The sequence below is a fragment of the Ursus arctos genome, unplaced genomic scaffold (genome assembly GCF_023065955.2).
Source record: "Ursus arctos isolate Adak ecotype North America unplaced genomic scaffold, UrsArc2.0 scaffold_34, whole genome shotgun sequence".
NCBI classification, from domain to species: Eukaryota; Metazoa; Chordata; class Mammalia; order Carnivora; family Ursidae; genus Ursus; species Ursus arctos.
This window is the reverse complement of record NW_026623030.1, coordinates 16218674-17365338: the sequence shown is the minus strand read 5'-3', so window position 1 is coordinate 17365338 and position 1146665 is coordinate 16218674. Positions and strand designations below refer to the sequence as shown.

The following is a 1146665-nucleotide window of genomic DNA, read 5'->3' as shown; positions in this document are numbered from 1 at the left end:
CGTGGTTGGGTGTGGCAGGTGCTAATTAAGCAAAGCTGGGTCTTTCCCCCACCATTCCCGGCAGTTCCTTCTCTGGCAACGCTGTTGGAAATGTTACTTTGTGTAATCTCTGTGGAGGGGACAGTAGAGAGTAATTATTTTCTAACTTCAGGGTTTTAAAATTCAAGTTTTAAATAATTTGCAAAACAAAAGTTATATAAAGAAAACAACTACCCCACCGACTTCATTTTTTATTTTATTTTGTTTTTGCAATTTTTTTTTTTTAAGTAGCCTCCATGCCCTCCGTGGGGCTTTGAACTCACAACCCTGAGATCAAGAGTTGCTTGTTCTACCTACTGAACCAGTCGGGCACCCCCTACCCTGTTGACTTTATTTATTTATTTTAAAGGGTTTATTTATTTGTCAGATAGGGAGAGCGCAAGCAGGGGGAGCGGCAGGCAGAGGGAGAACAGGCTCTCCCCTGAGCAAGGAGCCCTATGCGGGGCTCGATCTCAGGACCCTGGCATCATGACCTGAGCTGAAGGCAGACGCTTAAGACTGAGCCACCCAGTTGTCCCTACCCTGTTGACTTTAAATGCAAGAAGGAACACATGCCTATGGTTAGACAAGGCACACAGCACCGGAAGAAGTGCCTTCCACCCTGACCTTCCTGGTGCTTCAGCAGCAGTCTGAAAAAAGACACAAATGTGAATATCCACATCAGCGTATATCTACATATTTTCTCTTTAGAAATTATGGTCTTGCTATACACACCAGCATACATTGTGATGCACTGTTTTCCCCCAAGTAATGCACCTTTGTGCAGTGTATCTTTAGTTAACAGGACCCTACGATTCATGTCGTCATTTTGAAAAAATACTCTATTTTCTGGATGTTCTGTAATTAACCAGTCTAGTCCCCTACTGTGATTAGATTACTCCTGGTTGTTTGCTATTATAAATGGTGCTTCTGTAAACATCTTTCTGTATGTATACATGCTTTTGCAGGCAATTTACTGGGGTAGATTTCTAGCATTGAAATAATCAGGTCAAAGGGTATATACATTTTCAATACTGATACTGACAAACCACCCTCCAAAAAGATCACATGATTATATTCAAGTCCATGGTATATGAAAGTATCTCTCCTCATACCCTTAAGCAGTTTTCTCAAACTTTAAACATTTTGACAATTTGATATTCGTTTTTAGAATCATTTACTCTTTTTTTCTCTAAACTCCTGTTTTCTTTGAGACTTACCTGCTGACCACAGTACTTTGTCAGTCACAGAGACTGAAAAATCAATGAGGAATTATGGTATGTTCGTTTCCTTGTCTAAAATAGGCTTAGACTCAAAAATGATTCAGAAAAAGGTCAACAACCCAACCAAAAAAGGTAGTGTATACGTAGTGTATACGCAAGAAGTTCACATGAAAGGAATACATAGGAAAAGATCTATTAAGAGGCGTAGAAACAAGGGGATAGCCTGTCTCACCTATTAAACCTGGAAGGTGAGGGGAACTTGCCCCAGGACACCGAGTTGGGAAGTGGGTGATCCAGATTCTGAAGCCAGCTTGTCTCAGAGCCCAGCTCATAACCACCACGCCTGCAGGTTCTCTTCGAGGCTCAGCCTCCTCCTGTGGAAAAGGAGTGGTGGCAGGGTGGGCAGGGGGAGGGGACCATCATTCTGCCTTATTTACCTCGCAGGGTCGTTGGAGAAAATGGTCTTTTGTTGAGATGAAGTGAATATGTGGAAATGATGAACTTGACCCGATTCACATGTAGGAATAACGTCTACAATTGACCAGCTTTCTTCAAGGTTGTTTCCTGTTTATAATGTTTACCAAAAGTGTGTCTATATCTCTGTAAGGGTTTAGCATGAAGAGATACGGGAGTCTTTAATTTGCTTTAGCAGCCCTGCCAGAGGCCAGTATTTCCAACAACCTTGGAACCTCGGAAGTGCTTATCATTCGGATTTCATGGCCAAACGTGTCATTGCTCTGGAAGCCCTAAATTAAACCCAATTAATAGAGACCAGATCTTGGGAACACAAGGTTGGTATCTAGATAATACTTACACGTGGCAGCCTGTGGCCGATATCCTCTCCTGGGTCAAGGAGCAAAGGACTTCTGTTCTTAAACTGGTGCTAAGTCAAACAGCCTCAGCATCCACTTAAAACCTGTCAGCTGTTTGACTTGCTCTGGGATGTAGACCAGATCCTTAAATGACCTATGAGGCTCTATAAGATGTGATTCCCCCCCACCCACCCCCCCGTCTGCCTCTAGCTTCCTGTGGTTGTCATTAAGCTCCAAACTTGCCGGCTGCCTCTCAGTTCCTTTACAACCCAGACTGCTCCTTTACAAATATTACCTAGAATCTTCCTCTTCCACTTTCTTTGAGCCATTATCCTTTAACTGGCCTTCAGGGAATCCGGACTAGGCTGGATTCTCCTGTACCACTCCATTGTAACACTACCATTTGTAATTTTAAAATCTGTAAACTTGTGTCATTTTTTTGTTTAATGTTTATCTCCTCCACTAGACTGGATCCTTCTTGAAGGCAGGGACAACCAGTGTCCTGCTCGTATCTCCAGAGTTGGACGTAAGAAATCTAATGACCATCAGTTGAATGAATCATTGTAAAGAGGTTCTTAAGTTTAGGGCATATGGATTTCTTTATAGCCATACACCATACCATAGAAGTTCCTTCTCTCCTTCCCCAAATGTGTACTTCTACAAAAATCTACAAAAATTCACATACAACTGAGTTTTTACAGAGCTCTCTAAAGCCCACTCATCAACCCCCTAACTCTGATGACCATGAACATCAGAAAGCTGATCTTAGACTGGTGTCCCTTCCACTCAGGAATCTGTATCTTTCGGATTATTATTTTTTAAAGATTTTATTTATTTATTTTAGAGCGGGGCTGGTTGGCGGGGACGGCAGAGAGAGGGAAGGAATCTCAAGCACTCTATGCTGAGCACAGAGCCCCATGCGGGGCTCAATCTCACAACCCTGAGATCATGACCTGAGCTGAAATTGATTTTTTTAAAAACATTTAAAATTGTAAATTGTATCTTCTTGATATTCCTTTGCTCATTATGAATGTCTTTTATTTTTGATAATGCTCTTAGTCTTGAAGTCTATTTTAGTTGATAGACCTCTTATGCCTACTTGCATGGCACTTTTTTTCCCATTTGTTTACTTTGAACTTATCTTTCTTTTTAGTTTGTCTCTTATAGGAAGCAAATAGTCCTTTTTAGAAATGCACTCTGTCTGTAAATATTTAATGTAATTATCCCTATGGTGGGATTTAGGTCTACCATTTATGTTTTCTGTTTGCTCCTCTTTTTCTTTATATCTCTGTTTTCCCTTTCTTACCTTCTTTTGAATTATTTAATATCCAATTTATCTATTGGATTTTGGCTATTACACCTCTTTGGGTTTTCTTTTTGTTTTTGGTAATTACTCTAGGAGTTACAATATACATACTTATTTTTTCAGTCTGCTTAGAATAAGAATTGTAAATTCCTCATGTAAAATGTAGAAGCACGGTCACCATATGGGTCCTTTAACCCCCAACCTTTGTTATAGTTGTCATATGCGTTGCATTTAAATACATCAAAACCCTCCCCAGACAATGTTATAATTTTTGCTTTTGATGAAAAATAAAAGAATATAGGAAAACGTTTTTTATATTTATCTAGATATTTACCATTTGTTGCTCTTCCTTCATTCCCAGAGATCCAAGTTTCCTTCTGGTATCATTTCCCTTCAGTATGAGGAACTTCCTTTAGCATTTCCTGTAGAATAGTTCTGACGATGACTTCTCTTAATTTTTCTTCATCTGAGGATGATTTTATTTCACCTCATTCCTCTGTGTAGGTGGCTTTTCCACAAGCCACCTGCTTTTATTTTTTCAGAGTTCTTAGATAGTTGCTTTTGCATTTCATCTAGTTTTTAGCTGTAATCAGTGGGAAAGACTTACATGTTTCTCTGCCAAACTAGAAGAAAAATGTATTTTTTATGTCATCATTTCTATGGCAAAATACATCACTAAATTAAAATCAGAGGGGGATATGGAGTTCTTACAGGATGCCCCAGAATATGCTTTTTCAACAGACACATAATAATTACAGGTGGTGGTAAATTGAAGAAATAATTTTTTTTACTCAACTAGAGATCACTGGTAAGTGTTCTCTGGTATTTCCTATGACTGTAATTGTTTCAGTTCCTTCGAACTCCAGGTGGTGCCCACCACTGGCATTGTCATGGCTTGCCTACTGTTGATTAACTTAGTCCCTTGATTTACTTGTTTCAGTGGACATTTAAACCATGAGCTCCAGCAGAGAAGTGACCGGATGCATCCTGTTTACTGCTACACCCCCCTGGCACACAGTAGCAAATATTTCTTGAATGAATGAGCAAAAGTATGCTGATCTTGGCACTTCAGATTCCTCCTTAGCCTTTCCTTTTTCCTTATAGCACTTATGACCATGTAAGACCATTTATTGTTTATAATTATTGTGTCATCATTTTCCTCCTACCCCTAATGTAAGCTCCAGTAGGGCAAGGATCTCTACCTCTTTAAGGTAATACGGATGCATCTTAAGCACCTGGCACTGCACCAGACTTAAAAGATACTGATTGAGTGAATAGTTTAAGCAGCCCTTACCAATACATACGACAAACCTGTAATAATTCTTTCCTTTTTAAACTCAGGGGAGATTACTATGTGCTGGAAGAATACAGGACACAGGCTCTTGGCTGCTGTCCTAGTACCTCTTTTGTACCTGTTCTTTTGCTGCCATTCTGGTTCCTGTCTATTCTCACTGCCTCCTCATGCAGGTACTAGGAGTTGGAAGACTCAGTCTGTACCAGGTGTTAGGAGCAGGGACTCACATTCCTTCTTTGCGGTAACTCTACCTTGGGGCACATCACTGACAAACTCGTGGAGGGGGAGCTTTTCTAAAGATCAGCACCTACAGTCTCACAGAAATAAAGCCCTTTCACAAGCTAGCTAGACATTTTTCACTACAGAGAGAGATGAAACAAACTGTAGGAAGTTTTTCTGTCTTACTGATGATTTAATGTTCTTCTGAATGGCCGTGTGACCTATGCTTAGGAGTGTGGGTTCTGAAATCAGACAGGTCTCGATTCAGACTCCACTGCCACCACTTACCCTGGTCTGAGCTTATTTCCTCATCTGTAAAATGCTTAATGTAGTGTCCCATCAAATAGTAATAAGCTTAAGCATGCAATACAGGTTATCTGTTTTTCATGGACAATTATGAGTATTCTTTCCAGCCCTTTCCAGTGTTATTTTTGGATGTACCTAATATAGAAACTTCAGTGAACTAAGCTGCTTAGGAAACTTGATAATTATTTTGTAATCTTTTGAGTATATCTTTCTGCTTTAGTCTATCACAGTGAACATGACTGGTCTTGATCGTCTGTGATGAATGAACATTCTATAGGATACAGGAATGATTTTTCAGGTCATCATGCTAAAGATAAATTCTCAATGTCCAGGACTAAGAACCCTGAAAAAGGAGATCTTACTGAAATTGTCTTGACCCCAAAAACCTATCTTAGGAGTTATATATTTTACCACTATATTGTTATGCACATAAAATTATTCTAATAAAAGCAGAATATGAGGGAATCTATCATTGCAGTGGGACCATTTCAAATACTTGGCCATAATCTCTCCTTAATAGCTTGCTTTTCTGTAAGGGTGTTTAACTTCTTAGCAGTGCATGTGCCTAAGTCCGACTGGCACATTGGGGCGTGTATGTGTGTGTGTATGTGTGCAGGTGTGCACACACATGCACATGTGCTGTTTTCTAAAGGGCAAACAGGTGCAACTGACCACTTTAAACAGTGGGACATTATCTTCAGCCCCGTAGAAGAACTTGGAAGACACAACTTTACCTGAAAATCTCGGATGGCTCTTCTTGGAACATCCAGGGCTGTGGAGGACGGTTTCTGAAGGGCAGGTCTCCCTCTGAATTATGAGCTGGTGAACCTAGAAGGGAAACTTCCTGCTACAATAACACAGCAAGGCGATGTGATGAACACTTTTATTTACAAATATAATTAAAAGCTCTGACAGTTATCATGCTCTTCCTTGGAACCTGAAAAATGTTTTTTTTTTTTTTTAAAGTGCATGCAAAAGAAGTAAAGCCTTTTTTTTTTCATCATTTTTTATTGTAAGAAAATACACAGTTTGAAAGTGTGAATAATGCAATATTTATGACCAAGATATGGGACTCAGGGAGGGGAAGGGAAATAAAGAAAAAGATCAAGATGATCTGATTGAGAGACAGTGTTGAACTCCAAATACTGAATTGGAAAAGGAGGGAGGTGGGGAGGAATAGGAGGAGGAAGTAAAAAAATTTGATCAGAGAAACAGTTAAAATACAATATGAAAATAAGTAATACCTCTCCTTAAATTCCTTCTATACACAAAATACACGATTTGCCAAAGCCCAATTTGTGCTACTGGGATTCTGTGAGCTCCTTAAGTGTATTCACATCCTCTGCAACAGCAGAAAATGATTATGATACAATCAGAATATGCTGAAGACAAGTTAAACTCTTGCCAGCAGGTTCTTAAAAATCACAAGATCTCTTCACCCCACCCACCCGCCCATCCCCAAAAAAGTAATAATATGTCACCACTGATATGTACATCACAATTAGTTTCTGTAAAATGTATCAAATTTTCAATCTTTAATAAAACTTTGTTTTTTTTTATTCCTGATGAATAAATACCAAAAAAATAAAATAAAATAAAATAATGCAGCAGCTAGTTAAGGTGTAAGGCTGCGGATATTGTGTCTCTCTCCCCCTTGGCATTTATTATTATTATTATTTTTTTTGCTTTACTTTCACAGATTGGTGGTAATGACTGATTGCTTACAGCAATATACATCCACTTTTTTTTGTTGTTGTTGTTGGTTTATTGTTTTGTTAAAACTGTCTCCAAAATTTTCACTGAAACATTTTGAATCACATCAATACTGTGACGTGTACTATGAATAGAAGAGATGGCCAGGTTTTGGCCAGCACTGAAAGTTGACACGGGGGGAGGAAGGGGCCCCTGATGGAGTAAGAATAAACAGGCACTAGTCCGACACGATGTCAGTAAGAGTAAGAGAGAGAGAGAGTGAGAGCAACGCCCGTTAAAATGGGGAATGTGGTTTTGCAGGGTCTGAAATTTTTTGTTTTCTTTTTCTTTCTTTTTTTTTTTTTTTTTGTAAATGGCAAAAAAATTTAATCTCATCTATAGTCCTCCTTAGGAAAATCTAATGTAACCAAATTCCCAAATCCCATTCTGAGGCTCTCCATGTCAAAAGTTTCAATCTCTCGCTCTTGCCTTTCCAATAGGTACTTTATTCTCTCGCTGCGTTCCTTCTGAAGGGCAGCCAGCTCTTCTTCAATCTGAAATAAGCACAATGAACAGTTCTTAATGGAAAAGATCTCCCTGCAGGCGCCTGCAAACACACACCGGTCATGTACATGCACACATATGATACTCAAACACACAGGAACTCAGAGTAAACTAGATTGGGAAAGGCTGGGAGAATCCTGGGATAAATGTTTTGTATCTCATCCATTATATTTAAAATTTGCTCACAAGAATAAAAATGTTTGGGGCCCACCTGGGGCTAGTACTACCATTCTAGCAAACCAAGCAGCCGGGCTGATCTAGGTCAGTGTCCTGTCTCAGCAGGAGATGGCTCAGGAGAAGCTAAAAGACACTCAAGCACAATTAGATAGTGCTGCTTTCCCATAGAGAGCCAAATGCCCCCTGGGTCATTAGCAATTTAGTTCTAGAACAGGAGCTGTGAAAATAGTCTCTTACGTTGGTCTCAGGGAAGTACCAGAAGAAAGTACAAATAACCGGTTAAGCAAATAAATGCTTAACAGCTTTGAGATGCTTTAGAAATCTTTTCTATTTCATATTCTTCAGTAATATTTAAAGCAATGAATAATTCTGATAACATTGATCATGCATGGCAATATCAGCCTCTCTCCATTTTAATTTTTTTAAAGAGCCCTGCTGGTGATTTCTTTTGGCTTAGAAATAGCTGAAAATAAAAACCAAATCTGCATCTGGCTTCCTCATACCATTTAGCAGCCGTGCTATCAGCTCATAGCACCTTTCGCGAATGTCTTATCAACTGCCCCATCACCCATGCCATTCTTCTGCCGTGAAGGTGTAGGCTTTCCTAGCAGAGTAACAGAAAGAGGCTGTGGGGTCAGATTTATGCGAGTAACTTAACCATTTGGAGCCTTAGTGTCCTGCCTGTGGAATGGAGATTATGCCTACCTCTTAGGGGTACTAGGAGGATAAAAGCAGATAATAAGTGAACAGTGCCTAGTTTAGGTACACAGGCAGGGCTCCGTAAATGGCAATTCCCTAGGCCATGGTCCATCCTCCACCCAACTGTACAGGACCCAGACTAACACTCTCATACCTTCTGCTCAAGATGTGCTCTGCGCAGAGACACCCTCTGCTCTAGCTTCTGGAGCTCACGTTCATGTTGTGCCTCTGTTTGCATCTTGATTTTGCTCTGGTAGGCATTGAGCAGCTCCATTTCCTGCTGGAGCTGTAGCCTCAAGGCCTGGCATTCCGCTTCTTGAGCCTCATCTAGCCGTAACTGCGGGCACAAAAGACACACACTGTAATTCACTCCTAGCTTACGGCACCTGGTGACTACTGGAAGAGGTTTCCTTGTTTGGACTGAAACAGGTCCCCTCAGAAAAAGATGCCCTGGGTACATTCAGAGTTAGGAATCAAAAATAGTACGTTCTGCCCCACGGGTTACAAAGATCTACAAACACATTCTTAAAACATTCTTTCTTAAGAAAACGAAAACATTCTTTTCTTAAGAAAAACTGGTTTTCTTAAAACCACACTAGCAGGAGTCAGGAAGGCTACATGCTCCGGTGATTAAACCTGTGGGTTTTGGAGATAGACTCCTGAGCTTGAAATCTAGGCTCCACAATTCACTCAGGTATGTCGCCTTGAGAAGTTACCCCTCCAGGTCTCATGCTTTTCCTCTCAAGAAAATAACAGTAATAGTTCCTACTGTCTAAGATTGGTATGAGGATTAAATGAAAGAATTCATATGAAATCCTAGGCATAGTTCTAGATGCATACCAAGTGTTCTGTAAATAGTAGCTGTTATTATTTTGGCTCTGACTAACCATTTCCATATGTATATATCTTTAACCCTAAAAACCACCACATATTTAGATATCCTTAGCTCTAAAAAAATGAGTCCAATCTCCATTACGCTTGAGGACTATCCCACAGTACAGTTATGCTCCTAGCAAGTAATGTTGGTTCCTATAGTTGGCTATACAAGTTATCTTGCTGGCCAACCAAAGTGGTTCAAAATCTCTTCCCCACAGAAGATTCCCTGGATGATCTTAAGGGACATATTCCGGTTTGAAGCAGTAAAGTCCAGATTATAACGCAGGTCGATAGAGTTCCTTGCTCCTTATGGCACCTGAACTTTGTATTTACACACCATGCTATTGATTCTCTATGAGGAATGGGCAAAGCCAGCCAATCTTTCAATGAGCATAATTGGAGGTTTGGGGCCATTCGTGGGACTCTGTTTTGTGGTTGATGATCCTCCTGTCCCAGGCTTTGTTTTGCCTAAATTTATCAGGCCCTCAGTTCAGCTGGGAACTAGGAGATTAGAATCCTTGAATTAGACAGTTCTGTCAACCCTGAGTTTATCCACATGTTTCCATACAGACACTTATTTTCCATTTTATGCTTTCTTCCCTAATCTGTACACTTTGTGACAATTAACAATATATCTCAATATCTTGATTAAGAAGCTTCTGGAAATGTTATTAGAATAGTTTTAGAAAGTTATCTGCACAGTGTATTCTTCAGGGCTTTTGGATAAATACATATGAACATGAAATAAATAACATAATCATAGTTCCAAAGCATTTTCTAGTAATTAATCCTACCCAGCTTTCACTAAAATCCACTGAAGAGGATACCTCTTTTCTCATTTTCCCAATGAGAAATGAAGGGAGAAGAGACACAAAAGTCACTACACAGCAGGAACAGCCTTATAGCTAAATGCCAAAGGGTTTACTGGCTCCCAGTAAGATTTATCAATTCCTTCTTGACATGGGAGTTTCCTTACCAATAAAGGGAATTAAAGTGTGTTCTTTTCTAATTGTCTTTGTTAATTGTTATGAGCCCTGGTCAAATGGGTGATAGAGGCTCATCCTCTAGGCAGCTTAGTCCATTGAAACATCTCTATGTTATTTCTGGCATTCTCTTATTAATGTCCGTTAACTATGTAATTTTGTACGAGCTCTGACTGTAAAAGTGCCAGTATAGAAATCAGAGAGGATATTCCACTATCTGCTATTCATCACCCCAAAGTTGCACATATCAAATCCATTAAAATGTTTTATAGGAGTGCAGGTAAATATCAGGTCTGTTTCCTAAAGTGGATTAACATGAAAGGATGTGATGGCAGCTGCATAACGTAGTATGGCCAGGCTTATGGGCTCCCCACGAAACGGGGTCAAATCCCAGCTTCATCACTACTTAGCTAATTACCATTATGTGAGCCTCTAAGCCAAGAGTTAGCACATTATGGCCCAAGGGCCAAATCTGGCCTGCTGCCTATTTTTGTCAATAAGGTTTTTTTGGAACACAGACGTGTTCATTCATTTACGTACCACCTAGGGCTGCTTTTGCTTGACAACAGCAGAGTTGAGTGCTGTGACAGCGACCCTGTGGTCCACAAAGCCTACAATATTTACTACCTGCCCCTCTACAGAAATAGTTTGCCAACTCTTGCTCTAAGCAAGTGGCTTTACTTCAATAAACTTCAATTTCCTTGCAGGTAAATTAGGGTTAAACCAATAACTACTTCAAAGGTCAAAGGGGTTGCACAAGAATGAAACAACACTTAAAACATACCCAAAACAGTGGCTGGCACATGGTAAGCAGTCACTAAAGGATAGTGGCATTTAACATACCTACTTTTATCTCCTTCCTGCCTCAGGAGAAAGGGTATTTCCCTCCTTTTATTCAAGGGCAATCCTGAAACTATATTCCTGATCCCATTCTGTCCATCTTACATAACAGGCATACATTGAGCACTTGCTGTGATGAGGAATTGTTGTAGATGCTGATGACACAAAGATGAACAAGACAAAAGTCCTATCAGCTTTGGTGTCCCTACCAACTCTCCCCTCTCCTTACCCTTAACCTCTCCTGTACTCCTCATTCCCACCTACCCCTTACTTATGTGGTAAGGTGTCTTTATCGTATCTGACTCGCAGCAGCATTTAATACTGTGGATTGCCCTTTCCTTCTCGAAATCTTTCTCTCGTCTTCTGAGATACCATACCCTCTTGGTTTTTCCCTCCCTCCTCTCCTTTCCAGCTACTCCCTACCTTCTTCCTCTAATTTCTCTTCCTGAGGAATCTCGTCTGTTCCCAAGGTTGCAAGTACCATCTATACATGGATGATTCCCACTTCTTCACCTCTATTTCAGACTTCCCTTTTGAGGCCCAGGCTAACATACCCAGTCTGCTAGAGACATCTTCACCTGGGTGGTGCCCAGGCCACTCAAGCTCAGCATGACTATTAGTTTATCATCATTCCCTTCCCTCTTCCCCAGGCTGCTCCACTTCCTTCTTTACAGTATAGGTAAGTAGCATCATCATCCACCGTTTTGTTAAAACTAGAGACTGGGAGTTAACCTTAATCCCTCATGCTTCACATTTACACTGTAACTAAATGCTTTCACTTCCACCTCCTGCCTATCTCTCAAATTTCATCACTTTCTCTTTCATCCCATCTGCCCCCTTCTGGTCTAGCCACCACTTGCTCCTGCCCAGGTAAAAGCAGCAAGCAGGATACTTTATACAGTATCTCCTGAGATCCATCTGACCATCTCCCAGGCTATTCTCCACCTGTCACTGGAGTGATCATTCAAAAATGCATATCTGATGTCGTCCCCCCCTCCCTTAATGCTCTTCAATGGCCTCCCAATGCTTTTAGGATCAAGAGCAAAATCCTTTAGAAAGCTTCCAAGCCCCTCCATGATCTGGCCTGTCTACCCCTCCAGTCTTATTCTCATTTGGTCTCTGTCTCGTTCTCTATATTCCAAATATAATGGACTCTGAGTTCATTAGAAGTGCCACTATTTCCCCTGTCTTTACCAATGCAGTTCCTTTGCCTAGAATGTGCTCCCTACACCTCAGCTTGTCTATGAGAGGCCTTTCCCGACTCTCCACACCAGCGTACTCTCTTGGTTACACTCTGTTGGCATGCTGCACTTCCTCTGCCATTACACAGAGTAGGCTTTTTCAATGTGTTTCCTCACTTTTCCATAAATTCCATGAAGACATGATCGATGACTGTCTTATTCACCACAGTACCCCAGGGTACCTGGGGCACAGTAGGGCACTCAATAAATACTTACTGGATGGATGAATGAATGAATGACTGAATGATTGAATAAATACACTGATTCCTACCCCTGACCTCATGTTTAAGCCTTTCCTCCAAAAACAGAAGTGCTCCTTCAACTGTCTCTTCCTCTAGCTACAGTTCTTTCACCTTTCCGTCACTGATGAGTGGCTGGGAAAAGGAATCTCGTGTACAGTTTCTACCTCACTTTATAGCGTATCGTAGTATTCACTACAATATCTTCCACTCCGACCAGTCCACTGATTGTCTGTGATAGTCACTGGACAAATTTCCTGCAAGGTCCAACTGGTCTCTCTGCCACATTTGAAATGATCACCTAGAAGCTTCTGTTCTGGTGTCCATGACATGCTCTCTTCAAGTCCCCTCCCACATTAATTATTTATCTCCTTTGTTCCGCTTCTCTTCCACCTTCAAATGGTGGCGTCCGCAGCTCTGTTCTTAGTCCCCTTCCTAATAAAATCTCCTGTCCCTAGAAGGCCTCAGGCATCCCCCATCTAACATGGATGTCTAGCTACCTGTCTTGTGTCCTAACATTCTCTTGAACTATAGATTTCCATCTCTGTACCTCTCTACCTGGATACCCACATAGCTCAGGTAGCATGTCTAAAACTTAGTCAATTATCTGCCAGGCATCCAAACTCACCCTTCCTTCTATTTTTTTTAAATCTTGGTAAAATGATGACCCATTCCACTGTTATCAAACCTACCTCCCAAATTAGTCCTGGAGCTCTATCTCTTCTAATTCCTAAATATTTCTCAAATCCTTCTCCCTCCTCACCATCTCTAGGAGCATGTTCTCAGTTCAGGGTTTCATTACTTTTTTTCCTGGGCTGTAATAGTTTCCTAACAGGTCTCTTTACCTACAGTTGCCAAATTATTGCCAGTATCTTTCTACATCACAAATCTGATTCTGTCACTTTTCTTTTTAAAACAAGCTTCAGCAGATCCCCATTGTTTATAGAATGATGTCCAAACTCCTGACTTTCGAGGGTCTGATCCCCAACTATCCACCTGGTTCCCTTTATACGCCTGCCATATCAACCACTCATTCCTCAAATGCACTGTCCTCTTTCAGGCCTTGCGTCTTTGCATTTACTATGTCCTCTGCTAGGAATAACTTTTTCCTCTTCTGCCTGTTTGACAAACTATTACTCTTTAAGACCCATTTCCTTGTGAAAGCTTCACTGAATCACAGGCAAGCTCCCACCCCTGGATTACCAAGACCTTGATGACCTCTCCATTTTCGGCTCCCATAAATCCTCCTGGAACTTTAGACTCACACCAAAGTTCTTTCAGGCCCCAAATACACACTTTCCATCTTTTGGACCCTTCCCCATGTAGGTCCCTTTCCATGGAGACTGTTTACTTCAGTACATTCCTTCAAACTTCTTGGCTCTTGCTGGGAAGCTTTCCCTAGACCAGATTAGATGCTCTTATACTTATCCTCCCATAGCACCCGCCAACCCTCACCGCCCACTTCAAAGCATTTATTATGCTTTTTTTTTTTTTTATTGCTTAGTTCTCTGACTTCCTTGCTTGGCTAACAAAAAGTGTGAAGATGGGGATCAATTGTTGCCCCTCTAGCTTATTACTCTATCTCTGAGCCCAGCAGAGTGCTGAACACAGATGCTTAGTAAAAGTTTATTGAATGAATGTGTCTGTGTGTCTTATTCATTTGTGCCTGACATTAGTTGCGCCATCTTTGTCGAACGAAAACATATTATATGCTGTATCTATCATATCTTGCCCTCAAAGTCCCTATGTGCCACGGGTCTGATTGAGCATGTTACTCCTTGAGTTCCATCTTATAAGACACACTCCAGCAAGTATCCACTTTGGCTTGGCTTTATTCAGCGTCGTCACTTCCTCAGTTCTTTGGTCAGAAAAACACCAATATCCTAAACTTGTGCAAGAATCATCTTGGGAACAAAAGGCTGGATCTTGAATTTTCTTGATTCCCAAAGCTCTTGAAGCTGTGGCACCGAACCTAACCACTTACCGCTTGAGAGGCCATCATTTCATTTATACTCTGTTCATACTGCTCTGCCAAAATGGCAAGTTTTCTTGTCTGCTCATCTTTCAGTGTCTTTAAGATTGTTTTGTGCTCATTCTTTGGAGTAACTTCCAACTGGTGATTCTTGAGTGCTTTATACTGTTTGGTCTGTACTTTGCAAGTGTCCTGAAACTGTTTTTTAATTTGCATTTCCATGGCCTGTGTAGAAAAAGTGACAAAAGGAAAATAAAGACACATTAGTAAATACAGAAAGCCTTCCATTCCAATAACAATACAGGTGCTGGGACCGGTTGTCTTTTGGTGCAGTGACCCACATTACCAGTCAGTAATAATGAAAATAATACAGACAAGAGTAAACTACCAATACTTTTGGTCCTATATTAAATAAATAGAAGTAATTTTGACTTTACGAACGGATTTTTAAAAATGAATTAGTACAAGGGGATCACAACGCTAAGCAGATTGCAGAATACTATGAAGCTTGGTTTGTTAAAGGTTATTCGTTATTTTAATGGCTTCCTAGTCAAAATCTTCAGTGTCTTCTATTGCTTGTTTTTTCCCCCATTTTTTGGGTCACCTCCCTCCCCACCGTGTTTCTAAGTGAAAAAGGGGATGGTGACATATAAGCGGGCTCTCCCAGCTCTGCGTTTCCTTGACAAATAACAAAGGAGAACATCTGGATAATACCTCACATCGTAACCCATTTCCACTGGATTTCAGCATAAGTGGAAAGGGAAAAGTGATTTTAGATTTCTTCGCCCATGAAGACGTTATACTTTCACGTAGCAATATCAAATATGCATTTTGGCAAGGAGGAGGTGGGCTGTATTATTTCAGTCCAGAAGGCACTCATTAGGTTGCCTCAGAGTTACATGCGCATTTCACTAACGCTTGGAGTTGTGATGACGGAGATCACTAATTAGACAGGTTAGGATTTGGCGAGACAGGAACATGGCCAGTGCATTTGAGGTTGGACTCATATCTGTGTCAACAAGGACAATGGTCCCCTTGACATACAGCGATGGCTTAGTCCATACAGCTAGTGAATTAGCAGTCAGCTAAAATTATCTAGAGGCAGTGAGGGCCAAAGGAATTCCAAATCTCTAGTGCAGGGATAAAAAATGTCTGGCACGTGTAGATTCACTCCTGCTTCCCATGCCCATGACAGATGTCACTAATAAATCATACTCTTCCCTACTAAGCTTGGATGTGGCTTTAGTCTTTCTCAATATAGACCTCCAGTCTAACTGTATCCTGGAGCACAAACAGGGGAACACTTCAGTTTCCTCTTACCTTTAAGTTTTTTGGCTGTTGCCGAAGTTCCATGACATGCTTTCTGTGCAGTTCCCTTTCTCGCCTCTTATTGTACTCCAGCTGGTTTTCCAGTTCAGTCTGGTGCTGTAGACGGATCAGATCCATGCGTAGCTTCTGTAACGTGTGCAGCTGCCTGTACTCTAGCTCTCGGGTGGACTCGTCGTGCCGGATTAGCATGGCATGCTCCATCTCCTTCTGGGTCCTCTTTTTATTTAGTTCCTGCATTCAGGAACAAAAGACAAATGGAGAGAGATGATTGGAGGTGAACTGGAAGGAATGCACAACTAAGTAAGAGATGGCAAGGAATGGCACTACTAACTGCCTCTTAATTAAACCCATTACTGCTTGGCAGCATGACTTAATGAGATTAGATTAACAATCCCTGGAGGTTTAGGTTCTGTTTGTGGGTCCATCACTTACAAGATGGGCAACTACACTATCTGTAGAATGGGATTAATTCTACCTGACCCCTTCTCACCTCATAGAGCTGCTGTGAACCCTACTTAGCTGAGGCCTTATGCACAGGTGTAAATAAATGTTTCTTCAGTTAGGCCAGGGGTTCTCAATATGGGCTGCCCATTAAAATCATGTGAGGAATCTTTTCAAACACAAGATACCCGAATCCTACAAACTGAAGTTCTGATAACTGTCCGGGGGCGAGGAGGGCGGCAAGAGAGGGGGGATACTCTGACATCACTATTTTTAAGGGTTCTTTAGGGGAATATAACATGTAGTCAGCGTTGAAAATCATTGACTTAAACTGCAATGCTTTTGGTTTTCTGGGAAAAACCCTGTTTTTGCATGTATTAGAAGTAGGCCAATTATCTGCTTTTTAAAATCTCAGAGTAAGGGCAGGCTGGGAAAAAGCAGATGAGATCTCTCCCCTTTCATTTTTTCAACTAGTCTGTCTGATCACTTCGAGATAGAATCATTCTGTTCTTTTCAGTTCTTCTCACGTCTGTCTTTCTTTTCCTTCTCTTTTTGTCTTGTCTGATTTGTCTTTAAGGGGGGAAAGAAAGAAAACTAAAAAAAAAAAAAAAAAATAGAGGTAGTTGGGTGAAATTTTTTCACTTGCCAGTTCAAGAATATTTCCTAAATGGCACCATATCCAAGATCTGAACCACGTGCTCTGGGTACATAAAAATGTTTACTCAGCTGTTCTCAACTTGCTAACACTCTAATAGGGAACTGTACTAGACATTTATTGAAGTACTATATGCTAGCTCACAGCTGACTGAATCAATCTATTTCTCCCCTGGGAATTTGGAATTGGGATTCAGAGACAGTTAATCTCTATGTGAGGCTGGAACTGAGGGGCATATAAAAACTACGTATGTGGTAGCCATCCACTGCTACATGGGTGGGCTAAGGATTAGAGAAAGCTGGGCTTCAGAACAAGAATGAAAAAGGGAGAAGACAGACATGCAGGGAATATGCTGATGGCCATGTTCATAACTGTTTCTAAGGTTTCCTGTAGGTCCAGCTGTATTATTGCTATTGTGTTTTGGGAAACATTCCTCTATTTCTGTAATAAATTCCCTGATTTGGGCTTAAACTAGCTCAGATAAACTTCAGTAACGTACAAACAAAAGAACCTTAATTAACACAAGGAAATAAGTTACATGTGTAAATTTTAAAAAAGAAAGAACAAGGTTGAAAGTGACAAGTGCTATAAAAGAGGTAAAAATTAATGCTGTAAGATTTCTGGAAAGGGTGATGTTACTACTAATTAAGAAGGTCAAGAAAGGGGTGCCTGGTGGCTCAGTCTGTTAAGCATGTGCCTTTGGCTCAGGCCCAGATCTCAGAGTCCTGTGATCGAGCCCCATGTATGGCTCCCTGCTCAGTGAGGAGTCTGCTTCTCCCTCTGCCTCTGCCTCTTGCCCCAGCTCATGTTCTCTCTGTCTCTTAAATAAGTTAATAAAATCTTAAAACAACAACAACAACAACAACAACAACAACAACAACAGAGGGTCAAGAAAAGAAGAAAGCTTGTGAGCTGGACTTTCAGTGAGAACAAAGGCCTCTCTTCTCTGATGACATCCACTATGGGAGAAAGTGCAAATCATTTATTTTCAGAGAAATATCAGTCACACTTGTATATGGGTGTTGTTGGGAATATCTTGCATACTTGGGCCTTCTATCCATTTGAAGAGAAGTCCTTTAAACAGCACAGCATCTGTTACTGAAGCAAAGTCACTAACCATTCATTCATTTATTCAACAAATACTTGTTGCACACTTCCTACATGTCAGGCACTGTTGTAGGCACTAGGGATAGAGCCATGAACAACTACAACCCCTCACGCAGCTAATTTTCTAGTGGGGAAATATCCAAAGTATAAATGCAATTTACATTTGTTTTAAGGAGAAAAGATCATCTAGAGCCCCTCCTTCCACTCCCTCTTGCATTTTGCTTTCTCTTGTTTCACTTTTCCTCTACCTTGACCATCTAATGTCTTCTTTTAAAAGTCACTAACTGGCCCCTAGGTGGCACCAAAGGATGGTGAGGCCTTCTCAGAGACTTAAGCTATTCTAGACCAAAGACGAAGAGAAAAGCCAAGGAAAGCCTTTAAATAGGTAAAGGTCCTGTTCCTGGATTACTATATCATTTTTAACCTTTGAGTACCAGGTCTCCCAATATTGGGCATTTATTCATTACACATTTTCCTAAACTGAGAAGTCCAAAGTGAGTCTGGGCTGCCCAGAGCCCTGAAACTTATGGGGGGAAAAAAGACACAAAGCAAACAACACTTTCAAAAGAAATCAAATACTTTCCTTTATGTTTAATAGGATGCTTCAGGATGCTGTCCACAGAATACCTGCATCAGAATCACCTGGGCTACAAGTGATTGGTTGTATTAACATGCCACCCAGCTAATTCTGATACATACTAAAGTTTGAGAATCAATAGAAAAATACTCAGGGTGTGAGTCAATCGTGTATGATGTTGGACAAGTCTTTTAATTTACATTTGAGTTTTCTCAGGTGTAAAGAGAGGATAACAGCACCTACACCACGGACTACCATTCTTGTGAAGATGAGGTGGAAGGCCAGGAGATAATGCTCCAGAACATATCAACATATCATTATTATTTTTCTGTATTCAGAAGTGAAAATCTGGCATATAATACCTTAAGTCTAGTTTTTCATGAATGATTTAAAAAGTGAGAGAAACAAGATGATGAAATTGTTTTTCTGTTATAAGTTGCTCCCTTTAGCTTTAATTCACGTATCTGAGTTGCTGGGGTGTAAGTTGATAAGCTGCCTATATTATTATTATTATTAGACTCCCTATGAGCCTATTGCTCTACCTACATAAAAATGTGTAACGTGCTTTCAGTTTTTAAAAGTGATTTCTTATATTTCACTCAGTCCCACTTGCAACCCTATGAAGCGGTCACACTGCAAGGACTTACCCGTTTTCCGTAGGATGGTAAGATGTTTGGGAATTGAGAGGCTAACCTAAGATCATACAACTTCTGTAAAGCAGAACTGAGTCTTAAAACTCAGGTTTGGGAATTTTCAACAGTTTCCATTAAAAGATGTCCCAATGAATAGTTTATATTTTCCTGTTTTATGCTCTTTCTCGGCCTGCAACACAATATTCTGAAGAATCCCTCTGCTCTGGCTGGACTTGGTGCAGTGGTTGCCCCGTCTGCACAAATGGCACAACGTGCAGTGCACCCTCATGCACGCCTTCAGCTTACACCAATTCATAAAACGAGCTGAACAAAAACTAAAGTGCAAGGAATGGAATAGGTGATTTTGCTCACCAGCGCACTCCACGTCTATATGCCCTGGAGGCCGCAGAAGATGAGGGCCGTGTGGGCTCCCTTTTCCCTCAGCTCACATCACACGCTGTGCACACCTCCCCAAAGCTGAGAGGGAGCTTAGTGTCGAAACCTATGTACTTTTCATACATTGTGACCCATGAACACATGACTTACTTTATAGGACTCTACCCCCCGAGTAAGATGTAAATCCAGGGTGTGTCCCATGATAAACCTTCCCAACCACGACTCAAATGCTACTGACTTTAAAAGCAGCTGATCTCGCTCAAATAAAAAATTGTGTCCTCATGCCCAGTGAGGTTGAGTAAGAACTAGAACTCAGACTTTTAAATGGAGATGTTGTTAGCCTATGACATTTAATGCTCTCTTAGTTTCAGTTCTTGGTTTCATAACTGGTTAGAAAATAGCCAGCATCTGAGTGCAATGATGACAGAGGAAAAGGCTCAACCCAGTCTATGGTGAGCCTTTTCAACATTTTCATTAACTAAAAGGATTGCTCATACTCAGTTTTGGCAAAGACACAGAAAAACAGGTACTCTTTGTGGGTGGGAGTATAAACCCATAGAGGGCAATTTGACAATATCTTTTAAAAATTTACATGTATATCCTGTGACCCAAAAATTCCAGTTCTGAGCATATATCCTCAAAATATTTGCATCTGTGTAAAAAGATCTGCGTACAAAGATGCTCTCTGTGGCACTAATACTGTAAAACATCAACAAAATATCCACTGAGAAGTACTTCATTAAATAATTTTATAGCCATACTCCCAAAATTCACTGTTAATGGTTAAACAGAACCAGACAGAGCTGTATGTCCTGGATGGTGAATGAGAAAAAGAGAAGAGTTACAAAACAGTACAGTGGACATTTTTGTAGGTTCAGTATCCATTTCCCCTTCTTTTGTTAACAGGCTCCTCTTTTTGCTTGAGAAACTCCTCCACCCTATCTGTAATCAGAGAGGATTGAGTAAGGGAGAAAGCGCATTGCCCAATCAAGGTCTCACTCCCCTAGGAATTTGAATCTTAAGCAGAAATGATACAAAGATTAAACACGGTTGGAGGAAATACATCCGAATGGCAATGCTCTGAGGAATTCCCATTAGCTCTTGCTCTCTAGGTCACAGAATTTGCTTTTCCAGCTTGGGTCTTCATCTTCTCCAGCTTGGTTCTTCAGCTCTGTCATCTACCCATATCCTTCCAATAAATTCCTTTCCATTCTTGGGCAGCCAGTGTTTGTTCCTATGGCTTGCAAATCAGATAAACCCACTGATACTAATGTATTCTTATTTTTGTAAAGTTAAAAGTTATATATAGCTGAATGTATGTATATATATATATAGAAGGAAAAGGAAATCTGGATGCCAAATTAATGTCAGTCAGGGTAGAGACTGGGTGGAATGGGATTATCAAGAACTTTCACTACCCAATTATATATTCTTGTGTGTCTGTCTTTGTTTAATGTTCTCATAAAAAAAAAAAACCTAGACTTTTCAGAAAAATACCCTTATAAGAGTTATTCTTCATTCAGTGGGTTAGAACCTGACACTAATGAAGTAAAAAATACAGTTTCTATCACTTTTGGGGAATAATTGTCTTCTATGGTTTTTATTGGCATTAATTGTTCCCTTAGCCTTAGACTTCTTCCAAATATGTGCTATCAGAATAAGAATAATAATTGCCAGATGAAAAGAATCCCAAATATCTTATTTCCAAATGGCTTTTGGACTTTTTCATTTGGACTTTTTTGCCTTCTAACAAATGACAACATGTCTAGTACAGAATTAATCGGTTTCTTACCGACAACCTCTCTCTAAGCTTCTGTTTCTGCCCAAATCTGCATGTAACCAAGTCTTGAACACCAGAAATAACTTTGATTCTACCCTCATCTTTCTCTCATATTCTGTGGTATGCCAAGTCCTGTTTATTTTATATTCAAATATGTTTCCAATTTGCCTCTGACAGCTGTCACCACCATCTTTGTCTATACTCTATTTCCTACCACCTGATTACTTTGCTTCTAGTTTCTTCCCCCAACCCAATGTTTCTCCACCCTTTTTTCTTCCCCCACATTTATTTATTTATTTATTTATTTATTTATTTATTCATTCATTCATTCATTCATCCATCCATCCATCCATCCATCCATCCATCCATCCATCCATCCTCAGGAGCCTTTCTAGACTTCCCCCTTCCCTGACCAACTCATCCATGAAATGTGAATACCACAGATACGGTGTATATCCATTCATGTACTGTGGCCCTTGAGGGGGCCTGAGCCTTCATCATATCTAAGACCCCTCCCCCACAAGAACCCATTTTCACTCTCCTGGGGGCAGTATCGCCCCCACCGAGAATGCATGCTTGAATCAATCTGTGCATCACTACCAACCAAAATGGGCTAATCTCTCTAAAGCAAAATTTTAGCCATATCACTCATTGCCTGGCTCAGAAATAAATGTTCAGCAGTTTCTCCCTCTTCCAGTGAGATGAGACAACACAGATAAAGCGCCTGAGCCTGGCTCATTACATGTGTTTGATAAATTTTAGTTTGCTCCATTCCTTCTCCTTCCCAGTTGAATACTGCTCTCCTAAGAGCTTATACTGTACCAATGCACACTCCCATTAAATGTATCTTTAGTGCTTGTTTCCCTCGTGCAGACTAACACTGGGTTATTTGCAAATTGATATTTTTACCAATGTGCTAGTTCAGTTATGAGGGTTTCTCTGATTACTCCAGGTCACAATGTTTTCCTACCGAACTTTGTATCTGTAACTGAGTCACATTCTGTGCTCCTCATCTCAGTGAATAATGTCTTATTCATCCAATTTCCCAAATTAGAAACTTTGAAGTCATTTTGGACTCCTCTCTCTTCTGAAATTCTGATGCCATTTGGTTGGAATTACTGTCAGTTCTGCTTCAGACCCAGTCTCTCCCCTTTGCCTCTTCCAGGCTGAACTACAGAAAGAATGTCCTAGCTGACTGCACTGTACTTTGCTTCTTGCTGCTGCAGCCTACCTTCACACTGATGCTCTACTTCTTTCAAAGAAAACTCTCTTCGACCCCCTGCTTAAAAACCTCCAGTGGCCATTGCAACTGCCTTCAGGCTAAAATTGAAATAACATGCCTTAACAAAAAAGGTCCTCTGCATTCCCTTTTTCTGACATTGCACTTTGTACACCCCAAACACTCAACTGCGCATTAGTCAGTGAGTCCTCCAAGCCCTTTCATGACTGTATGTCCAAGACACTTTATTTAAATGTCTATGGTACCTGACATGTTACAAGTGTGCTACATGTCTGTTTCTCCTCTTAGACTCAGGGCTGCTTGAAGGCAGGAAGTATAGCTCCTCCCTAGCCCTGGCATCTCCAGCACAGTGCCTGGCACTAAGGGGGCACTGGATGACTGAGCGACTTAATTGTGGAGCATCATTCTATTACTTAGTGTTTCATGTGCAGCCACAAAAACCCAAGTGTCTGACAAGCAGGCTGAAAGCAGAAATTCTCTATTCTACATCTTTTGATTCTCCACTGCATAATAAGGCTTATAATAGGTGCTCAAGAAAAGTCTATTACATTTATTTGGAAAATGTTGATTCCTTATTCTGTAAATGGGCTTTCTCTTTCTTCTCAGTGGTAAATTTGTTTCCTGGTTCCTTTTGTATACCCACTTTGTGTCAGGCACTGCACGGAAGACCATTAAGGTTAAGGACATAAGAATGGACAGAAGAGTCATGATCCTCACAAAGCTTTTTGTCCCATTAGTCAGTGATGATAGTTATGAATATAATAAATACCTCCCGAATGTTCTGCTGCTCCACCTCGTGCCGCTTGATCATTATTTTCCGCTTGAAGAAACGACAGTTTTTGTCGTAGTACAGTCTCTGCTGGGTGAGAAGGTGGGCTTCCTCTTCAGCCTGTGTGTGCTGCAAGTTCTCTTTATGCTTGGATATCCGCTCTTGCTTTTCTTTCTTGGGTGTGCTATGGTCCTCATTCATCTCCTTCACAAAAACAAAACAAAACAAAACAAAACAACATGCTGGTCTCATCAAGTAAAAGGAACTAATAGCTTATTGCAATGGTAGATTAAATTATTTGGAGAGCAATTGAAAATGTAAAGACAAAGACTTGGTGCTGCATATCCCTCTCCCCCAACTTTTGTTTATTGATTAACTGAGCAGTAAGTGATAGGGAGGCTTGTTAGTTTCCACATCTCTGGCTTTGCCCTCTTGGAAATAACTGGTTCACTCATTCAATCAACACACACTTACTGGTTCTAATCATGTGACAGGCACTGTGCAAGGCACAAGGATATAACGGTGAGCAAAAGAACACGATAACCACCATCATGGGGTTTCACAGTCTAGAAGCAATAATTAATCAAAGAACCGCAGAAATGAACTGAAAATTCCTGTGATAGCTGGTGTGAATGTGAAGTACTTGGTTCCACAAGGATGTTTAAAAGAACATATTTGATCTTGTTAACAACTAAGCTGAAGTTGGAAAAACCTGTAGGAGCTAACCAGTGAGAAAGGGGAGGGGAGAATACTCTGGGTAGAAGAAACAGCGTGCGCTAAACCCTTTGGGTGGGTTAACTGAAACATGGTGCAAACAAGGAACGGAGAGCAGGGTGGTGGTGCAGTGTGACACGAGATGAGGTGGGACCATCAGAAGCCTTATAGGCCAAGTTAAGGCCATTGATTTGTAGCACAGGAGACAAGGATTTTATACATGGGGGTGACACAATGAGATGCATGTCAAAAAGATGACTCTTGTTGCCTCATGGAAAACAGAGTGAAGGAGACAAGGCCGGGAGAAGTGGACAGATTTCACAGACAGAAGGTAACCCTGCAAATGTCACTAGTTTGAATTTCAGGAAACAATTCTTTATTTTCTATTAGAGGATAAATGAACCACCTGTATTTCCAAAAGGACAAAATTCATAATTATTCCAGACTAAATGGGTAAAGAGAAGAAAGCAGAGGCTCAGAACACTTAAGATGATGTTACTTTACTCTTCGGACAAAGTAAGAAGACCATTTTTAGAGAAAGCACAGTGCACTCTTTTTTGTTCATACTGAGAAGCTTGACCTATTATATTTGGTTAACTACTCAGTGAAAATCTCCTTTAAATGCTAATACTTATTTTCCTTAATGTTTTGTGATGTGGACATCACACATTAGATTATTTTTCCACTTAGCTAAGAAGTCCTTGTAAATCCACTTTCAACTTTCCTGTTCCAGTGAAGTCTTACGTGAAATATCAGAATCAACAAGAGAGAAAGCTGTTTCAAGCATGGAGTAAGCTGGGATCACAACAGGGAGGCTGGGTGACTCATCTCTTGATGCCATGACTTCACTACTAGGCTTGGCATTAACCACTACATTGCACATCGAAGCTCAAATGTGACCGTATAAACTCACCCCAAAATCAAGAATAAATTATTTCTGGACCGTCCACCAGCCTGTATTGCCCACATCTCCGTTGTCTATCAAACAGTGGGGATAATGGATATTGTTTTGTTACCCCAAGGGCAATACCTTTAAATATATCAATATCGAAATATACACGCCACCTTAAACAGTCAGAATGAAGCTTTACTTCATAAGGAGTAGTATTAGCTTTGCACAGAAAGGCTTACTGAGGCTATCTCAAACTGAGTTTAGGCTTGTTTTTCCTCATGAGCCTGTTGAAAGACTTATAAGTTTAGGCCTGTGGCTTCCTGCACTCATAAATCTGAGTACCAAAAATGCCTGAGGACTGAGTGGGGATTTTCAAATGCTGTTCTGTGAGACAATCTTCTACAGATTGAGTTCATGCAATCTCCAATACCTCGGTGTTAGAAAAGGTCAAAATCGTGGCTGCAGTCACAAAGTGTGGCCTACAGAGCACGAGTAAACATAAGGAGTTAGAAATAAGTATATAAGTGCATTTGAGAACATTTCAAAATTTCTCATTGAGAAATCAATGTTATCTCTGTGATCCAGCAATATCTATTATGACATAATAATTAGGCTCAAGCAATAATGCAGAGAAAATGGATAGAACAGGAACCTTCTTATTTGGGCTATTTCACCCTACAGCTTGGTTTTCTAGACCTTATAGTGTCAGAGATTTTTCCCATTTAGGCAGTGTGGATTAAATACAAATTTCTGTCAGTCCCAACAATCACCAGTGGCTCCTCTGGGCAGGACTAAAAATTCTGAGGCTCACCCCAACCCACTTGTTTTCACTTCCTAATTAAAAAAGAGTTGGAGAGGAACCTAGATAAGTTCCATATTATTAACTTAGAACATGAGCTCAAATAAATGATTTTACATACTGAAACCATGCCCCATATTGAATTTTATTAAACCTTAATACACCAGTAGTCTAGAAATAAGAAATCCTGGGGCGCCTGGGTGGCACAGTGGTTAAGCGTCTGCCTTCGGCTCAGGGCGTGATTCCGCCGTTATGGGATTGAGCCCCACATCAGGCTCCTCCGCTATGAGCCTGCTTCTTCCTCTCCCACTCCCCCTGCTTGTGTTCCCTCTCTCGCTGGCTGTCTCTAACTCTGTCCAATAAATAAATAGAATCTTAAAAAAATAAAAATAAAGAAGAAGAAATCCTAAGTCTTATGAGGAGGGAAGTCTAGGGAACTGCAGGTAGTTCACCTATAAGCACTGGTGGGAGAAGTGAAGAAATCTGAGCTTTCAGATCAAATTGCAGTTCATTAGGAGGGCTCTCCATGTCTACTGGAAGCCTTCAACCAAACTTTTAAGAATCGATCATTCATTCATCAGAGAGTCACATGTACCAGGCACAGGGATACAGTCATGGGCAGAAAAAAAAAAAAAGACATGGTCTCTGTTCGTATCACTTACTGGCTAGTAGGGTAAGTAACTCAAAATCACTTAAAAAAAAAGAGATAATTGAAAACTAGTGTTATGAAACCAGAGGCACCTGTCTTGGTTAAGGAAGTCAGTAAAGGCTTCCCTTGGGAAATGATGTTTAAATTAAGGTGTTTTGTGTGTGTGTGTGTGTGTTGTTGTTTTTTTTTTTTAAGTAGGCTCCATGCCCAATGTATGGCTTGAACTCATGACCCTGAGATCAAGAGTCACATGCTCTACCAATTGAGCCAGCCAGGCGGCCCAAGTCAAGGTATTAATAAACAATCCTAAGTCTTACAAGGAGGGGGAGTAACAATTAATAGCAGAGGGAGACCTTGGGGGTCGGGGGTGGGGCTGGTGAGAGCATCCTGGTGGAAAAAACAGTATGAAGAAACAGTCTTCAAAGGCGTTAGAGAAAAGTGAAATTCAATACATTTAAAGAACCAAAAGCTGACCATTGCGGCAGGAGCAGCAAAGAGTCAGGGGTGGGGTAAGCAGGTGGGGGAACAGTGGTGTGAGGTGAGACTGAAGTCAAGGCTGATAGTAGGTCACTTAGAGACTTCTAGTATTTTGATCTCTCCTAAGAGCAATGGGAAGCCAACAAATGTTAAAATCATGAGGTGATATGATGAGACTTTTGTGGGTTTTTTTTTTTTTTAAGATTTATTTATTTTTGAGAGAGAGAGCAAGCTCAGGGAGAGAGGCAGAGGAAGACTGACAGAATCCTTAAGCAGACTCTCCGCTGAGCACAGAGCCTGATGCAGGGCTCAATCCCAGGACCCTGAGATCATGACCCAAGCTGAAACCAAGAGCTGGATGCCCAACTGACTGAGCCACCCAGATGCCCTGAGACTTATGGTTTGAAAAGATCACTCTGGCTGAAGTTGCTGAAGAACAAACTGGAAGTAGGCAAGAATGGTTTAGAGTTAAATCAATGGTTCTTAAAATCTGATGCCTGAATCAGCAGTATCGGCATCACTTGGGAACTCGTTAGAAATGCACATTTCAAATTCCACCCAGACCCACCGAAACAGAAAATCAGAAAATCTAACTCTAGTGAGTTAGCAATCTATTTTAATAAGCACTTCAGGTGATACAAAATTTGAGAATCAATGGTTTAGACTATTGATTACAATGTAAGATTAATTAATTTTAAGTTCCAACCTTTTTTTTTTTTTAAAGGGATTTTATTTTTAAGTAATGCCTATGCCCAACATGGGGCTTGAACTTATAACCCAAGATCAAAAATTGCATGCTCCACCGACTGAGCCAGCCAGGCACCCCATAAATTCTAACCATTCGAAAGGCAACTTAGTGATGACAAATATTGGTACTCTTACCTCTTTTATTTTTTCCTTACAAATCTTATACTGCTTCTTCTGACTTTCTAAGAAAGTTGTCAAATCTTTCTTCTGCTGGGCCAAGATCTGTTGCTGGAACTTCTTCTCATCTGCTGCAGCTACCTTTGCCTGATAAAATGACATACAATCTAGGATAAATTGTTTTTCACACAGAATTCTGCTGTCTATATCCTCCAATGCATGAAAAGAGTCCATAAGTGTTGAATAATGTAGTGTGTTTTGAACAAATAATTAATAAAAAACAAAATAAGCAAATACCTGCTCTGCTTCTCTTGTATCTTAAAAAAATTTGAAATTTTTACCATTGAAAAGTACTTTCCAAATTATGGGAAAAATATCAAGGCAAGCCATAATGTGTTTTATTGAACACACAAAAAAAACATGGGATGAAAAGTGAACTAAGGATTATAATAAAAGATTTTTTTCATATTGATTAAATTATAAAATGGATAAAATTATAAAAATGGAAAAATAACCATGACTGGCCAGTTTTAGTCCCAGAACCTCACTCTAATTGATTAATAACATTTTGTTTTCTTAGGCACCTGCTACAATCCCCAACAGTCAGACACTGGGACATTTTGGAGGCTTCCAAATGGATAGAACACAGACGAAATAAAAGATAACCCAATAAACACTGGCTCCTGAAAGTGACCAAATCTAAGTTTCTTGGGACCATTAGATGCAGCACATATGTAAGATGAAGTGCTTCAGAGACAGGGAGGGAATTATGTTTCATGGTTCTCTTTATGTATCTTTTCACCTTTAGCTTCCATTATCAATACTTTTTCCATTAGGAAAAATTCTCTCTACATATTTACCAAATCAAATCCCCAAGAAAGAATCTGACTGGTTTATTTAATCAATATCATCCCTGTTTGGGCAGAGGTTTTCATGCCCGGCTGCCTCACAGCTTGATGGCTGTTGGGGGAATGCTTCATCTGCAGTTCTGATGTTCCCTTCCACGTGGTGAGAGAGCTTAATTACCGAAACACCCCTGGCACTCTGTCCCCAGTCACTCCATCCCCAGGGAGCACATGTTCACCCCTGCTTTCCCACACTATGTAAGTCTTACGGGGGGTGGCAGGGAAGGCAACTGGTTTAGCACTGCCAGAGCCTAGATAGGCAAGTCTGTTCAGTTTTGTACGGTATTATTAGCGTGTTTCCCTTCAGACATGAATTACTTCTCCCATCTAACCTTACCAGTAATAAAGGTAATATTTTAACCCACTGTCTGCCTTAGCCTCTCCTCTGTTTTAGAACCTAGATGGGGAAGAGAGATGTCTCCTAGAAGACACAAGCAACAGCCAGATTAATTACTCACTGCCATGGGTCAGGTGCCCATTCCCAGTCCAGTTAGTATAGGAAGGGACTATGACAACTGAAAAGGACTATTTGTAGAGCAGTTTTCTTTTGAAGAGGACTGTGGGTGTGGCAGGCACGGTAAAAGGTTTGAACTGTGCAAGTTTCCACAGGATAGAAGCATCTTGTTTCTTTTTATTTGCACCCAGACCCCCTCAAGGGACTGGCTCTCAGAATATATTTGAATAGACAAGAATGTAATATACACCTGCAGTAACTATTTTAACTTTTAATGGCGATTTTAAGTAGCTCCATAAGACCTAACCCCTCTCAACTACTGCCACCAAAGCAACATTATTCCTCTGTCACCAAAAAGCACAACACTCCTGCCTTTTGCTCACGTGATGCCACTGACTGAAACAGGCCTGGCTTGGGTACAGCACAAAGGCATGTGTGTGCACACTGACCTCCTTCTCTATGATAGCCACTTGCTTCTTGGCCAGCTTCTCCAGCTCGATGGACGAGTTGTTGGCATGCGTCTCCACCTCCTTCTGTAGCTTGAGGCGGTGCTCGTCCATCTCAGCCTTCAGCTTGTTCTCCAGGGCGATCAGCTGCTTCTGGTGCTGGCGCCGCATCCGCTTATAACCTGACATCTGTTCCCGCAACTCGTTCTCCTGCTCATGCTCATGGATCTGTCGTGTAACCTGATTGGGGTTGGGGAACAGAACTCAGGTAACCAGATTCATGGAAGACAAACTTTCAGGGAAAGTAGAGGAGCCCTCTGGCATAAGTCTATCTATCACTGCCACCATCAATTTACCTACAATTTGCTGAATGCTCACCTGTACCAGGCACTGTGCTGGGTGCTCTTTATATTCTTTAGCTCTAGTCCTAAAGACCATCTCATTCACTCATTTTATTCATTATTGAGGTAGGTGTTACCACCCCCATTTTATAGATGAAGAAATTGAGACTTGAGGGAATTAATTTACTCATTCAGCCAAACTATATATATTTACTTATTTTTGACATATCATTATATCTATTTTCTAGGTCACATAACTAATAAGGGGTAGAGCTGGGATTCAGACCCATTTCTAGTTCCAGAGCCATGCTATCTCCACTACCCCAGGATTTCTCAACGTCAACACTGTTGACAATGAGCCAGAAAATTCTTTTGTTTTGAAGGGCTGTCCTTGCATTGCAGGGTATTTAGCAGCATCGCTGGCCTACCCACTAGATGCCAGTACACCTCCCAAGTCAAGACAATCAGAAATGTCTGTAGACATTGGCAAATGTCCCTTAGGGGGCAAAATCCCTCTGGTTGAGAACCACTGCATTATATCATACTGCTTGTCTGTTTTTAAAGATCATGTCTCTAGGGGCGCCTGGGTGGCGCAGTCGTTAGGCATCTGCCTTCGGCTCAGGGCATGATCCCGGCATTCTGGGATCGAGCCCCACATCAGGCTCCTCCACTGGGAGCCTGCTTCTTCCTCTCCCACTCCCCCTGCTTGTGTTCCCTCTCTTGCTGGCTGTCTCTCTCTGTCAAATAAATAAATAAAATCTTTAAAAATAATAATAAAGATCATGTCTCTAGCAGTCATGGGAATTTTGAGTATCTTCCTAAAGTTGTTTGAACAAGATTTATTTCTGATTCTTAATATGAAGGGGGGCAGTGGGGGGTGATAGGAGGGAGTGAGAGAGAGAGAGAGTGATAGACAGATAGAGCACTCTCTTCTTTTAACTCCTCTGTCTCCCACCTCCCTCTCCTCACAGAAGAGATGTTAACAAACTATAATACATTTACTTGCTCTCCTCAAGAAGAGAAAGCATTTTTAGATGGCTACTTCTCTTAGTAATTTTTCTTTAACCCATTCTCAGGTAAATATCCAACAAACTCAAGATTATAAATATAAATTTTGGCATCTCTTTTTTCTATTAAACCTTTTCCGATTTTCCACTCCTTTCAGTTTTTCACCCCTCTTTATTTTCCTGTTAGATTCTCTGTTCACTTCATTCTCATCTTTCCTATTTTAGAAAAAAAATTGAGTAACAAAATTATAACTTTAGCTTTTTTTCACTAAGTAATTTAGTCACTCCTATCTACTATAAGCCAATTCTCCCCAAACTCACCCTCAAACAAGTTTTACTAGAAATTTTCATGTTGCTATAAATTCTCTTTACTATTTTCAGTTTATGGGTCAAAGTGCATTTTGTACAAAGAACAGTTTGTTTCTTTGCTCCTTTTAGAAGGTGTCCCTGCATACCAGACCGAGTCCTTACTATCAAGAGAGTGCTATTCTGTAACTGGATAGTATTATCAAAGTACACCATTAAACATTAGCCGAACTTTGAAACCTTTCCAGCTGAAACTAACACTAGGTTTCATATTCATTTCTCTTTTCTAAAGGACAATCCTCTTTAAAGTATGAAGAATAAGAGCAGAAGATATTTCAAGACCAAAAAAAGGACAGTATCACCAAAGGGGCACCTAACACTCTAAAGGAAATCTATTTTGTCATCACAATATCGTATTTCTTTTTAATGGACTTATTTCATGATAAGAGCAAAGAAAGAAGTCATTTGAAATACGTGTGTATATTTCACCTCATCATGCTTGTGCCTTTCTGAAGTTCAACTATAGGGGAAAACAGTTCCAATCAACAGAAAGGATACCATTTAGCCTTTTCTGAATTCACTTGTTTTTCACACAAATATGGCAAGAAAGTGTCCATTGTAGGGTAATGCATTTGAGATACGTTTTACCCCTGAACTTATTTTTTCTTACGTTAGTATTCCTTCTGTAATCAGATTTCCAAAGCTGAGACATGGCACACTCTAAAGCTATCACAACACATTTAAAGCTTGCCAGCAGAAGGTCTGACTAGCTTGTGGTCAAATATTCTCAGGATGGCCATTTCCCTAAACCAGGCACCTAAATGTAAAGCGGAAATGAGTTGTGTCAAGAACATTTCTCTCCTAACTGGTGGGTGAGTCTCTGTGAAAAGGCTGGTCCTACTGCATACCAGAGCACACAAGCATGTGGCAAAGACAAATTACAAAACTCAACATGCTATCATTGTATATCACTGAATTCCAGGAGAAACACTTTGCTTCTAATGCTTCCCATAATTTGGATAATCACCTTTGTAAACTCCTAATATCACCTTCAATTTGTTGCAATGAAACTTTCTGTTTCAGTGTTAATTGCCTTCTTAGGCACAGATAGAGATACGGCGTTGTAGAATTCCATACTCAAGCAAAGTAAACAAATTTAAATAAAAGTCTGGCCAGATGACTCATGTATGAAGTCTAACCAGAAAGACATAAAAATATTATCTACAGTTATGTACACCTGCATGTTTTAAGTTTATACTGTGTGTCTTATAAATACAGTATTTGGTCAAGAGAATAAAAAAATAGCTCATAATTTTAAATTTTATTATGCTTTATGATTTACGATGTATTTTCACATGCAATTTACCTCTTTAATTTTTATAAACCCTGGGATTTGAATTGAAGTCCTATGGTTCCTGAATTGGCTGAGGAAATTCACTCCACTAAGGCAGAATGAAACTTTCTGTATGGTGACTAACATAATAAAAAATTATTATAAAAAAAAAGAATGAAACTTTCTATTATTAAGTAATGGAGGGAATTAATGCCCCCCAAAAAATCAAAGTTGGAGAGAGTGGTGAGTCTAAGCTACAAACTGAATAAGTCTAAAAATGAAAGAAAATTATAGAAATGTAGTGACTGTAGTTTTCACAGTGGTAGTCTCAACAATGTGATCAGCTGGAAGTGGGCAGTAGCATCTTGCCACACCAGAAGGTTGCTTGGACACAAGTCCCATTTTGTCCCTTACTGTATTACTGACCTTCGGCAAATTATTTAACCTCCTGAAGGCTCTCAAGAGGAGCCACTGCTACGGTGAGATCACTGATGGTATAACTCTTGTGCCCAGCAAGGTGTCTGACACACAGGAGATGTTCAATATATGTTGATTTCCTTCCTTATCCTGCCAGCATCTGAGCAGTATGTCTCTCCCTCCACCAAGCATTTCTAGTGATATGGACATAGATCAGAAGGAGTGGATCCAAGAGAAAGGGCAAGTTTAACAATAAAACTGTACTTGTATCCAGGTTGTGGCTTATAAAGTAAGTATGTATAATTTCTGAATCTGAACTATTAACCATTTCACATACCTGGAGTAATATATAAAAGTTAAGAGCCATAAAGGATGACTGAACTTCTCCCAGAATGCTTCTACAGCCATTCCATTCTACCTTATTTAATTCTGGCAAAAATCTGCACCTATAACACATGACTACAACCAAAGTGTACTATCTGTCTACCAAGTGCAGAACACTGCACTAGAGGGCTAACAAGCAACTTACTGAACATAAAAGAGGAGCACAGTGGCTGATAATGTTACCCTCTTAAGAGATCAAAGCTAACTTATAAGATTAATTATGTGTAAGAATCAAAATAATGTGTATGATAAAACTGGCCACCTTAACTCTTAGAATAAATGAAATTTATAGTAAGTTCTTAGGAAGCATACAATGGGTCACGTTTTGACATTAGAAATTTCACATTCTATTCTTTAGAACACGTAGGGAACAATGTTTTAAGTTCACACCAAAAGTAATGATGGATAACAGGCAATTCTGCCTTATACAGAAAAACTGACAGGAAGCACTTAGAAATGTACACTTGCAAATCCAAATTCTCACGTGATAGCAGGACTGGAAGAGACTTCGTTCATTCATTTGTTCATTCATTAATTCAACATGTTTATTGAGAGAGTTTGGTCATGTGGGTTGGGCATAGACTGAGCAGCATAAGTGAAAAATGGTCTCAGTAATGATCCTAGTGAGATTAAGAAGCTAAGAAAAAGGAAAAAGGAGCTACAAAATATTCTGACAGGCATCCTCTGGTACACTATCCAGGAAGAGAACACATCTTCAAGCCCTTAGAAAGAGAATAGCGGGGCTCATGAGGGGTGAAACAGCATTTACAGCAGAGGCTCTAATATTTTTATGCTTGTCTATCAAACTCATTCAGGTATCCAACTTCACAATTAGCCGAAAATTAGGTTGCATTTTTAAAATCGACATGAAGACTCCATTTTTATATTAGCTTTCCTACTGAATCTGGTAAAAGCAAAATAAAAAAAAAATCCACATTTGCATGGATAGAACAATAATCATTTTTGTCTACATGCTTTCCTAGAGATTAGAAACTAGGAGTTTTATGCCCCTGTCCCTAATGTGTATTTTTTTAAAGTAGGCTCTACACCTAACATGGGGCTTGAACTCACAATCCCAAGATCAAGAGTCATATGCTGTACTGAATGAACCATCCAGGTACCCCCCCACACCCTCCCCAGGCCAATATGTACTCTAACATAAATTCACCTGAGTAGTAAAACCACTCATTCCAGTGAGAATTCCTTCATAAGGCCAAAAGCTGAATTGTCAGATATGACAGATAAGGGTTTGTGCTTTTTATATTAACATCTACCATGAGAACTACCATAGGATCCAGGACATTATGAAATTTTAAGAAATAATGTCAGATATTACAACAGCTGAAAACACTCTCATGGGTTACTAATCCAATTAAAATATTATGACCTCCATCTACCAACAATAAAAACTTAAGGGAGCCACATCTCAAAGGCCCAATAAGGCAGATAAATAATTCTGAAGAACTATATAAACAACTCCTTTCTCCAGATCATGAATCAGTCCAATATGAACTTTCTTATAGAAGAAGAAAAAGAAAGGATAAAATAAAAAAGGTTCCATGAAATGCCATTTTCCTAGTTTTTCAAAATAAGGTAAAAAATCGCTGCCCTTCTATGACTGTAATAAAAAAATACATAATTCTACATAATTCAAAAGTTTCCTCAGTTACCTCTGATATCAAGGTTCACAATCCTTGCTTTTGTTTGTTACAAATGTAATTGAGAAGCAGGCATATTAACATAAAAATCTGTTTTAAGGTGCCAAAATGGTAAAAACATCAAGCAGTAAAAGCCTGTAGCCCATGGGCTGCATACACTTGTCAATTATCCCATTAGAAAGCACAATGTAGAAAAAACATCAAGGGCAAACCCCACAGATTCAGGTCTCTTTTAGGTTTATGTATAAGAGGTAGGCTGATAAAACAAATTTAAGGAATTACAAAATTTTTTTGTCAGTTCGCAAGTCTAAAATATAATATGCTCATTTAAAAAATACATACTCAATACTTATTTATCTAATAATTGGAAAAAATTTCTAAATTCTTTTTTCTTTTGGGGGTTCACTTTTGAATCACTCTGTGGCTTGTTAGCCCTTCTATTTAGAAGACTGTAAAGAGTAAAACCAAAATAAATAAATCAATATAGTATTGCTACCAACTATGGGAAGTGAAAAGAGGTTTCAGCAATGACTTGATTATTCATTATACTGGACTTTCATTTTCCCATGATCTTGCTCCTACTTTTATGTCATTTAAGAACTTTAGTCCTTTTTCTTTGAGCTGAGATCCATGAAAAGCAATAAGATTCATGATATACTTTTAAAATTTAGATGCTTCTTTTTGATATTCCAGTGTTCTGATTGATATATTCCTATTGGACTACTGGAATTAGCCCCTCACACAGCATAGGTAGTAGAACTGTAATACTTGATAAGATACGTTAAAATATTCACACCAATAATTAGATTGTCCAAAGTGAGACATGGAACCATATAACAACATACCACTTCTCCCTTTTATTAATTCTTTTTTCTTAACAACCCCTAGATGCAAAAACCACTGACCTCTGATAAACTTCCATCAATACCAATATGACCCCCAAAGCATTACATCTGGAGAAGATTTTCCACATAAGACAGCTTATTTTATACTGGCTACTGCAACAGCCTATTAGCTACTGAGTTTTTAACTTGATACAGGGACGGGGAGCTTTTTAGCTAATTCAAAGTCCATGAGAGACTGATCTCAGATATTCTCTGGCTGGGCACCAGGAAGCCTGTAGGATTCAGAGGGGCTCCTAAGGACTTTGCCCACAGTCCTGAGGTGGCCTAGTAGGAAAGCAGCTTTCATCAACCACAGAGAAGACTGGGATGGCTGACAGGCACACGGAGTAGCCCTGGGTGAGTGTACAAATGCAAGCATGAGATCATTGTGAGATGGAGTAGTAACATCTTACTAGGAGGTAGGAGAGGTCATGAATATATGATGTGGGAATGAGGGTGTGGCAAGTGACAAAAGAAGAGAACCTGTCCCAGAGGGGGAATATCCATTTGGTATAATGTTTGTTTCACATTCAAAACCTGCTTCTGGTGCTCTGAGTCTCAGTGGCTGCTCACCATTTCTCCTCTCATTTCAACATGAACATGTCTGGATAAAGGTACAAGTCTCACAAGAGTCGGTGGTAAGTAAGAATATTACATAAATACCATATTTTTTTTGGTCAGGTATCATGATGTGAAGATATTTATTAATAATTTCATGGTGCTTTATTGAGACTCAAAGGCATGTTTTTTAAAGGTGCTTAGCAATCATTAGCAAATACATAGTGGACATTTTTAGATCTCCATTACACAGTATAGCATTCTTTTAAAATGAAAAATTGCCCATTAAGAGATGACAAGAAACTTCTATACAAAGGAACTTAAAGGTAGGCTTTATAAGCAGTCTCAATTAAATTGCTTGCTTTTAGATAGCAGCAGGCATAGCAATATGTAGGTGCTGTAACTTCCATTTTCCCCATATTTGTATTTTTAAAGATTATAATCCATTATTGATTCCAAAGATAATTGAAGCCTTTGAAAGACTTGAGAGATAAAAGTGGAAATCAGGTTTAAAAAATAGGACAAGAAAAATAATTTCTGGGTCGGCCTCGGATGATGTCATCATAGGTTCTAAATGTAATAGCCAGGCAGTGTACGCTAACTCTTCCTGCCCATGTGACCTCTAACATCAATCTGGGCAAAACAACGAATATTTCAATAATTTTTTGGCTGAGAAGTGAGATTCAGAAGCAAAAGATTAAAGAGAGTTTAGAGTGCCAAGGATGAAACGATGTGAGTGTGTGTGTGTGTGTGTGTGTGTGAGTATGGGAGCGCGCACGCGCACGCGTGGGGGGCCAAGGGGAGGAGGCATGAAAACTAACTCTTGCAGCACACACCCCTTTTGCTACTACAAGGGCATCCAGCAATCACATTTGCAATAGTAAAAATGCTGAAGGATCCTACAGTATCTTTTCTTCCACAACCATCCATATCCTTTCCTACAAAGCCCTTCTTGCTTTTATTGGTGCCAGGAAATTCTTCAGGGGTTAAATGGGGAAGTGCAGCCACTACCATTGTTGCAATAAATAAATGAATGAACCAGAACGAACCAGCAATTCATCCCTAGGAAGCTAGTATCTTATTTTCTACAATTACATACATTAGCTAGCAGTGATATATTTTTAAAAATTATGTTTTATCTTTTGATATGTGTGTATACATTACAAACACACATGCATTTATACAAAAAGAAGCACAGTGCCCTGCATACACATACATCAAATACCTTTAAAATTTTTTTTAGCATTATTATTTCAATGAAAAGACAAATAGCTTTAAAAAAATTGGATAGGTTAGCAACTTCATCTTAAAGGCCTTTTTATTTTGCACATATAGCATATATAAATACACACACACACACACACACAAAGGTTTTTTTTTTCCATGCTATAGACAATGCTAAAATATCTGAGATCAGGTTGCCATGCCAACAGATTTTTTCTAAAATGAATAAAATTATTAGGAGGGAGAAAACATTCTTGACTCCTTTCCTCCCATCCATGAAGCCGAGAGAGGCTCAGGGAGGGCGAGAGGCTGCCAGATGGGGAGGAGGGGAAGGAAGGGAAGGTGGGTAGAGGGGTGTTTGCTTACCAAAGATGCTGATTTGATCGTGGCAAAGCGCTCTCTGTTCCGGTAGTGGAGGGCCTGGCTCTGAACTGACTGGGTAGGCCGCGGCTCAGGCCTGGGATCGCCGTGGCCCGCCTCATCCCTTATGAATACATGATCCTGCAGAAATGGATAAAAACAAGGAGAAAGTCCAGCTGTGCTCTTTCCTCGCCGGCTGCCTCTCTCTCACCCCTCTTTCTGCACAAGCACTGCTGTTTGAAATGCATAGTTTAGCTCTCTGCTAGTCCCCGCAGCTCCCACGGTACAAAATGAATAAGCAACACATTGCAGCCTTCAGTTAGGAATGTCAGCTGATCGCTAGTGGGATGCCTTCTGAATCCCTGGCAGGCTTTTTCTTTACCTCCAGAATTACATATATGCAAAAGAAAAAAAGAATAGAAAAAACAATGCAATGTACAGACTCCTTAGAACAGTTTGCTTAAAACGCTGTAACCAAATAATTCCTTTAAAAATGTCATGTCCATGTCTAGCAAGGAGGATGCTGGTTGCTTTTAACATAAAAGCGAGCCTCCGCCTCATTCCCTTGAAAGATCTGCTTTCTCAATTTAATTTTATTTGAGATCTGTTCGGTAGGATCATCGTTCTGCCTAGAACCAGTGTAGGCTTGTGCTGAACTGCCTCTCTATCTTGTGCTGGGAAGCTTCGGCAGTCACTGAGGGATCCTGCTTTCCAGTCATGATCGTACACAGTTCTAGCACCTTCTCTCTACAGCTTCTGAAAGGATTTTTTTTTAGATTTAAAGAGACAGGCATGCAATTTTAACCAAATGATACTTTCACAAATTCTTCCTCAACTCAGTCTCGATATGGTCACTAGAGTGAGTAAGGCTGGGATTTAATGTCCTTGGCTGACTTAATCAAATCTGTGCTTCTTGATAGGCAGAGATGATTAATCTTGTTGTAACGCCCAGTGAAAAATAACATTCCCTGGAAGGGTAATAATGGATGTTTCTTAAATGCAATTTAAACGAGTTTTAAAGGGGAAAATGCTTTCAAAGGGTGATGCTTCTCTCTATAAAAGATGGAGTGGTCAGTCAGTTAAGTAGCTCTTAACCCTTCAGGAAAAAGATACTATAATAATAGCTCAAAAACATGTACAACCATGGGGGATTTTTAAATGGTATATGTTCAGGATGGGGAAGGAGAAATTAATTCCCTTATAGCCCTAGGGTTTTAGGACAAACCATTTGTGAGAAGTCAGTTTTGCATTTTGTCCATGACTATCTGAAAAAAATTTTTTTTAAATAATTGCTTGCTCTTTCAACAGAAAACAAAAATTGAAGAGGTTTAGAAACACAAAATTTTATTATATCATCTAAAATTTTTAAAAGTCAAGACACATATATTCTTGAGGGAAATTAAATTTTATATCCAGGTTTTTAGGTAAAAGTCAAGAGTCAAGATTAAATTTACCATTGGGCGGATTTTCTTTTTCCATTTATAAATTTAGAATGCTCCAGAATGGTAGGAAGATATCTATCATTCTATCCATATTTAGAGATTTTTTTCAATTTACTGTATTGAGTAATTGAGGTCTACTTTGTTTTTAAATAATGAAGGGACCTTTAACGCCATTGAGGACATATATGCCAAATGCAAGGATATTTTATTGCTGTGCTGTCTTATATGATAGCCAGTAGCCACATGGATATTTAAACAAAATGTAAAATTCAGTTTCCAAGTCACACCAGCTATGTTTTAAGGTAGCCACTAACTATGGCTACCATACCGAACAGTACAGATATAGATCCTTTCCATCACTGCAAGCAGTTCTACTAGATAGTACTATAGGTTAAAAATGTACCTTAATCCATATTTTTGAGATTAAAAAAAAACAACAACTTTGATAGGCCATTTAAAACTTCTATATTATTTCCCAGGAAATCTAACCTCTTATTTTATAGGGCAAAGAGAGGTCAGGTATGGGACTAGGATTTATGCACTAGGTTTAAGGTTCTAGAGAGGAAGGCACTGGGATCTACTGCCATTCACATCGCTGAATATTTATTAATAAGTTACACTTATCTCTGAAATTGATCTTTTTAAAAAGATTTTTTATTTTTATTTATTTATTTGAGAGAGAGAGCAGAGTGAGCGAAAACACAAGTGGGGGGGTAGAGGGAGAGGGAGAAGCTGACTCCCTGCTGAGCAGGGAGCCTGATGCTGGGCTCAATCCCAGGACCCTGAGATCATGACTTGAGCGGAAGGAAGACACTTAACTGACTGAGCCACCAGGCGCCCCTCTCCGAAACTGATCTTACCTAACGTTACAGTCCCAGAAAAACAAGAAGCTTCTAAATGACAGCAATCAGATGAGACAGACTGGTAGGGTCCTGTGGTTTTATAGGAGGCCTTGAGAAGTCAAAGTTTGGTGATTATTAATGAGCTAACATTAAGTACATTGAGAGGTAACAGCTCAGTTTCAAACTGTAATAATAACTTGATTTACAAAGATAACCAGCGGCACTAGAATCTACACTGTTCACTTAACAGAATAAAGTGAAACATATTCATGTACAAATATAATTTTAATATTATTAGTGTGTCTTCTCTCAGATAAAAATTAACACTTGTGGGCTAGGATCTTGCTTAGCAAATTAAAAGTCACATTATATTTGTTAAATTTTTAAATCAAGAATATTGGAATACACTGGAAAAGTTAAAATTCGAAATCAGTGATTTTGGTTAACACACAGCTAATTCAATAACCCAGTAAGGTTTATTTTAAAAATAATGCTATTTTATTATTTTTCCCCATCCCCTCAGACAAAAATACTACTACTTTAAAAGCTAATCTGAAGAATAGGTCCAAAACTTTAATCTACTTCAAATATAGTAAATAATGTTAACAGTATAATTCTTTATTCCAGCTTAAAAATTTTTCATTTTATAAAAGGAGTTTTCCACAGCAACTTCGTAACCTATCCCCACACTAAAAGTCTTCAAATATTATGCGAGAGCCCAAAAAATGAGGTAAAATTTTCGGCTAACAGTAGATATCCATTTTAAATGCACAGGAAAATGAATTTTAAAATATTCAATTCCAATGCAGAAAACAAGTTTAAAATTCTGAAGACAACTTAAACAATGAAGCAATTTTAAAATGAGGGAAATGTGACATGAGAAGTACAAACAAATTAAACTATCAACATTACTGGGTATATTGTCTGTTGGTTACACTGCCCCTTCAAATAGCAGTCCCTTTGAAAATGAGCACCATACTTGGCTCCCAGACTTTCTGAACTGAACTCATTTTAAGACTATAATGGCAGTTAGGCACTGATGCAAATTACTTACAAATAATGTGAGGGCCAACATCTTTGATGTTGAAGAATGATATTAGAAGATTAAGAACAAGTATTGGGGCGCCTGGCTGACTCAGTTGGCAGAGCATATGATTCTTGATCTTGGGGTTGTAAGTTTGAGCCCCACATTGGGGGTAGAGATTTCTTAAAATCTGTTCGGTTTTTTTTTAAAAGAACAAATATCATGTTCTAGTTAACCAAGACAAAATACACATCTTGTTTATAATTTATCTTTAAAACATTATCATCTGGGAATAAACAAAACAGCTCTTTTAAATATCAATACGGTTGAGGACCAGTTTTAAGTAAATCTATGTTAACCAGGTAAATTTATAATATTCTTTCACTGTAAAAAAAAATAATAAAACTTCTCAGATTAAAAAAGAAAAGAAGCTGTCGTAATTTTGGTCAAATCTTTAGCAAAAAAAATTGAACTTTTTATACAATATACTGAAGTACCTGAAGCCAGAAGCACAAACTTAACTGTTATACCCTGAACAGGGGGCTTTACTTTCATTTAAAGTTTTTTTTTCTAAGTATCTATTTATTTAGATTCTGAAATTAAGATTCATGGTGTAGTGGCTTGTTTCGAGTTTCCAGATTAACTTGAAATTACCCTGCAAACCACTCGTCTGGACAGTTATACTTTGGGTATATCTTTATCATACTATCATGTACTTACTTGTGCGTCTGTGCATGAGACTGTGAGCTTTCTGAAAACAGTAAACGTGGTTTGAAAAATCTGTCTCCCTAGCATCCACCTAGTGCTTGCTACTTAGTAGGCATTCAGTAAATGTTTGCTGAATAAATAAGTTCAAGAATATAGGTCTGAGAAGATTCTGGGAAAATGACGTTTTCTCTTATATTATTTAACAGAATTCAAATTTGTATTTCATAAAAACCTGCCACTCTGTACTCTAAGAAAGTCATAAAATCGTGACACACAAGCACACCTTTACTTGGGGGCAGGAAGAGGATCTAAAAATGGCTTTTTTTGGATGATGAGAAGCCTTTTTATAGACTCCCACACTTTTTATGCTGTGGAGAAGGGATCAACAAACCCACCATCTCTCTTTTGTTTTTGCTTATTTCAAAATTATTAAATTATTGCATAAGCAGTTGTTGCTATCGAAATCTGGGGCTAGAGGAAGGGAAGAAGATGGACAAGGCTATCTTTACTGGGGAGGAGAGCTACTAGGGAGAAAAAAATGACTAGAATGCAGAGGGTAAAGGCACTACCATAGACAGGTAGTTGTAGGACTGCTCTGTTCGAGAAACATTACCTTTATAAGTGTTAATTTACTTTTACTTTGCCAAATGTGAGTTGAAGAGTCAAAGAACCCGCCCCTCTCCTCAGCAAAAATAATAGGAAAGGGCACCGAAGCAAGTGAAAATTAAACTAGAACATCCTATCCCCTCAAGGACATCTCTTTTTATTTTCTCCCACAAAAATGGTGAAAGCTGTTCTTTTTTTAAAGAAGGGGGGGAGGGGAGACAACACTGACTAACAGGAAAAAGGCCAAATAAAGCTTTAGGAGTTAGGATAGAATGATTTTTAAAAATAATCTCTCAAAGGGGGCCATGATGACTAGAGTTCATTAGGTATGCCTAAAAGAACAAATTGATTAATGAACACTTTAATATATTAAATTCTTATGATATATATTAATAGAAGACAGCAGAAGGCAAAGATAACTGATTTTAGACTTAAACAAAATAAAAGTATACCTTTTCACTGGCAAATTAAAAGAACAGACTTTGTTGGTTGGAACGCTATTATAATCGGTTTGCTGCTGCTACATCCACAATGATTTTGAGGAGTAGGGCGGAGGCTCAGAAGGAGGTTGGTGACAGCAAAAAACCTAATCTGGAATAGGAGTTTGCTCTGGAGTCATTTGGGAAAAATCAAGAATTGAGGCGTATGTAGAGTTGTGTCCTATATAAGTTCACCTTCATTTTAGTTCACAAAACATTTATTGAGTGCTTACTATGTGACAGACACGATGCTGGGTGGTAGGAGAAGAGATGTTCTTGAGGAGCTAACAGTCTAGAGATATTCTCTAGATATTCTTGTTATTGGAAAAAGCAGTGTGGCAACATTAGCAAGGGGAAAAGTGCTTAAAGCGTATTTTGTCCGAACATACTTTTAGACTTATCAAGTCATTTTTACTCAAAAGGGAGATCAGATTAGGGTCCCTTCAAGGCCTGGGAAAGACCAAAATAGAGGCGAGGACTGGAGGAAAAAGAAGTAACCTGAAATTCTGATGCCAAAGGAAAATTTTCAGTGTCCCACTTTACATTTTTGGGGGTTTGATCTGCGTCCTATCTATGATTTGACTAATTTAGGATAATGTCTGCCTGATTGTAACAATCAAGATGGGGGGGGGCAAAAAAAATCCCTCACCTTATTCTTATAATTTGGTATTTATTAAGCATGTTCTTACTGTCTGGTGTATAATTATTGGAGATATGCTATTTAAGTTTTTCAAACCATAAAGACAATACTTAAGATTATTTAACCATTTTAATCCATATGTTCAATGAACCAAAATAGCATGATGTTTAGTCTCTGGCAATTAATTCATTCCTTGTGTTTTTTGTTTGTTCGTTCATTCATTCATTCCATAGTAATTTACTGAATGCCTGTGCTACGCCAGGCACTGTTCTAGGTGTTAAGATACAGTGTGGAACAAGGCAGGCATAGTCTTTTCTTTAATGAAATTTACATTCTACTAATGAAATAATAGATAAACAAATTAATATATAATATTAAATGGTGACAAGTATTAAAAAGAAAATAAAATAGGATAATGAGATAATGGGTAGAACACTGGTTGTAATATAATTTGGTGATATATAGGCCCTTCTAGGAATCTGGTCACAGACCCATGCAAAACGGGTAAGTGTTTTATAAAACAATATTGACCGCTTTCTTTCAAAAATAATCTTTGTGGTCACAAATTATAAATTATGTAGACTCAGAAATGCACCACCTAGAGCTACCTCTAAGAAAAGACTTGATGGCTGGCAATCCATTTACAGGCGGCCTTGGCTGCAGAGAGCAGCCTTGAGCAAGTTCACACCCTTCCCAGGTTGCTCATATTCAATGAGTGGTCTGGGTGAGAGTAACAAGGCCCAGCCGTTCTGGCTCAGTTTGGACAACTGTGAAGGGTCATTTTAGCCCCACAACTCCCCTAGGGGTTGGCTGAAGCTGTCCTGCACTTCAGCTTTGCCCTCTGCCCAGTGCTGCTTCCTTTTCTCTTCCACAGGTGTTGATCCCAAAGGAAACTCCTAAAAAACAAATTGTTGCTTGAAACTGTTTCGGCTCTGCTTCCCAGAGAGTCCAACTTGTGACCTAAATGTTACCTGTACCTACATGTAATACAGTGTCACTGCTATGCCATCTGCATGAAGAAGGAGGGACTGATCAGAACAGTGGCTTTTAGAAAAATCCCCCTTTTTAAGTGAAATCCAAACACATAATGTAAGAGAGAAAAGCCGGCCCTGTCCTGGGGGAGGTATGGATGAGGCTCGTTCCTGAGGCATCTCTCTACAAAACAGCTTGAAAGTCACATCACAGATCTGCTTCTCTAAAGATTACAGGAATAGAAATACAGAATTTTTTTTTTAAAGACTTTTTATTTATTTACTTCAGAGAGAGAGAAAGCACAGCAGGGGGAGGGATAGAGGGAGAGAGAGAACACACTCCCCACTGAGCAGGGAGCCGGATGCGGGGCTTGATCCCAGAACCCCGGCTGGGATCATGACCTGAGCCAAAGGCAGATGCTTAACCAACTGAGCCACTCAGGCGCCCCAGAAATACAGAATTTAAGAGCTGGAAGGGATCTCTGAAACCATACAGAACTCCTAATTTTACAGATGGAGAAATGGAGGCCCAGAGAGGTTTGTGACTTGTCTAAAGTAAAATAACACTAACAGTGGCAGACAGAAAGAACTATAAACTAGTTTCCTCATTCCTATGATCCATTACATAAAATTTTCTATCGAGGGCTTAAGATCCTATTTCATTTATGTTCCCAAGTGGAAAACTTTTAGGAAATCAAGCATACCAACAAATATAAAATTTCTGAATAATTTTTGTATTTCTGTTGTGTTTACAATGATAGACTTATAAGCCCAGGTATAGGATTTAAATGGGTCTCATGAAGAGATAGCATATTTAGTTTTCACATATAACATATTCTACTTTTACTGCCTGCTTATATTTTCCCCCTTTTTTATTGTGGTGAAATATATATAAATTAACCATCTTAATTATTTTTAAGTATACAGTTCAGGGCTATTAAATAGACTTATAATGTTGTGCAACCATCACCCCCATCCATTCCCCATAACTCTTTCATCTTGTAAAACTGAAACTTGTCCCCATTAAACAACTCTCCACTTCTTCCCTCTCCCCAGCCTCTGGCAGCCACCATGCTACTTTCTGTCCCTATGATTTTAGCTACTCTAAATACCTCATATAAGTGGAATCATACAGTATTTGTCTTTTTGTTACTGGCATATTCAGGATAATGTCCTCATGATTCACCCATGTTGTAGAATATGTCAGAATTTCTTTTCCTTTTTAAGGCTGAATAATATTCCACTGTATGTATATACCATATTTTGCTTATCCATTCATCCATCAATGGACATTTGGGTTCCTTCCAAATTTTAGCTATTATAAATAATGCTGTTATGAACATGGTCGTACAAATATTTTCTTGAGACCCTACTTTCAATTTTGGGGGGGTATATACCCAGAAGTGGAATTGCGGGATCATGTGGTAATTCTATTTTTAATTTTTTGAGGAACTACCATATTGTTTTCCACAGCAGCTATACCATTTTATGTTCTTATCAACAGTGCACAAGAGTTCCAATTTTTCCACATCCTTGCGAGCTCTTGTCATTTTTTTTTTTTTGATAGTAGCCATCCTAATGGGCATGAGGTGGTATCTTATTGTAGTTTTGATTTGCATTTCCTTAATGAGTAAAGATATTGAGCATCTTTTCATGTGCTTATTGGTTATTTGTTTATCTTCTTTGGAGAAATGTCTATTCAAGTCCTTTGCTCATTTTCGATTTGGGTTGGTCATTTTTTGCTTGTTGAGTTTTAGGAGCTCCCTCTCTATTCTGGATATCAATCCCTTACTAGATATGCAAATATTAGATATCCAAATATGATCTGCAAATATTTTGTCCCATTCTGTGGGTTCCTTTTTTACTCTGTTGATATTGTCTTTTGGTTAGCCTGCTTATATTTTCAGTTCAGTTAATTCATTCAGTTTTATTCACAAGTGTTTTTCAATTTTCTTTCATCACATTTCCTCTATATATTTATTTCATAATAAAACAGAAATACATTATATAACTTAAATTCTTCCTGACAAACATTTTGTATGGATCAAATACAATGACCATCTATTTCAGAATATAAATTAATATCTATTCTTTTTTTTTAAGATTTATTTTATTTTAGAGAGAGAGAGAGAAAACATGGGTACGGAGGGGCAGAGGGAGAGAGAAACTTCAGTGCTGAGTGGGAAGGCTGATGCAGGGTTTGATGTGGGGTTCGATCTCACAACCCTGAGATCATGAGCTGAGCTGAAACCAAGAGTCGGCTGCTTAACCAACTGTTCACCCAGGTGCCCCATAAATTAACATCTATTCTTAAGTGATTACACCATGAGAGCAAAAAAAAGTACTGAAAAACCTATATTATCACAAGACAGGTCTGTACTATCACACACCAAAATTAGAATTAAAATCTCCAGTGAGTTCAAGACTAGGGTTTTCCTTCTTGTTGACTGTGCCAGTAGTATCTTTCTTCTAATTCTGTTCTCATTTGAGGGTCCTGGAGTAAAAAGACTCAGTAGAATTCCTTTTCTTTTGATTGCTATACCCATGGAGCTCCAGAGGTAACAGAAGGAAAGAGCCAGATTTGTCAGCATTCATGATAGCTCCTTCCAAAAAGAGAGCCCAGCAAAACCTTCTTCTCCACCTTTCAAATACAGGATCACTTGCCCATGTTTAAAGAAGGCTGGCTGCCAACGCTGAACTCTGCAGATTTCTGCATCTGTGTGATATAACTCCTTTCCTCAAAATGCTTCCACGGCTTTCTGATAACTTGGTCCTTGCTGTCTCTCTAGACTCCATTCACTCTTCACACTGCTCACCAAGCTCTAACTTCTCTGACCTTTCCCCTCTTCCTTGAACATACAAAGCTCTTTTTGTCTCAGGGCCTTTGCGCTTGTTTTCTGACTCATCCCCATCTCTCACCCCAGGTTAGCTAACTTCTACTTATCTTTGAAGTTTTAGCTTAAATGTTACTTCACTGGGTAGGCTTTCCACTACTTCCTGACAGATTGAATCCTCCTTTTACCCAGAGCAGAAGCTTCATAATCATATGATATAGTTAACTGTACAATTATTTTCCTAATCTCCCCCACAGATAATAAGTTTCATGAAAGCGCTATGTGTGTTTTATTTCCTATGTATCCATAGTTCCTGGCATGTAGTAGAAGTCCTCACCAATTTTTGTTGAATAAATGAATAAGTTAATCCATTGAGAAAATAAATACGCATCCCTCCACTACTTATGACCAGGGACCAATATATTTTCTTCTGCCCTTCATCCTTACCTGTTCAATTTCCTTTTTGTCCCAAGGAAAATGCACCAATTGAAGTCTAAGTGAAAAAAATTCTTAAACATGCTCTATCACTGAAATTAGAACGTAATCATTGGCATTTATTAAAATAAGTACATATATACCTTACAAGGAAAAAGAAAAAGATTCTTTCATGTAATTCTACACTGTGGACTGCTTACCTAAAGTCACTCAAAACATTTTTGGGACTTCTTCCAAAGAATTATTGGTAAATCTGTCTAATACTCATCTTACAGAAAATGCTCTGCAAGAGACTTTAAGACTTTTTTTTTCTTTTTTTTTTTTCATGAAGTACTTCAACTTATGAACCATGATAGGCCTGTAGGAAAGGAGGATTTTTTTTTTTTTTAAGATTTATTTATTTGAGAGACAGAGAGAGGCAGGGGGAAGGAGAGGGAGAGAGGGTCTTAAGCAGACTCTGCACTGGGCACAGAGCCGGACGCAGGGCTCAATCCCACAACCCTGAGATCACCACCTGAGCCAAAACCAAGGTGGGACTCTTAACCGACGGCGCCACCCAGGCACCCCAGGAGGACCTTTAATTGGAAAACCAAAGTAAAAATAAAAAACGGGATCATTCATTCCAAAGTCAGAATATTTAAGCTGACAGAGCTAGTTTTAGAATTAGAAATAAATCTAAGAGCAACGGAAAAGAGTAGAAACTGTTTCTAAAACAAACGGTATCTTGGGAATATACATTAAGACACATACTTCGGAGAGCATACTTCTAAATGGACACAACCAACGGGTTATACTCAGGAAGCTGCTGAGATTAAAATATTAAAGTTATTGGTTTAGAGAGGATTTTATCAATTTCTTTGACTTGGAGATTTACAGATTTATTTATTTTTATTTACTGACGTTGGTAGACATCAGAACATCAGGAGAGGAAGATGAAGAAATCAGCCCAGCTATAGCTTTGCATAGTCTTTTGTTATTTTTACTGTAAGAGAACTATCAAGTGCTAGGTTTAGTCCCATATTGCAGTTGTAGAAAGGTACCACTGAAACGTCTGGATGCCAAGTGGCCTGAGCTGGCTTCACTACATTGACAAAGCCTAGAGCTGCGAAGGGTACCATGTAACCTACCTTCTTGGGCACAACAGAGGAACTGGAATTTACAGTGCTTTCGTCATCGTGCATCATGATAGGTTCAGAGCTGTTCTCATCCATGACCTCCTGCATGCTGTTCACACTGCTGCTCTGGCTGCCTGTGCTCACAGACATGCTTGGGATGGAATGGTTGCTGCCCAGGCTGTCCATTTCCCTGATCAGGCTGGTTCCATGTTCGCTGTCCTATAAAAATGGGGCATGGGGGTTAAAAAAGATGACTGGAGATAAAGTGCCAATCCATTGACTGAGCTATTAAGCACACTCAATTCTGCAGTGCCAAGTTGCTTTTCTGCCAAATCTGCAAAGATAAACTTTTTATGTAGTGACTCTACTACTCCCCCACCATTTTCAGACATCTCAAATTCACTTCTCTGCCTTCCTCAGGGGCCATTCTGGACATGGGTCATAAGGCTCCAAATGCTACTACCCCAGGGTTTTCCCCTGTCAAATGCAACTATCATATTACTGTATTGCTATTCAGTAAGCAGAAATCGGGCCAGGTTTGTAAGACACTTTCAGGAACATCAAGGTGCTAGAGAAAGATTGTAGGCAACTGAACAGGTAACCTCTGGGATATTTACAAATAGGGCAGCGGTCGTTTGAAACTAAAATAGAGTTAAAAGAGTTTTTCAGAGATTTGACAAGCAATATGTTCCTTTGCAAATCATTATCAAGTAACTTCATGTCTAAGCAGGGATATTAATTCTACTGTCCTGGACAGGTAATTAAATTCTGCCTCCCTCAAGCAATTCTATCATGCTTACCTCTGTAATCTTATTAAATATATCTGTTAAATAATACTGGTATTCATCACTGCTAGTCCAAACACTACTATTTGAGAAGTGGTAAAATAATCAGAATATGTAATTTACCCATCACAGTGGGATATCTTTTGATACAAGATTAAATAATATAATTAAAGCAACTTAGTTCAAAAAAAAATCCTATTTTCAAAGAACCATACTGTATGTATATAACTTTAATGAATTGTTACTTAGCCATGGCACTCTAAGGAATCATAGGTAATTTGGGTAATTTAAAATGGTAAACAATACGTTATATTTTTAACAGATTTATTTTCCCAATTAAAGGGGATTGTTTGTATATGTGCAATCAAGAGATTTTATAGTCCAATTCAGTTTTCTGAATTTCATTTTTATAATTATTGATAATTTTTTCTTTTATATAAAAAGGTAAAGTAAAATTCATTGTTCATTCCTTTCCTCTTTTTTATCTAGTTTTAGAGGAAGAGGAATCCTTTCTGTTATTCAAGGCTCTAATACTCTTACTCCTATCCCATGTACTTCCTGAGATCCTACTTCTTTAATGACATCTGTCTCATCTAATTTCAATACTTCCGTCCTGGCTTCTCCATTCTGCCTATAAATATGAAGAGACCTGCCCCATACTTATGGACCTCTCTCCATATTGTCCTTTGTCCCTTTTCCCTCTTAGCCAAATTAATGAATCTTAAAATAACCAGCTTTCACTGTCTCTACTTTCTCACTTCCCATTTATTCTACAAACCCACAGTTATCTATTATTCATCCTAACTACTCCTGTAAAGCTGCTTTTACAAAGGTCATCAAGAATGCCCTGCTTGTAAAACCCAGTTATTTTTTTATTTTTATTTTTTGTCCTTGTCTAACTTGACCTCTCTGTGGCATCTGATGATACTGGCTGCTTCGTCCTTGAAGTTGTGGACTGTTGAACATCTGTGATGTTTGTTTCTTAGGTCCTCATATGGCATGGCCCTCTCCCCTTTCTACATTCAACTCCTGATTCATTACCATTTTAATGCTCTTGACCCCCAGCCAACTACCCTTTACCCAGACCTCTTTCTTATGTTCTGGGTTTGAATTTTCCAACCAACTGCCAGACATCACCATTCAGGTGTCCCACATGGCATTACCCTTGCGTCAACCAATCCTTCTTAAGTTATTTGAATGAGAAAACAGAAAGTCACGTCTCCTTTGAAAACTCCATCTGTATACTATGTCGGCAGCATATGATGCCAGGACCTTAAACTCAACAGGCATCAAACTGAAATCATTGTAAACCTACTCTTTCTCCTTGGTTCTTTTTCTCTTTTCCCAGTATTGACATACCCTAGTCACCTGGGCTAAAATGCTCAGAGTCACCTTAAACTCCTCCTCACCTTGTCACTGTCACTTTCAATGAGAAGCACTATATTATCAAATCTACCTCTTCAGTGTTTCTCAAAAGTGTTCCTTTCCCCCCTTCCCCATTGACATTGCCCTTATTACCTCCTGCATGGACTATTATACAGAATGTGACACACTCCAGTCTGTCGTAATTCACTCTGTTGCCAGGATAATCTTGCTAAAGCACAGCACTTCCTGAGCCTAAATTGTCCTATGCCTGTCTCTCAGAAACCACCCACATCATGTCCCGCACACAAACGTCACTAATGCCCCCCAGCAGGCTTATTTTCTCCCCACTACGGACCCCTGCATGGTGACACACCTCGATAGCATTTTTCATATTTTGTCTTAAATAAAAGTTATTTTATGATTGTCTCTTTTGCAACTCTGCATAGTTTCTTGAGGCCCAAAGCACCAATTACATTTTTATTGCCAAAAGTGGATTTCATAGTGCCCAGTCCAGAACTTTCTCATGTGGTAGGCACGCCATCAGTGCCTACCAAATAAACTGAACCTACTTCTTCATCCTCCTGTGACTCATTCAAGGGTCCATTTCTTGTCTCTTGGAAAAGGATTTTTTTCATTTTTCGGTACTGTAGGTTATCTAATTCGCGAACAGCATCTTTCGTCCTCTGTATGAGGTCAATTAGGACACGTAGTGGCCGGTCTCGTCGAACAAAATCGTGCTGATTGAGGGAGGAGATAAAAAACAGAAACTGAAAATGAGAAAACAGATTTTGGGGGGCAAGATTTATATTATAAAAGTAAATAGACATAAAATAGGCCTATTGATTTTGCAGAAATAATAAGATACGACTCATTTCATATAGCCTCTCATTTTGTATAACTCTTATGAAGAGTTAACTATGCTTTTCTCTTCTTCCTCAAGCCCCATTTTGTGGACTTTGTCCTAGAGTTTACTTGAGAATTGCTGAGGTTTACTTTAACATATAAGTAATAATGACTACTAGCTTAGAGGCTTGTAACTTTCAAATCTGAAAGATTTGAATATATATAAGTAGAAGCAATGCAGAGTTATAGATATTATTGTTATAATCTGCCTCAATCCTCCTACACACCCTACATACCCTGTTGAAACAGACTTGTGTATATTTTGTTTTCTTGTGGTCACATTTAGTGCATGCTTGAAAATACAGCAGCTATTCAATTTGTTTAGAGGTCATAATTCTGGCAACTTCATTTTGCCTCTACAGAGCTGTACAATCAGAAATAAGGGAAAACGGCCTTTGAAGAGTGAAAGTAACTGCCCCAAAAAGTCCATAAACTTTTCCTGGTATAAACGGCCCTCACTTTCAATATTATCAGTGATCTTTACCCATATTCTGGTTTCCTGATTTCTTAGCCTATATCAGTTTAGAAAGGGAATAAAAGTGGGACAATAAAGGATGGAGAGCTATTAGAATTAGGGTTATTTGTTGTAAAAAGAACTGTCCTTTGAAAGTTCTCAGGCAGCATGAGAGTCAAGAGAAAGAGAGAAAATCCATGACTAACACACCTACCAACCAACCAACCAACCAACCAACCAACCAACCAACATAAAAATGAACAAAGGTTTGTGGGCTATTTTGCAAAGGGGAAAATGCTCCTCATGCAGTCCTTTTATACTCCAAGAGTTGGTGAAACACTACTGCTTCTGAGCCATCAGGAAGTGAAATTATGTTCATTATGCTTTAAGAAGGCAGAGAAGTACATCATGTATTTTGACAAGATTACACAGAAAATGATCAAAAGTGGGAGGAGGAAGTTTTTTTTTTTTTAAAGGAAAAGTTTGTTATGTGAAAAATTCACTTACGTGAAATTATAATTTAAAGATATTGGGGAAATGGGATATAATGTGGTAGGCCTTGGATGATGGAATGGATTTCATTTCTTCGTAAGTTAAACAGCTATAAAAGAGGAATAGGGCCACTGTGAGAAAAACATGTACATGTCTTGTGGTTCTTCACCCTGACTTTGCTGTCAGGGGAATTGTGGCTTTTGCTCCTGCTTTTATAAAATATCTCTTCCTCTGCAGAGTCCTTTCTGAAAATGAAACACTATTCCCGGAAGTGAGTGCAGCCTGCATATTTCCAGATGAGCACGAAAGGAAGAAAGTAAATTATTTTGCTTCTCCAGTACTTGTGACTATATAAGAGCCAACTGGTTTTCAGTGAACTTCAAACCATAACTTAGGATCAGTGAATTTTAAGAGCAGGAATAGCTCTTAGAAATTCTTTTATTTTCAAGGTGTGGAAATTCAGGCACAGGAGGTTAAGTGATTTACACAGCTAAATACTGGAAGAGCTATGCTTGTAACCCATGTTTCCTCATTTGGTGTTTGTTTTCTGGTGGTCTACCACCACTGTTATCTTTCTAAGACATAGATTTGATTGTGTCACTCATTGTGAAAGACACTGGTGTCCCATTCATCCCCCATTCCAACTTCTTTTCCTTGCCTTCATTTATGTAAGCTCTCGAAAGTAAAAAGAGTTGAACTTTTGTAGTTACAGATAACAGTATGACTGAGCTCTGGTGAATGAGATACTATAGAGGCAGAAGTCCCTGAGGAAAGTTTTGTTTTCTAGAATAAAAAGGCAAAACACCTGAAGAAAAGGTGTTTTCCACTGCCCTTTCCTCCTTTTTCCCTCTTGGGTCAAAGACTTGAGTCCTGGAGATGCAGGAGCCATTTTGTGACCAAGAAGATAAAAGCTACATACTGAGGATAATAAAGTAGGAAGATAGAAGGAGACTGGATCCATGATGACATTGTTGAGCTGCCTATTGTTCTGGACTTTTATAACATCTCCTTTCTCAATGCCCTGGACTTCTTATTGCACAAGATAATTAAAATCTTACCTGTTTAAGCCTTCTAAAACTGATTCACTCAACATCTTAAACACATGCCTCCATGATGACGTCTGGCCTTTTACAGCCAGGTTCATGGTTTTATTTCTAGGTTTAAATCCAGTCACTCCTAGTCGTCTTTCCCATCCAACCCATATAGTACATTCTACATAGTTCTTGACTCATGCCATGTGTTACACACCTACATGCCTTTGCTTATGTTCTTTCTGCTTGCAACCCCATCTCTTCCCTGTTCTCCAAAGCCAATTACTCTCAAAACCCTTACAAGTAAAAGGTCCCCAAATCCTTTTAGAATAATGGTTTTATTGTTCTTGAAAGTATATTTCCTTGAAACATTTAAATAATACAGAAAAATGCATAAAAGAAAGTAAATCATTCCAAGTTCCACCATCCAGAAGTAAATATTATTAAATTGAAGAACATCATTTCAGACATTCTCTCTTAGGATAATGGATACCTAGAAATAATTCTACATGGAAAAATTATACATGGTAATTCTAAGAAAGTCTATTAAATTAAGGTATACTTAAATGTAGCAGAATTAGAAGACAATAAAGTAAAGCTTAACTTTAGTTATAATTTCTTCACCAAGAGTTACCAGTTCTTAAAAGACCCTCTAACGTTAACCAAAAAAAAAAAAAAAAAAAAAAGACAAAGATTGGAGTTACTTTTTTTTAAAACTATGCATTTCAACTTAAGATTTATTATTGACCATCTAATCTGAAAAACAGGAAAATTAGTACACTTATCTTTCTTTCCTACCCCTGGGTTGTTCTAGTTACATTAGTATTTTTACATTGTCAATGTTTATAGCACTTAGATTCTGCTCTTTAACCATATAAATGATTTTACCTTGACTCTGTATTTAAATGGATTCAATGTGAAGGTGACATTTTAAAATGTCAGGAAGAAAATGTGAAGAAAAGATGAATTACCTAAAAATATTTGGGAACACGATAGCCAACTGGGAGGAAACAAGTTGACTTCTTTATAACAAATTTTTGCATGACCTCTCAAAAGAAGCCCAGAATAAAGACCATTGAAAGAGAAATAGGGAAAAAATATTTGCTAGATCTACTACAAAATAATAAGAAAAAAAAAAAAAACAGACAAATGGGCAAAGATTACAAAGAGTTTACAAAAAAGGAAACCAATGGCTTTTCAACCTATAAAAGATGCTCAGCTTAGCTCATAATAAGAAATACAGATTCACTGACCTGAAAGCCAAGATCAAAAAGTGTTGGTCCTCATACCTTGTTAGTGGGACTATAAATTGGTGCAACATTTCTGGAGGATGATTTTGTCAGTATCTATTTAAATTTAAAATCTATATTCCCTGTGATTAGCAATTTCCCTTGCAGGATTTTATTCTTTAGATATCCATCCATATACAGGTATAAAACGACACATATACAGAAACTCACTGCAGTAGTTTGTATACCAAAACTGCAAGCACCATAAATAAGTTGGTTAAAACAAGTACGGTCATCCTGAAAATGTTACAGATTCATTTATAAGAATGAGGTAGCTCTGAGGCGCCTGGGTGGCACAGCGGTTAAGCGTCTGCCTTCGGCTCAGGGCATGATCCTGGCGTTATGGGATCGAGCCCCACATCAGGCTCCTCCGCTATGAGCCTGCTTCTCCCTCTCCCACTCCCCCTGTTTGTGTTCCCTCTCTCGCTGGCTGTCTCTATCTCTGTCGAATAAATAAATAAAATCTTTAAAAAAAAAAAAAAGAATGAGGTAGCTCTGCATGTAGTCACACAAAGCATTAGCAAACGTACTATGAAGTAAAACAAGCAAACAAACAAATAAGGCAGAATAGTGTTTACAGTTCGCTCCCATTGGTGCAAAAATAAATCAGAATATTTGCTTTCATATGCATAGAGTTTCTCTAGAAAAACATGCACAAAATTGGTGACAGTGGTTGCTAACTCTAGAGAGGGTCCTAGAATAGGAAGGAGATTTACTTTTAATACTCTGTCTTTTGAAATTTGTATTACCCATTCAACATGAAGAATGTAGTCTCTTTAACCAAGCAAAAATATATATATAACAATTTTTGGGGTCAATTTAAATTTGGTGTTTGCCACCAGTCCTTTTAACAGTTTCTTCAGTTCCTAATTCACTCTTTCTTCCTTCCCTCCATCTCTTTTTCTTTCTTGTTTTATCACTAGATTGACTGGATTTTGCTACTGAGCAATTTTTTAAGAAGCTATTAGGAAATAAAAATCGACTAAATTTGTGAGGCTTGAAAATGTCAGCTGCCTTTATAACTAAAGAGCACCTTAGCTAGGTCAAAGATCCACCCGAAAATACTTTTTTCTCCAGTCTACTTGTATGAATCTTTCTTTATCCTTGGAGTTCAGGAACTTCGTCAGGTTACTGAAGATCAGTTCCATGGTGTCTGTTTTCAGGGCTTTGCTTAAAAGTCATCTTCCCAGAAAGCCTTCCCTAACTCATCTAACACATCAGCTCCTGGGGCACCCGGCTGGCTTTGTTGGGAGGATGTGCAACTCTCGATCTCGGGATTATGAGTTTGAACCCCACGCTGGGGGTAGAGTTTACTTAAAAAAACAAACAAACAAACAAACAAAAAAACCCTGAATCTCAGCTCCTGTCACTCTTCATCCCTGTCCCTGCTTTATTTTTCTGTGAAGAATTTACTACGGAGGTGCCTGTGGCTCGGTGAAGCATCTGCCTTTGGCTCAGGTCATGATCCCAGGGTCCTAGGATCAAGCCCCACATCAGACTCTGCTCAGCGGGGAGCCTGCTTCACCCTCCCCCTCTGCCGCTTCCCCTGTTTGTGCTCTCTCTCTCTTTCTGTCAAATAAATAAATAAATAAAATCTTTAAAAAAAAAAAAAGAATTTACTACGAACTGATAGCATATATTTACTTGTGTGTTTAGTGCTTGGAACAGTGCTTGGCACACAGTAGACAATCAGTAAATATTTGCTGAATAAATGGTGGGCTCATGTCATTTGGCCCACCAAATCAGATTAAGACTAAATCAAGTCAAACAAAGATCCAAACGTTCATTTCCAATAAAGTTTTCTTCAGGTACATCGTTAGACATCTTCTGCTAGATGTGTTTTGCTTTCTTCTTCAGGAATAACAGGTCGGTGTATAGATGTGTCATCTTCATTATGATCACCTTTACAATTTTTCCTCTTGCATTCAACTTTGCTTTATTTCCTTACAACTTTCTGTTACTGGAAATACCCTACATGGATTGGTTTGTTACACTAGTTTGTTGCTTATGATTTTGTGTTTTAATTTTTCGCTTCCATTTCTTTTCTTACCTCTGCCTGCTTGCTTTTTCTATTCCTTTGGTGCCCTAAAATTCATCTTTGAATCCTTGTCTTATCTTCTTCTTTGAGGTGCCTTTCCCCCTTAATTTTAATATAGCCCCAAATTATCTCTTTCCCTTTATGGTAGTGCTTTCTACCTCCCCCCAACATTTAAAAAATTTTTCACCTACTTCAAAGTAATAAAGCTATTACTTTATCTTGGGTTATCTGGTGCTTTGTTCTGGTTGTCATTTTTCCCTACAGAAATGTGGTGCTGTCACTGAGGCATACAGAGTAGAGTTCATGTCTAGAACATGCAATGGCCTTATGTCAAGGGGAATTAGACAGAGTCCTTTGCCTTGTTGCTTCAGCCACCATATTCCTGTGGGCTGCTATTTACAAGAAGAAAAAACTTAATTTTCCATGGAAAAACTTGCTAGATTCACACCTACCTCTTTAGGAACACTTAAAGCCAGAAAACAGAATAATGTTTACAGAATTCTCAGAAAAAGAAAATGTAAACCAAGAAGTTGTGGCCTAGACTAGGTGCTTTTCAATTATAAAGGCAGTTGGAGGTCTTGAACTTTCAAATTTAGGCAATAAAATCTTTCTGAGTTTTTCTTAAAATCAACCAATCAACAAAAAAAAGAGTTAAAAATATACGTACAGAAAGAGGTTAAGTAAATCTGGACTAGTTTGTGCCAAATAAAACACATTTATATTGTAAAAGTCTCCACATACTTCACTGATACTGATGGAACGTACATATAAAGTTTATAATAAAATGTTACATGAAGAGATGCCCAAAAACGCAATGTTTAAATCAAATGAATGGAGTTATTAATGTGATACTCTCGTCACCAACATTTCTGATGTAATGCGATGTAAATGTATGCTTTATATACTTATTGTACCTCTTCACTGCCTGATGATTTGGCAACAACCTAACTGAAAATCCCCGAGTTGGCATGTGAACCACTGGCCGACTGTCCTGAAAGCACTGTATTGAAGTTCATGCAGATATTAGTCATAGGAACATCACAATGATGACCACAGCAAAGAGAAATACCTGTTGTCATAGGCAGAAAGAGGGAGGGGAAAAAGAGAAGATGGAAAAGATGGCGAAAAAACTGTCCACATGGAATATATAGCACCATCCATTGTGGTAATCTTTCTATTTCTATGCCTAGCTATTATCTCTGGATAAATGACAAGGCAGCACGTTCTAATCCAGTTTGTTGCGATGAGCTGCCACAGAAATGATTTACTATACTCTACTACAACATGACTTTAAATCCCCCTCCTCAAATATAAATTTGAAAAATCACCCGTAATAGCTCCGCTGACGTTGGCCTTTCCTGAGGTATTTTCTGCAAGCAGTAATCAACAAATCTCCGAAAGGAGTCTGTCCTATACGTGCAAATACACAGAAAGAAAATAAAATCAGTGTCTGTGGAATACATTAAGTACTTAAAATAATTCTCATTCAAGGGAAAGTTTTACATTTTAAGATATTTTTAATAAAATATATGGAATATTAGGAGAAGTGACTCATTCTCAAGTTTATGGTATCTAGAAATTAATATTTGGATAACGAAGTAGAGAGTTTCAAGTTAGTCAACACATAAGCATATCTTAACATATAAGCAAGGTCAAATCATAATTTATGTCAGAAAATGAAAAGCATTATTATTTTTATATATAATAGTTTTATACACATTTTTCTTTCCAAAGAGAACAACCCTCCTACGTCTCAAGCCTATATTCTTCACGGCCAGTTGGTAACTTCTCCATCACCCACCACGTATAAGCAGGTAGTAAAATTTGAAGCGTAAGGGAAGAGAACATAGAAACATGGTTTCTGGATGAAAAAAAACTTCCTTCTTTTGAGAATTCTGTGCTGTCCACTCTTGTTTAAAATTGCCCTTCTTCTATAACTTTTGTGGCCCAAATAGTTATCAAAATGTTATAATTTTCTGTAAGGAACGATAGGTCTTCTGAATAGATAGTGCCTGTTCTCTGTCAACATTCTTAAATTTACATATAATAAAAGAAATGACAACTGGAAAAACAATGACATCAGAGAAGGTACTTTATCTCTGCCAAGAAGTGATAAGAGCTGAGATGATCAATACAAGACTGTCAGGATTTAAGAGACGAGACTTATTAGGAAGATAGCAGGGCATGTTCCCTGTAGAATTTCAGTTCCTACACACACATTAAGAACACAGTACAAGTGACAGTGAGGGCAGAAATAAATAAAAATGTGTGTGTGTGCATAGCCAGTTCACGCCTATAAAGCACCACTGTCACTTACTATAACATACAATGAAGGAATGTATGGTTTCTAGGTTAGATATTTAAAATGTGATTCAATGAAAGGGCCAAATACATACGGTGATTCCCTTAGAGATTTAAAATGAGAGTGGAGTCTTACCATTCATTAGACTGCAGCGTTGGGGAGTCATTCTGGGCAATGTGGTATAAGGCACTCATTGCGTTCATGTTGAAAAGGGGGGGCTTCCGTTCCGCTGAAGGAAAAGAAACACGATAAAGCAGTTCTTGAAAGAAATCAGGCAGAGAAATAAGGATCTGTGAGCAAAGCTTTGCCGCTAAATCAATGGCTCGTTACTGTCATCATGCCACGTAATCTACTTATTTTAATCTCTAAGGTCAGCCCAGTATAGCCATTCAGAAGAAGCTGCTGGTCATCTTAATGTACATTGGCAAAGCTCCTAACAGATCCATTTCAAAAGACTCAAAGAAAAAAAAAATTTTTTTTTCACCTATCTTCAAATGCTGGTCTTTGCTTGTGTTCCCACAATAGGTATGAACATCTTTGTGTGTATGTGTTTTAATGTAAACATATGTATTCATTGAAAAAAATCCATAAGGCACAGAAAAATAGAATGAGAAAAATTATTATAGAATGGAACGTCTTCAACATGACTAACATAGCAAGGGAGATAGAGTAATTCAATTCAATAAACACTGGCTGAAGGCTCCTCCAGGCCAAATGAATGGTACAGGTGGTAGTGGAGGGGAAAGGAGTGGGGGGGAGGATAAATCACAATCAAGGCTTGGTACAGCCCCTTTTAAAGAGAAACTCAGTGAAATTAGGTATTTCTTAATAGATTTATTCCATTCCAGCCAATCATGGTCTCTTTTTTGGAATTTCTATAGCTCTATTTTAGTATACTGCTTATTTGGCATGTGCTCTTCTATTCCACTTACATAAATATACACTCTTTTCTCTCAAAAGAAATCATTAGCTCTGTGAGTAAGATCTTACAATTCTAATACTCTTATGCTTTTATTCCTCAGGAAATATATAAGATGTTATTCACATGTTAAGTGCATGATTTGTTGACCAAAGGAAAGAAACAAGGTTCTAGTTCTGAGTACAGTTAATTTTATATTATTTACTAGTTATTAATGCCCTAGAAGATAAATCACTATCTCATTCTACCACTACCACACTTATCCTAATGGATTCTTTACACAGTCCCACCTTGTAATTCATAATCTAATTCTCAGGTTTTATCAAACATCTTGGTTTTCAAGCACTTTTAAAATGGTGAATTTGGCTTATTCTATGAAGTAATACAAAAGACATTTTCACTCTCAGAAGGATGAACTTGTGAAAAGCCAGGGTGAGAAAACAAAAGAAAACAAAAACCCCCCAAAACTTGGAACGAACCATTTTAAGAGTAGTGAACTTTAAGTCACTGCCAGTATCCCAGCAGAAGATAACTATGGTTCTTCATCCATGATGCTTTGGAAGGGCCTCTTAGTCTCGACTAAACGTTCTCTGATACTTTTAAAATGTACAGTCTACCATTCTATAAATAGTTTTTATTAGCCTCTCAACAGAATGCTATATACTCATGAAATATCTACCAGTATTATAGGGGCATGGACTGTTCACAAGTGGAAATTTGAAAGTTGTAGTGTGGAAAAATGGATTTATATCTGTTTCAAATGCAGAAGAGTTCCAGATTAGGGTCAGGTAGGTTTGTTTGTTTGTTTGTTTATTTATTTATTTATTATTTTGCAGGAGGTACACTCTGGAGAGTTTCTAGAGGTTGGCCTTCTGACAACTTCAAGTATTTGAAGCCCATGCGGAACTAGGAACTCATCATGTCACCATCAATGGTTTCCCATTATTCTTAGAACAAAGTCCAGATATTAAACATAGCCTATTTGTTTTTATTAACATGACCCTGGTGACCTCTAGCATTTTGTTCTGAGAAGCAACGCATCCCCCCCCTTCTCAAGTCATCTTTTGCTTCACTGAGAGAACCAACTTCAGAGCCTTTCACACATACTGCTTCCTCTGTCTGGACTCCCCTCTCACTTTCATTCCCTAAACTTTATCTGGTTAATTCTTGCCAACCTTTCAGGTTTCACCTGAAATATAATTGCATTTTTGCATTCATTTCATAAATATTTATTTAAGGCTTATTATATGCTTATTAAACACTTCCTTAGGGAAGCCTTCTCTGACTTCTCAGACTAGGTCCTATTAGATTTTGTCACTGCAAATTATGTTTTTCCTTTCTACTACCTACCGCAACATAATTAATTATTTGTGTAATTCTTTACATAGTGTGTGTCCTCTTTGCTAAACCTCATGAGGGCAAGGACAATGCCTATTATGTTCATCTTTGCATTCCCACTGCTGAGCATAGCACCTGGTATGTATTTTTCGTGGTCCAATAACTGTAAAATAAATGAAGGTAAGGCAAATTAAGGCAAAGAGGAAACTCTGTCAACAAACAATCTAGCGTAGAAGAAATCACAAAAATGACTGAGAAGTGACCAAGTCTTGGGGCTTACATCAGATTCTATGTGATGGCTTCATTCCCTGCCAGAAGGATAGGAACCCTCTCACTTATTGGCAAAAGGTATAAAATTCAAGCTGCTCAGAAGAACACTGAATTGCAAAGGAGAAACAACCAGGAAGGGGGACTAAAGAAAGAAGAGAACAGGAATTTGGAAAAAGGATGAAGGAACAAAAAGCAACAGCAAAACCCGATTCAGTAGTGACAAGAAGGGCGGTAGCTCGGATCTGAAGCAGGAATGGTGAGGCTGTAAGTAGCCAACACTCTGCTGTGAACAAGACGACAAGCAGCCACACGATGGTAGAATAGCTGTAGTAGAGAAGCACGTGACTGAAGGTGTTCTGAACAGCACATGGCTCTATGGTCTGAGAAGCATTTGCTAACTATTAATTTCAGACGGCCTCAGCTACATAAATCCTCTGAGCCATGGTGACAGCACTCATTGCTAAGCCAGCATACCATAGAGCAAGGGTTGGGAAACTATGGCCTGTGGGCCAAATTCACCTAGAAGTCTGTTTTTATAAAGTTTTATTGAATTACAGCCACGTTTATTTATTAACATATTGTCTATGGCTGTTTTCATGCTATCACAGCAGAGCTGAATAGTTATGAGAGAATCTATGGCCTGCAAAGCCCAAAACACTTATTATATGGTGCTTTACAGAAAGTTTGTCAACCCTTCCTGTAGAATACAGTCTGCATACAATCTTCCACAGAAGCAGCAAAATAGGAACTAGGAGTGATTTGAAGCCACCTTGAGATATGTAATTCAGATTTTCTCAAAAGAAAGGAAAAAGGTGGGAGCATTAAAAAGCCGAATTCAAATTAAAAGGAATAAAGGAATTTCTAGTTAAAGACAATGACCAAGTGTTTGTGGCAACAGATTTCTTATGAACAAATGTGGCTTAAAACCATAATAATTAGCGATAACAATAATTAGTACCATGTACTGAATTCGTACTACAGGTCAGGCACTCACCACGCAGGATTCTGAGACTAGTTCGGCAAGAAGAGCGTTATTATTCCAAGCATTATTTCCGAACTAAAGAAACTGAGGTGCAGCTGGCCTAAATAATGAAACTAAGGTACATGATAAATGGCTAAATTGGGATTTCAACCCATCTTGTAAGAATCCAAAAAATGTGTTCTTTTCACTAGGTCTCAACAACCCTGTGCATCTTTGATAGCTTGTACTGTTATTTTTTTTTTTTTTAAAGGGGGGCACCTGGCAGGCTTGGTCAGTAGAATGTGTGACTTTTGATTTCAGGGTGGTGAGTTTGAGCCCCACATTGGGTGTGGAGATTACTAAAACAATAAACTTAAATAAATAAATAAACTTAAAAAAAAAAAGAAAAAAGAAAAATCATTAGGAGTTTTAAGAAGAGTAAATATACCTAGCCTCTTCCTAACAGCCATCACAACATCACAACATTCATTTGTTATCAACAATGAGTGGGTAATGTGGGAGATGAAAATTCCAGGCAAAAAACCTACACGACGGCGACTTTTATGTTTTTGTGTGTTTGTGATTTTTTTTTTTTCCTGAAGAGTTTATTTCTGAGCACAATAAATTCCCTGACAATGCTAATGGACCATTTGCCAGCTTCTATCATGACCTTTGCAGGTGAACTAAGTGTTGTAGGTTAAACAAATGAACATCATATTAACTTCTCTTGAAATAATCTTGGAAAATAAAATATTTGCTGACTGGACAATTTCAGTGTCCAAAGATTTCAGAGGATTCATGCATTTAATTAGTTCTTTCAGTGGAAAATTAATTTAGCAAAAGATAATTTGTGGAACAGGCTTCACCACTCAGGAACTATAGAGCTTGATCCAGGAAAGAATGACAGTGCCAGTAACATTATCATCTTCCTCCTTTGTGATGTTACCTTAGCAAGGAAAGGGGATAACACTATCCACAACTTTCAAGGTAATTTTGACATTAAAAGTACAATTTAAAGTATATCAAACATATAGAAAACTTAGAAAAATCATTGTTTAGGGCTTTATATGCAGTAGGTTATTCGTTTTTCATGTAAAAAAATACCCTTCTTTTATATGTCCATTTACAAGATTAATGCTAGGGAGATAGAGATATAAAGAAAAGCTGTCAGGGACGCCTGGGTAGCACAGTTGTTAAAGCATCTGCCTTCGGCTCAGGGAGTGATCCCGGTGTGCCGGGATCGAGTCCCACATCGGGCTCCTCTGCTATGAGCCTGCTTCTTCCTCTCCCACTCCCCCTGCTGTGTTCCCTCTCTCGCTGGCTGTCTCTCTGTCACATAAATAAATAAAATCTTTAAAAAAAAAAAAAAGAAAAGCTGTCAAAAAGTTGTATGGTCTATTGCATTAGCAATATAATACATTCTGAATAATTCTTGATAAGTGAAATGTCCTTGGTAACAATTTTACTTAATGAATATTAACTGAGCATATACTACATCTTTCTCTGAACCTAAGATGCCAGTGACTTTAAAACGTACCACTACTAAGATGCACCACTATTTTATGTATAATTGGAGAAAAATGCTGTCAATTATAATTATAAAATGCTGTTGCCTGTAAAATACCCCCCAGTTTGAAAGAGATGTTAAAATGTAAATTAACATTTTAGATGAAATATGATATGTATCAGGATTGTGTTGTTAATGGCTAACATTTACTATGTAGGGATTATAATAATAACCACTTTATTTTTTTATTTTTTTTTTTTTAAAGATTTTTTTTTTTATTTATTTATGTGACAGAGAGACAGCCAGCGAGAGAGGGAACACAAGCAGGGGGAGTGGGAGAGGAAGAAGCAGGCTCCCAGCAGAGGAGCCCGATGTGGGACTCGATCCCGGAACGCCGGGATCACGCCCTGAGCCGAAGGCAGACGCTTAACGACTGCGCTACCCAGGCGCCCCAGTAATAACCACTTTAAATCCATATTTTCATTTAATCCAGACAATCCAATCCTGGTAAGGTAGGGATTCTTACTATGCAAATTTCATGGAGAGTTCAAATAATTTGACGAAAGTCACACAACCAAGAAATGGCAGAGCTGTAATGAGAATTCAAGTTTGACCATAGAGTCTATGTTTGTAAGTATAATTCAATAGTATCATCTGTCAATTTGCAGGAATAGCCATTGTGGAGGATAAGACAATTCAGGAGATGGCTATTTTGTTCTTTAATTCAGTAAATCATTATATAAAAGACAATCTAAGCTAGGCTGATACAGAGACCATGTTTTCATACATACTTTAATTCATTTTTATTAAAAATAAAACAAAAAATTAAGCATATACCAGGGCCTCTCTCAATAGAGGAAGTTCTAAAAGTATCTCTTGGGATAAGTACCTATTTCACCCAGTGTGAATCGTTATTTGAAACTTCAGTCATTACTACTGTATCTACACAGTACAAGTGATGTGATGGTGATCTTGAATCATCATAAAAAGGTACATGTTGTTTGCTCTATTTAAGAACATTGGAAAGGGTAGAATCCACGTTACATTTAGAAAGATTATGGTAAGAAAAAAACTTGTTAAAACAATGGGTGGATACTAATAAGCCATAAAGTTCAATTTGGGTAGTACGTCCTTTTAAATTTTCTTAACAGATGAGCTGCTGCTATGGTATCAGTGTTATAATTTTGGTTCATTTTAGAATATAAATGACAAGGGGCACCTGGGTGGCTCAGTTGTTAAGCATCTCTCAGGGCGTGATCCCAGGGTCCTGGGATCGAGCCCTGCATTGGGTTCCCTGCTCCACTGGGAACCTGCTTCTTCCTCTCCCACTCCCCTGCTTGTGTTCCCTCTCTCACTGTGTCTCTCTCTCTGTCAAATAAATAAATAAAATCTTAAAAAAAAAGAATATAAATGACAAAAATTGGAATAATCCTACATACAAATGCAATTAACTGTTATTGAGCCTTTGTTCTGTGCCAGGCATTATGTTAAACACTTTACATATGTTATCTTATTGAAGTCTGACAATATCTAGGGTATACGTATTGTTATTTTACTTAAGTGAGAAAAGTGAGGATCAAGCAAGCTGAGAAAGTTGTCCAAACTCTCAGAGTCAGGATGAACATGTTACACAACTCTGAAAGGTGTCATTCACATGCTAGACTATGTGGATGCCTGCTGGTGTTAGTGCAGCCATTTGGGGTGGTACTGCTAGCTAAGTGTTGGTAAAGCCAAAATTCAAATCCAGGGTGTCTAATTTTAAAATGTATTCCAAGTTGCTAACTCTATGCTAGGCAGAGGGCGGGTTTTTTTTTTTTTAAACCATAGGTATGTACATTTATTTCTCATTTTTAAAAGTCAAATTCTTTGGGGTGCCTGGGTGGCTCAGTTGGTTAAGCATCCGACTCTTGGTTTCAGATGGGGATATGATCTCAGGGTCATGGGATCAAGCCCCACGACAGGTTCCGTGCTGGGTGCGGTTTCTGCTTGAAATCCTCTGCCTCTCCCTCTCCCTTTGCCCTTTCCCCCCCTCAAGTAAATAAAATCTTTTTAGAAAATTAAATTCTTAAATATTTCATATGTAAAAATTTACAGATTATGATACCTACCATTTAATCAGTATTTTGCCATATTTGTTTCAGAACTTTTTTCTTCTAAAAAACATAATAGACATAACTTTATTCTTCTTCCTCTCTCCAGAGAATGTTCTATGTTGAAATTACATCTTTTACATCTATGTTCTTATGCTTTAAAAAATACATATGCGTATATACTCATATATATACTAACATACACAGACTCATTAACAATATGAAGAAGTGTTTATAAAACTTTCATAATTGGCATCATACTGTACCTTTACTTTTATAACTTTCTTTGTTCATTAAATTTTCAATGTTATGATTTTTTTAAATTTAAATTTAATGTTAAATTAGTTAACCTACAGTACAATATGGGTTTCTGGAGTAGAATTCAGTGATTCATCACTTACATGTAACACCCAGTACTCATCACAAAAAGTACCCTCCTTAAACTTCTTCATCCATCTATTCCATCTACCCTCCTTCCTCCATCAGCAATCAGTTTGTTTTCTATCATTAAGAGTCTCTTATGATTTATATCCCTTTCTCCCTTTTTTCTGCCCCCCTTCCCATATGTTCATCTGTTTTCTTAAATTCCGCATGATTGAGATCATACGGTATTTGTCTTTCTCTGACTTATTTCACTTAGCATAATACTCTCTAGCTCCATCCACATTATTGCAAATGGCAAGATTTCATTCTTTTTGATGGCTGAGTAACATTCCATTGTATATATACCACATTAGTCAATGGACGTTTGGGCTCTCTCCATAGTTTGGTTATTGTTGATAATGCTGCTATAAACATTGGGGTGCACGTACCAGTTTGAATCTGTATTTTCATATCCTTTGGGTAAATACCTAGTACTGCAATTGCTGGGTCATAGGGCAGTTCTATTTTTAACTTTTGGAGGAACCTCCACACTATTTTCCAGAGTGGCTGTACTATTGGTGGAAGTTTGCATTCCCACCAACAGTGCAAGAGGGTTCTCCTTTTTCCACAGCCTCACCAACACCTATTGTTTCTTGTGTTAATTTTAGCCATTCTGATAGGTCTGAGGTGGTATCTCATGGTGGTTTTGATCTGTACTTCCCTGATGATGAGTGATGTTGAATATCTTCTCATGTGTCTGTTATTCATCTGGATGTCTTCTTTGGAAAAATGCCTGTTCATGTCTTCTGCCCATTTCTTGATTGGATTGTTCGTTCTTTGGGTGTTGAGTTTGATAAGCTCTTTATAGATTTTGGATACTAACACTTTATCTGATGTCATTTGCAAATATCTTCCCCCTTTCTGTAGGCTGCCTTTTAGTTTTGTTGATTGTTTCCTTCACAGTGCAGAAGCTTTTTATCTTGATGAAGCCCCAGAGTTCATTTTTGCTTTTGTTTCCCTTGCCTCCGGCAACGTGTCTAGTAAGAAGTTGCTACAGCAGAGGTCATAGAGGTTTCTGCCTGTGTTCTCTTCTAGGATTTTGGTGGTTTCCTGTCTCATAGATCTTTCATCCATTTTGAACTTATTTTTGTGTATGGTGTAAGAAAGTGGTCCAGTTTCTTTCTTTTGCATGTTGTCCAATTTTCCCAACACCACTTGTTGAAGAGACCGTCTTTTTTTCCACTGAATAGTCTTTCCTGCTTTCTTGAAGATTAGTTGACCATATAGTTGTGGGTCCAATTCTGGATTCTCTATTCTGTTCCACTGATGTGTGTCTATTTTTGTGCCAGTACCATACTGTCTTGATGACTACAGCTTTGTAATATAGCTTGAAATCTGGAATTGCAATGCCTCCAGTTTTTTCTTTTTCAGGATTGATTTGGCTATTCGGGGTCTTTTGTGGTTCCATGCAAATTTTAGGATTGTTTGTTCTAGCTCTGTGAAGAATGCTGGTGCTATTTTGATAGGGATTGCATTAAATGTGTAGATAGCTTTGGGTAGTATAGACATTTTAACAACATTTGTTCTTCCAATCCCGAGCGTGGAAAGCTTTCACATTTCTTTGTATCCTCTTCAATTTCTTTCATAAGTGTTCTATAGTTTTCAGAGTACAGATCCTTTATCTCTTTAGTTAGGTTTATTTCTAGGTATCTTATTGTTTTTGGTGCAATTGCAAATGGGATCAATGCCTTGATTTCTTTTTCCCGTGCTTCATTATTGGTATATAGAAATGCAACAGATTTTTGCACATTGATTTCATATCCTGCAACTTTGCTGAATTCATGAATTAGTTTTAGCAATTTTTTGGTGGAGTCTTTCAGGTTTTCTACAAAGAGTATCATGTCATCTGCAAATAGTGGAGGTTTGACTTCTTCCTTGCTGATTTGGATGCCTTTTATTTCTTTTTGTTGTCTGACTGCTGAGGCTAAGACTTCCAGTACTATGTTAAATAGTAGTGGTGAGAGTGGACATCCCTGTCTTGTTCCTGACTATATGAGAAAGGCTCTCAGTTCTTCCCCATTGAGGAGGATATTAACTGTGGGTCTTCAGCACCTGGCCTTTATGATGTTGGGGTATGTTCCATCTATCCTTACTTTGTTGAGGGTTTTTAGTAAGAAAGGATGCCATATTTTGTCAAATGCTTTTTCTGCATCAGTGTTATGATTTTTGAGATTTGTCCATGTTGATACATGTAGATCCAGTTCATCCTTCACTGTGTTACAGTATTCTGTAATTAATTTATCCATTCCTCCTTGGATAAGAATTTAGGTTGTTTCAACCTTTTCTAGTTTCTACACATTTTCAGTGTACATGCATAAATATTTATTTAAGGAATATACTTAGAAGTGAAATTTCGGGTCACTGAGACTACTCATCAACTTTACTAGATGTTGCCAATTTACACTCCAAAGTTGTTATACTAGTTTATATTTCTGCCAATAGTGAATGAGTTCCTGTTTCCTTAGTAGTTTCCCAAAATTTATTTATTATCCTCAGACTTACGAACTTTTGCCAGTCTGATAAATGTGAAAAGGTTTTTGTTTGTTTTGTTTTTTAAAGTAGGCTCCATGCCCAGCATGGAACCCGACGCAGGGTTTGAGCTCCTGACCCTGATATCAAGATCTGAGCTGAGATCAAGAGTTGCTTAACTGACTGAGCCACCCAGGTGCCCCAATGTGAAAAGGTCTTAATTTGCATTTCCCTTATTACTAATGAGCCTGAGTATCTTTGAATGTTTGATGTCCATTTAGGTTTCTTTTTCAATGAACTTGTTGATTATATTCTTTGCCCATGCTTCTATTGGATGTTTGTCTTTTTATTTTTGATAAGAAACGTGGTAAATCATAAGAGGTCTTTAAAAATTCTGGGCCAATACTCTTGTTGGTTAGATATGTTGGAACTACTTTCAAGAGGCTTGTCTTTTAATTTTTGTATTTTACATAGCTTTATATTTTAAAGTACTAAAAGTTATCATATTTGTCAATGCTTCCAAAATATTTTTAGAAAAGTTCTTCCCACACCCATAAAGGTATATACTCCTATAATAATAAAAGTAACAATAATTACATTTATATAGTGCTTATTATATGGCATGCCATATTTTAAGTATTTCATATATATATTATTTTTTTTTTTGAGTACAGTTGACATAGGATGTTACACTAGTTTCAGGAGTACAACACAGTGATTCAACAACTCTATACATTCTGCTATGCTCACTGCAAGTGTAGCTACTATCTGTCACCATGCAATGCTACTGTAATACCATTGACTATATTCCCCATGCCTGTGACTTTTATTCCTGTGACTTAGTCATTCCATAACTGAAAGCCTATTATCTCCCACTCACCCTCACCCATTTTGCCCATCCCCCCTCCCCCGGGCAATCATCTGTTTGTTCATTGTATTTATGGGTCTGATTCTGCTATTTGTTTATTCATTTATTTGTTTTTTAGATTCCACATATAAGTGAAATCATACTGTATTTGTCTTTCTCTGTCTCACTAATTTCATGTAGCATAATACCCTCTAGGTCCACTCATGTTGTTACAAATGGCAAGATTTCATTCTTTTTTATGGCTGAGTAATACTTCTGTGTGTGTGTGTGTGTGTGTGTGTGTGTGTGTATACCACATCTTCTTTATCCATTCACTTTTGGTGGGAATGTAAATTGGTACAGTGACTGTGAAAAACAGTATGGAGTCTCCTCAAAAAATTAAAAATAGAAAAGACCATATGATCCAAAAATTTTACTCCTGGGTATTTACCCAAAGAAAATGAAAACACTAATTCAAAAAGACATATGCACTCCCATGTTTATTGCAGCATTATTTACAATAGCCAAGATATGGAACCAGCCCAAGTATCCATCGATAAATATTTATATATATTATTCATTAATCTTCATAATAATAGCACCTACTTTGTAGCACTGTTATCTCTACTTTGCAGATGCAGAAACTGAGTCATAAGAGGGCTTCTCCTAAAAGTTTTAAAGTTTTGCTTTTTACTTTTGGGTATTTAACCATTCTGGAATTTTATTTTTTTATATGGCATAAGCTAGGATCCAGTTATAGTTTTTCTCATACATTAACAAATTGCCTCATATTATTTATCAAATGGGCCAACCTTTTCCCACTGATTTGTAATGCTTTCCTGTCTTATACCAAAATCTGACTTACACATGAGTCCATTTTATAGTCTGTTCTATTGGATACTTCCCTACATCAATACTGTATGATTTAATTATGATGGTATGGATTTTGGTACAGTGATTTTTCTGTTCAACTTCTACTTTTTGAAAATTGTCTGGAGTAGTTTTGGCCTTCTGACTTTTAGGACTACCTTGTAAAGTTGTACATAGTATTGTTTGAAATGCACCATATGTCCTTTTTAAAGTATGCAAACATTTCTGCTGAGTCTCCCCCACCCATAACCAGTGTGAATAAATTAGATTAATTTCCTTTGCAGTGAAAGAGAGAATGATACAATTTTAGAATATAAAAAAGAGGGGCACCTCTGTGGCTCAGTTGGCTAAGCGTCTGCCTTCAGCTCAGGTCACGATCTCAGGGTCCTGGGATAGAGCCCTGCATCAGGCTCCCTGCTCAGCGGGGACTCTGCTTCTCCCTCTGCCCCTCCCCCTTCTCATGCTCTCTCTCTCTCACTCAAACAAATAAATAAAATCTTAAAAAAAAAAAAAAGAATATAGAAAAGAAATCTACCCCCTCAATATCCTTTAACAGAGGACCAGTCAAAAAATTATGGTATATCTATAATACTGGAGGAGTAAGATGATGCTAGTAAAAAAAAAAAAAAAAAGAAAGAAAAAAAAGAAAAAGAGGTCTAAGTTACTAATATAAAACAGATCTCTAAGATATTGTTAAGTGAAAAATCAATATACAGAACCACTTGTATATGTTAACTTGGGTGAGAAAAGAAATGTAATACATGTATATTCATATTTGTTTGTATATGTCTAAAGAAGCTCTGGAAGGATATATAAGAAATTATTAACAGTGGTGCCCTGTATGTACTGGCAGGGGTAGGAAAGGAAATGGGTAAATAGGGCCAGAGGTCTGAGAAGTTCTTTCATTGCATGTCTTTTTATATTTTTTGGTTTACAAACCATATGAATATTACTTACTTTTAAAAATTAAATATTAAATATTCTAACTCTCCTCCCCGAATTGTTTTTTAAAAAGTAGTATCTCCTTAAAGTTAAAAACAAAGACGACGACAAGTCATCTATTTTTATCATATGTTTCTTTGTTCAAGGAAGGAGTCAGTGAAACAATTGGAAATGTAACACAAAGTATCCCAAGTTGCCTTTACAAGCCAAACATTTTAGGAAAAAGAAAACTATAGTCTGAGAATCAACCTGGAGCTCAGAAATTCTTACAGGATCAATCTGGATACCAGAGTAGAGGAAATTAACCCAAAAAACTAGATGAAGAAATTTTAAAAAACCGATTAAAAAACTAAATGTATTTATATAAATTTTAAATAAAAATCTAGATAAAGGCAGTGTTGGAGCTGGCTCTCAGTGGCTTTGGAACGTCAACTGTGTATCCCTTTCTCCAACTCCACAGTAATCCTATCCGCCTCACCACCTGAGAATCATTGGTTAAATCTGCTAGTATAGCCCTGGATAAAGGTGACTTTAGGATACATTAAAGTTCAAAATACACAACCAGAGAATCCAGAATCTGCGGTATGTTAGATAATTTTATGTAAATGCAACAATGTTTGGGGAACAACTTTAAAGCAGAGGGCATCTTCTAACAAGAATGGGTCAAATACAGTTTTTACAGTCAGATCTTGGATAAGCCTACTATTACCTTTTCAGATTTCCCTTATACACATTGAAATTAAATTACTCCTGGGAATAAAGGACATAAGTTATCATTCATGATATGGAGAATGGATGCTTTTCAACTTACTATTGTGTATTCTCACATTTGTTATTTGCTATATCTGCTCGGACTCTTTTAAATTAATAACTTGAAAACCTAGCAAAGAAAGTAATCTTCTGATGTTATATAAAAGCATAGAAAAAAATATAATATATTCACACTGCCTGGCCCACATATAGCAGTGACCCATTAAATAATAGCAGGATGAATGAATTAACAATCATAGTCAGGAGTGATTCTCAAAAGTACAATAAAAACAACACTTTCACTCACCCAATTCAATACACGTGATTCCAAGTGACCAAATATCAACTTTCCCATCATACTGTCCTTCATCCATAGCTAAGATCACCTCTGGAGCCATCCTGCCAAACGTAATGTACAACATTCGAGTTGCAAATTAAAAACAAAGTTCATCTAATGAAGTGATTTGGTAAAATAGCTGTTTAGGTACAGTGTGAAATTTTGTCTGATAAAGATATTATTTCTTTACACAAGTCATTTGGAAAAACACTGTTCAAAATAAAAACATTATACTCAAGGAGCTACATGAAACAACACATTATTTTCAATAACTCCTGGTTCCACCATTACCCATCAGTTTTACCGTGGCTAAATTACTTAACCTCTCTGCATATCAGTTTTTCCATCTGTAATGTGGAGAAAATTCTAATAGCTACCTCAGAGAGATGTGTAAAGGATTCATATGTATGAAATACTTAAATAACAATAGACAACATGAAAAATACTTATGGAACTATTTAAAGCAATATAATTAGATATTTCAAAGATATTACAACTTAAAAAATAAACAAACAGGCTATGGTAATGGATATTGTTTGTCCAGAATGGATTTCCATAGGAGGGCAGGGGCCTTATCAGTTTAATATGGTTTTTTAATATGCTTAGTAAATGCTATTTGATGATCATCGACAAAAAGGAAATTCAAATACTAGCTGATTTTTTTAGTAGGTAAGTAATTATCTAGGAATATAAGTCGTTGTCCAAGGTACAATGAAATTCCAATTTATCTATGAAAGGAAGAAAAGGCATCTTGAATAGATGGGGTGAAATTTTCAGTCAGAGTGAAAAACTAAGAAAAGTCTCAGAGAACTCAAAAAGAAAAAAAGAAAAAAGAACCTGGATTTCTTTCATTGAAAGGTAATATTTATGCTTGTTGACTACTGAGAGAAGGTTACAGAAACTACCTTGTCCTTGCCTGGAGATTCTGCCTCAAGAGAAAGTTTCAGAAGAAACTTCAAATGAAATCTAAAACCTGAGCTTGGTCAGTGAGTTGATAATCCTGCTCAGCTTACACACAGTGACATCAGCCGTATTTGAACAGTTTAAAGTCACTGGAAATTTTATACTAAGTCAGAGTGTTTCTTTTTTTGCCAGTGGGTTTTCTATCCTTTAATGAAATCTCATTTGAGGCACATGGTGAGACACTGTCAAAACAAAACAAAACAAAACAAAACAAAACAAAACAAAACAAAAGCAATGCTTTGAGCCCATCTTGTTCATGTATGCATATTTTAAAATTCTAGTTTTTAAATCCTACATACCAGTAAGGTGTGCCCACAAAGGAGTTGGCAGGAGAAGCCATTGAGGCAGATCCGAAATCAGCTAGTTTCACCTGACCTGGCTCTGTTAGAAGAATATTTCCTGCTTTAATATCCCTGTAGGAAAAAATAAGAGGGTTAGAAAATTACTTTTCAACTTTGATTATGGAATAGGTCAGAGCATGCAATTAATAAGACAAAAAGTTTATTAAAAAAAACCCTTGCTCAGATAGCCAGAAGGGGATTTAGTAATTACGGCATGTTATAAGGGGGCCCAGATTCCTGGGTGTACTTACAGGTAGGTCAAAGTAATTACTAAAAGGTAGAGCTTTCTTTAGAGGGAAGGAATACAACAAAAAAAAGGCAGACAGACGTGACCAACAAGGAAACCTATTCAGTTGCTACACTTAAAAAAGCATATTCTCAGATGCTAAATCCAGTCATTAAAAGTATCCCTTATGCTGGGAAAACTGGTGCCATTTGTAACTGCCTTTTTTTTCTTTCCCAAATTACATAACATTTTTGGAGTCCAAACAAACCTTCAATAACTGTATTATCTACCTACCAATAAACCTCAACTACACACATACCTTTTCTTTCTTGCCTGTGACCCTTTCTCTCTGCCTTAATTGTAACTGCAACTCTAAGGCATTTGAGGGTACATGTTATATAGAAGGTGTTATTTTAAAAATAACACTGTACAATAAAAAGAAGACCCTGAAAGATCAAAACAAACAAGGATTAGGGATTAGGAAATTGCATTTCTATTGTATTACTACAAAGAATCGAAAGTGGTTACTACTAAAGCTATTAGATATTTTATGCAGCAGAAAGTTTTTAAAGTATTATTTAAAAATATTTATTGTTGAGGATGACAATTTAGAATGAAAAGATGTGGATGTATTCTTGATTCTCTTCAAAAAAAGCATGAGGTGTAATGAGTACTAGGAACCAAGACTTATAAATTGATGGGCCATGGAAAGACAAAGCAGAGAGAATGAGGAAAACTTAGGTTGAAAATGAGAAGGTTCAAATGTTTCCAAAACAATGTCTCCAAAACTCTTGAAAATTCAGCTTCTTTACTCAAGATGACATTAGGCACTAGCAGAGAGAACTAAAAAAAACATTTATTTCTCTAACAACAGAAAAATATCTCTCTCTATTACCTTCGATTAGAACATTGACTTGTCAAATCAAAATAATAAATCTGAGACACGGTATTTATTTTTAAATAGGGAGCACACTTTAAAAGCTTTGTTTTTTCAACTTCTTTTATATCCTAAAGAAGATAAAGTATAATATAGAATATAAAATATTAAATTACTGCACAGATTTTGTTAACAAAGGCACAAAAAAAAATGAACCATGGCTTCAAACAGGAACCAGCAAAATCATATATAAACAAGTTGGCATTCGGTAAGGACATTTTGGTATCCAGAAAAGTACTATAAAAATTTTTTTTGTCAAACCCATAGACATTGTGGTTAAATCCATTTTATCAACATTTATTGGATATGGTTAGGTTCATTCTTTGTCTTTATAAATAAGTCAAATTCATGGCAGGAATTTTGGTCTGCCTATCTCGAGGAAGTTCTGCTTTTGTCGAACTAGTAACTGCTAATGGCTACTCGAGGATGATTAAAACAGAAGCAAAAGGGGAACCAATGATGTAATAGTTTCATTTCTTCCTAGTAAATGTCAAAAGTTTTTTCTTTTGTTTTTGAGCCATCTGAGATCCTTTATATCTACCCCTTATTGCACTACTTCTGCCACCAGTCATGAAAGTAACTGTACTAGAAGTTCTTTACTGACAGAAGGAAGAATCAGGAACAACATCTTCATTTAGGAGAAGTTAGTGTATAGGAAGTAGATTGGAGGGAGGGCAGTGGAGTTGTGGTAGAGAAAATAAAAGGTAGAGGAAAGCCTTGGATTAGGAGTTAGGAAATCTGAGCCTCAATCTTTATTATGTAAAACCTGTGAAACGATTGGCAATTATTTAAATCTTTCAGAGTCCCAGTTTCTTCACCTGCCAAGATAAATACAATAATATCTTCCTAAATATCTATGTGGACTATAGAAATGCACAATATTTTAAAGTGATGAAATAGCACATATTTATATAAGATTGACTTGTTATTTGCAACAGGAAAAAGGAGAAGAAACTCAGCTAGGAAATAAATATATGCAAGGAAGGCTGATTTTCTTTTCTTCTTGGACTTGTATCAAAAGGCTGCTGGGCCCTTCCTCAAATTTTCCTGCAACATCCTGCCTAGAGAACAGTTACCTATAGAACAGAGGTGATGCAAGTGTTTGTGTACATCTGGGACAGACCAAGAGACAGAATTCTGTCTAAATTCTGACAACTTTTCTTCTTACATCCAGCAGCAGCAATGTCTTTGCTTCCTATAAATCCACAGGCACCCTAAAAAGTGTGGCATGCACTAATTTTCAAGATTCCTTGGATAGTCCCGTAACTGACATGTAACTGGTCTCCAATCTTACCTGTGAATCAGTGCATGAGAATGCAGGTAGGCCAGCCCCTGCAAGGCACCGTGAGTAATGGCAGCAATTTCCACTTCTTGAAGTGGTTTTTTGTGAACTGAGGAAGGAAAAAAAATTCAGAAGTAGTATTCAGTTGCATTCTTCTTAATATCTTATACAGTTATACCAAACTGAATTACATACTCTCAAACGACAATTTGGGAACACATTCACCATATTTCCTACAGAATTGCAATAAATAATCAGATAACAGGAAACTCAAGTACAAAAACAAACAAACAGACTCCTTAAAACAAAATAAAACAAAGCCTGATAGTCACTGTAATGACTCGTTAATTGACTTGTCAGTTGCAAGTCAAAGCCACCACTGATTCCAATTGGCCAGGTCCAAATTTACCAGTCCTTTCTGACATTTTAAATGCCTAGAATGTTTTAGGTTGTATTATTCTCCTCTCCACAGAGCATCTATAATTACCTCTTCTAACTACAGGTTTTCATTATTTGTGCAAGCAGCTAATAAGCAATTTCTATTCAGAGATCAAGGATGATACAAGAAAGTTTTTTTTTAATGTAAATTTTTAACCCAGTCTCTGATTATAATAGGATTTGCAGAAGAGAACTGAGTCAGTCAAGATATTTGAAAGGGTTAAATATCAATATAATTTGATACCATCTACCTCTCTTTCATGCATACATACGAATTTGACGTTTTTGGCTACATACATTAGATCACATTAGCTGAACATTTTAGTAAGTACCTGCCCCGGATGGGCATTGCACTGAACAGCAGGAGGGCTGCTAATCATTCCCGAGACACTTTTAGCCTCTGCAGAGATAAAGTTCTCACAGTTCATCCACACAGCCCTTAGGTCTGAGTCAGCATCCATTTGCTTTGCCCAAACTGCACTTTAATATAGGAGTAGATACTATTCTGGTCAAGGCAGAACAAAAGGAGGGGATAGTGCTTTTATTCTTACCTTCTAACAAATCAGAGGCTGAGCCTAAGCAATATTCCATCACCAACTGTAATAGATTAAAATAATAACCAGAATAATTACAGTTAATAAGAAACTGCTAAAACCAACCAACTAACCAAGGAATTAAGAATGCTAGGAGAGTGAGTATTCTTTTTTCTTTCTTTTAAAGATTTTATTTATTTACTTGAAAGAGAGAGAGAGAGCATAAGCGGTGGGAAGGGCAGAGGAAGAGGGAGAAGCAGACCCTCTGCTGAGAAGAGACTCGATCCCAGGATCCTGGGATCATGACCTGAGCCGAAGGCAGCCACTTAACCACCTCAGCCACCCAGGTGTCCCATATGTCATATATTATTATGTATAATGAGTTATGTATTTACATCTAAACTATTAAAATTTGTTATATATTTATATATGTAATTAAATAACTATATATGTTAAAATTATTCCAATACCAGAATGATTTAAAACATAAGAAACATAGAAGTTTAAAGTTCTGAAATTTTGTTATAGTTTTCTGCTTGACATTAAAATAAACAGATTCAGAAACATTAATTTTATTTACTTATTAATAGAAGTGTAATTGATGTACAATATTATGTTGACTTCAGGTATACTTCATAGTGACTCAACAATTATCCATTATGAAATGCTCACCACCCTAAGTGTGGTTACCACCTGTCACCATATGAAGTTATTACAATATTACTGACTATATCCCTATGCTGTACTTTTCATCTTCGTTATTTTATAACTGGAAGTTTGTACCTCTTATTCCCCTTTACCTGTTTCACCCATTCCCCTATCCCTGTCCCATCTGGCCAGTAACAGTTTGTTCTCTGTGTTCAGGAGTCTGTTCCCAGTTTTTTGCTTGTTCGTTTGTTTTTTTAGATTCCACATATAAGTGAAATCATATGGTATTTGTCTTTCTCTGTCCAATTTATTTCACTTAGCATAATACCCTCTAGGTCCATCCATATTGTCACAAATGGCAAGATTTCATTCTTTTTTATGGCTGAATATTCCATTGTATACGTACACCACATCTTCATCCATTCATCTATCAATATCACTTAGGATGCTTCCATACTTGACTATTGTAAATATGCTGCAATAAACACAGGGGTACATATATCTTTTCAAACATGCTTTTTGTTTTCTTTGTGTAAATACCAAGTAGTGGAACTACTAGATCATATGGTACTTCTATTCTTGATTTTTTGAGGAAACTCCATACTGTTTTCCACAGCAGCTGCACCAATTTACATTCCCACCAACAATGTGCAAGATTCCCTTTTCTCTACATCCTCACCAACAGTTGTTTTTTGTCTTTTTGATAGTAGACATTCTAACTGGTGTGAGGTATAATTTTACCTCACACCAGTGAGGTAATGAGAGATTCCGCATTCAATCAATATTATAATGAACATTAGCCTTTTATGGGCACTACTTTTTTTTCTGCTTTGAGGTATAATGACAAACACTGTTTCTTTCTTTTTTTTTTTTTTAATAAAGACTTTATATATTTATTTGAGAGAGAGAGAGAGAGAGAGAGAGAAAAATAGCAAGAGCAGGGAGGAGAGAGAGAAGCAGGCACCCTGATGATCAGGGAGCCCGATGCAGGGCTTGGTCCCAGGACCCTATGATCATGACCTGAGCCGAAGGCAGAAGCCCAACTGACTGAGCCACCCAGGCACCCCTAACAAACACTGTTTCTTTAACCATTTTGATAGAAATGTTTCTTAAACAACTAAGTAAATTAATATGCACATATAACTTCCTTTAGCTGAGTATATGGAATATGAACATAGAAATTTAAAACCGAATGGAGAGAATATGTTTACAGTTATGGTTGCATTTAAAAAAATTTTTATGTTAATGTATATTTTTATCATGTATATTTGTTTCCTTATTATTCCATAGCACAAGGACACCTGAGCTGTGGCTGGTTGTTTGCTCCTCACATTAAACAGCTCTAGTTGCTCTACCTTTTTTTTTTTTTTTTTTAAGATTTATTTATTTATTTGAGAGACAGAGAGAGACTGAGCCAGCGTGGGGAGGGGGAGTGGCAGAGGGAGAGGGTGAGAGAAACTCAAGCCAACTCTGTGCTAAGTGCAGAGCCCAATGTGGGGCTCAATCTCACCACCCTGAGATCATGACCTGAGTCGACATCAAGAGGCGGATTTTCCGCTGACTGTGCTACCCAGGTGCCCCTCTACTTCTAAATTATAGGTCTGCTTTCTAACTTCCCTGATTTCTTCCTTCTGGTCAAATTAGTCTTGTGGCTGTTTGTATGTATGCCTCCAGCAGTTTAGTTCCTATGAGCTCCTTCTATTTAGCCTATCAAATCTGTTGTGGACAGAGACCCATTAACCAAGCTTGTTAGCATTCTATGTAATCTAAGAGTAAACAGGCTTTAAATAAGAGCCCAGAGGATTTTCTGAAGACTCCAAACGCATGGTATTTAGCACTTGATTTTGTAACATTTATCCTGCATGCTTAAAATCCCTTTCTTGACTCCTTTACGATAGCTGAGATTGCCAGAGAACTGATTTCCAGATAATGAGATACTCCTCTAATTAATTTCTTCTGCTCAGAACAGAAGTAATGACTATAGATATCTTAAAAGCTGCTTGAAAAGAAATATTTATGTTCAAGTATATTGTTTGATAGTCTATCTGGGAACAAAAATTCCATTTCCTAACTGGAGATGACATACAGGAAAACACTTATACACGGTAAATTCTCAATAAATGAATCTCAATAAATGATAGTTAGATTGGACTTTAAAATGGAGTGTAAGTGGGAACCTGGCTCAGTCGTTAAGCATTTGCCTTCAGCTCAGGGCCTGATCCCAGGGTCCCGGGATTGAGGGCCGCATCGGGCTCCCTGCTCTACTGGGAGCCTGCTTCTTCCTCTCCCACTCCCCCTGCTTGTGTTCCCTCTCTCGCTGGCTGTCTCTCTCTCTGTCAAATAAATTAATTAATAAAGTCTTTCAAAAAAAATAAATAAATTGGAGTGTAAGTTCTGATAAAGTACGAAGTATAGCATTTTCATGTACTAAACAGTACCTAAGGTGTGAACCTAAAAACAGAAACACAATCATGTAAAAATATACTAAAAAGATAAGAGTGGAACAAAAGACTTTTTGGAGGGGGTGTTGGGAGCAGAGGGAGAGGTAGAGAGAGAATCCCAAGCAGGCTTCACACCCAGCGCAGAGTATGATGCAGGGCTTGTTCTCACAACCCTGAGATCACAACCTGAGCCAAAATCAAGAGCTGGACACTTACCCAACTGAGCCACCCAGGCACCCAAGACTGTTTTCATTTTAATCACGTGCTAAGCCCTGTCTGATAAAACTTAGACCATGATGGTAATACCAAGCATAATCCCAAATTTGAGGGGAATTGGAGTGGGGGATGAGAAATGACAACAACAAAAATTCTAGGATGAGAATAAAAGGCTCTGCCTTTTACTTTTGCAAATAAATCATTATAAAATGGTACTAACTTTTCACTATCTGTTTGTTGATTGTTTATAGAATAAAATTTCCCATAGGCTAGATATAATATTTAATCTTATAGAATGTATAACATATGGCACACTCTGAGGTATTAACAAATGTTAAATACTGATAACAAAAGTCAAATGGGACAGAAATGGGACTGATAATTTCACAGATCAAAGAGATAACAGAAAAAAATAGAAAAAAATTTTAATTGGAAATAAATGATAATATAGGTCCTTTGACTTACCCAAGCAGTGTGCTCTTTCAAGTAACAACCTTTATACTCAATGGTATTAGGATGCTTTAATTGTTGTAAAAATTTGACTTCCTTGAGAATATCTTGCCATTTCTATTGAAGTCATAAAGAAAATGGTATGATTTTAGGCTGGAAATAGTATTTTATTATCAAGTATACATATATGATATTCTTTTCATTATTTTAAATGGACAAAGTGAAAGTTTAAGAAATGAAGCTGTTTAAACTTGTGTTACTTCTTTAATTTTAGTACATGTAAATGTAAATCAATTATCGGATATATTATAATAAATCTATTATACTAACTTATGTTCCATTCCACAAATTAGTTGAAGTAGAATATTAAGAATATTATACACTCCACAAAAAGGAATAAAAAAAACTATGATAAATGTTTAAAGAACTTTGTTTCTGCCATCAATTTCATACTAACTGGTTTATGTCAGTTTAGGTATACAACTGTCTTTAACATACCTCATGTGTCTGCTTCCCACTGTAGGACATTTTCTTAACTGCCACCACCTCATTGGTGTGAGCATTTGTGGCCTGTGTTGAGATAGCAGCAGAAAAAAAAAAAAAATGGAATGATGTTTCAGCCACTTGAACTTAAATATTCAACTAGAGACTTTAAATAACATTCTCACACTTCATTATCACAGTTTAAAGATGCTGCAACTTCTGAAAGACCGGATAGACATTTCCGCCCCACTGTAAAGTACAGCTTCTTTTGATCCCTATTCATATACATGCAAAGACCATAATATTAAAAAGGATTAGGGTTTAAAAAAATATATACAATCAAACAAAAACAAGTCAAATTTCCAAAACGTCCATACTGGCTTCACCATGTAAGATGTCCATCGATGGAGAACCAGTTAGATAATGTGGTACAATCATATGATGAAATAAGCAGTAAAAGAATGAGGTAATATATATGAATATATAGTAATATGGAAAGACACAAAAAATATAATGACAAAAAACAAGCTGCATATTATCTTACTTTTGCAAAATAGTACTAATGTGAGTGCATGGGTAGAAAGAATATGAGAGAATTTATAGCAGAATATATATCAGTGATAGTCCCTGGAGCAGTGCTGTCCAACAGAATTTTCTGTCTTGATGGAAATGCTTTATATCTACAGCGTATGTGATAGCATGTGAAATGTGGCTACAGTTACTGAGGAAATGGAGTTTACATTTTAATTAATTTAAATCTAAATAGTGGCTACTGCACTGAACAATGCAGCAGAAGGTAAGATTAATTTTAAGAGGGACTTTCACTTCCAAAGGTACTTATATTTTATAGTAAGAATGTATTACATATATACACACATCCGTGTGTGTATTCATCTACAAAGACTGCCTTGTCTCATAATTATCTCTATATAGCTTTTCCATACCCCAAATACAATTCACTGAAAGCACATATGAAAATAACAAATAACTCAAGTAATCGTCTTCCTCCAAATTTACTTAAGAGATTTAAAACTAGATAATTTTCTAAAAATTTTTGGAAAAATATATATGTCATTAAAAGATTATTTAATTTTGGCTTTCTTCTAATAACAGAGCTCTGCATCAGTGCCATAATCCTGATGTTAGTAAGCTATTTTGACTTTATGATATTATTATTGTAAAGAACTAAGGCTATAGCAGTGGTTCTGAGGTAAAAGATTGGAATTCACTTACCAATAAAATCAGGTCACCAATTTTAGAGAAAAATGTATAATCACTTTCTTAAATACACTTAAAGAAACTTCTCAGATAAAAAATGAATTTATTTCTAATTAAAAAATTATTTTTTATTTTATTTTTTCCAATTAAAAACTTTTTGAATTAAAAAATGAACAATAACTTATTGATATAAAAAATTCAACCTACAGAGTCTTACTGAATGACAAAAGAGCAAAAGAACACTTACTGAAAAAAAATTTTTTTACAAGTGCTAAAGAAAGGCAAAAGTACCTATTATAAAAATAAGGTATCTACTAGAGTTTTCAAATCAGCAGGCCTCTACAAAGGCATTTTTTAGATATTTTGTTCATTTAGAAGGTACAGATGGACTTTTATTAAATACAAAAATCTCTCAAATTTTTCTGGCTTTTAAAATTTAATGCTAAGACTGCTTATATGACAGCAACAAAGACAAGTTGATGTGAATTCAGTACTATAATAAAGGTTAGAGTGATTATATCTGAAAAGCAGATATTTTGGGGATGAATCTATGTACTGTGCAGCTTCAGCAGCCTTAGCAAGCTTTAGGAAATACTCATGCAATGAGGAGTTTTAACTTGTAAAGGGATTTTTAAAAAACAAATCCTTCACCTTTATAAAAAGAAAAAAAAGGCCCATACAAATGGAATCAGATGGTATTGTCTAATTGCTTATTAAGGTTATTTATAATCAATGCTTATTTGGAACCAGAGACTTGAAAAAAATAATAAAAATACTGGGGCGCTTGGGTGGTTCAGTCTGTTCAGTGTCTGAATATTTCGGCTCAGGTCATGATCTCAGAATAAGATCTCAGAGTCTTGAGACAGAGCCCTGTGTCTGGCTCTGTGCTCAGTGGGGAGTCAGCTTGAGATTCTCTGTCTCCTTCTTTCTCTGCCCCTACCCCCGTGCATGCTGTCTAAAAACAAACAAATCTTTAAAATATTATATATAATAAATATATGTATATATTTCTTTATATTTACGGAGTAATCTTACTCAGGACTTGGTAAGTATACTTGCTCACAAGTATACCTGTACTCAATATTTGCCTACTGGAGCACAAACTCAATATTTGAAAAATATTTTCATGTTGATTTTTCTTAGATGTGAAATTTATTTTTTAAGTTTTTATTTAAATTCCAGTTAGTTAATATACAATGTAATATTAGTTTCAGGTGTACAATTTAGTGATTCAACAACTCCATACATCACCCAGTGCTTACCACAAGTGCACTCCTTAATCCCCGTCACTTGTTTCACCCATTCCCCCCGCTCCCCTCTGGTAACCATCAGCCTATTCTCTAACTTGAGAGTCTGTTTAGATATGCAATTTTAAATGCAATTTTATATTGGTTAAAATTCAGAACTGAAACTTAAAAAAAATTAACGTTTTAATACAGAGAAAGGAAACTATCAGTGGGGTCTCAGCTTTCCAGTACTTCAAACCATATTATGATTATAACCTCTACATGTTTCAAGTGTTATTCTTGAAACTTACATTCATAATTAACACTTCCAATAGTCTTAATGATCTCAGTGACTTCTAAGCTAGATCATTGATTCAAAAAAATATTTACAGTACTATGTGTTTCTGATATTTTCTTAACCATTTCCAGCTACATTTAGATTACTGTCCACTTGTTGCTAATTTATAGAGAAATATAAAAATTAAAAATAAGCTTTTCTTTTTGCCTTATTATTAAGTCTCAACTAAAAGGTAATAATTATACCCAGAAGAATGGAACTAAATTATTAGCTTTAGGTGGAATATAGAAGATATGCGAAGTTTAACAAGGCAACAGTAGAAATGTAGAAACTTCTTGGTTGTGTTTGAGTGAATACAAAAATGAACATGGTTGGCCCTTTTCTATTTTCCTTTAATACAGAGTTTCTTACTATCTCATTTGTTAATGCTGCTAATTTCTGAATTACTTATATAAATCTAAACACACAGAGGTATTTCATCAACAGCTTCCGTTTTTTCTAAATATACTCTCAGCTGATTGATTCTATGAGAGCTGAGCCAGCTTATAGTTCACTTTAAACATATTTCCTGCCATCATTCTGTGTAAAAGCTGTAAACTACAAAAGCCTAACAGAATTACAGTGCTTGGGTATAAAAATGTTGGTTGCTAGAATCTAGTCTTAATGCCTTGCTAGCATGACTAGGATTCATGAAAAGTACTAATTAACAGTACCCCAAGTTCTCTGAGTTCTTTATAATTCACTCCTTCATTCAACAAATACTTATTAGGTATTCAAAAAGTGTCAGGTATTGGGCTAAGAATTGTGAGTAAATATGTCCAGTACCTATCTCTTGTCTATCGGCACAGACAGTAACAAAAATATCATAACCAACAAACATAAAATTGCAATTGTGACAGGTGCTATAAAGAAGAGTATGTGTTACTTGGAGAAACAAAAACGGGCGATGGGCAGGTCAGGCAAGGCTTCCCTGAAGAAATGAGGCTTCAGGTGACAGCTAAAAGAGGAACAGGAGGTAAGAAGGTGAAGGTAAAAGGGGAAACATTCCAGAAACAACAGTTAATGCAAAAATCCCATGACAATAGTCAAAAGAAAGCTATTATATATATTCTTTTAAAACATGTATATTTTATTTTATTTTTAATTAGTTAAAAGATTTCTAATCTTTTTTTTATAATAGTATTTTTTTATATTATGTTAATCACCATACAGTACATCCCTGGTTTTTGATGTAAAGTTCGATGATTCATTAGTTGCGTATAACACCCAGTGCACCATGCAATACGTGCCCTCCTTACTACCCATCACCAGCCTATCCCATTCCCCCACTCCCCTCGCCTCTGAAGCCCTCAGTTTGTTTCTCAGAGTCCATAGTCTCTCATGTTTCATTCCCCCTTCTGATTACCCCCCCTTTCTTTATCCCTTTCTTCTCCTACTGATCTTCCTAGTTCTTATGTTCCATAGATGAGAGAAACCATATGATAATTGTCTTTCTCTGCTTGACTTAAGGAAAGCTATTATATTACAGCTAGGGCAATGAGAATAAGAGGGAATATAGCTTCAGTACAAAAAGGGACACATCGTGGAAGACCTTATAGGCTGGATACAGTAAGGGTTTTTTGTTTGTTTGTTTGCTTTTATAATAATATTTTTTTATTATATTATGTTAGTCACCATACGGTACATCCCTGAAGTAAGGGTTTTGATCAGATTTACTTCTTTTTCCCCCAAGCTCACTGTAGTGCAGCCAACAGACTGAAGAGAGACCGCAGTGGATGCACAAAGATGGTTTAGGGGGCTATTGCAGTTGTCCAAGGAAGAGATGATAGTCTTCTTGGTTATCATGGTATGAGTAACAAGAGGAAGAATCTTAACAGTGAGGGAGGAACTACACATAAATATTACTGTGGCCAATGAGAAATCCATTTTTAAGGTATTACCTGTGTCACCATTATAGATAAAAGGTTCAAGCTTTTCTAGGTTTTACAGTAAAGTGTAAGTTAATTCCCCTTTAATCTGTTTTTTAGTGCCTTATGGGTTTATATGGGCCTGTACTACTCATTTTGTACACAGGCAATACTATATAGTTAATGATTACATTTTCAAAGCCACCCGGATATCCTTATGATTTCTCTAGTCTATCATATCAACAAAGAACATATATTTAGTGCCTACAGTAAACAGGGCAGCGGGCTAGTCTTTAGATTTGTAAAGAAATACTAGAAACGGTCATCATTTTCAAAAGGCATATACTCCAGTTAAATAGACAGGACTTAGCCCAAACAGCAAATAAATCATTAGGTCTTCTTCAGCCTACTACAAAGCAGGTCTCATTTTGTCCTTAGTCCAAAGGCTTGTAAGTAAGTTTCAAAACATGCTTGGTTTACTGTAGTCAAAAGGAGAAGTTTGAGAGGGGTCTAGCTGCTTTTTTATTTTATTTATTTATTTTTAATTTAAATTCAAGTCAGTTAACATATAGTGTGTTATTAGTTTCAGCAGAATTTAGTGATTCATCAGTTGCATATAACACCCAGTGCTCATTACATCTAGCTACTTTTTAAAATACAAAAGTCAGATAGAGATTGGAACTACCTTCTGACTGGCCAAGAGAGATTCTGAGAGGATGAATGAGTTATAAAGAGAAGGAAAGTAAGAAAAGATGACTGAGGAAAGTATCTCGGAGCAAAACAAATAGGTCACAAACAAATACATACAGGATGTTTCTATTTTTAAAAAGTTCAAAACCAGGCAAAACCAAATTATATTGTTAGGGGTGCAGAAGAAAGTGAGTTACCTATGGGAAAAAAAACTAGAAAATAATCACCATAAAATTCAAAATAGACATAATGTAAGAAGGGTTTCTGGGGTGCTGGCAATGTTCTATTTCTTGGCCTGGCTGGTGTTTATGAAGGGATCTACCTTTAATTGTTCTTTAAATTACATATCAAAATATATGGGCATGTATTTATGCACACTTCCATATGTGCATTTATAATTTAAAAATCCTTCTTGCGGTGCCTGGCTAGTTCAGTTGGTAGAATGTGCCACTCTTGATCTCAGGGTTGTGAGTTTGAGCCCCAAGTTGGGGGCAGTGATTACTAAAAAAAAATAAATAAAAAAACTTAAGAAAAAAAGAAAAAGCATCCTTGTGAATGAGGAAGACAGGACTTTGGGCTTTAAATACTATTCTAAGCCCAAAGACTAACAGAGCAGTGTTGACTAGAAAATTAGCACCCTTTTCGGCCATGGAAGGTCACTTAATGATAAAATGTACTTGAGTGGAAGCCAAATATTAAATGGGGGCAAAGGAGAAGTGGTGGTAGTGCTGAGTACAGACACAAAGGCATGATAAAGAGTTCGGGGAAAACAAAGGCTGAAGATTTGGTTAGAAACAAAAAGATGAGTTAAAATGCAATTAATAAAATCTTATTTGGAAGGACAACTGAAGATAAGCCCTACCCAGATGCCAAAACATAAAGAATCAATTAAAAGTCAAATACTGTTTGATTAAGAAAAAAAATTATTCGGTAACAGGTTTAGAGGAGAAATAAGTAATAAGTAGTACTTAAATATCACCTGCTTTCATGGACTAGGTCTCTTAAGTATTTGTGACTTTGATGAGGCAAACTTCTAAGGTTATATAAATAAATTAAAAACTACATTTTCTGTAATGAACTTCAGGTGAATGAGCTATGGTAACATTTCAGTCACTTCTCATTCTTCTCATCAAAAGAAAATCACAGTCTTAGAATTTGAACTGACTCTAAGGGGCTAAGCCTTACACCCTTTAACTAAATACTGACTTGACATGAATGTTACTAAAAATCTTTGTTGGTCCACCTGAGTAGCCATCGGTTCATCCATCCATCTGTCCATCATTTATTGAGTTCCTACTATTATCAGACATTATACAGGTTACTGGGGATATAGCGATGGATAAGATAGGCATAACCCCTGACCTCATGGCATTAATGTAGGAGAAGGGACATACAGGAGTCAAAAAATCTCACACATAATTATGGAATTACAACCATGATGAATGCAACAACATGCAAGCATAAGGTGCTATGAGGTCATAAAGAAAGTCTTAATTTAGTGCTGGACAGTTGAACAGAAAGGCAATCCTGTGGTCGTAACACTTAAACTGAAATCTGTAGGGTAAGGAGGAGTCAGGCAGGGATGGGGATGCAATGTGCAGAGTTTTCTAGGTGGGAGGAATAGCATATATAAAGGCCCTGAGGTGGAAAAGGACTTGGCATATAGAGGAAATGCATAGGGCCAAAACTCAAGCTTATAACATTTTTTGGACTACTTGATAGCAAGAGTCAGGTGACAGAGATTCCACTGACTTTATTTTTTATTTTATTTTTTTTAAAGATTTTATTTATTTATTTGACAGAGAGACAGCCAGCGAGAGAGGGAACACAGCAGAGGAGTGGGAGAGGAAGAAGCAGGCTCCCAACGGAGGAGCCCGATGTGGGACTCGATCCCGGAACGTCGGGATCACGCCCTGAGCTGAAGGCAGACGCTTAACGACTGCGCCACCCAGACGCCCCTCCACTGACTTTAATAATGCCTAGAATTCTAGGACTGGCTTTTCAGCAATGAGTATTTACCTCTGGTGTAGACATTTAATTCGTAGAATAAACACTAAAAGCTAGCATATTTTACAAGTAATAGAATGTGTAGAATTCAAACTCCCCTAATTTAATCTATCTAAACAAGTCTAAAATTACTTACAAAATAAACTGCTCCAAAACTTCCATGTCCGATTTCGTGCAAATCAATAAAAAGTTCTTCAGGATCATCTTTGTAGAAGAGATCGGCAATCTCTGGGTCCTTTGGCACCCCTTTACGCATGATGACCAGTATTTGCAAACGTTTTGCTTTTGATATCCCAGTCAGCCTTATCTCTCATTTACAAATATTTTGGGGGGCAAGTATTTAGTACCTGTAAAAAAATAAGGTTTGACATTAACTTATTTCTAAAACATCTTGGTTGGTGGCAATACAAATTAATATTAAAAGCACCTTGGTTTTACAAACTTCAAAATAAAAAGACAAATAACCCAAAAGAAAAATGGGCAAAGGATCTGACTAGACATTTCTCCAAAGATACACAAGGGGCCGTTAACACGTGAAAAGATGCTCCACATTATTAGTCATTAGAGAAATAAACATTAAAACCACAGTAATATACCATTTTATATCCACTAGGATGACTACTATCAAAAAGTCAAATAACAACTGGCAAGGATGTGGAGAAAGCAGAACACTCCAAAACTGCTGGTGGTAATATAAAGTGGTGCACCATTTTGGGAAACAGACTGGCAGTTCATCAAAAACTTAAAAATCAAGTTACCATTTGAGCCAGAAATTCTACTCCTTGGTATAGACCCAAGAGGAATAAAAACATATGTCCACACAAATACTTGTATGGATGGTTATTGACAGCAGCATGATTCATAGTAGCCAGAGGTGGAAACAACCCAAATGGTGAATATTCATTCCATTTGGTGAATGAATAAACAAAATGTGGTACATCTGTACAATGAAATATTATTCTGGCATAAAAAGGAATGAAGTACCATATAGCTACAACATGGGCGAAACTTGTAATCACGATGCGAAGTTAAAGAAGCCAGTCATAAAAGACGACATATTGAATAATTCCATTTATATAATACACCCAGAATAACTAAATCTATGGAGACAGAAAGCAGATTATTGGTTGCCTACAGCTGGAGGAAGGATAGCTTTGGCGGTGACAGCTAAAAGGCATGGGCTTTCTTTTCAGAGTGATGAAAATGTTCTAAAACTGATTGTGGTGATGGCTGCACAAGGGTCATATACCAAAAACCACTGAGCTGTGCACTTTGAATGAGTTATATCTCAATAAATCTGCTTTAAAAGCATTTTGGTCTAATTAACATTGAAATAATAACAACTAGGATTTATTAAGCACTACTATGTGTCAGGCAACACTAAATTCCATATATGTATATATTCTTTTCTTTAATCCCTAACCAGCTTTGTAATGTAGGACTTTATTATTTTGATTTTATACAACAAACTAGAACTGAGAGGCAAAACTATTCCCCTGTAATCAGGCAGCTACTATTTGTCAGAACTGGGGCCCAAACCCAGATCTAACTGTAAAGCCCATGCTCTTAATATACAATATATACATATAGAGTAGGTAATTAGATAACAAACTGCTATAATTTGGAGATTATGCTAACATTCACTTAAAGAGGCAGATTATTCTGCTGCTATACAAAATACTCTGAGTTTAAAGTTTCTTTTTTTTTTTTTTAAAGATTTTATTTATTTATTCGACAGAGATAGAGACAGCCAGGGAGAGAGGGAACACAAGCAGGGGGAGTGGGAGAGGAAGAAGCAGGCTCATAGAGGAGGAGCCTGATGTGGGGCTCGATCCTATAACGCCGGGATCACGCCCTGAGCCGAAGGCAAACACTTAACCGCTGTGCCACCCAGGCGCCCCTAAAGTTTCTATTAATAAAAGGACATTACTTTGACAAGCTTATATGTTGATTATTAATAGTTACATTTAATTGATATAGATTATTTTTTATTTTTTGAAAAATACTGAAATACTAACTTTCATCTATATATATATTTTTTACTGTAAATACTCCTCCACCATGAGAATCAATCATTCCAACATTGAACATATCACAGGATAGTTTGTGTTTCTTCCTTGATCCATTAGATAGCTATGTAGAAATTTAGTTATTGGCCAATAAAATTGTGTTTTTAAAAATGTGAGCCAATAGGCTTCATTCAAGGAGAAGAGAAAACAGCGTAGTTAATAAAGAAGTACAAGTAGTCAGTGCTAAGAAGCACTTTTCTCTTGTGACATGTACATACTTCACATGGTTAGTCTAGTTAAATCATTAGCATAGGTAGGTCAGCAGCCTAACTACCCATCTATCCAGGCAACTCTTTCTTTAACTCAACAAATATTTATTGAGTACCTACTATTTGTCAGGCACGTATTGGGTGTTGGTTGGTCCCAGGTACAATGGGATGTAGTCCCTGTCCTTAAAGGGCTAGAGTCCGATGGGGGAATAAACATTAATAATAAACTATAATGATAGAAATAACAAAATGGTTATAAATAATGTTATGATGAAAAAGTATAAATTTAATAGAAGATATAATAGGGTGACCCAGTCACCCTATTGAAAAAGCATGACTTTTTAGGAAAATTAAAAGTAGTTCATTCAATATGGATGTATGGAAGAGTTAGAAAGAGAAAATATAAAGCTGGCGTTAAGCCAAAGAAGATCATAACAGGCATTTTAGACCATATTAAGAAACTTGGACTTTATCCTCAGGGTAGTGGGGAGCCATCAAAGGTTTCAAACAGGAAAAAGGGATTCCCCTGCAACACTGCACTTGTAATCCTGGGCACTCACCCTGACAATCTATGAACACTGATAACCATAAAGTCAATATATCAATACTACTGAAAAAAAGTAACTTAAATTTGGTTGTCAGTCAAGTGACTAAAAGTACTCAACTAACATTCAAAAAGTGCTGTTGTCTTCATTACTTATGTTTGAGAACAGAAAAGAGAAACAATGCATTAAATCAAAGATATCCCTTTTCAAGAGTACGCCAAAAAAAAAAAAAAAAAGAGCAATTTATGAGACTGTCTTTAAGAAAAACAAAAAGATCTGGGAACTAAATTTATGAGAACTAAAATCTTTCCAATCATCAAAATGTAATCTAAACTTTTAAATATTTTGTCTTCAGTGTGAATAAAGCTAAGTACTACGGATAATCATTTGGAAGAAACACATTTTTTGTATCATTATGTCATACTCTAGACTAAAATGATTCTCAAAAGAAATAAATATTTAAATATAAAAGAAATGACACCATAAAAACTTCTAAAATAAATTTCAGGTGAATCTTTAATTACTAAGCAAGACACCAGAGGCAAAAGTCATAAACCAAAATCACTAAGTTTGACTATATATAATTAATAACTTCCATATCTTAAAAAATTATAATGGATGGACTTCTGCTTCCAGCCAAGATGGAGTAACAGGGACAAGATTTATTAGCTGCGACCAGAAACAACTAACATCACAAGAAAACAGACCAAAATTCTTCATAAATATAGATGCACAAACGGGTAACAAAATTACAGCAAATAAAATCCAATAATATATAAAATGGATAATACATCATGAGTAGATGGAATTTATCCCAGGAAAGCAGGTTGGTTTAACACTCAAAAATCAAGCAATGTAATTCACCAAATCAACAATCTGATAAAAAGCTGAATGATCATCTCTAAAATGCAGAAAAATCATTTGACAAAATCCAAAATTCAAACCTGATAAAAATTCGGAGCCAACTCAGAATAGAAGGTGATATCCCCAACCTGATAAAAGAAATCTATGAAATATTTATAGCTAATATCAAAAGTAATATCAAAAGACCAAATGATCTCCTAAGATCAGGAATGAGGCAAGGAAGTCTGATGTCAGCCCTTCTCTTCAACATTGTGCTGGATGGTCTATAAGTGCAATAAAGCGAGAAAAAAAGAAATTAAAGACATCAAGATTGGAAAGGAAGAAGTTAGACTTTTACTGACAAACAACATAATCACCTATGCAGAAAATTTAATGCAATCTATAAAAAGCTACTAGAATTAATAACTGAGTTAATCAAAGTGGCAGAACACAAGATCAAGATCAATACAAAACTCAATTATATTTTTACATATGAACGAATGGAAATAAAAATTTTAAAACATCACAATAGCATAAAAATAGGAAATACTTAGGGATAAATCTGACAAAGAATGTGCAAGACCTTGGGGCGCCTGGGTGGCGCAGTCATTAAGCGACTGCCTTCGGCTCAGGGCGTGATCCCAGCGTTATGGGATTGAGCCCCACATCAGGCTCCTCCGCTATGAGCCTGCTTCTTCCTCTCCCACTCCCCCTGCTTGTGTTTCCTCTCTCGCTGGCTGTCTCTATCTCTGTCGAATAAATAAATAAAATCTTTAAAATAAAAAAATAAAAAAAAAGAATGTGCAAGACCTGTATACTGAGAATTATAAAATAATGGTGAAAAAAATTAAAGACAGAATGAAGAGAGATAACTGTGGTTATAGGTCAGAAGAATCAATACTGGTTTTTCTTTAGGAAAAAGAAATTGAGAAGCTGATTCTAAAATACATATGAAGAAGAGAGAGGAGTCCAAAATGGCGGAGGAGTAGGAGACCTTAGTTTCGTCTGGTCCCAGGAATTCAGCTAGATAGGTACCAAATCATTCTGAAAACCTGAGAACTCAACTGGAGATGTAAGAAAAGAATAGCTGCAACTCCACAAATAGAAAAGCAACCACTTTCTGTAAGGTTGAAGGTGTGGAGAAGTGAATCCGAGGGGATATGTGGAAAGATAAACAGCCAGGGGGAGGGAGCCTCTGTAAGCCTGCTATCAGAAAGTGATACAGCAGCGGAGCACAAAATCAGAACTTTTAGAAAATCAGAACCCTGCTCCAGTGAGGGACGTCTCACCTGAAAGGTGCTCACATTGCTAAGTGAAGGATGAACCTTAGTTGGGACAGTGTGGTCTCAGGATCCACAGCGTCACAGGAAGACCGGGGATGCCTGAGAGAGGCAGAGTTCCCAGGCACTGGAGCAGAGATGCCGGCTATAATCAGCAAGTGGGTTCTCAGCTTGGGGTTGCCATAAACCACGAACCACGGCACAATCGGGCAACCGCTTCCCCAGCCGAGGCCCAGCAAGTGGCATAACCGGTGAGACCCCTCCCAATTCCCTGGGAGAGGCGTAGTGCAGGAGCACCCCGCAGGAGCCTGCAGGGTTTAGAGACTCAAAATGGGGTTCTGTGCCTGAGATAGAAACCCTCGGTCGTGGGCTGGGTGATCATGGAGTATGGCCAGAGACCGGGGCGACAGGAGGGACTGACTACTTTTCTTTGAGGACGCACTGAGGAGTGGGGCCCCAAGCTTTAGACCCTGGGCAGGAGATTGGGAGGCTGCCATTTTCATTCTCATCCTCTGAAGCTGCACAAAAAGCCTTCAGGGAACAAAAGCCACAGAGAGCAAACCCAAGATTGCTTAGTCTGGACCCCTGACTAGGGTGGTGCAATTCCGCCTGGGGCAAAGACACTGAGAATCCGTGCAACAGGCCCCTCCCCCAGAAGATCAGCAAGAACATCCAGCCAAGACCAGTTTACTGATCAAAGAGAACTACAAAACCCCTGCGCTAGGGGAATACAGCACACAGAATTCATGGCTTTTTTACCCATGATTCTTTAGTCTTTCACTTTTAATTTAAAAAATTTTTTCCTTAACTTTTTCAACCAATTTCCTATTTTATCAACTCCTTTCTAAAATCTTTTCATTTTTATAGTTACATTCTATCCCTTCATTGTATTTAATTTTATTTTCGTATATATGTAAGTTTTTCTTTCTTTAAAATTTTGGGATGCAGTTTCTTATAGCATAACAAAATATACTCAAAATCTAGTATGTGGCTCTGTTCTAGTCACCTGTCTGATCATATGCTCTCTCTTTTTTTTCCTTCCTTTTTTTTGGTTTTGTTTTGCTTTTTTGTTATAGTCTTTTAAAATTTTCATCTTTACAGTTACATTCTATCCTTTCAATGCATTTAATTCTATTTTTGCATATACATAAGTTTTTCTTCCATTACAATTTTGAGATGTAGTTTCTTATAACAAACCCATCAAAATACACTTAGGAGATAGTGTATTGCTCTGTTCTGTTCACCTGTCTGTTTATATCCCTTCCTTTGCTGCTGCTGCTGCTGTTGTTGTTGTTGTCTATATCTTCTTTTTTTTCTCATCTTAATTTTCATTTTTATAGTTACATTCTATCCTTTCACTGTATTTAATTTTATTTTTGTACATACGTTAAGTTTTTCTTTCTTTACAATTTTGCGATCTAGTTTTCTAACAAACAGACCAAAACACACACAGGATCTAGTGTATTCCTCTCTTCTGTTCACCTGTCTGATTATATTATTGTTTTTGTTTGTTTTTCATTTTAATTTAATTTTAATTTTTTTTTCTCGGTTTCGGGTCTCTTCTGATTTGTTTAGTACATATTTCCCTAGTGTTGTTGTTGCCATTTTAGTATTTTGTTCTCTTGTTCATCTCTTCTTCTCTGGTCAGAATGACAAGATGGAAAAACTCACCTCAAAAAAGAGAACAAGAGGCAGTACTAACTGCCAGGGACCTAATCAGTATGGACATAAGATGTTGGAACCAGAATTCAGAATAACGATTATAAAGACAGTAGTTGGGCTGGAAAAAAAGCATAGAAGACTCCAGAGAGGGACTAAAATCTAACCAAGTCAAAATCAAAACGACTATTAATGAGATGCAATCAAAAATGGAGGCCCTAACTGCTAGGATAAATGGGGCAGAAGAGAGAATTAGTGATAGAGAAGAGAAAATGATGGAGAATAAAGAAGCTGAGAAAAAGAGATAAACAACAACTGGATTACGAGGGGAGAATTCGAGAGATAAGTGATATCATACAGCAAAACAATATTAGAATAAATGGGATCCCAGAAGAAGAGGAAAGAGAGAGGGGGTCAGAAGGTATACCAGAGCTAATTATAGCGGAGAACTTTCCTAATCTGGGGAAGGAAACAGAAATCCAAGTCCAGGAGGCACAGAGAACCGCCACCCCCTCCCCCGCTTTAAAATCAATAAAAATAGGCCAACACCCTGACATATAATGGTGAAACTTGCAAATCTCAGAGACAAAGAGAAAATCCTGAAAGCAGCTTAGGACAAGAGGTCTACACCTACAAGGGTGGAAACATTAGATTGGCAGCAGACCTATCCACAGAGACCTGGCAGGCCAGAAAGGACTGGCATGATACATTCAGGGTGCTAAATGAGAAAAACATGCAGCTGAGAATACTTTATCCAGCTAGGATGTCATTCAAAATAAAAGGAGTGATAAAAAGCATCCAGGACAAACAGAACCTAAAAGAATTTGTGATCACCAAACCAGCCCTACAAGAAATATTAAAAGGGATCCTTTAAGCAAAGAGAGAGGCCACAAGTAACACAGACCAGAAAGGAACAGAGACTATATACAGAAACAGTCACTTTACAGGTAATACAATGGCACTAAATTCGTATCTTTCAAGGGATGTCCAGTATCACCACTGCTATTCAACATAGTACTAGAAGTCCTAGCCTCAGCAATCAGACAATAAAAAGAAATAAAAGGCATCCGAAATGGCAAAGAAGTCAAACTCTCACTCTTTGAAGATGACATGATATTCTATGTGGAAAACCCAAAAGACTCCACCCCAAAATTGTTAGAACTCATTAAGGAATTCATCAAAGTGGCAGGATATAAAATCAATGCACAGAAATCAATTGCATTTCTATACACTAACAATGAGACAGAAGAAAGAGAAATTAAGGAGTCGATCCCATCTACAATTGCACCCAAAGCCATAAGATACCTAGGAATAAATCTAACCAAAGAGGCAAAGGATCTGTACTCAGAAAACTACAGAACACTCAAGAAAGAAATTGAGGAAGACACAACAAAATGGAAAAACGTTCCTTACTCATGGATTGGAAGAACAAATATTGCTAAAATGTCTATGCTACCTAGAGTAACCTACACATTTGAGGCAATCCCTGTCAAAATACCAACCACTTTTTTCACAGAGCTGGAACAAATAATCCTAAAATTTGTATGGAACCAGAAGACCCCGAATAGCCAGAGGAATGTTGAAAAAGAAAACCAAAATTGGTGCCATCACAATTCTGGACTTCAAGCTCTATTCCAAAACTTGTAATCATCACGACAGTATGGTATTGGTACAAAAACAGACACATAGATCAATGGAACAGATTAGAGAATCCAGAAATAGACCCTCACCTCTATGGTCAACTAATCTTTGACAAAGCAGGATCAAGAATATCCAATGGAAAAAAAGTCTCTTCAACAAATGATGTTGGGAAAATTGGACAGCCACATGTAGAAGAATGAAACTGTAACATTTCCTTACACCATACACAAAGATAAACTCAAAATGGATGAAAAACCTAAATGTTGAGACAGGAACCTATCGAAGTCCTAGAGAAGAACACAGGCAGCAACCTCTCTGACCTCAGCTGCAGCAACTTCTTGCTGGACAGGTCTCCAAAAGCAAGGGAAACAAAGGCAAAAATAAACTATTGGGACTTTATCAAGATAAAAAGCTTTTGCACAGCAAAGGAAATAGTCAAAAAAACCAAAGACAACTGAGAGAATGGGAGAAGATATTTGGAAATGACATATCAGATAAAGGGCTAGTATCCAAAAGTCTATAAAGAACTTATCAAACTCAATACTCAAAGAACAAAAATCCAATCAAGAAATGGGCAGAGGATATGAACAGACATCTCTCCAAAGAAGACATACAAATGGCCAAAGGACACATGAAAAAATGCTCAACATCACTCAGCACCAGGGAAATACAAATCAAAACTACAATGAGATACCATCTCACACCAGTCAGAATGGCTAAAATTAACAAGTCAGGAAATGACAGATGTTGGCAAGGATGTGGAGAAAGGGGAACCCTCTTACACTGCTGGTGGGAATGCAAGCTGGTGCAGGCACTCTAGAAAACAGTCTGGAGGTTCCTCAAAAAGTTGAAAATAGAGCCATTCCACTTTTAGGTATTTACCCAAGAAAAATGAAAGCATATGTCCATTCAAAGCCCTGTACACAAATGTTCATGGCAGCCTTATTTTTAATAGCCCAAACTGGAAACAACCCAAATGCCCATCAACAAAGAAAACAGATAAACGATCTGTGGTACATGCAGACAATGGAATGCATTTCAGCAATAAAATGAACTACCGACACATGCTACAACATGGATGAATCTCAAAATAATTACGTTGAGTGAAAAGAAGACAGACCCCTGCCAAAAAAAGAGTACATACTTTATGATTTCATTTCCATAAAATTCTAGAAAATGCAAACTGAAGTAATAGAAAGTACATCAGTGGTTGCCTGGGGATTGGGCTGAGTGAGAAGAGGTGGGATGGAGGGATTAAAAAGGGGTATCAAGAAGCTTTTGGGAATGCCAGATGTGTTTACTATCTTCACAAATATATATTATGGCAAAACATATTCACTAAATATATTCAGATTATTGTATGTCAGTTACACATCAATAAGGTTGTTTTAAAATGATGCAATAAACAAAACTGAAAGGCAAATAAAGTAGGAATGATGCAAAATACGTGCTCATTGAAAATTATTCTTATCAGACAGGTGACCATAAAACACTGATGAAACAGACTGAAGATGACACAAACAAATGGAAAGATATTCTATACCCATGGGTTGGAAGATGTCCATACTACCCAAAGCAATCTAATGCAATCCCTATCAAAATATCAGCAACAGGGGTGCCTGGGTGGCTCAGTTGGTTAAGCATCTGCCTTCGGCTCAGGTCATGATCCCAGGGTCCTGGGATCAAACCCCACGTGGGGCTCCCTGCTCAGCAGGGAACCTGCTTTTCCCTTTCCCTCTGCCACTCCCCCTGCTTGTGATTTTCTCTCAAATAAAAATTAAAAAAAAAAAAAATACCAACAACATTTTTCACAGAACTAGAACAAATAATACTAAAATTTGTATGGAATCACAAAAGACCCTGAATAGCCAAAACAATTTCACAAAAGAAGAACAAAGCTGAAGGTATCATAATCTCAGATTTCAAGATACACTACACAAAGCTGTAGTAATCAAAACTGAATGGTACTGGCACAATAATAGATACACAGATCAATAAAACAGGACAGAGAGTCCAGGAATAAACCCACACTTATATGGCCAATTAATCTACAACAAAAGAGGCTTGGATACACAATGGGGAAAAGACAGTCTCTTCAACCAACAGTGTTGGGAAAACTAGTCAGCCACATGTGAAAGAATGAAACTGGACCACTTGCACACCACACACAGAAATACACCACACACAGAAATAAACTCAAAATGGATTAAAGACCTAAAGGTGAGACTCCAAACCATAAGCTCTTAGAAGAAAACATAGGTAATACTTCCTTTGACATTCAGTCATAAAAACATTTTTCTCAATATGTCTCCTCAGGTAAGAAAAACAAAAGCAAAATTAAACTATTGGCACTACACCAAAATAAAAAGCTTTTGCACAGAGAAGGAAACCAGCAACAAAACGACAAGGCCGCCTATTGAATGGAAGAAGATATTTATGATGATGTATCTGATAAGGGGTTAATATCCAAAATATATAAAGAACTTACAGGACTCAACACCCTTAAAACCCAAATAATATGATTAAAAATGAACGGAGAACCTGAATCAACATTTTTCCAAAGAAGACATATAGACGGCTAACAGAAACATGAAAAAAATGCTCAATATCACTCATCATCAAGGAAAGGTCAATCAAAAACACAACAAGATCTCACCTTACACTTGTCAGAATGGCTAAAATAAAAAACACGAGAAATAACAAGTATTGGTGAGGATGTGGATAACCCTCATGCATTGTTGGTAGGAATGAAAATTGGTGCAGCCATTGTGGAAAACAGTATAGAGGTTCCTCAAGAAACTCAAAACAGAATTACCATATATTCCAGTAATTTCATTCCAGAGAAAATTAAAACACTAATTTGAAAAGATATATGAGTCCCTATGTTTATTGTAATGTTATTTACAATAGCTAAGATATGGAGCAACTGAAGTATCCATCCATGGATAAATGGATAAAAAGAAAATGTGGTGTGTACACACACACACACACACACACACACACACACACACACGATGGAATGTTACTCAGCCATAAAAAAGAATGAGATCTTGCCATTCACAACAACATGGATGGACCTAGAGGGTATAATGCTAAACAAAGTAAGTCAGAGAAAGACGAAATACCATATGATTTCACTCATATGTGGAATTTAAGAAACAAATGAAGAAAGAAAAAAAAGAGACAAAAACATTTTTTTAAAAGATTTTATTTATTTATTTGAGAAGAAGGGCGGGGGAGAGTGAGCTTGTGTGTGCACCAGCAGGGGTGGGGAGGCACAGAGGGAGAGGGAGAGAAGCAGACTCCCTGAGAATCAGAGAGCCCAACACGGGGCTTGATCCCAGGACCCTGAAATCATGACCTGAGCTGAAGGCAGATGCTTAACTGATTGAGCCACCCAGGTGCCCCCCAAAAAACATTTTTTTAAAAAAGATTTTATTTATTTATTTGACAAAGAGAGACAGTCAGCGAGAGAGGGAATACAAGCAGGGGGAGTGGGAGAGGAAGAAGCAGGCTTCTAACAGAGGAGCCCGATGTGGGGCTCGATCCCAGAACGCCGGGATCACGCCCTGAGCTGAAGGCAAGACGCTTAACGACTGAGCCACCCACGCGCCCCCCCAAAAACATTCTTAAATACAAAGAACAAACTGGTAGCTATTGCCATAGGCGAGGTGGGTGGGTGCAGGGGTGAAACAGATAAAGGGGGAGGGTTAAGAGTACACTTATCTTGATGAGCACTGAGTAATGTAGAGAATGGTTCAATCATTATATTGTACACCTGAAACTAATATAACACTGTATGTTGATTATACTTCAATAAAAACATTATACCTCAGACAGGGGAACACATAAATATACATACATCTGCCCATACAGTCAAAGGACACGTATAGGAAAAAGAAAATAGCAGTGGCTATTAAGGATATGAAACATATATAGTTTCACTACTAATCAAAGAAGTAAAAACTAAAATAATAAGACACCTCATTTCACCTACCAAAATGACAAAGTAATAGAGAAAAGATACAGTTTTTGGTAAGGGCATAAGGAAACCATCGTTTTTATACATGCTGGAAGAACAGAATGGGTACATTCTCTGACAAGGTAATATCCTTCTAGGAATTTATATAAGGCTATGTCTTTTTTCTTTTGTTTTAGCAAAAGAGGCAGGATGTAAGTAGGTAGAACATAAAGAGGAATGAGACCATGAAGATGGAAACAGGGCCTCTTTCATCTCCAAGTTTGGATTCCTTTACAGGCTTGTTTTATCTGAAGTAGGTATTGTGATTTCAGGTAATTTTAGATTTCCTTCTTTTTGCTTATATGTATTTTCTAAATTTTCTGCAAAGCCTATTACTTCTATAATTAGAGGAAAAGTGATGTAAAAAATTTTATGCTACTTTCAAGTCTAATTATAAAGCACTACAACAAAGAAGGCAATACATATTTGCAGAAAATAATTTGGTAATAGGAATCAAGAAACTTTATAGGTAAGCTCATTTCTTTTAAACAAGTATTTCTCCAAATCATAAGCTATGACTGAAAATAATGAAAACCTATAAGGAAAGAATTTGAAACTAAAAAATTTTTATAAAAGAATTTTTATCCCAATTTTATTAATATTTTCACTTTCCCCTTTTTTTTTTACAAATATGTATATAAATTAATTATAGAAAAACCAGAAGACACAATCTCTGCCCATTTTATAGGAGAAAGCTATGTCATGGATCTATGGACAATACCTTTTCGTAAATGGCACAAAATATACTGTATTGCTCAGATTCATCTTAGCAGCTAACTCTTTGTCTTCTTAAAACTTTAGTCTTTTGCATTTATGGTGCACCTATGGAAAAAGAAGAATGAAATATATAATTATAAAAGCAAAACTAAAGAAGCCATAATTGATCATATGGTAGCTTTAAAATTTTACACATGTAGTATTACGAAGTTAAAACTTTTATCTTCATCTGTTTGTGAATGACAAATGCAAAACGTAAGATTTGCACATCAAAGACTCGGGCTACATTTTCACAAGCTATACTGGGAAAACAAAAGTGTCCTTAGATTTCAGAATCTATATTGAGACTACCATTAGTCTGAATCCAGGGAAACTCAATAGAGTCTACCAGTAGGCAGGACTAATCTGCAGTACATGGTGATGTTACTGATCAGCTGTCAGTAAGGCTTATATTCTGAATTGCTTTTCCAATCAGCATGATGATTTACATTGGCTCATCTATCTCCCCATTCCTAGGCTCTCCTATAACCAGTCTTCTTTATTATCTGTTAAAGAAGTACATGCCCAATGTAGAAAATCTGGGAACCTAATACTATTATGAAGAAAAATCTTTATAATCCTACCTAGGACAAAGTTCATTAACAATTTGGCATACTTTTCTCCATGCTCATATTTATTTTGATATATACAGCTGAGATCATTTATACATATAATTTCATAGTCTACCTCTTTTATCTAATTCTAGATTACAAGCATTTTTCTCATGTTATCACTGTTCACAGAGCTCATTCTAATGACTGCTCAGTGTGTATCTCCCAATGTATATCTTCCTTTTTTTTTTTTAAAGATTTTATTTATTTATTTAACAGGGAGAGAGACAGCCAGCGAGAGAGGGAACACAAGCAGGGGGAGTGGGAGAGGAAGAAGCAGGCTTCCAGCGGAGCAAGGAGCCCGATGTGGGTCTCGATCCCAGGACCCTGGGATCATGCCCTGAGCAGAAGGCAGACACTTAGTGACTGAGCCATCCAGGTGCCCCTCCCAATGTATATCTTCCTATTCATTCACAACTCCTCCACAATTAGAAACCAAGGTTGTATTTAACTCTTTATTGAACTATTAAATATTACTGTGTTTTGAAGATCTTTGTGCATATTACTCATCTACATTTTAGGGTTTTCTTTGGAATGGATTTCTAGAACTAGAGTTATTCAGTCAAAGAATATAACAATTTAAAACATATAATATGCATATTGAAATAATTTTTAGATAACCTGACTGCTTTGGAGATGAAGGCCTTTTGGGGAGGGGAACTAGAAAAAAGGTATTGACCTCTACTTTCATATTTTTCCTGTCGAGGGTATCCCAAACTCCTCTCATGTCTATACATATAAACTAATCTTTCTCATTATTTTTATATTCCCTCTGATTCTATGGCTATGAAATGTTACATTAAGTGGTAGCTATTATTGCCCGAATTCTGTATCACATTTTACCTAACCATCAACTATCAAACCAACCAATAACTGCCATGTCTGCATATCTATCCTGCTAATCTAGCCTGACTATAGCTTCAATAAACTAAAAAATTCCTTGAACACTAGTTGCAAGATTTCTAAGAAAGCAACTTAAAATAAGGCATTTACTAACACCTTCATGTCCTAATTTCAAATGCAAGCGGAACTATTCACTGCATTTGGACATGCTATGAACATGCATGCTCAGTATTTTCTTTCTCTAAATACTTCTTCATTTTTACATAATTTTCTTAAAACATGTTCTCTACAGTTGTATAGCTCTATATAGCTCTATAAATATTCTAAAATAAACTCTATGACTTCTAGGAATTACGTTTTCTTGGTTTTATCTTTTTTTTTTTTCCCTGCTGGAAGATAGCACGTGTTATTGAGGCAAAAAGTATATTCTGACGTTTATCCATTACACCTAAGGGATGTTCTCAGCTTTCTTCCATTCCACAAGCTCCTTTCTTTCTTTATAAATGTCTCTTGAATTCCATAAAACTGTCTTTTCCTGTTTTCCAAATTATTCCTCCTACAGTTTCTTTTCTTCTGATTTCTAAATGAAAGTTCCTCCAAGTATTTGCCTGAAGCCGTGTGTGTGACAGCAAGCTGCTCTCCTAACTTCTATCCATTCAGTGGTTTCCAGTAACGCTTAAGGCTTTACACTGTGCTGACATCCTTTCCAAGCCCAGCCCCATTCATTCAGATATCTTTTTGGGTTCTCCTCTTACTTATACCTTACATTAACTTTGACCTTTCCCCTGCCCTTGTCTCAATTAATTCACAATTTCGAAGAAATACAAATATTTCTTTGTATCTGTTTCTCTGTTTTTTTCCACTTAGGTTTATCTCTTTCTTCTACTTCTACTTGGTCAGACTCTAGTCTATCTTTACTGGACTTCACCTTCTTTTTTTTTTTTTGATACTATATTTATTTGAGAGAGAGAGAGAAAGAGAGAACAAGTCGGGGAGAGAGGCAGAGGGAGAGAAGCAGACTTCCTGCTGAGCAGGGAGCCCAACACGGGGCTTGATCCCAGGCCTCCAAGGATCATGACCTGAGCTGAAGGCAGATGCTTAACCGACTGAGCCACCAGGTGCTCCTGGAATTCATCTTAAAAACACTATTATTATAATCATCTTCCTGGAGCAAAGGTGAGATATCAAATCTTTGCTCAAAATCCTTCAATGTATAGCCAGTATAAAGAATAGCTTTATCTAACTAACATTCAAAACTGGCCTCAAATCACTACTCTAACCAAAATTCTTCAGCTCTATAATCAGGAAAAATGAAAATTTCTGGTGTAAGACCTACCATTTCCCCCTTTTGCTTCAGTTTTAAATACATATATATTAGTACTCTAACTGCATGACAAGGGCTTCTTCAGAGGAGGATACGTGTCTAAACCTATGTTTTGATTAATCAATTCTACCTCATGACATCTTTTTCTAAAAAGTGTTTTCTGGTTTTTTTTTTTTAAGACATAATTCACATACCATACAACTCACCCATATAAAGGGATAATTCAATGGGGTATTTTTTTTAAAGATTTTATTTATTTATTTGACAGAGAAAGAGAGCATGAGCAGGGGGGAGAGGCGGAGGGAGAGGGAGAAGCAGGCCTCCTGCTCAGTGCAGAGCCCTACATGGGGCTCTGAGCCAAAGGCAGATGCTTAACCAACTGAGGCACCCAGGCATCCCCATAATTCAATGGTTTTTAGCATATTCACCGGTATGCGCAGTCATCACCATGGTCAATTTTAGAATATTTTTATCACCACAAAAAGGGGGAGATACCCTTCAGCTATTACCCTAACCTTTAGCTATTACCCTAACCTTTAGCTATTACCCTACCACCTTTCCATTCCTAAGCAACCACTAGTCTACTTTCTGTCTCTATAGATTTCCCTGTTCTGGACCTTTCCTTTGAATGGTCTTTATGACTGGCTTCCTTCACTTGGCATGCTGTTTTGAAGGTTTATTCATGTGGTAGCATGAATTAGTATTTAATTTCTTTTATTGCTGAATAATACTCCATTATATAAATATACCACATATTGTTTATCCACTCATAAGCTGATGGACATTTGGGGTTGTTTCTACCTTTTGGCTACTATGAACAATGGTATTATAATTGCTTGTGTACGATTTTTTGTGTAGACATATATTTTCATTTCTTTTGATTATATACCTAAGAGTCAAATTGCTGGGCCCTGTGACATCTTTATATAGCAGGTACTCAATAAAAATCTGCTGAAATTTCTTTCCCTTTTCCATCCTAACCTTACTCTCAAAGTGATCTCTAAATTCATCATTCCCTCAAAACATGAACAAGCACATTTTTCCTCCAAGAGGATTGCATTTTAAGAATTAACTGAAGATGAAATGATATGCATGGAATTATTTTTTCCCTCTTCCTTGACCTCCTGCAACCTCAGGGACTACATTTATAGTGAGAACTGAGAACTGTGCCAAGAATGCAGTATTTCTAGTCTTAGGCCCTTGGGCCAACTGAACAATCCAGCCAGCTTAGAGCAGATTTCATCAGAGATCTGCAACTGGAATAATTTTCTTCACTCTTTAAGAAATGGAAATCTTTCAACAACGATAATCAAATTATTTTTCACAGACATCCTAACTTAATATAAGGAAGAACATTTGACAGAGAGTAAAAATACAAATATTTTTCATAATTTCCCTTTTCCCAGAAACTTTCAAGAAAGATGATTCATGGAAGATCTTAGCTGACTTTCAATGTTGTAGTCACACTACTTCAACAATAAACCTGAAGCCAACTAGTTTGAAAAACCCCAATATTTCAGCATTAGGGAGTAAGAATCACAATGTTTCATATTGGAAAGATTTTAAAGCTCAGACATTTCAACTTTTTTTTTTTAACTGAATCTCAGAAAAGTTAAGTGTCAAGTCACACCTATGTGGTAGCGTTACCCCAAATTAAAATCTAGGTCTTCTGATTTCCCACTCAGAAAACTTCCTTCTGAATCAAGCTGCCTAAGTCAGACTTCAAAACACCAAAAAGTTTTGGAGGGTGATCAAGAAAAGTTTAATCAAACATAAAATTGGACTTCTCTGTTATTATTGCTCCAAAATATTTCATAACACTTGAGTATGTAGTGGTAGATTCAGTTCTTATGTAGTCTGAGGCGTAAACAAATTTGGGGATCTATTTAAGAAATTTTTACAAAATTCCCACACAGAAATAAGTATTAGGGCCTCAGAAGGGGCTGGTGCAGGGGCACCTGAGTGGCTCAGTCGGTTGAGTGTCTGCCTTCAGCTCAGGTCATGATCTCTGGGTCCTGGGATCGAGTTCTACATCAGGCTCCTTGCTCAGCAGGGTGTCTGCTTCTCCCTCTGCCTTGGCCTCTCCCCCTGCTTGTGATCTGTCTCTCTCTCTCTCAGATGAATAAATAAAATCTTTAAAAACAAAGGGGGGGGGGCTGGTGCAAACAAGAGCCTCTGAAACTTAAACGTCACTGTAAATTAGCCCATGTAAATTCCTATTATCTCATTCATTATCTTGCTTCCAGAGGGTAGAGGCAGGCAAAATCTTCATTTTACAACAATGAAAAATGAAGTACAAATAGGTGACAGGACTTTTTCAGAGTTAGAACTAGTCCAGTTTTTCTCCCTACTATGAGACAACTTCCCATAGAGACTTGAAGAGAATTGCTTTTAAAGAACAGAAAACTGTTTTGGTTAGTTGCTGCTACTGTTTGCCACTACCTGTTATTCTGAAGTGAGAAACCATTTTTATGGCACTTTCATTTTGAAAATAATACTAGATGTTAGTTGCTTTTTATGCCACTCTGTAGCCCACTGTGATCATATAGCACTGGAGAACTGGAAAGAGGCCTTAAAGCCATCTAATTTCTACTCAGCAAATAATGCAAAAGTGGCTGGGGTTTATTGATTACCCTAACAATGGTAACTTTTAGTCAACTCCTGGGTCAACTGATGTTAAATATTATGAAGAAGACTCTACCGAGTCACCCTTTAAGACTTCATGTGTGGGGCACCTGGGTGGCTCAGGCAGTTAAGCACCCGGTTCTTGAGTTCCACTCAGGTCGTGATTTCAGGGTTGTGAGATTCAGCCCCGCATTGGGCTCCTTGCTCAATGTGGAGTCTGCTTGAGATTCTCTCTCCCTCCCTCTCCGCCAACTCGTGTACGCACTCTCTCTCTCAAAATAAACGAAATCTTAAAAAAGCCTTTATGTGTGCTAAAAAGTAAATATATCTATTATTTTTGTTTCTTAATGGATATTATTTTCCCACTCCATTAAAAAAATATGGTTAGGTTGAGAGTTGGGGAAATTTATGAAATCCAAAGGAGCTTCTCCTTTAACACTGAAAATTTTTGTTCTGATACTCTGATATGAGGCTAGCAACTTAAAATCAACGATGCATCAATTTGGGGGAAAAAATGGTACTGAACGTACGTTAAGACCAGTACAAAAATGGTGCTGATGTGTCTACACAAATCCCAAACTAGACACACCTGGGTGGCTCAGTCGGTTAAGCATCAGCCTTCGACTCAGGTCATGATCCCAGGGTCCTGGGATTGAGTTCCACATCGGGCTCCTTGCCCAGCGGGGAGTTTGCTTCTCCCTCTGCTTGCCACTCTCCCATTTGTGCTTTCTCTCTCTGACAAATAAATAAGATCTTAAAAAAAAAAAAAGATTTAAGCAGGCTTTGAAGTCATATCGTACCCAAGCACTTCATATAGTGCAAATTATCCTTGGAAATCCAGTATACAGTTGACCTCTGAACAACGCAGGAGTCAGGGGCACTGACCCCCAGTGTAGTAAAAAAATCTGTGTATAGCTTTTGACTCCCCCAAAACTTAACTACTAATAGCCTACTGTTGAGTAGAAGCTTTACTGATAACAAAACAGTCTATTTTGTATGTATATATACTATATACTATATTCTCACAATAAAGTAAGTTAAAGAAAAAATGTTAAGAAATTCATAATGAGGGGCACCTGGGTGGCACAGCAGTTAAGCGTCTGCCTTTGGATCAGGGCGTGATCCTGGCGTTCTGGGATCGAGCCCCACGTCAGGCTCCTCTGCTGGGAGCCTGCTTCTTCCTCTCCCACTCCCCCTGCTTGTGTTCCCTCTCTGGCTGGCTGTCTCTATCTCTGTCGAATAAATAAATAAAAATATAAAAAAAAAAAAAGAAATTCATAATGAGAAGAAAATACATTTATAATGCTCTGCTGTATTTATTGAAAAAAATCTGCATATAAGTGGACCCATGCAGCTCAAACCTATGTTGTTCAAGGGTCAACTGTACGTGGTTTTGTTTGTAAAACCCTTTAAATCAATTTTCATGCACAGTTAAGTGTAGGAGCCACTGAGCTAGTCTAAAGGAGAAAAAGAAAAGTCTATCTATAAAAATAATTCTTAAAATTTTTTTTAATTTTTAAATTTTTTCTAGATGTTTGATTTTTAATTTATTTTAATTCCAGTATAGTTAATACAAGGTGCTATATTAGTTTCAGTATAAAAATAATTCTTACCCTTTTCTGTGACATTGACTTCTTTGGCAGTGTAGTGAAGCCTATGGACACCTTCTCAGGTAATGTTTTAAATGAAAAAAATTAACTACTTGGAATTACAAAGGAAAGCAGTTATATTGAAATAAAGTTATAAAAATATTTTTTAAAATTTGTGATATAGTAATATGTATGTTTCTTTATTAATTCATTTAGTAATGAGAGCTAGTAGGCAGTCTAATAACTACAATAATTTCAAAGAGCAATGAACATAAATAATATTTTGAGATTTCTATAACTAATGTATTATAAAATATCAATCTATTGGGGACTGATGACAAAGTCTCATATTGTTAATACATGTGTGGTTTGTTGCCAACATTACTAAAATAGAGATTAGTAAAAAAAAAAACAAAAAACAACAAAAAACCAAATGTGTTTTCTAACACATTCTTTGATGTACAGAAATTTGGGCATTCAATCCATTCTCTCTTCAAGATAACCAGTATAAATGGGTATTGCTGAGGAATTCTAAAGAGTTCCTGCCTGTCTGCAGAGCTTAATCCATTCTGTTTCCTATCAAGCTTCCATAAGTTCTATTAATAGAAATTAATAGAATGTTGTGCAGATTAAATGAGAGAACATATGTCAAACATGTAGTAGACGCAGGAAGATTTGCCAGATGTCAATGTAGTTCTTACTTGATCACATTCATATAGCATGCACTGTTATTTCAAAAGTTGTAGGGAATAACTTGGCATTTCCTACTGTGGTTTCATTAAACAGCTCTCACTCCTATACCTTTTGGCATCAGTAGTCCGATTTCTATAGAATTTCGTCTTTTGTTTTGGGAGTTAGTTGAAATGCATGTACGATGACGATCCACTGTAAGTACCAAAGGTAACAGCCGTTATCAGGTTTTTGGTTGCAAATGATAGAAATCAACCCTGGCTAACTTAGGCCAGACATTTGTTTATAGGTGTTATATTGTGATTTGTAATAAGAAATACATATTTGGTTTTCATATGGTATAGAAATCCTAAAAACCTTAGAATTTCCCAAGTGATAAGAACAATAAAGGTAGAGTTTTTTGTTATTCCTAAGAAGTCCTTTTCAACCATACCTGAGTTTCTGTTAATGAGGTGGCTTTTGGAAAGCCCCTATTCATGGGGGCTGGTTGTCAGGGAAACCAACCCTGATTAGAGGGTGGGAATGTTAAGCCACACCTCCTGACCTCTGGGAGGAGAGATAAAGCATTCAATCATCAATGGCATATGATTTAATCAATCATGCTTATATAACGAAGCCTCCATAAAAACCCAAAAGGATGGAGTCTGGAGAGCTTCCAGGTTGGTGAACGCATCCACATCTGGGAGAGCAGCATACCCCATTTCCATAGGGACAGAAGTTCCTGCACAGGGGACCCTTCCAGACCTCACCCTATATACCTCTTCATCTGGCTGTTCATCTGTATCCTTTATAATATTCTTTACAATAAACTTTGAAACAAGTAAATGTTTCTGTGAGCTCTGTGAGCCACTCTAACAAATTAACTGAACCTGAGGAGGGGGTTATGGGAACCTCTAATATGTAGCTCACAGTCAGAAGCACAGGCAACAACTTGGACTTGCAGCAGGCATCTTAAGTGGGAGGTATGGGAGGCAGCCTTGTGGGACTGAGCCCTTAACCTTTGGGGTCTGAAGCTACCTCCAGATAGATAGTGTCAGAATTGAGTTAATTGTTCGGTGGTTTTGGAAAACACACATCAGAGTAGGGTATCTCACAGAATGAACCAGAAAACTCAGAAAATGGGCAGGCCCTTAAAAGGGCAAATGCACATTCAAAATCGTGCCACAGTAAATGTCTGAGATGCCACTGCCACTTGCTTTTGCTCTACTGGACTCTTAACCGCTTCACAACTGCCACAAACTGTCTCTGTTGTGCCCTGAGTTATCAAGATTCACAGTCCTGGGTGGGAGCATCTGATTGACCAAGGTCACATGTCCACATGTCAGCCACCAGGCAACTGAGAAAGAAATATCTACCTATACTTCTTCCATATCCATAGCAGAAGGGGTAACATGGTCCCTCTTCTATTCAAAACAGGATAATCAAGCAATGGGCAACTCACACTGTATCCACTCATTTATGATCCAAAACCACATCACAACTCAGAAGCTAAGTGATAAACTTGTATTTGTAGCATACCACGATCTAATTCTGTCTCCTTAATCGATTTCTTCTAACCTAAGTTTTATCTGTTTAAACTTCTTCTGTATCTATAAAATCTTATTCTCATGAGTTTAGTAAGAGGTGTAGTGACCCTGAAGTAGTGCTCAACCATTCATTCATTTATTCAACATTTATTAGATATCCATTATGCTTAAGACATCATGCTAGGTGTTGAAAAATATGCAATGCAGAAACTAATTATCTAGAACCAGTGAATGTTGAAGGTAATGTGGAAGTTCAAACGAGGGAAAGAGAACTTCCAATTCTTTAAGGAACAGGGGATGGGGATGGGCTGGTGATTGATGGGTTCATGGAAGAGATGACATTTGGACTGCTCTGCAAAGAACAGGTAGAATTTTCAGGAAATGCTGTGAGCATATGATGGGAGGTTGCAGCATTTTAGGAAATGGCAAGTAACTTCAGTTCTGCAGATTTGGGACAAGAATCCTTTGGAAACAAAGGTGGAAGAGTCTATTGGGTCTAGATTTTCAAGGATCTTGAATATCATGCAAAGGATTTTATGCCTTTTTTTATAAATGAAAAAACATTTTAAATTAGATTCAAGCTTCAAGAATAATACTTTAGTGGTCTGGCAGTAATATATAGGCTGAATTGGGAAGATTTTGTTTAAAAACATTATGTACACATCATAGAAAAAAACTGATAGAATATAGACCAAAATGTTAATAGTGCTTATCTCTGGGTATTGGGAATATAAGCATTTTCTGTTTTCTTCCTTCCTTTCTTTCTTTCTTTCTTTCTTTCTTTCTTTCTTTCTTTCTTTTTTTGATTTTATTTGTTTGACACACAGAGAGAGATAATGAGAGAGAGAGCATAATCAGGGCGAAGGGGAGAAGCAGGCTCCCTACTGAGCAAGTAGCCCAATGCAGGACTAGATCCCAGGACTCTGGGATCCTGACCTGAGCTGAAGGCAGCCGCTTAACTGACTGAGTCACCCAGGTGCCCCAGCATTTTCTGTTTTCTATTTACCTTTCTGTATTTTCTCTATTTTCTCCATTGAACATATATCACTTTGTAATGAAAAAAGTAAGTAAAAAATATTTTCAAAAGACTGAATTAGAATAGAAGGAGACTAGATCAGGGAGGTCAGGTTGGGGCTACCAAAGTAGAAAGAATAATACTCTTAACCTAGAATGTTGGTAATAAAATTGAAAGCCAAAGGCAGATACCATGACTCTGGATGCAAGAATAACACTGCTTAGAGTCAGAAACTGACTGGCTGAATAGCCTGGAAAAGACATGGGAGTCAAAGTTAAGCTCTGAGGCCCTAAGAACAAGTGACAGAGGAGATAACTGTTCTGTGAACAAATATAAGGAATTAGTAGAAGGAACAAGTTCAATGGTAGAAAGATGAGTGTTTTCTTGCCAAATTGACTTTTAAGTGCTAGATAGGCATCCAGGGAGAGATATACAGCAAGTAGTAAGAAATGAAGGTTGGAACTCAGGAGAAATGACAGCTAGACATTCAGAGCTGGAATTATTTGTATAAGGTAATTAAGAAACTCAAGGAGGAACTATGGTAACTCAGGTAAAGAATAGAGAGAAAAAAGAAGACTGAGAATAAAATCCTGGGGAAATATTTTGAAGTTGAATTCTTAGTGAATGCTAGCTAAGTGCTAAAGTCAACATTATATTTCTATAATTAGGCATTCTCTCTACTTTAGTCCATTCAATCAAAAGGTTAAAATGACTTCCCTAAGTACAAATTGAGATGAATAGTCAAAAGAATACTATCAGAAATAAAATTTATTTTCTTATATGACTGGCTTTTGCTTCGCATCAATTATGAAAAAAAAGAAGTCCCCTGTCTTTGGAATTGTATTTTTAAAAAAGAATATATGTGCAGTATAGCAATAAAGTAAACCAACTGATCTTTTAATTGTTAATATATATGTATTTTAATATATTTTTACATTTTTTTGTAATCAGAATTTTAGATTTAGAATGTATCTAATATGGGCTCAAGGAGGTTAACTCGCTTTTAAGTATTTTAATATTAATGACTTGGTACTCGTGCCATTATAGTCTAGATTGAATTCCTGATCAAAGAATACTTGACAATCACGATGGGGAGCAGCATCATGGTACAGCGGAAGAGCTCTGAACTGGAAGACAGAAATCATAGATCCTAGTCCCATACTGGTCCCTAAATGGCTCAGTGGCCCTCGATCAAGTTATTCAATTTCTCTAAGCCTCAGTTTTCTGGTCTTGGGGCTAGTTAAGACAATTTCTAAGTTCTATTCCAACCCTAAAATTCTATGATTTTGGCAAGTTGCTCCATTTAAAATCTTATATACAGATTCACACACACACAAATGCCCTGAGTTCAATATAACTAAAATTCCCAGCAATCTTCACTTTAATTGTTCCCGAGTCAAAAGAAAAACCCAAGATGTAAACACCTTTAGTCTCTGCAAATTTTACCTGCCACTGATCACCAAATACATGAAGGCACCGCGAGAGCCCTATATTTATAACTTTTGACTCCCTGCTACAGGATTACAATGCCAGACACTGAAGATAATAGAACATGCAGAAATAAGAGCTTTGAAAATAAATCTTCTTACAGCTAATGAAGGATTATCTGGCATACAATTTTTCTAAAATGTCACAGCTATTAGCAAGTCTTTTTGTGTTTGTTTGGAACTATTTCTCTCCTGTCTCCACTTCATTGCCCTGAAAATAAAAGTTTTTCTTAAGTACAATCAGATTTAGGGACCCTAAAACCTCAAAATTAAATTGTATATACTTCTATTTACTTCTTTGGGAAAGGCCTCTGCTATGAACTGAATTGTATCTTTCTCCTGCCCCCAAATTCGTATTTTGAAATTCCAACCTCTGAAATGACTGTATATGAAGATAGGGCTTTGGGGAGGTAACTATTGTTAAATGAAGTCATAAGGGTGGGACCCTAATTCAATGGGATTGGTAGCTTTATAAGAAAAGAGAAAGATCTCAATCTTTTCACTCTCTCCCTCTCTCCCCCCACATCTCTCACTCCCTCCCTATCTCCCTCTCTCTCTCTCTCTCTCTCTCTCCTCCTCCTTCCCTCCCTCTCTTATATTGGCAAAGAGGAAAGGCCATCTGAATACAGTCGAGAAAGTGGCCATTCTGCAAGCCAGGAAGAGAGATTTCATCAGAAACTGAATCTATTGGCACCTTAATCTTAGACTTCCCAGACTCCAGAACTGAGAGAAAATTAATTTCTGTTGTTTAAGCTACTCAGTCTGTGGTATTTTGTTACAGCGGCAGGAGGGGACTCAGAGAGCCTCCTTAAGAAATTTCTGGACTAAGATTTGGATAATATTTAAATGATAACTAAATTAATAGTGAAAATGTTTTCTTTTCCTGGTAGCTAGAGAAACTGATTGTTTGATAATCCTTTTCCTTTCAAAAATACATCTTGATAATCAAACAACTGGGGAGAAATACTATTCTTTGAACTAGAAGAAAAAGTTTACAAAGATTTCATTTTAATAATAATGTAAAAACATACACAAATGCACTAATTAAGTACACATACTTGATTAAGTCTAAAATCTTGACCTAAAATCTCCTTCCAAAGACTCTTAACATTTATTTGATCTTTCAACAATACTGCCTCTGAATATGAACATTGAATGTTAAGTTCCACAAGCTATAAGTGATTACAAGTATTTTCTCGTTCAGGTATTTAAAGCAATTTCTTCATGATTGAGTGATTTACTTGAAATTTAGAAAGTGAATGAACTCTATGAGCTCTCTATATACCACCTGATTTAAAAAACTCTCTAAAGCTGTTGATGAATGGAATCCATCTCCTACACTACTGCCAGGCATTATCAACCTGAAAGTAAAATCTGACCATGCCACTCTCCCGCTTAAAACCTTTTAATCCCGTCATGTACAGAATATAAAATCCAAGCTCCTTGTAGATAGATGGCAAATGAAATCCTCTGTGATCTGCCCCTTGTCTGCTCGTGAACCTTGTCCTTAGTAACTCCGGGGCTTCACACTGGACGCCCTGGCTATTTCAAACTACTTCCTTGGGATGTCAAGTACCTGTTGGCACTCTGTTTCTTTTCCTTTTTCCTAGATAACTAGAATTCATTCAAGAATCTGCTCAGATAGTAGCACTTCAGGGAAACTTTCCTGATTCTCCCCTAAGCTGGGGTGTTTTTTTTCCCCCCACAGAAGGATGCTGTAAACATTTCTTGTATACCTGGTATAGACACAAGATTTAGATCATCTTAGGTAAATGTCTGCTAGACGTTACTATAAACTGCTAGAGGGCAGGGATCATATTTAAGTGACCAGTGTCTAACATACTGGCTGGTCCACTGTATGCGGCCAAAATATGCTGCTGAATTACACTAATTCATATATCAAATGTATTATAACATTTTTAAAGGAATATTATAGCAAATATTTTTGTTAAGCAAATAATCATCACTCCTTACTGTGTTTTTTAAATTAATATTTCTATTGGATGCTTTACCTAGAATGAACCTGATCTTTATTGTATTTTATTGTATTGAAATTTGGTATTTTATTGAACTACATGGTACCCAACTATTAATAATTTCAGAATTATCAGTACTCTCAACTTACTTGTTCAAGAACAAAAACAGAGAGCTGTTTTAATGGATATCTTAAAAAACTGGCAGTTGATATCATCCTATTTTAACAACTAGAAAATCCTTCAGAGTCCAAGTCCGTATGTATTCATTTTACAAAAGTGAAAACAACATTAAACAAAAACTTAACCCTACTATGCAATAGTTTTTTCTCATGCACAGTCATAATACATGATATCCTTCCATTAAGTAGTTTAGAATCCATTACTTAGGCCTGCCTTCAGTCAGCAAGTCCAATATATCGTTTATATTGGTTGACAGGACATCATTCAGTCTTTTATTAAGATTTTTGAATATTCATTCATTGTCACTTTTGATAAAGAGGGAACTAATTTTAGAACAAATATAATAGAGAAAATCAACAAACATTTATTTTAGACTACTACGGGCACTAAAGATAGAAAGAGGAGTTACCTTTGTTAATAGGGCCTGGTTTAATATAATCAACAACACCATCAGCAAACTAACATTTATTCAATGTTCAGTATGTGCCAGGCACTGTACATTACCTCATTTAAGCCTTAACACAACACTAAGAAAGAGTTACTATTATATATCTCATTTTACAGATAAAAATCTGAGGTCAAACTTCACAGACCTACTGTATGGTAGAGCTGGGATTCAAATCTAGACTGTCTAACCTCAAGCCCACTCTCTTAACCACTATAGCAGTTTTCAGTTAAATCACTGTATGAGAGATTTCAGAAATTAATGACTTGATAAACATAAAGGATTCCATCTAGCCTACAATATTCCTGAATGTTAACTGCTTAATTATTTTGATTTGTTTTACCCAAGGCCAAGCCAGAAGATCAAGACCCTCCCATCTAAAACTTTTTCACTTTGTGCTTTAAAAAAAGTCAATGTCATACCTGAAAATTTCTGTTCAGTAAAAAGTAATGTGCCTTTTAAAGGCAAGAGAAGCCTGAGTATCTGAAATCTTCTGAGGTAATTCTGTCCTGGGACTTTCAGAGACGCATTTATACCCCAGAAAGTTAGCATTTAAAACTTGAAACTCTTGCCTAATTTCCAATGTTGAAAGGGTAACTCAGCACTCTTAGTCACTTTTAATTTTGCTTTGCCACTGGCAGGTAGGGCAAGCACCCATACACGTTGGCAGAATACATGTTAGAGCAGTTTCCTCCTGTTGAGAGTTGCCTTATTCTGCTTCAACAATTCTCTCCCATAGGACTGCCTCAAAGTGTATGAATCTCTATCTATTCAAGTAAACACTGAAATCCAATATTAAACTTCTTTTTAAAAGTAAACATTCCTATAACAACTGACTTGGGTTATCTCCATGTCCTTAAGTTAACTTTGAGGGGTGGAGAAAGTGTAACAGGAACTGAACTTAATATTCAGAAGAATGTTAGCAATACACAGGAAAGTTTTATCCTTTAGCTGTTTTAGATGTAGAAGGAGAGATGAGTCACATGAGCAAATGATGGCACCTATAGTAGATTCAATTGTCTCCTAAATTTTCTTGTTTCCAACCTCTCTCATACATAGTCCGAAATGTCATTTTCCTGAGACAGAGAGCTCTAATAGTTATCACCCTGCTATTCAAATATCTTTGATGAAGACATCCAAACTCCACAGAAAGATACTCAAGGTTGCTATGGTATGGTCCCAATGCAAGTCTGCTAGCTACCTAGTCATTTCTTAAATGTGCTAGATACTTTCAGTCTCAGCACTGCTCGCACCCTTTACTTACAGTAGAATATCTTGTTTCTTTACAAGTCAAAATCCTATCGCTTCTCTAAGACCCAGTTAAATTCCACCTCTCTTCCTTACCTCTGACAGTTAAAATTCAAAATTACCATAGCACTTTATTTGTACTCTTACTGTAACATGTGTCATCTACAGCGGATATTAAATTCACGGTTTACTGTGAGCATACTTGTTTCCTCACCTGGAAAGTAAGTTCCTTCATCTTTTCCTCCATACAGAAGTGAGCCTTCTCTTCTTCTGCTCTTTAGCAGCAGTGTCATTTTTAAATATGTGCATTTAGACAGGCTGACTTGAACTACGGTTTCAATTTAATTCATAACACACTAAATAGTATTTATTTAGTGCGTGAACAAGTACCAGTCTAAGCATTTGGAGAAACAAAACAAAACTCCCTAACTTATGGAGCTTAAATTTTAGTGGCGAGAAATGGACAATAACAATAAACATAGTAAAGTAAGTTACTACATTAAAAGAACGATGAGTGCTTTGGAAGAAGACAAAAGTAGAGCAGGATGGGAATCAGGAATGCCAGGGGTATCTCTGCTCAGATGTGACCACCTCAGAGGGCCCTCCCAAAGCATCCTTATTAAAGTGCTTTTTTTTCTCTCTCAGTGACTATCATCATTCTATTCTCTCTACATCATAGCACTTCAACTTATCTGAAATTATTTGTGTGCATTGTTATCGTTTCTTTCCTGTTCTGTTCACTGCTATATTCTCTCATACATAACAGACACTCAACAAACATTTGTTAGAAGAATACAAGGAGATACCCAAATTTTATTTATATATATATATATAAATAAAAAAATTATATATATTTTTTTATTTTTTATATTTTATTTTTTATATTTTATTTTTATATATTAATTTTATATTATATATACATATATAAATATATTATATATATATTTTTTAAACATTTTTTTATTTAGGAGGCAGGGAGGGACAGAGGAAGAGAATCTCAAGCAGACTCCATGCTGAGCAGAGCCCCATATGGAGCTCAATCTCATGACTCCAAAATTATGACCTGAACCGAAATCAAGAGTCACTCACTTAACCAACTGAGCCACCTGGGCGCCCCTCAAATTATATTCTTGTACTAGAATCAATCACATGGTAGAAAGTGATCTACTAAATCCTACTAAGAATCCAAAAGAACTAGTGTCTATTCAGATAAAGCACATGTTTAAAGTATAACAAAAATGTAATAATATTTGGGAATGTGGATAACACGCTTGATAATGGATATAAGCCCAAATATAAGGTGGTTTTTATTTTAACCCAAACTATTTCTCAGAAACCGGGAGTTCCTCCATGTTTTAACCCTTCCTTACAAAGCCTTTCAAATTCCAAAGTACTTTCACAATTTCTTTTGAACAGTAAGTTATTAATTGGTAAAGACATTAGTCTGAAATGACCCAATTAATGCTACTTTTACACGCTCACAGAGGTCACTAAAAATAAAAGGGAAATCTAGCTACTACTCTTGAGATTTTCAGCTCCAAATTGCAAGTCCTAGGTCAAACTTTGATGGACATTCACCACTTGGGTATCTTGTTAAAATGCAGATTCTGAGTGTCGGTAGGACTGAGGCCAGGGAATCTGTATTTCTAACAAGCTTCCAGGCCATCATTATGGCTGGTCCATGGACTATGCTTTGAATTGCAAGGCACCAAATAAAGTTGTAAAAACAAAGCTCTTCTATCACTATATTTTTATGATTTAACAATGTATATTTATTTTCACAGGGAAGGAAAAGACCATGATAGGCAGGTGAAAGCTGCAAAGGGGATGTGAGCTTTTCATAAAGCTGTTCCTACTAATTTCTCTTCATCCACCCCTTTCCCCCACAAATTCAATCCCATTTTTACAAAACCAGATCTTTTTTCAAGGCAACACCTTTAATCAGAACTATTCAACTAATCAACTATTTAAACTTAATCAAATAATAAAGGAAAAACACATTTAAAAACTCCATTTTTTTCCTACCTTCCAACGCTCCAAAAAATTTCATTTTAATCAGTGTACATGGAAGTGTTAAAGTTAGAAAGGGAGCACTAATTTTGGTAGTTTAATTTGGAAGATTTTACTATTCAAAAATGGTTTTCTCTTTTAAAACCTTGCCATCTCTCAGTAGGTCATTAGTCCATATGACAACTTTTAAATACATCAGTTATACTGGCCCTAGCTTTTTTTTAAAGACCAAGTAGTTAAAAATATAAGATTAAATTGAAAGGATAATTGTGCTTAAAAAAGTTAAACAAAAAAAATAGAAGTCCTCAAATACATAAAACATTAAAATCTTCTAAAACCTTTGAAGAATATTCATTTATTTCGGCATTGTTTTTCTCCTTCACATAGGTAAACTTCTCTCAACTTAATAGAAACACTTAGACTCATATGACCTTTTGCCTTTCACAGCTATCTTGAGATCAGAATATGGTACCCATTAAAAAAAAAAGATAATAGCTCTATTGTATAGCAAATCAAAAAAGGTACAAAATGTGTTTTGAGGTGCTTTTTATAGGTCTAAGGTATTTAGGGTTTCTCACAATTTTGTGAACTATTATTAACACAGTTTTCTTTGTGTTCAGCTTAAATTACTAAAGTTTTTTTTTTTATTTTTTTTAGTGTTTATTCTTCAAGGCTGGCAGCTAGGGCTAAAAACAGTTATGATATAAATGTATTCCTCCTGCAAGTCTCTGTTGAGGGAGTCAAGCTGATTTGATAGAGCTCGACTGGGGGCAGTGGATATTTTTTGCTTTCTTCTCCATCCATCCTCTTACCCCTGTAATTAAAGCCTAGTATGTACAAATCAAGCAGGATTGCTGGGCAAGAGCCATTTCACGAGGGTATGAACTGGTTCTGTGCTAGTTAGTTCTAGAATATCAGCAGGGAAACATCATCAAAGGAAATCAAGGCGATTCCTTTGCTGATAAGGAAATTGTAAAGAATCTCTTTAGAACTAGAAACAGCAAGCTCAGTAATGCAAATGCGCTCATGTTCATCTGAACAACAATCTCCCCATTTACTATTTAGCAAAGATTGAAAGAGCAGGACCAAAAGCTCAAAAGATGGAAGGTGTAAAAGAAAGTCTCTTTTCTGCGCATTTTGGCAGGCATAATACTGAATTTGCATCTGTCTGAGTGGTAACTTCCAAAAGTCTGAGTAAGTAAATGTGAGCTGAATTTCAAGTGATAAAGGAGATAATTCTCAGAGACTGCGTTTGTGTGTCGGGGTGGGGGCTGAGTACCAAAGAGGCGAGGATTAATCATAATGAAGCCAGCTCTCAAACTTAAGACTCACTCTAAGTAAAGATGAGCCCAGAGCCAGTCTTCTAAATAACCTCCCGACATTAAATATACACGCACTGAAAAAGCTTTAGTATACCGAAGGATATTTTGCCAAGTGCTTTTTTCTTCCTAAATTTCTGCTATTCTTTCTGTTCCTCAACAATTATATGTGTCCTCATTCTCTGCTCATCTTTTTCCTTTTTAAGGACCGCCCCCTTCCTCTTTTTCACCTCCTTCCTACAGTCAGAAATGACCACATCCAGTTCCCCTTCCAGTATGGATGTTTTAGTCAGTTTCACATTTTTGTTTCCTCTCCACTAGTATGAATACCAGGCAGGGTTTCCTTGGCACTTGATGAATGTTAGATATATAGTGCCATAAGTAGAAGCAAATGTCATCATCAGGCAGGCTTGATTAAAGCGGCAAAGAGGTGGAGACATCAAAGCAAAATAGCTGATGGAAGCTGAAAAAACCAAAATTCTAGCACCTAGCAAAGTGCCTGGTATAGAAGGAACTTAATAATAATACATTTCCTTTAATGTTCTGTAGAAGTTTTAAGGACCTTTCTTACCACACCTAACCTTCTACTTTGTAACTAGACTCCTCCCCAAAGCAAGAAGCATTCATGAAATTCTTCATGATTCAGCGAAGATGCTTTCTTTTTCATTTCGATTTGCAGTTATTAAAGCCTGAAGCTGTGGTCAGAATATGTCAGAGTTCAAAGCATGACAAGAATGGGTACATCAAAAGTAAGAAAGTCTGGAGACGATATTTATTTCTTCTCAGACTATCTAATTTCCTTTAACTTTCATAGAATTACATAACATATGGACAAAATGCCTCTTTTAAAATTTTTGTGTGCTTTCTGATGTTTTTCTAGAGGATGTCTTTTGTCACTGTCTCTATTCAATCATATCTAAGCAAACGAAAGAAAAACATGGCTTTCTGTACAGATTAAGGAAGGAACCTAGAGTAACCTACGTCATTTTTCCAGTTATGTGAGATTCTGGAAAAACAGTTTCCAATAAATATAAAATTTCCAACAGCTCTTAGTTTTTTTCATGGTACGTTTCTAAAATGACAGAACAATAAGTAAGTTATTAACGAAAGGGAAGTGATGAAGCCGCTTCTCAGATCGACTTTGCTATCTGTAGCAGACACGTGTAAGGATTAGTCATGTATTTGTGTATCCCTTGGGAATTAACATGGTGTCAGCTGATGTGGATTAGGATAAGGAAATGGAAAAGAGAAGTTAAAGATGGTCTTAAGTCTGAGTGATTAGGATGATGAGAATGTCACTGACTAAATCACTAAAAAGGGACTACCATCTGAGGTCACACTGATGAGGTCTGTTTTAAACAGTTTGAGTTCAACATAATAGCAAGACAGCCCAGTGCAAGCAGTGGGGAGAAATGGGATAGAACATTAGTTCTTAAAGGCATCCATTTTGATGTCACTAGCATACAGCTGCTAACTAAAATTGGGAGAATGGGTAGACTCTATTAAGGGAAAGCCGAATGTAAAGAAAGGGCAGAGAGCTAATATTCAAGTCCTCTAAAACAATCTCAAATTAGTTTACTTAGTGGCCTCACCACATACTAGCTAATTTTGTGAGGTGGATAAGTCATGTAAGAGTTCTAAGTCTCATTTTCCTCAACTATAAAGGAGAAATAACTTCCATATTAAGTGGGTGTGAGAGATAAGTGACACAACGAATATAAAGCCTTTAGCACAATGACTAAGATACAAGTTCTTAAACATGTTTGAGGTCAGAAAGAGGAAGAAGAACCATGCAAAGAGACAGAGAAGTGATAGGTTTATGCATTCATTCATACATAAAACAAATTCAAAATACACTGAGTATCTACAATGCATAAAATGTTCGGCTGGAATAGAACCAAGATAGTGTAAAGTCATGTTCAGTTCAGATGCCATCAACACTTGTTGGGGACTTTCTTGTGTCAGGCATTATGATATGCTTTCATTTATCTCACTTAAGGGATATAATGAGAGGTGGGAGATTCTCGGAAAGGATTAAGTGTTAAATAAAGTTAAATAAGATTTAGAAAAGATGATTAAAGTTGGCAAAATGGACCTCCTGGTGATCTTTGAGAAAACTGTTGCAGTTGGCTGGAATGGGGTTGGGTTGAGACAGTGGTAGGGAGTGAAGGAAATGAAAGCAGGGGGAAAATAGTTTATAAGCACAGCAGAGTAAAACAAAATAGAGACTAGGCCAGGAACAGGTTTTTACAAATAAGTAAAGATCTATGCTTGCCTACAGCTAAGAGGGAAGGGGTCACTGGGGAGGAAGAGACACGGACAGCTAATACTTAGTCATTTTTTTAAAACTGTGGCAAAGTGAGAAATATTTAGATACACTTGGAAAAGAAAACATCTTCTGCACACTAGTCACTCAATGAATGAACAATGCCAACAATTCAATGCCAATACCTCGATCAACTTTGTTTTATAGAGACTTGGCAAGAGGCAGACAGATTTTTCTTAACAACGATTACTTCTCAAGATTTTAAGAGGACAGAGCAAAATTTTTTCTACAAGTGCAAATCCCATTATCAGAAATATCATTCCATAATAGTATTCTTCAGAACTGCATACAGTGTGTGCGGAGATCTCAGGGGAGGATGAGTGGAACTGTGTTCCACTATCAAGGATAATATCTTTAAGGCCATCACCCAATTTTTCCAGTATCAGGAAAGAGTAAAACTGAGGGCTTCAGAGGGGAGGGGGGTGGGGGATTGGGATAGGCCGATGATGGGTATTAAGGAGGGCACATATTGCATAGAGTACCGGGTGTTATACACAAATAATGAATCATGGAACACTACATCAGAAACTAAGGATATACTGTATGGTGACTAACATAACATAATAAAAAATTATTATTAAAAAAAAAAAGGAAAGGGATAAACAAAGCACCTGACACCATTCTCATTTCCTTCACTGAATTCCTTTCACTTCTTCCTTCACTAGGGAGAAGTTTGGCCCTGTTTCAACTTCAGCTTCTACAGACTAATACAAGTTTAATAAAAGATATATTACAGCCCCTAAATACCCTTCTTAAAAAGGCAACCTCCCCCGCCCCCCTTCCCTGTCCATCTTCTCTGCTTTGTTATTCTATAGCATTTATTACCTTCTAAAATACTATGTACTATGCATAATTTGTATATTTTCTATCTCCCCTTCTAGAATGTAACCTCTATAAGGGCAGGTTTTTTAGCCTGCTTTGTTCACTACTGCATTTCCAGTGCCTGAAACAATGTTTGACAGATAGTAATTCTGCAAAAAATAGGTGATGAAAGACTGAATCAATCAATTCCATTACAAAATGATGTAAAAATTTTCTTTCTGCACTGACTTCTATGTATCACCTTCCTTTGTTAATATTACTTTATAGATCTCATATTATTTCATATGAAATGGTTTCTCTCAATTAGACTAACTTTCTGGAAGATGCTCTACATATTATTTCTTAATTAATTCTTTATTTCTTTCATATTTTAAATGCTAGCTAATAAAAAAAAGTATGGTTAACTCTTCTTTATGTTCCTGGTCCCACTCTTCCCTTCTGCCTCCTCATGTCAACTCCACTTTGCTAAAGAGAGTTTGGCCCTGTTTCAGTGAAGTCATTCTCCACACTACTTTGATACGAGGTGATTGAATAGACTGCTGTTTTAAGTTCTTGAAATGGCAAGCAGTGTTTTTCAAACGAAATTCTTTTATGAGTTCCAATGCAATAAAATAGTTCAGTGATTCAACGGACTGAATTACATTTCATTCACTTTGAGGGAAATTCTACTAAAGAGAACTTACTTCTTATTTTTACTCTCCAGAAATTTCGCATTTCGTGATATTTCTCATACTGAACACTAGAACCCTTAAAGTTCTCAGGGAATGGACATGGACTGTTTAGACTACAAAATATACTAAGCAAAAAAGAGGTCTTTACTACCTGGTCTTGAACTATTAATTGCCTCCTCCTAGACTTCTTGGTATGACCGTTGATTATTTCTTCATAAGCCAGCTTAAGAAAATTATCATTTATGTTTACAAGTAAGAAACTCCCTAAATATTCTTCAATGAGTTTGCATGGTTGTAATGTTCTCTAAAAATGAATATAATCTGAAATTAAGACAATGTTAAAATAAGGTTGTGATAAATACCACTGTTGCTTTAAGGGTTTTGATTTTTAAGTCACGTAAGTACAACCTGTATTTCAGTTTGTTCTAATTTGTGGCATTTTTAGCAATTTGTGTAGTGAATCTTGATGTGTAATAAATTTAGGAAAACTGTTCTTATAGGGGCTTCAAGAATTTCCACTATATATTATAAAATTATGGCCATTTCCTCCTTATTTTCAGTTGATATGAGAAATAAGTTGCATATGGCAAACCAGAAAGAACATCACGCTTGGAATCAGAAAGGCATGTATTTAATCCTACTCTTCCGCTTACTACTACAGTCTTCAGCCTGCTACTTGGAAAGGCAACCACAGTTAAAATTATGGGGTTTGGATTAAAGCAGGACTACATTCAAGCCCCAGTCTGTCCCTAAGTAGCCATATGATCACCGGCAAATATAAAAACTCTCCAAGGTTCAGTTTCCTCATCTGTAAAACGAACATAATCAATGTATTCAACTTCTAGAACTGTTTACTGGAGGAATTTAATAAGATAGTGCATGTAAACTGATAAAGAAGGTGGATGGCACAGAACACACACTCAATAAACTTCATCTATTACTACTAATAAATGAAATACTTAAATGTGAAGTCTGTGTAGTGCATATCTATAAATTACAAAGTACTTACCTGTTAATTTTTTACTATTCTATTTATGTCCAAAAAATGGGCTCGACTGGCATTTGATTATTCCCTCCTACTGCTCTGGATATAGTAATAACATTCATTACTATATTAGAACTAAGAATAAGATCAGCCTTCTTTCTTTACTGCTGCTTAAGTTTTATTACAGGAACCACTTTTAAGATATATTCAAGAGGACATCATATTTTCATAAAATAATAATGGACACTTTTTAAGTATCCTGTGTCATTGTTTGAACTAGATTCATGTTTTATTCTTTGCCAATAACTTTAATTATATCAATACTTTCTCTAAATTCTTCATCTTAATTTATCCTGAAGGATTGTGAATGGAATGACATTTTTCATTATCCATACATGTTTCTCTCAAGTCCATGAGTCTAAAATTAACATCTATTTGTCCTTTTTTAGTGGACACTAATGATTCATTTATTTTATTTTATTTTATTTTATTTTATTTTATTTTATTTTATTTTATTTTTTTTTAAAGATTTTGTTTATTTATTTGACAGAGAGAGACAACCAGTGAGAGAGCAGGGGGAGTGGAAGAGGAAGAAGCAGGCTCCCAGCAGAGGAGCCTGATGTGGGGCTCAATCCCAGAACGCCAGGATCACGCCCTGAGCCGAAGGCAGACGCTTAACGACTGCGCCACCCAGGCGCCCCATGATTCATTTTAGAAATACTATTATTTATGCCTAGAATAACCAAGTCACAACGGTTGGCTCCATCTCTAAAAGGTAATCATTTTTACATGCTGTACTTTGGACTTCAGTCATTTGATTGTAAACTAGATACACTTAACATTATACATTTGCTCTCAGTTTGTTCTAGATCAGTGCTTCAAATAGAATGTTTAATCATGATGGAAATAGTGTATCTTTGCATTGTCCAATAGGGTAGCCACTAACCACATGTGGTTATTAAGCACTTGAAATGTGACTAGTGTCACTGAGGAACTGAATTTCCAATTTTGTTAAATTTTAAGCAGCTACATGCCTAGCAACTACTATGCTGGACAGCACAGTTCTAGATAGTTTTAAAAAACATTGGTAATTATGATGAAAATGAATAATAATGATTCTTATAACTAAATTATAAAAGTTGTATCATTGCCTCAGGAATTGCTGACACATCTCTTGACTAATTGAGCAAGAAGTATTGAGGTTTCGGCACTGTTTTACCACTTTATGAATCAACCTTCCACCAGCCTCTCCCTCCCCCTTCCTGCCATCATTGGTGGCCTCACACTCTCTCTTTGAAGTCATCTGTAGAACAAAAAGCTAAGATCTAAAATCTAACTAGAAGTCTAAGTCTAAGGAGGCTCCTATGGGAATTCAATTGTTTTTGGTGGCCTAACCTCTGAAGGATGGAAGTATTGCCACTGATGCCACCTCTTCTTCTAATACCTTCTCCTCAGGCTGCTTACATTTAGTTAGCTCCCGGACCAGCTGTCTAGTTTTAAACAGGAGTGAAAGACAACCACAATAGGAAACAGGAACTGTTGCGTTGAGTTATCGCGTAGCAATGGGAAGGATGAGAGTGTGTATGAATATGTGTTTTCACAGGGTCTAGGAGAGCAGCTATAGCTCCTCCTTCCTTCTTCTTCCCATTAGACAAATTTCCAAGCGCTCAATAGTAGAGTCCCGACACTAGCTAGAGGTAATGGTTCCTCCCTAAACTGTTAATGAAGTTCAGGGACTTCTTGCCTTAAATGATTTCCAAAATGCTGAACTCTCTATCCAAGGAAATGATACCTTATTACTCAAACACTACAAATGTTAGGCTGCATACTGCTCCAGTGAATAGTTTTAAGACTGGTTACCATCTTCACTGGTCATAGTATAAAAGAGTTTGTCACTACAGGGTAGAAGTTGGTACTTGTTCTCCACAGCTGCCTAAAAGAGGCTTCTGGAATCAGATTTGGTCTCCTTTACATTTTAACAAACAACAACATTAAGGCTTACATTTGTATAAAGTGCTTTCACATAACTAATCACATTTAATAATGTTAACATCCTGGTAAGAGAGAAAGATCAGTTGCTATTACTCTGATTTTTTTATTAGTATCTGATTTTTCATGTTTTCTAGTATACCAACACTTCTACGTGGCAAGGGTGCTACCCAAAAAATGGCTCTGGGAAAAGTGGACACTGTAAAAAAAAAAAAAAAAAAAGTCTATAATCTACTTCCTCATAAGGAAGTAGTATTTGGATTTTTTTTTTTTTTTTAAGATCTTATTTATTCATTTGACAGAGACAGCCAGAGAGAGAGGGAACACAAGCAGGGGGAGTGGGAGAGGAAGAAGCAGGCTCCCAGCAGAGGAGCCTGATGTGGGGCTCGATCCCAGAACACTGGGATCACGCCCTAAGCCGAAGGCAGACGCTTAACAACTACGCCACCCAGGCGCCCCATGGATGTTCTTAATTGAGCTCTCAAATTTAATTCCTGAAACTTTTCCTTTCCCTTCCTTGTATATTGTTTTAAATATGAAAATTATCCATAGTTTTGCTCAGATTTCTATTGTCTATTTAATATATATCTATTTGATATAATCTGTTAATTGTTTATAATCACCCTTCTATTGTGCTGTTACTAGTCACACAAATAGGCTTGCCACATCTGCTTAGTGAAGTTGGTAGCTCTTTTCTCCTAGTATAGGAGAGAGCATGGAGCAGGGATTTAAAGTATGGGACAGAAAGGAGTCAAGAATGTGTAAACTCTGCAACAAAAATAACCTTAATATATTCTGAATTTAGAGTTGTAGGGCAGTGGGAAGACTAATTGCATTCATATAACATTTCACGACTACATTATTTCCTCAGTCCATCTGTAAATAATAGCTAATGGCTATATCCACAAAATGTGTATAGATATTCACAGATTGTCTATAACCTTACTTTTTCTTATAAGTCCTTCATGGATATTTATTCAGGAACTTTTTAAATACAATTAATGAACTGTGTCCAGAAGAGATTTGTATTGGCCCTTTCTGCAAATTAATGCAATAAAATTGCAAATTCATTGTCTCGGTAAAAGTAAAGACCGAAGAACTCACAAATAAGTTTGTTATAAGGATTTTCATCAGTAAGCGGGGAAAACTCTTGCTAGCCTAAAACATGGCTTTGGACTCTTTCCCACAGGAATCCTACAAGACCAAAGAGAATTCATCTTGTTTAGAGATGAATAATTATAAAAAGGAAATAGTATCAGGTCTACCTAAAGATATCGTAAAAACAAAAACAAAGAAAACCATATGGAAATAGGGAAAAGAAATGGCAGGTGAAGAGCTCTCTTCAGAAAAAAAAAAATGTCATACATCAGATGGAAGTTATGTCGGAACATACAGACAATGAATTAAAAAAAGAACTCGATGAAGTAGTTGATACACAAAACAGGAGCTCATAGGAGGAATACAAGAAGTTAATGGAAGATATGGTGAGCCAAAAGGGAATGAAACATGAATTGGCAGAAGTCAAGAGAGATGTGGGTAAAAATCAAATCACTACTGAAATGAAGCCTCCACTGGAAGTAGGACAAAGAAGAACCTGTAGTGTTGAAGAAAGCATGGTAACAGACATGGAGTATAGAATTGAGAAAAATAACAAAAGGGCTCTGAGCAAGTTAAAAAAAATTAGGGAAAATTATAGATACGAAAGATGAACATATTCATAATCAGCATCCTTGAAGAAGATAATGGAAATAAAATTAAATTTGAAAATTATTATAATTTTTAAAACTTCCAGGTATAAAAAAGAGAAAGCTGCAGTTAGAAAGGACACACAGTAGACCAGAGAAAATGATCATAGAATAACTAAACACTGAGACAAGTCCTAATTAAGCTACTAAATTCTAAAAACTAAAAATATTCCTCAGGCAATCAGGCAAAAAATGGCTCAAGAACAAATCTGAGAATATTTGCTACTTGGAGACTACCATAACTTCAATGTTCTTTTGCTTGGGTTACTGACTCAAAAATTAAGTAATCAACAAAATAGTTTTTCACGTTTCAACAAGAAACATAAGACAAAAATCATAGCTATAGAAATTTAAGACAGATGAGCTGGCTAAAACTGTGAAAGCTAAGTGATTCCCCCGTGTTAAGGATTACAACTTTGAGAAAATCTAGTAACTTAATTTATAATTTAACATTTATTAGGACTAATTAAAGAAATATAGTTAAATTATGGGGCGCCTGGGTAGCGCAGTCATTAAGCGTCTGCCTCCGGCTCAGGGCGTGATCCCGGTGTTCCGGGATGGAGTCCCATATCGGGCTCCTCTGCTGGGAGCCTGCTTCTTCCTCTCCAGCTCCCCCTGCTTGTGTTCCCTCTCTTGCTGTCTGCCTCTCTGTCACATAAATAAATAAAATCTTAAAAAAAAAAAAAAAAAGAAATATAGTTAAATTATATAAACAATTGTGATTTTAAAAATAAACAACACTACCATAATTATGGATTATGGTTGATATAGTTGCCCACGTTTCTAGAATCTGCAACCAGTCATGCCTTGGACAGTTTCAATAAAGATATTTTTCTTGGGAGTAGGGAACTGGATAGTACTGAGGGACCAGCTTCTTAAAATAATTTATTTGTTATAGGTTGATTACTAATATCCAATTCAATAGGCATCACAATTTACAAATGTTTGATAATTGAATTATTCATAAAATCCACAAGACAGCTTCTGTGTCATCTGTAAGATGAAGAATGAAAGCAAAGCTAAAGGAAATGAATTGCCCAAAGTTGCATACTGAATCAACAGAAGAAGAGTATCACTTCTATCTCAATTTTTTTGTTTGTCTCTAACAGCTTTTGTCACAACCTTGCACTCTCACATTATTTTTGGCTACTGAGTAACACTGATCTTAACCAGAGACCCGTAGTATCATGATCTAGCACAACAAAATCATAATGAGAGTGTTGAAAGGCTGTGGAGGAAAAAGTACATTTGGGGAAACACAACAGATGTGAATTCCATCAATCAAAAGTGCTTATCTGCTGAGGCTCTTTTTCTGCTGAGCCTTGTATTAAAAACTGGAGTGAAAATGAAACTGACAAAAAAAAAAAAATCCCTATCATTAAAGAGAGGAAAAAATGCAGAAAAGAGGCTGAACAGCTATTTAAAACATATTAAAAGCAAACAAAATGAAATCTGTAAAAAATGAGTTTCAAACCTATATAAAAAGACAGCCAACCAACTAGAGGTAATACTGGATCCTAGCAGAAAGGTCAGGCAAGACACTACAGAAAAAAGGTGTCTTCATCTATATGACAAAGAAAGGCTGTCTCTTAGAACTTCACCCAAGACTTGTGCACTCTAACATTTGAAAGATTATTGTTAATAGTAACCCCATTATAAGTTTGAATCAGATATTTCAGTAGTAAACTTATACACAATAGCAATGTCTAAACTCCTCAGTAATCAGATGCTAAAAATTTAGAGAAATGAAAACCAAACCTTTTACATTAAAGGAAACCCAGGACAACTTCTTATGAAGAACTCAAACTGGAATAAGTAATTGCAGCTCTACCTTATTTGGTGACTTAGCTAAAGAAGTTATTTACTATCATTGCTCTTGAAGTTGTCTCTTTCCCCTTTTGCAAAATATTTGATAAAATGTTCTCCTTTCCAAGACTTTACGTTTGCCTTCCTTTTTCCTGGAGTAGTAAAATGAATGATATTGCTAGCAGAGAAAACAAAGCCTAGCATGGTAGTCCAGGTCCTCCCAAGCCCACAAAATGCAAATCTTTTAGCAGTGACATTTTAATTTCCATCACAGTACACATCATGTATATATCTTTTAGAGTAATAACTGTGTATTTGCCTAGGATTTCCTGAGATTAATGTTACAGGAAGTCTCCAACTTGCAAAAGGGTTGGGTTCCAAATGTTCACTTCCAAGTTAGTTATCTATCAGTAACTGAGTATGTTTTTATGTACAAATCAAAGTTTCATATAGAATTTTGGCTTTTAGATTAGTCTGCAAATTATATTACTATAATCCAAATCTAATACCTCATTTTGCACTTAAAAATATCTTTAAAAAGTACTGCTGAAATACAACTAATTATGCAAATCAGAGAACATTTAATTGAATAATAATTTTAAAACTATATCTTGAATTAAGAACGAGTACATAAAAATGACAGAGATTTGAGGATATTCTGAATTGAACTTTTGGATTACTTAAGGACGTTAGGGACTGCTGACATTAGTTCTTTATTGGATCTAATTTCATTTAAAAATGTATGGCTCTTCTGTCTCTCGATATACAATATATCATCGGCACGAAAACCACAGAACATCAAGTTGGAAAAGACTTCAGAGATCATATTCAATCTGACCTTAATTTGGAGATGGAGAAACTGAGACTCAGATAGATAGAAAAACTTAATACAAGTTATTCAACCAATTAGTTCTAGAGCTGAAACCCCATCCTAATTTTCATCCATTTTCTTTTTCATTATAACAATGCTTACCAGTCATGATTAACACATTTTTGCTCACAAAATAAAAAAGAAACCTTACTATAACCATTTTATTAATGAAATTTAGGAGTATCTAGTAAATTTGGGGATGTGCATACTACATGACCCCACAGGGGTACATAATTATTCATTAAGGCATTGTAATGGTAAAAAATAATAAACATCTATCAAAAGGGAAAAGGATAGTTGTGGTATAATCACCTGATATAAATGCCACACCATAATTTAAATCAGAGAACTTAATCTAAATTGATTAATAAGGATAAATGTCAAAAACACAATGGAGGAAAAACCAAGTTGAAGGATATATTGAAATTTACTTAAAATCGCAACACAAAAACATTCATATTGTTTGTAGAAGCACATATATGAGTACAAATGGGAAGGGCTGGAATATACACTAACTTCAGAAGAGTAGGTGAATCTAGGATGGATGGTAGGAATGGGACTAGGAAGGGGTACAAAGGAGACTTCAATTATATAATACTGTATTTCTTTAAAAAAATTAATTCTGAGAGATAGGTTCATAGCTGTTAATTATATTTTGCATGTTTGAAATATTTTAACTTTTTATTTTTTTAAAGATTTTATTTATTTGTCAGAGAGAGAGACAGCACAAGCAGGGAGAGCAGCAGGCAGAGGAAGAAGCAGACTCCCTGCTGAGCAAGGAGCCCGATGAGGGACTCAATCCCAGCACCCTGGAATCGTGACCTGAGCTGAAGGCAGACGCTTAACCAACTGAGCCACCCAGGCGTCCCTGAAATATTTTAACTTTTTAAAAAAGAAAATAATCCTCCCCCCCACCCTGGATCTAAACACGGAGGAAACTAGATTGAACAGTTTATTTGAGAGTCTGGGGAAAGAGTGAATATGCGCCATGTATATGCACATGAGAGAAAAAACTTGTTTGGGCTAAAACTAACTAAATTGTAAGTATAAATCACAATGGAAAATTGATAGAAGAAAAAGTAAATAAAGGAGATTGAGAATTTTGGATTGGATAATTCTGCAAGTTCACCAGGAGCTGGGGGTATTGATACAAGAAAGTTAGGTTGCTGCTGGGATATTTTTAGGATGGTGCAGTGAAAGGCAGGTTATTATGAGGTTTTGATATTAACAAGGACACTTGCAAAGACTGCACAGGGATGGGATATCATGTATATGTGACTTAGAGACTGATTCTTATTTGACTTCTTAGATATCTCCTCAAATTATTCTTAATGCTAATGGGTGACTCTGCCTTCCTTTTTTCCTCCTTGAAATGTAATTGACATAACATTGTGTAAGTTTAAGGTGTATAACATGATGATTTGATACATGAATATGTTGTGAAATAATTGCCACAACAAGGTTTAGTGAATCACAGATCTGTCACCTCACCTAACTTTTATGTATTGAGAACAGCTAAGATCTACTCTTTTAGCAACTTTCATGTATATAATACGGGATTGTTGATTATAGTTACCATGTTGAATATTAGATACCCAGAATTTATTCATCTTATAACTAGAAGTTTGTACCCTTTGACCAACATCTCCCTATTTCCCTTATCTCTCAGCCCCTGGTTAACACCATTTTACTGTTTCTATGAGTTTGGGTTTTTTTGTTGTTGTTTTTTTTTTTTTTTTTTTTTTTAAAGATTCCACTGTAAGTGAGATCACACAGTATTTGTCTTTCTCTTTTCACTAAGCATAATGCCCTCAAGGTCCGTCCATGTTGTTGCAAATGGCAGGATTTCCTTCTTTTTTTACAGCTAATATTGTGTGTGTGTGTGTGTGTGTGTGTGTCTATTTGTCTGTCTCACATTCTCTTTATCCATTCATCTAACAATGGACATTTAGGTTGTTTCCATGCCTTGCCTATTGCAGAATAGGCATTCTACATGCGGGGTTCAGATGACTGCCTTCTTGATAGACTCATGTAGTATATGGCTGATTATGGATTTGCCCATATAATCTTACATGCCCATATAAATCTCAATGTTTTAACTTCTCCTTTAATCTTCCCTTTAACTATGGCATACCTGCTACTCAAAAGAATCTGATTAAATGCACTAGTTTACTTGTTGTCCTTCAGAAATTCTATGTTTATTACAAGTGTTCCTTTTTAGAAAATAGAAACGGTTCACCAACCAAAAAAACAAAACCAAAAAACAAAACATAAAACTGAGGAGCTCCTACTCATTTGACATAAATTACGTTTTTTGATCTTACTCAGAAAAGATATGATGTTTTAAACAATTCTGCCTCGGGGTACCTGAGTGGCTCAGTCGGTTAAGTGTCTGACTCTGGTTTCAGCTCAAGTCATGATCTCATGGGTTGTGGGACTGAGTCCCATGTTGGGCTTCTTACTTAGCAGGGAGTCTGCTTGAAAGATTCTCTCCCTCTGTCCCTCCCCCTACTTTCTCTCAAAATAAATAAATAAATCTTTTTAAAAAATTCTGCCTCGATGATGTGATCTTATCTCTAGAAAACTCCAAAGAACACAAAAAACCTGTTAGTGTTAATAAACAGATGCAGCAAATCTGCAGGATACAAATCAACACACAAAATCAGTTGTATTTCTATGCACTAGCAATGAATAACATGAAAACGAATTTAAGCAATTACATTTACAGTACCATTAAAAAGAATAAAATACTTAGGGATAAATTTGATCAAGGAGGCAGAAGACTTGTACACCGAAAGCTAAACGAGTGTTGAAAGAAATTTAAAAAGACCTAAAGAAATGGAAAAGCACCCTGTGTTCAAGAACTAGAAGACTTAATATCATCAAGATGACAATGCTACCCAAAGCAATACACAAATTCAATGCAATTCCTATCAAAATCCCAATGGTGTTTTGTGCAGAAGTGGGAAAACCCATCCTAAAATTTCTATGGAATTTCAAGGGACCCGTAGTAGCCAAAATAACTTTGAAGAAAAAGAACATAGTTAGAAGACTTATATTTCCTGATTTCAAAACTTACTACAAAGCTACAGTAATCAAACCAGTGTGGTGCCAGCCTAACAACAGACATATACAGGCCAATGGAATAGATTTGAGAGCATAGAAATATTTTCAACAAGAGTGCCAAAACAATACGATGGAGGAAAGACAGTTTTTTAAAAAAAATAGTGCCGAGACAACTGTATATCCACATGGAAAAGAATGAAGTTGGACCCTTATCTTATACCATATACAAAGATTAATTCAAAATAGATCCAAGCTCTAAATTTAAGGGCTAAAAGTATAATAAAGAAAATATAGGGGCAATCTGTATTGCCTTGGATTTGGCAAAGGTTTCTTAAATACAACACCCAAAGCACAAGCAATGAAAAGAAAAAATAGATTGAATGGACTTCATTAAAATTAAAAATGTATGTGCAAAGGATACAATTAATATTGAAAAGATGACCCACAGAATGGAAGAAAATATTGGCAAGTTATATATCTGATAAAGGTTTAATGTCTAGAATATATAAAGAATTTCTACAACTCAACGAAAAAAAAATCTAATTTTAAAATGGGCAAAGGACTTGAATAGACAATTGTCCAAAGAAGACATACAAATGGCCAATAAACACTTGAAAAAATGCTCCACACTATTACTTATTAGGGAAATGTAAATGAAAGCCACAGTGAGATACCACTTCATACCCATTAGGGTGGCTTAATTTAAAAAATGGGAAAAAATAAGTGTTGGTGAGGCTGTGAAGACTTTGGAACTCCCTTACATTGCTGGCGGGAATGTAAAATGGTACAGTCACATGGAAAACAATTTGGTGGTTCCTCAAAAAGTTAACACAGATTACCATTTGTTCCAGCAACTCTACGTGTAAGTAGAGTTCGGTAAACCAAAAGAATTGAAAACAGGGACCAAACAGATACTTGCATACCAATGTTTATAACAGTATTATGCACAATAGCTAAAAAGGTGGAAACAACCTAAGTGTCCATCAGCAGATGAATGGATAAACAAACTATGGTAGACTACATACAATAGAACATAATTCAGCCATAAAAAGGAATTAATTTTTAGTATATGCTACAGCATGGATAAAAAATTGAAATAAGCCAGACACAAAAGGACAAATATTATATGATTCCACTTGTATGAAATAATCTAGAATAGGCAAATTCATAGTGACAAAGTAGATGAGAGGTTACTAGGGGCTGGGCAAAGATAGGGGAATGGAGATTAGTGCTTTATGGGTGGGTACACAGTTTCTGTCTGGGATGACAAAAAAGTTCTGGAAACACATGTGGTGATGTACCCATAATTATTTCCTTAGGATAAATTTCTATAAGTGCAACTGATTTGTCAAAAGGTATGTAATAATTAAGACAACATTAACATTCCTTTTTTTTTTTTTAAGATTTTTTAAAGATTTTTTAAGATTTGGGGCGCCTGGGTGGCTCAGTCGTTAAGCGTCTGCCTTCGGCTCAGGGCGTGATCCTGGCATTCTGGGATTGAGCTCCACATCAGGCTCCTCTGCTGAGAGCCTGCTTCTTCCTCTCCCACTCCCCCTGCTTGTGTTCCCTCTCTCACTGGCTGTCTCTCTCTGTCAAATAAATAAATAAAATCTTTAAAAAAAAAAAGATTTTTTTAAGATTTATTTATTTGAGAGAGAGCACATAAGTGAGCACGAGCGGGAGGGAGGGGCAGAGGGAGAGGGAGAGGGAGAAGGAGACTCCTGCCAAGTAGGGAGCCCAATGTGGAGCTCGATCCCAGGACCCCGAGATCGTGACCTGAGTCAAAGGCAGACGCTTACCAGATTCAGCCACCCAGGCACCCCTCTAATTTACATTTCCATATTATTAATAAGGTTTAATAATTTTTCACTTATTATGAACCATTTGTACTGTCTTTTAATCACATGTCCTAATAAATGTAGGACCAGAGGTCTAGTGAAATCTTGAGATTTAATAAAGGTTCATGATTTAATTATATTTTGAGAAATAGGATTACATGTATTTCAACCATTACTTCTTAAAGCTGATGCTGCTAGCACATCCATAATGAAACAAGATAGCACATCCTGGAATGCCAGGATACCCTAAGGGATTTACATCCTCTTTTTCTGTTCCTCTTGTTACAATATGTATTTTAGCCTAGTAGATGAGAGATCTGTTTTGGCACAAGCCCAACAATAAACAGCATTTTGCTACCATTTCATATATACTTTGTTTCATATACTGGATTAATCAACCCATTCTCCTCCCCCCACTCCTCTGCAATCTGTTGACAGCCCAAGGCAAGTTAAGTTTATTGTCATGACTGACATTTTATAAACAACATAATTAGTTATAGTTATGATCAAGTGGGTACTCACTGGCCAACCATACTAGACTGTAAGCTCACTGCTACAAGGGCTGTTTTATTATTAAAGAAACAAAAAACAAAAAACAGAAAGGACTTCTGGTTAGTACATGGCTTTAAAGTAAAAGGGCCCTTACCCTGATGCAAGTTCATGAAAAAAGAGGGTCCCTAAACTGGAATATTTTAGAGTCAGAGTAGACGAACTGAAAATGAATCACACTGCTATTTATAATGATAATTACAGTATGGTTTGTAATAGAAAACATTCGGAAAAACCCAAATGTCCATCAAAGAGGAATTGGTACAATTACACTCTTACTATGTAGCTTATACAACCAGAAGCAAATTTATAGGAAAGCAGATTTATATACTAAAATATCAAGTAAATAGTAATATCTATAATATGATTACATTTAAAAATAACATTAAGAATATGAATAATGTTAAGAAGGATAAAGAGAAATTTAGAAAACTGTCTCAAACTGTTTACAGTGATTATAACTGTTGGGGGAAAGGCTGGTATGATTGGGGACTCTTATTTGACTGGGGATATCTACTTTCTATACTGTGCATTACAGTATCTAACAGAAGCATATTTTTAATTAAAAATATTTAAAATGATAAACTCTGATAATTTTAAACTATAATAATTTTAAAGTAATTTTGTCTTTGACGCATAGTTAAAACATGTGCTAAATTAGGGGGTGCCTGGATGGCTCAGGCAATTAAGCATCTGACTCTTAATTTTGGCTCAAGTCAGGATCTCGGGGTCCTGAGATCCAGCCCTGAGTGGGGATCCATGCTCACTGGGGAGTCTGCTTGTGGATTTTCTCTCCCTCTTCCTCTGCCCCCCAATTTTCTAAAATAAATAAATAAATCTTAAAAAAAAAAAGAAACTAAGTTAGATCACAAGATATTTAAAAAAATGATAATTTAAAATTCTAGAAAAATAATTTTTGTACCGTCAACCTACATTTGTACTAGGTAAATAATTTCTATCTTCTTTGTTGTTTCACTTACCTAATTAAGATAGCAAGACTGCTTTTTTTTTTTCTTTAAGATTTTATTTATTTGCCAGAGGTACAGAGAGAGACAGAGAGAGCGCATAAGTAGGGGGAAGAGCAGGCAGAGGAAGAAGCAGGCTGCCTGCTGAGCAAGGAGCCTGATGCGGAACTCGATCCCAGGACCCTGGGATGATGACCTGGGCCAACGGCAGACGTTTAGCCAACTGAGCCACCCGAGCCACCCAGGCATCCCAGCAAAATTGCTCTTAATCAGTGATGACTTTAGAGGATACATCTTCAAAATTTTATAATGAGTATGTATTATATTTTTAATTTTTTATAAAGAAAATAGGGTGGAAAAGATCCCACTCACAACTATATTTACAATAACCAAAAAAAAAAATCCAGGAATAAATGTAAGTAATGTACAGGAACTAGATGGAAAAAAAACATAAAATGCTACTAAGAGATATAATAAAAAATCTAAATAAATGAAAGACATATCTTTTTCTTTGATGGTAAGATTTAGTTTGAAAAGATTATTTCTCCTTAATCTACATATTACATGAAATTCCAACAGATTTCCCTTTTAAATGGTTTAAAATTTGATCTAGAACAGGGGTCAGCCAACTTTTTCTATAAAGTATCTGTAATATTTTAGGCTCTGTGGCATACGGTCTCTGATGTAATTACTCAATTCTGTCTTGTAGTGTGAAAGCAGCCATGGATAATAAATGAGCACATGTTCCAATAAAACTTTATTGGACACTGAGCTTTGAGTTTCATGTCAAGAAATTATTTTCATTTTTCCCCCAACTATTAAAAAATTTAAAAACCATTCTTCATTCTCAGTTTGTTTGTTTATTTATTTTATTTTAAGATTTTATTTATTTATTTGACAGAGAGAGAGAGAGAGAGAGACAGCCAGCGAGAGAGGGAACACAAGCAGGGGGAGTGGGAGAGGGAGAAGCAGGTTCCCAGTGGAGCAGGGAGCCCAATGCGGGGCTTGATCCCAGGACCCGGGATCACGCCCTGAGCCAAAGGCAGATGCTTATTGACTGAGCCACCCACATGCCCCTCATTCTCAGTTTACACAAAAACAAGCAGCAGGGCAGATTCAGTCTGTGGGCTATCATTTGCAAACTCCTAATCTAGAAAAATAAACAACTAATAAATAGCCAGGGAATTCAGGAAGAAAAAAGAGTAATGAAGAAGGAGGACTTGTTCTATCAGCTATTAAAACAAATTACAAAACTACAACAAATCAAATATTGAGATCTAGCACTGGAATAGGACAGCAAGGTCAATGAAACTGATCAAGGGTCTCAAAAACAGAACCAAATACATATGGGTATTTAATAATATATGATACAGTTGGCATTTCAAATCAGTGTGGGAAGATGGATTACTTTTTCAATAAAATGAAAAAAGAACAAGTGACTAGTCATTCAAAGTAAAAAAACAACAACAAAAAAGTAAACCTCTACCTCATTCATTACACCAAGATAATTTAGACATGTACATGGAAAAAATAAAACCATTAAACCACTAAAATTATGGGTGAATATTTGTATGATCTCAGATTTTAAGTGTGACACAAATTATAGAAACTCAGAGAAACACTTATTAATTTTGCTACATAAAAATGTAAATCTCCAGGACGATGTTGAAGGGAACTCTCAGGATAACTGTATACTAAGGAATAACCAGTCCATACTGGAGTAGAAGGATAGAGGGATCCTGTATGGAAGTCTTCAAGAAAAAGATGAAATTGATAGTTTATATATATATATATATATATAATGGATCTATTGAGACATTATTTGAAATTTCGGCATAAAATATGTGAATTAATAAACATTAACAAAAGAAAAATAAAATATTTACTCTAGGGAAAACAAAATGTTATACAGAGAAAGTAAATTTACACAGAGTACATGAAAAATCACAGCAGCAGGGGTGCCTGGCTGGTTCACTCAGTAGAGCATGCAACTTCTGATCTCAGTGTCTTGAGTTCAAGCCCCACATTGGGTGGAAAGATTACTTTTAAAAAAATTGTAGCTGTGACTAATATACACAGTAATGGAAGCATTATATATTGAGCTAACCAAAAATTATGACATAACTATATCTAGAAGATGAGGGTAAAATGTGTGTATGCATAAGAAAGCTAAATTCTCATATTTCACTTAAAACTAAAAGTCTGAGATGGCAGTATAAATATATTCTTTTGGGGCGCATGGGTGGCTCAGTCGGTTAAACATCTGCCTTCGGCTCAGCTCATGATCTCAGGGTCCTAGGATTGAGCCTCACGTTAGGCTCCCTGCTCAGTGGGGAGCCTGCTTCTCCCTCTCCCTCTGCCCCTCACTGACTCACTCTCTCCATTTCTCTCTCAAATGAATAAATAAATCTCTAAAAAATATATATATTCTTCAGGGGTGCCTAGGTGGCTCAGTCATTAAGCGTCTGCCTTCAGCTCAGGGCGTGATCCCAGGGTCCTGGGATTGAGCCCCACGTCGGGCTCCCTGCTCTACTGGGAGCCTGCTTCTTCCTCTCCCACTCCCCCTGCTTGTGTTCCCTCTCTCGCTGGCTGTCTCTCTCTCTGTCAAATAAATAAAATCTTAAAAAAATATATACAGATAGATAGATATACTGATCTATCTATATATATATATTCTTCAGAAATATGGAGAAGAAAAATCAGAGAAAACCCCTATGAAACTTTAAAGTGGTTGCTTCTGGGAAGCAGGATTTGGAAGAGGGAGTGGAGATGTGAGGCAGGAGACAAAAATTTTTCATTACAAGCTTTGAAGAAAATTTTTATTTTAACCTATATAAATGTTAATTCTTGATAAAAATAATATTACATAAAGATCATTGCTTCTTTGCCATAAAATACTAGTAAGAGACAGAAAGACAATAAATGGGGAAAATACTTGTTTCATATACTACAAAGATAACCGTTTTCTATAATGTATAAAGAACAGCTACAAATCAAAAAGAAAAAGTGAGAAACGACAAAAGGAGGTGACTAGCCAATTTACAGAATTATAGATGGCTGATGAACAGGTGAAAAGCTTTTTCAACCACAGTGATAATCAAAGAAATGTAAATTAAATTATATTAATTGATTCATACCAGGGCAGCACGTTAGAAGCGGTAGTGTACGTTAGTGTGTTAGAAGGGGAAAACAGGCAACATATCAGACCCTGTGGGTGGGTGGTTGTACAAGTCGGTATAACAAGAGAACTTCACTGGTGGCCAAGCTGGCGATGTCTATCAAATTTTAGAATGGGGATATCTTGTCATCCCAGCAATTCTGCTTCTAGGCATTTGCTCTATTGAAATACACAAGTGGAACAGGAATATTCAATATAGTAAGGTAATGCAAACAACTTTTACTTTCATCAGAAACATTTATTATATAAACTAAGGCAGAACAGAAGTACATATGACTAATATTATATAAATATAAGAAGTATATATGAAGTATGTATGTACTGATCTTATATAAATATATTAAGTGAGAAAAGCATGTTACACAACAGTGCATATAATAAAATCCCACTTTTATTAAAGAAATACATGCATATAATTATGGGTGGGCTTATGGATGCCTGTAGGAAAAATTCCAGAAAAATATACACCAGATCACTATCAATAAATGTCAGTGGTAGTGTCACTAGGGAGGAATTTCACTTTCAACTTTTGTTGTGCTCACTTGTAACAGAAAAGAAAATACTCTGAATTAAAACAATCAAACATACATCTTTAGGGTATCCAGCACTGTGTCAGTCAGTTTGGATGAATTAACCATAATTTTAACAGGAACCTCTCCATATCACTTCATTTTTATAATCATGGACATAACTCTACTGAAATTATTAGTTATGATAAAAAATTACACTTAGATTTCACTAGAGTTCATATTAGGCAGTTTATTATTTCTATTTACAGTCTTCAGCCCACCAACTGCTGTCAAAACATTCAAGAGCCTTTATTATAAGAGTAATATATCTCCAACATTCCAGCAGTATAAAGGGGTGAAGAGGGGATAGCCTCTCTATTCTCACTCCTCAAAGGTAATTACTCCTAAGAAACTATTGTGTATTCTTTTTTTTTTTTTTAAGATTTATGTATTTATTTATTTGAGAGAGAGAGAGAGAGAGAGAGCACAAGCAGGAGGGGCACGGAGAGGAAGAGAGAATCTCAAGCAGACTCCACACTGAGCACAGAGCCTGACATAGGGCTTGCTCTCAGGACCCTGAGATCACGACCTGAGCAGAAACCAGGAGTTGGACGCTTCACTGACTGGGCCACCCAGGCACCCCCTATTGTGTTCTTTAAAAATTCATCTGTTAAGTATGCATAGAGATCATACCCTTTTTATTACACAGATGGAGTCATACTATAATACCAATCTGCAACTTGCTGACATACATCTTCACATACCAGCCTACATTATTACGTGGTGACTGTAAAATATTCCTTACTGGTATTTCATATTTAAAAGACAAAGTGATCAAAAACATCAAGCAAGCATAACAGCTAATTCCATCCCTGCATTGGCTTTAACAACGCTCCCTATTGATTCCACCCTACCACCATCTACCCACAACACGCATATTTAGTGCGAGAGGTTTTATGTGCACACTGTGTTAATTAATTCCCAAAGAATCCTAAGAGGTAGGCACTATTATCCCAATTTCACAGATGAGGAAGCTGAGGTTCTGGAAAAGTTAAGAACCAGGACTAGAGAAAGTTCATTTGACAATTTTCTAATCATAGCATGAAAGCTCAAGTCTAAACAAGTTTGAGCCACTTGTTCATATACCGTAAGCATATACCACTTTGAAAGAAAAGCACTCATTTATGTTGAAAAGTAATAGCAAAGGAAAATGTTCAAAAACATTCATATAAATGCTATGCTAAGCTATTCTGACCTTGTGCCAAAAATAATAAAATCAATCTGTGTCAGACAAAGAGTTAAGTTCATTCAATATTATCAAGTCCTTGGAGACTGGTTCTCAAACTCAAGTTTCCTTTCTGGCAGAAGACGAACTTTTATAAAAATCCTAAAACATAATGTTCATAAATAAACCTCAGGAATATTGGCATTTAGAGTTTCCATTTTATGTCTTCCCGAATAAAGATCTACGTAAAGGTCACAAACACCACCCTTTTCAACTTCTATTGCTAGATTAAAATTTGAAAAGTCCATTTGTTCTTTATGGATTAATTTTAGACCCACTTTTCCTGAAATAGTGACAATGTTATATAAAACCGACTGCAAAGTTGTGATTTTCCTAATCCGAACAGATTTTGCTCATTTTCAGAAAGCATATTGTATTTAGACAGTAAGTTCTACTTTGTAAATTGGCCATTTACATTCTACCACAGAATTCACACAAAGAACTAAGATCTCCACTATAATGTTCCTTCATTCACGAATTTATTCAATAAATTGTGAGCTCCTAAAATGACCAGTTTGTGCTAGGTACTAGACAGAAATATGATTGACAAAAACCCTACTTTCAGGGAGGTTGCAGCCTATAGAAGAAACAATTTAATGCTCTACCCACTTGTATGGGAATGGAGGGCCCAACTCCACTCCCACTCAACTTCAAAGCTCTGCACTAGAGTATAGCAAACGATGTAGCTTACTATTAAAAAACAAACAAACAAACAAACAAATCTAGCTATTTCAGAAAAATCGCATTAAGGGGTAACATGTGACACTAATTATTTCTTCTGGGCAGATGAGTTACAATTTTTTCTCCAAGGGAAACTGGAGATCTCTTACTAAGGAACCCATTTTGCAAGTCCCTAATTTAAAATGTAACCAAGTAGGGGGGCCTGGGTGGCTCAGTCAGTTAAGGGTCCAACTCTGGATTTTGGCTCAGGTCATGATCTCAAGGTGGTGAGACAGAGCCCCACATTGGGCGCCGTGCTCAGCGTGGAGTGTGCTTGTCCATCTTCCCCTGCTCCTCCCCCCCACTCTCTCTCTCAAATGAATAAATAAAATCTTTCAAAAATAAATAAATAAAATGTAACCAAATAATTGAAACTTTCCACTTATATAACGAAGTGTAGTACTAATCAAGATAACAAACATCTTGGCATAAGGGATTTATAATGGTTTTTAAATATGAAAGAAGCATGAAATTAAATAACCATTTTTCCTGTAATTTTACTCATTTATTCAGCAAATACTTATTTAATATCTATTATGTGCCAGGCTTCATGCCAGGTAGTAAAGATATAATCATGAACATGTTAAAAATCTCTGTCCTCAAGGAGATGATATTTGGTGAGAAAGTACAGGCAATAGGGGCGCCTGGGTGGCTCAGTCGTTAAGCGTCTGCCTTCGGCTCAGGCTGTGATCCTGGCGTTCAGGGATCGAGCCCCGCATCGGGCTCCTATGCTGGGAGCCTGCTTCTTCCTCTCCCACTCCCCCTGCTTGTGTCCCCTCTCTCGCCGGCTATCTCTCTCTGTCAAATAAATAAATTAAATCTTAAAAAAAAGAAAAGTACAGGCAATAATAGAACAGTGTAGCACACATAAAGGCTATCTAACCTAGTCTCTTGAGAAAGAGGGTAAGGGAGTCCCAGAGAAACCAGAAAGTATCTGAGGTGGGAGTAGTTAACACAAAGGCCTGGAGGCAAGAGAGCATGACAGAGTTAATGACTAATAAACACAATCAATAGACTAGATAACAGAATATAGATGCTTGAGCCTTGAAATATCCTTTAAACACTATGTGATATTTCCTGAAAGAAGTGATGTGGTAGCCCCTTCTACTAAGAAAGGTGGTTTGGATCTTGGGATTTGGATTATTTTCTCCAGAGCAAACATGGGAACACACCAGGACTCTGTGTCCTGAAAGATTTGAATTTCAAAACAATTGAAACTGATTTTCAACCTTTTAAAACCCAGCAAAATACCAAAAATACATAATTTCTTTAAGAGTATAATTATGAAAAGTAAAATGGAGAAAAAGAAGATAAGGTATTGAGAATAAACATTGGCCAGAACCATGAATAGCAAAAAGACTACATTCTATACCATGAGTCATTTTTCTGTATGTTCCATACTTATAAGGGTTGGAGAAACAAGGTTTTTATATCAAGATAAAAAGCTAGCTATATCCTATGACTTTGGCTTACACGAGGAAGAAGGTCATTCTCTGCCCACTTTATTTTATTATTATCATTTTTAAAGATTTTATTTATTTATTTGAGAGAGAGAGAGCACAGGGTGGGGGGTGGGTAGGAAGAGGGGCGGAGGGAGAGGGAGAAGCAGACTCCCCTCTGAGCAGGGAGACCAATGCAGGGCTTGATCCCAGGACCCTGAGGAGATCATGACCTGGGCCAAACGTAGACACTTAACCAACTGAGCCACCCAGGTACTCCACTCTGCCCATTTTAAACAGGAGTACTGTTACTTAACCACTGCAGAACTAAATAAAAACCAAAAGACATGTAAACACAAATATCTCCTCAATTTTGAGATTTTCCATATGGATCCAAGATGACTTCTCTGACATGATATCGGTAAAAACTTAATCGGGATTTGCATAAAGCAGTTATATAACACTAATTACGCCATGACTTTAAAATGGAACTCTGGTATGTGGCCGACCAGGAAGGCAGAACAGTAAGTTATTTGCGTTTTGATTCTCATAGACAATGACAGAAGAACAGCAATACACTATCAATGTTCATCATTAAGTTAGAACTGTCTGTCAACAACACCACAAAAAAATATTTGCAGATCTTCAATATTCAGGGGGGAAAATACATTAGTGGGTTCAGTGGTGTGTGCTTTCTACAAAATGACAAAAGTCCTAAAATAAAACCTGAACTCTCATTTCCTGTCTTTTTTTCTTTTAAGAGAAATTATATCCAGAGATGTCAGTATGGGAAACAAAAAACAAAGCCCTTACTATAAAAAGTAAAAATGAAAGTTGAGAAAATAAACGTAAAGATTATATTCAAGTCTATGAATGAAATTGTTTCAAAGTGGTTTGCTTAAGTTATACTAGAATAGTGAGGTCTGATAAGTCGTTATCCACTTCTTTTGTCTGCAAAGAATAGCTACATGTATTTCTATAATGCCAATATAAACGTATCTGTTGGTGGTAGAAAAAATGGTACCATTGCTGAATGAATTTTAAATTATGCCAAAGCAGTTCTGTGTAATTTTAGGCAGGCAGTGTTCACATTCTTGACCCAACTTCATAATCATAACTCAGGCCCTAGGCACCCTCTAGATAGTTCAGATACCGTCTGTGTATATCTGGCCCCGGTTGATAGTAGGGCAAAGAGGAAGCTATCACAAAGAGGAAGTATACTGCACTGCAGCTCCTTCGGATTACAAAAGAAGGCAGTTGCTAATTAAACTTTAAATGTGTTCACTGATAATAAGCAAAAAAAGAAAAAGAAACCAAGAGGGGGGGTAAAAAAGGAGGCCAAAACAAGCAAAGAGGGAACAAGGAAAGGAAAGAAGGTAAAAAAAGAAAAGAAAGAAAAACAAAGGGAAAAAGGAAGGAAGAAAGACCCAGAAATGGGTAGAAAGGTGCAGAAGGTAATCATGGTGAACAACGATCCTTTGGTTTGACAGTACTCATTTATCTTTACGAGGTTCATAAGCCTGAAACTTCCATAAACCTTATGAAAATATGAGACATCTGTTTCCTTTGGTGTGAAGAATAAGAATATGGAACTTATCTGGGCCTAACTGCCACCTATCAAAAACAATGAAAAGACAAATAAGCAACATAAAACTCTAGCTATGGCAGACACAGGTCAGAGTCTCATTTTATATTGGGGGGGATTTCTTGAAACATACATACAGATAATTAGTGTTTTTTAAGAGGGGGTAATTACTAAAGAATATAAATGTAACTTGGACCTCAATTCCATTTCCTCTAGAACAAAGTCTATAATCACATTTAACCTTTGATTTTTGAACTGATGTAAAGAGGGAATGAAGAAGTAGACAACATGGGCTCCCAGAAAATGGTTGTACCACACTAAATTAGAAAGCAAAGAGCTTGGTTCTGCCCTGGCCACACCATTTGCTAGCTTTGTGACTTTGGGCCAGTCATTCACTCCAAAATAAGAATAATATCATCTAACCTTACGATAGTCTTGGGGATCAAATAAAATAATGCATATAAAGGTATTACACACCGCTATAAAATATGATGTACTACAAGTAAAAACCTTTCGAAACCTATAAAAGTATGACTGTTATCACATTACAAATAAATAAATTTATTTTTAACACCTATGATACCTATGAATAGGATAAAAAATTAGGGAAAAATCTAGTGTTTATACTAATTATTTTTTAGGAACTAAGGATAGTTTTTCCTTATGTGCTTTCTTCATGTCATCTAGTACCCACCCCACTATCCGGCCTTCAGTTTCTATAATTTGGTTTTATTTTCTCACACTTGGGTTATATACAAAGCTATCTTTTCTTTTCCTTTTTTTAAAAATTTTTTATTACATTATGTTAGTCACCACACAGTACACATCATTAGTTTTTGATGTAGTGTTCCATGATTCATTGTTTGCGTATAACACCCAGTGCTCCATGCAATACGTGCCCTCCTTAATATCCATCACTGGCCTAGCCCAATCCCCCACCCCCCTCCCCTCTGAAACCCTCAGTTTGTTTCCCAGAGTCCATAGTTTCTCATGGTTCATTCCCCCTTCTGTTTACCCCCCCCTTCATTCTTCCCTTCCTTCTCCTAACAATCTCCCTGCTATTCCTTATGTTCCAAAGCTATCTTTTCTAAGATATTCTTCTCTTGCTCCCATTTTTTCTCTATTAATAAAACTATCGTGTAGGATTCTCTCTCTTTTCCTTGTTTTTTTAAAATGAATTACTTTTTAAAAATACCAATAGAAAATTATCTCCTCTCTTTGTAGGCCAACTAACATCTCAGCAGCACCTATCTATCTTGTACCTCTTTTCCAGTATAAGTCTATAGTTAGATCAGAATAAAGAAAGTGCCTTCGTTAAACAATTTTTTTACTGCATTCTTTCCTTAGGATACACAGAAAGAAACTATGCTGTTGTCCTGTCATTAAATCAGTTAGTCATTCCCCACTGCTTGGTGGCATCATTTTCCATAAGGAGAACTGCACAGTCTCTAACACAATGATGTGGGTAGGTGGTAGAATTAGATCATGTAATCACCAAGCAGTTTTTAAATTTAAATTAAACATTTGAAATCATGTAAAAGTAGACTAAATTCTCATTTGTCCTAATCCAAAATAAGATTTTTAAAAAACTGAATTCTATTTTTATAAAATGGAGAAAAATACTAAATCAAGTAATATTACAGACTTACAGATTATGTCACTTAATCATCACAGATTTAGCCCAAGCTCCCATTCTGTACTATGCATTAAAAATGATATTCAGGGGCTCACACCTGTGAAGGTCCTGGAAGCATCTCCAACTTTCGTGATACCCATTATGCTGGCCAGCCTGTTCCACCTCAGCTTAAAGAGAAAGAAGTGAGAGACCTGAAGAACCTCATGTTTGTTACAATAAAAACTGGAAAATGGTGGTTATCTTAGGATAAGGAAATGTTTGGTAAATTCAGCATCTTCTATGGTGTTTAAAAAAAATCTATACTTTGTAATATATACATCATCAGAAATTCAGTTATGTTCAGTATTGCTTTAGTGCTGTTTATACAATATTTCTCTTTAAAAATACAGGTAGAGGTTTCTGGTTCTGGGACAAGAGATGGCCCATTTCTCCCCGTTCTTCCCCTCTAAATACAACTATACAATCTGGAAATAATTCAGTAGACAATCATAAAGGACCCTGAACAGTAGAAACAAGAAGGCAGACTGGCTAGGGATTTCAGGACTTAAGGAGGATTCCAACTGTTACCATGAGGTTGTGTTTTATCTCCCTTATATCCCAGACTGGGCATGGGGAAAGTCTGCACACTGAACCAACAACAGGCATACAAAATCAAAACCAAGACAAAACAAAACAAAAAACAACAACAAAAAACCCCTGTTCTCTCTGGACAAAGGATTGGGAAAGGGGAAGCATATCAGGGACTTAACAGGGAGATCCATATCCAGTGGCAGCGGTGGGACAACTCTGCCACGTTAGTGGCAAGACTGGAACCCAAGCAGGCTGATTCATTCTTGTCTCACAACCGGCGGCAGCAGGCATGCATCTCTATCCATTCTAGTGACCCCAGGAGGCCTGATGTCTTTCAGCCTCTACCCACTGGCAGAGAACCACCCAACAACCAGTGGCTCCTGGCCACCTACTCAGAGGCAAAAGACAATCCAGGTCAGGCATCTCCCGGACTTTCACCCAAGAGCCCAAAGCAAACCAGGCCTGGAGTCTCCCACCCTCTACCAAGTAGCAGAGAGCTACCTAAATCCCTTGGCTCCTGGCCTTCCATCAACAGGAGAATGTGGCCAGGGTAGGTGTTTCCCTCTCCCAAAAGCACCATCAGAGACAGAGTGGTACCAGCAGGGATCCAGGGGGGAGCTCAAGTGGAGCCAAAAGAGTGACATGGTCCGAGATAACGCTGAAAGGACAATTATCACTGAAACTACCACCCACATGGGGGGAATGGGTGAAAGAGGTGAAGGAGATTAAGAGTATACTTATCTTGAAGAGCACTGAGTAATATATAGAATTGTTGAAACACTGTATTATATACCTGAAATGAATATAACACTGTTAACTACACAAGAATTAAATTTTATTTATTTATTTATTTATGGAGAGCGTGCATGCATGTGTGTGAGTGAGCAGTGGGAGAGGCAGAGAATCCCAAGCAACTCCCAGCTGAGCATGGAGCCCCACATAGGGCTCAATTGTATGACCCTGAGATCATGACCTGAGCCAAAATCAAGAGTTGGATGCTTAACCAACTGAGCCACTCAGGCTCCCCTACACTGGAATTAAAGTTAAAAAAACAAACTACCACCCACAAAAGTAGGACAGAACCTACACATTGAACCTAAACAGGGCAACTGGCCTGGTAAAATAGAAGATTTAAATAGGATCCGTAGTTCCAAACATAATATCCACAATGTTCAGCATACAATAAAAAAATCACTTGTCATACCATGAGCCAGGAAAATCACAACTTGAATGGGAAAAGACAACCAACTGATGCCAGTACTAAGATGAATCAGAAGTTGGAATTATCTGACAAAGGTTTTAAAGTAGCCACCATAAAAGACAGAGATTGACAGAGTGGATAAAAATACACGACCCAACAATATGATGATTATAAGAAACTCAATTCAAATATAACATCATAGGCAGGATGAAAGTAAAAGCACAGAAGAAGATATATCATGCTATCTTGACTCAAAAAACACAGGAGTAGCTATATTAGTATCAGATAAAGCAGACTTCAGAGAAAAGAAAATTACTAGGTACAAAGAAGGACATTACATAGCAATACAAGGATGAATCCACCAAAAAAAGAGCAATCCTAAATGGGCTTCACCAAACAACAGCTTTAAAATAAACAAAAGATGTTTAACATCATTAGCCATCGGGGAAATTCAAATCAAAACCACATTGAGATACCACCTTACACCAGTTAGAATGGCAAAAATTGACAAAGCAAGAAACAACAAATGTTGGAGAGGATGTGGAGAAAGGGGAACCCTCTTACACTGTTGGTGGGAATGCAAGTTGGTATAGCCACTTTGGAAAACAGTGTGGAGCTTCCTTAAAAGTAGAGCTACCCTATGACCCAGCAATTGCACTACTGGGTATTTACCACAAAGATACAGACATAGTGAAAAGAAGGGCCATATGCACCCCAATGTTCATAGCAGCAATGTCCACAATAGCCAAACTGTGGAAGGAGACGAGATGCCCTTCAACAGACGAATGGATAAAGAAGATGTGGTCCATATATACAATGGAATATTACTCAGCCATCAGAAAGAATGATTACCCAACATTTGCATCAACATGGTTGGGACTGGAGGAGATTATGCTAAGTGAAATAAGTCAAGCAGAGAAAGACAATTATCATATGGTTTCACTCATTTGTGGAACATAAGGAATAGCAGGGAGATTGTTAGAAGGAAGTGGGGGGGGGTGGTAAACAGAGGGGGAGATGAACCACGAGAGACTATGGACTCCGGGAAACAAACTGAGGGTTCTGGGGGTGGGGTGGGGGTATGGGCTACCCCGGTGAAGGGCATTAAGGAGGGCATGTATTGCATGGAGCACTGGGTGTTACACGCAAACAATGAATCATGGAACACTACATCAAAAACTAATGATGTACTGTATGGTGACTAACATATCATAATAAAAAAAAACCCCAAAACAAAAATTCATAAAGCTGTAAGGAGAAACAGACAAACCTACAGTTATAATTGGGGACTTTAACACCCTACTCTCAGTCATTGATAGAACTACTAAACAGAAAATTAGCAAAGATAAAAAAGAATTGAAGAATACCATCAACCAACATAATCAAATTGACATTTATAGAACACTCCACCCAACAACAGCAGAATACACATTCCTTTCAAGTGCTCATGGAACATTCACCATATCTGGGACAGAAAACAAACTGCAACAAATCTAAAATAGCTAAAATCATATACAGTATGTTTTGTGACCATAATGAAATCAAACTAGAAATAATAACAGAAAGACAACAGGGAAATCTTCAAACATTTGGAAATCAATGCCACATTTCTAAACAACGCATGGCTTTTTATTACTCAAAGGAAATAAAAAATACAAACACCTGAATGAAAATGAAAACACAGCGTATCAAAATTTGTGGGATGCAACTAAAGGAGCGCTCTGAGGGAAACTGTATTTTTTTTTTTTTTAAAGTAGGCTCCATACCCAGCATGGAACCCAATGCAGGGCTTGAACTCAGGATTCTGAGATGAAGACCTGAGCTGAGATCAAGAGTCGGACACTTAACCGACTGAGCCACCCAGGCACCCCTGATGGAAACTTATAATATTAAATGCTTATATTATCAGAGAGGAAAAATCTGGAAGTAGTGATCCAAGTTTCTACCTTAAGAACCTAGAAAAACATTAGTAAAATAAACCTTAGGAGGCAGAAAGAAGGAAATAATAAGAGAAATTTATGAAATTGAAAATGGAAAAATAAGAAAAATCAGTGGAATTTAAAGCTGATTTTTGGAAAGAAATCAGTAAGATTGATAAATCTCTAGCAAGACTAACAAAAAAAGAAGACAGATCAATTACTTATATTGTACATGAGACAGGAGGTATTATAACATCCTGCAGTCATTAAAAGGATAATAAGGGAATACTATGGACAACTTTATGTTCACAAATTGGCAACTTAGACAAAATGGACCAATTTCTCCAAAACCACAAACCATTAAAAATCCACCAACATTAGACTATAACTTGAATAGTTCTATAACCATGGGGAAAAAAATCAGCTTTGTAATGTCAAGGCTCCTGAAAAAGAAATCCCTGTCCCCAGATGGCTTAATTGGAAAAATTTACCAAATATTTAAAGAATTAACACCAGTTTTACATAATCTCTTCCAGAAAACAGAAGAGGAGAGAATTCTTCCCAACTCATTTTATGAGGCTATTATCACCATGACACCAAAACCAGACAAAGGCAGTGCAAAAAAACCAAACCAAAACAAAAAACCCCAAAAAACTATAAACCAGTATCTCTTATGAACTTAGACACAAAAATCCTCAACAAAACAGGGGCACCTCGCTGGCTCAGTCAGTGGAGCACATGACTCTTCATCTTGTGCTTGTGAGTTTGAGCCCCATGCTGGGTGCAGAGATTACTTAAAAAGGTTAATAAAATTATGAAATGTATTCATAAAATTTTTAAAAAAATCCTCAATGAAATATTAGCAAATTAAGTATATAATTCTTTTTATACATTGTTAGACTTATTATTTATATTATTATTATTATTTAAGATATTCAAGGTTGATGCAACATTTGAATATAATCTACCTTATGGACAGGCTAAAGAAAAATCCTATGATCATATATATCAATTGCTGCAGAAAAAGCACCTGTCAATATCCAACACTTCTTTATGACTTAAAAAAACCCCAAACCCTTAGAAAGTTAGGAATGGAGAACTACTTTAACTTGGTAAAGAGCATCTACCAAAATATATATTATGCTTAATAGTGGAAGACTGGATGGATGTCTTCTTTAGGGTCCTTCCCTAGGATCAGGAACAAGACAAGGATGACTGCTCTTGCCACTTCTATTCAACATTGTATTGAAGGTTCTAGCCAAGGCGCCTAAGCAAGAAAAAGAGAGGAAGGCATACAGCTTTGAAAGGGAGAAATAAAATTGTCACTATTGACAGAAACATGATTGTCAATATGGAAAATCTCAAGGAATCTACAAAAATACAAAACTAAGAAGTGAGTTGAGCCAGGTCACAAAGATATGAGATCAGTCCATAAAAACCAGTTTCTATATACTAATACTAAACATGGGGAAACAGACATTAAAAACAGTATCATTTATAATCACTTCAAAGAAAATGAAATATTTAGGTATAAACTTGGCACACATGTAAAGAATCTGCATGCTCACAATTACAAAATGCTTATAAGAGAAATCAAAGATCTAAGTAAACAAAGAGACATACCATGTTCACAGATCAGAAGACTTAACATAGAAAAGATGTCAATTCTTTCCAAATTGATGTATAGTTTTAATGCAATTTCTATCAGAATCCCAGCAAAGTTTTTTGTAGGCATAGGCAAACCTATTCTAAAACTTATATGAAAAGGCAAAAGAACTAGAATAGCTGAACAATCTTGAAGAAGAATAAATGTCACTTTATTCAATATTAAGGCTTAGTATATAACTACAGTAATCAAGACAATTTGGTAGTGGTGGAGAGACAGACACATACATCAATTGAACAGAAAAGAGAACCCAGAATTATACACACGCAAATATGCTCAAGTGATTTTTGACAAAGGTGCAAAAGTAATTCAACGAAGGAAGAATACCTTTTCGACAAACGGTACTGAAGCAACTTGGATATCCATAGGCTAAACCTCGTACCTTATACAAAAGTTAACTCAAAATGGATTACAGATTCAAATGTAGACACAAAACTGTAAAATGTTAGATAAGAAGCATAGGTGAATATCTTCGGGATCTAGCAATAGGCAGAGTTCTTAGATTTGACACCAAAAGCACGACCCATACATTGAACAATTGATAAATTGTACCTAACCAAAATTTAAAACCTTTCTTTTGCAAAAGATCCCATTAAAAGGATGAAAAGACAAGCTACGGAGTGAGAAAAAAAATGTTTGCAAAGCATGCATTCAATAAGATCAGTATGCAGAATATATTGAGAACTGTCAAAACTCAACAGTAAAAAAAAAAAAAAAAAAAAAAAAAAAAAAAAAGGCCAAAAACGCAATTAGAAAACGGGCAAAAGAAAAAGAGAAATTCCACTGAAGAGGATATATGAATGGCAAACAAGCACATGAAAAGATGCTCAACTTTATCAGCTATCAGGGAAATGCAAATAAAACCACAATGAGGTGTTACTACATACCTATCAGAATGGCTAAGATAAAAAAAAATAGTGATATAACCAAATGCTGGTGAGAATATGGAGAAACTGGATCTCTCCTATGTTGCTTTCTTATATTTTCAACGGTATAATCCTCTAGAAAACAGTGTGGAGCTTTCTTATAAAACTAAACATTACCATATGACCCAGCAATTGCATTCCTGGGTATTTATCCCAGAGAAATGGAAATTTGTGTGGAATTTATACACAAATGTTCACAGCAGCATTATTTGTAATAGCCAAAAACTGCAAACAATCCAGATGTCCTTCAACCAATAAATGATAAACTGTAATACATCCATACTACGGAATACTATTTAGGAATAAAAGGGAATGAACCAGTGATACACCTAACAACTTCAAGAATGCCCAGAGAATTATACTAAGTGGAAAAAAGGCCAATCTACAAAGGTTACATACTATAGGATTTCATTTGTATGACTTTCTTGAAATGATGCAGAACAGGTTAGTGGTTGCCAGGGTTTAAGGATAGGGGCTGGGGAGATGGGGATGGGAGCAGGTGTGGTGATGTAGCCTTGTGGTGATAGAATTGTTTTCTATCTTGACTGTGGCGGTGTATACACAAACCTACACATGTGAAAAATTGCATGGATCTAAATACACACACATATACATACGCAGACAGACAAGTACCAGTATATGGGGAAATCTGGACAATATCAATATCCTAGTTGTATTACACTACTACAGTTCTGTAAGGCATTATCTTTGCAGGAGACTAGGTAAAGGGTATGTGAAGTATAGTATCTCTATTTCTTACAACTGTGTCAATCTATAAAATTTCAAAATAAAGTTTAATCTAATAAATCTGTGTAGTTATACAAGCATCACTCACCTCTTTAAGCATTTATTGAGCTGATTCTTCGTGTGAAGTGTTAGCTTTTGCGCTGGTGGGTAGAGGTGGGAAACCAGGGTGGGCAATCTACAAAGGGGTATTGAATAGAAACCCCGTCTTCACTGATATCACAGCTGTAAATTCATAATGTGTATATGCTTTTTTTTTTTTTTAAATGTATGTGTCCTCCACTAGAGACAGTCACTATTTAAATTACCACTCTATCTCCAGTGCCACAACAATGTCTGGGGCATAGTAACTTCTCAATTAATATTTGAAAGAATGATTGAATGAAACAATCAATCCATAGAAAGGGTGATAAACACCACCAAGTGGTTAGAATATAGTACAAAAAATAGTGACATGATGAAAAGCGCTTATGAAAACAAAAGACGGAATAGTAAGTGTTGTCTGGGGGAATTGAGGGAAGGCGTCTTTCATCTGGGTCTTACAAGATGAGATGGAGGAAGGAAAAACCATTCTAAGCAGAGGGAACAGAGCATTCAAAAGCACAATTGTATCAGAAAAGCATAGGATTCCCTGGCACCAGCGAAGACTTCATTGTGCTTGAACTTCGAGTTCTCTCCTGGGAGAGGCCAAAAAAGGGATGAAGCTCGCAGTCTGACTGTGGGTGCTACACGAAGGCAGTCTGGATTTTGCATGAACAGTGTGGGTGACACTGGAGTTTTTGAAGTCAGTGAATGATGGTCAGATTTCTCTTCAACAAAGTTAACTCTGGTGGCAGTGAGGAGGACACACAGCATGGAGAGGAGAGGAGAGGACGGGAGGGGAGGGGAGGGGAGGGGAGGGGAGGGGAGAGGAGAGGAGAGAAAGAGAGGCTGAGAAACTAAGACAAGGGCTTGAAGTGAATGAAAATTCTCAGTTCTTCATAATATTCAATTTACCAAAAAACTCAATTCCCAAATGTACTGCATTTGTGAAGTCTTCATAACTATTGGCCTGAATGGTCTATACCATTGTTATCTTTAAATATGTGTAATGAATTATATCATAGGGCTGTGAAGTAGAGACATTTATTGAGAATTTTAGTTTTCTACAGATTCTTCCAATACAATCAATCATGGCCTTTAGTTTATTTGAAATTCCCCTTTTCCCCAATTTCTAAAATTTTGAAATACTAAGCTATTCTTTGTATTTCACAAAATCTTGCATGCTGTGGTCAGTTTATTAATATTTTGACCATCAAAAATGATTATTTCCACACACTATTCATACTATAGAGAAATGGCACTTACTCCTTTTAAAACACAAAGTGACTATTTTAGCAATAAGTTAGAGCTTCGTTAACTAAAATATTGATCTTTGTAGAGAATAAATTATAAATCTGAATTATGGAGATAACTATAAGTACTTTCCAAACATTTCGGTGCATACATATATTTGTGATAAAATTAGATACAACTGAATGGAATGTAATGATTATTATCTAATGATAACTTGGCTGCCTCTACCCCAACTCCCAAAAAAGGAGAGAACTCTCCACCAGGTTGGAGAGGGAAGAAGAGCAAAGGAGTTAAATTTCTCTGGGCACAATGAAGTGACTTTCTTCCCCCTGCTCTTTTTCTACCATGTGACAATTTTAACAGCTCTTTGCTAACAGCAAAGAGAGGATCAGGAATCTGGACTATGAGAAGAGAATGGCAAGGTGTGGAATTTTTTGAAAAAAAAAAAAAAAGCATTACCTACATTTTACAAGGAATAAAGGCATTTCAAATAGTTTTGTACAGAAAACTTCATAGATGTGTATTAAATTTTTTTTTTAATTTTTTTTTCATGGAAAATGTCAAACATAAAGTTGAGCTATGTCATGCCCGGCTTTAAATTATCAACTCATGGTCCAGTCCACTTCCCCAATCTACTCTCCATTATTTTGAAGCAAACCCTAGATATGCCATTTCTTTTTTCTTTCTTTTTTTTTTTTTAAGATTTTATTTATTTATTTGACAGAGAGATAGAGACAGCCAGCGAGAGAGGGAACACAAGCTGGGGAGTGGGAGAGGAAGAAGCAGGCTCCCAGTGGAGGAGCCTGATGTGGGGCTCGAATCACGCCCTTAGCCGAAGGGAGATGCTTAAGGACTGATCCACCCAGGTGCCCCTAGATATGCCATTTCATCCATAAACATTTTAGACTGTACATCTAAAAAATCCCTTCTTTTAAAAACATAATAACTATACCATAAGTATACCTAACATTTCACAATAAAATATTAATGTCATCAAATACAAAGGAAATCTTAAATTTCCCAAATGCCTCATATTTTTTTTTGTTCTACTATCTTTATATGAGTCTAAATTAGGTAAAAATATTTTGGTTAGTTTATCGTCCAAATTTTATTTTAAGAGCAATAATACATCTTAAATAATTTTAATTAGCTCAGAAGTTTTAACTAATTTAAATAATTAAATCTAATATAAAAGGAGTGAGTAATCAGACGGCCACTCCGTTGATATGTGTGCTACGAATGTATGGGGCATATGGTCCAACTAAGCAAACTTAGGGGGAAAAAAAATAAGGGGAAGGGTTGATTTCATTTTTACCTGTTTTCAAAATATTTCCTTCTTTGCTTAGTTTTAACTACAAAACTGCCTATTATAATGGTTTTAATAAGATTTTTATCAAGGAAGTCCACTAAAGCCTGCTAACAAAAGTCTTTTGTAATCCCTCACTTGCTTGTTTTAACATTTTCACTGTCTTACTTTAGCCAGACTTCCTCCTTCATTTGAAATTAGCTTGAAATCAGAGGATTTCAGAGTTGGGAGGGACCATGCGGCTTCCTCATCTCAGAGAATATTTAGCTTTGATGTTATTATAATATTGGTGCTTCCAGTGAAAAGCTAGCTTAAGGAATCAATCCGCTGATAGTTACAGACTATGTCCTAATTTGTTAACAGACACTACTACGCAAATACGATCAGTAAAGTTTTATTAGTACAAAATAACTTTGAATTTTATCCTTTTTAAAGCTTGGTAAAGAATATTTTCTGCAATGTTTTGTAAAAGATCTTGTTATACAAGTAGGAAGTAAGCACATTTAGTTCAAGATTTGAAATAATAAAGGTTAGAAACTTATCATCCCCAGAAGTCTGCAGAAATCAACATAGTAAATGTCAGACTCTTCACTCAGGTAATGCAACGAAGAGTTATAAACTTGTGTGCTGTTAGTAAATAAAATATGTAATACAATATAAAATATCAGATGGTACTCTGTTGTGAGACATTGTAAACCTCAGTCAGAAATTAGGTCTTCAAAAATGTGGATATCAGGTTCTATTCATATTTCTCAGGTTTTAAATACACACACACACGCACACACACACATACACACACACACACTGGTCCCTTCCACAGATATTGGTAGAATCTAGATAGCACTTCTCTGTGAAGTAAATTCATTAATCAAAAGCACAAATTTGTCATGGAAATTCAGGAGTCTCCGTACACTCCATATATGTGACACTTTACATTAAACCTAGGACTTAGAATACACAAAAAAATCATTGTAAATACTTATTAAGTGTTTGGCATATTCAGGGAACTGCATTAGGTGCATTAGCAAACTGCAGAATAAAGTGTCAGAATGATACCAAATTAAACCACCAATACATTTAATTTAAAGGAAGTACTTAAAGGGAGCAATTCAGAGATGGCAATTTTGGAGTTTTAGTGTTTTCTTTTAAACTCAGATTCTTTAAAAATTCCGTAGAACTTAATTTTTCCGAGTTCTACAACTTAAGAAATCCTGTAGACACTTACAAATTTAGAACAGTGACAACGGACTGACTTTTGATTCTGGTCATTTTTATTTTTTATATTGACCACACTCATTTCCCCCCAGAGTCCCTAATGTACTAATTGCCCTTTATCCTGTATACATCCCTAATTTTCTTTTCTGTTTTGCCAGAATACAAAAACTCAAGCTCTTGATTCTTTTAAAACAAAGTGAAAGCAGGTGTCATAGTAAATATAATCCACTAGATTTGGGTAAGGCAATTATAGAGTTGATTTGTTCAGTTATTATATAAAAGTGCAGGTGTAAATCTCTGCTGATATATAGAGCAGACGGAACACCACATTCTAACACAATCATCCATCTTACCTGGCTCACAAGGGAGAAGTGGTGTTCACATCAACAATACCTATTCATCTGTTGACAACGATGGAACATCCATCTAAGAAATGTGGTATCAGCAACTATCGCTTTACGATATGTTCAGTAAAATGAAAGATATGTGGCAATTAGAACTTTTTGCTCTCACTCCTGTTTTTTATCCCTTGCATGCATCTCTCCTCTGTCAATACATATTAGAAACTAGTGGAATTCAGCTAAAGTCTCCTTAACTGCAACAGAAATCATGCTCTATTAATAATACTATTAACAATATTAAAGCTTTTTAAATGACAATAGTTTACTCTCCCATAATTAACAATACTCTATCTAGCAAGGCTATTTCTCTTTCTGCCATGCTTTTTGAAAATCTGGAGGCCCCTGTTAGAGTTCCACACTTTATTTTTGTTTTTTGGGTTTTTTTTTTTTTAGTCATTTATTGAATCATTTGGTTCACTTCAAGTCTTCCAGTTAACTTCTCATTAATACCCAGGCTCTCCTTCACCTTGTCAAAGACAATTACAACTTTATTTTGTTTTTCTAAGATGCTAGCCAGTTAAGGATCACTTAGCAAATTTTATAAACTTAGTCTACTCAGTCACCTAACCATTAAATAAAATGTTAAAAACCAAGCCTACTGAACCGACTGAAAACCTTCTACACTTGCATTCATATTTACTGTACTGATATAAATTTGAAGTAAAAGTTTTAGTATAATGGTAATGAAAATATTTTTTAGGGTCAGATCAGGATACAATTTTTTTAAAGATTTTATTCATTCATTTGAGAGAAAGAGAGGGAGGGAGGAAGAGAGTGCACAAGCAGGGGGAGAGGCAGAGGGAGAGGGAGAAGCAGACTCCCTGCTAAGCAGGAGCCTGATGTGGGACTCGATCTTCCTGGGATCATGACCTGAGCCAAATGCAGACACTTAACCATCTGAGCCACCCAGGCGCCCAAGATACAATTTTTTTAAAAAATACAAAATAGAATAAATTAAGGAGGCTGAAATATAGCTGTAACAATAATGGGCACAAAATATTCATTAATTAAATGACTGTAGTAATTGGTTATTTTGGACAAATCCAAAGTCTTTCCCATCTTAATGATGACCTTGGCTTATAACCAAGAGGTTTGAATGCAAAAACTGAACAAAAATTCCTGAGTAGGCAGGAATATAAGAGGAAGGAAGGCTGGTGATAGTCTAAGGGAAGAAGGGGAGCTGGAGTTCCTCTGGAGCAGATGAAGGCCAAGGAAAAAGCCATGTGTTTACGGAGATAAGTATGCATCTTTTCAAACCGTTGTTGGTCGACAGAACTGTGAGACACATTAGCTTGTGCTTCTAGTGGGTGGGGAAAGGACATTTCTTAAGCAATTGAAGCCTTTGTTGGGACACACAGCATAATAATGCTATTCCCCCACCCTTTTTGAAAACAAAACAAAATATAATCTTGGAAACCAGGTTCTTATAGTGCATCTGCTGTAGAATCTTCTATGACTGTAAAGAAAACTAGCGTTATACTGGAGATGAATAACTAAGGAGCTATTCAGGATAATTTGTAAGAATAAAAACTAACAAAAACAAAATCCACCTTGAATATCCATAAAACGATGCTGGTTTAAAATGATGTGGAAGCAGTACATTTAGGCATAGAAATATGAGTATTTGCTTAGATGGTATAATGATAAACTGCTGAAGTTAAAAAACAGCTTATTAAACAATATAATAATGCAATATAACCTCTTTAATCATTATTATTATTTTTTAAAGATTTTATTTTGGAGTAATCTCTATACCCAATGTGGGGCTCGAATTCACAGCCCCAAGTTCAAGAGTCACATGTTCTACCAACTGAGCCAGCCAGGTGCCCCCCTAATCACTACTTTAAAAAATACATTTTTAAATAAGTCTGGAAGACTATATGTCAAAATATTGAAGTACAGAAGATAACTTTTATTTTCTAATTACTCATCTATATTTTCTGTTTGTTAAAATGAAAAGCATAGGTTATTTATATAGTTGTTAAAAATTACCTAAGAGTTATCTTGGGTCAAGGACTTCCCACCATTTTGTGGAGAATGGGAGAAAACATTAAAGGGAGCAAGGGAGTATTTGCTTCCATTTCTACACATTTACCAACAAGTGTTCTTGCTGGGAACTCCAAACTTCAGGACTCATAGGCAACTGATTTTGTAACATCTTACAACAGGGACATCTATTCATCATTCTTACTGGTTTTTTTTTCATCATTATTACTTTTAACTATATAAATATTGTGCAGATTACAAAGTCTCCACAGTGCCTGCTACACTATAATGGATCACTAAAAAATTTCTGTTCTATAGAAAGCACAATAACATTAGTTTGGAGAATCTTTTAGAGAAACAAATGTTTATATAAAAAAATTCAAACAGGATTATGAACTAACTTTTAAACAAAATGCTGTACTTGCGTTGTCAATATTATTAGCACTCAAAATACACACCTTGAATAATTAGCAGAAAAATGGACTCAACAAGCATAACTGGTAGTCTATGTGTTGTATCACATAGACTTGCTATGCTTTGGGGAGGAAAATGCATTTAAAAGCATCAGCAAAGATGTTTAGTACACAGCTAAAAGAATGAAGATTTATACAGGATGGAAAGACAGAATTTAATCCTTCTACATATGCCTGAGATAATTCAAGATATTTTCTAGATTTCATTTATTTGAGAGAGAGAGAGAGCAAGAAAGACCACAAGTGGAAGTAGCAGACTCCCCACTGAGCTGGGAGTCCTAGCCTAGAGGCTCCATCCCAGGACCCTGGGATCATGACCCACTGAGCCATCTAGGCTGGTGCCCCTCTAATTCTAACTGTTCTATCTATAGCACTACTAATAAGCAATAATACTATAAATTCTACTTTGAGGCTATTCGATGTAAGCTTCCTCAATTTTTTCTCCATTCCATCTTAAAATTTCTCTATATACTCAATCAACTTCATCCTTTAGTCCTTCCTTTTACAGGTTAAACACCTCACCCCCAACAGCACCAAAGAAACTACCTTTTAATTTTATATCCTACTACCTTCTCATTTCATTAATCTACTCCTTTCGCTTTTCTTAAATCTTCCATTGCTCTCCGCAGTCTCCTTTTGGCCTACAATATGCTCAAGGTATCATTTACCGCGATGAGGAGAGGGAAATTTCCTAGGGACTCACTAGCTCTAACGTCCTGATCTCCAAATCCAAGAGGACCCTTCTCGGGTCATACCCTTCTACAACCTTTATGGAACATCTTGTTTCTTGGCTTGTGTGGCACCCTCCTCTGAGAAGTTCCTTTCCAACCCACCTCTCTCGACTTGTCCTCTTTCGCTTACCTCTTAACACAAGGATCTATACTGGTCCCCTTCTCTTTTCTCTGCACGTTCTCTTATTGATCTGATTCACTCTTATGCTTTTATCTATCTCGTTCAACCTGCCAATGTCCTCAATAAATCTCTCACAAGCTGCTTTTCTTCTTTGCATTGAGGCTGTACTACTTCCAGAACCTCATTACCAGTCCAAGTCCTCATCCCCAATCTCTTGCTTTAAGTTGCCTTACCAACAGCTGATGGAGTCATCTTTCAGAGGCTCTGATTGCATCAGTCTCTTCTATTCAAGCACTTCAAATGGCTCCCCAGTACCTACTGTTCAAAGTTCAAACCTCTTGGTACAGGGTTCAAGGGCCTTTGGTTTGTCACTGTCCCTAGGTTTCCTATATTTTATTCACAATGTCTGAACTAGGCTAAAAAATACAGATTATGCCCCAGCAAACCTGCTGAAAAGCTACCCAGTGTTCAAGACTCCTCCAATTCTATCTCCAAGTTACCCCATCTCCCTGGGGCAGAAGTAATCTCTTCCTTCCTCATGTATAGAAAGTACTTTACTTCTTGTGGCATTGATGCCATTCTCCCTTACTTTGGAAGAACATGGACATTTCTTGATTCCATTAATTGAATATGACTAGCGGTAAAAGAGATACCATAGACTTACTTGTACTTCACAGTATCTGGAATGTACCAGGCAGTGTTGAACTCAGATTACATTCACTTAGAATTAGAGACTTCTTGTTCAGGATCTGAGCTAAAGTTTGCCTCTGCTTTACTTCTGAAGAACAGATGTGGGAAACAAAGCAGCTAAAGAAACTATTTTGTGTGTACGTGTGTATGAGACAGTTGTGAAGAAAGGACTCAAAAATAATTTCAAAGCACTTCCATTTGAATTATTTTACAAAAATAATTATGAGAAATTCTCCTAGGTATATATCCAAGAGAATTGAAAACATATTCACACAAAAACTTGCATATGAATGTTCACAGTAGCATTATTCATAATAGACAAGAACTGGGAACAACTCAAAAGTCCATCAACTGAAGAATGAATACACTGTCCCCTATTGATCTAATGGAATAGAAGTCATCCATAAAAATGAAGCACTGACACATGCCATAGCATGGATGACCCTTGAAAACATTATGCTAAGTGGAGAAGTCTGACAACAATTCACTTCCATTTATATTAAGTATCCAGAGTGGGCAAACCCATAGAGACAGAAAGTTAGTGGTTGCCAAGGGATGGGCGTAATTGAGATGGGATGCTGACAGGTACAGGGTTTCTTTTTGGAGTGATGGAAATATTCTGGAATTAGACAGTGATGATGGTTGCATAACATTGTGGATACAATAAAAACTTGAATTGTACACTTTTAAATGACAAACTTTATGTTATGTGAATTTTATCTTAACTGGAAACAGGAAAAAGTATGAGTTTTATTCCCTAAATAACTCAATTTGGATTTGTGGTCTAAAGGAAAAGAGGTCTAACCTTTAAATCAGAAAGTCTGGGTTTAAGTAATTTCTGCCACTTCCTTACTAGCTGTGTGATCTTAAGTACATCACTTAATTTCTCTCAGCCTCAATCCTCAATAGTCTCATCCATAAAGTGAGAACAATAGTTCTCACAAAGTTGTGAGACTCATGAAATAATATGAAATCATTACATAAATTCTAAAGCCCTGTATAAATGAAAAACCTTATCATTATTTTGGGAAACGATTTTTTAAAAATCCTAAACTGTATGGAATAGTCCATAATTTCAAATTTTTTTTTATCACTGGCATGTTATCTAACCAGCTTTTATTGTAATATAGGAATGGCATCTTGGACTTATAGCAGTTGTTCTGTGGACACTAAAAATACAACACTCTACAGAGTTATTTAACCTTAATCTTCGCAGTGAAAGGTAGTATCTAAAACCAAGCATTGACACAAAAATCTAAAGCATTAACTAGACATTTCCAAATATTCACTTTTATGAATGTAAAACGTTTTGTATTTTAAAAGTTTTCATTTGGGTGTCCTTTATGTTCTATGGCATTAATACAAAGGAAGGCATACACTAGAAAAAAAAAAAAAGTGGGCATGTAAATTGGTGCAGCCACTATGGAAAACATGGAGCTTCCTCAAAAGAGCTACCATAGGATCCAGAAATATCTAAAGGAAATGAAATCACTATCTTGAAAAGGTATCTGCACTCCCATGTTCATTGCAGCATTACTTATAATAGCCAAGGTACAGAAATAATCAAAGTGTTCATCAGTGAATGAATGGATAAAGAAAATGTAGTATCTGTATATAATGGATTATTATTCAGCCACAGAAAAGAAGGAAATCCTGCTATTTGTGACAACATGCATGAACCTTTAGGGCAATATGCTAAGTGAATTAAGTCAGACAGAAAAAAAAAAAACTGAATGATTTCACTTATATGTGGAATTTAAAAAAAACTGAACTCAGATACAGAGGACAGATTGGTGGTTACCAGAGGCAGGGGGTGGAGAGTGGGGGGAAATGCGTGAAGGTGATCAAAAGGTAAAAACTTAGTTATAAGATAAATAAGTTCTGGGGATGTAATGTACAGCATGGTGATAATACTTAACAACACTGAATTGTTTATTTGAAAGATGCTAAGAGTAAATCTTAAACATTCTCATCACAATGGAAAAAGCTTTGTTAACTATATGAGGTGATTGATGTCAACTAAATTTATTGTGGTGATCATTTCACAATATAGACATAAATCATTATGTTGTACACCTTGGACTAATAGAATGCTGTAGGTCGATTATACCTCAATAAAACTGGAAAAATAATGATGGGGAGTTTTCTTTAAATTTTTTTCATTTGTTTGTCCTGTATGCTCTTTGGCATCAATACAAAAAGCATGTATTATTTCAAAAGACAGGAAACTGAGGGGCGCCTGGGTGGCTCAGTCAGTTAAGTGTCTGCCTTCGGCTCAGGTCATGATCCCAGGGTCCTGAGATCGAGCCCCACATAGGGCTTCCTGCTCGGTGGGAAGCCTGCTTCTTCCTCTCCCACTCCCCTTGCTTGTGTTCCCTCTCTTGCTGTCTCTTTCTGTCAAATAAATAAATAAAATCTTAAAAAAAAGGGGGGGGGGCACCTGGGTGGCTCAGTCATTAAGCGTCTGCCTTCGGCTCAGGGCGTGATCCCAGCGGTCTGGGATTGAGCCCCACATCAGGATCCTCTGCTGGGAGCCTGCTTCTTCCTCTCCCACTCCCCCTGCCTGTGTTCTCTCTCTCGCTGGCTGCGTCTCTGTCAAATAAATAAATAAAATCTTAAAAAAAAAAAAAAAAGACAGGAAACTGACTGAAAATTAAAGCCATACGCATCCACTTGAAGTAACAAATATTCTTATGTTTAAGCTTTTGAGTATATATTTTGTTTTCCGTAATAGAATTCCTTAACAGTTTTTTGGGGGAAGGGATCATATGTAGTTAACTTTGATGTCCCTTCATAGAGCCTAACATTATACACAGTAGGCATTTACACTTAGGTTACTTAAAGAACTGGATAAGAATATTTCTTGATTACACAAAATTTATTGATCATATTTAATTTATAGTGACAGGATGGAAAGTTGTTAATATCAAAACTAAATTTCTCTGAGAGCAGTTGACTATCTCATTCCTTAATAAAGGAAACAAACTCACCTGTATATATGAATATCCATATAGATATACACACATATACAGTTTCTCATAAAGAAAAGCAAGCATGTCAATCTATAATCAGTTACAAAATTGTCTTCATTTGCCTCCCGTTTTTCTGTAAATGAGGTGACAGACCTGACCCAAATTGGAGAAACATTCAGGTCTCTTCAATATTACTAGGCTTGTTGACTTGATTTTAGATAGGCAGAATGAAATAGACTTCTTTTCTTTTCTTTTCCTTCAAATCAAGGTCAGGTGCCTCAGCATCTGCCAGGAACTGTGAAAGACTGAAATGTAAGATATGGTCCTTGCACTCAAAATGCTTACATCATTAGTGAAGATAAAACTGGATGATTTAAGATACTATGCACATTTTTGTTCACTGGTTTGCTAGTTTAAAAATCTGGGATTTTGCTGCAAAATTGATTTTACTTCCAATAGGAAGGAAATTTTACACAGGATCTTGAAGAAAAGGTAAAATTTGAATAGGCAGAGAGAAGGGAGGAGGGCTTTTTTTGGGGGGGGGGGTAGCACAGGGAGAGAGAGAGAGACTCTCTCAGTGCAGAGCCCAATGAAGGGCTCAATCTCAGGATCCTGAGATCATGACCTAAGCCGAAATCAAGAGCTGGACACTTAACTGACTGAGACACCCAGCCCCCCCCCCACCCCAGGGAGGAGGGCTTTTTGAATAAAGGAGATATAGTACCAGGGGCACAGACTTAAACAAGTATGGCGTGTGGCAGAGATAGACTGACCTCAATAGAGAAGAAAGAACAGGCCAAAGAACATGGGAAATGAAGCTGGATGAATAGTGTGGGACAGATTAGAAAGGACGTTGAAAGTCAGGCAGAAGAGGTTAGATTTAATGTGGTGGAAACATGGAACCAGTGAAGCTTTCTGAAAAGGGGAGGAGTAGCATTTAAAGAAGTTTAATCAGGAGGAGTTGGAAAAAGACAGAAATGAAGGAAGGCAACTGAGGTAATCCAGGAATGAGGCCATAAGGGTCTGAGTAAGACAGGTGCACAGAGATATAGTGTATTCTATCGGCAACATGCTGAGCCTGGAGACTGTAAAACTAGGGGGTATCAGAAGCGAGAATGAGACACAGACTAATGCAAAGGCTGCCTACCAGGTAAAGGGCTTATACTACAGATTAAGACCCAGAAATTTCCAACAGTAAGAATATATTCACAAAGCTTAAATGTTTTTCAAATACTCTATAAGTAGTTTCATTGCTTTGCTCGAGGAATTTACTGCAGATGCCCCCAGATTTCACATCTGCTTTGTTAACACAGCCCCATGAAAATCCGCTTATGTAAAAATTAGTTGTTTTTCAATATTTAACAAAGTTAACTGACCCATTACAGGATATCAACCCCTGAGACTAAGATGGTGAAAACAAAAAACACTCTTCTTTATACTCAAATGTACATTCTTTCTTGTCACAAAGCCAGTGAGCTGTAAGTGGTAGACATGTTCATCCGATATGCTCTTGTTAATTATTAGATCACATTGCCAACCTCAAACATACGTGACCGAAGCCAAAAGTAACAGGTATAAGGAACCTGGACATGTTACTCACTGTGTACAAGAGTTAGGAAAGAACATCTAAGAACTGTCAGTGATACAAATGGACAGATTCCCTCACTCACTTCTAACCTTCCCTTATACTCAAAACAATGCACTCTAGTCCTGAAGGAGAATGGGACACTGCTATGAAATGGAAGTTAATTGTCCCCTCTTTTAGTAGGACACTTACATTACTATATGATGGTACTATATGATAGCATCTCAATATCTTCTCAATTTGGTTACATTTTTGACAAATGCTATCACTGAGATCAGCCAGGTCACGACTGACTAGGCTGGCTGGGGGTGACATCAAAATGCTTTTAAAAGTACTTTCTTAATAGAATATCCAGTGACCGGATCAACCTATTTAACTTCTGCCAGTGACCCTGAAACAGAAACTAAACTTTGAGAGGTACTTCTCAGTACATAAAATATATTCATAAGAAGACACCTCTAAAAATAACTCTCCACTGTAATTCCCTCTTTTTGCATCTGGGCAAAGATGTCATATTTCCTCTACAAAGCTTCCTTGTACGTTGAAACAGCAGGAATTTCAAAGTGAACCAATACAAGTGAGAACTACAATCTCCTTCAAAAGACACACTATTTTTATTAGTATTTTATAGAAATTGCCTAAATATGATGGGACACTTTACATATTAACTCTGTAACACTTTTAGCTAGAAAGTAAAGCAGTTGTGGTTTACAGCTCTGTGCACCCCTCCCCTTTTTTGCTGCTAACACATGGCCTTCCACAAGATGGTCAGTGTGATCTTTGCAGAGTATGCAGGGAATACGACCAAGCTAAAGGACAGAACATTAAGCACATGTCAAGTGAGCCAGAAATTCAAAACTTGTCATCTGCGTGTGAAACCAGCAAACAGTTATAAATGGTTACAAATTAATATGTACAAATTAATAGGATGCAGTTAGTAACTTCCACTTTTCCAACTAGTGGCCTTTTGGCAGGCAGCCATATAATCTGCAATAATCTGTCACTACTGTGAAGCCCCACCTACTTCCTCTAACCCATCCCCACCCAAGATATGATTGGGTTACTTGTGGAGCGCTGATATAACAATCATAAAAGGCCTCCCTAGCTATTAAAAATGAAATTAACATAATTTGTACTTTTAAGTGTTTAATAATCATGAATCTTAAGCACACTGTGACATCATATTTCAAAGAGTACTTGAAAGTTTTAATTTTCATTTTTACATATCAGAAGAATAGAGTCCCCAAATCACTAATATCCACTGCAATGCTTCTTGAATGAAAATGCATCCTATGTACGATTGTAGGACTTTAATTTACACATTTAACATGTAAAGTATTAGGAGTTTGGAAGTCAGGATTATACACATTTCATTTCAACCATTGTTCTAAGAGCGTAGTGAAAGTGGTAAAGAAGGTATTAAGGCGCCTTTCTTGGTTAATAAAATACTTTGCATTAATTTTTCAACATACAAACCATGAGCTGGTGAGCAACTTATTTACTTTCTTACTTCATCTAATTTCATTTTATGGATGAGAGTCGTGTCATAAATTACCTCATGGCTAAGATATTTTATTTTTATACTTTAATAAATAACTAACCCTATGTACCAAAAACAAAAAAAAAATTACAAAACAAGATAAGCATGATCGAATCTTCTGACTTTTCTGTCTCTAAATTTGGCATTACGTTTGAGAAATTGCTGCTTTCTATCCTATTTTCCCTTGCTAGAAAAGAAGAAAAATAGGACATGGCCTTGATATTTTTTAAAATCTCTAGGATGAATAATGTGCCATTTTGAGTAGCTTCATTTTGAAATACTGTTTTACAGGAATATCAATCATAAGCACAAACTACATCCATTTAATAAAAATAGCCTTCAGTATATTTAAAATTTTTGTTTAACAGACTCTTCTGACAAGATTTTCATGTTTTATTTGCAGCTCAGTATTTAGCTTACTTACCCAGAAAAAAGGGGAAAAAAAAACCAAACAATTTCTGAAAAAAAGTTCTAATATTTATTTGTATAATCTCAAACTACAAACTAAAATAAATAGAGCATAGGAATCCAGTGATTTTTGAGGTTGATTACTCTCAGCTGGACTTTGAGCTAAGGCCATAAATATTCACATAAAATTCAACAAAGAGTTTATTAGCAATGTTTAGACATGAACCATATTTATAATAAAATGCTAAGTGTAAAACAAAATACCAAGCTTAGTCCAGTAGATCTTCTCAAATGCATGTCCTACATCTCCAATCCAACATACTAAAAACTTTAAAAATTCTCCAGCAGTAAGATTGCCCCAGAGACAACTTTCTTTAAAAAACTGCCTCTTGTTCATTAGGAAAGATAAAACTGAGCTCAACTTAAGTTGTAAGAACAACGCCACGCTATCAGCACCTTCATTCCGAGAAAGGAAGTTATTATAGATACAGTTTTATAAATGAGGCTTCAAGAGAGTACTTCCTGGTCAGAGAGTTAACGTTAACAGCATTACATTACTGTATACAGCTTTACAGTTTGACATTTTGGAAAGAATTTTCTAAAAACTTTAACTGAATTTTTTCCCTTAGTCCCTATAAAACAGGAAAACTTGTCAAGCTAAACAAATCTATGAAATTCTATCACTACCTACTGTAATGGTATCATGTAAAGCTCACAACTGCTTATTACCATTGATAATAATATCAGTTTAAGTTGTAATTAATTTACCCTTACGTACCCTCCATTCCCCTTCTCCCTGCACGCTAGAGTGAGGTTTCAGGGGACACAACATTAGAAGGTAAAGAAAGAACTTACTTAAAGAAGAACAACTCACCAATTCCTTGATAAATGAAGAAAATGGAAATAACCGTTCACATTTTAATTCTCAAATCTGAAGTTCATTTTCTTTTAAACATATATATATTAAAAAAAAAAAAAAACAACTTGAAGAAACGTTGTACAATCCTAACAAGGAACTGCAGATAAAACAGCGTGACCTGGGCGCTGCACATTACTATGGGTATTGCAAGCTGAACGTATTTCCTGTTAGGACGCCCATTGGTTCCCACAGGTGCAAGTGCCTTTGGGTGTTGCCGATTTACTCTTCCTTTTGTAAGCGAAGCACTAAAGGAGATTTCAGGTTGGCACAATCAATGCTAAGAACTATTAGGGTAGAACTATCTTGGGCTAATTCAAGGGCCTCCCAAACTAGCTTGACTGTGAACTGACAATTACCTAATTCAACAGGGCTGGAGAAAAATTATTTCAACAGACTTTAACTATTTTTGTAAGATGTACTGTTATAAAGAATTATGTTACTTCACTCAACAAATATGTAAATTGCTCTCTCTGAACAAAGCACTGTTCTAGGCACCAGGAATACAGTAATGAACAAGAAAAAGTCCTTGTGGTCATTCACACACTATCTAGTAGACTTTTGACAATTTCACATAATGGTAAGAAAACTTCCAAAAGGCAGTGACTAAAAAAAATTGCATGGAAATTTGGAAAGTCAAATGTAGTGCTCATTACTAAAAAACTGTTAATTAAGGCCACCACCTTAAACCTAAAAGAGCTTTTCCAGAACATAGTATATAAAAGTAGGATTCTTTATATTTTCAATGTTTCAAAAAAGCCAGGTTGGAGGCAATGGCATATGTTCCAGCAGGGAAAAGGAAAAACTTCTTACCATGAGTCACCAGTGACTAAGTTCTTTTAACTCAGGCTTAAAACACATTTCAAACCCAATTACTTGTACATGCAGAAAACTGATAACCCCAAATTAATATCAGAAGCTTGATCTGACCAATTTTCAGGGTTAATATTATCACCAAAGAAAAACAAGTGAAGGGCTTTTAACGGGATAATGTCCCTGTACTGAATTTTATTAAAATTTTGGTCTTATTAGCCTTTAATGCCTAAGAGCTATGCCATCAGGCTTCTATTAGATTTTGTTACAATGAACACAGTTTTCTTAGATTTTAGCCAGACTGAGACATAATCATGGATGTATGGTTTGGTGGCAGAACAGCTTTTGTTTATAATCAATAAAACAAAAATGTAGTAAATTCAAGGCAGCTCAAAGACAAATGTAAAACCCAGAGAGAGTAAAATATACAGATAAACTCTGTTCTTCCAAGCTATACCTTACTTCCTTAGGATTTTACTTCCTATCCTTAAAATAACAAAACTTTCTTTTTAGCCAACAAATTGGAGGAATTCCCAAAGACAAATTGATCTAGTCATTCAGTAAGTGTTTACTGAGCACCTACTACATGGTAGGCACTGTTTTATGGGTTGGGATACAGCAATGAATAAAACAAAAATCTCTGCTTTCATAGACTACATTCCAGTATAGACATATAAGATAAATAAATAAAATATTTGATAGGTCAGAAGGTAGTAAGCACTGTGGAGAAGAATACATATGGAAGGTAGGAATAACACTTAGTTTACCTGCTCACAGCTGCAAATTGTTTACATCACAAAGTAAGGAATTTGCTTTGGAAGAGTGGAGTATTAGATCTCTCCCAGACTCTTCCTCTGACCAAGTGAACAACCACCTTCTGTTGCAAATGAAAGGAATCTTATTTTATTTGTTGCTAATACCCAGAAAAAAGTTTGGAAACGTCCAAAGACCTGAAGTTAGAACCCATTCCTTACAGATAAGAACATCACCTAAGGAAACAAAAATAACAAATCCCAAACACTCAGAGTCAAAATTCACTTTAGGGAATATTATCAAGCCAAATATGAACATACAAGTTTCCAAATGCTTGCTAGCACTGACATTGAATTTACCAACTGCCAGGGTCAGAAGGGAATTTTTCACTTAAGAATTATCTCTGTTATCTTCCCTGGCAACAATAATTAAATTTAAATCTGATTTTTGAACCTAAATTAAGTATTTAAATTTAATACAATTCAACAAATATTTATTGAGCAGATACTAGGTGCAAGGTACTTGGTTGGATGTGTATGACACTGTCCTTTTAAAATCAAGAAGATGGACATTTAGGAAAGACAAGTACAAACCCTATAACGTAAAATCAGAGAGAATGTTAATGTAATAAGAAAACATACAAAGTACTTAAGGAATTCAAGGGAAAGAGAAGCAAGGAGGATGATCAGGAAAGGCCTCATGGAAGATGATGGCGTGAGAGGTAGGTCTGAGAAAGGAGAAATAGAAGGCATTCTAGGGAAAAGAACCGGCAGGAAAAAAGACCTGAAGATAGCAAATCAGTAAGTACTCAGCCAGTAAGTAGGCTGGTCTGGCTGGGGCACAGGAATACACACACACACACACACACACACACACACACATCACGGAGCATTAGGAACCTAAAAACAGTTTGATAAATCTGTACTGAATTCAGTAGGCCATGGGGAATTATTAAAGTCTTGAACATGTGAGTGACAAAATCAGAGCTGTACTTTAGGGAGAGTAAGACAGAAGCAATGTATATAGGAAGTATGAAAAAGAAAAGGAGACCGGAAGATCATCACAGTAGTCCTTTCCTAGCACCTTATCAAGGCCCTTGTTTGCTCCTTCTTGGACCATTGAGAGGAATGAAGTGGAAAGTGTAGTGAGTTGAAAAACCAGCTCTAGGTCACAGGGGTCAAATTTACCATTGTCTGACCTTGGGAAGTCACTTACCCTCACTGTCTCAATTTCCCTATATGTGAATCGATTAATTATTCTTTTTGGAGTCAGGAGCCATGGGATTTAGCAATTGATGAGATATGGGGAATAGAGCAAAAACAACAATAAAAAATTGTTTCAAGTGATTAAAATAATAAGCAGCTACGATTTATTAAACACTTTCATGTTCAAGTCACTTTGCTCAGCACTTTACATAAACTGCTTCATTTATTCGTTATAAGAATCCTGTGAGGTATGTATTCTTATTTGACGGATGAGAGAATTGAGAGCTTTAAGACTTAAGTAATTTACCCAGGGTAAACCAGCTGGCATAATGACAAAGCCAAAGTAGATGCCTAGGTCTGAGTGTAAGGTCTTTTCTCCTTCCACTGTATCATACTGTTTCTTATATGACAGATGAATAATGCTAATATTAGCTCATGTGTTCTAACTGAATCCTTGTCTCTTTTGGTGTATAAGAAACAGTGTGAACGTAAATAGAATCTACAATTTGCTCATCATTAATTCATTCACTCATTTAATTCACATTTATGGAATATCTTCGTACTTTGTGCCTGGTACTAAACTTGCCATGGGGAATGCAAAGATGAATACCACCCAGCTCTGCCTCGAAGTGCTCACAGAATAGTAAAAGACCAGCAAACACATGTAAACAAGGAACTGGAATACAATGACAGAAGAGAAATTTTACACAAGAGACAACAGAAACATAAAGGTACATGAAGCATAACATTGTAACTTTGTATCTCTGCTATTAATTCTTGACCTAGATCATTTAAAAAGTATATGTGGTTTCTGGAAATAGTTGTGTGTTCACGCACACACTCTTCAAAAAGTAAAGGCTAATGTTCACAACAGAATGGAAAATTGGCCACAATCTACGATTCTGTTCTGTGTCTCTACTGCCAAGACTAATTAGGTTGTTAGTTTATGTAAGAAAACATTCTGCCTTGATTAGTGCCATCTATTGTAATGGGTAAATAAAATCTATTTGAATTGTCATAACTTTTGATTGTTGTGGACACAAGCCTGTGTCATTAGACAGAGCTGAAACATATAAAAATAAATATATAGTGCCCAGAGTCCTAATTTGATCTGGAAATAAAGGGTTATCCCATTGTCCATCAGAAATAATGGATGGAAGAAAAACTGAAGGCTTCCAATTGGCACTTTGATAATTGACTAAAATATTAAGTGTAACAAAATGTATATTGTGGGGTTGAATTTGCTATCCATCATTTCACTGAGGCTAGAAGGTAAGTGGAAGGGGCCCAAAGACTAGACTCCAGCATGTAAATTCTCAGTGTTAGTACCTAAAGCCACTTGCGCCACACCTCTTTGTTTAAGGGGAGTAGGTTTTCCTAGGCATAAAGTGTCTTTTCCAAGGCAAAATCTCTTTTTCACCCACTCTGGGGATGAAATATGTGTACGTGTGGGATAGCCGACAATGGTTAGGAGGCTGATCTGTGTTAAGAAATCAAGAAACGGACCCTTAAGTCATTCTGTTTTAAAATGGAAATAATTTAGATTCAGTGTCTCTAACAAATCTCAGGTCAAACAGAAAAAAAAATATATTAGGTTGATTTATAAAATATTTCGGTAAATTTAATAACATATAGCTGGAATGATCAATTTAATTCCTGCTGGTTATCCTAAAAATTCTAAAAAGCTGTTGCTTTTAATTTGATGCCTGTAGCTTAGAAATGAGTTAGATCACATTTTGGCCCATAAACTCAGTGTATCTAATCTATAAGGACAGCTAGACTGATAGATACCACTTGCGTTTTGGTGGTGTTGTTGTTCTGTTTTATTTTTACTCAGTCTGCGTTTAAGAAACAGTAACAAACTTTTAACATTAATAACACAAATAACGAAGCAATCAATTAAATGGATGATAAAGCTAAATAATCACAGCCTAAACTCCCTATGCTGAACTGCAACTGTACAATATCTTACAACTCAAAACTACGAATTCAAAACTGTCCTCATTGGTTGAAAGAATCATTGAAGATGAGCTCACTGAACTCATTGAAGACTGAAAAGAAGTCTTCCCCTAGGAGAGTCACAAAACACTTTTGGGTGGAAGCTTTCTGTCTATCTGTCCGTCTACTTTCTTTTTGGGGGGAGGGAAGAAAAAGACTGGAGGAAAAGATTGTGAAAGAAAAAGGATTTTCACGGAGGCTCTAAAATAAAAGTACCAATAGTTTTCATTCATTCTTCTATACTTCTGAAACCAACAAATACACACACTGGCAAGCAATGAGAACTTTATTCAGGTTGGCTTAAACATTAAACCAAATTAGATATCAAGGTAGACTCTGAGATGACAATGGTTTGACTGTATATGACTCAAGTGGTAAAGAAAGGGCAAAATGGTTTATTGTACTTACAGGGTAGTGCTTGTATCCTGCTAAATCAAGAGTAAGACTAGTTTAAGAACTCCAAACCAAAAGGACTTGCATTCTGTTGTTGCTATTACCATTCATATGAAGGTGGAAAGCTCCTTCTTAATTTCTTGTTTTCAGCATATTTTTTAATTGAAAAGAAATAGTTTAAATGAGCACAGCATAACGACTTGACATATTTACAGTTTCTCATGGTGTACTTTTGTGAAATAAATGAAAATAAATTCCTACACAATTCCCACCCTCCTACCCACCCACTCATCACCCCAAGGAATAAAAAGTCACTCTAGGCCCTTCCTATCACTAAAAATTCTATTACAATGAATCTCTCTTCATCATCTCTGGATCAATACCATAACGTAATGTGGTTGAAATGACTGCTTTAGTCATCACTCCGGAGAGTATCAGAACACTTTCTTTTCTTATAAGGAATTAAAATTAATGTTTTGTCTTAAGAAACTACCATTTGTACCAGTCAGAAATGACCTAACAAGTATGATCAAAGAGCTTATCTACTCAAACATTTCTATTACTTTGTAGAATTATTGGTACTGAGATTCCCAATCATTCCACAGACCATTTCTTAAGTTACGTGCACTACATAACGAATATATGCCCTTTGTAAATAACCTCTTGAATCAACTGACTTTGTTTTTTACTTGACTTCGACCTAGAGTTCTGGAAAAATAAATTTAGCATTAAAAAACATACTTAATACATCTTCAATAAATCATAGTGTCATATTTTAAATTTGCATTTGCTGTTGTTGCTCTTATCTCCTTAACTGTTATTTCTTAGGGGAGGACTTCTAGTCGGTGGAATTTTCATAACCATATCCAGCTCCACGCTCTCTGAAGTCATATAAGAACTGCTCTGTAGCAGGTAATATCAAATAAAATCCCCAAATGACACGTGTCCTCTACTTACTATCACCCTGATGAAAATGACTTCAATAATGTTTGTCTTGGATTTAAATAGGCAGTTCTACCTAAGCTTTCTCCATTACGTCTTTGGGGCGGGGGGGGGGGGGGCACAGCATTTCTTTCTTCCCCTTTGTTGAAGCTGACCATTACTACACAAGGGCAAAAGCTTCTAATAATACATATTCTAAACCGGAAACAAAGAAGATATCTAAGTAACTGTGAAATGATAATGACATTCCCCATTATTTTTCCCAAACCATCATTGTCTAAGTTCGCTTCTATAAAAAAGAAACTAGTCTCTCAAAGAGAAGAGGTGAGGAGGAGCAACACACAGAGAAAAAGGTTAAAAAAATTCAAATGCAAAACTGCTGGGTACAACTGTAACAAAGCATGTACATTCAAGAGAACATTTGAAAGGTACTCAGGGCAGTATTAACATATCCTAAGTCCTGTGAACAACTAGCCTGGTCATTAGTCTAATTTTCACACCCATCAAAGTAGGAGGCCTACCCCCCAATTCCCACCCCCCTCTGGCTTTCCACTATTTGTTTCAGCATTTTAATAGACACTCACTTGCCTCCTACCAGGGCACAGTGTCTGGTTTAAATAGGCTTATCTCTTTCCTTAGCTTGTCCTGGAATTATGCCTAAAGCTCAGCCCTGGTAGCTTTGAGGATGAGAAATTATTGGAAAGTGCTATCAGTTAGTCACTCCAATAACTGCCTTTCAAAATTTAGTTTGACCTCCCAACTATCTCCAACACATCAAAGTTAAACAGTCAAACTTAGTGTATAGTTCCTTTGAATCTGTATTGTAAACATTGATACCAAAGTGCTGCCAAATCTAAAAACCTTTCTTAACTCCCTGAGCTGAAGTGAAAAATACAGGGTCTATCACCATCAACATCCCAATTAATCCAAAACATGGGTCTCCAAAAGGATCCCTTTCCCTTTCTATCAGCTTCTGGTGGCTTGGAAAAGCCCTCTCCAACTTTTCCCGTTCTCGTTAAGGTATTAATGCCCAGAAGCCCCTCAATTTCAAGGCATCCATGTCAAACTCTGAGAAACACATCAAAAGCCAGGGGCCAGTGAGGAGAGAGGTCGGGCATTGGGTCTCTGGCTCTTGCCAAGATCTCTGCGCTTCTGCCAGACCCTCCAGCACTTGCGTTCTACTTAGGAGAGGTTTCATTACATAATCCCTGCTCCACGGAGTCACCCACAGAGTCACGGGGGCTCGGGCTGTCCCATATCTCACACACCACCTTTGGGGAGATTGGCTGACTGCAGACCCTGGGAGCAGCACGCCTCCTCCCCTCGCTGTGCGCTGCCTGCAGTTCCGACTCGCCCCGCGCGGAGACCCCGACCCAGGCTCGCTCCCCCCTTCCACGTTCACTCGCGCGCTCCGAAGCCCGTCTCCGGGTCGCCCTCACACCCGCTCTCCCGACCCCTCTCAGGAGTGTCCCCCCATCAGACCTGCTGTCCCAAGTCCTCTCTGGGTCCCCTCACTTCATGCTCGCTGTCCTAAGCCTTCTCGGGGACTCCCCCTAAAGCCTCTGTCCCGGCTCCTCTCGGGAGATCCCTCAATCAGATCTACTGTCCTAAGCCCTCTCGGGTCCCCTCCCTCCACACTCGCTGTCCCAAGCCCTCTCGGGGTCCCCTCTCTTCAGAGCCACTGTCTCGGCCCCTCTCAGGGTTCCTTCCCTTCATACCCGCTGTCCCAAGCCCTCTCGGGTCCCCTTCCTTCACACTCGCTGTCCCAAGCCCTATCGGGGTCCCCTCTCTTCACGCCCGCTGTCCCAAGCCCTCTCGGGGACTCACGTAGAACCGCTGTCCCAAGCCCTCGGGGGCGGGGAGGGTCTCCTCTCTTCACTCTCGCTGCCCCAAGCCCTCTCGGGGACTCCCCCTAGACGCGCTGTCCCAAGCCCCGCTATCCCGGCCCCTCTCGGGGTCTTCTCTCCCCAGTACGGACAAAACCGCTCCCGGACTCCCGTCACTCGAGTCTTCCTCGACCTCACTCCGCCCAGGGTCCTCTTCCCTCGGCTCACTCTGTCACCGTCCCGCGCCCCGGTGCTCTCACCTCAGACCTGCTGTCACCACCCCCGGGCCCGGCGTCTCCGCCGCCGCTTCCTCTCCCACACTTGTTCCCGAGTCGCTCTTCTGCCGCTTGTCCCCCGGAGGATCCCCGGGTCGGGTCGCTGAGTGTCGGGTCCGGCCACGCGGAGCCTCCGCCCGCGGTCTCGGTGTCGGGTCCTACTCTCTCACGCAGTACCCTGCCGCCGTCGCCGCCGTCGCCGCCGAGCGCCACACGGACCCTCCCGCCGCCGCTGCTGCTGCTGTCCGAGGTGCGGCTCCTGCCAGGGGTGGCCAATCGCACCCGACTGCGCCGAGCGCGCTCCGCCCCGCGGTCTCAGTTCGCCCGCCCCCTGCCCCGACCACGCCCCCAGCTCGGCTCCGATAGGCTCTCTACTGACCTCCCCTGACCGCGGGGCCAGGCCTGGGGCCGGATATAGGTACTTGATTGGAGGTGCCTGGGAAGCCGAGCCGTCGATGGCGCCTGAGGATTGGTGGAGTTGCCGGTGGGCGGGACGGGGCGGGGCGGCGTTTCCTCAGACGCGGAAGACCCTGCAACTTCAGTTACCCCGCGGGCCCGCCTGGGGTGCGGTCTGCGATGTTTGTACTGTGCTGGGGTCAAAGTTCATGGCACTCCTCTGCGCCTTTACTTTTCTTGGGAGCCTCCCAGAGGCCAAGGCCCCCTGGGACTCTGGGGGGACCACCGTGTGAGAGCTTTTGAGGAGGGCCCCACTCTTCCATTCTTGCTCAGTTCCCAAGTAATAATGCATGAATTAGTATAGCATGTAATCACTCCGGACTTGTAAATATTTCCTGGATTTAAGTTCTTTCATATCTTTGGCAAGGGAGTTGCCCTTGCATTGCGTTCGACAGACGTCAGTTTAATGCTGTTGGGGGGGGGGGATCTTTATACTTAGAGATGTATACTGCGAGCAAGTAATGCATTTAACACCGAACGGGGCTCATTTTGGTAGGAACCAGGACAGAACTTTAGAAATAATCAGTTTGTGGGTTTTGATAATCATTTTGACAGGAGGAACAGGAACTGTGTGGTAGGCTTCAGCGCACTTAGTCAGCATATTCGTTTTTTTTTTTTTTTTTTTTTCAGGGCCGATGTTTTAATGATTCTGTGAGAACTAATGGCCAAAGTGCAACCCGTGATAATCAGAGACTCCTCTTCGTCTGCCGGGGGTAAAAGTGCATCGTGTTACTCAGAGCCATTCTTTATATTTTTTGAAGCTGAATATGTTGATTAAGTCAATACCAGAAACTGAAAACTGCTACTCTTACTCATAAACCCCAAAGCTGATGGACTTTGACAATTCAGCATTTTATGAAGAAATTGTTTCCTTTCAGGCACACAATTTGATCCTATGCCTTGTTAGATGTATACAGGACTTGGTTCTCAGAAAACTCTCCATCATTAACTCTTGCGTTGACTCCTGCTGACAAAATTTGTGGTCTAAACACTGCCTAGTCTTTTAAAATGATACTCCATTCCAATTACTATGTTCCCTGTTAAATTTGGGTGTCAGGGTATGCAGAGAGGGCCTGTGGAAATGAGACTGGCAGGACTTCGAGTTCTGAAGTAGGTGCCTCCCTAGCAGTGTTGACTGTGTGGCATTTTGGAAAGGGACGAGGAGAGATTTCAAGGTAATTCTGGGGGGACTTGATTTTCACAGGCCTAGAGAGACTCTCCAAAATTATAATATATATATGTATATATATGTATATATTTTAAGATTTTATTTATTTTAGAGGGGGCAGGAAAGGGGGAGAGGGAGAGAATCCCCAGCAAACGCCCTCCTGAGCACAGAGCTGAAACCAAGAGTCGGGTGCTTAATCGACTGAGCCACCCAGGAGCCCCGAAAATTATGATATTCAACAACTATAAAGGTTAGGTAAGACTAAAGGCTTGACAGAACTTTTTTGACTAGTTCCTCCTTCTCTTAAAGGGCATATATTAGTTAAGAGCTCATCCTACCAAATAATGCAATTGGGAATATGAATTGAAGAAATGGAGTTTTCACTACCAGTGTTCAGTTGTGTCTATTCATATAAAAAAAATAAATGCATGACCATTAACAGATGTTATTTGCAATCAAGGAGAAAGAAAACATAAGCAAGATACAAATTTCATGTCTTGAAAAAACCAATTAGCAATGAAGTCAAATCTTTTTTTTTTTTTTTTGATTCATTATATCAATGAACTCTAATTTCTAAAATGTTGGTGCTTTTTCTGGTCTACGATTATTGCTTCTGATGGAAACCCAAGTTGCTCAATATAGCTGATTACAAATAATTTAGATGTGATCTGAAATAAAAATAGAAATGACTTCATCCTTTGGGCAAGAGGCAGTTCTAAAATCCTAGTTTAAATACAGATGGTGGATCTACAGTGAGCCTGAGAATGACTCTTATTTAGAAGGAACTTCAGAAGATCTCTGAACTCAAGGAAAGACATTGCAGCAGTCCATTTTGGAAATTGCTGAGTTTTTTTGGGTGGAAAAATCTCCCACAAAAAGCCAAGATTTTCATTAAGACAAGGTAGAAAATAAGAATTGTTGAAGTAAATGGGATCAGAATAAATTTTTGTCATGCTGACAAGACTCCGGGGTCCCATTCAGAGATGAATTTGGTCACAAAGGATCTGAGAATCAGGATACTGGGGTCACCCTGGCTTTTAGATCTGTGTTCAACCTTACTATTTATAAGTTACTTATTCTACGGAGACTTGGGTGCAACATAAAGGGGACAGGGTTACTTTGGACAAATAAACATACTGGGCTCTTTCCTTATCCCTTTTCTTGCTACCCGCAACTAGACAAGGGACATCCTAAATTTGTTCATTAAGCAAAGCTTATAACACAGTGTCTCCTACTCAGAAAGAATCACACGAATTAATTCACACAGGTATTCAGCTCTATTGTTTTCTAAGTTTTCACACAGCACCTTCCTTATGTCAGCTTAATTAACTTCCTGCAGGCAAAATGTTCCGCTTGCTCAGTTGAGAGTTGTTAGTAAGTTATCAGATGGGGAAAAGCACCTTTTAAAAAATTAATATTCTAAGAAATATGAGGCAGCAGTAATGTACAACACTTGGGTGTGATCGTGGAAACAAGGCAGCCTGGACGCTACCATTTTTTAGGTAAATGTTCTTTTCTCATCTGTAAAATCGGGAGAATACCTTATTGAGTACACCTACACAAACAGAAAGGACTGTGACAGACTGGGAAAACACCCTTTTGCTGTCCCCAAGATGGAATTATCAGCATCCTTGTCTTTTAGTTCTCAATAAAGCTCCAATTAGGGGAGGAGCTAGGCTCTGGGAGATGATCACGAAAATTCTAGATGTCAACGTTTCCCAGCCTATAAAGGGGATGGTTCATGTCGTTCACCTATTTCAATGAGACCACCTTCAATCCTTCTGCCTCTCTCAGGTCGCTAATGACCCTCACTTTAGTTTTGGCTCCTTGCGCCGCCTGGCGGCTGTTTTCAGAAGTCGCCTGCGAGCTTCGGGGTCCTAGCCGCGGCCAGTCCTGTCCAAGGATTTGCCTAATTCTAGAAAAATTGTCTCCGCCCCTCCCCACTACCCGTTGAGGATTTTAAAGAAGGCGATGAAAGGGCCGAGGTTAAGACGAAGGGGGCGTCCGGCGGCCTCTCCATCCCCTCAAGGATGACGGAGTCAGGCGGTCCTCGGGCAGCTCGCGACCCGGAAGTCGCCGCCGGCGCGAGGCCCCCGTTGCCGAGCGCGGGCGCGCGGGGCGGAGCTTGGCGGAGACGGGGAAGGGGTCGCCGCGGCTCCCGCGGCTCCCGCTCCTCGAGTTGGCGGCTCCCTCGGGGGCTGCTAGGCGGGCGTCGAGTCCGCAGAGCGCGCGGCCGCGGTCGCTGGGTGACACGCTCAGCCGCGGCCAGAGGCGACATGAGTGCCGCGGGGCTGTTGGCTCCGGCTCCGGCCCCGGCTGGAGCACCGCCGGCACCGGAGTACTACCCGGAGGAGGACGAAGAGCTGGAGAGCGCCGAGGACGACGAGCGTAGCTGCCGGGGCCGCGAGTCGGATGAAGGTGCATGCTCTGGCTGGCCCGGCAGCCCGGGGCAGGGGTGGGAACCGCTGAGGGAGTGAGTGGGCTGCACGGAGCGGGGCGGGGCGACCTCCCGGGCTGGGGGAGGCTGAAGGGGCCGCTGGGAGGAGCGCGGCTCCAGGAAGTTACCCCCACCTGCGCTGGGCCCGGGGCCGCTGTGGGGACGTCGTACCCTAACAGTTACGTGAAGGAGGGATTCGGGAGCTGCTGTCTGAGCCGGAGGTCCTTTTAAGATTCTGTCCCTCTCCCCTCAACCGTCTCTGGCGAACCTCAGGTCTTTCCTGGTTGGAATGAGAAAGCCTTCCATTGAGTGTCTTGAGTACCCCTCCCCTTTTTAGTTCTGGAGAGGATCAGAGCAAAGCCCAGTTTGGCTTCCAGGTTCCCAAGTTACTCCCCACGATCCTTCACCCCGGGGAAATGCTTTAGCCAGCCCTACTTGAGCAGTGCAGTTCAGGTTGCTTAAAAGAACGAGACCTGGAATCAGCCAGATCTAGGTCTAAATTTGGCTCACTGAACCCAGAGTTGTGATCTTAGACAAGTTAGTTAAGCTTGCGAGGCTCAGTTTCCCCGTCCGTAATGGGGCTTCCTAGCGTAGGTGTGAGGATTAAATGAGATGTGCATAAAGTACTTGGCCTGGTACTCAGTGGATGTTTTCATAAAACTGGGGAAGCAGTTACAGGGGAAGATAGGGATTTGCTTAATGGTGCCCAGGTGTTGTGTTTTCAATTCCACGTTCTTTGCGTTATCATTACTGCTTCTCAGAGCCCAGCTTTTCAAACTGGCAGTTTGGCAAGTGTGAGGAAGACTGTTTTGGAGGGATTGAGGCAGGAGCTACTGGAGAAGGAGAGAGGTGAAAAAAACATGAAAGGACACAGGAAAAGAAAGAGGAGATAGAGACCAGTATATGGGTGGAATATTCCTGGCACAAAATAGAGCAAAAGGTTGGCCTGGTTGCTGGAATGAGGAATATGTTTTATTCATCTCAGTTCCCCACGTGCCAAGTACAGTGGCTGGCATATGACAGGGATTCAGTGAAGGTCCCTTGACTGAAAGGAGAAGGCTTTGTGAAGATTTGGACCTGCAGGAGCCTTTAAAAAGGCACTGACATGTGCAGATAATAAAGTTGAAGGGACTAGTTGCGTTTGGTTAAACTACATTAGAAGACGGGGCTTAACCAGGGATTTTGAATGTGAAACACTTGTAACTGCTCTTAATGCCCATAAGGGGGAGCGACGAAGCCAAAATTGATTTTTATCCCTGCTCAAGTAGGGCTGTTGAAATTATGTAGACACTCCACTATTTACTTACTTTAAGAACAATGTTTAAAATGTTCTGAAACACTTTCTGTTTGATCATCTTGTCCCTTTCTTCTCCCTTTAGTTGTAACTTTGAAAACACTTCAGTTATTATTTTTAAATATTCAGCTATTGGTTTGGATCCTCCTTTGTACATATGTGATGTAAAATCTGTTCAAACTGGGCATAGAACAGAAGAGAATGGACGTCCTAGGTCATTTTGGAGAAGTGAGCAAGGCCTGGCTGCCTCTAGTTGTCCTGTCTGACGCTCACAGCTCCGTTTCCTGAACTGCCAGTGTGGCTTCTGCAGAAGTAACAGCCTTGACCATGACTGCCTACCTCTCACGCACCCTGTTCTCTGGTTGCACTTCAGATGAACACAGCTCTTTGCATAAGTCTGGTCATGTCTAAGTTGGAAATGGCATTTTCTTTCCTAAAGTAACTATGTAATATTTTTTACTGATGGCTTTCCACAGGCCTCCATTCATTTTAGAGAAGTTTAAGTGTTGCTTCATCACGTGATACCAACTTTATGAATTACAATTTTAACAAACCTTTCTTCCCTGATTTTACTTAGACACTGAAGATGCTAGTGAAACTGACCTGGCAAAGCATGATGAAGAAGACTATGTAGAAATGAAGGAACAGTGAGTATGATTCTTACCTTTCTTGTTTGGAATACAGAGTTGACAAGGAAATCTTGATAGTGACCTTATGTGTATGGTTTTGACCATAGAGCTTCCAAAGTCCATGTGTATGTGTGCAGTTTCCCCCTTGAAATTTGTCATGTGTAATTGGTCTTCTTGTTAAAAGAATATTTTGAGGGTTGGCTAGGAAGAACCTTGAGGGAAATGATCCCAGGGAAATAAGGCCACATATCAAGAGAAGACTGTTTCCCACTTCTTCGGGTTTTTTTTTTTTTTTTAATTTTTTATTATATTATGTTAGTCACCATACAGTACACCCCCGGTTTCCGATGTAAGGCTCGATGATTCATTAGTTGTGTATAACACCCAGTGCACCATGCAATACGTGCCCTCCTTACTACCCATCACCAGCCTATCCCATTCCCCCACCCCCCTCCCCTCTGAGGCCCTCAGTTGTTTTTGTTTTTTTTTAAACGTGAAAACTACTACTCAGGGTAAAGGGTGTGTTGTAGCTATTTGGTTCTCAGATGGGGTGACCCCACCAAGAGCTGATGGTGTGCTGGCTGCCTGGGAAGCTCAGAGAGAGCTGGACTGGAGAGCAGTCCTCCTGTCTCCTGCTCTAGTGCCCTTTCCACTCGTCACATATCCCTGCTCAAGCCTTCTCTAAATGTGCCCAGAGAAACGAAAACCACTTGCTTTTATTGTAAACACAGATGCAAGATTGTATAAAATAGATCCCAAAAGTATTGTTGAATGTATTTTGAGGATCTTGATTTGACTTTAAATTCTTTTATCTTTAAACTAGATGATCCACATTCCTTTTTTTATAGGTCTTATTTGCAAATGGTTCGTGACCATCCTCTGAATTCTGCTATCCTTTTTAAGCTTTGGAACCCGAAGGGGTAATTCAGCTAAATCCCACCAATGCTGAATAGAGAAAGATTACCTTAATAATTCATGTGATTTTTCTCACAGCTTCATGCCTGAAACTGTGCTTCCTTTTATTTTTATTCTCTTCAGGCTTTTTCCTGATATACCTTGAACAATTTCCACATACCTTTCTGTTTTCCGAATCTGAATTTGTTTCGCTTGTTTATTTTTTCAATCTGTTAATATTCCCTTTCAAAGACAGACTCAGAAGTCAAAGGCGTTGTTTACCACATTCAATGTGGTGGAAAATTGAATACACTGGGTTCCAAATACTTATTGTGTGCAGTTTGTATACATCTCTTTCCTCTGTTTGGCATGTTTAAGCATTCTTTTGAGATCGTATTTTAATTGAACATGCCCCTAGAAAAATTTTTGATTAAAATTGAATGCCTTGTTTGACTCAAGGTGAGTGTTGAGAGTACATTAGAATTCTCGTTGATCTTTTAATCAGACCTCCTGTGTAATTCCCAGATTCTGCCTACTCTTTCATCTGTGTAAATAGTTGGGATGTATTTACAGCCCTTATTTTGAGCAGTCAAAAAGCTATTGTGCCTGTTACTTGTTGGACAGAGTTCATTCAGATTGCAAATCTTGTTTTTGTCACTGTAAAATTGGGGGTGTTTTTCAGGTAGAAGCAACAACACTGTTGAAATAAGATTTACTTGTGGAATCCACCATTCAAACAAACTTGCCAGAGTGTATAATGACTTACAATCCATTTAGTATGTGTATCTGTGGGGAGGGGGACAATCTAGGCACTTTTGCTTTTTGTGTGCTGTGTGTTCTTATCCAGCTGGGGCTGCAAATAAATCCTGCGTTTTAACTTTTGTTACTGAATAACTATTATTTCTCTGATCCTAAAAGAGTAGTTCTTTTAAAAAATGGCATGAAGGTTTATTAACTTGGTGCTTACACAGCTATGCTGTCTACATAAAAAAACGTGCCAAAGGCATAATCTTACTCCTTCGGAACTTACAATCTAATTGTAGAGTTGATACAAGAGCTGCTGTGTTTAATGCCTTTGCTACATTTTCGTGTGTTATTTATGCTTCTAAATCCATAAGGAAATGGCATCACACTTTCAGTTTTTCTTTGTGTTTTATTGCCTGTTTATCATTGTCACTTATTTATTAAAATCTGCGTGTCTTCATATTTGTAGATTTCAGACTGATTATCTCTAAAGGTGGGATAACACAGGAGAATCTACAGAATTGGGATATGATTCAAGAACACAGAATCCTTGTCCCTTTCTGATCCCTTTAGCTGCTGGTACATTTTAAACCAGTTGGCAGACTTCAGTTTTCTCTGTCTCCTAAAAGACATTAATGACATTCCCATAACAACCCAGGTAATTCCTGTGTGCAGATTAGTTTAGAATTGAGTATTCAACGTTTCTGTCTTTCAGTGTGGCTTTCGTTGTTTTTCTTTACAGGATGTATCAGGATAAACTGGCTTCTCTCAAGAGACAGTTGCAACAACTGCAGGAAGGTAGGTGTGTGGTTTAACCCTTCATTTCGAAATATACTTGGTATTGCAAGCCTTTGAAATCTGAGCATTTCACTCCCCTGTGGGAGTGATTTAAAATTTGGTCTGATTTCAGCTGTCCAGTATGCATTTTCCTATCTTCTGCTGTCAGTAAAGTGGTGATTTTCAAACATTTTTGAACCCTCACTTATGGCCTTCTGAAGAGCATGAGCTGAAAACCACTGTGAGCCCCTAAAGCTAGACTTTTTTAGAAGAGACGTTGTTGCCAAAGAATACATGAAATTGTACCATTCTTTCTAAACTAAATGTTGATGAACTGTGGGTTATCCTTAATTGTGTTCTCTGTTGTTTGCTTGGTAAATTAAAAGTGGATTCTATCTTGTCCGATGCTGTTTCCTGCTAAAGGCAGTTCAGCCTGGGGTTAAGAGTATTGGCTCTCGAGTGCCATCACGGGCTTGAATCATAACTGTACTATTTTCTGAAAATTTGACCTTGGGCACATCACTTCATCTTGCTTAAATTTGTTTTCCAGTCTTTGAAATGCAGAAAGTGGAAGCCATGTGATTGCCCCTGAGGGGTGTCTAGCACTGTGGGATGCACTGGGAGCTCAAGGACAGCTGTGGCCAGCAACTCTTGGGCTTATTTTTGCAGAGCCCCCTCATCAGTGGAACAGCTTTTCCACTAGGTCCTTATTTTGCTTGAACTAGCCCGTCTGACACTGATTTCTGCTAAATAGTGAAAAAAGGTTCCCATGAGTTGCATTCACACATCTTTGTTTTATTTCTATTTTTTTTTCTTTCTTTCCACGATAATGGAAGTGTTGCCAGAGAAAGAAATGCATTCCACTCTAGCAAGTGTATATGGCATATCTGGCACAGCTGAATGAGGGATTTTGAAAAAGATGCCATTAATATACCTTACTAATACGTTATGATCAGGAAACACTTTGCACACTAATTGTGACCCTCATAATTCGCTGCTTTTGGGGAAAGCAATGACATGAGTAGACATTTGGTGAAAATCTATACCTGAGCTGTTCAGAATTGTCACTGGCTGTGCATATCTATTTAAATTTAATTAAATATTAATAATTCAGTTCCTCAGTTGCACTTGCTCCATTTCAGGTGCTCAGTAGCTACGTATGACTAGTGGCTCCCATGTTGGACAGTGAAACCTAGGACATTTTCACTGTTGCAGAGATCTGGGCCTTACTGAGAATGAGCTTTTCTCAGAAACGGGAGGCCCGTTGACTCAAACTGGAGCAGCAGGTGATCAGAATCACTTGAGGAGGCCTGTGCCTTTCTACTCCCCGTCACTTGCTAGAGAGTCTTAATCCACTAGGTGGGGGGATTTCTGCTCTGGGCCTTGGTTGAGAACCAGAGTCCAGTTAGCTCTGTTTGCTCGTGCCTTTCCCTGGTTTGTGTTTTATTTACTCTGATGGTATTGAAATAGTTCCTGCTGGTGCTAAACAATTTTAGGAACTGAAATGTAGAGCGGATTGATCTTCAAAGTAACGTTTTATTTTGTAAATCTCAAAATCAGGTACATTACAGGAATATCAGAAGAGGATGAAAAAACTAGATCAGCAGTACAAAGAGAGGATCCGAAATGCAGGTGAGGCTCTGTCTTAGGTGGGAGTAAATGATCTTTAGGTGTTCTTGCTTTTGCTGGTCATCAATGTAATGTGGCCGTAAGAGGTGTCATCTAAATTGCAGTGCATATATTCTCAGATATGGAGGAGGGAAAAGTTTAGGGAAGAGAGGCTCCAAAGCCACAGTTGTATAAAACTGACTCATCTTTTTTCCAGTGGCCTGTGAATGATCTTTAGTTGAGCTTACTAGTTGTGGCTCCGTGCAGTTATGCTCCCTGGTGCCCCCAGGGTAAGCAGTCTTGCGCATTCTTTCTCGCATGTGCATGGCTGCCTGAATGGACCATCAGAGGAGCTACAAAGGGAAAGAATTGTAGCTTGTTTCACTCTTGCTTGAAGTTTGTTCTTGAATCCTCTGCTCAGGGAGGAAGAGGTGTTCTCTTGTTTTTCCCCTTGAGTGTTATAAGCATTTAGGGGAAGAGGATGCTTTGGTTTGTTGTACACAGTAAATGTATCCTGAGTAAGAATTTGTCGAGCACCTGCTACATCCAAGCTCTGAGCAACATGAAATAGTGGAACACACTGTCCTTGACTTAAGCAAATGTGCGATTTCATTGATAAAAGACATCCAAACGCGGAAAAAGTTAAGGAACATTCTGAGGTAAATAATCATGCAAAAAGTAAGATGTGATGATTGTTCGAAGTGTATTAACACAGATTACTGGACTTACAGGAAATGTTTCGTAACTGTTCGATTTGGAAGCTCCTTGTCAGCCAGCATTTTGAGCGCTGGCATGGTGCCTGTTCCTGCAGTGGTCAAAGTAATGCTGGGTTTTCAGATGAGGTCTGGGGGCCACTGCTCAGGCTGCTGTCCTCTCGGTTTCTGATCCGGTGTCTTCCCAGCTCCTGTTGGTGGAACTTTTCCCTCCTCTGGGCAGTAGATGTCCTGTGTACACCAACAAGTAGAAAGGGAGCTGAAGGGCGTGGGAGGCCCTGGGAAGATGGAAGTAATAGTCATTAGCCTTCTGCCCACCCACATCCCGCCTGCCCCTGAGTTTACCCCCACTGCGATGTGAGTTCCTGAGGCACTCCTTGGGACGTCTGTGAAATCCCCTGCCTTCTTCCCAGTGTTCCCCTCTAGCAGGGAAAGGAGGTGCACTGTGGAGGGGTGAGGTCCTAGGTTTAGATCTTCTCTCTGCACCTTAGATCTTGTGCCTGTAAGCAGGTTTTGCTCTTGGAGCCTCAAGTTCCCCATCTGCAGGGGGGAGTACGAATACCTCACAGAACTGGTTTAAGATGCAGGTAAGGAAATCTAATTGACATGAGCCATTTTTCTGCAGCTAGAACTGCAGCATGAGTATTGCGTGGTTTTCCTTAGTTCTGCTCTCTTTCCTGTCCTCACGTGTTCTTTCAGAAACGTTGCTCTCCCCTGCCCCCCAGGTACGAATGCAGAACAACTCCTAAGTCAGTCCCAGCTTGAGCCTTAAAGAGCACATTCTTGCAGAGCTAACCCACCTGTTCTGGTTGTGTTGGTGCCTGGCTGTTGTAACTCAATAACTAGCAGCTCTGAGAACTGATTGCCAGTTTGACTTGGTGCAGGGGTGATTTCTGAGAATGGCACAGTCAATGCGTCAAGTTCGTTTGTGCATCTAAGGCACTCATAGGAGTGAGCGTGTTGGCCTGGATGTGCCTGGGCTCATGTGCTCAGCCATTCTCAAGGCAAGAGTGATCAGGGCTTCTGGGGGGTTGGGGGGGTGTTAGAAAATAATGAATGGCTTGTTCTTTTCTCAGTTAAATTTTCTTTTCTTTTCTTTTCTTTTCTTTTTTTAAGTAGGCTCCATGCCTAACGTGGGGCTTGAACTCAAAACCCCAAGATTAAGAGTCCTATGTTCCACTGATGAGCCAGCCAGGCACCCCTCCTCAGTTAAATTTTCTTATTCAACATCTGTTAATTGAGATCTGAATTCTTAATCTGAAGTCCTGAAACTCAGAATTTTATGAAATTATATGTGGATGTGCGTATATGCTGTTTTAGAGGGAAAGAGATCCATAGGCTTTATCACATTTGTGAAGGATACCATGGTAAAATGTAAACAGCGCCTCCTGGAGTTGTTGGTTCACCAGCAATCTTTGTGACGTAGGCAGCAGCCCCACTGTCACCCAGGAAAGATGAGATGCCATGGACCTGTTTTGTTCAAAGGGCTGGCTCTATAGAGAGGCTTATAATCTAGTGGTGGGGGGAGCTGCTGGGTAAACAGTTGTTAATTGCCTGCACAGGGTGGGTGATAAATAAGCTGTTGACTGCTCACCAGTGGATACTTGGATGTGTCTGAGAGGCGGTTGGTGAGTGAAGGGTCCTTAGGAAAGGCTATTTTAGATCTGAAGCTTGGAATTGCAGTCAGACCCAGAGGGCGTTGCCATGGAGGTGCAGCCATCTGTGGGGTCTTGGTGGCTTGTGAAGAATGCCCTGGGGGGGGCTCAGAACCTCTGCCCTCTGAGTTCTCCAGGAATATCCTTCCTTGCCACACACAGTCCTTCACACATGCTTTAAAAACATCAATGTTGACTCTGCTTCTGGAGTAGTTGCGTTGTTCCTTCTGGACTCATCCTACGCTGTAGAACTGTTGGAGGGTATGTACTGAGTGAAAGAAGGGATAACTTTCAGTTTTATTTTGCCAGGGTAGTTTGGTTTCTGCTGCTTGCTTTTGCCCTTGGGCAGAACTGCCGGAAGTGATTCTATTCAGGGCCAAATTTTAACTAGACATGAGTGCTTCTTCCATCCTTCCCTTTCATGTATATCAACACTTTACTGATGGAAACATTTGCTCTGTGTAACCATGCTTTCAGAAAGTAATTACTGCCTCTAAATGAGTCCTACCATCACTGTCGAGAAAGGTGACACAGCCTAGCGAATCTAATTGCATGTTTTATCTCTTTCAGAACTCTTCCTCCAGCTGGAAGTAAGTACCTTGGATCTTCTGGGTTTGCAGGCCCTTTCTGAGGCTGGAATCTTCCTCTCCCAATCCAGAGAATCTTTTCTTTTGTCACCAAATGGACAGTTAAGAAGCCCCCAGCTGCAAGCCTTCATCACTGTTCTGTTTGACTAAAGGACATTTTGGGTCTTAATTTAGAAATTGCCATCTCTTCATTTGTAGAGTGGGCAGCCTCAGATTATCACAGGGGACTAGGGGATACTCACCCCTCACTGCTTTCTTGTTGACTTCTATCTCACGTTAAAGCCATCTGGGAGTGTCTCTGAATTATAACGGTCTAGTGATTTGTTATGTTGGTCCTTGACACAGCCCAGTCTCTGAATTGGCTCAGTGGTTCAGTTTTATAGCCAAAGCTGTCTTGGTCAGTAGGAAAGACAGATATAACATTTTTCCTTTCCTTCAGCGGACATCTGAGTGTTGTTTCTTTTTGAAGCACAGTGCTGTGGTACAGAGATGGGAGCCTGAATCTTGGATGATGATCGCTTCCTGGGGTGGCTAGTGTGTATGTGTGGGGGGAGTCCTGCCTTTATCAGAGCCACACACGAGCGTGAGAAGGTCATGCTTTAACAGAGCACGTTATCAGAAACCGTTTTACCACTGAAGTCAGTGCAACACATAGAGTCACAGCCCGCAGGATTATGTGATCCACAGCTGTAGCCCACCGTAAGCTCCCTTGTTCTTCACTTAATACGATGGTCAGATTTAAAAAAGGAACACCTTTTTATTTAGCATTATTTCAATGTTCGAGTACTTGAGGGTTCAGGTACCTAATAGATGACCTTCTGCTCTAGTTGATCTTTATCAACAAATACAGTAACTTGGGTCATCTCAACTCAGTATTTTGTAATTGCAATTAATTTTGAATGTAGGTATTTCATCCGGAATGTACTATTTTCCTTCGAAATTGGGGCTTTAAAAGAGTTTGTCTTTGAGAATCTTAAGTTTCATTTTAGCATGGAAGCCGTGCAGTGTAAGAGGTGGAAGAGAGGAAATACTGAGTAGCAAGGCGGGTATGCTTGTAAAAACAAGCAGAAGTCCTATGGTTCAATTTTATGCATTCGTTGGGAAACTTGCTCCCAGACATCCCGTTACTGTCAGTGCGCATGTGAGTGCCGCTATCCCACATTTCTCATAAAGGTGTTTTCTGGGCTCTTGAGTGTAGAGCCAAACTTGCAGTTGGAGCCCTGGCTGCGAGGGTCTTAATGGAGCCTTAGCCTGTGTTTTCTCCTTTCCTCAGACTGAACAGGTGGAGAGAAACTACATTAAAGAAAAGAAGGCAGCGGTGAAAGAATTTGAAGACAAGAAGGTAGAGCTGAAAGAGAACCTGATCGCTGAGCTAGAAGAGAAGAAGAAAATGATCGAAAATGAAAAGCTGACGATGGAGCTGACAGGAGGTATGAAAGCCCCCCAGAGCAGGGTCCCGGGAGCCCTGGGCAGGACCTCCTCTCTCTTACCTCAGTTCCTTGTCCAAGCAGAGCCAGCTGGAAGGAGGGTGGGCTTTGACACGAAGGCTCAGAGTTCTTGCTCTGTCTGGTATTGGCTGTGTGACTTTGGTCAAGCCACTGAACATCTCTGAGCCTTTTTCCCCCCTCTATAAAATAGGGCTGATCAGACCTTGTCTTACAGGATTGTGGTCAGAGATGTGAGTGCCTGGCACAGTGCCCTGCGTGTAACAGGTGTTCAGTAAATGGTAGACCTTTAGTCCTGGCTGCAGCTGCTGGCTTATGCTTTATTTCATTTAGTTCCTGGGTCAGCTGCCATTCATGGATGACTTACCCAAGTCCCTCTGTGGTGGTGGGAATCTCTCTGCTTCTTTTTCAGTCTGCCTTAATTATAGAAAAGGCATTGTCTTCCTTTGACCTAGATATGAGAACAAAGGCGTTTGACTATATCATCTATGCTCTTAGATCCCTTCCCCAGGTGTTACTGTGAACATTTCAGACAGTAGGTACAAATTTGGCAGGAGTAAGCTAAACTGAACTAGTTTCCTGTAAAGGTAGTAAAGTTACATTAGACTCTGTGCCAGTCCCTCCCTTGCCTTCTAGTTTTTAGTAATCCGCATACGGGAACTCAGCAGGATGTAGGCAAGTTTAAGGGAGAAGCAATATGGGCTGACTGTTCTGTTGCCATATGTAGACTGATGAATCCTAGAAGGATACAGAGCGGGAAGTGGCTTGAACTAGATATTTTGGAACTTGGCAAAATTTCTGTCAGCGAATATTGCAAGACAAGTCAGTGGTGAGTTTGTCACCTGGATGTGTAAGCGCATGCCTTCTGCACACCCCCGGATTTCCCTCTTATCATGTACAGGAGGTGCTGGAGCTCTGGCATATCTAATTTTAGTAGAGGTCCATGAGAGATGCATTGTTTTCACGTGAAGTTCCTGGGGGTGGACTTTAAAAGTAACAGTTAAATGGTATTTCCTCTTCGGTATTTCTGGTGCTGTGACCCAACATGGGCCTTTGGTTAACGTAAACTTCTAGCCCAATCCCCATGATAGACCTATGAGAATGTGGTGTGTTTGAAGTGGGGGATCTGATTCTTGAAAATCTCTCTTCTGATATCTCTCTTTTTGAAAGACTTGGCAGAAGGAATTAATTCCTTGAAGGCCTCTGAAAGCGGCTCAGAAATGTTTTTTTGGTGAGAGTGGATGCTAAAATAGCGTTTTCAGACAGCACCATCTTGTTCTTGTGGCCACGCTTTGTTGATTAGACTGCTAGCACTGTGCTGCCTTGTTCGGTACCAGTCTGCCGGCCTGCTTTCTGACCTGTACACCGTTTTCTTTGATGGTGGCTGTTTCTGGCATTGATGCCTCATCGCTCTCTGCTAGAGCCACCAGATGTTCAGGAGTCTTCATTAGGCTAGTGGGAAATATTGTCCGTTTATAGCTGCTCCCTTTCCATCTGCAGGGAGGGATATCATCACCTTACCTGTGATTTGGCATCCTGATTATTGACAAGCAATAGACATTGTTTGGCCAGGCCGCTTTGCAGCCTGAATCTTAACTGGGACAGGAGGCATCCCCAGTGACTAGAGGCTGAGCCTGCCAGGGTAGAAAAGACAAATAAATGCAGGGAAGTCATTTGTAACGCAGTAAAATAGATTATACAAGTGCTTAAAGCTAGCCATGGGCATTAAAGGTACCGATGTCCTTCCTCAAGCCATTTGGTACCCTTGGTATGGAAAGCTGTGCCAAGGTAATGATAGAATGTCGGAAGAAAAGGCAGTGGAGCTAGAAGGATAATTAGCGTTTCCACAGATGGTGCTGCTATGGTCCTGGATTAAAGGCCTGATTTCATTCCTCTCATTGAGTGACTTATTTCACCTTTGTGGATTGATGCCCAATATCTGCTCTGCCCGGAAAAGATATTTCTTAAAATCTCCTCTTCTGGTTCAACGTGAAGATCTCTTGAAAAACAACATTGGAATTAGAGGCCAATGGGACACTCAGACCAAATAACCCGTTGGGAATGAGAAGATCAAGTGACCTGCTTTGTCCGAGCGGGACTGAAAGCATTTGCAGACACTGTGGGAGTTATTGGGAGGTTCTCTCCACTGCCCACACCGCTTGAGAAGAACTTAGGACAATGGGTTATGCAGGTAGAAAGGTGTACTGTCGGTAAGGAGACCAGGATGAATTACTGATCAGTGCTCCCCCAGCTTGGGTGTGTGCGGGAGTCAGCTGGGGGTCTCGATGACGTGCAGCTTCTGCTTCAGTGGGTCTGGGGTGGAGCCTGTGATGTTGCATTTCTAACCACCTCCCAGGGGCTGCCGATGCTGTTGGCTGGACCACACTTTGAGTAGTGAGGGTGGAGGTGGAATGACCTGAGTGTGAGTTTTCTCTGCAGTTGAGGCCACGGTGATAAGTAACCCAGATAATCAATGAGAACTTAATGTGTGGGAGCTTTATCATTTTTCATCCATTTGTCCTCTCCCTGTCTTGAGGATACTTGCCTCTTCTCTTTTGTCTCAGCAGTCCACCAACCACTACTTCATTTTCTTTTGTAAATTTTGCCTCACCGGCGCATCTTCCAAGCCTCAGGCCCCTGTGGCAGCTACTGTGAGTTTCCTTTAGAAGATAAGTGGATTCATAGCTGGAGCCATGAGTATTTATAATATTAAAATCAAAATTATAATATCAAAATATAATGCTAAAGGACTGTTTCCTGAGTACTTACATCGAGCCAGGTATTACATAAAAATGTTAGAACTGCCTCGTTAGGCTGATAGATGTGGATGAATCCTGGCGCTGTCATGAACTTGGTTCTATGGTGGGGTTTTCTCATTTAGGAGGGAGATGGTAAAATCTACTTTGGAGGTTTGGTGCAAAGATGGGGTGAGACAGTGCCTATAAAGTGCTTGAAAGAGCCGCTGGCACACACAGTAAGCACTGAGGGATTGGGAAGTTGTGATGTCCTTTGACTTGACGTGGCACAGCAGCCTCAGAGGAACGGAGGCATTTGCTCAAAGTGCCTCAGCGTGATAGTGTGTAAGGCAGAATTGGTCTTAACCACCACATGATGCTATCTATCATGGAAATTCTGTGGATTCGTGTGGTACTGAGTGATTCATAAAATGAGGCTAATAGGTAAGGTGTGTGTCCTCAAGGAGCTTATATTTTGGTCGTTACGTGACTGGCACAGCCTCTTTATCTTGCCCAGTGTAAGGCGGTGTCCACAGAGCGTGCTCCTAAATGAAGGTGAAGATTTCTCAGCTTGTTTTTACTGATTGTAAAACCTTGCCGAGGTCTCTGTGGTTGTACTGATGCAGGCATGGTTTCCCACAACGAGGAGCAGGTGCCAGTGAGCAGGAACCTTGGAAGTCCAGGCAAGGAGAGGAGGCCCCACACAAGTGTCTGGGTGGGGAGAAGGAAAGAGGTGACCTGGATTTTGGGTGGAGCGGGCTTTTCACTAGATGGTCTTTGCTGGTGCTGCCCTTGTGGAATCCAGGTGTTCCAGAGTACAGAGGAGGTTCACTCTCTCAGCACCATCCTTATTCTCTGGACAGCTTTTTGCCTGAGGGAGCTGGGGCCCTTGGTTCCTACCCTGGTTGGTCACTGAAGACCTGACCTTCCTTCTTCTCTCACCTCCCCCAATGCACCTCCCACAGGCACCCGCAGTGTCCATTCCTGATGCTGATGAGCCTGCCAACCCATTAGAGAGGGGCATGGGTGTCCTGGGCTTTGCTCTGGGCCTCTAGGCTCGCCCCGTGTTGTACTGCTCCTGGTTTGGGGGTCATTGCCAATCTGCTACAGTGGTCACTCTGCAGTGGCTTTTTTTTTTTTTTTTTTTTTTTTTATGAGAGTGCAAACCAGTGTTGGGGGGTAGGGGAGGAGCAGAGGGAGAGAAACTTAAGCAGACTCCCGCTGAGCACGGAGCGCAGCTCAGGGCTCTGATCTCATGACCTGAGCTGAAACCCAGAGTCAGATGCTCAACTGACCTAGCCACCCAGGCGCCCCAACATTCTTTTTCTTAAGGATGCTCCTTTGAGTCACTGCAACTGATATTTTCTCAGTAGCTAAACAAGTATGGGTTGGTCTGAGTAAAGTACGTTCATATGAAGCTTTTACTGCATTTGTGTTGGAGTGAATGACTAGGCCCAGAGAAGTGTGGAACCCAAGGCCAGCAGGGAAGTGCTAATTGTATGGTAATTGCAGGTAATTAATGTTATCAGGAATATGTCTCCATAGGGACGGTGCTGTAGTGGCTCTGCCCAGCACGGATTGAGCCTGCACTCCCATTTCTTAGCCAGCATGCCCAGTGCTACCTGGAGAGTGCCTGTGTCTGTCGGGTGTGGCCGTTCCTGCTGGCATTCCCCGGGAGCAGAGCAGGAGGATTTGTGCTCTTGTCACATACACGAGGTGGTTCGGAAAGGAGCGCTCGTTCAGTGTTTCTGTTTCCTGTCCCATCCCTCGTACCACCTCCCCCCCCGCCCCCCCGCCCCCGGCCACTGGTGTGTTTGGTGTTCGGTTGGATCGCAGATACTATCCCCACAGAAGCAAACCCATGAAGGGTTCTAGGTTTTCTGAGAGGCTTTCTGATTTAAGTCCGAGTTGTGTTGGGCTCGTCTGCAAGGCAGACTGATTTCCCACTCGAGTGCCTTCTACAGGGGTGCCATGCTCCAAGGTCTGGGTGTCACCTCCGGAAGTTTGTTTTTTGTGCTGGACCCAGACTGAGCCCCTTGGGACTCTCGCTGGCCAAACTCCAAGGACCCTGATGTTATAAACTCGGACTTCCAGCCTCTTGCTTCTCACGAGGCGTGGAACTTCTAGGTGGATTCAGACCCACGTAGTCAGATATCCTTTCCCTCTGTGAAAAATCGACATCAGGAGGTTGGAGCAAAGGGAGTGGAGTAGGTAATCTGCTGTGTAGTTTTGGGGCTGTGATGTTTACATGTTGGTCTTCCCCACGAGTCCCATCTTCCACCTGGACCACTGGCCAGGCCTGTTCCCCACTCCTTCTCTCCTGGATGGTGGTGGGGACAGGCCAGTACATTTCAGAGGCATTTTCAGAACACCTTCCTTCTGCTGAAGTCGTCTTTTGGATGAAAATTTATTAGGTTATTGTGGTGACTAGGCTAATAAAATAGATCGATTTTCACTATTTCATAAGAAGAATTCGATTGTATTTTCTGATCTATGAGTGATGCAGCTACGACTTTCTGAGCTTATTGGCCATGATTAGACTGGGTTATTCCCACATTCTCTCAGCTGTGCCTTTACTTGGCTTACTTCCATTACGTATTGCCCACCCGCCCCACCTGCCTTACTTGGCAGCCCAGACGACAGTGCACACTGGGCCATTGTCTTTGGTGGACAGAACATTCCGTGATGTTCACATGCTAGGTGCTCTTTCTCTAGCAGTCTTTGGGTTGGGTGAACTCCCTTCACATCTTGTTTTCCGAATTAGGCGTGAATGTTGCAAAGCCTCACAGCTGACATTGGTTGTTGTTGAAGATGTAACTTCATTCAGCTGTTTGCACCTTGACTTGTTAAAAAGATATTTGTATAGTGTTTACCTGGCTGCAGATGCGATAATAAAAACTAGCATCGATTGAACTCTTGCTCACCCAGCGCTGTGTTTAGGGCTTTACTGGTATCATCTCCTGTAACCCTCCCAGCATCCTGTGGGGGAAGTATTACGATAATTCCATTTTATAGATGAAAGTTGAGACAGAGTGTTTAGGTAGCCCGCCTTAGGTCACAGCTGCAGTAGGGATTCACACCTGGTGGCCAGTAAGTCACTGGAGAAGCACACCAGCTCCGCAGAGGGTGAGCCATTTCTCTCTCTCTTTTTTTAAAGATTTTATTTATTTATATGAAAGAGAGACATGGTGAGCCATTTCTTGTAGAGAGGATGATTGACCCCCCCCCCCTTTTTCTCAGGGGCAAGTGTGTTTGTCCTCCTTCCTTTTGCCTCCACCCACTCCATGTACATCTTTCCAAATACTCATTAGGTCTGTGGTTCTTATCCCTTTCCCTCCATGTATAGGGGGAAAATCAGTGTTGCTCATTTCCCTTCTTAAGAACAACACGCAGAAGTATTTTGTGACTTTGTACATGATTATTATTTACTCGCAGATCATGCGTGTTGCTGTGTTAGAAGGGCTACACTTGAATTCTGTAAGGCTGTCCTGTCTGCTGTGCTGATAGTATGCATGGTCATGAATGAACGACCTCGTCAGGCTTGATCTCATCTAGTTGTTCCGAAGGAAACTGTGGAGCCCCTACTGTATGCCCGAACTATTGTGAGGTGCCGGGGTGGAATTCAGGAGTCTCTGGGGAGGATGTCCCATACAGTGTGGTGCTTGCTGGCCGAGGTTTGTACAGAGGTTTGCTCTGGTTGCTCGGGAGATGGTGTGACTCTGAAAACCATCATGGGATGGGGAGTGTTGAGCTGACTCTCAGGGGTGTTGTGTAGGAGTATGCCGGGCAGAAAAGAGGGGACCAGGCAGAGGGGACGGCATGTAAAGGCTTGAGGGTGTAGTAAGGCAGGTGACTTTGGGTGAGAGACTTAGCCAAAAGCTCTCACACAGTGTGTGTGTGAATGAAGAAGGGGTAAGACCAGAAAAAAGACACTTGGCCTTTTTTCTGTGGAGTGTGGCAAGCCATAAAAATATTGAATAAGAAAGGGATGATCTGATTTGTGCGTTAGGAAGATCGCTCTGAGGGAGGTGAGAATAGGATGATGGGTGGAGTTGAGAGGTGGTTTAATGGCAAAATTGCCTGTGATCTGGTGAATATGATGTTTGGGGGAAGGAAGATAAGTCACAATGACGTTCTGTTCTGACTGGGGAAGATGGACAGTTGTAATGCCCCCGAGACACAGGAGAGGAAGCAGCCGTGGGAGGTGAGACACGAAGTAAGGTCACTTGGGTCATTGAGAGTGGATGGTGTCGATGGGCATACGTTGCCATTCAGAAGGTTGGGGGAGCTGGCATTGATGATGGAGGCTCACTGGGACACGCAGAAAACCGACTGGACTGCGGTGGTCACCAGCAGAAAGGAGCCCAAGGAGGCAGATGAGGAGAGTAGAGACCTGTGTGGTGGTGGCTAGGGGAGGAGAGATTTAAGGCTAGGAGAGTCAGCAACAGTGTCAGACTGCGGAGAGAAGTCAAGAAGAATGAAAGGGACATTATTATGAGTCTTCGTTAGCTCATTCTTGATAGTCAAGTAGCTATAAGAGGTTATAAAACAAAATGAAAGTCCAGGTTTGTGAATGAACACGTCCTATAAAGAGGGTGGCACTGAGGCCAGTGGCCTCTCAGAGTCTTGTGCATGAGTGCACTTCAGTTCTCCCTCTCTCCATGGGAGTAGCAGGAATTAGTTGAACTAGATGATCCAAAGAGCCTACCTTCTGATCCCAAGAGCCTACCACTCTGTGGCTTCTGAATTTGAGGGAAGAGGAGGAAAGTTCTAGTTTTCGGGATGCTGGAGAGATGCTCCCACAGGTAGACTGCACATGGCTGGGCTGCATTTCTGAGAGGCGCATGCGCTTAGGCCAGACAGTCTGGGTCTTCTAAACACAGTCCCCTCCCCCCAACATCTGATATGGGTGTTGTGCTTGGTCCATGAATGAACCGAATGTCCCCAATAAGACAGTTCTGATTGGGTGGCTGTGGGGCAGATATTCTTATAGTACAGCGATTCTTACTTCAAGTGGGAGTTGGATAGATTTACCCATTCAATTCTTGCCACAGATTCTATGGAAGTGAAACCCATCATGACCAGAAAGTTGCGGAGGCGACCAAATGATCCTGTCCCCATCCCAGACAAGAGGAGAAAACCCGCTCCTGATATCCATTTGCATCAAGCCTTAATTGCTTTTTTTCTTAAGACTATTGAATCCTTTGCTTATTCGTTTGCTAGACTATACATGGCCATTGTCCTATAGAAATTATATGTGATTGGCAGGCATGTGTATTTATCCCTGGGCTAGGGAATAGCCAGTTTTTAAAAAAAGATTTATTTATTTGAGAGAGAGCAAGCTCAAGCACAAGCAGGAGGGGCAGAGGGTGAGGGAGAGAGAATCCCAATCAGGCTCCATGCTAAGCACAGAGCCCAGTGTGGGGCTCTTTCCCATGACTCCGATATCAGACCTGAGCCCAAACCAAGAGTTGGCTGTTTAACCGACTGAGCCACCCAGGCGCCCTGGGAATGGCCATTTTATTGAGTCCTCAACTGCTGCTGCTTCTAGTGAGAGGAATTTGTAGAGAGCAGTTATTTGGAAAGGAACTTTGTGCCGGAAGTTCAACCTGGTTTTAACATTTGGAGATTCAAGGGTGACCTCAGATTTCACGTGCCTTAATTTTTCTACTTGTAAAATGAGGCCAGTAATATGTGCCTTTTGTACCTCTATTATCTGTATCCTGAAAACAGTGGAACGCAAGTTGTTAAATGAGATTTCAGTCACATAAAAAAGCCCTTTAATCATAAAAGTGGGAGGGGGTGAGGGCGCACACAGCAAAATTCTGTTTCTGTCCTCTTGAGAAGAGGATAAATAGCCATTTATACAATATGACTCAATTGTCTGCCATCATGAAAGGGTTTAACTTCAGGTTCCTTTGTCTTTGCAACTGGGGGTTTAAGTTATGTGGGAAGAATAAGCCCACATCTGTGTGTGTGTGTGTGTGTGTGTGTGTGTGTGCGCGCGCGCACGATCGCACAGGGCTTCAGATCTTTGGAACAGAAAAGCACTTCATAAATTGAGGAGGAAGTTCTTGTACTGTGTCCTGTGCTCTCATTCTTGGAGTAACTGAATGACTTAGAGATGTTTGAAAGAAATTTGTGAGTTCTTTTACGTACCTGGGCACCATGACATTTAATAGGATCAGCAACTTCAAGAGGGGAATGTTTGTAGAAACAGCATCCGACAGAGTCCCACTATAAATCCTAAAATGCTGCTACCGTTTTGTTGATTTCTGCTTGCTTGGAAACCATGCTTCTCAGACACGTTCCTTTAACTCTCGACACCTCAGCTAAACTATTTGTTAACAGATGAACAGATCATGGAGGATCTGAGAACGTTAAATAAGGTACAGTTTGATTTTTTTGCTTTATTTGAAAGCTTAGGCTTGTGTTGTTCACATTACATGTTCAGTCGTTTTTGATACCTTTGTCACTTTACGTTGTATCTAAAATGATCTGCTCTAAGATTTCTTGTTGTTCTTCCTACAGCTTAAGTCACCGAAGAGACCAGGTGAGCGCACAGTGTTGCTGGCATTTGTGCAATCTTTTTTATCATGTTTTGGGAAAAGCATGCTTATACCTGACGGGATTGTTGCAATTTTCAAAAATAAAATGTCCATCATTTGCCTAAGAGTAGTCATCATGAAAACTGAAGGGAGCTTTAAGTGCCCGCTCCCCTGATTTTTTTTTTTTTTTTTTTAACCCTGTTACGTTTAAAGTTATGTTTTCCTTGATTTCTTGTAAAAGAGACATTTGATGCTAGGCTGGTAAAGGTTTCCTTCTGTGTAGGCATCAGGCATAAGATTTAGGTCCTCTTCCATTTCTGGAAATGAAACTGGAAGGATTTTTCAGTATTTGTAGAGTTAAGTGCTGGGCACTGCTGTTCCAGTGGTGCTTCATGGCCTGGCTCTGGTGAGGGACTCCCAGTCCCAGCTTACATAAGAGGCCAGCCCAGTGTTCGCGGCGGTTCCTTCCAGAGTGGCACTTGAGAGTCCGTGCTAGGCTGCAGAATAGAATTCTGGACAGGCAAGGCATTGTTACGTTTTAAGCACCATGATTACTCACATGTCTGTCCACTCACCAAGCCTGGTGGAAGGAAACAAGATTCTTTTTTCTCTAAACAATTTCCTTCTGAGAGTCACCGTGGTCCACAGAGACGTGCCGTGTTTCTGAAGGCATGATGGGGAGGGGGTTATGGAAGTGTGTGAATTTAGATCCTTTGAACCCACTGTAGTTATTAGCACTGTCTTGGCTTGACTCTGTGCATACATGATAGCCTGCTCTACCTAGTGATAAATAGTTCTAGAAATGACTTCGGATTTAAAATTCTAAAGAGATTTTCCTAATTCCTGCCCTTCTAGGCTTCCGATGGTCACTTGGGCAAATGACTTAGCCTGCCTGCATCCCTGGTTTCTCCTCTGTTCAGTGAGGTTAATCTTTGCCTTGCCTACCTCACAGGGTTGCTTTGAGCAAGTTAGGTGTAATATACAAGAATTTTGTTGAATTCTCGTTTTTACACCCCTAAGGACTGAATGATCATGATTATTGCTGCTCGTTAATAGCATTTCAGTTAAAGCATGTTGTTGGATCCATGTGCTTGTTACACGCTTAGTCACTGAAATATTTTTGGTTCCTCCAGCGTCCCCGTCCTCTCCTGAACACTTGCCTGCCACACCCGCAGAGTCTCCAGCCCAGAGGTTTGAAGCTCGGATAGAAGACGGGAAATTGTACTATGATAAAAGATGGTATGTTATGGAAAATCACAGATTATTCATTAAGAGTCTTCAAAGAACCCCTTGGAAAGAAGGCTGGGGCTCTATCTCATTGTTCCCGAGTATGGCTCCTGCTTAGCTTACATAGTACTGAAGCGGAATAACATTTCAGAGTGCGTCAGGCCTGGGACGCCTGGCTGGCTCAGTCACTGGAGCATGCAGCTGTTGATCTCGGGGTCAAGAGTTCGAGCTCCATGTTGGGCATAGAGCTTGCTTTTTAAAAAATAAAAATAAAAAAGTGTGTCAGGAGTCATTTGATCAATACTACTCATTTGATCTCTGAAGGCAGTGTTTCCTGAAAACGTGTTCTGATGGGAGCCCTCCTTCTCTCTCTCTCAGCTGCTGGCATCCTACTAGAATTTGTAGGCTTCTATCTTTGGTGATTCCCCTGTAGACTGAGGCCAGGGCTTATGTCCCTCTCTACCTTCTCTTAACTCTTCCCTTGTGCACTAAAATTTAATAGGTGTTCTGTGGAAAAAAGCATTTTGTAGTCAGATGAGTCTGGGGGATGACCATGTTAGTTAAATTAAATGGTTTTCTTCACTGTAGGTGCTCTTTGGGTTCTCTGATAGGCTCATGTGTGCTGTGAATTTCTGAGATGTTATCAAGTATTATTTATTTGACCCAGTGTACCCTTTTTTCATTCATCATCCTACTATATGAGGGTTCCAGGAAACATACGTGGGGGAATTGAATCCTAAAACATTATCAGTTTATGTTAAAGACAGTTTTTTCTTTAATTGGTATTTGTATAATTTTATTTTTTAGATGCATGTGAGTATATAGGTATGTTACATTAGCTTTTTTAATGTGCCAGAAAATGTTTGAGAATAAAGACAGTTTAAAATCTTCAGACCACCAGCATTTCCATCAGAAAGGAAATTGTAAAGCAGTGTGAGAAGACTTATAAACTCATTCACTTATTCGTTCAACAGACATTTACTATCGGCACTGTAGCCCCAGATTCTGCTAGGCGTTAAGCCACCCTGGGTCCTACCTCCTTGTGACAGCTCCTTTAATTCTGACATATTCTTTTATTCATTGTCCATATGCAGGCATACTCAGTTTAAGTCATGGTGGACACATTTGCATTCTGGATTTCCACTTGTTTGTATGGAGAATGTTTATCTGAGGTTATTTAATGCTGTGTAATTATCATTTATGATGGCTCTCATTTTTAATGATCTTTTGAGTTTGAATGTATTAACCCAAAGTTCCAAAGTTAGAGTAATGGTTATTTTGAATTGTTTGAGCTTTGTTAAAGAAGAAAAATCCCAAGATTAATTGATTACCTTAAAATATTATCCTTCTGAAGTTGGCAGAAATGCTTAGAAATCTAGTCATTCCTGAAATAAATCCATTCCACCAAAATATTAGGTTACAGTGAGTTAATAAGCGGGTGGTGAAGGCCGCCTCTGTGAGCCTGATCTTAGTGACTTCTGCCCCTCTCATCTGACTATTTGGCTTTCTTCAAAAAGGCCAGTTAGTGTATCTTAACATTGCTTATCAGAACATATTGCCACTAGGTGGCAGGCCCTAACAGCTCAACACACTGAGGGGGCAAAATAAGATGAAAAATGTTTCTAATAATGAAAGCCAAATAACCTTTAAAGATCAAGCCCGCACATAAGAGCCGTCTTCAAAAACGATGAGATTTATCACTAACATTTTTACGGATCTATGAATCTTAAAGCTATGTGATATTTTAAATGGTGTTCATTTTGTAATTGCGTTGCTTCAGATCTTCTTTCTAAGGCTTAGTTTTTAGACTTTGAGACTTGTCTTTAGGGTGAAAATGCAGTAAGATAAAATTCTTGTTTTCCTAAAGAAGGGATCCACGATTCCTGGTGTTTCATAATGTAAATAGGGTGGTCACGTTTGCTGTGCTAGACCTGAGCATTTTGAGTGAATTTCGCTGTCTTTCTCACAGGGCTGCAGAAATTTTGAAAGGAAGGTCTCTGGGAGGATTTTCCTTTTTCGGTGAATTTTAAGTTGCGTATTATTAAATATGGAGACTGTTGTTTTCATCTGTATTCTGTATTTTTCCTTTTAGCTTTGGCAGTCAGTTGATGACACATTTGTGGGAAGGTGGGTCTCTCCTTTCCCTGCCACATTTGGAAAGTGTTCATGGGGTTCCTGGCCCACGCCCTGACCAGTGCATAGCTGGCCTCATCTCTCACCAGTCTCAACTTGATGTTTAGCCTTTGTGTCCTGTCAGTTAGGAGGCTTTCATTCTTCTCTTTTGCCAGTCACAGCCTGTGGCTGGGAGGGCGAGTGAACCGCTCTATGCTCTTTCCAGTGGTGTGGAGTATTTGGGTACAACGGTAGTTCTGGCAAACGTGTTTCATTGAGTTTTAAATGACTTCAGCAAAATGAGTGTGATTCAGGCTTCCCATCTTGGCATGAACACTTACCAAGCTACATTTTATTTTGAAAGATAAGCATTTTCGCTTTGCCTTGGTCTAGTAGTGCTTTTAAGGCATTTTATGCCCTGCTGTTAGGTTTTCCTCACATTTTGATTTGGACTAATGACCCTTCTTAGAAAGTACCACAAAAGTAGCTGGTATTTTAAAATAACTACTGATGGTGCCGGTGATCTCTCCCCACTTTAAATCTCGGGCTGCTAATGTGACTGAGAAAGACTGTTAAGATGGTGAATATTTACAACTGGTATTGGGACTCCTTGAGGTTCCAGAGCTGTAACATGGTATTCAGGTTTTTTGGGAAATGAAACGTTAATATCAGGATTCCCAGTAGGATACAAAATTAAATTAATTCTACCCCTCCTTTTTGACCCACCTTTCGAAGAAATTGCTTTCTTCCATAATAGTACTGTTGATTCTAGTTCATTGGGTTTAATAGTAGAAGCAAAGCTCTAAGAGCTCATTTGTTGGGATTCCCAGGTCAGGATTTCCATTAGTAATAAAGTAATAAAGTCAGTTTGACTTTTGGGGCTTGTTCTCTGAGGCTATTAAACTATTTTTTTTTATCTGAGTTGCAGCTTATAAAATGAGTTAATTGGCAAAAAAGTGATAAACTACATTTTTAGCTCTATTGTTGCTGCTTTTTAACAGTTTTTATGTCTATATTTATTTTGAATTCTCTCCTCCTCTTTTATTAGTCTTTAGAAATTAAAAAGTAAATTTGTATGTTAAGGTTGTCCTATACTTTTTAGTTTCATCTTGAAAATATGAACACTAATTTCTGAGGATTTTTTTTTCCCCAGAGAATTCAGATGGTTGAATAGATTTGATATCCAGGGATAACAGTTCCTCAAGACTGTGTTGTGGTGTGTGAGACTCTGGTTCAGGAGGGTCTGAGAATCCGTTGGCTTGGAAGTGGGTTATTTTGGGAAACACGCTGGCCAGCTCTGCTGTGGAGCAGATGGTGACCAATGGTGGACATTCAAGCCACCACCATTTGGTGACCCCAAAGCAGGCAGATTTGGGAGGTGGCCAGATGCTCAAGTCCCAGACCACCTCTTGGCCGGGGGGGTGGGGGTGGGTGGGTGGGTAACAGACCAGATCTCATTGTTTACTTCCGGTATTCATTTTAAAGCCAGTCAGAGGTGTTGGGGTTTGGATTCTGCACACATTTGAAGGAAAATGCGGCACATCTCATGAGAATTGTTTGACTAGTCTCCCAGAGTTAGCTGTTGTCTTTGAAGACATTAAGTCGTTAATTTTAGCATCAAGTTTTGTTTTTACCCATCTTTGTTATTTAGGTATTTTCCAGACCAGGATTTACTTAATTTTTAATGACTAATACCTGCTTATTTCAGAAAGAAGAAGAAAAAAGAAAGCATGTGATAAAAAGAATACCATTCTTAATTTACATTTCATATTTCTATAAAGTTGTAATACACTTTTTATTATACATCTTAACTATGTAACTTTAACCAATTTTTTCTGTGTGCGTATGATACACATAACATGCATATGTGTTTTTATAAGAAAGGAACGTGATGGACATAGATTTCCCCCCTCCACTTAGCAGTATATTGAGCATGTTTCCACACTAGTAACATACTCCTTCACCACACTGTGACCTTTCTTTATTAAAGTATTTAGGAAATAGTATCAGAATGACTTGAGGCCAGGTACATGCTTTGTGTCTTTATTTCTTTAATAACTCACGATCCCCATAGAATAACTTCAAATGTTCTCCCGCTCTGTAATTTTACTCTAACCATCACTTCAGATGTTACTATTCACATAGGAAAGTTGGCTTAGATGTGGGAGGGAAACTGGAATTTTTGAGTCACGCTGTGAACTAATTCAGCCTTTCCTCATGTACTGTATACTTCAGACCTTGTGATATTACATATTTAGCATAATGAAGGTCCCCTGACCCAGTTTACCAACTGATCTCTGGCCAAAAGCAACTTTAAAGCTGAGTCTAAACCAATCTCGCTGTTCTAATTGCATTTATGATTCGATTTCTTTTAACAGTGTTTTCAGGAAGTAAATTGAGTTGGAAACCTGAGTTTTCAGCTCCTAAGTAGCAGGTTAAAGAGTGCTTAGAACCTGGATTGGAAAAAGCTCATTGTGGGAGTAAAGTACATCTCTTTACTGTGATATCCTGGCAGTAGATTATTTCATTATACCAGCAAAATAGTCTGCCTTTTCCCCCCACAGAAGTAATGATAAAATGCAGTACTTTGCTGGGAGATGCATTTTGGTAGAATTTACATGAGTTAGTGGGTCTGTTTAGCCTGATCTTTGCAGCCAGAATGAACCAGAGGTTATGTTCCTGACTGACAGGGCTGGCCCCAGTCAGGGCTGCCAGCAGCAGCCTGGTGCATGTTTCCAGCTCTTATAATCCAGCAGCTGTTCCTTCATCCTGTGGCAGCTGCTGTTGTCTCATTTGGGCTTTGGCCCTGACTTCCTCACTTTCATCCTCGGCCTTATCCCTGAACTTGTAGAAGTTGAAGGTGGTCCTATGCTACAGGGTGAGAGGATGGCTACTGGGGCTGAAATGGAGTATCTCTGTGGTCTACTCCATGCAAGGCAACTCTCCTGATGGACCAGGCCACATCAGATCCCCTGTGGTGCACACCCTGACACTCAGAATGTGTGATTACTCAGTATTCTTCACGGCTGCTGTATTTGAAGCTGTGTGATCTCAGAGACCTTGTTCCTGTTCACTGTCCACCTCCAACCTCCAGCATCCTCAGTGCTACACAGGAAGTGATTAATGAGTATTTGCTGAATGAGTGACCAAAGAAAGAGTTGAATTTGGCCTGCCTTCTTGTGGATGACTTAAATTGGACATATTGAAAATAAAATAACAGATTGTTGAGTGTTTTGGGATGGGTGGAAAGTGGGAATAGGTTATATTTTTTGACTGAATTGGGGTATATAGTCCAAATAAAAAGTAAATATGAAGTTAGCTTCCCAGCCTTTCCCTTGCCTCCTTTTTCCCTCTGCAGAAGGATCAAGGAGTATAAGTTTTAGATTAGGAGAAGATTAGGAGGCCATCTGATGTAATACAAGGATGGAGGCCTTCAAATTAAACCTGAAATCCAGACTCTTCCTCAAATGTAAATTAAGACTTTTAATTATATTTTTTGTTGTGGTGTTTTCTTTCTTCCCTTTTTTCCTTTCTTTTTTAAAATTGGTGCCTTTAACAATACTGTGTTATTGACTTAAAATTTGTTAAGAACATAGCCCTTATGCAAAGTGTTCTTTCTACAAAAGAAAAAATAACAGCAACAAATAATTCTGATGAAGAGGGCAGGAGGAGACTTTGGGAATAGATGGATATGTTCATGGTGGTGATGATTTCACGGGTATGTGTACCTATCCCCAGACTCATCGAGTTATAAACAGTAAATATGTATGGCTTTTTTTTTTTTTTTAATGTTAGTCTTATCTCAATAAAGTGGTTAAAAACATACTACATAAACTTGTGTCTTGTTTCTGGCAGGTACCACAAGAGTCAGGCCATCTATCTGGAGTCAAAGGACAACCAGAAACTGAGCTGTGTGATCAGCTCTGTCGGAGCCAATGAGGTAGGGGCCGAACTCCCTCCCCCCTCAGGAGAGCAAAGTGTGACAAACCTGCAGTACAGGTGTTACCAAGAACGGACAGTGGAATCGTGTGTCATGTGTGGGTTAGGATCTCAGTCAGCACTTCCCGACAGAAATTGCATGGAGACAAAATATCCCCGGAAATCCCTTACTTTGCTTGACTAACAACAGGATATGGATTTGTATATTCCTGATGGTATTGGTGAACTCCACATACAGTCATTGAGTTGGGAACCACTGAGGGAGACTACAGGAAAGAACAGAAGGCAAGTCTGTGTGATACCTGTGTGTTCAGATCCTGCTTTGTAAGGTAACCGTGCACCGACCACGGAACTTGCTTGTGGAGCATACTCCATCTTCCTTATTTCTCTAGAGCTTTCGTGTGTACTAAAAGATTTGTTTTGCGCCGTGAAGATTTAATGAAGCACCTGGCCCAGGGTCTGGCGCACAGTAAGTGCTCAGTAAATGGATGCTGGCCAGGTCTGAGCTACACACTGCTCCTTGCCTGTTCTCTTTACAATCTGACACGTCTTGTTGTGCCTCTTCAACAGTGAGCTGCCAGGCTCTGGCCCTCAGATATTGGTTTCCTTGAGTCTCTCCTGTAGGATAGTGACTGGTTCTAAAGTCAGCTCAGAGGGTTATGCTCCAGGATAGGATGACTGGCGAGTGAGTTCTACGATGGGCCCTTCTTCATTAGGGGGATGTCGGCAATGTGTAACTTGTATTGTTAGTAGTTTTAAAAAGTGTAAAACTTTAATAGCTAGATTGGCTTGATCTTTTATCAGTCCACAAATGTCTGCCAAGAAATTGATTTTTATGTGTCTACCCTCTGTAACTTATTCGTGCCAGTGCACAGTAAATCTAATGAAACTGGATTATGAAATAACTTAAGCCTCTTCCATTCTCCTAGCTTCCTGAATTGAAAATGCCCTCAAATGTGACTAGTTTGCAAAATGATTGTTTACTCCGAAGTTAGGGAGAGCCTTCCGGATATGAATGTCCTTTCTCTCTGGGCTTGGGGTCTGTGAGTCAGCCCAGCCAAGCCAGAACCAGAACAGGGGATCTGATGGAGAGACATGCTGTTTGTCAGCAAGAGGTGTTATGACTTCACAGCAGAGCCTTTGTGCCTGGCCACATGGCCTCCTAGGATTCAAACCTAACTTCACAACCAGTGCCTCATCCTCCTTGGTGACACTTCAAGATTTTTCAGGAAAAATAGAAATGCAAGATATATTTTTTTCTCTTTTGAAGATTGTCATCTTTTGACATAATAGAGTGTCAAGGAGGTCTGACAAGAAAATGGTGACACTGAGACATGTCACCTGGAGGGGAGAAGCCTCTGTGTATCAGAGCCATGCAACTCTGGTAATGGGAAAACATTTCTCACTTCTTGGAAGGATTCTAGCTGATTTTTCAGGTCAAATTCTAAGTGACACTGGAGCTAGTTGGCCTTGGCATAACCTGACATCAGTCACATTTGTTGAGTGAGTCTGAGCCTGTTGGTGACTCCCTGTTTCAGCCTTTCTTGGGGTCATTTTTCAGTTTAAAGTGCTTCTGCAAGGTCCTTAGAGGCTCAGCTTCCTGTGAGGTCTTTAACTTTATTTTTAACCAGTGTATTTGAATTTAAAGTCTCTCTCTTGCTAAATAACCACATTAAAGGAGTTGAAATGAGACTGAGAACAAACACTTTTAAAACCTGAAAACTGGATGGGGGAGGGAGAAGATAGGTCCGTAGACTTCTGCTTGCATGTGTGGGTGGGATGCAGAACTTAATCATGCTTTTGGCCCCATCTGATTGCACATTAATTAAGCGGATGAGGAACAGGTGAGAGGAAGAGTCAGGGCTGGGTGAGTGGACAGGAGCAAGCAAGGGGTTTTGACAGCAGGCACCAGAATTCACATCGGACAAGTTGACTCAGCCTTCTTCTTCTATAAAATGGGGGTGAGGATAGTGCTTCGTAGGGTTGTTCTAAAGATGAAATAGCTCAGGTGTGTCAGGTGACTGAGGAGGTAGCTTTCTTCCCAGTCCTGGCCACAGGGATGACACTTACTGAGTGCCCTCGTCTGCTCTGGCGGTCTCCCTGCTGCCAGAGCTCATTCTCCATTCTACGCAAGAATGCATCTGCCCTGTGAAATGTCAGACCTCTGATACCATCTGTGGGAAAAGGATATGGTCAGGAGGGAAGGGCTGTCTTAAGCGAATTTAGCCTTCTGATGATCCTAATTGGGCCTTAGCTCACTCATGGGCTTTTTTTTTTTTTTTCCTTGTTATTTTTTCCTTCTTTTTCTGCCATGACCATTAGCCTTAATTGCCAGGAAACCAGAGTAGTGAAAGACTATGATATGGAAGTCCCTTGGGGCAAGGAAAATATTTCCAAATTTGATTGAAAGTTTATATTCATGAATATATGTATTTTGAATGTTGATAATGCTGTAATCAAACCAAATCAAAAAAAGTCCTTAAGATCAAGGCAAAAATAGAACCTGAGATCACTGTGCTTTCCATTTTCTTAATTAGAGGTGTGAGAGAGGGAGAAGGAAGGAGAAAGGAGGTCCAGGGCTGACGCCTGCTCTACACCAGAGGTTTCCTGTAGGGGGGCCCGCAGCCTGGCAGAAGGAGGTTGCCAGTTTTCCGCCCACACCTCATTCATGCAGGTGTTTTGATGCTCTGGAAGATTGGCTCCGCAGTGTTCACTGTAGCCGCTCTCATCTTGTTCCCTTTCCTTCTCTCCTGCAGATCTGGGTGAGGAAGACAAGTGACAGCACCAAGATGAGGATCTACTTGGGCCAACTTCAGCGCGGACTCTTTGTGATCCGCCGGAGGTCAGCGGCTTGACTTTCTACAGTGTTCTTCTTCCCTTGACCTTTTTTCTGGAGTGGTTTTTGGTTTTGTTTTCTTCCAAATAGAAAGTTTTTAACCTGGGAATTGCTCCTTGGCCTTGGAAACTGGGGAGCGCTGTTGTGGATTCTGCGAGGTGCTGTGGTGGCAGCCACTCAGTCTTCGCGTTGCTCCTTCCTGCCTCGACCTCTTCCAGCCAGCCGTCACCAAGAACTCTTGCTTTGGGGAGTGTCGCAAGTTCGATTTACTCATTTCTTCATTTTTTTTTTTGCCTATACTTTGTCTTTTTTTTTTTTTTTTAAGCTTCCTTTGAGTTTGAAGGGACTTTTTTTTTTTTTTTTAATTGTCTTTAGGTCTTTCTACCAGGAAGGGATACACTCTCCATTGCATTTTCATGTTTTGAATATGATTAGTGGATCACGTAGCTCTTTCCCTTGTTGAGCCCAATTCACTGTTTCCCCAGAAGCTTGGGGCAGAGGTCCTAGCAGAAGGAGATTAATTCTCCTGGCTCTCAGCCTTCTCTGAGAAATAAATGCCTTGTGTAACATCTGGCGTATGCCATCCATTCCACTGGCTGAGCGACAGAAAAATTTGCCTGGGTGGCTACGTGCACTGAAGTAAATGGGGTTGGGGGAGGGGGCATCTCATGCTCCGAAATGTGCTGAAGGTAGCACATTTTAAGTGTTATTTAATGCAAGTGGTTTATCAGACACATTTGTTCTAGCTCAAGCCGGAACAAGTGGTCATGTCAGAAGTTTTTATTTCTAATTCATTTCTGTTCCCTGCTCTTAAGGAGATGAAGTGGTACTGGTGCTGGCCGATTATCTGGGTTATCTGTTGTAGGTGGGGAGGGGAGACTGACCGGGCGGTCATCAGTGATCTGTAGACTGTCACTCATAACTCCACTTGCGCTCTTGTCGCCGGGGCTGTTACTGCACACGGACTGTTTCGAGCCCATAGAGCCTTGTTGGAGCCCCCAGCCTCCAGGAGGTCTGGCCCAGGCTGAAGACAAAGGAAGCTCTGCTGTGGCCACCACCGAACAAGGGAGTCCTGGGGAAACAGCCTTCCCCGTGCTCCCTGCCTCCTGCCCCTCCTTTCCAGCCTTGGAGAGATGATTTGCTGGCAGATGGGGTTTTCTGTATTCTAGTTGCCACCGTAGGATATTTAAAGAATTTGGGGTTAGAGCAACTGTGTTAGCATCTCTGTGGGAAATCAGTAGACCTTACACATCCTAAGAAATCTTTGTATGTCATGCCCTTGGTCTCAGGTGATTCTCTTTGTGTCGTCTCTTGATGTATACACCCAAAGCAAGTTGGGGGGCCATGACGACAAGCGAATCACCTTCTTGTAAGTCCTGGCTTCAACAGAGACCAAACCTTACTGACTCAGAGTAAAGACTTGTACAGATCTGTTTTAGTTTTAATTTATAACCCACTCCCCCCCACCCCCGGTGTTGGAGTCTCCTTTAGAGAATAGGGTAAATGATGCTTGTTTATTTAGAGTTGCCTGGGTGTTCTGTGCTTCTTCTCTGCCCGCAGCCCCCACTATGATGATTACTGGAGTGAACCAAGTCCACAGTAAACAGGGCCTTCATCTTTTGCTTCTTCGTGACAGCCTTTGCTCTATGAGAGGGCCTCTGTTGCTTGAATTGTCGCTGTGGTGTGTGTAATGTGCCATAATAGCAGGTGGCTGTATGTTCTCCGCTAGTACCCTGTGATGGAAATTTAGTTACAGTATGTGTGGTCATCACAGTTTTGTTTTTATTTTTTATTTTTGAGTGATTGTCTTATTTAGCTTCCTAGCAGTACACCAAAGTTTGTTGGTCTTTTTTTTTTTTTTTCTTTTGGAAAGGCTCGTGTTGATAACTACTGGGGATTCAGCATCACAGCAACAAGTTGCCTTTGTTTCTGGCCTGCTCTGGTGGCACCTCTGTGCTTTTGTGAAGTTACTCTTCATGTGAAGACCAGAGTATGGGCACTTTGGCCTCTTCTCTTCTGTAAATTTTAGGGTGATGAGGCCATGCTCTGCCTCGGCCACATCGCTGCCTTCTGTTCCTCAGTATCCTCTCAGTCCCTAATCATGACTGTGGGAATGAGGGCAAGTGGGGAGTAGACTTGAGACACAGCACAGTAAGTTGTACTCGTAATCTCAGAAGCTGGAGTTTTTTATTTTCTCACCCCAGAGATGAAAAGCCAGCTGTTCAACCCCTCTGGCAGGCCCCTGCGGTGACCAGGGGTAGCAGAGCCCCCTTGTTAGGAGTTGGAGGTGCTTTTGTGATGGACAAACACAGATTTTGATATTCCTGGACTAACAAGGGGGTGGCTTTTAGCCCAGGTGGCCATTCTTATTCCAGAAAGTCTTTCTCTCTCACCAGACAGTAGGGTACCACGTGCATCCCCAAATTCAAACTGTTTCTTGCAGGTAATACTTTGAAAAAGGTTGGTCTAGACCACTGTTATGAAGAACCTGTACATGGTGTTAATCTGATCAAGAACTTGCACTTGGGTTATTCTGATCAAGAACCTATATGTGTGTTTTGTTGGAGGCACCTGCCTCAGTATTATACACAGTGTTTGCTATGGCTATGTCCCAATATTTATTTTACCTCTGCTTGGGGGCTTTGTGTTGCCTTCCCTACCCTCTGCCTCCCTCTCTTCCAAAGCCAGTGTCCTCTTGAACAATTTCCAGATTTCTGTAGCCATACCAAAGCCAGGATGTTTTCATTCGTTTGGATACCAGTATTTATGGATATCTCACTACCTAACTTAATTTTTTTTAAAAACTCCGAACTGAGTCCAGTATAAGATCCCAGAGGCTGATCTGCAAATCAAGCTACTTGTATTTGTGTGTGAGACCCTGTGTTCAGGATTGGGTGACTTTTCTAAGAGAAATATTGGGGGCGGGGTGGGGTTGGTTGCATTTTTTTTTTTAACCTAACTTGGGGGTGGGGGAAATCCTGTTTTTTTACAGTATTTTTGTTTTTCTATTAACATTTCCTTTTAGCCTTGAATTTTTACTAAATCTCCTCCTGACTTAAAAATCTTGTTTCTAATCTGAGAATTTGAAATCTCGATATTTAATGTTACACCAATTTTTCCAAAGAGTTCAAACCAATTTAATACCAGTACATGGTAAAAATTTGCAGCCATTTCAAGCAGCTGGTAGGCTTTTTATATATCATTATTAACTGGTATCATTAAATGTTCTGAGAGGTGACTGTAAAATGTAAAAAGTATAGGGTTTTGTTTTTTTTTTAAATAACAATAAACTTTCAAAGACAAAACCAGCATGTAGTCTGTGTTATATCCATTGACTTGATAAATGATTGAAATTTATTTTAGGCTCCCCCCCCCCCCCCCCGGCAGCAATTGTGGGGAAAGGAAATTGGGAAAGAGGGAGGGATATGCTAGATACTTGCTTGGTATGAGGAGAAAGATATGGAATGATGTCAAAGACAGGCTTTCAGTTTTGTAAAGAGCAGTCTAGGAGTGTTGACCCATAAATGTGGTGTACTCTTTCCTTGTTGGAGAAGATAAAACCATCTCATTAAAAACAGAGTCAATAACCTTGACCTTAGATAAGAAAAACCTTAGGGTAGACTTGTGTGATTGAGGAGGAGGTTGTCGTTTGGTACTCTAGAGCACTGCTTCCCAATTTTACCAAAACAAAAAAAGCTGTATTTCTACAGCTCCCTGGTGGGTACTGAGGCGGCTGCTCACTGCCACAGGTGGTTGACCTGGCGTGCTCACGACCCAAGTGTGGCATGCCCACCGTGAAGGGCTGCTCTGTGCTTTGGGTGTTGGAGAAGGGCAGTTACTATTTTTAACTTTTTTTTATTGTAACCTACCATTTGTACAGAAGAGTATTCAAATCTTCATTGTAGAAATTGAGTTTCCTCAAAGTGAACGCGTCCCCGTCATCTAGATTATAAAGAGCATGACCAGCACCCACACCCCCCCAGCAGGCTTCCTTCCGGTTGCTACTCCTCACTAGGGTAATGGCTAGACTGATCAGTTTCCTGTGTTTTAATCACCTTAACCTTCAAGCTCTTGAGCTGCTGCGTCCTTTCATAGTTGTTTGGAAGAGCCAAGTGCTGGTGGAGGAGGCTAGGAGCTGGCCAGGGATGTGAGAGCTGGTAGCAGAGGATGTGGTGAAATGGGGGAGGGGAAAACCCTTCAAGTTAATCCTGTCCCCCTCCCGCTTGTCACCAAGGTGAATGGGGCTTGCCCTTCATGTTAATATCCCCTTCCCGTGAGTTCTTTGTGTGTGTCAGGCACTATACTAAACCCTTCAAGGCAGATGTTCTCTCATTTAATCCTTGTAATGATCCAAGTACTAATACTCCCAATATATTTATTAATATAATTTGTTTATATATGTTATATTGTTGATGTATTTGTTAACACAGTCATTCTAAGACTTAATTCTCCCATGAAACCCAGAGCTCAGCATTGTGCCTGGTCATAGGAAGTGCTCGGTAAATGTTGTCCAATAACATTGTAAAATGATGTGCGGAGACAGGCGGACTGGTGAATAATAAGAGCTCCAACCCTAGGCGCTGTGCCCTTCTCTTTTATTGTCTCATCCAAACCTCATAACAACCCTGGAGAGAAGACACTGTTGTTACCACCAGTTTTCAGAGAAGGAAACAGATTCCTTTAATCACAGGGGATGGTTCAGTAATTTCTCCAAGGTCACACGCTGAGTTGCAGAGTCCCAAATCTTTCACATTCCAAGCCAGGGTTCCTAACCACTGCACCGTGCAGTCTGTTCCCAGCCCCCTCTGTTAAAGTTGCATTCAGTGTTTCCACCTTTCTGCAGCCCTTCCCTGGGAATTTGTTTTTATCTGCTCTCACCTCTTAACATACAGAGTCAGCAAATTTTAGAGGTAAAAACACTATTATTTGCTAGGACCCTATCCCCTGCTAGATAACTTGGGGCTTCTCCCTTGGTAATGGAGCCGAGAGAGTCCCAGTTGCTCGCCAAGAGGCTGCTTTCCTCTGAAACGGTGCAGGCACGAGTGCCACAGTTCTAAAACCAAGGAACCATTTAGAATGTAAAGAGTGCGCTGTCTTGATGGAGCTGACTTTATCTAATAAGCAACATGAGAGCCTTTGGAGGAAAACATGTGTCTTTTTTCTTTTTTTTTTTTTCCTCCAGATCACTTTCTTCTTCCTGCCTGCCTTGTCATCTCTAAGGAGGGGTAGGAGCCATTGAACTGGTTTCTAAAAATGTAGATGGAGAGCAGGACATCCTACATGTGGCTGCTCTCTGGATGTCGGTGGACCTTTTCATGTCATGTCTTGCTGTAGAGTCACTGAATGACAGAACACACCAGTTCAATGTCACCCGCTTTAAACTGCCTGCTCAGCTCCAACCCGCAACCGTATAACAACCAAACCCAGGAGAGAGGCAGTCTGTGGAGAGAGGCAGGAATGAAAGCAATTTCTAGTCTCTTTCACTAGTGTTAGAGACGCCCCAAATCCATCTTGGGTAAAGCTGAGCACTTTTCCTGCTTTTATAAAGGAAACGGTAGATGGAATGCATTAGAAACATGGGCACCAGCTTACTCTCTTTGGACATAATAACGTGGTGAGAAATATATTAGCTTTAGGAATTTTAGTGTTTGCCAGACTAGATATTTTTGTGAATATCTATGGTTATTAAGACTAAAAGATATGTATGTTTAGGAGGATCCCTGGGGGAATGAGGGTGATAAGATACAGCATAGGTACCTAGATACTTAATCCGTTTACCCATTTTCCCTAATCTGTGTTTGCTCAATTCTCTGAAAGATACAGATCTATAAAATAACAAAATTCACTTTACTGATACGGGAAGACCAATAATCAGAATCTGAAAGATTTTCTCCCCTGTTTCTCAGAAGCTGGAGACTCAGCAGATGCTCCCCGTCTGTTGGCGTCACCTGGCTGTTGTGAATGGGTGTGGGGTCAAAGTAGGCAATATTCCAGAGCCCTCTCGGAAAGCAGTGCCCATGGGGAATAAGCAGGTACTGAAGTGGGAGGACAGTGGCCTCAGTTGGCAAATCCCTGCAGATAGTCAAGAATCATTTTATTTCAACATTGATTCTTTTAATAAGTCTTTGAGTTTTTGCTAAGATGCAATGTGGCATAGTGGCAGTGTGGTGAAGCAAAAGCTTTGGAATCGGTATTTAAATCCAGCTTTGCTGCTTCAATTAACTAGCTGCTGTGTGACTTTAGGCAACTTAATCTCTCTTAACTTCAGTTTCCTCATCTGTTCAATCATCCACCCCAGTGTGTGATTTTGAGGATTCTGATATTAACGCATAGAGCACTTACTATGTGCTAAGCGTTTTACCCATGTTAACTTACTGAATTCCTTAGAATAATCCTTATAAATCCTGTGAGGTAGTTACTATTACAATCCTCACTTTGTAGTTGAGGGAATCAAGAAACAGAGAGGTTAAGTAACTTGCCCGAAGTCACACAGCTAGTAAATGGTAAGCCAGGATGCTGAGCCCAGTTTCTCTGGAGTCCCTGTTCTCATTCACCATACTGTGCTTTGAAGGGTATGTAACACAGGACTGGACTGAGGGAGTGCCCAGTCTCTGGGGACTGTCCCTTCCATTGTCAGTGCTGCTGCCATCTGTCTGTTCTCTGTCCTTGGATGCTAATCTGCCAAATCCTGAGAGACCAGAATGATTTCGGGAAGCTAGTTTAGCACCAACAAACTACGAAGGTAAAGCTGCCAGCTCTAGAGATCATGCTAAGCATCTGCTTCTACAGATGGGCTGGAGTGCCCAGTGTGTTGGGTTGAGAAAGATTCGGAAGCCCAAGTTGGGTAGAATGGGAGGAGTGGCCTAATCAGTTAGCTTTGTCTGCCATGCACAAGGGAGCCCATTTACCTGCCATCGCTGATTTAGTTTGACCCCTTAATTTTGAAATTGAAAACTGCCAAGGCCCAGAGGTGGTAAATGATGTGCTTAAGTTCATATGGACAGCTCTAGACAGAGAGGTGACGAGGGTCCTATATTCGTAATCCTGGCGTGGCCACTCCTTAACCCAGGGACATTTACTTAGTGTCTGTGTGCTTCAGTGTTCAGGCACACTCATCCCAGTGTGCCTGGGATTTTTCTGATTTTAGCTTTGATAGTCTTGCATCCCAGGAAGCATCTCAGACCCAGGCACACTGAGACAGTTGGTCACCCAGCTCCGTTTCCTTCTCTGTGAAGTGGGGGCGAGAGTTGCCCTTTTGCTGGGGAGTTGCTGATTCCATGGATTAACTGAGTTCTTCGGATAAAGCACTTGCAAGTAGTGTTTGGGACATAGTAAATCCTCAATACAGGTTGGTGTATGGTGGTTCTTGTTTTCATTATCATTGGAGCAGAGGGTTCCCGCTGCAGAATGGGTTCTTTCACTGGAACTTCACTGTCATCCCAAACATGACGGGATCTTACCATGATCATCTGGTCACCTGGAGTCCGTTGTTTGGGATGTTTCATCTTCTAGTTGAAATAGTTAATAATCATGAGCTTGAGGATTGACGTAGTTACCGCATTCAGTCCACATGGCGTTTATTGAGTAGTATTCTAGGTTCTTTTGGGGGATTCAGAGAGGAGTAAAAGCATGGTTCCTTCCCTCTGGGACACTGAGGATGGACAGGCATGCTTGTCAGTCATTCTAGTTCCATGGAACTCGCCTCCATTTGGGGTGTGGAGAAAGTGGGACAGAGGGCATAATAGCTGCTGATATGTATGGAGCAGGTGGCTAAGCGCTTCCCATGCATTATCCCTATTTCTGTGTCCTCTGGATTTGTTGTTACACCTCTGGGGTTTACAGACTGGGAAACTGAGGTTTAGAAAGATTAAGAAACTTGTCTTCAGTTCACCCAGCTCCATTCCAGAGCAGGCCAATGCTGACCCAAAGTCTACATTCTTATGAGCCATGAGTGCTTTACAATTTCTTCTGAAAGAAAAGAAAATTCAAGTTTGGCCCGAAAGCTGAGGCAGTCCTTGAGCAGTGTCCGTGGCTGGGAACGGGAATTGCATACGGGGAAAGTGGGTTGAGTAAAAGCAGAGGTGGAGGGTGGGGCATGTTTAAAAAGTCAAATAAGAGTGTGTGTGCTCAACAATAAATCTGGATGAATGAGCTTTGAACTTTAAAATCCGTTTAAAATCCGTTTGCTCCCCAGCCCCGTATCTTTTTGTCCTTCCACACTTTGGGTTCACCTTCCTTTCCTTTCTGCTTCTGTCCTTTTCTCCCTTCCCAGGCCCACCCCATTCTCTCGTCCTCCCCCTTTTATATCGCCAGTGCGGTGGCTCGTGGCAGTTTTAGAGTGACGCTTTCCAATTTCACACTTACATGCTCCCGAAAGTATTCATAAACTAACTCGTATGTAAAACCAATAAAGGGCAACAGCACACATTCCTGTTAGACAGTAATTTTGTTTGACTCCCTTTCTTCTGTTTTGATCACTCCTCTTCCTGCAAACATGGCGCTCTGACTTTATCAGAGTGGAAGTTTCAGGAATCCAAGCATGATGGCGCTCTCATCAGCATGTGAGTAATAGGAACGCATCAGAGCTCACGCTTATCAAGCACTTACCATGTGCCTGGACAAGTGGTAAGTACTTTTCATACATTACCTTTATTTAACACCATCAACACCCGTGTGAGGTGTGTCTTGATTCCCATTTTAGCAGATGGGGAGATTGAGACCCGGAGGAGAAAAAGCTTCACCTCTGCACCACATTCATACATCTCCTTTTCCTGTCGGCTTCTCCCATCATCACAGAGACTGCCACTTAGTCGTCCTCTGAGCCAATACCCCTCTGTTTTCCACACCTGGAGAAAGACACTGAGAAGGGCAGCAACTTGCCAAAGATCACACCGCTGATTAATGGTAGAGAAGAAACTAAATCCAGGTCTTGCAACTCTTCATCCAACAGTTGAGGGAAGAGCCAGGCTGAGGCCGAAGGGCATGGATATAAGATTTGGGTTTGAATTTTAGCTCTGTGGGTTTACAAGCTGTGTGATCTTAGGCAAGTTATGTAACCCATCTGGTCTCCAGTTTAGAAAGTGGGGATGATAATGACAGCCACCTCAGCAGTTCATTGTGAGGATTAAATGAAGTCATGCAAGCAAAGCAGCCTCAACAATGACCCTCATGCTCAAAACTAGCCTGGGTCACCCTAGCACCATAGAAAAATACATCCCCCAATGCCAGCTGCCCATGTTAGGGGCCATTGTTATTTCCGGAGTTGTCTGCCCCACCTGCCCCACCTGCTCCTGTCCCAGCATGCCTTGAGGCTAAGCCCACAGCAACCTTCCAAGGGTACCCCTGCCACTAGCCACAAACCTTGAAATTCAAGACAAGCAGATGTCCCAGCATCTGTTCTCCACCTTATTAACGCCTCACTAGAGAAGAGTTTGAAATCCTGCCCTCCACCCCCACTGGCTGTGTTTGAGAAATCCACTGGCCTGTGAGGGAGGACAGGGACTTGGTCTCCCCCCCTCCCCCCCACCGCAGATCCCTAGGGATTTGCATACTGTAGGCACACTTTAAATGCTTATTGAATGAACGACTGACTGTTGTCTCCTTATTTCTCAGTGAAGCATATTAATCTCTAAGATCAAACTAGTAACATATGCAGCTTAGAAATTAAAGGATTCTACAAAGTTGGCCACAAAATACAGTAGTCTCTTATTTTCTACCCCATTTCCCCTCCCAGAAGCAACCATTGCACCTCTTTTAGCTGATTATTTTGGTATTTCACTTCTATCTCTGCTTATTACTAATGCTGGATATTTCAGTTCTGTGCATTCTCTATTAAATTCTGACCATGGCAGCCCACCCCTCCTCCCCTAATATAGTTATTTCATAATTTTGATTAGGTAAATATTCAGTGTTTACATTATTACGGCTCTGTAAACTCTAGTCACAGCTGAGCCCTGTTGTAAAGTATGATTGCTTTTTTTTTTTTTTTCCTTCCTTGACAGCGTTCCCCCCAGGAGTTAATAATTGCCTTGTATTCTGTTGTATGCTTGGTTTCCTAGGTGCTTATTAGGAATTCAACCTCAAAGCCTTCACCAAGTGTTTAAATTCCCTTTAAGACATTCAGATACTCAAGGTAGATTTCATCACCTGGAAAAAGCTTCCCACCCCAGGGACTGGTTGCCCACCTTGGACTGGCTCCCCCGCCCCCCGACCTGGTCTGGCATATAGCTATCCCTGTGGAGTCTTCCTTCACCACCATCCTGGGGCTCCCCTTTGTCACTCTTTGCGTTTGGATCTCTCATTCTCATTTCCTTTGTCTTCCTTTTTCTCTACTTTACTCCCCCATTTTGGCAAAATGCATCTTGCAGTAACTTACCAAGCATGATTAAAAACGCTTTCATTCTGTTCTCTTACTTCATTGATGGTTTGGCTGGTATAACTACATTTTTAATTCCTAGAATTTAAGCCCATACATTTCCAGAATTGAAAAGGCCCACAGAGCACTTAGCACTTAACTATATTTCAGCCAGCCCCTCCCTTCCTCAACCTTTGTTTCAGGAGGTTCCATGTGCTGCTAAATTCATTATTCTCAGGTTTCTCCGCTGTCAGTTTTAAGATTCAGGTTTTGTTTTGTTTTAATTTACTTTCCAGCTTCTAAAATTTGGTTGTTTACTCTCCAGTGTTTTCCATTCTGGTGGGTTTAATTCTAGCTTGGGAATCATTTTCCTTCAAGATTTCGAAGGTATTGTTTATTGCTGTCTGGCTTCCCATGTTGTCCTGGAGAAGTCAGAAGCCATTCTGATGATTTATTCTTTGATCTTTTCCCCCCAGCTTCGTTGAGCTATAATTGACATACCATTGTGTCGGTTTAGGGCGTACAACGTGATTTGATGTACGTGTATGTTGTAAAGTGATTACCACAATAAGGTTAGTTAACCTGTCCATCACCTCAATAGGTGTACCATTTTTTGTGTGTATGTGGTGAGAACTTTTAAGATGTACTCTCCTAGCATCTTTCAAGTATACAGTATAGTATTTATTAACTATGGTTACTATACTGTCCATTACATCCCCAGGATTTATCTGTAATTGGAAGTTTGTACCCCTTGGCCACCTTCACTCTTTCCCTCCACCCTCTACCCCACTCCTGCCTCCAAAAACTACCAATCTACTCTCTCTTCCTAGGAGTTTGATTTTTTTTAGGTTCCACGTATAAGTGAGATTATATAGTATTTTTCTTTCTTGGACTTACTTCACTTATCATACTGCCCTCAGGGTTCATCCATATTGTTGCAAATGGTAAGATTTCCTTCCTTTTTTATGGCTGAATAATATTTCATTGTGTATATATACCACATTTTTTTAAATTATTTTTCTTTTTTAAAAATTTTTATTAAGTTATGTTAGTCACCATACAGTTCATCATTAGTTTTTGATGTAGTGTTCCATGATTCATTGTTTGCATATAACACCCAGTGCTCCATGCAATACGTGCCCTCCTTAATACCCATCCCCGGCCTAGCCCAGTCCCCATCCCTCTCCCCTCTGAAAGCCTCAGTTTGTTTCCCAGAGTCCATAGTCTCTCGTATACCACATTTTTTAAATCCATTCATTCATCACCACTTAGGTCGCTTCCATGTCTTGGCCATTATGAATAAGGCTGTGGTGACATGGGGGTACAGATATGTCTTTGAGACAATGATTTCATCTCCTTTGGATATATACCCAGAAGTAGGATTGCTGGATCACATGGTAGTTCTAATTTTTATTTTTTGAGGAGCCTTCATACTGTTTTCCATAGTGGCTGCGCCAATTTCCATTCCCACCAACAGTGCCAAAGGGTTGCCAAAAGAGTTCCCTTTTCTCCATATGTTCGCCTGTACTTTTCATCTCTTGTCTTTTTGATTATTCATTTTAATAGGTATGAGGTGATATCTCATTGTGGTTTCGATTTTCGTTTCCTTGATTAGTGATGGTGAGCAGCTTTCCTTGTACCCATTGGCCATTTGTGTATCCTTGGTGATCTGACTTTTTAACATCTCTGGAAGCTTGTAAGATCTGTGGTATTTTGAAAATTCATGATGATAAGCCTTACAGTGGGCCTGTTGTGCTAAGCAGTTAGCTTTTTCAGTTCAGGAAACTTACGTCCTTGAACTCTGAGAATTAAAATACACACACACACACACACACACACACACACACACACACACTTTTCATGGATATAGTAACCAGCTTCCAAGATGATGCCCACGATCCTTGCCTCCTGACAGTCATACACCCTGTACAATTCACTGTCATTATTGGACCAGGGTTGGTCTCTGTGACCAGATGCATGCAACAGAAGTGATAGTAATTCATTTCTGAGATTAGAGTATAAAAGACACAGTCACTTCTGTTTGGTTATGCTCTTTCTCTTGGATCACTTGCTTTGGGGGAAAGACAGCTACCATGTGAACAGCTGTATGGGGAAGCCCATGTGACAAGGATCTGAGGCCTCCTGCCAACAGCCAGCTAGCCACTGAAGCTTCTGCCAATAGCCATGTGAGTTAATCACTTTGGAAGAAATCCTCCAGCCCCAGTCTAGTCTTCAGATGAGACTATAATCCCCCAGACTGCTTGACTGCAACTTCTTGGGGACCCTGAGCCAGAACCACCCAACTAAGCTGCTTCCGGGGATTCCTGACCCTAAGAAACTGGGTAAGAGAATAAATGTCAGAAACTGCTGAGTATTTGGAATAATTTGTTATGCAGCAATAGATAACTAATGGATGATTTTTATTTTTTCCACTCTATTTTCTCTATTCATGCATTCAGGGATTTCTGTTACTTGGATAATAGATTTCCTACAACAGTCTTCAGCTTTTCTTGTGTTTCCTGTTTTCTCTTTGTCTTTTTACTTTCTGTTTTGGGAGATTTCTTTATCTTCTAACCTTTCTATTGAGTTTTACTTTGCTTTTTCATTAAAAAAAATTTTTTTTAACTATTTTAGTTTTCTGTTTTTGTACCCTTTCTTCTTTTTAAAGAGTAGTACCCATTTCTAGAGTTCTTTCATCCAGAAACCTTTTGCTTTCTCTAGAGAAAAAAATCTCTGGTCTTTTGCCAGGTTGGTCTCTTTGCAATTTTGCTGCATGAAGTAGGGAAGCAGATCTGTGGGACTGGCAGCTCACCCCTTCCTTCCTTCCTTCCTTCCTTCCTTCCTTCCTTCCTTCCTTCCTTCCTTCCTTCCTTCCTTCCTTTTTCCTTCATCCTCCTTTCCTCCTCCTTCTTCCTCCTCCTCCTTTCCTCCTCCTCCTCCTTTTTTTTCTTTAAGTTTTCATTTAAATTCTAGTTAGTAACAGTGTAATGTTAGTTAGGTGTGCAATTTAGTGATTCAACACTTCATACATTACCTGGTGTTCATCGTGACAAGTGCACTCCTTAATCCCCATTGCCTATTTCCTCCATCCCTCAACCCACCTCCCCTGTGGTAACCATCACTTTGTACTCTGTAGTTGAGAGTCTGTTTCTTGGTTTGCCTCTCTCTGTCTTTCTGCCCCCCCCCCACATGCTTGTTTGTTTTGTTCCTTAAATTCCACATATGAATGAAATCATATAGTATTTGTCTTTCTGACTGACTTATTTTGCTTAGCATAATACTCTCTAGCTCCGTCCATGTCATTGCAAGTGGCAAGATTTCATTCTTTTTGATGGCTGAGTAATACTCCATTGTATCTGTGTACTATGTCTTCTTTATTCATTCATCAGTCAGTGGACACTAGGGCTGTTTCCATAGTTTGGCTATTGTAGATAATGCTGCTATAAACATCTGGGTGCATGTATCCCTTTGGATTAGTATTTTTGTATCCTTGGGTAAATACCTAGTAGTGTGATTGCTGGAAACTCACAACTTCTTAAACTGAATTCCAACCAGTCTCACTGCCTTAACCCTCATTTCTAGAGGTACCTTCATTTCTGATTGGGTGCTGCTAATCTAGGAGTCTTGGCTTTCCCCACTGTTAGCTTAAGATTTTGTTGTGTTTTTTTTTTTTTTCCTTCATCTACATTCAGCTTCTATAATTTGTTTTTTTCCTCGCCTATTGTCTCCATTCTGGTGGGTTTAAGTCCTTAAAACAGAGCAAAACAAAACACCTTTGTGTTTTTTGTTTCAGTGGGATTTCATGGAAGAAAGAACAGATATATGTATTTAACCAACTCTCTTACCATCCACCCTCATGCCTTGCCTGCCCCCACCTGTCTTTGGGACCTTCTGTGACTTATTCAGCGTCCTAAAAATAATGAAGGGGACACTGGCTAGCTCACAGTCACTGTGGTTCTGAGGTTATAATCTATGAACAACTGCAGTGGGAACATTAGTAGGTCATTTCCAAATAATCAGTACATTCTTATTTATCGCAAAGCTGCTGGTTTGTGTCTGAAGACCTGTCAGTGGCCTCTAACTGCAGACTTTGACTTCAGAACTGAGTGTCAGGATTTAAGAGGAAGAATTTACATACATGCACCTTGAAGGTCCGAATGTGTGTATGTAATACAGTGCCTCTGGGTTTATATGCATATGTGTGCCTCCTTGCCAACCAAAACCCACCTTTGGACTGTGGGTGAGTTGAGAAGCATGAAAAATGTTTAGCCTAAAGTATGTTTAAATATTCATGACATCTTCAAAGCTGTTGGGAAAGACTAAGCCACCTGGAACACAGCTGTGATAGCACAATAAGGCATCTTGAAAAATCACATAGTGTCATGCAGGGCAGGGAAGAATATTCAGGTGACCTAGCCCAGGCCCCTGCTGCCCACCGTAATAAAACTATTTTGGATATGTCCATTATTAGCAAGATCAGATTAATACTTAGAGTGTAGTACTATCTTGCCAGCTTAAAGATGATTATGTTTTGGGTTATATAACTTATTTGGGATAGCAAATTCTATTTATTTACTACCTGTCCTTTCTCATGGGCTAGGGTTTTCAAGATGGCAGTTACGTGGCACACTCATGACTGCTTTCCTCTTGTATGCAGTGAAGACATTACTAATCAGTCTTGGCCCTCATTCTCTTTAGGCCCAGATGTGAGGATTCAGGATCATTTCTACACAGTGGTCCTTGTAGCTACTAGCCATTGACTGGGGATGGGGTGTAGTGGCAGGCTCGCCAGATGAAACAAGTAAGCCATTTCTGGGTGGTCTTTTCTCACCAATCTCAGATGAATCTGGGCATGGTCCCTCCAGAGCAGACTAGGATAGAACTTTCCCTTTCCTGGGCTTAAAATCACTTTAGCAATTTTGCTTTTGTTTTTGGGATCTCACCTACCATGATCATCCTGAGTTTCAATTTTAATTCCAAGGGTTGAAGCACTTGTGCACTCAGTTTCTTCGACTGAATAGCACACTTTATCCTATCACACGCCACCATCTTTTTATTCTAAACCCCAGGACCGATAGGCCAAATCCAGCCTGCCACCTGGTTTTGTAAATAAAGTTTTGTTGGAACACAGCCACACCTGTGAGTTTTATGTCCTATCCATGATTGCTTTAGCACTAAAAGGGCAGAGTTGAGTAGTTGCTGTGGTGACTGTCTGACCTACAAAGCCAAAAATATTTACTATCTTGCCTTTTACAAAAAAAACTTTCCTGGCCTGGTTGTAAATGACCACACAGGCTTCTTTTGGCTCTCAGCTATTACCTAATATTTTCTCCATGGTGTATTCAACTCTTTTACAAACCCACTTAATTATGGTGTCATCCAGCCCACATTTATCTGTTGTATTCACGAGGCTCTCCTGAGCAATGTCAAGTGCTCACTGCTCTTCAGATATGCTGATAGTAACACTTCCTACTATTTGTTGAGCGCTTACTATAGCCCAGGCAGTGCTAAGCACTCTACATAAATTGAGTGAACAAAAGTAAGCAAATGGCATGGCATAATGCATTGCACAGGGCAGGTGCTCAATTATTTTTAATTTTTACAACAGCCCTATGTAGGTAGCTTACTTAGGGTAACCAGGCTGGTTAAGTGGCAGAACTAGACTCCAACTCAATATGGACTGATTCCACAAGTTGTGACCTTTCCATTAAACCTTGTTGTCCCTTTCTATTACATTTTTCCTGACTTGCCAGTCTGGAAATCTATCAAGTAATTAGAATAATGGGCACTGTATATATAAAATGCATAGACGTGGATAGTGTGGTGTATTATCTCAGATCCTCCTAACAAACAGGCAGGTTGGATATTACTCCCATTTTACAGTTGAAGAAACCGAGTCTGAGAGAATGTCACACAGATAGTAAGCTGTTTGTTGGCACAGTTCTAGGTTAGTATGAATTAAGATCTTTACACCGAATCGCTATGGTATACAACTATAGTATGTGGCTGTTCAGTAGTTTCTACAATACGTATTTATAGAGCACTCACTCTAAACCAGGTACTGTGCTCAACCCATAATACATTTCTTTATACAATGAATTCCTCTTCTGAGTGTGCACAAACTGATTGTCTAATGTTTGTTTTTAATTTAAGTGTATTTGATAACAGATATTTGGGGTTGCATTCTCAACTCTCCTAAAAAAAATTGAAATCTGAGATTTTTTTTTTTTTGTACTTTGATTTCCCCATCTGTGAAATGGGAAAGAAAATATCTGGTTGTTTTGTTTTGTTTTGTTTTGTTTTATCTTCCAATTTTCTTTTTCTAAAATTTCCAGCAAGAGAGTTGGCATTGAACAGAGATGGCAAAGAGGGAGTCTGTGGGTAGAATCCAGCCTTTTGGCTTTTACACAGTGCATTGTAAGAAATTGAGTTAATTAAAAAAATTTTTAGATTAAGAAATTTCAAGCTTCTCCTAAATAATGAGATAACTTTACAAGACAGAGTTTGTTGTCTCACATGGACACATGGCTGGAGCTGAGTAGAAGCTTCTCCCTTTAGACAGAACACATGCTCTCCTGGTAATCAGTCCCCATCATGCTATTGTTTTCCCAACACTGAAGGCATGTCAGTTACTGTTTAAAATGTCCCATTTTAGGGGTGCTTGGGTGGCCCAGTTAAGCATTCTCCTCTTGATTTTGGCTCAGGTCATTATCTTAGGGTTGTGAGATCGAGCCCTGGAGTCTGTTTGTCCCTCTCCCTCCCCCACTGCCCTTCCTCTTGCTCGTGTGCTCTCTTTCTCTAAAATAAATAGCTTTTTTTTTTTTTTAAGGTCCCATTTTAATCATTTACTTTGCCCTCTGAGCTTTGTAGACTGTTGAATTTGGAATTTCATTCAGTCAAGCAGGCGAGATTTCAGCTGGGTATAAGAAAGAATATCATCTACAAGGTGAAATGTGTTTTAGAAGCTTGATAGAACTGAATCGATAGAAAACCTTCACTTCCTGATTGTATTTTGAAGGAATTTATTTTTAAATCTGAACAGGACATTAGCTATTTTTAATCTACACACATATGTGAGTGTAGTCTGTGATGTCTATATACTCATTAAGGGCAAAATACTACCTTTGTAAAGTTATGGGGGAACCATAATTATGTTCAGATCCCAGCTACCGGTACGGAGAAGCCGCTGGTACCTTGGACAGCGCCAGTCCGTGTCTTTGGCGCAAGTTCCTTCTGCTGGGGAAATACTGTACTTAGCTAACTTTTAAATACCAACTAACTCTGGACTCTTAACTTTTTAAATGATTTCACTCCTATAAAGGGAAATAATAAATAAGAGAATGGGTAACTACCAAAATATCTGTTCTTCAGGACAGTTTAATTATTTCCTTTCTATAGTTTTTTGATTTATTTACTGCTTATTTTAAAGGTCTGAATGGTGACAGGGTTTTGTTTTGTTTTGTTTTGTTTTGTTTCCTCCGTATTAAAAGTTAAAAAAACATTTGCTCTTTGTTTTCTGCACTGCTGTTTCAGTAGTGTATGGAACATAATGAGTGGTCAATAATGCTCAAAGAGTGAATGTGTACTTCTCCTATGGTGACATTTATAGTTGCTCATCTCAGTTACAAAAGGCATTGGTGCTCATAGGAAAGAGGTAGAGTGTTTGATCCCTTTCTGGAAAGTATGGTTTTTTTTATGCTTTCTGAAATAGGCTACATTACCTCCCCCTGCCAGCTTCGTTCACCAGAATGAGTGATATAAGAGAATCAGATCCTAGCATCTTCCCCACTCCCAACACACACACACACACACATACACACACACACACACACTGCAATTCAAAGTGTACTTCCCACAAAATACACAGCACATGTCATCAGCACCAAAGTCATTCCTTGAGTCTAGGTCCTTGCTCAAACTTCACATTTCACAACTCATTTTCTGGCAGTAAACTGGCAGCACTTAGATCTTGTGAGGCCAAGCAGAAATCTCCTTCCCCAACCACACTACTCCATATTAATATCATTTCTCCTTCAAGCTCTTAGCACTTCCTCTCTGTACTACTCACTTGGCAGGTAATCATGCACATCTCTTGTTCTGTTATTTAAATCTGGTATTTAACCTTTCCTGTGTTGGTTTCTTTACCTCTCTTCTGGATCATATGCAAATCAAGTATAAGGAAAGGTACATATTAGTGTGGTTCCCTGTGCATAGCAAATCTGTTTCTTACTTTATCCCAGAAGTAGGCTTTGAGACAAATTTGGGTCCAGTTAGGTGATCCCTTGTAAGTAGGTGAGGGAGTAGGAAAGTGAGATAGGCAAAGGAAGAAAGGCAAAATGGTGTGGTAGAGAGTGGGTTACCCCACTGGGCAACTGCACCATACTGCTGGAGACCTTCTCACATAATGTGATCCAGCAGAGATACAATGTAAGCCACAAATGCCAGCCCCATGTATAATTTCAAATTCTCTAGTAGCCACATTAAGAAGAGAAACTGATGAAATTAATATATTTCATTTAACCCAGTGTATCCAAAATAGCACTTCAGTATGTAATCAGTGTAAAGAATTACGTGTTGGTTGATTGAAAATCTCTGGATTCTGGCCATGGCAGCCTTTTCACCTTAGTTTTGCTGTCAGCATTAAGGACTGTCGTATGTGGTTGTACAGGTTGAGCACTGCATAACTCTAGGGGGCACCACCCACCTAGGCTTCCCTACCCTGCAATATGAATGGCACCCTTAAAGTTGTTCAATGCCCAACCTGCATAACTCCTTATGTGAGGGCTGTCAGCCTGTTACCTCTTGACCATAACTATGCTCATCACTTTGGGGAAAAGAATATAAGATTGTTAGAGCAGACATATTCACTTGGGCTTAGCTACAAAATTCTGTCCTTTAAGGGTCACTAAACATTTCAAGCACCTGACACTGTTTCCTTGCAAACCAGCATCATGACTAATCAGCAGAAGCCAGCACCTCCAGAGCCCTGCAATCACTCTGAAGGAGCCAGCTTCACACCCACCGCTAATTTTAGCATGCAGTCTGCAGAGGTACCAATGAGTCTCTTTGCCAAGCACTCTTACAGACATGGCTTGGAAGTAAATCACCCAGACTGTGTCTGGGAGGTGGGAAAGAGCAAAGTCTGTGGCCCAGAGCTTCCTCCCCAGCTGTAGGCTTCCCCACTCCCTCTTGCCCCGACTTCCCTTTCTCTGCTGGGTTTCCTCCCCTCAGTTACCCACAAGGTGTCTGGCTGCAGGTCTCCGAGCTCTAGATGCCAGAGTTGGTTGCTCAGTCACAGAGGGGCTCTGAGCTAATTTCAGTCCTCCCTTTCATTTGTTCCTCTGTGGTGGGCAACAGGCCATACAAAGAGAATCAAATTGGTCTGATTGGTAGCATCTAGGAAAAAAAAATAGTCAAAGCAGTGTGCAGGAAGGAAGTCATGGAATTAGTTGAATACAGAATTGGAAAGCCACTCAGAAGTCAAGCATTCCAGCCATTTCCTGGTACAGATGATGAGCGGGGGAATCGGAGAGGTTGAGGAGATCCTTCAGGGTCACACAGTAGGTAAGGTGCCAGAGGATTAGCTTCCTGTGAAGAGACTGTGTCTTATTTACCTCCCCAGTGCATTGCATCTGGCACATGGTTAGCATTTGACAAATGTTTGTGGAATGAATTAGTGCATTTTGATAATATCCAGATTACTAGAGGCCAAAAATACGTACATTTTCCCCCACGTATCTATGTAGTGCATGCTTTTGATGTTTGCGAATCCAGCATCCGTTACCCTTCCTGCTTAGAGTACCTCTGTCTGCTGTGCTGGTGGAGCCGTGTGATCCAAGGGTGGCCAGTCAGAGCTTTCTATTCCCCGAGCCACAGTGATTTGTTCAGTGATCCACATGTGATCCAAGGCAGATCAATCAGCCTGTGAGGACTCAGTTCTGGGGCTTTGTTTTGGCCTCTCATTAAGAGAACGGGAGAGCCAGCTTGAGAATGAAGCCCAGACAGAGGAAATTGGTGGGAGCTGGAGAGAGCAACACCAAGTTTTGGCGATAGCATTTAACCACCAGTATCCATGTGTATCTGAAGCCAGTGTCCATCCCATCCCTTCTTTTTAAAAAACCAGTTAGGTTTTTATCATTTGCATCTGAAACCAAATGACAAGTAAACTAGCGTTGGAGCACCAGTGAAAGAAGCTACAGATTACTTACTACCTTCATTATCTCCTAGTATTGGGATATTCACCCTCATATAAGCTCAGGGAGGATAATCTCCCACCAGCTTTACGGGATAAACTTTGATTAGCCTAAACTTAATGTAGTGATTTTATTTTTTGGCCAATGATTACTTTAGGCATGAGCAGGTGATACAACTCTGGTGAATGAGACCCAGAGGGAAATTTGCTGTCTGGATGCTGGGATAGGTTTTCCTCTTGGGTGTGTGGGGATGTGATGACTGGATCTGCAGCAATCAGCGAGAGGCCACGAGGAGACAAATCTGAGGATAGGAGCTGGCAGGCCATGGGTGGTAAAGCAGAGATGTAAAAAGCCTGTGTCCTTGGTGATATTATTGAACTACTAAACTTCATTAGTTCCAGACTTTTAAAAGGGTGAGATGTATTATTTTTAAACCACTTTTCATTTGCCATCGTTACAAAACCAACTTGACTGAAGTGTTTTTAAAATGTGTTTTTAAGTAGAAAAGAGAAGTGAGAACTTCAGATGAAATCTTACAGGGAAGATCAATATGTAAAATAATTTTATGGGAAGTTATGACAGCTAAAAATGTTTCCAGACATTGTCAAATGTTTCTTAGGCCAGCAGAGTTGTCCCTGGTGGAGTGAGAACCGCTAAACTTAGCGTCACTTGCTTCTCGGCCGTTTTAGAACCGTAAGTGTGCTGTGTTGTCGGGACAGTACTGAGATGTTCTTAAAAACAAAGACTTATAGAAAATAACAGGACATGGAGAGGATGTGGAGAAATTGGAGCTCTTGCACGTGGCTGTGGGGAATGAAACACGGTGCAGCCACTGTGGAAGACAGTTAGATGTTTCTTTACCAAGTTAAACATAGAGGGTCACCTGGGTAGCTCAGTTGGTTAAGCATCTGCCTTCAGCTCAGGTCATGATCCCGGGGTCCTTGGATTGAGTCCCGCATCGGGCTCCCTGCTTATCGGGGAGCCTGCTTCTCCCTCTCCCTGTGTGCGTGCTCTCACTGTCTCAAATAAATTTTAAAAAAATCTTTAAAAAAATAAATAAATTAAAAGAAAAAGTTAAACCTAGAATTACCCTATGATTTAGCTGTTCCATTCCTAGGTAGGTCCCCCAAAATGTTGAAAGCAGGGACTCAAACAGATCTTTCTGTTCTAATGTTCATAACATTATTTGCTGTAAGTAAAAGTTGGAAGCTACCCAGGCGTCCACTGACAGATGAATGGATAAGCAAAATGTGGCATAGCCATACAATAGAATAGTACTCAGCTCTAAAAGGGGTGAAGTTCCGACACAGGCTACAATAAGTGAATTTCAGTGTGAACCTTGAAAACCTTAGGCTAAGTGAAAGAAGCCAGACACAAAAGGACGAATATTACACAATTCCATTTACGGCAGCCTCCCCTCAGTCGCAGTTTTGCTTTCTGTGGTTTCAGTTACCCGCGGCCGACCGTGGCCTAGAAGCAGGAACTCCTCCTCCCGTATCGTCAGGTCAGTGAAGCCTGACGCTTGTCACCATGCCTAGGTCACGCACCTCACACCATCTTGTCCTGCAGGCATGTTATCCTCTGAGACCATCCCAGGAACAAGGGTGAGTTCAGTCCAGTCACATAGTTCGAGAGAGAGAGACCACATTCAGAGGACTCTTTATTACAGCATATTGTTATAATTGTTCTATTTTATTATCAGTTGTTATGGTTAATCTCTTACTATGCCTGATTTATAAATTAAGCTTTATCATAGGTATGTATGTACAGGAAAAAACATATATAGAGTCTGGTAATATCTGTGGTTTCAGGCATCCCCTGGGGGTCTTGGAACATATCCCCCATGGATAAGGGGGGACTACTATATATGAAATACTTAGAACAGGCAAATTCATAGAGACAGAAAGTAGAGTAAAGGTTAGCAGGGCCTGGGAGAATCCCGGGGAGTTATTGCTTAATGGGTACAGAGATTCCATTTGGGCTGATGAAAAATTTTGAAAGTAGGTAGTGGTGTTGGTTGCACAGCATTGCAAATGTAAAATAAATGCCATCAGATTGCATGCTTAAATCTGGTTAAAATAGCAAATTTTATGTTTTCTATATATATTTGTTTTATAAAACATATAAAAATACAAATATTAAAATTTGTTTTATTTTATGCATGCAACTATAATACATTCCTACAATAAAAAAATTATTTTTTCTTAAAACCCAAATGAGTTAAAGTCATCCACTTTTGTCAAGTTCTGTAGTGTTTGGTGCAGAGCGTCACCAGGATGCTCTGGTACGTGATAGAACACTTGGGGGAACAGGGTAGATGGGACTTGGGGACTGCTGCTGGCTGCTGGCCATCAGGACTGGAGTCTGTGGCCTCCCGAGACATCCATGCCGTAGTCAGAGGTTCTGTCGAGCATTTGCCGTGTGTCGGGCACCGTGGGAAGACTTTACATGGATCACCTCATTGAACTCTTGGGACAGCTCCATAAAGGAGGTGCTCATATTGCCCCATTCTATGTGTGAGTAAGCTGAGGCCCAGAAAAAGGGGTAGAGCCAGTATTCACACAAACCCAGGGAGTTGGGACCGTATGAGTCCCATGCTTTAAGCCACTGGACTCTGTTTTCTGCTGCCCAAATGCCTCTTTTGGATTAAAAAGCCCATTTTGAATAAAATGAAGCTGTTAGTGGCTTCCAAGCAGCTGTGGTCTTTCTGACTTCACGGTTTTGTTTTGTTTTATTTATTATTTTTTAAAATCACATTCCACAGAAGGATGTGTTTTCTTCTGAACAAAGTCTGTTAGGAGGAAGGCCAAAGTATGTGGGCTTTCCAGCGAGTGGGCTACGGTGCTCCCGAGATGTGAAGTTACTGTTTCCTGCTGGGCTTTCGATGGCAATATCTAAATTTTCCTGTCTATCTTTCAGCCTTATTGAGCGTAGATTATGGCACTTGATGGTTTAATCTGTGTAATCTCTAGACAAAACATGTCTCCACTTGCCTGCCAGGAAAATGTTAATTAATTCTGCTTCTGGATCTAGAGAGGTAAATGAAGTAAGTGAAAATGCACTGTGTGTGTGTGTGTGTGTGTGTGTGCACGCGTGCGCGGTCTCGCACATGTGTATTGTTACTTAAGGATCTGTGTGAAAAGAAGCAAGTGAGCCTTAAATCTAGAGATTTTAAGTGGAAGATTCTTGAGTTTCCTTTAAGGCTTATAACCCTCCTTTCCCTGACATTGTATGTAAAACTTTGTGTCTGTGGTGTGATTATGTTTTTGGAGGGTGCACAATATAGTGTTCATCAGAATCTCGTAGCGGTTTTGGAGAATGTCAGTCTGTAATTTTGTGATGCCTGTTACTTGGCACGTCTTTCTTTTTGAAGAGCTACAATCATCTTAGGTATGAGAGGTACTTGATATTTAAGAAGCACCTTTATTTAGGTAAGGGGCTGGACGCAGAAAACAGCAGTGGGAATTATTATTTCGAGCTTGTTAAGTTTGAAGCTTGGAAAAAAAAAAAACCCAGCCAGATTGAAATAAACTTTGGCAAAAGGAGCCCGAGGACACCAATCTGCTCCTTTAACCATCAACTCCTCCTTCCTGTTCCTTCCCGGCCTTCTGTTCTGCTGCTCTAGCCCCTGCCCACCTTCTGTGCTGCAGGCCTGGAACCAGCATGGGGAATGGAAAGACCAGACATTTTCACTTTATTCAGCCTGTGTCTGGCACATAGTAGGAATTCAACAAATGGTAGCTTAAAAAAGCACACCCATCCAGATCTTTGTGAAACGGTAATTTGTTTGAGACATAGAATAAGGAGAGATTCCTGTTCTCTTACAACCTAGGATGGAGCCCATAGACAGGCTCAGAGATTAGGCATTCATGGCAAATGGGAGGCCATCTGAATGTGAGTTTCTGGACTTAAAAACGAAACCAAACATACTTTGCTGAGTATTGATCACATGCCATCTTCCGTATATGGTCCTTCATGTACGTTGTCTCCATGAGGCATCACAGCAGTCCCAGAACTTGGTACTCTCAAAACTGTGTTAGAGAATATAGTTCTTTGAGAGAACTGAGAAGTTAGGATTTTGAGGCCTGCTGTTTGCCTGATGCCGTGCCCTTCAGGTGAACCTAGCATTTCCTCATTTGACCAGGAAAGACTTGTTATGGGAGAAAGACCATGAACTGAATGTTAGCAAATGGGGTGGTATATTCAGTGGATGTGTCTGTCTGTAATTCACTTGGGGTTGAGCAATCTTTCTCAAACGTCACTGCATATACAAATCACTTAGGAATCTTGTTAAAATAGAGATTCTGATTCAGCAGTTGGGTGAAGCCAGGGTGGAGCCTGAGCTCACATTTCTTTCTTTCTTTTTTTTTTTTTTTAAAGATTTTATTTATTTATTTGACAGAGATAGAGACAGCCAGCGAGAGAGGGAACACAAGCAGGGGGAGTGAGAGAGGAAGAAGCAGGCTCATAGCAGAGGAGCCCGATGTGGGGCTCGATCCCATAACGCCGGGATCACGCCCTGAGCCGAAGGCAGACGCTTAACCGCTGTGCCACCCAGGCGCCCCCTGAGCTCACATTTCTAACCAGTTCCCAGGTGTTGCTTGCTGCTGCTGATCTCAGACACTTTGTGTAGCCAGGGGATACAGTATTAGGTTTATAAAGGACTTGCTCATACGTGATCTGATTTGCTCCTCACCCAAGCCCTGTGAGGTAGCCATTATTAGTTCTACCTTTGAGATGAGAAAACAGAGTCTGATTAGAAACAGCTACCATTTTCAAGGGTGAGGCATTTCTAGGGACACAATAGCAAATAAGACAGATACAGCTCTTATTTAAAGAAATTGAAAATCCATGAAGGAAGACTCTGCATAATTAAATTTGAAAAGTTCTGCGTGCCTCAGTGAATGTTTGTAAGATGGATGAATGGCTTGAGCTCTGGGTGTTGTCATTTACCACAGGAGGAAGAGACACGGGCTTGGGGCAGGGGAAGATGATGTATTCTTTCCTGGTGTAGCTATCTGGTAGGCAGTTCTGGGTCTGGAGTTGAGGAAAGGTATCCAGGGTGAGGAGAGTTGAAAGTTTGAGAACCATCAGTGCAAAGGTGGTGATTGAAGTTACAGAAGATTAGATTCAGGATACAGAAGAATGTGATGGAGAAGACTTTAAAGAGTAAAGAGTCTAGAACAGGCTCCTCGCTTAGGAATGTGTCTGGCCAGCAGTTATGGGTTGACAGAGGAAGAAGAGCCCATGAAAAAGACCAAGAAGCATCTGCCAGGGAGGTAGGAGGGAAGGCACAGAAGCCAAGGACAGAGAGACCTTCAAGGAAGTGGTTCGTCACGGATGATGGGATGAGCCAGTATCATGTGCATGCTGATGTCATGTACTGAGGAGGACACAACATCTCTGCTGTGATAGTTAAAAATCCACTGATGAGGAAACACCAGACAAACCCAGACTGAGGGATGTTCTATGAACTGGGCTGTACTTTACACAAATACTTGCATCCTGAAAGACTAAGGCAGATTAAGGAACTGTTCCAGATAAAAGGAGACTAAAAAGACATGACAACTAAATGCAATATGTGGTTTTAGATTTGATCTTAGATCAGAAAAAAGTCACTCAAAAACATTATAGGCACAACTTAGAAATTTTTATTGCATTTTTAAAAGATTTATTTATTTTAGAGTGAGAGAGCGCATGTGAGGGCACAAGTGGGGGAAGGGGCAGAGGGAGATAATCTTCAAACAGACTCCCTGCTGAGCACAGAACCCGGTATGGGTCTCTGTCTCCCAACCCATGAGATCATGACCTGGGCTGAAACCAAGAGCTGGATGCTTAACTGACTGAGCCACCCAGGCACCCCAATTTACAAAATTTAAAATAAGCTCTTAGATAAGAGTTGCTATGGACTGAATGTTTGAGTCCCCCCTGAATTCACATGTTAAGTCCTAACACCCAATGTGATGGTATTTGGAGGCAGGGCCTTTGGGAGGTGATTAGGTCATGAAGGTGGAACCCTCATGAATGCAATTGGTGCCCTTATAAAGGAGACTCCAGAGACCTCCCTTGCCCCCATCCCTCATGTGAGGACATGGTAAGAAGACAGCAATCAAGAACCAGGAAGTGGCTCTTCCCAGACACTGGATTTGCAGGTGCCTTGATCTTGGACTTCCTAGTATCCAGAATGATGAGGAATAAATTTCTATTGTTTGTAAGCCACCCGGACTATGGTATTCTGTTAGAGCAGCCTGAACAGACTTAAGACAGTAGTGTTGCATCAATGTTATTTCTGCAGAATCTGATAATTGTGCTATGATGATATAACAGAAAGATCTGTGCTCTTAGGAAACATGAAGTATTTAGGAGTATTGTTATATTTACAACTTACATTTCCATGGCCCAGAAAATAAGAAGGCAAAAAAATATAAGACAAAAAAAAAGATTAATCAGAGAATCTGGGTGAACAAGACATGGATATTCACTATATTATTCTTACAACTTTTCTATAGAAACATTTCAAATTAAAATGTAAAAGAAGAAAGGAGTAGAATGCATATTGAGTTCTGTGGAGAGATCAGGAAACATAAAGGTCAAAGGTGACCCTTGGATTTAGCCACATGGACTTAACCTTGAATTCATGGCACTTAAATTCTAGAAGGAAAGTCATAAATGAATATATAATTACAAATTGGAATAAGGATTGGAAAAAAAGAACAGTGTGTGATGTGAGGAAATCACATGCATGTAATTAGTGCTTTGGTCAAACCAAGATACAAAGAAGAGTCACCAGAGGGAGAGGTGAGGTCCAGGTGGACACAGGAATCAAGGAACGTTTGGGAGAGGTTACATTTGCACAGGATATGGAATGGTGGGCAGGGGGTCCCAGGGAGGTGGAGTATGCATGTTCTATGTAGGGGGAGCAAGGATGGGCACTGAGAAATCTGGTGTGTCTAGGGCATGGAGTGTGGGGGAGGGGGGTGGGTGGTGGAAGAGGCAACTGAGAAGGCAGGTAGGGGGTAGATTTAGAAGAACCTTGTTTTCCAGGCTGAGCACCGTGACCTTTGCCTGGAGAGGTTACTCCTCTCAGCCAAAAGATGGCTTCCGAAGCTTCTCTCTGCATAGGGAATGTTTTACTAAATGCTCCCAGGTACTCAAGCCAGAAGCCAGTGTACCTTTCTTGCCACCCACCTCCTTCAGCCCCCACACCCAAATGTCAGCAAAGCCTGTCAGTTGTACCTTCTAAAGTGTCTGTTCACGGTTCTCCGCCTCTGCTGCTATCACCTAAGTGATAGTGCTTTCACTTTGGTCTATCACCCGAGATAGTCCAAAGACTATCATCGCTCTCCTAGCTGAACCCCCTGCTGCAGTGCCCCTCCATTCATTGGACAACACAATATTTAACCATGTGTCTAAGCATGTCACTACCTCCTCCCCCTTCTCCAAAATTATTAAAGTCAAGATCCTAAACATGGCCTGTTGGGTCCTATATGTTCTGGCTTCTTCCCCCTCTCCAGTTCTACCTTGTCCCATCCTTCCTTGTCTTGACTCAGCTCCAAACACTTAAGTTTTTTGGGTTTTCAATTCATTGTTGGGGCAAGGCTCTATTCTGACTCTGGTCTTTGCTCTTTCTTTCTTTTCCCCCTGCCTGGACCTCTCTCTTCTTTACCCTGATCCTTTAACTGGTTACCCCTTGTTATTACTTTGTTAGGGCTGCCATGACAAAGTACCTCAGCTTGGGTGACTTAAACAACAAATTAATTTTCTTACAGTTCTAGAAGTGTGAGATCAAGGTGTCAACAGGGTTGGTTTCTTCCAAGTCTTTGGCTTGTAGATGGCTTTCTGCGTGTGTCCTCATGTGGTCTTCCCTCTGAGTGTGTGTCCATCTAAATTTCCTTTTATGAGGACACAGCCCTCTTGGATTAGGGCCCATCCTAATAACCTCACTTTAACTACCTTTTTCAAGACCCTGTCTCCATATAGTCACATTCTTAGGTCTTGGGTGAAGTTCGGGCTTCAAAATATGAGCTTTGGGGAGACACAATTCAGCCCATAACTACTCTTCTCGATGCTTAGATTGGAGGCTAAACATCACTTCCTGAGGAACTCCATTCCAAATTAGATTCCCTGTTTTCTTGTATATAGCACCCAGTTTGTTTTTCCCCTCTAATAACCATTCCATTTTGTAGTTGCATGTTCATTTATGGGTCTCCACCTAGAATTTAAGTGCCATGAATTCAAGGTCCATACGTTTTCTGGTCACTGCTATATCCCCGGTGTCTAGCACAGTCTCTGGCCCATAGTAAGCAGTCAGTGCAAATTTGTTGAATGAGTGTATTAATGAAAAGTCCAGAGACCACACAGGATCTAGCGAGTCTGTGTCTAGTTAAACTGAGACCAAAACCATTGAAAAGAGAGATGATTCTTACCCATGTTTAAATATGTGCAGGACAAGTGATTTCACACCAGCCCTTGGCACCCCCCACTGCAGTCTTTTGGCATGAAATGTGCAAACGGTGGCTGGAAATCGATTCCAGCTCAGAGGTAGGCAGCTGGGGAGAACACATTTATAAAATTATTGCTGATATGTGCTGTGACATAGCCCAGCATGACACCACAGGCCAGTGTATGACCAAAACTAATGACATTGGGCTTTTTGCTTAAAAGATAAGAAAATTCAGCCTTAAGTAGGAACTCAGAACAAATTGCATTCTTGTTCAGTTGTTTTAGCTGTTTGGATTTAGACTTGATTTGAATTGGTTTTCTAGGCGGATCCATTTAATAAATTTAATATTTGGTAAAGTTTAGTGCATCAGTGCAGTTTTCCTCTAGCTTCTGGTTCACAGTCTGGAAGATCACTGAGTCTCAGGCATTCTCAGACAAGATCATAAATTCTAAGAATTGTCTTGATAGAAGGTTCTAGAGTATTCTTTTATTCGGTCCTCTGTGGGCAAAAGGTGGTTTGATTTGTCCAGGGCAGACTGTTCATTTATTTTTATTTATTTAGTAAACATGTGTTGAGTGTTTACTCTGTGCTAAGCACCATGGGTTAACAAAGAAGAATAAGATCTAATATCCACTCAAAAAGTTGCTCCTTGAGGGCAAGGGCCAAATCTTGATCTTGTTTTCTCTTTCGTGGTGCCTGGTTCACTGCATGGTGACATTTGTCATTTTTTGGTGCCCAGTGTCAGAATCTCCATCCTATCTTTTGAAAATTTCCCATTACATGAGTCTTAGTAGGGGGCAGGGCCCTTCTCCCACTAGAGGAACTCCAAAGATGAGGTCATTGTTGTCCCAGTGTCCTTTGCAGCTCACATGTGAGATGTGACCCGGACTTGGCCAATCGGATGCACTCGTGCAAGACTTAGAAATGGGAGCGGTGTTGTGTAGAAGTAGGGCCAGTGCAGGATTTTGGAGATGGCAGGAGCAACAGTGGGCTTCTGGAGGCCAGTGATGGTGCCAAGGTCAGTGCTCAGTGCCCAGCACAGGAGGGGCAGAGGTCTGAGCTGTAGCCTGCCCCTGTTCAGGGGCTGCTGCAGTCCTTTCCTCTCTGATTGGCTGTTATAACCCGGGTTTGGCAGTGGTCATGGCTGCTGGCCAGCCTACCTTTCTTCCTGTCCATGTGCAGGCCTGGCTCTCCAGGCTTCCTGGTGGTTCCATGAGCTCCCAGAATGCTTAAAGAAGCCAGAGTTGGTTTCTGTTGCTTACAACTAGGAAACCTGACTTGCGTAACTCTTGCTCCACTAACCCAAAACAGCAGTAACTTCCTCACTTTTCCATAATTCACTTTAATTTTTATTCTGAGCTCTCCATTATATTGGATGGCAGAAACTTCATCTTAGTCAATTCAGGATCCCTTCTCCCCACCCATCTTTCTTTAAGATAACATCTAAAAGTAATCTTTAATATTATAAAAGCACAGAAAGGTGAAAAATAGAGAAAAATGCCACAGATAATCCCAGCTACTCTATTCAACAACTGTTACTTGTACCTTCATCTTCTTTATGTGTGATAATGCAGACCATTCTCTGTGCTGCTTAAAACATTTTAAATCTATGTTATTGGATCAGCATTTTTCCTTGTGATTTCTAGCATTTATAATTATTAATTCTATTATAAAGACTTATTTTAAAAGTTTACGTGTTATTAAAAAATTAAAGCCATAGGAGAGCTGAAACAATAGTACCATGAACACCTGCGTACCTGCCCCTTCTGGATCAATTGTTAACATTTTGCCAGATTTGCTTTCTCTCTCTTGTGGACCTGTATGTTTTGCTGCTGAATTATTTGAAAATAAGTTGCAGAGGGGTGCCTGGGTGGCGCAGTCGTTAAGCGTCTGCCTTGGGCTCAGGGCGTGATCCCAGTGTTCTGGGATCGAGCCCCACATCAGGCTCCTCTGCTGGTAGCCTGCTTCTTCCTCTCCCACTCCCCCTGCTTGTGTTCCCTCTCTCGCTGGCTGTCTCTCTCTGTCAAATAAATAAATAAAATCTTAAAAAAAAAAAGCTGCAGAAATTAGGGAATTTCATCTCTTAGTAGTTCAGCATGCATTTTCTAATGTAAAAGGACTTTCTCTGTTATAGTTGTAATACCATTATCACAGTTAAGAAAATTAACAATAATTTCATAGTATCATCTAAAATCTAGTCCATATTCAAAATTCCCCAATTGTCCCAACAATGTCTCTTATAGCTGGATTCTGAGAGCATCTTTCTTTTTTAAGTTTCCAGAGGCTTAAATAATATCTGATTATTGGAGGTTATCAGGGGCTGAGGCATGCAGTCTGGGAGGAACTTGGTAAGACTATTTCATGTGCCTGGATCCTCACCATGTCCCCTCTTGGGTTCTTGCTGGTTTCTTGGGTAAACCACTCAGAGCACAGATCCCCAGTACTCTGATTTCCTACTGAGGGGGTCTCTCTTATAGTGCCCCCTAGTGGGGCTCGGCGGGGCAGGTGCTCCCCAATGCCCAAACTCTCTCCTCTGCTTTTCTCTCCTCCTGTTGGAGGCAGGAAACCCTGGTCGGCCTCTTTGTGTTTATTTTTCCTTAGTCCCAAGTCCCTTCAAGGTTCAGGCTTTTGAAATTTAAAAGCCTTTTTTTTTTTTTTTCCTGTTTTCATGGTCTGACCATGGTCTGACCCCTTGAATAGAGAATGGTCATGGGATAACAGGACATACTGGCGGAAGGAGAAAAGAACATCGGTTAATATTTCAAAATATTACCCTGGTTTATTTGTTCTGTGCAGACATTAGCACATGTATTTGGCCATTATGCCCCAGGAGGGCCATATGGTTGTTAAAACATTAAGATACTTCTGACCTAGACCACTAATCCCATCATCCTACAAGACAAGTTTTGCTGGTGTGTATTTTCTTCATGTTTCTCCTATGTGTATTTTTAGATCTTTATGAATATAATTACTGTGGCGATAAACTAATACCATACAGTGATAAACAGCCACTGTCTTGAGCCCCGCATCCCCAAGGCCATCCAGCCCCTCCCCCCAGGACACTTCAGACCTTTGGCAGTCACTGGGTGAATGCCCAGAAGAGCAGGGCACCTTCAGGACCCTTTCTGAATCCCTTCTGATGGGTCAGTAGGGAGAGTTCCCGCCGGTTTTGAATATTCCCATGGAGAAAATATAAATCGGATCATATCACTTTCCTACTTAAAGCCCTTCATTGGCTCCCGTTTCACTCAGAATTAAGTTCCAGCTGCTTCACAGGGCACACAGGCATTATAAGGTATGGCTCTTGCTTTCCTCATTAGCTTCTGCTCTTAGAGTTTCCCCACCTGCTTCCTGTCCTGCCTCCTGCTGCTCACGTCCTCGCCGAACTGAACCCATTTATTCCTTAAAGATCCCACACGCTTTTTGGACTCTGGGTCTTCTTGCAGTTCCCTCTGCCTGGAGTTGCCTCACTAATGACTGCCAACCTTTAGGTCTTAGGTTAAAATGTCCTTTTTTTCTGGGAAGTGGTCCATGAACCTTCCTGGTCCAGTCTTAGGCTCCCTGTAGCTCTTTGAACTTCTTTTATTGTAGAACTTATAACAATTTCTTATTATTTCTGCTATCTTTTCACTAGGACTCTGAGTTCCAGAAGGTTAGCATCCATGCTTACGCTGCTCACGATTTTACCCCAACTGCCTCGCCTTGTACTAAATATACATTGGAAGAAATAATAAAGTTTACATATGCATTCATAAACGTGTATATGTATCTTTGTTTACTCACACACATACAAGTATGAGAGAGTGAACAGATGGGAATCAGAAAGGGGATAATAAGGCTAAAAATGTAATGATATCACTGCAAGGGTACAAATGGGAACACTGGTGTTTGTGTGTAGATAACTCAAAATCTAGTAGCCTGGTGAAAGGAAGTTAGAGCTGATACGGACTGGGGCAGGAGATTGTTTTACCAATAATTCATATTGTAGGTGCATCATTATGGCATCTTAAGGCCTCTTAGAAATAAAAGTCTAGTGGGGTGCCTGGGGGGCTCAGTCAGTTCAGCATCCAACTCTTGGTTTTGGCTCAGGTCATGATCTCAGGGTCATAAGATCGAGCCCCATGGGCTCCTGCTCAGCAGGGAGTCTGCTTGAGATTCTCCCTCTCTCCTCCTCCCTCTGCCCCTCCCCCTGCTTACACGCTCACCCTCTTTCTCTTTCTTTCTCTCTCAAAATAAGTAAGTAAGTAAGTAAATAAATAAATCCTTAAAAAAAGAAATAAGGGGCACCTGGGTGGCTCAGTGGTTGAGAGTCTGTCTTTGGCTGGGGTAGTATACCTGGAGTCCTGGGATCCAGCCCCACGTTGTGCTCCCTGCCCAGTGGGGAGTTTGCTTCTCCCTCTCCCTCTGCCCCTCCTCCTGCTCATGCTCTCTCTCTCTCTCATAAATAAAATCTTTAAAAATAAATAAAAAAGAAATAAAAGTCTAGAGAAAACTTGGGTTGCCTATATCTTTACAGTGTGGAGGAAGCAAGAAATTAAATGTGGGCAATCTGCCCTCCATGCTTATGAGCTCATTAACAGAGCAAAGAGAATCCTTTCTTGTCACTATTGGGAAGCAAGGCATTCAAGATTAATGTTTGATCCTATGGCCGTTAGGAACATAATAATGAGGCTGAACCCCAAAACGTTTTTCCATCTGACAGTGCTTCCTGCTTACCATAGACACTCGCTCCTCACCCTGCCAAGTTGCATCTGTTTCATAAACGTTGGTCGGCCTGTCATGAGTAATGGCTGCTCAGTCACTTAGGGGACAAATGTTCCATTTGTGCTGAAGTCATGGGGAGTCTACATGGAGGTGTTATCTGCTTCCAGCCAGCTAATGAGGTAGTCACCGGAGGTGGAGCTAGTCCAGGCAAGGTGTCCCAGGAAAGGCAGTGACTGACTCGCCAGGGCTTGACATAAAAGTTTGCTTCTCAAGGAGCTAGTTTTCATTTGTGCCATAATGTATGGAAAGGCTTGTTCATTTATTCACTTGTTTGCTCTTTTACCCCCTACTGTCATGATTGCAAGCCTAAATTCCAACAAGGAATGAGCGTGATGTGTGATGAGTTATGAATGGAGAGAGGGGAATGTCCAACTGGAGTCAGTGTCCCATCTGAAGGAGGCAGGTGCTTTTCAGCTCTGGCCAGTTGTTTCTCTGGCATAGATTTGTGATCTGTTTTTGTTCTTTATTTTTTTTTAAGATTTTGTATATTTGTCAGAGAGAGAGCGTTCGCACACAAGCAAGGGGAGCGGCAGGCAGAGGGAGAAGCAGGCTCCCCACTGAGTAAGGAACCCCATGCGGGACTCAATCCGAAGACTCTGGGATCATGACATGAGCCGAAGGCAGATGCTTAACCGGCTGAGCCACCCAGGCGTCCCTCTGGGATAGATTTGTAATACTGCTTTGCAGGCATTCCATTTTCCCTCCTTCAGAGGCCCTTCCTTCAAGGGGATTATATATCCCCTCCCTGTTGACTGGCTTTGGCCAAGGAAACGTGGGTGGAAGAGGCATGTGTCACTTCCAGGTGAAAGCCATAAGCTTGGTTTGTTGTGTCTCCTTTTCCTTCGGCCACCGTGACTGTCAGTGTTTCAGATGGAGCTCAGGGAGAGACAGGGAGCAGAGCCACAGCCTACCCGCGATGGACATGGAGTATGAGTAAGAAAGTAGTCAAAGATTTAGGCCTTATTCCTGTAGCATTGCTCACCTATCCTGACTATGTATGTAGTATTCCAGATCTTTGGATTTTTGTTTCTTTTTCTGAGAGAAGCCATAAATCCAGGTTTTTTGTGAAATATGTATATTTTAATTTTTATAATGAACCAATTATATATATAACATATAACATAATATATATATAAATTATATTTATAACATACAACGAATTATATATATATACACAAAATTCAGAAGGCGGGCCAAAAAACATCTGTGGACAATTGGTTTCATACCTCTAGGCAAGACACAAGGTACATCATGGTGTACAAAACAGACATGCTCCTTAGCTTATAGGGCTTACAAGAAATTAATGCTAGACAAATAATAATAATAATAATTAGTATTATTATTATTGAGTTGTCCTTGTGATAAACACTAAAAGAGAAGTACAGGGTGAAGTGAGAGCTGAGGGGAATTAATCTAGACGCGGGTCAGGAAAGGCTTCACTAGGAAGTGAGAAGGACTTGGCCAGTTCAAGGGCATAGCATGGGGTCTGGGAACAGGTGTGAATGGCTTGGGGACAGGCCCTGAGTGGGGAAGTAGGGACTCTGACCCTAACCCTAACTCAGAAGTTGAGGAGCTGAAAGAATTTCAGTATAGTTCGAGCTCCATTTGGCAAGTTCAAGTGGTGAGAGAGTCCTAGTAGGCCATAAAGAATAATTTTGGCTTTAGCCCGAGGGTAATAGGGAGCCATTGAGTGATTCTTAGGAAGGCATGGTCATATTCTGAGGTTGTGGAAAAATGACATTTAATCATTTTTTTATTGGTTTATTTGACATATCTTTGAGTATCCACTCTGTGGCAGGCATTGTGTTAAGCCCAGGAAATGGAAAAATAAATTCTGTCCTCAAGGAGCTTGTAGCTTAACTTAATAAGGTTGATGACACATAGACACAACTGTAAGTAAAAGTAGACAGTGGTATGTCATCATCCATTCATTCACTTATTTATTCACAACAGACATTTATTGAGCACTTAAACATACGTGCTGGGCACTTTTTATACATGTTGGGTGTATAGTGAGCAAGACATTATGGATCTTACAGTTTAAGTCACTTCGGAGGGCAAAGTTTCTTTATTTTTAAAATGGAAAAGTATTTGTATCACAACAAAATTGTTATGATGTTTACATGAGAGAAAGTGCTTAGCATAATGTCTGGAAGATAAGTGGTCTATAAAAGACAGCTACTTACTGCGATTATTATTATTATTATTATTATTATTATTAACCTCATGGAAGGGAAGAATTCCTGGGATCAATATGATTAGAGGTATTAGATGTACAAGGGGTAGCCAGAGAAAAATGTGGCTCCAGAGAGGCTGAAACTAATTAGAACTGGCAGGTGTGTGTGTGTGTGTGTGCACGCACCTGCACACGCCTGCATGTTGGAGGGTCATAGTGGCACACCTCTCACAAGTAGAATATTAAGACTATGATTGACAGGTCATATGACCTTCCCTGAGCTAGGAGAGGAAAGGAGAATCTGGGGAATGAGGCTGAAAGGTAAAGCTGATGCACAGAGAGATGTATAGAGAACACAGGAAGTAGATGTGCTAGTCCTTTCCTGCCTGATTCAGGATGTGTGGTCATTTGGAGTGCACAACCATTGGCAGGATGACCATAATCCTTTCTGAATAAATTAAGAGAATAAATAAAACATTTCCAAGGCACCTGTCACTTCAGCTAAGGCCCTGCAACATTAAACTAAGGCAGATGGGTACACTAAGGTTGAGTTAAAAGGCACTCTGCATTGGAAGTAGGGGTGTTAGGTGATGGGGCAGCCATTTTGACATTGAATGAATCTTTCTAAGTGCTTGGTAATAATACGGTGATAGATGCTACATAAAGATGCTATTTTGGAGCACCTGGGTTGCTCTGTCGGTTAAGCCTCTGACTGTTGATTTTGGCTCAGGTCATGATCTCAGGGATCGAGCCCCACATTGGGATCTACACTCAGTGTGAAATGTGCCTGAGATTCTCTCTTTCCCTCTCCCTCTACCCACCCCCATCTCTCCCCCAACTCTCTCTCTTTCTAAAAATAAGTAAATCTAAAAAAAGTTATACGCAAATAATGAATCATGGAACATTACATCAAAAACTAAGGATATATTGTATGGTCACTAACATAACATAATAAAAAATTATAAAAAAATTTAAAAAGTTTTAAAGATGCTATAAGCCAGATTATGTCATGTGTATGTACATGTCTATTTTGCTGAAACATACAGAGCAGCACTGTCCAACAGGCATATAATAACAACCAAATATATAATTAACATTTTTCTAGTAGCCACATTGTAACAGTAAAAAGAAACATGGGAAATTAATTTTAGTATTTTATTTAACATAATATATCCAAAGGCAAATGTTATATTTAAACGTGTAATCAATATAACAATTATTTATTAGATATTTTGCATTCTTTTTTCATCTTTCATAGTCTGAAATTCAGTGTGCATTTTATACTTAACAACATATGTCTGTTTTGACCAACCACATGTGCTAATGGCTACCAGTATTGGGCAGCACAGAATACAGAACAGTGACTTTCAAATGTTTTTGACCAGAGTAAGAAACACACACACACACACACACACACACACACACACACAGATGAAGCAAAACTTTTATGAAATAATACTCACATTATGAAACTTGCACTCTGCTATTTCCTATTCCGTTCTATTCAATTTTTTAAAAAATGCTGGTCATGACCCACTAAATCGATTTTATGACCACCTGTGGGTGGAGGCCTGCAGTTTGAAAACCACCGATATGGAAAGCACGTGAGGTTACATCTTGAATGGGAGGTTAGAGGTGTAGGTTCTGGTGTTAGTGCTTCAGGCAAAAATCTAGTATGGCCCAAATTACCTTAAATTGCCCTGGGTCTTTAGAAGGGCAAAAGGCAAGAATTAACTTATCTTGTTTCTCTTTGCATTTTGATTGTGACCTTCGATTCTCTGGGGCACTGGAGCCAAATTCTAGTGTGATTGGTTTTAAGAGCCGCAGGATAAATTTTTCTCTCTTTCTCATAATTGAATTCAGATAAGGTAAATGTGTGTGTTGCCAACACCCTGGATACAATAGATGTTCAGTTGATTTACATATATCTTATTTTCCTATAGGCGTAAAGTCTTACAGGATCCAAGAAATGGCCTTGGGATGAGAGCCATGAACCACCCTGAAATTATATGCAACTTAAAGATGTTGCGTCTTGTCTTGCAAAGGATCTTTGTTCCAACAAAAGCTAAGAAAATACATTGGTCTAGTGTGCTTATAATAATGTGGGGTAGACTTTCCTCTAGCTTCTAGGTTCTGCAGCTGGGCTGTGCAAATTAGACCAAAAAAACCAGATTAACGGGAGAAGAGATATACACATTTTATTTGGTATTTATATATATTTTTACATGTACAGAGACCTGAGGCCTTCTTAGAAAAGAAAGGAAGACCCAAAGAGGTGATTAGAACTGGGGGGCTTATATACCATCTTAACAAAAGAAAGTACATTTGTGGAGAAGTGACAGAGCAGAGGAGAAGGGGTTTGGGCTTTTAGGTGTAGTAAATTGTGGAAAGGGAAATATATGGGGGAAACTAACTAAAGATAGGAGTTACTTTAGTAAAGTTTGTACTACAGGCCCATTTCGGTGCTCAAGTTGGGTTTCCAGTGATAAGGCTTGATAATGGTTTTCTCTCCTGGTGCAGAAGGGAGGGGAAAACCCTCACAGAGGCAAATTTATGTCCTACTCTTAGGTAGAGAGGGGGAGAACGAAGAGCTCTTTGTGTCTGCTCCTTCTTAATTACCTTTACCTCCAAACAAGCCTCATGCGAAAGTGGCATATTGTGATCGCCTTCAGTGCACATAGGGATAGCTCACTAATCTTGTAATCTTAATGATCTGAATCAATCCTGCGAATCCAAAGGGAGTTAAGAAAAGTCTCTGAGGATGCAAAATAAATGTCTGGACGCTGCCTGGAACCCGTATCTGAATCATGTGCATCCTTTGAAAGCAGTGCTAAAACGCCTCTGAGGCAAAAACTGGATGGAAATGAGTGCGGGCAGGCTCCCTGGCAGTGGGAGACAAGTTTGAGGACCGTCTGAGGAAAAGGGAGAAGACAGATGCTACAGGAACAGGCCACACCTGACCTGACCACACCTAATTCTTTGCAGACATCCCGGGGCGCCTCCAAAGGTGGGAGACCGGTGGCCCCCCGCGGCTCCCACGCTCATTCTCCCAGGTGCCTCTCCTCTCCTGGTCACAGCTGATTGGACTGGAGGTGGTCAGTTGACTGTAGTTCAGCCAATCAGCCTTTGTTTCCTGAAAATTTGCATACGGAGAACTAGAAGGCAGCCACGTTGGGTGCTGGAGCTCTTAAAGGGTGTGGGCGTGTATGAGAGCTAGGCCTGGTGTCGTGGCCAGCTAACACCCAGATAGACAAGTTATGGGGAAGCAGGACGGGGAGACTTACAGAGGAAGGTGATTTGCAGAGCAATTTAAGAAGTAGAAAGAAGCCAAGAGGCGGGAGTACCGCGGGCCAGCAACTTCTGGGTCATGTGAGGGTAGTCCAGTGGTTTTCAATAGGAAGAGATTTTTATACCCAGCACCACCCCCCAAAAGGGGTATTGGGCAGTGTCTGGAGATGTTTTTGATAGTCACAGCTGGGTGAGGGGAATGCTATCGGTTTTTAGTGGGTAGGGGCCAGAGGGATGCCGCTTAAATATTCTCTAATTCCCAGAACAGCCCCCACAACAAAGAATGATCTAGCCCCAAATGTCAGTAATGCCCATGGTAGCAGTATTTTTTCTGTCTGGGTCCTTAAAATAAATTCCACCTTATTTAAACTATATTGAATATATCCTGTCCCCCCTCCACTTCTGTCTCTCTAATAATAATACTAGCTAATGTTTGTTGAGTGCTTACTATATGCTAGTCTCACATTAAGCACTTTCTTGACATTAACACATTTAATCTTCCAAACCAACCTTATTAGTCGGGAACTATTATTAACTCATTTTATAGATGGAAAAACTGAGGCTTAACTCAGTTAACTTGCCCCAGACAAGAGTCAAGGGCATGAATCCAGAAAGCCTGGTCTCAGAGCTTAGGCTCTTAATTATTATGCATAGAGACTAAGGCCAAAAAGCTATAAAAGCAGCCACAGGAGCTCAAAAGGCACAGTAGCTTTGGGAGGGGAGCATTTAATTTAGGAGCAAAAATGCAACGTGCTCAATAGCAACAGAAGATAATACCATATTAGAGTCCAGTAATCATAGTAATGAACATTTTCAAGTGTTTATTGTGTTCAGTACTTCTCTGCTTTGCAAATGTTGGCTTATGAGGCCACTTTAATTATTATCATCCCTATTTTATAGATGAGGAAATGATGGTACAGTGTAGTGAAGTAAATGTCACAGAACTAGTAAATGGCAGCTAAAATTCTATCCCAGATGCTCTGGCTCGAAAGTCTGTGCATTTTCTAACATACTAGGCTATTTCTCAGTAAAAGCAAAAAGAAACATTTACAGTATCAAACATAAGTCAAGGCCCTTGTATTTTAAAAGATGCAAATTAAAAGAAGGGGCATGGGGAAGGAGAGAACAATGTGAGTTGAGATTTTAACGTATGAATATGCAGGTTCAAATTCAGGGGGTCCATTATTTGCTGCTGTGACTGGGATGGGGGACTGGCATGGATGCCTTGGATGCTTGACTTAAGCCTGAAATGGCAAAGTGGACCTAAAGTGAATTGAAGTCCATGGTGAAAGTCTGAGGCTTGTTCTGCTGGTCCAGGAGAGCCAAAAGTTTGGGGCAAAGGAATGAAGATTATGGTTAGGCAGGTTAGAAAGAATGCCCTGTGGCAGTGCAGAGCATAGCATACATTGGAACAGTGAGGAAGTGGAGTCAGGGAGACCTGCCACATGAGACTGATCTTGACCAGAGAGCAGGGCATACTGAGGATTTGAGAAATGGTTCAGAGCTAGAAAGGTTAGACTCAGCAAATGGCTGGACTTAGGACTGAGAAAGGGAGGAGGTAAAAATGACAGTAAGATCCTAGATGGGGATTTGGTGGTTGGTCAATCTGGAAAAGGAAAATAGCAAATGGGACCCCCCCAAAAATGTATTTTTTTAAAAGTAAAAGCAATACTGGGTGCCTGGCTGGCTCAGTCGGTAGAGCGTGAGATTCTTGATCTTGGGGTTTTGAGTTTGAGTCCCACATTGGGTATAGAGATTACTTAAAAATAAAATCTTTAAAAAAAAAAGTGAAAGCAATACAACATGACTTTTGAACATGGTAGATGGAGTAAAATTCTCTAATCCTAACCCCTAGATATAATCCATTTTTATTTATGGTATAAAAATATGTTTTTATAAATGTGTGTGTGTATATGTATGTATTAATCTTGAATTATATTATTCTGCATTTTTCCCCACAATATATTATGTGCTTCTTTCCAAACCAATTCATGTACGTTTACAACATTATTAATGGCTACCTAATATTCCACTGTCTGGGTATATTAAGATTCATTTAGCCAGCTGACTATTGATGGAAATTTGGGTTGTTTCCAGTTTTCTGTTTGTTTGTATGTTTGTTATTACCAGCAAAGCAATGGATGTCTTTGTATATCTTTGAATTTTTGTGCAATAAATTTTTCATAGAATTGCTGGGTCAAAGGTTGAGCACATTTAAAATTTTGATAAATTCTTCCAAATTGTCAGATAGCCAGGTTTTTAGGAGAGGTTAATGAGTTTTGGTTTGGTCAAATTAAGGTCAGAGTGCCAAAGGCCAAAGATCACTGTGGATGCCCCCAAATCATTAGTAACCCAGGTTAGGACTCTGAACAAAAGTGACAACTAGAGATATGCCAGAGGCAGAGCTATGAGAATTTTAAGCCTCCTAATGATGTAAGATAATAAACTATGCTTCAAATCTAAGTATATACTAGACACATTAATTATAAAAGGTTCTCAATGTACTGTGAAAGTATATATACAGCATAAGAAAACATAATTCCATCTTAAATTTACCATAAAACTAATACATTAACTATGATAAATGTTAATTAAACATCCAAATGATGATATTTCTTTCCTCTTTATTTAAATTTAGAAATGCTTTTGGAAGAAGGTGGTTTGGATCCCTCGGATCTCTTAAAAAGCATTCACCAAATGTCAGTGCCCTTCTGCTAAAACCACTAGAAACATACTTGCAGTTGAACAAGTTGGTTGAGATTATTCTTCATTTCAGCACTGGGGGGAAATGTGCAATGGGAGCTGCGGGGCGTCTTGGTAGGAGGGTATTAGGAGGGACTTAGTATAGGATGTGGACCCAGGTTGGACGATTTGGGGAAGGGTTTAAGGAACTGGGGCTTTGCTCTGGGTTGGGTACCTGCAGGAAGTGGGAGTGATTCTGTGATTGGGCGTGTTAATAAATCCGAAAGGAGAATAGACCAGAGTGACATCCAGTTGACTTGATAAATCGGTAAAGAAGCAGCAGGCCCTCATGTTGGACAGGATGGGGGAATTTTGGTGTTTTGGCGGTTTGGACAGTGTTCCTGTTTGGTCTCAGTTGTGTTGTCTTGCTGTATTGTGGTCTCAGAGAGGCTTTGTCTGATGTTGGTGTTCTGTGTGGTTGTTTCTTTTTAAAGAAGAACACGAAGCCCTAGCTGTGAGGGCCAGCAGATTACCTCTTTGCAAGACCAAGGCCACGCTGATAGTAAGTACCAGGTCAGCTCATGGATTGTCAGGGTGGCAGCTTCTTTTTTTTTTTTTTTTTTTTTTTTATCCTTCTCAGGAGGAAGTTTCCACTGTCTTTGCCTGGCTAATCCCTACTGATCCTTCAGATCTCAGCTTAGACCTCATTTCTAAGGATAGTCTTTCCTGATCCACCTCTCCGCCCTGAAAAGAAATAGGTCAGGTCTTCCTGTTACACTGTCCTCAGCAACGTGTGCTGCTCCTTTGCAGCACTCCTCACAAGTGTCATTGCTTAATTGTGCCACAAATTATTTAGTAACTATGTCACCAGCTCACCTATAAACACGAGCGAGAGTAGAGATCATGTTTGTCTTGTTTCTCCCAGTAACGTCAGTGGCTTAGAGAGCGACGCCACTCGGTAGGTGCTCAACACTAGTATTCGATGAGCAAATATTGAATGAATATGAGACAGTGAGCTGCCTATGTGTGTGGATTATACCTCCCTCATCTCTGTATCCCAGGGCCGATAACTGCATTTAGCAAATAGTAGACTCTCAATGAATTTTTGTGTAATGAGTTGCGATGGTTAATTTCACGTGTCAACTTGACTGGGCCACAGGATGCCCAGATAGCTGATTAAATATTATTTCTGGTTATGTCTGTGAGGGTGTTTCTGGAAGAGATTAGCATTTGAATTTGTGAACTCAGTAAAGCAGATGGCCCTAATTTGTTGAGGACCTAAGTAGAACAAAAGGGTGGAAGAAGTTTGAATGAACTGGGTCTGACTGTTTGAGCTACTTCTGCCCTTGGCCCTCCTGGTTTGGGCCTTCAGACCTAGACAGGAATGAACACCATTAACACTTTGGCTCTGGGGTCTTGAACTACATGGCTGATTTTCCTGGGTCTCCACATTACAGAAGCCAGGTTGTGGGACTTCTCAGCTTTGATAATTACATGAGCCAATACCTTATAGTAAATCTCTTCATGTAGAAGAGATCTGTATCTCCTATCGGTTCTGTCTGGAGAACTCTAATACATGGGCTAATGGCCTAATTCTTTTCCATTCATTTCATTCTGTGCAAGAAATCATTCCAGTGGCTTCAGAGTTATCCCAAATAACTGAGTATGTTCAATGCAAATGTAGTTGATGGCTCAAGTGTGTGGAGTGGTTAGCTGAAAACCATTCCGTAAAATATTTGACCCGAATTTTCTCCTCTTTGCGTCACACACCTTTTTTAATCTATCAGAAGCTCTGCATAGTCTCAGATCAAATAAAGGCCCTCAAGAAACCAGTGATGGCTATCAGAGCTCTGCACACTTCATTGGAAAGCCATAAACACAATTACTAGATCATTAAGGATTGTAAAACAGAAGCTTTGAAACAACATGCACAGAATTGCCTAGTTGGGCATGAACAGTGTCCTGCACATGCCAATGCCTCCCTGTTGGAAGCCACCTAGGAAAAGACAGAAGATTGTGAGCAGAAATGTCTTAGAGGCATAAGGAAATCTGCTAAGGAAGACCTGGGTTCTACTCACAACTCTGATGCCCCTCGGGTGATACATTAATTGAACTCTGAGAGCCTCTGTTTCCTCTCCTGTAAAACAGGTTACTTAAGGACTGATTTCATTAATGCCTTAATTCTTTACCCCTTCTGTTAGGTTCCTAGCGCTGCCTTAACAAATTCTTTACCCCTTCTGTTAGGTTCCTAGCGCTGCCCATACATTGGGCAGCTTAAACAGCAGAAATTTATTATAGTCTTACAGTTCTGGAGGCTAGAAGCCCAAGATCAAGGTGCCGGTAGTGTTGGTTCTTTCTCAGGACTAATCGGCAGGAGGGGCAAAGGGGATGAATCCACTCCATGCTTCTCTCCTTGGCTTATAGGTGGCCGTTTCTTCCCTTGTGTCTTCACATTGTCTTCCCTCTGGGTTTCTGTGTCCAGATTTCCCCTTCTTATAAGGCCACTAGTCAGATTGGATTAGGACCCACTCTAATGACCTTGTTTTAACTTGATTACCTCTGTAAAGACCCTATCTCCAGATAATGTCACATTCTGGGATACCAGGGGTTATGACGTCAACATATGAATCTTGGGGAGACAGTTCAACTCATAATACCCCTCCTATACCCACAGCCTTACCAGTTCCTCTCATAAAAGAGGTAGAGTCCATTTACCTGTCCTTTGAATCTATGCTAGCCACATGCCTTAGATTGGCCAATGGGATATTAGCAGAGGTAATGCAAGCAGAGGTCTGAAAAAATATGCATTTCTACTTTTGCTCTAGGTTTTCTGCGATCGCCATGGAAGTATTCCCAGGCTAGCCTTCTGTGTTGTGGAGCCAAGTCTTCCCAGGCATTTCAGCTGAGGCCATCTTAGATCAGCTAACAGCCAGCCAAATCCCAGACATGAAAGTGAGTCCAGCCAAGATCAGCAGAGCACTTAGATAACTGGCAATTAACCACAGACATGTGAGCGAGACAGCAAAATCAGATGAGCCCAGGCCAGGTCAGCTGAACCCCGTATTAATGTTTATTACCATATGCCCTGGAGTTTTTGTGGTTGTTTGTTATGCAGCATTATTGGGAGAATATATGACTGATACAGGATTAGTAACATCTACTCACTGAATTGTGAGGACCTATGAGAAAGTACGTAGTGTTAAATGAATTGTAGCCATGGTATTTTACAACCTCTTGAGTATTATGTGGAAGTAAAGAGTTACCAATATACATTAACATGCTGTGTAATAATAGTGTAAGAGGTTTGGAATGAATAAAGCTAATGAATTGGGCACGGGATATAAACCATAAATATGCGTATAAACTTACACACATAAATCAGTCATGATATTATATGATGTCTGCTCTGTGTGGATTCTTAGAGACCACCTCTGAGAAAAATAAGGCTCAGAGAATCAAAATGACTTATTCCAGGTCACATAGCTAGTAAGTGGCAGAGCTTTCTCTGGAATGTGAGATATTTATGATTTGCCTACCATGGGATAATATGGTATTTTCATAACTCCTCCTAAGGAAGCTGTTGGCTTTAAAAAATGAACAGAGATGATCACTTTATTTCTGGAAATCTTCTTTTTTTTTTTTTTTTTTTAAGATTTTATTTATTTATTTGACAGAGAGAGACAGCCAGCGAGAGAGGGAACACAGGCAGGGGGAGTGGGAGAGAAAGAAGCAGGCTCCCAGCGGAGGAGCCTGATGTGGGACTCGATCCCAGAGCACTGGGATCACACCCTGAGCCGAAGGCAGATGCTTAACGACTGCGCCACCCAGGCGCCCCTATTTCTGGAAATCTTCTTTCTTGATTTGAAGTTTGAAGTTGGGGCAGAAAAAACTAAACAGTCACCTATTCATTTGTCCACCCATCTATCTACATATCCAACCATCCATCCATCCACTCATTCAACAAATAATGATTGAGGGCGTACTGTGCATCAGGCACTGTACTAGGCACTGTATGTACTCTACTTCCATCTGCTTTCCTTTCTCCTGCTTTTCCATTCTCTTTCTCATCAGTGCCTTCTCTTTCATTCTGCTCTGTAAATGTTGGCAAGAATGGATAAAAAATGTCTTACGTGTTAGAGCAAGTGTGTATAAGATTGATGCCGATGGTTTTAGTTCCGTTGCAGTGTTAACTGCTGTGAGCACACCTTGACACACCTCAGTTTTGTTTTGTTTTATTTCGTGGTTTGGAAAGACCATGCAGTGTGGCGGTTGAGAGCATGCCGATGAGCACAAATACTCCACAGCCCCTTTCCCAACACTCTGACTGGAAGCTGGAAATGACATGTTTCTGAAGTTGATAGGTCTTTCCAATCATTGTCTGTCCATTTATTCCATTCTTTTTGGCACTTTTTATCACCCACCAGGTCAGGCTCTATATCACTGCCCGGAACCTATGGGTGGACATGAGTTGTGCAGCAGTGCACAATTACGTAGAACTTCTTATATGCCAGCATGGTTCTTCATACTGTCCGTACTTGTTTGGGCTCCACGACAACCCTGTAAGGTATGTACTAGTATTCCTCTTTTTATAGATGATGAAACTGAGGCACAGGAGGGGCGGGGTTTACCCAGAGTCACATGGATGCATGAAAGGTAAGTGACAGAGCTCTGACCTCTAGATCCAGAGTCTGTCTTCCATATTGCCTCTCTAAAACCTCTGCTGGCATTATCACTGAAGGCCATATCCTCCTCTGGACCACTGTTGGTGGTCTGCACTGCCACCACTGTGGAGCATGCCAAGTGGTGATGCCAGTGGGCGTGCAAAAGACAGTGCTTTTTTTCAGAGTAAAGCTGCTACGTATTTCAGCCTAGACTGTGAAACCAGATCCCCTCTACTCATGGACTCACCTATCAATCCCACAGTCTTTCAAGTCTTACCTTTCTTCTGAAACCAACCCTCAGCAGAACATGAATTAGTGCCCATCTTCAGAATAGAAGACAGCAGGGAGAGGAGGTAGAAAGGCATCTCATTTAAGCTTCAGTCGCTATCTGTGAGATGGGAATTTGTTAAATGAATAGTGTAACATTAGGCTCTGACTTTTATTGAGTACTTAGTATGTGTAAGTATTGTGCTAAATGCTTTGTCATTTGCACACTCTCATTTAATCCTTAAAGCAGCATTATGAACAGGGCTGGCCCAGAGCAGTTCAGTAACTTGTCCAAAGTCACACAGCTAATAAGTAGGAAGCAGAGCCTGGATTCAAAGTCAGGCTGTAGAACATCAAAGATTTCACTCTAATACAATACCAGTAGTTCTCACAGGGGCAATACTGCCCTCTAGGACTCTCTCCAGAAGTCTGTGGGCACAATTTTCATAGTTACACTGATGGGGAGTTACAAAATCATGAGGGCATGATTTGCTTTAGGGGATCAGGTGAGCTGGACATTCATCAATGTGGAGGACCTGTCCTTTTTCCTGCCAGACCTTCATGTAGGTGAAAAACTCATATATTGTCACCTGAGCCTGTTTTACATATAAACGTAGAATACATTTTGCATTTTTAAAAAATTTTAAGTAAAGTCTGTGCCACACATGGGGCTCAAACTCATGACCCTGAGTTGAAGAGTCACATGCTCCACTGACTGAGCCAGCCAGGGCACCCTGTTTTCCATGGTTTTAGCATACTCTGATTTTTCTAGGAATGCAATTTACAGTGTGCAACAAGGGATGGTTGTAGTTTATTTTGCTGAAAACTTTATTCATAGTTGTATACTGCCTCAGAAAAATCATATCAACAATGGCAATACCGTTCAAATTATTTGAGGAGCCCACACCACACCCCTGACTCGACTTGCATTTGTAGCTATTATGTGTAGTGGTTCTTGGTTTATGTGCCAACATCAGACTACCTTATCGTGTCTTCTAGAATTCACATATGAAATTGATTTTTGAAAATTATACATGTATAGGTTGTATTATCTCTGAATTTCGTTTCAGGATAGTAAAGGGCACGTTATAATATATTTGTTGCAAAAGGGTGGGTAGAATGGATCATTGCTCCCAATTCTTCATTCTCTTTCTTTTCTTTCTTTTCTTTCTTTTTTTTTAAAGATTTTATTTATTTATTTGACAGAGATAGAGACAGCCAGGGGGAGCCGAAGGCAGACGCTTAACCGCTGTGCCACCCAGGCGCCCCCATTCTCTTTCTAAATGGCATTACACATCAGTACCTTTTGCCATGTGACTTTGCAGTACCTCCCACTAGAGTGGATAGAGAATATTTCTATGCCTCATTAGTTTGGGGCTTAGCCATGAGAGTTGCTTTGGCTAATGAAATGTGGACAGAAATGCAAATGTGCCAGTCTTGAGTCTGGTCCTCAAAGGCATCATGTGTTTTCACTGCTTCTCTTGATCTCCTGCCTTTTACTATGAGCAAATCATGCTTCACATGGCCACCACTCTGTAGAGAATGGGGAAACCTTTAGAACAGATCTGAACCCAACCTGAAGCCTGGAGCCAGGCTCATAGAACCCCAGGTGAGCTCAGCAGAACCACAGCTGACCACAGACTCATAAGTTAAATAATATACATATTTTTTTCTTGTAACCCATTGAAATTTTTAAATTTTTTTTTTTAAAGATTTTATTTTTTATTTATTTGACAGAGATAGAGACAGCCAGTGAGAGAGGGAACACAAGCAGGGGGAGTGGGAGAGGAAGAAGCAGGCCCCCAGCGGAGGAGCCTGACGTGGAGCTCGATCCCATAACGCCGGGATCACGCCCTGAGCTGAAGGCAGACGCTCAACCGCTGTGCCACCCAGGCGCCCCCCATTGAAATTTTTAAATTGCACATTACACGGCAGAAACTGACTCATACAAGGAGGTGTTGGCTCTGCTAAGATTGGTAAGCAGTGCATTCTGATATTCCTCCTGTAAGCAAAGCAGTTAGCTCCGGAACGCTTTTTAAATAGGAGTTCTATTAGCATCGAAGAATGGCTAAATGATACCCTGATACCGTGTTAAAGGGGATTACAGATACTCGGCTTTCAAATCCTTAGGTTAGGAGCTCTGTAGTTACTCTTAAACACTCCGACCACCAGGGTAAGATGCTGGTGCTTTGGAAGGGTATAAATTCATAGAACGAGCAGGTCAGAGATAATTGACGAGTTCTCTTTTTTAAAAGGGAATCTGGCACCATGGAAACGACAAGTATGTTCAGGTTTGTGACTGTGGATTATAATTACCAAGTTATTAACCAGAGCATTATGTGAAAGATTGATGGTTCTTGCTCAGTGTAATGTGTCCTTTAAATGCTAAATAATAAGTTAAATGCAAGGAATAAATAAGTTCGATGGCTTATTTATGGGGTAATTATGAGATATTTTCAGCCCATAAACTAGGGCATCTGTAGAAACCCAATGCTATGGAGGAGAAAGAGCCCTGAATTAGAAATCAGGAGACCTGGATTCTCTGCCACCTGCCAGTTAGTGACCTTGAACGGGTTATGTCATTGCTTTGAGCTCTAGTTTCTTCATTTGGGAAATTGGGGTGGGGGGCGTGCATAAAAATACCCATCTCATAGGTGGTTGTGAAGAGTCATTGTCAAAGACATGATTATATAAGGTGCTGAGCACAGCGCCTGTCACATAATAAGTGGTTACAAATGTTAGCTATCATTTTATCATCATATATGAGATAAGAGATTTGGCCCTTTTAGAAAGAGATTTCCTATTTTATGTTTTCCGTCAATAAGTAATTGGTACGATTTGCTGTAGACCCTCAGTGGATTCTTATTTAAAAAACACCCTTTAATTGTCCTTCCCTGCTTATAAAATTATCAGAAACTTGGGTAAATACAGGTAAGAACAAAGAAGAAAATATATATCATCCATCTAACCCACCATCTAAATATAACCACTGTTAACATTTTAATGTAGACTCCTAGTCTTTTTTTTTTCACCCATGTATAGAATTCCCTTTTTAAATCTGAAATTGGAATCATGCTGTACATGCTGATTTGCCACCTGCTTTTGAGATGTTTCCAATGTCATTAAATATTCTCCTAAAACACACTTTTTAATGGCTGCAGAGTAGGGCGTTCTTGAGGAACATTGTCTAAGTGGAAGAGTTATTCACAGAAGCCTACTTAGCGCATTCACTTAAATTATACTTTCAGACTTTCTGAAATCTTCGTTTCAAATTGGTCTAAAATGGGCCGGGGCTTGGCTTTAAAATTCCTCTCCACCGCCTCCTTCCTCCCCTAGCTGCCCCCAGGTTCTCTGTCAAGTAGTTAATGATGGTACTAGGCACTTATTCAGTAGGGGAGCTCTCAGTTTAAAGGGTCTCCATGGTGAGCCATTTTGTAAAAAAGGAAGAATGTCATTCAAATAACCACCCTCTCATTTCTCTGTTCAGTTGAGCTTTTATTTTTATTTTATTTTTTTTTAATTGTGTTCTCGCTTAGAGTAAGGTCCATCTTACAGGTAAGAATTTCCCCACTAACCTTCTGAAACTACCTTACTTGGTGCCAAGGAGCACTTTTTCTCTGCATAACAAAAAGAAATCCTTCTTTCTGTCCCCTGTACCTCCCACAATCTTTTGGATGGTTTGTCGTCTCCTCCTGGTAGTATTCAGGTTGAGCCTTAGGGACTTGTATATAAACATTTACAAAATTAATAGCTATGTACTTATTTTAATGTGGCTTAGACATATATATCACATGATATGTAATATATCAATATATGATATGTATTGTATATGTATGTATCTTGCGAATCAACCTTGAGATTTCATGAATATTACTGCTTAAGGGTCAGGCAGAATTTATTTACGGACAAAATTCATTTATGTGAAAATAACATGGCAAAAAGTCAGAGATGGTATATGGGGACTTTGACCACTTTGGTGATTGTCATGTTGCCACTAGTGTCTGGTACTTGGCATTGGGTAAACGTTGTCCCAGTTCAAGCCACCATCATCTTCCTGGACTTCTAAAGCCCTCCTAACAGATTTCTCTGCTTTCACTCTTGTCCTCCTCTGACCCATTCTCTACACAACAGCCAAAGTGATTTCTTCTCAAAACAAATTACTCTCCTTATTAATGCTTGTTGTGGGCTTCCCATTGTTCTTAAAAGTCAAAAATTTTTAACATTTGATTCTCACAACAAGGCTAAGATAGGTGTTAATATCCTTCTTTCACAGGTGAGGGAACTAGAGTTCAGAAAGAGTAAATGACTGGGTCAAGGTCACATAGCTAGGAAGTGGGGGAGGAAGGACCCAAATCTAGGTCTTCTGATTCTAGGTTTCTGTTTAAGTCCTCTCTTGATGCAGGTGATGATAAGATGTCCTTTGCTCAGCCAGTTAGAAGAAGGCAGGTATATCGATTAGTAGTGTCTGATTGGAAGTCAGAGAAGAAACACAACTCAGACTGGCTTAAGCAAAGAAGGGATTTTATTGCCTCAGGTAACTGAAAAGTCCAGAGGTAGGTCAGGGCAAGTCTGGATTCAGGAGCCTAAATGATATCATCAGGGGGCATCTCTTCTTTTTCTCCATCTTTGTGTTCTGTTTTCTTTGAGTTGATCCCATTTACAAGCAAGTTTTCCCTTTATGGTCTTCCAATGACTGTTGGCAGTTCCCAGGAATACATCCCTCCCTGCCTACACACAACGGGGGAAGTAGACAGTCTTTGTGCCAGCTTTCCAGCAAAAGTCTCATTACATCTCAGAGGCTCTCATTGGCTCACACGATTATCCCTGAACCAATCATTTTAACCAGAGGATTTAATGTTTATTTTTTATTTATTTTATTTATATTTTAAGATTTTATTTATTTGAGAGGGAGAGAGAGCATGAGCTAGGGGAGGGGCAGAGGGAGAGGAAGAGGAACAAGCAGACTCTCTGCTGAGCATGGAGCTAGACACAGGGCTTGATCCCAGGACCCTGATATCATGACCCGAGCCGAAGTCAGATGCTTAACTGACTGAGCCACCCAGGTGCCCCAGGATTTAATGTTTAATGTGCTGATTCAATTGGACCTGGGTCCTATGTTCTGACCCTGGGCTGGGGATGGAGCCCCACGTGTAGCACACTGAATGAGACTGGAAAGGTGGTGTTCGCCAGAGATAACTCAGAATACTTCATCAGGAGAAGAGTGAATGGATGCAAGTTGGCAAAATCTACAGAGGTCTGACACTTTGGTCCTACCTAGACATAGGACCTTGAGCATTAGTGTGTAAAATTCAAAGACTTGTTTAGGAGAGGGGAGAAGTGAGTGGGTTTTGTACATTTGTACATTTGGAGGGTGGGCACATGGGATGATGAGTGGCCCATGGGGTAATGGTAGTTCTGGTCCTGGCCAGAAGCAAAGCTTAGCTCCCCACTCAGCCACTGTTTCTTTTAAGGCCCCTGTAGTGGTCAGATCCCGTGTGCATGGGCTCAGGGTAAGTGCAAACAACAGTTCAGATTTAGAGGAGTGGGAGCAGGCTGGTATTCCATTTCATTTCTAGAGATCCTATTTTCCTTCTTTAAAATGAACGTTTATTGCTCTTCCCTAATTACAAAAATAAAACACGTTCATAAAAAGGGAAATAAAGAAAATACTTGGTAGGTACACAATAATTATGAGGTAACTAAAGGAATAAAAATAAATATCCATAATCTTGTAACTCAGAGGTAACCTCTTTAGCATTTTTTCTGACCTTTTTCCATGCATGTGAATATATTGGTTGCATGTAGGGCACATGCATACACACAAATATTTTTTATTTTTATTTTTTATTTAAAGACTTTATTTGAGACAGACAGAGAGAGCATGCATGCAAGGGTAGGGAGGAGAGGGGAAGGGAGAGAGAATCCTCAGGCGGACTCCCCGCTGAGCAGGAAGCCCAATGCCGGGCTAGATCTCACAACCCTGAGATCATGACCTGAGTGGAAACCAAGAGTTGGAGGCTTAACCGACTGAGCCACCCAGGTGCCCCCTCAACACAAATATTTTAAACAAAGATTTGGATCTTATATGAAGTACTCTTTAGAATTTTTTCCATTTAATTATTTTTCCATTTTATATTTAAGTTCTTATGTATTCTTTAAAATAGTCTATAGTTAAAAAGGGGTATTCAAATCAATAGTGAAATATACTAGCCACTCCTCTTCCATTCCCTAAAGGTAGTTGTTGTTAGTGATCTTAACATATTCTTACAGACCTTTTTCCATGTGCACCCACATCAAGCATACACCCAGGTTTGTTCATTTCCTTTTCTTCCCTCCCTCTCTCCCTTCCACAAATATTTTCCAAGTGCCAGTCTTGGCCATACGTGGTACCAGGACATTAAGTGATTGTTTCTAGGAATTTCCAGTAGACAGAGTTATTAAGTATATACTTAAAAAACACAAAACACATGATAAATTCATATTGATGCTTCCTATTCAAATCATGGCTGTAGGGTTTTTTTTTTTTTTTTTAAAGATTTTATTTATTTATTTGACAGGATAGAGACAGCCAGCGAGAGAGGGAACACAGGCAGGGGGAGTGGGAGAGGAAGAAGCAGGCTCATAGCGGAGGAGCCTGACATGGGGCTCGATCCCAGAACGCCGGGATCACGCCCTGAGCCGAAGGCAGACGCTTAACCGCTGTGCCACCCAGGCGCCCCTGTAGGGTTTTTTTTTTTTTTAAAGATTTTATTTATTTATTTGACAGAGATAAAGACAGCCAGCGAGAGAGGGAACACAAGCAGGGGGAGTGGGAGAGGAAGAAGCAGGCTCCCAGTGGAGGAGCCTGACGTGGGGCTCCATCCCAGAACGCCAGGATCACGCCCTGAGCCGAAGGCAGACGCCCAACCACTGTGCCACCCAGGCGCCCCTGTTGTTTTGTTTTTTTTTTTTAAGATTTTCTTTATTTGTGAGAGAGAGAGAAAGAGAGAGCACGAGCAGGGAGAGGGGCAGAGGGACAAGCAGACTCCCTGCTGAGCGGGTAGCCCGATGCTATGGGGCTCAATCCCAGGACCCCGAGATCATGACCTGAGCTGAACAAAGTTAGACACTTATCCGACTGAGTCACCCAGACGCTCCTATAGGGTTTATTTTTAAGACTTATTTTAGTAGAGTAGTTTTAGGTTTACCACAAAATTGAGAGAGACATATAGAGGTTTCTCATAAGTGCTTCCATACATGCATGGCCAGCACCCCCCTCAGCTCCCATTATCAACATCACTTACCAGAATGGTAGAATTTTTTTTTTAACCAAAGATGAATTTACATTGACATATCATAATTACCCAAAGTCAATACTTTACCTTAGGGTACATTTTTGATGTTGTACATTCTATGGGCTTTGATACGTATATAAGGACATATATCTGTCATTATAATATATAGAGTATTTTCTCTGCCTTAAAGAATCCTCTGTGCTCCACTTATATTCATTTCTCCCCACGTGCCCCCCCCAGACCTCTGGCTGCCACCACTTTTTATTGCTTCTTCTTGCTTAGTTTTGCCTTTTCTGGAATGTCATATGGTTGGAATTACACAGTGTGTAGCCTTTTCAGATTGGCTTCTTTTACTTAGCAATATGCATTTAAAGTTCTCCATGTCTTTTCATGGCTTGATAGCTAATTTCTCTTTAGTGCTAAATAGTATTCCTTTGTGTGGATGGACCATTGACCTACTGAAGGACATCTTGGTTGTGTCCGGGTTTTGGCAATTACAAGGAAAGCTTCTGTAAACAGCCACGTACAGTTTTTGTGTGAACATAAGTTTTCAGCTCCTGTGGGTAAATACCAAGGACTGTGATTGCTGGATCGTATGGTAAGAGCATATTTAGTTTTGTAAGAAATAGGGTTTTTATTTAACCTCAACACTCTTAACTCTATTTCCTTCCCCCAATGCTGAGAATCTCGTTCCCAAAGATACCACCATAATTATTTTTTTGCCTCAAAATCCTTCAATACACACACACCAGTCTGGAAATAATAATATCATTATTTACACCATCAATTTGATTAATACAAATAGTTTAGGATTTTTTTTTTAATTGAGGTGAAACACATAACATAAAAATCACCTTTTTAGCCATTTTATTTTATTTTTTTGCATTTCTTTTTTACCCACTTTAAAATGTGTGATTCAGTGGATTTAAGTATGTTCACAATGTTGTGCAACTATCACCACTATTTAAATGCAAAGCACTTTCATCATCCCAATAAGAAATCCTATACCCATTCAGCAGTGACTTCTTATTCTCTCTCCTGCCCATCTCTGCATGCACACCCCCCCCCCCCATGGCAGTCATTAATCTACTTCCTGTCTCTATGGAGTTGCCTGTTCTGGACATTTCCTGTAAAAAGAATCATGCATTATGTGGCCTTTTGTGCCTAGCTTCTTTCCCTTAGCATATTTTCAAGCTCATTTATGTTGTGGCATGTATCAGTACTGGACTCATTTTGTGGCTGAATATTCCATTGCATGGATAGACCGTATTTGCTTATCTGCTCATCCATTGATGGACACTTGGGTTGATTCCATAGTTGGCTGTTATGAATAATGCTGCTGTGAACATTCTTGTACACATTTTGTTTGAACATTTTGTCTTCAATTCTTGTGGATATGTTGTGGGGTTTTTTTTTGTTTTTTTTTTTGTTTTTTTTTTTTGCATTTCTTTTTTTTTTTTCTTTTCTATTCTTGGGGTATACTCCATGAGGGGCATCTAGTCAGATTTTATATTTTAAAGTTACTTGAAAAAATTCTTCTCTGTGTGGTTATAATACTAAGTGAATACATATTTAGTTTCATTTATTTTATTTTACTTTGAATTTTTAGGAATTGCTTTTAAATTTAATTCTGTTTGAAGGTCAGTTTAGGATAGAAATTCTTGGCCCACATTTTCTTTCCTTGAAGATCTTAAATGTGATTCTTTGTTTCTTCTAGCATAAAGTGCTGCTGTTAAAAAGCCTAATGACAATCTGATTTTATTTATCCTATAAGTGACTTGATCTTTTTGGCTTGGTGCCCAGAATATAATCTTTTTTTTTTTTTCTTTTCGCTTTTAAGTAATTTTCCTGGATCTGTTTCAGTGTTGGGCATTTTAAGTTGATTTTCTTGAGTTATGATTCTGTTTTTTTCTCTTCCGTTGCTTTGGATTTCTTTCTAAGGGACTTGTATGAATATTCTGTAGCTATTACTTTCTTAATTTCTTTTAGCCCATTTTGCCATATCGGGTTACAGTATTTTTTTTTTTCCTTCTGTTTTTGGTGGGCATGTATTTCTGGCATGTTTTCCTTGTCTGTAAATTCTCTGTTTTTTTATAATTTTGACTGGTATTTGACAGTGATACTTTTTTTTACTTACTTTTTAAGTGAAATGAGTTTTCCTATATTTCCTTTTAGAAAAATCAAGCTAGGATAGCTTTTCCAGCTTCCTGTTTCTAGAGCTCCCATCTTTAGTTGTTCTCATTATGTGATAAAAATATGGCCCCATGCTTTGAAATGTGCTTTCTCTACCCTCCATTTCTGCTTACATGTGGGCATTCTCTTTCCTTTGCCCCTGTTGTCCCTCCCCTGTTTGGATTCTACTTTTAGCAATTTCTCCTCAATTCAGGCTTTGCCCTGGTAGAGAGTGTTTGTTTGCTTTGAGACCAGTATCTAAACCTTCTTCATCTCATGTTGGTCTCCTGCACTCACTTGAGTTAGAACCTGCAGACTCCTTCCTAGTTCCAGCTGATGTTCTCAGGTCAGCCTGCCTTGCTTCCCTGTGAATGTTGGTTTGGGGGTCTCAGAAGGACCCCTTTTCCTTCCCTCTGTTTCATCTTGCAAAGATGCTGACATCATGTGGGTCCAATAGCTGCTGATGGTTTGTCCCCACCCACTCATAATTTGGGATTTGTGGGGCTCTCTGTCACCTAGTTTTGTTGTAGATCTTGTCTGGTTTTGCTCTGTGTTTTGGATCATGCCTAGAGGCAGAGCCTGAAATAGGGACTCTAGTACATTGATTGATTAACTGGGGGAAGTGCTCTCAGAAGAAAAGGAAGGAGAGAAGCAGGAGACAGCATAGAAAGGAGTAAGCAAAGATGGGATCTCAGCTGAAGAAGAGCATCAGCCTGATCCCATGGCATATTCTGGGGTATGACTCACACAACAGAGGTTGTGCTACCTTAAGTAAGTGGGATCACCTTTCTACCCCTCTTGTCAGCCAGTTATTGGCTGTGGGTAGCCTCTGAGAGGTGCAACTTCCGGGACAAAGGGCTCCCATTGGATCCAGAGAAGGGGGCAGCTGTGAGCTGTTAGTATGGGGGGTGGGTACCTCAGCCCAATAAAGGGATTCTGGGGGGCACCATTAGCATCCCCTACCTCTCCCAGCTACTCTCTCTGTTTTTATAGGGAAACTTGGGGCAGTTCTAAAACCATGTCACTGTCTTTGTCACCTTCCTAGAATCCGAGTTATCCTTTATATATGTAGTCTTTCTTCTTCCAGCACGCACCTGATCCCTTCTTTACACAGAGCCCCTGTCTGAAAGAAACAATCCTACAATAATAAATTAAGGGTTATATAAAGATTTCTCTGAGGCAAGACTTTATGTCTTTTTAGTTCTGAATCCCTAGTGCCTTGAAAAGTGCATATGGTGGGTATTATGAGTTTCTTGGATGAGTTTGACATGGTAGGGGGTACATAGAGGAAAGAAATACACTGCCTGTGGACTTGTTCTTTCCTGACCTTGGAGGAAATCGCTGGCAGGTCCCATGGCTTTGGGGAACCATTCAGTTACAAGGACAGGCTCCTTGTAGTAACTCCAAAGCCTTGTCTCTTTTCTAACTTAAAGCTCCTCCTTCTCCCTTTGAAGGAGCAGAGCTGGGGGAGGGCGCATGGGCTGACTTCACTAGTTCTACAGTCTGTTTTCTTTGTGGCAGTCTGTGGTTTCTGCTCCCCCCACCCCGAGGTTGGAGGAGAGTGAGTAGAAGGAGAGATTGGGATAGGGGATGGGACAGCAGTGAAGAAGTTGTCATGTAGCTGATGCCGTTGCAATTTGAGATTGCTATCCTCTGGGCAGAGTGGAAGTCAAAGCTTACTCTCCCATGAGGTGCTTTTGTGGGTTCCCAGGAGAGCCTGCCCCTTGGGTCTCTGACTATAGACTCTGCTTCTAACCCTCTAGCTATGCATTGGTCTGTGCATATCTCTACATTTTAGGATGATGCCAACCAGCTTCCTTCTGTGGGAACCATATTAATGTCCAGGAAGTTCATTCCTTTGACTCCCCCTGCCAGTGGAGGGGAAGCTTTATTCCGTTCCCCAATATGGAAAACTCCAAACACAGCCTCTTGTCCTGTTGGACTTTTGTTGAGAACCCAACACCATGCCCTGAGTTCACCAGACTTCAGGAGACACATATCGAGCTCTCTGAGGCCTCCTGTGTTTGGCTTGAGATGAGAGGACATACTCCTCAGTCCCTGTTGTGAAGTGGTGCGGTGCAGGGGAGAAGCACAGCCCTCCAACAAATACCCATCGCCAAATCCCCAGTCCAACTCCTTCAAACCCCAACCTCATACTTGTAGCCCGGAGATGTGGGATGGGTGAATGCCTGCCAATCCAGTTTAATAGTCCCTTGGCATGTCCTATACAGGCAGGATGGTACCTTAATTTAGGATATCAGGGTGTTGGTCCAACTTCAAGAAAGGAAATTATTTTAATATCCTGTTCTATAGCTGTTCAATAAATACTTCTTTGGTGGCTTACTTGTGCAGGATTATGGTTTTGTTTTTACCTGAGAGAAGCAGGAGAGTTTCTGAGTTAATGAGTTAATGAGTACAGGAGTTAATGAGTACAGAGTTTCTGTTTGGGCTAATAAATTACTAGTTTTAGAAATGGGTGGTATGCTTGTGTCCACCCATTCCCCCAAATCCATATGTTGAAGTCCTAATGCCCAATGTGATGGTATGAGGAAGTGGGGCCTTTGGGTGGTAAGCAGGTCATGAGGGTTGAGCCCTCATGAATGGGATTACTGTCCTTAGAAGAGAGGTCCCAGAGAGCTTGCTAGCCCCTTCCCACCATGTGAGGATACCACAGTGAGGCTGAAACCTGGAAGAGGTTCTCTTACCAGAACATAATTATGTTGGTGCCTTGATCTTGGACTCCCCAGCCTTAGAACTGTGAGAAATAAATTTATGTTGTTTATAAGCCACCTTATCTATAATAGCTTGTTATAGCAGCAGCGTCAATGAATTAAGACAGTGCAGTTGGTTACACAACATTGTGAGTGCACTTAATGCCACCTAACTGTACACCTGAATATGATTAAAATGGTAAATTTTATGTTATATATGTTTTACCATGATAAAAAAAATTTTCCTCTTGACCTACGTACCTTACCGCCCCTGGAAAGCACTGGTTTGAGATGAGGTGAGTAATTCAAGAGGGAATCCAAGGTGGCATGATCAGCCAGATTGGCATGATGGAGTGACGCTGTCTTCCATATAGGAAGGAGAATAGCCATGTCCAGGATCTGGTCCAACAAGAGACCATTGCAGAGTGACCCAGTATTGCCAGTCATAGCATGACATTCCATTTTCTCATTGGGATGTCAAGCAACAGGGTCAACCGACACCCATCCCATTGAAGAACAGCCTCTTCTACCACCATCCTGCATTGAGATGTGAATGTCAGACAAGATGTTTCCCTGGACTGCTTGATGTCTCCAGGTGTTATGGGCTGAATTGTGTACCCCCCATCTCCCCAAATTCATAGGTTAAAGTTGTAACTCCCAGTACCTCAGAATGTGACTATGTTTGGAGATAGGGTCTTTCAGGAGGTAATTGAGGTTAAGTGAGGTCATCGGGGTGGGCCTTAATCCAATGTGACTGGTATGTTTATTTATAAAAAGAGATTAGGGCACAGACACGTATAAAGAGAAGACCTTGATTTTGGACTTTTAGCCTCCAGAATTGTGAAAAAATAAATTTCCCTTGTTTAAGCCACCCAGTCTGTGGTACTTTGTGATGGTAACCCTAGCAGACTAGTATGCTGGGTAACTTAAATAATTTACAGCCTAAAGGAAGTTTCTCTGGAATTCTTGAATATTATTTAAAAAGAGGTCGTCAGGTCTCAAGTGGGTAATATTTATCACAAAAGAATATGTTGCTCCTGGGAGAATTTCAAGGAAAGATTGGGAAGGTACAGATTTGGGTGAGGCTTTCTTTTAAATTGAATTACTATATTTCACCTACCCTGGCCATGAACATGGTCATGTGTGTGAGTCTGTGTGTATATTTTCAAGACACGGGGAAAGAAGGGGCTGAAGAAGAAGAAAAAAGAACAGACCAGACTCTTCTGTCCATGGTTGCCTTTAATAAGGAAGAGTGACCCAACTGGGATTTTTTATGACTGAATGTCTGTTTGAACTCAACTGGACAGGAATCATCTTTCAAAGCCATTCTGAGTTGCCTTTAACTCTCTCTCTGGAATAGCAACCGCATCAGCAGGAGCTTTTGCAGCTCAGACCAACTCTGTTTCCTTGACAATAAGATCATCCTATGTAGACCCAGGTACTGCTAACCAAGTTAGGTACAGAATAATTTAAAGCCTCAGCATTCTGGATTTGGAAATCAGCTGAAGGAATGACAGTTAAGGGCTGATTTATGCCTTATTTGTCTTGAAGCGGTAAAGGAAAGAATAATTGAGCACATGAGTCTTGGACAAAATTGGTATAAAAGCATATTGGAAAGGATTGTTATATTTCCTGAATCTCGGGATGTTACAGGCTCTGCCTTCATTACCCGGACAGTAGTTTATTTTTTATTTACTTACTTACTTTTAATTTTTATTTTTTTTAGAGAGGGAGAGAGGGCAGGGGAAGGGCAGAGGGGGAGAGAGAGAGAGAGAGAGAGAGAGAGCGAGCACGCGAGCAAGCATCCTCATGCCCAGCACAGAGCCAGACACAGGGCTCAATCTCACAACCCTGAGATCATGACCTGAGCCGAAATCAAGAGTCTGACACTTAACCGACTGAGCCACCTAGGCGCCCCTACCTGACGATATTTTAATATTCATTCTGGTAACTGTTAGTAAAAATGTTTATTCTATGTCTAAAATGCTTCACGCAAGTATATTAGGAACCATTCATAACCAACCCATCCAGGTACCCGCCCACCCATGCATCAGTTCACGCACCTGTCCATTCACCCATATACCTACTCATTTACCCATCCACCTATCTGTCCACTCGCCTGTCCATCCACATGCCCATCCATCCATCCATCACCCATACACCCACCCACCTAATCACCCACCTTCCTAATATTTCTCTGATCTAGTAACTTTTCTCCATCCCATTTTTCTTCCCTGCATGTCTGCAGTAGCCCCCTCCCTGGTCTCCTTTCCTCCAGCCTGTCCCATCTTGCATCTTTTGTCCACATTGTACAGCTTGAATGATTTCTCTACACTTCCATTTCCTCATTTGTAATTATTGTACATGGGTTATTGTACATGAGATCATCATTTACTCATCCAACAGCAATGTATTGAGCTCCTACTTCAGGGGTCAGTCTCCATTATAGGCACTGGGGAGAGAGCAGCAAACAAGACAAACAGGTCTTGCCCTCAGGGAGCTTTTGTTCTACGGGCAAGACAGGTGGTAACCACATAACGCACGGTGCAATTTCAGATAGCGACGTGTTTAGAAGAAAAACAGTGATGTACATAAAGGGCTTAGCACCATGTCTAGCACATATAGATGTTAAATTAATGGTAGTTGTCATTAACAGTTATTAATATTATCAGTCTCTCTAAAGCCTTTCGATACTAATTATGATCATCGAGCATTTATTGAGCATTTAATATGAAGCCAGCTATTATGCTGAGCCCTTTAATGGTGGATAGGAAGTGAATATGATTAATTTCCTTATTTTAGATGTGAAAACTGAGGCACAATCCCTCATTGTTTTCGAGGAAATGTCCAAACTCCTTATTTGGGTACTCAAGGCCTTTCCAGCCTCATGTCTTGCTGACCTTGTTGTCTCCTGCCTTTTTACCTTCATTCCTCAAAGCTCAGTCCATGCTCACCTCCACTGGGAAGTTTTCCTTGACCGCAGTCCTCCCCATTCCCTGGCGCGCCCCCCCCCAAGGCAGGGTCATGAGCTTTGCCCCTGTGTCCCCACCGTTTTCCATCATGGTTCTCATCATGCGGGACTGCAGCTGTCCACTTTGTGTCTGCTGCCTCTGAGAGAATGCGAGTTCTATGAGGGGGAGATGGGGTCTTGGCTTTTCTCTTTAACCCCAGCATCCAGTCCAGTGGTGGGCACATAATAAGTGCTCAATATATGAATCCCTGTTTTAATCGTTTCTCTCTGGGGGAAAAGCTTCTTCTCTGAGAGGTTGTGTAGCTCAGAGAGGAGTTGCCTTGGGACCCAGTGTGGGTTAGAAACCCCGGGAAAGCGTGACTCAGCTAGTTACTCATTTCCCTTTGCCCCCACTGGATGGTACAAACAAGATAGAAGGCTGGTAGGAAAATGTTTTGCAGACAAACAAGGTCCAAACAGAGCTGGTTTGTAGCGTTGATAAAAGCATATTTATTTAGGTCTGAATTTAATGTCCTGGCTTGACATGTTTGCCACAGGAAAAAACCCCAGATTTTTCAGAATCTGAATCTGGAAGCCAGGAATAGATTAGAGGATGAAAGAAAAAGGGCTTCTTGACCTTTTTAAATAACAACTTCCCTACAACAATCAAGTATGCCGAGAGCATAGCTTTTGTAACTAAATTGTCTAGTTTAAATTCCCTTTATGCCGCTTACCGGTGTGAGACCCTGAGCACAGTTTTAACTACTCTGTGGTCCTCAGTGTTACCATCTATAAAATGAGGAGATAAAAGTTCTTGGTTCATATGCTTGTTATGAGGATTAAATTAGAAAATACTGTATGTGAAGTGCCTGGTAATACTTGTTTCTTTGTACTTACTTTAATGTGGCTATTAGAAACTTCCAAATTGCAAGAGTGGCTTCTGCTCTAATTACACTGGGCAGTGTTGTTCAAGACTGGTTGCTGTGAGCATACAGACTGTACTTTCCTAATCTCTGTGCAGTCTACGCTTAGTCAGGACATGTGTGCTGAATATGTTCTTGATGAAATGTTTGGCTTCACTGTGATCTTACTTGTAGTTTGTTTAACTCAGAATCATCATTTGATTCATTTTTTGCCTTGATTGTGGTTCAGATGGGGGGTACTCCTTTTCCCATGCCTCAGCCTCGGGAGGGTGGGTTGGAAACCGCAGAAGCAAAAAAGTTCGCACCACCACTCTCCACCCCATCAGGCCGGCCCAGAAACCCAGATGGTGGCCCCCAGAGGGACACCTCCAGGACAGATTTGCATCCAGGAGGTGAATGGTCTGGCTTCAGGAAAGAGAATCTATTCCAGAGGAAGTTAGAGAGTAGATTCTGTTCCAGAGAGGAGTGTTGCCCCAGGCACTTCCAGAAAAAACTGGAGAAGCAGCAGATGGGGAATGAATATTGGGCATGATATGACGGTTCTCATTCAATTAAAATAGCAAATGGGAAAGTAATAGGAACAGGGTGTTTAGTGGTGGGCTTCAGATGAAGACCAGGCTGAGTGAGCAGAAGATCAAAGCAACATTATTATCTCATGTGGGAAAGACATGGCCATGAATTTTTTTTCCACTTAAGAAAGTTTTTTCCCTTCTTAGTCTTTTGTAGGAGTTGATATTGACTTATATTTGACATGTCTAGTAACCATTTATAGTTGCTATTAAAAGAAACTTTTAAAATAACTATGAAAAGTCAGGTACCATTTTCCCTCCTGGGTTTCTTAGTTTTTAAGTCCTGAATGTTCTGTCAGCCCTCTGGGTCTGCCCAATTGCCTGCCAGGCAGGTCAGGAATCCCTGGGTGACTGGGATGGAAGGAGCTAGGAGGAGCCAGTCAACTCAAGGGCAAATATATACCTGACCCTGAGGCAATGAGGGGTGGGTCCTGGAAACAGTGTGCAGTGACTCAAGGGGCCTCGTCTTTCTCAGGAATCCTTTGGTTCCAAGGATCGGAAACCCAATTAGATTTGTTGAGGGAAAAGGACTTATTGGGCAGACTTTGTGAAATCTCATAGGACCCCAGGGCATTAGGGAGCAGGATTGTTGTCAGGCCTCCATTTTGTTAGAGATGGTTCTCTCATCTCTTCCATGATTCTTTCTGCTGAGTAATTTCCTCTCCTAGGAGTACTGCAGTCTGTTTAACTCAGTAATTTCCTCTCCTGCATTTTCCTCTCTCTTGATTTCAGCATGGCTTTGGCCTGCCATAGAGCCCACACCAGGCCTGACTCAGGCGTTGTGGGCTCAGACCCCACCAATCCCTGATGATCATATCTGTTTGTGGTAGGAACTGAATAAAGGAAAATCTTGATTTTTTTTTTTTTTTTTTTTTTTTTTTTTTGGTGGTGGAGGTGGTGGTGGGGATTGGATGTTTTACCACCTCTCACCAACTTAACAATTGTGTAAGACCTATGTTCCTAGTTTTTAATAGTTTTTAATATAAATCTTTTATGTGGAAATAAATTTTTGTTGGGAAAGCCCCAGCTGAGAGCTATGCCCTATGGTGTGTAACCTCTAAAAATAGACTCATCTTGGTAGTGGTTACTGTTTATTACTTCCCAATATAAATTTTTCTCCTTAACAGAACCCTAATTTTGTTTATATAGTCTTCCAACGACAGCTTTAAGAGTAGACCTAGATCAGGGATCAGCAAACTTTTCCAGAAAAAGGCCAAAGAGTAAATACTTTAAGCTTTTGGTGGTGAGAGGGGTTGAATATGGGTTCTGTCACAACTAGTTGTGTGACAACTGTGTTGTAGTGTAAAACCAACCATAGACAATATGTAAATGAATGAGTGTGGCTGTGTTCCAATAAAACTTTATTTATAAAATCAGTCAGTGAGCCAAACTGTGGCTTGCCAACCCTGATCTAGATTACTCTAGGGCAGGATTTCTCAATCTCAGCGCTATCGACATTTTGGACCAGGTAATTCTTTGTTGTCAGGGACTGTTTTGTGCATTATAGTATGTTTAGCAGCACTCCTAACTTCTACCCACTAGACACCAGTAGCCTCTCACCCCCAGTGTGACAGCTAAAAATGTTTTGGAGCATTGCCAAATGTCCCTGGGGCATTTCCCTGGTGACTGTTATTGGTTTGGGGTAGTCATATGAACTTGATCTATTCCAAGTGGTAAAGGGCTTATAGTCCACAGTTTGGAGAGGTTCTGTGTCCCTCCCGTGAGACTTACACAAGAAAGTGTCAGCACCAAGTGCTACCCACAACCGTCTTACAACCACGGCAGGCATCAGACTCTGGATGGAATCTGCCCTGTGGATGGCAGAGCTTGGGGACAAGAATTTAAGACCTCTTTGAGCAGCTGAATCAACCAGACCTGAAACCCTCCTTACATATGGACTTCCTGATGGATAAGATGACACATTTCCTTATTGTTTTAGATGGAGTTTGTCAGGCATATTCAAGGAGGTAATTTGCCAATGTGCACAGAAAGATTTCAATGTGTTAACCTCTAGTATCCCTGTGTTTGTGTGTGATGGCTGGATGTCAGTCATGCAGCCCACAGGACGGCAGGGGCTGTGATTAGTGTCAACTTAGTATCGCCGTGTTTCCTTTTGGCTCCACACAGGCCTTGGAGCATTATCTTAATACCCGGCCCCCTGCAAACATGGCTTCTTTCTGGCTGTACTGTGGTGGGAGTTCTCTGTGAACTTGTTCAGCAGTGTGGGTCTTTTAGAGGAGCTTAGGCTGCCTGATAGGTTATAGAGAATTTTTTAGCGGTATCTTCCTGGGAAGGAGATTTGATCAGAAAACAGTGGCAGTGTTTGGCCTGATACATGGGCGTCAGGTCCCGAATTGCAAACACAGTGGCTACGAAGATAACAGGAAACCAATTTCTCTCAATTCAAATCACAGTTCCTCTTGGGATCATGCCCTTACTGCTTTCAAGTCTCCCTTGTCTTCTCACCCCACCCCCTCCCAGCCTTCCCCTCCAGTTCTTGGCTGCTACTGAGGTGGTAAAAATGCACGTAGAACGACATCCATAAAAAGACTTCTAAGAAGGTTTTCACGGCAAGCTATTGAGTGATGTTGAAAAGGCTCCTGGACTTAGGCTGAGAGGCCCTGGCTTCAGAATTTGGTTCTGAGCTTGCAGGTCATTTCACTTTGCTGAGCCTCAGTTTACTCATCTGTGGGAATGGGTAGAGTCGTATGTACCCATCTACTGAATGAGATAATGTTCGTGGAAGAGTTTAATGAGGGAGGAAATCAGTGGAGAGCTACTTGAACAGAACAGGGGTGTGATCAGTGGATACTTCAGGCCTACATTCTTCTCCCTTTCTGTTTGGTGGTATCTATCATTCAGTTGCGGTTGAGGTTTCCTGAGTCTGGGCTGAGATTAATGGGATGTACAGAAGTGGGGTGTTTGTGGGATATTGGCGAAGACATGGCTCTAGGCAGTGGTCTCAGGGCCAGGTGGCAGGGGCACCTCTAGGCATCTTCCCAGGCCTCACAGACAACTATTGGCAGCCCCGGGGTCCTCAGGGCCCACAAGAAGGAGAAAATACCGCCAGCTGGTCCTCTAAATGGGAAGCAAAGGGATGGGAGTTGGCTTTATAATCTGCCAGTCCTGAGTTTGAACCCTCCTCTGCCATTGATTCGCCGTGTAAGCCTTGGGAAAATTAGTTAACCTCTCTATGTTCCATCACTAAAATGGTGATAATGATAGGCCTTTCATCATGGTATTTGAGAGAATTGCGTAAAGTATATGCCTGGTCCATAAGGAGTGTGCAAAAATTGCCAGCTTTGGTTTTTACTTTTATTATTTGAAAGCTTCCTCCTTTTAGATTTCCTAAAATGCCCCAAGGGCTTATTATGGAATGTGGTTGTTAGGGTGAAGGGGGGAAAGAGTGGTAAAGATGTTGACTTGAGGACAAACTATCTGGATAAAACTGTAAAAGCTGCCAGGCTCTGGCCACGTTTGCTACATTTCATCACCTGCTCCTGAAAGCCAGCTCGGGTCCTTCCACCTCCTTCAGCCTTTACACTCAGCCCATCGCTAAGTTCTGCTGTTGGTTTTCCCCCAAACGTATCCTGAATGAGGCCTGTTTCTCCATCTCCCTTGCTTCCAGCCCTGCTGGAGCCACCATGGTCTCTCGTCTAAACCCTGGCAGCGGCTTCCTTGCTGGTCTTGGCTTCTGTCTTCCCGCCACCCACTCTCCCCACAACAGCTGGAGGGGAGGTTTGAAAATGTAAATCAGAGCACATCTCCAGCTCCTTGAAACCCTCCAGTGACTTCCCACTGCACCTAGAATAACAGCCAACATTTCCCATGGTCTGGTGGAAAATGTTCTCGAACCACCCCCTTGCGGTGGCTCAATTTTTCTCATTTTTCAGGTCTTCATTTATAAGTTGTCTCTGACCTGCTTAAGTTGGGTGCTTCTCGTCCTCTGTCTCCACAGTTACAGCTGGTAATGACAGACCTATTTGTGTGCTTTTTCATGCAGTACCTGCCCTTCCTATTGTACTGTAAGGAACGCAGGGGTGGTGTCTGTCTTGTTTACCACTCTGTCCTTGTACCTGGTGCGTAGTAGGTACTTCATAATATCTGGTCTGGTGAATGAATGCCATCAGGCCAGTGATGCTGTTTGTCTTTCTTCACGTCACGCCTTCTGAGGGGGGGCAGCTGTGTATACAGGTGCTGTGGAGTGCTTAATAATTGGCTTCTCTCTCCATATGGTAAGAGGCAAAAGAGCTTAGTGGTTAAATATGTGCACTCTGATAGCCAGACTCTCCGGGTTCAAATCCCAGCTCTGCCCCTTGTTACCTGTGTGCCCTCTAGCAAGTTACTTAGCCTCTCTTTGACTTGGTTTCTCCCTTTGTCAAATAGGGATTTATCAGTATCTGCCTATGAGGGCGAATTAAGATGATGTTTGTGAAACCACTGGCAAGTGTCTGCCCCGTTGTATGTGCTGAGCCATGGTGGCTGTGATTATCCAGTTTGCATGTGTTGACATTTCCCTTTCTGTGTGAGTTTTACCCCTTCTCTTTCTAATTTTTTGAAGTCAAAGCACTATTTATTTGACTCCACTTTGAGCATCTATTTCCTGTTCTACTCTGGGCATCAGAAATGATCCCACAGATACAGTTCCTGTTCTCATAGGGCTTACATATCAGCAGGGAATACAGGCTTTGAACAAATAATTATAGGTGAGATGAGTGAAATGAAAAAGAAATAGTGTGCAGGGAGAATAAATTCCAGGGGAATGAAAACTCTTGTGTGTGTGCGGGGGGTTGGGGTCAAAGAAGTTCTACTCAAGAATGTAGATCTACGCTGAAGATAGAGCTAAAGATCTACCCAGGAGATAGAAGGGGCTATAAGGGTGGGGTGGGGCAAGGGGAGAGTATGCCAAGCAGAGGGAACAGCTTGTGCAAAGGTCCTGAGGCTGCAGAGAATAGGGCACATTCATTACTAATATGTGCAAATAAGTACATAGTTGGAAAACCTGGTTATGGAAAACAATTGTTTTTTCAGTGATCTCCCCAAAGAAGACCCAGAGATAAAGATTTGAATATAAGAACTTTATCTGGGGGGTGATTCTGAATGGAGAGGTGAGACTGGGAAAGGATGCAAAATCAAAGTTACTACTATGGGCAGGTGGGGAACTGTGGGGGCCAGTGTCAAACATGCATCTCAGTTGTCCCACCCAATGGATGATGGAGCTGGGGTATTTATACATCACCTTCCATTAGTCATTGTTGGAGGGCTGCTCTCAGTGGGGGTTGGGGGGCATTAATTCCCTGGCACTTCCGTCCTGCCATGTGTATGAGCAAAAGTGGATTCCAGTCACCAGAGAAAGCTGTCAAGCAAATGAGAGCAGGTGCTGGCTCTATTGGAAGCTGGGCCAGTATGGTAAAAGGTGAGGGGACCTGGCAGGGAACCAGTGCATCTGCTATACACCCCAAGCCCCTTTAATGCTTGAAGCTTTTGGGGTCAGCATGTGAAGCCCCTTATGAGCTACTGAGAAAGATTTTGGACTCTCCTTTGGGGAGCCACTGTTGGCTTTTAAGCTAAAGTGAGGCTTAATCAGACCTACGACTTAGATGATTGTGGTCCTTGGGTGGAGAATGAACTGTTGTGGCGAAGGAGCAGAGAGAGAATTTGGGAGGCAGTCATGGCTCTCTGGGCAAGAGATGATGGTGGCTTAGAGCAGGTGGGGTGGGGCTAGAGAGGGTTAGGAGCCGGAATAGACCAGATTGAGTTAGAGTCTGCATCCGAGGAAGGTGGCAGCCCTTTTCCATAATATCTTCCTTATGCTAAATTAGATGCAGGTGTCTCTGAGACTTGGCAAGTGGGGCTGTAATTTTCCCATGCCCCCCACCCTCCAACCCCTTACCTGATAAAGCTCCGTCATCTGCTGCAGTCCCGCTGCCCACTTTTCACAGCACTTTCCAGACTGCTGGGGCCAGCATAAAATAAAAAGCCCCTATTTCCCACCTTGCCAGCTTCCCTTCTGCCTTGCCCACCCTGCTGTGCCTAGCAAGGCTTGGCTCCAGTACCAGCTTCTGAACCAGCATTATTGTCAAGGAATGTGGAAGCAGCCAGGCCAGGGAGCAAGGGGCGGGGATGAGCATCCCATTTGCCATCTGTGGCTCAAGTGAGAGCCATGTTGATGAGATCCAGGACCATCCCTGTGTGATCTGGAGAAATGCATTTCAGCTGAGCTGGCAAGGGGGATGTCATCTCTGGGCTCATGTGGGTGTCCTGTGGGGTCACTGTGTTCTCCGAGTGTGGGGCTGGAATGAGGGGTCTAGAGGTCTGCTTTGTCCCCAACCCAAGTTCCTCTGCCGGGTCCTGCTGGGCACGAAATGCTGCCATGCTGTTCTTGCAGCTCTAGAATGGTGCCAGCCCTGGCCAGACATATCCTCGTTAAAAATCACTCGATTACCATTCGACCATAAACACTTTATATTAAGATTTCCCTAATTTAAAGATACCTTAAGGGTCATTCATTTAACAAATCTTGATTTCTGGAAAATTTCTCTTCTCTTCTGAGTAAAGCCCACCCCCACCCCAATTCCACACTCCAATCACAAGGGCGCCAAGAGAGCTGTTGTTACTGCAATGAGCCTCGCCTTTGGCCTTAGATGCATAGACCCCAGACCCACACTGGGCCCCTTAGAATGGTCCCCTGGGGGTCTGGCCTGAGAATAGAGAGGGAAAGGCAGTCCCTTGTACCTGAAACTGTAATGTATGGAAAATGGTGAATGGCTGGTTTTTGCCCAAGAAGACTGGGAGAGATAGCAATCTGTTTCAGGAGGAGGGGAAGAGAGAGAGAGAGAGAGAGAGAGAGAGAGAAAGCAATCTGTTTCGGGAGGAGAGAGAGAGAGGGAGAGAGAGAAAGAAGACACCTAGATTGCTAATTCTTCCTGGTCTGGCTATTTCCTATTCTTTTAGTTCCATGAAACCCCCCAATATTCTTATAATAAATTTGCCCTTTTCGCTTATGCTTGGTTAAGGTGAGTGTCTTTTATGTGGACAAGAGGGGGAAAATATCTCTGCCCACAGACTGGCAACGTTTTGGAACCCTTTAAAGAGTTAAAGAGAAAGTTCGTCTCAACTCCTGGTCCCAGAAATGTTTAGAGCCACCCTGGAAAGAGACCCTGTGCCCATGAGCAGCTCCTCCCCACTCATCCCTGCAGCATGCCCGCCCCAGGCCCTGGTAGCTGCTCATCTCCTCTCTGTATCTGTAGATTTGCCTACTCTGGCATTTCTTATAAACGAAATTGTACACTGTGTGGCCTTTTGTGTCTGCCTTCTTTCCCTTAGCATCACGTGTTCAAGGTTCATCTGTGTTAGAGCACGTGTTAGTGCTTTGTTCCATTTGTGGCTGAATCCTATTTCGCTGAATAGGGAGACTGCATTTTGTTTATCCATTCATCAGATGATGGACGTCTGAGTTGTTTCTTCTTTTTGGTTATTGTGACTAGTGTTGCTATGAACACTTAAAATAGCAGGTCAGAGCATGTCACTCCTATGCTGACTCCCTCATGTCTTCCAAGCTTAGAATAAACTCACAAGCTTTCACCATGGCCCAGAGGGCCCCACCTGACCTAGCTCCTGCCTCCCTCTCTGACTCCTCTCTTCTCTTTGCTATTCCTTGAACACACCAAGATGGGAATGATCTCTCCCTAGGTATTCCCAGGACTCTCTCCTTTACTTTGCTGACGTCTCTAATCACATATATCACTTCCTCAGAGAGGCCTCCTCGTCCATCACTCCTGACCTTGCTATATTCTTCTTCATAGGGTTTCCTATAAGTGACGTTGTATTACTTATGTGCTTGCCTTTTTGTGTTTTTTCCCCCCTAAAATGTAAATTCTATGATAGGTGGGACCTTTTTCACTGCTGTATCCTCTGTACTTGGCACATAGTAGGAACTCAACCAGTATTTGTCAAATGAGAGAATGAATAAATGAATGAATGAATGAATGAATGAATGAATGAAAAGACAGGACCTTGCAGATGACATATGAGAAACTGAGGCCCAGGGAGGGGCAGGGCCTGGCTGAGTTTACATGGCCAACTTGCTGTCCTAATTCCAGTCCTGTATTTGCTCTTCCAGACTCCCCTTCCCTCAGATATTTGGATGCTGGTAGTTTATGCTAATTCCAGTCACCCCTACTTGGGACTACTTCCTGCTAAACCAGTTAGCAAATTGGAATCTCAAATTGTTCAAATTGGGTACCTCTCACAATTTCTTTACCTCTCCATCTGCCCCTCCCATCATTTCCCAACACACATCCTACCTTTCCACCCTTCTGAGGTATTTGCAGGTTCTCAAACACTGGATGTTCCCTCATGCCTCCATACCTTTGCCCATGCTGTTCCCTCTGTCTGGACACTCTCCTCACAACCACCTTCTATAGGTGGCCAACTCAGACTCATTTTCATGACTCAGATGGCCTTCTATACCTTTAGGAAGACTTTCCTACCATGCTCTTCCAGCCGGACTGAACAGGAAGCCTCTCCACTGCATACCGAACACCCTGTTATAACCACATCACTCTACTGAGATTGACCAGGTCTCCTCTCTATTGTAGACCCTGAGTCTACAATGACAGGGTCATGCCTTTCAAACTGAGACTTTGGAGCACGTGGGTGGCTCAGTCAATTAAGCATCTGCCTTCAGCTCAGGTCATGATCCTGGGGACCTGGGATTGAGCCCCGCGTCTGGGCTTCCTGCTTGGCAGGGAGCCTGCTTCTTCCTCTCCTTCTGCCTGCCACTCCCCCTACTTGTGGTCTCTCTCTCTCTCTCTCTCTCTCTCTGTCAAATAAGGAAATAAAATCTTCAAACAACAACGACAACAACAACAGCAGCAGCAACAACAACAACTTTATCCCCAACCTCCTGCATAGGGTCTGGCACAGTGAAGGCACTCAGCAGCTGTGGGCTTATGTGAGTTTCTTTGTTTTTTGATCAAAGGAAGAGAAGTGGATGCAGCAGAGACCCATAGCCCTCCAACCTTCCAGTGTGCTCCAGCCAATTGTTGACTGCCACAATCCATGTCTGTTCCAGAATGGCCAGGATTCAAACTGCCTGTGAGAGGTAGGCCAGAGGGTAAACATTAACACCTTGTGCTTCAAGAGCAGCCCTCAACCAATGACTCTTGGGAGTTGATGTATAAATACCCCAGCTGTCTCTCTCCTTGGGCGTATTATTTCATCTGAGACCTGAACGATGAATAGGAGGGAAAAGATGTGTTTTGCACCTGTCCTCAGGGTCTCCTCATGGAGAAACAATGGGATTAGGCTCCTCTTGCCCTCTGTGGTAGCCCGCTGTTTCCTCGCTTCTATACTGGTGTTTCCTCCACTTCATAAATGTACCGCTTTCACTCGATTTCTTGTCCAGTCTAGTAGAATGGTCAGAATGCCGACACCCCAGCCAAAGGCCCCAGCATGGGTGTGTTCCTTTTTTCCTCAGGACCATGATGACACCAGCCTGAATGTATCGGCCAACCAAATGAGCTCATAAATGCCAATTAGTTACATTGATGAGCAATGTTTATGGGTTCCTGCAGATCAATTCATAAATATTATAAATTGCAACAATTTCTAAATAATGCCCTGTGACTAATGGCTCTGGTTGTAGTGGATTTTATCACTTTGTTGAGTACCTAATCGTCCTCAGCATCACTGAATGTTTTTGTGACCTGCAACAACATGACAATGACTCAGAGTCCAGCAGCTCCAAGGTCAAAGAGATTGACTTTCTAGCTTCTGTTCTAGGTGACAGTGATCCTGGTATTTTAATTTTTAGTGGTCTAATCTTTTGTGCATGTGCGTGTGTGTGTGTGTGTGTGCATTTGGTGGTGGAAAGCTGTCCTTTTCCACTGACTTAGGAAATATCATGTATTCTGGCTTTTACCTATTGTTTCAGAGGCTCATTCATTCATTCAACAGATATTTATTTATGGAGCTCTTTCTGTGTGCCCAACACTGTGTGAATGCTGGGAATATAGTGGTGTGTTGGCCAGGATAGGCAAGGTTGTGCTGTTACAAGTTAGCTTTGAAATCCCAGGAGCTTAAAATGACAAAGGTGTTTTTCCTCATTCATGCTACACATTCACTGTAGATCAACAGAAGACAGTCCTCCATGTAGTCACTTAGGGATCCAGGCTAATGGAATCTTGCCAATCACTGCATAGGGGAATTGACAACTGGAGAGTTACCGTGCCAGCTTTTCTATGTGTTAGCCCAGAAGTGACATGTATCACTTCTGTACTCAGCTTATGGGCCAAAATTAGTCACATGGCCCTAGTTAATAGCAAAGGAGGCTGGGAAATGTGGAGGGAGCACATGGAATATTTGGTGTGCTTAACTCTCCCTAGAGAGCTTGTGTTGTAGCTTGGATTGTAGGAGAAGGTTGGGGTCAAACAAATTATTACATAAATAATTGTTTAACAGTAAGTGGGGTGAAGGCTACAAAGGAGAATTTGAGATGCTATGAGCGTGTAAAATAGGAGACCTGATGCCTTCTAAATGGTCTGGGATGGCTTCCCAAGGAAGGGGTGTTTCAGCTGAGATCTGAAAGGTGGATAGGTGCTGGTCAGAGGGAGTGAGGCACCCAGCTGTCTCACAAGAGAGATGACTTCAGGCTCTACCCTCAAAGAACTTACAGTGTAGGTTGGGAGATAAGAAATATATAGAAATAATGATAATATCAGTTAGCTGCCAATGGCAGCCTACATCATTGGACATATGCTGTGTTAAGTGCTTTCTGTGCATTATTTCTTTTAATCTGCCCTTGCAATAGGTTTAGAAACACACTGCCCAGCATGTGTTTGCATAGGACTTGAACTTGTGTGTGCACCTGAAGTTCATGCTCTTTACCACTGTGTGCCACTCCCACCAGGGTGATTGCCTGGCAACTGACCAGTTTAGCTCAGTGCTCAGTGACTGATGGGGTATAAGTCACCGAATCTCCCCAGACCTCAGTTCATCATGAAGATGAGAGCATTTGGCTAGATCAGAGCTTTTCAAACATATTTTAATGTAGTGGAATATTTTTAAAAATGCAAGCCAATATATAAAACAGGTAGAAGAGGTTAGTAACCTGGGGAGGATCCCTAAACCTTACCCTAACATCTTCCCATCTTCTTTATCAGTCCCTGGGGCCCCACTGAGGGTCCTGGCATGTGGTAAGTGCTCAGTGAACTACTGAACCATCTAAAGTTACTTCCAGCCCTCAAGTCTGCTGAGTGTTCCCAGTATCACAATTAGCTGTGGCTATTTGATTATAACAACAGACTCCCTTCTTGTCCATTGTGGTAGGTAGAATAATGACCTTCTACCAACCTCCCACCACCACTCAAGGATATCCACATCCTAATCCCAGAAACCTGTAAATGTTACCTTAGATGGCAAAACAGACTTTGCAGGTAAGGTAGAGTTAAGGATCTTGCAAATGGAGGATTGTACTGGATCATCTGGGTGGACCCAATATAACCTCAGTGGTCCTTGTAAGAGGGGACAGGTAAATCAGAGAAGGTGATGTGGAGTTGGAAGTAAAGGTCAGAGAGAGAGAAAGAGAGAGAGGTTTGAAGATGCTACACTGCTATTTTTGAAGATGGAAAAAGGGGCCACAAACCAAGGAATGTGGGCTGTTTGCTCCAGAAGGAACAAAGCTCTGCTGACTCCTTGAATTAAGTCCTGTAAGACTCATTTTGTACTTCTGACCTCCACAACTGTCAGATAACACATTTGAGTTGTTTTAAGCCCCTAAGTGTATGATAATTTGTTACAGCAGCAACAGGAGACTCATACATTCCCCTGAGACAAGAATCTAACCCACACTGCAAGTTGCTTCTGTCTGTGTTAAGAGCCAGCCGATTAATTGTAACTACCACGTGCCAGCCACTATGCTTTGTGCTTTATGTCTCTTATGTAATTCTCCAAGCAGCCCTGTGAGTAGAGACTGTCATGTCCCTTTAGTAAAGATGAGAAAACCGGGGCTCTAAAGATGAGAAAAGTTCAGGGTCACACAGGTGAGCATCTTTCCAACCATCACCTTGAACTCTATCGGGTAAATTGATTATCTTTGTTTAATTAAGTTTTTTTTGTTCTTTCGTTTGGAACATATTCCTCCATTTCTTCATTTTGTTTGACTCTCTGTGTTGTGGCTATGCATTAGATAAAACAGCCACCTCTCCCAGTCTTGAAGGAGTGGCCTTGTATAGGATATGAACCTTCTCGTTCAACCCTGCCCTAGCTCTCAGTTATTTCTCAAACCTGTGTGACTGTCCAAGTAGCCTGTTTTATTTTTATGGCTCCCAGTAGTCGAGGGTGTGCCAAGACATGTCAGTGTCCCAAAGGGCAGGATCTCAGTCTGCACCTGGACTCAGGCTGATTAGAAGTCAGACCATCAGGCAGCAGCTCTTAAGGTATGCAAATGTATACAGTCCTGGTAAGCCCCGCGAGCCACTAGAACCAGGCAATGTAGAGGTGTCCCTTAGCAATACATGCAAAAATTGGGGCACCACACAAGGGTGTAAAATGCCTTTCCAGGAGATACCAGCTAGTGGAGCAAGGCAGGGAGACACAGATTGTGTCCATCAGCCTGTGTTCCCTGAGAGCTCCTCCACAGGCCCCTCGCTATGTGCCAGACCAGTATCCTGCCCCTCAGGCTGAAGCTCCTGCGCAAGCAAATAGGCCTCTTTCTCAGAAAGACTGGGGGTGTGTTTGTTTGCTTTCTGTGCAGTGCTCTGGGGGAGGTAGCCTGCCGAGGAATGTCTCTGATTGTTACAGTCTTGTGGGACCTAGGCTGGCAAACTCCTCTGGCCTCTAGAGCCAGGTGATAAAGAGGTGTCCCTTGGGCAGGCACAAATACCAGGGCACTGGATGCACGTAAAAGCTCTGTCTGGGAGCTGTTGGTGCTCTGGAGCATGGCAGGGCAGAGCTGAAGATGGTACCCACCAGCCAGCAGGTCTGTGCAAAATCAGACACCTGCCCTTCAGGCTGCCACTTGGAGATGAGCAAATGAGCCTCATTCAGAAAAAGTCTGGGCACCTCTCCATCAGCTTCCTGTGCACTGGGCCTGGGGTGGTGGGTCCACCAGCCCGTTCTCAGATCCCTGTAGTCTTGTGGATCTAAGGGATGTCAGCTTTCAAAGCTAGATGTTTTGGGGGCTTGGCCCTCAACTGGAAGTCAAAGTTGGGGTGCCTGACATGTGCTTCAAACCCTTTGCTTCTCAGGGAGCAGCTCTGGGTTTTGAGTCCCCTCCTGATTAAGGATTGCTGTGCCGGCGATGGGGTTTGTGGCGACATTGGGTCCCAGCCTCTCCGCCTGGATGAAGGTCTTCTCTTGTTTGAAGATGAATAGGTTTTTCCTACAAGTGGACCCACCTGTCCTGTGTTCTTCAACACACCTCTAGGCACTGCCTTCCAAGGTCTTATCCCAGAATTCATCCTGTGTCCTGGCTCCTCTTCATAGATTCTTTGTCTATAATCTTGTTCAGGTATATATATCCTTTAAAAAAGAAGGATCCTTTCTGTGAAATTTGCTCTCCTCTTTGGCTACTTTATTCCCATGTTTCTTGTCTTCTTAAAAAATATCTGTAGCCTCCATTTCACTGCCCACTCAACTCCCCCCTACCCCGCCCCGGTAAATTTGCATCCGCACCTCACCCTACCCACATTATTCTGTTGCTTCCAAACTTTCAAAGGCCACCGAAGATCTTGCAAATGCAACTCTCCATTCTCCTCCTTGCTTCTCAATTTCCTTCACTCCTGCAGCACGTTCTGTCTTTTCCTTTGCAAAAATCTTTCCCTGCTTTTCATGACACTGTTCTGCCGTCTTTATAAACTTTATTCATTTTTCTCCTTCAAAACTCACTTCTTCTAGGCCCCTGGGTGGCTCAGTTGATTAAGTGTCTGCCGTCAGCTCAGGTCATGATCCTGGAGTCCCAGGATCGAGTCCCTCAAGGGGCTCCCCGCTGAGTGGGGAGTCTGCTTCTCCCTCTGACCCTCCCCCCTCTCCTGCTTTCTCTCTCACTCTCTCTCAAATAAATAAATAAATAAATAAATAAATAAATAAATAAAATCTTAAAAAAAAAACCAAAACAACCCTCATTTCTTCCTCTCTGCCAAGAACAAGTGCTCTTCATGGGTTCATGCTTATTACTCTTCTTGCTGGCTACACCTTTGCTTCTGAAGCCTGGCTGTACCTTAGACTCACCTGGGGAGTTTCAAAAAAATACTGATGCCCCTAGTTTTAGGGCAGGGAAACTCTTCTGTGTGAGACTACAATGGTGGATATGTGGCTTTCCTTTTTTACTGAAGTATAATTGACATACTATATTATATTAGTTTCAGGCATACAACATAGTGATTTGATATTTATATGCAGTATGAAATGATCACCATGGTAAGTATAGTTGCCATCTGTCACCTTACGAAGTTTTTACAATATTGCTGTGTTCCCTACGCTGCACATTACATCCCCATGTCTTATTTACTTTATAACTGGAAGATTGTACCTCTAATTTCTTTCATCTGTTTGTCCATCCCTCCACCCCGCTCCCCTTCGGCAGCCATCAGTTTGTTCTCTGTATCTCTGAATCTGTTTCTGTTTTGTTTTGTTTGTTCCTTTGTTTTGCTTTGTAGATTCCACATATGAGTGAAGTCATGCAGTAATTGTCTTTCTCCCTCTGACTATTTCACTTAGCATCATACCAGCTGTATCCATCCATAGTACTCATTTTATGACTCAGTAATATTCCATTGTGTGTATATATGTATAGACATACTACATCTTTATCCATTCATCTATCGATGGACACTCAAGTTGCTGCCGTATCTTGCCTCTTGTAAATAACGCTGTGATGAGCACAGGGGTGCGTATGTCTTTTCAAATTGGTGTTTTCTTTTTCTTCAGATAAATACCCAGAAGTGGAATTGCTGGATCGTATGGTGATTCTATTCTATTTTTAAAGGAACCTCCATACTGCTTTCCATAATGGCTGTGCCAATTCACATTCCTGCGGACAGTGCACGAGGGGTCCCTTTTCGCTATATCCTCGCCAACAGTTGTTATTTCTTATCTTTTGATAATAGCCACCCTGACAGGTGTGAGGTGATATCTCATTGTGGTTTTGATTTGCACTTCCCTGATGGTGAGTGATGATGGACATGTTTTCATGTGCCTCTTGGTCATCTATATGTTGTTTTTGAAAAAATATCTATTCAGGTCCTCTGCCCGTTTTTAATTGGATTGGTTTTTTTTGATATTGAGTTGTATGAGTTCTTTATATATTTTGGATGTTAACCCCTTACTGGATATATCATTTACAAATATCTTCTCTGATTTCAGAAGGTTGCCTTTTCATTTTGTTGATGGTTTCCTTTGCTGCGCAAAAGTGTTTTAGTTCGATGTGGTCCCATTTTTTTCTTATTAATTAAATAAATAATTATTTTTAAAAAGTAGGCGCCATATTCAATGTGGGGCTTGAACTCACGACCCCAAGATTAAGAGTCACGTGCTCTATGGAGTGAGCCAGCCAGTCGCCTGGCTGTGCTCCCATTTAAAAATTTTTACTTTTGTTGTTCTTACCTGGAGAGATAGATTTAAAAAAATATTGCTAAGGCTGATGTCAAAGAGCTTACTGCCTATGTTTTCTCCTAGGAGTTTTATAGTTTCAGGTCTCACATCTAGGTCTTTAATCCATTTTGAGTTTATTTCTGTGTATGGTATAAGAAAGTGGTCAGTTTCATTCTTTTGCACATAGCTGACCAGTTTTCCCAATACCATTTGTTGAAGAGACTGTCTTTTCCCGATTGTACATTCTTGTCTCCCTAGTCATAGGTTAATTGACAATATAAGCATGGGTTTATTTCTGGGCTCTCTATTATGTTCCACTGATCTGTATGTCTGCTATTATACCAGGACCATATGGTTTTTTGTTTGTGTTTTTGTTTTGGACCATACTGTTTTGATTACCATAGCTTTGGAGTATAGTTGGAAATCTGGGAGTGTGATGCCTTCAGCTTTGTTCTTTCTCAGCATTGCTTTGGCTGTTTGGGGCCTTTTGTGGTTCCATACAAATTTTAGGATTATTTGTTTTAGTTCTGTGAAAAATGCTATTGGTATTTTGATAGGGATTGCATTGAATCTGAGGTACATGTCTTTATACATTTGTCAAAACCATAGAATGTGCAATACCAAGAGTGAACCCTAATGGAAACTATGTACTTTGGGTGATAATGATATGTCAGTGTTGGTTCCCTGACTGTCACAAATATACCACTCTAATGGGGGCTGTTGATGGTAGCAGGGGCTCTGTGTGTGTGTGGGGGGGCATATGTGGAAACTCTCTGTACTTTTTGCTTACTTTTGCTTGTGAACCTGAAACTGTTCTTTTAAAAAAATCTATTATTTAAAAAATGCTGATGCACAGGCCGTACGACCAGAAGTTTTGACTGACTTGACACAGTTGATGCTAAGATGCAAGGTTGAGAAATGCCAGGCAGGACTCTCTTCCTGAGGATTTTTCTCTCTGTGTAGCTCCACTGATCACTTGAAGGAAATCCCCAAATTTAAGTTTCCAACCCCTGCTCTTTTCCCTGATTCCTAGGTCTCTAACCTTCAATTGTATGGATGTGTGAGATCCTGTCAAACTCAACGTTCTTTTTCATTTTCCAGATTCCTCTTGTGTCGTCCCATTTTTTGATTGGCACACCCATCATTGGCCTGGCTGTTCAGGTTCTGTAAACCTCAGAACCCCAGCAACAGGGACTCTGTGAGTTCCGGTCTCCAGCTACTCCCCAGGCAGAACCCCCTCACCCTCCCTTCCTGCCTCTGTGTGAACCTTTCTAGCCACGGAAGCTCAATCCTTGGCTAGGATCATGTCCTTTTCAAAAACACCTTTATTTTTTATTACACAGCTGATACATGTGGATTGTAGGGAAAAAAATATTGGAAAGCATAAAGGCGAAAATAAAAACCACCCATAATACTATCACCCACCAACTACTATTAATGTTTAAGTATATAAAAATAAAAATAAAGAAAAAAGGTTACATTGTGAAGTTTGCCATTTTTCACTTACCATGACATCATAAATATTCCCCTATCATAAGTACCCTTTCAAACCATTTAAAATAATTTTTATATATTATTTTGTCTGCGAAAGTATTACATGTTCATTGTCCAAAAGTCAACCAGGGGGATGTCCGTGGAATAGGAAATAAAGGTGTCTCCACTTCCTCCTGCTGGATTATCCAAACAGCAGTCTAAAGGGGTGCGGGTGGGGGGGTCCTCCCATTTTTCTTCTTGTTGAGACAGATAATTTGATAATTTCAAAGAAAGCATTTGCTGGCATTCTTTATGCTTATTTTCTGGATTTTTAAAAACTGAATTATATAATTTTCCCAGAGCTCAGGGCTTTTAGAAGTTTTAAGCTGGCTCTTTAGGGCTACTGCTCCCACCTCCCTGGGGCTATCTACATGTAATAATTCTGACGATACATTTTTAAAGGCCAAGGCAACCTTTCTATTTTAAGGGCTGTCCTGAAGATTGGAAAGCTCTTCTTTGTGTTGTGTTGAAAACTGCTTCTTGTTCCTTTTACTCTTGGCCCCAGGGTTTCTTTATGGAGCTAGTGAAAACAAAACAAAAGAAACAAAAAGACAAAACAAAAACGAACAAAAACCCAAACAGTCAGCTCCCACTCTCTTTCTGACTTGAATCCTTGCCACCCTGTCCACGGAGAACTGATTCTTGTCTGCCTTTGGAGACAGGATAAGGTTAAGAACACGGGTCCAGAGTCAAAGCTCGTGGGCTCCTGCAACGGGCTTGTTAATTCTCCATGAGTCTCCGTGTGCTCACCTGCAAAATGGGGATACTACCGCAACCTACCTTATTGGGTTGCTGTGGGGATTCAGTGAGTAATATGTGTGAAGCCCTTACACCAGGCCGAGCATGTACTGCCATCAGGAATCCACAGGGTCTGGATTCTTCAAAGGGAAGGACAAGGTGGTGAGATAGTCAGACTCTGAGCCTGGAAAACTCGTTGCCTGCAGGGACCCTGTTTTTGTTTGCATCTTCAACTTAGAATTCATTTTGGTGATTAACATTGTGTGTCTCCCTATGGCTGCAGGGCCCAGAACTTGAAATTTTGAGATTGGTGGGAAGAACACAGGGGACAGTCAGGGGGCCAAGGAGAAGGAAGGCGCGTGGCCAGGGGGTAGAATGCTGTGAGAAAAAGCAAGCGATCCAGACCTGACGGTTGCTGGCCCCAGTGCTTTGTAGCTGAGTGAACTTGGACAAGCCCTTTAAACCTCAATTTTCTCATCTGCAAAATGGGTTCATTAATGTGTGATGAGGAATAATAATACACCTTACCTCACTGATTCAGTTCTTATTTGGTGCCCACCCACCTTCACTCCTTTAAAACTCATAACAACCCCAGGAGGCAAGAATTTAAAAAAAAAGTTTATTTGAATTCAATTTAGTTAACACATAGTGTATTGTTAGTTTCAGGGGTAGAATTTAGTGATTCATCAATTGCATATAACAGCCAGTGCTCATTACTTCAAGTGCCCTCCATAATGCCCATCACCCACTTACCCCATGCCCCCACCCCTACCCCCTCCAGGCACCTTCAGTTATTTTCCTGTAGTTGAGTCTCTTATGGTTTGCCTCCTTCTCTTTTAATCTCATTTTATTTTTCCATGTTCATCTGTTTTGTTTCATAAATTCCACATGTGAATGAAATCATATGGTATTTGTCTTTCTCTGAGTATTTCACTTAGCATAATACCCTCTAGTTCCATCCACATCGTTGCAAATGGCAAAATTTCATTCTTTCTGATGGCTGCATAGTATTCCATTGTATGTATATACCACATCTTCCTTATCCATTCCTCTGTCGATGGACATCTAGGTTCTTTCCATATTTTGGCTCTTGTGGACATGGATGCTATAAGCATAGGGGTGCAGGTGCCCCTTCGAATCACTATGTTTGTATCCTTTGGATAAATACTTGGAAGTGCAGTTGCTGGGTTGTACGGTAGCTCTATTGTTAACGTACCAGCTTGCATTCCCACCAACAGTGTAAGAAGGTTCTCCTTTCCCCATAAGGCAAGAATTTAACATCCTTATTCTACTGATGAAGACACTGAGGCAGAGTTGCTTTCTCAACCTGACACACTTAGAAAGTGGCAGGGCTGGGATTGGAATCCAGACAGGCTCCAGAGTCTGGGCTCAATGATCTCGTTGTGCTGATAAAGCAAATGGTCCTAAACCCACCCCTTACTGAGCTTCTTGCTTGCTGCCACTTTCTCTCCTTTAATGCTCATAACGTCCTTGGTTAAATAACTGGCCCCCCAAAGTGACCCTGTAGGCGTGCAGGGACTCTTCCCATGGGTGGAAGAGCAGGGGTCCCCATCCCTGCCTGCACACTGGATTCAGGCAGGGGACTTGGGAAAAATGATGATGCCCAGATCCACACCAGAGGCTTCTCATTTCTTTAGTCTGGGCTGGGGGCCCTGCATGGGGAATTTTTGAAGTACCCTGGGTGATTCTAGTGTGCAGGTAGGGTTGAGAACCATGGAGTAGAGGGGTTTTGTCTTTCTCCAGGCATGGTTCTGAACCTCAGCTGCACATTTGAACCATCTGGGAGCTTCTATATTCTGAGCTCATTGGTTTGAGCGTCATGCATTGAGCTCATTAATGCTTATCAAATCTTACTAGGTGCCAGCCACTGCACTCACTCACTGAAGCCTTGCGTGATCAGCTTGTCCTGGTTTGCTGGCGATTTTCCAATCCAAGAGCTCCCACGGGTCAGATGTGAGCAAACCAGGAGGCTTGGTCACCTTATTTAATCCTTCTCTAAACCCACATTTCTTACTGACCTCATTCACTTATTTCACAACAAATCTCTGAGAAAGGTTCTACTGTTAAACCCATGTTGCAGATGAAGAAACTGAGGCACAGAGAGAATTGGTCACACAGTTAGCAGACCTTGGCTACAGAATACCATCATGACCAGCATTTCATTGTCTCTCAGGACAAGCCGTAAAGTTTGGTTCCACTTTGCAGACAGGGAAAGTGAGTTTCATGGAGGGTAAAGACACTCCACAGTTCGTGGCCACCGTGTTAGATGGGAGGTCGGATCCTCCGTTGCACGGCTTCTGTTGGGTTGCGTGTGAGGATGAAGAACACCCCCTTGAAGGGCCTTAGGTTCATCGGCTCTGACACTCTTTGCATCTGTCAGCAGATCTTGGGCCTCCCGGCCTCCCCTCCTGCGTGTGCAGAGCGTGGACTCCTTTCCCCCATGGGCCGCGGGGGCTATGAGCGGAAAAGGCCAAGATGATTACTGGCAGTTGGGTGCTGTTCATTTAGAACATCTGCCCTCAGGTCCCCAAGGCCAGCTCCATCAAAGGGTACACACCTGTGCCAGGCCCCGCCAGACACCGAAAACAGCCTCTTTCCTCTGGGGAGAGATCTGGGAAGGGCTGATCAGGCTGCTGAAATGTCACCTGAGGTGCAGAGTGCTGGGGGACACGCAGGCAGAGAGGCAGGCTTGTACAAGGGATTGTTTTAGCAGAAGCTGGAGTTCTGGGGATAAGTGCGGAGAGAAGTGTGAGATATGAGTGGCCCGGTTTCTCTACTGAAGGAAGCCAGATTTCTTCTCCCTCCAGAACAGGGAGCAGTTGAGTGGTTCGGGGAGAGGGTTCAGGGTGCTTCCTGCCCTGCAGCAGCTTGGCAGCCTCTTTTGCAGGAAGATTTGCAAATTTGAAGCCTCGATGCAGGGATTCTCCTAGTACATGAGCTGATTCTAAGAGGTACAGGGACACACTTAAACATGTTCGTTGTTATGTAATTATATTAATATAATTAGAAGAATATAACAAGACACTAAAATAGAAGTTCAAGAGGGCAGGGACTTTGTTTTGTTCATGGCTGTAGACTCAGGATCTGGGACAGCTTCTGGCCTGTAGTTGGTGCCCAATGAATGAATGAATGACTCTCCCAGCACATGTATGGTTTTATCGGAACATGGAACTGGAACTTAGGCTTATAGGATGGATAGGATTTAGTTAGGAAGAAATAGGTGAGATTGGGGGGAGGGGACGATCCAGGTGGGGCTAAGAGGATGAAAAAGGCCCACAGCAGGATAAGCTCACACCTATTAAAGCTTGCTCTACACCAGGCACTCTGTGAAGCGCCTTCACTTATGAACTAATTAAACTCTCATAACAATCCTCAGAATATCTCCACTTTGCAGACAGGGAAACTGAGGCCCAGAGCCGTGAAATATCTTGCACAAGGACAGGCTGCAGCCCTGGCCTGTCTTGGCTGTTTACAAGAGTCCTGCAAGGCCACAGGCTCTCGGGCCCATCTGGAGGTCTGCAGCCGGTGGAGCGCGTGTCCCAGCCTGCAGGAGGCCCGCTGCTGCCTCAGCCCGGGTGGCAAGGGCCTGGCGTCCTTTCTGCTCTTGGCCCGAGGGAACCCGCTCATCCCACACCAGACCTGCTCTCTTTTTAACCCAGCTGCTGTTTTCACAGATTTCCATTTTTAGCTCCCCGGACTGGAACGCAGTGTTCAATGCACTGTAAACCTCAATGTCAGTTTGATTATAAGAGAGGCGTGTGTGGGCTCCGGCTCTCTCGTTTCCGTGTGTAATAATAACCCTCCGGATCTCTCGCCCCTTTTCTTCCAAGTCCCTCAAAGCGTTTCATAGGTAGTGTCCCATTTAAGCCGCCAGTTCCCTAGGGAGGCAGCTAGAGGCTGTTACGTGAAACAGCTTTGGCAATATTCAGTTCTTTTCATCTGGAAAGGGTTCTAGTCATCGCTGTCTTAAATTCCCAGTGGAATAAGGAAAATGCTAAGGGGAGGGGTGGTTGGTGTTTAATGAATGCCTCCTATATGCAACTTATCAACCCTGGGAGGTGCATCTGTGAATTGCCCATTTTTATGGATGAGAGAAATGGCTCAGAGAGGCCAAGTGACTTGCTCAAGGTCACACAGCTAATAATTGGCAGATTATGGATTTAACCCCAGATTTACCTCCAAGGCCTTTGGTTTTTCCATTGCATCATTAAGTGAGATGTGGAAATAAAGGCATAGTCAGATCTTAATTGTCTTGGCTCCCACACCAAGCCAGCAACCCCTCTCCCCCAACCTTAGAGCTCCAAGTGAGGAAGCTATAGGTTGGAAGGATTATTTCTCATCAGTCATGACCATCTCTCACCTTCTTAAAAATATTGAAAGTAGGAAGGTACATTGTTTCTCCTTCCATTCTCATTCACTCACTCACTCATTTATGCATGCATGCAGCAAGCATTTACTGTTCCCTTTTCTTTGAGCATGAGTAGGATGAGATACAGTCCCACCGAGTCTCTTTTCCCTGGGGTCTTAATTTCTGCTAAAGGCGTGATCTGGAACAAGTGACTTCATCTCCCTGAGCCTCAGTGTCCTCACCTGAAGAATAGGGATATAATGGTTCTTATTTCATAGGGGTTGTATGGGGAGCCAACAGCATTTGAGAGTCAAGGAGTGGCTCAGCCTCCAGGGTAGACATGCAGGCCCTGAGGGGAGTGTTTGGGGAGATGTTTTGGGGACAGAAAAACGTGCGTAGTTCATGTTATGGGCATGGTTTTATGAACATGGTGACCTCCACTGTTAGGCAGCCCAAACTACTACATCCGTGTGCCACACACTGGCTGTTTTGGGAGAGGTTGGAAAGCCAAGCTTATTCAAACCGAAAAGCATTGATTGAACACTTACTTGGTAGAGGGGCTGTGGGGAATTGGATTCAAGTCCCAGCTCTGCCACGTGACGGTTGTGTGACTTTGGGACAGCTGATGCATCTCTCTGGACTTCAGTTTTTGCTTCTGTAAATGGGAAATGATAATGTATACAGCGTTCTTGTGAGGATGAGAAATGATTTGTAGAAAGCATTTAGCATAGTGCCTGGCACCTGTTGGTACCCAGTAAATAGATGTTATTACTAATGCTGATGGGTGCTGATTGAGATTCTGCAGCATCAAAAAACTTAAAATCCATGTATTAGGTCTTTAGCTGTAGCCGGATCCAGGTGCTCTTATGATGTCATGCCCTGATCCCATTCCAGACACCCTCAGCTCTGCTTTCATTCATGTTGGCCTTGCTTTCAGGAAGTTCCTCTCCTCCTGGTGGCAAGTTGATCCCTGGTAGCTCAAGATTTATATGCTACCCACAAATCCAATGGAGCAGGATCTTCTTTTTCCCTATAGCTATAGCAAAGCCCATGGCCTTGAATCCTATTGAATCAACTTGGGTTATGTCCCATCCTGAACCAATCATTGAGGTTATGGTGGACGAAGTAAGTTGATTGTCCAGGTCTGAGGCATGTCCCTCAGTCATGCTGGGGGATTGGGGTCATCAGCTTTAGACAAACCACAGGGAGTAAGAGTGGGAGAGGGCAGTTCTTCTAAGGGAATGCGTGCTGAAGAGGTGTGTTAGGCTGGGTTCTCCCAGGAGCGGACCAGAGACAAGGATTTGTGTGCAAGTAGTTGATTAGGAGATGCATATGGGAGAAACTGGTAAGGGAGCAGGGGCAGCAGGCTAAGGAAAGGGGAGGGAGGCTAATAAGGGTGTGACTTCAGGTGAAGTGCCAGCCTTAGATCCTGTGAGGAGCTCTGGAGTATAATTTATGCCTCAAGGGTATGTTCTACGTCTGGGCGCCTGGGTGTCTCAGTCGGTGAAGCATCTGCCTTCGGCTCAGGTCATGATCCCGGAGTCCTGGTATTGAGCCCCGACTTGGGCTCCCTGCTCAGTGGGGAGCCTGCTTCTCCCTCTGCCCCTCACCCTGCTCATGCTCACTCTCTCTCTCTCAAATAAATAAATGAAATCTTAAAAAAAGAAAAGAAAAGAATATGTCCTACCTCAAGACACAGGAACTGACCATATGTACCCATGAACCAGTCATTGGTATTGGGGTTTCCCTGGGTGAGTTCACAGGGACTCCAGTACTTCAAGGACAGTGCTCTAGAGAAGGTCACAGGCGTGAGGCTTTGGCAGCAATGCACACAGAAGCTCAGGGGTGTAAAAGGGATGCAGAGGGTCTGGTGTCCATGATGGTGGGGACAGTCCACAGCTGTCTGCAATGGAAGGAGATGAAGGAAGAGTGAAGGAGGGGAGGCAAGGGAGGGAATGGGCACCAATGAGAAGATGAGGCAGATGAGAGGGTCTCTTATCCTGGTCTGCGTCAAGGAGGAGAAACCAAGAAGCCAGCGCCCCGGCTCCGCTGTCTTTCTGGCACGCTGTCGCTGATGGTAGCCATCCTCACAGGGTCCCTCACAGTCCTCAGCAACATGCCATGAACTCGCTGTGCAGAAATGAGCGACGATGTGATTCAGCAAAGAATGCAAGAAGCAGAGAAGCCAGAGGGGTTGTCTCAGTCCCCCGCTAGATGGATGAGGTTGGCATGAGGTCACTGGGCCCAGGGAGCCTGGGGTACCCGCCCATGCCAAGGCTAAACCTCCAGCAGCTGGAGGTCTGGGGGTTCAGAAGTCCCTTGGGCTCATTTAGCCTTTCACTGTCTCCTTCCTACCCACCTCTCACCCCTCCAAAGGCCTCTCTGTCTATCGGGAGCAGCTACCCCCCTCACTGCACCAACTTTCAGCTGTCACCTTCTTCCCCAAGCCATCTGGCACTGGAGCTTTCTGCAGAGGGAGCCGAGAGGCAGTGAGGGAGAAGTAAGTGGATGTGCCAGGCCAAGTCATTAGCTCCATCCTCAGGGTCATGGTTGCTGCTCTGCTAATTATTTTGATGGTGATGAGGTGGCTCAGGCTGGAGGTGACAAAGAGACTCATTTATTGAGCACTTGCTATGTGCCAGGTTCAGTGCTAAGTGCCCCACAGCACGATCTCATGTCATCACATCCAATAGCCATAGGAACTGGCATACTAGGACTCTCCTAGTTGTGAGTAATAGAAACCCAGGCCAATCTGGCTCGAGGGGAGAAGAGACTTTTTGGCTCACAAAAGGGCAAAGTTGAGGGGAATTAGGCACAGCTGGATCTAGGAGTTTAAATAATGTCATCAGTCTCTTTCCACCATTCCACTGCGCCCTCTTCCATGCTGGCTTCTCCCTCTTCCATGCTGGCTTTGCCCCCAGGCAGCTCCTCTGTTCTCTGCCATTCAGTGATGACAAGTTAGCCACTAGCGGTGATGGGGTGCCAGTCACCAGCTCAGCAAACCCATTGGGAAGAGTCGGTCTCCTTTCCAGTGGTTCATACATACCATAATGGAGTCTCATTGGACAAAGTTGGGTCTTATGTTAATTTCTGAACCAATCACTGTGGCTGGGGGTGGAATACTCTGATGGACCTATTCCCATTTCCTCAGTGTGACAGTGTGCATCTCAGAATGATGACCTCAGCCATAAAATGAGGATAATAGTGTCTGTCTGTGGTGTGTAGAAGTCCTCAGCACAGCCCCGGGCCCACGGTAGACTCTCGGTAGGTGGTGGCTGTCAGGGCAGGGGCGTGTTATTCCATCGACTCTGCATAAGGAAGTGGATACTGCATAAGGAAGTAAGTCAGGCACCAGGCAAAGAAAATTCAAACCGGAGCAGAGAGGGGAGGCTTGAGGAAATGGCTCAGCTGATGCAGTGCCAGGACCTCATGAAAAGCAATGCATCAGAAATGCTTTGGTTACTCGAGTGAAAAAATCAAATTAAACTTTGCATCCAAGAGTAGGGCTGCTGTAGCCAGGAAACAATGTCAGCTTCACTGAAAAGGGCTGTGGCTCTTTTAGCCGGAGGAAAGCCAGGAGCTGCCAGAGAGCCAGCGTGTTACCTTCTCCTGGGGCTGGTCTCTCTCCAGGACGAGGTGTTTCAGCATCTCAGGTGGTTCCCTGAGAGCAGCTGTCCCTGCTCCCTCTCTGGGTGAAGCCCCCATTCTTCCAGAAGAGGGCCTTGTTTATACCAGGCTTCCTTCCCTACCCAGAGAAAGCCAGGAGGGATGGAAAAGGAGGGAGTGGCAGGAAAGCAGCAAAGGAGGGCTGAGATTTTTTTTTTTTTAAAGATTTTATATATTTGAGAGAGAGAGAACACAAATGGAGGGGGATGCAGAGGGAGAGGGAGAAGCAAACTCCCTGCTGAGCAGGGAGCCCAACACGGGAGTCGATCCCAGGACCCTGAGATCATGACCTGAGCCGAAAGCAGATGCTTCACTGACTGAACCACCCAGGCGCTCCGGGCTGTGATTTTTTTAGAAAATGAAAATAAAAATTTGGGGCTGCAGGATGCTCTGGTCAAATGGAATCTTACTATGAACTCTAACAGGGAGGGTGGATCTATCAAGGAGACCCATAGTGTAAACACTCTGGATAGGATTTTTGCAATATTTAGTAAAGCTCAATAGACACGGGCACATTCCGTGATCCAGCAATTCCACTTGTTGTTATATCCCTAGAGAACCAGTTCCCCGACTTCGGTGGGCAGATGGAACACCGGGGACCTTATTAAAATGCAGATTCTTTTTTTTTTTTATAATGATTTTTTATTATATTATTTTAATCACCATACAGTACATCCCCGGTTTCCGATGTAAGGCTCGATGATTCATTAGTTGTGTATAACACCCAGTGCACCATGCAATACGTGCCCTCCTTACTACCCATCACCAGCCTATCCCATTCCCCCACCCCCCTCCCCTCTGTGGCCCTCAGTTTGTTTCTCATAGTCCATAGTCTCTCATGTTTCATTCCCCCTTCTGGTTACCCCCCCTAAAATGCAGATTCTGATTCAGTAGGTCCTGTAGGGGCCTGAGGTTCTGTATTTCTGGCTAGCTCCTGCGTGATGCTTGGACCACAGTTTGACTAGCAAGGCCCGAGGGAACTGTTTCCTAAACTTTCTTGGGCTCTGACTGCCAATAAGATATAAATTCTAGATGGCAACCCACAAGGCACTTATCTATAATTGAAACAAAAGTTTTATGAAGCAATACTTACCCTTGCTATACGATGCACTCCTAGTCTTTTCTCTTCCCTTTTGTCAAAAACAAAAACAGAAAAACACTGCATTGACCGCAAAGCCACTGAAATGATTTCATTATTCACCAGCCGGTCTCACGCCACACTTTGAGAAACAGACCCCTGGAGAAATTCTTATACACGCAGACCAGGAAACAGGAAGGCTCGCTGATGCATTGTCCGTAATAACAACCACAAAAAATTGGAAAAAAAAAAAAAGCCCCAAAAGAAAACAAAAGAAAAAAACAACATCATCAACCCCGAAAGTTCTATCCGCAGGAGACTGTATCAGGACATTTGTGATAATATGCACAGAGTAGAACCATGAAAATAAGTGAATTTGAAACACATGCATCAGCATGTATCTCAAAACCAAAAGTCCAGTAAAAATACAAGCTGAGGCAGGACCCATGTTCTTGGATACCATTTTTATGCAGTTTAGAAACAGGCAAAAGAATTCTATTTGTTAGGAAGTCATACATATGTAGTAAAGGTATAAAAGCTCATAAGGGAATGATTAACACCAAATTCAGGAGAGTGATAGCCTCTTGGGGAAGAGAGCGGGCAGGGATGGGGGTGCCTTTGGGGCTTCATTAGTATATGTAAAGCTTCATTTCCCAAGATGGTTGATGAGTCCATGGTGCTCATTATATTAGTCTCTCCTTTTTTTTTTTTTTTTTTTTTACAGGCTTAAGGCATTCCATAATAATTAAAATTTTTAAAAAGAAAGAAAAAGAAAAGGGGGGGTGCTGGAGTTTAAATTCATAGGGGGTTGTATTAGTTTCCTGGGGCTTCCAATAACAAATTATTTAAAACTCGGTGGCTTAAAACCACCGAGTCGAATTTATTCTTGCAAGGTTCTGAAGACCAAAAGTGTGAAACCAAGATGTCCGTAGAGTTTGTCTCTCTGGAGGCTCTAAGGGAGGATATGTTCTGTGCCTCTCTCCTAGCTCTTGATAACCACTGGCAACCCTTGGCATGACTTTGCGGTGGGGCTTCCTATTGCACTGTCTGCCTCTGCCTTCACATGGCCTTCTGTCTGTGCCTCATATTTCCTTCTCCTTTCTGTCTCTCTTTTTTAAAAGGTTTATTTATTTATTTTAGACAGAGAGTGAGTGTGAGGGAGCAGATGTACCTGCATGTGTGGGGGGGGGAGGGGCAGAGGGAGAGGAAGAGAATCTCAGGTAGACTCCCTGCTGAGCATGGGACGTGGATGTGGGGCTTGATCCCAGGATCCTGAGATCACGACCTGAGCTGAAACCAAGAGTGCCGGACGCTTAACCGACTGAGCCACCCAGGCACCCCCCTTCTCCTTTCTCTTATAAGAATACCAGTCATTGGATTTAGGGCTCACTGTAAATGCAGGATGATCTCATCTGGAGATCCTTAACTCAATTACTTCTGCAAAGACCCTACTTCCAAATAAATTCATTGGTATCAGGGGCTAGGATTGGGCATATCTTTTTTGGAGCCAAATTCAACCCATTATAAGAATGTAGAGCCCTGCCCATTCAACCCTTTCCTCTTGAATTTTATTATGATGATAGTGCTTATTGCAGGGCTTTTCTATCTCAGTTAACATTTGGGTTAGAAAAGGCCTGGGGGGCTCTTCTGTGCTTTGATGTTTAGTAGCACCCTTGGTCTCTATCCATTAGGTGCCAATTGTTGCTCCAGACATTGCTTAATGTTTCCTGGGGGTAGGGTTGCAAGATAAAACATAAGGCCCCAGTTAAATATGAATTTCAGATAAACAATAAAGTTTAGTATAAGAATATCCCAAATACTGCATGGGACATACTTATATTAAAAGTTTATTATTGTTGGGGTGCCTGGGTGGCTCAGTTGGTTGAGTGTCCGTCCAACTCTTGATTTTGGTTCAGGTCATGATCTCAGGGTCCTGAAATCGAGTCCCTCATCAGGCTCTGTGTTTAGCTTAATATTATTCTCTCTCCCTCTCTCTACCCCTCCCCCCTCTAAAAATTATTATTGCTTATACTGGGCAATCCTGTTCTACCCCCACTCCCCACCAGATCAGGCAACCCTAACTAGGGAAAAAAATTACCCCTGGTTTAGAAAAACTAATTGAAGACTGGCATTACAAATTCACAGTCATCGAGTGCTTCTCTATGCCCACCACTGTGCTAAGCCATATTCATGAATTGCATTTACTCCTCAAAGTAACCCAGCCAATAAGTAGAGGGTTCGGTTTTGAACCCAGGTCCACGTTTTCATGGACACTGTGAGTTGGGTAGGAGGGTGGCTGCTTGGCAGACTGTGAACGCCTCATGTGCTTAGGGGAAACTGTGGCTGATGTCTAGACCATCCCGGTGACAGAACTGGGTTAGTGACAACAAGACCTGCAGAATAGGCTGGCCAGAGGAGAAGATGGCAGGCTACAGGAGGATGGGCTCTAACGGACGATCCTGGGATGTGGGGTCATTTGCCAAGAAGAGAAGCGGTGGAGCAGCTGGCTGGGGCAGGACAGTCACAATAGGTAGCAGACCTGGGCTTGAATGTCGGTTTCACCACCAGGTGTGGCCTTGAGTAGATGCTGTAGAGACATTTTTTCTGCACTTGGTGTATGCTGGGTACTGCTCCTAGTGCCAGCCCTCCACGATCTCATTGAACCCTCAAATGACTCTCGTAGGGCAGGTCTTCTCACAGATGAGGATGTTGAGGCTTAAGGCAGATGAGGCAACGTGCCCCATATCGTGAGCTAGTGAGGGACAGAGCTGGGACTCCCACCAGGGACAGCTGGACTCCAGCGGTTTTCCATTAATATCTCCTCAAGGCTGAGCTTCCTCCTCTCCCCAGTGGAAGTCCCATTCCCAGCATCTTATTGTCGATTTTAGGATGAAATGACTTGTGGGCCTAAAGCACTTAGCGTAGGGCCTGGCATACGGGAACCAGCAGCGATCGTTACTAAGGCAGGGGAGTGAGGCCTGAAGCAGGGATCCCTCCTGCCCTCCTACAGGCTCTGGGTGTTTAGCAGGGATTGTGTCTCACTCATGTATGTTCATTTCATTTTAAAATCAACCTACAGTGAGCACTTACTATGTGCCAGGCACTGTTCTAGGCCCTAAACATGCAGCTAAGACTAAGACAAAATCTTTGCCCTCAGAGTCCAGCATTTCCCCACCAAGCCCAGAGCCCATAGTAGGCCCTCAAGAAATGGCTGCTGAATGAATGACTATATGAATGAGTGAATGAATGACTACATGAATGAATGAATGACTACATGAATGAATGAATGGAGAGAGCAAGGGAGTCCTGCTTTCTTAATGCTGTCATCAATTCTGCCACAACTGCCATGGCTAATCTTGGGGTAATGGATTAGCACTGTCTTCTAATAAAGGTGGTTTCATCCATCTGAAGGATCGGGATAATAATATATTCTTTGCAAAGCTGTTGGGTGGCTTAATTAGCTAATATTTATAAAGTGCCTCCAAAGCCACAGATAAAAGCAAGGTAAAAACACCTTGTGCGATTGCTATTAATAATTTACTGTCCCCCTGCACCGGGCCTTTCAGATGTGTTTCTTGAAACAAGAAGAGGTAGGGCCTAGTTTTGGGTTAGACCCTAGATGAAGATCAGCTACTCTTTCATTAGGCCAAAACAAGCCCTTTTTCCTCTTCGTGGAGTCTCACCATTTTCGTCATACTCAGGTGAGCTGCCTTGTTTGGGGAACATCTGTTGTTGAGACAATAACTTTCTCTCTTTGTAGCTATCATTTCATGTGGGTATGTCCAACTGAGTCTTCCCAGGGCCTCACCTGGGCCCTATATAATAGTTAAAGGGGCACAAGAGCACTTGCATAACTAATTGATGATTTGCATATAATTTGAATAACCTCTTGGGTCTGTGAAGTTATTACCTGATTTAATTTCCAAAAGCTTTGTCATTTCTGTTCATATAATCATAAAAATGGAGAAGATTTCAGACCCTACAAGGGACTTGTTTCCCCCGAGTCCTTTGAGGGGTGGAAGGGAGGGACATTTGTTGAGCATCTACTATGTGCTTACAAATTCATTTAATCTTTGGAATCACCTAAGGAACTAAAAAACTGATGCCTGGTTTCCACCCTGAGAGATTATGATATAATTGGGAGTAACCTTTGGGGGACAGCCTTGCTGTCAGTAGCTTTGAATCCTCCCCAGGTGATTCTAAGATGCTGCAAAGACAGAACTACTTGTTTAATCTTTATTTAAAAAACAACAACAACAACAACAACCCATGAACCACCCCCTCCCCCAACCCCACCACCACCATGTTAAAGATGTGGGAACTGAGGCTTGGGGCATTAGGGGAAGGACACTCATCATATTACTAATGTTCACAGCTGACCATTTTGGTACTTAGTATGTACCAGCCTCTGTGCTGAGCACGTTGATGTGTGTGTGTGTCTTTTTAAATTCTTGCAATGACTCGTTGAAGCAGGGGTTAATAATAGCCCTTTTTTATAGATGAACCAACTGAGTCTCAAAAAGTATGTCATCTTCCCAAGGTCCCCAAACTAGCAGGAGATCATCCACGGAGGAGACGTGAGTGTGCTTGGATTAGGATTAGACTCTGTCAGGACCTGAATTTCGATTCCAACCTCTGGTTTATGCAGGATCCAATTTGTATGTTCCTTGAGGATCCTGTCTTTGTCTTCTTCTGTGTTCCTCTGGGCTTAGCACAGTGCTGGGCTCTTAAAGGCACCTGGAGAATATTGAGAGTCGTCATGCAGCAGCAGTTAGGGCCAAGGAGTGGGCTTTCCAGGCATTAAGGAGTAAGAGTCTTTGACCTGGTAAACCAGTTCTTCCTCCCTTCCTCCTCCTCTCCGGTATTTTTTGAGGTCTGTGCTGAAGACACAAGACAGACAAGTTCTGTTATGTAGCAATCATCATTTGTCAGCCGATATTGGAGCTTTGAATTAAGCAGCAGAAGGTGGGCTGTGCTTTTTTCTCCCTGTAAAATGATGTGAGAAAATAGTTTCAGCACACCAAAGGAAAGAATGGTGACTGGTTTTTTTATTTTATTTATTTTGGAGGATTTTTTTTTCCCCCTCATCTGGAAAGTGGTAAGAGGAAAGAAATTTTATCACATTCATCCAGCCCGGCGTGCCCCTGAATAGTGAGTCATTTGGTGCCATGCTATTCAAATATACATTCATTCATTCATTCAGTGCTTTTTGAGCTCCTGCCATTTGCCTGGCACTGTTCTAGCTGATGGAGATATGTTATAAAATGAGGTAGAGTCCCTTTATCCATGGTGACCTGAATGATGAGAAAAAGTAAGTCCTGTGTAGATCTTGAGGAATAGTGTGGTGAGCAGAGGGAACAGTAAGTGTGGAACCCTGAGATGTGAATGACTTGGTGGATTTAAGGAACAGTTGGACAGAGTGTGGCTCAGAGTGGACAAAGTGCCGGAGAAGGCATGGGGTCGGCAGGTGGCCAGATCACACAATGCCCTGTAGCCATGATAAGGCATTTAAATATTACTCTGCATGAGATAGGAAGCCATTGGGTGGTTTTGAGCAGGGAAGTGACACAATCCAACTTACATGTCCTAAGGATCACTCTGGATGCTGTTGTGGAAACAGACTGTAGGGAGGAGTGGAAGCCTGGAGTAGAGTTAGGAGGTGTGGAAACAGTCTGGGTGAAAGATGATAGTGGTTTGAACCAGGGGGTAGCAATGGAGGCAGTTATAATTGGTTGCATTTGGCATTTATTTTAAAAGTTGAGCCTTCGGGACTTGCTGATTAACTCACTGTGTTGGATGAAGAAAGGAGAGAGGAATCAAGGTTGACCCTGCTTTTTTGACCTGAATGAATTAAGGTCCTATCTTCTGAGATGGAAAAAACTGAAGGAGAAGTCCATAGTCAACTAAATTTGAAAAACATCAACCATTATATTTTCTTTTTAGCAAATTCAGTAAATTCACAGTAGCGTATTAAAGGTTCTGAGATGGCCTGCAATAAAGACATCTGCTTAACTTTGGTTAACCTAGAATTTCCCAGCTTACTTGATCATGTAATTTTGTCTGTTGTCACATCACACAACATGTGGTAAGATTCTTCAGACTTTCCCTGAATAACACCAGAGTGTAGAATCTTCTCTGTGTGTGTGTGTGTGCCCAGGTTGCGGAAGTGATTTGCACCTGTGCAGTGTTCTAGATTCTGATGGATGTGCTGTGTGCTTCTGTTCTGTTCACCTTCAAATACTTCACCACCATCCTCGTCCATTTAACTAGCATTCGTGCTTCCAGTCCAACCGAACCACGTCTCCACACCAAATCAGAGAGTGCCACTCCCCTGCCTAAAACTTTAAATGACTTCCCATTGCCTTTAGGATGGATACCAAATGCTTTACTATGGCTTTGCCACATGCTTCGCAATATGACCTTCCATCTATCTGCCCGGCCACCTTTTCACCCTGGCTAAGCTGAACTTTTTAAAGCATCCTTGCTCTCTCTCACCCCTGTGCTTTTATAAATGTTCTTCCACCTACCTGGAATACTCTCCAAGTTCCTTTTACCCAGCTTTTGGGTGTTATCTTGGATAGCACCCCTCTAGGAGCTATCTCCTGCCTTCTCATGCTTGAGTTCAGCATCTCTTCTCTGTGCTCATGGTTGGCCTAGGTTGCCCTACTGAGCTTTATTGAGGCGTAATTGACAAATAGAAATTCTATATATTTAAGATGTACAACTTGATGTTTTGGTATACATATATGTTGTGAAATTATCAGTACAATCAGGCTTATGTCTAGGCACTAGATATTTTGGATATGACACCAAAGCAAAGGCACAAAACAAAAGCCAAAACAGGCAAGTGGGATTGCATCAAGCTAGAAAGCATCTGGATGGCAAAGGAAACAGCAGCGTGAAAAGGTAACCTATGGAATGGTAGAAAATATTTGCAAACCATATATCTGATAAGGAGTTCATATTCCAACATATATGAGGAACTCCTACAACTCAGTAGCAAAAAACCAAGTAAACTAATAAAAAAAATGGACAAAGGACCTGAATAGATATCTCTCAAAAGAAAACCTACATATGGCCAACAGGTATGTGAAAAAGTGCTCACCATCACCAACCATTAGTGCAACGCACATCAAAACCACAATGAGATATCACCTAATACATGTTAGGATATCTATGATTAAAAAGACTAAAGATGACAAGTGTTGGGGAGCATGTGGAGAAAAGGGAACCTTTTTTTGTACAATGTTGGTATGGAATGTACATTGGTGCAGCCACTATGGAAAACAGTATGGAGGTTCCTCAAAAAATAAAAAACAGAACTACCTTACGATCCAGCAGTCCCACTTCTGGGTATGACTCTAGCTCTTCATAGCATTTATCACATGATATTTTTATTTGCTCTCTTTCCCACCACTAAGGGTTGAGTTACATGAAGGCTTGGCCAGTTATCTTATTTCCCATTATAATCCTAGTGCCTAGCACAATGCCCAACACAGAGTACTAAATGCACAGGAAATCATTATCGGGATGAATGAGTAGCTGAGTGAGGCTGGAGGTCATGGACAATACCTAAGACTTTGATTTACTTCTGCAAACCTTTGCTAGGAATTCAAAGATTCCCAGGAACCTAGGAACTAAAAACCAGGAGCATAGTTCTTGTGTGGAAAGACAGTGCTGGAATGGAGATTTTATGGGAAGATGGAAGAGGGAGCAATTAAGTTGGCCCAGAGCTGGAGACTGAAGAAACTATAGGAGAAAAAGTAATAGTTAACTTGGACCTTCAGGGGCAACTAAGAATTTGCCAGCCAGGAATGTAAGGATGGGGGAGTGGAGGGAGGATGCTTGGGGCAGAATAAGAATGTGAAGATGAGGCTGGGGGTGGCACATTTGGGACCAGTGAGTTGTATGCCTGCAGGGTTGAGATGGAGTCCATATCAGGATGCTTTGGCCTTCGAGTAGAAGAAAGCCCTACCAGAAGTGGTTTAAATATCAGGAAAAAATTACGTTGCGTCTTGAGATGTCAGGAGGGAGGTGGCTCCAGGGCAGCTAATTTGGCAGCTCAGTGTCACCAAGGAGTCGTTTTTCCCATATTCCCACATTGTCATTCCAGTGAATGAATTTGAGGCTGTGTTCTCCTCTGTTGATTGAAATCTCTGTTTTTAATCATAGATATCCTAACAGTGAGGGAATGATTTCCCGGATGCCCCATCCCAGGTCCCATTGGCCAGGCCTGTGTCACATGTCTAAGCCTGAGCAAGTTCCTGGAGAGGAATGTGTGCCCACCACAACTGATGTAGGTCAAGCAAGATTTACATGTGCACCTGGGACCAAGGAGGGGCATGTGGCTGCTCAATAGAGGAGCAAAATCAGGCTTCTTTTTAACAAGAAATGGGAGGGCAATGGGTCAGGCAGCCAGTTCTGGCCACCGTGGAGACCTGCAGCACCTGTGCTCTGTCCAAAGTCTCTGCTACCACTGGCTCCAGCCCAGTGTTGCCACAAGGGTGGGGGCCTAGTGTTGCCAGACCTTGCAATTAAAAATAAAATCCAGAACTGGAGATTTTTTAAAAAATTATTTGTTTTGGCAGGGTGGAGGGCGTGGGAGGCAGAGGGAGAGGGAGAGAATCCTCAAGCAGACTCCCTGCCAAGCCTGGAGCCTGATGCAGGGCTCGATCCCAGGACTCTGAGATCATGACCTGAGCTGAAATCAAGAGTTGGACGCTTAACTGACTGAGGCACCCAGGTGTTCCAAGAACTCGAGATTTTTATGTGAAATCTTGTGATCTCTAACTTTTGGCAACTCATATAAATTAAAAAGCAACCTTAGGGGCGCCTGGGTGGCACAGCGGTTAAGCGTCTGCCTTCAGCTCAGGGCGTGATCCCAGCGTTCTGGGATCGAGTCCCACATCGGGCTCCTCCGCTATGAGCCTGCTTCTTCCTCTCCCACTCCCCCTGCTTGTGTTCCCTCTCTTGCTGGCTGTCTCTATCTCTGTCAAATAAATAAATAAAATCTTAAAAAAAAAAAAGCAACCTTAGTTCAAATAAAATTTCTGTGGGTTTATCAGACATATACAGATTCTAAAGGGAAAAGCCCCTTCACCACCATGCTAATTTTCTCCCGTTCTCCAGAAATGAACACTGTTAGCACTGTATGTATCATTCTGGATCTTTCATTTTTCATTTTTTTTAAGTAATGTCAACACCCACCGTGGGCCTCAAACTCACAACCTTGAGACCAAGAGTCGCTTGCTCTCCCAACTGAGCCAACTAGGCGCCCCTGGATCTTTCATTTTTCTATGAACTTATGTATACTAAGTACACTTATACAGTTTTGTTTTTTGTTTTTGTTTTGTTTTTGGTGTATGCACATGTTGTGTTTAACCTCAGGGGGATTTTATTATGCATATTGCTTTATGGCAAGCTCTTTTCAGTGAACAAGAGGTCTCAGAGATCCTTCCACATCAGCGCACAGATCTGTGAATGATATATGAGAGAGAGAGAGAAAGATTTGTGTCAGGCATGACTGTTTAGAAAATGCTATTCCATACCATAGCCATGCAAGTAACATTCCTTGGCACTCCAGTGCGAAAATCCCTTCAAGGGAATTCTTTTGTTTTCAGCCTGGGTGGTGGCTTTGTCCATCAACTTGGGTGATAAGAATTTACAAGCCCCACAATCCTTTTCTTGTTTGTTGCAAAATTGGGTGAGCCTCCAGGGAGATTCTTGGGAGGTTTGGAGGCCATAGGGGAGGTCGTATGTGTTATTGCGCATCTGCTTAATCGTCTTGGGGGCATGATGAGCGGCAGGCAGCTGGGCCTGCAGCTGCTTTACCTTCAGCGTCTCCCACTCCTGTGTGTTCAGGTGTATGTGCTCAGGTGTGCAGGTGTGTGTGTTCAGCGCTATGACTAAGGGCCCAGCTTCCTCAGGATACTCACACCAGTAATACCACAGGTACCAGGAACCTTCATGGGTTTCAGTCGGCCTTCATGGTGTTCCGGCATGTTCTTAGATCCCTGTTCTCTTTCTGCCTGCCTTCCTGAGGACTTCAAGCTCCAGCATGAGGCATGAAGACCATAGCCTTACGGCAGCTGCCTGATTAGCCCTCACTGTTGCATGAAGCTAATTCCTTGCAACAAATCCCTTTGTTTTGCATATATTTACATATAATAACTACATGTGCAAAGTATATGTTATTATGTATATTTAAAATATATGTTATATATATGCATATTTTGTAAATATGTGAAAATTGATCCAGCTATCATCTCATAGTGGTTTTGCTTCTCTGGTTGAACCCTAGTTGACATCAGAATAATAACAGCAACTATAACAAGAAACACTTATGGGGTGTTTTTTAAGTGTCAGCACTGTGCAAAGTACACTATGTATATTGTCTTACTTAATCCTCACAATAACTCTGCAAGCAAGGGCTGTCATTCCCATTTTACATGCAAAGAGAATGGGTCTAGCAAAGTCACTGCCATCCTAGAGCTCCAGAGTGGCAGAGCCTGAGGCTAATCTGGGTTTGTCTGACTCCAAAGCCTGGGCTTGAAACCATTGCACCATACTGCTTCCCTTTAAAACAAATTCTAGCCAGACTTCACATTAGAAATACAGTTTATGGGCATTCTGAGGCGTGAACATTGGGGCACCCCTCCAACTGCAGAGGAAGAGGAGAGTGTGCTTGCTTTGGAAACAGGATGTGCCTCGAAGGTCCTGATGTCTTTGAGAGTCTGGTTTAGAGGCAAGTGTGATGTTCTCGCCCACTTATAAAACAGGCCCCCTGCTCTCCTTCTGGAAGCCACTCATGTTCTTTGAACAAAGTATGGTATGTGTACCTCTGGTTATGCACAGGCTGACTTTAGATATCACTGAACACTATATAACAGTTGAATCACATATTCTCCTTTCAAATGATTTGTCTACTGATTATAGAGGCGAGAAAGTATTAGCACAGTGCTAATATGTTTCTAACACCTCTCTAACATCGGCTGGTCTACCTTTGAACAAGAAAAAAAAAAAAAACAGGGCATAGCCTGATAGTCTCCAGTGGGCAACTGTACCTACAGAGAATTTAGTAGCATTGGGTACATTGTTTATTTTTTTTGTAGTTACCTTCTAAGAATGACAAGGAATAGTGGTTTTTTTTTTTTTTTTTTTTTAAGATTTTATTTATTTATTTGACAGAGGTAGAGACAGCCAGCGAGAGAGGGAACACAAGCAGGGGGAGTGGGAGAGGAAGAAGCAGGCTCATAGCGGAAGAGCCTGATGTGGGGCTCGATCCCAGATTGCCAGGATCACGCCCTGAGCCGAAGGCAGACGCTTAACCGCTGTGCCACCCAGGCGCCCCAGGAATAGTGGTTTTTTAATGTCATATGCTAGAATTTGTAAGTTAGAATTTTACTAAAAAGATGTGAGTCAGTTTAAAGAAATACTGTAATAGTGCCTGTGGTTTTAGTGAAAATTGTCAAGGTGGTAAAAAGACTGAAGTCTGTGAAGCAGTGGTTAGATCAACATGGGAGAACCAACCAAGTGATACTACTTTCATTGTTCTCGTCCTGTTGATATGTCTTGGCCCATTCGAAACCCATCAGAGTAGTTGCTCAATAAGTATTTGTTGAATGAATAAATGAGCCCTTCAAGAAGTCTTCTCAGCCCCTTCCAGCTAGAATCCTCCCATCTGGAAACTCACAGCACTTACTGGGCTAGCACTCATTCCATAAACATTTTTTGGACACCTACAGTGTGCCTGGTACCAAAAATGCCACAGCCGAACAAGATGCCAAATATTGGGCAATTTAACGAGTATATCCTGTGATGATGCTTATATAAATTATTATAAAATTTGCATGGTAATACATACTTTTCATGTGCAGGCTCTGTTTTCCATATTAACTCTAACCGTAAAGCCAGGATCCAAATGACATATTGAGAATGTTAGGGAAAATAGAATGAAAAACGAAAAGCAAAACAAAAATGAAATGGTGGTACAGCTAGACCCATACTGGCCAAGACAGTGGCCCCTAGTCACGTGTGGCAGTTAAACATATGACATGTAGCTAGTGTCAGTGGAGATGTGCCTTGACTGTAGATTGCACACTGGGTTTCAAAGGCAGTATGAATAAAAGAATGTAGGAGATCTCGTTTATACTTCTCTATGCTGTAATGTGTTGTAATTATATTTGGGTTGTATCGGGGTAAATGAAATATATTATTAAAATGAATCCCAACAATTTCTTTTTACTTCTTTAACATGGCCAGTAGAAAATTTAAAATTCGGGATGTGGCTCACATTCTCTTTCTATTGGACAGTGACAGTAGCTAGACTGTAAGACCCAAAAGGCTAGACACCTTGTCTTCTTGTTTCACTACTGTGTTTCCAGCATCTAGCACAATGCCTGGACATAGCAAGTGTTCAGTAAGCCTTTATTAAACCACATTGGACTGTGGAGTAATGCAACGGTGCGATATTGTGATTTATAATAACAGACAGATATTTGGTCTCAGTCCCAGTTCCCAGCCCTGAGCTCCTAAAAACCCTTGCAATTTCCTAAGCGATGAGAGCCATTAAGGTGTCTTTTGTTATGTTAATAGGTGACTTTTGGACCCCACCTCTCTGGGTGGGAGCTGGTTGCCAGGAGAACCAACCTGATGATTTAGAGGGTCAGAACTTTCAGTACCAACCCTCCTTCCTACTCCCACTTCTGAGCTTGGGAGAGGAGGGGAGCAGGAGGTTGAATCAATTGCCAATGGCAGTGATTTAATCAATCATGCCCATGTAATTAAGCCTACTTAAAGACTCAGAGGACAGGGCTCAGAGAACTTCTGGGTTGGTGAACACGTGGATATTTGTGGAGAATGGTGTCCTTTTAAAGGGCGTGGAAGCTCCAAGGCCTCTTCCCATACCTTGTCCTATGCATTCTATCCTTTTATAATAAGGTGGTGATCCAGGAAGTAAAATGTTTCTCCGAGTTCTGTGAGCTGCCCTGGCAAATTAGTTGAACTTCTGATTTATAGCCAGTGGGTGGGAAGTACAGGTAACAATCTGGGCTAGTGACTGGTGTCGGAAGTGGTTGGGGGCAGTGAACCTTTAACCTGTGAAACCAATTATTATCTCCAGATAGATAGTGTCAGAATTGAGCTGAATTATTGGATGTGTTGTTGGTTGTGGGTGGGTGGGGGATGCCTCCCTCCACACACGGTGGAATTGGAGTCCTTTTAGAAGACAGAGAGGCTTCTTCAACAATTGGTTCAGTATACAACTAGCATTGCTATTTTTCACACTTAACTGATTTTTTCCCGCAAATCTTTAAGAACTCTTACTTTTTTTTAAAAGTGTCTCAGGTAATGATTTAATTTAGATTTAACAAGCCAGTTATTGCAGGTCAATTAAGTGCCACTTTATGATTTAAAACCTATTTATTCAGATTAACAACCATTAAATGGTTTTATCACACCTCTTTTGGTTAATACTACTTAAAACTATTTTCAGTCATTTAAAACATCATTTCACATCCATGGACACTTAAAATAAATCTTTTAAAGTCAAGATGATATCTTTAAAAAAAATCTCTGTGGTCATTTGTAACCTGATTTATTATAGAAGAATGCACAGATATAATTTACTAAGAAGCAAAATAACCAAACTATAGGTAAAGGTTCTATAGACTATATAAGGTGACCAGAAGGTAGACAGAGTTGACTGAGCAGTGAGCTTATATTTAAGTATTAGTATTTTTTAAATAACAGCTTTATTGAGCACCCTTTGAAAAAAAGATTATTTATTTACTTATTAGAGAGAGAAGGGGAGGTGTAGGAGGGACAGAGGGAGAGGGAGAGGCAGAGAATCCCAAGCAGACTCTGCGCTAAGTGCAGAGCCTGATGTGGGGCTCAATCTCACGACCCATGAGATCATGACCTGAGCCGAAATCATGAGCCGGGTTCCTAACTGACTCAGCCACCCAAGCACCCCTAATTGAGCACCTTTTTAAAGTATACAATTCAGTAGTTTTTAGTATGTTATCGAGTTATGAAACCATTACCATTTTAAATTCCGGAACATTTCTTTCATTCTAAAAAGGAAATCCCATACCTATTAGCAGAAAATCTTAATTCCAGTCTGTCTCCATGCCCTGGCAACCACTAGTTGACCTTCTGTCTCTATGGATTTGCCTGTTCTGGACATTTCATATAGGCGGAACTATACAATATGTGACAGTTTGTGTCTGGCTTCTTCACCTGGCATAATGCATAATGTTGTAAGATGGGTCAGTATTTCTTTTTTTTTTTTCTTTTTCTTTTTTTTTTTTTAGAGCAAGCACACGTGGGGAGGAGGGGCAGAGGAAGAGGGAGAGAGAATCTAAAGCAGGTTCTACGATCAGCGCAGAGCCTGACATGGGGCTCGATCTCAGGACCCCAAGACCATAATGTGAGCCAAAATCAAGAGTTGGAAGCTTAACTGACTGAGCCACCCAAGCACCCCCATTTTATTTCTGAATAATCTTCCATTGTGTGGATATACCACATCCACTCATCAGCTAATGAACATTTGGGTTATGGAAAAGTAATACTTTTTAAAAATTACACACTTTATAACAAAAATTTCACATGATGTATATGTGTACTAATAATGATACTAGTATTTGTTGAGCACTTATTACGTACCAGGTGTTCTAAATGCTTGTATGTTTTAGCATATTTAATGTTCACAACAACCCTAGGAGGGGAGGATGGTCACCATGACTTCCATTATTCTTATGGGGAAATTGGGAAATGGGAAGATTAAGTTACCTATCACAGGATAAACAGCTAGTATGTTATTCAAACCCAGGAATTCTGGCTTGCAAAACCCTGCACTTTACTTTTCATTAACAAAATTATTATACAAAGAACTGTCTTGGGGGATGGGTATACAATTCTGTGAATGTTAAAACATATAAATTTGTGTTACTACCACCGCCACAGTCAGATAAGGAACTCTCCCATAATCCCAAAATACTCTTGTGTGTCCCATCCTGACCCATTCTAACTGTTGGAGGAGGAGACGGCTAGTTGACCTGAGAACTAGATCCCGGCAGTTGGAGGCTCTTTACTCCTCTTCTGTCTTTGGAATGTAGGTCCCGCCCACCATTCCCACAGTGGGAGCCATTTTCAAGCACACAGCCTTGGAGTAAGCTGGTGCTGAGACTACATGGACCAAATCTGTCACTGACTCTCATAGTGAAGACCTCTATATAAACGTTTAAGGTTTTGACGGGTAGTGTAGGTATCTCCTTGGCTTGCGGCCACTCAAAACAAGCCTCTTAAGTAAGTTACCTCATTTGTTAAACCAGCCACCTACCAATCTGGAGCGGCCTGCCTCTTTCTTCAGCCTCTCCTTGCCCCACGTGTCCAGGGACCAGTTTGCAAACCAAAACTAACCCCATGGCGACCATTGATCTCTTCTCCAACCTATGGTTTTTTTGTTTTTTTCAATGACTGTCATGTAAATGGAATCATATAGTAGGTAACTAGTGAGACTGGCTTATTTCACGCAACATAATGCCTTTTAGATTGATGCAAGTTGTTACAGGTGATAACAGTTCATTCCTTTTTATTGCCGAGTAGGGTTCAGTTGTATGTCTGTGCCAGTTTGTTTATCCAGCCACTGAAAAAATCATTTTAACTGAGGTGTGACATTCAAACAGAAAGTGCACAAATATATGGATACCGACAGGTGAATTCACGAATGCACCCATATAATCACCACCCAGGTTAAGAACTAGAATCTTGCCAGTGCCCTAGATATGCCTTTGTGCCCTCTTCCAGGTAACCTTACTTCTGTTTTTACTTCTATCTCCATAGGCTACTTTGGCCTGTTTTTGAACTTTATACATAGGGACTCATATAAAATTTGCTTTTTTAAAAAAGATTTTATTTCTTTATTTCCTTATTTGGGAAAGAGAGACAGAGCACAAGCAGGGGGGAGGGGCAGAGGGAGAAGCAGGATCCCCACTGAGCAGGGAGCCCAATTCAGGGTTCCATCCCAGGACCCTGAGATCATGACCTGAGCCGAAATCCAGAGTTGGATGCTTAACCGACTGAACCACCCAGGCTCCCCAAATCTAATTTATGAATCATTTAAATTGGAAAGTGCTTTATAGGCCCTGTGGAAAAAAATCTTTGCCTATTCTAGGTTTGTCTTTCAGAAAAGCTTTTTTGTTGTACCTCTACATTTAAGTCTACCATCCACCTGGAATTTATTTCTGTATATAGTGTGAAGCAAGATTCATTTTTTTTTCCCATGTGGATTTCCACTGACTGAGCCCCAGTTTTCAAAAATAATGTTTTTCCCTATTGCACTCCAATAGTGTCTGTCATAAATCAAGTAACAGTACATTGTAGGTCTGTTTCTGGACTCTTTATTCTCTTCCACTGATCCATTTGTCCCACTTTGCAACATTACCCCCCGTTCTTAATTACTGTCGCTTTTTCATAATTCATTTTTTAAAGTTTTTATTTATTTAAGTAATCTCTACACCCAACGTGGGGCTTGAACTCACAAGCCGGAGATCAAGAGTCACATTTTCTTCCGACTGAGCCAGCCAGGAGCCCCTATCATAATTCCTAATGTCTGGAAGTGCGAATCTTCCAATCTTGATATCATCAAGATTGTCATGGATATTCTCAGCCCTTGTTATTTCCATATAAATTATAGAATTAGCATATCAATTCCAGCAAAAAAAGAAACCCGTTGGGATTTTGATTGGGGTTTTGTTAAAATTTGTAGCTTAATTTAGGGAGAATAACTTTACAATATTGAGTCTTCCAATCCATGAACGTTATTTATTCCTGCATTTATTTAGGTCTCGTATCAGTCAGGGTTCAGTGAAGAGACAGAAACCAGACCAGTAATTTGAACAGGGAAAATTTCACATGAAAATATGTTAGCTAGTTCAACTAGTAAAAAGGTGGATAGCTATTTCAAAGGATAGAACATGATTCTAAGGGGTACAGAGGAGCAACTGGAGAAGGCAGTGAATAAGTGAAGATACTTGGAAACTTAGGACTCTCTCCTCACTGCCAAGGCTGGAATTCAGACCTCTTTGGAGGTGTGGCTGCCATAGAAACGTCTGGTCTACTGGTGATGGTGAACGGGAGGGGTGGGCTACAACTGACCTGCAGAAATGGTCTTAGTGGGCGGAGGGGAGGAGGAGGAGGAGGGCATGGGCTGAACGGTTGGTCTGCAGGACTTCTGATGTGGTGGGTAGAAGTGGTAATAATGGGCATCCTTAACTCATTCCAGCCTGAGAGAGGAAATGTTCAATATGTCACCACTACGTATGACGGCTCTAGTTATTTTGTAGCTACTCTTTATCAGAACTGTCTTAGTGTGCTGAGATTAACCATGAATGAGTATTTGACTCTTTTCAAATGCTTTTCCACATCTATTGAGATGAATCCTTTTTTTTTTTTTTTTTTTGGTCCTTTGTTTGATTAATATGGAGAATTTTAGTGATTTCTTTTCAGACACAAAACAAACTTTGTACTCTTGGAGTGAACCAGAGTTGGTCATGATATAGCACCCTTTTTATGGAAGTATACATTTGATTTCATAATATTTTGTTTGGGAATTTTGTATCTGGGTCTATGAAAGTGTGGACTGTAATTTTCTTTTCTCGTAATTTACTCGTCAAGTTTTGGTATCTGGGTGTTTGTATCAAGGTCATGCTGACCTCAAAAACTGAATCAAGAAATGTTTCATCTTTTTATATTTCCTAGTAGAGATTTTGTGAGGTCAATATTACATCTTTTTTAAATGCTTGGAAGAATTCACCAGTGAAGGTATCTGGGCCTGGGGATTTCTTTGTGGGAATGTTGATTACAGATTTGGTTTCTTTAATAGATATAGAAGTATTCAGATGTTTTATTTCTCCTTGTGTCAATTTTGGTAAGGTGTGTTCATCTCATCTAAATTGTCAAATTCTGGGGCACCTGGGTGAGCAGATCATGATCTCAGGTACTGGGATGGGCCCTGCTTCAAGCTGCATACTCAGTGGGGAGCTGCTTGTGGATTCTCTCTCTCCCTCTCCCTCTGCCCTTCCCACCCACTTGTGCTCTCTCTCTCTCAAAATAAAATATAAAGGTCTTAAAAAAATTGTCAAATTTTTTTGATATAATGTTGTTTATATTATTCTATCATTACTATTAAAGATAATACTATCTTTTCCATGCCTGTAGGATCTTGCTTTGACACTTACCAATTTTTATTAGCCTTTTTGGAGAACCAGTTTTGAGTTTTGTTGATTTTCTGTATTGTAAGTTTTCTTTTAATTTAATTGATTTTTTTTAATCTTATTTTCTTCCTTCTAGGTTCTTTGAGTTTGATTTGTTGTTCTTTTTTTTTTTTCTTAAGATTTTATTCATTTATTTGACAGAGAGACAGCCAGTGAGAGAGGGAACACAAGCAGGGGGAGTGGGAGAGGAAGAAGCAGGCTCTCAGCAGAGGAGCCTGATGCGTGGGGCTTGATCCCAGGGACTTGGGATCACGCCCTGAGCCAAAGGCAGACGCTTAACGACTGAGCCACCCAGGTGCCCCTGATTTGTTGTTCTTTTATTAACTTCTTGAGATGGATATATATATTATTGATTTCCATCTTCATTTCTTTTCTGGTATATCCATTTAAAGCTCTAAGTTTTTGTTTAACAAGAGTGTTAGCTACTTACCATACTTTCTCCTGTCTTATTTGTATTATCATTCAGCTAAAAATATTCCTAATTTCCTTTGTGATTTTTTCTTTTTTTGTGTAATTTTTTTAAAAGATTTGTTTATTTTTTAGAGAGAAAGAGGGCAAGCAAGCATGTGCAGGGGGAAGGAACCGAGGGAGAGGGAGAATCTCAAGCAGACTCCCTGCTGAGCATGGAGCTCAACTTGGGGCTTCATCTCACAACCCTGAGATCATGACCTGAGCCAAAATCAAGAGTCAGAGGCTTCACTGACTGAGTCACCCAGGCACCCCTGTGACTTTTTTCCCCCTAATTTCCAAGCAGGTTTTAAGAGATTTTTAAGTTACCATGATTGATTCCTGCCATAATTGCGCTGTAGTAAGAATATATATTCTGGATAATATTCATCTTTGCAATTTGTTTACATTTGTTTTATGACCCAGTGTTCCAGTCATTTTGGGTCAGTGTTCCACGTGCACTTGAAGGGATGTGTATTCTTTTATCATTGGGTGCATTGGATGTTTTCCACTGACTTATCCCCTGTTTCATTAATCTTTTTTTTTAAAGCTATGTCCAATCTCTTGCTAAAGAGTCCAATGTCAGACAAGTCAAATTCATTAATCATGTTGCTTAGATCTTTATACTCCTACGGTTTTTTTTTTCTTTTGTCTCCTTGTTTTATTAGCTCCTGAGAGAGGTTGTTAAAATATTCCACTACTCTTACGGATTTGTCTACTTTTCTTTTTAGATTTTTGATTTGTATATTTTGAAAGTATGATATTACGTGCCTATGAATATAAAATTGTCTCTTCCTGGTGGATTAACCTTTTTATTGGAATTTTCCTCTTTATGTCTAGTTACGTGTCTTGCCTTCAAGTTTACTTGGTTTGATATTAGTATAACTGCAGTGCCTTTCTTTTGGTTAGTGTTTTATTTTATTTCCTTCCTTTTACTTTCAACCTTTTTGTGTCCTTATGTTTAGGGTGTATCTCATATGAGCATATAACTGTTTTGTGCTGGTATAGTCTGATAAGCTGGGTCTGTTCATTAGAGTATTTGGTCTATTTACATGTAATGTAATTACTAATACGTTTGGTTTTATACCCACAATACTACTATTCTTTCTATTTGTTCTACTTCCCCCCTTTCTTCCTTTCCTGACTTAATTTGGACCAGTCAAAAAAACTTTTAAATTAAACCAGTTTTTCTTTCATTAACTTGTTACTTATGCCTTCTTTTAGTAGTTACCCTGGAAATTAAGACATCCCTCCTTTGTTTATTGGAGTCTAATATAAATGAGTATTTTCACCACTTTCCAGACAATTCTAGGGCCTATTACAGTCTAATTTATCTTCCTTGCGCATTTTGTGTTTTTAATTGTATTCACTTAAATGTACATGTATTTAAAACCCCACAGGAAATTATTGCTAATGTTTTCAATATTCATTTAGATTCACTCATACATTTATTTTTTTTTCTGTTGCTCTTCAATCTTTCTGTCTGGGATTGTTTTCCTTTTGTCTATAGAACTCCCTTTAGTTATTTCTTTTAGTCAGACCTGCTGGTGACAAATTCTCTCAGTTTTAATTGGTTTGAAAATATCTTTATTTTACTTTCGTCCTTGAAGGTTATTTTCATTATGTGTAGAATTCTAACTTGGACATCACCTCCTTTCATTGCCTTTTTGCTTCGGTCACATCTGTTGAGAGGTCAGCTCTCATATAGTGGCTTTGATCCTAAACTGCATGCCTCATACAGCACAAATGTGGGGAAACAGGTACAGTGTTTTTGAATCACTTCTCGTTATCTCCTTTCCTTGGGAGGACTATTTTGGACCTTCAACTCCTAGCTGTTTTGACATCCCCAAATACTAATTTTTGTCTCCCGCCCGCATGAAGCATCCTAACCACTCTGATGACTTCTCTGTCTTTTATTTTTTATTTTCATTTTTTTGAGATAGAGAGAGCAAGTGTGCATGAGCTGTGGGTGGTGGGGGGCAGAGGGAGAGGGAGAGAGAATCTTAAGCAGACTCCATGCCAGCACGGTGCCCAGTGCAGGGCTGGGTCTCACAACCTTGAGATCATGACCTGAGCTGAAGTCCCGAGTCAGACACTTAGCCAAGTGAGCCACCCAGGCACCCGCTTCTCTTCCTCTTAGCAGCTACCCTCTGCTCTGCCTCTGAGCTTCTCACCCCATGGTGCTTAAGAGTCATCAGTGTCCCCAGGGAAAAAGCGATGTGCACAACGTCAGGCTCATCTCACCGAACTTCCCTTCTTTCCAGGATTTTTGTACTGTAAGTCCTGGAGGTACCCCCGGGGACTTCAAATACAATTTTTGTGTGTTTGTGCCCCATCAGCTTTTCTAGTTACACGGGGTGGGAACATTGGCCTCAGCAGTGGCTCCATCACAGCTGCACTTGGAAGTTCCATAATTGGTTTCTTCTTCTGAACGCTTTCTCTGAAACACTTTGCATTTTATTTATGCTTCTGGTCCCTTGAGGTTTCTGTTTTCTGCATGTTGCCTCTAGGGCTGCTGGTCCTGCAACATGGGCTGCGTGGTCATTGTCACTGGTGGCTCCAGTGGTTGTGCGTCATGGTGGCCCTGAAGTTCACCCCAGAAGACCCAGCATGGTCTGGGCCCTGGCTTATCTCTCTCAGTGCCACTTCCACCCAGAATGGGCGAGGGAGACGGATCTTCTTCAGGGAGAGGCCTTTCTTAACGCCTCAGCCAGGTGGTCTTAGCGAACTCTCGTTCATGCCTACATCCTTTCTTTCTAGCGCTCTTCACAAATGTAATTTTCCACTGATTTGTGGAATTGGCTGAGTAGTTTATCTTTTCCCCTCCAGAATGTGGTCTGGGCCATGAAGACAGTGACCTTGTCTGTCTCATTTACACAATATCACCAGTGTCCACCACTGTGCCCAGTACACGTTTACTGAATTAATTTCAGGCTTGTGATGATAGGAGATGAGAACGAGGTGGGGAGAACTAACATTCATTACAGTTTTGCTATTTATCATCTTATTCAGTTTTTTTAAAGATTTTATTTATTTGTCAGAGAGAGAGAGAGCAAGCGTGCACACAAGCAGGGGGAGTGGGAGAGGGAGAAGCACTTCCTTCTGAGCAGGAAGCCCAATGCAGGACTCAGTCCCAGGACCCTGGAATCATGATCTGATCTGAAGGCAGATGCTTCACCGACTGAGCCACCCAGACTCCCTCATCTTATTTAGTTTTGACCTCACCTCCTGGAGGCAGGCAGTGTTGCTGTTTTGCATAGAGTAAACCATGGCTCAGAGAAATCCCGTTATTTTTCTAACGTCACGCCTTCGCTAAGTACCTGATACAGAATTCAGTCCCAGGCCTCACTGGTTCAAAAGGAACGCCAGCTCTGGATTGTTAAATGCTTCTCGGCCTTCCATGCTTTTTGTATTTCTCTATTGGCTTTTCATTCTTTGTCTGATACTCCTAGAATGCTAGGTTACGTCAAGGGCTTTTTCTGAAAATATAGGAAAAGCTAAAGAAGAGAAGCTGAAAATTTCTTTCTGTTACTTCAAAAACAGAATGGCATGCCTTCTATACTTCCACGGGAAGATTATGTGGGTCAATCTAGACTGACCTATAAACTTACATCCCTCAAATGGCCTAGTCAAGGGGGAAACATTAATTTGTTTAACTTCAGTTACAAACAGGTATCTAGAGTCATAGCAATAACTATTGTTTATTGAGCACCTACTGTGTGCCATACATGAAAATGGGCACAACCCCTACCTTCTCTTCAGTTACCAAAATGCCCCTGGAAAAGTATTCATTATTATTTTCATTGTACAGATTTGGAAACTGAGACTCAGAGAAGTAAAGAAACTTGCCTTAGGAAGTTTTAGATCCAGAATTTGAACTCCTTTATGGACTTCTGTAGAGACTGCTTATCATTACATACACTGATCAATGCATGGAGCCTGGAAAACAGAAGGAGCTTAATAAATGTTGTTTGCTTTTTCCAGATTAGTGATGCTGTGGTGAGTTTTCCAGGAAAAGATCACAAAGTACTGAAATGAAGCTTCTTTGTGTCTCCATGGTATCTCCAAATTGACCCCTTGGAAAGCCCCAAAGGTTCTGAGTCACGACAGTTTCCAAGTGTCAGGTAAGGAACATATTAGTCTCAACTGCAGGCTGTACTCTGCTATTTGCTCCAAATATTTTCTGGTTGCAAATGTTATTGATCTGACAGTTTATTTCCCGAGACGCATTAGTTCAAACTGATGTGATATGAAAGTCTCATCCTAAGGAAATTGGCCTTGTGAATGGCTGTCCCCTGGGAAGAGCATGCTGCACTTATGACTTTACTAATATGATGAAGAAGCTGCAAATACAATTAGTGGGCCTGGCTGGTGATTTTCCAATAATGATGTTTGGGGTATATTATTGGTTTAGCTGTAATTGAGCTTAAGATGATCTGAAAATCTCTAAACTGTGTGAAAGTCATTCACAGCTTTGGCTCAGTGTGATGTTCATGAACGAGAGTGGGTATGGTGGGGAACTGATGACACTTGGATGTGCTGAGCCTGGGGGATGTGTCCCTGGACAGCTGTGCCTTGTCTTTCAAATTCTGTTTCCTTTCACCCTATCACTATTAAGGTGATGATTTCTTCATAATCTTCTGCCTGCTCCCAAGTCTCATCACCATCCTTATCATTTGAAACTCACTACCTGTTGTCTAGCTCTCTTCTCATGCAAGTATCATCTGCCTGGTGCACGTTACAGTCATCTTTATTAGAATAGTTAATGCTAGCTACCATGGTAGACAAGACCTGAAATCTCAGTGGTTGAGCATCACAAAAGTGTATTTCTTGGTCATGTAGGTTGGCAAAGGGTCTCCTCCATCTGGTGACTCAGGAATCTGGGTTCCTTCCATTCATCATCTCAACATAAGTTTGTTGGGAGACCATTCTGCCTGGATTTCTTGGGTTCTTTTATGGTCTTTGTTTAGAGATGATTGAATGGCAAAGTGAAGGTAGAGAACCTCTCTCTCCCTGGAGACATTCCAAGGTGATGAAGTTCCATTCTCTTCCTGGAGGAGATTGGCTCACATTTGGAGGCAGTAGACCTGGAGGTGGCCCCCATGTCCCAGAGACATGTACTTCCTCTCCAGGGTAAGGAGTCAGCTCTCTCCAGGGGGAGGACAGGCAGGTTACCAGCAGCTTGGTAGAAACTCAGAGTCTCGCAAGTCCAGGGTTCTTCTCCATTGGTGCAATAATCCACATAATAATCTACATAGAACAAGGTCACACTCTGTTCACCCCATGCTGTTTATCCAGTGTCATAAATACACATTCTTCTCTTTTCCCATCCAAACCCCTTTCACAAGGGGTTGTGATGGATGCCAAGCAGAGCAGTTCCATGTTGCAACAGAAAATTATAATGCAGTCGATGGGTAAAGAAATGGCCAGTTACAGGTCCACCAGTGGTGAAGGGATACACCTGAAAGTTTCTTCTTTGAGTTATTATACGGTGTTAAAATTAATACTTGGCCACTATATGATTATCAGTGTGTGAGTGCAAATATAATACTATGATGAATCCATTATTTAAAGGATGTCTATATTGAACGATAAAATGCAAAAGATTCCTTAGTAAGCCCGTTCAAGTCTACATGAGTGCCCATTTCATGCTGGGCACAAGGGCTACATTGCATCTGAACAAAACAATATTGCTGCCTTCAAGAAGTCTATTGTTTAGTGAAGAACTCCTTGTCTTCACTATTGTGCGGAGTCAACCCGTCTTACGTTAGGTTAGGTTAAAGGAATGTTATTAAATCTACCTTGATTCCTGCATTATAGGGTTATGGTTACCCACCTAATTTGTTCTATAAATATTCCTTCCACTTTCCAGCTCTGTTCCTCGATCCTCTCCCTTTCTATTCCCTGGGATCTACAAGCTCCTTAATAATTAAGTAAGGGCTTTCCCTGTCAAAACTTCTTTGGTTGCAAGTGACAGAAACTCCCACCTAGCTCCCACTGGCTCCCAATGGGCTCAAATGGATTTTAATGGATTCTGTAAGTGAACTGTCAAAGGAAGCTTCAGGCTCAGCAGGATCCAGGGGCTCAGATGATGACTTCAGGACTCAGTCTTTCTCTTTCCATTTCTCTTTTATATTTTCTTCTATATTGACCTTTTCCACATGGTGACAGCAACAGCTCTATTCCACGTTATCTTTGCATCACACATCTTGCAGATGAAGAAATTCCCTGTACTTATGTTTAAAACAATGGATTGAGGCGCGCCTGGGTGGCACAGCGGTTAAGCGTCTGCCTTCGGCTCAGGGCGTGATCCTGGCGTTATGGGATCGAGCCCCACATCAGGCTCCTCCGCTATGAGCCTGCCTCTTCCTCTCCCACTCCCCCTGCTGTGTTCCCTCTCTCGCTGGCTGTCTCTATCTCTGTCAAATAAATAAATAAAATCTTTAAAAAAACAAAACAAAACAATGGAGTGAATCAATCACTCTGACTAGGGGGAGAGGAATGTTTTGGCCGGATTTAGGTCAGGTTGTTATGGGCCAAATTGTGACTCCCCCAAATTCATATGTAGAAATCCTAACCCCGAAGACCTCATAATGTGAGTGTATTTGGCGATAGGGTCTTTACGGAGATAGTTAAGTTTAAATGAGGTCTTATGGGTTGGGTGATTGGAGTCCTCATAAGAAGAGGAGATTAGGACACAAACGCACACAGAGGGAAGACCGTGTGAGGACACAGGGAGAGGAAGGATATCTGCAAGTCTGGGAGAATGACCTCAGGAGAAATGAGCCCTGCCAATGCCTTGACCTTAGACTTCTAGCCTCCAGAACTGTGAGAAAATGTTTGTTGTTTAAGCCACCCAGTCTGTGTAGCGTTAGCAAAGTAATACACAGGTTCAGCCTTGGAATCAAGGTGGATTTATTCAGTACCCCTTGAACCACCCTAGAGAGGAGGAGTGGTTACTCAGAGGACACCCAAGGAACTGTTACTGCAGGAAAGAATAATGGACACTTGGTAGGAAGAAAAAGAGATTGTCTAGCACTGGGTCAGATTCATAACAATTTTTGGACATTTGTGATGCCTTAGAAACACCTTATCAAAACACTTAACAACCCCATAAGGTGGGTACTATTATTTTCCTCATTTTACAGAAGAGAAAACTGAGGCCCACACAGGTTAAGTGATTTACCCAAAAACACACAATCAGCAAGTCGCAGAATCAGAATTGATATCCACACTTGTCTATTGGCAGAACCTCAGCTTTTTATCACTGTGCCCTTTGGAGAGCCAGTGACAGCTAGATTCTCCTGCTTTTCTAGTCCAAGACTGAAAAGCTCTGACTTGAGGCAGGGGAAGGAAGTATGTTAATATGTTAATTAAGGAAAATTCACAGTCTGCAGAATTCACGAGTCCATTTTCTGAACTATTTCTGATGTGGGCGAGCCTTTGACCCATTCAAGTTAATTAACATTGCGGAACATGAAGTAATTGCTGTTGTTCCTCAAAATTGGGGGCAGGAAAATATCCAGCGGCCTGTACCTACCCCAACCCTGACTCCTGAGCTAAGGATGGGAACGCCAGAGCCTCAGCAAGAAGACACAGTGGAGAAATTCCTCAGTTCATCTGCTCCTTCCACTCCTGTGTGTTTACAGTGTGTTCTATTCCGCGATTAGCTAGGCAAGCACCGTCTCTGTCTGAATCGGGGGCGTGAAGTCTACAGCTAAGTAAGAGATCTGTCCTGAATCTTATAAATAGGATTTCTAGTTTGAAATGCAGGCTGATATTTGAATGTTTTATTAGGAAACAAATTCAGAGGATGTCAGACCGATACATGGTCATCGTATTTTTTTTCCAAGTGGTTCTGATATTTCTGTGGAAACCATCTGGTAGACCCTACTTGTAAATCCTGCTGGTCTTTGTTAGGTCTCAGTGGTTGCAAGAAAGGGCAGTCCATGCGAGCCAGTTCACAAACAGAATTCGGGGGTCTTTGTTACCTAGTATTTATCATCTGTTTATTTATCATCCATGATGTGATGAAGTTGTGTAGAAAAGCAAAAATTTGTCATTAAAATGTTTCTCATTAATTATACAACTTCAGTTATTAAAGCTTTTACCGATTCCATCATGTGCCCTAACTTGAGTCCTTTCCTGCCATGTCAACTTCCTTGGGGTTCCGAACGTCTCTCCGAAGGACACCCTGAATTGTGAATGCCCATCACATGTCCTCAAATGGCTTGCTGGTTCTTACAACCAACAAATCCTGTCGAAGAGAATCAGTCTTTCACCGACTGTCTGACCCTGGTGCATACGCAGTATAATGCAGCGGCAATTGGTCAATTGAAAATCTTGCACAAGATGCAGGATTCCAGGAAGCAGATGAAAGTGGTGTTGAAACCTGCTTAAAGAACAGAAAAATCACAGACAATCAAAGAGAATCAGGTGGCTTTAGAACAATATTCAGCTGGACATCACAGGGTCAGCCACACCAGCTGTTGTGGTCACTGCTCTGGTCGATTGGTGCCTGTATCACGCTGGTTATTCAATATTTTGAACATCGTATCAATGTAAAAAAAAAAAAAGAGTTAATGTTTGAAGAAAAAAAATGACAAGGAAAGTGACACGGTGAGCACTTCAAAAGAGAAAGATTTAAATATCAAAAGATTCTAGTGGGCCTTAGGAAAAATTGGTGAAGCCCTTGAATATTTTTTAAATGACCTCTTTGCTATCATGCTGTGGAAACCAAACCTGAAGTGAAGGATTTTGTCACAAAAATTACACCCCCCCCAAAAAAATTCACTACTTAATTCATTTTTCGTTCTTCATAAGAATTCATGCATAGTTGAAACGGTAACCTGAATTTTGTTATGATGATACGCTCAGTTTCATTTTTCAAGATAAAGTTCCAAATCAAACCCCTTCTCTCCCCCATGATTTGCTATGAAAATTTGGGCTCAGTATTAAGTGAGTCATTCTAAATGTCTTCTACTGGGACCGATTTTCCTCTCAGGGAGGTGGGGAGTGAGGGCGTCCCTCCTGCCTTTTCTCATGGAGCTGCATAGTCTTTCCTTCTACTTCTTGCCATGACAGCTCCATTTCCTTGCTTGTCGTCACATCTGTGTTTCCTGCTCACTTGTGGTGTACCTGGTGAGTTAGCCATGTTTTATAAACCATGCGTCTTCCCTCCCCAGACATAGGTTGTTAGACCAATGGTAGCTCATGACCAGGGGCAGCTATGCCATAACCTGGCTAAGGGCCTCAGGAATCTCTAAGGAATACGGTCAGATTTAGTAGGATACCACGATGACCTGATAGTAAATTGACACAACATAGAGAGAGTCTCCTAGGTCTTGATGGGCCAAATGCAAGCTTCAGGAACAAGAGTGAGTAATCCAGCAGGACCAAGGTGATAGCTCAGGCTCCAGAGTCCTTACCCAGTGCTCTTCTAACATGTCATCTATGGTGGGCAGCTATTCATCCTTCTCCTGGTGACAGCACCCCAGATTTTCTCAATCCATACAATTTGGGTGGAACTGATCCTATCAGAGCTAGAGCCGTCATGTGATCCAGGCCCGGCCAGTCAGCTTATTATGTGCCCTTGGCCATAAGGATTGGTTAAGGGATTGGGCATATTGCTCAACTCAGGCCAGGAGAAGGACCTCTGTTTCAAGAGTTAGGGAAAGCGAACCCAGCAGATGTGCACCTGTAGCTGCTTGCAGGCATCTTGTTGAGAAATGAAGCAATGTGCTGGAGATGAGGACCAAGAGGCGGGAGAAAATAGGAGTTGCTGGGTCCTGCCATACCTGAATGTGGCAAGACTCCCTCAGACTCCAGCCAGCATTGCTCCTGTTTGCTAAGCTAGTTCAAATCAAGCTTTAGGTCACTTGTTACCAAAAAAGCCATAACTGACACAACATGCTTATTTGATTAGGATAACAATAATCCCTCTTAACCATTTCGAGGTGCTTTTCCAGCTTTCATCTCATCAGATTCTTTCAACAACCCTGGGATACACAGGGGGAGGGTCTTGATGAAGGTTGCTGCCAGGTATAGGGAGCAACAAGGTGTTTTCTCAAGCACTTGGAAAGCATAGGGAGTGAAGTTTGCCTTCTGAGAGTTACACCATGAGGTCAATACATTATAGATCAAAGCAGAGCAATGCAAAGTCACCTTAAAGAGACAGGATGGCGAGGGCTGCAAGACTTGTCTGTCATGTGATTGAACGTATTACCATATTTAAAGAAAAGCTGTATCCATCAGGATCTGCCACAGAAGCCTGGAGGACAGAGAGTTGCAAATGCCAACCTCAACTGCAGCCACTACAACTCACTTCGGTGGAGAGGGAGTCTTGATCTTTGACTATGTCTTGTTCCAGCAGCAAGGCTCGATGTAGAGAACTGCTATCCACTATGAGCTGTGGAAAAGCGGATTGATAAGTGGCTCATTTAGAGGTGGCTGAGACTTTCTTGACATCCTCCCATTAAGAGGCAGGGTCTCTTTCCCTTCCACCTGAATCCAGGCTCACCCTGTGACTTATCTCAAAAAAAAGAGAATGAAGTAGAAGTGGGACTGTGTCATTTCCAAGGCTTAACTGCAGAAGATCTGCAACTTCTACTTTTGCACACCTGGAAGATTCCTTTTTGGAACCCAGCTGCCAAGCCCTGTGGAGAAAGGCTGAGCTGTCAGCCAACTGCCAGTCATGCGAGTGAGCTCCTTTGAGCATCCCTCCCCCTTGAGCCTCCAGATGTCCCAGTCAACCCCAAATGGGGCAGAATAACCACCCCTCTGAGCCCAGTCAACTCACAGAATCATGAGAGGTGATAAATGGTGGTTGTGTTAAGCCACTAAGTTTTGGGACGATTTGGAATAGCGCAAGAGATAACTGAAACAGTAATGGCTTAAGCAAGAAAGGCATTTAATGTACTTCTCAAATGGAAATTCTGGATGTAGGAAGCTTCAGTTCTGGAGCAGTAGGTCAACAATGTTATCAGTGAGCTCATGCTCCGTCTTCCTTTCTATTCCATAATCCTTAGCAAGTTGGCTTTTCATCTTCCTCATGGTTGTAAGATGGCTGCTGCAGCTCCAAGTATCACATCCACACTTAAAGCAAAAAGAAGGGGAAAGAGTTAGTACCTGTGAGTTCTTCTCTTGCCTCTGCAACTTTCACCAAGAAGCCAGGTATCTTCCCAGAAGCCCCTCAGATGACTTACCATTAGGTCTCATTGGCCAGAGATGACTACCCTTAGTTCCAAGGAGAGTGAATGTATGCTCATCTAATCTCTATAGTGTGAAGCAGCCATGAGAAAGGAGGTTGACAGTGGCTTTTTGGAAGCAACAAAAAATCTCTACCACAAGATGGATGCAGATATTATTGCCAGTTGACTTGTGATAGTTATGATTCTATCTGAAAAAAAATGCTTGTTCCCAGCCATTTCAGTTTATTGCCACTAAACTTTAAATGAATGCATCCATCTCTCCGTGTCCCAATTTAATACATCAAGAAACTATATTATTATTCATTTCCTAGGCTGGTCTTCTAACCGGGAGAGAAAGTACTGGTATAGATTTTCTGAACCAATCTCTGCAATAGTAACCTCTCTTTGCAAATAAATAAATTCTCATCTGGATTATACATCAGTCTCAAAGTGTGGCTAATGTGAGTCTAACCTTGAAGGATGGTACCTCTCTCAGTGTGTTGAGAGAGCCAGGTTTCCATTGTTTGTAAGGATCTGGGTACAATCACTTAACCTTCATGCTAACATATGAATCTCTTTGGGAGACAGCTTGCTGGTTCTTTCTTCTGGTGGAGACACAACAGGTGACTGAGCAAAGACATCTGGAATTACTATAGAGGTGAGATTGAATATGGCCGAGTGGCAATTTGTTCTGCTCCCTGTAGGAATACAGAAACCCTGGTGACTTCAGGCTGATGGAGCTGTTGAGCTCGCCACCCAGGTTTTATGAGTCTATCATGAGTTAAAACAATCTGTCTCATTAACCTCGAAAGGTCAGTGTAATGGTTAAGAGTATCATCAGCTCAGATGTGTCCACTGGCTCTACTGCATATGGACTGGGTGACCTTGAGCAGATGTCTTCCCCCTTTGAGCCTCAGTTTCTTCATCTGTAAAATGGAGACAATATTCAGGCCTCTACCTTGCAAGGCTGCCATAAGAATTGACAGGTGTGATGTATGCAGAGTGCTTGGCACAGTGTCTGGCTGGACGTGGTACTCACTGAGTAATATCTCTACAGACCTTCTGTCCGAACTGGAGGTTAGAAAACCTGGTTACCCACACCTACGCTGTCTGCATCCTTACAGGCCCTGCCTATATACCCAGTAATGGTTCAAGGAGTGACAGTGGTGCCCAAAACACCACCGTTGCATTGAGCGGGACAAAGAGAAGAAATGCAAGACATGCTCCCTAGGCTCAGAGAAGTTCTAACATGGTTGGAGAGGCAATATATAAAAACACGAAATGGTTAAGGAACCAGGAGCAACATGTCAAGATGAGGGGGTAGCCCTGAGTGCAGTAAGGGCTGAATCTGTCTCATGCATCCTGTCCTGGCGAAGTGGGAATAGCGGTGGACTTGGAGTCAGACAGCCCTCCCTGGACACCGCCCACCCCAGGCTGGGTTAGAGACCACCCACTGCCCCAGGATACCAGCCGTGTTCACCCCTGAAATGTAATTGTTCACTTGTCAGTCTCTCCTATTAAATGGGGAGCGATGGAGGGCATTCATTCATTCATTAATTAATTGAGCAGATATTTACTGGGTATCTGCTATGTGCTAAGTACTGTTCCAGGAAAGGAGAACAAGACAGCCATTGCCTATATCCTTGAAAACCTCATGGAAAGTTGCACGAAAGACAACAAACAAGTAAATATGTAGTTGTGCACAATGTTGGGTGGTGGTAAGCGCTGGGAAAAAATATAAAGCAGGATATGGAGGTGTGCCACCCATGTCCCCCATCAAGGAAGGACTTGCTGTCCGGCTGTGGGGAGGGTGGTCAGCAGACAGCCCCCACCTGTTCCTCCTCAGGGTTTGCTTGAGTTGGAGAGAGCCACCTTGCCCAAGCTCACACCTTTCCCAGGGCAACCTGCATCCGGTGCCTATGTGAGGGCGGATGCCAAAGCCCAGCCATGTCAGCCTGACAGCAGACAGCTGGTGGGCGACGCTTGCTCTCAGAGCTTGTCGCTAGGGTGGATGAAGCTATGTTGAACTGATGTCAGAGTGTATCTTCCATCTTTTGTCCACACTTGCTTTCCCCTCTACATGCCACACTCCATCTCTGTGCTGGCTTTAGGAAAATCCCACATGCGACAAGGTGATGGAGCGTCGTGGCACGGAGGGGCTTGCGGATTTGGATAAGGTGGTTGCGGAAGTCCTGTCTGAGAAGGTGACATTTGAGCAGAGGCCAGGAGATGAAGGGTCAGCTATGGAGAGATCTGGAGGAACAGTGTTCCAGGCAGAAGGAATAGCAAGTACAGAAGCCCTGAGATAAGAATGTACCTGGCATGTTTGAGCATCATCTTCGAGGCAGGCTTGTGGGCTGAAGCCCAGGGATCAGGATGGCTATTGGAAATGCAGACGGAAAGGCAGTCTGCAGGCCCGTGTGCACGGGCAGCTCTGCTGAGAATCCCTGCTGCCAGCACATAGTAGCCACTGAACGTCTATCGAACCCAACTGGCTTGTCATTCTAGCTCCTCTCCTCTCTCCACATGTGACCTTGGACACGTAGTTACTTGACCTTTCAGTGCCTCAGTGTCCCTGCCTGTAATCAGTGGCAAAGGTGAGACCCTCGAGCTCTGGTTTAGAGCTTTTGTCACCATACCATTTTCTCTTCTTGCAACCTCTTCCTCCTGCTTCTCTCTTCCTCCAGGGATTTGGAGCACACCTGGTCCCACCTCCAGCTTCTCAGCAGATGGTTCCCACTAGAAGGGCGGTTGTTCTTGGCAGCTCATCCCCAGATCCCAGAACCCCTGGGCTGAGAAGCAGCCACACTGGGGTGGTGGGTGGGGGAGGTGGCAGAGTCGAGAGAAAGAGAGAGAGAGAGTTAGATTTTGCTCCTCTGATAATAAATAAACCTGATTAAGGCATCCCCACACCCATAGGGCAGGGGGCTCCTTGGGTGGGCCTTATTGCTTTGATAAAAACCGCAATATCTGAAAATTGTCTCCAGCACCCGAGAACTCCCATTTTATGACTTGCACGTGCCTGGGATAAATTGCTTTTGCTGCTTCGTTATATATAATTCAGGTCCTTATGGATGCTGGTGGGATGCATAGCGCTCTCCTGTAATGATTTATTCATTTGGGGGAAGCAGAGTGTACCCACTGGGCTCTGCCCAGCCTGTCTGACAGCTCAAAGGGTTGGCGCTGCAGGCACATGTTGGATTCGGCTTGAGAGAGAGGAGCTGGTGTGGGCTGTTTAGCTTTCCTGGAAAGCAGACCTGGCTGGGTAAGGACCACTTGTCAACAAGTGTGAAACTTCTCTAAGGCAGTCACTGGCTGAGCTAGGGGCTTGGCAGGGGTAATTTCAGGCATCCTCACCGCCTTGGGGATGTAGGGGGCTTTACAGATGAGGAAATGAGGTCAGAGACGTTATGCGACTTGCCCAAGGTCACCTGACCAAGCAGCAAAGGGCTTTTCCTAGCAGATGGGTCAGCCTTCATTTCGCGCATGTGCACCTGAGTCAGGTGCTTCACACCCAGGGAGTCACATCCTCTGCATGCCCACCTGTGAGATACAAGTGATTTACTTCCCCATTTTACAGACGGGGAGCGGACTGACTAGGTTTACCCTCTAGAAATCAAATGTCTGGGATTTTAACGTAGGTCAGCAGTCATTCATTCATTCATTCATTCACCCCTCTGTGCCTCATCTGTCAACTGGGGAGATTGTTAAGTTCTGACCTTGTGGGGTCGTTGTAAGGATTAAACGAAGGATGAGCAGAATGAGTTATCACACATAAAGCACACAGAACAAGGTCTGGCCCACAGACAAATGTGCAGTCAATTTTAGCTGCAATGGTAACTATCTTATCATCACTTATTCTTTCATTCCACAAATATTTTGAAGTAGCCTACCATGTGCAGGAACTCTCCTAGGTACCCTGCACGCATGAGCTTGTTTTCAATCTCAGCACTACCTTACCCTCATCTCACAGATGGGGGAACACCTTAGGGAGATGAACAAATTGGTGGTGGTCCCCAGGTAGGAGGTGAGTGAGTTTTATTTTCCAAAGCATTCATTCGTTCGTGCATCGTACTTGGGCTAGGCACTTCATATATTTCTGTTGACTTACAAGCATGAATGAGTACAAGGGTGGATAAGCTTGGTTCCTGGCCTCAAGACACTTACAGTCTTTTGTGTGGGATACAGGCAAGCAGGCAGGAAATGATTTTATTTCATGAAATCTAAGATGCACATTTTTTCCCATGTTAACCTGTCTGAGATCTGGATGGATCTTACAATCAATGGTCTAAAATCACCATTGACCAGCAGCAGTGAGGGTGAGGTGAGCCTTGCCTGGAGTGGGGCTGTATCTTTTAGGAATTCTTGTATCTCTAATGTTCTTAATGGCACAGAGGATGATGTCTTGTACGAAAACCTGGACACTAGCACCCATGATTTAAAAAATGATTTAGAGGGCCTGAACTTTGTAGTGAAGACATTTTTTTGGAATGTCTTAGCCAATATATTTTGCTTCTATTTTTTTTAAGTATGTGTCAGCATGATATGTGATAAAACACTGATGTCTTAATAAGTCTAAAAGCACTCTTTAGGGGCGCCTGGGTGGCACAGCGGTTAAGCGTCTGCCTTCGGCTCAGGGCGTGATTCCGGCGTTACGGGATCGAGCCCCACATCAGGCTCCTCCGCTAGGAGCCTGCTTCTTCCTCTCCCACTCCCCCTGCTTGTGTTCCCTCTCTCGCTGGCTGTTTCTATCTCTGTCAAATAAATAAATAAAAAAATCTTTAAAAAAAAAAATAAAATAAAAGCACTTTTTAAATAAGTAGAAATAAACATTCTCGGTGATAAGAAAGCACTGTGACTCCTAAGCATATACTCAAGAGAAATGAAAACCAGGTCTGCATAGAAACATGAACACAAATGCTTATAGCAGCATTATTCTCAGTCGCCAAAAGGTGGAAACAACCCAAATGTCCCCCACTGATGAATGGATAAATCAAATGTGCTCTCTCCCTACGATGGAATATTATTTCACCCATAAAAAGGAATAAAGTACTGATATATACTACAATGTGGGTGACCCTCGAAAATGTTATGCTAAGTGAAAGAAGCCAGACACATAAGCTCTCATATTATATGATTTCTCTCATATCAAAAAAAAAAAAAAATCCAGAATAGGGAAATCTGTGGAGACAGAAAGTAGGTGAGTGGTTGCTTATGACTGGGTAGGGGTGAAGGGGTAGGGGCAACGGGGTACTAGCTAATGGGTACAGGGTTTCCTTTAGAGGTGATAAAAACCAGCTAAAATGGACTGTGGATGGTCGCACAAGTCTGTGACTATATGAAAATGCATTGAATTGTACACTTTCAGTTGGCAACTTGTATGGTGTGCAAATTCTATCTTAGTAAAGCTGTTAATTTTAAAAAGGGAAAAGCATGTGCCAGAGTCTTTCTGAGGGTCGTACACAATATGGCGGTGGCTTAGATTTGAAGAAATTTGGTAAAACATAACGTGGTCAGTATTGTGTCGGGGGTAAAGATGCGGCTGTGGAATTGTACCCGGGCCCAGTCGGGGGAGCAGAGAAGGTCTCCTGGAGGTGGTGACGGTGGCAAGGCCAGTGCCGAGCCTGTGAGGATAACTAGGGGAGTGGAGTGGGAGTGATCCGGGCAGAGGAAACAGCACATGCAAAGGCTGGGAGTGAGACTGTCCTTTACTTCAGGGATGTGACCTCTTCTCAGAGTAGATGGCTGCCCCTGGACCTGGGAGAGTCCTAAAGATGAGGAAGTTGTGGTCTGTGCTTTCCAGGAGCCTGTGTCCCGGCAGTGAGGCTGGAGCACGCACACCCACTCTCCCAGGTCACCCTCAATCGATGGCACAGCCACGTGCTCGGGGAAGAGTAGAGACAAGGTGGCTGGAGAGTCACACCTGGCTGAGATTTCAGAAGCAGGAGGAGTTGTCAGAGGCCGACTGTTTCCACATTGCTGGTGGGATAGTAAATGATACAGCCTTTCCAGAGGGCAGTTCATTTGGTAAGTGCATACCTTTCCACCCAGCTGTCTCACTACTAAGCATTTATCCTGAGGAAATGGTCACGCTGACCCCCAGTTAGCTAGCTAGTCACAAGGATGTTCTCAAATCCAGCTTTATAAAAAATAGCAAAACACAGACTCCATCTGGATTGTCGATGAGGGGCCCCTCTGCTCAAGACATTCGAGCACCTTCGACAGGTGGGATCCCGAGGCGAGCAGACGTGCTGGTAAAGGACAGGCCTGGATGTCAGATGCACCTGCGTGGAAGCCAGGGCTGTGTCCTGACCTTGGGCAGAGCTTCAGTTTCCTTGTGTGTAAAGTGGGGATGATGATAATAGAACTCACCTCTTAGGTGAGGATGAAAGGCTCAAAAACGTGAGAAGCACTTAGAATGGTGCTCAGCGAATGAATTCTGGCATTATCGATCATTATGTTATTATGGAGCTAATAAAACAGATGTACTTGAAGTCTATTAAATGACACTGGAAGATAGTTAAGATCAGTTATTAAGTGAAAAAAGGCAGTTGAGAAGGGACTCCGTGTGTGTGTGTGCGTGTGTGTGTGTGTGCACTCATGCATGTGTGTATAATATATATGTATGTGTATGTATGTATTTTTTTCTTGTTGCTTTTTAAAAGTTTCCTAAAATTTTAAAAGAGACGTCAAAGACACATATCTAACTGCATGAAAGTAAAGTACCTCCCAGCCCATCATCCCACCGGCACGTGGGAACCCTTTCTAGACGCTTCCCCAGGCAGCAGGGCTCCAACCTACAGTCCTTTCGCTGTGACATGGAAGGAACGCAGTGCAGTCTGCCGGGTCTAAAAATAGGCAGAAGGAGCCGAGTCTGCCTCTGCTGCTGCAGCTCTAACACTTCTGAGGTAGCTCTGTGGTCGACAGAGATCAAATGTTGCTTAAAACCAGTCACGGCTTTTCTCCCCCCCAGCAGCTTGAGACTTCCCAGTTCAGCTGGCAGGGGTGGGAGAGCTGGAGCTCACCATTTTGGACCTCTTGCCAGACATTTCCAGTACTCTTGGGGAATCCTGTCCCTTGCGGCTGTGGGTGCCACGGAGTCACTGCTCATTTGGCTGACAGCCTCCGCTCTGGGAGAGAGGGCTGCTCGTAAGTCATGCAACAGAGCTGTCAGGGGCCCCAGGAGGCCAGTTTCACGTCCAGAACACCTGTTGAGTTCATTCTCTGCCGCCAGCCTGAGCCACTCTATCAGTTTCTTCTCTCTCTGTGTGTGTGTGCGCATGCATGCAAGAGATTTATGTATTTATTAGGGCTAAATTTTGGGCATTACTGAAATATTTCGTGTGGATTTGTGGCTTGGAGAGAATAGAATGGAACTGGGAGTCGGGAGACTTGGATTCTGCTCTATATTAGTTGATGAACATTTTTTTTTTTGTTTTTAAATATCTTTTTTTTAAAGACCTTAGTTATCCATTTTAGAAAGAGAGAGTGTGGGGTAGGGGGAGGGGCAGAGGGAGAGGGAGAGAGAGTCCCAAGCAGACTCTGCACTGAGCCTGATGCAGGGCTCGATCCCACAACCCTGAGATCACAACCTGAGCCAAAACCAAGAGTCAGACACTTAACCAGCTGCGCCACCCAGGTGTTCCTAAATGTCTTTTAAAATTGAGTTCTAACACATAATAGAGAGCGTAGATCATAAGTGCGCAGCTTGATGGATTTTACATTCCAACACATTTATATAACCACCACATAGATCAGGATAGACAGCATTTCGCCCACCCCAGCTGGCTCTCTCATGCTCCCTCCCATTCAGTATCATCCCAGGGGTGGCCACTCCCCAGTCCCCTTCACTACAGGTTAATCCTGCCCGTATTGACTTCCTACAAATGAAGTCAAACAGAATGTACAATTCTGTCTGGCTTCCCAGCATCATGTTTGGGAGATCCATGCGTGTTCTTGTAGGTAGCACTAGGTCTTCTTTTTTCGCCACTCTGTACTACTCCACCATATAAATGTCCTGCATTTGTTCCTATGTTCTTCTGTGGACGGGCATGTGGCTTGTTTCCAGCTTGTGGCTGTTATGGATAATGCCGGTATGGGCGTTCCTATACACATCTTTTGGTGGACATGAGCCCTTATGTCTACCATCATTTCTTGAATTAACAACTACAGGAGTCTCATTACTGATAACCCAGCTTCCACTCTTCCCCCTGTTTAATCTACACTCTATAGAGCAGTCAGAGTGATCGTAAATAAGATTGTGCGACTCGACTACTTAAGCCTCCAAAGGCTTCCAGTGCACTTAGAACAAACAGACTCTTTATTCTGGCCTGTAAAAACACTACACGATCTGGCTCCTATCTGCCATTCTTGATATTCTGGAACCAGTCTTCCTCTCCCTGGGCTTCAGTCACCCTGGCCTTCTCTCTGTCCCTTGAATGTGCCAAACCCTGCATGGGCCTTGGCACTAGCTATTCCCTCTTTCTGGAATTTCCTCCCAGAAGCCATCCCCTAAGATTGATCCATTCTTCTCACTCATGTCTCCTTTTCTGAGAGGGCTTCCCTGACTGTCACAGAGCCCCCATATCCGTTTGTTGTTCTTGGTAGTGTTTTCCACCCTTGAATCCGCTTGTCTTCCCGTCTCCATGAGGGCAGGGAACCTGTCCAAGTTCTTGACTAGCCCAGCACCTAGCATGTCATACATGCTCGTTTGATAGCAGTGAACATTTGTGCCGTGAATGAATGAAGGTACCAGCCATAGACACCCAGATCCTTTTTTAAAGGGAGGTGGTGTAGCTTAGTTTGGACAGCCTTGGAGCTTGGTGATCAGACTTCCCGAGTTTGAGGCAAGGCTTCACCTCTTACAAGCTGTGTGATCCTAATCATCCCCAACTCCCCATGCCTCAGTTTCCCCATCAGACCGTGGGGATCATAGGTTGTTGCTGGGACCTGGGACCTAACCGCTGTCATTTACAGAACGGCTGTTTTATCATTTTCGGGGCAGCCATGGTATCCCTGTTTTATAGACATGGAGTGAAAACTTTTATTGAGTGTAGAAAATAAGGTCCAGAGACTGCTCAGATCACACAGGTACCAAGTGGTAGCCCTGGGACTTGAGTCCAGGTCTGGCTCTACTCCACACCCCTTGCAGACTCCTCTGGAAAGCACGTGTTATGGGAATGACATTGCTCTGGTCAGGTTGGGTGGCACCCAGACTGTTTATATAATAACAGAATCCCACCACCATGTCTGTAGCTCTTGCAGGTGTATAAAACAGGTCTGCTTGGTTAGTTCACTTGGTTTTCACAGAGAGGACCTGGGAAACAGGGCCCAGAGGGATTCCTTTACTTTGCAGGTGAGTGACTTGGGGCTCTGGCACTCACCCTGAGTCACTCTCTATCCCCCAGGCCTGCTGCTATCACTGTTGCCAATAACGTTGATGACCTGGGATACTCTGGTGGGGCTAGCCAGTGGATAGGTATGTCCACATCTATTACCTGCTCGTCCCCCAGACTTGGGGCTTTTGCATTCTTTAAATCTGCTCACTTAAAAACCAAAGCTGAAAACATAAAACATTGACCTAACCCTAAGCAACAGTATCAGTGAACTCATGGTTAGATATTCAGTCAACGAACATTTATTGAGCACCTGCTATATACTAGGCACTATTTTGGACACTGGGAGTACACCAAAAGAGAAAACCCCTGATCTCATAGTGACAGGAGACACACAATTAATGGATTAATAAATTTATGTGATGTCAGGTGGTGATATGTGATTTGAAGTAAAATAAAGCAGAGGAAGGTGCTAGAGATCAACAAAGGAATAAATATATATGTATACACGTAAATATGCACGTAAAATCAATACATATCTATTAGAATAGAAGTGTCCTGATTCATGTACCATCTAGATGTGTCTAATACCATCAGGTCTGTGCAAAATACATACTGCCTTTCGGAAAACCTTCAGACGGCCCCAGGAGGAAGGTGGATCAGCGGGGACTGCCTCTTTTTTACTGAGGCAGATTCTGAAGCTCTGAGAGGTGCAGTGACCTGCCCAGGCTCCCACAGCCAGAACGTGGTGGACTAAGGCCTCTGGTTCCATTTCTTTCCTCCGTCATTTTCCCAGTTGGATACAGATCGTACCCTGAGAAAGACTTTGAACCTGCATCACATCTCATTTCTCTGAGGGCCTGCACCACTCATCCACACCTGACCAGGTGCTCAGCCCCACCAGGCGTGGGCCAGGGGTGCCTCTAGCATCCTCAGAGAGCGGGATCGCCCTGTTGCCTTTGCTTCCCTGCGCAGGCTGAGTCACTGCCAGAGATAAACCGGCCGGTACTTCAGGTGGGGAGATAGCATCTCTCTAGCCATTTCTCCAAAATAAGCTTCTAGTCATTGAAGGTGGCGCAGAGCTTATCTCCTTCTGCAGATGTGCCTCCCTGCTTCCCAGCCCCCCTCACTGTTGTGTTCCCCACAGGCCAAGATTCCACCCACCTGCTCAAGAATTAAAACAGGGCCCCCGCACTCTCTGAATAGGCATTTGTAATGTGCTGTGTCTTCAGGGATGTGGTCTTACTTGATGTCAGAAGGTAGTCTTCTGATGGGAGGTGTCCAGGGATGATCTTTATGCTCAGATTTCAGTTGGGAAATGTGAAGCTCGGAAAGGTGAAGTGACTTGCCCAAAGTTATACAGAATAGCTGGAGAATGGGCTTGAATTAAGGTAGGCAGGCTAAGCAGGGATCAAGAGGCCCGAGGGAGACTCAGGTATGAATTTTGACTACTTTGCTAAGTAGTCAAAATTATTGCTCTTGAAACAGTGACTTCATTTTTTTGCACCTCTTGCATCACCCTTGACATGAGAATAACAGAAGTTGCTACAACACAGGGTTATTGGGAGGTTTAAAAGAGCATATTCATACTGAAAGCATACTCAGTGCAGACTTCGGCACATAGTAGCTGTTCAGTAAATAGGGTCATTACGGTTGCTGTTCCCTGGAGAAAAAATTCCAGTTTCCCTCCTGGCCTAGGAAAAGCCTGAGGTAAATTTGGCAGGCAGGGTTACCAAGACAGGACATGCGGCACGTTCATTTCTTGGTGCTCAAAGGGTGGTCTGTGTACCAGCAGCAGCATTACTGGGAGCTTCTTAGAAATGCAGTCCCAGGTCCTCCCCAGACCTGCTGAACCAGAACCTGCATTTTAACAAGACTCCCGGAGGGTCCGTGGGCACCTTACATGCGCGTCTAGGTCCACAGCAGGTCAACCTGCCCTGTGCGTCAGCGTCACCCGGGGGAGTTATAAAAAACTTGAGATGGGTGGGCCCCTCCCCCACAGATTTTGATCCAGTGGTTTGGGCTAGAGTCTGGGTATCAGTTTTTGGCTGGGGAGGGGGTTAGGGGTGAACTTTCTTTTCTTTATTTTATTTTGGAGAGGGACCATGTTATTTTCTTTTTCTTTCGCTAAATTTTACAAGAGTTATGTACTGAGCATATATTACTTATATGGTCAGAGAAACATGTTATTTTGAAAATAAGGTAGTCATTCTGCCACTTTCTGTCCAATGGTACAAAAATGTACATATATTTGCCATATGGCAAGATATTTGTTGTATCATCTCAGTGGGAGGAATATGAGTCTTCTTTTTTTTCTTTTATTGAAGTATAATTAACGTACAGTGTTATATTAGTTTCAGGTGTACAATATAATGATTCGACAATTCTATACATTACTCAGTGTTCGCCACGGTAAATGTAGGTACCATCTGTCACGAAACAATGTTATTACAGTCTTACTGACTATATTCCCTATGCTGCACTTTTCATCTCCGTGACTTATTTATTTTGTACCTAGAAGTTTGTACCTCTTAATCCCTTTGGGCATCATTATTTTATTTTATTTTATTTTATTTTATTTTATTTTATTTTATATTTTTAAAGATTTTATTTATTTATATTTGAGAGGAGAGAGAGAGCAAGAGCAAGAGTGAGAGAGAGAGAGAGAGAGCATGAGCAGGGAGAGAAACAGAGGGAGAGGGAGAGGGAGAGAGAATTTGAAGCAGACTCCATGCTGAGCATCAGTGAGGGGCTCAATCCCATGACCTCAAGATTATGACCTGAGCTGAAACCAGGAGTCAGATGCTTAACTGACTGTGCCACCCAGGCATCCCATGGGATCATTATTTTAAAAAACCTCTCAGTTGACTCTGACGCATAGCAAGAGTTGGGACTCCCGAGTGTGGTGGGAGCTGGCTTGCTTTGGGTTCGGACAGAATCAAGTTTGGAACTAAGGCCTTTCCACTTTCTAGCTGTGTGACCTTAGGCAAGTTGCTTAACTTCCCTGATTCAGTTTCTTCATTGTAACATGAGAGGAAGAATCATCTCCTTCCTCTCTGGGGTTATATGAGGATGAAATTAAACCGATCATGTACGATAGCCTGGCAACAAGGTATGACGAAGCATGAATGTACTTACTCTCTTCTGGGATCCCCACTGTGCCAGCCCCAGACCTGGTATACTGTTATTGCTATCAATATTAATATGATTAGTAGTAGTGGTATTGTCTTCAAATATGAAGGACTAGGAGCTCACTGGGGCATAGCAGGAAATATCTGTGGGTGAATTGAGAAAGCAGCCCCAGCAAGGTCAGGGAGATAACAGTCCTTGCTACCATTTAAAGTGCTAACCATACACTGGTCACTGTGTAAGCATTTTATAAAAGAATTTTTTTTTTAAATTTTATTTATTTGTGACAGAGAGACAGCCAGCGAGAGAGGGAACACAGCAGGGGGAGTGGGAGAGGAAGAAGCAGGCTCATAGCGGAGGAGCCCGATGTGGGACTCGATCCCGGAACGCCAGGATCATGCCCTGAGCTGAAGGCAGCCGCCTAACAACTGCGCCACCCAGGTTCCCCTATAAAAGAATTTTTAAAAATTAAAGTTATACACATACTTAATCAGTGTCTCAGTGGGAGAGAGGAGGTGATTTTGCCCCAAGCAAACATTTGGAAGTGTCTGGAGACCTTTTTGGTTATCACAACCAGTGTGGGTAGATGGGGTGGTAAGTTTGCTACTGGTGCCTGGTAGGTTGGGGCCAGGGATGCTGATAAAACACCCCACAGTGCACACAACACCTCCCAGCGCAAAGTGTTATCTGGTCCCAAACATCAGTGGTGTTGCGGTTAAGAAAACCTCGTTTAGGGGCGCCTGGGTGGCTCAGTCGTTAAGCGTCTGCCTTCGGCTCAGGGCGTGATCCCAGCGTTCTGGGATCGAGCCCCACATCAGGCTCCTCTGCTGGGAGCCTGCTTCTTCCTCTCCTACTCCCCCTGCTTGTGTTCCCTCTCTCACTGTCAAATAAATAAATAAATAAATAATCTTTAAAAAAAAAAAAAAGAAAACCTCGTTTAGATTCAAAGAGTTTTGCAAAGCATGTTGTACAAAATAGCAGTCCCTCTGCCCCTCTCTCCCCTCTCCCTCCCCAGAAGCCACCACCTTTGCCCTTTGGTGGGTTATTTTGTCTACCTACAGATCTCTAAATAGCCTGCTGATGTTGTACCTTTTTGCTGACTCCATGCCAGACTCTATCCCTTGGCTTCTCTCCACAGAAAGTGAAGACTTAGCTTTCTTTCCTTCCTGCACAACCACCTGCATCCGCCTACTCCCTGCCCCTTCCCCAGAGCCTTTGTAATTCCTGTTGGATCAATATTCAGTGTTTGTATTACCCTAACTGTAAATGGGGTGCACTGCTGACTCTGCAGCCAACTCAGATTGCTTTCCCCTTTTGCAACACCTTTCCTTCTCTCTCAGGTTAATAATTGCCTCGTTTTCCCCTTGGCTTTGTTATCAGTGTGCTTGCCCCAAACTCAACCCCCAACTCTTTGCCAGTTGTCTAAATCTCCTTTCAAGATATTCAGACCCATCAGGGAGGAGCTCTTTCACGTTTACCTCTCAGAGGGAGTCTCTCCCAGATCAGGCTGAGTATTTCTGCAGGAATTGCTTTGTGGAAGACTCACCACAGCCCTGTGAAGTAGGTACTATCATCATTTGACATCTGGGGAAAGTGGCTCCCAGAGAGGTCATTTGGGTGCCTAAGATCACGCAGCAGTGTGTGGAGGACCTGACCACAGGAGTGCACGACCAGATCCCATGGCTCTGGGATTCCTCACATCCCGGAAGGTCACTCTGGGAGAAAGCCCTTTGAAATGCCTCCTGTAACGGGACTGTATGCTGCCTCCATTCATTTCGATGTCTGCAGCACTGCTCACAAGGCCGGGCATGGGGCAGGACTCCGAGGATTGTTTGTCGAATGAATAAGTAAAGAATTTCTAGAGGCAGTGGTAGGAGGGCCCAGTGCGCCTGGCAAGGTTTGGTTGGGGAAGGGTAACTGTGGGCTATTCACTCAGCCTGTCTAAGCCTCAGTCTCCTCCTCTGGAAAATGGAGCTGAGAATACAGGCTTCACGGGGCTATTTGCAGGCAGCCAGAGGAAGCGGGTCCACTGTAGATGCTCAGGAACCCATAAGACTCGATCCAAGCAATGCGCAGACACAGCAGTCACTGTGTGGGGAGCAGATTTCTGCAAAATTCCTCCCTCCCTTCCCCTCCCCTCCCTTCCCCTGCCTTCCCTACCCTTCCTTCCCTTCACTTCCCCTCCCCTCCCTCCCTCCTTCCTTCCTCTCTTCCTTCCAAGTGAAACACGGCATAGTTAATTTAGAAGGGAGAAAGAAATGCCTTGTAGTTGAGAAAAAGTCCAAGCTAGTTTTAATATGATAAAATATTTATATTAATGTGTCATAAAAATTGATTCACCCTTCTCTTGCCTGGTATCATTAATGGGTAGATATGTAACATCTTATTTTCTTGCCTTCTTTCTCTCTGTCTCTCTTCCAGCAGTGCACAGTTTCAAACGACTGGGAGGAAACCATTTTTCATGAGGAAAAATAATAATAATAGTAATAGGTATTTATTTAGTGCTGTCCATGTGCCCGGCACTACTGCAAGCCCTTACACATTTTCACTCATTTGATTCTTACACAACCCTAGCCGGTGTGTACTCTCCTTAATCCTGTTTAACAGAAGAGGGGACTGAGGCACATACTGGTCACTGGTGCAGACCTGTCCGTTCTGACGTCAAAGCCCTGCCTCTCTGTGCGGCACCACCCCAGCCTGGCAGGTCTCAAGTAGAGGCAGTATCCCCAGGCTTTTTACTGGGGAAAGCCCCAAATCAGACAGTCCCCGACTTGCCATGGTTCGATTTAGGATTTTTCAGCTTTACGATGGTGCAAAGGCAATACCCATTCAGTTGAAACCAGACTTTGAATTTTGAATTTGGCTCCTTTCCTGGGCTGGCGATACGCGATACTCTATGCCGTCATGCTGCCGGGCAGCGGCAGCCAGCCACGGCTCCCCGGCAGCCCCGCGATCACGAGGGAAACGACCGATGACACTTGCAGCCGTTCTCTCACTTTCAGTACAGCGTTCAGTCAGTTACGTGAGCTAGTCAACACTTTATTATGAAACAGGGTTTGTGTGGGATGATATTGCCCAACTGTAGGCTAATGTCAGTGTTCCGAGCATGTGTAAGGTAGGCGAGGCTAAGCTGTGATGTTCAGTAGGGGAGGTGTATGAAAGGCACTTCTGATTTAAAATATTTTCACCTTATGATGGCTTCATCAGGATGTAATCCCATCATACGTCCAGGAAGATCTATATTCAAAGTCTTTTCTGTTCGCAGTAAATAGATGTGGCCATCACTCTGGATTTCTGCAGGCCCGACTTTAGGTAATAATGTAGGGTTTCTAGGCAGATGTGGAGAAATGTTGGAATTCCACTTCCGGCAGGCGTTCAGGTCCTGGTAATGCAGTGCCTGGCTCCCAGCAGTGGCAGAGAGAGGAGCCTCCTGAGGAGGGGGTGGGAGTGCCTGTCCCAGTAAGCCCCGTTTTGCATCTTAGGACCACAGGGACTTTCTCGCTCCTGACCTTTCCTCCCTGGCATTTCCTTCTTTGCCCTGCAGCTCTGGTGTCACCTGTGCCTAACCATGAGGTGCGCTGTGCCCCAAGCTTTTCAGAGTCGGGTTCTTGTGGAGAAGAGCATGTGATGGGGCTCCCAGACCACAGGTGCTCCGAGGGCCGGCACACACACAGACACACACGCACAGACACACAGATATACATACATTCATAGACCCACAGTAAGACACACACACAGACATACGGAGAGACATATACACAAAGACACACACAGACATGAACACACACACACACATGCAGGCACACACACATGCAGACATACGTATGGACAGCCCTCTGTCACTCTTCCATTCGTTGTTTCTTTATTACAACACCCCTGGTGTCTGGTCCCGGCACATAGTAGGTGTCCAACAAATGCCTATTGGATGAATAGTGCACAAATGATTCATTATTCTCTCCTTGCTCCTTTCCTGAGTATTTTGGTGTTTGGTGTTTTGGCTGGCTTGGAGACACCTGGAAAAGAGAACTAGAAGCAAATCTGCTCCTGCCAACTTCTACCTCATTCCTCACAATCCTCTGGTGTGTCCATTTCCACTTTCAGTGGTTTTTAATTTTTTGCAAGCCATTGAATTCTTTGAGGATCTGATGAAGGTCACAGACCCACTTCTCTAGTATGTAGACATTGCACATTCAGACGATATTCTGGCTATAATTTCTGGGGCTCCCTCTATCCCATTCATGAATCTCTAAGGAGTGCATAGGGCCCCTGTGAAGGATCTTGGCATTATAGGGCTAGGGAGACCTGGGGCCCAAGGGGACGTGCTTTGCCTGGGGTCATGAATGATAGAGTTGGAACCAACCCGGATGTCTGGGTCTCAAGCTTAGGGGACCCTCTCACCATCCTGTGCTGATGAATGAATACCATGTAATTAGTTGATACAGTAAACAATTAAATCAGACATTCTTCTCGGTCTTCTTCATCCATCAAACCCTCAGCACTGGCAGCTCTGTCAGGCGCTCAAATGCCAGTGGTTTCTGGAGTACAGCATCCTTCCTTGTACTTTGCTATTTTCCTGATGATTATAAATGAGACTGATTACAGCAGAGTCCTGTTGGCTGTTCCATTGAGTGTCTGTCTGCCACATCACTGAGAAAGCTCATCCTCAAGCTTGCAAACTGGGATCAGGAGAGCACCCCAATAAAGACGATTCGTCCCAACTGTTGTGACCTGCCATGTTCTGAACTCTGGGACGGGGACGTGCTGTCAGCTCATTCTTCAGCGTTTTATCTGTCCTTTAATGGCTCTGTCACTTCCCCCAATTTCCCACGCTGGACCCTAGGACATGACCTGAGAGATCCTTCTCCTCATCCCCCTCTGTCTGATCTGTCATCAAGACTTGTCCAATCTAGCCACTCCTGCCATCTTTGCTGCCATCACTTTTACCAGCCAGGCCACTCTTAATTGTAACCTGGGGAATGGCCACAACTGCCCCTGGATGGGTGACCTGCTGAGATATTAGCTAGGGACAGCTTTTCTTTTAGCCTTTGCCATCCTCTGTTCGGGCCAGAACTGTGGTGTGTTAGTCAGGACAGGCAGTGCTATGCTGCTGTAACAGAAAACCGGTGGGTTCAAAACAGAAACCTACTTTGCATTTATGCAAAGTTGGCTGCAGGTTTGGTGATGCTCAGGGGCCGCCGTCCTCCCGGCGTCTATGAGCTAGGGATCTTCCATATCAACACAAGCAGACATGCCTCTGTGATTGCTGCGGGAGGAGAGCTGCTCAGCAGCTCCCACCTGCTTTCTCCAGCAGTGCCGGCTGTCACTCCTGCTCACATTTTACTAGCCACAGGCACTTGTAGGACTGCGTTTAATTCACAGCAGCAGGGGGACAATGAAAGAAGAGGAACTGGAGCGTGAGCAGCACTCCCACCCTTTCCCATCCTTACCCCCGGGGGTGGGTGGTGAAATGGGAGCTGATAATAAGGGTGATGACGGATCACCTCTGGAATCCAAATTTGGATCTGGCTGTGAGACAGAAAGATTCAGGAAATCAACGTCAGCCAGATCCAGTTCCCCTCCTGCCACCTTGAGGTGAGTTTGAAGAGGAGGAAGAGAATTTTACCTAAGTACACTCACTCCACCTCCTTGGGTCGAATCCTTGGGATGACTCTCAAAGTACAGGGATCCAAGTGTCAAGGGACACCAGTGTCTTGTTTGGCCTGCTGCTCCTCCGATAATGAGCACTTTGTTCTCTTCAGTGGCAAGAGAGCTAAAGGTCAGGGGTGGCTGGGAGCAGTGCTGGGCAGAGGGAAGTTGGCCAAAAGCAGGGGGTTGTGTGTAGCCTTGGGAAAGGGGGGTGGGAAGGGAGTCAGCCAGGGGAGGGAGGGAGGGAGGGCAGGGCAGGGCCCAGGATGATGTGACTTGTGCAGCAGAGGATGTATTGATGAGCTGAACAGCTGAGGACCAGAAGAGGCTGCAGGGCCAAAGGTCAGCGCAGGACTAAAGGTGAATTCAAGGACTGGCAGTGGCAAGTTACATCCAGGACAGAAACAGGTACTGGGCAGAGGCAAATGCAGATCATATGGAACAGCCTCTTCCCCACCGAAACCACCCAGGGCTGCAATATGCATAAGCTCCCTGGCATGTGACAGGGAGGAGGAGGGCAAGGAGGAGGATGAGGAGGAGGGAGGAGAGTAAACACTCAAATATATATGAGTAGTAACCTGCAGGTTTAGTCAGGAGTCCTGAGACTGTTTTCTACATGAGGTTGAACAGAGGCCAGGTGTCAAACCCAATCAGGTTCTAGAAAATAAAGTTGTTCTCTCCTTGGACACCTGAGCCTGTTTTGGGGACCTCATTCATTGACACCAGTGCCACTCAAAACTGTCATCGAGGTACTAGTGATAGTCAGCAAACTGTTACTGGTTCACAATGAGTAAGTCAAGAAATGGGGAATGGTTTATAACTTTTATATCCATTTGATATTGCTGTGACATCCAAGTGAATTTTTGTTGTATTTTACAAAAGCGTAGGTTTATGATGGATTAGGGGAAAAGTGATTGTTCCCTGCAGATATCTGCAAAGCACTGTTTGGGGTTCCTAAATGGCTTTTCTTATTCTACATAGGTCCCTTCCTAATCTGTTTTCCTCAGTGTTCTTCCTAGAATGCAAGCAGGATCCTGACATGCCTTTGTCTACAATCTTCCATTGATTTTCGCAAGCTCTTTTGCATAAAGACCAACTTCTTTACAAAGCCTTCGAGGCTGTGCTTCTTTGGGTCCCTGCTTGTCCCCCCCCCCCCAGCCGCCTCCTGTCTGCTCCCACATTCTTCTCTGCTTCCTGGCCATACTTCCTTTTACAGATCCCCATTCGTGAGGACCAAGCTCCTTCTGACCTCAGGGCCTTTGCTTGTGCTGTGTTCTCCACCTGGCATGCTTTTCCCTCCATCTTGGTGAAGTTGACTCCTATTCTGCCTTCAGATCACAGCTCAAGGGGGGTAATCAGAAGGGGGAATGAAACATGAAAGACTATGGATTATGAGAAACAAACTGAGGGCTACAGAGGGGAGGGGGGTGGGGGAATGGGATAGACCGGTGATGGGTAGTAAGGAGGGCACATATTGCATGGTGCACTGGGTGTTATACACAACTAATGAATCATCGAGCCTTACATCGAAAACCGGGGATGTACTGTATGGTGACTAACATAATATAATAAAAAATCATTATTAAAAAATAAAAAAAAAAAAAAGAATAATCATCTCCACAGAGAGGCCTTCTCTACCCCTGGACTAGTTGAAGCCCTGCTTCTTGCCTTAGTACCACCACCTGCTTACTTGAATGTACCTGTAACTTGTTCTTTGCCTGCCTTCCCATAGTCCGTGAACTCCCAAGAGGGCAAAGAGCTCACCTTTGTTGACCACCCTATTCCACAGGCATAGCTCAGCTCTAGGTCCTCAATAAATACTTCTTGAATGAATGAGTGAATGAATGAATGAATGGATGCAACTTCCAGAACTTGTGGGAAAGGCCTTTGAGATTGTGAAGTGTGTCCTTTGGGTGCCGGTCCTTTATTTCATAAAGCAGTTTCCGTGCCTCCTTCCTTTGCCCAGAACCTGGCAGCCTGTCCTGAGCTCCTGCTGATAAATCATTTTATTGGCACAGCTGGACAGGAAAGGACAGAGTGAGTAATGGGAGTTGGGCACCGTGTCGTGGACAAAGGCCTGAGTTGACATGGTAACAACAGGCAGACCGATGTGGCCTGGACAATAGTCTGGGCCCTGGATACGTCTGAGAACAGGCCCTGGGCCATTTTTCCTCTGTGCTGGGGAGCGTGAAAAGGCTGGGTAAGGGAAGTGTGGAGGGGCTGTGGACCCCTGCTTTTCCCTGTTGCAGGATGGGCTGGAAGCCCTACGTTTTGGGACACGAGAATACCTTTTAATATCCATATTTTGATGTATTAAATATATTTATGTGCTATGAATTAAAATATTATTTTAGATTTTAGATGGCACCATATTTTTAAATGGCAAAAGTAATTCAGTGCTTTTAACAGGATCCATAATGGGTGGCTGTGTGTGTAGCGGTTAGACATGGAGGATTAGGAACCTGGCTGGGTTCAAAACCTGGCTCCATCCTCTCTCAGTTTGGGGAACACGGACAAGTCACCTAATCTCTGTGTGCTTTGTTTCCTCGTAGGCAAACTGGGGATAAAGATGGCACCTACTCGGGGTTTCAAGGAGGGTTGCATGAGACGATACATGTCAGGCACTTGGCGTATAGTAAACAGTAATGTCTGGTTTTGTAAGAACAGCCAAACAATTTAGAAGTGAATAAAGCACAAGTCAAGTCTGTATTTCCCAGCCCGTTTTCCAGATGTAAATTCACCTAGCAGTGTCTGCCCAGGTATTTAAACCTCTGCAAACATATATAGGTCAGGACTGGGATGAAGGTGAGGCAAGCCAGGTGTTGGGGCACACAGGATAAAGATATGCTCACTCCCAGGCCCCAGGCCTGCATTTGCACAGACCTGAGAGTGAGCGCATCCTAAAATGTCACACCCTAGTGCCTCACTTGCCTCACCCTAGCCAGGCCCTGACGCAGGTAATGGGACACTTCTGCTTTTGATAATGGCGGACAAGGTAATTTGGACCAGTTCCCTCACTAGGCAGATATATATATATATACATGCACACACATATACACATGTAAGAACACACACACACACACACACACTGCTTCAAGGTGTTACAGAGCTAAGACACAGTAAAAATAAACCAGAGTCTGGGGAGGCTAGAGGTCTGGGGAGAGGACCAGTATCTGGCAGTTCCAGGTGTGATGAGCGGTAAAGAGGCTACATGGGAATTTTAGCAGCATCATAGGGTCAAGGCACGGGGATTGGAATTCCACACTTGTCCAGGGAAGGAACCCTCCCTACTTTTGGTTGGAATCCCAAAGGGCTGCATCCTACGGGTAAAGGTGAAATGGAAGTAGATAGGCTCTTGGAGGGACTGTAGTTCAGCAGCCACTCATCTCAGTCCCTGTGTTTGTATCGAGGTGACCCAGACTGCTAGGTCCTGTGGGGACCCAGAAGAAGCAAATATAAATTATCCCTGGAGAAAAATAACATCGTCCTAAAGCCTCAGATTATTTCTACAAACAGGTTCACAAATGCAATGTCTGGCATGCAGTAAAACCAAAATGCACGTGCAGAGATGAGCAAACTAAATAACAACTACAGAAATAGCAAATGGAACAGACCCCCAGAACCTCCAAGTATTGAAGTTATCAGACAGACTTGAGAATAGCTCTGCTTACTATGCACATGATGAGTCGGAAGAAAATACTGTGAATCAAGAATAAAAAGACAAAAGGATGGTGAGTGCAGGAGAGAAGGAAGGTGAGAAAGTCTAACTGGAGTCCCAAGGACAGAGAAAGAGAATGTGGCAGGAGATATTTGTAGAGAGAGTGACTAAGACTTTCCCCCAAACCGATGAAAGGTATCAAGCCGTCGTAAGATGCCCTATAGACCCTAAGCAGGATAAATATAAAAAAATCAATATTGAGGCACAGTCCAGAAAATTTATAGGAAGTCAAAGCACAGAAAAATCTCTCCTTCCTTGACCTCACGGTGGGCAAAAAATCCCCCCATCACCTCACACCATAGGGAGGGCTGGGGGTCACCTGTCATTGCTTACTATGCTGTGGCTGTCTTCTTTTATAGACTGGGAGAGTTGGGGGATTGTGGGGTCAGGTTGTGCTTCTCTCAGTGAGTCTCTCAGGTGGGTGTCTGACCTCAAAGTTCAGTGGCTCATTTTAAAGCATGGAGGTTCTCAAGATCTCTTTGGTATCAGCTGTAATCCCAGCCACCATTTTGGATCATTTTTTCATTAATTCAGTACATATTTATGGATGACCTACTATGTGCGAGGTTCTAGACGTACATCAGCAAACAAAACAGACCAAAATCTTTGTCTTCATGGCGCTTACATTCTAATGAGGTTAGACAACAATAAGCACAAGAAATAAGCTGTTCTGTATTTTGGATGATTATCAGGGCTGGAGGGAAAAGTAAGCAAAGAAGGGAGTGTTGCGATTTTATTGTACTGAGAAGATGACATTTGAGCAAGGATCTGAAGGAGGTGAGGGAATGAGCTGGACAGACATCTGGGGGAAGATTGCAGCTCCTGCACTTTGTTCTAAGTGTATAGTTTAATTAAATATACAAATCACAGATGAATATAAGAGTTAAAAGAAAGTTGTTTCCATGAACACTATGTTAAATGCTTTGAAAAGGCCTGAAAAGTTGAGTTGCAAAGAAATGCTGTCAAACCAGGGGATGAAAACTAAGAGATTAGCAAAAATTAAAAAAAAAAAAAAAAGGGAAAATCATGAAAATCTGGAAGTGTGCAGCACTCAATTTACTTCACATGTGCCTTCTTTAAAGTCCACTACCCCAACAGATTGGAATTGGATATCAAAGGTAATGTATTATGGTTGTGATTTATGCCAAAAAAAGAGAAGGAAATTCCATTAAGGCTCCTGCACTCCAAGATAAGACCTTCTCTCCTACTTCAAAAGATTGGTGAACAAATGGCATTGCTTTTTTTGAGGTTAAACTAAAACATTTAAGGTATGAATGCATTATGTTTTATGATTCTTCACTTTGGTTTTCTTGAATAACCCACCAACTACCATTTCTGATATTGGAAGCAAGCCAGTTTGTTGAACATCAGTGAGCAGAAAGCTTTTTTTCTGAAAACCAATATGTCCAATTGGCATTCCCCCTGCTTGCTTTCCAGTTCTTTTTTGGAGATCACTGCAGAGAACAGGCAGGAGAGCAAGGGAAACTATGAGAAAAAGGAGAGGGTGTGAAGTCATTGAACCAAATTTGGGAGACCTAGCCTGGGTTCAGATCATAACTTACCCTGAGAACTTGGGCAAGCCATTTTATCTCATAGAACCTCTCTCTCCAGGCACCTCGGTGGTTCAGTTGGTTAAGTGTCTGCCTTCGGCTCAGGTCATGATTCCTGGGATCGAAGCCCCGATTCAGGCTGCCTGCTCAGAGGGGAGTCTGGTTCTCCCTCTCCCTCTGCCCCCTTCCCCCCAGCTCATGCTCTCTCTCTCTTGCTCTGCTCTTTCCGTCTCTCCCAAATAAATAAATAAATCTTTAAAAAAAGAACCTCTCTCTTTATCGGTGACATGGGAACAATAATAGACCCTACCTTATAGAGTTCTTGTAACGATTAAATGAGATGGTGTGTTCTGGGTACTTCATACACTGCTTGGCATATTGGAAGTGTTCAAGAGAGAGGTGACTATAATGATTTTACTATGGGCATGCATTGAAACTCAAATTGCTATAACTGCATTTGGTGGCAGTTCAGTTCTCACAGAACCTGGAGTAGACAAACTGGAGCAGACTCAAAGGGGAAGAGGGTCCTCCACCCCAGGAGTAGAATAAGCTTCGGGAGGAGACAGGGAGGCATTGACTTCAGTGGTGGATGTAATGGTGGTCCCTGGGCTCTGAGAGTCCCAGGTGGTATTCAGCCAGAAGATCCTCATTTTGAACAATGGAAGGTCAGCCCCAAACTTTGTAAATCCTGGATGGGATTGGAACTTGGTGAGCAGAAGGCCCCCAGCACCAGGACTTTGCAGGTGGACCTGGGAAGTTGGCACCGTCTCTAGATGTACCGTTTTAGATTTTGAAAGGTGGATAGAGAGATCGGGTTTATGATGTTGAGCTTTTGGGTGCATCCCCTCTGGGTCCTCGAACTCCCCTGTGGTCTGTCATCATCATGGGATGTTATCTTCATAGGATGCCCTCTTACTTAGCATTTCCCAGACTTGGTTCTGCAGAGTTCCTTGAGATGCTAATGCATATTCTGTCTTAAAAGGTTACTGTACCATATAAATCTGGGAAATATACCATGTTATAGTAGTGATGGCAAATGGCTCATATTTCTTGTGTGCCAGGAACCCTACTAAATATTTTCCAGAGTTTGTCTCACTTAATTGTCTCAATGTGCCAATAATGTAGGTAGTTATAATCCCTACTTCACATGTGAGCAAATGGAATGTGAAGAAGTGATATTCAGAGAGACTAGTTAATTTACCCAAGGTTGCAAAGCAGGTGAATGGAAGAACAAGTATTTGAACCCAGGTCTTTTGACCCCAAAGTTGCTGTTCTTAACTTAAGAGAATTAAGAGGTTTTTTTTTCGGATCTTTAACTTACAGTGGGTGATCAGGGAATGTATCCAATATTTCATCTAGGAATATTTTGAGCAGAGCTGAGGACTTTGTTTTTCAGACTCAGAAGAATGATATATAGGTAAATGCAAAGCATTTAGAGGTATCTTATGTCTATTTGAAAGAACAGCTGTTTCCATCTTCTGAGTCAACCTGTGCCCTCTCTTCAATATTCAGTTCACAGTTAGCATACAAAAGGTTCTGAAAGTCCTGCAGTAAAGAAACCTCTTTATCTTTCTTTAACCCAGTTTGTCCCACCCTATTTTTCCTCTAGAATCCTTTCTTTTCTTCCTGTTTTCTTTCAGAACATACATTAACATCCATAGGAAGAGTATACCATGAAACACAGTTTGAGTAATTCCCCTTGTAGGAGAGCCATTTAAGGCTATGTGTAATTTATTCCCCAAATGGGTTAAAAAAAAAAAAAAAAAAAAAAAAACCCAAACCACCCCATTTCATCATGCATCCTCCGCTGTAGGGAATAGGGCAAGAGTTCTTTCTTTATATAAAGGGCAACATAAAATAAACCCAGACGTACCCAGTATAATCTAAAAGATATTGTTCTAAGGATTAGCTACTTGGAATTTCACAACAGGGAGGGCTTTGGAAGGAAATGGCAAATCATGATTTATTGATGTACCCTAAAATTTTCAATGTGTCATAAAGGGAAACTTGACAAGAGGGAACCTCTTAAGAGTCTTGGATGACATTTGCCTGAAATTGGCTTATGGTATTTTCATATCTCCTTTGCAGACCTAGCCCTGGATGACTACATGAGTAATATCTTCCTTTTGAAAGCTTTTCATTCTTTATATCGTTTTCTTAGTCCTGGGCAAGATTGCATAGGGGGCTGTATTCATTTCTAATCCCTGGAAAAGAAAGCAGGTCTCTTCCTGAGACTCCAGCCTCTGTGAAGCATGCACGATAATGATAGTGTCAAATGGTTATACAGACTTTAAATAGCTATCAATGTAAATATAAAACTGTAAGGCACATGAATAAAAGCTCTTTGAATGCTCCAGATGGGAAGGGAAGCTTCAGTGAACTTTTGCAAGTACTCAAAAGATACAACCAGAATAAATGGATTTATTGGGAAGCAGTGTGGCAGGAGTACTGGCTGATCACCAAATTCGTTTCCTTTCTTTCTAGGCACAGATAGACCACTTTTCCCAGCCTCCCTTGCTCTAGGCATCACCATGTGACAAGGTGTAGCCAGTGGAATGTACACAGACATGATGTGGCCTGCCCCCTACGGGCCCATTAATACCTCCCACCCACAATCCTTCTTGTTCTTTTCCCACTTGGTAACCTTGGAGGCCATTTTATTTTTGAAGATGGTGAAACCAGGAGGTAGAAAGTTCTGGGTTCCTCAGTTACTGTTTGGCAAGAGCTACCCTACTATTTGGGAAAACTGCTTTAGAATATCACACGAGTGAAAAATATAAACTTCTACTATGTTTGAGCTAAGACAACTTTTGGGTGTGGTTTGCTGTTGTTGCTGGAAGTCTGGACAGGGAGTTCGCACTTGGTGGTGGTTGCTTGTAGTCCGTGCTGGGAGAGCACATTTGGTAGTTGAAAGACATGAGCTGTAGAATGAGACACATGTGGGATAAAGTCTTGCCTCTGCCATTTACCCAGTTGTTTGATCTTGGGCAGCTCAATCTCCATCAACCTTAGTGTTTTTCCTTTAGAAAATGGAAATAATATTTACCTTGCAGGCTTGTTTTGAAAGCTAAAGAAAACACATTTAATGTGTCTGGCACAGTGATGGGCACATAGTACGTGCTCATTCAATGGAAGCCGTTATTGACTTTTTCAGTCACTTTTAAAAAAAGATTTATTTTTATTTGAGAGGGAGAGAAAGGGGGAGAATGAGCAGGAGGGAGAGGGAGACAAGCAGACTCCCCACTGAGCAGGGAGGCTGAAACGGGGCTCAATCCCAGGGAGATGAAATTAAGAGTCGGATGCTTAACCAACTGAGCCACCCAGGCGCCCCTCCGATCACTTTTTAAAGAATTCTCTTCTCCTGATTGGACTCTTCGCTCCTTGATAGTGAGGACAGGAGGAACGGGAGCTAACGGTGCTGGAGGCACTGAGGATGGTATAGGAACCAGTTATGCAGGCCACACCCCGGATGGTGCAGAAGCAGGTTGGGGGAGAGGGGGAAGGCAGAAGAGGTGTGAGGTGCCACCAGCGAGGCTGGAAGTGGATAAAAGCCCGAGGGCAGAGAAAGAGGACTCCCGGTTCTAAAGCTCATCAGCTTGGACAGATGAGCAGATGCCTGTTTTTTTTCCACCAACAAATGAAAATAGGCAGTCTGTGTTGGGCCAGAGACGACTGGGAACTTCTCCGAAACAAAAGGTGTTTTGGCACCTGCTTGGGAATATTCCTTGAAGTCCCCATCCTGAGGTAGACTAACCAGAGACAATTGGCTCTGATTATCATAACCATTAACACAAGAAATGAATGAAGGAGAAGTCCCCACCAAAAATGAGGTAACTTGGGTCTATTAGGAGGAGGAACAGTGAGAGAAAGTCATCATCCCCCTTTGTCAGGGGTGGCCTGTGTTTCCTCCAGCAACCTGGGTTTATTAGGAGGAGGCCTGTTTAGACAATTATCATCCAATATATCAGGAGGGGGTTTACTAGCCTGGTTAGTGGCCAAACACATTCTGCAAGAGGCTCTTAGGTCGGGCTCCTGATTTAGGGCCATGAAGACCTAACCATAGGGTACCTCCATCCATTTGCCCTGCAGAAGAGATCTAACTGATAGATCATATTGAAGCTTAACATCCCATTATTGGGACATTTTTCCTCGACTCCTAAGGAGTACTGAGGCCATTCAGTGTTACAGAAGATCAGTCTTTTCTTAAATCTTAAGATCCAATTTGTTTCCAGTGGGTTAAAAGGCACCCCAAGGGAGATTCCTTGGGGACTGAGAGAAAGAGATCCCATGTTCCTAGAAAAGTAGAGAAGGTCCATTAACAAGAAAGTTCCTAGAAAAGTAGAGAAGGTCTGGGTGGCGTCCCTTGCAGGATGTCAGAAGTTCCTAGTGTCAAAACGACTCAAGGCGTCTCTCAAATGTAATCGCTGTGAACCCTGCCTTGCTCTGTAGGAGGGATGCTGGCATTGCTCCCCTGCTACCCCCGTCCCCACACCCCTGCATTATAGACTACAAATAGGTGCCAGTGACTGGACCTATACCGTGCCATGCCGAATATGCCATTTTTAACCCATGGAAAATACTAGAAAAGTTTTACAGGGGGAAATTACTCAATGTTGTAATTTAAGTTGTTAGTAGGGGACATTGACAAAGAAGAGTAAAGTTAGAAATCCATCATGGTCTAAGTGACATTCTAACACGTGTAGTCTTTTACAGCTGACTTCCCTAGGAAAGGGTCCCGGGTTGGGTTTTAATTCAGTCAGGTACTGGTTTTGGCTGGCTCCAAGCAGAGATCTCACAGCTAGAAGTGGCTAGACCAGAGATGTGGAGGGGATCACATTAGACCAATGAGGAGGAAACCTTACACAGGAGTCTTAAGATTGGCAGCTGTCCTAGTGACTTAAGTGGCTATCCCATGTCCAAGACAGAGAGCCAGCTTTGTATAAGGACAGAAGCAAAGAAAGGGCATCAAGTTTCTGGGTCTTTTTTTTTTCTTTTTAAAGACTTTATTTATATATTTGAGAGAGAGAGAGAGAGAGCGCATGAGCTTGGGAGGGTGCATAGGGAGAGGGAGAAGCAGTCTCCCCACTGAGCAGGGAGCCTGATGTGGGGCTCGATCCCAGGACCCCGAGATCATGACCTGAGCTGAAGGCAGGGACCCAACCAACTGACTGAGCCACCCGGGAGCCCCAGGGTTTTACCATTCTGGCCAGAGTACCTGTTTCCAGCCAAGGACAGGCTTGTATTCCTCCCCATAGAGTAGCCACGGACTAGAGGATTGCTGCCCGAGCAACTGGCATGAAAGTATTCCAATAAGACTATACTCCTTGAAAAGCCCCCAAAATGAAAGTAAAGGAAGAGGACAGGAAGTACTCGCCAAGTTGTACCTAGGCTCAGAGTCCAAATGAGAATACTCAGGCCCCACATTGAGTGCCCAAAAAATAGTGACCCCCTTCCACATAGCTCCATCTTCAAATAAACTAAACAAAAATACCAAAAAAAAAACAAAAACAAAAACAAAAAAACACCTGAGTGAGGAAAAATTTGCCCCTGTCTTGTTTTCAGTTCACCACAGTTGTGATTAAATAGTTATTTGGAATAATGATCAATTTGATCTCTCTCTCCCTTTCCATGCTCCTTGAGGGTGGGTGTGATGTTTGATTTTTGCCTCCTGTGTGCCCAGCTTAACACAAAGCATCACAAAGAATGGTGGTTCAGTAAGTACTTGAATGCATGAATTGATAAGGATATGAATCCTCTACTTGTAAATCTTTGCATGGCTCCATAAACACTTACCCCACAGGTAGGCAGAGAAGAAACCCTGCAAGACCAGCCATCTCAAAGATGTCTGTATCACTGGCCTGCCTGAAATGATTCTATCAGAGTCATTCCTGGGATCTTGAGTAGAAGTAATAAGCTGGTGGTCCCTGTACCAAATCCCGCTCATCAATGTATTTTGTTGATTCTGTGCTCTGTTTTAAAAGTTTAATTTATGGGGCGCCTGGGTGGCACAGCGGTTGGGCGTCTGCCTTCGGCTCAGGGCGTGATCCCGGTGTGATGGGATCGAGCCCCACATCAGGCTCTTCTGCTGTGAGCCTGCTTCTTCCTCTCCCACTCCCCCTGCTTGTGTTCCCTCTCTCGCTGGCTGTCTCTATCTCTGTCAAATAAATAAATAAAATCTTAAAAAAAAAAAGTTTAATTTATGACCAACGTTTAAAACTTGGGAGATCCCACATAAAAAGCCACAGTTTCTGCTTCTGTTGAAACAAATCAGAAGTCACACAACTCTGGGCTTGCTTCTGGCAAGAGGTGGCGGGAGTTGGATGACAATGCCCTCACGTAGGTCACGTGCCCTCCAGTTCACTCTAGCGGGCCCACTCTTGCTCTCATTCATGTTACCAGCCTGGCCCTTGAGTTTTCAATCTCCTCTTATTGTTCCTTGGTCCATTTGTTCATTCACCAGATACTTAGATGTTCTTGAAAATGGGGATCCAAAAAAAATTATGCATATTTCCTGATATCACGGAGTATATGGAGTGAGTATTAAGGGACATAAACATAGAGTCAGTTCTTTAAAAATATGAATTAGTTGATAACCTAGTATAATTGTAGTGGGTTAGTGTTCCCCCCAGAATTTTATCTACTCAGAGCCTCATAATGTGACCTTATTTAGAAATAGGGTCTTTGTAGATACAATTAGTGATTTTTACATCTCTTATTTCTGAGGTTCATCATATCTTTGTGAAGTAGGTAGGATCATCCTACCCACTCCAAAGCAAGGAGACTGATGCTCTAAAGGGTTAACCAACTTGTCCAAAGTCAATCTTTTTTTTTTTCAAAGTCTATCTTTTGCCTTCATATATGATACTCTTGCTACCATATGTCACTGACTAGGTCTCTCTTGTTCACTGCCGTATGTTTAACCATAGTGCCTGGCACAGAGTAGTTGCTCAATTAATACTTTGTGAACAGAATGAAACAAAGGACCTGAAAGCAAGATATTGCTGCAATGGGGCAGAAGATGGGGAAAGTCCTTCCTAATGGGGTGAGTCTGGGATGGCCCCCAGCACAATGCCCAAGGCATAGTAGGTGCTCAAGAAATACTTGGTAAACACTGAATGAATGAATATGATTTGGGAAAGCATTGGGTGTTTCATGTGCGGAGTTTTTGGAAAGAAACTGCTAGACATATAGTCTGCTTCCCAGCTCGACTGGACCATACCTTTTCTACTCTACCACTCCCCAGATCAGAGAACTTGGTCAAATCAGATTGTGCTGACTTCATCCCTGCCTGGCTTTCTGCCCACTCCCTGACACCTGTGTTGTGTTAAAAATAGATATTGGTTTGTAAATGTTAGACAGCTGGCTCTGCATGAGGCTGGCAGCTGGGGGCTAACAGGGCTGAGTTCTGTAGCGTTTGAGTTGTCCTGTGGGACTTGAATCCCCATGGAGGCACCTCTGTGGGCTTCTGATTGTGAAGTGCAGAGTCCTGCAGTGCTCTATTAGCTGCAATTTCCCCCGGAAACATGAAAGAGTGTTGGAGGGATGGGTGTCAACTTCATTTCATTATTTAGTTTTGCTCTAAAATGGGCCTTTCTCAGGTAACATACATCAGGAGGCCTTCTCATGCTGCTACTTGGATGATGCTTCATATTTTGTTGAGCAGATACTCCCTCGGTGCCAAAAGTCCCTCGCCTGATTAATAACATCGCCTTCAACCCGACTCTGTGTGCCTTTTGTGTCTCTCCGGGTCCCCTGTGGAGCTGCCTGGCTGGCTTCTCACCACGAGGACAGCTGACACAGAGTGACTTCATTTCATATTTCAAGGTCACTCCCTCTTTGTTACCCCCACTCACCCACCCACCCCCACACATACATACACCACCTAGAGTGGTTCATTTGAAGCAACCTCAAGATATAGCCTGCTGGCTGAAGAACTCAAAAGACTCCTCCAGAGGTAGCCTACACACCAGCTTCTAAAGATACCCAAACCTCCTGCAAGAACTGACACTGGCTCTAAGAGTATGACCTACAGAAGGTGTGAGAGGGGGATGGGACTGGAGTTCCAGGCAGAGAGGGACGATTAAGAGCATGGAGTCACACATGCTTGGGTTTGCTTGTCCTAAATGCATCACCTTGGTCTCTGAGCCTCAAGTTCCTTGTCCACCAAATGGGGATAATAAGTACCAAGTCGTAAAGTTGCATTGGAAAGTAAATGAAATCAAGTGGGTCTAGTGCTTTGCATATAGTAACCATTCAATAAATATTAGCTCTATTATTATTACTCATAAAAATAATGATGAAGCCATTTCCCCAAACAGTAGGCTAGGGGAAGCATTGAAAATGGGGATGGTACTGTGGATGTTACACTTGGCTCACAGTCTTGGAGGAAGAGTTATGCCCAGCAATCAGGTCAGCAGGCTATACAAGAAGTTAGAGATTTGGGGTGTATGAGTCAGTGTTCAAATCAGGAGAACAGAAACCTTCTGAGGTTTTAATACCAAAAGAACTTAATGTAGGGAATAGATTGCACAGATGAGCAAAGAACAGAAAAGCTTAAGGAAGTGAAATGGTGAAGCAACTCAGAAATTGGAAATAGCAGGAAGCTGCTTCTGTCCCAGGCCCGAGGGACACAGATAGGATGGTGTGACCAGGAGCTGGGGTCACCCTTTGCAAGCTGGAACCACAGAAAGCCTTCTAGCAGGAGCTAGACTTACAGAAGCGACATGGCTGCTACTAGAGATGCTGCCTGAGGCTGCGAAGAAGGGAGGGAAAGACTGACTTCTCTCTTACTGTTACCCTCCACTCTCTTACCTGGGCCTTTCACTGGCCAATCCCAGAATCCAGCCAGCAATGGGTTCTGAGAAATGTAGTCCACAGAGGTCTCAGCCGCCAGTGATAGAAAGGTGAGCAGAAGACAGGGGATGGGGTGGGACAAATAGGTCCAGGTTTGAAGAGGTTGAAGTATGGTTGCCAGATCAAACACAGGGTTCCCAGTTAAATTTGAATTTCAGATAAACAATTATTTTATTTTTTAGAAGAAGTATGGCAAAATGAAATCGTTATTGTTCATTTTGACATGCTAAAAAATTTCATTGCTTGTCTGAATTTCATATGTAACTGGATATCTTGTGTTTCATTTATTACATGTGGTTACCCTAGGTTAAAGCCATTTTGGACTCACCGAGGGTCCTGATTCTCAGACCAAATTAGGTAGGTGACAGGTTAGGAAGAGGAAGGAGAGAAGAATGGGGAGATACCAAGTAGCCGATGGATTAATGCTGCCGCTGCTTGTCTTAAAGGGATCCATTCAGTTATGCATTCAGTTGTCTATCTATCCATCCTTCCTACGTCCGTCCATTACCCATTCATTCATTCCCTACTTACTAAACACCCTCTCTGTGCCTGGCATTATGTTGGGCATTGGGAATATATTAGCGCGGAGACGGATAGTTCCTTCTTTTGGGCAGCTGACATGCCAGATGAGAATACAGATTTTTAAATCATAAAGCACATGAAAAAGTATCTGTTAACAGTTTTAACCAAGTCTATGAAAGGTTATATAGAAAGCCTGGACAATCAGGGAAGGCTTTCTTGAGGAAGTGTCATTCAAACTGAGACATGGGGGATTAGTAGGTATTATTTACTTAAGTGAAGGCAGAATTGCGGGTAAGTGTGCCTAAATGAGAGGACAGCATAGACAAAGTTGGGAAGGAGTTTGGTGTGTTTGGGGGCTAAGAGAAGGTCCATGTGGGTCCAATGTGGGGAGCAAAGTGAAAGTGGCACAGATGAGGCTGTGAAGGTTGAGAAGTTGAGGGCTGCTGTGTACAGTCAGACAGGTTGTACAGGGCACAGCCCTATCAGAGTCTAGAGAATCATGGGCCCTAAAGTCCTTCAGGATGGCCATATATGGTATTTCCCAGCCAGAAAATGCAGGAACTTAAGAGCCGTGGTAAGGAGTTTAGACATATTTGTTAGAGCCATGGGGTGGTATGACTAGACTTACATTTGAGAAGGATCCTTTCTTTGCTAGGTGGAAAGTGGATGGTAGCGGGCCTAGAAGAGACTGGGATAGACCTTACAAATATATCTCTACATTTGTAGTCATCAAAGTGAGCAGTCATGGTGGTTTGAACTGGAATATTTGTGATGAAGGGAAGGGGGGTAGGCAGATTAGAGAGATTTTCAAATGAGTGGAGGGATGCTGCTTAGACACAGAGTGGATGTGGGGGTCATGAGCAAGGGAGATATCTCTTAAGTTTCTGGTTTGGGAAGTTGGGTGGATAGATCGGTGTTTGTTCTGTGGGATGGTGAACCCAGCTACTATGAAATCATTAGAGAAATAAAACATAGCATCAAAGAATGTCTTTAGTGAAAATTAAATAAATTCAGCCAAATCTGCCTTATACTTCATCTTACACTAAACTAGAATAAGTTGCTTAATTTTTTTTTTTTTTTTTTTTTTTGCCAAAAGATTTTCTCGATATTCTGAATTGTTCCTCTCTGGTTGTGTGCTTTTTCCCTCCCTATCTTAGGGAAGTATAGTCCTACCACATGACCAATTTTTACTGTATACAAAAACAAGATAAATACACTAAAATATTGTTGCATTTCATTGTTTCTGAAAAAGACATTAAATAACATTGTGTCATCTTAGAAATTGGGGTGCATCTGGGAATCATTGGCATCTTACAATCACTGCCAGTCGGACAGACATTTTTTATGTGGTTGTCATTGTCTTGAGTATTTGCCCACTTGGTTCTTATTCCTCGTGGCCGGAATGGATCACTTGGCTCCAGAATGCTTTAGTCACCCAACCATTAAGGACCATTGAAGGAAGGACTATAAATTCTGGTTGTTGTCTAAAAACCTACTGCTACTCCTGGTAAGAAACTTTCAGCATCCAAATTTGCAGGCCGGGGTCATCAGCTTGGAGGAAAACTCTGGAGACAATAGTGGGACACCCCAAAGAAAAACCATATCGCCAATGCAGTGGTATGACGAATGTCATTGTGTGAAAAAAGAAATGGGCATCTTTGTGAGTCAAAAGTGACTCAGAAGAACTGGATTCTTTTTTTTTTTTTTTTTAAGATTTATGTATTTATTTGAGAGAGAGAGAAAGAGAGAGAGAGAGCACAAAGGGAGGGGCAGAGGGAGAGGGAGAGAATCCTTAGGCAGATTTCCCACTGAGTGTGGAGCCTGACATGGTGCTGGATGCTGGGCTTGATCCCAGGAGCCCGAGATCATGACCTGAGCTGAAACCAAGAGTTGGACACTTAACTGACTGAGCCACCCAGGCACCCCCAGAAGAATTGGATTCTGAACATAGGAGTCTTAGGAACGCCCTACCAATTTCTTTTGTTTATGTTTTCCCTTTTTTATGAGTGCATAAGAATAATATGTAATAAAAGTCTGAATAAATAAATCTAAAATAGCTCTTTAAGTAGGTATGAAATAAAAATTATAAGTGATAAGAAAGCTTTGTGCCCTAGTTTAATTGCTGGTGTTTTTTCTTTCTTAGGACCACATAAAATAGTGTGAGTCAAGGATGAGTCTCACAAGTACATTGTTGAATGATAGAAGTCATAAACAAAAGAATATATAATGTATGACACTACTTACATAAAGTTCAAAAGAGCCAGGCAAAACCAAGATATAGGGTTATAAGTCAAGGCAGTTGTTACCTTTGAGAGGATAGAGGGAACATAACAATGGGGGGGGGGCTTCTGAAAGGCTGGCATCATTCTATTTCTTGACCCAGCTAGCGGTCACACAGGTGTTTGCTTTGTGATTACTCACTGAGCTATGCATTTCTGTCTATACACTTTTCTCTCTCTATGCTATGCTTCAATAAAATTTTTAAATATCTGTCTTATAATTGCTAGCATCTTGGATTTGATGAAATGCAGAAATATTGGTGTGTGTGTATATTTTCTCTTTTTCCTAGTGTGTATGCTTTTTTAATTAGTCAGAGGCATCTATCTCACCTTGACAAGAATTAGGGTGGATATAGCAGGAAGATAATAACACATTTGGGGGGGGGGATGTTACAAAATAGGCTTTTGATAGTCCAAAGGGAGGAGAGGAGCAGGGCACAGAGTTCATGCCATCACTGCACATGTGACATAGAATGGAGAATGAGCTGCAAAAAATCCATACTACGCACCAGAGATGAAAGTCACCGTGCTGGAGGGAAGTGCACATGGCAGTGGGCATGGAAGAGGCACTGAGGAGAGAATTACACCTGGCAGAAACCATGTGTAACAGAATTGAGTTCACGTGAAGACAGAGCCAAGCACTCTCTGCGACCAGTGCCAGGATTGGTATATAAAAGCCTGGAAGGAGTTACGATGTTTATTCCTAGGTCCTTGTATCACATGTATTTAAAAAATTATGCTTCCTGGTATTTTTGAAATCTTCCACAATTCACATAGATGATGCTTATATTCAGAAAAAAGTTATTTTTAATTAAACAAGAATCTCTGCCCACCCCCCATCTCCACCATGTTTATGGTCCTGGTGCCTAGTGGTGCCTGTGGATGCTCTTACCATCCAGAGAATGTATTTATAACATCTTAAATCCTCTACCCTGCGTGCAGTATTCTCAACACTGAAGGCAGGGCAGGCACCCGTAGCTTCCAGCTGAGAGAGCTATATGTAGACCCATCATTCTGAGTGGTCCAAGCTTTCAGTTGCCCAAACTCCCACTTGGTGCCTTTTGTCTTCTGTAGCCTAAGTACAGAACTTTGGACAGATGCAATCTGTTGGAGGCAAACATGAATTTGGTTTAAAATGCTCCTTTTTTTTGCCAGTGGCAGCAGCTTTTCTTTCAACTGCTACCCAATGGAGCGTATCACCATATGGCACCCATCTCCATCCCTCTGTGAGTGCCCTGAGGACACTTAGATGTATAGAAAAATAAAACATAGTTCATGCCCTCAGGGAGCTTAGTCTCCTAGAGGAAGCAGATTATATACATCTAGTCAGAATACAGTGTGATGATTATTATGACAGAGGAGTGGAGGGAACATATTTTTCTCCCTCTACTTCCATCTTCCTGTGGCATATACCAAGGAGATAGATATCTTTGAGCATAATAATGACTAGGGGATGAGATGGTAGAGGATGTTAGTCTTGGCAGTGTGATAGATCTGATTACTTTTTGATAATCCACTGTGAGGGAGGCCAGGCTGAGTACATCCAAAGGATCTGGGCCCCTTCTTCATGCCACAATCTCCAACCCAACAGCGGAACAAAATGAGGATCCAAATGGCTGAAAAATTGCACTGAAAACTAAGCATAAGAAGATTGAGCAATGGCTTGAATAAGCTAAGGGTCAAGGAGGGAGGGAAAGTAGAGAATGAGGGTCCAAGTGGAGGAGGCTTCCAAATTAGTAATTCCTCATGGGATATTATTCCTTGGGTGGGGGGAATCCTTGGACCTACTGGAATAGCTTGTAGGTATTGACAGAGTGTTATAATAGAATAAGGAAACAATTTCAAAATCTTTATCCTCTTTGGAGTCTATAGGGATTGGAATAGACCACCCAAATCCCAATAAGGGACTGTTTATAGTCTTTTGGAATTTGGGGGATTGATGGGCTATGCTTACTTGTTTATGGGCTTTATAACTACACCCTTCTGGATAAAGAACATAATTATAGTGCTATAGTAAATAATTTTCTCCAGCTGTATTTCAACATATAGATGAAGCATTTACCTTGTTCAAGGTGCTGTCCTAGGTGCTGGCAGTGAAGCTGGGAACAAAATCTCTTGGGCTTATACTCTGTGGGGGGAGACATAATCTTATGGCAACACAGAGGAGAAAGTGATTATTAGTGCCTGAGAGAGGAGAAGACAGCAAGGCTTTCCACCTGGTAAACATTTGAGCTAGATCTTGGAGGATGAGTAGAAGGCATTGCCATAGGAGAAGGTGCCAGAAGACAGGGTGAGGGCAAAGGCTTAGGGACATGTTGTCGGGTATGTCTAGAGACTGTGGGTGGTTGAGTATGGGCAGACATGAAGAGACTGATAATTGGTTATACATGGGCTGAATTGGGCCACCAGTCATGTTTGGTTGGGTGAGCACAGATTCCGAATTTAAATGTCTTTAGAGGGGCGTGACTCCCTCTTCACTCAGTCCCTACCTCTTCCTTGTTTTCCTCATACCTGGCCCTCTGAACCATGTCTCTCACATACATTTGCAAGTCATTGGCTAGAATTATTTTTTAAAATTTATTTTAAAATTAAAATAAAAAATTAAGTATAACCTAAGTATAGCAAAAAGCACAAATCATAAGCATGTGTGGTGCAATGAATGTTTGCAACCTGAACATCTCCATGTAACCAGAACCCAGATCAAGAGATGGATCATTGCAATGCTCATCAATATCCACCATCACTCTTTTTGGTCACTGCCATCCCCAGGAGTATCTACTCCCTGTCTTCTAACCAAACAGATTATTTTGCTTGTTTTTGAACTTTATATAAATTGGATCATACACTAGTATCCTTGTGTCTGGTTTATTTCACTCAACATTTGTCATATTCATCCACGTTGCTGCCTATAGTTTCTGAAGAAACTCATTATCTCATTATCACACTCCATTGTATGATCATACCCCAATATATTTATCCATTCTAGCATTGATGGGGATCTCAGTAGTTTCCAGTTTGGGGCCATTGTGAATAGTGATGCAATGAACCTTTCTATACATGTCTTTTAGTGAATATCTGTGTGTATTTCTGCTGAGCATATACCTAGGAATGGGATTTCTAGCTTGTCGTGTATGTATATTTAATGTTAGTAGACACCGCCAAATAGTTTTTCAAAGTACTTGTACGAATTTACGTTTCCACCATCAATGGATGAGAGCTTTGGCTCCTCCACATTTTTGCCTTGGCTAGAGGCTCAATTGCATTGCAGAGAATGGACAGTCACAAAACTGGAGAAACTGTCAGCAATAAGATGTTGCAAGATTTTAAGAGAAAGTGGTAGAGCATTTCATTATTTATTCATTCACTCTTTAAACAAATATTTGATGAAGATTTGGTACATATCTGATGCTATGCTATACTAGACTCAGAATACATCTGTGAAAGGATGGACAGAATTTCTGTCCTCATGGAGTTTATCATCTACTGGAAAAAGAAGCATCTATTGTCAGAAGAATTGTAGTACCAATTCCAAGCCCTTATTTTTCAATTTCCATCCCATTTCTGGCCTGCAGATGGATTTCCTTTAGGCCCTGTCCAATGTCTTTCAGGCCATGTCTGCTGGGCCCCAGTTAACTCGATTAGCTTCCTTGGGGATTATTGATTGCTTGGACATCTAGATGCATTCAGATTCCAAAACTCCAATGTCACTTCTGGAGGTCAGTTAGTGTGGGGACTGGATCTTTGCGGCTTGGAAATGACTCATCATCTGCTCTTTTCTTGCTGCGGGTGGCTGTAAAAGAGGAGGTCTGCACCTCAGCCACTGCAGTGTCCTCATTAAATCTGCACTTCTCCTCCTTGATTAACCAAACCATTCTCTTCTGTAGGAACCTCTATTCCTTCACACACCTCACTTCCGTAATTGGAAGTTGTAAAAGCCTTTCCTTATTTGAATCATTGTGTCCTTCCGCTTCCGAGGCCAAATGTCAGTTTTCTCGTAATACCCAGGCATGAAGAGTAATGATACAATAGGCAGAAGGGTAGATCAGACAGCAAAGACTTCCTTGGTGAAGAGGTTGTCTGTATTGCTTCAAAGTGATTATTGGGGGGCACCTGGGTGACTCAGTTGGTTAAGTGTCCAACTCTTGATTTTGGCTCAGGTCCTGATCTCAGGGTTGTGAGCTTGATCCCCATGTCATGCTCCATGCTGAATGTAGAGCCTGCTTAAGATTCTCTCTCTCTCCCCTTCCTCTGCCCCTCCCCCTTCTCACATGTTCTCTCTCTCTCAAAACAAACAAACAAAAAAGTGATTGTTGGAACTGGACCAAATTGGGAAGGATATAGGGCATCATGCATTGTGGGTTTGGGGCAAATTTGGCTCCACATTTATTCCCCCACAATTTATTGAGTAACTACCTTGTGTCAAACATTTGTGCTGGGCACTGACAACATATTGGTGAACAAGTCATGGTCTCTGCCCTTGCAAAGCTCTGTCTAGTGAGGGAGACAGATATGTCAACCAAAATGCAGTATATAAATACTACCAATGGAGAAGTTCAGCATGCTGTGGTTGTAAGGAGGAGATTGTAAGGAGGGGATTGTACCCACTCCGTGGTAGAACGAAGGCTTCCTGGGAGAAGCACCACAAGACTGAGACCTGATGGAGCTATAGGAGTGGGCAAAAGTGAAGAATATTACAAGCAAGGGACACACCACATGCAAAGGCGTGAAAGGAAGAGAACATGATGAATCAGAGGGACGTAAATGAGTGTAGTCTAACTGGGTAGGTCGTAGAAGGTAAAGTAAGGCAAGGTCATGCTTTAGAGGTGGGCCTTTTAGGCCAGAGTGAGAAATTTGGACTTTTTCTTAGAGATGGAAGCAGGATGGGCTTTCAAGCAGAAGACAGTGACATGTTTAATTTCCTACTTTAGGGAGATCACTCTAATTGCAGTTTGGCAAAAGGATGATTCTGCGATAATTGGGCAGTTGAGAAGAGGGTTAGAGCTGTCTTGTATGGCAGAAAAACCCTTTTAGGATTGTTTTTGGTTAACCATTTGGTGCTTTAGCAGATACTCTTGGTGCCTACCCATATGCCGATGACACCATTTTATCCATACTCGGCCCAAGGCTCCCAAAGGGCTGCACAGTGACTCTGCCTGATGACTTTCTCTGGTAACTGGAGCCCCGTGAGCCTGTGTCCAGGACGTTAATGCTCCATGGGATTAGCTCTCAACCAGTGACTGATGTGACTTGGTAGAGAAATACCCCCAGCGCCCTTGCTGTCCTAGGTGGGATAATCTGATTGCCCACCGTGGTAACCTCTTCAATAACATACTGTTTATTGACTTATTTCCTTTCATTGTCTCGCTCACTCCCGCCCCTGCCCCACTGTATTGGACACTGGTACAACATGCAGATGTGTCCCTTGATTGAAAGACTTGTTGCCCCAGTTTCCAGGAGTGCTGTTGGCAGATGACCTTCAACTGTCAGTCCCTTTAGGGATCATCTGGCTGCAGACAGCTGCCTTGCCCAAGGATGCACCTGGTTCTGGGGAAGCCCACACCCAATGACTGCTTTGTGTGCCGTTATAAAGGCTTAGCCATCCTAGCTAAGTTTTGGGCTACTCATAAGGGTCGTTCGAGCTTCAGAGCTCTTTGTAGGGTTGGCTCAGGTGTTGCTGGGCCTGCATGCTGGCTCACCTCCTCCTGCTTCCCATCTCTGATTCCTTCCCCTTCTTTTGTAGGTGTTGATTCCAAGGGCATTCCTTAATAAACATCTTCCATGCTAACTCCATCTCAGAGTCCACTTTCTGGGGAACTCAACCAGCGACACCTACTTTCCTGGGATCACCTCTCAGACTCCTTGAATCATTGCCTTTCTGGCTTTTTCTGGGAGAACCAAACCCAAGACCATACGAGATCTTGCTAATAAGCTGGGTAAACAAAGTTGGCTCGGTCTGAGTTCCAGGGCAGAAGGGAAAAGACAGGAAAACCCAGGGGCTTTGGAAGAAAATGATTCAGGATAGGGGATATTTGTTTGGATATTGACACAAACTCTGTAACAACTGTTTCCCCCTAGACTTGGTTGTTGGAATCTCTAAAACCATTCGTACATAAATAAATCTTTCTGCATCCTCTCTAAAGTACACTAAAGTTTGTAGAGTTGCCCCTGTGGGAAGCTATCATGCTTTATTTTGTAGTGTCTACCCTTATAACTTCCATTTAGAGGCTCATCTTTGAAACCTCTGTGTGTTTTCTCTGTCCACAGCTTTGTTCTGGATAGTCACCAGCTTCTTGTACCCCAGTGTTGCCTACTCTGGGGCGAGGCTACTGCTGCGACTGTTGATGCCACCCCCCAGTAGCCCCCTCAGTCCATCTGGACTCATCTGCAGCTGGGGACAGTTTCCACCTGTATCTCCCTTTTCTGCCCGAGGGCTTCCTCTGGTACCAGGGAGAACAGTGTCAGATCTTAATACCCAAGGCAAAACCCTCAACTACTGCAGCATAAATATCATCAAATAAATGGTCCAGCCTCCTCATCCTCCAGAAGGACCATTTACAAGTGTGTTTCACATGATTTCTCATAAGACTTTTTTTTCTTTTAAAGATTTTATTTACTTATTCGAGAGAGAGAGAGGGAGCATGAGCAGGGCGAAGGGCAGAGGAGAGGGACAAGCAGACTCCCTGCTAAGTGGGGAGCCCGATGTAGGACTCAATCCCAAGACCTTGAGATCACAACCTGAGCTAAAGTCAGATGCTTAATCGACTGAGCCACCCAGGCGCCTCTCATAATAAGACTTCTAACAGACTGAGTCCTTATTGCCCATGGTGGTATTCAGCTCATCAGCGTGCTTTGTTGGCTCTTACCCTTCTCTGGCTCACGTTTCCCAGTTCCTCACTTGTGCTTCCTGGGGTCATCTTCCAAATAAACTACCTGCATGCAAGTCCAGTACCTGATTTTGGAGAAACTCAAACTCAGACAACTGCCTATCTGTAAAGTGGAATTCATCAACCTCACATAAACTCAATTTTTTAGAAAAGATTTATTTATTTATTTTAGAGAAAGAGAGATAGAGTGCAGGGAGAGGGGCAGAGAGAGAGGGAGAGAGAGAAACTTAAGCAGACTCCATTTTGAGTGCAGAGCCCAGCATGGGGCTCGACCTCACTACCCTGAGATCAGGACCTGAGCCAAAATCAAGAGTTAGATGCTCAACCAACTGTGCTATTCTACTATTTATTTATATATAAATATATATAATATATAAATAGATATTATATAAATATATAATATATATTATATAAATATACATATTTATTTTAAAGATTTTATATATATTTTATTTTAAAGATTTTATATATTTATTTTAAAGATTTTATATATATTTTATATAAATATATATATTATATATTATATAAATATACATATTTATTTTAAAGATTTTATTTATTTGAGAGACAGAGTAAGAGAGAGCACAAGTGGGCAGAGAGGCAGAGAGAGAGGGAGAAGCAGGCTCCCCGCTGAGCCAGGAGCCCAATGCAGGACTCGATCCTAGGACTCTGAGATCCTGACCTGAGCTAAAGTCAGATGCTTAACCCAATGAGCCACCCAGGTGCCCCTAATCTCTATTTTTTTTAGTTAATCGACCCCAAACATATTTTCCAAATTTAGTGAAAACCTGCCCTTTTTTTTTTTTTTGTATAATGTGGTAAGTAAACAGAAAAAAAAAAAAAACCTTAATTTTACTTCTATAGTTAAAAAAAAAAAAGACTCTGTATGTGAAACTAAGTCCTTCTCTGAATCAGAAGTCTAGTCTTTGGACTGGACATTTGGGCCCACGAATACCTCCTTCTGCCCACAGACCCATTTTCCAGTCCAGGAGAAAAGAATCGAGTTTTGGAGTTTATTCCTTGTCTTGCTCATATTGACAAGGAAGTGTCTGGCCATGACTGAGTTTGGAAGGAAGTATGTGCAGAAAATCATCAGCTTTTCTTTTCCTGTGCACTTTGTGGGCCTACTTTTTCATTCCACGTCACAAATTTGGGAAGGCCCATCTGCCTGTTTGATTAATGAGCCCTCTCTGCAAAAGCAACAGAGATAAATGTCCTCTAGGAACCCAGCAAAGAGAAATGAAGAAATAGGATGGCTAATTTTCAGCCATTATTTTGGAGTTTGAACTCCTTCCCCGCATCAATTTAGCTATTATTTCAAAAACTAATTAATCTTCACTCAGGCAGCTCCAAGGGACCCGTGTTTAGATAATTAACAACCCGTGGATTATGAAAAGTCTCACTTGCAAATTTGGCTACAGCATTTGGGTAGAAGAACACTTTTAGTATTATTCCATTTAAACCCTCTTCCATCCATCCTTCATTTCCTGACAATTAAGAGCAAATAATTAACCATGATGGATTTTGCTTGCCTACTTGCTACTCAAATAATGTTCTCCCTTCCTCTTTGTTCTTAAACCACCACCATCTGAGCCTTTTTGACCAGCTTTGTAGATAATTGTGTTGAACCAGGTAACAGTAGGCTCCATTCGCAATTAACACGCATCAAGAACATTTGGATTTTGCCTTGGATGGGGAGTGGGAGGAAATTCCCAGGGCTCCATCAGAAAAGCAGCTTGTAATTTCTCCTTGGCCCTCAAAGTACAGCACTCAGGTATAACTCTATTTGTAAAATGTTTTCTCTGCCAAGTGAGGAGGAATTTAGGCTAGACATTAGGGATGATTTTGGGACTAAAAAGGCTGAGCAAGTTACCAAAAGAAATGTTGTTTTCTATGAAATTTCAAAACCACCCCCTCCCGGAAATGTTCATTCAATAAACCGGGTGCCTACCTTGTGCCAGGTAAAATTACATCTGGAGAAACAGAATAATATGGAAGCATTTAATAGGAGGATGTGACTTATAGTGGAAATGGTGGTAATAGGTTGGAAAGGCTTCCCTGAGCAAGGAGCATTTGAGCTGAGATATGAAGCATGAGTAGATGTGAACTCTTGCAGGAAGAACGTTGTTTCCAGAGAGAACAGCATGTACAAAACCTCTGCAGTTTTAAAAGCACTTGATGGACAGAAATCTGAAGAAAAAAAATCAAATGGATTGGGAATATATTTTATTTTTTATAAATAAGATATGTTTTATTTTCAAAACTTATATAGGCTTTTCCTCACTTGAAAATTAATATCAAAAAATTAAAAGCTAATAAAGTTGGGGGTGGGGGGTGGAGTGGAACACAATTACGCAAAATTCAACTGCCTAAACCCCTCTCTGGAACTGCAGAATCATAGATCTCTAGAGGTCAGCTGGACCCAGAAACTGAAGATCAGAGAGGGTAAGTGACTTGTTGTTGTTGTTGTTGTTGTTTTTCAGAGATTTCATTTATTTATTTGAGAGAGTGAGCGAGCGAGAGCACAAGCAGAGAGAAAGGGAGAAGTAGACTCCCCGCTGAGCCGAGAGCCCAACATGGAGCTCAATCTCGGGACCCTGAGATCAGGACCTGAGTGGAAGGCAGACGCTTAACTGACTGAGCCCCCCAGGTACCCAGGTAAGTGACTTGTTAAAGGCACACAGCTAATTAGGGGCAGGTATCCTACCAGGAGTATACCTGTCATTGGGGGTGCTCATGAAGGTTTTAGGAGGTACATCTACAAATATTTTTTTTGAATAGTCAACATTTAATTAAATGTATCAGGAAAAATATAACTGGTTCATCAAACTTTTGATCTCCTGGACGGTATTGTTTAGAATGAAGTTGTGTGGGGAAAAGTGAGTTGGTTTAAACAAAAGCTTAATAATATTACAGTTGATACACAAATATGGCAAAACCCGTGAGCAGTAAAGTAAGCAAATGGATGACAGATGGGAATGCGTGCTCCACACCAGGCTATTCAGAATACTTGAGGGTAAATTAATTAGGGACAAGAGAGAGATTCCAGCTAACTTCAGGAAGTCCCTTTCAGGACTTCTGATTCCAAAACACTTAGGTCTCTTTCCACCTTGTTCCATTCTTTGGTTTCCTCTCCATGAAAATATCCCCTTGGTTCATCTCTCTTTAGACTACGGGGGAAGAAAGTAAAAGGTCACTGACTTCATGTAATCCTAAAAATAATAGCCATGAATATAATGCCGGTTATGGCAAGTGAGAGATTTGTGAAGGGGGCTATCAACACCTTTCTGAGACTGGGCAGTTAATGAATGTGAACTTTGGAAGCAGATTAAGGCACTGTAGCAGATAAACCTTTTAGCAGGAAGATTATACTGATTAAGAAGCCCATAATTTCCTTGGCTCCCCTTTTCTCCAGGTTGTTTCTTCAGGAAAATTGGCTGCCTCTCCTCATGAGCTCTGGGGTTGAGCTTGGAGGATGGTGTGGAAGGCAGACACAGGAAGAATACTTGTGCATTCGTGGGCACAGGTTTCTGCTGAAAAGTGTTTCTGAGAGCAGGTGTTGTCAGGGCTGATTTATCCATTGACACAGTAGGTACAGTACCTAGGGCCCACAAAAATGTTTTAATTTCATTTAAAGTCAGAAGAAAGGCATGAATATTATCCAGCCAGGGTTACATTTGTCTTTATACCAACACAGTCATAAAATATGATTTTAAATCTATATATTTTTTTGGGGGAAGGGATTCTTAAAGACAAAAGTGCCTAAAACCCATGAAAGTCATAATGTGGCCCTGGGTATGGTGGACATCTTTATTTTTGTCTGCTCACCATCATCCCCCCTCTCCCCCCATCTTCTGGTCGCAGAACCTGATGGAAACTATTTCTATATTCTCAGTCCTGTGAGATTCAGATGGGTTTTTGTCAATCTTAGTGCCAGAAGTGGTCATGTGATTCAGGCCCAGCCAATCAGAAGCCCACATCCCTTGTGCTTGGTTCAAGATGAGTCAGTGACCTAAGTGGGGCCAATCAGGGCCAACAAGACTCAATTAACTGTGAGAAGCAAGGAATAGAATGCAGGCTGGAGGTGCTGGTCACCATCTTTACCACTATCTGGGGAGAGTTGGGAAAGAAGCTGTAAGTAGAACAGCTGTTGGGTCTCCAGCAGTAGGAGTTTGGGGTCTTTAACTTAAGGGCTGGGACACCTCCCCACACGAGTCTCTCTCTGGAGAGGATCTGATTGGTTCATCCTCAGTCAGGTGTCCACCTCTGGTCCAATCAGCTGTGGCTCAGGGGTGGGGTGGCAAAGTTCTACAAACATGATTGTCAAGACTCAGTGACCTATGGGAGTCTTGGGCTCAGGAGACAGTGTCAAGTATAGGTTATTAGCTAGAAAGTTTTTTTTCAGGTTAGGAAGCTACAGAATGTTAGGTGATATGGCTTGGCTTCTGATTTTGAGTGGGAGACTTTAAGAAGCTTTGATCTAGTTCAGAATTTCTTGATTCCTGAGGAATTTGTGTGATAACCAGTGTCAGTGGGGATAGTCGAAAGGATATTATGGTCAAATGTATTTGGGAAATAACAGCTTAAATAACGTCATTTGAACTTCTTTCCTGCAGGACTCTGTAGATCTTTAATATGTTCATGTGCATAATGAATCTCCAGGGGAGGAGGAAACTGAAGGTCCAGTATTTCTTAAACTTGTATGACCACCAAACTAGGGATTTCAAAGAATTCCTAGCTTTGAAGAAAACTACTCTTTTGAGGAATACAGTTTAAGAAATACTGGTCAAGGGGCGCCTGGGTAGCTCAGTTGGGTGAGCATCCCACTCTTGGTTTTGGCTCAGGTCATGATTTCGGGGTCCTGGGATGGAGCCTCCGTCTGGCTTCATGCTCAGTGGGGAGTCTGCTTCTCTCTGTCTCTCCCTCTGCTCCTCCCCCTGCTTGTGCTCTCTCTCTCTAAAATAAATAAGTCTTAAAAAAGGGAAATACTGGTCAAGTTTATTAACCTTGAGAGCATTACATGTTATAAAGGAAAAACATTGAAAAATCTAAGACCTAAAAAAGTCCCTTTTTATGAGGATGCACCCAGATTCTAACAAGTTCGGTTTTTTGTTGTTGTTGTTTTTACTGAGAGATGCGGAATCAGCTCCATCAATATTAAAAATAATAAAAAGCAACATTACCTAATGCGAATTCTAAGCCCTAGGAAACTCTGCTAAGGGATTTATGTGTACTGTCTCATTTAATCCTCACCACAATAAAGGAGGTAGGTGCCATGATTAGTCCCATTTTATAGCTGAGAAAACTGAGGCACGGAGAGATAAAGTGGAGGTAGAATCTGAAGCCAGGTAGTCTGATTCCAGCGTCCTGCCCCCAACGCATTCTAATGCTAAAATAATTTGCATATTATATTGGGCAAGTCTCTGCTCATATTGAATCTCAGTTTCTTGATCTGTAAATTGAGTGCATCAGGCTTTTATAGCTTTTTTTTTTTTTAAGATTTTGTTTATTTATTTGAGAGAGAGAGCATGAGCAGGGGGAGGGATAAAGGAAGAGGGAGAAACAGGCTCCCCGCTGAGCAGGGAGCCCAGCTCAGGACTTAATTCCAGCTGGAATCATGACCTGAGCCAAAGGCAGACGCTTAACCCACTGAGCCGCCCAGGTGCCCACTGCGCCAGACTTTTAAGGCAATCTGGCTCTGTGTAGATTTTCCATGATTGCATGATTCGATATCTGTAACCCCACTTTGAGGAAAGTGGCCATCAATAAAATGGTTTTCCTTGCTGCAAGTGATTAAGACATGGAGGACAGTGGAGGTAGAACTGGGTAACTTCAGACAATTGCTTACGAGCAGGGTCAACAGCCCTGAATGTAGGTTTCACCGCTGCAAAATGACACGCTGGCGAGGTAAGAATCTGTGAAAATGAGGCCTTGGGAGAGGTCTCTATTGATTGCCAGTCTAAATTTAGCTAAGATATCAGATGCCCGGACAGACATCAATGGCTACAGTAGAAGCCCCAGCTTCTTTCCTGGCACTCGGCAGATGGGTGTTTGAGCCAGTCTCAGCAGTTCACTGGTTTGCCATCCATCAACCTGTGGCAGGTGGGCCTTGAGTCATCTCACGTTCTTCTGGCTCTGCATTGCTCACATGGGACAGATGTCATGTTCCAGAATTGATGTTTCCTTCCAATGGAAGAGGACAGGATGGAAGAGGCTGTTAAGCAAACCCTTGATACTGTGTATCTCTAGACCACTTTATGCCTTCCATCTCAGAGGGAGCTATTTCCCAAGGTTAAGATAATAATCCTAACCATTCACTGAACCCCAGGTAGGTGCCAGAAACATAAGATGTTGTTGCCATTTTACAGATGGAGAAACAGGAATAAAAATCTACCACATTATGGAACACTTGCTAAATGTTGTTAGTCCGCTAAGCTTATATGTACCTTAAATGCACATGTCCCCCCATCCCCTGCACACAATCGTATGAACTCCTACTGATATATTTTACTATGTTGTATGTTCTTGTTGAATTAAAATAATTTAGATAGTGAGAAATACTTCCATTATGAATCTCATTTTATGTGATGAAACCGAGGCAAATAGTACAAAGCTCTTAATGGAAGTACTAGAATTTAACCCAGGTGGTCTGACCATACCTAAGATGACCGTATAATCTACCATCTAAAAAAGCATTTTTATTGAGGTATAATTGACATACAATACTCTGTCAGTTTCCTGTGTACAACATAGTGATTTGACATTGGCTGTAGATTGCAAACTGATCACCGTAAGTCTAGTTACCATCTGTCACCATACGAAGTTAATACAATATTATTGACTGTATTCCCCAAGCTGTACATGATATCACCGTGACTTATGTATTTTATAACTGTAAAATAGCATTCTTTTGAGGGTGAAATGGGTGCTATTAATAATAAGTCCAGAATGGGAAGTGTGAATCAGGACAGTCCCATGTAAACCAGAATATGTGTTCACTTTAGCTGTAAGGACCTCCATGAAATAGTAAAATTAAATAATGTGTTTAAAGCATTTAAATACCCTCATGCCTGAAACACAGTACGTACTCCATATATTTTAGCTGCATTATTCTTAACCCATCGTGAAGGTCATTGTGAGGAGGATGGCCGTATTTCAGGTTAAAGAAATGGCTGTCTTAACTCCACCCTGTGTTTTGTTTTGTTTTTGTTTTTCCTGGTTAATAGTGCCAAGAAGAGGCAGTGTTATGCCTTGGATCGTGGAAGGGATCCTGGAGAAATTGACCTCACGTTGACTTGAAGGTGGCTGGAAGGGTGCTCTCTGAGGTCCTGAAGGGTATTTTGTAACTATCTCATTTGTAACCAGAAGGGCATTTTGAGACACTTGGGTGTGTTTTGTGGTAGATGAATAGATGGTCTGTGTTCAATGAGTATCATGGCCCTGCAATTGAAAAATGAACTGAAATATTAATAGGTCTTACCAACTGCTGGGTGATTGCAGAGTTGAAAAGGCACCGGAAGCCTGTGGGACAGAATTGCTATGTGCTAGAAAAGAAATGATAGGAAAGGAAAAGTGCTGTGGGCTGGGGAGGGTGGCTGCCCAAATTGAGCAGAGCTATTATTTGAGGACAAGGACCACACATTCTGTATGCTGTTAGGAGAATTGTGCCTTCTTAGGATTATCAATAAGCTGCTTGTGTCTGTGCTTAGGAAATTCACCAGAGACCGGGTTGAATTAGATGGTAGTCACAGGTAAAATAATGAAGTAGGAATGGTGTAGTTTTAGCACCCTCTTCACATCCTTCATATCATCCCCACAACTTGGATACAAGAACATAGCTCCATGTCTTGGAAACTGCTATCTGGACTTGCCCACTACAGCTCCGTATTCTGTGGAAGGACCTGTATAGTTAGGAATATATTTAGCTGCAAGTAAAACTCATCTGTAGTAGCTTCTAACAAGGGGTCAGGAAGTCAGTGGTTACTGGTGTTGGTCCAGTGAGTGGCTTGGGAATGTCAGGACCAGTGTACCTGTTTTTTCTTCAGCCTTTCCTTTATGTTAGTTGTCTTAAGATCATGTGGTAGCTGCTTTAGTTTCAGACATTACATATTTGTTCAAGACGGGAAGAAGGTGGGCAGGGGAAAAGGCAAAGGCACCACACCAGCTGCTTCTGTCTCCTCTAAATGGGAAAGTAGATGCTTTCTTGAGACTGCTCCCTTGGCAGATTTTGCATACCTTTGTTCCCTGTACCTGGGTCACATAACCGTCCTTAGCTGCAAGAGAGGTAGGAAGAAGGAACAGGATTGTCAAGATCAACTTAGATCAATGACAGCCCGTGGTCTGGAGTTGGCACTTTATTTTTCCAAATGAAATTTGGTTTTGTTATCAAGAAAGAGGGGAATAGATATTGCTGAGGCAATGAGCGGTGTCTTCCATTGTCCTTTTTCTTTACAATCAGAGCTAGTAGTCTGGGGAAACTGATTTCTATTATGTTTTTATACCTTTAAGAGTCTTGAACTGTGCTTATAGCTTCTTAGAAAATGTTTAAATGGATAAATGACTAGTGTATTTCTGCTGAATTATAAAACAGGCCAAGTAGTCTCATTTTCTGTTAATATATTTTGGTTTGGGGCTAGGAGTTTTATAAAAACACACCACAATTTGAAGATGTGGTTCTGATAATGAGAATTTCAGTTAACAGCAGGTCAGCAAGGGCATATCTCATTTTCATAGAGCATTCGAGTGTGCAGTAGTATCCCTTGGTGAAGACTTTCGTTGCTTTTCAGTTTTGTGAGGAGAGTCCTAATATATCAGCCCTGGAAGAAGTCTTTGATGATGATAATCAATAGGTAGAATTTTTGAACACTTACCACCTGCTAGGCACTCTGCTAGGCTTTATTTGTATAAGACTTTATTTATTTGAGAGAGAGAGAGAGAGCGTGCGCATGAGCAGAGCTATTATTGATGAGGGAGAGGGAGGGGCAGAGGCAGAGGGAGAAGCAGACTCCCCACTGAGCAGGGAACCCACCGCGGGGCTCAATCCCAGGACCCTGGATCATGACCTGAGCCGAAGGCAGTCTCTTAATGGACTGAGCCATCCAGGTGCCCCTCTACTTGGACTTTAAAATTATCAATTCATTTCATCCTTGTGATGAGCCTATGAGGTAGATACTATTAGAATCCCTAGTTCACAGAGGTGGAAATTAAGACCCAGAGAGATTTAGTAACCCATCTAAGTTTATAAATATTGCAAGTGGGGGAGCTTGGATTCAGATCCAGACTGCCTGGTTGCAGAGCACATGCTCATATTCCTTGGGCAAAGTGGCCTCTCAGGTAATAATAGCTGTCCTTGGTTGAGAGTCTATTTTTGCATCTACGATATAGCATACATTTACATAAGCATGTTACTTTCTCATTTGACTTTCACAACAACCAAGTAAGGCAACTACAATTCTTATCCTAATTTTACAGCGAAAGAAACAAAGCAGAGAGGATAAGGGACTTGGCCCTGTATTAGTTTATGTAGGGTGAACTCTGGCTTATCTGGGCCCTGAACTCAGGATCTTTGCTTGTGTTGTTCTGTATTTCTTGAGATCAGTATTTTAAAGATTCATTTATTTATTCAAGAGAGAGAGAGAGACAGTGGGGAGGGGCAGAGGGAGAGGAGGAGAGAGTCCCAAGCCGACTCTGTACCCAGAGCAGGGCTCGATTTCAAGACACCGAGATGATCATGACCTGAGCTGAAACCAAGAGTTGGACGCTTAACCAACTGCGCCACCCAGGCACTCGGAGATCAGTCTTTTGAAATCCCTCGTTCTAGAGATGAGATTCAACAGAAACAGGATGAGGAAAGGTCATTGAGGGTGGCTAGATGTTCAGAAGTCTGTGAGGTAAGGGTCATTATCTTTGTTTCACATGTATTTATTATGTTCGTGCTAAAATGCTGTACCCAAGAGGCCCCCATAATAGAGTGGCTTAAACAAGATAGAAGCTTATTTCTCCCTCGTGTACTGGTGGAGGTTGGTGGTTTGAAGCTGGCTTCCATTATTGAATTCAACGCAGCTGCTCACTTGCAACTTCTTAGCCAGCAGAAAAGAGAAGAGGAATGTGGAGGGAAAACAGCTTGCTTTTAGGGGCGCAATATGGAACTTCCACATACCATGCAGTTTCTCCTACTTACATTTCATTGATCAGAATGTGGTCACATGTCATTAGCAGCAAGGCAGGCTGGGAAGTATCTAGATGGGTGGCCATATGCTCTGGGAAGGGAAGGCGGGAGTGATGGGTATTGACTGGGGGCCAGTCGGCAGTCTGTGCCGCATCAAAAGTGAGGAAGTGGAGGCTCAGAAGGATCAATACTTGCCCAGTGCCACATAGTGGCAAACATGGAACGTGCACATTTTGAGGAAGGTTAGATGTGGGAGAAGCCTCAGGATGTGGGAAAACAGGTTGGCAGGTCAGGGAGTGGTGCAGAGAAAGCACATTGCAAAGCCCTGAGTGGCAGAAACAGGCCACAGTGAAAGACTCAGGAACCTGCAAGAGCCAATCATAGAGGTTCGTCGAGTGGCTAGCTGGGTGCACGTGAATTCATGCTTGTGATTGGATGGCGTGATTTGAGGCACCAACAGAGGCAGAACTTCAGGATTGCTATACTCTTAGGGAACACCATTTCTAAACAGCGGGATTGGAAGCGTGGAGCCCCAGAGTTACGTAACATGTGGGCTCTGCCAGGAAGGGCCTTCTCCTACTGCACTGTCATCAGTCAGATTCCTTGGGGAAGCGGATTTCGAGATGGGGACTGGCATGCAGGGGAGTTGTTCAGGAGAGCTTTTGGGATCAATACCTATGGGGGGGAAGAGAAGGAAGAGGGATTGAAAAGAGGAGAAAATTGAGTTGTAGTTGCCTCTCAGCAGAAACCTCAGCCAACCCTAGGGAGAGTTCTGAAGAGGGAGTGATCTTCCCAACTTGTCTCTGAAGTTGTCCCAGCAAGAAGGCTATGTCTGCATACCCACTGTTAATTAGTAATTGGGTGCCAGTTGCCTGGGAAAGTCGGCATGACCTTGAGCATGACCTTAGAGGAGGCAGCTCTCTCCGGCTGAGGCAATCCCTGAAAGGGGCTGATTGCAAAGGGCTCTCCTAAAAGCACTTCAGGAGTTGAGCTGTTACACCCTTCATTTCTGAAGGGGGATCTTGGCAGCACCTCGCAGCATCCGCCGTATTCCTCAGTCAACACACTGCCTACTGTTCCTTTATCAGAGTGTGTTTTGAAGAGCTCCCTTTTTCAAATCTCAGATATCCTTGGATTGGTGGGGAGGGGATATCTACGGTTTAGATTTCATTATGAGCTAATTAACAATTGGTTTAACTCCCAGCCCCTACCGCAGGTCTGTGAATAGCATCGGGGAACATTGAAGGGACAGGTCACACTTAGAGTGGGTGGGACAAGTGACAGGAGGTCTACAGAAAGCAGGAGGGGAAGCTGAAAGGGAGTCAAAGCCAAGTTCCTCCTCCCCTCCCCTAGTTCAAAGCAGATTCTGCCTCAGGTGGGGATCAGATCACGGGGAGAATGGGGGCACCGCGTGGTTCTGAAGTCAGACTTTGCCAACTCACAATTTTACCCAAAGCCAAGCCTGCCCCAGACATTCCCTCTTTCTTTTCTTTGAATTTCTAATTCAATCTTTACCAAGATGGCCACCTGTTCAGGAGAATGAAAGATCACAGTTTGATCTGGTTCAGAGTTTGATTTTTTTTTCTCTCTCTCTCAGCATAACAGCTCACACATCTATGGGCTACAGCTAAAAAGTGATTTTTAAAGACTTCTCATTGGCAAAGAAATCAATGGAAAGAAATCTCTTCCCCCCTTCCATTCTGATTTTAATTATTTTTCCTTTCTAGTCCCCTGCTAGGAAAGTGTTGTCTGAGGCCATCTATCATACTTTGTCAGAAAGTTGTGTTGTTAAGGATGGGGGTCCTGCTGGCTCAACTGAGGAGCTGGTGAGATTTCCCCACAGTCTTGGCAATTAACTCAGCTCGAGGAAGGGGTGGAATCAAAAGAATTCCATCAGAAAGATGGAATCCCAAGGCAAAGTCATCTTTCAAGGGCAGGGTTATTGCAAAAATATCTTCTTGGCAGCCTTCAAGAAGCAAGTTTCAGAGAGGGTAGGGTTAGCGAAAGGGGCAGGTCATAGAGGGAGGATGACCTTTCAAAAAGATACAGAAGGAAAGGACTTGGGGCGTCCCAGATGCTCTCATCCAGGCTCCTCTGTTGCTCAAAGGTTGTGTCACCTTAGGTAAGTTGGCTACCTCTCTGAGCCTCAGTTTCCTCATCTCTGAAATGGGTGAATACTCTCTACATGTTTTAGTGAGATAAGGCAGTGGGAGAACTGGGAGGGAACATAAGCCAGTGTAAATAAAAGAGACTTTAACTTAATTGTAGTAAGAACACATAACATGAGAGATACTCTCTTAAGTTGTTATGTGCACACTACAGTATCGTTCCTGCAGGCACAGTATCGTATAGCGGATTTCTAGAGCTCGTACTCCTCTTCCGTAACTGAAACTATCCTCATTGAACAGCAGCTCCTCATTTTCTTCTTCCGCAGTCCCTGGCAACCATCGTTCAACTCTTTGTTTCTATTAGTTTGACTATTTTCATACTTCATATAAGTGAAATCATGCAGTATTTGTCCTTCTGTGACTGGCTTATTTCTTAGCATAATGTCCTTTGGGTTCTCCATGTTCTTGCATATGGCAAGATTTCCTTCTTTAAAAAGACTGAATAAGACTCCATTGTGTGTGTGTGTGTGTGTGTGTGTGTGTGTATACACAACATTTTCTTTATCTATAGCAAAACAAAATAAAAAAACCAAAAGCCAAAACCAAAAAACCCAAAACCAAAACCAAAACGCTGATTGAAAGATGGGCAAAGGATTTAAATAAATTTTCTTGAAAGAAGAAATATAAATGGCCAAGCAGAATATTAAAACATTCTCAGCATTGCTAATCACCAGGGAAATGCAAAACAAAACCATAATGACCTATCACCTCACACCCGTCAGGATGGCTGCTGTCAAAAAGACAAAAGATACCACGTGTTGATGAGAATGTGGAGAGAAGGGAACCCTTGTACATTGATAAGAGTGTAAAATGGTACAGCTACTATGGAAAACAGTATGGAGGTTACTCAAAAACTAAATAGAATTACCGTGTGATTCAGCATTCCCATTCTGGGAATAAAAGGGGCTTAATCAAAAAGTCCCTGGAACTAGAATGGAAAGTTACCAGAATCTAAAATAGCTCTAATGACCTCTTTTCCTTTGCTAACTCATGGTCTCTATCTTTACTTTGGGACTGTTCTACTCTCCTTTCCACAGACCTACCTCATCTGTAACTCAGTTTCTGCTTACCAAAATACCAGCTGGGACAAGACTTTTAAGGCGGCTCCATCCCCACTCTGCCTGATGAACTTTCACCCTCCATTCCCATGAGCAGATATCTCCTCCTGTTTCTTAGTGCACATTCCTGTGAGAGAGAATCTGTTTGGTTCAGCTCATCTTCATGCACTAGGACTTGGGATGGCTGCCTTGAGGTCAGGTGATTAAACCGAAGCCAGTCAGCTGTCCGTGAAAGGGTGGGCTCACATTACATCACATAGAAGCTTATTGCCTAAGGAATTTGTACAATTGTGAGTGAATGGTTGAACTCGACCACAGTGTTTGTGGTATTCTCTGGTGCTGCCCCCACCACCTTTCTCAGAACCACCTCCTGTGAGTGACCACAGGAAGAAAACAGTCAGAGCTGCCCAAGTCAGCAGATTCACACAGAAAGTCCAAATGAGTTCAAGGTGGATATGAAGGTAGGTCAGTGTCTTAATACAGGGCTCCTGGCTTGGCTTTCTTTAGCTCTAATCTGATTAAGGGGGAGATAACTAATTAAGGTCGAAAGTTTTCCTTGAAGGGTGGAGGCTGGGGTGGGCGTGGGATGTATATAATAGCTAAGTATGGCAGATCATATTTTCCAAAGATGGCCACAACAGTACCTCCAATCCCACATGCATATTTGGAGCCTTGCTACTACCCATCAAGAGTCCATGCCACTTTCCCTCCAGCCATGTGACCACCTTGAGCAATGGAATATCATGGAAATTGTGTTCTGTGACGTTACAGGCTAGTTCACAAAAATGCTATGCTCCTCCTCCTTGTTCTCTTAGGATATGCACTTTGGGGATGGCCACCATGTTGTGAGGAAGGCCCAGCAGCCTCTGGTGGGAAACCAAGGTCTTCAGCTCATAGCTTTGGCTGAATTCCTGGCTTCAAACCAGCACTGATGAGCTGGCATGTAAAGGAGCTATCTTGAAAATAGATCTTCCAGCTCCCAGTTGAGCTGCCTCACCTAATGCTGCTCAGAGCAGAGAATAATCATGTCTGCCAAGCCCTCTCCAAATTGCAGATTTGTGAGCAAAATAAATGACTGTGGTTGTTTTTGGCCACTCGGGTTTGGGATGTTTTGTTAGACAGCAACAAATGGCAGATACAGTACTGAATGGACACTCTTATGAACGTTCCTAGTTTTGTGTGTGAATGGGGAGTAAAGAGGGTTGAAAATGGGCAAGCGGAGGTCATTGGCTGCAGAGGGAGGGGGATACCCCAACTCTTATGCTCACTGAGCACTTCCTCTGCATCAGACTCTGAGCTAAGGGCTTTAAACTAACTCCTTATACTTTCCTGAGAGGTGGGGAATATTATTGTCATCATTTGACAGCCGAGGAAACTGGTATCTGGAGAGTTTTAGTCTCTCCCATGGTTATGAAGCCAGTATGTTGTAGAGCTCACATTTGAACCCTGGTTTGATATCAGACTAATTCATTCTTGACCAGAGAACAAGAATCAGGGCTAAGATCGGAGATAAGCCTATTCTTAACAGATGTATAACTATTCAGTGGGGAAATTTTTCTTGTCGCCTTTGTGATTCATCATGAATTTCATAGGTCTTTCTAATATGTATTTAGCGCTTACCCTGTGTCAGCCACTGTTCTAAGCCCCTTACACATTGCATTTAACCCTTACCATAACCCTCATTTTTCAGATAAAGAACCTGAGGTTCTCAGGGGTTAAACACTTGTTCAAGGTCACATAAGTAGTCAATGGCAGGGCTGAGTCTGACACCAATTCCCTGTCTGTTAACTACTTCTGCTCCTTAATTTTATGAGTGAGGATGGGAAGATGAAGGAAGGAGCAGGGAGAGGAGGGAAAGAGTTGGAAACAGGAGGGAAGGGGAAAATCCTAAGGTGAGGCACAGAGGAGTGAAGGAGATAGAGACAAGGCAGGTGGGTTTTGTAGGTGACAAAACCAGTCATTTCCAGATGGAGACATCTCGGTGGGGGAGGGGGACAAAGCTGTCAAGGCATTGTGAGGAAGACACCAAGTCTGGCGTGGTGGAGGGGGACCCTGGCAGGCTGACTATAGAGCCTGCCTCTTACAGAGCTATTCTTCTTCCAATAATGTCATAGAAATATATAGAGTGAAGGAGGAGAGTGCGTTGGAATGAAATACTGTATAATTCATTTGTCTTCTTTACTGGGGAAATCTCCCTATAATTTATCAGTAGGAAAGGTTTAAGTGAGTTTTGTAGTTCTTTTTATATGCCTTTAAGAGGCTGGCTCCACTTTGCCAATGGGGGCTTTTTCATCATTCCCTGAACCACAAATGGGGATCATGCTTTACAAAAAGGAGAGAGTTCTAAGGAAAACAAGCAAGCAAGAATTTTTGCAACCAAAAGCTACATGCCCAAATGCGAAGAGAATGCAAATTGTGACCCAGAATGTAAATTTCCTTCTCTCTACCCTACACAGTATGAACATGAACACATACACACATACACACAGCCTAACACTTGTGTATAGCTATGCACACAATCCCACATAGTCATACACACACACATTATACATGCATAGTCATGCACAGACACACACACACACAGACACACACCACTATGATTCCCTGAGCACTGGGTTTAGGTAGCTCCTAAACCCAACTCTGTTGAGTTCCTGAGGCTAGTGGACCTGAGTTCAAATTCTGTTTCTGCCCCCTGCTGGCTTTGTATCTTTGATGAGGTCACTTCACTCTCTGTGCCTCTGTTTCTTCATATATAAAATGGACATGATATGTCAGTTCATAGAGTAGCTGTAGATAATTCAGTGATTTATTGCTGGTGTAGTGCTTAGAAAAGTATCTGGCAGATAGTGGCTCTCTGTAGATGTTGGTGATTATTGTTGCTGTGAATTGGGTAGATTTCACTATGATCAGTATTGTCATCATCTGTCGTCATCAAAACCTCCCTTTTCTTGAACGCTGATGTGCTAGGCCCTGTGTCAAGAGGATTACTTGTATTATCTTAATGCTCAAAATAGCTGCATGAAGTAGGTACTATTTTTTTTTTTAAGATGTATGTATGTATGTACTTGACACAGAGAGCACGCACAAGCAGGGGGAGCAGGAAAGGGAGAAGCAGGCTCCCTGCTGAGCAGGGAGCCCAGTGTGGGGCTCCATCCCAGAACCCATAACAGACTGAACCACCCAGGCACCCCAGAGTAGATACTATTTTGACAAAGAAGGAAATTGAAGCCTGGAAAGTTTCAGTAACTTGCCTGGGGTCACACATATGGGAAATGGCCAAACCAGAACTTGAACTTAGGTCTGCATAATTCCAAGCCCTAGTTGTTAACTATATTCAATGTATGATCTCCCTTAGGGGAGAGGGAGTGGAGGGGGAAGGAGAGAGGGAGAGAGAGAAAGGACAAACCAGTGGGATGCTGGGGCCCAGAAGAAAGCAGCCCAGACCATGGAGGAGAGAAAGAAGTGCATTAGCCATATTCTATGCAGCAGATAGATCTGGACTGAAAAGTGTGGGTCCATAGGGTAGGCTAATAATTTTGCACCCTTCAAACTGGTGTTCTTTAAATATTTGCTTGGCTTTAATTTGGAGGAGGTCCTGAGCCTGGTGCAGGGCAAAGGCCTCTGCTCTGCTGATCCAGGCACTTAGCTCCAGCTCCAGGCTTGCATTTCCTATTCAGGAAAACAAAAGCCCTGCAGTTAAAGAGATCAACCCTCAGAGGAGGGCAGTTGGAAAGCATTTGCTGTTACTCAAGCACGCCTCTTGGGGAGATCTCACTGTCTTCCCCAGTAACTTATCAAAGTTTACTTTCCAACTGCACACAGTACTATCCCTAAGAGGAGTTCTGGTAAACACAATTTTCTTCATCTTGTTCCCTTTCTAGTGATGTTTTAGAGTCCCATATAGACTGGAGCCCTGGGCTGCTGCCTGGCTGCCCTACTCATTAATCAGGTCTAGGAGGAGGGAAGATGGGGGAAGCCGTTCGATTGGCTGTTGCTGATAACCTTGGGCAGAGCATGTCAGTGGGGAGGTGGGGGAGGATGCTAGATTAAGCAAAGAGTCAATGCGTGCTGAGGATGTGGAATCAGTGAGTGTGAAGAGGTGCTTTTGAGAGGTTTGATAGATTGAGGAGACAGCCGTGTGAAGGGAAATGGCTCTCATTTTTCTCCAGTTATGGGGAAGATCTGAGGATGTGGCTCAGCAGAGGGAAAGGGTCGGTTGGGCAGGGAGACTTCTTTGTAAAAGAGAAGGAGCCATTGATGGGTAAAGAATGTCAGGAGGAGACAGGAGTGAGAAGGATCCAGAGGGGCTGGAAGCTTGGGCTTTGGAGTTGGACATACTCAGATCTGAATCCTGGCTCTAACTCTCTAGCTGTGCATCCTTAAGCGAACTGCTTAACCTTTGTGGGCCTTGGTTTTCTCAGCTCCAGAATGGGGATAATAATGCTTACTTCATAGAGTTGTTCTAAGGGATAAATAGGATAATGTTTATAGAGTGCTTAGCAGAGTGCACTTAGTAATACTCAGTGACTGCCGCTACAGTGAAAAACAAAATCAGAGGCGAGGCCAGGGGAAGATCTGGTGACATTTAGAAATGGAACAGATGGTAAGTGCTTGATAAGTTTTACTCCTGGGAAGTTTAAGAAATTTCCTGGCCAGTAAAATTTGAAGGAAATTTTTCTGGGTGCAGGGGCTTCTGGGAAAGGTTTTTCTCCTTTATGAAAAGAGAGTTGAGAAGATAAAGGCCTCTTTTGAATACCTTTGGGTGCTGTTGTATGAGTTGTGATGCCTGGAGCTGTGGCAGCCATTTTGCCACCTGGGGGGAGGTGAGGGAGTGTTAAGCCTGAGACTGAAGGTCAACAGGAAGACGGTGGAGTAGAAAGGTGGAAAGAAGTCTATGACAGAGAGTCACCCAGTGTTGGGGAGTAGGGGGGGAAAAGAAGGAAAGGGAGGAAAGAAGGGAGGGAGGAAAGAAAAAGAATGTTCTTGACATTGTTGAGCTGCTGAACAAATTAGTTTAAGTTCCTTATTGTTTAAGCAAGCTCTTTTTAGTTGGATATTTTGTTAACCATAGTCAAATGTATTGTGAATGATAACGTGTCCCTGGAAGAGAGCGTGGCATTTGCAAAACTAAGGAGGCTGGAGGCACATGCTCAGGGAACTGTAAATAGTTTGGCTGCAGGATAGGGTGGGAGGCAGGAAAGAGAATTCTGAGAAGAGAAGAAGAAATACAATCACGGAAGTGAAAAACAGTGCAGTGTAAACGGAATGTTCCCAAACACTTAAAATATGAAATGTCTTGATGCTGAAGTACAAAGTAAAACCCATGAACTAGCGAGTGACGGGGTGGAGATACTTGCAGGCGACAGATCACAGCTGGTTTTGAACACCTTGCTGGATGGATATGTTGGTTCAGTGGAGAGCCACTGAGCAATTTTCATCATTAGGGGCTTTTGTGAGCATCAAGGAGTAGAGGAGTGAGGAGGGAAGACTGACCTCTTACCACTTTTTATTGTCTGTTCCAGTGGCACCTGTTCCTTGTTCTTCCTTTAGGATGAAATTTTTACTTCTATTTACTTATTTCTCTCATTCAGTCTAGGTCACAGATTTCAGGATACATAGGGGCCCTGGTTTTATTCTGAGGATAGACCAGAACATGTGTTAATCTTCAGCAGTGTGATATTTCTCATGTACTTTCATTTAGCGGCCTTGTCTCTTATTAAATCTAATTAGTTTCTCTGCTGCTAAGAGATCGAGGGCCTCCTCAAAATGAAAATGTAGGCCGAGTCAGATTTAGCAAAGGACCTTGTCTAGGGTTTTCAGTCACCCTTTCCAGAGGTCCTTAGCTTTTGGACTCAAGCTTGCTGCCCCCCTCCCACCCATTGTCAATTCTTTCAAGGATGATAGCTGATGAAGTCGTAGAATATAGGTGAGGTTCAGTGAAGTCCGGAGCCTACGACCAAGAAAGAATTCTTGAGGCGTCTTTGGTGCAGAATTGGTGGTTTATTAAAGCACGGGGACAGGACCCTTGGGCAGAAAGAGCTGCTGCCCCGGGTTGTGAGAGGTGGCTGATTATATACTGTGGGGTTGGGGGAGGTGAGGAAAAAGGGAGGCTGAGAAAGCACTTTCATATGTCAAAGAAGACTCCCAGGACACTGGAGGCCCCACCACCGTCAAGCCAAGGCTGTCCATACTATCACTGTGTCCTTATCAATGAGCTGCAGTTACTTTCATATTTCAAAGAAAACTCGCAGGATATTGGAGGCCCCACTATTGTCAAGCCAAGGCTGTTTACACTATCACTGTGTCCCTATCAATGAGCTGCAGGTCCTTTCGTTAGTTTTAGGGCAGCCAGGAGTGCCAAGGAATGTTGCATACATGGTTGGGGGGGTTGCAGGGTGTCAGCTTCTGCTTTGTCTTCAGCCGGCCTTCTATTCCCTCATCAATAGCCATTTTGGAAGTTGAAGGATCTTGGAATGTATTACAGCCCCACCATTTTACGATTGAGGAAACCGAGTCCCAGTGAGGACAAATGACTTGTCCAATGTCACACAGCAAATCGGGTCAGAGGTAGAACTAGAGCACAGGTCTTCTGACTCCCAATCTATTGCCTTTATGGCTGTATCGAAGTGAATATCAACTATAGACCTGTAGACTTTTGAATGCCATCAGTCCATGAAAATATTCACCAGTGGTTTGTCTTCTTAAAACATCGATCCCCATATAGAAATCTTCACTCAACGCTAGTCTGTCCCCACTGTCTAGTCAGTGTCTCAGTCAGCCTCTTCCCCAATGATCTGATGTTGTAAACATCCAGTGGTGTTAAGAAAATATAATGCAAACTGACTGCAAAGTAAAACTGCGAATCTTGCATATAATGTGGGATTTCATGAAGCTGATGACGGTGATGCCTGGTGAGCTGCTCACATCTCATCCAAAGCCCTTGACAGCTGAGCACCTGGCCAAGTTAGGCAATTAAAAAAGACAAAAGTCTGCAAGGAGGACCCCAGAATGGGGGCTGCAAAGGGGAGGGAGAGGAAGAGCACAGGATTAAAAGAGATTTCTGGTAAAATTGATGTAGCTCATCTTCACAAATTTGCTGTGAAAGTCCAGCATGAGGTGAAGCATCTCTGTGTTATGCTGGGATGTGATGTGGCTGGAAGAATTATGCTCTGTACCAAATAAATCAATAATACATACTTGGTTTTAAGGACAAGCACATGGAAGAAAGCATCTTAATTACAACTTCAGTTTGTTTTCATATGAGGTAAAAACATATTTTCATAATGTTAAGTTTGATTTTAAAGATAAAGTCCCAATCAAATCCTTATTTCCCCACTATTTTTATCAGGATTTTATTCAGCTGCAATAGCATAAACCTGACTATGGTGATTTAATTTCTTTTTTTTTTTAAATAACATGAAGTTGAGGAAAGGTGGTTTCTGGCTCTAGTGCATTGGCTCAAAAATTTTAGAATGATGCCTTTGTAATTTTCTTGTATTTTCCCTCAAGGTTACAAGATGGCTGTTGCTGTTCCAGCCTTCACATCTGCACTCAATTCAAGAAGGGAGTGGGGAGATGGCTGTGCTAGTCTTCTCTGACTCTGTATTAAATCAGAAAATCAAAGGCTCTCCCAGAAGCCTCACTAAATATTTCTGCTTATATTTTATAGGCCATTATCTCTCCTAGCTTCAAGGGCATCTGGAAATTTAGTATTTGGTTTTCCAACCTTCCAGTAGTGGGAGGTGGCAAGGGATAAAGATATTGTGAATGACCAGTGTCTATTACAATGTTTCAAGTGGACTTTAAGAAACTTTAATATTAATTTTCTGAGATAGTAAAATTCACCTGTACCTAGAAATTTACCTTCAAGGCCCAAGAAACTTCCAGAGATCAGACTTTGGCACATCTTTTAGCAGAATCTGAAGCTGAAATGGAAATTGCCTTGGGCAATGTCAACTTGATATGATTCTTGCTTTTAGAAACAGCAACAACCGTGATGTACAAGTGGTTTACTTTCCATGTGTAGTATCTCATTTGACTCATATACCAACCCCCATGAGGTACATAAAGCAGATGCTGTGATATTTCACATTTCACAAATGAAGACACTGAGGCTCAGAGAGATGAAGCAACTTGTCCAAGGCAACCCAGCTGGAGAGAGTGGTAAAGTTGAGATTTGAACCTGGGTTTGGGCTGACACCAGATTTCTTGCTCTTTCCATTATGCTGAAATGCCACATACCGACATGTCCCAAAGCATGTCCCATAGAAATAGAGTTAAAGGATTTCAAAAAAGGTGGGATGTAACATATGTTCAAGTAAATTTGCAACCTTCTGTGGTAAACAGAGTTAGACAGAGGCTTCTGGGATGTTACATTGTAATTCTCCAAGGACAGTCTAGGATCTGCATCCTTCCTTCAATTACTCAATTGTGGAAACTTTTAAGTACAACATCCCATAGGACCATCCATTCATTTGTTAATCTAACAAAAATTATTGAGCTCCGACCATATTGCAGGCACTTTTCCAGCTCTTGGGGAACATTGGTGATCAAGATAGACCTGGTCCCTGCCCCCACAGAGCAACCAGGACAACTTGCAGACCATGTCTCTCAATATGCTTTGGAGAAAACTGTGATCCTTAGTTGGGTTCACCTATTCCCAGAGAGGAGGTATCCCAAGAGCAGCCAATGACTAATTCAGGTCTTAGTCTTGGCCCCATTTGATTTGCTGCCTGAAGTCTGCCTATTGGCTTTCCAGGTATGAAAGGGGATATTTCCTTCCTTTCTTATCCCACATGGGAGGAGAGATAGGTGAACTAACAGAGGCAGAATGTTCTAGAAAGATGATAACTAGGGGAAAAGTGGTTGACCAGATATTCTGGTAATGCTTCTGTCTCAGGCTTAGAGCCTATGATGGCAGGTGCCCAAAGATCCTCAACTTTGTCACAGGGGGATTGGCTGTTCCCCTGCTCTCTACTCATTGTCCCACCTCCTCCCCTATTGCTTCCCTTTTCTCTTGTTGGCTTTGAGTTGTTTGTTTTCCCTGATGACAGCTGACCTCTCTGTTTTCAATCCATTTCTAGAGTGAGAGAATGGCTATAAAATATTAAATCCTAGTAAATATTAATGCCCCATCACTGTCACATTAATTCAGCCTTGTGAATTGAGAGGTCAGGATTGGGTTGATGAGTAAGTTTTACCATGTTTACCCATTACCACCACTGCTGTCACCCCCACCACCCATACTACCACCACGGCCACAATTGCCACTACCAGCAACTTTCTAAGGTCTTCTAGTAGCCAAGAAACCATCCCTTTGGGAGCCGTAGGGACTTCTCACTCTGCTTACTCTCTTCATCAACTACTTCCTAAGGCTCAGAAGGCATACCCATACCCAGTAGGGCTATTAAATTTTAAAGATCTGTTGCTGAAAGGGGCATCTTGAAGACCCCAAGGCAGATTCTAATCAGGATGGTGAAACCTGTCACATCTCTCTACTTCATCCTTATTTCTCAACACTGTCCACATGGTCAACATAATTTCTAATAATAATGGTGTGATGAATTGGTAAACTTAAAAACCATTTTCCTCAGTGTTGAGAGAAGTTGCTACATTTCCAGCTGCTTTTATTTGTAGAGGTGGAGACTTTGCTTGAGTGTGTTATGTAGACGCAAAGCAAGTAAGGACTCATTGCTCCAGGGGAAGAACACTAGCAGATATGTTTCAGGATAGATAAAGCCTTTTCTCCCTATATTCCTTATTTTATGGACCTTGGTGGCTTATGTGGAGGAATTAGATCAATTTGCATAGGGAAGCTCATGGGTTCTAGGGGGAAGACAGATTGAGGTTCATATTATTAGAACATCTTTGATGGACTAGGAAAACCTTAATAAAGTCAGCTGAGTGGACTCTGGGGCTCTGACGGGAAACTCATGAGAAAGGGAGGGAAGAAGCTGGAATGGTGACTTGGTTTTCTACTTCAGGGCCCAGGTCTTCTTAGGAAATATTATAGTATATGGATAATGTTGTCATACCTTCTGACCTAGCTGTCTTGGCACTGGGGGTGTGCTGCAGGACTTCTGTGTGCTTTTGCATGTGTGTATTTAAAGCAGTTTTGTGATTAATATCCTTAATGTGTATCTATGGATACAAAATATCCTCTAACATGTATATCTATGTGTGCAAGTGTTTCTTTGTAATTCAAGAGATGGGCATGCTAGGTCAAAGGATGTATCAGTCAGCATAGATAGGTTATGCAGCAGTAACAAACAACTCTAAAAATCTTACAACAACAAAGGGCTATTTTCTTCTCATCCTGTGTATCTAGCTGAGTTATGCTTATGTCTTCTTACTCTGGGACCAGTTTCAGACATTGATGGTCACCAGGGAAGAAGAAGAGTTCCCTGGGTGTTACACTGACAATTCAGTGCTCTGGCCCAGAAGTGGTACTCATCACTTTTTTGTTTTTACAACTCATGAGCCAGAACCAGTCACATGGACCATGACTCAGTAGAGGATAACTAGAAGACCGTGAAGTTCAGTTCTACTGCAGATCTGGAAGGTAGAAAGCCAGAAACACTGAACAGCGTTAGTGACTATTTCAAGTGGTGTGAACATTTTTTTAAAGCTTCTGATGCATATTGCCAGATTATCCTCCAGAATGGGGTGTCAGTTTATCCTCTTACCTGTGAAACTGACCAGGACTTGTTTGAATAACATGCCATGCTCCACGGCATGGATGTATCATAAGTTATTTCATCAATCCCCTGCCAATGAGCCCTAATCTTTTCTACTACAATGATGTGATGAACATTGTTGTACACACATGTATTTGTCCCCTTATTTCTTAAGAATAAATTCTGTTGAATCAAAGCGTGTGAACACTCTTAAGACTTTTGATACAAACTCTCATATTGCTCTCTCAAAATGTCGTGCCTTTTTATATTCCTGCTGTCAGAATAGAGGAGTACCTGTTTCATTGATTTGGAGAGAATGATAGTAACAGTTGTGAGTGTCTTCCAAGTTTCTTGATTCCAAATCTCCAAGTCCAGATGCTCCTGACCTTGGGTGGTTAGAGGCTGAGTTCAGACGTTTAGATTTGCATCAGGTGAGGAATGAAGAGAGAGAGAGATTATCTGCAAGAGCCATTTCCAGGCTGGACAGGCATTGAGTGTTCTAACTTGCTTTTGTCTTAAGGTAGAGTGTCTGCCTGCAAGGTTTACCTTGAAACCTTGTGTCACATCAGCCAAACTAATGGATGAGGCACACCGGATGATAGAAAAACTAATGGGGCACTTGTTCGACACACTACATCAGCAGACTGCTCAGCTTTCTCTGTGACAGTGGCCAAGTCAGCCCCACCCTACTGATCACAGCATAAGGGGAGAGGGCAGCTGGCAAATTGAAGCCATTAATGGAGTAACTGGGGAAGGACACATGAAGGGGAGAGAGAGAACAGGGACTGGTAGATGCATTATCTGACGATGGATTTATCACTTTGGGGAAAGTTAAAGAGATACATGCATCGAGACAGATCTGAGTTTGCTGTTTGAGACAATAGTGAAAATATAAAGTGTGGGGAGAAGGGAGGCATGCATCGCTCTGCCTTAAAGATTCACGACACATTTGGGAGAGGATGAATTCTCAGATTATAATGTTACTGTTTCTCTCTCATGTTCTTTTTGTTTCCACAATACTGATGTTTACTAAGGAGGGAAGAAGAGAAAGCAAGGAAAATTTTAAGTAGAGGTTACTATAAAGCCTCCATTCTAAGCTTTAGTATAGTCCTGCACGTGCTGGCATGCATGCATAAATGTGCACACATAGGTACACACTCATCCTTTGTACCTCTCCCTAGCCCTATATTAATTAGGATGTTTTGACTGAATAGAATAAACCTAGCTCAAAGTGACTTAAGTAATAAGGATATTTATTATGAGTAGGGAGTCCATATCATTTATCATTCAAGCCAGGAAACTATTGTTCTGTACAAATGCTGAAGCAAGACAGTCCCCTGGCACGAATGCAAAGTGGAATAGTTCCAGGAAAACCAGGATTGTTATGAACTGAATGTTTGTGTCCCCTCCCCCAACCAATCCATAGGTTGAAATTTAATCCCCAATGTGATGGTATTTGGAGGTCGGGCTTTGGGGAAGTAATTAGGTCATGATGGTGGAGCCTTTATGAATGGGATTAGTGCTGCTGTAAGAAGAGGCCAAAGAACTAGCTAGCCCAGGTGAGGATGCAAGGAGAAGTCAGTTTTCTGGAGAAGTCAATCTTCCTGGCAGAAGATATTGCTCACCAGAACCTGACAATGTTGGCATTCGGACCTCGACTTCCAGCCTCCAGAACTGTTTAAGCCACTCAGTCTATGGCAATTTCTGATATCAGCCCAAGCTGATGAAGACAAGGTTGTATGATCACCAGAATTATCCTACATATCCAGATATCTTTAGACAGGACAGCTCTAGAGTCAATTTCAAGGATCAAAGACATCGAGGCTCTCAAAGTCTCAATGGGTAGCTTTTGCCCTTATATTTTTCCCTTTGAGCTCAGAGATGGCTGCAGCAGCTCCAAGCATCAAAACATCAACATTCTCAAAGGCATTGACTTTGTAAGAACAAGGAGTGCATTTCCCAGAGCCCCCAGAAGACTTGCCATCATGGCCACTGGTGGGAATCATGTTGCATGTCCATGCTCCAACCAGTCACTGAAGGGGCAGTGGAATTACTATGGTTGGTTTTGACCGGTCAGGACTCACCCCTCCCTTGGATCTGAGAGGAGTACAGTCCAACTTCAAGCACTTAGCTGTTAGGAGAGTAAATAAAATCAGAGTTCTGCTGGGAAGGAGGAAAAGGGTGGGTGATTTTTGGGTAGGCAATCAAGAGGGCCTGCCACTCACCCACTCTGGCCAGATCTCCTTTGTGGGGTCAGTTGAGAAGCAGAGCAGGGAGGCAGACATAGGTAATCAATGGAATGCATAAGCCATTTGTAAATAACCAAGGCCTTTGAGTATCTGTGCATGTAATGATTTAATGTTACAAAGAACCTTTGTTGCTTTCATGTCCCTAGCTCCCCACAATAATCCTGTGAGATTGGCAGCACAGATAGTAGGGTCCTCATTTCTCAGCAGCGTGCAGGGTCCAGAGGCTGGTATGTCAATGGCTGTATGCAATGGGGAGGAAAAGTGGGGCTCAGAGTAGTTGGTAACTTGCTATTGATCCCAAAGCTGCAGTCCTGTCCAGGAAAGGATTAGAACTCGGTTCTATCTGACTCCACTGTCCATTATCAAACTATGCTATGCTGATCTCAAAAGTCAAGTCATTTTTTTTTTTTTTTTGGTGGGGGCAGGGAGAAGGATACAGGAAGTAAATTGGGACAAATATCATTTATAATTGGGTTGGGAAGATGAGACTTGTTGGGGTTGTGTGCCATACTTGGAACTCTGTATTTTTTCTCTCCCGTGTAAGACAGGACATTGGAATATATGTGCCAGAAAATGTTATTATTAGAGAGATGACTTGAATCTACTCTAATTAATTTTTTTCAAGGATTGAAGAAAGGAATAGAAGAAAAGAGGGGAGAAAATAATCAGACTTTCATATTTTTTAAACTGTTGTTAATAACTTTCAACCACAGTGGGGCTATTTTGGCCACATTTCATTATCAGTTTCTATACATTAGAGTGTGCCAACCTACCTTGTTGGGAACTGGTGCTCTACGAGTCACCAGTGGGTGGAACAGAAGGAAGGGGGTGGGAGGAAGTGCAGGAAATCTCAGTTCTTTCAAAAATACCCCATCTTGGACAGCACTGGATATGTGGGGGACAGTCAACTGCCACCCACCATCTCTCTTTCTCTTCTTCCATGCCCTACCTCTACCCCATTTTTCTTCTTCTAATTAAACCTATTCAGGACCCATTTCTAACAAGGGGCTGATGTGAGTGCTTGTTGATGAATTCATTTTCAACATGTCTGGAGTCGGGAGGCAGCTGAGCGCAGAGCAGCTCAAATATGAGCAGTCCTGGCTAATTAGGTTCCCGGCTGCCTTTTTCTTGTACCCACCGCCCTTACCAGTCTGCCGCCCTGTCACGCCCTCTGTTGGATTTCATTCTGTTGCTTGTCTCAGTTAATTTGCAGATCTCGCGCAGAACTACACCATCTTCCACATTTATTAAGGCTTTCTCCATTGGGGCTGATAATGTCAGAAATAATTAGCAAATCCGTCATCCCCTGGGGGTATCTTCTCAGTGGGTGACCTTGTTGTGGTCAGGGAGGGTGGACACTGTGAAAGGTACATTTATTAATGTGTGGGGGCACTTTTGACAGACCAAATGACTGGAGGAGGGGTGTTAGCATCTAGTTGAGGGGGCCAAAAATGCTAAACTTCTTGCAAAGTCAGTCCTGCGCAATGAAGAATTCTCAGCTATATGCCAATGGAGACCCACTGAAAAGCATTGCAAAGTACAGAGCAAGAGAGATTTTTAGCTTTAGTTGCTCCCCTTAAAGAGGCTTCTGATGGAGGTGTGGGGGTGGGGGAAAGGGAGTTCTACTCTCCATCTGAAGGCGCTTTGGGAACTTTTGGTTCATTCTGTTTCCGTTTCATCTCTGAGCCTCCAGGACCCCACAAAATACCAGGCTCATAGTTGCTCAGTCATGCAATGTTTGTTGGTTTGATTTGTTTGTGTCATTTCCTAACCACAGACTGGTCCCTGGCTTCAGTGAATTTTAACTGAATGTCTACTGTATCATTGGGAAGATGGAAATCACAGTAGGTGGTTTGTTTTTTTTTTTAAAGATTTTATTTATTCATTCGACAGAGATAGAGACAGCCAGCGAGAGAGGGAACACAAGCAGGGGGAGTGGGAGAGAAAGAAGCAGGCTCATAGCGGAAGAGCCTGATGTGGGGCTCGATCCCATAATGCCGGGATCACGCCCTGAGCCGAAGGCAGACGCCCAACCGCTGTGCCACCCAGGCGCCCCACAGTAGGTGTTTTAATAGCAAGAGTTTAATATAGCGAATTGGATGGACAGCTTGTGAAGGATGGAAAAGCAACAACAGAACTACGAGATGGTCCAGGTGTGGTGACGAGGGAAGCAGCTACTGCCCCTACAGCGGGGGAATAAAGGGAAGTGTATGTGCTTATAAAAACCTAGAAGCTGGGGACTCCTGGGTGGCTCAGTCGGTTAAGTGTCTGACTCTCGGCTCAGATCAGGGGATGGAGCCCTGTGTTGGGTTCCCTGCTCAGCTCAGAGTCTGCTTGAGATTCTCTCTCTGCTCACCAATCCCCTGGATTGCTCACTTGTTCTCTAAATTAATTAATTAATTAATTAATTAATTTAAAAAAACCCAAGAAGCTGGATGAGCACCAGGTGTTATATGTAAGTATTGGATCACTAAGTTGTACACCTGAAACTAATATTACACTGTATGTTAACTAACTGGAATTTTTAAAAAATTTAAAAACCAACAAAACAGAAAAATCTAGAAGCTTGGATAAGAAGCCCATGCATCTGGGGCTTAGACCTGTGCTAAGGGGACATCCCCGGTTGCTGCTGGTACCTGTGAAAGGCCACCTGTAGGCTGATGGGGAGTGCTGAAAGCAACTGGAGACTAGAACACTTGCCAAAGTGGGGTGGGGGTGGGGGTGGGGGTGGGGGTGGGATGAGGGGTTTGGGAGGTATTGCTTTGCTAGGGAGATGCTTAAAGGGACAGGATACAAAGAGGAAGAAGGAGTCAGTCCTTTCCCCCTCCTCCAGCCTTCATGCCCCCCCCCCCAAGCCATTGATAGAACTGATAAAGAAATCAAGCTGGCAAAGGAGAAAAGTAGTTTCCAGGTGCAGCGGTAGCAGAGGGTAGAATACTGAAGGGTGGGTGTAGAGCTGAGGGACAAGAGCTGAAGAGAATCAAACCTGTTATGTACCAGGTTCCATGTTAGGTTTTAGGAACCTAGAGGGGAGCAAAACAGACAGTCCAGGCTCAGCATTTTCAGACCAGCATTTACAGTCCCAGGACATTAACTACACACACAGTTAGTTACCATTATAATACATACATATTTTTAAAAGATTTTATTTATTTATTTATTAGAGAGAGAGAGAGAGAGCAAGCGTGAGTGGGGGTGGGGGGAGGGGCAGAGGGAGAGGGACAAGCAGACTCCCCACTGAGCAGGGAGCCCATAGCAGGGCTCTAACCCAGGACCCCAGGATCATGACCTGAGCTGAATGCAGGCACTTAACCAACTGAGCCACCCAGGCACCCCACTATTATAATACCTATTTTTAAAGCACAAGCATAGGGCATGGGGAGGGCAGATAATAGGGGACGTGAGCTTGCTTGGGGCTGAGATGCCTCTCCTGAGGAAGAGTCACTTAAGATGTAGCCTGAGAGGTGAGGAGGAGAACTTAGCATAGTGAAAAGCAAGAGCAGAGGAACCAGCATGAGCAAAGGCTCAGAGGTGAGAGAATTTGGAGCATTTGGGGAACTGAAAGGAACAGAGCATGTGAGGGGTACCTGTGTTGTTTAGGGCTCCAGTCACTTTCCTTCTCCTTCCCCCCCTAATTCCTCCCCCCTTATCTCCCCTACCTCTCCCCCTACCCTTCCCTTGGTCCTCCTTTTCCTCAGGTCTCCCTTCTAGCTCCAGGACAGACACTGAGCCCTTCCCTCCTGAACTAAACCTTGACCTCCCCTACCACTTAGTTCTTCATCCATTCTTTCTGCCTCTTGGCTTACTGGCTCCTACCGTATGGTCCTTGTATTTGATAAATGACTTTCTAGGTGTTACCACTTCTCCCAACCCCCCCCCTTCTCTTTGCTGATCTCAGAGCAGTTACTCAATAGGTGATTGATTTAACCTCACTTATAATACAAATTGCAATTCAACTATCCTTGAAACATCATTTCTCATCTCTCAAATTGAAAGATATGTAAAAAATGACAGCATCCAGTAAAGGTACAAATGTGGAGAAGTGGGCAGTCTTATACAGCCATGCAGGAGGGTAAATTCACACAAATTTTATAGAAAGGAAATTGATAAAATGCATCAAAGGCCATAGATATAGGCAAAGCCCCCAACAGTGAAATTTCACTTAATGGGAATCTATTCTAAGGAAATGATCACAAATACACTCGAAGATACAGCTCTGAAGATGTTCACAGCAGCATTTTTTATAATACCGAACTAGCTAAATGTTTAACAATCAGGAGTTAGGACTGGGTAAACAAAGTGTGGCATACACATGTAATGGCTTTTGTTGGAGACTTCAAGGTGATGTTCTAGAAGAATATTTAATGTTCAGAAAATACTTTTATCATGTATTTTTGTGTGAAATGAGAAAATTTTAGAACAAGATCATAATGTAAGAAATTATCTATTGAAAAAATATGTATGTGTATATGATATGTATGTGTGATATATAGCCTATGTATGTGTACGTGATATGCACACATATATGCACATGAGATATGTTTGACACATACGCACATGGCATGTGTATCACATGTACATGCACACAGAAGATATGCACGTATATGAATAGGAGTATTAACATGTATATGAATACATGTTCACACTATACATTCATGTATATGATGCATACATGTGATGTATATATGTCATGTGCCACACATATATGTATATGTTATTGTGTGTGTAAGCGTATGTTTGTATGTATGTATGTATGTATGTATGTGTGCATAGCACCTGGGAAGTAAATGCCAGAGTAGTGAGGGTGAATATTTCTTAATAATAGGATTAAGGGTGGCTTGTCTCTTCTGTGTTTTGCTTATCTGCATTTTTTTCAGTTTCATACCATGTATGTGTATTGACTAAGAAGAAAGAAAAACGGCATAGTATTTGAACAAAACAGATATTAGAGAAGGAAACAAACCAGCCAACCACGTCCCTGCTGCCCTTGGGGCCACATTCCCTGGATTCAGTTTGGCTCAGGATTCTACCCTAGTTTGATTTGTGAAGATTAATTTGACACCCATGGGCGTTGGACATGCCTCGTCCACAGGACACTGAGCAATAACAGAGCCCTCTTTTATAGATGAGAAATGGTTTGCAGGGTTGGCAGGAGTGCCCATCTCATAGTCTCTTGTAAGACTCAAAACCTAGGATAAGTGCCTAGCCCAGGGCCTGGCAGAGAGTAGGTTCTCAGAACATAGGAGGCCTTTTCTTCTTCCCTAGCAGTGGCTCATGTCTGGGTTCTGGTCTGAGTCTGGGTATATTCTCATATCGACTTTGTCTCTTTTTATATCAGCCATCCCTGAAGCTTATTCATGACTACTCTTGATGTCTCTATACTGCTGGGAGTCTGGGGAGCACAGAACTGTCCAAATCTTTGAGACACCTAGGTTGTGTAGTTGATGGGGTCTGACAACCCTTCATCAACTTACTGATAACTTACTCTGTGCTGGGACCTGTGTGGGGCCCTTGTGTGCAAACATAGACCTTGCCCTCTGAGAACTAATAGTCTTCCCCTTGGTGATGCTGAGGCACTAAGATTTTGACGGGGAGAGGGGGTCTGGCTTGCTTCTTGCTCTCTCTGCAGTTTCTAGAACAGAGCCTAATACATAGTAGGGGCTCACTATTTTGAATAAAACAACGGGGGCCGAAGAAGGAGGAAGGGGCAAAGGAGGAAAGCTAAGAAGTGTCAGAAGAGTGGCTCTTCCGAATTCCTCTTGAACAGAAGGTGCCGGATAGGGTGCACAGCCGAGCATCTTCTGTGACACGTGTCCTCATGCGTGGCCTAGCCTCCAGGAGACAGTCTCAAACTCTGGACAGCTCTGTACTGGAGCCAGTTTTGCCACTATTTGGGTAGACAGAAACAAACAAACAAACCTAGTTTCTGCTTCCAGAAGAGAGGTTAGTGATTCCCCCAGAAACTCAGACAGACTTGAATCCAAATTCTCGTTCTGCAACTTGTCAACTTCACCTTTTTTCTGGAGAAACCGTTGAATTGAGTTTTCTGGAGCCTTTGTTCCCTTGGACAGAAGGGAGGACTGTGTCTTCAGTGGGGCTGCTGTGAGGCTGAATGTGATGATGTGAGTGTGGATGAAGAGGGAAGCTTCCACCTTTGTGGGGGTTCTTGGTCCCTGAAATATTCAAGCTCACCTTTTATCCTCGACTCTCTTTAGATTGGGCCTTAGCCTCCACTGTCCTAAGGGAAAAAAGGAATACAGTGATATCTGTCGCTTTGGAAGTCCAGAAGGCTAAGGTCTTGACAGGAACAGAAGTTTGGGAAGATTTCCTGGGGAGCCATTTATCCCCAAACTCCCTGCACCCCATAGAGGGAGGGAGGGAGGGAGGGAGGAGAGGTAAACACTGACATGCATGTGGGACACTGAGCAGCGCCTCCCCCAGGGTGAAGCTCCACAACGGTGTTAGGGGGCAGGACCCCACCATGAGTTGTAGATTCTGTGGGTGTCTCATTGCCCTGGTGAAGCCTGGCTGTCTGGGTTCAAATACCAGCTCCACTTTTTTTTCTTTTTTAAAGATTTTATTTATTTATTTGACAGAGAGGCAGCGAGAGAGGGAACACAAGCAGGGGGAGTGGGAGAGGGAGAAGCAGGCTTCCCACTGAACAGGGAGCCCGATGCGGGGCTCGATCCCAGAACGCTGGGATCATGACCTGAGCTGAAGACAGACGCTTAACGACTGAGCCACCCAGGCGCCCCTACCAGCTCCACTTCTTAATGGCTGCGTGATCTGACACAGGGGACTTACACTTCTGAACTTCAGTTTCTCTATCTATGATAGCGGGTTAATAGTGAATCCTAACTTGCATAGGGGGTGTTGTTGTGGGGGTGATGAAGCAGATCATGAAAAGTGCTTGGAACAGTGCCTGAGAAAGGCTCAGTGTGTTGTAGGAAGGAAGGAAGGAAGGAAGGAAGGGGGAGGGAGGGGTGAGTGAAGGGTGGGGAGGGAGGTGGCAGGTCTCATGGAGGTGGCAAGAGAGCACCCAGTGCCCTCATGGCATCGTGGTGTACTAGCTGGAGAGCGCATAGACATGGTGGGCGGTCTGGCCGGGCATATGAAGTCCAGAGAGAGAGTGTCTTGCCAATGGCCTTGGAATGTCATGATCCCTGGCCCCCCTAAGTGGGACTTGGAGATGAGGAGGAAGGGAGGGAGAGAATGAGACAGGAGTTGTGCAAGGCTTTCCCTGACCTGGACACAGGGACCTGTAGCAAAGGATGTGAGGACCAGATGAGGTGTGTCCCATCCTAGGGGTCAGCTGGTGTGGAAAATGACACTGTGGTGTGGGTTACATCTCAGTGGATGCCGTAGAGGACAAGGACAGATGAAAATACAGACCCAGTCACCCCTGCCCAGTGATGGCTTGGGAACATTTGCACAGCCCCTGGAATCTGGCCTCTTCCCCAGTGAGAAGAGCAGCATGAGAAAATCTAAAATCTGACTTGGTTTAACCTGAAACAATAAGAAAAATAAAAATCACTAAAATGACCGTGTTTCGCTGGAAGTGACAAGATTAAGTGTTCTGCTTCAGAGAGTTTGGGAGGGCTTAAGATGGAACTTCACTTCAGTGGGAGAACACATTCACATCCACGAGCACAGAAGCTAACATGTTTTCACTCCTGAGAAGATGCTGGGGGACTCATAGATGTTTGCAAAGGGCTTGGCACGTGCTCAGTGCTCCACAAATGGGCCATAAATACGTAAGTAATACCGTAGAACAGTCTGCCTATGGCAAAGGCTGGCAGGTCCAGCTGACAGAAGGGACGGGGCTGGGAATCAGACTCTGTTCTCTCCCTCCTTCCTCTGGACCAGTCCCATCATTGGGCCACACCTCCTCCTTGACAAGCCCTGAGAGCGGAGCGCAGAAAAGGCAGTGGACTCGGAGTGCAGGCCATCCCACAAATACTTCCAGTGGGAAGAGAGATTTATGGTGTTATAAATGCCAGCGGCAGGCCCAGTTTGTGTTAATAGCCTTATTAGTTGCTGTAAAATCCAGATCTCCACACTGTTTAACAGCTGCAGTTCTGCTCAGCAGCATTAATTCAATAAATCGAGGCCTCTTGACATAAATCTTAAAGCCCCTGGAACCTGATTAGGAAATCCCTCCTGATGGGTTAGAGATGGACAGATGGAGCTTTTAGCAGGAACGGTGAGTCTCATGACACCAGCTGTCTCCCGAGGCTGTCACCGTGGGTCATTTCCTGTCCCTGATCGCGATGTGCTCAACCTTGACCTTGAACATGGAGTGGCTGAGAGGGATTGCTGACCATCTATGGAAGGTAAACTCAGAGCCCCAGTTAGCCCAGACAGTGCCTTTGTTCAGATTAGAAAAAGATGCCCCCTTCAGGTGGCTGCAGCCTCACAGGTGCATGGCTTGCCAGGGGAGTGACACCTTTGCTCTGCTCAGAAAAAGGCCAGAGGGCCGCAGGCTGCATTCCAGCCCCCACCTTCACCCTCAGTGGGAGCCCTTGTGCACCAAAGAGCCCACACAACAAGGTGGCCTGGATGAACTTATAAAATTCAACTATATCCAAAGAAGGGAGAGCCTATAATTGAAAGACCTAGAAATTAGAAAGTTAAAGACAAGCAAAGCAAAATAATTTATTGTTAGGGCTGTGTGTGTGTGTGTGTGTGTGTGTGTGTGTGTGTATGTGTGTGTGTGTGTGTGTGTGTGTGTGTATGAAAAAAATGAAAGAAAAAATCAATGGGATGATTAATCCAACATTTTGTATCATGGTTACCTTTAAGAAAAAGGCAGGAAATGGGTTGGAATGGGAAGGAGCATATGGTTAGATGAACTGGTTGCTAACATTTAGGTTCTTGGTTTGGGCGGTGAGTTCATAGATGTTCATTATATTATTTAACAAGTATTAATAAAGGGGTAATCATTAGCTGGTGATTAATCTGATTCTGTGTACCTGGGAAGGGGAGGCAGGCGCAAGAAGGAAACTAGAGAGGCTAGAGACTAGATCTGATGTTGTCCCCATTTCCCTGGCTGCCTCGCTTACTCCTAATGACAACCCATACAAACTCACACCTTCACCCATCACCCTGTTTAGTCCTCATAACCACCAAACGTGCTCACAGAGTCCTGGGGTCAACCTGGCTCAACCACTTAAAAGCTGTGTGATCCTGGGCGAGTTACCTAATTACTTTGTGCTTCAGTTTCCTCAACTGTGAATTTTTTTTTTTTTTTTTTTTTTTTTGAGAGAGAGCGAGCGAGTAAGCAGGAAGGGGCAGAGGGAGAGAGAGAATCTTAAGCAGGCTCTATGCCCAGCATGGAGCCCGACTCGGGGCTCAATCTCATGATCCTAAGATCATGACCTCAGCCGAAATCAAGAGTCAGATTCTCAACTGACTGAGTCCCTCAGGTGCCCTGAAAAGTGTGCTTTTTATAATCTAAATTTCTCAGTTGTCTCTTCAGAGTCTTAAGAGTGATTGGCATAGATAAATTGGGACAGACTTTTGAAGCTCTTTGAATGGATGAGGTCTCCAAAGAAAACACCTCAAGATTTCACAGGACTACAGTTTCAACATCTAGAGTTAAAGACAAGATGGAAAAAGAGCTGTTAGTTTAAGCATAGAGCAATGATATGTCAATAATTATTTTTCAGTTCTTTTTCAAAATTTTTTTTGCTCAAATACTGCCAACTCCATTTAAAAATGTTCTTACCTTATTTCTTTGATTATAAGGAGGATGTTTTCACATGTTAATGTATTTTGTTAAAGATTTATTTATTTTGAGAGAGAGAGTGTGTGGACGTGCAAGCGGAGGTAGGGGCAGAGGGAGAGGAACTCAAAAAGACTCCCTGTTGAGCGCCTAGCCCATGGGGCTCCATCCTAGGACTCTGAGATCATGACCTGAGCCGATATCAAGAGTCAAACGCTTAACAGATGGAACCACCCAGGTGCCCCTCATCTGTGAATTTTTTTTTTTTTTAATAACTGAACTGAAAAGATCAAAACAAAATTAGGGTGAGTTTTGGGCATAAATATAGGCAGCAAAACCAAAGTACAGATAGCTAGGAGTAGCTAACTACTTTGTAGGCTATAAGGATTAAATGAGATGTTGCTTTTGGACCCATGTTTGACACATGGTAAGTATTCAGTAAATGTTAGTGATCAGAACATCATTATGCCCATTTTACAGATGAGGAAGAAAGATGCTTTGAAAGGTTAAGTAACTTGCCCAACACTGCACAGTTGACACCATATGGCCATTCCCCCCCCCCTTTATATCCAGTCTATTCAGTTTCTAGCTTATATACAAATTACTTAATTATTGAGTATGAGCTACAAGATGTGCTGGGTTCTCAGGTGCAGAAATGAAAGGATAATGCGCTTAATCCTTACCCTTAAGGATCCTCCAGGCTTTGAGGTTTGGGTGTTGTTGAGGGCCTGAGGGGTGCTTCCGAGGATGTAGGATTCCCCAAGAGATAGGAGAGGAGTGGCCTGTCCTATAGGCACTGGCTGCCTTGAATTCTTTACCATCAGATACCCTTGTCCTGGGGGCAAATCTGTCCTTGCTTGCCCTCATGACTAAGCTGCAGGCCTGGGAAAAGGATGGGGTTCCAGAAGCCCTTAGGAAGACAAGAACTGATTCCTCTGCTGCATATGCATGGTTTACAGGCATAAGAATGGAGACCTGGCTTCCCAGATGTTTCAAGCAATCCCAAGTGTACTGAGAGTTCACAGTGTCCCCTCCAACTCAACATATCCCAGACGGCAACCTTTCCCATTGGTTTCCTTAGGGAAGCACCACCCTAGTCCTCCATGGTGGCCCCAAAGAAAATCAGCAAACCTTTTATGTAGAGAAAAGGGTGGCTGGACCTTGTAGGTAGAGTTGCATGCGTTTCACCTTCTCCTGAAGGATCTCTCCCTAAATACTGCTGTCCTCCCATGTAATCAGCCATGGTGCAAGGGCAGCCCAGCAGAGTGGTCGGGAGTCAAACACAACGTGATCCCAGTGTGGCCTGGCCATTCTTTAGCTGCATGACGTAGAGCAGTCACTTGATCTCTCTGAGTCTGTTTCCTCGTCTGTAAAATGGAGAGAACGAAAGAACTTCCTCATGGTGTTGTTCAGAACAGTGAGTGAGTCAGTGCCGTGGGATGCTGAATAATGACCCCGGGAGATGCTCACACCCGAATCCCCAAAACGTGTGATTGTCACTTTATATGGCAAAAGGGTCTCTGAAGATGTAATTGAGTTTAGGATCTTGAGGTGGGGAGATGGTCTTGGATTATCCAGGCAAATCTAATCATAATCACAAGTGGCTTTAAAAAGGGGAGGCAGAGGGAGCTCTGAGTACAGAGGAGGAAGCCGGGATGTTATGGTGGAAGAAAGAGGTTGCGATGATGTAAGGAGGGGCCAAGAGCCAAGGGTGCAGCCAGTTTCCAGGAGCTATGGAAGGCAAGGAAGAGGACTCTCTCCTAGAGTCTCCAGACAGAGCCAGAATTGCTAATGCCCTGAGTTGAGCACGGTGAGACTGGTTTGGATCTCTGGCCTCCAGAACTCTAAGAGGATAAATTTGCTTGGTTCTAAGCCACCAAATCTGTGGTCATTTGTTACAACCACCTCGGGAAATTCATACAGGCGGCTGGCACACTTCCAGGCATGTATTTAACACGGAATGAAGAGTCGTAAGTTCGTTGTAATTTTTGAAAGATAAGGGCACCCATAGCTCCTTTCATAGAAAAAAGTCCAGATTATCCAAAGGAGCCAGTGATTGGGTAAATGTAGGAGAAGGGAGGAGAGAAAGCCTGGTACCGAGGTCTAGTCATCTCTTGCCAGGTGGAAATTCACCCTTCCCTGGCCGCCTTGAGAGATGGCTTGGCTTTACGAAGGGAAGTGGTGGATTTGCTTAGAGTATCCCTGTCTTGCTCAATTGTATTATTAACAAATACTTGATGAGCTGCTGCCATCGGCCAGGCCCTGGAGAGAGAGTGCCAAACAACACACAGTTCAGCTCTTTTCCTCCTGATGCTAAGGTCTATGTGGATAGTGTGGGGGTGGGGGTGGGGTAAACGAGCAACCATCAAAATAATAAAGTAGATACCATGGCAGAAGAAATTGGGAGAGTCATTTTATCAGTTATCCATTGCTGCATAACAAAGCATTCTAAAACACAGTGGCTTAAAACAGTGTGTGTTTCACAACTGTATGGGTTAGGAATTCAGGGAGGGCTTCAGGGTTTGACTGTCCAGGGATGTGCTAGAGCCCTTCTTCTCATGGCGTTGGTTCTCACGCACAGTCTGGGACCCTGGTTCTCCTCCCCGTGGTGTCTCTCTCTCTTTCCTGGACTTCCTGAGTGAAGGCTGAAGAGGCTTTGTTACTTCTTTTCTTTCTTTCTTTCTTTTTTTTTTTAAGATTTTATTTATTTATTCGACAGAGACAGAGACAGCCAGCGAGAGAGGGAACACAAGCAGGGGGAGTGGGAGAGGAAGAAGCAGGCTCATAGCGGAAGAGCCTGATGTGGGGCTCAATCCCAGAACGCTGAGATCACGCCCTGGCCGAAGGCAGACGCTTAACCGCTGTGCCACCCAGGCGCCCCAGCTTTGTTACTTCTTAAGGTCTGGAATCTGAAGCCCTAGAAAGTCACTTTTTTTTTTTTTAAAGATTTTATTTATTTATTCGACAGAGAGAGAGACAGCCAGCGAGAGAGGGAACACAGCAGGGGGAGTGGGAGAGGAAGAAGCAGGCTCATAGTGGAGGAGCCTGACATGGGGCTCGATCCCATAATGCCGGGATCACGCCCTGAGCCGAAGGCAGACGCTTAACTGCTGTGCCACCCAGGCGCCCCCCTAGAAAGTCACTTCTGTTGCACTCCATTGGGTAAAGCTAGTCAACAGCCAGCCTGACTCAGGTGGGGAAACATTACGCCTCACGTTGGGAGATGGAGCACTGTGGGTGCATATGGCGATGGAGGAATTGTTGGTGCCATTTTTGCACCCTCTGTCACAAGCGTCTCATCCATTCTTGAGGGGTGGTGGTCAGGGAAGGCTTCCTGGAATAGGCAACATCTAACTGGACACCTACAGTTTAAGTAGGAGTAGGTTAGAGACCATGGAATATGGAGCACAGTGGAATAGCATGTGTGAAGGCACAGAGGTAAAAGGGAACTTGGGAACTTTGAGAGAATGAAGTTCAGCAAGGAAGGGAATGGGAGGGGTAGGAAATGAGGCTGGAGAGGTGGGCAGGGACCGCTAATGAAGGGCCTTGTAGACATAGTGCTTTGTCCTGAGGACAGTGAGGTGCATTTGGAGGAGTGTGAATGTGGGAGTGAGAGGACCTGAATTAAGTTTTAAGAAGGTCCCTCTGGCTGCTCTAAGGAAACTAGGTTGCAGAAAGCCAGAATGAATGTTCTGAGGTCAGTAAGAAGGCTATAGAGTTGTCTAAGCAAGAGGTGGTGGTGGTTATAGTGGGGATAGAGGGATGTGGATGGTTGGGGGAGGTTTTTAGAAGGTCAGCATCATGGCAGGATAGGCCAGGACATCCATCCAATGCCCCTTGGCTCGAACTAAAAAGAGTTGCCTTCTCCCTTGTACTCTGGTCTAATCATTCCCCACACGTGCTAAAACCTCCTTCTGTCCCTTCTCTTTCCTTTCTATGGCAATCACCCACCCTCCCCACCCTATGGTGGATGGTTCCAACACTCTATGAATTAGTCTCCCTATCTTCTGGGTCTCCCCCTTCCAATCCATCTTGCATACTGTCACTAAACTGAGTATCCTAAAATACAGCTTTACATCATCTCAGCTCTCTTTGGAAAACAACAGAACCTCACCACGGCTCCTAATCCTTCCAGGAGAAAATAACAAGTCTTTCAGGTTATGGTTATGGTTATTCCTCAGTGTGGCCTTCTAAAATGTATCCCCTACTGTTGTTCAATGCTATTCCACCTGCTAGATATAAAAATCTTGCCAGCGGTTAGGGAATTCTTCCACATCAATGATAATAGTGACAATGGCGAGGTATGGCCATAGTTATCCAAATTCATTGTTTGCCTTTTGACTGGGTGAGGTGCATGTGGAGATGTGCTTTTCAGATCCCCCTTCAAGGGAGGACATGCCGCCCCGCTGTGGGGAGTGTGGTCAGCAGATGGCTTCCAGCTGTCAGCTCCTTTGACAGCTGCAGAGAGCTCCCTCGCCCAAGGTCACGGCCTCCCAGAGCAGTCAACATCCCGTAAGGGAGCAAGACAGGGCAGGAGGCTTGGCTGTTTGGACTCAGCCATTCTCTGCCTGGTTGACTGGCTTCATGGGGCTGCCCTGCAGTTTAGACTGCTTCTTCTTACTTCCCTTCAATATTTTTTGGATCCCTTTATTTAAATATCCTGTGCAAACCACATAATTTACCTATTTAAAGTATACAGTTCATTTTTAGCGTATTCACAGAAATGTGAATCACAATTTTAGAACATTTTCATCACCCCAAAGGAAACCTCATACCCATTGGCTTTCACACATCATTTCCTCCCAGCCTTCCAGCTCCAGGCAAGCACGAGTCTACTTTTTATTTCTAAAAAAATGCCGATTCTGGACACTTCAGATACGTGGAACCATTCAGTCTTTTGTATCGGACTTATTTTATTTGTTTCCAGTGTTTATTTATACTGTAGCATGTGTCAGGAGCTCATTCCTTTTCATTGTCAAATACTATTCTGTCGGATGATTGTGCCACGTCTTACTCGCCGATTCATCAGTTGATGCACATGTGGGTCGTTTCCACATTTTTGGCTATTATAAATAAGGCTGCTGCGAACAGTCACGTACAAGTTTTTGTGTAGACATATGTTCCTAACAAACACTTTGCAACCCAAACTCTATCTTATAGTGTCTCTTCCAAAAACTCCGACCTGTGACACACCTGGCCATCTCCCCTTCAGGAATTCATCCTCCAGATACACCTGCCCAGTGCAAATGACCAGTGTACCACATGATTTACAGAGGCAGTATTTGTATTGACAAAATGTTGGAAACAACAGGATTAAAAGATGATTAGCTGAGAGTGATCAGAGAGGTGAAGCGACCAGTTAAGTAACACAGCAAGTGAGTATGTAGGGTTTGAACCCAGGCCCTTGTCTCCATAATGTCCTTGTTCTGCTGCCTTCCCTCTCTCCCATCTGGATTCTGTGTGGACTTTGTACATGTCACCCACAAACTGGCTGCCTTCAGTCTAGAAATAGCTTGCCTCCATGTATGTGTTTCGATTGGACAGTACCAGTGTGCAATGTTTAAAAATCTGGAGACTGCACATGAAAATGCAGGTCATGAGTTTGTTTTTGGAAACAAAAGGGTGCAATCTGCCAACATTGGACTTGACATCTCCTTGGCAAAGCTGGCTGATGCTGAGAAGTATCCGTGTCTTTTATCCGTGTCCGGCTCTCAGTTCCCACCTCTCCCTTGCGTGCACAGCCGGCCTGTTTCACTCACTTCAGTTCCCTGCCTGGCTGCTCCGTGCATTTAGGTTTGAGACCTTTGCAACTTTAGGGTTTTACTCATTTGGGGTATGTGCTGTTCTGAGAGGCCAGCTCTGGCTGGTGACCCAGCCTTCATGCTAAGAAACCCAGCTCCTAAGTTTTCCCTTTGCTGATTATCTTTCTTCTTTCTTTCTTTCTTTTCTTCTTTCTTTCTTTCTTTCTTTCTGCTGGGAGAGGAGGAGGGTATGAGGGGGAGAAAGAGAGAGAAGGAGATGGTGTTTTATTTAGTCAGGTTGGGCTTCCATAAAAAATACTATAGACTGGGTGGCTTAAACAACAGAAATTTATTTTCTTATCGTTTTGGAGGCTGAAAGTCCAAGATCAAGATCCTGGCAGGGTTTTGTTGCTGGTGAGAACTCTCTTCTTGCCTAGCAGACAGATGCCTTCCTGTTGTATCTCTTCTTCTCTTTATAAGGGCATCAGCCCTATCAAATTAGGGTCTGACCCTTACGATCTCACATAACCTTCATCATCTTCTTACTGGCCCTAGCTCCAAATACAGTCATATTGGGGATTAGGGCTTTATCATATGATTTTTGGAGAGGACACAAACATTCGATCCATAACAGAGAAATGATCCTTTTGGTTCCTATAGCAAAGCAATGTGTAGTTGCAGGTGATTCCTGCAACCCAGCTAATTCCTTGCCTACGGATTCTGTGACACCCTGGTATGCTTCCTCGTAACACTCCTTTGTTCTTAAGCTAGCTTCAGTGGGTTCCTGTCACTTGCTCCCGAGGCTGACAAGTACTATGAATGAAGGGTGCTAATGCATGGACCCAGGAATCAGTTGACTTCGCCACTCAGTTCTTCCCTACCCACAGCCAGTGACTTAGACTCCAGGATCCTTACTTGCCTTTTCTGTAAAGTACAGATGAAATAGTACCTCATAGGCTGGGTTATTGTGAGGATTTAATGATGATGTATGTAAAGTCTCAGCAGAGTACCTAGTACACAGTAAGTCCTAAATAGATGATTGCCTTTATAATCAGGATAATTATTGTTTCTCTTGTTCAGTGGGCCAGCTGGGCCAGGTAATTTCCAAGATTTCTTCCAGTCTTGATGTTCTTATCCCTGGGTTTTAACTCAGCCTCAGAAGGGGGTTTGTGGAGTGTCTACCGTGCTCCTGAAATTGTATCTAACATTTGGTGCAAAGGTATTTTCTTCCAGCTAGAGGGGTCCAGGGTTTTCCTTCAGATTCTTAAAGGGGTCTGTGACCACCCCTCCCCCACATAGTTATAGGTCACTCCTCTAAAATGTAAGGAGTCCACATATGTCAGGGTAACCCTGAGAAAGCAGAGTTGGATCTTCCTGGTTGATACTAAGTTGATACTAGGTTGATACTAAGACAGATTTTAGTTCAGAGGCTTAATATTCCTTCCAAAAGCTCAGCACTCTATGATCCATAATCAACTTTATCAAAGCAATTTAGCAGGGACATAGCTATCTCCTCATAGCATGCAGCCCCACAAAGGAATAAAAATTTGATGGGAGGGGCGAGAACTCTGGTGCCCTTGGGAAAGGTCGACTTGTGTGAACAAGCCTTGAGTGTGAGCCAATGAAGTGAGGTGCCTGGAACATTCCAGAATGAGGTCACAGGCTTAACCTCTTGTCAAGATTCACGTGGGATTGCAGGGACATTTGCTAATAACCCTGAGCCTGGAAATTGTGGGCAAAGGTTATCATGGCCCAGAGTTATGTTCTAAACATACAGTTAAAATCAGGTTACACCACTCCACAAAAATCTCTCTGGCTGCCTCTTTTTAAGGCCATATTTCTCAAACTGGGGGACCTGTAGCCCTGAAGATGGGTAACAATGAACCAAGAGAGGCAGAAAACCACACACACACACACATTTAAACAAATATTTTTGTTTGTAGTTATATGAACAGATAATTAAAATACACATGCATGGGGGCACTTGGGTGGCTCAGTTGCTTAAGCATCCGACTCTTGGTTTCAGCTCAGGTCATGATCTCAGGGTTGTGGGATCGAACTCGGTGTCAGGCTCCATGCTCAGTGCAGAGTCTGCTAGAGATTGTCTCCCTCTCCCTCTGCCTTTCCTCCCACTCATGTGTTCGCTCTTTCTCTCTCTAAAAATAAATAAATAAAATCTTCAAAAAAGCCCACATGCAGGTACACAAGCTAAGACAAATGTTGCTGGGGAGATCTTGCGGTTGAGTTCATGAGCTCAGGACTTCAGCATGGATAACCACTGAGTTTGTTCTCTGTTTTTATAGATACTTCAGTGAAAAAATTGGAGATGCCCTCAACTTCATAGCAGAGTATAAAAGGCTGTTCACAATTTGACCCAAATTACAAGAAGCATGATGCCCTCAAGCAGCTATAGGCTTGTAGTCTACTGGCTGAGTCGTACAGTTAAAGCGAATGTTGTTCCCCAGTGGTTTCAATTAAAGTCCCAGGGTTGGTGTGCATTGACATTAATTAGGTCATGTGCACATCCCAAAACGAATTCTGTGATTTTGATTGGCCAAGCATGGATGTGGGGGGGGGTCATCAGCCCCATCTGAACATCAAGGGCTGAGAACACGTGCGTGCGCGTGTGCGTGTGCGTGTGTGTGTGTGGGGGGGTCCTTAAAGAAAATCATGGTACTGTTCTTGGAAGAGGGTATGAATGCTGGGCAGGCCAAACCACAAATGAAACCAAACCTCATTTACTGTATGAGGTCTGCTTGACCTAGAAGCCCAGAATGAATGAATGAATGAATGAATGAATTTCTATCTTCCTTCCTTCTTTCCTTCCTCCCTTCCTTCCTTCCTCTCTCTCTCTCTTTCTTTTTCTTTTTTTAAAAGGTTTTTATTTATTTGAGAGAGACAGGGAGAGAGCAAGCACAAGTGGGGGAGAGGGGCAAAGGGAGAGGGTGAGGCAGACCCACTGCTGAGCAGGAAGCCCAACACAGGGCTTGATCCCAGAACCCCAAGATCATGACCTGAGCCAAAGGCAGACACTTAACCGACTGAGCCACTCAGGCACCCCTCATACTTTCTTTCTCTACACTCTTCTTGTCCCTTTCATGAGGCAAGAGCTGAGGTCAGAAAAGGGAAGGGCCTTCCTCAAAGGGACACATCACTTTAGCAGCAGAGATGGGTTTGGAGCTCTGGTGTCCTGATACTTGGTCAAGGCTACATTCTGTGTTGGGCAGAAGCCCGAGGAGCTGATTTGCTCGGTGAGTGTGGGGAATGGTCATGGTGCATGCCATCATAATCCTATTTATTACCTTGTAGATGTTAGGAATAACAAGGAGATGAACAGCAGGGAAAACTGATTGGTTGGCTAATGCTGGGCAGCAGCCTTAACCCAACAAGTGGGGCTGTTAATGTGCCTTTGCAGGTGGGTGTAGGATGTCTGCTTCTTGAATGGATGAGAAGCTCCTGGAAAACTTGTGAGTCTGGCACAGTACTTCTATAGACATCCTTTTTCCCTTGTTCTAATGTGGCTTTGCCCTGGGGACACGGCTTCCCCCAGAGTCCTCTCAGGTGGTGGCTGTTTTTTTTGCACATGCTTCCTATGCCTGGAATTCTCCTGGAAGGGAGGTAGGCATCCTCCTTGCTCATGCATGCTGCTTCCCAGTCCTTCTCCCCCTCCTCCCTGCCCAAGCTCTGGATCTCCTGTCCTCTCTCCATCGCTTGCTACCCCCCTTGTTGTAATTATCTCCCTCACTGGCCCTACCCCTCATTGCTTGATGGTTTAATGGCCTATTCACCATCAACACTTGCATGTCTAGTAAGCAATTCAGGTTGACCACGTTCAAAACCGAGCTCCTGATCTTTATCTTCCACCCACTTCATAGCCACTCCTCCCCCAACGTAATCCATCTCGGGTGAACGGCAACTCTACCCTCTAGTGAGTAGGAAGAAAATCCCCAAATCCTTTCCTCTCACGCCCCATCAGCAAATCCCATGGGTTCCATGGTGATACAATGGCATACTACAGAGCAATAAAAAAGAACAAAGTATGAATACATGCAACAATGTGGGTGAACCTCACAGACATAATGACATGTGAGAGAAGCCCAACGTGAACGAGTTCTGTGTGTTTGAGGTTCAAAAACATCTAAAACCTGGGGCGCCTGGGTGGCACAGCAGTTAAGCGTCTGCCTTCGGCTCAGGGCGTGATCCCGGCGTTATGGGATCGAGCCCCACATCAGGCTCCTCCGCTATGAGCCTGCTTCTTCCTCTGCCACTCCCCCTGCTTGTGTTCCCTCTCTCACTGGCTGTCTCTATCTCTGTCAAATAAATAAATAAAATCTTTAAAAAAAAACATCTAAAACCTATAGGATTCAAACTATAAAAGTATTTTCAAGAATCTATATCTAAATGTGTAAAAGTCAAAATAGTTACCTTTGTGTGGGCATTGCCTTTGAGTGGGTACAACGAACCCTTCTGGGCTGCGGAACGTGTCCTAGAAGGTTCTCTGCATGGTTCACAGGTGGTGAATACAAATGTAAAAATGCATTGAGCTGTATGTCAGAGGTTACATATTTTACTGTACGTACATTATACTCCAGTAAGAAATTAAAAAATATGTATGTATTCAGAATCTGGGCTTAGCCCTTAAATCATCCTGTATGACCTTCCGGGTGTCTTTTTCCTGTTGCAGCGACTTGAAGGAGGCTTCTTCTCTTTTATTCATCCTCCACATTTGAAACATAAGTAAGTCTTATCAGCTCTCCTGTCAGAAACATCTAGAATGTGTTCCCTTTGTTCAGTCTTCACTTCTCTTCTCTAGTGCAAGTCATCATCTGTCGCTGAACAATGAAATAGCTTTGTTCCTTTTGATGACTGCCTTGTAGTCCTCATACACTGGATGTCATGAACTGAATGGTGGCCCAGATATGTACATGTCCTAATCCCTGGAACCTTATCTTTGTCTCCTTGGGCTGCCGTAACGGAACACCACAGACAGGTGGCTTAAACCTCAGAAATTTGTTTCTCACCATTTTCAAAGCTGGGAAGTCTAAAATCAAGGTGCTAGCAAGGTAGGTTTCATTCTGAGGGCTCCTCTCTTGGTTATAGGCAGCTGTTCTTTGCTGTGTGTTCACGTGACTTCTTCTTTGCGTGCACTTGCAGCGGGGAGAGGGTGAGCAAGCTTTCTGGTGTCTCTATCCCATCATGAGGGCTCTACCTTCATCTACCACTAGTTACCTCCCACAGGCCCCATCTGCAAATACCATCACACACTGTAGGGGAGGGGGGTGGCTAGGGTTTCACATATGGATTTGTGGGGGGTAGGAGCATGACCTTCAGTCCATAACAAACCTATAAATGTCACCTTATTTGGAAAAAAGGGTCTTGTTGATGTGATTAAATTAAGAGCCTTGCAATGTGGAGATCATCCTGAATTATCCTTGGGCCCTCCATGCGATCACATGCATCCTTGTAAGAGGGAGGCTGGAGGAGGTTTGATGCACAGACAGACAGATACAGGGAAGGCACACGGGAGATGAAGCAGAGAGAGATGTGGTCACTAGCCAAGGAATGCTGATGGCCACCAGAAGCTGGAGGAGGCAAGGGATGGATTCCCCCCGAGAGCCTATGGAGGGGAGCCTGGACCTGAGCACTCCTCATCGCAGGCTTCTGGCCTCCAGCTGTGAGCGAATGCATTTCCATTGTTTTTAGGCACCTGCTTTGTGGTCGTTTGTTACAGCAGCCCTGAGAAGTGAATGCACTGTACTGCAATTTGTATGACCATCCCCGGTTGATGGACATTTAGGTTAATGTAGGGTTTCTCTATTTCAAACCACATTGCAGCGAATGTTCTTGTGTGTTGTCCTCCTACAGGTGCACAAACTTTTCTATTGGAGAAATGCCTGGAAATACAGTTACTAAGAATTAATGGGCATGAGAAGTTAAAATTTTAAGTGCAAGGAGCCTGGGCTCTTTAAAATAATCGCTCCTATGCTATGCACTTTACATATATACTGGTTATTTTTACTGTGTACTCCTCTTACTGATCAGGAAACTGAGGCCCAGAGAGGTTAAATCTTTGCCTGAAGTTATGCATTTGGGAAATGGCTATGTTAGGATATAAATCCTGTCTCTCTGACCTTTTTATTGAAGATGAATATAAATTACTTGGCACCCTGTTTGGTACTGACTCAGTATTGACTGGATTTTTTTCCAGGTATGTTATGAAAGTGGTATCACATATGATGAAATCAATAGAATTTATTGAGCACTTACTATGGCCAACACGTAGGGCATGATGCTGGAGGGTACATCCACGATTAAACCCAATATGATCGCTGCCCTCCCAGAGCTTATACTCCATCAGAGGAGACAGATTTTGGTCTAATATTCCAAATGTGAGGAGTATATGGGGGAGAAGTGCCAAACTGAGAAGGCACTTTGGGGGTAGGGAAACTTGTCACCCCTTGTCCCTCGTAGGTGAGACAGTTTGGCTCTCCCCACTGGCTTCTAGCAATCCCCAAACATCCACATTCAGGAGAACAGAACTGAGATGGTGATTTGTCACTATCAGGCCTTGGGGGCCTTTCCTGGGGTCTAAATCAAATTCAGAAGCTGAAGAGCCAGCCCTGAGTTTAGTGTGGATTTTACAGGTCAGTGAGGCTGAACAGCAGCTCCCCAGCTGGTGATAAATGTGTTGAGATCTCTCTCTGGCTCTGCCAAGGCCACTGTCAACTCAGTGTCTTCATTTCCCCAGACTGTTATGGAGAGGCTGCAAACAGTCCTCAAGCTGCATTCCTATCATCCGCCAGGGGTCTTTAGGAGAACTCTGGTGGGCTGGGCTCCCACTTCTGGTCTGGGGCCAGGGTAATCAGGGGCATCCTCTATCCTGGGAAGTGGCTGTAGTAGGAGGAGGTGAGGGCGAGCCCCTAAGGATGGGGACCGTGTATTACCATTCGTGCCAAGAATTGTGCCTGGCACAAATAAGTATCCGTCAAATGACCTAATTAGCAAAGGGAAGATGCCTTCTGTAACAAAGGAGAAACATTTGTGAATGTATGACTATTATATTCTCCCCATCCCTCATTCCCTTGGGATGATTTCTGGCATTGGTATCATTCCCTGTCTCCCTCCCCCAGGCTCAAATGCCGAATGTGCTCATGCATGGATGAAGAACCGGAGAAGTGATGGTGGGATTTTCTTCGGAAAAGATGGGCTTGTCAGGGTGGAAAAAGAGCAGAGTCCTATGAGAGGAGAGGGGATGTGGTGGGTAGGGAGTTTTGGAGGTATGGAGGAATCCTTGGTAGTGAGAAATGTGTGGACGAGGTATGGGGGAGAGCTGGAGTGTCAGACAAAAGGGTCCTTTCAAGAGTATTTCAGTGGATCATGAATTGGATCCTCATTACTTCTGACCACGAGATGCAAGAATACTGGCCTGGCACGCTTGTGTTTGCGGGGCTGAGTGTCTTTGACTTCCGTAGCGCTCCAGGTATGGTCATGAGGGAACCTGTTTGATGAGGGTTACGTGCATACACTCAGGTCAGTTCTGGGTTTCTTGTAACAGTTGGCCTTGACCGTTCTAAGACCTCCCCCCCACCCCCACCCCCGTAATTGTTGGTTGTCTTCAGTCTTTTGCCCAATAATTTAAATTGCTAACAAATAGCAGGAGGCTTGTTAGTGCTCATGACAATATAGCAAGGTAGATATTATTATTATTATTATTATTATTATTATTATTATTTTCAGAGGACAAAACTGATGAGAGGCTAAGCATCTTGCCCAGGGCCACAGAGGTAGTAGATGATTCCAGAACCAGAGCTCTCCACCTCTTCTGTGTCGCTGTCTGTGCTCTTGATTCGCACGCTGCCATGGGAGCTTAGTGTTCTGTCATGAGGTGAGAAGACAAATTCCCTGTCCTTTCTACACTTGAGTTGAGATTTTACATCACTATTTCTTAAAGCTCTTTTTCTCCCCAGGGCACGCGCACACACGCACACACATCTGTCCTGTCATTGGGTTATGCTTAGTTCCAGCTGTTGCATGTTCCCTAAACCTCCTGCTTCCCTCTGCCCTTCAGACTTCATTGCAGAGTCTCCTCTGGGCCAGTCTCTGTTACCCTTTATGATGAAATTTCTCTCAGGACCTGAGCCATCCCTCCTCAGAACTGGGTTTCCGGTACCTGCTCCCCTTTGTCTGTTTCCCTGCCAGACAGTGTTCGAACACATGTAAATCCCAACTACAGAGAGGATTCAAGGTTTTCTTTCCCTCCCATCTTATTTATTAGTTGGAGGTAAATAAATACTTGGGGGAACGAGCATTACTCATCTCCACAGGCAGAAGTCTGTAAATCCCAGTCCTGACCCTGCTGGGTTCCCCCTGAGATTTTAAATAAGTTATATGTCACACTCTAAGAAGCCTACAAGTGGAGTTATTAATAATGCATGTATTTTTGTAAATAACAACTAGGATCAATGTGGATGTTGGAGGGAGAGCTCCAGGCTTCATAAACAGAAGCTGTGGTAGACACTTGTGTACCCGATATCGAAACCCCCTTCCTTCTGGATAGTGGAGCATTTGTTTTAAGCAGGCAGTGGTATACCTAGTTCTAGGCTATGAACCAGGATGAGTTAAAGCCAGTTAGGACACGCTTGTTCCTTACTTTGCCGGCGTCCCTTGTAGGTAGAAGTGATACAGATCAGGTCCGTGGGGCCTAAATGGGAGTATGCTGTGCATGCTCCTGGGAACAAGGGAATCTCCCGATAAAAAGGGAAGACACCCACCTGGCACCGTCTCTCCTCTCTTTTTTCTGCTTGGATGCAGCATCTGCCCATGCAGTCGTCACGCTCAAACCATGAAGGGAAAAGCATAGGGATAAGCACTGATGCGCAGAGAATGGCCAGTGGACCTGGGTCTCTGTTGAGTGAACTAATAGCAGCCACCTACTTGGGTATCTTGTTGAGAGATACCCCCTCCCCTTTCTTTTTTGGTCAAAGCCACTGTTAAGATTTTCTGTTACTTGCAGCCAAATGCATTCGGAGCTGACGCAGAAGTGATTTCTTCATCTTTCTTGTTAACAAATAATAAATGCTCATTTTAGAAAAAAATTTTTCAAATGGGTAAGCAAAAAAAAAAAAGATCTGCAGTCACCACTGATATTCTTCTCTAAATTTTCTATGACTAAAAAATATTTAGCAAACATTTACTGAGTGTGCATATAATGACAAGCACATGTTAAGTATTTTACTTCCTTTATTCCATTTTATTTTCAAAACTATTAGGTATGAATCATTACAATTCAGAAAAAAATACACACCTGTCCCTCTAAATGTCCCCTCTCCCTATTAAAGTTAACCGTTGTTATTGATTTGTTCTTATGATACCAGATATTTTTCCTATGCAATTACATACACACTGAGAAGGTTTTGCATTTTGCATAATAATTAGATCATAACAGGCATGTAGTCCTTTCACTTGCTTTTTGTGCTTAATAATTTATCTTGGAGATTTTTTCTGTAGCAGTTCAAACAGATCTATCTCAAAATTCTCCACAGCTGTGTAGTAGCTAAGGCAGCTCTTTCTAAGCATCAGAACTGCCCAAAGATGGAGTGGGCTGTAAGGCCTATGATCTCCCTGTTCCTGGAGGAACCAAGTAGAACCATGCCAACCACTTGGAGTGAGAGGTTGCGTCATAAGTTGGACTGTGGTGGCCTTTAAGGGACATACTTACCTGAGGTCTTATGACTCTCTGGGTGGACAATCTGTATTTAGTGGCAAGGAAAGAGGTTTTTTAGTTTTGGGGTATCAAAGAATAGTGGTTAAAAGCACAAGTTGCTAGGTATGTGACCTTGAGTAAGTCATTTTACTTCTGTGAGCCTCACATGCTTAGGTTACTTCATAAGCAAAATAGGGCATCGGGTACCCTTGATTCATATTCATCATCGGGTACCCTTGGCCGCATATTAGAATCACCTGGGAGGCTTTTTCATCTGCGTCCAACAAATGGATCAGCTGAAAACGAATCTTTGCAAATGGGGTCTGGGCATCGGTAACCAGGAGAGAAAACCCCACAGGTGATTCTAGTACAAAGTTAGAGTTGAAAGCCATTGATCTAGTGTGTAGGTCACCTGGAGGTCATACTTAATGTCATCAGAAACCTCAAAGATAAGCACTATCCATGTCACAGACAAGAAGACTGAGGCATGGAGAAATGAATTGACTTGGTTCCAGAGGTGAAGGCAAGATTCCCACCCAAATCTGGGTTTTTTATCGATTATGAGAATTACAAGCCATCCTTGGAATCACCTGGAGAACTTTTACAAATCCTGATGCCCTGGCCATATCTCAGACCAATGGAGTGAGACCCATTCATGAATACTTTCTACAATGTACAAGTGATTCTTAATGTGTAATCAAGGTTGACAGTCTCTGGTGTAGACACAGTGAATAAAGCACTTCTCCTACTCCTTCAATGACAAGTGAGTGACCCCCACTATTAGTGTTGTTTGTCTTATAGAGAGGAAACACAGCCATCGTGGTTGATTGTATGAGCTTTGGAATCAACCAGACTTGGCTGGGATTGCTCTGAGATTATTCTGGTACTTTTGAGCAGAAAGGCCTGTCTGGGCAAGGGCTGGTCTCTGAGCCCCAGCTGCATGGTCTATAAAGTGGGGATAAAAATATATGCCTCCAAACATAGTGATTGCAGCAATTAGACAAAAGAATATTTGAAATGCACTGTGCGCAGGGTCAGGCAAACAGTGGGCACTAAAATGCAATTGGCAGTAATTACTGTAATTAATAAGAGTCGAGCCAAATCGATTCATTTTTCCAAGACTTGGTTTTTTCATCTGTGACATGGACCCTGTTTATCTGAGAGACTTCCTGTGAAATGAAGTGTGTAATGTACAGAACACTGCACAAAGTATATGTTTAATAAATGACCACTTGAATGGTTGCACACACCCTGCAGAGGCTCGTGCACGCATCCCTCTGGTTTCCCCATCAAATACATCTAGTTTTAAAGCTGAGATCATAGTCAGGCTATATTTTAACCAAAAGATGTGATTATTTGGCCTAAATAGTGTTTATAGAAATATATGTATATTTAATAAACTTCATTTGTAGAGGAGTTTTAGGTTCACCAACAAAATTGAGTAGAAAGTACAGAGAATTCCTATAGACCCCCGATCCCATTCCTGCAGAGCCTCCCCCTCTTCATCAGCAGCCCCACCAGTGGGGTACACTTTTTACAATCGATGAACCTGTTATCACCCAAAGACTAGAGTTTACTTTCAAGTTCACTCTTGGTGTAGTACATTCTCTGAGTTTGGACAAATGTGTAATGACATGTATCCACCATTATAGTATCGTACAGAATTGTTTCCCTGCCCTAGAAATCCTCAGTGCTCTGGTTCTTCGTCCCCTCTTCATCCAGATCTGTGACACCGCTGATGTTTTTACTGTGATTCTATGTTTAAAATCCGGTGCCATTTCTCTAAAAATCAGGAGCCGGCATGTATATTTCTGGATGCCCAGTTTCTCTTGAAATGTGGAGCGATCAGATAGTCATTATGCCAAAATCCACAGGGCATACTTTCTAAAACTCAATAGTAGCATTTAGATGACATCAGTCCTCAGTCAGACTCAATACCCCTTTTCATAAAAGAAAAAAAAATTTTATAACACGCTCTTTACTATCCAGAAATGAATTTCACAGATAATAGAATATATACACATAACTTCAAGAAATCAATATAATGTCCTAACAACATTGTAACTGAGAATAAAGTGAAAGGAGTCTGTAATAAGATAGTATATATTTCAATATGTAAATGCTTAGATATGACTCTACTATAAAACATAATGATATAGCCAGATAATTGCTTCTATATATAATCACTGTGACTGTCACAGCTACACAGGCACACTTTCACAGATGTGTGGTGTCACCTACAAAAAAATGCCACGCACGGCACTGCCGCCCACGACCCAGTTTCCCGAAACGGTGCACTTTGGTAAAGTTGTGAGCAAAAGCAAAGAACAGCCTTTGCTCAGTTTCCCTGGTAGTTCTATTCCTTTCAAATTCAACGACTGCTTGAACCACACAGGAAATAATGTTTTGTTTACATGTACAAAGATGTTAGAGTTTGGCTCACATGATGATGTTTCTTTTTCATGGAGTGTCTTACTGTAAGGAGTGTCCTGTAAGGCAGGAAGGGCATTTGTGTGAATAGCTATATATCCTAAGCCTGGTGGCAATCTAAAACACATGCCCCTACCAGCACCACATTTCCAGATATTTCTCTAGGGGGCAGCATCACCCCCACTGAGAACTTATCCTTCAGGACAAAGGGTGCTTTTGGGCTCGGAGCTGCTTAACCAGGGGTTACATTTCCACTTATCAAGTGCTTACGGTGGGGGTAGGAGAGCTGTGTGTTGTTTGCTTTTGTTTTGTTTTGTTTTAAGATTTTATTTGTTTATTTGACAGAGATAGAGACAGCGAGAGAAGGAACACAAGCAGGGGGAGTGGGAAAGGAAGAAGCAGGCTCCCAGCGGAGTAGGGAGCCCGGTGCGGGGCGGTGTGGGGCTCGATCCCAGAACCCTGGGATCACGCCCTGAGCCGAAGGCAGATGCTTAACGACTGAGCCACCGAGGTGCCCCTGCTTTTGTTTTTAATGATGAAAGGCATTTCACAGGGTGGGAAGAACTTTTGTCCTCTGGAGTTAACCGAGGGAGCAGGGATTTATTATCCTAAGCAAGGAAAGTCATAATAATAAAAGATCTGTTAAAAAGAGCAATTATTTACACAACAAATATTTATTCATGATTGCTGCGAAGACTCTTTCTCTTAATTTTTAATGATATGTAATTGACATAATGATCTTGTGTAAGTTTAAGGTGTGGATTTGATACATTTATATATGTCTCCCCCCCGACCCTGCTCTACCTGGTTCTCCCATAACATTTCTCACCTTCTAAAATACTAGATAATGTACTTATTATGAGAATTATTGTGTCTCCTTCCTGATATGTAAGCAGCTCAGGGACAGGATTCTTCCACTGTCTTGCTCATCAACATGCTCCACATGCCTAGGATGGTGCCCGGCACGTGTGGGAGTTGCTTCATAAATGTTTATTGGATGAATGAGTAAATTTCCCGTAATTCTCCCCTCACCCTACTGGTGAAGCTGTTATAACTTCCGCTGTACAGTTGAGGGAACTGAGGGTCAGACATGTACAGAGGTCTGTCTGAATCACACGGTGAGTGGTCGAGCAGCGTTTGGGCCTAGTCTCCTGACTCTCCTGCGCTCCTTGTTTAATTGTGGTGCCTTGCTGGGGTGATTATGAGCGCAGGAGCTGGAGTCAAACTGCTGGGGATCAAGGCCTGGGTCGGACTGGTCCAAGCTGAGTGGTTATTTACTCTGCATGACTTATATGATTGCTTTAGGCCTGTTACTACCTAAAAAATAAAATAAGACTAACTCATCAAACATGAAATGATCATAACTCAGGAGTCCCATTAACTCCTTCCTCTCCCTTAACTCAGCATCAAATACGAGGTCAGGTCTTGACCGTTACACCTTCAGAGTATGCCAGAACACCTCTCCGTCTTCTCCTTGAACACTCTAGTCTAAGCTATGAGCATCTCTTGCCTGGACTATTATAGTAGCCTCCCAGCGGGCCTCTGCTTCCACTTCTTGCCTATGAATTATCCTCTACATACCATCCAGAGTTCTCTTTTTTTATAAATCAGATCATGTTATTCCCATGCTTAACACCCTTCATTACCTTTGCCTGAGCCTTAAGATAAAATCTGGCCTCCTTATTTGCCCTACACAGCACTGCATGTGCTGGGGCCTACTGTTCTTCCTGGCCTCACTGCTTTTCTCCCTCCCTCAATACACACTGGTTCCTCTGGCATCTGCCACTGTCTATGACCCACCAGAATTTTCTGCCACAGGGCCTTTGCACGTGCTGCTCCCTCTATCCAGAATACTCTTTGCTTGTCATTTATATCTTGGTTCAAATGCAACCTCCTTAGAAGACTTGGGCAACACAATAAAGCTTGGTGATGGTGGTGGGCATCATAGCAGGTGATGGGACTGCCCCCTTCACCTTCCTCTGCCACTTTTTAAGCATCTCAGATCTACCCAGTGTCTCCTTACCATGTGTAGAGTCCCATCCAACTGGGGCATTAGACCTTGGCCACGTGACAGATTTAGCTCCACATCTGCCTGCAGATGAAACTGCTCCCTCTCTTCCCTCCCAGAGAGTTTGTCTTGTTTCGCTGATGTTCTGCTCAGCAGTTGTCCTTTCATACCTGTTCAATGAGAAGGCGGTTGAGCATGGCATTTCCCTTTTCAGTGAGTCTAGTCTAGGGCAGGTAAGGTAGAGCTTGGTGCCCCTCACAGGGGTCTCTGGCAGAGATTCAAGTGAAGGGGGTTCCCTGGGGTTAGGGATCACCAAAAACCTGATGGAGCCCAGCAATGGACTTTGCTTCAGGTCAGGTCATCTAGACAGAGAAAGCTTCCCCTGCCTCATCATTTCCAGCAGCTCCCCCAGATGTGTCCTGGTTCTCAGCTGCTCTACATTCAATGCTGTGTATTCTGCTTGGGAGGCTTCCCCTTTTAGCCACCTGGAAAATGTCTTCACAGGCTCCAAGGTTCAGCTCAAAAGTCACCTCCTCCTGGAAGCCTTCCAGGGCCTGCAATTGCATTCCTATATGCACTTCCTTAGTTCTTTCTATGTGCTTTTGCTATTCTAACATTTCATCTTATTACGGTATAGGTTGTTTTCAGCCAGTGACTCAGTCCTCCCATTTATTCTTTTATTCATTCATCACACTTACACTGAACATGTGTTATGTACCAGGCAATGTTCTAGAACAATGTTTCTCAACAGTGTTTTTGGAGAACAGCCTACTTCAGAATCAATTGCACCCCGTAACACGTTCTTCCTTGCTCTAACTGCACTTGTAACACACTCCTCCTTGCTCCCTGCTTCAGCTGTACAAGTCACCCTTCAGTCCCTGCTACTTCTGTGCTCCCTCCCGCCACAGGGCCTTTACGTATGCTGTTCCCTCTCCTTGAAATGGCTTTCCCTCCATTCTTTATGTTGGTAATCATTATTATTAGTTATACCCTAGCTCGGTCATCACCTCCTCAGAGAAATCTTCCCTGACCTCCTTCCTGGGTCAGTTCCTCCTGTGTAGGCCCTCTGAGCACGAATATCACTCCTTCTAAGCACATGTATGCCCACAATTACACATGTGCATGACTCTTAGATTCATAGCTGCATCCCTTGCTAAACCAAACTCTGTGAGGTCAGAGGCCAAGTCTGTCTTGCCCTTCACTGTGTTCTAAACACCTTAGTGCGTGGCACAATAAATATGTGGGGAATGAAGAAATGAGCAATAGAAACCCTCTTGACTTCTCTGTGCCTACAGCACATTCGCGTGTGTGTGTGTGTGTGTGTGTGTGTGTGTGTGTGTGTGTGTGACAAAATTAAGCCATTGGAAGTGATGGAAGGTCTACAGAAGACAAAGGGCTTGACCTTTTCCCCTCTCCCCCAAGGCTAAGGGTACCATGACCCCTAATAATATGACAGTATGAATGGCATAGGGCCCAGGACTGGAGGGCAAACAACCTAGATTCCAATCTGGTCTCTGCACTTGTTAGCTGTATGGTATTGGGCAAATAATTTTATGCTGTGAGCCTTAGTTAGTATTTTCATCTGCAGAATGGGTTGATGATACCTACTTCACAGGGTCATTGGATTAATTAATACATGCTAATGTTTATAAAGCATTAACCACATGCTCATCTCATCCTTACAATAACCCTTCAAAAAAGGTACTATTAATACTATCATCCCTGTTTTACAGAGCAGTGAGTGGTAGAGCCAGGGTTTAAGGCAGTCTGGCTCCAGAGCCTGTGTGTTTAATCACTGAGCTGTACTATCAGGTGGCCTCAGCCTGTCTCATTTTGTCCAGCCGAGTACTTAGCACAGCACCTGGCACTTATAAGCACTCACTAAATGTGGTTTTCCCTTCTCATTGTCTCCTTGGCTTGAATTGGGGGTGAGAGAGGACCGCTCAGGCATTGATTCATGGCCTGGCTCAGTCCAGGAGATAAGGTAAAGGACTGAGCAGTGAACCTCAGCCTTTGAGATGCTTGGCACGCTCCTGTCAGCCTCTCGGCCCCACATCGAAAGGCATTTTGACAAGCATCTTTATTACCAACATGAAAGAGACCCTTTTGCGTCTGGAGATTGGCGCTCAGAGCCTGGAGTGGAACGTTTAACCCTTGCTCTTTCAGCACTTCTGTGATCTTTTTCACATTTTCCATCACCTCAGCAGATCTTTATTTAGCAACTACTGCATGCACAGCACAATGCTAGGCATCATGGGGGATGTCCAAGAAATGGGAAGTGCAGCCCCTGCCCACCAGGAGAGCACAGTCGCTCAGGGTGGGCTCTGGATTCAGGTAGGCCTGGTGACTTCAGATGCGTGACTTAACCTCACAAAACCTCAGCTTCCTCATCTGTAAAATAAAGATGGTAGCAGTACCTTCTTCAGAGCCATGTTAGATGTTAACACATATACAGTGCTCAATATAAAAAGTGACCGAAAGGAATTGCTAAATAAGCGTTAGCCATTAGTGATGGTAATGATAAGGAGGATGGTGATGATGGTAATGGTGATGAAGAAGGTGATTAGGATGATGATGAGGACGGTGATCATCGTGATGGTTATGATAGTGATGGTGGTGATGGTGGGGGTGATGGTAATGAGGAGGAGGAGGGTAGTGACCGTGGTAGTTATGATAATGGTAGTGATGATGACAGTGGTGATGACGAAGGTGATGAGGATGATGAGGATGGCGAGGATGGTGGTGGTGATTGTGATAGCGATGACGATGATGGAGATGATGATGGTGGTGACAGTGATGATGAGGATGGTGATGAGGACGATGATGAGGATTGTGGTGATCATGATTGTTATGACAGTGACAGTGATGATAGCGATGAAGATAGTGATGCTGATGACGATGGGGGTGATGATGAGGGTGGTGATGCTGATGATAGTGATAGTATAGTGATGGTGACGGTGATGATGAGGATGTGGATGGGTGATTTGATGGTGGTGGTGGAGATGATTTTTGATGATGCAGCAAAGACCCTGAGTAAATCCACAATTTGTTAATACCAGATTTTCGAAAAACCTTCGGTGAGTTCAGACAGACCTGAGTTTGAATCTAATCTCCACCATGTTTTCAGCTGCGTGACCTTGTTAACCTCTCTGAGCTTTAAGTGCTCCCTGTATAAAATTGCAATGATTGTTCCTAACTCACTGAGATGTCGTGCATCCAGATGATGATGTGAGAGAGCACCAACCAGAGTGGCTGGTACCCAATAGATGCTCATTAAATGGTATTTTTTTGTCCCCTTCCTTTCCTTCTTCATAGAATCCCTCATGAAATCCTAGGGAATAGCATATTCCCAAGAAAAGAGTTTTGAACCTGAAATCTCTGCTTTCACCTCAAAACTCTTCTCTCACCTCAAAACTCTTCTCTCCAAATGAGAGAGATCTCAGACTAGCTTAAGGGAAAAGTGGGGTTTGTTGGAAGTGGCAGTGCTGTTCTCAGGGAACAGATGGAACCAGGCCTTCCAGGACCCTGGAACCATGAACCAGGAAAGGTCTAAAACTAAAGCAAATTCTCTCCTTCTCTCCCCCCAGTAGCCAGACCTAGAGAGACTTTTCTCCACAGACTCTTTCCCTGCTTCCTTGGTCTCATGGTGGAAGATAGCATCCTCCTGGCTCCTGAATTTATGTCTTCAGTTGAAACAGCCAGCAAGTCTGACTGGCTCCTTTACATCCACTCTAGGTTCCTGGGAGGGAGAATCTGATTGGTCCAGTTTGGGCAAGCTTTCCTTCATGATCCAACCACCATTGGCTGGGAACTGGAAGGGGCGTGGTTCCAGATGGTATAAATGTGGCTTCTAAGGATTAACCAGGATGTGGAGTGAAGGATATTTTTAGAGAAGAAGGATGAACACTAGACAAGTTGCCTACTACAGCCCGGCTAAGATTTACCACACACTTCCCATGTATTGATATCCTCCTACTAGTCCTCTGAATTAGGTCCTGCTTTTATCCCCATTTAAAAAATGGAAAGACTAAGGCTCAGAGTCACCCAGCAATACAGCTAAAGTTACACAGGAGGAAGTGGCAGGGTCTTTGCCTAGTCTTCCCTTATGCTACTGTGTTCCCCGGGAGCCGCTTCCAGATCGATGTGCTCTTGCTCTTTGAATCTTGGAGGACAAGAGGCTCCATCCCTTGGTGAAACGCTGACTGCCTGATGATGATTCTTATAAAGTTAGAGCACCTGAGTTTTGATCACTCAGCATTAGTTATGCTGGTCATATCCCGTATTCCAGAACTGTGTTGAGAAATGCAATTTGTAGCATCCCAGGTGGAAAATTTCTGATTCTCTCTGACGGAGGATGCCAAGGAGAATTGGTCTCTATCCTGGTGGAAACATAAACATCAATTCTGAAAATGAAGGGGGGAAAATGAGGTCCTGGAAATTGATGGAAAGCTGGCTGTTTGGCATCTTGAAATTAACCAGGACTCTCCCTGTTGCTGGTTTCTTGAGCTCTGTTATGGGTTTCTGAGACACATTTTTTTAATCCTCTTGTCATTTCATTTGACCTGGAAAAGAATATAGATTGTTAGGTGCTCGGGCTGTAGAATTTACACAGAGGGAGAATTGACCCTGTGGGGGCTGATGAGTCCGTTCACTCACTGACCGCACAGTTTCATGTGCAGATGATGGACGTGTCCGGGACATTGGCTAGCACATAGCATGGACTCAGTATATGTATGTTCTCTTCCTTTGCTTTCCTTCAGAGCAAATCTCATGCTGACTTGGGGAGGTTATTTGTTGCTACTGCCACAGCAGAGGGTGCTGTAAATGCAGTTGGTGCAAACTGAAGAGAGGTCATTCTAGGAAGGAGGAAGTAGTATAGTATAATGAAATATTGCACTGCATGGTCAATATGTTGATAGCTAATGTCTCCCGGGGCACATTCTTCCAGATTCTCAGCAACCAGGTATTAGACACCTATGTACTTGACCCTGGGCTAATATGCTAGTAAGGGTGTAATAAACCAAATTCTTCTCTCCCTCCACCAGGTATAGTGAAATAGAGCCTTCAGTTTATAAGGCTAATGGAGACAAGGTTAATAAAAGCTGTAACATAATAGCTATTGTTTATCAGGCACTCACCATGTGCCAAGCATTGTGCTAAATGCTTTTGTATATTATCTCACTTAAGCCATTCTCCAACCCCAGAAAGTTAGTATTTTACAGAAGAGGAAACCGAGGTTTAGAAAAAGAGGTTAAATAAATACATTTTTGAATGGCAGTATGGGGATTTATGGCTTCAAAGTCCATGGGTGAAGTGGCTTGGACAAGTATTTTAGGCAGTAGAGAGCTGTGAATAGAGGGAATGAGGAGAGTTCCTGTTCTTTCATCTTGGTGCCTTAAGTGCCCAGATATTTAAGGTTAAACTATGTGCCTCTGGGCAAGCTGATTTAGGGTGCTGTAAGGGAGTATCAGGTCTGTAAGAGCATATGCAAAGCAGGGAAGCAAGGGGACACACACACACACACACACACACACCCCTTTCTTAGGTCCCTCAGAGTAAGAGGAACCTTTGAAACGAAATATGGTCTTATACCCTCCTATCCCCCAATCCATATGGTCTGCTGAACCCCCATCCCCCACATTTGCACATGGAATAGATATTAAAGAGCCTAAAGAATGCTTCACATTCATCTGGATATTAGTTACCTGTTTATTTATACCAAGCTTATTCCCCAAAATACTGAAGGAGGCTTATAAGGATGTGCAAAAAGCAGCAGAATAAAATAAATGAAAATTAAGATAAATAAGACAAAAGAGGGAAACAATCCAGAAAAATTAGATGAATTCAGGGAAAAGACTAGTGCATGAATTACAAGGCATGTTGTGCTTTCCTGGTCTGGAAACTTCCTGCAGCCATTGCAAAGAGGGAAATATGTCAGTTACAGAATGCACAAGGGTCATTAGGCAGAAGAAAATCTGGTGGCTCAAGAGAGACACATCTATTACTGATTCAAAGATCAAGGAGGCATTCCCCCCCCCCTCCCAGAGCCTCATAGAGAAGACACAATGTAAAATAATGAACAATACCCTCAACAATGTTCTTACAGTAAATACAGTTTCATTTGACTGCTTCAGTATTATGTCCCACCAAAGGGCAATTCAGAAAAGTAAGAGGGTCCTAGAGAGAGGAGGCAATATGATAAGATGCAAGTTGTCTGCTCCATGATGACACAGGATGCTATTAAGATCATGTTGTTAGGGACATAAGAAGGCACTAGCTAAGGAGATTAATATAATCATGAAGACTATGCAGGTAGTGTGAACATCGAGGTCAGGGTTGGAAAGTGGGTTTAATCTTGCATGGCACCTCCAATCAATTAGTAGTGACTTGATTCAATCAGTGGGATGAGAAGCTGTGTCTGGGGTGAAAGTGTGCTGTAATTGATTAGTGATGTATGCTACGAGTGAGGTGCATCATTTATGCTGGGAATTTGTTGTTGGCATTTATGCTGGGACTGTCATTGATGCTTGTTACAGATCCTAGCTCTGAAGGAGGTCACAGGTCACCCTAGGCACCAATGCCCATTGCTTCATAAAGAGTTTTGTTCCTAATTGACCCCATGCAGATGGGTATCCTTATTTTGATATTCTTCCTAAATGAGCCAAATGTGGTGTTCCCTGAAGCACTGGAGAAGAGTCAATAAATCCATTCTTGTGTGTACATCCCATTTTGCCTTCAGTTGTCTGGAACCACAGGAAAAATCTCAAGTCACTGAACTTTATCCTGTCATAACACAGAGCTGGGAGAAGGGTAGTTAGCAGAGCGCTTTGGGCAAGGGAAGTGGCTTGAAGAGAGCTGGGTTTCTGGGGCTCTGATGTCTCCAAATTGGAAGGAACCCTTCATTCTCCAGGGTTTTAATCCCAGCCACAGCAACTTCCTGTTGTAGGGACTGCCTCTGGAATGTTCACCATCACAGATGATCAGAATTGTGCAGTCATCATGACTGACAGGAAGGACCCCTGGCTTTCTCAAATCATCTCCCGCAGCAACAGAACGAGCAAGGGGAGGAGCAGAGGCAGAGGGAGAATCAGACTCCCCGAGGAGCAGGGAGCCCGATGCGGGACTCGATTCCAGGATCTGGGTCATGACCTGAGCTGAAGGCAGATGCTTAACCCACTAAGCCACCCAGGTGTCCCAGCAATCCTGTTCCTAAAACGGGGTGCAGGTGAAAGCATCCTGACTATTCACATGCCTACCTGAACTTCTCTTGCCCAGCTAATTTCTCTTTGCCTTATAAGACTCAGGTCCACCCCTTCCCTGACCCTTCTTGACCTTCTTCACCCCCAGGAAGACAAGAGCCCCTTTTTGTGGGCTTTCACAGCCCCTATGCTCACTTCTCTTATAATATCTATCACAGTACATTAGCACCTCAGTTCTTTTCTGTAGAAATCCAGGGTTGAAGGGAACAATAGTCATTATTATATGGTATCATAATTGGAAGATTAGTTATCTGTACAATCTTATCTGTCCCATAGAATGGGTCCTGTCTTTTTCATCTTTGTCCCAAAGCCCACTGGCTGGTACATGGAAGGATCTTAGAATGTCTTTCAAATCAAAGGGTGGATGAAAACGGTGCTTACACTAACTTCTCCCACAACCAAGACACACACTTTCTCTGTTGTTGTCCATGACACCTGGAAGGAAAGAAAGGGCCAGGGTTCCTGATGGCTGAACTAAAGTTACTATCTTCCTACCTCTGGACTTCTTAGAATATGATTAGAACAAATGCACATTCATCTACTGTTACTTGCAGCCAGATACATTCTGAGCTAAAATAGAAGTGTGTTCTTTTCCTTTCTTATATGTGATTAATAAATGTTCACCACAGGAATATTAAAAAAAAAACAAACCCAACCCATAGCCGTGTGAACGAGTCTGTAGACTTAAAGTGATTGCAGTTGAGACAGTTGCCTGTCCTCACTAAATCTGGCCTCTCAGCCAATTATGTATGGCAGGAAGAAGATCTCTGGGCCCAGGCTGAGAGGTCAAGTGGAGAGTTGAAGAGAGGGACCCCGGAGTGAGACAAATGGGGTCTAATTCCTGACTCTACCACATGCATTTGGGCAAATGGCTTACCTTCTCTTACCTTCTCTTTCCTGTCAAATGGCGATCCCAATGGTGCGTACTTCACAGAGGTCAGTGGAATAATGAAGTAATATGGTGCATGTAAAACTCCGGGCCCATAGTCAGGAGGAAATAAATATTTGCTCTTGTTATTAACGATTGCTGTGCGTCTGATAATGAGATAAGTGCTGTAAGATAGTTTCTTGAACAAAGGTTTCTCTTGGGAGACGCTGCACGCTGTATCCCTCTCTTGGAGATTCACAATGGCCCTTGAAGGCTCTGATTGCTCCTGGAGTAAATTTGTTTCTCTAGCTGTTGAAGTATGTATCACATTTAAAGTTTAAAGAAACAGTGTTGTAAAAGATGGTCTAGATCCTTGCTACGTCAAATAGCATCAACATCACATGGGAGCTTGTTAGAAATGCAGAGTCTCGGGCCCTACGCAAGACCTACAGAATCAGAATCACCTTTTCACAAGATCTCTAGGGGGCTACATGAAGCATGTGAGCCAGAATGTCAGCTCTCAAGGGGGCTCCAAGATCTCAGAAACCTGAAGCCAGTAAAGCATGATATTCAAAGAGGAGGCTAGATTCTTTGCTGTAGACTGTGAATGTCCTGGGGGATATAGAGATGGGAAAAAGAATACGTAGCTTACAAAGGCCTAGGAGGGCTTCCTGGAGGTCAGCATAAAGCTGAAAATCTGGTGAATAAAACAGGGATGGTGAGAACGGGTGCAGGGGAGGGCACTGTGAGTTTGAAGAGGAATACAAAGAAAGGCTGGTCCATTGTAGACTCAAAGGCTTGGAGAGGTTCACCCTGACCTCCGCTCCCTGGAGAGGGGGCTCTCCTCTGGCCTATCAACCAGTTAGCTAACTTAGGACCATCCTATGTTGGCCCTTTTGGTCTTAGAGGCTCTTCCAGGCATGTCCAGAGCTGCAAAGGTTGTAGCTACAAAACCTCCATTTTGGCTGAGAGCAGAAAGTCCTTTGGTGCCAAGATACTCCTGGTCCTGGGCTGAGAAGCCTCTTTCTCCAGGTCTGTGCTGTTACAGGCACCAGTGTGCAATTTGCATCATAATAACATTTACCATTTATTGAGCACCTGCTGGGTGCTGGCACTTTTCACGTATTCTCTCTCATCTGCACAATGACTGTGTAAGTCTTACTTATTCCTAAGTGCAGCTCACGGAAAGCTTAGCCTTTAAGCTTCCCAGACCCTCTGACCAATGCTGAGGAAGATGGGACAAAGTTCCTTCATTTGGGGCATCCCTGGCTCTCTCTTGGTAATGCTGAAGTCCCAGTTCTTCAGATCTCTCCAAAGCAGTGTCCCCTTCTAACATTGTCTGAGGTTCTGCGGTGATGACACTTGGGATTGATTTGTCCTGGTGCTTTCTATTACCCTCATCCCTACTTTATTCTGGGTAAAAGAATAGTGAGGCCAGGGACATTGTGGGTTTTTATTGGCCCCCTAAAAGTCATTAATTTGCGTCTGTTTATTAGGAACTGGGTACTAAGAATCCCTTTAAAGGATTATTTGCAAGGGCTGTTTTCATTAGCATGCTGGTTTTAGGCTTCTGTTAAATAATGCCCTGGCGAGTGAGTTGGAGGGAGACATCATTGTGTACTGGAAAACACGTTAATCAAGGGTATTGGCGCAGACAGAGTTGGATTAAGAAGCAGGTAATCAGGGAAGTGGTCCAGTCTCAAGAGTGGCTAAAACATCACTGGACAGAGAATAAGACGGAGAAAATTGTGTTGGCCAGAACATCTCTGAGAAAGATTCCAGCACATGGTTGGAAGGAATACCTGGCCAAGTTGCTTTGATGGGGATTGGGGGCATACAGCCATAGCAGTAGAAACTCACTCAGTTGCCTTCTGGGTAAGTGGGGGTCTCATTACCTGGTGGAACTTTGCCTAGTGGAGCTGAGTTCCCTGAACAATAGGGAAGAGGATTCAGTGACATAAACAGGGCTCTTAATAAACTTGCTCACTCATTTATTCATTGCATTAATCATTCATTCAGTCATGTATTCAGTAAGTCTTAATCTGGCTCCTACTTTGAGCCATATACTATTGTAGGTGCTGGGGATAAAAAATAACCATAGCAGATAGGTTCTGGTCTCTCAGGAACATTCTACTGGGGATGGAGACAGACGATAAACAAATACATGAGCACTTTTGTAATTTCAGGTTTTACTAAGAGGTGGGCTGGCCAAAGGCAATGGCCTATGAGATGAGCTGGCTTTTTACGGAGACTTCAAACAGATAAAGATGAGTCTCTGCACCAATCAGGTCATTTCTCTTGGGAAGTTGGTCAGCAGGGAGCTGCAGGGGGAAAAAAAAAAATCCCATCCCTCTCCTGTCTAGTCTACCGTGGTCCATTAAAATAACAACTTCCACCATTTTGGAAGTACCAGAGAGAGCTTCAGCCCATCTGCTCCCTCCCTTTCTCACTCTACCCAGTGGGAGTGAGTAGTGGATAGGTCTCAGTGTGGCCTGCTCAGCTGCTGCTTCACGTTCTGGTTTCAGAGTTGCCCTGCTGGAAGGCTCTTGCTTGGCATAGTGCAATGACCCGTTCGCCATCCCTCCAGGGTCTCTTCTTGCTCAGCTGGTGCGGGGTGGGTTGGCAGGGGGATGCCCATACTCTGCTCTGGGAAGCTCCACCGTCTACACTTGGTGGGGAAGGAGTAGAATTCCTGCCTCTCGTTACAGGTCTATGCTGTGCTCTCCAGCCCAGCTTTACCACCTCTGAGGCTGGTACTTTCACTGATTCCTGTGACTCTTTCTTATTTGGATCAAAGCCATCAGGGGGAAGAGATGTGACTGGAAAGAAACTAGGAGACCTCAATGGAACCAGATAGTTGGACAAAGAGAGCCAAGATAGATAGATAGATAGATAGATGAGTTAGGGTAGTGATAAATCTCTAGAGGGAAGATATTATAACATTCTGCAGTGCGGGGGGGGGGGGTGACAAGTAACCCAATTGCTAGGACTGTTCTTGGAATGGGAACTACCTCACATTCCCCAGTTCTGCTCCTGTCTTGGTACGGTCTGCCAAGCTGGTTGCTCCATAGTTCCCCGGATATGCCTGTCTTTGTTCCTGTAGGCACGTCCTGGAAACAAGCTACCTTACTTGTGTTAGCTTGAGTGAGTTTTTGGCAACCAGAGGAACCTAACGTGGAATGAAAATATATAGCCCTCTTCATCCCTAGAGACTCAATGTGCTTCAACCGGCAAATATTTTTTGAGGCCCTAGCATATGCCAGGTCCTCTGCTAGACCTTGAGAAGAAAAGACCTAATATTTATAGTATTTTCTGTGTGTTAGGCACTTTTCCAAGCACAGCGTTCCTCATCTCATCCTCAATCCCATAAATAAAATTATTCCCATTTACAGACGAAGAAACTGAGGCACAGAGAGTTTAAGTAACACACTCAAGCTCTTGCAGCCAGCAGGGGCAATGCATCTTCATTTGGATTGCCCCCAGAGAAGCCCCTAAGACAGGATTTAAGTGCAAGTAGGGAAGCAAAGGTGAGGGAGTGGGGACAGCCTACTGAAGATGTATTATCATGTACGGTTGTGTGTATCAACGAGGCTGGGCTAAGGGATGCCCAGACAGAGGCTTAAAACATTAGTTCTGGCTGTGTCTGTGAGGGTGTTTCCAGAAAAGATTAGCATTTGAATGGATAGACCGAGTAAAGATGTGCCCACCAGTGTGCTGTGGGCACCACCCAATCCTTTGAGGATGTAAATGGTACAAAACAGTGGAGGAAGGGCAGATTTGCGGCCTTTGTGCCTGAGCTGGAACATCCAGCTTCTCCTGCCCTTGGACATTGGCACTCCTGGTTCTTGGACTTTTGGACTCAAACTGAATTACACCATTGGCTCTCCTGGATCTCCAGCTTGTAGATAGCAGATGGTGGGACTTCTCAGCCTCCATAATCACATGAGCTGATTCCTATAATAAATATCCTCATATAGATGTAGACAGAGATTAATGGAGATCTATATCTGTATCTGTAGACTATTTCTATCTCTATCTATCTATAGACATGGATACATAGATCTATCTGTTCCATTGGCTCTGTTTCCCTGGGGAACTCCTGGTACACCAAGGCAGCAACCCCTGTGGGCAAGTGGGGCTTGATCCCTCTGAGGAAGCTCTGGGAGCTGGCAGAACACTTATCAGAAATCTCCCATCAGGGGGTTGAGAGAATTAGGGATCTCTGTACTCTGTACTCACTTCTGGCAGGCATTGGTTGAGTGCTGCTCCTGGGTGGGGGCGTGAGGGGTCAGGAGGGCCCCCTCCTGTTTGTTCACTGGCACTTCTTGCCGGCCCTACAGGTAGCAAAGCATACTGTGATGAGGCAAAGGCCCTCAAGGGAAGACATGCAGGTGTTGGCAGAAGGAAGTCATAAAGGCAGGAATGGGGGCGGGGAGTGGGACAGCAGTGGACCTAGAATTTGCACCCTGGTGGCCTGGCACGAGATCTGCACCCTTGACCACTCTGCTTTGTGAATAACGTTCTGTACTTATCCTGAGGAGCTCACTGTTGGGGAGCCAGGTAGGAACCCAGCACCCTTCTTGCAAGGTGGTTGATTCAGACTTTGACGGAGTGGGAGGGAAAACTGGGCAGGAGGAAGGGGAAGCTGGGGGAATCAGGGTAGGGGCTCCAGAAGGCTGGGGATGAACAGGATGGGCTAGGAAGTGAGAAAGGTGCAGAGAAAAATATCCCAGCTGCAGCAGAAAGGTAAGAAGGCGTGGCAGTATTTGGGGAGCAGGGTATGCCCGGAGCTGGGAAGAACAGAGAGGTGAGGTTGAAATGCAGGTTCGCACCAGAGTGGACAGATGAACAGCCCCAGTAGCAGCGCTAAGTATATTCCCTGAGGACTCACTCTGTGCCAGCATTTTCAGGTAGATAATCTAACTTAATCCTCCCCACCTCCCACTGCGGCTCATTCTTTAATTCCCATTTGGTGGAACTGGAAGGTGAGGCTCAGCAGGAGATTGGGTGATTTCTGAGGTCCCACAGCCAACAGGTGGCACTGTGACAGCTGGAGCCCAGATGGGCGGACCTGTGAGCCCCCTTTCTTACTCTTAACCATGGTGATGCTCCCTTGAAGGGCCGTATAGTTCACAAAAGAGATCTGAACATGACTTTTAGGGCAGGGGACTGATTGAAGAGACTTTTTTTTTCCAGAGGTGGAGGCAACAAGACATTGTGACCCACTAAATGTGGGGAGAGGATGGGTGATTGACCGGGTCTAGAGGCATTTTCAGCACAGAGAGGGGAAGAGAATGTGGGGTGTCGAATTAGACCCACCTGTAATATTGGTGTTTATTTGTTTTTCCATTCTGTCTTGACCCTATAGCCCTGGCTATAGGCTGGTCAGTTTTTCTTCTTGAGCAGATAATTAAGTTCACACTCCACCTAGTTCCCTTATCGGGCTTCACACCCATGGGTCACCCAGTCAAGCCAGGGCCAGGTACCAGACAACTTGGGACAGCCTTGATGCCCCAGAGCCACCCACAAATTATTCAAATTAGCCAACCCACAGGGAGCCCAAGAAACCAAGATAGCCCCATTCTGCTTGCCATACGGAAGCTGTCCCTACAACAGCTCCAGCTCGCTGTTGCCATGTCCCTGGGCACGACACTTCTGTGGCCCTAAATGGTGGCCTCCTCCCATTGGGAGCGGTACCAAAGACCTCTGCCTGTCATCTATCCAAGTGTCAGTATGTTGTGTCCTGCCAGTGAGAGAATGGTGGGATCTTCTATAACTCTCCCTGGGCTTGAATCTCTGGTTCTGCCACTCAATCACTGAGTGATCCTGGGAAAATCGCCTCACCTCACTGAACCTCAGTGTTCTCATCCATGAAATGGGGTCAATAATCTATGTCGTAAGTGGGCTGAGGAGAGGAGTAGATGAACTAATGCAGACAGTCTCTGGCATCTATTAACTCCTTTCAAACGGCCATTTGGGCATGAGAAAGCGGGTCTGAGGAAGTGTTTGGGGCAGGGAGTTTGGTGTGTGGGCGGGGAGACTTCCCAATGACCTGGAAATCTTGGAATAAAAAGATTATCTATTTCAACTACCAGGAAGACCCTGCACTTCCTGCCTTGTAAATACCAGCAAACGAGATTGTCTGGAGGGTGGGGGATGTCTTGGGAGGCTCAGGGGAGATGCTTAGATAAACAAATAAGCTATTTGTGCTATGTGTGTCCATGGCTTTCTTGGCACCTGCACACCCCTTAGCCTACAAATTCCAGAACACAATTAAGTGTGCCTGTTCAACTTCAGAGAAGCTTATGCTACAGGACAGGAAGCACAACACCCCACACAGCCGTTGAGGGGGGGGAGAGACTGCATATATGAGCCTGGAGCCCCCTCCACCCCCACCCCACTGTCTCTTTCCCCCACGCAAGCTGTAGCAGGAGAGCCCCATGAGACCATCAAAATGAAAAACACCAGTCTGTTTTCCACGCATGGGGGGATGTCAATGCGTCCGGAATCAGCTATTTTGCAACCTGTTTGTCCAGATCTTATATCTAAATTATGTTCCTCAAAATTTAATAAATGAGGTTTAATAGAATGCACTCAGGCGGCACTGATGAAATCTGTCGCGGAAAATATTACAATTTCATTGTTTTTATATAACCTCCTCGGAACCCGCTTCTTATTATGTCTGCGCCTCCCCCTTTCCTTCCCATTTCCAGGTTTTTAAGTTTTTAGCTTAGCTGTGGAGTCCGGGGAGGCCCCTGGAGAGTGATTCCCTCTCCCTCTCTCTCTCCTCCATTACTCACAGCGAGGAGGGGCTGGATGGCTCCGTCTAACCCTTGCCAGGAGTAAACGAAGTTGTAAACAGTTGTTTTTAAAAATAGTTGGTTTCAGGTGAAAAATCTCTGTATTCAATTTCTCCTGTACCTAGAAAGCCACAGGAGCGCATTTCCTCCAGGGAAAGACATTGGGTATTTCAGCATTGGTATGCAGCCGGTCACCAATGTCTTGGCACTCCCATGCTGGAAGGGAGAGATGAGATTATCTCCCTCAGCCACAGAGAGCCACCTGCTCTGTGCTGGGCACTGTGCTAACAGCTTTACCTGATATTGAATCCTTATGCCAACCCTCTGAAGTAGGTCATCTCATTGTCATCAGTTACTGAAGAAGAAATTGGGGCTCAGAGAGGTTTAGTTACTTGCTCAAATCACACAGCACCAAGGGGTGGAGGCAGGATTTTAACCGAACTCAGTCTGAATTATTCAAAGCCTTAGCTCCCTTACAACATTGCCTTCTACTGTCTCATTTTGCAGAGAGGGAAACAGGCTCAGGAGGGTGAAGCATGGGTTGTGATTAAGAGCCTAGGTTCTAGAGGTCAAATTTACCCTATATCTATCACCTTGAGCACATTACCCTCTCTGATTCTCAGTGTTTACATTTGTGAAATGGGTTGTTGGGAGGAAGTGGAGAAAATTGATGTAATGTGCTTACATGCATGGCACGGAGAAGATGCTCAGTAAATATTTATTTTGGAAAGTGATGACTGGCTCAAGGTCGGTTAGCATGGCATGTGCCTGCAAGTAACTGAAGACGTGAAATATCTGTCAGGCGTTTTATTTGGTCCATGAAACAGGAGGCTTGCTGTCAGACGCTTAAGATTTTTTTTTTTTTTTTTAAGATTGTATTCATTTATTTGACAGAGAGACAGCCAGCGAGAGAGGGAACACAAGCAGGGGGAGTGGGAGAGGAAGAAGCAGGCTCCCAGTGGAGGAGGCTGATGCGGGGCTGGATCCCAGATGACTGAGCCATCCAGGCGCCCCAGGGCCTTAAGATTTTATCTGTAAACACATCTTCTGGGACCCAGGCTCCCTCTATCTTCCCGCTCTGCCATTTGCTGTCCCATGGTGTGGCTTTCTTCCTCATGGTTGCATAATGGCTGCTCCTGCACCTTCTAAGCATCTTGTCTGTGATCCAGGCAATAGGGGAAACAGAGGCCCCAAGAGGAGAGCTGATAGACTCATTGTCCCAGGGACACAAGTGAGAGCGGGAGCCAGTTTCCTGACTTCCAGTCCAGCCTTTCTGTGGTGCCAAGCGATCTTGCCAATGAGGATTTTATGTTTACATAAATTGAAAGCCTCTGGTTTTAAACTCCAGACCTTATCTTCAAAGAAATAGGCCAGAGGATGTGACAGAGGCTGGAGGACAAAGTCATCCCAGGGCCAGTGCCGGCCTCAGGCAGAATCATTAGATAACCCTTCTCTGTCTTCCTGGTATTCATACCCAGAGCTCTGTGGTGCCCCCTTAATGCCCCAGACCATCCTCCGCCCCCACCCCCTCGCTAGGGCCCCACAACCCGATCAAGTGTCATCCATTTCCATCCTGAGTCCTCATCCTGTGGAACTTTGCCTGCTGCTTTCCAAGGGGACACTCTTGTCACAAGGTATCCTCAGTCCCGCACCCCCCGTGGGCATCAGTGACATTGAATGAATCACTAAATGAGCTCATTTGATAAATGAACTTTGCAAATCCACATGAAGGGCTCTCCTCTGAAAGAGCATTTTAACAGGGGCCTCCTGCCGACAGTTCCTTCATTCAAGAACTAAGTCTTCTAAGGAAGGTTCTGATTCGGTGACAGGTGCCTGGGGTGGGAGAGATATTTGGGGAAGCTTCTTGGGATTTTCAGAGTCTCCTGTCTCCTGGTGAACTGTTACTTGTTGCCCTCTTCTGGCTGGGAGGTTGGGGCAGGATGCATAGAGGCTTGCTCCCCAAGGGGCACCTGATCTGAAAAGGGGTCTCAGGGATAGGGTGGAGCTAGAGGTATTGCCTCAAATGGTCTCCAGGGCAGTGTGGGACCAAGGCAGGATGGTGCAAGGGTGGATGAGAAGCTGGGAGCCTTGAACGGAGGCTGCAGCCACACTGAGCACCAGGCAGGGGGAAGGGTTGAGGTATGAACTGATGTGGTTATGTCTCCCAGGATGGTAGTGTGTCTTTCCTTCAGTCCCTCCCCCCCAGCACATGGGAGGATTGTTACCGGCACACCCCTGTCCCCCCATGTGCTGAGCCACCTCTCGCGGGAGTCCTATCACGAGGATCTGGGACATTGGGTGGAGTAGGATCTTTAAAATTTTTCGCCGTATGTTTCTTAGTGTAGCAGTTACCAGCGAGGGCTCTAGAATCCCCTCCCTTGGCTCCAGTCCCCTTTATACCACTTACTGCCTAGGGGACAGTTAAAAAGATAATTTCATCTGATTGTTGTAGGTTTTGGATAAGATAATATACAACTTGTAGCACTTGATACATATCAAGTGTTTGTATTAGGTTCGTTAGTAAAGCAGCTAGCAGTGCCCTCTTACCTCACACAAGGTATATCATGCCATCAACTGCTTTCCCCTCTATTCACACCTACTGATTTGCACTGGAGGCTTCTAGAAAAAAATAATTCCATCAGCCCCAATGTCTGGTGTTCAGACACAGCAAGACTGCACATATGATACCATAGAGGGGGGAGAGGAAGCTCAATGAGGATAGACTGTAAAGTGACAAAGAGGTCTCTGTTCCAGTGAATCCGCCGGTAGGGAAAAAATTCAATGGGCATAGTGACCCAGTCCCAACCCGAAATCCTGGGAGTTGGAGGAAAGAGTAGTTCTGGGAAAAAAAAAATAAAAAACCACAAAAAAACCAAGTGTGCTCTTCCTTTTGTCATCCTAAACTTGGCACTGTTGAGAGAAAAAGGCTGTGTAATAATGTGAAGTGGGGCTGTGGTCCCAAGTGCGGGGTCCCCCCATGTGGCAGGGTTTGGGGTAAGTTCTGCACAGTAATTCCTGCCAGGCATGGGAGCCCCAAGTCTCCCAGCTGGAAACAGTGCCGAGGTGGCAGTGGGACAGACTGCAGCTGCCCGGAGTACCAAATACGAATGAGCTGTCACCCCCTGGGGACTCCCCAGCTGCTAGATTGGGGCAGGAGCCTTGAAGAAGGTTGAGGGTCTTCCTCTTGCCAGGGGAAGGGGCTGCGGAGCTGGAGAACCTCAGGTCCGCCCTCCCGCGTGACCCTGTTTGTACACACCAGCTGGAGAGTCTTGGTGATGCTCAGGTTACCCCCACACCACGCAGGATATCATTACATGCTAACTTAACACAGAACAGCCTGAGCGGAGAAATACCAGGGGGATTTATAGCAAAGGAGTCACGGGGACAGAGGCGGGCTCAGCCTTGCTGCCTGAGGACACCAGGAGATGGATTATGGCTCTAAAACATTGCAACAACGCCCAGCTGTGCGGTCCCTTTACTTCTCTTTCTTCCTTGCTTGAAACTGCCTTTTCAGACCTCACTGTCAAGTCCCTTCCCCTGCCATTGCTCTGCAGGAAATCACAGCCCTCATCCAGCACGGGTGTTCCGTCTCTCGCCGGTCCTTAGCTGCTTAGAATGTGAACAGAAAGGGAAAATGCAATTAAAAAAAAAAAAATACATGGCTGTAACTGATTTATTAATAGCCCATAATGCTGGTAATAGGCAATCTATAAGTCTGTTCTTAAGAATTTATAGGGCAAATATTCCAGCACCATATTAAAGACACCACTCATAAATGCCTGCAAGCCTCAATCTATTAACTTAGGTGGTGGGAGAATACCATTATCTGTAGGAAAACAGAGATCCAGCCCCCAGCTTTGATTTCCTCAGATGCTCCAAAAAGCGCACAGTAAGTAAGCAAATTGTGTGACAGGCCGCAGGCAAAAGTATCCTGTGCATAGAAATCAGATGTTGGCTTTCTTAATATGTGTGCTTTTCAGAAAGAGCCTGGGCTTGGGGGAGTGCAGGAGTGGGGCAGTCATGAAGAGGGGCGCTGGAGAGAAGCAGAGGCTGGGACTCAGATGAGGCATTGGGGCCTTTTCCTTTTTTCTTTATTCACCAAGACTTCAAATAATTCTGCATATAAAAGTAAAACATGCTCACTGTTGAATATTTGACAAATATTGTCAAGTGTTAAAAAATAGGGGAAAAATGACCCATCATTCAACCACAGATGACCTCCTTTTAAATCACCGTTCCTTACAGAAGGGTGGAGAGATCACTTGCATCCCAATTCCTAGGGATGGGAGCCGGGGCCTCATTAAAAGTAATTTCCAGGCCCCGCCCAACTTACTGACTCAGGAAGGTGTGGAGGTGGGGCTTTGGCATCTGTACTGCTAGTGGGCTCTCCAGGTGATTGTGAGTGAGGCACACTGAGGCTTGGGAACCTCGGTCTTTTTAAGTGATTATAACCTGAGTACAGTTACCAAATGGCAACTCCTGAATTAGTGAAATCAGAATACCCTGGGGTATTCTGCACTATTCACCATCACCAATAGGTGAGAACAATCCGAATGTCCACCAGCTGATGAATTGATAAACAAGATGTGGTCTGTCCACGCAATGCATTATTATTTGGTCATGAAAAGGAATGAAGCACTCATTTGTGCTACCATGTGGATGAACATTGAAAACATTATGTGAAGTGAAAGGAGACAGACACAAAAGGATGAGTGTCGTAGGTTGCATTTATACAAAACAACCAGAGCGGGCAGATCCATAGAATCAGAAAGCTAGGGGCTGGGGGGGAGGGGGAAATGGGATATGGGTTTCCTTTTAAAGGGTAAGGAGTTTCCTTTTGGGGTGATGAATATACTTTGGCACTAAATAGAGGTGGTGGTTGCATAATACGGTGGACGTGCTAAGTGCCACTGAACTGTACACTTTAAAATGGTCAATTTCATGTTATGTGAATCTTACTTCAATAAAAAACAATCACTTGAGGAAATGAAAAAAAAATTCAGATTTCCGGGCTCTGTCCCTGGAGATTCCGCTTTCATGTATCTGGGGCAGAGCCCAGGCTTCTGAATTGTAAAAGGAGATGGCAGCAGGTCCTTCTAATGTAAGACCAGGCTTGGGTGCGCCGGGCTCAGCTAGAATGATAGCCATACAGGTCCAGAATGAGGACGGCACCTCTCCAAAATGGCAGCCACCTGCAAACCATAGTCTCCCTTTTTGCTTCCTTGCCTGTTACCTAGGTTTGTGGTATGGACTAAATGTTTGTGTCCCCCACCCAAATTAATATATTGAAGCTTTAACCCCCAATGTGGCGGTATTTGGAGATATGGCCCTAGGTAGGTAATTAGGTTTAGGTGAGATCTTGAGGGCGGGGCCTCCATAATGGGATCACTGTACCCTTAGAAGATGTGGAAGAGGCAGGAGTTCATTCTCTGTGCTATCGGAGGAGCCGGTATGAAGGCAGGCCATTGGTAAGCCAGGAAGAGAGTCCTCACCAGGGACCGAATCTACTGATGCCTTGATCTTAGACTTCCCAGCCTCCAGAACTGTGAGGAATGAATGTCTGTTGTTGAAGCCACCCAGCCCATGGTATTTGTCAAAGCAGCCCAAGGAGGCTAAGAGGTTTTTTTTTTTTTTTTTGAAGATGTTATTTATTTTGAAGAAAGAGGGTGCATGTGTGTGTGGGCAGGGGTGCAAGGGGTGGAACAGAGGGAGAGGGAAGGGAAAGGATCTCAAGCAGACTCCCCGCTGAGCACAGAGCCCGATGCAGGGCTTGATCTCACGACCCTGAGGTCATGACCTGAGCTGAAACCAAGAGTCAGATGTTTAACCAATGGAGTCACCCAGGTATCCCAAGCTTAGAGTTTTTTAAGGCTTGACGTTCCAACTTCCACACCCCCTGCCTGGAGTGCCCTCCTTCTTCTCGACGTGTCCAGATTTACTCTAAACCTCAGCTCAAGTTCTTACTGCGAGGACGTCTGGAGCAGCCTCTTTACTTGCCCAGGGCTCAGGCATTTCCTGACCACCCTCAGAATTTAGCAAATTGTGTTAAGTCTTGACTACACTTGCTTTTGCTGCTTCTTGATCTGGTTCTGGCTAAGTTTTCTGCGTAAGTTTTCATCCTATGCTACTTTCACTTTTGATCATTCTTTAAAAATATTACTTTCACACTTTATTTGGGGTTAAAATTCATCTGTTTCCCTCACTCAACTCTGAGCTTCTCTAGGGTAGGGTCCCTGCCTTGTTCACCCAAGGGTCCCGTGTGGAGCCCCCACATATCCCAGTGACCCCTTCTACATAAAGCTCTCATGCCCAGTCAGTCAGTTGATCACTCCCCCACTCCTGTGGTAATAACAGTGATAAAAAACAAGAGTATTAACAGTGCGGTTTACTGAGCACGCATGTCCCAAGTTTTGTGTCAGTTCTACACACAAAACTTCTCGGATCCTCAAGATGAGCTTACAAAGATATTCTTACAGTAAGGAAACCAAAGCCTAGGAAGCAATTTTCTCCAAGTCTAAGAGAGCAAAATCAGAAATGAGCAGAGCTCAAACTTGAACTCAGTTTTGACTCCGAGTCTGTTTCTAACCGCCAGCCGCTCATTGCTTCCCATGGTCATTCCTTGTGCCTCAGTTGGGGCCCTTAGCACTACTTGCCTTGAAGGCTATGGTTTCTCCAGCCAGCCAGCCAGCCAGCCAGCCAGCCAGCCAGCCAGCAAACTTTGCAGGGCACTGAGTAAAGTGTTTGAGACTCAGAGGAGAATGATTGAGATGAAATCCCTGCCTATATTTGAGATTGATTTCTGTTATTAGTTCCTACACCTGTTTTTCATGACCAGCACCCACTTTACTTCACCGGTCACTTCTGTCATTGGGGTAACCTCTCCCCACTGGAGACAGTAGGGTGGGGCCATAAATGGAGGCTCTGCTCTACCCTGGCCAGGGGTGAAATTGTGCCCTTAGCAAGGCCAGTCCATCACCCGCTCCCTGGAACTTGATTCTGAGCAGAGAGACAAGGCGACTGAAAGGTCAAGGCTCTATTTTCATCCCAGTAGTGGATTCATGCCCAGATTCTACTCCTTGGCTCCCTGGAGCATCTTTAGTTCATTCTCCAGGCCCAGTCCAATCTCACATTGATTTCTTGAGTTCTGACATCGTTCCAATAAACTCCCTTGTTGCTTAAGTTAGCCAGAGGCTGTCTCTGTCCCTCACGACCAGTGAACCCTGACCTATACAAAGAAGTAGTGTGTCAACTAGGTGCACATGGAAGAGGCACCCAATTCAGTTTGAAGGGGTCAGGGAGCATCTTGGGACAGGTAACATCTGCACTGAATCTTGGAGGATGAACAGGAAGGAGTGAGATATAGAAGGGGATGGGGCCAGGGTGCAAGGCAGAGGAAAAAGTATGCTCACAAATACTGACGATCCGCAGCTCTTATCAAGCACTTTCTCACGTAGCTCCCACAATGACCGCTGAGGCTGGTTCTGCTCCCATTTTATAGTTGAGGCTCAGAGAGACAGTGTGCTTTGCTCATGGCCACCCAGCTAGTGAATGGTAGAGATGGGATTTGAACCTAGAACTTTCTAAAGGCCTGGTTTCACAGTAGGGGGGAGTTAATGGCCAGTCCCCAGACAGCCTGTCAAGAGGCCATTTTTTTCCTGGACTGTTGGCCTCATTCCTCCTGGGGCAGTGGCCTTCTGGTCATGTGATTCTCATCTCTGGCAATTTCTGGGTCTTCCTAGGGGAGACCTGCTCTGCATACATGTGATTCTAATGGCTGAGATGTTTCTGTTCTCTGCTGAAAGAGTCATCACTTACTTCTTTTCAGAAGTGTGGGCAATTAGAGGAGCCAGGCATCAGGCCCTTGCTAATTGCCTTTGTCTGTGGATCTGATGCAGCCTCCCCTGTGGCCAGGGCGGCAGGGCATTGGCCTCTGGGAGAATGTGAAGTTGCTGCCAAGAACAGAGAGAGTATGGAATGCAGCTAAGGGCAGGGCCAAGGAAGGGAAGGAGGGTTTCTGCGTGTGTGTGTGTGTGTGTGTGTGTGTGTGTGTGTGTGAGAGAGAGAGAGAGAGAGAGAGAGAGAGAGATGGAGGATGGATATGGGGGATTTCACGGCCTGAATTAATCTCTCCTCCTCCCAGCTCCTTCCTTCCTTCCCAATCCTTATCCAATTTCTTCATTTATTTTTCTCCTTTCTTATACAAATATCACAAGCTCTTTTTTTGGGGGGGAATATTCAATTAGGAAAACAGGCCAAAAAAATGGGGCCCAAATTCACTACCCCAGACCAGCCATGGTACCAGAACAATTTGTGATCACCTAATTTTATATACTCTTTTGTCATCTGCCTTTAAAAAACCCAAACAACTACCTAGGCAATACATTGTAAATATTTCTATGGCAGGAATTTTTGTTGGCCACATAGTATTTATTTATTTTTACAAATGTTTGTTGAGTGCCTAAGTGTTTTATATGTTGAGGATGTATCAGTGACCAAAAGGGCAAAAATCCCTGCCCTCAACTAAAACCCAGCGTTGTCACTGGGGCCCACCAGCCCCACCACGATCTGTCCCTTATGTTTATCCAGTAGTGACTTTCTCCCTCAGTTCTGCTTGAGAGCAGTTGGAGGAAGAACGACATCACCTGTTTGGATTGACCAATAAGCCAGGAGCCAGGGACCATTTGAATCCTTCTCTTTCCTTTCTAGTCTAGCTCGACTTTGACTCAAACAAAGAAATTTGGGATCCAACACGGAATTGCAAAATGGACATGATTCTTGTCCTCAGGGAGCTCATAGACATTTAGACAGCTCTAAAATCTTCCCATTATTAACATGCTGCAGGGAAGGCTAGAGGGTCATGTTGGTAGGAGGTGCTGTTGGCCTGGGGAGATGTGGGAAGGTGGGGGACATGTGACTCTAGGCTAGGGAAACAGCCAGGGACAGTTCTCCCAGTGGAAAGAAAGCTGGACTTGGCTGCTTGTTCAGCCCCTAATCCTGATGAACTGGGAGCACATTGAGCAAAGCATTCTACCTTCCTGACTGCCTGCCAAGCCTCCCCTGTAAAACGGGAATGCTGACACCAAGTGTACTTATCAGGATAACTTCCTCCAAGTGGGAGGGACTTGCGCTCTGGATGACTGCTTCCCATTTAGGGGGATTTCATGCCTTTCCCCCATCATCGGGTTTGTTCGAGTTATCATTTATTGAGCACCTACTAAGCACCTGGCATTGTTCCAGACACTTTACGTCAGCTGTCTAATTCAATCCTGTGAGGTAGGAATGATTACATGTCTTCCTTTAAAGATAGGAAATACAAACCTCAGAGTTTGAATAACACACCCAAGGTCACACAGCCAAGAAAGGGCAAAGCCAGAATACCTACACAGGTCTGCTGAGTGCAGAGCAGGTGTGCTTTCTTTTTTGCTGGATCTACTGAAATAACCAGTTCCTTTTATTTGACAACTCTCTCAGGATGAGGTACAAAACTCTTCAGAAAGAGCTTAGCATTGCAAAACCAAGCATCCTGGAATGAAACAGTAAAAAAGAAAACACATTTCAAAAGAACATAACAAGGTTTTTAAAAAATGTGTCTCTTTTCATTGTTTTTCTTTTTTCCTCATTATGAAAGCAATTCATATTCACTGTGGAAATTTGGAAAATACAGAAAAGTATAAAGAAGAAAATAAAAATCATCCTAATCTTATTACAGAAAGAAAATTGCTGTTAACATTTGTTTTATATCCTCCCAGTATTTTTTCATATGCCTAAATGTACATATATATATTTTAACATAATTGGGATTGTCCTGCCAAATTGCTTTCCAGAAAGGTTGAGCTAATTTACAGTCCCACCAACAGTGTTTGAGAGTGCTTTCTTCAATCTGGCCAGTATAGAGGTTTTTCTTTTTTGTCTTTTTTTGTGTTAAACCTAATTTAATAGGTTTAAAAGGCAGTATCTTGTTTCTTCTTGCATTTCTTTGATTACTGAAATGGCTGAGTTTAAAAAAAAAGAACTCATAAGCTTATTAGACACATATATTTATTCTGAGAATTGTTTTTCACATCTTTTTTTTCACTTTCTTTCATTGGAGCTTCTAGTTTTATATTTCTTATTGATTTGTAAGAACTCTTTATATATGACAGTTTTAAGACTTGTCTGGGGATAAGTGGAGGCAGGCATACTTTCCTCTTGGGCTTCTACATTTATTATAATTTCTTTCTAAGAAGTTGGCTGTTTGGCTTCCTAATTTGGCTTGTGATTTTGGAGGAGCAGGAAAACATTTAAGTTTTTTTTTTTTTTTTTAATCGTGGTCAAATACATCATTATTTTCCTTATGATATAGTTTAAAAAGATGGATTTAAGACTTTACCCTATCACTGTAGATCATTCACTAGTCCTAGTTTCTCTAGCATAGTGGTCATCAAACATAACAGCAAATCAGGATTGCCTGGGGTTTTGTTTTTGTTTTTAATTCTCAATGCCTAAGCCACACCCCAAACCAATTAAATCAAAATCTTAGAGCAGGCGTTGAACCTGATTGTCAGCTCTTTAAAATCTTTCCAGTTGCGTGCAAAGGGCAGCCACACTTAAGGACCACTGCTTTATCATTTTTCCCACAATGGGTAGGGTCTAACGACTCCCCGCATGTACTGAACACACAATACCAAAATGGACCTCTTCCTTCTTGGAGCAGAAAATAGGGTGTGGTGAAGCCAGGCAGATCTTGGGGGATGGGAAGAGGACTATATGCTTTGGGGGGAGGTGCATATACTCTTCAGAAAGGCTGAGGAGAGAGGCTGTCATCTACATCATTTGGAGAGGAAAAGGAAATGCAGAGGGAGGAAAAAGCAGTTCAGAGGCCTGGTTTTATTATCTCCATTTTACTCATGAAGAAACTGAGCACCAGAGAGGTTAAGCCAGTTGTCCAAGGTCACCCGGCAATTTGTAGGCCAAGTCACAGGTTCCCATTTTTGAGACATGAGGAGGGACAGCACTGGTTATCGTGCCATCCATCTGTCCTTGGGAGGGGACTTGATGGGAGTCCTTCCTTCCAGGGTCTTGTCTGCATTTTGAACAACTGGAGATGCGGGATAAGTCGGATCTCCTTTGTCATTTTTTACATAGGGTGGGGAAGTTCATGAAAACAGCTGAAATCAGTATGCTGTTTTTTGTTACTTTTGTCTAGGATTGCCCCAGCCACCAATCCTTCCTGATGAGCCAAGTAGTTGGAAGTTGGGTGTGGACTGTTGTGTTCCATTTTTTTTAAGGATGTGGATGTCTATAGCCAGGTTAGCAGAGATGAAGGTGACCTTCCTGAGGTCTTACAGAATCTCAAGCACGATGTCCTGTCAGTTGGAGGCCGAATTGGAGCTTGTTTGGACACATGCACTGTAATAAGACTTGACTCAATCTTCACAACAGCTGTAAGAAGCAGCTGAAGTAGCAGAAGTAAAATGTATTCCCATTTTACAGATAAGGAAACTGAGGCACAGCGTAAGCCACACAAAGCTCAAGGTCACACGTGCTGGCATAGAGTGGAATAATCTGCCTCTCGCCCCCCAACAGCAGCAGACCCCCAAACTGCATATCTGTCACCACCGTTTCCCCCTTTTCATCACCTTTCTACCACCCTCCCCTTGGGAGACCTGCCTCTCCAAGCCTGTTCCTCATCAGAGGGTGACAGTGTTTCTCTCCAGAGCTGCTCTTGGCTTGTAATTACTAATCAGATGTAGGCAATCAGGCTGCATTTCCATCCCCCCGTTTTCCTCCCCTCCTCCCCTCAAGGGACACCTTTCTGGGGGGAAGGTGACTCCTTCAGGAATTCAGATTAACATCAACAACAGGGGTGGGGTGGGGGAGAGGATGAAGAAAGGCATCAAACTCGTTTGCAAATTGCAAATGACAAGGCATCTTCTGCGATGGTTTGCTCTCTGCTATTTTAAGGGGCCTCATTTAGCATAATATTTGCATCGTTTGTGTCTTACCCGATAATTAGGAGTAGAGACAAATTCTTCTTGTTCTCAGACTAAGGGCATTGGGGCGGAGAATTAAGGAAGCTCTGGAGATGGCATGAGGCAGTAAAGCCTTTAAAAGTTATTCCCTACAGCCCCCCCGCATCCCCACCCACTATCTTGCTAAAGTTCCCTGAACACTGGACTTCTGAACTGGGGTCATTGTTTATTGTGTGGCTCCAGGGAGCCTATGACCTCCCTGAAACTCTAAGCAGAATTCAGTGTTTATGAAATTGTTTGCGATTTTTTCCCCTTTACAGCAGGGTGGTACCTAGCTTCCCTCAGTCCCAATTATCTGTAACTTTCAAATTAGGAATGATTAGGAGTGGGCATTAGTTTGGCTTCCCTATCATCCACCCGCCCTTCTTTGGGTTCCAGCATCTTGATTTTCCTTTGGGAAACCAACTCTCCTCCATCCTCATTCCACGTTAGGGCGGTCCGGTAGAGCTTCCCGTGACAATGCAAATGTACCATACAGTCCATTTCTCTACTCAAGAAGGCTAAGGACCTATATGCTGGCTGAGCAGTCATGAGGGTCCCTGGTGGTCCACATCTTGGCCTGATTTCTCTCCAAGCCTGACAAATTCTTCCTCCCCTTCTGATTGACTTGTCTTTCTGATGGCTATTGCAGTAATGAGTCAGTGGCTGAGTATATTTAAATGCAAAATACCATTATCCTTCATTAAAAGGCCTGTCACCACTGGCCTTCCTGGGAGAGAGTGATTATGCTATTAAGGGCCCCTTGACATATGGCCCAGGAATGACCAGCCCATCCCAGGCCTCCTGCCTCCCTTCCTGGGATGATCATCTTCCGACTCAGCTGCTTATGTTGATGAGGGCAAGGCAAAGCCCTCTGAAGCCAAACTTATGGTGTGGGGGAGGACACCAAGGACTAGGATGCTGCTGCCTCATTTTCACCAGCCTGCAAGGTGCCTGGGAAGTATCCTGTTGCCTTCTAGAGAAGACCCATTTCCTATCTCTCTCATCATTAGATCCTCAAGCCTGACTTGAAAATTTTGTTCTCTTTCAGTATCCTTTTAGAAAATGTGACTCCCTTTAAATTGTCCAACATTGGATTTTTAAAGGTCTAACCGGTGCCTAGGTTGGCAGTTGACAGTAGTTAAGAGCACAGGCTTTGGAGTTGGGCATATCCTTGCTTACGGTTCTGCCACTTATTCACTGCGTGAGAGTGGACAAGTTACTTAACCTCTCTAAGCCCCGTTTTGTTAATTTCAAATGGGGATAAGTAGTGTGGCAGACACTGTTGCTTCCCTAGCCAATAGCATGCCTCATTTTTTTTTTCTTATGCCCACCTCCCACTCTAGAGCTTAAAAAAGCCAGATACTTTCATAGCCTCCTTTGCAGTGAAGGGTGACCATGTGACTTGAGTTTTGGCCAATGAGATAAAAGGGAAGTCGGTGTAGAGGATTCTGGGACTGATTTTCTCCAGTAAAAAGGAGAGCAGTACCTGAAAATAGACTCCCGTTCCCTTTCCTCCTTTCTGCTTTAAATGTTTTTGCGTGGGGTTATGATGTCTGGAACCATAGTCGCCATCTTGTGACCATGAGGCAACAGACCTGTGAATGAAAAAACAGTACTCCAAGGATGATGGAAGAAAAGGATATAAGAGCCCACATTCTTGGTAATATCCTTGAGATGCTGAATCAACAGTGGGATGTCCAATTTCCTTGTTAAGAATGTTCTTATTGCTTAAGCCATTGGTAGTCATTTACTGGCAGCCTAAAGGATTTATAAATGATACATCAAGCCCAGGCTCACAGGTTGTTGTGAGGAATAAATAAGATAGGGTGTGGAGAGTTCCCTGCATAGTCCCAGGAACATGATGAGCATAAACAAAATAGCATTTATGATTGACAGGAATAACTATACCCAAAGATCCACAGGTGAGATTTGAGGAAGCATTGGGAAATCTGTGATGTGTAAAATTTGGCCCTTCCTTCCTATCTGGGTGGATATTGGAATCATAAAAGGTTAGCACGAGAAGGGAATCTTTGATCTTAAATTCAGCTTAACCTCTTTCATTTTAAAGATAGGGCATTGGTTCTCAGAATGGTGAAGAAACCATCCCCAGGTCACATAACAAGTTAGTGGCAAATTATGGCAAAAGCAGGGCTAGAGCTTAACGTTTCTTGGACTTAAAGGCTGAAGTTCTTTCATTCACACGCAATTGCTGTCCATTCTTATTTCAACAAGCTCAAAGGTTGTTGTGGGGGAGGGGAGAATAAAATGAGACATCACATAGGGAATAATCTTGAAAATTTTGGGAAGAACTCCACATGAGAAGTTATGATTCTTAGTGCATATGGTTGAGTGTTTTGCTACTTTGTCAAATGGGCAGATGAACCTATATTCATTGGTTCACTGACCCATTGATTGATTCATTTATTCAAGAAATAGTTACTGAGTGCCTATTATCATCTAGATACTGGGTAGATTTTGTTTGACATTAGTGGAAATGAGTTGGGGCAAAGGATGCTAAGTGAAACTCCTTACCTCCCCTCCCAGAGCAAAGCCCTGTAGTTTGCTGAATTAAATTATCACATGCGATGATTGACTTAGGATCCTCTTGTCGCAGTAGATTCTTTTCTGTTCGGACACTCAAAGATGTGCTGAAAACCTGATGATATCATTGCTGGGATCACATTTTTGGGGACATGTCTTGAGAAAGTCTTGTTACTTCGTTTCTTGGTGACTTAGTAGTAGTTTTGGGGATGTTCATACTGATTTACTGGCCGCTTCCTTTGCAGGGTGAGGGGCTACATTGGGATGGGGCTGGCCTCAGGCCTGGAATTTTCTTGCAGGGAGGGAAGAGGTCTGAGACTGGAGATGGGTAACTTTAGGCTGAGAGCAGATGGCAGTGGGTGAAGTGTGGATAGAGTTATAAGAACCTAGTCTTTCGGGTGAGAGAGTGCTCTTAACTACTGTGGACAATTGGAACTCAGCTCACTGGGGACTCCTGGGAGAGCTATCCCACTTAAGAAGTTAAGAAGCTGGGATTTTCATTTTCCAGCTACCACCCATCCCTGGGTAAGTACCATTATTGGGGCATTAACTCCCAGAATTCCTAGTACATCCTGAGTGGGTCAGGAGAAGACAGCCTTCGGGTAGAGACTTGCAGGAGAAAACTCTCAAACATATGTTGGAACGATGAATGCCAAGGGGATACGGACAGGTCAATCTAAATTCAGAGTCATGTTCTACTGCTTATGACTAGCTATGTATTCTTGAGCAAATCATCTAACCCTCCGACTATTCAGAGTGTAGTCCGTGGGAGCATGGGCATGACCTGGGAGCTTTTAGAAATGCAGATTTTCAGGTCCCATCCCAGATGTATTAATTACCTGTTACTACATAACAAATAACCCAGAAACTTAGCAGTTTCCACAACATACATATGATGTCTTGGCTAGAGTCTGCTTGCTTTTATGACATGCATGGGGGATGCTGCTTTGTGGTTAAGGAGAAGGGAGATTTGTAGCCAGAGAAGGTTGGGGAGGGAAGAATGGAGTAGTAAGTGTAGTCAAGTGTCTCTCTCTCCCATTACCCACACCCACCTCCACACCTAGTTAATGGCCTCATTTTGAGCTCCAATGAAGTTAGCAGTTAAGATGAAAAGTCAAAGCTGTCAGGTTCAAGACATATGAGAGATTCTGGACCTAAGCAGGGCTTCTTAGGGATGAGGTAGGAGCCCAACTTAAGGAAAACTCCATCTCCACAGTTCTGTCTGAGGTCTCAGTGCTGCTCTGGCCCTTGGAGGCTCATGGTGGCTTCTAGTGGATGTATCCAGGGGCAGGAGCTTTGAGCAGCTATGAGACCCAGCTTTCTGCTCTCTGCCCCTCCTCCAGTCAATGGCTCAGGACCTATGTCAGCACATGAGGGCTCTGAGTTTTAACTGCTCACTAATTTATAGCACTATTTTAAGCCCCTTAGGTGTATGAAGACATTCAATTCTACAATAACCTCATGATATAGGTTTATATTAATATCTTCATATTTTATATAAGGAAAGCAAAGTTCACAGTGGTTAAGTAACTTGCGCAAGGTCACACAACGAGGGAGTAGCAGAGTCAAGCTGTCAGTGTGACCTCAGGTTTACTCATGAGCTGCAGTTCTGACACAGGTTGCACACCTGTAGATTGTCAAGCACTTGATGATTATAGGTCAGGGTTGATGTTGGTTTTTATGTTTTTGCCACAGTTACCTTTGTTCCTTCTAGCCATTTTTTGTCATACAAATTTTTACGCTTCTGTTGACTCATTTATTCAGTAAGTGTTTATTGAGTGTTTACTATGTGCCAGGCATTATATAAAGGACCAGGGAAACAGAAGGAAGTGAAACACACAAAATCTCTGTCTCTGTGGTATTTATGTGCTAGTTGTCCAATAATGGACAAGTGTGTTATCCAGTATATTAGAAAGTGGCAAATGCTATAGAAAAAATAGATCAGGGTAAAAGTGATTGGTAGTGTATGTTGCAATTTTAAATAAGGTGGTAGGAGGTGAGGGAATGAGCCAGGCAGCTACCGGGAGGAAGAGCATTCCCGTCAGAGGGAACAGCCCATGCAAAGCAGACGGCCAGAGTATGCTGGGAGCATTTTAAGAACAGCAAGGAGATCAGTTTGACTGGAACAGGGTAAGCAAGGGGAGAGTAAAAAGAGATGTGCCCACAGAGTGGCTGAGCCAAACAGGTAGGGCCATGTGGAGACTCTGGCTGTTACTTTAAGTGATTTGAGGAACCATTGGAGGGTTGTGAAAAGGGGAATGACTCAAGTCAATTTGATTCTAAAGGAGCACAACAATGTAATGAGGTTATTGTATTGAGAATGGGCTATAGCAGGATGAGTATACAGTCAGGGAGACTAATGAGAAGGCTCCTGCAGTAATCCAGGTAAGACACAGTATGGGGATCTTGGGCCAGGTGAGGTGGTGAGGAGTGATCAGATTCTGGATACAGACACTAGGTTTTCAGCAAACATGAGATTGAGGATTTATGTGCCCCACACTTCACAGCTGCTCGAGTCATGGGGGCTTGTGTAACTGGGAATCTTTGGTTCTGAAAGCAGCTAAGACCCTTGACTCCTTCATGGGGCTGCACATATCAGACATGTCAGCATCAGGAGTTATTGCTGGCAACATCTTTTGTCTCTCCAGCAGGGAGATCAGCGGAAGCTTTTATCTTAATTAGGTTACACAGGGCGCCATCATCCATCCGTCTTCCCCAATTAACTTGGGGGAGAATATGAGGGTGATGGTGGAAGGGAAGACAGCCCCAAGCTGATAAATATGAATCAGAACAGACTAGTTGGAGTGTCTGAGGACTCATCAGAAAGGAGGAGGGAGAGGAGTAGTATTTGTCAAAGATGTTTTAGTGGAGAGAAAGTGCAGAAGGCTGTTGTGTGGTAGGAGATTGATTTAGGATTTGCCCCAGGGGGCTAAGCCTGCCTTAATGGGAGAACTCCACCTGCATCTTCCAGACTTGGGACATTGTTGATGTCACTAGGCTGGTTAGAGTAATCAAGATTCTGGAAACTCTACTGATGGCTGCAGTAGGAGTGGCTTGTGTAAGCTGCCACCACTGGATGTGACATGATGTCTCATCCTGGCTGTACATTAGATTCAGCAGTAGAGAGAAGGAAGGGATGGAGCTCCCAGAGAAGGAACAGTGGGTCTCTGTCCGAGGTGCTGAATTCTCCAAGCACTGCTTTCTTCATTCAAATGTTAACATATTTATTGAGCACCTATCACATCCCAGGTCCTGTTATAGAGTCAAACATACAACAAGGAACAAAACTGACAAAGATAGCTGCCCTCTTGGAGCTTGTGTTCTAGTGAGTGGAGTTAGACAAGTTAAAAAAAAAAGACAAATTCTATATTAGGTGAAACTGCTTTGGAAAAAATAAAGTGGGGAAGTGGAACGGGGGTGTGCAGAATTTTCACTGCAGCTGTAAATAGGGTGGTCAGCTAAGGCCTTGAATAAACACTTGAAAGAAATGAGTGAGTGAGCTATTCATATTTGCCTATAGTTTCACACTAACCAAGTGGTATTGTTCATATTTCCCATCAAATTTCTGTTCTTTCTCATATCAGTGCTTTTGCTTATGATGTTCATTCTTCCTGGAATTCTCTTCATTCCAACACCCATCACTACTGTGTTCAAATCCTACCCTTTTTAAGAAGACTGTATATAATTATTACCTCCCTTAGGAAGCCTACCAGGGTTGTCCATTGACAGGGAGTGATCTCTCTTCTCTACTAACCTTTACAACACCTGAAATATATTGCTCTCTGATTCTTTCTATTTTTTATGGTGTTTCAGTGACTTTTTAGGTCCCCAGTTTGGCTCTTCCACTACTTTGGGAGTTATGCAAGGATAGGGACTGTGCAGCCATGGTTAAGATCACAGTGTCTGGAATCAAAAGGCCTGCATTCACATCCCAGTTCCCCTGCTTGTTATCTGTAAGGCTTTGGGCAATTGAGGTTTTGGGCAAGTTACTTCACCAGTGTGGATTTCAGTTTACTCATCTGTAACATGGAGGTAATAATATTACCTGACTTGGGGGTTGTTGTGATAAATTAAGCATTAGTAAATATATGACATTTAGCAAGATGCCTGGAATATGGTTATCATTCACGTAATGGTAACCAGCATTAGAATTAATTATCCTTATTTCCCCTGTGCCTATCATAGATACTGGCGTAAAGTTTGAGAATGAATGCATCTCTTTGTCAGTCTCTCTCAAAGAGTGATCCCTTGTGCCCTGTATGAGAATCAAGCAAGGGAGCTTATTAAAGTACAAATTCCTGGGCTCTCGAGGCCCCCTGAATTAAGAAGGCAGGGACCCAGGAATCTGATTTTTAAATAATGCCTTGGGTGATTCATGTACACAATAATTAGTTATGGCATTATTTTTTTTGGAATAACATACACACTGACTAATTTAATATATGTAATATAAATATGAAATATCTAAATGAAATAAATAGCTTAGGAGATTGCTTGGCACACAGTGAGTCTTTGCTATTATTTTCTGTTTGTGAGCAACCTCTGTGAATAGTCAGTTCATATGAATTTGACCAGAGGGCTCCTGAGCTTGCTTCAGAGGCCTCCTTGCCTTACAGTCTTGTTTTGCTCTGTGTGCACAGCTGTTCCAAAGACATGAACCTCAAACAGAGAGGGAACGAACCCAAAATGAGCCTCAAGCACTTGCCCTGCTGTTGCGACTGCTGGTAGAAAAATAGCATCATCTCTGCTCTTTAAAGAATTCCTCCGGCAGATGTGCACACAGCTGTTTCACCTAACTTCCTGCAGGCAGAGAGCAGGCGGATACTGACGAGAGTTCAGGAAACCATGCTATAACCAGCTCATGCAAATAAGACCCACAGTACCTTCCCCTCCTTCTTACTAGTCTCCCCTCCTCCTTCCCCTTCTGTCCAAGGAGGCTATGGGGTGGGAGATATCTCTTAGTTCTGCTGCTTCTAGAAGAGGAGCTTGAGGGGGAGAAGCCCCAAGAGGGGGGAACTGCCAGAGGGAAAAGGAGATGGAGAAGAGGATGTCTGGGTGGCTGCCAGGATGCAGCCAGGTGTCTTTGTTGAGTTTAATCCCAGCAATACTGTCTTGCTGGGTGACCTTGGGCAAGTCACTTGCCTTCTCAGATTCTTATCCCAAGCCAAACAGCACATTACAGTGGAGTAAGCATGAGCATTGGAGCCCAAGTTATGTAGGTCAGAATCCTGGCTCTGCCTGTACCAGCCATGTGACCTTGGGTAAGTCTGTTTACCCTTTTGCATTTTTAGTTTTCTCTTAAGAGAGAGAGGTTTGGGAATATTTGTCCTGTGTGCCCAATAGGTTTACCATAAGGATGAAACAGCTCAGGAGGCATCAGAGTCTATCCTAAAATGTGAAATGCTAGACATATGTGAGGTGTCATTCATTCCATCTATGGAAACTTGACTCCCTCATCTTCCCAAGTTCAGCGTAACATTGCACTGGACCAGAAAATTTAAGACAAACCTCCAGGAGAGGGGTTGCCTTGCCAAGGGTGCTGCCTGCATGATGATCAAGTTCCAACATGCAGCACTCCACTTGCTCACGTAGCTCTGGGCATTGGCAGAAGGCAAGGGCATGCCTCTCGCCCATCATGTCAAGGCTCTCTGTTGGAAGCATTTGGAGTAGAGGCAGCTTAGAGCCATGGTTAAGCACGAGAGGCATAAAATGGGTCTAGTTTCAGATTTCAGGTCTTACACTTACCAGCTGTGTGACTTTGGGGAAATCACTTAACCTCTCTGAACCCCAGCTTCCTCCATATTTAAGTGGGGGATAATCATTACTATCTCACAGAGTCAGTGAGGATTAAAAGGGATAAAGTGTAAAGTACTTTGCTCAATGCCTAGTACATAAGAAGTGCTTAATGATCAAATTCTAGCTCTTATTTATTAATTTTTTTAGTCTGAGGGAAGGACAGCTTTCTCAGGTTTGCCAAGTGATCACACACGCACTGAGGCAGAGGGTGTATCAGCTAGAAGGGTGAGGTGTGTTGCAAAGGGCCCCAGATTTGGGATCACCACGACTGGAGTTGAAACCTGCTGGACTGTGTGACTTTACATGTGTCCTTTCCTTCCTCTGAATTTTAATTTTCTTATCTGTAAAAAAGGGGAAGCGGCCTTTATCTGTCAGCCTCACAGGATTGTGACGAGGCCCAGATGAGTGAATGCAGGAGAAAATACCGTGTCCATCGGAAAGTGCTAGGTGGCTGAAAAGAGGGAGCTTTGATGGGTGGGAGCTGGGTACCATCCCAGCACCATTGGCTGTTTCCTCTTCACCATTCTGAAGCTCACTGTGAACCAGGCAGACTAGGCCAGATGGAACTTGGCTTGTCACAGTCCGAATAACCCAGAAATAGACTGCCCTAGCCACCAAGTGCCACTCTTCTGTGATGGCATCACATGGGGCATCACCAACCGTGGGCAATTCCTTAAAGCTCCTCCCACTAACAATTTATCTGAGTAGCTGAGCCAAGACAATCCAGCTTCTCAAGAACAAATTACAATCTGGCTTCCCTCCCCCCCCAAAAAAAAACACCCCCTCAATACTCAGAGCCCCATGAGGAAATAAACCTGGGAGTTTGAAGGACATCCAATAAAAGGCTACTCACAGGGGAGTGGGCAAGGTTAGGAGGACGGATGAGGACGCTGAGACACCCAGAGATGCTGAGACTTGCCAGAGTTGGAAGCAGTTACCCTTGGCTTGAATATACAAGCAGAGGAGTGGGCTTCCAGAACCTGGTAAGAGGTGGAGCAGGGGAGGGGGCTAGAAGAAGCTGTGATCATGGAAGAAGTCGGCCACAGCCAGAAGTGCAGCACTGAGGTGGGGAGCGACTGGGAGAGGCAATGGGAGAAATACCTTCAACTCTTTCTTCTTGCTGTCTAACCTCTCCCAATGCCTCCCTTTGACCAGACCCACTGGGAAGCTAGAGGTCAGGGGCCCACTGAAGCCATCCATACAGGTCAGCCTCTGGAGGCATAGAGCAGTGTAGAGAATGGCAGAGTGGTTCTGGTTGTGTGGGGGAGGGGAGTGGGTGTATCACAAGCAGAGAATAACCAGCCCACTTTCACATGGTCCTTCTTGGTTGCCCTTTTGGACTCCCAGACTCTTAGCGAAAGGCATTGTCTCCACTCGTCTGTAGCCCTTTTCAGAGCAGCATTGTCTCGCGTGAGATCAGGACCTCTACCGAGGGGGCTGATACAGAAGGAATTGAAAAGTTCAGAGACAGGCCAGGATGGCAAAGGCAAAATATCAGAAGAGCTAGAGTCGAAATGCTCCAGCTATAGGCTGGGTGGTGAGCTCCATGAAAGCAAGGCCAGTGAACACAGAAGTCCCAACTCTCCCAGCAATGGTTCTAACTTTCCTATTTTCATGCAGCTTGAGGGGTAGCTAATTTTCTTAGCTATAGCATAGCAGTTAAGAGCGTGGCTTTAGAGTCAGACAAACCTGGCCTTTCCACTCCCAGCTATTTAGACTTGGACATGTTTGTTAACCTCTCTGGTTCTCTCATCCATAAAATAGGAATAAATCTACTTCATAGAGTTGGTATGAAGGTTGAGTGAGAGGCTGAAAGCAAAGGATCCAACCATGCAGGAGACCGTCGGGATAGGATAGCAAGAACATTCTCCTGTCACTGGCATATGACCTTCCCTGGCTGGGGTGCAGCCTCTTCTCAGCCTCTGCCTCAGCATCCATCCCTCCATCAGATGCTCACTGCTGGCCCTGTGCCCCCCCGGAAGGGCTGCTGTCTGGCTGAGGCTGCAGAGCACTGGGCGGGAGAGGCTGGGGAATGCAAATGTGGTCTTATCTGAGCGCGTGCAGCTGCTCCCTTCCTTGAGTCCCTCGCCAGGAACAAGGGCAGGCTCTGGGCCCCCTAGGGTGCCCCAGGCTTCTTCTGGCCCTGCTGAGTCTACACTATCAGCAACAATAATAATATCCCACGATACCTCAGGCTTTCCAATTTGCAATGCGCTTTGACTTTCTTGCTTTCATTGTACCCTCGCTATGACCCTGGATTACTGTTACCCACCACATTGCACAGAGGGGGAAAACCAAGGCTTAGAAGGGTCAGGAGACTTGCCCAAGGTCATATGACTAATTGGTGGTGGAATGGGGGAGGAGAACCCATGCAGTTTGACACCAGAATTTAGGGTTCATCGTATTAGTGAGGGTGCTACTGGTTGCAAGTAATAGAAAATCTTGACTCAATGTACTTAAGCAAGAAAGACTTCCATAATGTTCCCTAACGCATCCTGGAGGACATCTGGTTCTGTGGTGAGTTAATTGGCATTTCAACAATGTCATCTCACCTGGATTCTTTTCATCTCTAAGCTCATGGAATTGCCCTCAGCCTGACTCCTCTCAAAGCCACAGAATGGCTGCTGTGGTTCCAGGTGTCACATCTAGATATAACATCCAGGGAATAGAAGAGGACTTCTCTTAATGATGATAGGAAACCTTCTCTCTGGAAAGTGTAAACTGTAGTGGGTGGTCACCCTATCTCCAGGGCCAGAAAGCTTTGGTTACCAATTCTGGCCACGCGGCCCTGAACAAGGTTTCCCAAGCGCCATCCTTTTTCAGTAAAGGGTGCCTAATAATGGTGTATGTCTCTAGACTCTAGTGAAGATTATAGAGAAAACAGTGCCAAAGCACCTAGCACAGTGCCTAGTGCCTAGTACGTGCTCATAAAAACCAGCTAGTATTATGTAAGTGTTAAGTTTACTCATCTTGGGAGTTAAGGAGTTTGTGAAAGGTCCCTTTCAGCCTATAGAGTCTATGAATCCTGTCTGACCCTGGGGACCCTGGCTTTGCATTTAGCCCTGTGGCCAGCCTAAATCTCCTTGTTTCCTTGGAAGAAGAACTCCAGAAGGAACGTTTTCAGGTGGCTGTAATGTACAGCCCTATCTCTGCGAAACTATTGCACAGTGTAGGTGCCATGCAGAAAATCCAGCCCCGATTCCCTTCTGCCTGGTCATCACTATCTGAAGCTGGTGCAAAGGGGCCTAGAGACCACAGTCTTCCTCAGACAGCAGCAGAGAGCTGGTGGCATTTCCTTTCTCCCTGAGGGGTCTGGGGACAGCAAGGGACACTGAGGAGTCAACTGAGCCTACCCTGTGGCTGGTAAGTGGCTCAGGCAGTTGTCAGCATGGAGTGGGCCCAAGAGTGGCAGACTGGTAAGACCGTCATCAGCTGAGGCTTCCAGTATCATGGATCCAAGCAGGAAATGTCTGTGGCATGTCAGCTCAGCAAGGAAGCGCCATCAGTCCCCAGGCCAAGGTCCAGTTCACATCCCAACTCTGCAGATCTGACCTGTGTGATCACACCCCGCACGCCATCTTGTACAGCCTCAGTCTTCCCACCTGTAGCAGTGGTTCAAAGTATGGATTCTGGATGTTGCCTCTGTCCAAATCCCAGCCCTGCCACTTAATGTGTGACCTTTGGCTTCAGACTTAATCCATCTGGGCTGCATCTTTAAAACAGAGATACAGAGCCAGGATAATCTCCCCATCTCCAAGGCCTTAACTTAATCATGCCCACAAAGTCCCTTTTGCCATACAGGGTGACACAGTCAAAGATTCTAGGGATTAGGACATGGGCATCTTGGGGGTGGGGTGTCATTATTCTGCCTATAATAATACTGTCTGATGCCATTTATATGAAGTGCCAAACTGGCTAATCTAATCTAAGCTGGATAACAGTTGGCCTCAGAGAGGGACTTGTGAGGGCCTCTGATCTGGGTGCAGGTGACACAGTTGTGAGCACATTGCAAAAATTCACTAACGTATGCATTTATCATAGGTGCACTTTTCTGAATAAAATAATTAGAAAGAAAAAAACTCTGCAATCCAAATGGTAACAATTTCATTAGGAGGTTGGGGGGTTAAGTGTGGTATAACTTATTAAACGCTTATTCTTAGGACAAGGGACGGAGGGCATAATAATATAATGATGCATATGTTATATTTTAGTATAATGACAAATTCTTGTAAGGAATGGAGGGCATTACCAAGTGCATAGCTTATTCTTTCAGCAAACATTTGTGTGTGTGTGTGTGTGTGTGTGTGTGTGTGTGTATGTGTGGAAAAATAGCTCATGCACTAAAAATTACATAGGATACATTTGCACAATTCAGAGGTTTACAGGAATTCCATTATCAAAGACACTTTAAAAGAAGAATGAATTTCTCTTTTCCTTAAAATGGTTTTATTTGTATATGTTTATATGGCAACAAGACAAAAGTGGTGAGAAACAGCTGAATGAACATGTGGTTTTAACAATGTTACATAATAAAAGAGAAGGAACAGGGGGGGAAAAATAGGATAATGCATGCGACAGAGAAAAAGTCCAGGTCCTTTAGGTATTTAAAGAAAATCTATAAATGTTGACGCTCGTGCAGTGAGGAATTGGGGCCGGTTATCATGTGTGTTCAGTGACAAGCACTTTGCAAAACTACCTTCTGTGTCAGTTGTTATCTTCGAAAGCATCCTACAAGGGAGGTATTCTAGCATGCCGGTTTCGCAGATGAGGGGCTGGCGCTTCAGAGAGGGGAGGCCGCTTCCCCAGGGTCTTGCAGCTAAACACCAGCAGTGCTGGTGTTGGAACCTCAATCTGGTTGACTCCCAAACTCTCTGTGCTCACCTGCCCTGCCGCTCTGGTCCCCACACCAGGCCTCCCACCTGGCCTCCTTTGTCAAGTAGAAATGTGGTAATTGGGCATTGAGGGTGATCCAGAGCCTAAATCCTTCTGTTCTCAGCCCAGGCCTAGGTCCCACCAGATGCTGATTTATCAAGGCTCCAGGCATCCCTCCCTGTCTGTCTGGGCTGTGATTTCTCAGAGTTTTGTGAGAGCCTCTGGCGAGGGGCATCCATGTGCCTGTCGGGGCTCCGCTGGCTGCTCTCTGTGTGTGGAAAATCTGCTGTTTGACTTTCTGTTCGTGCTCGACAAGCAGGGGCAGATGCAGGGGCTCTATTTTATTTTTAGCCAGTGTGAGAGCTGGGAGTTGAGCAGTGGGCTTCTGAGGGGTGGGGATTGGGTGCTGAGGGGCCTGTGGGGAAGAAGCCTCTCTGTCTCTACAGCTGTTCAGAAGAGGGACACCCTATGCCCATGGTAGTTATGGCAGGCGACCTTCCTCAAGTGCAGGGGCTGTGGTCCAGAGTGCGGCTTGGGCATCAGGAATTTTTTTAAAAGCTCCCCAGGAAATTCTGATGGGTAGCCACAGTTGAAAACCACTGGTCTAGGGGAATGGCACAAGCAAGGGGCAAATGAGGCCGCACAGAGGCCGGTGGTGGCACAGAATCTCCTTCCCAGGGGCCTGGTTCCCAATCAGCCAGCGCTTCATCCTTTCTTTTCCTCCTCCCCTTCCCCTCCCTTTGTTAATTGCCAACCATAACGCAGGGTCATCTTCATTATCATTCTCATTGCTGGCTTTGCCTTCCTGGAGCACTTACCAGTCTCCACGCAGTGCGAGCTTTGAATATATCATCTCCTTTTATCCTCAGAAAGTCCCGTGTTAGCCACTATTATCACCCGCATTTTGCTGAAGACAATAATGGAGTCTCAGAGAGGTTAAGTAACGTATCCAAGGTCACACAGCTGATGGAGACAGGCAAGGAATTCAAATTTTGTCCTTCATTTTCTTCTCTTCTTCCTATTTTCTTTCTTCTTTCCTTCAAATTGCCTCCCCGTGGTCCTTCTCATTTTCTTCCCTTCTTTCTCTCTTCCCCTTTACTCTTCCCCTTTCTTGCCATTTTCTTTCCTTCTTTCAATTTATGTGAATTGTAAAAGCTCAGTGGGCAATACAGAGGAGATAAAACTCATGTACTCAAGATATTTTTAATCCTGCCGTGGAAGCAACACCTGCATTTGTTCATGCATTCATTTATTCACCTTTCTTCAGCACCTGGGATGTGCCAGACACTGTCCGACATGCTAGGGCTCCAGAAATAAACAGAAATCTCTGCCTCACAGACCTTACATAGCCATGGGAAATACCACTGTCTTAGTCTGCTTGGGCTACCATAACAAGGACCATGGATGGGTGACTTCAACAACTGATATCTTCTCACTGTTGTGGATCCTGGAAGTCTGGGATTAGGGTGTCAGCAAGGTTGGTTTCTGGTTAAGGCTCTCTTCCTGGCTTGTAGGTGATCAGCATCTTGCAGGGTACTCATGGGGGTGGGGTGGAAAACATACTCTCTGGTATCTCTCCTTATAAGGGAATTCATCCCATTACGAGGGCCCCTTCCTCATGACCTCATCTCAACCTGCCAAAGGCCCCACCTCCAAATACCATCACACTGAGGGGTTAGGGCTTCGACATAGGAATTTTGGAGGGACATAATTCAGTCCATAGCAACCATGTAGCAGTATGAGACTGTATTATAACAGCTGCCACAGTATAGCAACGAGGACCAGACAAGGGACATAGAGAGTGAGCTGAAGGTGCTCAAAGGAAGAAAACTTGGGGACAGAGGGGGCGGTTTGGGGCAAAAAGTGAAGTCAGTCTGTCAAATAGGCAGTCTCTCTGTCCATTTGGTGCTCGTGCATCTTTTTCCACTCTCAACATTATCAGAAATTGGAATCATGGCTACGTTGGGTACAAAATCTTAGCCTACTTCCTAGGATCTTCCTAGGGAGGGTTCTTGTGACCCTCAGAGTCAAGAGTCTTAGTCTTTTGAGATCTAGGCTTGTGAGAACACTTTTTGGTAGCCTAAAGAATTTTTGAAAAGATTTTATTTATTTATTTATTTATTTATTCATTCATTCATTCATTCATTTAGAGAGAGAGAGAGAGCAGGGGGAGGGGCAGAGGGAGTGGGAGATCCCAAGCAGACTCCATGCTGAGTGCAGAGCCTGACGCAGGGCCCACCCCATGACCCTGAGATCATGACCTGAGCTGAAATCAAGAGTTGGACGCTTAATGGACTGAGCCACCCAGGTGGCCCCAGTAGCTCAGAGAATTTCTATGGAAGACCCTGGACTGATTGAACTACTTCAGCTTTTTTTTTTTAACAGACAAGGAAGCTGAAGTGGGACCAAAAAGCATATATAAATGCCCATGTGTTCATTTTCGTGTGGAGGTGTGTGGGCATGTGGATATGAGTGGCGTGTGGAGCCTCTTGAGTGATACCTTGAGTGATATGGGAGCATTATGTGTGCCTTTGTGTGGGAATATCTTAGACGTGTGTGTGTGCACTTATCTATAAGTCTGTATGTGGATCTGTGTGTGGAAGTGTGTGTGGGCACCCGTGTGTGTGCAGATCACGGAAGTGTTTGTGTCTGACCATGTCTATGGGTAAGTTTAAATGAGAGGAAACATGGGTGCCTACAGGTACATGGGAACAAAACTCAATGCATGGGAGAAGATATCTGAAGTGTTAGTATTTTTTCATATGAATTAATCAGCTACTGCCACAGTAATGCTGTGGACTGAACTAAGGCAAACTCAGTGCCTTACAACACCTTGCGTCTATTCCAGGAATTGGAAAACTTTCTCTGTAAAGGGACAGATGGTATATATTTTTGGCTTTGTTGACCATACAGTGTCTGTTGCAACTGTTCAACTCTACCTTTGTAGAGCGAAAGCAGCATAGATAATACATAAATGAGCGGGCATGGCTGTGTTCTAATAAACCTTTATTTGCACAAACAGGCATAGGTCTGATTTGGCCCCGGGCTACAGTTTTCCAACCGTTAGTGTAGTCTAAGATGTAGAGGTCTGTGGGCCAACTACGGTGTGGCTGATCTAGACTGGACTCAGCTGGGTAGCTCGACTTTGGAATACGGATCCAGCTGGGCCGAGCTACCAGTGCACATGAAGTTCTTATCCGCTCCATGTCCGTTGTCATCATCATGCTCTGTTCCTGCCAGATCCCTGGAGACCAAGAGAACAAGCCAAGGCTCACAAGCACATCCAAACCTTTCTGTTCACATCTGCTAACATTATGTGGGCCAAAGTAAATCATGTGGCCAAGTCCACCATCATTGGGTGGGGAAAGAAACTAAGTCCACAGTAAGAGGAAGTCGTATGACAAAGGGCTAGGATGTACGGTTTTAATGCAAGGAGGGTGTGGAGAATTTCACACACTGATTTGAGATACTGCAACATGTGTGGAGGCCGTGTGTGAGACCATGTGACAGTACACGTGGAAGGGGGTGCTTCATGTATGAGGGGGCCTTGGGATGAATTTGTGGCTACCTGTGTAAGAAGTTATGGGGGGGGGCTTTAGAAGATGGGAAGTGTGTGAGAAACAGTGTACGTGTGTGAATCCTTGTGGGTCTATGTATATGTGTGTGTCTAGGTGTGTATGCTTGGCTCTGCACCCAGGGCATCTCTGGGTGCACATATGTGGGGCGATGAGTATGGGTGTGGGTTTCGTGTGTCAGGGTGCCTCTGAGTGTAGATGCATGGCTATGAAACTGTCTCTGTGCATATGTGTGTGGGCTGCTGTGTGTGGGGGGGTATACGTACTGGGGGGGTGTTTGTCGGGGGTGCACGTGAGAGCATTGCATGCTGCTCAGGAGTGCATAGGCATACACTGGTGAGGGGGGAGAGTAAAGGCAGAGATAGGAGGAGAGATGGCACACACTCCCCTTCCCCTGGCACCGTCTCAAAACCATTCCAGTCTCGCAATGTGGGTTCTTTGTAGCGAAGATTAATTTTCTTATTTAGCATTTATGTGGCAGTTTGGATCTGCAAAGTGCTTTACAATCAGTTTTATTAGTTGTGCTTGTCTGTTATATATCGCAGCTGTACCCAGAGAGTCTCTTTAGGGAGGTGAGCTGAGCAAGGCAAACTTTACCCTCCTCCTCAAGCTTTGCCAGTTTCCCAGGACAGTGTCTGCCCTCCTGTGTTAAAGGGGGTTGTTGGTGGTGCTGCTGCTGTGGGGAGGGGTGCTCCTTTGGGGCTGCCCCCAAAGGTTTTCCCCTCTCCCATGAGAAATCAGTGAATCTAATCACAAGAGTCTTTGTCTGGCTCAGTTCATTTACTTGCCTGGGCTAGTGGCTATGAGGGCCTGTTTGCAAGACTGGCTTAAAACTCCTTTCATTTCTTGCGATAATGCATTTGTTCTTTGTATTTGCCATTTGCACGTTGTCCCTTGTAGGATGGCTACTAGCCCATCTTAGTGTGAGTTCTCCCTCCTCAAAGAAGACCTGAAACAAGGACTTAGGTGAGTGAATGCAAGAGCGAGATAGGGAATGGAGAAAAGCCAAGGAGAGGTGTGTTACTGAGGAAATTACTGCTGTGGGCCAGTGGAGCTTCATTCTACGGGATAACCATACCTCTGAACCACAGAGAACTAAGGAACTGGGGTATTTACCCACTCCCACACCGGATTGGTTAAGAGTTGCCCCTCGGCCCGCTGTGGGTTAACTCCCTTACACATTTGGGTTGAGTCTGTCTAAGGCCAACCAAGGTCCTCTGCTGCTGGAAGAAGTCCCCAAGTTGAGGACAGACTGACATAGACCCTCAAGGTGGGAAGCTCGCACATGGGAAACTTATTGGCTGCATCTGTGGGTGAATTCGGGGGGCGGGGTAGGGGGGCAAAGGCATATGGGATTGGGATCAGGCATCTGCTACACTTCCCCGGACTCTAGTGAAACCTTTATTTCAAGGTCACCAGTGACCTTGAAGGTTATAAATTCCATTAGCAAGTTCTTGGCTCATTGTCCATGTCCCCTGTAGCAGTTGGCTGTCCTATGATTCTGTACTGTCCAGGTTTCTCTCTTTCCCCAACTCCTCCAAATCTCTCCTGCTCCTTCTCTGTTTCTCTCTCTTTCCTTCTCCCAAATGTGGATATTTCCCCAGGATCTTTGTCTTCTTCCTGGCCCATACACAGGCTTACTAATGTCATGTGGCAGGCCATATTGGAAAGTGTGGCCTCCACTTCTCTATCCAAGTCCTGGCCCTGTGTTTCCAACCACCCCATTGAAATATTCATTTGAGAATCACTTCATCAACTCAAACTCAGCATTGCAAATCTAACTCAACATCTTTTACCTCCTGTTCCGATGAGCTGCGTTCTTGCTTCTCACGTTTGCCTCAGGACTAGCCACAGTGGCATCATCAGAGAGCTTGTGGATACTGAATCTCAAGTCCTGCCACTGATTCAGACCAGATGAGTCAGGATGTGCATTTTTAACAAGCCCCGGGTGACTTGTGTGCCCATGAATGTTTGATGAGCATTGGTCTATCCTATTGATTCTCTGGATTTCAATTAATGGCACTAGCATTTTACCAGTTACCCAGTCTTAAAACTGCAGTTATTTGAATCCTAGGAATAAAGATCCAATAGACTTCTCAAAACCAGGGTTTCTATGGGACTGAGGTCTCAATTAAACAAGTGATCATAATAATGTAACTGATATTAATAGAGTTCAGTTGAATAAGTCTGTGACAATAATATTAATACCTATAATTTCACTTCAATAAATATTTATGGAGCTCTTGCTCAACTGACTGGCTCCGTGGTAAACTGTGATGATGTAACATTGAACTGGGCTCAGTCCTTACTGAAGGCCTTCGTCCTTCAGAGGAAGGAGACAAAAGTAGGAACCAAATGATAGAAGATGTCTTGGCAACCAAAAGAGGGATCCTAACACAACCTGGGGGTTAGAAAAGTCCTCTTGAAGAAGAGACATCCGGGGGGAAGGAACCTGATGGATGAACAGACCCAGCCAGTGAAGGCAGGAAAATAAAGGGGGTCTGCAGAGTAATGGCTTATGCACACACTGTCAGCGAAGGAGACTAGGATGCATTTGGGGACTCTGCCCTATTACTAGGTTTGGAAATTGCAGGATAATCACTTCACCCTTTCTGCCTCTTTTGCCTCAACTTAAAAATGGGAAGAACACATTCTACTTTCTCAGGGTCACTGTAAAAATTAAATAATAATAAGTAGATTCCAGAACCAATAACTACTTGGTCTTCATAAATTTGATTGAATATAAATTGTCAGCAACCAGAGCTTGGACTTTAATTACAGAAAAAAATAATCATGGTGTAGCATGTGGAATGGTGTGCCACTCCCCACCCCACAGATAGGTCCTCATCAAATTCTTGGAACCAGTGAATGTGACTTTGGGGAAAAAAGAAGGTCTTTGCGAAGTGTAAATAAGGATCTCGAGATGAGATCATCCTGGATTTTCTGGGTGGGCCCTAGATCTAACCACCAGTGTCCCTAGAAGACACAGAACAGGGGAGAAGGCTATGTGAAGATGGAATGATACAGCCACAGCCAAGGAATGTCTGTTGCCACCAGAAGATGAAAGAGGCAAGGAAGGATTCTTCCCTAGAGCCTTTGGAGGATGGCCCCACTGACACCTTGATTTTTGATCTCTGTGATAATTTGTCATAACAGTCACAGGCAACTAAAACGCATGGTTACCAATTTGTGAACATTCTCTACATGTCAGGTGTGAATTCCTCCTCATCGATCCTTTGAAGTGATGCCTTGATTCCTGTTTTCTGCGTAAGGAGTACAAAGGCTCATGCAGGTGAAGCAAGTCTTGTTAGCTCATTCATTCACTAAATAGCGACTGATTTCTTCACTGACCGGGTGCTGTGCTGAGCTCTGGGGGGTGGGGGGGCGGGGTGCAGAGTGATGAGCAAAGTACCTGCCTTTGCCGAGGTCACAGGGCTTATAAATCCAGAGGAGAAATAATCATCTGTACTGACTTGAATAGTGTCTCCCCCACTCCGTCCCCTCCACAAAAAAATTCATGTTCACCTTGAACCTCAGAATGTGACCTTATTTGGAAATAGTTTCTTTGCAGATACAGTCAAGTTACGATGAGGACATTCTGGATTAGGATGGGCCCTAATCCAATGACTGTTGTCCTTATGGGAGAAATTTGGACAGAGAAACACATGGAGACTGCCATGTAACAGTGGTCCCAGAGATCAGAGTCATGTGTCTAGAAGCCAAGGAATGGCAAGGAATGCTGGCAGCCACCAGAAGCCAGGAAGAGGCAAGAATTCTCCCTAGAGCCTTTAGAGAGCATAGCCTTGCTGGCACCTAGATTTCAAATTCCTGCCCTCCACAACTGTGAAACAGTAAATGTCTGTTGTTTGAAGCTACCCAGTTTGTAGTAATTTGCTACAGTAGCCCTAGGAAACTAATATGTCACTCAAGAAATATATATATATTATATATATATATATAATATATAATATATATATATAAATATATATAATATATATAATATATAATATATAATATAAATATATAATATATATAAATATATATATATAATTGCACACATGTACAACACAACATAGGGAGCTGTGGTAGCCAGTGGAGGGGGTGCAGAAGGCTTCACCCCAAAGGTATGCTGAAGCTGGCGTCTGAAGGTAGGGTAGGAGTTGAGTGTGCAAAGAGAAGGAAGATCTGGGCTGGAGGGAACAGAATGTGCACTGGTTCTGTGGCTTGAAGATGACCTAGGTAGGCACTGGAGGAATGGACAGAAGGAAGGTCAGAGCCCAGAGGGGCACACAGCCCACAGTGGGACAGCTGGGGCCACTGCCCTCCTTGGCCCTCTGGCCATGGCTTCTCTTCCAGGGGCTGTTGGGTCAGTATGTCTGAGTCCAGGTACCCTCCCCTCCCCTCTCCTCTCCCCTTTCCCACCACCAGCCCATTGTGCCAGAGTCAGAGCACTGAGTTTGGAGATTTCTGTGTCCTTGAGCTCAGCATGGCAGGGGCGCCAAGGAAGCACAAAGACGCTTTGTGCGGTAGCACCCAACAGCTTCTGGGCCCGGGAGCCGGCTGCGCGGAGAATGGGCCGCAGACAAAGGCATCACCGCCTGAGTACCTGTAATTGGAGCATCCACGTGCAATGTAAGGGACAAAAGGGAGAGGAATGGCCGCGTCTTAGCCTGCCCGTTGCTATGGTTTCAATGGGGCTGCCTGGGAGGCCCGTTACCAGGCAACAGGAGAGGGACCAAGACAAAGGGAGCTGGTGTGAGGGAGAGGATTGGGGCAGGTGTGAGTGTGTGGGGTGAGGTGGGGAGGAGGCAGAAGGAGAAGATGCGGGAGAGATGGAGGCAAACACATAGGACAGAGGGAGACTGGAGAGAGGGGGAGCCAGACAGAGACAAGAGAGAGACGAAGTGAGGTGGGGAAGGGAGAAGCAGAGAGATGCAGTGCAGAGAAAGAGAGAGACATTAAAACAGAGGTAGAGACAGAGAAAAAGAGAGATATTCATCCAGCAATGAGCACCTGCTATATGCCAGGCCCTGTGCAAGACGGATGCCATCCTACCCTTGGAGCTCACAGATATAGAGGGAGAAATGGATGCTTTAGTGGAACCAGAGGGAGATGATTTCTTCTCCCTTGGAGTGGCTGGGGGATGCTCTCCAGCCTGGTGCCTCTTCGAAGCTGGTGACCTCTGGGTAGGACATTTGCACCCCTCATTCCCAGGTGGCTTCATTCCCAGGAGGCTGTTTGTACCAAGTGACTCTTGTTCCAGTAACACTCAGGCTCTCCCTAGTAGCTCTCCCTTTGGTCCCCCATCATAATGCCCAAATCTCCTGCCATTAGGGTGACCCGGGACAGGTTACTTCATTTAATAATTATGTAGCTACGAAATACTTATACAGACCCTACTCATTTGATCCTGTGTGGTAGAAGGATCATCACTACACCACTTTACAGGAGTGGGAAGTGAGGTTTGAAGGGATAAAATGCTTTGCTGGAGGTCTCGTGGTCACTAGTGGCCAAGCCACTAACATCTTCTGATTCCCAGCCCAATGTTCTTCCTTCTGCTTACATCTCCATCTGGGTCAAGGCTTGTGTGTTTGCAAGGAACGGAAGCCTACACAAATGTACTCCTCTAGTAAGGGGAGATTAATTGGAAGGACAGTAAAGATGCTCCTGAGATCCAAAGTCAGGACTCAGAGCTGGCTCTTCAAGAGACTTCATCCAGGCGCTGAACAGAGATCTGAAACCAAGAAGACCAGTCTTTCTCTCTCTCTCTCTTTCCAAAACCACCTAGAGACCCCTCTTTGCTTTTCTCTGCACACTGGCTCAGTTTACAGGATTAAAAAATGTGAAAAACCACCCCCAATGAAATCCTTTCTTTGTCGATTCAAATTCTCAAGAGAGAAGCTGGTTGAGTCACTTAAATCAAGCATACAGCCCAGACCTAGTCAAATGTGGGCAGCAGGGAGGTTTCTAGCATAAAACATGACAGGGGGTATGGATAAGACAGGCACCCTGAATTATCTGCATAAACACACTTCCATCATGGGAATACCAAGATTAGCCTTGTCTGCCTTCCAGGGCTGTTGTAGAAAGCTCATCCTTACTGAAGAAGTTTGCAAACTATCAAGTGTCACAAAAGGGCCACCAGCTGTTATTTAAGTGGAAGGGGGTATCTTTGAGGCAACACACCCACCCCTTACCTCCTTTGCCAAGATCACAGCCCTGAGCCAAGAGGCAGCATGCAAAAAATGGGTATTGATTAGGGAATGCAGGAGGATAGGAAGAGTTCAGAAGATGGGAGAGGATGGGGGTGTCAAGATGTGTACTATGGTGGAGTGAGGATGAGGAGGGAGATGCCATTCATTCATTGACTTATTTACTCATTTATTTAATAAGCCCTGTCGGCCTACAGTGTGCCAGGAGCTATGCCAGGTGATGGAGACACAGTGGTGAAAATGACATAGCCTCTGTTTTCCAGGGATGCACGGCGGGGTTGGGTGATGGGCACATAGCCTACCAGTTAGTAAGTATCTTGAACTGTGCTGTAAGGAGAGGCAGTGGGAAGGCGTGACTTAACTCAGCCAGAAGCACCAAGGAAGGCCAGGTCCAGGTGAATCCAGAAGGGCATTTGAAGGATGAGTAGGATTTTGGAGAGGTGGACAGGGGTGGCATTAGAGTGGGTGGTGAGCAGAGGCATTCTGGAAGAGAAGCAGATGCATGACTGAACATGGAGAAGGGTAAGATGGGGGTACACGGAGGGTGGTAGGAGTGGTGGGAGCAATGGCCAATAAGAGTGGAGATCATTAATGAGCTAAAATATTTGAACTCTATGCTAAGGACCCTGGGAAGCCATTGAAAGGTTTCAAGAGGGCTGCCACTTCAGATTTGTCTTCCAGAAAGATCTCTCTGGCTGTAGTGTGGAGTAGATTGAATGGGGAAGAGGCAGGGAGGCCCCGAAGGAGAGTGTCTCCCATGATGGTGGGGGGATTCTGGGCAGTGCCTCTCAAATTTTAATGTTGTGACATCCTTCCCAGGGAAGTTGGCTAAAAATACTGACCACGGGGCCCTGCCCACCAGAGATGGATTTAATCTGAGATGGGGCCCGAGAATCTGCATTTTTAAGCAGTAACCTGGGTGATAGGTAAAAATGGTCCCCAGACCACTCTTTAAGACACTTTGGTCTCAGGGGCAGGAACGTACAGACACAAATCAGGAAGTACCTTAGAAATGTCTTGACAGCTACCACTCTAAAACCAAAGACTATTTCATGGCTGTCATGGGTTTTCAGGAGAGTGAAAGGTTATAATTGGTTCATCCTTATTATTTTATATGTATATCATGCCACACATTCAACTGCCAACATCTATTGCTTGCAAACAGGGACCATGGGATGAAACTTTGATCATTCTCATCCTCCCCATTTTTATCTGCCTTCCTATAGATAGCCTTGATGTGGTGGGGGTGGTGAAGGGAAAGTTCCTTTATTGAATACTTTCTGCAGTTTTGCAAGGTCATGGACCTGGCTTGGCATTCCAGCTGCCCCTCTTATAAGCTGTGTGATTTTTGGGTGAGAGACTTTACCTCTCTGAGCCTCAGTTTCTTCTGTGACAAAGAGGCTAATTAGATCTTCCTTCATAGGCATTGAGGTGAGGATTAAATGAAAGAACCGAATTAGTTGTTTCTACCATTATGAATTTATAGACCTTTAACATATTTGATGAACTTAGCTCCATTGCATCATTATTATTGATGCTCAAATTATCTCATCTTTGGGTAGTGGGAGACTATTCAGGTCTCTTGAGTCCTTTGGAAATGACCCTAATATATCAACAGCTTTTTTTACCCTTTGGTATGAAAACGCTTTGCGGCTCATCTTGTATATTTTCTGCCCAAGGCCAGGAAGCAGCCATTTCTCCAAGGAGTTTAGATTTCTTTGAATAGGAAAATGATATTTAAGACCATAGTCTAGGTGCTAGAAGTGCTCATTGCTCCTGGGTTAGCAACTGTTTCTACGCATTTTAAAAGAGCAGTTAGGAAGTGCATGTTTTTTAGGAGAAACTGTATCATGAGTTCATACTGCTATTTCTGATTCAAACTGAGGGTGCATTGTGTTTTATTTTGATTTTATATTTGTATCTCTTTTAAACTGAAAGCGTTGACTCCTCTAACAACACGAAATAAGTTGCATATTTGCTTTATTTTATAATACAAATATATTGTTTCAGAAGTCTAACAGCAATGGTTGGCAGTTATTATGATTATCCAGAAATGTTTATTTTAAGAAAATTACCAGGGGCTCACTCTTTGCCAGGCACTTAATCTCAAAATGAGCCATAGAGGGAGGTGGGATGATTATCCTCATTTTTCTCATGAGGAGTTTGAGGCTCAAGGGGTCACAGGCAGAAGTCAGTAAGTGATGAAGGCAGTGCCTGAACCCCCAAGTCTCTGATTCCATCTTTCCATTGCTTTGAGTTTCATTTTTTTCCCTTGCCTTTTGAAATGAATAATGTGCCTGCTCTCCATTTGCATTGGCCACCTGGGTATTTAATACTCCTAAAGATGACTTGACACTTGTTATTTGGCAATGCACAGGTGAGAGCAAGAGAGCGAGAGAGAGAGGCAAGCAGTTTACTAGTCCAGTGTTATTACTAGAGTAGAAAGCTTCTTGAGAAATGTGTTGGTTCATACTTTCAAAGTGACAGATTATTGCTTTCAGTTTTATTAGCTGATGGGTTCTGTTGTTTAAAAGTGTTGAGTATTTCTCTTCTGCTGCCAGACCATTTTAAGTGGAGCAAGCAAATGGGAGGGGTTGTGAGGGCCTTGAGAAAGATATTATCAGGCACAGGCTTGAACCCTCCCCCCAGGGAAGCTTTAAAGGGGTCACTGGCTCCCCACCTTTAGGTGGTGGCTCAAGCAGGTCTTCCGAAGTGGAGTATCTGCCTAGGCAAGCAGGAGCCAACCTCAAGGACCAGTTTCTTTTGGAAGCTTTCCTGGATCATACTGGCCTGCAGTCCTGGTCCCTGCAAAATTTGTATCTATCTGGAAACTTCAGAATGTGACCTTATTTGGAATTAGGGTCTTTGCACATGTCATTAGTTCAATAAGAGCATACTGGATTAGGTGGGGCCCTAAATCCAGTGAGTGGTGTCCTTGCAAGAAGAGGAGAAGAGACACAGGGAAGGAGACCATGTGAAGACAGAACAGAAGTTGGAGTGATGTGGCGATAAGCCAGGGGCAGCCAGGGAACCCCTGGGGCACCAGAAGCTGAAAGGGACAAGTGAGGAATCTCCCTTGGTAGCTTTGAGGGACTGTGGCCCTCGATTTCAGATTTCCAGCCTTCAGAGCTGCGAGAGAATAAATTTCTGTTCTGAGCCACCAGCTGGTGGTAATCAGTTATAACAGTCCTACATGCAGCACTGAGCTCCACACTGGGGAGGCAGGGACAGCTGGGCAGTCTGCAGAGGATCAGGAAGGATGGTAAGGGTTAACCTGGTGTCAGTGGAGGGTGGGAGGGGACAAAAGAGATTCTAGGTGGTGGGACAGCGGGGCAAGTCTGGGAGAAGAGAAACAGCATACGGTAGACAGGGAGCTGCATGCTAGCGCAGCATTTCTTGAATGATGCGAAGACGACTGTGACATGAACTGGGAAGGTGGGAGGGGGCCAGGTCCCTCAGGGTCTTGTTGGCCACCTGAGAAATTTCAAGGCTGCCGTTTGAGGCCTAAACAGCAGAGAGACACAGCAGTAACAAATTGTCAGCCTGAAGAGGTCTGGAGGTTCTAGACGGTGAGCTTGCAAGATGGACTTCTACCCAAATTGGAATCCAGTCCAGCACCTTCAGGAGACATGACATTTCCTCCCCGAGTGGGGCCCTGCCTCTGGGCCACCCCCAAGCCAACCTTGCATGGAGGTCAATGAGGTGTTAATGGAGCCAAGGGTGCCTCCAGCTCCTGGCTCAACTCGATCAGACTCTGCCTGGAAGTCCATCCAGTCTGCAGCCCCCAACCTTTATTTTGTCATTTCAGAAGGTTCTGCTTTAATAAATCTTCCTAGCCAAGAAAGCCAAGGAGGGGCCTCCCCAGTGGAGGTCCCTACTGTTGCCTTGTCAGGAGACATGGAGGGAGGCATAGAGCTGGAGATAATTGCTCAGTCTCCAAAGAGGCCAGGGGATCTTCCTGGTTCTGCTTTAATTTAATCCTCCAAGACCTGTAGGACACACATGGAATAGTCCTGAAATCCCTTCTTCTCCGGGGAGGAAGGATGGGGAGGACAGAAAGAGGGAGGGCTGGTCCAGTCCATTGGTCTGGCTTTCTGTCCATAATCTTTAGCTCCAACATTGCCCCTCCCTCAACCATCTTCCTTTTTCTCTCTAGCTCCTTAGTGGGTCCCCCACCCATCTCCCTCTCAATCCTATCCAGACACTGGTCCAAGGGAAAGGACCTGGAATTTTCATGGCAGGTGACAGAGATTCTCTCCTTGACCAGACTCTGTTCAAGCTCCTCTGAACTCTCTTCTCAGGTAGGCCCTGGCTTTTGGATTTCTGTGTTCTTTTCCACATTTAGCAAGAACCCTGCTCTGTGGGTTTAGCCATCCTTGGTCTCAGATCAGATCACCCTGGCTTATCTGATTGGGTGCCTCATCCTCCACCATCCCCCAGGTGGTGTCTCATCATCATGGCTTGCCTCCAGCAAGAATTCTAATCGGTAGGTTTAGCCAGAATCCCGCTCTTAGTACTTTTGCCTGCACCAAGCTGCTCCTTGGCTAGAAAGTCCTACTTTTTCTTGTATTAACCCCACTCTGTATTCCCTACTGTAAAATCCCACTGCAGTGGTCCCTATACCTATGGCAATAGTCCCTCCCACTGCCGAATAAAGTCTGCCTTACCATTCCTTTTTTTTTTTTTTTAAGATTTTATTTATTTATTTGACAGAGACAGCGAGTGAGGGAACACAAGCAAGTGGAGTGTGAGAGGGAGAAGCAGGCTTCCCGCTGAGCAGGAATCCCAATGTGGGGCTCAATCCCAGGACCCTGGGATCAGGCCCTGGGCCAAAGGCAGACACTTAACAACTGAGCCACCCAGGTGCCCCTGCCTTACCATTCTTTAACAAATATCAGGAATCATTTTTTCTTTAACACAGGTCGAGGATATTTGTTGAATAGATACTATATAGCTCAACAGAGCTTAGGCCAAGGAGGCTGTGGAGTTAGGATGGTTAGGTTCACATCCCAGCTCTGCCACTTTCTAGCTGTGTGGCCTTGGGTGTGTGTCCAACCTCTCTGTGCCTCAGTTGTCTACTCTGTCAAGTGGGGACAAATACCTACTTCCTGCAGCTGTTGTGATAGGAGCAGGCCTGTAAGGAGCTTAGAGCCTTGCATATCTTAAATGCCAAATACATGTTAATTAGCCTTAATGAGGGTGACTGCTTTTCTTTCTGATAATGAAGGTGGTTGAATGAATCAGCACTTAGAGATAAACAGACCTAGTCTTGAATTCCCAGGTGGCTGCTTACTAGCTCAGTGACCCAAGGTTAGCTAATTTGACTCTTCAAGCCTCAGTTTCTTATCTTTACAATGGAAACAACCATACCTGTCCAAGCCGTGCAGGTGAGGATGAGAGAGAATGTTTACAAGCACCTCGCTACTTAGCAGGGGCTCAGTAACAGGTTGGCCCCACCACTTATTGTGACCCGGGCAAATGCTTTCTTTCCTGCCTTCGTACTATTGGACCCTAATAGTACCCATCTCATAAGCTTGCTGTGAGGATTAAAGGATTTATTTTAAGCAAAGCTCTCAGAATATTATCTGGCACTGTTAAATATTATAATTATTGTTCCTATTCTTCGTCTTCTTCCCTGTAGTCATAAACGTTAATGGCTACCATTTATTAAGCCCTTACTAGGTGCCAGCATTGCGCATGACAGCCCTATGAAATAGGAGCTCTTACCAGCTCCACTTCACAGAAGAACAAACCGAGGCCTAGAGAGGTAAGATTACTTGCCCAAGCCCACCCCACCTGTAAGTGGCAGACGTACTGTCAGTGTTGTCCCAAGAATGAATACGATAGTCTGGATATGCGGGAACAGCCACCAGAACCCAACACGACAGTCATCCTTATGGTTCCTTCCTCGCTTCCCAGGCTGCCCTCCCCCCGGGGTAGAACCAGGCTGTGGGTAAAGGCTGGTTAGGATGATGGATGAGCAGAGACAGCTCCTGCTGCGGTGTAAACACAGAGAAATATAGGTCAGTTCCGGCAGCCAGCACCCCCTCCATGTGTTTTACCCCAAAGCCAATCTTGTCAACTTGATCTTCTGCCCTGAACTTCAGCTGTCCTCGGGATGTTCTTGTGTTTCATGAATTATGCAGACTTAACAAAATGTGTGCTCCACAGATTAAAAACTCTATTCTCCTGACTGGAAGGCCTTTCTTTCCTCCACCAGAGTTTTTTTTTTTTCCTTCTTGTTCTCACAGCCTGTTTTTTAGCTACCCCATAGAGCACCTTCTCTCTTCTTCCTCTTAACGGTTCAACTTGCCATGCCCTTGCTTTGTGCTAGTCTCACTACAGATTCTTTGTTATGGGCTAAAAACACTTATGGGAATCCCAAGGGGTCCTGGGAGAGCTCCTGGGAATTGCCGTGGGCAAGTTTAGTGGATTAGAATTCAAATCAAAACCACATTGAGAGACCACCTTACGCCAGTTAGAATGGCAAAAATTAACAAGGCAGGAAACAACAAATGTTGGTAAGGATGTGGAGAAAGAGGAACCCTCTTACGCTGCTGGTGGGAATGCAGGCTGGTACAGCCACTTTGGAAAACAGTTTGGATGTTCCTCAAAAAGTTAAAAATAGAGCCACCCTATGACCAAGCAATCACACTCCTGGGTATTTACCCCCAAAATACAGATGTAGTGAAAAGAAGGGGTACCCGCACCCCAATGTTCATAGCAGCAATGTCCACAATACCCAAACTAGAAGGAGCCAAGATGCCCTTCAACAGATGGGTGGATAAAGAAAATGTGGTCCATATATACAATGGAATATTACTCAGCCATCAGAAAGGATGAATGAATACCCAGCATTTGCATGGACATGGATGGAACTGGAGGGAATTATGCTAAGTGAAATAAGTCAAGCAGAGAAAAACAATTACCATATGGTTTCACTCATATGTGGAACATAAGGAATAGCACAGAAGACATTAAGGGAAGGAAGGGAAAACTGAAGGCAGGAAAATCAGGGGGGGAGATGAACCATGAGAGACTGTGGACTCCGGGAAACAATCTGAGGGTTTCAGAGGGGAGGGGGGTGGGGGGATGTAGTAGCCGGGTGATGGGTGTTAAGGAGAGCACGTGTTGTAATGAGTACTGGGTATTATACGCAAATAATGAATCATTGAACACCACATCAAAAAAAAAAAAGAACTCAGCATGACTGACTCAGATAATATGGGGCAATCTGTGTGTAGCGGTAAATTGGCTCTTCCGTTACAAAAAAAAAAAACAAAAAAAAAACCCTGATTTGTAGTATTTGCCAATTTCCATGGTGTAAATCCTCCCATCATGGTGGATTTCAGTGTGACCAGTGTAACCTCACTGGATGTGAATGTGGGAAGAGATGCCCAGAATCCGCTCTCACAAGCTGGTACAAGTTGGCTCTGGTACACTGCTAGTTCAGTTCCCATGAGTGGTGGAGGCAGTTATTATTTGTGGTCTAGGTTTGGGCCCCTTTTGGGCTGTGTGAAGTTGAGCAATGCACTTAACTAACCTCTCAGAGTCCCAGTTTCCTCTGCTGTGAATGGGTATGCAAGAGGAATTCTTCGGGGAGTTGTGATCAGCGGTAAATGAGTTAGAGTAGGTAAAGTGGTTAGCACTTCATTGGACACACAGAGCTCAATGAGTGATAGCTACACTGCATCAGATTGGGAAGGGCCTGTGTCAGTCAAGATGGGCTAGGTGTTGCCATAGTAACAGATAACCCCAAGTATGCAGAGTCCTAGCATAGCCAGACTTCAATTCCCATTCATGTTAGCATAACAAAGGCCTATTGGCCTGGAGATCTTTGCTTGTCCTAACTTTTCAGAAAAGCAAGTTAATGGAGGTCCATGTTGATACGTGTTCATGAGCACCACAGCATGAAGAAGAGAAACGTGCTGAATTGCATGCTCTCTTTTAAACCTTTTGCCCAGAAGTGGCACACATCACTTCCACTCATATTTTAACTAAAGCAAGCAAATACCTAATTCAGGAGGGTGGAGAAAAATAATCCTACTATGGGCCTAGAAAGACCCAAAGTCCTTGGTAAGCAGCCTTAAAGATGATCATAATCTTCTTAGATATCATTTTCGCTAATGGCTCTGAACTTTTTTTTCATTAAACAGCCATTGTTAAAACTGAGCGGAGAGTGTGGGGGACGTCCAGCCCTCACAGTATACCAGCTGGGGGAACTTGGGCAAGTTATTGAACCTCTTTGCCTTGAGTTTTCTCATCTGTCAAGTGGGGAAAATAGATCCTTCATCTCCTAGAGTTGTAGTGAGAGTTACCTGTGTTAATATCCATAGTCACCATAAGAATTGTGTCGGGTGTAGACCGCCATTATTATTCACCCACAGCAATCCTATCAGGTTGGTACAATGACCATCTCTTTTTGCAGATGAGGACACCAAGGCTCCAGGGAGTGATTTCACTTGTCCAGGGTCACACGGTTGGGACTTACCAGCATCAGGATTGGAGTTCATACCTGTCTGACACCCAACACTCCACTTTTGAGGGTTCTAGCACTTTTCTGAAAGGGAGCCACCAGCCCCTTCCCTACCTGTTGTATCTAGACCCAGAGGGATGTTGTTGGCTTGGTCTTGGGGTTCTTCTGCAGACCTGGACCATGGTGGCTGAACAAAGCAGAAAGTAAACACTCATTATAATGCGAACACACACACATGGGGTTCTTGCCTTGCTTGAAGTAAACATCTCAATTAACACAGAAGACCTTCCTCTTTCCATAGCTGCAGGCGAGTTCATCTTTTGGATCAATTAAATTGTTGACAGTCAGCATAGGAGGCTACATACAAATCAATAGCCAAGGTGCCTTTTGGTGCAGGTCTGCACGCGTTCCAATGGAGCTGTGTGAGCCGGGGATGGGCTACAGTCAGGCTCAAATATTTCGAAGCGATCCTTGGTGAGAAATACATTTTATATCACAACCAGTGCATGGCACAGATGCACATACACACGCATGTGCATGCACACATGCTCGCAAACACACAACTATTATACTGGGATATTTTCCATTCTATTCCAATCTGTTTAATTCCACTCCGGAAAAAAAATGCTCGTTTCAACCTGCTTAATTAATATATCACCATGAGTGGGATACAGCCCACATTTTGAAAAATGTTGGACTAGGCTGTGGTCACCCAACTCGTGTGTTGGGACACTTGGATGGTGCCCTTGATGTGTTAACAGGGGGTTAAGGGCAGGTCTGCCCACAGGAGTGAGACAGACCCTAGCACTAAGTATTCTTAACATCTTACTGCAGTTCACAAGCGCCGCCTTCCTTGCTGAGGCTGTCCCACCATTGTCCTTCTCACTAACCTCACCACGGCTACATTGCCTTCTTTGCTCTTTGTGGTATGTCAAGCCTCAAGCATATCTCCATCTTAAAGCCTTGACACTCAGCTGATCCTACTGCTCTGAGCTTCTCCCTCCTGGGCCCAGCTTGTTTCAGCTCTGTCTGATTATCAGAAAAACTTTCCCTGGCCCACCCCCTTTAAATGGCAGCCTCCCCCCATTTTCTGCTTTGTTTTTCTTATTTACACTTACCACTACTTAATATGGATGTATTTATTGTCAACTTCTCTCCACTCAAAAGTAAGTTGCATCAGGGCAGAAAATTTGTTTAGTTCATTGTATCTCAGCATTTAGAGAAGTGCCTGGTGCATAGTAAGTACCTCATAAGCTTTTTCCAGACGGCACGGTGCACAGCACAAAACACACACTTCAGAAATATTAATGCTTATTTTATCTTCTAGGTTCCTTTTTTTTGTATATCCCTCAAAAAATTTTAATAACAGCTATATTGAAAAGTCACATAGCACACAACTCACCCATCTAAAGTGTATAATTAGTTTTTAGTATATTCAGGGATGTGTGCAAACATACTATAGTCAACATTAGAACATTTTTATCACCTTAAGAAATCTCATACTCTTTAGCTATCACCTCCCCAGCCTCCCACCTCCCCAGCTGTAAGCAACTACTACTCTGCTCTTTATCTCTACAGATTTGCCTATTCTGGTCATTTATATAAAGAGAATCACCTTTTCATGTGTCTGTTGGCCAACTGGATGTCTTTGGAGAAATGTCTGTTCATGTCTTCTGCCCATTTTTAATTGGATTACTTGTTTTTCGGGTGTTGAGTTCTATAAGTTCTTTATATATTTTGGATACTAATCCTTTATCGAATGTCATTTGCAAATATCTTCTCCCATTCCGTAGGTTGCCTTTTAGTTGTATTGATTGTTTCCTTCACTGTGCAAAAGCATTTTATTTTGAGGTAGTCTCAATAGTTTATTTTTGCTTTTATTTCTCTTGCATCAGGAGACATATCTAGAAAAAAGTTGCTATGGCTGATGTGTTCTTCTCTAGGAATTTTATAGTTTCAGGTCTCACATTTAGGTGTTTCATCCATTTTAAATTTGTTTGTGTATATGGTGTCAGAAAGTGGTCCAGTTTCTTTCTTCTGCATGTTGCTGTCCAGTTTTCCCAGCACTATTTGTTGAAGAGACTGTCTTTTCCCCCACTGGAAATTGTTTCCTGCTTTGTTGAAGATTGACCATATAGTTGTGTGTTCATTTCTGGGTTTTCTGTTCTGTGCTATGTGTCTGTTTTTGAGCAAGTACCATACTGTTTTGATTACCACAGCTTTGTAATATAGCTTGAAATCTGGAATTGTGATGCCTCCAGCTTTGCTTTTCTTTTTCAAGATTACTTTGGCTTTTCAGGTTCTTTTGTGATTCCATACAAATTTCAGGATTGTTTGCTCTATATTTTTAGTTGAAAGTTCTTTTTCAGATATAGGATTTGCAATTTTTTTTTCATTCTGTAGTTTGTTTTTTCACTTTCACAAAGGTTTTGAATTTGATGAGGTTCTGTTTATTTAGTTTTTCCTTTGTTGCTTGCACTTTGGGCATCATATCTAAAAGTCCATTGCCAAATTCAAGGTCGTAAAGACTTACCCCTGTGTTTTCATAGTATTAGCTCTTAGATGTAGATCTTTGGTCCATTTTGCATGTATTTTTGTGTATGGTGTGAGGGAACTCACACTCATTCTTTTGTATGTGACTACCCAGTTGTCCAAGCACTATTTGTTGAAAAGACTATTTGTTGTTGTTTGCTCACTTAACCAGTTGAGTGACTGGCTGGATTATTTCAATGAAGTCTGTTCCCCTCCCTGTTGCTGTGAATGGTGTTGATTCTCAGAGAGGGCAGCCTGGGATAAGCCTAGAGTGACTCTAGAATGACAGTGCTTTTGACAGAGCTCTCTTTGATGTTGCTTTCCCTGACCACACGAAATCTTAAATTCCATTCATCGTTCTATTTATCAATCTTCAACAATGCCCTGGGGCATAAATTGCTCCACAAACTGATACCATAAACCTGGACTTTTTTGAAGGGATGCTTCCTGAGGTCAGTGTTTGAGATCTATAATGACAAAATCCTCCACTTGTCTTTTTCTTTTTTCTCTCTGGAAAACTAGTTGGCCCACAGGTTAGCCTGTATCTCCAATGAATCGAATAATAACCCAGTGAAGCCCAGTAGCCCTTCACCACCTGTACTGTTTTTTGAAAACACCCTTAGGCTTGAACTTCACACTCTGTTGTAAATGGACTTGATTGCTTTGGGAAGAGATTAAGACCCCTTTTGCTCTGGTCTACTTCTCTCCCCCAGATAAGACCTCTGATCCAGAAACTATGATACTGGGGGTAGACAGTGGGACACTTCTCTCTGAGTGACACCCCTGTTTCAGGAGAGGGGTGCTCTGGAGGTCCCAGGTCTCCTTGGCTTGCCTGTCCCACTGTGGCACCCCCTCCCCCCCACATGACATGTGCTCAGGACCCCAGTATTCTCAGCAGTGCTATGCTCTGTCTCACCAGCAGGAGCCTCTGTCTCACCAGCAGGGCTGGGCAGAAGAAGGAATCCCCCACCTCTCAGTTGCACTTCACTAGAACCTAGCCTCAACAATACGTAGCTGGGGCCAGATGAGAAATGCTGATGTCCTGCTCCTTCTAGGAAGATAGCCCTCTGACTGGGAGCTGGGAAGAGAAGAAACCCTGTGTTCTTGACTGTTCCAGTCTGGAGTGGAATTTTCATCTTACTGAGCTGAGTGAAGGGAGCAAGGGCATGAGTCTAAGTTCAAATACCACTGACTCACTTTTCTTACTTAGTGTTAGCAGAATTTCTCGAATAACTGTTTCTTTGTTTGGTGTATGGACCATTTCCAGAGGCTTAAATTTAAAAAAAATAATAATTTTCACAAATTTTTCGAGGAATGGGTCCACAGAGCTGCTCACACTGTCACGCTAGAATTGGAATCCTCTAGGTTAACCTTAAACCTTGCTTCATTCTGCCTAAAATTCTCTCCTTCCCCAGCCAACTAGAAAACTCTCATCATTTTCCAAGTCTGTTTAATATGTCCTTTTCTCTCCCACCCTCCTCTTCTTTATCATTCTCTTGTTGTGTTATTATTACAACTGTCTGCCATATCGTGTGTCTTGTATTGCTTGTCTCATCTGTGACTTCTTCACTAGACTCTTCTCCTCAACGGCATATACTGTTCATCACTGCAGTCATTCCTGGCATGGGGGTTGGCATGTACTATGTACTCAACTAATGAATATTAAAAATTTTTTCATATGGTTTTTGTGTTGGCCACTTCCTTGGCATTTCTTTTGTATATATGCATGTGTATGTGTATCTGTGTGCTTGTGCATCTGCAGTCCATGAAAACAGTCATTAACAAAAACAGTTGTCATTTATATGATGCAGGTGCTTTTCTAAGCATTCTTTACATGTATTCATTCATAATGTAATCCTCACCGTAACCCTATTATATATATCATTCATTATGCTTAACCCTATTATGCCTCATTTACACTGAGAAAATTGAGACATAGAGGTTTTAAGTCATTTGACCATGGTTACATCTAATAAGCTATAGGGCCAGTATTTGAGTCCAAGCAATCTGACCCCAAAACTGTTGATAAATTGTCTAAAATGTATACCAGGTGCATAATGAGTGCTCAGTGAAGAGAAATTAGTTAGTGCAGGGATCAACAAATACAACTGATCGTTGCTTTCCTCCTTAAATGAAATCTGAGACAACGCCTTAAAGTATCATCTGCCTGCTACCTGACTGATCACCTTCCTCCTAAGAAGACAGGCACCAGGCCAGTCCAGCCTCATCTTGCACCAGTAAACCCAAATGCAGGCCCTTCTAAGGCCAGTAATCACCCTAATGTTTACCGGCACTTGCACCCTTTTAATTTTTAAAGGTAGTTTCATTTTTACTGCTCTGCCATCTTTATGGAGAGCACTCACTGCCGTGGCTTTGCATCCATTTCCTATTGACACATTTGCATATATATCGAATCCTCTCACAGGTGGGCTCCAGTGATGTCCCACTTCCTTTAATGAGGGTGATGGGTTCTTCTCATTTGGGAAACCACTGTTACCTTGTGAGCTGGTTGGGGCCCAGGGCACTTTCCTGACAAAGTCACAAGTGTTACTGTTGTCAGTTCTCAGCTACCTGCAGGATGGTCCACTTCATGGATAATGGTTGGAATCATGATCAACAAACCATCCCAGTATTTTGGTATTTATTTTATATGTTGCTAAAGTACTGGTAGTTTATTTTTTTAAATGTGAGATACAGTTGCCATCTTTATATATTTTTTTAATTGAGGGATAACATAATTAGAATGTACAAGTCTTAAACATATAATCGCTCTCCAGTGAAGATATAGAAGATTCACAACATCCCGGGAGGCCCCTTCATGCCTCTTTCCCAGTCAACACTCAGATCAGAAGTGATCACTTCTTTGGACTTCCATCACTACAGATTTATTTTACATGTTTTTGAACTTCATAGAAAACAGAATTGGACTATATGTATTCTATTGTGTCTGTCTTCTCTTGGTCATTGTTATGTCAACGAGAGTCATCATTTGGTTGAATGAAGCAGAACTTTGTCCCTTCTTACTACTGTATCGTGTTCCATTGTATGGATGTACACAGTTTATTTACCTGTTCACCACTAAGAGACACCTGGGCTGTTTCCAATTTTTGGTTTTTATAAATGAAACATGTGCAAGTCTTCGTGTGAACATACATTTTCACTTTTTTTGGGTAAATTGCTTAAAATTAATTTCCTTGGGTTATAGGATAGATGTTTAATTTTATAAAGCACTTCTAGCTCTTTCTTCAAAATGGTTGTATATTTTTATATCTCCATTTGGAATGTTTGAAACTTTTGGTTGTTCTACATCTTAGCCAGCATTTTATTTGGGCTAGATTTTTAGAAACCATTTTGATGGACATACAGTGTTTCTTTCAATCTGGTTTTAATTTGCATTTCCCTGATGACTAGTAGCATTGGATACAGTTTCATGTACTAATTCGTTATTTGTGTACCTTCCTTTGTGGAGGGTCTTTTCAAGATTTCTGGACATTTTTATTAGACTATTTTTCTTTTTATTTTTGAGTTGTAGGAGTTTCTTTCATAACCTGGAAACAAGTACTTTATCAGATACATGTATTATGACTATTTTCTTCCAGTTTATGGCTTTCCTATTAATTTCCTTAATGGTGTCTTTTGAATGAACAGAAGTTTAAAATTTTTATGGCATCCAATTTATGAATTTTTAAAAATTTTATGGTTAGTGCTTTCTGTGTCCTAAGAAAGTTTACTTATTACAACATGTTCTCCCGTGTTTCCTTCTAGAAGCTTTATAGTTTTAACTCTTATGTTTATATCTATGAGTCATCTTGAATTAATTTTTGGTATGTGTAATATAGGGATTGAGATTCACTTTTTTTGTATGAGTATCTAGTTATTCTAGCACCATTTGTCAAAAAGACTCCTTTTTCCATAGAAGTGCTTTGGTGTTTTTATAGAGAAACAATTGAGTATAACATATGCATCTATTTCTAGAATCTTTATTCCATGCCAGTGATATATATACCTCTTTTTATATCACTCTAGCACACTATCTTGATTTCTGTTATTTTACAGTAATCAGGTAATATAAGTTCTTTAAGATTGTCTTGGCTTTCCTAGGTTGTCTTGTGTCCTCTCAAAATTGATATGTTGAAGTCCTAACCTGCAGTACCTCAGAATGTGACTTTATGTGGAGATAGGGTCTTTATAGAGGTTTTCAAGTTAAAATGAATTGTGTAGTTTGGGTCCTAAACCACTATGACTGGCATCCTTTTAAAAAGTGGAAATTTGGACACAGACATACACATGGGGAGAACATGTGAATATAAATGCAGATATCAGGGTGATGTTTTTACAAACCAAGGAACATCAAGGATTGCTAGCAAACTGTCAGAAGCTAGTGCAGACATGTGGAACAGATTTTCTCTTGCAGCTCTCATGAGGAACCAGTCCTAGCAACATCTCAGTCTTGGACTTCTAACTTCTAGAACCGTGAGACAATAAATTTTATTGTTTAAGCCACTCTTTGTGATGTTTTGTTATGGCAGCCCTAAGCAAACTATACATAGGTCTTTTGCTTTTTCCTGAAATTTTAGAATTAGTTCGTTAACTTTTTCAGTCTGATATTTTGATTGGGATTGCATTCAGTTTGGGGGAGAATGGGCATCTTCACAACACTGAGTCTTCTGATTCATGAACATGGTATGTCATTCCATTCATTCAGGTCTTTAATTTCTTTTAGTATTCTTCTTTGGTTTTCAGTATACAAATCTTGTACTTTTTCATTAAATTTATTTCTAATTATTGTATCTTTGCTGATGCTTTTGTAAGTTCTGTTTTTCTAACTTTGTTTTTTTTTTTTTTTTTTTTAATGCTGCTAGTAGAAATGAAACTTATGGGGGACCTGGGTGGCTAAGTTGGTTGAGCATCTACCTTTGGCTCAGGTCTTGATCCCAGGTTCCTAGGATACAGCCCTGCTTTGGACTCCTTGCTCAGCGAGGAGCCTGCTTCTCCCTGTCCCTCTGCCTGCTGCTCCCCCTGCTTGTTCTCTCTCACTCTCTGACAAATAAATAAATAAGACCTTAAAAAAAAAAAGAAATGAAACTTATTTAAATTACATATTGACTTGCATTTCATGACTTTGCTAAATTCACTTATTCTAGTAGATTGTGTGTGTGTGTGTGTGTGTGTGTGTGTGTGTGAATTCATTAGGATTTTCTACATACACAAGCATGTTGTCAGTCATAACTAATTTGTTCAAAGTAGTTTGCAGTAGGGTATAGCAGTGACTTTTTCTATGACCTTGGTCAGGCATCTAATGTCTCTGAACTTTTAGTGGTTCTCGTTATAGAGCGAGATTGTTATATGGACTTGTCTTTGAGATTCCTTTCAGATCTAAGATGATAAGGGACCTGGCTCTGTCATTTGCATATTTTTTGACCCTGGGCAAAATACTACATCTCTATGAGTCTCAGTTTGTTCATTTGTAAAATGGCATAATAATAAGAAGAAAATATGTCATGTCATAAAGTAGTTATGAGGAATCAAAGAAATAAAGCATGTGAAGTGTCTATCGGGCACTTAGAAGACTGCAGGCACTCAGTAACTGTTAAATGTCATGGTATAATAAAATATATATTTGGTCTTTGTCGCTGGGTCCTGGTACAGAGCTTCTAAAACCCTTGGAATTTCTAAAACACCTGATAGGAGTGCCTTTTGTTATTCATAACTTTGTTCCCCTTTCTAGACACTTGAGTTTATGATGATGAGGTGACTCAGCGGGGAGCACCTAGATAGCCTCAGGATGGAACTGATAACTTTTCAGCTTCCCCCCTCTCTGGGAAGGGGAGGAGGGCTGGAGAGTAGGTTACAAATGCTCTTGAACAAGATTTGGAGAGTTTCCAAGTTGGTGAACACATCTACATGCTGGGAAGGTGGGACATCCCGACCCCATGAACACAGAGGCTCCTGTGCTCCTTCTGAACCTTGCCCTAAGTACCTCTTCATCTGGATGTTTATTTGTATCTTTATAATAGACTGTGGTCATAAGTATAGCACTCTCCTGAGTTCTGTGAGCCATTCTAGGAAATTATCAAACCCAAGGAGAGAGTCATGGGAGCCCTTAAATTTGTAGTTGGCTGGACAGAAGTGTGGGTAGCATTTGTGGCTGGTGGCTAAAGTGGGTGCAATTTTGTGGGATGAGTCCTTACTTGTGGGATCTGCGTTAACTCTGGGTAGTGTCGGAGTTGAATGGTTGGATGCCTAGGTGGTGTCAGAGAATTGGAGAATTGGTTGTTGGTGTTGGAAAAAGACACCACACCTACTAATAATGGTGATGCTGTTAATAATGATAATAATTATAGCACTGTAGTGCTTCCCAGGTCGCAAAGGACTTTTAGATTTTATATCTCATTTGGTTACCAAAAGGGCCCATTGGCTAGGTAGAGCTGAGATTATTAACCTCACTATATTGATGAGTAATGAGAAGCTTAGAGAAGTTAAGTGACATGTCTAGAGCCACTCAGCATGTGGGAGACAGAGATGTGACCTGGTTTTCTGACCTTGAATCTTGTATTTCCACAAATAAGGACAGATTGGGCCAGGGAAGTTTTGTAGAAACCAGTCCCAGCACCTAGGGACACCATTACCAAGCGTATTCTGAGGGGGGTGTGTGTGTGTGTGCGGCTTCCCTAAAGTCCCCAGATTAGGACAATATTTCTTAAACTGAAGTGTGCCCCAGAATCCCCAGAGAAGCATGTAAAAATACAGGTTCTTGCGCCCCACACTCATAGGTTTGATTCGTAGCTCTGGAAGGGCCCAACAGATAAGGATTTTTAGCAGTAGCCCAAGTAACTCTGCTGTAGTTCTTCTACCAACCAAAACCCTTGTTTGAAGCAGTGGTTCTCAAGCCAGGCTCTGCCTGAGAGTCACCTGGGAAGTTATTAAAACTTACGGTGCCCAGGCCCTCCCTGGGGCTACAGAGTCAGAATCTCTGGCAAGTGCAAAGAGCTGTTCCAGACAAACTGACCCATAGGGTTACCTGCTCATTCCAGTCCTCTGCATCCTTCCCTTTCCTTCTCTTTCCACTTTGTGTACCTCTTGTTTGGTGTCTCTGTGATTTATTTTGTTTCAATCTTCTGTGTTTCTCTGCATCTCTGGCTTTCTGTGTTTGTCCTTCTTTAGTCCGTCTGTGTCTCAGAAACACACTCTCTCTCTCTTTCTCTCTCTCTCATCTCTATTTTGTGTTGTCTCTTTGGATGAATGTCTCCGAGACTCTGCCTCCTTGTGCCTCTCTTTCATCTCTCCCTTTTCTTGGATCTGTTGCGGTGTGTGTCTCTGTGAGTTTATGCCTCTGATTGTTTTCTGTCCTGGCTCTTGTTCTGATTGTGGGTCTTTTGTTTCTCCGGTCCTGCCCACTGTGCACCTCTGTGTGCATCCGAGCCTCCGTGTGTGTGTATGTACTTCCATTATTTGCTCTCCATCTATAGTCCTTTTCTTCTTCTCTCTCCTTCCCACCTCCCAGCCTCTGTGCTCCACAGCTTTATGTGAAATCCAGAGAGACTCTTCTATGGAGAAGTCTGAAATACCCTGGGCCAGGCCCCAGGCCCTGCAAACCTCAGAATGTTCACTCTAATCAGGAGCCCCATCTGGACCTGTCCCACTAACCTACAGGGCTTATCTGGGACCCTCAGCCTCCTGTGCTGCCAGAGATAAGGTGCCCTTTGTGGCAATTGCCTTGGACATGACCCTGAAAAAGACTAGATAAGTAGCATGGCCTTTGGGATCCTGGAGCGCCCTCCACTTCCCTCCAGGCTGAAAACTGACCTTCCTATCACTGACCCTAAGTATGCCAGAATACTCTCAGGGCCTTTATGGCTGATCCGGACAACGCTTAGGAGATCAGACTTTTTCTTTGAAGTAATATTGTTAATTCATCATTCATTAAATAATTTATTTACCTAGTATTTATTAAACACTGTGTACCAGATTTTGTGCCGAGAGTATAGCAGTGAAGATAGCAGGTGTAATATTATAAATCTGAGCTCTCATAGTAACTATTGTAACATGGATTGAGCACCTATTGTGTTCCAGGAACTTAATTTATATAAGGAACTTTATATCTGAATTTCTTGCAGGGAGAGAACTGCCCCTTTAATGCAAAATACTTTAATTATCTGCTCATAATCTTTATTGCTATTAATTAATTGTAGCTATTAATACACTGGACATTTAAGTCTTCTGTATTCAGTGGTCATATTTAAAATGTTTAACAAATGACCAGTTGACCAATGAAAACATTTGCCCCACTCCTCACTTCTATTGCAATTAGTTGCATAAACATCAAATCTTCTGTCATTCATTCATTCATTTTTTTGCGAAGTCATTCATTTCTTCTTTCTTTCAGCATATTGTGAAGGGCTCACCGGATATCATGTACTGTGTTAAGAACTGGGGATGCAACAAATAAAAGGACATCATAAGGAACTCAGAGGAGGGGGATAGATAAAGACATTGACCAAGTTCATGGAACATGACCAAGGAAAAGTCAGGAGTGTATACCTGGAAGTCTAATCTAGTCAGAGCAATCAGGGAGGGCTTTGTGGGGAAGAGACTTTAACACTAAGACTTAAACAGTGAGCAGAGGTTAGCCAGATGAGGTCTCTTTCTTGCCAATTTTTCATGTTCTGTAGGACAAAACATGGTGCCCTGGGGACGCCTCAGTGGCTCAGTCGTTAAGCGTCTGCCTTCGGCTCAGGGCGTGATCCCAGGGTCCTGAGATGGAGCCCCGAGTCAGGCTCCCTGCTCCACTGGGAGCCTGCTTCTTCCTCTCCCACTCCCCCTGCTTGTGTTCCCTCTCTCACTGGCTGCCTCTCTCTCTGTCAAATAAATAAATAAAATCTTAAAAAAACAAAACAAAACAAAACAAAACATGGTGCCCTGAGCATAGCAGGGCTCCTCCAAATCGTTAGGTAAATAAAACACGATGACTCTGAAAGCAGTTTTCTGGCTGGGTGTTAAGTGGCTAAGGAAGCTGCAATGAAGATACATTGTCTTTTCCAGAAACGCTTCCTGTTAGCACATCTTTTGTCATTGCATGCACTGAGCACCTGGCCAAGAATCAAAGGCAGCTTTCTCCAAAATTCATGGTGACATCAGAGCTTTCAACAAACTCCCTGCTCACTCTCCCAGACCAAGAAGACAAATTAAAGCCCGGGAAAGTAGGCCTAGGACACAAAACTTGTTGAGAGAGAACAGTATTAGGTCCTAGTTCTCCAACTTGTACCTGTAGGGGCCATGTTTCTAGAGCTGTGGTCTGTGTTTCTAGAGCTTCTTCTGCTCTTTTAGAAGAAACCAGAAATCTGAATTTTCATGTAAAACCTTCTGATTTTTATGTTGGAATCTAACTTAAAACTTAAAAAAAAAAAAGTTATTACATACAGCAAACCAAACATCAATGTGCTGCTGTCTTAGTCTGTTCCAGCTGCCATAACAAAAATACAATAGATGGTTAAGATGAAACAACATTTATTTGTCATGGTCCTGGAGGCTGGGAAGTCCAAAATCAAGGTGCTGGCAAATTTGGTGTCTGGTGAGATCAGCTTCTTGGTTCATAGATGGTTGACTTCTCCCCATGTTGTCACATGGGGGAAGGGCTGAGGGAAATCTTTGGGGTCCCTTTAATAAGGGCAGTAATCCTCTTCATGGGGGCTCTACCCTCAGGAGCTAATCACCTCCCAAAGGCCTCACCTCCTAATACCATTACATTGGGGGTTAGGATTTCAAAGCATATGAATTTTGGGGTGACAAACATTTAGCTCCTAACCGCTGCCATTCCTGGTTTAGAAGCGGTTTCCTCAAAATGAGAAGGAATGAGAGGGCCTTCTGTCTACCACGCAGCAGTGTCGCTGAGAACATCGTACTGCGTGTTCTGCGGATCTGCACTGTGATATTCATCGCATGAATATCTCTATTATCCTATTTAATCTTTGTAACACCCTCATGGGGCTAGTATTATCATCTCTTTTGAGCAAGATTGCCAAATTAAGTCTGTGGGGACCCAATATTAACCATAAGGAAGCTTAATATTCAAACAGAACTGAACTAAGAAGAGGAGAAAGTGGTTGAATCAGAGACCTGATTTTGGAAGATATCCCCTCCCCCAGGTGCTAAGGGCCTTGGATAGCCAGATGTTTGTCTAAAAACTGTCATTTTGTTGGTTGGATGTTTTCACTAATTGCTCTAAATACTGCTGCTCTTTTCTGCAACTTTCTGCTTAAGAGAGTTTTAACATGTTGGTATGGGAACCTGCTCCCTGTTATGTAAAATGTATGTAACCCACAAAGTGATTTACCATTAATTAATGTCATGTCTGTGGTATTCAAGATCCACTCAGCTAAGCAACACTGTTAGACTTCCAGTTTCTGATTTTCCCCTGCCTCTAAAATAGTTCAGTCCTTTTATTTGCCTATTGGAGTTGCATCTTAGGAAAGACATTCAGAAAACACTTCCTTTTGCATCAACTTCTAGAATTTTTGCCATTGATGTGAGCATCCTGTAACCCTAGAGTATTAGGGCCCCTGTACCAGGGAGGATTTCACTAGGGGAACTCCCAAGGCCCCTCTGAGTATCTCCAAGTGGGATTTAGTGAGGTCGTGGGTCTTCAAACCAACCCTGTGAAGAGATTGTCTGTTCTAACATGTGAACCCAATAACAATCAAATAAAAGAGCCTATCTATCTCAGAGTCTCTGGGAGGCCAGACACTGAATGGAGTAGCCATGTTGCTTAGCAGAGTGACTCTTAAATTCTGGCATGCATGAAGCCATCAAGTTGCTTTTTTGTAGATTCTTGACCCCCAGCCTGCATTCTGATTCACTGGGAGTATCTGTCATCGCAAAAGTCTAAGGTATTGTAGCAAGAGGCCAAATAATAACAAGGCTTAGAGAACACAGAACTTATTTCTCCCACACACATTACAATCCAAGGTGAATGTTTCTTATTGGTGCATATACCTATTTCAGGAGATGTGGCAGCAAATGAGGTTGATGACCCCTCCTCTTGAATCTGCACAGTCTCAGTGACTGTTTTGACCAACAGAATGTTGTGGAAGTGACACTGTGCTAGTTTTGGGGCACAGCCCCTTAGAGACTATAGGCTTCCACTTTGTACTCTTGGAACCCAACTACCATGCTGTGTGGGAGCCCAGAAGCCTGGGAAGCAGCACTTGTAGAGAAGAGCTAGGGTTCCTGGTAGTCAGCCCCAGCTAGGCTTTCAGCTGAAAGCTGGAATCAACTTTCCCACCACGGGCATGCGTCATAAACAGAAGTGAATCCTTTAGTCCAGTGGTGCCATCCCCATCAATCCCTGCCCAAATTGTAGCTTCATGTGCCCAATAAATGACTGATTGTCTGAAGTGACTAAGATTAGGGTAGTTGGAGAGACTCAGGTTTCTCCCATCACGAAGCACCTCTGACTTCTGTAAACTTGTCATCACCTGCTCAGTCAAGATTGAGTTCCTACCATGTCCAGGTTCCAATCAGTGGGAGCGGCTGGAGAAGATGCGTCTGTTTCTTACTCCCCTTGACTTGGGGCTGGCACCTGTTACTTCTGCTCACGTTGCACTGGCCAGAACTTGTTACACGACTGCATCTAATTACAAAAAGGACAGGGAAATAGAGTCTCTAGCTCTGCAGCCATATTCTCAGCCACTAAGAAGAAAGATGAGAATGGATTCTGTTGGAAGTCTCGCAGTTTGGACTGGGGCACAGAGACCCACATTCTGCAATTCCCGCCCCCAGGTGATTTTGATGTTGGTGGTCCAAGTATAGCAGGGAAGGGTATGAGTTTGAAACTCAGTGAGATACGAGTTTAAAACTAAATTCAACCATTTGCCAGCTGGGTGACACCTCTGAGTTTCAGTTTCCTTGTGTATATAAAAATGCAGAAAATAGTAATTCTAACCTCAGGGGGTAGTTGTGCAGATTTGATAACGGCCTCATGAAAAGTGTGAACATAGAACTTGGTGCACAGCAAGATCTAGAAACTAAAAAGAGAAGGAAAGAAAAAAAAAGAAAGCTTTCATTGTTAACTGAATCAAATGTTCCTTTCTCTTTTAAAACCAGCATATCAATGCTCAGTCATTCTACTTAAAATATCTCTTTTTACACCCCCCCATCAACCATAGTGTTATCCCTAGTGTTAACCCATTTTATAGACAAGGAAACCGAGACTCAGACAAGTTAAGTAAGGAGGCCAAAAACATTGAATTAGTAAGTGCTGGTGTCAAAATGTGAGCCGAGATTTATTTTTGGTGGAGTTTGATTACAAACACTATATGTTTTAAAAAGTAAAGAGCTGTTGATGGTTTCAGGGCAAGGAAGTGACATATCAGAGCTCTGTTGTAGACAGATAAATCTGAAAGAGTTGCCATGAGCTGTGTGGAACTGGGGAGAACTAGAGATAGGAGGACCAGGTTTAGGAATGAGGTGAGCAGGTTCTCAGCTAGGCTAACTGAAATGTAAGCCTCAGCACATTCCTGCCCCATCCTCTGCACTTACTTCTAAGGAGGAAATCCCAAATATAGTAATTTCATTCTTCACTTAAGCATGCCTCTGCAAAACCAACTAGCCAACTCTTCCACTCATGCTGGATGTGGCTTACAATGTTTAGCCTGGGTTCCAGCCCCTGATAGGAGCTTTTTGTGTGCCTCAGTCTACCCATTTGGCAAATGGGGATTACAATGCTAACCATAGCTATTTCATAAAGATTCTGTAAGGAAAGGCTTGGGAATATATTTTGTAAAGTTGAAGTCATCAAATTGTTATTAAGGTTTACTGTAAATTGAACAAAACAATACAGTAGGAAACATTGGCTTAAACATTTCTTGATTAATTCTTTGTGTCTTGATTTTGTAAATTAAAGAATTTAGATATTAAAGGATGAGGTAGTGGAGAGAGATTAGGAGGTATATTTTCTTGTGTTGTGGTTTCCATGGTGACAGACTTGCAGGCATCAACCACTGGCTGCAATATAGGTAAATAAGAAAATGATTGCAAAGCATTTTGCACAGTGCCTGGCACACAGTCAACAATCACTATATATGACTTTAGAGTTACTGCCTCTATTAAGTAGCCTAGATGTAGATGCTTCCCATGAAGAGCATGATGGGAAATTCCCCCCTCCTTTGGAATGCTTCAGCCTGAACATTCTGAGATGTTTAAAAGGTTCTAAGGCTGTGAAACTTCAAGGGAGAAAACTTAGTCAAGGAGTTTGATTTATGGGTTTTCTTATTCTGAACCACCTGCACAGTGAGGCTTCACCTACCCAAGTTCCTTTGTATCTTGTTTAAGACATCTTTGCCTACCTCAAACTCAAGATATTCTCCTGTATTGTCTTCTAGAAGGCTTATCATTTTTTTTCCTTTCACATTTAGATCTACAGTCCACTGGAATTGATTTTTGTGTATAGTATGAGGTAGAGAGAAAGATTCAGATTTTCCTGTATGGCTGGCCAATTGACCAAGCACCGTTTAGTGAAAAAGCCATTGTTTCTCCATTGCTCTTCAGTGGCACCTTTGTTATAAATCAAGTGTCTTTACATGTGTGGATTTGTTTCGGAGTTCTCACTGCTATTTCACTGGTCTATTTATCTTTCTTGTATCAAAGCATGCTCCCTTAGTTACTCTGGCTTTATAATAACTCCCGATATCCAGTAGTGAAAATCATCTTTGTTCTTCTTTGTGATAATCTTGACTCTTTGATTTTCCATGCATATTTTAGAATTACCTTATAAATTTCCACCCAAACAAAAACTTGCTGGGATTTTGATCGAGATTACAGTCTCTAGATCGATTTGAGGAGAAATGACATCCTTACAATATTGACTTATTTCTTCACAATAGCCCTATGAGATAGATTCTGTTGTTATCAGGCACACCCTCTGTTTGTAGGTGGGGCACCTACAGGAATGTGAATGAATTCAGTAGCCTACCTGAGTGGGGGGCGGGGGAGAGGGCATGGTCTGCCCCATCCAGAAGGTGTATTGTATCATTGACATTGTTTGGAATTACTGCCTTGTGGTAATAAGTAAAGCAGAGTGATTGAAGTCAGTTTTATTATATTGCTTTTAAATTCTCTATTAATCATGCATTCTCTTACTCTTTGCATCAGAAGCAGACTACTCCCACTGCCCTTGGCATGCCACTGACCTAATCCCACCAATTTGATTCACCTATGCAAAAATTCAGTTTGGCGATAGGCGATGCTGGCCAGCAGGTACAGGTGGAATCTGTCTTTGAGTGAGCGTGGCAGACACACCGCACCCAGCCTTTTAGGGACAACTGTCACAGAGGGTGGTGTTTCAAACCCAGAGTGACTGATATTAGCTGAGATGTCTGTGACAAGTAGTGGTAGCAGTCATCTTTGCTGAAGGGATATAGATTGGGTTTCATTCCTGGCAATATACTCCTTGATCATGATTCTTTGACCCTTATTGGGGATGCCAGGAACTTCTTGATATTTTTATTATTATTTTCCTTATTATTATGTTCATTAGCCACTGTATTAGTTTATGATGTAGGGCTCAATGATTCATCATCAGTTACGTATAACACTCAGTGCACATCACAACACGTGCCCTCCTTTATACCCATCACCCTGTTACCCCCTCCCCCCGCCCCCCTCCCTTCTGAGACCCTCAGTTTGTTTCCCGGGGTCCATAGTCTCTCATGGTTCATCTCCCTCTCTGATTTCTCCCCCTTCAGATTTCCCTCCCTTCCCCTGTAGTCCTCCATACTATTGCTTTTATTAAAACTTTTTCTTCTCTTAAACTTGGCAGGGGTGCTTTGATTATTTGCAACTAAAGGTCCTGATGGGTAGAGTTGTGATTGTTATTATTATTAGTCGTGCCTCCTCTGTCCAGTTTATGCACTGCCATCTTTCCATGCTGCATGCTAGCCCAGACTTCCAAATTCCAAGTCTTGCCCAGCCCACAGAGGCAAGACACCTGCTTGTCCAAAGCCAAGGATCAGACAAATACCAATTAGGACTTACATTGTCAAGCTGGAGAGTAATGAATGGTGTCTCTGTTTGTAGTGGCCCTGCATTAGGAATGACTCCACATGTCGGGGAACCCTCCAACTCCCTTCCATTTGGCAAGAGTTAAATGACATCATGTAGAAGGAGCCAGCATGCTGCTGGCTGGAGGACCAATAAATCACGCTGTGGATGTAGGGAAACAGCTAGGCCTTCCCCAGAAAGGCTTCCTCGTCCAAGGTACCATTAGTAACGCCGCTATTTGCAATCATAATAAAAATAAAAGTAATAGGAAAACCACGTTGAGGCAATTCCACTGCCTACTGGATTTTTAATTTTCTTGAGGATGCCAGAGGCAATCTTGAGCCCATTATGTCTAAATGAGGCACATTGTAAAAGGCTTACCAAGTCCAAACTGCTTTTATAGCCATTAATTAGCCAGACTCCTAAAGAGGCCCATAAGATTAAGCTTGGGTATGGTCTCTGGTCTTTAGAAGAGGGTTGGAGTAGGCAGAGAAGTAAGATACCATTGGTCCCATCATGGCTCTTCTGCTCTTCTCTCTCATCTCAGTTCTAACAGATGTTGGCTTTTTGGAGGAAGTGGAAAGGGAGGCTACTACATAACCAAGAACCTAATGAGAGTGTTCCAGACTTCTCTGCAAGGCTGTGGACAGCTTGAGCGCAGGGACTGCTGGTGTCTTTATTTTCTATACCCACGGTGTCTTGCGCACAGCCAGTGTAAGGAGCCAGCCTTCTTGGTGGCAAGGGACAGAAACCTGGCTCTGCTTTCTTCAACGAAAGGAGAATATATTAGAAGGATGTGGGGGTACATAGAATGAATAATGGGCTAGAGGATCAGGCTTGCAAGGGAATAAGCACCGGGGACTATAGCAAACATCCAACAGTAGAAATCCGTTCATAACTTCAACCATGTCTATGTCCTTCAGTCATGGGCTCAAGATTCCAAACCCCAAGAAGACATGTGGCCAGAGGGACCCGATTCACTCTCCCCTTACACCTTCCATAGTGATTAGGGGCACTCATCCCAGAACTGCTCTCAGTGGGAATTTGATGGGGAAAAAATGCAAATCAGTGTGTCAACGGGAGGAGGTGTCGTATACCAGATAGCTCCCAGTGACAGATGCCTCTGGTCTGATATAGTAAGTAAATGTTACATGTTGAACTGAATTTGCTACCCTTCCTCCTTTGGATAGACTGAAAGACCTCCCCAAGAAAGAAGAAATAGGAAACTGTGATCACCACTCAAAGCATGGACCAGACAGAGGCTTATGATATACCAGAACTATACTAAGCATTGCCTATACGTTATCCCCACAACCTGTGAGGTAGGAACCGTTAACATCCCCATCTTACAGATGAAGAAAACAAGGCTCACAAAGGTGAAATCACTTGCCCAAGCACACACACCGATTCAGACTTAGATTTCTTTTTCTTTCTCTCTCTCTCTCTTTCTCTTTCTCTTTTTTTCATTTTTTCCCTCCCTCCCTTTCTTCCTTCCTTCCTTTTCCTTCTTTTTCTTCCTTCCTTTCTTTCTTTCTTTCTTTCTTTCTTTCTTTCTTTCTTTCTTTCTTTCTTCTTTTCTTTCTTCCTTTCTTTCTTTCTTTTCTTTCTTTCTTTTCTCTCTTTCTTTTCTCTTTCTTTCTTTCTTTCTTTCTTTCTTTCTTTCTTTCTTTCTTCCTCCCTCCCTCCCTCTCTCCCCCTCTCTCTCTCTTTCTTTCTTTCCTTCTTTCTTTCTTTCTTTCTTTCTTTCTTTCTTTCTTTCTTTCTTTCTTTCTTTCTTTCTTTCTTTCTTTCTTTCTCAAACCTACATGTTTTTAGACTCCAAAATCCACTCTCTGAGCCATACCAAGTACTTCTTCCTCCCACTTCTAGTTTGCCATAGGGCACATCATAAAAAGACAAAAGGGCCTCCAGGACTACAAACTTGGTTGAGACCTAGCAATGTATGAACATATCTAACTGTAGTGATACAGTGCTCTCCGAACGGAACAATGAGCCTGGGAAACAGGAAGGGGAGAGTGAGAGGCAGGTGTTGGCCAAGTCCATTCAATGCTGTTCAGGGAATGGGAGGCCACAGGCCACAAAGCTGAGCCTCTGGCTGGCAGGTACATATTTGGGTGTATCATTTTGCAACTTTTTTTTTAAATTCAAAGAGAAAAATACATTTTTAAAATTCCTTGAAAAGCAATATAACTTTTGGAGCTAGATGGCTTGAGTTTAAACGCCTTGTGCACTTGGGTGATCCTGGCCAGGTTATTTAACATTTCGGCACCTTAGCTGCCCTGTGAGAATAATCAGAGAATCGTTTCAAGGACTATTGTAAGGATTCAAAGATTCAATGTGTGTGAGGCACTTGGAAGCATTTCTGGAACATCTCAACTCCTGGATAGGTGAGTGTGGATAGTGTTGTCTCTCCTGCTTAGGGCATAACCCCTCTCAGAGCCTTCTGCGGTGTGACTGTTCCCCTGGAGATGGATATTAGATCATTTCCCACCTTTTGGTTATTACAAGCAATCTCTGTTGAAATCTCCTTGTGCATATTACATTCATTTGCATTCTTCTCTAGGGCAGATGGCAGGAAGAGGTAGATCTGTATCCTAGGGCACGTGCATTTTTTTAGGCGGAATCAGCGCTACCAAATAACCCTCCCAAGTGGCTGAACTGAGGTGCACCCATCGGCAGTTTGTGATGATCTAGGTTGAAACTGCCTTTTTCCAGAAACCCAGCCTCTCTCCCACTCAGGAAGCCACATCTGTTTTCAGAGCTGCGCTGGCATGTCTGGCTGCTCCCCTCTTCCTGATTCCAGCTTTGTGTCTCCAAGCAGTTCCTTGCTATTGTTGTCTTTGCTGACTCTTAGTTAACGTGGCCAAGTGCTTCTGCAATCCCGGGTAGTAATGGCAGACAAAGCACAGAATGGGACGTGGAATTGAAGGTGCTGAACGTAGCTTTTGTCAGGACACCTCGGCGTGATTCCAGCCTTAAATGGAGCACTCTGCGCTCAGCTTAAATTGCCTCAATTGTACCTGGCGGGCTGGGTGTGACGGGCAGACAGGCTGCCTTCCCTGGCTTTTTGGAAACAGGACACCAGCTCACTAGGGGGGGAAATGGATTTTAAACCCAGTGTGGGCTTCAAACAGTGCTCTCCTTTCAGAACTTTTGGATTTGCAAAGGGCCTTTTCTAGTAATCTCAGGGAGGTAACTTCCCAACATAAAGCAAAAGGGCATTTGGTCATTTAGAGCCTAAATGGATCATCATAAAATCCACTTTATTTATTTACTATTATTGTTTTGGGGGTATAATATTTGCAAAGCAGAGCTTGAAGGCTTCTCCAAAAATCCAAATAAACATCTTAACAGCTCCCTGGAGAAGATGAATTTAAAGCTACCTTATATTTTCTCATTTCTTCTGGAAGTTTGTCCCCCACCCATCTTCGCGATTATTGCATTTGGTCAACTATCTGCCGGGGTAACTATTTGCTCAATTCGCTTTCTCTGACTGGGGAAAAAAGGGGTTTGAAATAAATGTCTGCAGTGGTGCTTTGCATTCAGAGGCTAATGAGATGGTGAGGCAGAGTGTTGGACACTAAATGTTTACATTAAAATGGAAATATGTAATCGATTTTTCAAATAGGGTCTCCTGTTCCCTTTTAAAACACATTTCACAGGACTAAAACAAAATGAAAAAAATCACCGTCTTTAAGTAATATTGGCTGAGGCAGCAGCTTCTGGTGAGCTACAGCCTAAACCAAGTATAGAGATAATTGTTTCCAATAATGCATCAGTACACCATTGTCTTTGTTATAATAAAAAGGGAGAATTTATTTCTTAGCAAGGCATGAGATTATTATCATTTTAGGTACTTTTTCTAATGGCAGTGATTCCTCAGAAAAGTAATACCATATCTTATCTTTAGCAGACAAATTTTTTAGAAGTTGATGTTTCAAAATGAATAAAGTTGAAGTTCTATCCGTCTGTTCACTTGATCATTGCTAGTTGGCTTGAGAAAAAGTGGGTTACGTGCTAGTGTTTTGGAGTCTGAGAGATGTGGGTTGGAATCCAAGCTCTGCCATTGACCCGCTGTGCAGCTGAGGGTCCCTGTGAGTCTGATTTCACATCAGAAATGCTGCCCAGGCCGAAAGTAGGGCTGAGTTACCAGAAAATGTGGAGAAAACCTACTTTAGATCGTAACTCGAAGTATCTTCCTATGACGGGGATAACATATTAATAGTAAGATTAACTCATATTTTTTGAGTGCTTATTATATGCCAGGCACTATTTAAGAGTTTGTTTGCATTAACAACGTAATTCTCCTAATTGCTTTATGAGGTAGATACTATTACTAAGTAGGTACTAATATTCTGACAGTTTTAAAGATATGGGTTAATTTATTCAACAAATATTTTTTGGATGCATTTGTATTTCTCGGTAAAATAGGATTAGTTGATTTATCCGTGACATGTTTATTGTGTGTCTACTGTGTACCAGGCAGTGTGCTTGCTATGTTCTAGAGCCGTGTTGGTGATTAGAATTGCCACTGTCCTTGTATTTATGGAAGTTAGAGTCCAGGGAGGGAGCCCACCATCAAATAATCTCAAAACTTAGGTACACTGCTACAAAGCGAACAAACTGTCGAGGACAGGACTTGCTCCCATGAGAGCGTCCACAAAACGATCTGCTCTGTGCTTGGGAAAGTGACCTGCACTGTAATCTGAAGAAGGGGTTGGAGTTAAGTGAGGAGGAGAACGAGGGGCTGGGTGTGTTCCAGGCAGAGGCAGCAGCCCTTCAACAGCCCTGGAGTGGGAGGAACGTGTCAGATGAGTGAGCCCCCCTTTACCCATTTCCATCTGTCTCTCTGGTTCTGGAAAGTGATAAGGATCGGGGCATTTTTCCAGCACTTGGATTCCAGCACTTGGCCAAGTTTTTAATTAAGTGGGTTGCTGTGCTTTGTGGGGGAAGAGGAGAGGTTTGCTATAGCAGCTGGATCAGGAGCATAATAACCCTTGCTCTTGTTAGAAAACTTTTCTCTGGGGGGCCTGGCTGGTCTTTTTATGTATCTCTAGAAGCTGTGAAACTCAAGTCAGAATGAAGCGAAGGAGAAACCACTTTGGATAAAGCCTAAAGAACGAATATGGCAGGCCTTGGACCACTGGTGACCTAGAAAGCCTTGAAGGCAGTTGTCGTCTCAACCCTTGTGGAACAGTCTCGCAACACAGTTCAGGAATGATTGAGACAGGACCACGTGACTGTCTGACAGGTGTCCTGGGATCTTATTGTGCCGTATCAGACGTGGGCAGGAGCACCTCCTAATTGCAGTTCCTCTCACAGGTGGCGAGTATGTATGCATATGCTAATGAATTAAAGTCTGCCAAGCGTTTTAAACCTCTTGAAACAAAATGGAATAGAAGTGTGAGAAAGGAAAGAAGGAAGGGGAAGTAAACAGAAGGGGGAATGAACCATGAGAGACTATGGACTCTGGGAAACAAACTGAGGGCTTAAGAGGGGAGGGGGGTGGGGGATTGGGCTAGGCCGGTGATGGGTAGTAAGGAGGGCACGTATTGCATGTTGCACTGGGTGTTATACGCAAGTAATGAATCATGGAACTTTACATCAAAAACTTGGGATGTACTGTATGTATAAAAAAGAAAAAAAGAAGAAGAAGTGTGAGATTTTGTAATTGTGATTGTTACTGATACTCTGCTTCTCAGCAGAGCCAGAGAATAGTCTCGTTAAAATGCCCTGTGTTCTGTCAGTAAGACCAGAACGTGTGTTGGGATGTTGCCAGTCACAGAGGCCTTTCTTGGTGGAATGTGCTGTGGGTGGGTGGGCGTGTGTGCGCATGTGTGCACGCCCGTGTGCATACATAAAGGAGAATTGATCTGATTTGTAGAGAGATCTCAGAAATTGCCATTGGAGACTATTTAATTGAGAAGTCTCCTTTCATTGAGGAATAAACATGAAATTGTTTTACTTTTCTGAGGAACTACTCTGAGGCCAGTCTCTGTTAACACCTCCCACCCACATCCCACCTTCCTGCTACCTGATAAGTCAGTTGGATTCCATAACTTGTCAGTCCCCGTGGGCTATTAAAAAAGCCTGGACCACCAGGCCATTTTTCAACTTCGATCTTAGATTTCGTTCAAAGCTTTTCCTTCTGTTTCCTGGCCTTGGCTGTGCTTAGGCCTGCTTCCTCCCTGCATTCCACACTTTCCTGCCCCTTTTCTGCTGGTTGAAGTGGGAAAGAGAGAGAGAAGAGGAGGTTTCTTTTATTTTGCTTAATAGACTTTTTTTTTTTTTTTGGAGCCCTTTTAGGTTTATAGCAAAATGGAGCAGAAAGGAGAGAGAGTTCCCATATACCCCTGCCCCCACACCTGCACAGCCTCCCTCACTATCAACATCCCTGGCCAGAGTGATATATTTGTTATAATTGATGAACCTACATTGACGCATCGTTATAACCCAAAGTCCATGATTTCACTCTTGGTGATGTACATGCTGTGTGCTTGGAAAAATGTATAATGATATGTATCCACCATTACAGTATCATACAGAACACTTTCCCTGTCCTGGAAATCCCCTATGCTCTGCCTATTCATCCCTTCCTCCACTCAACCCCTGTAAACTACTGATCTTTTTACTGTCTCCATAGTTTTGTCTTTTCCATAATGTCACATAGTTGGAATCATACAGCATGTAGCCTTTTCCAGTTGGCTTTTTTAGTTAGTAAGATGCATTTAATGTTCCTCTATGTCTTTTCATGTTTATAGGCATCCTAGTGAAGATATCAAGTAGGCAGTTGGTCATAGAACCGTAGGACTTGGGAGAGGCCATGTAGCTCACAGAGTAGTGGGGGATACTGGTAGATAAATAGGCAGTCTATTCCAAAGCAACGTGTAAATGTGGCCATAGAGTGAGTGCAGTGAGCTGTAGATGCCCCAAAAAAGGAACACAGATTTGTGGTGTTGGGCAATGCTATTGGAGTAGGTGATTTTTAAGCTGTGACCTAAAGATCAAGTAGGACAAGCCAAGTGAGAATAGGGGGAGAACATATTTTAGGCAAAGGGAACATCCTATGCAAAGGAATGAGGGAGTTTGTTGCCATGTTGAAACTGAAAGTAGGTCCGTTTCACTCAAAGAAGACAGTGGTCAGGGGGAAGGGTGGAGAAAGAAACATGGAGTGGTCAGGCTATGCAAGGCCGTGGGGGCCATGTTAAGGAATTTGGACTATTTCATGAACATACAAGGGTATCACTGAAGATTTTCAGGCAGGGTGCTGATATGATCAGATTTAACAGATGCTTCTCCCCTAGAGAGACCTTCCCCCCACCCCCAGAAATGTTTTGAGCCAAGTTCTGTGAGTGGATGTCCCTTGGGCCACCCCAAGCCTGCCTTCTTGTCCATCCCCATTAGTTTCATTCCCACTCTCATCAGGCATGACACATCTAAGTAGGTCAGGTCAGGCAGAGAAGCTCCCTAGGGACTTTGTCTTCTAATGACCAGGCCCAGACTCAGGGAGAAATAATCTGCATGGACAGCTTGGCTTCTTGCACTGAACAGAGGGCACCCAGGAGAAAGGTAGACTGGGTGCTTCCCAGGGCAACCTGAACAGAGTGGATTTCTCTTTCTTGTGATCCATGAGTTTTCTCAAAAAGCTTCAGACTTTGGTGGGTAAGACTGATTAAAATCTGAGGGTCCAGTTTGGTGCTGATGAAGGTGATTTATACCCTGGACAGCTCTTTATCTCCAGGTTCCTAGCTTATGCCAAATACTGGAGCATGTGGGCATTTAAAATGCATGTGTATGCAATTTTTGGCAAAATCCTTGGACAATTTCCCTGTGGCTTTGGAAGTAGGATAAATCTGAATGTTGTAGACAGAGCAACTGACTGAGCCTCAGGCTCATGTATTTGATCTGTCATTTACTGTAAGACCTGGGGCATGCCAATTGTCCTATCTAAGCTTTAAGTTTCTTCACCTTTTAAATGAATGCATTAAATTTGACAACTCAGATGAAATGTATACATTCTTTGAAGAATATAACTTACTAAAATTAACAGAAGAAGAAATAGAAAATCTAAATAGCCCTGTATCTATTTAAGACATTGAATTCACAGTTTAAAACTTCTCCTTGCCTTCCCTCCTCTACAACTACAGGCCCATTTTATCAAATATTTAAGGATGAAATATGCTAAGATTACACAAACCCTTTCAGAAAATAAAGAAGAGAATTGTTTCCAATTTGCATCATTAGGCCAACGTAACTCTGTAAGAAAATCTGATGAGGACATTATAAAAAAAGAAAATGATAGACCAATATCTTTCATTAACATAGACACAAAATTTCTTAGCAAAATATTATCAAGTAGAATTCAACAGTACATACGTTGGCATTCCACTCTCCCATATCAAATCCTTTGCAGACATTACTAACTGATCTCTTTTTCAGCTGAAGCATTCTGAGCCTACCTCTTCACGCAGCCACTACCAATGAATTAAAGTTGGCCTGTGAGAAGCAATCTATTTTACATCAGTGAACTGAATGGATACTACCAATATAAGGCTGAGATACTAATAGTTCTATTATCCTTTTAAAATGTTGAGGTCATTTTACAGGCATTTCCTTCAGTGTGGGACAATGTACTCCAAACTGGGCATGAAAGACAAGGGTCAGTCATTTTGAGCATTCCACACAAAGGAAGAAGTCATAAATATTCAATGCCTGCAATCATAACCTTGTTTTTCTCATTTACTGCTATATCATCAGCCCCCAAGGACAAAGGCTGGTACACAATAACATACAAGACTGTTTGTTGAATGAATGAATGAATGAATGAATGAATGAATTCTGAGGGAAGCAGATAAGTGGTTTTATCTTCCTCGAGTTGTTATGGCTACTGCCATCGAATCAAGGATAACCAGTCACAAATGATGAGATCTAAAACTGTTGAATGAATGATTGAATTTTGAGGGAGGCAGATAAGTGGTTCTATTTTTGTAGTGTTGTTATGGTTACTGCAATTTAGTCAAGGATAACCAGCCACAAATGATGAAGCCAGGGATTGGGGTCCAAGTCAAAGGTTGCAATGTCAGGGTTGAGTATCTGTATTCTGATGATTCTTATATTAATAACTTCAGCCTCGCCTCTCCTCTGAATCACAGACATGTATATCCAGCTGCCTTCTTGATATTTTTACCTGGCTGCTTCGAAGACAACTTAAGCTGATATTCTATTATAGAATGTATTGTCTTCCTGCCCCCAAACCTGGTCCTTCTCTGGTGTTTCCTATTTCAGTGAACACCAGGACCATCCATCTGGTTATATAGGCTAGAAATTTAAAAAACAGTCTGAATACCTTTCCCTTCCTCACATCCCACATCCTAATTAGCTCTCAGATATATTCAGTCTTCTCTGTCTTCCCCACCACCACCCTAGCTGAGTCTCCACCATCTCTCACCTGGACGATGGTAACAGTCAGCTTACAGGTCTCCCTGGATCACCTCTATACCCCCTCTATGCCCTTCTCCACATTGCAGCTTGAATGATCTGTTCAAAATGTAAAGTGGATAATTCATTCCCTGCTTAAAACCCATTGGTGGCTTCTCATTACTCATAAGAGAAAAACCAAACTCCATAAATAGTCTACATACTAAGCCCTGGGTGGTCTGGTCCCTGATGTCCTCTTAAGCTACATCATACACCACTCACCCCTTACTTTCTGTGTGTTCATTCTACTGACCTTTTAGTCCCCCCACCACAAATGCTGCTTTCTATGTCTATGCCTAAAACTCCCTTGTCCTCTTTATCTAGTTAACTCCTACACATCCTTCAGAATTCTTGTCACTTCATGTAAAAGACTCCCCTAATCTCTCTTAGAGAATAAACTCTTGGAGAATCTGGTCCATTCTTTCATTTGTCTTAGTTTGTCATGAAATACTCGTTAGTGTGATTATTTGATTAATGTCTGCCTCTCCAAGTAAACTATAAAATCCTTTTGAGCAGGAGTTGTATTAATGTTTACTTTTGTTTTATCCCCAGGGACCAGCACAGTGTCTGACACTCAATAGACGTTCAATAAATCTCTGATGAAGATGAATGAATGAATGAATGAATGAATGAATGAATAAATAAATGAGCCTAGTTGCCTCTTGTGGTAGATTAGGGTTTCTCAATCTCAGCACTATTGACATTTGGGGTGGGATAATTCTTTGTTGTGGGGGACTCTCCTATGTACTGTAGGATGTTAAGCAGTGTTCTTGGCCTCTGTGGACTAAATGCCGGTCGCATCTCCTCTATTGTGACAGCCAAAAATGCCCATAGGCATTGCCAAATGTTCCCTGGGGAACAAAATTGAGAACCATGGTGTTAGATTATATTAAGTATTCAAATATTTGCATGGCACTGGGGCAATATAATTCTTTGTTGTCCCGTGCATTGTAGGATATTTAGCAGTATCTCTGGCCTCTACTCACTAGATGCTAGAGTCCTTATCTAGTTGATAGACTCATCTCTACATCTCTTTCCTGTGGCCCTTCCAGTGGGATGAGTACCCTCCCTGCCCTACTGATATCATACTTGGCCATGTGACTTTCTTTGGCCAATGAAATTTCAGCAGATGTGAATGTCATGCCTGAGAAGAAATTTTAAGATCCAACATTGATTCCACTTACTCTTTTCCTTCTAACTCATGACTGAGAATGGGGCTGCCCTTCATTTGGTTCTGGAATAAAGGAGATATTGGCAGAGCTAAAACCAATTTGCAGATGACATGTATATCAGTAACAAATGAATGTCTGTTGTAAGCCACTGCCATTTTGGACTTGCTTAGTGAAAGCTGACTGTTAAAACTCTGAAGTGGTTTGGCCAACAAGGACTCATTATTGGATGGCAATTAATCCAGTTGTATTCTCTATTTTAGGACATATGAGGAGTAGGTGAACGAAAGAAAGATCACTCAGATTCATACTTTAGATGTATTTATTAGGTTTCTATGAGGTTTCAGGAGTTCTGGACCCAGCATAATTGCTGAGATAATTTTGTCTTATTTCACACACCCTCATGTATCCTTTCAATAATCTCTGTTACCAAACCTAACTCTTGTGGGGTTTTTTTGGTTTTGTTTTTTGTTTTTTGTTTTTTGGGTTTTTTTGGTAACCCAAAGGAGCACACTGAAGGAAGAATATAAGCACTGTTTAGGCAGGGACAAAATCTATTTTATTCACTGAGATATATTTCCCCTGCATCACTATACTGTTGACTGGAATAGTTACTCATTCAATGTTTGTTGAGTGAGTGATTGACCAGTAGGAGTTGCAAATACTCCACAGGCTCTCCTACATTTCCCAGTTTTCCTTCCTTGCAGTTAGGCTGTGGCCAATGGCCTATGAGCATAAGCAACATGTCACTTCTGGTCTGAGAAAGTTAGGAATGGGGGAGATCTCCACTCTTCATCTCTTCCATTTGCAGGGCAGGAAACAAAGATCCTCTGAGATGGCAGAGCTGAAGAGGCAAACATCTTGGGCCCCTTGGCACCAGGGGAACTTATCAGGGAGAGCTCATGACTCATTTCCAAATTCTCATGAAGGAGAAATAACCTCTGTTGTCTTAATCGAGCAGTTCTCAACCGGGAGTGATTTTGTTCCCTGGGGTACATTTGGCAATGTCTGGAGACATTTTTGTCACCAGTAGGGAAATGCTACTGGCATGTAGTGGGTAGAGACCAGAGACGCTGCTGAACATCCTACAATGCACAGGATAACTAAGAATTATCTAGCTCAAAGTATCAATAGTGCCAAGATTGCAAAACCTTTTTCTAAGGCACTGAGATCTTGGATTTATGTTAGTGCAGCATCACGGGTCCTTTCTTCACTTATACAAAGAATAATTGAAATATTTTACACATCTCACTTTTTAACTAGCAGGAGCTCTGTACTTTCCTTAGAGCTGGAGCCTTGGAGAGCTCAATAAAGGAATTCTAAATGAGTTGAATAAAGTAAATAACTCCATGAAGAGCCAGCACATTTTCTGTGTGGAAGCAGATAAGTGGAGGAAACTGCAAAGTCCAAATGTAGAGAGTTAGTGCCATAGGACCATTAAGAGTAGAGATTGCCATAGTATGGTCCATCAACCAAATCTGGCCCTCTGCCTATTTGTGTAAATAAAGTTTTATTGGAACACAGCCATGCACATTTGTTTATGTACTGTCTATGGCTGCTTTTGCACTGCAAGGACAGAGGTGATAATTGCAACAGAGATGGTATGGCCTATAAAACCTAGAATATTTCCTATTTGGTTCTTTACAGAAGGTTTGCTGACTCCTGTTAAGAGCATAGGTTTGAGTCTCATCTCCAACACTTACTAGCTGTGTGACCTTGAGAAAGTCGTGTCACTTCTCTGAGTTTTACTTTTTCATCGATCAAATGGAGAGAGTAATAAGACCAGTCTCATATGGCTGTTTAAGGATTTAGTGAGCTCAAATGCTTTGCACATTGCCTGGCACATGGAATATGCTTAATAAATGGTAGTAATTATTAATGAGTTAGTACTATGAACAGTGAATAATAATAATAAAACAAAACCTCCTTTTGTGCCTTGGGCAGAAGTAGATACTTCCCCAAGACCTGGCAGTAAGTTTTCTTCCTTCGTCACAGACGCTCTGGCAGCCCATAAGGAAACATGTTTATCTTGAAAGCACCTGGCAGAGGCGTCATGGATGGAGCTGAGCTGCTAGAAAGACCCCATTTCTCAAACCCAGCTTTCTACATGGAATTATTCAAAGGGAACCCTTATCAAGCAGCCTTCCAGCTCCGGTGTCATCCATCTTCTAAAGGTAATTCAATAGCCCTTGGTAGCTGATGATTTATGGGGCGGGTGGCCACGGGGAGGTTGCTCTTTGTATTACAGCCTGTTTTTATCAATGACCAGCAACCTGCTATCTGGGGCCAGAAGCAACAGGCTCTTTGTTTAATCCTATTAAGCAGGTCTTGGCTACAGCCAGCTCTGGGCTAGCAGAGGGCTGCTGGCCACTGGGCAGATGAAGGATTTGGATCATTCTAAATTGAGAACACCAGTTGTTAAAGTAAGACTACTATGTCTTAATAGTAGTAGAGTTCTGTCTCCCATACAAACCAGCTTTAAGCCTCCAAATGTCATTTGATTAATGCTACGGTCCTGGGAGGGAAATTGTCATCCTTGCTTTACAGATGCAATGTTGAAGCTGGGAGGTGGTTACTCATCTCGTGCCTAGATTAAGATTACCGAGGCAAGTGCTCCTATTCTAATGGGATGCATGTGTTCCTGGCGAGGAAGCCTAGGGTGTGGGCTCACCCCTATGTACTCGTCCTAGTGTTTGTCTCATTCCTGCCTTATTCTGAACATGAGGATAGGACCTTGCTCTCTTGTTCATAATTTCATTCTTAGGACCTGGCAGCAAGCCTAGCACATAGTAGGTGCTTAATAAATATATTTAAAGAGCTAATGATGCCCGGGCCTTTACATGTGTGTTTCCACTTCCTGAAACATTCTCTTCATCCTCCTTGCCTAGTTAACTCCCACTTGTCTTTAAGGTCACATCTCAGACGTCATCTTGTGCCAGTTGGTGTCTAATCAGGAAAAAGAAATTATATTCATTAATTTAACTGAGAGAATTTAATAGGGAGTTGTTTAAGTACTTATTGAAACAGGGAAAAGGGAAAAGGAGTACACTGAGTTTGCAAAGATAGTAACTGAAGTGCAGCCAAAGCAAAGTTATCCACTGCTGCATAACAAAGTAGCCCACAACTTAGTAGCTGAAAACAACAATTCATTATCTCATATTTTCCGTGGGTCAGGAATCTGGACATGGCTTAGCTGGATCTTCTGCCTCAAGTTTCTCACAAGACACCAATAAAGGTGGCAGCTAAGGCTGGGGTCTCATCCGAAGGCATGACTGTAGAAAGATGTGCTTCCATTCTCACTCAAGTGGTTGTTGCCAGGATTTGGTTCCTCATGGACTGTTGGGCTGATGCCCTCAGTTTATCTCTGTCTGTTGGCTGGAGACCTTCTTCAGTTCCTTGCCACATGGGCCTCTCTGTAGGGCAATTCACAACATGGCAGCTGGCTTCATCACAGCAAGTGAGCAGGACAGAACACCCACACTGGAGGCCATGGTCTTATTATTTAATCTGTCAAGTGACATTCCATCACCTCTGCTGTTTTCTAGTAGAAATGAGTCAGTAAGTCCATCCTACACTCCAGGGGAAGGGATCACACTAGGGTACGAATATCAGGAGCAATGCCAGAGACTGCCCCTCACAGGCAGAAAGAAGCTAATACCACAGGGCTGGAGGGACAAAGGGAAGAGTTTGGGGCTTTAGAATCTAGATGTTTGTAGGAAGGTCCCCAGGGGGCTGAGATTGCTTCTGAGAGGGTGGCCTGTGCAGCTGATTGTGGTGACTCCGATGGGACACAGTGAAGCTGTTTCTAGGAGTACAAGAAAAAAAAACCACACACACATGGAAACAGGAGCTAGCTGCTGTTTCTGGAACCAACTGGTACTGCTCAGGTTTGGGGGGAACCATGAGCCCCAACAGAAATGGGATATAGACTGGAAGGATGGAAGGAACAATCCCTTTTAACTCTGTTACGGGTTGAATCGCCACTCCCATTCATATGATAAGATCCTGACTCCTAGGACCTCAGAATATGTGACTTTATTTTGCAAATAGGGTCACTGCAGACCTAATTAGTTAAGATGAGGTCATACTGAAGTAGGATGGGCCCTTTATCCAATATGACTGGTATCCTTATAAAGAGAGGAAATTTGAACACGGGTACAGTCACACAGTCCATGAGAACATAAAGGCAGAGATTCCTACTAGAAGCTAAAGGATGACAGTGATGGCCAGCAAACCTCCAGAAGCTAGGAGAGAGGCATGGAACACATTTTCCTTCACCACCCTCGGAAGGAACCAACCCTGCTGACACTTTGATCTTGGACTTCTAGGCACCGAAAGTGTGAGATGATGAGTTGTGTTGTTTAAGCCACCCATGGTACTTTCATGGCACTTGGTTACAGCAACCCTTGGAAACTAGTGTAGCCTCCTCCAGCCTTGCTGTCTTGTCTGGCATCATCCATCTTGCAGAACCTACCAAGGATGCAGGCATCAAAGCTGGGATGTAGTTGCGGAAGGGTGGGTGATGGGAATGGCCAGCACATACCTCTTAGGGGGAAGCTTTCAGTGACCCCAGCACGCAGGTCCTGGCTGGTCTCCTGCCCTCCGTGTGTCCCCTCAGTCCTCTGAACTACCTTCCAGCATATCTACCACCCTCTTGTACTGATTATTTGTCTGTATTTTTCTCTGGACATGAACTTCATGAGGGCAGGCCCCCTGTTCTGTGTTCTGCACTGTATCACCTGTGCCACTAGGGACAGCTGTCCTATCATACATATAATCTCATTTAATCCTCAAAATCACCCTGCAATGCAGATATTTCTACCTCCATTTTGCTAATGATGTAGACTAAGGATCAGAGAGCTAAAATGGCAGAGCTGGGGCTTGGATCTCCTTCTTACTTTCTTACTCCATTTCCCCCCGGAGTTCTAAAGCCACCGTGCGTTAAAGATTTATAGTGGACCAGGAACCAGGTTAAATGCTGTCTGCATATCTTTCTCTATCTCCATATTTATATTAGCTACCTTATCATTTAATCCTCATTTCATAGAGTAAGTAGTGCAGATGGAGAGCTAGAAACCAAACAGAATATTCTGGTTAAACCTAATTCCACTGTGCAGCCAGACAGTTGAAAATCAACCAGTGTCCCTCCACTAAAAGCAGATTAATAGGTTGTTGATACATCTAATGGTTTGTTTAATTGATGGCTTTTGCCATTATTAGGGGAGAGTTTAGAGGGGTTTTTTATGATTATAAGACCCACATCAATTAGCCTTGGAAACAAGAATGTAAATATAAAATGTTATTTGTTCTGTTGCCAAGCAAAATAAGCACCTATACTGGGAGCCAGAGATTTAAGAATTTATTCAGCAAATATTTGAGCATGTATTATGTGCTTGGCAGTGTTCTTGCAGTCGTATGAGCTGTATATAACAGTATAAGATGCATTTCCTGTCTCTGGGGACCTTGCCATGTAGTTAAGGAAAGAAGATATGCACACATGAGATGTTAATTAACAAAACAAGGCCATAGGGGTAAATAGCAAATTAATGGAACGGACAATAGGAAAATCATGCTCATGGGAATTCAGAGGCTGGAGTGATAATGATGATGGTAATGAAGAAATTTGCTACCATTTTATTGAGCATTCATCACATTCCAGGCACAGTGCTAAGTGTTTGTGTGTGTTAGCATGTTACAGATGAGGAAACTGAGCCTTGAAGAAGTTGAATGACTTGCATGAGGTCGCACAGCCAGTGAATGATACAGCAAGAATTTGATCCTGGGTTATCTTACACAGGAAGGAGTTCTTATTACCTGCCATTCTATATTCTTTTCTTTTCTTTTTTTTAAGATTTATTTATTTATTTGAGAGAGAGAGAGAACGAGTGGAAGGGAAAGAGAATCCCAAGCAGACTCTGTGCAGAGTGCAGAGCCCAATGCGGGGCTCAATCTCATGACCCTGAGATCAGGACCTGAGCTGAAACCAAGAGTCAGATGTTCAACCCACTGAGCCACCCGCGTGCCCCCTGCCATTCTATATTCTGAGAGTGGATTGTACTCTGTATGTCCACAGAAAGCAGTGACTGTATGGAAGGTTGGAGAAATGTATGGAAATCTTAAGAGTTGATGACATTTAAGCTGGGTTTTGAAGCATGAATAAGAGTTCAATAGTTGGAGAAAGAGAGAAGGAATTCCAGGCAGAAGGAATAACCTATGCAAAGCAAGTAGGTTTGTTCCTTATTTTCTTTCCTCTGCCTCTAGCTATGCTCATAACACTACTATTTTTTTTAACTTTTTGGCAGTGGCCAGTATAAGTCACCCTCAGTCTCGAATGCCTCTTCTTTCAGGGAAGGGTTTGGAGTTTCAGAACATTTACCCTTTGACTCTGCTGGTACTGAGTCTTGATTCTTTGGGAGACAGAAGCCTCTGTGATTCTACAGCAGACCCAGATCTCGTCAGTTATTTTGAGCACTTGGAAGAAAAGGCGGTGGGACATCCTTTCTCTTCTTAGCACACACACCTATTAGGAACGCTAGGAACATGTTGTTGTGTGAACAATCCTTGGGAGGGCTCAAGTGCTTATTGCCAATTTTAAAAAGGCATTCTGAGAGAAAACTAACACAGATGGAAATAAATTGAATTTTCTGCCCCAGAAGATCTCGAGCAATGAAACCCATGTAATTGACCACCAGTTTTCAGAAGGGGACAGATCTGAGAAGTGAGAAGGGAGGAGGAGGGGGGAGGCGTAGTTCAGAGGAACATTTAAAATGGAGGAAAAGATTATTTTGTAGGATGAGGGATGCCATCCCCTGAAAGATCTGTGTTCCTTCCATGAGGCCAGAAGAAATGTGTGTAGGATGCCATACATAATAACATCTCAGAGCTTCAGTTTTCCCATCTGTTAAATGGGGCTCATGATACTGAACCAGGATTATTGCCAATAACCCTCTCACCCACCTTCACAAGCCTCATGCTGTTGCCCAGTCATTTCCAGCTTCTTCTTATTTTCTCATGCAATGGTGTCATCATCTACACAGTGGTCCAGGCTGAAATCCTAGGAGTAGTTTTTTATCCCTCTCTTTCTTTCCCTGACCCCTAACGATCAAATCTACCAGCAAGTCTGGTTTATTCTGTATTCAAAATATGCCCCAGTCTGGTCACCTTTCATCCTTTCCTTTGCTACCATCCCTGTCCAATCTCTACCTCAACCCTCACCCAGGTTACAACATCCTTATCACAGGTCTCCCTGTTCCAAATCTTGCTCACCAGAGCAAATTGTGTCTAGCATAGTGGCTGACACATAATGGGCTCTCAGTAAATTCTTGTTGAATGGATGGATAGGGAATTAGGAGGTTCCCTTTAGACAATAAACAAATTTTCATGCATTCCCAAAATAACAATATTTTGGCATATTTTGTTTGAGAAACTATTTGTTGACCAAGTGCATCTATGAATTCAGTAATGCTTTTGAATCAAAAGATCTACAGACTTGAAAAGTAGTTGTGCTAGGGATGAGATGTTGGCAAATGGGCTCGAAAATTGGCAGATATCATGCAATACCTCTTGAGCCCTCTAGGAAGTGGTAGCTCACAGGTTGGAATTTACTGTGTACTCTGGTTAAACTAGGTCTTTGCTTATTTTACAGCGTGACTCATTCTGGGATTCTGTTCCCATTCCTGTGCCTCTGTTCTTGCTGTGTCCTCCACTCGGAATGCCCTTTTGAATCTATCTCAAACTCTGGGTATACAAAGCCCATCCATCTTTAAAGTCTCAGCCCAAATGTCAACTCCTTTGAAGCCTTTCTTGGTTTTGCCCAAGTGAGAAGGCATCTTGCCCTCCTTGCTGAGCTCCCGTTGAGCTTTATCTTATTGCCTTTATTTATAGCCATGGGTGCCCAGTTTAGAGATTTCATGAACCAATAATATTTTTAAAAGGGAGGGGCAACAGTTGACTTCGCCAAAAAGATCTTGAAACAAACAAATTTTATCAACACCGTCATTTCATAAAAGAAACTTTTTAAACACAAAAAGAGAAAAAAAGAAGGAAGGGAGGGAGGAAGGGAGAGAGGGAGGAAGGGCATTATTTCAACATAAGGAATCATTTTAACAATAAAATAAATTTTGTCCTATAAAAATTCATACAAGTGTGGTTTTTATTTTTCTCTTGTTTCTGAGTCCTAGTAAAGAATTCATCACAGATAAGCCCTGGACTAGAGAGGGGTATTTAGAAACTTTGTCTTCTAATTCTTCATATCCCTATCTCATTACCACTTCTAACCTCAGCTTTTCATGGGCAGGGAATGTGTCTGATTCAGCACTATATCCCCAATAAAGCCTGGCTCATGGTAACTGATGTAAGGCTAATTGATTGAACATCATGAAGGGCAGAGACGCTGCTCTTTCTCTCAGAATAGTTTTGGCTCCTGATCATTTGGCCCCTGTGGTTGGTTAAAGAATGCCCTTGCAGTAGAATTACCCTTTCTGGAAAGCAAGGGCAATGTAGAACCCCTTGGAGTTTTGTCTGCTAACTCATCACTGAATGTACTCATTTAGCCTTCCAGGAATACATTGCCCATCCAGAGTAGGGAGAAGAGGCTATGATGTTCCTGATTTGCAATATCATAGTGGGTGCTCAATAAATAAACATTTGATAGATCGCTGTGGGTCTTGAACTCTATGATGTTGACTATTGTGGTTCTGGGAGCTTTTCTAACAGAAAACATGAGTCCTGCCGTGCTTGGCTCTGTATTCCAAAGTACAGGTGCTCCTTTAAGCAATGGTAGGATGTAATGGAGACCAAAGGTGACTGGATTCTGGGTTCTTTCCAGTCATAGAACAGAGGGAGGTCTTGTGGCTTACTCTATGCTTCTTTTGATCATCATTCTTTTGAGAGCCCCTGGGAGAACTGGGCCAATAACAAACAGCACCTTCCTGGGTCAAGGCACTAACCACAGACACCCCAGGAATTTAGGAGACAGAGCTGTTCCAAGGAGGCTGAATGCCTAGTACCCAGACTCTCTGTCTGTGGAATAATGAATTCTCTTTTGATCATCTGCTGTGTAAATCACTGACGATGGGGAGTTAATCATGCATAGGAAATGAATCTTTTCTCTGAGTTAATGAGCAGAAAGCTCAGAGCAACATCTGTTTATTCCCTCTACTTTCAAATCTCTGGCAGTTTGAACAATTAATTGTACCCAATAATGTCTCTTTGTTTTTAGACATTAGGGGAAAAAAACCCAGTTCTCCCCAAAACACATATACCACTGGGTAGTGGGTAAAGAGGCATCTATGCAGCTTCTTTACCCACTTACAAGTGATGTTCTAAGAATCAAAGGGTATATATAAGTGGGGAGGGGGGAAAGGGAGGAAAGAAGAAGGGAAGAGAAGAGGTGAGGACAGGGGAGAATCAGGAGGAAAGAATAATTTTGGCTTCTGTTTTTGTGAGCACTACATAATGTGTCAGGCAGTGTATCAATTGCTGCACTTATAGGATCTCGTTACATCATTCTATTGTAATTACAGGCAGAGGTTTTATTTTTCCCATTTTATAGAGGAGAACAAAAGGTTCAGAGAGGTTAAGTCACTTGTGCATGCCACCCGGCTAGGAAGCAGCTAGGGACGGACTAAAGCTCAGGTTGACCTAACTCTAAGGCTCAACACTTGCCCTTTCCTTTTGGGGGAACCTCACTCACTTTGAAGCACCCCCATCCTAATGCCCCTCCCTGATGCCTCTTGAACAGCCCGCAGGCAGAGGCTTTGAGGCTAACTCAGCTGCCTAGGTGTCCATCTCGGCTGTGCCACTACGTGATGGGCAAGTGCTTTCACTTCTCGGAGCTTCAGTTTCCTCCTCTATCAACTGGGAATAATTACAGTGCCTTCGCCTATATTTTTGCAAGGATTAAATAAAATGATATACAGAGAGGACACAGAGCCCTCTATCAGTTATGTTCATATTACTGTCCTTTATGGGGCACTTTCTATGTGCCAGGCACTTTGCTGAACATGTTATGTACTCTATGCATCCTCACATCTCACATTCAACCCAGAACGTAGATATTAATAATCAGTCTATCATTTGGCAGATATTTACTGAGCATCTCCTTGTGCAGGCATGTCTTGGTGCTGGGGCTGGAACCTAGTTGGGAAGAGAAGCACTGAGTAGCAATTATACAATAAATGATAAGTTATGGAGGGTAAGTATAGAGTGCTATAAGAATGTATAGTGAGGGATCAAGGACATGACCGATTTTTGGAGAAGGGGGTCTCAGAGACGTCTGTTTGGAGAAAATAACATTTCAATGAAGCTCAGAATGACTAAGAGGAAGTCAAATCAAGGAAAAAGATGAAGGGAGAACATTCTGAGCAGAGAATGAGATCGTGCTGTTCTTAACCAGGATCTTTCATGTTTTAATCTTAGAAGCCATCAAATGTGGGCTCCTTTCAGATCAGTGGCAGACTGTTGGAGCTGAGGGAAGGGGAAGTTGAGGCAGGGGTCTTTCCTATTCAGATTGTTTGGCATATTTTCATGCAAATCACAATGATGTCCTTAGTTGATTTCATTCAATGAATATTCTACTCTCACCAGACCCTAGACAGTCCAAGCTGGAAGGAAACTTTGAGGTCATCTGGGGCTCAGAGATTGCAAATTGCAAAAAGACTGTACTAAGGGGGGGGGGCAGCTTTTATCGACTGGTAATGTCTGCTTACAGTTCTCTGTTGGAAAGAGACCCAATTAGTGGCAAATAATGGTGAGATTGATTAGTGATGTCTGTTTCAGGCATGGAATTAGGAACTTAGGGAAGGTGTGTGAGTAGGGGTCAGAAAAGCTATACACAGTTGGCATCTGAACTCCTCTTAGAGGGAAAACTGTCTTTGTCTTAGGATGCATTTTTTTTTAAAGATTTTATTTAAATATTTGACAGAGAGACAGCCAGCGAGAGAGGGGACACAAGCAGGGGGAGTGGGAGAGGAAGAAGCAGGCTCCCAGCGGAGGAGCCTGATGTGGGGCTCGATCCCAGAATGCTGGGATCACGCCCTGAGCCAAAGGCAGACACTTAATGACTGCGCTACCCAGGCACCCCAGGATGCATTTTTATAGGCTGTTTTAGGTATTAAAGATGCGGCCCGAAGAATATAAGCTGTAAGAAAACAGCAGAACGAAGAGAGAACGAAATTGTTCTGCATAAGTAATATGAATTCAAGGTTGCAGATGAGCCAGATGGGGGTGAGGAGCTTGTAGGAGAGGGGAGACTGAGCCACATGACAGGTAACTGAATCCCAAAGGCCAGAGAAGACAACATGGAGACTTCCTGATGGTAGAGTGGCCTAAGATTTCAAAGATCAGTATACCTCATTTCAGTTTTTTTGAAGATCTTTATTTATTTATTTATTTATTTATTTATTTATTTGAGAGAGAGAGTGAGATCTGGGGCGGGGTGCAGAGGGAGAGGAGAGAGAGCAGACTCTGCACTAAGCAGAGAGCCCTACGTGGGGCCCAGTCTCACGACTCCAAGATCATGACCCGAGCTGAAATGAAGAGTTGGCTGCTTAACTGAGTCACTCAGGCGCCCCACCTCATTTCCAATTTTAAGTAGTTTGCTTCACTGCAATGTACAGTTTGTCAACCCAAACGGACAATAAATGTCTGTTTCATGTACTGAGGCTTCTGTTGGTGGCATTTGGGGGCGAGTGGAGGAATGGGGGCCGTGTCCAGGATGAGATGATGTAATATAAGAAAAGAGGAGAACACTGGGAATGCTGAACAGATGATCCAGAAACTGAACCAACTCAGCAAAATAGAGAAGCCAGAGACAGAGAAATGCAAGCCCTCTGCCCTGCCCCCCCCCACCACCCACCCCAAAGATCCCTGGACCAAGAAGGAAGCGGAGGCTGTTGCTATACATGGGATAAAGGTCTGGGCTAATTTCTTTTGGGTTTCAGAGAATGGGATATATGTGAGATATATACCTATTTCCCTATTCTAGTCTGTCCTCCTAATTTTACAGATGGGGAAACTGAGGCCCCTATAGGGGGAAAGAGCCTAATGGAGGTCTCATTCAGTGGCTGCCCAATGAGCCTTCTTTTTGGAGACTGTGGTACGAGACACCAGGCAAGGGTAATGAGCCAGGGCTTGGTGTCTGCCATCATCCTTGGTCTGCAGCACTCAGCTCAGTTTGGGCGAAATATCACAGACTGTCAGATGCATTTTTATTTTTAAAGGGAAAATGATCAGAACTTAAATGAAGGCTGTTTAGTCATATGCATGTGTGCATGTATTGGGGTGTTTGGGCAGGTTATGGGGTGCAGTTTCGAATCTGGACCTGACCTGAAGGGGAAAGGGAAAGGGAGAGGGTTTTGCTTGGTTCTGTCTCCCACTTTGAGGTCCTGCTGTACCCTCCTCCTTGGAGGGCTCATTTTAGTAGAAAGTCATGAAACTCAGGTCTTGCACATAAGTGGTGGGTGGTCACTTAGCTAATAATGGTAATCTAGGGGAGCCAGAAGGGCTGCCTGTTGAAGAACTGGTTTCTCCCTTTGTCTCCCTATAGTGCTTAACATTTCCACCATGAATCACCTCTTTGGGATGAAACATGAATATGCCAATGTCTTTGCCAAGAAGGGAGCAAACTCTGTAATGCTCACCAATGCCCTAGAAAGGAGCCACCGGTAATAAGCCCTCAGAACGTACTACTGCATGCCAAACAGTTGTGTGTAGACGTTGTTACTTGTGCCCCATCACACTTCTGTATCAAGAACAACAGTTGATGCTCCCATTTTTCAGAAGAATAAACTGAGCCTGAGAGATTTTGACTTAGCTGGGCAACTAAGGAGCAGAGGGTGAGAATTCAGGGCTCAACATAATGACCCTCAGAGTCTTAGATGATTAGTTGCTTTACTTCTGAATAGGGTACATTAAAAAAAATTTTTTTTAAGATTTATTTATTTGAGAGAGAGAGAGCACGAGTGGGAGGGGTAGAGGGAGAGGGAGAGAGAATCTGAAGCAGACTCCACATTGAGCATGGAACCTGACACAGGGCTTGATCTCATGACCCTGAGATCACCACCTGAGCTGAAACCAAGAGTCAGCCACTCAACCGGCTGAGCCACCCAGGCGCCCTAGATTTAAAAAATTAGATTTTGATTGTACAGTGATAAATTGTCATTGTGGAAAAGTTAGAAAATGGAAAAGAGCCAGAGAGGAAACTAAACTCTAGCCATAATCCCACAAGGCGAAGATGGTCTCATTTTCAATTTTGGGTTTATTCTTCTTCTTTTCCACTATCATTATGGGTTTTTCACAAAAATGGGATGAAAATACATAAAATTCTGTGACGTGAATGCATCATTATTTATTTAACAAGCTCCCTGATAGTAAGCATTTATTGAGCTTATTGGTTGAAAAGTGAGATGCCAGGATGATAGACTGTATGATCATGAATAAAGCATGGTTCTTATAATCCAGATTAATATACTGCTGAGCAAGGTAGGGGCAGACAGTTCACCTATTTGCTCAAAAACTAGATTGTTGCCTACTGTGTTGCAGGCACTGACCATGGCCTGAGATACAGCTGAGATCAGGATGGAAACGGTCTCCCGAAGCTCAGGGACAGATAATCTACAAGTACATGTGTGAATAGGTGTGTGTGTGTGTGTATAGTATAATGAGACAGTGAAGGTGGTATGAAGGACAAGGCTGGGTCAGTACAGAGAGTAGGAGTCATGGGATGGTATTTTAAATCCCCTCTGAAGGTGTGACATTTGAGCAAAGACCTGAAGTAGGGAGTGAACTATGTGAATGTCTGAGTGAAAAATGGACCAGCAGCAAGTTCAAAGGCAGGGAGGTAGGAAGGAGCTTAGTGTTAGAGACAGAAACACTTGAGAGGGGGCACCTGGGTGGCTCAGTCATTAAGCATCTGCCTTCGACTCAACTCAGGGCGTGATCCCAGGGTCCTGGGATCCCACATCGGGCTTCCTGCTCCACTGGGAGCCTCCTTCTTCCTCTCCCACTCCCCCTGCTTGTGTTCCCTCTCTCGCTGGCTGTCTCTCTCTCTCTCAAATAAATAAATAAAATCCTAAAAAAAAAAAAAAAGAAAGAAAGACTTGAGAGCATTGTAAGCAGGAAGAATGTGAGGAAATGCGGTTGAAGAGGTAGCTGGGGACCAAATCATGCAGACCCTTAAAGGCCACGAGGGCGGGGGAGGGGGATGTCTGGATGGTGGGTGGTGAGCTTTGCGAGGTCTTCAGCAGACAAGTGATGTAAGCTGATGTGTATTTTTCGAGCTTCCCTTTGGCCTCTGTACAGAGACTGACTATGGTTTGGGGGGGCAAGAAGAAAAGTCAGAAGATCGGTTTGGAGGGTGTTGTAATTATCCAGGAGAGGCGTGATGGTGGCTGGGACTGTAGAGGGGTCAGAGGGACTGTAAGAAGGGGTCAGATTTGAGATATGTTGTGAAGCTTGAGCTCTCTGGACTTGCTGTAGAATTGGCTCTGGGAATAACAGAAGGGATGTGGTCAGGGATACCTGAGCAACTGGGCAAATGGTGGTACCAACGGAGGTGGGGAGGACTGTGGGGGTACAGTGGAGGAGAGTTAGAGGTTTGGTTTGGGATATATTAAATTGAAGATCCCTGTTAGAGTCCGAAGTGGCAGTCCAAACCACACAGGTAGATATACCAGCCTGGAGGTCAGGGGATGAGTTGAAGTGGAAGACACAAATTTCAGAATCACCCATGCATAGGTGCATGAAAGCCATGGGACTGGATGGCAAAATGGCTCTTTGGTGAGGGACTGAGAGAAGGGTCGCTTGAGTTCCCCTGGGGCTGGGGATGGTGGAAATAGGAGGACCACCTTCATTTAATTTGCGGTGCTACCGAAGGCTGGATCTATGCTCCCAATGGTGGCAGGATGGGTCTTGATGAGAAAGTGGTCCCAAATTTACCTTTAAAGAAAGGGGGAAGTGGGGAGCATAGAACCTTAAAAAGAGGTTCTAAGACCCCAGGGAACAAGGCAGAAAGGAAGGCAGGTCAGGAAGGAGAGTGGGAGAAGAGGAGAGACTCAAATTTGTGGGTAAATGCCAAGTTCTAGAAGCCCCCACTGTGATCCTCCCTCCTTCCCTTCTTCATCCCGGAATGTTTGTGTGCGTGCATCTCTCCATCCACCATCCATTTCTCAATTCAGTTAGTGAGTCAATAACTCTTATTAAGTCCTTGCTTTTTGGCAGGTATTGGGCTTGGTGTCAAGGACATAAAGAAAATAAGAAGCTGTTACTTGGTGGGGGAAGTGGAAAGCACAAGAATTCTGTGATCGGCTCTGGACAGGGAGTGACGTCTTCATCCGTAATTTGCCAAAGCCAGTCAGGCCACAGACTAGTTGCATGGCGATTGCTTGAGGCCCTCGTAAGAATACATATTCCTGAACCCGCCTCAGAATCAAAATCTTCCAGGGAGTATGTTTTGAATAGGTCTCCAGGTGATTCTGATGTGCAGCCAGGTCTGGGCATTCAGCTGACTGAGGTTCGAGTCAGATGGAAAGTGGGAATCATTTTAAAATAATTCCACTCTACAGCATTGTTGGGATTAAATGCGATCACACCAGAGAAGGTTCTTGGCACAGCAGTGTTTCCTTAGCGAGGCCTTCTGGACATGCCTGTGTGGTCTAAGGCCAAAGGGTCCAGCAGCATCTTGGCGGACCCCAGGCCCACCCCAGATGTCTTGAATCAGAATGTCCTGGGTGATTCTCATGCACATTAACATTGGCTGGTAGAAGGGGTACGCAGACAGGCCAGCCTGTCACTGAGGCAGTCACACCTGGGAGCAGAGCATCTCTATTAAGGAGCATTAATGAAACGTAAAAATGATTTCCTCGGTGTAATTATATCATGCTGCTTTGGAGTTGTAACCCTGGGCCGCTCTGTTTGCGGGTGGTTTAGTGCCCATTACACAGCACCGCAAGGTATGTTGGGAAAGCAGGGGTGATAGAGAGGGAGTCGGGACACTGGCTCCTGGGCCAGTGTCAGCCTGGCCAAAGTCAGCCTGTGCTTAAGATGGGCCATACCAGTGGTCCTGTCTGTTTCTGGAGCCACTGCTGCCCTTCCCCAAGGCCGACTACTCCTCCATAACACAGCGAGTGCCACACGGCGCGGAGCTATGCTGCCCAGAATGGGAGCTGGCTGCAGGGGAGTCCCTGCATCTTAGTACTTCTTGAATTCGAATGTGCACACGAATCGTCTAGGGATCATGTGAAAATGCATATTCAAATTCAGCAGGTCTGGAGTGGGCCAGAGATCGGCCCATTTCTAGCAAGCTCCCTGGTAATGCTGATGCTGCAGGTCTGAGGACCACACTTTTATTAGGAAGACTCCAGTACTACTCAGTGGTTCTCAAAGAATATCAATGATTCCTCTCACCCAAGATGAATTAAATCAGAATTTCTGGAGGTAGAATCTGGGCATCACTATTTTTCAGAAGCTTGTTAGTTTGTAGTCAGGGTTGAGAACTGCTTTAGGAGACACTTCTCTCTCCCCTTTCTTCCTCCCTCCCTCCCTCTCTCTCTCTTCCTCTCTTCCTTTCCCTTCTCTTCCCCATCTTTTTTTTATGTGGGGGGGGCAGTGAGGGGAGATTAGGTGGGATCCAGAGGAGACAGCCAAATTGAGAAAGAGCCGTCTGCTCCAGTGAAGAGAATGAGGAAGGCTATTGGCAGGAAGGATATTCTCTTTAAACAGAATCCTCTAGCTAGAAGAATCTTTCCAGGAGTTTTGCTCAAATCATGCCTGTGCCAATGACACCATGCTGTACTCTTACTCCTTTTTCCATTCATGAGAATTCTAACTCTCCTGTTGCTCATGTCTAAAGGGGGACAGCTGGTGTAGACATCCCTTGGCGTGCTCCACCTCCATCTTGTTCACTTCCAGGGCTTGCTGAGCCTGTGCAGTGGGAATTGGAGGTCAGAGGGAGGAGGCACCTGTAAGAGTTGGGACTCCAAGTGCCAGAATAGAAACACAAGTCAGACAGAATTAGGCAAAGAATGATGTTTATTTATTCATATAACTGAAACATTGGTTGTTTCAGTGGATCCATGGATTCAGGAGACATCCTCTAGAGTCTCTTTGTCTCTTTCCTCTCCCCCATCTCAGCTCTTACTTCCTCCATGTGGCCTTCATTCTCAGGCAGGTTCCCCCTTATGATGACAAGAAGGCCACCAGCAGGCTTACATCCCATCCTTTCAACAAATCCATTAAAAAAAAAAAAAAAAAAAAAGGAAAGGAGGTACTCTCTCTTACCCATATTTCCCAAGAAGTCAAAGAATGGAGCCCCCTTAGTCCTGATTGAGCCATAGCTCCATCATTTAGTCAATCAGTAACAACAGGACGATGTGAACAGCCAGTCCTTGGCCATCCCCAGTCTCAGAGCCCAGTGTGGAGTCAGCCCCACCCAAACTAGAAGGAGGCCCGGGTGCTGGGCAGACACAACAGGACGTCCACTGCGGCATCCCAAATACCTGTCACCCACATTCCTGGGGTGGCCTGGCCTTCTCTTCAGAGCCTCTTCTTCAGAGTTTATTGTGCAGTAGGCTCTTGACAACTTTGTTCTCTGGAGAGCACAGCAGAGAGACTGATTTCCAGCAGGTGTGGAATTGAATAGGTGGTAGGAGGGGAAGCAGAGCCCATGTTGACAGGTTTTTTCCTTCCTGTCCTGTGACCCCACATTCCGTGTTAAAAGGGACTTGTGTTCACCCTCTCTTTGGGAGAGGGGCAGGGGAGGAGGCTAGAGGCTAGAGAGCCCAGTTGGTAGCTGATTTTCCGCTGGTAATTCTCGAAGGGAATCCACTCCTCATTTTTTGCAGAGTGGAGTCTTATCCATGGGCACTACATGATTGAAATGGTACAAGGCTGGGAGGAAGCCCCATGACGTTTGTGAAAGGTTGTAAATTCAGAGCACATCACTCGCCGCTTAAAATCCTCCAGCAACTTCTTTCTGCCTCTTAAGATAGCATCTCATCTCCTAACACATGCTAACCTGGCCCGTGTCTCCACCCCAGGGTGATTTTGTGACACTTTTTACCTGGATCAAAGTGCCGCAGCCCCACAGGCCTTTGTTCTGTTCCTCGGGACCTCTCTGCCTCCAGCCTTGGATTCTCCCCTTCCCCTCACCTGAAGCCTCACCCCTACCTCACTCGTCCTGCTTTACGCTTAATCTTTTAAGTCCCCATTAAAATGGCACCTATCAGGCTGCCTGGGTGGCTCAGTCAGTTAAGCATCTGCCTTACTCTCAGGTCATGATCCCAGGGTCCTGGAATCGAGCCCTGCGTCTCTGCTTAGCAGGGAGTCTGCTTCTCCCTCTCCCTCTCCCTCTGCCTCTCCCCCCAACTTGTGCTCTCTCTCGCTTACTCTCTTTCTCAAATAAATAAATAAAATCTTTTTAAAAAATGGCCACCTGCTATCCCCAGTCTAAATTAGGCTAGCCATCATAGTTCTCTGTTCCTTTTTATACAACACATGTAATTGACGTGTGTTTCTTGGACTGTGTATGTCACTTCCATGGAGCCCATTTGATTCTAGATTCCACGTAGTTGGGGACCCTCTCTGATTTTGTTCATCACTGTGTCTCTAGGGCTGACACTGGTACATAGTAGGTGCTCAGTAAATAATTGTTGGATGAATGAATTAGTTTTCTGAGGTTCCCTGAGTCCCTCAGTCTTGGGTACGTATAAAAGTCAACTGGGAAATCATATTAAAAATACAGGTTTCCTCAACCTTCCTTTGGTCTTTAGGTTCTAGATGTGTGGTTGGATCCTGGGAAAACCACTAGGAAATTCAGAAATTTGCCGGGATTGTCGATGGACAGGGTGCCCAGAATCTTTTGTTTTAATTTGGTTTCTGGCGAATCACAGTAGACTGGAAGACTCATGGCCAAATGTATTATAAGTTGAATGCGGAAGGAGGGAGAGAAATGTATTGTTCCTGGGAATGCAGAGTTGTGGCTTCCCTCAATGCAAGCACAACACCAGCCAAGGAGATGCAGTTCGATTTGAGTTAATACTAAACGGCTTGTAGTGTTTGTTTCTCTTTTCTGTCTTGATGACAGTTGGGTGATTTCCACACACTGTTCAGACAACCGGTGGATCCATACTGTTCTTTTGCCAGATCTGTCACATATCTGACAGAATCCCCCGCCTCTGGGCCCAGACGCTAAGCTCAGAGTCTAACGTAGCTCCTCCTCCCTGCTGCTTAGAATATTCTCAACCCCTCTGTCCACTTGCTGACACATGTTAGCATCCTTCAGCTCCGTGTACGTGGATAACTGAAAGCCCACTGGCTTTCTGTGCTGACAGTAGCGTGAATTATCTTGTTCTTTCTCGACAGGTCCGTTTTGTAACTCACTTCTGGGGAAAAAAAAACCACAACTAAAAAGCCCAAACCCACCCTTAAACTCGGTTCTTGGACTGCCAGCTTCCAGAGCTCAGTCACTGTGTCTTCTGTTTCTCCACTATTATGCCCTGTAGAACCAAGCACACATTCGCTGATGTGAATCATTTATGATGGTTTGTTACTATTAATAATGATGAAATACGTTACTCTTAAAATCGTCCCGTACAGCATTTTCACAGCACTTTGAAGTTTACTAACGCTTTCCTTCCTTATGTCATGTAATTCTAATGTGTCGTTTTTGACTAGTGACTGATAACTAGAATCACCTTGGGTGTATTTCAAGTGTACACACTCCTGGGACCTACTCCAGACCAGCTCTAAGTAGTGAGTACTATGTCCATGGTAGATGTGGCCAATTTTATACCCATTTTACAGAGGAGGATCCCTGTAGCTGCTGAAAGGGGAACTAAGAGTTCATACCCTGTCTTCTATGCCTCTAGTCTGGGCTTTTCCCACTTCACAAAGCTAATTCTTCATGCCAATCCTTCTCCGGACTTAAAACCAGGTCAGTGAATGCTCATCTCAGGTTTTGTTTTTTTGTTTTTTTGTTTTTTTGTTTTTTTTTTTTGTTTTTTTTTTTTTTTTTGCCTTGAGAGGGAGAAAGGATCAACTCTTTACCCACAGCCCAGCTTTTCTTCCCTCCTGCAGCCCTTCCTAGTTCTCTCTTTCCAGACCCAGGCCCCATGGCCATTTTTCAGAAATGTCATCTTACTTAGGCAACACACTCAGGCCCTAAAACAGGGTGATTTGGGATTCCTGTCTCATCCCCATCTGTCTGCAGAGTCTGAGCAGATACCAGAACAGACTCATCTAATTAGTGGCCTCTCCTCCTCTGGGGCTCGTGGCTACTGGTGCATGGCTTCCACATTTCCCAGGCAGAGACGAGACACCTCATCAGATAGGCCAGTGGTGAAGGCTTCCCCACAGGAGGCTGAGAGGAAAGGGATTTTCTAGCTTCTGGAGCAGGGATGCAGGTTCCTGGGCAATGGGGACCCAGAACTGGAGTATCCATGGATGTGGTTGTTGAGAAGAACATCACCTCACCACTCTGAACCTCGCTGTCCTTATCCATAAAATGGAATGATAATCACACCCACCTCACAGGCTTGTTGGGAGTATGTCTACAAAGGGATGATCTCAAGGTCACCTGACCTCTACCCCATTCCTCACCCTTGCTTTTCCTTCCCTCTCTCCAAACTCTTCAGTGATTTGGTTGGAGGGCGATTATAGTAGCAATTAGGAGCATGCACACTGAAGTTTCCTGCTTGGTATTAATCCTGGTCCTGCCTTTATCCACTCTGCTACCTTGAGCAAATCTCTCTCTAAGCTCAGTTTCCTCTTCTGTAAATTACAGGTGATAATCCTGGACCTGCCTTGTATGTTTGTTGGGATTGTAAAGTGGGGTCAATTATGTTGGAACATAGTAAGTTCTCAATAAATATCCAGTATTATCATGAAGCAAGCATGGGGATTGATTCCTAGTCCATCTCAATGTTCCCCTTTTTCATATGGAGAAAGCAGTTTTTTCTGCCAGGACCCTCATTATCCATGTGGTTTTACAACTTCAGGACTCAGCTCCTGGGGACCCTTCTCTGCAAGGCTTTCCCCGAGACTTCTCCGTATGCTTTCCCCTCACCACCCAGAGCTTCCTCCACCCATAGCTCTTTGCACATGACTCTGTTGGACTTGGATTCCTTGGGGAAGGTGCCTGTGTTCATAGTTATGTTTCTAGTACCTGGGACAGCAACATACTATTTGGAACTTTGTTTTTGTTGAATGAGGACACCAGAGACCTTAAAGCAGTGTTTCTCAAAACTTTTCTGACCATTTTACATTGAAACCTGGTGACGGACGTGTGCACACACACCATAGGAACCCCGGTTCATATTTGTTTGATATTTGCTTCGTATTTCACTATTCATAATGTACTCTGATGATTTCTCTTCTCTCTCGCTCCTCCCTTCATTTATTTTGTTTCTAAAATTTTGCCTATGATCTAAATTTTCATTTCAGAACTAACTGTTCTGGGTTGAGAAGCTGTTTCTTATAATGCTAAGAGCATGGACGGTTGGGAACAAATGCATCAGGGATTCCAAATCCACGACTAACTGGTTGTGTACAATGGGAATGTCACCTTACTGTGCTAAGTTAAGCCTCAAGTTCTTCATCCATAAAATGGAGTGAATAGTTTCACCTACTTCTTGGGTTCCTTGTGATCTTTTATTTTTTTTTTAAAGATTTTATTTATTTATTTATTTGAGAGAGAGAGAGAGACAGCCAGCGAGAGAGGGAATACAAGCAGGGGGAGTGGGAGAGGAAGAAGCAGGCTCCCAGCGTAGGAGCCTGATGTGGGGCTTGATCCCAGAACACTGGGATCACGCCCTGAGCCGAAGGCAGATGCTTAATGACTGAGCCACCCAGGCGCCCCCCCCCGCTTGTGATATTTAATGAGAAAATAAAGGTAAAGGATTAAACACTGAAGCTGGCATCTAGTAAGTGCTTAACAAATGATGTTGTTGTTATTGTTGTTTATCAGAACCACTCTTGAAATCCTTATGACTTTACCCTTGTCCCTCTCAATCCTCCTAAGTCTGCTTATCCTCTTGATCTTTTTGCTCAGTCCTGTTTTCCTCTCCAAGGCCTACCTCACTGATGGTAAACTCCAGGAGCATCAGAATGAGCCACAGTGTTGTACCCTGACTCCAAAGCATGTGGAGAGGGTGATTTGATGGGAGACAGCAGCAGTCCCATCACTTTGACACAAGGGAAAAAGGAAATATCCCGTGGATGGAATCTTCTGTCTCTCTTATCCCTTCTTAATTGCTACAGTTAATCCATTCCCTTTTCCAGCAACTTGACAGAGCCCAGTAATTTCCCTTCCACCCTCTTTATCCCCAGCCATTTCCACGTGCAGGACCCTGGCCAATAGGAAGGAGAGGGTGGAGATTGTTCTATAAATTAAAGTTACACCAGGAATGTAGTCACCTGTCTCTAGGACTCAAGTTGTTTGGCCATCCGCCTAAGCCCCACAATCATTGTCAGAGAATAAGTCACCAAAGTAATTCAACAGCCCTCCGATTCTGCCCTGCTCTACTGCCCCTTGGCCTGAAGATCCCCTCATTCACAAACCAGTGGTTCTTGAGGGAACGGAGCAAGGCCAAACGGCTAAATTTCCTTCATGGAGGACGGACCTGCACCATGACTGCATTCATGCGGTACCTCTTAGCACAGTGCTTGAATTTGGAGAACCTGGTTCTCACACAAACTTTGCCACCAACCAGCTATGTGACCTTGATTAAGTAGCTGCACTTCTCCCTTCCTCCATTTGCTCATTAGTACAATGGGTGTGTTAATAATATTTTAAAATACTACCTATTTGTTATGAGAGGAAATGAAGTTATGCAAGTTAAGTACCCAACACTCTAAGTCCTTAAAAAATTTCATGATCATCGTCCTCATTGTTGGTGCTGCTGCTGTTGTTTTAACTGATGATAATCACAAATGAACCCTTTAGCTTCTGAATTAGATGCAGAATATCTTTCACATGAAGAGGGCTTGAGCTACCACATGCTCTTGATAAGAGAGAGCCAGTTGTTCTTGTGGATGGGCAGCCTTGTTACCTCCTAGCAGAAGGCTGTAGACGCACTGATGGGTGCTTGGGTTTAGGCAGGAAGAAGGAAGCAGTTCTTTCATTCTGGGTACCAGGTGGTTCCTAACACCTGTTGAACTGGGCTGGAATGGAAATTATGATTCAGAGAAAAAATACAGACACTTATTTCCTTTTTCTCGTATGGCCTCAAACATTTATCCCCTCAAAGTACACTGATTTCATTGCTGTCTTGCCTCCTTCCTTTGCATTATGAGCTTCTAAGGCCAATTCTTATTCTACCCCAGCATCCAGCACAGTGTTTAGCACTTAGCAGAGCTCTGTGTTTCATGGCTGAATCTCTGACCCCCTGATTATCTGCCATTTGCTTTCTCTCCTCCCCCACTGCCCCCAACTCAGCCATATTTTTATTTAAATAATTAAAGAGCAGAACTTTAGCAAGCTCTATAGCTATGCCATTCTCTCTCTGTGTCCCTCCATTCCCTCCCTACCTCCCCTCTCCTCCTCCTTTTCTTCCTCCTCGTCTTCTTCCTTCTTGCCTCTGTCTCTCTCTCTCTCTGTGTTTCTCTGTCTTTAATGCCTATTTTCAGCAAATTCGGACATGGGGTGGTCCTCTTATCTTCTAGGACAGTCTTATCAAAGTAGGGCCAATTTAGATGTTCTAAGGGTCTAAGAGGAGAAATCTTCAAGACAAATTATTCATGCTAAGCTTGTTGGAATCTTCAGATACCAATGGTCAAACTTTGCCCTGTGTGGTTCCATCATAAACTTTGAAGGAAAGAATCTCATTTCCTCATCTTGGTTAGCAGTGAAAGGACCAGGATGGGAAAATACAGCAGAAAGAAAGACAGCAATTTGAACACCCACATAATTGCCACTCAGGGCAAGAAATAAAACATTGTCAAACTCCAGGAGCTCCCTATATGTACCTCCCTCCTCCCTAGCATTAACTACTATGTTGTCTTTTATTGACACCACTTTACTGTTTCTCCTTAGAGTCTCACCATTTGTGTTTGCATCCCTAAACAATGTAGTGTAAGTTCACCTGTTTCTGAGCTTTATATGATAGACTCGTCCTCTATGTATTCTTTTCTTCTCTCACTTAATGTTACATTTGGAAGATTCATCCATGTTGTTGCATGTGGTACAAGTCTGTTCACTTGCAGTGCTGCATAATTTATTGTATGAATATACACAATGCATTTTCTGTTCTTCTGTTGATGGGCAGTGTCATGATTTCTTTAAGGTTGTTACTGACATTTCCTATTATAGATAATGATATGATAAATGTCTTTACAGACACGCATAACAATTTGCCCAGCACAAATTCCTAAACGTAGAATTTTTGGATCAAAGACTATGGCTCCTTTTTAAGCTTCCTTCAGAAGGGCTGTACCAATTTGCACTTCTACCAGCGGAGCACATTCCTGTCTGTGTCCTCACACTCTTGCCAATGCGAGCTCATTTGCATTTGTTTTAGTCATGCCCATTTGATAGGGAAAAGATATTTTTCTCAAGATTGTAGGAATTTCCATTTCTTTGAGTATAGTGACACGAGGCATCCCACCTCCTTTATGGGTTTGGGGGGCTTTTTTTTTTTTTTCTCTTTTGCTCTTTGTATTTATTCTCTTGTGCATTGCTTTTTTGATAGCCCTTCCCATTTTTTTAAAAAAATTGGTATGTGTGGATTTTAATAACAGTTCACACTAGGGTTCAGCCCTGGTGAAGTGTCAATTAGACACATTCCAAGTTGGAGCTCAGGGTAAATGGGGGAGAGGGAAGGGACTTCTTAGTGCCCCTAGATCTCAAGTGGATCTGCCAAGCAGAGAGTAATTTGGTAGCTTATTGTTCACAAACCAAAGAGGACAGTTGTGCATTCAGCCCCATGCTGGGGAGAAAACAATGCTTCCTGGACCCGAGGCCAGTCGAGAACAAGGGATCCTGCTCTAATTGAATCTGCCTTCTACCTCATTTGTGCCCAAGGACTCTCTTTATGACTGCCTGGGCTCCGGTAGAGAGATGGGGGATGTGGAAAAGGAGGTAATATGTGTAACTTGGCTTGGAGCTTAGGATTTGTATTACCAGCAACCCAACCTGAATTTACACTTCTTTCTTTTGTTCTCCCCATCCTACTCCTTTCTTCAGCAAACATTTATTAAGCTCCTACTATGGGCCAGGTGTGTTAGAGGTCCTCCACCTCCCTAGCCCTGCGTGGTCTCCCATCTCAGCCATTGGCAACTTCGCCTTCTCAGTCCAAGTGGAGAAGCTGGAAGTTACCTGTGCTTCTACTCTTTCTGGAGCATGTCACAGCCTCTCCACCAGCAAATTCTTTCATTTCTACATTCAACGTACATCCAGAATCTGGAAAATAATCCAAATGTCCATCAACAGGTAAATGGATAAACCAACTATGGTATCTCCATACAGTGGAAGACTATTCAAGAAGAGACAGGAACAAGCTATTGGTGTATGCAACATGAATGAATTTCAAAACAGTTACACCAAGTGAAAGAAGCCAAAAGTAAAATAGTAACCATATGATGCCATTTATACACAATTCCAGAAAATTCATGCTGATCTTTAGTGCCAGAAAGCTCATTAGTGGTTGCCTGGGGATGGGAAGAGGCAGGAGAGATTGCCAAGGGGGAATGAAGAGACTTTTTGGAAAGTTGTATTTTCAAGTACATACAGTTGATTGTATATCAATCCCACCCCAATAAAAAGCATGGAAAGCAGATCCAGAATCAGCCCACTTCTCACCATCACTTCAGCTGAACCACTATCAGCACTCACCTGGTTAGTTGAGGCAGCTGCGTAACGTGCCCTCTGGCACCTGTCCTTACTTCTTTGCACTCTTCTTAATGTTGAGTCTACCGTGATGCTTTTCAAAGGAAAATGAGGTCATTTTCCTCCTTTATTTAAAACCATCCCATGTCTTCGCATCGCTCCGAGAGCACTTATCACTGTCTGACATAATGTGTACTTTACAAGCTTATTGTCTGTCCTCCCACCATGGTGACATAATCTCCAACAGAGCAGGTCCATTTATCTTCACTGCTGTATCCCTAATGTCTAGAGCAGTATGTGTCACATAGGTGATCAATAGATATTTGTGGAATGAATCAGTGGGTATGGTAGCAGACTCAAAGAGTTCCCAGACGACTGAGGGAGACATACAGAAATACGGTTAAAATATAGGGCAATAGATGGTATGATAAATGGAGGCCTCTAAACTGTCTTGGGGTGAAGTCAAGGATGGCTTCTTGGAGGAAGTGGCATCTAAACTGGGACCTAAGAGGTACATAAGATGTCATGGGAAAGAAGACACAATTCCTGCCTTCATGGAATTCTGTTGGGTGAGCAAATATAGAGGCATATATCACACCATGTGATTAGCATGGGGGGTGAGAAGCAGAGATGTGGGAGCCTCACCCAGCCTGGGGGAAGGTCTGGCAACACAGACAAAGTTTCTCATAGTGAAGCACTTCCTGGTTGGGTTGTATCTACATCCTTTTACCCAGTCTCCAGAAACCCACATTTGGGGAGACTGCTGTCTGGGTACAGACTATGGCCATAGGACCAAGGAATTGATCCAAGATTTGGGAGATACCCGGTCATCACATTTCCCCGTCATGCTTGCTTCCTTTTTATATAAATCGTATGCACCAGCGTACATCTGGGCAAGTCGTTCCCCATCGTTCCTATGTATTAGGATTGCCCACATGATTGGGTTCTACCTCAGACTGATCGAATCTAAATCTCTGGGGGAGTAGCTTAAACATGCATATTTTTAAAAAACCTCCCTGTTTCTTGCCTTGTCAATTTTTGCCATTCTAACTGGCGTAAGGTGATATCTCAATGTGGTTTTGATTTGAATTTCCCTGATGGCTAATGATTTTGAACATTTTTTCATGTGTCTGTTAGCCATTTGTGTGTCTTCATTGGAAAGGTGTCTGTTCATATCTTCTGCTCATTTTCTGATTTCATTATTTGTTTCTCGTGTATTGAGTTTGAGAAGCTCTTTGTAGATCTTGGATACTGGTCTTTTATCTGTAGTGTCATTTGCAACAATCTTCTCCCATTCCGCGGGCTGCCTCTTAGTTTTTTTGACTGTTTCCTTGGCTGTGCAGAAGCTTTTTGTCTTGATGAAGTCCCACAAGTTCGTTTTTTCTTTTGTTTCTCTTGCCTTTGGAGATGTGTCATGAAAAAGTTGCTGTGGCCGATGTCAAAGAGGTTACGACCTATATTCTCCTCTGTGATTTTGATGGATTCCTGTCTCATATCGAGGTCTTTCATCCATTTGGAGTTTATCTTTGTGTATGGTGTGAGAGAGTGGTCAGGTTTAATTCTTTTGCATATAGCTGTCCACTTTTCCCAGCACCATTTATTGAAGAGACTGTCTTTTTTCCACTGGATGTTTTTTCCTGCTTTGTCAAAGATTAGTTGCCCAAAGAGCCGAGGGTCCTTTTCCGGGGTCTCTATTCTGTTCCATTGGTCTATGTGTCTGTGTTTGTGCCAGTACCATGCTGTGTTTGTGATCACAGCTTTGTAGTATAGCTTGAAATCAGGCAACATGATGCCCCCAGCTTTGTTTTTCCTTTTCAACACTTCCTTGGTGATTCGGGGCCTTTTCTGGTTCCACACAAATTTAAGGGCTGTTTGTTCCAGCTCTTTGAAAAATGTCATTGGTATTTTGATCAGGATGGCATTGAAAGTGTAGATTGCTCTGGGTAGTGTAGACATTTTACTATGTTTATTCTTCTAATCAATGAGTATGGAATGTTTTTCCATCTTTTTGTGTCTTCTTCAATATCTTTCAAGAGTGATCTGTAGTTTCTAGAATATAGATCCTTTACCTCTCTGGTTAAGCTAATTCCGAGATATCGTATGATTTTTGGTGCTATTGTAAATGGAATCAATTCCCTAATTCCTCTTTCTTCAGTCTCATTGTGTATAGAAATGCAACTGATTTCTGAGCATTGATTTTGTATCCCGCCACATTACTGCGTTGCTCTATAACTTCTAGTAGTTTGGGGGTGGAGTCTTTTGGGTTTTCCATATAGAGTATCATGTCATCTGCGAAGAGAGACAATTTGATTTCTTCTTTGCCGATTCGAATACCTTTTATCCCTTTTTGTTGTCTGATTGCTGTTGCAAGGACTTCTAGTACTATGTTGAATAATAATGGCGAGAGTGGGCATCCTTGTTGTGTTCCTGATCTTAAGGGAAAGGCTTTCAGCTTTTCCCCATTAAGAATGATATTCACCGTAGGCTTTTCGTAGATGGTTTTTATGAATTTGAGGAATGTACCCTCTATCCCTACACTCTGAAGGGTTTTAATCAGGAAAGGATGCTGTATTTTGTCAAATGCTAGACAGGATGTGGAGAAAGGAGATCCCTCTTACACTGTTGGTGGGAAAGTTTGATTGGCTTTAACTCCTGTCAGGTGTTCACTCCTGGGCCAATCAACTGGAGCGAGGAGCAGGGGGCTGGGATCACGTGGCCTGCTGCTCTAAAGCTCTAAGTTGGTGCAGCCACTTTGGAAAGCAGTGTGGAGATCCCTTAAAAAGTTAAAAATAGAGCTACCCTATGATCCAGCAATTGCACTAGTGGGTATTTACCCCAAAGATACAGATGTAGTGAAGAGAAGGGCCATATGCACCCCAATGTTCATAGCAGCATTGTCCACAATAGCTAAATTGTGGAAGGAGCCAAGATGCCCTTCAACAGATGAATGGATTAAGAAGATGTGGTCCATATATGCAATGGAATATTACTCAGCCATCAGAAAGAACAATTACCCAACATTTGCAGCAACATGGACGGGACTGGAGGAGATTATGCTAAGTGAAATAAGTCAAGCAGAGAAAGACAATTATCATATGGTTTCTCATTTATGGAGCATAAGAAATAGCAGGGAGATTGGTAGAAGAAGGAAGGGAAGAATGAAGGGGAGGGTAAACAGAAGGGGGAATGAACCACAAGAGACTATGAACTCTGGGAAACAAACTGAGGGCTTCAGCGGTGGGGGGGATTGGGATAGGCTGGTGATGGGTATTAAGGAGGGCACATATTGCATGGAGCACTGGGTGTTATATGCAAATAATGAATCATGGAACACTACATCAAAAACTAAGGATGTACTGTATGGTGACTAACATAACAGAATAAAAAATTATTGTTAAAAAAAATAAAAATAAAAACCCTCCCTGTGCAGCTAGAGACCTGGAAATGACAGATGTGATTCAAGGGTCAGGACAGTTGTCCTATTTGGAGTCTAGTCGTTTGTTCGGTGTTTCATTTCATTCCTACTGCAGGGCCTTTGCACTTTCCTTTCCCTTTCCCTGGAAAGTGTTTTCCTTAGGTTTTTGCACAGCTACTTCTCATTCTGTAAGCCTCCATGAAAATGTTGGTTCTTCAGAGGGTCTCTCTCTGACCCTCTCCTCTCTCCATCTAAAATAGTTTTCATCCACTCTCTCCACCCTGGCTGTTAGCTCTCTGTCACATCATGTGATTGATTTCCTTCACAGAACTTATCACAACTTGAAATGATCTTATTTACTGTTGTATCCCTGACATTAAAGAAATGAACCATTTCAGTAAAGAGTGAAAAGATCTGACATGTGTAAGGCACAGTGTCTTGCATATTGCAAAGATTAGGAAATGTTACCATTATTGTGAATAAATTAATTATTTGGGGTAATACACAAGGCCTATGATGAAAAGGATTAGCTCTCTGGCAGCATAGGAAATGTTGTGAACTTCTTTCTCTCTCTTTTTTTTTTTATTATTAATCAGCTAGATGCTAAGCTCTTTGAAGGCAGGGGCTGTGTCCCATTCATCATTGTAGTTTAGAACTTAACACGTGCGTGGCTGTGTTAAGAAGATTTTCTGATTTAGAGACTGTTTGCACACAACAGAATCTCACTCAAGCTAGTGTAAGCAGAAAAATGAATTTATTGGAAGGATAAATTGTCCCAGAGAACCCAAGGGTGGGAAAGAAAGTTGAGCCAGCAAGGAACTTGAACCCTGGAAAAGAAAGGGACCAGGAACTGGCAGTTTCTCTCTGTGTCTCCCCAAGGAGGTATGATGTCTCTTTTTTTTTTCATTGCAGACTGACTTTCTCTTCTTAGTTGGCATATGGATGTCCCCAGCCCAGGTTTTATAAAGCTTTCCACCTTTTTTTAAAAGATTTTATTTTTTTGTTTATTTGAGAAAGAGAGGGAGGGAGCACATAAGCAGGGGGAGTGGCAGGCAGGGGGAGAGGTAGAAGCTGGCTCCCTGCCGAGCAGGGAGACCAATGCAGGGCTCAATCCCAGGACCCTGGGATCATGACCTGAGCCTGAAGGACACGCTTAACCAACTGAGCCACCCAGGTGCCTCAGGCTTTCCACATTGAACCTCACACAGAGCTTGAATAACAGCTCCATTCTGAATCCCCAGGGAAGAGAAAGTTTGATTGGCTTTAACTCCTGTCAGGTGTTCACTCCTGGGCCAATCAACTGGAGCGAGGAGCAGGGGCCTGGGATCACGTGGCCTGCTGCTCTAAAGATTGGGAGTAGCTCTTTGCAATAAGACGGGCTTAGCTCCGTTTCTCCCCTGAAAACAGAGCTTGAGAGGATGGCTTGCATGCAGGTAGTTTGGTTGGGGAGAGATGCCAGGGAAGAGGAGAGGGAGGACTTGGAAGAGCAAAATAGGAGGAGGAGAGAGAGCCAGTCCACACGTGTTATTGAGCTGACATGGGCGAGGGAAGCTCATACTCAACAGAGTTCTTCTGAGGCCTGTGTAGAATGCACCTCAGAAATGCCCTCCTGAGAACAGAAGATGGAAGGCCTTATCCACCGGCTCCTGTCCTCCACTGGTCAAGGGTTGCCCCCAGGGTGTTAACCCCAGCTCATCTCCAGTTTTGTGCATATGCCAGAATGGCTCTCAAGCCCTGGACAGAAAGCAGGAGGTACACAGGGCAGCAAGGGGCTAGCAGAATACCCCTGTGAGCCGGTGATTTGCTGCAGCAGTGACTGGAGCCAGAAAGGTGAGCCAAGAGGATGTGAGCAGCTCATGGGAGGTGTGACCAGGTTGTCTAAGAAGAGAGGGTAAGTGTGGGTGGAAATAATTTATACCTTTAGTATCTGCCCAATGAATGTTTTCTGAATGAATAATGAAATGCAAAATGAAAGAAAGGTTCTTGGAAGCAGCAAGATGTTAGGGGCCCCTTTGGTGTTGCAAGCTCAGTGTGGGAAGCGTGTCAGTAATGACCATCTCTTCTCAAGTATTTTTCTACTGAGGACTATATTTTATTGATAAGTCTGTGATGTCATAAGGAAGGTAGAAGATATTTCCCCTACTTGGGAATGAAGAACAGACCCGGAGGTGCTGAGCACTTCGGTACACAATGTCAATGTCAGGGCAAAGTTTCCATTTTCTGTCTGCTTTACTCTGCCCCAAGTTATATGGCTGTCATTACACCTACAAAACATGTGCGAAGTACCAGCTTCACCTCCGTTTGCGCCCTCCCTCCTCTGTGTATAATTCAGCGTGGTGAATACAGTGGTTGTTAAGACCTAAAGCAGTTCCTAATTTTGTTTCATTATGAGTATGAATGCAGCCCTCAGGACCCATCCCCACGGCCTTAACTAAACTTGGTCTTTTCAAGCTAGGAATTGACAAGATAAAGATCTGAATGGAGACTGCAGTTGGCTGAGGGCTGGGCTGACTCAGCCCCGATAAACCTGCAGTCAAGAAATCAATAGAGCTTTTTCAGAGTTGCCATTATCCAACAAGGAAAAAAAAATTCAAAAATAAATTGCGGGCTGGCATAAAATCAGATTAAGCAGATAACAGGTTTTGCTGACTTTAGGGCCGTGGTGGGGATGGCACCAGAGGGAGAGAATTAGTGGTTTAATGAGCTCGAGTTCTCGCCGGCCTTGTGCTATGCAAGTGTTTACTGGGAACAAGAGAGGGAGGACAAAGGTGAGAAAACAGATTCTAGCTTCTGTTTGAATTTCCCCCAAAGCTGACCCAGCCCTGCCATCTAGGGCTCACTCACTGATTTTGGTGGCGGACCTGCAGAGCCTTTGACAGCTCCAGGCTTGACGTGATGGGTTTTAGCTGGGCTTCGCCATGCCATATAGCATTGAGCGAGTTAGTTCACCTGCCCACGGGCCCCGGTTTTCTTGACTTGAATCGGGCTGCCCATGGGCTGAGGCTGGGGCAGAGTTGTTCCCCAAGGGCAACTTTTTGGATGTTCAGAAAATGAGAGCATGGTGGTTGGATAAGAACAAACTGCAGTGGGCACCAGTTACAAATCCAGCTCTATCTTTCTGCCTCGACTCCGGCATTTCCAGAATCCTTAAAAATGCCCCTGCAGAGGTCCTCTGTGGATGAAGTTCAGGTAAGTCCACCCAGAGCCAGGTGGCCTAATTGAATCGGAGAACAGGGGCAGGTGCAAGCTGGAGTTTACCCTCACGGGGTTCTCACCTGCCTCTCTGCTCCTTCAGGCTCTACTCTCTGCTTGCTTTCAGAGCCAGGTCGTCTTCTTACCTGCCTTAAGCCACCTCTTTGACCTTCATCTCTTGCCTGTTCATACTACCATTATTCACCAGACCCTCCTGCCTGACCCCTTTTAGTACCTCCCTTCCGATTTGTCCAGTCTTGTTAATAATGGTATTCTAATTGTTGGCCAGGATATGGTTGCCCCCACCCCCACACCCACCCAGTCAATATGGGCTGCTTCATAGAGGCTGGGGATCTAGTCTAAGATATGCTCCCCCTTGTCACCAGCTGAAGCTCTTGTGGGTGGGTGTGGCTGCTTTTCACGGAGGGCCCCGCTCAGTGGGGCCATGTGAATATCCCACTCTAGAACTGTTCAGCGCACAAGCCCAGTAAGTACGTGCAGCAGCTCTGCCTTTAGCAGCCGAGCATGAAGAAGCTGCTTTTTACAATGTTTGTTAGTCATGGTGAGACATTTCCAAGTACAAGGAGTCCTGAGGTCAGGTCTTGCCCAATTCTGATGTTTTAGAATGCAGGAACCCCTCACTTACTGTGGTGGCTTTGTAAAGTGTCAACTTGGTGGGGCTAAACTACATTTCCCAGAATCCCCTCCCCACTATGTTTCCAGATCCACAAGCGAGATTTCTCTGAGAGATTTGAAAGGTAGTAGAGAGATTTGCAAGCTGGTAGTGAGGCTGTAACCATTTTGTGTTTTGTTCTGTAGGGCAAGTAAGGCACTTTGTAGCTCACACCTGTGGTCTTGGGTCCACGTCACTGATGTGGGGTTACACTCCCATGGGTCCTCTTTCAGCTTCATTGACTCCTGGGCCAGGTGTATGTTTGGTCCCTTGGCGAAGGGTGCCAACTTCTCCTCGAAGACACCCACACCATCAAGGTCAGAGGCAGAAAGAACTGGCATGGGTTCGAGTCTGTGTGCTGGTGGGTTCCAGTGTGTGCTCGTGGATTCCAGCTTGTCCTTGCTCTCCCCCAACTTCATATCTGTCTGCCCTTCTGGACTGCCTGACCTGCAGATTTCAAACTTGAGCATCAAATGCAAAGACGACAACCTTGCAAAGACTGTTTAATCAATCCTAGTTGAGGAAGGGCACGTGCCTGAGACACATTCTTTAACGTATATACCCCTCCCAGGGGGCCTGCTTCTTTGCTTGAACCCAGACTGATAGACCTGCCATGGCAGTTACATTCCTGAAAGATACAGGCGTGGGGTCTTATTTGGGGTTCCCCCAAAGCAGAACTCACTGTAAGTACCTGGGGCAGGTGGTTTATCTGGGAGCTGATCCCAGAAAACAAAAGTGAAGAAGCAGGGAGAGTGAAATCAGGAACAGGTGAAAAGCCTGTAGGCAGTCGGGCTCAGCTCCACGGTGGCCTCTGAGAAGCGTGCCGACGGCCTCCCAGAAGTCTCTGCGTGAAGCATGGGGGCAGGAAAGCGAGGTATTTACCTACGGGCTCTCGGGCTCTCGTAGTGCATTTGCAGGTTGCCCTGAGGGTGTTAACTGCCCCACGCTTCTGGGATTCACCTGTCTAAGGCTGAGCAGGTTCTTGCAGCATCAGAGAAAGCACTGAGGCAGAGACGCAGAGAAGCTTCTGGGTTCTAGGCAGGTGCTTGAAGCTGGGTGGTGTTAAGGGGTGTTAAGTGGGCTGCTGAGGCCGCACTCAAGAATGAGCTGTGGGGCTGTGGCTTGGGCGTTAGAAGCATGTGTTGTCACCGGCAGAGCCACTGTTTGCGAGACCAAGTCTCATAGATGCTAGTGGGTCAGCAGGAAACAATTAAAATGTCATTAAAGGTATATTTAGGGATGCCTGGGTGGCTCAGTTGTTAAACGTCTGCCTTCGGCTCAGGTTATGATCCCAGGGTCCAGGGATTGAGGCCTGCGTCGGGAAAGAAGGCCCTGCTTCTCCCTTTCCCTCTGCCCCTGCTTGTGTTCCCTCTCTAGCTCTCTCTCTCTGTCAAATAAATAAATAAAAAGTATATTTAAAAGCCAAAATAAAAGCCCTAGAGATTTCTAATGTTGAAGACCTATGTAACACACACACACACACACACACACATTTCCCCAACTCTTTCTACTACCTCTTTACCTCCTAAATTACTTTCTTCCATTGTTCAGGAAAAAAAAAAAAATTGTTTTCTGCAGTCCTGTGCTCTGCCGAGGTGGCTGCTTCTCAAGCTTTCCAAAAAGCCCTTACCAGCAATCCAAGTGAGGCCTGTTAAGGAGCGCAAGGGCGCCTGGCTGGCTCAGTCCGTTGGGCATCTGACTCTTGGTTTCAGCTCTGGTCATGATCTCGGGGTCATGGGATCAAGCCCCATGTAGGGCTCTGAGTTCATCAGGGAGTCCCCTTGGGATTCTCTCTCTCCCTCTCCATCTGCTCCTCCTCGACTTCTCTTTCTCTCTCTCAAATAATCAATACATAGCTCTTTTTTAAAAAGAGCTCATCCACGGCTCTTTTAAAATGAAAATAACCTGGGGGTGCCTGGCTAGCTCAGTCGGTAGAGCAGCCGACTCTTGATTTCAGGGTCATGAGTTCAAGCCCCATTTTGGGCATGGAGCCTACTTAAAAAAATAAAAATAAATGAAAGTAACCCTTCATGTTAAAAAAAATAATAAAACCTTGGCATACACCAGTGAAAACATGGTAGCTCAGCATTTTGGGGGCCCTCGGTAATCTGATGATTATCGTGAGAGGTAGTTAAGGGTCGTGGTTAAGTGCATGGGCTTTGCGGTCAGACCAACTGGGGTCCCACCCTGACTCTGCCTTTCACTAGGTCCGTGCCGTCGGGCAGGCAACCTAACCTCTCTGAGCCTCTGTGTTCCTGACTGTAAAATGGGACTAGTAGCAGCACTTGTGTGGGTTGTTGAGAGGATACAATAAGATCATGAGCCGTGGAGAATGTTGGACAGAAAGTAGAAGTAACTGACGACAGTGATGAAGAAGTGCCCCAGCTTGGGCCCGTGTGAGCTTAGGTCATTCTTCAGCTACCTGATCTCTGACAGCTTAGCAACCTTTCCCCCCCACTGGCAGGTAGACAGGAGCAGAGGGCTTCCAATGCTGTTTTTCTGGCTTGCTGTTGTTTCTTATACAAGCCGGTGTTTTATTGATTCACCGTTGATCTTTGCATGGGGCCAGGGAAATTCTCGGGCCGTGAAGACAAAGGCGGCATTTTCCAGCCCAGGGGTCCCTGGTGGGTGTCAGGAGCATCACCTGCAGGCTCGAATGACTGGCCTCTGCCCTGCTTGGGACAACTTCTTAATCAGAACCAGCCCCCTCCCCCTCTGCCCCTTTATTGCTTCCATCTGCCCTTCCCCCGCTGGCTCCGTTTGACCTTTAATAAGCACCGCTTCTGTGCAGAGCTGCCGATGACTTACTGCCGCGTGAGCAGCTCCCCAGGGCAGGCTGCCTCCCCAGCCCCTGGCCGCACCGCAGCTTGTAAGGGAAAATTACATTTTGATCTACATTCCCCATTTCTATTCTCTGTCACCTGGCTTTGGAGACAAAAGGAAGAAAACAATGTTTTCTCGCCCACCCCCCCCCCCACCCTCGTCTCCCCCTAGATTATGCCTTGTGTCCTTTGCTCTCTTTCTTTCCTCTTTCCTGATTCTGTCCTGACGGTCAGCTGGGGAGGATAAAACAGCCTGGCCAGAAGCGCTCACCTAGGTCATCCACCTCTAGACCCCTGAGTCACCAAAGCCCCAGAAGTCAGGGCAGGATAGCACCTGGAAGTCAGCAGATGGGCTTCGAGAAGAATCAAAGACAGCCATCCTTCCTCAGGCCTTTCGTGACTGTCCCAGATGTGGCAAGGCCCTCCTTGTAAATTGCTCTCACCACATCCTGTACCCCTTCTTTCACCTCCCCCCTTTTGCAATTGAGATAAAATTCACATGGCACAAAACTCATTCTTTCAACCATTTTAAAGTATGCAATGCAGTGGTTTTTAGTATATTCACAGTGTGATGTAACCATTTCCAGTATCCAGTTCAGAACATTCTCATCACCCCAAAAAGAAACTGTGCCCATTAAGCAGGCAGTCCCCATTCTCTTCTCCCTTTTGTGACTGACTTCTTTCATTTAGCATAATGTTTGCAAGGCTCATCCACATTGTAGCAAGTGGCAGCACTTTATTCTTTTTTATGGCCAAATAATATTGTGTTGTATCAGAATACCACATTTTGTTTATCCATTCATCCACTGATGGCCATTTGGGTTGTTCTCAGTTTTAGGCAACTACGAATAATGCTGCTGTGGACATTTGTGTACAAACTTTAGTTCGAACGTACATTTTTCAGTTTTCTGGGGTGTAAAGCTAGGAATGAAATTGCTGAGTCATATGGAAGTTCTTTAACTTTGTAAGGAATAGCAAAACTGTGTTCCAGAATGGCTGCACCATTTTACATTCTCATCAGCAATGCACAAGCATTTCAATTTTTCCGCATCCTTTCCAACACTTGATAATTTCCATTTTTATATCCTAGTGGTATCTCTCCTGGTTTTGATTTGCATTTCCCTAATGACTGATGATACGGAGCATCTTCCCATGTGCTTGTTGGCCAGTTGTATATGTTCTTTGGAGAAATGTCTAAGCAATTCCTTTGGTCACTTTTAAATTGGTGCTTTTGTTTTTGCTGGTGTTGTTGAGTTGTAGAAGTTCTTTATATATTTAGATACTAGACCCTTATCAGATTTGTCAATGATGATCTGCAGATATTTCTACCATTCTATGGGTTTCAATCACTGTAACTTTGTAGTAAGTTTTGAAATCAGGAAGTGAGAGGCCTCCAACTTTGTTCTACTTTTTCAAGATTGGTTTACTTAGTCTTTGTTCCAAAGACCCCTGTTGGACTTATGGAGACTTTATTAGATCTGTGTTGGGATCTAATGCCTCTTCCTGCCCAGTCTAGCTTCCTCCCTGTCCCCTTCACATGTGTAACTCCCCAGTAACCTGTTTGCATTCCTAACTCTGCTCTGGTGTCTGATTCCTGGGGAATCCCATTTGCAGAAACTCCTAGTGTCTGGGACATTGGTCAGCACATCATTGGAGTCCTAGAAACGTTTCCAAACAAACAGAAGAAAGACATTCTTGATTTGGGCACACGAGAAGATTCCAATCTTATTATTGCCATCAAGGTATAATTTCTCATTATTGATCCACGTAGCATAGTGGCCAAGGAGAAATTAATGGGGCATTGCCCTTTTAAGGAGTTTAGGTCAAATGGAGCCTGTTGGTGGCAGATCAGTCAGAGTGGTAAAAGAGCCTAGAATTGTGTCGCCTTTGGAAAAGAATATTACTTTGGAAGAAGAGAACTCCTCAGGGTAGACCAGAGTGGCCAGAGAAGGGTGAGAAAATAGGTAAGTAATAGGAAATGAGGCTAGAGAGCTGACTTCAAATATTTGGAAAGTACAAACCTTTTCTCTGCTGTTCTTCAAGGAAAAACGTGGATGCTAATTCCTTCTCATCCTCCAGCTCTCAGCTTAAATGTCACTTTTTCCGGGAAACCTTCTCTGAACCTCCTCCTGTCTACCCCCAGGACTGGATAAGGTCATCATGCATTCTTGTCTCACTGTTCCCTCCTCCTTTGGAACCTCTGGTGAAGGCAGTTTCTGGTTTGATTCAGTTCCTGGTGTTTCCTCCACACCAAGAAGAGCTCCAGGCTCCTGGGAGGTGCCTACTTTGCTGAATCAAAGAAGAAACAAATGAGCCAGTAGGTGGAAGTTAAAAAAGAGATGTAGATTCCATGAAATCATTACACACTGTTGAGCCATGTCCCGCAGTGCTGGCTTCACAGAATAGGGACACGAATCCAAGTCCTTTGCCTTTGGGTCGCGTGAGTTTCTATGACACCAAAACTTCCTTGAGGCTGTGACTTCAACCCTCCTGCTTCTCTCTGGATATTCCTCTACTAAAAGGGACTTGTTGTTGAATTGTTCTCTGAAGGGGAACATCATGGAGTAGAATTGGTTTTCCATCTGCTGTGAAAACAAATACAAGTCCAGATATTTAGGAGATGCCCAGAAGACTAGAGTTTTGGCTCCACTCAAGTGCTCAGGTATTTATTAACTTATTAACACTTACCATTTCTTAATCACATGCTAATAAGCACATGACCCTGGATCACATACATGACATATGAATCGCAGATCCTCAAAATAGCTCTGGCTAGGTGAGGATTGTTATCTCCCAAACATGAAAACTCCCTGGTTTTCCCCAGCCACCTTGGAATTCAGAGCTAATGTCCAGCTTCTAATGGAGCCAATCTAGGCATATAACCAGCTTGGTGGGGGTGGAAGCAGCAGACTGGCTCCAGACAAAAAAGCTGAGTATCTTCTCACATCGTTCATTGTGACCCAGAAGATTCTGATAAACAGCCCAAGAAACCAGATGTGACATTTATGTTTGACTTAGTCCTGCAACCATGTAATACCCAGAAAGCTCCAACAAGCAAAGGTAAGGGTTTAATTTTATTATCCAGTTTTTTTGTTTTTTTTTTTTTTTTTTACGGGCTTGAATAAAGGGGAGTGACATTCAGAAGTACCTCCTAAATCATCGGAGAGAGATTCAATTATGTTTGCTGTCATTTGTGTTAACTGTACTTTGAAGAATGCTAATTTTCAAAAAATTGGTTACCTATGATTAAAAAAAAAAAAAAAGTCTCTCCCCAATCAAGCAAGCATTAGTTCCCTGAAAATTTCAGTGGTGGGAAAAATCAAACCCTTGAAGCTTAGGATCTTCTCTGGGAAATTGGGTTATGTTGTGTCAGGTTACAAGTGAAAGTGTGGGAGTCCTGATAAATTTTCTTTTACGTAAAATTAAGCCAAGGTGGCATCTAAATAAACCATCACAGACAGGTTATGCATATTAAATTATTGATAATGGATCAGGTATAATTAATCTTCATGCATCCTCCTTAGCTCCTTGGAAATGCGCGAACATGCCTTTTCAAATTTCCAGGCAGTCGGTCGGAATGGTGGGCATGAGTGTTGTTCTTAAGGAAATCCAGCCTCTGCGCAGAGGCATGTTTAAATCGCAGGTCAGACTAGGTGCTCTAGTTAGGTTCCCTTTGATTGGAGTCAACAGAAAACCCCTCCAGCCAGCTCAAGGACAGTCGAGGTTCAGCAGTGAGACACAGAAAGGTCTCGCGGAAATCGGGAGAAAGCAGCCCAGTGGGCCTCAGGAAGGGCAGGGAGAATGCCCGGGACTAAGTGGATGATGGTTGCGAATAGATTTCTCCAGTCACTTGCTGTGTGACCTCGGCTGAGTTACTTCACTTCTCTGTGGCTCTGTCTTAACGGGGCGATACTGCATGTACGTCTGTGCCAAGTATTAAATGGGTTCATGATTGTGCCACGTTCAGCACATGCTCGCTGCTCAATAAATCTAAGCTCTTATTGTTACTATTAATACTATTATATTTTTCTGCATGATTTTGGTGCAACTGTCCCATCCTCCTTTGTTTCTGTATGGCTTCAGTCTTTTTTTTTTTTTTTTTTAAGATTTTATTTATTCATTTGAGAGAGAGCAAGAGCACACAAGTGGGGGGGAGGGGCAGAGGGAGAGGGACAAGCAGACTCCCACCCGAGCTGGGAGCCTGATGCAGGCTTGATCCCAGGACCCCAAGATCATAACCTGAGCTGAGGCAGTCGCTTAACCGACTGAGCCACCCAGGCACCCCTGGCTTCAGTCTTCACAGCGGCCCCTGAGTCACTATGATCTTCCAGGTTCTAGTGCCTGTAACTCCCTAGAAAGTATCTTCTCCTTCTCTTGGTTCAAGTCGCGAAGTGGGAGAATCTGATTGTCTCATCCCACTCAGATCAGAGGCTCCTGCCAGCCCATGGCTGGGGTCCCTCTGGGTCAGAGACCCTCCCTGCTCCCCATGGCAGGTAACGGGGTCCATGAAGCAGGGCTGTGGGTGAGGAGTCTGCCGTTAGGGGGTGAGTGTCAGGTATCTGGAGCTTGCTTAGAAGCGCAAGATGACTTCTGGCTGGGCAGGAAGAAGCACCCTGCAGTGGCTGTAGGGACAGGACCGTGTGGGGGGCAGTGGTTACCAGGGTAAACTCGAACTATCATGGTGGCTGCCCTGTGCTGAGAGAGAGAATAGAAAGGGGTGTGTGTGTGTGCGCCTTCTGGGAGAGAGAAAGCAAGAGCCATTTAGGTGAAGGATATTTGGGTGTTCCGTAAATGATTCTTTTTACTGCAGATTATTAAGGAATTTAAAAAAAAATTTCTAGAGTTATTTATTTATTTATTTTATTTTTTTTTAAAGTTCCATGATTCATTACTTGCATATAACACCCAGTGCACCATGCAATACATGCCCTCCTTAATACCCATCACCAGCCTATCCCATTCCCCCACCCCCCCTCCCCTCTGAAGCCCTCAGTTTGTTTCCCAGAGTCCATAGTCTCTCATGGTTCATTCCCCCTTCTGTTTAACCCCCCCTTTCTTCTTCCCTTTCTTCTCCTACCAATCTTCCTACTTCTTATGTTCCATAAATGAGTGAAACCATATGATAATTGTCTTTCTTTGCTTGACTTATTTCGCTTAGCATTATCTCCTCCAGTGCCGTCCATGTTGCAGCAAATGTTGAGAAATCATTCTTTTTGGTGGCTGAGTAATATTCCATTATATATATGGACCACATCTTCTTAATCCAGTCATCTTTTGAAGGGCATCTCGGCTCCTTCCACGATTTAGCTATTGTGGACAGTGCTGCTATGAACATTGGGGTGCATATGGCCCTTTTCTTCAGTACGTCTGTATCTTTGGGGTAAATACGCAGTAGTGCAATTCCTGGATCATAGGGTAGCTCAATTTTTTTGAATTAAAAAAATGAAATCACAGCCAAGACATTTGCCAATAAAGCCGATATGTTCACTGTAAATACGTAAATACACAAAATGAGGGGTAAGCAAGCAAGCTCAGGACTCAGCAAATCCCAGACCTGCTCACCTACTCTGTGAGTGATTTTTTGGTAAAGCTCCACTTCCACATCTGTGAACTGGCCCCATAATATTTAGGAGTTTTATTCACTGGTACATATGCTGACCAGGACAGACAGTCTGCTGGCTGGCAGTGGGGTGGCTGCACCAGTTACTTGCAGCGAGCGTTCCCTAGGACTGGTTCTTGGTACCAAGCACATAGAGGACGCCACATTCATGGATGTTGGTTTTCGTACCATCATCATGTTGATTATCTTCAGCTTCACTCCGGAGCCCCATGGGTCTCCCCACCCTAGGAACATGTAAAAACTGAGACTTCAGGAAACAGCTAGATTGGGGAACAGGCAAGTGGCCGCAGCATTGGGTGTTTTTAGCACCTGGGGGAACAGTGCCATCCCAGTGTGAGGTAGATAAGAGATTTTTGTAGGGTCTTGGGCTGGGGCAAAGCATGCTTCCCTGGCTCAGAGGGGATTAGCTGTGTTTGCAAACTACACACAGGTGCAGCCTAAGAGAGGGAAGGAGGCTCCAGGCTGCAGGGAGCTGGGTCTTGGACCTGTGTCCCTGGGCTGCATGGAGGGGGTGTTCAGGGTATGCGGACAGGGGCACATTCTTGGGTGAGCCCCCAGGCATAAGTGGACTGGGTTCAGCAGGGTGTCTAAACATGCCAGTGCTGTTAATAATCTTATGCTTCTAGTCCTTCAGCCATTGCCGTGGCATCCCTCACAATAAGTTTGGCAAACATTTCTTTAAACCACAGTTGGAGAGATGGACATGTGGGGGTGGATGGAGTCAGTGGATGGATAGAGGTGTGAACTGTGAAAGAATGAGAAAATCACTGAAAAATGCACAGATAAATGGATGAATATTTGTTTCCCCTCCCACCTTTATTGAGATATAATTGACATGTAATATTGTCTAAGTTCAAGGTGCACAGTATGATGATTTGATACATCTGTATATTATAAAATTATCATAGTAAGGTTAGTTAGCACATCCTTCATTTAATATTATTACATTTTTCCTTTTTTTGGTTGTTGTGATGATGAGAACATTTAAGATGTACTCTCTTAGCAACTTTCAGGTGTATAATATGGTATTATTCATTACAGTCAGGTTGCTGTGCTTTGGATTCCCTAGAACTTTCTCACCTTATAGCCGGAAGTTTGTATCCTTTGACCAACATCTCCCCATTTTCCCCACCTGCAGCTCATTGCAGCCACCAATCTACTCTTTGTTTCTGAGTTTGGCTTGTTTAGATTCCACATTAAAGTGACATCATACAGTATTTGTCTTTTTCCATCTGACTTATATCAGTATAATGCCCTCAAGATCCATCCGTTGTTACAAATGGCCAGATTTCCTTCCTTCCTTCCTTCCTTCCTTCCTTCCTTCCTTCCTTCCTTCCTTCCTTTCTTTCTTTCTTTCTTTCTTTCTTTTTTTTGTGGCTGAATAAGATTCCATCCTATATCTATGCTACATTTTTTTCCTTTTGCTTTTTCTTTTTTGAGAGAGAGCACGAGCAGGGGAGTGGGGGTAGGGGCAGAGGGAGAGGGAGAGAGAAAGAAGCTCAAGCAGGCGCCACGCTAGGCGTGGAGCCTATCTCGGGTCCAGCCCCACAATCCTGAGATCATGACCTGAGCCAAAACCAAGAGTCAGACGCTCAGCCAACTGAGCCACCCAGGCACCCTACATTTTCTTTATCTGTTTATCCATCAACAGACACTTAGGGAGTTTCCATGTCTTGGCTATTGTGAATAATGCTGCAGTGAAAACGAGGGGTGCAGATATCTCTTCAAGATAGTGATTTTATTTCCTCGAGATACATACCCAGATATGGGATTGCTGGATCATATGGTAGTTCTGTTTTTAATTTTTTGAAGAACCTCCCTATTGTTTTCCCCAGTGGCTGAACCAATTTCCATTCCCACCAACAGTGCACGAGGTTCCTTTTCTCTAATCCTTGCCAGCATTTGTTATCTCTTGTCTTTTTGATAATAGCTATTCTAACAGGTGTGAAGTGACATCTCATTGTAGTTTTGATTTGCATTTCCCTGGATGATTGGTGTTGTTGAGCACATTTTCATGTACTTGTTGGGCGTTTGTATGTCTTCTTTGTAAAAATGTCTATTCAGGTCTTCTGCCCATTTTAATCAGATGATGATGATTATTATTATTTGCCATTATTATTATATTGCCATTATATATTTTGACATTAACTCCTCATCAGATATATGGTTTGCAAATATTTTCTCCCATTGTGTAGGTTGCCTTTCCATTTTGTTTGTTCTTGCTGTGAGAATCTTTTAAGTTTGTTGTGGTCCCACTTACTGTTGCCATGCTTTTGGTGTCCTATCCAAAAAACTCTTGCCAAGACTAATGTCAAGGGACTTTTCCCTTATGTCTTCTCCTAGGAGTTTTATGATTCCAATTCCTTTACCTTTAAGTCCTTAATCCATTTTGAGTTAATTTTTGTTGAGTGGTGTAACAGATTCATTCTTTTGCATGTGAATATGCAGTTTTCCTAGCACCATTTATTGAAGAGACTATCCTTTCCTCACTGAGTATTCTTGGCTTCCTTGTCAAATATTAGTGGACTGTGTTAGTTTATTTCTGGGCTCTTCATTCTGTTCCATTGGCCTATGTCTGTTTTTATGCCAGTACCATGCTGTTTTGATTACTACACCTTTGTAATTACAGTTTGAACTCAAGAAGTATGAAGCTTTGTTCTTAAGATTGTTTTGGCTATTTGGAGTCTTTTGTGGTTCCATATAAATTTTAGGATTTTTTTTTTTTTTGCGTCTGTGAAAAATTCTATTGGAATTTTGATAGGAGTTGCATTGAATCTATAGATGGCTTTGGGTAGATGGACGTATTAATATTAACTCTGTGGATGAATAGTTGAGTGAATAAATGAAAGACTTAATAGAATGATTTAAGGAATTAATTGATGAATAATAGGAAATAACTTTTCTTGAGGGCTTTCTAAGTAGGAGATATCTGCTAAGCACCTTACTTACACTTAATTCTCGTTTGATTCTTGTAACAACCCTATAAGATAGATGTCATTGTCATTCCCATTTTATGTATGAGAAATGGAGGCATACAGAAGTCATACAACTTCCCCAAGGTCCCACACCCAGGAAGCGATGTAGCCAGCATACCCATGAATGCTTCAATCTCTGCCTTTAACTACTGTGGTATACCAAGTACCAGAAATGTGTCAACTGGGGCGCCTGGGTGGCACAGCAGTTAAGCGTCTGCCTTCGGCTCAGGGCGTGATCCTGGCGTTATGGGATCGAGCCCCACATCAGGCTCCTCCGCTATGAGCCTGCTTCTTCCTCTCCCACTCCCCCCTGCTTGTGTTCTCTCTCTCGCTGGCTGTCTCTATCTCTGTCAAATAAATAAATAAAATCTTTAAAAAAAGAAAAAAAGAAATGTGTCAACTTATTTTACTCCATAGGCAATGTTGGTCCCAGCACCTTAAGTCAGCTTAGAGACTCACTCATTCACTCTAAAGATAAATAATGAGCACCAACTATGTTGCAGGCACTGTTCTAGGCACCGAAAATACATTAATGAACAAGCAGCCCCTGCTTCACTATACGTAGCTTTTGCTTTAGTAGGGAAGACTGACAATAAACAAATGCATGTATACTCCCATGTAGAAGTAAATGGTGTGAAGAAAAACAAAACATGTAAGGGGTCATAGAGTGATGGAGGGTGGTGGTGCAGAGGGGAGCTCATTTAGATAAGGTGGTCAGGGAAGACCTTTCAGAGGAGGTACAAAGACCTGCCTCATGAATAGTGTATTATGCAGAGATTAGGGGGAGAGTCTTCCTGGCAGAGGGAACAGCAAGTGCAAAGATCCTGAGGCAGGCATGAGCATTGCAAGTTGGAAGACTAGCAAGGAACCCAGCCTGGTCGGACTAGTGTGAGCAAAGGGGGAGAGTGATAGGAGAGGCAGTCAGAGAGGGAGACAGCTGCCAGATGTTTTATCCTGGACTTTGCAAGCCAGGATAAAAGGAATGGATTTGTTTTAAGGAAGAAAGTGTGTCTGAGTTGCATTTTAAAATGTCACTCTAGCTGCTGTGGGTTGCTCCATCACTCTTGTCTCCAACCCAGTGAAACAATTTGGTCAGTTAGCATAAAAATGAAATATGGTTGTTTGTCCTCCTTTGAGTGGTCCCAACTATCATCCCCTCTTCTCCTCTTCCTTCCTCCTTGGGAACTCATGTGTCATTGGCACTGCCCACTGTTGGCACCAGGACATTTGCTGAAAGTATCCATGCTTCTCGTGCTCTCTTTTGTCCTGGGGACCCTTGCCATGGCTGCTCATCCTGAAGCCCCACCCAACAGAAAAGAAAAATGACAACAGTGTATATGTCTACCAGTAGGGATTGGGTAAGCAAATCCATTCACTGTAACATTTTGGCCATCAGAAATGATGTTGGGTAGAAGTAATTGCTGATGTTATACCAATAATAATGATAGCAAGGCAAACATCTATTATGCAACAGGCTCAAGTGTTAATAACTTACATATTTTACTTCATTTAATTTTCTCGACATAGAGATTGATTCCACTCCCCCCTGCCCCAGTTTGTAGATGAGGAAATTAAGGTTTAAGCATTTTGCCAAAAGAACTACATAGTATGTGGTTCAGCAAGAGTAAAATGCAGGTCTCTCTGATTACAAAGTCTATGTTTTTAACTGATGCCATCTGCCTCCCATTGGAATATAATCGTGTTGCATTGCTAAGTGAAGAAGGCTGGCTATTAAATCTAAGTGCAGCCTCCAGCCCATCTTTTTCAGTACCAAAAGGGCATGCAGCTAAATATTAAAAGTTGTTATCTCTGGGTGGTTAATTATGGGAGATTTTTGCATGTGTTTATGATTTTTGTAATTGGAGTTAAACAAAAGCAATAAAAGGTCTCCATGTGTTTTTCCTCCCCTACTCAGCTCCTGTCTTCCTCCCCTGTGGTTCCCAGACCAGGTTCTCTATGGATATGAAGCTACCATGGCCTCTTTCCCTTGGCCTCTTCCCCTTGGCCTCCTACTTGCAATTTCAGTGCAGTCCTCTAGATTGCTTCAAATTTTGCTAGCATTCTAGATGCTGAGTTAGTTGTGGTTTTTTTCACCTTAGCTAGAGGCTTAAATCATACATTTGCAACAGATCCAGGTCCCTAACATCTCCGCCATTTAGGGTGTGGACCTGGTAATGACCTCAGCTCCTGGGGTGAGGTCACAGGTCTTTGGTGATCAGAAGAACACTTAATCTGCTCAGTGAGGGGCTGGACCTGTAGAAGAAGGGAATGAGTGAGGCTCTGCTGCCAACACTGAGACTAGAAATCACCCATGTCCTTGAACACCATCTCGGGGGATGAAGATGTCTGTCTTGTGTTTGGAGGTAATTTCAGTAGGAGATAACTCCCGGGGACTCTGCTATTCATGTGTGCGTGCATTCATTCATAAAGGCAATATTTATTGAGCACTGACTCCAGCACTGTGCTACACGCTGGGAACCCCGATGTCAGGATGAGACCATCCCCGCCTTGGTGGCGTTCACGAGGTGGAGTCTACAAGGAAGACAAACACTGAGCAAATGCTCAAATGTTTAAATGTGGCAGAAGGTGGAAAAGCAGGATGCTATGGAGAAATATAGGAAGGAAGCTAGCTGAGCCTGAGAATTCAGGAAAGGCCACCCTAGAAAGTAATGTGCAAGTGAGGGGGGACGCATCCCCAGGAACTTACCAGGCAAGGAAGGAGGAAGAAGAAAGGGTGTTTCAGGATGAGAGGGTGCAGATAGAAAGAACTGAAAGTGGGGGAGAGCAGGGAACTTCTGTCACCCTGAAGAAGGTATGATGCACAGATGCAAGACATAAAGGAGCACTTGATTGTCCAGAGGGGGAGCTTGGAAACCAGAGGCTCCAGTAAACCACCTCACAACATTGATTGTTGTCCTAGGGATGATGAGAAAAAAGCTGTTGAGAAATTTAACTGGGAACAAAGGTTTTATTTTTAAGTGACGTCACCAAGGCAAGGCAGTTCACTGAGAGTGAAGTTGTTCCTTGGAGTAGAGGACACTTTTGTGCCAACACATCGTTCTTTTGTTCAATTTATGCGGTGTCTAACGATGTGGCAGGCACAGCCCTGGATGTTGGGGAATGCAGGAGAACAAAGTTGTCTAGCCTCATGGAGTTTACAGTCTAGTGGAGAGAGAAAGGCAATAAACAAAAGAACAAATAGGGAGATAGTATAATATTGGGTATCACTAAGAGTCATGAAGAAAGGCAAAGGCAAGGAAGGGGATGTGGAAGCCCAGGGAGGAAGATGAGGCCACGCTAGTCCCAGTAGGTGGTCAGAGAAGTCCTTTGGAAGTTGATACTGGAACAGGGAACAAGAGGAAGGGAGAGAGCAGGCTGGCCCTCTGAATCACCAAACCTGACGGGGTCTCCCCTCCATGGACTTTTCGGGTGGCCAGATAGGGTTGGAAGGCAAGTGAGGCTTTCAAACAGTAAGGAAGGTTGGCTGCCTTGGTCAGTTGGACCCATGACCTTGGACCTTTGACCTCTGATGTTTTAACCTTCCCTGTCTAGCTGACCACAAATAAAATGTCCAGCCACACAGTTCACATTCCAGTGATGAGCTAAACCCCAATAATCATGTAACCTGCTTTAACTTCATCTCCGATCCCTGGGTTACTCTGCTGGATGCATGTGCTTATTGACCTTTTTATTTAAAAACAGAGATGCGCCTGATCAAACGCAGGGCTGCCAGAGCACGCTGTGGCATTGTGTGGCCAAGATGGAAATCTCCTGGTAATAGAACAGGCATCTATTAGGAAGCCAAGTCCAGTGCTTTGCTCATTAATCAGAGTCTCCTGATAAAGTCTGCTGCAGCCAGAGTGGTGGTGTGTTCTTTCTTTCCTTGAAGAGATATAAAACAGTATCATTGTCTTTATCGATCTCTCCTCCTATTATTATCAGAACATACTCTTTCAAAGTCACCTCCTATAGCCCCCCTCACACACCTTGTCCTGTAGTCTTACATTCAAAGGGGCGTTGGCAAATGGTCGGTAAGACTGAAGGTTCCATATCTTCTGTTTGAATCATAGCTCTTCGACCTATAGGCTGAGCGACATCAGGCAAGTCATGCGACCTCCCTGAACCTCAATATTCCTAACCATAAATTGAGGATAATCATGCCTACCACTTTGTATAGTTGAAATGATTAAATGAAAGGGTGAGCTTGGTGCTTTTGGAAATAGTTTCCAAAATGTAGCTCATAAGAATGACTTAGGGAGTCGGTTAGAATGTAGATTCATCAGCCTTACCAACAGAGATTCTGACCCAGTAGGTAGAGATGGTGATTCCCAGGTGGTTTTGCGTAAATGGTTCCTTAGGAACCATTTGGAGAAACACTGCTCTTTATTTGTGTTTTGCTGAAATTTTTCTCTTGTTTCCTAAGCCTGTTTTATGCAATGTCCTGGCAGTCTGGATTTTGCCTCTGCTTTAAGACCTGTGTCAGATGTCTCTTCTTCCATAATATCTTTCCTAATTTCCCCAGGTCTGATGGCATTTCTCTTTCTTCTGATTGCCCACACAATGTTTTCTCCTCTGCATTATGGTATCTAGTGTATAGGTTATAGACTAAATAATACAGATGAAATGTTGTCTTCTAGAACCATGGGAGTAATGTAGAGACACTACTTGTAAATTATACACTATTATTTTCATGGTAATGAAGGTAACATGTTATATCATAATAGAGATAGGTAGTATGCTTTATAGATGTCTTCATTCATCTACTCACCTACATTTTAAGCATCTACTATGTGCCAGGCACTGTGCTAGCTAGTGGAGATAGCACCGTGAGAAAGATAAACAGGACGTCTAGACTCTTTTGTCTCTTCTTCCCAAGACTAAGCTCCACCCCCCACTCCCCCCACCACCACAGTAATCCAATCACCATTGAGAAGAATGACATCAAGGCTTCTAACGCACACAGGCTAAAGCAAAGGCCACCCTCACCATCTCTGTATGATCCAACTTATACCTGTGGCTGATGATCAAACACTTTCTCCTTGAAATTGACCTAAGTCTGGGGATTTTCCTTCTTTAGCAGCCAAGTCATTACCCACTCCCCCTGGGTTTGTGCATCTGTCACATTTGCAGCAGCTGGACTAACATCTTTGCGGTTTTGCCATATATTCATCTCTTCTAGCTAATTTCCTTTAGATTTGATTGCTTTTTGAAAATTCAGTTTCCAAGCGAGGAAGCCTTATGGATTCCTCAGTGATTTGCAATATACACACTTCCATTAATCCATCCATTCATTCACCAACAAGAATCTATTTTACACCTACTCATGCCCTAGGAGATGTACTGGCTTAAGCCTCGCCTGTATAGGTGCTCAATAAATGTTGGTGGAGTTGGTGTTCTACTGGCATATACTCTCTCTGTTTGTGGTTCTGGGACTTTGTCCTTACTGGGTGGTGGGTGTCTTAATGTCGTTAATCTAGTCATTTCTGTCATCCAAGTCGATGCCAATCGTGCATTGACCGGCTTTGATGCAAAGCCATCAAGCACATTAGAGCTCTATTACCTTCAGTGCTCCAGGACGTGTTGCGCAAGACCAAAACATTGACATGCCAAAACAGGGAGAAAGGAATGCTGATTTTTAGGTTTGCAATAAAACTCCCATCAATCATACCACCAAGACTCGCAGCAACTGAACTAATATCTGAGCTGTAAGATTGCACTTTCTCTGACTTCCCTGTCAATAGGAAATGTGTGTGCATAGCAAATTACCAGCTGATAAAAATACTAAAAGACAAGGGGGAAGGAACATAAACAAGGACACAGAAACATCCTGTCAACCTGCCCAAAGGATGCTAATTATGTTTAGGTCAGTATTGGGTATCAGATATGTACTAGGTCCATATCCGATCTTCATCTTGTTTGGACTAGTTCCCAGGCAATCGACACTCTCCAAGAATGGAACAGGTGAAGTATCATTGTATCATTGATGATGCCATCCTTAATGTGATCATTGTCACTATCATCATAGCAAACACTCATGTACCTTGAAGACTATATATGTGTATTTTTTTCTCTTTAATTCCTTATAACAAGTCTGTAGAGGAGGTACTATTATTATCCCCATGTTATAGATGAAAAACTGAAACACAAAGGATAAGTAACTTTCCCAAGTAAGTTACAGGACTGAGATTTGAGGCCTGTTCTGTTCTTGGATACCTAAGGCAGGTGAACTGCCAGTTGGGGTCATTTGCTCACTAGAAAATACACAAGCGGATAGATTCAAGGGCCATTTGCTTCAGTCAGTTGAATTGGTGAGACCAAAGCTGGTAATTGATTGATCTGGGGATGTTGCCCTGAACCAAACCGGTAGTCAGATCCTCTCTTGTTGCTCAGCTCTCTGGAAGCTGAAAGAATACTGAACTGACCCATGAGTCAGAGAAGAGATGAATATATGGCAAAACCCCAAAGATGTTAGTCCAGCTGCTGCAAATGTGACAGATGCACAAACCCAGGGGGAGTGGGTAATGACTTGGCTGCTAAAGAAGGAAAATCCCCAGACTTAGGTCAATTTCAAGGAGAAAGTGTTTGATCATCATCTGACTCATAGGTTAACATCCCCATAAGTTCTGAGGACCAGCAAACACCAGCTCGCGCCCTCAAGAAGTTCATAGTCTGGTAGTGAGGAGAGGGAATAGAAACAGACTATGGGAGGGGGTCTGCCTCTACCCTCCACAAGTTCTGTGGGAGATAGAGGAGGAACCCCAAACCTGTTCTTAGCAGGATTAGAAAAAAATTCTCGGGGTAATCTCACTCAACAGGTTGGACACCTGTTTTCTTGCCAGTTGCACATTCATTAATTGCTTCTTTTTATAAAGCAGTCAGGGAAAGCTTCAGAACTCCAAGAAACAGAAATCAATCAGTACAGTACAGCTTCTTTTTTTTTTTTTTCAAGAAACCCCTTTACTGTCTAGTCAAGGTACCGTAAAGAAATAATTGGAAATTACCCCATTGGTTTTTGAACTCTGCTCATGAGGCTCTTCCTTAATTGATTTCAAAGCTCTAACTGCAATGAAAGCACCTGCATCTCCCCTCTTCTTCCTCAGTCTTAGGGTAAGAGGACAGAACAAGATTCGTCCTTGACCACTGCCTGTTCACTACTTCACTGTTCTTCCTTAGGAGGAGTGACCTGCCCTCCAATTTGTACCCAGAGTTATTGACAGTGATGACATCCAATTACAACTTTTGTATTTACATCTGGACACTGAGGGGGCAGGCTTCCTATATACTGTGTTAGAAATAACTAGTAAGCATGCAAAATTTTTTATGACCTAAAGGTCATAAAAAGATAAATTTAAAGGTCATGGTTTTGTTTCTTCCCTTGTTGTAACTCACAGAAATTAACTCATGGGCATGGCCCAAGCCTTATAGTACTATGATCCTCAAGTGACAGTTTATCCAGTTCTGTATCTTCAAGGGAAGGAAGCAATGACACATAGGAAATGCCCAGGAATTCTCCACGTGCTGAAGCATGACCATCCAAGAGTCCCCTGACACAAGTTCTAGGAGAAGAGGATGTCTCAGCTAAGACATGAAGGATGAGGAGGAGTTATCTAGGAAAGATGAGTGGAAGAATGAGTTATCTAAGAAGAGAGAAGGAGCACAAAGGTCCCAGATAGAGACAATTTGCCTGTACAAAACCAGAGAGAGGAATTACCCCAGCCTTCCCCATGGTGGAACAATGGCTGGAAGGTAAGGTATAAGAAGGGGAGAGTTAGGAAATGGGGTTGTTGAGGGTAAGCAGGGGCCAGAAGATGGAGAAGTAGCCTTGTTATAATAATTCTGACAATGGGTCTTGTAATAATAATTCTGACAGTGTCAAGAGTTGCGGAATTAGAGATTGATTTGAGGAGAAAAGATTTCTGTTTAGGAAAACACTTCAAGCATTTCTCCTTATGTGTTTAACTTCCCATTTTGTGACCAGTTTATGACTGATACCTTCATGTCAAAGACAGCCGTATCTCAGCCACTCTTGTTACAGACCAGTGTTTCCATGGGTATACTAACAAATGCAGTTTTATCTACAACTCCAAGCCTTCTACATCACTGATGCCCTTTCCATCTTTCCCATCATCAGTGTCCTGTCATCAGTAACCCATTCTACTTGAATTTCGTTTTGGTCCAAGAACTTCCCATACACTCCCTCCTTTATTCTTGCATGGAATCCCAGTCGTGTTTGTCCACTGAGAGAGGCATTTCCTCAAAAGTCCTTTGGGTTGGAGCAGGTGTGGCAGGAGTATATTAAGAGCATATATGCCATTAAGAGAACATGTGGATCCTACCCTCAAGCCACCATTTATACTCTCATGTGCTGGAGCCCATGTCTAGACCCACATAGACTTTCCTCTGGGTCTCACTTTGGTTCCCCCTTAGATTGCAAGGGAATGAGGGAAATGTCCCTCCCCAAGAGGTAAGAAGTAATATCTGCTCTCCAATTTCATGAAAAGAAGAAAGAGTGGGTGGAAGGGCAACTTGCCAACCTTGGCCTGGCTAATCCAGATCAACCCTCCCCTTCTTTGGTGATAAAGTGAGGGAAGGGAAAGCTCTATGAGTATGGTGAACACAACTAAAATATACTTCTGCTTGTGGTTCTTTCTCTTATTACCCAAGATTTCTTATCAATCAACCATACTGCAAACACCATGAGAAGAAACCAGTTCAGTAAATTGTGCCTTTACTGGGATAATAGAAGCCCCATACATCATGCTCAGGTGGCTTTGGTAGGACAAGGGCTTATCTTTTCATTGGTCCTTGAGTGACTGAACACTTGGCCGCTTTTTTTTTTAAATATTTTTTTTTATTATATTATGTTAGTCACCATACAGTACACCCCTAGTTTTTGATGTAAAGTTCCGTGATTCATTAGTTGCGTATAGCACCCAGTGCACCATGCAATACATGCCCTCCTTACTACCCATCACCAGCCTATCCCATTACCCCACCCCCCTCCCCTCTGAAGCCCTCAGTTTGTTTCCTGGAGTCCATAGTCTCTCATGGTTCATTCCCCCTTCTGTTTACCCCCCCTTTCTTCTTCCCTTTCTTCTCCTACCGATCTTCCTACTTCTTATGTTCCATAAATGAGTGAAACCATATGATAATTGTCTTTCTCTGCTTGACTTATTTCGCTTAGCATTATCTCCTCCAGTGCCGTCCATGTTGCAGCAAATGTTGAGAAATCATTCTTTTTGATGGCTGAGTAATATTCCATTGTATATATGGACCACATTGGCCTCTTTAAGAAAGAATTGCTATTGTCTGGGCCCTTGGGAAGGACTTTTCACCTGAAGCAAAATTCTTACCATATTCTACAGAGCCAAATAACAATACTCCTTTCAATTTTGGGTTGTGATTAGTTGAAGCATTTCTGGGGTAGTCAGGGGAGACGTGTGTGATGAAGATGGACATGGTACGTTATAACACATATGGACTTCATATCAGTTAGTTTTACTGCACAACAAACCACCTAAAACATCAGTGACTTCAAGTGATAAATATTTATATTTGTTAGTCTGTGGGTAAGCTGCGCAGTTCTAGTCTAGGACAAGAGGGGCTGATCTCAGGTGGGTTTATTCATCAGCATATGGTCAGATGGTGCAGATGGTGGTTGGCTGTAGGTTTGCTAGTCTAGGAGGCCTCATTCACATATCTGGAAATTAGCTGGTTATTGGATGGAGTAACTGATGGGTGGTCCCTGGGCCACGTATCTTTCATCATCCAGTAGAGTAACCTAAGCTTGTTATGAGAGAGAAAGTGAAGTGCACAAGATCTCTTGAGCCCTAACCTTGGAACCAGCACATGCTCACTTCTGCTGCATTCAATTAGCCAAAGCACATCACAAGACCATCCAATATCAAGGATTGGGAAGTGTCTGCCTCTCAGTGATAGGAGTTGCAAAGCCATATTGCAAGGGGCATGGATACAGGGAGGGATGAAGAATTGTGGATGATTTTGCAATTGATCTACCACACACAGACCTTTAGGAAGCAAAAGGTTTCTGAGAGACATAAAAGCTGTGAAGGGAGTTTTATAACCTGTGTAACTGACCTCATGGATTTTTGACAGATCTATCACATTTCTGAAAGTTACAAGAGATTTTGTTCACCTGTGAGAAGGAAGAGTAGGAGAGTAGAGCACATCCTCCCTCCCTACCTCTTCCACCTTTCCAGTGCTGTAATGCCAATCCCTGCCCCAGACATTTAATCCTTGGTTAGCTATACCTGTGTGTGTGTGTGTGTGTGTGTGTGTGTGTGTGTGTGTGTGTGTGTGTTTAATTTTCCCTGGGAATTCATTTGTGAGTTTTCACTGAAGCCTGGGATGAAGGCAGTTTCTCCAGTTGGGATTTTCAGTGGCTTCCAGCATGTGCCCAGGGGCACTTACAAACGCAAGTAGCCCTACCTGTGTTTGACAAGTCAATGGGATGAAGTCAACCAGATGGAAGGAAGATGTGGGAATGTGTATGAGGCAGCAGAGAAACAAACCCAGACTCTAGCTCTGCTTCCTGATGCTGCCAGCTGCTCATCCCCCTTCCAGATGGATGAATCAGAGCCTTTCCAGAGAGCTCAGTTCAGGCCTGCCATTGCCACGCAGGTATTTAATATGGGAAAATTTTAATCACGTTTGTTTTCCCATGTTTCGCCCTAACGACAAATCATTTTTAATGGGAGACTAGGGGGAGGAAAAAAAGATGTAGCAAATCTTGGCTGACAGTTTTATCACCAGTCTCAGATCTCTGGTCCCAGGGCTGAATTTGCCACCAACTGCAAATCATCCTGAGTGAGTAAGATGCACAGGAAATGGGGAGAGGGACCAATCTAAGGTTCTCCTGGAGGGCCAGTAGTACTCCCTGCCTCCCATTTGTCCACCCCCCCCCCAGTAAGAATTTTGAGCTATCTACTGTGTTCCATGTGTTTCCACATTGTAATCGTCTCCATAACCCTGTAGGGTATGAATTGCTCTCCCATTTTGGCATATATAGAAATTGACTCTGAAGCCCCTGGTGACCGTCCAAGTTCACCTATCTAGTAAGTCATGGAGCAGGGGACTGACTGACTTAAGAGCCCCTGCCATTCCCTGTGGCAACACACTGCCTTTCTTTACAAATAACAAGACATTTCAAATTTCTTGATAGTTATAATTTCTAAGCTTTAAGAGATCCAAAATTGATTTCCCTTGGACAAGTCTATTTTTCTAAAGTATACCTACATATATGGTGAGACTTCCCTCAGCATGGATAAATATGCCATTCAGGGTCCCATGTGTGGATCCTGGCAGGGTCAAACATTGGACTCAGGTCTCCTGGTTACATGTCCATGTTACATGTTTCCTCCATTGTAACATACACGCTATGGTTCGATGTCTTCCTTATGTAAGGCAGAACACTATGAACCTTTGCTCAGACCAAGACCATCACCTGAAGTATGTTGATCTTTGTGGTTAGAAAGACCATTGTCCCTTGGACAAGTCTATTTTTCTAAAGTATGCTTACATATATGGTGAGACCATTGGTTTTAGGACTCCAAAGGGGTCTTCATAAGATGGAATCATGGTGGTGAATCATGTAACTATTTTATTTTTTATTTACGCTTACCTCTTTAATTACACTAATGCTATTTGACTACATCTGTGGTATTTTAAAGCAGTTCCGAGATATGACATTATTTCACTCAAAAGTATTACTTCCAACAGATGAAGACTTTTGAAACATTTTTTCATAATCACATGGTTTATTGTATGTGTAGTTTATTCATCTGTGAAATGGCATGAAAACCCCTGAAAGTTCACTAAAGGGGAATAAATGAAATATCACAGCCAATGATGTAAGTGACGAGCCAGGAAATATTACTGTGAAAATCAAGGGATAGGAGAGTTTCAGGCAGAAGACAGGTAGTCAAAAGCATCAAATATTACTGAGGGGTCAAATAGAACAAAGTCTGAACAGTAACTGAACTTGGCATTGGGAGGTCTTCAAGGCTCTCTAGAGCTATCTCAGTGGAACTGTAGGAGTGGAAGCCAGATGGTAAAGGAAGTAAGATGTGGCTAATAGAGCATGTAGGGGCGCCTGGGTGGCACAGTGGTTAAGCATCTGCCTTCGGCTCAGGGCGTGGTCCCGGCGTTATGGGATCGAGCCCCACATCAGGCTCTTCCGCTGTGAGCCTGCTTCTTCCTCTCCCACTCCCCCTGCTTGTGTTCCCTCTCTCGCTGGCTGTCTCTATCTCTGTCAAATAAATAAATAAAATCTTTAAAAAAAAAAAAGAGCATGTAGACTATATTTTCTAGAAGCTTTACTGAGAAGTAGAAGCTCAGGGGATGCTTCTATCCTTGGGAGAAGCTAGGATTGAATGGAGGTGCTCTTTAGGATGGGAAATTTCTTACAAACAAGGATCTAGTTAAAAGGGTGAGCTTGAATATATACAAGAGAGAAGAGACAATTGACAAACAAGATCTTACTGAAGAAGCAAGAGTTGGGGTCAACAGCATAAGGGAAGGGGTTGACTTTAGAAAGAAGGGAGAGCCCTCCAATCATCTGATACATATTTACTGAGCTCTTCTTCTGTGCCAGATATTGTACAGGGTCCTGAGGGATGTAATGGGAAACAAGGCTTGGTCTTCTCTTCAAGATTTTTCCAGTCTACTGGTTGCTAAGATCCAACTAAGCAGGTAGTTATCGGTGTTGTGATACATGGTCTCTCCAAGCCAGTTGTTTAGAGAGGGTCAGAGAAGAATTCTCAAAGGAAAAACACTGGGTGTTATATGTAACTAATGAATCATGGAACTTTACATCAAAAACCAGGGATGTACTGTATGGTGACTAACATAATATAATAAAAAAAAGAAAAGAAAAACCCTGAACAAAGATGTGGAAACTGAGTACAAGTTAGCTGGGTGAAGGGGATGGGGACAGGGTGTTCTTGGAAGAAGGAACAATGTGTGCAAAAGTCTGGAGGTCAAAGCAAACATGGTCTATCTTTTACCCACTGGAGGAACAGACATACGTAAGGATGGGGTAAAGATGCAGGTAAATTTGGAAGTGGAAGCCAGAGTTGCCAAAATGTGTATTGAAGGGCTTGCTTTCTTGGAGTCTGGGAATGCTGATGGAGGTGATGGAGACATTGAGTAAGGGCTATGAGACTGGAGATGAGATAAGCTGATTTATTATGTGTTTGAAGGGCAGGCATTGACTTCTACCTGGTAGCAGGTGTGTCTGCTTTGCACCTCCGCTGTCCTCACTAAGTGCAGGTTATCCTCCCCTTTCCCCTGGACCACAGACACAGCCCCCTCTTTGGCCTCTGCCCATCCACTCTGTTTTCCTGTTCCTTCTTTGTGCATCAGCCTTCTAAACAGATCACATAACCACCCTGCTTAAGCCCGCTGAAAGCTTCCCATTGCACATAGAAAAAGAACTTGAGGTCCTTTGCCACATCCTACAAAGTCCTTTGTGACTTCTCTAAACAAATCTCTATGCTCATCTTGAGTCTCCTCTCCTCTCTGCTCTAGCTGCTCTGCCTTCTTTCAGCCCTTCCTCAGATCTGCCATGCTTCCTCTTCCTCCCAGCCTTTGCATATATGGCCTCCTGTGGCTGGATCATTGTTCTGTCTGTCCCCGCTCCCAGCCCCTCTCTCTACCCCCAGCCTAGTGAACCCCACATGACTCACTCTTTAGACCTTAGCTCAATCATCAGCACCTCCAGGAAGCTCTCCCTGACCTCAGAGAATAGGTCACATCTCCCTCTTTACAGCATTCAGAACATTATAAGCTTCTTTAATGTAGGCGCTTAGTGTGGGAGCAATTTTACGTTTGATTGCCTAATTTTTTGACATTCTGCTCAACCATTACTATAAGCTCCATGAAAGCAAAAATGGTGCCTGTCTTTCCCCCTCACCATTATGACTGTGGGGTCTAGCACAGCATCTGACACACCATAGGCACTCAATAAATACTTTATGAATGAATGAATGAATACATGGGTATTCGTATGCCTTAAAAAACCATTGCACCTGAGCAAATCCATATAGAGCTGTTGATTCAATCCAGTTTCATCTGAGCATGAGCAACCTTTTTCTCCCATCATGTCCATATGATTATTTTCATATTTTTTTACAACTACGCCAACTCCCTGCATGCTCACGCGTGTATATCAGTGTGTGCAACCCCAGTAAATGCAGCGTTTGGACAAGAGACAGCAAACACGCTGTCATCAAATCCATGCCTGCGACCAGGAGGTGAAGCAACCCTCATTGCTTTACCACACATGTTTATTGATGATGCAGATTAAACTTTAATCATATTGCACAGTTTCAATTTCCAATTGAAATTGAAAGTCTGAGCCACGTATGGGTTTTTATTACTTTCCACTTACGCCGCTGATGGAAGCGATCGGAGGGGAGCCATCTTCTCGGGCCTCAGGTGGGGCGTCTGGGCCATAAATCAAATTAATGCTGTGATATAGTGAGGTGGTAATGCACAGTAGGAGATGAGAGAGGTTAGGAGCAATTTAGCAGGTGTGGGGTTCATCACGGGGGCCGGATGGTACCTGATGGGAGGGGGCTCCAGAGTGGAGAGAGGGGCTTCTGCCGCCAGTTATCTTTCTGGCACGTACCAGAGGCAGGCGTGTTTATAAGCAATGGAAAATGCTATTCAACTGTGCTATTACAAACAGCTACTGTAGCAAAGGCTCCTCCTGAGGAAGGATGTGGCTTTTGCCACGTGAGTGTTTTAACATGTGAATCCCTAAGGGCAGCAGACGCTGCTAAAAGGGACAACTGTCGGCATTTATCTCACATTAGACCAGAGGGAATTTTTGTAAATGTCTTTAGTATTGCTGTAATGACACCTGTTGCCAGAAATTGCGGGTATCAGTAACCTCGCAAACGCTAATGCCCATGATTCGTGATTGAGCTTTTCTTCTCTATTTGGAAGATTGTCCATCTGTTTGGGGTAGATGGCAGTGACTAGGAAGTTGTCTTAGGTATCAGGCTGGTAGTGGACCAAGAAGTAGAAGTTAAGCCTTCAAGGCCCAGTTGCAGAATAATAACAACAATAAGTGGCATTTATTGAGCAATGACTGTGCTGCTCTCTGTGTGCTGAGCACTGACCTAGTTTGCATATCAGTTGTATGAAGTCGGTACCGTTAATAATGAATATGTGTAAAGGACTCATTCAGCACATGGTATTTTATAAGCACCCAATATATATTAGCTATTTGTTGTTATTCTTTTGTACACTTGGGGGAATGAAGATCCAGAAACGGGAAATGACCTAGCCAAGGTCACAGAGCTAGGAAGTGGCACAGCCGTGATTTGACATCGATATGTCTGACTTCAGTGCTGGATTATTAGCCACTATGTACAGCTGCCCCTCATCTACAAACCCCGCTCTGAAGAATAGATCTGTGAAAAAACCCACCTGTGTTGTGTGTGTGTTGGGGGGGGTGGGGTTCAAGTCTGAGTTCATAACTAGGGAATTCAGTGTATGTGAATCGACTGAAGAATTTCAGAGCTCACAAGAAATTGGAGGGCTAGGTAAATAGCTGGCTGGCCAGATCATTTACAAGACATGCACTTAGTGGTAGCTTTTGAGATGCAAGTACGAAGAGATGTAGCCCTGTCCTCCGGAGTCTTAGTCTATAGGGAAATCTACTGTTTCATACGGGTTTTGCCTGGCACCAAAGTTGGCTCCACTGCAAACCCTTGGTGTGCTCAGATTCCTTTCCCAACATGGGAACTTACATGAGGAAGGCATCCTGGCTTCCTGACATGCATCCTTTGCCCTGTGTGGCTTCATTTTTGCTCAGCTGCATGAAAAACACTGTAGGGGAGGCTGCCGGAATTCCATCTCGTACATCTTTAAAGACCTGGCTTTCTTCCTTCACCTAAGATAAATGCTTAACTCAGTACTGGAAAATCCCCATGCCACTAGCAGGTAGAGGAGGGAAAATCTGAGCTAAACCATCTAAAATCCCAGCAGGATAAAGAAAGATAATAGCTCCACTGGCTTGCATTTTTGAGATCATGGTTCCTGTTGTGTGCTGGGTATTTCACTGGGTATATCACATATAGTACAACAACCCTTCAAAGGATGTGGTATAATCCCCTTTTATAGGGGAAAAAAGAGGCTCTGAGAGGTAAAGACACCTGCACATAATCACACAGCTAGACTCTCTAGGCACAAGTATACATGTCTGATGCCAAACTGTATGCTGTTCTAACTGTGCAGCATTGCCTCCCCTTGTTATTGCTAATTTCTACTTCTTCTACCTTTTGGAATAAGTAATACCTGCAAATGTTATAAAATCCAAAGGTGCAGCGGTGTACAGAGCCAAACTCCTTTCTACCTCTGTCTCCTGGTCCCAAAGTTTGAAGTGAACATCCCCCAGAGAGGAAGAGATGAGAGGTCCATGGACCTTGCCCTCAAGGAGTTTCTAGGCGAGCAGAGTAGTGGAAAGGCACTTCAGAGGCAAACTTAACTGGACAAAGCAGAACAGCATGACAGTTCCTTCCAAGATGGAAACAAATGCTTTGGGAGAATAGCTGGAATATTTCCAGATACTGGAAAGGAAAACTACTGGATACCTGCACGGATGAGGCATTATGTGACCTGTCGTTTGAAGTATGTGATGTGCATAAGAGACTAGAGAGGAAGACTTGAGAATAATGTCATCAAGTTTATGGGTTTTCTGCCCCAGAGTCTCCCCAAAGGCTGTTCTCAGTTCCTGGAGCAGGATTCCTTCCCCTTTTACCCAGCCAATTCCTTTTTATCCTTTCAATTCCAGCTGGTCTGTCACAACCTTAAGGAAACGTTTCTTAACAAGCCACACTTAGGTTAGACACCCCTCTTACTTGGATGTCTGTCCTCCTCCAGACTGGATGTCCCATGCTAGCAGGGACTGTGTCTGACTTGGTCAACGCTGCATCTCAAAGCACACAGATGAAAAATAGTGAATATTGTCTGGATTCAGTCCTTACTCTGGCCCTCACTAGCTAAATGACATTGAGCAAGTGACTTAAACTCTCAGTGTTATATTTATGCCTTATAATAATAGCCAACACTTTTTTATGCCATGCTCCAATCTAAGAGCTTTTGCATGTAATAACTCATCTAATATACATAGCAGCCTTATCAAGGTAGCACCAGTATCCCCATTTTACAGATGAGGATACCGAGACCCGGTCTGGAAGGCCAACTTCTAAGGTAGTCTTTAGTGATCTCTATCTCCTGGAATTCATGCGTTTGTGTTATTCCCTCCCCCTGAGAGTGGACTAGATTAATGACTTGCTTCTAAATAATAGAATATGGCAAAGATGATGGGATGCCATTTCCCTGGTTGGGTTACAAAAAATTGAGACCTCCACTTTGCTAGAAGACTGTTTCAGTTGCCTTCCCAGATTGCAGGCCTTGGTGAAGCAGACTGCCGTATTAGAACTGAGACCAACAGTCCAACAAGCACTCAAGGAATTGAATCCTGCCAAGGCTGAATGAACTTGGAAGCAAATACTACCCCAGTCATAACTGATGACCGAAGCCCTGGCTGACACCTTGATTATAGCCTAGTGAGAGACCCTGAATAAGAGGACTCAGCTAGGCCATACCCCAAACTATGAGATCATAAGTGAGTGTTGTTTTAAGCCACTAAGTTGTTGGGTTATTTGTTATACAGCAATAGATGACTAATACAACCAGAAAGTTTAAGTCACTTGCATAAGATCACATAGCTGGTAAGTAGAGGACCTGAGTCTGAACTCAGGGAATCAGGCTCTGGAGTTCATACTCTTAAGCACTGTAATCTCCTGCCTTACTGTAATACGGGGATACTTCTTGTACCTACTTCGGAAGTGTTCTCCAGATTAAATGCTACCAGTGAATGTAAAATGCTTAGCTGAGCACATGGCACATAGTAAGGGCTTAATAAATGTCAACTATAATTATCTTTATTGTTATTTGGTACCTTCCAGACACAAGCAAGGAAAAGGGTCAGTCCCATAAACATGAAGCCTGAAAAGATGCTCATAGTAGCCTTAAAGAGAGTAGCTCTTTGCCTTAATTAAGAACTATCCCAAGGAGGGTATTTAATAAAACATTCATGAGCCACCACTGCTGGGGAGCTTGAAATGGCAGCCCCCAGGTCACCCATGACTGCAGGCAGATGCACCTCGCTAGCCTCTCCCCCTCCTTTATAGAGTCTCCATGGAAGTTCTGAGAGCAAGGAGGGAAGGGATTGTCTGAAACTAAGCTGTCGTGATAGTTGGACAGGAACAGCTTTGAGAATTCTAAACAACACTTCCAGGAAACCATTTTCCTCAAGAGTTAGGGTACTGTGAGCAGAATTTGTCTGAGCTTTTAGAGGCAGCTTCCCTCCACATTTTTTCAGGGAGGCACAGGGCAGAGGATGTTTCTGAAGGCTCTGTCCTGGGCAAACAGCCGCCATTATTCTGTGCCCTTCAGCCCTTCCTACAGCTCAGAATCAGGGAATTGCTTATATAGAAGACAGGGGTGCCACGTCCATGACTTGGTGACCCAGCAGAAGTGGATTGGACATGTGTCTAACTCAGGAGTCTTTCATCCCCCTAATCATTGTGGACTCTGTTGGTAGAAAAGTCATAACATTCTCCACAAGAAGGCTTACTATTCAAACAGAATTGGAATGCATTCTTCTGAAGGACAGGAAAATGTGAAATAAATTCTGGCTTTCTCTTTATCTACCCCACCAGTAATTTGCATAAAGCTAAATTGTCTGTGTTTATACAACAGCCTTTATGAGCTTTCCTCAGTTAATTTTTAGTGTATCTATCATCTCTGATTCTGTATTTTTGCCTCTTCTGATACAGACTGAGTTTTCTTCTTGGTGTGTATACATACTCTAAATAATTTAAGATTCTTTATATGTGACTACTGGCCTTTAGGAAAACACATGTAGCATGTGGATCCAAGAAATTCAGGATATTTGAAGACACCGATGACTAGTCTGTTAGTAGCATAACTTGAAATGTCAAAACTTATATCCAAAAAAGTCAGTGCCTGAATTCTTCCCTTACTGTTATTGCTTCTAGTTTTTCATTATAGAGTGTGGGTTGTTATGGTGATGGGCAGCTGGGATGTTGAGAGTCTCTTCGAGAAAATATATTATCTATGTGAAATGATCCATTTCTAAGTCGGGTTAGGGATGGCAAATTGTCTCTCCTGTGGTCCACTCAGTCAAGCATCATAAGGTTAATAAAATATCTAAATGTTACTTGATTCACACAGCTTTGTCTTCTTTAAAGGTCTCAGGACTCTTAGCAGGTCATAGCTGTGGGAGGGGGAGGGTCCTTCAAGCACACAGGGTTTAGTAGGGGTTGGCAGACTATGGTCCACAGTCAACCCAACCAAATGCAATCTCAGCCACTTTTTTTGTAAATAAAGTTTTATTGGAATACCGTCATGCCTGTTTGTGAGCATAGTGTCTAAGGTTGCTCTTGTGCTCTGACAGCAGAGTTGAGTAGTCATGATAGTGACTGAAAATGGCCAGCAAAGCCTAAAATATTTACTGTCTGGCTCTTGAAGGAAAAGTTTGCCAATCCCTTGTGGGGTCATGGCTATGAGAGAAGCAGGATCCTGTTGCAATAGAAATCTAGAGAGGTGATGATTTCAGGAGACCTGAGCTAATATCTCATCCCCTTGACTGACTAGCTGGGTGAACTTGAATACACCTGCACCCTCTCTTGGTCTGTCTCCTCATTTGTAAAATGCAGATATCTCTGTCCACAGCTGGCCGCCGCCTCTAGGGCAGGGCCCATCATTCTTTTTTTTTTTTTTTTAAGATTTTATTTATTTGAGGTAGAGAGCACGCATGAGCAGGGGGGAGGGGCAGAAGGAGGGGGAAAAGCAGACTCCCTCCCCCTCCCCGAGCAGGGAGCCCAATGCGGGGCTCAATCCCAGGACCCTGAGATCATGGCCCGAGCTGAATGCAGATGCTCAACCAACCGAGCCACCCAGGCGCCCCAGGGCCCATCATTCTTTGGCCTTTCTTTCCTTCCTCCCTTCACTCTCAGAAGAGCACCGGTGATATATGCAGTGGGGGCTGAACAAATGCTTGTTGAATGAATGTGTGTCCAACATTATTATCTCAGAGAGTTGTCATAAGGCTCAAATGGGATAATAGTGCACACAGTCTGAGAAATATAACATGCTTCAGGCACAAGACGTTATTTTAGACAGATCTGTTTCTGGCTAGAATGCGAGGGGCCAGAGAAAATTGGGATTGACTCCTTTGTTCTTCACCTCAGTCTTTGTGTACTGGATTCCCTTTGTTTCAGTTTGGTTCTTTCGGTTACAGGAAACAGACTCTTTCAAGTTACCTCCAAAAACAGAGGTGTATTGTTAGGATAGCTGTGAACCTTAATTAGAACCAGAAAGCTGTCAGGACCTGCGGCTGCTATAGGAACTAGTCTCTCTGATTCTCTCTCTCTCTCTCTCTCTCTCTCTCTCTCTCATCCTCTCTCTGTTCTAATCATTTGTTCAATCTCCTTTTTCTCTGTTGGCTAGTTTCCTCCATTCTTCATCTTTTCTGCTCTCGCAACAGTTTGGATTATTAATGGTTTGTCTTTCATATCTCAAGGTGTATTTTCATCCTCAGATGCTGTGCCATCTCGGTCTTCCCAGCTTTATAATTTTGTCTGATTGGCCAAATGTACCTTTTCATCCCAGGTCACAGGAGCCATAAGGCATTGGCCATGTTTTGGATCCACCGTTCTTGGGTCACATAGCGTGCACACGGCCCAATTAGCTGGCATTTGGGAGGAGGTCATTGGAAGCGACAGAGGATGTGGAGGCAGACACTGAATGACATTCCAAATGTGACCCTCTCTTTGCTTCTCCTTCCTTGTATAGACTCTGTCTGATACTCGATTCCATAAACTAGCTTAATACTACCCGTGTGGCCCATGACTGGTGGCAGTTAAAGGTGGAAGGGCAATTTCCCAAGCCTCCCGTGTATTTGCTGACATACGGACCATTGGACAGCTGTGACATTTTCAGATGTGGTGTCCCCACAATGTATGTCCTTGAGGTTTTCCTCCTGTGAAGGCTACGAGGTTGGACCATTATGTAGAGATAAGGTGAGGATCCCATGGCTGGACACCTGGACCCTCTGGAAAATGAGACTTGAGAAACTGGGATTGAGGAGGACTTGTATCAGGAAAGCCTTTTAAGTCCTATTAGTCACCCAGAATCCCTCTCTCCCTAGCTGAGGCTAAATTGATTAGTATCTGTTAATTTACTTAAGATTAAAGCAAAGCACAATAGGCAAAAGAAAAAAAAAAGATTGTCTTAGAAGACTTCTATTGGCTTCTTACCACCACTTGTTACCCTCATGATTCTACCCTATTATTTCTCCTCCTCCTTTCTTTCACTTTCACTAGACATTGAATTCATTAGGGTTATTTTCCTCGGAAGAAGCTAACTAATACACATGATAAATTAGCTGTGTAACTGGATGAGAGCCCTCATCTGGGCTTCCTCTTATTCTCACCACTTGTTCTGCAGGCCAAAAATGCTAGTTAGAGATCTTGGATTAAAAGATGTTAAAACAGACTCGGGCTAATTGAAGCAGAAAACAAATTTATTAGAAGGCTGTTGGATCCCAGAATCAATGAGAAGGCTGGGGAACCCAGTTCCGAAAGGGAAAGTAATGCTCTGGTATCTGGGTGGGATGAAGTGGACAGTGTCTTTGAAAATGTGTCGCTCTGGAAGAAGTGATGTCATCCACTTTGTCTCCATATGGCTGTCAATATCCAAAGTCATAGCAGAAAGGGCTGATCTGTTACACTTGAGTCACATACCCGTGGATGGGAGGTAAAGTGCCTTGGCTTTTGGTATTAAAACTACACACAGTGGACTAATGAATCGTTGAACACAACAACAAAAACTTATGATGTACTATATGCTGGCTAAGTGAACGTTAAAAAAAACCAAAAAACTGGGGCGCCTGGGTGGCACAGCGGTTAAGCGTCTGCCTTCAGCTCAGGGCGTGGTCCTGGCGTTATGGGATCGAGCCCCACATCAGGCTCTTCCGCTATGAGCCTGCTTCTTCCTCTCCCACTCCCCCTGCTTGTGTTCCCTCTCTCACTGGCTGTCTCTATCTCTGTCGAATAAATAAATAAAATCTTTAAAAACAAAAAAACAAAAAAAACTACACACAATGAGTGAGAGGAAATTCTTCCAAAGGAAATTAAGGAGCTCATAATAAAGCTACAGGGAATGGATCCTGGGCTACCAAAAGCCCACAAATGTCCTTTACTCCAAAGAGAGACTATGACAGTAGGGATCTTTAAAAATGGAGGAGAGGAGGACCCTTTGGGCAGAAGGTTGCCTCATTCAGATCACATCTTACCAGAATCAGATCGTATTTTGTCAGACACTTCACACATTGTGAGAACGGAGTGGTGTCCTTTGCTCCTAAGACAGTTTCTGTTCACTGAAGCCAGACCAGCATGTAATCGGAGCAGATAGACATCTACAAGCTGTGATTTGATGAGTTCTTGGAAGCCTCCCCTCCCAACACTCTCCGTTTAGCCCCCAGCCACTTCTTGATGCCTGAAATCACACTGTGCTTGAGCAATCTCTTTGGATTCAGTATGGTTATCTCCAATCCCCCTGTTCAACTGGCAAATGACTCTAAAAAGGGCAGCATCTTGAATCCTTAACATCTGAGATTGAACAAATATTTCATTCATTTACATTAAATCAATTCAAGACAACAAACGCTGAGCACCTATTGTCTGCCAAAAAACGATGTCGTATGTTAGCATATCATGGTGAATAAGACAGAAGCAATCGCTAAACTCTTGGACCTTCTAGACCAGCGAGAAGGACAGGTACATTAAAATTCAATGATGACAAAGTGATTTTGAGAGTAATAAGGCCCTGGGGGAAGAAGGAGAGCAGGTACAGAACAGGGAAAGTGTGGGAAGAAAAGCTGAGCTCTGTGACTTCTTTGGAGTGTGGGACAGTTCTTCCAGAACCTGTCTTCTGCTGTTGGCTCTCCAGGTCGTGTGGGCTGCTTTTCATCTTCCCCTTCTGTCAGAGCTGAGTGCAAGGATCCCAACAGAGAGTGTGGACTTGAGACCTGCAATTAGCACCTCTGGCAGATCCACGTGTTTGAAGACAAGGTAAGAAAATCCTTGGTCTCTCCTGAGGCCACCAACCAGCATGGGTTGAGGTGACCCAGGCTGCTTTACCAAGCTGTTTGCGCCATATATTACAGTAAAATATTATGTTAGTGTTCTTTGTCTTTCTACCAGGTCATTAATTCTCATTACTTTGTCATCTAAACATTTTTGCATGAATATCAGACAACTGAGTTTTGGGGCGAGTGGCTTCAAAGAATGAATCTGTCAAGGCTATGATATACGAGTTTAAATCTTTTATTGCCTGTAATTTTTCTTTTATTTTAAGGGGTCTATTTCCCCTTTTTGTATTCCTCCAAGTATGAGGCTAATGTGGTTACAATAACGAAATTAGCTCATCACTTACTAACTGTTAATTTAATTTTTAATTGTCCATTAAATCAGGCGCTGGGCTGTTTATATTTTAATTTTTAATGTCAGAGAGTTAAATTGCTTTCCAAATGAAGGTTAACAAGGGAGGGCTTTTTCTGACTCTGGAAACAAGCGAAATCATGTGGCATCACAAACGTGATGCTGCTGTTTGGAGTAGGGACAAAGCCTGAAGAATTAAGATAATCATAAGTATTTATTGAGTACTTGCTATGTGCTAGACTCTGTACTAAGTGTTTAGATGCATTATCTCATTGATTCCATAAAAAATTCTATGTTATAGTTCTATTCTTATTTCCATTTTACATATGACAGAGGTGAGGCTCAGAGAGGGCAAGACATGAGCTTAAAGCTCCACAGCTTGTAACTGGCTGAGCCTAGGATGGAACCGAAGTCCCCCCTGGCATCAATCCTGGCACTCTGAACTGAAATGCTATACTGCCTTGTTTGACGATGTTGCTCCAAAGAGGTACTGGGGAAAGACACGAGAGTAGGAAGACAGTGTAGTATAATGAGAAGGATCAGGCCATGGAGGGGCACTAACAGATTCCCCAAAATTAAGATTCAGAATTCTTGGACATGGTAATGTAATAGGTCCCTCTGGACTCTTGCGTTCTCAAATGCTGTGACATTTCACCCGCAGCTAAGTGCTGTTAGTCACTGAGGTTCTCATGGCCAGAGGAGAGGTTGGAGCTGTGGGCATGCCTTCTGCCAAAAACACGGAGAGGTCAGGGTGATGCCCCTTCTTGGGTCCTTTCTCTGTCCTTTATAGGCAAGAAAGAATAATAGAAAATGAGATGTTGTGTCTTAGCTAGTTGGGCAAACAGCGTTTGTGTGTGTGTGTGTGTGTGTGTGTGTGTGTATGCATGTACTTGTGTGTTTGTGTGCACATGTACATGTGCATGTGTGTACCTGTGTATGCACGTGCATGTATGTACCTGTGTGCATGCATGTACTTATGTGTGCACACGTATATGTGTGCATACATATGCTTATGTGAGTGTGCATGCATGTACTCATGTTTGCACATGTACACGTGTGCGTGTACATGTGTGCGAGTGTGCATACATGTACTTTGCATGCATGTGTATATGTGTGCATGTGCTTGTGTGAACATGTGTGCATATACTTGTGTGTTTGTGCGTGCATGTACATGTGTGAGTGTGCTTGTGTGAGTGCATGCATGTACTTGAGTGTTTGTGTGTACATATGTATGAGTGTGCATGCATATACTTGTGTCTGCATGTGCACAAATGTGTGCCTGCATGTGCTTGTGAGCGTGCATGCATGTACTTGTGTGTGTGTGTGTGTGTGTGTACATGTGTATGAGTGTTCATGCATGTGCTTGTGTGTGCGTGTGTGTGTGTGTGTGTGTGCGGTTGCTCAGCAGTAACTAAGGAATCTGGAAAGCAGGGGGAGTATACTGCAGAAGAGCCAGTGGGGATAAAAGCCATGGCAGTTGCTGAAATTACTTATTTTGAGAGTATCTCTAAACATCCGTTGCGGTAGCAACACTTGAGGCTCTCCTCACCTAACTCCTAACTGGAGATAAGATGATAGGTAACTGAGAACTAAGTAGCTCCTTCCTTCCTCCCTTATTCCTCTTTCCCTGCCTCTCATGCTCCCTCCCTTCCTCCCTCCCCCCCCCCCAATTTCCTTCCTTCTCTCTGACAAACATTTACTAGAATTCTCTGATTCAGACGCTGCATTAGGTCCTATGGAGACAGTACTACAAAGAGTGGCTCTCTTCCTGCACATTGAGAGGTCATGGTCTGGAAGTTTCCCAGGGACATGAAATGTGGGAAAAGTGCCTTGCATTCACCCTCTACTTTGGGAGGTGGAATCCTCCCCCTCTCATTCTGAGTGGAGTCAAACTGGAAGAGAAACTATGCCATTGCCAGACACATTTGATCCATTTCAGTTTGTGCCAGGATCTGCTTCTTCCATGACACCCAGAAGCATCGTCACATAGAGGTAAAGAGTATGGACTCTGGAGGCAGACTTCTGGGGTCCAAATCCTGCCTTCTCTGTGTCTAGCTTCTAGACCTTGGACAAGTCACCTAACCCCCTTGTGCTTCAGTTTCCTCATCTGTAAAATAGGGATAATAAGGTTTCTACTTCAGAGAATTGCTGCCAGCATTAAATAAGAATATTTACAAAGTGCTTAGGGAAGTGTCTGTTTAAGGTTTGTTTATTAAGTAGATAAAACTTCCATTGCATATCCCTACATAGCTCCTGGACTAATAACCAGGGCCAGAGTTAGCTGATTACCTCTTGGACTTTGTTGTATGTGATCCTGGGGCTCTAATAGTAAGGAAGTGGGACATGCAAGTTCACTTAAATCTTTCTCTCCTCCCTCCCCATGAGCAGACTCCAGTCACCACCAACCTTTACTTTGTAACAGGGTTGCCCAAGGACATTTGTTTTGTAGAATTCTTGGAAACCTTGCTGGATAGTCAGATTGCCTGGGTGACATGGACAATTTCTTTATATGCTTGATACCTGTAGCCCAGATTTTAGCTCCTGAGAATTAAATGTTTATGTACTGAACTGTGTTCCTAAGGAACAAATTGTGTATGTGTAGAATGTAAACATGTTTAAACAGGAATATTAGCTTGGTAGTAAGCCTGCCTGGGTCTACAGATGTCCCTCTTTTTCCTAAGAAGAACATAGAGCAAGATTCCAAAAGAATGAAAGGCCTGAGTAGAGCTAACATTCTGATCCTGTGCCCCCCAGAGCACTTCCAGACCCATCCATGGGCTTCTGGAAAACAATTGAGCCCTAAAAGGAAACAAGAGGAACAGTCAATGGGGCTTGGTGGTACTGGATAAATTCCCACTGTGATTAAATTTCATATTTTACCCTGGGCTGGGATGGTTTCCAGAGACCAGTTTATGAAAACAGCTATATTGAGCCAACTGTGTTTTCCTAAATAACTGTGAAATTTAGAACCCTTTTCTGACTTGGCAGCGGCTCAGGGAGGAAAGGGCTCTCATCAGTGAAAGACACACCAGCTTGGAGTGTGGTACTACCCAGTTTCCCAGATTACTCTAGGAGATGTGCAGAAGCAGACCTTGTTTTTAACCAGAATGATGTAGTAAAATGACATGGTTTGGGGGGTGAGACATCCTGAGATTTAGTCCTAGCTCTGCTATTTATTAGGTGAATGCCTTTGGAAAGTCATGGATCTTTTTACACCTTTGATCCTTTGTCTGTAAAGTGGGTGTGTTAGTCAGTTGTTAGTTATGCTGTGGTAACAAATAGTCCCCCAAATCTTGGTGACTTATGGCAACAGAGGTTTATTTCTCATTCATATTGCTGTTGTGGTCAGCTCCCAGCTATGGTACTATGGATCTTCTCCATGTAGATTCTTCATTCTGAGCTCCAAAATGAAGAATCATCCACTTCCCATCTTGGTTTTGTGCCTAAGAGATAAGGAGTGATGGTATAGAGTAATACAATGTCTCTTAAGCTTTTGTTCATATGTCCCCTATATTCACTTTTGCTCACATTCCATTTACCATGGGGGCAGGGACATTATACTTCTCCCACAGAGAGGCAGAGCCATCGGATGGTGGCTAGCAGGGTCATATAACCCTCTTACAGGGAGGGCAGCAAATAATTTGGAACCAGAATATAGCCGACCACAATGAGATAATAATATTCTCTTCTTCACAGGGTAGTTAGGAAGCCCAAATGAAATTATACACATGATAGTTTATTACAAACTATTAAGTTCTGTGTTCATGCTAATTATTACTCTTTAATGCCAAATTCTCTATGGGTCTCATAAAGGTTGAGTGGAGACATATTTTGTGCATATCTCTATTTGTTTGGAAATCTGTTTGTCTTCCAATATATTCCCCATGTGCTTTGAGGGCTATCCTGATGATTGCGATATCAATTTCTCTCCATCCAGCCCTTCTTATAGAACCCTAGAATCCAAAGAGTTTAGTTAGTTTTATGTGCACCTGAATGTCCAGCCCAGTATTTCAGAAACTCATGATAAAGAATTGTGGCATTGCCTGGCTTTGTGTCATTAAGAATGACAGATTCTCCTGAATGGAGCTGGGCTTTTGTCAGATGAGATATGACCCTTCATCGTCCACTATTCATTGATTGACTCTATTCTTACTGCTGGAGAAGACATTTACAGAATCACATCAGAGACTGGCAAAAATCTCCATGGACAATTGATTAGGAGACTGGAGACCTGGAATCTTGAGAAGGGGACTGAGAAACATGAAAATGCCGGGAAAAATCTGTTAGATTTATCATAAGCCTTCACTAGTTAATTAATTGACTCAATAAATTATATTGAGTGCCTACTATATGCTAAAACTTGGTATTCCAATAATTTGCTCATTCATTTGTTTATTCATTTATTTGATGAGTATTTACTGGGCATCTATGCGCCATGCACTGTTTTAGGCACTGGGAATATATCCGTGAACAGAACACTCAAAATTCTTTGCCATTAAGGAGCTTATCTTTTAGGGATGGGGAACTATTCAGGAGACACACAATAAATTAAATAAGCAAGTAAAATAGATGGTATGATGGTATAAAATTAAGAAAATAAGTAAAGAGGATAGAGACTGTTGAAGAAGGGGATGTTTTGAACAGAATATCTGGGAAAGCCTGACTGAGATAGTGACATCAGAGAAAAGACCCGAAGGAGGGTGAGGGACCAAGACTTGTGCAAGAAGAGTCTATGCAGAGGGTATAATAAATGTATGCTCTGTGAGGCGGGAGCATGCCTGGTGTGCTTGAGGGAATGCCTGAAGACCACTTGGGGCTGGTGTGGCCTGAGGGGGGAGGAGAAGAATGGAAGATGATATCAGGTAGGAACACGGGCCAAATCATGTAGGGTCTTGTAGGCCATTGTAGGGATTTGATTTTTTTTTTCCCTGAGTGAATGAGCAGCTCAATTTAAGGTTTTGAGAGGAGGACCAATAAGAACTGAGTGGCAGTTTTTCAGGGTTCATTGTGACTGCAGTTTTGACAATGGACAACCACCTAGAAGGTGTTTAGGACAGAATTAAGGGAGACCTGGTAGAAGGCTAATGCAACAATGTAAGTGAGAAATGGTAGGGGCTCAGACCAAGGTGGTATGTGGTAGTGATAACAGGTGGTTGGATTTAGGATATATTAATACATTTTAAAGGTCAAGCTGACAGTATTTGCATATGAATTGGGTACGAGGTATGAGAGAAAGAAGACAAGGCCCTTGCTCTCATGGGGTAATAGACATCCAAGCATATGATTATAAAGCCTATGGAGGTTGTGGTGACAGGGGTACACACGAGTCCTTCTAGGGTGCCTGGGATAGAAGTAATGAGATAGCTTAGTTGAATTTTAAAGGATGGGTGGGATTTTTCCAAGAGAAAAAGAGGTTCTCAGAGAAAGAGAAGCCATCCTGTGTTGGTGGAGGGCAAATTGTGAAGAGTGGTGAGAGATGAGACTGGAACATTGTCAGAAGCCAAGCTTTGGAGGGTCTTGTAGGCTAACTTGAGTGATACACCTTGGTTTCTGCAACAAGTGACATTGTCGGCTTTGGGCTCCTCCATGCAGGGTACTCTGTGCAGTGTGAAGAGTTCATGGGAGGTGGAGGCAGACTTGGAGGCAGGTGTGAATTTAGGTGGGTCTTGAAAGGAGAGGGGATGAGTTGTGATTCAAGAAAGCTGAATTAGATTGACAGACTCTGACTGCCTGATCACAGTCACAGTTCTGAGGAGCATGGCAGTTACGAAGCATTGCTCCAAAGACTGTTCCTACTGGTTGTACCACTTCCTTCCGTATGATATAGGCTTTCTCCCCTTTTCCAGAACCTGCAGGGAGGTTTTGTGGCATTTGGGTAAATGTTGGAGGAAGGCGACCATTTTAGAGGGCAAGGGACAGAAATCCAATTTAAGGTGCAAAAGCATGTAGCATAGAAGGATACTGGGGAAACCCAGATTCATATTTTCCTCTGGTTACCTGCAGTAGCCGCCCCCCCCCCCCCCCCCCCGCCCAAAATCAACTACCTTCAAATATGTCTCTAAAAAATACAAGATAAGATACTGGTTTGCTGTATCTGGGTCACATGACCACCCCTAGGCCAATTACAGTGTATAGGAAAATACAGAACCTGATTGGCTCAGCCTGGGTCATATGATAACCCATATGGAGGAGTGGGTTGGAGGAAGCTGGAGGAAGTGGTTGAAGAACTTTCCTGGGCAGGCACTAAGCAACAGTGTTCATAGTCCATTGTTTTGTGCTGGAAACTCTCTGGAGAGGTGTTGGAGAAGAGGTGGCATGTAAGTCAGGAGTCCAGCGTAGCTCCGGTGTTCTTAAACTCCATCTCTTGCCTGACCATACAGGCTGCTTTAGAATCCCACAGCTATCATTTGCCTCCAGATTAAACCATGGGCTCACAAACAGAAGAATTTTCTTAGGCAGGGCTCAGTGTCAGGATAACCTGCCCTTCTCAAACTTGGCCTCTTCCCAAACTCAGCATAAACATCTCCTGTCTCCTCCTCTGTGTAGTGTTTTTGTCATGACCAAGGTAGGATGATGCAGTCTCACTGTGTTCTGTGGCAGTTTATTCATACCTCTGTTATATCTAGAATATTGCCCAGCTGCTTACTGTCTGTCTCAGATCTTTGCTTCCCAGACTGTGAACTTAGGGAAGACAATGACTGGATCTCATTCATCTTTGTATCCAAATTTCCTGAACAGTAACAGGCACATAACTGATACTGAAAAATAGTAGCTCAAAATGGTGTTTCTTTTTCCTCTGATGAGACTGAGTTTGTATAAAGTCAGCATTTCTTTTTTTTTTTAAGATTTTATTTATTTATTTGATAGAGACAGCGAGAGAGAGGGAACACAAGGAAGGGGAGTGTGAGAGGGAGAAGCAGGCTTCCTGCCGAGCAGGGAGCCCGATGCGGGGCTTGATCCCAGGACCTGAGCCGAAGGCAGACGCTTAACGGCTGAGCCACCCAGGTTCCCCTAAAGTCAGCGTTTCTTAAAGAATACTAGCCCAGTAAGGTGAAATGCTAAATATTCAGAGCGGATACATAGTCTTTTATCTTCATTGCAACTCTTTTTGGGGAAATGCCTTTCCTCTCTCCCATGCTTAGTTTATTTCCACCTGTCCATTCAGACTACTTCCTACCCCAGGTCACAGCAATTGAATCAGACATCAGTCCATGACCCAAAAAAGGCAGATTGTGGAAAAACATTTTTTTTCCTTGGTAAGCTTGAGACTTCCATGGAGCAATATTGCTTTCAAATGCAGAAGCCTAAGAATGAAGCCGAACAGAGAAGAGATGTTCAAATAGATAAACAGAAAATACAGGAAAAAGAAAAAGGGAGAGAGGGACTGAAGGAGGGAAGGAGGGAGAGAGAGAAAAAGGGAGAGAGAGGGAGAGAGAAAGAGATTAGGTGGCATAATTTGAACCTCCGGATCCAGTTATCCTAAAGTATATACAATTCTAGGAGTTAGAGATCTTGAACCAATAAATTCTCTTTGTACTTTAGCTAAATTCAGTTGGGCTTCTACCATTTGCAGCTCAAACTGTTAAGATTAATACAGTATTACATCTGCCTTTTAGAAAGGTACAAATCCTTTTGGAACACAAAAGACTCTGACAAGTCCTGCAGGAAAAAAATGTTTCACTTTGTTTAACCAAGTCTCTCCCAACCTTATTTGATCCTTTTTCCTAAGAACAAATATTAATATCTGTAGGCCTACTGTTTTCTACACTTCGTGAAATATAGAACTGAAACATTTGCTAATTAGGCTAAGAGAGCATACATTTAATAAGGCAAAACAAATTAATTAGTGTGCACAGGGATTGGATCCATGACTTAGGTCAGCCTAATGGGGAGAAAGCTAATACACTGAGTTAGGGGATTTCTCTGGCCCCAGAAGTCTTTGCAGCACTTAAGTTAATAATACTAGCAGTAGAGTAATAGTAGTATTAGCACTACTACTACTAGTAATTAAGACAACTAGTATCGGTCAAGCGCTTACTGTGTGCCAGGAACATTGCAGAAGCTCAGAGAAGGTGAGTATCTTATTCACAGTGACAAAGCCAAGAGGCGGAGGAATCGATATTTGAACCCAGGTCTGGCTGACATTGAGACCCAAGCTCTTTGCCACTAAATGTTCATCCTTGAAAACTTGAAAATAAATCATCTGACTAGATCCATTGGCTATTTCTGATAACTACTGACACATTTACATTTTCACCAAGGAATCCAGTCATAGAACCTTCTCACATTTTTACAAGCACATTTTCCCCTACACCCTGGCTGAAGCCACTCATGTGGATTATAAATATGGGCGATTATCATTATATTGTCATCTGTCTCAGTGCTCTTTTAATGGGCCCAGTGTTTGCAGTTCCATAGAGGTATTGTCCAAAACAGAAATTTTGAAGAAAAAAAAATCCAGTACCATCTGCACACTGCTATTTGGAGGGTGTGATTATGATGTGAACACAGCGACTGATAGAGCTGCATTTCTTGTCTTAGGTAGATGCTGACCATTTCCACCCAACTTGGGACGATTCTGAAGGGCCGTTCTAGCTTCAGAGCATAGAAAGGATTAGCCATGGCTGTCTTGGGGGATGCCTCACCCAATCCTGTTTTGGTTTCCTCCCTTCCCTAGGTGTCGATCCCCAGGTCCCCTTAATAAGCCTCTTGTACAGAGAACCTGTGACATACACTTGCATTATAAATATCAAATTCTCAGATTCAGATCTTCATTCTCCCCTAGAAAGTCTTGCCTGACTACCTTATGCCATTGTATTACACCCCAGTCTGCTCCCTCGAGTCCTTGTGTATAACTCAGTTAGAACATGCATCATATTGTACTGGGTTATTTACTTTTATATTTGTCTGTCTTTCACTAGACTGTGGGCAGCTTAAGGACAAGGTTGTGTTTTATTTGTATTTGTTCCTCCTGCTCCATTCATAGCTCAGGGTCCTATGCACGTAATAGTTGCATAGTAAATGTTTGCCAGATGACCCGGACCTCTTCAAGTATATAAACACTTTAAAAGAAGGGTGTTTTTTTTTTTTAAATGACTGAAACCAGCTTGAGGGGATTAAAAAATGTATTAACTCACAGAAATAAAAAAAATTTAGGTGAAAATAACTTTAAGAATGGCCGGATGGAGAGGTCCAAGTGAAATGATGTCTACTCAGTTTTTCCATCTCTCAGCCGTGTTTTGCCCTCTGTCGCCTTCTTTCTCAGGTGGGCTCTCCAAAATGGCTGCTGTGAGTGTACATCCCACCCGATAAGCAAACCCAAGGGGAAGAAAATGAATTTCCCTTGATGGTCCCAGTAAAAACCCAGAGCTGAATCTCACTGGACCACCCTGGCTTATGTGCCCATCTCTGAACCAATCATTGTGGCCAGAAGACTTGGTGACATATGGGTCTCGTGCTCATCCTTTGAAGGCAAAGGGTATCAGTCCCACCAGGATCAGACAGCCTGAGGATTGGCGAGGGGTGGATTACTGAAGGAAATTACTGATGTTCTTACCAGAAGAAGGGGAATGGATCGGTCAGGCCAAACAAAAGATGTCCATGGTGCATGTTAGGATTCCATGTTGGGGATATTAGCAAAGGAAAGTGGGGGGGGGGGGTCTGACCCATTGAGGAAAAATGCTGTAGGCAAACAGCAGATCCTAGAAGCCAGGTAAATGAGAGTGACTCTTCACTTTGTACAATCAGGAAGTTTGTCCTTTCTTCCTTTTGTATAGTGCTCTATTACGTTTTAGTGTTTGCCTCCCAATTATCAGATGCACATCTATACATGAAGCCGTGTATGCCTGTGCCATGAGAAAGTACGCAAGATATTAAATGAAATTGCTTTTAAAATAGAGAAGCAGTCCCATAGCTACACCCATGTCTCTTTGTTTCCTGTCTGGCTTATCCGAAGGGCTAAACTGGAAACACACAAAGCCCCCATTACCCCAGGTGGATGCAGAATGAGTGACTCCATCACCACAAAATATTTGTGAGATTAACCAAGAGGATTTCTGTGATCAGAGTTTGGGAACACTGAACTCAACAATTTTCAATGGATGTCTTTCCCGCAAGACTTCTCAAACTTTAATGTGCGAATGATCATTGAGATTTTCCATGAGAGGAAACAGATGGCAAAATTTCCTGACTCTTCCACACTAAACCCTTTTTTGGGACGTGCATATCACAGGGCTAATATTACAAAGAAAACATTTTGGATTGTCTCCACGATACCACATTTTCAAAATTGTAATAATAGAATTTGATTATTACATAGAGCTGTCAAAAATGAAATTGATTCATATTTCTATGGGGCAGACCATTGCACATTGGTATAGCTGTTCAATAGCTTCTCTATCTTAAAAGGAATTTCACTGGGTTCTTGTGGACATAAACATCACCTCAGAAGGTCACAAATCCCTTTTCCCCACCAAATCCCTTATCCAGGAACATGACATTAAATCCCTTTGCCATCACACAACCTTGTTAAGTTCCTGTGTCCCTTCAATCATCCTTTCAATCCCAGGCCACTGGTACTTTCATTCTTTGCACTTTCCATGCCTGTTCTTGCCTCCAGGCCTTTGCTATGGCAGTTTCCCCTGCCTGAAGTGCCTTCCTCTGCAGCCTCTTATATGGCCTCCAACTGTCTACAGTCTGCTAGGCTCTCTTCCCCAACGCTGGGTCCTCCTTGCCAGCTCATGGTTGTGTTTAGGAAGTCAAAGCTGTTGGGGAGAGAGGAAGAGTATCTAGCTCTGTGTGTGTGTGTGTGTGTGTGTGTGTGTGTGTGTGTGTGTGTGTGTGTGTTGGGAGGGTCAGTGTTTGGGACTCAGTGGTAGAGAAATCCAGTTGTAGAAAAGTCATGGAGGAGATGTTCACGGGGCCCTCCTCTATGGTCTAGGGACCCACTGAAATAGCCTAGAAAAGGAAGGAGCTATAAGAAGAATGAGCAGGGAGCTGCAGAGAACTCAAGTCTTATTCTTCTTTTGCCACTTCTTGGATCCGCGATTTTGGGTGAATCACTTTCCTCTCTGTGCCTCAGTTTCTTCCTCACTAAAAGGATAGGATTGGGATAGACTGACTCGTTGTTCCCATACCTCGCTGATCACTGGAGTCACATGGAAAGCTGGTTAAAAACAGTTTTGTGGGCTCCAGTCTCTGGAGAAAGGTTCACAACTTTAGGTGATGCCTGGGAATATGAATTTTAGCAAGCTCATCCAGGTGTGGGAAACACTGGGCTAGATGATTTATAAGACCTTTTTCCAAAACAAAGGATTGATAAATATTTTATCCTTCTTGGAGTAGTGGAAGTCTCTCTCCACACCCTCCCTACTACTGTGGTTCTGATGGGACTGTCAATCTCAGGACTCCATCCAAGACTCAAGTCTATCCAGTCATAGGACCACAGCCCTCTGGTCACTGAGACGGACCTGTGAAAGTCATGTGATCAAGCCAAGGCAATCAGAGCTCTTTTCTGGGACATCTTGCTTAGAGCTGGGGGAGACATAGTCTATTCTCTTGGGTCATGGAACTCGGAAGGTCCTTATCCAGGACTGCCATATGCTCTGCCTTGTGGAGAAGACCTGTCTGTTGCAGGAGAGTGTGATGGTGGGTAGAAAAAGCTGGAATGAGATGGACAGAGTCAGACAATCCCACTGGCCTCCAGTTTCTCTGGTCCCAGGAGCTGCCCTCTGTCTGTTCTGTGAACAAACCCATGCTCTGTGAACCAGGGAAGCCCCCTTTTGAATAACCCTGCTGAAGTTGGTCTCTGTCACTTTCAACTGAGAGAATCCTATGGTACATTCCGGATTCAAACCTAGGTCTGTCTCCAGCGTCTGTGTTCCTTCTAACCTCTGTTCAACCTTGTCTTCTTCAATGGGGGCAAACATAGCTTTTCTCATTAATGCTCCTCTGCTCCCTGCAGAAAACCCCTGCTCCTCCACCAGCTCCAACAGTTTTGAAAGCTTAACCCTCCTGCATGAATCTCACTGTGCTCTTTTCTTCCTCCTTTCTGTTCCGGTGCTTCTTTTTGCACAACTCATTTGCTAATGATCATTTACTGCCCTGGACCATAATTTTTCATGTCTGTATTAAGCCTTTGTAACTTTTTTGTTCTATCTCCTCAATTAAATTACAAGCTCCTGGAGGGCAGAGGACCTAAGTTATATTTTTAAACACAGATTCTTCACCACTGTGGGCATGGAGATGATCAAGAAGTGACTCCAGTTTTGTTCATTTGTAAGTGGAGAAGCTAGGATTCACACCCAGGAAGGGTGGCTCCAGAGCCCAGGCTTTTAGGTACTATGTCCTCCAAAGCCACAGATGTTGATGGCCTGGGGACTCGAAGGAGAGGACACCCAAAGGATCCTGCCTGTTCATTTGGGTTGATTTGGAGGAAGTCACTTCCCTCTGCAAAAGCAGCCCAATCTGCCCAGCAGCAGGCAGGATTCCCAAAGGAAACAGAAGCCTCCTTTATAAATCTAACAGACATGATGTAAGTGCAAGTCGTTAACCTTGATTCCCTTGCCTCACTTCCTTAGAGCGCTGGGAATGATGGAAGCTGCCCTCCCAAGATCCAGAGCTCAGGCTCCCAAGTGATGTGAGACTCACAGCTCTCCAGAGCCACAGCCTGGGGAAAATCCTTCTGCCTCTGCCCTAGCTACGGATGCGCCCTCACCCCAAGGGGCTGTACCTCCTATGGGGAGAGTCAGAACCAGAGACCCACGGGAAACCCAGGATCTGGTCCCTGCCCTCAGAGAGTCTGGAATTTATTTGAGGACACGGCTCACGTCCACACATAAAAACCAGTTTGGAATATTTATGAGGCTGTCCAGCATCCCGTGTAAACAAACAGTGCATGCTGTGTACTGATAGAGACAGGCTGTCTTGGAGCAGGAAGGGCCCTTGCAAATTATCTAGTCCAGGGGTCAGTGAATGGTGGCTCATGAGCTGAATTGGCTTGTAGATTCGTGTGCTTGACTCAGACAGTGTTTTGTGTTGCTTTTATTTCATTTGAGCCAACTTTTAAATGTGGGGATGATTCATATAAAATACAGGTCTGGGCTTCTGTTAAAGGAGTAGGTGATCTGGCAGCCCTGGGCTTTTATTTCCTACATGGCAACACCTGGATAGAGCTAAGAAAAGAGAAAGCTTTCTCTCTCAAGAAAGGACATACGATTTTCAATTGGCCAGAGTTCTCCTCAGTTCCTATTGCCTCCCCTACGTCAAGGACCAGTGTCATTTGCTCTGTATTTTGCACATGTGCTCTTGTTTTCCTTAGAGTGGAAAAATCACTCTTTATTGACCTGCTTTTCTCATTTAAATCATCTGCCTTGTGCATTAAGCTTCTGAACATGTGATCCTTGATTTCCTCTAAACTCTACAGTTAATGAAATTCAGACTCAGAAGAAAAGATTGAAGCCTGGCAGCACAGAACCATCGCTGGGCTCAGCCCTAGTCAGGAGGACTGGAGGCCTGGGTCTCAAACCCATCACTGGCACCTGTTGACTCTATATTCCTGGGAAGGTTGCGTCTTCTGAGCCTCAGTTGGCCCATCCATAAAATAGGCATAAGAATAACCGTCCTACGGGCTTATTGTGAGGATGAAAAGAGATAACTCCAGCATTTTGTAGACTTTATGAAGCACAGGGAACCATAATAACACCTCTGTTTATACAGTGCTCTGAACACTCCAGTCTTCATAGTATGTATTTAATCTGGGCTTCACAGCCCCTGCTGTTGGCTTACTTAAATCTTTGCAGTGCTGGAAAGAACCTTCAGCTTTTTAGACTTTTATTTCCCTCGTCTCTCCTCTGTTTAGCTTGGGTAACAGAAAGGTTACATTCTTTTTTTTTTTTTTTTTTTTTTTTTTTTTAGAGAGAGAGAGAGAGAGAACACACAAGCAGGCGGGGAGGGAAAGAGGGAGAGAGAGAATCCCAAGAAGGCTCCATGTCCGGCACAGAGCCCAACACAGGGCTCAGTCCCACAACCCTGAGATCATGACCTGAGCCAAAATCAAGAGTTGGAGGCTTAACCAGCTGAGCCACCCAGGCAGTCCGAAAGGTTGTATTCTTGGCCCTGCATCATCTGTGCTTGAAGTAGTTTATTGATCTATCTTCCAGTGTGTATTTTTATGGACATACCGCCCTGAGTCTGAATCAGAGCAAAGAGCAAATAATTCCTTTTCATGGCCAAAAATAACCATAATGACTAATATTTCCTGAGCTATTATTTTGGGCCAGGTACTGTGCAAGGCAGATTCTTCACATGCATTTCAAGTTCATGGTGGCCCTCTATAAGGTGAGTGTACTAGGTGTCCACTGCTATGTAACAAACCACACCAAAACTTCACATCTTAAGATAGCAATAAACATTTACTATAGTGTCTGATGTCAGGAATTTGGGAGTGATTTGGCTGAGTGGTTCTAGTTCAAGGTGTCCCATTAGGTTATAGTCTTATCTGAAGGTTTGATTGAGGCTGGAGGATCCTCTGCTAAGGTGTTTCAGTCACATGGCTGGCAAGTTGATGTTGGCTAGTCTCAGGAAGTCTTGTTCCTTTCCATGAGGACCTCTCTGCATACAGCTCTCTCTGCATATCTTCATGCCATGATGGCTGGCTTCCCCCAGACTGACTGATCCAAAAAAGAGCAAATCTCTAAGGCAGAGGCTGCAGTGTCCTTTATGGCAGGCTCAGAAGCAATGTGCCATCATCTCAGCAATATCTTAGTGATTGTGTGGGTCAGTCCTATTAATATTCAATGGGGGCTACATATGAACTTGAATAGCAGGAGCAAGGGTGTTTGGGGGCCATCTTGGAGGCTGGCTAGCACAGCAAGGGGTCTTATCATTCCCATATTAAAAACAGCAACCAAGGCTTGGAAGGATTGCGTAACTTGTCTAAGATTACATAGACAGTAATAGACAGTATTGGCAGATCTGGGATTCACACTGAGATTTGTTTATTTATAAATATGCAAATATATACTCTCAACCAACAGCCATACCACATCCCAAATATTTTTAAAACTGGAAAGCGCTCTGCAAACCCATTCTGTTAGTTGATAGGGTGTTCTAGGAATAGGTATAATTTTGCTGATGAGAAAGAGATCATTCATTCGCTCATTCATCCATTTGTTTATGTGTCTAACAAATATTCGTGGAATATTTGCCAACTTGCTCCATGGATGTCTGTTAAATAGATAACAAATGACTTGGCCAAAATCACACAGTTAATAAATGCAGAGCAGGATACAAACCCAGGTCTGTATGACTCCTAGTACAGTGATCTTTCCACCATCTGTAAGGTTGTTTTGAATTTATTTTATGTGTCTCAGAGCATCTTGATGAGGCCCAGAGAAATGAAGTGACTCTCGACAGCTGGAGACGGCACCAGCGTCCTCCCTCTAAATAGGTCTGAGCCTTGGAGCAGACAAGCATTCAGACCTGCAAGAAAGATTCAGCTGGAGTCATGACGTGTATCTTATAGAGTTTATGATTATGGGCATCAGGTCTCCGCCCCCAAAATGTTCCAGACTCTAATCAAAAATATTGTTGTAGATGGCCAACAAGCACACGAAAAGATGCTCAACATTACTCATCACTAGGAAAATCAAAGTCAGAAACCACAATGAGCTACCACTTCACATCCATTGGGATAGCTATGATGAGAAAACCAAAATAACGAGTGTTGATGAAGATGTAGGGAAATTAGAACCCTTGTGCACTGTTGATGGGAATATAAAATGGTGCAGCTGCTAATGAAAACAGTAAGGCAGTTCCTGAAAAAATTAAAAATAAAATTACCATGTGATTCAGCAATTCTACACCTAGATATATACTCCAAAGAATTGAAAGCAGGACTCAAAGAGCTATTTGTACAACCATGTTCACAACATTATGCAGAATATTTAAAATGGAGAAGAAACCCAACTGTGAATCAATAGATGAGTGGATAAACAAATGTGTAGTGAATACATACCATGGAATATTACTCAGCCTTGAAGAGGAAGGAAATTCTGGCACCTGCTACTATATGGATGAAACTTAAAGACATTATTCTAAGTGAAATAAGCCTATCACAAAAGGATAAATACTGTATGACCCCACTTATATGAAGTGCCTACATAGTCAAATTTGTAGAGATGGAAAGTAGAATGGTGGTTAAGAAGTGGTGGGGAGTTGTTTAATGGGGACAGAGTTTAGGTATGCAAGGAGAAAAGCATTCGAGAGATGGATGGTGTGATGGTTGTACAACAGTGTGAATGTATGGAATACCACTGAACCGTCACTTAAGAATGATTATGCTGGTGAATCTTATGTTATATATATTTTACTACACCTTAAAAAAATATTGTTGTGTAATTACACCTTGAAGACAACCCCAATGACAGCTCATCTTATGGAAGAAGAAACAGATTCCAAGATGCTAAGTCAGTTGCTCAGAATCACATAGCTGAGAAGAGGCAGAGCTGGAGGATTTCAACCCAAATCCTTTCCATTAAAATACTCAGCCTCTTTTTCTCCTGCTCCTGGATTTGCTGCCCTAGGGAGGCCTGCTAACCATTTCAGCATTGCTGGACAGCAATTTGTCAGTCAGTGAGTGCTTGGGGGGGGGGGTGGCAGTTGGCTTTCATGGTCTAAGATCAGGCTGGGGAGAAGGAAGAGGCACTGGACACCTTGACTGGGGACAGCTGGAATCAGAGCAGCACGTCTGCTGTGAGCTCATTCCTTTGAAAACACTTCGGGTGGGCCTTGGCTGCACAGCTGGGATAATTGGCTAGCCCAGGAACACCAAGAAAGACATTTATAGGTCCAACTGCTGTCGTTGGATATTTTCCTGTACCAGCTGGGCCAAATATCCTCAGCTTTTGAAAACCTTAACATACTGGGACCCGTTTTTATTTAGCTCACAGGTGGGAGGGGTTGCTGAGCATCACCACGGCATGAGGAAAGGGAGTGGGAGCTGACTGGGGGCTGTCCCCTCTTCCCTCCCTTGCCTTCCAAGCTTTGTGCTTGTATTTTCCACCTGCAGCCCCTTGCTGGGAAAAGTGACACTTTGATTCAGAACAAGTGAAAAGGAGGCTACGCTTGGCTTAATGAGAAGTGACCAGGGAACACGCTGGATTAACCAAGGGAGACTGTAAAGTGCTGGGTAAATATCAGCTGCTGGACCGCTGGGGGGTGGGAAGGCATTTGAGCTGGCCTGGAAGCAGCCACAGCTCCCGGAGGTGAGACTGAGCCGGCAGCTTTGCAACCCACTGAAACGTGGGACTTGCTGGTTGAGACAGACGAGCTGGTTCTGAAAAGAGCTTCCAGGCCTTTCTGGGCCTGGCAGCAGGTTCTTACTGGTTACAATTCTGACACCAATTCGAACATGTGGGTTTTTCCCCACACCACACTAGCAAGTCTCTCCAACACCAGCTGGGTGTCTGAGAATTCAACTCAATTCTGGCACCATCTACCTGGAGGTAACATCAGACCCCACAGGTTAATGGCTCAGTGATACAAGACTTCCCCACCCCCAACCTCAGATGCCAGCTGCAAGTCTAGGTTGTCACCTGTGCTTCTGGCTGACTGGCTACAGATGGGAAGTTCGAAGGACGCCCCCCGCCCCGGGTTCAATTAAATTGCTAGAGCAGCTCACAGAACTTAGAGTAACATTTTACTTACTGGATTACCAGTTTATTATCGAAGGATGTAACTCAGGAACAGCCAGATGGAAGAGATGCCTATGGGAAAAAGGTGAGAAGCTTCCATGTTCCCCCCAGGGAGGCCACCCTTCCCCGAATCTATATGTTTACCAACCTAGAAGCTCCTGGAACCTGTCCTTTTGGGTTTTCATGGAGGCCTCATTACATAGGCAGAATTGATTAACTCATTAGCCATTGGTGACTGAACTCAATCTCCAGCCCTTCTCCCCTCCCCAGATGGGTAGGACTGAAAGTTTCAACCCTCCAACCACATGGTTTGCTCCTCTGGCCACTAGTCCCCATCCTTGGGTAACCTAGGGGCTTTCCAAACATTTTCAGAATGTTTTCTCATTAACGTAACAAGACACAGTCATCTTTCATCACTTTGAAAATTCCAAGGGGTTTATGAGCTCTGTGCCAGGAATGAGGACAAAGACCAAAAATATATTTTTTATTATAAATCCCAGGATCATGCTCGTCATCCCTTATCATCAGGGAAATGCAAATCTATCAGAATGACTAAAAGCAGCACAAGAAGCCACAGGTGTTGGCGAGGATGAGGAGAAAGGGGAACCCTCTTGCACTGTTGGTGGGAATGCCAACTGGTGCAGACACTTTGGAAGACAGTATGGAGGTTCCTCAAAAAGTTAAACAGAACTACCTTATGATCCAGCAATCACACTACTGGGTGTTTACTGAAAGAATACAAGAACACTAATTCAAAGGGATGCATGCAGCCCTGTGTTTATAACAGCATTATCTACAATAGCCAAGATCTGGCAGCATCCCAAATGTCCATCGACTGATGAATGGATAAAAAAGATGTGGTCTATATATACAATGGAATATTATCCAGCCATGAAAAAGAATGAACTCTTGCCATTTGCAGTGATGTAGATGGAGCTAGAGAGCATAATGCTAAGTGAAATAAGTCAGAGAAAGACGAATGCCGTTATGATTTCACTCATACGAGGAATTTAAAAAACAAACAAGGAAAGGAGGAAAAATAAGAGAAAGACAAAGCAAGAAACCGAGAACACATGGATGGTTACGAAAAGGGAGGTGGGGGGATGGGTGAACTGGGTGATGGGGGTGAAGGAGGGCACTTGTTAGGATGAGCACAGGGTGTTGTATGAAAGTGTTGAATTACTATATTGTATCACTATATTGCACACCTGAAACTAATGTAACACTGAGTGTTAACTAACAAATTAAAATAAAAACTTTTTAAAAAATCACGGTATCACACTGGCTTACAAGGGTGGGAGCCCTGGTCAAGGAAGAAAAAAAGAAAACTTTATTTATGGAAAACTTACCAGAATTTCCTGACTCAGCAGAGCCAGGACTCACACTGAGTGATTTCATATGCAGGTGGCTAGAAGCACTGGAGCTATACTTGTCCACCTTTGGACCCTGCTTCTGTCCCTTGATAGCTAATTGAACTTGGATTTGCCTCTTGACCTTTCTGAGCTTCGTGTTCATCATGTATAAAAGGGATTAATGACACCTATCTGATGGGTTTGTTGTGGGAACTAGAGAGGATTAGGCCTGTGTCTGGCACAGAGTCAGCACCCAGTACATGGAATTTGTTAATGTCATCACCACTGCTATCATCTCCAGGGGTCATCATCCCAATGTTTATGAGAAACAATCCATCACTGATGGATCTGGAGAGAAGCGCAGAGGGCGGATAACTTTCAATATTGGTTATCTTTCTTTCCTCTTACAGCAGGAGCCAGCAAACGTTTTTCTATAAATATTTTTGGCTTTGCCAGCCAGGTAGAGTCTGTAGCAACTACTTAACTCAAAAGCATCCACAAGCACTGTGTCAACAAGTGGGCATAGCTGGACGCCATAGGCTGGATTTAGACCCTAGCCATCCTTTGCCACCTGCTCTGTGACAACACCTTGACTCTTCCTTGTGACTTGATCACTTTTCATCTTGTGTTATATAGCTCATGGTGAATGTGCTTGATCTTTCTATCTGAATATAAGTTCCTTGAAGTCAGGATGCATTCCAGAGTTGCTCTTGTATATCCTCAGTTTCCTCGAAACGGGGGACTCATTGGATAAGCATCATGGGATGCGTCAGGGGATGCATGGCATAACACACCATGGGATGCAGAGCAGTGCAGTGGAATGGTTAAGAGCACAGTGTTCAAAGTCATAAATGCCTGGGTTCAAAGTCTGATGACCATAGTCGTGTGATTTCCCTTCTCTGAATCTCAGTTTTGCAACTGTAAGAGTGGAGGTACGTGGAGTGCCCATTTCATTAGGTTGCTGGAAGGATTGAATAATGACAGTGCTTGGCAAGTAGCAAACACTGAATAAGTGTTAGCAGAAGGGGAAGATCCCTTAACTAGAACCAAGACAGACCAGGTACTCAATGAGTATTTGTGGAATGCCATTCATGAAGCCTGAGGGAAAATCTCTTTCTTTCTCTGGGCTTCAGTTTCCTTCTCCGCACAATGGCAATAAGAAAATGTGTTTCGATGATGTCATGAGAACCCCTTGGTAGATCATGCAGCTCCTCTCACAATCGGGCTGTTTCTACAAGTAGCATCTTCAGTACCCTTCTCCTCCTCCTCCTCATCTCCTCAATAGCCCCTCAGCCCTCAGCTCTCCCTCCCCTAATCCTTTTAGACAGGGTTTATCAGCTTTGGCACTATTGACATCTGGGGTGGTTCTCTGTTATGAAAGTCTTGGCCTGTGCATTGCAGATGTGCAGCTCCTGTCCATTAGATGCCAGATGCTCCCCTCACCCCCTATCAGTTGTGACAACCACAAATGTCTGGAGACATTGTCACATGTCCCCCTGAGGGCCAAATTATCCCCTGGTTAAAAACCATTGCATTAGAACAAGACTAACACATGTAGCAAGGCAAAATTTTGGAGGAGGATAAAGTCTGGGGCAGTGTCTGGGGCATTCTGTGCTGCAGGAGATGCGTGGGGAAATGATTACTCTCTCTGCAGAGATTCCAGCATCATGAAGTGCGACCTTGGACAAGTGACTTAGCCTCTATGACTCCTGGTTTCCTCCTAAACTAGGGTAAAAATTCCTACACCCACAGGGTTGTGGGGAAGGCTCAGTGGAGTCATAGAGACAAATTGCCAAGCACGCAGTAAGCACTAAACAAATCATAACTATTCTTTTTACTGCGTTTTTTGGTGGTAATTGATAATATATTAAAATTCCCTTCTGCCTCTGGAATTTCGAGTTTCTCTTCAACAATCATAGCACAGTTTGCAACCTGGAATGACTGGACTAGATCTGATCTTCAGACATGTTGTATTAGACCTGCAATGTGATTTAGAAACGTTTGAATCCATAGCTTATATGTAAATGTCAGGCGATTTCACCTCAAGTTCCAGACTGGGGGCTTTTCCCGGGGACGAGGATCATCAGCTGGGGCTGGAGACCCACATGGCAGCTGGTAGCTGGAGCTCCTGGCCACCACTGCCCTTAGGTGGGGAGCATGCTCTTCTGTCCCCGTAACACCTCACCAAACTCATTTCGGCTTACTTAATGGTGTTTTCCTCTTGGTACCTGCAGGTGTTTGAGTTGGCAACTCCTGTATCTGGAATTCTTTTTCCAGACCTTTAGAGTTGATGATTTTTATCCAGGTGTTTCAGTCCAGGACACCCAACCTCCTTCCAGCCTGAGAGGGTGAGCCACTTATGACTCACGCTGTCTAATTGCAGTGTCCCTTTGACCATCTCACTCTTGACAAGGAGTCAGGCAGGACTGTCTCCAAACCGTCATCTCAATTTGGGGTGCCGTGCAGGTCTGAGGCTCCAGGACCCCGATCCTGTCATCTCTTCCCATTCTCCTGACCCACGTCCTCCCCGAGTCCAGTCTCCCCCAGCGAAACCAGAACTGGCAGCTTCTCAACAACCATTTATCAGAAGCGAGGAAATAACAGCTTTTAAACACAGTTCTTATGCTTGAAGACTGTGATCAGATTCCGAACCATTTCCAGAAGTGCCCCTTGGGGGCCGGGGAAGACGTGGTTTCCATGATAACAACTCCTTGCTGGCTCCTGTCTCCAGTTCCTCAGAAGGGAAGGCGGATCTTACCTCCCAACTGGAGGTAATTTAAATACAAAAACCCGCCAGGAATGACATCTATAGAAACACCGGCACCCCCTTGATGGGGACGTGTAATTAAATGTGTTGTCAGTGACTGCAGCTATAATGGAGAGCCTGTGGCACCCTCACCTCCAGATACCCCTTCCGGTTTGCCCAGGCCAACTGAAGGGACAGGGGGAACGATGAATGGGGAGGAACACAGTTCTTTCCTGACAGGGTAAGAGCTTCTCCCTCAGAATCTCTTGGGTCTTAAGCACTTTCCTGAGAGCGATAAAACACTAAGTAGACAAAAGAGAAACCAGAAAATTAAACTAGGAAAGGCTGGGGTGGTCGGGAAGATGCTTCATAGATATACAACTATAATATATGCAAATTACTTAGAGTTCTCTGGTATCAAGAAAGCACTCCATATTAGTGATAATATTTATTATTATCTGATTGGCTCTGCTCCAGAGGCAGCAGTGATAACTGGAGCAAACATCTATGGAGTACTTACTCTGATTTATGTCCATGCTCTTAAGTCTCACAACAGTCACACCTGGGAATTGTTATTGCCCTTTAAAGAGAAACTGAGGCTGTGACCAGTTAAATAGTGTGCCCCCAGGCCACACAGCCCACCAGTGGTAGAGCGTGGACCCAAGCCCAGGTCTGTCTGACTCCACAGTCTGTAATTACATCTACCACACAACACTGCGCTCCGTTATTTGAGTCTGGGTAGAGAACAGTGTTTAGGTCTCTCTGGAAGGGGATAGGAACTGTGAACTTCTAGAGGCAACAGATATAGCTACCTTATCTATCATTTTATCCCCAGTGCCTAGTGTCACCTCAGAAATATAATAGGCACCCAACAAATATTTGTTGGATTAATGAGAGGGCAAAGATTACTGCAAATGGATATATCTCTATCGGTAGACTTTTAGGCAAGGCAAAGAGGTATGTTTGTATGTTTAATTTTCCTTCTCTGTCTCTGAATCGTGAGCACCTGCTTCTATGATGGCGTCTGTGCTAGTTAGCCAGAGCTGCTGGAGCAGAACATCACAGACTGGGTGGCTTACATAACAGGACATGTTTTCCCAGTTCTGGAGGCTAGAAGTCTGAGACCAAGGTCAGCAAATTTGGTTTCTTCTGAGACCTCCCTCCTTGGCTTGCAGAGGACTGCTTTCTCATGCTGTGGTCACATGGTCATCTCTCTGTGCTTGCATGTGTCCTAATTTCCTCTTCTGATAAGGACAGGGGTGGTATTGAATTAGGGCCTGCCCTGACAACCCCATTGTATCCTAATCCCTTCTCTTAAGGTCCTATCTCTAAATACAGTCACATTCTGAAGCCCTGGGGGTTAGAACTTCAACATATGAATTTGAAAGAAGACATAATTCATTCCATAATAGTGTCGGTTTTGTTCATTTTCATATCTGCAGAACTTCACAGGGGGTCTAGCACTCAGCTAAGTAGATTGTCTAAAGGAAGGAAGGAAGAAAAGACTAATATATGGAAGGAGGGATAGTGGGATGAGGGGATGGCTGGCTGGATGGATGATGGGTAAGTGGGTGGCTAAATGGGTGGGTGGATGGATGGATGGACAATGGGTAGGTTGTTGGCTAAATGGGTGGGTGAGTGGGTGGGTGGATGATGGGTAGATAGATAGATGTATAGATGATGTGTGAGTAGATGGCAAATGGGTGGATGGGTGGATGATGGGTGGGTGGATGGACAGAGCTCAGGTGTGATGCTTCACCATGAGGGGATGCCTCCTGCCGATATCTGACCACTAGACAGGGACTTGTGCTTGTGTAACATCATCTTATATCCAAATTTAAATCATGTTTCTACGAAAGGTCTCTGCCTTATTGTCTTCTCAGTGCTTATCACCATCTTACAAGCTAAGTATTTTGCTTATACATTTTGTTTATTGCCTACCTCTCCCAACTAGATCCATGAGGATAGAGGGTTTTCTCTGTCTTGTTTACCGTTCTGTTCTTGGCGCCTAGAACAAAGCTGGCACATGGTAGGTGTTCAGGAAATATGTGGTGACTAAATAAATAAATAAATGAGTTAATCTCCTCCCTTGGCCCCTGTGTAGATACCTTAAGATCCAGCAGAAAACTGGCTCTCTTCCTCTGAGAAGCCTTCCCTGACTGTTCAAATTTTCAGTGATCTTCATGCTTCTCCAGAGGTGGGAGGTGGTGTGTTAGATTATTCTCACCAGCTGCAGACTGTGCTTCCTCAGCATTAATATGCTTTGATTAAGTGAATCATATAAGGTAGATCAGCTTGTAGCTCTACAAAATACAGTTCCCCAGTCCCACCCCCAAATGAACTGAATTCCACTGTCTGGGTGTGAGGTCCAGGAATCAGCATTTCAACATCCCTCTTCCAGCATATTCTGAATTACAATGGTCCTTGAATCAACTTTGAAAAGCTGGGCAAAGTTAAACACTGGGAACCTGAGGTCGTAACTGCTTGGGAATGTAGTCCAGTGTCCTGCCTTTCTTTATTTCTTGCAGACAGTTAGCTGTTAATTTTCCCTCCATCTGTCTTAAAGGGACTTGCTTTTCTTCTGACAGACGTGTATAAACTATGCCACATGGAAATCTTCTCTGATTATAGTTGCTGGACGTGGTGGAGGGACATGAACCCCAACAGCTGTGATGAAGCCCAGACCCTTTGGTGTTTCTTGTCACAGGTCCTGAGTGCTCTCAAGAAGTGGGCAGGAGAACTGGTTCTCAGGGCAGAGGTGGCAGATCCAAGGGCAAAGGTCGGGGGCCAACTGATTTATCTCCTTGCTTTTATTCACACATCCCTCCATAACCTCTCAACTCCCACCCTATGTCCATGATTTACAAAGTGGGTGGTCATGGTATTATGTTGGAGGGAAGCTAAAGCTGTAGGGGATTAAGGAAAGAGGGTTTTCCCCCCCTTGTTAGGCCTTAGATATGTTTGGAAACTGACTAGGAGCTCTTATTACCCTCCTGCCCCTCCTCCTTCCTCTCTTTCTCCTCTTCCTCTTTCTCTTCTGTCTCCTCTTTCTCCATTTCCCCATCCTCCCTCATTTCCTTCCAACAGCTACCATCTATTGGGCACTTACCATAAGCCTGGCTCTATGTCAAGTGTCTTACTAGTAGCATTCCATAGAGTCCTTGCAACAACACTCTGGGTTACATTCTATTACCTTCTCCACTTAGGAGGAAGCTGAGGCTCTCAGAGGTAAAGTCACTTGCCCAAGGTCACACAGCTTGTTCCAAGGCAGAAATGGGATTCAAACTCAGGTTGTCTGATGCCATACAAAGCCCATGCCTAGAACCATGACACAAGGACAAACAAACCCAAATGCCTGCCTGGGATGTTTAGACCATAGGGAGTGGTGGGGAGTGTGGCAAATTGAAGAGGCCTTGTGCCAAATAGAGGAGGCTGCTGCTACTCGTCTCCATCTGAATGTTGTCAAGTGGGGTCTTCCAATTTCTCAAGAGAAGCTGGAAATGCAAATCTTGATGTGAAATCTTTTGACTGTTAAATGTCAGCAACTAATTATGTTTCCATTGTGTGAGTCAAACATACCTCCAGGTTGAATTGAGCCTGTGGATCACTAACCTGTGACTTTTGCTTGAAACAGTAGAGTGCAGCCCCTGTGGGCACAGAGCATCATGACATCCATCCATTGACGCTGGATGCTGAGTCAGACGGATCTTTGTCTTATGTATTAGTCCATGACTCAAAGAACTTGGCTACTATGAATGGGAAGGTCCAGATAACCCCAAATAACATGTTGTAGCGCTGCATCATTCACTATAGTAGCCACTAGTCACATGTGGCTGTTTATATTTATTCTTTTTAAGATTTATTTATCTATTTATTTGAGAGAGAGAGAGTGAGAGAGAGAGAAAGCACGAGTGAGGGATGAGCAGAGGGAGAGGGAGAAACAGACTCCACTGAGCAGGGAGCCCATCGTGGGGCTCGATCCCAGGACTCTAGGATCGTGACCTGAACCGAAGGCAGACGCTTAACTGACTGAGCTACCCAGGCGCCCCTGTGGCTGTTTATATTTAAATTACTAAAGTTAGATAAAATTAAAAATTCAGTTCCCTAGTCACAGGAGCCACATTTCATAGTTTTATAATAGTTTGATAGCTACTATATCCGAGAGCACACATATAGAATATTTTCATCATCACAGAACATTCTACAGGACAGCACTATTGACAGTCAGACTTTGGGCCTGCCTCTTTTCTCTGACCCCTTCCTCGTTCTGTTCCCTAATCCCCTCGGGAAATCCCTGCTGGTGACAAGAGAGCCTATCTGGATGAAGAAAAGAAAATCATTTTGTCCTTGTTAATGAGAGAAAGCTACTTCATCAGCTCACCTTCCTCTCAATAAACATGGACATCATTAATGTCCTTCTGGAAACTTTTGCCTACCTCTGATTGGTTCAGAAAAAGTAATTATTGGAAAGTATTTCAGAACAGACAGAGGAGCAGCAAGCCCTGGAAAGAGACGTTTTGAGGGCTCACCGTGCCAGCAGTCTACCCCAGGGAACCCCCTTTCCCCCATCCCAGTGCAGTCTTCTGCTTCTGCAAGGCCTTTATTGGAGCAAGTTAGTCCCAACTAGTCCTTGCTCAGTAATGGGAAAGAAAATTAAATGGGGGCTTTCGAATGCATCAAGGAGGAAAGAGTTCTCGGTGCAAATGTAGGACAGCTAATAAAAGAAGACAAGCTTGAAATTAATGATGATTCAAAAATGCCAGAGTTACCAAGTTGTTTTATTTTTTTAAGGATTCAATGAGAAAGACAAAGTAGAGAAACTGAAACATTTACCAGTCATGAAGGAATTGCTAGAATAGTTATCAGCCAAGGAGTAATTAGAAAAGACTTGGATATGTCGAAGCAATGTGCAGGGTTGGCAGAGGGGAAGGCATGGGTATAAAGCGAGTCTGCCAAATTGCTCCATGATTCAGGACCTGGGTGGGTGGGGAACAAGAATATCAGGGAGAAGAAAGCCAAAGGAAGAGCTATCTTTGCAGAAAGGATAGCCATCTGGAATTGTGACAAGGAAACTTAATGAAGGGTTGGGATAAGCAACATCAAGAGAGAGGAGTGAACATTTTCAAGGTGGTATCAGACTAATTGCAAAAGACAGGGAAGAGTCAGTGCCAGCTTTATTACTGATTAAAAGAACTCTTTTGGAGGACATAGCTTGCTAACACTCTTTGAATTGAACTTACCCCCAACCCCAATATCAGACAAACTGATAGGACAAAGCCTTCTCTGCTAAGGCCAGAATGTAGTTTCTATAGGTAGGCAGATCCCAGAAGAGAATACTGAGCTGAGCATGTTCCGTTCCTTCTTCCAGATGTACCAATCAGGTGGGTCAAGAGCCAGGAGTGTCACTTTACTGGAGGTCCCCTTATAGGGAAACATGAAGAGTAGGGAATAAATGTTCCCTCTTCCATAACCCCACATACCACCCCCAACAATATCACACTGTCAGAAGAAAATGGCAGATTGGTTTTAAGGATATGAGATATTCAGAATTGCAGAGTTATCAGAATCTGAGGAAGGTGTCTGGGGCCACCTGGTCTCTCCCACTCTCCTCTTCAGGTTCCTCATTACTGGATTTTTACATGGATAGACTTAACTGAGGCCCATCAACTTCATGGCATCCTTTCTCCTTCACTGCTTCTGCTTTCTGTGGGTTATCACATTGGTCTGATGAGTTAGGTGGCATTTTCATCTCCCCATTTTACTGATGTGAAAACTGAGGCTCAGGGGATGTTCAATACCTTGTCCAAGGTCACTCAGCTAATAGGTGGGGAAGCCGGGATTTGGACCTAAGCCTGTGCCATACTCACTGCCCTCTATTACTGCCCCAGGACGGACAAGGAACCTGACTGATCCAGCCTTATCTCTTTGTTTGCATACCAGGCTGTGAGAAGAGTGTGTGGGTCCACAGGCATTTAAAGACTTGTCCTTTCCAGCAGAAATGGACGTTTCTCCCTCTTAAGTCACCTGTTACAAATGTGACATGGGCAGCTAGAGTCAGGCACATCAATATTCAAAGCCCAGCTTAGCCACTAACTTGCTCTGTGACCTTGAGCAAGGTGCTAATACTCCCTGAGCCTCAGTTTCCCCACATGTCAATGGAGAGTTTCCATTTCACAGAATGTGACAAGAATTCAATGAGATGCTGAGTATTAAAACCTAACGGAGTGAGCCCTGAATAAAGGCACATTGTTCTTTTTGTTATAGAGGAATCAGAATAGGAAATACTGAACTTTTCTTTTTTTTTTTTCTTTTTATCCGCCATGACAAACCTCATGCTGCTCCATCTTTGTCCACAGTGTTCCTTTGCCTGGAATGCTCTTCCCTCCCCTTGACCCGACTCCCTCAATTTTGTGACCTCCCACTTGTGCTCCAAGACCTGGCTCAACACTCACCTTTGTGGAGCCTTCTCAGATTCAAGCATAATGAGCTGCTGACTCTACAAATCTCTACTAAATCTCTACTTACTTTCTCTATTAAAACTCTTAAAAATGATAAGCTATGGGGCGCCTGGGTGGCACAGCAGTGAAGCGTCTGCCTTCGGCTCAGGGTGTGATCCCGGCGTTATGGGATCGAGCCCCACATCAGGCTCCTCCGCTATGAGCCTGCTTCTTCCTCTCCCACTCCCCCTGCTTGTGTTCCCTCTCTCGCTGGCTATCTCTATCTCTGTCGAATAAATAAATAAAATCTTAAAAAAAAATGATAAGCTATGACTCTTCAGATGACTTGTCTCTCTCCCCAACTCCCAACAAGGCTGGAGATTTTTAAAACTAGAGAACCATGCCTGAGTCATCAAAATGTCCCCTCATTTAACAAGAACACTATGTTAAATGCCCAAGAAATGTTGGAGCAAATGAATATTTAGTGTATTTGTTATTTATTGCACTGAACAATTCAATCTCTTGAAACAACATACTTACTCTCTCACAGTTTCTGTGGATCAGGAGTCTGGGCATGGGTTAGCTGGGTCTTCTGGCCCCAGGTCTCTCCCAGGACTGCAATCAAGGCATGGCCCAGGGCTGCAGTCATCTCAAGGCTCAACTGGGAAGGATCCACTTCCAAGTCTGCTCATGTCGTTGTTGGCAGGATTCAGTTCCTTGCGGATTGTTGGACCTCACTTCTTTCTGAGCTGTTGGCTAGAGGCCTTCTTTGATTCTCGGCCATATGGGCCTCTCCATAGAGCATCTCACAACATGCAACTGCCTTCATCAGAGTGAGCAAGAGAGAGGACAAGAAAGAGTGCCAGCAAGAGAGCGCTAACAAGAGAGAGTCACAGTCCCCTGTAATCTAATCATGGAAGTGACATACCATTACCCTTGCTGTGTTGTGTTCATTAGAAGCAAGTCACTAGGCATAGCCCACACCAAGGAGAGGGGATTACACAAGGCTGTCAGTGTCAGGAGGCAGAGATCATTGGGAGCCACGTCAGCAGCTGCCTACCACACTTAAAAATGCAGAGGGGAGCAGAGGGAAGGGAAGAGAAAGAAATGCCAAAAGGAGTGAATGAGTAGGAAATCGGGAAGAATAAATAAGAAAGAAGAGAAAGGAAGAGGAGAGAAGGGGATCAGTAATCAAACACTGATTGGATGTTTACTTGTTCCCAGTAAAGTGACACAAGAGGCACATGTGTACTGTAACATGGCTGCGCCCTATGGGTGTCTGTCAATTTGGGGAGATGAAACACCCACATGGGGGGTGGATATATAGCAACTTGGCATCATCTATGGGGTGGGCTGCATGATGCAGCAGACCCCAGTTGTTAAGGGATTGAGATGAAGGTGAGCTCATTGGGTCTGGTGTCCTGGGAAAGGTGACATTGGAGGTGGGTTTGCAACATGGCGGATTTGGGAAGAGGAAATGGCACACTATGGGGGTGAGGAATGGTATGGGGGAAAGCTCAGAGGTGGGAGACTTCTTAAGTAAAAGGAACTCTAAAATACCTGCCCTGGAGGATTCCAGGAGGGCCTTAGTGGGAGATGAGGTTGTGGAAGCCGATGATAACCAGGTCTTGGAGGGTCCTGAGAGCCCACAGGAGCATTTTGGGTCCCATTTGGTGGACCACTAGGAGTCCTTGAAGGTGGGTGAGTGGAGGCAGTATTAAGTAAGGGTAAGTACAGAAGTCTGGAACTGGAAACACTGGGAGATACTCCTTGGGCAAGTGACTCAAGCTCTCTGAGCCTCAGTTTCTTCATCTGTAACATGATTCCATTTAAATGGACTAACACTCTAAAGTGCCTAGCACAATGCCTGTCATATGATGAGATTTAACAAGTAGTTAAATAGTTGCTGCTACTACTACTACTAGTAGTAGTAGTAGTAGTAGTAGTAGTAGCAGTAGTAGTAGTAGTATCATTATTATTATTATCTCAGAGTTGCATGTGGGGGGCATGATTACTCTGAGAAATGGAGGAATTAAAAATGTCAACGTCTTCCTCTTAGTGGCAGAGCATTCCTCTGGGCCTTTTCGCTCTTCTCTTCCTGGTTGTGGAGCATGACAGATGAGCAATGGGGACTTAAAAGTGACAGATGTGCGCATCTAGGATGGGACAAAAAGGGGAGGGACGGAGGGAGGCAGGACTGAGGAGTGATCTAACAATGCCTGGAATCATGGTCAATGGCACTACAGAGATTTAAGGAACTATCTTTACAGAAATGTAACTCTGGGGCCAGGGCAAGGGCAAGTTCCCAGAATTTGCCTGGGGCACTGACAACAGTCAGTCTCATTCAGAGGGAGGGGTCGGACTTGGGTCCCAAAGACGGGAGGGTCCTTGGAGTTCAATGGGATGGACATCCTTCCTTGTACTGCATTGTTACTCTTTGAAGGAGTTTGTTGACCTGAGCCATTGGGGGAGGAAAGATTGGGAGGGCCTCAGACTCAAAGTCAGTTAGGATCCTGAACTCTGGGATGGTGGGGTTTTGTCCTAGGGAAGTGGGGGAAGTTTGTTTGCTTTTTCTCACCTGTCCTTTTCCTCCCCCAGACTCTGTTAAGTTTTTATTCAGATAAAATGCACCTCCCTGGCCATCTCCCGCTGTAGTCTTTCCTTTCCACTTCTTCCCATCAAAGCTCACCAGTCACAAGTTGCAGTCCTTTGAGTTCTTTTTACTCTCTTATCTCATTAAAGTCGTGGTTCTCAGAATTTGAATTGCAAGTACTAGTGCATTTTCAGTATTGAAACTTCCTTGTTGAGATCAGATCTAGATAGAGATCCAGAGATATGAACATATCTCACCATGGAAGTTGTTCACTCTCTATTTTGTCAAATACTTTTTAAAACTTATTCCATAAATGACAAGTTGTGGGGGTTTTTTCCTCCAAAGGAGAAAGGATAGACTCAAATAAAAGGCAGTTTCTTAAATGGAATAATTTTAGCTTTTTGAGAAACTTCCCCTCTAGTGATTGTGTGTGTGTGTGTGTGTGTGTGTGTGTACACACTATACTACCATTTGGAAACTAAAGTCATAGGCAATTCATGCTAAGATGTTAATGGCTTGATAACATGTTCATTCAGGAAGTACCAAGTTCCTCCTATGTGTTAAGCCCTGTACTAAATGCTAGACCTGTGGAGATGAAGGAAACTTGGTATCTGAGCCAGAAAACTCAGTCTTGATGAGGAAAACATTTGGGAACAGTGAAGCTGATTTCAGTACGATATCTGAGAATGACAGGGACATTTCTAGAAGTTTAGAGAAAATGCTATGGGTGTGCCAAGGAGAAGCATGGAGAAAGCTTCCCAGGGGAGGAGGGAGTGGGCGAAGGGCATTCCAGGCAGAAGGGAACAGCTGCGGAGAGGTAGAAAGGCAAGATGGTAAGAGCTGCGTTTATGGCGCTACAGGGGCCCAGGTGCTTTAATGGCACCTCATTTCAGTCTCCACAACAACTTGTAAGGGGGATATTATGATTCTTATTTTGCTATAAAGAAAGGAGGCTCAGTTGGGAAAGTCACTTGCTAGAGATCACGTAGGGAGAGTCAGCATGGGGTTTGAATCAAGCCCTGCCTGACTCCAAACCCATGGATATAACCACCCCAGAAACTTCCTCAGGAAGTCTTCAGTGTCTCCCTGCCCTTGTCCATATTCCTGATACTACTCACAAGGAAACGAGACAAGAAAGGCATGCTGGGGTTAACTTGTCGGTAGGTGAGCTTGCCAAATAAAATACAAGATGCCCTGTTAAATTTGAATAGCAAATAGGGAAACTTTTTTTTTTCTTAAAGATTTTATTTATTTATTTGACAGAGATAGAGACAGCCAGCGAGAGAGGAAACACAAGCAGGGGGAGTGGGAGAGGGAGAAGCAGGCTCCCAGAGGAGGAGCCTGATGTGGGGCTCGATCCCATAACGCCGGGATCACGCCCTGAGCCGGAGGCAGATGCTTAACCGCTGTACCACCCAGGCGCCCAAGAAAACTTTTTTTTTTAAGTATAAGTATGTCCCAAATATTACATGGGACATACTTATACTTAAGAAATTCATTGTTCATTTGAAATTTAAATTCAACAGGGTGTCTTGTATTTTTATTTGAATCACTGTCCACCTTATCGACAGACCAACACATTTCTGTTTTTCTTCTGCCTGGAACTTTGAGATCCTAAGAGTGATTTGAGTAAAAATTTCCTGCATCCCATGATAACTCAGGTTCTCCCACTGCCACGTTGAAATTGGATTTTGGTGAAGCAAGATGGATTTAGGTGAGCCCCCTTCAGCCCCCAAACCTTTCTTGGCAATCTGTTGGTTTCACTCAAGGATATGATTTGTTGTATGAAGAGTGTCATGGAACAGACTGGTTTCAAGTGATGTGATGCCCTAGAAAGGGATCTGGGGGTAGAAGAGTTCTAGACCTTTACAGTTTTGGATTCCACAATCCCCTGGGGGCTCTTTGGGGCCTCCCACCCCATCCTCATTTTCTCTCCTATTCTAGGCAGCTGCACCTCAGCTTTTGCTTCCCGTCTCAAGAATCTCTTTGTAGGCATTGGTGCACCTAACCAGTGGGAGCTGGGAGGGGAGTACACTTTCAGAGCACTTAACAGCGACAAGAGCTTTCCTTTCTTCTCTTCTCCCTGCTATTTGACAAACAAGAGGGTTGTTTAATCACAGAAAGCAGACTAGAGTGGAGTTTTTATCTTGAGCCATTCACTAAAAGGATCAAATTTGGGTTGCCTTTGAAGAAATGACAAAAAGAGTGGCTTCCTTCCCTTCTTCTTTCCTGTTCTATCAGCTAAAAAAAAAAAAAAAAAAAAAATCGACAGTTTGAAGGGAAAATGCTTACCGCATGGAAAAGGCAGAGAAAGTTCCCTGTTGGTTAAAGATGCATAATCAAACCTTTTGGGCTAATGAAACCTAATGCTGTCTTACAGAGTTTCTTTCTTTTTTGTTCTGCCATTCATCTGCAAATCCTCTGACCTAGAGCTTCACATTTTTGCCCTCTGTCTTGGTAGGGCTGCGGAGAACTTGGGATCTGGTAGTTACATTAATCCTCAAATTGCTAGGAAGTGTGGGTTCGTGTATGGGGAGAAGGCAATATAGAGGCAAACACTTTGCTTACTAATTACCTCATTTAATGCTCCCAACCATCCTATCAGATAAATACTGTTCCACCCGCTTTACAGATAAGGAAACTGAGGCTCCTGGAAGCTCTGGCTAGGTGATGGAAGATGAAGGTTTGGGGAGTCATGGTCATTGGGTGGGAGTTGGAACACACAGGTTCATGCTGCTAATTGACACCCACTGAAAGACTGTTGACTCACCCTCCTTGCTCTTTGCCTTCAGGATTACTCACCCCTACTCTAATAATATGAAACCCAAAGCTGCTATTGTAATGTAGGTATTTTTCTTCTCCTCTTCACATGGGATAATGTAGAACAAATGATAGTCTTCCCACTTTCCTGACAGCTCAGAAGGAATAAGCCAAATAAGGGCAGCTCGCTCATTAGGAAACAAATATGAGGATTTTCCAGATAAAGGCATGAGTGACATGCTGGTGCTGGTCAATGATGGGGTTTGCTGACCACTTTGGAAGGGTCTCCGGATTCTAGCCCATAGACTACATCTGTTCACTAAGTGATTAAAAGCATCGATATGAAGCCACTAGGGCAGGCTTCAGAAATCTGCCTGGTATGGTCAATTCTCTGCTGCAATTTTTTTCCACCACGCAGTGGGCAATGATTTGGTTCTCAAGGGTCAGAGCTTAAAATGCACAATGAAGATTTGGAGGGGGGTTAGGGTTAGGCCTGAGAGAGGAAAGAATTCGGGTAGTAATGATCAGTTATGTTAATCCGCTCATTCATTCATTCATTCATTCAGATATTTATGCCATTATTCAGTAATATTTATTGAGTCCCCACTATGTGCCAAGACCTGTTGAGAGTGTTGACACTACAGCTGCAAACACAACAGGTGATATCTTCCAACAAAAGTGTGTATCTTGTAGATGGGAGGGATGCAGACAGCTCTGAGTGATGAATTACGTTATTCATTATGTAATTAAATGTGTGGCAACTGTTTCAGAGGAGTTATGAGTGTGTATAATGGGAGGGGGCTGACTTCATGGGGGAAGTCAAGCTAGTCTTCTCCAGGGAGGGGAGATTTTGAGTTGAAATCTGAAGGATGAGTAAGAATTAACTAGGTGAGCTGTGGGTGGCAGCAGGGGTGAGAAAGAGTGTCCCAGGCAGAGAGAGTTGATGTGCAAAGATTTAAAGGGGAAGGAAAGGACAGGGTGGTAGGCTCTTCCTCTATCACTGAATTCTCCGTCCCAGGGTTTGTGACATTCCCTTGCCTGCACAGAGCAAGCGCTAACCAACGGGAGGCTTGGATCCCATCGACAGCTCTTTTTTATCTGGAGATCTGGAATCCATTGGAGAATCTGATGGAAACCCAATAGCTTTATCCGAGGGTAATGCACACAGACACATAAACACAAACTTTACAGAGAGCTTCAGGGATTTTGTTGACCCCACAGACTTCTGGTTTCAAAAGGAAGTACAGATACCTTAGTGTGGCGTTCTAGTCCTCTCTGCAGCTCTAGACTCTTCTCTGGCTTCCCAGCCCCGGTACCCATAAAACGAGCTACTTCTGGGAAGAGGCTCTGTTCTCCCCTACCCACCTGCTTCAGCCTAGGCTCTCCCCTCTGCCTGGGACCCTCTCCGCTCCCACCTCCTCTCCTGGATAACTCTTCTTTATCTTTCACGACTCAGCCATTGCTTCCTCTAGGAATCTTTCTGTAACTCCCTCGGGCTGAGCTGAGGACTCCTCTCAAAACTTTCCCCATTGGAATGTCAATCATTCTGAATTTTGGATGTTTCCTGTTTAATGGTTTGGCCCGCTTCTACTGGATTGTGAGCACTGGATTGTGTGTCCCCTTGAGGGCAGGAGCTGTGGTTATAGTTAGACACCCCCCCCCCCCAGTGCCTAGTACAGCGCCGTGCATTAGTAGATGCTCAGTAAGTAGTTCCTGGATAAATTACTACCGTGCCTTAACCTGTCCCCAGAAGTTCACTTCCTAGCCTTGTAGCTTTGATTCCTGCGTGACCCGAACCTCCATGCATAAACATAGACTCCAGCTGACTTTCAGGCAGGGGACTCTGGTTCACAATTATTATACTCTGTCCTTCCAACTCCCATCTCTCTGAGCAACAGGAGCCACTCTTAAGAGTTACTTCAAATAAACTCCACACTGAAGCAACAGACCTCTGCTTCTTCTAGGAGACTGTAGATTTATTCCTACCACTGGGTCACTCCCCATGACTCCAGAACCCACTAAATATCATTATTACTTCTGAGCTGACATTTACCAAAGCACTTACCGTGGGTGAGACCAGGCCTGGACTAGACTTTTTTAAACCTTGCTGGTCAAAGTTCTGTAGACCAGCATCCATGGCATCACCTGGGGGCTGCTTAGAAATGCAGAATCTCTGGCCCTACGTCTGACTAGTGAATCAGAATCTGAATTTTAATAAGATTTCTAGGTGATTCTGAAAAGTACTGGAACACAGTTTTTAAATTTTGGATTAGAATCACCTGGGGAGCTTAAAAAAAAAAAAAAAGACTGGGCAGCATCTCAGACTAACTGAATGAGACTCTTTGGAAGTGGGGCCCAAGCATCAGGAGTTTTAAGAAGTGTCTTAGGTGATTCTAATGTGTAGACAGGGTCTAACATCACTGGGGTTAGAAGGGTCATCAATTTCCAAGAGGTAGGTACTATTATCGCCCCACTTTACAGATGTGTAAACTGAGGCTCGCAGAGCGGTTATCTCTTACAGAAGTCACAGAGTTGGTAGGTGGAAGAGCCAGGAATTTATATCCAGGTCTTTAGGCTCTGTCCCCAACTTGCACTTAATGAAGAAGCTTTTCTATTTCTTGCTGTACTAATGTGTGAGTTTGTCTCATGGGTGGGGACCTTTCCCCCCCAAATTTGGCTTTTAATTTAGGAGTGAGCCTTTCTTTTATAGAACTAGCCCAGAGTTTTAAAGCCAGGATGTTCCCATCAGTTCTCTTCGCTTCCTAACTTTTCCCCCAAATGTAAGAGCTTACCCCTGAGTACTTGAGGAAAACTGTTTTAATTTTTCTTCATTCCTGGCCTTCCTTCTTCCACAATGTACTGCTTACCCAGACCCTTAGGCCTGCAGTTGCAGACTCTTGACTGTATGTGCCTTTGGCCCAATATTAGAAAAGCAGACTGCCAAAGGGTGGACTCTTATGCCAGGGGACACCCAACCCCTGTCACTCTCCTTAATGGTTTCTGTGGTTTTTCCCCTGCCTTGGTTAATGCCCAGTGTCTGGGGCTGGTAGAGAGTTCAACTCTTAACACCTCCTCAATGCTGTATGGCCTGAGACAGATCCTGAACCAGCTCCAGCCGTATAAAATGAGGGGTAGGTCCTTAAAAAAATTAAACATAGAATTACCATGAGACTTTAGCAATCGCAGCAACTGCCTAACTCTGATCCTAGGCACATACCCAAAATGACTCAAGTAGGGGCTCAAGCAGATGTGTGTGTACCAACATTCATAATGGCATTATCCACAGTAGCCAAAAGGTAGAAAGAACCCAAGCATCCATGGACAGGTGAATGGATAAACAAAAGGTAGTATATACATACAATGGAATATTATTCTGTCCTAAATGATTTCTGACATGTGCTATACCACGTGGACGAACTTCAAAAATATTATGCCAAATGAAATAAGCCTGGCAGAAAAAGAAATAGTGGATGATCCCACTTATATGAGGTATCTAGAATAGGCCAATTCATAGGGAGAAAATAGGTTATTAGAGGTTATCAGGGGCTGGGAGAATGGGAGAGAGGGAGTTAGTGTTTAATGGGTACAGAGTTTCTGTTTGGAATGATGCAAACGTTTTGGAGATGGCTGATGGTTATACAACATCGGGAATGTACTTAATGCTGCTGAGTTGTATACCTAAAAATGGTTAAAATAGTAAATTTTAGGCTATGTATGTTTTATCATAATACAAAATTTTAAAAAGTGGGGAAGGGGGATTGGAAAGATGGATCTGTAAAGGTTTTGATTCTGTGAACTGAACTTTGACTTTCCAGGCTGGGTAAGAAGCCACTGGTTTTACCATTTATTTTAAATATGCACACTGAGTCCACATTCCAACCTCCTTTTGGGGCTGGCTGTATAGCATCTAGGGCAGTGTTCCAGGTGCTTCATCCTGGTCTGATGTGGGTCTCTTCCACTAGTCTGTGGCAAAAGGAGTAAAAAAAACCACTGTGGACGATATTGTGTGTTTTTCAACAAGGGAGATTTATCAATTCAGGAGTAAATTCTTTATTCTGAGATCATGTTTTCCTCTCTCCTACATTTTGGACATTGTGAAATGATCATACTTATTTACACTGACCCCCCCCCCAAAATGACAGTTTTGTTTATTTATTTATTTATTTTGTTTGTTTATACTTTCAAAGTTATATTTGTTTGCGGAAACCCAACATCTAGGAATACTCACTTCTAACTTGGAAGAGGGCAGTAGTCTGGGTGGGATGGATGGACAAAGGGACAGATGGCTCAATGGCACCTGGAGCCGTGGTTGAGAAGGGATACTCATCTGTGGTCTTAGAGTTCATGAGGATCCCCTCCTCCCCTCACACCTGCCTTCCTGCTCCCACCCACCTTCTTCATTATTCCCCTTCTCCACTTTTTTTTTTTTTTTTTTTTTTTTTTTCCTAGCTCACTTAACCCGCCTGGGCTCCTTGCTTTCAACTGGCTTATTTTGGCATCTGACTCTATTCTGGGTTTTTTTGGGGTTTTTTTGTTTTTGTTTTTGTTTTTCTGTATTACTTCCTCACTTCTCCTCTTTACCTTACCTTATGATGCTGAAGAAAATGAAACACCCCTCCTCTTTCTGGAAGCTGTCACAGGTAAACCCACCTGGACCAGCATTCCTTTCCTCTGAGCTCCCTCAGTGTCTGTGTACTTTGATTACCATTGAGAGAATTTCACGGTGGGGGTTGTTCTGGGCTTTGTGTGTCTTTCGTTCTCTGAGTTTAGTTACTGAAAGCACCTGCTATGTGCTGGGCACTGCATGAGGTGGGGGTGAGGCAGGGCAGAGGGCACAGGAGTGAACAAGGCAGACTGGTTTCCTTCTTTCTGGAGCTATGTTTCAGTAGAGGAAGCCAGGGAAAAAAACACGTAATAAACAAGATGATTGCAGGTGGAGATAAGAGCTGTAAGAAAATAAAACAAGCTGATTGGGGAAATAAGAGGAGAACTGTTTATTGTGTGGTCAGAGGAAACTCACATTTGAACTGAAATCTGAATAAGGAGTTAGTTATTTTAAAAACCTAGGGGTAGAATGTTCCAGGCAAATGGACGAGCAAACAAAGGTTTAGAAGTAGTAACCAGCTCAGTTTGGAGGAACGCTTACAAAGGTCAAAGTCCTGTCCTGCTCTTCTTAAGGTTCCTCAAAAGCTCCTTATTACCCTCAAGATAAAACCTTGATCCTATAAGGCTTCTTGTGACCTGGCCCCACCCTCCTCTCCAGCCATACTCTGATCACTCCTGCACAAAATCTCGTTTTCAGTGTTTCTCAAACGTGAACTTGAATCAGTCCCCTGGAGGGCTTGTCAAAACGGAGCTCTCTGGGTCCCACCTCTTAGAATGTGCAGTTTAGTAAGTCTTGGGTGGAGCCTGAGAATTTGCATTTCTGTCAAGTTCCCGGGAGATGCTGGTGCTGCTGGTCTGCCCTTTGCTTTGAGAACCACTGCTGTCCTCTAAGCTCTGTCTGATTGCTGGGTCTTCTACAGAAGAGTCCTCTCCCTGGGGTGTTCTTTCCCTCTCCCTGCCTCCTGGGTCTGGATATCTCAAACTTCTGGTCTCGTTTTTCCCAGATTGCATCAACACAGAGAAAAGAGCTCCTTCTCTGTGCACCCTCAGCCCTCCGAGTCTAGCCCATAATACCGCTGACCACACCACACAGTCACAGCTGTCATAGTTTACTTGTCTGTCCCCCACCCTGGATGGGGAGCCTGTCAAAGGCAGAGATTTTCTTCTTGTTGAAATCTCAGCATTTGGTACAATCTCTGGCATGTAGCCTGTGCCCAATAAACTTTATAAATGTGTTATAACAATGAGAAGAGTCACGTGACTTGAATCACTTTGCTAGGAGTCAGCCACGGTCTCCGTGGTTTGGGGCCAGAGCCACATTAAATGGTCCATTTAATATTAACTCTGGCTCCCTTCAGCTCATGTAGAAAGCCACAGAACTGTCTTTCCAGGTCAATACCATCTCCCTTCCTTATTTCTAAGTTTCTGAAAGCAGGGAGTCTGGCTTTTGTTTCTGAGTTCCACCCCTCTTCATCTCTCAGGAGATCCTGTCCACCCCCCAGATCACCTGGCTTTGGTCTGGTCAGCACCGTGTTCTTTGTGTTTCTTGAACACGGGTTCTCAAGAATCTTCAGGGCCTCTGACTCAGCAAGACACTAGTGAGTGGAGTGGCTAAGAGTCCTGCCACTCAGCCGGAAAGCACATTAGACATTTAATATTGAAGTACTTTTATTCACCTCAGTAAATGGCTGCTCCTCAGATCCCCCTCCAGGGCCCACTCTTTGCACTGTCCTGGCCACCAGAGCCATATCCTTGGTACCCAGACTGCCCTGTACCTAACATCCATCCGGTTAGCCCCACGCTGTCCCAGTAAAGTATATTGAATAGCACCCCCGGTTAGGAGCATGGGCTTTCGGATTGGAAAAACCAGGATCTCAATCCCAGTCCTTCTCCTTACTATCACCTGTGTATCCTCGGGCAAGGTGCGTATCCTTTCGAGCCTTACTCTCCTCCTACGGGAAAGGTGGATTACAAGAATAGCTTCCCTCTTGGATTGCTATGAGGAGGGAATGAGATGATGTGTTGATTGATTGATTAATTAATTAATGCTTAATGCACAGCAAGGCAGATAGTAATTGCTCAACAAATGCTAATTCTGCTATTATTAAAATTATTATTGGGCGCCTGACTGGTTCAGTCAGTTACACGTCTGCCTTCAGCTCAGGTTGTGATCTCAGGGGTCCTATGTCAGGCTCCCTGCTCAGCAGAGAACCTGCTTCCCCCTCTCCTCATGCCACTCCCCCTGATGTGCTCTCTTTCTCTAATAAATAAATAAAATCTTTAAGAAAAAAATTCTCGTTATGGATAGTCTAAGCAAAGAAAAACATAAAGAGATTATAGAAGGCTCCTCCTCCCCTGGGGGGGGGGTGGTGCTGAGAGATGCTTAAGCCTGGGAGCTGCCACAGGGTTCCAGTAGGAAATGTGTGTGCATGAAGAAGCCTGGATGGGATGCAATTAGGAGCAGTGGGGTCTATGGCAAAAACGAGAGCATTTGCCTTTGACCTGTTGTTATTCCAGTTCTCTATTTTTACATACCTTGTGAATGTCAAATAGAACACGTCTGTAGGGGCGCCTGGGTGGCGCAGTCGTTAAGCGTCTGCCTTCGGCTCAGGGCGTGATCCCGTCGTTTTGGGATCGAGCCCCACGTCAGGCTCCTCCGCTGTGAGCCTGCTTCTTCCTCTCCCACTCCCTCTGCTTGTGTTCCCTCTCTCCCTGGCTGTCTCTCTCTCTGTCAAATAAATAAATAAAATCTTTAAAAAAAAAAAAAAAAAGAACGCGTCTGTAGGCCAGGTTCATTCTGTGGTCTGCCAGTTTGAGACCACCAAGGGCCCAACCCCTAAACTTCACAGATGGGAAAACTGAGGCTAGAGTTAGGCATAGAGATGCTCGGGTTGGGAGAGGACAGGAATCCTGGCCCTCCAAGCCCTTTGTGCCTTGCCCAACCTCATGTGAAGGTCCCTTGAAGGATATGGACAGGGCTGGGAGTGATAAGCCTGTAACCAAATAATAAACCTAGGAAATTCTCCATAAAGTCTAGTGGGGAGCGATTTTTTTTTTTTTAAAGATTTTATTTATTTATTCGACAGAGACAGAGACAGCCAGCGAGAGAGGGAACACAAGCACGGGGAGTGGGAGAGGAAGAAGCAGGCTCATAGCGGAGGAGCCTGATGTGGGGCTCGATCCCAGAACGCCGGGATCACGCCCTGAGCCGAAGGCAAACGCTTAACCGCTATGCCACCCAGGCGCCCCTGCAATTTTTTTTTTTTTAAATAGCATTTATCACTTTTCTAAAAACAAAATTCTAGGGCACATCTATTCAGTCAAGCTCCCTTCCCCCCTCCCAAACAAAGAGTAAAAGGGAAATGTATGCTAGCCATTCTGCCTGTGTACTCTCAGCCCAGTCCCTTCACTTTCCACAGAGCCTGCTTCAGAGCATCACTGCAAGAGGAAAATGTGAAAATGTTCATACAGTGCTTGTCCAGAGAGAAAAGATTAAACAGTCCAGAAGTTATTCTGGGCTTTTGGGTTGGCAGGAGCTTGTGTAGGACCCGGCCTGCCTGTAAGGCAAACTGAATTTCCAGGAGGAAAATGATGCATTAAGAACCGTGGTCACATCACTACACTGACTATCGATTTGTTTGGTAATTATTTCTGCAACATCCAATCCAGGGGCAAAGTGGGAGGGAGGGTGCTCCTGCAGAGAGGGGTCCCCAAAGCCCCTGGCTACAGAAGATGCCTGGCTTCTGCTCTGCCTCCAGATCTGCATGGACAGGAGCATATGAACAGACTTGCTTTTCTCTTTCTTGTTCTTTTTTTTTTTTCTCCCCCCCCCAAACCAAAGGTCAGTTGCCTTTGTCTTCTGCTTCAATACATTCCAAGAGAGAATTCTGTATTCCTTTCAGTAGAAAAGAAGTAAGAGACAAAACAAAAGTGAGCCACATTCAGAAGTTACAGCCTATCTTTAAAAGCAGAAGGTACGAGAAGCAGTATAACACACCACATACACTAAGTAAGGTGGGCCATGGCAGATGGAAGACTGCTTTTAGATGCTTTTAGATTTAGATGCAAAACTGGGTTCTTTTAGGCAAGTTCTCTTTCCAGCTTTCTGTTTAGGAGAGCATGGATTTGTATGTCTGCATACAAATCTAAATATTACAGCAGCTTAGTGTAGTAGATGTGAGGCCCACAGTGCGTACGTGACTAGTACGTGTCGCTTGTTAGTAAAGGACTATGCTACGGACCTCTGCACAAAAGGTTGTTGAATCTGATGCTGGCCATGCCCCTTTCCTGGCCTGGAAAAGGCAGGGTCAGGCCATAGCACAGAGAAACAATACAATGTGCCCTCAATGTTAGTAATTTAAATACAACTTTAGAATTTCTGTAGCATCTTTGCCTCACCTGTGCTCTTATGATTTGCACTTTTAAAAAATGAAATAACTTTGAATGAGGAATATCATCTTAAGTGGAAGGATAAAGCATAAAATGTTTTACAATTATATATGGAGAGGGAGAAGGGGGTAGATAGGACAGGGGTGTCCAGACTTGTCCAAATATAGCTTTTTGGCACTTTTGACTTTAGAACCATGTGAATATTTGACATAATTTTTAAAAAACAAAGTTATGTTAAGAAGTAATTCTTAAAAATCAAAAGTAAAAGTAAATAAATAAAACTTAATGTGATTCTATTCCAATTGGTTTTAATACACAGCAAGTTGAGGTTAAAAGAATCTTAAACTGATTTCAGTAATCCTATTATGGGTGGTAGTGTAAGTCTGGGTGTTCTGAAATAGGCATGTGTGGTATTGTGGGATAAAGGAAATGAGAAATTACGTTGCTAAACTTGGATTTTTGGCGTGTCAACAAGGAAATACAAATGTAAGATTTATGATTTATAAGAAAAACCTTCAGCTTTTATTTGAGCTAGAGATGTCAGTAGAGGGGCGCCTGGGTGGCACAGCGGTTAAGCATCTGCCTTCAGCTCAGGGCGTGATCCTGGCGTTCTGGGATCGAGCCCCACATCAGGCTCCTCTGCTATGAGACTGCTTCTTCCTCTCCCACTCCCCCTGCTTGTGTTCCCTCTCTCGCTGGCTGTCTCTATCTCTGTCGAATAAATAAATAAAATCTTAAAAAAAAAAAAAGAAAAAAAGAAATGTCAGTAGAAACTTGATACATTTTTTGTCTAAAAATCAAGTTTCCTAGGTCTCTATGCTAAAAGGTCCTAGGAACAATGACTGACTAACCCAGTAAAGATGAGTAACCCTGGCACCCACGGAAAGGACCCAGTGCTGTTTGGAGAAATGGCTGATTCTAGGTCTGGACAGCTTAGCTTGGAACATCTTGATATATCAGAAAGTAACAAAGCCATCAAAGGCTTCTAGGATCATAGCAAAGGACTCAGGAACCAATTGAATAAACTCGCCTGACCAAAGTTGAGACAATTATAGCATTATTAAGGATACTAATAGCAATTAATTGAAACATGCTAAGTATATTTATGAAACATGCTAAGTAATCTGCAAGTTCATCCTAAGGATTAAAAAAAAATAATCACTCAGTAATACCTCATAAGGATGTTAGTACACCAACCCAGTATTTTTGAGCTAGTAAAGAAAGGGAAAGGATCAAGTACTTATTCTGCCTTTTCTATACAGTGGTACCCTGAGTTGCTCAACTAGTTAATGAGGGGATACTTCTGTATGGAACTATTTTAGCTAATACCTGAAAAATAAAGGCTAGAACACCGCCATTTTGCAACCTCTAATAAATTAATAAATTAGGCAAAGATCTTTAGTGTCGGTTAGCATGACAAGAAAAGAGAAAAAATCACACAGTATTAACCTGGTGGAATTTCTTCTCAACATAAATCTGATTAAACTTCTAGGTCCTACCATCACCTTAACAGGAAATAGAGGGCACAGAGAAACGTTATCAATGCTACAGGCACGCAATCAGGAACACACAGATTAGGAGAAAGTTTGCTAGACACAGAGCCAAGTTTCTTATCAAAAATAAAGAAGAAAGAATGACGGAAGGTGCATATGTAGGAGGGGGTGGATTTACAGATGAAAGGATACTTAGGGTGCATCCACCAACCACAATGAATGGGCCTTATTTGAATCTCAGTTCCAACAAACAAACCAATAAACAAACACTGAAAGAGGATTGTGGGAAAAGTGGACATTGACTGGATATTTGCAGATATTACGGAATTGTTAATTTTGTCTGATGTGATGATGATATTGCAGTTATGCTAAAAAAAAAAAAAAGGCAATTCGTATCTTTTAGAGATCCATCCTGTAGTATTTCCAACTGGAATAGTACAATGTCTTGGATATGCTTCAAAATGCTTTAGAAGTATGGAAAGTGGGTCAGAGTAGGATAAAAAAATCAACTATGTATTGATAATCATTGAAATTTGAAATGCATACAGGGGCTCATTATGCTAGCTCCTTTACTTTTGTGTATGTTTGAAGTATTTTCTATAATGACAAGTTTTTGAAAAGTGACTCACCTCTTTACCTAACAAATTAACTTGGAGAGGACACTTAAGAAATGAAAAACCAGTATCACATGACCATAGTGGAAAGTAACTATAAAATAAATTCAATGAGGGGCGCCTGGGTGGCACAGCGGTGAAGCGTCTGCCTTCGGCTCAGGGCGTGATCCCGGCGTTCTGGGATCGAGCCCCACATCAGGCTCCTCCGCTATGAGCCTGCTTCTTCCTCTCCCACTCCCCCTGCCTGTGTTCCCTCTCTTGCTGGCTGTCTCTATCTCTGTCAAATAAATAAATAAAATCTTAAAAATAAATAAATAAATAAATAAATAAATAAATAAATAAATTCAATGAAAGCAAAGCTATTATTCTCATTGTCCAAGCTTCAGAATCTGAAGTCATTTTTTTCATTGTTGAAAACTAAGTGCTAAGAGATGTGTTCAAGACATTTTAAGAAAATCAAGGTATGGAGATTTACTTCTGGAAGTAATCTAATGGCTAGGAAGAAAATTGATTGAGAAAGGGAATACTTTCTCACCAAATATGACCACACACTCCAATGTTATTCAATGCTCTCTCTGCCTGGATACCACCTAACACTTTTCTAGGGAGTACCACCCGTGTTCCAAGGAACACCACTTTGAGAAATAATGGTATAATATCATTGGCTTTTAAAATTGGGCAGAATAATTGCATAGAGGCCACTCTTCCATCGCTATGTTCTCTGGTCTTCAGCCTCTTCCTTGAGTATACTCAACTCTTTTTCATTGTGACGTCATTGCACATACTGAATCTTCTCACCACTCTAAGACTCAGTTTTTAAATCTGCAAAATTCGGACAATGGTGGTTCATTGCTCATAGGTTGTTGCAAGGATTAAATGAGGTAACGGTATATCAAAGGGGGGCTCCTGGGTGGCTCAGTCGTTAAGCGTCTGCCTTCGGCTCAGGGCGTGATCCTGGAGTCCTGGGATCGAGCCCCACATCAGGCTCCTCCGCTGGGAGCCTGCTTCTTCCTCTCCCACTCCCCCTGCCTGTGTTTCCTCTCTCGCTGGCTGTCTCTCTCTCTGTTAAATGAATAAATAAAATCTTAAAAAAAATTGTATGTCAAAGGTTTAGCACAAGTGGTGATTATAACATCAAGCATAGTGACATATACATGATAAGTACAACTATTATTATCTGGGACAGCAGTGAAAAAAAGGATTTCTGGTTTATCTATGTTAGTCCAGGGGCATTGGAAGCAGTGTATATCTATGTACTAGAAGAGAAATGGACAATTAACAGTGAAGGTGGGATTCAGATTAGACACAATGTGGGACTTTCAAGGGGTGAGGATTAGTAAACCCTAGTAGTGCATCATTTTTTCCTCCCCTAAAGTCTATATGAAGAAATACAGAATCTTGGAATTTGAATAGTTTAGCACAAAGTTTAAAGGCACAAGGACAGATGAATTGATCTCATTATCATATTTCCCATTATCTCAGAAATTATTTGAATCATTCACTGTTCATTGGACATCTGGAAATGGGTACAGACTGTCAAGTACCCTGATGTCCCTTGATACTGGTGGATAATAATCAATTTCATTGTACTCAGGGAAGTCATGGGGCACAGAGAGAGTAAGGCTTTTCCCCAAAGTAACACAGTAACATCAGTGGGGTGGGATTTGAACTGCTTCAGGATGAGGGGAGCTATTTCTCTGAGCTGGAGGTGCTGCCTCCTCAGATCACTAGGAGGAAGGATACATAAGAATCTCTTTAGCTCATGCTCTGAGTGCCTGGATTTGCACCTCCTAGAATCACTTCTCCCTGGTCTCCCTTCTTTCTAATGAAAGAACAATACCAGTCAAGCAAAGAAGCATCCTCTAGATGTGGATGGCAAATTGATTTTATCTGAAATGCCAACTTCAGCCAGTTACAGGTAGCTCTTTAAAGAATGTGTTGAGAAGGATTCCAAGGTCTTGTCCCAGCAAGAGTGCCGTGATGGACTAGTGGACTGCTGATGGATGTCGGCCACCAGCAGACCACAGAGGACGGGCAGCAATTGCACGACATATTTGTATTCACTAACCAGCATATTGATAGGTCACAATTTATGAGGTGGACTGTTTGCACCTGGGAAAACAGAGTAATTCCCTGAGGGAATGAGAACAAGATGGTTATATTTTGATCAACTGATGGAAGAACTGGGGCTTATGTCATGTTGGAGAAGCCAGACCTACGGTCGTAAGTCACATGCAGCACAATTGCTGCCTCTCTCTGTGCTATGCTGGAGGCAAGTATCACTAATCCATCATAGCAGTCTTTCTGGGACAGGACTTCAGAATCTTTCTCAACACATTCTTTAGGTAGCCACTACTGATTGGTTGGTGTCGCATTCCAGATTTGATAAGGTGGAAAGGAGACAGATGTTAGGCAGTGGGGCCCCAGAAGGTGAATTAGACTGTGTACTCCTTCCGGGAAGGGACCGTACCTTGTTTATCATTAAACCCTCCATGCCCGTGATTGTACCTAACCAAGTTGAGGCATCGATGAATGATTATTGAACCAAATAAGGACTTAAGATGCCAACAGCTGATGATTCCAGCAGCAGCACAGCAGCAATAATATCTACCATTTAATGGGCATTTACTATGACCCAGACACCATGCTAAATCCTTTACAGGGAATATTTGATCTAATCCTCACTACCACCGTAGGAAATGTGCATTAATATCTCCATTTTGCAGATGCGAAAGCTGAGGCAGAGATTTATAACTAGCCCTAGGCCATCCAGCTCAAAAGTGGCGGAGCTGGGCTTCATACCCTAGTTCTGTCCGACTGCAGAGGCTGTGCTCTTAACAATGCCATAATAACTTCCTTTTTAGTAAACTATGTTCCAAACACCATTCTATGCCCCGGACATGCATCCAGTCCTTTAATCCTTACATTTAAACACACGATATTTACTCTCTATAGAATCTTCATATTACTGATATGGAAACAAGCACAGACATATGAAGTTACTCCTCTGTGATCATGTATTTAGGAAAGGGCAGAAGCAGGATTTGAACCCAAGTACCCTGGCTTTGACGCCCAGAATTTATCACCCAAGACTCCCCATTTAGGAGCCTCACCACCATCACTCTATACATGGTTCATTGATATCTGGTAGTTTTTACACAGTTCTACCCGAGAATGCCTGGTATCCCAAGGACCCCCATCCCCCAAGCAAAAACAGAAACTATTTTTCGCAGACTTCTTTGAGCCCTACAGAGTCACCTTGAGTAAGTCACTTGACCATCCCACACCTCACCTTCCTCACCTTTAAAAAGGAGTAAGAGCAGCTACCCCTCCTACCTCTTGCTACAGTTCCAGGGTCAAAAGAGGCAATGTTATGCAAATGACACTTTATCAACATTCTGGGAACTTAGAACGGGAACAGGCTGAGAGATGTTGATTGATCTTGTGGGGGTAGGATCCCAGCTACATCTCCCCTGCAAGTGACTCAGTTCAGACCCCAAATGTCATGACTAAAGATGGTTTTAAATATCCCAGGCTGCTTAAGGGGCCATCTCTCAGTGGCATTTAAGATGACAGTCACCTTCAGGGTGAGCTGTTGGGCCTGAGAGTGATAGCAGAGTGGGGGATTTGGGCTGGAGGGTAGGCAGGAGACAGGCAGAACCTACTCTCTACTTTCCTCCTCCTCCAAGCTCCCAGCACCGACCCCACCTCCTGGCCGCAGCAACCCACTTCAAGAAGCCGGCAAATGCATCTCTAGTTGTCGACCAGAAGGGGTCACTGCAGAGCGAGCAGCGCTCTCAGTCACTCTCCTAAGCGGGCGCACAAATATCCAAATACACACATATTCAAAGCTACTTACGTTTCGGCATCCATACTCTGTTTCTCTAGGGTTCTGTCTTCCTTCTCCTCCCCCATCTTATTCTCTTTGCCTTACTTCTCCCCTTTATCTCCCATGCCCTTCAAAGAATTTCTGAAGTTCACATTGCTACCCAGGTCTCTTGGTCCCTGTCCCTATCAGCATCCGCAAGAAGTGTGGGTTTATTCTGGCTATGGCCCAGACCTGGTGCTAGGTGCTTGGAGGCCTTTAAGAGTTGGCAAGGCTTCCTTCCAGGAATTTGCAACCTGGGGAGTGGGAGTAGTAACTCTTTGGAGATTAAAGGGCACCGAGAGAGAGAGAGAGAGAGAGAGAGAGAGAGAGAGAGAGATAGATGCTTGGAGGGGTCCTACTACTGTCTCTTTTTCTTAATGAAAAGCCTGGGGGTGAAACTAGAGAAATTCTGCCCAGACCTTGTGCCTCTAAGGGTTTATTTGTGATTCTGAACTCTCACTTTCTGGGATTAGGGTTGAAGTGGGAGTGGGTAGAAGATGGGGAGAGAGACCTGAAAGTAACTATCCCCCTGTAATCCTGATTTCCCCCTCAAATCCCTCTCCCTAAGCGCTTTACTTTTCCAAAAGGGACTCCTCTCCTGAGACAAGCTGTGTTCATTTCTTAACCACTTTTCTGTGGTTGTGGCTGAATTCCCCAGGAGTGGATGCGCTGGGGTGGGGTGGGGGGCACTCTTTCCTTTGGATGGGTTTGGCAGCAAGGACACTGGGCTGGCTGGCTGTGAGGCACAAAAGAAATCTTCCTTACAGCGCCGCAAGCACAGATGTAACGGTGCGCCCTTCTGCGGGCGGGGACCTGGCTTGGCAGATGGCGAAAAGCCGAATTGGTGACGGATTGTCCATCAAATGGCACTTTCTGGGTGGTGGGGAGCTCGTGGCACCCAGGAGCAAAGAGGAATGCAAGGGACCCCCTTTGCTGGCCTAGGCAGTCCCTCCCAGAAGTGAGGGGGTCAGGTTGGCTTGGGCGGGTAGGTTAAGTTTTTTGTTTTGTTTTGTTTTTACTCCCCACCCCCATAGAAAATCCTCTAGGAGACTTGCGAAGGGGGCTAAGAAGGGAGGTGGCGGGGCCCAGAGGGCACAAAAAAGAGATGGGGGAAGGGGGGAAGGCCTGCTATGGCTGGGGCGGTGAGCAGGCTGGGAAAGGATCTCCTGCCTGGTTCAGTTCGGGGTGCCGGGATTGCTTCTTTGAGGGGTCAGCGCTGCAACTCTGTCGCCGCGGGGCCCTGGTGACAGGCACACGCCCCGCCCTTTCTCCTCCCAAGACCTGCGGGCTTTTGTTATGCAGATGGCGGCAGGAGGCTGTGCCGGAGGAGGAGGGAGTTGGTGGGGAGGAGGAGAGACGGAGAGGGGGGAGAAAGTGCAGCTCGCGCGACCAGCCTCCTCTTCCAACGTCACATTGTGCGAGAGACAAAACCCGGGCGCGCCTGAGCTCACACGCGCACGCACACACAGACGACCCCGTCGCCTCTTCTCTCCTGGCGCTGCCGAGAAAGCCAGCCCTCCCTTCCCTTCCTGGGGCGCAGAGGCTTAGCAAGCTCAGACCTCAGCCCAGAGACAACACAGAAGGCGAAGAAAGGCGGTGGATCAGCCTTCTTTCTCCCCTGCCTGCCCGGGCTGAGGCTCCCCATCCCCCGCCCTGAACCCCCGATCTCTCCCACCCCACCCCTCTGGGTTTCACACGGACTGAGCCCAGAGCCGGGTGTGCCCCCATTTGGAATCCACGTTTCAGCACTTCGGACAGCGCCCGGGCGCCCCGGGCCCCTTTGGGTTGGCTATGGCGAGCGTTCAGCAAGGCGAGAAGCAGCTTTTTGAGAAGTTCTGGCGAGGAACCTTTAAAGCTGTGGCCACCCCGCGTCCCGAGAGCATCATTGTCGCCAGTATCACGGCCCGGAAGCCGCTGCCAAGGTAATGACCTCCTTCTTAGCAAGGGAGACCCTGATGGTCCTTCTTTCCTGGCCTGTGTGCCCCAGAGCCCTAAGGGTTGGATGCAGGCAGCTGGGCCAGGGCGCCTGTCTTTTCCCGTCGCTATTCAGTGTCTCCCGCTGGAACATGGGAACTAATTGCCTGTGTGAGGTGGAAGCTGGCAAGAAGGGACAGGGAGTCTTTAGGGGGAGCAACACTCAGTGGTCTGCTGACCTGGCAGCTGCTATTTGAGAGGTTTTGCTTTCTTGGGGTGGGCGCTGTAGGTGAGATAGGACTTGACTAAGAAACTTTTCTTGGTATCAGAGCTCAGACGACAGGGGGGCAAAGGAATGGTGGATTTGGGGTGGTTGGCGGTGTTGTACTAGAAGAGAAGATGAGGGTTGAACCAGCTCAAGCAGTGTTCAGAGGTAACGGCACATTTCTATACTCAGCTCAGAAACTAGCGAGCTCTGAACATTTTGACAAAAGCCCATATGCTGTTCCCTCAAATATACCCTAAACAGCACCCTCCTCCACGCCTTTCTGGCTGCCACGGCTGCTGAATTCTCTCTTCTTTAGCATCCAAACCCAGTACTCTGAGCTCAAGAGTCAGGGAGGAGCCTTCCAAGATCGTGAAAATGATCTTGGAAGAGTTTTATTTGGTTTTTCAAAAAGGATCTGATTGCTTTGAACTCAAGGTTGAAAACAGACCTGTAGATGGAGAAAATAGTGTGATGGGGAAGAATAAGGGAAGAAGAGAAAGAAAGGCAGAAAGGAGGAGTAGAGGAGGTGGGGTGAAATGGAAAGGAGGCTGGGGAGAACATTCCAAGACAGAGAAAACCCAATTCTTTTCATAAAGCATTCAATTTAGAGGAGTTTGAGAATGAAAGAAAGAGGGCTGTGCCCTCTGTCAGGGAAAATCAAGGCAGTATGAAAACTCATCTTTTGCTTGTGTTGGATGAGTGGCTTGGTTGGAGAAAAAGAAAGAAGTGGACCAGGAGAGACCACTTGGAGGATTTATTAATCCTGGCAGGCTCCATTAGAGAGTAGATTGAAAACATGTCTATGAAAGTGATTCAGACAGAACGCCTGTTCTGGAACCACAGGATCTGAACTTTCCAGTGGGTGTGGGGTGGGTGACGGGGAATCCTATCTAAAGAATCAAACTCAGGCTGGAGAACTTTTCAGAGTCTGATAGAAGCCTAGCTCATACAGGTCTTTAGAGAAGTGGGTACCCCATTTTGGGAATGGGTTTACTCAAAGCAGGATGTGGTAGGTTTCAAGCAGCCAGCAGCAGCCAGTATTTGCAGATGGGAGGGAGGGGACACCTTGTGACACAGGCTGGAGAAGGGAAATAAGAACACCAAATGCCATCCAAAACTGGTGTTTCTCCGCTTGGAAAAAGGTTCTTTGTAGAGAGTTTTGACATCAGCAGTTTTATCTTCCTGGGTTCCAGCCATCCATTCTGCCTTTGGAGTGAACCTGCTGTTGGCAGATCAGGTGCCGTGTGGGCCAAAGAATATGCCCTTGTAGAAGAAACTAACGACAATTTCATTGAAAACTACAAGTGTGACATTTGGTCCAGAGTCTGCCATATATTTCAGGGATGCAGGAAGAGGAGGGTAGATCCCTGGTGGTATTTGAATACAGAAAGTGCCTTAAGTCCATCTGACTTGGTACCTTCACCCTTTGCCTGTCTGTTACTAGCATGCCCTTTTCTTGGTCATATTCTCAATCATATGGATTGCCTGAAGTCCTAACCCTCATGCTTTCTGTAGCATGGTACAAATCCCAACATAATGCATCTGAGACTCTTAACAATAGCCAACCTTCCTCCCCCAGGTGTCATTTCCCTCTAGGTGTCTTTTAACGTCCTGGGTCTCCTTACCCCTGGAAACCCCTCCTGGGGTGAAAGTCTGAGTCATAAACCCCTAATTTATGTCATGTTGGAAGAATCTTCTTTGATACTTCTGTAACAGGTGTGGCCTCTCTGTAGAATAGATTCCAGTTTTATAGCTGTTACTCCTGGTTTGGAGTAGGAAGTGAGTGGGGAGCATTTGTATTCAAGTCTTCAGGGAAGGCTGGTTTTGAGTCATCTTTCAACAGAGAGTCTGTAAAACCCAAATCATCCCCATCCTCATCCAAGCCAGCCACATCCAGTGAGGTCAGTTTCTGAATCCTTTCTAATGTTGTGTGCTTACTTAACAGTGAAAGTACCGTGTTTCCAAAGCTGAGTTCTCAGGAAAGAAAGGCACAGAGACACTGGCATAGCATCAGCTAAGCCCCAGTGGCTTCCTCTAGAGGCAGTCTAGGGACTTGGTCTCATCAGAAATGTCATTTAGTTCCATGAGTCAAGACCAGCACACAGTCAGCAGATCTGTAGGGAGATGGGGAGGGGTTGGATGAAACACCAGCCAGTTCTGTTGGTTATACACTTAATACATGTTTATAGATGAGGGCTACCCCTCCTCTGAATGAACTTCCCCAGGATATTTTAAGTCTATCTCCGAAGATAATTTAGTTCCAGGATAGAAGCTTACATTCAATTGGTTGATTTCATCGCACTATGCATATATCATACAATCCCACTCCAAGCAAAACCTCCCCTCGTCCTCCCCGCCTGCCTTCCTCTTCCCCTCCATGAGGCATACTTGATGAGGCAATAGCTTTATGTGTATCAAATTGCAAGCAGATGTCTGACTCAAATGTCAGAACGGTATAGCAGAGTGGGAGGCAGTATATCATAGTGGTTAAGAGCTCAGATTTGAGTTTCAGACAAACCTGGATTCTTGTTCCAGCTCTACCATTTAGCTGAGTGCCTAGACAAGAAGCTTTACCTTGCTGAGCCTGTTTTGTCAGCTTGAAATAGAAATAATAATAGTAGCCATCTCAGACATTGAATTATGAGGACTGAGTCAGGTAAAACACTTCCCACAGTGTGTGGTCCAGAGTGATTGCTTAATAGACATCGCTTCTAAAACAAGCAGCTCAGTTTATAGTGGCCAAAGGAAATCAACATTTCCTTCCAGTATTGTGCTCTTCATGCCTACCCATTTCTCCCCCAAATGATGCGGGCAGTGAACATTGTGGGATTTCAGCTGCTGACAGGCCATGCGTTGAGATGGAATTAACACACAGGAGGTGTGGTGGGTGTGGTCCCATAATTCTCTTCCCTGAGGGAAGGTTAGCTGCTTTCTGATATGACCTTTTTAGTTAAGGGTTGGAGGGCTGGTGAAGAATTATCTAGATTCAGAATGGATTGGTATAACATCCTCACAGAGTGTTCTTTTCATTTGTGTAGAGATGACCAGGTACTGCCAGTCTAAAGAAGAGTCAAACTCCTTGAAAATTAGTTTGAATCCCTAGTTCCATCAAACCTAGAGTGACTGTATAATTTATCATTCATATCAAGAGTGACAGGTTTGCTGTGAGTAGTTATTCCAGGATGGAAGATGTAACGGGGACTATCCTGGGCCACCCGGGATATAGGGTGGCCATAGTGAAGCCTCACCCTATATGAGCTGAAAGACAGCACGAATCAATAAGATAGTTGGAGAGTAAGAGACCCCTCTTTTGTCCCCACCGAGAAGTACAGTCATTTTCCTGGCATTAGTTAATTCTCTTTTTTAATTGTTTGGTCCAGAAAAGTTTGTACCTAAAAAGTTAATGCTCAAAGTGGAAAACTTAAGTGTCTGAGTCCAGACCCAACTGTAATAATCATGTCACCGGAATAGTAGCTGAGGACCTAATGAACATGTAAAAACCATTTGAAATTAGCATAGCAATTGTTTGTGGATGCAGGAGTGTTTGTAAAGGGCTAGAAAGGCGGCCCTCTTAAATAGAATAAGCAGTTCCCTTTACAATTCTTTTGGCAAGCTATTAATTTTCTTCGAAAATCCTCTCTATGCAGAATAGTCCAGAAGCAGACTTCAGCTCAGGTCTGTCCAAAGGATCATAAATTCCAAACTATTGGAGATTTTACTGCATAAAGGGAAAGATGGCCAAATTGTAAGGCAGGAAAAATGCCTTTGAACCATTTAATTCCAGACTCCCCTTTGTGCCAAGAGATCAGTTAGCACATTTGTGCTGACTCTGTCCTCAGGAGCAGAGTGAGGGGCAGCTGGGAGGTGATTTCCTGACAGCCTGTGGTTAAAAACCAAGGTACTGAGGGGCATGGAGAATGCTTGCCCTGGCGATGAATGATCGTTTTTCTCTGGAAAGGGAGTGTTATTGTCTGGGTCAAACCTTTCTCCTTCTGAAAGGTGAAATTTGCTGAATGGTGTACAGGAGTCAGTGGGGGGGCACTATTTCTGACACGGCTGTTTTCACTTGGCAACTGTGCTGTCTTAGAGACTCGGGCTGCAGTAGACGTTGAATGAAAGTTGGATGCATTAATTGAATGAGTACACGCGGTCCAAATCCAGTGGCAGATTCGCTGTCTCCCAGGCCACCCCCATTCCTGACAAGCTGGGGATTCTTGATCAACACCGCCTAAGAGACACGCAGTCTGCAGATAGATTTAACTTGCGCTAGTGTCAGAACGAAGCTCTTGGGATATAGACGTCCGTCTGGCTGGGCAAGTAGACATGTCGGCTGGTGTGGGTACAGGAGGTTGGATGAAGTGCCACCAGGAAGTGCTTTCCAGGCTCGTGTGAGCCTCTGTGAACTCCCCCCCCGCCAGGCCACCAGAAAAAAATGGGAGGGGGAGGAACACCCCTAAAAGCCTAACTCCTGTGATGAGAAAAGAAGCCTGGGTCACACGCCTCCTGCTTTCGTGAGCACCTCAGGCATGTTGCCGGGGCACAATAATTTTTAAAACTACCCTTTCTTCCAGAGTGGCTGGATTTACCTTCCTATGAGGTGGAAGGGCTTGCAGGGGCTTAACAGAACCAGAGTTTCTAAATTGCTCATTACTAAGACTTTCTCTGAGGTGTGAGAGAACACTTCTGAGGGGGAGAAAGTGGAATGCTGAAGAACTTAGGCTCTGAAGTCAGATCTGCTGAGGCTGAAACCTCGCTGTGCTACTTTCCTACTTTTGGACTCTGCAAATCACTTCGCCCTCTCTGTGCCTCAGCTTGCCCACTTGTGGGAGACTGAGCTCACGGGGTTGTAGTGAGGAATAGATGAGGTAATTCATATGAAGAACATGGCACAGTGCCTGGAACAGACCAAGAGCTCCATCAACAGTGCTCTTGTTACCATGACTTGAGTTACCTAATGAGATGTCGGGAGAGAGTGCCACACCCTCCGCACCTAGGCTGAGTGGGTTCCTTGGCGGTGATGGTCAGGGTTCCTTGGCCTCGCCACCCGACCACCCCAGTGCTCTGTGTTCATTTTTGAATGTGGTTTTGGCATTCCCTAAAGAGCCACTGGAGATGTGTAGAGCTGTTCAAAAAAGTCTGACAGACCTGATGGCAAGCTAATCAAAACCCATGTTTCCTTTTACTATTTGCAGATGCTACGTGACTTTTGGCAAGAACTTGACCTTCTCGATCTTGGTTTCCTCATCCATAAAATGGGGCTAATAATAGCAGCCCCCTCCAAGAGCTGTTGAGAATACTGAATGGGCTCATTTATGGAAAGTGCTGTTTGGCACAGAGGAAGGGGCTCCATCAATGTTAGCTCTTACTATTAATAATAAATTATAGTTTTTATTATTACTACATGCCAGGCCCATCAAGGAGGAAAAGATGAATGAAATGCATTCTTTCTCTGGGAGGGCCTCAGAGTTTAGTGGCAAAGGTGGACACAGGCACGAGTCGGAACGACATGAGGCAGACTGTCCTAAGTACTGTAATATGGGGAGGAACAAAGAAAAGGGGATGTGGAAAACCAGAGGAGGGAGGCATCCTCCATGAGGCGTGGAGTCCCTTGCTCATAGCCACACAGTTATCCTTAGTGGTCTCATCTGTGAAATGGGAATGATTCTTGTATTTTATCAATTTTACCTGCAAATGCAAAGAATGATCAGAATGAATAAGGTCTTTGTTGCCAGTAGAGTCTCAAAAGAGATCTTTTTTTTTTTTCCTCCCCAGAAGAAAAAACAACTTAAACTTTCTGGAGGGAATGTCATCTGCAGGGGGGCTCAGAGTAAGTGCTAATAAAGGGGGATTGTGGAAAGGAACTGCCCTTATTGTGTAAAATTTCCAACTCCTCTGTTATTGGCTCAAGGGTGTAGACTCTGGTGTGGACCATTAGGTTTCTCATCCTTCATGGTCTAGCTCTGGCTAAAACAAAATCCTGTCTGCATTCCTTGAGCAGCCACCAATGGTGGGGGGGATTGGAGCGAGCCCACACGTGTCAAAGAGAAAGTAAGCCACAGGGAATGAATCACAAAAGGGAAGAAGCCACATGTGGCTAAAAAAATAAAATCATGCTTTCATTCATTGAACAATTTTATTGAGCTCCTATTTGATATAGCAGTGAACAGTACCAAGCCCCTGATCTCATGCAGGAGAAAGGTGATAAATGAAGAAACAAGGTAATAAATGAAGAAATCCTAGAAGGTCAGGTTACAATAAGCTCTCTAAAGAAGAATAAAGCAGGGGAAAGGGATAGAGGGTGAGGATGGGGGCTGCTTTGTTGAATGGAGTCGTCAGGGACCTGGATGAAAGGAGGGAGCAAGCCATGAGGATAACCGAGGGGAAAGGGCTTTTGAGACAGAGGGAACAGCAAGTGCAAAGGCCCTGAGGTGGAAGCAGGCTTGGTGGTTTTAAAGATAGCAAGGAAGTCAGTGTGGCTGGAGCAGAGTGAGTGAGGGGACGACTAACAGGGGATGACTCCCTAGATAGAGTAGAGGCAGGAAATATTTCAAGCAATTAACATAGTAAGCCAGTTAAGGACTTCCCAGGTCCTTGGCTCCTAGTCTGGGAGCAGGGAGGGGGTCAGAGGGGGGCTCCTGCCCTCTCAGTCAGGGTCCTAGGTCTGATCTGCTTCTATTGGCTCCTCTCCCTGTCTCAAATGCTGCCAGGATGATTTTGAATAGCGGTGTTAGAAGCTTAGCTGGGCCCCTGCATGTGTTATGGACAAGCATGAAATTTACAATCTCTCTGATTGTGATCAATCAGATTAGGAAATTGAAAAACACACTGTTTAGACTTCCAAATAGCAATGGCAAATCTTGTTCCCATGACGGAGAGGGTTTGGTCTATCTCTCATATCTATCCATGCAGATCTAGACTATTCTTCTCACCCAGCCGCCCCCCCCTTCACAGTGCACCTTTGAAGCTACAGTCTGCTTACTCTTCATGCCTCTCTCTCTCTCTCTCTCTCGCACTCTCACTCTCTCTCTCTCCCCCTCTCCCTCCCTCCCCCATCTTCATTGGAGATTTTGTTGAGGGAGCTCCCATATGCCACAGCCTGTGTGCGGAGCTCCGTGAAATAAAACACGAATTAAGATGTCATAGAGACAAAGCCAAACCAAATACAGAACAATGCTGAACCCTAAAACAGTCATTAAGTAATTCACGTCTACATGTGTCTGTTCAAAACAAATATTAAGATCCTCTGGACGCAAATGTTTCTCATCAGGAGAATCCCCTCATTGCCGGATTCCCTGGGCTTACATCCCGCTGACAGCTTCGCTGAGCAGAAGCAGCAGTGGATCACTGTTCTCTGGCTTCGTTAAAAGTTAAGCTTACGCAAGTGAGCTGGAATTTTATAAGACAGTTGCCACTTCTTTGGGGAGAGAGATGCCATCTGGGCCTGAAGCGTGTGTCTTCATGGTGTGTGTGCACACTCACGGTGCCAAGGGGATGCCGAGCTCCTTCTGTCATTATGTGCCCAGCCCTGTGCTAGTAGCAAGCATGTTTTATCCGTTGCCTAATTCCATTTCCACAATAACTCTGGGAGAGAGGTATTTAAAAGACTGTTTTATAGACAAGAAACCGAGGCTCAGAGGGTGGAAGTGACCTGCTCAAGGACACCTGGCTGGTAAGAGAATTGGGATAAGAAGCCAGAGCTCTTGACTGATATGTGTCAAGTCTCGTACACTTTGCAGGGAAGGAACGACTGAGACCAGGGAGATGGTGAGGTGTGTCTTGTCCAAGGCCAAATAGTTCATAAGAGGTGGAAACTAGCATCCAAACTCGAGTCTGCCTGATGGCAACTACAAGTCTTCTACCTGCTATATCTCCTGTCACTGTGGTTTGGCTTTTAAGGTTGTGGGTGTTTTTGTCTCATTTTGCTTGTCTTGATTTATGTCCCGTCAGCTTAAGCAATGGCTATTGTTATAATCCCAACTCACACCATACTCTGTAACACTGCCTTTCTCTGTCCTTCCCCTCCTTGCCCATTCTCCACATCGAGCCAGAAGAACCTCTTCGAAAGGCAAATCAGCCCATACACACCCCCTCCACCCATCTAAGCCCTCCATCTCTGTCCTTTGGTTTGCAGAATACAGAGCTGACCCCCTGAAAAGGCCTAAAGACTCTCGGTCCAGAGTGTCTGTTTAGCCACCTCCCCAAGATTGTTTCTGAAATGCTGCTTCTCACTCCCTCTGTCCGGCCACACCCCTCTCCTTTCAGTCATTCAAATTTTCCATGCCCTTTCTGCCACCGGGCCTTTGCACATGATGCCAGGAAAGCTCTCCCTCTCCCCTGGTGCCTAATTTATACCTACTGCACTCTCAGAGCTCAGCTCAAATGTCATTTCCTCAGGGATTCCTTCCACAATGCTGCAGACTAAGTCACACCTTGAATTACAGACTTTCTATCATGGCAGGTACCTCTCTTGGCTCTCAACACACTTGTGATTTTGTATTGATTTGTGAGACCTGTATTAAAGTGTACCTCTCCTAAGAGACTGAAAGCATCATGGGGACGGGGACTATGTCTGTATGCTCCTTGGTGTATCTCTTTCACCTGATATACAGCAAGGGGCCAAACAGGTGTTGGTTGAATGCATGAATTGTAACACTTTCTCCTCATCAAGTCGCTGGCACACCGAATAGTCTGAAGCATATGGAAATGCCACTATTAAAAAAACAGCAGTGTTAATTCCTTTAATTTTCAAGAGAAACATTTGAACTGCTGGGGGCATGGGGGTGGGAAGGGGGGACCACGTCTGTCTCATTCCTTGCTGTATCTCAGCACCTAGGACAGTGGACCGTGGTTGGGGATCTTTACATGTTTGTTGAATGAATAAATAATGAAGTCATGCAGGAATATGCACATGGTACTGATGAGGAAACGTGGAGACTTACACAGGTACAGCATCAGAATTGTAGAGCTAAAGGGATTTTTGAGATCATCCAATCTCTTTGTACATGGGGAGGTCTGAGGGGTATGTTTTACAGTACGTGAAATGATGTATTGGAACCACAGTGTTCATGTATAATTCATAAATACACATAAATGGGGGTTTCATTCTCAAAATTTCTTAGATATAAGTTCGAAAGATCTTTAGGACTCCCTGCTCCAGTTCAGATCCCCATTTTGCAGATGGGGAGGCTGAGACCCACAAAGGGGGAGGGGTTGCCCAATGTTCATAGCCTGAGTCAGCCTAGGTTCGGTGAAGTGGTGTTCGTCCAATGTCATGTTTGTGTTTGAACTTCCCTGCTGTGATCAGGTGGCCAGATGCTGCCCTCTCTTGCCACCCTACCCCCTGTGGGGAGATATGGCATCCTGCCCCCATAAAGACCTCCTGTGGCCTATGCTGCCCGAAGCCTGGTCTGGGGATCCTAATGAGAGGTCTGCCTGCATCCAGCCTGTGCCTAGCAGAGCAGGTGAGCAGCTCTGGCTGTTTCTTGGATCATGTTTCAGAGCTTCCAGCTGATAAGGAGGCTTTTGTTTGGCGGCCTCCCTTCCACAGGCAGGTGGCAGGTGATTCTGGGGCTCAGCCCCCTCCCATAGGGGTAGGTGTCTGGTCAGTGGTGCAGGATGGACACAGGGCCACTGTTTACCATGTGGATAGTTGTTTCCGGCAGGAACCCATCATTGTTACAACACCTTCCATTGGTCAGCCCCTTACAAACCAGCATCACCTTGCTGTGGCATTTAGCTTGCAGTCAGGATGGGAGGGTCAGAGGGGACCTTTGAGGAACTCACATTCAGCCTTTCGTTATAGATGGGGAGACTGAGGCACAGAAGGAGCAAAGGGCACTCCATGGAGCATTAGAAGGTTAATGCCAGAGTGATAACTGAAATGTGGGCCCACTTGACACCTAGTCCTAAGATACCACACCACGCAGAGTTCCTCGGGGAAGAAGGCAGAAAAACGAATTTCTTCCCATTTTACAAATAGAACGAGTGAGGCTCAGAGGTGTGAAATCACTTAAAGTCACATCATGAAATCATGCTACATCCTAATCTTTGTTTTCTCATTTGGTCCTCACAAGAGTAAGTGCCCATTGTATGTCCATCTTGCAGATGAAGAAACTGAGGCTTAAGGTCTTAAGATCCAGAATAAACCCCGGGTCTCTTGACCCCCTCCCACTGTGGGACAACATCTCTGACCCCAAGAGCTTGTGCACCCAGCATGGACCCAAATTCATTCTTATCAGAAACAAAGAGTCATGATTGCCAGGATCCCTTTTTTAATTTGTCCAAAGGAATTTTACATCTCCCTTCTGATTGTTCATTCATACCTTCATCCAATACAGAACTTCTATCGGCAAAGCATAATAATGAATACAATTTTCTCTTACTGTCAAGTTGTTTACATTTTAGTAGGGGAGACATGTCTGTAACCAGCAATTAGCAGGGAAGGAAGGAGTTAATATCATCAAAAAGTGAATCAAAGTCTGAGCAGAGAGGGTGCCCTGGTGGCTCAGTTGGTTAAACGTCTGCCTTTGGCTCAGGTCATGATCCCAGGGTCCTAGGATTGAGCCCCATGTCAGCTCTCTGCTCAGCAGAGAGTCTGCTTCTCCCTCTCCCTCTGCTGCTCCCCCTACTTGTGCTCTCCATCTCTCTGTCAACTAAATAAATAAAATCTTTAAAAAAGAAAAAGTTTGAGCAGATAAAGTGACTTGCCCAAGGTCATACAAGTTAGTTGTGATGCCATGCAATTTTAGATCCCTCCTATTCATAAACCAAGCTCTATGCTAGGCAGTTTGTAGATACTATTCACTATATCCTCACCCCAACCCTATGCAGGAGACACCATTGTCCCTATTTTGAAGGTGTTTGAAGTGAGGCTCGAAGGTTTTAAGCAACTCAGCCAAGGTTCTCACCTTGTAAGGGTCAGAGTTAGGATCACAGCCTAGATGTGCTGCTCCAGACTTTTCTCTTACCCAACACTTTCTTCCCCAGGCATGATACAAAGCACAAAATGTCACTGGTGAGGCCTAGCTATTCTCCTACTTTTAAATTTCTAGATGATCACTCTAGTGGAGGCTCACCCCAAGACTGGGCTCAGGCAGAGGGAGAAGGGACTGCCCAGCAGGGAGGCTGACCTCACGGGGCTCAGGGCGTGGTGAGGGCTTGCCCTGTGGTATTGATGGTCTCCTCCCACACTGGGCTATTACTCAGAAGGAGAATCAGCCAGCAGGAAGTGCCTTTCATGCTAGAAGTGCTCTTCCCAGCAAGAGGATTATCGAACCATCCATGAAGAGGGATAACCCTTCAAGACAAGGAGACAAGAGATATTGGTAGTTAACCATATGTTTTCTTGACCAGAGCTAAACTCAGAGATGGCAGTGCAGAGGACCACAGGCTGAATCACTGGTGTTGAGGAAGAGGGTGGGATAATAGATATTTGGTAAGCACCAGGATTTCATACTTCTTTGCACTAACTTGGGGAGTGATTAAAAACAGCCTTATAATTAAGTGAGAACACAGAGGTTCTCTCCAGAGAGGTTATTTTACTTGTCCAAGTTTGCCCAGCTTGGCAGAGCTCGGACCATTGGCCATCAGTTCACGCATATTACCATGGAGACATCCATCATTCCTGCCCCACCCCACCTTTCTGGTCTTGTGGATCCCCCCCTCTCCACTCTGTCTCCCTTCTCCCTAGCCTGGAAGCAATCTCTTTCTACTCTGGAGAAATCTTTCTTTCTTTGTGTCTCTTCAAGACTCCCTCCTAAGTCTATAAATCCCCTTCCCCTGCAGGCTTTGACTTTTCCAAAAAGAAAAAGCTGAAAACACCCATATTCTTCCTGTTTTCAGCCCTGACACATGCCTGCCCTGAGGCAAAGAGGGTAGAACCCATGATCTGCTTAAATGTTATATTAAAAAAAAAAAAACAGCAAAAAACAAAAATCAAAAAGGGAAAATGCAGGGAGGAAAAAACACATAGGTCAGTGTCTCAAACTATTATCTCATTTCACCTCTCCTTAAACCCCGTAAGCTTTTGAGCTGGTACTATTATTATGTCCAATTAACAAGTGAGGAAGCTGAAGTTCAGGAGGATTATGTGACTTCTCCAAGGTAACACAGCCAGAAAGTAGATCCAGAATTCAAAGTCCAGCTTGTAAAGCTCCAGTAGTCAAGATTTTAACCACCATGTCCCACTACTCACTGCCTGTGAGGAAAAAAATATATATATCAAGATTGTCCAGGGATGAGGAGTGACTTCCCCAAGATCATTCAGCAGAATGGGAGCCCAGCTGGCTGATCACAGGCGCATCAATGTGTACCTACATTTAGTGGGCGTCCCCTGCATGCGTCTGACCTATGCTCATGCTCTTCAGTCTCTACGGAGAATATACTCAACTGAACCCTAGAATAAAGTTTCAGAGAGGAAAGGGACATTCCTTGGAGTGTCAGCCTAACTATAGACCTATGCACCTGAGTGGGTAAGGACGGGATGGTTGAAAAGTTCCATAGAAAGCGTCAACAGCTTCAACCAATTGGTAGTAGCCTGAAGCACTGTGTTGAGATGGCTTCTGGGGATGTGGCTAAGATTAGTAGCAAAGAGTGTTTTGATCGATTAGTGATGTCTGTCATTGGCGCAGGAAAGGGAGGTGGCAGTATGCATGCTATATATTTATCCTTCCCAGAATGGGAATGCTACAGCTCTGGGAAGGAGCCGGTCAAGTATCAACCGTTGAACACTTACTATGCTGTTGGTGCCATGCTTTTTGCGTTCTATGTTCCAATTACTGTTGATCACAGGGCACCCTCCCTCTCCCATTTTACAAATGAGAACACAGAACCTCAGAAAGGTGAAGTCAGTTTCCCAAGGCTAAAGAAGCTAGTCAGTGGCTAACCAGCTCTGATAACTACTGGTAAATACATAAGCCATTAGGTTGATGAATAGAATATCAACAGATGGGCAATCCCAGAACATGTTAATTAGTGTGGAAATGTATATATTTGGCCAGAGGGCTTTGTCTTATTTATCTGCATACACTTGGCAACTAGCACAGGGTGCAGGACGCAGCCGAAACCCATTGCATATTTACTTGGAACTAGGAACAGTGCCTGTGCTGGATGCCCTAAGAGGGACGGTTCAGAGAAGAAAGAGATTTCGCTGTGCATCTGATGACAGGGAAGACAGGCTCAAGGGCCAGCCTGCCCACTGCTGATTCCCAAGACGCCAAGCTAAGCGGACACATTTCATGATCTCTTCAGGCAAGTCAGGGAGCTGAAGCAGGACGAGGAGGAGGAAACGGGTGTCCTGCACCAAAGGAGCTATTTCTGGCTTTGTGTTCCACGGCAGGAGGCTGGGAGGCTGCAAGAGCCAGATCTGCTGCTGGGGCTTACTCAGAGTCAGGACAATGCCAGCTGCTTCTTGCCCGGAGCACCCGACTGCCATGCAGGTGGGGGAAGGTGGTGGGGAGGGGTGTCCTGGTGGAGCCCAGTCCTCTCCCGCCACATCTTTTCCCAGCTGTGTCCAGCCCCTGTGAAGTTTAGGGGTGATTTATCTGCAGAGTTGGTGTGTTTCAAATTACGAAAGCATTGTGAGATGGGTAGAATGATTTTCTTTTTCTGTTTCACAGATGAGAAAACTAAGACTAATCGAGTTATTTATAATAACAGCAGCCACAACTACAACAGTATAAGTCAGACATTATGCTAAAGCATTTCATATGTGCTAACTCACGGAAGCTTCATGATGCCCTATGAGACAGGGAATATTCATGTCCCTGTTTTGCAGATGAGGAAACTTGAGGTTTAGAGAGGTCAAAAGTTCATTAGACCCAGTCCCATCTGGTTCCAGTCCTGTCTGATCCTAGTCCCATCAGATCCAGTCCCATCTGATTTCAGAGCCTGTGCCCTCAGCCTCCATGCTATACTGCCCGCCTCTGGACCAACTCACTTATTATTTAATAATTTTCATTCGTATAGTGTTTTATGTTTTCCAAATATTTTATGGATATTTGTGCTTTTGAGCTGTGCTCTCACCTATAAGGTAGGTGGAGGAGATATTCTTTTTGCTTCCCATTCTCTGACATATCAGAGATGGTGCCTAGGGTTGGAAAGGTGCTTCTGCTCTGCTCTGTGCTTTGTACAGGACATATGACATATATGATACTTCAGATAGTACAGCAAAGTAAGCCCTGCGCTGTACTGTATTTCCCTTCCCCAAGCCTCAGTTTTATCATCTCTAAAATGGGGCAATGACTTTCTTCCAAGGTTACTGTGAATATTGGTGATGATAAACTGAAAGAGCCTAACATACCTGGCACATCAAAGAAGAACCCAGTTCTCCATGGAGTCTACCATTTTATAGGTGTGAGCAAATACTTCCCTTGCTGCTTCTCTTTAAGGACAGGGATGAACAATTACCAGGTGACTGGCTGGAGTTAGCCTGGTCATCTGTAACTGAGAAGTCGCACCAAGTTTATTCTTAGCATCCTCTTCTCTGTCCTGTACAACTGGTCATTGGAAAGAAAGGGACTCAGACCCAGGAGCCGTGAAATCTCCACTCTATTTAACCCTGGTGGACCCTGCATTTCTGGTGATGGGTGCTCTACTCAAGACCGTGGTGGCGTTGGTTTCCACTTGGGCAAAGCCAGACCAGAGCTTTAGCCAGCATTGGGTTAAACTGTTTCTAGGTGCAAAAGGCATCTCTGAAAAAGTAGAGGCAAAAAGAACACAGAAAATGTATTTACCATTGGAACATAGATTTTGTGATTACAAGTCGTCTAGCTGTGCACAGCCCTATCCTTGAGCTGTAATTATACTTGTTCTGAGTTTTCTCAAGAAACAGCTAGAGATGGAGGCATTTCGCCAGAGCCTAACCTAAGCGAAAGCTTAGCACTGTCTGTAGTCATGGGATTGACCATTGGAACCTAGGAGGCAGTGCCACTGGAGAGATGGGGACTTCCTTCCACACACACCCCTTCCTTCTTATGAATCCCTCAGACCACCGTAGTCAATTCCTAGCACTCCTTTCTCCAAGGAACATATTCTCTGACCAGAAGAGAATGTCTACTGGCTGATGCCATTTGGACTCAAAGAATAAGCAGAATCGATGTCACCTTGGATGTTTCAAGGTCATTAAATGAGAAAGGCGTAGTCAGGGTAGGCAAGAATGACAGCTAAACCCCGGGATCTCAGTGGCTTAATATGATCCAGTCATGTCCTGCTCCTGTCTTAGTCCTCTGTGGGTTGAAGAAGGGCTTTGCTTCATGTAGCTCTACAGGGACCTACCTTCATGACATGGTTTCAGGGTCATAAGGCATGATCCGGGTGAAAGATGAAGAGAATGAACCAAGGTAGAGAAGTCCCACTTGCTCTTAACTGCTTTGACCTGGAAGTGACCCCACACTTTTATTTACATTCCATTGCTGGAAGCTAGTCACAAGATCCCATCTAGGTGCAAGAGAACTGGGAAGTATAATCTAGTAGTGTCTGCATAGAAAGGGGTGGGAGTTTGGTGCCATCCTCTCCCCTGTATTGGGATTGCCTATCATTCCCAGAATCACATACTAGTGTGAGCATCTGAGGACTGTCTGATAAGTTTTTTTTCTCCATAGGAGAGGAAGAGGGAAGGAAAAAAAAGAAGTTACCATTCGTTGAGCATTTACTTTGGTCCAGGAACTATGCCAATCTCTTCATACGCATTGGTGTGCTTAATGTATTAACTCTGTCAAGTATAGATTTTTGCTCCCATTTTATAGACAAGGAGAGCCCCAGAGAGGGGAAGTAATTGTTTATGATCACACAGCTAGAAATTTCTGGTGCTAGGATGTGAATATTGGTCTTAACCAGTAGACCACACTGCCTTGGTGAAGTGCACCGTTCAAAGTGTTTCGGGGAGGATTAAACATGATGATAGACAAAGCAATTAGCCAGGGCATGGCCTACCATTAACACTTATTTAATGTTGGTTACAAAGAAGAAAACAAGAAAAGAACTTAGCTGCCTGAAAGTTCCTCTTTGATCTTTGGGAAGTCATCTCCCCTGATTGTTTTTTCCTTTGCAGATTGGTATTCCATCTCTTCACGCGAACATTCAGGAACCTATTTATTGAGTGTATTTTATGTGACGGACCTGGTGCTGGGTGCTTGGGAAGTGCAATGAACTAGACATAGTCTCTGCTCTCAAGGAGCAGGGCTGGAGGTTGTGGTGGATTCATTGTCCCCAGATTCTTAGAGATTCTCGGAAAGGACACCATGGTTGTCAGAAAAATGGGGTCTGATTGGCCAGTGGGTTCGGATGGAAACCCAGTTGATTAGAAGAGTACATTTCCCATTCATGGGGCAAACCAAGTAAGAAGGCGGGTATAAGGGACTGTCATTTTTTTTTTTTTTTAAGATTTATTTAGAGAGACATCTGGGTGGCTCAGTCAGTTAAGCATCTGCCTTCGGCTCAGGTCATGATCCCAGGGTCCTGGGATCGGGTCCTGCTTTGGGCTCCTTGCTCAGTGGGGAATCCGCTTTTCCCTCTGCCTGCCATTCCTCCTGCTTCTCTCCTCCTGTTCTCTCCCCTCCCGCCTCTCTCTCTGACAAATAAATAAAAGATTATTTATTTATTTATTTAGAGAGAGAGAGAGAGAGCCAATGTGGAGGGATGGGGCAGAGGGAGAGGAAGAGAGAGTCTTAAGCAGACTCCCTGCTGAGCACAGAGCCTGGTGTGTGGCTCAATCCCAGGACCCTGAGATCATGACCTGAGCCAAAAGCAAGAGTCAGATGTTCAACAAGCTGCGCCACCCAGGCGCCCCTGTCATGTTTTTTTATTTAGGCCTTTCCAGAACATTTTTCCTTTCCTTGATAGTGACAGAACCTTACTTCCATGCCAGTCAGGGCCACAATAGATACAATTATATTTCTCAATTACCCTAGACATTCTAATGGGTGCAGGGCTAGCATATGATACTAGGAGAGCCAGTCTCAGCCCTTCTCCAGGATCAAGGGCAAGGGGGGGACTCTCATTGGGATCTGGTGGTGAGAAAAGCCAAGCTGGACAGGAGTAGTAATAGTAACACCCAGCATTTACTGAATGTTTACCCCAGTGCTAGGCACTGTTCTAGGCATTGTATATGAACTAGGTTGCTTAATCGTCACAAACAGCCTATAAGGTGGGTACATTTTCATCCTCCTCCTTTTACAGTTGAGAAGCCTGGAGCACAGAGAAGTGACAGCATTCATTCAAGGTCACACAGCTTGTAAGAAATGGAGTGGGAATTTGAACCCCAGGCCCTGTGCTCATAACCACTCTACCATATTGCTGTATTATCTCCATATAGTTCTCTCTGGGGCCCAGGGAGGAAAAGCGTGTGGGAAAGCTTTGCTAGGCTTAGGGGACAACCTGGTCAAGGAGCAGGGGTAAGTGGTTTGAACCCGTTCACAGGGGCTGCACTCCCCTGCCTCCCCTTATTCTCAAGAACTGTGTCATCCAATCAGACCCCAAACTGCATGGCTCTGTACTCTCCTTGTCTCCAGCTGTCCTGAGCCCCGGTCCCCAGGGTTCTATGGCATCCTTGATTCCCGATGCTCTCGGGGGACATGCTGCAGAAGATTAAAGTCAGCTGTTGTGTAGATCACTGAGTATCAAAAATGAGGGCAATTATATATACATTTTGGTTCCTATTTCCCCTACTTGCTCTCCCCCAAATTTTGATATTTAAGCAGGCAAGCTGGTAAAGGTTACAAGGGGAGGTCACCAACTAAAAGTGAGATATCTCTAGTGCATGGATATCTAGATGTGGCTAAGATACCACTCCCAGCATGGCTCCAATAGGAAGTCCGTTTAATGGGCAGTAGAAAGATGGGAGGGACACAGGAAGGTCCCTGTCCTCCCATATCTCCATGGGACCTTTGGACCTGTCAACCACATACCCCAAAGTCCTCCTAAACAAACCATCCTAGAGAAAATGCTGAATTACCTTTCTATTCTATGTATGACGGTATTACAAAATCGTCATAGGAAGAGGCGATCAGAATATTTAGTCCAAAAGTCTAAGGAATAAAGTATGATAGAGGTATTTCAGAATGTTAATTAATAAAAAAATCATGTTATGGTCTGGATTGGAGATGTTGGTTAATTAATAAAAAAATTGTGTTATGGTCTGGATTGGGGATGTTGGGTTTTCCTGACTTGTAAATTTTTGTCATATGTTGTCCTCTTATTCCAAATAAATAGTCAAGGATCTAACTTTATTTTTTGAGATTTCATATTCTTTTTCTTAAAAAGGAGCTCCCAAACTGTATAAGCTTCAGGTCCCACATGCCTGGTTATGCCCCCGGTTCTAAACTTCCCAAACCATAGGGTTCTGTGGTTTTTATGCTCCAGGGATCCACGGTTTGTCATCAGCTGAGCTGATGGGGTGATTCCTGCCTCCTAGGACACAGTGTCCTTTAGGACCTTGGGTTCCTAGACTTCACAATCCTAGAAGCTCCCCCTGTGTGCCTCAAATATTTGTGGACCAGGTTGACGAGTTCCAGGGGCTTCGGCAAAGCACTGCAGTTTCAAGGGCAGCTGCTTCCGATGGAGGAGGGGCAAAGAGGCAGAGAGCTCTCACAGGAGGCCAGCTTTTCTTTGGATTTCTACGTTCATGAAGGTTTCTCTGTTTTCCATCCTGTGGCTGACAGAGCTGATGAGAGAACTAGGTAGGTCAGGGTCAGGAGGGGCTCCAGCCGCCTTATTTACAGGCCAGGAAATGGGCCAGAGTGTGGCAGCCTACTCAGCAAGTCAGCCAACAGCCAGGACTCGAACCCTGGGAAGAGACTCCCTTTCCTCCCCACCCTGCTCCCCCAGCCTCTGCCAAAAGGAGAAGGAGCATGGAGAAGGCTTTTGCTTCCTGCTGGGGAAGAAGTGGAGACAATTTCCAGAGCCTGGAAAATAAGAACATCCCGGTTCCCACCAAGCCACAGCTCTCTTTGAGGAGCTATTTTCCTTTGGTCCATTGGCAGCACCCCAGGCTCCCCCCCACCTCCATTGTGATTTCAGTGTATTTCAGGGGCACCCAACTGGTTTACCCAGAGAGGATGGCGAGCATTGCTCAGCAGCATCGCCGTCCCTGTGGTTGCTGAGTCCAATGTCTGCAGTTGCAGAGAAGCCTGATTTGAGAGAAACAGCGTAAAAGTTGTACAACAGGCTTGGTCCTGGGTGCAGAAGCCCCAAACCCTAGCTGCCTCTAGTGGAAAGGGGAAGGGACAGCTGGGACCAGCCGGCAGACCAGTCTGGAGCTCTCAGGCAAACCTCTGGGTGGTGGTGGGGAGCTTAACGCTTTCCTGGCCTGAGCCTAGAGAAGCTGGATCTTAGTCTCTCCCAGCTGAGGGGGCTCCATTGTACAGATGGAGAAACAGAGACACTTAGGAGCCGTTCTGAGAGAAGTGGAAAATAGTCCCCAGGAGACTGTAGTACGGGGATTGCCAAACCTGGCTGCCCAGTGGAATCCCCTGGGGCTCTTTAAAAAATACGATGCCTGGGCCCCACGTCCAAACATTCTGATTTAATTGATTCGAGGTGATATCTGGGCATCAGGATTTTTAAAACGCTCTTTAGGGGATTCTAATGTGCAATGATGATTGGGAACTGCTAATGCAGTTGTGAAGGACCAGAGAGATCTATATTTGAATCTTAGCCTCCACTATTTTATAACTGTGTCCTTGAGCAAGTGATTTCACTCGTGTACCTAAGTGTCCTTCATCTGTAAATTGGAGCTCATATATCTACCCCATATAGGGTCAAAGTGGGAATTAAATGAGAATATACATTAAGTGCTTAACGCAGTGCCTATCATCTTGTAAGTGATCAACACTTGTTGGTTTTATTATTGTCATTATTGTTGAGATTGTATTACTAACTATATCTCATCATTGCAAGCCCCCACGTTGGGAAATGGAGGATCAGATTGCTAGTCCATTGATGGATGACTTGGAATTCAAGAGACCTGATTCTCTTGTTCTGACAGCAAATGAGCTGTGTGACCTTGGGCAAGTCTCTTAACCTCTCTGAGTTTAGTTGCCTCATCTTGCCAGATGGATCTCACAGCCCCTGGCCATCTACTGTCCAGAAGAGCTGTGAGATTCCAATAAGATAATGGATTTGAATGAGATTTGGAAATGGGAATGCACCAGAGGAATTTGAGATATTATGATTATGACGGCCATTTCATCCCCCTCGTGCCCTGGCTGGCCCATCTGTTCTGGGAGCTTTTGGGTCTCTCTCTGCCTCCTTTGGCCGCCAGTCCTGAACTGCTCAGTCTGACATTTGGGCAGGTTCCAGGGAGGATTCTGTCCCTCCTCCATCTGCCCCTCAAGTTAACTCTTTTGTCTCCCCTCTTCTGGTCTACAAGGCCCAATATCTGACTCCAGAGTGTGTGGTGATGGTGCATGAGGAGAGGCGCTCATCTTATTCTCTCTCCGGGCTTAGGAGTCGCCAGAGAGCTTGGATTTCACCCAGTGGAAGAGTTGGAAGGTCCCTGAGACATTCTAGATGGAAGAGCAGATGAGGCAGAGTGGCCCGCCCTGAGCTCTTGGGATGGCTTTGGAACAACGGCCTCATCTAGTCCCTCGACTTCTCTGGGCAGAGTTAGTGTCAGTGGGAGACTATCAGAGCAGGGGGTTTTTTCTGCTTCCTCCAGAAGCCGGGGCTGTCTCCCAACGAGAATTCATTTCGTGACCTTGGCCAAGTCACCGAACTCCTCCAAGACTCAGATTCCTTAGCTAGCCAATGGGAAAACCATTATTATTATCTATGGCCACTGAGGTCAAATGAGACCACAAGTGAGAAAGTTTGTAACCTCTGTTGCCTCCAAGGCCAGTCCTACTGCTGGGGATGAGAAAGATGTGATGATTCCGCCAGGCCAGATCCCCGGGCTGGAGAGCAGGGTCCAGGCAGAGGCATCTGGGCTGCTCGGAGCTGTGTGGGCTGGGAGGAGCCTGGGAGAGGGCAGAGCCTGCCTGGGATTGGCAGCTGCGGGCCTGCTGGCAGATGGTCTCCTAAGTGGGCCACCCCAGGGTCAGCTTCATGGATTTGCACGTTAACCCTTCCCTCTCCAGCGGCCCTCAGACACTGGTTCCTTTTGACTTTGACCTGAGCCACAGAAGTTGCCAGGTCTCTAACTGAGCTTTCAGCTAGATCCTGGCCCACCTCTTACCACTTCTCCCCGCCCCCACACCCCAAGAGACAAACCATTCCTTGCATGTATGGGGCACTTAATGGTATGCAGGGCCAGACACTTTGGGTCTTCACAATACTCAGAACTAGCCCAGACTGATGATTGAACAGCATTTTAATATTTGTCACTTATATGACTACTAATTGTTGTAGGTATTAAGGTACAGAAAAGACAATACCACTGCACAGGATAACCGCCGTATTTTGGAGTTTAGCCTTCTGGACTCAGTAACTCACTCTCATTCTTTCTCTCTCATTTTCTTATCTTACTACTTCTTTTGCTATGTCTTAATCTGTATGTGATAATATTAGGTATGTTTATTTTTACTTCCGATTATTTTTCTAATTTAACAGTATAGTCTGAGTATCTTCCTATGCCAGTAAATCTCCATCCACCTCGTCATTTTCAGTGCCTGCATAGTATTCCATTACTGACATCTATCAAAAGTAATTTTACCCGGGGCGCCTGGGTGGCACAGCAGTTAAGCGTCTGCCTTCGGCTCGGGGCATGATCCCGGCGTTCTGGGATCAAGCCCACATCAGGCTCCTCTGCTATGGGCCTGCTTCTTCCTCTCCCACTCCCCCTGCTTGTGTTCCCTCTCTCACTGGCTGTCTCTATCTCTGTCAAATAAATAGATAAAATCTTTAAAAAAAAATAAAAAATAAAAAAGACTAAGTCTTTAAAAAAAAAAAAAAGTAATTTTACCCATCTCCCATTGTTGGGTCACATCATAAGGTAGAGGAGGAAACTAATTCAGAGAGGCTCAGTAACTTGCCCAAGGTTACGCAGCTTGTAAATAAGAGCTTGAACTTGAATTTGCATCTTCGGACTTGAAATTCAATCCTCTTTTTTAGGGTGAAAGAAATGAGGATTTAAGAGTGCTGTTCCTTGGGGGCGCCTGGGTAGCGCAGTCATTGGGTGTCTGCCTTCGGCTCAGGGCGTGATCCCGGCGTTCTGGGATCGAGTCCCACATCGGGCTCCTGGGCTGGGAGCCTGCTTCTTCCTCTCCCACTCCCCCTGCTTGTGTTCCCTCTCTCACTGGCTGTCTCTCTGTCACATAAAAAAAAAAAAAAAAAAACTTAAAAAAAAAAAGAGTGCTGTTCCTTTACACCAACATGGACCCAGCCTCACTCCAAGGAGGAGTGCAGACGAGCCTCGCTTATTGATTTTTCGGTTTGCTCTGCTCTGGGTTAGACTCTCAGCACCATCTTTATTGGCTGTGTGACTTTGAGCATACTCACTCCCCTCTCTGAGCCTCAGTTTCTTCATCCGTGAAACAAGGCTATTAAGATTCAGCTTATCAAGCCATTGGGGGAATTAGAGTAGATAAAAAATTGTCTGCCAAGTATGTGGCACATAGTGGATGCCTGACAGGGAGGCTCATCCTATTCCATTGCTGCAAGAATTTTTGGTATTATAACTTACAAGAATATGAATAATAATATTATTAATATTATCTAATATCTACTTGCATTTTCTAATATGGAGTAGTATCTCATGCTGTATGATATCTAATATTATTAGAACTCTAATAGTAGTATTAGCCCCAGTCCAGGGGCTGCAAGACTTCCAGCAAGTGTCTTTGCCTCCCCTGGCCTCAGTTTACCCATCTGGAAGCAGGATGCTGCCCTTGATGATTTCTGAGGGTGATTTCATTCTCACTCCCAGCTCCCAGTGAGAATGCTTGTTAACCCCTGCAGGCCTGGTCTTGGCTCCCCTCCTCCCTCAGTGCTTTTTCTCCCCTCCCCCACCTGCCCCAGCCAAAGGGCCGCCCCTCCCCCACCAGCTCTCCCGGCCTTTGACACTAATTGATACGGAGTATTCCCTCTAATCCTGCCTCTGCCTCGGGGGCCCTTGTTCCTAGGGCATCTGCTTGGTGAGAGGAGGGGGAGGCAGGGCCTATCGCCACCCGCCTGTCTGCCATCTGGTCCCCTTCCCCTCCCTCTTCTCAGAGCCACCAAGAAAAATCTGTAATGAATCTGTGGCCCCTGCCCAAGGGGGTGGGGTGAGACCAGGCGCATGATGGCTGTGTACACGAGTGCGAGCACACACACACACACACACACACACACACACATGCAGCTTGTAGACACAATTATTAGCAAAGCTTTTGTGCAGCTCTCCCTGGCCTGCTCCAGCTGAACAGCTGCTAGGAGGGCTCAGGAGCGATATGCTAACAGGAGGGGAACTTTAATTATCCTACCGAATGGCATCTTTGGCAGCCCCTGGGGACTGGACGAAATGGGGAAGAGGGAGGGGAGGGGGGAGAAAGACAATTGAATAAGAGAATCCATCGGGGGCAAGAAAGGGGCAGGATGCGCTAGCTAAGGGAGAGGAGTGACAGGGGAGATTCACATGGCTCCCAGTCTCACAAGAGCCAGACCTTCTCAGATCCGGGGGTGGAAGAAAAGATTTGGACAAGTTGCAAGTTTCCTCTCTTTTCCTGGGTCCTTCTGCCCTACATGACTTCCTCTCACTCAGGCAATACGACTGCCTTCCAAAGCTTGGTGTCAAAGGCAGGACTTTGGACTCTGCACACCTGGGTTCTAATTCACCTCTGCTCCTTGCTGGCTGTGTGACCTTGAGCCAACTACTTCACCTCTTTGAGCCTTGGGGTTCTTCTGTGTAAATAGAGAAAACAGGAATACCTACTCCCAGGGCTGTTGAATCAGATAGGATCATTCAATCAAAGAGCAAATGTTTATTGAGTGCCTGCTGTGTACTGGGCCCTATGCTAGGAGTCAGAGACAGGAGAGAATCTAGGACAGATTGGGGTGGGGGGAGGTGCAAACAATGAGCAAGGAAACCAACCACTAAAAATAAAGAAGCAGGGCCCCAATGCCAGTGGCTTCAAGCAACTTTTCCAGATGCTTCCCTTTCCGCTCATGTCAGTCAGAACAATTTTTCCCATTTCTTTCTTAGTTCCTGAGCTGGTGTGTGGCACTGCCGTTAAGTGGATGCTGTAGTGTTTCGTGACTGTTTGCCAATGGGAGTCTCTGTTCTTTGTATCAGACAGCTTCAAACTCAGCGCCTGGCACATAGCAGGTGCTCAGAAAATGTGTACAGACACCCTATATATATTAAGGTTGGGGGTGAAAAGGACCAGCCCTTACATGGGAGGCCAAGAGGGGATTATCCACTTCAAAAATTCTCTTTGTTCTTTTAGAATTAAAAACCAGATATTTTTCATCCTCCAGATTGGCATAAAGTAAAATGTGTGATAATAGCATATTTTGGTGAAGATGTGGGGCACGGGTACACCTGTATGTTGATGGCGGGAGTATGAACGTTCATGATAGTTCATTTGTCAAAGAAAAAACTTAAAAGGTTGCCAACTCTGTGCCCAGCTTTTGATAGCATTTCTAGAGGACAAATGAAGTGAGTTTGAGAGTGTTCATTGCAGCCAGGTTCATGGTGGAAGAAAGACTACCAATAGCCCAAATACCCTGCAACAGGGGAAATGGTAAAATAAACGAGGCATAAATGCGGAATACAAACCAACAACTGGAAAGAATGTCGTAGACCCAAGTGTGTCGACACAGACTGCTAAGAGATTGTGAGAGAGAAAAAGCAATTTGCAGGATGGTGGTAACATTTTATATAGTATGCATCCACAAAAGCAGAACATACAAAAGAACGTTGTATACTGTATGTAAATATATGTGTGTAGAAAAATGTCTCAAAGGACGTCCACCAGACCACAGATGATGATGCTGCTGCAGAAGGGAGGCCGGGCATTGGTGGATATTTAGCTCTATCTCTGCGGCTTATGCATTTGATGGGAATGTTTTCAGAGACGACAAGATTTTTCTCTGTTTTAGTTATGCACGCAAACATTAATTTTAAAAAAGAATAGGTGGAGGACACATAAATAGCAAAAAATAAATGAGCAAAAAAAGTCCTATAAAGGAGCTTAGGGTTTCCGGAATCGGGTTTTTCGGTGTTGGTACTATTGACATTTGAGGCCAGACCCTTCTCCATTTGGGGGGCTGTCCTGTGCTCTGTAGGAAGTTTAACGGGATCCCTGGTCTCTACCCACTAGATGTCAGTACAATCTCCCCCCTAGCCCCTAGCGTGACAACCGGAAATGTCTCCAGAGATCGCCAAATGTCCCCTGGGCACCCAAATTGCCGCTGGTGGACACCCACTGATCCAGGCCTGGAAGTCCAAAATGGCTGGACAATCAGGACTTTAAGACAACTTTTACAAATCAAGAGATGTCTGAAAGTTTTGGAAATTAAAAACAAAAACCCTACACTGTGTGGTCTCCTGTCTCCCTGTGGCATTAGGGAGAAGCAGTTGCTTAGTGGAAGGAGCCCAGTTGGGGTCTGACCATCTGAATTTCAGCTCCCTGGGTGGCTGTCTTCCCATTTATAAAACAGGGAGACTAGCATCTCCTCCACGTGGACCACTCTAGGTCTTGGGCATCTTGATGCAAATGGCTTGGGCAGAAATCAACATACCTGCTTTCTAGTCCAAACTGGGTAAGCTTGAGCAGGCCACTTCACCGTCCTCACTGTTTCCTCATCTGTGAAAGGGGGACGATGATGATGCCCGCCTCGGAGGTTGGATGTGAGGATTACATGAGAACAGTGTCTTCAAGCACTTACCAGTGTCCCGATATGGTTGAGTGCTCAGTAAATGGTAGCCACGATGCTGTGGGCAGCAATGTTTGTAAATTGAACATTAGCCAATGTCCTGATAGAAGCCAGTAGTATTTCCATAGAGAGGGGTGTCAGAGTGTTTCTTTTGCTCCTTCCCTGAAGGCCAGATGTCTGCCCCAACGTGAATGGGCATCATTCATTCATTTGTGTAGCAAGAGTTTACCATGTGCTCACTTCCTTTGGACAGAGATGAATCCCACACACAGTCCCACCCGTGGGGAGCTCCAGCACTTCATTATAACCTGGCATCTGAGCTGGGACTCACCTGGGTGTCTTTCTAATCAAGGTTCCCAGGAGGACATCCCCTGACTTAGCAACACTGCTTGGAGACAAAGCTTTCTGTGAACCATTCTCTGCTACCCATCTTCCCACCTGTCTTCCTTTTCCCACTTTGGAATTGTAGGGCAAATTGATAACAGTCTTAAGAATACAGTTTTCTCTTATTTTTCCTGGTCTTCAACTTGTTGCTGCCCCCCCCACCCCGACTGCCTTTTTTAAGTCAACCAGTGAGCTCCCCCAAGATGGTCTTTGTCTGCTATGGTAGCCCTCCCTCTTTTTACAGCTGCACTCTGGCTGACTCCACCAACTTCTTTCTTCAACCCCACGTGGCCTCCATCTTTTCTCTTTAAACCGTGATTCTTCGCTATTTTGCTGCAAGGACCCTGCACATTTCCTTTATTATTTTGTCAGTTATACCCCTTACCTAAGCATCTTGAGTTTTCCTGTCCCTATTGATAACATCTCCCCAGCTTAGTGATTTTCTCTGTCGACATTTCTTATGTCTCTGTTTATTCCTACCCAAGACAGAGTCTGACCCAGTTGCCTTCTCAACTTTAGGGAAGGCAGGAGAGGAAAATCTCACCAGGTGTTTCACATCAACCCGGGAGGTAATGCTATTTACTCCCAGCATGCACTGGGGCTACAGGTGGAATTAACAGAAGGATAGGTGAAAATTGGATCACCCTGTAACATCTCCAGATATGCCTTCACGGTGGGGAAGCATCATTATTATTTCTTTAACTAAGTGATGTGAGCTCTAAGAACAGAACATCAGATCGATGTTTGCCCACAAGTAATAAACAAAACAAATTTTGGAGCTAGGCAATTAAGCTGTTTACTTTTCTGTACCAATTTATCCTTCCAGCAACATAAAGAAGAACATCGACCATAACAACAACCACCAACAAACTCCTAGCATCTCCAGTACAGTGAACAGAAAATCAGGCCCAGAGAGGTTGAGCAATTAACTCAATGTAACACAGGTGTAAAAAGAACACGAACTGGGGTTAGTAGTCAAATGCACTGATTTCCAGATTTCAAGCACAGTACTGAATCATCAGCTTTCTGCTAAATATTTTTAAAAGGAGTTTTAATCACAAAAGTAACACATGGTAATAGTTTATCAAAACACCACAGGAGTATACAAAAGTGAAAGGCCTTTCACTCCCATCTGCTAGAGGCAATTACTATTGTGCTTTTTTATATGTCTTTCAGAAATGTTTCCCATGAGAATACTGTATATTGCACTAGGAAACTTGTCTCTTCTCCTTAACTTTCTTTCTCGGGTTGTTTGTTTTTTAGACAGAGAATGAGCATGAGCGGGGAGGGGTAGAGGGAGAAGGAGAGAGAGAATCTCAAGTAGGCTCCACACTCAGCATGGAGCCCAAGTTGGGGCTCGGTATCATGACCCTAAAATCATGACCTGAGCTGCAATCAAGAGCAAGATGCTTAGCCGACTGAGCCACGCAGGTGCCGCTGTATCTTGGGTTTTAAATATATTACTACATTTGGAGCCTCCCTGTGTCTTCGCAGTGGTAGCCGCATTGTACTCTATTGTATAGATGTGCCGTTTTTTATTTCTTCAGTGTCCTGCGACTCACAATCAGGGTTGTTTTCAGAATTTTTGCTACAACAAAAAATACTATAATCATTTTGGTACATCTTTGTCCACTTTGGGGTGTGTAGATATGCTATAAATTTGTAGAAATGGAATTATTAGAAATTCCTAGGAGATATTGCCCAATTGCTCTCCCCAAAGTTTGCACCCTCGCCTCCCAAGGGTATGAGTCTTTTTGCTTGACCTTTGCAAGACAGCGGATTATCAAGCTCCTTCCTCCATGCCCTTCGGAGACTTAGATGTAGTGTCTGCCTAAGTTTTCTTACTTTAATAATGAATAGGGACACACATCTTTGCATATTTTTTGGCCATTTTGTAATTTTCTAATATTGCTTTACCTCTTTGTGTCCTTCATCCATTTAATAGAATTGAGTTGGTTTTTTTCTTTTTTAATTTGTAAGAGCTCTTTGCATATTAAGGAAATTATTCTTCTATCTGTCATGTGTGTTGCTTCCAATTTTATTTTGTTTCTGTTGAGGCTAGAGATTCAGAACAGACCAAAAAAAAACCATAGGTAGCTTTCAGAGAAAGGATAGAAAGTGAAGAGGGATTTTCTCTCCCTCCCCAGTCTTGCTCACTTTCTACCAAGAATGATTTGCTGTAACAGATGGAGAGCCATGAGTCCAGACAGGTATCAGGATTTAATCTCCTCTCCTCCTGCTGGACCTGGGTTCAAATGAGGGCATGTATTAGGAGAAAGAAAACAGTCTGCAAGGAGGATCCTACTATTTCCCAGATCCAAGCTACAGTTGGCAGCCTGGTCCCCATTCCCAAGATGCCACTCCATGTTTTTAAAGACCAGACATAAGGTAGCATATGGCCTACAGGAACTCCGTGGTTTTTAATTTTAGGAAGGCACAGGAAGTGGGGGGTTCCCTGGCACTATTCAACTTCAGAAGGTAGGGAAGGGATGGGCTTTCTCTGCTCAGTGAGTTCAATGGCCCTGAACCCATGGGAATATATTTCAGCAAAAACCTAAGTCCCATTAGAATGAGAGTTTCCTACAACCCAGCTACACCCCTTTTAGCCTAGAGAAACCCTCAGACGGCATCCAGATTCTGTTCAAGAAATTGGTTGAAGACATGAGTGATTGGATTAATGTTTCTTATTATTGTATTGATGTAACTGTGGGAAATTAGAAACAACCTAAGTGTCCAACAATGGGGGACTTTATAAATTATAAATTGTGATCTACCCAAACTATGGAATGCAATGAAGCAGTTAAAAGGACTGGAGCTGAAATCTAAGTTTGGCCATGGAAAGAGGACCAAGGTGTTTGTTGAGCAAAAACTGCCAGCTGCAGCTGGACAGATGTATACCACAGGGTCATCCTTTGCTTCCCCAACATAGAATTGATTCATCAGCAAGTCTATCCGTTATACGTATAGCCTGAAACCCTTCTCCATCCCCACAGCTACTGAACTAGTCAGAGTTACCATCATCTCTCACCTGGACTCACAGGGACCATCTTCCAAATCTCCGTGGCTATTTCCATTGCTTTTCCCCTCCCAGCCATGTTGTGTGCGGCCACCAGAGTGATCATTGAGAAACCAAACCAGTTCATGTCACTCCTCTGCTGAAAACCTGAACTCCTATACTATGATGAAATCCCAAGCTCCTGGCGGTGGCTTCAGCCTCTTTCTACCCTTCCTCCCTCCCCTTATCTGCTCCCCACTTCCATCTTCCCCATGCTGCTGCAGCCACAGGGGTCTCCTTGCTGGCCCTTACACACCATGTTCATCTCAGACTTACAGCCTTCACACTTCACCTTGGACTGTTCCTCCCCCAGATTTGTGCATGGCTAGGTCCTCCTCATTCTTTAGATTTTAACAAAAATGTCACCTGCTCAGGGAAGCCCTCTCTGGCCATCTGTAGTGGGCTGAGAAATGTTTCCCCCCAAATTCATGTCTACCTGGAACCTCTGGATGTCACATTTTCTGGAAAGAGAGTCATTGCAGTTGTGATTTAAGATGAAGTCGTACTAGAGGAGGGTGGACCCTTAAACCAGTATGACTGGTGTCCTTATAAGAATAGAAGAGTCACAAACACGGGGAAGAACCATGTGAAGACAGAAGCAGAGGTTGGAGTGATGTGGCCGTAAGCCAAGGAACACCCAGGCACTAGAAGCTGGAAGAGGCAAGGAAAGACTATCCCCCAGAGTCTTTGGGGGAGCATCATTCCGACACCACCTTGATTTTGGACTTTGGCCTCCAGAACTGTGACAGAATAAGTGTCTATTGTTTTAAGCCACCCGATTCATGGCACAGTGTTGTGGCAGCCCTAGGAAACTAATACACCCCTCCCCCAATCACCCTGCCCCCAAACACCTTCCACATCACTCTATCAGAGGTATCAGAGGACCCTTCATAGAGATGCATAGGATGTGGTCTTTCCTCTCAAGAGTTCAGGGGTTGGTAATATATGATCTAAAAAAAAAAATAGACTAAAAGAACTAATTTTCTAATCAAGAATTATGAAAATACTATAACTCAGACTTTGTAGTTTTTCTCCTTGTCTGCCGGAGACTCATACCCAAATTGTGGTTGAACACACGTGACCCTGGGAAAGACGATACCTTACAAATCCTTGTTCTGTTTTTTCCTTTCATTACCCTTGATTTATGAGTGTCATTTATTTTTCTTAATTCTGAGTTTGCATTCTTTATTTGTATGTTTGCCTATTTTACTGTGGTTTGAAGAGCATATTGATAGTTTTGGTTTGGGTTTTTTTTTTGTTGTGGTGGTGGTTTTGTTTGTTTGAGGGGATTGTTTATTTGTTTTTACAATATTGTGCTATGAAAGTGCTTGAGAAAGACACAGAGGCATAATAGAGCCAGGCAGCCCGAGCCTGAATCCCAGCTCCACCACTTACTGGCTGGGTGGCCTTCACCTCTGTATCTCAGTTTTCTCATCTGCAAAATGTGGATAAAATAGCACCTACCTTATAGGGTTGTGGTGAGGATTGAATGAGATAATATTTGTAAATACTACGAGGTCTAGAACATGGTACATACTATTATGCTTGTTAAATAGCCAACTTTAATATCTTCTTGAAATAATACATCCGCTAAGGTGGGAGCTGTACCATCTGCAGCCCGAACTATAAGCTCCTTGAGATTGTTTTATTCCACTTTGTACTTCTAGCTCCTATGACTGGCACATGATAGCTGCTTGAGAAATTCTGGATGCATGGATGGGTGGGTGGGTGGGTGGATGGATGAAAGAAACAAGCAAACCTAGTTCTTCCACCCATTAGGTGCGTGTTAGTAGATAAGTCAGTCTCCCCTTCTGGACTTCACTCTTCTCATCCTGAAACCAATGTACCTTTTATGTTTCTTCCAGTTGTAAAGTTTCCCTGATTCTGTGCCTGAAATGACACACTAACACCCCGTTTCCTTGGGTGAGACATTGCCCTGTCTCTGGATACTTTCTTCTGAGTTCTCCCCTCCAGACCATGGACCTTGGTGTCTGGACTGCAGATTCAGCACATGCTCCGTGAGCAGGCAGCTGCTGGGGGAACCAGGAAGGAAGCAGGAGGAGGTGAGGGTGGCAGGAGTGGAAGGGTCTTGGGAAGCAGGGGGGGAGACTTGCGTGGGTGAGTATGACCATGCAGAGGACACTGGGAAACTGGAATCTTGGGGACTTGGAGATTCTTAAAAGCATCCAAGAAGGAGTGGCATCCATCGAAGGGGGTGAAGGGTACATGAAAGAGGTCCAGAGTGAAAGTTTCCAGCATCCTCTGGGGAGGGGTCCATCTCATATTCACTCTAGCAGAGACCCTCCTTCAACACCCTCTTTCCTGCCCTCAACAAGCTCAGCTCTAACTCCTCCCAGCACTCTGCTCCCACCTGCCAGCCCCTCTCTGTCCCATCCTCTGGACTCAGGCTGCCCTGCGTTCAAGTCCTGCCTCTGCCATTTAGCGGCTGTGTGGTGCTGGGCAAGTTACTTAACCCATGTGAACCTCAATTTCCTCATCACTGACATGCGGGGGGTAACCTAGCAGGGTTGTTGTGAGTGTTAGATGAAATAATGTCAACAAAAGGCTTAACACAGTGTTAGGACATAGTATGAGCTCACAACATGACAGCCATTATAATTATCAGAAGGAAAAGAGAAGCAGAGAGAGAGAGACAGACAGGGAGGTGCATTTGTTTAGGCATCGGAAGAAGGAGAACTGGAATGAACAGGTTTAATTAAAAATTCTGGATAAGGGCCCCCAGGTGGCTCAGTCAGTTAAGCATCCGACTCTTGATTTCTTTTTTTTAATAATATTTATTTTGTTATATTAGTCACCATACAGTACATCCCCAGTTCTTGATGCAATGTTCCATGATTCATTACTTGCATATAACACCCAGTGCACCCCAATGTTCATAGCAGCATTGTCCACAATAGCTAAATCGTGGAAGGAGCCGAGATGCCCTTCAACAGATGACTGGATTAAGAAGATGTGGTCCATATATACAATGGAATATTACTCAGCCATCAGAAAGAATGACTCTTGATTTCTGCTCAGGTCATGATCTCAGGGTTGTGAGATCGAGCCTGGCATTGGGCTCCATGCTGGGTGTGGAGCCTGCTTAAGATCTCTCTCTCTCCCTCTGTCCCTCCCCAACCCCCCAAAATAAATACATACATCTGTAAAAAAGAAAAAAAAAAGAATTACTGCATCCAATTTGCTTATTGTACACTGGAATTTTATATCCAGGATTTACTTGAAGTGGGGCATACTCACTCTCAAGCCCCCTAGGAGTCATGAGGACCCCACTGAAGATTCTAGAGCATCCATCCTGCAGTCACCCCCAGTGGTGGCTGAAGTTTGCATCTTCCTTAGGATGGTCTGGTTCCAAAAATCCCAGACTCACTCAGTGACACTCAGGTAGAAAGGGGTTTATCACAGAGTCCCCAGAACGCAACTGCTCCAGATTTCCAGATTCAGCCCTCGGCTGTCCATAACCTTCCAGGTCTACTCCCCACAACTGGCAGACTGAGTCTCCTTGTCCCCAGTTCCACATTCCCCAAAGAGAGGACCTGATTGGCAAAGGTGATGTGCAGATCAATTTGACATAAATCACATCCTAATTTAAATTCTCTAGGGGCCAACTCCTTAAATATTTAATAGAGGCTTAACAAAAGAGAGTTGAACACAAAAACCTTTGTGCAATTTGAACAACCAAGCCCTGATCCGAGACACATCAACCATCCCTGGGTTGAAATCAGGGACCTTCTGCAGGTGGGGGCTGCCTGCGGATCCAAGCCTGCTGTCTCCTTTCCTGCAGACCGCATGGGTAAAACGGAGAGATTCCTGGGGTTTGAGTTCCCCCGAGTATTTTTCCCACCACCACCCACCTCAGCTACACTTGTTTTAATTTTTTCACTCTCAGCCCAAAACCCCAAACAACAGCAGCTTCTTGCCCTCACTGACAGTGGCTGCCTCTTCACCCTGTTACCTCCCCAGATAACACATTATTCATTTTTTTTACCCCATGCTTCAGAAAAGCCCTTTCTGTCTGCATGGGCATCCTGCCTCAGTCTCCCTGAAGTCCACCTGCCCCCCCCCGTGAAATGATATGCCCCCAGGCAGACATCCCATCTCCAGCCATTTTATTCAAGGAGTTGGGGCTCCGTGATTATTGAGCATTTCAGAATAGGGACCAGGGTGTTTGAAAGGGAAAGGAAATACGAGCAAATTCGTGGAATGGCAGGGAAGCAAGGGGTCCAAGAGACTATGTAAACTAACGTTTTGAATCCTTCGGACTAGGATGCTTTGAGAAGCTGGAAAGGCATTTTTTTCCCCCAGAAAAATCACACACCTGTCACAGCACCAGCTGCTGCTTAGCCCCAGACACCTTTGTGAATTAGGGAAGGAAGCCCCTTTTCTCTGGGTGGGCTTCAGCCTCCACTCACCTCCCCCTCCCCAAGCAGAACAGGATATCCCATTGCAGGTAGCCATTTGCACAATTGGTGGTGGCCCCGTGTGGACTCCCTGCTAGGTCATTCCCTCTCCAGTTTCGTGCACCTTTTATGATGGAACCTTGAGGCTCAGGGTGGGGAAGTGACATTCTCAAGGTCACACACTGAGTCAGTTACCGAGGCTGAGAGTCTTGACTCCGAGTCCTTATTTTATCCCCCAACAGCCCACATCCACAGACCCTCCCACCTACCTGCTGATTAAAGAGCCAATTGATTATCCTCACTCTACTCTGAGGCAAAGCCACCAGTGTGGCAGATAAAAATCTGTTGTCTAAATATCTAAATTAAATCCTTGTAGAAGATGCTTACATTGAAGTGTTGGTAAACCCAGTGGCCCCAGGCAGGGAAGAGCTATTCGTCTTATCAGTACAGTCTGGGTTGAATGATCCATTTCCAACAGTGCAAGGAATGAAATCATGAAAAGGATAAGAGTCGGGATGGAGGGGGCGTGAGTCGGGGCTGGTGGCATTGAAAAGGTGCCACTCGGGGGGGGGGGGGGTGCTGTCCTGAAGAGGATTGTTCAGGTGTGTTAAAGACAGGCCCGGTGTGAAGGCGCAAATGAATCGCCCAAAATAGATGAGATTTCTCTCAGTGGTAATTGCGGAGACGGCGAGAGGTTTTCTATTGAGAGCTCCGGAAGGAAGGAGCTGGGAAAATAAAGAGGATCTAATTCTGGAGCCAAGAATGTGGAAGGGCTCTTTCTTTTTTTTAAAAAAAGGGGTGAAGGTGGTCTCCAAAGAGAAAGTGGTCCTGTAGGGTGGACGAGCAAAGGCGATGCAGATCACCCCACAGAGGGGCACTGGAGTGGCAGCAGGGGAGGGACTCCGAGGCAGTGGAGAAGAGCCGCAGGTTGTCTGGCTGACCTTGCTTGTACTTGCTCCTTGGCCTTCGTTTCCTCATCTGTACAATGGGAATGAGTGAATGACTCTTACAGGCAGCAACAGATACCAACTTAGTGTTGAACCAAGGAAACCAGAGGCCAAGAGTACCTACTGTGTGATTCCATTTACATTTAGTGCAAAAACAGGCAAAACTCATCTAGAAGTTAGAGAAGTCAGGGAAGAGAGATGAAAGAGTGACCAGAAGCGAGCACGGGAGGAAGTGCTTCAGGATGTTGGGAATATTCTGTCTCTTTATCTGGTGGAATTCGTTGAGCTCTACTGTGATGATCTGGGGACTCAAGTCTATTACAGTTTTCTTAAAAGTTTACCTAACCAAAGAAAAAGAACTGACCATGTGTTCATAGTCTCTCAGAGGAGATGAAATCAGTAGGCGAAGAACCACCCAGAATTCAAGGCAGACAACGGAAGAGTTATGGGAGAGAAGGAAAATGACAGGAGAGGTCAGCTGATTTGAAGGTAGCGAAGCATATGCTTTCATCAGAGAGTAAGGGACCCTTGGGACAACTTGGGCCCCCTGGGCAGGCAAGAGCCTGGGCGGACCAGAACTTCCAAGGACCAGAGACGCGTGAGGGAACGTGGTGACCCTCAGTGACCACTGAGGCCAGAAAGCTCTCCTGTAGGGCTGAGAATTTTGGCTCTTGTTCAGGCCCAGTAGGGGCCCCATGCCTGAACTGAAGTTAGTAGATATGGATGTGTTTATGTCTCAGTCAGAAGAGGAGAATGCTTGCTTTCTTTCCCTAAAAGAGAAACCTCCACTCCCCCCTCTGATGAAGACTTGATGTTTATGTGTTCATTTCAGAAACCCTTGTCCCATACCCACTCTGTGCTGGGCACTGATGCTAGGGAGCCACCTGCCACCAAGGTGATCCCCCACCATGGGGCCAAGAATCTAGGTGGTTGTTTAAGGCAAAGAGATGATCTCCACAGGGTTTCCTTCACAGGGAAGGAGCCCCTAAAGCAGCAGTAAAAATTTAAGCTAGATGCTAACAGAACTTCCTGACTGCAACTCAGTTGAAGGAGGGAAGCTTTACTGGACATAGACTGCATGTACCATGGAGCTGAGTTGCTGGCCATAGCCTCCCCAATAGTGGCAGAGGGATTGTGAAATTTGTAAATCATTATTATATACACCTCGGGGTGCCCTGAGGCAAGCTTGGTCAGTTCAGCAACTCAACTGGACCTCAGGTTTGGTTCTGCCATTCTCAGAGTATTAAAGATGTCCCCCCTCACCACTACAAGAGGGCTGCAGCACCTCCACGCATTATGTGCAGACACAATGAGACAGGGCATCCTTTCCCGCGTCCTCTTTTAGGAACAAAGAAAACCTTTCCGCTGGCCTTCCGGAATTAATATCACATGCTTGTACCTCAACCACTTACTGCTGAGGAGAATGGGCATCCATGATTGGCTTCAGTCAATCAGGATTCATTCTCTGGTGCTGTAGGAGGGCCCAGCACCCCCTAATGAGGCATGCTGTCTTCCCCCAGCCCAAATGTATGAACAGAATCAGAATTCTGGTTAACAAGGACTCATCCCTGGATCACAAAACGGAGAGCAACTTTGCAAATAGATGAGCACTGTGAACAGCTTACCACTTGAGTGGTGGGGTGTCTTTAGTCTTCCTTCACTCCTTCTAGACCAGGGTTCCCTTAGGGTGGGAGGAATACGACAGCTGAGATCCCAAAAGGCGTAGCAACTCTTCTGGTCCTGCTTGAGAGCCGGATGACAAAGAAAGAGGCCACGGGTTCAGGTCACATGGCCATGGGCTGCTTGTTGTGTCTTGGGGGAGCCGGGCTAGACAAGTCCTCAGCATCATCCCCACAGCAGCCCACAGGCACTGAGCCCTTACTGCGCACCAGGCTCTGGCCTCCCAAAAGCATCCAGCGGGATCTCACATGCACATCGGATCATGTCACGAAGCTGCTTAAGACCTTCCAACATCTATTTTATTATTCCCAGAAGAAAACTCTGAACCCTTACCTTACTCTCCAAGGTGCAGAATGATCCGGCTTTTGCCTCCAGCTTCCACATAAACTAATTGCATTTTCTGTCTCCTCCCTTTGCTGGACTTTTTTTCCTTTCTTCATTGCTCCAGACCCAACACATAATAGGTGCTTAATAAACATTTGTTGCATGGATAATGACTGTTCTCCAGCCAAAAATCTGACCTCCCTTCCTCCACATTCTAGTTAACTCCCATTTATGCTGCTTCCTTAATGATTCCTTTTCTTGCAAATGAAACCCTCACTGTAATTCTCTCTCACAGAGCACTAGACTTTTCTTCACTGTGCTTATCACAATTGTTTTGATGTATTTATGTGGTTATTTGTTTAATGTCTGTTTTCTTCATCTATTTGTGCATTTCAAGAGGACTGTTTTTCTTTCTTTCCCGTATTCCCAGTGCCTGGCACATCATGGGACTTAAAAATAGTAGCTGAAGCCCTGGGAAGGGGGTAGTCTGGCATCATCCAGCATATTAGGGGCTGATGAAGGCCAGAACCCAACTCTGCTGGCTTCCAGCCCCGAGTTCTTTCCTGGAGTCTGGCCCTCCTTACTCAGGGAGGATGATGGTGCATCTCTGTGTGGTTACCAAGGGTGTCCTGTCTGGGTGCTTGAGTTCTGGCTGATGCAGCCTGACGGCAGGGCGCACATGATGGTGGAGGGAATGTGGGCTGGGTTCAGCCCCTACAAGCCCCGTAGGCTGGACGCCTTTGTGCAACGCATCAATTGCACACACACAGAAGCCCTGCTCTTCACAAGCCCCTGCTTTGTGTGTACTCTACTCCAGACATTTCCTTGTATGTCCTGGCTGGCCCCCTCCTCCAACAGGCAGCTTGTCAGCTTTGATCTTTTAATCCAGGATTCGCCAGAGCATGATTGACGTGCTTTTAAACTGAGCCTCCCTGAGGCTGAGACCTGCCCCTGTGGAAGCACAGGGACAGACAGGCTAGCCACCTCTCTGAGCTGGATCTTGGGGCCTTAGGATATTTTCTGGCCCCTCTACATCCAAACCACACCAATGTTGGGGATATAACATGCATGTCTTTCAGGACTCTATCAGGGACTCCGTGTGTCTCCCCAGCCTTGTATTGGGGCTATAAGAAGAGAAGGGGACCATCAATTGATAAGCACCTACTGTGTGTCAGGTACTGTTCTGGGTACTGGGCAAAAAGGAAAAATGAGAGAACATGATTCTGCCCCGCACAGGGCTTGCATTGTATGTGGGGAGGAACCTGAGTCAAAAAAAATACAACATAGGGGCACCTGGGTGGTGCAGTCAGCTGAACGTCCAACTCTTGGTTTCACTCAGATTGTGATCTCAGGGTCGTGGGATCAAGCCCCGTGTTGGGCTCTGCACTGAGTGCAGAGTCTGCTTGAGTTTCTCTCTCCTTCTCCTTCTGCCCCTCCCCCAGTGCTTGTGCATGTGCGCATACTCACTCTCTCTCTCTCTCAAATTATAAATAAATTAAAAAAAAACATAGGATTTTGTTGCCTTGGAGTACAACAAAGAGGGAATGCCTTGATGGGGGTCTGGGAAGAGTGTTCTGGGTATCCAGAGCAAAGACATGGAACCCTGGTTGTGTGTGTGTGTGTGTGTGTGTGTCTGTCTGTCTGTCTGTCTGTCTAGACAGAGGATAAAGATCTCCAGAAGCAATGACACTTGTACTGAGATTTTGCCAAACAGGGAGTGTAGGAGTGGGTGGCGTTGGGGCAGTGGAACAGCATGAACAAAGCCCAGGAGGTAAGGGGAAGCTGCCTGTATTTCAGGGTGGTGATCTAATATAAGGAGTAAGTGGTGAGAGATGAGGCTGGACAGGTAGAGTTCAGATCATGGAGGTGTTAGCTCTGTGATTCTAAGTCCTCCTAGAAGCAGTTGCCAAGACAGGATTACACAGGTGAGGATTTTACTAGGGGAACTGCCTGAGAGATAAATGGGGGAGATAGGGAAAGCTGGGAGAGAATCAGAGCTTGGACAAAGGAGAAAGGGGAGAAAGAAGAAAGCTTGAGTGGAAGCATCCTAACCAGCTGTGCAGTCTGGAAGTTTTGGCAAGGCTCTTGGGGAGCCCTCAAGCCAAAGCTGGCCATAGAGGAGTCACATGTGTCTCTGCCTTAGTATCCTCGCCACCCAGCCACTGACTAGAAGCAGCCAGTGGGAAGTATGATCTTCCCTTCCACAGAGGTCAGAGCTCAGCACTGGGGGTCTTGGGTCAGTTATGCTCCCTGTGGTTGGAGATCTGGAAGATACATGCTCATGACTGCCACATCTGTGTTTGATTTTATTCTAGGGAGAATGGGAAGCCACAGAAGGTTTTAAGCAATCTATGTTGTTATATTTTTTTTTAATCACTCTAGCAGCTGTGGAGAGGATAGGTAGGGAAAGATCAATCATAGAATGGATTAAAAACCAACAACAATTGTGAGGGTGGAGTTGTTGCAGAAATTCAGGGAAAAGATGATGCTGACCTGGACTTGGGGGGTGATGGATCAGCCATACGCAGAGATGGACAAATTGTAAGTTCTGTTAAGGAGACAAATAATTAGAACTTGGTGGTTGTATGTGAGAGGTGAGATCAAGGACTCAAAGAGGAAAAGGCAGCGAATGAGGGGAATATCTATCATGTGTCGTTGGTGTGCTAAATATAGCATGTGGTACAATGATCTCATTTAATTGCCTCAGAAATGCAGTAAATGTGGTTCTGGGTAGCAGCATTGGTGCACCCCAATCCATCCATACCAGGCCAGGTGATCAGCGTCATCTAACTGTGGGCATTCCATTGTCTTGCCTGCAGTTGTTTTAGGAATGAGTGTGTGACCCAATTTATGCCAATAAGACATAAAGAGAAGTCTGCTGGGGGTCTATTTGGAAAGATCTCTCCTTCTTAAGAAGAAGTCACATTTAGAAATGGTCTTTTTTTTTTCTCTGGACATTCTGGTACTCGTGTATGATGTCTGGGACTGTCAGCCAACTTGAAATCATGACAGAGCAGCCCTCACATCAGCGGTGGGAGAGCATAAAGATGGAAGGAACCTGGGCTCTCAGTGGCATCACTGAGTCACTCAAAAAACCTACCCTGTAGCCCACCCAACCACTGGACTTCTTGGAATTAAGATCATATATTTCCTTATGCTTTGCAGCCATTTGAGCCAGAGTGTTCTGTTTCTAAAGTCATACAAAGTCTAATCCCTGTTTTATAGATAAAGAAATGGAATCTTAAAGTCACATGGCTGATAGATGCCAGAATAGGGACACAATCGCAGATCTTCCTACAAGATCACTTAACTTTGTCAATGGCAGCTTTCCTCTTTGATGTCAACTCAAATCAACTAATAATGATAAAGCTAGAGCTCTTGTCTTGTATGATATTAAAATACAGGGCAATGAGAGTCTGATCTACAAGCACTAATTGTGCCTTGTTGTATACTCCATGATGCAACTCATTGTGGAGGACATAAATGACCTAGTTATTAGCCCTGCTTTTGAAGAGTTTATGGTATAACTGAGTAGAAATGAACATAATTGGAGACTAGAATGATAGATCATTTTTAAAGGGCACTTATTATGTGCTAGACAATGGGATAAGTATTCAACACATCTTATCACAGTTTATTCCTCACAACAGACAGCAGAATATTTATTATTACTATTACAGGATGATAATAGCTAAGATTCTTTTTTTTTTTCACTTTTTTTTTATTATGTTAGTCACCATACAGTACATCCCTGGTTAATAGCTAAGATTCTTAAACATATGTGCAGGTACTTTGCACATGTTGTTGCTAATCCTTAGTGGTTTTCAAACTTAAGCATGCATTAGAAACACCTGAAAAGCTTATTAAGGCATAAGTTGCTGGACCCCATCACCAGTTTCTGATTTAGCAGATATAAGATAGGAAAGGGAGTCTTAGGATTAATATTTCTAACAAGTTTCCAGGTGATACTGAATGCACCGTGAAAGCCACCACCTTAGAATAACTCTGTAAGGGAGGAATTACTACCCACATTTTACAAGTGGGGAAACTGGCTTATAGTAAACAAATCACCCGCCCCTACCTTGCAGTAAGTGCCAGACCCAGGATTTGAACAAGGCTCAGCCTGGCTCCAAAGTCCATGTTCTGTCTACTGCACCATGCTACCTTGAGACAGAAACGCATCACAAATTCAGGAGAGAAGACTGTGGGCAGCTCAGGGAAGGCTTCCTGGAGGAGGAGGAGACCTTGAAAGAAAATGAACTTAAATTAGCCATTCCAGGCTATAGACATGACCAAAGAAACACTGGTCTTGCCACATTATAGCTATGCAAACATTCTTGCCTTGAATTTCTACACAGTGAGAGACATTGTGATGAGGACACGCAGTCAGAATTGCCCCATAAAAGGGAGGTCTAGGCAGATTACATACCCTGGGATAGGATAATAGCAGAGGCAGGCAGGGACTGATTAAGGAAACCACTTAAAAGGCACGGGAGGAAAGTACTATGCCCCATACCCAATGGTGAGGAACAACTTGGAAGGGGATGGGTAGGCATTATACCACCCCCATTCATTCCCTCAAGTGAGAATGAAGAACATGGCTTGGATATGCACCCACCAGAACCTGCTCCCTTATTCCCATTCTAATTTCCTCAATCAAAGCCAAGGGCAAGGACAGTGATTTCTCCTTTGTCACTGAGTGAAAAGTGATAATATTCTGTGACTGAAGTCACTGCAATTGTGAAGCCTCAAGGAAGCAATCAATGAAGACACAGAGACACAAGACTGAGCAAACATTTCAAAAACTCTACACAGAACAGAGATGTTTTTTTCTGTGTGGTTATCAGGATTAGAAATTGGGCCAATAGGTGGAAATTCCAAACTAAAAATGTGCTAGTAATTCCTGATGTCATCTATTAATCCAGTCATCTAGCCATCCACCAACCAGCCATCAGGAGCCCATTATGTGCCAAGAATGGTCCTAAGAGCTTGGTGAATCACATAGAAATGATTCTTGTCTTCATGGCTGGTCTAAGTCCAGTCTTGTTATAACTTAGGTGTAGATTTGAAATATTTTAAGTCCTTTGTCAGTGAGAGAAAATACCCTTGTCCTACACCTGTGCTTCTTCCTGCAGTGATAACACATGCTTTGATTGTAATGAAACTCGCCAAATATGCCCCAAATCACATCACTCATAGCCCTTTCTCCTCCAGGGAGTGGGGGCCTTGGATCAAATGCAGACGTGACATGGTCAGGGACACATTAAGGAGGCTGCACCACATAAACGTGATAGGAGTGCATTCCGACATAGGGGTACGTGTTTCTCCAGGAGGACGACCTCCCAGGTAATGGCCCATCCCTCAGGGACCCACACAGCAGTCCCAAGGCATTTCTGGGGTCTGAGAGAAAATCCATCAGCCATTCACGACGAAGCTGGGGAGCGATTCAGCTCTCTAATAGGGTCATTAGCTGGGTAACAGATGAATCTGAACAGCGACAGAAGGGCGGAGGTAACTGAAACATGAGAGAAAAAATACACAGTGAGCTTCCACATTTTCTCAGAACACATGTTGTCCTCAGAATTCCCTCTACTGCCCAGCATCATGAAATGTCAGAAACCAAGGGATTTGTAAAGAGCAACTCAGAGAACCTGGGGTATGCCACGGGATGAGAAAAAACCTAAGCACAAGGGAGGGATGACAGATTTCCAGAAAACAGCAAGCTAATCCGGCAGAGCTGTTGATGATATCATAGGGCACTTATAAATGCACTCTTAGTGAATCCGTAAGCCCCGGAAATCAGGCAGAATGATTTGTGAGAAACCAGGGACCATGTTCTAAGCAGGAAGTTTAGTTCTGGCTTAGGAATTTATGCCGTTGTTGACTTGTATTAATTAAGCTTGCTTCCTGACTATAAAAAATAAGACGTGTTCACTGGGGAAAGTACAACAAAAAAAGAAAATAAAAATCACCCCAAATCCCACAATTTAAAGATAAATACTGTTAACTTTTTATTGATATCCCTGCAATCTTTTGCCTATGCATATGCAAAATCAAAATTATATTTTCATAGTCTTATAAACGTTTTTCCCACTTAACAACGTATCATGAAATTTTCATGAGGTTCCCCTCATATTGAAAACTATTTCTCATGAATGCTATTTTAATGTCTATATTGTATGAATACATCAGGTTGAAATGTATATAATTAGTGATATTCAACCTCTTTTAACCTACAAAATGACAATTGCGTATTGTTCATGGTATTATAGTTGATTTCTCCAGCCTGATATTCATTGACATTTAGAGTATTGCCAAATGTTCTCAATTATAAAAATTTTGCAGTAAGCTTCACGTGTCCAGATCTTTGCACACATTCATGATTATTTCCTTCTGGTAAATCCTTATGCACTAGTTATGTATTGCTGTGTAACAAATTAACTCTGTGCCAACTAGCAGCTTAAACAAGACACATTTTTAGCTCAGTTTCCATGGATCAGGTTTAGCTGGGTCTTCTGCTTCATGTTATCTTGCAAGACTGAAATCTAAGGGCAGGTCAGAGCTGAGGTCTCATCTGAAGACTCATCTGGGGTAGGATCTGCTTCCAAGTTCATTTAGGTGGTTGTGGGCAGGATTCAGTTCCTTGTTAGCTGTTGACCTGAGACCTCCTTCAGTTTCTTGCCATGTGGCTTCTCCAGAGAAGAGCTCACAACGTGGCAGCTATATTCATTAAAGCTGATAAGGGAAACCTAGGAAGATGGAAGTTACAATCTTAATGTAATCTAACCACAAACAAGACAGCCCATATTCTTTTGGTTAGAAGCAAGTCACAGGTCCCAAGGGGAAGGGATTACATAAGGGTGTGAACACCAGCAGGTGGAGATCTCTGGGGGGGGGGGTCATCTTAGAGTCTGTCCATCACATTCTAGAAATGACTGCAAGGTAAAATGATGTGAATAATTTTTAGGGTTTTGAGATTTATGGATGAATTGCCCCCTGCCATAGTTGCATGGATTTGTCTTCCCACTAGCAGTAAACAAGAGGACCTAACTATCTGCAGTCTCACTCATGCTGCCTATTTTCATTAAAAAAAAAAAAAATCTCTTCAATTTAATAAGAAAAAGATGGTATCCTGTTTTTATTTGTATTTTGTCCATAACTTTTTGTTTTTCATTTATTAACTGGTCATTGTATTTCTTCTTTTGTAAATTGCCAATTCATGTCTTTGTCCATATTTTTTTTAAAGGCTGTTCTAATATAATAAGGGTTTCAATAACCATTTGTCTGTCATGGGTGTTTTAGATAGTTTTCAGGTTTTGTCATTTGTTTTAAAATCTTGGTTAAGAAATTTACAAAGATATTTAATATTTTACATGGTTAAATCTGACAATCATGTGCTTTGTTATTCTTTTATTTTTATATCCACCCCCAAATCAGATAGATTAGCACCTAAAGTTTATTTTTTATAGTTAATTTTATAGTTGCCTTATTTATTTTTAACTCTTCAAACCAGTGGTTCATCTTTTCTCACCTGGGTGATGGTGTGACTGCACCTCTCTAGTTTGGACTTCTGCCTGGGAACAAGGGGCCCCGAGCAAAGTGTTAGAGTCTCTCTCAGTGGAATGGAGAGGAAGGATGGAGGGTGGAGACACTGGTCCTGTTATTTCAGTTTTTTTGCTTTCTTGCATTGATTAGAACCTTTGAGGGAAATTGTAAAATAGAAGGGATAGTAGCAGGTGTCTTTGTCAAGAATATTCCTAGTGTCCCATCATGAAGCATGATGTTCTTTTGTTCATTTGCAATTGATATTCTTGGTCAAATTTATTCCTAGTTCAGGAACATTTCAAATGTATCTGTAATGAGTGTTGGTTTTAAAGGGGGCATTAATTTAAACAACCCCGTATTTTTTCTTATTTGACTTGTTGGGATAAATCTCATGGATTGTAGCACATTTATCTCAATAAACTTACGGTTTCTGTTCACTAATTTTGACGTAGGATTTTGGTATTTACATTTATAGTGAGGCAATTGGTTATTATTATCATTACTATTTTGGCAGTAGGATTATATTAATCTTATTAAATACTTGGGGAACTTTCTCCTTTTTTTATATTTGGTTACCTTATAAGGTATGGGATTGCTGGTTTTTGGAAGTTTGAAAGATCTTTCTTAGAGTTATCTGGGTCCAAGGCTTTTAACAGAATAACTATGTAACAAATATTCAGATTCTCTGCCATCACTGGTCTAGTCAATTTTTCTGCCTCTTGTGCTAATATGGTAATTTATATTTCCCTTACAAATTGGCCATTCATTGAAGGTGTTTAAACGTATCAGCTAAAAGTTATAATTACAGTCCTGTCACATTTAAATCTAAATTTTGATCTGTAATTATATTCTAATTATATATATTCATTTGTTCTCTCTTTTATCCTTGATTAGATATGATGAATCATCTATTTTATCGTTGATTTTTCCAAGAATTAATTTTTATATTTATATATCAGTTCTATTAGCTTTTAGGTTTTTTCTAGTTCATTAATATCGTTTTTATTCCTTTCTTCTCTTTTTGCTATTTTATTATGAAAATGTTAAAACACACTCAAAATTAATAGTATAAGGTATCCTTAGGTACTATCACCATGTACAACAATATCAAGATTTTGCTACCTTGGCTTCTTCTTTCCCTTTTTCCCTTTTTCTTTGTCTTATTTGCTGAAATGTTTTTTTTTAAAAAAACCCTAGAAATCATGCCATTTTATCACTGCATATTTCAGAATGCATCTCTTAAAAAATATTTTTCTAATTTTCTCAGATATGTATTGTGGTTCTTTTTCCACCTTATTGGATTGATTTTTCTTAATTGTTTCTTTTTTATCCTTTTTTTTTATCTGATTGAATTTTGATTTTATTTATTTTTATTTTTTTTATAATGATTTTTTATCATATTATGTTAGTCACCATACAGTACATCCCCGGTTTCCGATGTAAGGCTCGATGATTCATTAGTTGTGTATAACACCCAGTGCACCATGCAATACGTGCCCTCCTGGCCGGTGATGGGTAGTAAGGAGGGCACGTATTTTTTATTCTTATATAATAAGAAAAGCATTTTAAGACTATGAATTTGCTTTTGAGTACAGAACTAGCAGCACATATTAATAAATTTGATATGTAATATTCTCAATACCAACATTTTCAAAGTTAGCTACAAGTTAAATTTTGATTCTTGGTCTAATAACTGTGGAATTAATACGTATGTTCATATATGTCCCTCTGGCTTTCTTGTTTAAATATTTTAGAAGCAATTCTAGTTATATTGCAGTATGTCCTGTTTTTACAGGTTGCTTTCCCTGGGAAGCAGGTTCTGAGATGCAAGGGATTTATGGCAAGTGATCTTGGGGTCAAGTGACATCTGTGGAAGGGAAGGGAAGGAAGTAGGACTGGGCAGAGGGACAAGTTGAGCTGCAAAGGAGTCTCAGTGGAAGCCTCAGTTAACCCCACAGAGGGCTCTGCAGTTGGGGGAACACTTCAGAGTTGCCTGGAGTTGGGGGTGAGAGGATACCTTTATTACCCACATCAATCACTGAGTGTAGCCTGCCTCTGGAAGGGGCAGAGCTTTGGACTCTTGCAGTAGGGGCAGTCCCTGAAGTGTCTGACAGCTGAGTGCTCTCTGCTTACAGGACTCCCAGGGGCTGGAAAAGTACACTCTGAATACACTCTTCACTACTGAAAGTGGATCTGGGCAGGAAAGTGGATCTGGGCAGGACAGCCCAGCCTCCACTGCAGCTGCAGGATTTCTAAGTTTTGGAATTTATTTTTTATAAATGATCTGCCGATATTTAAGAATCGTGTTTATTCTTAAGAGGGCTAAATGTCTCATGTGTGTATACACACACACACATATATATATATATACACACACATATGTATGTGTATATATATGTATGTATGTATATATATATATTTCAGACTTACTAATTTTTATCTATTTGGTTTGTTGAGGAGTGTTAAAGTATTCTAAAGTGATTATGATTTGGCTATTTCTCCTTGTATTTTTTACCCCCCCCCCTTTTTTTTTTTTTTACAATTTTCCCGTTATACCTTTTGAAGTTGTGCCATTTGATACATTAATATTCACAATATTGTGTCTTCATTATGGCATGAATCTCCTGCCCATGTAAAACCCCCTCTTTGAATATTGTTGTTTTTTAAGTTTCTTTTTAAAGATTTTATTTATTCATTTAATAGAGAGAGTGAGCACAAGCAGGGAAGAGGGGCAGAGGGAGAGGGAGAAGCAGGCTCCCCACCAGGCAGGAAGCCCAATGTGGGGCTTGATCCCAGGATCTTAAGATCATAACCTGAGCCAAAGGCAGTTGCTTAACTGACTGAGCCACCCAGGTGCCCCTGAATATTGTTTTCTTTTGGCTTGAATTCTGTGTTCATTGGTATTTTCAGCCCTGGGTTCCTTTGGTTTGTCTGATATATATTTGGCCATACCTTTATTTCCAAGCATTTTGTGTTATTTTCATGGTGTGTCCCTTCTAAAAAGCATATAGTAAATTTTAATTTTTGGATTTTAATTTTTGATGCACAACTGAGAGTATTGGTGTTTTGATAGTGGAATTTAACCCCTTTATAATTAGAGTCATAACTAATATAGCATCTTATTTTATGTCATATTTTAATATTTGCTTCATTTTCTGTTTTCTGCTGTAGAAACTATATAATTCATTATTTTGATTAATTTCTTGGCTGCACTATATTTTTAATTTTTTTTCAGAGTATATAAATTATAGCACTTAATCCTCACATTTTTAAAATGCAGACTTTTTACTCTTCATTTGAAACATTACCTTCATTAAGTATATAGTCCTTGAATCATGATATTTCCCCTCAAAACTGTACTGTTCATTATATTTCATGGTGTAGAAAAGAAGTTTGAGGACTGCCTCATTTTTTATTTCTTAATATTAACCTTTCTCCCTGCTTTGCTGGTAAAATTGCTTCATTATCTTTGAAATTGAAAAAATTTCACCACAATATCTAGGTGTTTGCCTTTTCCTCATTTTTCCCCCCTGGAACTTGCTAAGTTTGTTTGATCTGCAGATAAAAGTAATTATTTAGCTCAGCAAAGTTTTCTTTATTATTTCTTGGTGTTCTTGCCTCTCCTCATTCCACAATTAGATGTTGTGGACCTATTCTCTGTATCTTTTATTTTCCTTTTTTCCTTTACATGTTTCTGAATTAGGGGAGATTTCTTGAGCTTATCTATACATTTTTCTTTTAAAGCTCCATAATATGCAACCTACTGTTTAATGCTTCTGTTGTAAGTTTATTTTTAATTCATCCAACATGATTTTCATTTCCCTGTATTTTCCAGATTTCATAGGTACCCCTCTCTGATTATCTATTTTAGCTATATAAATGCAATGCCCTCTTTAATCAAGAAAGTTCCAGACTTTTCTCCTTGTATTGCTTCTATACCACTGAGTCTTCTTTATTCCCTTTTTCTGAACTTTGAGTCTTTTCATATGGCCAAACATTATTCCCTGTTTGCCCATGCTTACAGAATGAGGTCCAAGCTTATCATAAATTGGAAGCCTGTGTGGGTTCTAAGAGGGATTTGGTAGATCTTTGGTTGGATATTTCAGGCCATATGGAGAGAAACAGGAAACATTTAGATTTATTGTAATTTTCCTTTTCCTTTTCATAGATTCAGCTGCTTGGAGAGATAAGAGAGGTAGCCAGAGCCAAAGATATCTTTGGCAAGGAGCTTTGCCTGTGCAAAAGATTTTCTTTTTCTTGTTTGTGGGGAAGCCAGAAGTGGCCCCGGTTTTGGTCAGCAGAATCCCAGCAGTGCCCTGACTTTCTTCATGCTCTAAGTATGAATCAGTGCCACAGTGAATTCCATTTGGGGTGGCTATTAGCTCCATTTCACTTTTCAGAGATACTGGTAGGTTCCAAAACTGTCCCTTGATGACTTCATAGCCCACCCTGGCTTCTAGCCAGGTGTTTATAAGGTTCAGCCAGCATCTCTTCCATTTGTTTCCAGGCCCTTTGTTCTGAGCACATAGTGGCTTAAAGCTGAGCTTGGGCCTTCTTCTCTGTTCACCCTGTCAACCCTATACCTTGCTGATATTCTTGAATGTTCTGGCTTGTGAGAGTTGCCCTTCCTCAGCTTCTAGAATAAACAGTGTCTCATGGTTGAATACAGGAACAACACTGTTTTCTCTCTATGTTTATGGTCTATTGGTCATTTCAAATGGCATTTTGGGGACCACAAAGGAAGTGAGATGGATAATAGCCCTGAGGAGTTCTTGATCGACAGCAGTTGTGAGTAGTTTCTAAGGGAATAACTGTCCAAGTTTACGGGAGAAAGAAAGGGGAAAAGAAGAAGTTAAGTGCAGAAAGCAAGGAAGAGAGGGGTAAAGAAAGAAGATACAGGACAGAAAAGAGAATGAGCCTTCAGAGTGGTCTGTGATGCCCACTTTTGCCTTATGATACCTGTCACTACTCTAACCAACTCTGTCCAGGGTTCCTAGGATGGCCCCAGGTCCTCTGGTGGTATTTGAGGAGAATGATGATGCTAAGGGTTCTGTTCTGGATGAACTCCTTGCCAGTCCTCTTCACTTCTGCCACTTGCTGCTCTAGGGAAAGAGGGCACCCAGAGGAATTTTTTGGTCTTATTTCCAACAGGTCTTAGAAATAGGTTGTGATGGGAGCCACAAGGGATTCTGAAGGTAAGGCAGATGTCCACACCCTCTGCTGATAAAAGCAAGAGGTAACTTCACCTCTTTTCCTCCAGTTCTGGGGTAGATCACTGGTTTGACCTCTCTTGCTCAGATGGGGTGGAAGGAGAACGGAAGCAGAAGGGGAAAGGGAGGGAGGGAAGCAAAGAGAGAGAGATCTCAGAATGAATGCCACCCAGACTGCAAAGTGCCATACCATACAATGAGGAAAATGCCCTAGGAGTTAAGGACCGTTATTAGAAAACAGACTTTTCTGTTCAGAATGCAAGACAGAGAGGCAGGCCTTGTGGTTGGAGCTGGAGGGGAGACTGGAAGACCAGATGAGAGACAGGGCACCACTAACCCTTCAGAATAAGGATCGGACTTCTCTTGAATTTTTTATAGATGTCTGTGTGCCTCCCCATCACATTACAGTCTGGGTGAAAAATTATCCCAGGCCTACCAAGGAAAATAGATCTGTGTGAATCAAGGTTTTGTTGCCAAGGGCCACGTTATCACATGGAATTGCTTTATGGGTCAACATGGCTGATTTATTTATGTGTGTACCCTGTGGGTGTCTATTAGGCCTCCCAGACTGTGATCACCACAGGGACAGCTGGCTTATGTATGTGTTGCTTGAGCACGTGGTAAAATCTTTGTAACACATTTGCTAAAGATAAGGAGAGAGAAGGCATGAAAATGTATCTGGGCCACCTCTGAGCAGTTTAAGGCCTGAGTCCAGGGCTGGCAGCTGAGACACCTGGGTTCTCATTCAGCCTCCATCAATTGCTGAATACATAAATGGGCAATAATATCACTTGGCTGAATCTCAGTTTCCTTAACTGTAAAATGAAGGTAATAATATTCCCTCCTGGTCCAGCACGTCAATGAGGTTTGATTATGGCTGAAATACTATAGGAATGACTAACCATAAATACTATAGGAATGGGCAGGAGGTAATAATAATTCTATTACATCCATGTAGTTATTCATTCAGCAAACATGTATTGAGCAGCTACTATGGACTATGCCTTGTGGTAGGTGCTGGGGACCCAACTGTGATCAAGGTGGGCACACAACTGTCTTCACTATGCTCACAGCCCAGTGGCTGTACACATAACTAACCTTTCTTCCCTGTCCTGCTTGTAGACTTGCTTCTTTATCTTTGAAAATTGAAACATTTACCAAGATTTCTAAGTGTTTGTCTTTTCTCTTTCTTTGTTCTCAGAACTTGCTAAGAGAATTTGATTTGCCAACAGAAGTTGTTCTTCAGCTCGGCGAAGTTTTCCTCGTTATTTCTGCTTTTTATCTCCGTCTTATTAGACAATGTTGAATGTCCTGCATTCATGCTCCCCCCATCTCTCTTTTTTTAAATCCTCTTTTCCATGTCTTCCTGGAATGCTACAAGGGTGTGGTGTCTCCAGGAACTTCCTATTGAGTACTCCCACTATCCAGTTAGACCCAGGTTATTATCAGCTCTTCCTGGAAAGCTTAGGATTTTCCCTCACTGCCCCTCACCTTCCAGGAAGACAAAATCTAAGAAAAGAGCTGGATTGGCCTCTTGATGTCAGCTGTTTTCTTGATATCTGGCACCACTTACTGAGAGCAGATCATCCACCTCAGTCCTTCATCTCCATACTGTCTAAATACAAGAGCACTGAACAGGAAGCCACAGAAATTAGGGAAGTCAGGGATGGGACTTGGCTCAAACACAACAGGCATCATCTTAGTCTTTATTTTTTAGAACACTCTGATAGTTGAATCAAATGAATTCTTATTGCCAACCAGCACTGACATGCCATGTTCTGCTGTCGAGTTTTCTGGTGCTCCCCTTGGTACACAAGACCAGAGATGCTGTGGTTGGCATTGACCTCATGCACGGTGCCAAGAAGGCACTGTTTATGCTGTAGTCTGTGTAAAGGGTATGTCCTTGCGCACAAAGGAGTGTCTCCTGGGGGACCTGGCTGGAGTAGTCCCTAAGTGATGGGTTTTTGGGTGACTTCAGTTGCCTCCTCCTCCTCTTCCTTCTCCTTCTTATCCTTCTTCTTTTGTTGCATGTCTCACATGTTCTATAATTTTCATGTGTTAGCACTAGTATCATTAATATTATTGTTGAGGGAACTTAGCATACTACTCATCACTTCAAAGTTTGGACCAATGTGCAGGGTGACCCCTTGGTCCTGATTTGCTCATGACTTCTCCAGTTTTAGCACTGAAAGTCCTGTCCCCTAGGAGCACCCCTCAGTCCTGGACAAACCAAGATGGCTGGACATCTTACCAACGTGATATATAAACAGGGTGGCAGATGGATAATCAAATCAAAAACAGAATACTGAGACAAGGATATCCAGTGCTAAACTTGGGAAAGCTGCAACTGAAAATGTGACCTGGGTTTGAGGCAGAATTAGAACATTTGCCTTTGATACCTGAACAAAATTCCAGAAGTTGACATCCACATTTCCAGAAGCAGCTGGAGAGCAAGATAACTTTCCTCACCCGCCTAGATGCAGGGAGAGGAGACAGTGTGCGGAGCATGTGCATTGCCTTCGTATGCAGTGACCCCAGACACAGATCACACATGACCTGGTTATTTCCATACTCTGACCGATTGGACTGACAACGTTCACACACAGGGGAGTGAACATGGGGAAGAGAGGAGGCCAGAAATTCTTATAACCCTCCCAGAGTGGAGAGAGAGAGAGGATGGAAGTCACCTCCTCTAAGGGGCAAGGCATAAATGTGAAGGGAGAAGGAAAAAGCATCTGTCCCAACATCGGTGGCAATGCGAACAACAGTAGTAATAGGGGCGCCCCTTTCCTGATTGCTCATTGTGATCCAGACATCATATTAAGCTTCTTACCTGTATTAGCTTATTTGATCTTCATAGTAATCCTTACTGTATGAGAGGTAGTCATATTACCCCCATCATTCAAACGAGGAAACTGAGGCACAGACTGGTGAAGCCATTTGCCTAAGACACCCAGCTAATAAGTGCACAGCTGGGATTCAAATCCGATTCTATCTGGGCCCAATGAGCCGATCTGGTCACAAAACTGTAGACCACAAGAGCTAGAAATGACCTTGGAAATCATATGGCTCAAGGCCTTCAGCTGGCAGATAACCTCAGACAGACCCCAGGACTTTCTTGGGAACGTACAGCCAGTGAGTGGCAGAGCCAAAAGCCAGAAATCAAGCTTCCCGACTCCCACGTTAGTGCTCTTTCCACCTGACCAACAGCCTGAAATGTGGTTTGAATCCCAGGCTGGGGAAGCAGGTTGTGCCGTGGGATGAGTGGGCGAAGGGGAGCTGCAGGCACGCTTGGTGGGAGAGGGAATGAGAAAGAGGCTGAGGGTGGAGGAGAAAGAAAGAGCCAAGAGGGAAAGGGGAGGGAAGAGGGGAGCTGGGGAGGGAACAGGAGATAGCACCATGTTAGAGAAACAAGATTTGCAATAAATATGAGGGATGCTACAGAAATTACTTTTTGAATGGCATTTAATTGGTTTATTAGTGTAATTCAGTCGCAGTCTGATTTGATTCAAACCTCTGATGTGCGTGATCCGCCGCCCACCAAGGACACTGCCAGGCTTCACAAACAGCAACAAATGAGGGACCCGATAGGAGGAGGTTGGGGGGGAGTGACGGAAGACGAGAGAGAGGGAAGGAAAAAGAGAGAGAGGGAACATAGGGTATGGGGAAAGGGAGGATGGATGGAGGTGAGGGAAGGGGATAGGGAGAGAGAAAGAGAGGAAGAGAGAAGAGAGGAGCAGCATGGGAGGGAAGAGAGAGATGAAGAAAAAGAGCAAAGAGGAATTCAGGATGGCCTGGGAGACCAAGGGAGTCAGAAGTCTGCAGAGTATATGGATGCTCAGAGACAGAGGCAAAAGCAAAGAAAGGGCAAACAAGAGAGATAAGATGCCAGGAGGGAAGAAAAAAGTTCAGGCACACCTCGGAGATATTTCGGGTTTGGTTCCAGATCACCACGATAAAGCCAGTCAAATGAATGTTTCAGTTTCCCAGTGCATATAAAGTTTTATTTACAGTATACTATAGTCTATTACGTGTATAATAACATTATGTCTCAAAGAAAAAGAAAAACAAAAAGCGATGTCCATACCTTGATTTAAAAAAATACTTTTTGTTAAGGGGCACCTGGGTGGCTTAGTTGGTTAAGCATCTATCTTCGGCTCAGGTCATGATCCCAGCGTCCTGGGATCGAGTCCTGAATCAGGCTCCTTGCTCAGCAGAGAGCCTGCTTCTCCCTCTGCCTCCCACTCCCGCTGCTTGTGCTCTCTCCTTCTCTCTGTCAAAAAAATAAATAAAATCTTTAAAAAAAAATAAAAATACTTTATTGTTAAGAGATTTTCACCATCATCTGAGTTTTCAGTGAGTCATAGTCACTGATCACAGATATATAATAATATAATAATAATTTAAAAGTTTGAAATATTGTGAGAATTACCAAAATGTGACACAGAGACACAAAGCGAGCAAATCTTGTTGGGAAGAAATGGTGCCCATAGACTTGCTTCACACAGGGTTGCCACAAACCTTCAATTTGTGGAAAATAGTCTCTCCCAGGGTCAATAAAGCGAGGCGCCATACAACGAGGTAGGCCTGTGTGAGGGGAATGATGAGTTGCAAACACACACACACAGCTATGTCCCAGGCATCTCCTGAGGACCCATTGGCCGGACATTCTCTTACTTCTGATACGAGGGGGGCACCAGGGGTCTGCCATGCTCCAGGCTACTTTCCAGCCTCCTGAAAAGGAAGCCCTTCTTTGTCATTGGTGCTCTGTCCATCTGGATGGTCACAGAGCATAGATAAGCAGCGTGCTGTGGGTACCTCAGGAGACAAGGAGATCCCGCTGGGGAGGTACAGACTGGTAGCATCTCAGAGCTGCAAAGACACAGTCTCTTTCACAGACGGGGAGATGGGGGCCCAAAAAGGAGAATAGAGTCAGAAATGAAGTTTCCAAAGCTGCTCATCCCACCTCCCAGATCGGAGCTGGAACCCTGGCAGCAGGTTGTTGGGATTGTGTCATGCAGGGGTTGTGGGCACAGGCTTGGGACCCAAACGGGTCCAGCTGTGCAGCCTCGGCCCAGTCCATTTACCTCTCTGAGCTGCGCTTTCTGCAAAACGTAGATCAAGGTACTCCCTGTGTCTCTAGGTTGCTCTGTGGCACCAAGGGAGATAAAAATATATCAGACGTATCTGGAAAAGCCTGGCATACAAAGTACTTGATATATTATTTTTATTATTAATAAAAGAGGACACTGAGACACCCAGCAGAGTCAGGCAGATTCTCCTTAGCGAGGACTTGAGAAGGGCTATATGGCACTGTCGTTATGAATATAAATCCTATAAACCAGAATGGCTGTGTTTAGATTCCAGTTCTGCTCTTGAATGACCTTGGGCAAGTTAGTAACCTTGCTGTGCCTCACTTTCTTCATCTGTGAAACAGGGATGACACTAGTTCCTACCCCATTGGATTGTTCACCAGGCTCAAATGAGTTACACAGAGGAAATGACTAGAACAGAGTCCGATCCCTAGTAGGTATTAGATACATATTAGCTCTCATTATTTGTATCACTGGGGGTCAGCAGTATGGATGTGGGGACCAAGGACCAAAAGGTGGACGTACCCAGAGTCACATGTAGTTGGCTCAGAGTTGGGATTTGAACCCAGACCTAACCGTTGGCTTACGACTCCCCAAGACTCCAGAATCCCTGTTCAAGACTCTTCGCACATTGCTGCACTTTCCAAAGGTGAGGCTCCTCCATCGCAACACTTCCGCATGGCCAGCACCGTGTAGCTTCTTCCTTCTGAATTAACCCTTAGCCACACCTTTGATGCAGATGCCTCCTTTTGAGAAGGAGAGAGCGGAGAGTGTTGTGACCCAGACTCCGGAACTCCCAGGCCTTTGTCACCACCCCTCACCCCACACACACTTACGCCCCCCAGACACACCCATGGACACACCTCCACCCCCAAGTATAATTACAGAAGCTAAGTCAATGAGGTGGATAGTAATCGTTTGGGAATATGGCTGGATTTGCCTCCAGTGCTGATTCCAGGGACCAGTACTTTTCACCTTCATCTGTGAAATGGGGATGATAGGACTTTTTGGAATGGAAAAATGCATGTGCAGTGAATGCACTATTCAGAAAAGCTCCTGTCTTGATTGGGACTAATTATTTTTATAAAGAATATAATCAACAATCTCAATGACTCATTGAAGGAGAAAAGAGGTCTGCTTTGGGCACCATTAATTATCCCACAGCTGGTTTTCAGGACCCCTTTATCTCCTCTTAGCCTGGCCTGGACAGCCTGAGAGGCAAGCAGAGATCCTGCTCATCAAAGAGCCACAGCCCCTGGGGGAGGGGGGGGAGGAAAGCCCAGGTGTGACCCCTTAGCCAGGGCAAGGTGATCTCTTGGCTCCTTTCCAAATTGAAGCTCATCCAGGGAGTCTTAGAGCTAGAAGGGACTCTGAACCGGGTCTTAAGTTTGGAGGTCTGGGTTTAAATTCCTGCTGTGTGGCCTTTAGCAAGTTACTTAACTTCTCTGAGTCTCAGATTGCCACCAGGACCCAGAAGGATCATTGTATGGATTGAGAAAACCTCTGAAACATCATGGAGCTTCATGGACATTTTATAATTATTTTCTTAAAGGATTCAGAATTCAGCCTCATCTTTGTACAGTTAAGGCCCAGAGAAGTGAGGGAACTTGACTGAGGACACAGTCAGTTTGTGGCAAAACTGGGATCAAAACCCAGGTTTCTTTTGATCCCGTAGTTACTATCTTCTGTTTGTTTGTGTTTAATTTCACCATGGTGCCTGAGCTGTTCAGTATCCAATCTCTCTGGAAATATCCACAACAATTTGGCTTCTATTTCACAGGTGTAAAGAAGCATAGCCCAGAATATAAAATGTTAGGATTCTGTACTCGCAAAGTTCAGTGTTCTATGGCTTGACTATTCCATTTCCTTACCGGATGGCTTAGGCAAACCTCTGAAACTGTTCTCATTTCCTTATCTTTAAGATGGAGATAGTCATTGAGTCTATCACATAGTTCACGAGATAATGTCTATCAAGTAACATTTAGCAAATATGTTTATCAGTTAGCTCTTCCCACAATAGTGCTGTGTAACAAATCATCCCAGGATGTATTAAAACATGAATCGTTTATTCTTATTCATGCGTCTGCAGGTCAGCTTGTTTAGGTTGAGTCTAGCTGGGCTTGGGTTTAGATCTGCTTCACATGCATTCATTTCCTCGGGTCACGTGACTACCCGGGACGCGTTCTCATGGTAGAAGTGCAAGAGAGACAAGCAGAAATACACAGTGCCTCTTAAGGCCCGAATTTGGAACTGACGCTGTTACTTCCACCCACACTCTCCGGCTAAAGCAAGTCATATGACAAACCCAACACCAATGAGGTAGAGAAATAAACCCACTACTAGGAGGAGGAACTCCAAAGTCCCAGGACAGAGGCTGTGGACACAAGGAAACAGGAAGAACAGAGAATAATAATACAATCTACCACAATATGTAGTAAATGCTAGCAGTTCTTACAAGAGACAAATGTTTGAACTCAGTAATTCGAGAACTAATACTGCCTTATGTGTGCATGACACTTTATAGTTTTCCAAGTTTCCCTTTTTCAAATGTTCTTGTATGTTACCTTCGCCCCAACACAAGAAGTAGAACACCCATTTTACAGTTAGGGAAACTGGGTCTCAGAATGGTAATGGAGCTCACCTCCAGATCACACAGCTTGAGAGTGTGGTCAAGCAGGGCCTGAACCCAAGTCCCTCTACTCAGCCCCAGATCAGGGCTGGATCCACGATCTCATATGGAAGGAGATAGTTCCCAGGGTCCCCTACCTTCCTTCTTCTTCTTTCTAGAATCAAATCATCAAGACATACTCAGCTTACCCATGTGAGAGGGGAGAAGGAGCTAGACACAGCAGCAGGAATAAGCATAAATTGTGTGTTGTGGGGTTTATTCTTACTATCTTCCCATGGTGGAGTTCTCCAAATGCCTCCTAGTGTTGAAGGGCATGGGAACTTCAGGCAAAGAGAACTGGGTTCACCTGTTCATCCTACCACCAGCTCTTATTTGTAATTTGATCTTGGGTGTATGAATTGACCTCTTTAAGCCTCAGTTTCCTTACCTGTGAAATGGGGATAACAATAGCTCTTGCATAAAGAGGTTGTGAGGACCCACTCATTCATTCATTCATTCATTCATTCAAGAAATAGTTATTGAGAACCTACAATGTGCCAGACACTACTCTAGATGTTAGAGGTGTAGCCATAAATAGAAGCAAGCCTTGGCCCTCGTGGAGCCTAAATTTTAGTGGAAGAGGCCGTAGACAGATGTACAAGAAAATACACAGCATGATGCATGTGGTAAGTGCTAAGGGGAATGATGAATCAGGCTAAGGGAGCCAGGGAAAGCCTGGAATTGGGCAAGGGTCCTGGTACCTTTTACATCCTGGTTAAGGAAGGCCTCACGGATGAAGTGACATTTGAGTGAAGATTTGTAGGAAGTGTTGGAACAGTCCAGGTGATATCTGCGGGGAAAAAGCATCCCAGCGAGGGGGATGCGCAAATGCCAAAGCCTTGACGTGGGATCATACTTGGCCAGGACGGTTGGAGGACCTTGAGAGAAGAGGAGAATGGTTAAGATTGGAGAGTCAATAGGGGGCCAGGTTGCGCAAAGATCTTGGATGATTCTAAGGACTTTGATCTGTATTATCTGTATTGGAGAGAGATGGGCAGCCTGGGTTGGAGAAGAGGAGGGACACAGTCTGACTTCTGTTAGAGAATAGACTTAAGGGGACCAGGGCAAGGATTTAATGAGGTACTGCATGTGGAGTACTTAACACAGAGCCCTATATGTTTAAATGATCAGTCGTACGTAAGTCGGCTCGGGCTACCGTAACAAGATACCATGGACCGGGTGGTTTAAGCTCTAGTTTATTTCCTCACAGTTCTGGAGCCTGGAAGGCCAAGATCAGGGTGTTGGCAGGTTCGGTTTCTTCTGAGGTCTCCTTAGCTTAGAGATGGCTGCCTTTTCACTGTGTTCTCACATGGTCCTCCCTCGGTCCCTGAGTTGTCCGTGTTCCAATCTCTGCTTCTTAAAAGGACACCAGTCACACTGGATTAAGGCCCACCCATATGACCTCATTTTCCCTGAATTACCCCTTTAAAGGCCTTATCTCGAAATACAGATGCATTCTGAGGTACTGGGGGGTTAGGACTTTAGCATATGAACTGGAGGGGAGACACAGTGAAATCAGTTCATGACAAGTAGTAATAATAAAAGTAAGAGTAAATTATTATTGCTATCCTGATGCCCCATTTAGGACCTCTCTTGTCGAGGCCAGTCACACACACTTCAATCTGAACAATACCTCCCGGGGACTGACAGGGGCTTTGCGCCTCTCCCTACTCCCTTCCCCACACTCCTTAGTCAACAAATATTTATGAAACAAATACTCTGTGCCAGGTACTGAGATATTACACTAAGCAAGTACAGTCAGGTCGTTCAGTTTTTCGTGACATGACATGGTTTTGAGAAGCTTCGCCATATTTAACAGACTGTTCTGGATCTGTTCCTGGATCTCCTTCCAAGAGTACTTTCAAGAGTACTTTCAGGAATACTTTCAGGAGTACTTGCCGATCACTTACGCGTGCCAGACCCTGTGCCAGGCTCTGGTGATGATAATGATGAGCAAGGTAGGGCTCTGCTTTCGGGAAGCTCTTGGGGATTTGTTCAGGGTAGCTAATCACACAAACAGACCCATCCTCATACATCAGTGGGTGCTAATAAATTTTCCTCATTTGGAGACCTTGCAATCCAGTGGAACCTCAAGCACACATTATACACCAGCTTACTTGCTGGTGTCTACTAGTTGGTGAGAACAGGTGTTATGTCTGTCATTTTCCACTACAGATCCAGTATGTGGCATCATGCTTGGCATACAGTAGGTGCTCAACAAATGCTTGTAGAATGAGTAGGTGGACCTCAGGAGTGCACTATCTAATATGGTAACCACTCACCATATTCTGTGGTTCTGTATGTTTAAATTAGAAATTAAATAAAATTAAGTTTCATTATTACATGTATTATTTGTTTAATGTGAAATTTCTTGTTAAAATTAAAAATCCATTTTCTCAGTCACCCTAGCTGCATTTCAAGTGTTTAACAGCCATGTGTGTTAGTGTTACCATAATGGATGGTACAGATACAAGATACAGAGTGTCTCCATCATTACAGAAAGATTGCTGATCTAGAACAGTGGTTCTCAACTGGGAGCAATTTTATCTCCTAAGGGACAGTTGGCCGCGTTTGGAGATGTTTCTGGTTGCCACAACTGAGGGGTTGCTACCAGTATCTAGCAGATAGAGGCCAGTGATGCTGCTTAACACCCCACAGCCACAGGACAGCCCCCTACCACAGTGGTACTGAGGTTAAGAAACCCTGTTCTAAATTATCTGTCTCTGTGAGGCTAGACACAGGGTGTCTACCTGAAGCAGTTTGTACCTACATGAAATCGAGATGCTACTGTATGGATGACAGCTCCCATATCTACAACACTCGACAGTTTACAAAGTTGAGTTGTCCTATGTAATTCTTCCAACTCTGGGGCATAATTAGGGCTAGGATCACTCCCACTTTGTGGGAAAAAAGAGCAAGGCTCAGAGATGTTATGTCTCAGAAGGGAGCAGAAATGGAACTCAAGAGTACAAGTTAAAAGGAGGTTGAGTTTTTTCAGCTAAGGAAGAATTTTCTAGCCATCAGAGTTTTCTTCAAGTAGGAGTTTCCCCTCATTAAAGGTATTCTGACTGAGATTTCTCCATGGTGCTGTGTTGCCCAAAGTAGTCCATGGGATATTAGCCCACTACAAAACAAAGGCTCCGTGGCCACAGATTTTTGAGAAAGGCTGCAAAATAACGCATTCCCTTCTGGGCTTTCATATTGCAGTTAACACATGACAGGCTCTGATAAGTCCTGCAGCAACAAAACCTGATTCTTTTTAACCTAGTGTTTCTCAAACGCATTTAAGTAGACAGTCCCATCCTCATGCCATGTAGGGGAGCAAGCAACCATTAACGCAGAGCCAGTGTTCCATGCAACGCATTTCATTAAGGCATGGAATGAATTATCAAACAATCCCTCTGTCTTTGGGTCTGTGTATACTTCTGTTACTGTCCGTGTGACCACAGGCAGGCCTTGGTGTTTGGGGAGTCATCTAGTGTGTCTGGATCTGGGCTAAATGACTTACCCAAGGCCATACAACTAGAGTGTATATTTCAGAGCTTGGCTGGCATTTATTTATCATTTTCCTCTTTCTGACTCTTGGGCGTGTGTTTGATTCAGTGTCAAGTCTTTCTGCTCCAGAGCCTGAATCAGATGCAGTGTGTCCCAATCATCTCTCTGATGCCACAGTCCCAAGGAGAATTACATCACCTGCCTTGTTTAAAATACATCTCCGTGGCAACAGTGGCTGTTCTTGTGTGGATGTCGATGGCTCCCATGTAGCAGTAGGTGTGAGTGGGTGCTGACTCCCCCAAAGAGAGGGCTAGGGCAGTGAGTTTCAGCTGATCAGGACCATGTGTGTCTGCCAGGTGGCAGTTGGGTGGATGTATATGTCAGCACGTGACACAGTGTTTGCAAGACTCACCTGGGGAAAGACCGTTGGGTATTGAAGACTTTCGTTTTTAGTTTAGCTTAATTCCAACGAAGTTCCAACATAGAAATATTCTAGGGTGCCCTACTGATGACAAAGAAAAAGAGAGAGAAGATACGGTGGAGTATAGAAAGGAAAGGTCCTTAGAGGATACATAAATTGGAGTTTGGGGTGCTGTGTTTTCCAGAGTTTTGGACCCGCATGATTTTTTGTCTGAGATATTTTAGGTGGCCCCATGGACACAGCTTAAAATAACATGTAATAACAAGGTGAGAAAGCGATTGCCCTTTCAATCCTCTTTCTATCTTCCTATTGTCAAAGAGTTGTCTCTGGGACTACTGTGTTTTTAACACCTCTCGAAGACACTTGCTAATCTTCCTTTCTTAACAAAACAGGGAGCAGGTGTCAGGCTCCGAGCCTGGGGCAGGTAGCAGTAGATAGCTAGGATTTAATAATGTTCCTTTGTTTTCATCATATCTATTTTTAGGGCTATCTTCTGTTCCTGAACAGGACACTCGTTGAACATTTCCAGATGTGATGTGAGGTTTCTTTTGTAACTAAATATATTTAGTCAAAAAGCAAGTCAATTTCAAGACTAATATTAAACAAATACGAGTATAAGGAACACATGCATAAATGGACAACAATCATGACTGGTCCTGGGTGAGCAACTGAGGTTTAGGAAATGTTTTGAGGGATATGTGGCTTTGGAGAAAGCAAGTTGGGTTATGGGCCAGCTCCATCACATAGTGACTGTGTTGTCTTGAACCAAGGTTTTGAGTCTCAGTTTTATAGTCAATTAAGTGGGGATTGAAAATTAACCTATCTTATATGATTGATGTGAAATAATCATATACGGTATATAGTAAGGGCTCAGAAGGGGGCAACTCCCCCAAAATATGCATATTTTGTGACTAACATCAATTAGTATACATACTGCCTGTAAAGGTCCCAGGTTTGGGGTAAAACAACCTTCTTCCTGATCAACATCCTAGTAATAGTAATATTTATTGAGTACTAACTCTGTGCCAAGCCCTGTCTTAAGCCTTAGATATGTATTATCTTATTTAATGTTCCCAGTGATTCAGCAAGGTTAGGGGATATTAGTGTCCCACTTCACAGATAAGGCACAGGTAGGTAAAGTAACTTACCAAAAGTCACACAGCCAGAAGGCATCAGAGGCAGACCTCAAAACCAGGCAGACTGATTCTAGCATGCATGCTCCTAATTACCCTCGTGGATACCAGAAGCTCCTATATTTTGTAGATGCATGGTGAATTTTTTTGTTGATGGTGAGAGTGATTGTATTAGTTAGGAGTCCTTTGGTTACATGGGACATAAACCATACCAAGGTAGTTCGAGTAATGAAAAAGGATGTGTTGATTCTCATAACTGAAAAGATCATTCAGGTCTAGCTGGATCCAGGAGCTTAAATGTTGCTGTCCCTGTACTTATTTCTTAGGCAGTCTCGCCTCTTGGGGTGACAAGAAGGCTGCCAGTAGCTCTAAGCTTTCATCATACCCTTTTTAACAACAACTAGCAAAAGAGGCTCCTTCACCAGTGGCTTTAGTAAAAGTCCCAGAATGGAATCTTACTGGCTGTAATTGGCCTGGTTTAGATAGGTGTCTACCCACAAGCCAATCACCGTGGCCTGGAGCTGGCATAGAGACACCCGTGCCTGAGTCAGAGGGACTGGAAGTGGAGAAGCAGGCATGGTCCCTTAGAGAAGACTCTGCTGCTTATACCTGTAACCTCAGGAAGTGGATGCTCAGCTGGGAAAACTATGCTGCTTGTAAAATCTTACTGACAGTCTTCACTGAGAAGATTCATGGGCGGGGGGCCTGCATCAGGAAGGAGCATACTGGGGTTCCATCACCTTTCTTCCACCGGTTTGCTCTGTGACCTTGGACAACTCCATAAGCCCTAGTGGGTCTGTGTCTTCGGTTGTTCAGTGATTTCTCGTCATCATGCCTTGCAAGATTATTTTAAAGAGCACATGCAATAGTGTTATTTATAAATGTAATTAACATTGCAGCTTTTCTTCCTCCATGGTTTCTATAAAAAACGCACTTTAGTCCAGGTTTTGGGGGTTGTTTTTTTCCCCCCCAAATGGCTGGTAACCCTCTCATGATCCCCATTGAGCCAGGCCCTGCCAGATTTTAGGACTTGCCTTTATCAAGAATAAAGGGCAACAACATTTGGTATGCACTTTGAAATAAGCAGTTTCAAAGAGCACAAGTGACATCGAGTGACATCTTACCAAGGTGTCTACGTGCCAAGATACAACATGGCAAAGGCTGTGCTGAGTATTTTGCAAATACCACCTCCTTTCGTTGTCCTGACAACGATTTTGCTGTGGGTAATAAGAGGCAGGGTGAATAACACAGGAGAGCTGAGTTCAGGTAACACCAGGTTCAAATATTATGAATCATGCAGGAGAGATGAGTTCAAATCTGCCTCTCAAATAGCAGCAGGGCCTCGGCAAGCCTGAGTTTCAGTTTCCTCATCTGTAAAATGGGACCAACACAGAAGCTATGTCAAAAGGTTATTGGGAGGACACAATAAGCTATGGAACGTCAGGTGCTTGGCAACATGCCTAACACCTGGTGGACATCTGCCCACGGTCACCTAGTGGGCACCAATTCCAGCCCTGTCTGCCTCCAGGACTCATGCCAAACTGCCTTACAACAGAAGCACATCTCTTCTGGGGTCATCTAGGGATGTCCTTTAGCTTCCAGCAGTTCAGGGTCTCTGGCCCCTCCAGTCTATCCAGATTTGCTCTGTATACTCAGGCTACCAATTGCCTGCTGCAATGTCCTGAAATAACTCTGCTCTTCCGGCCAGCCCCCCTCCCAGCCTCCCTCCCACCAGGCCCAGAATAGCCACATACATCATGGCTCCAAAACAGCCTGCAGGATGCTTCCTCCCCTTTGATAATAGCTCAGCCCTGTCTAAATGCTGGCATAACCAGGGCCACAGTGCCTGATGCAGCCACAATTAGGCCTAGGTATGCCATGCCATCAGGTGGAGATGTCACTTGGTTTCACTTGTGAGGAGATGTCACGCCCATCATCATACCTGGATGGGGATGGTGGCTGGACAGATGATGTTCTCTCACTGCCTTGATGGAGAAACTAAAAGGCTAGTTATAGGTCCATAGCCATGGTCTTATGTGACATTTCCATGTGGCTTTGCCATTTATTAAGAAAGCCAACATCCCTGTCTCACAGTTTCCATGCTGTGGCCTGTAAGGTTTGGCCAGACCTGATTCCAGTGACCCCACCTTCCAGAACTGATCTTACTCCTCTATTCCCCTTTTTCACTTTGCTCGTGTCCTTCTCACCTCTTTTCAGTTCTTCAAACCCCCAAGCACTCTCTCCTGCCTCGGGGCCTTTGCTCATGCTGCTGTCTCTGCCTGCGATGCTCTTACCCAGTTGTCTTTTGAATGGTCATTTCCTTCTTGCCATTCCAATTTCAAGCAGGACTTTCCTGGTCTCACCCATTACAAATTGTTTTTCAGGCCATTTATTTCTTTAATGTCTGTCTCCCAGTTGTGAGTTCCGTTATGGTAGAGACCTTACCTGTCTTGTTGACTGAGTTTCCTTCAGATTACAGTGCCATGCCTGACCCATAAGAAAAGCTCCATAAATATTGCTAAAGGAGAGATACATTGACAACAATGTTATATGATAAGAATCTCCACGCCCCCCCCCCCCATTCAACAGATGACAAGATAGAGGTACAAAGTATCAAGGAAATTCCCAAGGTCATTTTCAAGGCTAGGAATGGAACAGAAATGAAAACTCAAATCCTCAGACTCTTGATCCAGGGTTCTTGCTGTCCCTCACAGCTGCTTTTAGAACAGTGATGCAACCATGATTTCCCCCCAACTGATGCCAGGAAGGTCCGCTCCTAGAAAATAGACTCTGAGCTAAATCTTGATTTATGGATAGTTGCTCACTGAAAAAGAAAAAGGGGGGGAGGGTGGTCCAAGCAGAGGGAACAGGAGGTGCAAGGCATGTAAATGTCTCATAGCAAGCCCTGAGCATATAACAGATGTTTCTTTTTTACTCATCCCATCCGTTAATTTCTTTGTGCCATATTTCCTTGAGATCTATATGCCAGACATTTGGGGGGGGAGCATTAGAAATACATAGGTAAATAATAACACAAGACGCTAATAATACTAGTTCATCTTTATTGAGCCTGTATTGTGTTGCAGACACTGTATGAAGTGCCTTATGTGGACTATCTCATTTTTAACCATCATAGCAATGAGATATACTCCCTGAGACTGGTACAGGCATCGTGCCCATTTTACAGACATTAAATAACTGTCTCAGGTCACCCAGGTAGGTAGGAAAGCTGGAATTGGAATTCAGGCAGCATAAATCAAACACCCAAGCTCATAACGCAGTGGTCATCTCGCCCCTCCTGTAACTCTTCTTTGGAAGAGGGTCTATTGTGATACAGAAGATTTCCAGAAATAATGGTATGAGCATTCTTGAGAAGTATGAGCTGCTTGAAAAATCCCTCTCCACCTCTTATACTCCCTGCCGTTGGAGACTAGCCAGCCACTATGTCGTCCCTGGAGCATGCACTCCTGCCCCATTCCTCTGCCCCTGCCTCACTCCCTTCTATCTCTTTCTTCCAGAGACTTGTCCCCTTAGCACCCTTCACCTTCTCTCTACGGTTGTCCCTGCCCATGGCAGCCAAATTCAGTACCATCCACCCCACTGTCTCTGATACTCGGCAGACTCTCCAGTTGAGAGGTCTGTGATCACGTATTCCCCTGAGCAGAGCCAGACATGAAAAAAGTTGCTTTCGGATCCTGCAATTACCTCTCCCTGGATTGCAGCTATTTAGCTGGAGACACCTCCGCCCGGCCCTCCTGCGTGCCCAGCAAGCAGAAGGCCTGTGAACAACAGAGCAGCATTTCAGGGTTTCGATGTACCTCTCAGCCCTCAAATCACTTCTGTGTGGGTCTTAGCTAAGAAACATTGATTCTGCCAATTAAGTGCCCCCTCCCCTCCCCAGGCCCCAGGGCTTCTACTTCACACTCAGTCCCTTGCCTACTGTGTTGAAGAGACTCAGAGTGATGTTTGTTAGTTCGTTCGTCCGTCCGTCCGTCCATCCATCCATCCATCCATCCATCCATCCATCCATCCATCATGAAAGGCACTGAACTAGACTCTGGGGATACAGCACTGAACCAACCAGATACAGACACCAGATAAGAACTTACCTGTTTCACTCTCCCTGGGTAACAGGGCAATAGAAGAGGGACATTTATCAAGGGCTTCAGTAACCAGGAACAGATTCTGAAGGAGATAATGACTAGGACAAATAGGACAATGGATGACAAGGATATAAACAGGACAAAACTTGAGATGTAAACAAGGGTTGGCCAGGAAAGAGGAGAGAAGTAGTGGAAGGTGACCCCAATATGTGCAGACTGAGGTGAGAAAGGGCCTGGCCCACCTAGGGAAATGCCACTGTGGCTAGAATAGAGGGTGGTAGTTGAGAGTTGAAAGAGAAGGCGTTGGGGAGTATAAGAAGGGGTTGGATCCTCCTGAGTATCACAGGGGCAGGATCTTACCTTAAAGGCAATGGGGAGCCATGGAAGGTTTTAGACAATTGCATCTTCTGTGTGTCTCGTGTCAGTGTTGACCTGGTTCTTGACCTCTCTTTTGTATCTTTCTCCCAGGAGATCTTTATCCAGATCTAGGGCAGATCCTGGTAGCCCAGAGCAGTCCAGATTTCAAGACTGAAGTGTTCAGCACTTCTCGGGAAAGGAGAGAGGGTGCGTGGTCCCTTCAGTTGGGGCATCAGATGGGGGTTTGAGCTGATTGGCTCTTAAGTCAGTTCTCTGCTTGATGCGAATGCAGTCCATTAGGAACATGACTAGCACAGAAGAAGTAGCCTTAGGTGGACTAAGTCCAGGCATTGACCTTTGTGACCATGTGACCAGGCAGTCACATGACTGCCATGTGACTTTGTGTAGATTTAACTTACTTTTCTGGACCTCAGTTTTTCTATTTATAAAATGAAGTGATTGGAGGACATTCCAGCTTTGACATTGCATTCATATAATGGGTATCAAGGGAGAATAAAATTATATCTGAGACAACTGGGGCCTGAAAATATCTCACATCTCAGTCCATGATGCAAAATCCTCTTTTTTAACCACTTTGGTGGACAGATGGACAAAACAGCAAAACAAAGCAAAAACAAAATTAGGAAGAACCATGGATCCAAAGGAGAAATGGCTATTGATGTGACACTCCTATCCCACGCTGTTAAGCACTCACAGACATTTTCACATTTTCATGTGTTCATGCAAGCATTCCCGTACACATGACATGGATGAATACATGTGTGTGCATGTATGTACATTCATATATACCCTCATCCATCTACCCAAACTCTCTGAGTACCTCAAATTTTCTTTATAGGAGTCATATCTCTGTAAATGTTCTGCAGTTATATCTGGGTTTGGTACACACACACACATATGCATACACACAGAGCAGAATCCATTTATTTTATTTTTTTATTTTTTAGAGCCTACACAAGGCAGGATGTCCCAGGCCCTAAGGTGTTCAACCAAGTTTCAGTGGAGACTAAGGAGATAAGGTCTGAGTTAGCTGATTGGGAACTAGTTGACCCTTCCATGCACTGTTTGTAATGTTTTTGATAAGAATCTCTCCCAAGTATGGTCCAGAGGAGTGTAAGAATAAGGACAGAGTCTTCAGCTCCATAACACTCAACTTTCCGTTCCACCTAAGCCTTGGAGGAAGGACCCTATGCTGGATCCTCCATATCTCAAATCCCAAGTCTTCCAACTTCCTGAAGGACATAGTGACCTCCAAAAACAGGCTTCTGGAATGAGATTGGCTCACTCCTGTACTTATCAAACATCAACCTTAGCTTGTAGTCTGAGATGGGAGGAAGGAACATAATCCTCACCTGCCAACTAAATCCTGGTCACTGACTAGTTTACTTTAATAATGAAGCCCTATACTCCATCACTTCACTCCCCCACCTCCTCCTTTAGGACACCCTACTTCCTGGTCTCATTTGAGTTGCCTGTTCCCTCCCTGTACCTCTATGTGGACTGTGTGTGTGTGTGTGTGTGTGTGTGTGTGTGTGTGTGTATGCACACGCATCAGCATGTGTGCAGGGCTGTGTACTCAGTTCCAGAAGAGTCCTTGAAGGTTGAAAGAATGAATAATGGAAGGGAAACAATTGCCACCTTGTCAAGCCCCAGACCGAAAATTCTTCAAGATGGACTCAAAATAGCAATGTTTCCCGCATGTTAATTAGCTTGTTCCAAAGGTAGGGACAATGTCCTTGAGCTTGGAGGCTAGAAAAGCAAAAAGGTGTAGCCCTGTGTGTGTACTTGGCGTGTGGGCAGAACCGCTCACACTCAGGGGCTTTGCTGATTCATGTCCCTGAGAGCCTGACAGTGGTTCAGCACCGAGGACAGCGGTCGTTGATTAAACAATTTAAGGCTGCAGTGCATCCAACCATGAAACACTTACCTGGCTGCAACTCCAGCCATCCTTACCTATTGAACCTACTCGTTACATCATCTTTCAGGTGTCTCTCACTTTATGAGAAATGTGTGCTCCTGAAAAATTCTATGTAAATCTATATTTTATAATGTGATCAGTTCAGAAACACATTTATGTATTTCCAATAAATCTTCCAGGAGGATAGCATAGGCGTTTTGAAGCTTTGGTCTCCCTGATTTCTGAAAAGATAGATATGTCCAGAGGCAGGATAACTTAGTGGCTAAGAGCATTATAGGAATATATCAAGGTTTGTTGTCACTATTGGCATTTTGGCCCAGATAATTCTTTGTACCTGTTCATTGTAGGATGTTTGCATCATCTGCAACCTGTACACACTACATACCTATTGTGCTTCCCCAGTTGTGACAACTAGAAGGATCTCCAGACATTGTCCAGTGTCCCCTGTGGGCAAAAACTCCCACATTTATTGAGAATCTATGGAACAGGTGTATCGAATCTAAATCCTGGTTCTGCCACTTATTAATGGCCTTGGGTGATTGGCTTTTGTGCTCCATGATTCTGCTTTTTTATATGCAAAATGAAGACAACATTTATATGTATCTTACGGAATTACCGTAAGGACCAAATGAGATACCAGTTGTCAACTTATTTAGCAGAGTGCTAAGGCACATGGTAAGCCATCAGTAGATGCTGGTATCATCAATAACGTGGTTGCCATCATCATCATCATTTCCGCCATTTAACTCCAGAGATTATGCTGTCATATTTCTAGTTCATTCATTCAGAAAGCATTACTGGTATCCATTAAATAGTTGGCACTCTGCTAGGCAATGGATGTTCAAAGATGAACAAGCTACAGTCTCTTTCCCCCAAAGAACCAGAAGTCCCAGATTTGATCTCATGGTCATAAATGCACATGACTCCGATGGTAAGTAAGCATGAGACTTTATTCTGCACGTGTCAGTAAGGATAGGCTTGGTTGTCCTGCAGGAGTAACCAACCCCCAAATGTCAGGCTTAAAACAACAAAGGTATCTTTTTATGCTCATACTACATGTCCATCATGGGTTTACAGGAGCCTCTGTCCCATGTTGTCCTGTGTCAAGAGCCCAAACTGAATGAACCTCTACCATCTGAAGTGTCTGTAGTTACTAGGGCAGGGGAAAGGGAAAATAGTGAACTGCACACTTGCCTTTAAAGGCTTCTATCCAGAACTTATACACATCAATTCCTCTCACACTTCATTAATCAGAGCAAGCCATGGCATCATACCTAAATTCAAGGGGGAGGTTAAGGGCAGTCCTACTGTGTGCCTGAAAGAAGAACTGAGATATTAACAGCTCTAATAACTACTCCACAACCATTTCACAAATGCTAGTCATTGGCTTGTAGGGGGGGTATTGTGAGCAAGAATGAAAGAGTCTATCTAAAATGCTCCCCAGAAACAACTCAATAGTTCCATCCTTCCGGTAAGGAGTAAGAAGCATCACCACACACAAAATATGGCATCGTGTTCTCTTTTTTTTAAGATTTTATTTATTTATTCGACAGAGATAGAGACAGCCAGCGAGAGAGGGAACACAAGCAGGGGGAGTGGGAGAGGAAGAAGCAGGCTCATAGCGGAGGAGCCTGATGTGGGGCTCAATCCCATAACGCCGGGATCACGCCCTGAGCCGAAGGCAGACGCTTAACTGCTGTGCCACCCAGGCGCCCCAGGCATCGTGTTCTCTTGAGCATGAAGAGGAGAGAGCACACGGGAGAAAAAGGGAGAAAGATGGAGAGAGAGAGAAATTAATGGAAGCCTTGGATCTGGCCTCCCATCTCTAGTCTAAAGCCACAACATCAGATCCTTAGGATTTAACATGCAATGATACTAGACTACATGCTTAAAACATCATAAAAGAGCTCATACATTTCAGAAGGAAACAAGAGGCAAAACAATACCCCCACATCTGGTTGTTCTTATTATCTTCCAAAAATAATTAACAAGGAAATTTTAATGGGGGTAGGGTGAGACCAACTCCATTGATTTACAGCTCAAATAGGGATAATCCACATCAAGGCTCCATTGGCCATTTCATTTTGGCTTCCAAAGGCTCCATTATTAATTCATTTCTAAAGTGATCTCTCTCACTCCCAAGGGGTATATCCCAGTAACTACGTGCTTACAATACTCTATTTGATTAAAATTTAACAAGCTATGTTATTGGCAAATAAACTATTTATTTCAGTGCTGTTGCCAATGCCAAAAGGAATGTTTCGAACAAAGAAATGGAATTGACACACTAAAGAGATTGTCATTAATAATTCACAATAGCCAAAAATGCACGCATATACATATTTTTTCCAGTGATGGCATTAGAGTATAAAAAAGCAGAGGAGTCAGCCAAAGTCCTCTGGTTTCCTATTTATTAAAAGGGGGAAAACCAAGAAATTGAGCTTAGGTTTTATGCGGTGTAGTGGAAAGAATGTTTAAGAAAACTAGACATAGCCCTGCTATTAACTTGCTGTGTGACCATAGGCAGGCCACTTAACCTCCCTAGGCTTGTTTCCTTCTTTTCAAAATGAGACTAAGAAAACTTTGTTTATTTAAAACTTGGGGTTTTGTCAGGATAAAACGAGAGAACAACATATAAACATGCTTTGGAAATGGAAAGTGCTTTATAAATATCAGAATTCTATCAATAAGTGCCCCTCTTCCTTGTTCCTTAAATCAGACACTGATTTCTCTGGCAGAAATTTGTGGAAAAGGGGTGGAGGAGCCTGTTTGCTTGTCCCTTTGGGAAGTTTACACATGGTCTCAGGGAAAACCCCAAGCAAAGTTTGGCTTCTGCTGATAATGAAGACTTTGATCTGACCAAATTGCCCCATCCACCCTATGTCCCCTGCTCCGCTGCTAACAATAATAGTTATGAGTTGTTTAGCATTTAATTAATATGCACCAGGAAATCATGCCAACCTCTTTATATATATTATGTATTATCTCACAGCCACCCCCATGAGATGGGTACTATTAGCACTCCCATTTTCTAGAGAAGAAAATTAGGGCTCACAAATGTCCAAGGCTACGAGTCTCATAAGTGGTAAGAAATCAGGAATCTACCTTGGATCTGTCTCTGGGACCTCAATTCTTAGCCACCTCTCTCTTTTGGTTTTCATGTTGGTTGAGGACATACTATTCTTTGTTGCTCCCTGCCTGCCTCCATCAGGTTGTACTCTGCTCTGGGTGAGTCAGAGCTCCTGGATGAAACACGGAAACATAAGCCAATTGGAATGAAATGCCAGAAGGGCACAAATGGTAGACCCACTTGACTGAGGGTTTTTCCCATTGAACTTCCTAGTAACTAGGACAGGTTGTTTTTTTTTGTTTTTGTTTTTTTTCCGTTTTTTTGTTTTATTTGTCCAACGTAGGGGTTTAGAAAAATCTATGGGTAGGTAGTTGGATGGATGGATGATGGGTGGATGGATGGATGGATGGATAGAAAAATGGTGTATGGATGGATGGATGGATGGAAGAATGAATTTCACAACTAATAGAAGGATAAATAGATAGACAAGCTGATTTAGCAGCCATGAAGAAATAACTTTCGTTTCCTGTTTGCCTTTGAAGTCTTCCTTGACAAAGAGTAATCTCTGAATATGTGTTACCAAATTTTTGTCACTATTCACCAACATTAGCTACCTGCACTTTCGTGGCCCCAGGTTTTGAGTGCTCACTGAAGATACGATACTGTAGTCCCAGTCCTGGTATGTCACTGGCCAGGAGCTGGTTTAAGCTCTTTCCCTGGGTAATAACAATGGCTATTATTTATTGAGCCTTCTTTATCTGCCAAGTACTGTAATAAGCCTTTTACCTGATTTACTGTAAATACACAACAAACTCACAATGTTGACATAGCTGGCCCCATCTTACAGACGAAAAAAACAGATTGTTGGAGAGGCAAGACCAGGTCCACTCAAGTTAAATAGGGGCAGAAATTGGATTCAATTCTAAGTGAGTGTAGCCACAAAGTGGGTGCTTTTCACTCTACACTCTTGGTTCTCAAAATGTGGTCCCACATCACCAGAAGCAGCATCACCCAGGAGCTTGTTAGAAACGCAAATTCTTGGGACCCAGCCCAGACCTACCAAATCAGAGACTCCAGGATGGGGGCCCTACCACTCTGTGCTACAAAGAACCCTTCAGGTGTTTCTGATGTACATTCTAGCTTGAGAAACACTGCTGTGACCCGGAGATGTTGCTTCCTTGGATTTCAGGCTGCATTTATACTAAATTATCCACACCCCTTTGCCTGATGTTGCCTGTTACCGGCAGCACCACCTGGAGTTGGGAAGGGAATTTTTGCTGGGGAACAAGTTACATAAACCATGCCCTCTTTCCTCAACCTCCCTTCATCTCATCAGAATCCCTCCAGGGGCCTCCGGCCTACCTTCCTACCATGGCTCTGGCCATGCTCTGCAGGTGCTCAGTACTGGGAGCCCTGTACTTTCCATCACAGCCTCCTATGTTGTAACTACCCTAGTCTGGTTTGTGACATTTTTGTGAATCTGTTGGGTCAGAGATTAGGCTCTTGAAGCCTACAGGCCTAGATTTGAATCCTAGCTCCTCTGCCCACACCCTCTGTGACCGGGGCATGTTCTTTAATCTCTTTGAACCTCAGTTTCCCTACCTGTAAAATGGGGATAGTAGAGTAGTCGGAGAGATCAAATGAGGTGGTGCACATCGAACTCTTAGCTCAGTGCCTGGCAGACGAGGGCTAACGACATGTTTTTAGTAAATCAGGCCTTCCCAGCTATGTTGTAAGTTCCTCAGATAGTGGAGGCAGAGCCCTACCTTGCAGATGTTCATAACATGCAAGTCAACTGGGGATGCCCAAGTGGGGACAGAGCCTGGGACCACAGCCACATAACCTGGCGCTTCAGCGTCAGGCTCCAGATGCAGACTGGGAAGTACCTGGCTCCTCCACTCCCCAGCTGTGGAGCCTGGGCAAGTTTCAGAGCTTCCCAGGCCTCAGTTTGTGAGCTGTAATCCAGCAATGGTAACTTAGGACCTAGGTCATAGCTGCAAGGATCCAAGGCAAAATGGGCACGTAGGACCGTGCCCGGCTTGAGCCAGCACGTGGCAAGCACGGAATTACCTGCTGGCTGTCATCGTCATCATAAGCACCATCATCGCTATTGTGACCCAGCCCGGGAGCTGCAGAACAGAAAGGGGAGAAAAAGCAGACTTGGTGCAAACTGCTTACCCCACAGCCAGATCCTATTCTGCCTCTTTCTCCTCCCCTCCCGTTACTAAACTGGCCCCTCCAACCAGCAAAGAGAAAGGCAGGGTTGCTGCAGCGGGGGTGGGGTCTTCATCTGTACTCCACTTTCTTTTCCGTGTGTGTGTGTGTGTGTGTGTGTGTGTGTGTGTGTGTGTGTGTACACGCAAAATCACCTTGAAGAGCCATTGTTCCCGTGGCTTTGGGAGTTTTAGATATTTATCTCCCACCCCTGGTGGACCCCTGGGCGCGGTAATCCACACACCATATGCCACCGGGCTTCTATCATTCTTGCTCAGAACTGACTCCTTCCCAGTACCCCCCGTGGAGGTGTCGGCAGCAGCTGATGGATTTCCAAAGCCCAGAGATAAAATGGCACTTGTTCCCGTTAATTGATCCTAAAAAGAAGGCAAGGCTTAGAAATGGAGAGGACAGGGATGAGAAGGAACACGGGCTGGAGTCTGGGAGAAATCCCCATGCCAGGCTTCAGGTGGGGGTAAGGCAGTGCCTCTCCTTAAAGATACTGTTGTGGGCTGTCCTTTTTTTCCCTGTTTGCGTAGCACTGTGGAACTGGGCATTTGGGGGTCTGAGCTAAGCCCAAAGGATGTAATTCAACTGGCTGATGGAGAAAATGAGGGCAAGAACCATCAGGCTTAGGGAGATATCCTTGAGGCAAGTTCAAGGTGAGGCAGAAATAGGAGAGCCCCGCACAGTGCAGTCGACATTTAAAGAGATGGAAAGCAGAGCAGGTAGAACAAAGTGAGTGGTTTGGCCTGTTATCTATGGCTCACACCCCTGGGCTGGGCGCTAGGATCACCTGCCTGGAGAGCTTTCTATAAATATAGATACCAGAGCCCACCCCGGCCCCACCATGACCTATTAGGTAGAATCCCCAGGGCGGGGGCCCAGGAATGTGCATTTACAGAAAGCGCCTTCCGTGATCCAGAAGTAGCCCAATCAGCACGGGCTGTGGACACACATTTGGCAACCATGGATTTTGATAATTGAAATATAATCCCGGCAGCGAGAGACCACAGCATCAGCTTCATGGCACTCCCCAGGCCTGATCAGGGCTGAGCGTGCATTTTGGAACCTGGGATAAAGAATCCTGTGAGAAAGGAGCAAGCGGGTGGCTGGTGGTCTATCTCCTACAAGGGAAATGATGGTGCAGCACCGAGCTAGGTGGGCAGCTCCTGGCACACTCTTGGCCAATGAGATACACACCCACCCTCTTGCTTCATGGCTGGAAAAAAAAGGACGAGCCTCCGTTTTCTGGGCCAGCCCTTATAGAGGCCAGTTTATTTCGTAGAAGGTGCCTGGTATCACCCCCAGGTTACCAACTATCACATAAGTGATGGCTGTTTGGCAAGGCCGGGCCCAGGTGTGGCCAGCCCTGTGCATTCCCCGTACCTTTGAGGTTAAGAGGCAGGGACTAAGATCAGTTAGGGGGGCCACTGCCACCTCGATCTGGCCAGTGACTCCCTCGGGAGAGGAATGTAGGTCCCTTGTCCCCAGTCATGATCTAAAATGTGTACACGAAATGCCTGATTTGGAAATGTTAGCGATAACTTTGAGTGTTTGAAAAGTACTATGCAGCATATATCATGGGCTCATTCGTTCCAGAAGTTTCTTCACACAGGGAGAATAAAGAAAAAAAAAAAAAAACCTGACCACTTTGTACCTGGCCACTAAATGAAACTAAATGAACAGACTTTCAAATCCCCTGTGTTCTCAACATCTATTTATGGGGGGGGGGGGGGGAACAGGCACCGTTCTAGGCATGGAGGATTCAGTTATGAATGAGACAGACCAGAGCCCTCCGAGCTGCAGATCTGTCACATTTTAGAGCTGGCAATCTTAGAGCCCACCTAGGTCCGTAGCTTCCAAACCGCGTTACGCGGCACAGCCCCTGGGCTTGCCTTGAAGCCTGAGGAGAAGGTGAAGCGGTGGGGTGTCCAAATTACCACCTCTGCTTCAAACAGAAGAGCTCTAGTGTTACCTGTTTTATGGGGGGAGGATTTTAGCTGGCCATCAGGTGTACAAATGGAAAGATGAGGGATCTCACAGAAATCGGTTACCAAACCAGCAAGAAAAGCCTCATTTCCTGGCTTCACGAGAGGCAGGATGGACTGTGAATTTGCTTTAATTCCTATCCAGGCTGTCCTTTTCTTCTGGCCCAAAGACCACCCTTCCACTATCCCCCTGGGGTCTGACTGGGCACTATCCAAACCTCAGTTGCTCCATCTGCATAATGGGGACGAATAATAGCACCTTCTTCATCAGGCTGTTGTGAGACAAGGTGGTAACGTCTTTGCAGGCACAGTAGTAAGAATTCAATCAAAGGCAACTATGAGAAGGTGTTATTACTGTTCTGTCTGGCCATCCTTTACAAAAAAGTGGGGTTCCTCCCCTTCTCCCCCACTTATTCACTCCAAACTCAAGGAGCAAACGAACTTACAAGGGGGTAGGCGGAGAGAGTGAACCGGAGAGGCAACTGACTTTAAGAAAGATCCCTCCTCTCCTCTTCCTTCCTTACCTGCTCCCCAGGCAGCCCTTCCCAGGCGTTCTTAGTCCCCCATCTCACATCTGAGGGAAGCATGAACAAGGCAAGCAGAGGGAAGACGTGTTTTCTCCCCCAGGCTATTGGGGAAGGGAGGGCGAAGCTGCCCTCTCTGAGTTGATTGATGTCGCGCTTGGGGATCTGAATTCTCTGATGTAATTACACTGTGTGCTCCGTGCGATAAGGAGATTAATCAGTCCATTACGCAGGGGCTGTTTTACCCACAGATGGAGGTAATTGAACGGAGACGTCGGACATCTCCGGGTCCCAGCCAGCCAGTCTGCTCCAGTTACAGGCAGGTGGCCAGCCCCTGGGCAGCCAGACCATCTTCCCCAGAGGAACAATCACTACCATTACTACCACTGACTGGCTTGTTTTGAGCCTCTGTTTCGATTCAAAGCACTTTGCATCCATTATCCTCACAGTCCACCCAGCAAACTGGCCACTCTCCCTAGTCCCATTGTACAGAAGGAGTAACTGAGGCTCAGCTGCTTTAAGACACTTGCCCAAAAGTCACAGAGCAAGTCAAGGTTCTTCTCTGAATCTCTCAGGTGGATTCAGAAGTGCCCACAGTCACTATTGCCTCCGAAAGTAAACAAATGAGGTAGGGCCGACTAACAGCCAGCTTGGCCATTGCCTGGTGATGCGAGCGAACAGCTGAGACAAGAGGCCTGTGTCACCTCGGCTGGACACACAAAGAAGGAAAGGATCTGACGGTCCAAGGAAAGAACCGAACCCGGGGACGAGTTTGCAGAATGAATTGTCTGTCCCTGAGAAATAGGAAGAGCAGGGAGGAATACGGGAGAGGGTTTAGCTCGGGCGTTACCGCTTCACTGTGCCACCTTTTGGAGCCTTTTCCTCCTCTGAAAACCAGCGTCGTCCTGCCTATTTCATAGGGTCGTCATTGGCTTCAAGGAACCATGTAGGTAAAGCACCTTTTTTGTTTTGTTTTGTTCTTTTCGAAAGCGCCTGCCCAGAGTCGGGTCTCATTAACGATGCCGTGGCTGATGGTGACGGTGGTGGTGGGGAGGTGTGGCCACGTCAGGTGGTGGGGACATTCGCCCCTCAGGTTAAACACTGCTTCTCACCTTCCTTTCCTCTGACTGCTTTCCATGGCACTGACAGCAGGGAAAAGAAAAGAAAACGAATCACATTTTGTGGGCATTTCTGATGCTCCGGGGTCCATCTAGGCCATTCTCCACCATCCTCTCATTGGCCGCTCACCATAAACAGTGCTAAGGAATAGATGTTATCTTCACCCCGCATGTAGAAATGGGGAAACTGAGACTCAGGGGTCACGTACATCAGAAAGACCATCTTCACAAAGCAGCAAGGGTCATGGTGTTTCATAGAAAAGATGATCACTTAATTCAGTCCACATGAATGTTCACTATGCTTGTTAATTCCTCTGGTAAGGCTGCAGGTGCGAAGATAAGTAAGACTCGCTCCCATCGAGCACCCAGCCCAGGCGGGCTAGAAAATCATATATATAAATTATGGAAACGGTCTAAAGCAGTAGTTATCACTTCCGGGAGGAAGGGGGTGCCTTTAAAAAAAAACATGAATGAGCCCTAGAGATTCTGTTAAATTGATGGGAGATGGGCCTAGATGATGGCATTTTTAGAAAGCGTCCCTGGTGACTCGTGTGTGCAGTCACAGGCCTAGAGGGGTGAGGAACTAGACAAGCTATAGCAACTATGAATAAGCCAGTGAGTTCCGCCCCCCAACCAGTGTGTGACCCACCCATGCAGGGACAGTTGCCGTGCTCATCCCCAGGATAACTCAGATGGCAGGGGGGAATGGGAGTAATCAACTATTATATTCTATGGAAGAGGATGTTTTCCCCAAGACCAAAAGCAATGTGGGGGAAGCTCAGAGGTAGGTGGGATGGAGGAAAATCCCAGGGGGAGGGAGGATTTTCGTTGAGTCTTTCTTGAAGGAGGCACAGTGGCAGAGAGGCCAGCGTCCCTTCTGTAGGGGCCAATGAGCTGTGTGACGTGAACCCGTGGTCATCATCCCCCATCGCCAACTGACATACATGTTAAGCTGGTCAAGACCTTGAGGTTCGTAATTTGAGATCTTTCTCATTTGTTCCTAAAACATCCCACCGATTTTTATGGAACATTTTTATGTTACATTTTTGTTGCTTACCAGGCATTATTTCTTCTTATTAAAAAAAACAAGTAGGATAAAAAGTTTTTTTTTTCAAGATTTTATGTATTTATTTGACAGAACGCACACAAGCAGGGGGAGCAACAGAGGGAGAAGGAGAAGCAGGCTCCCCACTGGGCAGGGAGCCCAATGTGGGGCTCGATCCTAGGACTCTGGGATCATGACCTGAGCCGAAGGCAGACGCTTAACGACTGAGCCAGCCAGGCACCCCTCAAAAAAATTTTGATGTCAATAACCACTCATTGCATCAGCATGTGTTCTGGGCCACCTGATGACGATGAGGATGATGGTGACAGGCTGCCATTTACTGAGGATTCACTATGTACCAGCCACTGTTCTTAGCACTTTGCATGGATTAATTCTTTCAATCTTTACAGTGGCCCTTTGAGGTAGTCTTTTTACTATCCCCGTCTGACAGATGAGAAAACTCAGAGGGGTTTAGTAACCTGCGGTAGGTTGTAAGCTAAGTCTGGGTGCAGACGAGAATTCCAGGAGAAGCAGCCTGCTGGTCTGATCAGGAAACCCCTGGACTTGGGGGCAGGATGCTGGGGTTTGGGACCAGCCCTGGCACTAACATGCTTTGCCAATTCAGATGAGTTACTCCTCTCCTGGCTCTGTGCCTCAGTTTCCCCATGTGCGAATTAAGTCTTTGAGCTCCTTGGGTCTTACAGTTTTATGATTCAAAGATGTGAAGCACAAAAACAGAAGAAAAGCGATTGGGGGAAGGAAGTGGGGGCCGGCCCTGCTGGATGGGAGATTTATTTTGGGAAGTTGTCGAGGTCTGGTGTTCAGCCACCCCAAGGAAGTCGAATACAGCTGGCACTTTGCTGATGCAGAGGAACGGCTGGTGGGGAGGTAGGAGCCAAATACACTGAGAATCCATGTAATCAGAGGAAATGTCTCCGTGATTTGCCATTATAATTCTCGATAACAAACTCTGGGACTCCAGCATCAATACTAATAACCGGTTGAAGGAGGTGGGGGTTAGGAATGAATTAAAAAAATTTTTTAAACTGTTTTTTGGTAAAGCAGTGGGAAACGTTCTGGCCTCCTAAATTTAAAAGGGGGTATTTTTAGCACCTGTAATCAAACCAACTTGCGTAAACACATCTGCTGGAGTATTGGCATCAAAGTGTCTTTGCCGTCTTCCTTTTATATCTCTTGCAGCCCTCCTGGGACCCAGGGAGAGTTTCACTTATTTTTTTTCCCCCTTTCGTTATGTTTTTCCAAATCAACTGAGAAAGTCAAATGGAATATTTTCTGTTGAAAGCTACTGGGTCCCTACCTCAAGAATGGCAACAAAATTCTCAAGCTTTAGTGAGTGTAGGAATCGCCTGGGACCTTTGTATACAATGCTGGTTCCCGGGCCTTGCCCTCAGATTCTGGAGGTCTTTGTGGGCCCAGGATTCTGCATTTTACACAGATGTCCCCAGTGATTCTGATGTAGGTGACCCAGGGACCACATGGAGAAATACGGGACAGGGGCGTCAAGCAGACCTAAGATAAGATTCTGACTTTGTCATGGGGCAGCTACTATCTCTGGGCAAGTTCCTTCACATCTTTTAATACCAATCACCTTGGCTGTAAAATGGGATATTAATGGTCCCTACCCCATAACTCTGTTGTGAGGATTAAATTCAGCATAATAGCTTAGCATACTGCCAGGCATGTCATAAATGATCCACAAATGTTAACTGTTATCATTATTGTTAATTATAACTACCTGGGAAAGTTATTTTCCTTTCTGACTCCAGGTTCCACATATGCAAAGTGGGAATAATTATAATGATACCTTAAAATCAACTTTAATTCAAGGGTTGTGTATTAAATGAGAAAATCTGCAAAGCTCTTAGCACGCTGCCTGGCTGGTGGTAGATACCGCGTACTATTTGGTGAATGAATGAATAGATGGACGAATGAATGAATGAATTCAGTGAGTGGTTCAACACTTGCCTTCCACAAACAGACAACAAGGGTGATTTTAAGAGACCTTCTCCTCTCCAATGCCGTCCAGTGCACCTGTTGCAAACAGTGCATAGGGCTCTTGGCCTCTAGACCCTGACTTCTTGGAGTCATTGTGGCTGTCACAACCCTAATCCTAATCCTAATGTCACTCTAAATCCCACCAGCTCCCCAGTGCAAGTGCCTCCATCTGAGGAAGGACTGCGGGATCTGGCTTATTCGGGGCTCTTTAGATTCTCCCCTGTCTCAAGAAGACACGGGGATCTCGAGGGAGGGCAGGTGGGATGAATGTTATTCACGCCTCTGCCGAGTATCATATCTGCGATCCTGGGAAAGCCACCGCACATCTCTGTGCCTCGGTCCCCTGCTCTGTAAAAGGAGCCGCTGCAGGGATCTGTCCATCCCTTCTGTCCTGGTGTGGTGAGCATTTGCACACCTGTCGTGCATGAGGTGTGAGCTACTGGAGCGCACCCGCCTCGCCTTAGTCAGCCTTCTGGCGCTCAGGTGCCCAGTTCAATGCTGGGCACTGCAGAGTAGAGTGAGTGGGGTCTAGCTGACTGAATGACTGAATAACTCAGTCAGTGATGACCCCGAGAGCTCTGGTCACTTCTGCCCACATCCTAACAGGGCCAAACGAGCAAGCAAACATTAAGCCTTCTCATACTCACTCATAGTCAAAAAGGCAAGAAAGCATCCTGGATGCGAGATGGTGGTTTTGAGGCTTTGCTTTGCAAGGAGGCTGCAAAGCACCCATGTTATCACAACCATCGTTGTGAAGTCTCTTCCCACTCATTTGACAACATCTTTAAGCAGGGCTGGACACTGTGCTAGGTTCTGGGGATGAAATGAATGAACAGACCTAAGCCCCTGCCCTCCCTGAGCTCACAGACAATGACCATTTCAGGTAATGCTTGCCATCATAGGAGATGGCATCGGGGCCACTCTGACAGCATCAAAGAGGGGCTGCAAACCCAGCCAGCCACTGAGGAAGTGGGTCAGGAGGACGTGATGTCAGGACTTAGGTGGGGAAGGGAGGGAAGGGTGTTTCAGATAAAGGGAACTACATATACAAAGGCATGAAATCATGAGCACATGAAAGGTCTGGGGAAACCGCTGGGTTGGTATGCTTGGAACAAAGGATGCAGGAGAGAGGAACAAGGACTGGAGATATGATGGTCAGGGACCAGATCATGTCTGGCCTCCTGAGTCGTCATAGGGAGTCGGGACTGCTCTGACATCAACAAGAATCCAATGATGGATTTTAATCAAGGAAGCAACTTAATGAGATGTGCTTTATAAAGATGCCCCTAGCTGCAGAGGAGAGAGATTGGAAGGGCAGAGAAGGGAGAGAGGGAGACCAATTAGAAGGCTATAATCCAGGATCTCAACTGCAGAGATACTTGTCAGAGTAATTTCTTTGAGGCATTTGGTCGCTGATTGCTGGCGATCCTCCCCGGCCCCGTGTGTTTGCAACAACCCCGAACGGTGCAGAGAAAAGCCATGTAATCACGCTCGCCTGCTGCATTGCACGCTCAGCCCTGCCCAGTGGACACATTCTTTGTCGGGAGCGCTCTGAGTTGTACTGCCAGGAAAGGGGACCTTAGGGTCAGCTACCCCTCAGTAAACCCCAAAGCGTCCTGTGTTGTCACTTCCTCAAAAAGCCCTGGCTATTTATGCCTGATCATTTCCCCCCGTGAAACTGTCAGGATTGCCTAGTCAATTACTAGTCAAGTGGGGTAATGTGCATTTCATTAGGAGCCTCTCATTTCAGATACACAAGGCCACATATGAAATGAAACGTTCTGGAGTTTTTTTTTTTTTTTCCCAGCCAGTGATTAGGTGCTATAATTAAGAAGGCATTGTGCCTGATTTCCAATCTTTTTTCTTTATTTAAATTTAATTGATTTTTCTCCTTGATTTAATCAACCCAAATTCAGCTACCTGGTCCCCCTCTCCACTCAGATGCTCAGGAGAACTCTGGTGCTTAAAGATGTAGGGCCAGGCCTAGGAAGTGGGGGGCTGTTGATTTAGGAGCTCCAACCTTGGTTAGCTGGTGTGAGAGGGGTCAGGATGCTAAGGAACCAAGTGGTTCAGTTCAGGGCTAGCGAGGGAGAAGAGAGGAAGCGTCGGTTTTAGACCTCGAAACCTGGCTCTGCTGTGTGACGTTGGGTGAATTATTTAACCACTCTGTGCCTCAGTTTCCTTATCTTCGAAACAGGAGGAATAATAATGTCATCCCCATAGCCTTGTGATGAGGATTAAATGAGTTATATATAAAAGACTTAGAACAATGACTGGAATAGAAGTGCTAAAAATATGACTTAGCTGTTATTATTTCTGTATCATTGTCCAGTTACTCATTTACTCCTCTATATTGTTGTGGGATTGGGTTATTCCCATTCAAGGTATAGAAACGGAAGCTCACAGCTCGCGAGTGGCTGAGCCAAGATTCAAATCACCATCTCAGTTCCAAAGCTGACACTCACGTATGCTGCCCCTCCTACCCGGAGGCTTCTTTCTTCCCATGTTAAACATGAGCCTCTATTTATAGAGCCTCTTTAGTCAAGGTCACTCAGCTAGTGTGGCAGAGTTGGGACCCAAGCCAAAGTGCTCTGGGTGCAATGACGGTCCCCTTGTTCCTCTGCTATCTCTCAGAGAGGGCAGGCAACTTCTTCAAAGTCACACAGCAGTTAACGGCTATACCATACCCTCAATCTGCTCATGAATCGTGGTGTTCTCAACCTTTCTTCCTCCAGCAGTCCAGACACATAACATGACATTCACCCACACATCACATACCCCCGCATAGACCCAAGATCACATGATGATAACAAGGTCAGCGCACAAACTCAATTCCACACCTTTCTTTCCTGCTCAAGGAAGCATAACAGAACACAACTCAGAGTAAACGGTTCTATTACAGGAAGAATCTTAATCCCCTCACTTATTCATTTAACAAATTAACAAGGCCCTGAATGTGTGCCAGGCACTATCCAAGAGTCTGGGGAAACAGTTAGGAACCCAATACACTAAAAAAATCCCTGCCCTCATGAAACTTAGGTTCTGGGGGTGGGGAGGGGTGACACAAACATTAAACAAAATAAACATGTAAATGGTTATGTCATAGTACAAAGCATATAGTACTATAGGGGGAAATAAAGCAGGAAGAGATAAGCATACAATGGGGAGGGGTTTGATTTTAAATAGGGTTTATATAGGATTGTCAGGGAAGAAATGTCACTGAGAAGGTGACATCTGAGCAAAGACTTGAAGGAGGTGAGGGAAGAAGATGTGGATATTTGAAGGAAGGGTGTTTCAGGCAGTTGGATGTCTCTAGGAGTAGCATATGCAAAGGTCCTGAGGCAGGATGATAATTGGCATGTCAGAGAAACAGCCAGGAGGCCAGTGGGGCGGGAGAAAAGAGTAGGAAGTGAGGTCAGAGTGACAACAGGAGCCAGACCGTGTGGGTCTTGTAATTAGATTGGCTTTAGGGAAGCCATCAGAGGGTTTTGAAGGGAGGAGTATCCTGGTCTGGCTTGAGTTTCAGCAGGATCCCTCCAGCTGCCTTCTGGGGAATAGATTGCAGAAGGACAAGGATGGAAGCAGGGAGATCCATTATGAGGCTCTTGCAAAAACGCAGGTGAGAGGTGATGGGGGCTTGGGCCAGGCGTTGGCCACCCGGCAGGAAAGAAGTGACTGGATTCTGGGTGTATTTTGAAGGTAGCGTCTAGATTTGCTGATAGGTCAGACCTGGGACTTGGGAGAGAAAAGTCAAGGACAACTCCAAGGTTACCCCCTGAAAGGAGCTGCCGTTAACGGAGACGGATGAAGAGTCATATATTTATGTATATTTATGCATCTGTCCTAATTGGAAACTGTTCCCAAATTTTCGACCTTAATAACCATCAGTAACAAACCCAGGACGGAGTGTACAGTTGATCGTGACGGAGCCACATGTCACGCTGGGCTTGACAAGCGCTGAGTCGTTCTGCAGGGAGACATTTCTCCCACGAGTTGGTAGCATCCCTTGGGTCTGGCTCATGGGTCTCAGGATCAGCTTCATTTTCCACAGGAGTGATTGAGAGTGGGCTGAACTCCAGTGGGGGTTCTCTGAAGGGCTCTGCAGCTCTTCGGAACATGAGCCGAGACTCTCCACAAAGAGAAGGAGCCCTACACCGCGTCCAGTATCTATCCCCACTCCTCCTGTCCTCCGCTAGGTGTGAACACAGACCGTGGCCCCCTCCCCCACACCATTGTGGAGAATTCCACCACCCAGCCCCTTACCCCTGCCTCATGGCTCCTTCCTCTGTCTCTCCAATCTTCCTTTCAGCTGAGTTGATGTAATTTGGGGAAATGTGGACCTGTACAGGCTTTGGCTGAAAACATTTGATTGATCTTCTCAAATGGGCCGTTCTCTGGCGAGAGGGAAGGATGTATTTGTGATTTTCCCCCTTCTTTTAAATTGCAACAAAAGGCAAAATCCTATTTTCTTTCTGAGACTGTTCCAGTACATAAGGATGTGTTTGAAATGCTGAGCCACGCAGGCCTGGCCGAGGTGGGAGGAAGGCTTCGCGTGCTGCCAGCCCTGCACCCAGCAGCCCGGCCTGACCTCCTCATCCTTGCGCCAGCCCTGCCTCCTCCGGCCGCAGGAAGAAGCTTTGTCAGAATGCGCAGGCATGCGGTTTCAGAGTAGCCTGAAGCCCAGGATGTCAGGGGACCTGGGTTCTGCCAGTCACTGGGGCAGGTCAGAGCCCCTCTCTGAGCTTTTTTGGAAGAAGGGGTGGGGAGACCTTAGCATCCTGTCCAGTCTTTGCCCCCCAAAATGCTTAGAAGAGCAGGAGCTTGAGAATATCTGGGGAAGGAGAATGGAAGTGGAAAGCAAAGGGGAGCAGGAAGGACGGGTCTGACAAGGGGAGTGAAGCCTCCCTTTTTCCAGCATTCAGGAGCCCCTTGTGAAAGTTCCAGAGACGTTAGGTATTTGCCAGGTGGTTGGCCTGCTTCAGGGCATTGTCCCACTCAGTGCTAGGCACGGTTGAAGCCGGGGTGCTGGGATTGCCCTGCCGTATGCCCTCAGTGCCCAGTTTCTGTGCACGCCAGCCTGACTTCCCACCAACAGGACCCGTGTCCACCTGAGGGCTCTCTCTGGCCACCAAGCCCACTCTGCCCAGACACAGGGCAGGAATTCATGCCCCTTGGGAGTGGCCTTCAGTCATGACTGCTAAGAGTGGAAGAACAAAGATTCAAGGTGCCTCCAGTAGGATAACAGAGCTGTGTGGTCTCCTGGTTTCAGGGCTCCCCAGCAGGGTTACATTCCCGGCGCCTGCAGCAGTAGCTGGCTTGACGACACCCCTGTTGGTGGCCCCTTCCTTCCCGGTCTCTCCTCCTCACTTCCCTACCAGAGCTTCCTGGCATTCCATCACAAATAAACGACTTGCCTCAGCCCTTCTCTCTCAGGCTGGATGTAAGGGAATGGTCCCACGCCCAAGATGGCCAGGGACGTTTGCTGGTCAGCGGGTGGTTCAGAAAAGGGCACAAACCCACCGTGTTCAGACAGAGCCGAGTTGACAGCCAGCTGCCCGGGTGTTGTCAGCTGTCTCCTGTGGCCTTGGGTCTTCGACAGTGGCCATGAGAGCAGCTGGGGTGTCCAGATGCACAGAGCAAATCCACCCAGGACTTGGCCACGCAGGGACATGGGGAGAGGGCTTCAGAAGTGGGGAGAACTTGTTTTTAAAAAATCTTGAAAAGCACTATTGCACTCTGGCCAGGTACTGGACATCACAAAATGTGTGACCTCACCACAGCCCTGTGACGTAGGCACAATTACACATTCCATGTTACAGATGGGGAAACCAAGGCACAGAGAGATGAATTTGTTTGCCCAAGGCCCTATAACTGGTATGTGGCAAAGCTGGGATTCGAACCCAGGCCTCTGGGTTCAGAAAGGCTGACTCGGGGGAGTGGGACACTGGAGGAGAGGAGAAAGGTCAGTAGGGGTGGGGGATCCTGGACACCAAGCTCTGAGGTTCAGGTTGTCCTCTGCACCCTGGAGCGGAGGAGCTAGTTTTCTGGAAGGTGAAACGGATAGACATCTGCAGCAGGAAACCAGGGGGAGAGCCACGTGCCATTTCTGTGTGCAGCGTCCTCAGGGGAAGCCTGGCTGCCCTTCTGTACCTGCCTCTCTGGGAGAGACAGCTGTTAAAAATCTCAGTATCCCAGGCCTCAGAAACTGTCCCAAGAAGGCTGTCTGTAGCCACCGGCTTGATTAGGCTGTTTATCCATTCAATTCTCCCCTCCAGCCAATATTTATTGAAGATACACAATGGGCCTGGCACTTTCCTAGGTGCTGAGGATACAATGCAGCAAAAGGCCCAGACTCTGCCTTAAAGGACTCACAGTCTGGTGGGGGAGGGGAGACAGAATTAAATAGACAATTGCAATGGAAGAAATTGTGAGCATAGAGAAGCAACACAATAGACTTAGTAGTCTGGGAAGGCTTCCCGGAGGAGGTGACATTCTAAGTTGAAATCTGAAAAATGGACAGGAGGTCCTCAAGTCAAGGCAAGGTAAAAGATGTCATTTCTTAATTAGTACACACAGAGCACTTACTGGGTGTGCCAGGCACTGTTCCAAGAGCTTTACATATATCCACTATTAATCCATGGAATAACCCTATGAGGTAGGTACTATTACTCTCCACATCTTATAGATGCAGAAGTAAGGCCCGGAGAGGTGAAGTCAGCTGTCCAAGCTCACGGAGGTGCGAGACCAGGGTTTGAACCCAGCAGCCCGGCTCCAGACTGTGCCCTTAGGTTGCATCTGACAGAGAGAACAAGGGCCCCGCAAGGACTCCAGGTGGTTTGAGCACAATGGCTGAGAAGCCTCAGAGAATGACAGACCAGGAGAGCACCACCATGGACCTTGAAGGCCACCAGAGCCACATCGAGAAGTTGGGACTTGCTTCTCAGGGCTCTGCTGAAGGGAGTGACGTGCCCACATGTGCGTTTGGAAAGTGACCCTGCCTGCTGCATGGAGAGTGGGCTGGACAGGGCCAGGGTGATGGAGGACACCGCCGCTGCTGTCTGGGCGAGAGATAAAGGGCTCGGAGCAGGGGGGTGGCAGGGGAGGTGGAGAGAAGATGGGCACCAAGATGCTCTGAAGCGGAAGGGTCAGATATGACAGAGCGGGTCCAGGGTGATGGCCAGGTCACCGCTTGGGTGAGGAGGCAGAAGGGGGAGCTGGAGGAAAGTTTGGGGGGGGGCAGTGAGGTTTGCAGAGGTTAGGTTTGAGGTGCCAGAGGCCCTTCGGGAGGAGGGGTGGAGGGGACAGTTAACCTTCAAGTCTCAAGGTCAGAAACAGGAGATAACGAGGCTGACCATATACCCCAGGGCACTGACCGTCAGCGCCGTTTTTACTCCCCAGGGTCCCGGTTTGGACTGTGAATTACAAGGTCACTCTAGACAGATCTGACCCTGCCACATGATGAAGCTTGATATTGAGAACATCTGGGTCCAGGCTCCACCCTGCCTTATACACACACACATCTGGACACATGTTCCGTGTTCCTGGGAATAGTCTCAGCTGGGTGCAAGTAAAAACGGGACCGTGAGTACGCAGTTCCTAGGGAGACAGCATCATTATGGCTCAGGAGGGTTGGACTGGTCTAAAGATCCGTGCTTCACCCCTGCCAGGCCCCCACACCTGTCTCAGACCTCAGCTCCCACCAGCAGGGACTGAGAGATTTGTTCAGGGAACCCAGGCTCTAGCTATTCTCCACCAGCCCTATGGGTAATTGGTAGGATCAAGCCATTTCAGTGATTTTTAATAGTATACCTTTCTTTCCCACTCAAAACATATTCCTAAAGCAATCTGAGTGGCCAGTGTCTCCCTCCATGAAAAGGAGGATGCCCTACTGCAAATCTACAAAGGCAAGTCCATTCTGGGCTTATGCCAAAGGATGTCACAGGGCCTTTGCACAAGAAAGTTATGAGTGAGACAGCATATAGCTTTCTGGTTGTGTGTTTCGCATCTCTTCCACCAGCATATAGCAAAATATCTATAGGAAGAAACCAGAGCTTTGGGTCGATGGTGGGTCCCTAAGGGCAACCAACACCCTCAAACAGGATTCTGAACCTAGGAAAGATCCTTCTCAAACTCCGTGCCACCAGTTTCTTTTGAAGTCTCTGTGTCTTTCAGGCCTGCCCACAGGGATGCAGTCAGGAGGCAGCTTTTCCACGCCTGCTAAGCCCTAGCTGTAGAAATCGATCTCGCAGCTGTAGGACACAACGCTCTTTTGTCTCATTGCACGATGCTTTCAGAAGCCCAAAACAGGAGGCACTTTGAGGTTCACAGGGTCCACAAGTGGCCCCCACGGTGCCCAGCCCCAAAGGCACTATGCTGTAAGGGTTAAGACCATGGATTCTGGAGGCAGACTGTCTGGATTCAAATCCCGTCTCTCCCACCTATTAGAGGGTTCTCCTCTTGCCTCAGTTTCTTCATTGGTAAAATGGGGTTGATAACTGTACTAGCCTCAAGTAATTGTGGTGAAGTTTTGCCAGAGTCAACAAATGCAAAGCACCTACCACAGCGCCCGTCACACAGCAGCGGGTGCTCCGTGAACAGCCACTGTTATTATCAGTAATAGTAGCGTTTATAATGGTGCTGTCAGTTAGGATCCAACATAAAAATGGATACTGGTGGAAGAAATCGGGAACAGGAACAAAGAGGAAGTGGCGAAGGGGCCTTTTGGCTGCTGGGACCTTCCTCAGAAACCCCCAGGGGTTCATGTGATGACATTTCATTCAGAGTGTTTTTTACCGGAATGAGAAATGCAGGTTCTGTGTCAGAAATCATTGCAAATTCCAAATTAGTGAGGTTTCATGGTCCGCGGAAAAGCGCTGGAGGGGAAATTGGTCGACGGGGTGTTTTTTTAGCTGTCGGAGCAAGCTGGCTGATGGATTGAGTGTCTCGGTCAATAGACTGCAGACAGCAGCCAGGGAACTGGGCGTAGGCGAGGAAAGAGGAAGAAGACAGAGCACCAGGCAGTGTGGGAGAGGTGAAGACATGGTCAACAGTAGAATGGGCCATAGTTCCCCCCCAAAGCTGGGTAAACACAGTCTGGATGATGTGGCCATACTCAGTCTGGAGACCAGGAACACCCAGCTACAGTTCCTTGAAAACTCTGGGTTCCCTCACTTGCTTGCTGTGTGTCCTCAGGTGAGTCACTAGACCTCTCTGATCCTCTGTTTTCTCATCTACAGCCAACGCTTACAATACCATTCCCAAGGACTTAAATGAAATTACGAGTTTTAAATGTCTAATGAAGTTCTGGAATCATTGTAGGTGCTCAGTGAAAGTGAGTTAGAGAAGTCAGTATGCCCAGGCTTCAGCTTTTGCACCCAGAAGATGGGTTTGTAGGTGACAACTCTTATCCTTAAATTGGGGGCTCATGGGCCATGTTGGTGGTTTCTGAGCCCTACTGTGCCATCCCCAATGTGTTCAGAAAAAGGTCAGAAGCCGGAACGATGTAGACCCAAGGAAGACTCTGACTTATGAAAATCTTGTAATTTATTGGACAGGTTCTTCAGAGGGGATGGGGGCTGGTCTTCAGGGTCCCAAGCTATTCGAGGCAGACTGGAAGCCATGGACTCTTAGTGGGGGAAAGGATAAGCTATAAGTCTCCTCACCAAGCACAAACTCTTTCTCATATTGGAGCTACCAAGCCTCTTTCAATCATAATTGCAATTATAGTTACAGTAATCCGACATTGTGCTTAGTTTAATGAATATATATTATCCACAACCAGCTCATTACATAAGGTAGTAACCCCATTTTCAAAATGAGAAAACCGAGGCTAAAATAGAGGAGAGGCCTTGCTCAAGGTCATGCTATAGTATCTTGAAGGGATTTACAGAGTTTCTGGGGCGTGGTGGAATAAAGAATGTGCTCCCTCCGGCTGTGGAGGGTCAGAAAAGGAGGGTAAGATCATTGAGCTGAACCTGGAAGGATGGGTAGGTTTCTTCTCACACAGGAAGGAAGGGGCATTGCGGGCAGAGAGGTCAGCTGGAACAAAGACACAGAAGTTGGGCACCTTTGTCCCAAAGTCTATTTACGATGAATAATTACAATTACAGTGACAGCTAACATTGATTAAGTGCTTACTCTGCACCGGGAATAGTGTTAAGCACTTTACGTGCATCACCTCTGTGAGCGGGACAATATCATTAACCCTGTTTTGCAGAAGAGAAATGAAGTGACTTGCCCAAGATCACAGCTTGAAAATGGCCAAACCAGCTTCCGAGCTCTGGGCTGCCTGATTCCAAAGCTCCGGGTGGCTCCTGGTTGTTCAGTGGCTGCCCATGGTCCATGAGCTCGGAGAGAAACCCCGGAGCTTCAAAAGACCTCTGCCTGTGTGCTAGGGAGGGGCTATCCCAAGATCCCCTGACCCTTCCTGAGATGTCCTGTGTCCCTGCCACAACCCACCGCTGCTCCCAAGTCCTCCTAGAGCTGAGGGGAACCTATCCGAGTTGGTGGGCAATAATCACAAAACTGACTGCCTAATAAAGATAAAGCTCTCTAATAAACCTGCAATCCTGCGGTAATGGGTTTGACTTTTAAAAAGCAGATAAAAGTCCCAGTGGAGGAACAGACCTTTCCCATCAACTCCTTAATCAGAATTACTGTGGAGGAGCCATTTCCTACAGGTGGGACAGCTGGATGCCCGGGCTGGCATTGAGAAATGACCACTTCGGTGTAAAGCCTGACGTCTGCTCCCTCCAGAGAGCTCTCCCTCCCACGGGGAATCCTTTGTCGGAGAAGAACCATACTGGCAAAGGAGGGGGCCTCCGGGACAAGCGAGGGGGTGGGGGTGGATGGAAAGGGTGCGGTTTGAGAACTCACTAGTGATTGGTGCTGAAGCTGCAGGGGTGGAGTCTTCTGAGAGCTTTCTGCTGATTGGTGGAGTTCTGGTGGCCCAATCTCTCCGTTCTGGCTCCATCCTTGTCATCATCATCATCATTATCATCAGATAACACATACTGAGCGTTTCTTACGTATCTGGGAAATGTGCTAAGCATTTGACAGCCACCCTGTGAGGCAGGTCATATGAACAATCCCATTTCACATTTCCCATCAGATGCGAAAACTAAGCCTTTGATGAGAAATTTAACTTCCTGTGGGTCACACACCCCAGAAGTAGCAAAACAGAGATTCAAACTCATGTCTGTCTGACTCTGGAAAATGCAGTACTTCAGTAACCATTGTTTTTGCATCTAGTCGTTTGATGGAGGAAAACTGGGTCTGGGTCTGCGTCTGCGTCTTTGACGGAATTCACAAGAAAGCAAGCCCAAGACAGAGCCTGGGGTGCACGTGACTTCTTGAGGGTACGCTCTCAGGAGAAAGAAAGTGAGGAAGCGGGGTGGGGCAGGGGCAGAAAGCGAAGGGAAAACGTGCTTTCAGCTGGAGTGGAGCCTCAGCCTGACCCCAGGGGGGCTAGGCAGTGTGCACTGCACCCTGGAGTTGGTCCTACTGTGAGGCAAGGGGGCAGGTCTTTTGTACTTCTATGTCAGTTAGTCATCGGCTGTGGACCGCCTTCCTACCCCACCCAGGGGTGGACAGAACCTTCTGGAAAGGGGCACCTGTGAGGCATTTGCAGCCAATATTCCCATTTGCTTAGGATCTGGCCAAGAGTGGGGTCCTTGCTTAGCTCCTAATTTGTCAAGTGTCTTCCAGCGTAGTGCTTGCACCCCCACCCCCACCCCCGCCAGACTTCAGCTTCTCCAGGCTTGGGTTCAAAGTTCCCCAAGGCCTGACCTCACTCTGACAAGCTCCAACTCTGTGATCTGGCTGCACAGCCACTGCCCCAGCTGGCAGTCTGCTTCTGTAACCCAGGGGAGGAGAGATGGGGCCCCTGCAGTGGTTCCAACAGTGTGAGGCTAGGTGTCTGACAGCTTCCCCCACTGAAGCCCTTTATCTCACTGCTCTGCTGTGTTATTTTAAAACTAACGAGCCCAGACCTCAGGAGCTCACTGCCTGCTCGCCGCCTGCCATCGAGATTTGTGGCTTGTCTGTTCTGTCCTCTCTGCAGATTTCAGTGGCAGCTTACTCTCTGCTTGTTAGGAATTTTCTTCCAAAGCTCAGCCTGCGGAAGGAGGCGCGCGTGCAACAATACAGGATCCTAATTGCACCACACTCTCAGAAGCCCCATGAGTCCCAGCTGTAGTTCTAGCTGACGAAGGAGTCCAGTGGGTGGCTCTGGGACAACAGGGAGAGACAAATTCATCCCTGGGCTGTTGAGACAGAAAGACGCGGGAACATAGCATGGAATGGGCCATTGCTAGGTTCTGAAGCAGCCACTTAGCTGGGGGGGGGGGGGGGGGGGGGCGAGGTCCCAGGGTAGGGAGGAGCTCCTTAGACACTCAAGGGCACGCCAACCTCCCTGCCCTCCCCCTTCCCAGAATCCTTTGCCTTGGGCCGTCTGGGGAAAGGGGATCAGAATCAGCAGTGAGGCTGGAGAACAATGTGACCTGCCCTGGAAAGTGTGGCTGGGATTTAAAGTGGCACCACATAAGCGCCAATTTTATTCTCATGACGGCCCCCTGTGGTGCATGCGATTTGTGTTTGACCAGAGAGGTGAGGAGATTGGCCCAAGGTCACACAGCTGGTGAGTGGCCGGGCAGAGTCTGTCTGATGAATCTGATCACCATGCTGTGCCCACCCTCTCCTGGGTCACTTCGGCTCCTGAGAGTTTCTCATGAACCTGACCCACGTCTTCCTCTGGACTGTGAGGAGGGCCTCCGTGGGGGGAAGGAGCATGTCTGGAGCATCTTGTATGACCCTCCCCCAGAAGTAAGATGACGCTCAACAGAATTAAGGACTAGCTGAGGAATGAATGAATGGGAGGAGTCAGATGCCTTCTGAGCACAGCTGACCTGTGAGCCACACAGGATCCCCTTCTATCTGGATTCTTTTCCATAAATACAGCATAGTCCTGTAGATGTAGTTTCCTTATGATGTTCTTTTTTTTTTTTTTTTAAGATTTCATTTATTTATTTGAGAGAGAGGAGGAGCAGGGGCGGGAGAAGGGCAGAGGAGGAGGGAGAAGCAGACTCCCCACTGAGCAGGGAGCCTGACATGGGGCTCAATCCCAGGACCCTGAGATCATGACCCTGGTGCTTAACTCACTGAGCTACTCAGGTGCCCCCTTATGATGCTCTTATTTTCTTTTCTCTAGCTTACTTTGTTGTAAGAATACAGTCTAGAATACATATAATGTACAAAATATGTGTTAACCGACTGTTGATGTTATTGGTAAGGCCAACTGGCCAGCAGCAGGGTATTAGTAGTTAACTTTTAGGGGAGTCAAAAGTGATACATAAATTTCCGACTGCATGGGGATCGGCGCCCCCACCCCGTGTTGCTCAACGGTCAACTATGTATCTTAAGAGCCGGTCCACCAGGTGGGGACACTCCTACTGAGCCATCTTGTCATTCCAGAACCTCACTGGCATGGAGCTGCCTTCCTTCCTCAGCTTCCCACCTCACTCTCGCGAGGTGCTGCATCTTACCCCCAAGAAGATCCAATCTCACGGCCTTGAATGCCGTCTAAATGCCAACATCTCTCAAATGCACTTCCCCAGCGCTAATGTCTTCTTTGAACTCCAGCCCTGGGTCCTGAGCTGTCACCTGCCATTTCCACATGGGTGTCTAACTGGCATCCCTAACACCCTTCTTCCCCTACAGCCATCCCCAGCTTCGTAACCAGCAGCTCCATCTTCTCAGCTGCTCAGAGCAAAGGCCTGGAGTCACCCTGACCCCTTTCATTCACCCTGCCATATACCCAGTCCCTGAGCAAACTCGGTTGGTTCCAACTTCAGTCTGTGTCCAGAATCTAACCATTCTCCCCACTACAGCAGTGATAACGCTGACCCCAGCCACCATCTTCTCTTAGATGGGTTGTTGCGACAATCCCAGCTGGTCTTCCTGTATTTATCCCAGCTCCCTGGCCCACTACACTCAGCAAGGCTCCGGAGAGACCCTTTAAAGCCTAAGTCAGATCTCATCTTTCTTCTTCTTGGAACCCTCCACTGGCTTCTCCTCTCACTCAGCCAAAAAGTCAAGTTCTTGCAGTGGTCCACTAGCCTGTCCATGATCTGGTCCCTCATTACTTCTCTGATACCCCACCCCCCAAACTTTGTCCCGCCTACTCACTCAGCTCTAGCCACAGGGCATCTAGTATGTTCCCACCTCAGGGCCTTTGCATTGGCCGTGCCCTCTGCCTGTCATGCTCTTCTTCCAGGCAGGCACGAGCCTCCCTTCCTCGGCACCCTCAAGTCTTGCTCAGATGTTAACCTTCTCAAGGAGGCCTCCTCTGATCACCCCACTGAAAATTCCAGCCCTCTCCCAGTGGCATTCCCAGTTTTCCTTATCCTCCATTTCTCTTCTCTATGCACCTTCCAATAGCCTGTGTATTTACCGCTTAATTGCATGTATTTTCTGCTCCTCCTCCCTCTGCCCATCCCAGTAGAACGCAAGCTCCGCCAAACAGGGGTTGTTTCTGCCTTGTTCTCTGTTGTGTCTCCGGTGCCTAGAACATGGCCTACACATAGTAGGTGCTCAGTAAATACTTGTTGAATCAGTGACTGAATGAAGAGTAAGTAAGTGCCTCGTGGCACTTCTTGGGCCTTCTTGGGACCAGTCTTTACTTCTCTTGCCTCTCAAAACAAGGCCCCTCCTACCCTGGGCTGGAGGCTTCTGTCCTGTTCCCAGCAGATCTTGCTTGCCCTGTACCTTCAGCAGTGGCTGTAATGATGCCCAAAGGCACTCACCTAGCACAGCACCCCCCCCCCAGCAAGAAAATATAGTCAGCCACTCCCGCTTCTTGGAGAAATCTAAACCCTATCTGCAATTCCAGCCGGTAGAAAGGTCCTGAGGGTGCCCTGGGCTGGAGCCAGAGATGTTATTCTTGCCTGTGGTGACACAGCTGGGCGGGATCAGGGCTTGAACCCGGGTCAGTAGGACCCCAGGACCTGTGCACTTTCTCAACATCACCGAATTACTTTTTGCAACCCGTTCAAGTGGAAAACCACAGCATTTTGGAACTCGGCCATTTCCCAAGTTGGGGGCAGCCTGCCTGCCAGGCAGTCCCAAGAATCAAACGCATTCCCCCTCTCAGCCATTTGCCCTCTTTCCCTAGGCAAACAGGCAATCGAAAGGCCAGCCTGAGGAGGGAGAAACGACTGGCTGAGTTTAGGGTTGATGGGAGGGCAGAGGGTGGATGTGTTCAGTGATGAGAGTCCGCAACCCAGGCATGTTGGGGGCCTGACCTGCTTGGCTGAGCTGGGTAAGAAATGCTGAGCTGATTTTTCTCCATATGGTTCCTTTGTCTTTTGACCTGAACTTGGGAACTGGACAATTTGTGATATACAAGAGTGTTTACCACACACACATACACATGCTCACACACACGCTCTCAGCCCGGAGAGCTGAACGAAACCGTTGTTATCCTTGTGGAAGAGAGAATGTGCTAGAGGGCTGGCCTTGTGTGTGTCGGCCAGCCCTCAGGGTCGGGTCCGAATCAATCCTTGGTAAAATCTACAGTCTGGTTATTCAAAGTGTGGTTCTGGGAGCCACAGCAGCCCCTGGGCATTGGTTAGAAGGGCAGAAGCTCAGGCCCTAACCCAGACCTGCTCAGTTAGGGCCCAGCCTAACAAGATCCCCGGGGGATTCACGTGCACAGGAAGGTGTGATAAGCACCTGTCTGTCCCCCACATGACTCTGAAGGACCCAGGCCCTGTCCTCCTCCCCAGTCTCAGCTTCTTTTTTCCCTGCACCCCATGTCCAGTGTAGCGTTACCGACAGTAGCCAAGACATGGAAGCACCATCAGTGTCCATCAGTGGGTGAGGGGATGAAGAGAATGTGTTATGTCTGCATGATGGAATACTATTCAGCCACGAAAAAGAAGGAAATCCTGCCATTTGTGACAACGTGGATGGGCCTTAAGGGCATTTTGCTCAGTGAAATAAACCGGTCTCCACTCCTGCTTTCCGCCCTCCCACCCCTCTGCCTCATCTGGCTCACATCTGCCGCCTCTGGGGTTATGCGAAGTTCACTGCCATGTCCTTTGCACTCCAGTCTCCTGACCAGTTTGCATCCATCTTCTAGGACACCTTCCATGGCCACCTGCCCACGTGCCCAAGGCTAGACTAGGTGCTCTCTCTGGGGTTCCGTGGCGCTCTGAGATTACTGTACCGAACTGTCATTCCCAGTTGAGGGATCTGTCTTCCCCTTCCAGGCTGAGGGGAGAAGCAAGTCTTAGTTACTTTACAGTCCTTGAAATCTGACGCTAGGTAGGTGTTCAGCAAACAGCTGTTGCATAAAGGAATGAAATAATGAGGGAGATGCTAGCTTCTTAAGACTTCTCATTTCTCATTCAGTTCCTATGAGGATAAGCATTACTGACTCCCGTGATGTCTCCCTGAGTGGCTCTCAGGAATCCCCAGTCTTCCCCCAAGCTCCGATACTCTTCCTAGCCATGACTGCAAAGCTCAGAGAGTCACAGCTCCTGCAGACGACCCCTCACCAGGCTGAATTAACCTTGGAAAGGACTTGGTACCAAGACCTCAGGCCAGGACTGAAGCCCCAGGAACCAAGGCACAAGTCAGCCAGATCCATCTTGTCTGTGGGCTGGGTCTGCCCCATGATAAGCGTTGAGCTTTCTGGTGGACTCATGAGCCGAAGGTATGGGCCCTCTCTCTCTCCTGAAACAGGTAGATGGTAGGTGTCTAGCCAAGTGCGGGGACAAGGGTAGATCATTCACAGGCCTAAATACAAGTACAGAACAAGAACCTGGGTAATAAGCGTTGGATGGAAAGCAAGACCCTTTGCCTCTCCAGGTCTCAGTGCCTTCCTCTGCGTAACGGGGAGAAGTTTACTAAACTGGGTACCGTGCAGAGGGTCGTCAACATCAGTTGAGACACTGGATTAGTGCTCTATACCCAGGAGAAGCTGTTAGTGGGACGGAGGCAAAAAGTGTCCCCAATCCAATGACCAAATGCCATTCCTATTTGTGGAATATAACATTCAGGCCAAACTCGAGATACAGCCCCTTCTCCAAACACATAAAGCAAGTCCCTGTCTTGCAATGAAATTACTAGGATTCACCGTATACTCCCACTCATCTCCTTACATGATCAAAGCGTTTTCCAGATTGCTCTCCTTTTTCTTCAGCTAATGCTTACAAACAGGCAGGGGAGCTAGTGTTGTTGCCGCTTCGCTATCCCCGGGTCTCAGTAGGGATGCCCACGCCTGTTCCCAGCTTTCTGTGGAGGCTTAACGGAGATGGTGCATGGGCCCCGTGTCTGGTGCAGAGCCAGTGCTTGATAAACACCGCCTGCCGCTGTGATCAGGTCACATGGAAAGAGCACTGGACTCAGGGACAAAAGGCCACAGTTCCAGCCACAGCTCTGACATGAGTCACTCATCGTGAGGCCTTGGCCGAGTCCCCCTCTTGGGGCCTCAGTTTCCCCACTCTGTCAGAGGACATCCAGGACTGGGGGCCCTTCCTGCACTGTTTGTCTCTGATTCCCCAATTGGTGTTTAACTTAATCTGGTGCTTGGGGCACGAGGAGGATCTGTACCCAACTCAGGGCCGGATGAGCACTTTGCTGGGAGCGGGGTGCTTTGATGTGAGAAGCAGGGAAGCAGCTAGGGAGCCGGGCATCTTGGAGAGTTTTGTAGAAAGTTCAGGCCTGACTTTTATCAGAGGCTGGGAATCTGCTGGTTGCCATGACTACGGAGAGCAGCATCTAAGCTCCAGGTCGCTGATTAGCAGGAGCAGAGCTGGAAGGCCTTGAGGAATTCAGCACACAAGGCCCCCTCCCTCCCTCTGTGAAGTGGAGTGTGCCGGCCCTTGACTTCACTGTTTTAGCTGTCCCCTGAAGATCTCGCCTCCTTTTAAGTGCTTTTTTTTTATGCAACATCGAAGGGCCGTGCGGTAAAAACGAGGCAGCTGCCGGGACTCCTCGGCAAAGAGAGAACACGGATTTTTTCTTAAAAGCCCTGCAAGGGTGCAGAGCAGGAGGCAGGGAAGGAAGAGAGGGGTGGGGGTATCGTGGGGGGGAGGGGGCACCATGGCTGAGGTCTGAGTCCGCTGAAATGCTGGGTGACCTCAGACGGGCCCCTCTCCTTGGACCAGTACTTCTTTATACATAGGAGAGGTTGACTCTGATCGGTGGTTCCACGCAGGATCCGTCAGTCATCACGTATCCATCCATCCATCCAGTCATTCATTCAACAAATGTTTATTGAGCCAAAAGGCACACTGTGCCAGGCACTACATCCCTGGGGATTCAGTGGTGGGAAAAGAGGCGAGTTCCCACTCTAGCTCACGTCCGAGTCCGGGAGAAAAATGCTTAGCAAATAAACATAAAAAATGGTCATTTCAAACAGTGGCAAATGTCCTGGAGGAAGGCACAGAAGACTGCTGTGCTGGAGACCGTGAACAGAGGGGCAAAATCACATAGCGGGACAGAGAGGACCTCTCCGAGGAGGTGACATGTGGATGAAAGGAAGGATGGGGCCATGCAAAGAACTGCAGGAACAGCATGCCAAATGGAGGGAACAGAAGGGCAAAGGCTCTGAGCAAAGGCCCTGTCCCATGTGAGGGACAGCGAGGAAGCCATGTGGCTTGAGCCGAGGAAGGGAGGAAAGAAGGGTAGCAGATGAGATCTAGAATGCCAGCAGAGGCCAGATCATGCAGAGCCTTTTTGTTCTAGTAATTGGTTTGGACTTCCTCTCAATCCGGAGGCAGCCAGCGAGATTACCAGGGATGTTTCTTTAAGATGCATATTTCTGGCTTCGCCCCTTTGAGACTCTTATTTATTATGGCTGGGATGGGACTGAGAAGTCGTATTTTTACAGCTCCTTGGTAACCTCTGACAGCGTGCGAGGTTTTGGAAACCTGGGACTACATGGTCCCTGAGTCTCTTTCAGTTTTACGGAAGCAGAGAAGCAACGTGTCAGAACATCTTGAAAAAGGATCTTAAAAGTTCTGTGATGTTATGGGGAATTCCTTTCTTCCTGCCCTCACAACTCCGTGTCTGCCTGGTAGAAGAATTAATTCTGGCTTTGTCTGGTGTGTGTTTGTTTTACTGCAAGATCCTGGCTGGGGTCCTTACCACAAGGAAGGAGCGGCCAGTGCTACAGAAGGTGAGAGCCATTGCCCGTGTCAGGGAGGTCAGGTCATAAATGCACAACTCGGGTACCTTCCTCTTCAAACCGTCATCGGGACTTTCCCACCCCTGATACTGGCCATGATGGATGAGGCGGCGTCCTCACCCTACGCCCTGTCCCCTGTTGCCTGGCAGGAGCATTCCCCCTGTCCCTGCACTGCAGATAACCCGTGCCTCCACTCCCGCCATTAGCGAAGTCGCTGAGACTGTCCACACAACGCCAGCACTCACTCATCATGGATTCGTTCACTGCCAAATTGCTCACGTCAGTTTGTTGGTTTTTGTTCTTATTTTCCTTTCGAGGCCTTGCGTCTGATACAGATTTGTGTAATGGTTTTCTGTAATGCCCCAGAGTCCGAAATTCCATTCTTGTGGGCGTCCAGCTCAAGGCCCACTTCCTGGGCAAGACACATATACGTTGATAAGTTCCCAGATCACTTTTCTAAGAGAAATAGGGGGTAGAACAGGAAATGCATTGGCTGAGCTGAGCTGACCAAGGCAGTGGCTGGTTCACCTCCACCAGCTAGAACATGAAGGGATTAGCGCAGGCCATCTCACAAGCCCTTTCTAACTTTTTGAAACAAATGTGAGTTCTCTTTACCCAGTGCATGGGCTCATTTATTCACTGGGCAAGTGTTGAGTGTTTCCCACGCGGCGGGCTCTGGGGAGGTGAGACGCGGTCCCGCTGCCAGGGAGCTCATCGTCTAGTGCGAGAGACCATTGGACGTCGATAGCGCATACTTAGAGCTCGCAGTCATAGTAGCGAAGGGACTTTCACCTCCTAGAACAGGCTTACATCGCCCCAGAAGTCTGCTCCCGACATCACCATCTCCCCCTCATCAGTGGGGACTCCGTCCTGCCGGTTGGCTCAGGCTCAAAGCCCTGGAGTCGTCCTTGACCCCTCCCTTTCCCTTATTCTCTCCCGTCCCACGTTTAACCAGCAGCAAATGATGCGAGTTCTGCTTTCAAATCTCAGAGCCTGACCACATCTCCTCACCTTCATCGCTGACCCACTGATCAGAGCCTGGACAGTTGCCCATTAGTCTCCCCGTGTCTGTTGCTCCTCCCTCTGTCCAGTGTCTTCGGCGACTGGAGGGAGCTTTATAAAATGTAAGCCGGACCACTTCACTCCCCTGTTCAAAAGGCATCCCGTCTCAGCCAGAGTCTTATGACCTACAAGACCCGATCTCTGGTCTCTCCTCTCCTCACTCCAGCCCTGCTTGCCACCCTTTATATAAAGAACCTGCCATTCCTTCTGCCTAGCACACATTTCCCACTTCCCTCAGATAACCCGTGTAGAATTGGTATGTTACCAGGCCACAGGTTACTGTCCAAATCTTTGTGGCTTAGAACAGCAACCAACAACGTCTCACAGTTCCTGCAAGTCGGGAATTCGGCTGGGCGACTCTGGCTGACCATCTCACGTGAGACTGCGGTCCGACATCAGCCAGGGCTGCAGTGTCATCTGAGGCTTGACTGGGGCTGGAGGATCCACTGCCGAGGCGGTGTGGCCACGTGGCTGGTGGGTGCTGGCCGTTGGCAGGAAGCCTCAGCTGTTCTTCACGAGGGCTTCTCCACAGGGCTGCCTGTGTCCTCACACCATGGTGACAGCTTCCCTCGAGTGATCAATCCAAAGGGAGCAAGGCAGAAGCTGCCTTTGTGACCTTTCCTTGGAAGCCATGCGTTATCACTTCTACTACCTTCTAGTCATTAAAAGTGAATCACTAAGCCCAGCCGGTATTCAAGGGGAGGGAAATTATGTTTCCTCTTTTGATGGCAGGGCTGTCAAAGAATCTGTGAGCACATTTTAAAACCACCACAAACTGCAAGGTTAGTCCCTAATCCTTTAAGCCTCCATCTGATGACTTCCCCAGAGTGGCCGTCCTGATACTCTGTGTAAAAGAACAGTCACCCCTTCCCATTACACTGGCTTATTCTCTCCATAATTTATTACCATCCAATAAGTCATATTATTACTTGTGTATGTGCTTATACCTGCTCCCCCATCTAGAATGTAAACTCCATTATCCCAGAGGACACCTCCCTCTTATTTGCTGCAGCCCCACACTTAGAACTGGCCCAGACACAGGTTAGATCAGGTCAGGCATGGGAAGAGGCAAGCCTTGCTGGGAGCTGGGCAGACATTGCAAGCTTGGAGTCATTTGAGAAGAGCCAGGACAGCATTCCACATGAATAGACTGGAGGCATGGGAATGGAACCCTCATGGTAGGAGAAGCAGGGCAGGGAGGTGTAGGGAAGCCTGGAGTTCTGGAAACCCAGAGTTGGCAGTGAGGAGGGCTGGACAGCCCTGACAAGAATCTCCGTCCCTCCTGGGCTTGCAGCCTCATCAGCTCTGCTTCTAAAGATGCACTGATAAGCAGCTGACAGAGATGGATGTGTTTTGCTGCCCTTCCTTCAATATTGACTGGGTTTGGCCTGCTCTCTGGGCAGCCCTAAGGAGCAGGGGGCTTATCAGATGCATTCATCCTGAGTCGTAAAACCAGTCTCCATGCACTGGCTGCAGGTGCTTGGTGCAAGAGAAATGCTAATGGCCTTGATCAGTGCTTGATCTGGACGCTGCAGGCAGGGTGAGGAGGGGAGGGAGGGGAGTGTGCTGGATGGTGCCAGATCCACCTGTGCCTCTCCAACTCTGGACTCCTCTTGGTTGGGGGCCAGGAGGTGTGAGTGGCGGTGTTTTTAAAGACTGAGTACCTAGGCGACTTCCCTCCCCTTTCCGGGACTCAAAGGAGGAGGTGGGGCTCAGGTCATTTCCTAGAGTTGCCTGGGGCTCTTCTCAGAGGCAGAGGAGGGAACTTCAAGCCTTCATGGGGATTGTGTCCCAACTAGGTGGCTTTGTACCTGCTAGGACACCAGAGTGGAGGTTTGGTTCACAAGGAAGTAAAGGGAAACAGAATGGCCTTTTTGTTTGCTTTATGTTATCTTATTTTGTCTTCATAAACAATTCAACAATATAAGGACTAATGTTATTCCCTATCTTAATCTGTCAGGAAACTGCAAGACAGAGAAACTGAGTCCTCTGTTACTAAACAGTGAACATAGTGTTTGAATCCAGGGATATCCATTCCCTACAAAGATAAGGACGGGAAATGGGACAGAACAGGCAAAGGGGAGTTGGAACTAATCCTATCATGCTTTGGCGTCCACTTATGGTTTTTTTTTTTTATATAATAATATTTTTTATTATGTTAGTCACCATGCAGTACATCCCTGGTTTCTGATGTAAAGTTCCATGATTCATTACTTGCGCATAACACCCAGGGCACCATGCAATACGTGCCCTCCTTACTACCCATCACCAGTCTATCCCATTCCCCCACCCCCCTCCCCTCTGAGGCCCTCAGTTTGTTTCTCAGAGTCCATGTCTCTCATGCTTCATTCCCCCTTCTGATTACCCCCCTTCTTTATCCCTTTCTTCTCCTACTGATCTTCCTACTCCTTATGTTCCATAGACACTTATGTTTTGAGCAAGGAAGTGCAACACTGGTTTCCCCTCTCCCTGCGGTTCAGTCAGGAGAGGCCAGGCGATGCCGCAGTAACAGATAAACCCCAGAGTTTCGGTGGCTTCACCTGACTAAGGCTCGTTTCTGACATGCAAAGTCTGACGCGGCTCAGGCATCTCTCCTCCACCCGCTCGCTTCACCTTTCAGGGTGTGTGGCCTGCAGGGTCACTGCAGCAGAGGGAGGAAGCTGGAGAAGGCACGCAGACCTTACTGCCTCAAGCCAGAAGCAACACATGTCACTCCCACCCAGAGACCCGTGGCCAGAGATAATCTCTCGTGGTCCCAACCTAACTGCAAGGAAAGTTGGGAAATATTAGGATCTGTGTGAATGATTGATGATCGCTAAGAATCTGTCATCCTGGGGCACTTGGACGGCTCAGTTGGTTAAGCGTCTGACTCTTGATTTCAGCTCAGGTCACGATCTCAGGGTAGTGAGATTGAGCCCTGAGTTAAGATTCTCTTTCTCCCTCTCCTTCTGCCCCTCCCCACCTCCACTCACGTGCAGACTCTCTCTCTCCCTTAAAAAAACAAAACAAAACAAAACAAAAAACCCTGTCATATCCTAACAGTTTCTGTCTCCTTATTTGTTCCCCTGTAGGACAGAACCCCAGAGCAGCACTCTGGTTCCAGCTCAGGATGGACCCTCGGAAAAGCTGAGCCAGCATCTGGCCACCGAGGCCTTGGGCACCAGCAGCTGGGAGAGAGACAAGGCCTGCCGGGAGCTCAGTCCTGCCGGAGCACGCAGGTGAGATGCTGCCCCCACCCTCTCTTTGGTCCAGTGAGGAAGTTCAAGTTGAGGATGCAGAAATGAAGTTTGTCTTCCTGGCCACTCTTGCCACCCACTTCTCTTTTGCAGTTTCCTCTTTCAGACCCTTAAATCCAATCAAAAGTTAGCAAATTCCTTTTTCTGTTGAGTACCAGATAGCAAATATTTTAGGTGTGAGGGCCAGGTGGTCTGTGTCACGACTACTCAATCCCACCATTGTAGCCCCGAAACAGCCACAGACCATATGTAAACAAATGGGCATAGATGTGTTTCAATAAAACTTTATTTATAAAAATAAGAGACAGGCTAGATTCAGCCTGGGGGCCACAATTTGTTGCCCCTGCCTTAAATAATAGAGCTAGTTCCTGTCCTATTTAGCGACTCTATGAGCCACTGATTTCCAAGTCATGACTTCAGCCCACATCTATCTCCTGAGATTCAGATCTTTGCGTTCATTCCTTATATTCAGATATTCAACCAGGATTGCTTGAGCACCCACTAGTGACAGGCACTGTGCTGGTATCTGAAGACACGGCATTTTACTGAGGCTCAGAGAGGTAACATGACTTGCCCAAAACACGGCAGCCAGTAAGTGGCAGAGTGAAGTTTTGAACTAGGATCCCTCTGATCTTAAATCCTGGACGAACACCTACCACATTTTACTTTGATGCTAATGAAAAAACCAACCTATCCCCTGACTTCTTCTCAATTTTGCATTGTGCACATATAAAGCCTAATCTGTCTCTGGCCTCTGGAGAATCAACTTTGTTAGCACGATCTTTATAATCTGGCTTCACCAGCTGGTTGAAAGCTTTATTCCTACTCCTCAAACTAACCTGCCGCTGTGTCGCTGCCCTGGGCTTGTACCTACCCCCTCAGTGACAGGTGGAAAATGAATTTAGTGTCCTTTCCGGCAGTGTGCCCCGGATACAATCCCTGCCTCTTCCTGTTGAATCAGAGGGTGTCAAAGCCATTTTACAGATGTGGAAACTGAGGACAATACATGATAGGGCCAAGATTAGCCTGAGGACCCCTGATCTGCCAGATTCTCTCCTTACGTCCTAGAGTTCTTAGTTTCCTAAGGCAGAGGTTCTAAGCCCATTTGAGAATTACATGGAAGCTAGAAGTGCTGCCCCCAGGCAAAGTGTCTATGCCCCAGGAATATTCCCCAAATTCCATGTACCATTACAGGATTCCTAGATCTCTGAGGCCCATGAACAGGGTTATCTATTTAAGAACCTGAATTCTGAAGAAGACCCACTATCTGACATGATAAAAAGCATCATAATGGTGATTATGTTAAAAGTGATCATAAAAGTCACTTGGCATAGAATCAGTGACTAAATGGTAGTTGTGTTATTATGCATAATTATAATAATAGAAAGGACATTTACCTAACCTTGCTCCGTGCCAGACCAGGGCACGTTGCATGAGTGAGGTCCTCGTTTCTTGTGACTAAACTTAGGACACAGGTATCATGTTTTATTCCTATCTCCCAGATGATGAAAATGATACTCAGGTCGCTGAGCTAGGAGGCAATGGAGCAGGAATGTAAACGCAGGTGTGGCAGCTTCTGGAACCAGCATTCTTGACGGTTGCATACTCTCTGCATATGTGACCACCGTGCACCGAACCACTTTAGGTCATCACTGCACACTTAACGGTGGCCTTTTTCCCTGCTGCTTGTGTAACCGGGCTCCACTCACGTAACCACTATCCCGGCCCCTCCAGCCCTGCCGGGACGGCGCACCTAGGCACACAGGTGCAGGAGGGAGAAAAAAGTAGAAGAAATGCAGATCGACCTCGAGAAAGGCATTGGGGATCTGCGGAAGGGGTTAATTTTCCTCTTCTCGCAGACCTCAAATCTATCCAAATTCAAGGTCTTTCTCCGTTTTACTCCATCACTCACGTAGGAGTGTAAGACAGTGGTTCCCAAACCTGCTTCCCTGGGAACCCAATGTGTCTATTTTATAAGACACAGTTTTAAGGGGGTTTTTTTCCCTCTTATTTCTCCCTTAAATGTTTTGGGGTTTTTTTTTTTCCTCTCAAATTCTTGGCAACAGTTACCCTGGGAAGTATTTATATGAAACAAGATAATTTAGCAAGAGGCTCAATTCTTTCATCCATCCATCCCTCATTTGGTCACCCAACAAGTATTTATTAGGCCTTTCTCTGTGGAGCACTTGTTGCCGGAGAGATCTGGACGTGGGCTACCGTATTTACACCAGCAGCCTGTTTGCTTCCCGGGTATGTGCGCCGTGCTTTATGCTTCATAACATGTGAGGGTAGTGAAGTAGCTGGTCCTTTATCCCTGTATTTTATTTTAACCTGCTTAAATAAACCTGACTCTCTTAAAAATGTTCTTCATATAGCTAGATGATTTCCATTTACTGGCCATGCAGAGACCTTCACATACAGTCTATTCACTTGGGCATTTTTTCCACCAACCATAATGATCCAAATTCTTAGAATGAAGTATGAGTACGGCCGCATCGCATGATGGTCTGGGAAGAGCTGGGTGATTTCCAAAAGAATGTCCGCATACCCAAGTTTGAGAAGGCAGTTGATTGTGTAGGAAAGCCCTCGGGATGGGACTCACACAGGTCTCGACTCAAATCCCGGCTCGGCTGCTTCCTAACTGCAGCTGTGGGCAAGCCAAGCCACGATTCTGTGCCTTCTGCTCTTCACCTGTAAAATGAGACCCTAAAAATCACACCACCCTCAATGTGTTTTTGTGAGTATAAAGGTAATGTCAAATGCTTGGCACATAATAAGCGAATAAACGGGAGTGGTGTTATCACTAATAATGACAATGGTAGTCTCATTAATATTACATTTCCCCTGTCAAGTTCAACTGGGTGGGCCTGCTTCAATTCCCAAGCAGTCTTTCATCCCAAACCCATCTCCTTTTGCCATGGGATAGTGTTTTTTTAAAAAAAAATCCCTGGAGCCTGCCCCAATTATAAAAGGAGATAAGTTGACTTCATTTAACTGCAGCCCAAGCATTTGAATTTAATTGAATGAGAAATAATTATTCCTGAAGAGCAGAGGTTTTTGAGGTTCTGTGAAGCGATATAAGATATGTATCTCATTACATTAGACCTTGGCAAACATACTTTTAATAATCAGCTGCTACTTAACATAACTTCCTCCTCCTATTAAATTTCCAGCAGGAACTATGGACATGAAGTATTGGGGAAAGAAGGGGGGCTGAACTGCCGATTAATTATTTAAAAAGTGATTTATTTACCAAGGTGAGCCATTTGCAAATTCAATAATAAATCTATTAAGGAGTAGTTAACCTCTATAACTGTTTTAAATAATCAATTGGTGTTTGGGTAACGGTGGAGCCTCTCTCTCATTAGGTCGCCATTAACTCATTTGAGGCACTTAATCTGAAGTGTGACCACATCAGCCATGAGGTGGTAATTAGGTATTCGCCATGGGTCCTTCATCCTCCAAGGAACTGGGTCCTTTTTCCCTGGCTGCAGCAGCCCTGGTTGGGGGGCTTGGGGCATCCTGGGTCCTCTAATACCCACCTCTGTGCACGCTCCCCACAGTGCCTCCCGTGACAAAGACTTAACGCCACCACCTTCCTCCAGGGGGAAGAAGAAAAAGAAGAAATCCACCCGGAAGAAGAGAAGGAGGTGAGCGTCCTAAAGGGGGGTGAGATCTTGAAGATGGGGGAAAGGACAAAATAGGGGTCAAATGGGTTTCAGAGTCAAACAGTGACTCCCCCTGGGTTCGAATCCCCACTCTGCCTCTTAACTAGCTGTGTGACCTTAAGCAAGACCCTTCACCTCTCTGTGCCTGTTTCCACTTGTCACTAAAATAGTGATAATACCTACCTCCTGGCGTTTTGTGAGAATCAGATAAGAGAAAAATGGATGTGGGAGGCGCTGTCAATGTCTGGCACATTGTAAATGACCAGTGAATCAGCATTATCAAGGCCATGGATATTATTTTTTTTTTTTGAGAACATAGCACTGTGGAGGGCTATGCTCTAAGCACTGTGATCTCCATGATGTCTTTCACCTTTGACCACGATTTACCAAACACTATTGTTCCCACTTCAGAGATGAGAAAAGAAGGGCACAGAGAAGGGGTGACAGAATTTACAGGGATCCCAGGCTCCTCGGTTGATTCTGCTACTCCCAGCTAGCAGGTGAATGCCAGCGATAACGAACGGACTTCATATTTTTTTTGCCAGCAACAGACCCTTATGTACCCCATGGATTTTCTTCTATGTACGATTCCTTTTATTCTTTTTAAATTTAAAATATTTCCAGATTTTCTTCTAAGCGGCCACTCGCTAGACTAAAATAACGTCCGGTATCCCAGACCCAGATGGTGGGTTGAAAATCACACCTAACCTCGGAGGCAGTGTTTGAAGAAGCCTGCAGGGGGCAGCAGAGAGCAGTATCTGGATGACCTGGGCCCCAGTTCCAGATTTTCTGGGTTCTTGCCACCTCCACCCCCCTTTAGCCTGGTTCGAGGCCCAAAAAAGGCCATATGTTGTAGGGTGAGGGGATGCATTGGTGCAAGCGGCTTGAGGTTCCTGATTGTAGAGGTGGGCAGAACATTTGAAAGAAGAAAGTCAGGCTTCACTAATTCAGTTGTTCATTCAATAAAGGTCCACTGAGCATGTGTTTGGGGACAGGTGCTGTGTTCCCTAAGAGTCAGGTTCTCAACCCTGTGTTCCCCCCCCCCCCCGGATTTGTTCTGTTTGACCTGCAAGGTGTTCTTTTGTCTTTTTAATTGGTGGCCAACATTAAAAAACACATGAAGATGTGTTTTCTGTGGACTTCTACTGAAAAGGCAGGTGTTCCAGAAGCCCAGGGCTGCATTCCCACACGAGATCTTCAGCTGATCTGAGAAGCAGTTGCTCTCTGGTTCGCCATGGTCCCCACCGTTCCCTATTGTCTCGCACCCAGCCTGCTCTCTGTTGGCATCCTCACCTGTTTCAACCTTAGTATTTTGTCACTGGGGAAATAAGAGACCCAGAGATGGGCGGTGACATGCCCAAGGTGACTTCATGAGTTAGGGGTACAGTCAAGTTTGGAACTCGGGTCACTTGAATCTCAGTCTTGAGTCATAGTCATAATCATGGTCCTGGGGTGACTCTGTTTCTTGGGGAACCCCCACGGCCTGATGAGGTCCCCTTCCGGGGCTCGATCTTACCAGGGAGCTAGGGTAAGGCAGAAGAGAGACCTAAAGTATCTGAGAGGAGGGGCATAGCTGAGGGGGTGGTGGGGAGAAGAGCAGACTCAAAATATTTGGCCTGACCAGGAGGGATGATAAAGGGATTGAGAGCAAGGCCCTGGTCATCAATTTGAACCTCGGCTCATCCACTTCCTAGCTGTGTGTCTTTGGGCAAGTCACTTTACCTCTCTGAACCTCCCTTTCCTTGTCGGGAAAAGGAAGGTAGCCATCATGCCTGGCTAAGAAGCATGTGGAAAGATGAAGTGAGATAATGCCTATAAAACACAGGGAGATATTGAAAAAAAAATGTAAGTCTGATTATAGCAAATCAGTAAATGCAAGTACTGATAATATCAGGATTAATATGATCCTTGTGTGTGAGACCCTGTGTGGGGGCTGGAGAAGAGTCTCTGAAGCCAGCCCTGGTCTTTAAGGAGCTCCCACTGACGGTGTGTTCTCCCCCCACAGGTCCCCGTCATATAGTCCATCGCCTGTCAAGAAAAAGAAGAAGAAAGGCTCCAAAAAACATAAGCGACACAGGTATTGTCCTTCTGCCTTGGCAAACAGGGACACCCTGGGTGGGCTGGGGGTTGGGGTGAGAGTGGGGGGCGCCAAAAGTTCACTGGTGATAAGCTTATCATTTCACTTATGTAAGATACTCATCTGTGTGTTGGTATCTCCTTTTCCTTGTATAACTTGAAACTCTAGTTGCAAAGACCCGAGGCCCCCTAAAGCTAACTCTGGCCTGAAGGGGGTTTGCTTGATGATAAGGAGACAGGAATGTCTCAGGGACCAGCCAGGCTCGGTGAGGATCTAGAACCAAGGAGTGGAGAGCTGGTAGCACCCCAAGCAGGATACACAGTCCCTGTTCCACATGGGGAGACCCGGCTGCACCCTGTGCCCGTCCCTCTGTGCAGCCGGCCCAGCCTCAAGAAGACACTGCAGCTGTCTTGTTTGTGCCTCATTCCAAATTCCCAAGGAAGGGCTTCTGTGGTCAGTCCAACTTGTCCTAGAGGCTGGGACTGTGTAAACGTGGCTTCTGGGATTGTCCACCCCTGTGGACAGTAGTTAAGGGGCATTGTGAACTGGACGCACATTCCAAAGGTGCTTAACTACACACACGTGTGTGTGGGTATGGGGGGAAAGTACTGGAAGGACATACACCAGAGGACTCAGATCTGTGGTTCATGGGGCAAGTCAACATTTTATAATTGGGAGATTATGCAGTAAAAAACAATCAAGTTTTCCAGTTCCTCTGTAAAATCAGCAGCTGTCTTCACTGGACCAGTTTTCCCACAGGAAGCCATCAGCGAGGCTGAGGGGTTGCGGTGCACGTAGACAGAGCTTGGGTGCTGGGCTGTGCTACAGCCCCCCTCGTTGACAAGCCCGCTGGGCCCCTGGGGGCAGGCAGTGTGAAATTCCCCGCATAAGCTGCTTGCTGTGTTTGGCTGTGGATGACAGGGAAAGAGCGGTGTGTGTCCTCTCTTTGCTCAGCCCTCTCTTCCAATCTCCCTGCATTGGTGCTGGATTACTTGTGCCATTAGACAATCACAGTGGAACAAAATGTAAGGGCTCATTTGGGTTTTCCCCCTGCCTCTCACCCCTGCTCCAAAGTTGCCCCACAGTGGCTTCTTCCCAGCCAGGGGTGTGGTCACGTCTCAGCCCTTGTTGCCAGAATGGTCTCAACTCAGTTTGGTTTCCCCTGCCATGTCCACCGCCTGCCCAGACCTTTCGACTGATGCTGAGTCTGTGCTCACGCAAGACGTGGGCAAGCAGATGAGCCAGAGATTGTTCATTTGGTGTTAGAAGCCTTTCCCCTGTGGAGGCAGTGGCCTTCCCCTGACGGAGACTGCCATCCTGTCACCTTCCTGTGCTGACCGATCTGTCCCAGTTTGGGGGACTTTTCCATAACCAGGTCTTGGAAGTCAAGTGGCTTCTCATTCAAAGGTTTCTCCTCATGAAAAAGAGACTGTTCCAGAAGGTTAGAAACAGGCTTTTTCTGCGAGCCTCAGCCAGCCCAGGAGGTGGAGGTAGAGAGGGAAGGAGGCCCATAAATGCGAGATTAGGAGGGGGAGATACTGCTGTTGATCCTTTCCAAAGCACCTGCCGAGCACCGCCATCCTTCTGGCCCAGCTTCTCCAAGCTCTTGAGACGTTGGGTTAATGATAGTTGAGTTTTTTTGAGATAGGAGCTAGCGGTGAGGGTGCATAGATTTTTCTTTTTCTCCCCTCAATTAGCATGGGTTCAGGGCTAACAACAACAAAAAATCCCATTTTCACATCTTATTTATTGAATACCCAATATGTGTCATGAATGAGGAATGTGGGCCCTGGGAACAGAGCAGTGACCAAAATCCAGCCCTTGCCCTGGAGTTGCTCACATTCTGGTCGGGGAGGTGGATAATAATATGCAGAGGTGTGTACTATAAGGCTAAGCTCAGAAGCTCACCGAAGCTTGCAGGAGCAGAGAGCTGGCACCCGACCAGCCCAAGGGGCTCAGAAAATGCTACAAGGAGGTGATATCGGAGTGGAACTCTGAAGAATCCGCAGGAGTTACATGGGTAAAGCTGTGTGACCTTGGGCAACTTAACTAACTTCTCGGAGCCTCAGTGTTTTTAAGTGGTTGTTAGAACCGCGCAGGGTTTGGGTAAAGACTGAGTGAGACTGTGTGTGAGAGGCTTAGCACAAAGCCTGGCGCCCAGTGAGCGTTCCGCCTATGGGAGCTGGTTGTGCCTGAGGAGGAGGACGGTGATGAAGAATCCACCAGTAACTCTGGGAACCAAACAGGGGGCTTCAGAGGGAAGGGGGGTGGGGGATGGGCTAGGCCGGTGGTGGGTATTAAGGAGGGCACGTGTTGTAATGAGCACTGGGTGTTATACGCAAACAATGAATCATGGAGCACTACAGCAAAAACTAATGATGTACTGTATGCTGACTAAAAAAAAAAAAAAAAAATACATGTAAACTAATGGGGAAAAAAAAAAGAATCCACCAGTAGGAAGAGAAAGGTGAAGGTGAGACTGGAGGTCAGGGAGGAGGCAGAGTACTCCCGATGGCCCCCACATTCACCCCCGTCCGAGACAGGCTCACAGACAATTTGGGGTAAGGACTGAAGCATTGGTCATTTTGACGGGAAATTCAAAATGCAAACCAGTGTCTCCCATATGGTCTTGATCGTCTTTGAAATCTGTGAGGGGGTCCCCATCGACCCCCACGTAGCAGGATCACAAATGCAACGATGGGTTTGTCCCAAGAAAACAAACCTCAGCTCACCTATGTGTATTGTCTTCTCCCTCCATCCCTTCCTCCCTCCCTCCTCACTCCCTTCCCTCCCTCCCTCTCTTCCTTTTAATTCCTTTAATCAGGTCGTTCTCCAAGAAGAGAAGGCACAGGTAAGAATCTTTTCGCCTCTGGCTGCTTGCTTCTCTTTCCTGCTTTCGTAAGAAGGTTTTAGGCAGCTTCTGGGGTGTGCTCTTGGGCACGCCCCCTTCATCTTCCTAGGCCTCAGGTTCCTCCAAGATGAAGGCCTTGGGCTGGTTTCCCTGAGAGTTCCCAGCCAGCTTTTGACTTTGGCTGCTCCTCGACCAGCCCCCGCCAATGCCCCTCCCTGGAAAGTCTCACTACCCTGGTCAGAGTCCATTCTTTTTGGCCCTCGTTGAAATCCTGGATTGGGGCATGTTGGGAAACCTCAGCCCCGCCCCCCCCCCCCAATCCCGCCAAAGCCTCCCCAGATCCTACTAGCCAGGGGACAGAAGCCCAGTCCGACTACTCTGGAAACACTAAGTGAGCACAAATAGAGCTGTCGCCCACAGGGTCCTCGCTATATTGGATCCTGCGCTGAGCCCCTACTCTGTGCGTGTGTGTTGAATCTCCGCTGATCTCCCTCATAACCTGGTACAGTGGATATGTGTTTATTATCCCCATTTTACAGATGAAGAAACTGAGATTCAGGCAGGAGATGTGACAGGCGTGTCCACAGACACAGGTGGCAGTCAAAATTCAAGCCCAGATCCGGCAGACAGAGGATCGGGACACCCTACTGTGGCGCCTTAAGTAACAGCCACATCCAGAGCAGTTGGCAGAATGCAGAGTCCTTCTGTTTATCTAGTTACCAGGTAGAGAGCACTTACCAATGGCATCTACCCCCTCAGCCCAGCAGCCTGAGCAGTGGCCCCACTGCACGGTCAAGGAAACCAGGTCTTCCAGAGGACAGGTAACTTGCCTCGTGTCACGCAGCGGCTAAGAGGCAGAGCTGGGGTGTGAACTTGGATCTCTCAATGAGGTCCCGGGCTCCGCCATTGCCCAGGCGGAGTCTCAAATGTGCAGAGAAACCGCACAGCCAACGTCAAGGTGCCATTGCAGTTGGACAAGGTGGATGAGGGGTCCCCCTCCTCCAGGACCTAGGCCTGTCATGCATTCTTGGTGACCCTCTGAAGCCAATACTACCAAATAGCATTCACTCTCTGGGGCCTGTCGTTGGTAATGCTGGGACCCCGACTCATCACTGTCCATTGGACCCATGCCCCAACCCTCTGACTTAAAAAAACAAAAACAAAAACCGGATAGTTAAATATCCATGGGCAGAACGTTTCTGCACCTGCCAAGCTTCGTGAAGCCTCAGAGTATCTCCCTGCATATTCCATTCTTTTCTCTTACAAACTGACTGAACATTAGTCAACAGCAACTCTGGGGATCCACGGTCTGGGGCCACATCCCAGCTCCCCTGTGTGACCCTGGCCAAGCTGCTCATTCTAGCTGAGGCTCAGTTTCCACATCTGTAAAATAACTACCTGTTAAACAAGCCTCTCCCCATAGGTTGCAGGGAGAATAAAGTAAGCTTGCTGACAAAAAGTATCTAGCAGGGTGGTCACTTCTAAGAAGTCCTCGGAAAGTGGCAGGTATCACCTTCATTTACCACTGTGCTTATTAAGCTGCCAAAGCTGGCCGTGGCCCCCAGTGCACCCCATTCTCAGTCCGTGTGTGGGTCCACGTCTGTAGCTGCACCTGCTGGGTGCAAAGTCAGCATCTCTGGTCTTGGAAATGATTAGCGTCTGTTCCCAGTGTGCCCAGATCTGGTGGCCACTGTGTGTTAAGCATTTTAACGACTTCTTTTTATCTGTAACTGGAATTTTGCATCTTTCAATTAATTGGCCATTTCTCCTTTAGCTCCTCCAGCCCAAAAAGCAAAAGGAGGGATGAGAAGAGGCACAAAAAACAGTAAGTAGAGACCACCTGGAACATTCTCTTCAGTTTGGGGAGGTGGGGAGCCTGGCCTCTTAACAGCTGGAGTGTTGGAGTTGCCAAATAGGGAGAGGGAGAAGGGAGTGGGCGAGAGGAGCAGAGGCAGGGAGAGGCAGAACCGTGCAACGAACCGCAGTTGTGGGTCTGGTATGTGAGAGTATGCGATGTGTGTGTGCATGACCGTGAACATCGTGCATCTGTGTGCTTGGCGGGCACCGTGTGTATATTTTCCTGAAGGATGTCTAGGTGTAGCGTGCACCTTGTTTGTAGATCTCCGTACATTCTTCCATCCTGCAGACACCTGTGTGACCGTGGGTACGCCCATGTGCAGTAGGGGTCGTGGGTGTGGTATGTGTGTGTTCACACGAGTGCATCCTGTAGGCTCCTGCTTATGTGTGCATGGAGGTGCTAATTTTCTGCACGCTGCGTGTGCGCTGCTTACTTATCTGTGGGCATTGCGCATCGGGAGGGTGGGTGCGGGCTGGCTTTTCCCCGTGCACACAGGAGTGCCGTGAGTGGTGATGGGGGCATGATCACGTACGAGCGCAGGCGTGAGTGTGCATGTGAGTCTGAGCCTTGGCTGCTGGGGCTTCCGTCATGGAGATGGCAGTGAAGCTCCTACCCCTGGTCTCGGGGCCCCAGCTGGTTCATGGTTTATGGCTGGTAGTAGAAATTCAAATCAGCTAGTGCTGCCTACAGAGTTCAGTTCCCAGACAAATTAAAAGTAAATGCAGTTACAACCCACCTACTTTATACCCTGCAAATGTTAGTGCATGTGTTTTCCAATCAACTCATATTTTATCTCCCGCCAAGAAGCTTCTAAAGTGAGGATCAAAGGCAATAGGATGAAAGGCGGTTGGCTGTTGGGGAGGGAAAAGAGGAGGCAGGGATGCAGAGGGAGGGCACCCGCTTTGCTGCCCAAAGGGTCACTTCATCCAAGGTCAGTGCAAAGGAGGACATTTGAGCCACCCCACGGGGGGCCTGGGGAATGCTCCAGAAGGAAGCAGTAGAGCTTGAATTAATTAGTTCAGGGAACAACTTCCCGATCATCAAGCTTGTTCAGTGAGTCAAAAGGCAATTATTGGTCATATGTATTGAGTGTGTGTTCACGCTAAGTGCAGACAGAGTTCATATGCCGAGACCTCTGCATCACTGATCCAGTGGGGCTGCGGTATAGACAGAGCCAGGGGATCGACTCAGACCCGGAGAACATGGGCAGGATGGAGGGAGGCGGGCAGGCGGATCACCACTGACGCAGAGACTGCCTACTCGAGGGCAGCAAGCTGGCCACCCTCCCCAGTGCCAAGAGCTGGAGGAGTCCCAGAAATGGCTCGGTACGCAAGCCAAAAGACAAGAGTCAGGGGAGGGAAAAGCAAGGAAAACAAGGCACCGCTATAGGATAAAGGATGGTTCTTCTGGCCAAGTCCCGGGGTCAGGGCCGCTTCTAAAACAGGGATCACTCCTGGGATTCAACATCCCTTCATAAGGCCCTAGCACATGGCAGGCCCTGGGCTTGGCCCAAGGGCAGAGATGAGCCAGATATTCTTCTGGACTCCAGGAGCTCACAGTTCCCAGCGGAACACAGAAGCAGACACGGGACAGGTCACAGAGCAGCGGGGACCAAGGGGAGCCCAGAGCGCCTTGGCCGCGAGCAGGGGCATCCTACAGGCGGAAGTGTCTAGACGGAGGGTAGGGATGGAGGTAACCATTCCAGGCTGCAGGTTAGGCAAGTGGTTTAAACTCGGTGCCTCAGTTTCTTCATTTGGGAAATAAGAGAACCTACTTCATAGGTTGCTGAGAGGAAGAGATGGGTCCATTTAAGAAAAATACTTAGGCTGTGGTGCCTGGCGGGCAGTATGTGTTAGATACGGGCTACCTGTCACCATCACCGTCACAAGGACATCGTGAACTGGGACATAAGCGAGCCAGAATACGAGCCATTCAAACTTGCTTGAGTCCGCCCAGCCAGGGCAGGAGAGGTCACGCAAGGAACCTAGAGCGTTTTGCAGGGGCTGACTCCTCGGGGTGCTTGGGGTTCAAGAGGAGAGTGCAGATTTGATGTGAGGGCAATGGGAAGAAGGTTGCAAGCAGGGAAGGAGTATGGTCTGATGATCACAATAAGAATCCCTGAGTCCTTTGTTGGGATAAGCAGGCTGCCTCCCAATAGAGCCCTCTCTAACTCCCACTGGCTTCCCACCTTGACCCAAACCACTGACATTCCTTGTACCTCCTCAGTGACCACTGCCTCTGCTGCTACTACTTCTGAGTCCTTTATTTATCATTTAGGGGGAATTGAAGTAATCTGTAATAATACTGTTATTAGCGGTAGTGGTAGTTGTTTTTAATTGTGGTTAGAATTTTTGTTGGCCAGTGATGTTTATAACTCTGAAAGTAGGCTTTTGACTCTAAGTGAAGAATCCAGACTTAATTTTCCAGGTCTGAGGTTATAAATTGGCAGCCCAAAGGCCTCATTTACTCTGCAAATGTGTTTTCTTCTCCCCCAGTGTCTTTACAAAAAAAAAAAAAAAAAATCCATTTAAAAGAAAAATATTAAAAAATTTTTTAAAAACATTAAAAAAATCTGTATTTCTACATTCACTTGAAAAATTAGAAGATCCAGCAGCACACCAATATTCTGGAGGCCCACAGCCACTTCTTTCTTTAGCTCTCGCCTGACTGACTCACACATTGTGGTAGCTGAGATTGAGACTCCTGCTTTCAGGGGGAGAGAGGTGACTCGTGGAGGTGACACTCCTGTCCACGTGTACTCTGCATCAGGGCTGCCTCGGCAGGGTGGGAGTCTGAGTCACCCAGGCCGGCTCCTCCAGAGGAAACCTTGCCATTTACTCGTGCTCTGTACGGCAGGCTGGAGCCCCCAAACACCCAGGGGAAGAGCTGGGGTGATGCGGGGTGGGGGGCAGATAGGGGGAGATGCCTAACTCTGGAGGGCCAGTGACTTGGATGCAAAAAGATGGTGTGTGTCACAAGATTAAAATCTCTCTCTCCCCCATCCCCTTCTCCCCCTCTTCCTTGCTTCCCGTCACCCCCTCCAAGATCACGAAGCCGGCCCCGAAAATCTCATCGTCACCGTCATCACCATTATCCTTCACGATCCCAGAGCTCCGAGTCCCGCTCCTCAAGCTGTGAGAGCAGGTAACCCCTTCAACCTGGGGGAGTCTCCCCACCCAGCCACTGCCCCGGGGGGCAGCCCCTACCTGGCTCTGTCAGCAACCCCTGTAGAGAAAAGGAACTAGTCGCCTCCATGTCTAGGAACAACAGTAGTGGTGTGTGTACACGTGTGCTTCCTCGTGCCCACCCCTGCCGTCACCACCATGCCGGGCCCTCTCCCTGGATCAATGACACGATCCCCTCTACCGCCCTATGAAGTAGCTACTGTTGCTCTGCCCCATTGTACAGATGAGGACACTGAGGCACAGGGAGGTTAAGGACCTTGTTCGTCGCGTAGTTACTAAGTGACAGAGCTAGGACTGAACTGGGGAGTCTGGCTCTGGACTTGGCCCTCTCACTAAGGATTGCTCTAAGCACAGAGAGGCTGAGCAACCTATGAAAGGCCACACAGCACTAAGTACCGAGTTCTGAGGCCCTTCCAAGTCCGGTTTCTCCTAACCTGGACCCGCTCTGGGCTGACACATAAGCTGTGCCAGTCGGAGAAGGCAGAGGAGCGCTCTCTCGTGGGCAAGAAGAACAAGAACAAAGAGTGGGACTTCGTGGGTGCTGGTGTTTGAAACCGTTGCTGTCCAGCAAACTCACTAAGGCCAGCTTCCAGATGTCAGAGGCTGCTTTATCCTTCCTCACGTGTGTCCCACACACCTGGCTACGAGTTCATGTCGCCCAAGGAGATTTAAAAATGCCACTGTCCTGGTCCCACCGCATCCCAGTTAAACCAGTGTCTGGAGGAAGGAGGAGGAGAGGGGACATATTTGTTGAAGTCCTACTTGGTGCTACAGTTTCAAATACATTTTCTCTCTTGATCATCCCAAGAACACGATGAGCTAGCCCGGGGCTGCCCTTTGCAGTCACCTGGGAAAATTTCTAAAATACCGATTCCTGGATGCTACTCTCCAGGCGTTCTGATGTCGTTCAGATGAGGCGGGGCTGGGGCGGCAAGATTTTTAAATCTTCGCCCGTGATGCCAGTGTGGAGCCAAGCATGAGAAGCATCTGAGGAAGAGGAAAACGTCCCTGCCGCGTGCTGCTATCACCCGTAGGCCTCGGTGTTCCCACTGGAGACCAACAGCTGTAAGGAGCGTTGGCATCAGGCAAGGTTGCTCTGTGACCCTAAGTGATCAAGACAGAAACAAGACCCCGCGGTAGTCAGGTCAGAGCCCTGATGACACACGAACTTCGTCCAAAACACACAAGTGATCCAGCGTCTGTCTGTTCTGGCCGACACGAGGGGCTGCTGTTTTCTTACCAGCTGGAGCTTTGGCCTTGGCCTAGGCTCCAATGAGAGTCTCACCTCCACTTAATGCCAGTATCCAATCCAGACAAAGCCCCAGTTCCTTACAGGTTCCTTAAAGTCACCTGCCACCCGCCCGTAATCGGCTCGTTCCAACACTCTCCTACGGAGACGTTCCCCACTTCTGTGGCGCGCGCTACCTCGCTGCAAGGAGCCGGACACACGCTGATTCGGCCACAGGCGTGCTGCCGCCGCCCTTTGTCTGGAGGGTATCGGCTCACTGAGCTCAGCTGCACTACTGATGTCGTCAAACTGAGAAAACTGCATCATGGTGAGCAAAGGCCTCTGAGCAAGGTCACAGCGACTGGGGGAGCTGGGACAGAGCCCTTGACCTCTGGCCTAGGCTGAATCAGCAGCTCAGCCCCGCTGGCCTGGGTCAGAGGATGGTGCAGAGAGCTTGCTGCCCCCTGTCCTGCCCTCTGCCTTACCGCTTAGGGAGATGGCTCCCACAGCAGAGCCCAGCCTCAGTCCCCTTCTTATGTCACCTCTTCTGGGGCTGTTGCTGCTTGAGCTCCCCAGCACCAGATGGGCTGACAGATACTCCAGGGGGCATCGAAGCAACCTGAGAGCTGGCCTTGGGGCCACACACTCAGTAAAAATGATCTGGAGGCCCCAGACCACAGAGGGACATTCCACAGCATGACCAAGAGGCATCGATCGCTCCTGGGGCAGAAAACCCTGCCCCGGTCCTGGTTCTTCCATTCGCAAGCTGTGTGACTTCGGGCGGGTCCCCAAATAGCTCTGAGCCTCAGCATCCTCCTCTGTAAAAGGGGAAATACCTGCCTTGTTTGTGTTGGGTCTTCAAGTTTGGAGAGAGGACTGAGAACTGCCCCAAGAGGGGATCGCATGTCGATGGAGTGTTATCTTTGTTACTCCTGTGGCCCAGAGCTAACAGGCCAGCAGAGTCTAAAATCTACCCTTTCTGAAAAGTCAGAGATTGCTTTGCTTTCCGCTGCAGGCAGGGCAGCCCAGGGTCTGACAAGCTTACAGAAGTCCTCCTTGTTATTTCTGTCAGCTACTCTTTTTTCAAAAGTTTTGGGTGACAGTCACTAGGATGCATCTATTTTACAGATTTGGCGAAGTCACATATGCAAAGACATACAGATAGGCGCCATCATATTTATAGACAAACACAGATGGACGCACCCAGACATACAGTCACTTACAAACATACCGACAGACAGTCGTGCACACCCAGGACATTAAACCAAATCAGGCTGGGACATTTTCTGTCTTCCCAGCTGCATTCCCAGCCCCCCAAACAGAGTCAGGTACATGTATAAACATTTGTCGAATGAACAAATGAGAGAAGGAGCGAATGAGTGAAGGAGCAGGTGGGGTGGGGGTGCGGATGGAGGGATGGATGGAAGCGCGTGTCATCTATATAGCATAACCCAGACACATTCTACAGCCCTCCGATCCTACGGGCCCTGCAGCCACCCCTCTGCCACACTCCCCTTCTGAAGACCCTCTGGTCTCTCTCCCGGTCCCCCAGGCACCGCGGCAGGTCCCCCGAGGAAGGGCGGAAGTCCCGCCGAAGGCACTCCCGCCGCTGCTCCAGGACCCTCGGCAAGGCCAGCCCCGAGGCCCGCTCCAGCCCCCCACCCAGCCAGCCCCTCCAGATGCTCAGCCTCCTGTCGGCCAGGGGTGTAGTAAGTATTCCACACGGCTTCCTCGGCCAGTCTTGGCTGTGACACTCGGGGGGAGGTGGAGGCCCGAGTTCAGGGCAGTGTACGGCACATTTTAACTCAGTTTGGGGCAAACACCCCACTGGGTTCAGACCTCCTTACTGATTAACCAAGTGGTCATTCGCCAGCCTTTGGCAGCACTCAGTTGGGGGGAGGAAGTAAAGCTAAAGTACCCAGGCCTGCTTTCGGGGGAGCATTGAAAAGTACACGCTGGTCTCCAGAGTGACATCTGCAGGAATGCATGTGTGAGACCCTGTAGGAGGTTTCTTTGGGGAGGAAGGAAGAGAGGGGGTCTTTGAGGTAGCCGAGGCATTCCAGCTTTTCAGTGCAGTCTGCATCTGTGATGCCAGCTAGCCTGCAGCATTGATTAGCGGTCAGGATCTGAATTCACCTATATAAACACGGCCTTGAATGAATGTATATGAGAATTCTCCTTCAAGGAGCTCGTAGCGCTTGATCTGTGTCCTCTCATGCGTCCACACAAGGTGTCAGGGCATCGAGGGCATGGCTGCTCTCCCTGGTCCCTTCCACAGATGGGACAGAAAAACCAAGGCTCAGAGAGGTTACAAATCCGATTTAGCAATCCAGCATTGAATGGAATCGTGTGACGCTCCCTTCGGTCCACAAGAAGGAGCTGGAATGTGACTTCAGACAGTCTGACGCCAGGAAGGTTCCTGAGCAAGGGGTTTAGGGTTGGAGCGGAACTCAAGTCCTAGCTTTGCTTCTCCCTGGTTGTGTGGCTTTGGGAAGTCACTTCCCTTCTTTGAAACTCAGTGGTCTCATTGGTAGACTTGAAATAATACCACTTTCACATGGGATTGGTGGGGACATCCAATAAGAAAGTATGTGAAGGCCTTTTGTTGATGCTAAGGGACAGATACACAAACGGGAGGAGACACAACATTGACGTAGCCTACAGTGGCAGCTGGAAGGGACCTGTCCCCTCTAGCTATGAGTGAATCTGAAAATTTCAGGTGAGGTGAAAGTGAGGAGACGCCCGGGGTGCTTGCAGGAAGGTCAAGGTAGGGAAGGCGATGATAAACACTAGTTGGGCCTAGTTGACACAAGTTATCACCTGCAGTGCATTCTGGGAAACTCTTCTTTACCAGTCAAGGCACCCTGTGCCACCAAGGTCTCATTTTGCCCCAATCCTCTGCCTAGCTGGAACCATCCACAATGTTCCCAGGCCCCCTCTTTGTAGAGGTATCTTGTGGTTACTGAATATTTTGCAGATGGAAAACGCCCACCTGCATTTGCCCCTCCGCTGATGTTCCTGTAAAAGGTCTTCCCAGCATGGCAGAGTGTCTGGAGGCCTGGGTGGGAGTCTTGGCTTGGCTGGACAATTCCTTCTACCCCTCCCAGACTCAACTTCCTCACCTGGAAAATGGGCATGACAACCTCATTTGTCTCCCAAAGTTAGAAATCAATCCAATATAAAAGCTATAAGAGGTAGAAGAAGTGAGTCAAAAGCACCCAGTCTTTCCGGTCCTGGTATTTGTGGTGGCCTTTTAGGTGGCCCCCACTGACTCTCACAAAAAAGTGCCATTGGGAGCAGCTGGCTTGTTTAATCACCTGCCTGGGATGGTTTCCGGAACAGGCTGCGTCTCTCAAGATGTTACAAAAGGCTGGATAGTCCCACCAAAAAAAAAAAAAAAAAAAAAAAAAAAAATTGTGGTGTCCTCCCACACCAGCTGGTGAGGAACCAGACTGGCTGTTGGTTCTTGAAGCCTCAGTGCCTCCCATGGGCCCAACCCATGTCAGAAGAGCTGAAAGCTCATCCTTACCTAGAAGGGACAGGCCTTAAGAGCTCACCTGTCTCAGTGCCCTGATTCCAAGAAGAGAGATTGAGAAGCTGAGACTCAGAGAAGAGAAATGACTTCCATGGACTATGGCAAGTCCGAGTTGTTCAAAACACAGGGCTGTGATGATGCCGTCAAATCCTGGCTCTGAGCTGCAAAGAGTTACTTAAACCTTTATGAGTCCCTGTTACCTCATCTGTTTTAAAAAAAAAAAAAATCTAGAGAATAAGTCTCTTCTTTAAAAACGTGGACAAAAGCAAAATAATATTGTAAACGGCTGAGCCCGGTGCTTGGTACAGGGGAAGGACTCAGCAAATATCTGTGCATGTTACAACTTAGCATCCCGGATGCTGGCTCTACACTTACCAACCGTGGGACCCTGAGTAAGTTCCATAAACTTTCTGTGCCTCAGTTTTCTCTAAATCTGCAAGACAAGAGACCTGCCTCCCAGGAGGTATGGTATGGAGATTCAGTGACTTCATGTAGGTAAGGGTTTTAGACTGCAGCAGACAAGTGGGGAAATGCTGCTTCATGGTCGTTGCTAATAAGAGTAGTGGCAGCAGTGAGAGTAACCATGGAAATAGCAACGGGGCAGCGACAATAGTTAGCAGCACTGGTAATAGCAGGAGTGGTCGTAGTAATAATAGTACGGCTCCAGGCCGAGGCTAGTCTGTGTGTGACTTGGGACCAGCGCCAGCCCCCCCCCCCCCACCGCCCCAGCTTCCTCTGCTTTCAGCTTCTGCCGTCCTGTATAGCGGCTGCAGCCCTAATGGCTTGCCCCACCCCACTCATGGTTGCCTGACTTCTGGGGGCACCAGATACCCCCAGGTCTAGCCATCCGAGTGCCCTCCACACTAGACCCTTTCTCTTCTTCTCTCCTGCAAAAGGCGGAGATGGACAAAGGTGCCAGGTTGGACCCCAGGTTTTCTGAGAGTCCTGGCCCAGGATCTTCCCCTGTGCCAAGCAGTGGGCTCAACAGCAGAGTCACTGCCCCCGAAGAATCCATCCAATCACTCAGAAACATCAAGGGTCAGCTCCACCATGGCTCTCAGGACCCAGGGAATATAGAACAGTCTGCGCCTCTAAAAGACAACAAACAGCAATCGACGCAGAGAGGCTGATGGGGTGTAAGGCGGCAGGCAGGGAAGGGACACCATGGTTAGCACCAGGTGAGGGCAGGGAAGGCAACAACTGAGAAACTAGTGGTGAGCAAGAATCAGCCAAAGGAAGCAGGAAACGAAGACTGGAGTCGGGGATGGAGGCAGAGTTCCAGAGCAAGAGTTGGGGTTCTGGGGATAAGCAGGAGCCTGAGTGTGGAGGGTCTTCTACGCCCTGGTTCCCGCCACACTCTGCTGTAGGTATTTTCAATGCACGGCTCTTCAAAAAATCAAGGACAGCACATTACATCAAGGGGTGTATTTGCATATATGAATATGCAAATCGGGGTTGTGTCTTATTGAAATCCTAGTTGGTGAGCTAAAGATAACCTGAAGCCCTCTTGCTCAGTCAGAGCCCAAATCCAAATGGAGGGTCCCAAGGAGATGATTTAGGGACCCTTCACAGCCTCATTCATGTTCTTTATCTCCACTCAACCATCTCTGTTCAAGGCACCGGGGAGACAGAGATGAATAAAACGCTCTTCCTGAACTCCGGAGCTCAGTCTGATAGTCAACAGAAGGCTGCACTACAGTGAGATAAGTGTTGTAATTAGGGCTGCAATTGAGTCCGTGAGCACCAGTTCCTCCTCAGTTGTCGAATATTTAAAAATGTGCGCACTCGATTAATAGACCCTGTCGCCACCCCATCTCCAACTCACCAAAGCCACCCCCTCCCTCCCCTGGTACCTCGGGACCTCCTCACAATTCAGCAACTAGAGAGTGATATCTGACAGCTGTCAGTACCACGGCCAGCTACCTTCAGATGAGGCAATGTCCACACCCCGCCAGTTGCTGAATATCCACTGTCAACCCTGGTGGTGATGGAAGTAAGTACAACGTGGACTAAGCCCACAGAGAAAGGGCAAGACAACGCTGTCTTGGTGCCTGAGAGGGCTTTACGAATAAGGGAACATTTGAGCTGGGCTTGGAAGGATGGGTTCACCAAATTGAGATGACTGATGAATAAAGGGAGGGGGAGATACCTCTCTGTACCAGGCACTTCTGCTAGAACAAAACTGAAGTAACATTAGAGACTATCGCATACTTGATACAGTTGTTGCCGCCATTTGATCCACAAAGCAGTTCTTTGAGATAGATGCAATTATTACCACCATTTTCAGACAGAAAAATAGGCTCACAGAGCTGAAGTGACTTCGGTAGGTGGCCCAGTTGGGAGGAAGGGAAGCTGGTATGAATCGTGGCTTGTGTCTCAGAAGCTTACTCTGATAGCCAGAGGACTGACTGGATGACAGAGAGGTTGGTGGAACCCAGGTTTGGCCAAGCCCTTTCCCTGTTGGCATGGGGCTCTCTGTCAAGTCTGCTCTCACTAGAGAAGGAATCTGGAAGAGGGCTGATGACGATGGAAGCTAGACCAAGGGGAAGCACAGGCTCCTTTTCTTCTCCTTCTGCCCACAACTTGGGCCAATAGTATTCTTTGCCAACAAAAAGCTGCAGATGCAATGACAAGAAGAGGAAGGAGGAGGAGGAGAAGGGGAGAAGAAGAGAAAGAAGAGGAATAAGAAAGAGAAGAAGAGGAGGAGGAACAAGAAGGGGAGCCAAAAGAACGTGGGGTCCATAAAAGTGGGCCTCATGAAATCTCTCAACAGGAGGAGGCAGTTAGAGCGCAGTGATGAAGTCATGGGTTTTGGGGCAGATCTGTAGACTCTGGGGTTCTTGATCTTGTCTCCCTGGGCGACCCTGGGTAACAACGACCAATGCCAACTGAGCACCTACTATGTGCCAGGTGCTAGGCTGAATTCTCTACATGCGCCACCTCATCTATTTCTTATAACAGCCAAAAGGTCAGCAAACCCATTCTTTTTTCTGTCTTCCTAATTCGTGTACAAAGGAAGATGAACAACAGGAAGGAAAATAAACTTAATGTCTTTGTGGAACAAAAGGATTTCTTTTTCTTTAAGGAATAACCAGAACCCTCTAGCTAGAAGCTCTGCCATGCAGCTCTATATTCACATGAGAATTTCCAGTCCCCCATATGGCAGGGAGGGGAAAAAAATTTATAGCCATTTCTCTCCATGGGGCCATTTGAAGCTCAGTAAATGGACTTGTTCAGTTTAATTGGAATTCTCTTCTTGATTGTATTTTTGTAACCTATTAGGCCGTGCTGCCTCTTGATCTCAGAATTCAGCTGAAATTAAATTTTGAAGTGTAAGTGAGAGGTTGCCTTTTTTTCCCCGTTCTTGATTAAATAATGATTTGAAACAAAAACAATAAATACCAGTGCCAGCTTCCCTGGAGGGCTGAGAGAGACTCCCAGGGAAATGCCAGGAGTTGGAGTTTGTGGTGGGGGGTTTAATTACTTATTAGAAAAACCCAAGTGTTAACATTGAGTATATTAAGGAACAAGGAGATGAGTCAAGCTTATGAATTCAAGAGAAAAAAAAAAAAAACGGAGCTCCACATTGGAGGGGTCCAAGGGAGTAAAGGGGAAATGTTTGTATGCTTTCTTCCAATGGCCATGAGTTTGTGAAATACAGTTTGTCCTTGGGAAAAAAAAATCTGAGGCTGGCAGTCCTGATCCAGAAGGCCAGAGCTTGTCATAGCTCCAGGGTCTGGATGTGGCTTAATGGCTCTGGTTTCCTGGTTCCTTCCATTGGCAAAAGCCCAAGAGGGATGAAAAGGACCAAGCTGGGAAAGATGGAGCAATGCACTGTCATAGTTCTGGAAGGGAGACATGGAGCATAGAGGAGGCACTGTGTTTGCGGGGCCTTTGGAGCGTCAGGGTGGTGGCACTGAGAACAGAGGGTCACAAACTCAGACATCTGAGGGGCCAGGCAGTTAACAGAAGCAACTGGGGTCGCAGGGGGCTGGGCGCCAGGAAAGCTCAGGCCCCGCCTAAGACAAGCAGCCGCAGTTCTCTCAAGTTGGTTATTAGCGAGCAAGGATGTGGACCCAAGCGTTGTCAGATCTTATTCTTCACCACAAACTAGAAATAGAGCTGTTTATGTGAAACTACCCCATTCTACAATGTTGGCAGTTAATTCAGATTTACTGTCAGGCGGGCTATGTATCTAAGTACATATATACTAAGTGGGCTAAAGAAAACGTAGCTGAAACAGAACATAACTTGGCCTGTTAGTTTTCCAATGGTGATTTGGGGGGCTGAAGCAGACTCTGTTCATTTATATCCCTTCACCCTCTCTGCTTCAGGGCCCATGGCCAACCTCCAGCTTCTGGAAGATGCTCTCTGGTCACCAAAGACCGCTTTGCTTGGTCATATGGCAGTACGGACACACACTACCGAACTGACACCTGGGTGCAGCCTTCACCCTATGAGTGGTGGGGCATGGGTGTATAAATACCCCAGCTCCCTCCTTGGCTGGGTCAGTTCCTCACTGGCTCCCAGAGTGTCCTCCAACTGCCCTCCGTGGTAGCTGGTTTGATAACCCATCTTTCATTGGCTCTTCTTCTCCCTCATCTCATTTCCCCACTCTGCTACGGAAGTTCCTTGTCCTCTCAAACTACTAGCATTCAAATTCCTATCTTGATTTTAAGGATAATCCATGTTAAGACAGATGTTTTGTTTTGTTTTTCACTTGGTAATTAAGTAGATCTTACAGGGGCTCAGTTTTTATGCCAAGTCCCACAGGTAGGCTTTTGTGAAGACAGGAAAAGAAGGACAAGGCTGGTATGGCGGAAGGGGCCAGAGCAGACCGAGATGCCGTCGTTGGCATCTTATGGAAGTACTTGTCTAGGAAGGAGCAGAGACAAGAACACAGAGGTCTCTGTTGTCTGCCTATCGTGAAGGTCTCCTTTTCATTATCATGGCTGTCACACACCCCCAACACACACACACACACACATTCTATCTTTGGCTCCCCTCGATATCTTTCCTCCTCTTTGCGTAGGGTGAATAGAGAGCTCTGGAGAAGGTATAGTCTGAAACGAAGAGGCCATTAAACTATCCAGATTTGTCTAGCCAGAAGGAGCATCTTTTTCTCATTCCTAACCCAGAAGGAGGACCTTTTTAGAATCCAAACTAAGTATAGGCTAACAGACCTGCTATGTGCAAGTGGCCAGCCTCAGCCCATTTTTTAAGCTGACCTCCCAGAGTAGTAGAGGGTGGAAGCAAAGTAAGGAGACCTAGCAGAGCTTGTCTCATCTGTAAGTCTTCTCAGATTCGGAGCTTCTCACCTCAGCCTTGAACTTATGCTGTTGCAAATGTGTAGACAGAGCCTCTGGGTGCTTTCTCTAAGGATGCTGGGTCTGAAGAGGGCCAGGAAGGAGAGGAAGAACACAGGGTATTTCTTCTCTCTGCCACAGGGCTGCACCTAGAACTCAGTTCTAAAGCTTATCTCTTGATCACACAGCCAGCCAGCCCTGAGCTGGTCTCGAGATACCAGCCTTCAGCCAAGAATCCACCTAGTTTTTCAGAACTATTTTGAATATGATGGGGGTCAGTCCCTCCTTTAAAAGCCATCAAATTCCCAAAGTTGGCAGTTACCCAGTTGGACCTCACCAGGGCCTGATCACTCAGCCATCTTCACCATAGAATTAAGTTAGGATGGGCCCAGGCTTCCTAGCTCAGGCAGGTAAGGGGCTATGGAGCAGCTTTGTTCATTTAGCCAGATTTAGTGAGCACTTACTCCGTGCCAGACACTCGTGGTTACTTGGGTACTATACTGAACTGGTCATGTGTGGCCTCTGCCTTCAACAAACTCCCACTCAGATGGAGAGACAGGCAATAAAACAAGCAATTACCCCACTGCGTACCAGTGCTGTGGCACACAGAAGCCACTCATTTTTGAAAGAGTAAATGAATGAAAGATCGAATGAACGAATGAACGAACGAACGATGGAGTGTTGTGCCATCCTGACCTGGGAGATTACAGAAGGCTTTCTAGAGGAGGTGATAATGTAACCTGGAGGATGTATAAATTTAGCCATATGAAATGGACTAACGGGGAAGAGTGGCAGGGGAAATGACAGAGGAAATGGTATGTGCAAATGGCCTGGAGTTGGGAGAGTGAGATGTAGTGACAGAACCAAGAAAATTCTAACAGATCTGCTTAGGCTGTGGGGGCCAGGGTGGGGGTATTTGGAAGAGATGAGGCGTGAAATACTCCGGGTTGTGTTGTAAAGGATATTGTCATACAGGTCAAAGAATTTATATTCATCCAAAGAAATGGGACTTTTAAACAAGCAGGAGATGTTGGTATTTTCAGGCACCAAGGTCAACCCAATGAGAACATTTCAGAGGACCTTTATCTCTGTTTTCTGGAGAGGATGGAAAAGCATGATGCTTGATACAGTTCTCAGTTCTAATTACACAAGTTACATGTGGATAATGGTCACGGTCAGGTGGAGATGTGCTGAAAGTGTCTATGAGCTCAGGGTATAAGGATGAGAAGGTGAACAGGGCAAAGTTCCCTTCTGTATCCACTAGCCTGGAGGGGCCTCACACTCAGGAAATCCTTGCCCGTGGGGACCATGATGGAGCAGGGCAAATGCTTTGAAACTGGTAGTCAGGGCTGGGAACATGTATCTGGGGAGAGGAAGGCCAACCTGGATGCCCCCAGGTAGCAAGTCAGTTAAAATGGATAGATAATGGAAGCCATTCTACTCACAGGCCCCTTCATTAGAGTGATCTCCCAGCCTGGCTCCCTCCAAAAAGGGCTTGCCTGATTCACTTGTGATATACTGGCCACCAAAAATATTCACCATCTCTGAGGCAAAGATTATCTGTGCCCACTTTTGGACCAAGGCCCAGTCCAAGAGCCCATCAGACCCCATGATGCTTTCTCGAATTCCTGACGGAGGCGGCAGAAATACACATGTTGCCACTGAAGTCCCAGAGAGGGAAAAGATACAACATCCATACTGCGGACGGGAAGACAAAAAGAAGGAGCTGAATGGGAACAGAGCCTTTACATTGTTTTTAAAGAAGTCTCACTCAACAAAACTCCACTTGAATAATATTCTTTTGAGGTCCCTTATCCCAAAGCAAAGCTCACCAGATCATCAGGCAGATAAAGTGGGAGCTGGGCTGGGTAGAACTTGGTAAAGCTGGACCATCACCTTGTCTGTGTGCAAAGCCTCATGGGAGAATCTGCAAAAGAAGTTCCGCCTCCCCGGTCCAGAACTGTCATCCTGAGTGGCCAGAGTTTGCTGTTACCCTCGCAGTTCTGGTGCCTCTGCGTCTCACCCTCACGACCAATTGCTGAGAAGGCAGAAATGGTTCTCTAAGAAAGCCCAAAAGTCCCACTCCTTTAGGCCCAAGGTACAAGGAATAAGGGGTGGGAGGGAAGCAGGCTCTTGATGGTGAGGCCTCAGTAATATGCTTGGGGCCCAGGGCAAGAGTAGAGAAGGAGCCCCACTATACTATACGTCTCAATGTTTATAGATCAAGCCAGCAAACATAATCTATTCTCCCGTCTTGGCAAACATATCTTGAAAATGATCTGGAAAGTCAGGTTTGATTTTTAGAATCTCACACCCCTCAGAGTGGCAGGCCACAACATGGCAGTGTGGTGGTGGGGGACGGGGAGACCCTGCCTCAAGGCCCTGGCCCCTCCCTTTCTCCTCCTACCGCTTGCACCAACCCACACATGGGCATCCCACACGTGCACACGGACACCTCGGCCTGAACATGAAGCTCTGTCCAAATGGCCACCCATGGCCCTGAGAGTGTGCGCACCTGAAGCACGGTGTCCCCCCAGGAGAACAGATCCACGGAGGAGCCTGCAGAGACCCTGGAAGAGGGCTCAGAGGCCATTTAAACAGAGAATTCTGGGATCTCAGAGACCCATAAGGTGGTCTCAGGGAAAGTGGTTTCTAGGTAGCGTCCTCCCGGCGCCACAGATTTCTTGCCACATGAGAATGGTTATCGCTGGAGGAGGTCCAGGGCAGGAGTCCCTCTTGCCCATGGCTAAATAAGCACAGTACTGTTGGCAGGGGCTCCGGTGTCATCACAGCTGTGACACTGCTCTGAACATTTAAAGAAAACCATCCACTGTGTTTCTGAATACAGCACTGCCTTCCCAAGGGCTGGCTCAACCTCCGTTCCTCCTTCATCTGTCCCAGATCAGACCCACACGGGACTCTGGGAAGACCTCCCCATTCCCACTCACCCCAAGGCCAAATGTCCAAGCCCCTCCCAACGCCCTTTGTCCCAAGCACACCCTCGCGACCTTGACATCTCGACGGAGGCAAGCTCTAGCCCCCACTGCATTTGCAGCAAGGGTTTTTTGATCCAACTTGGGCACCAAGGGACTGATAAGGTTAGTGTTGATGGCTTGAGGTCCCCTTGCTGAGAAAACCAAACAGAACTGATGCCTCGCCTATTAGGAACACTGAAAAACCAAAACTCAAAGCTCAGGGCCAAGTGTGAGGGTGTGCAGAAAGGTGTGTGTTTTTTCTTGTCATTTTCGACTCTAATGATGGACTCACGTTGCCCGCTCTTCCCTTTCTCTTACACCTTACCTACCTACTAAAGGAGGAGCTCTTGCTTGGTAAGTGGATATAATCCGCAAAGACATGAGAGAATTTATTAGAAGCCACTCGAGAGCCTTAGCTACCTTCTCCAGGGGGAAAAGGACACACACAAATATCTGTAGAGAGCTTTTGTTTTCATTTGTTTTCAGTCAGACTATTTGCCTTCCATTTTTTTTTGTCCCCCTTTCTTTTCCCCTTTAGTTGAAAACTACTAAAATGTCATTTTGTGACCTTGACTTTACAGTTAAAAAAAAAAAACTCTCTTTATTTCATTTCTTTTCCCCATGCGATATTTGTTTAGGGTTCTATTCAGGGAACTTTTTCTTTAAAAAAAAAAAAAGTCAAATTCATAGAGGATTTGGTTGAAGTTTAAAATTTTGGCTTTATCTCTCTTTTTTTTTAAGTTAAAAGATATATGTTTTTCATGCCCATGGTCCCATTTCTTTTCCCCTCCCCCTTCCTTTATTTTTATTATTGTTTTAGGTTAAGGGTGTGACACACCCCCCTTTCAATTGAGTTGTCTCTTTTGTTTGAGTTAATTCATTAGAAATTAAATTTTGTATAATTTCCTTTTTCTTTGGTTTAATCTGGATCGCATGCTTTTTCTCTGCATGATATCTAAATCTTCCAGTTATTCTAGCAGGGGGTAAAAAAAATATCTCCTTTCTGTGGAGTTCTTTCAGGAATTTGTGCTTTTGTTTTTTTGGCGTCTCTCTTTCCTCTTCTCTCTCTCTCTTTCCTTTCGTTACAGTGCATCATGACGGTAAACATTTCTTGGTTATTTAGACACAGCGCACAGGCCCAGCGATCAGCAGTGTCCAACGGGTGTTTTTGCTTTCAGATCACTGGGTCGGGGTCTGCAGCTGACCTCTTTACCAAAACAGCCAGCCCGCTCACCACGTCCCGAGGACGCTCCCAGGAGTATGACTCAGGCAATGACACCTCTTCACCACCCTCCACGCAGATCAGCTCAGCCAGGTCACGGGGTCAAGAGAAGGGGAGCCCCAATGGGGGCCTCACCAAAAGCCGGGAGCTCAACTGTGGCAACACCTCGGATTCAGGGAACTCCTTCACCACCTCCTCACCCCAGAACAAGGGGGCCACTCTGGAGAATCTCTCCCCCACCAGCAGGGGCAGAGAGTCAAGGTCAGTGCACCTGGGCTGGTGGAGGAGCAGAGGAAGGGGGGGATTTTGCCTTAGCTCCACCATCTCCGTCTCTCACCTTAGCCCTGTACCCACCCACTTTCCACCCCTAACCCAGGAGCCTTTGATTTGCGAGAGAGAAAAACCTCAAACTGGCATAATTTTTGGAAAAAAAAAACAAAAACACAAAAAACAAAAAACAAAAAAACAAAACCCAAGGATATCAACTTCAGGTACAGCTGGATCCAGGGACTCAAAAGAACATCATTGAGAATCTCCCTTCCCCATCACATCTCTCATCTCTGCTCCCCTCTCTATTGGCCTCCTTCTCAAGCAGACCCTCCCAAAGCACGGGCACATATGCCAACCATCATTCTATCCATTCAGCCAGCCAGTCAATGGAAGGAGAATGCCCCTTTCCCAAAAATGTCAGCAAAATACCAGGGCAGATTCTCATTGTTTCTGCTTGCCCATCTTGGGTCATTTGCCCACCCTTGGACCAATCACTTTGGCCCAAGAGATGCTGTGCTCTTGGCAAGAATTTGTCACATGCTACCATGAGGGCTAATGATGGTAGGGTTAATAATGACCTCCCACAAAACTTGGGGGAGGTGCGGTTCTCTGAACAAAAAGTCAGGGTACTGATATCAGGAAGATGGAGATGGGCAGGCAAAAACGAGTATCAGTTTTACCAGTAATCTCAGGAGAAAGGCTAACATTAAATTCATTTGAAGTCACTGTCATGTAAAAACATTCAAATGCATTGAAATCTTGTGTCAACACAAAAACCTGCTCCTGGATGTTTGTAGCAGCTTCATTCATACTTGCCCAAACTTGGAATCAACTAAGACATCCTTCAGTAGGTGACTAAACTGCAATACATCCAGACAAGGGAATATTATTCAGTGCTAAAAAGAAATGAGCTATCAAGCCATGAAAAGACATGGAGGAAATTTAAATGAGCGAAAGAAACCAGGCTGAAGGCTACATATGGTATGATTCCAACTCTATGACATTCTGGAAAAGGCAAAACTATGGTGACAGTAAGCACATCAGGGGGTAGAGAGACGCAGAGAGGGCAGGGGGGTAGAGAGGGAGGAATAGGGAGAGCACAGAACCATAGTTTACATTTGTCAAAACCCACTGGGTTCACAAGAGTGACCGCTAATGGAAACCGTGGGCTCTGGGGTGATGATGTGTCTGTGGAGGTTCACTGACGGTAACACATGTATCGCTCTAATGTGCGACGTGGAAGGTGGGGAAGGTGCGGGTGTGGAGAGTACAGAGGGTTCCCATATACCTGCAGTGCACAAGTGCGTGCTTGTGTGTGTGAGTGTGTGTATCTTCACACACTTGCTAGGTGCAGTTTTCCTGCAGGACACCTTCCATGCAGTGGCTTCTGAGCCAGTTGTGAACTCTACTTCATTACCCCCTTACCCTGTCATTCAAGAAATCACAGCAAAATGCTAATCATGGAGGATAATGTCACAATAATAGCTAGCAGAAATTGCTGAGCACTGACTATCATTCATTCCGCTACTTATCCCTCTCCTGGTTATCAGGTACCTCCTAGAAGCCGACCACTCAGCCTGGTGCTGGAGAAATGAAAATGCTCTCCAGGAGCGTATAATAAGGCAGATGCAGGAGGGGTGGAAGAGATTTGCTGGTACATTCTGCCATGCTAACAGTGGGGTCTTCTTCCTTCTGGGGGTGGGAGTCTGCTTTGGTTCAAAGTGGCCAGGCTGTTAGAATGATAAGCAAAGCCTTAGCAGTGACGCAGTTAACAGCTTCTTCAAGGACAGAGCGCCCTTTGTCCCCAATGCACAGCCCTCTTCAGTTCTGGACAAATAGCTTGGCACCCACACATAGCCTCTGGTTTGCCTGCCCTGGGACATCCCCGGCCTCAGTTCACACCCAAGCCTGCCTGGGAGCCAGGGCTGGGTCAGAGCAAATGTCAATGTCTCCGAGAACAGACAGTGATATTCCCAGATAAGACAGGGAGGACAGGTATCTACTTATATACTCCAGGGTAGGAAAAAAAAAAAACAAACCAGAATAGCAATAGTACTAACAACTGATGATAATAATGACTGCGGATATGCGTCGAGCCCTGATCACATGTAGGTGCCATGCCACGTGCGTGCAATGGACGATCTTCCGTAACTCCTCATAGAACCTTTAAGGGAAAAGTATTATCAGAGACCTTTTTTAGCTTGTGGGGAAACTGAGAGTCGGAGTAGTTAAGAAACTCAGGATCATAAGGGCCAGCACCAGGATTCAAACACGGATCTGTCAGAGCACTGAAGCTAAAGTGGCATCGAGCGGTCACCTGCTTCATTTGATCTTTATGGACAGCCAAATTAAATCATTTAGACCCAGCCTTTCATTTTGAAATATAAATGATCTCTAAATTCATGCCTATTTATGTCATGTCAGCAATGAGCAGAGGGCTGAGTGGAAGAGACATCACCAGCTCTAAATCCAGGCAATCTTCAACAGTGAAGGTAGGGGACTGGTGGGGTAACAGGGGCATGGGCTTTGAAACTGGACAGATCAGGGTTTGAGACCCTGGGGGTCTTTGAGGAAGTAACTAACCATTCTCAGTGTTCCCTGTAAATCGGGGAGAATAGTGCCACTTTCCTAGGGTTGTTGGGAGGACCATATAAGATGATGCTTGTGAAGCACCCAGGATATTAAGAGGCTCAAATGTTTATTTCACAATTATTTATTCATGACCTAGGGCAGATGTATCAGGCTCTGTCCAAGAGGTCCTGGCTACAGTAGCCAGAGACAGAAGTCCTCTCCCCAAGTTCAATGACTGGGAGAGGAAGAGACAATTGTAAGACCAAGTGAGTCCTTTTAGGAACAGGGGGTGCATAGAGGCTGGGGGCCGTGGTAATACATTGAGGGTCACCCAACTAGACTCAGGGAGATGTCAAGGAAGGCCTCCCAGAAAAGGTGAGGTCAAACCAAAGCCTGAACCATGAGTAGGTATTGTCAGGTAAGGAGGGGAGGGAAGAGGGTTCCAAGCAGTGGGAACGTAATAAGGCCTGAAGACAGGGAAGGAACAGGGATATTTCAGGAGGAGCAAGTAGTCCATTATGGCTGGAGTTAAGAGAGGAAAGTGCCAAGAGCTGCGACTAGAGGGGTGAGCAGGGGCCGGATCATGATGAGTGTGGAAACCATATTAATGTGATTGAAACTTGACTCTTGGCCCAAACCAAATGAATATGCCCTTACTGAGAACCCAATAGGAGCTTCACGTGGCTTAAGGCAGGGTGGGAACACAGAAGACAGGACCATGGGTGATTCTGAACAAGTCTTCCCTCTTCTTTGAGTCTCAATTCCCCCATCTGCAAAATGGGCTACATCAAGTTTCCCAAACTTAAACCACCTATATGGCCCCTTCTTGATTTTAACCATATCCCTGTACTACTGGCACTCTTACTTTAATAAACTTACTTTTTTATATAAGGCAACTTATACTACTATCTTACATAGAAAATTAATAGTCCTAAATAGAAAGCACCTGCAAAATACATGATTTATATATGAAAATACATAAAGACAGTGTATTTAATTCTAGTTAGCAACAGTTGCCTGCCCAATGCACCAGGTCTGGGAAATTGCCAGTGTTACAGAGATGGTGGAAAACCCACTAGTACCCAACCTAGGGTTTCTCATTAATGTAATCAGAAGAACTGGAAAACACTCAAAGGGAATAAATATCTCTGTGATTTGGTGTTATTTACCATTATGCCCATGCCCACTGACCTAAAATGCTCTGAAGTGCCCCCTGTACAATGTGTCCCCCTCTGTCCCTATTCCTCTGACATCTGTGGCCTAGAAAGTTTCCAGAGGCAGTAAGATGGAAATAGGTGGAAAGGGGCTTCTGAGAGTACCACAGCCTAGGCGAAGGTAGGGAGAGGAGTATCAACTCCAGATGCCTCCAGACCAACAGGCAGGCCATTGCTAACAGGCGTTCTCCCCATGTCTGCAGAGGATTTCAGTCGCCATGTCTGGAATGCGCAGAGGTGAAGAAGTCCAGTTTGGTCCCAGCCACAGCCCGGAGCTCCCCCATGAGAGGGTGCTCCCGCAGCCCCTCCTATGCCAGCACCCGCTCTTCCAGCCACTCCTCCCGATCCCCAAACCCCAGGGCCTCCCCCAGATACTCCCGAAGCCGATCCACCTCCTCTGGAAAAAGGTGAGTTTTGACCTCTATTCTGCAGTGCTTTCTTCCTTAGGGAGCTAGTTATGTAACTGGAGATGTCCTTTGGCCCTAGGGGGAAGGGAGTCAGACAGACTTGAGTTTGAATGCCCACTGTACCCATTCCTATCTGGTGGCCCTGGGCCTCACATAACCTCTCTGAGCCTCAGTTTCCTTATCTGCAAAGTGGAAACATTCACCTCTCTGTGCCTTGGTTTCCCCATCTGTGGGATGGGGTTGATTATAGTACCTAGCCCTAGGATGAGGATTCAATGATAAAATGCACACAAAGCATTAGTTCAATGTCTGACACGTAATAAAATACATGACAATCCTAGCTAACATTTCCTGTGTGCTGCCTATGTGAGGTATGTGATTGACCCTAATTTACTCATTTAATTTACAACTCTATAGGGTAAGTACGATTATTTACCCCCATTTTATGGATGAGAAGACAGAGGCCCAGAAAAGTAATCACCTGTTCAAGGTCACACAACTATTAAGTGGCCTTAGATGGTAAGAACTCAAGAAGAAGAAGTTGTCAACATCATGATTAATCGCCCAGAAGAAAGGGAATTTCATTCTCAGGAAAGGGCCTGATTTCTCGGCCTGGCGTCCAGAAAGAAAAAGGTCTCCCTCAGGGGACCAGCTGAATAAAACCCTACACATCAGGGAGGAGACCAGCGAAGCCCAGCAGGCCTCTGAGGACTGTTTACTCTCCCGCAGGTCCTACTCGCGCTCTTCCAGCTATTCCTCCAAGTCTGGCAAGAGGAGCCCGCCCAGCAGAAGCTCCCGATCGCGCCGCAGCCCCAGCTACTCGCGTTACAGCCCCAGCAGGTACAGGCCCCGCCCCCAAGCACAGGCTCCGCCTTCCCGGCCCCCTTCCGGCTCACCTCTGGGGAGCGTCAGCCAAGCCCCGCTCCTGCTCCCACTTTGCCCAGCATTGCAGTAGGGATGGGAGAGGACCCAGCATCCTTGTTGTTTCCTTTGTCTCCGCTGGAGTCCTAACGCACCGTCCGTAATGTACAGCCAGCCACACCCCAGAATTAACATCCCTGGCCCTCAACCTCTTCACATACCTAATACTACCCTTCAGCCGCATATTCAGAGCCCCCGGTTCCTACACATGCACCAGGGCCCTCTTGACGTTCACATCCTCACCCCCGCAGCACCCGCGCCCCTGTAATGCCCACCCTCGAAGGCTAACACCCGGGCACACGCCCGGCCGCCCCCCACAGTATTGAACCACAGCCCTGTCCTCTTCCCTCCCGCATTCCCTGGGGCCCCGGGAGGAACCCAGCGCCTGCCCCAGTGGGGTGCAGGGCACAGGTGAGAAGAAGTGAGTGCTCCTGGCTCACGCGGATCTCCCAGCTCCCCAGTAACCCCCACATCCCTTCAGGGAGCGGGACCCCAAGTACAATGAGAAGGACTCGCAGCAGCGGGAGCGCGAGCGAGCGCGTCGGAGACGGCGGTCCTACTCGCCCATGCGAAAACGCCGGAGAGACTCCCCGAGCCACTTGGAGGCGCGGAGGATAACCAGGTGAAGCCAGGAGGGCCGGGGGTGCCTACCTTCACCCTCATTCCCACACCTCCCACCCGTTGGGGCTCCGGGCTCTCCCCGCGCCTCCTGGAGCTGGATTTCAGGATTGTGGGAGCTCAGACACGCCTTGCAGGACCTGCTGGGAGGGGCAAGGGCCTCCAGGGCGGGGCTAGGATGGGTGCCTACGACAGGGGTGGGGCCAGCCTGTGGAATCTGGTGGGCCGAGGGGGTGTGGCCAGGGTCTGCTGAGGGGGCTGGGAGGTCGCGTCCAGGCAACGGGGGACATAGCGGTGGGACAGGGCCTTTGCCTGGGGGTGGAGCCGGCCAGTGGAGACAGATCACGCTCAGACCCACACGCCAGGCTTTAACAGACCCTGATTACATCCTGCAGTAAGTGTGGAGAGGGCAAGAAGGGTCCTTTAGGTGCCAAAGGGACTTAGAGGGAGCCCTGGTGGGTGAGGGGGAGAGAACTGGCTCTGGACTGGAATCCTGGCTGTGCCACTTTCCAGGTAAGCTGGGAAAGTCTCTTCACCTCCCAGATCCTCAGTTCTCACCCATGAATATGAAAGGAAATAACTCCCAGGAGTATCATGAAGATGAAAAGGGGCAAAGAGATGGGAATCCACTTTGTAAACTGAAATGCAGAACACTAGGACGCTCAGGGTGCCCTTGTTACGGATTGAATGGTCAGACTAGGTGGATAAGGTTTACTGTAACAGGTAACGTCTCAGATGAGAAAAGCCCTAGAAAAGAAGCCCGAGGTCTGAGTGGACACGTATTTCTCAGGCCTTGAAAGCAGGAAGAATGGCTGAGTGCTGCCCAAAAATTGGCTCCTGACAATCAGTTGGGCTCTTCCTCCTGGCCCTCCAAGGGTCAGCCACTCCATCCAGAGACTCGCGGGAGTGGGGCTAGGATGTCCTGGCTGCCTAGTGCCTCCTCCCTAGAGATGACCTGGAGGAGGAAGAAGCACTTGTGCCCCAAACAATAAGATGGAGGTAATGGCATCACCTTCTCGGATATCCCACAGAACACTCGGGCACATAGGGGGCGCCTGGGTGGCACAGCGGTTAAGCGTCTGCCTTCAGCTCAGGGCATGATCCCGGCGTTATGGGGTCGAGCCCCACATCAGGCTCTTCCACTATGAGCCTGCTTCTTCCTCTCCCACTCCCCCTGCTTGTGTTCCCTTTCTCGCTGGCTGTCTCTATCTCTGTCGAATAAATAAATAAAATCTTTAAAAAAAAAAAAAAAGAACACTCTGGCACATAGGGAGTCCTACACCCACTGCGTTGACCAGAGGTGTCCTTGGGGTTGACTTGGAGGAAGGCTGAGATAAACAAAGTGGCATCTCTAAAAGGCTCTCGTTTCCTTAGTTGACCTCAAATAGTCCATGTTGATGAACCCATTCAGTGTTTCCCAAACTTCAGTCACCCAGCAGCATCTGAGCACTTTTGACTTGTCTGTTTAGTAAGTGCACTGTAGTTTCCTTAACTTTCTTTAAATAGATATGCTCTTAGAGGTCCATACATTTAATTCAAAAGGAATACCCCACAGTATACTATAGTAAATGGACAGCTTCTCTTACCGTAAATAGAATGTTCTAGTAAAAGTAAAAATAGCAAAACAAAACTGCAATTAAAGTCTAGATGTACATCCTGTTGCCAGCTGGAGGCTTTGAGCCCCTGGCTTGCTTTGTTAGAAAAAATGACATCTGTGACTTCCCAAGACACCAGCACTATGGTCTCAGGACAGCACAAGGGGCGTAAAAGGAGGGTTTCCCCAAGGGCCTGGGACGTGGAAGGCTGCGGCCCCCCCCCCCCCCCCCGTCCAGCAGGTGGGCACTCTCCGGGTTGGGGCTGGGCGGGGTCTGGTCCTCAAGCGCGCTTGTCTGGTCTCTGCAGTGCCCGGAAACGCCCCATCCCCTACTACCGGCCCAGCCCCTCTTCATCCAGCAGCCTCAGCAGCACCTCCTCCTGGTACAGCAGCAGCAGCAGCCGCTCGGCCAGCCACAGCTATTCCCGCAGCCGCAGCCGGAGCAGGACCCGCAGCCGCAGCCGCAGCCACAGCCGGAGCAGGACCCGCACTAGCAGCAGCTCCAGCTCCCGCAGCCCCAGCCTGGGCTCCCGGAGCCGGAGCCGGAGCCGGAGCTACAGCTCAGCAGACAGCTACTCCAGCACGAGGCGCTAAGAAAGGGCCCTACCCTGAGCCAGCTGCCTGCAGGGGGGCCCCTTGCACTCTGCCAGCCTCCCCCACTCCCTGCCCACCCTGCCTTCTCCTTGGGGACAGACCTTGAGGGCTCCTCGACCCTGTCCGTCCTGCTCTCCTGGGGAGGAGGAAAAGAGGGTATGGGGCCTTCAGCCTCTACGTCAAGCTGCTAGGAGCCTCCACCAGCACCACCCTGGGGCTCAACTCGGGCCTGGGCGTCTGGAGAGATCTACCCTCTGCTGGCACAAAAAACCTCAAGGTTTTGTAAGAAGCAATGGGTCCGTGATTCAAACGTTTTGGACCTGGCCAGGAAAACAGTCTGCTCACCCACTGCTCACAGGATGCGTATGGAAGGCTAGCATCACACTTGTCCTCACTCTCCCCTCATTCAGCCTCCTGACCCTTGCATGTGGACCCTCATGGGGTGGGAGGAGACCAGAGGAAACCCAGGGAAGTTAGGCCCAGGAGAGGGAGTCAGGCCTTTCACCTCCCCAAACAGACCAGAGCAAAGGCTGGAAGGCTATCCGAGGGGGGAGAGAAGGGGACCTATCTAATGAGGGATCATGGATGTTTCAGTTGGGAAGAAGTGTCAGGAGATAGGAAATGGGTTCTCTGTGAGTACAGACGCGAAGGGCAGGGGTCATTCGGCCGCCCCCCCCCCCCCCCGTTATCTTGGTGTGGTCAGGAAAAGCGGTCCAGTAGGTTCTAGCAATGGAGAGGCCCCCACCTGGCTTAGACAGCGTCTTGGCTCTTCACAGGGCCCCTGAACCTCCCTGAGAAAGGACACAGTGGATAGTCAGAACAGCTTGGTCCACAGCCCCACAGCCCAAACTGGCCTCAGCCTGCACTGGCTGGCACCAACTTGATTCCACGAGACCATCTGCTGAACGTCCCCCAGAACCATGGCCAGCTGCCAGTCCCCAGCGCCGGCCAGTCTGGCCTTGCCCTCCAGTTGGTGCCTGCCTGCCCCCTCCCCCACCGCCAGGACCCGCCACACCCTGGAGCCCACCCAAAGCAGCTGAGCATCAGCTCACCCACCCTTAGCCCCAGCCACCCCCTTTGCCTCTCAGGAATTTTGCTAGGATGGGGCACAGGAGCTCAGGTGTTGGGGGAAAAGACCCAAATCCAGAGAGTGTGAGGGGGGACAGGGACCTGGATACTCCATAGCCTGGGATTCTGCTGGCTTCTGAGGCTTCTCTGTCAGCTCAAGCCCCACCTTCATTTCTGCCCTCACCCTATCTTCCCCCTGCCCCAGGGCTGGGCAGCACGGGTAAGCTGATCTCCGACACACAAACACCACCAGTTGCTTCATCCACAGCAGGCACTGAGAACAGGGGAGTGAGGGGGAGGGTCCTTAAAATAAACTCTTGGGCATCCCCCTCACCAGCTGACTGGCTTTCCGGACCCTTGTGGGTGAGTTTCAAGTTTGTGGTGGCAACAGCAGCAGGACAGGGCATGGAGAGAGAGAGGGGACAGTTCCCGGCTCTGGATACTGGGGCCAGCTATGGCGAAGCAGGGACCAAACACTCTTTACCTTTCACACCCCAGGGAAAACATCTGAACAAAAAAATCCTTTTTCTTGAAAGCAGTGACCTGTCTCCCCCATCCTCCAGTCTTTCCCATTACATCACCCCGTGGGGCCAGAAACTGCCCTGCAACCACCCACATCCTTCCTCCACCAGGAGAGCAGAGCGAGGCACCCCAGACCACACTGGATGACCTGGCCTTCCCACGATGCCCTCTGGCCCGGCCCTGGGCCCCACCCGCCCAGACTGATGGATGCCAGTGCTGTCACCACAGAAGGCCGGATGGCAGGTGCCTGGGACAGGGGCAGGTGCCCTGGGAGGGCATGTACAGCAACTGTAAATAACCCTCTTCCCTGCCCAGGAACGCAAGCTGGGCTCCAGTCTCCCACCATGGAGCCACGGAACCTCATTAGCGGGACAGCAGTGAGAGAGGCCCGAGAGCCTCCCATCAGACTGCCTTCAGACAACTCTAGGGGACCATTCTGCCTGGGGCTCCTAGCAAACCTATTATTTATTTTATTTATGTTTATTTATTTATTTATGTGATGACTTCTCTCTCTCTCTCAGTTGCCATTAGCAGTATTCAACTATTTATTTATATGGAGAGGGGTGTGTGTGTGTGTGTGTGTGTGTGTGTTGGGGGGGGGCTTCTAAATTATTTTTGCGCATGTCTTTTTTTCCTCATGTCTTTGTGGGTGGAATCTGAGAGGTCTGGTGTTGATTAGGGATGTTGGCTTTGTCCCTGTGGGGGAGACCCACAGAGCTCTAAGTCCAAACATCCTGGATTTGGCCTGGGGGAGGTGTGGGGGGGGGGCACTTCAGACCCAAGGTTCATGGTTATGTCAGTGAGGTTCAGGCTTGTGCCCCAGCTCCCTGCCCACCAGCGGCCTCACTGAGGTATCAGAAAGATGAAAAACAGCCACGAGGCTTGTGAGCTAAGGCCCCGAAATGATACAGTGGAGTCACAGCTCACGTGGCGGTTGGAGTCTAAAGTTAGCATAACGGAACGAAGGCAAAACTTGCAGAGTCAGAAATCTCGGTTGAGCGCTGTAGGGAGGCACCTGCTGGGAGACAGTCTACTGTCTCTTGCCCACTGAGGAGGCTTCGTTCGTACTTACTGAAGTAGCTGCCTTGGGTTTGGGCGGCCATGGTGGTTTAGCACTGGGATTAAACTTCGAGTTGACAAGGAGAGAGTATGGCAAGAACTGAGCTGACTGAGGGGAGAGAAGAGGCACTGTGGTCTCACCCTTACTCCAGGGCATCGGGTGGTGGGCAGGATCCCTCACTAGCTTTTCCGAGCATGCATGGTCAGTTTCGTGTAAATTACACATGCTTCTGCCTCCACTGTTCATTTCTCCCCTTCCCCTGAGGTTTTTCCAGACTGCTCTATTCCTTCTGCAGTGGACACACACTGCTTCCCAGAGCAGGGTCCACCACCTGAGAGATACACAGACCCAAAGCAAAAGCCTTTTACTTGATCTCTTGCTTTCCATCAGAGGAGAGCACAAAGCTATTTCAGAAATTAGGGAAGGCGGGAGGGGAGACAAGATGAAAGGAACAGCCAGAGGTTCCCCAAAAGAAGGTCATTTCAGGGCCCATCGAGCCAGAATCTAGAGGCCTTTACCAGTCCTGCCTCTCTGACGAACTGCAGGGTCTTCTTGCTGCTTCCCGGAGAGGACCCCACCCTTTCCAAAGTCACCATTCACTGCCTTCGTATCGCCAGCTCCTCTGGTCCAGCTTTGAGTTTGGTGAGACTTCTCCAACATCTCTGGTGGTTTCCCTGGCAATGTGACTTAACCCAGCTCTAACCCCCAGCCAGGGGAAAGTTTGCAAGAAGGCCGCTTAAATGCCTCCTGGGGTGGGAAGTGAGGGAGGAGTCTCCAGCCGCCCCCCTCTGGCAGGATCTGCTTCTCTAATTTCCCTTACATCTCCTTTCTTATGCATCCAAAAATAAAACCCTTGTTGGGGTGCTGGTAACTTTGCTTAACCAGAACCCCCAGTTCCTGACATCACTGTTCCTCTGCCTACTTCGCCCACATTACCTTCTGCTTCCAGGGAATGAGACAAATAGCCTGAAACCTGCACGGGCTGTGCACTTATTTTAAAAGCCAGCTTTGGGGGGGAGGGGGCGGTGTGTGGCTGGAGGCCCAGCAAACATGCAGCCTTCCTGGAGGAATGAATCTGGACAGGTCGCTCCATTTTTCCAGGCCAAAGATTACCCCTTTGAGAAGTGGGGGAGTTTTTGAAATATAATCCAGAATGTTGACCTGTGACCTGGGAAATTGTCTAAAGACAGAGTGAGTTCACCAGGATTGAGAAGGAAAAGGAAAACCGCCTCAAATATTTTTAGGAGGTTCTCAATCATGAGAGTAAAACTTAAAGCAATATGTGAATTCCCTTCAGTTAAACTAAGAAAAGCTAACTCCCTCCAAGCCCCCATCCAGGAACATTCTAGTTCATCAACGTTCAACTGCATTCCTATCTGTTTCTTCCCTTCCGTGAAGGAAAGGCAATCTTTCAGAAGCCAAACAAAACTAAGATGTTTGAAAGATACAAGGGTCTCAGTGTCACAGAGCCCCCATCATGCATCAGCTCAGAACCATCCTCTTTCCCAAAGGCTTTGCTGGAAGAGGGCCAATGTTCGTGTGCTCCCAAAGGTTCCCAAGCACTTTTTTATTAAGTCCCACTCCCACCATTTCTTCTGCTATATTCTTTTCCACGAATATGCAAAATAGTCTCACAAGCATGTGTCTTGCCTTGTTTTGCTCTCCAGCTAAATAGAAAAGTTTGATTAAAAAACAAGCCAGGATTCCTCAAAATGCTCCCTCCCCCATTAGCCAGCTGCACCCCACTGAGGAGCTCAGCTAGATCTCCTGTCACCTAGCAGTGTGTTACTGCAACCTCTTCCTCCTCACTTCTGCTCCAACGGGCCAGTGATACGGATAGACTTGGCATCTCCCCTCTGTGGCTTCTGTTTTGGGCTTTTTTTATTGTAGGGTTTTTTTTTTTTGGGGGGGGGGAGATGGTGGTTTTGCATTGTAAATACCATGATGGGGGCCCCTCATCAGAACATGGCTTATTTAATAATTTATTCCCTATTTATTGAGTGGTATTGGGAGAGGAGAGGGACCACCTCTTCCCCCGAATTGCTATTGGAAACCGGTCCATCTCCCAGCTCTGGGAGCGGCTGTCTACAGCACGGGGCATTATCGCCCAGGTAATGAGTGCTAGAATCACCCAGCAAATTGGAATTGGCAGAAACGGAGTCTTCAGTCATACAAATTAAGCTCGAATGGAACTAAAACACTGGTTATCTCCGGGAAAAACCTCATTTTGATGGAAATTAATTACGGAATAAAATGCCTGAGCACGAACCAACTTCTATTAAAAAGTCACAACTCCTTGAAAAAAGAGAGAGAGAGAGAGAGACAAAATTGTAATTCCTTTTCTCTGGCCAAGAAAAGATATGCCTCATCTTCTAACGAGTTGAGCCAAAGAGACTGGAACAACATTCCTTTGTGATTCTCTGGCCTGTGTGTGTCTGGATGAAATGGAGTGGGTCTTGGGCCTCAGTGTTATCATCTGTAAAATGGGACTTGGGCTAAGTGCTCTTGGCAGGGGAGAGGGAGGGGGTTCCAACTCTGATGCTGCAAGCTCTAAACTGTCAGCTATACGGTCCCTGGTGTCTTCTGCCAGCTGCAGGTCGAAGATGTCTCCCAAGGAAGGAAATAAAAAACCAGGGCGTGGACCTCATTTGTAGGGTGAGGTGGCAGTAGCTGAGTCCTGCAGTCAAAAATGGGAGGCCTCCAGGTGCTGCCACCTGACCGAACTCTTATAGCCGGAGTCAAAGAAGCCCTCTATATCAGTGTGACCTTCTCTCCAAACCCAGCCATCCAGAGTTAGCAAAGGAGAGACCAAGAAGGCTTTGCTGTTCTCTGGAGTTCACCACTGTTCATCATGTCAGACCACATTTTGTACAGTTTTTCAAACGAGCCAGTGACATAGGTCATGTTGCCATTTTTCAGATGAGAACACTGAGGCCCGGGAAGGGGAAAACTGGTATGCCGAGACTCCCTTGAGCTCAGACCCGCCTGGCTCCACGTCCCACTCTCTGGGTAGCTCTTTCTCGCCAGGCCCCTGCTGTGAGGACTTTGTGCAGGGTCTTTTCTCTCCCAATTCTTTGCTGCTCCCTTAAGCAGTCATTGGCCAAGGACCTAGCAGCACCCACCCTATCAGCCCAGCAGGCTCGGTGCACCCCAAGGCCTTTTCTCCACATCGGGGGCTGGAATTCCCATCTGGAAAACCCCAAGCCAGGGGACCCACCACCAGCCCAGCTCAGCCTGAGCAGCCAGCCTCTGCCTGGAGTGTCCACAGCAGAGGGGGGAGGAGCTCCTGTGTCCTCCAGCATCCTGGGACCCTGTTCTCTACCCAGTGACACAGCGGCCGTGGCTTGTTTGATTTCTGGTGTCCACAGCTAAGCATAACCTTCCCGGGGTTTCCGATTTTTCAGCCTGTACGAAACATGTCTCTGTTCTAATAAAAGGTTCCATGGTACGGTGTTCTCATTCGTGGCCCAGCATCCTCTGTCTACGTGGGGTGCCCAGAAGCAGGGAAAGGGGAGATGTGGCGGGGAGATGGGCACAGAGAACCCCCGGGGCGCGACCTGCTACATGCCCACACTGTCACATTGCTCATCACCTTTCTAGAGTCTTCAAAGCAAGCCTGTAGGCACTTTGGTTTTACAGAGACATTCACAGCATCTGCGGAGGCCTCCAGAAACCTTTCCGTTGGCATTTCACATGAATTATCTTAGTCTTCACCACAACTCTAGGAGGCAAGCAGTAGAATCTCCTTCCTACCAAGAAGGAAACTGAGGCCCTGCAAAGTCACTTGCCCACGGCCGCGGCGTCAGTGATAGGATCCAGGCAGGCTGACTGCAGACCCCAGACTGTGCCCTGCTCGGCCCTGTAGCACCTAAGCTGACGTGGCAGGAAGCAGTTCTCTCTCTGGTAGAGCTGTGTTCCTCCCAGGCCTTCGCGGGCAGGAGGAAGTTCAGTGTGCAGGGCACAGATGTGGGAGTCCAAAGACCCAGATTCTAAGACCCTGCTGTTACTCGCCGTGTGGCACTGAGCAAGGATGGCACCCCGTGGGGGCTTGGTTTGCTCATCCGCGACAGCTCTCTCCCTGGGCTGCTGTGGGAACGACCTGGAACCTGGCTCTAGAAGAGCATGATGAGGGAAGCACTCCGCGAATGGTGGCGAGCGTGACTACTATCCCCTAACCCGAGACTGAGCTGTGGGAGCGGGGCTCACGGAGACAGCCGTACGTGGCCAACTGGGAACAACGGGGTTCCTGCAAGGCCCTGTGGAGGCCCCCAGAAATGTCCTCCGAGTCCGACTTCAGAGCTTCCTGCTATAGGGAACAGAGGTTGAAAACGCCCTCAGGGCAGGCAGGTGAGAGAAGGGGCAGAGTGAGGCCTGTGGGGACCCCGGAGAATCTAGTACACCACAGCCAGGCAGCTAGCTCGGTGCTGCCACATCTCCCCATTTCTCAAGAGGATGAATTTTTAGACAAAATTTACTGATTTTTAAGATATGCATAACTCATTCTTTTTTTCAAACATTATGCAAGTCAAAAAAAATTATACAAACACGCGCACGGATAACATACTCATTCCAGGGGCCAGGCAGCCATAGCCCCTTGCCTCCAGCACAGCCCTATCTACACCTGACTAGGTTCTCAACTAGGAGAGAAAGAGCAGACAAAATAGGTTACCACTGTCGCCTCCCCTTGCATCTTGTCCCTCTGGAAATCTCCCTTAAAAATCATTTGAACGGGACCACCTCCCTGGGGTGTGTCCATTGCTATCCACTGGGACCGCCGCCACTGCCACTGCCAGCACCACCAACACACTGATTTCTTTCTTCCTAAACGGGCTAGCGTAAGGCAGCCAGCCGTGTCCCCTTATGAGACTTCATCAATAAATAACAGTAGTAGTAATAATAAAAATTACCTTTTATGGATCAGTGATCACATGCCAAGCCCTTTTCATGCCTTAACTTACTTCCTTTTCATAACAACCCTGTTTAGCCCCATTTGACAGATGAGAAAGTTGAGGGTCACAGAGGGAACACGACATAGCAAGGGGGTATTTGAATCTTGGTCTGTGGGCTCCAGGACCTTTTCTGCTGCACCTCTTTGCCTCTGGAGGTGGGGGCCCCATAATTCAGAGCTAGTCCTTCGCAAGGGCCCCCAATGACTTTTTCTGGAAAATGTGGCTGCCAGGAGGCTGTGATGCCAGCTGTCCCTCAGAAAGAGGCCTCTGCCTTCCTACCTGCTGCTCTGGCTGCCAGTGACAGGAACTGGGTGTTCTTCTGGCTCTCGGTCTGAAGAGGCACCCCCTCTCAGCCTCCTCTGCACTGTCTGCCGGAGAGGGAGAGCTGCCTGGGGAGATAGCTCTCTTTCAGGCCAGATTAGCGGCTGCCCAGGGATGGAGCCGGGGCCACACGCAGCCAGCACCCTTACATTCTGCAGTCCCAGGGACACGCACAGCCTCTCCTCCGGGTGAAGGCAGGCAGGCAAGCCGGGAGTCAGGAGGACGCCAGAAAATTGAGCTTCCCAAGAGGCAGGGGCTGAGACTCCCGCCCCTCGTTTGCCTTGTGACCTAACCAAATCAAGCCCCTCTGGGTCCTAGTTATTTCACCTGTTAAGAGAAGTTGGGTCATGAGAGACTATGGACTCTGGGAAACAAACTGAGGGCTTCAGAGGGGAGGGGGTGGGGGAATGGGATAGGCTGGTGATGGGTAGTAAGGAGGGCACGTATTGCATGGTGCACTGGGTGTTGTACGCGAGTAATGAATCATGGAACTTTACATCAAAAACTAGGGATGTACTGTATGGTGACTAACATAATAAAAAGTAAATAAATAAATACAACATACATATATGGTAAAAAAAAATAATAAGGGGAAGAAACCTCTAAAAAAAAAAAACCTGTTGGGTCAGGCCAGTGGTTCTTAACACGCTGGCTACGCATTAGAATGAATGTGAACCTCACGAAGCCACACACACTGAGTCCCACCCAACCCCAATAATAAGGGCTGCTGAGGGGGGTGCCGGGTGGCGGTGTTTGTAAAGGCTTCCTCGGTCAAACAGATATGAAGCCAGGACTGGGAACCACAGAATTTCATGGCACCATACTGCTGTGTGCTGCTCTGCTCGGGTGTGACAGGGTAGGTGTGCTCCCAGCGGCCGCAACGGTGACGACAGCACCAGCAACAACACTCCCCACCCGTGTAAGACCCACTATGTGCTGGGCAGGATCCCAAGCCCTTGACGTCTATTAACATAAATTATTTCAGATTATTTCATCCTTGCAACGTCCTTATGAGGCAGGTACTATTTTTATGCTGATTTTACAGATGCAGAAACTGAGGCCCAGACTGGTGGCCCCACTTACACAGCTAGTAAGTGGCCCAGCTGGACCCCAGGATGTGGTGAGTCCAAAGGGACGCCTAAAGCAGCCTAGGAGGTTCAAGGAAGGCATCACAGAAAACCTGCCCTCTTGGCTGATGCCACTCTGGGAAATGAGCAGAGTGGGTCAGGCCAGGAAAGGGAGCTCAGGAAAGGGGAGTGAGGACTAGGGATACCAGGCAGGGGCGACTGCGTGTGTACAGGACCAGAGCAGTGACTTCCACCGGCCAAAAGTAGGCTCTTGGTCCCCCGCCCCCGCCGTGCATTCCTCCCATAGTGCTATTACTGTCCGCAACTAGTTTGTTTGTTTACTTGTTGATTGCCCGTCTCCAAGAGGACAGAAGCCTTGTCTGCCTCATTCATCCTCCATCCCTGTGTGCCCAGAGGCAGTGCCATGTCCAGCTCTGGCATCTGTCAAATGATTAAATCTGCCTGGGGTTGCCAGGTCTGCTTCCTTCCGAGTCCCATGTATTTTTGAACTGGTTCATTTTTACTTTAGGTCGAGGGTGGGGAGTATAGTTGGGAGAACGGTAGCAAAGCAACAGTATGTCCCATATAGGCACCCTAAGGATCTCTCAGACACACATTCTACCCACAAGGAGCTGTGCCCCTCCCTGGGAGTGAGAGAAGGCAGCATGGGGACAAGGCAGACAGATGTGAGCACCTACTATTCATCCAGCACTGTGCCAGCCTCGGGGGTACAGGCACTAGGATTAGAGCCGGGTGCGATCTTTAAAAGGCAGTGGCTGACAGCCAAGGACTTGGGAGTCAGAAGATCTGAGTTTGAGCCTGACCGCTGCTTCCTAGCTGTGTGTCTATGTGCAAGTGGCTTAACCTCTCTGAGCCTCCGGTTCCTCATCTTTCCAATCGGGATGCTAAAAGTATCAATCTCATAAGAATGCCATGAAGATATGATACAGGTGAAGCACTCAGCCCAGAACCTGACTTAGTATCGTTGTTTCTGATACCCAAAGGGGGGTGGGTAGGCTCAGTTGCGTAGGTAAGCTCATGACAAGTTTCTGGGAGGGTTCCAGGTCACCTCGGCAAAGGTCCAACATTCTCTCACCTTTCATCACCTCAGATATCAAATTCTCAAGAGAGGCACTCCCTGCTGCCTCCCTCCATGAGTATCTTCTCCACTCAGAAGAATCTAGAGTCTCCCAAGAACTTGGCGATTTCCCCAAGCATATCTCCACCCTGATATTTCATCAACATTTTCAACCAGAGCAGGTCTCACGTCAGTCCGCTAGGGGAAGGACACCGGGCACTGTTCAGGCATTTCCACCCACGGCCACAGGGTTTCCACTGCCTCTGAATGCTGGCTCCAAAGCATCTTACAGCTATGGTTGCCCCATGACGGGATGACTCATAGCAGTTTTTCTTTCTGTCTTTTTTTTTTTTTTTTTGCCCATTGCCAGTGAAACTAGTCAAATACTTTCTCAAGGTGTAACACTGGGTGCCTCTGACAATCTACTCTCAAATCTATACCCAAAATAAACAACACCAACCACATCATAGAGACTCATGGTGCCAAATGGAAAGGTGTTGGAACAGGTGTACGTATGTATGTACGTACGTACGTACACACACACACACACACACACACACCCAGAGTTTGGTTTTTTCCTTTGGTCTCTCTCACCTTGAACCCTATTTCTAGATTAAGAATCCATGGCTTCCCATGCTTGGGCTTCAGAAAGCCTGTGACTCTTTTGAAATCCCAGGCAAGGTTTTTACGTATGAAAATACCAACATACTGGTGCAGAGAAGGACATAGTACCCACTGGTTTTCCAAAGGAGCCCACTTGAAGCCTTTAGGATGCTTCAGCAAAATCCGTCCATACACTCTCGGGATATGGAAGAGTTTCTACTTGCCCCCCAACAACCACTGCTTTTCATCCATAGTAATAATTTCAACTGGGTTCATTGCCACCCAGAATAAAGACTGCATTTCCCAGCATGCTTTGCAGCTAGGTGTGGCCATGGGACTGATTTTGGCCAATGAGATATAGGCAGAATTCTCCATGGTAGCTTCCAGATATTTCTATAGAAGTGATTTGTCATGTGCTTTCCCCCTTCCTCTTCATCCCTTTTTTCTTCTTGCTGGCTGGAATGCAGACATGATGGCTGGAACTCAATTGGCTCCGTGGTCCATGAGGTGGCTTTGGGAACTGAGCCCATACAAACAGAGCAATAAGATAGAAGAGACTCAGTCTCTGAGGAGTTCGCGGAGCTGGGGCACCTGCCAGCAACAAGACAGAGTGTCTCTGGACTTTAATACTAAGAAGAAATAAATTTCCCTTTTCTTTCGGTCACTGTGATTTTGACTCTCTGTTGCCCACAACTAAAATTAACCCTAACTCATATTCAGTGTGAAACTAAGTCCCCAGAAGGAGCCACCTTGCTGACAGCTCTCCTCGTCCGTCTCTATGCGTCCTCCTCAGCTCCTCCAAACCTCCTCCCCTCCCAGCACAAATCACGAGAACCCTCTCAGGCTAAAGCCTCCTAGGAGCTGTCATTCCCAGACCAAAAAACAAAACAAAAACTTTCCAAAGCAGTTGTCATTGGACACCAACTGCTCGAACCAGCTCCCGCTCTGACCTCAGAGATATCTGGACAAGGGGGGATCTCAAGATCACAGACTCTCCAGCTCTCCCTCCCTCCAGAGATCTCAGAGCCACCCCTCTGTATAAGTGCCTCTAATGGCACTACCTAAATGTCCCAAACTGAGAGGAATAGGCACCCGTTTCCCAGCCGGGACTTGGGCAGAGAAGCAGATAGACTGGTTTATTAGAATGATATTAACATTGAGGAAGTTCCTTTGAAACAAAACCAACCACCAGAAAAGGCCAGGACTCGGAAGCCTTGCCGTCAGGATCGTCGCGTTACGATGGAGCAACAAACAAACCAAAATGTCAGAATCTGAAGAGGATAAAGGTTCGTTTTTCACCCATGTCCACTGTGAGCCAGCGGGGACACTCTACTCCTCAGTGATGTTGTGCAGAAGGAAGAGATAGCGCCTAAGGGTCCTCCCCTTGTGGAGCTGAGGTCCCCCATGGGCTACTCACATGCTTTGAACTGACAGCGACAGACCTCACTTCTGCTCACAGCTCAATGGCCGCACTAGTTACGTGGCTTTGACCAACCACAACGGCCACAGGAAGTATGTTGCTTCCTGTCTTGTGCCCTGAATTTTACTGAATCCCGGCTATGTGCCAGGTACTGTCCTAGGTGCCGATGACACAGCCTCGAACAAGAGAACAAAGTCCCTACCCTCGCCCCCCCACGGAGCTTACGTTCTAATGGAAGAGACAGGTAACACAAAATAATTGAGGCATTAAATACAACCGTCAGTTAGTAGCCGGCGCTATGAAGAAAAAACGGAAGAGAACCTGACTGTGGACCAAATGGTTGGAGAAAGTTGCTCTGAGTAGGTGAAATTTAAGTAGAGGAACAAATGAAGTGAGAGACCAATCTTGAGGAAATCTGGGGGAACAGTGTCACAGGCAGTGGGAAGAGCAGGAAGGAAGTCCTCAGACAGGAATAGGCGTGGCTCTTCTGTCCAAAGGACAGGAAGGAGACCACAAGACTCAAGCACAGTGAGCAAGCAGATGACCGCAGGGAATCAGATCAGAGAGGTAGCCAGCAGCTTTCAAGTTCTTCATGAAACTTTTCAGTTTCTAAAATTGTTTTAATTGTTGATTCAACTATTTGTCTGACAGACGTGAGAACAGAGAGTTTTGTCTCATCTCTAGCCCCTAGGCCAGTGCTTTGCACGTATGAACTTCATAAATATATAATGAATGAATAACGGAGTCCCCTCACTCCCTGCATCTGCCCCCCACCACATGTTCATTGATCGGCACCACCAACCACCCGATGCCCACGTCTAAACGTTGGGCGGTGCATCTGATGTACCCTCTCCTCTCCTCCAGTCCAGTCCCTCAGTCAAAATGCTTCTGTTCCTTTAATATATCGTGGAATATGTCCACACTTTCTCTCTCCTCAGCCAACAACCCAGCCCAAGCCGCCATCTTCCCCGGACCCTACAGCAGTCTCCTTTGCTGGCCTCCCTGGAGTTGTGTCCCCCGTGCCCTCTCCACCAGTGGCTGATTTTCCTAGAACATAGATCTCATCACATTATTGTCCTTCTCCAAACTGTTCAATGGGTCCTCAAAGTGCTCAGGACAAAGCCTAACTCCTCAATGGGGTCCACGAGGCCCTACGTCATTTGGCCCATGCCCACCTCCCCAACCGCCGCCCACTTCACGCTCCATGCCAATTACTGTTGTCAGCCCCCTTTTACAGATGACAAGGCAGAGGTTCAGAGAGGCTAGGTCACTGACCCAGAGAAGCACAGCTGGGTCTGTTCAAGTTCTTAGCCACCAGGCTGTACTGTCTTTCTCAAGTTGGAAGTGCCAACACTGTCACTTCTTTAAAGACCTGGTTAATTGAGATATTACTTCCCCTCGCTGAAGAATAATTATTCGTGCTAAGAAAGGGGATTTTGGAAGCCCTGATAAAGGCTCAGGAGTAAGTAGAGGGGCCTGTGAGAGCCCTTGGTTGGGATGTCCCTCTTTGAAGATGGCTGGAGGGGGGTGGGATGAGCCTCTCCACCCACAGCTGACCCCTGACTCCCTTCTCCCAGAGACACATGCAGGTAAGAGGAGCCCCTACTGACCCCAGACTCCCTGTTTCCCACTGAGTCCACTGAACCCCTGGGCCCTGCCCCGGCTCTGAGCAGCTTTCATGCTCGTGACGTGTAAGGATCCCTCTGGCTGACACAGCGATGGCTTATCCCAGGCAGCCTCCAGGCTCCCAAATGTCGGTGGGTTCCTGGTGTCACCTGTTCTACTGAGAAAGTCTGCAAGGGCTAAAAAGTTTCCAGGCCCAGCGAGGAGGGAGAAGGAGAGGTGGGCTGGTGACCTGAAGGTCAGCTGTGGTCTGTTGGGTCCCTTTGGGTTCGGAGAGCTCCTGCTTCCCACTGGGCAGCGAAGAGTATGGGCTTAGCCCCTGGCACAGATCTGACTCTGTGCTTTTACTTCTCGACATAAAATGGGGTTGGGGCCCCTGGGTGGCTTAGTCAGTCAAGCGTCTGCCTTTGGCACAGGTCATGATTCCAGGGTCCTGGGATTGAGCCCCGCATCGGGCTCCCTGTAGAGCAGGGAGCCTGCTTCTCCCTCTCCTGCTCCCCCTGCTTGTGCTCTCTCTCAGTCAAATAAATATACAAATAAATATTTTTACAAAACATAAAATGGGGTTAACAATACTAATACTGCCTCCTAGGGCTGTCATGAGGATGAAGAGAGGTAAGGCACACAGGGCACTCAGTAGAGCTTGGCACGTAAGGGGTCTCAAATCACGGTGGGGACGGTTACTGTTTTGTGGTTTGGGTGGCCGTTATTCACAGAAGCGTGTGGTGGTGAGGTGGCAGGAGCACAGGCTCTAGAGCCAGACTGCCTGGACTTGAGCGTCAGCTCTGCTACTGGGTAGCTGTGTGGGCTTCAGCCAGTTATTTAACCTCTCCGTGCCTCAATATTGTCATCTGTGAGCAGGGACAGTCATACCTGAGAGCAAATTGGAGTAGGATTAAATAAACTGACTTATGCAAAATACAACTCTTACAAAATGTTAAATAGGTGTTGGTGTTGTTGTTATTATTACTATTATTATTATTACCTATAGGGGTGGTTAGAGGAAGCGATCCCTGGAAAGAATTTTGGAGATAATAGTAAAGGGAAGGTAAAATTCAATCAGTAAGCACTAGCGGACTGGGACTGGGAGGGCACTGACTCGTGTAGGGAGGGAGCGTGTGGGTTATTTTATTATCATGTTTGCGCACGGGTGTTTGGCGAAGGAAAGAGCACTGGGCTTGAGGCTGAGACACAGCGGGGTTTAGAAGCCATAAGCTGGTGGCCCTCGGACAAGTTCCTTCCTGTCGAACCTCAGTTTCCTCATGGGTAAGATGGGGGATGATGAGAGCATGAACTCCTGGGAGGGGGGCTGTCGTGAGGAATAAATAAACAGCACGCTTGGAAACCACTTCGCTTGGTCCCTTCTAAGTACTTGGAAATTTTAGTTGATATTCTAATGCTGTTACTGGGCCCAGGGTCTGTCCCATGTGAACAAGGCCATTTGGACACAGGGCTGCTAACACGACATCATCTGCTGAGCCCCTAAAATGCACCACACACCCTGCTAGGTACAGAGGATGCTGACACCCCAGGGTCCTGCCCTCCTGGAGCTGAATGTGCTGGAAATTCCACTAGTGTCGTCTGTTGGGGGGTCTGACAAAGGGAAGGAAAAAGAACAGGAGCACATGCACCCTGTGTTTGCTGGAAGATGTGCTGGGCTTCGGGGCATCCAACGGAAGGGACCCTGAGACGGGTCTTCCTGGACCCGGACCCTGAGTGAACGCAGGAGGCCACCGGGATCTGCCCCCACTCCTGGAACAAGAGCTCCAGACCCCTAGACTTGTAGAGAAAACAGTAAGCAAAAATGACATCCAGAAAGCCATGCCTTCGAGGGACTCACAGAGGCTCTTCCTTCAGTCCCTATAAGACCCACCCCACAGAGGGTCAGGGCTGGGCCTGCAGGTTAAGGATGTGAGGCTGGGCAGGGCCGGAGGCTGGAAATACCTAGGGAAGGAGGGAATGTGGGGTCTTGCTGCCATGGAAAGGAAGAGCCCAGAAGTGGGCAGCCAACCAACGGTGTCTTTGTCACTACCTGGGTGACTTCAGGCTGCCGCTGCTCCCTCCTGTGCCCCCGTTTCCTGAATGCAGGGTGATGTCACCCTCCCCCTGGGCTATCTGTTCGGGGATTAACCATGGTCCTTCCCATGTGAAAGCTCTAAGAGGAAAGCAGCCAAGAGAACACTTGTTCTGGAATATGGGGTCTACTACTGATTCCCACCCCTGCCCCAACACGCACATGCATCCCACAGGGTCTTTCCTTCCCAGAGAGAGCCAGCCTGGAGGCCCCTTCCTCTCCCTGGCTTCTCCAGGGCCTGGCCCCATGTTTTCATCTGGCTAATGACAGCCTGTAGGGTTTGCTGACTCCTGTCCAGGTGGCTGGGCCAGCACGATGAGCAGCTGCCTCCTTCCTCAGCTTCCCCAAACGGAAGGCTGGCCTGACCCAGAAATGTGCTGAGAACCTGGGGGCGGGGTGTAGGGAGGGGGCGGACAGCATGCAGCAGGCATGTGGGAAGATGACTGGACGAGACGGGGGCGGGGGGGGGACTCCCAAGTCCCACTGTGTGGCCCTTGGCAGGTGGCTTCATCTCTCTGAACCATAAGGGTCCAGTGAGATCATGAATAAAGCCTGGTACACAGTCAGTGCTCAATAAATGTGAGCCATGACTGTGATTATAAGAGGCAGTGCAGCAGAGGGGTCAAGAGACAGACTACCTAAGTTCGAATCCCAGGTCGGCCACTTAACTGGGTGTGTAGACACAGGTGAGTCACATAATCTCCCTGAGCCTCAGTTTTCTCAGCAGTAAAATGGGGATCATAAAAGCCCCTTCCTTGTAGGATTGTAGGAGGGATTCCAGGAGTTAATATACATAAATTCAAAGGGCTCAGAATAGAACCCAGCACATGGAAAGTGCTGGATAAATGCTAATGATTGCTATTTCTGCTTTCTAGCTGCACACCCTCCGTCCTCTCCTGCTGGCTTCCATGCCTCAAGCATCCTTGAAATGAGAAAGTGCACGAAGGCTCTGAGGGGTTGTGGAGAAGAGGCCCAGAGAGGAAGGAGGAGGTTCTTCCAGCACACGCCCAGCAGCAGACTCACCCATAAATAAACACAGCCCCATGCGTGCACAAACACACTAACCGCTCCACCCACTCAAACCCACACACGAACTGGGGACCAAGCCACCCACTCAGAAACCTCATACTGGCCCCAGCCCGGGTCCCAGGCAGGGCCGGCTTTCTTCTCTGTGTCATGCAGTGATTCTCCCCATTCCGGCTCCAAGCCCAGCCAGCCCCACCCCAGCTGTAATTACAGGGAAGCTGAGGCTTCCGTGCCCAACCATGACGTCAGCCTGAAGCTTCGAGCAGGATGATCTCACCAGAGTTAAGTGGGGACCCAGTCACTCACTCGGGATGGGGGAGTGGGGGGCACCTCAGTCTCCCTCTCTCGGCTAGTGTGGGAGGGAGAGTGGGGGTCTCCACCAGTCAGCTCGGCACGGACACACGTGCCCCCCCCCCAGGCCCTGCCACCCCTGTAGCCATGTGCACGAGCCAATGCTCTGCACTCTGCTTCCTCACCTGCAAAACGGGGGTGGGGAGAACATCCCCGCTGTTGTTGCGAGGGTTCACTGTGAGGGTGGCAGCCCCGGGCTCCCCACGGAGGCAGGTGCAGAGGAGGAGGCTGTGAACGATGGTGGCTGTTGTTCTCCATACTATTATTTTTAGCAAACGGCCTCATGCAGGCACTGCCTAGGATCAAACTGATTTCTCAACCAGTGACTCACTGAATTCCTTAACACCCCCACTCCACCCCACCCCACCCTGCAAAGAAGGCACGGCTGAGACCCTGCAGCGCACAGAGGGAGAACGGCAGGCCCAAATCGCCCACCTGTTGTTGGGGACAGAGCAAAGACTGGAACCCAAAGCTCAGGGGGCGTTAAGTTAAAGGACAATTTCTAAGTTCACGGTCCAAGCTATGGTGAGGAACAGGGAAGTCTAGCAGGTAGGTCCTCTCTGGGCCTCCGGTGCAGACCAGACATGCACCTCCTGATAATCAGCATTATTAACAGTCATTAACAGGACGACGACGACTACTAATAGAGGGCACCACTGGTTAACACTTCCTACAGCACTCTCCTCGCAGGACTGTTGTTGTGGCTGAAGCCAGTTTAATATTTGGAAAGCACTTAGAACAGGGCCAGCATACAGCAAGCCTCACGTAACTGAGAACTCAAAATTGACTATTATAAAAGTGTCAGTCTGCTAAACGTTTAAGGATGGTCACCTCATGTGGTCCTCATGACACACCCATGAGGTGGCTACTATTATGTCCATTTTACAGGTGGGAAAACTGACGGGCTCACAGATACCCGGTGAATAACGTTACTGCACTCAGAGGACGCTGAAGGCAAGCCGCTTCCCAGGTCGGCTTGTGAGGGGTGACTGCAGCCCAAGGCCACCTGCCTTCAAATCCACTGGGCCCCCCATCCCTCTCCTCTCCTTCTGCAGGTCCCCAAGGGGGGCAGGACACGCAGCAGGCTCTGGGGAAGGTATTACTGGGGTGACCGGGGCCCTGGCAGGCAGAGGGTTATTAATAGCCTTGCAGGCCTTTGCACAGAGCGTGGGGAGGAGGATCCGGGGGAGGGAGCAGCAGAGAGGGGGCGGAGCTGAGCCCAGCGCTGGAGGAGAGTGTCCGGACAGGCTGGCTGGACTTGGACGCCAAGGCCCCTCCCCGCCCCCTGGGAGGCCAGCTGTTCCCTCAGCGGATTCTCAGGGGCTGGTTCATCACCTCCGAATACTCCTGTGACAGGAGGCGCCGGCAAAACCCGCCCCCAGCCCCAAGCAGCAATAAATAGAAGGCTCTCAGCCCCGGAGAAGCAAGGAGAAGTTTCTAGGCCCGTGTCCCTGGGTTTATTAAGCTCCTGACGCTACTCCAGACATCTCAGCGGCTCTGGCTGAGAGCCTGGACAGCCTGGGAGGACAGTGACTGGCTGGTCTCCGGTGAGGCAGTGCGGAGAGAGGCCCTCTGGAATTCTGCTGGGCCGCCTGGTGGTCGCCTCTGGAGTGTCTTTGGGGGCTGGGACCCCAGCCAGGTACACCCCCTCTGTCCTTGGCAGTGGATGGTTCAGCATTTTCTGAAACTGAAGAACAATCTCAGAGGGCCAGCACCCCCACATCACCTTGCTGTGTGACCTTGGGCAGGTGGCTCCCTCTCTCTGAGCCTCCATTTCTACTCCAGCTCAGCAGCCATGGCTGACGGTCAGATGCCCTTCTCCTGCCATTACCCAAGCCGCCTGCGCCGGGACCCCTTCCGAGACTCGTCCCTCCCCTCGCGCCTGCTGGATGATGACTTTGGCATGGACCCCTTCCCCGACGACCTGACCGCCTCATGGCGCAACTGGGCCCTGCCTCGATTCTCCCCGGGGTGGCCTGGGACCCTGAGGTCAGGCATGGTGCCTCGGGGGCCAACGGCTGCAGCCAGGTTTGGGGTACCTGCGGAGGGCAGGAGTCCCCCACCCTTCCCTGGGGAGCCCTGGAAAGTGTGTGTCAACGTGCACAGCTTTAAGCCAGAGGAGCTGATGGTGAAGACCAAGGACGGATACGTGGAGGTGTCCGGTGAGTGAGGGGCAGGAGTGAGAGAGAACCCAGGAGAGGGGTGTAGGCCTCAGCCCCGGGAATAGCCAAGAGAACTCTGTTCCCTTAGAGGGTGAGCTGTGACAGCAGCGTGTGACACAGGTGACTTCAGGGCTCAGGAATGCAGCCCAGAGAGCCCACAGAAGTTATCTTTATGGAAAAGCACTCCTGCCCGGGGTTCCAGGAGACACCTCAACCTGACCCAGCTGCTCAGGCCTTTGGGTGCTGTACCCATCAGAGGAGAGGCAGGGAAATGCGAACGACGTCACATGTTTTGACAGAAAAAAATTCCTATAAAGAATAAGTTAAACAGATATAGAAGAAATACAAAGACAGAGAAGTGATAGGACTCTCGGCACCCCCGGGGCACAGCACAGTCTAGAAGGGTGTGCCATGATAGAGCTAATGATCAGCACAGGTTTCAAGAGCAACACCTCCCCTTGTGCCAGATAAGGAAACTGAGGCATGATAGTCACTGGAAGGGTACTGACTGGTAACCTTGTGCTAGGCACAACACTGTGCTTTACCTGCAACATCTCAGTTAAAACAACCAGAGGAGGTGTGGCCTGTTTGTCTCTTTTTACAGATGGGGAAACTGAGGCACAGAAAGGTTACAGTAACTTGCCCATGGCCACCTGGATTCAAACCCAGGCTGTCTTGGGAATGGGGAGGCCAGGAGCAATTTGATGGTTTGTTGAGCACCTACTGGGTATCAAGAACTGGGCTAAGACTCTTACATTCCTTCTACCAGATAATCCTCACTCACTCCAGCCCCAAGAAGCGGGGCTGTCTACCCCCATTTTACAGCTGAGGAGGCTGAGGCCCAAGCGGGACTTGTCCAAGGTCACGCCATGAGTCAGCAGCCAGCAGGAAGAGTCTGGGCCTGCCCCAGACTCCCAGGCCCAGGGCTTGCGCCACCTCCCAGCCTGGGAGAAAGTAAGAGGAGACAGGAGGCTCCGTCCCCATTAAGCAGGGCAGCAGGGGAACAGGCTTCCTCTCTCTTCCCTCCCAATTAACGCTCCATTAAAAAGAGTGTGTTCCTGGTAGGCTCCCGACCAGAAAAATCAATAAAAGCCATTGCAAAGCCAGGCTGGGCAGAGACAAGCCTGGCAGGGCGGCGTGTAGGGGGAGTTTCAAAGCCTTGCAGGGTGGAATTATAAACATCAGAGGATCGGGGCCGGGTGGGGTGGGCCATGAGACACGCTGGGGCCACGTGCGGATGGAGGGGTTCAGCTAGGCCTTCCGGACTTGGCTGTGGAGCCAGGCCCAAGTGCTGAACCTGGGTCTGCCACAGACCGGCGGGATGTGCAAACTGCTTCCCTTCTCTGTGCTTTGTGTCCTTATCTGGACATCAGGGTTCCAGTGGCTACACGGCATGAGGACTGCTGTGTTAGGTGACCTGATGTGCGTCCAGTGTGGAGCTGCTGCCTGGAACATGTGGAACATGAGGGATCAGTATTCTCATGGCCGTGATGTTACTGTTACTAAAATGCTGGGCACAGAGCAAGGCCCCAGGAGACCACCAATGGTAGATGCTCCTTGGAGACCTGGGTTCAAATCCTGAGCCTGCCAGATGAATATGGACAAGAAAGTCTTCTCACTGCTCTGAGCCTCGCTTTCCTTATCTGCAGGATGGGGAGTGTAATAATATCGGCCCTGCAAGTCTGTAGGGAAGATTACAAATACATGCAGACAATATATGCTAATAAATGCAGAGTCTGTAAAATGGGGCGAATAATAGTGTCTGCCCGGCACTCTGTAAATAAGGTGATTATTACCACCACCAGCCCCATCTTTGTTTTAATTAGGATTCCAGAGTCTTCTACCCTGGGTTGGAGGGTTTCCCGTGCCCTGTGGCCCCTCCAGGAGACCCCTGGAGCATATTTCCTTCATTCTCCTTTCTAGGTGCTTCTTAATAACTGGGCTGTGGCAGCTCCAGGCTGAGATCCCACTAAATACCTTATTAATCCAGAGCTCCGCATGAGGCTTTGAGCGAGTCATGGAGCCTCAGTTTCCGTATTTGTAAAATGGGGTTGTTGGGTGCTTAAATAAGACAGACAAAGCCTTTTAAGGTTGTAAAAATGCCTCCCAGGTGTGCACTTAGCAACCTCAGCTTGACAGAATCCAAATCCCCTGAGAGTACATACAGAGACTCTCAGAAAATGGATTTAAGAAATCAGATGGGTATCGGGGCTCCATTTAAAATCAGATTCAGTCTTTTATCCTACATCACATAACGACAGAACTATTCTTCCTCAAGCACCTGGTACAGGGCACTGGGCTAAATGCCTGCATATGTTGGCTCCCTTGTTCCTCACATGGACTCGCAAGGAAATATGGGTAGGTTTGTGATATCCACTTTCCAAGTGAGGACGTTGAAGCTCAGAGAGAGTAACTCACGTGAGATCCCCCCCATCTTCCATGGCACATGTCTGCAATTCAAAGCCAGGCCTGCTTAGACAGTTCCGAGTCAGGATGGTTGGATTTTCTTCCGATTATACAGCCTTGGGCAAATCCTGCCACCTCTTGGTCCTCAGTTTTACTTAGGAGGAGCTGAACTAAATCAGTATTTGCCAAATGGTACGTTTTAGGATATCAATAGGTATCCAAGAAATGCAGGATAGGTGGTCCAGAATTCTAAAAGGTGCCAGAGGAAACAAAATTATTAACAGTTCTCCTCCCTGCAGGGCTTATCAGAGCTTTGAATAGTTTGTGGATCTCTGGAGGCAGCCCTGTCTTATCTGACCACATCTGAGTGTCTAGTTCCAGGGAAGTATTTGGAAAATGCTAGACTAGATGCTTTCCATGATGCCTTATCCTCCCCTATTCCTACCCTGCAGCCACCAGCCAAGAAATGTTCTCTTCATGGGCCACTGGGCCAGGTCCTGGCCAAGAAGGAACTGGAAAACCCAGAGGCCTTATTCCCACCCCTTCTCTTTAATCCCAGGGCCTCTGCCTCCCCTGGAAACAGCACCTTCTTTCTTTAGCTGGGCCAATGGCTTTCCCTGAAGTGCTCATGCTTGCTTCTTGGCACCTACATTTCTCTGAGGCTTGTTGAAAAAACAGTAGCTGTGAGGGGCCTCTGGCTTGCCCTAGCCTCCGGATGAGTTCTTTTTTTAAAAAAGAATCATAATTACTTTTTTTCTGTTTACAAAAATAAAATATTTCCACAGTAGAAAACACAGATAGGAAAGCAAAATAAGAAATTAAAAATCACTCATAATCCTTAAGCTGCCCCAATAAATAGATATTCAAATTATATGCAAATTAAGCTTCAAGATGAGCCTCGGGTAGCAACATCCATTTTCAACCAGGCTCCTCTTTATGGGAAATCTTGGAGCTATGCCTGCTCAGAGATCCTCCCCTCCCTAACCCCAATACCCTATTTTCAGGGCATGGACAAGCAAGCTTAGCCTTTCAGAAGCAGTCCTTTCTCCAGACATCAAAATAAGGCACAAACCTTCGCCTTCACACATTTTTACAACTTACAAAGCAATTCTGTGACTCATTTGCATTTGTTCAGCAACCCAATAATTAGGAAGGTGTTGCCACCCCCATTTTAGAGAAGAATAAACCGAGGTTCAGAGAAGAGTGGGGATGTGCTAGGGAGGTGTTAGAGCAGGGACTGAAGTCCAAAACCTACACCCCTTTGCTCCAGCACTCCCAAGCTGTGTGACCCTCGGCGCATCACTTAACCTCTCTGAACTTCCGCTCCCCGTCCACAAAATGGTAATAACGAAAGTCCCTGCTTTCTAAGGTTGTCGTGAAAATTAAAGAAGTAGCTATAGCCAGGAGCTGGGAGGGGGGCGGACACAAAGCAAGCACTATTTAAGAGTCTGTTATTGCTATTTTTTTGATCATCAGCATGGTTTATTATTCTCAGGACACCAAGTGTGCAAAAGGGCTGAGTCAGAGGCACTGGCTGGTCCCCAGGGGAAGCAGACCTCCGGAGGCCCAGGCTCTGGGGAGGGTGTCAGGGAACAGACAGTGCTCCCCTGGCCACAGGCCTGGGTTAGGGCTGGACAGTTGGTACTCATGCACTTGGCAGGTCCAAATCTACTCTCCAAGCAGCAGCACCTTCAGAGCATAGTGTGTTCTGGGTAATCAGACACTCCAGTTTAAAAACGAATTCCTATCCGTGTACCCCTTTCTGCCCAGCCCATGAGTGAATAAACGGACACAGCCTTTGCTAAGGGCACGTTAGCAATACAGATCGAGCCTCAGAAATTCTAGAACTTAGAATTTATCCTGAAGATGTCATCAGGCTGGATGCAAAGATCCAGCTGTAAGAATGTTTGGTGCAAGGAGTTTCTTTCTAAGGTCGGATACCCATCTCAGTGCCCAAAAGCCAGGGATTGGCTAAACGAACTTATGTATCAATACAGTGGAACACTGTGCAACCATTAAAAAGTCACACTGTGGAAGAATATTTGGTGTAACACAGAAAAATAATTATAACATGTCAGCAAGAGATAACAGTTTTGAGCATAACATAAAATATGACCCCACCTGCTAAAATACATGATATACGTCTATACTATATAACATTTATGCATGCCTAAGTAACATAGAAAGAAAAGTCTGGAACTTATACAAAAATGTGGTTTCGTCAGGTGGTTTGGATCATTCATTTCTTTATATTCTACATTTTCTAGGATACCCTTGTATTTTCTTACAATCAGAACAAAGTCATTAATAAAGAAATTATGGATAATTTTAAAAAGCAATTAATAATGCAACCACCTATAAATTGTCAGTTTTTTAAAAACCTGGGCTGCCAAAACATCCCACAAGGTTATTCACAGTCTGCATTCCAAAGCTTCTCAGAAGGGTGTCCCTGTGTACATGAGGGTTCTTGGCCGGGGAATGTGGCCCCACGGATGAGGAACAAATAAAGATAGGAGCTGGAAGGCTCCACTGGGCACTAATCTGGTTTGTATAAAGAAAAATTACAGAGGCGCCTGGATGGCTCAGTCGGTTAAGCATCTGCCTTCAGCTTAGGTCATGATCCTGGGGTCTAAGGATGGAGCCCCATGTTGGGCTTCCCTGCTCAGTGGGGAGTCTGCTTCTCCGTCTGCCCCTGCCCCCAGCTTGTGCTTACTCTATCTCAAATAAATAAATAAAATCTTCAAAAAAAAAAAAAAAGAGAGAGAAATTAGAGGCTTTCCACATTAAAAAAAAAAAAAAAAAAAAAAGAAGAGGAAGAAGAAGAGTGAGGAGCGGCCAGGAAGCTCTGAAGTTGCTATATAAATTGCAAGGTGATAGCCAGTCTGGGCTCAACCTTCATGTAAGCTTATCTTTTTCCTTCCTGAGGAAAGAAGAACAGCCCTCCCCTGCTACCCTGTATAAGGCAGGGCAGGTGGAATGTGCCATTTCTTAAGGAGACCCCCCCCTTTGGAGACTCCAGGTGTTTTTGTTTTGTTTGTTTTAGCAGATTGAAGCATTATTTCCAGGCTATTCGTCCATTCTAGGTACAGATAATGTGGCTCAAAGAGCTAATTGCAAGCCAAGCTGGAACGGGAAGAGGGGCGTGAGACCCCAGCACTTGGCCTGGATTCAGGGAGAGCTGGTTCAGAGCCCAGGCCTGCCATGTACCTGCTGGGTGACCGTGGACCCATCACTGGGCCTCAGTTCCTGCCTCCATAACCAAGGGGGAAGGAAGCCCACCTCAGAGCCAGGAAAGGCTCTGTGTGGCAAATCAGCCCTCAGCACCTGACCCCACTTCTTTCCTACCACCCTTCCTGGGATGCTAGCCTCTGGATTTGACTGGCTGGCTAGGGGGAAGGGGCAAGTTTGCTCAGGTAACTGGTGTCTCCAGACTGAGCCCCGAGCCAAAGGGTGGGGCAGGGGCTGGGGCAGGATTTGAACACAAGCCTGAGTCCTGACTGAAGTCCAGGGGACATAGATGCTTACATGTGGCATTCCTCTCCCTTCTAGGCAAACATGAAGAGAAGCAGCAAGAAGGTGGCATCGTTTCCAAGAACTTCACAAAGAAAATCCAGTGAGTCACCTGGCGGTGTGGGTTCCGGGGTGGGGGTGGAGGTGTGGGTAGTGTCTGGGACCCGAGATCTGGAGTGTCTCTCTCTTGGGCATCTCTCTTTCAAGACAAGACCCAGAGCAGGGAATTGAACCTTCACCCCTAAAGGGGAGAAGGCGTCACAGCAAACCTGCCGTAGGGTCCCAGGAAGGGGGGACGCGTAAATTATGCCTTCACACCTGCTCAGTGCCCCTGTGAGGTGGGAATTAACGATGCCACTTTGTAGATGGAGAGTCCGAGAAACAAAATGACTCATCTGTGATTCCCTGAAAATCGGGGCACTCTCCGCCCCGCGTGGTACGCCTGGGGAGGCTCTCCATCACCATCAAGAGAGACCGTCCCCCGATGCCCAAATGCCCAGTAGAATCTTGGGAAGGTTGCTTGCTCTCAGCGCCCCGCCACCGGAAGAGCATGCCACCCTCCCTAGAGCACCTGCAGGAAGGAAACTGAAAGGTGTCCTGACTTTGCTGTTGCCTCCCGGGGGGCGTTGGAGGCTGAGATTTTGGGACACATGAAGGGCAGTTTTGCTGCGGGGTGTGCGAAGGGCTGAGCCTGGGGGAATCATGCCTGCAGCAGGAGGACCACCAGGCTGGGCCAGTGAATCAAAGCCAGCTGTAGGGAGGGAGCCTACAGCAAGGTGCTGATGGGGGACCCCTCTTCCCAGACACACGCTCTACCCAGCAGCACTCCGCTATGTACATTTCTGGCCCCAAAGTCTTGTCCCAGTCAATGCATTTAATCTTCGCAGTGGGCAGAAGAGACATTACCCTCCTTGTAGGATGGGGAAACGAAGTTCCCAGAGGTGAAGAGACCTGCCCAAAGTCCTTACGATTCTAATTTAGAACAGCCCCAAACTGATCCTTGAACCCTGAGCGCAGTGCTCATGCCTGGAGCTAAGGGATGCCCTTTCCTCACCCGTAAAAGGGATCGGGTGGGTGTTGATTCTCCGGAGTCACCGACTGAAAACGAAATGAAATCATGGCACGGCCACCAGGGCACAGTAAGTCCCCTACGTGGCAGTTTGTTGTTACTATTATTGGTGGTGGTGTTGAGTCTTTACTCCATGCCTAGCCCTGGCAAAGATGTCCCGGGTCTGGAAGAGAGTGCGCGGGCTGCATTCTGAGGCTTCTTTCAGCTCTGGGGTTCTGCAGTTGCGTCTCTCCTGCCATGTGCCCAGTCCTGACTCACCCGGCGTCTCTGGAGTTCTTAGAAGCCCAAGGACGCTTCCTGATAAGGCGAACGGCTAACTGTGTTTCTTCACGCTAGCTGCCTCGCCTGCCATCCCCAAGGCCCACACCTCTCCCTGGTACAGCAGCCAGAAGAACCGCTGCTGAGAGGGAGAGGGGAAAGGAAAGGGGGGAAAAAAGTGCAGAGGGAGCCGATATTTCTTGGAAGAGACTCAAATAAGGCCTCGGAATAGAGTCACAGGCAGGGCAATGCTGTGGAAGGGACTGAGCTGGAAAGAAGTCAGGGGGTTAATCATCTTTATAAAACGCGGATGTCCCCATCTCCGAGACTTCCCGGAAAGCAGCTTGCTGGGGTGACTTGACCAGACAGAAATGCCTAGAGCTGCCCAAGGCGCAGCTGGGGTCCAGCAACTGAGCGGAGCTGCCTGTTACAATACTGGACTGCCGTTGTCCTGAGCACCCCAGGTGCCCGCCCTAGCCAGCCCGGCCATCCTGACCCTGTCCCCAGGACCCTCTGCACCTCCCCACGTTCCAACAACAAGGGGTCCCTAGCACCCTACTCCATCACTGTGGCACATGTCCATCCATTCTGGTTGGTCACTGTCCCTCTGGGCCAGTTGCTAAGTACTCTGAAGTTCCTCTGGATATAGGGAGTCCTGGTTCCATGATAAAGAAAGTGGATAACTTGGAACAGATCCCCTGAACTGCCCTGAGCTTCTGTCCCCACGTTCCCTCATGGACAGAGCTGTGATAGGGAATGAGAGGAGGCGTGTAAAGCACTTAGCATGGGGTCCAGACTCAGTGTTCAGTCTGTGAGGACTAATATTAAACTCTGCAAGGCTGGAGTCACGCGAGAGCGGCTGGGACCTCCTGGGACCCCCTGGCTCTGCCCAGACTCTAGACACCAAGGATGGTCCTGGCCCATTCTCGGGAGGCTCCATTGCCTAGCCCAGGAAAAACTCTGGTCATCAGAGGACAGGGAAGCTCCTTCAGCCAGACTGAGATCCTTGGAGATTTCCTCCCAGGCAGGATGCTCAGCTGTTTGCCTCTGCCACAGCTAAGAAATTCTCCCCAACACATCCATCCCCTTGTAAAAGGTGCCATTTTGACCGGATGAGGGGGAGCAGGAGAGGTCTTGGAATTTGCCGATCAGGTTGGGGGCAGGGCAAGTTTGTAGATGGGATCTTTCCACACCCAACTTGGGTGAGAGGACAGGAAGCAGGGGACGCAGGAAATCATCACTGGAAGATGCTCAGAGTCAAAGCAAACTTTAGTTCCTTGCTCCCTATCTTCCCAGGTACCCGTTCTGCCATTTACTGACATCTGCAGTGTACCAAGAGCCATGCGGAAAGGGGGTTAGGTTTAATATTATTTCACTCTGAAAAGAATCCGATGAAGTAGGTATTACTAAGTCCATCTTGTGAATGAAAAAACTGAAGTTCAGAGGGATTTTGGAATTCCACAAAGGTCACACAGCTAGTCATGAGCCAGATCTGGGATTTGAACACAGATCTCCCCACCTTCAAAGCCCATGGCCTTCCTACCTGGTTAAGGGAGACCAGGTTGCCGTCATTCACAGACCATCTTCAACTATATTTTGCCTTATGTGCTTACATTCCCGTATTATTATCTGCTTAAGATTTCTTTTCTTTTTGATCACGTCACTTTTGGGAAAGTTAAATTCCCATTACTAAAATGTTCACTGAAGAGGGCAATCATAAAACAAATCCAATGGAAGAAAAACGTGCTTGAATAGGTAGCATCGTCTACCTAAGGGTCCAAGCCTTAGATCACCTCTCTCTTTGTTAAAAACAGAAAACAGTGAGGGACAGAGGCTAAAGGTATTGAAGTCAACACTTAGCTGAAATGTTTCTTTGGATGCAAATGGAAGGATTGAAAAAGAATGCAAAAGGAATAATTTTCCCATCATGGGGGTTCAACATAAGGTCACCTGGTGAGAGACCCTGAACAAGCCTATTCCTACCTCTGGCCTCAGTTTCCCCAGGTGTACTATGAGAGCACTGTCCTGAACAACCGAGATTCTTTTGGGTTCTGACACTTGCAGCTTGGTGATAGCACAACTTGTGCTAAAATACATACAGCCATCAAGCCCACTTGAACAGCCAGTAACTGCAGTAACGATGTAGACACTCACACTTATTGAGCACTTACTGTATGCCAGCACTGGGCTAATAAGCCTTTTGCTTTCATCATCCCGTGTAATTCTCTCACAACCTTAAGAGGTAGATACCATTAACCCACTTTTCCTATAAGGAGGTAGGTTCAGAGAGGCTAGCTCACTAGCCCGAGGTCACACAGTCAGGAAGAACCAGAATTGGAACTCAGGTCTTCCTGCCTGTAAAGCCCAGGCTCTGGATCACGGTGGCCCTGCCCCATCGCACCAGGTGTGTTACGGGTTAGCATGCAAATAGTTAAACAGAGTTGGCCCATCCCCAGCAGTGGGAGGGAGGTCCAGACTTTTGGCCTCCTCTGTGCTTCAGAAGTTTGACTTGGCCTCTGCCCAAGTTCCCTCTTTCTCTTCCCTCCTTCCCAGCGGGTCCCTCATTAATCTCGGTGGCTCTAATTTCGCAGGAGTCTCCTGGGTAGATGCTGCTCATATGATTCCATGTTTCTACTCACTGCAAAAACTCCCCACCCCCTTCAGGAAGGATCCTGCCCTAGCCAGGAATGGGTCTGCTCCTTGCTTGGTTCTTTGATCAAAACCTCTGCATTTCTAACAGGCAGGGCCATCCTGGACCAGTGGAAAGATCTATGCTGATCGACCCTCCTGGCTTCCCTTTTTTTCAAAAGTCTGGTGCCAGGGGAGGCAAAAGAACATCACGATCAGCCACTCTGAGTTTGGAGAGCAAGATTCCCATTTCCATCTGCTTCTTTCCGGCAGTGTGACCTTGGGCAAGTCACTTCACCTCTCTAGCCTCGATTTCCTTGTCTGTAATTGGCGACAGTAACAAAACTTCCCTAGTGGGATTATTGTTAACTAAAGGAGATGATACACAGGTGAACTGCCTGCACATAGAAAGTGCTCAGGTCATACTTCTCATAATCTTTATTTATAATGGCAGCCCAATGAGGCCATGAACACATTCTCACAATTCCGATAGTTAGTTGAAGGAACCATGTCTCAGATTGTCTCTTTCACCCAAAACAAACAAAAAATCATAAAAAAAAAAATAGCTTCAGAATTGGAACCAAAGTTGGATTGAGAAATCCCTCTGAGGTTCTCACTCACGAAGCCTGCCACTTGATTTCCCCCAAGTCTCTCTTAAATGTTCTGTGCAATGGGCATATTAATTCCTATTAACCACTCTGGGCTCTTTGTAAAGTTCTAGCCAGGTCATTTCCTACAAATGTGCTTTGGGAACAAAGCAGTTATGACCTGTTAAGGTGTGACCCAAACTGAGGCTCATTCTAAGCATTGGAGAGAATGTTGCCAGGTGGCCAGGCTGTTGCATCATTAATTCACCAGTAATGCATTCTGTAGTAAAGCGCTTTCAGCAGGCACACGGCAAATGAAAGGGCGTTACCTGCTGGGAGTAACACCTCACTTGCGTTCTATAACGGGATGGTAGTGGTGGCCGTTTCTTCCAGCAGCCGGTCCACTGTGGGCAGAGACCTCAACCAAAGACCAAACATCTGGGCCACGGCGATCTTTCCAGCGATCTTTTGGAACCCCACATTACCATTTGCAAAGCGTGTCCAGACTCTGTCTGGCTTCGAATACTATACAAGTTTTATATTGCTATCTCCATTTGCAGATGAGGGCATAAACTCAGAGCAACTGAGTGACCTGCCCTGGATGGCACAGCTAGAGAGGGGCAGAGCTGGGCTGCAAATCAGCGTCATCTGCCCTCAGAGCCTAAATTCGTATCAAAGCTATTTTCTTCCAAATGCACAAAAGTCTGTTTAAGCTCTATGAAACAGAATACAGGAGTAACATCTTGTGCTTCTCCTAGGCTCCCCGCAGAGGTGGATCCTGTGACAGTCTTCGCCTCGCTTTCTCCAGAGGGCCTGCTGATCATCGAAGCTCCCCAGGTCCCCCCTTACTCACCATTTGGAGAGAGCAATTTCAACAACGAGCTTCCCCAAGACAGCCAGGAAGTCACCTGTTCCTGAGACCCCAGTCTTGGCCCGTCTTTTTCCCTCCCCAACCCCAGGGCTTCTCTGATTCCAGAGTACGTGACTTTAGCTGAATTCATAGATTTAGTGTGACTAAAATGTTAGGGGTGGGGTGGACTGACCACCAACTCTCTGGATAGGGTAGTGGTAGGTGTTTCCACAGGATGGCGCAATTGGCAGGTCATGCTCAGTTGCCTTTTCTTTACCTTTTCTCTCATGATGACAATGTTGCCCGTTCTGTAGTTGCAAAAACGGATAGAAGGGGACATGACGTTTCACACTGTATCTTCCCTTGCAGCTAATGCAAGGGTTGCCTCTCTCCGGGGACCTCCCTGTCACCCAGATTCCTATTCTGGGTTCCCACTTTCCATGCCTGCCCCATGGTTTGGTGGATGGAGCCCATTAGCTCACTCTCCTGCAGCCCTGGCCTACGAAGGGTGATAGCTAGGTCTTACATCCGCATATGGAATTTAGCCAACAGCCCACATGAAAACAGTGCCTTCTGCTCTTCACCCAAGCATTTATATAGCATGTTCCCAAGTCGGCACTCCCTGAGGACTCTGGAAGCCCATTTATTCTCCGGTTAAAGTCCCCCCCCTTTCTTGTGCCTCCTATGTCCAATTTGGGATTTTTACAGAGGGGGCTGTCTCCAAACAGCTCCACCAGGAACCAAGCAAAGGCCAGACAGACTGGCAGGCAGGCTAGTGGTATTGGTATTATGTATATGAGTGGGACTTGTGTGTCATTGTTATTTGAATTGTGCTGTTGTTTAGGGAGAAATAACAGTAAATAATAATAATAATAGTAATAAAAGAGCTGATGTTCTTAGCCTTGTGTTCTTCTTTTGATGGGGAATGCTAAATGCTATACCATTTAAAGATGCGATACCAATTAGGAATGCTTGTAGCTACAAATGATACGCAACAAATAGTGGTTTAAATAACATAAATATCTATTGTCTAACTTTTCAAGAAGTTTAGAGATGAGTGATTTGAGAGTCATTTTTTCAGTTTATATGCCACCAAGAGCCAGAGATCTTTTTCCTCTGCCATCTCTGACAAGTATACAAGATCTGTCCTCATGTTTGCAAGATGGCTGCAGCAGCTCCAATCATCTCACCTTCACATGACAATGCACAGGAAGAGAAGGGATGGGTAAAAAAGCCTTCTTATTTGGCTTTCTCTTTTATCAGTGAGCAAGATCTTTTCCAGAAGCTCTTAGAAGACTTCCCCTTTTATCTCACCTACCAAAACTGGGCTACATACTCTATCCCTGGAGCCAATCCCAGTTAATCCCCATGACTCCCTAAGAAGTAGACATTCATTTTATAATGAAGAAGCTGATGCTAAGTGACTTTGGTGAGTCACAGGATAATAGCAGAACTTGAACCTGGATGTTTGCTTTTGGAAGAGTTCATGAGGGGCTTCTGGGCTGCAAAGGCATCATCAAGGGCATCTCTAAACCCCCAAATGACAGCAAAAGTCAGTGAATATTTCCTGAACACCTGCTTGCTGGGTCCTGCACTAGAAGCCAAGGATATAGCGAACAATGAGCCAAAATTTCTGCCCATACAAGCTCAAAGACCCATAATAGGAACAGGCAGATAAAAGCAGGCCTGCCCCTCACTTAACTCCTTCCGTGTACCAGACACCACGCTAGGGTTTCACATGTCCTCTCAGTTCCATTGCTCAGCAATTCTCTGAGGTATGTTCAACTCTCACCTCCACTTTACAGATAAGGAAACGGAGGCACAGAAGGGTTAAGGGCACTGCTCCAAAGCACACACCTAGTAAGCAAGGGGCCCAAGCAATCTGACTCCAGACTTACTATGAAATAGGACCTTGTTCTGCCTTTCTCTCAACAAAGAAAATGTAAGGGTGGTTTCAGTGAGTCCATTCACCTTGCGGGAAGAAAAGAGAGATGGTATTTCAAGTTGGGGGTTTGCAGAGGGGCGGGGGCAGGGATGGTGGCTTATCAGAAAGGGGGTAGGGGCGCTCCGGTCAGACTTGAAGATGGACAGCGTTGTAGCACTTGAGTAAGTAGGGGGAAGGGTTGGGAGGGGCCTCATAGGCAGAAAACACAGGAGACCAGATGAAAGGTATGTCCCTTTTAAAATCCTTTTATGGTTCCCCACTGTCGGAAGGATTAAGTACAAGCTGCTTTCTGAGACTTGCAAGGCATTATGGGATCTGTCCTCGGGCTATCTTTCCACACTACCTTAACCCCCAACTTTCACCCTCCAGCCCCACCTAACTTCCCCTCTGTTCCTCCAACCAGACAAGTCCTCTCTTGCTACCAGAACTTTGGATTCACTGTTCTCTCCCTCCACGATTACGCTCTGACCCTCCTCACTGGCTCATTGTTTAGGGTCTCAGCTCAGACGCCCGCCAGGGTGGCCAGAGCCCCCTCTCACTTACCCTTGTCCCCACGCAGCACACCATGTAACAGCTTGAGTATCTGTGCAGCAGAAGGAATCACAACAATCATTAAAAACCAAAACTGACCTTGACTGCCCTGCTTTCAAGGGTGGGAGGAGGAATCATTCAAGTCAGGGGGAAAATTCCTACTCATTTGATGTTTGTTCAACAAATATTTATGGGGCACCCACCGGGTGTGACGCATCGTACTGGGTGTCAGATCCCGTGTCTTTACACTGAGAGGGTCAGCTGAGAGAGAGAGGAAAACAAAGCTATGACCTCCATGTTTGTCACTTCTGGGCTTATGAATGGTGAGCCCCCAAGTGGGGAGGGTGGGGAGCCCATCCTCTCCGTCTTCTATGCTAAGTGCAATGTTTGATGCATCAAGTAATATATATGCACTGAGCGAAGGAATGGTGAGTGGTGGGTCACCCTGGAAAATTAGGCCAAAGGCACGATCTCAAACCTCAGAAACCTGGCTCCTTTCGGTTCTGAGCACTCCCAGCTTAAACACACAAGCCTTGTCATCAAAACAGATAACTCGGCCCTTCATGGGAGATCTCCAACCAAATGAAAGAATGTTGTCCTGAGCCCTCACTTCCGTGATGATGCTGGGACACGGGGGTGCCAGGAACCTACTTCCCCACCCCATTCCCTTGACCCAGCTCCCCAGAAAGTCTTATTCGCATCCCACCTCTGCCCCCTCCCAACTGCCTGCCAGCCAGAGGCTGCCAATGGTGATATACGGAGATGCCTTGATTTGACCTTGAAGGGAAGAAACAAATTAATGCGTCTCCAAATAAATTCCAGGAATCAGCGGCTGGCTTCTCCCTCCCTCCACCCCTCACCCTGTGCCTCACGAGTTGTGCATCATAATGTGAAAATCAATACTCTCTTGAATGAGCCAACACCTGGAACTGGCACGGTGGGGGGCTGCTGGGAGGTCCCTTCCGACCCACTGTCCTGAGCCCAGGAGTTCTCAGAAGGCATGAGAGGCTCCAGGCCAGCTGTGGGAGCTGCTGTCTGGCTGCTGAGGGCTGGCTGAGTCACCTGTCTTCAGCAGGGTCGAGCCACCTGACCCCCAGCTCCAGGCTTCCCGGGGGCAAGCAGATATGAGCTCCCTGGGAGGCTCCTGAGGGAAAGAGAAAGGGAAGGGTAGCCAGGGGCAACAGCATGGCTGTGGCCATTCTCCAAGGATAACTGAGGAGGCTGTGAGGAGGGAGGAGACTCCAGACCCAGCCCCCCAGTTCAGCAATTCAAGGTATATTTACTGTGTGCCCTTCTTCAGGCTCGGCCCCAATTCAACTGTATGCCCAGGTACGGTGGCGCCAGGTGTCCAAATATTGAAATACTTCAGTATTTATCGCTTGATAAATAACCCTGCCTGAACCTCCAAGGTGACCCCATTGTCCTCGCCTCCATTAAGCATGTCTTTTTATTCTGATGCTTTGATCACTTGGGGGCTTGCTGACCCTGGAGGGACCGCCCCTCCCAAGCTTGGCTAATTCCTAAAGGACTCACCCGCAGGCACGCTTTTCATAGGAAAAGCAACCAATCCAGAGCCCACACTCCAATCACATTCTTCATCACACTCTTACTCTCAGAGCCGCTATGCACCTGCCCTGATCACCCAAGGTCAGGTGCCTGACACCAGGGGAGAGCCCCTGTACCCAACTAGCCAATCCTAAGCCTTCCTACCCTGCCTCACCTGTTCCTTCCCGCAGAAACCACAGTAAAAGCTCTTGCTCACATTTCCACCTACTCCCTCTGCCTCTTCACTGCCCTGGTGCTGCTTCTCCATGTGGCCCCCTGCAACGTGGCCAGCCCTCTCCTCTTGGGATCTGTGAGTATAACAGGCTATCTTTTCAATGGGAATCCTATGTCCTGATCTTCCGGTCTGGCCATCAGTGAATAATAATAAAAACCTACATTCCCATAGATACCTCCCCTGCCCTGCCAGTCCCCCTGGGAATAAGCGGGTGCCTTTGGACCCATGGCCATTCTGAATAGTCAGTGCCCTGGCCCTACCAGTTGTTAAAGGTTTGGAGTATCACCCTGTCCTGCCCTGCCTACTCTGTATCAGGAGCAGCACTAGACCTTGGAGCACAAGACAGATGTGAGAATCTGCCCTCATGGGTATAGTGGGGTCTCAGGCAAGAAGTGAGTAAGCAAAGAAAATAGGAAGTCCCAGGACTGAGCACAGGCTCTGAGATCAGGAAGCAGTGGGGCCAGCAGGGATCTGAGTTCTGACCCCAGCTCTGCTGCTCGCGTGTGACCTATGTGACCTTGTCACTTGACCTCTGCAAACGTTCATTTCTTTATCCACAAACGTGGGTGATGGTGATGTGGGGCTAAGATGAGGATTAACATACGTACGTACGTACATGTGTGTGTGTGTGTGTGTGTGTGTGTGTGTGTGTGTGTGTGTGAAGTGCTCAGCCCATCAGTGGTAATACAGGGTAAGATCACAATAAGTAAGGAGTGGAGGGTTCCTTCTGAAAATCCAGCCCCTCCTGAAAAACTGAGTCCAGGGCCTTCCAGGGTCTTCCAGGGAGCCACAGTGGGTTACTGAGCCACTGGAGACCCTGGAGTCTACACGTGCAGCAGACACTTCCCCAGCACCTGCCTCCCAGTCCCTAGTGTCTCCGTCTCTGAGAAGAAAAGCAGAAATTAGGGGCATTAAAGGGATTTCACTTTCCATTGTCAGAGGGCTAGAGGTAACAAGACACCACATCTCCATAATCTTAGCGGCCAAGCCCAACCCCTGCCCAAGAAGGAACCTGTTTCTCAGGAGAAACCCGCCAATGCAACTTCGAAATCTGAATTATGTCATTTTTAATGGAAGAGGAGGATGGTTGTAGCCTCGCAGCGGTCCACACAGTCCCTAGGGCAGAGCAAGTGCTCAGAATATCAGCTATTGTCATGACCGTCCTTATTGGTTCTCCTGCAAAACCGTGGAGAGGGTTCATTTTTTTTAAAAAAAGAGAAGGTGGGAGAGGGAGGGAGGGAGGTGGCCGAAAACATGCTGATGGTAGACTATAGCATTTCCCTCCCTGGAAGACCTGGAAGGTGAGCAATGCTGCTTGGCTGGGTTCGTGCTCTTCCCCATCCAGGCACCAAATAGAGGTGTGGGATTCTCTTCTGGGCTGGAGCCCAGACACCCAGCCTCCAGCACTCCTCACTGGCCTGGGGGAAGGGGAAGGGGAAGCTCACACTCTAGAAATACTTCGATAAATTCTGATGTTATTGGTCTGGGGTGGAGCCTGGGCAAGGATATTTTTTAAAAGCTCCCCGGGGTGGGGGGCTGCCTGGGTGGCTCAGTCGGTTAAGCGCCTGCCTGCGGCTCAGGTCATGATCCCAGGGCCCTGGGATCAAGCCCCACATCAGGCTCCCTGCTCAGCAGGTCAGCGGGGAGCCTGCTTCTCCCTCTCCTCCCCACTTGTGTGTGCGCTCTCTCTCTCTCTCTCTCTCGCTATCTCTGTCACTATCTCTGTCTCTCTCAAATAAATAAAATCTCTAAAAAAATTAAAAAAAATTAAAGCTCCCCAGGTGATTCTCATTTGCAGCCAGTGTTACGAGTCACCAGAAGACCGGGCACTAGGACAGGGGCTGCCCTGGAGGAGCCCACAGGAGGCTTGGACTCTGCCCAGACAGACGGGGAGTGGTGACCAGGGGGCAGTGGGCGGGGGGGGGGGCTTCCAGGAAGAATGATGTCCAAGTTGAAACCCAAAGGATTAGTATTAATACTAATAGCGTTATCGAATGTTATTGTCTCTGCTCTTCACATCCACTGTTCCATTTAATCTGTAACCAAACTGCAACGATCCAGAAATGTACCCAAGGTCCCACAGCTGGGAAGTGGCAGAGTCGCTAAGACAGTCTAAAACTCAGACAGGCTGGTGCCGGACCACTGCATTACCTAAGCCAGGGAGCAGGTGGGGTGGGAAGGACTGTTTCTGGCAAAGGGAATAACGCATGGGTTCAAGTAGATGCGTGTCTTGGGGAAAAAAACCCAGAACGCTTAATTCTGTTTCTTCATCTCTAAAGCGGGACTCATTCATTGCCACCCTGAATGTCCCCCAGAGAGGTGGCTGGGAAGAGGAGCAAAAAGTTTGGAAACTACAGAAGACCCCACCTCAGCAACTCAGGAAAGCAGGGGGGAGCAGAGGAGAGGCAAAGGCTGGCGGTCTTGGAAACGATGCCTCGTGACCTGATCTCATTTTTCTTATGCCTGTTTGTGCTCCGTCAGAGCTGTGTGACGGGCTGGCTGGTGCTGGTACTGACAGTGACAGCTTAGAAAATCCACAGCAGACAGGATGACAGAGCTCACCGCCGAGAGCTATGCATGCTCGTGCGTACTCACGCGCCCGCAAGACCCTCAGATCGGAGCCGGCGCAGACACAGTTGTTGGAGGACAGATCACGTCTCTACGGAAGTGACAGAAACTGAGACACTCTGGGGATGTCCAAGATTTCACACTAGATTGGCAGCTCCCCAAGGGAGTTCCATAAGAAGCAAAGGGAGCAGGGGTGGGTTCTATAGTCAAGTAATTTTGGAAAGTACCAGGGTAGACCAGCTTAAACATCCTTCTTCGGTCTGCCAATGTGCACCGTGAAAGGTGCAAAAGGAAGAGCTGGTAGCTCTTGTTGCGTAACAAATGAGCCCTAAAACGCACTGACCTAAAACCATAAATATTGCATAGTTTAGAAGTTTCAGTAATTTAGCTGAGTTCAGCTGAGTGGTTCTGGTCTGAGTGTCTCATTACATGGCATCAAGATGTCAGCCAGGGTTAAGGTCATCTGGAGGTCTGACCAGGGCTGGAGGGTCTGCTTCTGAGCTCACTCTCATGGCTGGTGGCTGGAGACCCCTGTCCCTTACCATATGGGCCTTTCCGGCGGCTGGCTGAATGTCCTCATGACATGGCAGCTAGCCTCCCTTGGAGCAAGGGAACCCAGAGACAGCAGAAGACGGAAACACATCTGTTGTGTCTTTTGTGATCTAGCCTTGAAAATGGCATGACATCACTTCTGCTATAAGCTATGGGTCAGCAGCACCGTAAAGGAATGGAGGAGAGTGGATCAGAATGTGTTCCAACTGCGTGTTCTTCCACGCCAACATGCATTGGCTAAGGTCTGCCCTGGGGATGGAAGGCAGGGGCGGAGGGGGGGGGGGATGTAGACCTCAGGCTCTTTGACCCTGTGAGCAAAGTGGTTCTAGTAGCCCCAGGGCGGTTCTACAAAGAAGGGTCACAGATACAAACCCACCCAGAAACCAGGAGAGGTGTGCACAGACAGTTAAAGGTGTAGAAGAAATCTGAGCAGACTGCGGACCGTGTCTGCTGCATTTATACTCACGGAGAATTGGAAATGACAAGATGGCTCAGCTATACGGGGTTAGCCGGACAAATGATGGTACTTCCGTACAATGGGAAAAAGTATGCAGCCATTAGCTATCGTACCCCTGAAGATGATCTGCTGTCACAGCAACAGGACAAGGGAAAAGCTGGCCTCACATAATCAGTAATGTATGATCACTCAATTAAAAGAAACAGAAAATCGCAGCTGCATTTCAGTGGTTTCACTGTTATAAATTTGCCTAAAAGTTGTTATTTTTCTAAAGAAGGTGAGTGTTTGAGTTATTTTTTTTTCCTTTGTGCATTTCTGGGTTTTCCAAATATTCTGCATAGAAAATGTATTGACTTTGAGACGAAAAAAAAAAAAGTAAACCAAGTGGTTAAATCTAGGATTTGACTCCCCTAAGTGACACTTTGATGGACGAGATCCCCTGACGCAGATTTCGCTTCCACTCCCACGACATGGCATTTGCAGGGCTGTAGAGTGAAACGATGTGCAGGCTCACTTCAGAGCAGGGCTGCCCCAGTCTGAACTCTGCTCCATCATTTATTTACTAGCTGAGTGACCCTGGGCAAACTCTTAACTTCTCTGTGCCTCAGGCTCTCGGGCAACGACATAGGGGTGAGGAGGGAATGCCTTGCAGAGCTTCGGTGAGGAATAAATGAGTTAAGATTTGTAAAATACTTACAGCCTGGCATACAAAAAGCCAGGCAGTGTGGGCACTTTCCCCCACCCTCCTCCCCAGTCCTTAATTACTAGTCTGAATGGCTAAGGTCTTACTTTGCTCTTCCTCCTCTTATTAAAGCTACCCTGTCCCACCTTCTGTCGCATCCCTTTGGGATCCTACCAGGCATAAGTGGGTAGTGATGAATGAATCAGGTTGCCCAATCACATTCATCTGTGCTCAGGTCTCACCTCCTCTAGGGACACCCTTTGAGCCCCATCTCAGAAGCCCCCGAGAGCCCTGTGCAGGCCCCAGGGGTACATACTTTTGGCTTCCGCCAGGCAGCATCTGGGTCCCCTTCCTCTCGTCTCAGCCCCTGCATATGTCTTTGGGGTATCCTCACCATTATGTGCGGCTTCTTTTCCATCAGAGGGCCCTGTCCCAAGCTACAGCCATAAAGGCCTCCCTCGTGGGAATCTGAAACTTTTGCAGAGACGCCAGGATGGAAAATAGCTGAACTGATTCATCCCAGTGACAGCACCCGGAAGAGATGTTCATTTTCTTACTTTCTAGATCCCTGGAGCGGCCCCACTCCTGTCCTTCCTGGGGTCCAGTGCTTAGCTTTCCTTTCAGTTACATGAGCTATACCACACCCTTTTCCCCTACATTAGGGAAAGTCTATTCCTTCCCCTTGAAAATGACAAAGACCAGCTGCTATTATAGCGAGAGAGGGAGAAGGACAGAGAGGAGGAGAAGGACAGACGGTGGGTCGAGCAGCATTTCCCCTGCCACCTGTAAGGTGACACTTAAGACATCCAGTCTTTCTGGGACCCCAGGCAAGTCCTCCCACCTCTTCCTTTGACCCTCTGTGTCCTGGAACCATCCCATGAACACAGTAGTGCTGGGAACCTCATCCTAAGCTCGCTGTGTGTCTCCCTGGGACCATCACACACATCCCATAGCTCCACCAGCCATCTTGTCTAAGCTAACACCCCCAATCCCTCTCTCTGGCCCCGATCAGCTCTGCCGAGCTCCAAATGCCTCCTGGGCTTCTCAAGCTCCACATGTGCAAAAAAGAATCCAGTATCTCTTCTTGCAAACTGCTCCCTCCCTTTCTCCGCCACTTTAGAACACGGCACCAGTACATACCCCTCCTTGTCAGCCGGTGACTGGGCATTGTCCATAGTCTGACATCCTCTGTCATTTGTCTAGCTGTGGTCACTTTCTAACATTCATTCATCTGCTTATCACTTAACCCTTAGAAGTCCTGGAGGTGGGTAGTATCATCCCAACTGCAGGAAATGGGGAATCACAGAAGGCAAGCAATCTGCCCCAAGTGACACAGGAAGTAGGAGGCAGAGCTAGAATTTGAACCCAGGACTGTCCGAGCCTATAACCCACACTCAGTCCCCCAGGATCCCCTGTCCATGGTGCCTGAATTCAGGAGGAGCAAGATTTGGGCCAATCTCTGTCTGGCCCGTTACTAAGGTCCCCCGTGCAAACAGCAACGGTGTTGCTCATGAGCTCATGGGCTCCACCTTGCTCCACCCAGTTCCTAATCTGGGCTCACGACCTTAGAGTGATGCAACAAACAGAGGGGACCTGCCAACTCAGAGCTGAGCCTCCAGGGCAGGACTGGTGGTGCCAGCCCCGGATGTGACGGTGGTTGGGGGGCGCTGACGTCCACAAGGGCTTCAGCCCAGAACCTCCACTCTGCGTAGCTACCGCCATGTGCCCCGAAGGACCAGAGGAATCTAACACCAGGTCCTGGCACGGTGACCAGGAACAGGAAGCCTTGGGCGGCTGGAAGGGTGTGACCTGCAGTGAGCACAAAAGGCTCACTCTGTAATCCTGGGGTCCTCGGGAAGGTTCCAGAGACCCAGGTTCCAACATGGCGCTGGGAACCACTAGCTCTAGCTGCAGCTTGTCAGGAAATTGTAATGCCCAAGTGCAGCTCGCATCTGAGCGCCTCTCACCTCTTCTCCTGTCCCCACCTTGTTCTGAGCCCACGGACGTTACAGCAGAGGCCACTTCCACCCTCGTCCCCACAGTCAGTTTTTAAAAAATATGTTCATGACAGTAAATAACATATATAATAGAATTTGCCATTTAACCCTTTTTTTGCAAGTGCACAATTTGGTGGCATTGATGACATTCACTATTTGTGCAACCACTGTTACAATCTATTTCCAAAACTTTCCGTGGCTGCAAACGGATCTCTATAGGCATTAAGCAAAAACCTCCCCTTTCCTCCCTCCCCCAGTCCCTGGGAATCTCTAACCTACTTTCCACCTCTGTGAATGTGCTTACTCTAGACAGCTCATAAAAGTGGAATCATACAGTATTTGTCCTTTTGTATCTGACTTCTTTCGCTTAGCGTCATGTCCTCAAGGTTCATCCATATCGTAGCAGGTGTCAAAATTTCATTCCTTTTTATGGCTGGATAATGTCTCACTGTATGGGTAGACCACATTTTTTTTATACATCCATCTGCTGACGGATACCCCACAGTCAACTCATCCACAACAGTCGGAGAGACCCTGGGAAAATACTACTCAGACCACGGCTCGACTTTACTCAAACCCTCCTGTAACCCCTTAATTCATTCAAAGTAAAAGCTATAGTCTTTATTATGGCTACAAAGCCCTAAAGGATTGTCTCTGCACACACACTGCATTACCTCTGCGCTCCCCAACCTCATCCCTTCCCACTTTCCCTACTCCACCCCTCTCTGTTCCGTGAACGCCTCAAGCACGGCCACCTCAGGGCCTTTACACGTGCCAGACTTTCTGCCTGGGACGCTCTTCCCCCACCTGCGTGGCTGACATTCTCATCTCCTTCAGGCGTTTGCTCAGCTGTCACCCTCTCAGTGAGGCTCATCCTGAACACCCTCTTTAAAACTGCAGGCTTCCCCTTCATCCATCATTCCTAAGCCCCCTTGTCGTGAACTATTTTTTCCTTAAGACTTGTCACTTCCTGGGGTGCCTGGGTGGCACAGCGGTTAAGCGTCTGCCTTCGGCTCAGGGCGTGATCCCCGCGTTTCGGGATCGAGTTCCACATCGGGCTCCTCCGCTGGGAGCCTGCTTCTTCCTCTCCCACTCCCCCTGCTTGTGTTCCCTCTCTCGCTGGCTGTCTCTATCTCTGTTGAATAAATAAATAAAATCTTAAAAAAAAAAAAAAGACTTGTCACTTCCTAACATGTTATATAATTTCTGTGTTTATTATTCCCATTGTTTATTATCTGTGTTGTACCCCTAGAACGTAAGCTCTATGAAGAAAGGAATATTTTTTGCCTGTTCTTGTCCATCAGTCTATCTGAAGCAGCTATAACAGTGGCCAGTGTGCAGTAAGCACTCCATAAATATTTGTAAAGTGAATGAATACGAGTTGGGACAAGTTGCCGCACTTCCCTCAGCCCATTTCCCTGTTCATGAATCAGGGACTGTCCCTGCTGAGAAGCCGCACCAGATGAGGACTATCACGACCCTTTGTACATCGTAAAGCATTTTGCAAGTAACGAGGGGAGAAGAAAATTGCTCTTCAGGATGCCCTGGAAGCCAGACACTTTCCATCTGACAGATGGGGACACACAGGCTCAGAGTACCTGGCCTCAAGATCTCACACAGAGGAAGTGTAGGCAGCCAGAGCTTCAACCCAGCTGTCTGGCTTTTCCTCTAAGTTGCTTTTCAGCTCTGGTATCTCAAAAGCCCGAAGGGAACACTCCCTCTTCTCCAGGGACCAGCTCTGAGCCCAGGGGAATAATAATGAGGATAAAGATAGGAATAATTGCTGCCTTTTATTAAGAGCTTCCTACATATGTCAGGCTCACTTTACTATGTGTCAGATGCTTTACGTATTCTATCCATACAAGAGAGCGGGAAATGGGTGTTATTATTCTCTCGTAACAGATGAGGAATTCAAGGATCAGAGAGGTCAGGCCATTCGCTTGAGGCCACACAACTAATAAACAGCAGAGACAGGGAGACAGCGTTTGAGCCCAGAGCAATCTGACTCCTGTGGCATCTTAAAAAGGTCCATGATTTTAAGATGTAGTTTCCCTAATGCCACATGGGCCCTCCCTCCACCTCCAGCATCATCCCCAGGGACCACCCCACCCAAAGCAGACCCAACAGAGTGCTTCTGCAGGTGAGAAGGCACGCACACCACGCGCCCCTCGTGCCCACCCCCTCAGCGCAAGCAGCAAGATACGGAAGGAATAAGGCATTGGTGGGAGCCGAGATGGGGATCCCACGGGCCTGCGCTGCCACCGAAGACAAATGAATGAACCACTCAGCAAACCAGGGCACTTCACCCCAGAGCAGAACTGTCACTGGTAAATAAATCATCAAAGCTCCACGCCGGACGTGCCAATTTCAGTGGGAGAGGATGAGCACATTTATCTGCCTGGTGACACCCTGGCTGTCTTCAGGCAGCGAGGGGGTACGAAAATACTCCCCAGCATGCACCCTGCCTCGGGCTGATTCCAGGGCGGGGGCGGTGGGAGGCGGGAGAGGGTGTCTTTGCAGGAACGGTGTTTGTCTCAGACTCCCCACCGTTGCCCAGATGCAGGATCCTCGTGCTTTTCTATGCCTTTACGATGGATCATAAGCATAGTAATAGCACATATGGAGTGCTTCCTATGGGTGTTGGGGTGAGTTGTCTAGGTATATGTTATCTCACTAAGTGGCTAGAAAGAAGTTATTGTTGCAGAATCTCTTTTGCATAGGAAAATGACTTATTGGAGGAGGTCTATTCTTTGCAATTATTCTCCAACGTGAAATGACATCTAGGAAAAGGCGGTCCAGCCCCAGGTCATTACCCAAGGGCTTCACCAACTTCCCATCATCACCAGCAGCAGCATCCACCACATCAAATCTTTCCTCTCGGTGGTGGGTCTCTGCAAAAACACACAGCTGGGAATTGTGAAGGGGCAGGAAGCAGAAGAGGAGGACCTGAGGGTGGGAAAGCCAGCGCCCCGTGGGGTGAGAAAGGATGCTGAGGCCCAGGACAGTGGGGCCTTGGAGCCAAGTTCCCACCATTCAGAGGAGCCCAGTCACGCTGCCCTGCCAAATTCTGCCGTGCCCTGCCAAACATTATCATCTTGGTGGAATAAACACTACTAAATTCCATTGTCCTTGGGAGGGGCTTGCAGACCCTTGTAGGGTCTGCAAGCCCCTCCCGTGTCAACAGAAGTGTCTTGAGTTTCAATCCACGAGCTCAGAGGGTGCTGTGTGGGCACCCAACAGGCTTATTACATACAATCCTCAAAACAGCCCCATGTGACAGAGTTGCCTAAGAAGGTGAGCACACCTGCTCACAGCCTCATGACACTGGCGGAGTATAATTCTAAGGGCTCCCCAGATTTTCCCCATCAGCAGTCTCCTGAGCCCTGACTAGCCAGGGAGAGACTGCAGGCAGCCCCTCCTTAAAGACCCTCTCATTAAAGCCCTCTTACATCCCGTCTGAGGGTCCCTCATCCTGCAAGTCAACACCCCAGCTAGGCCTGAAGTGTTTCCCCATCGCTCACCTCTTTGGGGACAGGGAATAGATCATCAACAAGCAGAAATCTGCAATTAATAAAAATGAAGCTGCTTTTATGAATAAGAGCATAATACATTAAGGGAATCGGGTTACGAAATAACATGTGCAATATGATCCCATTTGAAAACTGCATAAAAACAACAGCCCTGGGGAAAAAAATACATCCATTATTAACAATGATTTTTTGCAGTAGGGGAGGGAAGATTTATTGGTGATTTTTATTTGATTATTTTAGCTTATATGTATCTTGTTTGTTTATCAGCAATATACATGCAGTGTGTGTCTTATTTGGATAATAAAGAATAAAAATAAAAGGGCTTTTTTTTTTCCCCTGGAAAGAATGAAGTATTTTGGAAAACTTCTATAAAGTTGCTGCTGGAAGCCGTGCAAGCTTCTATGCCAGTGGCTAACACTGCTCTAACCACAGTTCTTTGCGCTTAGCTTTTTTTTATGTTTCAGGAACATAATATAGCTGGATCTGAGCTCTAAGTGACTATGGGACACATGCCTATGGGACAAATAGAAAAATAGATCATCAGAATTCCTATCATTTTCATTTCTCCAGGCATTCTCCATGGCCTGTCCATGTGACTCCTAATTCCTTCTCCTGCTTCCTCTAACATCCAAATGGACATGCCATCAAATCTCCTTACGGCTCCTAGATTCCTTCACTGCAAAGCCCCATGCCTCCAGACATTTGTTTTTCTGTTCACGGATTCCCTTTCATCTGTGGGAGAATGTACAGTCCAATGACCCAGACCTCAGGTTCTGAAATTCCACTGCTGGAGTCCACACCCGAGTTCAAATCCCCATTCTGCCTCAGTTCACATCCCCACTCCACCTGAGTTCAAACCCCCATTCCAACCGAGTTCACATCCCCACTCCACCTGAGTTCAAACCCCCATTCCACCTCAGTTCATATCCCCACTCTGCCCTTGAATAACTAGATGATGTTGGGCAAGTCACTTTCCATGTCTCAGGCTCAACATCCTCATTAGTAAAAGGGATTAATTTTCATAACCTTGAGTTAAGAGAAATAATGCCCACAAAGTCCTTAGCAGTATGTTGTAGCCAACATAAGCCCCTCACTCTTTTTTTCTGTTCTGTGTTTTTCCCTCTCATGGAGGTGACCAAAGGGTCAAGGTGGTGTTTGAGGACACAATGATTTCTGATATCTTCTGAGGGCCCAGATACAACTCATAGCCTTGTAATAAGACTTATCCCTCTCGTGTCTCCCATGGAGTCGAGAGATGCATGGTCCCAGATGGGCGCAAGAGACCTTGGACCAGCACGTGCTATCAGCCTGACTCCCAACTCACCAGTTTGCTATATTTGCCAAATATGCCTTGAAGACTAGCTTTCTTGAAGATTTTCAATGACTATGAATATGGTCTTCTTAATAAATTGGTCTTGAATATATTCTCAGCAGCATTTCCAGTTCAATTTGTCTAAAGCTAAATATCATGAGAGCTGTTTAGCTTTCTTAGGACTATCTTCTAATGAAGAATATATTCTTGAATATCTTAGAGTCTTGAATATAATTAAAATATCTTGAATAAATTTGGGGGTAAGAGTATTCAAGAAGTATAAATTCATTGAGTATTACCAGTGAGCATATTAAAATATCATATGTAGAAGAATGTAGTCATTGGCTATATTCAGGAGGAGTATATTAACTATATTTGATGAGAATTTTCCTTAAGTGAGGTTTGGAAAATTCGACTAATTTGAGCAATTGGTCATTAGCAACTTGATTTTTCAGAGAACTACATTATCATGGATTTGATTTTTGGTAGATTGGCCTCGGAGCATCTCTTATGAGCTCTGAGGGAAGTCCACCAACATTTACAAACTTCTTTGGCTAGTCCTGACCCTCCAGCTCTGTCCTTAGCCCTCTAGGGTACTCCCACCCTCTCTGGGCTCCGAAGGAAGCCCTCATTTTGAGAGAAGCCTATCCTCTTCATTTTTTTTTTCTCCCAACTCACAAGCATTTAGTTATGCTCCAGGAATGTGCATAATGCACTAAGCCAAAACTCAAACACCTAACTCTGGGTTTGAATCCCAGTTTCTGCTACTGGCCTGCTGTGTGATCTTGGGCAACTGATATAACCTCTCTGAGCATTGCATGGGTCTCTTATTGTTTTTAAATGGATTTCTAAATAAATATTTTAAAAATGTGTTAACTTTAATTTCTAATATGGTAACATGATAGGTCTAATCACACTAACACACTCTTTGGGGTCCTCTGTAATTTTTAAGAGTGTCAAGGGATCCAGAAACCAGAGTTTCGGGAACTGCTAAATTAGATTATTCCAAAAGGTCCAAGAATCTGGGGTTGTTATGGGCCAGGCACTCCTATGTTGCTCATTGGTCTTCATTCATTTATTCTACAACAGATATTTAATGAGTGCTTCCTATCTCCCAGACTTTTCTAGGTGCTGGGGATAAAATGAGGAACAAGACACACTTCCTGGTAAGGAACAGACCAACTCAAGGACTCATTGACTGACACAGGTTCGCACACCTTATGATGGTCGTGAGGCAAGAGCAGGGAGAGACTTGTGTGGGCTGGGGGCAGGAAGGGGGACGACACCCCAGGTGGAGAAACCACCATCAGCAAAACAAGGCAGCAGTGAGAACGCTCAGTTTGGTTTGCCGCAAAGCTCTTGGCATGAGGGAGACTCAAGAAAAGAATCAACAAAAGGGGTGCCTAGGGGACACAGTCTGTTAAGTCTGACTCCTGGTTTTGGCTCATGTTAGGATCTCAGAGTCCTGAGATAAAGCCCTACATGGGGCTCCCCACTGAGCCCGGAGCCTACTTCCTCCCCTCTGCTCCCTCGCCCATGCTCGCACATGCTATCTCTCGCTCGCTCTCAAATAAACAAATATTTAAAAATCAAGGTGAAGAGGGGGAATGAGGGCCCAAACATGTTGGGTATTGATCAGGAATGATGGTCTCTGCCTTCAGACCAGGAGAGAAGTCAGTGTCTCCGCGAGAGGCGGCCAGAACAGACGCAGGGTTACCTAGAAAACCACAGGCTAGGTGGTTAAACAGAGGAAATTCGGTGCTCACGGTTTTGGAGACTAGGAAGTCCAAAATCAAGGTGCTGCTGATTCCGCGTCTGGTGAGACCGGCCTTCTGGGCTTGCACTGCGTCCTCACTACGCCCTCACGAGGCCCTTCCTCGGTATATGTACACGCACGCATGCGCACGTACGCACGTGCACGCACACACACGCACGTGCACGGACGCACGTGCACGCACACACACACACACACACACACACACAGTGAGGTTTTGAGGACACCAATCCTATCAGATCAGGGCCCCACCCTTATGACCTAATTTAAGTATAATTACTTCCTTACAAGCCCCATCTGCGCATACAGCCACCCTGGAGGGAAGTGAGAGCGCCAACATATGAATGCTGGGGGGGGCAGGGGGAATTGTAGGACACAAACCTCCAGTCCCTATCAGAGCCAATTCCAGTAATCACCACCTCCCTGCTGCATTCTTCTACACAGACCCACTGAGAAAGGAATTGCGGTGGCCAAAACAAAAGCTTCCTCCCTCCTACAGGGTGTGGAGAGGAAAGACAAAAGAAAGAAATATTCGCCCAAGGAGCGAGTATTTACAAACATGGCATAGCCCGCCCTGACGTCCCACCCAAATGAAAACACACACTGGAGGCTTCCACCACTGCCGTCTTAGTTTACAAAAGTAAACATATTTGCCACTGAAATGCTTTTATTAGTGGTATGATTAGGATTTTTTTTTTTCAGCAGACGAAGTCATTACTGGAATAGGAGCCTGTGGACATCTAAAGAGACATCACAGAGGAAGCCTACGCTGGCAGCTTGTCTCCATTTCTCTCCTAGGATCTACATCAATTCCTTTTTTCCCCCCTCTCATTATTTTTAACTATATGAAAATATTTTTTGAAAGAGAATCAGAAACTCAGATGAAAATAAAAATCACTCACATTCCCCCTTTCATAGAAGGAGGCAACTACATTTTTTAAATGATTTTATTTATTTATTTGAGAGAGCAAAAGAGAGAGAGAGCCCAAGTTGGGGGGAGGGGGAGAGGGAGAGAGAGAAGCAGGCTCCCCACTGAGCAGGGAACCCAATGTGGGCTCAGTCCCAGGACCCCTGAGAGATCATGAGCTGAGCCGAGTCAGACGCTTAACCAACTGAGCCACCCAGGCACTCCAGGAGGCAACTACCATTGTATTTCATTAGTTTCTTTCTCTTGAACATTCATACATTGAATATAGAGACCTTATGAGACCTTAGAGACTATGATGATGTTGATTATTTTACAAAAATGGTATCAAGCTTGGTTTGTATCCTCCTCTTTATTTTTATATATCATGAGTACCTTTTCCTGCCAATAAACATTGACTTCATTTTTAATGTCTGCCTACTCTACAATTCCATTATATGGATGTCTTCTAATTTAAGTTAGCTGCTATTGACGCACATGTAAATTATTTCTAATTTTCCATTCTTATAAACAAAGCTGAGGTAAGCACCCCAGCATTTCTGGATTCATGGAGATACATAGCTTTGCTGGTTATTGTTGCGTGTCCATAAAACACATGCATATAGATTTCAAAATAAAGGGGTTTCTTTCCCCCCTTTCCTACCTCTTGTTGGGAGATATTTTCGGAAAGACAGAGGGAATAGTTCAGAGGTTTTTAAAAATACAATAACACTTCAGTGTTATACCACGAGAGTTCATTGATCATGAAATTGGAATTGCATCACGGAAATTTAACTAACTTTATTTTTTTTTTTTAATGATTTTTTATTGTATTATGTTAGTCACCATACAGTACATCCCCGGTTTCCGATGTAAGGCTCGATGATTCATTAGTTGTGTATAACACCCAGTGCACCATGCAATACGTGCCCTCCTTACTACCCATCACCGGTCTATCCCATTCCCCCACCCCCCTCCCCTCTGAAGTCCTCAGTTTTAACTAACTTTAAATCAGCTGTCTTTCATTAAATCCATCATTGATCTTTTTATTTTTTTATTTTTAATTTTTATTTTTAAGTAATCTCTGCACCCAATGTGGGGCTCAAAACTCAACGACCAGAGATCAAGAGTCTCATGCTCTTCCAACTGAGCCAGCCAGGCACCCCCATCATTGATCTTAATATACCATTATTTTTCGTAAAATTAAGAAATTTTTTTTTTAAACTTTTGTAATTGAGTTACCACCTGCTGCCTTTATAGTCCTTTTCAACACCTTAATTGGTCACACCATGCCTCGTTTAAAATTCCCTTCATCTTTTCTGAGGGATTTGGCAATTTCTCCTGCCTCTTGTTGCCTGGCTTCATACGTGACAAGGAATCCTTCTGCACAAATCTTGGTGACAAAATGCAATACAGCCTCACCTACTGTGGTCTTTTACTTTTTAGGCATTCAGTAAAAGTTGGTTGTTAGTTTGCAAAAAATATAAACCTGGAGTCGTTGCCCCAAAGGCAAGCATTTGCTTCACTAATGTGAACCCTTCACCCCCCTGTTCTGCTTGGGGGCCTTTCCGTGTACACGGAAACTTTCTAAAGTTCAATGCCAAACCATAGCGTAGTGTAATCTATTTGAAGACATTTTAAACAGCAATTCAAATCAACCCGTGAAGGACCGGCAGTGTGTATAATTGGGCGGAAGTGACGACAGTATGCACGGCTATGACCGAGTTTCCTTGGACACGGAGAATGGAACCACACCATGCCTGCCTGCTGGCCGGCCGACAGCAGACTGGGAAATGCATCTCCATTTCAGAGAGGTTAAAATTAGAAAAAGTGTACTTAGAACTGATAGTGTGCTTAGAACTAGAAATGATGAAATACAACTAGTGGGAGGCTCAAAAGTTAAGATAAAAAGAGAGAAATATCAACACAAGTGTGCTGATAATTATGCTCCCTTATTCCACTCAGTAAGCATATGCCCCAGAATAGGCATGAGATGGGAAATGCAAATTTATCAAATTCCCAGTTGGTGTCATTTCCCGCTTATCTCTCAGGGTGAAGACATCTTTGCCACTGAGAGTGGTTCTAGAGTTTAAATATACACAGATACATATAATATACCTACTTCGATAAATAGATTGTAGGAAAGTAGATAGATAGGTAGGTAGGTAGAATAGATAGATAGATAGATAAATGTAGCTCGACATGAAGATTTAGCGAGAGACAGCATGCAGCTCTATAATACGATAGCTCCTAAGGGATTTTTAAGGGCAATTTAAAATTTTTGAATTTTGAGATTGTTACCTTTTGTGCTGATTTGGGATAGAGCTGGGACACAGGAGGAGAGGAAGGGATGGAAAGATTCAAGGGAATGCGAGCTAGGGGAGAGAAGATGAACGAAAGCCAAGGAGAAAAGACCCAGCTGAGGGGGATTCTAGAGGAACTCAAAGGAATAGAATGGAAAAGCCATTTTTGCCTCCATCTCTGGACTCCCCATTTGTTCAAGATCAGTCTCCTCGCGTACGATTGTGTTCTTTTTTTTACCTGTGTGCCCTTCCAGATACTGTGAGGTTCAACAGCAGGATAACTCTCATTGAAGGGCCGCCATTTTACCAAGATCTCTGATTTTCTCCTTCATCCCCAATAGCAACCTTATGAATTTGGAATCATTATTATTCTTATTGTCTAGATAAAGAAACTGAGACTTTAGCAGATGGAGTAACTTACCCAAAGCTCCGCAGCGGGGAAGGAGGGAGGCAGCAAGGTGAAAGGGTGGGATGAATGGGATTTGGAGCGAGGATGCCTGCTTTCTGTCCTGTAGTAGTTTTCTGTTGCTGCAAAGTAAATAACCACAAACTGCAGGCTTAACACAACACACACTTATTACATCACAGGGGCTCAGGAGTCTGAGAATGGCTTATGTAGACTCCGCTTTGGAGTCTCTCATAAGGCTGTAATCAAGATGTTGACCAAGGCTGGGGTCTGACCTGAGTGTTGTAAAGGACCTGCTTTCAAACCCATGGGATTGTTGGCAATATTTAGTTCCCTAAGGCTTGTCCCACCGACGGCCTTAGTTTCTTGCTATTCCTCATCATATGAGCCTCTACAAATGCCAATTTGCCTCTTCAAAGCCAGCAAGGGAGAGAGTACGCTAGCAGAATGGACATTACGATCTTATGCAACATAATCACCTTTGCCATGTTCCATTGGTTAGTAGCGAGTCATGGATCCTTCCCACACTCCAGGGGAAGGAATTACACAGGATCGGAACACCAGGAGGTGGCATCATTGACCAAAGGAGGCCACCTTAAAGCTGTCTGCCACACATCCTCACTACACTTTTCCCTGGTAAATCAACCTTTCTATGTCTCCGTTTCCTGACTTGTAAAATGGAGACCCTACTTCCATAAGCCAACCTCATGAAGCTGTAACAGGGATTAAATGTGTTCATCTTTGTAAAGTGCTTCAAACAATGCCTAGTGCGTAGCCAACATCACACACCAAAAAAAAGTCTGTTAGATTAATAAACACCAGAACTAGAATCTAGACCCAGATTTGAAGGCTCTGAAGGCCATGCTCTGGATCATCATACTTTTGTAGAGATATTAGAAAATATGGAATAAGCAAAAGAAAGGATAAGTATTCCCATTCAAAATCCCAGCAACCCAATCAAAATCCCAGCAAGTTATTTTGTGGCTATTGAGAAACTGATTCTAAAGTTTATATGGAGAGGCAGGAGACCCAGAATAGTGAACCCAATATTGACAGGGAAGGTCAAAGTTGGAGGACAGACATTACCTGACATCAAGACTTACTATAAAGCGGGGCGCCTGGGTGGCGCAGTCATTAAGCGTCTGCCTTTGGCTCAGGGCGTGATCCCAGAGTCCTGGGATCGAGCCCCACATCAGGCTCCTCTGCTGGGAGCCTGCTTCTTCCTCTCCCACTCCCCCTGCTTGTGTTCCCTCTCTCGCTGGCTGTCTCTCTCTGTCAAATAAATAAATAAAATCTTTAAAAAAAAAAAAAGACTTACTATAAAGCAACTCTAATCAAGACAGTGTGGTATTGGTGAAAGAATAGACAAAAGATCAATGCAACAGAATAGAGAGCCAGAAATAGACTCACACAAATATAGTCAACTGATCTTTGACAAAGGGACAGAAGCAATTCAATGGAGAAAGGCTAGTCTTTTCAGCAAATGGTGCTGGAACAACTGGACATCCACATACAAAAAAAGAAAAAAACACACACAAGATTCTAAACATAGATAATATACCTTTCACAAAACTTCACTTGAAATGGATCATAGACCTAACTCTAAAATGCAGAATTATAAAACTCCTGAAAGATAAGAGGAGAAAATCTAGATGAACTTGGGTTGGCAATGACGTTGGAGATTCAATATCAAAAGCATGATCTACAAAAGAAGTAAATTGCTAAGTGGAATCCATTAAAATTAAAAATTTCTACTCTGTGAAAGACATTGTTAAGAGAACGAGAAAATAAACCACAGATGGGGTAAAATCTTTGCAAGGCATGTATCTGGTAAAGGGCTGGTATCCAGAATATACAAAGAGCTTTTAAAGCTCAACAATATGAAAGCAAACAACCCAAATAAAAAAAATGGACAAGAGATCTGAATAGACACCCCATCAAAGAAGACATACAGATGGGATCTAAGTATATGAAAAGGTGCTCAACACCATAGCTTCCTGGAGAAATGCAAGTTAAAACAGTAAGTAGATATCACTACCTACCTACTAGGATGGCTAAAACCCAGAACATGGACAACACCAAATGCTGGTGAGGATGTGGAGCAACAGGGATGCTTATTCATTGCTGGTAAAAATGCAAAATGGTACAAGCACTTTGGAAGACAGTCCTGGAGGTTTCTTCTGAAACTAAACATACCCTTACCATACAACCCAGCAATTGCACTCCTTGATATTTACTCAAATGAGCTGAAAACTCATCTCTACAAAAAAACAAAAACAAAAAAGCCCCCTTCACTTGCATGTTTACACTACTGCCCGAACTTGGAAGCAACCAAGATGTCCTTTTACAGGTGAATGGATAGACAAACTGTGGTCCACCCAGACAGTGGAATATTACTCGGTGCTAAAAAGAAATGAACTATCAAGCCATGAGAAGTCATGGAGGAACCTTAAATGTATATTGCAAAGTAAAGAAGCCAATCTGAAAAGGCGTCATACTGCATGATTAAAGCTGTATGCCATTCTGGGAAAGGCAAAACTATGGAGACAGTAAAAAGATCAGTGGTTGCAGGGGCTTGGGGGGTGGCAGGGAGGAAGGGAAGGATGAGCAGGTGGAGAATAGGGGATTTTTAGGGCAGTGAAACTATCCTGTATGACACCATAATAGCAGATACAGGTCACTATACTTTTGTCCAACCCACAGAATGCACATCAAGAGGGAACCCTAAGTAAACTGTGAACTTCACTTATTAATAATGTACCAATATTGGCTCTTCAATAGTAACAAATGCACCAGACCAATGCAAGGTGTTAGTGATAGGGGAAACTGTGGGGGAGGGGTACTGGAAACCGCACTTCCCGCTCAATTTTTCAGTAAATCTAATATTGCTCAAAAAATTGCCTAATAATTTTGAAATATATATCCTTAAAAACCCACCACCTGGAAACAACCACTGTTCACTGCTCCGTGGTTAAACTTTCAGTCTCGTTTCCATGCAAATACATTTCTATGTTTAATAAGAGCATCTTCGACAAGGGAATGCACATTTTTAAGAGTTTCGATGCAAGTGGCCAAAATTTTCCTCCAGAGAGGTACCTATTTCCACCAGAAAGTATGAGAGATCTTCTCCCTGCACCCCGGCCAACTCAGAACTCCAAAGAGGCTCACAGGCGCCCATGCGGCTTCTTGGGTTAGTTTTCTTTCCCGCAGCAAGTGGCAGGTCCTGGGGGATGCCCTGCCTGCTGTACTAGCTGTTCGAGGAGGAAGCAAGAACAGACCTGCTGTCTCCTTAGGCTTCAGCTCAGAGAATTTAAGAAGCAGAGTCCAGGGAACCTCAAGGCAGGATGAGATCTGGCTTTTTGCCAGCATGAGATCTGTCAATAACTGTTGAAAAGTCTTGCCAAGGTCAAGCCCAGACCTCCCCAACCCGTCCGCTCCAAACTCTGGCCCTCTTGGGACAATACCAATCAAAGTACATTCTACAGAGTGCTACACACAATTCCAGCCCAAGGGCAAGACAGCCCAGAGGACAGGAGAGCAAGCCTCCCAAGCCAAGCATCAGACTGACGTTTGGAAGTTGCAGACCTAATCATAGGTGACTTTGGATAAATCATCTTCCCCTAGACTGTAAGGTTAAATAGTCTGAACCCTTAAGATTATTGTTAACAAACCTAAAGAGGGATTCAGACAGTAAGCTCCATTGCTGGCTTTCAAATCCTGACCCGACATGAAGTAGCTGTGCTACCTGAACAAGTTACTTAACCTCTCTGAGCCTCTGGTTCCTCACACAGTAATGCTGATGTCATAGGATTCTTGTTTTTTTTGTTTTTTTTTTTAAGATTTTATTTATTTATTCGACGGAGATAGAGACAGCCAGTGAGAGAGGGAACACAAGCAGGGGGAGTGGGAGAGGAAGAAGCAGGCTCACATCAGGAGAGCCCGATGTGGGGCTCGATTCCATAACGCCAGGATCACTCCCTGAGCCGAAGGCAGACGCCCAATCGCTGTGCCACCCAGGCGCCCCTCATAGGATTCTTGTAAGGATTAAATGAGATAACCCTTACAAAGAGCTCAGCGCATAATAAGCCCTTCCCTAAAAGGAAAACATTATGAATATTCAAGAGCCATTAGGGACCAATGAATGTCCCCCGTTCCCCACTGGTTTGCATATGGGGTGACTGAACCCTAAGAAGGAAGTGAGTCACTGTTCCTGCCCGAAGTTTGGTTTCGGAAGCCCGCATGCAATGAGTTTTTTGCTGAGCTCCAAAGAACTCTTGCAGAACGCAAAGTGCTCGGATCGTGACCTCTCCCCACTTACTTGGCTCTATTTTGCCTTGGGAGCCTTAACGAAATACAGGGCAGATGCAGTTGGCATCTCAGACAGCAGGTCTCTTACAGAGACATTATTTAGGACCTCAGTCTGTTCAGCAACAAATGTAATCACTCCATCAGTACTGTGACACAGCTTGTCAGAAAACTGGGACTGGCTGGGGGGCACCTGGTTCGCCAAGAACACTGATGTTGGTTTGCTTCGTCCTTTGGATCTTAAAGAGCCAGCCCCGAAGTGTGGGGACAGGGAGATTCACTTCCTGGGTGGGGCATGTAGTGTCCAACTAACAGCAAAGCCCCAGCCTTCATTTGCAAGCCTCTCTCATTGTTCCTGGAGAGAAAGGGTAGCTCCTCACAATCCATGAAGATCCCCTGTGTGGTCCCACCTCTGTACCTTTGTTCCCTAGGGACTCCCACCACCCCAACCTGGAGAGTCATTCCCTACCAGGTGTTTCTAGCTTGTCTCTCTGCTTCCACACTGACTCCTTCCTCCTCTGAGCCACAGAATGACTTCAACAGGGGACGCTATGCTGCACCAGATCCCCCCCCCCCCACCCCGGGCTCCTTTCCCAAGCATCGGTGGAGAGCTACCTTGCCTGACGTCTCATTCCCTTTCCAAAACAGCTGGTATAGTGACTGGTCATTGTCAGAGCATAAAGATCCAGGCTCTTCGCCCCCATCTAATGTAACTTGAAGGCGTGAACATGTGAATCCAACAGAATCCCTGCCCTCTGGTGCTTATATTCTGATGGTGAGGACAATCAAATCATACACATACCACAAACACATGCACACATATATAATATATGATGTATGTGCTACGATGGTAGAAAAATCAGAGGAAGGGAGTTAAAGAGAATTGGGATAGAGTTGTCATTTTAAATCGAGTAGGGTCAGTCAGAGAAGGCCTGACTGATGAGAAGGTGGCGTTTGAATGAAGACTTAAGGAAGTAAGGGGATGAGTCACATGGATATCCTGGGAAAGAGTGTTTCAGGCAGATAGTTCGGCAAGTGCAAAGGCCCTGAGGTAGGAGCATGGCTGGCGTTTCTGAAGAAGACATAGGGTGGTGTGGCTGGAGGGAGTGATAGAGGAGATGAAGTTAGAAGTGGGTGGGAGTTGGGAATCATATAGGGCTTAGTAAGCAATTCCAAGGACTTTGGCTTTTACTCAGAGCAAACGGGACTGGAGATTTTTGAGCAGAGAATAACCAGCCTTTCCAGGACTTGTGGCTGTTGCTTTCAGATTAGACTAAAGAGAGCCAGACTGCAGGTGGGAGACTATTACAATAATCCAGGTAAGAAGCTATGGTAACTCAGACCAGGACTAAGACTGCAATAGATATTGTCAGTTTTCTAACAAATTCCATTCTCCCTTTCTTCCATAGTAATAGCTGAGCATATGGCTGCTGAGCTGAGGACTACATTTCCCAACCTTCCCTGGGGGCAAGGTGGGCCCATGTGACTAAGTTTTAACCAATGGAACATGAGCGAAAGTGATGTGTGTAGCACTGCCCCATTCGCTTAAAAGAAAATTGTGCATCATGTTCTTTTTCTTCCTTCCTCTTTATACAAAGGCCTAGGGATGTGCTTGGATACAGCTGAACCAGGCAGATAAAGACAAGGCTAGGGAAGGAAGCTGGTTGCCTGAGCGAGGGTGTGGAGCAAAGCCTGACATTCCAGTTACTACTCACCTCAGGACAGCTTCACCAGTAAGAAATGAACTTCTGTCTTCTTTAATCCACAGCATTTGGGGGTTCTTTGTTACAGCAGCTTAACCTTTACCTCAACTAATACACAGACTTTTATGGAAGGTTTAGTGGTATCAGGAGTGAATTACAGCGCAGCGTGAAACAGGAAACAACCTAAAATGTTAACACTCAACATCTCCATTCTTAAAGCTCCTTGAAGTCTCACAGACTGTCCTGCCCCCTAGGTCCCTGCCTGATACCTTCTCTGTTTATGCCTTCTCACTTCCGGGATCTGCATTCTTCTCCAACTTCCCCGTGCCAGGGGACATCAGCAAAATTTTATTCTATTTTGCGAAGCAAATGAATATTTTTCCCGATCTCTACCACCGACAGCTCCAGCAACTTCCGTGGCATTATTCAAAATTCTTGGTGGTGCATCCTCATAAAAGAAAGATGCACCTAACCCAGGTCTCCATCTTGACACTAAGCATTAGCAGAAATTTTGAAATCGTGTTTTCCCTTCCCTCTGTAAGCAGAAGGGAGGGGAGCTGGCGGTGCAGAAGAAAATATATTTTCTTAGAAACCTTTGAGTTTGCTCCTGGGGTTTTATTTTTTTTATTTTTATTTTTTTTTAAAGATTTTATTTATTTATTTGACAGAGAGAGAGACAGCCAGCGAGAGAGGGAACACAAGCAGGGGGAGTGGGAGAGGAAGAAGCAGGCTCATAGCAGAGGAGCCTGATGTGGGGCTCGATCCCATAACGCCGGGATCACGCCCTGAGCCGAAGGCAGACGCTTAACCGCTGCGCCACCCAGACGCCCCGCTCCTGGGGTTTTAGATTCCATCTCCCAGATACTCAGATACAAATATGCATACAACGGGTCCCTGTAGAGAGGCATCCACATGGTTCTTTCTCATGTACGCACACTCAGGCACTCATGGGCACACAGGCCGCCAAGTCGCCAAGTCGTGAGGGAAGACGCTGGGTTCTGTTCCTTTCTGCTTTCAAACCCCAGCTCCCAACAACACTGCCCTGGCTGATGGCTCTGTGTCCTTCCCATTCCCCAGTTCTTTTAAGTGTCTCACCAAAATTCACAGCAGGGACATGCTGTTCTCTCATTTCCTCCCTGCTTTTATGGTGTGTTGTATTCATTAATAACACTGTAAAGTGAGTTGTAAAATGAATCAGAAACAAGGCCTCATCTTGAGGCCTCTGGAAGCCAAGCCTGAGTTTGACAGTCAGACTTTGCTATCATGTCAGAGGGGCCATCTTTACCCCCAGAACAAATAAGATGTCTAACAGGGCTACCTACTTGGGGCAGGGCTGTGGTCTGCTGTGTGTCCACACCACCCCTCCATCGGCAGAGTCAATGGCAGAAACACTGCCAGGATCTGACCAGAATTAACCCCTGCTGCTCCTGGGGTGTGAGGGGAATGGAGGGGAATCAGTGGGGAATTACATGTATCTCTTTGTGTCTCTGTATGGACAGATGTGGATGCATACTATGTGTTAACAGGCTGAGTTGCACATATCCTGTATTTTTACATAGACACGTGTTGATTTCTCTGTGTGTATATTTCTATGTTATTGGTCTGGCCTTATTTCTCCAGCCCATTTCATACCATTCTTCTTCCATTCTATGTTCTAAATACATGCACTTCATAAATTCCTTGATTCTCTCCAATCTCTCTCCCTCTCTCTACACTTTCTTTCACTATTTCTGTTCTTCTCTTTCTCCGTTTTTCTCTTACCCTGCATCTCCTCCTCCTTCCCTCTTCCTCCCTCCCTCCCTCCCCCTCCCTCTCCCTCCCTCCCCCTCCCTCTTCCTCCCTCTCCCTTCCTCCTCCACACACTAATTGCTTCCACCACACCCATCTCCCCTGGCTAACTCCTACCTCCCCCTCACTCCTCAGCTCTCTGTCGGTGAGCACCCCCAGGCCCCCTCCCTTCCCCTTCCAGAACTCTCATCAACAATATTGCCACTCCGATTGTTACTCTGTCTTCCCTGTCTGCAGTGGTTTTTTATGGTGTCTTCTTAGTTAAATGCAAACCTTTTCCCCAAATCACCTCCCCTGTAGGGTTCTGCATTTGAGTTGGCCACAAGAGAAATTTGGGTGAGCTTTGAAAGGTGGACATTGTTAGAGTCAAACACATGCAGAGACCACACTTGAGAATTCCCTGAGCAGACAAAAGCAGTTAGTCACAATAGTATAGCTTAATTCAGTTTATTTTGCAAAACAAGTAGGGTTAGATTGACCTGGGTCACTTCTTGCTTTGCCTCTGAAAATCAGAAGCAAAACTTAAATAGTTCCCCCAAATTGATATGAGGTCACCACTAACTCCCTTTCATTTTAGAACATTCGAATATTGTTACCAGTCACCTTGTAGAATGCACACTCACGGCCCGCACGCTTATAAGCCGCATTGTAACAATGTATCTCTGAACCTCATTCCATATTTTGGTTTGAGTGCTCCGGGTTTGTAAACTGTCTTTTCGGTGACTGCACAGTAAGCTTTTAGTAATTACTATGTAATTGATTGGTTTTACTTTTTTTTTTTTTTTAATGAACCTTGACAACATGAAGCAAAAGCTGTCTGCCTTCATGCTAGGAGGGTCAATGTAAGTTCAAGTGCTATCGCAATGTCCACCTAGATCATGGATCAGGTGGCCCATCTTGTGGGGGGCTTGGGGACGGCAGACAGGCCTGTGGCCCTTCCATCTCCTGCCAGATCTTCTCTTCTACCTTCTCCAAATCCCAGGCCAGATTTGGGTGCAGCTCCATGGTCCTCCTATAGGTCACAGCATCACTGAAGTCTGGGGGCATGCCATACGTGGTGGGTCCCAGAGAAAGCCAGATGAGGGTTCCAGCCCATCTTCACAGGTTCTACTTTGTTCTTGCTGTCTCCCATTTCATACCCATATGTTCTGACTGGCAGCCCTGCAGACTTCAGGCTCAGCATCTGATGCAGGGGTAATGGTCTTACACGGGCAGCCCCACCGAAGGTCTAGCTCTATAATAAAGCCCTTCGATCACTCATAATGGTTCTGCTTTGCCAACCTGCTGCAGAACCTGGAACCTCTTTGGGGACAAGACTCCAGCTCTCGACTTCGAGGTGAATGCAATCGTTCATTGCTGAATCCCCAGGGCTTAGAGCGCACCCTCCGCTTTAGAACAGCTCAGTAAGAAAGGCCCGGACTCACTCACAATATTGATGTACTCACATAGTGATGTATGCACACACAAGAATTTCTATATCGTTCTGACTAAATCAGCCGTCACAGACTGGCAGCCCTGGATTAAATATGTCACACTTCTGGGTGTTACTAGGTCCTCAGTGCTTTCAAAATTTTTAATTTGTTGTTAACATTTAGGAGTCAGATGACACATATTCAATCCAGGATTTAAGCCGCTCGTAAAAGATCAAAAGATCAGGCAACATTGAGGCCACGTGGTGCCTCCTGGCAGCAACTGGGTAAAGCTGGGTAACCACCTTGTTTTGATGTTTACGTTACTTTCTGGCCCCTGGAGAACTTCAGGTTTGGACTGTTCTCCCTCCGGGCTTCTTTTTTTTTTTTGTGAAAGGGGCTAATCTTTCAGCTTGTACTAGCCAATATTTTTGTGTCCCTGTTTCTCACCACTGAATGGAAATCCTAAATGATACAACAGGCACCAGCATATTGCATTATTAAGAGTGGACGGGGAGGGATATATACTACATGACTGAACGCCTTCCCATGAGCTAATCACGCATATATCCTGCATCCAAACAAACACACTGAACAGTCCTTTTCTTTGTGCTTCAGTCAAGCGTTTGCACCTGAACCAAGTCCCCTAAGGGTGGGGAGATGGGGTGGCTATTCACCTCTATTTAAATCATTCCCCCACTCCAGAATGGCCATGGGATCGTCACTGCAGACTCTTGGAGCTCCCCATCCCCTCTTTGGAGACCTATCTCTCTCATGCCTGTAGCAGACGGTGCTAGTAGCCTGCCATCCCCTCATCACACACCAGCACAGGCGCCTACCATCTATCGCAAATACCAATGACTCACCACGAAGATGCCTTCTTCTCTGCAGCTTCGATTCAGGATGGAGCAGATACAACGTAAATGAGCCCTAGTGTAGCTACACTGAATCCCTCTTAGTTAGCACAGCAATCCAGAGGAGTCCCTGTCTCTTCCTCTGCCTTGAGTTATTTTATCAAGACACCCCCTTTATGGGAGCCACCCCTGGGTGGCTCAGTCGGTTAAATGTCTGACTTCGGCTCAGGTCATGATCTCAGGGTCCTGGGATGGAGCCCCACGTCCAGCTCCCCACTGAGCAGGGAGCCTGCTTGTCCCTCTTCCTCTGCCTCTGCCCCTCCCCCTGCTTGTGCTCTCTCTGTCAAATAAATAAATAAATAAATTTTTTAAAAGACACCCCTTTTGTTAGGACAGCTTTATTATGTACCTGATATTGTTTCTATATGCATATTTAAATATGTATTCATTTCTATTTGCATACTTCCTTCTATAAACACTATAGGTTGGTGTCTCCCACAGTATGTGCGTTATGTGATCCTGAGTAAATGTGTGTGACGCTACGCGTATGTGGATATATTTATGAGAGGACACCTGCATATGAAGGTGCTCTGTATAGGCCTGCAACTAGACAGGACTCCTTAGGATATCATCCGATTTGCACAGCGCCTTACAATAAGATAGTACTAGCCTCATTTTATACAGAAAAAATGCAGGCTTAGAGGGGAAGTCTTTCAGCCAAAGGGACAGCGTAACAAATTGTAAGCTTGTTTGTGCTGTTGGTGCCACCCTCCTGCCCACACCCCCATCACCCCACCCCGTTACCAGAGCACCCATCACCAACCACTACCAATGGTAGCCACCTGCATGCCTTACTCAGAGATGCCTGGAAGCTTGTGTCCCTTTTGCAGGGGAGATTCTGAGACCACTGCCTGAGTGATATGGGGGATGAGGGCCCACCAATTACTTTACAGGAGAAGGAGAGCGGAAGAAGCTGATCAGGGCAGAGGAAGGTGCTAGGCAAATGTGATTGCAAGAGAAATCTAGTATGAATTCCCAACTTTTGCTCTGCTTTTGGGGATCCTGAGCTAGACATCACTGGACGGAGTTGGAGGCTAGGCTCTGTCTAACTAAAAGCCTGGGGATTTTGCTCCACACCACACTGCCTCCTCCCTTGACGTGCGTGTTACAATTCATGCTCATCTGGGTTGATTTTCCTGTACCTTTCTCCAGAGGTAGTCATGAATAGGAATTGTTTGTTTGTCTAAAAGCAGAGTGGAAGCTAACTGTTTTAGACCGTGAGGCAGTGTAATGGACACTGTGCCTGTTACATTACATTTTATGGTTTTATAGCAATTACACTGCATTTTATGGCGTCATAACATATTACATTTTATGGCTTAATATCAGCTTTAATACAAGACACCGTGGTCCAGAATTTTAACAAGGGGAAGCTTCTCCTGGTGGGATGGTAATGGGCTTTCCGCATGGCCACATGCCTTCCAGCAGGACGCCGGGGAAGGTGTAGCTGGGACGAGGTCTCCCTCAAGCCTCAATAGCCACCCCATCCTGTGCCCCCTCAGTCAAGCTTGGCTTTCTCGCTAGGTGGTCCTTGTGCAAACTCGTTGAACAGATGCTGCTCTGGGCCTCCAGCCCCACACTCCCATCTCTCCCTTCTCCTCATTTTCTTGTTCACACAATAAACAGGATGTTTCTTCTGTAGCACAAAGCTGGTCATGTTACTGCCCTGCTTCAAACCCAACTATATCTCCCCATTGCCTTTGTGGCCAAGTCTAGACTCAGGTCCAAACTCAGCCTCTGGTTCAAGGACCTTCCTATTCTGATCCACAGCCTTGACTCATCCATTCCCGGCCATGTACCCTGTGCTAAAGCCACTGTGAGTTTCCTGCCATTCCCAAATGTGTTGTGTCCTTTTGCATTCTCATGCCTTTGCACATGCTGTTCCTTCCACCTGGAATCCCTTCCTGGATCTTTATTTTTCTAGGCATTCATTCAACAAATATTTATTGAGCACCTGCAATGTCGGGCACTGTTCTGCCTGCTAGCCTTGACTCTCACGGAGCTTCTAGTGGGAAGAGGTGACGTTGTATTAATCCTCCAAAGCTCAATTCAGGTCCCTTCCTCCAGGTAAGCCTGCCCTGATGGGCCCAGGTAGTGAGACAGGCATTCCACCCTATAGTCATAACACCGATCATCGCAATTGTAGTCATCTGTTCCTTTCTCTGCCTTCCCCATTCTTACTCCTGTTTTGCCTATACCAAGCAAAACCCGCAGCCTTTGGAAGTGCCCAGAAAGATAACCAAAAAAATTGGATGAATAAAGGAAGAGAGAATAAATGATCAGTGTGATTTAGGGGTGCTGGTGAGATTCCACGCCCATCACAAAACGTGCCCAGCGCAGACGCCTCCAATCCTGCCACCGGAAACTCATTACTTTAGGTTAAGCATTGTTCCCTCCCAGCAGTGCTTTTGAGTGCAAATGGTCCTGAAAGAAAGATGTTTGCATGAATTATCCCATCAAGGCTCCTGGAAGCTGGCTGGAAAGGACAGGACTTACATGAGCTGCTCACCTGCCCTGGAAGATGAAGAGTGAAGGAAAGGAAGGAGGTTTTGCGCCAGGCTGCAGCCTGAATCTAGGAAATTGGTTCCAGATATTGACAAATACACTGACTAAAAAGCCTTGGGAATCATAGCCTATTAGAGAGGTCCTGGAGGGGAATGAAACCAGCTCTGGGCTAGGCATTGGATTCTAGCCCTGGCTCTCCCACTGACTTGCTGTGCAACCTCTGGCAAGACCCCTCAGCCTCTCTGGGCCTCAGGTTCATGAACTATAAAATAAGGAGTTTGGGCAAGATATGATCAGAGCCTCTGAGCAGTTAAGAGAGCTGACTGTCTTCACCAGCTGTGGCCTCAGGCAAGCTGCCTAACCCTGTGGGCCTCCATTTTCTCATCCATAAAATGGAGCTGGGAGTAAAAATATACATTTCTCAGAGGTTGGTGTAAGTACTTAATAAGTTAATACAAATAAAGCAATTAGCACAGAACCTGGGCTATCATAAGCACCCAATAAATGTCAGTTATTATTAAATGAACCAAAGGGTCAGGGCACCTGCGTGGCTCAGTCGGTTAAGTGGCCAACCCTTGATTTCAGCTCAGGTCACGATCTCGGGGTCGTGGGATCAAGCCCCATGTTGGGCTCCCTGCAGGGTGTGCAGCCTGCTTGGGATTCTCTCTCTCCCTCTCCTTCCCCCCCACCCCTGTTCCCTCACACACATGCATGCTCTCTATAAAAAAAAAAAAATCAAATCAATCAATCAATCAAAGGGTCAACACTGGAATGTGCAAACCACAGAAGGCCAGAGCTGGAAAAGGCTGTAATAGAAGCCATAGCAGAGCACTACCAGGGGCTCACCACATTTCAGGCTCTGTGGCAAGTGCTCCATGAACCACATTTCCTGTGGGCCTCACGGTGGCCCTATGAGGGAGGTTACTCAGAGAAGCTGGACTCACCACAAAGCTCAGAGCTGGTGACTGACGTGCCCAGGCTGACACGGGTGCTGACTGGCATCCCTTGGGCTTTGAACCAGGATATACTTGATGCCGAAGCTTTCCATCTAATATAGCAAATGTTCGGCCATTCTTTCTTCACATCTTTCATCCCATACTTCTCTTCATTCCCTCAAGGACTCCAGTTAAACATATGTTAGGCTGTCTGAAGTTGTCCAACAGCTCGCTGATGCTCTGTTCAGTTTTTAAAAATTCTTTTCCCTCTGTGGGTTACACGTTGGATAATTTCTATTGCGGAGTCTTCAACTTCGCCAATCTTTTCTTCTGCAACATCTAATCTGCGGTTAATTGCGTTTGGTGTGTTTTTCATCTCACACATGGGAGTTTTCATCCCTAAAAGGTCAGTTTGAGCCTTTTTTTTTTTTTATGTCTTCTGTATTTCTACCTAACATCTGAGATTCATGGAATACAGTTAGAATGCCGGTTTTAAGGTCCTTGTTAGCTAATTCTAACAAATGTGTCTGTTCTGCGTCTGTTTCAATTGACTGACTTTTCTCCTCATTATAAGCTGCATTTTCCTGCTTCTTGCCATGCTTGGTAACCTTCAACTGGATGCCAATCAGGAGTGGTCATGTGACCTAATTTTGTCTAACAAGCACTGGTCGAGGCCATTAATAGAAGTTCTATTCCTGTAGCAAGTGACAGGCCCAGGAATAAGCATACAACCCAATTCTGGCCAATGAACCATAGGGAAAATCTGCAGGGAGACTCTTGGAAAAGGTTTCCTTACGTGTAGGAAAGAAACCAGCTGCTCTGGATGTGACCACTTCCAGAATAAACACTAGGAACTGCTACATTTATTGAACACTGAGTGTGCCAGGCCCTGTGCTAAATGCATCAAGTCATGTGATCCTAACAACACGCGTTTGCAGTATGTATTATCATGAGGATCATTTTACAGATAAGGAAACTGAGGCTCAAAGTGGCAAATGCCCTTTCCCAAGGTCACACAGGTAGCAAAGGGCAGGGATGGAATTGGAAGCCAGGTCTCTCTGACTGCAAAAGTACTCACCTTAAAATCCTACCATATACTGTCTCTGTGTTTAAAAAAAGAAAAACAACAACAACACCCTAATCCACATGACCCATTCCTCTCACTGATCCATACTCATGTTGCTCAAAGCCAGGTAATTGGGGCTGCCAAAGGGTGCCCAGACACCATCCTAATGAGCTTGCTCAGCTCCTCTGCTAAAACTGCATCCCCTGCTGGGTGGTGGGGCCCCTTCTGTCAATATTGATGCCTCTCTGAGACACTCAGAACCCGCCATGGACGGAGGAGCAGCTGCTGTTAAAATTTAAAAGAAGAAGGGAAGAGAAAAAATACAAATCCCCTCAACAGAGCTATCACCTGGCATGGCAGACCCAGTATCCCCCTGCGCATCTTGGGAACCTGGGGTGGAAGGGGCCAGAGCACATGCCAGCTGACCTGCAAGGTGTGCAGCCAGGCTCCTGCACCAGGGTCTGCTCACCTGGCTGTTCAGCGGCACCATGGAGCTCTGGGGAAATCTGCTCCGGCAAGGGGATGATGCCTTCCTTGAGTGGCATGCCCCAGGGCAGCTGTGATTTTAAGTTCCTGAATCTGCTCCCAGGCCCTGCCCCACCTGCAGCCCGCTGGAGAGACAAAGTCATGTCCCAGGAGGACATGTGTCTGGGAGGTAAGAACTCAGGAACTGGGACAACAAGCCCTCCTTTTCGAGAAGGACTGGTTGTGGAGTCAGATGGTCCTGGGTTTGAATCCCCTAATAAGTGGCAAATGGGATGTGTTCACTCAACAAATATCCATGCATCTGGAGACAATGACAGTCCAAGGTCATAGGGATGTAAGTAAAATGCCAAGCATACAGCCTGGCACCTAGTGCGTCCTTAGGAAATCCAGGAACTCCAGATGGATCATGTACGTGTCACCAGCCCGTGGCTGTCTTGTCCAAAAGGACAGTAACATGTCTGCATGAAACCAGCCTTGGAGACAGCCTTTGTGCTCCAGCCCTGTCACTGATTGTCATGCAACCTTGCGTAATTACTCCGTGTGATGTTTCCTTTTATGTGTCTACTTGACTGGGCCACTGGGTGCACAGACTTTTCACCAGACATTATTCCAGGTGTGTCTGTGCGGGTGTTTCTGGATGAGATGAACATTTGAATCAGGAGACTCAGTTAAGTAGATTGCCCTCCCCAGTGTGGGTAGGCCTCATTCTGTCAACTGAAGACCTGAATAGAAGAAAAGTCTGTGTGTTAGAGGGAACTTCTCCCTGCCTGACTGCTTGAGCTGGGATATTAGTCTTTTTCCAGCCTTCAAACTTGGATGGAAACAGCAGCTTTTCTTGGATCTCAAGCCTAGCGGCTTTCAGGATAGAAATGGATCATTGGCTCTCCTGGTTCTCTGGCCTTCGGACTCAGACTGGAACGACACATATGCTCCCCTAGGTCCCCAGCTTGCCAACTGCAGATCCTGGGACTTCTCAGCCTCCATAATTGTGCAAGCCAATTGCTTATGTTATCTATCTGCCTATCTCCTTCTGGTTGTTTTTCTGGAGAACCCTAACTAATACACTCCACTTCCCCAATTCTGTTTCTTCCTCTGGCAAATGATGATAATCAGTCCTACTTAGTGGCAATTACAGTATATGTTACAGTATATTTTACAATATGTTTTGCTGAGTGCTATGAAGTGGATAAGTACAGGTTGCTGGGGAACCCAAAGGAACACATGATCCAGTCTTAAAGAATATCTCCTTATAGAAAGGGAGTTAGTTGATACCAGAAGAGGGTATGGAAAGGAATTTCAGGAAGACGGAACAGCATGTGCAAAGCCAGGTGGCCTTCCTGGGACACTGAACATAGCTCAGTATGTCTAGTGCCAAAGCACAGGGCAGTTTTGCATCACATTAATAGCTTGGTGTTTGTTTTGAAGGCAACAAGGAGCGACTGAAAATTTTTTAGGCACAGCAGTGACATAAATCTATGGGACTTTAAACAATTCATTCTGACCTCTCAGAGTATCAGTCTCCTCTAACATCAAATAATCCCACCTGCCTCACTGCATTTTTGTAAAGCTCAGACGAAGCTATGTACCATAAAGGGCCTTGTAAATCATTGAGTGCTTGGCAAATAGGAGGCAGGGTTATCAGCCAATAAGTCAATATTGTGACATCAACTTCAAGGCTTTTGTGTCCCCAGCAGTTTCTGTAACCAAAGCCACAAGTCAAATAAGATATGCGGGAAGAAATTACCAAGCAAACCCTAGAATTTTGATTAAAGGTAGAGATATGTTGGGTGCCTGGGTGGCTCAGTTGGTTAAGCATCTGCCTTTGGCTCAGGTCATGATCCCAGGGTCCTCGGATCGAGCCCCGCATTGGGCTCCCTGCTTGGCGGGCAGTCTGCTTCTCCTTCTCTCTCTGCCTGCTGCTCCCCCTGCTTGTGCTCTCTCTCTCTGTCAAATAAATAAATAAAAATCTTAAAAATTAAAAAATAATTAAAAAATAAAGGTAGAGATTTGTTAGTTGCCTCCAAAAAAGCAGATGCTAAAATGGGATTAAACATGCAAGAGATTTATTAGGGGAAATGGAGGGGGAACCCAGAGAGGCCAGGAGAGGCTGGGAGAGCCATCACCCTGATGCAGGTCAGATGCCAAGTGAAGGGTAGAGAGGAGGAAAGAATGAAGGGTGTGCGGGAAGATCTCACACTGCAATGCAAAGCCGTTCAGCGAGGTCCCCGGGGACTCCTTGAACTGAAGGCACCTGTGAGGGGAGGCCTGTGTCTCCGGGGAACGGGCCTGCCTTAGTATTCCTTCTGCACTCAGCCACTGGCTGGGAGCAGCCCAGGGAAACACGACCTCCACACCAACAAGGCGGTAGGTTTCAGAGCACAGCTGCTGAGGTCTCGATCCATCATGCTTCCTCCAGCCAGAGGTCTGATCACCACAGTCTGCATTGCCCTTCCTGTGACCACGGTCCTGAACTGCTTTAGAAATCCATCCCCTTTCTGTTCTCACTCCACAGGACTCAGATCTGAGACATTCTGAGCATTGCAGTCCCCTGACTGCATTGTTGGTGTATTCATGGGCATGCGACCTAAGATGGTCCAATTAAAGTGAGTTTCGGAGTTTCAGGAAGACCGCTGGGGAAAACATGCCAATTTCTTTTCTCTGGATCTGAATGTAGAAGGATGAAGTCCAGGAGTCGTGGCAGCTCCATTGGCCACATGAGGAGGGGCCCCTCTGGGAACGGCCATGCAACCAGAGAAAGGGAAATTACACAAAGATACCGTGTGAGCTTTTTTTTTTTGTTTTTTCCCAGACACTATTGGGGTCAGAATTACTCCCTTAGGGGCGCCTGGGTGGCACAGCGGTTAAGCGTCTGCCTTCGGCTCAGGGCGTGATCCCAGCGTTATGGGATCGAGTCCCACATCGGGCTCCTCTGCTGGGAGCCTGCTTCTTCCTCTCCCACTCCCCCTGCTTGTGTTCCCTCTCTCGCTGGCTGTCTCTATCTCTGTCAAATAAATAAGTAAAATCTTTAAAAAAAAAAAAAAAGAATTACTCCCTTAACTGTTCAATTTTTTCAAATCTGTGTATTCACACTTTTCTTTGTTTAATTTAAGGGCTCTACTGAGGTATAATATGCAATAACCAGCACAGACTAAAACGGTTTGAGATTTTAATGTATGTATACACCAGTGAAATCATTACCACAATCAAGATAAGAGCATTATCCATCATCCCCCCAATTTCTTTCCACCTCTCCTAATCCCTCCCCCTCCACACACACCTCTTGCCTTGGGCAATCACTGATCTGCTTTCTGTCAATAAAGATAAGCTTTACATTTCCTGAATTTTATATAAAGAATCACACAGTATATACCTTTTTTTTTCTTGGTCTCACTTCTCCCCCTCAGCACAATTATTTTGAGATTCACCTGAGTTGTGTGTATCAACACTTCGTTCCTTTCTACTGTTAAATAGCACACCATCATATTGGTATCCCAGTATGTTTAGCCATTCACCTGTTGATGGGCTCTTGGGTTGGTTCTGGTTTAGGGCTCTTACAAATAAGGTTGCTACAAGCATTGTGTGCAAGTCTTTTTTTTATTTTATTTTTTTTAAAGATTTTATTTATTTATTTGACAGAGATAGGGACAGCCAGCGAGAGAGGGAACACAAGCAGGGGGAGTGGGAGAGGAAGAAGCAGGCTCATAGCGGAGGAGCCCGATGTGGGGCTCGATCCCATAACACTGGGATCACGCCCTGGGCCAAAGGCAGACGCCCAACCGCTATGCCACCCAGGCGCCCCTGTGTGCAAGTCTTTATATGGACGCATGCTTTCGTTTCTCTCAGGTAGGTAGCCAGGAGTACAATAGCTGACTCGTACGACAGGTATAATTCATTTTTTTAAGATGGCCCAACTGATTTCCAAAATAGTTGTGCAATATTCCATTGCCAAAGGCAGCATAAAAGAGTTAAAATTCCTTCACTCCTCGTCAGGCTTGGTAGGGTCGGTCTTTGGAATTTTAGTCATTCTAATAGTTGTGTAATGGTATCTCGTGTTTTTTTAGTTTGCTTTTTCCTGATGATGAACAAAGTCGAGCATATTTTGCTGTTTCTTTGCCATCCCCGTAGCTTCCATGGTGAGTTGTCTCTTCCAAATAGTTTGTCAGTTTTTAAATTGAATTATTTGTTTCCTTACTACTGAGTTTTGAGAGTTCTTTATATATTCTGGGTACAATGCCTTTATCAGATACACGATTCGCAAATACTGTCCTCCAGTCTATGGCTTGTCCTTTCATTCTCTCATCAGGGCCTCTGGAGAGCATGCAATGAACTGAACTGTTCATGTCCCCTTAAAATTCATCTGTTAAAATCCTAAGCACCAAGGTGATGGTATTAGAGGGTGAGGCCTCTGGGAGGTGAAGAAGTTGGAAAACAAGAGCCCTGCTGAATGGGATTAGTGCTCTTATATAAGAGAGCCTGGAGAGCTCCCTCTCCCCTCTCACAGTGGGAGGACACAATGAGAAAGCACAGTCTATGAACCAGGAAGTGGGTCCTCACCAGACATTGAATCTGTTGGCACTTGATCTTGGACTTCCAGCCTCCAAAACTGTGAGAAATAAATTTCTGCTGTTTAAAAGCCACCCAGCCCAGTCTGTAGTATTTCCTTATAGCAGCCCCATCAGACAAAGAGCAGAAGATTTTAATTTTGATGAAGTCTAATTTGTTCGTTTGTTTTTTTAATACATTGTGCTTTTGATTTCATAGCTAAGAATGTTTTGCTTAAACCAAGGTCACAGAAGTTTCCTTTTATGTATTCTTCTAGAATAGAGTTTCTCTACCTTCACACTATTGATATGTTGCACCAGATAATTCTTTGTTGTTATTAATAATTCATTGCTAAACTCACTTATTAGGTATAGTAGCTTTTTTGCAGATTCCATAGGATTTTCTACATAGATGATCCTGTTGTCTACCAATGAAGATTGCTTCCTTCTTCCTTTCCGATCTGAGTGCCTTTTATTTCTTTGTCTTGCATGATACCCCCTCTCCCCCAAACGGTGAGCTATGATGTCATTCCAAAGATCATCAGGATCAACAATGATTTAATTTATTTGATCAAAGCAGAGTACAGAAACATAGGATCTGGTCCCGTGTGTTTACGTGGGCTCTGAATTATTCAAATTCTTCGATTGTACTCTTGTGCCGAGGATGTCTATCATCGTGACTGCCAGCCACAGAGCCTCATAAAGGGAAATGCCTCTTCCCCATGCCCTGATTAAGAGATGGCCCCAGGCAACCCTGATCTTGGCCCACTGCTGACTGAACCACACCTGATTAGACCCACTCCACCCCATCCCACAGAAGGGCTGATGACACAGGCCACAGCCTGGTGAGAAAGAGATGAGCCAGGCTACTCACTCTCCCAGAAGGGTGCACTAAGGTATATCCAGAGACTGAAAAAGTCAGATATTGGCATTGAAACAGCAGGATGGATCTCTGTCCAGAGAGGCTTTGATGGACCAGGCGCAGGAAGGGGCTTTGAGGAAGCAGAACAGGGAGTAAGCAGAAGGCACGGTGAGTAGGGAAGAGCCCAGAGAAAAGAACCCGTGCCTGAAGAGAACCCAACTAGTTCCTAAAGTGGCTTTAATTCCCAAATGTTCCCAATGCTTTTCTGGCTGCAATTCACACATACCCCTTTTGGAAATAACTTTTTCTTTTCTGAACAGGAAAAAAAAAAAACCCACATGGGAACAGAAAAAGCTCAGAAAAGAATGTAAAAATAACCCTCATTCTCATCTCCTCAGAGTGGTGCTATATATATATATTTTTTCCCCCATAAAACTGAGATCATACTATCTGCTATCATATTTGGTTTCTTTCACTTAACAACATATCATAGACTTTTTGCCATTCAATACATATTCTTCTCAAATATGCTTTTAAATGATGTTATTTGAAGGATATGCTGTCATTAATTTATGTAATTCCTTGTCATTGACGATTAGGTTTTTCAAGGTTTTTTTTTCCCCCCTTCACTTTTACAAATAATGTTGCAAAGAACACAGCTGTAGCTAAATCTTCAACCACGTAAGTGATTATCCTTTTATAATAAATGATTAGAAGGCTAATTGCTGGGTGAACGGGCACGCACATCTCTTAAACCTTTTGATAGATATTGTTACGTTGCACTCCAGGAAGGTTGCAAAAATTTATATTCCCGCCAGTACTGTATGAATGTGTCTGATCCAAGGAGTATTTTGATTGATTCTAACAGATGTTGGAGACCATGTCTCCACTGTCTGGCATGGTGTCTTCGTATACAGCAGGCACTCAATCCATGTTTGCTGACCCAAACTTAAACCACAAGGAGTGACTGAAGAGTCTTGTTTCCTTCAAGCTCGGTCAATGATGGCTCTTGTATTCTTTGAGGCCACCACACAGTCCCTAACACGCTTCCAGGCAAGGTCTTCTCTGGGAAAACCATTTCTAATTGCATCAGAGAATGCAGAACCCCTGGGGGGCAGATCCAAGTCAGAGACCCTCCCATCTTTGAGTCTATGTTCTCCCAAGAGTGGAACCTCTCCTTTCTTCTCTCTGAAACGCACTACCGGGTAGAGAAAGACAGAAGAAAATAAGACAGATGGAGGGCTCACTAAAACAATCAGTTATTTTGATGCATTTGGACATGACAAAGTACACTGGGGCATGTGGGTTTTTAATAAGGCCTGTGCCGGGAGAGCAGCCGCGGGACCAACTGGCAGAGAACGAGACATTGCTTTCTAGAAGGCACCTACTGTGATAATGTTACCTGCCGTTTATGCTGTGGCAGAAAATAGACACGGAATCAGAGAACGTTAAATCTGAGATAATGGGTTTTTTAATTGTTTTCAAATTTTGGATGAGCATTTTAATTGAAGTGGTTGGGAGGTTAATATAACTTTTGTATTTGATTATCTGGCAAGGAGAGGGGGAAATGAAGAAAAGTGGGGGAAATGGAGGTAGTATTTAAAAAAAAAAAAACCTCTCATAACACATAGCATGATAAATTCCATTTCTGTACAATCGTTTTCATTTTACATGGCAGAAACAAAATGATTTCTGTACATAATTAGTGCCAAGATTAGAGAAATGCTAACAGCCTAAGGTTCTAAGTTAACCCTCTGCACGCTGGGAAGGGGGAATCTTCCTTCTCTCAATCAATTTTTGTTAAGTGTTGCGAAGGATCTAGTATTTTGGAGTGGCCACCTTTGACAGACACATTGCCAGCCACCTTCCATATTTTCTTTTTCCGTCTCTCACCCAAGTCAATGAGATGTCTTATTACTCTTATTCCACAGATGAGGGAAATACGGCTCAGAAAGGGGAAGTGACTTGCTGAAGGTCACAGAGACTAAAAGAAGGGCTGGAGCTCTGACCCGAACCTAGTTGACTCCAGGGTCAGCATTTTGTCAGAATAACAGAAGGGAGGGCCCGGAAACCTGGGTTCAGATCCCCTCTTTAGGACCTCTGTGACTTTGGGCTTTATTTACTCAACTTTTCTGGGCCCCAATTTCATCTTCTATTAAATGGTAATAATAATAATAGAAAATAATAATAGCACTTACCATCTGGGCTTTGTATTTCATTTTGTTTTTGAGGATTTACTGAGGTAATGATTACTAAAGCACTTAGCGCAGTTCCCGGGATATGGCAAGTGCTCAGCAAACATTTTGGCTGTTAGTATTAACAGGAATTTGCCTCTCTCTGTACAAAGCATCTAACTATTTTCAAGGTCCTGAAGGGAAAAGGAGTTTCTGAAGGCATCATTTACAACCTCAAGGAGTTTATGGTCTATTGAGATGATGGACCAGAATCCCCAAATTTCCAGGCAGCTCCGGTCTGGTGAGTGGATGGGAGGTTGGCGATCAAACATCCCTCCCCCAGCTTCTAGAAACAGAGTCTTTGTTTTATCATCAACACATGCCTGCCCCTACCCTACCCCCATGAACTGCATGAATCTCAATTCTTTCTTTTGGAAAAAGATGATCCTTTTCTAGGTGAGTCAAGGCTTGCTTACTTTAACGAACGGCTCCTACAGATACAGCGACAGTGTGTCCCAGGCGTGAAATGCAAATGCTCAATTTTGAATATTCTGTTCAATTTGCAAATCATATTTTGCCATTTTGGATTTGGGGGAGGGGGAAATGGGCACTGTGGGGCTGGGGGCTTTATGCTGCAGAAGAAAAGGGAATCCTAGTGGGCTTGAATGCACAAGACATGGCCTGGGGCATATCACTTAACCTTTCTGAGCTTCTGTCTGTTCACCTGTGAACTGGGATGATAGTTGAGCTCAACGCTGAGCTGGCATACAATGTTTTCTTCAGCTCCCAGCTATGACACATACATCTTTCCCCTCTTCCTTTCTCCCCCCACCACCCCTCGCTCTGCCATCCTCTAGAATCTGTTTTGATGGCCCCCAGGGAAGCAGGATGAGGTTAACTGGGAAGGAAGAGGGAGCAAATGGAACCTGAGGCCTGGAATTGTCTCTTATATCAAGAGAGGGAGTGAGGGCCAGCCAAAAGCTGACGGAAACATTGACAGAAGTCTTTGTGCCCCATGGGCACAAGCAGATCAGCAGAGGCCTTTTGCTTCACCACTGCGGGGCACATGGTACCATCCTGGCATCCCCAAGATCACAAGTTTTGAGATGCCTCCCTGGCATGGACATTGGTGTTCTTGTAATGAGCACAGTGGGGCCGTGTCACCACTCCGAGTGGCTTTAGTGACTGAGGACATGTGGAACTAGGATGGTCCCATGGCATGTGCTGGGTGCACCTGCCTTTCGGGCTTCTGGGCACAGGTGAGAGCTGGAAAACATGGGCCAGGGGCCTTCTATTCTGTGTGAGCGGGCTGAGACTTATACCAACCCAGGACGGATATGGAATCCCACCACTTCTCATCAGCCCCACGGTTGCCCCCTGGTCTCAGCCACCATTGTCTGTCATCCAGATCCTTGCAGGAGCCTCCTGACTACCTGCCTCCTCTTTTGCCTCCCACAAACTGTTGTCAACACAGCAGCCAGAAGAACTGTTCTAAGTCAGATAGAATGACTTCTCAGCTCCGATTCTGCAATGGATCATCATTTCATTCACAATAAAAATGAGAGTCCTTACAATGGCCATGAGGCCCACATGATCTAACACCTGTGCCTTTTCTGCTCCCATCTACCACGACTCTCCCCCTCATTCACTACACTCCTGAACAATGGCTTCTTTCTAGTCTCCAAACATACCACAGGGCCTTTCCACCTGCTGTTCTTCTCTTCTTGTTATACTCCTCTCCAAAATTTGTACATGGCTCACTTTTTGCCTGTGACATTGTAATTTATAATAAGAAATACATATTTGGTATTCATCATTTCTGGCACAGAGATCTAAAACTCTTGGAATTTCCTAAGTAATGAGAGTGATACAGGTACCTTTATTATGTTAATGAGGTGGCTTTTGGACACCTCCCCCCCATCTAAGAATGGGGCCTTGTTGCCAGGAGAACCAACCATGTGATTAGAGAGCTAGAAAATCCAGTCCCACCCATGACCTCCCGGAAGGGGAGAGGGGCTGGAGTTCGAATCAATTGCCAATAACCAACATGACAATCAATTGTGCCTATTTAGTGAGGCCTCCAAAAAATCCAAAAGGAGAGGGGTTCAGAGAACTCCTGCGTTGGGGAGCACATAGAGATTTGGGGAGAGTGGCATGCCTGGAAACAGCATGGAAACTCCACACCCTCTCCCCATACCTTGCTTTATGCATCTCTTCCTGTTGGCTATTCCCAAGTTATATCTTTTCATAACAAACCAGTGATCTCGTAAGTAAAATGTCTCTGAGTTCTGTGAGCCGCTCTAGTACCTTAATCAAACCTAAGGAGCAAGTCTTGAGAACGTCCAGTCTATAGCCAGCCCACCAGAAGTACAGGTAACAACCTGGGCTTGCACCTGGAGTCCAACGACGTGGGCAGTGGGGCAGTCTCATAGGACTGAACCTCTAACCTGTGGGATCTGATGCTACCCCCTGGTAGATAGTGTCAGAATTAAGTTGAATTCTTGGATACCTCCTGGTGTCTGAGAATCGCTTGGTGGTGTGGGGAAGCCGCCAACCACTCACATTGGAATTGCCACAGAAACACAAATAAGGCCTTTTTCGGGTCTTTGCTCAAATGTCACCTTTTCAAGAGAGGCTTTTCCTGGCCACACTTCTTAACATTGCAAGCTTACCCTACCCCCACCCTGGCCACCCTCATCCCAGGCTTCCTCTTTCTCCCAGCACTCCTCGTCTAACTTATTTGTTAGCATCGGTGGACCCACAGCCTTCAAGAATGCCAGCTCTGTGAGGGCAGCGGGCATGGTCTTCTGGTCTGTCTGCTCTTCAGCTGAGTCCCCAGTACCTAGAACAGTGCCTGCCAGATGTTGGATGCCCAATACACATTTGTTGAATGAATAAAGGAATGAATGAACACAGAAAGTGTGACACTTTTTTTTTATCATCCACAGGGTGATGAGGCCTGACACACGCAGGCTAGGCGGCCTCATAGGGTCATCAGGCACATCAGCTGGGCTAAGGGGCATGAATGTGGGCGAACAGCAGGCACTCAGCTGGTGGAAAGTATTATTATCACTGTCATTGTTGTTGTCCCACTGTCCTGCGCCCTCTCTGATCCTGTCCTCTCTGCACAATATTCCCAGCCCCCTGATCCCCTGAACTTGTTTTCGATGGGTCTCCTCTCCTCGTTTATCAGTTCCTAGCAGCCCTTCAATTTTCCTCTCTTGCTGCTACTCAGGGAAGCAGGCCAGCCCAGCAGGCCCCTGGGACCTCATTCTGTGTCTCCACTGGGTCTGCCTCACTCCCTGGGAAAGCAAATCGTCGTGAATCACTTCCTCCCTGGGCCAGAAACCCAAAGCATCCTTGACAACATGCACCGGTGCCGGCTACCGACAGACCTTTTCAGATGGGACAAGCTTCAAATCAATTTTCATTTCTTCCAGGCAAGAGAGAAAGGCTGTTTGGTGACCCAGGGGGCCCCTGTGAGCCTCCAGCAAGAAATCACTTTGGCTTCTACTTTTCTGCTTAGGTGAGCTGCCGGCCTCTCTGCAAACTCGGATCTTTCTCCAAATGATTCACAGAAACAAATGCTCCCCAAAGGCAGAGGCAGGCCCACGCCTGTGTGCTGTGCCGGCATCCCGTAACAGAGCAGCATTATTAATTACATTTAAGAAAATCACAAAGTAATGATGGTAATCATGAACCCTCAGAAGCACTAACCAGGTGTCAGCCCCTCGACTGGTTAACAGTTGCTTATTTAACCCTCTCCACAACCCTTGGTGGGAGATACTAGTCCCACTTTATAGAGGAGGAAACTAAGGCACAGAAAGGTTCAGTAACTCACCCAAGGTCACACAGCTAAGAATGAAGAAGCCAGAATTTCAGCTGAGGCAGTCTGGCTCCATTATGGAACACGTACCCTATGGCCAGACCCTGCTGGGTGCTGGGGATACAGGAATGAAGAGCAGAAGACACAGTCCCTGCTCTCCTGGAGTTTATGGTCTACTGGAAGGCAGGGGCATTAAACCACGAGGTGTATAAATCCGTGTATAGCTACAGGTTGCAATGAGGCCAGGAAGGGAAAACAGCATGGCAGTCCCTTGGGCATCCTCTTGGAATAAATGATATCTGGAGAGTTCACTTTCACCAGGGCCCACTGGTAGCTTTTAGTCCATGAAGGCCTGGGCTTAGAGAAGCCAAGTGGCTATTGTTTCTTGGGCACTAGGTAACAAAGGGCATGATTCATACCCAAACTCCCTTCGGTCATTCCATTTTCATCCCCTTTGACAGATGGGAAACAGACTCAAAGAAGTCAAGGGACTCGTTTGAGGCCTTCTGCCAGCAATAGTCAGAGCCAGGACTGAATGCAATGGAGTCCAATTCTTTCTTCTGGATGCAGATCCAATTTCTCAACCTCAGCACCACTGACATTTGAGGCCAGAAAATTCTTCATGTGTGGGGAGCAGCATCCCTGGCCTCCACCCGTTAGAGGTCAGTAGCACCCTCTCCCCAGTTGTGATGGCCAAAGAGGCCTCTGGACTTTTCCCAGTGTGGGCATTAGGGGATCAGTCTTGCTTGAAAACCATGGTTATAATGCCCACCCATCCCCACCCCTGGACTGTCTTCTTCATCTCTGACTACCTAACACCCAGCATAGTATCTCGCCCATAACTGGTGCTCAACTCAAGTTTGTTAAATAAAAGGAAGGGAGGAAGTGAGACAGGGAGAGGAAGGAAGGACAGAAGGGGGAAGTCCACCCAGTATGCATACTATTGACAGTCTGTAGATGACTCAACCCAAATTGATTTTGTAACCCAAATTCTATTCGAAGAACCCCAGGGGAAAGTCAAGGTTTTGGAGAATCTTGTGAGAAATTCTTTTTTTTTTTTTTTTAAAGATTTTATTTATTTATTTGACAGAGATAGAGACAGCCAGTGAGAGAGGGAACACAAGCAGGGGGAGTGGGAGAGGAAGAAGCAGGCTCATAGCGGAGGAGCCTGATGTGGGGCTCGATCCCATAACGCCAGGATCACGCCCTGAGCCGAAGGCAGACGCTTAACAGCTGCGCCACCCAGGTGCCCCTTTTGTGAGAAATTCTTACATGAAATGAGTAGTCTTTCCATGATATGATTCAGTGCACACATACAACCACACACACACACACACACACACACACACAGGTAAAAATGCCTTGCAGGTTTGACTTTTCAGCACGGTTTAACCACAGACCACCATCCTTGGCTCAAAGTGGGGTGAGCCAAACCATCGCTGCTCCCCGTTCAATGGGAATTCAATTACCCATTTGGGAAAACACCCCAGGGCTCCTCCAAACTCCTTCATGGAACAATATTTGTCAGTGATTGACTGTTATTATGACCAAGAGGGTCCCAGTTGGCCTGGGAGATGCGTCTCACCACCCTGGTTCTCCCACTTCCAGCTTTGCAGGATATGGCTGATAATACAATCTCAGCTCAGAATTTCCCTGGACTCAAGGACAGCTTTTCCGTTTGAACGTTTCAATCAACAGACGCTCCAGTATTTCCAGGGCAGATGTTTCCTGTCTGTACTTTCTGTGTCCTGAGCAGGTGGCCTGTTAAGGCTGCATTGTTGCACAAGCCTTTCAATCAGTTTTTATTCCTGGATATGAGGGATGGGCAACAGGAAAGGGAGTTCTGATGTCAAATCCAGGCAGGACAGAATTGTGCAATCGACCGTCTCTGTGTGCTTCCAAATGAGACCAAGATACATCCCTGCACTGGGTGCCTGGTGAGAAGCAGGTATGTGAGAGCCATGCACGTGAACTTAAATCCCACCTTCAACATTCAGTAGTTGAGTGGCTATGAGATCATAGAAAATATGTATGTTGGCCTTTGCCCCTGGTTCCTGACATAAGGGTCCTAAAACCCTTGTAATTTTTTAAGTGCTAAGAGCAAAAAGAACATCTTTTGCTCTGATAAGGTGAGTCTGGATGGGCTTCTGGAATGGGCCTGGTCCCCAGAAAGACCAAGCCATGATTAGAGGCTTAGAATTTTCAGCCCCAACACCCCATTGTCTAGCAAAGGGAGAGGATCTGGAAATGGAGTCAATGGTGAATCACACCTATGTGAGAAAGCCTCCATAAAAATCCCAACAGCATGGGGTTGGGGGAGCTTCCAGGTTGGCAAACACACTGCATACTGACTGGGGTCATGTACCTCAACTCCGCAGGAACAAAGCTTCTGTGTTTAGGATCCTCCCAGACCTCGCCCTGTGTATCTGTTCATCTGTATCCTTTATCATATCCTCTAACAAGCTGTAAACATAAGTGTTTCCCCAAGTTCTGTGAGCCATTCTAGCAAATCAGTAGAACCTGAGGAGGAGATCATGGGAACCTTCGATTTGTAGCCACGTCTGACAGAAGTTGTGGATAACCTGGGGACCTATTATTTGTGGTTGGCCTCTGAAGAGGGGTGGGGGACAGTCTTGGGGACTGAGCCCTTAACTTGTGGGATCTGACACTATCTCCAGGTAGATCGTATCAGAAGTGAGTTAAATCACATTGGGGTGCCTGGGTGGCACAGCAGTTGGGCGTCTGCCTTTGGCTCAGGGCGTGATCCCGGCGTTACGGGATCGAGCCCCACATCAGGCTCCTCCGCTATGAGCCTGCTTCTTCCTCTCCCACTCCCCCTGCTTGTGTTCCCTCTCTCTCTGGCTGTCTCTCTCTGTCGAATAAATAAATAAAATCTTTAAAAAAAAAAAAAAAAAAGTGAGTTAAATCACAGGTTGCCCAGCCGGTGTTGTGGAGAATTGCTTGGTGTGGGGAAAATCCTCCAAACGCTTGGTGACCAAAAGCGTCTGAGGTCAAGTGTGAGTTCTGTGTGAATAGTAAAGGAAACACACAGGAGGGAAAAACTGGGTCTTGCTTAATGCAGTGACTTTGAGGGGGCTACTTTAGCTCTCTGGGTCAAAGTGCCCTTGTTTATAAAACAGAAATGCTAATATTACCTACCTCATAGGCAGCTAGATGTATTGTTAGCCAGTTTCAGGCGCTGTAAGCATAAACGATTTTTATGGAAATCAACTGGAATTATGGAAAAAGCGGTATGGCCAGAATCAGGAAGAGATAGTCACAGCGATTTGATTTGTGACCTAAGAATTCACTTGCGCACCTTAAACCTGAGTCAGCTTGACTTAGAAGGGCGTGTGCAGGGCCTTGAACAAAGTACTTGAAACTTGCTTCCATACAGCTATTTCCTTTTGACAACACTGGAATTCCTACGCACTTATGACGATGCCAAGTACACTACAGCTTCCTTTATTATTTGGAGTTTGGGCTGTCTGTATTGAATGCGCATGGACAGGAAGTTCCTGGCTCAGAATGATGGGCAGGAGTTTTCTGGGGGTTTTTTAAGAACAGAGCTGGCTGATAAGTATGAAGGGTTGTTGGATAATTCTCAAGGTTTTTAGAGAAGCCTGGGGTTTACAGCGTTAGATTTGAGAGAGAAACCCTGACTTTATAGCTTATTCCCAAAGTCGGAGCCTCTGTGACTTTGGATATGTCTCTTAACTTCTCTGAGCTATTGTGTAACGGATACTTTGGGTTGTTTCTCCAGATCACGTCCCCCTTTTCCACCCAACATTCACATGTGTGTGTGTGTGTGTGTGTGTGTGTGTGTGTGTGTGTGTGTGTGTGAGTCACTCCACCGCCATCACCTTCAGCTCCGTGGTTGTCAATGGGATTGATCCCACCCTCGCCCTGTGGTAGACTCTGATTGGCTTAAGCCAATGAATGCATATTATCTGTCATCTACTGTGATTGGTTGAAGGATAGGTTTCTGACCAATAAGACAGGAGGGCAGGTTTTCTGAGGTTTTGGAGATAGCCAAGTGCTCTGCCCTACGTGAGACTCATCAGTAGACTTCATCTGTGTCCCTTTTGGGCATTGCCATGTGAGGATATAAGAATTGGAAGCCGCAATGAATCAACCTGAGAAAGAAGCCAACGAGGCAGCAGAGAGAATCATCCAGAAACAAAGCTAGAGCCTTAATGACAGCATGAAGCTCTAGATCAGACCATTCTTGAATCAGAATACCCCAGGGCAATTCAGTTACGTGAGCCAGCAGTCTTCCCAGCCCCCTCCCCAACTTCTTTCTTCCCTAAGCTAGTACAGGTTGAATTTTCTGTTGCTTGCAACCACAATATTCCCGACTAGAGCACTGCTTTCTTTGCCTTACTCCCTCCCCAAATTTCTGGAAGAACAGAATAAGATAATAAGGTATGTGAAGATGATCTGTAAACTGTAAAGCACTGTACCAATTAAATGTGATGAAAATCAGAACAATTATTGTCACTGCCTCAAGGACTTCCTCGCCCAGAATAATCCAATTTACAGCAGTTGTGGAATATTTCCTTCCATTCCTCTGAAATACAGTTTCATTATGTTGAAATTATTAGATCACACATTGATAATGGTGCTTAATGGGGCTAACAGTATTATTGTCCTGGAAACAGAAATGTATGTAATTAATAACTCTTTAAGACTTCTTCTATTCATAGTCCAATCTGAGCAGTCTGTGTGAAAACAGATACCCAATCCTCGAGGAGAGAAATATGAAGACTCCCCATCTGCCTTGACTGCCAATTGGCAGCCTTGTCTGAAGAAGCGAGCAAGAGGCTATGTTCCAGCTCTGCCACTGAATCTCTATGTGACCTCGGACATGTCACTTAACCTCTGTAGGCCTCAGTTTCCCCATCTACAAAATAAGGCAGTTTGGCTTACTAGATATGTAAGCCTTTTTAACTTTTGGTGAACACCTGTGAGGAGCTGCTGAAAATTCTGGCTCTTCTCCAGAGGAATGCACTTCTACTTTTTATATATGGAATAGTATATATTTTATTTCAGAAAGCCCATGGAAAACTTTATTTGCTCTTCCTTTTTCATCAAGCCAAACCAACAAGTAAGAAATCTAGATTAAATGACCTCTAAGGGCCCTTTAAGCTCTCTATATTAAGCCTCCATAATTCCATGATTCCCAAGAAGTAACAGTCATATTTGGGTTTTAGAAAGATTACTTAAAAACAAATGGAGATTCTCTGGGCATGGGTGTTGGTGAGGAGAGGTTAAAACAGGGAATCAGTGAAGAAGCTGTTGCAGTCATCCTGGTAAGAGACGATGTGGCTCAGACAAGAATAAGGAAAGGGGATAGATTGGAGAGAGAGCCAAAAGTCAGGACTTGGTATAAGATTAAATGTAGGGAAGAAATCCCAGGGTTCTGGCTATCACTTAGGATCAAGTTCAGCTGCAAATCACAGGAAACCCAAAATTATAGTGGCTTAACTAAGAAAGAAGAATCTTTCTTTCTCAGGTGAAAGACAACTGGGGATAGACAGTCCAAGGCTTTTTGGCAGCTCTTCAATATTTAGAGAACTTGGTTCTTTCTACCTGTTCCATCACCCTATCACATTAGTTCTATCCTCAGGGTCCAAAATGACTGCAGGAATTCCAGCCATCACACCTGTGTTTCAGAGTATATGAAGAGGAACAAGAGGAAGTGCAAAATGGAGCCCCCTTAAAGAGCTTTCCTGGAAGCAAAGTTTCTACTTGTACCTCACCAACTAGAACAGTCATGTGACCACACCTACCTGTGGGGAGGTGGAGAAATGTAGTAAGTAGTGAGCTGCTAGGCATAGTGCTCAAGATTCTGTTATTAAGGAATATGGGAGAATGGGTATTGGGAGGCAACGAGCAGTTTCTGCCACAGGTTCCACTGACAGAAAGAGATATCGGGAGGTGGAGGGGTATGGAGGAGAGTCAGATTTGGTGAGGAGAATAGAGTTTGGTTTGGGACATTCTGAGTTTCAGTGCCTGGGGAATAACCATGAGAGTTGTATGATAGCTGGATACACAAGCATGAAACTGAGAGAAAAGGCTTGACCCAGAGCTAAAGATTTGAGAGCCACTAGGATAGAAAGGACACATGGAATGAATCATCTCAAAACAAACCTGATGGTCTCAAACTTCCTTGCCATCCTTGTAGTAGTTCATGGTCTTCTCCCAGCTCTCAAAGGTGAAATCCTTCATGTCATCTACACCGATTTGTCATTTTCCAGCCCCAACCGCTGGTTCCCTCTCATACCGCTTGCCCCTTTGCTCTCAAGACCCGGGACATGCTTGTGTCTGCCCAAGGCCCTTGTGAGTGTTGGCTGGCCCCCCTCCTCCATCTCCAGCTCTCACATTCTACTGAATTACCTCTGTTGACCTTTACAAGCCAGACAATGTTGGAAAATGAGACTACTCACCCCATTTTACAGTAAGCGTAATACCAGCTCAAAGAGCGACGGGATATCTCTAAGGTCACACAACTGGTAAGCAGCAGAATCGGAAATCAGAGCTGAGTCTCCTAGCAGGTGGTACCCTGTTCTCTGCACTCAGCACACCAGACCGCTACCATTGGGTGCCTCTCCGTTCTCCAATAAGAAAGGATAGACAGAGAGAGAGAGACAGACAGAGAGAGAGAAACCCAAGACACTCAAAGAGCTGATTCCAGTGAAGGGCTTATTTAATCAGTCTGGACAAAACCCTGCCCCATCACTCTCTTCCTCCCGCCCTCCCACCTTTCCTTCCCTCTTCCCAGAAAAACTTGATTAATCCATTAGGTTTAACCTCTCTTTAACTTCCTGATTAGTTACATTTATAAACTCCATTTGTTTTTGCTTTCTCATCAAGCCAAACCAACACCCCCAGAAAAAAAAAAAATAGGCCAATTTTCAGTGCCACTGATTTACTGCAATTTCTGAAAATCAGACCGAACTGAGGAGAGACACGACTGGAATTTCAATTCCTTCTGTTCACATTGCAGGGATCTTTGCTGAATGCGAGGGAAGAGCAACAAAGAAGAAAACTCAGTAATGGCAGGATCCCAGATTTGACCAAGGCAGCAAAGGACCAAGACTGTTCATAAAGCAGATGAATAATTTCCACCTCCTGGTTGAGTGACAAAGCCACAAAGTACTACAACAACAGCAACAACAACAATAACAACTAAAGGTAAGAGATGGTATGTTTTTACTGGCAAAGCGAAAGACTCAAAGTGATGGTTGGACGATGGTTGGTTGCCCTGACTCTATTTCCCTCCACGCAACCCACAGTCCCCACAGCAGCTAGGTGAGATATTTAAAACTTAAACTGATTTTTAATGAAAATAATGCATGTACATAAAGTCCAGTTTTATTATAAAATCAAGGACATACTTTCAGAAGTCCCTTCTACTTCCTTCTACACCATCACCCCTGCATCCTGATTCACCAAGGCAATAACCTTCAACACTCTGGGCTGTCTTTTCTGGTACTTATCTCCATAGTTAAAGTAACATACCGATACTGCTATTTATTGGGTTATCAATTGTAAGCACTATCTATTATATTTCTATTATGAGCAATGAGAATTTAATTCTCTTATGTCATGACAACACCCCCCACATCTCTCTCTCTATATATAATATTCATATACATAATATTTATATTCTATAATATTTTAAGGCACTGCTGCCTTTATTTCCATCATCCAATATTACTCTTAGCTGACTGATGCCATTCAGGTTCTTGCACGTAACCTGTACTTTAATTTTTCCCCCCTCTGGATGCTTTTATGACATTCCTTTTATTCCTTCTGTTTTAAAACAGCACTGTGGTATGCTTTAGAGTGGATATATTTTCCCTTTCTTGACATAGATCACTCAAAAGACCCTCTTAATCTGAAATCTCACATCCTGTGGTTCTTGGGCATTTTCTTGTACTATTTACTTAATGATCTTACTTCCTCCGTTTTTTAACCATTCTCTTTCTAGAACTCCTTCTATTCACATTTTGAACCTCTTACACCAAATCTCTAATGTCCTTACTGTTTCCTGCCTAATTTCCAGCTCTCAGTCTTTTGGCCCACCTTATGGTAGATTTTTCTCAACTTTTCCCCACACCCTCTGTATTGATTTTTGAAAGCAATATCATTTATTTCATTCTATTTTTAGTCTTTTTAAGTTGTAAAATATGATATACATATTGAAAAGTGCATAAAACAAAGATGTACCCTCAGTGATTTATCATAAAATATCCATGTTCTTTTAAATTATTTTAATAACACATTCTTAATTCTTACTGTGCCTTTCGATAGTATCCCTTTCTTGTCTTGTGGATATAATAGCTTCTCTGAACTCAAAAAGGATATTATGTATTTCTTTTCTTTTTGTTTTACTTTAGTTTTCTGTTCCTCTGTCATCTCTGTTTTCATCCAGTTTCTGATTTCTGTGTGCTGACTTTGTATGATTCATGTTAGAAATTTTTCTTAAATGTTGGCCAATCATTATATGTCCTGACATGTAGTGTCATGTAACATGTTTATCAGTTTAAAAAAACTAGAAAGCCAACTGGAATTTTTTCTTGTTCACAGGATTTTTCAACCAGTGGACTTTATAAAAGTTGACCAGGTAGGAATTGGTCCCATCTTCTCAGTGTGTGTGTTGGAAGCGTGGGGGTGTCACCCAATCAGCACCAAAGGGACTGGTGCATAGTTGATTCTCAACAATTACTTGTTGAGTGACTAATATTAATTCCTGTCTTGTTTATATTAGTGAAAAGTTGGAATTTTAAAGCCTTTTTTCTAACTTTTTATTATGGAAATTTCAAAGACACATAAAAAAGACTACCACAAATCTCATGTACCCATCATATTTGGCCAAGTTTGTTTCATCTATGTTCCACCCTCCAGAGGATTTTCAAGGAGATATCGGACATCAGATCACTTCATCTCGAAATAGGAAGCCCTTTTTGACACGCTGCCTTTGCACATGGGAAGAATCTCTCTGGTTGGAACTCAAGATTCTGGGGATTGTCATTCTCCAGTTACCCCAGGTTTCAGAAGTAGCTCTTTGTCCCCCTCTATAATGCTGGGCCAACCGCATCAGTGGCTTTGGGCTCAACCCAAGGAACATTCTTTGGAACGTTAGCACCAAGGAAATAAGAATTCGTTTTAGCAGAACCAAGACCTGTCCTTACCAGGTCTTGCTCTTTGAGGAATGAGGACAAAGGAAACCCTGCTAGCAGAACTTTCGGAAGCTTTATTGTCCTCAGGAAAGCCTACGGTATCATGGCAGCAGGCAACAAGATGTTTAAATCTAAACTCCCACAAAGAAAGTTAAACCAAGTTCTGTGAAGCTTAATCTGCAATGCCACCTTGCAGAATCCCCTTTACCTCTCCTGTCACTGTAGCAACCCATAAGTAGTCCGGGCATTGTCAGAAGAGACAAAAGGAGCTAGCCTGAAAATCCAGACTTCATTTCCGATCATTCTCAATTCCTTGATGCTTTCTTCCTATAAGTCTTTGGCATCTTGTGACCCACAACACCTACCTACTGGTGTCTGGAAACAGCTCCAAATGAGTCAGGATGCTCACAACATCTCGGCATCAGGCTCATTCAAACCCAAATTTCCCAGTGTCCTACACCCATTAGTATTACATGAGTCTTAGGAGTTTCAGCTCAGACTTTCCAACCTGCTAACAGAGTGGTCAACCCACAAGGCACAGTTTCTAAACCAATGCTTCTAAGGTTATCATGAAAAATTAGTTAGTTTTCCTAATCCTTCATAAGCTGAGACTTGTGGTCTATACTCTGTTCAATAAGATGAGTCTACTTATCACACTTGGATGTTGTAAAAAATGTTAATTGCTCTATAAGTTTCTAAATGCTTACCCTTGATTTCTGTGTTTATCTTGTCGTGAAAAATAACAAACAGTTCATGAACAGTGTACTCTCTATCAGTGTGCTCTGCCATTCAGGGATGGAGTGGGCATCCATCATGTGGCCAGGCTGTCCCAGCATCTGTCTCTTCCTCCCACTTCTTTCCAACAGCTCTTAACTTCCGTTTGGGGACTCAGGTTTCTCCGGGGAGGATGACACTGTTCCTGGCTATAGGCATGGGACATAGGACCTAAAAAAAGCCAATCAGTGAATTCCATCCCTCTGGCCTCAGAGATGGATTCCAGGGTTGATATGTGACCTGAAATGTTTCAACTGGCCAATTGGAATGAACCTCAAAATATTTCCTTGGAATACTGGGGGAAAGATGCTCTCTTCCTCTGGATTTGTGGTGTGTGGGTATGAGATCTGGTTCTGTAGCAGCTAATTTTACTGTAATGAGGCAAGCCTTGCTGAGGACAGAACACAAAAGGATGGCAGATCTGAGAAAATTAGAGAGAAATGAAGTCACAGGCCAGATCACACCCTGAACCTCTGGACCCAAACATGCCACAGCCCACTTTACTTCTGAACACTTCCCCTTTTTTTTGTTAAACCAGATCGAGGTGGATTTTCTGTCCTTGGTAACCGAAAGGTTCCTTTTCAATTCCTGAGTTGCATGCAATTTTCCTAACAGGCACCTATTAAACATCTACTGTATGCCAAATACAGTGTTAGCTCTAGAAAAAAATACTCCCCACAAAAAGAATAAATAAGTCAGGTGAGGGATGGGTGGCTAATATAGGTAGAAGCTTTCACTGATAGCATCTGGCTCACTTCAAGAGTCCTATGCAATTTTAAGATACTATTTAAAGCACAGGTGTTTGCATTTTATTTGCAAATTATTAACGTAGAAATTAAAAAATAGAGCAATCTTAAGGTTATCCTTAGAAGGATGGCCTGACTTCCTTGTACGACAAAATCTGCTAATTTTATAATCTTTCCCATTTTTGCATACCATCTATTCATTTTTATTTTAATATTTTTAAATCGATTCACTCACAGAACTTAAATAAACGTATTTGAAGAAGAAACTTCTATAATCCTCTATAAAGGGAAAACCAGCACCACTTTACATGAATAGAAGGTAAGCATAAAATAAATATAATGAAATTATAGAATGTTAATAAATTCTGAGTATTGTAACTTGACCAACGTCCTCCTCCTCTGTCTTTCATGAAAGGAGAAATTAGCAAGTGTTTAAAAGATGCTAAAGACACATGAGCACCGAAGCTGAGATTTTTTTTCCTTGTTGTGTTTAGACGGATTGAAAGGAAATTGAAAAAGGGGGATTAATTTCAAGCATTTCATTGTTATTTAACACTGCCTATGTGTATCCACAAATTCCCTCCTCTGCATAAAATGTTTTCTCCTTACCACTCTTCAGGAAACACTATTCTGGCCAAATCCCATTTCACAGCTGAGCAAACAGAAGCCCAGAATGGCAACAGGACTCTCCCAAGGCTCTCTGATTCCCAACCTGCTCGGCTCCCCAATATTCAATATTTGATGACTTTCGTTGGATTCATATTGTGATTACCTTGTAATCATGACAAGTGGCTCTGTTTTTTTATTGTCATGATATCACATTTCCCTTTATAATAAGCTTTGGTCGCTGTGAAAGCTTCCCACAGTTGAGGCCAACTTGAAACAAGGCCCTTAACAAGGCTGCCAACTCTGTGTCCACCCCACCCTCACCATCCCCATCACTCCCGGAGGTGAGCAGACACAGGATTTTTCACCATCCTCTACTGCCCCTTGCTGGCCCCAGAAATGCCCCATGATTTCAGTCCTTCCCTCCCCAAGCCTGTATGGAAACTAGAAGCTGAGATGCAGAGGTTCCTCTAAAGTGGGGTCTCTCACTATTGACATTTGGACTGGATAATCCTTTGTTATGGAGCCTGTCCTATGCATTGCAGGATGGTTAGCGATGTCCCTGGCCTCCGCGCGCTAGATGCCAGCAGCACCTCCATCTGGTTGTGACCCCCAAAATGTCTCCAGACATTGCCAAATGTCCCCTGGGAGCAAAATCTTTCCTCCTCGAACCACAGGTTACCCTGGCTGGCTGACATGTTCTTATCCCAGCCCTACAAATTTTCCCAATAAACTTAAACTACAGAGCATCCCTTTGCCACTAACATTGGGGCAACTGAAGTCATTTTTTTTTAAAGGTTAGGATATTTTCTAAGAAAGAAAGGGAAGTAATATCAACTCCCCATAAAGTTCACTTCCTTTAGACCATTCATCTGCATCCTCCCAAGAGAAGGAAGCATACTCGGTGGCACCTTCAGCAGCTCCTCGTTCCTGCTCTCCCCCGGCTTCTCCATGGGGCCTCCTGGAGTGGGTTATTTCTCCAAACCCTGTGCATCTTGACTTTCAAATTTAAAACCAGGGGTATTTCCAAGCCTCATCCTGGCATTTGGGGTCTGTTCATGGCAATGGTGTTAATGATGAAATGCTGTACCTGAGAAAGTTCGAGAAGGTCTTAGGGTCCCAGAGAGCTTTGTACTCTTCTTAGAGGAATCATAGATGTTACAATATAGGTACCACGGTAAAGTGTGACTGACTGAATGACCGAATGCATGCATGCATATGGATATTTACCCATTCATTATAAAACATCATTGTCTAATTTCGGGTTCCTCTAGTAAGAGACCCTGAGACAAGAATATGGATAGAAGGAGTTGATTTGGGAGTGATCCCAGGAGGTGCAATGAGAAAGGGGGTGGGGACAGGAGACAGGGAAGGGAAGACAGCCAATACAGGGTGCATTCATGAGCTGGTTCCTACAGTGGGCTGCTGAGGCTCAGTCCCACTGGGGACTTCTAGGAGGCAAGGCAGAACATGCTGCCAACTGTCCCACCGAGGGGCATGGAAGCTGGGGTATTCGTCCATCTCTTCCTGTTCCTCACTGGTTGAGGGACACTCCTGAGATGTCTCACCTCTGGCTTTTCCTGCCTCCCCTGAGGGATACCCAGCACACTGCTGTAGCCAGAGGACACCCTGAGGCTGAGAGACCCAGGAAGTCGTCAGAGCACACAGAAACTGCACAGTCTAAGGGGTAGGCCTAGGGGACATAGGTGGATACCAACAACATCTGCCTCGAAGAAGCACAGAAGGCTGCCAGGCTTGGAGAAGGCGCTTGCACCTGAACCACCGCCCCATCCAGGCACAGTCTCTGGGATCATTGTAACAACCTCCTTGTCCTCATGTCTCCATTTGTCCACTCTCCACCCAGCAGCCAGCGCGATCTTCCTAAAACACAAGTTTGGGTATCTGCCCCTCCCCCTTAAAACTCCTCAGGGGCTTTAAGGGGTGCCTTGGTGGCCCAGTCGGTTAAGTGTCCAAGCCCGTGTCCGGCTCTGCACTGGGCTGGGCATGAAGCCTGCTTAAGATTCCCTCTCTCTGCCCCTTCCCCTTCGCCTCCCTCTCTAAAAACAAAAAAAACAAAACAAAACCCCAAAAACTCCCCAGGGGCTTTAAGATGAAGCTCAAACCTTTCAACAATCCCATCTCGCTTACCTCTGTGGACCACACCTTCACAACTGAACTTCTGCAAATCCCCAAACAGAGCACCTAGTAATCCCCAGAATTGGACCAAGCCCTGGAGATCAAGGAGACAGTATAGCCCACTCCCTGTCCTCAATGACATTATGAGGTCTATGGAGCAAGTCTAGCAGAGTGGTGGGGGCAGGGAGACCAAGATGGAAACAAGGAATTCTAATATTGTGTGTGCCCAAGGAAGCTACTATGAGAAGAACGCATCACCTACATGGAATCCACAAACAGAGATTCACTCATTTTCGGATGAACCCTTTCTCCTTTGCGGTTACCTCACAGAAAGTCAGGGGAGAGGGACACAGGACAGCTATGTTTGAAAAGAGAGTCTCTCCCGATGGGTGCAACAGGTGGCATATGAGCCCAGGAAGCAATGGCACAGTGGCTGCTCTGGACGGAACCAAGAGGGAGAAACAGAGGGTGCAGAGTTTTGCCTCTTTATTAGCAGCTTCTGTGGCCCCAGGTGACAGCCCCTCCAGTGAGGGTCTCTCGGGATCCTCGGAGCTCGGCAGCCCCTACAGACCTTCAACTGATTAGCCTCAGAGATGGCTGGGCAGCTCCAGGAAGCTAGAAGCAGAGCAAATGGGAGAAGTAGGAGGGTGGATGGGTCTAATTATGCAGGAACCATTTTCTGTTTACATAAAATATCTCGAGTAATCAGCAGTGATGAGCAAGAGGAGGAAAGAGCCAGCCTGAGAGTCTGAGGATGTTATGATCAATTAAATACCATCTTTGCAAGCGTTCGCAGAGGGAAATTTTAAGGTGGAACTGACTTTAATTTGGCAAAGATTTGAAGTGCTTCTCCTTGAGGCTCCAAAATATATGCATATCGGCCTAGCCTATGTCGCTAGTTTCATAAAGGTATATATTCCCAGCATGTTATCACCCCTATAGTTTTAGAATGAGTGTAAAAAAATGTAAATCATGTTGACTACTCTGTGCCAGGTATTTTGCAAATATTTCTGAACTCGTGAAAACCCCTATAAAGACGAGCATTATGACTCCACTTTACAGGTAAAGAAACGGAGGCTTCAAGAGGTAAAGTGATTCCTCCAAGGGGACACAACGTGAGGTCATTTGCACAGTTATGCAAAGTTGGCATGACTGCCACAGCTCCATTTCCAAAGTCAAAGACAGGGCTGGAGAGCTGCCAACGTACCCCTGTCCCAGGGGACAGAAGCTGGGCTCGGCATGAGGATACTAAGATCTCATACCAGACTCCTCCTCTTCTTCACTGTACAGCAAGACTGGACTTAGTGAGAAACAGGCCCTACCAAACTCTTATATTTCTAAGGCATCACAAATGCTCAGCAAAATTGCCCCCAGGAAGGCTTCTGAGGGCTCATTCACCCACCACCTTACTCAAGCACTTGCTTTCATTCAACAAATATTCACTTTGTTGGGAGGGGCAGCTAAGCCACGCTTTCCTTCTCAATAATGTCACCGAGCCCCAGCTTGCTGTGCGCTGGAGACTTGGCTCTGTCCCCCTTTTGGCTTGCGTGACCCTGGGCAAATCTTTTCCCTTCCCTGAGCCCCCGCCCCCGCCCACCATCTCACCAACCTGCAGATTCACTGGGACGATCACGTGAGAAGCAGGTCTTTGAAAGAGCTTTGGGGATTGAACAATTTGATGGGCGTATTGCTAACACAAAGGGACTTTCTCGTGCAGAGTTCTCATTATTGTGTTTTAGCACAGAAACTAAGTTTGCCGGGAGACTCCTTATTAGGTTTTCTTAACTCTCCCCTGCTGTGGTTACCAAGACACAGATGGAATATAATTTCTGACGGAGAAAACAGGCCCAGAGAGACTCGTGGTTTTCTCCAGACCACATCAGCTTCGGGACTGCAACCCAACTTATCATCAGCCTGCTCTCTGAGCCGTATTTCCTTCTTCTAGATTAGCAGCATAAAAATGGCTATTACCCCCAGAAGATGCACCCGTATTCATAGTCAATCTGATGGTGCCAGCAATTTAAAATGGAAAGGCAATTTACCGTTTAGTGCTTTGTAGCCAAATAAAATGCAGTGACCCTTTCTTTCTCTTTCCAGAAGATTTGGAATTGTCTCTGAGGGTTGGAAGGGAGGAGAGAGAGATTATAAGATGGTGCAGGTGCCTTGAGCATTGAGTTTGCTGCTTATTTCTGTGTTTACCATGGCATCTGAGCACAGCCCTAGGCCCCCATCAGAGGTATCTTTTGTGCCAAAGCAGAAGCATTAGTCTCAAAGCCTAAAACCTACAGCCTAAATGGCTTTGCCACTTAACTAGCTGATCAATCAACTTACAACTTATCAGTTGCCTGCTTGGGTGTCAAAACTGCTCCTGGTGGGACGCCTGGGTGGCTCGGTCAGTTAAGCGTTCTTCGGCTCAGGTCATGATCCCCAGGGTCCTGGGATCGAGTCCCCCATTGGGCTTCTGCTCAGCAGGGAGCCTGCTTCTCCCTCTGCCTGCTGCTCCCCCTGCTTATGCTCTCTCTCTCTGACAAATAAATAAATAAAATCTTAAACAAAAACAAAAACAAAAACCTGCCCTTGGTGCTGTGCTGCTTTGAGCAAGCTCATTCACCTGTCCGAAACTTTGTTTCCTTTTCTAGGTACTGGAAATAATTTCTACCCAATATGAGAATAAAAAGAAAAGATCTAGAGAAAGACTTGGTCATGTGGTGCAGGTTCAATGACAACTCTGAATAAGACTCACAAGGTAAATGTTCAGATGATACAGTGGCACTTCTTTGTGTAAATATGTAATTGCCCCCAGGACGTACAACCCCCCAAACTTTGACAAAGGGAAGCATGATTCCCCTCCTAGGGCACCCCTTCAAGGTATATAAAAGATGCAGAGTCAGTAACATATGGCATACATACCTATATCCTCATGCCCTTGCCCAGACAGACATTACTAATCAAACACATTGATCTTTGCCAAAATCTTTCTCAAATAAGGACTTCTAGCCAGTTACAGCCAACGGAACAGGGTTGACTAGTGTGATTAACCTAGCCAATCACAAATTTAACTGATCAGAGCACAGTTATTTTAAATAATCCTCCTTGGAGGATTTTCTTCGTGCGGTTGCTAAAACACAATGCCCCTTTAAAGATAATGCTGATGAAGTAACATTTCTTCCGCACTGAAGTTCATCATCGTACCCCTTTCAAGGGGGTTCAGACCTCATAACCAATGGACCACAACAGTAGTTTCTTACAAATGCAGGGAACGGCAGAGACTCCTCAAGCCAGAAGCCCCCCCAAGCTCAGGCTTACGAAAGACTGGTGTTTGGTGCCAGCTCTGAGGGCTCTGGGATCTGCCCTTCCACCCCTCCTCCAGAGAATATGTCCAGTCCAAAGACAAACTAGCCATCCCACTAGATGTTCAACCTTGGACAAGTTATTTGACTTCTTTGTCCCTCCGTTTGCTCAACTGTAAAATGGGACAATTAACAGTATCTACCTCATCGATTTGATAAGAACATTAAATGAGATGATGCGTTTAAAGCCGTGGGATATGGTATGTGCTCAGTAAGCATTACTTATTATTAGTTATTATTATTAAGCACTTACCAAGTGCTAGGCATCGTTGAGCATTATCTTAATTGCATCTTGAAAACAATTGTATAAGGCAGGTTTCATGTTGTTACATTTTTTAAAAGACTAATTGTTGATTGATTTGCGCAAGCATATGGTGTTTGTTGGTAGAAAGCATTTAATGATGAGTGTGTTGAGTTTCTGCCCCCACATTCCTGGAAGTCCTCGCCACGGCTTCAGGAACACCATGCAGAACATAGGACCACCTGAATTTTACATGGCTTCAACCAAATGATGCGGCCATTACACGGTGGGGGTCAAGATTTGAACCCAGGCTGTGTTGGTTCTGTGGGCCGCGAGGCCCCCTCTGGGTCTCTACCACTTCTCTCTTTGTATCCGCTTTCACAGAAAACAAAGACACAAAAACAAAACAAACAACATCAGAAACCTAGCCTTTGTGCTCCTATTGTGTACCAGGTAACTTCTGATGTGTTTATCGTCTCTGCTTCGTGTCATTGTCACGAGAGCAACCCTTGAAAATATAGCCTTCCTGCCTTAGGCCCCTCCCACCACTTACTGGCTACGGGAGCTTGGGTCAGATGGGAGTAATTACTGCTAGCCCACAAGACTGTCCTTCATTCATTTGTTTGCTAAACGTGTATTGGACATCTAATGTCAAGAATTGTGTTACATGCTTGATATATACTGGAGGGAACAAAATGGGCATCATCTCTGACCTCAGGGAGCTTCCTGTCCAAGATTAAATGAGATTATTTGTATAAAACTCTTAGCACAGAGTCTGGCAAAGAAAACGTGCTCAGTAAAAGTTAACACCACTATTACTATTAGTGTCGGAGCCCAGTCAGGATGTGAACAAACGTATTTTTGGTTCTAAAACCCTTTCCATAAGATAGAGTTCTGTAGGGGGCCAGCAGGAGATGAGACTAGAAGGGGACTGACGGATGTCCAGAGAAGACTTCAGATGCTAGCTTTTCAATATGTACAATAGCAAAGTGCATTCCTTATCCCTCCCAGACATTTTTTTTAGGTATTCTCACTCTCTTTCTCATCATCGAGCCCAGCCAGATGTATCCATCTTTAAATTTCCATAAACATACTCCTCTCTGTGGGAATACATGCATTTTCCCTTGAATGTGGACCCCGTGTGTTTGATTTGCCTGGAAAGGTGTAGAAACCACCCAGACACGGTGCTAATGGGATGTGACAGAACTCGCAGCTTCCCCGGGCCTGGAAGGAAGAATGTTGACGAAAGGGACCTTAACGAGCTTCCACCCACATTTCAATTATCCTAACAAGCTGCCAAAGGAAGCCCTGTTTGCAGTACTGTGTTCTGGAAAGTTTTGACAAGCCCAGGAGGAATCTATCTGGGCCGAAGCTGAGTATGTCTAAGGAAGGAAAACACTCTTCCTCTGGGAGAGAGGTATACAGATGATGAGGCCCAGCTGGCAGTCAGCTTTGTCACCTGGTACTAGAGAGGGCCCTTCTCAAATACAAGTTCCTCATTAGCTCTCCCTGTACAATTGTATCAGCTCTCTACTGCCACCATAATGCCACATAACAAACAACCATAAAACCTCAGTGGCATAGCATAACAATTTTTAATCACATGTCAGTGGGTCAGCTGGGCATTTCCAATTATCTGAGCTGAGTACAGTGGAGTTCACGCATGTCCCTGCAGTCGGTTAGGTGGCTTTGCTGATCTTGGTTGGGCTGTCTCACCTGTCGGGGACAACTGGGCTAGCTCAGTATTTCTCCACATGATCTCTTATCCTACCCACAGGTTTGCTGACAGGGCAGCAGGAGGGTTCCAAGAGAAAAGCCAACATTACGCAGGATCTCTTGATCCCAGGCATAGAAAGGTACAATGTCATTTCTGCTGTGTTCTGTCGGGCAAAGGGAAAACAAGCTTAAATGAAATTCAAGGTTTGGGAAATAGAGTCCATCCCTTGACAGGAAGGACTACAAAGTCACAGGGCAGAGTGTACATACAGGAAGAACACTGATTGGGTCCATTGGTACAGCCAATCTCCCACAACAAAATACAAAATAACAACCACCATCATTGAACAGAATCTCTGGGCCTGTTTTCTGTGTATAAAAGGATATTAAAATGGGATGCTTTGGGTTTTGGCTTCAGCTGAAGCCAAGAGTAAAATGAGATGTTCAAACACCTGACATTTCAGAGCAAGACACTGGCCTTGCAAAGATTCCAGGTGAAAATAGTTTTGTAACCCTTGGTCCAGGGCATAAAAAGGTTGAGTTGAAAACTGGGAAGAGAATTTTTGGAGGGAGTAGTCCAGTGTGAAGTAAGTCTCAGTCCCACTTGAGAAGGAGAGAGGCAAGAAGAGAGGGAGTAGCAGTGGAAGCAGGTGCCAAGGATGCATACGTTTCCCATGAGTCAAGTGGATAAAGGTATCTGCTGCGATCAAGTCATCTTAAAAGTATCCTCCCCAAAAGAAGCAGAGAGAGGCACTGGTGTCTCCTGCCTGGGATGGGAGCTGGCAAGGAGGGGAGGAAACTAAAAATCGTCACCATGTCAGGGGACTGTGCCATGCAGAAGGCACTAGAGGAGGCCCCCAAATTCACAATGCACCTGGAAGAATAGATTCAGTTTTGAACAAACCCAGAGGAACTTTAAATACCTGCCAAGTAGATTGTACCAACACCAAACTGTGACAGACAGTACTAGCCACAGAAGCCTTTTCCTGTCCTCACCAATTGCCCCTCTGCTCCCTCAGGCCCTTGGCCAGCAAGCAAGGAGGAGGTAGGGACATAGGGAATCCAATCTTCTCCTCCAGTGCCTGAGCTGAGAAAGGAGCAAAGCAGAACTACTACCCACACTAATACTATGCCTTTGAATTGGAAAAAGGCATCCCCTACTAGATTTACTTCCATCTGCCTGAAATTTGTCCTAATATACTGTAATAGCTACCTATGACTGTATAACAAATTTCCCCAAAACATGGTGGTTTAAAACAACATTTATGACTTCATGGTCTCTATGGATCAGGAGTCTAGGCACAGCTCAGCTGGGTCCTCTGGCTCCGGATCTCTCACCAGGTTGCTGTCAAGGTATCAGCTGGGCTATGATCTCATCTGAAGGCTTGACTAGGGAAGGATCTACTTCCAAGCTCACTTGCACGGTTGTTGGAGAGCTGTTGGCCAAAGGCACTCTTCATTCCTTGCTGTGTGGGCCTCTCCATAGAATAATTCAACATGGAAGCTTGCTTCATCACAATAAGCAGGAAAAAAAGCAAAGAGGAGAGTGCCAGCTGGAAGTCAGTCTTCTTTTTTTTTTTTTTTTAAGATTTTATTTATTTATTTGAGAGAGAGAGAGAGAGAGAGAGCATGCACAAGTAGGATTAGGGGCAAAGAGAGAGGAAGAGGGAGAAGAAGACTCCTGGCTGAGCAGGGAGCATGTGGGGCTCAACCCCAGGATACTGAGATCATGACCTGAGCCGAAGACAGGGGCTTAATCTACTGAGCCACCAAGGCACCCCAGAAGTCGGTCTTTTATCATCTAATCTCAGAAGTGACATCCCATGACTTTGATTGTATTCTATTAGTTAGAAGCAGGTTGCTAGGTCCAGCCCCAAAGTAGGAGATCACACAGGGTGTAAATACCTAGGCGGAGATCATCGGGGGTCATTGTAGAAGTCGGCTACCACATATACTGATTTTATTAGAGCTACACACCACTGCTATTGGCCAAAAGTCTGTCATAATAAATACACAGATGTACATTATGATATGAACAACAGCCACTAGTCTCATGTGCTATACAACCTGCCAACCATATGTGGTTGCTTTGTGGAGATGCTTTAACATTTTTAAAACATTTTTTTGTGGAAGCTTTCAATCATTTACAAAAGTAAGGGAAATAAAAGATAATAAAATAAAAGTGGTCATTCTTGTTTCCCTTACACCCCAACCCATTGCCCCAGTGCCCCCAGTTGTTGAAAAGCAAATCTCTGGGGCACCTGGGTGGCTCAGTCAGTTAAGCATCTGCCCTCGGCTCGGGTCATGATCCCAGGGTCCTGGGATCGAGCCCCACATGAGGCTCCTTGCTCAGCGGGGAGCCTGCTTCTCCCTCTGCCTGCTGCTCCCCCTGCTTGTGCTCTCTCTCCCTCTCTCTCTCTCTGACAAATAAATAAATAAAATCTTAAAAAAAAAAAAAAAAAAGCAAATCTCAGACATCACCTTATTTCACCCTTAGGAACTGAACACCAAACTCCACATACCACATTGACCATTACACCATTAACAAGAATCCCCTAATCTCATCTACAATCCCCTAATCTCATCTCATCCACAAATTCAGTGTTCAAATTTCTCCAATTTTTTCTAATGTCAGAAGTGTCTTTTTTACAGTTGGTTTGTGTGGGGAAAAGCTTCAACTTTTCATGGTTAAGATTTCATGGTTAAGATTTCTTAACCACGACTTAAGAGTGGGCATTTTAATTACCGAGATGGAACTATTCTGTGAGTGGAAATGACTGCAAGGCGTTTTATTATGCAGGAAGAACCAGTGAAGTGATGGAGGTTGCTCAAGATTTTACCCAGTGGCTGGGAAAGCCTAGCTCACCTTGGCCTTGTCCAGGGACAGGGTGGAAAAGAAGGCTGCCTCCTTTTTGGTACCCTACTGAATGCCGCTTATTCATCGGGGTGGTGACACACAGGTTATCTCAAATGTCCACTGAAGTCCTTCAACCTGGATGATCTAACCCTCACGTTCACACGTGAGAAAATGTAGATGCAGGAGAATGACCTTGCTTCTCAAGTCACACTGCTCTTACTTGAGACAGCTGGTGTCCCAACTCGAGTCTGTCCAGCCTCCCCAGGGGACTCTGGGAGCAGACTCTCATACTGCCACAGCTCCTAAGACAGGAAGATACTGTGAATGCCTTGTAATTTGACCATATCTCTTCTTCGTGAAAGCTTTTCTACCTGACGTTGGCAGGAACCAGACCATACCTGCTTCTCACTTTTGCTTCCTAGTACTCAGTACAGAACTGGGTATACCGTTGGTGCCTAATAAATGTAGTCCATATAAAACCTGGCTGGCCTGCCTCAGCCCTGAAGTCACCGTAACACAGAACCCCATGCAAAGAAACCCCCGTTCTGACAGCCAGATAGCCGGTCTGAGGAGCAATTTAACTCCCCTGCCCCAGCCCCATCAGCTTTATCTCCTTGACCGTGGGGGCAGCTCATGAAGGGAGTCACAGAGGGGGCAACAAGACAGATTCATGCCCCCACTGCAGAAATTTACCCGAGAACATTCCCTTTTCTTTGCTTTCTGGAAGCTGGGTGTTGGGAAGAATCTGGTGGAGGAGTTCCCAGCATTGTTTCTTTTGATGGGGCAGCTGTGGTCAAGGGCGTGGTATTCTCCCATCCCAAGAAGCTTTCTCGGAAGCGGTTACTTGGGTCTGAAATCATCCATATACCCCACCCCCTCTCTTTGCCTGACAAACTCCAGTTCCTTCAGGGTTCAGCATAAATCGCATTTGCTCGATGAAGCCTTATCTGTCTTTCCAAATGAAGTGCCACCCCCTCTGGTGTATCCATCACGTGCTCGTCAGAACGAGGAGCTCAATAAGTATTCGTTGATTGATTGTTTCATTTTATTTTTTTTAGGTATTATTTACTTAAGTAATCTCCACACCCAACATGGGGCTCAAACTCACAACCCCGAGATCGAAAGTCTCACTCTCCCCTGACTGGGCCAGCCAGGCACCCGTCTTTTTATTTAAAAGAAAAACCCCCACAATTTGAAAACTACATTTCCTGAAGTCTCTTGAAAAATACCACAGAGTCCAGATGCATTGTCTCCCCAAAACAAGGCTAAACTTGAAATTTACTTTCTTCTCCCCATTGCTGTTTCCACAGTTCACTCCACCAAATTCCTCTCTTCGATTTTGTCAACTTCCTAAACTCTCCAAACCTAACCGAGCCAGCAGCTCGTGCTCTCTAGTCTTCTCTTTCGATGCAGCCTTTTCTCCTATACTTAACTTGGCCCCTCTGTCTCTTTTGACCCATTCACCCATTGCTCCTCTGGTTCCTGAAAGCAAAGAAGACCTTGAGAGTGGAAATAATCCTACCTCCTTAGAAGGTGAGAGAGAATAATAAACTGCCGAAGACATGGATTTTTGCCCATTTTGTTACCTGCTGTGCTCTCGGTGTTTGGGGATAGGGCTTATCACATAGTCGGTGCTTAGTCAAGACTGACTGGTTGGGTAATATATTTTCTTTTAAAGTCACATATTTTCATTGTTGTTAAATGAATGGATGAATAAATAACAAGAGGTGTTTCATGAGAGAAAAGAAGCAAGGGAAAGACCAACAACAACAACAAACACAATTTTTTTCCCCTCTATTTGGAGGACTAGGATGGGATGTTTGCCTGAAGAACCAACTAGCCATTGCAAGTAGGACACAGCCTCCGGTCATTCTCAGACTTAAAGAGCCGTCTGCTGCTGAATCAGCAGGAAAACAGCACTGGGGACAGGGGCTAGGTGCAGCTTGGCAGTGTGGCAGCAATTTAGCTGACAATTTCCTTCTATGTTTCAGCATAATTGAATTAGCATCCATGGAGACTGTCTCCCAGACATCGGCAAATGCAATACTGTGGAGCGGGCACCGCAATTCATCCGGCATTATGAGGCACTGAATTGCCATCCAATCCCGCACCTCTCCTCGTTGCTTTGTGTGTGCTCGTTAGAGGAAATTAGGTGGATGTGACGAGCCTGGGAACAATTAAAATCTTCCCACTTAGGCGATTCCCAGCAGTGGTACCCAACTTCTCTTGAAAAGCACTCAGGTTTGCTCAGCTAGTGTGCATGCCCGACGTTCTGGATGTGCTTTCTAATTTTGAGCAATGGATGACGACTCATTTTGCTCAGCTAAGGCTACAGACTGGTAGGGCATAGAGGAAAGAAGACGTGCAGGGACAGCCATGATATGAACCGTCCAGCACAGCATCCATAATGGACAGTGCCACGGCTGGGAGTCTCGGGACTCAGTCCAACTGGGAAGAGTATTGCCCAAGATGAGTCTAAGCAATGGGGCTGGATGGTGCATCACAGACAACGGCCAGGAAGACAGCATCCAGCACTGCAAGTTAAGACTAGAAGTTGAGAGGATTAAGAGCAGGATGAAGTCGGGAGTGAAGAGTGGCACTTGGGCATATGGTTCAGAACCAAGGTTGTGAACATTAAAAGCATGCTAGATTGAATGTGCTTTGAGGCTAGGGGTGGCCACTTAAAGAACCATGTTTTCCCAGCTAGAGGAAATGGCTGACAGCTGCTGGGGAGCAAAGCGGTATGGGAGAAAGAGCAGATTTTTGGAGAAATATGGATTTGAGATTCTATACCAGTCCTACCATGTTTGACAGTTAAACCACGTCACCCCTAGGATCTTCTGCCTCCTCAACAGAGAAAGGAAGACATCTATCATGCAAGGCTTGGAGAAGCTCAGGGTTGTGCTAAGTGATACTGGAGGTGTCATGTGTAACAGGACTTTGTCTTGGTTTGCGTTCTACCAGAAAGGGACCTTGAGATAAGGATTATAAGGGTTTGAGTGCAAACAGTTTATTGGGGAGATGATGGAGGGGAAGCGAGAGAATGAGGGCAGGGAGAGAAAGAAGCCAAGAAAGGATCTGTGATCAAGCCAGCGACCATTGTGGGCACCAGAACTCATCCCATGGACGACTCTGGGAAACCACGCAATAAGCGCCAAGTGTTCCCATGTTCCAAAAACAGGTACAAGACCCCCAATAGGACTGGCAAACTATTTTGTGACCCTCAGCTTTTCACTAAATTCGAGGAGAGTAGGGAACGGGAAGGATGATTTCTTTGAGAGAGTGGATAGAGTGACATCGTTCTCTCCCCAATCCCACAGGGACAAGAAGAGCTGTGCTCCCCTCACCTGAAGCCTAATGGAAGGAGCTTAGAGGGGAACACATAACAGCGCGATCTGTGTCCTCTGAAGATTGGAGTCCCTATGGGCTGGAGTCTGCCTTGTGCCTGAGAAATGGAGATGCAAGGCAGGCTGAAGAAGGCTGCAGTCTGACAAGCAGCTGCTCCCTCACCAAAGTGTTTTCCTTGGGAAAGGAAAAGGGGAGAGAGAGAGCTGACCCAGGGATATCTGAAAGATGCTTTGCCAATAAAGGCCCTCTGGAGGGATGATGAGCCCCCAGACCATGGCGATGGACCGCGAACAACCAATGCCAGAGGAAACATCCTTACCGGACAGTTAGAGCATTTCTACTGCCAGACAACCACAGGTGAGAGATGTGCACCCAGGCTCCCCACAGACGGATGTGCACTCGGTGCACTGAACAAGGGGCTGTCTCAAGAGGGTGTGTGTTGCAAAAATCCAGCTATGCTCCGCTCTCGGGGTATGCACAACAATGTGGGCTTGCAAAGACCTAGAGAAGGAGAAGGCTTTTCCTAACTTGCAAAAGACAGCATGCATGAGCCAAACTGAGCATTCATAAGGCTGCATCTGAAGACAGAGCAGATCTTTTTTCTAATTCCCACAAAGGTTTTGTTGTGTTTCCAAGCCAATGGAGACAGAGGTTCAAAGTTCACGCAAGCAGCCCAGGGGAGAGCAGTAGCTTGCAGAGCCCAGATCACAGTAGTAGTAGTCCAGTCACCAGCGACCTTCTCCTCCTCTTATCTCCCCACTGCACCCTCACCCACAGAGAGACAGGGCAGACTGGCTGAGGTCGGGGTTGGAGGGCAGAACTACCACTCGCTTAAGAGCAACTCAAGAAGCTGACTGGTCCCTTTCCCACTGCAGCTTCTGCCTGCAGCAAGCCTAAGCAAATGAAACCCAGGGGGTTTTTTTGTTTTTTTTTTAAGTTTTTTTTTTTTTAAAGATTTTATTTATTTATTTGACACAGAGAGAGACAGCAAGTGAGAGAGGGAACACAAGCAGGGGGAGTGGGAGAGGAAGAAGCAGGCTCCCAGCAGAGGAGCCTGATGTGGGGCTCGATCCCAGGACCCTGGGATCAGGCCCTGAGCCAAAGGCAGACACTTAACAACTGAGCCACCCAGGCGCCCCTGAAACCCAGGGGTTTGACCCTTGCAGCAGACTGGACATAGGAATCACTGAAGTGCCAAAGACGTTTTTATAACCCGCAAATAAGCAGATAAGCTACAGGGTCTGTCCGACATTCACTCAGAGACAGAGGCTCAGTCCTGTGATTGCACAACTGGGGGAGAAACAGAAGTGGCTTGATGATTGTGCCCCCATAAGTCCTGCTCTTTCAATATACAGCTTATTTAGAGAAAGCGTCCAACAGATGCTGTATATGGAAGCATCTAAAATGTATCAATAAACAGCCGCTCTTGTCATTATGAGCCGGTTGTTCAGGTGAAGGTTAAACCAGAATTTTCAGACCATCAGAGCTCACTCCCAGCATGTTAGAACTTGCTGATCAGCCCTGGGCTGTACCAGCTCCTGGCCCCATGGGAGGAAATGAATGACAGAGAACAGGGTCTGTGTTACCAAGCAGAGCGTGAGGGGCCCCCGCACCCCACCACTGCCGTGGCTACGCTTGCAGTGCTCATGATGCTGGCTCCTGGGAGGGCATCTTGCTTGTTCCCACTGGACAGCAACTATAGGAGACTTGCTCATTATTCTTCCGGAAGCTAAACCTCAGGATGGATTGAGGAGGACAGCGGGGGTAGGAGCCAGGAGGGTCTGCTGCCTACAGCAGCATCAGAGCACAGCAAACAGCTCACCCTAAGCTCGGATCCCAGGCAGAGTTGACAGACCTTGCGAGCGGGGAGTGGAGGCTTATAAAGGCAAAAGCTGCAAGGTTCCACAAATTGTTTTGAAAAAATTATGATTGGTACTGACAGGGTTAAACTGACTACCTAACAATTGGCCATTTAGTTAAGAGATGCCGCATTATCTCTATTTCAGTCCTAAGCAGAAAGATGTGTTCTAGACGGCGGTGGAGATTGGTGCAATTGATAGGATGCAATTGACAAAAGTCAGGAGTTCCTGGTATTCCAAGAATTGAAGCAGGAGAGTTCATAGGACCTGTTTCCTCCACATCTTCCCAACCCCATTTTGAGGGACTCAGCATTGTTTACTTCACTTTGGAATCTGCTTTCCCATGAATCCCAGGGACCTAGACCAGGGCTGGATATAGGAGGAGAGTGGGCTTTAAATTCGCACAAATTATGGTTTGAATCCTAGCTCTGCCACTGACCAGCTGTGTGACCTCAGGTAGGTCGCTTTACCTCTCAGAGTCAGCTTCCTCATCTGAAACATGAAGAAAAAAATACCTACCTCCCCAGTAGCTGTCATCATCATCATTATTTTCTATGGACATCCTCTCATTTCCTCACAGTTGTGTTCAGGCAATTCTGGTTCTCTTACAGAATTTAGTGCAAAAATGGCTGGATCATTCATCTACTCAAGACGCTTCCCATTTTTGGTAAAAATCCGTAGACATTGTCAGAGCTGAAAATACTTTTTCATTATCAGATAAGAAGATCCCTTCTGCAGTCTCCTCATGCTCTAATTCTGCCTCCAGTTGGTCCTGAGGGAAAGTAATCTTGCGTGGCACTTCAGCTTTAGAGCTAAAATCAAATTTAGCATCCCAGCTCCCAATGGGGCAAACCCAACATTTTCACACACTTCCCACATGTCAAAGAGAATAGATGTATCTTTTGTTTCAAGCCAATGTTCTCCAAGTCAGTTTTCTACTTAGTAATTTATCTGGGCCTCCACTGTTCCATCTGTGAAATGGAACCAGTGATACCATTCTCTCTCATAGGGTTACTTTGAGGATGGATGAGTGACCAGAGAACTCGGGTTAGTCACGCTGTTGCTTCCAAAGACCCCTGCTGCGTCAGTGGAAGAAATTTGTGGTTCTAGTCCATTATGGCTGTTGGCCAACATTATGTCCAGGTTGAATTGGACCCAATTTGCTCTGTTCATGAAAACTGATCAACTAGGACATTTTTTGTGAATTCTGAACAAATATCCCATCTGGTTTGACTGCCAGGGCCTGTTTAGTTTTGGCTGTTGCTAAACTTAAAAATAAAACTGTCAATTATTTTACCCGCAAAAATGGGTTTATTCAGGAATACCAGAGAATCAATTCAGGACAAGCAAGCTACACCAAAGCCAGAGACAAGTACGCACAACAAAGGAGAGGAAGTCTCTATTTATAGAGGACCGGGGAAAATTGGGAGGGCTGTTGTAAACAAAAAGGCCATTGGAGGAAACTGGGAGCTTGAAGTGTAGAGGCTTCTCATTGGCCGAGTTGTGACACTCTCTCATTGGCTGGGCTGTTGCGGGAGGAGGGGTAACTTTTCTTCCTCCCACTAGGGTAGTGAAGTAGTATGAATTACAAGGTGTCTCTCTTCCTGTTGGGTCTGAAATTGACTCTAAGTGGTAGGGCATGAGCCAACCCCCATTGGCCTCCCGCCTTCACTTTAAAAAGGTTTTCTTTTATTAATTTTCACATTGTTGAACTATTACAGAAATCTAACGTATAGAAAGAACATGGAAAGGAGGCAGAGTGCTTTAGGGGAGTGGAAGGGCCAGGCCACAGGGTGGGCAGGAGTGGTTAGGGACAAAACTAAAAAGAAATAGGACAGGACCTTGAAGGTGGAGCTACTGGCTGCCAGGAGAAGTGCCGGAATATTCTCCCCCAAGCATCAGGGAGGGATCGGAACAGAAAAGACTGCCTATCCCTTGTGCAACTCAACCAAGTGACCCCACGGAGAAAAGTTTCCGGAGTGGAAAGTCCCCAAGGAAGGACAAAGGAGAGGTCAGAGAAAGTAACAATTGCAGCTACAATTGCTGTGCCTACACCTTATATATGGCAGATGCGCACCCCCTCCCGATAACCCAGTGAGGTGGGTCTTATTGTCCTTATTATACAGAGATGGTCATCAAGCCCAGAGAAGTGAATTTCTCAAACATTCCCCAACTGACTGTTTCTATCTGCCAGGTCTTTCATGTTTCCATCTTTTATTCAATCTTCAACAATTATTTACTGAGTGTCAGGTCCCATGTCAGCCACTGGACAGCTTAGTATCAGGAAAGCAGAGAACAGAGAGGATTTCAGATGAAGGGTTTTGGGGGAAGAGAAGCACAAAGCCAGAACCCGGTTTGGGTTTTTTCCCAAGTACCTGGAACGGTGGTGTCAGCAGCCTGTGCCCGAAGGCAATCAGAAACAAAAGTAGAGCGCCAGCCCCTGGCAGGGAGGAGGGGGCGTCTCGTCATCCTATCATAGAGACCTAACTGCCCTTGAATCAAAGGCTTCCCGGAAACACTCAGAGTAACAACAATCCGTAACACTTATTGAACAATTTGCTTTGTGCTGAGCATTTTATAGGCTCACTTCCCTGACACCAGCCCATTTTACCGTCACAATGACCCTGTGAGGCAGGTAGGATAATGATCCCCATTTAACAAACGTGCTGAGGCCCAGAGACGTGCAATCACTTGCCCAAGGACACATAGATTGCAAGTGGCGGAGTTGAGATTCAGATTCAGATCTACCCAGTTCTAGAGGTTGTGTTCTGACCTTCCCCGTAACACCATCCATCCCACAGCCCTGCCCTCACCTACTCACCCCAATTCTCTGTGGACAAGGGCTGACCACTCCTAGGAAAGGTGTGGCACACAAGGGCTGAGAGGCAGGGGCAACCACACCACAGCTGGGCCACGGTGTAACCTTGGGCAAGCAACTTCACCTCCTGCAGCCTCAGTCCCCTCATCTGTAGAACGGGAACCGTATCGGAGAGGAACTGTGAGGACTTCACACAGGGCCTCATCCTCAGGAAATGGGCGCAGTGTCCACACTCCACCCCTCTTAAGGGTCACCTGGCCCATCCTCCCTGCCCCACAAGAAAACAAAGACAGAAGTCCCTAGAATGGCAGAGAAAAGGCGGCAACTCTTCTGTTACCACTAGACTGTGGGACCTAGAGGCCAGGGAGGGGTCTCATCTGTTTTTCCCACAGGGCTGGTCACATGACAGGCAGGTAATGAATGTTTCTTCTGAAAGCGGCGTACACACACACACAGCACAGGAAGGAAATACATCAGCATGCCCTCTCTGGTTATCTCTGAGTTATGGCACCTTATCTTGCTTTTTGCTTATCTGCATTTTCTGACTTTCCTATAATAACATGTATTATTTGTGGCATTATCTAAGATCTTGAAAGACATACACCCAACTGGTACTATAGGTTCCCTCTGGGAAATAGGGATGGGAAGGCCTAGTTAATGGGGGGGGGGGAGGCTTTTTTTTTTTAATTTTATGTACATCCCTACTTTCTGTGTTACTTTTGTAATTTTTTTTAAAGAAAAAATATAAGCCATGTAGCACACGATGACGGAAATAGCAAGAACGTCGGTGTGAGAAAGACTTACCTTTATATACATGCTGGCTCATCTACGAAGTTAACACCCTGAATCTCAGTTTCTCCACCTGTAAAATAAGGGTAAAAACGCTGCTTCGTCAAGTTTGTCGTAAGGATTAAAGATAACTTAGGTGAAAAAAACACACCGCAGCATACAGTAAGTGATCAATAATTGAAAGCAGTTATTAAGGGCTTATTTGGGGGTTATTTTGTCTGTGGGTTTATTCCACATAAACAGGTGTTTCTCCAGGAACCAATATGGTGAAAAATAAACCCTTACAAAGCACCCAATCAAAACTCTGCATCTCACTACACGGGAAGCACATTAGAAATTAAGGTGTGTATGAAATAAAATATCTATCTACATCCTCTAGTATCAAATTTGACCCCCTTGACTCCCCTAGACTCAGCAGTCAGTGACAGATCTTGGACTTCTCTAAGCTGGGCAAAAAATCTGGAGTGTTTGGTTTCACTCAAATTTATTCGGTTCTTTTTCTATTTCACCACGACGCCTTCCTCTGGCTGGAAAATTTACCAAGAACCCCTCCCCCTGCCCCAAAAGACCAGAAGGAAGTGAGATTTACCTCGGACACGCTGGGGGAGCCAAGCTAATCTTTTCTTCTGTCTTTGGGAATTGCTTGCCTGTTGACCCAGATGCCCTACACATGCTCACAAAACCCTTCTGCCAAACTTCATTAGCCATTTAGGCTTCTGTGGTGTTATTCCGAGTCCCTTGTTTTCTGGCATTAACTTAAAGCAACATTTTCTCACCTCCATTGGCATGTTTCCACGAGTTAGTGGCTTAAAAAATGAATTGCAATGGATTTTGTCACAAATTGCCTAAAATCAAAATGTTTGGTTTCATCTCCTATTTCATTTCCAAATGATTAGTGGAGGCTGCCTGTAGCACCTGTTAGTAGGACTCAGAGACCATTCTCAGGCAAAGCAAAAAACAAAAAACAAAAACAAAACAAAATCAACAACAACCAAAAAACACCATAGCCTTATCATTTCATGTTTTCCACTAATGAGTTACTGATGTCTGTCATGGGCAGGGGATCAAGGACTGGTGACAATATCTGACATCCCAAATTTAATAAAGCATTTTTTTTTCCTGTTCACTCCAAAGAATCACACTGGTGGGAATTCCACGTGGTTTCATGTGACAATAAGAACAACTATTATTTATGGAGTGCCACTGGGAGCTAGGGTTTTTTCCATACATAATACCTTTTATAACAGCTCCTCAATTATCAGGACAATCTTGGTTGCAAGTGTCAGACAACCAACTCACACTAGCTTATGCAAAAGTGGAATTGTTTGGGCTCATGGAACTAAAAGGAGAACCAAGTTCATGCTTAGAATCACAGGAAGAGTTTCAGGAAACAGCCTCAGGAACAGGCTCCAGAAACTTCCTCGATCATGTCTCATTTTTTACTTCTGTCTTTGCCTGTTGATCACGTTTCCTCCTACTATAGAGAGGACTATACCATCTGAGAAGGAACATGGCTGGCATGTCCCCAATGGATATAAAATGCTACTTTCTCCCAACAGGTGTATATTGGTACCGGGAAAAAACTCTGATTGGACTGCCTGGGTCACATGCCTATCTCTTGGACCAATCACTGTTTGTGGTCAGATGATTTGGCCAGAAATGGGTTATGTTCTCATCCCTTTGGCCAGGGGTCTGTGTCCGTTCATAGGAGAAAGGTGTAAAGAGCTTAATGAAAATATTTTTTAAAGATTTTATTTATTTGAGAAAGAGAGAGAGAGTGATAGCAAGAGAGTGCAAGAGCGGGAGAGAGATGGAGAAGGAGGCTCCGCACTGACCAGGGAGTCTTATGTGGGGCTCAATCCCAGGACCCCAAGATCATGACCTGAGCCAAAGGCAGATGCTTAACCAACTGAGCCACCCAGACAACCCAAATAAAAAAATCTTTTAAAAAAATTAAAAAGCTTGGGGCGCCTGGGTGGCACAGCGGTTAAGCGTCTGCCTTCGGCTCAGGGCGTGGTCCCGGCGTTCTGGGATCGAGTCCCACATCAGGCTCCTCCGCTGTGAGCCTGCTTCTTCCTCTCCCACTCCCCCTGCTTGTGTTCCCTCTCTCGCTGGCTGTCTCTATCTCTGTCAAATAAATAAATAAAATCTTTAAAAAAAATTAAAAAGCTTAATAAACAGATAAAAATAGAGCCACTATTAACAGTTGTGCAGGTTGCATACTGGAAAAGGGTGCCAGCTGAGAGGCTAAGTAGGAAATAAAATCATGCCTGTGCTTGTTCAGCCAGCCATGCACCCTGGCCCCAGGTACATCTGCTAGAAGAATGGATGCTTTTTTCTAATTTATGCAAAGATATCATAGCAACAACTTTGAACAAAAACAACAGTTAACTACAGGCCACTGCAAGCTCTAGGAAGTGAATCATGATTACCTCATTTTAAAGATGAGAAAATGGAGGTCCACAGAGGTAAAGTGACTTGCCCAAGGCTATATAGCAGGAAAGAGGAAAGCAAGGATTCGAACTTAGGTCTCTGGCTCCAAAGCCCACACTTTATGTGCAATAACTCGCTCAACCACCTATGGGGGGGGGGGCTCACCAGGCTTCTAATAGCATGGGGAAGAAGTGAGATAAGTGGATTCTTTGTGTCTCTTCTCTCTGCAAACCCAGCTATCCCCATGGGGATAATCTAACCAAGAAAACCAAGCCAAGCCCAAGACAAGACACTTCACAAAAACTGTTTGCAAACAGCTTGGAAGTCATGGTGCTTCCCTTAAAAAGGTAATTTCTTGCTTGGAACAGTGAGAAATTAGATGCAATCTGTTTTGATTTCTTCCCAATTTAGGACACGCTTTAGTGACCAATCTGAAGACATGCCAGCATCCTTCTGTCTCGAGGATATGTTAGCTTCGTTTGTGTCTCTGTTCATAAAGGACATCTAAATCATCCCACAGGAAAGGAGACCCAGAATTGATACAGCAGACATGGAGACAGACTGAGCTGCCTCTTCCTGGGTATTATTATTAATAAGAATAAGAATAATAACCATTCACTGGGCATTTACTGTGTGTCATGCCTGATGCTAGAGACATCCACCACCGTGCAGCCGTATAAGAAAGTCAGGGCAGGATGGGGTTATTTTGGCTACTCAGCCTCTGAACACCCTTTCTGTTGGAGAAAAATCCTCCACTGGGGGATTCTTGGTGGAAGCTTGACCTGCTTCCTCCTCAAAACCAGAAGAAATCAATGTTCTGTGAACTCCCCCATATACTTCCAGAACATTTCATTTTTGCTTAACCAATGTCTGTGTCTGTTGTTCGCATCCAAGCACCCTGCTACTTAAAACTGTTCTTATCCCCATCTTACAGATAAGACTCTGAGACTCAGAGAGAATGAGACTCGGTCAAAGAGTTTTAAAATAAAGCCATAGAAGGGCAGGGCAGAGCTCCCTGAAGGCATGAGGTAATGTAGTCAATGTAAGCAGAGCTTTGTAGTCAGGCTGACTTGGAGATGAATGCCAGCTTCACCCTCTGGGGGACCCCTAGCAAGTTATTTAACTTCTCTCTGTGTCTCAATGTCTTCATCCAAAAAATGCAGAAGGTTGTGCCAATAGCAGGGAATTCTCGGAAGCATTAAAAGAAACCATCAAAAGAAAAAAAATCACGTATGTATCGCTCTCAACATCATGTCTGACACACAGAAGGTGCACAACACACGTTGGCTGTCGTATCTGTTCTATTTGTGCTCATTAACCCCTTTCTATCATGTCATAAGTGGGGCTTATCTGTCCATCTAGTAGGATTGTTTGCTTTATCTTGTCATCCTGTCCACCCCCCAGGGACATGGTTAAAGGAAAGTAAAGGGTGAGTAATGAGTCCACCTGGAGTAATATTCTATCTCTTGGCATGGGGGTGACTTCTGAAACCAGACCTTCACTCTGGTTCTTTCTGTGTCTCCGGAGAATCCTGGCACAAACCGGCAGAGGCTCAGCCTGTACTCATCGATCACACTAATGACGATGGATTTCCACCCCTTTGCCACTTGATCACCAGCTGCCCAGAGTTTTATCACCATTTCCCAGGGCAGAGCAGGCCACCCCCAACTCCTGCCCACAAGGGCCTTTTTTTTACTTCGTGTCACCCAGAACAGAGCCAATTAAAGAACTCACTCATGTCTCCACCCTCCACCCCTTTAATTACAAACAGTGCTGAGAGTTGAATAACAGAGAACAAAAGACAGATTTATTTACCCCAGGATATAAACAAGATTATCAGAAACAAGCATTCAGAAGCCCTTAGCTCCTGGGAGAATTTTAATTTGCTGACCCCCCGCCTTACAGAAATCTCGGGTTTTTTCACATAATTATAAAACCCCAAGAGTTTCACCTGCTTGAGTTATTTGTTGGCACACATTCACCACCCTGGCTCGTTGCTCTCATTGGCCAATCCTAAGTATCTCCATCGGGGCTTTAAACCGGGCTCTTTTGAGACAATGCAGGAAGCCTGAAAGAAATTCTTTTCCTGGTGAACTTTTCCTATTGCAGGCTACCTGGGATGACCAGGGTACACAAACAAGAGCAGGGAGGAGGCAACGTTACATTGGCTTTTGGTTGCGAATCATTCAACCTCACACCGAAATGGCATGAAGCCAAAAAGACAATGTATTGGCTCCGGTAACTGAAAAGTCGACCATAAAGCCGCGTTCGGGCACAGCTCAATTCAGGGGCTTCAAGAAGTCACTGGTCTCAGTCTCTTTCGACACCTCTCACCTGTTTTCCTCCATTGGCTTCCTTCTCATGGGAAAGAAGGTCCCCAGAACTCTTCAAGTTTCCAGCCTATCAATTCCTAGAATTGAGCGCCATTGGATCCGTTTGGGTCACGTGCCCACACTTGAGCCAATCACTGTGACCGAAGGAAGAAATACACTGATTGGCTAGATCTGGGTCACATGCCCAATGCTGTCTCTGGAGGACGAGGCCCATAGTTTGAAGCAGACAGACGGAGGATGTCAAGTGGGTGAAACCCCGAAGAAAAATCTGGGTGCTATACCCATAAGAGGGGAGATGGATGCTGGGCAGGTGAAAACAATGGATGACCGTCAGAATGTTCCGTGGGGTAGGGGCTGCCAAACACCCACAGTCTTCCAGGGGCGGCTTGGAAGTGGTCCTTCAGCATCTATTACAGGTTGAATTGTGTTCTCTCCCTCCTCCCCAGTTTATATGTTGACGTCATTGTAACTCCCAGTACCTCAGAATGTGCCCTTATTTGGAGACACAGTCTTTACAGAGGTAATCACGTTAAAATGCAGTCATGAGGGTGGGCCCTAATCCAATGACAGGTATCCTTATACGATGGAGAAATTTGGACACAGACACACATACAGGGAGAATGTCATGTGAATGTGAAGATAACCATCCATAGGCCAAGGAAAGGAGCATGGAACAGATTCTCCCCCATCGCCCTCAGAAGAACCCAACCCTGCTGACACCTTAATCTTGAATTTCTAGCTTCCAGAACTGGGAGACATTAAGTTTCTGTTTTTTAAGCCACTTAGTTGTGGTGAGGTTTTTTCGTTTTTGTTTTTGTTTGTTTTTTTTTTTTACAACAGCCATAGAAACTCATACAGAATCCTTGGAGGAAGACGTCAAGCCAGATGGTTGGCTCATGTCTCACTTGAATCCCTAAGAGACTCCTAAGCTCCACCCAGATTCTTGCACATTCCTGGGGCTTATGGCACCATGGTCACTCTTCATTTGGGATACCTAATTCCAGATGGGTTTTCTCTGCATTGATTCTGATGGGAAACTCAGCCCTTTTCCATACTTGCCCCCCAGAAAAAGAATCCACTCACCCAAGACATGTCTGTACACTTTGCTAAAGTCCCAGAGTAAGAGGGAGGAGATTAAATTGTAAATTCACACAAAGCTTCAAACCCGAACAGTAAGAATTCATGTTCTTCATTCGTTCGTTCATTCATTCATTCATTCATTCACCAGAAAAAAATTTTTTGGAAGTCTACTTTGTGCCAGACTCTGAAGCATGAGAAGATGCAAGATAGAGAAGATCCCTGTACTCATGGAACTTATACTTCAGCTGGAACACATATGATAAACAATTAAATAAGCAAGAGAATTTCAGTAGGAAATGTCGTGAAGAGAATAGCAGGGTTGGGTGGGCACTTTGGGGATGACAGTCTTAGCAGAATGACATCTTTTTTTTTAAGATTTTATTTATTTAGAGAGAGCATGCATGCACACGAGCACAGAGGGGAGGGCAGAGGGAGAGAGAATCTCAAGCAGACTCTGCTCAGTGGGAGCCCAATGTGGGGCCCAATCCACAACTCCGAGATCACAACCTGAGCCAGGAAACCAAGAGTCAGACGCTCTCAACTGACAGCCACCCAGGTGCCCCAGCAAGATGACATCTTTAGCAGGAATTGGGGTGTCGGGAAATACCTCTCAGAGATGAAAGTGGGAGGGGCTAACTCTAGAAGAAAAGAGAAGAGATGAGCCATATGAAGGCAGAAGGCAGAGAGGAGGGGAGAGCATTCCAGGTACTGAGATGCTTGAGAGGGTGAGGACAAAGCCCTTGAGGGCAGCGTGAGGTTAGGAAAGTGACCCCAGATCTCTGGAGCAATGTGGCTCTTAGCAAATTCCCTTCCTTACCTAGTTTTATTATTCAGAGGCTTATTCATCTGGAAACAGTTGAGTATGTCCCAGATTCTGCTCTGAGTACCTTCTGCAACAAGGTTGTCTGGTACAAATATAACATTAGTCACATAATGCATTTTTAGATTTTTCTAGAAGCCATTTTTAAAAAGGGGAAATTGGTGAAATTAATTTTAGTAAGATTTTCTTTCACTTAATATAGAAAAAATATTGTCTTTTGGCATATAAGCAATATAAAAACTGTTGAGATATTTTGGCATCCCATTTTTTAGTACTGCCTTTAAAATTTGTATACATTTCATACTTACAGCATGTCTTAATTTGGACTTGCCACATTTCAGGTGCTCAGTAGCCACATGACACTATGGCTACTGCCTTGGACAAATTCATCCCTAACCATCTGATGGGAGGAGAAAAGTGGACCATGGGGAAATTCCTTTCAAGAATATAGTAGGAGCAGAGTGCTGCAGGTGCACGTGCGCTAGAGAGTGGGAATGTCATCCTGACCTCTCATTTCTCTTAACCTCAGTCTAGGAAAAAAAGATACAATAACAATATTAAAAGTGTCCAGCAGAAAGCAATAGGGCCCATCATCTACCTGATGGTGGGGCCCCCTTCAAGGAGTGGAAATTCCCACTGACAGACATTCTGGAACAAGGTCAGGCAATGAGGAAGCAGAGAGGCGGGTCTTAGGCTGGGCAGCAGGCAGCATGAACCCCCGGGAAGGCAATGCCATGAGCACTGCAGATGCTCACAGGGTAGGGGGAGCTCTGTAAATGTCCACGGATCCGTGGGCTCTGAGCATGTTACCTCCGGTAGGTACGTGGAACATTCGATCCTGAAACAGTCCAGTCAAGTCAGCATAAAAGTTGCAGCCTATTCTTGCTGCCACCCTGGGCAGCAGGGTCCATCCTGTGCTGCAGGGGAGGTGTGCAGGGCAGAGCAGCAGCAGCTGGAGGCAGAAGGAAGGGAGCTGAAGCAGAGAAAGCAGTGCCTCATGGGAAATGTGAAGCAGTGGTCCAGAGAGCAGCAGCTGGTTGAAGTGGCAAACAAGATGAATTTGTGAAACATGCACGTGTCCCCCAGGGATGGGGGAAGAAATCTGATTTTACAAAGGAAAAGAAAAAGAAAATAGGGGGGGAAATAGAAAGGAAGAAAGAAAAACTGGGAGAGAAGCTTCTAGAAATGGAATGGGGTGAGAGCTGGAGCATCACAGTGAAGGACTTAAAAGGAAGAAGAGCACCACAGACTGGTAAAATCTGGGTCCTGCTGGTGAATGAATGAATGAATGAATGAATGAATGAATGAATGAATGAAAAACTGTATGGCCAGCTGCTGGTCTGAGCCCTTTTCATGGCTCATTTAATTTATTCCTCACAACAGCAGTGAGGCCAGTATGATTATCTCACTTTATGGATGAAGATATTGAGGCTCAGAAAGGTTAAATAACTACTCAAGGTCACACAGCTAGAAACTCACACAGTCAAGAATTGGACCGGATACTGCTCTTAACTCAAGTTTGTTAAGGGGTGTTCTGCAGAACACCATACCCCAAGGTCTCTGTTAAAAATACACACACACATAACCCAAAACGGGGGGGGAGGGTAGGAGGTTGGGAAGTTTGACCAAATAAAACTGGACAGTGTGGCATGTTGTTACCCACTTGGAAAGTCACAGCACACAGCAGGAGGCTGGCACAGGCTCTTCCAGTTATCTGTTGTTGCATAATGAACGGACAATGATGGTTAATTTTATGTGCCAACTTGGCTAGGCCACAGTTCCCAGGTGTTTGGTCAAACACTAGTCTACATGTTGCCACGAAGGTGTTTCTTAGATGAGATTAACACTTAAATCAGTAGACTGTGAGTAAAGCAAATTAATCCTCCATGATATGGGTGGGCCTCACCCAATCAGTTGAAGGTCTTATGAGCTAAAAAGACCAGCCTCCCATGAGTAAGGGAATTTTGCCTGCAGACTGCCTTGGGACTCGAGCTGCAGCATCAACCTTTCCATAGGTCTCCAGTCCCCAGTCTGTCAGCCCACCTTGCAGATTTTGAACATCGTGTATATACCTTATTGGTTCTGTTTACCTAAAGCACCCAGACTACTACCTTATATATAAGATATAATATAATACTAATACCTTGTATATATGTCTCATATATAACTTACACCTTATAATACTAATACTTTATGTCTATATAAAGTATATAAAGTGTGTATGTATGTATATGTGTATGTATGTATATATATACAGCATAGACCATGCATCTTTATTTCACTGTGGCTGGGATTTCAACTCTGATGCCTCCTCTAACAGCTAGAATTATAACAGCTATAGGCAGAAGACGCAATTCTCAGGTAGCTCTGCACTCATCTGTCTGGCACCTTGGCGGGATACCCAGAGGGGTGGGCTCAGCTGGGACTGCTGGCCACAGAGGCTACATGTGCCCTTCAGGACAGGGCAGCCTAATATGCCAGCAAACAAGGTTGAGGTGGTATGTCCTTTTATGATCTAGCCTCGGATGTCACACAGTGTCATTTCCACCATACTCTGTAGGTCTCAGATTCCAGGGGAGGGGAAAAAGACCCTCACTTCTCAATAGGGGGGTGCATGTGAGAGATTTTGCAGTGAGATTGTAAAACCTCCACAGAGGCCCCAAAGTAAAGACATCTGTTTAATCTTGCTTAACCTGGCTTTTCTCGAGATTCTACTTATCTATCGTCACAGGTGAAATTGTGTGTCCAAAATTCAGAAGATGACGTCTTCATCTCCCAGTATCTCAGAATGTGACCTCATCTGGAAATACGGTCAGAGCAGGTGCAATCAGTTCAGTTTAGATGAGGTCAGACTCAGGTAGGGTGGCCCCTAATCCAGTATGGTTGGATCTTTATAAAAGGGGGAAATTTGGACCCGGACAGACATGCACACGGGGAGAAAGACATGAGAAGATGAAGGCGGAGGTCAGGGTTATGTATCAGAGATTGCCCACCAGCCACCAGATGCTAGGAGAGAGGCATGGACCAGATTCTCCCAGCCCTGAGAAGGAACCAACCCTGCTGATGCCTTGCTCTTGCCCCTCTAGCCTCCAGAATTGTGTGGGAAGACATTTCTGGTGTTTGAGCCACCTAGTTCCCGCGACTTTGTTACAGCAGCCTGAGCTGACTAATACAAAAGTGTAAACTCCATTCGTGCATTCACTTACTCATTCAGTCACATTCCAGACCCTTCACAGCATGGCCCCTGCTGACTGCCATTCTCAAGGCCAATTCCCCTCACTTTCTGTTCCCTGAAACTAAAATTTTTGTGAAGAGTCAATAAAATATTAAGATTTCTAGTAAACAGGAAGTGTGCAATAAACAGCAGTCCCCTTTCCGCAGCTGTCTGTCTTGTCCCCTCCCGGTTACTCCTGCTTGTCCCACTGACCCTGCCACTTGGGTTTGCTTTGCTTCTTGGGCCCTGCATCCTGAGCCTCTCTTCCAGACACCTGAGCTGCCAGTCTCCTAGAGAGGCGGGAGCCCGGTTCCTACAGAAGCTCCTCCTCCAGGTGCCATGCAGAGCTCCCAGGCAGCCCCAAGGCATGGGGGGGGGGCGGGGCTCACAAGGGCACGCATTGTCGGGGAAAGAGCCCTGGGACATTTCTGGGTTTAATGGGGGCAGTGGAACAGAGGAAATGCTGCCTGAGCAGACATACTGCTGAGCCTCAGCAGGAGACTGTGCTCAATCTGGGCTCTAATAAAAATTAGCTGTGTGACTTTGGGCAGGCCTCTGAGCCTCTCTCTGGGCTGCAGTTTCCCAGTTTATGCCACCTGATATCCTCAAGGATCCTCTTTCCTTTGTGATCTAGACAAGATTGATACAGCTATCTTCATACAAATTGCAGAAAATCTAATCTTACCAAGACTTCGGTGAACTCCCGGGGATGCTTTTGTTTTGTTCTTAGTTCTATTAAGGATCATCTGGATGTGCCAGTCATGGGGTCGCTTTGACACTGGGGCAGGCAGATGAGGAAGTCAGCTCCTTCCTCACCCTCCACCAAGCTGACTGCTCACATGAAGCATGTATAGCGAATCTGATGCCCACCTCTGATTCTCTCAATGTGAAACCAATTTTCCAGAAACCACCCTTCACCCACCTCAGATCAAGTAAATATGGTTGTGACGCCATTTCTGGTTCCGAGCGTGAGCAAGTGATCCAGTCCTGGCCAATTACAGCATCCCACCGCCATGGTCACAATGATTAAGATGGCCATATCATCAGTCAAAGATGGTCATATGATCCTGGTCAATCAAATGAGAATTAGCCCTCGGTCTTTTTGCAGAAAAAAATACTAGGAATCAATACCTGAGAATGAAAAAATAAAATAAAAATAAAACTGCCAGTTAATTTAGCAGCAAAAAAAAAAGCATTTTTTGAGAAATAGCAGAGGATTACAATACAGGACAAGCAAGTTACAGCAAAACCATATGCAAGTCCTCACCACAAAGAAGAACCCTCTTTTATAGAGGGCAGTGGGAGTTGGGAAGGCTGTTATAAACAAAAAGTCTACTGGAGTAAACTGGGTGTTTGAAGGACAGTGGCTTCTCATTGGCTGAGTTGTGACAGTCTCTCATTGGCTGGGCTGTTGCCGGGGGAGGAGGAAAGCCTTTCTCCCTCCTCCTGGGACTGTAAGTGGTATCCACCTGCAAGGTCCCTCTCTCCCCCACCCTTTGGGTCTGCGATTGACAAGGCGTGGTAGGGCATGAGAGCTCCCCCTGCTGGCCTCCCAACTCCATTCTAAAGGAGGTTTCCTTTTCTTATTTTTCACAGAACCAAAAACGAAAAGAGATATAAAAAAACACCAACTGTTGGAGCACCTGGGTGGCTCAGTCCGTCAAGCGGCTGCCTTCAGCTCAGGTCATAATCCCAGGGTCCTGAGTCAAGTGGGGGCTCCCTGCTCTGCAGGGGGCCTGCTTCTCCCTCTCCCTCTACCTGCTGCTCTCCCTGCTTGTGCTCTCTGTCAAATAAATAAATAAAATCTCTAAAACAAAACAAAACAAAAAAACACCAAGTGTTAATAACATTATTTAAAGCCCTGGACCCAGCCATGCCAGATGTATTCAATTAATAAGCAAAGAAACACTCCTGGCTTATTTTTTCTTAATCCAATCTGATTTTTCATCTCTATCACTTGCACCCAAAGACACCAGATATTAAACCTTATTGAAATCCTGGGAGGGTAGATGAATTTACAGCATAGCAATACAAATAATATAAATTCAATATCAGATAGTCTTGTTCTTAGAAGTTCTTTGTTTTGCTAACTAAGCGTCTGCCCACCTCTGCCACATGGCTCAATGATCTCCATTCCAAATTCCTGTTTATTCTTTGCATAGCTACTTCCACTGCAACACCCTTCCCCCACCTAGGAGCCTTTATAAAAGTATTTCCCTAAACAAAGTAAATTCCCTCCCCGAGGGGAATTCTTGTACCAGCTACTGAAAAAATAAAATTTTCACTCCCCTGCCTATTCAATGAAGAGGCTGGACAAGACTTCCTCTCGATTCCATGCAACTTAAAAACTCTGCAGCTCAAACTACAATAAAGCCATTAAAACTGTGGCCTAAGAGAATGTTTTTCAAAATGTAAGTCATAACCCATTACTGGGTCTTGAAATCAATTTACTGGGTCATAACCAGCATTTTTTAAAAATGAAAAAGAATAAAACAGGAAAATAACCAGAGTACATCATACATAATAGAGGTGAGTAGTGGTTCATGAAACTTTTATTTCAATTAGAAATTGAGAGTGCTGGACACACACTGAACTAGATCATAGTTTCAAACGTATTTCTCACTGTGGTACAAAAGTATGAAAGCTAATGGTGAAAATCAGTACCTGCTGATAGTGAAAGATGTCAGTAAGTTAAAAAAAATTAGTATATGTGGTGTGATCTAATTTTTGTCAAAGGAAGCAACAGAAGAGACAAGATATAGATGGAGATGTGGATATACCTGAAAAATATACAGAATTATGTATACCAAAAGACTAAATTGTTATCCCTACATGGGGGAGAGCAGATTATGGTGTTTTTCATTTCCCTGTGTATATACTTTTTAAATCTTCTTTTTAAAAAGACACGTTACGTCTATAGTAGATTTACATTTAATTTACTCCTACAGTAAATTTTAAAAATTCTTAAAGCCTATTTTTATTTTGAAAGGGAAGTCTCCTAAAAACGTTCTAAGAAGACTATCTGGAAGAGAAATATACCCAAATATTAACAGTGTTTTTGTTTGTTTGTTCGTTTTGGTTAACTCCCTGTTTTAAATGTTTCCAGCACAGACAGGTGTTATTGTAAAAGTAAGAGGGGAAGGGTCTGTCTTAATTTCAGGATTCTTCAGTGGGAGAAAGAAGTTTGCGGACAAAACTGGGAAAATCAGAACATACTAAAGGGATAGGGTGGGGTGGGGAGGGGGTCGGGGTGGGGAGGTATGCAAATCCTTTGAATGGATGTTCCACATCAGTGAGTTCCCTTTCTTCTTTTAGCTACTGTCTGATGAAGGTGTATATTCGAATGCAGCTATTATATGTTCCAAATGTCAGATTCCTCAACACCTGTTTGAAAGAGCATATTTTATTGAGAACGAAGTGTCACTGAAGCTACGAGAAAAAGACAGTTTCTACCAAAGTGCCAGAAGTCAGGGGGCTGCCAGACAAGAAACAGTTGTGTACTTGTGAGGCTGTCCTTGACCAGGATGCAGACAGCAGCAGAGGACAAAACCAAAGAGGGGAGGCAGAGACAGTCTCTTCAAGGAAGATATTGTCAGGAAATTGAAAAATTGGGCCACCCCATCCAGACTGTCTAAACAATGACGCCTGAAAGAAGGTAAGAGCGGGAAAATTGCTTCCCAAATGGTTAGTTGAATTGTGAGTTCAAAATTATAAGTTATAAAAGGAAATTACAGGGGGAAAAATGGGAGGGAGGGAGGAGAGGAAGGAGGGAGAGGGGAAAGGGAACAATAGTGGTAGCCAAAATTCTTACCTGTCACTTTTCAGAAGAACAAGGGGAAATGTAGCCTGGCAAAGAGATGCATTTGGGGTCAGAGAAACACAAGTATGGACATTTCCACCTTGTCTTGGTAACAATCAGTCGAGCAGCCTCACCTAGAATGCTCCGGCTCTGGGCTCCGGGGAAGAAGCTGTTGTGCCCTAGCATTGCGCCTGGACTGAGAAGCCACTGGCCCTTGCCTCTTCTTTTCAGAGGATAATACTTTTCACTTCTAGGGACAAAATGGGGAAAGGAACCCACCGTTACTTTTGTGTGTTTTTAAAGTGTTGCGGGCACGTGGGTTAGGGAAAAATTGAAATACGACAAAAGGCCATCCCGAGTAAAGGAAGTTAGGCCTTATGCTCTACATGGGCTTGCCCCGCCCCCCAGCCCCAGATCCACCTTCCACCTGTACAGCCCCAGCTGGCTCCTGTGCCCTCTGGCTTCTGGGTGGGTTGAACCAATGGGAGCCACTGGCAGGAGATCAGAGGAAAGGAGTGAGGTGTGTTTGCGCCATCCTTCCCCTGAGCTTGCTTCAGACTGGCTGTCTCTCAACTACAGATCACCACTCCTCCCAAAACCCCCTTCTCTACAAGATCTCTCTCCTTAAACCCTCCCCTTATCCCATAGAGATGGCCTTGGCTTCATGGATTCTAGCCCTTGGTCACTGCACTTTGTCCTGTGTCCCCTACGCCCCTACTCGTGTAAATGGCCACATGGTCAATAATCCTGCCTCATATCACCTTGACTCTGCCATCCTGTCCTGCTGGGCCCTGCCCTCTCTCTCTCCATCTGTCTCCTCTTTCTCTCACCTAAAAGTCAGCCTATGATATACTTTGCTTTCCTCTCTGTTGTTGTTTAAACTTCCCCTATCTTGAAGATGCTGGGTGTTTTCTCTTTGTACAGCTTCTACCCTACCCATTCTCCACTCCCCACCACCATGTTGTGCTTCTAGAGGCTGACCTGTATGGATTCATCAATGGGCTCCTTTGCCCTGTGGCATCCAGTTGGGCCCTGCCGTTGGGGGTCCAATTATAGATGGGAGGTACCTGCAACAGATAAGCAGGCAAGAGGAGAGTGAGCTTTGGGTGTTCATCCCTCTGCCCCCTCCCTGCCAAGTTGCTGCCGTTGACCCTTTCCCTCTTCAGAAGGCCATAGCTCCTCTAACAGGATAGCTCTCTTCTATGAAAATAATTACATAAATATTTTGAGGCTTTGAATAATGTCACCCTTCAGAAAGGGATAGTTTTGATTGCTAGCAGTTAGGAGAGGGGAGACCACCCTTAATCGAGTCACAGACTGAGTTGATTTCAAGCTGATTTTTTAGTCTTTGCAAAAGAAGGTCCTTTTCCTGTTTACTGTCATTCTTATAGTTAGCCCATCAGTGGATTCTTTTTCCTAAATTTAAATTCAATTAGCAAACCTATAGCACATCATTAGTTTCAGATGTAGTGTTCAATAACATATCAGTTGCGTATAACACCCAGTGCTCATCACGTCACGTGCCCTCCTTAATGCCCATTCCCCACGCACCTCCCCTCCAGCAACCCTCAGTTTGTTTCCTGTAGTAAAGTCTCTCATAGTTTGTCTCCCTCTCTGATTTCTTCCCATTCCTGTTTTCCCTCCCTTCCCCTCTGATCCTTTGTGCTGTTTCTTATATTCCACGTATGAGTGAAACCATATGATAATTGTCTTTTTCTGATGGACTTATTTCACTCAGCATAATACCCTTCAGTTCCATCCATGTCGATGTAAATGGTAAGTATTCATCCTTTCTGATGGCTGAGTAATATTCCATTGTATATATATATATATATCACATCATCTTTTTCCATTTATATGTTGAAGGACATCCCGGCTCCTTCCACAGTTTGGCTATTGTGCATATTGCTGCTATGAACATTGGGGTACAGGTGCCCCTTTGGATCACTACATTTGTATTTTGGGGGTAAATACCTAGTAGTGCGATTGCTGGGTTGTAGGGTAGTTCTATTTTTAACTTCTTGAGGAACCTCCATACTGTTTTCCAGAGTGGGTGTACCGGCTTGCATTCCCACCAACAGTATAAGAGGGTTCCCCTTTCTCCACATCCTCACCAACAATTATTATTGTTTCCTGTCTTGTTAATTTTAGCCATTCTGACTGGTATGATGTGGTATCTCATTATGGTTTTGATTTGCACTTCCCTGATGCCAAGTGATATGGAGCATTTTTTCATGTGTCTGTTGGCCATTTGTATGTCTTCTTTGGAGAAATGTCTGTTCATGTCTTCTGCCCATTTCTTGACTGGATTATTTGTTTTTTGGGTGTTGGGTTTGGTAAGTTCTTAATAGAGCTTGAATACTAGTCCTCTATCCATCAGTGGATTCTAACTAGAAGGAAGAAAGGAGGGAAGGAGGAAGGGAGAGAGGGAAGTGGAAGGGGGGAAGGAGGGAGGGAGGGAGGGAGGGAGGGAGGGAGGGAGGGAGGAAGGGAAGGAAGGAAGGAAGGAAGGAAGGAAGGAAGGAAGGAAGGAAGGAAGGAAGGACTGAGCGAGGGAAGGAGGGAAGGGAGGGAGGGAGGGAGGAAGGGAGTTTTCCAAGAGAACAAAGAGCTAATTATGTTAGCCAGAATTTATTTTGTACCTATTATGTGTTATGTTTCTTACCTAGCATATGTATTAACATATGTTTTATATCTAATATATGTAGATGACAGAAAAATACAGGCAAAGAGATAGATAATTATGTCATTTAACCTGCTAATGGTCATGTAAGTTCAGTGATTTGGTTTTTATTCTTCATCATAAGGAAATTGAAGCTTGTATAAGTTAAGAAACTTGCCCAGGGTCACCCAGCTAACATACAGGATTGAAAATCAGGATTTAAACTCAGTTCTGTTTGGCTTAAATGAATGTTTATAGCTTATGTAAAACAGCAGCTTACAAACAGGATGTGTGGAAGGGGTTCCTACCCCCTACCCGTGTGTTAGAATCATCTGGGAACTTTATTTTTATTTAATTGAAAATTCAGTGATGCCTAATATTTAATTTTAAGTCACTAACTCTGCAGAGCTGTGCTGAGTCTCCCTCTATTATCCTAAAACCTCAGTGCAATCCTGCTAGCCCCAGGCCTGGGAAAGTCACATTTTTAAGGGCATAAATAAATTGGGGTGAAGAGGGAAGTGAAACCGAAGAAGATGCGTGATATACTTGTTTTGTGGGGCTGCTGGAACAAATTATCACAAAATGAGCAGATTAAAACAACAGAAACTGATTCTCTCGAAGAAGTTCTGGAACTTGAAGTCCAGAATCAAAGCACTGACAAGGACGTGCTTCCTCCAAAGGCGCTACTTCCTTGCCTCTCTCCTAGCTTCTGGTTGTTGCTGGTAATCCATGCTGTTCCTTGGCATGCAGAGGCATCCCCACATCTCTACCCTCATTGTCACGTGGTGTTCACCTTGTGTGTCTTCTGTCTCTATGTTCAAATTTCCTTCCACTTCTAAGAACGCCAGCCATGGGATGAGGGCCCACCCTAATCCAGTAGGGCGTCACCCTACCTTGATTAGACTTGCAAAGACTTATTCCAATTAAGGTCACATTTACAGGCACTGAGGTTTAGGACCTGAACGCATCTTTTGAGGGGGACACAATTCTATCCATACAGGTAGGAAGCACATACTGAACAGGAAATTGTAGGTGACTTGAGAATCCATGGGAATACCTGGCAGGGGAGGGTTTTCCTACCCAGAATAGGGGTGGGAGAAGTCTTCTGTAGATGTTAAATAAAACAAAGCTTCTCCCCAAAGGCTAGAGAGTAGTCTTCCAGGTGGCTTGGGAAGCCCAGTTGCCTTGGCAGGGCTTGCAGATATGACCCCAGGTCGTTCTGCTGAACTGCACACACACACATCCCTCTTTAAATGAAAGAGCATCCAGACCTTGTGACAGAGTGCTGAAGTCAATCGCTGAGTCAGTCATCAAACCTGGGTTGGTCTCAGGCAATCTCTAACAGTGAGCTAAATCCCACGAGCTTCGATTTCCACCTTTGTAAAATGGGACTAATCATTCCATAATTTCAACCTGTCCTGCAGCCCAGGATGCTATGAGATGGAGAGCATTATTCATGGAGGAAGCCTGGGCCACATCCTAGAATCCAGTGCGGGGGAATTCACTAAGAAGATTCCTGGAGGCCACACTACTTCCCACACAACTGCGCCTGCTATACCAAAGCAAAGAAAGAAAGAGGGAGAGGAACATAAACACGGCATTTTCTTCTCCTCATTTACAAAGATCCATCCTTCCCGGGGTGCAGTTTGGAGGACAAGGCAGGAAAGGCCTCTGGGATCACAGACCTCTCAAGGGTCTACGTAGCAAGCAGGAACTCTTCTTTAATCTGACGGAGTACGGGAGTCCTCGGCGGTGGTGCAAATACACGTTAGCCAGTGGTCTCTCATCCTGGCAGCAATTCATCAATAGATTGCCAGCTACCAGGTGTCAGGGGAGCCCCAAGTTTTCCTTTTGCCTTGGGCCCCATAACTTGTAAATCCAGTGCTGGCATTTCAGTAGAAACACCCAGAAGGAATTCTCTGGGTGCTAGCTGCAACACAGAAAAGTATATTAAAGATATTCAGAAAACGATGACTTTTCCAATAGGTTTTTAATGCCAAACATATGTACTCCTCGCCGAAATTCGAGTGTTTAGCAGATTCTGAGATTTCACTTCAACTACCCCAGCTGGCGTCCGACACATTCCAGTTTTTCTTCTACTTGATACGTCTATTTTTAATCCCTTCAGATGCCTTTCTTTTTGGCAAATTGGGAGGAGAGAGTGCCTGTCGCTCTGCGTCTTTCAGTTCGTATTTTGCATAAATCAGCCAGGAATTAAGAATTAAACAATCACTTCATATCTTAGTTGTCAAATATTTCACTGTTGGGAGATACATTTGCACATCTGAAAACATGCTGGCCTCTCCGTACGTCAGGGATGTGGAGAATATATAAAGAAACTCACTGGGATACCGAAGAGAACAACAGCAGGAAAGTGACTGGGGGCCAGGTAGTCAAAGAAGGTAGCAACGTCCACGTAACTAGATGACGGGGAGGGCCCGACCTCCCTGGTTATTCCAGTCAACATTGGACCCAGAACAAGAGTTTGGATAGAAGGGGTTTCCTTGGGGGGCCATCCAAGCAGTACCTCAAGGGAGTGGGGAAACGCAACAGGGAAAAGGAAGAAGCCAGTGCTGGGTCATCTCTGAACAGGCAACTGCTATCGGCAAGTCAGTCCTGAAGGAGACCTCTGGGGGAGTATAGAACACACTCCAGAGATGTCCTACCCCAGGGGCCAGCAGGTGAGGTGTTAACCACAAACTCCTGCTCGTCATTACTTTCTGTCTACTCCTGTGGGTGTTAACTTCTTAAGTGTCCAGGCTGCTTAGTTCAAAGAGAACACAGGCTTATGGCCCTGTGGTTCCCAAAGGAGGCACCGAGGCCCCCAGGGGGCCACCGAACATTCACAAGAGAGGATCGGGATATTTTAAATATTCGAGGGAAACAAAGTGACATCTATCCAACACTGCGTGAGCTATCAAGGTGAAGGAGCTCAGTGGTATGGGTTGATTTGTCCCCCCCCAACCTCACACTCATATGTTGAAGTCTTAACCCCCAGTACCATAGAATGTGACCTTATTTGATTGAATACCTCTAATGCTGGGGAGCTCATTCTCTCCCTATGGAACATACCCCTTCTTTTTTTTTTTTTTTTTTTGAAAGATTTTATTTATTTATTTGACAGAGATAGAGACAGCCAGCGAGAGAGGGAACACAAGCAGGGGGAGTGGGAGAGGAAGAAGCAGGCTCATAGCGGAGGAGCCTGATGTGGGGCTCGATCCCACAACGCCGGGATCATGCCCTGAGCCAAAGGCAGACGCCTAACCACTGTGCGACCCAGGCGCCCCTGGAACATACCCCTTCTTAAACAGAAAAGGAAATAGCATGCCTCGAGCCTTTACTGGGTACTAGGCTCTATACATTTATGATTTCACCTAGTGCTCCCACCTGTATAAAGTGGGCATGACCATTACTATTTATCTATGTGTTGAAATTGAGACTGGAGAGAGAAAATCCCTTGACCAGGATCTCATTACCAATAAATGGCAGAGCCACAATTTGAACACATGTCTTTTCAATTCCAGAGCCTTTTCTACTTGCAAATGTTACATGGCTTTGACAGGTGGGTATTAATAACAAAAGAAATAAGAGCTGACATTTACTGAGCTCTCCCTTTTTGCTAGGCCTGGTGCTTCACATGGATTATCCGTTTGGTTTTCCTCATAGTTCTATAAGATTATCACTGAGGCTGCTTAGCGGCCAAGTCAGTCTGGTCCCAGAGCTTATGCCTTTTATTTATTTATAAAAATGTTATCTATTTATTTTAGAGAGAGAGAGAGAGCAAGCGAGCAAGCAGGAGGAGGGACAGAGGGAGAGAGAGAATCTCGAGCAGTCGAGCACAGAGCCCAACGTGGGGCTCAATCCCATGACCTAGAGATCACAGATCTCACGGCTTAACCGACTGAGCCACCCAGGCTTATGCCTTTTAAATAGTACTCTGCTGTGTATTTCCTTCTTCCTCTTCTTTGGACGCATACAGAGCTAGCCGAGTCCTTCTTCTCCAAGCCTGCCCCTCAGAGCTGTATCAAGACAGCCCTTTATCTTTCTGTTCAGAGCTGAACATTTTTCGTCCTGTCTCACTTTCTCAACTGAACTCATCCCCAGCCCCATCTACTGAACGTGGTTCAGTTTATCTGCATCTTTCTGGAAGCACCTTCTGATTGCTTAATGCTGCCCACAAAGGAAGCAGGAGGACCAAAACTTCTGTGAAAAGGACGGTCAGACTCAGCCTTCAGACAATGGTGAAAAAATTATGACTTCCAAGCATCAGCGTCTGGAGCTGTGTGGTGGGGCATTTTGTATTCAATGGAGGGTCATCTTGCAGCGGATGCCTTCTAAAGAGAAACTGAGGTCATCGTGTGGCCATGATGATATCATAATCCTCAGCAGCTCAACATTTAGAGATAAAACATGAATCAGATTGATTCCATGTGAAATAATGCCAAGGATAAAGTATGCAAATCAGAACATGTGCAATAAATCTTCCACAATTTGAGAACCTATCCCATAGGGTTACTGGAAGGATTAAATAAATTAATGTATGGAAAGGGCTTAGAGCACCTGGCATGGAAAGAGTGATCAATAAATATTAGTATTAATATCAGCTGTGAAATGAACACTGCCAGTAAAAATGAGTACTTCTTTCTGGGCGTGGGATGTCAGAAAATAATAATAGTTGCCACTAGGATTCCTTGCGTGCTCAGCCTTTACATACATTATCTGTTTTAATCCTTGACAACCTGTGGAAAAGTTATTTTCCCCATTTTAAATATATGGAAGCCAAGGCTCAGCAAAGTTAGGCATCTTATCCTGGGTCATGCAGCTAAATGGTTAAGAACTTGGGTTTTAGGGGCGCCTGGGTGGCACAGCGGTTGGGCGCCTGCCTTCGGCTCAGGGCGTGATCCCGGCATTATGGATCGAGCCCCACATCAGGCTCCTCTGCTATGAGCCTGCTTCTTCCTCTCTCACTCCCCCTGCTTGTGTTCCCTCTCTCGCTGGCTATCTCTGTCAAATAAATAAATAAAATCTTTAAAAAAAAAAAAAAAAGAACTTGGGTTTTAGACTGAAACAGGTCTGGCTTTTTTTTTTTTTTTTAAGATTTATTTATTTATTTTGGAGCCAGTGAGGGAGTGCAGGGGGGAGGGGCAGAGGCAGACGGAGAGAGAATCTCAAGCAAACTCCCCACTGAGCACTGAGTGCAGAGTGTGAGGGGCTCCACGTGGGGCTCAATCCCACCATCCCGAGATCACGACCTGATCCAGCACTCAACCGACTACCCAGGTGCCCCAAACAGGTCTGGTTTTGAATCCCAACTCAGGAGCTTTCTGTGTGACCTGAAGCATGTCATTCAATTTCTCTGTGCCTCCATCTCCTAGTCTGTTAAACAAGCTAATAAAATACTTAAGGATGTGCTGTGGGGAGTGAGTCAATATATGTAAAATACTCAGAGCAATGTCTAGCACATTCTAAATACTCATTAGATGTAGATATGTATGTGGGGGGGGCTTTGAAGTATGCATAGGAGTTTGGCAGGTGGAAAGAGGAGAGAAATATGCACCTCAAGTTAAAGTAATTGTGGAGCTAAAGTCACACATTTAGCTACCAAACCTAAGGCACAAGAAATCACTAGTGGGTTAGTGGCAGGACAGAGCAGTTTGGAAGAAAGAAGTTGCTTGTAGTTAGGCAGAGAGAAAAGGTCAAGGTCCTCAGGTCTAAGGGGAGAATCTACCGGAGTTTGCAGAATGTGGCAACATAGTCCCTAGCTCCCAGCCACCGTCCCAGCTGCTCCACAGAATTTGAGACCCCGCCCCCACCAATCCCAGCCAATGAGGAAGCCCTCCATAGCGTCTCGTTGCCAGGCAACTAGCACTTGGCCCCTGCCTGGCAGTTAACCCGCTTTCTCTACCTGGCAGTGGAAACCTGGGTCCCTTACAGTAGGGGTCTGGGGGCCCCTCTGAGGGCCCCCTTCAGATTTTGTCAGTGGAGTTTTTTTGTTGTTCATATTTTATTTTCATTTATAGGAGAGAAAGATAACACCTTCCAAAGAGGGGAAAGCTCGTGAAAGTTTGTAACTTTCTAAACACTGAAGAATTCCAGGCTCACCTGATTCCACCCGCTCTGGACTTCTTTATCCTGTTTGTGGGAAACCCAGATGACTTGCTTCCCTTACTCCTGGGTCAGAAGCGTCTCTGGAGCCCATGTAATTGGCTTTAGGAATCAGGAAGAAATTGCTGGAGCCTCTCACACTAGTGGCTGCTGAAGTAGAAGATTCTGGAAAAAACCCTCTTTGAGGGGCCCTGGCTATGCCTGAGGAATTTCCAAGATAACCAAGATACCAGCCACCAAGAAGATGCAGCGTGCCCCCAACTCGGGGGCCCCCAGGCACTTTCAGGTCTCAGAACGTCTAACACAGGTAGGTTTCCTCTCTCTGCCGAAACCAGTCATGTTTTCAAGACCAAATGATATAGAAATTAGCCTTCAGGCCAACAAGGGACAAGGGAAGAGAGGAGTCATGGTGTAATTAAATTGTCGAGACACATCCCTGTTGCTATCAGTGGTTGGTTTCTTGTAAAGAATGAAAACGCCAGGCAGAACACTGAGCTGGGCCATCCTATTAGCCAGTAATTCCGAAATGATAGAATAAATCAGCAGTGACACTGCAGAACATCAGGAAAAAAATTAAGATGAATTGTAGGTTTGCCACTGCAGAAATTATTTTCGGAGATCCACTAGGCTCGAGGTATGGGCACATCCTGTCTCATATGGAAAGACTGCAGAGTCAAACCTTTGGCTGTGAAGCCTGACTCTGCTACTTGCCAACTATTGATATAAGACAAGTTGCTTAGCATCCCCGAGCCTTTCTTTCCTCGTGCCTGCAAAGTGAGACCAGGAAGATCCAGGAAGTGTTGGGACTAAGGAAGCTATGGAAATTGGTTAGCAGGATGCTAACACTTGATAGTGTGTATATGTGACATAAAATTCTGTTGTTGCTTTGGGGAGCCTGGGTGGCTCAGTCGGTTAAGCCTCTGCCTTCGGCTCGGGTCATGATCCCAGGGTCCTGGGATCGAGCCCTGCATTGGGCTCCCTGCTCAGTGGGTTGGCAGGGAGCCTGCTTCTCCCTCTCCTCCCCACTTGTGTGCTCTCTCTCTCTTTCTCCCTAGCTCTGTCACTATCCCTGTCTCTCTCTCTCTAATAAATAAGTAATATTTTTTAAAAAAACAGAGAAAAATCATTAGTATGTACTTAATGACCATAGTCAAGTGTTTCTGTTAAATGATCATAACTGGGTAGGCCAGTTCTGTCTTTGTTAAGTGTGTCTTTGTTATTGTATCTGCACACCCATATGTCACCACTGATTGGCCAAGGTAGGGGAACGTGGTAGAGAGGGTCACAGGCAACCCCAGCCCACTGTGGCGTATCTTAGGGCTCAGAGTCCTGCCCAAGAAAGGAGGGCCTGGGGGAGAAGTCAGTGCACAAAGGAGAGCTTAAAACTCATCCATGGTTCCCTGGTAGTCCAAAGTGTTCCTGAGCTTCTCCCTTCTAAGAATTAACACATCTGTACCCATCCCTCACTGTTCAGCTGTCTTAGTGAGCTCACTCTGCAAGATACAGTCTTCCTGTATGTCCTTTCATCTCAAAATGCTACACAGAAGTGAGTTCCATCTGGAGCAGTCCCCTCTGGGACTGAACTTCCTTAGCAGTGGGGGGAGAGAATGAGGAGTGAGGTGGGCTTTTTGGAAGCAGAGGGGAGTGTGAGAGCATGGGCAGTGGACCCAAACAGCCTCGTTTGAACCCTGGATCTGCCCCCTTAGTAGCCCTGTGACCTTGGGCAATTTGCAGAACATCTCTGCTTCTGTGTTACCATCTGTCAAAGGGGGAATCTCATTGTGCCTTCTCTTGACACATAGCGAACACTCCCTAGAATTTAGTTACATTGTTATTTCATCCATTTAGCAAACATTTATTGAACCCCTGTTAACGGGCTAAACACTTGCTCTTGTAACAAATGGGACTTGATTTTTAAAATTTCATGATCTATAGTGTGTATGTTTGGGAGGTGAAGTGAAGGATAAGAAATAGATAATTATAACGCAGAGTGAAAAGCATCGTTGGGTATCGTGAGAATTCAGAGGACAGCTAACTTGTCTGCATGTGTGTATGTGTGTGTCAGATTTGCAGAGGGAAGAACCCATGTACCTAAGTAAATGCAGTAGTTTTCCATCTTGGGATAGAAAGATGAAGAAACTAGAGGAAGGTACAGAGGTTGAAATGGCCATATCTTTCCTGGGAAGAGGGCTGGTGGAACTCAGGAAGGTCAAGAAAAGAGAAGGAGGTTTCTAGGGAACTGTTGGATAAACTAAGACTTCAGGCACAAAAGCTTCATTGAAATCCCCTTGCCCCTGCCCCACTTTCTAGGAAATAATGAAGACTCTAGGGTGTCACTGGCTCACATCTGAATTATCACGCCTTTAGAAACTGCAACTTTTTAGAGCTACTGTAAAGCCCTGGTTAACCTAAACAAGGCTAACTAGAAAGTAACAAACCACAAGAAAATCAACTTCTGGTGTCAGACCAAATCAAACCAGTAATAATTGCAGCGATGTTAATAACAATGGTAACAGTCAGTGCCTCTTGAGTATTTACCACCAGCTCCATCTTTCAGAACCCTCTACCACACTTCAAGGGGAGCTGTTACCTCCTCACAAGATAGACGGCAACATGGAGGCCCAGGGAGAACAGATCCCTTATCCAAGGACACTGGCCAGCAGGGAACAGATCTGAACTCGGATCTGTCGGTCTCCAGGGTTCAAGTGCTCCCTGCCTCCCCATGCTATACAAGTACTGAGAGAGAGGTTAGCTTGCACCACAGGGGGATAGAAAAAGAAGGTCACTGGCCAGGCACTAGCTTCAAATCACTTTCGGGTTTATTGGGGGGCAGGGGGGCTGCCACATAGAGGATGACAAATGCCAGGCAGCCAGGTAAGCATCCACTGAGGAGTGATTTAGGAAGGAGCTGGATTCTCAGAGGAGAAGGGTGAGGCCACGCTGGGCTGCATGGTAATACCACCGACTATGGGTCCACCATGCCCTAGTGTAATGACACGTGGGGAACCCCCAAAAGGGCCCTGAAGCCCTCTGAAGCTAGGCATTTTCCTTTCACAGGATGAAAGGTGCTACATGATAACTAATGTTGCAGTGGCACCCTGCCTTGTACCATCTTCACGGAGTTTTTTAAAAACATGAATAATATATGCAAATCCTCCGCTGGAATGTCTTTTGTTGAGGAAACCTTGTAGCTCCCCCCCCCCATGTCGGGCTCCCTAATCTTTGAGGGAGTTCCTTTACCCTTTGTTTCCCAAGGAAGCAAAAGAGAAGACTAATGGGATTAGCCATGGGGAAGGGAGGGGAGCAGGGCATGTGCAGATTACTGGGGATACATTTTCTTCCTTGAAAGGGGCTAAAAAAGGAGAGGCACTTAGCACACACACACACACACCCCTCCATGTTCTGGAATGGAAATACAGAAATGGCATTTGGCAAAAACTATAAAGCTGTAGAATCCTTTAGACAAGCTCTGTCTCTTGGTGCCTGAAGTTTCTACCACGCTGTCATGAAACACCCAGAGAGAAAAGAAGCATCCCTAATTTGGGCAGAACCGGAGACACCCAGAATTCATACTCGGCACTCTGTTCATATCCTAGCTTAGTGATTTAAAGAGAAGATTCTTCAGCAAACGACATGAGTTCAAACCCCAACTTTGCCACTTATCAGGTTTTGTGGCCTTGAGCAAATGAGTTACCTGAGCCTCAGTTTCCACATCTGTGAAACGGGCATATCACATTTAATCTAATTTAAGACATCTTCCATTTAAAGATGCGTCATTATTTTTTTTTGTGCCACTAAGAAAACTCTGATTAAACTATAACCTACTTTCGATTATAAGATATGCCCCAGTTTCAGAGATGCTAAATGTGGAAAGAAAACGTGCATCTTAGAATAGATGAAACAGCTAAAAATGCTCCCCTGTTGTAGGGTGTTGTGGGGATTAGATGAGCTGATATGGGTAAAGCTCTTAGAACAGAGCCTGGCACAGAGTAATACTATGAACTGTTAGCCAGTATGGCTTTGTTTAATCCTCTCTCGACTCTGTGATAGAGGTGTTCTTATTAACCCCCTTTAGCACCTGGGTAGACTGAGGCTGAAGAGCTCCAAGGTCTATTCTCTGCCAAAGAGGGGAGAAGGGGGCAAATTAAGCAGAATCTCAGGTATACAGAAGACCTTGGCCTGAGCATCTCTGCCCCCTCCCCCACCCTCCAGCTTCCACCCCTGTCCCCACCCCCACCCCCACCCCTGTGATGAGAACAGAAATGCCCAGAGAAGACCTCAGGAGTCCAGCCCAGTGTACACCCAGTTGGGCTGCCTGGAATCAGAAAAGGAGAACGGAGGTATTTTAGAAAGAGATCCCCCAACAAAAGAAACCTGGACTCTCAGCATAAGACGTTCCTAGCCACAAACATGTGATGATTTTCCTTCTTGTCCAGATAGGAGAAATGGTAGCCTCACGAAGTAAGTGGTGAGTCACCGCATCTTTGTTGGAAGTGGGCTCAGCACTGGGTGATTTCTCTGGCCTCTAATCACAGAAACCACGCCCCCTGCCCTGAATCACTGATTATACCCGGGGTGGGGGTGGGGGGGATAAAAGCTCTCCGGACCACTTGAGATTCAATTGTGAAGAATGCTGCCAGCTGCACCTTCATTTTTATACGACTCATGACTTAGGCCAGGGAAATAGCAACCAGTCCTTTTCTCTCTCCAAGGGATTCTTCTGGCTCCATTGTTAACTGCCTGAGACAATTGCGGAATTCAAGTTGCTTTTGTTTTGTTGTTTTTCTTTCTGCCCGGATGCTCTGGACTGGTAATGCCTGCCTTGGTGAATCGTGCTGTGTCTAATTGCAGGTCCATGTGACAGTGAGCTCCCCTCCATGATAAATTGCGGGGAAGGTGCGTGTTCATTACCTCTTGACACGGGAAGAGCGATAGGCACTTTCTTTATGCTGGACAAAGTGAAGCAAGCTCTTTGTCTCTGCTGCAAAGAGGCAGCTGCTCTGCATGGGGAAGTGGTGGGGGCAGTAGAGGAAACACATCAAAGAGTCTAATGGATGTGATATAAGCTTAGTGACTAGGGAGGAGCTCCGTCTTTGAGGTCATACAAAGGTGGGTTCAAATCCCCTCTTTGACAGTCTCTAGTAGGACATTCTGTGAAATGGGTTGAATTATAATCAGGTCTACTACATCAAAGTTTTGGAAGGATTCAATGAAATCACACATGTGAAATACTGAGCACAATATCAGAACACAGTTAACCACCCCCCCCCCCCGGCCGCTGCCCCCCCCCCACTCCCATAAGTGATGGCGGTAATTATTACCAGTGCTCCTTGTTCTCGGACTAGACGGGAGTGTCACTGTCACCAGTATGAACATGTGTCAGCCCAGATATGAAGTCTGGAGGAGGCGGAGTGTTAACTGCAAAGTCACACAGTGGGGCCCATCATTAGTGAGGCCAAGTCCCGGCTTAAGGGTGGAAGGGAAGAAGTGGGTCGAAGGATATTTTTTAGAACTGGCCTAAGAGTAGATGTGCATGTAGGATGGTGTACCTTGCAGGAGAAAGTTCATTCTGGTAGCGGAAATGCTTGACCCAGTTGAAAACCCTAGTTGTAGAAAAGGGGTTGCCCCTATCCTAATTTGAGCTTCTTGGATTTAACTCTCAGTCCATTTCCATCATTCATGTTTGAATCCCATGAAGAGCCATAATGAAATGAGAAAAAAGGAAAACTCTATGTATCAATTAGGATCATTTTTGGCTATAAGTAAGAGAAAAACTGAAAAGCAGCGACATAAACAAATATGAATTCATTTTCCTCATACAAGAAATCTGGAGGTGAATGCCTGCTGGTATTGGTTCAGAAGCTTGCCAGTGTAGGAATGGGTAAGTCTTTTTCTCTCATGGTCATAGAATGGCTGCCCCAGCGCCAGGCATCACATTCATATCCCAGCAAAAAGAGGAGAAAGTGGAGAGTGTGAGCTTTGTTTGTCCCTTTTATGAGACAAATGAAGGCTTTCCAAGAACTTTCCTATTTCTTCTTACATTTCATTTGCCAGAATAGTGTTGCCTGCCTTTTCTAACTGCAAGAACGCCTAGGAAAGTGTGTATCTAGCATGAGTGTGGGAAGCAAGGGCAAAGGAGAGACGAAAGTATGGGAGATAGGTATCGGATGGAGTTATCAGCAGTGACTGTGAATCACAAATGATTTCCCAAAAACTCAGATACTGGGTGTCCGAAGCAAGCTGGTGACTGTGGGGCTCTGGGGCCCGGGGAAGGGCAGAGGCCCTCGATGGAAGCATTCAGTCCTTCAACGAATATTTGTGTGTGCCAACCATGATGCTAGGTGTTGGGGATACAGAAGTAAAAAAAGATAATCACACGGGGCACCCTTCTGGAAACTCTGAAAAAATATAGACAGGGATAACAGGAAGAGAGAGAGCTGAGAGAGTGGAATGTGTGCCATCTTTATTCCTATGACCCCCCATCTGGTTCCACCATTTGGGGGAGGGGAGCTTGAAGAAACTCAGGTTAGACAAGCCTTTGCATGACTGTGGAAGGAGCCCTGTCCTTGACCCCCTTTCGGCAATGCCACAGCCACCAAATCCTCAGCTGGGAGCTGTGAAATTCAGAAGCTGCAGAATCTGTGCGGGGTTCGGTGGCAAGTAAGCACTTACAGACGATCTGACAGAAGCCAATTAAACCTTTCTTGGAGTGAATAAACCAACATATTTTTCTCAGAGATCTTTCTGACAGCTAACTTCAAAATCATAATGGTTGGTAGTGGGATACCTTCTATCATGAGATGGGGGCATTTTCCCCTTCTTAATTCCTGTGTTCAAACTCTGTTGAGAAAATTTCTTGCGGGGCTCAATTTTGATAGAATGCCTTTCTGCCTAAATTGGAATTTATGCAATCGGTAGTTTTATTTAATAACTCGAAAATTAGCCACGTCTGGCAACCCGCTTGCAAAGCCTGGAAATGCCTCGGGGTTTCTGGGTTTCACAGAGGGAGAAGATTATACTGCTGGGATGGTTTCTGGGATGGGTTCAGCATTGTCAGGGCTTCAAAGGGTCCATGGTGGGCTGTAGCTCAGTGGTAGAAAAGACAGGGAATAATGCCCCATAGTGGCCTGGGACATGGGCAGGTGTATATTTAACACCTACCATGACAGATTTGGGGGGCAGGGTCCTTCTCTCAAGGAACCCACAATTCCATTGGAGAAAAAATTCATAAATATCCATGACTCACAACAGCAAATAAGAAGTACCAGAAAGAAAAGCAAAAAACCCATAAAGGAGCTTGGAGGTAGAAAGAAGTTCTTGGCACTTTCCACGGGAAGACATGCACAGTGAAGACTTCCAGTCTGAATCCTCAATGTTGGCTAGATGTAGCTTGACGTGGTTCGAGACACTGAACCAAAGCTAGAACTTATTTTCTAACAGGGGAGGGAGTGGGGCAGAGGACTACCACGCACCCCCAGACAGCACGTTCTTTCCTGGAACCCCGTCTGACAAAATGCTGTCCCACAGAGCTCCAGTAGATAAACCGTTCCATACTCTCCCTCTTCATACAGTTACCCAAGTTTCTATCCCAGGGGGTTGTCAAGTTACAGAGGATTCTGCTCCATGGATTCTCATTAAAGCCTTTAATAAGCAGAAAGGGCCAATGTGTTACTTCTTTCAAGGCTTTGAATTTCGGCAGGGTAGGATTTCTCGATCTTGGCACTATTGACATTTTGGGCGATGAGCTGTCCTGTGCTTTGGAGAATGCTGAGCAGCGTGCCTACTCTCTGTCCATTAGACATCAGTAGCAGCCCCGTCCCCAAGTTGTGACAATCAAACTTGTGTTCGGATCTTGCCGGATGACCCCTAGGGGACAAGATCATCCCCGGTAGAGAACCATGACAGTGGGGGACTACTACAGTCCTCAACACTTTGCCCCAATTGAATGCTCATCTGATGGTGAGATATTTACCATTTCAATAAATGACGCTGTTCTGTACTCAACTGTTTGGGCAGGAACCTAAACTTTCTCTTTGACCCCTCCCTCCCCGTCAACCCTTAGGTCTAACCAGCTGCCTCAGGGCAGGAGTTCAGTAGGACACTGCCTCCTTCCCCAAGGTTGCTATCAGGTCCACAGTACCACTGTCTGTAGCCTGGACTATTCCGCCGGCCCCCTAACTGCCCACATTACCTTCAATTTGACCTTCTTCCAACCCATTCTCTTCCAATGCAAGTAGGATATTGTCATTCCCCTGAATAGAACAATTAAATGGCCCTCCATTGCCCTCAAAATGAAGATTAATATCTTTAATGAGGTTTAAAAGGCTCTGCAGGATCGGGTCCTTGCCAACTTCGCCTGCCTCATCTCTCATTACTCGGCCCCTACTCGGAAGCCAAAGTGGTTTTTGAATATGTCATGCTCTCCGTCTTCTTCCTCCTTCTGAAACAGCCCCTGCCCTTGTTCCTCTGGGTTTCCATAGCAAGATGTTTCCAGAGCTCTGGACAGTTGGTGGGATGGGCATAGCTGGCTTCCAATCCCAGCTCTCCCACTACCTGGTCAAATCACTTAACCTCTCTAGTTTCTTCATGTTCATCTGCAGAACCAAGAAATCGAACCTCAGAGTTTTGGGGTTCTGTCCTTGCCATGCGACTCTAGAGAGCAAAGAACGGCCATCACTTCCTGAGCATCTGTCGTGTATCAGGCGCTCTGCATACACTATTAAAATAACCCCTCACGCCATGGGCAGGCGCAGTCGTTTACAGAGACAAGGAAACCGAGGTGTGGAGAGGTTTTGTAACTTCCCCCGAGATACCCAGATAAGTAGGTCATGGAGGTAGGATTTGAACCCAGGACTGATGTATTGGACAGACCCTGTGCCCTTAAGATAAGCCTGTTGACTGCAATAACAATGGGCAAAGTAGACAAATATCTCTCCAAAAGGGGCATCTGTCGGTTCGATTTTTAAAGCGTATATTCAGAAGTATCTGGCAGGAAAAAGGAAAGTGCCAATTTTAGCTGTAGGCAATGCAAACAAGAATGTGACTGTGCCTGTGACCACAGACAAGGACATTTGCATTTTCTTGAGCTCTTGCTAAAATATGCTAGTGAGCTTTTCTGGAAAAGAAACACAGCTGAGGATGGAGTGGGGGGAACCCTGGATGTGGCTTAAACTCATCTTTCTAAATAATGCTCATTTCAATGAAGATTTATAAGCCACTTCTAATTAAAGCCACATTTCTAAGAAAGGCATATTTTGATCCTGGGTCAATATGCTGCCAAGACCTGCTAGATAAAACAGGACGAAAGACAGGCCCAGCTAATGAGGAATGAGGTTCTGGGGTGTATGTGGCTGAGATGTTGATAATCGTAAGCAGCTTAATTGGGTTGAATAATTTGGGCAAATATCTAGTTAAATGGATTCAGTCTGAATCCAAGCTCTGACCCACTGAATTTTCTATTTTCTACCAAAAAAAATACTCTGCATCATAATTGCCTGTTTATTTTTTCAACCCTACCACTAGACTTGGAGATTTTTGAGGGGAACGACCGTGCCTTGCTCACAATTCTATCCGCAGAGACTAGTGCAATGCCTGGCAATGGGTAGAAGTTCACTATTCTTTAGCGTCTGTTCTCAGGATCAAGGATAATCCCAGGTACCAGGTACATCCCTCAGGTGACTATAAATCCATCTGGACCAAGGCCATAAATGTTTTATTCACAGGTAATTCCTAGCATGTGCTGGGTGCTCCGTAAACATGGATACCATCCTAGTACTTGCTATGTGTGTGACCTTGGACAAGCTACACTCTGGTGCCTCAGTTTCCTTGTCTCGCATATGGAAATTACAACAGTCCCTGTTTTGTAGGGTTGTTGGGAGCATCAATGGGGTGACGCTCAGAAAAGCCCCCGGCTATAAGTAAGCCCCTTTCCTGTATAGTAAGTGCTCATTAAATGCTATCTTTTCATATTCCCGCTTAGGGATAAAGCCATGGGCTCCCAAATATCAAGCATTAAAACATTTAAATACTGACATTTCCAAAGACGATGACTCTCGTGCTGATCATTTTTATGCATTCAGGAAAAGGCAGCCAAAAGAGTAACAGGACGAAAATGTTGCATTTCCGAGAGCCCTTGAAGAAAATGCCCAAAAGGCAATTAGCGCATGACTCGCCTATGTTGTTATTGCTTATTAGCTGATCCCATCCTCTGCTAATCAAATTGCTTCTTTGATATTTTTAGACCTTTTAAAAGAGGCCTTTCAAAACTCAGAAAGCCAAGCTTGTTGACAGGTAACAAGGAATTTGAGCTATGAATCTGTCAACTTCGTAGGGATGGAAATGGAATGGAAAAATGGCGGACATGGGGCGCATTCTCTGCAGGGTCCATGGGAACTATTGTAGGCAGCCCAGATGCTTCTGTAGCCTTAACTAGCTCCCCTCACCTTTTTCCTCCCTGCCTCAAACCAACAAATCACCCGCCTTGTCCCCCTTTTCTGTAGCTCCAGGGTTTGCAATTTAAATTATCTCAGTAAAGGGCAATTCTTGAGTTTCCTTGGTCGACCAGACAAACTCATGTCTTAGCCTGATTGCCTTAGGACCGGAGCCATGAATCATCCAGGCTTTGAGTCCTGGTTCTGCTGCCGTTTGCCCGCTCTGTGACCTTAGGCTATCTGCTTTACCTCTCTGATGCTGCATTTTCTCAAATGTGACTACATCTTGTGAAGATTCAAGATAATGTCCATTAAGACTGAGTCCAGAATAATAACCAAGATTGATTTATGATGAATATCATTCTACCTTTTGGTGCTTTATGTACATCCTAACCACCCCCGTGGTCTGTTGTGTGTAATGCCAATTTTTTGGTGTAATGCCAGTTTTTTGGTTTTTTTTTTTTTTTTTTTTTGTCAAAGAAAAATGGTATCATATTGAGAAAGAAATCTATCTCCTCATGAATCATCATTCTTTCAAGGTTGTCCTGGGGATAGCAAAATGAAGTACGCTTTTGTATCCTCCATGGGGTTGAAAATGACATGACGTTTTAAAATTAAATGACATATTATAGAGTTGTGATGATGGTACTAGAAATAACTGGTGGTATTGAGTACTTTCTATGTGCCACGTGCCATGCCAAGTTCTTATGTGAATTATCCAATCCTATCCACTCGACAGTGCTAAGAGGTGGGCACTATTTATCCCATTTTGCAGGTGAGCAAACTGCGGCTGAGAGAAGTGAAATAACTTGACCAGAGTCCCACAGCTGGTTAGTGGCCCATCTGCCATTCGAACCCAAGTTGGGTCAGACTGCAAAGTCCCCGTTCTTAACCATTACATGTTACTTTGCAAAGTTAAGCCTGACCATTTACGGGGGTGCGTGGGTCGAGGGCAAATATGTACCCATTCTCAAACAAAGAGCGTGAAGAAGAAAACCACCTACTTGAAGAAGCTTTGGGGAAGCCAAAGAAATACTGACTGCATCTCATAGGCTATTCACTTCTAGCTTGTCCTCATCAGCCAAGGTCAAAGTTCAGGGGGGTGTCTCAAGGATACTCCAGTCACCCCAGAAGTCCCTGAAGTCATCAGCTGACAAGCATTGCACAGGACTCTCATTTCTTTCCAGCCCACTGCCCAAAACCTCACAAAGCCTCCATTCCATCTTTTGTAACACCAGCATTACAAAAGCAACCTGTCCATTGAATGAAGCCTAGGATCTAATCAAAACACGATTTTTTTTTTTTTTTTTTTGGCCTCCCCTGTTCCCTTTAACAATTTACAGCAGGGGAAGCTTTTCTCCAGCTCTGGCATAAAGACAACCTATCCAGTACCTTTTCTGCTTGCCCTTGGGTCATAGCCAGCCTCCCAGTCTCTCCAAGTCACAAGACACAGTCACAATTCAGAAATTAAAAGCATTGATTCTAGGTATTAATGTATTAAGCAACACTTCAACCTTCAAGGAGAGGAGTGTGTTTCCTCTCCTACCTGTTAAGGACAGCTTAGGATGGCTCCCTGCAGGCCATCTGCCACAGGGGAGGGCAGTGTGGGGCATGCCCTTTTCTTTTCTTTTTTTTTTTTAAAGATTTTATTTATTTATTTGACAGAGAGAGAGAGCCAGCGAGAGAGGGAACACGAGCAGGGGGAGTGGGAGAGGAAGAAGCAGGCTCCTAGTGGAGGAGCCTGATGTGGGGCTCGAACCCAGAACGCTGGGATCACGCCCTGAGCCGAAGGCAGATGCTTAACCACTGCGCTACCCAGGCGCCCCTGGGCATGCCCTTTTCTTTACCCACAGAGATGCCCCTGTTCCCCTTACCTTTCTGTGTTGGCTGGAAGGGAAAATAGGGAGCACAGGAAAGTTCTCACTGGTACCACCATAAAAGGTCTGTATTCCTGTAGGGCCTTGCAGATGTCTAAAGCTGGCTCTTTTCTCCTATAGGCACTTCTGTTGGCCCTATGGAATTTCTTTACTGCAGCCTTCCAAATGATTCCAGCTCTCTACACATTGTCTATCAGACGCATGTCCCTCAGATTCTGGTTTACCAGTAGTCCACTCCACCCAGACTCCCGCCCTTGGAGTCTCCTGGGCTTCTAGTGGGAGCTACTGTGGGCAAAACCCCAGGTTGCTATTCCTGCCTGGGGTGTCCCATCTGGTGCCCAGGTTTTAGGCATGCTTGACACACCATCAAAGACAAGCACCACTTCCTAACCCAGCACCAGCCACAGGAGCACCCCCTAGCCTGCCTCTATCCTCTGGATTTGCCAGGAGAGGGTCGGGGACCAGCTCAGCAGTCCCCCAGCTGCTGGGATCATACTTTAAACTCTCGAATAGTCCCACCAAAGCCTCTCTGTCATTCTGTTTGAAGTGAAGGATGAAGCAGCCTCCTCTCCTTGGGGAGATTCAAAGCATTCCAGCAGGTGTTGTCGGAAGAAAGCCCTCCAGAAATCCCTCTCTCCCTTTCCACTCTCTGTTTTCACGTTCTCAAAGTGGGTAAGGATTGAGGGGCCCTTTCTCCTACAGCTACCTCAGTGGCCTTTCTCTTTCTTCATTTGGAGGATGATGCCCATGGCATCTTAGGTCGTCAGTCCATACCATCCTACCTGTTAGTCCATCTTGCTATCCTGCCACCCACTGAGGGTTCACGATGTGCCAGGTGATTCACAAATGTTATCTTGAGGCCTTACCACAACCCCGTGAAGGAGGTGTTACCACCTCCATTTTTCTTAATGAGGCTCAGACCCCCAAAAGGTGACTTGGGCAAGAGAGAAGCTGAGACTCAAACCTAGGCCGGCCTGGCTCCAAAGCCCCATTTTGTCCCCTCCGCTCCATGCCCAGAGCCGTTAATATTCGCTGGGATGGGGACCCAGCTTCACCCTCAAGTCTCCAAATTCAGTTCCAGACCAGGCTGCTACAGCTGCCACCCTCTTGTCACCAAAGGCTTTCTGAGCTCATCAGAAGTTACAGAAGCATCCTGGGGAAGAATGTCACACTGTCCACAGAAGTCACATCAAATGCAGCCGTCTCATGGTTACTCACAAAACAAAGTGTCCTTTTTCTTCCTTTTTGATATTAGAACATGGTCCTACTGCAAATTGACTTGAAAGGAAGCCAGACTCTATCGTTCCTCGTCTGCCTGTGAAGGATGATAGCCATTTCTGACACCTAAAGGGCCCGAATTTAATGCAGGGTAGGGCCCTTAATGAAGGGGCGGGGATGTTGGTCAGAGGTCAGACACCTCCCTGAAGCAGCCAGCCCCAATTTGGGGAAAATCAAAAATGGCCACTCCCCAGAAAGCAGTTTGTATTCCACCGCAGGTTCAGAAGCTATGTGTCTCTTTCTCTGTCTGTTTCTCTCTCTCCCCATCTCCCTCCCTCCCTCCGTCCCTTGCCTTTGTATCATAATGCTTAAACAATATTTGTTAGCTCTTCCCGTGCTTCTTTTCAGCTTTGTTAATTCTTTTAACAATTTCACGAGTTTAAAAAGAGAAAACAAGGAAGCCCCAGACAGCCTCGCCACGTGGACACCAGGGGCAGGTGGCATTTCAGACCAACTGCTAAGCCATCCAATCCCACAGACGCACGGTTTCATTAATGCTCTTTCCTCCGCCCTGGATTGTCATGGAGCCTCTTCTGTAATTGTGTACTTTAGGTAAATAGATCGTTGGATAAGACTGATAACAGAGGTGGCCCAGGTAATGTTTTACACCAAAAGCAGAAGACTTAGAGGGTGTCCCCAGCTGTAAATGACGGGACCACAATTCATGCTGTGTCCATCAGTTAAGGGTGTGGAGGGCTCTTACAGCACAAATCAACATTTTCTGAAGCTTGGCTTTTCTGCTTTCACAAAGAAAAAGGAGCTGTCTTTCCAGCTAGACACACAGAACAGGGCTTCAGGCAAACCGGGGGTTTGTTTTGATAATGAACTTGATATCCAGTTACAACTCGTTAATACAGACCACGCGATGCCATTGCAGCTAACTCCTCCATTTTACCAAGCCTGGATGGCAACACAGCATATTACTGGCCCCAAATGAATTTTTAAAAACCAACAGACGCCACAAAGGCCCAGCGGGTTCAAGGCCGAAATGGTAGAGTCGTGTGGAAAGCGCGAATTCACGGGCGTTCTGTTGCTGCTCAGTCAGGGTCACCAAGCACTCAGAGCCGTCTCTGTTTTCATGTAGAGGTAGATGGCAGGCCAACAGAACCCAAACTGGAGAACTCCTTCTATAGGATCAGGAAGCAGAACAACGCAGACCAACAAATTCCCCAGTTCTGAGAAATGCTAAAGATCGGGAGCCACCACCCAGAACCACGGAGCCCTAGAGGAACCCTGAAGGGCGTCTCTCCAGCGGTCTCTCCAAAGCAGGAGCAGCGACGATAATACTGCTGGCTCTGGAGTCTGCCTGATGTAGAATGAGCTCTGCTCTGCTACTTCTCAGCTGTGGATCCCGGGCAAATTGCCTCTTGCTCCAAGCCTCAGTTTCCTCATTGGCAAAATGCAGATAAAGGCGGTTCCTAGTTTAGGATCCTTATAACTTAGGTAACCTGATACTTAGAGCATCCTGGTCTCAGAGAGGGCTGACCAGAGGTGGGTGCAGTACTTAGATGGGGTCTGGTCTCTGTTTTCTTCCTAGTCGTGGATAAAAATGCTGACGGGGTCCAGACAGATATTCAGGGCTTATTACAACAAGACAGAGTAGGAGCTGCTTCTCTTCGAGGAGCTTTCTCTGGCTCTCTCCCTTGTCTCCTCCCCCCACCCCAACTCTGCGGGGTTCCACAGTCATAGCTCCTCTCACACACCTGCTCATGGGTCTTGTGTCACCACCAACAGGGAGGGTCACTGAAGCTGGGACCTCCATTAGTGCTCTTTGAATTCACCGATTCATTCAGCAACTATTTGTGGCACATCTATTATGTGCCAGCCTCGGGGAAAACAATAAATATTTGTTGACTAAATTATTTCAAGCTCTTCCCTGAAAGAGTGGACCTATTATCTCCTTGTACATCTACTTGCTCTGAACAATACAAATCCTATTGAAAGTGTATTGCTTTTGGTACATTTTTTTTTTTTTAAGTTTCCACTCATTCTTGCCTTTAGGTTTTCTGGCAATATTCTAGAAGCCTGTTCACTTCTGGGAACCTGCTCTTCCTGCCATCTTCGGTGACATTTCTTTGACTATCTCAGTTCACTGGTCCTTTACAGAAGACTAGGTTTCCTTAAATCCTGGCCCTCTTGCTCTGTTATTGGAACTTTGCTTACTTAGTCCTTTCATTTCACTCACATTCACTCTTCTCCATTTAATTCATTTCATCCAAAATTTCATTTTCTAGAATCCCTACCCATCTAATGCCATGTTGCTTTCTAGAGCCTTAGGCCATGAGTTCATATCAACCTTTTCATCAGGTTTTTTAGAACGTCTCTCTCTCAAGTCTCATGCAGAATGTGACCGAATTCTCTCTCTTCACAATACAACACCAAGCCCCAGATACATACGCTGTGGTCAGCTTTCCCAACGTTTCTCTCCTTTGTTGCTTCCTGGTCCATTTTTCACTTTATTCCTATGTCTGTCCAGAGATAAAATTCCCAGCAATGCAAATGAGAGATAAATCAGATGCTTCACTTTGGGTTTGTAACAAAGGCCTGAAGAATTGGCCTCTCGTCATTGCAATATCTTGTGTCAGGACTGATTCTGGAGTTTCTAGCATTCACCTGTGTGTCTGAAGTCTCTACCCACTATTAGATTTTTTCCAAATCATTTTATTCTCACCCAAATGCTTCTAAAAAGAACACACTTTTTTATTGAAGTAAAACATACATAGAGAAAAGTATGCAAATATAAGTGTATGGCTTGATGAAATTTTACACAGTGAAAAAAATCTGTGCAACTTCTTCACCAAAGTCAAGGTGTAGAGTATTACCAAAGCCCTAGAAACGCCTTCGAGCTCTCCCCCAGACACAAGCCCCTTCTCCCCAGTGGTAATCACCATCCTGATTTTGATTGCCATCAATATGGTTTGCCTGTTTTTTTTTTTAAGATTTTATTTATTTATTCGAGAGAGAGAGAGAGAGAGAGCGCACGAGAGAGAGCACAAGTGGGGGAGGGGCAGAAGGAAAGGGTCAAGCAGACTCCCCACTGAGCAGGGAGCCTGAGCGAGTCTCCATCCCAGGAACCTGGGATCATGACCTGAGCTGAAGGCAGACACTTAACCAACTGAGCCACCCAGGCGCCCCTGGTTTGCCTGTTTTTTTAAACGCCATTGAAATGGAATCATCCACTATATACTCTTTCAGATCTGGCTTCACTTGTACATTACGGTTATGAGATTCACTAATATTTTCATGTGTATTCATCAGATATCTGTTCTCATTACCGCATAGTATCTACTCTCTGAATTACCACAATTTATCCATTTACCTGTCGAAGGGCTTTTGGGTTGTGTTGTTTTGGGGGAGGTAAAAGGGGATGGAACTACTACAAAGAATGCTGACCTTTGTACATGGCTTATAATGAAAAATGTGCATACTTCTGTTAGGTATGTGCACATGGGGGGAATCGCTGGCCACAGGGTATGCACATCCGTTCAGCGTTGGTAGATAACACCGCGCAGTCATCCACAGTAGCCGCAGCCATTTACCCTCACACCAGCAGTGTATTAGAGTTCTAGATGAGCCACATCCTCAACAATTTGGGTATCGTCTTTTTTTTTTTTCCCCAAGTAGGCTCCAAGCCCAACGCGGGGCTTGAACTCACAACCCTGAGATCAAGACCTGAGCTGAGATTAAGAGACACTTCACCGACTGAGCCACCCAGACACTCCCGTTTTTTCAATTGAACCATAGCTATATTAGTTTCAGGTGTACAACACAGTGATTCGACAATTCTGTTCATCACTCAGGGCTCACCACAGTGAGTGTAGTCACCACCTGTCTCCATACAACATCATTACATTGTTGTCGACTGTATTCCCCATGCTGTACTTTTCATCCCCGAGACTGTTAGTTTATAACTGGAAGTCAGTCTTCTTAAACTTTAGTTATTTGAGTGGGTGTTTAATGGTTACACCTTATAGTTTTAATTTGCATTCCCCTAGTGCCAAATGAGGTTCACATCTTCGTAGGTTTATCGGCCATTTGGATACGGTCTTCTGTGAAGTGCCTGTCCAAGTCTCTTGCTCACTTTTTCATTGTCACATACGTCTAAGATCCACTGCCAGGTGTGGGGAAACTGGCACTTTTGAACAGTGCAGGTGGGGGTGGGAATCTGCACGTGTTTGGAGCATGGTTTCGAATACATTAAGATTCTTTAGGCAGTCGTTTCACTTTGGGTATTGATCACACAATAATGTTCCTATAGTATTATGCTGAGTGAAATAAGTCCATCAAAGAAAGACAATTATCTTATGGTTTCACTGATATGAGGAATATAAGAAACAGTGCCAAGGATCAGAGTGGGTGGGAGGGAAAAATGGAATGGGAAGAAATCAGGGAGGGAGACAAACCATGAGAGACTCTTAACTATGGGAAAGAAACTGAGGGTTGCTGGAGAGGAGCTGGATGTGGGGATGGGGTAACTGGGTGACGGGCATTAAGGAGGGCACGTGATGTGATGAGCACTGGATGTTATATGCAACTGTTGAATTACTGAACTCTACATCTGAAACTAAGGATCTCCTATATGTTGGCTAATTGAATTTAGATAAAAAATAATGTTCCTATAAGTACTGTTCTCAAGAATATATATGAGCATATATTCAAAATATACATATATTGTTGAATATCCATACACACATGTATATGTTCTTGAGTGTATACACACACACAGAGAGACACACACGGAAGGATGCTTATCGTAGTTGTATTTTGCCAGAAATCATTCAGTTGCCGATGACAAAATCCTCCTCAAACTTGCACAAGCAAATAAAAAGGTGAGGAGGTGTTAGAGACTCACATTATAGAAAACTCTAGGGGATTTGGCTTCCATTATAGCAGGATCCAGCTTAGACAAAGTCATCAGGAAGCTGCCTCCCTATATTCACTCTCCCCATTTCCATCCCTGCAGATTTTATTCTAATGCAAAAGCTCTCCATTGTGTGTCAAAATGGGCATCAGCAGCTCCAGGCTCAAATTCTTCTGGTTTAATAGCATTAGGAAAAAAGAAGCATCTCTTTCCCAAATGAATCACGGAGAGTCCCATCCCCGAGTTATCCACTTGGATATTGCCCACCCCTGGAGTCCACAGAACTGGGATCACCCACACCCACACCCACACTTGAGGGTGGGGGAAGGGTAAATTCTTGAGAAGAAAATCCAGATGCTTTGATGCAAAGAAGGCAACCCAAATGCTGAAAAGGCAAAAAAGAAAATATCTAATCCAACAGCATCAATGTTATTTTTAAAACTGGAAACAACCTAAAATCTCCATCAATAGGAGAGTCAAATATTATGTCACGTACATGCATACTATGGAAGAGTACACAGCCATTAAAATAAATAAAGTAGGTCCATACACATAGACATGGAAAGATGGCCATTATGTATATAGTTGGGGGGGAAGGTGATTGCTATAAGTACATTATAATAAGGTGACCATGTGATTTCTTGTCCAAACTGGACACTTATCAGGGTGAAAGGAGGTGATATAATTAATTACAGTGGGACAACATATATAGTTGGAGATTGCTCTGGGAAAACACATGTGAACAGTGGCCAGAATTATAATCCCATATTTATTCAAATTTCTATATAGTTATGTCTGTAATCTATCTACCCATCTGTATACATATATATGTGTTTATTTTTATTTAAGAAAGACTTGGAGGTTGGTGCCTGGCTGCCTCAGTTGGTAGAGCACGTAACTCTTGATCTCAGGGTCGTGAGTCTAAGCCCCACATTAGGTCTAGAGCTTACTTAAAAAAGAAAAAAGACCTGGAGATTGTAGGAAGTATGAGAAGGGGAGAAAGGGGGTGTATTTTATTTTATTCTATTTTATTTTATTTATTGAGGTATAAATTACATGCAGTAAACTATTTAAATATTAAGTTGCGCCTCAATTAAATTTTACATATCTATATACCTGTGTAACCACCACCTCAATCAAGATAGGAAACATGTCCATCATCCCAGAAGATTCTCTCAAGTCTCTTCCTTATCCATACTGCCCTCACTCAGAAGTAACGGCTCTTCTAGCATCTTTCAACAGAGGTTTCTTTTGCTCATTCTTGGACTTCATATAATGAAATCATAGAGCATGTTCTCTCTTATATTTGACTTCTTTTGCTACCATTACATCTGTATAATCTATCAGTAGTTCATTCTTTTTTTTTTTTTAAGATTTTATTTATTTATTTGACAGAGATAGAGACAGCCAGCGAGAGAGGGACCAGAGCATAGTCGTGGCCCTCGTGTAAGCTTCAGCCTAGAGGTCAGATCCGTGTTGGACAAGTAATCACAGGTGTGATGAGTGTTGCAGAAAGCAGGGGGAGTGGGAGAGGAAGAAGCAGGCTCATAGCGGAGAAGCCTGATGTGGGGCTCGATCCCATAACACCAGGATCACGCCCTGAGCCGAAGGCAGACGCTTAACCGCTGTGCCACCCAGGTGCCCCATTAGTTCATTCTTTTTTTATTGGTGGGGAGTGTTGCGTTGTTTGCATATACTATATCTTATTTATACCTTGTCCCCCTGATGGACATAACTGGGTGGTTCCAGCTTGGGACAGTTATGAATAAAGCTGCTTGGACAGTCTCTTATGTCTTCTGTGTGAACATGTATATTCACAATTCTTTTAGGAATTGCTGGGTCATAGAAGAGGGGTATGCTTAGTTTTATCAGAAATCACCAAGACTGCAAAGTGTCAGCCATGTATGAGAGTTCCAGTTGTTCTCTACCCTCATCAAAACAGCCTTTTTAATTTTAGCCATTCTGGTTGGATGGGTAGGGAGAGCTGAGTGTGACATTAATTTGCATTTCCCTGATGAGTAATGATGTTGAGCTTCGTTTCCTATGCTGATTGGCCATGTGGATTTCTCTGTTGTGAAGTTATCTCAGTCTTCAGTCTCCTTTTCCAATTGGGTTATTTGTCTTTTTATTATTGATTTGTAGGACTTCTTTACATACCCTAGACAGGAGTCCTCTGCCACATGTATGTGTATATTCATCCAGGCTCCTACTCCTTTCACGGTGCCCGCTGATGAGCAGTAGTTGTTAATGAAGTCAGATTTATCAATGCTTTTTTATTACAGTTATTGCTTTTTTTCTATTTTTAAATAAAGCCACAAGACATAGTTATTAATATTGCTTTAAACAGACAATTTTCTATCCATGTGAAGAGACTCTTTCTGATCTTTATTTCCATTTGGGAACAACTTCCTCAGCTAGGAGACTTGCATTAGTATTTCTTGTGGTTCAGGATTGCTGGTGACAAATTCCCTCAGCTTTTGTGTGTCTGTAATGTCTTTATTTTGCTGTCCTTTTTGAGGGATATTTTTTTGGCTACAAAACTAGAGGTGGGCAGTATTTTTGTTTTGCTTTGTAGCGCTCTCGAGATGTTATTCCATTGTCTGATGGCTTTTATAATTTCTGGAAAGGACCCTTCTCTCTCTGGAATTTTAGTCCATCTACTCTTATTTCTGTGGCTTTTCAGTGTCTTTGAAAATATTATTTTTGTCATTTATCTTTTTATCTTTTTGTTACAATGAGAACAGTGGGTTTCCGCTAACTGCTGCATCGACTCAGAAACTGAAGTCAACCTCTTACTGGGGAGAATTCAAGCTTGCTGCCTTTCTTCCTTCACCTGGTTTTTCGTTTGTTTGCCCATCCTTTCCTTCCTTCTTCTCCCCTTCTTTAATCGTTTGTGCTTTTTGTTTCATTTATTTTTTAATCAACTTTTCAGAGTATAATTTACATACAATAAAATGCAAACATTTTAAGTCTATGGTTCAATGAGATTTGACAAATGTGTGTACCCACATAACCACTCACTGTCCCAATTAAAATACAGAGCAGTTCCATCATTTGAAAAAGTTCCCTCCTGCCCTTCTAGAGTCAATCACTTCCTCCCACCCCAGCCCCAGGCAGCCACTGATCTACTTTCTATTACCGTAGATGACTCTGGCCTGCTCTCAAATTTCCTATAAGCTGAATCCTACAACACATACTCTTCTATCTCTGGCTTTTTTTCATTCAACATGTCCAAGACTCATCCCCATTGTTGGATATACCAATAGTTTGCTCCTTGTTATTGTTGAATTGTATTCCATTGTGTGAATGTATCAGAGTTCATCCACTCTCTTGTTGATGGACATTTGAGTTGGTTTCAGTTTTCTTCCTTTTTAAAATCCAAAATGCTGTGAGTAATTTGCTAGTGCATCTCATAACTGATGCACATCCTAGTGACCAGAGCATAGTCCTGGCCCTCGTGTAAGCTTCAGCCTAGAGGTCAGATCCGTGTTGGACAAGTAATCACAGGTGTGATGAGTGTTGCAGAAAGGCAAACCCAGGCTGCCATGGAGCAAACAGCAAGAACACCTAGTTTAGTCTAGGACTTCAGAAGCTCCCTGGAGAAGCATTTGAGATGAGAATCAAGGATGGCAGGGAGGGAACACAGTGAAGTTTGAAGCAGAGTCTAGGGCATAAAAGAAAACTCAGTGGACATGGAAGGCAGACGGAATTAGCGCATCAATGAACATCTACACAGTGACAGAGACACTGTGGTAGACATTTTTTAAAAATATTATTTCATCTAATCCTCAAAACAACTGTGGGAAGTATTTAAGCTCCATTTTGCCAACAAGAAGGCTGAGATTCAGGGAAATGAGGTAACTTGTCCCAGGTGACACCACTGGTGGTAAACCAGGATTCGAACCCAGCTCTGTCTGGCTCCAACCCCCATGCTTCCCTTCTGACCTGAGGCCAACCATGGTTAGACTGAGTATAAGGGAGATGGAAAGACAGGAATAGATTGGAGAAAGATCAATGAACTCGGAAAAAAAAAAAACCAAAAAAACAGAACATACTTATTAAGTGAATAAATATCTAAGAAAAAAAAGCCTTAGCATATTTCCTCATTTGTATTTACTTAATTGCTTAAAAATAAAAATAGGCATCACTGCCACATTTATCAAATCCTATTCATTCTGCCCCACGGCATCACATTATGTAAGTATAGACTTTCGTGGTGCAGTGGTGGTAGGGTGTGTGTGTGTGCATTTTGTGGTCAGAGGCAAGAGCTAGAAGAAAGCGGGATCAGAGAAATACCAAGAGGTGTTTACAAACTAAAGGGCAGAGAGATCTATCAGTTAACCAAAGTGAGATAAATAGTACTGCCAATTAATTTATAGTCTCAGAAGCGGTGAGCAGAGCACGCTGCCTGAACAATGAAAGCGTCGCTGGGAGCTTTCATATTTGGTGGCGTCTGCCATGTAATTTGTCCCCCTTTTCACATAGAAATGTGTGGTATTAACTGGGGGATGTGATTAGAATACCGGCGGAGGCTGACTTTGATGGGAAACACACAGGCGGGTGCCTAACAGCCGTTGGAGATCAGAGACGGTCTCTCTCCAGTAAACTCACAAATTGCAGTCTGCTTAATAAGGGAAAGGCACTGGGGCTGAGATTGCAATGCGTAAAAGGCCTGTGCCTCCCACCTGGCGCCCCGGCCGCCCAGTAATAGTAATAGCTAAGACGCACTGACAGCTTACCTGCTACACGCAGACTGCACGGAGCTGCTTTGCATGCACTCATTCATTTCATCCCCAAACAATCATAGAAGGGAGAGGATCTCAGTACCCCCATTTCAGAGAAAAGAAAACTGAGGTATAAAGATGCTCCGTGACGTGGTCGAGGGTATGGAGCCAGCAGCCCCTTCTGCCTTTCACCACAGCCCTTGATTTTAAACCTTTGCTTTTTCCTGGATCCGTAGGGGAGAGGGGGCACAGGTGGGGCACAGGATGACAGACAGTCCCTGCTAGAAGGCCTGAGAAACCCCACTCCCATGTAGATAGAGAAATTGTGCTCTGGGGATGGAGATGATGCTCCATAAGGAAATCCAAGCAGTCAGAGAGAATCTTAACATTCCCAGAATGCATGTGCCCATTCTCCTGATTTGATGGATAGGAAAACTGAGATCCAGAGCAAGGCCAGCTGGCCTTGGTTTCTCACAAGAAATACAGCCTTCAGGGACCCACCCCTGTGTCCCAGTAGGATCAAGGTGAGCCACCCTGGAAGGCGTCTCCTAGGTAAGAACAGAATTAATAGCAAACACTTCTATTGTACTCCCTATATGCCAGGCACTGTTCTAACTACTTTCACAAAGATTAAGTCATTTAGCTTCCATACGCCCCAAAAGGGTAGGTACTATTATCAACCCCCCATTTTACAGAAGAGGAAACTGAGGCACAGAAAGGTTAAAAGGCTTCTCCGAGGTCACCTGGGCCCACATTCCCACTCTCTGAATTAATGCCATCCCTCATCATTCACACGGCCTTATACCTCTCCAGAAAGAGCAGTGAAGCCCTCCCCTCGTTCCTCTATGGCCAGTCATGGCATTCCTTCCCCACGTGGTGATCCTGCACCTTGCATTCCCTGAGTACCTCCCGTCTCTGCATTTGACATATAGGATCTTCCCATCTTCCCTCAGTAACATGCAATGAGCGCTCCATGTTAGTGTTTGAGTGCAGGAGCTCAGGAGGCACACCCGGACCTGAGTCCCAGGGTTGCCCTTCATGGTGACCTTCACTGAGCTTTTATGACGTACAGGTCAACACGTGAGCTCTGCCCAAATGTCCATCAGCTGACAGGTGGATAAACAAGACATGGCATACTTATATGGTGGAATATTACTTGGCCACAAACAAGGAACAAAGTACTGATAGATGCAACAATATGGATGAGCCTTGGAAGCATGATGCCGAGTGAGAGAAACCGGACGCAAAAGGACTCAGCACATGATCCATTCATATGAAATTCCAGGAAAGGAAAATCTATAGAGACAGAAAATACGTCCGTGTTTCCAGGGGCTAGGGAGACTGGGAGGATAATGCAGTGATAGCTAAAGAGTTTCTTTTTGAGTGGATGAAAATGTTCTAAAATTGAGTGTCGTGACGGTTGCACAGACCTGTACATATACTAAAACCACGGAAACGTACACTGTAACTGGTGAACTGGATGTGCGTGAATTATGTGCCAGTAAAGCTGCTGAAGAGGAAGAAATGGGGGAAAAGGAGGAAGAGGGGAGGAGGGAGAGGAACAGGAAGAGGAAGCCCTGGGTCAAGACTGCTTGGGTTCAAATGCCAGATCCACCATGCTGTAGCTGTGCAGCCTCCCGCTGGTTGCCTAAGCCTCCCTTTTCCTGTCTAGTAATAGCAGAGGATGATGGTAAATGATATGAAAATGTTTAGCAATCAGCTTAGCAAGGACTCTGGACCAGCCCTTAACCCTTTGGCTGCTGGATGATGAGGGGGTCCAAGGGGAGTGCAGGAGATAGGCTGGGGTGGCCGGGGGGGGGGGGTGTGCACAGAGCACCACTCCTTGCCCACCAGTCAAGAATTACAGACTTCTGAGCTTAGAGTTTGCAACCACGGGAGAAACCACCGGAAATTCGGTCATTAGCAGCCACCGAAGCTGTGACTTGCAGGAATACATCAGGGCATCTGGAGCACATCTCCTGCCCTTTTGGAGCACCGTTTTCCAGTGCAGAGATTTCCATATAATTGCCGCAGGTTCATAAATGTGCCCAACTTGGGTTTCCATGGAGACTCCCCAAGCTTAATTAACGTGACCAGGGTTGCACCGCTGCTCCTCGGTTCAGGCTAACCTCTGCTTACTCGCCATTTTATTTTTAATACCCCAAATTTAATAGGTGCTAATTATTTCTCCTCCTCCACTGGTATCACCCCGCTCCTCTGCAGTTCTTTTTCCTCTTTCTTCTTCTTTCTTGCCTTTCCTAATTAATACCGCTGGAGGAGGAAGAAAAGAGGGGAGGAAAGACAAAACCCGTTCTCTTGGGCGACAGAGGAACCCATGCAAAGGCAAATCTCACACTGGAGCACATGGTGATGTCTCGGCTAATAGAACCCGGGGCTGCGGAACTAGAGACGCAGGGGGGATAAAAACCAGGCGGGCAGGTTTGTGCAAGGAGATTCAAACAACACAGGCGTGACCTTATATGGGGCCTTCCTCGCCTCTGCTGGGGGAACAGACGATGAAGCCAGGCTGGTGAAGTCACTATATTTGGAGAGGAAGAGGCTCGCCGTGTAGTTTTAAAAAGATTTACAATGCACAAAGCTCCGAGGCTCATCTCTGACCAGTCTTTCTTGAAGTCCAGAAAGGGGTGAAGATTGCAAGGGGAGGCCTGACAAATTGCATTCCTCAGGGGGAGGGAGACACTTTCCAGTTGCATTGGGTTAAAAAAAAAACACTTGCATCACATCGCGTTTCTCAAATCTGCAAAGCAGGTGGGGATTCAGAGCGCAGCAGGAGTTTAAAGCCAGACAAATTATTGAAAGCTAATGTTAGGTCCCCAGGAATCATTCTTGCCTGAGAATCAGTGACGTGTAAGAATATGGCCTCAGTGGCTGTGCAACTATAGGCAAGTTACTTCACCTCTCTGAGCCTTAGCATCCCCATCCCTAACATGAGGACAATAGTAATACTTGCCCCAAGGGTTTGTTACGAGGATAAATGGGTCATGCGTCGAAGCAGCGTCTGGCGAGTTAAGAAATCCTCACCGAGTGTTAATTACCGGTGTCGGCTGCTGCCCTGGCACCCGGCACAGGGCCTGGCATAGAGTAGCTGCCAGCTAATGATTGTCAAATGAATGAATGCGATTAAATGGGGGTCCAGAGGCCTGCCAAAGGAATCAGTAAGGGCCTCTGTTACCCACACTTTTGTTTCTTAATCCACTTCCTAAAAGCAAGGATTTCACATTTAAATGCCCCCCCCCCCCCCAGGGCTAGGCAGGAAATAAAAATGAGCGACTAAGCTTGCAGATGAGGACACATCTCTCTCTCAAACACTACGGAAGTCCTGGCCAGACCCAGCCTTGAGACTTGGTCAGAAACAGTGGTCATTCAACCTGCCTGATGTCTGGTTCAGTCCCAGCCCCATTCCTGCACTCAGACGATTCCAAACACCAGCATCCATTTTTGAAGTTCTGTTCCTCCAACCCACGGTATCCATAATGAATTAAGGAAAGCATATCAAACACAATCACGCGTTGTTGTTAAGCTCGTGACAAAGCTGCCAGTGTCAGGCAGTTGGCACACCCGTTCTGCTGTCCGTGTCTGGGACTGTGGCTTAAGCTGTCATAATAATGAATTGCGGTGCTCACTTAGGCTTGGGAACGGATCCAGGACATCATGTTGGGTTGAGAAAAGAAGTAGCTCACAGAGGTGACACCTTGTACCTCATTTACAAGGCAACAATCCCAAACACACATCACAGTTGGGCGGGTGAGAGAAGCTTCCTTTCAACACGGCTCTTTAAACCTGCACTTGAGGGCCTGAAATCTATTTGAAGGGGTCACATGGGTGGAGCATTCTGCTTCTTCCTGCCCATCTCAGCTTCGTCTCTGCCATCCCCCCACTGGCCTGGGACTTAAAGGCTGAAATGCATATGCTGGGTGGGTAAGAAGACAGGCCTGGAAGTGGTGGGGGCATTTGTCAAAAACCCTTGTGCTCCACCTGTGTGGTTGAAAATATGTGAGCAGGTTTCTAATCAGCTTGAGCCCTAGGCCCTAGATGCCTCAGCTGTTGAGGGCTTTCGCTCTCTCTACCTGATTCCGTATCTTGAAACATCCTCATATTTCTTCATTAAGCAACCATCACTGGGGAATTGATTCCATCTATAAGAGAGCGAGATCGTGAGGCTGTATCTACACCAGCAAAGAGATAATTGAGATAATCAACAAAAAATGCAAGAGCCCCAAGTAACATCTGTGTCCAGTGGGGGCTAGAAGTGGGGGCTTAAATCCAGAAAATTCTAGGCACTTGTCTCCAGTGCCCCAATCTCAAACATTCCCAAGGCCTCGACAGAGCAGTGGCTTAATAAATAGTTGTGAAAGGAATGAATGACCCAGTGGCCTGTGTGTCAGGAAATACAACTGCCTTTATAGTCAGAAGTGGGTTAGGGGCACCTGGGTGGCTCAGTCGGTTAAGCGTCTGCCTTCAGCTCAGGTCATGATCCTGGGGTCCTGGGATGGAGCCCTGCTTCAGGCTCCCAGCTCAGAGGGGATCCTGCTTCTCCCTTTTCCTCTGCCCCTCCCCCTGCTCGTGCTCTTTCTCTCTCAAATAAATAAACAAAATCTTAAAAAAAAAAAAAAAAAAAAAAAAAAGAACTGCAGGTTAGAATCCCAGATCTATCACTTACATGCTGTAAAATCTTGGTCAAGACACTACTTGTCTGAGCCTCGGTTTTCCCACTGTCAGAATCTCAGAAGCTGCCCTAAGCTGCTGTTCAGATTTTCTAAAACAAAGCCCAGCATCCACTCAGTTCTCCCAGCAGCTGTGTTTTCTTACCCCAGAGGCTGTTCATTTCTTCAGGAGTAAACTCTCCTCCAGACCTCAAAAAAAACGCTGCCCTGGAAAACTCCCTCTCCCTCCTGCAGAACCCGGCTGGGAACCCCGTCCCTCTCTCTCCCTATTGGGGGTACCAACAGCAGCAGCCTACCTCCACGACTGACAGGCACTTCTGCTAATTTCCCTGTGGTGATGATGCCAGCCAGAGACCCTCCCGAATCTGCTGATCTCAGATGGGAGAGGACATCAGGACAAGGGCCAGCAGGACGGCTAAGCATATTAAAGAGTCTGGATTTTGGGGCACGTGGGTGGCACAGTCAGCTGAGCATCCGACTCTTGGTTTTGGCTCAGGTCGTGATCTCGGGGTCTCTCAGGGTCATGAGATTGAGCCCTGTGTTGGGCTCTGCGATCGGCACAGAGTCTACTTAAAAGACTCTCTCCCTCTCCTTCTGCCCCTCCCTGCCTCAAATAAATAAATAAATCTTTAAAAGAAAAAGAGAGAGAGAGAAAGAGAGACAGAGAGTCTGGGTTTTGAAGTTAGGCTGAGCCAGGCTTGAAGCTGGGCTCCCCTGCTTGCCAGCTTTACCATTTTGCCTCTGAGTCCTCATCTGGAAAGTGGGGGTATAATGTGAATCTTACAAGGGACTGTGAGCTTTGGAGTTGATGCATAAGAAGCATGGTGGCTGAGAGCCATCTTCCCATAGCTATGGACTCTGGGGTCCCAGGGCAACAAAAATCAAGATCAAGACCATCATCTGGCAAAATCTAAGAGGTCTGATTGACCATGAAGAATGCCCCACACATCACTGAAGTCAGGCAGTGCCTTGCTCCTAACCTTCTCTTCCGTCTTCAGCACCCACCAAAGAACCTCGACGCTAAGAAACATCTCAGTGCTCGGGGAGGCCACCTTGTCAGCAGGCATGACACAGATTTCCCACAACACCCAGGCCATGCTGCCCAGAGGTTGCTATACAAGCCACCAGCAGTAAGCGAGATGATTTTAGACGCTGCAACCACGTTTATTCTTAATAATTATGTGTTAATTTGATGGTGCATCAGGAAAACTCTAACACGCACTTGAAAGGCACAGTGTCACAGATGTTATTGCTTAGGAGAAAACTGAAGTAGATACTGCAGGGTTTTTGTTGTTGTTTTTCAGTGTTAATGTAAAGACAAATGTGAATAATAAAAGTGGTGCACGGATACCACAACAGATCATGATGATTATAGGGGGAAGTCTGCATGATGGAAAACGTGGGACCAGGCAGAGGGGGAAATGTCAGGTTTAAGCTATAGAACAGGGGGTGTCAGTCCTTCCTAAGTCCCGAAATGCAGGTCAGGTCCCAGCCCTAGAGAAGTATTAAGTCCCCCAAGCTAACTAGGAGTGTTCCCATTCCCTTCCAGTCGTGAAGTGCCTAGCACAGAATACACACTCGATACACCATCACGGTCCTTACCCTGGTGCTTAAGCAGAGGTACCAATCCCCCCCAGTCCACCCCAGCAGCCGCTCTGTGACCCTAAGCAAGGTACTCAGCCTCTCTGAGCCTGCCTCCCTCCCCCGCAGATGGGGATTTTCATCAGACCAGCCCTGCTTGTCAGGGATAAGGCACTTGCATGAGAACTTTATTCCCACACCACTTACTAGATGCCTATTTGTGTGGGACTGTGTGCCTGGCACAGAGCCAAAAAATTCCATCCAACACTGAACAGTGTGATGGGTCTGAAACCACACCGGTTAGAGTTTATATCCCCCACGCTGCCACCTAAACTCCGTGTTACTTTAGGCAAGGTATTTCCCCTCGGAGGCAGGGGGGCTTCCCCCGTCTGTAAAATGGAGGAGGGTCCCCTTTCATTTCCCCAAGTTCTCATTAAGAGAAGCTTGGCTTGTCCCCCGTTCCAGCCATCCAGATGTTTCTGAAGTATACCAGTTCTGACATCGCAGAGACCAAACATGTGGGTGATTGACTACATTTTTCACATTTCATTTGTCATCTCGACAGGCTTTAAGTACGTGGATAATGAACTCCGAATTCCAAATGAACTTAAACCAACTCCTTTCTCACTCTCTCTTTGAGGTGAGAAAGATTTCTTTGAGGGAAATGAGAACTTCATCTTTTTTTTTCTGCCCCTGGCAGAACACCAGGCCTTGCCCAAGGCCACGTGGCGGGAAGTGGGCTTGCCCCAAGGAGAAGGTATATGTCACAGAGGGGGTTCAGTGTAGTGGTTTAGGCACACAGGCCCTGGGATTCCAAAAGCCCTGTGTTCCAATCCCACCTCTGCCTGTGATCCTTTCATCCACTTACTTGAAATCTTGGGGTCTTCCCCTTGCTCATGTGGATAGAATCTATGTCACTGGGTTATTGTAAAGACTAGATGTGTTCAAATGTTAAACATGTATGGGGCTTCTGGGTGGCTCAGTCGGTTAAGCGTCTGACTCTTGATCTCAGATCAGGTCTTGATCTCAGGGTCATGAGTTTAACCCCTGCATCAGGCTCCATGCCCAGCGTGGAGCCTCATTAAAAGAAAAACTACTGAGGCACGGAGACGTTCACTATCTAGCCCAATGTCAGAGGTAGCGAGCGGCAGAAACAGGAAAGGAAACATTATTGAAATAGTAAACACATAGACGATTATAGTTGGGAAAGAAGGAGTTTGATGAGAGACGCTATAAATGATGGGGCTTAGGGAAAATGCCTCTCAGGAATGGGTCTCTACAGAGAGAAATTTTTGCTCCAGGGATGTTCTCTAGAAAAACAAGAAACAAACAGAAAAACCCTAGTTTGCAGTGTTTGCCGATTTCTGTGGTGTAAATACCCCCACTGTGGCCGATTCGGGAGGAGACACACACAGCTCGCACCAAGTCACCTTCACAAGCCAGCACAGCAGTGTTTTGTCCCCACCTGACTTCCAGTAATTTCCCTGGAAAGACTCCCTTGGCTGTCTTTCCTGGGCCCCATCACAGAATGTGCTGGTGCAGACAAAACCCGTGCATGAGATGCCGCATTAGCTCACTACGGGTAGCTCACCGAAGGCGTGTCCGATTGGATGGGTCCGTGATGGGGCGTGGGGGTCAGCGAGTGGCGGAACGATGTCCTTCCTCATCCCGAATGGCTCCCTGCACAAAACAACGACAGTTTTCAGCAAAATGGACAGCATGGGGCTGAGGAGAGGGAAGTGGCTCTGATGTCATTAAAATGTCATGTGTTTCTGGTGCATGCAAAATGGAATGTGGGAAGCTGCCCTGAAGGCCCCGGAGCCCCGTGTCCAAAATGAATCAAGTCCATGGCTCCTGCCTGCGACGGCCACCCCCTCCCTCCGGAGCTCTTAATGTAAAGCCTGACAAATGTAGCGCCGCCTAATTAACTTGACTATTGTCTCCTAAAAATACCTCTTCTCCTGGCTTTCCTTTGGCGAAAAGAGCAGACTGGTAATCAGATGGAAAGGTCACATTATACCAGGAAATGGGACTGTGTTGGAAGGAGGCCCGCACACCTACTCTCCCGCACAGTTTCGTGTGTTGGACACGTTTTCCTCCCTGTACTTCATTAATAACTAAGAAAGCGTGGCCGCCTTCGGAGGAACCCACTTGCTGCGGCTCCTCGTGAAGCTTAGCCCTCTCCACCAGAGCAGCGGTGGAGGAATCCCTCTCTGAGCAATGACTGGGGTTCTGCAAACTGCCTCACACCACAGGGCTCTTCCTCCACCACCTTGCTTCCTCCCATGCGGCCTTTCCGCAAATACGTGCAGGTGTCCAATGAACCAGAAGGAAGAAGTTGGCTCACTGTGGCCGGAGGAACATAGGTACTCATGTCAGTTCGGGTCCCTTGGAAAACAGGTACCAAGACAGAGTTAGAAGAGCAAGGGATAATGTTGGAGGGAATGCATGACAGTGCAAGAGGAGAGGGGACAGGATTGAGCAGGGAAGGCATTCCGACTGGGATGAGATCCGACACCCGGGAAAGAAGAGAAGGTAGGAGAAGGGGTATTGAGTAGGAAGAGGGTCACCCTGCAGTGCAGCTCTGAGTGAGTCTTGGCCAGCCCCCTGGAGAGTTCCAGAACAAAGACTGCCTATTGGAGGAGCCCCACATGGGGCAGAAATGGCCAGGCCCTAGGACTCTCATGGTGCTCTGTTACTGGCTATGGCCGTCCAGGTAGTGAGGGTCCGCAGCTCCAATTCTTGGCTTTTAAATGACGCAGGGGTTGACTTAAGTGCGAGGCAGGAGCATCTCAGGATGCTGGCTCTGTTCTGCTCATTCTCGATCCTTTAAGCCATTTGTCCTGTATATTCCCAACATTGGAGCCCCACTGTGGATAATGGGGTGCCAGTAACTGGGAGTGGAGGTCACATCCCCATTTCAGGATATGGGGAGGGGGCTGATGTGTGGCTGCAAGGACTTTGGGTGGAAGAGTGTTAGCAGGCTGCCACCGGATTATGTGGATGGGAGCCATACCCTCCAGATTCCCACTCAAGTCACAAGAGACAGAGAAGTAGAATAGGAAGTAAATCCCAACTGTCTTCAAGCCTCCTTTATGTGGCCCACAAAAATCTGGGAAACTCGAATAACGAGTTCTGGGTTTTTTATTCTCAGTGTTCACATGCACAAATAATACCATAAATACATTAACCTTGTAAACAATGACGATATTACGAATAAGGCTGAAAGCTTTGACTAGCATGCGGGATCGTTCTTACCCCAGAAGTAGGTGCTGTTAACTATTCAGTGATTCCTTCCACAGTCCTGCCACTTTTATGTACAACTAGTAAAAGGGCACACTTGAAATCAAGCCTAGGACAATTCGGTTCCGAAGTCTTTCCATTTTACCTCCAAAGATTTTCTCCTACACCACATGCAATTAACTCTGTAAACACAGGCTCTTAAACGCTTTGCCATGAAGTATAAAGAAGCGCTGACCACATAGCAGGCACAGTGCTAAGTACCTCAATTAATCTTTATGACAACCTTGTGAGGGGTAGTGTTACTGAGCCCATCTGAACTGACGCTCAGAAAGGTTGAACTGTCAGAGACCAGTGTCGGAGATGGGATTTGAACCCCGGTCCATCCATACTCTTGACAACCAATGCACCTGCCTCCCAGGACACAACTGAAATTTCATCCTCCTCCCAACAAGTGCCAAGTGCATTGCCGAAATTGCTTTCTTTTGACACACATCCTCAAGACGCAAGCCTAGATAACAACACGGGAAAAGGCCTATGCCCAGGCCAGGCCTGACCCAGGCTTGTCAAGACCCAGGCAGCAGGACTGTGGGATGTGCTCAGAGAGCCAGACCCACTGATGGAATCCTCCCCCTGCACGTGATGGCGAGCCTCGAACCTATGAAGTCGGTAACATTCTGGCCGTTCTGGGATCGGGGGGCACGGTCGTCGGATGACCAGCTTTGTCCCGCTGTTCTTCACTCATAGTGGAAACTCCCAGCTCAGCCTGGTGAGGTCATACCAGACAGTGGCCAATTCTGACAATGGAGGGGGGCAGGGAAAGGCAAACAAAACAAAACAAAACAAAAACCCACCATGAGAAGAGCTCGTGCCAAATCTTTGTTAGGAAGCTAAAAATAGCTATTGCTACGGATGGCCACAGATCATGAAACACATATGCCAACATAATAGCCCTGTGTAAAATCATCCCACGCGGGGTGTTCTCCAAGCCACTCGCAATTAAGCTTAAGTGATGATATATAGAACATCATTTTCCAGGTGGAGGACACTCCAATGCTTTGTGGCTTGAGTACCCTGGGCTAGACTAAACTGAAGAATGGCCAGGGCTTGCATCTGGAGCTCTTGGCAGCCCCACCGCCATCCGTGAGTGTTGATGGGTGGCCCGGGGGACCCACGGCACCGTTCCAGGCTTTGTTAGGGCACAGGAATAAAGAGAAAGCATGGCATAGCATGACATAGCGCGACGGAGGTGAGTTAGCGTCTTGTTTAATCCTTGCCGCCATTCTGTGAAATAGACTCTAATCATAGAATGCCGGGCCCAGAGTGGGCCCTCGATGCAATGTTATTTAGACTCAGTTCTTCCCTGAAAGTATTTACAGTGAAATGTGCAAACAGATCAGGTGAAGATATAATTGCCATAATAATGCACAATAATTCAGCTGCATCTAAATTCTAGAGGCAGATGGGAATTGACGTGTGGGAGATGCTAGCCCCTGAAAGGTGGCAACGGGTATGAAGTGACCCAGAGAAGCTACTGGAGGAGGTAATAACCCTTGTGTCGTGGCTTCACAGTTAAGCAGGCAGGAGTCTGAACACCTTGCAGGGATACATGGCAAAGCTGCGGTTGAGCATCTGTGGCAGGTGAAATGCAGATGTGAATTAAATACAGATGTGCAGAAAGTGGACAAAGACAAGCCCAGCTCTGGTGGTTGCTGAATTGTCTTTCTGGGGGTGCAGGCAACAAGGTACCTTGGTGTCCCTGAAATGGGCCCAGGGGGACTCTGACTGTGGAGCTGGGACTGCAAGAATCTTCTAGTTCATTCCCTCGCATGCTCATGCTCTGGGAGATGGCCAAGGGTCTCAGAGGTGTTTTGGATATTTCCACGTACTGGGTCTAAATTTCTTTTGTGCACTTTTTTTAAATATCCTTAAGAGGACAACCACAGGCTCGGGCTGGCTCCAGCTCACACTGTCTTCCTAGAGCCCACTGTCCTCGTGTCTCCCCAGCTCTGCATTCAGTGACATCACGTTGGTCGCTCGAAACCAGCCATGGTGGGAGTATTGACAGCACTGGAATGGACAAACACTGCACAAAACACTGCACACCAGGGATGTTGTTGTTGTTGTTGTTTATTCCCCTGGAGAGCAGGTTGTTGAACATTTACCAGAATTTACTGGATGGGAAATTCATATCAAGACAGTATATCCTGGGGTCATAAAATCTCCGACTTGGAAGGGATTTTAGATCTCTTACCTACGTCTCAGGTTTCGTGCTGGAATTCTCCTAGAGGTTTCCCTAACAAGGAGACAGGCACCACTAGCGGACAGCGAGATGACTTTTTGGTGTTATACCGACTGTAACATGAAATCGCGTCATGGAGGAAGTAATCATTTTTCAATTCTCTCCTGTCCGTTTTTGTTATGCAAAGGAGAAAGTCTCAGTTTGGTGCTAGTTCAGCCTTTAACGCCTCTCTAACACTTGTAACTCTCCCTGTGAACAAAGAAAGGTCCGGACCCAGCCCAGAGCCTGGTGCAGGAAACCCAGCCTTGCTGTGACTGCAAACACTGCTTTGTTTTATCGCATTTGCATTTATAGTTCCCTGCCATTTGCGACATGTAATAATGGCTTTCTAATACCGTGGTGGCACCAAGTTTTCTTTTTGCCGTGTTTTCGCATGAGCCAATTGAAAGACAAATATGAAGAGACTGATAATACAGGTGGTACCGAGAAATGGCGAATTTCCCGAAGATGCTTTGCAAGTGTGGGGAACACAGATGTACCCTAAGGCAGGCAGGCTTCACTTGAATACATTCAGCCACAGGGAAGTCACCACTTCTCAAAGCATCCCTTCTGTTACCATAATCAGTGAAATGTGCCGTTCAAATCAAAAAGGCTTGGGGCACCTGGCTGGCTCAGTCAGTAGAACATGCGACCCTTAATCTCAGGGTCCTGAGTTCAAGCCCCACACTAGTCATGGAGCCTACTGTAAAAAAAAAAAAAAAAAAAAGGATTAAAAAAAAAAAGGCTGACTTTGTCTTCCTCTCCACCAGACCACCACCATTTTCAAACTAAGTATGTTTTCTATACTAGTCTCCTAAAGAACCAAATACCTTAGTCCCCAAGCTTTCTAATTTCCATTCTTGGTTTGTCTTTGGCTCAAAATCCCCATTCATTGTCAGGACTTTTGGGGCTTTGTGGTGAACTGAGCTGTAATGACCCTGAAGGTCTAGTGCTGTCCTTGTGTCAACATTTCTCCCATCGAAGCGGCTCTGCCTCCACAGGAGGAATCGTGCGAGAGCGGCAGGGTAATTTATTTCGAAGCATAATCGCTCTAGAATTACTTTCACTGGCTCCCTCTCTGTGCCCTTTGGTGAACCAGCACCCCCACTGATGTCCTGATGTTGAGATTCAATGGCGGCTGATCCCTGCTCCTTACGGGGGCTTCCGGTGTACCGGGCACCACGCTGAGAGCCCCACATGCCACCTCTCATTCTCTGCCCTGCACCTCACCACAGCTCCGCCATCCTCTGCTGTCACTACTCCATCCTACAGATGAGGAAGCTGCAGCTCGGAGCCGTGAAGTCACTCACCCAAGGTCACCCAGCCACTGAGCAGGCGAGCCTGGACTCCTAGGCAGACGTGTGAGCCTCCCGAGTCAGTGCTCTTAGCTCGTGACAAGGATTTCTGGCCTCAGACCCTCAGACCTGCCGAGAGAAGCTGACGCAGGTGACAAGGGGAGATGCCCACGCAATGACCAGAGACCCTTGAAGGAAAGGTCTCGTTTTCTAAAGTCAGGAGAACGTGCAATAAGAGAACACAAAGCAGGCTGGCTCTCTGTGGGCGTCTGGCACCTTCGTGTGATCGTCCCAGATTTATCACTGGTGTAAGGTGGGGGAGGGAGGGAGAAAAGAGAGACTCTACTTGACCCTCACCTGGGCAGATGCCTACCTCTCTTCCCCCTCAGCAAACAGAGAGCCAGTGTTCAGGTGCTTTAATCATAATTCTTTGCCTCTTGCCAACAGTCATTAAGATTTTTTTTTTTTAATTTGTGAATGGGCTCAATCGCAGTCTGTCATGTTTCGCCATGAGGTAGGATGTCTCTTCCAGCCTTTTTTCAACACTTCCCCATTCAGCAGACACTGCCTGGGGCCGTCCTGGGTGCCAGGCATGCTTTGGGTGCAAGGGAAGCGAGGTGGGCATCCCTTCTGCCCTCTGTGGACATCCCAAAAAGCATTACCACTGTGACGGGTGTGGCAGAGGAGGGGGACAGAGTGTACAGAGTGCTGTGGTGACATCTGACTGGTGCAGGGGCAGAGGAAAAGTGTTCCTGGCAGGGGAAAGAGTGTCTGTGAGGTCCCTGAGCCATGAGAAAGTAGGAGGAGCTCAAAGAGGCCTAGGATGGCCCACGCTATGGGGCTGGCCCATAGCAGGCCTTCAATAAGGTGGGAGTGAGTGAGTGAGTGAAGGAAGGAGCAGAGGGTATGAGGGGAGCAGTGGGAGACGAAGATGGGAATGTACACTCAGGCCAGCCATGATGTCTTTGAAGTCTGTTACAAAGAATTTCGGCCTTGATTTTGACTTTGAGGGAGAGCCATGGAAGCACTCCAAACAACAACAATGTGATCATATTTATGCCTCTCCAGAAATACAGGGCCACCGAGCTGTGACTACCCCATCATCCACCCACCCTGACACCCTCCAATATCAATAGAAAGCTGAATTTCTCCCCTATGCCATGAGGCAGCTGAAAATGCCCAGACCTTTGGGAATTGTCTCTCCATCCCTGTCTGCCATTCAGTCCTCCAATAATTTTACACCTGGGGGAACTACTCCATGCCTGCCTATTTGCCATGTTCTTGAGGCTCAACTTGCAAGAGTGACTCCGGGTGGGGGCCCCTCTAGACCCTTCTCCAAGGTCAACGAACCAACCAACTTACTATTTAATTTTGGTTCCCACCATAGCAGAGCCTGAGACAAGGATTTGAGCGCAGGAGTTTATTTGGGAGGTGATTCTGAGAAGCAGGAATGGGGGAGTGGGAAGAGAGAGAGCAAAGGAGGACAAGCCAATAAAGGGTGCATCATTGAGGCTCTATTACTGGCATGCAAGCCCTCTGGGAAACCACCTCAGAATGGGAGGCTTGGGTGTTTACTTGTTTCCATCCTCCGCTGGGCGGGGATTGCCCCTGAGGTATTAACCCTCCTGCCCCCAAATTTGCGGGCTTTGGAGAAAGACCTAAGGCAGAGAGGAGGAGATGCAGGTGCGGGAGGTGGGCCTTGCCACAGTGTACAGGAAATGCCCCTACCACAGCAGCTGAGGCTGGAGGAGGGCAAAGAGGATGGAGTGCATGCCACTAAGAAACATTTACTGGGCATCTACCTTGTGCCAGGTATGGTGACCTGCACGTAGACACGCCTTGACCCCTTCAGCCCACCCAAAAACACCCTGAGGTAAATCTTCGCACCACCACATGCCGGACAAAGCCACTTAGAGACATGACTCATCGAAGGCCACAGATCTGGAAGCAGTGATATGAGTGGGCATTGAAATCCAGATCGACTTGCTGGACGTTCTAGAGAAGTCATTCTGGCTCCACCGACATCCCTGTCTCTGAAACCGGAAGGTCTCCCTACGACATAGTCCCACCCCCGAGCCACAGATGACTGGACCTGAGCAAACCACCTGATACCAGCTGTACCAATCAGATTCTCCTCTATGAGAACGTGGACTTCACAACTTCTCTGGAGAGCCACAGAGGACAGAGATGACGTCTAATAAACTCCAGGGCAGGGACCCCTGTTTTGCCACAGCTGGGAAAGAAGCGAAGCAGACGGGCAGAAATCAGCAGTCTTGAGCACTCGTGCCTTTTTGAAGAGCCCAAGAGACAGAGCAAGGAGATGAGTTTTCCCGCCATCAGACTCCAACCCCACCCCCCCCCAGAGTTAGATGAATGCATTTCCGTATCTGCCAACCACAGATCCCTGAATAAAACACATTCTTAAAAAAAAAAAAAAAAAAGATAACCATCAAGAGTGCATGTCACGAGAGGGGTGAGCGTTCTGTAGGCAGACGAGTTCTGAAGTGTCCATGGGTTTCTCTGCCTGGTCCCTGTAAAGAGACCAAGCAGAGATAGTCCCCAGACAATGGAGAAGAAAGGGAGGAAGATGTCAAACGTGCCTACAAAATGAAAAATGTTTCATTAGGGGTCCAGTGTCTGCTGCTGCTGCCGCCGCTGCTTCTATTTTCCAATTCTGCTTCTTAATAAAAGAAAGGAGCACAGCTCGGGCCGCATCCCTCACCACGGCTTTCCCACTAATAAAAGCAGCCGGGCGATGGGCTTCCGCACCCAGAGAGTCCCAGTTCATTTTTCGCCCCTCTGTTGGCTGCAGTGTAAGACAGCTCGAGAAGAAATTAATACTCGGAATTGGTGTCAGCCCTGCTGACAGCAGATCAAGGCCGAAAGACAAATTGCTCATTACAGTTCAGGGAGCTGGAGCCAGGAGAAGACAGCCGGGCCATCCCCTGCCAGCTCCGGGCGCTCCCACCAGTGACTAAACTTCAGCCGGGACTGCCCTGGCTTCTGCCTGCCTGTGGGGTTTGCAGGGGCTGCTGGGTGGGGGTGGGGGTGCTGCTTATGGGTGGGCAACTGCTTTGGGCCACCTCGGAGCCCCTCATCAGCCATGTTTGTATCATGTCACCAGTGGGACCAAACCTAAAGCTCTGGAAAAAGTGCTTGTGTGGGTCATTTGCTCATCCTGGGGTCATGGTGGTGGCCCGTGGTGGCGGCAGAGCCAACAGGAAGGCAGAGTGGTCTGGAACAATGAGAAATCAAACATGGACGGAAACCCCCCTGTCATCCCTTGCCTTGTATTCTCTACCACTGTCCTCCGATCTTTTTATGTAGGACACCTTCAACGACTTCACAGTCAAGGATATCATCTTTTGTGGGAGGGGACCGACGCAAGGCCTAGACCCAAACGGGCCAATGGGGGCTGATACCCAGCCGTCTGCCCTCACTCACCGCCTGCTCTGGCACAGGGCTGCAGACCTCTGCGGAGAGGTGGTTTCCCTCATTTGCACAAAGGTGCTGCTTGGCCTCGGGAAAGCCCTCGGCTTATCTATTGTCCGCCTCCACCAAGGAGAATATAAGCTCCATCAGGGCAGCCACGGTGCTTGTCACCCTTCTCCTCCCTGCACCAGGCCTGGGGAGGATGACCTCCACGGTCCGCCTCAGTGAGCTCCCTTGCTCTCAGGCTTCCGACTGGATTCAGCCGAGAGGAGGCACCACTGGAAGATCACAGGGTGGGAGGGGGGCATCCTCTTTATTCAGCTGCAGTTCGGCTGCTGGAAATTGGTCACCAGGACTGTCACTCCCTCCTCATCTCTCTGTGTTCAGCGGACCCCAAATCTCCCTGTTCTCAAACATGTATTTTAGATGACAACAGGACCCCGTCTGAAAAATGTTGCTTTTCTCTCTCACTGGGGGGTAAAAAAAAAAAAAAAAAAAGTATTACACCGAGAGAAGCATCTTTTGCGATTTCCAGAACAATATTTCCTCTGACATTCTTCTTTTCTGTACATCCATTTGCCAGACCTCTTCTCCTAAATTGGCGCCGGTGGGGGCTTCCTCACCAGGTTAATTCTACTCTGACAAAGCGTGGGGGCGACACCAGACACAACAGAGCTATTCAGTCTCGGGAGACGCTATGCCGTCACAACAAAGGCGTGAGTCTTCGGAGCAGCCATGCAAGGGCTCTTGGGCATAATGACCAGGTGGCGGCATTCCTGTGTCCTAGGGACTGTGCGGTATTCTCCCTCCAGAAACGGCATTGTCAGAGAAAACAATGATTTAACGGCAGCATGACAGGAACCTTGGGACTAATGGGACCCAGCCCAGAAATCGGAACCAGGCAAATGTAGGGGACAACTGGAAGGCGATTATCACACAGTCCATGCCTACAACTCTCATTACCATCTGAGCCTTGCAGGAAGCCCTTTCCCTCTGGAAGGTCAAATTCAGATGGTGCTAAGTAGTTAAAAGAAAAGAGCTGGGAACTGGGGAAAACAGGACAGACCTTTCAATGGAGAATTTTCCAGAATTATATACAGAACACCTTATCCACCTCCTCTCTTTCCCTCTCTCCCTTCTTCTCTTTTCCTGTGTCTCGTACACACACGCACACGCACACGCGTGCGCTTCAATCCCAATGATACAGCTCTTCTGTTTTCCAAACCCAGTTCCCACAAAGCTTTGTTTATGCAGGCTAGGAAAAGTGACATTGCCTACTCGACAAGTAGCTTTTGATTAAAAACACTGAACTCTGCCCAAGTAATTGTACTACACACAAGAAAAACATTTGAGGGTCTAAAGAGAAGTTTCCCTTTGTTCCCAGCCAGAAATAGTGGTTAAAAAAAAAAAAAAAGATCTCTGGCTTGCATTGTTTGAACAAAACTTGCATCTGTACGTTCTAGAATTTGCTCCGTTTTTCCATAATGAGCACACGGGATGTTTTCTATACATTATTTTTAATGGCGAAAGTCATAAATGAAATCCTTTTTGTGCTGCCACAAAGGCAACTGCTATACACACAAAACCAGTCTCTTTTGAGTATCACTTCCCGTCCATTTCCCGTCTCTGGAGGTAAATACTTTTGTGTCTGATGCGGCTCCTCCCACACCCTTTCTCTATAGGTATAAACATATGCATGTGAATCTTTATACATATTTTACTTTGAGGATAATTTCATTTTTCAGAAGTGGGGCTCGATGATATGTATTATTTCGCAACTTTTAAAAAGTTAAGAATACTCTCGGGGATCTTTGCATGGTAGAATCAGTGAGTGCATATAAATTTACTTTTTTGTCTCTAATGGTTGACTAAACAACTGAATAAACCATAGCTTATTTCACCAGGTCCCTATGGAGGCATGTTCAGGCGATTCCTAACGTCTGCTTATTGTAAGTGGTGCTACAATCAATTACTTGTATGTTGCCTCCTTGGACGTATGAGCCCGTATTTCTATACGGGAGAGACTATTATATCAACTGGGACACTTTGGGCTGCATGACTAAGCAACAAGGGCTTTATTTATAAGAAGCCTAATGTAGGTCAGTTCCAAAGATGGCTAATTTGAAGGCTCAGTGCCATCATTACGGACATAGGGGCTTCCTTTCCAACCTTGTGTTCCGCCACCCTCAGAAGGTGGGAAAGCCTCCCGCCAGGGGTCACATGATAGCTAGAGATGTTCTAGGTGACACTGCAGAAATATCTTCAACGTTCCGCAGGCCTATCAGCCTGGTCTGAGCCGCCGGCTAACATGCACACCAGTCCCTGGCAAGGGCCATGCAACCACCCCGACTAGCATGGACCATCTTCATTCCTCCTCTGGCTCTAGAAGGAAGATGGGGGAGAAGATGGGTTTTATTCCCCCATATACCATCCAGAAAACATGTATCCACTTACAGGCTCCCAACAGCACCCGAGTACCAGTTTCTTCACATATTCGCCTATTCTTAATAAGATGTCTAAATTTTTGCCAACAAGAAGGGCAAAGAGGACATCTCGTTTTCTTGCATTGACTTGATTTTTGAGACAGATGAGCATCTATGTATTTATTGCTCATTTTTATTTTCTCTTCTGAGAATTATCTGTTTGGATCATTCGCCTGACTTTCTACTGGATAATTTGCTGTGGTTTCTATTGATTTGTTTGAGTTCGATATATACATCCTGGACACACATAATCGAGAAATTTTAAAAGGTTGTTAAGAGTAAAGAACACTTAAATCATCCATCTTTGTCCTTCCCTGGATTCTCAAGGGTTTCTATCACAGTTCAGGAAACAAAGGAAGAAACTGCATTTGATGGAAAAGGTTATGTTGTGCTTTCCAAACTATATGCTTCAGAACAGAAGTGCCTTGCCAGATGTTACAGCACATTTCGGAAACACCACATAAAATGTCTTTCAGAGTCTCACAAATACACAAACAGCCATAGGGACCGGCTCTGTTTTTTCGTCCTGGCCACTCCCTGGCTGGGTGACCTCAGCCCCATCATTCCATCTCTCTGAGCCTTGTTGTCCTCAGGGTACTACAGACCTCACAGGGCTGCTAGGGAGTGGAGCAGATGCGTTCATGCTCTCCCGGTGTCTCCCTGGCTCTTCCCAACCTTATGCACACCCTCGGTTCTCTGCTTGTGGTCTGAGGCTGTCCAGAAGGGGCAGTCCACACGGGCAACGCCCTCAGGAGCAGCCCTCCACCAGTGGCAGACAAATGTTGGTGGATAAGGACCTGGATTGCACTGCCTTTAGATGGGACAACTCTGAGGCACATTCTGTACCAAGAGCAGACAAACCACAGCTCACCAGCTAAATCCAGCCACCACCTGCCGCTATAAGGCTTTATTGGCAAAGAGCCATGCTGACTTGTTAATATATCATACATACCGTCTGTGGCTGCTTTCAAGCTACAAGGATAGAGTTACCTATACAACAGGGACTCCGTGCCCTGCAAAGCCTAAAATATTTACTGTGTGGCCCCTTCCCACACAAGTTTGCTGACCCTCGCTCTGTACCTCCCCTGGGGTCCCAGCGGGATGAGTCAGGTCACCCACAGTGGGTAACCCGCTTGCTCATTAGCACACTTTCCTCGTTCCACTCCCTTACTGGTGTTTTCTGGGATCACCTGCCAAATACATTTCTTGTGCTCATAAAGCTGCGATGTGCTGGGCAGAGTTGGAGAAGAATGGACGGAATGGAAAAAGGCAGAGGGCTGCAGACAATGATGGGTCTGAGGTCCAGGGCCAAGACATCTTGAGGGTTAGAGTCCCTGCCGCCTTCACTTCCACAACTATTATGCATACACACACACACTCACACACACCCCGCGTGCATGCACACACGTACAGTGAGCCTGCCATTTGTTTGGGGAGGTTGGCTCATGTTACGTTTGTGTTTGGGGGCTTGCAAACTGACGGAAAATGCAGATGGGGCATGAAGACGCATTTCTCTCCCTGGACCCTGACTCCTGTCTAGTGAGTGGCCACATGAAAGAGTAGACTTTCTCCACCAGGAAACATCTGTTTTGTCTGTAACTACACATACGTGGGTCTGGGAAATAAACAGGTCACCAAGCATCTCTCTGAGAGGGGAGAGGGCCTCCCAACATCTCCCCATTACTGGCAGTGCTACAATAGCGCCACTCTCAAAATTCAGGGGCCAAGGCTGTAGTCTTAAACGCGCCCAGCCTCTTCCCACCTCCAGACATTTGTGCCAGCTGCTGCTATTGCTAGAATGCTCCCTTAATAAATGCACTTGTGTCGTTATTTGAGTCTTAGTTTGGACATCACTTTCCCCAAAGAAGCCCTCCCAAATCCTCCCTGCAAGGGTCACTAAGCAGTCCGGGCCCCCCTGTAACACTGTGCTTGCTGTGCTTACCAGACTCTTCCATTGTGCTACTTACTAAGTAATAACTAGTAACTAGATGTTTGTTGAACATCTTCCTCGCCCGCCAGACTCTAAGCTTCATGGGTATAAAAGTTTCTTTTAAGTATAGATATCCAGAGATGGAATTGCAGGACCATATGCTAATTCTAGTTCTAATTATCATTATTATTTTTTTTAAGGAACAGCCATAGTCTTTTCCACAGTGGCTGTACCTTTTTATATTCTATCTTCTCTTAAATGCCATCTACATTGGGGTGCCTTCAGGATTTATAGAAGATATTCTGAGAACCTGGACACTAGCCATTCAATTATTGGGGTGCCAGACGATGGTTCAATGTGTCAGGCACAGAAATAAATGCTAGAGCTTGGACTGTAGTCTCACACTGATCTGCACTCACAGCTGTGTGACCTCAGGCAGGTTACTTAACCATTCTGAGCCTCAGTTTCTGTCTCTGCACAATGACAGCAGTAATAATCCCTACCTGAAAGGGCTGTAGTGAAGGTCACATAGAATCGTGTGTGTAAAGTGTGTGTGCAGGGTCCAGCACATAACGACTGTCAATGAATGAGAGTGTGTTATTGTTGCTACGTTATTATTATTGATGCCCCCTGAAGAAAGCTAAGACAATTTTGATGTGTAGGTTGAAGAGACCTTTCCGCGCTAGGACAATACAAAGTCTGGTGTCTTTTCTTCCTTCTGAACCCTGGAGAATTGCTTGGCGTCAGGTTGCTACTTCTAGAAACTTCTGCAGCAGGGTCCTGCAGTGTGCCTGTGGGATGTTTGGCACCACTAAGCGCTCAAGACACCTACGTGCACACTCACCGGTTTGCTGCACTGCAGGGCACCTTACCGCAAAGGTGCAGACGTCAGAATTCAGGGCAGGCCCTTGGAAATACTCAGAGATCTGTTATTTCAAGATCGGCTCACCCAGTGCCCTCTTGGTCATAAGTAACACAAACCCCTTCAGAGAAGTTTGATCGAAAAGGGAGAATTTATCCTAAGGACAAGGGATGTCCTGTGTAATTCAATAGCAGAAGCCACAGTGAAGCCTCCCAAGATGGGCCCCAGAACCTAGGACATCGTCCCTTCATCTCTCCCCACATCCACTCTCTGCAGACCAGCAGTGGAAGAAGGTGGCTGCTCCTGGAGATCACGCTCCTCTGAGAACTGCCTTCCCCCGGACGGTAGCCAGCTTTGAACAATGCACCACAACTGCCCCCTCTTCACCTCATCTGTGAACAGAGGTGGACACCTGACCCACACTGGGCCAATCAGATTCTTCCTTGGGAATCTGGGATCGAGGCTGATTAGTCTTTCTCCTCTGCAACATGGTGGTGATAATAGTAATATTGACCTTGTCAGATTGTGGTGAAATTAGTAAAAAGAAGCCATGCCAAGTTCTTAGTCCAACACAGGGCAAATAGCAAGCACGCAGTAGTTTTACTGGCGTTATCATTGTTCTTCCAAATAGCAAGCTCCCTAGCCTCGCACACAGTGGTGCTCAATAAATAATTATTGGATGAATGAATGAATCAGTCAACACGAGCACGCCATCGGCTGTAGTCATGCTATTTGATGGCGCTCAGTTATAGCAATACATGGACCTCATGTTTGTGCAAAATGCTTCTTTCTGCCAAACACTGGACTTTGCCGCCTAAATAAGCCCAAGTTGAACATCCCACAATCCCGGGCCTCGTGTTGTGAGGTGCAGGTGCTATCTAAGAGTTCTGAGAGTTGCCAGGTGCTCGTGATACATTTTACAGGTCGTTAAACCTCTAGTTAGACAAACTCAATCATGTGTATTCGTTAAAATGAGATTTGGGCCATTTCAGAGACGAGGCTCATAGTGCAGGAAATATGGCCCGAGTTCTCCTTTGACAGGGCGGTGTGGGGAAATGCATTCCGCAATAGCACCGCAGACTTCCACAGCCTAGTCCTCATTTTACAGCTTCTGTGGTTGTTCTCCTGCTCCCGAATGGTTTCTGTTCTGTGTTCACGACTCCTAAGTAGTATTTATTTTGTTTGAATCTCCACCTACACCATAGGCTCAAAAATGCACATCCTGGAGATTTGTACCTGCATTAAACAGGGAGAATGTTTGTATTTTTAAAATGTAGCCGGCAAGAAACGACTTCTGAAATGTACCTTGGACAAACACAGACAAACGCGATTCATCAACTCGCCCTCAGAGTACAAGTCACTGGGAAAAATTCTGCAAGAAGAATCTTCTCCCAGTGTTTGAGAGAAGAGCGTTAGAAGTCGTCCCTGTGTCCACACTGGGGCAGGTTTCAAGAGGAGGGAAATATCAGTCCGCAGCTTCCTGCGTCTGTGTGACATTTTCAGTGAAGAAATCCAGCAAGGAAATAAGGACTCATTTAATGGAACTCCCCTCAGCAGTGTGGAAAGGACGACAAAAGGTCAAACGACCTTTTCTGGTCCAGCAGGGCTACAACGGAGCCATCAGGCATTAACAAGCCCCTTCTGGAAGAGAACGCTCGCGCACACCTTCTTTGGTCTGGCAAAGAGTGTTTAACAGCCCCGAGCATCTTGAGCTTAAACGTGTTTGAGTCCCAAGATCTGGGAACAATGACAAGCCTTTAATGGGTCCCCAGAAAACATTTGTCGAATTAATAATCTTCTAGCTAGACAAAAAGAAAAAGACAGCTACCATTTACCAACAGCTGGCTACACGCCAGACGCTCTGCATACACCACTTCTGGTCACAAGCACCCCGCAAGGCAGGCATTGTGATGGGCAACGTCCCCATCTTAGGCATAAGAACACTGAGGCTCAGAGAGGAGAAAGCACCTGTTCGAGGAGACCCCACCAGGAAGTAGGAGACTTGAGGATTTGAAATCTGCGTCTGACATTAAAGTCTCTGTTCTTGGCCTCTGGTGCTCTCCAGCCCTCTCCTTCAGCTTCCTAAGTGCATCCGCTCTAGTTCTTTCTGCCGGCCACGAGCAAACAGGGGATAAGGCCCATGTGCTGAGCGCCGTCCCACCCTGTGGTAGCCCATTCCGGGACCCTACTCAGTGCCTGCTCAGCCTGAAGAGGCTTCTGCCTGCTTCCAGGCATCCCCCCGAAAGCACAGTTGCACCTTCTAATTGCCCCCAGAGTGGGCAGGCTCCTGGCTATACACAAAACAGTAACTCTCACGGGTGACCAAGGCATGGTGTGTGACAGAACACGGGCAACTGGTCTCCCCGACATTGATTAGGAAGATCGATGATCTTGATCCTCCGTGTCCTTTTCAACCTGGCGTCTATTCTGCTACCTTCCAGTTCTTGCACCGCCTATGAAATGATATCCGTCCCCTCCCTCTTGTGTGACACATTCCACAGAGCCATTTGGTCAACCCACAAACACTTACTGATCCTTTACAAAAACAAGACCATGTGATCTCCAGAGCGGGGCAGGTGCAGCACGCAAAGAGCTCCGGTGCATGAGCTCAGTGTTCCAAAGACAGAGGCTTGTCAATATGCAATGGGAACAGAGAAGCAGGCCTAACTTGGCCAGGAGAGGGAGAACGGACGAAGGGGGTCCTTGGAAAGGCTTCACAGTGGTGGTGATATTTAAATGGAGTCTCAGAGGATGAGAAGAAGTTTCCAGAGTGGGAGAGGAAAGAAAGAGCATCCCCTGCAGAAGACATAATGTGTTCCCAAGAGCATACATGTTTCAAAGTCATCTAGAGAGATTAAGCAGAGGAGAGGGTGCTGGGGGGAGCGGTATAGCCAGCAGATGCAGGCGTGAAAGGCTCTGCAGAAAACCCCCAAAGAACTGGGACGTTGCTTTGAGATCAACGGGGAGCCATTGAAGGGTTTCAAGTAAAAGAGGGATAGTAAGGCTTGTTATAGAAAGATGTTATAGAAAGATGGCATGTTAGTGTCTTAGGGCTGCCTTAACTACCACTAACTTTTAGGGTGGCCTAAAACAACAGAAACTTATTCTTGCACAGTTCAGGAGGTTAGGAAGCCAAAATCAAGGTACCGGCAGGGTTGGTTCCTACTGGAGAGACTGAGCTCTCTCCTGGCTCCTGGGGTTTCTGGTGTGACCCTTAGTCTCCATGGGCTTGTACCTGCGTCTCTCCGATCTCTGCCTCCTTCTTCACGGCTTCTCCTCTGTGTCCTCCTTTTCTTATAAGGGCATCAGTCGTCAGATTTAAGGCCCATCCTCATCGGGTATGACCTTATCTTCACTAATGACATCTGCAAAAACCCTATTTCCAAATAAGGTCCCATTCTGAAGTTCCAGGTGGACGTGAGAGTGGGGGAGGACACTATTGAAACCCACTACAGATCATGAAGAGGCAAGAATGTCAGTGAGGACCCCCAGAGCATGTAGGAAGCCAATTCCAGAGAGGAAATGGGGTAAGTGGAAGAGGGGCCCATCGCCACCCTGAGGACTTTCATGCTGGACTCTCTCCATAGTGAAGGGGGAGGTAATGGCCCAATGATCTTAGGAATCAGAGCATCCACTTTTTCTCTGTTTTTTCTCTGTTAAGTGGTGGAACCGGTATTTTACAAGCAGATAGTCTGTCTCAAGCATCCCTTTATATTCTTAAGACTGTTTTTAATGCATACTGGCTTTGTCTAGTAAGGTTTAGCTTAGATAGGGCCTTCAGGAGCTGAGGGGCTTATTGGCCGAGCTCATAATTGTCTTAATAGCCAACATTTATTAATCACACACTAAATGCCAGGTGCTATGTGAGGTGCCTTGAATTCATCAGCTGTGATTCTCACATCGTGTCTGAAAAGAAAAGCCATATTAAGAATGTCCTCATTTGACAGGTGAGAAAAAGTGTGCTCAGTGAGGTTATAACTTGCCCAGGGTCACACAGGGGTAAAGCTGAACTGGGAGCCAGGGCCACGTGACGCCTAAGGCAGTTTCTAAACTAAAAAGAAACTTTTTTTTTTTTTTTAAAGAACCCACCATTGAGAAAAATATACAGGATTAGGGAAGTGGGGTGTGAAAATCTGATCATGTCCCTAGCTTGGGATAAAGAACCTGTTCTGGAAGCCTGGATGACAAACTGGGGTCACCCCTCCCCACCCCAGTCTGTGGGGGAACTCCGAAGGAGATGCATATAGGACCCAGAAGGGCACCCTCCTGTCAAGTGAGGGGCCGGGGCTCCGACTTAATTAATCCCCTTCTCCCTGCCAACATTTCCCTTGCCCTCCAGTCTGTTCAAAAGAAGCCTTTTCCTCTCTGGGGATTAAGGGACCTTTTCAGCTCAGCTTATTCAGAATAAGGTTCTTTCGAAGGAATGACCAACTTTTTTTTTTTTCCTTTGAGCCTGACATGCAGAGCCAGCTGTTGAAGCAGAAAACTGCCAACAGAGCCTGTCATGCCCAGATATCTGGTGTCTGCTTGGGGGGGTGTGTGTTTTAAATACTTGTAGGGTTTTTCCTTTTAATTATTATTATTATTTAAAAGGAATCGGGAACTTGCAGATGCAAAGATCAAGAAGGGCCCTGTTCCTCCCTAAATGCCCCAACAGGACTCTGAAGACAGAGGGGGAAGGACAGGGGGAAGTTGACACATCATCCTGACTGACCTCACCCCTCCCTCATCCCATAGCTTCTTGCGCTCATCCGCTTTCACCCGTGACAGCTACCAACGGGCATCCTGATAAGCCAGCTGGTTCCCCTGGTGTGGCCAGAGTATCAGGTTACCCATGCAGTGTTATCTGAAGGTGGACCAGCATGGTCTCACCCTAAAACATACTCCAACAGCCTAAACCAGGTGCATACCTGAAATTATACCATTTTCCAAGCATACCATTGGGTTAAGCATTGCCTACTCCCTGCACTCCATTTTCAGGGTGAAAATGCTACTAGGCTCAGTGATACCTCATATCATTCCCACCTTAGTATAAATTAGTCTACAGATTGGTTTCCATAGGTCAGAGCAGCATGAGGACATCTGGCACCTTGGGGTAGGGAGAAGGAACAGTTAATGGGGAAGAGTAAATATTAGGCATCACAAGAGAATGAAAGAAGGAAACCGGAAGTTATTAGGCACCTACTGTGTGCCAGTCCTTTACATATATGTTATTTCTATCTTCCTAACAACCTTCTAAGGTTGTCACTATCATCCACATTTTGTAGCTGACTCACCAACATCCATCCCAGCTGAATCGTCTAACCCTGGGGTTCTCAGACTCTAGCAGGCAAAAGAACCCTCAGAAGAGCCTGATGGAGAAGATTCCTGGACCCCACCCCCAGAGGTCCTGATTCACCTGGTCTTATATGTGGCCCGTGAATTTGCAGGTGTAATAAGCTCCCAAGTGATGCTGATGATATTGGCCCATGGACCACAGTTGTAGCAGCGTGGGTCTAGTCATAGCAATCTTATTCACCTAGCCAATGATTAGTTCAAGTGATAGACCAACTCAAGCCCATTTGGACCAATGAGACATGAAAGATTCGCCAGGGCTTTTGGGAAAGAAGCCTTGACCCCGGTTGCTACCAGCAGCCATTTTACAAACATGAGGCAAAGATGTCTAAGGATGAAGCTGATTCTATGGACAGCTGCCCCTGTGGGCAGCTCAGTGGCATGACAGAACCTCTAAGCCAACCCCAAACCCTACTCTGGACTCCCTCTTACATGAAGTAATGCACTTCCCTATTGTTTAAGCAAGGGTGGGTGGAATTTCCTGTTGCCTTCAGCTCAAGGCATCCTAACAGACATTACTATGATTCTCGGATGAAGAGAGAGAGAGTTGATCCAAGGCCAAGGTCACACAGCTGGTAACCCAGTTCTGGGAGGTGCCAAATACCTTTCCAACTTGTCACGCTGCCTGAGTGGCTTTCTAACACCCGATGTGGTTCCCTATCTACTTGGGGCCATAGTTTTGGGGTCAGACCCACCTACTCTTTTATCATCAAGAGGTTAAGGATTACGTCTGTCCATCTGTCCATCCTTCCCTTCATCAAGTGTTCATCCCATGCTTGCTGCATGTCACGCCCTGTGCTTGTGATCCACTGGAGGACAAGATTCCGTCTTAGCCCTGAAGGAGCTCAAATCAAGAGGAAGAGACAGCCCCACAGTCTATCTCCTCCCTTCCCAAGACTTTAGCACTGCAGCCAGCCCACTGGTACCCAGATGCCCAGTCTTGTTGAGTTTCTAAGTTGTTGGCACATAATAAAAGCCCAATCTTTTATTCAACTCAAACCGATTTATACACCTTCGGGAATTTGGAATTTTTTTTTTAAACATCAGTAAAGCAATTCAAGATCCTCAGTAATGGGGATTATATAAATATTCAACCATCACATTTCTCTGTTTATAGAGCATCGAAGTGCACAGCACATTATAAAACTCCTAATTAATCCTCATAATGCTCTGGTGTCATGAGCAAAGGGCAGATAATAACCCTATTTTACCAATGGGAGCAACGGCCACTGTAATTCAGCGACTTGCCCGTGGTCATGTGGCAGACACCTGCGTTTTACACCTTCATTAACGGCACAGCTTATTAATTACAACAATTACATTAACAACGAGCATTTATTGAGAGACCCCATAAACCCAGCTCCGTCCTGAGAACTTGACACACATTAGCACATTAAATCTCCATCACAACCCTATGAAGTAGGCTCTGTGCACGAGAAAACCGAAGCACAAAGACCTGTTGCCATTTGCCAAAGACTCTGACTCCAAATCTCATAGCTGCCCTTCGATTCATCGTACCTGCTGGGTGGCCCGTTGGGAAGCAAGGCCTTGTGTATTCTTGTCCTGAGTCTCTGCTGCTTTACTGTGTGGCCTTAGGAAAATTCTCAGCCTCTCTGATTGCTCATCTGTTTGTGGAGCAGGGGGAGTACCTGCTCTGGAACCAGGCCACGGGTTGAATTTCAACTACTTCACCTCTGCCCCTTACTTGTCATGTAAGTCAGGAAATCTACTCCACATCTCTGTGAGTCCATTTTCTAAATCGTGAAATAGAGTTAAGAACAGTCCTATCCACAAAATGTGTTGCAAGAGTGAAATGAGTTAATACGTGTAAAGTGCCTACAACAGCGCCTAACGCTTAGTAAGCATTCAATAAATGGTGGCCATTTCTAGTGTATCTGTCATGTGGTAGAGGGGGCTGTGCTGGGTAATTTCTCAACTCGATCTCTGACGACTTCATTATTTTTTTTTTCAAGACTTTACTTATTTATTTGAGAGGGAGAGTGAGTGAGAGAGAGAGAGCAGGAGCGGGGGTAGGGGCAGAGGAAGGAGGGAGAAGCCGACTCCCCGCTGAGCAGGAAGCCTGATGCAGGGTTTGATCCCAGATCTCTGGGATCATGACCTGAGCTGAAGGCAGATGATTAACCAACTGAGCCACCCAGGCGCCCCCTCTGATGACCAACCAAGAGCTCCAGGCTGACATTCTCCCAGCTAGGCAACCCCTATGTAAAGAGATCTCTTTCCTAACAGCTGCAGCAAGTATCCTGGGATTGAAAGCCATTAGTCCGCTGGGTCTCAGATTCATAAAAGAAGCAAACCCTCCTGGTGGGCAGGGAGCTGCTGGCATATTTTCACTGGCCAGGGCTTCATCATGTGCCCAACCTTGGAGCCACATGGATTGAGGTCGGGAGAGGCAGCTCCCCTGGGAAGGTGATTGCTGGGTCTGTGCCTAGGAGGACGTTACTGCAGCTCTAGCTGTCCACAGATTTCCCTGGCTAAGGCTCCAAGAGTATAACTTTAATCAGCTCAAGCTGCAAATCAGTGTCCCACCTTCAGTCCCAAGGGCCTAAGTAGGCTCCCAGCTGCCATGCTTAAATAGGAAGGTTCTCCTATCACCTCCAGGTCTTTGCACACTCTGTTCCTCTGCCTGGAACGCATCCTCCTTGCTCTTATTTTAGATTCCCCCTAGTCCTTCAAGTCTCCACTTGGCCTTAGCAGTCACTTCCTTCATCTCTGACTGCTCCCTGCCCTGGCTAGGTCACATGTGCCCACAGCCCTCGAGGCCCACTCCTACCCCTGCCTATATTCTATGGTACTGTACTTTGCTTAATTGTCTGCGTACCCCCTACAAGACTCTGAGCAGGAGCTTTGGGAAGGATGTGTATTTCCTAGCACCGAGCTGGAATCCTAAGAGGGACTTGGTAAGTCTTTTTTGATTTTTTTTTAATTTTTTTTTTTTAAAGATTTTATTTATTTATTCGACAGAGATAGAGACAGCCAGCGAGAGAGGGAACACAAGCAGGGGGAGTGGGAGAGGAAGAAGCAGGTTCATAGCGGAGGAGCCTGATGCGGGGCTCGATCCCAGAACTCCGGGATCACGCCCTGAGCCGAAGGCAGACGCTTAACCGCTGTGCCACCCAGGCGCCCCGGTAAGTCTTTTTTGAACAAAAGAATATCCAATGTGTCCTGGACAGTGGGGATGACTCACTGACAAGTCCCAGGGAGCAGGGGAGCCAAAAGTAAGACACAGAGTGTGAGAGGGAAGTGAGAAGGCCCTAGACAGTTGTCAAGAGACCCCAATATTGAGGGAAATAGGTAGGTCTGCATGAGGTTAGGCAAATGTTGCACACTTGGATTCCAGCTCTAGAAAGAATTTTAACCCAGGCCAAATACCATGTCCCAGAAAGATCTAGAAGGTGTGCCCAGGAGGGCCCCTTTGGAACAAGGATCCTCACCACCTCCCTAGAAAAGCACATTCAAGATGGTTTCAAAGAAATCTGTGTAGGTCTCACACAGAACCTTGTGCTCTGCAAACAAAAACGCTCTCCCACTCTCTACTTGGTGTTTGGTTCACCTCCCTCTAACTTACATGGCTAACTAGCTTCTCCCCTGGTGAGTGTCCACAAAGCATGGAGATGAACATCTGACACCATCAAGGGCATCCATGCTTCCAATTCCTTAGAGAAGGGCTCTCTGTATAGGCTTTCACCCTTTGAATACAAGAAGCAGGTAATCCACCCCGGGCTGCCAGCCACCATCCTCTCCTGCCTCCGCCCACCCTCCACCCAGGAACCATGTTTGCTGACTGTGAGAAGCAGGTGTTTTGCTATTTCAAACAAGTCTGAACCCCAATTCGTTTCTCAGTAACTTGATACTCATTGGTGACAACCGTGGTTTCTCATCTAGCGTTGTTATTGATTTGGTCAGAAGTAATTAAGGAGATAATTCTTACTCAATTACATTTCCCTGAATTTCCTGAGGTTGCTAACTCTGCTCCCCGGCTGTATTTTCTTTTCTAAATTAATTTTGTCTTGACTTCGAAATGAGAATGGATATTAGGGGCTTGTTGTGCTTGTTGGTTTTCATGGGAATGAAGTAGCGCTCTGTATTTTCATTCTTTCCAACTAGGGTTCTCAAACTATTTTTAATTTATTTTTTAAATAATGTAAAACATCCACTGGTTAAAAAAAAAATACCAAAGAGTAAGAGTCCCTCTTCTGAACCCACTTTTCACTACTGAAGGCATTCCCCAGGCTGCCACGTCTAACACTTGCCTATTGTTTCTTCCAATGATCGACATTTCCGAATTATTCAAGTTGCACTTCTATTTCTCATCTTGTATGTTTAAGATTTTAATGACTTTCTCCTACGAAAAACGGGGATCTGGCTGCTTGGCATCCTTACACACTCCCCACCTCCATGCCCCATCCTCCCCAAAATAGTATGACCTTTAGTTCTGTCACTGGTTAATTCTGCAACTTTAAAAAATGTGTTATTAGGGCAGTGAAACTCTTCGTATGATACTATCATGACAGATACATGTCATTAGACATTATCCAAACCCACAGAATGTGCATCACCAAGAGTGACCCCTAATGTAAACCATGAACTTGAGGTGATAATGACGGGTCAGTGCAGGTTCATCAACTGTAACAAGCTCACTTCTCTGGTGGGGGAGGCTGACAATATGGGGGGTGGGGGGCATGTGTGGGGGCATGTGTGGGGGCAGGGTATATATGGGAAATCTCTGTACCTTCTGCTCAATTTTAAAAGAAAATAAGATAAAAATAAGGTCTTTTTAAAAAACTATGTGACACTTGCGTTTCTGTCCCCATTCGCGGTAGAGAGTATCTTTGACTCCTCACTTGGTAGAGTGAAGATCAGCTCATCATCTTTCCTTGGGTCTTTTACTACTACGTTTATATCGTCAAGACTGACAGGCCGCACTCTGTTCTGGGCCAGTGGTTCAGTTTTCCAGGCTTTGTCTAGGAGTTGGGTCTAAAAGTTGGAAATCAAAGAATATTACAGCTTTATTTTCACGGGTTTATCCGCCCACCCAGCAACTAATGGCCAAGAAACCATTCTGGTTTGGCATCGTGCCAGAGACCAAAGAGCCAATGTGACAAGGTCACACTCCCTGCGGGCACTGCAAGGCTAGAATTTAGAGGAGGGAGGGAAAACACACAGTTTACAACGTAAGCATAGTAGCGGCTTAAATCAGTGGTTTTTAACTTTACGTTAAAAATAGGAAATGTGATAAAGAGGTAAGCTGAATATAACAAATATTTTAAATAAGTACTGCTGGTTTTCCTTTTACTTTGTGAATATAAGTAGAGTTTGGTGCTCAAGCCGTGGCCCACTTGCCTTCCCCACAGTGATCCTGAGACCAAAGCCAGAAAACTAGATTTTACGTACTGGGGATTATATCCTTCCCCTGGGGATGGAGAGACAGTGAGAGGCATCATGGCTGCAGTTCTGTTTTGTGTTTACAAAGCTCCTTCATCAGTAGGGAGCCTTTGCAGCATTGGATGCATTGGTCCAGAACACACTGGTTGGAAGTATCACTCTGAGGGCAGCTGGAGCAAACATCTGCTCGGCATGAGAGGTGCCAGACCAGTCACCACGATGCCCATGGGGCTGATGCAGGACCAAGGGGGCCTCTCGGGCCACGGAGGGAGTATTCTGCCTTCCCTTGGCATGACTGTCACATCCAGGTGGTACAGCGGGGTGTGTGTGTGTGTGTGTGTGTGTGTGTTATTAAAGTATAAAATCTCTCTGGAAGGATACCCAAGAACTTGGTAACACCAGTCCTCTCTGGAGAGGGAAATGAATAGCTTGAGGACAAGATGGAAGTAATATTTTTTTAACTACATACCCTTTTATTTGTGTTTTTAAACCATTTGAAAATGCTGCCTATTCAAAAGAAAGACTAAGATAAAAAATGAAATAAAACTGGAGGCTTCATCTTCAGTCCTTAGCTAGGGCCCTCATCTCTCAGCTTATTTGCTGAAGTGGCTTCTCATGGCTTCTCAGCAGCATTACCAGCTTTGGGCATATTTTCTCCTGCTTGGGGACATCAGAAGAACCTTCATCACTCCCTCTCCCCATCATACCCTACATCACAACTCCTCGTGGTTCCCTCTGTCTGAAACCGTTTACTCTCCACTTTTTGTGTTCAGCTCAGTCAGAACCTCGGCCAATAACCTCCCGTCACCATCCTCAAGCTGGGGTCAGTGCCTGCACGTCACCACATTATAGCTAAACTGCCTGCTTGATACCTGTCTCCCCCACTAGACTGTGAGCGCCTTGAGGGCAGGGAGGCTGTCTTGTTCAGCATCATATCCCTGACCAGTTTCTAACACATAGTAGGTATTTAAAGAAATATTTGAGCTACTCTTGCCCCTCACTCACTGTCCTTGGCATTGGATGGCATCCTGTGGACAGGACTGTGGGAGTCATATCAAGGCAGCCCTGGAAGCATGGGAAGGCTCATCCCCAGGGGAATTCAGGCCCCCAGCAGCAATTCTGCATCTTGGCTCTTGTCCCTTTCACCACTGGTTTCTGCTTCTCATGTGAAAAATGAGGTTAAATGAGTTTAACCAATGGAAGGCTGGGTTTCTTTGGACCTTCAAGGGATTCACTGGGATTCTGCAAAGATGTTGACTTCATCTTGTTCCGGGGAGAGAGAAAAGAAACTGAACATGCATGGGGGCTTAACACACACACACACACACACACACACACACACACACGTAAAGTGCCCGCACAGAACGGCAGTTGTCTGTCTCAATGCTACTTTTCCTCCCTTGGAACCATGGCAGACATTGCTAATCAATCACAGAATTCTTCTGCTGAGATCAGACTGCAGGCAGCTCCAGACAGCCACTGCAACTAATGTAGACTGAAGCTGGCACTCAAGGAGGAGCCCATTTGCCGTCTCTAGCCTAACACTTTTCCAGACACACGGGAGGTCCTGAAAATCTAGGCATAATTATTTAGGCATAAATTTAGGCATGATTATCGAACAGAAGTGCTGCTGGCAAGACGGTTGTTACACCATAAGGCCCGTATCCAGAAGCTCCTCCAGGACTTTGAATGACAGCCCATCACACGGATTCCCATTGGCCACTGCTGCCCAACAGCTGGACTGCTGGCCCCTTCATATCTAGTCTTTCAAAAGAGCTTATGAGATTAATGTATTCGATTTTTTTTTTTTTTTTTTTTACTGGGTGGATATAGCACATTGGCTGCTGGCATGCCAGCTCAATCCCAGGGCTGCTGGGGGCTCATTGATGCTGGCAGCCAGTTTCCATTTCAATCAAGTGTGAGGGGAGGGTGGCAGAGAAAGAGATTGAAGGAAACAGGGACTTGATTGAAAGCTATGGCATCTAGCGCCACCTACTGTTAAATCACTGCATCGCTACCATTGCTGGGTGTCTCCAGGTGGCTGAGAGCCTTAATCTGATCTTCCTGAGTGTATTGGGGAATATTTTCGTAATCTCACTCAAATTATACTTTTTGTCTTTAATTTATGCTTCAATTTTGTAAAAATTCCACATACTTATGATCTAGTGATAATGATAGTAACCTTCTCTGACATGTTTGGTTCACAAAGCCCATACACCAAGCTGCTTCTCACAGCTCCTTGGCTGAAGACTGGGCAGGTATCAGGTGGGAGCCCTGATGTACAGAGGGGAGTGACAGACCTTCGGTCACACAGCTAGAGGGGCAAGGAGCTGGGACTCTGAATCCACATCCCATTCTCCCTCTGTATCTGTCAACTCCTCCACCTCTGCTCTCCCCTGCACACCTTGCGGCCTGGCTCATACCTTGTCCAGCCCTTCAAAGTGTAACTCCTACTTTAGAAATTCCAGTGTGTAATGTGGATTTCATTGGAGGGTTCACGGAAGAAATGGAGAGGGGAGTTACTTGGAGCCCCATGGAGGAAAAATCAGAAAAATAGTCCGTTACACTAGTGCATTTTCACCGGATGTGAGTTGCCCTCTGCCCCACCCCAAGGCTCTCTCCCCTCCCTCACATGATATCTCACTCTACTTTTACCAACTGGAACCCTTCACCCTCTCTCTATGCTTCTCCGGTACCCATCTTCACACTCATCTCCCTTCCCAACAAACCAATCACCCTCCTTAAAAACAAGGAGGATTCCAGGAACAAATAATGGAATAATGTTGTCTTTCCCTCCAACACAAAGGATTGGAAAAGGCTTGGAATTTTCAGGGAGGCAGAAGGATTGAGGACCCAAGTTTTAAGTACAAGACGGGATCTATTAGAGTTCTCCGGAGAAACAGAGACAATAGGATGCATATAGATAAAGAGATTCATTACAAGGAATTGGTTCATGTAATCGTGGAGGCTGACAAGACCCAAGACCTGTTGTTCACAAGCTGGAGACCCAGGAGAGCGGGTGGTGTACGTTCTAGTCTGAAAGCCTTCCAGCTCAAGACTCAGGAAGAGCTGATGTTTCAGTTCGAGTCCAGAGGCAGGAAAAAACCGATGTCCCAGCTCCAAGGACAGACCAGCAAGAGGAGTTAACTCTTATGGGCCTGGGGAGATGAGCTTTTGTTCTCTTCTGGCTTCAGCTGATTGGATGAGGCCCACTCTCACTAGGAAGGGCAACCTTCTCTACTCAGTCTATTGATTTAAATGTTAAACTCATCCAAAAACATCCGCAGAGAGACACCCAGAATAGTGCCTAACAAAATATCTGAGCACTCGGTGGCCCAGTCAAGCTGACACCTCAAATTAGCCATCGCACTGGGGTTCTAGTCTTGGCTCTGATAGCCGACCAGCTGTGTGACCTTGCACGACTTCCTCTGTGCTTTCCCTGTAAAATGGGTTTATTAATAACTGTGGGAAGAAGCAAATGGGATCGATGGCATAGAATGCTGAGCACGGCGGTGATGTGTAACAATTCCACAGTCATCTGTCCATTTATGAGGCTTAGTCACCCCCGCACCCCACTCTCAAAGCAAAAGAAGCCTGAACACTCCACATTTTCTGCAACCTTTTATGTCATTGCACAGCTAGAAATCTGAGTGTGCATGTGAAAGATCATCATTTCCAAAGGTAGGAAAGGAATTTCAAATAATTGTAAACACTGCACGGATCAAATGAATCTTGCAGGCCACCAGACTGACATCTCTGTCTCTCATGTACACATGGGGAACAGTCCCCTCGGTTTGCAGTCATAAATAAAGGGGTTTGAATGTGTTCCAGGAAATTCCGGTAAAAACTCCCAATTTACAAAAGCCAACAGCTGGCCATTGTTTGATGGACCCTGGACTAGAGAAGGGTGGGGGAAGGGTGTCAAGAAGGAGTACAAGCTACTGAGCTCCCCCACTGACGACCCATGGGCCCTTGAATAAGCAGCTTAACCTCTAGGGTCTTCCTTTTCAGCAAAATAGGAATAAGGGTACCACATAAAGGTTGGCGTGAGGATTAAATAAAACCATGTGAAAAAAGGCCCCCAGCCCCAGACTCCCCATCCAGTCCCAAGGCAAGCTGTCGACATAGCTGGGGCCCTCTACCGCAGGGTGGATGCTGCTGGTGACGGATGCACATGGTGGTTTATAAGATTTGACACTGTGGAAGCCACAGAGGTGTGTCTCTTGGACCTCTCTCCAAAAACTTGCCATTCAGCCCTAAGGAGTGTAGGTTGCTGAGAGCCTCTAGTTATTGGGTACTTTCAGATCTCCCTCAGAGGGCAGGATCAACCCTGAGCCCCCGGTCAATAAGCGCTCATCACTCAGCCCTATGCTTGCACGCCCATAGTGCGAGTCTTCGCTCTAGAACTCCCTGTTGCATTGGCTGAGGCTCTGTCAGATCCCCAACACGGTCTGAGGTGGTCTCCACCCAGCCCTGCTCTCTCCCTTTTTTTTTCTCTCACAAGCTTATCCCAATAAGCTTCTGCTACTCCCGTCTCAGTACCTGCTTCCCAGGGGTCCTGACTGATACAGGCGTTGACCTTTTCCAAGATTCCAGGTCATTTGTTTTGTAGAATGACACTCACTTTTTATTTTCCTCCTCGTTCCTTCCTGACCACACTCAGACCAGGCATTTGGGGCAGAAATACCATGTAGATGACGCTGTGTCCTCCCCGGTGCATTGCTCCAGGGGCATGCGACATCGGTTTGTCCCCTCACTGGTGATGCTGAGTGTGCTCGCGCTGGCTGGTTCAGGTGGTATCTGCCAGAGCTTGTCATTATGCAGGTACCTGTTCCCTCTGTAATTAACAATTAACCTATAGGGTTGAACCTTGAGACCGTGATGCATTCATCTCGTCATTCAGCAATGATGGATTGAACTCGGGGCCAGACACTGTGTCAGGAGCTGGAGATCAGAAGCTTTCTTCCCAGGGACCATTGTCATCCCTCCCCTCCCGCCGCCCCCTGCCCCAGAGATTCCTACTGCTTATTCTGTCCTTAGGTTCCCAGCAGAGGACTCACTCCTCTCCCCTGGATGACTGTCCCCTTTTCCACTACCCCACTATTCTCCAGGCCCCCAACCTCATTTCTCCTGGGTCCACAGGAAGATGAGAAAAACAAGAGTAACAGAATCAAAACTCTAAAGGATGCACCCTGACTTCTGCGAAGAAATTCTTTAAGGAATTCAATAGCACTCTTCATATTTCAGCTAAAAGTGTCTACACAGGGATGAGGTCACCAGTCACTATACATAGGTACCTACATTTATGACGACAAAAACAAAAAACAAAAACAAAACAACCCAACCCTCATTCTCCCCAAAGGAAAGTACTAATCACCACCATAAACTACACCCAACGCTTAAATATCAGTGTGCAAACAACGATCTCTGGGCTCATGCGTATGCCCTTGCCACGGATCCTAGCCACTCTCTGCCCATCTTGTTCTTTACAGCTTCTCCACAATGAGTCTGAAATTTGCTAATCATCTTGCTTGCTCCTCAGTGCTCTCAGCTTTTCAAATGGTCTCCCTTCCCCCTCACCACTTGACGGAGCAGCCCAGCTGTTCCCCTGATGTCTGTATCAGCCCAAGTACATTTAGCAGGAATTCATTTCCATCTTAATCTGATTCTAGGAAGTAGATCATATTTTAAGAAATAACAAAGATGGGTTTGGAGCACTCTTTCATAAAAAGACAGAGAACAACAGATATTTAAAAGATTGGCTTTCCAGCCATGACCTCCAACAAATCGTTCTGATTTTTCTCCATATAAAACTGTTCACGACAAAAGCCAACAAAATTCAGTGGGCAGGCTTTAGAGGTAGTATGTGTAAATTAATAGCTCGCAACTGCTAGCCCTCATTTAGCCCTGACTATGCAAAATGGGAATCAGAATGAAGTCATGGTTAAGAATACATGCTCTGATGTCACTCGAACTTGAGTTCAGATCCAGACTTTGCCCCTCGATAGCATGTCGTGTTCACCTTTCAAAGCCTCAGCTTGCTTCTCTATAAAATGGAAATAATGATATGGCAAGGTCTAACTGGAATCATGTTTTTCAAATAAGAACACACTTAGAAGAGTGTCCCGCACACCGATGAATAGTAATGTTACTGGTAGACAGCATTAACTCCATTTCACAGATGGGAAAACAGACGCGGAGAGGGTATGCAACTTGTCTGAGTTACTCAGCTCCTAAGTGATGAGCCAGCACTCAAACCTGGGGGCTTTTGGACAACAAAGCTCTTTCCTTTCATCCCTGCAACCCCCACTTCTCAGCTGTCAGGTTAAACTAAATCGCTTCCCGATGTTACTATTTTAAAACAGTCCCAGCACAGGAATGTTAAATGGGAGTACACCTGCCCCCAAACCGTCCCCACCCAAGGCTCTACTTGAGCTGTACTCCTCCCCTCCACATTTATCAGCTTTGAACCTGACACAGGACAGGATGTCACGTGGTGTTTCTCATAGACCTGCTGTCAAAGACGCCATTTACAGATCAATCAGAGAAGGAAAATGTGGACAGGGCAGAGATTTGGCTTTGTTTTCCAAGGAACCAAGAATGGAGGCATCCGCTGTGCTCTGCAAGTCAATGGAGTGACTGAAGGCTCTTAAGGCCAATGGCACTGCCAAGGGAAGCAAGGACAGAAAACCGAAGTTCACTGTCCCAGGATGGTTTTTAGGAATCCTGGCTGGAAGTCGTCACAGAAAGCAAGGCAAAGGACATCCAAAGTGATGGTGATGGCTTTTATTTTCTCCTTTTTCTTTTATCTTTTCTTGATTTTTCTGCAATGTTCATTAGTTAGTTTCATAACCAGAATGCAATCTTAAGCGTCGAACTGTATTGCAAATGTGGGTAATCTAAGAGTAGATTACTCGGGTAGGGAGACACATTAATCAGTGTCGGCAGGGAGGAAACAGCATCAGCTTGTTCACAGTGCGGGACGTGGGGCATCTAAATTTCGGTGCAAGAGGAAGGGGTCTATGAGGATCTGGAATATACAATATAGTTGATCCTCAAACAACTTGGGAATTAGGAGCACCGAACACCCCCCCCCAACACACACACACACACACACACACACACACAGTAAAAAATCTGCATATAACTTTTGACTGGCCCCCAAAACTTAACTACTAATAGCTTACTATTGACTAGAAGCCTTACTGACAAGGTAAACAGTTGATTAGCACATATTTTCTATTTATATGTATTGTATATTGTATTCTTACAATGAATTAAACTAGAGAAAAGAAAATGTTGTTAAGAAAATCATATGAAGAGAACATACATTTACAGTACTGTGCTGTAAAAAAATTTAAAAATCCAAGTAAAAGTGGACACACAGAGTTCAAACCCATGTTGCTCAAGGGTCAGCCAAGCTCCCCAGGGAAAGAAACTGGGAGAAGTAGGTGGGTTCCGGATACTTTAGAAACCTGGGTTTTGATAATGATTTTGAGAGAGAGAGAGAGAGGGAGGGAGAGAGAGAGAATGATCCCAATTCTGGATATGCATCCAAGGCATGGAAAATTCTAAGAACCTCTAACTTAGGATCCAAGGATTAGGAATAACCAACGTTACCATCAGCAAAGGGGTCCTTATTAACAGAACCAGATTTATAGTCCCAAAATCACTAGTTGGCACCCAGAGCATAAACGATAACCACATGTTTGATTTTTGGCCCCCATTTCCATTTCCATGTCCTGCTCCCCTACGGGGCTGATCCTTGCAAACTACATTTCCCAGGTGCCCTTACCAGCAGGCTTCCTGGTAGGTTCAGTCAATAGGAAGCGTGAAGAGGAAATGGGAAGGTCAGAGGAAGGAAGAAGCCAGAGTATTTCTCCCCTTCCCTTTACTTGGTTTCTGGCGACAGCTCCAACTGAAACCACAGCTCCTCCATAAGCCCACCTTCTGCCAGGTGGCCCAATTCCAGGGTTTTTGAAAACTACCTCTCCCCTTCGCCCCTCCATCCCTGGAGGTGGTAGAAGCTTCTTTCTTTTGCCAATCTGTAGCGTATCATGCCATCCTTTATTTAGCTTTTCAGTTCTTACCACACCTTTGTAACTGCTTCCCTATATTAAATTCCCTGTATTGAACTACCTGCCATGAGTTCTGTTTCCTGCGTAGACCCTGCCTGATACAGTGTGCTAAAATAAACTATTAACTTACATCACCCCAGACTCTTAGATGACTCAATTTAAAACAGCACCAAGGGGCGCCTGGGTGGCTCAGTCTGTTAGGTGTCTGCCTTCCGCTCAGGTCATGATCCCAGGCTCCTGGGATCCCAGGCTCCACCCTGCCTGCTGCTTCCTCTCCCTCTGGCTCTCCCCTGACTTGTGCTCTCTCTCTCACTCTTTCTCAAATAAATAAACATCTTTAAAAATAAATAAATAAAACAGCACTGAAAACTTACACTTAGCTTATACCAATAGAATCAGTCATAATTGCTTTACAAACATGAAAACACTATTATTTTATTAGGTAATTAATACAGGTAAATTATTTTTAAGGAAGGGAAAAAGATGACCCAGATTAAACATTACTGCTTACCTATAATTCAAACACCCTGAGACAATATCCCTATTAACAATTTGTTATATTTACGTCCAGCTTATTATGTCATTGCATATATACCGTGCTGTATATCAATACTTTAAAACGTAATTTGTGTTCATGCATCCACATTTTTAGAAATATCTATAGATTGCTATGAATATGAATCTTAAAACTCTCTATGATCTAAGTTCTTTGTATTTTTGTAGCATTCATTGTCACTTGAAATTATATTCCTTTCCATAGCAACAAATATACATCAATAACAACATTAAATAGTAGCCCTGATTCCAACGCATCATTTGGCATCATCTGGATAGACCATGATTTATCCCCTCAATGCTCGGTGCTGGACATTTAGACGTTTTTCACTATTATTCATATTGCTGTGATAGGCATCCTTGTGGATAAATCTTTTAATCCTTTCTGCAAAATCTCCTTGGATAAAAGAATTGCTAGGGTTATGAGCATATGTGCTTTTAAGGCTACATATACACATGGCTAAATTGCCCTCTGGAAAGCTGTAAAGATAGTGATTCTTGGATGTCCTGTACACTTTTAATTGTGCTAATATCAAATGATGTTGGTAAATGTCCTGACAGCCAGGACTCCCTCATTCAATGCCAATGATTACCACTGGCTTATTATAATTATGCTTAAACAATGGTGAAAATGGTTTCCTGAGACTCCACTGAAATGCTGACATAATTGCAGGGATTGGGGCAATCTTGTCCTGCTGAAGTTTTGTGTCAATTCCAGAAGACAACTTGGCTTTGCTGCTATAAATAGGTCAGCACCACCCCCAATCTATACTAATTCCCTTTTATAGGCAACTATCAGTAGGCAAGATTTGGGAAGGGGGGGAGAGAGGGAGTGTGTGAAATTTGAACAGTATCATATTTGCTTCCTGAGGGGGGTGAAACTTGAGACATTTAAGAGAGATGTATACACAACTGTGACTTGAAGCAGGGTTTCAATTGTATATTTTCAAATTACCTGGCAGGGAAATTTGAGTGTGTTTGGTGTTCCTTTGTCCGTAAATATTTTTAATTCACTGTATCTTTTAAGAAAGTTCCTTTGGTCCCACAAGAGTTAATGAGGTGCTCAGAAAAAGAGAGGGATTAGGAAGAGGTAACCTTGACTTCCAATGTTTGATCTCAACATGGCCAGTCTCATTGCTTTCACGGCAAAATGCAGCAGGATGGATGTCATCTGATGTTGATCACCCAAGAGAGGAAGGGAAAGGCAGGAAAAGAGGACAAGTTAAAATAATTCTTGATCTATTCACTGCCTTGGCACATTCAAGGGAGGACATAATTCAGACAGAAATCTTATGGTTGCAGGTAACAGAAAATCCAATGCAAGCTGGTTGAAATAACAAAGGAGATGCTCATGAAAAGTCTAGTGATGACTAATCAGTTCAACAAAGCACCATGGAACAAGTTTTCTCTTTGACTCTCTTCTCTGCTTTCCCCCACATCTTCTTCAACTGGAGGCTAGCACCCCTCATGGGCACAAAATGGCTGCCAGCAATGCCCAGGGATATCTGCTTCTCCAATTACAGTCAATGAGGAAAGAGGACTTCTCTGCCTGTGGTTCCTCAAAAGATCTAGGAATCATGCCTTCTAGAAGCCCCTGACAAATGTCTGCTTGCACCTCATTAGCCCAAACTACATCACATGACCATTCCTAAACCAGTCACTGTGATGAGGGATGGGCTGTGCTGTTTGGCTTCAGCCACTCAAGACCACCCCTGCTGCTGGTTCCATGACTATCTCCCAGGGTGCAAGAGCCCCCATGGGGGGAGGGCCAAATGGTCTAATGAGGGAACTAGTATCAAGAGGGAGGGTGAAGCGATCCTAGGGTGTGAGGAAAGCAAATGTCCATTATGTAGAAGTTTCAGAAAGTACTCCTGGAGGGGTGCCTGGGTGGCTCAGCTGTTAAGCGTCTGCCTTTGGCTCAGGTCATGATCCCAGGGTCCTGGGATCGAGCCCCTCATCGGGCTCCCTGCTTGGTGGGAAGCCTGCTTCTCCGTCTCACACTCCCCTTGCTTGTGTTCCCTCTCTCACTGTCTCTCTCTGTCAAATAAATAAAATTAAATCTTTAAAAAAAAAAAAAAGTACTCCTGGAGATCCTTACATGCCTCCTTGGAGGTCTGTCTCCTCTCCCACTTCACCCATCCTTCAAGATGAAAACTGACAGGTTTGCCATTAATTTTCAGCCAAGGGGTTGAAACACATGGGTATATTAAGATATATTACCTGTAATTCATTGCTAACGATAACTACAGAGATAAAGCTGATATATGATTCCACTGTTTCCTATCTAGTTGTTTATTCGAGGCTATCCCGGATGCTTTTTGGTACCCTGTATACTTAGTGGATGAGAAGGACCTGCAGTGACAAGTATTCTGGGGGATTGCCAGAGACTCTCCATTTTTTTTTCTTTAAAATTTTATTTATTTATTGAGAGAGAGAGCGCGCACAAGCAAATGGGCAGAGGGGCTAAGAGAGAGGGAGAGAGAGAGAATCTCAAGCAGATTCTGTGCTGAACACAGAGCCTGACATGAGGCTCGATCTCACCACCGAGATCATGATCTGTGCCAAAATCAAGAGTCAGACACTTAACCAACGGAACCACCCAGGTGCCCTGAGAGTCTCCATTCTTCATCTGAGCCACCCGGTACAGAACGTGTACTGGGTGACGGAGGACAAAAACGGCTGGGAATCAGGCAGGCCCGTGACAGTCCCTTCCCCCCGACTCCAGACGCCACTCTCCATCCCCACAGCACTGCCACAAACGCCATTCGCCTTTGATGTAGCCACACTCTTCCCCTTCCACGTTCCACGTGAAAGGCCCAGAGCAGCGGGCATCACCGCACAATTTCATTTTCAGAGAAGGTGGGTGATGAGAGCTGCTGGGGAAACACCATGCCCCGCCCCCCAACGTGTCCATATCGTGACTTCTGTCCATGAGCACACCTACCCGTCCTCACTCCACCTTCGAGAAAACACTCTCCACATAGCACTATCAATCGGCCTTTGCCAAACTTCATTTGGCCACTTATTGGTTTTTGGTAATCTTTTCTCTTTGTTTAACACATAACCCAGTAATATTTATTGCAGAGCAACAGGAATTTCACATAAGCTAAGGAAAAGTAAAATAAAATCCGCCATAATCCCACCCCCAGAGAGACTCCCTGCTCTTGGGGGGTATGGCCTTCCGTACCTTTGGAGATGTGCACATGCGCACAGATCATTTTCCAAAGAAACAAAAGCAGAATCGCGATACGTATTGTAACATGTTTTCCCACTCAAAGAACTCAGACATACCCGTATGTCAGTAAATATACTTCCATCATTATATTGTCACCACACTTAATTGCTGCATACTATTCCATTGTTTAGATGCACCGTAATTATTTAACCTGTCTTCCATTGCAAAGATGCGTAGGTGGTTTCCAAGAGTTTGCTCTCACAAGCAGCATCCCAGTGAACAATTCTGTTGACAGATCTCTGTGCCCATGCAGGGATACTCCCGTAGGATGCCTGACAGCAGAAGGATCGTTAAATCTGGAGGCAACCGCGCTTTGACGGCATTTCGTATGCACTGACGAATCGCCCTTCAGAAAAGTCACTGCAATGCGTTCCCCCACCAGCTTCATCTGAAAGCGCCCATTTCCCCATAATTTCTTGAGATTTCCTTTGATTAAAAAAAAATTAGTATTGCAGGAATTCATTTCAAGACAGGGTAATCCAGATAATGGTCTTATTATTGTTTCGCTAAGCTGGGGCTGAGAAAAGTGACTTTTATATTAGAATACAGTTAATTTAACTCTCCTCTTCACATTGACCTGGTATCAACCTCTGAGTAATGAATTTAAGTCTTGTGAGGTTTCCCTTATGGCCAGGCGAGGCAAATGAATGCTGGACAGGGAAGAAAAAACCAGGAACAACCACCTGGATAATTCACTCCTAAAATCCTGCTATGGGGACAGTGAGGGGGGAAAAAAGAACCTGGGTATGTTTACATTGACAAGACTCAGCTCTCCAAATCAGCTGCCTATGCCACCAATAATGATTATTAACATTTAATTCTTTGCTTTACTTTGAGAATGATGCCAATGAGAGCCTCCATTTATCAAATGCTTTCCACGAGTCAGGAATGTGGCAATGAATTTACTTGTCACAACAAGGTAAGAATTATTCCTCCACTCTGCTGAGGAAACTGAGGCCCAGAGAGATTGAGTAATTTGTCCGCGGTCACACAGCCAGTCACCAGACAGAACCAGGGTCAGAGCTCAGGTCTGCCTGTCTCCAAAGCCCTTGCTAGTTCCACTGTATATACAGCCCCTCTTTGGTGCAGACAAGGTGGCTATGCCACCCGGGACTGCTCCAACCTGATCAGAGGTCTCAGATGAATGCAGGAGCTTCTTCCTGCAGCCCGGCTCCATTTGTAACGGTTATACTAACACTTTAATCTTCCACTTCTTGCCTTCCCATCAGGTGCCAAACAAGCCAATGAGGAGCATCAGATACATGGACAAGGAAATACCGAACCTCAAAAAAGACCTTGCACGAAGCCGGTGAGTGAGGCCAGCAAGGAATAGCCCACAGACAGCCTGACAGGGATGAGCAGCCTGTGGGGTGGTCCCTACAAGTCCTTGCGGAGTCCCAAGGTTCCCCCAACCCTAAACATTAGGCAGAAGACTTGCAGGAGGGTAGCCCTTGGCTGGACTTTTAGGGGAGTACCTGCACTGGACTTACGTCTCCACCCTTGCTCATGCCAGTCCCTGCCTAGAATTCCCTTTGCTTTCCTTCCTGGACCTGAACTCAACTCAAGAGAGTTCCCACGTGCTCCAGAAAAATCTCTCCTTTTTACTCCCGGTGCACAGGATGGTAGCCCAGAGTCAGGTAGACTCGGTCTCAAATACTGACCCGGCTACCTCCAGCTGGTAGCGACGGAGAACTTATTTAGCCTTCCCGAGTCTCTGTGTTCGCACCCGTAAAATGAATATAACATGCGGTCGCTAGAAGGGCTGGATGAAATAATGGATATAAAATGCCCCTTGCATGGCCTTAAACACAATGCCGTCCATTTCCTTCCCCGCCCCCCCACCACCACCCAACTCCCTCCTGTATGACAGGGTGGGCCAAAAGAGGTCCAAGACCATATCTTCGTCATCTCTAGGTGGTGAGCTGAGCTGTTTCTCTCTCTCACCCTGTTCTGGGTCCTAGAACGTTCCAAGGTGGGATCATAAATGGGACTCTCAGCAAAGCAACTCGAGGCAGAGTAAGGGACGGAGACTCTCCCAAGGATGTGCAAAGAAGGGGTCTTACAGGCGTTGTGGAAGGCCCGTTTATCTTACGAATCTCCCACTCGGAGCCAGACCACAGAGTCAGGGCGACACATTCCCTTCCATCACCTCCCTCATCTGGAAGTCCCTCTGTCTTCACTGCCCACCTGCATCTCCACCCCTTCCTCATCCAGTAGCACAGCTGATGGGACCGGACGGCTGAGCCCAAGAGGAGGCTGGAAGGTGTGGGCATGGAAGGTGGGGAGGAGGAATGGCATGAAGGGACTAAGGCAGGTATCGACACCCACTGCACAGCAGAAATATAATGCAAGCCATGTGTGTGATTTTAAACCCTTGAATAGCCACACTGTTTTAAAAAAGCAAAAAGAAACAGGTGAAACTAATTCTAATACTGTGTTCTACTTAACCCAAGATACCCAAAGTGGTCTCATTCATCATGCCATCACTATCAAAAGTATTAATGAAATGCTATATCCTATTTTTCATACTTAATGTAAAGTGACAAAATGATGCAAGACGAGGAGTGATGAATTTATACTTAGGGCACATGTCAGTTTGGACCACCCGCTTTTCAAGTGCTCGGTGGTTGTTACGAACTGAATTGTGCCCCCAAATTTATATGTCGCAGCCCTAACCCCCAGTGACTGTATTTGGAGGTAAGACCACTAAAGAGGTAATTAAGGTTAAGTGGGGTCATAGAGGGGGGGCTCCTGATTCATCAAGACTGGTGTCCTTATCAGAAGAGGAAGGGGCATCAGGAAGGTACTGTCTACAACCCAAGGAAGGAGCCCTCAGGAGAAACTAGTCCTACCGACACCTTGATCTTGAGCTTCTAGGCTCCAAACGGAACAAATAAATGTCTGTTGTTCACGTCACTCAGTCTGTGTGGTATTCTACGATGACAGCCCATTCCACGATGAGTAATTTAATAGTCAAGGTTGAGATAACCCTGCAGAGAATAACCCTGGCTCAAGAGCTGATGGACCTCAGTCTCAGACTGTCACGTGGAGCTGAGCTCAGGGATGGCACGTGAACTTGGGTCTCAGGATGGAGGTCTGAGATCCATAAGGACTGCTCTATTAGCTGTGGACACAGTGGCCTCTACGGTGTTTGAACCCAGGCTAGGGGGCTTTTGAGGCTGATGCCTTGGGAACCTTGGGATCTGGACTGTAATCCATGGTCACGACTGCAGGATATTCCAGGCTTCAGAAAGAATCATGTGCACAGAATTTGGATCAGAGGTGAGGTTCAAAATACGGAACCAGCCATATGTCACTGGGTACCAATCGCTCAGAACAGACACTGGCCATACAACCATCATGACCATGGCTCTTACCAGCTGAATATGATCAGCTTTAACATAGGTGATTCTACCCCAAAGCCCCAGCTGCAAGTGCATACCAAATCTCCCGAGCCTGAAAAATGAGACTTTCCACAATAATCGGCATCCAGATAGTTGATAATTAAAGGTACCACCAGATGGCTTGATTTAAGTGAGTTCCAGCTACCAAGACACAATCCAGCCCAAGAAGGGCAATGAGCAGGGCTGAGCCAGCCTGTAACCCAAACGGAGTGCTAAATATTCAGGAAATTTGCAAGCCCATTATTAAACACAGCTGTGTTTAAAAATTATATAAACGTACAGTTAAATACATCATATTAAAACAAAGGTCATGAAGACTCAAAAACCCATCACTTTCTAATGATTTTGTTACATTTCGCCACTACGTGTGCCCCTGACGTTATTTCTGGTCACGGCACCTGGTCGGTGGGAGCGCTGCGTAACAGGGCTGCTGCCAATGTCTTCCCAGCTCCGTGTTTACTGACATCACATTGGTAGCTCGAGGTCAGCCCCAGTGGAAATATTGATGGCACAGGGATCCACAAACACCACAAATCAGGGCTTATTTGTCCCTCCCCCCCCCCCCAAAGACGGTTGTTAAGCATTCGCCCCCCCCCCCCCCCGCACATCCCAGGGGACATGCCCCCCAAAATGACTAAGGCTGAACTTTCAACTAACCCAGCAGAATATAGGGCTTTAGTCAAAAGGTGATAAAGACAGCGGCCTTCCTGCCACCCTTGAGTTGACAAGCTGAGACTGTCGCTCGGCCAGACACATTGACCACCACTCTGAGGCTCGCTAAAATTGAACATCCTCATTGGACAGGCTCAGCCTGTCCACATGCCGGACATGAAAGAGAATGCGGAAAAGGCCAGGCAGAAAAGCCACGAGCAAGAAAACAAGAAACGACAATAAAATGTTCCACCTGGCCACACTCCCAGATCCCACTGATATTTAAGGAAACAGTGCGTCCCCTTCAGAAGGAAACACCCTGCTTTGCAGGGGAAATCACCTCTCCGAGAGATGCAAACCCCGTGTGCCCATCTCCCGGGACTAAATGAGGCGAATTATTAGCAAAGGAGATGTTGTCTTTTCCACTTACCGTGTTTCAAACCCACTTCCCCTCCTATTAGACTTAAGCCCACCACGAACCAAACACCTTGACGACCTCTTAGAATTTTATTTAATACTTCAGCCCTCTTATAATTCAAGTGCACCATCCCCAGTTTCATGGCCAGTTTAACATGACGCTAAAAAGAATAAAAATCTAACTGCTTTCCTCCTCGCCCGCTCCACCAGATGTTCAGTGGCACTGGGCAGCACGCTATGCGCTCGCTTGCCGAATTCCGCCTAGTGGAAGTCTGCAGACGGTGGCATCAGCCTGCACGCGCCCAGTTCTTGCGTGCAGCCAATGACATATCTTCCTCCAAAGCTGCTGGTGCTTTTTATTGCGAGGGTTTTAAGTAACATAAACATCTCTGCAACTAAACAACTGAAAGGTTGACCTGAAGCCATGAGCAGCCCACGGCGAAGCTTAGTTAGGTGTACAGGCAATTGCAAACACACAGTGATGAATTAGCCCTCCTCCCCATGCCCCAGCGGACCCCAGCAGGGTACAGGTTACAAAGTGTTTCTGAGGCCTGAGATGTGGCTTTCCAGCGGCATTTGGTAGACAGCTGAAGCAAGGCAGTTAGAAATAACAAAGGTGGAATTTTGGCAAAGGAAGAAGCTATTATTTATTTTTTTGTATGAGGTTAGGCACTTCTTGGTTTCTTCTTAGTTTTCTGTGCTCATTCATTTTCGTTAACAAATATTGAATATCAGGTACCGCCAGGTATACACCAGGCATCATTGCATATATTGGAGACATGGCAGTGAGCACAACAGTCAAAATTCCTGTCCTCGGTGAATAAGGGGCAATGATGTGCATTAAAATGGGGCAAAGACAACAAACAAGTTAGCGAGTGCTTAACCAGGATTGGGTGGTTGGGGGTGCTGTTGGCTATATACTATGAGAATATAAAGCAAGGTGATGCGTATAGCATGGTGATGGGGAGAAAGTTGCTACTTTAGCTAGAGTGGTCAGAGGAGGCCGTTCCGTCAAGGGGGCCCTGGGCCTGACATCTGAATGGTGAGAAAGAACCATTCACATAAAGATACAGGAGGAAGAGAGGTAGGAGACAATAGGTGGATTCCAGAGGACAACAGGGAGATGGGTGCCAAGGCTGGAACAAGCTGGAAGTGTTGCAGAAGCAGAGAGACATCCAGTGTGGCTGGAGCTGAGTGAGAGAGCGTGAGAGAAGCAGTAAATGACATTAGAGAGATGGGCCTTGGGCTTCATAGGTCATGGTGAACATTTGGGTCTTAGCATAAATGTAATGAGAGCCCACTGGAGGGCTGTGAACAAGAGAAGGATATGATCTGATTTTTAAGAGAACATTGCATCTGCTGCGTAGAGCCCAGTAGAAAGGTTGTAAGAGCTGACAATGGCCTGGCAGGCAAATAGCAGTGAACTGGAGAGAAGTGGATGGAGTCAGGATTTATTTGGAGCCACGGGACCGGCTAAGGGATTGGATGTGAGGCACAAGGGAAAGTCAGGGTCAAGGCGCTACAATGCCTTGTTTTTATCTCTGCCTCCCTCAGTAGGATGTAAGATCGATCATAGCCTAGACTATATCACATCCACTGTCATGGTCCCCAAGTGTTTGTATGGGATGAATTAATTCTTTATGAGTTGACAGTGTTTAATAAGGGACATTCATTTTGAGATATGTTTTGTGTCTGAGTTGGTAGGTAGAGTGAGCTTTCCCCAACTTCTTTTTTTTCTTTTGGAACAAGAAGAGATGAGACTAATAATTTAATTAAAAGTTAGATCCAGGATGATAGATATGTGGTTCACGTACCCCCACTTCTCTCTCCTGTGCCCAAGGCAGACATCACCAGTGGATCACAGCACTCTCCATTTGAGCCCAGATTTGATTTAGAAAATCCTCTCAACCCAGCACTCCAGACAGGCACCCCTACTGACTACAGTTGCTATCCAGGATGTACTCTGTCATGTCCAAACTAAAAGACTCAAAAGGAGACTTTAGTGTCTATAAACTGTTATTAGCTGTTAACCCGATTTGAGGGTTGGCACAGAAGAGACCAACAGGAGGAACAGACCTCACCAAATCCCTTTACGAATGAGGCTGATTTTTAATCAGTGAATCTAAATAGTTGGAAAAATTATTGACCTCAGACGTTCACGAACGGCTCTCAGTAACTTCTGCATCTCACCATTCAATACCCAGGACCTCCACATCCATAACCTGAAACTCAGAACTTCTTCATTTAGAAATTCAAGTCTGATTCTTCCCACTGGCCCCTTCCCCTGACTTGAGACTTGCCTCAAAGCCCAAGAATTATTCAGGATCATGGATTTATAAGCCAGGCAATGTCTTGGATGTAGGCAAAGTTAAAGCTTCTGAATTGCACCTTATGAATCACTCAGAGAAGACCTTAGTCCTCCTTATCCCCATGTCACATCATCCCCCACCCTGCAGCCAGCGGGTGGACATTAATGAGTCCCCGACATGTTCCATAAAGGCAAGCACTTGGCCCTGCATCCTTAGCCCAGAACTGATAAACACAGCCGCACGCCCAACGGGTAGGTCACTGCTATGGGCTGGAGGAACCTGGCTCACGTTAATTGCATTTTTATCATCTTGAATGTGACCCAGAGGCCCTGCCCATTTTTTCCCTCTGTTACTGATGTCTTCAGTGTCTTTGACACGTCTAGTTAACCTTAGTTCTAGGGCAAATTTTCTTCTTTGCTTTTCTTGCACTGGTCTCCACTGAGGGTAAATATCTTTTTAATTCCCTTCCTTGTAGCTAGGGCTACCTCAGAGGATCCCACATAAAAAAGAACTAAAAGACCATGTTTTCAAATTTATCAAAATATCTTGAACTCTTGAACCCTTGGTTATGTAAGGGTTTGCACAAAACCTTGTTTTCTGAAATTCTTTCCCAGATGACAGGCAAGGTGCTCAGTCTTCTAGTTAGGCTTGGAGGGCTTTCATAATACAATCGGAAAGTCCACTGGCTTTGCAGTCAGTGGTGGGTTGAAATCCCAGCACTACCAGTTATTAGCTAAGTGGCCATGAACAGATCAATTCACTTCTCTAGACCTCGATTTCTTTACCTGTGGTATGGGATACAGGGATAACAAGATCTGCTTCACACTGTTGCTGGCATCTGTGAGAACAGATATGGGTGAGGAATGTCGGAATAAACCAATAAAAGGTAGTCTTGGTTTTTCAGCTGGTTTTGTGAGATCATCATAATACAGACAAAAAAGCATCAACAGTGGAGACAAACAGTGCCAGCCCTGTCTTCCTTATCAGCTGAGTGACCCTACTCTGGTCATTTTACCTCCCCGAACCTCAGTTTCTCATCTGTAGGATGGAATCAATGCCTCCTTCCTGAGATTTCTTGGATGAGGACAAAAGGAGAGGATGCTATCCAATCTCCCGCTGCACTCTGGTCCCTTCCCTTAGCTCTTCTAATGCTCTGAGAACAGAGATGAGACCAGGGAATACAGAGTCACCACTCACAAGCCACGTCGTGATGAAAACTGCCCGATTTCTCTGAGCCCCAGAGTGGGGACTGCATAAATACCTTCCCCCTCTCACAGGGCTCTTGTGAGGAGTAAATGAGTTAATCCATGTGAAGCACTTACAACAGTGCCTGACCCACAGTAAGTGCTTGATAAATGGTAGCGGTGTACGTTACATCATCCGCGTACCCTGAGTGACTGTAACTATTTTACAATACGATCATGATCTCATTGGATTCCTCCTGGTCCCCAGTCAAGGGGCTCCAGGCAGAGCTCAGCACGAGATGAGGAATGTCACACCCAATCCCAAGGTTCTGAAGCTTGGAGGGTCAGGTTTTAGGGAGCTGCTAGAGCAAAGATGATTGGGGGTGGGGGGGAGTCAAGATGGGTAGTTCATAAGTAGAGACTGCAAATCAGCGGTTAGTACTGGATTTCCATATTAATTTTAAATCTCTTCCTTTGGGGATTGTTGAACAAGCCATTACTCTAATGGATGTAACCACAGGCTACACAATAAAGCACTAATCCACCACTTAGAGCACACGCTGCATGCATTAAGCCCTGTAACTTTTTTGGAAATTTTTATTGAAATATAACATAATACAGGAAAGCACACAAATCATTAAGCATACAGCTCAGCAGACTTTCACAAAGCGAACACGCCCAGGTCACCCGCACCCACATCAAGAAAAGGAACATTACCAAGGCCCCTCCAGAAAGCCTCATGTCCCCTCCTGTCACTACCCTACCCCCACCCAATCGCTATCTTGACTTCTAAGACTGAGATCAGCTGATCCTGTTTTGAACTTTATGAAATTGTACACTTGGCTCTCTCACAATATCTGGGTGCTTCCACTCAACATGTTTCTGAGGTTTATCCACACTGTCTCATAAAGCTGGGTGGAGTCTGCTCTCTCTCTCTCTCTCTCAATTTCTATCTAGTTTCCCTGCTGTGAAGATAGCATAACGTATCCATTTCAGTACTGATGGACATTTGGGTGGTTTCCACTTCGTGGGTATTATGAACAGAGCTGCCCTGAACATTCTTACACATGTGTTTCACTAAACATGTGTATTTCTGGTGAGAATATACCTAAAAGTGGAATTGTGGGCTCACAGAGTTTGCATATGGTCAGCTTTCGAAGATACTTCCTGTATCCCAAGCCCTATATTTTAAAGAGCTTTAAAAAATACACAAATAAGTCAATCCTGAAAAACTAGAAAATACAAACCAGTAGACATAAATAAGTAACAGAATCACGTGCACACACTTACATCACTGAAGAATGATCATTCATATTTTGGCATATCAACTCCCAGTATTTTCCTATACGGACATGTAATTTTTATAAGGGAAAAGAACCATTCTGCACATACCATTTGGTAACCTGATTTTTTGTTTAGCAATAGATTATGAACATCTCCCAAGTCAACCCATAACATGTACAACTTCACTTTTTAAGCTTTTCAATATAAAAAATGTTCAACCAGCCATACAGGCAGACAGAATAACATAATTAACCTCCATGGACCCATTACTAAGATCAATGATTATTAGCTCATAGCCAATTTTTTTTTCATTCACACATTGTTCTCCCTCATTATTCTGAAGCATTTATTATTGTATCTGTAAATATTTAAATGACTATCTAGAGAGAGACTCTTTTTTAAACCACAACCACAATAACATTACCACAACAAAAAAATAGGGATCATTCTTCAATCTCAAATATCCACTCAAGCTTAACAACTGTGTTACTGGTTGTATAATATTCCATTGTAAGAACACGGGGTAATTTATCTAACCCATTTCCTACTGCTGGACTTCTCGGATGTTTTCAGTTTGTTCCCATTATCTAAACAATGCTTAGATGGACATCTTCAGAGTAAGATCGTTATTACTTTAGTTCCTCAGGGTAAACTCCTAAAGCATGCCAGCTTTAAGGTTCTGGACCCTTCACAGAAGTCTTCTACACTTACACTGTGTTTCAGTTGCTAAAAAGTAGCTAATTCGGGAATGTTTGAAACAAAATGAGCTTCTCTTAAGACACGAGAGAAAAGCAAGAAATACAGAGTGAGAAGCTGAAAATACTTGAGACATGACTCTGCCCGTTTTCCCTTTAGCATCGTCTCCAGCAGCCAATAAACGCAGTTTATGGAAAGCAAAATGAAAACATAAAGCATTCATGAAATAAAGCCCCCCTAAATTTACTGGCAACGTCCAGCTGAGCCATAGGCAGAGCCAGCCTGCATCAGTGAGATCATTTCCCATCCCCAGGATTCTTCACGTCAAACATTTGTCCTACTTAGCACTTCCTGTAATCCCAGCCCCTCCAGAAGCGACTGTTCTCACCAGATGAGCCAGACTCTTTGCGCCCACATGAGCCTACTGCCAGTGGCCGTATTCCACTCACCTTTTGCAATGCAAGTGAAAACTTCCATTTTTCCTGAACAGACTACAGCCTTTGACCACGTCTCTGTCCCGGGGTCTTTTCTATAGTGTTAACTGGCATTTTGCAGTCGTGATTTCACTTATAAGTAAAAGAAAACACACTTGCATTAAAAAGCCAGAAACCTCACAGTTTCGCCAAGCTCATCTCTGAACACCTGAACAGTGCCCAGGAGCAACACTTGGGATGCTCGACCAAAAAATTACCTGGCAGCCCACCGTGAGAAAAGTGACACTCTGTCATTTGTCCAACCCACAACCCACAGGAGCACAAGGCAATAACAATAATAAAAATAGCAGGCGGCTTAAACCCTGCTATTCCAAAATTAATGCTTGTAAATATACTTCAACAGGTATTAATTTCCTCATGACTCTATTCCAGAAGTGGGTAAGAACAAGAAACCTCTCTAAAATCAGTTCCCCAGGCACCTGCCCTTCACCAAATCTAACGTACTGACAGATAGTACAGCACTCCACGGCTTTTGGAACCAGCGCGACTGCTGGCTCGGCCCCCAACGAGGTGTTTAAATGTGGGCAAGTGATAATCACTGAGTCTCACTGCCCTCATCTGTAACATGAGGATAATAATGAAATCTCCTTCCCAAGGCAGTGATGAAAAGAAAATGAGTTAAGATGCATGTGTCTGGCACTCGGATTGCCCAAGCGTTAAATACACAATACAACCAGAAAAGCCAACACTCCTGATGGCTGGTGTGTATACCTCACCCCAACTGCTTGACCACTGTTTAGGGGAGGTTTTCTTGTCACCGGTGAGGGGACCCAGAGAGGTCTCATTCCTATCTGATTGGAAAACCAGATGCTGGAGAGCACGCAACTCTAAGAAGCTAAGGGTGCTATAGCTGGATCCCTTTCAGACATTGTTTTTAAGCTAACATTAGTTAGCACATAGGAAGTACTTAGAATAGAGTCGGCTCTTGTCATTATTCATGTTTTTCTTATTGCTACTACTTTGTTAGTGGAATAAGCAGCTTGAATCAGTGGAAAGAGAAAAGGATGGTTAACAACAGAACCAACCTATGTCCTTCTTCCATACCCACAAACCCCATCGTCAAGAACCAAATAAGCAAGTATCCCATAGGACCACCTATTTCGTAATACGAAAGAGGCTACAAATTCAAGTCACACTTCTTCCAGTTAGCCATCACACGAAGAGTCTCAGGAAGTCAAGTGTCTCCCTCTAGGAGCTTCACTTACCCCCTTTGGATTGTCTAATAAACAGAGGTTTATCAGTTACCTTGCACACCCAGAGGAGAAAGCGAGCGCTTACTGCGTCCTCTGCAGCCATTGCTTTTCGCTACCACAAGGTGTCGCTGTAGAGAATGGATCCTCCGAGATCTCACAGCCCATACTGGCCGTTCTTTGCTGACATCTCTCTGATCCCATCATCATAGCTCTCAAAACCCATAGGATTTCATTAGACGCCTTCTCACAATCAGTTTACCTACACATGGGAGGTTACCTTTAGGGACTCCAGGATGCCCTATCCCTGTTCAATTTGAGGGAAGCTGCCCAAGTGCCTGACCAAAGCCATTTTCTGGCCTTTTTCTTGAAAAAAAAAATTTACAGGGAGAACACAATTTTTTTTTCCCCATGGAGGAGCCCAGATATGTTATATAAATCATTTTAATAGATGGGCAATGAGGCGAAGTGAAATGTTTTCCCAAAATTAAACCCCAACACAGCCACACCTTGCCATACACCACCAGATTAGGGGGACTCCTTAGACACTCACCAGGACTTTATCCTCTCAAAATTTCCCACTAAAACAAGAACAAAGTCAGCAAGAATGCTCACAGCAGCACTTTTCTGTCCTGAGCTGAAAAAATGCAGGACAGCCAAATCGAACAGCCTGAGAAGTGTCTGATGATGTTTCAGCAAGTTCTCTTAGTTTGTGTCTGAGCCAGGCAAAGTTTGAGGGTCAGGAATTTCTGAATGTCTTCGGTGCTGCTCTGTCAGTCCTATGGGTGCCACTGAATGGCCTGCCCTTCAGCACATCTGACTACACGTTTAGCCTTAGGAATCTTTCTGGGTCAGATTAGCTCCAAACAAGAGTTTCCTGGCAGCATGTGGATGCAAAGTTAAAGAAATCAATTAGATCATTATTTTGCAAGATAATTCCCCCCTCTTTTTTGAGAGAGAGAAAGAGAGAGAAAGCATGAGCAGGGGAGGGGCAGAGGGAGAGAGAGAATCTTAAGCAGGCTGCATGCTCAGCATGGAGCCCAACACGAGGGCTCAATCTCATGACCCTGAGATCATGACCTGAGCCAAAATCAGAGTTGGATGCTTAACCAACTGAGCCACCCAGACACCCCTTGCGAGATAATTCTTTTTTTTTTTTAAAGATTTTTTTTTAAATTTATTTATTCGACAGAGATAGAGACAGCCAGCGAGAGAGGGAACACAAGCGGGGGGAGTGGGAGAGGAAGAAGCAGGTTCATAGCAGAGGAGCCTGATGTGGGGCTCGATCCCCTAACGCCGGGATCACGCCCTGAGCCGAAGGCAGACGCTTAACCGCTGTGCCACCCAGGCGCCCCGCGAGATAATTCTTTAAATCAGAAGAGCTTTTTCAGGAATCTGTTCAATAAAGCAAGATCCAAACAACCACTTAAAGCAGGAATCTGAATCCCCATCCTTGCCCTGAGACAGCCCAAACAAAGTGCACAGGAGCTGCAAAGCCACCCTTAGATCCTGTGTACTTTTCCTGAAGGTCTACTTCAGGGAAGCACAAGGACTCGCAGGGAGGCAGTATACGTTCAGAGCAGGTCTGGCCTCTTGCACAACTCCAGGGGCACCATTCACAACATGTGCTCCAGGGGGAATGGTGTCCCCAAAATGCCATTTGTAGAATGCAATGTTAATAATGCCCCTGGGGTTGTACAATTGAGCAGCCCTTTATTGGTAGTCATATAAAGATAAAAATAAGAGCTTAAAGAGCTCTCAGGGCTTGGGGGAGGAAGTGTGTGTACAGATTGAAAGAGAGAGAGAATCACAGACCAGATATTGCTAAGAGTGTCTCTGGTGGTTCACAGACTACATACAACCTTAAAAGGCGTGTGTTGGAGCTCATGTACCTTTACGTGCAATACCCACGGAGGTCTCTGAGTTTGTACTTACTGCAAGTGTTTGGCCTAGAAAAATGAATAGGAAAAGACCACGTAAAACATACAGAGGGAGTAGGAGGAGGTATCCCAGGCAGAGAAAACATTATGTACGTGGTCACAGTCAGGACAGGACCTGGAAGGCTGGGTGACTACAGACGTCCTTTACCAAGTTCCTGCTCTATGTCAGGCACTGGGCTAGGACTTGATGTCGGGTCACCTCAAATGTGAGGGCAAGATGAGAGATGACAGCTTAACCCTGGGGACCAAACAGTGACGGGAACAGCTTTCAGGCCAGTGCAGCTCAGCGGACCCCGAGTGGATGGGAGAGAGCTGGCCCGTGGTCCTGGGCAGAGGTTTTGCATCTTCTGGGGTTCCTCTGAATATACTGAGACAGGGACAAGCAGCAGCAGACAACCATCCTATAACCAGGAAGCCATCAGAAGCTGCTCCTTATGGTGACAGGCAAGACCCAAGTTGTAAATCCAGAAGGGAAGCCTTTGACTACCACCCCAACACACACACACACACACACACGTGTACACACACACACACACACGCACTGCACCACGCCTCAGATTCCTGTCCTTGTCCTGACGCTTAGCGAAACAGCCTCTCCAGCAAGTCATCCCCACCATCCATCAGGCAGGAGGACATGGGTCCAAAGACCGCAGGCGGGTGGTCTTGTGCCTTATTCCATTGTCTGGGGTCTGTCTCGAATTATAAGCCAGGAGTGCTTTGGAGATTGCTCGTGTGTTCTAGAAAAAGCCTCTCTCCCCGCTAATGCACTTTTTATGTCCACGCTGGCAGGTCCATGAAGAACCATCCTCCTGTTCCATTTAGTCATTAAGCACAATAGGTAATAATGTGTATTGTAGGGTGGGGTTTGCATTCCTTGGGGAAAAAAAAAAAAAGCCAACCAGTTTATCTCAGAACTGAAAGCCAACCGAACTCCCTCTAGAGGCTGTGCCAAGCTTCTGTCTTCTCAGTGCCTGTGTGCTGATGGGGCGGCTGGAGAGCACAGCAGTGTAGACAGACCAGAGTACAAATCCTGACACCGCCACCTTCTTGTTGGGTGACTTTAGGCCAGTGGCTCCATTTTCTGTGAGCCTTAGTTTCCTCAGCTTTGAAATTACAGTGCCTCCCTCCTAGGGCTGTTGGAGGGATGCAATGAGCTAACACGGGTTAGGCACGAGGACCCAGCCCGACTCACAGAAAGTGCTCTGTAAGTAATGGCTAGCATTTGGGTGATTTTCCAGCCCTCCCCCAGGGTTTCAGCCCTCAAGGCTATTTAGCTGCTTCTGCCCTCCCCCTCCAAGCCATAATTTGCTTCTGAAGATGAGGGGGCAAACAGACCAGAAGGAAGGTGGGGAGGTGAGCGGAGCAGGAAGAGGCACATTAGACATGCACACTTGCCCATATTCCCTCCCCAGCGAGGTTCCGAACTCCTAATAGCAGTTGCCTAGAAACGGAGCTATGGTGGGCTTCTGCTCCCTTCCAGAAATCATCCTAATTGGGATGCATGTAGAACTGTTTGTTGACACTTGGCAGGTTTTTCTTCTTCTTCTTCCAGAAGAGAGGCAGTCCTCTCCATAAATGCTGACTCATATTCATTAAAGAGTAGCCCTCAGCCAAGGCACCTTTTAACCACACAGAAGCCAGTGGGGTTGGCAGCCTCGGTCCACATCCTCTGATGAAACGGCCAGTTCAGGTCACCATCACCACGTTTGCCTGTCAGGATGTGCACAAGGTCTGAGGCGACTTCTGGGGGCAGGACGGCGTGTAGACAAGGGTTTGTGTCTACGGGGGTGTGAGCAGCGCGGTCACAGAAAACTTGCCAAGTCCAGGAAATTCAATCAAAGGGCAACACGTGCATACTGTGTGAGCTGATATTAGATGCTGGAGGTGCCTTCCTTTTGGGGGTTTAAACAGCACTTGTAGTCATTTGACACAGGGAGGTCAGAGGCCACATTACAGAGGCCACATTTCTTTAGAAATAACTTTCCTGAGAGACACATGGGGAGCCTGTTTCATTTGATCACTTCTTAGAACACAGCTATATTCTAGCTCCCAGCTGGAAAAAATATATATATTTCAAAGGTATCCATTTATCTCTTTCCCGTTTGGATGATTCAGCATCTGCCCAGACGGTTCCAAATGCCTGCTCCATCCAAGGAGAATGTGAACAGACGCCATCAAACTAGGGTGGCGGTATGTGCCAGAAAGCCGGCATGCATTTAATTAGGTTCTGAAATGCAAGACTTTCAAGTGATTTAGTTATTCATGCAATCAATATTTTCTGAGGATTTCCTTTGTGTTGGTTCTAGGGAGAGAGAAAAGATTTAAGAATTGGCCCTGCCCTCAGGGAGCTCAGTCTGGTTGGCGGGGCGGGAGGAGGAAGTACGCGGGTGAGCATGTCAGTCAGCGGGTCAGGGGGGCCTGATACAGCCTGGGAAAAGCAGAGGAGACTTCTGGGGTGGGATGGGGTCACCTGAGCAAGTTCTGAAGGATAAAGTAAGAGTTAGCCAGGTGAAGAAGAAGGAAAGCACATTCCAGGCAGGGGAGCATATGAGCAAAGGCACGGAGATGAGGAAGAGCGTGGTCTTGCAGCTTGGTATTGCTGCAGCGCCAACCGACAAGGAAGAGGCCAAGGAGATGGGACAAATCCAGCTCATGCAGAGCCCCGGGGGCTACCCTGGGAAGTCTGGAGACCACATGCCATATTAGGAAGCACAGAGAGGGAAAAGAGGTCCAAGGCGAGGAGGCCAGTGAGGAGGGAAGGGCAGATACCCAGAGGAGACGTGATTGCAGCCTGATTTTAGAGCATGGCGACCGGGAGGGAAAACTCTGGTACTCAGCCCCACAGAGGGGTAGAGCCCTGAGGCAAAGCAGTGAGGATGGAAGGGAGTCATCGGAGGACTTAGAACAGCAGAACGGAGCACTTTTCACAAGATGCGCATCCTCACACGGACGAAGAAGGCTCTGTGCGCCATGCAGAGGAGCAGAGCTAAGAAGCAAAAACATTTTGGTGACGCCGAGATTTTCAAACATCAAGCCCCCAACTAACCAGGTCATGCTTTTCAGCTCTTTGAGTGGTGCCTCGGGTGGCAGAGGGTTTAGAGACTGGGAATCCAGAGACCGGGTTATCGTCTTGGCTCTGCCTCTGACTTGCATGTGATAACCTCTCCTCTATGGGCCTGTTTCCTCATTTGCAAAATGAGGGTTTGGAGCTTCCCCAGTGGTCTTCTCACCTCCAAAACGCTCAGTCTAGCTTCTGACTCAGGGCAGAAGAACCATGCTCAAGGCCAAGCTATAGACACCGGGAGTTGGGGCGGGGGGAACTATGGCCCCCAGACACCAACTAGAATGCAAAATCTTTGAAGGCCAAGGCCAAATCGTTTGGCTTTGGCACCCTTCTTCAGCCTCACATCTCACCTTGTATACCGTCCATGTCAGGAAGGAAGGAATTGAAAGAACGGTATTCAAAAGTAGGCAGGATACATAAAAATGGGACCGGCAAGCAGTGAAGAGATTAAGATTAGGTAAATACTCACGGACAGTCAACTGGGGAGTCATGAGAAATGTTGCCTGAAAAATGTCGGTCTCTAATTCTAGAGACAGAGAAGAAGAGAACTGCCCTCCAACAGGAATCAAATAATCCACAGAGCCCTTCCTCTTTTTTGTTTTTTTTTTAAACTCACTGAATCAACTAGCCATGTTTTGTATTGGCGATCAAAAATAATATTATATTCTTATCACATGCCAAAGAATGGGAAGGGGTGGAGGAGACGTGGTAAGTGTGGTATGGTGAATGCCTTCAAGCAATTTAATTTCTAGAGGTGAGTTTAGGCCAAACTCTGAAGCCATTGCGCATAGAAGTGCAGCTTCTTTGCAGCTCAATTTCGCTCTCATCTCCCCGTCTGTGTGCGTGCGTGTGTGTGCGCGCGTGCGCGCGCCCCTACACTGATAAGAGGGCTTGCTCTTCCAGTTGTGGCCCTGGCAATTAGCAGTACTGTGATTAGGTGGGAAGGACCAATCCTTCCTCTTCACAAAGCCGTTCTGAATCTCCAATTTCCAACTGCAGTCAGTGTTGGCACGATCTGTCCTTAAAATGCCTTCACGTCTATTTCTTCATTTCTCAGCTTTCATCACACGTCAGGTAAGACAATATTATCTCAGAGAACAGGTGAGGAGGACGGGCGCAGGCATCTACTCTGCGCCGTCTGGGTAACCTTACACAAAGTCCCTGAACTGCTCTGTCCTTCAGATTCCTTACCATGAAATGCGTCTACTGCGGCTACTAATACCTGCCTCGCGGGATGGGTTAAAGAAGTCAAAGAGCCTAGGATCTCTGTAAAGCCTTTTTTTCATTCCTGGCACATAGTAATTATTCATGTTCTAGCTGTGCTGATGATGTTTTATGGCAGAGGCGGTCATGGTGGTGGTGACGGTTCTCCCTAGCTGATGGAACAGAGTGGCTAATTGTTCTGCCTAAATCGCACAGCCAGTTGCTGGTAGAGTGAGAATTCGGATCTAGCTTTTTAAAAAAGATTTTATTGACTGACTGATTTGAGAGAGAGAACAAGCAGGGGAGGGGCAGAAGGAGAGGGAGAGGGAGAGGGAGATTCTCAAGCAGACTCCCCGCTGAGCACAGAGCGTAATGCAGGGTTCAATCTCATGACCCATGAGATCATGACCTGAGCCAAAACCAAGAGTTGGTTGCTCAACCGACTGAGCCACCCAGGAGCCCCAGAACCTAGCTTTTTAGCTGACGTTAATGTACATCCCGTTTACGCCTAAATCCATAGGTCTGATTTGAATTCATTTTATCCCTCTGAGACACCCACACCGGCTGTGCTATGGGCTCCTTAGATTCTTCTTTCCATCTTTTTCCTCCTCTACTCGTTTTTCTCCTCTTCCCCTTCCTCTTCCTTTGTTTTTTTCTATTACTAAAGATCTGAGATAGAGATTAAATAAAGAACCCAGAAAAGAAAACCACTTAAAATAATTAGAAGGTTTCTGCATGTCATTTCTTATTCAGCAGAGCACAGGTTAACTTCCTGGCCCTTGAGCTTAATAAATTTCATTACTTCCATGATAACCAAGTGTTTTTCCCACCACCACTATGGGCAGCCAATTCATGAACCTTTTTATGAATTACTGCATAATGCAATTTACCAAATCCCAAAATAATTGCGGTCTAATTACACTGTTCTTGCCACCACCCTTGAAGCACAGAACCTCCTAAGCTCGCCACTTGAACCAAGTGCCACTTCCCAGAAGCCTTGCGGGGCTTAGAGCCAAACCACCCCCTCCCCCCACCGCTGTGTGCACAGCAAGAGGGTTGTAACAGCAACCATTTATGTCTTTGATGGTGATTATGGTGATGAAAACCATGATTGCTACCATTTACTGAATATCTCCAAGGTTCCAGGCACCACGCTAACTGCCTCTCATGTACAGTTTCGACAAGGTCCTAGGCTGGGTATTCATTTATCCCAGTTCTACAGGTGAGGAAAAGTGCATCTGGAAGAGGAGATAATGACGCACCCAAAGTCACAGACACCAAGAGATAAATAAACAATAAATAGTTAACACTAGAACAGGCCATTTCCAAAACCAGCACATTTTCCTCATGCAACACTTTGCATCAAACCACCTGTGTTTAAATTCCAGCTCCAGCACTTACTAACCTATGGTTAGACTCCTTGACCTCTCTGAGCCTTAGTTTGCTCATCAGCCAAATGGGGATAACTACCGACTTCCTGGGGATGTTGTGAGGATTCAGGGAGATAATGCATATTGGAGTCCCCAGCTCAGCACCTCACTCAGGCCCTTACCGTGCACATTCTTCCCCCAATAGTAGCATCTTCTGCCATCTGAGCCGGAAACCACCATAGCAGCATCTTCTCTTCAGCTACAGCCATTGCCCTGCCTCCCAGCCCTCACTCTTACAGGCTCACACCCTCCTGCATCTGTTTCCCTGCTGCCCTGACACCGTCAAGGGAGACTCCGAGACCTACTTCTCTTGGCAGAGTTTCATACTTCTCACTTTCCTTGCCTGTCTCCCACTACCGAAACGAACCTTCCCCAACCTCTTCCCTTAGTCCATGGCCATCAATTTAGCCAAGGATGATGGCATTTTAAAGGTGAGAATCATGGGGCACCTGGGTGGCTCAGTCGGTTAAGCATCTGCCTTTGGCTCAGGTCATGATCTCAGGGTCCTGGGATCGAGCCCCACCTCAGGCTCCCTGCTCAGGGGAGTCTGCTTCCCCTCCCTACTTGTGCACACACACACACACTCTCTCTCTCTCAAATAAATAAAATAATTCTTTTAAAAATAAATAAAAATGAGAATCATGACAGTTTAGTCAGAGTAAAAAGACAAAGACAGAGATAAAGAGACACAGCCAGGACTACATTCTGCTGCATAGTGAACAGAGCTGGAAACGACCAGGACTCAAACAAGGTAAAGGCTTACCTCCCTCACATAAAAGAGGTTCACCTTCTGGAGGAAGTATGAATATGGTGTCTTTCAATCCACTATCCTGAGTACTGGCTTCCAACTGCAGATTTTCCTCACGCTCACACAATAGCTGCTGGGGCTGCCACCATTACAGCTAAGTCTCAGGCAGCAGGAAGGAAGAAGGGGGAAAGGTCAAAGGGCATAGACCCCCAGCTGCATTAACTCCCTTCAAGGCATTTTCCCAGAAGCCCCTCCCAATGACTTGTACTTGTACTCAAGGGCCTGTCCCATCTGCAAGGGCAACTGGAAAATACGGTTTTGTGTATTGTTGTTTTGTTGATTTTTTTATCTAAGCATTTGGATGCCCAAGATAATGTGGTTTGTTAGCAAGGAAGCTGGCGAAATGGATATTTGGCAGGTAACCAGCACTTTCGGCCGTCAGAAGGAAGGAAAGGCAGTGAAGGAAAACCAGCAAGTGTAGATCTCCTACACTCTCTCTGCCAGGCACTGTCTTCAAAGAGCCTGTGGTCTAGTAGGAAAAGCAGACCAAAAAACAGGCCATCACCATATAGGGTGATGAGTGCAATAATGGGGAGCACATAAGCATGAAGAGTGGGGGGGAAGTGCCCGGAGGAGGTACTTGAACTAGCCTGGAACTGGGGGAGGGGAGGAGTGTGAGATTGAATGGTCCACAGTTGACAATTTTTCCCAAGCCTTGAAGGACAAAGAGCAATCAGCCAAGTGAAGCAGCAGCAGAAGGTACTGCAGGAAGAAGCAAAATCATGTGCAATTTTAAGGGGTAGAGAGTCACAAAGAAACGGCCAGATAAGTGGTTTTAGATTGCTAGGCAGGAAAACTTTTCCCTTCTTCCCTTCTTGGTACTTTGGCTGGTCTAATAATTAAATTGGCAGGAGACAGATTAATAGGAGTAAAAAACCCCCCAAAAACAAAACAATTTACTTATTTGTATATACAGGTATCCATAGAAATACGAGACTCAGAAGTACCCAAAGCAGGCACCTTTTATACCTTCTGGACAAAGAAACATTTATGAAGAACTGCCAAGAGCAAGGGGTTTGGGTTTGGCGTCGCAACTTAGTGGAGAAGTAACAAGGGTTGTTCATACAGACTTCTGAGCCCTGAATTCCCTCTCCAGTGATAAGTGATGGAGGAAAGATGTTAGGGTTCGAAGCTGACGGCCAAGAAATAATTCTTGAGACCTCTTTGCTGCAAAAAGGTCATTTTATTAAAGCACAGGGATAGGACCCATGGTCAGAAAGAGCTGCCCTGGGGTCATGAGGAGTGGCCTATTATATACGTCCAAGTTGGCAGGGGGTTTGGGATAGCGTAAGTCTCTAAGGAATTTGGAAGCAAGGTTTCCAGGACCTTGAGGGGGCTGGCTATTGTTGGGAAAAGGTCATTTATTACCGTCTAATAAAACCTGAGTCATGAGACCCTTCAGATGTGTATCGGTGGATTGTATGCTAGAGGGCTGATTGCCAGCAAGTATCTTGGGGGGTATAGAGATAAAGGAAGTTTCCAAAGGAATTTTTATATGTTAAAGTAGACTTACAGGAACCTGGGAGTTGGGCTAAGACTGCCTTTTGCCCTTCGCAAAGTATCAGCGTTCAGGCAGTTGAGTTCCTAGACTAATGTTGCTCTGCTGTTTGAAGGATTTGTCAGTGGGCTCATAGGTAGTAAGGAGATTTAATAATTTTTCTTCTGCCTTTGCTTCCCACATCAGTTAAGGACACCTCTCTTCCTCCTGGTACAGGGAGGGTAGGGTACCTTTCACAAGAGAGATTTATTTCCTGCTCTCGGGGGGACAAAGGAGGGTCAGAGTGTCCTCCTTGCACCGGCTGTATCTTAAGTCGCTTTAATTCAAAATAATCAATATGCCACAGAGGCATATTTGGGGATGGCACATTCTATTTCCCTTCAAGATAAAGCCCGTATCTTAGAGGGTCTTATTGTCATGGAAGATTCTGGACTTTGTCCTGAGGACAGTGGAAAGCTGTGGAAGGGTTTGGAGCGCTCTGATGGGAATGACGAGGTTTGCATTTTAGAAAGTGCCAGGTGGACACAGGCTGGGAAAAGGAAAAAGACCCAGGAAGCTACTTGGAATAACAGACAACGAATGGTGGTTTCCGGCTCAGATGGCTGCAACAGGCAGGAAGGCAGGCAGGTGATATTTAAGAAGCAGAGCTGGCATCACTTCCTGATTAGTTAGTGGACATGAAGCAGGTCAAGGGGACAGAAGTAATCTCCCTGTTTGACAGGTGACACATGCTGCTTTTTGCCACCCTAGAGCGACTCCTGAACAGCACACTTACTTGTGGCCAAAGAAACACTCTATGTCGCGACTTCTTCCAACTCAAATGGTATCTGCTAGGTGCACGCGGACGGTGCCCACACCTCAGAAATGCCACCCGACTTTTGCAAAGGAGCCGGAGAGAATAAAACTGAAGCAGGTAAATAGTGACATCTCCACGGAGGATCGAGTCCCAGCCGTGTTTTCCTTCCATCTGCTTTATGATTAAAAGGAACCCACAAACAAACGGGACCTCTTTGGAGGCTGAGTCATTCAGGAAGGACCGAGATCCATCTGAAACTTTTGATCTGAATCCTGACTGGGCGAATCTCCCATTGTTGGGCATTACAATTAGCAAATGACCCGGGGATGGTAAAGAGATGTTCGGATGTGATTTAATAAGAATGTGGTTGCAATAAGCACTCAGAATATGTTTGCCATCAATTTGCTGTATACACAATATGCTACCAGTGCAATCTTTTGTGTATGCAGTTGACCTTTATCTCTGGCAATCTTGTCCTATAAAGAAGAGTGAAATCCTCCATTGCAAATCATTAGCGCTCAGGAAATGGCTTTAATTTGCATGCTGACAAAGATATTAACTTGGGTGGTGGTGGGGGGGAATACTACAACACGTCCTTTTGTCTGAAAGGCAGTTCAAAATCTGTGTTGTGACTACAGTTGACTGAAGTTCAATTGCTGTAATAAATGTATTCCAAATTTCATCTCAATTGCATTTGCATTTTAATGAATGATTCTCACCTTCTTGTCAATTTGGCAGCCAGGCTAGATTTATTAAGTTATTGTATAAACAGGGCATTCTAATGCGGGAATTTAAATGCAAAATATTTGCTGGGTGCGTTTGAACTGGGGCTGCGTTATTAATTTGCCTGTATGGGCTGCCTGAAAATTCAAGAATTTAGGATGGCATGTCAGATCCCTTCTTTCCATCAGGTTGGCTCTCTCTCCCTCCGAAATCAATATGTCTGGGTGGGCTGACAAAGCAAGGCGTGAGCCAGCCAGATGAAGAGGGCTCTCCAAGTCTCCAGCCTCCACAAACTGAAAAGAAACTGATTTATTTGCTATTATTTGAAAACAGTAAAATTTGTTAAGTGAAAATTTCCCGTGTAGGCAATTCCTGTCTTCGGGAGCAGGACATCCCCGAAATCGGAATGCCAGGAGTGTTTGTTCATTTTAATGTCATTCTGCCCTCCCCCCGTGAAGCACTCCTAGCTTTATAGCCTCATATTTCTTGCAGGCAAAGACGGAAAATGTGAGTGAAAACCAGCTGGATGCAGAGCCGTAATACCATTAAAAGTTAGGTTGGCTTTTTTTTTTTTTAAGTACGTCTGGGCTGTTGGTTTTTAACAAAGTGATTTGCGGTGGTTAATCCCATGCCCCCATAATAGAAAGGGTGAACGCGAGTTCCCTTTGCTACTCCCCCAGCTCTGCAGAACTCCGCAGCTTCTCGAAAGGCCCCTGTGAAGGGAGCCAGGGCTGCTTTTGATGCCATTCAGTCCTAGTTTCCTTTAGGGCCCTCAGGATGGAGGCGGATTCAGGTAACAGGAGACTGACTGCAAGCAGAATGCCCTCAAAGGGTGACAACGTCTACTCCCGATGTGCTTAAAGAACTTTCTGTGACGAAGAGACTGCTGAAGTGTGTTAAAAGTTTTATTTCAGGGGCGCCTGGGTGGCACAGCGGTTAAGCGTCTGCCTTCGGCTCAGGGCGTGATCCCGGCGTTATGGGATCGAGCCCCACATCAGGCTCCTCCGCTATGAGCCTGCTTCTTCCTCTCCCACTCCCCCTGCTGTGTTCCCTCTCTCGCTGGCTGTCTCTATCTCTGTTAAATAAATAAATAAAATCTTAAAAAAAAAAAAGTTTTATTTCACATCCTGTAGCAAGGAAAGCAGCCTTCTAATAGAGCCAGTTCAAAGATTTCTTTCTGGAGGTTTGTTTTGTTTTGTTGGTTTTTTGGGGGGTTTTTTGGTTTTTGTTTTGTTTTGTTTTAATAGGGGAAAGGGGGCAGCTAGACTAATGCATCTCGGACTTCAATGTGTTTATGAATCACCTGGGGGTCCTCTTAAAATGCAGATTCTCATTCAGGAGGTCTGAGTGCGACCCAAGATTCTGCGTTTCTAACAAGCTCCCAGGTGATGCTGATGATGCTAGAACAAAGACCACCAAGCTTTGAGCAGCAAAGAGCTAGATCGCCTTGCTCAAGGGAGGAGTGGTTAGTTCAAGGTTAAGAGCCTTGTTACAAGTCTGATGGGCCAGCTGTGTGGGTAAATCTAACACCCCAAAAGAGCCCTTAATCTCATCAGAGGATATCAGAAATTTGCACAAATATTTTATTAAGTATGTGAGCTACTTCTCGCAATGGGCTGTTAATAACTTTATGATCTAAGTTCTGTTCTGGACCATCTTTTCTCAGGTCTGAGGCAATTTCTTTCTTAATACCATATTTTTATCATATCTAAGAGGGACATTTCCCCCCCACATTTTAACATCTCTGAACTGGGGATATAATGTACAATTATATTTCTTCTTTGTGGTTCAAAAATAAAAATGCATCTTACAATAGATAACGTATTGGTCAGCTATTTTCACCATAACGCTATGTAACAAGCTGCCCCAAACTCAGCGACTTTCAATAAGTATTTCTTCCTTTGCTCGTGTATCTGCAGGTTAACTGAGGTTTGGCCGATTGTGGCTGAGATTAGGTGGGTTCAGTTCTGTTCCTCATGCCTTTCTCGCTCTTCTGGGTTCAGGAAAATCATGGGTTTTGTGGGGCATGACCCAACTGAGCAAGCTTATTTCAAGCTTCTGCTCAAGTCATATCTGCTAACATCCATAGGCCAAGGAAGTCATGTGATAGCCAAAAGTCAGGGCGCTGAGAAGTACATTCCACCCTGGAATGCAGGGAATGGGGGAATGTGAATAATGACTTTAATCTGCCATAGGTGGTATCTTGGATTGGGTAAAACATGGTCTAAAGGGGGAAGAGGTAAGCCACCCGTTTCTATTCTACAGAGCTAGAGATGAACTCTGCACACAACATACAGCCTGGAGATACACAAAGTCAAAGCTTCAAAGCCTCCTGCTGAATGTGCTTGACCTTGCAGCATGGAGGTGGAGGAAGGAAAATTCTGGAACCAGCCATCCTGGCTTCCAGTCCCTGCTTTGCCACTTTCCAGCTGTTATGGACCCTCACCATTTACTTACTCCTTTCCCCGTTTTCTCACCTGTAAATCACACCAAACCCTTGGGACTGTTCAGCGAGTTGGCAATAACAATTCTGGCTCCCAATCACTGAGTCCTATGTACTAGACACCACACTAAGCTCTTTATGCCCACCATCTCATTTAATCCTTCCAAAGGCCCTTTGAGGCAAGAACGAAGATTTTTCCCATTCAAAGATGATGAGGCTGTAGTTCAGAGAGGCTTTTTGTGTTTTTTAAAGATTTTATTTATTTATTTGAGAGAGAGAGAGAGAGCATGAGTGGGAGGAGGGGCAGAAGGAGAGGGAGAAGCAGGTTCCCCACTGAGCAGGGAACATGACACGGGGCTCTATCTCGGGACCCCAGGATCATGACCTGAGCCGAAGGCAGTCGCTGAACTGACTGAGCCACCCAGGTGCCCCTGTAGTTCAGAAAGGTTTAAAACCTGCCTAAGAGAGAGGCAAAGTAAAAGTCCCATGCAGAAGCTATCCTCTGCAAGCTTTACCATGTATTTTCTGTTCCTCAAGTCTGAAGATGCTGGGGAGAAAAACCCGGGCTTCCTTACTTCTGTGCCTTTGGTCTGTCTCAGCTAAGCCCTGCTGAGAATACTCCTGTTGCCAAAGTGAGCAATCCCCATTCATGGGATCACACACAGACTCCCTTACAGAGAACATATGTCCCTTAAAAATAAAAACCCACCCCCATGCACTGGTTAAGAATAAGTGGAACTGAGTAGAGGAAACTTTCCATTTTATAATCAGCTTCTTCCTCTGCTTGCCTGATGCAGTTGATTATTTTACTCCCCATCGTTCCTCTTGTGATGTTAGCCAGGGGAGTTTTACGGCGTGGAAAGCGGTGAACAGGGGGCCCCGGGTGAGTGGATTTAAAGGCAAAAACTGCTCTTCCCTGCAAATAGCTCCCTTCACACAAATAGCCTGGTAATCAGCAATAATGATGGAGAAAATGTAGGGAACATGCAAGGGAATTAGATGGGAATTTGCTAAAATATTAAGTATTTTTAAATGGGCTTCCACGGTACTGTGGGAGCACTTCTCATCTCTACTGAATGAACATCTTGTAGCCCGAAGGTCCCAGAACAGACTGGTGTGTCTGACATGAGGGCCCAGACCCTCCCCCCAATGCTGCTCATCTCTCACCCAGCTCTTTCCAGAAGATCTAGCAGGGGGGAGTCTGGCTGCCTTGGTTGAAAAGCGGTGGTAATTCCAACAGAACACTTGCTGGCTAGATTCCCCAAGCTGGGTTCCCCTACCCCTTTCTGAGTTACAGAGGCATTCGTCACTATTTGCATTTGGGGTTTTGTTACAGACGTGGCCTCCCTATACAAATCCTTGAGAGAAATCTCTTCCCAGTTTCAACACCAGGAATAAGTGGGCATCTGCTGAACAGTTCTTCAAAAATTGTATGGTCATTAGGAATCACGTGAGGGATTGTATTTCCCTCTTTGCATTAGCCACTAGGGTGCTCAGGGCCAAACTGGCACACTCGATCAAGGGGCGTGGGTTTTGACACCTGTCTTACCTGATTTGGGCCTTCTTGTTTTCCCTGCCTTTATCACTTTCTAAAAAATTTTCTGCCTCTAATACTTTTTGGAATAAGAACATAAATAAGTCAAATAAATCTCTCACCAATCTCTTAATTACAATAAAAAGGTAGATAACTAAGATTGCAGAGGTAAAGGCTGTGAATTCTTTGAGGATTTGTTCACCTTTGTAACACCAGTGGCTCGGACAGAACTTAACACAGAGTCAGTGCCTAATACAGAGTCCAACACCTCACAGGTGTCCAGGTGTTATGTGCTGTGCCATGGACCATCAGCCTGTCACTTTTTATAAATTAACTTAATAAGGATGTGGTTAACCCTCACAGCCAAACATAGTAAAAACAGTTAAGCGGTCGCATGAGCGTAGGCCTAGATACCTGATTACGCTGTAAGAGTCTGCTGGGCTGCCAGAACAAAGCACCACCAACATTGCGGCTCAGCCACAGAAATGTACTGTCTCACACTTCTAGAGGCTGGAAGTCCAAGATCAGTGTGTTGGGGGGGTTGGTTCCTTTGCAGGCCTATGAGGGAGACTCTGTTCCATGCCTCCACCTAGTTTCTCACGATCTGCAAGCCATCTCTGGTGCTCCCCATTGGCCTGTGGAAGCATCACCCCCATCTCTGCCTCCACCTTCATATGGCATTCTCTCTGTGTGCATACCTGGGTCCAAATTTCCCCTTTTGATAAGGACACCAGTCATACTGGATGAGGGGCCCACCCTACTCCAGCACGACCTCATCTTAACTAATTGCATGAGCAATGACCTTGTTTCTAAATAAGGTCACATTCTGAGATACTGGGAGTTAAGGCTTCAACCTATGAATTGTGGCAGGACACAGTTCAATCCATAATACACACTGTTCAGGATCTAGTTGGTCTACGGGTTCTTCAGGGGAAGACAGAGGCTTTGACATCAGACACTGAAATCTGAGCCCAAAGCTCACCAAACTGGCCAGGTCTGTTCCACATCCGTGGGAGCCCTCCCATTGTCATGCACAATCATCACACGTGATGAGACTTCTCCACACCTGCCCCCAATCTCTGTCCCTGAAGACCGTGGTCTGTCCTGGGACAGACACCTTTCACTGACAACCTTTCACTCCCTAAGAGAATCCAGGCGACAGCAAGGGAGGATTCACAGTTAAAGGAGAGCTCTGACACCTGCTAGTCAATGCCAAGCCACCCAAGTTAGCCGAAGACACAGTGGCCCATAGAACGTCTAAAGTCAATGGAAGGGATTTCCAGCATAGGCAGGTGAGACTTCCCAGTGGAAACATCCTGACATTCTATAAACCAGCACACCAGGCAGCTGGACTCCACAGCTGAATCCACCACCTGGGTTCAGACCAGTGATAACGCATCTACATACAACATGGAGCTGTTGTGAGGATAAATAAGTTAATCCACACACCCAGGGGTGAGGGGGGTGGGAGGGTGGGGCACAGAAACAGCACAGGGCAGGGCTAAGTTCCACCACAGATGTAGAATCACATCATTGCCTGGTTCACTACAAAGGCTTCCTATCTGCATGATTTATTACATCTCAAGAACACACTGGAAGCACTTGAGTCCTACTGACATCCAGCAGCAGAGAGAGGCCTCTACAGCTCTGTTACTGGGGTCCTGCACAAGATGATGTTAGATTGAGTTACTAGCAATAAGCTTCTTAATTAAAGTGGTAAAAATCTACTGCCTCCTGGAGGAGCACCCTGGAGTAAGGCTGTGGGGAAGCAGCAGGTGCCCAGAGCAGCAGTGTCCCCTGGTATTTCCCTACATTTTCCAATCTGGGACATAGCACTTCCTTCCTTCTCCTCTCTCTCCCTCCCTGCCTTCCTCTTCCCATTCTTTCCTTCCTTCCTTTTTTAGTGCAGGACCTTTCTACCACAAGTCTTAAATAGAACACCAATATCTAAAGCAAATACAATATATTACTAGCACAAATGTATTGTGCAATATTCCATTTTATTCCATGAAAACTAGAATTTCTTAATCTAAAATTGTACTTGCCCAAGGCCTTTGCACATGCTGTTCCCTTTACTTGAAACACTCTTCCCCCAGAAACCTGCATGAGACCCTCTCAGCAAGACCTTTTGTTGATCATCTATTTATTTTTTAAATTTAATTTACATTCATTAATTAATATATAGTGTATTATTAGTTTCAGAGGTAGAGGTCAGTGATTCATCAGTTGTATATAACACCCTGTGCTCATTATATCACGTGCCCTCCTTAATGCCCATCACCCAATTACCCCATCCCTCCCAGCCCCCGCCCCTCCAGCAACCCTCAGTTTGTTTCCTATAGTTAAGAGTCTCTTACAGTTTGTCTCCCTCTCTGACTTCATCGTGTTTTATTTTTCCCTCCCAGGGCGCCTGGGTGGCTCAGTCGTTAAGCGTCTGCGTTTGGCTCAGGGCGTGATCCCGGTCTTCTGGGATCGAGCCCCACATCAGGCTCCTCCACTAGAAGCCTGCTTCTTCCTCTCCCACTCCCCCTGATTGTGTTCCCTCTCTCGCTGGCTGTCTCTATCTCTGTCAAATGAATAAATAAAAATCTTTAAAAAAAAATCTATTTTTCCCTCCCTTCCTCTATGCTCCTCTGTTTTGTTTCTTGAATTCCACATATGAGTGAAATCATAAGACAATCTCTTTCTCTGATTGACTTATTTCGCTTAGGATAATACCCTCTAGTTCCATCCACATTGCTGCAAAAGGCAAAATTTCTCTTTTTCATGGCCGAGTAATATTCCATTGTAAATATATACCACATCTTCCTTATCCATTCTGTTGATCTTCTATTTAAAATTGCACACACACACCCCACCCTTGGCAGTCACTCTCCTCATGTCCCAACTTTATGTTCCACCACAGCACTTCACATATTGTCTACAGTTTACAGGAGTTTTGTGGCTATTTTGTTTGTACCTAGAATAGTGCCCAGCACACAGTAGGCATTCAATAAATTTTTGCTGGATGGTTAATAATGATGCAGCTATTCAAGCAAACAGACAAATCTCAAGTTGGGTGTGAATTAACTCAATAAAGAATCCAACTCCATTTCTGATGTGTGACTGTCAACAGCTTTCAAGCTCCCCTCACTGTCTCTTCCCCTTCTGCCCACGCCTGGGCAAGCTAATAAGAAAGTCCAGCTGCTGCTGCTTTTGGTGCTGGAGGGAAGCTCAAGCCACAGGCAAGGGACTGCTCACTCCAACCCCACTCCCTGACCACGATAAAACCCTAAGCCAGTCACCCCTCCCTGCTCCTGCAGGCTGACTTCAGACCGGATTGGGAGCCTTCCCTGCTCTGCCCAGAAAGCCTCATTATGTGAGACATTTTTAATGCATATGTGGTGTCAGTTTCAACCTCTGAACCAAATTTTGAGCAAGGGGCCTCAGTAAAATAACACAACAAAGGTTGCTGTCACATCAGCCCCAGCCCCCAGGTTGGCTCCACAACTGCTTTGCTTGTGGTACAGCAAGAAAACCCTCATTTGTGAAATTAAGGGGTTGCCAATGGTAACAGTTTTCTTTTTTATCAGGTTATCTTGCAACCTCAGGACACTCTTTTGATCAGTGGATTCAGAAGCTTGAAAGCAAAACAGAAGCACACTGTTGTTTCAAACACGGATTCCACATCATATCAACTGCTCACATTCCTAAACCTAAAAGTAAAAGCCAGGCAAAAGCACCTAGAACTGACAATTAAGGGCCAAAGTTGTATGTAATATGGTTTCACTGTGTTACTCTAGGTTTCAAATTCATTTATTTTTGCACAATTTTGTCCAAAAGGAAACTGAGAGATTATTTTGCTGTGACAAGTATATGAACTGGAATAATGCCTGATCCTTGCCTGCAACTGGCTGGCTGGGTTGGACATGTGACAGGTAGTGTAGACATTCAGAAAAGTTGACATGAGCTGAGAAGCAGGGTCTAAGTTTAGAAAAAGATCACTGATGGCCTGGTGGTGACATATTTATAAGAAACTCAAATACCATATCTCGTCTAAGCTGCCATGAAGCTAAGACACATCACTTAAAACAAGATAAAACACTGCCAATTAAATTAAAACAATGCTTTGTTATCCTTTCAGAATTTCTAGTTCATAAAAATATGGTCATGATTTTTAAAAGCTCTTCTTCACTCTTCTAGACAATTTTTAAATACCACTCTCCATCTGCATAAAAGGGAAAAATATAAGAGAAATACATTGCTTAAGAGACTCTTCAAACTTCATATTTAAAGTCCAGCTCTTCTGAATCACGTGTTTCCATTAGAGTCAAAAACGCTGGATGCAACATTTCTTAAAAGGATGCTTTGCCAAGCGTCCTTGTCGCCAAGATTTTCTTCCTAGCTGCTGACCCCCAGTCTGCAAATTTTGATACTGCCACTGTCTTGATTTTATAAGAATATGTCAAAAAAAGAAAAAAGGGACATTTCAGACCCCAGTTCATGATCCAGTGGTTTTGTAGTCTAAAACATCAAGGGGGGGTATTGGGTGGTCAGGCTGTCCGGAGTCACAACCAAGTTTGAGTGTGTAGATGATGACAAACACAATACAACTGCCATCTGGCTGCCGGTGGCTGTAAGACACACCCTCATCTCAAACGTGTTAAGATGTGAAAAAAATGTGCATTGCAGAAATAGTCAACACAGTAGAAATGGCAGAAAAAGCTTGTACAAAATAAATCGATCTGGTGTACAACAGGATGTTTTGTGGTTTTGTATTGTTATTAGCTTGAAAAATTGTTCATGAAAACTCAAACATTTGCAGATTCCTGAAGCATTTCTAGAAGTTCTATTTCTAGCAACTCCCAGATTGGGGCTTATTTCAATCCAGACCCCAAAGCCCTGCACCACCTGTTCCCTGCTAGTTGCCAGCTTTAGCCCTGGCCACTCTCCCACATTTCTTCTGTGCTCTTTAAAGATACTCGTAGTTTCCTAACAGGCCATCTTCAGACTCACCTGTCCTAGTCAGTTCCAGCTGCTATAATGAAGTACCATAGACCATGTAGCTTGCAAACAACAGAAATTTATTTCCCACAGTTCTGGAGACTGGAAGTCTGGATCAAGATGCCAACATGGGCAGGTTCTGGTGAGAACCCTCTTCCAGGCTGTAGACTGCTGGCATCTTGTTGTATCCTCACATGGTGGACAGCAGAGAGAGGAAGGAAGCTTTCCCATGACTCTTATAAGGCTACTAATCCCTTTCATGAGGGCTCTACCCTTATGACCTCATCTAATCCTGATTACCTCCCCCAAACCTTCTGAAACTATCACACTGGGGGAAGGGTTTCAACACATAAATTTTGAGGGGACATGAACATTTAGTACATAATACACCTCTTTGCATTTATAACTGCTATTCCATCCACTTGTGTGCCATTTCCCATGTTTTCCTACTGGTAAATTCCTACTTATCCCAAATGTCACCTCCCCCAGGAAGCCTTCTTAGATTTCTCTAGGTCCCTGTAGCTTTTTCTACATTGCACTCAGAGTGTATGTTTGTGGGTGTGCTTCCTCTATGATACTGTGAACTCTCTGGGGGCAGATGCCTTATCTTATTGTTTTGTGTAACTTCAGTATCCTCATGGGTGCTTGGACTAGCAGGTTCTCAGACAATGTCCGCCAGAGAAATAAATGAATGAAAAACTTTTCATCACTGTGTGATGCAATTTGAAAAATACTGGAAAAACTCCACCTCCTGCCTCCCAGCACTGTTCCAGTGGACATTACAAGAATCCACTACTGAAATGCAAATGCCTTCAGTAACACCTTAACTCTTCCTAGAAAATGAACAAGGATTAATTAATCCTATCAGAATCTAACCAAGAGGGGCGCCTGGGTGGCACAGCGGTTAAGCGTCTGCCTTCAGCTCAGGGTGTGATCCTGGCGTTCTGGGATCGAGCCCCACATCAGGCTCCTCCGCTATGAGCCTGCTTCTTCCTCTCCCACTCCCCCTGCTTGTGTTCCCTCTCTCGCTGGCTGTCTCTATCCTGTCGAATAAATAAATAAAATCTTAAAAAAAAAAAAAAAAGAATCTAACCAAGAGAGCTTGCCGAGAATATTCCCATCCAAAGGTGAGCACAAGAGAAAGACAAGGAGACAGAAAGTGGTTACTCAGAACAAAGGAAAGGAGGTCTCACTTCATCCAGGAAGATGTCTCCAACCACCCCCTAGTCTGAATTAGGTCCCGTCTTCCTAGAATCTCAGAGTCCTTCCCACTCCCATCCTGTGTCATCACTGATTTACTCTTAGAACAGCATCCTGTTCATCACTGTGTCCCCAACGGTCAGTCAGCACAGTCCCCAGCACACACTGGTTGCTCAAGAGGAAATTTTGAGAATAAAAGTGAATCCCAGAACCAACACTCATGCCTGGGGAAACATGGTGGGGTTCAACAGCGTGCCTGACACCTTCCCAGAGGGTCAGACGGGTGGACCAACAGAGAGATGTGTTCACTCCTTCTCCACCAGAATGCTGCCAAACTCCAACCCCAAGGTGACCAATGGCAAGGTGGGGGAGGTGTGTAGACCATCGGGCACAGAACGTCTTGGCATCAAGCCAGTATCAAGATGTCTGGCTAGGAAACAGTGGTTGGGTCAGCAAGAAAAGAATCACAAAGTCTCAATTCTGGTACTTGACACACCTTACTGACTCCGCTTCTGCAGCCATTGTGAAGCGTGTGACGCAAATGTGAGCATGCAGGTGAATCTGAGAGACAGCAGCCTTGGCCAGGAGCCCAGGCCACACAGCATCCATCTGCTCCTGATGATCACGGACGAGCCCCTTCCCATGCATAACGGTGTCTCATCCTGTGGGGTGTGGATTATGATGCTCGTTTCATAGCACCTAACAGAGTGCCTGGCACAAAGTAGGTGCTCAATAGTTGTTGAATAACAGAGTGAGGAAGGGACCGAGACCAGAGGGGTTAAATGTTCAAAGTCCGTTGCATCCGACTCTTGAGTTCCAAAGGCAAGAAGGTTCCTGCCCTGCAGGTATGAGGGTGCCCTTCAGAGGTGATCAGTCCCAGGACAACAGGGCATTGTCTTAAGGGTCAGCTCAACTTTGCTGCTCTCTCCCTCCCTCTCCCCCACCTGCCACCTCCAGCATGTTGCTTCGCTCGGTGAAGGCAGGCCGCGGATACTTGGACATGCTGCGAGAGGAGAGAGCCTTGAAAGAGAAGCAAGAGCAACTTCAGAAACTCAAAGAGGAAGAAAGACATAAATTCCAGCCAGCCGAAAAGACATCAGAAATCCATGATGGCAAAACGTAAGTAGATGTGGCAGTGGCAGTGCCGACCGTGTGGGGAAGGGCCGTGCAGAGTGAGCGCCGCCTGGCTGGGCTGGGAGATGGCGGCTGTCTCTGACTGGAAGCCCCCTCTCAGGCTGGCGTCTGGCCATTTCTTTTAGTCCGCTCCATCCTACCTTGTCAGCCTCACCTCCTGGCCCTCAGCGCAGTACCCTGTACTACAGATGTCTGTCCTCATGTCTGATGCCAAGAGCTATCCAAGGACTCTTGCTGGTCAACAAATGTGCCTCTTGCCCTCTCTTCACCAGGTTTGCCCCTACCTCTAGGCCTTTCCTCATGCTGTTCCTTGGGCCTTCAATACCCTGCCCCACATCCTCTTCCAACTAAAGTTCTACTTATTAAAGCTCAGCGTAAATGTTGCCCTCTCCTGATACTTCCTGGACTTCAGACCAACCCCCTCCAAGACCCATTCAGACTCAGGGTTCTGGTAACATGTTTGCTGGTTTACTTCAACCCCACAGCAGTATCTCTCTTCTAGACCTTCAGCTGCACCCTCACATCCTAGCTCAATGTCCACCCAAAGCAGGTACACAAGGAATGTTTGTTGGTTTGCTGAATTAAGTAGCCCCCCTCTTTCCATAAAGGTCTTTCCTCTGGTTGGGAGAGGACCATCGACAGACTGGTCCATTACAAAATTCTGTTCACATAACAACAGCAATAGGGATGATGACAGTAACAACCACAACAATAATTACAATGAGTGTCTACTCTGTGCTTTATGCACATCTTTTCATCGAAATTTCAAAATGTTCCTTAGATAGGTACTGTTATTACCTACCCCCTTTTTAGAGATTAGGAATGAAGTTTAGAAATGCTCACATAATTCCCTTGTGACTAAGGTCATAAGTTAGAAAGCATCCCTGAGTCCCAATCTGAGTGACACCAAAATCCCTAGGCGGCACCATTCTGCATGAACAGACTCCTAGGATACTTAGACTTGAATGAGGCACAGATCTGGGATGGAAAGGAGGTGCTGAGGCAGGGGAGAGGAAAGGATGGTAGAAACAGGCTGCCCCTATAGCCACTGTCCTTATTATAGCAGTGGTCTCAACCCTGGCTCCACATCAGAATCACCTGGGCAGTTTTCAAAATACCAATGCCCAAGGGAAGATGGCGGAGGAGGACCCAAAGCTCACCTCATCCCACAGATACAACTAGATAACATGAAATACCAATGCCCATGGTGCTTCCCGGGCCAACTACATCAGACTCCCTGGGGGTATTGCCTGGATAGAGTATGTTTTAAAGTTCCCACAACGATTCCAATGTGGAGCCAAGGTTGAGAGCCACTCTGCTAGGGCTTCAAGGACCCAAACTGCCAGGTTGCCAGCTAAAGAGGAAAGGAACCCACAGCAGATACCCCCTTTCCTTCTCAATATGTCCCAAATTCTCTCTTTTTTTTTAAAAGATTTTATTTATTTATTTGACAGAGATAGAGACAGCCAGCGAGAGAGGGAACACAAGCAGGGGGAGTGGGAGAGGAAGAAGCAGGCTCATAGCAGAGGAGCCTGATGTGGGGCTCAATCCCATAATGCTGGGATCACGCCCTGAGCCGAAGGCAGACGCTTAACCGCTATGCCACCCAGGTGCCCCCCAAATTCTCTTCTTAACAGTGTTAACTTAGAGAAGTATCGATATGTGCTTCTTTTTAAGACTTATTTATTTATTTTAGAGAGAGAGAGAGAGAGAATGAGCAGGAGGGGCGGAGAGAGAGGGGGAGAGAGAATCTCAAGCAGACCCCAAGCTGAGTGCAGAGCCTGATGTGGGGCTCGATTCCAGGACCCTGAGATCATGAGCTGAGCTGAAACCAAGAGTCGGACGCTTAACCAGCTATGTCACCCAGGGGCCCCTCAATATGTGCTTCCTAAAAACAAGGGTCCTATCAGTGAAATCCTACGATGTGTGACCTTTCTGCATCTGGCTTCTTTCACTTACCAGAATGCTTTTGAGGCTTATCCCAAACAGAAAGCAGATTGGTGGTTGCCAGGGGTCGAGGGAGTGGGGGAGTGGGGAGCGACTGCTTAGTGGGTAGGGGGCCTCCCTTGGGGGTTATGAAAATATTCTGGAACCACACTGAGTTGATGGCTGCACAACCATCAGTTCAAATGCCACTGAATTGCACCCTTTAAAACAGTTAATTTTATGTTACATGAATTTCACCTTAATGAAAAAAAGGGGGGTGTTCTGGTCTGTGAGGTCCTGGAGTGAGGGTCAGCGGGCTGGACACTAATGGTCGGGGATCTCCTTAAAGCTCAAGGTTCCAGGTGATGGATGCAAACCCCAAGTGCAAGACCATGAAGGGCTGGTACCTTTCTAGTTACTCCTCCCAGAAAGTGCGGCCCTTGGGAATCCCAGCTTATTACAAGAAGGGTCTTCTCTTTGACACTTCATTTGTGCAGACCCTGGGCTATGGTTTCTGTTTCCCTTGGCCTGTATGCTATTTTAGAAGGAAAGTTAACTTTTTCTAAATTGGCAAATGTCCTTAAGACCAGGGCAGCAGCCATGCTAGTTTACCTCTGTAGTCTGGAGGCTCAGAAGCGTGGTTTCATTTTGGTCTAGAGATTCCCACTCTGTGTCAGCTCTTTGCTTTTTTTTTGTTTTTATTTTTTCTATTTTGTGCAATGTTTGTGATTATTTTTACCGTAAGGGTCAATCTAAATGAGCGGGGCTATCATTTGTGCACTCATTTATTAACTCATTTGTTCATTCTACGATAAGAGAAGATAGTATGATTGACCATCCCTTTCAATGAGTGGGCATCCCAAGGAGAAGCCTGTTTTGGATAGCCAAGGTATTCAAGGGAATGGGTAGATAAAGACAAAGAGCAGACGTGCTTTACGTAAGAGGCAGAATGGAGACATCCAGAAGACTGGCCAAGAGTGTGAGCAGAAGGGACCCTTTGGGGGAGAGAAGAGAGAAAGAGAGCAGCCACCACTGGGGGAGAACAGAGACATCTAAGGGGATTTTCATGAGGTTCTGCCTCATAGTATGAGACATAAATCCCTTTCTCTGTTTCCCCACAAGATCTTCAGTGAGATATCAATGGCCCCTTACTGTAAGACAGTCCTGGACCCTCGCCTTAGCCAGTCGCAAAGTAACTTTGGGGGTGAGGAGGCTATGTTGCTCCAGGCCCCTTCTCACTGCACAACCAACCATTATATATTGAAGACCTACTATGTGCATGCCCTCTGGGGTAACTGAGATGTGAAATGGATTAAGGGACAGTCCCCACCATATACAGTACAAGCACAATAAAGCAACCCAAGGGTGTCCACTGAAGGGCCCATTAAGTGTACCTATAAAGGAAAAACACTCCTGCCCGGTGTTTCGCCTTTACTCTGATGCCATGACCACACTCAAAACACTTCTGACACCAGATGTGTGAGGTTTTCTCCACACCAAGCAATTCTCTGAGACACCAGCAGGGCATCCCATCATCCAACTCAGTTCTGACTCTACCTACCTGGAGGTAGCATCAGACCCCACAGGTTAAGGGCTCAGTCCCACGAGACTGCCCCCCCCCATCAGATGCCAACCACAAGCCCCAGATTGTCACCTGTACTTTTTTTAAATGATTTTTTATTATATTATGTTAGTCACCATACAGTACATCCCCGGTGTCCGATGTAAGGCTCGATGACTCATTACTTGTGTATAACACCCAGTGCACCATGCAATACGTGCCCTCCTTACTACCCATCACCGGTCTATCCCATTCCCCCACCCCCCTCCCCTCTGAGGCCCTCAGTTTGTTTCTCATAGTCCATAGTCTCTCATGTTTTATTCCCCCTTCTGATTACCCCCCCCTTCTTTATCCCTTTCTTCCCCTACTGATCATCCTAGTTCTTATGTTCCATAGATGAGAGAAATCATATGATAGTTGTCTTTCTCTGCTTGACTTATTTCACTTTGTCACCTGTACTTCTGACCAACTGGCTATAAATTAGGGTTCCCCTGACCCATTCCTTGGGTTTAATCATTTTCTAGAGTGGTTCACAGGACCCAGGGAAACACTAACTTACATTTATCAGTTAATTATATAATAAAGGACACAGATGAACGGCCAGGTGAAGAAGTAAACAGGGCAAGGTCAGAAGCTTCTGTCCCCATGGAGTTGGGGAGTGCCACCCTCCTGTTACGTGGATACATTTACCAACCCAGAAGCTCTCCGAATCCCATACTTTGGGGATTTTTATGGCAGCTTCACCATATAGACATGATCTATCATTAACTCAATCGCCGGCCCCTCTCCCCTTTCCTGCAGGATGACAACTGGGGCTGAAAGTTCCAGGCTTCTAAAGACGGTGTGGTGACCAGCACCTATCCTGAAGCTATCCAGGAGCCCACGCAACCGCTGCCTCCTTAGAGCAAAAGACCTTCCTACCACGCAGGAAATGCTAAAGGATTTAGGAGTTCTGTGTCAAGAACCAGAGTCTAAGACCAAATATTAGAACAAAAGACGTTCCTAGTACTATTACCACTTCAGAGACTACAAGGGTTTGAGGAGCTCTGTGCCAGAAGCCAGGGGCAGAGAACAGTAGATACTGTTTCTATTATTTCACTAAAGCCCATCAAGGGTAGGGGGCAAAAAGAGAGTCTGGATAGAATCCCCAGAAGTGTGACTTTTGAGTAGGATCTTTAATGCTGAATAGAAAGAGATGTAGTTAGACCCATCAGTATCAGCCCAGCAGAAATTCCTGTGGCCAGCATTTCTGGTTAGGAAGGACAGAGGTGAAAGAGGAGGGCATTGATGGTGTCATCTTTTGGAACCATTATTTTCAGAGTGAAAAGAAAACAGGCAAGTCATGACCTGAGTCACGTGCATCCAGCCCCTCAATGGGCCACCAGTGAAGTCTGCTCATGGGACAGAGGCACATGATAGAGAGAAGGCCACGTGTTGAGTAAGATGGTTCTTACTCTTTCCATGAGGCTTCCAAGAGCTTAGTGCAAAGTCTGCCTTGCCTGAGCCTGCTGGGGCTTAGAGCCTGGTACTCCTAGTGACACCAGCCAGCTGGCTGGCTTTCCCCGACACAAAGAAAAGGAATGAACTCGGGGCTCTTCCTTGCAGGAGCTGTGCTCAGATTAATGGGCAAACGAACAGGCGCTGGGGAAGGGGGAGAGGCCTCTGTTAAAGATTCTCCTGCAACTTTTTCACTAGTTCTGTTGCCACGTCTCCCTTGTTTGGATGGGGTTTTAATCCATGGTCATAGAACACGATTCTCTCTTCTCCCATCCATGTTTCAGAGTGCAAGACATGGTTTATTTAAAGTTTAATAAGCTTAAACATGCATGAGATCGTCCTTCTTGTAGACGCTGGTCTCCTTGTGTCTTACCTGGTGGATTCTAGGAGCTGCACAAGTCTGGCTATTAAAATAAAAGTGGAAAAAGACAGTCTCTTCAATAAATGGTGCTGGGAAAATTGGACAGCTACATGCAAAAGAATGAAACTTGACCACTATCTCACACCATACACAAAAATAAACTCCAAATGGATGAAAGACCTCGATGTGAGACAGGAATCCACCAAAATTCTAGAGGAGAACATAGGCAGCAACCTCTACGACATCGGCCAAAGCAACCTTTTTCATGACACATCCCCAAAGGCAAGAGAAACAAAAGATAAAATGAACTTATGGGACTTCATCAAGATTAAAAGTTTCTGCACAGCCAAGGAAACAGTCAGAAAAACTAAGAGGCAGCCCACGGAATGGGAGAATATATTTGCAAATGACACTACAGATAAAGGACTGGTATCCAAGATCTACAAAGAACTTCTCAAACTCAATACAGGAGAAACAAATAAACAGATCAAAAAATGGGCAGAAGATATGAACAGACACTTTTCCAATGAAGACATACAAATGGCTAACAGATACATGAAAAAGTGTTCAAAATCATTAGCCATCAAGGAAATTCAAATCAAAACCACACTGAGATACCACCTTACGCCAGTTAGAATGGCAAAAATAGACAAGGCAAGAAACAACAATTGCTGGAGAGGATGTGGAGAAAGGGGATCCCTCCTACATTGTTGGTGGGAATGCAAGTTGGTACAGCCACTCTGGAAAACAGTGTGGAGGTCCCTTAAAAAGTTAAAAATTGAGCTACCCTATGATCCAGCCATTGCACTACTGGGTGTTTACCCCAAAGATACAGACGTAGTGAAGAGAAGGGCCATATGCACCCCAATGTTCATAGCAGCAATGTCCACAATAGCTAAATCGTGGAAGGAGCCAAGATGCCCTTCAACAGATGATTGGATTAAGAAGTTGTGGTCCATATATACAATGGAATATTACTCAGCTATCAGAAAGAACGAGTTCTCAACATTTGCTACAACATGGACGGCACTGGAGGAGATAATGCTAAGTGAAATAAGTCAAGCAGAGAAAGACAACTATCATATGATTTCTCTCATCTATGGAACATAAGAACTAGGACGATCAGTAGGGGAAGAAAGGGATAAAGAAGGGGGGGTAATCAGAAGGGGGAATGAAACATGAGAGATTATGGACTATGAGAAACAAACTGAGGGCCTCAGAGGGGAGGGGGGTGGGGGAATGGGATAGGCTGGTGATGGGTAGTAAGGAGGGCACGTATTGCATGGTGCACTGGGTGTTATACACAACTAATGAATCATCGAGCCTTACATCGGAAACTGGGGATGTACTGTATGGTGACTAACAAAATATAATAAAAAATCATTAAAAAAATAAATAAATAAAATAAAATAAAATAAAATAAAATAAAAGTGGAGGCCATGACTGCTGCATAGCCACCAAATGCAGGTGGGGAGGCAGGGTTTATAAAATAGCAATGGGAGATTCTCCATACCAGTACAGAGTGGTGGTCAAGAGCACAGGACTTGGGTTCGAGTCCTTACTTCCCCCATACAACTGTTTCACTTTGGGCCAGTCACTGTACCTCTCTGAGCCTCCTTCACCCACGTGAATGGTACCGAACCCCCAGGTTTGTTATGAGGATCCAATGAAACAATGCTTAGCTCAGAGTCTGACATACTAGGCGAGAAGCCCTCAATAACTATTAGCTATCATTATGCAATAAGGTGAATTTGATCTCTCTGGGCCTCAATTACCTAAAATCCTCAGATTTATGGCTAAAAATCTTCATTTCCAGGCAGGCTCGAAAGCATCTCTCATCTAAGAGCCGCATGCTATAAATATACTTCCAATCACAGAAGTATCAAAAAGACAAGTGTTCATTTAAAGTACTTTTTTAACAAGGTATTTGATCTTGCGCATTATAAAAGCAAAAGGGATTATTCCACCCTCCCACGTCCACACCCCAGCTGGACCCAAGACCATAGGATAAGTTCTTTCAGACAAAAGTTCTAAGTCTGACAAAGTAGGCAAAGGAAAAAAGAAAATCAAGCATGTCCCAAAAGATTTCTGCCTGCTAGCAGTCTTTCCCACTGTGCTCAATGACCTCGTTTTTCAGTTGCAGATTTAGCTGAAAAGGTGAAAAAAAACAAGGGGTAGAATTTGTCTTGTTATCGTGGTTGAAGGGAGGACAGAAAACTAGAGATCAAGGACTGGAACAGTTGGGTTAATTTCTATGTAATCTAAACCACCGGGGGACACGGTTGGCCCAGTACAACTGGGCAAGCCCATGTATTTGCTTGTGGCTCCCTCAGCTCTAGGGTTGAATAATGAGCTTGTGGAAATGGAAATCCGGGGACCTAGATTCTGGTCCTATGTTTCAGTTAACTCTGTTACCCCAGGACTGTCCTCAAATTCTCAGGAGGAAGGTAAATTCCTAATGTGTGTCCCCCCTCGGCCTCATTCCCCACACAAAACCAGAGTGATCTTCTCAAGACATAAAATGCTTTCAGCTTAAAACCCTCAATGGCTGCCATTCCTCACCGGAAAAAGACCCAAGTCCGAGCAGGGGCCACAAGACTCTGGATGGGCTAGTCCTCTCTTTCTCCCTCCGCCCCAGCCACACACATTTCCCTACTTTTGCACTCATGATATACCCCCCCGCTGGAGGGCTTTTCTCCATCCCATTCACCTACTTAATTCCCATTCAATCCTCAGATTTTAGCTCAATGTTTGTTCCAGTTACTGCTGCTGTGAACAACCACTTCAAAACTTCAGAACTCAAGACAACACACATTTATGTCGCTCACAAATCTGCAACTTGAGCTGGGCAAACGGGGAAGGACTGTCTCTAGCACTACTAGCCGGGGCAGCTGGAAGGGTCCATTTCCAACATGGCGCATCCACATGGGGGGCCACTTGGAGCTGGCTGTCAGCATGTGAGCTCAGCCAGGGCTGAGACCTAGCAGCTGTGGCTCTTCTCCCTCTGAGCTTCTTCACAAGCTGCCAGCTTCCTCACAGCATGGCCATGGCTGGGTGCTAACAGGGAGCATCGAGACATGAGAAGGAGAAGCTGCCAGTTCCTGGAGCCTCGGCCCAGAAACGGGCATCACACCAATTTCTTTTGATAGACACGTACTAATAGCTCAGCCACTCACAAAACCAAGATTCCAGGGGAAGGGTACATATGACCATCTCTCCCTTGGAAGACAGTCAAAGAACTTGGGGCATGTGGTTCTAAATTGCCACAACTTCCTCCAAGAAGTATTCCCTGGCTCCATTTCAGCCAAACTCCCCATTTTGTGCTATCAACCATACACTCTTCCACTCAGCCTCATCACAACTGCGTGTTTGGTTATGCCCATTTCTGCCCCTAGACTCTAAGCTTCAGAGAGGACAGGCTGGGTCTGTCTCATTCGTTGCTGTGTCCACGGCCTCCGGCACAGAGATGTTCAATAAATCCAGGTAGAAATGAATGAACCAGGGAACCTGTCAATGATTCAATCAATCAAAGTACTTAGACTGAGGCTCAGAAACTAAAAAGCCCTACGGGAATTCGCACGTAGCAGGAAGTAATAAGGCTGATGAGGAGTGAGAAGCCAGGGGTGCTTGAGTCTCGGGCACCCCGCCGAGAAGCCCATACCACATGTAAAGTGGGCAGCGACCTTGGTCATGGGCCCTGCCTGACTCTAGCCAGCCAGAACATGGGCCCAGAGTGGCAACTGTTTTCAAGTTTTCAGAGCCCAAACTTCTCCATGTTTATGTGAAATCTCCCAACTTTAAAATATGATCGATCCAATTACACACACAGTAGGCCTCTTAAAAAGTGTCTACGGGCTAGATTTGGTCATGGGCAAAAATATATATATACACCCTACGACTCAGGCATGCTAGAAAGAAAAAAAAGAAGAAACTATTTCCTATAACTGAAATGACCTGCTCCATGATGGTGGAGAAAAAAAATTTTTTTAATATGGTATTAAATGTAACTGACTCTTTCATTTTGAAACAGTCTTTTTTGAGTCAACATCCAGGGGTTTCAAAGATGAACTGCCTGTCTGGGCTGTCTCCCTTCTCTAAACAAGCCCATTCCACCCCTTTCCCAGATGGTCTCTGGCTTGGGAGGAAGCTTCCATATTCTCTATGGGGCAGAGCACGGGGCTCTGGTTTCCCATAGCAGCCTCCCTGGTGGCTGTGGAGGTATGACTGGTTGTGGCTGATCTTTGGGGGCATGCTGTGCCCACTTCTAAAGTTTAAGATCCCCACATTTCGTGGCTGATTTGGCCAACCAATTAGTCAGCAGTCTGCAGAGCTAGATGAAGGCTTTTCAAGGAAAAGACCGGAAACAGGAGGCACAGACTCCAGGCAGTTCCTTGGCTGTGTCTCATACCTTCATTTCTACTTTTGACTGTTCCCATGGCCAGGACCCCATGGCCAGGCTGAAGCCGCCTTCCTCTCTCAGGCTGGAATTATTGCAATATCCCTACTAGGTCTCCTTGCCTCTGTCCTTGCCCTCCACCCCCACCACAGACCATTTACAAAACAGCAGCCAGAAGGGTCTTTTCTGAATGCAAGTCAGATGTGTCCTCTCTCCGCTCAAAATACTTTACTCTCATATAGAGAAAAGGCCCAAGTCTCTGCGGTAGTCTGCAAAGCCTGTTCTCTCCCTCGCCTCCTCCCCCTCACCTCCCTGCTGTCTCTGAAACACAGCCCCACCTCAGGACATTTGCACCTGCTGTCCCCTCTATCCAGAATGCACTGCCCCAAGACATCTGAATGCCTCACTCCCTTATGCTCTGCGGTTATTTTTTATCAAATGTCACCTTCTCAGAGACACTGCCCCTCATCACCCTATATAAAATTGCAACTTTCAGCCCTCCCAGCCCTTCTGAACTGTTTTTATTCCCCGGAGCATGTCTCGCTATTCAGTACAGCAGGGTTAGCAAACTCCAGCCCATGGGCCACATCCAGTCCCTAGGCTGGTTTTATAAATAAAGTTTTATTGGAACACTGACATTTACAGATTGTTTCCGTGTGACCATGGCTGCTTTCATTCTACTAAGTAGTTGGGACACAGACTGCTTGTCCGACAAAGTCATAAATATTTGGCCCTTTCATGTCCGACAAAGTCATAAATATTTGGCCCTTTCAGAAAACATACCCCACCCCTAATCTTTGTTAATATACCACAGCATTTCCCTATTTCTCTTGTTAATTGTCTTTGTTCCTCCACCAGAATAAGCATTCCATGAGAGCAAGGGTTTTAATATGATCTGGTCATTGGCTGCATCTAGAAGCCTCATCCCTTGAGCCAGAACTATTGTCTGGCACACAGTAGGTGCGCAATCATATCTGCCAAATAAACCCTGGCAAGAGACGAAGGTGTTTAAAACTGCTGCATCCTTGGGCACCTGTGTGGCTCAGTCAGTAAGCATCTGCCTTCGGCTCGTCATGATCCCAGGGTCCTGGGATGGAGCCCTGCAGCATCCGGCCCCCTGCTCAGCAGGGAGTCTGCTTCTCCCTCTCCTTCTGCTCCTCCCCTGGCTCGCGTGCATGCGCTCTCTCTTTCTCTCTCTCAAATAAATATATAAAATTAAAAAAAAAAAACTGCTGCTCCTTGCTCACTCTGCCTCTCTCTTCTCCTCCAGTACATACGATGAGGAGAAGGTTAAGAAGATGGGCTCTGGATTAATTCACCAGATCGCCCCCATGCACAACTCCATCATCTCGCCCTCGCTACCTGAGGCTCACGTGTAAGTAGTCCCTCCTCTGGCTCGCCTGCCTTCCCAGCTTATCAAATGAAGACAATGCATTGGGAACTGTTGAGCTGTTCCTTTGTCCTCCTGAAAGGGACACAGAGCCCGGAGCTAGCAACGCTGTTAGGCGTATAAAAATAACAGAAAGCAGACACGGTGCTTTAGAGCTAAGTGGCAAATCAGCTGGGACTGAGTCATTCCGTTCCTTACCAAGCCAGACAGACACTCTAATGTCAAATAGTTTGCAAAGCCTGATAAAATCCGTCTGCAGCCCTCCCTGAGCGTGTGCAACAATGTCTCAGCCCGGGCTCAGGGGACGTCTTCCCCAGAACTCAAAGAGCTATTTCCCAGAGAAGCACCTGTTGCCTCCTGACCCTAGGCACGAACTCATCATTGCATGGTGTAACAGGGGCTAATCAACCCTCCAAAGAACACTCTGGCTTTCTAAAACCTTGACATCTTGTTCTTCTTGTGTCTATTCAAAGAATTCCAAACCTAATATTTTCTTCTGTGCTAGTTAGCACTTTTCGACTGGAAGATTTCAGGCACAAAGACAAAAGCTTTTGACTTGAGGGCAGGGTTTCTCAACCTTGACACTATCAACTTTCGGGGATGAATAAATTTCTTGTTGTGAAGGACTGTCCTGTGTATTGTAAGGTGTTTGGAAGCATCCCTGGCCTCTACCCGCTAGATGCCAGTAGCTCCCCACCCCTGAGTTGTGACAACCAAAAATGTCTCCAGGTGTTGACAAATGGCCCCTGGGGGCAAAATCATGCCCACCCTCTTCCCCCCACCCCATGTTAAGACCAACTGCTTTAGGGCAATGAAAATGGTGCAATGGATTGTAGACTTCTCTGTCTGCTGATCTGTCAAACACTTATTAGGTCCCTACGGTGTGCACAGTAATAATGGCATTACTGACTTCTCCGTAGTCATAGCTCATTCAGTTCTCTCAGCAGCCCCATTATATAGGTGTATTATTACCCCCCTCTGCAGATGAGAAAGCAGCAATCAGAGAGGTGTGCTCCTCTGCCCAAGGTCAGGGAGCTCGGCGTGTTGCTGTGCTGGGGATTTAAGCCAAATCTGTTGGACTTCACAGCCCAAATGCTCGTCACCACGCACTACACAGAAAGTATATCCCAAAGCCTTTGAGGAGCTCATGATATATTTAGAGAGCCAAGTCTCATGTACTTGAAGACTAAAACAACGCATCATCATCCCTCCCTAATATTCCAGCTTTTGATGAGCCCACTCCCCACTCTCCTCGTACTTCCCTTGGACATTATGATTGGATTCTTGATAAGAGATCGCTTGATCTCTCCATCAAGAAATCCGATTCATTTGTTCAGGGACGTTCCAACTGGCAACCTAAACTTGATGTTCTTAAAACATCTCCTTGCAAAACTAGGCTTTGCAATTTCTCATCATGTCTGTTGGAAACACTTGCCCTCCTGCCTGTCTCTCCTGTGGACAAAGCTTCTGAAACCAAATGGGGTAGATCAGTGGTTCTTTAAGCTTTCACTTGCATGTGAATCCTCCAAGGACACAATGGGGGGATGATGCCTGGAAAATGCATATTCCTGGGCCCCACCCTTGATTCATTTGGTCTGAACAAGTTGAGGCTTAAATCAACCTTGGAAGTAATTGGAGGGTTTCTAACTCATCTTCCTTCAATGCCAGCAGGATAAGGAAACTGAAGTCCAGAGAGGGGCAGCACCTGCCAAAATTCTTACAATAGGAATTCTGACCCCCTCACTCCTAAATCAGATCTTTACACCAGATTTGTTAGATAGGCCAGGATGATGATGATGATGACGACGACCACAGTGGTTGCTGTTGGTTTCTATTATACCCTAGACCAGGTGTCAGCAGACTTCTTCCTAAAGGCACAGACAATAAATATTTCAGACTTTGCAGACCAGATGGTCTCTCTTGCAGCTACTTTACTTTGCCATGAAAGCTGCAATGAATGGATGTGGCTGTATTCCAATAAAGTTTTATTTGCAAAGACTGTAGCCCCCACTGGCTCTAGTTTGCTAACACTGCCCTTTCTTCTCCTTCGCTGTTAAAAGTCTCTGGCTGCATCTGGTGAGTGTATCAGACATTTATTGCTGTACTTCTGAATACCTCAAAATGGAGTTGCTTAAAACAATAACCATTTTTTTTTTGCTCACAAGTCTACAGGTCAGCTGTGAGGTTCTGCAGGTCTGGGTTGACTTGGCTAACCCTGGCTGGGTTTGTACCTGTATGTGTGCCCAGATGATGGGTATGCACGAGGCCGGCCATCTAGGGTGGCATCACTCCCAGGTCTGTGGGTTGACTGGTTGCTAGGGTGACAAGAGTGACTGGGCCACATGTTTCTCATCATGCAGCAGGCTAGCCCGGACAGTCAGGAAGGGTTCCAAGAACAGGAGGCTGAGCACCAAAGCCTCTTGAGGCTTAGGCTCAGAATGGACACAACGACGCTTCCACCACATTCTACTGGCCAAAGCATCAAGCCAGCCCAGATACAAGGAATGGGGAAAGATTCCACCTCTTGATGGGGAAGATGCAAAGTCACATTGCAAAGTGTACGGATGCAGGGAGGGACATTTTTGTAAGCAGTCTACCAAAAGGCATCAGGGCAGGACATGCCTGATCAGTTCTCAAATTCTCAGCTGTCACATCAGCTGATGTGGATCAGAGCCTGGTCAGTCCCTTCACTCCAAGGTAACTGATCCCCAAACTGGCTAAAGATTCTGAATTGACTGCATGGGGATCAATTCAATCATGTCAAAGGAGACTTGATCTTTATCTATAAAAAGGTGGGGGGAATGGTCTCTAGAAATGAGAAACAGCTTCTCCTTTCCTCTCTGAGATGACGGCCTGCCCCTCAAGGCCTTCCATGAGCAACACAACAGCAGGAGCAGTGCCCGCAACCTGTCCAGGGCTGTCCCTGGCAGTTGGCATGGGGTGCTTGAAATGGCTTTGTAGGCATTTTCTGATTTCTCTTGGTAAAAGCACAGAACGTTTTCTTCTCAGGGATGTTTTCGCCCACTCGTATTCTGGCTGGTATGGCAGTTTCAAAAGAGTGGGCTATTCAGGTGTGCTCACCTGGAGTTCTGAATGCAAGGGTTTTAGAAGCAGGCTTTGTGCACTCCTGTTCGGTGTCATCTATCATGCCCCGCACTTAGGAAAATAAATGCCCTCTCTTTTAATTCGGTAAAATCCAAAACCTGACATACAATCATTATGAGAAAGTACTGATTTTGATCGAGCCTGTTTCCGAGCTTTATTTCTTTCTTTTCTTTCTTTCTCTTTTCTCTTCTTCCTTTTCTTTCCTTCTTCCTTCTTTTCTTCCTTCCTTCCTTCCTTTTCTTTTTTTTTCCAGTTTATTTTACAGCACATTAGATGAACTATTGTAAGGTTTGAGGCACTTTCCTTTCTCATTAAGACTTTTCTTTTTTTTTTTTTTAAGAGCAGTCTTAGGTTCAGAGCAAAAGCATGTAGAAGAAAGAGAGATTCCCATTATAATCCCTGCCCCATCCATGCTCAGTCTCCCCCATTACTCAACATCCCCCACCAGAGGGGTGCGGTGGTTACAACCGATGAACCTACAGTGACGGCATCATCAGCCGAAGTCCACAGTTTACACTGGGACTCACTCGGAGTTGTGCATTCTGTTGGTTTGGACAGACGTATAATGACATGTACCCACCATCATAGTGCCATATAGAGTATCCTCACGCCCTAAAAACCCTCTGTGTTCATCCCTCCCTCCCCGCACCGCCCTCAGCAACCACTGATCTTTTTACCGTCTCCTTAGTTTTGTCTTTTCAAGAATATCGTCCAGGTGGAATCACGCACTACATCACCTTTTCAGACTGGCTTCTTTCACTTAGCAATACGCATTTCGGGTTCCTCCATGTCCTTTCATGGCTTGAGAGCTCATTTCTTGTTCGCACTGAATATTCTATTGTCTGGGTATATGTGCCACAGATTATGTATCCCTCCACCTACTAAAGGACATCTTGGTTATTTCCAAGTTTTGGCGATTATGAATAAAGCTGCTCTATAGAAATACCTTGTGCAGGTTTTTGTGAGGCCCTTCTTATAAATAGAGAATAAAGCCCAGACCCATTGGACAAAACCCTGTTCTCATGACAAGGGAGGGCTCTCCCTGGTAACATGAGACAAAATCAACATCATAGATAAAGCACAGATTCAGAAGCCAGACTGCCTGGGCTAAGATTCAAGCTCTGCCATTTGCTTGCTTTTTTGAATCTGGATAAGTTACCCAGCCTCAGTTTTCTTATCTGCAAAATAGGGATACTAATAGTACCTTCTTCATAGGGATGACCTTAGTAAGCAGATGTAGAGCACTTAACACAGAGTCTACTGGCACAACGTAAGTGTTCCAATGGGAACTGTTTACTATTATTATGCTGTTGTTGTTGTTACTACTCCTCATTATCCCAGTGGTTCTGCAAATGAGAATTTTGCCCAAGTTATCAGCTCCATAAAATGTGAGATTTGAACCAGTTCACTACCACCACCTTCCATTCAGGAGCCAGTAATATACTGAGCCTACTCTGTGCCCGGCAGTAACCTGCAGCGGACAAGACTCTGTAGCTTGCAGGCTCGTGGGCTAGACAGACAAGTAAACAGGTAGTTACAACACAGCAGGGACTCGGAATGCAGGGGCAAAGGAAAATACTATAAAGATGAGATGCTTTAGGACACTGGAAGAGAGCCTAACCCAGACCTGGAGAAATCAAGGAAGGCTTCCTGGTAGAGATGACATCTGAGCTGAGAGGCAGAGAAGGAGGAGGAAGAGGAATATATATCCTCACATGGTCTTTCCTTCCAGCTTGTGCATCACTGGTGTCTCTCTGTGTGTCCAAATTTCCTCTTCTCCTAGGAACACCAGTCAGACCAGATTAGGGCCCACCGTAGCTAGGACCTCATTTTAATATAATCAGCACTTCAAAGCCCTTATCTCCAAATATGGGCTCATCTGAGGTCCTGAGGGGTTAGGACTTCAACATATGAATTTTGAGGGAGACACAATTTAGCCCAAAAGAGATGGTGTAGAGAGTTTGAAGATTTTAAGCAAGGGAGGAATAGAGTCAGGTTTATGCCTGTGCTTGTCACCTGCAGAAATGAATCTGATGCTCACATGCCCCACATCCCCACCCCCACCATGACTAAGCAGACCCCACAATGGACCAGTTAACCCCCTTTGCTTATCCCTTCCTCCCAGTCTCCACCCTACACGACCCAAAGCCCAGGCCGGCAGGGGCACTCTATGGTGAAACAGAAGAGGAGACATCTCCCTGGGCCTTTTGCAATGTTGTGGGTTATGGTGAGGGCAATGTGGGGTGCCAGGCACATGGCACAGCTAGCTGTTGCTCTTGGCGAAATGCTGGACATGGTCCAGTGCTCAGAGCTGCTGAAATGCACCTGTAAGGACCAAGGTGCTGCTAAGGAGGAAGACAGACCAGAACCGGAAGGGCTATAGGCTTGCAGTACCTTTAAATTAGAAATGAGGGAATAGTAGGTGTTAGTAAATAATGTATAGAAGGAAAGGAGGAAGGAAGGGCTCCAGAGCAGAAGAAAGAGAGAGCCGATGACCCTGGTTTTCCTAAGACCCAATGGGCACAGCCACCCTGCAGGGAGTGAGAGGTGGGATAGTGGAGGAAGCTCCCCTTCAAGCTGAGAGAAAGGGACGCCTCTCAGGGGATTCACCGGGAAAACCCTGGGTCAGCTCCATACTTGGGCCCCACCTTCTGGAGTGGGGCCTTCCTGGAAGCAGAGAGGGTGGATCCCTTCCTGTCCCTCTGCACATCAAGCCCACGAACCCTGGGGATTATTGATCAAGATCAACTTCAGAGAAGAGCAATTACACAGGTTCATAATGGAGGCATCTCACCCATTAGTGTAAGAGGAGAGATCATGCAGGGAGGGGGTGGCCGGTCAGGACTCCACCTTGTTTCCAGGAAAAATGCAGGCAGCAGGTTAACCCTCTCTTGACCCCAAGCCCCGGGTGACCACTGCATCAGCTTCGTCAGCACCTCGGACAGAGCTGGGGCCCAAGAAATTAGAGTCTCTGGAGTTAAACAGACAGTGCTTAGATCCGTACCAGTCCTTGGGGGGCGGGGGGTGTCCTGGAGCAACTTCCCCTAAGTTCCTCGCCTGCAAAGAGGGCAGAATAACAGCACCCTCCCTATAGGGTTGTTGGGAGCATTGAATGAGATATTCGGATCCCACCTCTGTCACCAACAAGCTGTGTGACCTACTGCAAAGTGACTGTCTCTCTCCAAGCCTTAGTTTCCTCTTCTTTAAAATGTGGACAATGATTCATACCTCCGCAGGCTGCTGGGAGAATAAAGTGTGTAAGGTGCCCTACTCAATGCCTGGCTCGCTGTAATACAAGATGCCACCCAAAATCAGAAAATACAGGATAGATATGCTTTTATACAGTGTTTTAGTTACATTTTCAAATAATATGTTCAATGTGGTTTTCTTCAACATCCAGCTACATTTTCAGGCAAAGGACCTATAAATTTAAAACAATGGGTCCAACTGTTAGTCTGGGGGGAGGAGGAAGATTACAGTAAATCCAGTTTCCTGTGTGCCCAGCCTTCTTTGACACTCTTAGTGTATTTATTGTAATTTTATCAGATGAACATGTGGATACCTGTAAGATATGAATGTCCTTCAACCCACTCATTTTGCCTTTGGCAAGACCTCTAGCTGGGGGGCCCCTCCATTGTTTCTCCCTTCCAACATGCAAACCCATCCACATGACTGGCATAGGGTCATCTCATGTCAAATCATGGCTCTGCCACCTGCTAGGTCAGCAACCTGGCACAAGTTCCTTCACTCCCCTGAGCCTCAGATTCCTCATCTGTAACATGGGCCCATGAGTACCTCATGGGCGCACTGCAAAGGCTCGATGAGATGAGGAATGGGAAATACCATGCCTGGAGCATGGCAACAGCTCTCAAAGTGCAAGCCAGCACAGCTCTCTATGTGGCCATTATTGTAAAGGACGTAGTTCCAACAGGATCTCACTGTGTTCCCCCCTCCCACCTCTGTCTTTGCAGGGAGCCCCTCTTCCGCCAGCTCTGTGCCCTCCACTGGCTTCTGGAAGCCCTGACTATTGACCACACCTACCACACCATGAATCCCGTGATCACCTGCTGGAATCCAAAGTAGGTCTCCGCCCTTCAACCCACTGTAACTAGCAACCAACTGTGCTGTAGGGGAGGGCCCCTTATCTATTCTTCCCCTCCTTCTGCTATTTTTGGTGGGTGGGTTGCTTTAGGAGTTCCCTGATGTGCTCTGTGGGATCCAGACAGGGGTGAGCTCAGAGCCAGGGCACACAGTTCATAGAGGCTCATGAGAGCCAACGGCGTGCAGCTCCTCCCAGCAACTCTCCCCAGCTCCACATTCACTGACATCACATTGGATGCTTGGAATCAACTAGCCACGATGGGAGTGTTGACACCACAGGGAATGGCCAGGTAGACCAGCACGCTGCTGGGTGCCCAGTGAGGTTTCTCCCCAGCTCCCTCCTTGGACCGCATCTCCCCAACACTATTCCTTATTTGCTCAAATTCCTTTTCCTCCTCCCACTTGCTTGTCCTCTTCCCTTTCACTTTGTTCTTGCTTTTCTTCTTTCTCCCAAGGTTGGTTGGTTTGTATGAACATATATCGGTGGCTAGTTCTCCACTTGGACCCAGGGGAATACTCAGTGCTCAGGTCCCTGGAGCAGCCGAAGCTCTAGCACATGTCTAGGCCAAGAAAGTGTTAGGTGTGTCCTCACCCGAGGAGAGGGTTCATGCAAAAGCCCTGAGGCTACTGTTGCAGGAGCTGCATTGCCCATACAAGGGCGGAACGAGGAACAGGCAGGCATGTAAGGTCTTGGTTCTTCATGGAGGGTCATGCTGTCTCCAAGAACGTGCTAAAGGGAAGGGACCCTGACCTGAGGAACTGGATTTGCTATGTGAAAATCCCACGCTGAGTGAAGTAAAATAGTTCCCCTTCCCCCGTAAGAGGGAACCTCCCCACTCCCACCCAATAAACTGATATGGCCTCTTTCTCACAGCCCTTCCCACCTGCCAGGTGAATTCAGTCTTCCTTCTCTTCCCAAAGCTTAATTAATTCCTTCCTCCTGAGGGTGTTTACCACACACCTCCCAACCCCCCACCCTACCCCCTGCTCTAATTCATCCCTTGCACCACAGCCCAGATAAACTAACATCTAATGCAATCAGAAGTATAAATCACTCATCTATTGATAGTCTAGTAACTCCAACTAATTCCATGTTTGGGTTTGGGATGAAGTGAGAACTGTAGTTTCCCTTGGTGCTCTGGTTTATAACCTTTATTTTTTTTAAGCAGCAGAAATCCTTTTTTTTTTTTTAATGGAAACCCCAATAATGTAAAACAAATTTGTTAAAATGTAGCTTCTACACAAAGCAGGAAGTTGGAAGGCCTGGGGGACCTAGGGCCCCTCCAACGCTCTCCCATCCCCACCAAGGCACCCCAGCTATTTCCAAAATAACTCTGGTTCACAGAATTTGTTTGAAAACCACAGCCTTCAGACATTTCCCACACATTATTTGTTCTTCCTACAAGAAGCCCCTTTTAAAGGTCCGAGGTATGACCCTCCTCCTTCCAGATCTAATGCCTTCCCCTTACAAATATGTATAGATATACCCCCCCTTTTTTTTTTAAACAGAATTGGGATCATACTCTGAATATTGTTCTGTACATTTTTCTACTTTTCTCCCTTTATTTATTTATTTTTTTTTTTTTTAGATTTTATTTATTTATGTGACAGAGACAGCCAGCGAGAGAGGGAACACAGCCGGGGGAGTGGGAGAGGAAGAAGCAGGCTCCCAGAGGAGGAGCCTGATGCGGGACTCGATCCCAGAATGCCAGGATCACGCCCTGAGCCGAAGGCAGACGCTTAATGACTGCGCCACCCAGGCGCCCCTTACTTTTCTCCCTTTAAAATATCTTATAGGGGCACCTGGGTGGCTCAGTCAGTTAAGGGTCCAACTCTTGATTTTGGCTCAGGTCATGATCTCAGGGTTGTAAGATTGAGCCCCACATAGGGCTCCACACTCAATGGGGAGTCTGCTTAAGATTGTCTCTCTCCTGCTACCCTTCCTCCCATTCACTCACTCTTGCTCTCTCTCTCTCTCAAATAAATAAATAAATCTTTAAAAATAAAATAAAATACCTTATGGACATCTTTCCATGATGGTACGTACAAAGTTTCTACATTCATTTGACAGTTTCCACCATCATTTAACAGAATACCAACCCTCCTAAAGAAATGGTTATCCATGGTCTATGGTAGGGCTGGACCATAATTCAGATAACCATTTCTCTACTGGGGTACACTAAGGTTGTTCTCAAATGTTTGCCTTTTCAAGTAGTACTGCACGGAACATCCTTGTACATACATTTTGTACCCAGTGGAAAATATTTCTGTTGGCTAGATTCTGAGAAATGGAATTTCTGGGTCAAGGCAACATCTAATTTTTTTCACAGTTGATTGCTTAGATTCTAAGAAAAAAGTCCCTCAGCCAGTGGACTTCTAATAACATTTCATCTTCCTCGAGCTACCAGCAGCAACACTTTTGCCCTCCAACATCTGGGCATCCATTCTCCCAAGCTGAGGCAAGAATATAATGTAGGATTTGGATCGAGAAGATAAAAAGAAGAATCTTTATTTCTCACGCTTGGTTTTAGAAATGTGCCCAGAATGTGACCAAAGATTGTTATCTGTGTTAAAAAAAAAAAAAAAAAGAATAAATAAATAAATAAATTAAAGACACAGTGGTCACCCTGGGAATAGTGGGTATTCTACCTTTTTTTGCCAGCACAGAACTTCATCAGGCATCCACGGACATCCAGCTCTATCAGAGCAGAACATGAACCAGAACCACGGCCTGACAGAAATATGCACCCGGAAAGATTCCCACGGGAAGTCAGAGTCTTTGTTGGGGCTTGTTTTTTCTAGTGAACCATTTGCTCCTGATGATGATTTTAGTTTGGTGGTATGCTAGTAAATATTTAATAAACAGAACAGTTCTCCAAGAAGGAAAAGCCATGATGTATATAAGAATGCCAGTTTCCCCGGGGGACATGATCCAGCCATGGCTGATTTGAGGCTTGCCAACACGATGCCACTGAACCTGGCGCTGGGGACAGATGCACAAGGTTAGTTCTTGTGAGCCAGCGTAAGCCCACTCCAGCACACCATTTCTGGGGATTGATTTTTTTTTTTTTAAATATATAAATCTGAAGGTGGGGGCTGGGCAGGGGCTTAGGTTTCCTAGAAAGTGCCAGAAAACATCTTTTTAGTTAGCGAGGAAGGAGAAGGATGTCTTGTCTTTAATGCCTGTTTATGATGTTCCATCCTGACATCGTAATTCAAATGTCTCTAAATCTTCAAATGCATTTTTTAAAGCCCAGAGGAACTGAGAGTGAGTAAGAGAACGGGTTTTAGCATCAGATGGACCTGGATGAGTCCAGGCTCCACCACTTGCTAACTAGGTGACCTTGGTCACTTAACATCTCTGGGCCTCTGTTTCTCCATCCATCAAATGGGCCCCTGCCTCAGAAGTTATTGTGAGCATCAAGAAGATAAAGAACATCAAGCATTCAGCCCAGGGACTGAGAGCACTGTGGGGGCTCACCGAACGATAACTATCCAAGATTAAAATCCCCACTGCAAAGACCAGTTGGCTCTACGATTATCAATGCCATTGAGACTTAAGGCGAGGAAAGAAACAAACGTCTGAGCAGAGTTTTACCAACAGATAAGATCCATGTTCACCAGGAGAATGAACAAACATGCAGACAGACAGGAAAAAAGCTAAGCCAGGTCAACCAAAATCAGGCAGCAAAGATAAACAATCCACGGGATGACACCCCAACAGAGAAATAACCAAACTTCCAGTTCTCCTGACTGTGCTTTTCTGAGTTTCCACCACCAAGCAGCCAGCATCTCCTGCTAGCCAAGCATCTGAAACACAAACCCTGAGCCCCAACACCCACCACGCATTTTCCAAAAGGAAACATCCATCATCGGGGGCCTGTAGATCCCAGAGGGTTCTCTTCTATTAGGCATGATGATGGCTGCAGACCCAACCCCGCCCCCTTATGGATTTTATAGCAAGAAAGTGGGGGTGGTTCAACAGCTCAACACGGGCTTTCTACAGGCAGCAAAATTTTACTAACTGGCAGCTAGCGTGCTCCAAGCAGAAGATGATCTTTGTTAACTGCAGGAAATATCCCATATTTAGCTAGAACTGGTGGGTGGTTGGGTGAATGGAGAGATGCCAGATTTTAGGATGTCATCATGAGTTTCATCAGAGTCTGTGCCTGATTTGAGGGGGGCGGGGAGAAAGGCCTTCCCCAATTCATCATGTGGCAATTCAAACACATTATCATTTCCCAGCCTCCTCATTAATCCCATGGCTAGCAGGGAGAGTTTATTTCAATGGACAAGATCGGGTCCACAAGAGCGGAAACTGAGCTTTCAATAACAAGGGTGCTAATCACCCTTCTCTGAGAGATGCAAGCCTCTGTTTCAGCAAAGTGAGACTTGTTTTATATTTAAAGGTACCCAAGTCTTTATCCAAACCTTTGGGACCACCTGAGTCTCAGAATTGTTTTTTTTTTTTCTTTTTTGGCATTTTAGAAAGGAAATATGGGGCATACGCCATAGAAAACATCATACCCCTAAAGGGGACTGGGGCAGCAGACTACCATCCAACACAGTATTTCTGCAGAAAAAAAAAAAAAAATGACTATTTACACTAAGTGCCTAATAAAAATAAATCAAGGTCATTGGCAGCCTCCCATCAGTTCAGGTCATGTTTTGCTGCCAAATCAGTTATTAAAATTTTTCTGGTTTTCAACACCCTCTGGATTTTGGAATTGGATAAGGGGTTATGAACTTATATTGGTATTTTTTTTAAGAGATTAACTTTCCAAGGAATGACTAGAAATGAATGACAAGAGAAGCAGACAAGATGAGGTGTAAGCAGGCACCTCTCCTCCCCAATTCCACTCACCCCCAGCCCATGCCGCTGCCATCTTCCCTAGTTCCCATGGGAGAGAACCAGGCAGGCCCCTGGCTGGGAGGGGAGTAGAGAGCTCTTGATTTACCTTCCAGGCAAGGCACAGCATACACCAGGGGGCGAAGGTGGGAGGAGTTGTTCCCTGTGCAGCACAATCATCTATGTCCTATCGCCTAGGGCTGTTCCAGACAGACATCACCACACCCACTCTTAATCAGGGAGTCCAGGTGGGTATAATCCTGACTTTTATGAAGGGAGGCCAGACACTCAAGGGCCGGGCCGCCCAGGCACAAAGAACCTGCTGTTGCTTTAGAAAAACACGGATGGCTAAACGGCAACCACACTGACGTTTCAAATAGGACACGGGCACCTAAATCGGTGTGGTGATGAGAATAGCTGGCCTATGGGTGTCTCCCATGTCAAGCACAGCTCTGAGTATATTACTTCGGTGGAGCCTCATTCTAACGGAACAGGAACCCGAGGCACAGAAAACTTAAATAACTCGCTCAAAATTGCATAAGTCATAAAAGCTAAGTCAGAATTGGAATTCAGGTAGCCCGGCTGCAAAGCGTATTGTGCTTAACCACGAAATGATGGTTTCCTCTGTCCCCAGCGAAAGCCCAAAAGTCTTCAACTAATTTTAGGGTACAATGTGATGTCCAAAAACGAGAAGAGTAACTCTTCACAAAGTACTATTTGCCAGGGGACCCCAGGATACAAAAGGGACCGCAACTTACCAAGATAATATGATATGTGCATATATGATTTTCTTTGAAAAGAAAAGAAGAAGAAGAAGAAGAAGAAGAAGAAGAAGAAGAAGAAGAAGAAGAAAGAAGCCACTCTGTACTTATGGCTTTGGTATTTAACTCAATATATGGGAACCAAGTCTCCACATCGAAACCCCTTTCAATGACTGTGGCGCTTACCACCACATTTAACCAATTCCTATAAGAACTTTAATTTGCCAGATTGTCAGTCTTGTGGGGGAAAAATGCAGCATCATTCCAAACAACACGCAAAATAGCAATTATTATATGTTTTTTTCCCTCTGTCACATGCACCCCCACCCCCACCCTGAAAACGCTCGTTTCCCTCAAACCTGCTTTTTTCAGGCACTACTGGGGATACAGCAGTGAAGGGAACAGACAACATCCCTATTCTCTGGAGCTTCTGTTCTAGGGGACGTGGGGAGAGCAGCAGATAATAAACATGCAGTAATCAAGATGCTTTGAGGTAGCATCAAGCGTCATGAAGAAATTGATGGGGTGATGTGACAGTGGCAGGTGGGGGAGTGACTTTTAAATTGGGTCATCCGGGAAAGACTCACTCAGGAGGTGACATTTGAGTGAAATCTCTGATTCTGCCTGCTCTCCTCTCTGCACTGATTTAATTGCATCCTGCCTCCACTGCTTTACTCAAGAGGACACCTCTGCAGGAGCAGGGGACCGTGGCAGCATGATCAGAGCACCGGTCACGAGGGAGGCGACCCGCCTGGGAGAGCCTGGGAGCTCCGGTCTCTGTCCCCTCCCTGATGCACCACCAGCGGCTGCCTCTGTCCTCCAAACTCGGTCATGGACACATGAATGCATTCTAAACCAGCCAACAGACTTTCCACTCTGAGAAGCAGGTGTTTTACCCCAAATGAGGGTTCGCAAAGAGAGAGAGGGAAGTATTTGAGAAAATGCCTCTGATTGCTACTGTGGAGAGATATTTCAAGTGACTTGCCAGGAACAAAATGTGCTTGGTGGGGACAGTTAAATGAGATGTGATGGTGCTCAATGCTTTCGTCCTTTGATTTCTAGCAACTAGGATCCCACCCACCCCCGCCAAAAGCTTCGGCAGGGGGGAAATTGTGGTCTGAAAATCGTAGCCACTCTTCCCTGACGGATCTGTCCTACTGCCTTGTTCCCCACCATCAGCCCCTCCTCAAAGCCACCCTAAGCTCTCTGTCGACAAAAGCACATTGTTAACAGTTTAACTGTGTTCAGCTCTCTATACGAGGCACCCAGCCAAACCCTTAACAAGCCCCATCCCATCCTCACACCAAGCCTCTGACGTAGCTAATAGTATTCCCCCCATTTTACAGATGAGAGCACTGAGGCTCCGAGAGGCTAAGTAGCTTACACAAACACGCACCTAGGAAGCAGGAGGGCAGCACAGGACTCAAACGTCCAGGCCACCTGATTCTTAAACCCACTGTTCACCACCAATATACACTACTCTCCCAGTTCTCTTGCTCAGAGAGACTCGCTTCAGGTCACACAAACGGCGCGTCAGGGACATTTATTAGGTAAACTAAGTTAAGCTGTCGTAATGAACAACCCAAAAATCTCAGCGGCTTAACACAACCCAAGTTCATCTCCTGCTTACCCTACCTGTCATCAACACGGGGCTGTGCTCATTACAGTCACTCGAGGACACAGGCTGATAGGACCTCTGTCTCAACACAAGCTTCCACCATCAACAGCACAGAGAAGGGAAACTGCCTTGAGGGCTGGCCGTTCAAATCACCACCCTCAATGCCACATATCACTTTCATTCATGCATTTTTTAAACAAAGCAAGTCACAGGGCTACCCGACGCCAAGGAGCCCGAAAGACCCAAAAGACCCGGGACTACTTGGTAAGCAGAACTAACGACTATCCCACCAAGCCCTGGAGAGGAGTGTCCCCTTGCCCTGTCCATCTCGGACAAGGTGTGCACTCAGCCCTTTGTGGACAAAGAAACTCGGGTGCTTTCTTTCTTTTCCTGCCCCTACCTGAGCTTCCTTTTTGGTGTATTTGCTCCTTAGACTGAAACATCAGTGAGACCGATCCTGTCTAACCAGGCCCTTTATCAGGGCCTTTGCATGAGCAAGCGTGCAGGGCACTTCTAAGATCTCAGGGAGCCTCGCTGTATTTTTAGCTCATTTACCTGCTGCCTCAAGTCGCAATGGATTTTGGGTCATCTAGGAAGTCAGTGTTAACAGAAAACCTCCATCTTCCTGATCGGGCTTGAATATTTAAGATTTTGAAAGCTTGGCCAGGACCGATTTAATTTTAAAAGGGGAAGGGGGTTGCTTTTGAACTTCAAGGAGGAGGCTGGAGGCACAGCAGGAGCTGCGTTAGCAAAGGGAAGAAGCCAAAAGCCCTGTGGTCTTGAAAGAAATGCTCCAAAGCAGAACTGCTAAAGCTTCCCGTTGGTGAGCCTTAAATCAAGACTTCAAAAGCGCCCGCTAGTTTAAATATTGTTTATAGGGCTGGTGTATTACTATTCCTTCCTCTGGCTGGATTTTAAATATTCCCTAATTTGATTACTCGGGGGAGAACCAACGTTCAATGAGCTTCACTGTTAATTATTCAGAGGGCTTTTTATTGTGTAATCAAACATAAAGTCTTACAAACAGCTTGGAGGCACATTCTCACCCTGCCCGCCCCAGCCCGACTTCCACCTTGGCGCCTGTGTGCGTTGCTCATGTCCTGGCTGTGGGCTGGCAGATGCTCAGCAAACTCCTGCCAGCCCAGAGCGCACACCCCCCTCCACATCTGGGCTGGCAAAAGCCTCTGATTCTGCTACCTAGAGCCCTGTGCCGTGAGCAGCCGGTCTCAGGCAAGTCGGAGCTTGATCACCGTTTACCCCCTACATCTGAGCACCTCCCATCCCCTCACCAGCACTCAGCAGCGCCTGATAAGTCCAGACCCCTCTCAATGGCTCCCCTCATGAGTCTGGTCTGGCCGTCTCATTCCCTCAAGTCGGTGCTCTGTGCTAAGTGACAGCCAGCCAAATGATTTTAAGGATCCCAGCCATCCCAAATCCTTTCTGCGGAGAAAAAGGAGATAAAGAAAGGAATGGCTGGATGGATGGTTCAGTCAGTCCACCTATCAGTAGGTAGGTAGGGGGAGTTGGAAGAGGACACACTGAGCCTTCCCACTCACTAATCGACAGAGATCCACTGCCCTGGAGCCCTAAGTCCAAAATCCAAAAGGCGCTGAAAACTCAATTTTTCCGTAACTCATTTAGCAGCAAAACTTGACATGAACCTAGGGGCGCCTGGGTGGCTCAGTCGTTAAGCGTCTGCCTTCGGCTCAGGGTGTGATCCCAGGGTCCTGGGATCGAGCCCCACATCGGGCTCCTCCACTGGGAGCCTGCTTCTTCCTCTCCCACTCCCCCTGCTTGTGTTCCCTCTCTTGCTGGCTGTCTCTCTCTCTGTCAAATAAATAAATAAAATCTTTAAAAAAAAAAAAAAAAAAAAAAAAAAAAAAAAACCTTGACATGAACCAAACTGATTTGGTGGCAAAATTTGACCTGCAGCTGTTTACAGTCTTGATCCCACCTAGTGTGAATATTCATATATATCAACGTGTTCAGTTACAGGATACTGCCCCCGACCCCAGTGGAGGGACTGATTGTGTTAACATACAGTACACGCAAATGTCCTTCCCAAAATGCCAACAGGGCAACACATCTGGTTCCACGGGCTTCAGATGAAGGTTTACAGGGATGTCACCAACAAAACCTGCTGGAGGTTCAGTCTTCTACCGAGAAAGTTCCCAACCCCATGAGGCAAGGATCCAGGATTTTAGGATACCTGAAGTTTAATTAACTGGAGGTGCTTTAAGAAAAAGAACATGAAATTACAACAGAAAATTAGGTACAGGGCCCCCAAGGACCCCATTCAAGGGAGGGTCATTAGTTTCGCTATAAATCTGTATCTGGGTGAGTGACTTGAATCCCCCCGTCCCTGACCCCTGCCCAGTGTGTTTTCTCACCTGTAAAATGGGACGACAATATCACGAGGTTTTATTGGGAGGATTCAGCGAGAATGCACAAAAGCCTCTTGCATGCAGCATCGTATAGATTTCTGCTCAGTACATGCCAAACCCGTGATTTCCACCGTGCAGCCTGCCCCCCAAGCCCTCCCCAGTCCCACCCAGGAATCCTCTCTGTTACTCGGCAGTGTCCGTCCTGGCGGGATCGTTAGACAGCAGAGCTGGCAGAGAGTCTGAAATGAGCATGCTTCTCAGTTTACTCCCAGGAGTAATTCCCCGGCGTAGACCTGCCCCAGAGTCTAAGACAGGACCCACGTCCAAAAGGCAAATAGATGCAGAACGCGTACGAATACATTCCACTTCCCTCACCCCCACCTTGTACGCAGCGGTCTCTCCGAACCTCAATTCTCACTGACAAGACCCAGCTACGGAGAACGGCCCCTCTCACTTCTTCACCCACACAGGGGGTGGGGGGGAAAAATTACAGAGAACAGCCTCCATCCATCATCTATTTATTGCATTTCCTAAAAGAACTTGTAGTAAACCGAGGCTCTGGGCACGGAAAACTCATGAAGCTGTTTCTCACTCAGGGACCCAGGTGGAAGCAAGAGCACAGTAAAAAAAATCAATAAGGACAAGCTTGTGCAACAGAGGTGGGAGCAGTTCGTCAACGCGCCGAAGGTAACTATCAGCACACGACGCTACAGTCGGGCTACCGGCCCCAACTTGGGTCGGAGGCATTTCTGCCCGTCTTTTCTCCGATGCGAATTTTTTTTTTCTAGTTGGTTCTCTAGTGAGTGAGGAGAAGTCAGAACCACGTGCTGTTGGATGGTTTTTGTAAATTTTAATTAAAACGGTTATCTGGGGATTATGGGAGAAATGACATCTGGCTGGACACCGCTTCGTGGGGAAGAGGAGGGGGGGTGGCTGAGGAGCTGCTCAGTAAGATGTCACCAGACGGAAATGGCCTCACCTCACTCCACGTTTTTAATCAATAACAGTCATTTCTCTCTCAAGCTCGCTCTCTCTTTTTAACTCAGCCAGAAAATAAGAAGCGGGCGATTCAATGGCTAGGGGTTTTCTACAGACTGGAACGCGCACTCCCCACTAAGAAAACATCGAGAGGTCTATTCTTTTCGCTCGAAACTATTCCCGACCCCGAACTTCCCAAATTCATCTACCCAACAAACAAGCACCATAAAATAATAATGACAAGAGGTAACGTGTAGACAGGCCAAGGTGGTTGAAAGGACAGGTGGCTACCCCTGTGCCTTGACCCACAACGTAAGTATAATGCTTGTCTTGCCTACCTCACAATATTACAAAAGAACCCCAGGAAACAACATGCAAACTCTCTGAAAATGTTAAAATGCTGAGCGTTATTGCTTATGCTTTTTAGAGGCCATTTTTCAACATACTTGTAATGGGCCAGGTTCTATGCTAAAGAACTGTTTTGGGGGCTTATTAGCCAGCTCTGACTTCTTCCTAACCCCAGGAGGCACTATTCTCATTGCCAGTTGGGAGAGGAGGAAGTTGGGGCTCAGAGAGGTTAAGTGATTTGTATGAGGTCACACAGCTGGGGCATGGCACAGCCAAGAGTGAATCCTGGGCCCATATGTGAAACACTGTTTATTAAACACTGAGCTCATCAAATGCCTGTTCACCACGGTGTCACAATTTTAATTGTCCCTCATGACGAGTTTCACTAGTTTCTTGCCTTTCATCAGGCTGTGCCTAGATCTGAGAAGGAGAAAAGCCTTTGTTTTTGTCACAGAAAGTTGCTATGGAGATACTGTGTGCCTCTGTCTCCAGAGATGCACAGAAAAAGCAGCAGGAGCCAGAAACCTTAAAAAAAATGTCCTTCAGGAATATTCCTAACAAAAATCGAGGGAGGGGCCAGTGAAGCACCACACTGGAACTCTCACAAAATTGAATTCCCCAAAGAAGCTTACAGGTCAAACTCGGGGCTGAAGGGTGGTCCACTCTGACGATGGGGGAGCACTAGATTAGGAGTCAGGAGACCTGGGGCGCCTGGGTGGCTCAGTCATTAAGCTCCTGCCTTCGGCTCAGGGCATGATCCCAGAGTCCTGGGATCGAGCCCCACATCAGGCTCCTCCACTGGGAGCCTGCTTCTTCCTCTGCCACTCCCCTTGCCTGTGTTCCCTCTCTCACTGGCTGTCTCTCTCTCTGTCAAATAAATAAATAAAATCCTAAAAAAAAAAAAAAAAGTCAGGAGACCTAGCATAGCCACTGTGACCCTGTTGACTGTGCAGCTTCAGACAAGTCCTTTTCTCTCTCCTGACTTCAGTTTCTGCACCTACAAAATGAGGACTTTGAAAGAGAGGCTCCAAGCAACTCCCCACAGAAACTGATATTCTTCTGTACGTTTACAGCTTGTCAGGCCCAAGACGGCGTTTGTGAGAGCCAGGCAAACTGAGTAAATGACAAAAATCAGGTTGGGTCTAATGCAATAGGGAGTGGTGAGGTCTGTGGCAAATGGCCTATACAGCCAAAGGGAAGAACTTCTGCCCGGCTCCAGCCATTCTGCCATTCGAGAATGGGAGTCCAGGGTTTATCTTTTTCAAGAGAGACCAATAACCTAGATTGTTATATAAAAATCTCCCCAATTTGTAAAATTCTGGGCAATCATGTCTCCCCATGGGCCACCAGTTGGAATCCACTGCTTCTAAGAAAGTGTAAGGAATCACTCAGGGAAATCTTTTCCTTTGTTGCCCAAAAGCAGTCCCTACTGAGATGGAACACAGCAGCTAGTTAACACTGCTCCTGAGTGAAATATAAAAAATAGAGAAGCAGCATTTGGGGATTTAAGTCAATTCAGACCAAGTCAGTTCAATAAAGGGCAAGCGAGATGCTGAAACGGCCTGTCACATGATCCCCCCCACCTCCATTTTCTTTCTCTGCCACTCTCAATTAATCAGAAGTGTCAGCCCTTCACTTTGGATTTCCTGGCTGAGGTTGTTAATTGAATTTTAATTAATGGCAACTTTAGGAGCACGAAATGAAATCCTAGCTCAAGGAAGATCCACACGGAGTTCTGGATGTAGAAAGTTCTTCTGAGACCATTCCTGTCCATCCTCTTTGTTTTATAGATCAGGAAACTGTGGCAAGACGGTGACTTGCTCAAGGCCCCTGTGAGGTCCCCTGGCTCCGAGTCCAGTGCTCATTGCAAGACTCCAGGCTGCCCCCCAGGGACACAATGTGTCCAGCCTTCAAAAACTTTGATGTGGATCTAGAATCTGGTTTCCAGAGTCAGGAATTCATATAGTGCCAGAGGAGACCAGACGAGGCCACTTCGACATGCATGTATTACCCCAGCTGCGATGGCAGGACAGAGGGGACGCTGGATCAAGCTCCTGACTTATCAAAGGAGAGAACGTGCCAACTTTGGGCATTTGCTTTTTCTTTATCACAGTCATTCTGTTGCCCATGTGCCCCCTTGGCGATCTGGGTAAACCCACCCTGTCCTTCCCCCTGTGCAACCAGGAAACCTCTTCTGTCTTCCAGGGCACTGAGGTTCTCCCTGCAGTCACGGCCCCACAAGGTAGCCAATCAAAAAACTACTTCTGGGGGTGCCTGGGTGGCTCATTGTTTAAGCATCTGGCTTCGGCTCAGGTCATGATCTCAGGGTCCTGGGATTGAGCCCCACGTTGAGCTCACTGGGGAGTCTGCTTGTCTTTCTCCCTCTGCCACTCCCCCTGCTTGTGCTTGCTCTCTCACTTTCTCTCAAATAGGATAAAAAATAGAAATACTAAAAAAACAAACAAATGAACCCCTACTTCATATCATGACTCCGTGATATGAATCCTGCTGGAGACAATTCTCTCCAGCCTGTTAGATATTTACGAGATGTTGGTGTGGCCTCCCGCACTGCCTCATCTCCCTACCTGCTTTCCGAGGGTATCAAAACACTCTGAGTTTGATTGAAAGGTAACCTCAGCCTGCCCTGCAAGAGCTTTCCTTTTAAATGTTCTCAAATAGAATTGTTTCTGTTAATTGAGTGTAAACTACAACCCAGGGTGCTGCTGAGCTCTTACTCTGGAGCACCTGAGGACCTACTCGCCCCGCCGTAAACCTGGCATTTTAAGTCAGAAAGAATCATCAGCACGGGATCAAGGGCATTTTCAATGCCCCTGAAAAGGGCATTGCTGAAAGTATTTTTAAGCAAGGCATAATAATTAGTGTTGGTGTTAGCCTGACCTGGACTGGAATCCTGGCTCTGCCACTCACTAGCTGTGTGACCTTGGGCAAATTAGAAACCCTCTAGAAGACTTGGATCACGAGTTAAATGAAGACATGACCTGGTACAGTACATTCTGAAGTGATATCAATCATGCAAAAGGGTGGTGTGAACACACACACATACACACACCCGCACACACACACATACCCCTATCCTCTCGGACTCCTTTCCTCCCAAAAGTCCACATTCTCTTTATAGGACTTTCTCTACCTACCCCTTACTAGCTGCTCGGACTTGTCATCTAGACCCTTCCATCCACCACAACCATGGCTCCTCTCCGTGTCGCCAAAGAATGCTACCCTATCAGACACATCTGCTTCCCTAAACATCAGATCTAGAATGTTCTCCATCTTGTACTCTTCAGAAGACCCAAGTAAACACAAATCTTCATTCTTTGAGGGCCTGGTGTCAACTTGGTGAACAAGAAGTTGATTCATCCAATTTGGGGTCAAACCAAGAGGTAGCTAAAGAAATGAGACTCTCACAGTTTACAAATCAACTCTGATGATTATTATAAAAGCAAAGTCTAAAACTCCTCTGGTCCCTGGTAACGTCATTGGAATATGTGTTTGGCCTCCTGTGGTGACTACCTGAGCAACCACGGGGCTCACTGAATGGAATTAGTCCCATCATGCTTGCTTCAGACAATACACATTTTAAATTGTCTTGATTTGTGACAGAAGGTCACCCCAGACCCAGGACATGTGTCACGGTGTTTGGAAAGAGCCAAAAGGAATTCACATTCAGAGCCAGGTTTTCACTTTTTCCTTTCTTACTTTCCTTCCTTCTCTCCTCCCTCTTTCCCTTCTATTCGCCCTCCGTCCTCCTTCTCTCCTTCCTTCCACCATTCTGTCCTCCCTCCCTTCTTTCTGCAATCCCTCTTTCTTCTCTCTTTCCTTCAGACCAAGAAATCCAAAATTCCTGTAGTCCGCGTCAGCCATAAACCAAGCCGGCGAGGCTTCACACTCGGTCCGTCCCGGACCAGTGGGGCATCGTCCCTGCAGAGCAGCATGGTCTCCACGAACCCCGGCTCGGATGAGCCCACGGGTGTGATCACCCAGGGGACAGGCAGCAAGAAAACTGAGGACAATGAATCACCGCCAACCAAGCCTGACGAAGAACCTCTCCACATCAGTAAGTCCTACCTGAGAGCTGACCAGTCCACCTTGACTCTTTGCTTCAAAACCAGACCTCAAGAACCCCTTCTGCTCCACCTCCACCCCCCCACTCAGTTAAAGGAAACACAGGGGTCCCCTAGTCCCGTTCACTTTCCTCCGTCCCCTTCGCTTTCCTCCAGTGAAGATCGGAAATATATTCCATAACTTGGATTACTCTGAGCAACTTCTCTGTGAGAGACAGCCCGTGGTCTTCAACTGCTCTTTTTAAAATTTTAATAATTTATTTTATTCAGCCCAACTTATATAAAATATTGTCATTTCAACATGTAATCAGTACAAAATTATTAATGAGATATTTCATATCTCTTTCATACTAAGGTTTTGAAATCCGGTATTGACTTTTTAAAACAACTTTATGGAGGTATAATTTGCATACCATAAAATTCATTCTTTTTAAGGGTACAATTCAATGACTGTTAGTCCATTTACAGAGTTGTGTCACTCTCACCACAATTTAGTTTTAGAACATCTCAATCAAGTCAGACGAAAACCTCATATCCATCGGCAGTCCCTCTCCTTTGCCAACCCCGGCCCCAGGCAATCGTAAATCTACTTCTTGTCTCTAGGGATTTGTCTTTTCCTGGTATTTTACAGATGGAAATTGTATCATTCTGTGACACCACCTTCCCCACCCCCAACCCCCGCCCCCCAACTGGAACAAGCTTTTTCAGTGGTTCACAATCTGTGGGACACAGGTTCTTTAGAAAATCCATTAAAAGCTAGGGTTCCTCTCCCCAGAAGAAAATTTATACACAGTTTCGCATGCTCTTTCAGGAGAAGCCTATGGACTTCCACCGGATGGAATTGTAACTAAGGGGCCGCCTGGGTGGCTCAGTCAGCTAAGTGACTGCCTTCGGCTCAGGTCATGATCCCAGGGTCCTGGGATCAAGCCCCTCATCGGGATCCCTGCTCAGCGGGGAGCCTGCTTCTCCCTCTCTCTGCCCTTACCCCCTATTCCTCGCTCTCTCTCGTGCTCTCTCTCAAATAAATAAAATCTTAAAAAAAAAAAAAAAAAGAATCTTAGCTAGATTCAGTAAGTCATGTAAAAAAATTTTTTTCTCAGAATTTTTAGCTTGAGCAGGTACGGTGAAAGGAGATAGGAAAAGAAGGGATTTATGCAGAAAGAGCAGGTAGAAGGGATAAAAAAAAAGGATCATAAAAGAGGCTGGCCAGTGTACAATTATTGCCTCTGGTGCCTGGAACCCTCTCCTGCCACATCTCCTGTGTCCCCTCAGTGGCACCCAAACTGAGGCCTGCCGTCTTCGCCAGGGCTCTTCCACACCAACTAGAATGCCCGTTCACAACCAAGGCTGGTCTGGGCTGAGCTGAAAAGGACTGGGTGTGGTATAGATTCGAGGAGGTTGAACAAGAGGTGAAGGTAGACCAGAAAGCCTGACTGAGGCCTGACTCATCAAAACCAAAAATGGGCAAAAGGGCAAAAATCCCGTCAGTGCTCAGGACTCCGAGCCATAGCTACCAATGAGAAAAAAAATCCCACCCTTGTCAACAGGCAATCATGAAAGGCTCTAAGCCCTGAAAGCTGCTTGCTGAACAGCTTATCTAAGATAGAGAGGAACTAAGCTCAACCATCCGTAGACACGTGATTCTTACAGATGTCTTGAACCTTCTTTCATTCAACACATATCTACTGATGAGCTACTGAGTGCCTGGAACTGAGACTTGCAGTTCCTGCCCTCCCCAAGCTTACATTTTAGGAGGAAGAAGCAGACCATAAACAGGAAAGCTGCAAATAGCAAGGCGGATGCAGGTTAATATGTGATCATAAGATCATAAAACAAGACATGGGCCAGAGAGAGACTGGCGGTGGGAATGGGGCTAGTTTAGCCAGAGTGGTCAGAAAAGCCTCTCTCAGCGCTGACATTCAGGCTGAGATCTGAGGATATGAAGCCGGGGAGAGAGACAGGAGTCGGAGTGGGCAGTGCCTTTGTAGGGCAAGGTAAGGACTTCAGAGTGATTCTGAGGGCAACAAGAAGTCTCTGGAAGGCTTTCGGTACAGGAGTAACAGGCTCTGGTTTTCTTTTCAAAGGTGTCTGTGTGGTTATTAGTGTCACATCCATGCTGTGTGTCTTTAAACCCTAAGAGCTCTGCAAGTAGGAAGTGTCCCCAGCTTCAAGAACGGGCTTGGTCCAGAAGCAGCATACTGCCCTCCCAGTGGCAGCGGGAATGCAGAAGGAAGGAGGGAGCAGAGGGGGAAGGAGGCTGCGATGAGCAGAGGGGTGAACAGTGCCATCTCTCCAGGCACCCAAGACACCGCAGACCTGTCCCCAATGGCTGCCTCCGTCCCACATCTAACCAGTTGTCTGCTCCCATCAGTCCTATCTCCTAAAATCTTTGAACCTTCTCTCTTCATTTTCATTACTTCATCTTAGAAAACTGGGGCACGTAGGCTAGTTCCTGACACTTACGTTTTGTTTCATACACAAGGCTTTGTTTAATAAAAAAAAGAAGTGGGAATGGTATTTTAAGATTTGAGAGATTTTACATAAAAATGTTGATAACAACAACAATAACAACAACAACAACAACACTGTGACAAGAGTGGACCCACAAGCCTGCACAGCATTCAACTGGAGCTGCTCCTCTTTGGGGGGGCATGTGCTGGCTAGTTTTCCCCAGTCCCCACCACTCCCTATTACCCCCAATTATTGCTCCCATTTGACCAAGTAAATGGCCATTTATTGTCTCATTTGCCCTACTGTTTTCTCAGAATAAGATGATAATGATCATGATGATGATAGTACAATAGTTAATGCTTAAGAAAACTTTTACGTATCAGGCACTATTCTAGCCTCAAAACAATTTTGTGCCTATTTTGTAGATAAGAAAATTGGGGCACAGAGAGATTTCATTATTTGCCCAAAATCACACATCTAGTAAGTGGTGAGGCCAGAATTTGAACCCAGGCAATCTGGCCCTTATGTCACATTTAATGTCTATGCTTTACCCAAGTCTCTAGAAAAAGCGGAAATGAACGACCAAGAGAGAAACTTGATTTTTGTTATACTAGCTCCTGTCACTCATCTGGTGCCTGACCCCCACAGGTACCTGAGTCTGGAACACTCCCCTTCCCCTGGTCCACATTCTCATTACCTCTCACCCACATGACAGCACCAGCCTCCTAGTCTCCCTGCTTTCTGTCTTGCCCTCACTTGCCCATGGATTCTTCTCCATGTTGAGCCAGAAGGAACTTTCTGAATTAAAAAATCTGATATAGGGGCACCGACGTGGCTCAGTCAGTTAAGCGTTCAACTCTCAATTTTGGCTCAGGTCATGATCTCAGGGTCATGAGATCGAGCCCTGCATTGGGCTCTGCACTGGGCATGGAGCCTGCTTAAGATTCTCTCTCTCCCTCTCCTTCTGCCCCTTCCCCACATCTCTTTAAAAAAAGAAAGAGGGGGCACCTGGGTGGCTCACTTGGTAAAACGTCCAACTCTTGATTTCAGCTCAGGTCATGATCTCAGGGTCGTGAGATGGAACCCCTTGTTGGGCTCCATGCTCAGTGGGGCGTCTGCTTGGGATTCTGTCTCTCCCTCTCCCTCTGCCCCTCCCCTCACTCTCTAAATAAATAAATACATAAATAGATAAATACATAAAATCCTTTTTAAAAATCTGATATAGTGTTCTCCAGCTTAACATCTTTCAAGATTCCCCACTGACTCTAAGACATTGCATCTGATCTTGTCCCAGGCTGTTGTAATCATCTCAGCTCTTACCGCTTCACACCTTACACCAGGCACTCCAACCTCACCAAAATGCTCTCCTCTTCTTAAACAATGCACAACCTTTCATGTTATCCTCTGTCTGCAATGCCCTTTCATCTCTGACCCTTTAGTCTGGTGGACTCCTACTCAAAACTTGAAGACTCAGCTCAAATGTTCCCTCCACTGCGAAGTCTTCCCTGATGCTCCTAGGTTCCCTCCTCTCAGTTCTCTTAGTACTTTGTATTTGCTTTTATTGAGCACTTAAATTTAAATTTACAACCGTATCTCACTGCATCAGGTAGGAACTTCTTTTGGCTGGATACAAAGATCTGAAAAATAGTGGCTTAAAACAGATAAAAGTTTATTTTTCTTACAGATTAAAGAAGACCAGTCCACAGCTGGTATGGCTCCCAAAGGTCATCAGGAACCCTGCGTCCTTCTGTCTTTCTTCGCCACCATGCTTGGCATCATTTTATGATCAAAATGGCTGGAATGCCAGTCGTCCCAGCCACATGCTAGGCTGGAAGCAGAAGGAAGCAGGTGACGCAGAAAAGTGTTGCTTCCTGCTGAGTGGAAGCAGTCTGCTCAGAAGCTCCATAAAACATTTCTACTAAACTCTCATTGCCCAGAATTTTATCCCGGGGGCACACGTAGCTGCAAAGGTGCTGGACAACTGGTCTAGTAAACGCTTACCCTCACACACACACAAAAGAACATACACACCCATGCACACAGATGCACGCACACACACGCACAAATGCATGCACATATTTCTATTACTAAGGAAGATAGAGGAGAGGAACGTGAGCTCACTGCCCATGTGGAACAATGGCGTCTTATTCACCCTCAGCCCAGCACACACTGGGTGCACGACAATGACTGGGAGATGCATTTCCGCCAGAGACCTACGTCCCAGAGAGAAAGTCTTTCTACATTCACCTCCTCATCCTTCCCCTCTATTTATACCTTAACATTCATCCCATTTGTCATAGCCTTGACAAAAGTAGATTAATTTCCCAGACTTTCACTGCCTTCTAAAAGCTCCTCAAATTTATTCTGAATTCATGAATCCTATTCTGAGAGACACACCATTTGACCAAGGTCTAATTTCCAGGCTGGCTGCATAATGAAGCCTTTGTGGAGGCAAACCACTGGGGACAGCAGGTTATGGCCTCTCTGTGGACTGATCCCCTCCCTAAATCAATGGCAAGGGGTTTCACAAGAAACCAAAGCCAGGCCATTTCTCCTGCCAGTCTTGAAGCTCCCAGTCTTGGAACTGTTAGAGGAGAAACTCATTTAAATAGCAACTCAGAAAGATGGATCCATCCTATGGCGGCTAATGTTCCCCCACAACCCAACCCCGTACCACAAAAAGACCTCCTCTGTTTTCCCCCAAAGAGAAAGAAACAAGTTTAGTCACTCAAGAGTGAGATTTACGGACAGGCTGTGGATGGGAGATGGAGGAAGGAAGTCAGAATTTGTTTCTTTGGTGTATGATTTGGCATTTGAAAACACAGGATGCCTTTGTCTGTAAACAATGGATAATGTCATCCCCACAGCTCTGGGGACTGAGGACCAAGCAGGTTCCTCTGAGTGTGGGCCTCCCATTCTTCAGGGAAACCCTATTTTGTAACATCTGCACCCCATGCAAATAAGTGTCTACTCCCAGGTAGCCTTGAGGAGTAGATGTAGAACTCCTGAGTCCCCAGGCTTTATTCTAGCTCATGGGTATCCAACCTCAGCTATATGATGGATGGAGCTTGATACTGCTAGGCACTGTACTTACCCAGAGGTATTATTGGCAAACAGGAAGAAAAATCGTTGGTGCATTAAGTGAGTGTGAAGCCTTCCTCATGATTCTCTAGGAGAGCTGCCCAATGCGCAAGGTCACCAAGGTCATTTGCTGGTATCCACCCACCCCTAGGCTGGCTTGAATATGGGTGGGTGAAGGAGTGAGGGAGCAGTCAGATGTTGCTCCTTGGTTCCCAGGAGATGGGAAGAAAGTGGAAGGGAGCCATAGCTCCCTTACTAATAGGCTTCTAGACACTCCCCAACGATTCTGGGATGTGCCGCAGTAAGGGAGGTGGGCGTGAGGAGACAATGATGAAGATCGGTTTCAGGTCAACTGGAATCATGCCCACAAATTACTAGGAAGATACAATACATGGGAATGAGGAAGGTGAAGTGGAAAATGGCTGATTGTTAGTGTTCATCACAGCCTAGATGGCTCCAAGATCATTAAGGGGAAGCGCCCTTGCCTTAGCACCCAGTGATTGCATTCATAAACAAGGCTGGATACAAATGGCAGTGGGAGACACTGGGCTTCACTCCTGCAGGTATGGCTTTTGAGACCTGCATTTGTGTTGATGACAGGCACCTGCTGAAGGGTGCAAATATCCCCACTTGCACTGTCCTCCTTCACTGATACCCCCAAATCCAGCTCAAGTTCTCCCAAATCCTTCCCTCTTTTTGTTTTCTCCTTATCCACTCACTTACGTAGTCAGCAAATGCTGACTGCGACTGCTCTATGGCAAGCACAGTGCCAGGTACTTGCAAATCTGTATCCACATGAAACATGCAGGACTTCCACTGTCCCACTCTCCTTGAAGCGTATAGTTTACTCTAAGTATATTTCATTTTCCAACTTCCGAGTCAGTGTATTAGCTTCCTGGGGCTGCCGTAATGAAGTTCCAGGAACCGGGAGGCTGAAAACAACAGGAATTTATTGTTTCACACAGTTCTAGAGGCTGGAATCCAAAATCAAGGTGTCACAGGGCTGTGCTTCCTCTGGAGCCTGGAGGGGGGATTCCTTCCTTGCCTCTCCTTGCTTCTGGTAGTAACTGGCAATCCTCGGCCCTGGGCTCTAGACGCATCGCCAGTCTATCTGCCTCTGTCATCACAGGTCATCCTCTCCCTGAGTGTCCCCTCTTGCTATAAGGACACCAGTCATACTGGATTAAGGCCGCACTCCACAGCAGTATGACCTCATCCGCAATGTCTCCATTTCCAACCAAGAATGTGCATAATTCACATTCTGAAATACTGGGGGATCAGGACAACCACACATCTTTTGGGAAGACACACTTCAACCCACTTAAAACCAGTGATTTGTCACTTTCCCTTTGGGTAACACTTACATTCCTCCACATGGCCTCTGATCTGGCTGCTTGTTTTCTCTCCTGTCTCATCAACGGTCGGGCACAAAGATGTATTTTCTACACTATGTAGAAAGCAACAACATTAAGTACGCAAGGAGAAGTCACTAGAGCAATGAGGAGTGTCGAGAGCACTGGGGGTGGGGCGGGGCTGGAGGGCGTGTGCCTACCCGAATGCCACTGTCCGAGTGCAGCAAGAATGAGCCCCATCTCAGAGTCTGTTCCAGGAAAGCAGAAGGTCTGGATTTTTACAGGAAACCTTCCAGTTCTAAAAAGTTAGCCTCCAAGTCAAATCAAACAAAACATGTGTGAGCGAGATTCAGCCTGTTGATCACCGGGTTGGAATTTCAGGTCCACAGGATCAGGAAGGGTTTCCCAAACAAGATGATTTCTTCTCAGAACTGGAAACTGTTCTCTCTGGCTACACTAGAGTTTAAGGTCAGGGAGGGAAGTGAGATGAGACAGGAGAGAAAACAAGCAGCCAGATCAGAGGCCATGTGGAGGAATGTAAGTGTTACCTAAAGGGAAAGTGACAAATCACTGGTTTTAAGCAGGGAGGTGATGTCTGGTGTACAACCTGCCAAACTCTATGGGCTGCCTATCTCTCTATCCCTCTCCAGCTCACCCCACGCAGAAGCAGAGAGGATATCAGCCCTGCCTGCCCTCTGGACAATGACCTCTCATGTTCCCATCAGATCTGCAGAAGCTGCTGGAGATGGTTCGGGAAGATGCCCGAAGGACAGTCATGATGGAAAATGGGATGCAAAGAAAAGCACCCAGGTACGTTCTCTTGACCCCTGTGGTAAATAAAGGATGTCAGAATAATAGTGATAACATTAGCCATAGCAGTTCCAATTTTTTTAAATAATAATATTTAGTCACCATACAGTACATCCCTGGTTTTTTTTTTTTTTTTTTTTAAAGATTTTATTTATTTATTTGACAGAGATAGAGACAGCCAGCGAGAGAGGGAACACAAGCAGGGGGAGTGGGAGAGGAAGAAGCAGGCTCATAGCAGAGGAGCCTGATGTGGGGCTCGATCCCGTAACGCCGGGATCACGCCCTGAGCCGAAGGCAGACGCTTAACCGCTGTGCCACCCAGGTGCCCCCATCCCTGGTTTTTGATGTAAAGTTCCATGATTCATTAGTTGCGTATAACACCCAGTGCATCATGCAATACGTGCCCTCCTTACTACCCATCACCAGCCTATCCCATTCCCCCATCCCCCTCCCCTCTGAAGCCCTCAGTTTGTTTCCCAGAGTCCATAGTCTCTCATGCTTCATTCCCCCTTCTGATTACCCCCCTCTTTCTTTATCCCTTTCTTCTCCTACCGATCTTCCTACTTCTTATGTTCCATAAATGAGTGAAACCATATGATAATTGTCTTTCTCTGCTTGACTTATTTCACTTAGCTGCAACATAGCAGTTTCAAATTTTTGAGCATTTTCTCTGTGATGAGCACTGAGCCATGGACTTTGTCCGTGTGTATCAACTCCCTGGGTTCTTACAGCAATCCTCCGAGGAAGACACTATTATCTTTTTACAAATGAGAAAATGAGGCTCAGAGGGGCTAGGTAACTTGTTCAGGGTCACCCAGCTAATGAAGAGTAAAGGTACAACTTGAATGCAGATCCTTCTAATTCCAAAAAGCATCCTCTTAACCACTATGCTGCACTGTTTCCCAGGAACCGTAAAGTTATTTGTCCACTCTTTTACTGAATAGTTATGAATATGTATGGATTAGGTACCAATGATTGCAGGAAGCATGATAAAAGCAAAGCTCAGACCTAAAAGGCTGAATAATAGGGGAATGTCATCTAGTCTGCGATGGGGAGGGGGTCAGAGAAGTTTCCTCCAAGGAAGAGACTGTAAGAGATTGTGGATGAGGCGAGAAAGAGAGCTCCCCAGCCAACACTGGGGGCAGGTGAACATTTCAAGCAGCACACGTGCAAACGTGCTCAGAAGGGACCATGGCACCTTCAAGGAACCGAAAGGCGGCCAGAATGGGATGGAGAGGGGCATAAATCTGTCCGGGGACCTTGGAGGCCACCTCAAGATTTCTGGTTTCCTTCCTAAGAACAACAAAGATCCTCACAAGTGTCAAGCTGGCGAGCACGGTGATCGGCTCATGGCATCGGACTGGAACCTGAAGTGCCCTCCTTCTGGCGGGAAGCCTTATCCACAGGACTTCTGACCTCGAAAAGCCTCAGGGACCACGCAGGCTAGAGCTGGAGTTTCCTTCCCAAGTACAGATCCCTCTGAGCAAGCAAATTACTTCCTGAAAATAAATGATGCACTGGAAGAGGTTCTTCATCGCTTTCAGCCTACTGGGATGCCGGCGCTGACTTATTGGTTATTGTTATTACTGTAATTACAGTTCACCGAGCCCTTGCACATGCATCACACCCGCTGCGGCTTGCTAATGACAGATTTCTGCTGCTGCTGCTGCCTCAACTTGCATCAGGGGCTCGGAGGGTGGCACGCGGAGGCATCCCGAGACCGTGCTGGCCCTCCAGGCCCTGGCTGCTGTTCCTGATTTACCAGCATCGGAGACCTACATTAATGACGAAGCATCAGCTCCTTGAGTCTCCCTCTTTTGTAAGAACCCACGGCATGAACACCAACTAGAACAGGTCGACTGAGCCTTTCTCTAAACCTCCGTTTTCTCATCTATGAAATGTGATTGGGTGGCCTCGAAGCACTGGCCTTGGAGCCAAGTCAGCTAGGCTGGATGGATCTCCCTCCCCGCCACTGAATTGCTGGGTGATGTTGAGCAAGTTGCCTCACCTTTCTGAGCCTGATTCCAGTTCTGTAAAATGAGGCTCATTAGCAACGTATCCCAAAGGGTTGTAGTGAGAGTGACATGATATTATCTTTGTAAAGCATTATCATCGTTGTGGAAACGATGTCTATTTCAATGAGTCATGTTAAGAATTTAGGTGAAATAATGCATTTAACCTATTTGCATGTGCCTAACATATCACAAGCGCTCAATACACGGCGGCAGTGGTACTTTTATTTCACACGTATCATCGCACGGAATCCTCACAGCATGTTGCTGAAGCATGTGTATGCATGTGCATTCACAACTACCCGTTGCCAATGCCCCACCACATGGATGGAGAAGGGCGAGGAGTGACTTCCAGAAGGTCCTCAAAAGACAAAACCACATGAAAACACAAAACTCCTCGCCTGGCCTCTGCGTTCACTTCAGTGATACAATAACCATGGTGACGGAGCAAGAACTTGTTGAAATTTCCCATCCTCCTCAATTCCTCCGGGAGAAACATCTCCCTAATCTCTCCCTGAGCCAGGAGATACTGGAGGCTTCTCCGTAGAGCTGCAGAGAGACAGCGAGGAAAACCTGCCCATTTTCTTCTGCCCTCCTCCTCTTTAGAACCTGGATTCTTTTTTCAATTGAGGTCCCAAATCTGCTCCCCTTGGGGCTGACAGAGAAATCTAGGGTTTTTCAGAACCCCTAACAGTCCACTGGACCTCAAGGCCAGACTGCCCCCTGGTCGTCTTAGTCTCTTCGGGCTGCTGGAACAAAAATACCACGGACTGGGGGGGGGGGGGGGGCTTACAAACAGCCGATACTTATTTCTCACCGTTCTGGAGGCCGGGAAGTCCAAAATCAAGGTTCCAGCAGATTCGGTGTCTAGCGATGGTTGTCTTCTCGCTGTGACCTTTGCATGGGGGAAGGAAGCTCCCTGCGCTTTCTTTTGTAAAGGCGCTAATCTCAATCATGAGAGTTCTGACCTCATGAGCTGATCACCTCCCAAAGGCCTCCACCTCCTAATACCCTCACCTTGGGGATTAGGATTTCAACATATGAATTGGGGGGGGGGATGCAAACATTCAGACCCTAACACCACCCAGGAAGATGACCTTTTCTTAAAATCTGCTGCCTGTATTTTCTAAATGTCTCTGAGGATCAGAATTAGCTGGGAGGCTTGTTAAAAATACAAATTTGTAGTCTTCATCCCAGACCCACCGAATCAGAATCTCCAAAGGAAACTGTTATTTTTTAACAAGCACTTCAAGTGGGCACCATTGAACAGGGTGCTGAGACATTCTAAGGTCTCAAAATGGGCTCTCTGCACACCTGTATCAGAAGTGTGTGTGTGTGTGTGTGTGTGTGTGTGTGTGGTTTTAAATGCAACTTCTGGGGCCTCACTCCAGGCCTGATGTATCCAAATCCCGGGGAGTATGGCCCAGGAATCTGTATTAGTAGCAATCTCTCCAGGTGATTCCTATGCCCGGTAAAGTCTAAGGATCCCTGCTCTAGAAAGAGAATTCTCCATCCTCCCACAGATACTTCCTGCCTCAGGGGCACCGTATGTTCTGTGCCTTATTAAGAGACTGATCTTGCTTTGCAGTATCTTGCCAATGATCAGACAAACCAAGAGAGATTCTGCCTGTAAAGACACACAGACCACCCGCAAGTCAAGGTAGGAGGGCACCCCACAGTTACAGGGGCTACTGCAGAGATGCCACTCACCAGCCTGTGGGAAGTGGGGCAGGGAGGGGGGCCTTTTTCCTTCTTCACTAGAAATAAGCCCCTTAATTTCTGGGGCTGGGAGGGGTGAGTATCCAGGTGTCTCTCCTCCCATTCAAACTGTATAAAGTTAAAATCTTCCAGTCATGGAGAGACATGAACCAGGGAGGGTGTGGAATCCCCTCCAGGACTACCCTTTCCCTCTTTACTTGGGTGGATTTTAATGAGGGAGAGGAGGCCCACCCCCATGTCACTTAACTCATCTTGAGTAGACTCATCAGTCCCCCTCCCTGTGCCAGGAACAATGCTAGGTTTAGAGGGAACAGCAAATAGGACATAAGTAGTCTGCCCTCGCAGACCTCACTATCTGGACTGGGTGGGGTCATAACTTTTTTTTGTGCTATGGACCCTTTCAGAAAAATGCATACTGTAAATCTCAAAGGTTTGCAACAAAATCTATAATACTATAGATTATGATATTACAACCAAATTTGGGATATAGTCATCTATGGGCTTCTTTCGCAATGAGTTAAATAACAAGACTAGCAGCAGATCTAATAACTACTGTAATTTTAGATTAGTGTTGAATGTAAATGATCTTTCAAAGTATCAGCCACAACTGCAATGTGTTGTGCAAATATACATGCGATTTCCATTTCTGCTAAAGGCTAGTTGAAATAAAGATGTAACCTTTTTTGCATCTGCATTCATAGACGCCTTGAATCCTGCCCATGGTTAAGAATCTCTGGTCTAATGGGAGAGCCATGCGTTTTTTAAATAATCCCACAGAGTTAGCCATATAATCATGACTATGGAAAGTGTTCTGAAGGAAAAGTACTCCTTACTGGGTGAATGGTGAGCACTACGGGCCTAAGACTGAGTCTGACATTTAAGCTGAGACCTGAAGAAAAGAAGATTTAACTAGCCTATGGCAGGAATAGGTGGGGATAGGTGGGAATAGGTGGGAATCGTGTTCCAAGCAAAAGGAACAGCCTGTGCAAAGGGCCTGAGACAGGAGGAAGCTTAAAGGCACTGAGCAGAAATCAGTATGGCTGAAACTCAAGGAGAGCCAAGAAACAGGGAGACAGAGATAGGCAAATGGTCACAGCCAATACCACTACTTCCCTCACCTCCTCCTTCCTCCCTGAGTCACACTGTCAGTGCTAGAACAGAAGAGAGCCATCTACGGGAGGGAGAACAAAGCCAACACACTCTCCCAAAGAATTCATCTGCATGGGTTGGGGCAGCTGGTTGGAATCCAAACACAAGGACCTCTGGGTACAATTCCTGGGACCCTGCATTTCAGCAAGATGGAATAAGGGCTCCATCCATCATATACTAGAGCTAAGACCTCTAGATCTAGTCCTCTGAGCCTCTGGGAAAAGCAGCAAATGTCAGGACCTTTCCTATGGAGAGGGGTTGGGAAAGGGGCCAATCTACCTAAGGAAGTTCCAGGTGCTATAGGGCCAGAAGGGAAAGGTCAGCTGCCCATCACAGGGATAAGAAAAACAGGCTTGTCCTCTAGAACCAGACAGAAATGACAGTCAAGTAAGTTTTCCAAGTATTTGGTAAGAAGGGAGACAGGGCAAGAGAGAAGGTGCAAGACACTGAAGGACCCAAGAGAAGGTGCACGGGAGGGCTGGGCATGAGCACAGGAGCTTCAGCCCTTCTAGGAACTCCAACCAGGCAAAGCTACAGGAGGGAGTGGCCACTCAAGGAATTCAATCAGCTCACACCTAGAAAGGGTTCAATGTCAGGAAGAGCTGACTGATCACAGATGAGGACACTGACAATCCAGAGATGAGGTGCTTGCCCGGAGACTGGGAGGTGGTGGTGCCCGGGTTGGGCTCTGGAGTCAGCTCTGTCTGCCTCCAAAGTAAAACAAAGTGAGTGGTCAACTCAGGGTCCAGTTTAGAGAAGAGAATCCTTGAATGAAGAAGCAGTCTGTGCTTGGGAGCATCAACATCATGACTAGAAGGACTTGACCATCCCTTCACCAAATCTGCACTCAGCCCCGGGGTTACATGCTAATTGGTATAGAGAGGGGAATGGAAAGGGCTCAAGTAAACATGTCCTCCAGAGGGAAAGATCGATTTTGTACAAATGAAACTGGGATCCAGAAAATACGTCATTCTGACAATACAAAGAGACAGAAGGTCAAAGTTAGACTAGAAGAGTCAGAGGCTGCAGCACTTGCTGTAGACCATGAAGCAGGGTTAGATTTGAGCAGGTGGAGAAGAAACTAGAAGGGCCCTCTGGGAAGGGGATATGGGTAGAAGCAAGGGCCAAGAGGTGGGAAAATTTTACACTCAGTTCCATGACTGGTCCCTTGATTAGAGCCACCTCCCTTCCCTGAATCCTGGAGGCCAGCAGGTGTCATGAGAGCCCTGAAGACACCCTTTTTGCAAAAAGCAGGCTCCAGGCAACCTGAAACCATCCCTTTGTGTTTCAGTGACAGATTCATCAGTACAAATGGAGAAAGCCACTCCCAAGTCATCCAGAAGAAGTCTAAAAGGTAGGCCAGATGGGCAACAGAAGAAGCTGGGCAAAGGCACTGTGGCAACCACATCATCTGTCTCCCCAGGGGTGTGGAAATAACCCAGTGCAGACCACACCCCTTGAAGTCATACGCACTTCTTAAAGACAAGGAATGCCTAGGGCAAGGGGCTCACAATCAAGATGCCAATGAAGACAATGGCAACAAATTTCTCCTCTGTGCCAGGCGCTGGCTGAAGCATTCCATATTACCTGCTTATTCCCCAAAACCAATCCTATCAGGCAGGAGCATTATCCCATTCTATGGAGGAGCAAACTGAGACCTGGCCAGTTGAGATGTCTTGCCCGAGGCCACCCAGCTAAGAAATGGTGATGCTGGAGTTCGAACCTGAGTCTCCCAGCTCCAAATTCCATTTTAATCTCCCTGTCCTTAACATTTGCTGGGCTCAAGTGACCAGATGTCTCTCTGTGGACATATTTAATAAAGCCTGAACCACCAGCCTGATGTCGTTGGGAAGATCTGTCCTTCCTATATCCAGGGAAATATGGAGGGAGGATCCAGGTGAGCGTAGAGAACCCAGGGTGGTACAGAGAATCTCCGTGGCGGAGCACCTTGGGACTCAGGCAGTTCAGCCTCATGGGGCTGATCCTGGGCGTCCCCTAAGCCTTTCGTATCTGTGTCTACAGCCGCACGAACCGTGACATCATCCATTCCAAGACTGATGTGTGCAGCTCCATGAGGGCCAAGTTTTACAGCGTGGCCCAGGAGGCCGGCTTCGTTCTTCAAGACAAGTTGGAAATCTTCAGGAAGTAAGGGCACACAAACATTCATTCATCCAAAGGACATTCATCTGGTACCAAGTATGTGCCCACTGATATCAGGTGCTGGGGCTTAGCAGGGAATAAGGATGTATTTCCTGCCCTTGGAGAGCTTATAGTCTCTCCAAGGGCATAAATAGATAACTGAATTGATAAATATATAGGCACAAATTATAATCATTGCCATACAGAAAGAGAACAGGGTGCTATGAGAGAAAGAAACCATGAGGACCTAATTAAGGCTGGGTAATCCAGGAGGACTTCTCTAAGGAGGTAACTTTAGGCTGAGCCCTGACAGATGAGGAGGAGCTGGTGATGTGGTAAGAAAGTAGAAGGACATTCCAGGCGGCAGGAAAAGTACATACAAAGCCCCAACACATGAAGGGACATGGAAAATTTGAAGAGAAGGGAGAAGGAGGGGGTGAGAGCTGCATAATGCACAGCCATGAATGCCACACTTGAGACTTGGAACTTGATTTTAAGAGTACTGGCGGGCGACTGGAAGATTTTCTTTCCTACTCTGACAACCCAATAACTGTCTCCCTTCCCAGCCCACCCCTTGACTGCAGTGACCATTCGCCCCAGTAAAATTCATCCATTCCATTCAATGAAGGTTATATTGTGACCCTTTGGTCTCTCACCCTCTGAGCATGAAGGAGTTAGCTGCTCTGACTGCTTGTTCGGAGACGACTTGCCCCCACCTTCTGGGAGCCCCCAGGCTGATGAAGGAGACAGACAAACAGGAAGTTACCACACAGGCTGATGAGGGCCAACATGGGAGTGGGCCTGGGGCTAAGGGAACACATGAAAAGAATGTCTTGCATAGTCTGAGACAGCAATCCGAAAGGTCTTCCTGGAGGAAACAACATTTTCAGTTTAATAAAAATTGATGAGATTTCCAGGGCACTTACTATGTACCAGCCAGGGGTGTAAGAGTTTTGTATTTATCATTTTGCCCTCACAAAAATCCTATGAAGTAGGTGCTGTTATTAGACCCATCTTATAGATGAGAAAAGTGGGCTCAGAGATGTCTCTTGTCGAAGGTACTAAAGGTGGAATTCAAACCCAGAGAGTCACATAGGAAGAGGGAAGGAGGGATGGGAGTTCCAGGGGAAAGTAACAGCAAAGTCTCGGCAGCCAGAAGGGGCACAGGGCACCAGCAACTGCCAGTGAGTTGTAGCTGGGGCTCAGGTTGCTTTCATGGTAATCAGGGAGAGAGACAGAGACCAGATCATAAAAGGTCTTGTTAGCCCAGCTGTGGAGGTTGAACTTTACCTTGGAACTTTGTTCATGAGCCAAAGTATAAAATGCCAAGCTGGAAAATGTTGTAGAGGCTGAATAATCCAGAGCCTTGGAAGACAAGTTACTCAGGGGACTTCATTCCAAGTAAAACGGAAAGCCACTGAAAGTTGTACACAGGTGAGTGACACGGTTATGTTTATAACGTAAAAGCTCCTTAGAGACCTAGGACATATGCCCATAATGATAAGGAGAGCGGGAAAGAGAGGAACCAACTTGAGTCAAACGCCTACCGTGCGTCTGGCACTAAGCTCGGCACTTTACACACATCGTGTCATTTAATCCTCGCCTCTAAGAGCCAGAACCATTACTACCCTCCATTTTACAGTTAGAAAGCTGTGTCAGTACAATCAAAAGTAGTAGGGAGAGAATGAAGGCTGATAGAAAGGGACTGGATTCAGCAAGAAAGGAGCATTTCAGGACCTTGGAGAGAGTCATGTCTTCCTGTGGCCTGAGCCATGTTGCAAATTGAAGAGTATCTGAGAGGGCTGAGGATTTCATGAAGAAAACTGTATTTAAGTCTGATCTCAAAGGGCAGCTAGGGTGGATAAAGGAGAAGAGGGTCTGATCTTCTTCCTCTTTTTCATACAACCTGTGATACAGGCGCCAAGAAGAGAGAGCCCACCGAATGCTCCAATCTTTTGTCATTACCTCGAATTTTAAAAAGGATATAGCAAAAATGAGGCATGAAGCGACCATGGTAAAAGGCGATGCAGACGAAATTGCCAACCACTGGTAAAGGTCCCGGGAGCCAGATAACATGGTCCTTGATGTGGGGGTGGGGGGAGGGGCTGTTATTACAAAATCGCATTTGATCCATTATCCTTCAAGACTGTTCTTGGCCATCAACAGGGCTCCCCACCCCCAACAGGCAGTCAGGCAAGAACCCCTCAATTCCTGAACCACAGATAATCCAACAACTGTGTGCTCCCTATTTATCTTCTGTTTGATTCAGACTTGCAAATAAGGACTAATTTGCCAGCCCCTTTCAAGAGGCAGATGAGGCAAACCACCTACAAATTTCTATAAATTGTGAGGTCTATGGGGCAATCCCTATATTCCCCATATAATTTGACCCCTTAAGGATATAAAACCAGGCAGGCATATCCTAGGAACACTTTGTGTTCCTAGGCATATCCTAGGATGCACTGTGTGCATCCGAGATGCATGGGGGTGATAACAGAATTACCACAAAAAGCAACAGCGATGGAGTGATTACTGGGTGACAGACACGACCCTAAGAAATTTTCCTAAATTATCTATTTTATTCCCCACAAAAATCCTGAAAGTTACGTGTGAATCCCCACTTTGTAAACAAGGAAGCCTCAAGATTTAAACCCCTGTCTGACCCCAGCGTTTGTGCTCCCCTGCAATACAGAACTGGAGTCTGCCACGAACCCCATCATGGCAGGCTGAGTAAACCAAGATCTAAGAGTTAGAAGAGAGTGTCTAAAAATGTACCCAGAATCCCTTCCACGATTTTAATAATGTGGAATGGGAGTTCACAAGGAGACACAAATAAATATATGCCACAAAATATAAAATACAAAGCAGTGCACGTAGCCCAAAGTTAGATGATCAATTTCTTCTTTGAATTTCTCTACAATTGATTCATCTCTATCGGGGGGGGGGGGATCCTTTTTTCTTCTTTCAAGAGGTGCCATCTCCTGCCTTAAACCCTGGTCATACCTGAACCACTTCCAGGTTGGAATCTACCTTATTCCTACCATCTCAAGAATGGATTACCAAACTACCCTCCCACACTGTGGCAGCATTCAGAAAGGTTTCTAAAACCCACAAAGCTGTGGCCCAAGCTTACTCACTATCAGGGACATAGAAAATACACACATACACTTTACCCTCCCTCATCCTCTTCCTCCATCTTGGGCGTGAAAGCCCCTTGCATCCCGGCAGGAATTCCATAGATGTGTCTGAGTCCTCCCTGGCCTGATGAACTCTCAAAAGAGAAGCTTCAGAATCTCAGTGCCCCTTCCTTTCTTGTGGTTTTTCCCACTGTCTGCTTGATTAGAAAAGCCATAAATGCTTTAAAGCATGCCCTTACTTTGTTTTTTTAATGAGATGCAAATCATGCTCCAGCTTTTAGTACCCCTGGAAAAAAACAAAAGGCTTGCCTGATCTGTGGGCCCTTTACATTCAGGAATGGAGGCAGTTCTCCCAGATAAGGATTAGGCTGCCCTGGGAGACATCACATCAGTGGTAGAAAGAGAGTAGGGAGGGAGAACCTGAGATACCCAGACCCACCCCCAGCAGCTTCCTAACTGGCCCTCTCTTCTTGGGATTGGGAATTGAAGGTACTTTCAACTGCTGTCCAAACTCCCCGAGGACCTGAAGAACTTCCGCCCCGCCCAAAAGATCCTGGAGAAACTGCAGAAGTTTGGGGAAAACCTGGACCTCAGGATCCGGCCCCACGTCCTCCTGAAGGTGCTACAGGACCTGAGGACCTGGGAGCTGTGCTGTCCGGACATCGCTGTGGCTATCGAGGTAACTACTGTGTTCTGTCCGCTCCTCGCTATGCTTCCGGTGTCTGTACTCAGTCGTCTCTCAATGTCCAGGCACTGGTTAAGTGCTGCAGACCCAATTAAAAAGACATAAGGTCTCTGCCTTCACAGAGCTCATCATCTAACAGGCGACGGATTACTACGTGACCTTGGTGGTTCGACTCCAGGGGACATTATATTCTGGGTAAACGGTGCCCCCTGGGGAAACTTGGAGGCTTTGAGAGACATAAATAAATGGACAAGGGAATAAAATAACTAGCAATCACAATAAGGAGAACTCTAAATGTGGCCTGTGGACCAGCAAGCGCAGACCTCACCTGGGTGCTTGTTAGAAATGCAGGATCTCAGGCTTCAAACCATACCTACCAACTCAGAATCTACATTTGAATGAGGTCCCAGGTGATTTGTATGCACAATAAAGTTTAAGGAGCCCTGGTTTAAGGTAAATGTAGAAGGGACCTATCTTAACGAGGGCGACTGGGGAAAGTGACTTTTAAGCTGAAACAGAACTTGACTTATGAGAGGGACTCATTCGCAGTCAATGGGTTGAGAAGGTAGCAAGCAAGGAGGGGCAAGGTTGCAAGGGGATTGGAGAGGTCAGTCTGCGCAGACCTTTGAAAGTCAGGTTAAGGATTTGGGTCTTTATCTTGAGGCTGTAGGGAAGCCACTGAATGGTTTTTAATGGTAATTTATCATCACCCCTCACTCTAGACATTCCTAGGGCATCAAAAAGTATCAGGAGCCATTCCTAGGGCATCAAATGGTATCAGGAGCCGGATGCTTAACCGATCAAGCCATCCAGGTGCCCCAGATGGTATATATACATTTTAATAGGACTTTCAATGTCTCAAGATAAAGATGGGACTCAAATGGTGGAATTCTCAGTCCTCTGGGTGGTTTCATGCCAGGCTGGCGCTCCCACAGGCTGACCTGAGTGTATATATGTGGGTGCGAGGTCAGGAGTGGGGCAAGGCGGATGACCCTGTGGACAAATTCATAGGTCCAGACTGCACTCCCCACACCCTGTGACGTTCCTTCAGGAAAGACTGGTAGGCTAGTCCTAAACTCACTCAAGGGCAACTCTCCACTCCCCACTTGCCAGTTATGGGGTCCACTTCCACCTGCCAATTATGCGGGTGTAGAAGAGGCAATCTCCAAGTGGGTAAGAGGAAGGGATATGGCGGCTCTGAGGTGAGTTCACCACCCTGGCTAGTAAAACTTAGCATGCTCCTCCAGTGAGAACATCCCAGAATGTCTGATAACCTGGGTGTGTGTGTGGGGGGGGGTCTCTTAATCTAGAACTTGTATGACACCACATTTTGTGTCTTAAAAGCCTTTTCTGGAAGTGAGCTCATAGTTGCCATCACTTCTCAAAGAGGTCTACAAATGAAAAAAAAATGCTTAAGGACAAATGACTTTTTAAAAAGATATTAAGGATTAGGACAGAAAGAAAAATGCAGACAGCTGGTTTTTCTGCTCTCCCCAAATTTCTCTGGGCCAACAGTAACAAAAAGGAGCTTAAAATTAGTCTGCTGAACCAGGAAGCTGGAAAGGGGTTCTTTTCTTGAGAGGACAACCCCCATGGTGATGCTCCAGACATTATGAATGCCTGAATGGTTAGAGGCATCCTGCAGCCACCAGCCTCAATCACACATCTTCCAGGATCTTGGAGGTGGGGCAGCAGAGGGAACCTAGCTTTCAGACCAAATCTGAAGTTGCTACTGTGTTTGCCTTGCAGTTTGTGCGTGAACACATCGTCCATATGCCTGAAGAGGATTACATCACCTGGCTGCAGACCCGGATCAACCTCCCCATCTGATCCCAAAGTCTCTGGGCATAGCCTGGACCTGGGTGAACCAGCTGTCCCAGTGGAGGAGGGCTAGACTACACCGTATTCCTGCTTCCTACCCGAGTTCCTGCTTCCTGTCTACTCTCATGGATACCCACTAGGATATATGAGGGTCTGACTTCTGGCAACATTTTGACTTTTGGCAATATTCCCAGACAGAAACTCTCCTCAGCCTTACACCCCAACCTCAACCTCCCAGTCTCTGTTCCTCATTGGTCCAGCCTGACTCTATTCCCTCCCTCTCCAGGTGCCTTCACCTCACTCCTCTTCCTCAAATTCTGGTTAATAAAATGGAGCTGAGTGTTTGATGTCTGGCTGGGAAAGAACTGGAACTGTGGAATTTGGGTATGGTATTCAGATCCCAATAATAACCACAGTTACTATTTATTGAGCTTTTGTTATGCAATAGGCCCTGTGCTGGGTGAAGTTATATTGCCCAATAATATCATTTAATCTCTCAATAACTTGGTTAATTAAGTAGGGAATTATGATACCGTCCCCATTTCACACCACTGGAGCAACAGCATATTTCTAAACATTATATATAGGCCATGGATGGATAGCTGGGTGGGTGGGTAGATGAATGCATGGACGGATGGGGCATTCCCCAACAAGGCAAATGGTGTACAAGAAAATCTCAGCCTTAACAGTCCTCATATATTTTCCGGTGGTCTTGGTTGCACAAGGAAGCTTAACTTCCTATCATTGTATGGACTCATTGCCATTTTACCTCTTTTCTCATTTTAGGCTTATGCTTACCTACATACACCCTAAGTTACAGAACAGGGAGTCATTTTAACTCTTACTAATGGCCCAGCTGAATTAGCGATTAAACAACTGGGCTTGATTTGCTCCTATTCCCAGGTGATCGGAGCACTCATGTAGGCTGGCCCTCCACATCTCCTCATGATAATCCAGAAGGGAGGGAGGAGAGCTGAACTGGCACGCCTTTTTCGTCTAAGTAATGGCTCACTTTTCCATTCACCTAGTCAAGTCATTTACTCATTCATTCAGTGAATGTTTACTGACAGCTCAAGATGCATCAACCAAGTTCTAGGTTCTGAAGATACAGCCATGACCAAAGCAGACAAGGTCCCTGCTCTCTTGGAGGTTACATGGAGACGGACAAGTCAACAAAAGGCAGTGGGGCGGGCGGAGGGACTGCACAGCATTACACATCTCTTCACACTGATGTCCTTTGTTTAGCATGATACCCGGACAAGCCACTGAGGTGCAAAGGTGAGATACTGCTTGTAAGAAGTCTGCAAAGTTAAAAGACCTCACACCTCTCTGTATTAAACAAGAATTGGGGTGAGGGGGAGGTGAGAAGAAAGGAGGAGGGCCAAGGGAGGAAAAAAAAAAAAAAAAAGGAAGGAGGAAAGGGGGCTGAGTAACAGAGTGAGAAGGAAACTTGGGGGAAAACCAACCAGGGGAAATTCCCGAGGTGGGGCTGGCTAGCGGATTTCTAAAAACTACAAGCCAAACCAACCCGCTTCCACTATATCACCTTGGATCTTCAGTAATTTCTGTCATATACTCAAGGGCCCTCTGTGAGTGATGTTTTGAGGAAACAGGAGAAAAAGCTATGTTCTACATCTGGGTCTGCCTGGGGGCAAAGAAAGGGCTTGAGGGACTCAGAACAGAACACAATTAAGAGTCTAATAGGAGCAGGAACTCCAAGACAGACTACTATTCCGTAAGTTCTCTAGATTTATAGAAATCTTTAAGATTTTATTTATTTATTTGACACAGAGAGAGAGCACAAGCAGAGGAGTGGCAGGCAGAGGGAGAGGGAGAAGCAGGCTCCCTGCTGAACAGAGAGCCTGACGACATGGGGTTCGATCCCAAGGCCCTGGGATCATGACTGACTCAAAGGCAGATGCTTAACCAACTGAGCCCCCCAAGTGCCCCTATAGAAATCCTGAATGCACATTTGGCTTCCCACTACACAGGGGATGGGACTCTGCAAAACTGATATGTATCTCATACATCTCTCAAATCTTAGGTAACATTTAATTACACTAGAGAATCAGCACAACGGTGCCAAATTAAAGCAAGTACAAGAACATCCCAGGGGACATAGGGCTGGGGGTAGCAGGAGGGGGTGGGTCTCAACTCATACCTGAGGTGGTCAGAAAAGTCTTGCTAGAGAGGGTGATGATAGCTGTAAGATGAGTAGGAGCCAGGGAGAGAAAGGTAAGCCAGACAAGGAGGGAGGGAAGAATGTTCCAGGTACAGAGAAAAGTGTGTGCAATGGCCTAGAGGCAAGAAGAAACTTGATGTCATTTGAAGAACTAAAATAACAAGGTCTGGCTAGACTGTAAGATCAGGTTGTCAGCAGGACGGGGAAATGGAGGAGGGCGGTAGGGACAAATTTGGAGATGCTTTCTAGGCCATGTTATGAGGTTAAGACCAACTTACTGGCAATAGGGAGCCATGGAAGGATCCTGAGCAGGAGCATAATCAGACTTGTCTTCAGGAAAAAAAAGAAAAGGCTGCTGTGTAAGTGCAAGGCGGGAGGCAGGGAGCTAAGAAAAGGCTGTCGAAGTGATTGTGGGGAGATCAATAGCAATGCGGACAGAAAGTCTCTCGAAAAGAACCAACAGAACTTGGTGTGGTGGGTTACAAGTGGGCAGAAGGCAGAGTGTCAGGAACCATAGCCAGTTTTCCAGCTTGGCTCTCTGGGTGGAGGATGGTGCCTTTAATGTACCAGGAGGAAAGGAAGAAAAGAAAATTCTGAACATTCTGTTTTGAGCATATCGAGTGGGACAGTCAAGTGAGAAAATCTGAAACTCAGGAGGGAGGACCGAAGTGGAAACAGGACATCCACATCGCATGGGCCATGATGGTTAAAGTAGGAAGTGGGAGGAGAGGAGAGGAGAGCAGCCTTGAGAACAGAAAGACAAAAGCATCAAGCCACCCGCTCACAACCCAGCCCTGACTGAGGGCCTCCTTTGTTCTAGACACTCTGGAAAGTGCTTGACGCGGATTATCTCATTTCGTCTGCACCATTCTGCAAGGCCAGACTCACCTGCTTTACAGATGATGAAATCCAGCCTCCCAAAAGTGTCCTGCACTCATATCCAGCTGACTCTGAACTCCCTCCCCCCCTCCCTCCACTGCTGCCCTCTCTGACCCCAGTCGTCACTGAATGAGACGAGGAGGTCATGAAAGTTATCTTGCTTTTGGAATCATACCCAAGGAACAGCTCTAAAGGCAGGGCTCCCTGGCATTGTATTTACTTACATTTGCACAGCTTGCAAATAAGATAATACTCCCATAATAGCTCATTTGATGCTCACAACATCCCTCTTAGGTGGACATTGTTCTAATCCACATTTTACAAGTAAGGACAGTAACGATACCAAGACTTAAGGTTATTTGCCAACAGTCACACAGCCAGTAAGTGGCACAGCCAAGTCCAGAACGGTCCATCTCGGGCAAGGGAGATGCTAAAATCACAAGACACTGGGCCCTCCCACGGGCCACTTTCTGAGCCTAGTTCTCAGAACTGTAGCTCCATCTAGTGGTCTATACTAGCATTGCGCTCCCATCATGCCCATCAGCAAAGTAGAACCTTCTGCCATAAAGGAAGAAGTCAAGCATTAACAACAGCAACAAGACCTACTCTGCTTAGACAAGGAGTACTTACTCAAACAAGGGAAGATATTTTACTGCTAAGATAGACTGGGGGCTTGGAGGAAGAAATACATCACCTCCTGGCTCCCAGGCTCAAAGAGCCACAGGGAGAAATAGCTGTGTTGCGAGCATCTTTCTCAGAATCATAATTAAGCACCTACTGTGTGCCAAGCCTGTGCCAGATGACCAGGATCCACTGTCCTGTTCCTCTGACCAAGCCAACTGAGTGGCTATCATGAGAGTTTTTAAAACCACATGTACACTACAGAAACTTTCTCTGTAAAGAAGCAGAGAGTAAATATCTTTTCATATATGTAGCCCTTTATAAATGTAAAAGCCTTTCTTATACTAGGGGCCCTATAAAACAGACTACACCCAGATTTGGGCCACAGGCTATAATTTACTGACCCTTGCTAGAGCGTCAACTGAAGGAAGAAAGGGAATTTTCTTCCCCAAAACCTGAGACACAGAGGGCTGGCGAAATAACACGGTAAATATGTAGACGAAGTCTTTTTTTTTTTTTTGCACTGTTCATAATAGTTAAGGAATATTACATTGCCCTTAGGAAATGGGGAAAGGGAATGCATGCACATGCTAAAAATTGTAAAAGGACATTTGCTAAATAACGTCCAAACTTCAGACTTGACTCCCATCTAGAGAGGTTCAATCTCACTGTGTCTAGTAGCCTGTGTATCTTCACAGTTACTCTGTCCATATACAAGCCAAATACAAGCAAGCAAATTAAAATGGAGCATTTATTGTATACTTACTGTATGCGAGGTATTGTTTTAAGCGCCTTGCGTGTTAATCTTGGTTTATCCTGAGAGCAGGTCTATGAGGTCAGTATGACTCTGATATTAATAGCAGAGGAAACTGGGGTGCAGAAAAGCTGAGGAACTTGCCCAAAACTACATAATTTGGGTGGATATCCTTTGTTCTTTTTAACAGAAATAGTGAGCCTGGTATACAAACGTCACGTTGTGTTGATTTCACTACCTATCTTCCTACTTTATATGAAGGAGGCAAGTGGCTGGAGTTTCATACCATGGAAACCAACAGCTGCACTGTCATCATCCCCAATCCTGACATTTCTTTTCATGGATCCCAGATCAGGAAGTACCTGGACCGAAAGCTATGACCAACTGTAAAGGCTGATATTGGGGAAAGAAAAAAAAAAAAAAAAGCCCAAGCTAACTTTAAAATCACTCCTGCAACACTTCCCTCTTTACCCAAACCACTCATTTCAGCCCCTGAACCTCACTCTCTCTGGCTGAAACAGTGTTCTCCCCTGTTTGGGGTTCTAGAGGTAGACAGGGGAAGCCATATACAGATGAAGAGTAAAAATTTAATAGAAGTGATAATTTTCCGAGTGACGTAGGCCAGGCACTATGTCATTCATTCATACGCATTCCTGGTTGAATCCTTGTAATCACCCTCTGAAGTTGGCATTATTGTGTTTATTCTCAATTTTACAGAGGAAAAAAGCTGAGGCTCAACAAGGTGGAGTGGCTTGCCCAAGCCACACACCTTCAATCAGTGGATCCAGAGTTCAAATTCTGGTTGTCTTGAGATTTTGCAATATTCTTTTAACTATATTACACTGCCTCTCTACTTACATGCAGGCTTTTGTGTTGGGGTTCAAATTGGCCATCTTTTGATGGGGTTCAGAGTTTTTATAAATTTTAAAAACCATTTATATCTGTCAAAGGACAGTCATATCCATATATGATCTTCAAAGCAATCCTCTGAGATGTACAAAGCAGATCTTACTCACGTTTCAAAGACATGACACACCCAGTAACTTGAAACTTCGATCTGTCTCTCTGACCCTCAAGCTTTCCCCACCTCACTAGCCTGGGAGACTGAGCACAGGAACCACATTAGTTCACATTGGGGAGACAAAGCCATTTCAGTTCTAGTCTCAAAATAGCTCCCAAAATGTTTGTCTACTTGTTTACTGCCTGTCTGTCCAGTTAGATTTAGGTCTGTGAGGGCAAGGATTGGATCTGCTTTATTCATCAATATATTCCCAGCACCTATCAGAGGACTTCTGGCATCAACTGGATAGATGGATGGATAGATAGATGGATGGTTGGATGGATGGATGAGTAGATAGGTAGGTGGATGGTTGGGGGGATGAATGAAGGAATGATGGATGGATAGATGGATGGTTGGATGGATGGATGAGTAGATAGGTAGGTGGATGGTTGGGGGGATGAATGAAGGAATGATGGATGGATAGATGGATGGTTGGATGGATGGATGAGTAGATAGGTAGGTGGATGGTTGGGGGGATGAATGAAGGAATGATGGATGGATAGATGGATGGTTGGATGGATGGATGAGTAGATAGGTAGGTGGATGGTTGGGGGAATGAATGAAGGAATGATGGATGGATAGATGGATGGTTGGGTGGAGAGATGGATAGATGGATGGACAGATAGATGGATGAGTAGATAAATGGAGAGATGGCTGGCTGACTGGATGACTGTGAGAGGAGCCATCATCAGGGTTCCTCAGATAGCTACCTGCTGTCTTCTGGGAAATACAGATGTCCGCAAGGTGGCAGATATACAAGACTATCCATTCTGACAAAGCTGGGGACTAACGGATATATAGAAATAAACACAAAGCTTAGTGTACTGAGGCAAAACCAGCACAAATGCTTCTACCACCATGACCCATCAGGTTGATAAGAGCAGAGCTGAGGCATTCCAATTACCTCAGACTTTTAAAAGTGACAAAAACGTACTTTCAGAGTGTGGGACAAGATTACTATTAAACAGTAGAGATTTAGGCTCTCCCATCACTCACCCCAAGTCAGCAAATACCCATTCCCCATGCCAGGATTGATTTACAGATGATCGTGTGACCCATGAGTTTTACCGATGAGATGCAAACGGAGGCATCTGAAAAAGGTTTCTTTCTCCTAAAAGAAAGACACAGGGGAAAACAGTCTTTCCTCCCTGGGAGGTTAGCACATAGGTCCAGAATTGTTCAGGCATCCTGCTATCAATAGGAGGCAGAGCCAAGAGAATTACGTTGGTTTGGACTTTTTGCAATGTGAGGTGATACAGACTCTCATTGTTCTAGGTAGTTGAGTCTGGGTTTTCTGTCACAGCTAAAAGCACTCAGTTACAAGAACTAGGCATATTAGCATTATCCTTCTTCTCACCTAACCAACATCTGCTCTTTTAGTGGCTATCTGAAGGACAATGCCCTCCTTCACAAACTTCAGAGAAAGTCTTTGACTCCTCTATGCAAGATGTCATCATACCAGAGAGAGTCCAGATTTGTTATCTGGAGCGCCACATAAAGGCGACATGTCTTCCAAATAGAGAAATTACCTATGCCAGAATTTACCTTACCAAAAATGTGAAATTCTTCTCACCAAAAAATTGGAGGTTGGAGGACATGATACTGTATAAGGTGCTCTTGAGGCACCTTTATTCCCAAAGTTCCAAAAATCTAGGAACAGAGGTGAATAAGAAAAACTGGAAAATCGGGGCAGATTTTCAACTTTACATTGATTTGAAGAAGGTGTTCATGGGAACAGGTATGTGAAGCTAGAGAATGATTCAAATTAATTGAAAAACAAGTCCTGGAGATTGCAACTGGAAAAAAAGAACTAAGGGAGGGAAAGCAGCAATTGGGTGTGTGGGAAGTGGGTGGGCAGCTCTTTGATGTTCATGAAATGTGTGAACCAGGTGAGATCTTGTCATCTACTTGAGCTCAAGCATTCACTGAACACCTACCTGTGCCAGGCCATGTGAGAGATGCCAGTGGTATAAAAATAGAGACACCTTAGGCCCTATCCTCCAGGATTAGAAGCAGAGGCTTAAATGCAGAAGGGTTAAATGATGGTCCTATAGCATGATGGTTAAAAGAGAAGATCCCGGTGTCAGACTGAGAAAGTTCAGATCTGAATTGTGCTCTCACTAGCTGCATGACCTCGGGAGGTATCTTCACTTCTATGTACGTCATCTGTAAAATGGCTATACCACTAAGGAATCAGTAAGACAGCATGTGTAAAGCCTCTGGCTCACAGTAAGAACTCAATACACATTAGCAATGACAACAATGGTGGTGGTAACAGAGAAAATATGCAGATGGAACACACAGAAGCTGCCTCCCCTGTCAGGTAAGTCAAGGAAGGTGCATCAAGGTCAAGAAAGGTGTATCAGTCATTGTTCTTTAGACATAAGCAATAAAATCTGATTCTGGCTAATTTCACCCTGAGCTTTACATTGCTGCCTCCAAGAACTTAGGTTCTGATTGCCAAAGCCTAGCTCACATGATCACATCCAAGCTGCCAGAAAGGCTGAGAAAGCAAGTTTGGACTTTTTATCTCTTATAAGAAGAGGAAGATTCATCTCATAAAGTGCAAGATTCTCAAAAAAGAGGAGATGCTAGCCACAGAAAAAAAGCAAAAGTGTCTTCTAGAGAAAGCTTCCTGGGGTAAGTATGATCTCAGCTGAGTTGAAACCAATCCACAATTCCTATTTTACCAATGAAGAAAACGAGACACAGAGGGGTGGACTTTTCCAAGGTCACGGGCTTTGGGAGGAAGAGAGAGTAGGATTGGGAATAGGGAGAAGTAGGGTTCAGGGGGAGACCCCAGAGATGACCCCTCACAAGGCTGTGGGAGGAAAATACTGTTAAGTCCCAGCTGGAAGGTGACGTTGAGTCTAGAAGTGGTGGCAGCAGAAGAGAATAGTGGACAGTGGCTAATCTCCAAGCCTGGGAAGAAGCTGGGATCCAGCATAGAACAGCATCACATAATAAAGAAATTATCTGGTCTTTATCTCCAGTTCCCTGGAGGGAGCCTCTAAACCCTTGCAAGTTCCCAGATGATACAAGTATCTTTGTTACTCATGGTGAGCCCCTTGGACCGCACCTGAGTTTATGCAAATGAAGCGTCCCACAGTGGGCCCCTAGATAGCTTTAGACTGGGTGCTGGCCATACCAGAGAGACCTACCATGTGATTAGAGGACTGGGGCTTTGAATCATGTATCAGTCTGTCCACCTGAGGCTCAGGGGCTGGAGATCAGTTCAGCCACAGAACAAATGATTCAATCAGCCATGCCTACACAGTAAACCCTAATAAAAACTCTGAGTGCCTGGAGCTCCAGGGAGCTTCCCTTGTTGGTAATCATCCACTGATGTGCCAAAAGGATGATGTTTCTTGAGGACGTGGAAGTGTCACAATTGGGACCCTCCCAGATCTCATCCTATGAAACTCTTAATTTAGAAGGTCTTGATTTATACCCTTTATAATAAAACCATGAACATAATTATCACTCTTTTCTGAGTTCTAGGAGTTGTTCTAGTAAATTGCTGCATCTGAGGGGCTAGGAGAACCCCCAAATCGTAGCCCGTTGGTCAGAAATTCAGATGATTTCTGGGGATCCCTGAACTTGTGGATGGTATCTTGAAGGCGTTCTTGTTGGGGACCGTGCCCTTAGCCTGTGAGACCTGACCCAACTCTGGGTAGTCAGCATCACAATTGCATTGGCTATAATCCAGGCAAAGGACCATATTGTTCCAACAATGAGGTTGAGCCTCTGTCAAGAAAAATCATTTAAAAATGTGGAAGACGTGTAAAGGTTGTGCCTGCCCATGCTCTCTTTAGAAAGCAGCCCTTCTCCTTGATTCTTATGCACTGTGGGTTGTGCGGAACTTCAACCCTGGTGCCAGCTGTACTCATGTGGCCAAGACCTGACGAATCCAAGTATTATATGTACCCGATCACAGCAAAGGACTCAGGAATGGACACCCAAGGTAATCCAATAAAAGTCAAACCCTGAGCTCCCACTGGAATCAGTGAGAACAAAGGGTTTTCTTCTGGAAAGTGTTGGCTATAAGGATAAAAATTAGCCTGGAGCTTCTTGGAGCCACCCTGTTCAGAGACACTGCCAATAAAGAGAGGAAAATCAAGCTGAGAGTAAGAGAGAGTTAAATCTTGGTTACCTCATTTGAACATCTGGTTCTGGCCAGACCTTTGAAATGTTTAGCTGTAGAGGCCAACCAATTCTCTTTTCTGCATAAGCCAGATTCAGTTTGGTTTCCTTCACTTGGAACAAAAAGTCCAATGAGTGCAGAAGAGAGAAAGGGGATCTCTGGGCAAGCCTAGCCAAATCCTAGACACCCCTGAGGAAGGGCCCCTCCTCTCAAGGGCCGGGGGGATAGGAGGGGAAAAGACTAACATCACAAGTATCGTGCAGGTAAGGCTAAGAGAAAGTCTCCAGTTAAACCCACAACATCAATCAAAAGAAAAGGGAAAGACGAGGAACACAGATGTTTTATCACTCAGCTTTGCAGCAGGTGTGAAAGTGCCAATTTGGACTTAAAAGAGCATGAAACAAATGTAAGGTGGGGACTGTTATCGGAGCCAACCCGCGTGCATCTACCACTGTGAAAAGAGGTGCTGGGGAAGTGGATTTCCTCGCTCAGTGGTCTCCCAAGTGGGATAGGTAGGGAGAGTGATGGTGCACAAGATAGTCCATCAAGGAAGCAGAAGACAATACTGGAACTTATATTTACGGGTATCTTAGCCAAAGTGTATTTTAAGCACTGCAAGTAATTTAGATGTGGATTAGCCCTGGAACCTTCGCTCCGTCTGTACCGAGAACGGCACCACGTGTCTGGGATCAAACAGTCAAGCCGGGAAATCCAAGAGAAAATGAGAGAGTTCCACAATTGGAAGAGGTTAATCATGGCTTTGCCGGCTTCTCATCCATGGCCTTATTTCCGAAAAACTACAATGCCTCTTCTTTTTTTCCCCAGTTTTAATAACTTTTTTCAAATTGAGATATAATTGACATGAAACATTGTACTAGTGTTAGGTGTACAATGTAATGATTATATATATGTTTATATTTATTTATATACATACTATACATCACCATACATATTTATAATTTTTTTCTTAGGATAAGAATTTTCAAGATCTACTCTCTTAGCAACTTGCGAATGCACACTACAGTATCGTTAACTGTAGTCACCATGTTGGACATTATATCCCAGGATTTCTTTATCTTACAACCGGAAGTTTGTACCATTTGATCGACTTTGCACAATTCCCTCACCCTTACCCCCGACAACCACTCATTTGTTCTCTGTATCTATGAGTTCAGTTTTTTCAATGCCTCTTCTTTAATGCCTACCACATTATTTCTAGAACACCGAGTATGCCTGTGAAACAGGCACTGCCCTCTCTATACCCCAGCGATGTTCTCAGGTACTGGGAGATGTGTTACCTGAACTTGCGCTAACTGGGCCCCAGACAACTGCTTTCCTGATGAACCTCTCCTCTGTCTCCTCCTTGGCTCTCTGGCTTCTTTCCCAGTGAAACTGAGGTTGCCAAGAGAAACAGTGGACCCAACCTGGTCAATTAGGAAGCTTAACTTTACAGAGTTGTTTTTCTTTCTCCCTAAGTCCCAGTTGAATGGTCCCATTTCCCATGGCTGAGACTACTAGGAAGTCAGATGGTCAAGAAGCTGAATTAAAGAGCGTGAAACAGCACTCTGCAATGTCTTCTAGTTACCCCGCAAAATGGCTCTTCGGAGCACATTCGTAATTATCTCTCTCGACCATGATAACAACGAAGAGGTGTGATGCTTCAGAGAATCAAAGCAGCAGATAATCTACCCCCAAGCGACTTTTTGCTTGGGGTAGCACAGAGACACCATCATCCACTTTGCTCAAACAGCAGCAGGATCTCCCTCGTGAGCAGTCCCCTTTGGAGAGGGAGGAGATAAAATGTACAAAAATGATCAATGTGCTGCTCTTTCCTCTTTGTACCAGAACTCGTAAGAGCATTCCATTACACGTGCAGCCAGCCACTCTAGGGCATCTGGGATGTGGTCCCATTTACAAACATCTTATTTATACTTTATTATCTCATGAACCACTGAAAACACAAAGCAGATTCACCTTCCTCCTCTTCTTCAAGCTAATATTGTTTTACATTTCCAGAAAACTCACCGAAGAAGAGTAGGAGAGCTGGGTAGGACTAGCCAAGACGTGGGCCAGATGGTAATAGATTGAGTGCTTTTCTCTTCTGGGGACTGTTTCCCCATCTGTAAGACAAGAGAGCTAGATCTTGAGGGCCCCAAACCTACACGTCTACAAACCAGGCAAGTAATAAAAATGAACAAAGGGGATTGGGTAAGATAAAACGTGTTCTCTACTTGACAAGCATTTAGTAAGACAGGCATCGGGAGCAGACGGATGGATAAGCTATGATCCCTTCCCTGGTGAAGCACTTGGTCGCATGAGGGAAGCAAATACGTAAAGAGTGACCAACAAATATGATTTAAAAAAAAAAAAGCTATGTTCATTCACCCTATGAACCCAAGAGAGGGTTGGACTAACCCTTCCTAATGAATCCTGGGAGGTTTTAAAAGGAGCAGGCATTGGTTGTATCTCTCTCTTTATTTAACCCAATTGGAAAAGAACGGTTTTCCTAATGAAGAAGTGGGAAGAGGAGTTGAACTCCACGTCAAGAAAACCAGCCTTGCAAAGGCACGGAGACCTGGAAAACAACGATGTATCCGGCAGGGAAAGAAGGGTGTTTGTTAAGGCTGGAGTCTTCACACGTGAAGAGATGATGGGCAAACAGTCCTGAAAGATTAGTCGGAACCTAATCGGAAAGGGCTTTTGTGGACCTTCTCTTGAGAGGAATGGGGAGCCAGAGACGTGTTTTAAAACCTTGAGAAATCTGGTGACATGGACATTTCAGGAAGTTCATTCTACCTGCAGGGTGGAGAACAGGTTAGAGCCTCGCTGTCCAGTAGGGTAGCCATTCTCACATATGACTTTCAAACACATGACATACACCTGGTCAAAGTAAGATGTGCTGTGACCGTGACATACACACGGAACTCGCAACACTTAGCACGAACAAAAGGAACGCAGACTACCGCATTCATATGTTTTGATACCGATTACAAGTCACAAGGATACTAGCTGGGGAATACTGGGTTAAATAAAATACTGTATTAAGATTAATTTCACCTGCTTTTTACTTTTTTTTTAATGTGACCCAGAGAACATTTAGAATCACATTGTGGCATGCATTATAATTCTACTGGACGATTCTGAATTAGATGCCTGAGCCCAAAGGTCAGAAGACCAATGAGGAGACTTTGAAAATGCCCAGAAGAGACCACAAGAGGATGAGGCACCCCCAGGCAGTGGGACTGGACAGACAAGAAGAGGGCAGAGGCATAAGCCTGTGTTGTAGGCTATGGTATTGTGTGTGGTTATCGTGTAGGATTAAGAGCAGGGACGCAGACCAGACAGCCTGGTTCCAAACCTGGCTCTGACATGTACCAGCTGTGTGACCTTAGACAAATCACTTCACACGTCTCTTGTGCCTCAGTTTCCCCAATTGTACAACAGAGGTAGTTACAGCACCTGCTTCCTAGGACTCAGGTGAGTGGATGGAATGAGTTCATTCACTGATTCTCTTACTTTACTGCATATTCAAACCACCTGGGTTTTTTTTTTTTTTTTAATTCCCAGTGCCCTGAGATTCTGATTTCATTGGTGCAGGGTGTGGCCTGAGCATCAGGACATTTAAAAACTGCCGAGGTCATTTCTGACGGGCAGCACAGTTTGTGACCCACTGAGGCTGCAGATGTGCAGGGCTTCGCTCAGCGTCTGACTTAAAGGTCTGCTCTTACTATACCTTGAATGTCTTGAATAATTCATCATCTATTTAAAATAATAATTAAGGGCCTACCGTGTGGGCCATTGCAAGAGCAGGACATCTTCCTGATTAATTCGCAGAGCTCATGAGGAACGTTTCGACGTGTCCTCCCTGGTGAGCACAGGTGGGCCAACTGGAGACCAACGTCCGATCTAGCAGCTTGTTCAGCAGCTCTGACTTTTCCAAGCCTCAGTCGGTGACATAACACAGCCCATTTCCCAAAACACTTAAATCCAACAACAAGGTTTTAGTGTTTGGCAACATACAAGCAGAATGCAATTAAGCTCTGGAGCTGTGCTCTGAGTGGCTCCCAACTGGAGCCAAATGGGAATGGAGCGAGGTGAGGCTCCATTTGGAGTATGGACCAAGCCCATCTGTGCCTCAGGCCCCCACCATGGGAGACATCTCAATGAGAACCGACTGAAAGTGGTAACGGGCCTTCAGAACTCGGCTCATCCCCTGAGAAGGAACCACGGCTGGGCAGAGAGGCACGGACCCTTCTCTCTGGGACAGAGAGTCAAAAGAAGAATCAAAGCCATCTCCTTTCTCCTCCAAGAATGTTGAGCTCCCACACTATCTCCGGGCACCACGGGTGCTGATTCAAATAGTGATCACTGCTCACTTTTATTGGGCACTTATTATGTGCTTGGCACAACCCTACACACTTTATACACATGATGTTTTTCATTATTCATAACAATTCTGTGAAGGAGGGGTTGCAAGCATCACTTTATTGTTTTTATCATGTTCAGGTAGCCAGCATATAGTACATCATCGGTTTTTGACGTAGTGTTCAACAATTCATGAGTTGTGTATAACACCCAGTGCCCAACACCACACATGCCCTCCTTAATACTCATCACCCAGTCACCCCATCCCTCCACGCCCCTCCCTTCTGTAACCCTCAGTTTGTTTCCCAGAGTCCAGAGTCTCTCATGGTTTGTTTCCCTCTCTGATTTCTTCCCATTTAGTTTTCCCTCCCTTCCCCTATGGTCCTCTGTGTTATTCCTTATGTTCCATGTATGACTGAAGCCACGTGATCAATTCTCTTTCTCTGCTTGACTTATTTCACTCAGCATAATCCCCTCCAGTTCCGTCCACGTCAATGCAAATGGTGGGTATTTCTGAGGGCTGAGTAATAGTCCATTGTATATATGAACCACGTCTTCTTTATTCGTCTGTTGAAGGGCATCTCGGCTCCTTCCACAGTTTGGCTATTGTGGACGTTGCTGCTATGAACACTGGGGTGCATGTGCCCCTTCTTTTCACTACATCTGTATCTTTGGATTAAACTGCAATTGCTGGGTCAGAGGATAGCTCTACTTTTAATGTCTTGAGGAACCTCCATACTGTTTTCCAGAGTGGCTGTACCAGCTTGCATGCCACCAGCAGTGTAAGAGGGATCCCCTTTCTCCACATCCTCGCCAACATGTGTTGTTTCCTTATTAATTTTTGCCATTCTAACTGGTGTAAGGTGGTAGCTCATTGTGGTTTTGATTTCTATTTCCCTGATGGCTAGTCATGTTGAAGAAGACATAAAAATGGCTAATAGACACATGAAAAAATGTTCAACAAGCATCACTGTAGAACGAAAAGAAAGGGCTCAGAAAGGTGCAGTGATTTGGTTTCAAGTGACAGAATTCCAGCGCAAACGGATTTAGACTAGATGGGCACTGGCTGCCTCCAGGAATACGAGGAAGGGTTGAAGTTATGGGATGGACAGAGATACATCTGGATCACTGATGCAACTGGTATGAGGGGCTCTTCCTCTCAGTTTCTCCTTTTCTATGCATCAGCCACATCCCATCCCACTGCATGCCAGCTTCCTATGCAGACGACAGTATGGTTTCTGTTCTCCTGGGGACCCCCCTCCATTGTCCCAGTTTCAAAAATCCCAGGGAAAAGCTCTGATTAGCCTCGCTTGTTCACCTTGGACCAGTCAGCAGTGACCAAGACAGCAGACTCTTGTAAGAACAGGGCAGATCACTCACATCACATGGGTTAGACTCAGGGTAAGGGAAAAGGAAAACAACTTCCCAAAAGAAGGGGGATATAAGTTCCCAGAAGAAAAGGGGGAAAAAAAGCCTATCATAGTCCACTACTTCCAAGAATGGAAGCCAACAAGGCTTTTAAGTAAGGAGGAAAGTGACTCCTCCTTGAAGTTACATCACTTCGAAATTTCTCCGGGGACTTGGGGTTCAGACCACCTATAACATTCCAATTCAGTTTAACATAAATTGAACTTTTACAGAATGCTGGCATTATGTTCCAAGCTGGCACACAGTATGAGCTCAATAAATATTTGTTGAATGAATAATGCAAAGATGAATAAGGTAAGAACTTACAACCTAGTGGGAGCTTAAGGCAAGGAAACCTTCCAAAAGGAACATATAAGGTGCTCCGAAAGCGCAAACGAATTAAAGATCACATTGATTTATGAAAGATGGAGGGACACCAAGTTAGGAGAGTCATCAAGGAAGGAGGTGCCATTTGAGATGGGAAAATGAGTGGGATTTCAACAAGCAGAGATGTGAGAAAAGTGTGCATGAAGCAGAGCAAACATTGGGAGCCAAGGCATGAAGGCAGGGATGGACAAGCCACGGAGTTGTGTGTGTGCGTGTGTGTGTGTGTGTGTGTGTGTGTGTGTGTGTGTGTGTGTTAAAAATACACACAGCATAAAATTTGCCACCCTAACCATGTTCAGGTGTTTAAGTCATTGGCATTAATTATGTTCAGACTGTTGTGCAACCATCACTACGGAAACTTTTTCATCACTCCCAACAGGAACTCTGCACCCATTAGGCAATAACTCTGCATTTTCTCAAGCATGGTGATCTACTTTCTGTCTCTATGAATTGGCCTCCTCTATACATTTCATATATGTGGACTTATACGATATTTATCTTTTTGCATCTCGTTTATACATTTCACATAACGTCTTCATGGTTCATCGTGTGCTGCAGCATCGTCCAGAGCTCCGTTCCTTCGTATAGATGCATAATATTCCATCGTAAGAATATACCGCATTGGGTTCATCTGTTGACGGACACTTGGGTTGTTTCCACTTTGGCTATCGTGAATAACGCTACCATGGACACTGACATACAAACATCTGTTCAAGCCTCTGTTTTCAACTCTTTTGAGGGTGCAGCTAGAAGCAGAATTGCTAGGTCATAGCATTCTTTGAAGAACCACTAAACTGTTCTTCACACACTGCACTATATTTCCACCAGCAATGTACAAGGGCTCCAATTTCAATACTTGATATGTTCCATTACATATAGATAGATATAGATATATAGATATATCTCCAATACATAAATTAAGCTTTGGAGCTTATATAGGCAATCTCTATCTATCTATCTATCTATCTATCATCTATCGGAGATATATCCTACATATATACATATATATATCCTGTGTATATATATATATATATATACACACACACGTGTCTCCATCCTAGTAAGTGTGAAGTAGTACCTCAGTGTGGTTCTGATTTTCATTTCCCTAATGACGAAGGATGTTGAGCATCTTTTCATGTACTTATTCAAGCCATCAGGTTTTACTGGTGCACAGCCCAGGAGTTATAAAACCAAGGTGTTTAGGTTTTATTGTGTAGTCAATAGGGAGCCAATGATAGTCTGGAAGCAGAAGAGTGACGTGATCGGAAATATAAAATCTAGGTAGAAGAGTGTAAGATGGAGACACAGGACTAGTTAGGAGGCGATTTCAATGGTCCCAGTGAGGGGCGAAGCAAGCTTGGGTCAGGAAGGTGGCATTAATGATAAAGGCAAACTCCAGAGGGATCATCCTTTCAGCACACTGGAAGCAAGCTATACACAATCATAAGGAACCGGTTATATTGGTGTGGTAGAGGGCACCGGGGTGGCTCCGTCAGTTCAGCATCCAACTCTTGATTTCGGTGCAGGTCATAATCTCAGGGCCGTGAGATCAAGCCCCATGTTGGACTCCATGCTGGGCATGGAGCCTGCTTGAGATTCTCTCTCTCCCTCTCCTTCTGCCTGCTCAGGCTCACGCTCACTCTCTCTCGCTCTCTCTCTCAAAAAAAAAAAAAATTAAATTAAAAAAAGTATGGCATAGCCTTCGTGATAAATTGCTCTGCATTCATAAAACTGAAGATGCAGCTGAATAATGGAACAGAAAGATGTTCACAATATATTAAGTGAAAAAAATCAGGTTACAACACAGAATGTACATCATGATCCCATTTTTAGATAGATGGTACATAATTAGATCAGAAGGGAAAGAGAAGGACAGATACTGAGGGGAAAAAAGACCTTGAAAGGCACATAAACACACGAAAATGTGAATAATGATTGTCTCTTGCCAAACTAACCTCCCACCAAGTTACATCTGTGCTCTATTTTATTTTCTTCACTGCCGTTATCACTTTCGGGAAATATCTTATTCATTTGTTCATCCGTTTATAAATTCCGGGAAGGAGGGAATCGGCTTCATTCTGTCTCTATTCCCGGACCCTAGAACTCCGCCACAGGAGACACTCCATAGGTATTTTTCGGTAAAAGTGCTGTGATGTGATCCAACTTGGTTTTTCTTACCTCTTTTTTTTGTTAATTGTTTACAATGAACTTACGACTTTCAACGTAAGAAAAAATCCAAAGAAGAGAGACAAAAACAAGCATCTTTCTTGCCACCACCAATACCATCACCACCACCTCTGCCAATGCCACCGGATCTTTGATCTTGGCTGTTGACCCCAGAAGGACCTTGCAGCCAGACGCTAACACCAGACACCAGTAGTACAACATCAAAGTGCTTTGCTCAGCCTGTGGACCCATCCAATGCCTCTCTTGACTTCCTCCAGCTTCCTGGGTATCCACTCTGTCCATCTGCGCGCACTCAGCACAGGTGAAGCTATTAACACCATCGCATCCTCACGGACTCAGAAGCCCGGAATAACCTGCCACCGGTAACACAGACCCTTGGAAAAATGTTTCCAGGAAGAAGAGGTCACCGGTCTATACACACGTGTCCTATCCTCACCCCTTCACCTCCTTTGCCCCCAGTCCTGGGGACTATGGAGATCATTATTAAACACCAGAGCTAGCTAAAGTTGGAAGAGGACCCCAGGCTATAGGCATAGAAAAGTAAGAGTGAAGCCAAGTAGCCCACTAAGAGATTTGTCTTACAACTTTGGGCATTAGCACCTTCTCTCAGGTCCAGAAGTTCTGAACCAGAGATTAAGCACCCTGGGCCAGAAGCCCTACGAGGTGAGTCATAGTTACGGGTCATTAACATAAAGGGCCCAAATTTTAAAATAATTTATCATTTATGGTAAAATAGTATATGATTTATTACATATAGTAAATGGATTTTACTGTATGTGTGCTATCTAGAGAAAAGTACACCTATTTGTAGAGTACTATATACCACATATATATGCTGTATAAACTTATATAGATTAGATTTTACCATATACATATATGTTTACATAGAAAGTACCTTCAATCATTCATTCATTCGTTTTTGTTGTGAAATGACCCTGCTGTTGTGCGCCACCTTGTAAGCTTAAAGCAAAAGACAAACACCTATTTTAAAGCCACAGTGTTTTAAAGATAGAGGTTGAATTCATCATAGTAAGAAGAGGAAGAAAGACTTCTACTTTGTTCCAAGAGAATCACTCTTGGAGGCCTCTGAGCTAAGCAAAGGGGAAGGAAAGGTTTATTCTGAAAAGGTCTCTACTGAGGGCAGAGACGTATCTCTCTCTAAAGGTACTTCAGTGTCAGGGGTGGCAGGGGGAAGAAAGGCTTCTCTCATCTCTGTAATCAAGTGGGAGCTGGGGGTTCAACCCTGGTCTGGGGGAGTGATGGTCAAAGGCACTACTGACCAGGGACAACAGGTGGGACCCACAACCCGGAGGGGGCAGGAGAGGAGGGGCTCCGTCTGGAGTGCCCATGAGCATGACGATGAGCTCTAGGACAAGTGACATCCAGGTCATCCTTTCTATGACAGAGAGTGGCATTACAGCTACTCTTCTAAGAACTAAGCATCACTGTCCTCCTGAGAACATCCTCTATCACATCCATCTCTTTTTAAAGGAACTGTTGCCCTAACCCCCTCCTTTCAAACTCACCAAAGGCCAAGCAAGATGGGAGCCATCAAGCCCAACTCTGCCACTTTAGAAAAGAAAATCTGAGTCTTGGAGGAAGTCACAGAAAATGCACCACCCGGCAGCCATCCTGCCACCTCTCCCGGCTCCATCGACCACACCTCTTCCCGCGCCCAGTGACCACCCAACTTCGGCTCACCAAATAGCAAACGGTATCACAGAAAACCAGGGCCCTGAAAACCAGAGCATCCTGCCCAACGAGAAGATTTGGCTAAGAGTGACTCTCTGTGGGAGGAGACAAATTTAACAGGCATCTGGGCAGGAACCACTACCCTGTTTATTGATGGGAAACTGTTTGCCAGAGTAAGAGCTCTTTGGGGACCTTTGAAGATGTTTGGCAGGCCCCAGTCCCAAAAGCTCTGTGTGCTGAGAAAGGGCCTGTGGGCCTCAAGAAAATTCAGCAGCCAGAAGGCTCCCTCTCCAGAAGCCGACTAAGGGAGCAGTGTGGAAAGGTCTCCATCCAAAGAGGATGCATGGAGTAAACTACTATGTCTTTAAGAGATGCCCCTCCTCCAAATTAGCCAAGCCGTCCCCCAGCCCCCACCCTGTAATTTCTCCTTTAGAACAATCTGCATGACTGGAATTAGTTATTTGTTTTTTAAGATTTTATTTATTTATTTGAGAGAGAGAGAGAGAGTGGGAGAGAGAGAAAGTGTGCATGAGAGGGGTAGTGTCAGAGGGAGAAGCAGACTCCCCACTGAGCAGGGAGCCCGATGCGGGACTCAATCCTGGGACTCCAGGGTCATGACTTGAGCCGAAGGCAGTTGCTTAACCAACTGAGCCAGGTGCTCCGGAATTAGTTATTTGTGTACATTTAATGCCCACAAGCTCCAACCACGTTTGCCGTGCTGCACCAGCACAGCAAGGCACATGATGAAAATGTACTGACCACGAGATACCACTTCACAGCCAGTAGGAGGGCTACTACCAAAAGAAACAGAAAATGGGGGTGCCTGGGTGGCTCAGTTGTTAGGAGTCTGCCTTCGGCTCAGGGCGTGACCCCGGGGTCCTGGGATCGAGCCCCGCATCGGGCTCCCTGCTCCGCTGGGAGCCTGCTTCTTCCTCTCCCACTCCCCCTGCCCGTGTTTGCTCTCTTGCTGGCTGTCTCTCTCTCTCTGTCAAATAAATACACAGACTCTTAAAAAAAAAAAAAAGAAAGAAAAGAAAAAATAGTAAGTATTGGTGAGCACGGGAAGAAATTGGAACCCTTGTGCATGGTTGGTGGTAAAATGACACAGCCACTGCAGAAAACAGTATGGCAATTCCTTGAAAAGTTAAAAGTAGAATTGCCATCTGGTCCAGCAATTCCACTTCTGGGTATGTATCTAAGAGAACTGACAGCACGGTCTCAAAGAGATATTTGTACACCCACATTCATAGCAGCACCAGTCACAGCAGCCAAACGGGAGGAGCAACCCACGTGCCCATCGTTGGATGAACAGGTAGACAAAATGTGGTCTGTACACACAATGGAGTATTATTCAGCCTTCAACAGGAAGCATCTTCTGATGCATGCTACAACGTGGATGAACCTTGAAGACACTATGCTTAAGTGAAATAAGCCAGTCACAAAAAGAAAAATGTCATATGGTTTCACCTATATAAAGCATCTAGGGTAGTCAAACTCACACAAATACAAAGTAGGATGGCTGTTGCCAGGGGCTGGGGTGGGGGGAAGGGGAAATGGGGAGTTTTTGTTGAATGGGTATGGAGTTTCAGTTTTGCAAGATGAAGAAGTTATGGGGATTGCCTGCACAACAATGTGAATATATTTAGCACCACTAAACTGCACTTAAAAACAGTTCAGATGGTAAGTTTTATATTGTGTGGTTTGTACCACACTTTTTACAAGTAACTTTTAAAAAACCTTCTTGAATAAATGAAGAGCACACCTGGGGAGACTTTTAGGGAGGTGGAAATAAACACGGCTCAAGCCCACCAAAGCACAAATTTTATTGGCTCACGTGACGGAACAAATCCGAAGATAGAGTTTTAGACATAGCAGGATCCAGGTGTTCAAATGATAGCATCCTAGCATCCAAAATCTGTCTCTATCTCAGCCCTGCTTTCCCGAAACCCTGGGAGAGAGTGGCACACAAAGCCATGGAACATGAGTTTGTTACTCATCAATAACAGCTTCTCTCTGAATTGGATACTAAGTGGACACCACTTTAAAATCCTCTCAGGCTCACCTCAAACTCCAGCAACTACTGTTGTAACCAGGTCTATGGAGGTTCTAACCAATTAGACACAGTTGCAACCGGACATTAAAAAAAAAAAAGTAAATCCTGGCATTTGGATTTTTGAACGACATGAAATGAATCTTGAGGGCATTATGCTAAGTGAAAGAAGTCAGACAGAGAAAGTCAAATACTGTATGATTGTGCTATTATGTGAAGTCTTAAAAAGCCAAACTCAGAGAGTAGATTTGCAGTTAGCAGGTGCTAGGGGATGGTGGAAACGAGGGGATGTTGGTCAAAAGATACAAACTTCAGGTATAAGAGGAATACGTCCTGCAGACCTAAAGGTGGTGACTATTGTTAACAATACTGCATTGTATACTTGAAAGTTGCTAAGAGAGATCTTAAATGTTCTCACCATAACAACAGCAACAACCAAATGGTAACTACGTGACATGGAGGATATGTTAACTCACCTTATTGTGGTAATCATTTTACAATATATTCGTGTTTCAAATCATCACATTGTACATCTTAAATTTACACCATGTTGTATGTCAATTATGTGTCAGTAAAGCTGGAAAAATATTAGTAATGTGGATTAAATTTACAAGTAGTCATCACATTATGAATAACAACAAAGAAGAAATATCCTTCCAGTATTTGAGATGGTTATCCAATTCAGCAAAAAAAGCCACTTATGTCATTGACAAATAAGTGAAATTCCCATGTCTTCATCATTTCCCCTTTGTCTTGCTCATTAATCTAAAAAAAAAAAAATCAACTAACATTCTTGTCCAAATCACACTCATTCATCAGTGCAATCATAGGTTGGCTAAGAATACAAGAGTTTGGTGGAAATCAACAAAAGAATTCTGTGAGAATTAATTTGATATTTGAAATTTATAATAAAGAATATTGCATTTTTAATTATTTGTAAACTGAATGTCACACATCCTTTATGTCATAAAATTTATAACAAACATACACATAATTCATAATATATGTGTGTAGATAGATAGCAATATTCAGCACAATCACTACAAAAAACATGCAAAGAGATACACCTAAAAACACTAGAAAGGGTGCCTGGCCGGTTCAGTTGGGGGACTGTGCAACTCTTGATCTCAGGGTCATGAGTTCAAGCCCCACACTCAGGGGAGAGTTTACTTAAATAAGTAAATAAATGTACAGCTTTAAAAACACTAGAAATAAATCAAGATGGAATCTTAAATGGTATTCAAAGAACCTACAGGAAGGAAGAAAAGAGAAACAGGGGAAGGAAACAGGAAACAAATGATAAAATGGCAGACTTCAGTTCTAACATATCAATAACTGCCTTAAATGTAAGTGGTCTAAATACTCCAGTTAAAAGGCAGAGACTGGCAGATTGGCAAAATGGATAACAGTAAGATTCAACTATATGCTGCTTGTAAGAAATTCACTTCAAACTCAATGCTATTAGTAGATCAAATTAAAAGAATGAAAAAGATAAGCCATGCCAACGCTAATCTTTCAAAAGGCAGACTAGCTATATTAATATCATAAAAAGTAGGCTTCGGAACAAAGACAATTACTAGAGACAAGGAAGGACATTACATAACAGCAAAAGGATCAGTTTTTCAGGAAGACATAATCCCAACTATGTGTGCACCAAACAGCAGAGCTTGAAGATACATGAGAGGTGAAACAGAAGAACCTACAGTCATAATTGGGATTTCAACACACCCCTCTTAGCAACAGAGAGAACTACTAGAAAGAAAATCGGCAAGGATATAAAAGACCTGAACCACACAATCAACCAACAGGATCTAACGGCCATATACAGAACACCCCACCCAACAATAGTAAAGTACAGGGTTTTTTTTCTACTGCCTATGGAATATTCACCAAGACAGATCATATTCTGGCCTCCCCTCCCTCTCAATTTTTTATAATGAAAATCATAAAAATGGTCAAGGACATGAAAGTTGGGGACAAGCTGAGGAACTATTTCAGATCGAAGGAGACATGATAACAAAATGCGATGCATGTTCCTGGATGGGACCATGGATGACCACCTGTTGGGACACGTAGCAGTATCTGAACAAGGTGTATAGATTAGATGGCAGGGTGGTATTAAAACTTATTTCCTTACGTGAAGGGTTATATGGTGGCTATTTAGAAGAGTGCTTTTGTTTGGAGGCAATACACAGAGAATAATTTAAAGGTGATAAGGAAACATGTATGTAGCTTATGTTCAAAGGGTTCAGAAAAACTAATGCTAATGAGTTTGCATACACAAGCAGTCACATATAGGAAGAAAGGGAAAGAAGATGATGAATCAATGCAGTGAGCTGGTAGAAGACTGGGAATCTGACTAAGGGAGATACAGATGTTGCTTCTGCTGCTCTTCCAACTTATCTATGTAAGTCTGAAATTATTTTGCCATAAATTGAAAATTATGAAAGTTAAATATACACATATTAGCAAAAGCTGAAGGGATTCATCCGCTAGAAGATACACAGAGGTGGTGTTTACCCCAAGGAGACATACTAATTCCAAGGGATACATGCACCCCAATGTTTAGAGCACCATTATCAATAATAGCCAAATTATGGAAAGAGCCCAAATGTCCATCAACTGATGAGTGGATAAAGAAGATGTGGTATATAGATAGATATGTACACACATACACAATGGAATATTACTCAGCCATAAAAAAGAATGAAATCTTGCCACTTGCCATGACACGGATAAAGCTAGAGAGTATTATGCTAAGTGAAATATGCCAGAGAAAGACAAATACCATATGATTTCACTCATATGTGGAATTTAAGAAACAAAACAAGTGAACAAAGGAAAAAAGAGATAAACCAAGAAACAGACTCTTAACTATAGAGAACACACTGCTGGTTACCAGAGGGGAGGTGTGTAGGGGAATGGGTGAAATAGGTGATGGGGATTAAGGAGGCCACTTGTGGTGAGGACCTGCTGTTGTATGTAAGTGTTGAATCACTAAACTGTACACCTGAAACTAATATTATACTGTATGCTAACTAATTGCAATTTAAATAAATACTTGGAAAAGAAAAAGATACACAGAGGAGATTGTATGGCAGAAAACTACTGTGTATGTACAGAAATTAAGACAGCATCGGTACTTCTATTGAGGGTAGCTGTAGGGGTAACTGGGTGACAGGCATTATGGAGGGCAAATGATGTAATGAGCAGGGGTGTTGCATGCAACTGATGAATCACTAAACTCTACCTCTAAAACTAATAATACAGTATTATTATATCCAACCAATGGATTGTCCCACATGTATTTGGACACTTGACTGATGACAAATTATTAATGATGCTGTATTAATTAGACATCCATGTGGAAAAAGAATCTTGACCCCTAACTCTTCCCATTACACTAAAGGTCCTGCTTTCACAAAGGACACTTACAAAACTTGGATTCACCATGAGGGGACAAAATACATCCTCCCCACTTTTTCACTGATCAAAGGTTACTACCGTGGCACTTCAACTGTTGGCAGGATTAAGAAATCTGCGTTCGCATGGAAATCAGGGTTTCAGAGTAGAGTCCAGAAGCAACGAGGTATCTTCTGAGGTCCCAGAGTTAATGGGTACAAACACAAGAGACTCAACACAGTGACTGCAGCTGACGGACGGACCTGTCTGTGAGCGCTTGTGAACCCACCAGGTTCTGCCACGTGGGAATTAAAGGTCCTTCGCAGGAAGCTAGAGGTTCTGGGTAAGCAGGTGGAGGCAAGGGCGACCTGGCTATTACTGCTTAAGTGGCTCCCATTGAACTCAAAGGAACACAAACCTATGAGCTCCCCATCAGTCTGAGTTAGGTCTTATTTAATTCTGTATCCTCAATGCCTGGCATAAGGTAAGTGTATTTGTTTGCTCAGGCTGCCATAAGAAGGTACCACAGGCTGAGCAGCTTAAACACAGAAATTTATTTTCTCATCATTCCCGAAACTAGAAATCCAAGATCACGGTGTTGACAACGTTGCTTTCTTCTGCGGCCTCTCTCCTTGGCTTGTAGATGGCCATGTTCTCCCTGTGCTCTCACATGGTCTTCCCTCTGTGTGTGTTGGTGTCCAAATTTCCTCTTCCTCTGAGGACATCAGTCTTTTGGATTAGGGCCCTCCCTACTGACCTCGCTTTAACTTACTCACCTCTGCAAAGACTGTGTCTCCAAATACAGTCACACTCCGACATACTGGGAGTTAGGACTTCAACATATGAATTGGAGTGGGGCGGGGACACAATTCATCCCCTAACAGTAGCCATTTGATGACTTCATGCTGAGTAAATTAATGAGTGAATGAATAGAGAAGCCTCCATTACAACATCTCTTTTGCGGGAGAAGGTTTCAATCCCAGATGCTTCAGCTGAGAACATTGGGGCATTTGTGATTGTCCTGGACTCCTCCCCTTCAGCCAGTGAAACCAAGCAGAGTGCAGCCATCCCCACTGTGATATGAGGGAGCCAAGCTAAGTACTAACACAATCTACTTGTTACAGTTACTGCTTTAATATCTTCAAGTTCCCAGCACTAAACATTGAGGCCCAAGGAGACTCCCTGAGTCAAATTCAGTCATTTTTTGGGTTAACCTTTACCATCCCCAAATGCTGGGGTGTGGGGGGGAAGCATTTAGGCACACACAACCACCACCTTGAGAAAGACTTTCATCGTCAGGATATGTGATAGGATAATCTGGCTGCTCCAAGACCTCTAGCAACTCATTTCCAATTTTCCAGGACAACACAACCAATACAGCCAGAGTCCTAATTTCAAATAGGTAGTTCCCTTTTCCTCATGAGCATCCTTACATTCAATGGAACACGTGCCCAAACTTTGGTAACTGAGTAAACGGTGGTAAAAAGCCTGGATACCAGGACACTAAACCTGGTCCTCGTCTCCAAAGATATCATCACCTGTAAAAATGAATACTTTGAAGTTAATCATCTTGGTGGTCCCTTTAAGTCTTAAGATTGCTTGTCTACAATTACCTTTGTTTCTTTATAAACAATTATGGATTTAACCTCCATTTGTCACTTTATTTATTCATTCATTCCCCTGATCAATACTCATTCATTTGATATTCTTTCATTGGCTCAATATTTACTGAGTGTCTACTATGTGCTAGGCACTCCTCTAAGGCCTGGGATACAACAATGAAAGGTTTCTGCTTCCACGAAGCTTACATATTAGTAGAGGAGAGAGAGGCTAAGTAAGTTATAATAACAATGATAAGAACAACGGAAAAAAGATCATTAAAAACCACGTGAAGATCAGAAGTATAGTATTCCAGCTGCAGGGAACAGCATATGCAAAAGCCTTGAGGTAAGAACAAGAAGAGAGTAACAGAAAAAAAGTCTAGTGTGGCTCTCAGTATCAAAAGTTCAGTAAGTGTCCAGAACAATATGTTCTATCACCTGGTTTTAAGCTGAATTATCCTGAGCATTTGGGAAGGAGAAAAGGCCATCCACTCTTATGAGTAAATAACATCTCCATTATCCCTTTCCTGAGTTTAGATTCGAATCACAACTTCTCTCAAGCTTCTGCTTCCAAAGGGAAGCATCTCAATGGTTTAGCTTAGCTCATGCCACCTCAAGTCTTCTTAATAAGAGCAACTTTGTTGAGCCCCTAACAGTTAACATTACTGAGCACTTATGTGTCAGGGGTCCTGCTAAGCACGTCACATACATTATCTCCTTAATCCCCACAATATCCCCATAAGGGTTGGCACCATTTTACAGGCAAGAAAACAGAGGCTCAAAGAGACTGGATGACTTGTCCAAGCAAGCGGTGGGGGAACAAGGATTTGACTTGTCTAGGCATGTGCAATGCCATTTGGGGCTACGCAATACTGGCTACCTTTATCCCCCACATGGTGCATGTGACCCTTGACCTAAATCAGTTCCTAAAATCATGGAGGATTTCAGGGAGTCCTCAAGCCCTTTGAAGGGACCTTTTAGCTCTGCTAATTTACTGGTTCCAAGTGCCATTCGGGACCAGAGCCAAGTTGGCTCCATCTAAGTCTTTAGGGAGGATTTTTTTAAAAAATAGAGATGTCAGGATTTGAACCCAAGGCTAAAAATACATCGGCCTCTTTTGGAAAGTTCCCCCAGGTGATTCTGGTAAGCAGCCAGGAGGAGGACTGGCTCCTCCAGCCCGACCTTTCTGACATAATGTAGACTCTGCCGGGAAACTTTCAGAAACTGAGTGCATCACACGTGGATTTGATCAGTCCTAATATTTGGAACTTTCTCTCTTCCTTGCCTGAACTCTGCTCTTCCCAAATTTTGATAGCCTAAAGAAATGGGAGTCATCCAGTGTCAGCCAATGCCATATGGTTGAAAATTCGTATAGCTGATAAACAACTTCACATCCCATTTCCTGGAACTGTGCTGCTTTTGTTCTGGTTTTTGTAAGGAAAACAAAAAAGCAAAGCCAAGCATCTCAGAGTACAAATCATAAAACAAAAGAGTAACACGTGTGCCTCATTATACCCACTTTGCAAAAAGATCAAAGGAACAGAAAGAAGAGAACGAGGCAGAAGGGGGTTGGGGGAAGAGACAGTTGGTGGGGTTAGAAAGAAAAAGAGTCAAATATGGGCTCTACCAATTGTGGTTCAGAATTTTAAAAACCCGCTTTCACTCTTAGAAGAACAATACAGAGATTTTTCCCCCCTTACCAAGAGCATGTTGTACCTTCATTGGACAAAAGGATCCAGGAAAAGTTTCAATCCTTAATGCACAAAAATTCCCCAGGAGCCCAAGAAGAGCTTTTTTGCTGGATTGTGATAGAAAGCCCACTCCTTCATGTATAATTGAAGATACTTAGGACAGAATCTGTGCATATACACAGAACTGCCTCCAAATCCTCACTAATGTGCAGCTCTCGCAGGAAGTTCTCTTAAGCAATTAAAAATGGTAATTCGTCCACCTAGAAGAGTCTGAGCCCACCCCCGCCTTCGTGTGGATTGCAAGCACACACGTAGAGCTTATTCACTTCCCGGGTACACACTCTACAAACTTTTCTCAAACCGTGCTTGCTAAATACATAGGTGAGGCTCATTGATTTTTTCTTTAAAAAATAACACAAATAATGAAATGATTGTTTTTGTTAAGCCTTTCCTTTCATTTATCCAGTTGATTTCTAAAGTGCCAAGGGTAGGGAGTAAAACTAGATCATGTGTGTTCCATAACCCCCTCAAGAACAATTTGCTTCTGAAAATTAATGCTGGAATCTCCCCCTTCCACATAGTAAGAGTGTGCTGAATGGAGTCTTCCTTTGCATTATAATTGTCATACACAGTCTCCAAACACGTAATGAAAAAAACAGCTACCTTATTAGGCTATGTGGTTTACAGCAATGTTATCCCATGTGTGGTCCTCAGACTAGCAGCACCAGCATCTGAGAGCTTGTAGAAATAAAAAACACTACTTTAGAGCAGTGATGGTTAATTAGGGTGACTTTGCACCCCCCCCCCACCCAGGAGACACTGGGCAACATCTGGGGACATTTTTGGTTGTCACATTAGGGTTGAGGGTGTTACAAGCATTTAGTGGGTGGAGGCCAGGGATCCCTCTAACCATCCTACCATGCACAGGAAACCCCACAACAAAGAACTCTCCTGCCCCCCATGTCAACAACGCCACTCTTGAGAAACTCTGATTAGAGGAAAGTGAATTGGAAACAGCAGGGTTGGGGCAGGGAGAGTAAAAAGGAAGTGTTTCAAGCTGATAACCAAAAGAAGTAAAAGAAGGAGAAAAGAAAACACTGGCCTGAAGGCTAGGGGACTTGGGTTGTGATGTGGGAACTGCATACCCTTAGGGAAGTCACCCTCTTTTGATGTCACTTCACACATCTATAAAATGAAGGGAGAAAGGTTGAACCAAAAGAATGGGATTATTATCCCTGAGGTTCTTTTCTGAAGTGATGCATTATAATTGAGGCAGTATTTGCCAAGCTTGAGCAATCCATAGATCCCCGTCACTACATTTGCCATACCTGAGTGCCATTTTTGCTATTTCAGTTTTTACTTTAATTAACATATTTCATATGTTTAGGGTGTATTTTTTAAAGGAAATTTTATGTCACTGTCATTAGTTTAAAGCCACTCCTACTTGCCACAACTGGAAATAAACACCATTAACAGAAAGCAACGGTATTAAAGTCTAGCCAGATACCCTCGTCTTCCCAAGACTCGGAGCTCAACACCAGCTCTTTCTTGGTTAAATGCGAGATTAATGAGGGTTAAAGGCATGTGAGCGCCAACCCAAGACTGTCTGTATCACCTCAAATGATTTTACGTTCCAACAGTGATGCACCTACACTTTGGGAGATGGTGGCATAGTAATTAAGAGGGTGAACTTTGAACCTGGTGCCATATGGGTTCCAGACTTAACTCTATGACCTATTGGCTATGGGAGGTTGGGCAAGTGGCTTAACCTTGCTAAGCCCCAGTTCCTCACTGGGAGTTAGTAATAGGACCCAGGGTATTATGGCAGCCTTTGAGATGGACCCCAGTGCTCTCCACCTTCAGGCATTTATGCCCTTGTATAATCCCCTCCTTGTAGACCCCCTTGAGTGTGTGATAGAGCTAGTAACTGCTTCAAACCAAGAGCAAAGAGCAATAATGATGGGATGTCACTTCTTTTTTTGTTAGGATTTGATTTGTTTATTTGAGAGGGAGAGAGCGAGAGAGCACAGAGGGAGAGTGAGAGGGAGAAGCAGATTCCCCGCTGACCAGAGAGCCCAACGTCGGGCTCGATCCCAGGACCCAGAGATCATGACTTCAGCTGAAGGAGGACACTTAACTGACTGAGCTACCCAGGTGCCCTGAAATGGGATGTCACTTCTGAGATTGGGTTGCAAAAAAGCTGTCTCCTCCTCCCTCCCCTTTCTCTCTCTCTCTCACTGCCCCCCATCTCTCTCCCTCCCTCCCTTCCTCTCTCTCTCTCTCTCCTTTTCTGGAGAAACAAGCTGCCATGTCAACAGCCAGCAAGGATATGAGGCCAACCAACAGTCCTGTAAGCAACCTTGGAAGTGAATCTCCCCCATGTCAAGCCTTGACATGACTGCAGCCCCAGCTTAGGAGACACCGAGTCAGAGGGATCTATCGAAACTATACCCAGATTCCTGATCCACAGAAACCATGAGCCAATACATACTTGTGAGATAATACATATTTGTTGTTTAAACTGCTAAACTTGGGGATAATTTGTTATGCAGCAATAGAAAACTAATACAGTTACTATGAGGGTTATAGAAGATAATGGCCTTTCATTCACGGAAGTCCCACTGAGGTGGAAGAAATCCACACTAGCTTCTAATATTAGTCAACCAATTCCATTATAAATATAAATGGATGACCAAAGGTCCCCAGACATTTGAGAACGGAGATGAACAAACAGCACAACTGACTTAACAGTAAAAAGAAAGTATTCTTTAAAATCTCTAAAATCATAATTAGTATCTTCATAGAGATTCAAGAAGATATTCATTTTTAAATAATATTAATTAATAATGATAACTGCAGGCTCTAATTATACTGAAGTTTTCAGTAAATAGGAAGGAGCGCTTAGAAAGTAAAACTTTATTGCCTAAAATTTTTGATTTAGTAGACATCCCAGAAAAAAATCTGAGAAAATCTTCCAGAGCATAAAGAGGGAAAAAAAGATGCAAAAAATGGTATGAAAGACATAAAGGTATAACCCAGGAGATTCAAAGTTCATCTAATAAAAGATCCCAGAAATTAGAACAGAAAATGGAAATGAGAAAATAATTTTAAAAAACAGTAGAATCTTTTCAGTTCCAAAGCCCCCTTTCAGAGAGGGAAGTCTCCCGACAGCAGATTTCTAAGGGTTCCAACTTTGCCCTCTGGTGTTATACCACTTTCTAGGTGCCACATCAAAAACTAATGATGTACTATATGCTGGCTAATGAACATAATAAAAAAATAACAGAATCATCATTTTGATCCATATAAGAAAGGCATTCGATAAAATCCAACATCTATTAATGATTTAAAAATTAATACACTAATGAACACTTTCTTAAACCAATAAAGGATATCTAAGAAAAAACAAACCTAGAGTAACTGATTATAAGACATCACTCTGAATTATTGAATTCTATTCCACTCAAACCTGAATGATATGCATGTAAAGTTAAACTTTAAAGTTGTAATAAAACATAACTTTCATAAAAAGAGAACTGATTAACATTTTCTTTAAGTCTACCACAAACAGATTTATGGGTGAAACCTTAGAAGCATTCCCATTAATGTCAGGAATAAAAATATAATACTTGTTAGTTATTGCCAAAATTGTAATTGACATTTTAGCCACTCCAACAAGACAAGAAAAATAAATGATGTTTAAGAGAAGGAAGGTTGACAACCAATATAATTGGCTGAAAACATAAGATAACCTATGGATGAACTATTAGAACCAATAAGAGAGCTCAGCAAGGTTACTGCATAATAACAACATACAGATATCTATAAAGCTCCTATATTTCAACAACTACCAGTTAGAAAATGTAATAGGAAAACTACATATCCTATTCAGATAGCAACAAAAACTATAATATACCTGGGGGAGGGGAGACGAACCATGAGAGACTATGGACTCTGGGAAACAATCTGAGAGTTTCAGAGGGAGAGGGTGGGGGGATGGGTTTGCCTGGTGGTGGGTATTAAGGAGGGCACGTGTTGTAATGAGCACTGGGTGTCATACGCAAATAATGAATCGTGGAACACTACATCAAAAACTAATGATGTACTGTACGGTGACTAACATAACATATTAAAAAAATATATATATACCTAGGAAGGGAAGATCTTTCTGAAGAAAATCATAAAACACTGAAATACCTACAAGAAGTTCTAAATAAATATACATAAATTTGGGAAGACCTGAAAATGTTACAAACTTTGTCCCTATCCATGAAATATGTATGTTTCAGAAAAATTACTTAAAGTGAATGTGAATTGGCTATGCCACTTTTGCAAATAAAAGCAATGAGGAAGTTTCACCCTCTCAAATTTTACCATGTCGTACAGAGTCATAGCAATAAAAACCACGAAATACTGACGTAGGAATTGGTTACCAAAAAAATCCATAACTAAATGATTTGGTGAAACTAGCTCATTATTTGGACAAAAATGAAGTTGGATCCCTACCTCAGTCCTTTACAAAGGTGGACACCAAATTCCCTGAGGACCTAATTGTCAAACGTGAAACCAGAAATCTAGCATAAGAAATTGTCAGAGAGGGGTGCCTGGGTGGCACAGTGGTTAAGCGCCTGCCTTCGGCTCAGGGCGTGATCCCGGCGTTATGGGATCGAGCCCCACATCAGGCTCCTCTGCTATGAGCCTGCTTCTTCCTCTCCCACTTCCCCTGCTTGTGTTCCCTCTCTCGCTGGCTGTCTCTGTCTCTGTCAAATAAATAAATAAAATCTTAAAAAAAAAAAAAAAAAATCGCCAGAGAATTTTTGTGGTCTCTAAATGGAGAAGGACCTGTTACATAAAATCCCAAATCTCATACCATAAATGGAAAACTGGTAGTTCCGAGTACATCAAAATTAAGGATTCCCATTTAAAAAACAGATCACATAGTTAACTGGTAGAAGCGCCTGAGAGAGGTGCTTGCTAACATACAAAACTGACGAGGGATTAACATCTAGAAAATAAAAGAAACTCAAAATCAACAAGAAAATATGTAAACTCCAACAGAAAAATTCAGAAAAGGATAGTGACAGTTTGCAAGTGGCGAAAACTGAATGGCTAACAAGGTAAACGAAGAAATGCCCAATCTCACCAGTAATCAAAGAAACACACATTAAAGCAGTAAAATATCACTTTACTCCTATGAGACTGGCGAAATCTGAAAAGTAAGGTCATAACTGGAATCTCCATGCATTGCTGATGGGTTCCATCATTCTCGAGAACAACCTGGCAGTATTTTGTGAAAGTAATATCAGTGTATGCCCTAGGACCTAGCAGCCCCCTCCCCTGAACATATGTACTTCACGGGAACTCTCACACAGAACCACACAGTGCCAAGTATGAGGACGTGTATTGCAAAACTGTGTAGTAGGGAGCTAAAGATCACTAGAGGTCCGTCACTGTGGAAATGTAATAGGAAACTGTAACCGATGTGTGCAACAGTTCAAAAGAATCAACTAGAAGTACAGCGCATAATACATCTGAAAACACGTGATATTGCTTTTAAGAATTAAGAAGCAATTGTATCTGTTGTCTAATATTGTTTGCATCACTTGTACACATATACACCCAAAATATCAACATCCACTTTACAATGATACACAGGTATTCAGGCACATATATCAAACACATCTGAGTGGGTGCCTATGGCAGGGTCAGGTGGGCAAGATGTGGAAGGGGATAAAGAATAGGAAAATGGGGGGTTCCTGAGTGGCTCAGTCGATTAAGTGACTGACTCTTGGTTTCGGCTCAGGCCGTGATCTTGGGGTCGTGAGATCGAGCCCCGGGCTGGCTCTGTGCTCTGCCTGGAGTCTGCTTGAGATTCTCTCTCCCTCTCCCTCTGCCCCTTTCCTGGCTGTCTCTCTCTCTCTCAAAAATAAATAAATATTTTTTTAAAAAAAGAATATGAAAATGAAAGCATCAAAAAATAGAACAAGGGGTGCCTGGGTGGCACAGCGGGTTAAGCGTCTGCCTTCGGCTCAGGGCGTGATCCCGGCGTTGTGGGATCGAGCCCCACATCAGGCTCCTCCGCTGGGAGCCTGCTTCTTCCTCTCCCACTCCCCCTGCTTGTGTTCCCTCTCTCACTGGCTGTCTCTCTCTGTCAAATAAATAAATAAAATCTTTAAAAAAAAATAGAACAAGGGCAGAACCTTCAATGGGCCAACGATAACACATTAAATGAACTGAGGAGTATGATTAACTCAGCTCTCTGCACTTGAGATCAAAAAACACGTTTCACAGGTGGGGGAATGGGATAGGCTGGTGATGGGTAGTAAGGAGGGCACGTATTGCATGGTGCACTGGGTGTTATACGCAACTAATGAATCACCGAACTTTATATCAAAAACCAGGGATGTACTGTATGGTGACTAACATAATAAAAAAAAAATTAAAAAAAAAAAAAACACGTTTCACAAGGAAGAACAAAGGGCCAAGAACAGCCAAGAGAATTTTGAAGAAGGGAAGCAAGATAGTTGGATTTGTCCTATCAAATATCAAGACTTTTTATAAAAGTATAACAATTAAGGCAGGAGTTGAATAAAAACAAATCCCACGAATCACAGCTGTACAGTGGGCATGAAAACCAATGACCCAAATTATAACAGGAAGTCAGAAAGCTCCAAAAACCAATAGATAAATCATCTAATATATTGACACAGAATCTAGATGAAATCCGATGGCAAATAATAAAATAACAACGGTGATATGGTTACAATATGTTGTATCCTTTTCCCTTTCCACCATCCCTCCTCCCAGGTTTTACTAACTATATCTCCTTTAAAGGATACAACTGTAATGACATCTAAGTCCGGTAAGTCCAATTACACAAATTCATGCTTCAGTAAATGATATTTATGTAACACTTTGAAACTGTCAGTTGATGGTTTCAGTTTAACCTTTGGACAAAGCCCAAAAGAATTAATTTTTCTATATAATAAAGAACAAAATGTAAATGTTATAAACCTTGAGAATGTACAAATAATGACAAAAAGAGATAAAGTCATTTGGGCCTTGCTCTTTAGAAGAGCAGAATGACAGGTGCACAACCTCCGGGGGCGGGGGGGGGGGGAGCTGGTGCTTTAGGGAAAGTGTTCATCATCACTCCAACCAGTGGAATATGATCAAGGAGTTCAGAGGTAAAAGCCAAGAGGGAAGGGAAGAGAGGCTTCAGAGATCCCAAGAGCAAAATCAGCCAGAAACAATGAAAAAGCATGCTCTCCACTGAGGTTACAATGTAGCAGAGACCCAGCCCAAAAGCGTTCCTAGAACTCAAGTGACCCTAAGTTTTGCTTCAAAGTATTTCAGAAACCACAAGAATGAATGTGGTAAGAAAAAAAGTTCTGCCCTCTTCAAACTCTGAAGCATTTAAAATCAGTCATGAATGGCACCATTTTTAGAGTTGCTGAGATATGGTCATTCACAAAGCAACTCAAGTACTTTACAGTTAGTCCACTTGAAGCCCTGAAGAAGAGATGCCACAGCCATTCCCTGACATGTTTGTTGAATCATATCCCTTTGGAGGGGGTATGTCCAGTTCACATCAATTCCCCCTTTCTTTAAGGTGTGTGTGTGTGTGTGTGTGTGTGTGTGTGTGTGTGTGTGTGTCTAAGTACTTTCTCGGGGCCCCTGGGTGGCGCAGTCGTTAAGCATCTGCCTTCGGCTCAGGGCGTGACCCCAGCGTTCTGGGATCGAGCCCCACATCAGGCTTCTCCGCTGGGAGCCTGCTTCTTCCTCTCCCACTCCCCCTCCTTGTGTTCCCTCTCTTGCTGCTGTCTGTCAAATAAGTAAATAAAATCTTTAAAAAAAAATAAGCACTTTCTCATTTCAAGGCCTCTGCTAGTGCTATTCCTTCTACTTAGTGGGCTTATACCCTACTCCTCACATGGCTTCTCCTCAGGCTACTCATCTCAACTTACATGCCAACTTCTTAGTGAGGCCTTCCTTGACCTTCCTACCTAAGTAAGTCCCTTGCTATTATCTGTCAATCCATTAATATTTATTAAATCTTTTGTGCCAGGCTCTGTTCATTCTCTGGTCATAGAACTATGACCAGATAAAAGCCCCACCCACAAGGAGCATTTTGCAATAGACTGTTTACCTTTTTTTATCTAGAAGGAGGGGCTCTCTTCCCTTGAAATAAAGGTTCCACGGACAGGTCTGTTTAGCTCATCATTATATGCAACCCCAGCACCTAGGACGGTACAAGGCATACATTTGGCATGATATTTGTGAATGAATCAAGGAATAGATGACTTCATTTCGCCACACTGGCCATCAATTACCTGGAGCCCAAGGGACACTAGGCCTGAGTTAAGCCAGATTCTCTCTCACAAGAGTTTGGAATTTGATCCACAGACACTGATGGGTTGGCAGTCAGATGAGAAGACAGTAACTCCTACAGTCCTCAGATCTGCCCTGGGTCCTGTCTGCCCCAAAGCCACATTGCCTAACTCTTCTTGGAGCTCCTGAAATAAATCTTCCTTTCAATAAATTTCTCAAGGTCAATTTTAGTCACTCTCTGCATCTGGCAACTCACGAATTCAACTGATTAGCACGAAAGAACATTAATGGGCTTACATCAAAATCTGGTTTAAAACGCTTCAGTGGGGGTGCCTGGGTGGCTCAGTCGTTAAGTGTCTGCCTTTGGCTCGGGGCGTGATCCCAGAGTCCTGGGATCGAGCCCCACATCGGGCTCCTTCGCTGGGAAGCCTGCGTCTTCCTCTCCCACTCCCCCTGCTTGTGTTCCCTCTCTCGCTGGCTGTCTCTCTCTGTCAAATAAATAAATAAAATCTTTTAAAAATAAATAAAATAAAATAAAATAAATAAAATAAAATAAATAAAATAAAATAAAATAAAATAAAATAAAATAAAATAAAATAAAATAAAACACTTCAGTGGTCCCCATTGTTCTTAGAATAAAACCCAGACTCCTTACCAGTGGTGGAAAGGTCCTGCATGGTCTGGCCCTGCTCACCTCTCCTACCTCATCTCCTACCCTCACTGGCCTTCTTTCTATTTCTTAAGTGTCCTGGGTTCTTTTCCACCTCAGAGCCTTTCCACACGCCATTCCCATTGCCTGGAATGTTCTTTTCTCAGCTCTTCAAATGCCTGGCTTCTCTTTAGCCCTCAGATCTCCACTCAAATGTCACCCCACACCCCCCCCCCCAGGAGACCTTCTAAGTCAGTCATGGGTCCAGCAGGACTCAACTGGCACATTCCCATTAGAACTTTAGGACTACATACCGAATTCTGGGAGCTACAAGGGATAGAACAGTACCCCAAGAGCAACAGCGGGCCCACTATCACTCCTAGGCCTCAAAGAAAGAGGGTAAGGGGCTCTCTCGAGCCCAAAATGAGAGTTCCTCGGAGAGACTGCCTTGGAGGAGTTGTGACCTTCAATCCAGTGATTTAGCAGCTCAAGGAAACTCAACAAGGAGAGAACCAGGGAGGAAAATGGACTGACATCACTCTCCTCCCTCCTTCTGTTCTCCTGCCAGGATTCCCTGTTGGTTAAACCTATTTGAAACCCGAAGGAAAAGAAGCCTATTAAAACAGAAAAGGGTTTGGCAAACATTTTCTGTAAAGGACCGGACCGTAAATATTTTCAGCTTTCTGGACCATACAATCTCTGTCACAATGACTCAACTCTGACATCATAACATGAGAAAAGCCATAGACAATACACAAATGAGTGTGGCTGTGTTCCAATAAAACTTTATTTACAAAAACAGGCAGTGGGCCAGACCATGTTGGGCCTGGATGTAGAACATTCAAGATAGTCTGCTGGGTCAGAAGATGGGGTGAAGAAAGGTGGAGAGTGGCTCTCAGGTTCAACACGTTTTAGCTAGCATACCTTCTCCAGCCACCCCATCTAAGTGCCCCACCCCCCAAGTCACTATCGCATTACCCTGGTTTGTTTTTTTTCACCACAAATCATAAGCATCTTATTTGTTTGTCCATAAGAGTAGGGACCATGGCTTTCTTGCTTGCCACCCCATCCCCACAACCCAAAATAGTGCCTGGCACCTGGCAGCTTCTCAAATATTTTTGAAGGAATGGGAAGACATTAACTAATACAGCATGACACAGGTTGACAAGACCAAAACATCTGGTCTCCTTAACTCTGGGGCACCAAATGATACCCTCCAAACATAGGAAACCCAGCTCTCCCCTCCAGCCCACCTGTAACTGCAACTCTTGTCTATCCTGTTTCTCAGTCTTCCTAAATCCCTCTCCAGACCAGGCCTGTTCATCAATCACCCAGTACCTCCACCACCATGCCTCCAGGTTGCAATTCCACACATCAACGTCCAGGCTTGCAGACCCTAAGTGGTTTGCAGTCCACATTCTTTGGAAATGATTCTGCTTTAGGAGACCTCTCCCCCACCTCCAGCACAGTCAGCTGCTTTGAATCTCCGTTTCATCCTACTCTCCTGGGTAGGGCAGTGAGAGGAGGAAGGACGGGTTTGGGAGCATCTCTAAAATAAATTCCCTTCTTCCTTATTCTTAACACAAAAGATAGCAGAGCTCCAAAATTATCCAACAAGAGAAAAAAGCAACTAAATTATCATAAAATTATGAAAGTCATCAAAGACCATTCAGCAGAGGATCACAGTGTGGGAAGGGTTTAGTACGGGGCATTCGGTTTCAAAAAAATCGAGATACAAAATGGTGCATACACTTTCACTGCAAGTGTGTGGAAATGAATATACACAAGGACTGGGAGGTTGCGTGGGAAACATCAATGGCTAGGATCTTGGGGTGTGGGTGACTTCTTTCTGATTTCTAGGATCACTGTTATAATATTTGCTAATTATTTGGTTCATCCAGGAGTTGCACGGTATAGTCCAAATAACAGCATCATCATTACTATATAGTATCTATTATATATATAATATATAACGATGTAATATATGAGAATATATTATCAATTACATATGTAATAATGGGGTGTGTGTGTGTGTGTGTGTGTGTGTGTGTGTGTGTATACCATTCAACCGGCAAGAAAAATGATAGGATAGATACTGTTCTCTGGTACAACGGAGGACAGGTGAATGGGGGAAAGGATTGCGCTTTAAGCTTGAGAGAGTTTGTGTTTTGTGCCCCTCTATCTGGAAATGGTTTCATTAAAAGGCATGGTTTGAAACAATTAACAGTACAGAATCTGTTTCGCCCTCATACTCCCTCTCTCCAGTCTTGCTCCCCCCCCCACCACCACTTGTGATCCTTGCGAGAAGATCAAAATTGTTGGAAACTGGAAAGGTAAATGGTTTTCTAATAATATTAGCCAAAAAGACAGTGTTCTTCTGTAGCAAACCCCTGAGACCACAGCAGCTACTTTACGACTGCCAAAGGCTGGTACTTGAGACTAATGCAAAATTTGGCAACAGATGCATTCAACTTTTTACCATTCCTAAAGATCTGGAACCTTACTCTTGTATTTTCACAGATCAGCAGAACCTCTCTCCCCCTCTCTCTTCTCTCTCCCCCTCTCTCTCTTCTCTCTCCCTTCCTCCCCCTCCTCTCCTCTCTCTCCCTTTCTCCCACTCTACCCTCTCCTCTCTCTCTCCTTCCTCTCCTCCCTCCCCCTTTCCTCTCTCTCTCTCCCCCCTTCCTTCCTCTCTCTTCCCCCTCCTTCTCCTCTTCCTCTCTTCTCCCCACTCCTCTCTCTCCCTCTCCCCTCTCAATCCTCTCTCTCTCTTTCTCTCTCCCTCCCTCCATCTCTTCCTCTCCCCATTCCTACCTCCCTCCTTCTATTTCGGAATCCTAGACATAGCTAAGATCAAAAAGCATAGATTCAGAATCACCCCATTAAATATCATAGATCTGGGGATCCATTTGGCATTGAGAAGCTGTTCTTTGAATCCATCTCATTTCATCTCGTTTGAATCACTTCATTTCTGTAGGCCATTGAATCTATGATTGTTCCCCTTGGCCTACATTTTAATTTTACACTTGGTAGATATGATATAATTTCTCAACCAGCCAATCTGAAGTTTTTTTCTGCCCTTTTCGAAGACAGACATCTCCCCTGTAAGATCACGAGTCACAAAGAAATGATCACAAATGCTGATAATTGGGTACAAAGTCACAGCATTTTTCATGTTTTGTTTAACCATGAAAACCCATCAAAAATAACCTAAACACCTAATGATCAAGGAACGGTTACATGAATAATAATCCATCGAATCAATGGAAAACTATGCAGACCATAAAAATATCTGCAAGGAAGGTTAATGGTGATAGAACACTGAGTGAGAAAAACACAAAACTGTCTATAATCCCACTTTATTGGAGAAAAATATACATATGTAGAAAGGGAACAAGAAGGAAATATTCTCTTATTTTTGTGGTGGTTACCACTGGATGGTGGGATACAGGTGAGCTCTCCTCTTATTTATGCTTTTATTCATTTTCCAACTTCTGCAGAATGAATATACATTATATTGACATTTGGAAATAAACTTTTTTCAAATGCCAAAAAAAAATGTAAGTTGTTATATTAGGATCCAGAAAGCCCCAATAAGTCCTTCTCCCCTCTCCTAGTTGGGCTGTTCCCTCTCATTTGAAAAGAGGGAAGGTATCGCCACACTATTAAGCAATCAGCCAGCAGGCTTCATTCAAGAGCAATAAACTGACCTCTCAAGAGAGAATTAGTGACGCTCAGGAAATTAGAGCTGGAACCCTGAGTGGTCTAATGCATCCCTCAAGTATTAGCACCATATACATTACACTTTCTGGTGTGGGCACTTTCTTTTCAATTTAATTGTAAATATTTCAAGTGATTGCAATTTCACGGCTACGTTTCACAGACAAGTCAACAGCTATTAATCCACCTTCTTTGGGCGGATATCATAACATCAGCAAACTTCAGAGATGTCCATTTAACTCTCTGGCCTGGACCTGTTAGCTGAACAAGGATCTTAGACCTGGTTCAAATCCTGGCACCTCCACTTGGCTGTGAGACTTTACACAAGTCCCTTTACCTATCTGGTCATAGGTTCCCTCATTTGCAAAAAGGAAACCTCTCTATCTACCTCCCAAATAGTGCCGTAGGAATTTTTTTCTCTTTTCAGCGATTTTATTTATTTATTTGAGAGAGAGCACGCATGAGTGAGAACACAAGCAGGGGGAGGAGGAGAGGGAGAGGGAAAAGCAAACTCCCCACTGAGGACCCAGGGCTGAATCCTGGGACCCTGGGATCATGACCTGAGCCCAAGGCAGACTCTTAACCGACTGAGCCACCCAGACGCCCCAACGTGCTGTAGGAACTAAATGAGATCATGCATCTAGGGAATGCAGACAGTAGGTACGCAGTAAATTTTGGTGATTCTGGAGTTTTGGACCTGTGTTGAAAGGTTGTTTTCCTGGCAGAGGAGATGGGCCATGCTGAGTCAACACCCCTTTTTTTTGTATTTCCCTGGATGGTACAAGCGGGTTGGCATGAGCAGTACAATTCATGACCTTGAATCAGCAAAATTCCATTTGGTACCCAAACCTTGGGCTTAGCCACGCCAACGAAATTCACCAGGCCCAGACCACAAACACGGTTCAGGCAGCACCCACTGAGCCTCTGCACTGTTGATAAGAGCCGCAATCGTAACACTAGCCTTGGGGAAGGAAAAGAGAAGACAGAGTGGAGAGTCTTATATGCCATGTAATCAGTAGGGTTTGATGAATCGCTGATGTAGGGCTGAAGGAGAGAACAGTTTCCAACTTAGATGACTGAATACACAAGTTTATTAATCCAATGAATATCTACAGAGCACCTACCAAGGGCCAGAAACTGCTCTAGGCGCAGAAGACACTGCAGTGAACCAGAGGGGGGAGAAATCTCTGCTTCTGTGAATTTACCTTCTAGTGGGGGAAGACAGACAACAAACAGTAAACAAATACACAAAGACAGTTTCTGGTTGTGATAACCATGAGGAAGGAAATAAAGAAGGTAATGGGATGGAGAATAAGAGGACCATACTTTAGGACACCTGGGTGGCTCAGTCAGTTAAGAGTCTGCCTTTGAAAGGGGGGGTAATCAGAAGGGGGAATGAAACATGAGAGACTATGGACTATGAGAAACAAACTGAGGGCCTCAGAGGGGAGGGTGTGGGGGAATGGGATAGACTGGTGATGGGTAGTAAGGAGGACATGTATTGCATGGTGCACTGGGTGTTACACACAACTAATGAATCATCGAGCCTTATGTCGGAAACCGGGGATGTACTGTATGGTGACTAACATAATATAATAAAAAATCATTAAAAAATAAATAAAATCCGGGGCGCCTGGGTGGCACAGCGGTTAAGCGTCTGCCTTCGGCTCAGGGCGTGATCCCGGTGTTATGGGATCGAGCCCCACATCAGGCTCCTCTGCTATGAGCCTGCTTCTTCCTCTCCCACTCCCCCTGCTTGTGTTCCCTCTCTCGCTGGCTGTCTCTATCTCTGTCGAATAAATAAATAAAATCTTTAAAAAAAAAAAATATCTGTCAATAAATAAATAAATAAATAAATAAATAAATAAATAAATAAAATCCAAAAAAAAAAAAAAAGAGTCTGCCTTTGGCTCAGGTCATGATCCCAGGGTCTTGGGATGGAGTGCCATGTCAAGCTCCCTGCTCAGCATGGAGTCTGCTTCTTCCTCTGCCTGCCATTCTCTCTCTCTGACAAATAAATAAAATCTTAAAAAAAAAAACAAAAAAGGATCATACTTTAGATGGTCAGGGAAGGACCTCTCAGGAGGTAACACATGAGATGATGGGTCCTGAAAGATGAGAAGGACCCACCAGCTGCAGAAGAGGGGAAGTGTTCCAGGAAGAAGGAAGGGCACACACAAGAACTTGAGGTGGGAAAAGGCTAAGTGCATTTGAGAATAGAGGGGAAAACACCTTTGTAACCAAAGACTAGTGAGAGGAGAGAATTGATAGGACAGAAGGTTGAAAGTGTGGACAGGACTTAGTTAAGGACCAAGCCTTGAGAAGCAGGTTCTTGGGGGAAAATGTTTTACTTTTGGCATACTGAGTTCGAAGTGCCAGAGGGGCTCTCCAAACTAAGGATCCAGGACTTTGTCCTAAGAACTAGGGATAGTAGTGAGATTCGAGGAAATGTCCAGTTGTGTCAAAATCACTGGGGAATGTTCTAAAAATACAAATTTCTCAGGCATTGAAAATACAGATTTCTGGGATATCACCCGTGGAAATTCTAATTCATGTAGGTCTTGGTTAAGATCTGAAAATCGTTTTTGCAGTACGCACAGGTAATTCTGATTCATTCATCCAACAAATATTTCTTGCATTCCTATTATGTGCCAGAAAAATTCTAAGTGCTAGAGATACAGCTCTGAACAGGTTACAAAGCTTAAGGTGTAGAGAAAGAACCCATGGCGAACACATAAGCAAATAAATTACAATAATGATACAGGTCATTAAAAAAAAAAGCTGCCGAAATGTAATTACTATGGGGACCTACACTAAATAAATCTAAAGAGAAGATCTCTCTCTGAGGAAGTGACTCTGAGTTGATAGCTGAGAAATAAGAAGGAACAGCCATGTGGCAGTCCAGGGGAACAGCATCCTAGGCAGAGGGACCAGCCAAGGCAAAGGCTTGGTTGAGAACTCAGTAGATCTATTCTTTGATTTATTCCCACTTGATTAACCAACGAAAATGGGGAGAAGGCACTATCTCATCTTTATGTGTTCACATACTAAGCACAGACTTTGTTCCAAGCACTGTGCCCGGTGCTGATACAAAGATGAGCAAGATGGTCCCCTTCTCAGAGAGTCTGAGGGAGTCCAGGGAGGGAGGCAGGTAAGAGAATCAGTATGGCCCCTGAGAAGTGAGAGCATCCCAGATAATCAGTTCATGTGCTGAGAAAGTCCAGCAGGTGATTAATACTTCTGTTGTATGATGATGTGAGCAACTATTTCTGAAACTATGCATAATAAAATGACTTGTATTTCTCTGCAGCCCCGCCAGCTCAGAATATCTGGATTTTGGGTGACATATTTGCACCAAGGGATATTGGGTCTGAGATACTGCATAATGACTATGTTTTGGGGGAAATCGCTTCCTAATAAAAACTAACATGTACAGAGCACTTAGATTCACCTGGTTTGACCTGCAATTTTATAATGTTCACAACGTCCCTATGAGGAAGGGATTCCTATTATCCACTTTTTTTCAGATGAAGGAATTGGAGCTCAGTGAGGTGAAGGGACTTTCCTGGGGTCATTCAACTCAAATGTGACAACTGCCCATCTCTGCCTGGGTTTGGAGCCTCCGTTCTGGACCATACCCCCTCTCATAAATTGCTTAGATAGTGACGCAATTGCTCTCCTCGTGCTGGGTGCCAAGTAGACCCCTCTCTCTTCTTCCCATTGCAATTATCCACCTGGGTTGTCTACACTAGCCAGATCTACCTGCTTCTCCCTCCAGGGGCCCTGTAGGTGGAAAGGTGGAGAGGAGAGGGCTCGTTGTTTGTACACTTGGGAAAAAGCGGACCACACCCAGACTGGCCCCTACTGGCCCGTGCCCAGCAGCTGTCGATACTCAGGTGCGGTCTCCAGAGGACCCCTGTGCAGTGCCGGAAGGGTTGGGCCCAAAGTGTAGCACCCTGCTCCCTGCCCACCTGTCTGGGAAGAGAAATTACCGGGGCTCAGTGTTCAAAGTCTGAGAAGGGAAAAAAGTACACTGTTCGTCCAGAGGAAGTAGTCAGTCTGTGGCCACCTGCATAGAGCTGGGGGGCCCTCTTTACACCTAATGTACTGAAATTCAGCGGCTTGAAAAGATGAGCTGGTCATCTTTAGACAGCAGGCTGACTGGTTTGCAAAGTAGAGGACCCTGGATCTCTCCTGCCCTGAGCCTCCTTTTATTTCGGACTTAGAGTCAGTCTGTGCGCCAGTCTGATGGTCTCTGGGTGTGTCCTTCAAGGAGTGCCTTTCCCCTGTTTCTCAGGCCGGCTGGCTCCCTCTTCTCCCCGCCGCCTCCCCTCACTCTCTTGTTCCCTCCCTCCCGTTTGTGCGGAGGCTCTTGGCCCAGGTCCCTCAGGCCGGGAGGGTGGAAACGGAGGACGCAGGAGAGGTGAGGTCACGCCTCCCTTGAGCCCCGCGCCGCTGGCTTTTCAGAGCCTCGCCACGAGCGGGCGGCCTCAGTCCCAGACCGCGCCGACCCTGCGCTCCTCCGCCCACCCTGCGCAGCCGTCCTCGCCCATGTCTCAGTACGACCCCAGCTCGGACTTCAAGACGGCTTTGGACAGCAGTCCGGAGGCCAACACCGAGGATGACAAGACCGAGGAGGACGTGCCCATGCCCAAGAACTACTTGTGGCTCGCCATCGTCTCATGTTTTTGCCCCGCGTACCCCATCAACATCGTGGCTTTCGTCTTCTCCATCATGGTGAGTGAATGGGGACCTGGAGCAACCAGGGGGGGAAGACCTGGGAGGCGTTGCCACCGCTCGGGACCCAGCGTGCTCTCCACAGCTCCCTTACCCTTACGCACTGCCCCCGCGCACCCTGGGTTTTCGGTCCTTTGCGCCCCCGCCTCACTTTTCTCAGGCAGCACTCTGCCCTCAACCACCAGCTCCTCCTCTGCGCTGCCTGCGGCGCTCAGAGCCCTGATCCAGCCTCTCCCAGGCTGGCTTTCCACCTCCTTCCAGCGCCCATGATGCACTCCTGTCCAACCCGGGGAGTTTCTCCGTGGACTCTGCGGCTTCTTTCGCGGCCTTCCTCCTCTGACATTTGTAGGCACCGGTCCCGTTCTTCTCAACCTGCTTTTCTAGGACCTCAAAGTGCGCCACCCTTGCAGGGCAAAAGCACGCCCCGTTCTGAGTGCACGGGTTCTACCGCCCCCTCCGTGCCCCACGCGGGGCTCCCCCTCTCCAGCCCGTGGCACTCCTAGCATACGGTCTTTGCTGAGCCCAGGGCGCCGCCCCGGCCACTTTCTAGGGGTCCCCAAGCGATTTCCAACGCCCTCTCCTTAACCCTGGTCCCATGCTTTCTTAGGCACCCCCTCTTGGGGCAACAGCACCAGCTCCCTCTCCTTGGCACTCTCCGGCACCCCTTTGTCCCCCCTCTTTCCAGCGCTCCCGCTGCTCTCCAGGCTTTTCTTGAGCACCCCTTATGTCCCTCTCACCTGCAACGTGCACCCTGGCCTCTCTTTTACTCTTTCTGCCCCAGCACGTCAGAGTTCTTCCCTCATATGCTGCGTGCGCGCGGACCGTATCTCCGCCTCTCTTGGCGTCCCCCAAGGGCTCCCAGGCTCCCCTCCACCGCTCAGTCCCGTGCCCGGGGCGCTCCCGGTAAAGCACAACACGGCGACACGGAGCGTCCTTTGCGTGTCCCAGTCTGCCCTCCGGGAGCTCCGCTCCGTGGCCCCCTTCAGCCTGGGTAGGAACTCCCAGGAGAACCCCACCAGGAGCTCGGTGAGCGCCCGCGAGGCCCTCGCCTTATTGACTGGAGCAGCTGGCCCAGGGGTGGCGGCGGGTTAAGGTTCCGACCGGCACTGTCCCGGGACAACCCTTACAGCGATCTCACAAACCGAGAGAGTCCGATTCAGCTCATGGAAGATCCAGAGTCACCGCCCCCTTCCCCCATTCAAGTCCGCCCACACTTGCCCACGGGTGGCACCATATTCGCTCCGTGGGTACACACAAAGACTTCATTTGCACACGCAACCCGCTCTTCCCCAAACCCCGTTGTCCGCTCTCCGCACCAACATTCAAGCGTGCCGCCGCTTCCGTTCCGACTGCCTGGGTTCAAACCCTAGCTAAGACCACAGACTCGTTGAATGATCTCTGGAAATCACTGCATCTCTCTTAACTTCAGTCTTTTTGTCTGTAAAATGGGAATAATCGTAGCCATCATTTCTTAAAGTTGTTGTATTAATGAGATTATTGTAAAAACGCTTGGAACAGTGTTCAGCATATTATTAGATCTTTAATCCAGTGTCACTTCCTGAGGCCTTCCCTGATCACAGTTTAAAATCAAAATCCCTACAAGCTCCACTCCCCTTTCCTTGCTGTTTTCTGCCCAGAGCACTCCTCTCCATCTGATAAATTGTTTTATATATTATTATGCTTAGGGCTTAGAGTATAAGTCCTATGAGGGCAGCAGTCTTTGTGGGTGTTGTTTGTTGCTGTATCTTCAGCACGTAGGAGAGAATCTGGCTGGTGGCAGATGCTCCAGAAATACACGAAATGAATGCATGTGTGAATGAATGAACGGTGCTAATGGATCATGATGTCTGCTTCACTCCTGCTGCCTTTGCCCCCAGACTGGAGCCAGGAAAACCATGGTATCAGGTTCCTTAGGACCAGCCAGGCAGTTTCCTCTCTTCCTTCCTCCCCAGAGATATCCGGTCTTGGGTTTTCTGCAGCGAAGCTGGGGAGGATGCTGCAGCCAAATTCTCCAGGCAGCAGCAGACACTCTGGCTGGAATTGGTGCCCACACTCTATCCTGATTTATTAATGAATCAGCAGCCAGTTCGCCCCTTTTCCAGTGCCAATTATAAAACTGCCTGCAAAGGCTTTTTCCTTCATTGATCTGAGATGAGCTAACACTCCAGCTGGTGGTGACAGGCTGGATACTAATGATGCCACTTGGTATGTCTTGAGGGATAAGACGGGTATATGCTTTGAATGGAAACCTCTTTTTCTGATCCCTCTCTTCCCCATTTCCTCCCTCAAGACTTTTCCAACAGTTTTATAGCAAGACACCACTCTTACGCCAGAACACAGACACTGGACTTATAAGTTGACTAGAGGCAAATTTCACACCTTAAAGTTAAAGCCTTGGTTTCTTCATCTAGAAAATGGGAATGTGAAAAGCATTTTAAGTTGAGCAAAACTGTTGTAAGGATGGAAAAGGAGAAAGCCTGTCCAGCTCCCAGCACTGTGCTAGGGATGTGCAATAATCGTTGCACAGATGGAGAGATTTGGAGCCTGGACAACACATGTCACATACGAAACCAAACAGAACATCAAAGACGTGAAACCCCAATTCTGAAGAGCTTCCCACACCCTCCCCATCGCAAACCCTCTAAGGTGTTTTCCCACTGAAACCGTGCAGATCTGGGCTTGACAAGTTTCATGATCAAGATTCCAAAGTCCAAAGAATAAAGAGGAAGAGGAAGGGTGTGTAGGAGGAAGGTGGCTGACCAACTGTGTCAGTTGTGTGCCTTGCCTACGGTGTCTTTTTTTTTTTTTTTTAAGATTTTATTTATTTATTTGACAGAGAGAGAGAGACAGCGAGAGAGGGAACACAAGCAGGGGGAGCGGGAGAGGGAGAAGGAGGCTTCCCGCTGAGCAGGGAGCCCAGAGATGGAGATGGGAGATGCGAGATGCAGGGCTGGATTCCAGGACCCCGGGATCATGACCTGAGCTGAAGCAGACGCTTAACGACTGAGCCACCCAGGCGCCCCTTGCCTATGGTGTCTTGTGGGGTCTGGCTCTTTTCAAGTCTGACTTACCTATAATTTGTGGTAAAGTCAGGCACACCGTTGCTGGGTGTAGTGCCATTCCCCGGGGAGGCATTAAAAAACGTTGGGGAGCATCTGTGGTGTCGCCGTGATTTGGGGCCCTACTGGCATTTGTTGGAAAAGGCGAAGAGTACCAACGTCCTGCAATGCTGGAGTCTGTCCCCCAGTGAAGAACTGACCTGCCCCAAACATCAGCAACACGGCAATCAAGAAACACTGTAAGGTAATGCAAAGTGATATAAATGTGACTGCATGGAAAATATTGATAAGGCTCAAAACAACCAGTTCCCAGAACTGTAAAAAGAACCAGCTATCTCAAAACAATCAGATTTTTATTAAATCAAGCCTGAGAAGACGTCTATAAATTACCAACTTGGAGGAGATCCCAGGGAATAAGAAAACTACTTTGAAAAATATACATTTGAGAAGAACATTCTTCAAGCCATGGGCGTCTGTGATCTTTCCACCACCCCATGGGGAGGTAGGGAAGTCCTGGGGGTTGTGATGCAGTCAGTGCCCTACAGACAAGAATCGGTACAACATGGCTTGTCGTACGGGAACTTTGCCAGTGGCAGAGACACAGAAATTTCCATATGGCTTTTGACTCCAGAGAAAGAATGTTTGTTCATTCAACAAATATTTACTGAGCACCTATTATGTGCCAGGCTCTATTCCAGACACTGATATACTCCCTTACCTCTATCAAGGGGTAAATAAGATCAACAAGGTTTCTGTGCTGTTAGGTGTAGAAGGAGAAAAGTTCTAGGCAAATTGTAGGTATATGGGCAATTTCAGGTTGAGTTCACCGTCTGCTGGTTGTGTAGCTGGAATTTGCTACCTGACTCAAGAGACTGGAGTTGAGTCCATACTGAGCCTCCCTTCTTAATGAGGTCGTGATATAATCATTTGCACAGCTGAACCAATCTGGTCACTCTAAGTGTGGATACGAAATAGCCAATGACTTTGGAATGGGTAATCTATAAGCCTTCTTTCATCAGAACAACTTCTCCTTTACACTCACAGAACCTGTCCTGACACCAACCGCTGAGGTTCAAATCCTTTTCTGCCATTTGCTGTGGCTGTGATTTCATGTCACTGACTCAATCTTTCTGAGCCTTGGTTTCAACCCTGTAAAATGGGGGTCATGATAGTACCCACTCAAGTACTGCTTTGAAGACTGAATGATAAAAGTTCAATGTTTTCATCCCCTTGCCTAGGACACAGCTAGAACTCAGTAAGTGATGATGATGGTGGTGGTGGTGGTGATGACGGTGATGGAGATGATGATGGTGATGGTGATAGTGATGATGGAAATGATGATGATGTGTATATTTTAGGGATACAAGCCACTGCCTTTTCCAGTGGCAGTTTTCCTTTTTATTAGGACCAGAAAATTCAGTAGGAACAAAAGCAATGACAAGAAAATATGTCACTGGAATAAATAAATGTTATAGCCTAAAAGTAAATATGAATGCTAAACGGGGATGCGTACAAATAGACAAGGAAGACTTTTGGCTCAGCATGGAATACTGAACAGGCTTGTTTTTTCCACTCCCTTCTGAAACCACTTAAAATGATAGTAAGTGAATCTAAAAGAGTAGGACAAATTAGAACAGGTGAAGAGAGGAGAGAAGTGACAAAATCTTGGAACATGGAAAATGGCTAGTTGAGCACTGAGTGACCTTACAGAGTAGATAATACCGAAATCTAAATCCTGCAGAAGAAGGAGCCAACAAGAATAAAGTCCACTTCCCCTGAGAAACTCTAAAAAGGCTCGGAAATTGGAGGTACCGATTGAAGATAATACCTTTGAAGGTAGGAATAAAGAGTAGGGCTGAAGAGTGGAATAGTCTTTGAAAGTCTGTTTAAGAAGTCGATACTACCGGAGATCATCTGCCAGCCCCTGCAGTAGGCACCTGACAGAAGATGGGAGATCTACTCTCTGGTGAGATTAAACAGAATGGCTCTAGACACCAGGCACAGCTGAGGGTGAAGTTAAGGTATCATCGCACAAGGAAGGCTCTAGCCCCTGTCCCCACCTTGTACCCCAACCCTGGCATCCAGGCAGGAGACTGGAGAATTTCTCTCCCAGAACGTGACCATACCAAAAGAAAAAAACTTACAGATACAAACATGTAGATGTTCTCCAGAGAAATGTTGAAAGCCCCACCCAATTGTACACGGTTGCCCATCTGTTAATAAGCCCCATCCTCATCCACAGAACTTCCAAGAAGTTTCTCAGTGTCTCACTTTCAAACAGGAACAGGCAGCGAAAGGTTACTGGACATTTGAGCAATTCTTCTGAATTACGAGACCTGTGGTTTACAGAAGAAATGAAGCGTAAGGAAATAAATAGTGCCAAAAGCAGAAGAAAAGTTAAGGACAGATGATGAACATCCTCAGAGAAATAAGAATCTATGTGGTGTCTGCAAAACAAGAACAGGTTGGGAAAAAATAAAACAGAGAAGCAAAACAGAGATCTTGGGAATTAAAAATGAGGGTAGATTAAAAAAAAAAAAACACAGTGGAAGGATTAGAAGTCAAAGCTGAGGGAAGCTCAAGGAAGTTAATACAAAAATCAAAAAGATGGAAAATATGGAAGTAACTCAAACGTCTATCAACAGAAGAATGGATAAATAAAATATGGCATACACATACAATGGAGTATTATTCAGCCTTTCAAAAAAAGGAAATTCTGACACATGCTCCAACATAAACCTTGAAGACTTACGCCGAGTGAAAGAAACCAGCCACAAAAGGACAAATACTGTATGATTCCACTTTCGCGAGGCACCTAAAGTAGTCACATTCATAGAGACAGAAAGGAGATGATGGTTGTTAGGTTGTTAGTGGCTGGAGACAGAGGGGAATGTGGAGTTACTGTTTAATGGGTACAAAGTCTCAGTTTGGGAAGATGGGAAGTTCTGGAGACAGATAGTGGTGATGGTTGCACAACAGCGTGAATGTACTTAACGTCACCGAACTGGCACCCTTAAAAAATAGTTAAAATAGTAAATTTTATGATACATATATTTTATCAGAATAAAAAAATGAGGAAGGAAATCTTCCTCCCCAAAAAGATGGAAATAATCAAAAATATATAAGAAAATTTGAGAATTGTTCCCAGAAATCCAACATCTAATCAGAAAGTTCATAAAAAGGACACCTGGGTGATTCAGATGGTAAAGCATCTGCCTTCAGCTCAGGTCATGATCCTGGGGTCCTGGGATCGAGCCCCACATCAGGCTCCCAGCTCAATGGGGGAGTCTGCTTCGCCCTCTGCCTCTCCCCCTGCTCATGCTCTCCCTCTCTCTGTATCTTTCTGTCTCAAACAAATAAATAGTCTTTTTTTAAAAAAAGAAAGAAAGTTCAAAAAAATTCAAACAAAGAAAATTGACGGGAGGAAATTATTAAATAAATAATACAGGAAAAATGTCTAGAACTGAATGCTTGAGTTTCCAGATTGCAAGAGTACCTTGACACCCAATAAAATGAATGAAATTATATATATACCAAGGCACATCATGGTGAAATTTCAGATATTTAAGGGTAAAATTTCTCTCCAATCCTACAAACTTATTAGAAGAAAAAAACATGCCATGGATGCATTCATAGTGGTTTTGGAATTCTCATCAGTAATGCTGAAAGTTAAACAGTAGAACAGTGATTTTGAAGTCTAAAAGGAAAATGATTTCCAACCTCAATTTAGACCCACCCAAGCAATCAGTCAAGGGAGAGAAAGAATAAAGACATTTTCAGACATTCAAGATCTCAAAAAAAGATCCAAACAACAACAGCAACAAAAAACTACCTGCCATACACCTTTTCTCAGAAAGTTATGGAAGGATGTGCTCCCTCAAAACAAAGCAGTAAATCAAGAAAGAGAAAGACATAGGACCCAGCCAAAAAAAAAGTCCAACACAGCGAAGAAGCAAAGAGAAATCCTCCTCAAAACAAGGCAAGGGGTCTCATAAACCCACAGAGAATACACTGATAATGGATTGGTGGTCTGAAAGCTATTGTCAAAATCCATTATCTGGTCATAGGCTGGCACAGTCAGCTACAGCTCTGCCCTGTGCCTGACCACACTTTCTCTAGAAGACAAGGTCTGTGGTCAAAAAGAAAGTAAATACCCAAAGGATGAAAGACAAACCAAACTGAGTGTTCTTGCCATCTGACCCAGGCTCTACTGGGGACTGCTCATCCATCAAAACTATGTCTCAGTGGACTTCAATTAAGTTTAGAGGGGAGTTTGGGGGTTTTGTTTGTTTGTGGGTTTTTTGTGACCAAGCAGAACTTGGACATAACAGATCTCAGTCCAGGCAGCTAACCCAGGAGATTTCACACTGCTCACAAGTCGGAACTCTAAATGTTGTAGCTCACTGGGTCTCTCAGTGTGACTTCTGTCAACCCTCTCCAGCTCTTCCCACATGATTGTCAGCTGAGAAATGGGGTATTAATGCTATGGACTCTTGAGATTTATCTCTTACTAATTCTTGCACATGAAGCCCTGAAGAGTATTAAAATGGTTCCAGATGATAAAGACCTTACCTGAAGTGTGTCACTGTTGGAAATTTCTATTATAGATACCCACAGATTTTCTAGTTATGTGTGTCATCCAAGCAGCCGCTGCTTTGTTGGCTACCACGTGGCAGAGGGTGGCCACTGATGTTTGTTACTTGGGAATCTAGAATTTAAACTGCTGTTGGAGTCCTTTTAGTCCTCGGTACAGACTACATCTATTTCAAGATGTTAATCTGTGTGTTCCTATACAAGAAAATACTTTTTTTTCTTTCAAGTTCCTATTTAAAGTCTAGTTCATTAACATATAAGGTATGGAATCTAGTGATTCAACACTTCCATACAATACCTGGTGCTCATCACAACAAGTGCCCTCCTTCATCCCCATCACCTAGTCCTCCGTCCCTCACCCGCCTCCCTTCTGGTCACCATCAGTGTGTTCTCTATAGTTAAGAGTCTCTTTCTTGGTTTACCTCTCTGAAAGAAAATACATTTTCTTTTATTTAATTTTTATTTTTTGAGAGAGAGCAAGCATGCACGTGCGCACAAGCATGGGGGGAGGGGCAGAGGGAGAGGGAGAGAGAATCTTAAGCAGGCCCCATGCTCAGTGCCTCAGTAGAGACAGACCCCAACACGGGGCTCAATCACATGACCCTGCGATCATAACCTGAGCCAAATTGAGGGTCAGACACTTAACTGGCTGAGTCCCCCCAGGTGCCCCAGAAAATACATTTTTTAAAAATATTTTATTTATTTATTTGACAGAGAGAGAGAGAGAGCACAAGCAGGGGGAGAGGCAGAGGGAGAGAGAGAAGCAGGCTCCCTGCTGAGCAGGGAGCCCAACATGGAACTCGATCCCAGGACCCCGGGATCATGACCTGAGCCAAAAGGCAGATGCTTAACCGACTGACCCATCCAGGCACCCCAAAAATACATTTCAAATACCAATTTACTGATTAAATGATATAATGGCTGTGTCATAAGATAATATGGGAAATGTAGATAAAACAAGATTGGCTGCTAATAGATAGTAAATCTGGGCTATGGGAACATGGGGATTCATTATATTAAATGAATTGTTTTTTTTAAAAAAAAAAAAAAAAGGAAAAAAGAAGTCCAGCCAGAGCCTGTCTCCCAAACACTGACAGTGGCATCAAACACTGCCCAGATAACAACGGCAGCTATTAAATGAGTCGGCAAAATGGGGCAATGGGTGAGGTGCAGTCTGTCATTAATTAGTAAGCAAATTATTTCTCACTTATAATGTATGAATTTTAATGATGACTTTGGAGGAAACCTGAAAATAATTATCAAGGGGAGACCAGGTAGGAGTACTCATCTCCCAGAATAATGTTTCACAAACTTGAACCACTTGAGGATCTTGTCAAATGCAAATATCACTCCTCTTTCAAAACTCAGCTGGAAAATCAGCTCCTCCAGGAGGCCTTTCTTGATTGCCCTCTCTCCCCCACCCTGGGTTGTTCCCATTATACTCTGAACAGATTTCTCTCAGGGAACCTTCACTTCCTCGCACCAATCTGTGTATGTGAAACCCCTGAGGTGGCACTGTGGGCCCCAGAGCCTAGCACAATGCTGAATACAGAGTCAATAAGGAACATACGTTGAATGAATGAATGAATGAATGAATGAATGAATGCATGCATGAATGAATGGCTACAGAGGCCTAAGTTTGTTCCTACCTTTATCTCTGAGGATTCCCCTCTCTTCCCAGCTATGTTCTGCATTTCTGCCAAAACTTTTTTGAAAAATATCCAGGAGACCCAGGCGAACGCCATGGGTGGTTGAGAGGTTGGCCAAGGCTTGGTTCCTGATGATAACTTTCTTGGCTGGTCTCTAGCTCACCAACATCCTCACACTGCAGCCCAACGGGTCCATGTTTGCAAATTGGTCTCTCTTCCCAATGTGCTAGTCCATGGGAAGACGCGCCCCACTTGTCCAGAAATGTGATGCCTTCAGAGTGTGAGCCTGAATGTACCTGAAAACCTCTAGTTACTGCAAGTTTAAGAAGTAAGCAGACTTCCCAAAACCATGCTTCTCGGACAACTGGTTCTGCCCAATGTCAAAAAATTTTGCCGAAAAAGGGATGGGGAGGAGGGTGATGAAACTGAGAAGTCAAATGCTAAGTTAAGCAAAAGTAAACGTTTCCTTTCCTTTGGGGTTTCTCAGAAACCCCAAACACTGTGCCTTGTGGTTCTTCAGTCGAACAGTGTTAACACAAACCATTTACTAAGCACATTGTCCAGGATCCTTTGATCTAAGGCTAATACACCACAAAGCACACTTTGGTTAATACCATTCTTAATGATGGTGGTTCTCATTGTGAATGGATTGAGCCGTTGTTGACATGGAGGTAAAGCAGGGTACCCCATCCCTAACATTCTTGCCTTAAAGACCCACCTCTCCCTGCTTTCTTCCAACAGAAGTATTTTTAATAGGTCTCCCTAACCATACTTTGACTGATGTTCTTCCTCTCTCATTCTCTTTTTCTATAGGTAAAATTCAGAAATTCACCTGTTTCCTTTACTTTTTATAGTATATGTTCTATTCCCCCAAACTGAAGGAGACTTTCCCTATTTAACTCCCTCTTCTTATCTCTTCATTTGTTCTTTGTTCTGGATAATTTTGGCAGTGTGGTACTGCCATTATCAACATCATCATCATCATTATCATCATCATATTTGTCCATATGTCTTCACCCATTTATCCATGAGGAAGCACGTCTTGGAAAGGTGACAGAGTAATCTATAGAATTGTCGAATCACTATATTGTACACCCGACACTAATGTAACTCTGTATGTAAGTTGTACTGGAATTTTTTTAAAAAGGAAAGAAAGAAAGGTGACCCTAGTGGACAAAATCAAACATGATAGTCCTTGCCCCCATGGAGTTTACAGTCTAGGCTCTTGAACGATTATGTGGCCATGCCTCATCCTTTGATAGGAATACAGCTTTGATGTTCTGAAAGCTTTCCCTTTTAATAGATCTGCCCCAACAACAGATGCAGCATCATATAATACTCTCAATCAAGCCTGGCAGAATTCCTCTCTAGCTTTTTGGTTTTGATGATAGACAGGCAAAAGGACAATTCCTACTTGTCCTTGAAGATATTAATGGAGAGAAACAGCCCGGAAGCACAAGAAGGAGATAGACAAGCATGAATGAATAAAAGGTAATGGCAAGGAAATGTGCCTTGTGATCTGCAAGCCCCATCCCGGAATCCCCAGCACCACCTTTAGGCACAGGAACTTAGGAGCCAGCAAAATCTAAATGAGAAATCCCAAAGTCATCTGAAAACTCAGACATTATTACTAAAGTGCCCACGTCCATCAAGCTATTTTGATGGAGTCTTGCTATCAAGGAGTTAGGGATCTAAGACAATGCTGATCTATATAGAAAGAGTTCTTATACCTGAACAAAAGTATCTGAGGCTGTGTTCAGGAACTGATGTAAGTCTGTATAGTTACGTGAGTCTGTGTATGCATGAGACAGAGAGAGAGACAAACAGAGACAGAAAGAGACAGAAAAAGAGAGGCAAAGAGAAATACACACAGAGAGACAGAGAGGTAACCTCACTTCCCACTGAAGAAGTGAGAAGGGGAGTGGGGGGCAGAGGAAAAGGGAGAAGCAGACTCCCCACTAAGCAGGGACTCGATCCCAGGACCCTGAGCCGAAGGCAGACGCTTAACTGACTGAGCCACCCAGGCGCCCCAAGAGAAGAGGTGCCTTAAAGAAAAGGGAACATGTTCTAAAATTAGGATTTCTGTATTGGCAATTCAATAGATCAAACAATAGCAAACAAAAATTTTAAATACCATACTGTTTCCCATAGCGAAGCCCACTTTTTTGTTCTGTCAACACTTAGAGGGCATCTGAATTTCCTGAGGTTAAGTTCTTCATGCTTTTGAAGGACACGTGGCTCATAATATCTCCCCTTGAGTCACGCTCTCTCCTAGCGATCTACCAACAAAAAGAAATGGACTCTGGCAAGAATGTCTCTAACACTTCAACATCCCATGAGCCCCCCAAAAGTCCTTTCCACATTAGTGCTTGATTGTGACAAAGTCCAAAACCCATTTTCATCGAGAAGGAAAACAGAAGAGGCAGGGCATGTGGCAAGCAGGCATCCATATGGCCAAAGACAGAGAAAGCCTGGGTCACCAGCCTTTTCTTCCAATTACGGCGTCCTTGGCCCCGGCCGCCATAGTAAGAAGCTGGTTGGGCAGCACTTAGCTCTGAGCTCCAAAGAGAAAAGCTGGGAAAAGGAATTCAGATGAGGGACGAGAGCTTTAAGCCAACACAAAGAAACATCACTAGAATATGCTTGGTCCCCCTCGGAGAAGATGCCACAGCACTCGGGAAACCACTGGCCACTTTTCAAGGGTAGGAAGTAAGGAGGGGGGTTCTCTCACATTCACTCACTCATTCAACAATGTTTGAACACTTACCATGTGCCAGATATTATGGTGACCCTTTATACAGCTGACATTTGGGGCATCTGTGAGCTAGCTGGTTCTCTAACTAGAAGAGACCTACATGTTGGGTCAGTGAATTAACCTCTCTTCTTCCCCTCAAGATTTCTGAACTGGTTAAGAGGTAAGACACTAAAACAAACAGATGATCTGTTTGCAGAGTGTGGTTTCAGATCCACAGCCAAATGGATCCACTCTGCCCCAAATTGGGCAGACTTGCCTGCATACGACAACCACAGTCCTCCCCTGCTTGTTGAGTGAGACAGTCAAGGTCTCGGCTCTCTAGGAACCTGTCTTAGTGGGAGAAGACAGACCATACACAGGTTAGCACATAAACAAGATAATTTCAGAGAATGGTAAGTGCTGTGAAGAAGATAAACAGGGAAATAGGACAGAGAAGGACTAGTGGGGGCAGGTGGTGGAGAAGAGATTCTACTTTAGAAAGGGTGGTTGGCTGAAGGATGAAATCAGGCCAGCCATGGGAAGATCTGGGCAGAGCCAGGAAGTGCAAAGGCCCCGGGGTAGAATAAGCGTGGTGTATCCCAGGGACGTATGTGATGATATCTATGTCATCCACTTAAAATGGACCTAACTCCCCCAGGAAGAAATCCCAAAATAGGCCACAGAATAGAGAGCTAGGGCTTCTGTTATCCAGGGGGGCGGGGTGTCACACAAGAGCTCTTCACAGATCATTACTTTGCCCTGGCCTCAAGCTAAACTACTCCCACACATAGGGACCAAATTCTTGGCTTACTTTTATTTCAACCTTCATTCCAAACTAGAACAATCACTCAGAACTAATTTGGTCACTGAAGAAGCAATATCCATTTTCCCCTGGGTCCCAGTTTCCCCGAGGCATTCATGACCCGTGAGTGCAAATACAGCTGACATTGATAAACAACAGGCTGGGCTTCACTGGTTCTTGGCCCTCTCTGCTACGTCAACTCCCACACAATTCCGTTCTGTGTTTCTGAGAGGTGTCTCTCACATGCACTGTTAATACCAGCAGGGCCTGGAAGCTGCTTCCAGTGGGCACTGGGGTAACCATCAAATACCACCCGGGGCTGCTTCTAAGCCCTGACAGCATCTCTTGCCAACACCGCCAACTTCTCTGGCCTCCACCATTGGCGCACTAGAGCCCTCAAGGTGCAAAAGCTCTGTCACCAGGTCTTGCTCCTTCAAAAAAAAAAAAAAAAAGTGTACAACTCAAGTGATTTTTAGTATACTCACAAGGTTGTGCAATCATTACTAGTACTTAATTCCAATAAATTTTCATCACCCCAGAAAAAAATTCCATATGCATTAGCAATCATTTGCCATGCCTCTTTCCCCCCAACCCCGGCAACTGCTAATCGACTTTCTGTATCTATGGATTTACCTATTCTAAACATTGCATATAAATGGAATCATACATTATATGATCTTTTATGTCTGGCTTCTTCCAGTAAGCAGAATGTTTTCTAGGTCCATCCATGCTCATGCACAGGTGGGTATCTCTTTTTGAAGTGAAGTACTATTCCACTGCATGAAAAGACGACATTTTGTTTTTCCATTCACTGGTTGATGGACATTTGGGTTGATTCCATTTTTCGGCTATCATCAGTAATGCCCTATGAACATTCATGGATGAGTTCTTGTGTGTGTATGTTTTCACTTCTCTTGGGTATATACTCAGGAGTGGAATTGCTGCATCATACCGTAACTCTATGTTAACTTTTTTAGAAACTGCCAGACTGTTTGCAAACAGTTTCCAAACAGTTGGGCTATTTTACAGTTTCATGCTGGAGGGTTCCAATGCCCCCACCTCCTCAATAAAGCTTGCCTTTTTCTAAAAATATTTTTTATTTTATTTATTTTAGAGAGAGAGAAAGACAGTGCTCATGCAAGTGGGGAGAGGGGCAGAGGGAGAGGGACAAGCAGACTCCCCAGTGAGCGCAGAGCCTGACACAGGGCTCATCCCAGGACCATGAGATCATAACCTGAGCCGAAACCCAGAGGTGGACACTTAACCAACTGAGCCCCCCAGGCACCCCTTGTCTGTCTTTTTTATTCTAGCCATCCCAGTGAGTATCTGTGGTTTAGATTTGCAGCTCCTTAATGATTAGTGATATCGAGCATCTTCTCATGTGCTTATTGGCTGCTTGTGTGTCTTGTTTGGTGAAAGGTCTATTCAGATCCTTTGCCATTTTTAATTGAGTTGTTTTTTTTGTTGTTGATTTGTAAGGGTTCTTCATATATTCTGGGTATAAGTCCCTTATCTGATATGAAATCAGCATATCTTCTTCTCTGTAATAGGCTGTCTGGCCCTTGCTTCTTTCACTTGCTTTGTGACCCTTGGTGGGGGATCTATGTGTTGCAGAGTTTCCAATAAAACAACCTTTTTTTCTTTTCTTTTCTTTCTTTTTTTTTTTTTTTTTGCTTGTAGCCTCTCTCTCCAGCCCCCAACAAGAACTGGCAACAGAGTGAAAGGCAGATACTGGTGATTCAGGTTCTGCCCTCAACTCAAGTTCGAATCCCAGCCTCACCCCTTCACCTAATTTCTCTGAGTCTTGGTTTTCCCACCTATACACTGGGAAAGTGCAGATCTCTCTGCATTGTTTTCAGGATTAAATGAGGTAATGCTTGGCCCTTCACATGCACTATCTCAATTAAGTCCCACAGCCAGTCTGTACTGTAGACATTATTATTACCCCCATTTTACAAATGAGGAAAACTGAGACTCAGAGCCATCCCTGCAAGCCCTTATTTTCCTTTGAGGTTGGCTACCACCATATTAAAGATCCAAATATCTATCGTATAATACTGTCTGTAGTAAAATGAGGCATAGCACAATTCACATACACATAGACAAGTATTGGGGGGGTTCCATTTAAGTGAAAAACTGTCAGTGACTCTGGCTTATGAAGTGAAAGCAGCTGAAATTCCTTCATGAGAGCTTGACCTCAAACCAAAAATTCCTTACTCTGGTCATTCACACAGTAAACCCGTGTCTGCCATTCTAAGGCAGAAGCCCACCCTTCAGAACTCTGACACAAACATTAGATGACTCAGTTTACCCTCTGTTCTGCCAGTACGAAGACGACTGGTCAGTCGCTTTGGTCAGAAAGTTAAGTTGGCCAACTGCTTCATTTCAGTGTTTGTTCGCATCCTTTGTGTTACTGGCTTGCTTTTCTGTCAATTTAACCTCATATAAGAGAACTAAAGGAATACTAAGTGTCAGACCCTCCATCGGGCACTGGAAAAAGGCTGATGAGTAAAAAGAGACATGGCGCCCACCCTCATGGAGTTCACGGCCAGGTGGTGGAGTCCAACACTTAATGAGTCAATCAGCAACAGAGTAAAATAACTGAGTGGCATTGAGAGGAGGCCATGAAGGAAACAGATGAAGACTGAGTCAGCACATAGGTCAGGGGACCTACTGAAGACAGGGTGACCTGAGAAGGCTGCCCTGAGGAAGTAGACATGAAAGTCGAGACCGGAAGAATGAGCAGGCACTGGCCACATGAGACATCAAGGGAGGAGAGCTTCCAGCAGAGGAAATGACCAGGACAAAGATGGGGAGGGGATTGGAAAGAGGGAGATAGGGAGCAAGGACTAAGGCTCCAAATGGGGCTGGAGAGGCAGGCAGAGGTCAGATCCTACAGGGCTTGGAAAGCCATGATTAAGAACATGCATCTCTCTCTCCCAGGGCAATGGGGAGCCAAGGACAGGTTTCCAGCCAAGGCCACTCGAGGCTCCCATCCCATCCCCCCACACAGGTGACTTATGTTTTCTTCTCTTATGGCATTATCAGACATCAAGAGCTTTCCAGAAAAGCTACTTCCCACTGTGGTGTCACTGGCTACTAAGGCTTCACTGCTTACCTGTCCCAGGTAACAGAAATGTGCCTTCTACGCCCTACCAAAGGGGAAGAGGACTCTTGGTTTCTACTTAGGTCTTTTTTTCTTAACAGTAAGACATAATCTTTATCTAAGGAAGAGCAATTGGGCAAGGGGAATGTGGAGCATACCAAAGTACATTTAATAGCTCATTTGTTTTCATCTTCGTCAATCAGCATATGGCATAATAATAATAATGTCGATGTAATAGCTAATGCTTACTGGCGCTATTTCCCAAGCACGGCTCAAAGCACTTTACGTGTATTAACTCATTTAATCCATAATGACCAGGAAACCAAACTATAAAAACAACAACAATAACTGACAATGTCTTCCATTGTTATTATTTGGGGGGGGGGCTAATTTTGTTCGAGGGCGAATGTGGGATTTCTGAGGACATTTGGTGGTAGACAAGAACAAAGAAAAAAATAAACAAATTTTTCACAGGGAGACCAGTAGCACAGATTAGGGACATATTTGCCCTATTTTTCACATCAGTGGCCAAGTTTTTATTAAATTGGAATTAAGTCAGCTACGTGACGCTGGGTTATCAACCGTGTATTAACTCTAGCTCTTAGGTTCTTGTGGACATAAAGATGTAGTTATTGTAAGAGCTTTGTCAATTAACTTATTATCATTTGCTGAAGTTTATAGCCCCCTTAGAAAGTTGCCTTTGAAACCACACACATTATTTCTTCCCTCTCTCTGAGTCTCGGTTTTCTCAGCAGATACAATTTTTTAACTTCCATGAGGGCATGGTGAAGATTCAGTTACGGGATGGCATAAATGGTTAGTCCCAGACCTGGCACAGAGTAGGTACCTCGTGAATATTAACTATTATTTTGCCATAATTCATTATTATTGTAACTAACACAGCCCCTAGTTTACCTCCATGCTCTTCTCATCTCTCTCTCCCCTCCCTCCTTCACTTCTACATTTCCTCCTGGGTTTTCTTAAGTAACTTCAGTAAGAAAGTTATTTCCTCCCCCTAGACCTTCACACGTGCTGTTTTCCCTGCCAGCCTTCCACTCCCCCGCAACTCTTTGCAGGCCTGGCCCCTTCTCAAGTTTTCACGTGTCAGTCTACTTACCGCCACCACAGCGAGAGCTCCCTCCCTGCCCCATTTTTCTTGCCTTAATAATGTTCTGCCATCGTCTTGTTTATTAACACATTTACTTATCTTCAGTCTTCACCAGAATGTAAGCTCCATGTGGGTAGTAGGGAGCACTGGCTGGCACATAGTTGGTGCTCAACAAATAATTTTTGGATGGATGGATGGATGGATGGATGGATGGACGGACGGACAGCTGTCCATCTAGGACAATGGTTCTCGACTCTTCTTCTGATCCATAGTCAGATGCGTTATCCATTGCACCCCTGGCCCACACCTTCAACTCTTCTTGAAATAATCTGAGAAGCTTACAAAGAAAAGCACTGATACTGGAATCCCAGCACCAGAGGTCTTGATTCGATTGGTCTTGGAGGGGGCTTGGGCATAGGAATTTGCAAAGTCCCTCCAGGTAATTCCAAGGTCGGCTGGGGCTGAGAACCACCAACACAGGGGAATAAAAAAAGTACAACCTGGAAGAGTTGCATCACAGGCCAGCACCTGGCGGCCACTCCATAGGTGATGCTGTCCCATCTGGTACCATGTGGGATGTGGCAAGAGTTCTGCTCTAAGGGGCACCTGGGTGGCGCAGTCGTTAAGTGTCTGCCTTCGGCTCAGGGCATGATCCTGGCATTCTGGGATCGAGCCCCACCTCAGGCTCCTCCGCTGGGAGCCTGCTTCTTCCTCTCCCACTCCCCCTGCTTGTGTTCCCTCTCTCGCTGGCTGTCTCTCTCTCTGTCATATAAATAAATAAAATCTTTAAAAAAAAAGAGAGAGAGTTCTGCTCTAAGACCAGAGGGAAAGGACAAAGTATTTTCCATATTTTTCGGGCTCAGGACAGTGGTATAGCTTTACTATTTGTTGTAAAGTGTCACAAATTTCTAGAACTCTGGGTCCCCTGGTATTTAACTCCAGTTAGTGAAATTTATGGAGTTACATGGAGTCTCTCCTTCTTGGACATGTGCAGGCCAGGAGTTGCCTGAACCTTCTATAGGCAGCCAGGACCAAGCCTCATGACCCAGTCTTGCTGCTCCCTGCTGCAGTTTTGATTTTGGTTGGTTTGTGGGTTTTCTGTTTTTGTTTTTGGGGGTTTTTTTGAGGTTGGGCATAGAAATAGTCACCCTCATTGCCGGTTCCTGACCAACTTCCCTTCTGTGGGTATTTGAGTATCATGTGTCCATCCAGGGAAGGGATGTATAAATAAGCTTGAAATAACTTGCTGCAGTGACCATGACATCATTAGTATTCACTACAGGAGAAAGGAACTTGCCCACATTTCTGTCAGGGTGTGACCTTTGTTGGCTCGAGGCAGCTGACCAAGACCTGGACGCTCTCCTTCGGTTCTGTAATGACTATTATGTTTTGCCATCCTAAGCCCAAGCTTGGAGAAAAGCGAAACGGCACTGCTGGGGACTCCTGAGTGCCTTACAAAATGTGTGATGAGGCCTCATTTGTTCCACATCCTGAAAAAGGTCCATTTGCCTCACAGAGGCAAAGAAAAACTGGAAGCAAACTAAAGGTCCCTCTTTTTAACATACTTTGCATGGTAAACAGAGAAACTTGCTACCCAGCACCTTAAGATAAGTGTAGTTGGGTTGGGAAATTATGAGGTCTGCAGCTCAGAAAGGAACTCCAGGCAACATCCGAGCACCACGTATATGAGTTAGAAGACAATAAACACAGACACGGGGGAAGGATGTAACATGAGAGAATTTCTGTGTGGACACTCCAATCTAGATGAGACAAAATTTCATGGAATTATACACATACCCCCCCAAAAAGAGTATATGTAAAAACTGGTGAAATCTGAATAAGGTCTATGCCTGAGGTAACGGTGTCATACCAATGTCAGCTTCCTAGTTTTGATAAGGTACTATGGTGACATAAGGTATCATTAGGGGAAGCTTGGTGAAGTGTTTGTGAGAACTCCTGGTACCATGTCTATAGTTTACAACTCCTCATGAGCCTCAATCTATGTCAAAATAGAAGTTATAATATGGAAAGAAAACGGACTGGGAGAAACCAGGAGAAAATTTTGCAATATATGTAAAACATTAAGGCGTATTATTTGCTGTGCTATTCAGTATCGTAGCCCCTAGCCATATGTGACTATGGAGTATTTGAAATATGGGTAGTGCCACAGGTTTTAATGATATTATTTTTGGACATGTTGGGTTAAATCAAATATATAGGGGCGCCTGGGTGGCGCAGTCGTTAAGCGTCTGCCTTCGGCTCAGGGCGTGATCCCGGCGTTCTGGGATCGAGCCCCACATCAGGCTCCTTCGCTGGGAGCCTGCTTCTTCCTCTTCCACTCCCCCTGCTTGTGTTCTCTCTCACTGGCTGTCTGTCTCTGTCAAATAGATAAAAATCTTTAAAAAAATTTTTTTTAAATTAAAAAAATAAAAAACTAGGTTTAAAAAAATCAAATATATATTATTAATTTCCCCTATATATTTTTACTTTTTTTATGAGGTTACTGGAAAATTTTAAATTACATTTGTGGCTCCTGTTATATTTCTGTTGCACAGTAGTTATCTATAATACATAAAAAGTTCTCACAAATCAATAAAAAAAGACAAACTGATAGAAAACTGGACAAAGGATAAGTACAAAATTCATCAAGAAGAAACGCAATTGACCAATAAACATTCATCCATATAACAAGTATTTACTGATCTCCTATGTTTCAGGTACTGTATTGGTCACTAGAGAGAATTTTAAATTCACTGTTCTTAGAAAGTTTCTCTAACAGGTGGACATTTGAGCAAAGGTCTGAAGGACATAAAGATAGCTCAATCTCACCACTGACTCAAAGAAATGTCCTTTTGAGATTCTTTGTCACCTGTCAGAATGGCAAAAAACAAAAACAAAAAAACGATTGATAATACACAGTTTTGGCAAGGATGTGGGGGGAAGGGCACTTAAATACTGTTAGTGGCAGTATAAATCTATCTGGCTTTTCAGCAGGGCAAGCTGACTCTGTCTCTCCAAATGTAACTACATCTACCTTTTGATTCAGCAGTTCCATTCCTATGACCCCATCCCAAGTAGAGGCTCAAACATGTGCAAAAATATATGAATAAGGAGGTCTACTGAAGCATATTGTGTAATTGCAACAAACTTTAAATGACTGAAATGTCTACTGGTGAGGTGCAGCCACGTGAGTAACTATCACAGAGCCATTAAAAAGGAGACAACTATGCTCACCACTTTTCTGTAAGTTTGAAGCTATTTACGAACAAAAAGCTACCTAAAAACAATAACAACAAGCACCATGACAATTTAAGATTTTCCCCCAAGGATGCAAGAATTAGGAATTCTATCAATATAACTCGTTATTTTAAGCCATGCCTGGAGGGGGAGAAAAAAAAAACAAGTAAGAGACAGACCTAGAAGGACTAGCCTGAAAAGGCGCACACCCTGTAACAGCAGAAAAACACAGGTTGCAGAACAGATACAATATAATACTATTCATATCTTTGGAACAAAGAGAAAACAAACAAAAAACTGAGTGTGTGTGTGTGTGTGTGTGTGTGCACACACGTACATTTTTATGTACAATATTAAAGTTAATTTCACCTATTTATTTTTATTTTTTAATGGGGCGACCAGAAAATTTAAAATCACATACATGCCTCCCATTATATTTCTATTGTACGATGCTGATCTACAATAGATAAAAAGTTCCCACAAATCAATAAGAAAAAGACAAACTAACAGAAAACTGAACAAAGGAAATAAGTATGTCAAGAAGAACTACATTTAACCAATAAACATTTGTGGGGCGCCTGGGTGACTCAGTTGTTAAGCGTCTGCCTTCGGCTCAGGGCATGATCCCAGCATTCTGGGATCGAGCCCCACATCGGGCTCCTCCACTGGAAGCCTGCTTTTTCCCCTCCCACTCCCCCTGCTTGTGTTCCCTCTCTCGCTGGCTGTCTCTCTCTGTCAAATAAATAAATAAAATTTAAAAAAAAAAACAATAAACATTTGTATACGTGCATACACACTTTACCAAACTAGCTATGTGACTCTGGGCAAATCACTTTAACTTCTCTGTACCTCAATTTTCCCACCAGTAATATGGAAACAATAAAGCATCTACCTCACAGGCTTGTTATGAGGACTACCGAGATAATCCTTGAAAAGCATTTAACAGAGTGCCTGGCACATATAAACGCTCAATAAATGTTACCTGTTATCATTATTAATTTTGTCCAAGAAAGACTCAGAGACCAAAACATTAAGAAAAGGAAAAATTTCACTTGGAAAGAAATGCAAGGAAGTCCACCTTCGAAAGGACCGGCTAGCCAAATGAAAAGCACACCACAAGTATTTAAAGGAAACAAATGCAAAATTGCCAAGGTTACCAAGTTTTATGGTAGTCTGTTCAGGATTTAAAAACTTAGAGCAAAACAGTATCTTTCTCAAAAGATTATAATATTCCCAAAGGAAGTGACCTACATTTGGGCACCAACATTGCACAAGGCAGAGATGAAGCTGTCTTTGCCAAGATTGAGGGGAAATACTCAAGGTTTTAATACTGGAGGGATGTGGGCTCAACAGACTGACTCTGTATTCTCGGTTTATCCCAGGGTGCAAATTGCTGTTTCTTTATCTTGACTGAGATACATGTGCGCTTAGCCATAACGGACACAAGAGAAAGTATCAGTTTTCCTTTCATATTATTTGTGGGGGGAAAAAAATCTAGAAGCAAATGTACCAAACTGTGAACAATGGTTATCTCTGGGAAATAGGATGGGGAGAAAAGCTTACTATTTACTGGATGTTTCTGTAGCATTCGAATGCTTTACGTGTTCACAAATTACATTTGTAATCTGTAAAAGAACTAATAAGATCATATGAATGTTAAATATCTAAGCCATCCCCTGTTTCTTTCTAGTTCTTGCACAGCAGATGGGATAGTTTGCTTTCTAAGCTCTTCAGAAAGAGATTTATAAACCATGCGTTTTCTCTACAACCCATTTCCACCACTTCAGTTTGTAGCATCTGCCAGGAGATCCTTAGCATGCAATTCCAATTGGGAATGGAAAAGAGTGACAGCCCAGGAATGCCGGAGGGGAGCATTAATTCCTTCTCGCTTCTTTGTTAGATCTCCACCCCAAACCCGGAGATTCCCCAACCAATGAAGTTCTTCAGAGTGAAATCGGGGTGTTCTGAAGTCTCCCACACTCATCTCTCCAGATCCTTACATTAACCCAGCAGAGTTGCCCCTGGGCAGCCCCTTCGCCAAGGACCAGTGGAGGAAACGGAGTCACAAGAGAACTCATAGTGGCAGGGGGAGAGTGCACAGTGGATACTGAAAGAGGCTTTCATCTGGTTTTCAAGCCAACCATGGCCTCATTCCTAGACGACTCAGCATCTCCCTTAGGAGCCCCAGCGAGAGGGTGGTTTGCAGAGAGAAGGGTCACATACAAGATGCCGGACAGGCAGCAAGTGATGAAGGTTGAGCAAGACTCACTCATGGTTTGCACCCAAATCCCCCTCGGCCAGGGCACCGGTAGGGCTCTGCTGACCTGTAGCAAAAGAGTCACTCAAGAAACCCCCATCTCACCTGTGCTCATGGGCACAGAGGTGTATCCCTCATCATGGCACAGACTTGTTGATATTCCCACTGGAGAACATGAAATTCTTTTTTCATCCAAACAGCCAGGAGTGGACAGTACTTGGGGACGGGAGGGGTCTCGTTATTTTCCCTGGTTACAGCAACATGAGCGCATTGCCGTGACGACGCGCATCTCAGAACTGGCTTTTCCAAAGCAGCACACCAGGAGGGTGATCATTTTAGGAGCATCTGGGTCTATATGATTTTAAACTGGATCGTGGAAAATAGAAAAATTAAAGAAATAAACTGGATTGTGAGCTCAGAATTTGGGGGTCTAAGACTCTACGCAGTGACACCAAGGCTTAGAAAGCTTGATGGAGGACCCTTAAAAAGTTAAAAATAGAGCTACCCTATGACCCAGCCACTGTACTACTGGGTATTTACCCCAAAGATACAGAGGTAGTGAAGAGAAGGGCCGTATGCACCCCAATGTTTATGAACATTGTCCACAATAGCTAAATCGTGGAAGGAGCCGAGATGCCCTTCAACAGATGACTGGATTAAGAAGATGTGGTCCATATATACAATGGAATATTACTCAGCCAGCAAAAAGAATGATCACCCAACATTTGCTGCAACATGGACGGGACTGGGGGAGATTATGCTAAGTGAAATAAGTCAAGCAGAGAAAGACAATTATCATATGGTTTCACTCATTTATGGAACATAAGAAATAGGAAGATCGGTAGGAGAAGGAAGGGAAGAATGAAGGGGGTAAACAGAAGGGGGAATGAAGCATGAGAGACTATGGACTCTGGGAAACAAACTGAGGGATAGGCCGGTGATGGGTATTAAGGAGGGCACATATTGCATGGAGCACCGGGTGTTGTACGCAAATAATGAATCATGGAACACTACATCAAAAACTAAGGATATATTGTATGGTGACTAACATAACATAATAAAAATTATTATATAAAAAAAGAAAGCTTGATAACCTGCTCTCATCCTCATAGCAGCTAACACATGGAACTTGAACCCAGCTCTCTCTGAGCTTAGAACCCGTGCTCTGTTGTGCACTTCCTCGGAATTAATCTTAAGGTGGTGGGCATCCTGACCGGTCAGGGCATTAAAGACAGCTGTCTAGACCAAAGGTTTTCAATGCTAAGAAGCTTAAAAAAAATACCATGACAAAAACCCAAGTGTCCCTCGACGGATGAATGAATAAACAAAATGTGATATTACACAGACAGTGGGATATCATTCAGCCTCAAAAAGGAAGGAGAGTCTCACCCACGCCACAACTGGGATGAACCTTGAGGACACTGCTAAACAAAACAAGCCAGACACAAAAGGACAAAGAGTGTCTGATTCCACTTATATCAGTACCTTATATCAGAGCGGTCCAGTCCATAAAGACAGAAAATAGAATGGCAGTTGCAAGGGGCTGGAGATGGAAGAATGGGGAGTTAGGGTTTAATGGGAAAAGAGTTTCACTTTGGGACAACAGGTGGTGGGGATGGTTAAACCTCAATGTGACTGCCACTTAATGCCACTGAACTACTCACTTAAAAATAGTAAAAATGGTAAATTTTATGTATATTTTACCACTTTTTTTTTTTTTTAAAGAAAACTGGTATCTGATCTCCACACCAATTAGATCAGAATCTCTCCAGGACAACTATTTATATTTAAAACAAACAAACAAGCCCTAGCCGGGTGTTTCTAATAAATACTCAGGGTTGAGCACTCCAGAATTCAGGACTCAGAATTCCAGAATTCTTCCTCATGGAAGTTCTGGACGTCACAGCAGGTCCCTGTCTTCCCATTCACAGCAGACGCCTGCACACAAGCCCCCTTCACTGCTGAGGCCCCCGGCTTGTTGCAAAGGTGGCCAGAATCCAAGAGTTAATGGAAGGTTCTGGAAGGGGGAAAGCTCAGTGGTATACTGGGTGTTTCCTTGGCCTGTAATTGTCTGCATGTGCTTCATCCCCCTTAATAGTCCAGGAAGAGGAGCAATTATTACCGACACACTGTGATTTCAGGATCAAGAATAGAGGTTCCCACTGAAATCTAAAATTCACCCACACTGATCAACCTCTGTCCATAACTCATGAATACGTATTTCCAGTCTTCTTTTTGGAGGAGCCTCGGCAGTGGGAATTATGATAAAGAGGGCTTATTATGAGATCGTTCGGCTGCCCTGGCCATCCGCTCAGCAGCAAACACTCTCTAAGCACCCCCACTTGCCCCAAACAAACTCACATCCTGTAGAGAAATAGATCTATTCATTCACCCACTCAGCCGATATGTATTTCTTGGGTTCCTACAATGTATCAGACACTGCTCAAAGTACAAGCAACAGAGGCGATATTTAAAATATTCAACAAATATTCAAATAGCCCACAAAATATTCAATCGGGAAGGATGTTCTGCTGGGCCAAGAGGTAACCCTTAAGTTGCCGGATCATGGGGAAGTCTGCGAGGATTCAGAGGTGGGGGGGCCAGGATGGCGGGGATATTGGGGAGGAGTCGCTGCTCTTTAGCAGCCAGTACAGAAACAGTCCAGTAGTTTACCAGCTGGGAAAGTCACAGGAGTAAATACCAGTTGAATGACAGCCTGGCTTGGGGATAGAGGGGAGCAGTTCAGCCAAGGTCCCTGACCTCGTGGATCGAACATCTAGTGCAGGAGAGGTGGACTTTTTCTGCAAGGGACCAAGTAGTAAATATTTCAGGCCTTGAGGGCCTCTGATCTAGCTACACAACTCTGTTGTAGCATAAAAGCAGCCACAGATGATAGTAAACAGACGAATGTGGCTGTGTTCCAAACTAAGTTCATTTATAAAAACAGCAGGCTGGATTTGGCCCATGGGCTAGAGTTTGCAAACCTCATTCTGCTGGATGAGATGTGCACACGCGTTCATTATATCAATATCTATCAAGCGCCTTCTGCATGACAAATATGACACTGGGCCCCAGTACACCTTACTAAACAAAAGATAAATGGTCCCATGTAGCACTTATACTCTAATGGGAGAGGACAAAGCAATCCTTTTAACGTGCTATGGTAAATACTAAGATGAAGGTAATCGGGAAATCCAGAAGGGGAAGGAAGTCAGCCCAGGAGTCCAGGGAAGGCTTCCTGGAGGAGGTGATAACCATGTTGCCTGCTCAGATCAGCCTGAGAAGCACATGTCTTTCCCTGTGGGTTGTCTGTCATCACCAGCTCTTCCTTTGTGTCCCCCAGTCTCTGAACAGCTACAACGATGGAGACATCGAAGGATCCAAGCGGCTCGGGAGGAATGCCAAGTGGGTGGCCATCGCCTCCATCATTATTGGCCTTCTCATCATCGGTATTTCTTGTGCAGTTCACTTCACAAGGAAGTAAGTAGTCTGACCCCTCCCAATGTAGAATGCCTTCTCCTGAACTGAATGCCCGTCGGAATCTATGAGGACACATTAGGTTATGTTCCAGGAGCAAACAATTCCAAATGAAAGAGTTTTCATTTTCATTTCACTGGTGGTACACAAGCCAGGGAGGATCTCTCCTCTACCCAGTCCCTCAGGGTCCAGGCTATGCGAAGCTTTGCTGTCCTCCAGCAGCTCTATCTAGAACAGGGGTCAACAAACTTTTTCTACAAAGGGCCAAACAGTAAATATCGTAGGCCTCTATCACCATCTCATGTGACTACTTAACCTGCCATTTTAGCACAAAAGCAGCCATATACAATATGCAAATGAATGAGTACAGCTGTGTTCAATAAAACATTATTTACAAAAACAGGTATCTGGCCCAAGGGCCATAGTTCTCCAGTCTCTGAGAGAAGAGAGAGGAGGACCAGAGAATCCCACATGGATTTGCACTGCCTCGGCCCTGGAGTGACAAATGTCACTTAGGCTCACAATTTATTAGCTAAAACCAGTCACACAGTTCCACCTCTTTGTAAGACCGTGGGAAATGTGGGGAATCAACGGGATATTAGGATTATTGCTTGCTCGGCCCTACCATCTGATCCGTTAAATGATTTCACGATTTTGACGCAACTAGCCTACCTGTTCTTAGCATAAGAGCAGAAGGGTGACCACATATTTTTGGTATTGCCAACGTGCTCTCATCTCATAAAGAGACGGCTGCTGTTGCTATTTCTCTCCGGATGTGGACAAATTTATCCTGATTCCTCGAGCCCGCTGAGATGGGCTGAATCTGCTGGTATCACTGACACTTCCCATCAGAGGCCTGACAGAGGGCAAGGTCGTGTGATGGACGACCAAGACCCGGACACGACAAGCCCAGATCCATCTCTGTCTCACTGTGTCACTCCTGGCAAGGCAGATAAGGATTCTGGGACGTCTTTCAGCTCTTCTGCCAGAGCGGCACAGTGAGCCATACACCACTTCCCTCAAGCTGAGAAGGTTGGCCCCTCTGGCTTGGTTTCAGGAAAGGCTCCCCTGGTGGACGAGAGAGGAAGGGGACACCCCCAAGCCTGCCAGAGTGGCCAAGCCAAACCTGGCAGTTAAGAGGGTAGTATAAGGTCACAGGAAGTCAACTTCCTATCAGACAAGCCAGACCCAGGAGCAATCAGGACAGCTGGATGGAGGGGCCGATGTATAGACAGCAAGTGTCGCAAAGGGAAAAACAGATGGCTTTGACCAAAGAGAGGAGAAAAGGACACTGGAACTTCAAAGGAAGCTCAAGGTGTCTTGCCTACAAGACAGAATATGGATGATGTTGGCCTATGAAGAAGATGGTCAGAGAACAGATATGAACACCCCCAACTTTATTCTTGGAGGAAGGCTTCACATGCTGGCGTGTGAGCATGGGGCTATGGAGTGTGGGGTTAAAGGTATTATAATGCAGGTTTGGCCCCAGACTTCCTGGGCGCACCTTCTCCCTCTGCCACTTACTGACTGTGAGACTCTCAGCCAAGTGCTAAACCTCAGTTTCGTCTTCTGTAAAATGGGTTATAGTAGCACCCATTGAATAAAGCTATCGGGAAGGTTAGATGACCTGCGTGCGTGTCTGTTCCTTAGTTGGTACACAAAACATGCAAACCATTTACTAACCCTGTTATTACTACTGTTACCAATTATCAACCTGGCTGGGAGAGGACCTCAGAACTTAAGATGCTGCCAAACAGAGTTCAAGGCTTTGTGCTCGTGAGCTAAGTTCAAAGGAAGGTGTTCCAGGGGAACAAGGCCAAGTCTTGGCCTCGCTCCTGGGGACATGTGAAAAGACATACTGCCCAGATCAGTGTTGAACTGGGTTATAATAATAGCAGCTGACACCGACACAGAATTTATCACAGGAGACTATCTAAGCTCTTATGTGAATTAATCCCCACTGAATTACCACAGCAACCCCATGAGGCAGGTTATTATTATGCTCACTTTGCAGACAAGGAAACTGAGACTCGGAGAAGAGAAATAACTTGCCTGATGTCTCCCAGCTAGTTAGCAATAATGGCAGGGTTTAACCTAGGGTCATCTGGCTCTGAAAGCTATGTAAGCTGTGTTCTTCACCACAATGCCACGCTGCCTCTAAGCCAGTAACTAGCATACCCCATAACAAAAACCAGTGGATAGCACTCGCCTTGCGGCTACCTCCAAAACTGATTTATATGGGGGTGGTATGGGGAGGTTTCAACCTAAAAAAAAAAAAAAAAAAAAAGTGTGATGAGACAGCACCAACGGTAACAAAAATCAAAACACTGCAGTAGGTACGCAAGGAACATGCATGAATGGAGCAGCCTGGTTGTGGGACTATAGGGAGTGGCGGGGACTGTGGTGTTCGAAGCATCGACGTGGATATGCTTGGGATTGAGGTTTTGTTAGCAGTCATAAATGATACGAGAGGGACTCACCCCCTCCATCCCTTCTTCCTAAGAACCAGTGTTCCACAGTGGTTAGAGCCTGGACTTCAGCTCTCGCTCTACCAGAATTCAAATCCTAGTTCCACCACACAGACCACCCTGGCAAGTTACTAAACTCTCTCAGCCTCAGTTTCCCTATCTGTAAAGTGAGGCTAGAATTACTTCCCCACCTGTACGGTCAGGTTCCTTTTAGATACCTTTCCCTCCATGTTATCAAAGAAAAAAAAAACGTTTTCCAGAGTTAGAATCCCATGGAGAAACTCAAATTTAAAGGCTTTGTTGTGTGTGTGTGTGTGTGTGTGTGTGTGTGTGTGTGTGTGTCTAAGAGAGAGCAAGAAACTAGCCCTTAGAGAATGAAATCAATTCTATCTTCCGTTAAGACCAATAACAGGCCAATTTCTCAGTAATCCTTTGAAATAAAATTTCCCAGCCCTGCGAGGAATTGAGCCGCAATGTGGCATTACTAAGGCAGAGGTTCCCTAACTTTGAGCTGCATGCGAGTTACCTGGGGAGGTTTAAAAGAAGTTGACATCGGGGCCCCATCTCAAAGGATTCCAAGTCCTTAAATCAGTCCTTAAATCAAGAATCTGCATTTTCCAGCTCCCCGTTCCCACCCAGGGGTTTGGTTACAGATGGTCACCACCATACTCTCTGCCCAACATCCTCCTTCCTAAATCCAAAAGGAAGAACACACTAACAGAAGGAAGCCTTTAACAGAGTGGCCAGTCTTCATTTCCATCAGCAAACTCATCACCCGAAGCGTGTTATGTCTCACTCGTTGCCAAGGAGGGGAGTCAAGTTACCACCAAGGAGCCGGACCTACCCTCATGGAGGCTCTTTTGCAACAATCCTCAAGGCAGTCAGGGTTTCCACGGAGGGGGCCTGGCGAAGACTGACCTTAGAGGAGCCGAAGCCTGGACGAGAGACAAAAAGTCTTGAATAGGTGACTTTTCTGAATTTCATTCGAAAAAGTGTTTGAAGTAAATGCCAGCCTTTTAAAAACTATGAGGTCCTGACTTTAAAAAAAAAAAAAAATCCTTTTTCCTTATCGGCAGCACTGTAACTAATCCTGAAGTCCCTGCCTTTAAAAAAAAATTACTCTACAACCTTATCGAGAAAACAGTAACCCATCTCTTCTCCCCCAGATGATGGAAATTCCAGGTGGACAGACTGAGGTCATCAGAGTCTTTACCCAAACTCAGAAAAAGGTCTCACTCATTCTAATTTCACAGATATCTCTGCAAGCCAGGTGGCGGTTGGAGGAAAGAAAGAGTTCTGTGACATTAAATCCACAAGGACTGGGAATCACTGACCCCAAAACATTCAACGGCTTGGGATAGAATGCGGTGCTCTCAGAAGAGAAGTATTCTGGTGCCGACAGAATCAGAAACTTGCAGGCTCTCAAAGCCAGAAAATTCCCTGCTCTCCAGCTGCTAGGGAAAGTGGAGAAATGACTCGCACAGAGGCCCAAACATATAAATATTGCTGCAGTCTGTTTCTTGATCGAATCATTCACATCCCCAGCATAAATCAACCTGTCTGCAGGCTTTTACTTTCAGCTGGTGCCCTGAGGATTGGAGCAAAGCAAGGTTATTCCTACCATGTTTCTCAAAGTCTCAGAGCCACCTGACAGATTGAGCTGCGATGTTTGTAAAAATGCAGATTCCTGGCCTCCAATCAAGACCCCAAGGGGCCCTGAAATATGCATTATCGCAAGCAACTTCCCCCCCAAAATAGTTCTAGGTGTTCTGAAGTTATGGAACCACTGTTCTAGGGCTTTGCATTTAATGGGGAACGTTCTTGCCTGTATGAACACATGCCACAAAACAGGACTTTTATACATCCTCAGGATGCCCGGTAGAGAAGCTTCAGCTACTGCTGCTTCCCCCCCTACTCCCTAGAAACTTTACACACCTCCCAAGTTTGTTCTTCCCTCTCTCCGCATGATCAAGCTCATGGTCACGTATCTGATGCCTTGCAGAATTCAGTGGGACTTCCTCAGCAGCAAAAACAGTCAACAATGACAAAGCTTGGATGTAAGACCAGTGTTGTCTACCACAAACAGGACAAACGACATTCAGTGCACTTTCATCTTCCTCGGGGGTGAGCTTCTAATGTCAGGGCATCATGTGAACTTTGCGGACAATAAAAATTCATCTTGGACGCATCTAGAGGGGGATGCCCTATTAGAGATTCATACCCTGGATCCTGGTCAGCCCAATAGAGCCAGTGCTGCCACCAGTGTTGGAAGAGATGACGGTCCTTGGCTTGATCACTGGCTGAAATAGTTAGCTGTTTAGGGATCATGGCATATGTTCAACACTGGAACCATGCTCTAAGCTCACACAGAAGGAACAGGAATCACATACCCATCCGTGCTCATGAGCATTGGACATGATGGTGGCCAGAATCTCCAGCTCCATTGAAACAATTGTTTTTTTTTTCTTTTTGAGAAACATGAATGGTTCATTCACCATAAGGGAAATGCACGTACAATGCAACTCCACTGAACTTACGTCTCTGGACGGCCTTGTAGGCATCTAAATAGCCAGGCACACCCCTCCCATGTATCGAAAATGCTTGTCATTCTCAGCAATAAAAGCCTTCATGCTCCAAAGTTTCCATTAAGGAAGAACGTGACCCCCCTAACTGGATTAAGGATCCCATGACTGTCTCCCATTAGCCGACACAAAGTTAGCAAATATGAACCCCTTATGCACTGGTAAAGCTTATGTCTTACAAACAAACCGGCATGAGTCCTTTGCCGGCCTCAAAATATCCTTCAATTGCATTAGGTTTGGAAGTAAGCATTTGTACCAAGGCGGGCAAGAAGCTGGTCTTTTTGCAAAAACGTAAAAGCAAATCCCTCTTCTTTCCAACGTGATTGGTTGGACTAAAACTTCCTGGGGATTGTTGTGCATCGATGTGCCTTCAGGGAATTCTTGTGATTCCGTGATGGAAACATGGGGAACATTACCTACTTCCAGAAGTCACACCTAAGTCGTCATCAACAATGGAAAGATTCTGGCTTTGAAAAGGATATAAACCGGTGGACTTTGACAAAGAAATCAAAATAACCATGAAAAAGATGTTCAACCTTATCAGTAATGAGAGCAACACAAATTAAAGCAACCATGATATACTTTTTTTTTTTTTTTTGTCTGCCAGACTGCAACAATTAAAAAGATGGATAAAATCAAGGTTGGAAAGAATGTGAAGAATGAGAGACAACACTGTTGGTGGAAGAGTAAATTGGGACAGTCTTTGGGAGGTCAAGTTGGACACATCTATTAAGCTTTAAAATCCATTGGCCCCCACTTAGCAATTCTACTTCCAGGTATCCTCCCTAGATACAGGTGCACAGAAAGGATGTAAAACAGTGGCTCTCTTCCCTAGCTACACATTGGAATCACCTGGGGAGTTTTAAAAAACAACAACAACAACAACAACAACAACAATGCCCAGGACCCACCCTGGATCAGTTAAATGAGAATGTCCAGTGATCAGGCCAGGCATTAGAAGGTTTTAGGGCTCTCCAGAGGATTCTAATGCAGCCAGGGTGGAGAACCCAGGATGTGCAGTGATGTTCATTGCAGCTGTTTGAAATAGGGGAAACCATGAAACGACCTAAATGGCCATTGGTGGGAAAATGATTAAATACACAGCAGTTTATTATAGGATGGAATATCACGCTGCAGCTTAAACACAGATAATCTCCCATAATACAGCTTTATAAGGCCCCACATGATCGGGTTCCTGCCTCTCTGTCTCCATCTTTCAGCACACTGCCCCTCACTCCTCCACTTCAGCTACACTGAATTCTCTCTCTTCTTTGAGTAACTCAAGTATGCTCCTGCCACAGGGCCTTTGCACTTGCTGGTCCCTCTACATAGAATTTTCTTCCTCCTAATATCCACGTGGCTCGTTCCCATCTCTCCTTGAGATGCTTGCTCGTATGTTAGCAGAGAGGCTACCCCCGACCCACTTCTCTAAAATAGCACCCACAGCCCCGCCCTTTCCCTTGGTCCCCTTATCCCAACTTCACTTTTCTTCCTAGTACTTATCACTCCCTGAGAAACCAAAAACATAAATTATACATAATTTATATAGTATATTGATATGCAATTGTATGTTGTATATATTAATATACATATAATCATATACACTTTTATGGTCTATCTCCTCCTATTGGGATGAAAACTCCAAAAACATTCTCTTTTCTGTCACTACCTATAGTAACAGAGCATAACACCTCAGAGTGCTCACTTTGAAGCTAAACTGTTGGGGTTTAAATGCAGGTTCTATGTCTAAGTAACTGTGTGCTCTTGGGCACGTTTTTTAACCAGTCTGTGCCTTAGTTTTCTCATCCGTAAAATGGGGATGAAACAGTACCTAGCCCACAGGGTATGAAGGTTAAATTGTGTAAAGCACAGTGCCCGACGCGTGGTACTCACCACGCAACTGTGGGACACTTGTCATCACCAGCACCTAGAGCACTGCCTGGCATGTAAGTAGCACTGAATAAATTAATGAATGAATGTTTATGTGTCATATATACCTTCTATTATATAAAGATACATACACACCATATATGGATATAGCATTATCCCGTTTATATAAACACATGCAAGACGAATTTCTAAGCACATAGTTATGGATTATGCAGAGAAAAAGGCCTGGAGGATACACACCAAACCCTAACGCTGCTGCTAGCCCTTGAGGAGAATGAGATCCAGAAATGCTCACAAAGGATTTTGCTGCATCTGTAGCAGTTGTGGGTTTTTTTGGGTTTTTTTTTTCGCATGCGCCAAGTGTAAAAGCAAATACATTTCCAGATACAACATTTCTCAAAAGGAAGCCAGTGCTTAGACTCCAAAGTACGCAGATGCGCTGGTCCAGGTCAGTGCCGGACTTCTCCTATGGAGAATGGAAGTCCTTGGGCCAAGAAGCTCAGGCCTGCGCGTGCTCTCTCTCTCTCTCTCACTGTCTGTTTGTCTCACACAGCGCCTGAGCGGCCAGCAGTCCACCGCAAGCACGGAGGACAGACCTCATGGCCTCATACCCCACAGGAGTTTCTGAGGAATGGACCCCTGACTTCAGACTGTGAGATCTCTTCCTCCAGGACTCTCCAGAGGCAGGTCCCTGGCAAATGAACTTAAAAAAAAGAAAAAGAAAAGAAAAGGAAAAAAAGTCCAAAATTAAGGAAAACCAAGCAGCACAGCCAGATCAGCCAGTCATTGATTTAAAAAAAAGAAAAAAAAGAAAGAAAGAAAAGAAAAAGAAAACCTCAAGTCTCACTGCCTGAGTTTAGTGAAAGCCTCTGTGTCCATTCCTCTTCTGCAGAGATGAGCCTCGGGAAATCTCAGTACTTCCAATGCATGGGGAGGGAGGTTCCGGATCTGGCGGGGAGAGGGAGGTCCTAGGAAGAGCAATGGATGCTGGCGTCTGCAAAGTCGAACACGGACATTTGCAGCATGTTTCAAGCTGTCCGACAGAGTGGCATTGGTGCATTTTTTTTCCTTCTATTTTTACACGTCGGAGCTCAGGTCCTCCTCTGTCAGCTGCTCCCTGGCCACAACCCCCAGAGTTCAATCAGTCCCCAAAGAAATCAAGAAAGGGACCTTCTGGCCTTTTGTCCTGACCTCAATCTTCCAATGGTCCCCTCCTTTGCTTGTATCCACCGCTGGTCACCTCACTTCACTTAAAGACTCTGGGAATGTACTTCACGGTCAATTCTAGGTATAGGAGCACCTCCCCCATCCCAGTTTTGGGAATAAACTGGCTGTGTTTTAGGAATGTGCTTTTTTCAAACTCTCTCTCTCGCTTTTTTTTTTTTTTAAGCAAGTCTTTGATTTTCCTGGATGCTAACCTGGAAATGCCACCCACTGTATTTCTTTTCGGTCAAACGTAACCCCTTTAGGTGTGATCGCACTGGTTTAATGATGCCATTACTCTGCCTGCCAGAATGCGCCAACCCAGGCTTTCACAGAACGCAAGGCGTACCGCTGGTGGTACTCAAGATAATTTTTAAGTTGTTTATAGACACAACATTAAGTGATTCCAATCACAAAGTATGCTTCCCCTTTTCTAGTCTCTTCCAATGCTGATTACAGCAGAGAGAAAGCCTCCGTTTAGTGCTCATGGGTCCTCAACACCTTTCCGTTACTTTAGCTCTTTTCCCTTCTTCAAAAAGAAAGAGCAGGCCTCAGGTTCAAAGTCGAGGTAGAACTTAATAGCGTAGTCCTGTTTTCGTTGTATTTCTTTTATTAATTACCTTCCATTTACAGCTTTCCCCATAGGGATGTGATCTCTTGTTTCTACTCAAATAAATTTACTTAATAATTGGACTCAAAGAAAATATCAAGGGGTGAACACAACAGGTGATATGTATATATGGCAAACATAACGTCAAGAACTCATATTAGAAACACAGTGATAATGAACTTTCCTAAGCAAGAGAAAAGGCAGCTTATTCTAAGTGAATAAACATGAGGCCGAGAACGCGTCCTGCATCCCAATGCCTTTTTCACCACTAACTCGCTATGCAAGCTGATTTTAGGCAAGTTTCTTAGCCTCTCTGTGCCTCGAATTTCTTCATCTGGAATATGGACATAAGAACACCTGCCTACATACCTCAGAGCGTTGTTACGAGAATTATTGGCCGTAATAGATGGGAATGCCCCTGGAGGGAGATTCTAAGTGCTAGACAAATACAAAGCATTGTTCTTACATTACTATGAATCTCAGGCTTTTTGTTAAAATCCTGGACCCTAGCAAAACAATCGATAAACGTTGATGGACATCGTTGCCACCTGTCCTTTCACCTGGATGTCTGCCATGAGCCAGCACTTGTCCCAGGAGGAAACAGAATCAGGGCCATGAGTTCTCAGCACGCGGGGATCCTAGCGTCATTCCAGTGTATTGGGTCCTGATTTCTGTTTCAGACATCTTGTTTCTTGTTTGTTTGCATTTGGGTCCCCGATCTTTTACCCGAATCAAATGAGAAGTGTTGCTGAGAGGCAGAATAAAAATGGTTTTAAGTAAGCCTGTTTACCATGGTGTGTAAGTTGTGTTTTCTTGGCATTCCCACCCTTCTAGAGACTCCCAACACCACAGTGGGCTCCTGGATCCCAGCCTAAGCCTGTAGGGAGGAACACAGAGAAGCTGGGGATAGGGCTAGAGAGGTATCGACTCAGAAATGCCCTCCCAGGAGGCACTGAAAATGTTCCTCCCACTGAAGTCACTAAATGAGATCCCTGAGACCCAGAAGGGGCCCTGATTTTCGCTGGGCCCTCAGGACCTGGCAGAGAGCCTTCATATTGATAAAGTCTTATTTATCAATATGATGGTCTTCTCCAGGGCTTCCTGCAAGGCTGAGATCATCCTTGCTCCACTCCAAAAAGCAGTTAGAAAAAAGACTGACCAAGGGCCTCAGCCAGGGGACACTTTCAGCAGCCAATGACCAAAAAAAAAAAAAAAAGCACAAAAACTGGAGTTTACTGGTTCCTCTAACTGAAAATTCCAGAAAAAGCTTCAGCCATGGCTGGATCTTGGTGTTCAGCAGCATTAAGAACTTCTCCATATCTACTTCTCAGCTTCAACTTCCTGAGTTCATTTGGGTTTCATGGTGGTGTGATGGCTACCAGCAGCTTCCAGCTTCTCCCACCAACTTAGCGATGCTGGCGGAAATGAAGTATCTTTCTCCTAATAGCTACGGGGGAGGG

The 1146665-nt window shown here is 44.0% G+C and overlaps 7 protein-coding genes across 14 annotated transcripts; 6 read left to right on the top strand and 1 right to left on the bottom strand.

Annotated features, from left to right (window-relative positions):
• Positions 1-6166: 6166 nt before the first annotated feature.
• TAOK3 (TAO kinase 3) lies at positions 6167-180937 on the bottom strand. Of its 4 annotated transcripts, XM_057306029.1 has the most exons (22): positions 180633-180912; positions 108857-109020; positions 102830-102930; positions 89978-90188; positions 82511-82582; positions 82028-82129; positions 78276-78321; positions 77299-77395; positions 74800-74913; positions 73508-73599; positions 59950-60043; positions 58841-58922; positions 51875-52042; positions 49168-49374; positions 38066-38200; positions 29591-29827; positions 27801-27929; positions 23388-23591; positions 15782-16021; positions 14474-14686; positions 8465-8647; positions 6167-7424 (listed from the first exon to the last, which is right to left on the bottom strand). In XM_057306029.1, exons 4-22 carry the CDS (start codon positions 90095-90097, stop codon positions 7263-7265), a joined length of 2697 nt encoding a protein of 898 aa, XP_057162012.1. In that variant the 5' UTR covers positions 90098-90188; positions 102830-102930; positions 108857-109020; positions 180633-180912; the 3' UTR covers positions 6167-7262. The 4 variants fall into 4 exon arrangements, with proteins under 4 accessions (XP_057162012.1, XP_026370761.1, XP_057162013.1 ...); XM_026514976.4 differs by lacking the exon at positions 108857-109020 and having other exon boundaries at positions 180633-180937; XM_057306030.1 differs by lacking the exons at positions 108857-109020; positions 180633-180912 and adding an exon at positions 109344-109500.
• Positions 180938-184371: 3434 nt separating this feature from the next.
• Positions 184372-521439, top strand: SUDS3 (SDS3 homolog, SIN3A corepressor complex component). Of its 4 annotated transcripts, XR_006411240.3 has the most exons (17): positions 184372-184689; positions 186580-186649; positions 189012-189067; positions 190607-190678; positions 193593-193612; positions 194883-195039; positions 202844-202939; positions 204117-204178; positions 204321-204342; positions 205471-205576; positions 211532-211616; positions 214372-214457; positions 260776-260915; positions 286862-286984; positions 327563-327702; positions 379167-379341; positions 521210-521439. XR_006411240.3 is itself a non-coding variant. In XM_048221637.2 (13 exons), exons 1-13 carry the CDS (start codon positions 184548-184550, stop codon positions 259211-259213), a joined length of 1011 nt encoding a protein of 336 aa, XP_048077594.1. In that variant the 5' UTR covers positions 184372-184547; the 3' UTR covers positions 259214-259228. The 4 variants fall into 4 exon arrangements, 3 of the variants coding, with proteins under 3 accessions (XP_048077594.1, XP_044245830.1, XP_026370765.1); XM_048221637.2 differs by lacking the exons at positions 260776-260915; positions 286862-286984; positions 327563-327702; positions 379167-379341; positions 521210-521439 and adding an exon at positions 259177-259228; XM_044389895.3 differs by lacking the exons at positions 260776-260915; positions 286862-286984; positions 327563-327702; positions 379167-379341; positions 521210-521439 and adding an exon at positions 219634-222895.
• LOC113267025 (serine/arginine repetitive matrix protein 4) lies at positions 520979-758476 on the top strand. Its single transcript, XM_057305727.1, has 9 exons — positions 520979-520987; positions 521290-521388; positions 586804-586925; positions 741890-742036; positions 745618-745704; positions 747728-747799; positions 750624-750650; positions 752425-752475; positions 755554-758476. Exons 1-9 carry the CDS (start codon positions 520979-520981, stop codon positions 755654-755656), a joined length of 717 nt encoding a protein of 238 aa, XP_057161710.1. The 3' UTR covers positions 755657-758476.
• SRRM4 (serine/arginine repetitive matrix 4) lies at positions 756858-800676 on the top strand. 2 transcript variants are annotated; one of them, XM_057306102.1, is made up of 7 exons: positions 756858-757249; positions 758474-758630; positions 769916-770220; positions 774218-774421; positions 775151-775261; positions 775824-775964; positions 777863-800676. In XM_057306102.1, exons 2-7 carry the CDS (start codon positions 758601-758603, stop codon positions 778146-778148), a joined length of 1077 nt encoding a protein of 358 aa, XP_057162085.1. In that variant the 5' UTR covers positions 756858-757249; positions 758474-758600; the 3' UTR covers positions 778149-800676. The 2 variants fall into 2 exon arrangements, with proteins under 2 accessions (XP_057162085.1, XP_057162084.1); XM_057306101.1 differs by lacking the exons at positions 756858-757249; positions 758474-758630 and having other exon boundaries at positions 758641-770220; positions 777863-778798.
• HSPB8 (heat shock protein family B (small) member 8) lies at positions 779561-809679 on the top strand. The gene is made up of 3 exons (XM_026514982.4): positions 779561-797472; positions 803428-803491; positions 808689-809679. The coding sequence occupies exons 1-3, from the start codon at positions 797106-797108 to the stop codon at positions 808846-808848; spliced, it is 591 nt and encodes a 196-aa protein (XP_026370767.1). The 5' UTR covers positions 779561-797105; the 3' UTR covers positions 808849-809679.
• Positions 809680-905461: 95782 nt separating this feature from the next.
• On the top strand, positions 905462-1064580 carry CCDC60 (coiled-coil domain containing 60). Its single transcript, XM_026514578.3, has 16 exons — positions 905462-905485; positions 909127-909216; positions 977703-977782; positions 1010682-1010843; positions 1014260-1014268; positions 1021870-1021974; positions 1029066-1029173; positions 1039404-1039494; positions 1043977-1044208; positions 1051825-1051909; positions 1055510-1055581; positions 1058081-1058143; positions 1058812-1058934; positions 1060846-1060977; positions 1062555-1062744; positions 1064500-1064580. Exons 1-16 carry the CDS (start codon positions 905462-905464, stop codon positions 1064578-1064580), a joined length of 1647 nt encoding a protein of 548 aa, XP_026370363.1.
• A 45568-nt stretch (positions 1064581-1110148) lies between these two features.
• On the top strand, positions 1110149-1145995 carry TMEM233 (transmembrane protein 233). The gene is made up of 3 exons (XM_026514983.4): positions 1110149-1110430; positions 1136319-1136455; positions 1143946-1145995. Exons 1-3 carry the CDS (start codon positions 1110245-1110247, stop codon positions 1143950-1143952), a joined length of 330 nt encoding a protein of 109 aa, XP_026370768.2. The 5' UTR covers positions 1110149-1110244; the 3' UTR covers positions 1143953-1145995.
• The last annotated feature ends 670 nt before the right edge of the window (positions 1145996-1146665 follow it).

Coding starts and splice junctions, on each gene's coding strand:
- CCDC60 (XM_026514578.3), top strand. CDS start 905,462: ATGTCCTACCCCAGGGGCCAGCAG. Junction 1,021,975..1,029,065: donor TCGCTACCTGAGGCTCACGT/GTAAGTAGTCCC, acceptor CTGTCTTTGCAG/GGAGCCCCTCTTCCGCCAGC. Junction 1,058,935..1,060,845: donor AAGTTGGAAATCTTCAGGAA/GTAAGGGCACAC, acceptor CCTGTGATACAG/GCGCCAAGAAGAGAGAGCCC.
- TAOK3 (XM_026514976.4), bottom strand. CDS start 90,097: ATGCGTAAAGGGGTGCCAAAGGACCCAGAGATTGCCGATCTCTTCTAC. Junction 77,396..78,275: donor AGCCTCTGATTTGTTAGAAG/GTAAGAATAAAA, acceptor TTCCTTCCTCAG/TTCACAAAAAACCACTTCAA. Junction 8,648..14,473: donor AAATGATGGCCTCTCAAGCG/GTAAGTGGTTAG, acceptor TTGTGCCCGCAG/TTACGGCTAGATGAGGCTCA.
- SUDS3 (XM_048221637.2), top strand. CDS start 184,548: ATGAGTGCCGCGGGGCTGTTGGCTCCGGCTCCGGCCCCGGCTGGAGCA. Junction 186,650..189,011: donor TATGTAGAAATGAAGGAACA/GTGAGTATGATT, acceptor TTTTCTTTACAG/GATGTATCAGGATAAACTGG. Junction 214,458..259,176: donor CTCTTTGTGATCCGCCGGAG/GTCAGCGGCTTG, acceptor CTTTTGCTCTAG/GTTTTCTGCGATCGCCATGG.
- TMEM233 (XM_026514983.4), top strand. CDS start 1,110,245: ATGTCTCAGTACGACCCCAGCTCGGACTTCAAGACGGCTTTGGACAGC. Junction 1,110,431..1,136,318: donor CTTTCGTCTTCTCCATCATG/GTGAGTGAATGG, acceptor TGTGTCCCCCAG/TCTCTGAACAGCTACAACGA.
- HSPB8 (XM_026514982.4), top strand. CDS start 797,106: ATGGCTGACGGTCAGATGCCCTTCTCCTGCCATTACCCAAGCCGCCTG. Junction 797,473..803,427: donor CGGATACGTGGAGGTGTCCG/GTGAGTGAGGGG, acceptor TCTCCCTTCTAG/GCAAACATGAAGAGAAGCAG. Junction 803,492..808,688: donor AACTTCACAAAGAAAATCCA/GTGAGTCACCTG, acceptor TGCTTCTCCTAG/GCTCCCCGCAGAGGTGGATC.
- LOC113267025 (XM_057305727.1), top strand. Junction 747,800..750,623: donor AAAAAACATAAGCGACACAG/GTATTGTCCTTC, acceptor TCCTTTAATCAG/GTCGTTCTCCAAGAAGAGAA. Junction 750,651..752,424: donor TCCAAGAAGAGAAGGCACAG/GTAAGAATCTTT, acceptor TTTCTCCTTTAG/CTCCTCCAGCCCAAAAAGCA.
- SRRM4 (XM_057306101.1), top strand. CDS start 769,832: ATGACGGTAAACATTTCTTGGTTATTTAGACACAGCGCACAGGCCCAG. Junction 774,422..775,150: donor TCCACCTCCTCTGGAAAAAG/GTGAGTTTTGAC, acceptor ACTCTCCCGCAG/GTCCTACTCGCGCTCTTCCA. Junction 775,965..777,862: donor GAGGCGCGGAGGATAACCAG/GTGAAGCCAGGA, acceptor TGGTCTCTGCAG/TGCCCGGAAACGCCCCATCC.